Below are 1,153,433 nucleotides of genomic sequence, written 5' to 3'. Positions count from 1 at the left end.
CTAAAATAAGCAATCTCCAAATTTGCATGGAACCACAAAAGACCCCAAATAGCCAAAGCAATCTTGAAAAAGAAAAGCAAGTCTGGAGACATCACAATTCTGGACTTCAAGTTATATTACAAAGCTATAGTGATCAAAACAATATGGTACTGGCACAAAAATAGACACATAGATCAATGGAACAGAATAGAAAACCCAGAAATGAACCCACAACTATATGATCAATTAATCTTCAGCAAAGCAGGAAAGAATATCCAATAGAAAAAAAGTCTCTTCAACAAATAACAGCGGGAAAACTGGACAGCAATATGCAAAAGAATGAAATTGGACCATTTTCTTACACCATACACAAAAATAAATTCAAAATGGATCAAAGACCTAAATGTGAAACCTGAAATCATAAAAATCCTAAAGGGGAACACAGGCAGTAACCTCTTTGACATAGGCCATAGCAAATTCATTTTAGATATGTCTCCTGAGACAAAGGAAATAAAGCAAAAATAAGCAACTGGGACTTCATCAAGATAAAAAGATTCTGTACAGTGAAGGAAACAATCAACAAAACTAAAAGGCAACCTTCGGAATGTGAGAAGATATTTGCAAATGACATATCTGATAAAGGGTTAGTATCTAAAATATATAAAGAACTTATACAACTCAACACCCCAAAAGTGAATAATCAAATTTAAAAGTGGGCAGAAGATGTGAATAGAAACTTTTCCAAAGATGACATACAGATGGCCAACAGACACATGAGAAAATGCTCACATCCTTGATCATCAGGGAAATACAAGTCAAAACTACATTGAGATATGAACTCACACTTGTCAGAATGGTTAAAAGCAACAATACAGGAAACAACAGGTGTTGGTGAAAATGTGCAGAAAGAGGAACCCTCTTGCACTGTTAGTGGAAATGCACACTGGTGCAGAAACTCTGGAAAACAGTATGCAGGATCCTCAAAATTTAAATATAGGACTATCCTATGATCTAGCAACTGTACTACTAGGTATCTACCCAAAGAATACAAAAATAGTGATTCAAATGGATACATGCACCCCGAAGTTTATAGCAGCATTATCTACAATAGCCAAATTATGGAAATAACCCAAGTGTCCATCAACTGAAGAATGGATAAAGAAGAGGCGGTATGTATATATATGAATATTATATATATCATATACAAGATTGTGTATATACAATGGACTATAACTCAGCCATAAGAAAGAATGAAATCTTGCTATTTGCAAAGACATGGATGGTGCTAGAGAATATTATGCTAAGGGAAGTAAGTCAGTCAGGAAAAGACAAATACCATATGATTTCACTCATATGTGGAATTTAAGAAGCAAAACAAATGAGCAAAGGGGAAAAGAAAAAGAGTGGGAGGCAAACCAAGAAACAGATTCTTAACCATGGAGAGCAAACTGATGATTACCAGAGGGGAGGTGACTGGGGGGATGGGTTACATTGGTGATGGGGATTAAAGAGTGCACTTGTGATGAGCACCAGGTGCTGTATGGAAGTGTTAAATCACTCACTATATTGTACACCTGAAACTAACACTGTATGTTAACCAACTGGAATTTAAATAAAAACTTAAAAAATAATCAGTAATTAATGCATAAAGTGCCTATATTTTTACATGTTTATTTCATCTGTGAACATTAATCACACATTTTGTATTGATTCTGCAGTTTTTATCTCTTTCAGTAAGATTTTGTAATATGTGATTATGGAGACAGCACATTTTCAACGTTTTGTGGCACAAGGTATCATAAAAAGCCATTTTATGGTTCTCCAGTCATTAAAATCTTACTGGAACAGTGAAAAGAATTCTGCCTACTACCTGGGGATAATGTGATCATTATGCTGGAGTTTAATGGAGTAAGGATAAAGGCCAAACACAACATGGCCCTGTGTTTTATTTGACCCTGTGATCATTTAGCACTGTAATGGGAATCCAGTACAGCTGTCAATTCTGACTTTCCAATTAACCCAGGAAAGTATGCAACCCTGTATCTTATTTCCTAAGCAGAAATAGTATTGGGAATTATTTTTTATTAAAAAAAGTATGAGAGTTCCTTCTGCCTAGGTGACCACCTCCCGCTTTGATTTTGGGATCAGCAGCCTAAAATTAATATTTTAAGATAATAAATAAAAACATAAAATTTTAAAATAAAGAAAATATTGAAAAAGCTTTTTTTTTTTTTTTTTTTTTTTTTTTTATCTTGGCACAGAGGAAGCGGGAAGTTACTTAGCAGGGTTCCGGGTTTCCTCACGCCCCGCCCGCCCTACCACAGCTAAATGGTTTTCGTCCTTGGGTCGGTCTGTCCTGCGGAGAGCAATCCACGTCCATGGTCCCCGCTCTGCCCGCCCGCTGCGCATCTGCCCTTCTCCTCTGACTCCGCCCCGCATCTGTCCGGAACCGCCTCCCGCCTGAGCTGACCCAGTGCGTGTCTGCTAGTCAGTCCCTCCGGACCTGCCGCGAGTCTCAGACTGCTGAAATTACCGCGCATCACTCGGTCCGTACCCGGTGGGCATCTGGGGTATCTGGGCGGTCTCCCGTCTCCAGCGCGTGTGTCTGTCTGTCTGTCTTTCTGTACGATCTGATCCGCCGTCTGCAGCCTGCCTTCCGGCCCCAGCGCACCAAGTGTTTAGTCTGCCCTTTTGCTGACGCTGAGTGTGTTTAGCGGCCTTAGTTAGCTGAGAGCCCGCCTGAGACCGGCCAGGGAGCCGGCGGAGGAATACACGTTTGGCCCCTGCCCATGTTAATAGAATTTTAAGCCAACAGGAGCTCGAGGCCTATGTTTATGCAGAAAACAGGTCTCGTCTCGAGGCCTCTGTCTGCAATGCTGGATGTGGGGTGACAGTCAGCTGCTTGATGATTTCTTACAATTAAATGGGGAACAGGAAATTTCTTTCTTACTACTGGCTTTTGAAACAGATTTTAAATCTTAATGGGTGGAAATTATAAGTCCCCTTAGAACAGATTCGTTATTGGGATGCATTTTTGTCTGATGTGTTTGTTCTGAACCTGCTGACCAGCTGTTTCTGAACTTCATTTTCTCAGCCTCAACAGTGATTCTGAGTCTGCTTTTAGCTTCCTTCTCCTTGGCTTTCTTCTGTTTGTGAACAGCTGCTTGGCCCATAGCTTAGAGAATTCAGCCTTCTTTTCTCTCCCAAGAGAGCCACCTCCCTGTACTCAGAAAGATGGGGAGTGGAGAGCCTAATCCTGCTGGCAAGAAAAAGAAGTACCTAAAGGCTGCCCTGTACGTGGGTGACTTGGACCCAGATGTCACAGAGGACATGCTTTATAAAAAGTTCAGGCCTGCTGGCCCTCTGCGCTTCACCCGAATCTGCCGTGACCCTGTCACCCGCAGCCCCCTGGGCTATGGCTATGTTAACTTCCGCTTTCCTGCAGATGCTGAGTGGGCCCTGAATACCATGAATTTTGATTTGATTAATGGCAAACCTTTCCGCCTCATGTGGTCTCAGCCAGATGACCGCTTAAGAAAGTCTGGAGTTGGAAATATATTCATCAAAAACCTGGATAAATCCATAGACAATAGGGCCCTTTTTTATTTATTTTCTGCTTTTGGGAACATTCTCTCATGCAAAGTCGTATGTGATGACAATGGCTCTAAGGGTTATGCCTATGTGCACTTTGACAGCCTGGCCGCTGCCAATAGAGCCATCTGGCACATGAATGGAGTGCGGCTTAATAACCGCCAGGTGTATGTTGGCAGATTCAAATTCCCAGAAGAGCGGGCAGCTGAAGTCAGAACCAGGGATAGAGCAACTTTCACCAATGTTTTTGTTAAAAACTTTGGAGATGACATGGATGACGAAAAACTGAAGGAAATCTTTAGTGGATATGGGCCAACTGAGAGTGTTAAGGTAATAAGAGATGCCAGTGGGAAATCTAAGGGCTTTGGATTTGTGAGGTATGAGACACACGAGGCTGCCCAAAAAGCTGTATTAGACCTGCATGGAAAATCCATCAATGGGAAAGTTCTATATGTAGGGCGAGCACAGAAGAAAATTGAACGATTGGCTGAGTTAAGACGAAGATTTGAACGGCTGAGATTAAAAGAAAAAAGTCGGCCTCCGGGGGTGCCTATCTATATTAAGAACCTGGATGAGACCATCGATGATGAAAAACTGAAGGAGGAATTTTCTTCCTTTGGATCAATTAGCCGGGCCAAAGTGATGGTGGAAGTAGGGCAAGGCAAAGGGTTTGGTGTTGTCTGCTTCTCCTCTTTTGAAGATGCTACCAAAGCAGTGGATGAGATGAATGGTCGCACAGTGGGCTCCAAGCCCCTGCATGTTACCCTGGGCCAGGCCAGGCGCAGGTGTTGAGAATAAGAATGCTCAATTTGTTTCAGCCTTAAGCTGGTGCCTACTTAGTTTGGGCTACTTTGTGATAAGAGGTTATTTTATTCCAGGTTATTTTTTTTAAGTGAATACTTTCTTTTGAAAAAAAAAAAAAGTAAAACTAGAAAACCTTGTTCATTTTAGTGAAGAACATAATTTCTAATTGTAAAACTGTCATTTTATACTATTTTTTGATAAAATATCCTTAGAAATATGTAGAATAAAATTCATCCCTCCACATACTGTTTTTTTTTTCCTAAACCAGTCCAGGTAAGGTAATTGGTTGAACATAGGTTCCTTCCTTATTCCAGTTATAATACTAAATGTAATTGCTTCTGTGAAAATATTCTCAGAATGGACATTATTTCTGAATCTATCACACATAAAACTTTTACTTGCTTTTTGAAAAATCAGTAGAGCAGGGGAAAATGTATGTGATCCACTTAACATTTGTGCATAATTTTACCTTATTATTTAAAGTGAATGTTATTTTAAAGAGATGTGAGTTTCTTTATACTTTTTTTTTCCCTTTTCTAATATATTGTGGGCATACCACAGAGTTGGCAGTGGCTTTGACTAAGTGTTGGGAGTTTTCTTTAACTTCATGCCCAGAGAAATAATCATATTGGTGTTTTCTCAATCAATACCTTAGGAAACTAACACTTTAAGCATTATTAAAATGAGTTTCATCTTAAAAATCTGAGAGATTTAATATATGAGGACAGTCTAAGGAGCATTCTTGCCACTCTTTTTTTAAACTAGTAGTATAGATGGGTCATGTTAAAATAATGAAAAAGATGAATAACTGCACTGAATTGCCTTTACCTGTAGATAATTTTAAAATTTTACCTCCGCCTCTATAAAGTGTCAATATAAGGATAAATAATCCATGCAGTGATGTTGAAAAACTACATTGAAGAATATCTTCAATATTAAACTTGTCATTATCTCTTGTAAATTTTTTAATACATCCTTGTGGTAATATTCACATATGTATCAAAAGTAAGGAAAAGCTTGCCTCTCTTGATTAAATCATATGCCTCCATCTATTATATGAGAGCTATTAATCCAGTATGGTTCTCTTTATGTCTGGCTGCTTGGAATTTGTGACAAAATGTTCTGTTCTATAATGCAGTTACATTATTTAGCCTGTAATTTCTAATTTCTCGATTACAGATTTTCCATATTTTACTTTTAGTCCCCTCTTTTCCTCACCCATTTACCTTCCATCCATATTATACTTACTTTTATGTTTTCTTTAGATTGCCTTTCATTTAATATGTGGGTGTTCAAACCCATTTTGGAAGTAGAGAAATTATTACTTAATTTATGTAAAACTTAAATAATTACTTTTTTAAAAATAGGATTCACTCATATCACAGATCCAACCATAAGAAGATGTTTTGTCTCTATTCTTAATTGGCTTTTATTATGTTATATAGAAATCTTAGGTTACATATATAATATAAATATATAATTTTGTTAACAATTTTGTTAGCTATGTGCCCATAAAATAATGGGAAAAATCTCTTTCTGTGTAATTGTTTATCTACAAATTACATTTATATTCATTATCAAGTATTTTCAAATGGAAATCACTGTTTTTGTTGATCATATACATAATACATGCTCATTTAAAAATGTACACAATGCAGACATTTATAAAGAAGTAAAATTTCCACAGGTCAGAGATAACCACTATTAGTGTTTTCAATGCATACATATACTTCCATGCCTTTTCTCCTATGTATACACACAATATTTTACAAACAAACAAAAAACCTACTATATGTACTGTGTTTTGTTAAATTTTAAACTAAAACATAATCTTTTTATGTCAGTAAATATCTTTCTGTATCATCATTTTAGTGACTGCACAGTATTCCATTATATGGATGTACTATAGATTATCTAAGTAGCACATTATTGAATAAGATTTATGTTTTTCAGTGTTTTCTACATCTATAAACAATGTTGTGATTAACTTGCTTAAAACAGTATGAGTTATATGAGCTTGAGAAGAAGTATCTATAGCATATAAAAGCTTAAGTCTGCTAGAAAAATTAAAATGCACATTATATTGATATATGTATCAAAATTCTGAAAAAACATTCAACATATATTCTTTACTTAAATTGACAAAAGTAAAACTAAAAACTAATGGGATATCATTTTTCATATTTTCTGAGCCCACTTGCTTTATACCCTTGTGATCATTAAAATATATGAAAACAGTGCAAACAAATAAATTTAAAATAGTTACTTTGGTAATTATTTACCATACGTACTCTCTACTCCTTTTTACCCATTACCAGTTTTTATTTAAATTTATAATCTTGAAGTGTTAGTGTTAACTTAAAACCTTGACGAATGCTTTGATTCAGTATAAATCACGGAAGATTTCTAGTAGGTAAAAATCTTCAAGTATAAGCATTTAACACATTTTGGGAAATTATTCAAGTATTTAAATAATAGTAAATAATTACTATTTTCAAGAAGTCAGCCAGTATAAATAAAGGACTAATTAAAATATGTCCATGGACAGTTAAAACATATGTTAGAACACTGCAAAATAGTCAAAAACTCTAAATTTAGTTGGTAAAAAGGGGGAAAAGATAAAAGAAAGATAATCTCTATTTGAACACAAACACCTGGGTAGTTTTCCAATCTTGTACTTTTCATTTTTAACTACATTTAATAGACTAATAATTAAGGCTTTGAAGGGGGAGCAAAACAACTGAACAGCTTAAATTGTGAAAAGGCATTAAAAACATTTCCTAGCACAAGATAATTAGTAAAAATTAGTAAAACAGTACTATTAATTGTCATGGTAAACTTAAGAATGGACTGCTTAACAGAAGTTTTGTTTGTTTTTGTTTTGTTTTGTTTTGTTTTAGCTTTTTAAAAAAGTCAATGTAAAAACTTCAAATGTACCCAGGGAGAAGAAAATTAAGAACATTGCTTTGTGGGGTGCCTGGGTGGCACAGTAAGGTTGAGTGCCCAACTCCTGGTTTCAGCTCAGGTCCTGATCTTAGGATCCTGGGATAGAGCCCTGCCTTGGGCTCTTCGCTCAGTGCTTAAGTTTCTCTCTCCCTCTCCTTCTGCCCCTCCCCTCCACTCTCTTTCTCTCTCTCTAAAATAAATAAATCTTTAAAAAAAAGAATGTTGCTTTGTGATTGTAAACCATCATATTAAAGGTTATTTTGGTGAGACTTTTCTGTACAGAAAATGTCATACATATTGGTGCCTTTCTGGTTGTATCTATGGTTAAGGGGAAAAATAAAATGTCACATGTGTAAGATATTTTCAGCACAGGGGAAAATAACTAATACTGTGTCTTTAAGGGAATATTTAGGAATGGTGTGAATACCATCTTACCTATAAATGGCCTAATTTAAGGGACTAGTCAGAAATGTATCAATAAATGACTGAATATAGATGATACATGTGTTCCCAGCACCTACACTAATACCCAGAGTTTAGTTATCATTTCATGATTAGTTGTTGAATTATCCCTCCATTTGTTTGCTTTTCAATTCTCTTCTCAGAATTTCACAAGAGAAATGCATTACAGAATAAGTCATTTTTATTAAATTTCATCCCATGAAGAAATAATTGAGAACTGACTAGTTACATAGATTGCTGCTTCTAACGTGGTGTTACTGGTGACATAGACTAGTGCTTATACCATTAAGGTATTATCAATACTTTTATACTTCTCATGCTTTCCTTTTCATTATTGTTCAACAGTTGATTGATGAGTTTATCTTAGACAAAGCTTCTAATAATTGGCAAACTCAAATGAAAGTCTATTTGTATAGAAACTTTTTTTAAATAAATTAATGTGATGCAGCTTCAAGACCAAGATTATTCCACAAGGTCCTTCTCCTACATTAAATCAAATGATCGCAATAACCCCTGAAAGACTAATGCTTATGCATGTGAAATTAATTGTTTCTTACATGTTTTAGGACATTACTTCCCATAAAGTATGACCTAGCAAATGGTTTCTTGGAGCCTCAAGAGAGTTAATGTATCTCACTTGGCTCCAAAGGAGCATGGTCAGTAGTTAGATAATCTAGTTACCATTGGAAATCTGAGAAAGACCTAACTCAATGTACAAATACTGAGGATATAATTACTATGAAACTTAAAAAAAAAAAAAATACAAGTACTTTCACCCTCAAAAGTGAAAGTCAATTGTAAAAGGTTTCCCATTTGGCAACCAAAAATGATTAGTGTTCTCATTAAATTTCTCAACAAAAGTTTGGAGCCTTTGTATTTTATTTAATTAAGAAAATATTAAGTTCTTTAGAAAGACATGCAAGAAAAGAGATGAATGATGATATATGTCATGACTGTCTCAGTTATCAGAGTAAATGAGTTTCTTTGTTTTAGAACTAGTAAGGGAAATACCAGATATTGGCATCTTTTTTATAAAAAATAAGCCTTCTGTAATGTAGAATAAATAATTTTACAAGTTTTGAGATTGGTTTAAAACTTCCAAAAGGGTAAATTATACTTTTGGGAAATCAATGACTTTTTAAATCAATATTTAGGAACATTTAAAAAGTAATTTTAAGCAAATTTACACAGGATGGCAAACAACTCCTTTTTTTTTAAGATTTTATCCATTTATTTGACAGAGAGAGAGACAGTGAGAGAGGGAACACAAGCAGGGGGAGTGGGAGAGGGAGAAGCAGGCTTCCCGCTGAGCAGAGAGCCTGATGCGGGGCTCAGTCCCAGGACCCTGGGATCATGACCCGAGACGAGGGCAGACACTTAACAACTGAGCCACCCAGGTGCCCCAAACAACTCCTTTTTTAAGCAAAATTGACATACTAATTATATTAGTTTCATGTGCACAACATATTGATTCAACAATTCTATACATTACTCAGTGCTCACCATGGTAAGTGTAGTTACCATCTGTCAATGAACAATGTTATAATATTATTGACTACATTCCCTATGCTGTACTCTTCATCTCCAGGACTTACTTTATAACTGGAAGTTTGTACCTTTTAATCCCCTTCATCTATTTTATCCATCTCCCCTCTGGCAACCACCCATTTGTTCTCTGTATTTAACAATCTGTTTATTTGTTTATTCATTTGTTTTGTTTTATAGATTCCACATATAAGTGAAATCATATGGTATTTGTCTTTGATTTACTTAGTATAATACTCTGTAGGTTCATGCACATTGTTGCAGATGGCAAGGTCTCATTCTTTTTACAGCTGAGTAATATTCCATTGTGTATATATACCACATCTTCTTTATCCATTCATCTACGGATAGACACCTGGGTTGCTTCCATATCTTAGCTATTGTAAATAATGCTGCAATAAACGTAGGGTGCATTTATCTTTTGGAATTAGCATTTTCACTTTCTTTGGGTATAAATAACTCTTTTTTTTGTTGTTTCAAGGTTTTTTTTAAAGAGTTTATTTATTTATTTATTTATTTATTTATTATTTATTTATTTATTTATGAGGGACTGTGAGAGCAAGAGAGAGAGCATGAGCAGGGTGAAGGGCAGAGGGAGAAGTAGACTCCCTGCTGAGTGGGGAACCCAATATGGAGCTCAATCCCGGGATTCCAGGATCAAGACCTGAGCAGAAGACAGATGCTTAACTGACTGAACCACCCAGGTATCCCTGTTTCAAGTTTTTATTTGAATTCCAGTTAGTTAACAAATAGTGCAATATTAGTTTCCAGGAGAATTTAGTGATTCATCACTTACATATAATACCCGGTGCTCATCACAACAAGCACCTTCCTTAATACTCAACGCCCATTTAACCCATCCCCCTGCTCACCTCCCCTCCAACAACCCTCAGTTTTTTCTCTATAGTTAAAAGTCTGTTGTATGGTTTGCTTCCTTTTTTTCCTCTTATGTTCATCTGTTTTTTTCTTAAATCCCACATATTAGTGAAATCATATGGTTATTTGTCTTTCTCTGACTGACTCATTTCACTTAGCATAATACTCCCTCCACGTCATTTCAAATGGCAAGATTTTATTCTTTTTTATGGCTGAGTAATATTCCATTGTACATATATAACACGTCTTTATCCATTCATCCCCTGATGGACATTTGAGCTCTTTCCATAATTTGGCTATTGTTGATAATGCTGCTATAAACAGTAGGTACATGTGTTCTTTTGAATCAGTATTTTTGTATCCCTGGGTAAATACCTAGTAGTGCAATTGCCAGATCATAGGGTAGTTCTATTTTTAACTTTTTGAGGAAACTTCATACTGTTTTCTGGAGTGTCTGCACCAGTTTGAATTCCCACAAACAGTGTAAGAAGGTTCCCCTTTCTCCACATTCTTGCCAACATCTATTGTTTCCTGTGTTTTAAATCACCTTTCTGAGGATTTTGGACAGACTACATACCTGAGTAGAACAAACATAGAGAAGAATTTGCAAGCTTTTCTTTTCCAGTGCTTTAGGAAACACAAAATATATGTCTAATTTATTTTATGGCAAAGAAACTTATTATATTTTAATTTCCTTAAATAAAGGAGTAAATATCATACTTTTTGTGATGGAGGGAATATTTTTTACAATATGGTAGGAATGGTGACAAAGTTATAAAAGTCAAGAGGAAGAATATATTTTTCTCTATTCATTAAAGAATTTTTTTAAATATATGGGATTTATGAATTAAACAAAGGATAATTTAAAAAGTGACATAGATAAATAAAAAGTAATTTGAATGTTATAAACACTTAAGAGTAAAGGCAGTAAATGTCTGCCTGACTTAGTTTGTATGGTTCTTCTTTTTTATTAAAGATTCATTTATTTATTTTAGAGAGAGAGAAAGTCAGAGAGCACAAGTGAGAGGGGCAGAGGGAGAGGGAGAAAATCTCAAGCAGACTCTGAACTGAGCATGGACCCCCACGTGGGGCTCTATTTCATGACCCTGAGATCATGAGTCAGATGCTTAACCAACTGTGTCACCCAAGGTGCCCCTGTATGATTATGCTTACCATTGATTTGACTACTACAGTAGTAGTAACCCTCAGGAAATTTTCATTTATGAATGAATTTCTTAAAAAAAATCATCAGTGCTAATTTTGTCTCTACTCTCTTATCTTTGTCACCTAATCTCAACTTTATCCTTTGCTGAACACAGACGTTTTAATAAGGCATTTTTAGTTTACATAGTTTGTCTGAACGTTACCTCAAACATTTCTAGTAGATGTGTGTGTATGCAATTTTGTACCAGTTTGTTGAAATAAAATTTCAGGACTTGCATGTTAAGCCACAGTAGATGGTAGGACATGTACTGTTTATATATGGATGAGTGTATCTAGCTGAAGATATTTTTCTTAAATGTAAATATCAAAATGATGCTAATTAAGCCAACAACAAAACTATGGGCTCTGTTTGGAATTGTGTTTTCATAATGTATACATGCTCCAGAGCATCTGAGTACCAAAGAGGTAATACAACTAGAACTATATATTGCTAATGTGGTAAAAATTTTGAGATGTGAAAGCAACATCCCAAGCATAACAAGAAATGATCTAAGTAAGAGACACTAACCAACTTTTCTGAAGTGGCATCTTAGGCAATGAAAATGAACTATATGTAGCCCTTAGTTGTTTTATGGGGATATACCTCAATAATGTAAACACTCTCAAAGAGTAAAAATACATAGGAAGATACAATTTTCTGAAACTTCTATTATATTGTGATATAAATGAAGAAAACTGTGATGATTGAAAAGCAAGCATGAACTAAGTATGTCTCCCACTTTATTCTCCAAAAGAAAAACAGTTTTACTTCAGACAGAATGATTTTCTTAGACCACTGGGTCATTTGCACTTTTAAAAAAAATTTAGGTTGTTAGAGATGCATATATGTAATCTATTTTAATGCTCAAAGAGAAATATGTCTCCTCAATATTCTAATTATAAGGTGAAATATAAACTGGAAAACAGTGTCACAACTTTTCCTCAACAACAAGTTTCATCTATAGAAATCATTTAAGCTGGGTTTCTTATATAAGTAATTGCATGTTTGAAATTTTATCTCTAATCTGGGGCCAAGAATTTAGAGCTAAAAGAATTATGTTTTAATTCACTGGGATCATACATTTTTATTTTTATTTTTTCAGATTTCTTTTTTCCCAATGTAGGGCTTGAACTCACAGTCCTGAGATCAAGAGTTGCATACTCTACCAAATGAGCCAGCCAGGCACCCCTTGGGATCATATATTTTTAGAATATTGTCTGGTAGAACTGTTTATCTTGCTTAATGTGCAAAGGCAATCTATCAGGTTTCTGAGTGAAATTGAAAATGTAATTAAGTACTTGAAACAATATGGAATTTGTCCCTAAAATCAAAATTAAAGCTCATTGAATAACTAAGAACACTATATTAATTTTAGTCAGTATTAGAAATTGAATTAAAATAGAATAATTTCAGATGGATTGAAGATACATGTTTTGAAACACAAGAAACACAAGAAATAAATTAATGCTAATTAATACATTGTCTCCAGAAGGAGAACTTGCACAAAAAAATATGTAGAAGTGAGTATTGGACACAGAAGGGCAAAAAAGTCATAGAAATCCTTCACATCTACTCAGAGAGGGAACCCATATTTCTCTGATGCACCATTAGTATAAATAAAAAAAGCAATGAAAATGTTAAGAAAGTAGAGAAAAGAGGAAAGGTTTGGTTCTTAGAAATATGAACTAGGGGCAACCTGTATAAACTTCATTAAGAAGAGTTCATAATTAATGCTTAAAGTTGTCTCTGAAGATAAATTATTTCTTCCTTTCTTATTTTCACATGTACTACCTAAAAGTTTCAGGACTTCTCAGAATTCGTTTTTTTTTAAAGATTTTATTTATTTATTTGTCAGAGAGAGAGAGCACAAGCAGGGGGAGCAGCAGGCCAAGAGAGAAGCAGGCTCTCCGCTGAGCAAGGAGCCCGGTGCCGGCTTCCATCCCAGGACCCCAGGATTATGACCTGAGCTGAAGGCAGAAACTTAACTGACTGATGCACCCAGGCGTCCCAGGACTTCTCAGAATTCTTATTAAGGTATTTCAGCAATAAATTCTAACAACAATGACTCTGGAATGTACTGTAATGTTTTGATTTTTTAAAGCTCTTTATGTTTTGTTGTTTGTACTCAAATGTCACAACATTTTATCTTTCCCAGGTGCATTGGTAGATTTCTAAATTGACTATGACACAAATAGTATATCATTTCTATCAAAAATTCAAGGTTTGCATGGTAATTGGTGTGGGAGGTGGTACTAATGCTAGCAAAATTAAAATCCTGTGTTTATTTTTTTATTTTTTTAATCTTGTAGATTTTAAAGGGAAATTGGATGGATGGATATGTGCATACATACGTATATACATAAAATAATAAAGAGGGAATAAAAAAGGAGATAAGAACTGATGTATGGAACCCAAGAATAATGATGCATCTATCTATCCCTATCATAGAGGTTCAAATTAAGAGTTACAACCTCCTAGACCAAAAACAATGTTTTGGTTCCCCAGCAGTGCTGTGTCCCAAGGAATGGTGACTGCACAAATGGTGACAGGTGGAAAGAATCATAGACAAGTGTGGTCCCTGTGGCAATTCATTCCAATGAGATCTTTACAATGAACTGGTATTTACCAGCATGTCAGTGGTGAAGTACAGGCCCAAATGTAGCTCAAACGCAGTACTAAAATTTGCACAGTGCAAGCTGGCATTCTGTGTTTTTTTTTTTTTTAATTTAGTTCAGAGTGTATCAGAATTACCTCGGGTGTCTGTTATAATTGAGATTCCTAATACTCATCTTTGGCTTACTGAATCAAAATTGATGTAGGAGTGGTGAAGGTAGGGTGAACAACAAAAATCTACATTTTTCTCATAGACTCTGAGTAGTTTTTATGCACACTTAGGAAGATCTAGAACAGGAGTCATCAAACACTTTTTCTGTTAAGGCCAGATAGTAATTATTTTAGCCTTTGGGGGCACAAAAAAAAGTAACATCAAAGATATTATGCAGATACTTATATAAAAAATTTCCACACATTTTGAAATTGGCACAATTCAAAATATAATGATGACAATGATAAAAGAGTATTTTTTGGTAATAAAATTCTAATGAAAATGATTTGGGAGATTACATTTAGCTTAATTAAGGTTCAAAGTTGTTTTTTTCAATCATCAAATCAATTGTAAATGTCTTCATCTATCAAAAGCCTTTTTTAGCTTGCAGGCCATATGAAAAAATGTGGCCGCCCAGATTTGGCCTGCAAGTTACAGTTTTTCAACCCCTGATTTAGAATCACTGGCCTAGATACATTGGCCTAGAAAGTATTTCCCAAGGTTAGCTACTTAGAATAAGTAATAATAGTAATATAAAAAACTTATTAACTGATATAATTCATTAAAATAAGTTACAAATTAAGTCAAGTAAAACAATAATGATAATAGTCAAACCATATATGTGCTAGAACATAGTACAAGTGGCTCATTAGGAAAAAAAATCTAAACCAATGCTAGATGTTGAGTATCTGAAATGATCAGCTCATGAAAAGTATCTCATTTTAGTAAGAAAAATGTTATATACATAAACAAAGTATGCATGTGTATACTGTGTTTATATTTGTGTGTGTGTGTGTGTGTGTGTGTATGTGTGTGTGTAAAGACTACAGTTACATCGAGACATTGAGTAATTTTCTTTGGTTATAAAATTATAGGTGATTTTTGTGTTTTTTTTTCTTTTGCCTTATTTATATTTTCTAAATAGTTATAACTAAAATGTAGAATGTCTTTAATAAAGAAAACTATTTAAAATATTATTACAAAGATTTTATAATAACTAAACTCTTAATGTCCTTACCCTCTAAGTCTGCTCCTCCTGTATCTTCTTCATCTCAGTAAATGGCAGCTCCTTTCTTGGTGTTTTTAGGCCAAATACCTTGGAGTAATTAACTCTTTTCTTTTTCTCACATCCCACATCCAGTCTGTCAGGAAATTATGATGTCTAAGTCTTGAAAATATACTCAAAATCTTATGACTTTTTATCACTTTTTATTGCCAATAGCTTAGTCTGAACTACCATCATCCCTTACCTAGATTATTTCATCAGTCTCCTAACAGATCTTTCTGCTCTCACTTTTTTCTTACTACACTCTATTCACAAAACTGATTGAGTGATTCCTTATAAATATAAGTTGGATTAGGTAACTTCCCTGCTCTCAATGTCCATTGGTGGTCTTGCCTCACACTCAGTGAAGTTCAAACTCCTTACCAAGATCTTACCTTGCTTACTTACCTTACCTTAGATCCCGCTCACACTCAGTGAAGTTCAAACTCCTTACCAAGATAACTTGCTGGTTAAATATCTTAACTCTTCTTCCCCTTACTCACATCACTACCACCACGCTGTTGCTTCAGTATTCTCAGAAATAGCAAGCTCATTCCTATGTCAGTTCTTTTGTTCCTGCTGTGTCCCTTCACCTGGAGCTCTCTGTATCCAGATATTTGCATGGCTCATTCTATCAATTTACTTGGTCTCAACTAATATAATACCAAATAAGAATGGATTTTTCTGGGGCGTCTGGGTGGCTCCGTCATTAAGCGTCTGCCTTCCGCTCAGGTCATCGGGCTCCCTACTTTGCAGGAAGCCTGCTTCGCCCTCTCCCTTTCCCCCTGCTTGTGTTCCCTCTCATACTGTGTCTCTCTGTGTCGAATGAATAAATAAATAAAATATTAAAAAAGAAAGAAAGGCTTTGTCTCACACCTTTGTATATAATTGCAAACCCTGCTCCCTTCCTGAACTCTTTATTTCTCTGACTTAACCTACTTGATTTTTCTTCACAGCATGTAAAAACATGTGATATATTTTATTTCCATTGTTGTTCCTTAGCCCACTACCACTAAACTGTATTCCAGTGCCTAAAAGAGTGACTGATATGTAATGATAGTAAATAAAATCTGTTTAACAAATGAACTGCATGACTTAATAGAATGTAACATGACAGGAAAGAGTGATGATTATATCACAGAATATGGCAGAATGAATTTTGCTAATAATCAAGCAACAGCAACATGAAAACCTTTCCACAGAGAACAAAAGAGCAATGAAAAGAAATTCTACAAAATATTTATAGTGCATATGAGGCTGTCTGAAATTTGAAACAATCTGTATTTTTTACTTTTCTATTTTTTGGATATTCCAAATTTTATTTAATTAATAGGTATGGTTTTATAATGGATAAAATTGATGAACTTTAAAAATTCTTAAAATATAATGGAATAAATAAAATATTAAAGCTCAATAAGTTTGTCTAGATTAATATTTTATTCTTATATTTCTCTTAACCAGATGAAAATTGAAAGGCAACTAGAAACAGGTAAATATTCATACCAATTATGCCAGATCAATGGTTACAATTTTTAATTTTGTATAAAGAAATTGCACAAATCAGTATAAGAGCACATGGGCAAAAGTTTGTGGGGGAAATATACAGACAACTTTAAAGAAAAAGAGGCAAATAATAATTGTATAGCAAACATATGACAATAGCCAAGGTAACTATTAAGAAATGCAAATTTACTGAGATATAATTTTCACTTCTCAAATTAGTAATACTGAAAAAATAAGTCAATGTTGGTGAGATTGTAGTTAAAACAAACACTCTTAACTATTGCTAATCAAGGTTTAACTTTCTAAAGCCTTTTAAAAACTATTTTGGCAATTTGTTTATGTATCCTTAAAGTCGTTCATAGCTTTTGAACAACTGATTACCATCCTAAAACCTGCATATGTACAGTTCTCCATTAGGCTGGAAAATTTCATTTTCAAACCCTCATTAAAGATCTCTGGAGGGCGCCTGGGTGGCTCAGTTGGTTAAGCGACTGCCTTCGGCTCAGGTCATGATCCTGGAGTCCCGGGATCGAGTCCCGCATCGGGCTCCCTGCTCAGCAGGGAGTCTGCTTCTCCCTCTGACCCTCTCCCCTCTCGTGCTCTCTATCTCTCATTCTCTCTCTCTCAAATAAATAAATAAAATCTTTAAAAAAAAAAAAAAGATCTCTGGAGTAATTTCCATGCCTCATCACTCCCCTAGGGCCATGAGAACACCCCACTCTGTGCTTTATGTCGGTAAGTTTAACTATTTCATGCTAGAAAAACTCACTTTCTTCAATATGGCCTTCCCTTACCACAGAGCTGAGATCATAGAAGGCGTGCAGTACCTATTTGTTAATTGTTTTTGAAAACACACATCCTGTTTCTCTTCTGATTGTTTGTTTTCTCTTGTTAGAAATGGAGGATAATATCCAGAAAGAAGGGAGACACTCAAATAAAATTATCTGCCAACCCAGAATTCATAGCTTTACCTTGATTTTAAATTTTCTTCTATGTTGGCTTCCAAATTACACCAAATATCTATTGGATCATTTAGGCCAAATAAGCTTGTTTGTACACACATGCATGTGGGGCCTGTATGGGTGTGTGAGTGTGTTTGATTATATGTGTTTGTATGTTTGGGGAAAGGGAGGATTATCGCAGTTCTCTGGTCAAAATAATTACAGTACTTGAACCAGTTATAGGAGTAGAGATAATCGCCAATATTACTGCAGCATTTACTAACTCAGAACTGCAAGGGAAAATAAATGAAAGTTTAAAGATTTTACCAAATGAAGTATATTTTGAACAGAATAAAAGTGTTAAGGGAAAACCATTATTGAAAGAAATAATTTGTGTTTTCACCCAATATAGAAGGAAACATAATATTTTCTATAATCTATCCAAAAAAAAAAAAAAAACAAATAGCAGAAAGATACTTGGAATGAAGATAATGTAGATGTTAGCCTCAATAGGTATGTGTAGTCATTTGTAAAATGAATTATTTAACCAAAAGAGCAACTTTTTTTTAAAAAAGTTTGTATTTATTTATTTGACAGAGAGAGACATAGCGAGAGAGGGAACACAAGCAGTGGGAGTGGGAGAGGGAAAAGCAGGCTTCTTGCTGAGCAGGGAGCCCGATGTGGGACTTGATCCCAGGACCCTGGGATCATGACTTGAGCCAAAGGCAGACGCTTAATGACTGAGCCACCCGGGGGCCCCCAGAGCAACTACTGATAAACAAAACAAGCATGTCATGAATCTATTTATAGGAATGACAAGAACTGAGACAAATGGTTATATTTGCTGCAAAGTAAGCAGGATACTTTGGTAATTATTTTTATCTATCTAAAGAAAGTTTAGTAGTTAATTAAAATGACACCTCATGTATCTTTTTCTTCACCTGTACCTATTTCTAAACTATATTCTATTCTCAAATTTCTATTAGTGATAGGGAAAATCACTTCAGTAAAATATAAAGTATTGGCAATCCTTTTTTCCTTTTAATTTTGAACAGCACCTCTTTAAGTTTCTCTTTATATTAAAAAAAAGTTTTAAATAGAATGGATTTTTTTTTTTTTTTACCATTAACCATGATAGCATATGTAGTCTTGCCCTCTCGGTCATTAATTCTCTCTTATTTGATAGTGTGTTTGACAACAAACACAGTGTATAATTAAATTCAGATTTTTTTGTTAAGTTGTAGCCTAGGGTAAATCAGTCACAGTGCTTTTACCTCCTTGTACCATTTAAAGCTATGATATACTTTATCTTATCTATGAGTAAAAGGTTTGGGTCCTTTAGAGGATGGAGAGATAATTATCCTTTAGTAATTGAGGAACGGTATTCACAAAAATGTGAGAATGACCAATAATGCATATATATTTTTTCCTAAAATTAGGCCTACACCAATAAACATGAGTCTATAGATCTTTGTCTTGGGTATATCAAATAATCTTCACTTTCCCAATTTGAGTATGGGCTAGAAAGCTCCACTATAAAATTACTCTGATAGGGAGATGAGCAACTAAGTAATTTGCATATGTGCTCAAATAATTTTTTTTAAATCTATATGCCCTTCTCAAATTTGTGTCATACTTCCAGAAATTAAATCTTTCTACAGTAAGGTTTTCTTTTCCTGACCCTATCTTACAGTATTAGTATTGGATTGATGATCAGACCAGAAAAGCATCTGTGACTACCATTATAACTGGAAGGGATTTCCAAGCCCTGTTCTTCTTAATATCTATATATGCCTAGCTTCCTCCATAATATTAAATCATTCTTTATGGCTAAGGAAGCCTAGGGTAACTTGTTGTTACTATGTGGCTATATACCTGTGTAAATCCAAGAATATCTACAAAGACCACATTCGTGTATTCTATGAAAATGCACCAATATAAAGAAATCCAATTCTTTTTGAAAAGGTTCAGTGCTACATAAAATTAAGCAAATTTAGCATACACAAGTATAACTACGAAAAGGCTAATTCAAAACAGTAAAAATAAAGTTAGTAGTAAAAACACTTCAGAGTTAGTAAAGAGTCCATCAATAATTAAATAAGTGATAGACTTGATGATTTCACACATAGACTGTTTCCATAACTTATTTTGGAATTCACTGCATTCCCATTTAACATTAATAATATCTTTAAAGATGTCTTCATAGTTTTTTTTTAATTCTAAGTCAACTTTCTCAGAAGAAGTCAAGAATTATGCTATAACCATTTCTATCTGACAGAGTACCATTTGTTTTAGCTAGTTCAGTAAAACATAAATAAATACATAAATGATTATATATATGTATATATATATACACACACACATAATGAAAGGGAAATGACTAGAAATAAATAAAACTATTATGTACAGAAGATATAATTTTGCAGATTGGAAATACAAATAAATCTGCAAATAAACTATTAGGATAAGAGTGCCTGTGTGGCTCAGTCGGTTAAGCACAGGACTCTTGATTTTGACCCAGGTCATGATCTCAGGGTCTGAGATTGAGCCCCACATCTGGCTCAAACTCAACAGGGAGACTGTTTGAGATTCTCTCTCTCCCTCTCCCTCTACCCCTCACCCCCACTCATGCTCTCTCTATCTCTCTCAAATAAATAAAATCTTTAAAAAATACTATTAGGGGGTGCTTGGGTGGTTCAGTTGGTTGGGCATCTGTCTTCCACTTGGGTCATGATCTCAGGGTCCTGGGATGAATCCCACTTCAGGGTCCCTGCTCAGTGGGGGAGTCTGCTTCTCCCTCTCCCTCTGCCCCTTCCCCAATCATTCTCTCTCTCTCTCTCTCTCTCTCTGTCAAATAAATAAATAAAATCTTTTAAAAAACTATTAAGATAGAAACTAGATTTCTGATATGTACTGGATACAAGTTTATTTTATTTTTTATTATGTTCAGTTAGCCACTGTATAGTACATCATTAGTTTTTGATTTAGTGTTAATGATTCATTAGTTGTGTATAACATCCAGTGCTCATCCTTAGTACCCATCACCCCATTACCCTACCCCCAACCCCCTCCCCTCTGAAACCCTCACTTTGTTTCCCAAGGTCCATAGTCTCTCATGGTTCATCTCCCTCTTTGATTTCTCCCCCTTCAGATTTCTCTCCCTTCCCCTACGGTCCTCCGTGCTATTGTTTATGTTCCACATATGAGTGAAACCATATGATAATTGTCTTTCTCTGCTTGACTTACTTCACTTAGCATAATCCCCTCCAGTTCCATCCATTTGGATGCAAATGGTAGGTATTCATCCTTTCTGATGGCTGAGTAATATTCCATTATATATATAAATCACATCTTTATCCATTCATCTGTTGAAGGACATCTCAGCTCCTTCCACAGTTTGGTTCTTGTGGACATTGCTTGTATGAATATTGGGGTGCATGTTCCCCTTCTTATCACTACATCTGTATCTTTGGGGTAAATACCCAGTAGTGCAATTGCTGGGTCATAGGGTAGCTTTGTTTTTAACTTCTTGAGAAACCTCCATACTGTTTTCCAGAGTGGCTGTACCAGCTTACTTTTCCACCAACAGTGTGAAAGCCTTCCCCTTTCTCCACAACCTCTCCAACATTTGTTGTTTCCTGTTTTGTTAATTTTGGCCATTTTAACTGGTGTAAGGTGGTATCTCATTGTGGTTTTGATTTGTATTTCCCTGATGGCTAGTGATGTTGACATTTTTTCATGTGTCTGTTAGACATTTGTATGTCTTCCTTGGAGAAGTATCTGTTCATGTCTTCTGCACATTTTTTTGACTGGGTTATTTGTTTTTTGAGAAGTTCTATATAGATCCTGGATATCAGCCCTTTATCTGTAGTGTCATTTGCAAATATCGTCTCCTATTCTGTCAGTTGCCTTTTAGTTTTGTTGACTGTTTCCTTTGCTGTGCAGAAGGTTTTTATCTTGATGAAGTCCCAAAAGTTCATTTTCGCTTTTGTTTCCTTTGCCTTTGGAGACGTGTCTTGAAAGAAATTGTTGTGGCCGATGGTAAAGAAGTTACTGCCTATGTTCTCTTCTAGGACTTTGATGGATTCCTGTCTCACATTTATGTCTTTCATCTATTTTGAGTTTATCTTGTGTATGGTGTAAAAGAATGGTTGAGTTTCATTCTTCTGCATGTGGCTGTCCAATTTTCCCAGCACCATTTATCGAAGAGACTTTTTTCCATTGGATATTTTTTGCTGATTTGTCAAAGATTAGTTGACCATAGAGTTGAGGGTCCATTTCTGGAGTCTCTGTTCTGTTCCATTGGTCTATGTGTCTATTTTTATGCCAATACCATGCTGTCTTGGTGATCACAGCTTTGTAATATAGCTTAAAGTCAGGCATTGTGATGCCCCCAGCTTTGTTTTTCTTTTTCAAAATCCCCTTGGCATTTCAGTGTGTTTTCTGGTTCCATACAAATTTTAGGATTGTATGTTCCAGCTCCTTAAAAAGTGTCTATGGTATTTTAATAAGGATGGCATTGAAAGTGTAGATTGCTCTAGGCAAGATAGACATTTTCAAAATGTTTATTCTTCCAATCCATGAGCATGAAATGTTTTTCCATCTTTTAGTGGTTTCTTCATTTTCTTTCATAAGTGTTCTGTAGTTTCTTGAGTACAGATCCTTTATCTCTTTGGTTAGGTTTATTCCTAGGTATCTCATGGTTTTTGGTGCTATTGTAAGTGGAATCAATTCCTTAATTTCTCTTTCTACAGTTACATTGTTAGTGTATAGAAAAGCAACTGATTTCTGTGCATTGGTATTTTACCCTGCCACATTGCCAAATTGCTGTATGAGTTCTAGTAATTTGGGGGTGGAGTCTTTTGGGTTTTCCACATAAAGTGTCATGTCATCTGTGAAGAGAGTTTGACTTCTTTGCCAATTTGGATGCCTTTTATTTATTTTTGTTGTCTGACTGCTGAGGCCAGGACTTCTAGCATTATGTTGAACAATAGTGGTGAGAGTGGACATCCCTGTCGTGTTCCTGACCTTAAGGGAAAAGCTCTCAGCTTTAATATAAAATTATTGTCTTTCTATATGCAAACAAAAATATAAATTTAAAAGTATACCATTTTGGAATAGCATGGAGGACATTAGGAGAAGGAAGGGAAAAATGAAGGGGGGCACTCAGAGGGAGAGACAGACCATGAGAGACTATAGACTCTGAGAAACAAACTGAGGGGTTTATAGGGGAGGGGGGGGGATGGGTTAACCCGGTGAAGGGTATTAAGGAGGGCACGTACTGCATGGAGCACTGGGTGTTATATGAAAACAATGGATTGTGGATCACCACATCAAAAACTAATGATGTTTGTATGATGACTAACATAACATAATACATTTTTCTTTAAAAAGTATACGATTTTATATAGTCCAAAAATATCTAAGTAGAAAACAACCAAGTGTCCACAGTGGTATGATCAAAAGAAATGTTATGAAATGTCCTCCTACCTGCAGCATTCCCAGTAGTGACCTCGTCTCATCCTTTCCCCCACCATTCCCCACTGCTTTTGCACCACTTTCCTTCACACACACACACACACACACACACACACACACACACACACAAACCAATTTTTTTTTAATTTTTTGTGGCCTGGGTCATTACCCCACACCCCTTATAGGTGCCAAAACCACATGGACTAGGGGCTTGGGGCTGGATGTATGGACACCTGCCCTACCCATACCCTCCTGTGTGTGGTTGGAAAGCTTTCTTGTGCCGGGGGTTCTTTCTCAGAATAAAAAAATCTTCTAAAAACAACCACACAAATTTGTATGGAAATTAAAAGGGTCAGGAATAGTCATGATAAATTTGAAAAAAACAATATGGTGGGAGAAATGGTTTTGTCAGATATCAAAACTACATAAACTTGTAATCAAGGCTATAATAAAGTTGTAATAATTAAAATGGTGAGTTAAGTATTGAGCCTAATAGATTAATAGAATAGAAATTCCAGACTGTTACTTTCACACACTTATGGAATGACATTGATTTATGAAGAGAAGTTACACTGATGAAAATATAGAAGACATCTTTCCCTATTTATTTATCATATATGTTTATTACACAAGTGGTGCTGGAAAAATATACATGTGGAAAAATAATTAGGCACCGTATACCATACCCAAACATCAATTCCAGGTAAATAAAATACCTACATTTATAAGGCAAGACAACAAAGCCTTTTATTTATTTATTTATTTATTTATTTATTTTTATTATGTTGTGTTAATCACCATACATTATATCATTAGTTTTTGATGTAGTGTTCCATGATTCATTGTTTGCGTATAACATCCAGTGCTCCATTCAGTATGTACCCACTTTAACACCCATCACCAGGCTAACCCACCCCCCCAACCCCCTCCCCTCTAGAACCCTCAGTTTGTTTCTCAGAGTCCATAGTCTCTCACGGTTCGTCTCCCCCTCTGGTTTCCCTGCTTTCATTTTTCCCTTCCTACTATCTTCTTTTTTTTTTTTTAACATATAATGTATTATTTGTTTCAGAGGTACAGGTCTGTGATTCAACAGTCTTACACAATTCACAGTGCTCACCATAGCACAACAAAGCCTTTTAAAAGAAAATGTTATTGGCTCCTGCGTGGATCAGTGGATTGAATGTCCCACTCTTGGTTTCCACTCAGGTCATGATCTCAGAGTCATGATCTTAGGGTCATGAGATTGAGCCCCATGTTGGGCTCTGTGCTGGGCATGGAGCCTGCTTAAAATTCTCCCTCTCCTCCTTCCTCTCCCCTCCCCATCCTGCTTGTTCTCTCTCTCTCTCTCTCTCTCTCTCTCTCTCTCTCTCTCTCCCTCAAAACAAAAGAAGCAAACAAAGACAGGGGTGCCTGGGTGGCTCAGTTGTTAAGCGTCTGCCTTCAGCTCAGGTCATAATCCCAGGGTCCTGGGATTGAGCCCCGCATCAGGCTCCCTGCTCAGCGGGAAGCCTGCTTCTCCCTCTCCCACTCCCTCTGCTTGTGTTCCCTCTCTCGCTGTGTCTCTCTCTGTCAAATAAATAAATAAATAAATAAATAAAATCTTTAAATAAAAAGAAGACAATGTTAGAGAATATTTTTGTAATAACAAGGGGAAATCAAGTGCCTAGTACTTGTAAAAGAACATTGTTTATCACTGTTTTCATTTCCTAATGAAGTCATCTAAATTTTCCATGGTAATATGGAAGCCATTAGTTTATATCTATGTTCAAATTCAAAGCAGTTAGATAAGGATAGCATTAAAATTTTGAATGTATGTAGCACCTTTTAACTTCCATGCTTCTGCTTCCATTATTAGTATATATTTCACCCAAACACACACAGACCTTGAATAACTGGCAGTATATCTTTGTCTAGTCATCAGTTTTAAAAAATAGATGCTTAGTGTTAGAAAGGACCAGTGAAGGACAATGTAGCACCATTGTCAGAAAAGATCTATTCAGATTAAGGTTATAGAATACCTTTATAAATTTACATGGCAGAATTCATGATATCTGAAACACCACAGAGAATTTCAATTCCCACTAATGTCAACTGAGTGCCTAATTCACTCAAAAAATAGATAAAATAATCAGATCTAGAATCCTTCAAAGTACACTGTACTGTCAAAGAGACTGAGAATTCAGCTGTAATTTCTTATTTCATGAAAGTAATCTTAATGTTACTATCAGTTTAGATTTCTCCTCTATTGGGACTAAGTAAAATAAAATTAAAACAGAATATGTTTCTAGTGTCATTTTTAACTCTAAATCTACCAAAATTATAGAGTGAGTATTGCTGGTAACATGATAAAATGGAGCCAATATTTGCAAAGTCAGGACAGTTTAATCTGATTATCTGATTACACAAGAATGGAATAAAGTTGTTTTTTGTTTGTTTGTTTGTTTGTTTGTTTGTTTTACTTTTCCCTAGATGTATAACTGCCATCTTCTCTTTCACAAAGGAATCAGCAGATAAGTTTACTGAGCTTGGAGGAAAAATAGTACTATTTAAAAGATTCCATAACATTCAATTTCATAAATGACCTTTGATGTATGTGTTATACCTTCTCAGTAGTTTTCTGAGTTAATTAACAATAAAAACAAATAATAGCTACATTTATGTAATATCTATTATGTGACAGATTATTTTATAGTTTTTTACTTAAAATAGTAAAAATTGTAGCCCTATCCCATAATCACTCTATTCATCACTAACCTTACTGGCAACGGTGGTGGTAATTTTTTCCTCAAGTGCAAGATGCCATCTGCTTCTTTGTCTGAGAGCTTTCTCCTATAGATCATGAGTTTGCTCAGCAGGAAATCAGAGCAAAACCAAGGGCAGGGGATTTAATTCTCACAAAATAATCTTCAACAACGATGGATGGGAATAGGTAAATAAATGCCCCAATGTTTCTGTCCCTCTGTGGGACATTTCAGAAGCATATTCTGCACAATGTCTCAGAGAACTACCAACAGGACTGAGCATCAGTTGCCTACATTAGCAACCTTCACATCAACACACCATTAATTGACTTTTCTTTCTTCCATCTCTCATTTTCTCCACTCTCCTTTGTGCCTCCTGAATCATCTTCTAAATGAATACGTATACCTCAGACTTCATATTTCTATATATTTGCTTATTTGGACATATAAAATCCAGAGTAGAATAAAAAGTACATGTATAGTGGGTTAGAAAACAATGTCATTGCCATTTTAGTGCAGGATTTGTATACTATTATAAAAGCACAGTCTAGAGATATTTATTTCAAATTATTCTGTATCTTTATATTTTTGTTACTAATAAGTCTATATCTTACTACTATAATGGTAAAATAAATGAAAGATATTAACAAAAGAGTCCTGTTTAATTACTTCAGTATATAATGCTAAGCATAGGTCATCAATCATGGAAAATAGAAAAAAAATAATTTGAAGAAGTAGTATGCAATTCTTCATTTGTGTTCCTCCAATTTCTTAAATATCATACTTGAGGATTACTTTGAGAATACTAGTAATACTACTATCAACTAAAGATAGCATTTAAAGAAAGTAAAAATTGTTGGCTGCAAAAAACCATTAAATATAAAGACATATATATGTCTCTACATGAATAAAATGAAGGATAAAGATAATATGATCATTTCAATAGATGCAGAAAAAGCACTAGACAAAATTCAACATCCTTTTATAATAAAAACTCAACAAAGTGTGTTTAGAGGGAATGTACTTCAACATAATAAGGGCCAACATAATAAGTGGCTCAGTCAGTTAAGCATCTGACTCTTGGTATCTGCTTAGGTCATGATCTCATGGGTCATGAGATCAGGCCCAACATCAGGATCTGCACTCAGTGGGGATTCTGCTTGAAGTCTGTCTCCCTCTGCCCCTCCAAAAACTCATTCTTACTCTCTCTCTGCCTCTCAAATAAATAAATAAATCTAAAAAATAACAAACATAATAAGGGGCATATATATGAAAAACCCATAAATAACATTATACTCAGTGGTGAGAAACTGAGAACTTTTCCTCTATGGCCAGGAATAAGACAGGGATGTCCACTCTCACCACTTTTATTCAACATAGCATTGGCAGACCTAGCCAGAACAATCAGAAAAGAAAAAAAAAAAATATGAGGCATCCAAACTGGTAAGGAAAAAGTTAAACTGTCACTATTTGCAGATGACATGATACTATATGTAGAAAACCCTAAAGATCCCATTAAAAAAAAAAAAAACTATTAGAAGTAATAAATGAATTCAGTAAAGTTGAAGGATACGAAATCAATACATAGAAACCTGTTGCATTTTATACACTAAAAACAAAGTAGCAGAAAGAGAAATTAAGAAAATAATTGCATTTACAATGCATCAAAAAGAACAGAATACCTATGAATGAACTTAACCAAGGAGGTGAAAGACCTGTCCTCTGAAAACTATAAAACATGAATGAGAGAAATTGAAGATGACACAAGCAAATGTAGAAACATACCATGCTATGGATTGGAAGAACCAGTCATGTTAAAATGTCCAAACTACCCAAAGCAATCTCCAGATGCAGTGCAATTAAAAAAAAAAAATACCAATAGCATTTTTCACAGAACTAGAATAAATAATACTAAAATTTTTAGAAAACCACAAACAACTGAGTTGGCAAAGCAATCTTGAAAAGAACACTGGACCAGATGCACTTAACATACATATTCAGAGATTTTCATCCTTAAGCAACAGAATACACAGTCTTCTCGAGTACACATGGAATATTCTCCAGAATATATCATATCCTGGGTCAAAAATGAGGTTTCGAAAGGTACAAAATATTGAGATTATACCACGCATATTTTAAGAACACAATGCTTTAAAACTTGAACTCAACAACAAGAAAAAAGAAATTGGAAGGACCACAAATACATGGTTAAAGAACAGCATATTAAAGAATGAATGGGTCAACCAGGAAATTAAGGAAAAATTTTTTTAAAAAATGGAAGCAAATGAAAATGAAACCACCACAGTTCAAAAGCTTTGGGATGCAGCAAAAGAGGTCCTAAGAGGGAAGTAAGCCTTCTTCAAGAAGCAAGAAAAGTCTCAAATGCACAATCTAACCTTACACCTAAAGGAACTGGAAAAAGAACAGGCCTAAATCCAGCAGAATAAGATAAATAATAAATATTAGAGCAGAAATCAGTGATATAGAAATTTTAAAAAAAAGAGTTAGAACAAATCAATGAACTAAGAGCTGATTCTGTAAAGGAATTTATAAGACTGATAAACCCCTAGCCAGACTTATCAAAAAGAAAAGAGAAAGGACCCAAATAAATAAAATGATGAATGAAAGAGGAGAGATCACAAGCAACATTGAAGAAATAACAATTAAAAACAATCTTTTGGGGGGCAGAGCAAGATGGCAGAGGAGTAGGAGACCTGGATTTCATTTGGTCTCAGGAATTCAGTTGGATAGGGATCAAACCATTCTGAACACCTACAAACTCAACAGGAGATCAAAGAAAAGAATAGCAACAACTCTCTGAACAGAAAAGCGACCACTTTCTGGAAGGTAGGACATGAGGAGAAGTGAATCCAAGGCGATATTTGGGAGGATAGAAAGCGGGGGAGGGGGCCTCCGTCGGCCGCTTCTGGCAAGTGATAGAGCAGCAGAGCACAAAATCGGAACATTTAGAAGTTGGCACCACTGAGGGATGTCGCTCCAGTGGCTGAGGGGGGTGGAACCCTCGTGGGACAGTGTGGTCTCAGGACCCTCAGGGTCACAGAAAGACCAGGGGTGGCTGAGTGAGGCAGAGCTCCCAGGGATCGGAGCGGGGAAGCTGGCTGCAGAGACGGAGCCGAGGCATGGGCTCTCAGCTCGGGGTTGCCATAAACTGTGATCGGCGAAACATTCGGGCCACTGCTCCTCCAGCAGGGACCAAACAAGTGGCAGATTGGGGAGAATCCCCTTCCTCCCCTGGGAGGAGCAGTGTGGGAGTGCACCACAGGGATCTGCTGGGTTTGGGGTCGTGTGCCAGAGACAGAAACGCTCAGTCATAGGCCGGGGGAGCGCGGAGTGTGGCCAGAGACTGTGGAGACGGGAGTGACTGACTGCTTTTCTCTGGGAGCTAACTGAGGAGTGGGGCCCCGAGTTCTCGGCTCCTCCAGCGCAGAGATTGGGAGGCCGCCATTTTCATTCTTGTCCTCCAAAGCTGTACAGAAAGCATGCAGGGAACAAAAGCTCCCGAGAGCAGACCCAAGCAGATTGGTTAACCTGACCTGGCAAGGGCGGGGCAATTCCGCCTCCGGCAAAGACATTTGGGAACCACGGCAACAGACCCCTCCCCCAGAAGATCAGGATGAACAGTCAGCCAAGACCAAGTTTACCGATCAATGAGAACGGGAGAACTCCAGCGCTAGGGAAATACTGCACATAGAATTCATGGCTTTTTTACCATGATTCATTAGTCTTTCAAAGTTAATTTTTTTTGAATTTTTTTTGAATTTTTCTTTTTCCCTTTTTCAACCAACATCTTATCAATCCCTTTTTTATAAAAAACATTTTTATTTTTCATTTTTAGAGTCATAGTCTATTCCTTCATAATAGTTACCCTTATTTTTGGCATATATATATAAGTTGTCCACTCTTTAAAATTTTGAGATACATTTTCTTCTAAAATATCAAAATATACCCTAAATCTCTAGTGTATGGCTTTGTTCTAGTCTCCTGCCTGATCGCATTCTCTCCCCTTTTTTTCTTTCTTTCTTTCCTTTATTTTAATCCTTTTTCTTTTTCCAAACATCTTCTTATCAATTCCTTTTTGAAAATTTTTTATAATTTTCATCTTTACAGTCATATTCAATCCCTTCATTATATTAACCCTTATTTTGTATATATATGTCTTTATTTCTTTAAAATTTTAGGAGGCACTTTCTTCTAACAGACCAAAATATACCCAAAATCTAGTGTGTGGCACTGATCATGCACCAGCCTGATCATATTTGATCATATTCTGTTTTTTTTTGTTTTGTTTTGTGCTGGTTTTGTTGTTTTTATCTTTTTCTTTTCTCTTTCTTTTTTCTTTCTTTCCCTTCCTTTCCCCTGGTTTCAGGGCTTTTCTGATTTGATTAGACTATATTTTCTGGGGATGTTGTTAACCTGTTAGCATTTTGTTCTCTCATTCATCTGTTCTCCTCTGGACAAAATGACAAGACGAAAAAAATCACCTCAACAAAAAGAACAAGAGGTAGTACCGTCTGCCAGGGACCTACTCAATACAGACATTAGTGTGATGTCAGACCTAGAGTTCAGAATCATGACATTAAAGATACTACCTGGGCTTGAAAAAAGCATGGAAGTTATTAGAGGAACTCTTTCTGGAGAAATAAAAGAACTAAAATCTAACCAAGTCAAAATAAAAAGGCTATTAATGAGGTGCAATCAAAAATGGGGACACGAACTGCTGGATAAATGAGGCAGAAAAGAGAATCAGCGAAATAGAAGACCAAATGATGGAAAACAAAGAAGCTGAGAAAAAGAGAGATAAACAACTAATGGATCACGAGGGCAGAATTTGAGAGATAAGTGATACCATAAGACGAAACAACAGAATAATTGGGATCCCAGAAGAAGAAAGAGAGAGAGGGGCAGAAGGTATATTGGAGCAAATTATAGTAGAGAACTTCCCTAATGTGGGGAAGGAAACAGGCATCAAAATCCAGGAGGCACAGAGAATCCCTCTCAAAATCAAAAAAAATATGTCAACAGCCCAACATCTAATAGTAAAATTTACGAGTCTCAGAGACAAAGAGAAAATCCTGAAAGCAGCTCGGGAAAAGAGATATGTAACCTATAATGGTAGAAACATTCGATTGTCAACAGAACTATCCACAGAGACCTGGCAGGCCAGAAAGGACTGGCATGATATCTTCAGAGCACTAAATGAGAAAAATATGCAGCCAAGAATACTATATCCAGCTAGGCTGCCAATGAAAATAGAGGGGAAGATAAAAATCTTCCAGGACAAACAAAAACTAAAAGAATTTGCAAACAAGAAACCAGCCCTACAAGAAATATTGAAAGGGGTCCTCTAAGCAAAGAGAGAGCCTAAAAGCAGCATAGACCAGAAAGGAATACAGACAATATACAGTAACAGTCACCTTACAGGCAATACAATGGCACTAAATTCATATCATTCAGTAGTTACCCTGAATGTAAATGGGCTAAATGCCTCAATCAAAAGACACAGGCTATCAGATTGGATTAAAAAAAAGACCCATCGATATGCTGTCTGCAAGACACTCATTTTAGACCCAAAGACACCACCACATCGAAAGTGAAAGGGTGGAAAACCATTTACCATGGTAATGGACACCAAAAGAATGCTGGGGTGGCAATCCTTATATCAGACAAATTAGATTTTAAACCAAAGACTGTAATAAGAGATGAGGAAGGACACTATATCCTACTTAAAGGGTCTATCCAACAAGAAGATCTAGCAATTGTAAATAACTATGCCCCTAACATGGGAGCAGGCATTATATAAAGCAATTAAGAACAAAAGCAAAGAAACACATTGACAACAATACAATATTAGTGGGGGACTTTAACACCTCCCTGACTGAAATGGACAGATCATCTAAGCAAAAGATCAATAAGGAAATAAAGACTTTAAATGACACACTGGACCAAATGGACTTTACAGACATATTCAGAACATTCCATCCCAAAGCAACGGAATACACATTCTTCTCTAGTGCCCATGGAACATTCTCCAGAATAGATCGCATCCTACGTCACAAATCAGGTCTCAACTGGTACTAAAAGATTGGGATTATTCCCTGCATATTTTCAGAACACAATGCTTTGAAACTAGAACTCAATCACAAGAGGAAAGTCGGAAAGAACTCAAATACATGGAGGCTAAAGAGCATCCTACAAAAGAATGAATGGGTCAACCAGGAAATTAAAAATGAGTTAAAAAAATTCATGGAAACCAATGAAAATATAAACACAACTGTTCAAATTCTTTGGGATGCAGCAAAGGCAGTCCTGAGGGGAAAGTATATAGCAATACAAGCCTTTCTCAAGAAACAAGAAAGGTCTCAAATACACAAACTAACCCTACACCTAGAGGAGCTAGAGAAAAAAACAGCAAATGAAGCCTAAACCCAGCAGGAGAAGAGAAATAATAAAGACCAGAGCAGAAATCAATGAAATAGAAACCAAAAGAACAGTAGAACAGATCAACAAAACTCGGAGCTGGTTCTTTGAATGAATTAACAAGATTGATAAACCCCTGGCCCGACTTATCAAAAAGAAAAGAGAAAAGACCCAAATCAACAAAATTATGAACGAAAGGGGAGAGATCACAACCAACACCAAAGAAATACAAACAATTATAAGAACATATTATGAGCAACTATATGCCAGGAAATTAGATAATCTGGAAGACATGGATGCATTCCTAGAGATGTATCAACTACCAAAATTGAACCAGGAAGAAATAGAAAACCTGAACAGACCTATAACCACTAAGGAAATTGAGGCAGTCATCCAAAATCTCCCAAGAAACAAAAGCCCAGGGCCAGATGGCTTCCCGGGGGAATTCCACCAAATATTTAAAGAAGAATTAATACCTATTCTTCTGAAACTGTTCCAAAAAATAGAAATGGAAGGAAAACTTCCAAACTCATTTTATGAGGCCACAATTACCTTGATCCCCAACCCAGACACAGACTCCATCAAAAAGGAGAATTACACACCAACTCCATCAAAAAGGAGAATTACACACCAATATCCTTGATGAATATGGATGCAAAAATTCTCACCAAAATACTAGCCAATAGGATCCAACAGTATATCAAAAGGATTATTCACCATGACCAAGTGGGATTTATCCCTGGGCTGCAAGGTTGATCCAACATCTGCAAATCAATCAACATGATAAAATATATTAACAAAAGAAAGAACAAGAATCATGATCTTCTCAATAGATGCAGAGAAACTTTTGACAAAGTACAGCATCCTTTCTTGATCAAAACTCTTCAGAGTATAGGGATAGAGGGTACCTACCTCAATATCCTAAAAGCTATCTATGAAAAACCTACAGCGAATGTCATTCTCAATGGGGAAAAGCTAGGAGCTTTTCCGCTAAGGTCAGGAACGTGGCAGGGATGCCCACTCTCACCACTGTTATTCAACATAGTATTAGAAGTCCTAGCCACAGCAATCAGACAACAAAAAGAAATCAAAGTAATCCAAATTGGCAAAGGAGAAGTCAAACTCTCACTCTTGGCAGATGATATGATACTTTATGTGGAAAATCCAAAAGACTCCACCCCAAAATTGCTAGAACTCATACAGGAATTCAGTAAAGCGGCAGGATATAAAATCAATGCACAGAAATCAGTGGCATTCCTATACACCAACAACAAGACAGAAGAGAGAGAAATTAAGTAGTTGATTCCATTTACAATTGCACCCAAAACCATAAGATACCTAGGAATAAATCTAACGAAAGAAGCAAAGGATCTGTACTCAGAAAACTCTAAAATACTCATGAAAGAAATTGAGGAAGACACAAAGAAATGGAAAAATTTCCATGCTCATGGATTGGAAGAACAAACATTGTGAAGATATCAATGCTACCTAGAGCAATCTACACATTCAATGCAATCCCCATCAAAATACCATCCACTTTTTTCAAAGAAATGGAACAAATAATCCTAAAATTTGTATGGAACCAGAAAAGACCCCGAATAGTCAGAGGAATGTTGAAAAAGAAAACCAAAGCTGGCGGCATCACAATTCCAGACTTTCAGCTCTATTACAAAGCTGTCATCATCCGGACAGTATGGTAATGGTACAAAAACAGACACATTGATCAATGGAACAGAATAGAGAGCCCAGAAATGGACCCTCAACTCTATGGTCAACTCATCTTTGACAAAGCGGGAACGAATGTTCAATGGAAAAAAGACAATCTCTTCAACAAATGGTGTTGGGAAAATTGGACAGTCACATGCAGAAGAATGAAACTGGACCATTTCCTTACACCACACACAAAAATAGACTCCAAATGGTTGAAAGACCTCAGTGTGAGACAGGAGTCCATCAAAATCCTAAAGGAGAACAGAGGCAGCAACCTCTTCGACCTCAGCCGCAGCAACTTCTTCCTAGAAACATTGCCAAAGGCAAGGGACGCAAGGGCAAAAATGAACTATTGGGATTTCATCAAGATAAAAAGCTTTTGCACAGCAAAAGAAACAGTATACAAAGCCAAGAGACAACCGACAGAATGGGAGAAAATATTTGCAAATGACATATCAGATAAAGGGCTAGTATCCAAAATCTATAAAGAACTTATCAAACTCAACACTCAAAGAACAAATAATCCAATCAAGAAATGGGAAGAAGACATGAACAGACATTTTTTCCAAAGAAGACATTCAAATGGCCAAAAGACACATGAAAAATTGATCAACATCACTTGGCATCAGGGAAATCCAAATCAAAAGCTCAATGAGATACCACCTCACAACAGTCAGACTGGCTAAAATTAACAAGTCAGGAAATGACAGATGTTGGCGGGGATGTGGAGAAAGAGGAACCCTCCTACACTGTTGGTGGGATTGTAAGCTGGTGCAACCACTCTGGAAAACAGTATGGAAGTTTCTCAAAAAGTTGAAAATAGAGCTACAATACTATCCAGCAATTTCACTACTGGGTATTTACCACAAAAATACAAATGTAGGGATCCGAAGGGGTACGTGCACCCCAATGTTTATAGCAGCAATGTCCACAATAGCCAAACTGTGGAAAGAGCTAAGATGTCCATCGGCAGATGAATGGATAAGGGAAAAGCAGTATATATACACAATGGAATATTATGCAGCCATTAAAAGAATGAGATCTTGCCATTTGCAATGACATGGATGGAACTGGAGGGTGTTAGGCTGAGTGAAATATGTCAATTAGAGAAAGACATGTATCATATGACCTCACTGATATGAGGAATTCTTAATCTCAGGAAACAAACTGAGGGTTGCTGGAGTGGGGGTGGGGTTGGAGGGATGGGGTAGCTGGCTGATAGTACATTGGGGAGGGTATGTGCTATGGTGAGTGCTGTGAATTGTGCAATAATTTTGACTCACAGATCTGTACCTCTGAACCAAATAAGGCAATATATGTTAAGAAATAAAAAAAGAAGAAGATAGCTGGAGGAGAAGAATGGAGGAGGGTAAATCGGAGGGGGAGACGAACCATGAAAGATGATGGACTCTGAAAAACAAACTGAGGGTTCTATAGGGGAGGGGGGTGGGTGGATGGTTTAGCCTGGTGATGGGTATTAAAGAGGGCACGTTCTGCATGGAGCACTGAGTGTTATGCACAAACAATGAATCATGGAACACTACATCAAAAACTAATGATGCATGGTGATTAACATAACAAGAAAAATAAAAAAATAAAAGCAATCTTTTGAGCAAGTATATGCCAAAAAATTAGACAATATGGAAGAAATGGATGCATTCTTAGAAACATATAAACTATCAAATCTGAAACAGAAAGAAATAGAAAACCTGAACAGACCTTTAATCAGCAAAGAAGGGGCGCCTGGGTGGCTCAGTTGGTTAAGCGACTGCCTTCGGCTCAGGTCATGATCCCGGAGTCCCGGGATCGAGTCCTGCATCGGGGTCCCTGCTCAGCGGGGAGTCTGCTTCTCCCTCTGACCCTCTGACTCTCTTCCCTCTCGTGCTATCTCTCATTCTCTCTCTCTCAAATACATAAATAAAAATCTTAAAAAAAATAATCAGCAAAGAAATTGAATCAGTAATAAAAAATCTCCCAACAAACAAGACTTCAGGGCCAGATGGCCTTGTAGTAGAATTTTATCAAACGTTTAAAGGAGAAATAATACCTATCCTTCTGAAGCTGTTTCAAAAAAATAGAAATGGAAGGAAAATGTCCAAAATCATTCTATGAGGCCAGCATTACATTGATCCCAAAACCAAAGACCCCACTAAAAAGGAAAATTGCAGGCCAATATCCCTGATGAACATGGATGCACAAATTCTCACCAAGACACTACATAATAAGATCCAACAGTACATTAAAAGGATTATTCACCAAGACCAAGTGGGATTTATTCCTGGGCTACAAGAGTAGTTCAACATCTACAAATCAATCAATGTGATACTCCACATTAATAAAAAAAAAGGAACCATATGATCATTTCAATAGATGCAGAAAAAGCATTTGACAAAATACAACATCCTTTCTTGATAAAAACTCTCCACAGTGTAGGGATAGCAGGAAAATACCTCAATATCATAAAATCAATATACAAAAAACCCACAGCAAATATCATCTTCAACAGGAAAAAATAGCACTTTTCCCCTAAGGTCAGGAATGCCACAGAGAGTCCAGTTTCACCACTTTTGTTCAACATATTACTGGAAGTCTTAGCCTTAGGATTCAGACAACTAAAGAAGTAAAAGTCATCCCAACTGGCAAAGAGGAATTCAAACTTTCACTCTTCACAGACAACATGATACTCTATGTAGAAAACCCCAAAGACTCCAGCTAAAAGTTTCTAGAAATAATACAGGAATTCAGTAGTCACAGGATATAAAAACAACACATATAAGCCTGTTGCATTTCTATTCATCAATAATGAAGCAACACAAAGAGAAATCAAGGAATCAATCCCATTTATAATTGCACCAAAACTTATATGATACCTAAGAATAAAACTAACCAACGAGCAAAAAGATCTGTACTCTAAAAACTATAGAACACTTAATGAAAGACATTGAGGAATACACAAAGGAATGGAAAAACATCCCATGGATTGGATTCGAAGAACAAATGTTAAAATGTGTTTGCTACCCAAAGCAATCTACACATTCAGTGCAATCCCTATCAAAATACCACCAGCTGGAACAAATAATTTTAAAATTTATATGGAACCAGAAAGACCTGGATAGCCAAAGGAATGTTGAAAAAGAAAATCAAAGCTGGAGACATCACAATTCTGGACTTCAGGCTGTATTACAAAGCTGTGATATCAAGATAGTATGGTACTGGCACAAAAACAGACACATTGACCAATGGAACAGAATAGAGACTCCAGAAATGAACCCTCAACTCTATGGTCAACTAATCTTTGACAAATCAGGAAAAAATATCCAATGGAAAAAAGACAATCTCTTCCACAAATGGTGTTGGGAAAATTGGATAGCCACATGCAGAAGAATGAAACTGGCCCATTTTCTTACACCGTACACAAAAATAAACTCAAAATAGATGAAAGACCAAAATGTGACATAAGAATCCATCAAAATCCTAGAGGAGTACACAGGCAGCAACCTCTTTGACCTCAGCCACAGCAACTTCTTGCTAAACACAACTACAAAAGCAAGAGAAACAAAAGGCAAAATGAACTATTGTAACTTCATCAAAATAAAAAGCTTCTGCACAGCAAAGGGAACAGTCAACAAAACTGAAAGGCAACTTATGGAATGGAAGAAGACATTTCCAAATGACATATCAGATAAAGGGCTAGTATCCAAAATCTCTAAAGAGTTTATCAAACTCAACACCCAAAAAATAAATGATCCAGTCAAGCAAAGGGCAGAAGACATGAACAGACATTTCTCCAAAGAAGACATATAAATGGCCGACAGACACTTGAAAAAATACTCCACATCACTTGGCATCAGGAAAATACAAATCAAAACCACAATGAGATACCACCTCACACCAGTCAGAATGGCTAAAAATTAACCACTCAGGAAACAACAGATGTTGGCAAGGATGCGGAGAAAGGGGAATGCTCTTACACTTTTGGTGGAAATGCAAACTGGTGCAGCCAGTCTGGAAAGCAGTATGGAAATTCTTCAAAAATTTAAAAATAGAGCTACCTTATAGCCCAGCAATTGCACTACTTGGTATTTATCCAAAGGATACAAACTGTGATTCGAAGGGGCACATGCACCCCAATATTTATAACAGCAGAGTCCACAATAGCCAAAATATGCAAAGAGCCCAGATGTCTATCAAGAGATGAATGGATAAAGAAGATGTGGTATATATATTTATAGAATGAAATATTATTCAACCATCAAAAAGAATGAAATAGTCCCATTTGCAGTGATATGGATGGAACTAGAGGGCATTATGCTAAGTGCAGTAAGTCAGTCACAGAAGTCAAATACCATATTATTTCACTCATACGTGGAATTTAAGAAACAAAACAGATGAACATAGGGAATGGAAGGAAAAATAAAATAAGAAGAAAATTGAGAGGGAGGCAAACCATAAGAGATGCTGAACTCTAGGAAACAAACTGAGGGTTGCTGGAGGGGAGGTGGGTGGGTGGAAAGGATAATTGGGTGATGGGCATTAAGGAAGACACTTGATATAATGGGCACTGGGTATTATATGCAAGTGATGAATCACTGAATTCTACCTCTGAAACTAAAAAACAAACAAACAAACAAACAAACAAAAAACAAATGTGAAGGTATTGCAATGTCAGATTTCAAGATATACTACAAAGCTGTAGAAATCAAAACAATATTGTATTGGCACAAAAATAGATCAATGGAACAGACTAAAAAGCCCAGAAATAAACCCATGCTTATATGGTTAATTAATCTATAACAAAGCAGGCAAGGATATACAGTGGGGGAAAAAGAGTCTCTTCACTAAATCGTTCTGGGAAAACTAGACAGCTGTATGCAAATAAATGAAACTGGACCACATTCTTACACCGTACCCAAAAACAGACCAACAATGGGATAAAGATCTAAATGTGAAACCTGAAACCATAAGATTCTAGAAGAAAACATAGGCAGTACTTCATTTGACATTGGCCTTAGGAATATTTTTCTGGTTATATCTCCTTAATCTAGTGAAACAAAAGCAGACATAAGCTATTCCACAACAAAAGACACCATCAACAAAACAAAAAGGCAATCTACTGAATGGGAGAAGATATTCATGAATGATATATCTGATAATTGGTTAATATTCAAAGTAGATAAAAACTTATATAACTCAACACCAAAATAATAGTAATTATTATTATGATTTAAAAATGGGCAGAAAACCTAAATAGACATTTTTTTCTAAAAGAAATAAACAGTTGATTAACAGGCACATAAGATGCTCAACATCACTAATCATCAGGGAAATGTAAATCAAAACCACAATAATATATCACTTTACAGTTGTCAGAATAGCTAGAATCAAAAAGACAAGAAATAGTAAGTGTCAGAGAGGATGTGGATAAAAGGGAACACTCATGCACTGTTGGTGGAAGTGTATATCAGTAAAGTCGCTGTTTAAGACAGTATGGAGGTTATAATATATATATATACATATATATATATGTCTCATATGATCCAGTAATTCCACTGCTGTGTATTTACCTAGAGAAAATAAGAACACTAATTCAAAAAGGTATATGCACCCCTATGATTGCAGCATTATTTACAATAGCCAAGATATGGAAACAACCCATGTGTCCATCAATAGATGAATGGATAAAGAAGACATGGTATATATACAATGGAATCTTACTTAGCCATAAAAATGAGATTTTGCCATTTGCAACAACAGGGATCAACCTAGAATGCATTATACTAATAAAGCAGACAGTGAATGACAAATACCATATGATTTCCCTTATATGTGGAATGTAAAAAAAAAATGAATAAATGGGGGAGCCTGGGTGGCTCAGATGGTTTTAGGCATCTGCCTTCGGCTTGGGTCGTGATCCCGGGGTCCTGGGATCAAGCCCCGCATCGGGCTCCCTGCTGGGTGGGGAGTCTGCTTCTCCCTCTGCTTCTACCTCTCTCTCTCTCTCTGACTCTCATGAATAAATAAATAAAACATTTAAAAAAAAAGAATAAATGAACAAACAACCGAAAAGAAGAAACAAGCTCACCCATAAACACAGAAAACAAATTGTTGGTTCCCAAAGGGAAGAGAGTGGGAAGATGGGCAAAATGAGTGGAGGAGAATGAGAGATATAGGCTTCCAGTTATGGAATTAATAAGTCATGGGAATAAAAGGTACAGTATAGGGAATATAGTCAATGTTATTGTAATAGCATTGTATGGTGGCAGAGGGTAGTATATTTGTGGTGAGCATTGCATAACATATAGACTTGTCAAATAACTATGTTGTGCATTTGAAATAACATAACTTTTCAACTTTTAAAACTTTACAATATTTAGAAAAGAAAAAAACAGAGTAAAGGAATGGAGAGAGATAATTCATGCTAACAGCAATTAAAAGAAAGCAGGAGTAGCTGTATTACTATTACACAAAGTAGACATCAGAGAAAGGAAAGCTATCAGGAATAAAGAGGGGCAATACATAATGATAAAGGAATCAATATTCCAAAGTTACATGACAATACTTAATATGTATGTGCTTAACAACACAGCATCAAAATATGTAAGACAAAAACTGATAGAACTGGAAGGAAAAATTGATATATCCACTGATGTAGGTAAAGACTTGATCTTCCTTCTATCATAAATGTACATATCAAATAGGAAGTACATCAGTAAGGACATAGTTGACTCAATAGCACCATCAACCAAATGATATAGTTGACAACTATTAACTACTTAATTCAAGAAAAGCAGAGTACACATTATTCTCCAGCTCATATGAACCATTCACCAAGACAGAAAATATTTGGGCCATAAAACACACTTTAACAAATTTTAAAGAATAGAATACACGCAATGTCTGCTTTCAGACTATGATGAGATTGAACTAGAAATCAACAGAAAGATAGCTGGAAAACCACAAAATACTTGGACATAAAGCAATGAATTTATAAATAACAGCATTAAAGAAGTCTCAGGGGAAATTAAAACAAATATTTTGAAATAAATTAAAAAGAAAACACAACTTATCAAAATGTGTAAAGGAGAAGCAAGGCTTGGAGTGTATTTTATTACACTGAACGCATATTTAGAAAAGAAGAAATAACTAAAATTAATAACCTAAGCTTTAACCTTAGAAAACAAGTAACAGAAGAGCAAATTAAATCCAAAGTAGATTTTGGAAAAGATGGCAGAGGAGTAGGGGACCCTGTGCCAACTGGTCCCTGGAATTGAGCTGGATATCTACCAGACCACTCTGAGCACCCAGAAAATCAGCCTGAGATGTAAGAAGATAGATCTGGATCTGTACAAACAGAAGATCGCAGACGGTTGGTTTTGAGGTAGGAAGCAGGGAGCCATGATTCTGCGGGCAGATATCAGACGATAAACGGCAGCAGGAGGGAGCCTGGCCATGGGGATCCTACACTGCCGGTGAGTGATAGCCTCCCACTCTGGGGACGGGGCACAGACTCGCAGACCGATAGTGGCACATTAGACGGAAACCGGAGCAGTGCGTTCAGCATGAGAACTGGGAGCAGCCAGCAGTTTTAGAAGCACAAAGGGCAGAGATGTGCCCTGAACTGGAGGCAGGACTGGGAGTCCTGTGGAGGGGCTCAAAACCCAGGACGCTGCAGTTTATAGCAGCACAGACAGAAACGGAAAGACTGTGGCCTGGAGAGCTCACTGAAGAACAGACTGTGATCTCTCTGCTCTGAGGCAGAGGGTTGGAAACGGTCTCTTCTACTCTAATTCTTGGAAGAGACATGGAAGGGCGCCGGGGAAAGCCACCATAGAACAAAAGCCTCCAAAACACTGGGTCCCACTGAACACATCCCCTGCCACAGGGGTGCAGGGCAACTCTGCCCAAAAAGGGTTGCCTGAGTAACAGCACAGCAGGCCCTCCCCCAGAATACAGGCTGGGAAAAAAAGAGGCCAGCAACAATAAGGTCCCTAGAAATCAGGTGCATTTGCTTGGGTTGTGGTCAATAATTTGGACTCTATACATTCCCTCAACATCCCATCAACAGAATGATTAGGAGGAGGAACCCCAATTTTGGAAAGACTCAGAGATTATGACTTATGCCACAGATTTACAAATGGATGCAGATATAACCAAGATGTTGGAGATGGAATTCAGGCTAGAAATTGTGAAGACAATAGCTACAATGGAGAAATCAATTAATGGGAACATAGAGTCTCTAAGGGCAGAAATGAAAGCTGAATTGGCGGAACTTAAAATGCTATCAATGAGGGCGCCTGGGTGGCTCAGTTGGTTAAGCAACTGCCTTTGGCTCAGGTCATGATCCTGGAGTACCGGGATTGAGTCCCAAATCGGGCTCCCTGCTCAGCAGGGAGTCTGCTTCTCCCTCTGACCCTCTTCCCTCTCATGCTTGCTATCTCTCATTCTCTCTCTCTCAAATAAATAAATAAAATCTTTAAAAAAATGCTATCAATGAGATCCAAATGAATCTAGACAATCTAACAGGGTAAGTGAGGCAGAAGAATGAATTAGTGATCTGGAAGAAAATTTAATAGATAAAAAGGAAAAAGAGGAAGTGAGGGGAAAAAAATTCAGAATCCATGACAATAGAATCAGAGAAGGAAGTGACACCATGAAACGTTCCAATGTCAGAATTATTGGAATCTTGGAGGGGGTGGAGAGAGAGAGGACTACAAATTATATTTGAGCAAATGGTAGCTGAGAACTTCCCTTATCTGGGGAATGAAACAAACATTCGTGTCCTAGAGGCAGAGAGGACCCCTCCCAAGATTAAGGAAAACAGGCAAACACCCCAGAACGTAATAGTAAAACTTGCAAATCTTAGAACCAAGGAAACCATCTTAAGGGCAGTTAGGGGGAAGAAAGTCTTTATGTACAGAAGGAAGAACATTGGAATAATGTGAGACCTATCCACAAAGACTTGGCAAGCCAGAAAGGCCTGCCAAGGCATATTCAGGGTAGTAAACGAGAAGAACATTTATCTGGCAAGGCTGCCATTTAGTATGGATAGAGAGACGCAGAGCTTCCAAGACCGACAGAAACTGAAAGATTATGTGACTACTAAGCCAGCCCTGCAAGAAATATGAAGGGGGGTTCTATAAGAGGAGAAAGACCTCAAGAGTCATATACAACAGAAAGTTACAGGGACAGTCTATAAAAACAAGGACTTCACAGGCAACATGATGACAATTAATTCATATCTTTCAATAATCATTCTCAACGTGAACAGCCTAAATGCTCCCATAAAATGGCACAGAGTTGCAAATTGGATAAAAAGATAGGACCCTTCCATATGCTGTCTACAAGAGACTCATTTTGAACCTAAAGATACATCCAGACTGAAAGTGAAGGAATGGAGATCCATCTTCCATGCCAGCGGACCTCAAAAGCAAGCTGGGGTAGCAATTTTTATATCAGACAAATTAAATTTTAAGCTAAAGAATGTATTTAGAGACCCAGAAGGACACTATATCTTTCTTAAAGGGTCTATCAAACAAGAAGATCTAAAAATTGTAAATATCTATGCCCCCAACATGGGAGCAGCCATCTACATAAGCCAACTGTTAACCAAAATAAAGAGTCATATTGATAACAATGCATTAATTGTAGGAGACCTCAATACTCCACTCTTAGCAATAGACAGATCATCTAAGCAGAAAATCAACAAAGAAACAAGAGCTTTGAATGACACTCTGGAACAGATGCACCTCATAGATATATACAGAACATTCCAAACTAAAGCAACAGAATACACATTCTTCTCCAGCACACGTGGAACATTCTCCAGAATAGACCACATACTGGGTCAAAAATCAGGTCTCAACCAATACCAAAAGACTGAGATTATTCCCTGCATATTCTCAGATCATAATCTTTTAAAACAGGAATTCAATGACAAGAAAAAATTTGGCAGAAATTCAGAAGCTAAAGACCACTCTGCTCAAGAATGTTTGGGTCAACCAGGAAATCAAAGAATATCTTAAACAATTCATGGAAACCAATGAGAACAAAAACACATCAGTCCAAAACCTATGGGATACTGAAAAGCCAGTCCTAAGGGGGATATTCATAGCCATTCAAGCCTCACTCAAAAAATAGAAAAATCCCGAATTCACAACTAAGCCTACACCTTAAAGAACTAGAGAAAAAGCAACAAACAATTCCTAAGCCATGCATTAGAAGAGAAATAATTAAGATTAGAGCAGAGATCAATGAATTAGAAACCACAAACACAATAGATCAGATCAACAAAACTAGAATTGGTTCCTTGAAAGAATTAATAAGATTGATAAACCACTGGCCAGACTTATCCAAAAGAAAAGAGATAGGACCCAAATTATTAAAATTATGAATGAAAAGGGAGAGATCACAATTAACACCAAGGAAATAGAAACAATTATTAGAAATTATTATCAACAACTATATGCCAATAAGCTGAGCAATCTGGATGAAATGGATGCCTTCCTGGAAACTTATAAAGGTGCCAAGACTGAAACAGGAAGAAACTGACAACCTGAATAGGCCAATAACCAGTAACGAGATTGAAGCAGTGATCAAAAAACCCCCAAAAAAACAAGAAATAATACCTATTCTACTGAAGATGTTTCAAAAAATAGAAACAGAAGGAAACCTTCCAGACTCATTCTATGAAGCCAGCATTACCTTAATTCCCAAACCAGGCAAAGAACCCATCAAAAAGGGGAATTTCAGACTGATATCCCTGATGAATATGGATTCCAAAATCCTCAACAAAATCCTAGCTAAAAGGATCCAACAACACATTAAAAGGATCATCCACCACGACCAAATGGGATTTATCCCTGGGATGAAAGGGTGGTTCAACATTTGCAAATCAGTCAATGTGATAATACACACTAATAAGAGGAGAGAGAAGAAACATATGGTCCTCTCAATTGATGCAGAAAAAGCATTTGACAAAATAAAACATCCTTTCCTGATTAAAACTCTTCAGAGTATATGGATAGAGGGAATATTCCTCAAGTTCATAAAAACCATCTATGAAAAACCCACAGCAAATATCATCCTCAATGGGGAAAAGCTGAGAGCCTTTCCCTTAAGATCAGGAACACATCAAGGACACCCACTCTTGCCACTATTGTTCAACATAATACTAGAAGTCCTAGCAACAGCAGACAACAAAAAGAAATAAAATATATTCAAATTGGCAAAGAAGTCAAACTCCGTCTTTTCACAGATGACATGATACTTTCTGTGGAAAACCCAAAAGACTCCACCCCCAAATTACTAGAACTCATACAGCAATTCAGTAATGTGGCAGGATACAATATCAATGCACAGAAATCAGTTGCTTTCTTATACTCTAACAATGCAACTGTAGAAAGAGAAATTAGAGAAATGATTCCATTTACAATAGCACCAAAAATCATAAGATACCTCAGAATAAACCTAACCAAAGAGGTAAAGGATCTATACTCAAGGAACTACAGAATACTCATGAAAGAAATTGAAGAAGACACAAAAAATAAAAAACCTTCCATGCTCATGGATTGGAAGAATAAACATTGTTAAAATGTCTATGCTACCCAGAGCAATCTATACCTTCAGTGCCATCCCGATCAAAATTCCAATGACATTTTTCAAAGTGCTAGATCAAACAATCCTAAAATTTGTATGGAATCAGAAAAGAGAGCGAATTGCCAAGGAAATGTTGAAAAAGAAAAACAAAGCTGGGGGCATCACGTTGCCTGATTTCAAGCTATATTACAAAGCTGTGGTCACCAAGACAGCATGGCACTGGCACAAAAACAGATATCTAGACCAATGGAACAGAATAGAGAGCCCAGATATGGACTCTCAACTCTATGGTCAAATAATCTTCGACAAAGAAGGAAAAATATTCAATGGAAAAAAGATAGTCTCTTCAGTAAATGGTACTGAGAAAATTGGACAGCCACATGCAGAAGAATGAAACTCGACCATTCTCTAACACCATACACAAAGATAAACTCAAAATGGATGAAAGACCTCAATGGGAGACAGGAATCCATCAAAATCCTAGAGGAGAACATAGGCAGTAACCTCTTTGACATCAGCCACAGCAACTTCTTTCAAGATACATCTCCAAAAGCAAGTGAAACAAAAGCAAAAATGAACTTTTGGACTTCATCAAGATAAAAACTTCTGCACATCAAAGGAAACAGTCAACAAAACAAAGAGGCAACCCACAGAATGGGAGAAGATATTTGCAAATGACACTACAGATAAAGGGCTGGTATCCAAGATCTATAAAGAACTTCTCAAACTCAACACCCAAAAAAAAATCAAGTCAAAAAATGGGCGGAAGACATGAACAGACACTTCTCCAAAGAAGACATGCAAATGGCTAACAGACACATGAAAAAATGTTCATCATCATTAGCCATCAGGGAAATTCAAATCAAAATCACATTGAGATACCACCTTATACCAGTTAGAGTGGCAAAAATGGACAGGGAAAGAAACAACAAATGTTGGAGAGGTTGTGGAGAAAGGGGAATCCTCTTACACTGTTGGTGGGAATGCAATTTGGTATAGCCACTTTGGAAAACAGTGTGGAGGTTCCTCAAAAAATTAAAAATAGAGCTACCCTATGACCCAGCATTTGCAACCCTGGGTATTTACCCCAAAGTCACAGATGTAGTGAAAAGAAGGGCCATATGTACCCCAATGTTCATAGCAGCAATGTCTGCAATATCCAAACTGTGGAAAGAGCCGAGATGCCCTTCAACAGATGAATGGATAAAGAAGATGTGGTCCATATATACAATGGAATATTACTCAGCCATCAGAAAGGATGAATACCTGACTTTTACATCAGCATGGATGGGACTGGAGGAGATTATGCTCAGTGAAATAAGTCAAGCAGAGAAAGTCAATTATCATATGTTTTCACTTATTTGTGGAACTGGAGGAATAGCATGGAGGACATTAGGAGAAAGAAGGGAAAAATGAAGGGGGTGAAATGGTAGGGAGAGATGAACCATGAGATACTATGGACTCTGAGAAACAAACAGGGTTTTAGAGGGGAGGGTGTTGTGGGGTGGGTTAGCACGGTAATAGGTATTGAGGAGGGCATGTACTTCATGGAGCACTGGGTGTTATACGAAAACAATGGATCGTGGACCACCACATCAAAAACAAATGATGTATTTTATGGTGACTAACGTAACATAATGAAATTAATCAATCAGCCAATCAATCCAAAATAAACAGTATAAAACAAATATTAAAAATTAGAGCAGAAATAAATGAGATTAAAAACAAGAAATCAATAGAGAAAATCAACAAACCCAAAAGCTGGTTCTTTGAAATATCAAGAAATATAAAATTGTTAGATGTAAATCTAACAAAATATGTATCAGTTCTATGTGGAGAAAACTACAAAACTGATAAAATAAATCAAAAACTAAACAAATGGTGAAACATTTCATGTTAATGGATAGGAACACTCAATATTATCAAGATGTCAGTTCTTCAGAATTTGACTTACAGATTAAGTACAAACCCAAACAATATCTCAGCAAGTTATTTTGTAGTATTGACAAACTGATTCTAAAATTTGTAAGTGAAATACCCATAATAGCCAAATAAATATTGAAGGATAAGAACAAAATTTGAGGACTGACACTACATGACTTCAAGGCTTACTAAAACGCTACAGTAATCAAGATTCTGTGATACTGGAAAGAATAGACAAATAGATCAATAGAACAGAATAGACAGCCCATAAATAGAGCCAAATAAATAGAGTCAACTGACCTTGGACATAGGAGGAAAGGCAATACAAAGGAGCACAGATAGTCTTTTCAACAAATGGCGCTAAAACAACTGGATATTCAGAAGCGAAAAGAAAAAAATAAATCTAGACACAAATTTTACACATTTCACAAAAATTAAAGTGGATCATAGACCTAAATGTAAAACATGAAATCGTAAAACTCCTAGAACACAAGAGAAAATCTAGATGACCTTGGATATGATGATGATGTTTTGGACAAAATACCAAAAACTCTTATCTATGAAAGAAATATTTGTTAAGCTGCTCTTCAGTAAAATTAAAAATTTCTACTCTGCAAGAAAAAATATGCTAAGAGAATGAGAAGAAAAGTCACAAACCAGAAGAAAATATTTGCAAAGGACTTATCTGTTAGAGGACTTGTATCCAAAATATACAAAGAAACCTTAAAATGTAATAATAAGAAAATAAACATGATTAAAAAGTGGGCAAAAGAATGGACAGTCGCCTCACCAAAGAAGATATTCAGGTGGCAAGTGAGCATATGAAAATATGTCCAACATCATATGTCAATAGGGAATTAAAATAACAATGAGATGCCACTACATATTTATTAAAATTGCAAAAATCCAAAACACTAACAACACCGTTACTGGCCACAGAGGAAACCAGGCATCTCATCCATTCCTGGTAGGAATGAAGAGCAGTTAAGCCACTTTGGAAGACATTTTGGCACTTTCTTACACAACTAAGCACATTCTTACCAAATAATCCAGCAATTGCACTCTTTGACATTTATTCAAATGAAGTGAAAACTAATGTCCACACAAAAGCCATGGATGTTTATAGCAGTTTTATTCATAAGTGCCAAAACATGGAAGCAAACAACATGTCCTTCAGTAGATGAGTAGACAAATAAAATAAATTGTGGTATATTCAGATGATGGGATATTATTCAATGCTACAAAGAAATGAGCTGTCAAGATGAATGGATAAAGAAGATGTGGTATATATGCACAATGGAATATTATGCAGCCATCAAAAAGAATGAGATCTTGGGCGCCTGGGTGGCTCAGTTGGTTAAGCGACTGCCTTCGGCTCAGGTCATGATCCTGGAGTCCCGGGATCGAGTCCCGCATCGGGCTCCCTGCTCGGCAGGGAGTCTGCTTCTCCCTCTGACCCTCTTCCCTCTCGTGCTCTCTATCTCTCATTCTCTCTCTCTCAAATAAATAAATAAAATCTTTAAAAAAAAAAAAAGAATGAGATCTTGCCATTTGCAACGACGTGGATGGAACTGGAGGGTGTTATGCTGAGTGAAATAAGTCAATCAGAGAAAGACATATATCATATGACCTCACTGATATGAGGAATTCTTAATCTCAGGAAACAAACTGAGTGTTGCTGGAGTGGTGGGGGGTGGGAAGGATGGTGTGGCTGGGTGATACACAGTGGGTAGGGTATGTGCTATGGTGAGCGCTGTGAATTGTGCAAGACTGTTGAATCATAGATCTGTACTTCTGAAACAAATAATGCAACATATGTTAAGAAAAAAGAGAAAGAAGAAGATAGCAGGAGGGGAAGAATAAAGGGAAGTAAGTCAGAGGGGGAGAGGAACCATGAGAGACGATGGCTCTGAAAAACAAACTGAGGGTTCTAGAGGGGAGGAGGGTGGGGGGATGCGTTAGCCTGGTGATGGGTATTAAAGAGGGCACATTCTGCCTGGAGCACTGGGTGTTATGCACAAACAATGAATCATGGAACACTACATCAAAAACTAATGATGTAATGTGTGGTGATTAACATAAAAATAAAAATATTAAAAAAAAAGAAATGAGCTGTCAAGAAATGCAAAGCCAAGTAGGAAACTTAAATACATATTAGTAAGTGAAATAAGTAAGTGAAATTATTAAATGAAAAAGCTATATAGTGTATGATTCCAACTGTATGACATTCTAGAAAAGGCAAAAGTATAGAGACAGAGGCGCCTGGGTGGCTCAGTCGGTTAAGCATCTGCCTTCGGCTCAGGTCATGATCCCAGGGTCCTGGGATTGAGCCCCGCATCGGGGTCCCTGTTCTGCGGGAAGCCTGCTTCTCCCTCTCCCACTCCCCCTGCTTGTGTTCCTGCTCTCGCTGTCTCTCTCTGTCAAATAAATAAATAAATAAATAAATAAATAAATAAATCAATCTAAAAAAAAATGTATAGAGACAGCAAAAAGATCAGTAAAGTAGAGACAGGCATGAATAGGCAAAACACATAGAATTTTTAGGGCAGTAAAATTATTCTGTATGATGCTCTTATAGTGGATAGCTGTCATTATACATTTGTCAGAATCCAGAGCCTGTACAATGCCAAGGGTGAACCCAGATATACACTTTGGACTGTTGCTGATGTGTCAATGTAGTCTCATCAATTTTAAAAAATGTACTACTCTTGTGTGGGATGTTGACAGTGGGAAGGTTTTTCAGGGGGGAGAGAGTATAAGGATACACTATACATTCTGTTCAGTTTTGCTGTGAACCTATAACTACTCTAAAAACAAGGTTTATTAATTAAAACATTATATATTTTAGAAGTATTTATAACAAATACTTTAAACGTGCTTTGCTATTCTGAAAGAATTTTGTGTAGCTAGAAGAAATGCTTTAGGATTATGGGAGATGATTAAACAAAGTGGTTAAGAACACAGATTCTGAAGCCAGATTCCCTGGCATAAATCCAAGTTCTATTACTTACTAGCTACAAAGCTTTGAACAAATTATTTAATCCTTTTATGTCACAGGTTTTTCATATATAAGATGAGAAAATAGCATCTTACTTCATAGATTTGTTGGAAGTATTGAGTTAATATATTTAAAGTTTTAAAAATAGAACTCTGTACACAGTGTAAGCATTCTAATATATATTACCTATTATTTTACATACATATTCAAACACCTTATTGGAGTTGTATAAAATAATGTTAGCAAAATAAGAAAATTCTTAAAAAATTGTTGGAAGTCTTTCTAAAAATATGTCTGTTTGCATAACAATATTTGAGAACTGGATATAAATTCACAATAAACCTCTTAACTCACCTTTTACCACACATCAATTTCACACATTCTCACATGTTACACTCTGCTATATCAAAATTCCTTGCATATAAGAAATCTAAATTGTATTCTGTTATTTAGATATGATATAATGTATGTCTTTTCCCCTTATGTATTTTAGCTCATAAATTTCATAAGTATAATTCTATACTAAATAAAGTAAGTTCATTTATTAAATATGATTTGGAGAAGTTGGAGAACACAGTATGCATGCAAGTTCACAAAGATTGCAGTTTTAAGTCAGGATTTGGAAATTTCAATTAACCTTGTATTTTTATTTTTTGTGTTTCAAGTTATTTAAATTCCAGTTAGTTAACGTATCATGTAATATTAGTTTCAGGAGTAGAATTTAGTGGTTCATCACTTACCTATAACACCCAGGGCTCCTCACATCAAGTGCCCTCATTAATACCCATCACGCATTTAGCCCATCAAACCATCCACCTCCCCACAGAAATCCTCAGTCTCTTCTCTATACTTAAGAGTCTCCTTTATGGTGTGCCACCCTCTCTTCTTTCCCCTATGTTCATCTATTTTGTTTCTCAAATTCCACATATGGGAGAAATCATATGGTATTTGTCTTCCTCTGACTGACTTGTTTTGCTTAACATAATACACTCTAGCTCCATCCACATCATTGCAAATGGCAAGATTTCATTCTTTTTTATGGCTGAGTAATATTCCATTATATATATATATACACATGGTAATATTCCATTACACACACACACACACTCCACTTCTTTTTTTTTAAAGATTTTATTGATTTATTTGACAGAGAGAGACACAGTGAGAGAAGGAACACAAGCAGGGAGAGTGGGAGAGGGAGAAGCAGGCTTCCCACCGAGCACAGAGCCTGATGTGGGGCTCGATCCCAGGACCCTGGGATCATGACCTGAGCCGAAGGCAGACGCTTAACGACTGAGCCACCCAGGCGCCTCCACTCCACTTCTTCTTTATCCATTCATCAGTTGATGGACATTTGCGCTCTTTCCATAATTTGGTTATTGTTGATAATGAGGGTATAAACATTGGGGTACATGTGCACCTTTGAATCAGTATTTTTGAACACTTTGGGTAAATAACTAGTAGTGAAATTGCTGGATCATAAGGCACTTCTATTTTCAACTTTTTGAGGAAACTCCATACTGTTCTCCAGAGGGTCTGCACCAGTTTGCATTCCCATCAACAGCGTAGGAGGCTCCCCTTTTCTCCACATCCTCACCAACATCTGTTGCTTCCTGTGCTGTTAATTTTAGCCATTCTGACCAGTGTGAGGTGATATCTCATCCTTATTTGATTTGTATTTCCTTGATGATGAATCATGTTGAGCATAATTTCCTGTGTCTGTAAGCCATCTGCATGTCTTTGGAAACATGTCTATTCATGTCTTCTGCCCATTTCTTAACTGGGTTATTTCTTTTTTGGGTTTTGAGTCATATAAGTTCCTTACATATTTTGAATACTAACCCTTTATCAGATGTCATTTGTAAATATTTTCTCCCATTCCATAGGCTGCCTTTTAGTTTTGTTGATTGTTTCCTTCACTATACAGAAGTTTTTATCATGATGAAATCCAAATTGTTTATCTTTGCTTTTGTTTCCCTTGCTTCAGCTGATGTCAAAGTGGTTACAGCCTGTGTTCCTTTCTAGGATTTTGATGGTTTCCTGTCCCACATTTAGGTCTTTTATCCATTTTGAATTTATTTCTGTGTATGGTGTAAGAAAGTAATCCACTTTCATTCTTCCACATGTTGCTGTCCAGGTTTCCGAAAACCATTTGTTGAAGGGACTGTCTTTTTCTATTGGATATTCTTTCCTGCTTTGTTGAAGATTAATTGACCATAGAGTTGTGTGTCCATTTCTGGGATTTCCATTCTGTTCCACTGATCTATATGTCTGTTTTTGTGCCAGTACCATACTATCTTGATGACTACACCTTTGTAATATAGCTTGAAGTCTGGGACTGTGATGCCTCCAGACTTGCTTTTCTTTTTCAAGATCGCTTTGGCTATTTGGGACTTTTTGTGGTTGCATACAAATTGTACAATTGTTTGTTCTAGTTCTGTGAAAAATGCTGATGGTATTTTGATAGATATTGTATTACATGTGTACATTGCTTTGGGTAGTATAGATATTTTAACAATATTTGTTCTTCCAATCCATGAGCATGTAATGTTTTTTTTTTTTCCATTTCTTTGGGTCATCTTCAATTTATTTCATAAGTGTTCTATAGTTTCAGAATACAGATCTTTTACCACTTTGGTTAGGTTTATTCCTAGGTACCTTATGTTTTTTGGTATAACTGTAAATGGGATCAATTCCTTGATTTCTCTTTCTGCTGCTTCATTATTGGTGTATAGAAATGCAACGGATTTCTATATGTAGATTTTGTATCCCATGACTTTACTGAATTTGTGTATCTGTTATAGCAATTTTTTGGTGAAGTTTTTAGGTTTTCTACATAGAGTATCATGTTGTCTGTGAAGAGTGCAAGTTTGACTTCATTGCCAATTTGCATGTCTTTTATTTCTTTTTGTTGTCTGATTGTTGAGCCTAGGACTTCAAGTGCTATGTTAAATAACAACAGTGAGAGTGGACATCCCTGTCTTGTTCCTGACTGTAGAGGATAAGCTGTTAGGTTTTCTCCATTGAAGATTATATTAGCTGGGGGTCTCTTGTGTATGGCCTTTATAATGTTGAGATATGCTCCCTCTATCCTACTTTGTTGAGGGTTTTTATCATTAATGGATGATGTACTTTGTCAAATGCTTCTTCTGCATCTGTTCAAAGGACCATATGGTTCTTATCCTTTCTTTTATTCATGTGGCTTATCATCTTGATTGATTTGCAAATACTGAACCACCCTTGCAGCCCAGGAATGAATACCACCTGATTGTTGTAAATAATTCTTTTAATGTACTCTTGGATTCAATTTGCTAGTATTTTATTGAGAATTGCTGCATTCCACATTCTTTAGGGATATTGGACCATAATACTCCTTTTTAGTGGGGTCTTTGGTTTTGGAATCAAGGTAATGCTAGCCTTATAGAATGAGTTTGGAAGTTTTCCTTTCATTTCTATTTTTTGGAATAGTTTCAGAAGAATAGCTATTAATTCTTCTTTAAATGTTTGGTAGAACTCCCCTGGGAAGCCATCTGGCCCTGGATTTTGTTTTTTTTGGGAGATTTTTAATTACTGATTCAATTTCATTGCTTTTTGTTTGTTTGTTTCATTGTTGTTTTCATCATAAACATTAACACAAAAATCTTTAATACAGTTTTAGCAAACTGAATGCTAGATACATGAAAATGATGATGCATCATGAATATTTAGGGTTTATCCTGGGAATGTTAAGGTTGCATTAACATTATAAAATCATCCAATTTAATTCACCATCTTACTAGGATAAATAAGAAAAATCATATAATTATTTTCATAAATACAAAAGAAGCATTTGACAAAATTAAACACCCATTCATGATAAAACTCTCAGTAAACTGAGAATAAAAGATAGTTTTGCAGCCTGATTCAAGGGCGTCTACAAAAATTTATATGGAAAGACAATGAACATACAATAGTAAAAATAATCTTTTTTTTTATTAAGTTCAATTAGCCAACATATAGTACATCATTAGTTTTTGATGTAGTGTTCAATGATTCATTAATTGCATATAACACCCAGTGCTCATCAATCACTTGCCCTCCTTAATGCCCATCACCCAGTTACCCCATCCCCCACCCCCTCCCTTTTGCAAAACTCAATTTGTTTCCTGGAGTCCAGAGTCTCTCATGGATTGTCCCCCTCTCTGATTTCTTCCCATTCAGTTTTCCCTCCCTTCCCCTATGGTCCTCTGGGCTATTCCTTATATTCCACATATTAGTGAAACCATATGATAATTGTCTTTCTCTGCATGACTTATTTTACTTAGCATAATACTCTCCAGTTCCATTCTTGTCAATGCAAATGGTATTCATCCTTTCTGATGGCTGAGTAATATTCCATCATATATATGAACCAAACTCAACACCCAAAAAACAAATAATCCAGTCAAAAAATGGGCAGAAGACATGACAGGCACTTCTCCAAAGAAGACATGCAAATGGCTAACAGACACATGAAAAAATGCTCTACATCACTTGCCATCAGGGAAGTGTAAATCAAAACCACAGTGAGATGTCACCTTACACCAGTTAGAATGGCCAAAATTAACAAGATAGGGAACAACAAATGTTGACAAGGATGAGGAGAAAGGGGAACACTCTTACATTTTTGGTGGGAATGCAAGCTGGTACAGCCACTCTGGAAAACAGTATGGAGGTTCCTGAAGACATTAAAAATAAAGCTACCCTATGACCCAGTAATTGCACTCCTGGGTACTTACCCCAAAGATGCAGATGTAGTGATAAGAAGGGGCACCTGAACCCCAAAGTTCATAGTAGTAATGTCCACCATAGCCAAACTGTTGACAGAGCTAAGATGTCATTCAACAGATAAATGGATAAAGAAAATGTGGTTCATATATACAATTTCATTGCCGGTTATTGGTCTGTTCTTTTTTTTTAAATTTCTTCCTGTTTTTCTTTTGGTAGTTTATATGTTTTTAGGAATTTGTCCCGTTTTTCCAGAGTGCCCAATTTGTTGGCATATAATTTTTCATAATATTCTTTTATAATTGTATTTCTGTGATGTTGGCTGTGATCTCTCCTCTCTCATTTGTGATTTTGTTTATTTGGGTGCTGTTTCTTTTCTTTTTGATAAGTCTGGCTAGGTATTTATCAATTTTATTAATTTCATTCAAAGAACCAGCTCCTAGTTTCATTTGTCTTTTCTACTGCTTTTATTTGTTTCTCTATCATTTATTTTTGCTCTAATCTTTATCATTTCCCTTCTGCTGATTTTAGGCTTCATTTGTTGTTCTTTATTTATCTCCTTTAAGTGTAAGGTTAGGTTGTGTATTTGAGATTTTTCTTGCTTGTTGAGATAGGCCTGTATTCCTATATTTTTACCTCTTATGAGTGCTTCTCCTGCATCCCAAAAGTTTTAGTCCACCGTGCTTTCATTTTCATTTGTTATCATGTATTTTTTAAATGTCTTCTTTAATTTCCTGATTAATCTTTTCATTCTTTAGTTGGGTGTTCTTTAACCTGCATGTATTTGTGGTCTTTACAAATATTTTTTAGTGGTTGACGTCAAGTCTCATAGTGTTGTGGTCAGAAAATATGGATGGTATGATCTCAATCTTTTTTGTTTTTTTGAGGACTGATTTGTGACCTAGTATATGATCTATTCTGGAGAATGTCCATTGTGCACTTGAAAATAATGTGTATTCTGCTTCTTTAGGATGAAATGTTCTGAATATATCTGTTCAGTCCATCTGGTCCAGTGTGTCATTAAAACCATTGTTTCCTTTTTTATTTTCTGGTTAGATGATCTGTCCATTGCTGTAAGTGGGGTGTTAAAGTCTCCTACTATTATTGTATTACTATTCTTTCTATGGAAAATTTGCATATTTCAATTCTAGACTTTAATCTCTAGTTCCACAAGCATTCCCATTCTTGTTCCTCTTTAATTTTTGTGGGTAAGTTACACATATCTACCTTCATTCTATTATTCCTATGTACACTAAGAATGTAAGCTCTCAAGGCAAACCTACTGTATTTGAATCCTATTTCCAACATTATTAACTGTTTGACATTTGGTAGATGATTCACATGTCTTGCTTCAGTTTCTTCATCAGTATCCATGGACACTTGGGCTGCTTCTGTATCTCGGCTGTTGCAAATAATTCTGTAATAACCATGGGGGTGCATATGTCCTTTTGAATTAGTGTTTTAGTATTTTGGGGAGGAAATATCCAGGAATGTGATTACTGGATCTTATGGTAGTTCTATTTTTAATTTTTTTGCAGAAGAAACATACTGTCTTCCACAGCAGCTGCCCCAGTTTGCATTCCCACCAACAGTGCATGAGAGTTCCTTTTTCTCCACATCCTCACAAACAATTGTTTTTTCTTGTGGTTTTGATTTTAGCCATTCTGACAGGTATGAGGTGATATCTCATTGTAGTTTGATTTGCATTTCTCTGATGATGAGTGACGGTGAGCATTTTTCATGTGTCTGTTGGCCATCTGTATGTCTTCTTTAGAAAAATGACTGTTTATATCTGCCCATTTTTATTTGGGTTTTTGGTTTTTTGGGTGTTGAGTTGTATCAGTTCCTTATCTATTTTGGAAACTAACTATTTTTTGGATATGTCATTTGCAAATATATTTTCCTATTCAATAGTTTGTCTTTTAGTTTTATTCATTGTTTCCTTTACTGTGCAAAAAAGCTTTTTATTTTGATGTAGCTCCAATAGTTTATTTTGGCTTTTGATTCCCTTGTCTTAGAAGACACATCTAGAAAAATGTTGCTACAGTTGATGTCAGAGACATTACTGACTGTACTCTCTTCTAGAATTTTTATGGTTTAAGTTCTCACATTCAGGTCTTTAATCCATTTTGAGTTTATTTTTGTGTATGGTATAAGCAAGTGGTCCAATTCCATTCTGTTGCATGTAGCTGACCAGTTTTCCCAGCACCATTTGTTGAAGAGACTGTCATTTTTTCATGGCATATTCTTGCTTCTTTTGTCAAAGATTAATTGACCATATAATTGTGGTTTTGTTGCTGGGATTTCTATCTTCTTCCATTGATCTACATGTGTATTTTTGTGCCAGTACCATACTGTTTTGATTACTAACTTTTGGTAATATAACTTGAAATCTGGAATGGTGATACCTCCAGCTTCCTTTTCCTTTTCCAAGATTGCTTTGGCTATTTTTTTTTTTTTTTGTGATTCCATACAAATTTTAGGATGGTTTGTTCTAGTTCTGTGAAAATGCTGTAGGTATTTTGATAAGGATTGCATTATATCTGTAGATTGCTTTGGGTAGTATAGACAGTTTAACAATACTCATTATCCATCCATGAGCGTGGAATGTCTTTCTATTTCTTTGTGACATCTTCAATTTCTTCCATCAGAGTTTTATAGTTTACAGAGTATAGGCCTTTCACCTCCTTAGTTAAGTTTATTCCTAGGTATTTTATTATTTTTGGTGCAATTGTGAATGGGATTGCTTTCTTTTTTAAAAATATTTAATTTATTTATTTGAGAGAGAGAGAAACAGCATGAGAAGGGAGAGGGTCAGAGGGAGAAGCAGGCTCCCCACCAAGCTGGGAGCCCGATGCAGGACTCGATCCCAGGACTCCGAAATCATGACCTGAGCTGAAGGCCGTTGCCCAACCAACTGAGCCACCCAGGCACCCGGGATTACTTTATTAAGTTCTCTTTCTGTTGCTTCATTATTTTTGTATAGAAATGCAATGGATTTCTGTACAGTGATTTGTATCCTGTGACCTTACCGTTCTAGTAGTTGTTTTGGTGGGGTCTTTAGAGTTTTCTTTATATAGTGTCATGTCATCTGCTTTACTTCTTCCTTACCTATTTGGATGTCTTTTATTCCTTTTCTTTTTGTCTAATTGTTGTGGTAGGAATTTCTGCACTATGTTGAACAAAAGTGGTGGGAGTTTACATCCTTGCCTTGCCTTGATCTTAGGAGGAAAGCCCTCAGTTTTCACCATTGAGTATGATGCTAATGTGGGCTTTTCACATATGTCCTGTACTAAGTTGAGATATGTTCTCTCTAAACCTACATTGCTGAGGATTTTTAACATGCAGGGATGTCGTACTTTGTCAAATGCCTTTTCTGCATATATTGAAATGATCATATGGTTTTTATCTTTTCTCTTATTGATGTGATAAATCATATTCATTGATTTGTGAATACTGAATGTCTCTTGCACGCCAGGAATCTCACTTAATCGTGGTGAATGATTTTTTTAATGTATTGTTGGATTCGGTTTGCTAAGACTTCATTGAGGAGTTTTACATCTATGTTTATGAGAAATATTGGCCTGTAGTTTTGTTTCTGTGTGTTTGTGTGTGTGTGTGTGTGTGTGTGTGTGTGTTTGTGTGTGTGTGTGTGTGGTGTCTATATCTGGTTTCTGTATCAGGGTGTTACTGTTCTCATAGAGTAAGTTTGGAAGTTTCCCTTACTTTTGTATTTTTTGGAATATTTTGAAAAAAATAATATTAACTCTTCTTTAAATATTTGGTAGAATTTGCCAGTGAAGTCATCTGGTCGATGACTTTTCCTTGATGGGAGATTTTTGATTACTGATTCAATTTGATTGTTGGTAATCAATCTGTCCAAATATTTTATTTCTTCCTGATTCAATTTTGGTAGTTTATATGTTTATAGGAATTTATCCATTTCTACTAGATTGTCCAATTTGTTGCCATATATTTTTAATGATCTTTTTTAAAAATTATTATTTATTTATTTGACAGAGAGAGAGAGAGAGCACAAGCAGGGGGAGTGGCAGGAGGAAAGGGAGAAGCAGACTCCTCGCGGAGCAGGGAGCCTGACACGGGGCTCAATCCCAGGACCCTGGGATCATGACCTGAGTTGAAGGCAGCCACCTAGCTGACTGAGACACCCATGTGCCCCAGTGTAAAATTTTTATAATATTCTCTTATAATCCTTTGTATTTCAGTGGTATTGGTTTTTATTTCCCTTCTTTCTGTTCTGATTTTTTTGAGTCCTCTCTCTCTTTTTTGATGAGTGTGGCTAGAGGTTTATCAAATTTGTTAATCTTTTCAGAGAACCAATTACTGATTTCATTGATCTGTTCTATTGTTCTTTAAAAAAAAGATTTATTTATTTTACAGAAAGAGAATGAGAGAGTGAGTGGGAGAGGGACAGAGGGAGATGGAGAGAGAGAATCCTCAAGCAGACTCCCCAATGAACTCAGAGCCCAACTTGGGGGTTGATCCCAGGACCCTGAAATTATGAAATGGGACAAAATTCAGAGTTGGCCTCTTAACCAACTGAAGCACCCAGGTGCCCCTGTTTTATGTTTCTTTTTGTTTCTATTTCATTTATTTCTTCTCTAATCTTTATTATTTCCTTCCTTCTTTTCGTTTTGCTTTAGTTTGTTCTTCTTTTCGTATTTCCTTTATCTGTAAGATTAGGTTATTTGATATTTTTCTTGCTTCTTGAGGTAGGCCTGTATTGCTCTAAGCTTTGCTCTTAGAGCAGTTTTTACTGCACCAGTTTTAATTGGTGGACAGAGCCTTTAGTAACTAATGATTTTAGATCATTGTGGTTTTATTTTCCCTGTTTCTATGTATTTTTCAATTTCTTGTTTGATTTTTTTGGTTGACCCATTCATTGTTTAGTAGCATGTTATTTAACCTCCATGTATTTGTGCTCTTTCCAGATTTTTTTATTGTGGTTGACTTCTAGTTTCATATTATTGTGATCAGAAAAGATGTATGGAATGACTTCAGTCTTTTTTAATTTGTTGAGATTTGTTTTATGGCTTAATATGTGATCTATTCTGGTGAATGTTCCATGTGCACTTGAAAAGAATGTGTATTCTGCTGTTTTAGGATGGAATGTTCTAAATATATCTCTTGAATCCCTCTGGTCCAGTGTAATTCAAAGCCAAGGTTTCTTTGTTGAATTTAGATTTAGATGATGTGTGCATTGATGTGTGTGGGGTGTTAACATCCCCTACTTTTATTGTATTACTCTCGATTATTTCCTTTATGTTTGTTAATAACTCCTTTAAGTATTTGTGTGCTCCCATGTTGGGTGCATAAATTTACAATTGTTATATATTCTTGTTGGTTTGTTCCCTGAATGGTTATATAGTGCCCTTCTTTGTCTCTTGTTATAGTCTTTGTTTTACATTCTATTTTTTCCATTATAAGTATTGCTACCTAAGCTTTCTTTTTACATCCATTCACATGATAAATGCTTCTCCATTTCACTTTCAATCTGCATGTGTCTTTAAGTCTGAAACGAATCTCTTGTAGTCAATATATAGATTTTTTAAAATCATTTTATCACATGTCTTTTTATTGGAGTGGATAGTCCCCTTAAATTCAAAATAGTTATTGATAGTTATGTATTTATTGGCACCATGTTACTTGTTTTATGGTTGTACTTGTCATTCTTTTATTCTTACTTCTTTTAGTTTCTTCCCTCATAAGTTGGCTATCTTTAGTTATATACTTGCATTCCTTTCTTATTTTTTGCATATATATTACTGGATTTTATGTGTGGTTATCATTTGTATTATATACTACATTTTCTGTATATAGCGGTCTATGTTAAGTTGATGGTTGCTTACATTTGAACCCCTTCTTCACTCCTCTCTTCCCCATGTTTTAAGTATATGGTGTCCTACTTTACATCCTTTTATTTTGTGAGTCTCTTGACTGATTCTTTTTTTTGGGGGGGTCTTGACTGATTCTTACAGATATACTTATTTTTACTGCTTTTGTGCTGCCTACTTTCCATACTCTTGATTATGGTCTTTCCACTCAAATAATCCCCTTTAACATTTCTTGTAGGGCTAATTTAGCGGTCATTAATTCCTTTAATTTTGTTTCTCTGGGAAATTCCTTATCTCTCCTTCCATTCTGAATTATAGCTTTGTTAGATAGAGCAGATTTTTTTTTTCTTTCAGGGCTTTGAATATAGTATGCAACTTACTTTCTGGCCTGCAAATTCTGCTAAAAAAAAAAAAAAACAGCTGATGTCTTTATGGTGTTTACTTTGTATGTAACTGCTTTCTTTTCTCTTGTTTCTTTTAAAATTCTCTCTTTATCACTACTTTTTGCCATCTTAATTACTAGGCGTCTTGGGGTGGTCCTCCTTGTGTTGACTTTTTTGTGGGGCTTTCTGGGGCTTCTGGATCTGAGGTTCTGTTTCGTTCCTTACATCCAGGAAATTTTCATTTGTTATTTCTTTCAATAAATTTTCTGTCCCCTTTTCCCCTTCTTTTAAGATCCCTATAATGTAAATATTATTATGCTCGTAGGAGTCACTGAGTTCCCTAAATCTGCTCTCATTTTGCATACTTTTTTCCTCTCATTTGCTAAGCTTGATTACTTTCCATTACTCTGTCCTCCAAGTCCCTGATTCATTCTTCTGCTTCTTTTAGTCTATTTATTCCATCTTTTGTAATTTTAATTCCATTGATTGTGTTATTCACCTCTGATTCATTCTTTTTTATCTCATTGTTAAAGGTCTCACTGATGACCTCCACTCTTTTCTCATGCCCAGTGAGTATCTTTATGATCATTTCTTTAAATACTCTATCAAGCATATTACTTATCTCCATTCACTTGTCTCTTGGTATGATTTTCTCCTGTTATTTCACTTGGGACATATTCTTCTATCTCCTCATTTTGTCTAACTCTCTGTGTCTGTTTATGTGCATTATGAAAGTCAGCTATATCTCCTGCACTTGAAAGTAATGGCTTTTTGAAGAAGAGGTACTATAATTCTAGCACCTTGCCATGCAGTGTCTCCTGTTCACCAGAAGCTGGCACTTCATGGGTTTCTCCTATGTGTGATGCTTGTGCCCTGTTATTGTGGCTCAGCCACTCTTTCCTTCAGTTAGTTAAGTCATCGGCAATGGCTTTTTTTTTTTTTTTTGCCTGTTGTGAGCAGTGTTTAGTCCCTGTAGTGTTAGTGAACCAGTCTGGGGATGACTTGGGCTTGAGTTGAGTCAGACTAGTTTGCCAGAGACACTGCAGCACCAAACTACAAGAGGTGGTCCCTGTGTTGTCACCTGAGAAGCTTTAATTGGTGGACAGAGCCTTTAGTCAGGCCACTTCTCTGCCTCCAGCCCACTGCTGTGGCCTCTGACAGGTGTGTGTGTGGTTATCTTTCCCCCTCTATATGGCAGCAGTCACTTTGGAGTGGTGCTGACCACTGTAGGGGCTGCTTGCACATTGCCTAGCCTGCAGTAATGTCCTATATGGGCTCTGGACAAGAGTGCACCAGAGAGGGCAGATCAATGAAAGCACAGTACGGGGTGTGGTGAGCAGTGGGGCAGTGGTGATAGCAAGTTTTGCATGGCTCTGGTCCTCTGTGGGAGGGGCTCTGCAGTGCCAGGACTGAAGTGGTTCATCCAACTCTATGGAAGCACAGCACCGGGGGGCAGGGCAGGGCAGTGGGGTGGCAGTGCTCACAAGCTTTGCATGCCCCCAGTCCTCTGCAGGAGGCGCCCAGCAGCACCCAGACTAAGGCAGGCTGTCTGGTGTGGTGGATTGGCAGAAGCACTGAGTTGGGGGGGGCACGTGTGGGGAGGAAGGGCAGCAGTGCTAACAAGTTAGGTAGTGAGTCCCACAGGTAGTCCTGTGTTTACACTGGGGGCAGTGGAATAAAATGCTGCCTGCCAGTTCCTCTGTTTCTGGAGGAGTTCCCCAGTGATTTCTGTCCCTCCAGGACATGCTCTGAGACTAGTACAAAATCTCCCTCCTATATGCTCCAGGCACCTTTTAAGCTACTCCTTCTATACTGTACCTCCAAGGGCTGTTTGTTGTGCTGTCTCTTTAAGTGCAAGGACTCAGTTTCCTCTCACCTTCCTGACTTTTAGAGCTAAACCTGAGGATTTTTTTTTCTTTTTTTAATCTCAGGTTTTAAGTCACCCTGGTTGTAAGAACTCAATAAATTTGGCCCCTCTGATTTTCAAAGCCAAATGTTATGGGAATTTGTCTGTCCCATGTGGGGTCCCTGGTGTGATAGTCTATTTCTCTCCCATCTCTGTGCCCACAGCATCCCTCCTTCCCATGGAGAGCCCCACTAGTCCATTTAGTTCCTGACCACATCTCTGTCCTTCCTACCCTCTTTAACATGGTCTCTTCTCTACATTTAATTTTGCAGACTTCAGGTCATTTTCTGGCTTATTTACATGGCTGTATTATCTAGTTGTATTAGTGGGATAAGGTGAGCCTAGAGTCCTCATACTCTGCCATCTAGGGCTAGCTCTAGTATAGCTTGTATTTTCCACTAAAGACTTTTGTTCACCTTTTTCACTACACTACCTCGTTCAACTATTTATCTCTATGTAAACTATATAGCATATGTATGCTATATAATCATTTTCTTCTTATCTTTATTTACTTATCATGACTTAATCAGTTGGCCTTGACAAAATCTCATATGCATACTCTTGTCATTCACTATCTGACTCACAGATAATCAGATCACCTCTGAGGTCACTAGTTTCTATTGTTCTAAAGTAGTTTGTGAATTGTGCCTATTTATTGGACACAATGTTGTAGAGTACACAAAGGGGATTCTCTAGAATTTATCCAAAGTAAATAATATGACCTCTACATTATCTAAATATTTTTTAAATTTTTAAGAAATATAATCAAGAAATATCTGTGTCATCTTTGCATTAACCTCCCAAGGGACTAATAACAGAAAATTTAAAAGACTATTCTTTTTCTTTGAATAATAGAATGTGGGGCGCCTGGGTGGCTCAGCTGGTTAAGTGGCTGCCTTCGGCTCAGGTCATGATCCCAGGGTCCTGGGATCAAGCCCCTCATCGGGCTCCCTGCTCCACGGGGAGTCTGCTTCTCCGTCTCCCTCTGCCTGCCTCTCTGACTACTTGTTCTCTCTCTCTCTGTCAAATAAATAAATAAAATCTTTAAAAAAATGAATAATAGAATGTGTTTCTAAGGTTTTACAGATTATTATAGATAGTACTGTTCAACGGTAAAATTAAGGCAAAATTTTGGTTAAGTATTATAGTAAATGATAGTGATTTGGAGAAACTCAATTGCTTTTTTTTTTTTTTTTTTTTTTTACTGGTAGTCATAGTAGTGCCTAGGGCAAAGTTATGAAAATCTCCCTACAATTACTGGCTATAATAACCCAGCATTTCCATCTTATTAATCGTGAACATTTTCTCCCAACAAGTAAAATATTTTGAGACAGAACTGGTGTATTATGTAGACTCTTTACTATTCATGACCTGATATATAGATTAAGCAGTAAATTAGTGTTTGCCTTTGGAAAGTATGGATATTGCTTAAGGTGCTATAGGTTTCTCTTTACTTTCTTCAACCTCACTCTTTCTTGACTTTTAATAGTCTTGTATGCATCACTGTCACTTTGACATTAGTGTGCTACCATGAGCATTTATGGTAATTTAGTTTATATGATATAGTTATTACTGTTAGCTTTCTAATTGAGAATTAAACCTCATAAAGTCAGCTGGTAGGGTATTTCAGTGCATCACCCTTGATGAGTCATAAAGTGTATAGATCCCTTAATGCATTGATTAACTCAAAAATATATTTTTTTATTTAAATAATAGATGAACATGTGCCCTTACAACCCTTATGAGTGCTTCAGTTGAAATGTACAATACTTTTCATAGGCAGTTGTTACCATGTCTTCTAGTTGTTAATATCTAACAAAATCTAAAATATATGTGACATATAGATATCTATATGTTGATAGCTATAAACCTCGGAGATATCAAATGCTATTTTTTTGAAAATCAGGGATGATAAAAGATTTGTAATATGACAAATACATATCTGTAGCAGGTAATTTTGCTGCATTTTTCTTTTCTTCCATGTGTGTTACATGACTTTTGTAAGGGGATACACATGTGTAATAAAAGAATTAGCTCCCTTATTCCTAAAACAAAAATTAATATTAAATTTGATATTATATGTTGATAATATATTTGTTGATATATTGGTATTCTGTCTACTTAAGCTATTTAATATACATTTTAAACATCTACCTGTATCTTATTTGTACATATAACAAACAAACATGCTCCTAACTAATGTAAACTTAACTTGTTTGAGCATTTAAAAAATGACTGAGAAATAATTATATACACTGTGGATGATTTGTTTTTACTGGTGGAAAAAAATTGCATTGGACCTTTAACTTTGACGTGTATTGTTTTTCTTTAACGTTTGACAATAGTAATAATTTTGTGCCATTTTTTCAGTTGTACAACTTCAATTTTTAATACAATTCAAACAAAAATAAAGTAAATGAAGAAGGAAAATCTACAGAACTCCTCATCAGGTAAGATTGGCAATTTTTTAGACATATCAATATACCTTAGTAAACACAGTATTTTATATAGGTTAAATTTCTGAGTTTAAAAACATCAAGTATTCCTTTATATTCCTGTCTAAATGTCCTCAACTGATAGGTTTTTTATAAACACCATTAGATTTCAAGATAGAAGAGTTTCCTCTGGCGATATTCTGATACCATATTCCGAAACTTTATCCACTAAACTGGTTTTTAAAAGAGCAATAAGTTCTAATAAAAACTGGACTCCTTCTTCCTTCCCAGTGAATAGATTTTATAATGCCTTTCATTATTTGCTTAAAGATTTAAATATGCCAGCTACCTCCCTTAGGGTATCATTCCCTAATTTTAATCTTTAGTTTAACTGCACCAAATTATTTTTTGAGGAAAACGGGGAAAGCAATCCTTTTTCCTGTGTAGGAAGACCTGAGGTTCATTATATACATGCTATTATCTTGAATTACACTGGATCCTAAATTGGGGTTTACAAAAAGAATGAGAAAATTTAAAGTAAGCTAATGACAAATGTTGACAATGTTTTTAGAAATGTTGTATGTTTTAGAATCATAATAATCTGTAGACAACAACCCTATCTGTAGAGATTTCCATCAGGATGGTTGGAATGTGGTTGTTATCATCACATAGAAAGATGAACAGTCACTGAAATTTTAAGAATGAAGCTCTGTGGCTGTGCAGGTTGATTGCCCATCTCCTGCATGCCATAGCTATAACTTGTTTCACCACAGCTAGACCAGTCAAGCACCCCACCCCCATGTGCCATGGCTGAGGACTTCCCCACCTCAGTCAGGATAACTAAGCACCTACACAACATAACCAGGTTACTGAGCACCCTACACCACACACTAAAGTCACAGCCCACTCTGCTTCAACCAGATTAGTTGGGTGCCCAGGCCTTGCATACTGCAGATGCATGTCCTGCCCCAGCCTATGGGTATGCAAAGCCCACACAGGGGATGCCCATTTAGGTCCTGACTAGTGACCAGAAGAGATTGTATTTCTGTGTTCTATGGGTCTGAATCAATTGAAGAAACAGTCTTTGGCAGGCTACCACCCCCCAGGGCACCGTACAGACAGTAGATTGAAACACACCCTTAGTTTTTCTATGAAAAAGGCCTATTTGCTTGTCCTGGAGCTTAGTCCTGAAGGACAAGTTTCAGAATTGTAACTTACTCAGAAGATACAGAGGCACAGCCAGTGAACATGACATGGTCTGGGATACACCACATTAGAGCCTTCCCTTGGCCTCATCACAAGTCACTGAAAAGAGTTTATATACACATCTGAAGCCACAATTTTTGCAACTGTCACTTAGAGACAACTTCAAATCCCCTGGTAGAGAAGTCAGCAAAGTTTAAGATTGCAGACCCACTGGAATGCATACATTTACATATCTTAAAAGTTGCTGCTTAAAAATCTGTCTTACAATTAGCCTGAAACTAGGCACTGAGATCTCTCCCTTTGAAATGCTGGCAGGTTTTGGCACACCCTCAAAAACTGGGACCTATCAAAAACAAATCAGGCTACTAGACTATCACAAAGGTCTGGGAAACAACCACAAGCTAGAGCAAGTTTCATCTCCTATACAAGGCCATTCATTCAAGACTGGGAGAGATAGCTGTTTTGCCTAATACATAGGAACACAGATAGTCACGCAAAATGAGGAGACAGAGGAATATATTTCAAATAAAAGAACAAGATGAAACTTCAGAAAAATGCCTTAATAAAATAGGTAAGCAATCTATCTAATAAAGAGTTCAAAGTTGTGGTAATTAACAATGCTCACCAAACTCAGGAGAAAAAAATGGATGAACTCAGTGAGAACTTTAAAAAAGAGAAAGCAACTATAAGAAAGAATCAAACAAAAATCACAGAGCTAAAGAATACAATAACAATTGAAAAATACACCAGAGTGGTTCAACAGCAGACTAGACAAAGTAAAATAATGGATCAGTGACCTGGAAGACAGGGCAGTAGAAATCAATCAGAGCAGCAAAATGAAAAGGAGAATGAAAAAAAGTGAAGATAGCTTAAGGGACCTATGAGACCTCATTAAGTGAAATAACATCCACATTATAGGGGTCACAGAAGAATAAAGGGGTAGAAAACTTAATTAAAGAAATAATGAATGGAAACTTCCCTAACCTGGGAAATGAAACAGACATGTAACCCCCCAAAACAAAGAGAATTCCAAATAAGATGAACCCAAAAATATCCACACCAAGACACATTATAATTAAAATGTTAAAAGTTAAAGAGAGAATCTTAAAAGCAGCAAAAGAAAGATGGCTATTTACATACAAGAGAACCCCCCAAAAAACAAACAGCAGATTTTCAGCATAAACTTTGCAAACCAGAAGTGACTGGCATGATATAGTGAATTTGCTGAAAGGAAAAAAAAAAGAAAAAAAAAAAACTTCCAACCACCTGGCAAGGTTACAATCAGAATTGAAGAAGTGATAAAGAGTTTTCCAAACAAGCAAAACCTAAAGGAGTTTATCACAACTAAACCAACCTTACCAAAGATGATAAAAGGACTTCTTTCAGCTTAAAAGAAAGGCAGTAACTAGTGACTAGAAAACATATGAAAGTAAAAATCTCATTGATAATTGAAAATATACAGGAAAGGTACTGGATTGACTACTTGTAAAGTTAATATGAAGGTTAAAGGACAAAAATGGTAAAATTAACAAAAATTGTCATAATTATTTAAGGGATAAATGAAATAAAAAGATGTAAAATATAACATCAAAAACAGAACATTTGGGGGGGCAGTAAAATGTAGTGTTTAGAATGCACTCAAGCTTAAGATGCTATCAACTTAAAGTAGACTATTATATATACTATGATGTATGTGAACATCATAGTAACCACAGAGCAAAACTTTGCACAAATTACAATGAGAGAAGAATCTAAACATAACACTAAAGAAAATCACCAAACCATAAGGGAAGGGAACAAGAGAAGAAGAAAGGAATAGAGAACTACAAAAACAGCCAGAAAACAGTAAGTATAGTGCAATAAGTACATACCTATAAATAATCAGTTTAAATACAAATGAACTAAATTCTCTACTTAAAACACATAGAGTGGCTGAATAAATTAAAAAAAAAAAAAGACCCATCGTTATGTTGTCAACAAGAGGTTCATTTTAGATGTTAAGGACACACAGTCTGAAAATGAAAGGATGGAAAAACATCATCCATGCAAATGGAAATGAGAAGAAAGCTGGTGTAGCCATACTTATATCAGATAAAATACACTTTAAAACAATGACTATGGGGTGCCTGGGTGGCTCAGTTGGTTAAGCATCTGACCCTTGATTTTGGCTCAGGTCATGATCTTAAGGTTGTGAGCCTGAAACCCACATGAGGCTCTGTGCTGGGCATGTAGCTTGCTTAAGATTCTCTCTCTGGCTCCTCCTCCTCTCTCTCTCCATCTCTAAAAAATGACTATAATAAAAGGCAAAGAAGGGCATTATATAATGATAAAGGGGTCAATCCAATAAGAGGATATACATATGTAAATATTGATGCACCCATAATAGGATCACTAAAATATGTATAGCAAATATTAACAGAATTAAAGGGAGAAATTGACAGCAATAAAATAATCATAGGTAACTATATAGTACCCCACTTGCATCAATGGATAGACCATCCAGACAGAAAATCAATAAGCATCTGCCTCAAATGATACAGTAGACCAGATGGACTTAAGAGATATAAACAGAATACTCCATCCAAAAGAGCAGAATACATATTCTTCTATAGTGCACATGGAATATTCTCCAGGATAGATCATGTTAGGGCAGCAAAAAATTATCAATAAATTTAATAAGATTGAAATCACATCAAGTTTTCTGACCAAAATGGTATGAAATTAGAAATCAATTTCAAGAAGAAAACTGGAAAAATCACAAATATGAGGAGACTAAACAACATACTACTGAACAACCAATGGGACAATAAAAAATTTAAAAAGAGAAGTCAAAACATATCTGGAGAAATATTAAAATAAAAACACAAGAGTCCAAAATCTATGGGATGCATCAAAAAACAGTTTTAAGAGAGAAGTTTCAGGGCACCTGGCTGGCTCAGTTCGTTAAGGGTCTGCCTTCTGCTCAGGTCATGATACTGGTCCTGGGATCCAGCCCTGCATTGGGCTCCCTGCTCAGTAGGGAGTCTGCTTGTCCCTCTCCCTCTGCCCCTCCCTCCTTGTTTGTGCTGTCTCTTTGTCTCTCTCTCTCAAATAAATAAATAAATAAATAATACATCAGGATAGAGATAGAATTTATATAAAAGGAAAGACATCAAGAGTTCCTAAAGTTTTTCATAGGCTTATACTCAGAACATCTTACTCATACATGGGTTGTAACTTCAAAGTGGAATCACTAGGTAGTTTTCACGAAGTTTCCAATATGAGTGCAGTTGGGTATCAAACCCAAGATAAGTGCTAATTCAAGGAAAGAAACAGTTGGCATAAATTACTTTTCATGTGTCCTCACCCATTCACCCTAGACCCTATCATGTCTAAATACTTAAATTTGGTATTTTTTAACTTCAAAAATAGTACTTTTGTGTGTGTTTGTACACATATGTTTTTGTGTCTTTTGCTATCCCTTGTGGCAAAGTAGAATCATTCAGAATTTTTAGAAAGATAAAATTATATATTTTCTGATATATTTCTCCCATTACAGAGCAGTAAATTGAATGGTAAATAAATATTAAATGAAAAAAATTAAAAAAAATAGGTTGAAGATCTAGATACGTTTTGTTTTGTTTTGTTTTTAAAGCAGACATACAGATGACCAACAGTCATACAAAACCATGCTCAATATCACTAGTTACCAGAGAAATGCAAATCAAAACCACAAAGAGTTATCACATTACACCTATTAGAAGGGTTACTATCAAAAAGACAAAAAATAGGAAGTGTTGGAAAAGATATGAAGTAAAGGAAATCCTCGGACATTGTTGGTGGGAATGTAAAGTGGTGCAGCCACTATGGAAAACAGTATGGAGATACATCTAAAAATTAAAAAATAGATTTACCATATAAGCAAGCTCTTCCATTACTATTTATCCAAAGAATTTATATAAAAATACTAATTCAGCCTTTCGGCTGGAACCACCATCTTCCAGTAATTTGCCAAAATGACCAACACAAAGGGAAAGAGGAGAGGTACCTACTATATGTTCTCTAGACCTTTTAGAAAACATGGAGTTGTTCCTTTGGCCACATACATGCAAATCTATAAGAAAGGTGATATTGTGGACATCAAGGGAATGGGCACTGTTCAAAAAGGAATTCCCCACAAATGTTACCAGGGCAAAACTGGAAGAGTCTATAATGTTACTCAGCATGCTGTTGGCATTGTTGTAAACAAACAAGTTAAGGGCAAGATTCTTGCCAAGAGAATTAATATACGTATTGAGCATATTAAACACTCAAAGAGCCGAGACAGCTTCCTGAAGCGTGTGAAGGAAAATGATCAGAAAAAGAAGGAAGCCAAAGAGAAAGGTACTTGAGTTCAACTGAAGCGCCAGCCTGCCCCACCCAGAGAAGCACACTTTGTGAGAACTAATGGAAAGGAGCCTGAACTGCTGGAACCCATTCCCTATGAATTCATGGCATGATAAATGTAAAGAAAATAAAAGACCTCAAGACTGTAAAAAAAAAAAAAAAAAAAACAACTAATTCAAGAAGATATATACACTCCTATGTTCATTGCAGCATTGTTTACAATAACCAAGATATAGAAACAACCTAAGTGTCTCTCAATGGATGAATGGATAAGGAAGATATGATACACAAGACACACATATACACACACGTGCACACACACACAATGGAATACTATTCAGCCATAAAAATAGAAGGAAATAGGGGCGCCTGGGTGGCACAGTCGGTTAAGTGTTGGACTCTGGGTTTTGGCTCAGATCATGATCTTATGGCCCTCAGATCTAGCCCTGCATCAGGCTCTGTGTTCAGCATGGAATCTGCTTGAGATTCTCTCTCCCTATCCCTCTGCCCCTCCTGCTCATGATCTCTCTCTCAAATCAATCAATAAATCAATCATTAAAAAAAGAAAGAAATCTTGCTATTTGCAAAAACATGAATTAACCTTGAGTGTATTAAGCTTGGTGAAGTAATTCAAACAAGAAAAACAAATATAGTATGATTTCACTTATATGTGGAATCTAAAAAAACAAAAGAAATGAACAAAACAAAATAAAAACAAAATTCACAGATATAGAGAGCAGATTGGTGGTTACAGAAGGGAAGGGGGTTGGGGAGTGAGCAAAATGGGTGAATAAGTTCAACTGCATGATGAGGGATGGTAACTAGACTTATGGTGGTGATCACTTTGCAGTGTATGCAAATATTAAATTATAATGTTGTACACCTGAAACTTATGTAATGTTATACACAAATTTTGTCAATAAAAAGAATAATGAAGTTCTGTGCCCTGTTTCCACAAGGTCTTTGTTATCTAAATTGATTTCTACACAGGGAATAGTGGAACTATCGAAGTATATCACAACTCTCTCAAATTTAGAAGGCCCTGACAGTTATATGATATTAAAGAAATCCAATATAAAATAAATTGACCTTCAGATTATTTTTAAGTAGTAAATTGAAAAATTTTCTTTTTTTTTTAGGGTATTGATTCAAGTGAATGTATTTTATTTTTAAAATTCAAGTATAATTAATGTACTGAATATATATTTTTAAATATAATTTATAAATATAATTATGTATATATAAATATAAAATGAATATATATATATCACAACTTTGTACATTCATCTGTTGATAAACACTTAGGTTTTTCTATGTTTTGGCTATAGTAAATAATGTTGCTATAAACATGCAGATGCAGATATCTCTTTTGTGATATCTATAGACAGTGGCTATAACTATTTACAATCCCAGCAGTAGTGCCAAATGTTTCCTTTTCTCCACATCCTTGCCAGCATTTTTTATCTCTTGTCTTTGGATGAAAGCCATTCTGATAGGTGTGAGGTTTTAGTTCATTGCAGTTTTGATTGGCATTTCCTTAGTGATTAGTGAGTGACCTTGAGCATTTTTTCAAGCACCTGCTGGCAATGAGTACATCTTCATTGTTAAAATGTCTATTCAGGGTCTTTCCCATTTTCAACTGGATTATTTATTTATTCTGCTATTGAGTTGTATGAGTTCTTTATATATTTTGGATATTAACCCCTTGTCAGATATATGTTTTGCAATTTCTTTTCCCATTCCATAGGTTTTCTTTTCATTTTGTTGATTATTTCTTTTGTGCTATTATGTTATTTTATTTCTTTTTTATCATTTTGTTTTATTTTATTATATTTCATCATGATGAGTGTACTCTTTAATCCCCATCATGTATTCTGTGCATTCCCACCACCCACACTCCTCTGGTAACCATCAGTTTGTTCTCCATACTTAAGAGTCTGTTTCTTGCTTTGTTCCTCTTTTTCTTTTTCCTTTGCTTGTTTGTTTTGTTTAAATTCCACATATGAGTGAGATCATACGATATTTGTCTTACCTGAATGACATATTTATCTTAGCATTATACACTCTAGGTTCATACATTCTGTTGCAAATATCAAGATTTCATTCTATTTTATGCCTGAATAATATTCCATTGTATGCATATACCACATCTTCTTTATCCATTCATCTTTAGATGGACACTGGGGCTGCTTCCATAGTTTAGCTATTGTTAAAAAAAATGCTGCAATAAACAGAGGGGAGCATATATCCCTTTGAATTAGTGTTTTTCTATTTTTTTGATAAATACCCAATAGTGCAGTTCTTGGATCTCAGGGTAGTTCTCTTATTAATTTTTTGAGGAACCTCCATACTGTTTTTCACAGTGGCTGCACCAGTTTGCATTCCCACCAACAGTGCAAGCAAGTTCCTTTTTCTTTACGTCCTTGCTAATGATTGCTGTTGATTGCGGTTTTGATTTTAGCCAATCTGAAAGGTATGATGTGATATATTGTTATAGTTTTGATTTGCATTTCCCTCATGATAAGTGATATTGAACATCTCTTCATGTGTCTGTTAGCCATCTGGATGTCATCTTTGGAGAAATGTCTGCTCATGTATTCTGTCCATTTTTTAAAAAAATTTAATTAACAATTTTCCATTTGCAAATGAAAGATATATCTACTTGTCAATTATTATTGGATAGTCATTATTTTAAATTCTTTATCAGGGATATTACCTGTGTCCATTTCACTTAGGTCTCTTGCTGTGATTTTCTTGTTTTGTTTTGATTTTTTTTTTCCTTTGGGACATATTCCTCTGTCTTATCATTTTTGTCTAACTCTCTGTATCTGTTTCTCTGTGTTAGGAAAGTCAGCTGTTTCCTGCTCTTGAAAGTAGTGGCCTTATGAGAAGAGATCATGTAATGACCTGCAGTGCAGTGTCCCCTGTTTACCAGAACCCGGCACTTTAGGGGTGTCACTTATGTGTGTTGCATTCACTCTGCTTTTGCAGCTGAGGTGATTTTTCCTTAAGTCTTATCATCTGCAGTGGATCTCTTCACTTGCTGTAGGCAGTTTTTGGTCCCTCTAGTGTTAATGACCAGTCTGGGGCCACCTTGGGCTTGAACTGAGTCAGACCAGGTATTTGCCAGAGATAGAGTAGCAACAAACTGCAAGATACTTTCCCTGTGTTGTCCCCTCTGAAGCTTTTTATTTTTTTGGTAGGTGGGGCCTGCAATCAGACCAGCTGTTTACCAGCAGCCCACTGCTGGGGTCACAGTCCAACTAGTATGTGTAGTTATCTTTCCCTCTCCCCAGGGCGGGAGTCCCAATCTAAGAGAATTCCCCTTTCTCTGCATTCTTGCCAATATCTGTTGTTTCTTGAGTTGTTAATTTTAGCCATTCTGACTGCTTTGAAGTGGTATCTCATTGTGGTTTTGATTTGCATTTCCCTGATGATAAGTGATGTGGAGTATTTTTTCATGTGTCTGTTGGCCACTTGTATGTCTTCTTGGAGAAATGTCTGTTCATGTCTTCTGCCCATTTCTTGACTGGATTTTTTTTGGGGGGGGTTGTTGAGTTTGATAAGTTTTTAGAGATTTAGGATACTATCCCTTTATCTGATAAGATATTTGCAAATATCTCCCATTTCATAGGTTGGCTTTTAGTTTTGTCAACTGTTTCCTTTGCTATGCAAAAGCTTTTTATATTGAAGTCCCAATATTTCATTTTGCCTTTTGTTTCTCCTTTGGAGATTTTGCCTTTTACCTGCTTTTTTGCCTTTTGTTGCCCTTTGGAGATGTGTCTAGCAAGAAGCTGCTGCAGCCGAGGTCAAAGAGGCCTGTGTTCTCCTGTAGGATTTTGGTGTATTCTTGTCTCACATTTAGGTCTTTCATCCATTTTGAGTTTATCTTTGTGTATGGTGTAAGAAAGTGGTCCACTTTCATTCTTCTGCATGAGGCTGTCCAATTTTCCCAACACCATTTGTTGAAGAGACTGTCTTTCTTACATTGGTATTCTTCCCTTCTTTGTTGAAGATTAGTTGACCACAGAATTGAGAGTCCATTTCTAGGTTGTCTATTCTGTTACATTGATCAATATGTCTGTTTTTGTGCCAGTACCATACTGTCTTGATGATTATAGCTTTGTAATACAGTCTGAAGTCCAGAATTGTGATGTCATCAGCTTTGATTTTCTTTTTCAATATGACTTTGTCTATTTGGGGTCTTTTCTGGTTCCGTACAAATTTGAAGATTGCTAGCTCCACCTCTATGAAAAAATGCTAGTGTATTTTGATAGGAATTGCACTGAATGCGTAGATTTCTCTGGGTAGCATAGACATTTAACAATATTTGTTCTTCCTTCCACAGGCATGGAATGTTTTTCCCTTTCTTTGTGTCTTCCTCAATTTCTTTCATAAGTGTTCTATAATTTTCAGAGTACAGATCCCTTACTTCTTTGGTTAGGTTTATTCTTAAGTATCCTATGGTTTTTGGTATAATTGTGAATGGAATCAATTCCTTGTTAGGTTTATTCTTAGGTATCTTATAGTTTCTGGTATAAATGTGAATGGGATTGATTCTTTGTTTTCTCTTTCTTCTGCCTCATTGTTAGTTTATAGAAATTCAACTTACTTCTGTGCATTGGTTTTATAGCATGCGACTTTGCTGAATTCATGTATCATTTCTAGAAAATTTTGGCTGGTGTCTTTGGGGTTTTCTACATAGAGTATCATGTTATCTGTGAAGAGTGAAAGTTTGGCTTCTTCTTTGCCAATTTGATTGCATTTTATTTCTTTTTGTTCTCTGACTGTTGAGGGTAGGACTACCAGTACTATGTTGAACAACAGTGGTGAGAGTGGCCATCTATGTGACGTTCCTGACCTTAGGGGAAAAGTTCTCAGTTTTTTCCCTCTTGAGGATGATATTTGTTGTGGGTTTTTCATATATAGCTTTTATGATATTGATGTATGTTCCTTCTATCCCTATACTACAGAGAGTTTATCCAAAAAGGATGCTGTATTTTGGGGTGCCTGGGTGGCTCAGTCAGTTAAGCATCTGCCTTCAGCTAAAGTCATGGCTCAGGTCATGATCCCATGGTCCTGGGATCGAGCTCCATGTTGGGGCCCCCACTGCCCCCTGCTCATGCTCTCCCTCATACTCTCTCTCCCTATCTCAAATAACTAAGTAAAATCTTGAAAAAAAAAGGTTGCTGTGTTTTGTCAAATGATTTTTCTGCATCTCCTGAGAGGGTCATATGGTTTTTGTCCTTTCTATTAATATGGTGTATCACACTGATTGATTTGTAGATGTTGAACCACACTCACAGCCCAGGAGGAAATCCCACTTGGTCATGGTGAATAATCCTATTAATATACTGTTGGATCCTATTAGTATCTTGTTGAGAATTTGCATCCATGTTCATCAGGGATATTTTTCTGTAATTCTCCTTTTTGGTGGTCTTTGTCTGGTTTTGGGATCAAGGTAATGCTGGCCTCAGAATGAGTTTGGACGTTTTCCTTCCATTTCTATTTTTTGAAAGAGTTTCAGAAGAATAGGTATTATTTCTTCTTTAAATGTTTGAATATAATTCTACTACAAGGACATCTGGTCCTGGAGTCTTGTTTGTTGGGAGACTTTTGATTACTGATTCAATTTCTTTGCTGATTATAGGTTTGTTCAGGTTTTCTATTTCCTCCTGTTTCAGGTTTGATAGTTTATATGTTTCTAAGAAGGCATCCATTTCTTCCAGATTGTCTAATTTGTTGGCATGTACTTGCTCATAATATTCTCTTGTAATTGTATTTCTTTGGTGTTGGTCATGACCTTTCATGATTTCATTTATTTGGTCATTTCTCTTTTCTTTTTGATAAGTCTGGCTAGGGGTTTATCAATCTTATGAATTCTTTCAGAGAACAAGCTCCTAGTTTCGTTGAACTGTTCTGTGTTTTTTTTTTTTTATTTCTATATCATTGATTTCTGCTCTAATCTTTATTATTTCTCTTCTCCTGCTGAATATAGTCTTTATTTGCTGTACTTTTTCCAGCTCCTTTTGGTGAAAGGTTATACCATGCATATTTCCATACCACAATGCTTTAATACCTGAAGTTAACTACAAGAAAAAATTTGGAAGGACCACAAAAACACGGATGTTAAAGACATCCTACTAAAGAATGAATAGGTCAACCAGGAAATTAAGAAGAATTAAAAATATACATGGAAACGAATGAAAATGAAAATAGGACAGTTCAGAACTTTTGGGATGCAGTAAAGGTGGTGCTAAGAGGTAAATACCTTGCAATACAGGTCTTTCTCAAGAAACAAGGAAAGTCTAAATATACATGGTTTATTTTCAGTGACTTAAACATACAGCTACGTCCATTTGCTTCTACCACTACATTTACAAAATCTTATCTTATAATGAAAGAATTTAGTACTTGAAAGAAGTTTTATACACAGTGTAAGTTCAAAGAGTTAAGCACAGGGCTGTATACATATGCTTCCATGCATTCCTTACAAACACGTCTCAATTTTTCCCAAGTTTTTTTAAAGTCCGGTTAGTTAACATAAAGTGTAATATTAGTTTCAGGTGTAGAATTTAGTCATTCATTACTTACATACAACAAGTGTTCATCACAATTGCTCTCCTTAATACCCATCAACTATTTAACAGATCCCCCAGCCCATCTCCCCTCCAGTTTGTTCTCTATTTAAGAGTGTGTTTACTGGTTTGCCTCTCCTTTTTCTTTTCCCCTATGTTCATCTGCTTTGTTTATTTAAATTCCACATATGAGTGAAATCATATGGTATTTGTCTTTCTGTAACTAAATTATTTCATTTAGAATAATGCTCTCTAGCTCCAACTAAGTGCTTGTAAATGGCAAGTTTTCACTCCTTTTATGGCTGAGTAATATTCCATTGTATATATATCACTTCTTTATCCATTCAACAGTTGAATGACACTAGGCTCTTTCCATCATTTGACCATTGTTGATAATGGTGCTATAAACTTTGGGGTGCATGTATCCCTTCAAATCACTATTTTTGTATCCTTTGGTAAAAATCTAATAGTGTATGTCTGGATTACACAGCAGTTCTATTTTTAACTTTTTGAAGAACCTCCATACTGTTTTCCAGAGTGGTTGCACCAGTTTCCATTCCCTCCAACAATGTAAAATGCTTCCCCTGTCTCCACATCCTTGCTAATACCTGTTATTTCTTGTGTTGTTCATTTTAGCCATTCTGACTGGTAAGAAGTGTTATGTCATTGTAATTTTGAATTGTATTTCCCTGATGAAGTGTCATGTTGAGCATCCTTTCATGTGTCTGTTAGCCATCTGTATGTCTTCTTTGGAAAAATGTCTATTCATGTCTTCTGCCCACATTTTATCTGGATTATTTATTTTGGGGGGTGTTAATTTTTATAAGTTCTTTATATAATTTTGATACTACTCTCTATCACATATGTCATTTACAAATATCTTCTCCCATTCCAAAGGTTGCCTTTTAGTTTTGTTGATTGTTTCCTTTGCTATGCAGAAGCTATTTACTCTGGTCAAGTTCCAATATTTTATTTTTGTTTTAGTTTCCCTTACCTCCAGAGACATATCTAGTAAGATGTTGCTACAGTTGATGTCAAAGAGGTTATTGCTTGTTGTTTTCCTTTAGAATTTTGATGGTTCCCTGTCTCACATTTGGTCTTTTATACATTTTGAATTTATTTTTTGTATGGAGTAAGAAAGTGGTCCAGTTTCATTCTTTTGCATGTTGCTGTTCAGGGTTCCCAACACCATTTGTTGACAGACTTTTTTCTATTGCATATTCTTTCCTGCTTTGTCAAAGAGTAGTTAACCATATTGTTGTGTGTCCATTTCTGGGTTTTCTATTCTGTTCCATTGTTCTGTGTGTTTGTTTTTCTGCCAGTACCATAACCCATACTGTCTTGATCACTACAGCTTTTTTTTTTTTTAAGATTTTATTTATTTATTTGAGAAAGGGAGAGAGTGAGAGAAAGAGATTGAGCTGGGGAGAGAGGTGGAGGAAGAAGTAAACTTCCCACTGAGCAGGGAGCCTGATGCGGGACTCCCGCCCAGGACCCTGGGATCAGGATCTGAGCTGAAGGCAGACACTTAGCCAACTGAGCCACCCAGGCGCCTGAACACTACAGCTTTGTAATATAACTTGAAGTCCAGAATTGTGATACCTCCAGCTTCACTTTTCTTTTTCAAGATTGATTTGTTTATTTGGGGTCTTTTGTGCTTTCATATAAATTTTGGGATTGTTTATTTTAACTCTGTGAAAACTGTTGTGGTATTTTGTGTTGTGGTCTAAAAACATGCCTGGTATGATCTAAATCTCTTTATACTTTTTAAGACTTGATTTGTGACCTAGTATGTGATCTAATTTGGAGAATGTCCCATGTGCACTTGAGAAAAATGTGTATTCTGTTGCTTTAGGATGAAATGTTCTGAACATATCTGTTAAGTCCACTTGGTACATTGTGTCATTCAAAGCTATTGTTTCCTTGTTGATTTTCTGCTTAGATGATCTGCCCATTGATATAAGTGGGGTGTTAAAGTCCCGTTACTATTGTATTATTATAAATGAATTATTTTATGTTTGTTATTAATTGTTTTATATATTTGTTCCCTTTTGGGGGCATACATATTTACAATTGTTAGATCTTCTTGTTCTATAGTCCTCTTTATTATGATATAGTGTCCTTCTTCATCTCTTGTTACAATCTTTGGTTTAAGATCTAGTTTGTCTGATATAATTATGGCTACTCTGGCTTTCTTTTGATGTCCATTAGCATGATGGATGGTTCTCCATCCCCTCACTTTCAATCTGGAGGTGTCCTCAGCTCTAAAATGATTTTTTTTGTAGGTAGCATGTAGATGGGTCTTGTTTTTTTATATCTATTCTGACACCCTATATCTTTTGATTGGAGCCTTTAGTCCATTTATGTTCATAGTAATCGATAGACATGTAGTTAGTGCCATTTTATTACTTGTTTTGTCATTGTTTTTGGAGACTTTCTGTTCCTTTCTAGTCTTTGTCGCTTTTGGTCACTCCTTCCCACTCAAAAGGTCCCCTTTAATATTTCTTGCAGGGCTGGTTTAGTGGTCATGAACTGCTTTAGTTCTTGTTTGTCTGGGAAACTCTATCTCTCTTTCTGTTCTGAATGATAGCCTTCATGGTTACAGTAATCTTGCTGCAGAATTTTCCCATGTTGCACATTGAATATATCATGCCACTCTCTTCTGGGCTGCCCACTTTATGTGGAGAGATCTGCTGTTAACTTTATGGGTCTTCCCTTGTAAGTTAGGGACTTCTTTGTCTTATTGCAGTTAGGATTTTTTTCTTTATCACTATATTTTCCAAATTTAACTACAGTATGTCTTTGTATTGGCCTGATTTTGATGGGATTACTCTGTGCTTCCTAGAGGGTGTCTGTTTCCTTCCCCAGATTAGGGAAATTTTCAGCTATTATTTTCTCAATTAAACCTTCTGCACCCTTTTTTCTCTCTCTTCTTCTGGGACTCCTGTGGTACAAATGTTATTATGTTTGATGGAATCAGTGATTTCCCTAAGTCTACTCTCAAGATCCATCATTTTTTCTTTCTCTCTTTTGTGACTTTATCTCCTTTTTTTTGTGGGGGAGGGGGATTCCTCTCTTTTGGCATTTGTCTACATCTTTGCCTCCTTCTGTGTATTAGAAAAGCCAAAGCTCCTGAGAGTAATGGCTTTATGAAGAAGAAGTCGTATAGTGTCCAGAGACTGGGGCTTCAGGGAGTGTCTCTGGTGTGTGCTGTGTGCACTCTGCTTCTGTGTTTTGGCTGCTCTATCCCTCAGGTCAGTTGTCTACAGAGGCTTTCTTTGCCTGTAGTGGGCAGTGTTAGGACCTTGGTCAGAGTGTGGTGAGTTTCAACTAAGTGTGCTCTTTTCTGCTTTTTAAATGAGAGCTGATGCTACTTCCACTAGAATTGATGCCTTGCTGAACTCTGGTGGGTGGTTGTGGTGCATGTGGGCCTTTCTGCTGGTCTTCTAGGGAAGGGGTCTGCCACACTTGCCCAAGTAAAGTAGTAATAGTAGAGCACAGGGGGGTGGGAATTGATGTAAGCAGGTTAAGCAGCCAGCAATGTTGCTGTGCTGTTTACTGAGGTTGGATTTTACTGAGTGGGGGGGGGGAGGGAAATGGTGCCAGCCAACTCCTTTGTCCCAGGAGAAGGTTCTTCATTCTTGTTCTCAGGGAAGCACTCCCAGAAGAAAAAATAATTTCCTCTTTTGTGTCCCAGGAAGTTTTCAGATCACTGTTTTCATGCTGTCTGTCTCTGGGTTGCTTGCCTGCCTGGAGCAGCACAGTGCATTTTGTGCCTTATCCCAGCCAAGCCTACTGACTTTTAAAACTCCAAACTTTAAGATTGTACTGTGGTTGTGGTCTGCGCTTTTCTGGAGGAGGGTGTTGCTGTGCTGGGACAAATGCATGTTTGACAAGGAAGGGCAGTTTTGTCAGAGCACAGAGTCATGGGATTCAGAGCAAAGTAGACTAGGCAGCCAGTGACCTGGTCAGCTGCCCTTAGCAAGGTTCTCAGTGCCTATACTTAAGGGCAGGGAAGGGAAATGTTGTCCACTGGTTATTTTGTCCCCTGAGAGGTGTCTTTGCAAATGACACTTTTCACAGATGTACTCCAAGAAGAGCAAACAGTCTCTTCCTGTGTGCCTTAGGCAATCCTCAGATCATGGTGCCTGCCCTGGGGTTGCTTGTTTGCTTTCTTTCTAGGAGTAGAGCAGCACCCTCAGAGCTCTATCCCAGCCAAGCCTACTGATCTCTAAAACTCCATGCTGTGAGCCCCCACTGGTTGCAAAAACTCAGGAATTTCAGCCCCTCTCATTTTCCTAGCCAGTGGCTTTGGGGAAGTGTTACCCTTGTGCACTTCACTCTCTTTTGCCTTTCTCTGCAACCAGGGTTCCCTCCCCTCCAAAGCATGTCTCTGCACTTCTTACATTCCTTGATGTGGCCTTTTCCCTCCTTCTAGTTGTGCTGTTTGTACTGTCAGTACTCAGGTTGAGTTCCTGGATATTCAGAATGATTTGATAGTTATCTCACTGTGCTCAAAGGACAAGACAAGCCTAGGGGCCTCCTACTACACCACCATCTTAGGTTCCCACAATTTTGATATTTTTAAGTCATAAAAAGGCAGTTCTCCCAGTGTAACAGATTCTGATATATGCTGAACAAACTCATTACCTTTTTCTTTCACACATCTCAACTAAACTTCTCAGCCTCCCTGGCTTTGCTAAATTTTATCTTATGTCTGATATCTATGTAATAGTTTGGGGGTAGAGGTGTTGGACACTAATTCCAAAGCTATCATACAAAAACCTTCCACTGTGACCACCCATGCTGTTTTCTGCAGTGACTTCAGATGTTGTGTGTTGAAGGTAGAGAAGCCACAAGATGGTAGGAGCCCGTATTCCTGAATCAGCACTTGGATGAAAGCTGTCAGCTCATCTAAAACCTCTGTTTTTCACTTTATGTAGCTCTTAAGCCACATATAGTTGAGGATTTATCTCTTACCATAGCTATTTTAACCTTATTTAACAAAACTTAGTTATTTGAAGTTGGGAACTGCCACAACAAAATCCTAAAATACATTATTTTAAGAGTCAGACAGTGAGCAGTAATGTAACTGATTTGAAGACTGAAGAGATGAAGAATCCTATTATGCAGTGGAAAAGCATTTGATAAATCTGTTGCCTGTTATAACTTGGAAAATAAACCATATGCCACTGAACCTCTTGTTCTAAAGAGCTTGAATCAGAGTTATAGTATGTCTTTTCAAATTTTTCTTCTTTAAGGAAGTATTAAAAGAGATAAACTGACTAAAAAATTGTCCAGTTTGCAAACAAAGTAACCCATGTACTTCAAGATCTCCATAAAGCCAAACTCTGGGAGTTCTTTCCATACTATGAAGGTGTACAAACAAGACATTGCCTCTTCATCAATCCAAGGAAGTCAAAAATAAATTAACCTTAAACTCTATTTTTTAATCAAAATAAATAATTAAAATTTAGAACTATGTATGATAACCAGTAGTAGATTCCAAAGAAACAGATGACTTAGTCTTTAAACTTAGGAAAGTTAAAATCTGGTTGAATAGGAAAAAAAAAATTGAGAGTAATTACAAATAAGTCTAGCTTAGTCTAGATAATTATACATTTCATTATGTGGGGATCTCCTAAATGATGGTTAGTGATGAGTAAATTATTAGATTCTGTGGTCTTAAGGGTAGTAAGAAAAAAAGGAATAAATCAATAACCACAAAATTAGTATAACTTTGATACTACATTACTGAGAAATGCAGGGTAAGAGGCATCCAGAAGAAGAGATAAATTTATCACAGAAGTGGATCTTAAGCCAAGTGTTTAAGAAGGTGATGTGCATGAATTGCTAGAAAAGAAAGGTATCAGAGGAATATTTCATGTTTATAGTTGTAAACAAGTTTAAAATATTTGACATCCTAATGGAGTCAAATAGGGACATGAAAACCCATTTGCCTAATATTAGTGCATTGTCCTAGTAACACTAATGGAAAAAATAGTTGATATTTGCAACCATACTGATATACTGGCATTGGTTAGGAGTAAGAGAGAACTGTGAAATGGGAATGTAACCTCTATAATTCCCATTCAAAGATACTTTTAGGGCACCTGGGTAGCTCAGTTGGTTAAGTGTCTGCCTTCAGCTCAGGTCATGATCCCAGGGTCCCGGGATGGATCCCCACATTGGGCTCCCTGCTCAGCAGGGAGTCTGTTTCTCCCTCTCCCTCTGCCCCTGTTCCTGTTCTCTCTCTGTCTAATAAATAAAGAAAATCTTAAAAACATCAAAGATAATTTTAAATCACCGTAGGCCAGACCCTATCATGCAAATAAACAAAAAAATGGGTTAATTATAAAAAAATAATTTTCAGTTTTGTCTTCTTTTTCATCCCTCTGCCTCTGCATTGATATATATCTACTGAACAATGTCAACAGCCTCCTAAACCAGTTTTACTGCCTTCCCACAGAACCCTCCAACCCTCACCTCTCCATGCATCTACCATGCTCATTGCTAACAAAAGCCTTTTTTTAAATTCAGAAGCCTATATCAGTTCTCTGTTAAAATTATTCAAATTATTGCCTATAAGATAAATTATAAAATACTTAGGGTGGTATACAAAGTCATTTAGAGAGACAGACAAGACCCTGACTAATTTTTTAGTATCCTTTTACACCACTTTTCTCATGAATCTTGTACTGAACTATTAACTGTTGCCTAACACCATAATCTTTTTTATATCTCTGCCCTATTGTACACTATTCTCCCTAACAAGAATGATTTTCCTTTTATTCTCATGACTACTCATTGTCCTTTATTTCAGGGCTTAAGCATTTCCTTTTATATAGAGGTTACCCAGGTACTGCTTTCACTCAAGCATATATACAAATATTATCTTTCGTGCTCTCTAAGCCTTTTGCATATCAGTTTTATCACACTGTATTTCAATTTCCTATGTGCTTTTTCCCTATTAGACTTTGAGATTTTTGAAAGAAATGAAGATACCTGATTCATCTTCAGAACTTCAGATCATAGAAGAGTGGCCAAAGGAGAGTAGGTGCAGATTAAGTTATTGTAAAATAAAATTCTGATTCTTAACATGATACGAGTAAGCAGGAAACAACAAAAATTAACATGAGTCAAGGCAGAGTACTACTTTCATACTACTTATTTAGGAAAGGAGTAAGATTCAGATCTTGGGAACGTGGTTATGATTAGCTAACAAAAAGATGCAGGGAACATTGTAGCATATTATAATACATAAATGATACAGTAAAGCCACCCCAAAGCATATTTCATTCCATTAAAGAATTTATTATTTTGTAGTTTGACCTTTAGTATCTTTAAAATGTAAACCACTGGTGACTTTATCAAAAACTTAAAGATGAAGAAAAATAATTTGGAAAAATGAATGAGTTAATTTAGACCAGGAATGACTCAGTTTCCTCCACTCTTTAAAAATATTCCATGCTCCTGGGTTGGAAGAATAAACATTGTTAAAATATCTATGCTACCAAGAACAATCAACACATTCAATGCAATCCCTATTAAAATACAATCAACAATTTTTACAGAGCTGGAACAAATAATCCTAAAATTTGTATGGAACCAGAAAAAACCCCAAATAGCCAGAGGAATCTTGAAAAAGAAAACCAAAGCTGCTGGCATCACAATGCCAGACTTCAAGCTATATTACAAAGCTGTAATCATCAAGACAGTAGGGTACTTGCATAGAAACAGAAACATAGATCAGTGGAACAGAATAGAGAACCCATAAATGGACACTCAATTCTATGGTCAACTAATCTTGGACAACAGGGAAGAATACCTCATGGAAAAAGGACAGTCTCTTCAAAAAATGGTGCTGAGAAAATTGGACAGCCACATGCAAAAGAGTGAAAGTGTACTACTTTCTTACACCATACACAAGATGAACTCAAAATGGATGAAAAACCTAAATGTGAGACAGGAATCCATCAAAATCATGGAGGAGAACATAGGCAGGAACCTCTTCAACCTTGGCCACAGCAACTTCTTGCTGGACACATCTCCAAAGGCATGGGAAACAAAAGCAAAAATGAACTATTGGGACTTCATCAAGACAAAAAGTTTCTGCAGAGCAAAGGAAACAGTCAACAAAACTAAAAAGACACCCTACTGAATGGGAGAAGATATTTGTAAATGACATATCAGATAAAGGGCTAGTATTCAAGATCTGTAAAGAACTTATCAAACTCAACACCCATAAAACAAAGAATCCAGTCAAGAAATGTGCAGAAGACATGAACAGACATTTCTCCCAAGAAGACATGCAAATGCTCCACATCACTTGCCATCAGGGAAGTGCAAATCAAAATCACAATGAGATACGACTTCACACCAGTTCAGAATGGCTAAAATTAACAAGACAGAAAACAGATTTTGGAGAGGATGTGGAGAAAGAGGAACCTTCTTACACAGTTGGTGGGATTGCAAGCTGGTACAGCCATTCTGGAAAATGGTATGGAGATTCCTCAAGAAGTTAATAATAGAGCTATCCTATGAGCCAGCAATTGCACTACTAGGTATTTACCTCAAAGATAAAAACATAATGAAGGGGCACCTGCACCCCAGTGTTCATAGCAGTAATGTCCACAATAGCCAAACTGTGGAAAGAACCAAGATGTCCATCGACAGATGAATAGATAAAGAAAATGTGGTATACACACACACACACACACACACACACACACACACACACACACACACACACAATGGAGTATTACTCAGCCATCAGAAAGGATGAATATTTATCATTTGCATTGATGTATATGGAACCGAAGGGTATTATTCTAAGCAAAATAAGTGAATTAGAGAAAGACCATTTTCATATGGTTTCACTCATACGTGGAACATAAGAAACAGGGCAGAGGACCATAGGTGAAGGGAGGGAAAACAGAATGGGAAGTCATCAGAGAGGGAGAAAAAAAAAAAACATGAGAGACTCTAAGCTATAGGAAACAAACTGAGGGCAGCTGGAGAGGAGATGTGTGGGGGGATGGGGTAATTGGGTGATGGGCATTAAGGAGGGCACGTTATATGATGAGCACTGGGTGTTATAAGCAACTGATAGATTATTGAACACTGCATCTGAAACTAATGATGTACTATATGTTGGCTAATTGAATTTAAATAAAAAAATATTCACTGTTTGTGAATAAGCTTTTTTTGGTCATTCCCCATACCAATCAAATACAGGAGATTTCAAGGGAACAGAATGCCAAGCACTAAATGCCTAAGCACTACATGCCATTCACATGCTACTCATCTTTTGATTCCAGAGAATGAGAGTTGTCCTTTTGAGCAGTCTTGTGTGAATAAGAATAAGGTCTTGAATAAATTGCTCAGAAAATCCACACTCAACTATTCCTCCAATGGCTCCCAGTGGTCACATATGTCTTTTACACAAATTTCTGCAATGCTTTACCAACTTCATGGGCCTCCCACACCTCAGTCAATGGGTCAATGTGGGCATTTGCTTGTTTCTTTAAGAAAAAAACTAACTGCATATAATTTCTATCATGCACATAAATGTAATTATTATTGTAGCTGGGCTTATGAGCCACTTCCTGGAAAAGATTATTCACTTATAAGATTTCTAAAAACCCAAGGATTTTAGATTGTTCATGCTGCCACATTCCTATTATCAATCCACTATTAAACTGGCCAAAAAAGAAACACATTCAATGTTATATTTTCAATTATATAAAATAACAGTAATATCTGTACATTTTAAGATATTAGGATTCAGCAATCTTATACATTCTAAGCTTTTAACAGCACATCTCGTAAGTACAAATGAGAATCACATGTATTGGTAATTAGGACAAGAGTTGTTAATTATATATCAATCATCTTACTACTTTTGTATTTAAAATAATATTTATATACTGCAGTCAGAACAAACCATTTCAGAAAATAAGAAGGAATAGACGATAGTTCTTCAAATGCTATTAAAACATTAAGGTTTTCTCAATTTAATGTTTTAAATTCCCATGCATTTATGCACTTTATTATTTATTCACTTTGTATGTTTTTGCCCCATTAAATACCTGAGTCAGAAATGACATTCAATATTATCTTTATTGTACTTAGTACTTTCATTATCATTTACCCTGATCATTTATTTCAAGAAAATAAAAAAAAGTTGGAGGTTTAAATGACAAAATAAATATTTTAAAGTTTGAGTCATATTTCCTGATGTTAAATAAAATGAGGAGATAACATCAAAGAATAGAATAGAAGTTGAGAGATTAACAGTTTTTGTTTCTGCTTTGCCATTAGCCATTTCTGTGACCACAGGTATATAATCAAATCTTTGTGTTTCAAGTCTCATCAGTAAAAATGGCACTAGTAGCTTCTCATTTCCTTGGGTTCCCAACAGTTTAAAGTGTTGATGGCTAGACTCTGGGGTTAATAATTTGTACTAGGCAAAGGCAAAGAACCAATGGCTGTACAGATAAGGTAAGAATGTCTGCCTTATTATTTAAAAAATCATTATTATTATTATTATTTACTTATTTTAAATCAAAATACATATGAAATGCTCAGAGTAAATAACAAGAACAGTAGATAAATGAGCAGAGGTATTAATAAATTAAACATCTAATTTTATATGGGAATCAATGTTATTATTTTAATGTCTACTTATTTAGGAACCTTTTCTCTGTGGTCTCTAATGTTGCCTCAGGATATTATGAGACAATTCAGAATGTTTGTAAAGATGTAGTTGATATTATAAGACTGTGATGGCTTACTACATAATCAGGGAAGGAGTCTATAAGAATATAAAAACTTGCACTGATCTTAAACATTTTGAAAATATTATTATGTTTCTCCAGTAAGTACACGGAATTAATTACCCACAGAGAGGAGTCTTGACAGCAACACAGATGTGATAAAAGATAAAATATTTTGGAAAAAAAAGCACCAACACATATGTAAAATGATATGCAGTCTTTCTTCTTTTGTTGTCTTTAAAAGAAATTATATTTTGATGTAATAAAAAAAATCCTACTTTCTAGAAACAAAGATAATTTTCAGTTCTAGGATTCTATATAATTATTTTAGAATTAAACAGTGTCTTTCCACAAGAAGATTCAAGTTATTTGTCTCTACTTTTCTAAAAGTCTCGAGGAAATATTTTTAGTAAAACGATCACAAACGTTAACACCCACAGAAAGAAAAAGATACACATATATGGGATCCTTCTCTATTCCTTGTTTTTTACAAGTATGCACTGTAGCTGAGCAAGAAATCCTATTACACCTGAGTCAGTTAACAGTCATAAAACTATATGAGCAATTACTTTTTGGGGGAAAAGGCAGTGGAGGAGTAGGGGACCCTATTCCAACTGGTCCCTGGAAATGAGCTGGATATCTACCAGACCACTCTGAACACCCATGAAATCAGCCTGAGATATAAGAAGATAGATCTGGATCTCTACAAACAGTATATCACAGGTGGTTGGTTTCAAGGTATGAAGTGGGGAGCCGTGATTCTGCGGGCAGATATCAGAGGATAAATGGAAGGGGTAAGAAGCCCAGCCATTGGGATGCTACACCACTGGTGAGAAAGAGCCTCCCACAATGGGGACCAGGCACAGACTCGCAGAATGGTAGTGGCAGGGAAAGTACTTTAGGGAAGCCCCCCTGACTGGAAACTGGAGCAGCAGGGACGCCCATGCAAACTGGGGGTAGCTGGCAATTTTAGAAGCACAAAGGGCAGAGAAATGCCCTGACCTGGAGGTGAGGACTGGGAGCGCTGCTGAGGGGGGCAAAACCCAGGACGTTGCATTTTATAGCATAACAGACAGAAACAGAGATAGTGTGGCCTGGAGAGCTCACTGAAGAACAGACTGAGATCTCTCTGCTCTGAGGCAGAGGGTTGGAAACAGTCTCTTCTGCTCTGACACTCAGAAGAGATGCAGAAAACCACCAGGGAAAGCCATCATAGAACAAAAGCCCCCCAAAACCGATTTTCCCTGAGCACATCCCCCACCACAGGGGGCAGGGCAACTCTGCCCAAACAGTGTTGCCTGAGTAACAGTGCAGCAGGCCCCTCCCCAGAAGACAGGTTGGGAGAACAAGAGGCCAGCAACCCTAAGGTCCCTAGAAAACAGGTGCATCTTGCTTGGGTTGTGGTCAATAATTTGGACTCTATACATTCCCTCAACCACCCCTAAACAGAATGACTAGGAGGAGGAACCCACAAAATAGGAAAGACTCAGAGATTATGATTTATGCCACAGATTTACAAATGGATACAGATATAACCAAGATGTCGGAAATCGAATTCAGGGTAGCAATTGTGAAGACAATAGCTAGAATGGAGAAATCGATTAATGGCAACATACAGTCTCTAAGAGCAGAAATGAAAGCTGAACTGGCAGAATTTAAAAATGCTCTCAATGAGATCTACTCTAATCTACATAATCTAACAGCTAGCATAAGCGAGGCATAAGAACGAATGAGTGACCTAGAAGACCAATTGATAGTAAAGAAGGAAAAAGAGGAGACCAGGGAAAAACAACTCAGAATCCATGAAAATAGAATCAGAGAAAGAGGTGACATCATGAAAAGTCCAAATCTCAGAATTATTGGGATCGCTGAGGGGGTGGAGAGAGAGAGAGAGGACTAGAAGATATATTTGAGAAAATTGTAACTGAGAATATAATCTGGGGAATGAAACAAACATTCATGTCCTAGAGACAGAGAGGACCCCTCCCAAGGTCAAAAAAACAGGCCAATGTCCTGGCATGTAATAGTAAAACTTGCAAATCATAGAACTAAGGAAACTGTCTTAAGGGCAGTTAGGGGGAAGAAATTCCTTATGTACAGAAGGAGGAACAGTAGAACAACGTCAGACCTATCCACAGAGACCTGGCAAGCCAGAAAGGCCTGGCAAGACATATTCAGGGTACTAAATGAGAAGAACATGCAGCCAAAAATAATTTATCTGGCAAGGCTGTCATTTAGAATGGATGGAGAGATGCAGAGCTTCCATGCCCGGCAGAAACAGAAAGAATATGTGAACACTAAGCCAGCCCTGCAAGAAATATGAAGGGGGGTTCTATAAAAGGAGAAAGACCCCAAGACTGATACAGAAAAGAAATTTACCGGGACAATCTATAAAAAAAAGTTCTTCATGGGCAATATGATGAAAATAAATTCATATCTTTCAATAATCACTCTCAACGTGAATGGCCTACATGCTCCCATAAAACGGCATAGGGTTGTAGATTGGATAAAAAGATAGGACGCATCTATATGCTGTCTACAAGAGACTCATTTTGAACCTAAATATACACCCAGACTGAAAGCGAAGGGATGGAGATCCATCTTCAATGCCAATGGACCTAAAAAGAAAGCTGGGGTAGCAATTCCTATATCAGACAAATTAGATTTTAAAATAAAGACTGTAGTTAGAGACACAGAAGGACACTATATCATTCTTAAAGGTCTATCCAACAAGATCTAACAATTGTAAATCTCCACGCCCCCAACATGGGAGCAGCCATCTACATAAGCCAACTGTTAACCAAAATAAAGAGTCATAGTGATAACAATACATTAATTGTAAGAGACCTCACTACTCCACTCTCAGCAATAGACAGATCATCCAAGCAGAAAATCAACAAAGAAACAAGAGCTTTGAATAACACACTGGACCAGATGGACCTCATAGATATATACAGAACATTCCACCCTAAAACAAAAGATTACTCATTCTTCTCGAGCACACAAGGAACTTTCTCCAGAATAGACCATATACTGGGTCACAAACAGGTCTCAACTTATACCAAAAGATTGAGATTATTCCTTGCATATTCTCAGACCATACTGCTTTAAAACTGGAACTCGATGACAAGAAAAAAATTGGCAGAAATTCAAACACTTGGAAGCTAAAGACCACTCTGCTCAAGAATGTTTGGGTCAACCAGGAAACCAAAGAAGAACTTAAACAATTCATGGAAACCAATGAGAACAAAAATACATCAGTCCAAAACCTATGGGACACTGCAGAGGCGGTCCTAAGGGGGAAATACATAGCCATTCAAGACTCACTCAAAAAAAAAAAAAAAGAAAGAAAGAAAGAAAGAAAGAAAGAAAGAAAGAAAGAAAGAAAGAAAGAAAAAACCTGAATTCATGAGCTAACTCTACACCTTAAAGAACTAGAGAAAAAGCAACAAACAATGCTTAAGACATGCATTAGAAGAGAAATAATTAAGATTAGAGCAGAGATCAATGAATTAGAAACCAGAAACACAGTAGATCAGAACAATGAACCTAGAAGTTTCTTCTTTGAAAGAATTAATAATATTGATAAACCACTAGCCAGACTTATCCAAAAGAAAAGAGAAAGGGCACAAATTAATAAAATGATGAATGAGAGGGGAGAGATCACGACTAACACCAAGGAAATAGAAACAATTATTAGAAATTATTATCAACAACTACATGCCAATAAACTGAGTAACCTGGATAAAATGGATGCCTTCCTGGAAACCTATAAGCTGCCAAGCCTGAAACAGGAAGAAACTGACAACCTGAATAGGTCAACAACCAGTAACAAGATTGAAGCAGTGATCGAACCCCCCTCCCCAAAAAAAGCAAGAGTCCAGGGCTTGATGGATTCCCTCGGGAATTCTACCAAACATTCAAAGAAGAAATAATACCTATTCTCCTGAAGCTGTTTCAAAAAATAGAAACAGAAGGAAACCTTCCAGACTCATTGTATGAGGCCAGACTTACCTTAATCCCCAAACCAGGCAAAGACCCCATCAAAAAGGAGAATTTCCGACCAATATCCCTGATGAATATGGATTCCAAAATCCTCAACAAAATCCTAGGTAATAGGATACAACAATACATTAAAAGGATCATCCACCACGAACAAGTGGGATTTATCCCTGGGATGCAAGGGTGGTTCAACATTTGCAATCAATCAATGTGATAGAACACACTAAGAAGAGGAGGGAGAAGAACAATATGGTCCTCTCAATTGATGCAGAAAAAGCATTTGACGAAATACAACATCCTTTCCTGATTTAAACTCTTCAGAGTATAAGGATAGAGGGAACATTCCTCAAGTTCAAAAAATCCACCTATGAAAAACCCACAGCGAATATCATCCTCAATGGGGAAAAGCTGAGAGCCTTTCTCTTAAGATCAGGAAAATGTCAAGGATGCCCACTCTTGCCACTATTGTTCAACAGAGTACTAGAAGTCCTAGCAACAGCAATCAGACAACAACAAGAAATAAAGGTATTCAAATTGGCAAAGAAGAAGTCAAACTCTCTCTTTTCACAGATGACGTGATACTTTCTGTGGAAAACCCAAAAGACTCCACCCCCAAATTACTAGAACTCATACAGTAATTCAGTAATGTGGCAGGATTCAAAATCAATGCACAGAAATCAGTTGCTTTCTTATATACTAACAATGCAAATGTAGAAAGAGAAATTAGAGAAACGATTCCATTTACATTAGCACCAAAAACCATAAGATACCTCGGAACAAACCTAACCAAAGAGGTGAAAGATTTATACTCTAGGAACTACAGAACACTCATGAAAGAAGTTGAAGAAGACACAAAAAGATGAAAAAAACATTCCATGCTCATGGATCAGAAGAATAAACATTGTTAAAATGTCTATGCTACCCAGAGCAATCTATACCTTCAAAGCCATCCTGATCAAAATTCCAATGACAACTTTTAAAGTGCTGGAACAAACAATCTTAAAATTTTTATGGAATCAGAAAAGACCCTGAATCGTCAAGGAAATGCTGAAAAAGAAAAACAAAGCTAGGGGCATCACGTTGCCTGATTTCAAGCTATATTACAATGCAGTGATCACCAAGACAACATGGTACTGGCACAAAAACAGACATATAGACCAATGGAACAGAATAGAGGGCCCAGATATGTTCCCTTAGCTCTACGGTCAAATAATCTTTGACAAAGCAGGAAAAAAATATGCAATGGAAAAAAGACAGTCTCTTCAATAATTTGTGCTGGGAAAATTGGACAGCCACATGCAGAAGAATGAAACTCGACCATTCTCTATCGCCATGCACAAAGATAAACTCAAAGTGGATAAAGACCTCAATGGGAGACAGGAATCCATCAAAATCCTAGAGGAAAACATAGGCAGTAACCTCTTTGACATTGACCACAGCAACTTCTTTCAAGATACATCTCCAAAGGCTAGGGAAACAAAAGCAAAAATGTACTTTTGGGACTTCATCAAGATAAAAACCTTCTGCACAGCAAAAGCAACAGTTAACCATACAAAGAGGCAACCCACAGAATGGGAGAATATATTTTAAAATGACACTACAGATAAAGGGCTGGTATCCAAGATCTACAAAGAACTCAATCTCAACACTCAAAAGACAAATAACCAAGTCAAAAAATGGGCAGAAGACATGAACAGACACATCTCCAAAGAAGACATACAAATGGCTAACAGACACATGAAAAATGTTCATCATCATTAGCCATCAGGGAAATTCAAATCAAAACCATCCTGAGATACCACCTTACACTAGTTAGAATGGTAAAAATGGACAGGGAAAGAAACAACAAATGTTGGAGAGGTTGTGGAGAAAGGGGAACCCTCTCACACTGTTGGTGGGAATGCAAGTTGGTACAGCCACTTTGGAAAACAATGTGGAGGTTCCTCAAAAAATTAAAAATAGAGCTACCCTATGACCCAGCAATTGCAGTCCTGGGTATTTACCCCAAAGACACAGATGTAGTGAAAAGAAGGGCCATATGTACCCCAATGTTCATAGCAGCAATGTCCACAATATCCAAACTGTGGAAAGAGCCGAGATGCCCTTCAACAGATGAATGGATAAAGAAGATGTGGTTCTTATATACAATGGAATATTACTCAACCATCACAAAGGTTGAATACCCAACTTTTACATCAACATGGATGGGACTGGAGGAGATTATGCTAAGTGAAATAAGTCAAGCAGAGAAAGTCAATTATTATATGGTTTCACTTATTTGTGGAACAGAACGAATAGCATGGAGGACATTAGGAGAAGGAAGGGAAAACTCAAAGGAGGGAAATCAATCTTCCATGATTATTAAAGAGCTCGTGAACCCAGGAAAGCCTTTAGGACCTAAGGCATTCTAAAATTTGCTTAGCACATTCACCATACAGAAAGTTGATGATGAAGCTGTTTTTTTAAGTGTGACAGAGAGTGGGTGAAGACAGGGAGGAGTTCTAGAACTCCTCAAATGATAGCACAGTGTGGTCTTACATTCTTCCTGCTTGAATATACTCCTTCCCTTAGTTATTTTAGGACACAACTTCAGGAAGCCTGTGTAAAGAGTGCATTGCTGTTTGGTTTTGTTCCTTTCTCCTCACATAATTGAAAGGGCACAGAGTCAAGTGGAACAAGAAAAAAAATGCCAATTTATACGGGTATATTAAATCATGAGAAGCTATGACTATTTGAGTTGACAAAAAAGCGTCATATGAGCTTCAGGAAAAATTTTAAAATAAGTATATGTGAGGCAAGTCACTTTGGAAAAAAAATAACCTAAACTATTTTATCTATGCTGTCACTTTAAGGCCTAGCAATAGGCCTTAGGTCATTGTTGATTGTGAATTACTCCAGAAAATAAAACAAAGAACGTTACCCACCCAGTATCCCTAGATTGGGGTTTAGTTGCATTTAAACTACCCTAAATTTGGCAGCTTCTATTGGAGAAATAGAGAAGGAAAAGGTTAAATAAAAGAAGGATATGTCAAGAAGGAATTCAGAGGATACTTGGAGATATGTATATATTTATATATGTTTATAAACATAGATAACATTTATATATAAACATTTATATAACATATATAAATATATATATTTATAAACATATATGACATTTATATAGCACATATATAAATACATATATTTATAAACATATATAAATGTTTATATATAAATATACAATTTTTATATATATATATATATATATATATATATATATATATATTCAGACTTAAGAAAAGACCAGGAATAAAATAGAATGAAAGCATATTCTTTGACCTTTGAAAGAGATGATGATGACCATGATGGCAGCTACAATTTAGTGAACACCAAGCACTTTATCTATTCTATCTTACCTCAATTTTACCACATGAAGAAGGTATTTTAAGATCTAATTTACATATGAGAAAAATAGAAATACATTGTGTAATCAGTGACAGCTACATAAATATGAACCTCCTCTATTGTTATGGTCAATACAAAATATATTAAAAGATATCATGATCTGGGGCACCTGGGTGGCTCAGTAGATTAAGCATCTGACTCTTGGTTTTGGCTCAGGTCATGATCTCAGGGCCATGAGATTGAGCCATGCATTGAGCTCCACTGTCAGCTAAGAGTCTGTTTGAGATTCTTTCTCTCCCTCTTCCTTCCCCTTTCCCCCCACTTGTGTGCACTCTCTCTTTCTCTAAAATAAATAAACAAAATCTTTAAAAAAAAAGATATCATGACCTTAACTGAATCATTTATTTGGAAAGCCTGTATAAGATCTGATTTCAGTCACTGTATATAAACTTATTATTTGTATTTTTTTAAAATATTGTATTTATTTATTTATTTATTTGAGTGACACAGAGAGAGGCAGAGCATGAGCAGGGGAGAGGGACAGAGGCAGAGGGATGAGAAGACTCCCCGCTGAGCAGGGAGCCTGACATGGGACTCAATCCCAGGACCCTGGGATCATGACTTGAGCCAAAGGCAGATGTTTATCCAACTGAGCCACCCAGGCACCCCTATTATTTGCATTTTAAATTAAAAATGAACTCATGGGCAAGGGTTAGTGACACAATGGTAATGATATCAAATTGTTTTAAATGTCCTAGATAAAATATATCTTTAATTTTTATTTCAGTGTAGCTAAAAATTCCAGACATGATTATATGCAGTAGGCCTTTTTCCTATTTGATTCTCCTGTTCTTCCACTTCCTATACAGCTTTTGCATGGCTCCTACAGCAGTGCACTTCACACTGATATGAAGTGCTGAAATTACCTCTTCTTTTTACAGTACTCAAACGTAACATTCATTCTACTACACAACATACCACAGACCCATCATTCCCTAAAAGTCTATATTTGTAGTTGTCTTCTACTGCTTTGAAGTCACATAATCCAGGTAAAGATATTTTTGTATTTATACACTTGTATTTTATATACATATATTAATATGAATATTAATTAAAAAGATAGGTCTAAATCATAGTTGGTTAAGACACTATTATATCTTTGAAAGATACAGTAATTAATTAATTTATTTATTTTACTTTGTGGCTTTTCTTTTTATGTTCAGTTAGCTGGCATACAGCACATCATTAGTTTTTGATGTAGTGTTCAATGATTCATTAGTTATGTATAACACCCAGTGCACATCACAACACGTGCCCTCCTTAATACCCATTACCCAGCTAACCCATCCCCCCACTCTCCTCTCCTCTAAAACCCTCAGTGTTTCCTGAGGTCCATAGTCTCTCATGGTTCATCTTCCTCTCTGATTTCTCCCCCTTCAGATTTCCCTCCCTTCCCCTATGGTCCTCCGTGCTATTGCTTATGTTCCACATATGAGTGAAACCATATGATAATTGTCTTTTTCTGCTTAACTTACTTCACTTAGCATAATCCCCTCCAGTACCATCCATGTCGATGCAAATAGTGGGTATTCATCCTTACTGATGGCTGAATAATATCCCATTGTATATATGTACTACATTTTCTTTATCCATTCATCTGTTGAAGGGCATCTAAGCTCCTTCCACAGTTTGGATATTGTGGACATTGCTGCTATGAACATTGGGGTGCAGGTGCCCCTTCTTTTCACTACATCTGTGAAATATACATTAATTTAAAAATTGCCCAGTGCTATTTTTTTTGTTCATACCTTAAGATGCTTGCACATTATCCCAGAGGATGAATATGACCACAGTGATTACATATTTCTTTGAAATTTTGCTTAGAGAAGAATGGTCCAGAAAGCCAAATAGGAGGACTAAAGTAAAGCCATAGAACAAAATTTTTGTTCTGATCCTTTATATTTGTTTAAAAATATATAACAACATAAACAGAGTTCTAGTTATAAGTAAAAATGGACCTATCTCTTGAAAAATGCCTGAGATGGCTGAGACTCAGTTCAATTTTATTCCTTTCCTCTTCATAAAATATTCTATTAGAGATAGATAATATTGTTTTTCTCTATCAGTGATCAAATGGCATAATACAAACATAATTTCACCAGAAAATCCTGGCAATTGGGGGAAAAGAAAAGTTATTATTCTCCCTCTCTGGAACTAAGAACACTAGTATTAGAAAGAATAATAGGGATTCCGGGGTGGCTCAGTTGGTTAAGAGGCTGCCTGAGGCTCAGGTTCTGATCCTGGGATCTTGGGATCAAGTCCCGCATTGGGCTCCCTGCTCAGTGGGGATTCTGCTTCTCCCTCTGCCTCTCTCCTCCTCTCGTGGTCTCTCTCTGGCTCTCCCTCTCTATCTCAAATAAATAAATAAAATCTTTAAAAATAATAATAATCCTTAATTTATGTGGCATCAGAATTAGGATTAAAATCTGCAGAGAATTTTACAATTCACAAAGCATGTTCATATATATTATCCTATTTATATATTATCCCAGCAAAACTGGGAGGAAATAAGTATTATTTTCATTTAACAAGTCTCAGAAGTCCTGCCTTCTGTGCCTGAAACTTTTTTTTTCTGCAGCAATTTGATTTACTATATGATGGGTACCAGAACATTTGCAATGTTGTATATTAGATATTATTATTTATGTTATTAATAATTTTATTAGTTCATTAATATTTAATTACTAATATTAGTATATTAAATGTACATTGGCACAGAATCTACTAAATATTCAAATATTGTTGTTATTTCTGATACTATTTTCCATTTAAAACACTAATTTGTAAATTCTAATAGGAACTAAATTACCCTATAAGGCAAGAACTACAAATAAACAGCTCCTCATATACACTATTTGTCAAACGTTTCTTTAAAATCGAAGTATTCTGCAAAGAATTTTCCAGTGAAGATCTAATATTTTAACAATAAAATGTCTTTTATTAGTCACATAGGAAAATATTGAGTATACTGCTTTGGAGGAATAAGAGCTCCTTTCTCCAGGATAAAGGTGGTAACTGATGAAGGAATCTTTGAGAATGCCAAAGCTGTTTCACCTCTTATTTTACATTCATTTTATAAAATTGTGGCAGCTTTCCTAGAGCTACTATCTAGTTTAGTAGTCAAGGACTATGTTTGACAATAAATCATTTTCAATTCCTTTTTGATATCCCTCCCTTTGCCTCAGCAACAGAATCCTGAAAGACAAAATAGAATAAATCTCTCTGAGATGGTTTTGCATAGTACAGCTGCAGTATATCTGACATACAGAATGCAGGTTACAAGAATTCTTCTCAGTGTAACAATTCTAAGTGTACCCTACTCTAGTGCACTTCTTTCCTTCAACAAAAAGCATTTAGAGAGAGAGATAAAATAGGATATTTAAGCATATATCATGCTTTTAATTTCAAGCCTTTGTATACAATCAAAAGCAATTTTAAATGAGAAAATACATCCTATTTCACCATCCTCTAATTTCACTACCAGAAAATAATCATGCCATAACTACAAATAACATGATCCTACATTGATATGATGGGGTTTGCAAAAGCTTCATTATAAACAGTAACAACCCTCACAGAATATCTAGTGACTGTACAAATGTATTCACACACTTTTACTAAGGGGAGAGAGAATAAAGTTGACCGTTCACCAAAAACCATAAGATACCTAGGAATAGACTTAACCAAAGACGTAAAGGATCTGTACTCTATATCCGTAAACTATAGAACATTTATGAAATAAATTGAGGAAGACACAAAGAAATGAGAAATATTCAAATACTCATGGATTGGAAGAAAAAATATTGTTAAAACGTCTATGCTACCCAAAGAAATCTACACATTCAATGCAGTCCCTATCAAAATACCCTCAACAATTTTCATAAAGCTGGAACAAATAATCCTAAAATTTGTATGGAGCCCCCCCAAAAAAGATCCTAAATAGCCAAAGAAATGTTGATAAAGAAAACCAAAGCTGATGGCATCATAATTCCAGACTTCAAGCTGTATTACAAAGCTGTCATCATCAAGACAGTATGGTACTGGAACAAAAACAAAAACATAGATCAATGGAACAGAATAGAGAACTCATAAATGGACTCTCAATTCTATGGTCAACTAAACTTCGACAAAGCATGAAAGAATATCCAATGGAAAAAAGACAGTCTCTTCAAAAAATGGTGCTGGGAATTTGGACAGCCACATGCAGAAGAATGAAACTGGACTATTTTCTTACACCATTCACAAAGATAAACTCAAAATGGATGAAAGGACTAAATGTGAGAAAGGAATCCATCAAAACCCTAGAGGAGAACACAGGCAGCAACCTCTTTAACCTTGGTCACAGGAACTTCTCACTAAACACGTCTTCAAAGGAAAGGGAAACAAAAACAAAAATGAACTATTGGGACTTCATCAAATAACAAGTTTTTGCACAGCAAAGGAAACAGTCAACAAAACTAAAGGACAACCTACAAAATGGGAGAAGATGTTTGCAAATGTCTTATCAGATAAAGGGCTAGTATCCAAAATCTATAAAGAACTTCAAAAACTCAACACTCAGAAACCAAATAATCCAGTCAAGAAATGTACAGAAGACATGAATAAACATTTCTCCAAAAGAGAAATACAAATGGTAACAGACACACGATAAAATGCTCCACATTACTTGGCATCAGGGAAATACAGATCAAAACCACAATGAGATACCACCTCACACCAGTCAGAATGGCTAAAATTAACAAGTCAGGAAACAACAGATGTTGGAGAGGATGTGGAGAAAGGGGAACCCTCTTACACTGTTGGTGGGAATGCAAATTGGTGCAGCCACTCTGGAAAACAGCATGGAGGTTCCTCAAAGAGTTAAAAATAGAGCTACCCTATGACCCAGTAATTGCACTAATCAGTTTTTATCCAAAGGATACAAACATAGTGATTCGAAGGGGCACCTGCACCCCAGTGTTTATAGCAGCAATGTCCACAATAGCCATGATATGGAAAGAGCCCAGATGCCCATCAACAGATGAAGGGATAAAAGGGTTGTGGTATATATATATATATATATATATATATATATATATATATATATATACACATACATATACATATATATATATATATATATATATATATACTCCTACACACAATGGAACACTACTCAGCCATCAAAAAATGAAATCTTATCATTTGCAAAAATGTAGCTGGGACTTGAGGGTATTATGCTAACTGAAATGAGTCAGTCAGAGAAAGACAAATATATGATTTCACTCATATGTGGAATGTAAGAAACAAAACAGATGAACATAGGGAAAGGAAGGGAAAAAGAAAATAAGATGAAATAAGAGAGGGAAACAAACCATTAGAGACTCTGAACTATAGGAAAAAAACTGAGGGCTTCTGGAGGGGAGATGAGTGGGGGGATGGGGTAACTGGGTGATGGGCATTAAGGAGGGCACGTGATGTAATGAGCACTGGGTGTTACATGCAACTGATGAATCACTAAACTCCACCATTGAAACTAATAATATAGTATATGTTAATTAAATGATTTTAAATAAAAATGATAAATAATTTTAATAATTTTAAAAAGGTGACTCATTTCCTATGAAGGTTACAAATGATCACTTATTCTCATTTTGTTATGGTTAAGTTAATTTTCTTTCATTTAAGGGAGGAATCAATATAGTAAAGAACTTTGTGAGCTTCTATGAAAGCTACTGGAATTTAACTATTATTATATTATTTTAATCTGATTGGTATAATATTCTCACACTTACATTCTATTTATTATTTATTTATTTATTTATTTATTTATTTATTTATTTTACTGAGGGGTAGCTTCTCTAACCAGAGGGGTTATATGTATAATGACTGGATCAGAGACATAGATGTCACAAAGAGTTTATATAATTTTAAGTTGTCATCTCTCATTGGAGAATTCCACCATGCAATAAGGGTGGGACCTCTCTCTACTGGACAGCCTAATAAAAGGTGCAAAATTCTCAGTTTATAGCCACTCTTGTCTTAATGTGACAAAAGGATATTTTATTAAAATGAAAGTAATAATTCCCCAATACTTTGCATTAGACAGATCATTGCCATATAGAGTAACAGAGAGAAACACTGAAATATGTGTCAAAAGATTTTGACAATTTGAATACTTTTATTTCTTTTTGTTGTCTGATTGCTGTTGCTAGAACTTCTAGTACTATGTTGAACAATAGTGGTAAGAGTGGGCATCCTTGTCGTGTTCCTGATCTTAAGGGAAAGGCTCTCAGCTTTTCCCCATTGAAGATGATATTCACTGTGGGTTTTTCATAGATGGATTTTATGAACTTGAGGAATGTTCCCTCTATCACTATACTCTGAAGAGTTTTATCAGGAAAGGATGCTATATTTTGTCAAATGCTTTTTCTGCATCAATTGAGAGGAACATATTTTTCTTTTCTCTCCTCTTATTAATCTGTTTTATAACATTGATTGATTTGTGAATGTTGAACCACTCTTGCATCCCGGGGATTACTCCCACTTGGTAACAGTGGATGATCCTTTTAATGCATTGTTGGATTCTATTAGCTAGGATGTTGTTGAGAATTTTGGAATCCATACTCATCAGAGATATCAGTCTGAAATTCTCCTCTTTGATGTGGTCTTTGCCTGGTTTGGGGGTTAAGGTAATGCTGGCCTCATAGAATGAGTCTGGAAGCTTTCCTTCTGTTTCTATTTTTTGAAACAGCTTCAGGAGAACAGGTGTTATTTCTTTGAGTGCTTGGTAGAATTCCCCAGGGAATCCATCAGGACATGGACTCTTGCTTTTTTTTTGGGGGGGGGGGTTGATCACTGCTTCAATCTCGTTACTGGTTATTGACCTATTCAGGTTGTCAATTTCTTCCTGTTTCAGTCTTGGTACTCTATAGGTTTCCAGGAGGGCATCCATTTCATCCAGGTTGCTCAGCTTATTGGCATAAGGTTGTTGATAATAATTTCTAATAATTGTTTCTATTTCCTTGGTGTTAGTCATGATCTCTCCCTTTTCATTCATAATTTTATTGATTTTACTAATAAGTCCTTTCTCTTTTCTTTTGGATAAGTCTGGTCAGTGGTTTATCAATCTTATTAATTCTTTTAAAGAACCAGCTTCTAGTTTTGTTGATCTGATCTACTGTGTTTCTTGTTTCTAATTCACTGATCTCTGCTCTAATCTTAGTTATTTCTCTTCTAATGCGTGTCTTAGGCATCATTTGTTGCTTTTTCTCTAGTTCTTTAAGGTGTTAACTTAGTTGTCAATTCGGGATTTTTCTATTTTTTTGAGTGAGGCTTGGATGGCTATGTATTTCCCCCTTAGGACCGCCTTTGCAGTATCCCATAGGTTTTGGACCAATGTGTTTTCATTCTCATTGGTTTCCATGAATTGTTTAAGTTCTTCCTTGATTTCCTGGTTGACCCAAATATTCTTGAGTAGAGTGGTCTTTAGCTTCCATGTTTGAATTTCTTCCAAATTTTTTCTTGTGATTGAGCTCCAGTTTTAAAGCATTATGGTCTGAGTATATGCAGGGAATAATCTCAATCTTTTGGTATCAGTTGAAACCTGATTTGTGCATTCAAGAAGAATGAGTATTCCATTGCTTTAGGGTGGAATGTTCTGTATATATTTATGAGGTCCATCTGGTCCAGTGTGTCATTCAAAGCTCTTGTTTCTTTGTTGATTTTCTGCTTAGATGATCTGTCTATTGCTGAGAGTGAAGTATTGAGGTCTCCTACAATTAACATATTATTATCACTATGACTCTTTATTTTGGTTAACAGTTGGCTTATGTAGATGGCTGCTCCCATGTTGGGGGCTTAGATATTTATAATTGTTGGAGAGACGCTTTAAGAATCATAAAGTGTCCTTCTCTGCTCTAACTACAAGCTTTAGTTTAAAATCTAATTTGTCTGATATAAGAATTGCTACCCCAGCTTTCTTTTGAGGTCCTTTGGCATGGAAGATGGATCTCCATCCCTTCATTTTCAGTTCTGGATATATCTTTAGGTTCAAAATGAGTCTCTTGTAGACAGCATATGGATGCCTCCTATCTTTTTATCCAATCTGTAACCCTATGCTGTTTTATGGGAGCATTTAGGCCGTTCACGTTGAGAGTGATTATTGAAAGATATGAATTTATTGTCATCATGTTTCCTGTGAAGTCTTTGTCTCTATAGATTGTCTCTGTAAATTTCTGTTGTATATCTCTTGTGTCTTTCTCCTTTTATAGAACCCCCTTTAATATTTCTTGCAGGCCTGGCTTAGTGGTCACATATTCTTTCAATTTCTGCCAGTCTTGGAAACTCTGCATCTCTCCATCCATTCTAAATAAAGTATTTATTGCTGGATAAAATATTCTTGGCTGCATGTTCTTGTTTAGTACCCTGAATATGTTTTGCCAGCCCTTTCTGGCTTGCCAGGTCTCTGTGGATAGGTCTGACATTATTCTGATGTTCCTCCCTCTTTATGTAATGAATCTCTTCCCCCTAACCACTCTTAAGATGTTTCCTTGGTTCTAAGACTTGCGAGTTTTAGTATTACATGCCAGGCATTGGTCTGTTCTACTTGATCTTGGTAGGAGTCCTCTCTGCCTCTAGGACATGACTGTTTGTTTCATTCCCCAGATTAGGGAAGTTCTCATCTACAATTTGCTCAAGTATATCTTTTAGTCCTCTCTCTCTCTCCGCCCCTTCAGGGATCCCAATAATTCTGACATTGGAACATTTCATGGCGTCACTTATTTCTCTAATTCTGTTTTCATGGATTATAAGCTGTTTTTCCTAGGCCTTCTCTTTTCTTCTTTTCTATCAATTTGTCTTCTAGATCATTAATTTATTCTTCTGCCTCATTTACCCTAGCTGTTAGAGTATCTAGATTAGATTGGATCTCATTGAGAGCATTTTTTTTTTAAGATTTTATTTACTTATGTATTTATTTGACAGAGAGAGACCCAGCGAGAGAGGGAACACAAGCAGGGGGAGCAGCAGAGGAAGGAGAGGCAGGCCTCCCGCGGAGCAGGGAGCCCGATGCAGGACTCGATCCCAGGACCCCTGGACCATGACCTGAGCCGAAGGCAGATGCTTAAAGACTGAGCCACCCAGGCGCCCCTCATTGAGAGCATTTTTAAGTTCTGCTATCAACTTTCATTTCTGCCCTTAGAAACTCAATGTTGCCATTAATCGATTGTATTTAACAATCTTGTATTTAACAATGCTGACTTGATGCCTTGATTAGTGAGTTTTTACTTCATTTTGAAAATTGAGGCTAATATAATTTTGATAAATCGCTCTACATTTTGCCTTGTATTCTTGAATACTCCAGTAAATCAAGAGGTAGAGCTTATGTTACTCTTGCTAGTTGTCTTCCTAGGAAAAAGTCTTACTCTCTAATATCCCATGGCTGGACTCTGTATTAGCTATAAAACTTCCCTTACTATTGCCTGCATTTGGATTTTCAAATTTTATTCTCCACTTGTCTGTAGAGTTATCTGCCTTTCTCTGGGGTTGAGGTTGTCATCATATTGTAAAACCCATTCAAAGTAAGCATTCATTATAAAAATACTGCCAGCTCTACTCTTGGGAATAACTGTTTGACATAAATACTGTGGTAACACAGTATTACAAATCTTCTTTAGCCCAAATATATGATAAATTTGATGACAATAATTCTGGTATCTTTATTAACATCTCAGCTTCTTTCTTAAATGATGCAGAAGAAAGTAAATGCAGCACTTATAAAATGTAGATTGGTTTCTATTCACTATCTGACATTTTCAGGATCAGCATTTCAGTTTTAAAAAATAATGACTGATTACTTTGGTATTTCAATTCAGTTGTAACTGAAATATAATTTTAGAAAGAAGGAATGGTAAACATAACCAAAAAATAAACCAAAGGGTAGTAAATTAATCCCCAAAAATCCATTAGCAAAAAGAGCTATAAAATTTTCACAGTCTTAGGAAAAAAAAATATATGTAGATTTTCTTTAAATTCAAGCATGTGTAGTTTTGTTTTAAAGTCACAAATAGCTTGGTCTTTTAGTTTATAAGGCTAGGTATCAAATCTTCCTCTCTCTGAATACCCTAAGCACACTGCACTGGCCAACCAAAGCCCTGATGAATTATCACCTCTTTCTGATAAACAAGATGCTAGTACTAAGAAGCACTTAATGGCATTCACAATTTAAAGTCTTACTTAAGATTCTAGTTATGGAAAAATTAGCTTCATTACAGGTTTGCCACAAAGTCATTCTTAAAAATTTTCTGTGGAAGAGAGGGGTGCCTGGCTGGCTCAATCAGGATAGTGTGCAACCCCTGATCTCAGGGTTGTGAGTTCAAGCCTCATGTTGGGTATACAGATTACTTAAAAATAAAATCTTTAAAAAAATGTTCTGTGGAAGAAATTAAAAGTGAAGAAGGAAGTATAATTGAAAAATAAGCACAAGAACAAACAACCTTCTACCTTTGATTGAGTTTTTCAGGTCAGTATTTTCACTGACAGTTGTCACAATTGCCCCTGAAAACAATGGTATTTGGACTGAGAATCAAAAGGGAAAACATATGATTGGTCATCCCTAAGACTTTCGTCTGTTTTTCTGAAGAACTTGGGCATATAAAATTATAGGGGGAGCTGACATTAGCTCATAGACCATCTTCCTATGATTTTTTTAAAGGCACCTGTATAGGTTTTCTATTGTTACCACAACAAATTGCCACAAATGTAGAGGCTTAAAACAAAACCCATTTCTATCTCATAGTTGTATAGATCAGAAGTTCAGGTAGACTATACTAGGTTCTCTGCTCAGGGTCTCACAAGGCTGAAATCAAAGTGTTGGCAGATCTGTGTTCCTTTAGTGTATGTTTTAGAGAAGAATCTGCTTCCAAGCTCATTCAGGTTGCTGGCAGAATCCAGTTCCTCATCGTTGTTAAGACTGAGGTTCCTGCTCCCTTGCTGGCTAATGGCTGAGAGCTGCTCTTAGCTTCAAATTAATATCCACCTTCCTTCTCACATGATCCCTTCCATATTCAAAGTCAGCAAAGGCATGTTGAAGCCCTCATATTCTTCAGTTTTTCTTCACTTTCCCTTCTCTGACCTGCAGGAGAAGACCCTTTGCTTTTGAAGGGCTCACATGATTAAGTCAGGCCCTCTTAGATAATATCTGTATTTTATGGTCAACTGACATGGGACATTAATTACAATTGCAAAATCCTTTCATAATAGAGTCTAGATAAATGTTTGAATAACTGGGGCATGGAAATCTTGAGTGGGGTTCAGGGATGGAGGGATCTTTAAAATTCTGCCTGCCATAGAACCCCTTCCTCTAAGAGAAAAAACTTCCAGGATGCACAGCTTGGATTTAAACCACCACTTGTCCCACATGTAAAACCCTTGTATTGTGAACAATTGCACTACCATACATAGCAATCCTAAGCTATAGCTTCTAGGGGGTCAGGTTTCATTGTCCTTAGCTTTTGACTTCTTTCTGTCCTTAGAACCTTTCTTATCTTGCCCAACCCTATTCATTCAAGATATTTTACCTTCATAATATATCTCCTTCTCACCTTCTCCTAAACTCTGATCTTTCTTTTCCTATATTTGAAACTTTTGTGTATTTGATAATAACTTATACATATTTGTTGATCTGGAATACATTTCTATGCCTAATTTATTTCTGCCACTGGGGGCATGTTTTTTCCCAATGAACTAAGTCATTCAAATGAATCCCCTTCAATATATATATATATTTTAAGTAGGCTCCATACCCAGTGTGGAGCCCAACACAGGGCTTGAACTCATGTCCTTGAGATCAAGACCTGAGCTGAAATCAAGAGTCAGATGCTTAACTCACTGAGCCACCCAGGCACCCCAATAATTTATTTTAATTTCACTAAAAGAAAAGCTATAAGCCCCTGACAGTAACCCATATTTTTTTATCTTCAGTTATTATTGGCAAAAAGGTAGTTGCTAAATTATAATATAGATAATAGTCAATTGAGGAGCATATAATTGTGCTGCTAAGGTCATTACCGGAGATATACTAAATCACATTTAATTTTGCAAGTGTTATTTGGGAAAGAAGTTCTACCATTGAGAAGGCATCTGAGGTGACAATAGTAGAATTGAAGTGCATACAGAAAAGTAACTATGAAAAACTGCTTTTTAATAGACCTAGTAGAGATTTAGAAAAACAGTAAGTGCAGTCTTTGAGTCTCAATTGTCTGGAAACTAAAAAGAATTCTATTTACCTTTCAAGGGGTGTTAAACTATTAGTGGATTAAGACTCCATTCAGGAAATAGAGATTGAATCTCTCTACTGGACAGAAAAGTGGATATGAACTTCTTCACTTGCAAACTCTCACAGTAATCCACCAAAAAACCTTATATTTCCATGTAATTGCTAGATGTCCATAATCTCTCCTCATGTGTGAACATGCCTTTATTCCCTAAGGTCATTGCAAATCACAAAAGGACTTATGGCCATCTTAAACAGTTTGTAAGTCTACCTCAGCAAGGTTTTTTGGCATTCTAAAACAGAAGAGCTAGATGATTAAAAACAAAGGTGCTGGAACTCTGGCAAGAATGTGTATTTCCATTAGTTAGCATATACTTATAAATTAAAATACATTGCTGTTTGTTAGGAAAAACACTGACTTGAATTTAGAATATGTGGATTTTAATTTGAGTCCTACCTCTAACTATAAGTCATTTTATTTAGCTTGAATTTCAGTTTCTTCATCAATAAAATGAAAATGCAGGCCTCGATGTTTCTTAAGATTTCAGTGAGTTCTGAGAGTCTACAGTGACAGCATCATGGACTTCTGATAAGCATTTTGAAAAGTACATGTGCAACATATGTGTAAACTGCCACTTTCTACACAAGCTGTTATTAGAACAAATTATTATGACCCACAGCAAGCCCTTGAGAGCCAAGAGAACTTAGTTTTCATCCAGACTCTACCAATAATGTGGTATAACCCTGGTGGCTTTATCTCTTTCAATTTTATCTCTTCATCTCTAAAATTGAGCTAAGACTTTCTATAACCACTTAATAATCTTATTAAAAGTTATTTATTTTATTATTAATTTCATAATAATATAGTTATTACAAAATTAAATGTGATTTAGTATATCTCAGGTAATGACCTTACCAGCACAATTATATACTCCTCAATTGACCATTATCTATATTATAATTTAGCAACTACCTTTTTGCCAATAATAACTGAAGATAAGTGTTATTTTCTGAGATCAAATCAAATAACAGATATGAAGCTGCTTTGAAAAGTTCAAAATCATATATAAATATAAGGAATAATGAACATATTTTGGCAAATTACTTTGATGAACAATTCATTCTGCCACTCAGTAAATGGGTATGCTCACAAATAAGTTATTTAAATCTACTGGGTCTTAATGTTTTCAACATTAAAATAAGGAGGATGGCCTACATCAATGATTTTTTAAGGTATTTTTCATTTTTTTTAGCAAAAGAACCCTGACTTCATGCAAAATGTTAAGTGGAATCTCACATATAAATCAGGAAAAAAAAATAGCAGCAATCCTGAGGATGACCCAGAGACTTACCCACCCTGCTTCCTTTTCATTGTACCCCATACCTTAGCTTCTAAGGCATGTCCATGAAACCCTAGGACTCTGAGGAATACAATGTGAAAACATTTGGAGCAGATGATCTTTAATATGTCTTCCAGTTCCAAATATATGTTTAAAATTATGACAATTGAAAATATCTATTCCACTGGTTTTTATATGGAAAATTTGTATTATCTAAGAAAAGAATAGGAAATATGTTCAACACTTTTTTTTAAAGATTTTATTTATTTGACAGAAAGAGACACAGTGACAGAGGGAACACAAACAGTGGGAGTGGGAGAGGGAGAAGCAGGCTTCCCGTGGAGCAGAGAGCCCGATGTGGGGCTTGATCCCAGGACCCTGGGACCATGACCTGAGCCAAAGGCAGATGCCCAACGACTGAGCCACCCAGGCGCCCCTGTTCAACACTTTTATAGCAACTTTTTTTTATTTGTGTTGTTTGTCCTTTGATTTTCATTCTTTAAAAGACCACAATGTCTTCCCGATTATGAAATGAAGCTTCTTGTCATAAAATGTATTTACGATTTCTACTTCATTGGTTAGAGATTAAACATTAATTTTTCATTTAAAACATTGTTATAAAATAACTACTTTTAGTGTTCTCATTATACAAGGTAGTTATCACCAGCTTTAAACATGATTGAAATTTGTATAGCAGTACTGATTCCATAATAAACACTCACCAAGAAAAGTCAATTCTCTACAGATGTTATTAGAACAGATCCCATGAAACTGATGTGTTTCAGGACATAGTATTTTATTTCTTTCCAAATGATAAAAAATAAGTTTCTGACCATAGAGTTATATGGTATTATGGTGCTCTTCTAAATAGGGCATCAAAAATAGTTATTAATAAGTTAAAATAAGGGGCACCTGGGTGGCTCAGTTGGTTAAGTGGCTGCCTTCGGCTCAGGTCATGATCCCAGGGTCCTGGGATCGAGCCCCGCATCAGGCTCCCTGCTCGGCGGAGAGCCTGCTTCTCCCTCTCCCTCTGTCTGCCGCTCTGCCTACTTGTGCTCTCTCTCTATCTCTGTTAAATAAATAAATAAAAATATTTTAAAAAATGAGGTAAAATAAGGATTGCCACTGTTCCAACAAGGTATGTAATTAATGAATAAGCACCTCCAGTGCACCCAACACATACACCTCATGAATACAGAATTCCACTTGAAAGAAGACCTGCTTTTATCTTAAACTTATGATAAAGCTTACCACAGGAGCAACCATTTACAGGTATGAGGGAATACTCTGCTATGCAATCAGAAACATAATTTTAAAACTAATTTGGATACTATATGTATATCTGAGTCAGGTTGATTTTAGAAAATATTTTTTCTAAATCTAAAAATCTAAAAACCATTTTTCTGATGGTTTAAAGAAGAATACAAATAGAATTGACAAAGTTAATACTATAAATTCCTTCACTGTTTTTCAAAAATGACTTTGGTAAACAGAATGAAATTGCAAATGTCATTGATCTATTAAGCATATTATTTCCTGTGGAGAGTTTAATAAAATACTAAAAGTAAGTGCTTTACTTTCAATATATATTATGTTGAACATTATTTTTAATCTTAGCCAAAGGAAACAGTGATTTAAATATGTGGCTTTAGTGTCCATGGTTGACTGTCAACAGCCAAAATTGATATGTCACACCATAATAGCCTAGCATGTCAATAATCTGTAATATGAAATTGGTCTATGAGAGATCATTGAGTTGGTATGATGAATCACATACATTGGAATACATGAGAGTTCTCTTTCATGTCTGTAAACAGTTATTAATTTCTTAGCAAAAAATAGACAATTAACAAAGGAATTATGATCAAGCAAAGTGAGTTTCATTTATGCTATGAGTATCATCTAAATTCCCTTTTCAAACCAATGTATCTGTCATCTCAGGGGAGCTACTTAGCAAGAAAATAACATAAGACAACATAACAGAGATTTGAGGCAGGAAGTGAATGAAAACTACATATAGTGGATGCTATAAGGGGAATTTTAATTAAGCAGAATGTAATTTAGCAGAAATTGTACTTTGGCCGAGTAACTGATATTGCTTCTCTTGTATTCATGTTTTGATGCATAGTAAAGCCACTCTAGTCCAAATGTCTAGAACTTAAAGAACTGCTACTTAAATCTATTAATTTGATTTTAATAATTTTAAATATAATATTGTATAATTTTATACATTAAAATATAAAAATGTAAAATTTAGACACATAAAGAAGTAATTCTAAACTTGGGCCTCAGTTTCTCTCATGTGATATTTCTTCAATATACAAGTAATTTGCATCTTTTCTTTCATATGCTTTCTCAGTAAATTATAAGTACCTTGTAAGTCACCATTTCTCAAAGTGGGCACAACTGAACAATAATATATGTCACTGACAAAAAGAAAAGAAAAAAGACTCCATAGGCAATTAATTTGGGGGAATTTTGGGTTAGAATATGCTGAACCTATTTCTTTGCTGCAATACATCTCAGAGCCTTTGGAGCTAATATTAATTACAAATCCAAGGAACAAGACTTAGAAAATATCATCCTCAGTAAAGGTATCAGTTAGCTATTAAGTATTTGGCAAGGGTCATTTGGTTGTCTGAATGAATCCTTAAGGCAGCTTAATAAGCAAACTGATGGATCTGCTTAGTCCTCTTGCACTGGTTCTTAACATCACTGAAATGATCAATGACCCAAATTAATTGCCCAGTTTAGATTTGTTGATTTCCCAATACTAGATTTGGTGGTGCATGGCCTCTGACTCAGCACTAAATGTTTCAGAATAGAAAACTTATTAGACTTCTTAGGTTTCCATTTTTTGTGTGTGAACATGCATACATAATATTTTAGTAATATCCAGCATTTCTGATCTATATCTTCTTTATTTTTTGAGTTCCCTCTATCATCTTTTATATTTATTAGTGTTATCAACACTTGGCCAGTAGACTACCAAATGCTAATTATGGCATTCTCTACACGTGTGAACAAATATCAGGATGAAAAAAGAGAAAGACATTTTTTTCTCCCTGTTGTCATTGTGATTCCAGAAAGTGTTGGTACATTTTTGGCATCCTTGTTTAATAGTCTGCATCTGTTTTAACAAGTGAAGTTGAAGAACAACCTTATTCTTTTACACAGAATTTGTCATTATTTTGAGATTCATTATTAGTTAGAGCATTGTCAATTTAGGAAACACCTAATGAGTCCAAGGCCATGGATTTGAGTCACATATAGGCCAGTTAATTTTGTACAGAAAGCATATTTTGTTTCCACCTACATTTTGCCCTTTGTCATTAACCAAACTTCTAACGAATGTCTATTTTTTTATCATAAAGTAAACGCATCACTGTTGCATTTCTTTTTTAAAAATGAAGCAAGCAAGATCATATGCATATGTGGGCAGCATGCTTGTTCATCATTATTAAATAACATCTTTAGCCATACTTCTAAACACATAATTTACTTGAAGAACTTTCCCAGGGGGAAAACTCAAGATCTAATCATATTTTAACCAACAAACGCTCCATTTTAACAAATCGATTTCAAGTTGCTCTTTCTCGTATACAGGTATCAACATTTTTTTGGAATCACAGAACTTCAGATTTGACCTGAACCTTTATTTTACTTTTTTATTATTATTTTATGTTAAGCACCATACATTACATCATTAGTTTTGATGTAGTGTTCCATGATTCATTGTTTGCATATAACACCCAGTGCTCCATGCAGAACGTGCCCTCTTTAATACCCATCACCAGGCTAACCCATCCTCCCACCACCTCCCCTCTAGAACCCTCAGTTTGTTTTTCAGAGTCCATCGTCTCTCATGGATCATCTCCCCCTCGGATTTCCCCCCCTTCATTCTTCCCCTCCTGCTATCTTCTTCTTTTTTCTTTTTTTTAGCATATAATGTATTACTTGTTTCAGAGGTACAGAAATGTGATTCAACAGTCCTGCACAATTCACAGCACTCACCATAGCACATACCTTCCCCAATGTCTATTACCCAGCCACCACATCCCTTCCACCCCCCACCACTCCACCAACCCTCAGTTCGTTTCCTGAGATTAAGCATTCCTCATATCAGTGAGGTCGTATGATACATGTCATTCTCTGATTGACTTATTTCACTTAGCATAACACACTCCAGTTCTATCCACGTCATTGCAAATGGCAAGATTTCATTTATTTTGATGGTTGCATAATATTCCATTGTATGTGTATATATATATATATATATATATATATATATATATATATATATCTTCTTTATCCATTCATCTGTCGATGGACATCTTGGTTCCTTTCCACAGTTTGGCTATTGTGGATATTGCTGCTATAAACGTCGGGGTGCATGTACCCCTTCAGATTCCTACATTTGTATCTTTGGGGTAAAGACCCAGTAGTGCAATTGCTGGGTCATAGGGTAGCTATATTTTCAACTTTTTGAGGAACCCCCATACTGTTTTCCAGAGTGGCTGCACCAGCTTACATTCCCACCAACAGTGTAGGAGGGTTCCCCTTTCTCCGCATCCCCGCCAACATCTGTCATTTCCTGACTTGTTAATTTTAGCCATCCTAACTGGTGTGAGGTGATATCTCATTGAGGTTTTGATTTGGATTTCCCTGATGGCGAGGGATGTTGAGCACTTTTTCATGTGTCTGTTGGCCATTTGGATTTCTTCTTTGGAAAAATGTCTGTTCATGTATTCTGCCCATTTCTTGATTGGATCATATGTTCTCGGGGTGTTGAGTTTAAGAAGTTCTCTATAGATTTTGGATACTAGCCCTTTATCTGATATGTCATTTGCAAATATCTTCTCCCATTCTGTTAGTTGTCTTTTGGTTTTGTTGACTGTTTATTTTGCTGTGCAAAAGCTTTTTATCTTGATGAGGTCCCAATAGTTCATTTTTGCCCTTGCTTCCCTTGCCTTTGGCAATGTTTCTAGGAAGAAGTTACTGTGGCTGAGGTCGAAGAGGTTGCTACCTTTGTTCTCCTTTAGGATTTTGATGGACTTCTGTCTCACATTTAGGTCTTTCAACCATTCTATTTTCGTGGGTGTGTAAGGAAATGGTCCAGTTTCATTCTTCAGCATGTGGCTGTCCAATTTTCCCAACACCATTTGTTGAAGAGACGGCCTTTTTTCCGTTGGATATTCTTTCCTGCTTTGTCGAAGATTAGTTAACCATAGAGTTGAGGGTCCATTTCTGGGCTCTTTATTCTGTTCCATTGATCTATGTGTCTGTTTTTGTGCCAGTACCATATTGTCTTGATGATGACAGCTTTGTTATAGAGCTTGAAGTCCAGAATAGTGATGCTGCCAGCTTTGCTTTTCTTTTTCAACATCCCTCTGGCTATTGGGGGTCTTTTCTTGTTCCATAAAAATTTTAGGATTATTTGTTCCATTTCTTTGAAAAAAGTGGATGATATTTTGATGGGGATTGCATTGAATGTGTAGATTGCTCTAGGTAGCATTGACATCTTCACAATCAATCCATGGGCATGGAATGTTTTTCCATTTCTTTGTGTCTTCCTCAATGTCTTTCATGAGTATTTTATAGTTTTCTGAATACAGCAGATTCTTTGACTCTTTGGTTAGATTTATTCCTAGCTATCTTACGTTTTTGGGTGCAATTGTAAATGGGATTGACTCCTTAATTTCTCTTTATTCTGTCTTGTTGGTGTATAGGAATGCCACTGATTTCTGTGCATTGATTTTATATCTTGCCACTTTAGTGAATTCCTGTATGAGTTCTAGTAGTTTTGGGGTAGAGTCTTTTGAGTTTTCTACAAAAAGTATCATATCATCTGCAAAGAGTGAAGTTTGACTTATTTGCTGATTTGGATGCCTTTTATTTCTCTTTGTTGTCTGATTGCTGTGGCTAGGACTTCTAATACTATGTTGAATAGCAGTGGTGATAGTGGACATCCCTGCCGCGTTCTTGACCTTAGGGGGGAAGCTCTCAGTTTTTCCCCACTGAGAATGATATTCGCTGTGGGTTTTTCATAGATGGCTTTTATGATATTGAGGTATGTACCGTCTATCCCTATACTCTAAAGAGTTTTGATCAAGAAAGGATGCTGTACTTTGTCAAATGCATTTTCTGCACCTATGGAGAGGATCATATGGTTCTTGTTCTTTCTTTTATTAATGTATTGTATCATATTGATTGATTTGCAGATGTTGAAGCAACCTTGCAACCCAGGGATAAATCCTACTTGGTCATGGTGAATAATCCTTTCAATGTACTGTTGGATCCTACTGGCTAGTATTTTGGTGAGAATTTTTGCATCCATGTTCATCAATGATATTGGTCTGTAATTCTCCTTTTTGATGGGGTCTTTGTCTGGTTTTGGGATCAAGGTAATGGTGGCCTCATAAAACGGGTTTGGAAGTTTTCCTTCCATTTCTATTTTTTGGAACAGTTTCAGAATAGGTATTAATTCTTTTTTAAATGTTTGGTAGAATTCCCCTGGGAAGACATCTGGCCCTGGGCTTTTGTTTCTTGGGAGATTTTTGATGACTGCTTCAATTTCCTTAGTGGTTATAAGTCTGTTCAGGTTTTCTATTTGTTCCTGGTTCAGTTTTGGTAGTTGATACATCTCTAGGAATGCATCCATGTCTTCCAGATTATCTAATTTGCCGGCATATAGTTGCTCATAATATGTTCTTATAATTCTTTGTATTTCTTTGGTGTTGGGTGTGATCTCTCCTCTTTCATTCATGATTTTGTTGATTTGCTCATTTCTCTTTTCTTTTTGAAATGTCTGGCCAGGGGTATCAATCTTGTTAATTCTTTCAAAGAACCAGCTCCGAGTTTTGTGGATCTGTTCTACTGTTCTTTTGGTTTCTGTTTCATTGATTTCTGCTCTGATCTTTATAATTTCTCTTCTCCTGCTGGGTTTAGGCTTTATTTGCTGTTCTTTCTCCAGCTCCTTTAGGTGTAGGGTTAGGTTGTGTATTTGAGACCTTTCTTGTTTCTTGGGAAAGGCTTGTGTTGCTATATACTTTCCTCTTAGGACCACCTTTGCTGCATCCCAAAGATTTTGAACAGTTGTGTTTTCATTTTCATTTGTTTCCATGAATTTTTTAAATTCATCTTTAATTTCCTGGTTGACCCATTCATTCTTTAGTAGGATGCTCTTTAGCCTCCATGTATTTGAGTTCTTTCTGACTTTCCTCTTGTGATTGAGTTCTAGTTTCAAAACATTGTGGTCTGAAAATATGCAGGGAATGATCCCAATCTTTTGGTACCAGTTGAAACCTGATTTGTGACCTAGGATGTGATCTATTCTGGAGAATGTTCCATGGGCACTAGAGAAGAATGTGTATTCCGTTGCTTTGGGTTTGAAAGTTCTGAATATATCCCTGAAGTCCATCTGGTCCAGTGTGTCATTTAAAGTCTTTATTTCCTTGTTGATCTTTTGCTTAGATGATCTGTCCATTTCAGTGAGGGGGGTGTCAAAGTCCCCCAGTATTATTGTATTGTTGTCGATGTGTTTCTTTGCTTTTGTTATTAACTGCCTTATATAATTGGCTGCTCCCATGTTGGGGGCATAGATATTTACAAGTGTTAGATCTTCTTGTTGGATAGACCCTTTAAGTATGATATAGTGTCTTTCTTCATCTCTTATTACAGTTTTGGTTTAAAATCTAATTTGTCTGAGGGATGCCTGGGTGGCTCAGTAGTTAGGCGTCTGCCTTTGGCTCAGGTCATGATCCCGGGTTCCTGGGATCGAGTCCCACATTGGGGTCCCTGCTTGGCGGGAAGCCTGCTTCTCCCTCTGCCTCTGCCTCTGCCTCCCCCCCGCTTGTGTTCCTGCTCTCACTGTGTCTCTGTCAAATAATTAAATAAAATCTTTTAAAAAAATCTAATTTGTCTGATATAAGGATTGCCATCCCAGCTTTCTTTTGGTGTCCATTAGTATGGTAAATGGTTTTCTACCCCTTTACTTTCAATCTGAGGGTGTCTTTGGGTCTAAGATGAGTCTCTTGCAGACAGCATATTGATGGGTCTTGTTTTTTAATGCAATCTGATAGCTTATGTCTTTTGATTGAGGCATTTAGCCCATTTACATTCAGGGTAACTATTGAAAGATATGAATTTAGTGCCATTGTATTACCTGTAAGGTGACTGTTACTGTATATGGTATCAACATTTTTTACTTGAAAACTACTATGCACAATATTACAACAGACATAAAAACAATTCAGAGATTCATGGGTTATTATTATCTGCTAAAATCTAATTATTCTTCATTTCATAAAATAATCTCATTCACTTTAATTAAGTGAATTTAAATTATGATTCAATTTTTCTTCTCAGAGCAGATTGTAAATAATAGCACAGAATTTCAATTGGAGTAGATAAAATTGTTTGATTAATTAAAAGTTTGACTAATATTCCTTTTGTGTGAAATATACTTAGCAGTTCAAAGTGGAAAAAAATCTAATCCTGGGGAGGACTGTCATCATAGAACTTGAATGAAATATTGACGACATTTTCCTATTTTATGCTCAATACAAAATTCCATTTCATTTGATTTCTCAGGAATTTCATATATCCTTTAAACATGAAAAATGATTAGGTGAGAAGAAAGATGTATTATGACCAGAAACCTGAAACAAATTCTATAATTTCCAAGATGATAAGGAGCACTCTTAGTTTACTGAGCTCCATATTTTACAGATTGCATGCTTTTGGTCCCTTAATTAAAAGACTAAAATCTCTTTCTCATGTGTATAAATGTTTTGTTTTAATTTTCCCCATAGTGGTGTATGTAGTCAAGAATAATATTCTAGAAGGCTACAGAAATGATTACAGGGGTGCCTGGGTGGCTCAGTCAGTTAAGCGTATGCTTAGGCTCAGGTCCTGGGATACAGCCCTGTGCCAGGGTCCCTGTTCAGTGGGGAGCCTACTTCTTCCTCTTGTCCCTGCTTGTGCTTTCTGTTGCTATATCTGTCTGTCTCTCTCTCTCTCTCAAATAAATAAATAAAATCTTAAAAAAAAGAAATGATTACAATTTTTTTCAGAATTAAAAATTGAAATTATTTTGTAGGCCTAAATTAATACGCTCAGTAAAGACCCAAACCTATAGCTTCTATTCCACTTTTAAGGATATTTTTTAATTTACTGTGGAAAAACAAAAGGGAGGTCTTTTGACATGGATAAATAAGAGGTGAATCATGGTATTGAGGAGTCTGAAGTTTATACACAGGGGCTCTCTTTAACAAAAGGATACAAAACTATTAATACAAATTTGGTTTAAATAAAATATTAATATATAGAGAAAAAATAATCACAACAAAGCACAAATTTATAAAGCTGACATCAAAAACATTGAAAAACAGAAGAGAATAGCATATATGTGTTAACAAATTGCTTGATATATGTCTACAATGCTTTTTTTCCCCAACATTTTTGGCTGCATATCATTTGATTATCCCTTCATATGACAATGATTTTCTAATATCAGGCCTCTTCTGAGTCCTATACAAGGGAAGGGCCTTAAGCTAAAACTTCATTAACTTCATAGTAAATCTGCCTCTATTTATATCAGTCATTTGATCACTGTGTGGCTGTTCAAATGACCTAAACTAGTGACAACATGCTGTTTCAAAACTACATATCTCTATATATAGATATCTATAAATCTATCATTTTATCTATGTATGCATATATATACACACAGACTATATCTTATGCTATAGTTGTTCTGTAATGCTACATATATATACACATATATATGTACTATACTGCTATATATATTAATAAATATATTTATACTTACTCTGGAAAAGTACATATAGCATTCATTTTAATTTTGGAATGTATGTGAGGGCAAATGGCTCTTCAGGGAAGGTGTAAGTCATATGGTAGGAGGTGGAGTGGAAAGGGATATTTATATTCTGCAAATAAATTGAGATTACAAATCCCTCCTCTATGTCTCCCTCAATTAATGGGGCTGTACTCAGCATTATATAACTCACTATCTAGATCTATAAAATACAAGTGAGATGGAAAGGCTATTTAAGGAATTAATTTGCAGGGTGCCTGGGTGGCTCAGTCATTAAGCGTCTGCCTTTGGCTCAGGTCATGATCCCAGGGTCCTGGAATCGAGGCCTGCATCAGGCTCCCTGCTCAGCGGGAAGCCTGCTTCTCCCTCTCCCTCTCCCCCTGCTTGTGTTCCCTCTCTTGCTGTCTCTCTTTCTGTCAAATAAACAAAAATTTTTAAAAAAGGAATTAATTTGCCTAAAATGTGCCTTTAATATATAGTTCTTCACTAAATATCTGTTTATTAATGGGTAAATGAACCAACAGATGTGTGGGTGAATAATACAACTAACACTACTCCCATTTTCTTTTCACTCAATGACTGTTTCTCTTTCATTCTTATGTCCATAAATTGTTCTTCCTACCCACAGTTTTGAAATGGAGTCTGGTCTGCTTTGGGCAGCAGCACATCAAGGGTAACATGAATGTTAATAGTATAACATAGCTATATGCAGTAGGATTAACCTCATCACTATGGACAGACAGATTTGAAGAGTCCAGAGAAGTGCTCTTAAAACTGCTTAACAGAATTGTTTATACTATTTAAAAAGGATTCCCTGGTTGAATAATTCTCCATAAGCCCCTGCTGGAGATTAACCACACATATTGCATATTGCAGACAAATGTGGTCCTTCTCTAGATAAACCTGTTTCACCTCTGACAGCACCCCTACGTCCCCCAAGTCCAACATGTTCCTCTTCTGCCCCTTAGAGGGCTTCAGCCTCAGCACACACATCATCTCTGCCCTCTCCCCTCCAGGTTGTTTTTCTACAGTACTGCCTTCCCTCCCTCAGGATCCTCAGGTTGCCCCTTCTTCATACCCCTTCACCTTCTCCTCCTCCCATAGGCCCAATCCAGGTTACTAGTTTTCACACATGCCTTGGAGACAAAAGACTTATCTTCTAGTTTTCAGATTTTTTAAAATTTTTTCGTTGAACAAAACAAGTTAATTTTGTTAAGAGTTTATTGAACTATAATATGGAGCTTCTTGGTAGAGCAAATCTAGTATAAGAGCAAAGATATTGTTTATCTGACAATTTTACCAGTCTAGACTGCATCTCATGCCATAGTTGTACTGTAAAGTGTAAGAACCAGACACTATATTTCAGAGGAAGTTTTAATTTACTTAATTTTTATGCATTGTTAACCCAGAAAGACTTTAGAAGAAAAAGAGACTAGAATGACACAGGGTTAAAAATAATTTTAGTAGAAACTACAGTAGCATTTAATTCTCCATAAATTTTAGTTCATAAAAACAACTGACAAATACAGTTTAAAACTTTTAATATAGATATATAATTCATGAGGTCCTTGACTAAATTTGAAGATATATATTTCACTGTCTATGTCACTAATTGATATACATTTCGAAGTTACCATGCAACTTCTCTTGTAAATGATTTTTAAAGATTTTATTTATTTATTTGAGAGAGAGAGAGAGAACATGAGCAGGGGGGAGAGGTAGAGAGAGAGAGGGAGAAGCAGGGAGCCAGATGCGGGACTCAACCCCAGGATCCTGAGATCATAGCCTGAGCTGAAGGCAGATGCTTAACTGACTGAGCTACCCAGGCACCCTTGTAAATGTGTTTTAAAAGTATTATTGCCTTTTCAGAAATCCATTTAAGCTCCCCACCTCAAGTGATACTTATTTAAAAAGGGGCAATTTTAATAATTCATAGAACATTTGGAAACCTCTGTCATTTAACAAGTTTATGACAAAGTTAATTTCACATTTTTTTTGATATTTTATTGAAATTCTTCTATGATTGCTACATCCCTATGGTTACTTTTGTAGAATAATTTATAATTGATGGGAGTGGAAGTATGGGTGTTAAGTAATTCAGTTGTACTGTTCAAAAATTATAAACATTTTTGAATAACATATCATTACTTGTTGTGATGAATTACAAAAGGCTTATCATCATAGCCTACTCACTTCAGCATCTTCCACAGAATAAATGGCCCAAGAATGTAATACATAAAATGTGAGGGTAGAGTCCTAAGTTATTTTGGTATTTACAGGACAGTTCTAAGAAGGCTGTCCTATTGGGATCCTGACGTTCAGCAAAGCAGGTAATATTTCATTGATACTAAACCTAGGGCACCAGGGAAATGGACCAGTGTAAACTAGGCAATACTCCAGTTGAGCATCAGAGCCTTCACACTGGTACTTGCAGTGGGTACTAGAGTGCCACTCAATAACTGAGGTAGATGGCTAATTGTACAAATTAGATCACTAGAATTGGACTTGGAGTAAAACTTGTATTTGTTGGATTCACTTCAAGACACTGAATACTAGGTCTGAAAAGACAATGAATTTGAAAAACCCATTAGACTTTTAAAGGATTCTTTGATACGACAGGATTAGGTTCAGTCTGAAGGTAAAGCTCCTTTAGTGTTTTGAACTCCAGTAACAATACTAGAGAAGATGGAGCCTACTAATAATAACATTCACAGTAGAAGGAATCCAGGAACAGTATTTTATTTTCATTGCCAATTTTGTTACACTTTTTTTTCCTTAAAATGAGAACACTCTATGCTCCAAACACTTTTCCTTCACTATGTAGCCTGTCAAAAAAGACAAGCACAACACAATCAGTGGTGTGCCAAATTGCATCTGTGGTTTCACTCTTTTTAGAACCTAGTCAACAAAGAACAATTAAGTGAAAAATTCAAGACATCATTTTTTTTTGCATGAAAGTAAAATGAATCACTGTTCTTCACCTTATTTGAAAGGAAATCTAAAAGGAATAGTGGAGACCAGCTGTGCTTTGGCAAATGAGAAGAATTCTTGGTTTTTATATTCTATCCAAACACAGAAACTGACATTCAGCTAAGTTTCAGTAATGATAAAATAAAAACTCTCCAATCTTAAAAGAAAACAGAAACTCTACATTGATTATCTAAACAAATGTCTAATCATTTAAAATGAGATATCTGCAACACCCTAGTCAAAAAAACTGGCTCAAAATAGCAATCTACTAAGCACTACGTTGATTAAACCACAACCACAGTTGTTAAAAAAAAAAGGGGTAAAGCAATTTTCTACATGTTTCAATCAAATACAAAGTATATTTGTTATCATACATCAGAAAATATAACTGATTTCACAAACTATACAAAGTTCATAGTCATACCTTATAGTAGAAATAAAGAGGTTTAAAAATAAAGGCTCAGAGTGGTATGATACTAGCCCAGAATTTTTATTTTTTTATTTTATTCAGAAATTTTTAAAAAATGTATATTTTTGTCAATGCCAGTATAGTGCTTTGGAAAAATTACATGATTAGTTTCTTATGTGTGTGTATTTCCTAAATTTAGAGCAGTAGCTGATACCTATTTCCTGAGGAGATGACCACATAGGAGTTCTGGTAGAATGGGAAAAAAATAAACTCAATCTCCATGTTAAAAGAAACAACAAAAAAGAATTCTGCTTTCCTCAGCAACCAAAACCTCATTGACTCTTTCATCTCACCAAGCAACATCTGAATAACTCAAGTTAAAGCCCGTCCTAAGGAAAAGAGGACAAAGACCATTAACAGCATTATGATCATTTTGTGCTTTAAAAGACACATTCTTCCCAGCTTGTGTGCTTCCATCACAATATAGGCAAATAACACACAGATGAAAAGCCACATCCAGTACAGTTTGCAACTACTCATCTGTAGAAAAATGAGAGTATAGTAGGAGAAATAGATTCTTTACTAGGAACAGCAACCTTGAGGGCAACACTCCATACCTTTACTTGTTTAATTGCATTAATCAGAGGCTCAGTGCTTCAGCAAAGTTCAGCTATACACATGAGGCCATAATTCCCAGGCTCCTCTGAGAGAAATTCAGCAGCAGTTTCTGTCCACAGCAAGTGTGTATGGCTATTCAAGCCTAAAGAGAGAGAAAAAAATATATATATATGGCATGATTACCAAGCAATTGTCCCACCTGTATTTTATTACAGAAGTTGTTGGAGAAGTCAGGAATTCCTGTTGAAAACTTTCTTTCATTGAAAACACTTACTTGGGTATTTTTGTTTCTCATCACCCCTCTTTGGGCTTTGATAGTTTTTCTCAGAGTAGGGAATAATTTCAAACTTTTCCCAATTATTTCCCCAAGCAATATAACAAACTTCTAATATTTTACTATTTGGGTAATGTTGTAAAGCTAGTCCCAGGAATAAACAAACAAACAAACAAACAAACAAAAAAACATCAAAACTTCCAAAGCATGTCCAGGAAGGAATGGAGAAATGTTAGTTTCATTTCACAGGTATGCCCTTTACAAATTCTTATCACCTTTAGTGATGAAGAGGGGAAAGCATTGGAAGACTTTATTCATCCTTCTAAGCTCTCACTAACAGCACCCTCTAGTGTCTCTAGTTGAGCAATGCTTTTTGTCACCAGTTAGGTATGGTATTTCTACAGTTAAACTGCTGAAGATATTAGAGTTCTATAACTACCAGGTTTTCTCCCATTTCTGTATCTTTAGCTTCTGCAGAAATTCATTTGCCCTCTGTGTACCTGCACCAGTTGCAGCTTCATTTTCATTTATGACTTGAATGCCTCAAGACTAGAAATATCCACCAATTAAATATAAAAGTGTCTGTATAAATTATGAGAGTAAAAATGCTTGGAATTGAGAAAGTATTTCTAATTCTTCAAAACACTATTATACACATTATCATTTTTATATGTCACAATACTGTTCCTTCCCCTAGCAGCACACATGTATGTTTGTTGTTTTTAGACAGAAAAGTAGAATGATTTCACTTGGGATAAAAATAAATAAAAATACTTGCTGGATGAACACACTAGGTCTTGTATGGAAGTGTGGAATCACTATATTGTACACCTGAAACTAATATTACACTATATGTTAACAAACTGGAATTTAAATAATAACTTAAAAATAAACAAATAAAAATGAATTCTTAACTAAGGTTTTCTCCTTAGGTAGTCCCTAACCCATCATTAGAGTTTAAGTTTCTTTATTTCTTTTTCTTTCCTTTCTTTCTTTGCTTCTTTCTTTCTTTCTTTCTTTCTTTCTTTCTTTCTTTCTTTCTTTCTTTTTCCTTCTTTCTCTTAGAAAGGGAAAAGGGGGAGGAGTAGAGGGAGAGGGAGAGAGAGTCTCAAGCAGACTCCATGCTGAGCAGGGAGCCCAAAGTGGGGCTTGATCTCAACACCCTGAGATCACAACCCTGATATCACAACCCTGAGATCATGACCTGAACCAAAACCAAGAGTCAGGGGCTTAACCGACTGCACCACCCAGGTGCCCCTAAGTTTCTTTTTTTAAAAATTTACTTAACATCTTTATTTCATAACTCTTAGAGAGTGACAACTTTTTAGCTTAATGTCAGATACTGTGCTAAGAACTTTAGGTGCATTATTTTATTTAAATATCACTATAATAACTTGAGGTAAATAAGGTTATTATCTGCATTTTGGGGGTAAAGAAATTGAAGGTTTTAGGATAGCTCTTTGAAAAATATGTATATAGGCACCTGGGTGGCACAGTCAGTTAAGCCTCCGACTCTTGGTTTCTGCTCAAATCATGATCTCAGAGTTGAGATTGAGCCTTGTGTTGGGCTCTGCACTCAGCATGGAATCTGCTTAAGTTTCTCGCTCTTTCTCCCTCTTCCCCTTTCCCCCATGCACTCTCTCTCTCTCAAAAAAACAAATAAATCTTACAAAAAGAAAAACATGTATAATTCAAGCCACATATGTAATTTAAAACTTTCTAGCAGCTACATTTAAAATACTGAAAACAAAATGGTGAAATTATTTTTTAATATGTTTAACCAATTAGTCAAACTAATATCATTTAATCATAGAATTATATAAAATATTAATGATATATTTTACATATGTGTGTATGTGCATGCACTAAATCTTCAAAATAGGGTATGTATTTTATAGTTACAGTGCATCCCAATTTGGATTAGTCACATTGCAAGTGTGCAAAAGTCTCATGTGGCTAGTGTCTATCTTATACAATACAGGTCCAGAGATTAATTTGCCCCCAGCCACAGAACTAAAAAATGCCAGAGCCAGAACTTCAAATTTGGTCTAAAATCACAGTTCTTTTCTGAAACACTGGGCATCACTGCCTCCTACTAATTGTAATTGTTGCAGATGGTTAACATTAAATATGAAAAAATATACAGAATGTAATTCATCCCATATTACAGTTTTGTGGCCACATGCCCACCTACTTTCTCAATAACAATGATTATTCATAGATTATAACATTTATACACAATGTTCAATGCAAGTTGTTGTGGCCAACACAAAGATGAATGGGATTTTATGCCATTTAAATAAATAATTCTCATTTATCTGGATGGCCTGTGCATTCTCTGTGCAAACAGAGTACATGGGAAGTCAAATTACAATCACATTGCTTGATAAGGGGTAATTCAATGCAAGGGCAACTGAAATCTCAGAATATTTGATTTGCTTCATTAATCTCATATCAATGGTGGTTTTGCTAGTGAGATGAAAATGAACATGAATAGGAGCTACCAAAGCTCATATCTCTGACTATTTTTTAACGAGGTTTCCATGGCTGATTTAAGGACTCACTCTTTGGAGTACACATCAAAGTAGACCGGCTGGGTCTTTTTCACATTAACACAGTATTTCTCAGTTTTAATCAATTCTTACCAGCCTGAGAAACATCCTTACTCATTGAAGTATTTTAAATCTCTTCTCTGATCCAGTCTATAATTATATAATGGCTTCATAGTTTAATCTTCACAAATTAGACAGATTTCCATGTTTCTAGGGTACACATTACCATAATTTCCCTTTTCTGATTTTAGCAGAACCCCAGATCAAGTTCCGAGTTGGAACACTGAACAAACAAAATACAATAAATGTCACCACTCCTTCATGGTATTTCCTCCAAAAACCAAATTCCTACAGTATCCTTTTAACTTTTGAGGGTTTTTGTTAATTATATAGTTTTTAATGTAAAGCAAATTCTGAAAATGTGTAGCCACACAACTGGAGGACCATATGCTGAGGGTCAGCATAGTGGACTGGATATGACATGGGTTTGAATTTCCCAACTTTCTATAGTTTATACCTATAGAACCTTGGGCATTTTATCTAGTCTCTGTGAATCCCTGTTTCCTCATTTGTTAAAAAAAGAAAATGAAGCTAATAATAGCTATTTCACAGAATGGTTTTGAGAATTAATAGGACAATGTATATAATATTGATGGTACATAACAGGCATTCAATCAAGAATTCCTTCTTTGTATGTAAAAAGAGTTGAGTCCCCATCAGTCATTTTAGATTTAAAGTACCAGGAGGAGAGCTTTTGCCACATGCCCCGGCTTTTGGTTATGCCATTGCTCATTGATGCCACCATCAGACAGAACACAGGAGAAGAGACAATGGGAAACATTTTCATTATTTTTAGACGTGGATTTCTGTCATTTTAATAAACAAACTGCATTTCTCAGATTATTTTCTCATTTACTTAGTTTAACTGTTAGTCTCCTTGGTCTGTAAGTAATATTTCTACTCTACAGAGATAATTTTCTATTGGACTGCACACTTAAAACTAAATGCTGTTCTATACATTATAGAATAATCCAGATTAACTATAAAGCAACTATGTAGCTGAATTTAGAAGTTATATACTCTGAATGGAAATCCAGAGTCTGTTACTCTTCAGCTCCATGGTCTTGTGCAAATTATCTGTCCTCTATGAATTTCAGTTTCAGGAACTGTGAAATGTGGATAATACTAACCTCTTTGAGTCTGTCAGGATGATAACTAAATGCTTCATAACAATCACTGATTATCTCTCCTGCATTGAATTTAGATGGGAATTTTAAGAAATCAGTTAATTGGTATCTAAAGTGGATGTTATATTTTAAAACTATGGTCTCAGTATTCCATGTTCACAATTGTTATTAACTTATTTTTTAAATAAGGTATCATAATAAAAATTAAAAAATGAAGGAAGTTGAAAAAAAATAAAGTTGATGTTATAAATGATTATTAGTGCTCCAAGAGTGCCTCCATGGCACTGTCTTCAGACTGTCCTGGATCAGTCAGTGATTTTATTTTCATTGAGTTCCTGCCATCCTCTATGGCAGAATATTATCCAGAAGTGCAAACCCCAAGAGTCAGAACTGTAACCACTTGATAGCTTCTGATTTCATCTCCAAAACATTTCCCTAATTTCCAAGAAGAGGACAATGCATGTGCTGGATACTATGAATAATGAAGGCAGAGTTACAGGAGGAGTAAAATGTAATAGTAAATACTTCAGTGTGTTTTCTTTCATGAAGATCGCACTGAACTGTGGTGCTAATGACACTCTCAATAGTAGATTTACATGTAAAATAAATAAATAAATAAATAAATAAATAAATAAATAAATAAATAGCAAAAGGAAAAGGAACGTGATGTGAGGATTATTTGAATGAAGGTTTTAACCTTCAAAAAATATCAGAAATTGGAAAGAAGGCAGTTATGAAGATGGAAATGGACATACTAGGGAAAGAAGTCATAAAGACTTGCCCTTCAATGATTAAAAAAAGCGCAAAATGAAACAACCACCAAAAATTTTCCATGGAGAAGCTATTAGAGAAAATCAACTCATGATAATTAGCATTTCTCCCCTTCTTGATGTTCTACCCTACGCAGATGCATTCCCTCTTTCATTCAATAGACAAAAAATAAAAATGAATAATGTGCTCTTGGCACCCAAAAACACTATCTACTTTTACTCTTTTTATTTCAGGAAAGAGTCTCCTCCTCAAGACAAAGCAAGGCACTAGAAAGATAAATCTTTCTCTTGGTTAAACATGGAAAATGGATTTTTCCCCTAAAACCCAACACCTTTCTGAAGAGGAATTTACTGGTTCATTCTCTGGCCTCTGGGTAAATTTAAGGACTCACTCTTTGGAGTAAAAAATCATAGTAGACCGGCTGGGAAGGTTTTGGTTGTTGCTCTTCTTTTAATCCGATGACTGGGACGGGGAAATTAGCCCTGTTTAGATACCCTGTCTAGATACCCACGACCGAGCAGAGCCATAAACCAGCCACACTGCCCCTCCTTGCTTTAGTGTTCTTGAGAAACCTGGCACGCCTTTGCCCGACCTGGCATCACTAACCAGGCAGTTGGAGTGCTCTGGCAAGCACCAGTTTTGCGGGCTCAGGGATGGCTTCCTCCCTCCCTTGAATCTTTTCCTACCTTAGAAATGGTGCTCTCCACACCCGCAATGCTGCCGGGTTCCAGGCAGCAAAGCGCTGCACCTCACTAAAGCAGCCCGAAGCCACGGACCTGCTTACTCTCCTATGTACTTGTTGTCTGGGGTAGCTGAATGCTTCATCTCCCTCTTATCTCCCTTTCTGTCAGCCCCCGGACATCAGTCTGAAAGGCAAGCGAGGTACCAGACCTGGCTCACAGTTAAGTACGATATATGCAGACACAGTCTCTTGGCTCCAACTACGGTTTCACGCGGCTCTTGCCCCTACTTCCACCAGTTTGTCTTAAGTATCCTTTGTATGAGAAAATGGTGCTTCTGAATGCTTGTTCTCTAGCTGGAGTCAGGGCCCTCAGGGGGGGTCAGGAGAAAAGCACACATAACAAAAATGAAATAAAATTTCTGTAAGATAATGTGAATGAGTTAAACCTAAAAGGAAGCCAGGACAGCGGCGAGTGGAGGGCCAAGAGGAGCAACGCATGCCCTAGTTCTTACTCTGCAAAACCCGCAGCCCGAAAGCGGCGCGTTTTCCCCAGCAGCGGGTCCTCACCGGAGTGAGCAACCAGCACACACTCTGCCGCCTCCCGGGGGCGGCAAACAGTACTTCCTAAGCTCACCGCCGTCTCGCCCCCGCCCTTCTCCCCTGATTTCCTCTTTGCCGGGAGGGGCCGCTCCCGGAGCGGTGGGAGATGTGGGATGCAGAGAGTGGGGACCAGAGGGGGTTACCCAGCTGTAGGTAGGTGCTGCACCATCCCCTCCCAGCAGGCGGCCCGGACCCGGGTTTACTTCTCCCCTCACCCCCTCCCTCCACTTACTCAACCCCCCTCCTTTCCCCTTCTTCCCCTCTGTCTAGTCCCTCCCCCTCGCCCTTGAAAAGGGCTGGCTCGGCACAGGCTCCATGCAGTAGGTGAATCGTCAGGGCAGGAGGATCTGCGAGCCCGCTCGAACCAGGGCTACACGCAGCGGCCCGCGTGGCAAAGCAGAAAGCAAGCTGAACTGAATGCGCCGAGTGACATTAGCAGCGGCGACAAAGGCCGCCCAGGCAGTCCCGGCGTTCTGAACAGCCTCAGAGGCAGCCTCCACGACTCCAGCTGCTTCAGGGACTGTGAGCTGTGGCGGTTGAGCGCGCTACAGCAATTGCAGTCTCGGTGGAGCTAGCGAAAGCCTTTTCTCTTTTTTTACTTACCATCTCATTCTACTGTAGAGGCTTCGTTCACTGGGTAAGTATCGGGTCCGGGTGCCAGAATAGAGTGCGGCCAGTGAGGCGTGAGTACCGCACTGAGTACGCGGAGGCTTCCCGCTTCCGACTCCTGGGGTCTTGACTATGACAAGAATGAATTTAGAGACGCTTCTGGTGTCCTCCCTTTCCTCTTCCCCCATACGTTCCCTGGAGGTAAGAGAAAGAGCAAACCCCACAGGTGAGCGCAGATAGAATATCTTTTAGCACTGCCACCGCTTGGCTTGGCTTGGTTACTTTGAGAAAACTCTCACTTCTGTCAGAAAAGTGTCCACTCATGAATTTCCCCGACATTGGCCCTGCAAAAAGGTCTTTCACTTTAACAGATACAGCCAGCTTCAGCCAGGCTGAGGGAAACTCTAAGATTGGGGCAGGTACTGAAAAAAAAAGATCATACCCGGGACTCTGGCTAGCCTGGCAGAGCGGAGGGAGCTGTGCGCTTGTATCTCTGGGGGCTAGGGGTTTGGATCCCAGCCACGCTGGCTCTAACCTTTGGGGGCCCGAACCTTGGCACAGAGTAAAGGAGAGCGCAGCGCGCCAAGGAGCGCGCAGGTTCCCCGGGCGATTCTGCCTGGTGCTGGCCTCCCCGCCTTTCCTTCCCGCCCTACTTACGGAGCTGTGCTCAGCCAGCAGCATCTGCTGAATGTGGAGGTGGTAGGTGTGGAAAATTCTGCCTAGCTTTAAAAAAGAAATTTCTTATAATCGCGTAGCTGAAAAATATACTTTCCTCATAAAAAAAAAAGACGTTCTAAGAGCGTAGCCGAACATAAAGGGGTCCCTTTCTCACTAAAGAAATGACTTTTAATTCCTTGGCCAAAAAAAAAAGTCACAAAACAGCAACAAAAACAAGACCGCCCACCTAGCCCATAAATGAAGAGCGTTTATTAAGATAGAACCTAAAAACAGTTCTTTCCAGAAAAGAATTATTTTTTAAGCGCGTAGCCATAAAACGGCCCCTTTTCTCGAAAATGAATGCCTCAATAAGGACGTCATCAGAAAAGGTGACTATTTAAAAGCGCATAGTCGCAAATGGGTGCTTTTCTTTAGAGACTTTAGAAAAGCAGAGAGGCAGGCTGCCCTCGGTTGGAGACAGGACTTACAAATGAGCGCTTAGCCACAAATTGACTTCTTTTCCTTGCAAAAAAGCGGGGAGTTCCCTTTCCAAGAGTGTACAACGGGAACCACTTCCTTTCCTCCCCCAAGGAAAGACTTAGAATTCAACTGAAGAGGGCCTCTTCATTTCCATATGAATTATTCCAGGTTTTGCCACTTCGGCCGCCATGCGGTTTGGGGTGGGGTCGCTCGGGTGCTTTTATGGAATGAGCATGCACACGCATCTGTAGAAGGGCCCTCGCTTCTCCGAGTGGGGTGCCCTTCCAAAATGTTGGCTGGGGGCTGGGAATCGAAACTTGCGCCACTGCGGCACACACCCACAAAACAAAGACCTAAGAAGAGAGTGGCTAGCACAAACGAATAAATAAGATTAAATAGCAAGAACAAAACGAAAGCACGTCCTTGTGTGCAAGTATCTCATGATGGCATTTAATCCTAGCACAGGAGCTGTTTTTGTATTAAGGAAAGTATGCGGAAGGAAGTGTTTAAAAATCGGGATAGGCCGGGAAACGGGTAGAAAATATGTTGGGGGGCGATGGTTTTGGAGGAGCGCTTGCGTACTCTTAAGTGCTGCAACAAGGAAACAACCTGAGGATAGTGCAGAGAATCCTGAACACAACAGCGCAACATCTGAGAAGGTAGTGGTGCTTTAGTACTAAAGCGACTCTTCCTCCTTCCATAAAAGGTTAAAACAGGTGTGACTTGAAAAAAAAGAAAAAGAAAAGGTTACTCGCGGGCCCCTTCTGAACTTGGTAAAGACTGAATAGAATTCCACTCTTATTTGAAACAAACTCGCACAATCACGGCCGGAAATCTAAGCCTCTGGGCTGTCCTTTAGCCTGCGTATTTTGGGGGTGGGATGGGCATTTGAGAGCAAGTAGAAGTAACAGTATTTGTAGATGTTCCCCCCCTTTCTTGCCTTTGTCTGGTTCATCCGAGGAAGTGCGGACGATATGCGGGCGGTTTTGATGAATGAACCAAGAGACAGACGCGCTCAGGTCTAAAGATACCTTTCTCCCTCTGCTAAATTAAGAATACCCTCACGCAGCTCGCAAGGGCTGAGTCCAGCCACACTGCCACCGTGCTGCTTCTGCCATGAGGTAAAGGAGCGCCTCCACCAGCGAGGCCCAAGAACCTTTTTCTCCAGTCTCCTTCGCCTGGGCAGCCCCTGCTTCTGGCAATGATGTCAGCCCGTGAGACGCAAGGCCTAGAGAAAGCCGAGCTGGTAGTCCGGGTCGGAAGCGCGATCAACCCTGCCCCGCGCGCTCCCGGTGCGCAGCCGCCCTCGCTTCCTTTGGGCCTCCTTCCTGCGCTCTAGGTCTCCGCCCCTCCTTCCAGCTCCCAAGAGGCGCACCGAGACCTGCGAGGCGGTGGAGACCAGTGCCGGCTGGGGGTCAGGGGCTTTGAACCTCGGGGTCAAACACAGATTGAGGATCTCCCCTCATTCTTTTACTTCCCCTACCCCCCCGTTCTGTTCCCCCTTTCAGTTTACATCTTAACTATTAACTGTGAATTTACTTATTTAGCGGCATTTTAGAGGGCACGTTCTTCGGATAAAATAATAATAGTTACCAGTGTTAAATGTCCGCTGTTTTCTCTCCTTCCCGGGTGATAAGGAAGGAGGATGTGAAGACCGGCGTCTCTAAAATCCCGTGGCCATCTTTTCTCCCTAGAAAGCGAAGAGGGCCTTCTTGGCAAAGAAATGGTGCGGCGGGGGAGGGAGTAAATCAAAGGCGGTGGCGCTGTGTGAGGAGTCCCCTTCACTGAAAGAGGGACTTGAGACTGGGAGTTGTGAAAAGAAAGGTTCTATTGCTGCTGCTGCTGCTGCAGAGGAGAGGCCACCGTGCTCCTTGTAATGAGGATGCACAGTCCCTGGAGACCAGCGCGCCAAATCGGAAGATTCAGGAATAGGATTTTTTCAAGACAGAAGCCCGTTTAGGCTTCCTATCTGAGTTTGCTTTTCTCGTTCTAAAGAGCAACCCACCTGTTTTTCTGAATTTGAGGCTAATCCTTTACCCCTGGTTGCTGACAATCCTTTCTTTAGTTTTGGGAGAAGGAGCTCAGCGCGCATTTGGAGAAGGTTGCACAGGGCAAAAGGGAGGGGACCTAGACAGGATGTAGTCAACTGGGCCTCAGAACCTGTTACCTTCCCAAGGAAATTATGTTCAGAGAGGATCACAACAAACTGCTTACTTACTGTATGTTGGTTTGGAGGCAGGTGGGAAATTTGGGGGAAAAGAAGCAGTAGAAAAGAATTGTTATGTTTTGTAAATCTAGGATTTTGTTTTCTTCTAACCTTTGATAGACAGCTTCCCTTATGTGGTATATCAGAAAATTCAGCAAACTTAAACTTGCTCTGCGTTTGAAATACGGAAATGGGAAGGAAACACAGACCAAGCATAAAAACACAGTCAGTTTCTAAAGTTCAATTATTCGCTGAGGGTTGAAAGGAGTCTTTTTTTTTTTTAAATCACCCGAATGCAATTCTGATGGACACCCAAGTAGTGTTTGTTTGGGCAGCTGGAATCCCTGGCAGAATGGATTCCAAGTTTCACACTATTTATTCTCTTGGTATCCAAAACTTTGTTTTTTGCAAGATAGAAATTCCTGATAGCTTCCAGAATGCTGGTGACAGGAAGAAATCTGGTAGAAACTTAGCAGAAAATTCTCTCTGTGCAATCAGTCCACAACAGCCTTATCCAGGATTTGTAAGATTCTTGGGGCAGGAGGGGAGCCACACCTATAAGGAGAATTTACATTAACCACTGGCTTTAACCTAGTTTGACAAAATATGTATGGCTGCCACATTTTCTATTAGTAGGAAGGGAAATTATTCAGGGGTTGAAAGTTTGAAATCTAATTTTCTCCAGGAATCTTGCCTCACATATTTTAAAGGAGGTGTCATCTGTGTATTTATTTACCAAAGTATCCATAAACATTAATTAGTCATCTACTGTGCCTAGCCTGTGCTAGGCTCCAGGAATACAAAAGAGAATATGAAAAGATGGCTTGATGCCTCTGTGAGCCAGGACACTCTTATAAATTTAAATACAATGTGATAAAATGTTCTAATTGAGCATAATGGAGGGAGAAATCATTTTTTGTTAAGAGATTGAGAAAAGATTCATAAAGAAGGTGTTTCTCTGGCTTTGAAAAATAAGGCATTCCTAGGCAGTGGCTAGCCAGGAAGTAGACCTGAAAGAGCCTCACAAAGACTAAGGAAGGAAAGGTGAGAGGGCCTGATGTCCCACTGTGAAGTTAAGAGGTATGTGTGTATTTTGTAGACATAGGCCATCTTAAAAGATTTTTTCAAGCAAATATGTTAAAAACAACAGGCGGGTTGAGGAAATTGGGTAGTAGGTGGCACACAATAGAAACATTTTTGTTGTTTGTCTTTAAATGAATATTTGAATAAATTAATGCATTTGGAAAAGAAAGTGGAAGTAAATAAGTTAAAAATATACTGCAACATCCAGAAAAGAGGAGGAATTAATGAAGAGGGCCTAAAGTAAATCAGTATAACTAAGAAAGAAAGGAATGCTAACTTGGGGGAGAAAATTTATCTTTAGTCATAATCATCTATCCACTAGGGGTGCCTGGGTGGCTCAGTTGGTTAAGCAACTGCCTTCGGCTCAGGTCATGATCCTGGAGTCCCGGGATCAAGTCCCACATCGGGCTCCCTGCTCGGCAGGGAGTCAGCTTCTCCCTCTGACCCTCTTCCCTCTCGTGCTCTCTATCTCTCTCATTCTCTCTCTCTCAAATAAATAAATAAATCTTTAAAAAGAAATAATCATCTATCCACTATATCTTGATATTCATCTCATCTTCCTCTCCCAGGCATCCAAGTTCTCCATCTTCCACCATGAGAGTAAACTTCTTAAACCACTTGCAACCACACTTATCTTCATTGCACTCCATTTTTCATATACTTCTCTGCATCATCTCTCCCACCCTTCCCATTTCAGCTTTCTCTCTACCCAAAATGAGTCCCTTAATCTTGGCTTTTTCCTCCCTTTAGGCCCAACAAACACCTCTATTTCTATTCTTTTTCCTCTACATCTCTGTCTTCCCTCCCTGCTTCTTCTCTACGTTATCTACCTAAGTTATTTCTTCATTCATCCCCATTTTACCTCCTCCTTCCCACTAGCTACCTTGCACTCTCTTCCCCTTCAGTGACCCCAAAGAAGTTAAAAAAAAAAAACAAGGAACATCTTCAAACTCAGAGATTTATGAAATTTTCCTCACCAAGATTTCTTGTTGTCTGTGTGTATCTTTTGCTATTTTATTTCAAACAATATTTATGATGGAATTCCTTAGATTTGTTATATTTTTTGTTATGCCTGAAAATAAGCTGTTTTCGTTTGTTTACAACTAGGGATTCAAATATTGTACATTGGGGAATCCAAATTTTCTGAATTTCTCACTACACTCTCCTGAAATTGTTTCTCTGCCTCCCATCCTTTCTGGTATGTTCTCTTCCCGTTCTTTTATGTTTTCAGTAAATGTTTCTTTCATATTTTTATTTCCCTCCTTTTTGTTTGTGGCTCAAATTTATATATTTTGAGAGGGTGCTCCCCTTAGACAACCCCCGCCAAACAGACACACAGGATTTTTAAGGCCTTTGTCAAAACATATTCATACCAACATACACAGCTACCATGTCAATCTTCAGAGGCAAAGGAACCCTTGTTTTTGTTTTTGTTTTTGTTTTTTTACTACAGTCTTAGAGTTATTTTTGTGTGAGTGGAAAAGGGACAATTCTTAGATCGTCCATATTTCCACATGTAGTAGGGTTGGCTGAACCTTTCTTTATTGGGAATTGGGGAGGGAAGAAAGAGTATGCTGTAAGAATAGATTCATTCTTTCATCAATGACATATTTAACTTCTACTTTTGGGAAAAATAGAAACATATAACTACATTTAATTTGATTGACTTTATATTATAACATTCCAAATTACATGTCATTTTCTGAGCAGAGTTCTATTATCTGAAGATGTTATTGATCATTCAGTATCCAGAATGAAGAAAACTAGGTAAGATGCCTTGATTTTCCAGGCATCTTTATGATGTTCACATTAATCTAATCCTATCTGAAATGGTGTTATTTTTCAATAGAAGTTTATCATGAAGGCATCATCCCTAAAATGTGGTTATCTTTTTTAGGAGAAAACATCAAATGACCTATATGCCATGGTCCCTTAAGATTTACACCCTGTGCAACACTAACTGTAAAGTACAGGTTTGTTACATGGAGAAAGCTCTTTTAGGGTGAAAGTATCTTTTGAGATTTGGTGACATCTGTGGAAAGACTGCATTCTCATTATCAAACAGTAAAAAAATTGGATAGAGTCTTTTTCAATCACAATTTTCAAATTAGAAGACTGACTTGGCAGAAATCATAAATGCTTCTATTATCTTTTGCACTTTAAAAATCCTCAACTTGGGGCGCCTGGGTGGCTCAGTCGTTAAGCGTCTGCCTTCGGCTCAGGTCATGATCCCAGGGTCCTGGGATCGAGCCCCGCATCAGGCTCTCTGCTCCGTGGGAAGCCTGCTTCTCCCTCTCCCTCTCCCCCTGCTGGTGTTCCCTCTCTCGCTGTGTCTCTCTGTCAAATAAATAAATAAAATCTTTAAAAAAATAATAAAATAAAATAAAAATCCTCAACTAATAAGGAGTTAAAGTGTCCTTTTACTTGTCTTTAATGTGTTAAGCATCAAATCAGTATAATAGATTTTGAAAGTAAGAGTGATGATGGCTATAGTTGTCATTTCCAGCCCAGATCTGAAAGAATGATTTTTTTTTCTACCTAATCTTCTCAACTCAAATGTGTAGATTTGGGAAGACAAAAAAAGGAAAGGGAAAGAAACAAGAGACTAAATCCTCCAAGATAATTTTTCTCTCTTTAATAAAAACTATTTTAATTAATATAATATACCTTTTAGCATGACAGTAATAAAAGTAATTTGTTGATGAATTTTAATTAAACTATATAAAAATTAATTTCTTTTTAAAAATCTTTAAGTGATTAGAATACAGGTTGAGATTTGTACTGATTTTACAATTCATTTATTGTTATCATATGAAATGAAAATAAAGCATTAAGATTTCTACCACACTTGTTTCAATTCATTCTCCTAGTCTAGTACCTTTAGTTTGTACAATATTCTATATTTATACCATTTTTTATATTTACATCATTTTGAAAGTATATATATTAATGTAGTGTTAAAAATTTTTGAGTAGAAAACAAAGGAATTGTTATACCTATTTTTTTTTCAGTGGGAAAACTGAAGGTCAGAAATCAAATAGGCTTTCCAGATGGTAAGAGGGGAACCATATACAGGATTGTTGGTTTTCAGTCTCCAAACTTGAACTTTTCCCAGCATCTCATCTTGCCTTTCATTTCTTTGAGTATATTTTCTCAAAGTTCTGAATGTAAAAAGCAACAAAAAATGCTTCTTGTATTAAAAAATAAAGATCTTAAAGACAAGTATGTTCAAGTATATTTAAATGAGTTTATTCAATTAATGGGCTACTTATGTCATATTCTCCTCTTATTTAGAGTCTATGTGCACTAACCCTGTAAGAATTATATGGTAAAAATAGTAAGACTATTGAAATTTAACAGTACTCAATACAGAGACACATAAACTTCCTCTATTTTATTTATAGGAAGAATTCAAATTATGACATATCATAACGATACTCCATAAAGTTTAAGTTTACTTAATATGACAAATATTTTGTGTTATATCTTAATTCAGTTTTTAGAAATCTATATTTTTTATATAGGAGTAATTTTAGGGAATTTTTTTCAATGATTTTTAAGTATTGGTTTTCTTCTGACATGCCATCTGTGAAGCAACATGTCTTTGGGAATTAACTGTGTATAGGTTTGGATCATATCAAGCAAAAGGACATTAAGCTTCCAATATGCAAATCATTGTTGTCTTCAGGCTTCTAAACTTTATCCCATGGTTTTTAGTATGGAAAGTGTGAGCAAAAGTTTTATTTAAATTGTGTGAACACAAGGTATTTTATGATTTATATTTTATTAGTATCTAGAGAGTGATCTTGGGCAGCTAACTTAATTTCCCTGGAGTACAGTTTTCCCAAAAGTAAAATGAAGAAAAGGTAAATTATTTAAAGTCCATTTCCAATGAAAAAAAATATGATGCTTTTCAAAAATCAGTAGTCATATAAAACATTATTTCTTTGCCCTGTGGTACTGCAGGTATTACCAATTTTACTGCATTGATCCATTAACTATTAATAACTAAAAAAGTATTGCTTGCCCAGCTTTATATTTCTTTAGAGTGAGGGTTGGACTATGAAGGGTGACCATTAAAGAATTTAAAGTAGTACCTGCTTTGAGAAGCTTACATTCTGACTGGGCAAAACCAATGAACAACAAAAATAGCAAAGTAATATATAGTGACATCAAATCAAATTCAACATACATTGAGTGCCAGGTGGTACATTGCAATATGCCAAGTATGGTCCGGGTTTTATAAACTCTGGAAGTAAAGGGGACCAGAAAGATCATTTGGTCCAACCCCTTCATTTTACAGTAAGTAAACTAAGGGTATAGGAGTTCATGTAAGGCACTGGGTGATAGCATTAATTAATATACTCCACAATCTTAACTGTTCCCTGTTTTGCTTGAATGCAATAATAGTTTTCTACCTTATCAGATAGTTAAATATATCCAAGACTTGTGTATTTCTTTGGCTTTATTAAGCTCAAAAATTTCCCAATTTGATTCAGATATGGAAAATATTATGTTTTCCACATTTTCTTTTATTTTTTATTATGTTATGTTAATCACCATACATTACATCATTAGTTTTTGATGTAATGTTCCATGATTCATTGTTTGCATATAACACCCAGTGCTTCATTCAGTATGTGCCCTCCTTAATACCTATCACCAGGCTCACCCATCCCCCACCCCCTCCCCTCTAGAACCCTCAGTTTGTTTCTCATGAGGAATTCTTAATCTCAGGAAACAAACTGAGGGTTGCTGGAGTGGTGGGCTGTAGGAGGGATGGGGTGGCTGCGTGACTATGGACCCTGAGAAACACATTTTCTTTTGAATTTAGATTATTAAAAATGTCTTTATTGTGCATATTATGTTATAAAACATGTAAAATGAAGTTTTGACATGAAGGCTAAATAAAGTATCAAGACATTAAATTATATAAATATTTTAACTCTTTAAAAATGACTTGAAAACCCATTTACTTAAAATGGCAAGCCATATACATTCCTCAAAGAATAGTTTTATTTTTTTATAAATTCATATTTACCTAAAGACTTAGAAGTACATTTTCTGATGGTTTATATATAATTTGGGAAAGATTTTAACTTTGGTCTGCTTGCCACATGATCTTATTGCCCATGCTGGGGTATATGTCTGTATGTTAGGGAATAAAGGTCAAGTAAAGGTAGTCTGGCAAAATATGCCAAAGTGAAGTTTTGATTTCTTCCCTGAATAAACTTAGACTGATTTATTTTACTTTGTGGCAGAGGGAAGGCTAGGGATTGTTTTTCAGTTTAGTGTGAAACATGCAACCTTTTTGAAACTGCCTAGGCCGGCTTCTCTCTCTCTCACTTCTAATATTATATATTTAGAATACCTTAACTGTTATTTACTAGTATTTTTTGCTAGTTTTACTTGGATCATGAAACCTAAAGAACATGTGAATACATCATAATTTTAAAAGAGAGGCTTAGCAATGGATAATAAACACACACCAACACACACAAACTAACAGGATAAAACTTTTACATGGGAGCTTGCTTTATGGTCATCAGGCAAGATTTCCATTGTCTTTCTCTTTACATCAGGGAAAAAAAATTGCTCAGTTTAACACTGATATTTTAGCCTTCAGTCAGGCTCCACAGTTCTTATAGCATCCCTTGTCTTGCAACTTCTTTTAGCCCACGAACTCCCTTTTAACAAAATCTGCGATATAAAGCAGTTTCAATTATGCTAGCCATTTTATAATGTGAGAGTGCAAAGCAGGATTATTTGAGGAAGGGAATTTGAATTCATTAAATATCATATGGCTTCTGAATGCCTTAGAATTGCATACAAGAGTAAATAAATACGGGAATATAAGGCCACTGCTAAAACAATAGCTGGTTAGCTATAAAAGAATCAAAGCACTTTAGAAAGAAATAGAGCCAAATACACAATTTGTAATTAAATGACTTGTTATTTCAAACTCCAGTTTCCAGGAAGTTATATTCTATTTCTGTGTGTCTCAAACTTTAATGTGCATACGAGTCATCTGGAAATCTTGTTAAAATGCAGATTCTGATTAAGTAGAGTCTAGGTAGGACCTGAAATTCTGCATTTCTAACATGTTTACTGGGGATATAGATGCTGCTGCCCCCTGCAAACCACACTGAGCAACAAAAGGCTAATTCTTAGTCTGGTAAACAACATGAAAATGGTGAAGTAAGCAAGGGTAACAGCTGTTTTGCAAAGGACTAAATTTTTCAAAATTAAAATGATATGAATTATTGCTTTTGAGTATTAAATTGATTTCAACCTTTGGTATAACTAGATCAACTGAAACTAGTTCAGAAGAAAAACCAGTTGTTTGGTCATTGTATAGTCAAATTTATTTTACAAGCACTATATGCATACATTTATAACATTTTAAAAAGAAAACCATTGGCCACAGAATGTCAAGTTTACCAATATTTTTAAAATTTTTCCAAAGAGATCCAAAAATTCTGAGCAGTTTAATATAGCATAGATTGTTGGTGATATTAGTTTATGAAATGTTGAACATGAACATATCAATTAATTGTTCAGACTTCAGATACATTTTCATTTACCTAATTTGAAGACATTATTTTTATTTTCTTTTGAGTGATTTTTTTCTGTAAATCTATTTTAATAATTTATGCTTGACATACGAGTTTAGAATGAATGCCAGATTCCATCTGTATTCAGCACTTGCAGCCAATTTCCAACTTCAGGAAGTAATAAAATATATAATGTAATAGGCCTGCTCAATTGTCCAAATCTGACTATTTTGAGAGCAAAACGATTTGGTCTGTGAAGAAAATGCAAGTTGCCCTCATAAGGTTAGGAATTGATTTTTAATCTCCTTATTCAGCTATTTTACATCTTATATCAGTGAATGGATCTAACCCATTTGCTGACCTTTTTAAATTTTTATTTTTATTAATTTATTTTTTTAAAGATTTTATTTATTTATTTGAGAGAGAGAATGAGAGCCAGAGAGCACGAGAGGGAAGAGGGTCAGAGGGAGAAGCAGACTCCCTGATCAGCAGGGACCCCGATGTGGGACTCGATCCCGGGACTCCAGGATCATGACCTGAGCCGAAGGCAGTTGCTTAACCAACTGAGCCACCCAGGCGCCCAACCTTTTTAAAATTTTAGTCTATAAAACATCTTCATAACCAAAGCCTCCAGGGCAAAGTAGTACTTTTTTTTATTTGTTTGTTTCACATTTTTATTTCAATTCCAGTTGGGTAACATGCAGTGTAATACTAGTTTCAGGTAGTGTCTGATATTTTTAAGGACAACAACAACAATAGCAAAAAAGACTTGGTAGAGTTTATTTTATATCTGCTATCTATCTCTCAAAACTCCCCTTAAGGAAGGAACGAATGGTAAATTAAACACTGTGCTAACTACTTCCTTCACACTTAGACTTTTATCTGAGACTACAGCAGAATAGTAATTTAGTCTAAGTGAACTTTTCATTAATAATCATTCTAGGAAACCTTCATAATTCCATTTGTTTATGTACAGTTCATCTTGGTATGGAACCAGTGTCAAATTAAAACAAACAACATTGAAAACCGTTATTGAAAAAAGTCAAGTGTAAGTGTTTAAACTGTTTGTTAGGAGGCACAGTGTGGTTCCATCAGATTTAGGAAAACAACTGAAAAAATTGTCACTTCAAAGCTGCAATTCACGTCTTAATTGTGGCATTGAGCTTCAGAACCCACTGCCTTCCCAATGAAACTATTAATCTTTTCTAAGGCCTGATACTTTATTTTTTTACGTATTTATTTATTTTAGGTACTTAATGTATCTTTTTATTACTTTATTATCTTCAGTTAGCCAGCATATAGTATTAAGGAGGGCACGTGATGTGATGCGCACTGGGTGTTATACGCAACTAATGAATCGTTGAACACTACATCAAAAACTAATGATGTACTATATGCTGGTCTGATACTTTAATAGTGAAAGCAGAACTTGTTTGAGGGCAGCTTGAGGAGTCCAGTGAACTAAATGGCCAGTTGGATTAAAGTGTTTTTTGTAAGTGCTAAATAAACTTGGGCATCTGTCAAAGTTGCCTTGGATTTTTCTTTTTTTTATCCTTAACATTTAATAATGTTAAGCATAGACTGTTTCCATCTGCCTGAGGAGGTAAGTATAGCAGCCAAATATCATATATCTTTTTTTTTTTTTGAGGGGGAAATTCGAAAATACACAAAAAAGAAAGAAATACGAAAAACAAAACAAAAACAGGTGAAAAATAACAGAACTCTTCAAATTCTATTTTCAAAGAGGAGATAAAAAACTCACTCTGTAGAAAGTAAAAATATCAGTTCTCTGAGTTCATGCCTTAAGACAGAATGAGAACAAATTGAGTCAATTTACAATAACATTAAAACTCAAAAATTAGGGGAGCCTAGCTAGCTCAGTCCTTACAGCATGTGACTCTTGATTTCAGGGTTGTGAGTTCAAACCCCACATTGGGTAGAGCTTACACTTAAAAAAAAAGGTAAAAAACTCAAAAATACATAAATTGAATACAATGTAAAAAGATCATGTTTGGGTCATAACAACTGGAAGAAAAATAGATAATTTCTTGAACTAAACTAGCAAGTGTTACAAATGCTAAAAATTTAAAATTCTGTGAATTAGAGTAATCAATTCTAGCTTGATAACTAAATCAGTCCTCTGTTTTCTTGTTTGAGGTAATAAGAATACTTCTTAATAGAATAAGATTGTTTAAATTTTGGAAATATTAAATAGAGAAAAATACTGTTTAACTATAAAATTTTAATCAGAAGTCATGTAATTTAAATAAAGATCTTAAGGAGATATCAGTGAAAGTTGAGCACAATTAGCCAGTAGATAATGCCATATAATGTACATCAAATGTTGAAGTACTTATAAATGCCAATAATATGAAAGGATGACAAAAATGAATGATAGTATCACTGAAGAACTGAGTTGATTATATTATAAAAAATTTAGAATTCCAGGTTAAGATTGGGTTACAAGGTGAAGATTGACAACTCAAGTAAACACTATCATTCAAAGAAATAGAAGACACTCTGAGAATATAATGTGTAATATTTCCTTTGAAAATGTGAAAACAAACAACTCAATTGAAAAATGGGCAAAGTATTTCAACAGATATATTGCCAAAAAAATGATATAAAGATGACAAATAAACATATGGAAAGATGTTCCACATCATATGTTTATGTTATCAGGGAAATGCAAATTAAAGCAGTAATATACTACTACACATATAGTAGGTCACCTAAAATACCAAACACTAACCATACAAATGCTGCCAAGGGCAAGGAGCAACAGGAACTCTCGTTTGTTCCTGGTGGGAATGAAAAATGATCCAGTATGTTCTGGTCAATTTTTCTGTAAACCCAACACTTCTCAAAAAACAAAAACAAAAACAAAAAAGCAAGCGTTGGGGTGCCTGGGTGGCTCAGCTGATTAAGTCTCCCAACTCTTGATTTCTGCTCAGGTCATGACATCAGAGTTGTGAAATTGAAGCCCGTGTCAGGCTCTGTGCTGAGCATGGAGCCTGTTCAAGATTCTCTCTCTCCTTCTCCCTCTGCCCCTACCCCCTTTCTCCCTCTCTAAAAATAAACAAATAAATAATAAAGTCTCTTAATTAAAAAAAAGAAAATATCATTATGCTTTATATTTTCCTTATTTCATTCACTAAGGACAGCAACTAAATAAATCACTAAGAAACATGCTTTGGTGGTAACTGAAACAACTGAGTTTCTGAAGAAAAACCACACAATTAATTTAAAAAAAAAGTAAATTTACCATGAGTCTTCGCTTTAAATCTAAAAAATCACCTGAAAAAAAAAATAAAGAAATTACCTGAAGTAGCATTTCTCAGTAACTATGACAGGCACTACCACACTGTTGTAACTATGTGAATGATTACATTATCATTTTAAAAATTGTTTTCATTGCATTTTAAAGTATTACAAATTCTATCTCATCTAAATCTCACAAAAGTCCTGTGAAACAGGTACTATACCATTTTGACATACAAGGAAAGAGACCTTAACATGATGACCTTAAGCAGGCCATTTAGCTAATTCTGGACAAGTTTGATTTTTCACTTGGAAAAGGAAAAATGGGAAAAAAAAGAAAGAGAAAGGGGATAAAATATCTGCTCTATATAACACAGGTTTATTTGGAGTGTTAAATTATTATATGTTAAGTCTTTTGCCAAGTACAAATCCACAAACAAATATCAATTTTACGTAGAAGTGTGGTATTAAGGAAACTTTGAAATAGGGATAGTGTTTATCTTTTATATTCAGTGGCACTTGGGCAGACTATGTGTCATCTTTTATACTTTTGTTTACTAATTATCTCACGAGATTCATTAAAGAACCTAAACAGCATTTGCCTCTCTGACAACCAAAGATATTTTTGTAATACCTTCTAATAATCTAGTTCTTCCAAGGGAAAACAAAGTGTGATCTCCCAGTGGGCAAAACTATTTACCCCTCTTGGCTGGCTACTATTATAAAAATCTCTTAAGGAAATGCTTGTATGTAATTCAGATAAAATGAGAAACCAATCTTTTTTTTTTTTCCCTTAAGATCACATTACCTCTTAAGTGTCAGAGGCAGCATTACATCATTGTTCTTATGATACCTGGAACAATATTCATAACATCAGCCAGTGTGTATACTAAAATTTTAGGTCCAAATATGATTAAGGGTATATATATCAAAAGAAATATTAACAATGTAGTTATTATATTTAATCTTTTAGAAACTTTGAATTCGTGTGAGAAATTTTTAATGAGCACTCATTGAATCTCATTAGACACAATTAGGATAATATCCCCTTCCTTAGTAATTTAACACATATGATAAGATAAATATACAATGATACAATCGTCATAGTGGACTAAGAAATAAGGATGTGATCAAATGGAACAAGAGAGGAGTAGTAGGATGGATAAATCTGATAAGCCCTTTTAAATAAGGATTTGATTCTAATCTAAAATAGGCTCAGAAACCAAAGCCATGTTCCTGTTTTCTCTCTCTGTGAAGATAAAAATATTTGAGAGAATAGGTCTGGCAGGAGAGTATTTGGGAGAAAAAAAGGAAAATCTTTAAAGACTGAATTGGCTTAGATATACAAAATTAAATAATAAACTAAAATGTATTGCTCTGGCTAAGTTCTGGCCATGCTTGGAACCCAGAACTTGGGGATGTTTCAGGTTTCTCATTTTATCTGAATTACATACAAGCATTTCCTTAAGAGATTTTTATAATAGTAGCCAGCCAAGAGGGGTAAATAGTTTTGCCCACTGGGAGATCACACTTTGTTTTCCCTTGGAAGAACTAGATTATTAGAAGGTATTACAAAAATATCTTTGGTTGTCAGAGAGGCAAATGCTGTTTAGGTTCTTTAATGAATCTCGTGAGATAATTAGTAAACAAAAGTATAAAAGATGACACATAGTCTGCCCAAGTGCCACTGAATATAAAAGATAAACACTATCCCTATTTCAAAGTTTCCTTAATACCACACTTCTACGTAAAATTGATATTTGTTTGTGGATTTGTACTTGGCAAAAGACTTAACATATAATAATTTAACACTCCAAATAAACCTGTGTTATATAGAGCAGACATTTTATCCCCTTTCTCTTTCTTTTTTTTCCCATTTTTCCTTTTCCAAGTGAAAAATCAAACTTGTTCAGAATTAGCTAAATGGCCTGCTTAAGGTCATCATGTTAGTTAGCACTAACTTTAAATTCCATGAGCTTTTCAATATACTATATAGATTGGGACATAGGTAGTAGATAACTATCCTGGGAATAGGCAGTGATTTGAAATTTTTAATAAAGGAAGAAAGAAAAAGGAAGTATTTCTTAGATTAGAATCTAGGTTAGGTTTGACATTTCTTTACAAAAATGCAAATTGTGATGAGATACTCAGGCTTGATATAACTAGCAATATGCTGAGGTAACTCATACTAGTAATGTTTTGATGAAAATACACTTTATTTACTGTTAGGATTTCTCTTCTGTTCCTATAAGTGCCTCCAAATAGAGAAAGACCCACTAAAAGAGTGAAATGCTTGTTCATAGACATCATGTGGTATCCTTGAACCTCTAGTTTATTCACATTTTCTTTTCTTTTCTTTCTTTCTTTCTTTCTTTCTTTCTTTCTTTCTTTCTTTCTTTCTTTCTTTCTTTCTTTCTTTCTTCTTTCTTTCTTCTTTCTTTCTTTCTTTCTTCTTTTTTTTAACTTAAGAAGGTCATCCTTCAGGATATTTTTGGGATTGTACATAATGTGCACTTCTTCTGAAGTAACTTAATAAAACACAAATACTGTATACATGTGAACTGTGATCAATTACACCTACTTAAGATTTGTTGTTTACCAGAAGGTTCCATTCCTTTTGAAGTGACTTGTTCAGTCTAGGTCACAAAAGCTATGTTAATGACAATAGGGAATAAAATTTAGGTCTTTCTGGCCAGAATGCTTTTTACTCCACCATACTGTCTTTTACCATAGTAAAGGGATTATGCAAATAACACAAAATTAGATGTGTAATCATCATATAGGCTGAAATATTCCAAAGTACTACAAGTAAATTTGGTTATAAATTTAGATATTAAATGCCAAAGAAAAGTGCAAGTAGCAAAAATGGTGACTTTTTTAAAAAGATTTTATTTATTTGAGAGAGAGAGAGAGAGAACACGAGCAGGGGCAGAGGGAGAAGCAGACTCCCCTGCTGAGCAAGGAGCCTGACACAGGGCTCAATCCCAGGACTCTGGGATCATGATCTGAGCCGAAGGCAGCCGCTTAACTGAGTGGGACACCCAGGCACCCCAATGGTGACTTTTTTAACAAATTAAAGATTTGTTAACTCATTAACCAATGTTTTTAGTGAAACCTAAATTTTATAAGGCAAAATTACATATTTTAAGTAACTTACTATCTTCAAAACTAGATACATCTTCTACATGAGGTTTTTATGTTGTAATTTAAACTTTACTGAAATTTCAACATAATACTCTTATATTGCAACATAGATTTGTGTCTTGAATCCAAGATTTTTATTTATTTATTTATTTATTTATTTATTTATTTATTTATTTATTTATTTTTAAAGATTTTATTTACTTATTTGATAGACAGAGACAACGAGAGAGGGAACACAAGCAGAGGGAGTGGGAGAGGGAGAAGCAGTCCTCCCGCTGAGCAGGGAGCCCGATGCGGGGCTCGATCCCAGGACCCTGGGACCACGACCTGAGCCGAAGGCAGACGCTTAACGACTGAGCCACCCATAATTCAAGTTAGTTAAAATAGAGTGTAGAATTCGTTCCAGGAATAGAATTTAGTGATTCATTACTTACATATAACACCCAGTGCATATCAAAACAAGTGCCCTCCTTAATGTCCATCACCCATTTAACCCATTCTCCCACTTACCTCCCTTCCAGTAACTCTCAGTTTGTTCTCTATAGTTAAGAGTCTTTTATGGTTTGCCTCACTCTCTGCTTTTATCTTATTTTATTTTTTCCCTTCCCCTATGTGCGTCTGTTTTGTTTCTTAAGTTCCACATATGAGTGAAATCATATGGTATTTGTCTTTCTCTGAATTATTTCACTTAGCACACTAGTTCCATTCAAGTCATTGCAAATAGCAAGATTTCACTCTTTTTGAAGGCTGAGTAATATGCCATTTTGTGTGTGTGTGTGTGTGTGTGTGTGTGTGTGTGTTTGTGTGTGTGTACCATTTCTTTACCCATTCATCAGTCAGTGGACATTTGGGCTCTTTCCATAACTTGGCTACTTTTGATAAAGCTGCTATAAACATTAGAGCACACGTGCCCCTTCGAATCAGCACTTTTGTATCCTTTGGATAAATATGTAGTAGTGCAATTGCTGGGTCATAGGATAGTTCTATTTTTAACTTTTTGAGGAACCTCCATACTGTTTTCCAGTGTGGCTGTACAGTTTGCATTCCCACCAACTGTGCAAAAGGGTTCCCCTTTCTCCACATCCTCACCAATATCTGTTGTTTTCTGGGTTGTTAATTTTAGCCATTTTGACTGGTGTGAGGTGGTATCTCTTTGTGGTTTTGATTTGTATTTCCCTGATGGTAAGTGATGTTGAGTATTTCTTTCAATGTGCCTGTTAGTCATATATGTCTTCTTTTGATAAATGTCTATGCATATCTTCTGCCCATTTCTTAACTGGATTATTTAATTTGGGGGTGTTGATTTTGATGTGTTTTTATAGATTCTGGATACTAACCCGTTTTCTGATATGTCATTTGTAAATATCTTCTCCCATTCCATCAATTGCCTTTTAGTTTTGTCGATTGTTTCTTTCACACTTCAGAGGCTTTTTATCTTCACAAGGTCCCAATAGTTTATTTTTGCTTTTGTTGCCCTTGACTCCAGAGACCTATCTAGTAAGAAGTTCCTGTGGCCAAGGTCAAAGAGATTATTGCTTGTTTTCTTTTCTAGGATTTTGATGGTTTCCTGTCTTAGATTTAGTTCTTTCATTCATTTTGAATTTATTTTTATGTGTGGTATAAGAAAGTGGTCCAGTTTCATTCTTCTCCAGTTTGCCCAACACCATATGCTGAAGAGATTGTGTTTTTTCCATTGGATATTCTTTCCTATGTCGAAGACTAGTTGACCATATAATTGCGGGTCCATTTCTGGGTTCTCTATTCTGTTCCATTATTCTATGTGTCTGTTTTTGTGTCAGAACCATACTTTCTTGATGATTACAGCTTTCTAATACAGCTTGAAGTCTGGGATTGTGAGGCCTCCCACTTTGCTTTTCTTTTTCAACATTCCCTTGGATATTCAGGGTCTTTTCTGGTTCCATCCAGATTTTAGGATTTTAGTTCTGTGAAAAACACTGGTGTTATTTTGATAGGGATTGTATTGAATGTGTAGATTGCTGTGGGTAATATGGACATTTTAACAATATTTGTTCTTCTAGTCCATGAGCATGGAATGTTTTTCCATTTCTTTGTGTCTTCCTCAATTTCTTTCATGAGTGTTCTACACTTTTTAGAGTACAGAACAAATATTTTACCTCTTTGTTTAGATTTAGTCCTAGGTATCTTATGGTTTTAGGTACAATTGAAAATGGGATCGCTTCATTAATTTCTCTTTCTGCTTCTTCATTATTGGTATATAGAAATGTAACAGATTTCTGTATGTTGATATTATATCCTGCAACTTTGCTGAATTCATGAATCAGCTCTGGCAATATTTTGGTGGAGTCTTTCAGGTTTTCTACATAGAGTATCATGTCCTCTGTGAAGAGTGAAACTTTAACTTTTTCCTTGCCAATTTGGATGTCTTTTATTTCTTTTTGTTGTCTGATTGCTGAGGCTAGGACTTCTAGTCCTATATTGAACAACAGTGGTGAGAGTGGCCATCCATGTCATGTTCCTGAATTTATGAGAAAAACGCTCAGTTTGTCCCCATTGAAGATGATATTAGCTATGATTCTTTCAAATACGGCCTTTATGATGTTGAGGTATATTCCTTTTATCCCTACTTTCTTGAAGGTTTTTTTTTTTAAGATTTTTATTTATTTATTCATGAGAGACAGAGAGAGAGAGAGGCAGAGGGAGAAGCAGGCTCCCAAGGAGCAGGGAGCCCTACGCGGGACTTGATCCCAGGACTCCGGCATCATGACCTGAGCCGAAAGCAGACGCCCAACCATCTGAGCCACCCAGGTGCCCTCTTGAAGGTTTTTATCAAGAAAGGATGCTGTAGGGCACCTGGGTGGCTCAGTTGGTTAAGTGTCTGCCTTTGGCTCAGGTTGTAATCCCAAAGTCCTGGGATCGGGTTCTGCATCGGGTTCCCTGCTCAACAGGGAGTCTGCTTCTCCCTCTACCTCTCCCCCTTGCTTGTGATCTCATGCTATCTCGCTCTCTCTCTCAAATAAATAAAAAAAATATTTTATGAAAAGAAAGGAGGTTGTATTTTGTCAAATGCTTTTGCTGAATCTATTGAGAGGATTATATGTTTCTTATCTTTTCATTTATTAATGTGATGTATTGTGGTGATAGCTTTGTGGATATTGAACCATCCCTGAAGCCCAAGAATAAATCCCAGTTGATCATGCTGAATAATCCTTTTAATGTACTGTTGGATCCCATTAGCTAGTATCATGGTGAGAATTTTTGCATCCGTGTTCATCAGGGATATTACTCTATAATTCTCCTTTTTAGTGCGGTCCTTATCTGGTTTTGGAATCAAAGTAATGCTGTCCTCATAGAAAGAGTTTGGAACTTTTCCTTCCATTTCTATTTGTGGAACATTTTGAGAAGAATAGGTATTTAATCTTATTGACATGTCTGTGAGAATTCCCCTGGGAAGCCATCCGGCCCTGGACTCATGTTCTTTGGGAGATTTTTTTATTACTAATTCAATTTCTTTGCTGGTTATGGGTCTGTTCAGGTTTTCTATTTCTTCCTGTTTCAGGTAAGGTAGTTTATATGTTTCTAGAAATTTATCCATTTCCTCCAAATTGCCCAATTTGTTGGCATATAATTGCTCATAATATTCTCTTATTATTGTTTGTATTTCTGCAATGTTGGTTGTGATATCTCCTCTCTCATTCAGGATTTTAATTTTTTGGGTCCTTACTCTTTTCTTTTTTTGTACGTCTGGCTAGGGGTTTATCTATTTTGTTAATCTTTTCAAAGAACCAGCTCCTAATTTCATCGATCTGTTTCACTGGTTTGTTTTTTTTATTTCTATATCATTTATTTCTGCTTTGATCTTAATTATTTCCCTTTTTCTGCTGGTTTTAGCCTTTATTTGCTGTTCCTTTTCTAGCTCCATTAGGTGTAAGGTTAGGGTGTGATTGAGACTTTTCTTGTTTCTTGAGGAAGGCCTGTATTGCTACATACTTGCCTCTTAGGACTGCCTTTGCTTCTTCCCAAAGGTTTTGTGCTATAGTGTTTTCATTTTCATTTGCATCCGTGTATTTTTTAAATTCTTTAATTTCTGGTTAACCCATTCATTCTTTAGGTGGATGATCTTTCACCTCCATGTATTTGTGGTCTTATCAAACTTTTTCTTGTGAACCAATTCAAATTTCATAGCATTGTGATCTGAAAATATGCATGGTACGATTTCAATCTTTTTGTACCAGCTGAGGCCTGATTTGTGACCTACTATGATCTATTCTGGAGAATGTTCCATGTGCACTTGAAGAGAATGTCTACAAATAGATTTGCTGCTTTAGGATGAAATGTTCTGAATATATCTGTTAAGTCCATCTGGTCCAGTGTCATTTACAGCCTTTGTTTCCTTGTTGAACTGCTTAGATGATTTATCTATTGCTGTGAGTGGGGTGTTGAAATCCCATACTACTATTGTATTACCAATGAGCTTCTTTAAGTTTGTAATTAATTGTTTTATATATGTGGCTGACCCCAAGTTGGAGGCATAAATATTTACAATTGTTAGATCTTCTTGTTGGATAGACCCCTTTGTTGTGATATAGTGCCCTTTTTCATCTCTTATTATAGTCTTTGGTTTAAAATCTAGTTTGTGTGATATACGTATTGCTACTCCACTTTTCTTTTTGTGTCCATTAGCATAAATGGTTCTCCACCCCCTCATTTTCAATCTGGAGGTGTCTTTGGGTTTACAATGACTCTCTTGTAGGCACATATCAATAGGTCTTGATTTTTTATCCATTGTGATACCCTATGTCTTTTGACTGGAACCTTGAGTCCATCTTCATTCAGAGTAATTATTGAATGATATGAATTTAGTGCCCTTGTGTTACCTCTAAAGTCACTGTTCCTATAGATTGTCTCTCCTTTCTAGTCTTTGTTGCTTTTGGTCTCTCTGCACAAAGGGTCCCTTTAATATTTCTTGCTTAGCTAATTTAGTGTTCAAAAACTCCTTTACTCTTTGTCTTGGAAACTCTATCTTTCCTCTTCTGAATGACAGCCTTACTGGATATAGTATTCTTGTCTGTATGTTTTTCCCATTCAGCACTTCGAATATATGCCACTCTCTTCTGGCCTGTTATGTTCCTGTGCACAGGTCTGCTGCTAATGTAATGTGTCTACCCTTCTAGGTTAAGGACCTTTTGTCCCTAGCTGCTTTCAGGATTCTCTCTCTTTTTTTTTTGTATTTTTCAAGTTTCATTATAATATGTCTTGCTGTTGACCTGTTTTTATTGATTTTGAGGGCATTTCTCTATGCCTCTTGGACATGAAAGCCTGTTTCCTCCCCAGATTAGGGAAGTTCTTAGCTATAATTTGTTCAAATTGATCTTCTGCACATTTTTCCTGCTCTTCTTCTAGGACTCCTGTGATATGGATATTATTGAGCTTTCTAGAATTGCTGAGTTCCCTAAGTCTACACTCATGATTTAATAGTTTTCTTTCCCTCTTCTTTCCAGCTTATTTTTCATAATTTTATCTTTTATTCCTATTCATTCTCTGGTTCTTCCATCCTCATTGTGATTATATCCATTGATTTTACATCTCAGTTATAGCATTTTTTTTTTATTTTGGCCTGACTAGTTTTTAGCTCTTTTATCTCTGCAGCAAGGGTTTCTTTGGTGTCTTCTATGCTTTTTTCAAGCCCAACTTGTATTTTTATAACTGTTTTCCTAAATTCTTATTCAAATATATTGCTTTTATCTTTTTAAAAAAGATTTATTTATGTATTTATTTATTTATTTATTTGAGAGAGAGAATGAGATAGAGAGAGCATGAGAGGGGGAGGGACAGAGGGAGAAGCAGACTCCCCACTGAGCAGGGAGCCCGATGAGAAACTCGATCCCAGGACTCCAGGATCATGACCTGAGCTGAAGGCAGTCACCTAACCAACTGAGCCACCCAGGTGCCTATTGCTTTTATCTTTTTTGAACAAATCCCTTGCTGTGATTTCTTCTTGATCTTTCTTTTGGGAAGAATTCCTCCATCTTATCATTATGTCTAGGTTTCTGTCTTTTGCGTGTTATGAAAGCTTGTTATGTTTCCTCGTCCTGAGACTAATACTTTATTAAGAAGAGGTCTTACACTGTCCAGGGCCTGGCTCCTTTGGGAAGTGCTTCTGGTGTATGCTGTGTGCAATCTGCTGTTCTGTTTTGGTTATTCTTTCCCACAGGTCAGTCCTCTGCAGAATTCCTCTTTGCTTGCAGTGGGGAGTGTTTGGACCTTTAATTAAGTGTGGTTCGATTTGTTTGTTAAGATAAGGCTGATTAAAAAAAAATAAAAAAACCTGATCCAAGAAAAGAAAAAGGCAAAAGAAAGCAAATGAACAAACAAGAAAAGTATAAGCCTGATTCCAAAGAAAGAAAGAAGGAAAAAAAGCCTGATCCAAAAAATCAGAAAAACAAACAAGCAAACAAATGAACCAAAAAGTATAAACCTGATGCCAAAAGGAGAAGAAATCATTAAAAATATAAAAAATAAAATAAAAATATATTAAAATAAACACAAATTAAAAAAATAATATTTTTTAAAAAAGAAAAAGAATCCTGGATTCTTTTAATTTTTTTAAAATTTCTTAAATTTAAAAAATTTAAAATTTTTTAAAAAAGAAAAAGAATCCACTGGAACTGACACTTTGGAGTACTTTTGGATCACTAACCTTGATGTATGTGGAGGGCCTGTGTTGGTAGTCTGAGGGAGAGGCCTGCTATGTTTGCTTGAAGTCAGACCTGCCCTAATAAAGATGTTCCTTCCTGAGAGCTGGAGCACAGGGTTTGGTGTAAGTGACTCCAGCCTCTAGTGGAAGCACTCTGTTTCTCTCTGAAGTCTAACTCTGCTGGTGGGCCTTGGGAGGAGAGTGGAAAATGGTGTCACCCTACCCTCTTGTCCCTGGGGAGGGGAACTCATGACACTTGCTGTTCAGGAGGCCCTCACAGAAAAGTGACCAGTCTTCTCTTCTATGTCCCAGGCTTTCATGAGATCTCTGCCCTCAACCTATCTGTGCCCGGCCATCGGCACATCCAGTGCCACAGTTCTGCATTTTATCCCTGGCTGGCACCTGAGATTCAAAACAACAAACCTTAGGGGGAGGAGGGAAGATGGCAGAAGTGTAGGGAGCCTCGTTTCATCTGGTCCCTTGAACTCAGCTAGATATATATCAAATAATTATGAACACCTGTGAATTCAACCTAAGAACTAAGAAAAGAATTGCTGGAATTCTACAAATAGAAAAGGGACCATTTTTTGCAAGGTAGAAGGTGTGGAGAAGTGAATCTGAGAGGATATATCAGAAGATAATCGGAGTGGGGAGGTAGCCTCCATAAGCCAGCTACTGGAAAGTGATATAGCCATGGAGTGCAAAATCAGAACTTTTAGAAGTCTGCTCACATGAGGGATGTCCTTGCCTGAAAGGTCCTCAGGTGGCAAGGTATGGCAGAATCCTAGGTGGGACAATGTGGTCTCAGGATCCCTGGGGTCACAGACAGAAAGGGGGTGCCTGAGTTGTCAGAGTTCCCAAGCATTGGAGCAGGGAGCCTGGCTACAATCAGCAAGCCCCAGAGTGGGCTTTCAGCTTGGTCTGCCATAAAATTTGAACTGTGGCACAATCAGGAGACCACTCTCTGAGCAAGGATCCTGCAAGCTCCAGAAACTCAGTGACCCTCCTCCTTCTCCCAGGAGGAGGAGCATGGGTGTGCACTGCAGGAGTCTGAAGAGTTTGACGCACACAAAAGTGACTGACTGTTTTTCCCTGAGGATTTATTGAAGAGGGGACACTGAAATCTGTCAGCACCAGGGCTGGAAGTTGGGGTTGCCACCATTTTTACCATTTTTATTTTCATACCCTGTGCAGTGCAGAAAGTCTTCAGGGAACACAAGCCACACAGAGCAGCTTACACTGAGCCCAGCCCCTGCCCTAGGATGGTGAAACTCTGCCCTGACAAAGGCACCTGAAAATCAACACAGCAGACCCCTCCCCAGAAGACCAGCAGGAACCTCAGGCTAATATCAAGTTTACCTATCACAGAGAACTGAAAAACTCCAGCATTAGGGGAAAATAGTGTATATAATTTGAGGTTTTCTTCTCATGAATTTTTAGTCTTTCAGTTTAAAATTTTCTTTTTTCTTTTTTTCTTTTTCAACTAGTTTCTTATTTTATCAACTCTTTTTAAAGGCTTTTTTAAAAATATTCATATGTATATTTTATAGATATATTCTTCATTTTTGGCTTCCTTTCACTCCAGTTTATACACACACACACACACACACACACACACATGCACACACACAATTCTTTACAATTTTGGATCAAGTGCCTTCTAACAAACAGACCAAAATACAAGCAGGACCAAATGTATCACCCTGTTCTATCTACCTGTTTGATTATATTCTCTCTGTTATCCCCCCTTTTTTTCTTTTTGGTTTCAGATCACTTCTGATTTATCTAGTTTATATTTCAGTGGGGTTGCGGCTGATACTTTTATTTTTCCTTTATTTTTTTATTTTTTATTTTTATTTTTTCCTGTCATTCGTCAATTCTTCTTTGGACAAAATGACCAGAAGGAAAATTCCCAGAATAAAGAACAAGAGGCTGTACTCACTGCCAAAGACTCAATAAATATGGATAGGGTAAAATCTCAGAGCTAGAATTCAGAAAAATGATTATAAAGATACTAGTTGGACTTGAAAAAAGCATGCAAGACACTAGAGAAAACATTTCTAGAGAAATAAAAGAACTAAGATCTTATCAGGTTGAAATAAAAAAGGGTATTGCTGATATGCAATTAACAGCTCTTACTGTTAGGATAAATGAGGCAGAAGAAAGAATAAGCAATATACAAAAAAAATTATGAAGAATACAGAAACTGAGCAAAAGAGAGTTAAACAATTACTGGCCCATGAGGGGAGGATTTGAGAGATCAGAGATACCATAAAATAAAACAATAGCAGAATTATTGCAGTCCAAGAGTAAGAGGAAAGAGAAATAGGCATAAAAGTTATATTTGAGTGAATTATAGCTGAGGACTTCCCTATTTTGGGGAAGGAAACAGGCACTCGTCTAGTAGGTAGAAAGAACATCCTCAAAATCACTAAAAATAGATCAATGCTCCAACCTATCATAGTGAAGCTTACAAATTTCAGACATAAAGAAAAAATCCTGAAAGCCGCGCAAGACAAGAGGTCCTTAACCTACAAGGGGAGCAACATTAGACTGGCAGCAGACCTATCCATAGAGACCTGGAAGTCCAGAAAGGACTGGCATGATATATTCAGGGTACTAAATGAGAAAAACACTCACCCAAGAATACTTAAGCCAACGAGGCTGTCAACCAGGATCAAAGGAGAGATAAAGAGCTTCCAGGACAAACAGAAACTAAAAGAATTTGTGATCACTAAACCAGCCCTGTATGAAATATTAAAGGGGATCCTCTAAGTGAAGAGAGAGCCCAAAAGTAACATAGACCAGAAAGGAAAAGAGACCATATACAGAAACAGTGGCTTTATAGGTAATAGAATGGAACAAATTTGTATGTTTAAATAGTTAATCTGAATATAAATGGGCTAAATGCTCCAATCAAAAGACACAGTGTATCAGATTGGATAAAAAACCAAGACACATCGATAGGCTGTCTACAAGAGACTCATTTTAGACCCAAAAACAATTACAGATTGAAAGTGAGGGGATGGAGAACAATCTATCATACTAATAGACATCAGAAGAAAGGTGGAGTAGCAATCCTTATATCAGACAAATTTGATTTTAAAACAAAGACTGTAGTGAGGGATGAAGAGGGGCACTATATCATACTTAAGGGTCTATCTAAAAAGAGGATCTAACAATTGTAAATAAATATTTATGTTCCTAACTTGGAAGCACCCAATTATATAAACCAATTAATAACAAAATTGATAATGATATAAGAATAATAGGGTATTTTAACACCCCACTCATAGCAATGGACAGATCATCTAAGTAGAAGATCAAGAAATTTGAATGACACATTGGACCAGATGGACTTCACAGATATATAGAGTATTCCATCCTAAAGCAATGGAATACATATTCTTCTCAAGTGTACATGGGACATTCTCCAGAATAGATCACATACCAGGTCACAAATCAGGTCTCAACCAGTACCAAAAGATTGGGATTATTCCATGCATATTTTCAGACCACAGTGCTTTGAAGCCTGAACTCAATCACAAGAGAAAATTTGGAAGGAACTCAAATACTTGGAGGATAAAGAGCATCCTACTAAAGAATGAATCGGTTGACCAGAAAATTCAAGAAGAATTTAAAAATTTCATGGAAACAAATGAACATGAAAGCAAACTGTTCAAAACTTTTGGGATGCAACAAAAGCAGTCTTAAGAGGGAAGTACATAACAATACAAGCTGATCTCAAGAAACTAGAAAAGTCTCAAATACACAAGCTTACTTTAAACCCTAAAGGACCTGGAGAAAGAACAGCAAAGAAAGCCTAAACCAAGCACAAGATGAGAAATAATAAAGACTAGAGCAGAAACCCATGAGATAGAAACCAAAAGAACAATAAAATATATCAACAAACTAGAAGCTGGTTCTTTGAAAGAATTAAGAAGATCTATAAACCCCTAGCCAGACTTATCAAAAAGAAAAGAGAATAGACCCAAATTAATAAAATTATGAATGAAAGAGGAGAGATCATGACCAACACCAAGGAAATACAAACAATTTTAACAACATATTATGAACAAATATATGCCAATAAATTAGGCAATCTGGAAGAAATAGATGTATTCTTGGAAACTTATAAACTACCAAAACTGAAATAGAAATAGAAAACCTGAACAGACCCATAACCAGCAAGGAAATTGAACCATTAATCAATAATCTCCCAGCAAACAAGAATCCAGGGCCGGATGGCTTCCCAAGAGAATTCTATCAAATATTTAAAGAACTAATACCTATTCTTATGAAGCTGTTTCAAAAAATAGAAATAGAAGGAAAACTTCCAAGCCCGTTATATGAAGACAGCATTACCTTGTTCTCAAAACCAAAGACCCCACCAAGGAGAATTACAGACCAATATCCCTAATGAACATGGATGCCAAAATTCTCAACAAGATACTAGCCAATAGGATCCAACTGTACATTAGAAGGATTATTCACCACGACCAAGTGGAATTTATTCCTGGGCTGCAAAGATGGTTCAACACCTGCAAATAAATCAATGTGATAGATCACATTAATAAAAAAAAAAAAAGACAAGAACCACATGATCCTCTCAATTGATGCAGAGAACGCATTTGACAAAATGCAGCATCCTTTCCTGATTAAAACTTTTCACAGTATAGGCAAATAGGGAACATACCTCAATATCATAAAAGCCATCTATGAAAAGCCCACAGTGAATATCATTCTCAATGGGGAAAAACTGAGAACATTTCCCCTAAAGTCAGGAACATGACAGGGATGCCTCCTCTCAGCGCTGTTGTTCAACATCATACTGGAAGTCCTAGCCTCAGGAATCAGACAACAAAAATATATAAAAGACATTTAAATTGGCAAAGAAGAAGCCAAACTCTCACTCTTGGCACATGACATGATACTCTATGTAGAAAATCCAAAAGACTCCACCACAAAATTGCTAAAACTCATACAGCAATTAAGCAATGTGGCAGGATATAAAATCAATGAACAGAAATCAGTTGCACTTCTATACACTAATAATGTGACTGAAGAAAGAAAAATTAAGGAATCGATCCATTTTTAATTGCACCCCAAAACCATAAGATACCTAGGAATATACCTAACAAAAGAGGTAAAAGATCTGTACTCTAGAAACGACAGAACACTTATGAAAGAAATTTAGGAAGACACAAAGAAATGGAAAAACACTCCATGCTCATGGATTGGAAGAATAAACATTGTTAAAATGTCTATGCTACCCAGAGAAATCTACACATTCAATGCAATCTTTATCAAAACACCATCAACATTTTTCAGACAGCTGGAACAAATAATCCTAAAATTTATGGAACCAGAAAAGACCCCAAATAGCCAGAGGAATGCTGAAAAAGAAAACCAAAGCTGGTGGCATTACAATGCCAGATCTCAAGCTATATAACAAAGTTGTAATCATCAAAACAGTATGGTATTGGCACAAAAACAGAAACATATATCAATGGAACAGAATAGAGAACCCAGAAATGGACCATAAACTCTATGGGAACTAATCTTTGACAAAGCAGGAAAGAATATCCAATGGAAAAAGGATAGTCTCTTCAGGAAATGATGCTGGGAAAATTGGACAGCCACATGTAGAAGAATGAAACTGGACTATTTTCTTACACCATAAAGATAAACTCAAAATGGATGGAAGATCTAAATGTGAGACAGGAACCCAACAAAATCTTGGAGAACACAGGATATCCTCTTCGACCTCATCTGCTGCAACTTCTTGCTAGATATGTCTCCAGAGGTCCAGGAAACAAAAGCAAAAATTAACTACTGGGTCATCATCAACATAAAAACTTCTGCACAGCAAAGGAAACAGTCAAAAAAACTAAAGGGGAACCTACTGAATGGGAGAAATTATTTTCAAATGACACTTCAGATAAAGGGTAGTATCCAAGATCTATAAAGAACTTTTCAAACACAACACCCATAAAACAAATAATCAATGGACAGAGAACATGTACAGATATTTTTTCCAAAGAAGACACAAATAGGGAGCAGACCCATGAAAAGATGCTCCACATTGCTTGGCATCAGGGAAATACAAATCAAAACCACAATGGTATACCACCTCACAGCAGTCAGAATGGCTGAAATTAACAAGTTAGGAAAGTACAAATTTTGGTGAGATTGTGGAGAAAGGGAATCCCTCTTACACTGTTGGTGGTAATGCAAGCTGGTATAGCCAATCTGGAAAACGGAATGGAAATTCTTCAAGAAGTTAATAATAGAGCTACCTTATGACCCAGCAATTGCACTACTTGGTATTCACCCCAAAGATACAAATGTGATGACCCGAAGAGGCACATGCACACCAAAGTTTATAGCAGCAATGTCTACAATAGCCAAACTATGGAAAGAGCCCAGATGTCCTTCAACAGATGAATGGATAAAGAAGATGTGGTACATAAATAAAATGGAATATTACTCAGCCATCAGAAGGGATGAATACTTACCATTTATATCAATGTGGATGGAACTGGAGGGTATTATGCTGAGCAAAATAAGTCAGTCAGAGAAAGACATTTATTTGTTTCACTCACATGTGGGATATAAGAAACAGCACAGAGGATCATAGGGGAAGAGGTGGGGGGAAGGAAAAAAATCAGAGAGGTAGACAAACCTTAAGGGACTCTTTTTTTTTTAAAGATTTTTTTTATTTGACAGAGAGAGACACAGCGAGAGAGGGAACACAAGCAGGGGGAGCAAGAGAGGGAGAAGCAGGCTTCCCGTGGAGCAGGGAGCCCGACATGGGGCTCGATCCCAGGACCCCAGGATCACGACAGGAGCTGAAGGCAGACACTTAACGACTGAGCCATCCAGGCGCCCCACTCTTAACTGTGAAACAAACTAAGGGTTGCTGGAGGTGAGGTGAGTGGGGGGGATGAGGTAAATGTCTAATGGATATTAAGGAGGTCACGTGATGTGATGAGCACTGTGTTTTATATGCAACTGATGAATTATTGAACTCTACATCTGAAACTAAAGATGTACTTTATGTTGGCTAATTGAATTTAAATTTAAAAAGAAAAAAAATCCCGCAAATCTTAAAGTACCCAGCAGCATGCAGACCCACTTCCTTCCCTGGGAGAGAGCCTCACAGAGCTGTGAGCTGTGACACCTTTCTGTCCCAGAAAAAAAGTTGCACGCTTGCACAAGTGCCTGGAGTCTATGTTGAAACAAAGCAAAAAGCTGGGACCAGATTTCTGCCCTCTGTGCATGCCTTTGTACCCTGCTGTTGACCATCGGCTCAATACCACCTGGTGGGTCTTCCGTCCTTGGAGAGGCAAAATACCTTCTTCCAAATGTACTCCAGGAAGGGGAATATTCTCTTCCCGTGTGACCCAGGGGATCACCACACCTTGGCACCGTGCTGGAACTCTACGTGGCACTCTCTCTCCCACCACCTCCATCTATTTTTGACTTAGTTCCATGAAAAGTCTCCCACCCTGGGTGCCTGGGTGGCTCAGTTGGTTAAGCGACTGCCTTTGGCTCAGGTCATGATCCTGGAGTCCCTGGATTGAGTCCCGCATCCGGCTCCCTGCTCGACAGGGAGTCTTCTTCTCCCTCTGACCCTCCCCCCATCTCATGTGCTATCTCTTTCTCTCTCAAATAAATAAATAAAAATCTTTAAATAAAAAAGTAATAATAATAAAAATTAAAAAAAGAAAAGTCTCCCACCCTTCCACAGCATGGTTTTTCTCTTTCCCAATTCATATCTCAACCTCACACCTGCCATGTTCTCTCCCTCTAATTGTGCAGATTGTTTTCTTAATCGTCATATTGATTTCCTGGTTGTTTAAAATGCATTGATGTTGGGCGCCTGGGTGGCTCAGATGGTTAAGCGTCTGCCTTCGGCTCAGGTCATGATCCCAGGGTCCTGGGATGGAGTCCCGCATTGGGCTCCCTGCTCCTTGGGAGCCTGCTTCTCCCTCTGCTTCTCTCTCTCTCTCTCTCTCTCTCCTCCTCTGTCTCTCATGAATAAATAAATAAAATCTTTAAAAAAATGCATTGATGTTGACCTAGTTGTGTTGGGGGAGGAGGGAAGCCCAGGGTTCCCCTACTTCTTTGCCATCTTAACTCCTCCTCCCAATAATTTTGTTTTGAAGAAATACTCTTAAGAACAGTTTTACAGTCATTTTAACTTTAATAGCTTTCCTCTGTAACTTAGGACTCCAAAATACATTAAAGTTTTAATATTTCATAAACACTATAAATGATCCAATTTATGAAATTGTTTTGCTTACTTACAGAAAATTAAATATTTCCATGTTTATTTTAGAGGCGTTTTCTCTCCTGCTAAAAGTGCCTAACACATTAGTTTTTTTTTTTTATAGATTAATAGAATAAAGTTGCAAATTTCTTCTTAGAAAACACACCTTCAAATGTCATGCTGTTTTTCAAAATATAATTAAGAACTTTTGGTTAAATGCAAGGAAATAGTCTAAAAGCCAATGACATCAGTTATATTTTGCTCTGGTTGTGTTTGTTTGAATGAAAGTTTATTTTAGGGCGCCTGGGTGGCTCAGTTGGTTAAGCAACTGCCTTCGGCTCAGGTCATGATCCTGGAGTCCCGGGATCGAGTCCCACATCGGGCTCCCTGCTCAGCAGGGAGTCTGCTTCTCCCTCTGACCCTCTTCCCTCTCATGCTCTCTGTCTCTCATTCTCTCTCTCTCAAATAAATTAAAAAAAATCTAAAAAAAAGAGAGTTTATTTTACATCAGATTACATCTTTTTTATTTAATTTAAGGAATTTTCATTATGAACAGACAGCATTTTGTCTTCCATAGTTATTGACCTACAATTCTTTCCTTTTTTACCAGAGCTATATATTCCTTCTGCATTGCATAAATTCTTAAATCTTTTTAAGAAATAATTTAGATGTCTTTAACTTGATTTCTAGAGAAAATTCCTAAGTGTTGTGTTTTGTTTATTTGTTTTTTTAATAACATTACTATTTTGGAACTATTATACAAATAAATTTTATTTTTTAAGATTTTATTTATTTATTTGAGAGAGAGAGAGGATGAGAGAGAGCACGAGAGGGAAGAGGGTCAGAGGGAGAAGCAGACCCCCCGCCGAGCAGGGAGCCTGATGCGGGACCCGATCCCGGGACTCCAGGATCATGACCTGAGCTGAAGGCAGTCGCTCAACCAACTGAGCCACCCAGGCGCCCCACAAATAAATTTTAAAATGTTAGCTATGTGGTGAAAAAGTCAACATAGAATCTTCTCTATTCAGAAGCTACTAATAACAGGTAAAATTGGAAACTGTTAAATGACTAAAAGGTGACAAAATTGTTAATAACCTTTTCTTAGCTCTTTTTCTAGAAAAAACTTTCTTTTAGTTGAAAAAATCCAGAGCGAATTATTTAACCAAAGATAATGGTTAAAATATAATTATAAAGTATATAAAATATAAAATAAAAATAAAAATGCACATTTATTCACAATAACTGTATTCAAGCTGTAGAATACCATGCCTTGATGAAACAAAAAAACACATCAAACTACATATTAAGGTTTTTTTGTTTGTTTTTTACTTGTAGATATCTTAATTGTAGGAGAAATAATCAGTATATAAAATCATCAGTCATTAATAATTCATTTACAGCCAGGAAAATGTGAACACATACACTTGGCGGGTCTAATTTAAAGCCTAGACTTTCTCCTTTGATAATGCCATCTTTTTGTACATGATATAATCAGTTTAAGCAAATTAAAGTTATAGATGGCTTATGATCTTTCTGATCAAAGATTGTTGCATTATTATTTCATTTGTATTAGAAATTTGATAGGTTTGGTCTAGAGGCATGTAACAATTTTGATTTTTAATGGATTTGCCTGGACAGCCCTTATTTAAAATAATAGTTCTCAATTCTAGCCTCTGTTTAGAAATCCTGATATATAATGCTGGGATAAACACTAGAGGGATAAAATGTCTCACAGCATTAAACAACTAAATCATTAACATTCTCTTCACTACAAAGGGAGGAATTGAATTTAGTTACTATCCACCTGCATAGTATCACATGTACTTGAATCAATCAATTATTTTAACTGACTTTTTTTATTTTCAAATTAACTTTTGGTTTTATTTTTATATGGACATTATTCGTATTGTCCAAATTACTGTTTGTATTTCTACTTCAAACAGATAAAGTATGGTAATTCCTTATTCTTTCATCATGTCTTTAGGGTTTATCAGCCAAGATAGAAAACTGTGAGTCAAGAATATTGATCAAGGATCAGTGAAAAGTTAAACCATATTCTTTTGGAATTTTTTAATACTTAAAATTATTACTATTCAACAATCATGCAAATACAGCACAAATATAGAACATAGATGAACATAGATGCCCCTGCTTGATAAGTACAAACAAGGAAGCTTAGCATGATAGAATTTTGCCCAAGTAGACTCCCATTCTAGTAGGTAAACGGTATGCATCTTTTTAAAATTATAGTGATATCTTAAAATCTTGAAAAAATATAACGACTTTTCTAAAATATAAGTGCACACACACACCCATATTTTAACATTTATGGTACATAATAGCCTTCAAATTAGATGTGGACAAATATAAATTTATCTTTAATAATGCTTAAAAATTGTATTTCTTTTGCTAATATGCAATGCCACTTTGTTACTGGAGAATTCTAGTGTTCATAGAAGATAACATATTTTTTAGAATTTAGGCTGTTTCCCTGATATTAGGATATATTACCAGCAGATAGCAATGGGGCTGTAAGAATTTAGTTCTGTTGCTATGTGTTTTACTCAGACATGTATTATTTCTTTTTTCACTAAATATATAATATCTGAAATTGTATAATAAATCATAATTATTTATATAGTCAAAACATTTATAAAAAAATAAATATTTAAGCCAAAAATTATATTTTCCTTATCACATATATCTAATGAATACTAAATCAAACACTACTGTTTCCCAGAGATTTTGATTAGCTTATTTATGCCTTGCTCCATATTTGTAATTTTGTCCTGAATTATTTTCTTTTGAAAAAAATCTTGCATCCATGGGAATTTAAAATAGAAATTTTAGAAGATTCCACAGAGTTGAATAGAGGGTTGAACTAAATTCATGACCTCTAAGACACAACTTATAGTATCTTCTGATTGATTTTAAAAAGACCTATCTGAATCACATATCTGTACCTCTGAAACAAATAATGCAATATATGTTAAGGAAAAAAAAAAAGAAGAAGATAGCAGGAAGGAAAGAATGAAGGGGAGAAAGCCGGAGGGGGAGACGAACCATGAGAGATGATGGACTCTGACAAACAAACTGACAGTTCTAGAGGGGAGGGGGGTGGGAGGATGGGTTAGCCTGGTGATGGGTATTAAAGAGGGCACCTTCTACATGGAGCACTGGGTGTTATGCACAAACAATGAGTCATGGAACACTACATCAAAAACTAATGATGTAATGTATGGTGATTAACATAACATAATAAAATAAAAAATAAAAATAAATAAAAACAAGGCCTATCTGCAACTTACATTTCTACTGTCCTTCAGTTAAATAATCATAAATATAGATAATTCTGTTGATTAAGTGACTTCATTTCTATTCCATTTCTTGCTCTAGGATGACAAGAGTGAGTGTAAAATAATCACTAAGAGACTACGTGTTGTGAGGAGTCAAATACTTTTGATTTACTATGAATCTCTGCATAACCACTAAAATAGTTTCCTGGTTGTAAAATAATAGTAATGGCCATTGAAAATTTTTTCTGAGGCACTATTCAGATAAATCATCAGACATGAAAAAGATATTGTTCAGAAGAATAGAATTAAAATATATGAAGCTTTAAATATTTTATTTATTTTTATTTTTTTAAGATTTATTTATTTATTTTGAGAGAGTGAGAATGAGAGAGAGAGAGAGAGAGCACGAGAGGGAAGAGGGTCAGAGGGAGAAGCAGACTCCCCGCCGAGCAGGGAGCCCGATGGGGGACTCCATCCTGGGACTCCAGGATCATGACCTGAGCTGAAGGCAGTCGCTCAACCAACTGAGCCACCCAGGCGCCCTTGATCACTGCTTCAATCTCGTTACTGGTTATTAGCCTATTCAGGTTGTCAATTTCTTCCTGTTTCAATCTTGGCAGCTTATAGGTTTCCAGGAAGGCCTCCATTTCATCTAGATTGTTCAGTTTTTTGGCATATAGTTGTTGATAATAATTTCTAATAATTGTTTCTATTTCCTTGGTGTTAGTCGTGATCTCCCCCTAATTCATAATTTTATTAATTTGGGTCCTTTGTCTTTTCTTTTCGATAAGTCTAGCCAGTGGTTTATCGATCTTATTAATTCTTTCAAAGAACCAACTTCTAGTTTCGTTGATCTGATCTACTGTGTTTCTGGTTTCTAATTCATTGATCTCTGCTCTAATTTTAATTATTTCTCTTCTAATGCAGAGCTTAGGCATCATTTGTTGATTTTTCTCCAGTTCTTTAAGGTGTAGAGTTAGTTGGTGAATTCGGGATTTTTCTATTTTTTGAGTGAGACCTGGAAGGCTATGTATTTCCCCCTTAGGACCACCTTTGCAGTATCCCATAGGTTTTAGACTGATGTGTTTTCGTTCTCATTGGTTTCCATGAATTGTTTAAATTATTCTTTGATTTCCTGGTTGACCCAAACATTCTTGAGCAGAGTGGTCTTTAGCTTCCAAGTGTTTGAATTTCTGCCAAATGTTTTCTTGTCATTGAGTTCCAGTTTTAAAGCATTGTGGTCTGAGAATATGCAGGGAATAATTTCAATCTTTTGGTATCAGTTGAGACCTGATTTGTGACCCAGTATGTGGTCTATTCTGGAGAAAGTTCAATGTGCACTCAAGAAGAATGAGTATTCTGTTGTTTTAGGGTGGAATGTTCTGCAAATATCTATGAGGTCCATCTGGCCCAGTGTATCATTCAAAGCTCTTGTTTCCTTGTTGATTTTCTGCTTAGATGGTCTGTCCATTGCTGAGAGTGGAGGATTGAGGTCTCCTACAGTTAATATATTTTTATCAATATGACTCTATTTTGGTTAACAGTTGGCTTATGTAGATGGCTGCTCCCATGTTGGGGGCATAGATATTTACAATTGTTAGATCTTCATTTTGGGTAGACCCTTTAAGAATGATATAGTGTCCTTCTGTGTCTCTAATTACAGACTTATTTTAAAATCTAATTTGTCTGATATAAGAATTGCTAACCCAGCTTTCTTTTGAGGTCCGCTGGCATGGAAGATGGATCTCTGTCCCTTCACTTTCAGTCTGGATGTATCTTTAGGTTCAAAATGAGTCTCTTGTAGGCAGCATATGGATGAGTCTTGTCTTTTTATCCAATCTGCAACCCTGTGCCATTTTATGGGAGCATTTAGGCCATTCATGTTGAGAGTGAAAAATTGAAAGATATGAATTAATTTTCATCATGTTGCCTGTGAAGACGCTGTTTTTATAGATTGTCCCTGTAAATTTCTGTTGTATATGACTCTTGGGGTCTTTCTCCTTTTGTAGAAGCCCCCTTCATATTTCTTGCAGGGCCGGCTTATGGTCACATATTCTTTCAGTTTCTGCCAGTCGTGGAATCTCTGCACCTCTCCATCCATTCTAAATGACAGTCTTGCCAGATAAAGTATTCTTGACTGCATGTTCTTCTCATTTAGTACCCTGAATATGTCTTGCCAGGCCTATCTGGCTTGCCAGGTCTCTGTGGATAGGTCTGACATTATTCTGATGTTTCTCCCTCTGTACATAGGGAATCTCGTCCCCCTAACTGCCCCTAAGATGGTTTCCTTGGTTCTAAGATTTGCAAGTTTTACTGTTACATGCCAGGGCGTTGGCCTGTTTTCTTTGATCTTGGGAGGGGTCCTCTCTGCCTCTAGGACACTAATGTTTATTTCATTCCCCAGATTAGGGAAGTTCTTAGCTAGGATTTGCTCAAATACATCTTCTAGTCCTCTCTCCTCTCCCTCCGGGATTCCAATTATTTTGACATTGGAACGCTTCATGGTGTCACTTATTTCTCTGAGTCTATTTTCATGAATTCTGAGTTGTTTTCCCCTGGCCTCTTCTTTTCCCTTTTTATCTATTTTATTTTCTTCCAGGTCACTTATTCGTTCTTCTGCCTCACTTACCCTAGCTGTTAGATTATCTAGGTTGGATTGGGTCTCATTGATAGCATTTTTATGTTCTGCCAATTCAGCTTTCATTTCTGCCCTTAGGGTATCTATGTTGCCATTAATTGATTTCTCCATTCTAGTTATTGTCTTCACAATTGCTAGCCTGGATTCCATCTCCGACATCTTGGTTATATCTGCATCCATTTGTAGATCTGCAGCATAAGTCATAATCTCTGAGTCTTTTCTATTTTGGGAGTTCCTCCTCCTAGTCATTCTGTTGATGGGTGGTTGAGGGAATGTATAGAGTCTCAGGCTGATTTTGTGGGTGTTCAGAGTGGTCTGTCAGATATCCAACTCAATTCCAGGGACCAGTTGAAATAGGGTCCCCTACTCCTCTGCCATCTTTCCTTCACCTAAACATAGATTTTTTTTAAGATTTTATTTATTTATTTGACAGAGAGAGACAGTGAGAGAGGGAACACAAGCAGGGGGAGTGGGAGAGGGATAAGCAGGTCTCCCGCCAAGCAGGGAGCCCAATGTGGGGCTCCATCCCAGGACCCTGGGATCATGACCCGAGCCAAAGGCAGACGCTCAACAACCAAGCTACCCAGGCGCCCCAACATAGATTTTTTTGATAGCATTTTGTATAAAGGTGATAGGAGATATATAATTTTGTTGTAATTAAAATGATTCTCTGTGTGACATTGTGTTTCTGTATTCGTTTGTTTTTCATCTTGCACATGAGTGAGCAATAGCTTTTTAAAAAAACCTAAAACCAGGGGCGGCTGTATGGCTCAGTTGGTTGAGCATCTGACTCTTGATTTCAGCTCAGGTCATGATCTCAGGGTCCTGAGATCCAGCTCCAAGTCGGACTCCTCACTCAGCTCAGTGAGGAATCTGCTTGTCCCTCTCCCTGCCCCCCCCGCTCCTGTACCCCCTTCATGCCCTTCCCTCTACCCACCACACTATCTAAAATAAATAAATAGAAAGTTAAAATAAAATGTAAGACCTTTCTGCTATGACCGTCTCTTGAAAAATGCAAAACCGAAATCAAACTAATCTTATCATAAAAACAGTCAGCTGATTATTCAATTGAAATCATGTGATAACATATATTTAACTTTTATAAATATTTAGTTTAAATTAAAAAAAGTTTTTATTTAAAGAAACAGATATTCTTTTTTAAAAAGTTAATTATCTTGTCTGGGCTTCAATTAAAGTGATTTTAATAAGTAGGATGGTTATTCAACTCAGAATTTAAAACAAATAATACTTCTAGGGTTTTTTTAAATTTTACTTTATTATGTTATGTTAATCACCATACATTACATCATTAGTTTTTGATGTAGTGTTTTATGATTCATTGTTTGCATATAACACCCAGTGCTCCATTCAATACTTGCCCTCTTTAATACCCGTCACCAGGCTCACCCATCCCCCTACCCCTCCCTTCTAGAACTCTCAGTTTGTTTCTTAAAGTCCATAGTCTCTCATGGTTCATCTCCCCCTCCAATTTCCCCCCCTTCATTTTTCCCTTCCTACTATCTTTTTTTTTTTAACATATAATGTATTATTTGTTTCAGAGTTACAGGTCTGTGATTCATTAGTCTTACACAATTCACTTATAGGGTTTTAAAGAGAAATATTTATTTTATGTTAGTCACTATAAAAGAGGTTCTTGGATTGCAATGATGGTTTCTTTATTTTTAATTATTAACAAAAGGTAAGATGGGCTGCATATTGTACCAGAATAACAGCAATTTCTTCAATATAAACAGATCTAAAACATTTCCATAGAAATGGTAGATTTATCTTGATTATTTTCAAAGGGAAGGAATTAACCAGGCATGATTGTACAGAGTGAAATAAATATGCTTTCTTTCATTAGTGAAAATCACATTTTACTTTTCTTTGGGGTGACATAAATACTTTAAAACTTTATCTACAAAGTAAATTCATATAGAAAAGGTACATATTTAAAAACTAGAAATGAGGATGCCTAGGTGGCTCAGTTGGTTAAGCATCTGCCTTTGGCTCAGGTCATGATCCCAGGGTCCTGGGATAGAGCCCTTCATCTGTCTCCTTGCTCATGGGGGGAGCCTGCTTCTCCTTCTGCCTACTTCTCCCTCTGCCTGAAGCTCCCCCTGCTTGTGCTCTCTCTCTCTCTCTCTCTCTCTGACAAATAAATAAATAAACTCTTAAAAAATAAAATAAATAAAAAATTAAAAACATTGATTTAAAAACATTGAATAAGGTTAAAACTATATATGATAGTAACATAATATATAACATTAAATATCAATCATCTATTTAGAAAAAAGTTGTTCATTATGTAAATAGATTCATCATAGACTCTTTAAGTATCAACTTCAGACTGTAATAAAAGTGGCAGTTGTTATCAGTTCTCTGGGTGTTACATATGACTTACAGTTATGCTTAGACCACAATATAAATGAAAGTTGTTTAGCAGATGCAATATTCTGGGAAGTCAAAATATGTAAAAGAATTCTATTTAAATGAAACAGTAATATTCTGACTAATCTGAAAACACTGACACATTAACTCTTGCTTTCTTGAAGAAGTGGTCACTAGAGAAAATACTTAACTGAGGAAACTGGTCTTCATTCAAGTGGGGGCAGATACTCTTCATGTCCTTTATATTTTTGTAATGATTAAAGGACAATCATACACATGCAAATGTTATACATGCATAAATGAGAAGAGGTGGAAATAGCATGTCTATCCTATTTGTTATTGACAGTCTGTATTCCACCTCAGATTAAATATAGGTGATTTTCTTTATTTTCTTTCAGCTTGTCTTTATATTGCTTTTGTTGTTCTTTCTTTACAGTTACCTATGTTAGTACAGTGTACTGCACATTGTTATGATTCAGTTAATTCTGTTGACAAAACTCATCTATTTTGATCACCTTTATTTCCTGCTTTTCACTGTCATTCCTTTTATATTGTCTGCTGTGCCTTTATCAACTCTCAAATAAGTACTTTCTCTTTACTTAAGCATCCTGCTGCTCATTTCACATCAAAGTTACATTATTAAGACTCCCATGACTTTTGATAATTTCCATTTATTTAATAATGTCTACCTGCATGAAATAAGTTCTGCACACCCAGTTTGCAAATTCCCCAGATATCTGGAGTTATTTTTTTCTTATTGATATAGTAATTTATGTAGAGAAATGATTATTAGTGGAAAGTCTGACTAAATACCTAGGCAGAACATATAAAGCAGGACCATATGAAATTGCTATTTTTCTGGTCAAAATTTGTTGAGTATCAGCAATTTCATATGGTTCAACTTAATAATCAAAGGTCTTAGAGCAGAAGATTTCCTGAAAGGGAGATAACAGTTTTTTTGTTAATAACTTCCAAATTATAATGTTATTCATAGAGATATTTCCTGAATATACTCCTCACATATGCAGATTTGTCAAGATTTGCATAGGCTTAAGTAAAAATTAATGTTGGGGAAATCTTTATGAAGAATGCATATTTCAGGAGAAAGTGAGATTTGTAAAGTAGGTACTTCTGATCTAATTTTCACATGAGTTCCTGAAAATGAAACATAGTTCCAGTTCCATTAAATGTCCTTAGTGCAAATTACCCAATTATGCAACATCAATTTCAATGAGATGTAGCATCAAGCAAATCTATTTTCCAATTGAATTACTTATTGAATTAGAAGACATTTTCTAATAAGAAGATAAGTATTTGAATCAAAAGATAGTATTTACTTCCTTTTATAGAATATTTATGCTGATTGTACTTTAATACAGGTTATAAAAACATATGGAATGAGACCTCCATATAAGTATTTATTCCATTATCAGAAAATTGAGAACATTTGATTCCTAAGAAAAAGTTAAAATAACAGATTTGCCATCAAATACCTTCCCCATTTTTCCTAAAGTTACATTTTCATACACATCAACTCTTAACTGGATGATCCCCTTGATAATAATTTTGATCTAGGTTTTAATTCCAAGACATTGCTAGGTTTTGTTTTACTGTAAGTGAGCACATAAACATATTTTGTCTTATATAAAGTCTGTGTAGTAGTTAAGAGCTTAAGCTTGGAATCCAAATAAACCTGCTTTCAAAATTCTAGCTGCATACTTTAATAGCTCTGAGAACTTGGGCAAATTACTTAAACTCTTAAAGCCTCATGTCCTCATGTGTAAATGGAAGTGACAATAACAGTACATATATTATAGGGCTATTGTATTAAATATACTTAGTACAGTGTTTGACATAAAATAAGAATTCAATAAAATGGTAACTACTATTATTTTAATAATTGATCAAAGTTGTATTAAGATGAATCTAAATGCTGGATGTCTCAAGGTATTTGTCACCATAGTAATTTGCAGAAACATGGATTTATTTCCTTTATATTTTAATAGGATTATGACTGGCAGGAATTTAATAAGGTGTAGATAATCTTAGAAGCAGATGTTCAAATAGCCTGAGTGGAGAACTATTCAATTTCCTAGATTTTTTTCAATCACATATTGATAATGAGGTTATTATAAAGTTTACCATTTCCTAAATAGTGAAAATTTTACACTTCTTAAATTGGCAGCAGTGCTGGTAATAGTAGTCAGCACAAAAAATATTATTTTTTGACAGTCTAAGCAATTCTTTAGTAAGTTCTCAGAGCTTCATGGACAAAAATCATGGAATTTCACTGTGTGAACTGGTGAAAATGTTGGCTAACCAGAAGAAAGTAACTTATGAAAGTTGCATATTGCTTTCCATTAACCTTCAAATATCCTACAGCAGTCTCTATTTTTTCTACACCTGGAAATTTGCATAATCTCTTGCTATTCTGTACAATGCACACTAAGGTTAGTATTTCTAGTCTCAATTCTCAGCAGGTAGTTCATGAGAGTAATGCTGTACCTTAAATTTGGTATTTTACCCAAAATCCAATTTTCCTATAATAAATGTGATTAGGCTTTCAATTTTTTTTTAATTTTGTTTATTTTAGGGAGAGAGAGAGAGAGAGAGAGAAAACATGACTGGGAAGGGCAGAGGGAGAGGGAGAGAGAGGGAATCTAAAGCAGACTTCACACTGAACATGGAACCTGATGCAGGGCTTGATCCCAGGACCCTGAGATCATGACCTGAGCTGAAACCAAGAATCAGATGCTTAACTGACTGTACCACCCAGGCACCCCAGGGTTTAAAATAATTTTTGTCTCACTTTGTAATTATATAAACTATACAAAATAAGTCATTCAGCTAGCAGGGTTAAAATAGAAGAACCCAAAGCATTAAATATTGGCCATCTCAGCTTTACTGTAAGAATGTTATCAAAGAGGAAGTGATTCTCTGGAAGGAGATCAAATGTAGTTAGCTATATTTTCGCTTCCATGGTGTAGAGCAACCTCATCTTGCATTTCAGAGCAACTATCTTTAAAATACACATATCTTAAATATACCATCATGTCTATTACTAATTAAAGTTATTCTCTTAGACAATTATACCTTCAGCATTTTGTTTGGAATAAATTAAGCACACTGACATGTTGCATTACCAAGAACCAAGAGTAATTTGAGGAGATAAATGATTTAGTCCTCAAACATTTGCCATTTATGTTCTTAATAATAAAAATGGTTTGGGGGCACCTGGCTGGCTCAGTCAGTAGAGCATGTGATTCTTGATCTTTGGGTCTTGACTTTGAACCTCACAATGGGGGTAGAATTTACTTATTTTTTTTTTACAGATGTGTGTGTGAGAGAGAGAGAGATCAGAAAAGTAGTATTTTAATTCAGCCACCAACATATGATCAGTTGGACAAGCTAATAGAGACATTTCTGATTATGGGGCAGGAATTAAAGGAGTTAAGAATCCATGTGTTGTCAAACTGTATAGTCACAACCTCTTGATTCTTATGTATCATTCTAGTAGAAAGAAAATTACATATATAGGCATAACCCATAAGTCATAAGGTGTACCTGACAAATTCAAAAAAATATTAAGCATAAAGGGCTACAATTTCTCAACTTCCAAATTTCTTATTAATGAAAAATATGAACACTCATGTTAATTAGATTCCTGGAAATCATATTTGCCTCAAAAGAAATAGCGCCTATATATGTTAGGACTATGAATCCAGAGATGACAATTCAGCTATGAAAATAACTTTAGCCTGTTACAGGCCTGGTCTTTTTTAAAGGCAGAGATACAACCCTGAATATCTGCTACACTTCCACATACATTCAAACTAATTGGGTATTTGTATTAAATACCTGATTATTTAAAATCATATTAAACTATGAAATCATCAATTCTCTCTTTATTTGCAAAGAAAGCAGAAAGTATTTTCTAGTCAAAATAGCATCAATTCAGAGAGGCAAAACAAAAAGAACAATGACCTCCATAGATAAATGTTAACTTTATTAAAATTTAATATATGTTCACAAATTAATATTCAAAAGGAACATGTGATGAATTTGGGCATCAGTAAATCCATCACTTAGGTTCTATATTTATGGCATTTGATTTGCTACTTACATTACATTATAAGAATGTCTACTTCTCCAAAATATTTTGATCTTTGCTTTTAGATTAACACAGAATGTAATACGTGCTCAGGAATTTAAGACAATCTCCTAGGGCATGAAAAGTATTTGATATATCTTAAGTTATCTGGCACTATTCAATAAGAATTCTATATGGGAATTAAGAGAAAATTCACATATGTTTGTGTTTAGCTACCCTTATGGTAGCCATCTGAATCTTTAGTCTTTAAATATAGAGGTCAAAATGGAAGTTTAGATAGATGATTGATGATCACACTATACTAGAGATCTCTTTAAACATATCTGACCATTACATTCATTTTTTATTATTAGTACAATTAACGTAAAAATTTAGTTTGATCACTAAAATTTTAACTCACTTTTAACTCACTTTTATAGCAAATAACTTTTTTATAATTAAGTAACTTTTATGAAAGCTTTAGATTAAAATAGGTTCTCTGATTTATCCTCAACATTTTCTTACAAAACTTGTTCATTTTCCTGACTTTAACTTATCTGTTCTTGGTAACATTTTTAGGTCAGACAAAAAGGTCAAAAAGACATAAAAGTCTCTTCCCTATCCCCACGTTCAAGTCTACGCTTCAGGCTTTTCTATCTTGCAAACTCTTCCCTACAATCTTTCTTCCTGCACTTTGCCACTATTTATTAAAAACATTTAAAGAACTACTTCCTTCTTGAGCATCTCCCTAATTTTATTATCCAAAAGTGGTCTTATTCTTTGGTACTCCCATAGTACTTTGCTCTTTACTTTGTCAGTTAGCCTGTTCAATATGTTTTTTATCTTATACAAGTCTCTATTATATAAACTTAACATAGGGCTTTACAAGCTTAGGCTGCTTAAAAGTTAAAGATCAGCTGGATGGGTGGATTGATGGATGGATGGAAGAAAGAAGATGGAGTATCCTAACAAAACACATTTTCCTTAAGTAAATTCATGAATATCTTAATAAATATAGAATATGAATTTCCTATGAACTGTGCTATCCAATATGGTAGCTACTAGCTACATGTGGCTTTTTAAATTAAAATCAATTAAAATTAAATAAAATAAAGAATTCATTTTCTCAGCTACAGTAGCCACATTTCAAGTAGGTAATAGCCACATATGGCTAGCATATTGGACTGTTCAGATATAGAATATATCTGTTATCACAGAAAGTTCCATTGGATAAAGCTGCTCTAGAAAGTTTTGTTGGAGAAAAAGATGTGAGAAACACATCTCTGGCATTCTAAGAAGGTCATAATCATAAAGTAATAAAGTATAGGATTTCCATTTCCCATATTAAAAATATAACTTAGAGCCATTTACAATGTAATGATTCCCCAAAGAGGAACATTTATATCAGTATCATTTTAATCACATTTTTATTTAATCTATATAATTTTTCTTTTTTTATTATGTTCAATTAACCAACATATAGTACATCATTAGTTTTTGATGTAGTGTTCAATGATTCGTTAGTTGCATATAACACCCAGTGCTCATAAAACTCAAATATAATATAAAAAGGCACTAAGTTGCTGTAATTTCTATGTAAATATGCATTAAATGTTTTAACAGATCTAACTTAATTAAAATTAAGATTGCAACAGTGTAGACTGGCTTTTCAAAATTTTAAAAGCTTCTTCTATTGTAAAGCCTGGAAATATCTTTCCAGCATATCCTACCTCTAAAAGTATTGTGGACTTTTGTTGTGTGATCCAAGAGAGATCCATAAGATCATATTGGAAACACAAACTTTATATGCCTTAGTTCCCCTTTCCAAAATCTAAAATTATACAAAAATTAACTTTTTTCTTGATTTGTAGCCATTTCGGCAAATTGGAGGATCTTCCATATAATGATAGTCCTCTGTCATCTGTTGTCTACTTGTTGAAATCGAAAAAGTGTTTGAGCTACCACAGGAAAATGCTTTTGTGAGTAAGAAGGATTCCTCACATCACATGCCAGAGATATTTTGCCTTAGCTGCTCTCAACTTTGTAGTCTTGTGAAGAAGCTGACAAGCTTAGGTGAGACATTTTCTGTCCTCCTTACAGAATTAGAAATTCCCCTTTAAGATAGTATGAATTGATACTGAGAAGCATTATAATTAAGATGAATTTCATAACTAAAGAAAATTGAAGTTAATATGTAGGTAATTATGAATTCTTAGGAACATAATATGTGATTAATATTCAAAGCATGACCATTTTTCTCAGTGTCAGGAAATAAATTACTACTAGCCAAAGGGGCTAGGATCACCACTAGTCCATATATGTACTACCTTGAATCTATGCATTCTACTGTTTCATAAACCTACTGTAAATTCTCAGTTCTATGTGTTAGGTTTATAAAACTTAAAACAGTCCAAGGGAGAAAGCCCAATTAGTGGATATTACATTTTTTAAGGCTACCCTAGCCTGACAAATAAATGTTGCAGAGACTTTGACTTATTTTTAGTTCCTAGAATATTTTGTGCCTATGTTTCAGAATCCTGAATGATTTGCTATTAAAAGCACTTTATCCATCAAGGAATAGAAATATAGACGTATTTTGAAAGAAGTTGCTGTGGCAACTTCATATGTCAAAAAGGTTACTGCCTATGTTCTCCTCTAGGATTTTGATGGATTTCTGTCTCACATTGAGGTCTTTCATCCATTTTGAGTTTATCTTTGTGTATGGTGTAAGAGAATGGTTGAGTTTCATTCTTCTGTATATAGCTGTCCAATTTTACCCGCACCATTTATTGAAGAGACTGTCTTTTTTCCATTGCATATTTTTTCCTGCTTTGTTGAAGATTATTTGACAATAGAATTGTGGGTCCATATCTGGGCTTTCTATTCTGTTCCATTGATCTATATGTTTGTTTTTGTGCCACTACCATGCTGTCTTGGTGATCACGGCTTTGTAATATAGCTTGAAATCAGGCAACTTGATGCCCCCAGCAATGTCTATGCTGCCCAGAGCAACCTATACCTTCAACGCTATCCTGATCAAAATTCCAGTGGCATTTTTCAAAGTGCTACAACAATCCTAAAATTAGTATGAAATCAGAAAAGACCCCAAATCGCCAAGGAAGTGTTGAAAAAGAAATACATCATTATTTTCATTGTTCCCTTTTATTATCTCCATTACTCTTCTATCTCTTCCATCATTCTCTTCAGATATTCAAATCTACTGTCAATGCTACCCAAGACTTCCCAGATCCATCAAATTTCCCCATGTCTTCCCTGTACTTTTCTGTCCTCTCATTTACTGAAATCTTCCTCAGTTCCATTATAGTTCCATTGCTTTTGAGTTTCTACAATTCTTCTGTATCTCTCCCCACTACTTAAGTTCCCCATCTTCATCACTCCAATTTCTCCTAGTTAGTTTTCTTCCATCTTTGTCCTAGTTAGATTCTCTGGGATGCTTATTTGTCAATTATTTCTCAATTTTTCTCAATTGTCAAAATCATTCCTTTACTCTCCTTAGTACTCTCATTCTTTACAATTTTCCTCCACAGCCCCTTCCAAATCCTGTGCTCCTCCCAGTTTCCCTACTGCCTCACAGTTCTTCCAAATTACTTAAGTCCTTTACAGGTAGTTGGAGCATAACTCGTCATGATAATACTACATTTACAAACAGCTTGAGTTTACAAACTGCCATAAATAAGACATTTTGTTGTTTAATCATTGGCAGGTTGATTTAATCTTATTATTATTATTTTCTTTTGCCCCTTAACATGTACACAACATTTTAAAGACCTGATATTTGTAACAAGCTTGCTTTCAAAAGAACTTGAGATAGTAGAGGAGAATTACAAAAAAAAGAAAAAAAAATAGGGGACACTTCTCTGTTTTCTTAGTGGCACTTTACCTTTAAGCTAGCAAATCAAGATTAAACCAAGGTAAACAATTTTTATTAAACAAGATATGCAGTTCAGAACAATATTCTGCACACCTTTTAAGGAGTAAAGGAGAAAGAATAAATGAGTAAGGGAATAGGCTATTTTCACATGACACGTAATACCCGAGATTGAGATTTTTTTTCCAAATTAAAGTTAAAAAATCAAAACTCACTGCTTCATGACTCTGCTGACTGCCTTTTCCATAGTTATCATATTTTAACTGAGTCCCTTAAGCACTTATATTTAAAATTATCCTTACTCTTATCCCATGTGATGTTAATCTGTGAAAGTTTCTTGGAGGAAATGAGTTGTGAAATACCCTAAAGCAGATGATGACCTTGGATGACAAGAGAACATGCAGAAAAATTTATGGCTAGAGAGTGGGTGTTGGCTTGGCTAAAGAAGGGAGGTCATGAATTATAAATTAATGAAAAAGACCTATGTTGGAACTAACTAATTAAGGATCTTGAATGTTAGGTTTCAGAGTTTAGATGCTAAAGATTTTAATAGGTAACTCATGTAGTTTGTTTTGTTTTCAGTTTTTGTTATTGTTTTGTTTTGGTTGTATAAAATAAATATTTATTTTCTAAAATAAAAAAGTAAAAACCATAAAAATGTCTCATTAAACAGAAAACATATTTGGAAATGTTTTTTTAGGTAAAACCTTTTCTTCTGAATAAAGAGGTGGAGAAGCTGTCCTTATGTCAAATCTGACTCACTTTAACAGTTCCTTTTGAAAATTAGCAGCTGTAATTAGTGGAAAATTTTGAAGGTGCAATGTTGTAGTTGTCAGCTATAGTAGGTTTTAATCATCTTTTTAATTTTAAAGTGATCAACTTTACAGAAATTAAATTTTTATAATTTTTCAATACAAAATCTTGATGATGTATTTTAGTTGGAAACGCTATTTTAAAAACTACTTGGTTTGTAAGATGTGTTTGCTTCAATAATTTTAACACAGTGCTGGATTACAGGACTTTAAGATATATTACAGTTATCTACTTAATTCCCCCACTTTTTCTAACTTATAATGGTTTTTAAAAATTCAGATATCAATTAAAATAAACCAATGAGGCAATATATGTTTCCTATTTCATCAAAGGAATAAATTGTTCAATTTAAACATTTCAAAATTAATCATAATAATATCTAAAGATAAATGTCATTGGAATACATCCTTAAAAATGTTATCAAGAGTTATAAAATTTTGAGGAGAAATTTTATTTCTGAAAAAACCCTTAAAAATGGAAAATAATCATTAAAATAGTCTCTTAAAACAAAGTTCCGTTCTAAATTATATGGAAAAAAAAATCTGTGCCGAACTAGAGACAACCATGAAATCGGTACCTACCAAAAACAATAGGTGATGGGGATTGAGTGCATTTGTGATGAACACTGGGTGTTCTAAGGAAGTGTTGAATCACTAAATTGTACACCTGAAACTAATATTACACTGTATGTTAACTAACTGGAATTTAAATAAAAAATTTAAAAAGCATACAGTCTTTAAACCTTATAAACATAATTTTAACTCAATTAAAATTATATGAAATACACAGTTGATGACAATAGAGAGTTTGCCTTTACATATGGAGTTGTGGTGTAAAATTCATTAAAGCTGCAGCAGTGCACATAATTGAGATTCATTACCCAAATGATTACATATTTATGATTAAAGCTTATTATTTCAATCATAGAATGTGAGAAAAAGAATGGATCTTAGAGATAAACCCCAATCATACTCACCTGAATGAGGAAAATGAGGCACAGAATGATTAACTTACTTGTCTAAAGTCATAGCTGCTTAAAGACAGTTAATACTACAGTTCAAGTGCAATTTTATTTTCTTACAGGTTTAGACTTACTTGTCTTTGTGAGTGCAGGATATATAACCACTTTTGTTGATTTTCTTTAGTTTAATAATAACAACAGCAACAATTGCAAACACATAGGGCACTTACTGTGGTTCCAGGAACTGTTCTAAGGGATTTACATATGTTAATTTATTTAGTCTTCACAATAACACTATTGTGGTTATTATCTACTGTTGAGGTAGATACTATTATTATCTCTATTTTATACTGAGACACAGAGAATTTTAAAAACTTGGAAAAAGTTACACAGCTAATAATTGGTGGATCATGGATCATGGATTCAAAACCGGGTAATGTCTCCACAGCTCATGCTACAAAATCTTGAATAAACTGTTTTTTTTTTCTTTTTTTAATTTGAGTATAGTTGACACACAATGTTACTTTAGTTTCAGGTATACAACTTACTGATTTGACAAGTTTATACATTATGTCATGTTCACCACAAGTGTAGCTACCATCTTTCCCATTACATTGCTATTAAAATATCATTGACTATATTCCTTATGCTGTGACTTTTATTCTCCTGACTTGTTCATTCCATAACTGGAAGCCTGTATCTCCCTCTCTCATTAACCCATTTTGCCAACCAGCCTTTCAGGGCATAATCATCTTTGCTTCCAAATTTTTGTTCTTATTCTATCTATAATATTAAGTCCTGATACAAAGTAATTTTATCATGAATAGCACTTTATTTTTTAGGTCTTAAGTTTTCAGGTTGTCAGTTTATAGGAAGAATTCATGCAGCATGTGATCATAATTTCTTAGAGTGCCAGTTATAGCAAGTGTGAAATAGTTCTAGCTGTGACAGCTCATTCTATGATCTCCATTAAAGATCTGAATATCTTTGAAAAGGAAAAAAATAAAATCTTTCAGTATTTCTAATATTTCTTGGAATAATGAGAATATTTGAGGACAGTATTACACATTTATCACCATATAGAAAATGTAAGTTGCCTAAAATGAAACAATGGCCATTTTTCACTTATTTCATACCCTATTGCAAGTTGAAATCATCACAATTTGGTATTCTGAAAACAAAAAAAAATTTTGGGAGGTAAAGTAATATAATTTGAGCTTCTATTACCTAATAAGAAGAATACCTATTCTTTTACTTTGGCAAACTATTTTTCAAAACCAATGTGAAATCTAATTTTCAGAAGATAAATTTAAGTGTGTTTTTGCAAGCTTTCATAAATAAGCAAAACTCAAGTTATGTTTTCCATAAGCAGTGCAATAACTAAATTAATAAAAATAATAATGACAATAAATGTCTAAATAAAAATACCTTTTTGGTCTCCATATGCATTACTGTGGGGACACGGTGAAAGTAGTGCCTAATGCTATTACCTTAATATGAGAGTAACCCTGACCAAGTCATTTCCATTTCAACCATTGTTTGATGTAATGGCATTGCAGCTGGCAATTTTCATTTGAACTATCTGTCTGCATGAGTGTGTGCACACACACACACACACCAGGACATACACTCACAGTGAAACACAAAGATTGTTATTTAAAACATAAAAATAAAATATCTTACGAATATTCCACAATTAGGGTTTGGCTAGTGTTTGCTAGCCCAAAAAACAAAACTGTATCCAACTCTGTGGAGATGGAACTTGCATATTGTTGATTTTTCATCTGACAGGTATTGAAAGTTATTTTGAGGTTAATGCACTGCTTGGTTTATAAAATGGTAGTGTAAATTACCCCTTCCAATATGCTTGTTTATTACTGTGTGGAGAGAATTCTTTCTCTTTGCTTGTGGTGAAAAAGTATAGAATATAGTGGATGAAGGCTAATAATGAAAGGAATCATTTTCAATTCTTTAATGATCCTCAGTGGGTTTTGTGGTAACCCAAAGTGGGAAACATGATAAAAAAAATCAATTTTAAATAAGAAGAATCTATAAAAAATTTGGAAAGGTACAGAATTAATTAATTTAAATATTTTGTTTATATTTGGGGAAACTTTTTGCCTAAGAAAAATTTAGTGTAATTTGTAATGAAAATACCTGTAGAAAAAGCTTGTGCCTAAAATATACTCTTATCAGGGCACCTGGGTGGCTCAGTAGGTTAAGTGATCTACTCTTGATTTCAACTCAGGTCATGGTCTAAGGTTTGTGGGATCAAGTGCAGCATCTGGCTCCACACTCAGGGGGGAGTCTGCTTGAGATTCTCTCCCTCCCCCTTTGCCCCCCCCACTTGCACACAGGTGTTCTCTCTCTCTCTTCCAAATAAATAAATCAATCTTTAAATAATAAAATAGAACATACTCTTATCAGAAAAAACTATGTCTTTTAGTAAATAGAATGCATGAAATAATGAACACTCCAAATTGCTGTATATCACCCCTAATGATTCTTGGAGTCCTTGCCAGTCGTTATAGTAATATGATCTTGGGGAAAAAAAGAATTCAAAACAAAAGAAATGGAAACCCAAAGATCCAATAACATTTCTTAAGCACTTATGTATGTGACGTAGTGCCTATACATTTCTAAACTAAACATAGAGGCCTACTAGTAAATTTTGATATATATCTGAAATAATTCATTTTCATTCAGAGTAGAAAGCTACACTTTAAAATATTATGGATATATACATTATTTTAATTTAAAGTGTTTTTTTATAGAGGATGAATTTTATCACTAAATTTCTATTTTTTGAAGAACTAAATCTTTAGGTATTATGTAGGTTTTTACATATAAAAACATCTAGTTTTTATTGCTCATTTTGTATACTTTCAAATGCAGTAATAATATTGAAACAAAACCTAATAGACCTTCTCTAAAATTAGGATTTCTTAAGTATAGCAAGATGTTCTGAAATGCCCACATTGAAGTTGGAATGGTTAGAATACATTTGTATTTAGAATTAAAATGAATTAAAACAAAGAAGAAATAATAACTAACTACAGGTTTTAGAGATATTTTCTAAATCAACAAAACATTTTCTTATGTATTAACTTGGATGAAAGAAAAAAATAGAAACACCAACATTTCTAATTTGCTTTTGTATGACTTATTTGTAAATACATTTGAATTGTATGTTGTGTGGATATGAGTCCTCCATAAAAACCAGGTTGAACACAGAATATGAATTTATTGTACAAATTAAGAAGAGACAAAAGGTAGTGTTTAATGTAACTCATAAAGCAGAGTTTGATTTTTAAAGCCAGAATTCTGTGTAATTATTTTTCTGCCTTGAATTAAGTATTTCAAAACATGGCCTGTGTATATCTCATTTATGGTTCAACTGTTTTTCAGTTTTTTTTTCTTCAAGTTTTTATTTAAATTCCAGTTAGTTGGGACACCTGGGTGGCTCAGTTGGTTGGGCAGCTGACTCTTGGTATCAGCTCAGGTCATGATCTCAGAGTCCTGGGATCCAGCGCAGTGCCAGGCTCTTCATCAGTGGGGAGTCTGCTTCTCTCCTCTACCTCTGCCCCTCCCCTCTGCTCACATATGCTGGTATGAGTGCCTTCTCTCTCTAAAACAGGTGAATAAATCCTTAAAAAATAAAAAATAAATAAATTCTAGGTATTTAACATACAGTGCAATATTACTTTCAGGTGTAGAATTTAGTGATTCATCACTTAACATACAATAGTGTTTATCTCAACAAGTGCCCTCCTTGATACCCATCACCAATTTAACCCATCCTCTCCACCCACCTCCCCTCCAGTAACCCTCAGTTTGTTCTCTATAGTTAAGAGTCTGTTTCCTGTTTTGCCTCTCTCTCTCTCTCTCTCTCACTCTTTCATATGTTCATCTGTTTTGTTTCTTAAATTCCACATATTAGTGAAATCATATGGTATTTTTCTTTCTCTGACTTATTTCACTTAACTGTTTTTCTGTCCATTTATTCCTTCATGTTGTCATTTGGTTTATTTTGGTTTTGAGGTGATAGAAAATAAAAATCAAATAAATAATATTAAAATATTGTATATAACTACAAAGTAATGAAAGGAGAAGGGATTTTTGCTGAACTTTTAGGCTGAGGAATCTGTTATTAGGCAATTGATAAACCAATAGCAAGATTATTTTTTTAAAGATTTATTTATTTATTTGAGAGAGAGAGGGAGAGAACACAAGAAGGAAGAGGGGCAGAGGGAGAGGGAGAAAAAGTGAGGCAGACTCCCTTCTGAGCACAGAGCCTGATGTGGAACTCCATGCAGGGCTCTAGTGGGGCTCAACCTCACAACCCTGAGATCATGACCTGAACCAAAATCAAGAGTTGGATGCTCAACCAACTGAGAAATCCAGGTGCTCCAGTAAGATTCGTTTTTAGAAAGTCGTATGTCATTTTTGCTTAGTGGTTTATGATACGTAGCTACTGTTTGTGAATTTATATCACCCCAAAGTCATCTTACCAGGAAGAGATTCTTTGTCTCTCTGGGTGAATGAATGAAGCTATTAAGGATGAATGTCATCTCCCTGTTTGGAACAAATAGGTTGAGAGCTAATATTCATTTTTTGATAACTAATATGTTACCTTGATTCATTTTACAGACTATAATTGAGATCTTTTTTTCAACCAACATTTTAAATATTCTGGTGGTATATCTCATTTGCTTTGAACTGTTGATTTTATTGCATCTTGATTTTGATATATTAATAGCTGACACAAAAAAATACTAAATCATCACTTATTTTTTTCTGGTTAGCCCTATAGTGTTTTATTAATTCATAAGAACAATTACTAAAATTAATCAATTATCCTTACATATCTAAAAATCAAAATAGGCTATTCAACAAATTCCCAGTGAAGTCACAAATGTATCCTATTTATTTGCCATCTTAAAACATGATCATCTAGAATATTTATAGAGTGTGAAATTAATGTCTATTTAATATAAAAATTTAATGTATAAATTAATGCTTACAAATATTTATATATACCACATAGTTGTTATAAAATTTGAATAAAATAACTGATTTGAAATCAGAGCAATTAAAATGTTACAATAAATGGAAATTTTCCTCTTAACCCTCGTGAATCTAAGATTTATTTATTATGATAGTATAATACTTACAAACCAAGTATATTAAAATAATAGGTATTGAAATAATTATGATTAAATTCACCCAAAGGTGATACAGAAGGATATGTGATAATGGATGAGCATTATGTTTTTGCTTTATAGAATATGTCCTTTCTGGGGCGCCTGGGTGGCTCAGTCATTAAGCGTCTGCCTTTGGCTCAGGTCATGATCCCAGAGTCCTGGGATCGAGCCCCGCATTGGGGTCCCTGCTCCACGGGAAGCCTGCCTCGCCCTTTCCCACTCCACCTGCTTGTGTTCCCTCTCTCGTTGTGTCTCTATCAAATAAAAAAAAAAGAATATGTCTTTTCCTTGATTAATCTGTAAAGCCATTTTCTTATTTTTCTTAAAAAAAATTATTTATTTATTTGAGAAAGAGAGAGTGAGTGAAAGAGAGAGCACAAGCAGGGGAAGGAGCAGAGGGAGAGGGAGAAACAGACTGGAGTGCTGAGCTGGGAGCCCGGACACAGGGCTGGATCCCAGGACTGATGGATCATGACCTGAGCTAAAGGCAGACGCTTAACGGACTGAGCCACCCAGGCACCCTAAAAGCCATTTTCTGAACGCTCCCTGTTAGGGTGGCCAGTGACAAAGAGTTGCACATAGTAGAGCAACAACAATCAGGACAGAATGTATTCATACTCCAAGGGAGGAGAGAGGCCAGACTTCAAGGCTGGGCCTTTTAAGGGGTTTAAAGGATGTGAGAAGGTTGCAACTGCGCATGTGGGGGACGATATGGGGGAGGGAATCAACTCTTGGCCAGATAGAGCAGGAGGTGTCAGTTTATTAGGGGGCTCTGTCCAGGGTTTGTCTGGGATGTGGGTTGTGGTCCAGCTAGAGAAGAATATGTTTTGTAGGTAGTGGTCTATTTTCTGAGAATGAGGGGCACCATGACCTGGAAAAACAAAGAGTTAGGGTCAAGTACAGACACCTGTGAGTTTTGTCTGTAAGCTTGGTTGGGGAGGGGGATTTGAATAGAACCCTTTCACTTCCTAAATCATAAATAAAAAATCCAGAAAAAAATTAATATGGAAAAGCAACCATCATAAATTTTCTTATAAGTGCTGTTTAAGTATTGAGTATTAACAGATTTGAAACCCTGATAGAGAATAGTGCAACAACTGTTGTGAAGAGTTAGAGTGAATCAATAAAACATAAACATTGTGAAGAAGGAAGCAATATTGATGGAATCCATTCCTTGGAGAAGATTAGACACAAATGTGAAAATTAGACCTGTACAAAAAGAAATACAATAAATGAATCCTTTCTGGAATAAAATGTAATAAAAATACTAATTTGATAGCATTACCATACCTTATTAAAATCTTTTGTTTTGGTATTTCAGGTTTCAGAATACATAGAAAATAGTCATGTCAAGCAGGACAGCCAAAGCATCCAATCCACTCTACTTGTCTCTTTGAAAGTGTTGAGTTTACCAGTTGTTCCATTTTCTTTCTCCTGATATGGTTACTTTTTTTTCTTTTTTTAATGTTCACTTAGCCACTGTGTAGTACATCATTAGTTTTTTTTTTAAACTGCTTTACTATATTTTATTGATATAAATACCACAAATTTCATAAGCATCAGCTACTGTTTTACTACAACAGTCAAAAGAATTAAATATTAATGCAAAGAGTAACTACAGAAATGCTTTCACTTCCATAAAATCATCTCTAACAGCATCCTGTATACTTTGTACAATTTGATTGTAATTGATTACTTGATACAAAGCAAAGCTGAATTTCAATCAAATTTTATTTCTCAGTGGAAAAGTCTCTCTTCATCAGTGGTGGCTGAGCTTTCCCGACATCAAACATCATTTCCAAAGGTGGGTTATTAAGAGAACACCAATCAGGTATACGGCCTGTCTGATTATAATACTCCTTTGAGACTGAACGGCTCCCAAGTATGTCCTGCAGTGCCCCAAAAATAGCTCCTCCCAACCAGGCCACACAATTAGCCTTTGCAGGTGGAGTATGAATTCGGAATGTCTTGGTGCCAAGTGCTTTTTTATATTTTGGTTTTTCTACCAAATACCTTATTTCTGCAAGCAATCTGTGGAGAAATCCTGGCAACATAGATGTGCCACCTATGACTACCAAATTCTCTGCTAGTTGCTTTCTGGTGTCTATTGGGCACTGTATAAGGGAATCCAGTATTAAAGTGGCAACTGATTTCTCTTCATTATCTTGTTCAAAAAGAATCTCCACAACTGAATCTCTGATTGATCCAAGAACATGTAAAATCTTCTCCCCATCTAATGGGTAGTCAACATTTGGAGGTGGTGAGGGACGCTCAGTATTCCCATCAATATTAAATTTTGCTGCTTGGATTTTTAATCCACGTTTCAGATCACTTACAAAGCAAGTGCACACTTTAATGTCCTCTAAAACACCTTCTGGAATTGAACCCATCACAGAGGGAAGGCTCTGTTCTTTAGCAGCACCTGTGTCAACAGTACACTGCTCCAGTAGCTGAGTTTCCAACTCCTTGTGAAGAGCTTTTCCTCCTAGGGGGAGTGCTCCCCAACAATTTAGTACTGGGATTCCTTCATATATAGGTAACACCAGGCTCTCCCCATATCCGCAATCCAGGACCATAGCAGAGTTTATCCCAAGTGTCAGAAGAGCCATTAGATGACTTGGAGCAAGCAGGACAGATGAAACCTCAAAATACTTGAAAAGAACCCGGGTGAGTGTCTCTCTGAAGTGGGAAGGACACAGCACTGACTCGATAACCACAACCCGGCGGTCTCTAGGGTTCACCAACAGGTGCCTGAAATACAGTATGTGGATGAATTCCTTTAGGTAGGAATACAATTCTTCTGTATTGATATTATATTGAACAACTTTGATAGGCTTAGGCAGACCAGCTTTTTTAATCACACTAGGAATTATGCATCTTGGACCAGTTTCTCCAGCAAATCCACACTTGGTAAAAGCCTCTCCCAGGTCTATCACGACTGCCGTTTTCTCCCCGCCGCTCCCTAGGCCTTCATACAGCGGCATGGTAATAAAGACCACTGTAAGAAGGTGAGCTCCGGTGCAGGCCCCACAAGTTTCTGCTCTCAGAGGGACATCATTAGTTTTTGATGTAGTGTTCAATGACTCATTAGTTACATATAACACCCAGTGCTCATTACAACACGTGCCCTCCTTAATACCATTTCTCTTGCAGTGTCTTAGATTGTTTTCTGTCAACTTTAAAAACGACCTTATTATTTCCCCAATCTGTGAAAGAAGTTTTGACTGCATGAGAACAAGAACAGAGAAGTAACTGTATAATACCTCACGGTTGTTTAGTGGTGTATTTTTGACTTCATGAGACATTAAAGTAATTAGAATGACAAAGTTTAAGATCATAGGCAAACTTTCATATTTTCATGTAATACCTAAATTTGTGCCATTTTAAACAATTTGTTATTGTAGACTGTAAGCCACTCATTCACATATAGAATTAGTTTTTCATGGGGCTTCTGGGTGACTCAATTGGTTAAACATCTGACTTCAGCTCAGGCCATGATCTCAGGGTCCTAGGATGGAGCCCCATAACAGGCTTCCTGATCAGCAGGGAGTCTGCGTCTCCTTCTGCTTCTCCCCACCACTTGTGCATGCACACTCTCTCTCAAAAAACAAAAGAATTAGTTTTTCACAAATTAAACACAGCACTATAATAAAGGAAAATGTAACAAGTATATGAGGGAAGTTATGCCTTGAAATTCTTCTGACAAACCATTTGAACACTACTTTTGTGGTTTGATATCTTTAGAATTGAGTAGAGACTTAGTTCCTCTACCTACTTACCTTTTTAGAATGAAATTGCACAGAGACTATGAAATGAATTTGCATTTTTGTTTTTCATCTAAAATTTCAGAATTGCTTATTTTCTTTCTGTCTTAGCTTTTTCTGATTGTCATGGTTTTGTCCCCATATGCTTGTTGCCTATGCAACCACTAGGTATTGCCTATAAAAAAAACCTCACTCAAAGAGCATTAGCATTGCTAAAGCTTTTAGAAAATTTTAATTTTATCTATCTGTTTTCATTGTGGTTCCCCTATCAGTTTCCAGACTAACTTTAGACTATGGTAGGAATGGGATGTGGGAGAATGGTAAAGAAATGTAAGGTTATCTTATCATTTGCTAATGAAAGAGAAAATTAGAGCCAGGTAAAGGTATGTGTATAGGAATATCTTCCCTGAATATTTGAGTTAAATTGATCATGCTAACATAAACTAAGCAGTGATTTTTTTTATATCCATGTTTGGTAACTAAATTTCTGTATTGGTCAGTCAAAGAAGCAAACTCAGCATTTTAAAGGAAAACTTTTCTAATTTTAAAGATAATACATTTTCAGGTGGTAAATGTAAGGGGTTGGAATCAAAATCTGGAGATTGAGGTTATTTAATCATGCAGGTTTACATCTTGTTAGAGGGAAAGTTGAGTTTGTCATGCATTGATTGAATCCTGAATTAAAGACACTCTGGAATATTTATATTATGAAATATAAACTCTGTGAGGGCAGAGATTTTTGTCTGATTTGTTCACTGATTTATTCTCAGTGCCTAAAAGAATGTCTGGCATATTAAAAAAAGCTTAAAAAATGTTTGTTGACTAAGTGACTAAACCTTTATAAAATTAATTACTAACTAGAGATTAAATTCTTTCTGGGTTTGCAATATGGATATTTCCTTAAGTTTTAGAAATGTCATTGTCCTTTTTTCCAATACTTTCTAGTTTTTAAAACTTCTGAAAGAATTTCAAGTGATAAAACACATTTAAAAATGTTTTATTTGATGATGTTATTAAAGAAAGAGTGGAACAGATTTAGAATGGGTTGGCAGAGGGGGACTGCTTGGAATTAGGTCACTTTCTTAACTCTTCTTCTTGTGTAGAGATATTGCAACATGCATGCAGTGTTTGAAAAATGGTCTGCAGCATTCTTCTACCAGTTGTAATAATGTGTATATGCTTAAGGGGTAAGATAAGAAAAGAGTAGTAGTTTTAATTCCAATTGTCACTATCCCATTTTTATTTTTGCTTATGTTTGTATAGTACTTACAAAATCACACAGACACTGAATTATTTTAGATGTCCTAGATTCATGTTATATAGGACACAAATATATTTGTGCATATTAGCACAATAAGTATAAATGGGTATTTTTATATAGGGCCAATAATTCTAAAGAGATTAAATCTTGAGAAAAGTTTTATATTATGTAATCCCAGTGTTCATCATTGAGCAAATAGGCTAAAAATACCACAGGCAATAGTCATTTTGTGTTGTTTGCTAAGATACAGAATTTCTTCAGTATTAGAATTACTCAGTATTAGAATTACTATTAAAATGTTTTATAAATGGCATGAACTGCTCAACACAGGAAAGTAGGTGGACTCATATATATATTTCTTACTTGGGTGATAATAATTCCTTAAAGTGAGGTGTTTCAAGTTTATCTGGTTAATTTCTTGGTTCTATTAATGACCTAAACTGTTTCAATTATTGTAACAAATACATTTATTCTATAATTGATTGCAAATAGGAAGGTTTCTTTTTTCTCACTTTTGTGTCTTCTGACCTGTCCACATGCATATTTTTTAAAAATGCAGATTCACAGCTATACAGTGGAAAAATTATTTAATGTAATACATTGTCTGCCATATTCAGACCATAATATTTATAGCAAGTTATTTACATCATTTCATGAGTCTTCCTGTTTTTAGAGCTATTACTAGAATTTTTTAATGCTATCAATTACCAATAAATATTGAAAACTTCCTTAATTATATACCTATGTGCATGAATAATTTTCTGTAATGAAATATTTTTTTTCTGTAATGGATTTTTAAATGATCATCTGTTAGCTGAGCCTTTAAAAGTTTTGATGCATTCATAGCTGCATTAATTCATTATTTTAATTTAAATTCAAGTTACTTAACACATAGTATAGTATTGGTTTCAGGAATAGAATTTAGTGATTCATCACTTACATATATCACCCAGTGCTCATCACAAAATGTACCCTCCTTAATGCCCATCACCCATTTAGTCCATCCTCCCACTCACCTCCCCTCGAAAAACCCTCAGTTTTTTCTCTATAGTTAAGAGTCTTTATGGTTTGCCTTCCTTTCTGTTTTTATCTTATTTTGTTTTTCCTTTCCTTCCCCTAGGTTCATCTGTTTTGTTTCTTAAGTTCCACATATGAGTGAAATCCTATGGTATATGTCTTTTTTCTGGCTGACTTTTTCCACTTAGAATAATACACTCTCATTCCATCTATGTCATTGCAAATGCAAGATTTCATTTTTTTGATGGCTGAGTAATATTTGATAATATATATATATACCATCTCTTCTTTATCCATTCATCAGTCAGTGGACATTTGAGCTCTTTCCATAATTTGGCTATTGTTGATGATACTGTTATAAACATTGGGGTACATGTGCCCCTTCAAATCACTATTTTGTATCCGGTAGATAAATACCTAATAGTGCATTCCTGGGTCATAAGGTCATTCTATTTTTAACATTTTGAGGAACCTCCATACTGTTCTCCAGAGTGGCTGTACCAGTTTGTGCAAGTTTGTATAAGAATACCAACAGTGCAAAAGTGTTTCATTTTCTCTGCACCTTTGTGAACATCTATTGTTTCATGAGTTTCATGAGTTGTTAATTTTATACATTCTGACTGGTGCGAGGTGGTGTCTCATTGTGGTTTTGATTTGTATTTCCTTGATGATGAATGATGTTGAGCACCTTTTCATGTGTCTGTTAGCCATCTGGATATCTTCTATGGAAAAATGTTTATTCATGTCTTCTGCCCATTTCTTAACTGAATTATTTGTTTTTTGGGTGTCAGTTTGTAGATATAAAAACCCATTTTAATATGATCTACTTTCAGTGTATAGACACAAATTCTCAAAGTTGGAATGTCTTCTAGTCCAGCTCTCCCACTGAATGTTTTTGGATCTTATCTACCTAATCATAGATATGTAGATCTAAACTGGTTATCTAGCTTCTTACTATCTCCTGAAAACTGTTTTTGTTTTTCCAGAATGCTTTAATAGGCAGTTGTTTATGTTGATCTGAAAGTTGCCTCCCTGTAATTTTTACCTATCTTTCTTCCTCTCATCCAAAGAAAGCTTTAATCTTTTCACATTGTAGTCCTTCTCATGTTTAGGCATGTGTCACATCAACCCCTTCCTTTCTCAAAGGACTTCTCTTCTTTAATCCAAACTTTCTGAATCCTTCATATGTCATGATTCTTTGTCTCTTTTGAGGTGCAGAACTGAACACAAGGACTATTGTATAAAACATTCATTACCAATAGAAGAGTTACATTTGAAAGTCATATTATAATAAAGAATAATGATTATACTTTTTGATTAGTCATAAATATACATTACTTAAGTATTGAATTAAGTGTTTTTAATTATTTTTATTAACTTTATCTATCTTGGTATATCTTTTATATATTTTATCAATGATGACCACTTTTACAAATACTGAGTCTTTTAATTACTGGAGGTATGTTGTATAATTTACCTTTTATCTTTATGAAAAACACATAACATTATTTAAGAGTCAATTGTGCTAATATTTCAAGGATTTTAAAACTGAACATTTAGTTAACATACATTTAATGGTTGGTTGGCTTTAATAATTTCGTCTTCCTCCTCTTTTTTTTCCCCATTTCTTTTTGACAGTTTCCTGTGGGTTGATACAGAGAACCATCACAATTGTGCCTGGTATGGACTTGTTGTCTGGGACATATATATTTGCGGTCCTTTTAGCATGTGTCGTATTTCAGTCTGGCGCCCAGGAGAAAAACTACACCGTCCGAGAAGAAATGCCAGAAAATGTTCTGATAGGCGACTTGCTGAAAGACCTCAACTTGTCACTGATTCCAGACAAGTCCTTAACATCTCCTATGCAGTTTAAGCTAGTGTATAAGACTGGTGATGTGCCACTGATTCGAATTGAAGAAGGTACTGGTGAGATCTTCACTGCTGGAACTCGCATTGATCGTGAGAAATTGTGTGCTGGTATCCGGGTGGAAACCCGTTGCTTTTATGAAGTGGAGGTTGCTGTTTTGCCAGATGAAATATTTAGACTGGTTAAGATACGTTTTTTGATAGAAGATGTAAATGATAATGCGCCATTATTCCCAGCAACAGTTATCAACATATCAATTCCGGAGAATTCGGCTATAAACTCTAGATATGCTCTCCCAGCAGCCATTGATCCTGACATAGGAATAAACGGAGTTCAAAACTACCAGTTAATTAAGGTATGTTTTAAAAACACTTTGTTCAAGATAATTCATTTTTAAAAGGCAAAATAAATAAGTAAATAAATAAAAGGATCTTTGTGTACTTCAAATTTTGAGTAAGCCAACACCCCAATTTTTTTAAGTTTAAGCATAGTGGGGGAAACTCATCAATGCAATTCTTGTGATTGCATGAAGTTTATGAATTTTTATTTTATGTATATTTATTTTCAAGCAGTTGCTTATGTTTCCCTTAACAATATATTATAGTTGTCAGATAAGGAGCTCAGTCTTGCTACTTGCAATAAATAACTTACCCAATACCTTACTTTTAATTTGTCTAGTCATGACTCTGACACAAGATGGACCTAAATAAGCAAATGTAAACATTAAGAATGAATACACAAATCTATCAGTTTTACTCAGTGATCATTTTAGATAGGAAATTTTCTCTCGCCATTTGAAAAAATGTCAAAGAAATTTATTTGAGTGGTGAATAGAACATTTTTATTACTAATGTTTCTATACATATATAGAATAATAAATGTTCTTCATGGTGATTTCAAGCCAAGACAAGATTTTTAAGCATCTCTTGAGTCATCAGAATGAGATTTAATTTTAGCCAATGTGATGCTAATGTTAAACTTTGTTCTAATTCTTTGAAAACATAGAATATTCATTTGCTATAAAGGGTATGTAAGATTTTTAGCCAAAAAGTTTCAGCCTATCTGAAGAACCTATTTTGGTCTGACTTGGGTCTTGGGATAGGGAAGGCAGAAGGAAGAATAGGTGGAATAATTGTATTTGAAATATGTGCAGAGGGATCTTATTTATCAAGTGAATGGGTGATTCCTTTTAATCACCTATATAGTACATAAGATAGTAGGAAACTCAGATTTGGATATTGAAATAGTTCAATGCACTTGAATGGTCCTGGAAAATGTGTGAAAGAACAAATGTTCAGACTTAATATAGATTAGTTAAGGAATTTTTAAAGTTTCATAAACATTTTCTGATTACTCACTATCAGATTATTATGATGAACATAATGGCCAATGTTACAAAAACACTCTAAGAACACAGAAATATTTTATGTATATCATCTGAAGATTTTAGCTTAGAAGATGTATAATATTGGAAAACTGCTCAGCTGATGATGATATGTTGTAAAGACATATTTGTTTATAAATGCATTCAGGAATAGAAGGTTATAGATTTCTTGAGCTAATTCAAGTGAAATGCATACTAGCACATGAGTATAAGAAGTAAAAACAGAAAGAAGGGATAGAAGATTTATAAATGAGCATTTTTTAGGTAAGATCCCTGCAAAGGTATCTCCTTATCTTATGAAATGGGAAAATATGCAGGATTCAGAACGATATGGATCACAATTTTGTGCTTAATGCTGACTAGATATGTCACCTCCAGCTTAATTTTTCTGACCTTTAGTTTTTTCAATCATAATATGAGGATGTTGATGTACATGTCACAAAGGCAGAATTGGGGGAATAAGTACCCAGTAGAAAGTAGATAGACCTGCCGATGATTTTTGGAGATGCTTTAAATCATTTGTTTATATATATGTGATATTTATCACTTTAAATTGTAAGTTGTATAGCAGAGTAGATACTATCTCTAAAACAACACTATCCAATGTAACTTTCAGGAATGATAAAAGTTCTATAATCTGTGATAGCCAATATGGTAGCTGTTGGCAATATGTGGCCATTAAGTACTTAAGATGGGGTTAGTGCTACCAAGTAACTGAATTTTTAATTTAATTTAATCTTAATTTTAATAACCACAAGTGGTTAGTGGCTATCATATTAGATAGCAGAATGAAAACACAGAATAAGTTTATTTGGAAAATAAAAAATAACATATAAAATCAGAATGGGACCTTACCAAATTCAAATCAGGTATTAGTAATACAGTCTCTCCACCAACCATCAAGACAAATGTATTGCTTTGAAATGCAGTGTTTTATTATGTCAAATAAATTATTTCTAAGAATAATTTTGTCATATCTCCCTCAGGATAGCATAACAAATTTACAATACATTTCTGATTTGCCTTGAAAGCTGCTTAAGAAATTTAAATAAAACAAATAAACCTATTGGCATAATTTTAGCTTTGTTAAAATCCATTTTCATTTGAATTTCTTTGAGATATTATCAGCAAATAATAAAAAGACAGGCTCACTAGAGGTTATTAGATGAGTCTTAGAAATAAAATTGCTCTAAAATTTCATTCTGTTTTAGAATGTGTGATAAGGCAAAAGTGAACTACATGATCTACTTAAAGTCTTGAGGCATTTGGATGGCTCCATGGACAAATAACTGTCTTGACTGCTTATTAAAGATAATGAGTATGACAAAGATTAATGAGTATGGAACGTAAAACATAACCCCAGGCATGCAGAGGGCTATGACATGGATGACATTAACTGAGTATACTTTGACTTCAAAAAGGTCTTATCATGAAAGTGCTATGTATGCTGAAGGGATAGGAAGATTAAATAAAAAGAAAGAAAATAAACATGTTAAGATTTATCCATAAAATTTAATAAGTGTTACAAGTAGGCCAACCATAATAATAACTTCTGTCCTGCAGAATGAGGTGAAAATTTAATTAATATTAATTTGTTCTATTTTTGTTGAATAGACAAGACTGTAAAATCACAGTTTATCCTAACTAGGGATATATAAAATGTATATGTAAAGTTCAGATAGGAAAGCGAGAGAAGGGGGAGATATAGGGAAAATTTTTAGGGAAAAATAATTCAATTTACACATGAAGGGGTCTTGTTACTGACAATTCTATATTTATTAACTGAAAATAAAGGCAGTGGTGGAAAAGATTTATTGAATGTATCAAAAATGTATATAAGTAACATGAAACTTAGAATATTTATCTTAAAAATTAATATATAAATATTTAACTTAATTTTTACTTTTTTGTGATATTATATATGCTTTGGCATAAACAAGGAAAGCATTATTATTGTACATTTTGAATACTTTGAAAATGCATTTCAGAGTAATAATTTATTTTGCTTATGTTCATATGACTAGTAAATGATAAAGTTGGGGACCAGAATAAGGTCTTCTGACTCTTAGATTTAATTGACAGACAAGTAGATAGGTAACCTTGAGGATGGGGATCACAACAAGTTCATGATATAAGAGGAAGGAAGAAGAAATAAAGAGGCAAAGAAGAAAAAGGAGAAAGTGAGAAACGGAAGAATGAAGTGATTACCAAATAATTCTGCTTAGTACAAAGAAAATTATGTTAAAACTTATCTACGTGACATTGGCAAGGTTAATTTTCAACTTTTTAAGAGATTAGGACTTACTTTTTTTTGAGAGAGAAAGAGAGAGAGAGTGCCAGTACACCCATGGGTGGGAGGAGGGGGAGGAGCAGGAGAGGAAGAGAGACTCTTAAGCAGGCTTCATGCTAGGCATGGAGCCTGCATGGGGCTCCATCTCATGATTCTGGGATCATGACCTGAGCCCAACTCAAGAGTTAAATGCTTAACCAACTGAGTCACCCTGGTGTCCCAAGATTAAGATATTTTCTAAGGAAAAAAAATGATTCATTGAAAGTTTCTAATGTTGGTTGCCACTTAAAAAAATACCTAGAAGCAAAAATCTTCACTTTTCCCTATGTTTCAAGTAAAGTCCTGCTATGATGCAAATTCCTCATGGTATTTTGATATAATTTCCCATAATTTGAACTACCTGTGCTAAATATTTATAACTACGTATATCTATCTATACATACATATGTGTATATAAATAACATATATACACATATACATACATATGTTATATATTTTATATATATAAATATACATTATTTATATATATTATAAATATATTGTTTTATTAAATGTTATTAAATAATATATTTTAAAATATTTTATTATATATTATATATGGTATATACAGATATATAAATATCTGCATCTAATTGTGCAATTAGCAATTGAGACCTTGCAGTATTTGAAGCTTTTGGTCAAGAGTAAGACATTACAGGGGAGCCTGGGTGGCTCAATTGGTTAAGCCACTGCCTTCAGCTCAGGTCATGATCCTGGAGTCCTGGGATCAAGTCCCGCATCGGGCTTCCTGCTCAGCAGGGAGTCTGCTTCTCCCTCTGACCCTCCCCACTTTCATGCTCTCTCTCTATCTCATTCTCTCTCTCAAATAATTAAATAAAATCTTAAAAAAAAGAGTAGGACATTACAGCATCTCTTTAACTTTCACCTTGTTATTGTGATGGCCTGTTATTTATTAAGCTTTTTACCACATTCTAAGTCTTGTTGACAGGGAAGACAATATTTTCACAAATAGAAATAAACTTCAAGTACCCAATCTGATTCAAGATATGGATATAAACCACAAAGACCTACTTCTTCCTATGGCTGGAACTGAGGGTAAATTGTGTAGTAATATTTCATGTCTTCATTTTCTGCTTCAGATTTCCATCTTCCTCACATATATCAATAATATTTCTATACTAGTCCAGTGACATGTGTTGATTGGTTCCCTTGAAGCAGGCATGACAATGTTTCAAAGGTTGACAGTTTATGCTGACAGAGCATGAAGATCAAGTTTTTCTCAGATCAGTGATCCTACTTGAAACCCTTACCCATTTTGCCCATTCCATAAAGCATCTTTACCTTTTCAACCAACCATAAAAGAAAATTTAATCTTGGGCAGGTCTTTTCACATAATCAAGATTCAGGCACCTATTTCTATTTTATTTAAAACCAGATATAAATATTTGGTCTTTACGTTTAATGCTAAACGAGGACTAAATATCTTTCCTCTTGATCAAGAGTTTGGACTTATGAAACTAAGGTTAGGGTGAGATTTGTTTTGAAGTGTGGGATTAGAAAATCCAAATTGTGAAAATCTTCACTACAATTAGATTTAGTAATCTTGAATTAAATTGCCAAGAATGAGGCATCCGATAATATATCCTGGGGACAAAAAGCAAACAAACTTTATTATTCTGAAGGAACTATTATTTCCTTATCTTATGTAACCATAGCTCAAAGTGGTGTGAAGTAACTTATCAGGAGCAATGAATAAAGATTCACTAATGTTATTGCAGGCAGAACATGTAGACTATAACAATGTGTTCATCTTAGAAAGCATAGTTACTTCTAAGAGGATGAAAGGAGTTAGAATATAGTGATTTCCTCATTTTTCAAATATAAGATGAAATTTTAACTAGAAGTTTATCCTTTCAAAGCTAAAATAACTCAATTCTTTATTCTCTGATTTATATGATGTGCAGGTTAACATTTTTGGTCTGCTAAAAAGCAAAAGAGATGACAAATCAAATGCTAATGACTATTAGTTTCCTAAAAACTGAAGGTTATTATCAAAATGTATCTTCAGTGAGAAAAATGAAAACATAAAACTCATTTTCTTCATAAATGGATCTTTTTTAATGCTCTCAATTCTTATTAAAATGAGTGTTTGGCACTAATAGGATTAAGTGACATTTATTAAATATATTTTTAAAAATTTTTAAATTTCACTTTGATTCCAGTATAGTTAATATACAGTATTATATTAGTTTCAGGTGTACAATATAGTGATTCAACAATTTCATACATCACTTAGTGCTCATCATGGTAAGTGTACTCATTAAACCCCACCACCTATTTTACCCATACTTCCACACACATCCCCTCTGGTAATCATGAGTTTGTTCTCTATAGTTAAGAGTCTGTTTCTTGGTTTCTCTTTCTTTCTCTTTCTCATTCTATTTCCCTTGCTTGTTTGTTTTGCTTCTTAAATTACACACATGACTGAAATCATAAGGTATTTGTTTTTCTCTGACATATTTCACTTAGCATTATACTCTCTGACTCCATCCATGTTGTTGCAAATGGCAAAATTTCATCTTTTTATGGCTGAATAGTATTCCATTCTCTATATATAAATGTATATATATATATATATATATATATATATATATATATATATACACACACACACACACACATATATATACCACTTCTTCTTTATCCATTCATCTCTCCAGGGACACTTGGGCTGCTTCCATAATTTGTCTATTGTAAGTAATGCTGCTATAAGCGTTGGGTTCATGTATGACTTTGAATTAGTGTTTTTTGGGTTTTTTGTTTGTTTGTATTTTGGAGGTAAATACCCAGTAGTGCAATTACTGGATCATAGGATACTTCTATTTCTAACTTTTTGAGGTACCTCCATACTGTTCTCCACAGTTGCTCCACCAGTTTGCATTGCCACCAATAGTTCAAAGGAATTCCTTTTTATCTACATCCTTGCCAAGACTTGTTTTTTCTTGTGCTTTTCATTTTAGCCATACTGTAAGTGTGAAGTGATATTTCGTTGTAGTTTTGATTTACATTTCCCTGATGATGAGTGATTGTTGAGCATCTTTTCATATGTCTGTTGGCCATCTGTGTGCCTTCTTTGGAGAAATGTCTGTTCATGTCTTCTGCTCATTTTTAGTTGGATTAATTCTTTTTTGGTGTTGAGTTTTATAAGTTCTTTGTATGTTTTGGATACTAATACTTTATTGGATATATCATTTACAAAGTATCTTCTCCTATTCAGTACATTACCTTTTAGTTTTGTTGATTGTTTCCTCTGCTGTGAGGAAGCTTTTTATTTTGAATAGTCCCAATAGTTAATTTTTTGTTTCTTTCCCCTTGCTTCAGGAGGTATATCTAGAAAAATGTTGCTACAGCTGATGTCAGAGACAATACTGCCTATGCTTTCTTTAAGGATTTTTATGGTTTCAGTGCTCACATTTATGTCTTTAATCCATTTTCAATTTATTTTTGTGTATGGTGTAAAAAAATGGTCCAATTTCATTCTTTTGCATGTAGCTGACAAGTTTTCACAAGACCATTTGTTGAAGAGACTGTGTTTTTCCCTTTGGGTATTATTTCCTGCTTTGTCAATGATGAATTGAACATATAATTGTGGGTCTACTTCTGGGTTTTCTATTCTGGTCTTTTGATCTATGTGTCTATTTTTGTGCAAGTACCACACAGTTTTGATTACTACAGCTTTGTAAGATAAGTTGGTCTGTAATTGTGATACCTACAGCTTTTTCTTTTTAAGATTGCTTTGGCTATTTGGGCTCTTTTATGGTTTCAAAGACATTTTAGGATTGTTCTAGCTCTTTGTGGAAAAATGCTGTTGGTATTTTGATAGGGGTTGCATTATTTTTTTCTCAAGTTTTATTTAAATTCCAGATAGTTCACGTATTGTGTAATATTAGTTTCAGGTACAGAATTTAGTGAGTCTACACATATGTAGAAAACCCGGTGCCCATCACAACAAATGCCCTCCTTAATCGCAATCACCTGTTTAACCTATTCCCCCACTCTCATCTCCTCTGGTAACCATCAGTTTGTTCTCTATAGTTAAGAGTCTGTTTCTTGATTTTCCTTTATTTCTACCCTATGTTCCTTTGTTTTGTTTCTTACATTCTACATAGGGACTGCATCAAATCTGCAGATTGCCTTGGGTAGTATAGGCATTTTAACAATAATTGTTCTTCCAATCCATGATCATGGAATGTCTTGCCATTTCTTTGTGTTGTCTTGAATACTTTCATCAGTATTTTATAGTTTTCAGAGTGAAGGTCATTCACCTCTTTGGTTAGTTTTATTCCTAGGTATCTTATTATTTTTGGTGCAATTGTAAATGGGAATGTTTTCTTATTTTCTCTCTCTGCTGCTTCATTATTTGTGTATAGAAATGCAAAAGATTTCTGGACATTGATTTTGTATCCTGTGACTTTACTGAATTCATTTATTAATTATAATAGTTTTTCTCTGGTCTTGGGTTTTCTCTATATAGTATCATGTCATCGGCAAATAGTGAAAATTTCAGTCCATCCTTACCAGTCTGGATGCTTTTTACTTCTTTTTGTTGTCTGATTAATGAAAGCTCTCAGTTTTCCCCCACTAAGTATGATATTGGCTGTGGGTTTTTCATATATGGCCTTTATTTTCTTGAGGTGTGTTTCCTCTAAAACTACTTTGTTTAAGATGTTTATCATGAATGGGTGTTGTAATTTTTTAAATGTTTTTCTGTGTCTATTGAAATGATCATATGGATTTATCCTTTCTCTTATTGACATGATGTATTACATTGATTAATTTGCAAATATTGAATCGCTCTTGCATCCTGGGAATAAATCTCATTTGATTGTGGTGAATCATTGTTTTAATATATTGTTGGATTAGGTTTGCTAGTATTCTGTTGAGGATTTTTGCATTTTTCTTCATCAGAGGTATTAACCTGCACTTATCTTTTTGTGTGGTGTCTTTATCTGTTTTTGCTGTCAGGGTGATACTGGCTTCAAGAAGAAGTTTTCCTTCTTCTATTTTTTGGAATAGTTTGAGAAGAATAGGTATTAACTCTTTAATTAATTAATTAATTTTTGTTACATAAATGAACCCATTTATTATAGGCTAGCAATATTTCAGATGGTGGAGCTTCTACTGGTCTTTCAACTCCTTCAGTCTTCTGATGGCAGATTTTACTTTACAGCAGAAGTGGTGTTGTAAGTCCAGGTGCCACTGGTGATGGTTTTCATGTAGGAGCCACAATGCCAGATCCCACAGTTCATCTTTTCATCTTGGTTTTGCCACAGAAGGAGCAAGTGTACTTGGTGTGCTGGCTTATATCAATCTTCTTCACCATTTTTTTGAGGGAAGCGCCATAACAGGTCTTGTATTTACCCACAATTCCAACCTTCTTCGTGTGTTTATCCGTGTCACTGCAAACTAGGTCTGAGCTTAGAGAGGCGGTATTAACTCTTTAAATATTTGGTAGAATTTACCTGTGAAGCAATCTGGTCCTGGACTTTAGTTTGTTGGGAGTTTTTTGATTATTGATTCAATTTCCTTCTGGTAATTAGTCTGTTCAAATTTTCTATTTCTTCCAACTTCAGTTTTGGAAGGTTATATGTTTCTAGGAATTTATCCATTTCTTCTAGTTTGTCTAATTTGTTGGCATATAATTTTTCATAATATGCTCTTACAACTGCTTGTATTTCTATGGTATTACTTGTTTTTTTTTTCTCTCATTTGTGGTTTTATTGGGTCCTTTCTTTTTTCTTTTTGAGAAGTCTGGGTAGAGGTTTATCAATCTTACTAGTGTTTTCAAAGAACTGGCTCCTGGTTTCATTGAGCTGTTCCATTGTTGTTGTTGTTGTTGTTTTCTTTTGTTTTGTTTTTGTTTTTAGTTTCTATATCATTTATTTCTGTTCTCCTTTTTATTATTTCTTTCCTTCTGCTGGTTTGGTTTTTATTTATTTATTTTTTTTCTAGATGCTTCAGTTATAAGGTTAGGTTGTTTATTTGAGATTATTCTTGCTTCTTGAGGTAGGGTCCTATTGCTATATACATCCTTCTTAGAACCATTTTTGCTGTATGCCAAAGGCTTTGGACCTTTGTGTTTTAATTTTTTATTATTTTCATGTACTTTTTTATTTTTTTCTTTGATTTCTTGGTTTACTCATTCATTGTTTTATGTAGCATGTTATTTAACCCCCGTGTATTTTTGGTCTTTCCAGGTTTTTTCTTGTGGTTAACTTCAAGTTTCATAGTGTTGTGATCAAGAAACATGGATGGTTTGATTTTGATCATTTTGAATTTTTCGAGGCTGGTTTTGTGGCCCAATATGTGATTCATTCTGGAGAAAATTTCATGTGTACCTGAAAAGAATGTGTATTCTGCTGTTTTAGGATGGAATGTTCTGAATATATCTGTTAAATCCATCTGGTCCAGTGTGGAATTCAAAGCCTCTGTTCCTTTTTGATTATTTGTTTGAGTGATCTGTCCATCCCTGTAACTGGGGTGTTAAAGTTTGCTACTGTCATTGTATTCATATCTATTAGTTCCTTTATGTTTGCCATTAACTGTTTTATGTATGTGGGTGCTCCCATATTGGGTGCATAAATGTTTACAATTCTTATATTCTCTTGTTGTATTGTTCCCTTAATTATTATATAGTGCCCTTCTTGACCCTTTATACATTTTTGTGTTTTTTTAAAGATTTATTTATTTATTTGAGAGAGAGAGAGTGCACATGTGTGCATGCATGAGTTGAGGGAGGGGCCAAGGGAGAAGGACAGAATCTAAAACAGACACCATGTTCAGCACATGGCTTGATCTCACAACCTTAAGATCATGACTTGAGCTGAAACCAGGAGTTTGACGCTTAACTGACTATGCCACCCAGATGCCCCCTTTACATACTTTATTTTAAAGTATATTTTGTCCAATATAAGTAATGCTACTCTGGCTTTCTTTTATTTATTTTTTTTCCAATTTTTCATTTTATATGTAATTTTCTTAATGGTGTTTTGTATTTTGGAATTCTTCTTCCACTTCCCATATGTATTTATCATTTTATAGTTATTCATAATATATCCTTTATTCTCTTTTAACGTCTATAGCATTTATTTTTATTCATAGTAATTTTGTTTTATTTTATATTACTTTATTTTTTATTATATATGCATTTTTCAAATTTTTATTTAAATTCTTGATAGTAAACATATAGTGTAATATTGGTTTCAGGCATAGAAGTTGGTGATTCATCACTTTCATATACCAGCCAGTAATCAACACAAGTGCCCTCCTTAATACCCATCACCAATTTATCCCATCCACCTCCCACCTCCCTTCCATCAACACTCAGTTTGTTCTCTATAGTCAAGAGTTTCTCATGGTTTGCTTTTCTCTATTTTTCCTTTCCCCCATGTTAATCTGTTTTCTTTATTCCACATATGTGTGAAATAATATGGTATTTGACTTTCTCTGACTGACTTGGTCCACTTAGGATAATACAATCTAGCTACATCCATGTCATTGCAAATTATAAGATTTCATTCTTTTTGATGGCTGAGTAATATACATGCACAGACAAAGACAAACATACTACATCTTTATCCATTGTCCACTTGATGGACATATTTTGGCTTTTTCTAAAATTTACCTATTGTTGATAATGTTGCTATAAACATTGGGGTGCATGTGCCCCTTGGAATCAGTATTTTTGTATCCTTTAAGTAAATACCTAGTAGTGCAATTGCTGGGTTATAGGGTGGCTCTATTTTTAACTTTCTAAGGAAGCTCCATATTGTTTTCCACAGTGGCTGTACCAGTTTGAATTCCCACCAACAGTACAAGAGGTTTATCCTTTCTCCACATCCTCACCAACATCTATGGTTTCTTGTGTTGTTAATTTTAGCCATACTGACAGGTTTGAGGTGGTGTCTCATCATGATTTTGATTTGTATTTCCCTAATGATGAGTGATGTTGAACATCTTTTCATGTGTCTGTTAGCCATCTGGATGTTTTCTTTGGAAAAGTGTCTATTCATGTCTTCTGCCCATTTCTTAACTGGGTTATCTCTTTTTTGGATGTTGAGTTGGATAAGTTCTTTATAGATTTCAGATATTAACCCTTTATCAGATATGTCCTTTGCAAATATCTACTTCCATTCCATACACTGCTTTTTAGTTTTGTTGATTGTTTTCTTTGCTGTGCAGAAGCTTTTTATCTTGATCAAGTCCCAATAATTCATTTTTGGTTTTGTTTCCCAAACCTCAAGCAATGTGTCTAGTAAGAAGTTGCTGTAGTTGAGGTCAAAGAAGTTGCTGCCTGTCTTCTCCTCTAAGATTTTGATGGATTCCTGTCTCACATTTAGGTCTTACATCCATTTTGAATTTATTTTTATGTTTGGTTTAAGAAAGTGGCCCAGTTCCTTTTTGCTGCATGTTGCTGTCCAATATTCCCAACACCATTTGTTGAAGAGACTGTCTTTTTTTTCCCATTGGATATTCTTTCTTGCTTTATTGAAGATTAGTTGACCATATAGTTGTGGGTCCATTCCTTGGTTTTCTCTTCTGTTCCATTGATTTATGTGTCTATTTTTGTGCCACTACCATATTTGATGACAACAGCTTTGTAAGATAGCTTGAAGTCCAGAATTATGATGCCTCCAGCTTTACTTTTCTTTTTCAAGATTGCATTGGCTATTCGGGGTGTTCTGTGGTTCCATACAACTTTCAGCATTGTTTGTTCTAGTTCTGTGAAAAATGCTGATGGTAATTTGATAGGGATTGAATTAAATGTATAGATTGCTTTGGGTAGTATAGACATTTTAGCAATATTTGTTCTTCCACTCCATGAGCATGGAATGTGTTTCCATTTCTTTTGTCCTCTTTAATTTCTTTCATCAGTGTTTTATAGTTTTCAGTGTACAGACCTTTCACCTCTTTGGATAGATTTATTTCTAGGTATCTTATTGTTGTTGGTACAATTGTAAATGGGATTAATTCCTTGATTTCTCTTTCCGCTGCTTCATTATTGGTGTATAGAAATTAAACAAATTTCTGTACATTGATTCTTACCTTGCAATGTTGTATTATGTATTGGTTCTACCAATTTTTTTGGTTGAGTCTATCAGGTTTTCTACATAGAGTATCATGTCATCCACAAAGAGTGAAAATTTAACTTTTTCTTTGCTAATTTGGATGCTTTTTATTTCTTTATTTAAAAGATTTTATTTATTTGAGAGAGAGAAGACATGAAGCAGGGGGAGGGGCAGAGGGATAGAATTTCAAGCAGACTCAGACTCAGACACTGAGCATGGAGCCTGATGTGGGGCCTAATCCCAGGACCCTGAGATCATAACCTGAGCTGAAATCAAGAGTCAGTTCTTTTAACCGAGTGAGCTACCCAGGTACCCCAGGATACTTTTTATTTCTTTTTGTTGTCTTACTGCTGAGGCTATGGCTTCCACTACTATGTTAAATAACAATGGTGAAATTGGACATCCCTGTTTGTTCCTACCTTAGAGGAAAAGCTCTCTGTTATTCCCCATTGAGGATGATATTAATTATGGGTCACATTAAAATATAGGTTGTAAACCTCAGTGCAGCAGAAAAATAAGGTCAAGATGACAGTGTTTTGTGCTTTTCTGAGCCTCAGCCAAAAAATTGTTTCAATTGTCTTCTTAACATTCAAACTTGATATATGCTGATTTAAAGTACAGGGTCTTCCCAAAGCAGTAAGACTAAGAAATAGTAAATTCCGTTAGGCTTTATTTGTTCTTTTTCTAGCTCTTTTAGGTGTATGGCTATCTTGAGTATTTGAGATTTTTCTTGTTTCTTGAGGTAGGCTTGTATTGCTACATAATTCCCTCTTATGACTGCTTTGGCTGCATCCCAAGGATTTTGAACTGTTTTGTTTTTATCTTCATTTGGTTCCCTGTATTTTTTTATTTCTTCTTTAATTTCCTGGTTAACCTATTCATTCTTTAATAGAATGTTTTTTACCCTCCATGTATTTGTGGTCTTTCCAAAATTTTCTTATGATTGACTTCAAGTTTCATAGCACTGTGATCAGAAAAGATGCATAGTATGATCACAACCTTGTTTTTGTTGAGGCATGATTTGTAACCTAGTATGTGGTCTATTCTGAAGAATATCCAGGTGCACTCAAAAAGGAATTATATCCTGCTGCTTCAGGATGAAATTTTCTGAATATATCTGTGAGGTCCATTTGTCCAGTGTGTCATTCAAAGCCATTGTTTCCTTGTTTATCTGCTTAGATGATCTGTCCATTCATATAAGTGGGGTGTTAAAGTCCCCTACTATTATTGTGTTATTATCAAAGAGTTTCTTTAGACTTGTTATTAAATATTTTATATATCAGGTGTTACCAAGTTGGGGGCACAAGTATTTGCAATTGTTGGATCTTCTTTTTGGATAGACACCTTTATTATGATATAGTGCCCTTCTTCATTTCTTGTTACAGTCTTTGGTTAAAATCTAGTTTTTCTGATATAAGTATGGCTATTCCGACTTTCTTTTGATATCTGTTAACATGTTTGATTTTTCGCCATTCCCTCACTTTCAATCTGCAAGTGTCTCTAGGTCTAAAATGAGTCTCTGGTAGGCAGCATACAGATACTTCTTGGTTTTTTAGATCTATTCTGATACCTTCTGTCTTTTGATTGGAGCATTAACATTCAGAGTGATTACTGATAGATATGAATTTAGTTCCATTGTATTACCTGTAAAGTTGTTGTTTTTGGAGATTTTCTGTTCCTTTCTAGTCTTTGTTGATTTTAATCTCACTTTCCCACTCAAAGAGTCCCTTTATTATTTCTTGCAGGGCTGGTTTAGTGGTCATGAACTCCTTTAGTTTTGTTTGTCTGGGAAACTCTTTATCTCTCTTTCTCTTCTGAATGACAGGCTTGCTGGATAAAGTATTCATGGCTGCATATCTTTCCCATTCAGCACCTTGAATATATCATGCCATTCTCTTTTGGCATGCCAGGATTTTGTGGACAGATGTGCTGCTAACCTTATTTGTCTTGTCTTGTAGGTCAGGGTTTTCTATTCCCTTGCTTCTTCCAGGATTCTTTCCTTATGTCTGTATTTTCCAAATTTTATGATATTTCTTGGTGTTGACCTGTTTTTGTTGATTTTGGTGGGAGTTCTCTGTGCCTTGTGGATTTAGATGTCTGGTTATATCCCCAGATTAGGGAAGTTTTCAGCTACAATTTACTCAAATCAAACTTCTGCAAATTTTTTCCTCTCTTCTTCTTCTGGGACTCCTATGAGATGAGTGTCATTATGCTTTATTAAGTCACTGAGTTCCCTAATTCTACTTTTATTTATTTATTTATTTATTTATTTATTTATTTATTTATTTATTTTTATTATGTTCAGTTAGCCACTACATAGTACATCATTAGTTTTTGATGTAGTGTTCAATGATTCATTAATTGCATATAACACCCAGTGCTCATCACAACACATGCCCTCCTTAATACCCATTACCCTGTTACCCCATCCTTCCACCACCCTCCTTTCTGAAACCCTCAGTGTGTTTCCCAGGGTCCCTAGTTTCTCATGGTTCATCTCCCTCTCTGATTTCTCCCCCTTCAGATTCCCTTCTCTTCCCCTATGGTACTCTGTGCTATTGTTTATGTTCCACATATGAATGAAACCATATGATAATTGTCTTTCTATGCTTGACTTACTTCACTTAGCATAATGCCCTCCAGTACCATCCATGTCAATGCAAATGGTAGGCATTCTTCCTTTCTGATGGCTGAATAATATTCCATTGGATATATGTACCACTTATTCTTTATCCATTCATCTGTTGGGCATCTCAGCTCCTTCCCCAGTTTGGTGATTGTGGACATTGTTGTCATGAACATTGGGATGCATGTGCCCCTACTTTTCACTACATCTGTATCATTGGGGTAAATACCTAGTACTGCAATTGTTGCTTCTTAGGGTAGCTCTATTTTTAACTCCTTGAGGAACTTCCATACTGTTTTCAAGAGTGGTTGTACCAACTTGCTTTCCCACCAAGAGTGTAAGAGGGTTCCCCCTTCTCCACATCCTCGCCAACATTTGTTATTTCTTGTTTTGTTAATTTTGGCCATTCTAACTAATGTAACTGTGGTTTTGGTTTGTATTTCCCTGATAGTTAAGGATGATTAACATTTTTTTCATGTCTGTTAGCCATTTGTACATCTTCTTTGGAGAAGTGTCTACGTCTTCTGCACATTTTTTGACTGGGTTATTTGTTCTCTGAGTGTTGAGTTTGAGAAGTTCTTTATAAATTTTGGATATCAGACCTTTATCTGTAATGTCATTTGCAAATATCTTGTCCCATTCCATGGGTTGCCTCTTTGTTTTGTTGACTTTTTCTTTTGCTATGCAGTAGTTTTTGTTTTGATGAGATCACAAAAGTTCCTTTTTCCTTTTGTTTCCTTTGTCTTTGGAGATGTGTCTTTTTTTTTAAAGATTTTGTTTATTTATTTGAGAAAGAGAGAGAGAGAATGAGAGATAGAAAGCACGAAAGGGAAGAGGGTCAGAGGGAGAAGCAGACTCCCTGCTGAGCAAGAAGCCCAATGCGGGACCCAATCCCAGGACTCCAGGATCATGACCTGAGCCGAAGGCAGTCGCTTAACCAACTGAGCCACCCAGGCGCCCTGGAGATGTGTCTTGAAAGAAGTTGTTGCAGCCGAAGTTGAAGAGCTTACTGCCTATGTTCTCCTCTAGGATTCTGATGGATTCATGTCTCATATTGAGGTTTTTCAACCATTTTGGGTTTATCTTTGTGTATGGTGTAAGAAAGTGGTCCAGTTCCATTCTTCTATATGTACCTGTCCAATTTTCCAAACACCATTTATTGAAGAGACAGTCTTTTTTCCATTAGGTATTCTTTCCAGCTGTGTCAAAGATTAGTTGGCCATAGAGCTGAGGGTCCATTTCTGGAGTCTGTATTGTGTTCCATTGGTCTATATGTCTGTTTTTGTGCCAATACCATGCTGTCTTGGTGATCACAGCTTTGTAATATAGCTTGAAGATGGCAAATGATGTCCCCAGCTTTGTTTAGCTTTTTCAACATTCCCTTGGCAATTCAGTGTCTTTTCTGCTTCCATACAAATTTTAGGATTGTTTGTTCCAGCTCCTTGAAAAATGCCAATGGTATTTTAATAGAGATGGCATTGAATGTGTAGCTTGCTCTGGGTAGGATAGACATTTTAACAATGTTTACTCTTCCAATCCATGAGCATGGAATATTTTTCCATCTTTTTGTGTCTTCCTCAATTTCTTTCATGAGTGTTGTATAGTTCCCAGAGTATAGATCATTTACCTTTTTGGTTATGTTTATTCTTAGGTATCTTATGGTTTTTCTTGCTATTGTAAACAGAATACATTCCTTAATTTCTCTTTATACAGTAACATTGTTAGTGTATAGAAATGCACCTGATTTCTGTGCATTGATTTTGTATACTGCCACATTGCTGAATTGCTGTATGAGTTCTAGTAATTTGCAGGTGAAGTTTTTTGGGTTTTCCACATAAAGTATCATGTCATCTGCAAAGAGAGAGAGTTTGACTTCTTTGTCAATTTGGATACCTTTTATTTTTTATTTATTTTTTGTTGTTGCCTGATTGCTGATGCTAGGACTTCTAGCACTATGTTGCACAATAGTGGTGAGAGTGGTCATCCCTGTCGTGTTCCTAACCTTAGGGGAAAAGCTGATATTCGTTGTGGACTTTTCATAGATGGTTTTTATGATATTGAGGAATGTTCCCTCTATCCCTATACTCTGAAGAGTTTTAATCATGAACAAATGTTGTATTTTGTCAAATGTTTTTTCTGCATCAATTGAGACGATCATATGGTTCTTTTCTCTTCTTTTGTGAATGTGACCTATCATGCTGATTGATTTGTGAATGTTAAACCACCCTTGCATCCCAGGAATAAATCCCACTTGGTCGTGATGGATAATCCTTTTAACGTATTGTTGGATCCTATTGGCTAGGATCTTGTTGAGTATTTTGGCATCCATGGTCAGTCAGAAATATTGGTCTGTAATTCTCCTTTTTGATGGGCTCTTTGCCTGGTTTTAGGTCAGGGTAATGCTGTCCTCATATAATGAGTTTGGAAGTTTTCCTTCTGTTTCTGTTTTTTGAAACAGTTCAGTAGAATAGTTATCATTTCTTCTTTAAATGTTTGGTAGAATTCCGTGGGAAGCCATTTGGCCCTGTACTTTTGTTTTTTGGGAGGTTTTTGATTACTGCTTCAATTTCGTTACTGGTTATTGGTCTATTCAGATTGTCTATTTCTTCCTGTTTCAGTCTTGGTAGTTTATAAGTTTCCAGGAAGGCAACCATTTCTTCCAGTTGGCCTAATTTCCTGGCATATAGTTGCCGGTAATAATTTCTAATAATTGTTTCTATTTCCCTGGTGTTAGTCATGTTCTCTCCCCTTTCATTCATGATTTTATTAATTTGGGTCCTTTCTCTTTTTTTGCATAAGTCTGGCCAGTGGTTCATCGATCTTATTAATTCTTTAAAAGAACCAGCTTCTAGTTTCATCCATCTGTTCTACTGTTTTCTGGTTTCTATTTCATTGATCTCTGCTCTAATCTTTATTATTTCTCTTTTCCTGCTTTGTTTAGGTTTTATTTGCTGTTCTTTCTCCAGCTCCTTTAGGTGTAAGATTAGCTTGTGCATTCGGGATTTTTCTAGTTTTCTGAGAGAGGCTTGGATGGCTATGTATTTCCCTCTTAAGACCATCTTTGCAGTATCCTGTAGGTTTTGAACTGAAGTGTTTTCATTCTCATTGATTTCCATGAAATCTTTAAGTTCTTCTTTAATTTCCTGGTTGACCCAATCATTCTTTAGCAGGATGCACTTTAATTCCCAAGTGTTTGAATTCCTTCCAAATTTTTTCTTGTGATTAAGTTCCAGTTTCAAGGCATTGTGGTCTGATAACATGCAGGGGATACTCTCAGTCTTTTGGTATTGGCTGAGACCTGATTTATGACCCAGTATGTGGTCTATTTGGGGGAAAGTTCCATGTGCATTCAAGAAGAATGAGTATGCTGCTGTTTTAGGGTGGAATGTTCTGCATATATCTTGAAGTCCATATGGTCCAGTGTGTCATTCAATGCTCTTGTTTCTTTGTTGATCTTCTGCTTAGATGATCTGTCCAATGCTGAGAGTGGAGTGTTAAAATCTCCTACTATTAATGTATCATTGTTGATATGATTATTTATTTTGGTTAACAGCTGGCTTATATAGTTGGCTGCTCCCATGGTGGGGGCTTAGATATTTACAATTGTTAGATTTTCTTGTTGGATAAACCATTTAAGTATTATATACTGTCCCTCTGCATCTCTTAATACAGTGTTTGGTTTAAATTCTAATTTGTCTGAATAAGAATTGCTTCCTCAGCTTTCTTTTGAGGTCCCTTGGCATGAAAAATGATTCTCCATCCCCTTACAGTCTGGAGGTGTCTTTAGGTTCAAAATGAGTCTTTTCTAAACAGCATATGGATGGGTCCTGTCTTTGTATACAATCTGCAACCGTCTGCCATTTCATGAGAGCATTTAGGCTGTTCGTGTTGAGAGTAACTACTGAAATATATGTATTTATTGCCATCCTATTGTCTGTACAGTCCCTGTTTCTATGGATTGTCTCTGTAAATTTCTGGTCTATATTATTCTTGGGGTTTTTCTTCTTTTATAGACTACCTCTTAATATTTCTTTTTTTTAAGATTTTATTTATTAATTTGAGAGAGAGAATGAGATGGAGAGAGAGAGCATGAGAGGGGGGAGGGTCAGAGGGAGAAGCAGACTCCCTGCTGAGCAGGGAGCCCAATGCAGGACTCGATCCCAGGACTCCAGGATCATGACCTGAGCCGAAAGCAGTCACTTAACCAACTGAGCCACCCAGGCGCCCCACCTCTTAATATTTTTTATGGGGCTGGCTTGGTGGTCACATATACTTTCAGTTTCTGCTAGTCTTAGAAGCTCTGCATGTCTCCATCTGTTCTGAATGACAGCCTTGCTGGATAAAGTATTCTTGGCTGCATGTTCTTCTCATTTAGTACCATGTCTTGCCAGCTCTTTCTGGCTTGCCAGGTCTGTGTGGATATGTCTGATGTTATTCTGATGTTTCTTCCTCTGTATGTAAGTAATCTTTTCCCCCTAGCTGCTCTCAGGATGTCTTCATTTGTTCTAAGATTTGCCAGTTTTACTATTATATGTTGGTGCTTTGGTCAGTTCTCAATGATCTTGGGAGTGGTCCTCTCTGCCTCTTGGACATGAATGCTTGTTTCCTTCCCCAGATTATGGAAGTTCTCAACTAAGATTTGCTCAAATATACCTTCTATTCCTCTCTCTTCACTGCCTCAGGGATCCCAATAATTCTTTTTTTTATTTTTTTAAAGATTTTGTTGATTTATTTGACAGAGAAAGACACAGCGAGAGAGGGAACACAAACAGGGGAGTGGGAGAGGGAAAAGCAGGCTTCCCGCAGAGCAAGGAGCCTGATGAGGGGTTCTGTCCCAGGATCCTGGGATCATGACTCAAGCCGAAGGCAGACACTTAATGACTGAGCCACCCAGGTGTCCAGGGATCCCAATAATTTTGACATTAGAACTTTTCATGGCATTGTTAATCTCTCTAAGTCTGTTTTCTTGTTTGTTTGTTTTGTTGTTGTTGTTGTTGTTGTTTATCCCAGGCTTCCTCATTTCCTTCCTTTCTATCAGCTTATCTTATAGGTCACTAATTCATTTTTCTGTCTCATTTACCCTCACTGTTAGACTATCTAGTTTAGACTGCATCTCATTCATAGCACTTTTAAATTTGACCTGATTAGCTCTCATTTTTGCCCTTAGAGATTCTATATTGCTGCTAATGGTTTTCTCAAGCCTAGCTATTGACTTTATAATTGCTACCCTGAAGTCTATCTCTGACATCTTGCTTATATCCATATCCATTAGGTCTGCGGGAGAGGTCATTGTCTCTGGTTCTTTTCTTTGATGGGAGTTCCTCATCTTATTCATTCTGTTGAGGCATGGTTGAGGGAATGTATAGAGTCCAAAATATCAACCACAAGCCTGGCAAGATGCACCCTAGGAAAATCCAGAACAGTCAGAAGCCACCATTGAAAAAACAAAGTCAAAATGAAACCCAAGAATAAAATTTATAAAATTAAAAAATTAAAATTAAAAAAAAGAGAAGAGAAAAAGAAAAAAGGGAAAAGCTGGGAAGGGGAGGCTATAATCTCTCTGTGTGGGCAAGGTAGGGTGTTTGTTTTTCCTGGGTGTATTTTGTTCTGTTTGTTAGAGAACACTATTTCCCAGAGTTACAGGGAAAATAAAACTGGTATACATATAAAAGTAATATTGAATAGGGAAAAAAGACTACATTGAAGTTTATATGTACATTTAAAAAATATAGGTGTGAAAAAGTACAAGTTAAAAAGGTACTATGAAATATGTTATATTAAACATCTAGTTGAAATGAGAAAACGTTAAAAAAAAAAACAGAGAAGAAACCTAAGAGAAAGAATAAAAAGAAAAAAGAAGAGTTGTATCTGAAAATACACAATCCATGAGGTCCCGCCTGGAGCTTCATATACTATTTTCCCCTGGTTTTGGGGTTTTACAGTTTTATCAGTACCCTAGGGTTGTTGTCCTCTTGTTCTTCCAGCTTGTCTTCTGGGGGAAGGGCTTTCCACACTGTTTTTCAGGCAACCCTGCTTGGGCAGAGTTGCCCTGCCCCCTGTCAGGAGGCTGGGCTCCGTGGAAACCAGTTTTTTGAGCTTTTGTTCTCTGGCTGCTTTCCCTGCCTTTTCTGAGGATCAGAGCAAAAGATGTCTGCACCCAGACCTCTGTACCAGAGCAGAGAAATCACAGTCTGATCTTCCGTGAACCCTCCAGAACACACCGTCTCTGTTTCTGTAAGTGCCACTGAAAACCGCAGCCTCAAATGAGGGGTGCACGCCCCTGTGACCTTTTCAGTGATCACTCAGGAGCCCTGCTTGTCTCTGACCTTTGTGGTTCTAAAACGTGAGTAGTCCCAGGTTTGCACTTGAGCTCCTAGATCTTGTTTGAGCGCTGTTATAAAGCCCCTCCTGGCTGGCTGCCCAGTCCCCTGGTGCAGGAGGCTTTTGCACTCTGGTGTTACATCACTTTCCAGGAGCCAGCTTATAGCGGTTCCCTCCCCCTTCTGCTTATCTTCTAATATCTGCCCACAGATTCAGGACTCCTTCCTTCCTACCTTGGGAAAGGTGGTGTTTTACTGCTTGTAGAGATCCAGATATATATTCTTACATCTCAGGCTGATTTTGTGGGTGTTCAGAATGGTTTGGTAGATATCCAGCTAAATTCAGGGGACTGGTTGAAAGAATCCCCTACTCCTCCACCATCTTGCCTCCCTCCTAATTCTACTTTCATGATCCAATATTTTTCTTTCCCTCTTCTGCTTTATTATTTTCCATAATTTTATCTTCTATATCACTTATTCATTCCTCTGTGCTTCCAACTTTGTGGTTGTTATTTCTAGTCAGTTTTGCATCTTGGTTATAGGATTTTTTTTTTTTTAGTTCAGCCTGATTAGTTTTTAGGTCTTTTATCTCTGTGGTAGGGAGTTTCTGGTTTCTTCTATGCTTTTCTCAAGCCCAATTAGTATCCTTATGATTGTTGTTTGAAATTCTGCTTCAGGCCTATTACTTATATCTGTTTTGGTTAGCTTCCTGACCATGACCCCTTGTTCTTTCTTATGGGATGAATTCCTCCATCTTGACATTTTGTCTAGGAGTCTGTCTTTTGTGTGTATGGAAGCCTATGCTTGGTCTTATTTCTTCAGAGTGGAAGCTTTGCAATGCTCTCTGATCAGTACACCTGTTGCATGTGAGGGGTTTGTGCTGGTCTTCTGGGTGAGAGTCCCACTGCTGCTCTGGCTTTCAGTCACATTTGCCCTAGTAAAAAGGTGCCTGCTGAGCACAATGGGGCAAGGCTTGATGTAAGTGGCTCATGTCTCCACTGTGCATTGTGTTGCTTGCTGAAGTCTGTCCATGCTGATTGGAGGGGTGAAAAATGGCCTGACTCTTCCTTGGAGAGGTGTGATTGCACTCTCTACCATTCAGGACGCCTCACAGAAGACTCAACAATCTCCCTTCTTGTGTCCCAGGCTTCCCTCAGATTCCTGCCCTCACTCTGTTTGTTCATAGCATCCAGCCACCTGGCGGTGATGCAGCACAACTGTGTTTTATCTTAGGCGTGCTGGCTGGGTTTCAAAACTCCAAGTTTTAGGGACCAGATGTGGTGCAAACCTGCACTAATCCTCAGGGGTGGAGGGGAAGTTTCACTGCACTGTTGCTTTTCCTGGGTTTGTCCCAGAAAAGCAGTTGCAGGACCATGCAGGATTTTGTGGTAAAGCATAGCAAAAAGCTGGCATCCAGGTCAGCTGCCCTCAGGAGGCATCTCTGCTTGTATGCTAATGAATGGGGAAACTCAATGGCACCCATCAACTCTTTTGTCCCCTGATAGGCAGTGACACCTCTCCCAAATATACTCCAAGAATAGGAACTGTCTCTCCCAATGTGACCCAAGGGATCCTTAGAACATGCTGTCTGCTCCTTGACCTCTGCCCTCCTTCTCTACAGGAAACCTCTCTGACTGCCAGACTGCATCTGGTGATGGTGTGGACTTCTAAAACTTCAGACTTTCAGCTCTACTCTTTGTAAAATCTTGTGATTATGAGCCCGTCTTGTTTTCCCAGTCAATGGTTTTGGGAAAGCGGTTTTTCTTGCACTATCCCCTGCATACTGCATCTATCTCCTCTCTCTTTCTCTCCCCTCTCTGTGATCAGGGCTCCCCACCTCTGCTGCACCTGCAATTCTTTTCTCCCCCAAATCACATCTCTGCTCCTCTTGCCTTATACAACATGATGTAGCCTCTTTCTCTCTTTAGCTGTGTTTTTTCTTCTCTCAGTCCTCAGATGATTTCTTGTGTGTTCAGAATGATTTGATACTTATCTAGCTGTGTTTGAGGGATGAGGCAAGCACAAGGTCCTCTTACTACTCCACCATCTTAACCCCTCCTCCACCCTGGCTTTCTTTGAACAACCATTTGCATAATAAATATTTCTCCATTCCCTCACTGTCAATCTGAAGATGTCTTTAGGTCTGAAATGAGTCTCTTGTAGGCATCATATAGATGGGTTTTCTTCTTCTTTTTTTTTTTTTAATCCACTCTGTCACTCTATGTCTTTTGATTGGTGTGCTTATTCTTTTACATTCAAAGACATTATTGATAGATGTGTATTTCTTGCCATTTTACTTGTTTTGTGGTTGTTTCTATAGATTTTCTCTGATTTTTTCTCCCTTTGCTCTCTTTCATTGTTTGCTGGTTATCTTTAGTGATATATTTGGATTCTTTTCTCTTTATACTTTGCTTATCTATTACTGCTTTTTGATTTGTGGTTACCATTAGAATTCTATATAATATCTTCTGCATACAAGACTCTTTAATAATTTGATGGTCACTTATGTGTGAAGCCATTCTTTGCTTTTCTTCCCTCCACATTTCTGATATTTCATATCATATTTTAAAATATTTTATTTTGTGCTGTTCTTGATTGATTTTTACTGGTATACTTAGCTTTGTTTTTGTTTTTTGTTTTTGTTTTTGTGCTTCCTATTTTTCTTACTCTAACTCATGGATTTTGTTTTCCACTCACAGAGTCCTTTGTAAGATTTGTTGCAGGGCTTGTTTAGTGGTCATGAAATCTTTTAACTTTTATTTGTCTGGGAAACTCTTTTCTCTCCTATTCTGAGAGATAACCTTTATGGATAAAGTATTATTGGCTGCAGATTTTTCTGATTCACCAAGGATTAAGTAAATTTTTACTTCATTTACTGTTATCAGAGTCCTGGTTAATATTTATACTTTATTAATGCCTTTCATTAAGTACTCTTGTTATTGATAGTCCAGAATGGAACACATATATATAGGTTATTTGAGATAGCTCAATTCTAGAATTTATAAATTGAGACTGAAGAGAAAATGTGTTTCAAAGTCTGATTAATTTACTGACATCATGCCCCTTTACTTTTTAATACCAACTAACTATAAGAAATACTGCTAAATTTTATGTTGATTATTCTTAGGTGACTACTTACTGATCTTTTATTTCATTTTTCACTAGACCTACATAAAATCCAATTTGATACTTAATTTTGTTCCTCCCAAAGGGAATGACTTGAAAGCTAATATAAATATATATTTATACAAGACAAAACATGGCTTATAATTCTTTGATGAAAACACAAGGTTTGGTTACACAGATATGTTTGACTTGCATTCTTCTAATTAGTGCTAATATTCTAAGATAATAAATATCCTAGTGTGATAGTTTGTTTGGCATATTATTATTTTTCAACACTGCTCTATAACAACTCTTTGTGTAATGAAGTCTTCCTCTTAGGGAACTGTAGTATGAGCTTTCATTCAATCTCAGACCAAAAAAGTTGATGGATTGATGAAGATGTTGTATTAGAAATGATGACAAAATAAGGTCATTTTGTGGGAAAATTCCTGATTTTTAGTTTTATCTATAAAATAATAGTTTTATGATTTTATTATAGCTTATTTTAGTTTTATGCTTCTATCAGGCTTTATGCTTTTATTTGAATTTTGACCAGTTATTGAAGAAATTATTCTTTAGCAAAAAATATAAAATGCATATGGAAAACAGTTCTCACTTCAAACATCAAATGCTAAGGAAATGAATTTTCCCTTTGCATTTATCAGTTTATAGATATCTTCATAAAATCAATAAAAAACTGTGAATAATTAAGTAATTCAGTAGCATACTGGATTAAAGAAATTACTTTGACTATAAAATAATTTTAGTATATCTTTATTGAAGAATCTTTTAGTTTCTTCATGCAGGTAGAAGTTACCAGAGGAAGAAAAGTATTAAATTCAATTTAGTTATAAAACACGGAAGCTTAATTTTCTTAACTATTTTTTAAAGATTTTTTATTTATTTGAGAGAGAGAATGAGATAGAGAGAGAGAGAGATCATGGGGGGGAGGGTCAGAGGGAGAAGCGGACTCCCCGCTGAGCAGGGAGCCCGATGCGGGACTCAATCCTGGGACTCCAGGATCATGACCTGAGCCGAAGGCATTTGCTTAACCAAGTGAGCCACCCAGGCACCCCTTTCTTAACTATTTTTAAAATGTTTTTTATACATTGGTCTTTTGCTTGAAGAAATTAGTACATCTCTACCAATATTATTATACAAATATGTGATAATGTGTTTTATCTACAAAATGTTAAATATTCATTACCAGAAACCTCAGTACATCACAATAAAATGTCTACAAGTGCTCACACACAAATATGTGCCTTTTAGAAACTAAAATGATAAAACTATAGCTGCCCATATATTTTTTTATTTGCTGTGAAATATAAGATGTAATTCTAAGTGATGAGTTATAAGAAACCTATTGCTTTATTTAACACATTGAAAGAATTTTTAGTGGTATATTTTAATTGCCAAATGTAGACATCTCTATACTTACAGGTAAACTAAGAAAAATAGTACAAAATAATGTAATAAGAAGTACAAGAGGAGGAGTTAAGATGGCAGAGGAGTAGGGGGACCTTAAGCTTTACTCAGTCCTTGAACACAGCTAGATAGTTATCAAATCATTCTGAAGAACGAAGAAATCAATCGGAGTTCTGAGAGAACAAAACCTGCAAGTCTACAAGTAGAAAAGCAACCACCTTTTGGAAGGTAGGAGGTGCAGAGTGTTGACATGGGGGAGACATAACTGTGGATAAAGTGGCAGGGAGGGAGCTTGTTTACAGAATCTACTACAAAGTATTATAAGCAGCAGAGTGCAAAATCTGAATTTTTAGAAGTCTGCTATAGTGGGGGACGTGGCTGGCTTAAAGGTGTCAGGTGGTGAAGCCAAGACAGATTCCCAAGAGTGACAGTGTGGTCTGAGAATCCCCTGGGTCACAAGAATAGGTGGCATTAATTCTTGCACTGTTTCCAGGCATAAGAGTGAGGAAGCCAGGTGAGTGGGTCTTGGTGCTGCCTTTCTACTCTGTTTTGCCATAAACTGAAAAACACTGTATGGTCATGCAAGTGCTTTCCTGAGACTGACTAGCAAATGGCGAAAGCATGGCAAGACCCTCCCCCAGAGGAACAATGTGGGTCCATGCTGTGGGAGTCCCTGAAATTTGGAGTTTTGAAACTCAGTTGCACACCTGAGATAAAACAAAACAAAACAAACAAACAAACAAATAAAAAAATGCCTCAGATACAGGCCGGGAGAACACAGGGTTCAGATGGAAACTGGGGACACAAGAAGGGTGATTGATTGCTCTTCTGTGAGGGTTCACTGAAGAGTGGGGAGTGCAGACTTTCTGCTCCAGGACTAGAGAGCAAGGCACCAACATATTCATCCCACCCATCAGTGATGAAAGTCTTCAGGGAGCAAAACAGCACCACCTAGTGATGGCCAGAGCCGGTTACACCAAGCTCCAAACCCCTGCATTGTGGAGGCATGTTTCCACTCAAAGAAGCTGGCCTGAGAATCTGCACAACAGGCCCCTCCCCCAGAAGACCAGAACAAACAACTCTCTTGCAGTAAATCTACTGATCATAAAGTGAAACAAAGGTCAAGCTCTAGGGGAAATAAGATCTACCTTTTTTTTTTTTACTTTTATTCTTTATTTCTGTATTATTATTTTTTCATTTATTTTCTTATTTTTTCAATAACTTTTTTAAATTTATATATGTATATATGTTTGTTTATTTTCATTTTATTTATTTTTCATTTTATTTTTGATCTAGATTCTTTTAACAGGAAAACCAAAACAAACCAAGGATCTAGGTTTTTCTTTTTGTTGTTGTTTCATTTTGTTTTGTTATTTTTCTTGCTTTTTTTTCTTCTTTTCTTTTCTGGATGAAATGATGAGATGGAGAAGTTTACACCCAAAGAAAGAACAGGAAGGAAAATTCACATCCAGGGATTTAATCAATACAGATATAAGTAAGATGTCGGAACTAGATTTTAAAACAACGATTATAAGGATACTAACTGGCCTTGAAAAAAGCATAGAAGACACTAGAGAATTTCTTACTGCAGAGATAAAAGAACTAAAATACAGTCAGGCTGAAGTTAAAAATCCTACAACTGAGATGAAAACCCAAATGGAGGCCTTAAAAGCAAGAATGGATGAAACACAGGGGCGAATCAGTGATACAGAAGATAAAATTATGGAAAATAAAGCTGAAAAGAAAAGAAATAGAAGGTTATGAATCAGGAAGTTAGAGTTAGGGAACTCCATGACTTATTAAAATGTAATAACATTTGTATCATAGAAGACCCAGAAGATGAAGAGAGAGAAAAAGCGGCAGAAGATTTACATGAACAAATTATAGCTGAAAAGTTCCATAATCTAGGGCAGGACACAGACGTCAAAACCTAGGAAACACAAAGAACTCCCATTAAATTCAACAAAAGCTGACCATTGCCAAAGCATATCATTGCCAAATTCACAAAATACACAGACAAGAAAAGAATCTTGAGAATAGCAAGAGAAAAAAAGGCCTTAACCTACAAGGGAAGACATGTCCTGTTCGCAGCAGATTGCTCCACTGAAACATGGCAGTCCCGAGGAGAGTGACAGGAACTATTCAATGTGCTGATTTGGAAAAATATGCAGCCAAAAACTCTTTATCCAGCAAGGCTGTCATGTAGAAGAGAAGGAGAGATAAAGAGTATCCCAGAAAAACAGAAACTAAAGGAGTTCATGATCACTAAACCAGCCTGTAAGAGATTTTATGGGGGACCTTTTGAGTGGAGAAAGAAGACCAAAAGCAACAAAGACTAGAAAGGACCAGAGAACATCACCAGAAACACCAACTCTGCTGATAATACAATGACACTAAATTCACATCTTTCAGTAATTACTCTGAATGTAAATGGACTAAGTGCTCCAATCAAAAGACATAGGGTATCAGAATGAATAAAAAAAAAAAAGAAACATCTGTGTGCTGACTATAAGAGATTCATTTTAGATCTAAAGTCACCTGCAGTTTGAAAGCGAAGGGATGAAGAACCATCTATCTTGCTAATGGATGTCAAAAACAAAAGAAAACAAATCAAACAAAACAAACCTGGAGTAGCCATACATATACCAGACAAACTAAACTTTAAACTGAAGACTGTAACAAGAGATGAAAAGGGGAATTATATCATAATGACGGGGTCTATTCATCAAGAAGATATAACAATTGTAAATATTTATGCCCCCAACTTGGGAGCACCCAATATATAAATCAATTAATAATAAACATGAAGAAATTCATTAATATAAATACAATAATAGTAGGGGACTTTAACACCCCATTCACAGCAATTGACAGATCATCTAAGCAGAAGATCAACAAGGAAACAACTTTGAATAACACACTGGACCAGATGTACTTCACAGATATATTCAGAACGATTCATCCTAAAGCAGCAGAATACACATTCTTTTCAAGTGCACATGGAACATTCCACAGAATATATCACATGCTGGGTCACAAATTAGCACTCAACAAGTACAAAAAGATCAAGATCACACCATGCATATTTTCAGACCACTATGCAATGAAACTTGAAGTCAACCACAAGAGAAAATTTGTAAAGACCACAAGTACATGGAAGGTAAAGAACATCCTACTAAATAATGAATAAGTTAACTAGGAAATGAAAGATAAAATGAAAAAATTCATGGAAGCGAATGAAAATGAAAACACAACAGTCCAAAACCTTTGAGATGCATCAAAGGCACGCCTATGAGGGAAGTATATTGCAATACAGGTCTACCTCAAGAAGGAAAAAAAGTCTCTGGGGTGCCTGGATGGCTCCGTCAGTTAAACATCTGCCTTCAGCTCGGATCATGACCTCAGGGTCCTGGGATTGAGCCCCACATAGGCTTCCCTGCTCAGCAGGGAGTCTGCTTCTCCCTCTCCCTCTCTTCTGCCCTCAACTCATGCTCGCTCTCTCCTCCCCCTCTCTCAAATAAACAAATAAATTGTTAAAAAAGAGAAGGAAAAAAAGTTTCAAATACACAGCCTAAAATTGTACTTTAAGGAGCTAGAAAAGGAACTGCAAATAAAACCTAAAGCCAGCAGAAGTAAAATGGTAACGATTAGGGCGCCTGGGTGGCTCAGTTGGTTAAGCGACTGCCTTCGGCTCAGGTCATGATCCTGGAGTCCCGGGATCGAGTCCCACATCGGGCTCCCTGCTCAGCAGGGAGTCTGCTTCTCCCTCTGACCCTCCCCCCTCTCATGCTCTCTATCTCTCATTCTCTCTCTCTCGAATAAATAAATAAAATCTTAAAAAAAAAATGGTAACGATTAGAGCAGAAACAAACCATACAGAAACAAAAAACACAGTAAAACATATTAACAAAAGCAAGTGCTAGTTCATTGAAAGATTTAATAAAATTGATAAACCCCTAGACTGAATTATCAAAAAGAAAAGAGAAAGGACCCAAATAGATAAAATCAAGAATGAAGAAAAGAGATCACAAACAACACCACAATTATTAATAATTAATAATTATTAATTAAGAAATACAAATAATTATGAGATAATACTGTGAAAAATTATATGCCAACAAACTGGGCAACTTGGAAGAAATGGAAAAATTGCCAGACACATACAAACTACCAAAACTGAAATAAGAAGAAATAGAAAATTTTTAAATAATTTTTTATTGTTATGTTAATCACCATATATTACATCATTAGTTTTTGATGTGTTCCATGATTCATTGTTTGTGCATAACACCCAGTGCTCCACGCAGAATGTGTCCTCTTTAATACCCATTACCAGGCTAACCCATCCCCCCACCCCCGTCCCCTCTAGAACCCTCAGTTTGTTTTTCAGAGTCCATCGTCTCTAATGGTTCGTCTCCCCCACCGATTTACTCCACTTCATTCTTCCCCTCCTGCTATCTTCTTCTTCTTTTTTCTTAACATATATTGCATTATTTGTTTCAGAAGTATGGATCCATGATTCATCAGTCTTGTACAATTCACAGTGCTCACCATAGCACATAACCTCCCCAATGTCTATCACCCAGCCACCCAATCCCTTCCACCCCCAACCACTCCAGCAACCCTCAGTTTGTTTCCTGAAATTAAGAATTCCTCATATCAGTGAGGTCATATGATACATGTCTTTCTCTGATTGACTTATTTCACTCAGCATAACACCCTCCAGTTCCATCCACATCTTGCAAATGGCAAGATCTCATTCCTTTTGACGGCTGCATAATATTCCATTGTGTACATATACCACATCTTCTTTATCCATTCATCTATTGATGGACATCTTGGCTCTTTCCACAGTTTGGCTATTGTGGACATTGCTGCTATAAACATTGGGGTGCACGTACCCCTTCGGATCCCTACATTTGTATCTTTGTGGTGAAAACCCAGTAGTGCAATTGCTGGATAGTATGGTAGCTCTATTTTCAACTGTTTGAGGAACCTCCATATTGTTTTCCAGAGTATTTGCACCAGCTTGCATTCCTACCAACAGTGTAGGAGGGTTCCCCTTTTTCCACATCCCCACCAACATCTGTCATTTCCTGACTTGTTAATTTTAGCCATTCTGACGGGTGTGAGGTGGTATCTCATTGAGGTTTTGAATTGGATTTCCCTGATGCCAAGCGATGTTGAACACTTTTTCATGTGGCTGTTGGCCATTTGGATGTCTTCTTTGGAAAAATGTCTTTTCATGTCTTCTGGCCTTTTCTTGATTGGATCATTTGTTCTTTGGGTGTTGAGTTGGATAAGTTCTTTATAGATTTTGGATACTAGCCCTTTATCTGATATGCCATTTGCAAATATTTTCTCCCATTCTGTCGGTTGTCTTTTGGTTTTGTGGACTGTTTCTTTTGCTGTGCAAAAGCTTTTTATCTTGATGAAATCCCAATAGTTCATTTTTGCCCTTGCTTCCCTTGCCTTTGGCGATGTTTCTAGGAAGAAGTTGCTGCGGCTGAGCTCGAAGAGGTTGCTGCCTGTGTTCTCCTTTAGGATTTTGATGGACTCCTGTCTCACGTTTAGGTCTTTCAACCATTTGGAGTTTACTTTTGTGTGTGGTGTAAGGAAATGTTCCAGTTTCATTATTCTGCATATGGCTGTCCAATTTTCCCAACACCATTTGATGAAGAGACTGTCTTATCCATTGGACATTCTTTCCTGCTTTGTCAAAGATGAGTTGACCATAGAGTTGAGGGTCCATTTCTGGGCTCTCGATTCTGTTCCATTGATCTATGTGTCTGTTTTTGTGCCAGTACCATACTGTCATAATGATGACAGCTTTGTAATAGAGCTGGAAGTCCGGAATTGTGATGCCGCCAGCTTTGCTTTTCTTTTTCAATATTCCTCTGGCTATTCGGGGTCTCTTCTGGTTCCATACAAATTTTAGGATTATTTGTTCCATTTCTTTGAAAAAGGTGGATGGTATTTTGATGGGGATTGCATTGAATGTGTAGATTGCTCTAGGTAGCACTGACATCTTCACAATGTTTGTTCTTCCAATCCATGGGCATGGAATGTTTTTCCATTTCTTTGTGTCTTCTTCAATTTCTTTCATGAGTATTTTATAGTTTTCTGAGTACAGATCCTTTGCCTCTTTGGTTAAATTTATTCCTAGGTATCTTATGGTTTTGGGGGCGATTGTAAATGGGATCGACTCCTTGATTTGTCTCTCTTCTGTCTTGTTGTTGGTGTATAGGAATGCGACTGATTTCTGTGCATTGATTTTATATCCTGCTTCTTTACTGAATTTCTGTATGAGTTCTAGCAATTTTGGGGTGGAGTCTTTTGGGTTTTCCACATACAGTATCATATCATCTGCAAAGAGTGAGAGTTTGACTTCCTCTTTGCCGATTTGGTTGCCTTTGATTTCTTTTTGTTGTCTGATTGCTGTCGCTAGGACTTCTAATACTATGTTGAATAGCAGTGGTGAGAGTGGACATCCCTGCTGCATTCCTGACCTTAGGGGAAAAGCTCTCAGCTTATCCCCATTGAGACTGATATTCACTGTAGGTTTTTCATAGATGGCTTTTATGATATTGAGGTATGTACCCTCTATCCCTATACTCTGAAGAGTTTTGATCAAGAAAGGATGCTGTACTTTGTCAAATGCTTTTTCTGCATCTATGGAGAGGATCATATGATTCTTGTTCTTTCATTTGTTAATGTGTTGTATCACGTTGATTGATTTGTGGATGTTGAACCAGCCTTGCAGCCCAGGGATAAATCCCACTTGGTCATGGTGAATAATCCTTTTAATGTACTGTTGGATCCTATTGGCTAGTATTTTGGTGAGAATTTTTGCATCCATATTCATCATGGATATTGGTCTGTAATTCTCCTTTTTGATGGGGTTTTTGGTTTTGGGATCAAGGTAATGGTGACCTCATAAAATGAGTTTGGAAGTTTTCCTTCCATTTCTACTTTTTGGAACAGTTTCAGGAGAATAGGTATTAATTCTTCTTTAAAAGTCTGGTAGAATTCCCCTGGGAAGCCATCTGGCCCTGGGCTTTTGTTTCTTGGGAGATTTTTGATGACTGCTTCAATTTCCTTAGTGGTTATAGGTCTGTTCAGATTTTCTATTTCTTCCTGGTTCAGTTTTGGTAGTTGATACATCTCTAGGAATGCACCCATTTCTTCCAGGTTATCTAATTTGCTGGCATATAGTTGCTCATAATATGTTCTTATAATTGTTTGTATTTCTTTGGTGTTGGTTGTGATCTCTCCTCTTTCATTCATGATTTTGTTGATTTGCTCATTTCTCTTTTCTTTTTGATAAGTCTGGCCAGGGTTTTATCAATCTTGTTAATTCTTTCAAAGAACCAGCTCCTAGTTTCGTTGATCTGTTCTACTGTTCTTTTGGTTTCTATTTCATTGATTTCTGCTCTGATCTTTATTATTTCTCTTCTCCTGCTGGGTTTAGGCTTTATTTGCTGTTTTTTCTCTAGCTCCTTTAGGTGTAGGGTTAGGTTGTGTATTTGAGACCTTTCTTGTTTCTTGAGAAAGGATTGTGTTGCTATATACTTTCCTCTCAGGACTGCCTTTGCTGTAACCCAAGGATTTTGAACAGTTGTGTTTTCATTTTCATTGGTTTCCATGAATTTTTTTAATTCTTCTTTAATTTCCTCGTTGACCCATTCATTCTTTAGTAGGATGCTCTTTAACCTCCATGTATTTGAGTTCTTTCTGACTTTCCTCTTGTGACTGAGTTCTAGTTTCAAAGCATTGTGGTCTGAAAATATGCAGGGAATAATCCCAATCTTTTGGTACCGGTTGAGACCTGATTTGTGACCTAGGATGTGATTAATTCTGGAGAATGTTCCATGGGCACTAAAGAAAAATGTGTATTCCGTTGCTTTGGGTTGGAATGTTCTGAATTTGTCTGTAAAGTCCATTTGGTCCAGTGTGTCATTTAAAGTCTTTATTTCCTTGTTGATCTTTTGCTTAGATGATCTGTCCATTTCAGTTAGGGAGGTGTTAAAGTCCCCCACTATTATTGTACTGTTGTCAATGTCTTTCTTTCCTTTTTTTATTAATTGCCTTATATAATTGGCTGCTCCCATGTTCGGGGCATAGATATTTACAATTGTTAGATCTTCTTGTTGGATAGACCCTTTAAGTAGAATATAGTGTCCTTCCTCATCTCTTATTACAGTCTTTGTTTTAAAATCTAATTTGTCTGATATAAGGATTGCCACCCCAGCTTTATTTTGGTGTCCATTAGCATGGTAAATGTTTTTCCACCCCCTCACTTTCAATCTGGGGGTGTCTTTGGGTCTAAAATGAGTCTCTTGCAGACAGCATATGGATGGGTCTTCTTTTTTAATCCAATCTGATAGCCTGTGTCTTTTGATTGGGGCATTTAGCCCATTTACATTCAGGGTAACTATTGAAAGGTATGAATTTAGTGCCATTGTATTGCCTTTCAGGTGACTGTTACTGTATATTGTCTGTGTTCCTTTCTGGTCTAAGCTGCTTTTAGGCTCTCTCTTTGCTTAGAGGACCCCTTTCAATATTTCTTGGAGGGCTGGTTTCGTGTTTGCAAATTCCTTTAGTTTTTGTTTGTCCTGGAAGCTTTTTATTTCTCCTTCAATTTTCAATGACAGCCTAGCTGGATATAGTATTATTGGCTGCATATTTTTCTCCTTTAGTGCTCTGAAGATCTCATGGCAGTCCTTTCTGGCCTGCCAGGTCTCTGTGGATAGGTCTGTTGCCAATCTAATGTTTCTACCATTGTAGGTTACATATCTCTTCTCCCGAGCTGCTTTCAGGATTTTCTCTTTGTCTCTGAGACTTATAAGTTTTACTATTAGATGTCGGGGTGTTGACCTATTTTTATTGATTTTGAGAGGGGTTCTCTGTGCCTCCTGGATTTTGATGCCTGTTTCCTTCCCCACATTAGGGACTTTCTCTGCTATTATTTGCTCCAATATGCCTTCTGCCCCTCTCTCTCTTTCTTCTTCTTCTGGGATCCCAATTATTCTAATGTTGTTTCATCTTATCGTATCACTTATCTCTCGAATTCTGCCCTCGTGATCCTGTAGTTGTTTCTCTTTTTCTCAGCCTCTTTATTTTCCATCATTTGGTCTTCTATATCGCTGATTCTCTCTTCTGCCTCCTTTATCCTAGCAGTTAGTGCCCCCATTTTTGATTGCACCTCATTAATAGCCTTTTTGATTTCGACTTAGTTATAGTTCTTTTATTTCTCCAGAAAGAGTTTCTCTAATAACTTCCACGCTTTTTTCAAGCCCAGCTAGTATCTTTAAAGTCATGATTCTGAACTCTAGGTCCGACATCGTACTAATGTCCGTATTGAGTAGGTCCCTGGCAGACGGTACTACCTCTTGTTCTTTTTGCTGAGGTAATTTTTTTCATCTTGTCATTTTGTCCAGAGGAGAATAGATGAATGAGACAACAGAATGCTAACAGGTTAACAACATCTCCAGCAAATATACTCTATAGAAATCAGAAAAGACCTGAAACCAGGGGACAAGAAAGGGAAAGAAAGAAGAGGAAAAAAAGGGAAAAGAAAAAGATAAAAACAAACAAAAACAGAACAAAACAAAAAAAAAAACAGAATATGATCAAATATGATCAGGCTAGTGCATAGATCATTGCCACACACTAGCTTTTGGGCATATTTTGGTCTGTTAGAAGAAAGTGCCTGCTAAAATTTTAAAGAAAGAAAGACTTATATCTGTACAAAATAAGGGTTGATACAATGAAGGGATGGAAGATGACTGTAAAGATGAATATTATAAAAGATTTTATAAAAGGAATTGATAAGACGTTGTTTTTTAAAAAGAAAGAAGATTTAAAAAGAAAAAGAAAAAAGAAAAAAAAAAGGGAGAGAATGTGATCAAGCAGGAGAATAGAACAAAGCCATACACTAGTGATTTAGGGTATATTTTGATCTGTTAGAAGAAATTGTATCTCAAAATGTTAAAGACAGAACAACGTATATATATATATGCCAAAAATAAGGGTAACTATTATGAAGGGATAAAAAATATGATTCTAAAAATGAAAAATAAAAAGTTTTCCTTTAAAGGGATTGATAAGATGTTATTTGAAAAAGGGAAAAAGAAAAACTCAAAAAAAAAAAAACAGTTAAAAAAAAAGCCATGAATTCTATGTGCAGTATTCCCCTAGCGCTGGAGTTCTCCTGTTCTCCTTGATCGGTAAACTTGGTCTTGGCTTGCTGGCTATTCGTGCTGATCTTCTGGGGGAGGGGCCTGTTGCTGTGGTTCCCAAATGTCTTTGCCAGAGGTGGAATTGCCCCGCCCTTGTAAGTCCGGGTTAAGCAAGCTGCTCCGGTTTGCTCTCAGGAGCTTTTGTTCCCTGCAAGCTCTCGGTACAGCTTTGGAGGACCAGGGTGAAAATGGTGGCCTCCCAATCTCCGCCTGGAGGAGCTGAGAACTCGGGGCCCCGCTCCTCAGTGTGCCCCCAGAGAAAAGCAGTCACTCCCGTCTCCCTGGTCTCCAGCCGCACTCCGTGCTCACCTGGCCTGTGATTGAGCGTTTCTATGTCTGGCACCCGACCCCGTGTTGAGTCTCCAAACCCAGCAGATCCCTGCGGTGCGCTTCTGCACCGCTCCTCCCAGGGGAGGAAGGGGAGTCTCCCCAGCTCTGCCGCTTGTTGGGTCCCTGCTGGAGGAGCAGTGGCCCGACTGGGCTGCGGATCAGTTTATGGCAACCCCGAGCTGAGAGCCCGTGCCTCAGCTCTGTCTCTGCAGCCGGCTTCCCTGCTCCGATACCTGGGAGCTCTGCCGCACTCAGGCACCCCCGGTCTTTCTGTGACCCCGAGGGTCTTGAGACCACACTGTCCCGCGAGGCTTCCACCCTCCGCTTAGCCACTGGAGCGATGTCCCTCAGCGGAGCCGGCTTCTAAAAGTTCCGATTTTGTGCTCCGCAGCTCTATCACTTGCCAGAAGCGGCCGACGGAGGCCCCCTCCCCCGCCGTCTATCCTCCCGAATATCGCCTCGGATTCACTTCTCTGCACGTCCTACCTTCCAGAAAGTGGTCGCTTTTCTGTTCAGAGCATTGTTACTATTCTTATCTTCGATCTCCTTTTGAGTTCGTAGGTGTTCAGAATGGTTTGATCCCTATACAGCTGAATTCCTGAGACCAGACGAAATCCAGGTCTCCTACTCCTCCGCCATCTTGCTCCGCCCATTTAAGAAATAGAAAATTTGAACAGAACCAAACGAGCAACAAAATTGAATCAGTACTCAAAAACATCCCAACAAACAAAAATCCAGGACCACATGGCTTCACAGAAGAATTCTACCAGACACTTAGAGAAAAATTAATACATATTCTTCTCAAACTGTTTTTAAAAAGAGAAGTGGAAGGGAAACTTCCAATTTCACTCTATGAGGCCAGCATTATCTTGATCCCAAAACCAGACGAAGATCCCACTGAAAAGGAGAATTACAGGCCAGTATCCCTGATGAACATGGAAGTAAAAATTCTCAATGAAATACTATAAAATCAAATTCAACAGTATATTAAAATAATTATTCACCACAATCAAGCAGGATTCATTCCTGAATTGCACAGTGGTTCAATATTCACAAATCAATCATCATGATACACCACACTTGTAAAAGAAAGGATAAGAACTATATGATCCTGTCAATAGATGCAGGAAAAGCATTTGACAAAGTACAGCATCCTTTCTTGATTAAAACCCTCGACACAGTAGGGACAGATGGGACATACCTCAACATCATAAAAGCCATGTTGAAGTACACTCTGCTAATGTCATACTCAGTGGGGAAAAACTAAATAAATAAAAAAACTAAAAATAAATAAAAATAAATAAAAAAACTAAATAAATAAAATCTTAAAAAAAAAGAAATCTTGCCATTGGCAATGATGTGGATGGAACTAGAATGTAGTATGCTAAGTGAAACAAGTCAGTCAGTGAAAGACAAATACCATGTGGTCTCACTCATATGTGGAATTTAAGAAAGAAAACAGATGAATATATGGGAAAGGGAAATAGAAAAAAAAGAGGGAAAAAACCATGAGACTTTTTTAAACATTTTAAAATTTAATTTCAATTAATTAACATATAATGTATTATTGGTTTTAGAGGTTCAGGGTTTGTGATTCATCAGTCTTATATAATACCCAGTGCTCCTGACATTACATACCCTACTTAATGTCCATCACCTAGTTACTGCATCCCCATACCCCCTCCCCTCCAGCAATCCTCAGTTTGTTTCCTATGATTAAGAGATTCTTATGATTGTCTCCCTCTCTGGTTTCATCTTGTTTTATTTTTTACTCCCTTCCCCTATGATCCTCTATTTTGTTTCTTAAATTCCACATATCAGTGAGATCATATGATAATTGCCTTTCTCTGATTGACTTATTTCACTTCACATAATACCCTCTAGTTCCATCCACATCACTGCAAATGGCAAGATTTCATGTTTTTTGATGGCTGAGGAGTATCCCACTGTATGTATATATATATGTGTGTGTTTTTGTGTGTGTGTATATATAAATCCATTTTATTTTTATCCATTTGTCTGTTGATGGACATCTGGGCTCTTTCCATAGTTTGTTTATTGTGGACATTGCTATGATAAACATTGGAGTGCATGTGCCCTTTCGTATCACTATATTTGTATCTTTGGGGTAAATACCCAGTAGGGCAATTGCTGGGTTGTAGGGTAGTCTATTTTCAACTTTCTGAGGAACCTCCATACCGTTTTCCAGAGTGGCTGTACCAGCTTGCATTCCCACCAACACCAATGGTGTAAGAGGGTTCACCTTTCTCTACATCCTTGCCAACATGTGTTGTTTCCTGACTTGTTAATTTTAGCCATTCTGACTGGTGTGAGGTGGTATATCATTGTGGATTCAATTTGTATTTCCCTGATGCTGAGTGATGTAGAGCATTTTTTCATGTGCCTGTTGGCCATTTGTATGTCTTCTAAATGTGAGAAAGGAGTCCATCAAAATCCTAGAGGAGAACACAGGCAGTAACCTCTTCAACCTTGGCACAGCAACTCCTTGCTAGACAGGTCTCCAAAGGTAAACTAAGGCAAATCGAACTATTGGAACTTCATCAAGATAAAAAGCTTTTGCACAGCAGAGGAAACAGTCGACAAAACCATAAGACAACCAACAGAATGGGAGAAGATATTTGCAAATAGCACATCAGATAAAGGGCTAGTATCCAAAATCTATAAAAAACTTATCAAAATCAACACCCAAAGAACAAATAATCCAGTCAATAAATGGACACAAGATATGAACAGGCATTTCTCCAAAGAGATTCTTTCTTTTAACATTTTTTATTTATTGACTTGAGAGATGAGAGAGAGAGAGAGAGAATGAGAAGGGTGAGGGGCAGAGGGAGAAGCAGACTCCCAGCTTAGCAAGGGCCTGATGTGGGGCCCGATCCTGATACTCCAGGATCACGACCTGAGCTAAAGGCAGATGCTTAACCAACTGAACCACCCAGGTGCCCCAAGAGATTCTTAACAACAGAGAACAAACTGAGAGTTGATTAAGTGATGTGGAGGGGTGATGGGTATTAAAGAGGGCACTTGTAGTGATGAGGATTGTGTTGTATGTAAGTGATGAGTCACTGAATTGTACTCCAGAAAGTAATATTGTACTTTATGTTAACTAACTGAAATTTAAATAAAATAAATAAATGAATAAGAAATACAAATAAAAGACCTTTAAAAAAAAGTCTTTTCTAGAGAGAGGGAGAGAGAGAGCATGCACAGGAGCAGAGGGGAGGGGCAGATGAGGAGGGAGAGAGAGAATCACAAGCACCCTCCAAGCTCAGTGGAGAGCCTGACGTGGGGTTCAATCTCATGACCATGATATCAATGCCTGAGCTAAAATCTAGAATTGGATGTTAACTGACTGAGCCACCCAGGATCCCCTAAAAAAAGTAATTTTAAACTTTGTTTCATTAAACAAAAGAAGGAGTTTTAAAAGTTGAATACTATAAAATGATGTTTTGGATTATCCTAACCTAATTTATTTTTGTCCTTGAGATCTCGTTTAATCAAGAATTTTATTTTATGGAGGATATTCTCATGAACATTTCTCATCCTTCTGCTCATTTTGAACACAGAAGTCCATTATTTCAAGCTTCTCTAATGGAATGAAGTAAAATTCTGAAGAGCAGAAGGCTGTTCTACTGAATATTGTCTTAGTTTTTTTTTTTAAGATTTTATTTATTTATTTGAGAGACAGAGGGAGAGAGAAAGCATGAGAGGGGAGAGGGTCAGAGGGAGAAGCAGACTCCCCGCTGAGCCGGGAGCCTGATGTGGAACTTGATCTTGGGACTCCGGGATCATGACCTGAGCTGAAGGTAGTTGCTTAACCAACTGAGCCACACAGGCACCCGAATATTATCTTAGTTGTAACAGTAACTGACTACTACTATCTTAATCTAATTCCAGTCATCTAATTTTAACATGTTTTTAATCATTTCCCAGTGCACAAAGTCTCGAGAGATAAAAATATGTTTGAAAAATAGACAAAATGCCCAAAGAGCTTAATAACAGGTATTATAGGGAATATATTTTTACACTAATGATAGTAAGGAGGAAAAAAACATGTATTATCTTCTAAAAATTTTATATTGAATCGGTCATTCTGTTATTAACATGGAATTATTTTAAGTCTTCATACTTTCAGAATAATTATAATTTCCAAATCTACGTTTAGTAGATTTTCATTCAGTACCTTTATTAATTTATGATATTTAATATTTTTACTAGGTATGCAATTATGGCAGTAATACTTTTTGCCTTAATTTATCTGAAAAACATTTGTGAGACTGGAGCTAAAATCCTTGTGATGAAATGGTAATTCCTGTGTGAGGGTGGTGGTAATTACACAAGTCTTTCTATTATCTTAGTTCTCAAACTTATGTATTCCTCCAGTTCCTTTCCAATATAATGGAGAAAATTAAAGTTATCCTTTTCAAACAGGCAGGGGTATTATAAAAAGTAATGAAATAAGAAAAATACATAAAATTTCCTGAGTGCCTTAAAGTATTCCATAAACAAAAGTTAGTGGTTTTGCTCTATAATTTAAGATGAATTGTAGTCTTCCCCAATTTTTTAAAAGTATGATTCACCTTCTTTAAAAAGCTTATTTTATAATTTGAATTTATTTTTCATACATATTTTACACACACGTATATATGTGTATATATATACACACATATGTATATATACATATACAGATAAAAACATGATAGCAACATTCTCCTCAATCAATGTCATTGGCTTCACATTTATTTTTGGATCTAGTTCAATTTAAAACAAACTTCCATTTACCTGCTTTAGCTCATCTCTCTCTCTCTCTCTCTTTTTTTTTTTTTACCTTTCCAAGGATCAAAAATTCATTCAGATAATGTTTGAGAATTCATATATGCCACAATAAGATAATAAGACTTCAAAGGTAGAAATCTCACACTCTTCCTTAAGCCTGCCCTACTGCCCAGCCAGATTCCAGACACTGTATCGCTGTCACTGCCATTTTGCTAAATGGAGGCCCCCAGGCACTAATTACACTGCATGTGTCGTAAAAATGCACAAATTTTCCATGAAAAGCTGTACATCTTTTTCTCTCTGGCGACACTGGCAATTCTCCAGTTAGTTCAATACTTTAAAGGCTGCAGCAGCATGCAAAAGAATTTCATTTCATTTCATTTTGTTTTTTGTTTTTTTTTTAAGTTAAGAAAGGTCTCCAGGAGATGGTGAGTTTTATTGTTTTGTCTGGATAGAGGTTTGATTTGCTCTCAAATGTTCCAGGGTGGAGAGACTAGGAAAAAGCACAGGATGCAGAGGTCTATTCAGTGTAATCTCCCTCGTTCTTATCTTCACCATCAACAGAGAGAGCAGCATACTTGCTTGCAGAACTGAACTTGGAAGCTGGATTTTCTTCAGGTTTCTTTGGCTCAGGTGCAGATTTGGAGTCTTGATCCTTTTTGCCATCTTCCCTGTCGGACTCCTTCCAGTGGTCTTTGTTCCCTCCATCTCTGGCACCTCCAATTGACAGTTCTATCCGACCCACTGCTCCACGGGCTGCTCGGGAACCCAGTATCGACTGGAGCCATCTTCCGAAATCGCCACCCTATACTGCTTTTCTAGGGAACTTGCCCTATGATGTGACAGAAGAATCCATTAAGGAATTCTTTAGAAGATTAAATATCAGTGCAGTGCATTTACCACCTGAACCCAGCAATCCAGAGAAGTTGAATGGTTTTGGTTATACTGAGTTTGATTCTTTAGCTCATCTCTTGAATCAAATGTCTCTCTTTCTTCATTTGTCTTGGCCTCCTCCTGGCTCTCCATATGACTATTATATTGCTAATGTGAATATTTTCTCATACACAGAAATTTCTTTATTTACATCTCATTCAAATGCCATTTTAAAAAATTGTCCTGTCCTGTCTTTTTATTCATGATGAAAATTTTTTTCTATTATTTCTTTTCTTGTAAGTCAATCACGGTTCTTTTTGCGGTGGATTCTGTTGGAGAGATATGCAATAACAAATGTGAAATTTTTATTTTTAATTTTTCTAAATTAAATAGGTTTTAAATATCATTTTTCAAACAGGATATTTGCTAGAACAAGCCTTTTATGGATGTTAGTATGTTTTTCTAGCTTATGAGGGGGCCAAGATATTCTCTGAGGACAGGAGTTTGCTTAGAAGCATCCATTTAAAATAGCATGGCCAGAGAAAAGGAGAACTTCACTGTCAGTAATGAAAATAATTAAGAAAACGATTAACTGAAAAATAAATTTATGCTCTAAACAATTCAGGGATGCATAAATTAAAAAATAAAAACAATTTAATGGATTATATATAAAGTAAGAAGTGTAGAATTTTATAGATTGCTTTTATTTGAACATAGTGTTTTAAGTCACTGAATGATTATATGAATGAATATGATACTGCATATAGCTATCAAAATGTTGGAAAATACAGTTATTATTGTTACAAACTACCAAATATTCAATATTCATCATTATTATTAGTTAATTTATTCAACTAAATTTAAGTATCATTCAAAAAATATAAAATGAAGGTCACCTATGTTGACTGAATACACAAAAATTTTAAAATTCTGATGATGACTATTACATTCTCTACTTCATTTAGTGGTATCACATTGCTTTTTCTCTGAGGACTTAAATATTTAACAGATTTTGCTTGTTTCAATAGGCATTTAAACCTTTTCATTTTACTGTGAAAAAAAAGTGATTCCTAATGGATCAGCTACCGATAGCCATACCATTTCCTTCACTTCTCAGATACATCATTATTCTAGATTCCAAACCCAATATAGAACTCTCTTGAGTTTGAAATCAAAAAAGTAATGATGATCATTCTATCATTTTTAAGCCTTTTAAGGACAACCATTATAATGGCATAGAAATGCATTTTTAAACTAGAAGTATTCATGTACTGGGAAAAACGAAAATTTCCTCATTGTGGATAATATATATGACACTTAATTGGAGCATTGTTGGCCAGCTTGTAAAGAGACTGACCTAGCTTATCCATCTGCAGCTTTTATGATTCTACCATTTCTCTGAAGTCAATTTTTTTTTTCCAGAAATCACACCATGAAATTTCAGGCATATTCAGGTGCCTGGAGTTTTTCTTTAGTCCTTCAAACAATGTTTAAGATCAAATATCTAAATGATACAATGTATGGTTTTTATAAAGCTAGAGTTCTCATGTAGAAAACCAGTTTACATGCAAAATAACCAGATTAATAAAACTGAGGTTTTAATTACTCTAACTCTTAGAAATCTGATTTATTATTATTTATCTAAAGATATGATTTCCAGAGCTATATTTGTTTACACAAATATAGTTATACTATGGCAAATTTAAGTAATTTAGAGTAATTTATAATTTTTCCTTGTTTTTGTGGATGTTTTACAAATAGTAATATCATTTCAACTATGTATGGTCTTCTATAATCTAAATTAGTAAAGTTTTGAGGCAAGAAACTGGCTCCTGTCTGAGATAATGTTCTACATACCCCACAAAATAGTGGCTTGCTTGCCTTATTTGGATATTGATGGCTGTGAAAATAGCATTTTACCAAAAAACCTATTGACATTGCCAGACAACTGTGGATTTGGTGAAGCAATTACATGTATATGTATTTTTTTCCATCTTAAGGCATCATGTTTTAGATTAGATAAAGCTGTAAGTAAACATAAACTCTTGCCTTGTATAACTTCAGGAGTTATTCCAAAGTATCTCCATGCTTTGTTTGCTACACAGTTCATTGACAATTGTTTCATCTGATGCAGCTGTTAAGCTTTCTTAAACTTGTGATTGCTTCAATGGGATAGTCATAGTTGATTCATTCATATTTGCAGTGCATTGCCACAATGAATTATCAACAATTCTTTTTACTAACAGCTTTTGTGTTACTATGATATTGGAAGATTTTTTGTTTGTTTTTTTTTTTTTACAAATAACTGAATGCATAACTCTATACTTTCACATGTTTAGAAACTTCTGTTTCACAAATAGCTGGATTTTCTCTCCTAGGTGTAGTTATCAGTGTTACTTTAAAAGATAACTGCTTAAACCAAGAAACAGAATCTTAAGTTCAGAGAACAAACTGATGGTTACCAGAGGGGATGTGGGTCAGGGGATGGGTTAAATAGTTGATGGGGATTAAGGAGTGCACTTGTGATGACCACAGGGTGTTGTGTGGAAGTGTTGAATCACTATACTGTACACCTGAAACTAATATTGCACAATATGTTAACTACCTGGACTTTAAATAAAAACTTTAAAGAAAAGATAACCATTGGGGGGGTTGGGTAGCTCAGTGGGTTAAGCGTCTACCTTCCACTCAGGTCATGATCTTAAGGTCCAGGGATAGAGCCCTGCATTGGGCTCCCTGCTCAGTGAGGAGTTTGCTTCTCCCTCTACCTCTCCCTTCTGCTTGTGTTTGCTCTCTCTCTCTCTCAAATAAATAAATAAAAATCTTAAAAAAAGATAACTGCTTATTTAATAGCCAATATTTGTAGTTACTTTAAATGTTGCTTTCTCTAATAATTTCCACAGTGGCAGTTGACAAATGGTTTGATCTGTAGAGTTCAGATTCAATTTGTGGATTAAAGAAAGAATTATCCTTGTGTGCCTGCATATAACTTTGTGTATATTTTTACTGCTATTTTATCCTCATGTGGTTTTCTATTTGTGTTATACTAAACAAGTGTGACCACATAATCTACCTCCAAATAAAGACAACTTTGAAAGTTAAAAGGATCCCTCTTAGTTATTAAACGGGGGCAATTAAAATATATAGTCACAATTTATAAAATCCAAAATATCTAGACTACTTCCTTGTTTGCCATTTTACATTTTTTTCTTCTTCCAGAAGATTTGGACTATATTGAGCCACAGAGTTTACACAAACTCAAGCTGCATTCTCCATTTATTTTAGCTGAACAACTCTCAGGTTAAGTTAGCTTAACTGGCAAAAGATTAGTTTGTGAAGAATTACCTGACAATAGACATCCTAACACCAAATCATACAGGGTGAATCCTTTTCTGAGTTGGCATTGTTCATTTATTTTTATTTTTTTAATATTTTATTTATTTATTTGAGAGAGAGAGAATGAGAGAGATAGAGAGCATGAGAGGGAAGAGGGTCAGAGGGAGAAGCAGACTCCCTGCTGAGCAGGGAGCCCGATGTGGGACTCGATCCCGGGACTCCAGGATCATGACCTGAGCCGAAGGCAGTTGCTTAACCAACTGAGCCACCCAGGCGCCCGGCATTGTTCATTTAATATAGTGTTTATTAAGGCTAAATATGAAAGATAATGACATGAAAACGTAATTTCATTAAATTATTTTATTTTGGACATAACATTTCCTTAATTATTATTCAAATGTGTGAAGACCATCTATCCATTACTTCTGTGCACTGACTCACAAAAATTAGGAGGGATTAAGCTTTTGGTTAAGGTTCCAAACAACAAAGGTTTCAAGAAGCTAAATGTGTTACCAGTTTCTCCTTTTCTACAGTTTTCACTGAATAGCTATTTAACTGGAGGTCACTTGAGGATAGCCTAAAAAGAGGATAAGCTACACAACCTCTTTCTAAAAAAAAAAAAAAAAAAAAAAAAAGAATTAGGTGGTAGATCAAGAACCTTCAGTGGTTTCTGTAGAAAAATAAAAACTCTATCTGTATAGAAATATTCTCCAAAAATACTTTTAACAGTTTATATTTTCCTTCATTATACTGGTTTAAGAATAATTGATACCATCAATACAATAACAAATTATACTCTGTTGTTGTTTCTCCATTCACTAACATTAAAAATTATGATGTCACCAATAATCAATTAATTGTTTTCCATCTTATGTTTTGGCTTTCTCCATGGATTTGCCTGGATTTTTCACTCAGGATTTTGGAGACTGTGTGTGTGTGTGTGTGTGTGTGTGTGTGTGTGTGTGTGTATTTGTATACACACACACACCTACATATATAAATATATACATACACCTATAAATATATTTTAAAAGTATAGGGGCACCTGGGTGGCTCAGTCATTAGGCGTCTGCCTTCGTCTCGGGTCTTGATCCCAGGGATCGAGCACCACATTGGGCTCCCTGCTCTGTGGGAAGCCTGCTTCTCCCTCTCCCACTCCACCTGCTTGTGTTCCCTCTCTCACTGTGTCTCTCTTTCTCAAATAAATAAATAAAATCTTTTTTTAAAAAAGTATAAATATGGGCACTTAAGTCAACATCAGAAGATATATTTAGGTATCTTTGCCTACATCTCTATTTAATATGTATATAAATAATGTTTATTCTCATGGTAACTTGAGTGCCTGTGTCCTATTCTAGAGGAGCTGATCATTTTTCTAAAGATAAATTTAAATATTTCCCCCCAAAATGTTCTATATGGATTGACTCATTAAACCGGATATGATGCAGGGCGCCTGGGTGGCTCAGATGGTTAAGCGTCTGCCTTCGGCTCAGGTCATGATCCCAGGGTCCTGGGATCGAGTACCGCATCAGGCTCCCTGCTCCTTGGGAGCCTGCTTCTCCCTCTGCTTCTCTCTCTCTCTCTCTCTCTCTCCCCCTCTGTCTCTCATGAATGAATAAATAAAATCTTTAAAAAAAAAAACAGATATGATGCAGAATTCTATTTGAAAATTCAGTTGTGCATATCAGGATTCCTTATCTTTTATGTCACATTATTCATGAAAAGTAAAGCAGGGGCACCTGGCTGGTTCATTTGGAAAAGCATGCAACTCTTGATTTCAGGATCAAGAGTCTGAGCTCCATGTTGGGTGTAGAGATTACTTAAAACTAACTAAATAAGTAAATTGAAAAAAAGTGAAGCAATTCAATGAATTAGTAAACACATTTTAGGTAGGTTTATTTTGAAATTTACCTTTAATTCTTAGAGTTGGCTTAAATACTTTAGCATGGTCCCTAATAAAATAATTGAATTAAAGTATCTAGTTAATAGGGTTGATAGCAATTGTTGCTACAATTCCTAAATAATTCTGGTGATAATATAAATCAAGTTAAATACAAAATGTGGCAGATCATTCAGTTAGTGTAATAATCCAGTGCTTGAGTTTAGAGTCATGATGCAATGAAATGCAACTTGCTTATTATTAGGTTCCTTAACTTTATATTAGTTAAGTGTGCTTCCACTTCTTGGCAGTTTGCCAAAATCACAAACAATTTTGATCAGAAAAAAATATTCTTTTTCAGAAGTTAAAATCAGTACTTACTAGATGTTTACCAGTCTACTATCATTGATAGGGTTTTACTAGAGTTCAAAAATACATATCTAAGTATTGTCCAATTTTTGAGAAATTATGATTTTATTAGAATTATTAGAATTATAATTCAGCAATCAAAACACAACTTCAAAGTCTAGGTTATTGGAATTGAGGATGTAGTGTAGTAGGAGGGCCCTGTGTTTGCCTTGTCCCTTGAACACAGCTAAAAAATATCAAATCATTCTGAACACCCAAGAAATTGATCTGAGGACTGAGAGAAAAAACTGCACAAATAGAAGGAGACAAAAGGACACATCATGGAAAGTAGGAGGTGTGGAGATGTGATTTAGGGGAAAAAAGGGATTGTGGGTCCTGCAAAGGAGAGGGGTTCCTGATAATGGAGAGAGGAAGGGGGGAGAACAGCACACAGGGGATTGTACAAGAAAAACATTTCCTCAAAGCTATTGACTGGGAAAAAAAGAGGGTTATTATTATGAATTTTTACAACCAGTGGAGCTCAAACATGAGTTTTAGAAATCTGCACCATGGTCAGTGTGGAGAATGGTGGGCACAGGGATGCTCCTGTGGAGAAGGAGGGCAGAGGCTAGGGAATGAATGGCACCATCTCAGGGTCTCTTGGGAAGCAATGGGAGACATTTTCCTCTTCTTGGACTACATCTGGGAGAGGTGGCATGCCTCTCAGGGGACAAAAGAGCTAAAGAGCTGGTGGGTGGCATACCATTGCCTTGCTCCTTAGCATAGGGGCAGAGACACCTGCTGAGAGCAGCTAACCTGGATGCTGGCTTTTTGCTGTGCACTTTTCTAAACTTCAACCCCCTGTGCATTTGGTGTGATGCCCTTCTGGGACAAACCACACCAGCACCAGCACCAGCATGGTGACATCTTCCCCCCAGAGGACCAGCATGGGTCTGTGCTGCTCCAGGACCCTAAAGTTGGGAGTTTTGAAACTCAGCCAGCATGTCTGAAATAAAACACAGATGCACTGCACTGCTGGGTGGGTAGATGGCTGGACACGGATGGGCTGAAGGCAGGGATCTGAGGGATGCCTGGGACACATGAAGGGAGATAGTTCAGTCTTCAGTGAGGGCTCCTAGGACAACACCAGGCACGGACTCCCCACTCTGGAGATGAGGGAGAAGGCTGGCACCATTGTTCTACCCTGTGCATCAGCATGTACCATCTTCAGTAGGCAGAATAGTGCCAACAGTGGGGACCTCAGCAGCTTACATCAACCCCACCCTTCTGCAATCTGCAGGTGTTTCTTTACTAGAGCAAGTGTGCCTGAGACACAGAACAGTGGGCCCCTCCCCAAGAAGACCAGAATAAACTCCCCCTACACACCAAGTATACTGACCATACAGTGCTGCAAAACTTCAGCTTTAGTGGTAATAGGATCTGGCCTCTTTTAACAAGCAGACAAGAGCATACTTTTTTAAAACTGGCCACACTCTGGCCGAGGTCCATACACTTCCCACTGCAGGCAAGGAGAACCTCTGCAGAGGACTTAACTGAGGGAAAGTGCAGCCAAAACACAGCAGCAGAATGCACATACCATACACCAGAAACACTTCCTGAAATGTGAGGCCCTGTATAGTATGCAACCTCTTCTCAATAAAGCCATTACTTTCAGAAGCAGGAAGCACAGTAGGTTTTCCTAGCCCAGAGACAGAGACTTAGACAAAATACCAAGATGGAGTAATTCATCCCAAAAGAAAGAACAAAGAAAAGTCACTGCCAGGGTTCTAATCAAAGCAGATATAAGTAATGGGCCTGGTCCAGAATATAAAACAACAATAATAAGGATCCTAGTTGGGCTTGAGAAAAACATAAGAGACACCAGGGAGTCAGTCCCTTAACAAAGAGATAAATGTAAAAACTAGTTAGGCTGAAATGAAAATTGCTAAAACTGGGATGCAAAATCAACTGTCGTAATGACTGCAAGGATGGAAGAAGCAGAGAAATGAATAAGTGATATGGAAGAAAAATTTTGGAAAATAATGAAGCTGCAAAAAGAGGGAAAGAAAAATATGAGATCACAAATGTATACTTAGGGAATTCATCAACTCCATAAAGCATAGTAACATTCATATGATAGAAGTCCCAGAAGAAGAGAGGGGAAAAGGGGACAGGAGGTTTATTAGAGTAATTATAACTGAAAACTTCCCTAATCTGGGGAAGGAAATAAACATCCAAATCCAGGAGGCACAGAGAATTTCCATCAAAATCAGCAAAGAAATTATAGACATTATTGGCAATATAGACATTGTGAAAATGTCTATAATGCCCAAAGCAATCTACTCACATAAAGCAATCCCTATCAAAATACCAACAGCATTTTTCACAGAGATAGAACAAACAGTCCAACAATTTGTCTGGAACCACAAAAGACCCCAAATAATCAAAGCAATCTTGAAAAAGAAAAGCAAAGTTGGAGGCATCACAATTCCGGGCTTTTAGCTATATTACAAAGCTGTAGTCATCAAGACAGTATGGTGTTGGCACATAGACAGACACAAATCAGTGGAACAGAATAGAAAATCCAGAAATGAACCCACAACTATATGGTAAACTAATTTTCAACAAAGCAAGATAGACTATCCAATGGAAAAATGACAGTCTCTTCAACAAATAGTGTTGGGAAAAATGGACAGCCACATGTAGAAGAATGAAACTGGACCGCTTTCTTACACCATACACAAAAATAAATTCAAAATGGATGAAATATCTAAATGTGAGGAAGGAAACCATCAAAGTCTTAGAGGATAACACAGGCAGCATCCTCTTTTTTTAACTTTTTTAAAAAAATTTTATTTATTTAGGAGAGAGAGAGAGAGAGTGAGCATAAGCAGGGGGAGGGGCAGAGGGGGAGAAATTCAAGCAGACTCCCTGCTGAGTGGGGGACTATTCATGTCTTATGCTCATTTCTTAACTAGATGATTGGAGTTTTAGGGGTGTTGAGTTTGATAAGTTCTTTATAGATTTTGGATACTAACCCTTTATCAGATATGTCACTTGCAAATATCTCTCCCATTCTGTAGGTTGTCTTAGGTTTGTTGATTCTTTCCTTCACTGTGTGGAAGCTTTTTATCTTAATGAAGTCCAAATAGTTCATTTTTGCTTTTGTTGTCCTTGTCTCTGGCGAGATTTCTAGGAGGGACTTGCTGCCCATGTTCTCCTCTAGGATTTTGATGGTTTCCTTTCTCACATTTAGGTATTTCATCCATTTTGAATCTATTTTTATGTATGGTTTAAGAAGTGATCCAGTTTCATTCTGCACATTGCTGTCCAGTTTTCCCAACACCATTTGTTGAAGAGAGTGTCTTTTTATCCATTGGATGTTTTTCTTCCTTTGTCAAAGATTAGTTGGTCACCTAGTTGTGGATCCGTTTCTGGGCTTTCTCTTCTGTTTCTTTGATCTATGTGTTTGTTTTTGTGCCAGTACCATACCGTCTTTATCACTACAGCTTTGTAATATACCTTGAAGTTCAGAATTTTGATGCCTCCAACTTTGCTTTTCTTTCTCAAGATTACTTTGGATATTTGGGGTGAAATAAATAGGCATATGGATGAGCAATGAAGAAGTAAAACTTTCACTATTCACAGATTACATGATATTCTATTTAGAACACCTGAAAGACTCCATCAAACATGGAGTCTTGATAGTTTTCAGAATACAGATCTCTTACCTCTTTGGTAATGTTTATTCCTAGGTATATTATGGTTTTGGTGCAATTGTAAATAAGATAAATTCCTTGTTCTTGTTTGTTTGTTTTCCTGCTGCTTCATTACTGGTGTATAGAAATTCAACAGATTTCTAGCGGTACCTGGGTGGCTCAGTCAGTTGAGCATCCAGCTCTTGGCTTTGGCCCAGATCATGATTTCATGGGATGGGGGATAGAGCCCTGATTAGGCTCTATGCTCAGCAGAGAGTCCGCTTGAAGTTTCTTTCCCTCTGCCCTTCTCCCCATACTCTCTCTCTCTTTCTCTAAAATAAATGATTAAATCTTAAAAGATAAATGCAACAGATTTCTATATGTTGATTTTTTTTTATCTTTCAACTTTATTGAAATCCTGTATTGGTTCTACAATTTTTTTGGTGAAGTCTTTCAGGTGTTCTACATAGAGTATTGTGTCATCTGCAAATAGTGAAAGTCTGACTTCCTCATTGCTGATTTGGATGTCTTTTATTTGTTGTTGTTGTCTGATTGCTGAAGTTAGGACTTCCCTACTATGTTAAATAACAATGGTGAGAGTGGACTTCCCTGTCTTGTTCCTAACCATAGAGAAAAAGGTCTCAGATTTTCCACATTGAGGATGATATTAGCTGTGAGTCATTCAAATATGGCCTTTATGATATTGAGGTATGTTCCCTCTATCCCTACTCCGTTGAGGATTTTTATCAAGAATGGATACTGTACTTTGTTAAATGTTATTTCTGCATCTATTGAGAGGATCATATGGTTCTTATACTTTCATTTTTAATGTGGTATATGACATTGATTGATTTGTGAATGTTGAACCTCTGTTTATAGCCCAGAAATAAATCCAACTTGATCATGATTAATAATTCTTTTAATGTACTGTTGGATTCGATTTGCTAGTATTTTCTTGAGAATATTTGCATCCACATTCATCAGGGATATTATCCTGTAATTCTCCTTTTCAGTGAGGAGAATCTGAAATCAAGGTAAAGCTGGCCTCATAGAATGAGTTTGGAAGTTTTCCTTTCATTTCTATTCTTTTGGAACAGTTTCAGAATAGGTATTAACATTTTTTAAGAAGATTTTATTTATTTATTTGAGAGACAGAGAGAGCGAGCATGAGTGGGGGAGAGGTAGAGGGATGAGCAGACTTCCTGCTGAGCATGGAACCTGACATGGGGCATGATCCCAGGACCCTGAGTTCATGACCTAAGCTGAAGTCAGACATTTAACTGACTTGAGTCATCCAGGCACTCCAGGTATTAACTCTTTTTTTTTAAAGTTTGGTGGAATTCCCCTGGGAAGCCATCTGGCCCTGGAGTTTTGTTTGTTCAGAGATTGTTGATTACTGATTCAAATCATTTGCTGGTTATGGCTCTGTTCAGGTTTTCTATTTCTTCCTGTTTCAGGTTTGGTAGTTTATATGTTTTTGGAAATTTATCCATTTTTACCAGATTGCCCAATTTGTTGGCATATAATTCTTAATAATATCCTTTGAAAATTGTTTGTATTTATGTGTTGTTTGCAATCTGTCCTTTTTCATTCATGATTTTACTTATTTGGGGTCCTTTCTTTTTTTATTTTCATATATCTGGCTAGGGGTTTAACAATTTTATTTATTCTTTCAAAGAACCAGCTCCTTGTTTCATTGATCTGTTCCACTATTTTTGTTTCTTTTGTTTGTTTCTATAACCTTTATTTCAGCTCTAATCTTCATTATTTATCTTCTTCTGCTGGCTTTAGACTTTATTTGCTGTTCCTTTTCTAGGTCCTTTAGGAGTAAGATTAGGTTGTGTATTTGAGAAATTTCTTGTTTCTTATGTTAGGTTTGTATTGCTATATATTTCCTTCTTATGATGGCTTTTTTTTTTCTTTTTTAGAAGTCTATTATTTCTTTTTTTTGAATTTAATTTTATTATGTTATCTTAATCACCATACAGTACATCAATAGTTTTTAATGTGATGATCCATGATCCACTGTTTTCATGTAACAACCAGTGCTCCATGAAGAACGTGCCCACTTTAATACCCAGCACCGGGCTAAGCCCTCCCCTCAGCCCCTCCCCTCTAAAACCCTCAGTTTGTTTCTCAGAGTCCATAGTCTGTCATGGTTCATCTCTCCCCCCGATCCCCCCCCCTTCATTTTTCCCTTCCTTCTCCTAATGTCCTCCATGCTATTCCTTGTGTTCCACAAATAAGTGAAACCATATGATAATTGACTTTCTCTGCTTGATTTATTTCACTTAGCATAATCTCCTCCAGTCCCATCCCTGTTGATGGAAAAGTTGGGTATTCATCCTTTCTGATGGCTGAGTAATATTCCATTGCATATATGGACCACATCTTCTTTAGCTATTCATCTGTGAAGGGCATCATGGCTCTTTCCACAGTTTGGCTATCGTGGACATTGCTGCTATGAACATTGGGGTGCATATGGCCCTTCTTTTCACTACATCTATGTCTTTGGGATAAATATCCAGAAGTGCAATTGCTGTGTCATAGGGTAGCTCTATTTTTAGTTTTTTGAGGCACCTCCACACTGTTTTCCAAAGAGGCTGTACCAACTTGCATTCCCACCAACAGTGTAAGAGGGTTCCCCTTTCTCCACAACCATTCCAACATTTGTTGTTTCTTGCCCTGTCAATTTTTGCCATTCTAACTGGTGTAAGGTAGTATCTCAATGCTGTTTCCATTTGATTTTCCCTGATGGCTAATGATGATGAATATTTTTTCATGTGTCTGTTAGCCATTTGTATATCTTCTTCGGAGAAGTGTCTGTTAATGTCTTCTGCCCGTTTCTTGACTGGATTATTTGTTTTTTGGGTGTTGAATTTGAGAAGTTCTTTATAGGTCTTGGATACCAGCCCTTTATCTGTAGTATCATTTGCAAATATCTTCTCCCATTCTGAGGGTTGCCTCTTTGTTTTGTTGACTATTTCCTTTGATGTGCAGAAGCTTTTTATCTTGCTGAAGTCCCAAAGTTCATTTTTGCTTTTGTTTCACTAGCTTTTGGAGATGTATCTTGAAAAGAGTTGCTGTGGTTGATGTCAAAGGGGTTATTGCCTATGTTCTCCTCTAAGACTTTGATGGATTCCTGTTTCCCTTTGAGGTCTTTCATCCATTTTGAATTTATTTTTGTGTATGGTGTTAGAGAATGGTCGAGTTTCATTCTTCTGCATGTGGCTGTCCAATTTTCACAGCACCATTTATTGAAGAGACTGTCTTTTTTCCATTGCATATTTTTTCCTGCTTAGTTGAAGACTATTTGACCATAGAGTTGAGGGTCCATATCTGGGCTCTTTATTCTGTTCCATTGGTCTGTGTCTGTTTTTGTGAGAGTACCATGCTATCTTGGTGATCACTGCTTGGTAATATAGCTTAAAATCAGGCAATGTGATGGCCCCAGCTTTGTTTTGTTTTTTCAAAATTTCCTTGGCGATTCAGGGTCTTTTCTGATTCCATACAAATTTTAGGATTCTTTGTTCCAGCACGTTGAAAAATGTCTTTGGAATTTTGATTGGGATGGCATTGAAGGTATAGTTTGCTCTGGGTAGCATAGACATTTTAACAATGTTTATTCTTCCAATCTGTGAGCATGGAATGTTTTTCCATCTTTTTGTGTCTTCTTCAATTTCTTTCATGAGTGTTCTGTATTTCCTAGAGTATAGATCTTTTACCTCTTTGGTTAAGTTTATTCCAAGGTATCCTATGGCTTTTGGTGCTATTGTAAATGGAATCATTTCTCTAATTTCTCTTTCTACAGTTGCATTGTTAGTGCATAAGAAAGCAACTGATTTCTGTGTATTGATTTTGTATCCGGCCACATTACTGAATTGCTGTATGAGTTCTAGTAGTTTGGGGGTGGAGTCTTTTGGGTTTTCCACAAAAAGTTTCATGTCATCTGTGAAAAGAGAGAGTTTGACCTCTTATTTGCCAATTTGAATACCTTTTATTTCTTTTTGTTTTCTGATTGCTGTTGATAGGACTTCTAGTACTATCTTCAACAATAGTGGCGAGAGTGGGCATCATTGACGTGTTCCTGATCTTAAGGGAAAGGCTCTCAGCTTTTCCCCATTGAGGATGATATTTGCTGTGGGTTTTTTAGAGGTGGATTTTATGAACTTCAGGAATGTTCCTTCTATCCTTATACTCTGAATAGTTTAAATCAGGAAAAGATGTTGTATTTTGTCAAATGATTTTTCTGCATCAGTTGAGAGGACCATATGGTTCTTCCTCCTCTTATTAGTGTGTTCTATCACATTGATTGGTTTGCAAATGTTGAACCACCCTTGCATCCCGGGGATAAATCCCACTTGATTGTGGTGGATGATCCTTTTAATTTATTGGTGGATCCTATTAGCTAGGATTTTTTTAAAGATTTTATTTATTTATTAGAGAGAGATAGAGAGAAAGCACAAGCAGCGGGAGTGGCAGTCAGAGGGAGAAGCAGGCTCCTCGCTAAGCAAGGAGCCCGATGAGGGACTCAATTCCAAGATCCTGGGATCATGACCTGAGCTTAAGGCAGACACTTAACCAACTGAGCTACCCAGGCGTCCCTTAGCTAGGATTTTGTTGAGGATTTTGGAATCCATATTTATCAGGGATGTCAGTCTGAAATACTCCTTTTTGATGGGGTCTTTGCCTGGTTTGGGGATTAAGGTAATGCTGGCCTCATAGAATGAGTCTGGAAGCTTCTGTTCTGTTTCTATTTTTTGAAACAGCTGCAGGAGATTAGGTATTATTTCTTCATTGAATGTTTGGTAGAATCCCCAGGGAATCCATCAGACCCTCGACTTGTTTTTTGGGAGTTTTTGGATCACTGTTTCAATCTCGTTACTGGTTATTGGCCTATTCAGGTTGTCAATTTCTTCCTGTTTCAGTCTTGGTAGCTTATAGTTTCCAGGAAGGCCTCCATTTCATCCAGATTGCTCAGTTTATTGGCATATAGTTGTTTATAATAATTTCTAATAATTGTTTCTATTTCCTTGGTGTTAGTCGTGATCTCTCCCCTTTCATTAATAATTTTAATAATTTGGGTCCTTTCTCTTTTCTTTTGGATAAATCTGGCCAGTGGTTTATCGATCTTATTAATTATTTCAAAGAACCAGCTTCTAGATTTGTTGATCTGATCTACTGTGTTTCTGGTTTCTAATTCATTAATTTCTGCTCTAATCTTAATTATTTATCTTCTAATGTGTGGCTTAGGCATCGCTTGTTTCTTTTTGTCTAGTTCTTTAAGGTGTAGAGTTAGTTGGTGAATTTGTGATTTTTCTGTTTTTTTGAGTGAGGCTTGGATGGCTATGTATTTCCCCCATAGGACAGCCTTTGCAGTACCCCATAGGTTTTGGACTGATGTGTTTTCATTCTCATTGGTTTCTATGAATTGTTTAAGTTATTCTTTGATTTCCTGGTTGACCCAAACAGTCTTGAGCAGAGTGGTCTTTAGCTTCCAAGTGTTTGAATTTCTGCCAATTATTTTCTTGTGATTGAGTTCCAGTTTTAAAACACTGTGGTCTGAGAATATGCAAGGAATAATCTCAATATTTTGGTATCAGTTGACACCTGATTTGTGACCTAGTATGTGGTCTATTCTGGAGAAAGTTCCATGTGCATTCGAGAAGAATGAGTATTCTGTTGTTTTAGGGTGGAATGTTCTGTAAATATCTATGAGGTCCATCTGGTCCAGTGTATCATTCAAAGCTCTTGTTTCTTTGTTGATTTTCTGCTTAATCTGTCCATTCCTTAGAGTGGAGTATTGAGGTCTCCTACAATTAATGCATTGTTATCAATATGACTCTTTATTTTGGTTTACAGTTGGCTTATGTAGATGGCTGCTCCCATGTTGGGGGCGTAGATATTTACAGTTGTTAGATCTTCTTGTTCGATAAACCCTTTAAGAATGATATAGTGTCTTTCTGTGTCTCTTAACTACAGTCTTTAGTTTTAAAATCTAATTTGTCTGATACAATAATTGCTACCCCCAGCTTTCTTTTGAGGTCCATTGTCATGGAAAATGGATCTCCATCCCTTCACTTTCAGTCTGGATGTATCTTTAGGTTCAAACTGAGTCTCTTGTAGGCAGCATATGAATGGGTCCTGTCTTTTTATCCAATCTGCAACCCTGTGCCGTTTTACGGGAGCATTTAGGCTGTTCATGTTGAGAGTCATTATGGAAAGATATGAATTAATTGTCATCATGTTGCCTGTGAAAATCTTGTTTTTATAGATTGTCCCTGTAAATTTTTGTTGCATATCACTCCTGGGGTCTTTCTCCTTTTATAGAACCCCCCTTAATATTTCTTACAGGGCTGGCTTAGGGGTCACATATTCTTTCAGCTTCTGCCAGTCTTGGAAGCTCTACATCTCTCCATCCATTCTAAATGACAGCCTTGCCAGATAAAGTATTCTTGGCTGCCTATTTCTCTCGTTTAGTACCCTGAATATGTCTTGCCAGGCCTTTCTTGCTTGCCAGGTCTCTGTGGATAGGTCTGACGTTATTCTGATCTTCCTCCCTCTGTACGTAAGGAATCTCTTCCCCCTAACTGCCCTCAAGATAGTTTTCTTGGTTCTATAATTTGTGATTTTTACTATTACACACCAGGGTGTTGGCCTGTTTTCCTTGATCTTGGGAGGGGTCTTCTCTGCCTCTAGGACATGAATGTTTGTTTCATTCCCCAGATTAGGGTAGTTCTCAGCTGCGATTTGCTCAAATATACCTTCTAGTCCTCTCTGTCTCTCTACCCCCTCCAGGATTCCAATAATTCTGGCATTGGAACTTTTCATGGTTTCACTTACGTCTCTGATTCTATTTTCATGGATTCTGAGTTGTTTTTTCCTGGCCTCCTCTTTTCCCTTTTTACCCATTAAATTGTCTTCCATGTCACGAACTCGTTCTTCTGCCTCACTTACCATAGCTTTTAGATTATCTGCATTAGATTGGATCTCACTGGTAGCATTTTTAAGTTCTGCCAATTCAGCTTTCATTTCTGCCCTTAGAGACTCTATGTTGGCATTAATTGATTTCTCCATTCTAGTTGTTTACACAACTGCTATCCTGAATTCCATCTCTGACATCTTGGTTATATCTGAATCCATTTGTAAATCTGTGGCATGTCATAATCTCTGAGTTTTTCCTATTTTGGGGGTTCCTCCTCCTAGTCATTCTGTTGATGGGTGGTTGAAGGAATGTATAGAGTCCAAATTTTCAATACAACCCAAGCAAGATGCACCTGTTTTATAGGGACATTATGGTTGCTGCCCTCTTGTTTTCCCAGCCTGTCTTCTGAGGGAGGGGCTTGCCATGGTGTTACACAGGCAACCCTGTTTGGGCTGAGTTGTCTTGCCCTCTGTGGCGGGTGATGGGCTCAGTGGGAACTGGTTTTTGGGGGCTTTCGTTTTCTAGTGGTTTTCTCTGGTGGCTTTCTGCATATCTTCCAAGAGTCAGAGCAGAATAGACCATTTCCAACCCTCTGCCTCAGAGCAGAGAGACCGCAGTCTGTTCTTCAGTGAGCTTTCCAGGCCACACTGTCTCCATTTCTGTCTGTGCTGCTATATACTGCAGCGTCCTGGGTTTTGCACCCTTCTGCAGTGCTCCCAGTCCTCGCCTCCAGGTCAGGGCATGTCTCTGCCCTATGTACTTCTAAAACCACCAGCCACCCCCAGTTCGCACTTGCAGCCCCTCCGCTCTGGGTTTCTGTGTGGGAGGTTGCCCTAAAGTCCTTTCCCTGCTGCTACCTGTCTGAGAGTCTGTGCCCTGTCCCCAGTGCTGGAGGCTATTGCTCACCAGTGGTGTAGGATCTCCACGGCTGGGCTCCCTCCCACTGCCATTTATCCTCCAATATCCTCCTGCAGAATTACGGCTCCCCATTTCATACCTCAAAACCAACCACCTGCGATATTCTGTTTTTTGAGATCCAGATCTATCTTCTTACATCTCAGTCTGGTTTCCTGGGTGTTCAGAGTGGTCTGGTAGATATCCAGCTCAATTCTGGGGACCAGTTGGAATCAGGTCCCCTACTCCTCTGCCATCTTTTCCTTCACCCCTAAAAATACATTGTATTTTCTCTTAGGACTGCTTTTGCTGCATCCCAAAGGTTTTGGAATGTTGTGTTTATTTTCATTTGCTTCCATGTGTTTTTTTGTTTGTTTGTTTCTTTTTTTAATTTCCTGGTTAAACCATTCATTTTTTAGTAGGATATTCTTTAACATCCATGTATTTGTGGTCTTTCCAAATTTTTTCTTGGTATTGGTTCACGTTTCATAACATTGTGGTCAGAAATGATGCATGGTATGATTTCAATCTTTTTATAATTATTGAGGCCTGATTTGTGACCCAGTATGTAATCTATTCTGGAGAACGTTCCATTTACACTAGAAAAGAATGTCTATTCTGCTGCTTGAGGATGAAATGTTCTGAATATATCTGTGAAGTTCATCTGGTCCAGTGTGCCGTTCAATGCCATTGTTCCCTTGCTGATTTTCTGCTTAGATGGTCTGTCCATTTTATGTATGTGGGGGGTTAAAAGTCCCTACTACTATTGTATTGTTATCAGTGATTTACTTTATGCTGGCTATTAACTGATTTATATAATTGGGTGCTCCCATGCTGGGGGCATAAATATTTATAATTGTAGATCTTCTTGTTGGACAGACCCCTTTATTATGATATAGTGTCCTTCTTCATCTTTTGTTACAGTTTTTGGTTCAATATTTAGTTTTTCTGATAGGTATGACTACTCTGGCTTTCTTTTGATGTCCATTAGCATGACAGATAGTTCTTCATCCCCTCAGTTTCAATCTGCAGGTGCCTTCAGGTCTAAAATGAATATCTGTAGGCAGCATACAGATGCTTCTTGTTTTTTATCCATTCTGGTACCCTATAATTTTTGTTTTAACTGTTTAGCACATTTGCATTCGGAGTGATTTTTAATTGATATTAACTTAATGTCATTGTATTACCTATAGAGTTGGTGTTTCTGGTGATGTTCTCTGGTCCTTTCTATTTTTTGTTATTTTTGGTCTTTTCTTCCCCACTCCAGCGTCCCCCTTAAAATTTCTTGTGGGGCTATTTTAGTGATCACAAACTCCTTTAGTTTGTGTTTGTCTGGGAAATGCTTTATCTCCCCTTCTAATCTGAATGACAGCCTTTCTGGATAATGTACTTTGCTGCATTTTTTTTTTTTCCATTCAGCACATTGAATATATAATTCCACTTTCTTCTGGCTTACCGAGATTCTGTGGAGATATCTGCTGCTAACCTTATTTGTCTTCCCTTATAAGTTAGGGATTTCTTTTCCTTTGCTCCATTCAGGATTCTTTCCTTATCTGTATTTTTGTACTGAGGTATGTCTTGGTGTTGGCCTGGTTTTGTTGATTTTGATGGGAGTTCTTTGTGCCTCCTGGATTTGGATGTTTATTTCCTTCCCTAATTAGGGAAGTTTTCATCTATAATTTCCTCAAATAAACCATCTGCCCCTTTTCCCTGTTATTCCTCTGGGGAATAATATGAGTATTATTACACATTATGTAGTCACTGAGTTCCCTAATTCTACATTCTGTTCCAATATTTTTCTTTCCCTCTTCTTTTCATTATTTTCCATAATCTTATCTTCTATATCACTTATTCGTTCCTCTGCCTCTTCCATCCTTTTGATCATTATTATCAGTCAGTTTTGCTTTTTGGTTATAGCATTTTTTATTTCCGCTGGCTTGGTTTTTAGGTATTTTATCTCTGTGTTAAGGGACTCCCTGGTGTTTCCTATGCTTTTCTCAGGCCCAGCCAGTATCCCTATGATTTTTGTATTAAATTCTAATTTAGGGGGCACCTGGGTGTTTCAGTCAGTTAAGTGTCTGCCTTCAGCTCAGGTCATGATCCCAGGGTCCTGGGATCGAGTCCTACATTGGACTCCATTTTGGGCTCAGCAGGGAGCCTGCTTCTCCCTCTGCTTGCACTCCCCCTGCTTGTGTTCTCTCTCTCTCTCTAACAAATAAATAAATAAAATCTTTATGAAAAAATCTAATTCAGGCATAGTACTTATATCTGCTTTGACTAGATCCCTGGCTATGACGTTTCCTTGTTCTTTCTTTTGGGATGAATCACTCCATCTTGGTATTTTGTCTAGGTCTCTGTCTTCTCTGTATTAGGAAAGCCTATTATGTTTTCTGCTCCTGAGTATATTGGCTAGTATTTTAAGAAGTTCTCATATACTGTCCAGGGCCTGACACTTCAAGAAGTGTTTTTGGTATGTGCTGCATGTTGTGTTTGGCTGCTCCCTCCCTCAGGTCAGTCCTCAGCAGTTTCTCCTTGCCTGCAGTGGGAGTGTTTGGGCCTTGTCCATTGTGTGGTGAATTTTAACTGGGTGTGTTCTGGTTTGCTTGTTAAAAGAGGCTAGATCTTATTTCCCATAGAGCTGAAGATTTGCAGCCCTCTATGGTCAGTAGTCAGAAATGTGCAGGTGGATTCTGCTGATCTTCTGGGGAAGCAGCCAGCTGCTGCTCTGACTCTCAGGCACATTTACCCTTGTGAAAAAGAACCTGCAGAGCACAGGAATGGGCTTGCTATAAGTGGCTCAAGCCTCCACTGTGGGTGCTATGCTGCTCATTGATGTATGTCTGTGCTGATGGGGGGGTAAAAATGGTGTCAGCCTACTCTCTTATCCTTGTAGAGGCAAGTTGGCACCTGCTGTTGTTTAGGAAGCCCTCACAGAAGATTGTACAATCTCTCCTCATTTATCCCAGGCTTTCCTCAGATTTCTGCCTTCACCCTGTGTCTGGACCATCTGTCCATCTGGCTGAGTAGTGCACCTGTGTTTTATCTCAGGCTTGCTGGCTGGGTTTCAAGACTCCAAATTATAAGGACCCACTGTGGCAAGGACACACGCTGATACTCTGGAGGAAGGTCTCATTATGATGTGGTTGATACGGATTTGTCCCAGAAGCACAGTTGCTTGGAATTTATGGTAAAGTGAAGCAAAAAGTTAGCATCCAGGTTAGGTGCTCTCAGCAGCTTCCTCTGCTCCAATGTTAACAAACAAGGCAGCTCAACGGTGCCTGCTGGCTATTTTGTCCCCTGAGAGGCAGTGACACCACTCTCAAATTCACTCCAAGGGGGATTGTCTCACCCAATGCGACCCAGGGGATTCTCAGTCCATGCTGTCCACTCCCAGGTCTCTGCCCTCCTCCAAAGGAGCACCTCTATGCCTCCCAGGCTCCACCCCGGTGATGGCACAGACTTCTCAAACTTCAGACTTTGAACTCTGCTGCTTATAAAAACTTGCAGTTATCAGCCCATTTGGTTTTCCCATCAATGGTTTCAGGGAAACATTTTTCTTGTGCAATGAACTGTGCTTTGCGCACGCTCTCTCTCTCTTTCTCATTTCCCTGATCAGGGCTCCCTCTCCTACCAGCACTGGTGTTACTTTTCTCTCCCAAATCACATCTCTGCACCTCCTATCTTGTACAATGTAGCCTCTTTTCTCCCTTTAGCTTGGCTATTTGTTATCTCAGTCCTCAAATCGATTTCCGGGGTGTTCAGAAAGGTTTGATATTTATCCAGTTGTGGTCCAGAGAAGAGGTAAGCATAGGGTCCTCCTCTACTCTGCCACCTTAACTACACCCTCCTCTATTTCTGCTTTAACATTTATTATTTCCTTCTTTCTGCTGGATTTGTGTTTTGTTCATTGTTGCTTTTCTAGCTCCTTTAGGTGTAAGGTTAGGTTTTTTATTTGAGATTTTTCTTCCTTCTTGAGGTAGGCTTGTATTGCTATAAACTTCACTCTTAGAACTGCTTTTGTTAACCTCAGAGGTCTTAGACCATTGTGTTCTCATTTTCAGTTGTTTCCATGCACTGTTTTATTTCTTCTTTTATTTCTCATTGATGCATTCAGTGTTTAGTAACATGCTATTTAACTTTCATGTATTTGTGTTCTTTTCATATTTTTTTCTTGTAGTTGATTTCTAGTTTCATAGAATTGTGGTCAGAAAAAGATGCATGGTATGACTTCGGTCTTTTTTAATTCATTGAGACTTGTTTTGTGCTCTAATGTGTGATCCATTCTAAAGAATGGTCCATGTGCACTTGAAAAGAATATGTATTCTGTTCTGTTATGATTGAATGTCCTGAATATATATGTTAAATCCATCTGGTCCAGTGTATCTTTGAATGCCACTGTTTCTTTATTGATTTTCTGTTTGGATGAATTTTTGGTTGATGTAAGTGGGATGTTAATCACCCCTATTATAATTGTATTACTATCGATTAGTTCCTCTGTGTTTGTTATTAACTGTATTATATATTTGGGTGCTCCTTTTTTGGGTACATAAGTATTTACAATTGTTATATTTTCTTGTTGAATTTTCCCCTTTATTATTATTAGTAGTAGTAGTAGTACTGTATCACTTTGAATTATTATTATTATTTTATTATTTGGGTAAATACCTTGTAGTGTGATTGCTGAATAATAAGGCTGCTCTATTTTTAACTTATTTTAGGAAACTCCATACTGTTTTCCAGAGTGGCTGTACCAGTTTGCTTTCCTATCAACAGTGCAGGAGGGTCTTTGGAACTCTTTTTAGTACTTACTGGCACTGTATGCATTTTCTGGGCAAGTACACCAGATTTATAACTCTGGAAGTGCTGTGTTACTTATTACCTTCCAATGTGCAATGAAGGGTTGACTTGCACATGTATATGACAAAAATGTTAAAGTTTTGTACGATGGTTTGGTTGTTTTCTGGAACAATAGACAAAAATAGCTTTTATTTGGCAACAAATATACTTTATTCATTTTTTTCAAAAGCAAGTATACTTCTCTTTGAAGTTTGATATCCAATGACAACCTTTTCTTCTTTGATTTTAGAAATCAAAAGAATTAAAGAAGTAAAGTCTCAGATGAAATTAACATCTTGCTTATTTCAGCAGTTTCCATCCTGTGTTTGGAAACACTAAGCTTATTCTTGAATTTAGGAAGAAATATTTTTAACAAATGAAATTAAGTCTTTTGCATTACATGAGGTTATTAAAAAGCCCACAATTTTGAAAAGATTTATTTATTAATTTTAGAGAGATAGTGGGACAGAGGGGCATGATCTAACCCAAAATCTAGTTGTATGCTTAACCAACTGAGCCACCTAGGCACCCCCACAATTTTTTTTAACTTGAACTGGAATGTGCTGTTTTGTGTACTTGAGATAAATGTCATGTAAGATATCAAAATCTAAAATCAACACAAAATGTGTTTCATCCAATTCATATAATATGTTGTTTTCTTTTCTGAGTTTTTTTTTATTTGTGCATATGTATATTTAAAAAATGTAGAGTTTTGTATTTTGTAAATAATGCACTGGCCACTTGCCATGCAGTATTTTTCATCATTTTTTCTGAAAATAAAGGTTTACTAGTAGGTTGTAAATTTTTATCAGAGATTGATACTTTAGCTTGCTATATCCCTAACAGAAAAAAAAAGTTGTTTTAGGGGTGCCTGTGTGGCTTGGTCGGATAAACAGCCAACTCTGGATTTCAGCTCAGGTCATGATTTCAAGGTCTTGGAACTGAGCCCCAAGTCAGGCTCCATGCTCAGGTGGGGAGTCTGCTTGAGGATTTTCTATCTCCCTCTCCTTCTGCCCCTCCCCCCACTCTCTCTCCATGTCTAAAAAAATAGTTGTTTTATAAAATAATTTTGAAGTAGTTTTGGGGAGAATTTTATTGTTGACTTCATTTTTTTTTCTCTTATATTGTATTAAGGCTTAAGTAAATCAATGAGAGAAACACATATGAATGATATTTAGTGCCTTCACCAAAAGATGAACACTTGGGAAAATTATCTGAGGTTTTTCTCAAGAAAAGTTTGTCCCTGTAAACAAGGGTAAATAACTTTATATAGTTTTGGAATTCAGGATATTCAAGTATCCCAAACTTTTTACTTTTTTCTGTACATAAGACATATCTCTGTTAATGTTTTTGAGGTGATGAATTAAGGAACCATGCATCTTTATTTGCCTTTTCATTTTTCCCACTATTCTCAAGTTATGGTCTAACATATGGCAAAAGCTTCAGTTTTGTTTTGTTTTTCATTTCTCACATGGGTTTGAATGTCAGTTGAATAACTGTTATCAGGGTAGCACTAATGATGGATCCATGTGTTCGTCATTTTTTATTCCTAAAGGAGAGAAAGCAGAGGAACCACCTTGGAATAGTCATTCAATAATGATAATGAGCTCATGTGGGCACCACACTTGGGCATCAAACTTAGATATCTGGCCAAAACTTTATTGAAAATTATGTCTCACATGTGGGCAACTCCTCTTCAATTCCTTGGACAGTATGAAATTTAAATATGTAAATCAGCAAATCATTCATAGATTTGTAAATATCTGTGGGAGGTTCACATGTAATCACCTAACTGAACATAAATTTTTGTAAAGAAAAATATAATATCTTAGAACAGTATAGTCCAACAGAACTTCATGCAATAATGGAAATGCTGTATATCTGTGCTGTTCAAGGTACTAGCTACTACCCACATATAGGTATGAAAACTTAAAATGTGGCTGATTAGACTAAGGAACTGATATTTAGATTATGTTTAATTTTAATTAAAATTTATATTTAAATACTTGTGCCTAATCACAGCTATATTGGACAGAACAGTTGTAGAAGACAGAAGGGCAATATGGACATTACCTATTATATGGCATGTATATCCTATTATCACCCTGAAGTATGAAAAATATTTCATATAAAATAATGTCACTTCATATAAAATAATTAAAAGACAATGAAGATTCTATTCTTGGATTTTTTCAGCCTGTGCAAACTTACCTTCATTTGCTTGAGAAAGCAAAGGCCAATTCAAAATTCAGGCCAATGCATAAGACTAAACTGAACAAATAACAAAACTATACAAACATAAATACATAAACTTAAAAATTAAAACTAATGCATTTTTTCCAGTTATGTATTAGAGTCATAAATTAGATAATTGGGTGTGAAACTAAAACCTTAAGAGTCTTTACTTGTTCTTTTTACATTATATTATATATGCTAGTTTCTCCTTTTATAACTTCTAATAATAATTTGTATTCTCCCTCTATAGCTCTTATTAAAAGTGTAATTATTCTTTAATTAATATAAATGTTAGTATCAGTAACATCATTAAATGCTTAGATTGTCATCAATTTTTTCTCATCTTAGCCAAAATTTAATTTTTATTATATTTGTAAAATATGTTTACTCACTACCATCCCCAATGCCTATAAGAATGTTGTGACTGTATTAACCACTAAATACTGTGTTTGCCAAGAATTAGCAAAATAGTATTAAGTTCCATGGATTTTATGAAGTGCAATTTAGAAACTACTTTTTCTACCCATAGATGAGACACTTCAGGTTTGAGCCTTCCTCAAAGCCTTTTGAAATATCTTTACAAAAATAAAATTATCATTAATAGCTCTTTAGTTAGATCAATTTATAATATGAAATACTGTATTTGTATTTGTCATTATGGTCATAAAATTATATTTTTTCTTAAAGTATACAATTGAAGAATAGTTGATAACTTTGCACTTGTAAATAGATGTAGATATGTAAAATGTTTCCCTTGTTAAACATTCTATTCAAAGGAAAGGCAAATTATTTTTTGGTTTATATGAATAAAATACTAATAAAATGTTCATTCTAGTTGTGTGAATTTAAAACAAGTTAACCAGGGCGCCTGGGTGGCTCAGTCGTTAAGCATCTGCCTTCAGCTCAGGTCATGATCCCGGGCTCCTGGGATCGAGCCCCGCATCAGGCTCCCTGCTCCACGGGAAGCCTGCTTCTCCCTCTCCCACTCCCCCTGCTTGTGTTCCCTCTCTCGCTGTGTCTCTCTCTGTCAAATAAATAAACAAAATCTTTAAAAAATAATAAAATAAAACAAGTTAACCAATACCCATGGATTACTGAATTTGATTTTTTAAAATTCACATTGAAGTAAATCGAGGAGAGAGGAAGATGGCAGCAGAGTAGGATGACCCAAACTGGTACTATTTCAGAAATGCCACCTTAAATTTAATAATAAATGTCTAATTCTTCTACCAAGATATATTATGGTTCCAGATTTGAATAAAAATGTAAGTGAATCTCAGCATAAAAAAATCCAAAACTTTGCAGAATTATCTTCAAGCAGTTCAAGAGGAAAAAGATAAATGTTTTTGAGTATTATAAAGGATCATATATAGACAATTATAATACTTCAGTAATTAAAAAATATAACTATATAATCTCACCATATATTCTAGTGAATGCATGTTAAATACTTTACAATTTTATATTAATTACACTTCCTCCTTGGAGGCTTAGGAAGAAGCCAGAACCAGAGAACACTTTTTTTTTTTAAAGATTTTATTTATTTATTTGACAGAGAGAGAGAGACAGCGAGAGCAGGAACACAAGCAGGGGGAGTGGGAGAGGGAGAAGCAGGCTTCCCGCAGAGCAGGGAGCCCGACGCGGGACTCGATCCCAGGACCCTGAGATCATGACCCGAGCCGAAGGCAGACGCTTAACGACTGAGCCACCCAGGCGCCCCGAACACTTTTTTTTAAAATTCCATAATCTGACTCCATGGACATGAAGAGAAAATCGGTGCTGTTCCAAGTTATATTTTCCAATTTGACATTTTGACATGTGGTTTTCAGTCTAATTGTGCTTCCTTATTTAAAAAAATAATAAAGTTAATTAAATAACATTGTGTTGTTAATTTCCAAGAAAATTGAATTTTTAACACCTGTTTCTACAGGGGGGAAAAAAAGGAAATTCTGTGTATTTTACACAAGGTTTTATTCTTATCAGAGTTTGTGTATTTTCTCCCTCTACCAGAGGTTTTAGCTGTATTTTTAGATGTATACTCTTGTCTTGGATGGATATTTTATACTTGATTTTTACTTTTGGGGGTGTAAAAGCATCCTAGACAACTGAAATCTACAGTAAAATATTTTAATTCATTTGGAGTAACCATGGTTAATTATTTTTTTATTTAAATTCAATTAGCCAACATATAGTACATCACTAGTTTCAGATGTAATGTTCAATGATTCATCAATTGTGTATATCAACCAGTGCTCATCACATCACATGCCCTCCTTAATGCCCATCACTCAGTTACGACATCCCCCCACCCTCCTACCCTTCCACAAACTTCTGTTTGTTTCCCAGAGTCAAGACTCTCCCATGGTTTTTCTCCCTCCTTGATTTCTTCCCATTCAGTTTCCCCTCCCTTCCCCTAAGATCCTCTGTATTATTTCTTATATTCCACATATGAATGAAACAATATAATTGTCTTTCTCTGATTGACTCATTTAACTTAGCATAATCCCCTCCAGGTCAATCCATGTCAATGTAAATTGTAGGTATCCATCCTTTCTGATGGCTGAGTAACATTCCATTGTATATATAAACATATTCTTTTTTGGATAATGGATATGGATAAACATTATCCATTCATCTGTTGAAGGACATCTCAGGTCCTTCTACAGTTTGGCTATTGTGGACATTGCTGCTATGAACACTGGGGTGCAGGTGCCCCTTCATTTCACTACATCTGTATCTTTGAGGTAAATACCCAGTAGTGCAATTGCTGGGTCATAGGGTAACTCTATTTTTAACTTCTTGAGGACCATCCATACTGTTTTCCAGACTGGCTGTACCAGCTTGCATTCCCACCAACAGTGTGGGAAGATTCCCTTTCTGCACATCCTTGTCAACATTTGTTGTTCCCTGCCTTGTTAAGGCGGTATCTCATTGGGTTTTTTTTTTTTTAAAGATTTTATTTATTTATTTGAGAGAGAGAGAGAATGAGAGACAGAGCACGAGAGTGAAGAGGGTCAGAAGGAGACGCAGACTCCCTGCTGAGCAGGGAGCCCGATGCGGGACTCGATCCCGGGACTCCAGGATCATGACCTGAGCCAAAGGCAGTCGCTTAACCAACTGAGCCACCCAGGCGCCCTCTCATTGGGGTTTTAATTTGTATTTCCCTGATGCCAAGTGATGTTGAGCATTTTTTCATGTGTCTGTTAGCCATTTGTATGTCTTCTTTGGAAAAATGTCTATTCATGTCTTTTGTCCATTTCTAGACTGGATTATTTGTTTTTTTGGTTGTTGAGTTTTATAGGTTCTTTATAGTCTCGGATACAAGCCCTTTATCTCAGACATCATTTGCAAATATCTTCTCCCATTCAGTAGGATGCCTTTTAGTTCTGTTGACTGTTTCCTTTGCTGTGCCAAAACTTTTTTTATCTTGAAGTCCCAATAGTTCATTTGTGCTTTTGTTTCCCTTGCCTCTAAGAGATGTGTCTTGCAAGAAGTTGCTGCAGTGAAGGTTGAAGACGTTGCTGCCTGTGTTGTACTCTAGGATTTTGATGGATTACCGTCTCATATTTAGGTCTTGCATCCATTTTGAATTTATATTTGTGTATGGTGTAAGAGAATAGTCCAGTTTCATTCTTTTGCATGTGGCTGTCCAATTTTCCCAACATCATTTATTGAAGAGACTGTGTTTTTTTCCATTGAATATTCTTTCCTGCTTTGTCAAAGATAGTTCCCATAGAGTTTAGGGTCCATTTCTTGGTTCTCTATTCTGTTCCATTGATCTATGTGTCTGTTTTTGTGCCAGTACCATGCTGTTTTGATGATCACATATTTGTAATATAGCTTGAAGTCAGACATTGTGATGCCCTCAGCTTTGGTTTTCTTTTTCGACATTCAATGGCTATTCAGGGTCTTTTCTGGTTCCATACAAATTTTAGGATTTTTGTTCCAGCTGTGTGAAAAATATTGATGGTATTTTGATAAGGATTGCATTGAAAGTGTAGACTGCAATGGGTAGCATAGACATTTTAACAATATGTGTTCTTCCAATCCATGAGCATGGAATGTTTTTCCATCTCTTTGTGTCTTCCTTAATTTATTTCATAAGCGTTCTGTACTTTTTAGAGAACAGATCCTTTACCTCTTTGGTTAGGTTTATTCCTAGGTATATTATGGTTTTTCTTGCTATTGTAAATGGAATCCATTCCTTAATTTCTCTTTCTTCAGTCACATTGTTAGTGTATAGAGATGCAACTGATTTCTATGCATTGATTTTGTATCCTGCCACATTGCTGAATTGCTGTATGAGTTCTAGCAATTTTGTGGTGGAGGCTTTTGGGTTTTCCACATAAAGTATCTTATCATCTGCAAAGAGTGAAAGTTTGACTTCTTCTTTGCCAACTTGAATGCCTTTTATTTCTTTTTGTTGTCTGATTGCTGAGGCTAGGACTTCTACTACTCTGTTGAACAATACTGGTGGCAGTTAACATCCTTGTCTTGATCCTGATGTTAAGGGAAAAGGTCTCAGCTTTTCCCCACTTAGAATGATATTCATTGTGGGCTTTCCATAGATGGCTTTTATGATACGGAGGTATGTTCCCTCTATCCCTAAACTTTGAAGAGTTTTAGTCAGGAAAGGATGCTACGTCTTGTCAAATGCTTTTTCTGCATCAAGTGAGAGGATCATATGGTTCTTGCCTTTTCTTTTATTAATGTGATCTATCATGTTGATTGATTTGTGAATGTTGAACCACCCTTGCATTCCAGGAATAAATCCCACTTGGTCATGGTGAATAATCCTTTTAATGCACTGTGGGATCCTATTGCCTAGTATTTTGGTGAGAATTTTGGCATCCGTGTTCGTCAGGGGTATTGGTCGCTAATTCTCCTTCTTGGCATCGTCTTTGTCTGATTTTGGGATCAAGATAATGCTGGCCTTATAGAACGTGTTTGGAAATTTTCTTTCCAATTCTATTTTTTAAAACAAGTTCAGTAGAATAGGTATTATTTCCTCTTTAAATATTTGATAGAATTCCTCTGGGAAACCATCTGGCCCTGGACTTTTGTTTTTTGGGAGGTTTTTGAATACTGTTTCAATGTCCTTTCCGATTATGCATCTTTTCAGGTTTTCTATTTCTTCCTGTTTCAGTTTTCATAGTTTATAAGTTTCCAGATTGCCTAATTTGTTGGCATATAGTTACTCATAGTATGTTATTATTATTGTCTGTATTTCCTTGGTGTTGGTTATGATCTCTCCCCTTTCATTCATGATTTTATTAATTTGGGTCCTTTCTATTTTCTTTTGGAGAAGTCTGGCTAGAGGTTTATCTATCTTCTTAATTCTTTCAAAAAAACAGCTTCTAGTTTCATTGATCTGTTCTGCTGTTCTTCTGGTTTCTATTTAGTTGATTTCTGCTCTAATATTTATTATTTTTCTTCTCCTGTTCAGTTTAGGCTTTATTTGCTGTTCTTTCTCCCACTCCTTTAGGTGTAAGATTAGCTTGTGTATTTGAGACTTTTCTAGTTTCTTGAGAAAGGCTTGTATTCCAATGTACTTCTCTCTTAGACTGCCTTTGCTGCATCCCAAAGGTTTTAAATAGTTGTGTTTTCATTTTCATTTGTTTCCATGAATTTTTAAAAATTCTTCTTTAATTTTCTGGTTGACCTATTCATTCTTTATTAGGATGCTTTTTAACCTCCAAGTGTTTCAGTTCCTTCCAAATTTCCTCTTGTGATTGAGTTCAAGTTTCAAAGCATTGTGGTCTGAACATATGCAAGGAATAATCTCAATCTTTTGGTACTGGTTGAGACTTGATTTGTGACCCAGTATGTGATATATTTTGGAGAAAGTTCCATGTGCACTCGAGAATGAGTATTCTGTTGTTTTAAGAGGGAATGTTCTGTATATTTTATCTTTGACATCTATCTAATACAGTGTGTCTTTCAAAGCCCTTGTTTCCTTGTTGATCTTCTGCTTAAATGATCTGTCCATTTCTGTGAGTTGGATGTTGAAGTCCCCTACTATTTATGTATTATTATCAATGTGTTTATTTACTTTGGCTCTTAATTGGTTTATATAATTGGCTGCTCCCATGTTGGGGGCATAAATATTTACAATTGTTATATCTTCTTGCTGGATAGACCCTTTAAGTATGATATAGTGTCCCTCTACATCTCTTATCGCATTCTTTGGTTTAAAATCTAATTTTTCTGATATGTGGATTGCTACCCTTGCTTTCTCTTGAGGTCCATTAGTTGGTAAATTGTTCTCCACCCCCTCACTTTCATTCTGGAGGTGTCTTTAGGTGTAAAATGAATCTCTTGTAGAGAACATATTGATGGGTCTTGCTTTTTTTTCCAATCTGTTGCTCTGTACCTTTTGATGGGAGTATTCAGCCCATTTACATCCAGAGTAACTATTGGAAGATATGAATTTAGTGCAATTGTATTGCCTATAATGTCCCTCTTTCTGTAATTTTCTCTATTTCTCTCTGGTCTATGTTACTCTTGGGCTCTTTCTTTGGTTACAGGATCCCCCTTAATATTTCTTGCAGTGCTAGCTTAGTGGTCACATATTCTTTCAGTTTCTGTCTGTACTGGAAGCCCTTTATCTCTCCTTGCATTCTGAATGACAGTCTTGCTGTGTATGTATTCTTGGCTTCATAGTTTTCTCATTTAGTATTCTGAATATATCATGACAGCCCTTTCTGGCTTACCAGGTTTCTGTGGATAGGTCTGATGCTAATCTGATGTCCCTCTATCTGTATGTAAGGAGCCTTTTGTCTCAAGCTACTTTCAGGATTTTCTCTTTCTCTAAAATTTGTAAGCTTCATTATTATGTTGGGGTGTTGACATATTTTTATTGATTTTTGGGAGGCATCCTCTCTACCTCTTTGACTTGAATGCTTGTTTCCTTTCCCAGATTAGGGAAGTTCTCAGCCATTATTTGCTCAAATATACCTTCTGGCTCTTTCTTTCTCTCTTTCTTCACCCTCAGGCACCCCAGTAATTCTGACATTGGTATGTTTCATGGCATTATTAATTTCTTGAATCCTTTTCTCATGAGTTATTACTTGTTTTTCTTTATTTTCCTCAACTTCCTTTCTTTTCTTAAGCCTGTCTTCTAGATCACTTACTCTCTCTTCTGCTTCATTAACCCTAGCTGTTAGAGTATCTAATTTAGACTGCATCTCAGTGCATATTTTTTAAAAAAATATTTATTCATTTTATTTGAGAGAGAGACAGAGCATGAGCACAATTTGGGGGAAGAGCAGAAGGAAAGGGAGAAGCAGACTTCCTGCTGAGCAGGGAGCCTGATGTGGGGCTCAGTCCCAGGACTCCAGGATCATGACCTGAGCCAGAAGCAGATGCTTAACCGACTGAGCCACCCAGGCACACCACAGTTAGTGCATTTTAAATTTCAGCCTGATTAGATCTCATTTGTTCACTAAGAGATACTCTACTGTCTTTTATGCTTTTTTCAAGCCCAGGTATTAACTTTATTATTGTTATCCTGAATTCCATCTCTGACTTTTTACTTATATCCATATCAACTGGATCTGTGGCAGAGAACATTACCTCTTGTTCTTTCTTTTGTTGTGAATTCCTCCTTCTAGTTATCTTGCCCAGAGAAGAAGGGATGAGCTCATGAACTGAATCAAAAATAACCACATTCCAAGCAAAATACACACTAGACAAATCTGAAGCATTCAGAAACCAAAACAGATAAGCAAAATAAAACAAAACAACCAAAAGGGCGGGGGAAGAATATAATCTCACAGGGTGGACAAAACACAATGATCCACTTGTTCCTGAGTGAATTTTGGTCTCTGTGTTAGAATACTCTAAATCCCAAAATTGCAAAGAAAGCAAAACTTACATATTTACAAAATTAAAATTGAATAAAGTGAAAAAAGGCCAGAATGAAACATACATCTAAAAAGTATAGATGTAAAAAATAAATGTTAAAAAGCAACTTAAAAACAAATCATTGATAAAATAAGAAACTAGTTGAAAAGGGAAAAAAGGGGGAAAAAAGGAAAAGAAAAATTTTGGACTGAAAGATAAATGAATCACGAGAAAAAAAACCTCGAGTTCTATATACTCGAGGAGTTTTACAGTTTTATGGGATCCATAAGCAAGTTGTGTACCTGTTCTTCCAATTGGTCTTCTGAGGGAGGAGCCTGCTATGCTGCTTCTCAGGTGTCTTTGCCTATGCAGAGTTGCACCTCCCCTTGCCAGGGGGCTGGTCCTCTGTGTGGTTTTTGTTCCCTGAAGGCTTTCCGTGCCTCTTTAGATGATCAAATTAAAGATGGCCCTGGGCTGACCTCCAGCTCCAGAGCCAAAAGTTCACAGTCCTCCCTCTTCAATAAAACCTCTGGTATCAACAGTGTTCACTTTGGTGTGTACTAAACTCCAAAGACTCTTTCAGTGTGTGCCCACAGTGTTCCTCCTGGGGGGAAATCCGAGGGTCCTGTGTTCCTGCCCTTTGTTGTGCCCTGACGCTGAGAGTGGTCACAGGATCATGCATGTACCTGCTCCACCGCTCCTGGGGGATGGCTGAATGTCACCATACTGTCATTTATGGGCCTGCCACCCTGAAACTATTGCCTGGTTGTGGGCACACCCGTTCTGCCCTCCTGGAGGATGACAGTGGTCTGCACAGTCCAGTCCTTTGCAGGGTTCCCAGGCAGCAAGCGGTCGCTTGATGGCCTAGTTTGCAGTTTATGGTGGCCAGAGCTAGGAGTCCCCTCCTGGACTCACTGACCATAACCAGTTTCCCCACTCCACTGCTTGGGCATTCTATCGACTCAGGCATCCCCATTAGTTCTATGACTTCTAGGATCCTGAGACCACACTGACCCACCTAGAATTCTGTCCTTTCAATCCCCTGAGCCCCTTCAGACAGGGATGTCTCTCACTGGAGCAGATTTCTAAGGGTTCTAAATTTATCCTCCAAGGCTGTATCACTTTCTAGTAGCCAGATTATGGAGGCTCCCTCCCCCCTCTGTTTATCTCTTGATATCTCCCCTCAGATTCACGTCTCCACACCTCCCGCCTTGCAAAAAGCAGGGGATTTTCTAACTGTAGAGTTCCAGATATTTTTTTCTTACATCTCAGGCTGAGTTCATGGGTGTTCAGAATAGCTTGATAGTTATCTAGTTAAATTCAAGGGTCCAGATGAAATGAGGTACCCTACTCTACAGCCATCTTGCCTCAGTTAATTCACTCATAACTGAATTCACCATGTGAAACACTGACAACTCTTTATACTTTTTCATTTTGTAGACTTTAATACATTATATAAGTGAGTTACACTTATTACCATAAAATGCCATGAACTGAAAAGCTCTCAGACCATCTTAAAGCACAACTCTCTAATTTTGCAAATGCATGGAGAAGCTAAGCAACTTGTTTGTGGTCACAATACTAGTTACAGACACATTTGGGACTTAGAACTTAAGTCTTCTGACACCTATTTCTGAGCTGATCCTCTGTCATGTGGCTTCAACAGATTGAACACTGGTCTCATTACATAAGTTAAAATATGTTTCATTGTATGTTTTCTAGGGTCAAAGTATTTTTGGACTTGATGTCATTGAAACACCAGAAGGGGACAAGATGCCACAACTGGTTGTTCAAAAGGAGTTAGATAGAGAAGAGAAGGATACATATATAATGAAAGTAAAGGTTGAAGATGGTGGCTTTCCTCAAAGATCAAGTACTGCTATTTTGCAAATAATTGTTGCTGACACAAATGACAACAGCCCAGTCTTCAAGGAGGATGGGATTGAAGTCAATATACCAGAAAATGCTCCTGTAGGTACTTCAGTGACACAACTCCATGCCACAGATGCTGACATAGGTGAAAATGCCAAGATTCACTTCTATTTCAGCAATCTAGTCTCCAACATCGCCAAGAGGCTATTTCACCTCAACACCACCACTGGACTTATCACAATCAAACAACCACTGGATAGGGAGGAATCACCAAACCACAAGTTACTGGTTTTGGCAAGTGATGGTGGATTGATGCCAGCAAGAGCAATGGTTCTAGTAAATGTTACAGATATCAATGATAATGCCCCATCAATTGACATAAGATACATCATTAATCCAATCAATGGCACTGTGGTTCTTTCAGAAAATGCTCCACTTAACACCAAAATTGCTCTCATAACTGTGACAGATAAAGATGCTGACCATAATGGCATGGTGACATGCTTCACAGATCATGAAGTCCCTTTCAGATTAAGGCCAGTATTCAGTAATCAGTTCCTCCTGGAGACTGCTGCATATCTTGACTATGAGTCCACAAGAGAATATGCCATTAAATTACTAGCTGCAGATGCTGGCAAACCTCCTTTGAATCAATCATCCATGCTCCTTGTCAAAGTGAAGGATGAAAATGACAATGCTCCTGTTTTCACCCAGCCTTTCATAAGTCTTTCTCTTCCTGAGAATAACTCTCCTGGCACCAAGTTGACAAAAATAAGTGCAATGGATGCGGACAGTGGGCACAATGCTGAGATCAATTATCTGCTAAGTGTTGATGCTCCATCTGAATTCAGCCTAGATCGTCATACAGGCATTCTGACTGCAGTGAAGAAACTGGATAGAGAAAAACGGGAAAAATATTCTTTCACAGTTCTGGCAAAAGATAATGGGATGCCATCATTAATAACCAATGCCACAGTTTTAGTGACCATTCTTGATCAGAATGACAACAGTCCAATTTTTACTCACAATGAGTACAACTTCTATGTTCCAGAAAACCTTCCAAGACATGGCACGGTAGGACTGATCACTGTAACTGATCCGGATTATGGAGAAAATTCTGCAGTCACTCTCTCCATTTTAAATGTGAATGATGACTTCACCATTGATCCACAGTCTGGTGTTATCCAACCAAATATTTCATTTGACAGAGAAAAACAAGAATCTTATACTTTCTATGTAAAGGCTGAGGATGGTGGTAAGGTATCACATTCTTCAACTGCCAAAGTGACCATAAATGTGGTGGATGTCAATGACAACAAACCAGTTTTCATTGTCCCTTCTTCCAATAACTCCTATGAATTGGTTCTACCATCCACTAATCCAGGCACAGTGGTCTTCACAGTACTTGCTGTTGACAATGATACTGGCATGAATGCAGAGCTTCGTTACAGCATTGTAGGAGGAAACACAAGAAGTTTGTTTATAATTGACCAAACAACAGGCAACATCACACTAACAGAGAAATGTGTTGTTACAGACCTTGGTTTACACAGATTGATGGTTAAAGCTAAGGACTTAGGACATCCTGAATCTCTCTTCAATGTCGTTATTGTTAATCTATTTGTGAATGAATCAGTGACCAATGCTACATGGATTCATGAACTGGTGCACAGAAACATTGAAACACCAGTGACCCCAAATATTGAGACAACTGATGCATCCTCACCCACCAGTGACTATGTCAAGATCATGGTTGCTATTATTGCTGGCACCATAACTGTCATCCTTGTTATTTTCATTACTGCTGTAGCAAGATGCCATCAATTGCCACACATTAAGGCTGCTCAGAAAAACAAGCAGAATTCTGAATGGGTTACTCCAAACCCAGAAAACAGGCAGATGATAATGATGATGATGAAGAAGAAGAAGAAGAAGAAGAAAAAGAAGAAGAAGAAAAAGAAGCATACCCCTAAGAACTTGCTGCTTAACTTTGTCACTATTGAAGAAACTAAAGCAGATGATGCTGACAGTGATGGAAACAGCATCACACTAGACCTTCCCATTGAGCTGGAAGAAAAAAACATCGGCAAGTACAACTGGGGCACTATACCTACTACCTTCAAGCCTGACAGCCCTGATTTGGCCAGGCACTACAAATCTGCCTCTCCACAGCCTGCCTTCCATATCCAGCCTGAAACTCCCCTGAATACAAAGCACCAAATCATCCAGGAACTGCCACTTGATAACACCTTTGTGGCCTGTGATTCCATCTCTAAGTGTTCTTCCAGCAGTTCTGATCCTTACAATGTTTCTGAGTGCAGCTATTCAGCGACAACTTTCAAAACTCCTGTGTCTGTACACATTAGACCGGTAGGTAATCCAAGTTCTAAATAATCTTTTTAACTTTATTTTATTTTTTTAAATTATTTTCAGCTGAAGTAGAACTTTATAGAATCTATTGTATTGACTCCAACAATCAAAATGATTATATTCTGCAGAAGTATCAAAATAAATATATGGTTTCATTTTAAGTTTGGTAGAAAATCATGGTAAAATTACTCTTGATGGTAGGAAAATTTGGTGCTGAATGATGACTATAACAGGGGAAGTGTTGTCTGCAGATGGAAGTATGACACAACTTGCTAGAGAATATACTTGAAAGACCTTAGAATAAAGGTCCTGGCTCTGTCTTCAGTATCATTATGTGCATGAGGATCAAAACAGTCAGGGCTAGATATATCACAGTAAAGCTTTTTAGAATCTGGTAAGAAGGTCTTGGTGTTTAATGGAGTTGAGAATCCCAGCTTCACTTGGGAAAAACTGTGTCTGCTCAGGAAAATAAAATAGCATCAATATATCCTCCTTACCCATATGCTCCCAAACTGCCACAATGAAAAGAGAATGTTATTTTTAGATTAGGAACCCACCTTTATTCTGTTTCATAAAATCTTTATTTACACAATGTAACAAGAATAAGATTAGAAAAATAAAGACATGCTGTTCATTTTTATATTCAAGCCAAAACATGAAATATATATGAGATCTCTATTTTGGACATCCATTTAAGTATTTGCATATTTGTGTAAGGTATTGAAAGCCCTCCAGGAGATATTCTTAAAAGATAATGACTTTTGGATAAGGAAATATGTTTGCTTTCTTTAATGGGCCTGAAGGAAAGTATGGGCATATTAAGACCCAAGAAATGTATGTATAATAATTTAAAACCCAATAAACTTATGAAAACAAGAGCTTATACAGTGATTTCTCTCTGTATTCTGTGGAGAAATGATTACAAATTTATCTAGAAATTCATAAGTAAATTAAATGATTTAAGTATGGTTACTTCTTTAATAAAGTCAAGAAATAGAATTTATCTACATCTTTTGAAATTATGTCACATGTTGATTTTATTGTTTTGTCTGTGTTATGTTTAAAAAAGATCTTCATCTCAGTTTCAGTGAATAAAGTCTTTTGAAAACCTATTCAGGCTTAATAAAATGGTTGTAATGTTGAAGTCAAACTGGGTATCTTCTCACCAAAGTTAGAAATACTAAAGAAATCTATCAGAATTCAAAATAACAATGAAGATAATAATTTACCATAATTTAGGAAATGGTTTTAAGAATCAAAGTCATTCAAGAATATGCATATTTAAATTATACAATAACATTATCCATTCTTAATCACACAGTGAAAGTAAGATATCACTCCAGTTGTGGGTGCATTTTTGTTACAATAAGTCCATAATTATGCTATTGCAGACAGTAAAATAGAACCCTATTCTTTGTATACAGAGTTCTGTTATGCTTTGAATGAGTTTACAAGGTACAAGGTGTGAGATGCCTAACATCTCCTCAAGGTTTGTTTTTGTTTATATGTAATCATTTATAAAGGTGCTATCATTTTCTAATTTTACTGCTATTATTTTATTTATTATAAACATTTCTCAACAGGAAATTATTTTTTATGAACAACAATTTGTGTGTTGTCTATCTTGTGTGTGTGTGTGTGTGTGTGTGTGTGTGTGTTGTGTATCTTAATAACACTTTCCCCTGGACTAAATTTGTGGCTCACTTAAAAATGTATACAAAGGGGGGGGTGGTTTGTGAATTACATTAGCAGATTATCATTTGTGTTAGATTGGCTCATGAAGTTTGTTAAAAGAGTAAATTCTGGTTTCAACAGTTTTTGAAGGCATGGAGATGTTTTATGGGTTAGATTTATTAGACTTGAGAATATAAATGTACAGTAAGCAAGGCATAAATGAAGAAAATATTGAAATATTTTCCAAATATCTTCCTCTTTTCATTTGTATTTTTTGATATTTTGTAATTCTTAAAAAGTCAAATAAATTAACTTTTTCCACAATGACATTTTCTTTTATTTAGCTAAGAGATCTTTTCCTAAACACAGGACAAGTAACTTCATGAGACAGGCAAAATATGAAAAGTGAATGTTAATTAGAATAAGTTCTTGGTTATCACTAGGTTTTTCTTAGCTAAAAGGACCATCCTACAATCAATTTTCAGATGACTTATTTTATTTTTTCACATCTTAAAAAAATAGATAAATTATATATTTTCTGTCATTGGTTCACATTACTAAATTACTATATATCTGCTGGACATGAATTGATGAAATTAGGCAAATTAATATAATATTAGAAATAATTTGATTCTTATATTTTGTGCTACATTTGCAATATTCTTTAATCTTTCTATATATTCTTCAATTTCTGATTAATGCCAGGAGAGGCATCTTATATTTACTGATGTTGCAGAACACTAAGATAAGTGAGAACTGAAGAAGAATATATGTATTTAAAACTTTCAATATAGTAGGTGTGTTCTTTTTAAAGAGACATCACACAAAATGGGGAAAAGTGTCAACCAACACAACAAAAATTCATTGTTCCTTAAGGAAATTGTGACAATGAAATAAAATATTATTGTTAGCAGAGGGCAAAACTGTTCCAATTGATTTTAAACAAAGTATAAAATACATTTTCAAAAGGAGACTTTGGGATGATATTTACATTTAGCTCATTATTCACCTAAATAGAAAATGAAAGTAAAGAAATGAAATGGTTGTAGTAGGCTGTAATATATAAGAAGATTTAGCAGAAATTTCATGTTTTCAACAGGGAATCAAATATTTTCTATAATTATTTTGGCTCAGATGTTCTGAAAAATGATAGAATATTCATTAGAAATATATCTGTTTGGGGGCACCTGGGGGGTTCAGTTGTTAATCATTTGTCTTCGGCTCAGGTCATGATCCCAGGGTCCTGGGATCGAGCCCCGCATCAGGCTCCCTGCTCCACGGGAAGCCTGCTTCTCCCTCTCCCACTCCCCCTGCTTGTGTTCCTGTTCTCACTATCTCTCTCTCTGTCAAATAAATAAATAAAATCTTTAAAAAAATTGAATTTAGAGTCAGTCAACCAGCAACCACTATTTTGTACAATATTTACTAATATATTTGTTTCAACACAAAATAATACTGCCTCATTTTGTTATTTTATTGCCTGCACTCATCACTGTTCAATTACATGGTGTAATTTTGTATCTACATAGGCATGATATGAAGCCTGATCTCAAAAGAAATGACATAGGAAAAGCAGATCTTAAGAAACCTTACATGAAATTAATCCACACACTGTAAATGCTTCCTATATGTGCTCTTATGTAATAGACAAGTTGTTTTAGATTTTTTTTGTAGCTTAGTTTTTGTCTACTTTAAATATTATATAGATTTAAGTATTTAGCATATTCAAAGCTGCTGTGATAACATAAAGTTTTGTGTGTTGTGTATAATTACTATTTTTTATTTTTTATTATGTTATGTTAATCACCATACATTACATCATTAGTTTTTGATGTAGTGTTCCATGATTCATTGTTTGCATATAACACCCAGTGCTCCTCCATGCAGAACGTGCCTTTTTAAAGAGAACTATTGAGCAATTATTTCTTCATGTATTATGTTTGTTCCTACATTATTTCTGGGGTTTTATGTGGTATTTGAAATAGACATAAAATTCTAGGTTAGTCATAAACTTTTATTTTTATTGCACATGCAGTATACCTTCATTGTAAAAAAAATAAAGAAAATTGTAGATGTATTTATGTGAAGAATTATTTAATTGTTTTTATTTGAAGCTATATTAGTAAGTTTTTCTTTATAACTTAGTAATTTTGTTAAAGTTTCTATAACTTTTGGAAGTGCACTTTAAAATTACAAAATTATTTTCTTCTTTTTATTTTATAAATTATACATGCAGGATTTTTTTACATATAGTGGTAATTCACTGATTTATTACATATATTATTTATTTCTATAGATGAATTATTGGACAAATTGATGTAATAGTAGTTTGATTAGTTAATAGTGTAATACAGAGGCACACTATATATTACCACCACAAGACTAACCTCCACTCACTGAAAATACCAAGTTTGATGAAAAAAAATTTTTTAAAGATTTATTTATTTTAAATAGAGAGAGAGCACAGGGAAGAGGAACAGAGAGAGAGGGAGAGAGAGTCTGAAGCCGACTCCATGCTGAGAGTGGAGCCCAATGCAGGGCTTGATCTCATAAGCCCTGAGGTCACAACCCTTTAAAATTAAAAAGAATGCCATCTAAATATCTTCTTCTTCTTTTTTTTTCCATCGAAATTTCTGCCAAAAGTTCCCTTAGAACAACCAAGTTAGGGGTGCCTGGGTGGCTCAGTGTTAAGTGTCTGCCTTCGGCTCAGGTAATGATCCCAGGGTCCTGGAATCAAGTCCCGCATTGGGCTCCCTGCTCAGCAGGAAGCCTACTTCTTCCTCTCCCACTCCACCTGCTTGTGTTCCCTCTCTCACTGTCTTCTCTTTCTGTCAAATAAATAAAAAATCTTAAAAAAAAGAACAACCAATTTATTTAATCATTACTAGGAATTATAATCAACTTTTACTCTTTTCCTATTCAAGCTAATCTCAATCCAAATTGCTTTAAACTCTCCTTTTTAAGTGGTTAAGTATATTGGATTATCCACATATACAGATACTATTCATGTAGGAGTAAAATTTTTTTGTCAAGGAAAATAAAATCACATTGCATTAGGTTTCAGGTAGTCAAAATAATGTAATAGTGAAAAAGAAGTATTTCAATGGACATTCTAGAGACATTTGCACTTTTCCCCCTGTTCTGGAGTATTAAATGTATTAATTATTTGTTTACATACTTCATAGAAATGCTATTCTTTTGACATACAGTTAATAAGAAGGACTTCCACTTTTTTGTCTTAATACTTGAAAAACATGAGACAAAACAATGCTTTCATTAGATACACTATTAGAAAAATATTTATGTAATACTACTTTTACTCTATTTCATGGTAGTCAGAAGTAAATGAATATGCAACTCTGGTGAAAAATATCATTTTTCACAGTCCATAAAATGAACTTTAAAACGTATTTACTTGTTTTATTACATATCAATTCGAAACACTGACGCCTTACACAAAAGTATTTCCAGTAATTGAAGCACAAATAGCTGTTCAGTGTCACAACCTTGAAGTAATTAAGAATTTAAAAATAAAATCTGACCAGCTCTTTAGGTATGTAAACACAGACCTAGTGTCATATTTATTTTTTAGAGGTATTATTTATTTTAGAGAGAGAGAAAAAGAGAGAGAGAGAGAGGGGGAGAGAGAGCACACGAACAGGGGAAGGAGCAAAGGGAGAGGGAGATAATCTCCAGCAGAATCCACGCTGAGCACAGAGCTCAACGTGGGGCTGGTCCCACAACTCTGAGACCATGACAGCCAAAACCAAGAGTTGGATGCTTACTCTACTGAGTCAACCAGGCGACACTAGTCCCCTATTTAAAGTGGGGGAAAAAAAACACAGAAAACCAAAATTGCATGGACTCTGGAAAATTAACTTATGAGTTCCTTAATTAGAGATTATATTTCATTATTGATTTTATTCTTTTGATCACACCATTCAAAACTTTATATTGGGTGCATTTTGCAGAAAACTGTATATATTATTTATACTGTTCAGAATGCATAATATTTTTTCACACAAATACAGTTATTCAAGAGAAGGTACAGGGTTCTCTTCCAGATAAGTATGGCGGCTTTGAAAATGTACCAAAACATCTGGATGTAAAATAGAATTTAAACATGGGGAACTTTTGTCTACCTGGCAAATTTGTTTGAATTCATAAAGACAAAGACTTTATGTAATACTACAGAAAAAACATAATTGTTTCATTTTACATAGAAACAAATAATTTGACGATTTATAATTATCATTATATGATACTTTTAACATTTAACAACAAAGTTCCACATGGAACTACAATTCAACTTTACATATATAAATTTTAAATATCTATGGAGCTATGCACACATTTATTTCAAAAGTCACACGATTTATAGAAACAAGGAGAAATGTAAAATTGACTTTTAAGTGTGATCATTGAAAGATAGACACATCAAAGTCTAGAAATTAATATACCTAATTGTGTGTTTAGAGGAATTTTTTTTAATTTGATTTTTAAGTTATTCCAATATAGTGGGATTAAAATGGGTTAATATATAATAAATACAGATATGTTGGCATTTATGTGTATATATTTATGTGTTATTTTGTTTTATTTAAATTCAAGTTAGTTAATTTATAGTGTATTATTAATTTCAGGGTAGAATTTAGTGACTCATCCATTGGATATAATGCCCAAGTACCCTCTTTAACGCCAATCACACAATTATCCCATCCCCCAACCCCCTTCTGTCCAGCAACCATCAGTTTATGCTCTATAGTCAAGAGTCTCTCATGGTTTCTCTCCCTCTCTAATTTTGACCTATTTTATTTTTCCTTCCCTTCTCCTATGCTCATCAGTTTTGTTTCTTAAATTCCACATATGAGTGAAATCATATTGTATTTGTCTTACTCTGACAGACTTATTTAACTTAGCATGATGCACTCTAGTTCCATCTACATGGTAGCCAATGGAAAGATTTAATTCTTTTTGATGGCTGAGTAATATTCAATTGTATATAAATACCACTCTTCTTTATCCATTCATCCATTGATGGGCATCTGGGCTCTTTCCATACTTTGACTATTGTGGACATTGCTGCATTAGGGTGCATGTGCCCCTTCAAATCACTATGTTTGTATCCTTTGGAAAAATACCTCGTAGTGCAATTGCTGGGTCATAGGGCAGTTCTAATTTTTAACATTTTAAGGAACCTCCATACTGTTTTCCAGAGTGGCTGTACCAGCTTGCATTCTCACCAACAGTATAAGAAGGTTTCCTTTTCTCCACATCTTCACCAACATTTGAGTTGTTCATTTTAGCCGTTCTGATTGGTATGAGATGGTATCTCATTGTGATTTTGATTTGTATTTCCCTGATGCCAGGTGATGTTGAGCATTTTTTCATGTGTCTGTTAGTCATTTCTAATGTCTTCTTTTAAGAAATATCTGTTCATAAATGTAGGGACCCGAAGGGGTACGTGCAACCCAATGTTTATAGCAGCAATGTCCACAATAGCCAAACTGTGGAAAGAGCCAAGATGTCCATCGACAGATGAATGGATAAAGAAGATGTGGTATATATACACAATGGAATATTATGCAGCCATCAAAAGGAATGAGATCTTGCCATTTGCAACGACGTGGGTGGAACTGGAGGGTGTTATGCTGAGGGAAATAAGTCAATCAGAGAAAGACATGTATCATATGACCTCACTGATATGAGGAATTCTTAATCTCAGGAACAAACTGAGGGTTGCTGGAGTGGTCGGGGATGGGAGGGATGGGGTGGCTGGGTGATAGACATTGGGGAAGATATGTGCTATGGTGAGCGCTGTGAATTGTGTAAGACTGTTGAATCACAGATCTGTACTTCTGAAACAAATAACGCAACATATTTTAAGAAAAAAAAAGAAAAAGAAGAAGATAGCAGGAGAGGAAGAATGAAGGGGAGCAAGTCAGAGGGGGAGACGAACCAGGAGAGATGATGGACTCTGAAAAACAAACTGAGGTTTCTAGAGGGGAGGAGGGTAGGGGGATGGGTTAGCCTGGTGATGGGTATTAAAGAGGGCACATTCTGCATGGAGCACTGGGTGTTATGAACAAACAATGAATCATGGAACACTACACCAAAACAAATTATGTAATATATGGTGATTAACATAACAATAAAAAATTAAAAAAAAGAAATATCTGTTCATGTATTCTACCCATTGCTTGACTGTTTGTGTGTGTGTGTGTGTGTGTGTGTGTGTGTGTGTGTGTGTGTGTGTGTGTGTGTGTCTGTTGAGCTTAAGTTCCTTATAGATTTTGGATACCAGCCCTACAGCCAATATATCCTTTGCAAATATCTTCTCCCATTCAGTAGGTTGCTTTTTAGTTTTGTTGATTGTTTCCTTTGCTGTGCAAAACTTTTTATCCTGATGAGGTCTCAATAGTTTATTTTTGCTTTTGTTTCCCTTGCCTCTGGAGACACATCTAGCAAGAATTTGCTGTGGCCGAGGTCAGAGTTTGCTGTCTGTGTTCTGCTCTAGGACTTCGATGGATTCCTGTCTCACATTTAGATCTATGGTGTAAGCAAGTGGTCCAGTTCCATTCTTCTTCAGGTGGCTGTTCAATTTTCCCAACACCATTTGTTGAAGAGACAGTCTCTTTTCCATTGGATATTCTTTCCTATTTGTCAAAAATTAGTTGACCATAGAGTTGAGGGTCAATTTCTGGGTTCTGTATTCTGTTCCATTGATCTATGTGTCTGTTTTTGTGCCAAGACCATACTCTCTTACAGCTTTGTAATATAGTTTGAAGTCTGGAATTGTGATGCCTCCAGCTTTGGTTTTTTCCACGTTACTTTGGCTATTCTGGGTCTTTTCTGGTTCCATGCAAATTTTAGGACTGTTTGTTCCAGCTCTGTGAAAAATGCTGGTGGTGTTTTGAAAGGGATTGTATTAAATGTGTAGATAGCTTTGGGTAGTATAGACATTTAAACAGTATTTTTTCTTCCAATCCATGAGCACAGAGTATTCTTCCATTTCTTTCTGTCTTCTTAAATTTCTTTCATAAGTGTTCTATAGTTCTCAGAGTATGGATCTTTTAACCTCATTGGTTATTAGGATTATTCCTAGATATCTTATGGGTTTTGATGCAATTATAAATGGGATCGATTCAGTGATTTCTCTTTCTGCTGTTTTGTTGTTGGTGTATAGAAATGTAACAGAATTCTGTGTGTTGATTTTATATTCTATGACATTGCTGAATTCCTGTATCAGTTCTAGCAATATTTTGGTGGACTCTTTTGAGTGTTCTATACAGAGCATCAAGTCATCTGCAAAGAGTGAAAATTTGACTTCTTTGCCAATTTGGATGCCTTATATTTCTTTTTGTTGTCTTATTGCCAAGACTAGGATTTCCAGTACTACATTGAACAACAGTGGTGAAAATTGTTATCCCTGTCATGTTCCTGACAGGGAAAAAGCTCATCGTTTATCTCCATTGAGGATGATATTTGCTGTGGGTCTTTTATATATGGCCTTTCTGATGTTGAGGCATGTTCCTTATATCTTTAATTTATTGAGGGTTTATCAAGTAAGGATGCTGTATTTTGTCAAATGCTTTTTCTGAATCTTTTGAGATGATCATATGGTACTTGTCCTTTTTTTAAATTAATGTAGTGTATCACATTGATTGGTTTGCAGATGTTGAACCACCCCTGCGACCTGAGAAAAATCCCACTTGGTTTGGTGAATAATCCTTTTACTGTGCTACTGGATTTGACTAGCTGGTATCTTCTTTAGAATTTTTGCATCCATGTCATCAGGGATATTGGTCTCTAATTCTCCTTTTTAGTGTGGTCTTTATCTGGTTTGGGAATCAAGGTAATTTTGGCCTCATAGAATGAGTTTGCAAATTTTCCATCCTTTTTTATTTTTTGAAACAGTTGCAAAAGAATAGATAGTAATTCTTCTTTATTTTTTATTTATTTTTATTTTTAATTTTGTTATATTATTTATGTCAGTCACAATACAATACATCATTAGTTTTTGATGTATTGGTTCACTATTCATTGTTTTCATATAAAACCAAGTACTCCATGCAGTATGTGCCCTCCTTAATGCCCATCACCGGGCTAAGCCATCCCCCCACTACCCCCAAAACCCTCAGTTTGTTTCTCAGAGTCCATAGTCTGTCATAGTTCACCTTTCCCTCCAATTTCTCCCCTTTCATTTTTCCCTTCCTTCTCCTAATGTCTTCCATGCTATTCCTTATGTTCCACAAAAAAAGTAAAACAGCATGATAATTCTCTTTCTCTGCTTGACTTATTTCACTTAACATAATTTCCTCCAGTCCCATCAATGTGATGTAAAAGTTGGGTATTCATCCTTTTTGATGGTTGAGTAATATTCCATTGTATATGTGGACCACATCTTCTTTATCCAATCATCTGTTGAAAGGCATCACAGCTCTTTCCACAGTTTGGCTATTGCGGACTTTGCTGCTATGGACATTGGGGTGCATATGGCCCTTCTTTTCATGAAATATGTGTCTTTGGGGTAAATACCCAGGAGTGCAATTCATGAGTCATAGGGTAGCTCTATTTTTAATTTTTTTAAATTTTATTATGTTATGTTTGTCACCATACAATACATCATTAGTTGTTGATGCGGTGATCCATGATCCATTGTTTTCGTATAACACCCAGTGCTCCATGCAGTATGTGCCCTCCTTTATACCCATCACCAGGCTAACCAATACCCACCCTCCCCTCTAAAACCCTATTCGTTTCTCAGAGTCCATAGTCTCTCATGGTTCATCACTCCCTCTGATTTCCATCCCGTTCATTTTTCCTTTCCTTCTCTTAATGTCTTCTATGTTATTCCTTACATTCCACAAATAAGTGAAACCATATGATAATTGACTTTCTTTGCTTGACCTATTTCACTTAGCATAATCTCCTCCAGTCTCATCCATGTTGATGTAAAAGTTGGGTATTCATCCTTTCTGATGGCTGAGTAATATTCCATTGTATATATATGGACCACATCTTCTTTATCCATTCATCTGTTGAAAGGCATGTAGGCTCTTTCCACAGTTTGACCTTTGCAGACATTACTGCTATGAACATTGGGGTGCATATAGCCCTTTTTTCACTACATCTGTGTCTTTGGGGTAAATACCCAGGAGTGCAATTGCTGGGTCATAGGGTAGCTCTATTTTTAAATTTTTGAGGCACCTCCACACTGTTTTCGAAAGTGGCTGTACCAACTTGCATTCCCACCAACAGTGTAAGAGGGATTCCCTTTCTCCACAAATTTACATTTGTTGTTTCTTGCCTTGTCAATTTTTGCCATTCTAACTGGTGCAAGGTGGTATCTCAAAGTTGTTTTCATTTTAATTTCCCTGATGGCTAATGATGATGAATATTTTTTCATGTGTCTGTTAGCTATTTGTATGTCTTCTTCAGAGAAGTGTCTGTTTATGTCTTCTGCCCATTTTTGTTTACTTGATTATTTGTTTTTTGGGTATTGAGTTTGAGAAGTTACTTATAGATCTTGGAAATCAGCCCTTTGTCTGTAGTGTCATTTGCAAATATCTTCTCCCAATCTGTGGGTTGCCTCTGTGTTTTGTTGACTGTTTTCTTTGCTGTGCAGAGGCTTTTTATCTTGATGAAGTCTCAAAAGTTCATTTTCACTTTTGTTTCACTAGCCTTTGGAGATGTATCTTGAAACAATTTGCTGTGGCTGATGTCAAAGACGTTACTGCCTATGTTCTCCTCTAGGATTTTGATGGATTCCTGTCTCCCATTAAGGTCTTTCATTCATTTTCCGTTTATCTTTGTGTATGGTGTTAGAGAATGGTCGAGTTTCATTCTTCTGTACATAGCTGTCCAATCTTCCCAGCCCATTTATTGAAGAGGCTGTCTTTTTTCCGCTATTTTTTCTTGCTTTATCAAAGATTATTTGAACTAAGAGATGAGGGTCCATATCTGGGCACTCTCTATTGTTCCATTGGTCTAGGTCTGTTTTTGTGCCAGTACCATGTTGTCTTGGTGATCACTGCTTTGTAATATTGCTTAAAATCAGGCAACATAAGGCTCCCAGCTTTGTTTTCCTTTTTCAAACTTTCCTTGGCGATTCGGGGTCTTTTCTGATTCCATACAAATTTTAGGATTGTTTGTTCCAGCACTTTGAAAAATGTCATTAGAATATTGATTGGGATAGCATTGAAGGTATAGATTGCTCTGGGTAGCATAGACATTTTAACAATGTTTATTCTTCCAATCCGTGAGCATGGAATATTTTTCCATCTTTTTGTGTCTTCTTCAATTTCTTTCATGAGTGTTCTGTAGTTCCTAGAGTATAGATCTTTTACCTCTTTGGTTAGGTTTATTCCGAGGTATCTTATGGTTTTTGGTGCTATTGTAAATGGAATCATTTCTCTAATTTCTTTCTACAGTTGCATTGTTAGTGCATAAGAAAGCAACTGATTTCTGTGTATTGATTTTGTATCCTGCCACATTACTGAATTGCTGTATGAGTTCTAGTAATTTGGGGATGGAGTCTTTTGGGTTTTCCACAGAAAGTATTATGTCATCTGTGAAGAGAGAGCGTTTGACTTCTTCTTTGCCAATTTGAATATATTTTATTTTTTTGTTGTCTGATTGCTCTTGCTAGGACTTCTAGTACCATGTTGAACAATACTGGCGAGAGTGGGCATCCTTGTCGTGTTCCTGATCTTAAGGGAAAGGCTCTCAGCTCGTCCCCATTGAGAATGATATTCACTGTGGGTTTTTTATAGATGGATTTTATGAATTTGAGGAATGTTCCCTCTATCCCTATACTCTGAAGAGTTTTAATCAGGAAAAGATGCTTTATTTTGTCAAATGCTTTTTCTGCATCAATTGAGAGGACCATATGTTTCTTCTCCCTCTTCTTATTAATGTGTTCTATCACATTGATTGATTGTCAAATGTTGAACCACCCCTACGTCCCGGGGATAAATCTCACTTAATCATGGTGGTTGATCCTTTTAATGTATGTTGGATCCTATTAGCTAGGATTTGGTTGAGAATTTTGAAATCCATACTCATCAGGAATATCGGTCTGAAATTTTCCTTTTTGATGGTGTCTTTACCTGGTTTGGGGATTAAGGTGATTCTCGCCTCATAGAATGAGTCTGGAAGCTTTCCTTCTGTTTCTATTTCTTGAAACAGCTTCAGGAAAATAGGTATTATTTCTTCTTTGAAAGTTTGGTAGAATTCCCCAGGAAATCCATCAGACCCTGGACTCTTGTTTTTTGGGAGGTTTTGGATCACTGCTTCAATCTTGTTACTGGTTATTGGCCTATTCAGGTTGTCAGTTTCTTCCTGTGAGTTTATAGGGAGTTATAGGTTATAGGTTTCCAGGAAGGCATTCATTTCTTCCAGGTTGCTCAATTTATTGGCATATAGCTGTTGATAATTTCTAATAATTGTTTCTATTTCCTTGGTGTTAATCGTGATCTCTCCCCTTTCATCGATAATTTTATTAATTTGGGACCTTTCTTCTTTCTTTTGGATAAGTCTGTCCAGTGGTTTATTGATCTTATTAATTCTTTCAAGACCCAGCTTCTAGTTTCGTTGATCTGATCTACTGTGTTTCTGGTTTCTAATCCATTGATCTCTGCCCTAATCTTAATTATTTCTCTTCTAGTGTGTGGCTTAGGCATTGTTTGTTGCTTTTTGTCTAGTTCTTTAAGGTGTAAGGATAGTTGGTGAATTTGGGATTTTTCTATTTTTTTTGAGTGAGGCTTGGATGGCTATGTATTTCCCCTTAGGACCGCCTTTGTGGTATCCCATAGGTTTCGGTCTGATGTGTTTTCATTCTCATTTGTGTCCATGTATTTTTTAAGTTCTTCTTTGATTTCCTGGTTGACCCAAACATTCTTGAGCAGAGTGGTCTTTAGTTTCCAAGGGTTTTAATTTCTCCCAATTTTTTCTTGTGATTGAATTCCTGTTTTAAAACATTATGTTCTGAGAGGATGCAGGGAATAATGTCAATCTTTTCGTATTGCTTGAGACCTGATTTCTGACCCAGTATGTGGTCTATTCTGGAGAAAGTTCGGCGTGCACTCGAGAAGAATGAGTATTCTCTTGTTTTAGGGTGGAATGTTCTGTATATATCTACGAGGTCCATCTGGTCCAGTGTTTCATTCAAAGCTCTTAATTCTTTGTTGATTTTCTGCTTAGAAGATCTGTCTATTGCTGAGAGTGGAGTATTGAGGTCTCCTACAATTAGCATATTGTTATCAATATGACTCTTTATTTTGGTTAACAGTTGGCTTATGTAGGTGGCTGCTCCCATGTTGGGGCCATAGGTATTTACAACTGTTAGATCTTGTTGGGTAGACCCTTTAAGAATGATATAGTGTCAAAAAAAAGAATGATATAGTGTCATTCTGTGTCTCCAACTACAGTCTTTAGTTTAAAATCTAATTTGTCTGATATAATTGCTACCTGAGCGTTCTTTAGAGGTCTGTTGGCATGGAAGATGTCTCTCCACCCCTTCACTTTCAGTCTGGATGTATCTTTAGGTTCAAAATGAATCTCTTGTAGACAACGTATAGGTGGGTCCTATCTTTTTACCCAACCTGCAACCCTGTGTCGTTTTATGGGAGTATTTAGGCCATTCACGTTGAGAGTGATTATGGAAAGATATGAATTAATTGTCATTATGTTGCCTGTGAAGACCTTGTTTTTATAAGTTGTCCCTGTAAATTTCTGTTGTATATCACCCCTGGGGTCTTTCTCCTTTTATAGAACGCCACTTAATATTTCTTGTAGGGCTGGCTTAGTGGTCACATATTCTTTCATCTTCTGCCAGTCTTAGAATTTCTGCATCTCTCCATCTGTTCTACATGACAACCTTACCGGATAAAGTATTCTTGGCTGCATATTCTTCTCGTTTAGTACCCTGAATATGCCTTGCCATGCCTTTCTGGCTTGCCAGGTCTCTGTGGATAGGTCTGACGTTATTCTGATGCTCTTCCCTCTGTACATAAGGAATCTCTTCCCCCTAACTGCCCTCAAGATGGTTTCCTTGGTTCTAAGATTTGCGAGTTTTACTATTACATGCCGTGGTGTTGGCCTGTTTTCCTTGATCTTGGGAGGGGTCCTCTCTGCCTCTAGGTCACAAATGTTTGTTTCATTCCCCAGATTAGGAAATTCTCAGGTATGATTTGCTCAAATATATCTTCTAGTCCTCTCTCTCTCTCTCCACCCCCTCAGTGATCCCAATAATTCTGACATTGGAATGTTTCATGGTGTTGCTTATATCTCTGATTCTATTTTCATGGATTTTGAGTTGTTTTTCCCTGGCCTCCTCTTTTTCCTTCTTGTCTATTAATTTGTCTTCTAGACCACTAATTCGTTTTTTGGCTTCACCTACCCTAGCTGTTAGATTATCTAGATTAGATTGGATCTCATTGATAGCATTTTTAAATTCTGCCAGTTCAGCTTTCATTTCTGTACTTAGAGACTATAGGTTGCCATTAATTGATTACTCCATTTTAGCTATTGTCTTCACAATTGCTACTCTGAATTCCATCTCCAACATCTTGGTTATATCTATATCCGTTTGTAAATCTGTGACATAAGTCATAGTCTCTGAGTTTTTCCTATTTTGGGTGTTCCTTCTCCTTGTCATTCTGTTGAGGGTTGGTTGAAGGAATGTATAGAGTCCAAATTATTGACCACAACCCAAGCAAGATGCACCTGTTTTATAGGGACCTTAGAGTTGCTGGCCTTTTGTTTTCCCAGCCTGTCTTCTGGGAGAAGGGCCTGCTGCACTGTTACTCAGGCAACCCTGTTTGGGCTCAGTGAAAACAGGTTTTGGGGGCTTTTGTTCTCTGGTAGCTTTCCCTGGCAGCTTTCCACATCTCTTCTAAGAGTCAGAGCAGAAAAGATCTTTTCCAACCCTCTGCCTCAGAGCAGAGAGTTCGCAGTCTGTTCTTCAGGGAGCTCTCCGGGCTACACTATCTCCGTTTCTGTCTGTGCTGGTATAAAGTGCAGTGTCCTGGGTTGTGTGCCCCTCAGCAGTGCTCCCAGGCCTCGCCTCCAGGTCAGGGCATGTCTCTGCCCTTTGTGCTTCTAAAACTGCCAGCCTCCCCCAGTTTGCACGTGTGGCCCCTTAGCTCTAGGTTTCTGTCTGGGTGGCTGCCCTAAAGTCCTTTCCCCACTTGCAGACTTTCCCCAGTCTGCAAGTCTGTGCCCCATCCCCAGTGCAGGAGGTTATTGCTCACCAGTGGTGTGGTATCCCAAAGACTCAGCTCCCTCTCCTTTCCGTTTATCTTCGGATATGTGCCCGGAGAATCACGGCTCCCTGATTTGTGCCTCAAAACCAAACCCCTGTGATATTCTGTTTGTAATGATCCAGATCTATCTTCTTACGTCTCAGGCTGATTTTGTGGGTGTTCAGAGTGTCTGTTGGATATCCAGCTCAATTCCAGGGACTGGCTGGAGTAGGGTCCCCTACTCCTCCGCCATCTTTTCCCTGTCTCTATTAATTCTTCTTTATATGGTTGGTAGAATTCCCCTGGGAACCATCTGGTCCTGGACACCTCTTTGTTGGAAGATTTTTGATTACTGATTCAAAATCTTTACTGGTTATGGGTCTGTTCGGGTTTCTATTTCTTTCTTCCTGTTTCACTTTTGGTACTTTATATGTTTTTAAGTATTTATCCATTTCTTCTAGATTTCCTAATTTGTTGGCATATAATTGCTCATGATATTCTCTTATAATTGTATTTCTTTGGTGTTGGTTGTGATCTCTTCTCTTTCATTCATGATTTTGTTTGGGTCCTTTCTCTCTCTCTATTTTTTTTTTTTCTTTGTAAGCCTTGCTAAGCATTTATCAGTCTTGTTAATTCCTTCAAATAGCCAGCTCTTAGTTCAAATGATCCATTCTGTTGTTGTTGTTTTTTAATTTCTATTTTATGGATTTCTGCTCTAATACTTATTTCTCTTCTGCTCATTTAGGCTTTATTTGCTCTTCTTTTTACAGGTCCTTTATATATATGGTTAGGTTTTTTATTTAAGACTTTTCTTGCTCCCTGAGGAAGACTCATACTGCTATATACTTCTCTCTTAGGACCAACTTTGCTGCATCCCAAAGGTTCTCAAATGTCATGTTTTCATTTTCATTTGCTTCCATGTAATTTTTAAAATTTTTCTTTGATTTCCTTGTTGACCCATTCATTCTTTAGTGGGATGTTCTTTAACCTCCATGTCTTTGTGGTCCTTTCAAATTTTTCTTGTTGTTGACTTCAGGATTCACAGTATTATGGTCTGAAAATATGCATCGCATGATCTCAATCTTTTTGTACCAGTTGAGGCCTGATTTATGACTCAGGCTGGGATTGATTCTGGAGAATGTTCATGTGAACTCGAAAAGAATGTGTATTCTGTTGCTTTAGGATGAGATGCTCTGAATATATCTGTTAAGTCCGTCTGGTCCCCTGTTTCATTCAAAACCCTCATTTCCTTGTTGATCTTTTGCTTAGATGATCTGTCCATTGCTATGAGTGGGGTGTTAAAGTCCCCTATTATTATTGTATTATTATCAATGAGTTTCTTTAAGTTCATTACTAATTAATTTGTATATTTTTCTGCTCCCAGATTTGGAACATAAATGTTTACAATTGTTAGATCTTCTTGTTGGATAGACCCCTTTATTATCACATAGTGTCCTTCTTCATCTCGTATAACAGTCTTTGTTTTAAAATGTAGTTTGTCTGATATAAGGATGGCTACTCCAGCTTCCTTTTGATGTCCATTAGCATGATAATTGGTTCTCCACCCCCTCACTTTCAATCTGGAGAATGACTTTGTGTCTAAAATGTGTCTCTTGTAGGCAACATATTGATGGATCTGTTTTTTTATGCATTCTGATTCCCTATGTATTTTGATTGGAGCATTTAGTCCATGTATATTCAACGTAATTATTAAAAAATATGAATTTAATGCCATTGTATTAGTCTCTATAAATTCATTGTTCCTGTAGATTGTCTCTGTTCCTTTCTGGTCTTTGTTACTTTTGGTCTCTCTTTACTGCTCAAGGGGTTTCTTTTATTATTTCTTCCAGAGCTGATTTAGTTCTCATGAACTGCTTTAGTTTTTGTTTATTTTGGAAACTATCTCTCCTTCTATTCTGAATACAGCCTTGCTGGATAAAATATTCTTGGCTGCATATTTTTCCCATTTAGCATTTTGAATACATCATGCCAGTATTTTCTGGCCTTCCTGGTTTCTGTGGCCAGGTGTACTGCCAGCTTTTTGTATCTATTCTTGTAGGTTAAGGACTTTATTTTACCAAGCTTCTTTCAGGATTCTCTCTTTATCTTTGTATTTTACAAGTTTCACTGTAATATGTCATGGTGTTGACCTGTTTTCGTTGATTTTGAGGGGGTTCTCTGTGCCTCTTGGACTTGGATGTCTGTTTCCTTCTCCAAATTAGGCACGTTCTCAGCCATAATTTGTTCAAATAAACCTTCTGCCCCTCTTACCCTTTCTTCCTCTCTGGGACTCCTATTACATGGATATTATTTTGCTTTATGGACTTGTTTAGTTCTCTAAGTCTACCCTTCGTGATCTAATAGTTTTCTTTTCTTCTTTTCAGTTTCATTACTTTCGTAATTTTATCTTCTATATTACTTATCCTCTCCTCTGCTTCTTCAATTCTCACAGTGATTATATCCTAACTGTTTTGCATCTCAGTTATAGCATTTTTTTCAACCTGAGTAGTTTTTAGATCTTTTATCTCTGCAGCAAAGGTTTCTCTGCTGTCTTCTATGCTTTTTTTCAAGCCCAGCTAATAGTCTTATACCTGTTGATCTAGATTCTCGTTTAAATATATTGCTTATATCTGCTTTGAGCAAGTCCCTGACTGTGATACCTTCCTGACCTTTCTTTTGGGGAGGATTGCTCCATCTTGTTGTTTTGGATAAGTTTCTATGTTTTGTGTGTTATGAAAGCTTGTTATCTTTCCTGAACCTCAGAGTAATGCTATATTAAAAAGAAGTCATCCACTGTTCAGGTCTGGCACTTCTGGAGGTTTCTGGTGTGTGTTGCATGCACTTTTTTATTGTGTTTTGGTTGCTCTTTCCCACTGGTCCAGCCTCTACAGAGTTCGTCCTTGCTTGTCATGGGGAGTGTTCAGACATTTAATTAGGTGTGCTTTGATTTGTTTGTTAAGACAATACTCACATCTGCCACAATATCTCCTTCCAACTGTACAGATTGTTTTCTTAATCCACAGATTGTATTCCTTGTTGTTCAAAATAGTTCGGTGGTGCTCTAGCTGTGTTCGAGGGATGAGGTGAGCTAAGGGTCCCTCTACTTCTCCCCCATCTTGACTTCTACTCCTGTATACATTTATATTTGTCAGATTTCTAACAGAAAAAACAGGTGATAATCTTCCACCTAAAGAAAACTTGTTCAATGATTATAAATCTATATTTACAAATGCCATTCTCTCTTTAAACTCTTATGTCTCACTTCCAAACTATAATCGTCCTTTATCCCTTGTATCACGCTACACATCACATTTTATTTAATAAATCTCTTGTGTATTCTGAATACATACTCATGTGTTTTTTACTTTTAATAAAATTGTTTTGCCTGCAATATATCTGCAGTATTTCCCTTCATAAAATGTCCCTCTTTTCTGAATGACCACAGATTCGGTAACAATACATTATACATTAAAAATTTAATTTGGAGACCCAGAATAAAGATAGCAGCAAAATAGGAGAACATTACCCTTGCTTCATCCCATAGGTACAACTAGATTATTAAATCATGCTAAATACCCCAGAAATTGAGCTGAAGGTGGGCAGAACAAAGTCCACAACTAAAGGTAGAGAAGAGACCACATCAAAGAAGGTAAAAAGTGCAGAGATGTGCCTTGGGAGTGAAATGGATCCTGGTCTTTGTGGTGGGGAGGGAGCCCCAGTGGCAGAAAAAGGCAAGAGACAGACTAGCATCCAGGGGATTACACATAGGGAAGATGAATTTCCATAGTAATTGGCTTGGAAAGTGAGAGGGGATAGAATTTTATTCCTTCTTGCAACCACTGGATCTTAAGCCTGACATTTTAAAGGTCAACAGGCTTGACTCCAATAGAGCCCAGCAGGCATTGGGTCTGTTGTTGGAGAGAAGGCAGGGCAAACAGCCTAGGCACATGCAGCATGGAAACAGTGACCTGAAGATTGCTGGGGACACAGAGTGGGAAGTTTATTTGCTCATTTCAGAATGCATCCCAGACAAAAATCATTCATATTGAGACCTCTCTGGGAACAAAGGAACTGACAGGCACCATTTCAATCCCCTTCCCCTCAGCATAAGCACAAGACCATCTGTGGCAAACAACTCAGTACTGATAATTTCTACCTAACTTGCTTACACAAAGCCCCCCCATGCTCTTGGTAGAACTACCATTCCCAGTCATACCTGCCTCAGTCCTAAAGAAGTGGGCTCCCTTCCCCAGAAAACTTGCTCAATACCCCTGCCAACAGCTTATCTCCTGATCCAGGAGTTTTGCAGAGCCAGAGTTACAGCAACAGTTGTGGCAGGTCCCATTTCCCAAGTAGACCAGTTACTACATTCAGGCCAGGGTCCAAACACTGCCCACAACGGACAAAGACAGCCTCTACAAATGACCGGCATGAAAGATACAGCAGTCAAGACACAACAGCAGAGCACATACAGCACACATTGGAGATACTCCGTTAAGTGTCAGGCCAGGGGAACAGGAAACACTACATGGAGGAACACTATAGGACTTCTTCTCCATGAGGCCATTACCCACAAGAACAGGAGACATCTAATACACAGACAGGCACAGAGACTTAGAAAAAATGAGAAGATAGAGAAATTTGTCACAAATGAGAGAACAGGACAAGCCATGGGCAGAGAGCTAAAAGAAACAAATATAAGTAACCTGACTGAGTATTTAAAGCAATGGTCATAAGGATATTCACTGGACTTGAGAACAGAGGAGAGGATATCAGTGAGACCCTTAACATAGAGATAAATAAGAACCAATCAGAGATGAAGAAAGAAATAAACAAGATTAGCAACACGCTTGATGAAATGAATAGCAGAATGGAAGAAGCAGAGGAAAAAATTAATGACTTAGAAGACAGAATATGGAAAGTAATCAAGCTAAACAAAAGAGAAAAATAATTATGCAAAATGAGAAGAGACTTAAGGAACTCAGTTACTCCATCAAACATAACATTCATATTATAGGAGTCCCAGAAAAAGATGACAGAGAAGGGGGGAGGTCAGACAATTTATGTGAAGAAATAACAGCTGAAAACTTCCTTAATGTGGGGAAGGAAACATATCCAAATTCGGAAGGCACAGAAAAACGCCAACAAAATCAACAAAAACAGATCCATAACAGGAAAAATTGTAATTAAATCAGCAAAATGTGATAAAGAAAATAATTTGAAAGCAACAAGACAAAAGAAGACAGTAACATAAAAGGAAAACCCCAATAAGTCTAGCTGGAGATTCCTCGACGGAAACTTGTCAAACCAGAAGGGAGTGGCATGATATATTCAAAGTGCTGAATGGGAAAAATATGCAGTCAAGAATACTCTATCCAGTGCGCTATCATTCAGAATATAAAGAAACATCATTTCCCAAAGAAATCTAAAGGAGTTCATGAGCATTAAACCACCCCCACAAGAAATATTAAGGGGACTCTTTGAGTGGAAAGGAGACCAAACATGATAGTAAGAAAGTAAACACAAAAACAGTAAAAATGAATATTTCTGTAAGAAATCATCCAGGAACTCACCAACATAAGGGATATAACATATGATACCATATATGTAAAACATGTGGAGAAGAGGAGTAAAAAATCGGTTCAAACTTAAATGACCATCAACTAATATAGACTGTTATATTCAGAAAAGGGTATAAATAAACCTGATAAATATGCAAAGAATAAAGAGATAGAAATCCATATTGATTACTAAAGAAAACCAGCAAACAATGAAAGAGAGGACAAGAAAAATCAGAGAAAATCTACAGAAACAACCACAAAACAAGTAATAAAATGACAATAAACACATATCCGTCAATAATTACTATCAAGGTAAACGGACTAAATGCTCCAATGAAAAGACAAAGGGTGATAGAATGGAGAAAAAAAATAAACAAACAAACAAAAAACACAAGACTGATCTATATGCTGCCTGCATGATCCTCATTTTACATCTAAAGACACTTGCAAATTGAACATGAGGAGGTGGAGAAATATCTATGATGCAAGTGGATGTCAAACGAAAGTTAGAGTAGCAATACTTATTTTGGACAAACTAGACTTTAAAACAAAGTGTTTAACAAGAAACAAAGTAAGACAATATATAATAATAAAGGGTAAAATCCAACAAGAAGATATAGCAATTGTAAATATTTATGTAACCTACATAGGAGCACCCAAATACATAAAAGAGTTAATACCAAACATAAAGGAAATAACTGATAATAGTACTATAATAGTAGGGGAATTTAACAGCCCACTAACATCAATGGACAGATCATCTATACAGAAAATCAACAAGGAAACAATGGCTTTGAATGACACACTGGAAGAGATGGATTTAGCAGAAATGTTCAGAGCATTCCATCCAAAAACAGCAGAATACACATTCTTTTCAAATGCACACAAAATATTCTCCAAAATAAATCACATATTAGATCACAAGACAGGCTGCAACAAATTCAAGAAGATCAAAATCATACCATGCATCTTTCTGAGCACAATGCTATAAAACTAGAAGTCAACCACAAGAAAAATCTGGAAAGACCACAAATAATTGGAAGTTAAAAAATATGCTATTACACAATGAATTGGTCAACCAGGAAATAAAAAAAGAAATAAAAAGTACATGGAAACAAATGAAAATGAAAACACAATGTTGCAAAACCTTTGAGATGCAGCAAAAACAGTTCTAAGAGGGAAGCTTATAGCAATACAGGCGTACCTTAAGAAGCAAGAAAACTCTCACATAAATGACCTAATGTGACATCTACAGAAGATAGAAAAAGAAAAACAAACAAAACATAACCCAGTAGATGAAAGGAAATACTGAAGATTAGAGCAGAAATAAATGATATACTAAAAATAATAGAACAGATCAATGAAACCAGGAGTTGATTCTTTCAAAATTCAATAAAATCGATAAACTTTTCATTGGACTTATCAAGAAAAAAGAGAAAGGACTCAAATAAATAAAATCACAAATGAGAGGGAAAAAATAACAGCCAACACCACAAGAATACAAACAGTTATGAGACTATTATCAGAAACTATATGCCAACAAATTGGACAACCTAGAAGAAATGGGTAAATTCCTAGAAACATATAATCTGCCAAAACTGAAACAGGAAGAAATAGAAAATTTCAACAGACCTATTACAAGCTAGGAATTTCAATCAATAATCAAAAAACTCCCAACAATTCTAGGCCAGATGGCTTCACAGGTGAATTCTACCAAACATTTAGAGAAAAGTTAATACCTATTTTTCTCAAACTATTCCAAAAAATAGAAAAGGAAGGAAAATTTCCAAATTCATTCTATGAGGCCAGAATTACCCTGATACCAAAAGCAGGTAAAGACACCACACAAAAGGAGAACTATAGGCCAATATCTCTGAAGAATTAAATGCAAATATCCTCAACAAAATATTAGTACACAGAATCCAACAAAACATTTAAAAAATCAATCATCACAATCAAGTGGGATTTATTCCCGGGTTGCAAGTGTGCTTCAATATTCACAAATCAATCAACATGATACATCACATTAATAAGAGAAAGGATAAGAACCATCTGATCATTTCAATAGATGCAGGTAAAGCATTTGAAAAAGTACAACATCCATTCTTAATACCTCAGTAAACTAGGGTTACATTGAACGTACCTTAACATAATAAAAACCATATATGAAAATCTCACAGCTAACCTCATCTTTAATGGGAAAAATCTGAGAGTTTTTCCCCTAAGGTTAGAAACAGGAAAAAGGATGTCTACTTTCACCAGTTTTATTCAACACAGTACTGGAAGTCTTAGCCATAGGAATGAGAAACCAAAAAGAAATAAAAGGCAACCAAATTGGTAAGGAAAAAGTAAAACTTACACTATTTGCAGATGACATGATACTCTACATACAAAGCCTAAAAGAACCACCAAAAACTCATGGAACTGATACACCAATTCAGTACAGTCATAGGATATAAAATCAATGTATAAAAATCTGTTGCCCTTCTATTCACCAATAATTGAGTAACAGAAAAAGAAATTAAGAAAACAATCCCATTTACAAATGCACCAAAAATAACAAAATACCTAGGAATGAAATTAAGAAAAGGGTTGAAGACCTGTGTTCTGAAAACTATACAATGTTGATGAAAGAAATTGAAGATTGGAGAAATGGAAAGACATTCCATGCTCATGGATTGGAAGAACAAATATTGTTAAAATGTGTATACTACCCAAAGCAATCTATATAATGCAGTACCAATGAAAGCACCAACAGCTTTTTTTGCCCAACTAGAACCAATCATTCCAAAATTTATATGGAATCACAAGAGACCCCAAAGCCAAAGCAATTTTGAAAATGAAAAGCAAAGCTGGGGGTATCACAATTCCGGATTTCAAGTTATATTACAAGGCTGTAGTAATCAAAATTGTATGATACTGGCCAAAAAATATACACATAGATCAACGAAACAGAAGAGAAAACCCAGAAATATACCCACAATTATATGGTCAATTAATCTTTGACAAAGCAGGAAAGAATATGCAATGGGAAAAAAGACAGTCTCGCTCTCTTTTTTTTTTTTTTTTTGATGTAGTGTTCCATGATTCATTGTTTGTGTATTAACACCCAGTGCCCCATTCAATATGTGCCTTCCTTAATACCCATCACTGGTCTAACCCATCCCCCCATGCCCTCTCTAAAACCCTCAGTTTCTTTCTCAGAGTCCATAGTCTCTCATGGTTCATCTCCCCCTCCAATATTCCCCCCATTCATTTTTCCCTTCCTACTAATTTCTGCAAAGAAGACACACAAATGGCCAACAGACACATGAAAAAGTGCTCAGCATCACTCAGCATCAGGGAAATCCAAATCAAAACCTCAATGAGATACCACCTCACACCAGTCAGAATGGCTAAAATTAACAAGTCAGGAAATGATAGATATTGGTGAGGATGTGGAGAAAGGGGAACCCTGCTACACTTTTGCTGAGAATGCAAGCTGGTGGAGCCACTCTGGAAAAGAGTATGGAGGTTCCTCAAAGAGTTGAAAATAGAGATACCCTATGACCCAGGAATTGCACTACTGGGTATTTACCCCAAAGATACAAATGTAGGGATCCGAAGGGGTACATGCACCCCAATGTTTATAACAGCAATGTCCACAATAGCCAAACTGTGGAAAAAGCCAAGGTGTCCATCAACAGATGAATGGATAAAGAAGAAGTCATATATATATACAATGGAATATTATGCAGCCATCAAAAAATCTGAAATCTTGCCATTTGCAATGATGTGGGTGGAACTACAGGGTCTTATGCTAAGCGAAATAAGTCAATCAGAGGAAGACAAGTATATGATCTCACTGATATGAGGAATTCTTAATCTCAGGAAACAAACTGAGGGTTGCTGGAGTGGTGGGGGGTGGCTGGATGATAGACATCGGGGACAGTATGTGCTATGGTGAGCACTGTGAATTGGACAAGACTGATGAATCACGGATCCGTACTTCTGAAACAAATAATGCAATATATGTTAAGAAAAAAAAAAGAAGAAGATAGCAGGAGGGGAAGAATGAAGGGGAGTAAGTCAGAGGGGGAGACGAACCATGAGAGACGATGGACTCTGAAAAACAAACTGAGGGTTCTAGAGGGGAGGGGGGTGGGGGGATGGGTTAGCCTGGTAATGGGTATTAAAGAGGGCACATTCTGTGTGGAGCACTGGGTGTTATGCACAAACAATGAATCATGGAACACTACATCAAAAACTAATGATGTAATGTATGGTGATTAACATAACAATAAAAAATTATTAAAAATAAAAAAATAAAAAAAAACAGTCTCTCTAACAAATGATGTTGGGAAAACTGGACTGCAACATGCAGAAGAATGAAACTGGACCACTTTCTTACACCATACACAAAAATAAATTCACATTGGATTAAAACCCTATATGTGAGATTGAAACCATAAAAATCCTAGAATAGAACACTGACATTAACTTCTCTGATATTGGCAGTAGCAACATTTTTCTAGATAGATATCTTAGGCAAGGGAAACAAAAACAAAGATAAACTATTGGGAATACATCAAAACAAAAAGCTTTTGCACAGGGAAGGAAACAACTAACAAAACAAAAGGCAACCTATGGAATGGGAGAAGATATCTGCAAATGGTGTATCTAATAAAGGGTTAATATGCAAAATATGTAAAGAACTTAGAAAACTCAACACCCAAAAAACAAATAATCCAGTTAAAAATTGGGCAGAACACAAGAACAGTAATTTTTCCAAAGAAGACATACAGATGGCCAACAGACACATGAAAAGATGCTCGACATCACTCATCATCAGGGAAATACAAATCAAAACTACAATGAGATATCACCTCTCTTCTATCAGAATGATTAAAATCAACACAAGCAATGATGTTGGTGAGGATGTGGAGAGAAGTGTACCCTTTTGCACTTCTGCTGGGAATTCACACTGATGTTGCCACTGTGGAAAACAGGATGGAGGTTTCTCAAAAAGTTAAAAACATAACTACTTTATGATCCAGTGATTGCATGACTGGATATTATCCCAAAGAATAAAATAACAGTAATTCAAATGGATACATGCACCCCCGTGTTTATAGAAGCATTATTTGCAAAAGCCAAATTATGGGAGCAGTCCAAGTAGACATCAATAGATTAATGGATAAAGAAAAATGGTATAATTTTATACATACACACACATACTCACACACACACACACACACACACACACACACACACACACACACACACACACTGGAATATTATTCAGCCATAAGAAAGATGATATCTTGCCATTTGCAACTACATGGATGGAGCTAGAGAGTTTTATGCTAAGTGAAATAAGTCAATCAGAGAAACACAAATACCATATGTTTTCATTTATGTGTGGAATTTAACAAAACAAATGAGGAAAGGGAAGAGAGAGAGAAACCAAGAAACAGGCCCCTAATTATATAGAAAATTGATAGTTACCTGTGGGGAAGTGTGTGAGGTTATGGGTGAAATAGGTAATGACAATTAAAGAGTGTATTTATTGTGATGAGCACTGAGAAATGTATGGAAGTGAATGGACTATATTGTACACCTGATAATATTATAACACTATAGGTTAACTGGAATTAAAATAAAATCTTAGGGCGCCTGGGTGGCTCAGTTGGCTAAGCAACTGCCTTCGGCTCAGGTCATGATCCTGGAGTCCCGGGATCGAGTCCCACATCAGGCTCCCTGCTCGGCAGGGAGTCTGCTTCTCCCTCTGACCCTCTTCCCACTCGTGCTCTCTATCTCTCATTCTCTCTTTCTCTCTCAAATAAATAAATAAAATCTTTATAAAAAAATAAATAAAATCTTAAAAAATTGAAATTGTTCTTTTCTATCCAAATTCCAGTGTCGATTTTACTTCTTCTGCACAAAAATACTTAAGATGCATTTGCCTTTAGTAATATTCAACTTCTACTCAGTTTGTCTAATCAAATGTATATAAAATTTATTAAAATAATCCTCTTTATTGTGCATTGATACCTTATTTAAGTTTAATATCCATGAGACTAAAAAAATAGATAAGTAGTCCTCAGTGCTTTATGCAATGTCATACTTTCAGTTTCACATGCCTGCAACTTTGTGAGTTTATGTTTCCATTAAAAGGCTAAGATAGGAATTTACCATAATCATATAAAAGCACAGATTCCTACTTATGTATGTATATACACATAGAGTTGTATAAACATCTCAGTGTGTACTATGGACTGATATATGTCATGGAAATATTTATGAGGATAGCTTCATTTTTTAGAATGAGCATTGTGTACAATTTATTATCATTTGTGCTTTTGAGTGGAGCCAGTACTAAAAATGGCATTTGAAGAAAAGCTGTACAATAACAAAATTGTGAAGATTTAAAATAAAAGAACATTCACAACAGTGACTTAAAATTTTGTTTTTGCTTTATTTGTGGCTATTAAAAAAAAGAATAAACCGTTATTTTATAAATACATTATAATGAATATTATAGAGCATCTTTCAACTGGAATACATGTAGATACTAACACTGGTTGTATTTGATGTAGTTTCAGTACATAAAATTTGTATTATCTATATAAAGTGAAATACCTATAAATAAAGTTGTTTCTGCATTGTAATAACATCTTCTGATATTTTTTGAAGTTCTTATAGTCAGCAAGGGCTACCAATTTCATTAACATGATTAAGGATCCTAAAGTAACCTTTAACACATTTACATCCAATTTCACAATATGAGTCATTATCTGTGTTATATTAACCAGAACTTCATATGTTGGTATTCCTGTTCACCAACATTTGGAGGTAGCTAGTCTTTCTCAATTAACCCAAAGCAATGAAGTAGATAGAAGTAACTCATATTTACTAAAGTTTTAGTTTCGTGTATTTTACTGTACTCAAATTCTTTGGATACTGGTAATATGCTATCATTTATTAACTACTATATTTATAGAACATGATAGAAAATGGAATTTACCATGAGTTCAAATGAGATTAATTAAATCTTTCTCAAACTCCTACTTTAAGCAAAGTAATGTGGAGAATGATGGTGGTTATGGTGAAGGATGGGGTACAGAAAGGTAGGGATTTAGGACAATTAAAGCTCTCCCTTGGCTGCTATTAGTATAAAAATCCTCTCATCCAAGGAATTTAAAATTATGTGTTTAAAAAAAAATCTTTTTTTTTTTTTTTTTTTTAGTGCAGAAAATCTCCGGTTATACTAGGTTAAAAAGAAAAAGAAAAAGGAAAGAAATAAGGGCATAAAAAAGTAACAAAATACAAAAACTTCAGATTTTATCATAATTAGGATTGTCGGGGGGGACATGTGGGGGAAAGAGAGAAAGAGAATATTGTTAGTAAATATCTTGGAAATATGTATTAGGTACTCACTCCAAGTTTCTTGAAATCTGAACTAATCAAACATGTACCTAACCCATTTCAGCAGACATTTTAACTCATCAATACTTTCCTCAATCAGATCCAAGTGGTAGCCAAATCCTGTTGATCTTGCTTCTAAAATACCTCTGACATTTGTTCCTTTGCCACTTCTTTATTCAGCTCTTCATTACGAGTTACCTGTTTCACTACTAATAGGTTGTCCTGCTTTCTATTTTCATTTGTCCAGTCCATTTTCTACCCTGTACCCAGAATACTCTTTCTAAAACACAGATCTAATCAAGTGAAGCCTATAACAGAAAAAAGTTCCAAGTCTTTTCCATTGCAAATAGAATAAAACCTTAATTACTGAATTTTCAAGGGATTTTACAATTTTAGCCAGGTCTACCTGGTCTTCCTTATCTCCTACTCTTCCATTCATCCCGTATTTTTGTCACACTTGCTACATGTTCCTTTGACCATGCCATGCACTCTGATGCTTCCGTAAGTCTGAACAACTAATTACCATTATATCAAGCACTCCCTTTGGTTAAGACACTGCTATGAGTACAACAAAAATAATGAAGCCATAGTCAGTGATGTAGAAGTGTAATTTCAGAGATAAGCCAAGAAAACAAATACTTTTTATTATTCTTATTTTTTAAAGACTGTATTTATTAATTTGTCAGAGAGATAGAGAGAGCAAGCACAAGTGCAGGCAGAGGGAGAAAACAGGCTCCTCACTGAGCAAGGAGCCTGATGCAGGACTCTATCCCAGGACCCTGGGATCATGACCTTAGCTGAAGGCACACCCTTAACCAACTGAGCCAGCCACGCATCCTTTTTTTTCTTTCCTTTTTTTTTTTTTTTTTGTTTGTTTAAAGTACGGGCTTGAATTCAGGACACTGAGATAGAGACTTGAATGAACTAAGATCAAGAGTCAGACACTCAACTGACTGAGCCAAGCAGTGCCCCAAAAACAAATACTTCTAATATCAGAAAGAGGATGATAAAAATAGAAGAATGCTACCTGTGATTTTATTAAAAATGGAAAGAAACATGGATGCTATCCTTCTCTTCAATATCTTTCCTATTTCTTAACATTGATCTTACATAATTCTTGTAAAATTAAAAACCTCCGCAAATGACTAGGTCATATAACATTTTAAACATTAGTTTTTGGAAATAATTTCCAGAAAATTGATGTTATGTCATTTTTCTGTATTAATTTCAGAAATATTTTTAAATATTTGTCTCAGATGTCTTGATTCTCATTGTTTCCTCTCCATGAGTTGCACTAAAAAAAAAAAAAAGTCTCAAAGGAAAAATTGATGTTTTTGCTGACCTTAATATAGTCCATATACAAAGAAACCAGAGGACCACAGACTGCTTTTAGGCATTTTAGAAAAAAAAAAAAGAGAGAGAGATGGAGAGAGAAAGAAAGAAAGCATCTCAATGTGACATTTCTTCAAAGAAAATATCACGAGAGAAAGGTGTTCTTGTCCTCAATAGAAATTTTGTTTTGGTTAGTTTATCTTTCATATCTTTGCTAGATAGTCTTATATCAGGATGCTGGAACCCCAACATTACTATAAAATATTTCCATCTTATCTGATGGTGGTTTACAAAAATGTATTACTTATTTCACATATTTTTGTAAAGGGATGAACATTATCATGAGGACATGGCCCTTTAGTGTGGTTATAATTACTGAGAATTCTCCAAACATCCCCAGATAAAATAAGCAACTACTAACATCCTTAAAATCCACTGTGAGCTAGAGTAGAACGAAAGAGACTCACAGAGGAGATTGAACATGATTTGGTCCTTAAAGTAAAATTTGAGAAAATAAAGAGGAAAGAAAAGACCCAACTGGTAAGAATGAAATGAGCTAAAGCCTAGGTCATTTCTTTGGACTGGGTTTTTAGTACCTTTAAGTTAAACTTAGGAAGATATGTAAGGGCTATCTTATGGACAACGTTGTAGAAGCAATAAATACCAGACTATAGGAGTTTTGATATTTCTAGAACACTGTTTTGGATATCATTCTCAAATGGGAAAATTACATTTACCATATACATATCCACAATTCCCATTCATTCCTGAAAACATTGTAACCTAGCCTCTAGCTCACTACCCACATTCCTCATCTAGTTAGCAGTGGCCTTCTATTTGGTAAGACCAAAGGCCATTTCATTTGCATACCTTTCAGCTTCATTTGACATTTTTCTCATTCATTTACTCCTTTTGAACTTCTAATGCCTTCTGATTTTTGTTCTACTTTCTGATGATGTTATTTCACTTTTGTGTATGGGTACTTCATCATTTGTCCATGGCATCAGTGTTAGTATTTCTTAGAGTTATATCCTTTACCTATTGTTCTCATAACTTTATACTCTCCCTGTTTGTTTGTTTGTTTTTTCACATATGGCCTATATCCTGATGAGCTCTAATCCCCTTGCAATACCTGCTTGACTAGCATTCATCATATATCTAGTCCATGATATGGTCACTGCTTACTTTTCAGCCTTAGCTTTCACCTATCTTTCCTATGTCATAGTTTATGCTGCAGGAATATAAAATTGCTGTCAGTCTTTTTATTACACAACATGCTGTTGCTAGTCTTTGCAAAGTCATTTGTGTTTTTTCTAGTGGAGGTCTGTTCTTTGTCATTCTGTTAACATAATTAACTTCCATGGGCTTTTTCATGACTCAGTTCAGGCTCCTCTATGAAGCCTTCCTTGACCAACTTCCTTCTTAACGTAATTACATAAAATCTTATTCTACTCACTAGATTTTGAGTTTTTTGAGAGTATGAATTTTGTATTCCCAGAATAGGCACATTCCTGGAATGCAATACATATATAATCTTTAAATAATATGATGAAAAATATTTTGAGACAATTAATTAAAGAATTAAGAATCATAATGGAAGATAGAAGCCAAGTTTAAAGTGGGGAAATCAGCTAACAGTATGTGTTAGGATCAAAATAAGAGATAAGGGCCAAAACTAGGATGGTAGAGGCGGGAATTTAAAAGGGCCCATCCAGGGCTGCCTGGGTGGCGCAGTTAAGTGTCTGACTGTAGACTTCAGCTCAGGTCATAATCTCAGGGCCATTATACTGAGCCCTGAGTTGGGCTCCGTGCTCAGCATGGCTTCTGCTTGAGATCCTCTCTCTCCCTCTGCTCCTCCCATGCTTGTTCTCTCTCTCCCTATAAATAAATAAAATCTTTTAAAAATAAATAAAATAAAAAGGGCCTGTTGGATGAAATGAAGAGGTCAAAGGAAATAACATTTCTAACAAGATTCCAAATTTTAAGGCAGTTAGTTGGAAATTATTAACTGAGGTTTAAGGTTAAGAGTGCAAGTACTGTAAAGAATTGGTAGTTGAGGAGATGGAGAACAAATGTGTATGTGTTTTCCATGTAAAGACAGAACACTGTAATTTCCTTTACCTGTGGGGGGGGAAGGTAAGAAGATGGGTGCAGAGATTAAATATTTTGAGATGAGTATGATATGTATGATAGTTATCAATAAATAGATATTTAACACAGTTTTACATATGATAAAAATATATACAAGAGTTAAGGCAACATTACAATTAGGTATTTAAATTTCTTCATTATATAATTTTGTGGAAACGATCTAACAATGGTTGATTAATGAGCAAAGAGTTCTTCACCCATCAGTCAATTTAGACACTAGATTTCCCCAAAATAACTTGTGTTTGTTCATAATTGACTCTTTTCTGACTATAAAATAGTATGTATTAGTTGTAGAATGTTTGAAAAATACAGATGAGTAGGTAAATATAGAAAAAAAATTATGTGCAATCCCCCCAACTCAATGATGATATTTTAGTGCATATTTTTGCAATATTTTTATGTGTATATTCCAATGATTTTTGTTTCTGTAAAATGGAAATTATCATTTTTCCATTTATTAAATATGATTTTATTAATTTACTAATTTTTATTTATTTTAAAAAATATTTATTTATTTGAGAGAGAGCAAGTGGGGGGAGGAACAGAAGGAGAAAATCTCAAGCAGACTCCCCGCTGAATGCAGAGCTGACCTGGGACTTGATCTCCCAATCCTGAGATCATGACTTGAGCCAAAATCAAGAGTCATACACTTAACTGACGGAGCCACCCAGTGCCCCATATTAAATATTATTTTAAAACAAAAAGTTTAGGGGCGGCTGGGTGGCTCAGTCGTTAAGTGTCTGCCTTCAGCTCAGGTCATGGTCCCGGGGTCCTGGGATTGAGCCCCGCATCGGGCTCCCTGCTCGGCGGGGAGCCTGCTTCTCTCTCTCCCACTCCCCCTGCTTGTGTTCCCTCTCTTGCTGTCTCTCTCTCTGTCAAATAAATAAATAAAATCTTTAAAAAAAAAGTTTATAACATTTTATAGATAGTCCATAATGCATTTAGTTATCTAATATTGTTGGATATTTCAATGTTATGCTATTATAAACAATGCTATAATGAACCTTATTGAATATAAATCTTTCTGTACACTGACCCAACAGCCAACATTATAATTCAGAAAGAAACACTGGAGGATATTCTATTAAAATCAGTAATAAGCGTAGATGACTATCTGTTTAAAATTGTTTTGGACATTTCATTCAAAACAATAACATGGAGAAAATAACAAATATTGGAAAAAAACGCAGTTCAAGTAATATTTGTTATTAGTTGTGATCTTCTACTGAGAAACTCCAAGAGAAACTTGTGGTAGTATGTAAATATACAACAAGGAGTCCGATTCAGGGCTCGATCCCAGGAACCTGGGACCATGACCTGAACCAAAGGCAGCCGCTTAACTGACTGAGCCCCCCAGGCACCCCAGTAAATAAATATTTTTAAAAAAGAAGTAATCTTTGGTAATATGTACCCAAAATCTGTAATTTTACTTCTAGAAATTTATTGTACACATCTTGTCAGTTATCAATTGACCTAATAGATAATTTATCATCATTAAAGATCATTATTAAATACTTTTTATTTATTTATTTATTTTCCATTTTTAAATATTTTTAAAAATTTTTTATTATGTTATGTTAGTCACCATACAGCACATCATTAGTTTTTGATATAGTGTTCCATGATTCATTGTTTGCTTATAACACCCAGTCTTCCATGTAATACATACCTCCTTAATACCATCACCAGGCTAACACATCCCCCCACCCCCCTCCCCTCTAAAACCCTCAGTTTGTTTCTCAGATTCCATAAAGTCTCATGGATTGTCTCCCATCTAATTTCCCCCTTCATTTTTCCCGTCCTTCTCCTAATGTCCTCCATGCTATTCATTATGTTCCACAAATAAGTGAAACAGTATGATAATTCTTTCTCTGCTTCACTAAATTCACTTAGCATAATCTCCTCCAGTTCCATTCATACTGATGCAAATATTGGGTATGCATCCTTTCTGATGGCTGAGTAATATTCCATTGTATATATGGACCACATCTTCTTTATCCATTCATCTGTTGAAGGGCATCTCAGTTCTTTCCACAGTTTGACTATTGCAGACATTGCTGCTATGAACATTGGGGTCCATACAGCCCTTTTTTCACTACATCAGTGTCTTTGGGGTAAATACCCAGTAGTGCAATTGCTGGGTCATAGGGTAACTCTATTTTTATTTTTTTGAGGCACCTCCACACTGTTTTCCAAAGTGGCTGTACCAACTTGCATGCCCGCCGTGTAAGAGGGTTCCTCTTTCTCCACAACCTCTCCAACATTTGTTGTTTCTTGCCTTCTCAATTTTTCTTTCACTGATAGATAAGGATGATGAACATTTTTTCATGTGTCTGTTAGCCATTTGTATCTCTTCTTTGGAGAAGTGTCTGTTTATGCCTTCTGCTGATTTTTTAACTGGACTATTTGTTTTTTGAGAGTTGAGTTTGAGTTTTTATAAATCTTGGATATCAGCCCTTTGTCTGTAGTGTCATTTGAAAAATCTTCTCCCATTGCATGGGCTGACTCTTTGTTTTGTTGACTGTTTCCTTTGCTGTGCAGAAGATTTTTATCTTGATGAAGTTCCCAAAGTTCATTTTCGCTTTTGTTTCCCTTGCCTTTGGAGACATGTCTTGAAAAATGATGCTGTGGCTAATGGCAAAGAGAATACTGTCTATGTTCTTCTCTAGGATTTTGATGGATTCCTGTCTCCCATTGAGGTCTTTCATCCATTTTGACTTTATTTTTGTGCATGGTGTTAGAGAATGGTCTAGTTTCATTCTTCTGTATATAGCTGTCCAATTTTCACAGCACCATTTACTGAAGAGACTGTCTTTCTTCCATTCCATATTTTTTCCTGCTTTGTTGAAGATTATTTGACCATAGAGTTGAGGGTCCATATCTGGGCTCTCTATTCAGTTCCATTAGTCCATGTGTTTGTTTTTGTGCCAGTACCATGCTGTCTTGGTGAACACAGCTTTGTAATATAGCTTGAAATCAGGCAAGATGATTCCCCCAGGTTTGTTTTCTTTTTCAACATTTCCTTGGTGATTCAGGGTCTTTTCTGATTCCATACAAATTTTAGGGTTGTTTGCTCCAGCAATTTGAAAAATGCCATTGGAATTTTGATCAGGATGATGTTTAAGGTATAGATTGCTCTGGGTAGCATAGACATTTTAACAATGTTTATTCTTCCGATCCATGAGCATGGAATGTTTTTCCATCTTTTTGTGTCTTCAATTTCTTTTATGAGTGTTCTGTAGTTCCTAGAGTATAGATCTTTTACCTCTTTGGTTAGGTTTATTCCGAGGTACCTTTTGGATTTTGATGCTATTGTAAATGGAATCGATTCTCTAATTTCTCTTTATACAATTACATTGTTAGTGTATAAGAAAGCAAATGATTTCTGTGCATTTTCTACCCTATCACACTACAGAATGGCTGTATGAGGTCTAATAATTTGGGGATGGAGTCTTTTGGGTTTTCCACATAAAGTATCATGTCATCTGTGAAGAGAGAGAATTTGACTTCTTCTTTGCCAATTTGAATATATTTTATTTTTTTGTTGTCTGATTGCTCTTGCTAGGACTTCTAGTACCATGTTGAACAATACTGGCGAGAGTGGGCATCCTTGTCGTGTTCCTGATCTTAAGGGAAAGGCTCTCAGCTCGTCCCCATTGAGAATGATATTCACTGTGGGTTTTTTATAGATGGATTTTATGAATTTGAGGAATGTTCCCTCTATCCCTATACTCTGAAGAGTTTTAATCAGGAAAAGATGCTCTATTTTGTCAAATGCTTTTTCTGCATCAATTGAGAGGACCATATGTTTCTTCTCCCTCTTCTTATTAATGTGTTCTATCACATTGATTGATTGTCAAATGTTGAACCACCCTTACATCCCGGGGATAAATCTCACTTGATCATGGTGGATGATCCTTTTAATGTACTGTTGGATTTTATTAGCTAAGATTTTGTTGAAAATTTTGGCATCCATATTCATTAGGGATATTGCTCTGAAATTCTTCTTTTTGATGGGGTCTTTGCCCCGTTTGGGGATCAAGGTAATGCTGGCCTTATAGAATGAGTCTGGAAGCTTTCCTTCTGCTTCTATTTTTTGAAACAGCTTCATGAGAATATGATTTCTTCTTTGAATGTTTGGTAGAATTCCCCAGGGAATCCATCAAGCCTTGGACTCTTGTTTCTTGGCAGGTATTTTTCCTTAATTTTATTATGTTATGTTAGTCACATACAATACATCATTAGTTTTTGATGTAGTAATCCACGATTCATTGTTTTCATATAACACCCAGTGCTCCATGCAGTAGGTGCCCTCCTTAATACCCATCACCGGGCTAACCCCCTCCCCACTAAAACCCTCAATATGTTTCTTGGAGTCCATTGTCTCTCATGTTTCCTCCCCCCCTCCGATTTTTGTCCCTTCATTTTTCCCTTCCTCCTCCTAGCGTCCTCCATGCTATTCCTTATGTACCACAAATAAGTGAAACCATATGATAATTGACATTCTCTGCTTGACTTCCTTCACTTAGCATAATCTCCTCCACTTCCATCCATGTTGATGTGGAAGTTGGGTATTCATCCTTTCTGATGACTGAGTAATATTCCATTGTATATATGGACCACATCTTCTTTATCCATTCATCTTTTGAAGGGCATGTCTGCTCTTTCCATAGTTTGGCTATTGCAGATATTGCTGCTATGAACATTGGGTTGCAGGTGCCCCTTCTTTTCACTACATCTGTGTCTTTGGGGGTAAATACCCAGGAGTGCAATTGCTGGGTCATAGGGTAGCTCTATTTTTAATTTCTTGAGGAACATCCAGAATGTTTTCCAAAGTGGTTGTACCAACTTGCATTCCTACCAACAGTGTAAGAGGGCTCCCCTTTCTCCACAACCTTTACAACATTTGTTGTTTCTTGCCTTGTCATTTTTTGCCATTCTAACTGGTGTAAGGTGGTATCTCAATGTTTTGATTTTAAATTCCCTGATGGCTAATGAAGGTGAACATTTTTTCATGTGTCTGTTAGCCATCTGTATGTCTTCTTCACAGAAGTGTGTTTATGTCTTCTGTCCATTTTTTCTTTTTTACTTGATTATTTGTTTTTTGGGTGTTGAGTTTGAGAAGTTCTTTATGGACTTTGGAAATCAGCCCTTTGTCTGTAGTGTCATTTGCAAATACCTTCTCCCATTCTGTGGGTTGCCTCTTTGTTTTGTTGACTGTTTCTTTTTCTGTGCAGAAGCTTTTTATCTTGATGAAGTCCCAAAAGTTCATTTTTGCTTTTGTTTCACTAGCTTTTGGAGATGTATCTTGAAAGAAGCTGCTGTGGCCGATGGCAAAGATGTTACTGCCTGTGTTCTCCTTTAGGATTTTGATGGATTCTTGTCTCACATTGAGTTCTTTCATCCATTTTGAGTTTATCTTTGTGTATGGTGTTAGAGAATTGTTGAGTGTCATTCTTCTGCATGTGGCTGTCCAATTTTCCCAGCACAATTTATTGAATGGATTGTCTCTTTTCCATTGCATATATTTTCCTGCTTTGTCAAAGATGATTCGACCATAGAGTTTAGGGTACATATCTGGGCTCCCTATTCCATTCCATTGGTCTATGTGTCTGTTTTTGTACCAGTACCATGTTATCTTGGTGATCACTGCTTTGTAAAATAACTTGAAATCAAGCAACATGATGGCCCCAGTTTTGTTTTCTTTTACGACATTTCCTTGGCAATTCAGGGTCTTTTCTGATTCCATACAAATTTTAGGATTGTTTGTTCTAGCACTTTGAAGAAAGTCATTGGAATTTTGATCAGGATAGCATTGAAGGTAGATTGCTCTGGGTAGCATAGACATTTTAACAATGTTTATTCTTCTGATCCATGTGCATGGAATGTTTTTCCATCTTTTTGTTTCTTCTTCAATTTCATTCATGAGTGTTCTGTAGTTCCAGGAGTATAGATCCTTTACCTCTTTTGTTAAGTTTATTCCATCTTATGGTTTTTGGTGCTATTTAAATGGAATCATTTCTCTAATTTCTCTTTCTACAGTACATTGAGAGTGTAGAAGAAAGCAACTGATTTCTGTGCATTGATTTGTATCCTACCACACTACTGAACTGCTGTATGAGTTCTAGTAGTTTCTTTTCATTTTTCCACATAAAGTATCATGTTATCTGTGAAAAGAGAGAGTTTGGCCTTTTCTTTGCCAATTTGAATACATTTTATTTCTTTTTGTTGTCTGATTGCTCGTGCTAGGATTCTAGTACTATGTTGAGCAATAATGGTGAGAGTGGGCATCCTTGTCGTGTTCTTGATCTTAAGGGAAAGGCGCTCAGTTTTCCCCATTGAGGATGATATTCACTGTCGGTTTTTCATAGATGGATTATGAATTTGTGGATTGTTCCCTCTATCCCTCTACTCTGAAGAGTTTTAATCAGGAAAAGATCCTGTATGTTGTCAAATGCTTTTTCTGCATCAATTTAGAGCACCATATGGTTCTTCTCTTTCCTCTTATTAATGTGTTCGATCACATTGACTGATTTGTGAATGTTGAACCACTCTTGCATCCCGGTGATAAATTCCACTTCGTCATGGTGGATGATCCTTTTAACGTATTGTTGGATCTTATTAGCCAGGATTCTGTTGAGAATTTTGGAATCCATATTCCACAGCGATATCAGTCTGAAATTCTCCTTTTTGATGGGGTCTTTGCCTGGTTTGGGGATTAAGGTAATGCTGGCCTTATAGAATGGGTCTGGAAGCTTTCCTTCTGTTTCTATTTTTTGAAACAGCTTCAGGACAATAGGTATTATTTCTTCTTTGAATGTTTGGTAGAATTCCACAGGGAATCCATCAGGCCCTAGGCTCTCGTTTTTTGGGAAGTTCTGGATCACTGCTTTAATCTCCTTATTGGTTATTGTCTTATTCACATTGTCAATTTTTTCCTCTTTCAGTCTTGGGAGTTTATAGGTTTTCAGGAAGGCATCCATTTCTTCTAGGTTGCTTAATTTACTGGAATAGTTGTTGGTAATGATTTCTAATAATTTTTCCTATTTCCTTGGTGTTAGTAGTGATTGCTCCCTTTTCATTCATAATTTTATTAATTTGGGTCCTTTCTCTTTTCTTTTGGATAAGTCTGGCCAGTGGTTTATTGATCTTATTAATTCTTTCATAGAATCAGCTTCTAGTTTCTTTGATCTAATCTACTGTTTCTAATTTCTAATTCATTGATCTCTGATCTAATCTTAATTATTTCTCTTCCAATGCATAGCTTAGGCATTGTTTGTTGCTTTTTCTCTAGCTTTTTAAGGTGTAAAGTTAGTTGGTGAATTCTTGTTTTTTTCTAATTTTTTGAGTGAGGCTTGAATGGGTATGTATTTCCCCCTTAGGACCACCTTTGCAGTATCCCATTGGTTTTGGACAGATTTGTTTTCATTCTTATTTTTTTCCCATGAATTGTTTAAGTTCTTTGATTTCTTGGTTCACCCAAACATTCCTGAGCACAGTGGTCTTTAGCTTCCAAGTGTTTGAATTTCTTCCAAATTTTTTCTTGTGATAGAGTTCCAGTTTTGAATCATTATGGTCTGAGAAGATGCAGGGGATAATGTCAGTCTTTGGTATCAGTTGAGACCTGATTTGTGACCCAGTATGTGGTCTATTCTGAAGAAAGTTCCATGTGCGCTCGAGAAGAATGAGTATTCTGTTGTTTTATAGTGGAATGTTCTGTATATATCTATGAGGTCCATCTGGTCCAGTGTATCATTGAAAGCTCTTGTTTCTTTGTTGATTTTCTGCTTAGATGATCTGTCTATTGCTGAGAGTGGAGTACTGAGGCCTCCTACAATTCATGTATTGCTCTCAATATGACTCTTTATTTTGGTTAACAGTTGGCCTATGTAGATGGCTGATCCCATGTTGGGGGCATAGATATTTACAATTGTTAGATCTTCTTGTTGGATAGATTTTTTGGATAGAATGATATAGTGTCCTTCTGTGTCTCTAACTGCAGTCTTTAGTTTAAAATCTAACTTGTCTGACATAAGAATTGCTACCCCAGCTTTCTTTTGAGGTCCGCTGGCATGGAAGATGGAACTCCATCCCTTCACTTTCAGTCTGGATGTATCTTAAGTTCAAAATGAATCTCTTGGTGACAGCATATGGATGGGCCCTGTCTTTTTATCCAATCTGCAACCCTGTGCCGTTTTATTGGAGCATTTGGGCTGTTCACGTTGAGAGCAGTTATTGAAATATATGAATTTATTGTCCTCATGTTGCCTGTGAAGACATTGTTTTTATAGATTGTCCCTGACTATATAGAACCCAGTCCGTTAATATTTCTTGCATGGCCGGCTTAGTGGTCACATATTCTTTCAGGTTCTGCCACTCTTGGAAGCTCTGCATCTCTCCATTCATTCTAAATGAGAGCCTTACTGGATAAAATATTCTTGGCTGCATGTTCTTCTCATTTAGACCCTGAATATGTCTTGCCAGGCCTTTCTGGTTTGCCAGGTCTGTGGATAGATCTGACATTATTCTGATGTTCCTCCCTCTGTACATAGGGGATCTCTTTCCCCTAACTGCCCTTAAGATGGTTTCCTTGGTTCTAAGATTTGCGAGTTTTACTATTACATGCTGCTTTGTTGGCCTGTTTTCCTTGATCTTGGGAGGGGTCCTCTCTGCCTCTAGGACATGAATGTTTGTTTCATTCCCCAGATTAGGGAAGTTCTCAGCTATGATTCACTCAAATATATCTTCTAGTCCTCTCTCTCTCTCTCTCTCTCCACCCCCTCAGAGATCCCAATAATTCTGACATTGGAATGTTTCATGGTGTCACTTATTTCTGATTCTATTTTCATGGATTTTGAGTTGTTTCTCCCTGGCTTCCTCTTTTCCCTTGTCTATTAATTGTTCTAGATCACTAATTCTTTCTTCTGCCATGCTTACCCTAGGTGTTAGATTACCTAGATTAGATTGGATCTCATTAATAGCATTTTTAAGTTCTGCCAGTTTAGCTTTTATTTGTGCCCTTAGAGACTCTGTTTTGCCATTAATCGATTTCTCCATTCTAGCTATTGTCTTCACAATTGCTACCCTGCATTCCATCTCTGACATCTTGGTTATATCTGTATCCATTTGTAAATTTGTGGCAGAAAGCAGTCTCTGAGTCTTTCCTATTTTGGGGGTTCGTCCTCCTAGTCATTCTGTTGAAGGATGTACAGAGTCCAAATTATTGACCACAACCCAAGCAAGATGCACCTGTTTTATAGGGACCTTTTTGTTGCCGGCCTCTTGTTCTCCCAGCCTGTCTTCTGGGGAAGGAGCTTACCACGCTGTTACTCACATAACCCTGTTTGGGCAGAGTTGCCCTACACCCTGTTGCGGGGGATGGGCTCTGAAAACCGGTTTTTTGGAGCTTTTATTCTCTGGTGGTTTTCCCTGGTGGCTTTACACATCTCTTCAGAGAGTCAGAGCAGAAGAGATCATTTCCAACCCTCTGCCTCAGAACAGAGAGATTGCCATCTGTTCTTCAGTGAACTCTCCAGGCCACACTATCTCTGTTTCTGTCTGTGCTGCTATAAACTGCAATGTCCTGGGTTGTGGGCCCTTAAGCTGTGCCCCCAGTCCTCATCTCCAGGTCAGGGTTCATCTCTGCCCTTTGTGCTTCTAAAACCTCCAGCTGCCCCCAGTTCCCCTATATGACCCTGCCACCCTGGTTTCAGTATCAGGGGCTGCCCTAAAGTCCTTTCCCCATCACTACCGGTCTGCGAGGCTGTGCCATGTCCCCAGCACAGGAGGCTATCGCTCACCAGTGGTGTAGGATCACCAGGGCTCCCTCCCCCTCCATTTATTTTCTGATACCTGCCCACAGAATCACGACTTCCCGCTTCATACCAGGAAACAAACCAGTGATATTCTGTTTGTAGAGATCCAGATCTATCTTCTTACATCTCAAGCTGATTTTGTGGGTGTTCAGAGTGGTCTGGTAGATATCCAGCTCAATTCTGGGGACTGGTTGGAATAGTCCCCTGTTTCTCCATATTTCTGAAACTTGATTCCCAGATGTTTTTGCCTGGGCAGAGTTTCACTGCCCCTTGCCAGGGGACTGGGCTCAGTGTAAGCTCCTTCAGGTTGTTCTATGTTCCTTTCGTTCCCTGATAGCTTTCTGGTCCACTTTGGAGGATGAAAAATAAAAAAAAACAACACTGGGCACCTGGATGGCTCAGATGGATAAGTGTCTGCCTTCAGCTCCGGTCATGATCCTGGGGTCCTGAGATCGAGTCCCGCTTGTCCCTCTGTCTCTGCCTCTCTCTCTCTCTCTCTCTCTGTCTTTCGTGAATAAAGAAATAAAATCTTAAAAAAAAGAAAAAAATCACAAAAATGGCAGGACCTGGATCTCTAGCCCCAGAACCCAATGATCCCAGCCGCTACTCCTTAGTGCACCTTCAGGGAAAAATAGTCAAGCCCCTTTTTATGTGCCAAACTCAAAAGACTCCTGAAGTCTTTGGTGCACACCTGCACCAAACCTCCCTGGGTTTGGGGGATTCTCACCAGTGCCTCGCTGCTCTCTGGGCCCTTGCCATGGGAGTGGTTGCCTGATCATGCATGCACCTGCACTGCTCCTCCCAGGGGAAGGGTTTTGCTGCTTCCTGGGCCCCTGCTCCAGAAAGAGTTGCCAGATCATGTGCGTACTGGGCAGTTCCTTCTGGAGGAGGGAGGGGGTCTCCCAGCAGTTTTGCTACTTGTTGGGCCCCTGCTTAGAGAGCTGTCACCTGGTCATGCCTCTGTTCATGGTTTATGGCAACACCTAGCTGAGAGCCCACTTTTGGGCTCACTGATTGCAGCTGGCTTCCCTGCTTGGATGCCTGGGAACTGCAGCACCCAGGCACCCCCGCTCTTTCTGTAACTCCAGGGATCCTGAGACCATACTGTCCCACCTATGATTCAGCCACTCTTCACCACCTGAGCACCTTTCAGACAGGGATGTCTCTCACAGGAACAGACTCCTAAAAGTTCTGATTTTGCATTCTGCTGCTATATGACTTTTCAGTAGCTGACTTAAGGAGGCTCCTTCTTTTATCCTGCAGTTTATCTTCCAATATATCCCCTCAAATTCACTTCTCCACACCATCTATCTTGCAAGAAGTTGCCACTTTTCTATTTGCAGAGTTGCAATTCTTTTCTTAGATCTCAGGTTGAATTCATAGGTGTTCAGAATGACTTGATAGATATCTATCTGAATTCAAGGGATGAGACTAAATGGGGGTCCCCTATTCTTCCATCTTCCCCAGTTCTCCCATATCTTTTTTTTCCCCCAAGATCATTTTGACTATTCTAGATTCTACTTATTGCCATATGATTTTTAGGATCACCTTCTCTCAAAATTATGCAGTTGGAATTATAATAGTTATTATAATTATATTTTATATAATTATATATATAATTATAACTATACATATAACTGTTATAATTATAATAGTTACTGATATTATAATAGTTACTTATAGTTACTACATTGTTGGGCACCTGGGTGGCTCAGTTGGTTAGGTGACTGCCTTTGGCTCAGGACCTGATCCTGGAGTCCCGGGATCGAGTCCCACAATGGGCTCCCTGCTCAGCAGGGAGTCTGATTCTCCCTCTGACCCTCTTCCCTCTCGTGCTTTCTATCTCTTATTCTCTCTCTCTCTCAAATAAATAAATAAAATATTAAAAAATAGTTACTACATTGCATCTGTAGATCAGTTTGAATAGTTTTGTCATTTTAACAATATTAAATGTTCTTATCTATGAACACAAATATCTTTCCATTTATTTAGAAATTCTCTAATTTATTTCAATAATGTTTTCAATTTCCACTATACAAGTTTTGTGCTTCTTTTACTACATTTATTCCTAAGTATTTTATCTTTTAAATCTTATTGTAAATTAAATTATTCTCTTAATTTTATTTTTGGATTGTCAGTTCTACTGTATAGAAATTCACTTAGGATTTTTTATATACAAGACCCAGTCATCTTCACATAGAGGTAGTAGTACTTCTTGTTTTCTAAGCCAGATGATGTGTATTTCTTTTGCTTGCCTAATTGTTCTACCTAGAATTTCTAGTGTAATGTTAAATGTTAGAACAAATATGCATATATTTTATCTTAGCAAGGAAGTATTTGGTCTTTCATCATTAAATATGATGCTAGCTGTGGTTATTTCATTCTTGACCTTTATCAGGTTGAGGATGTTTCCTTATAGTTCTTATTTATAGTTTTTATCAACAAGTTGTATTGGCCTCATTGTGATTTTAGTTTAAAAAAATGACTTTAGATTACTAGTGAACCTATATGTCCCATTGCCCAAAATTCACTAGAAGAGAAATAAAACAAAACAAAACCTTGTGTACATAATGTTTAATCCATGCACATCTCAGCACACAGTTACAACTGATTAAATGTAGAATATTGATATGAGCAGTGGATGTATTCCAACAAAAATTAGTTTCTTAGAAAAACCAAGAGATTGTTCTTAAAGGAATATAGATTTCTATGTTTAAAATGAAGGTGTCTTGAGACACCTGGGTGGCTCAGTTGGTTAAACATCTAACTTCATCTCAGGTCATGATCCCAGGATCCTGGGATGGAGTCCTGCATTGGACTTCTTGCACAACGGGGAAACTGATTCTCCCTGTGCCTGATGCTCCCCGTTTGTGCTCTCAGTCTCTCTGACAAATAAATAAATAAATAAATAAAATCAAAAAAATGAAGGAGTCCTATCATTACATATTAGGAAATATTAGTCATGGTGTTACTGAACTCAAACCTGTCCATGAACCTGATGCAACATTCCTATCTTTCTCCTCAATATCAAAATTATTCTTATGTATGTATATAATGAATGAGGACTGCTTTTAAAATAAAATTACAATGAGTCTAGTAAATAAATAATTAAATATTTTCTCATTAGATTTTTTGGGAAATTAATAATAACAATCATAAAGTTTTGAATTTATGAAATATTTGCTTTTCAAAAATCTAGATCATTCTTTACTTTTACCCATTTTTTTTATTTAAAGATTTTTATTTATTGAGAGAGAGAGAGAGAGAATGATAGAGAGAGAGATTGAGAGGGGGAGGAGGGTCAGAGGGAGAAACAGACTCCCTGCTGAGCAGGGAGCCCAATGTGGGACTCGATCCTGGGACTCCAGGATCATGACCTGAGCTAAAGGCAGTTGCCTAACCAACTAAGCCACCCAGGTGCCCGACTTTTACCCATTTTAACTACTACTTAAAGACCACTTACTATAAAATATGCTGTGAAATAAACTGAAGAGATTTTAATCTAGCTTTTTAAATTTAGAAAGTCGAATATAAAGAGATACAGTCATCATGTTGGTGTTTTCTTGATGCTTTGTTATTTATCATTATGATGATATAACATGCAAATCTATCCTAATGACTGAATGCAAAAATAGCAGGTGCTAATTTTTTTTTTACCCTTACAAATTAAACTTCAATTTAAAAATCTATTTTTCATATTTGCTATTTTATTCATTTTGTTTTGGTGAAGGTAAACTTGTTCTAATTAAGCTGATATGGGTTTTATTTTGTTTTTGTTATTTACAATAGAATATGTGCCTATCTTCAACTACCTCCCTAACTTCAACAGATAATTGCTCAGAATAGGGGTGTAGTTATATAGGTCATATCTTTTTGCCTACATTTTTTCCAGTCATATTTCAGAAAGCGGACTTCTTTTTTTTCTTACTAATTTTATTTACTTATTTATTTATCTCTTCTCCATTAATAATTTTATTTTTATTTAAATTCTAGTAAATTAAGTTATACTGTAATATTGCTTTCAGGAGTAGAATTTAGTGATTCAACACTTACATATAACACCCAGGGCTTATCACAACAAGTGCTCTCCTTAATACCCATCACCCATTTAGCTCCACACCTGCCTACCTCCCCTCCATCAACCTTCAGTTTGTTCTCTGTAGCTAAAAGTCTCTCATGGTTTCTCTCCCTCTCTTTTTTTTTCCTGTTTCCCTTAAGTTCATCTGTTTTGTTTCTTAAATTCCACATATACATGAAAGCATACTGTGTTTGTCTTTCTCTGACTGACATATTTCACTTAGCATAATACACTCTAGCTTCATCCATGTCCTTGCAAATGGCCAGATTCCATTCCTTTTTTATGGCTGAGTAATATTCAATTATAAATATATATTGTGATACACACACACACACACACACACACACACACACACACACACACATATTTCTTCTTTATCCATACATCAGTTGATGGGCATTTGGGCTCTTTCCATAATTTGGCTATTGTTTATAATACACATTGGGGTGCATGTGCCCCCTCCAGTCAGTATTTTTGTATCCTTTGGGTAAATACCTAGTAGTTCAACTGCTGGGTCATAAAGTAGTTCTATTTTTAACTTTTTGAGGAACCTCCATACTGTTTTCCAGAGTAGTTGTCTGAGTATACATACCCACCGACAGTGAAAATGGTTCTCCTTTCTCCACATCCACGCCAAAATCTATTCTTTCCTCTGTTGTTAATTTTAGCTGTTCTGACAAGTATGAGGTGATACCTCATTGTGGTTTTGATTTGTATTTCCCTGATGATGAGTGATGTTGAGCATCTTTTCATGTGTTTGTTGGCCATCTGGATATCTTTGGAAAAATGTCTATTCATGTCTTCTGCCCATTTCTTTACTGGATTGTTTGTTTTTGGGGTGTTGCATTTGGTAAGATCTTTATTGATTTTGGATATCAGATCTGTCATTTGCAAACATCTCCCATTCCGTGGGTTGTCTTTTAGTTTTATTGTTGCCTTCACTGTGCAGAAGCTTTTTATCTTGACAAATTCCCAGTAGTTCATTTTTGCTCTTGTTTCCCTCACCTTGGGAGATGTATCTAATAAGAAGTTTCTATGGCTGAGGCCAAAGAAGTTGCTGCCTGTGTTCTCCTCTAGGATTTTGATGGATTCCTGTCTCACATTTAGGTCTTTAATCCATTTTGGATTTAGTTTTGAGTCTGGTGTAAGATAGAGGTCCAGTTTCATTCTTCGGTGTGTTGTCCAATTTTCCCAACACCATTTGTTGAAGATAATGTGTTTTTTTTATTGGATTTTCTTTCCTGTTTGTTGGAGATTAGTTGATGATATAGTGTTCCGGGTTTTCTCTCAGTTCCACTGACCTGTGTCTGTCTTTGTGCCAGTACCATACTGTCTTGATGACTTCAGCTTTGTAATATAGCTTGAAGTACAGAATTGTGAAGCTTCCCAGTTTTGCTTTTCTGTTTTAAGGTTGCTTGGGCTACTCTGCGTCTTTTGTGGTTCCTTGCAAATTTTAGGATCATTTGTTCTATTGTTATCTTCAATTGGGAAAACCTGAGAACTTTTCCTCTATGGTCAGGAACAACACAACGATGTCCACTCTCACCATTGTTATTTAACATACTACTGGAAATCCTAGCCTCAGCAATCAGACAACAAAAAGAAATAAAAGGTATCCAAATCAGCATGGAAGAAGTCAAAGTTTCAGTCTTTGCAGATGACATGATACTCTATGTAGAAAACCTGAAAGACTCCACCAAAATTTCCTAAAACTGATACATGAATTCAGCAAAGTCACAGGATACAAAATTAATGTGCAGAAATCTGTTGCATTTCTAAACACCAATAATGAAGGAGCAAAAAGAGAAATAAAAAAATTGACCCATTTACAATTTCACCAAAAACCATAAGATACCTAAGAATAAACCTAACCAAAGAGGTAAAAGATCTGTAGTCTGAAAATTATAAAATACTTATGAAAGAAATTAATGATGACACAAAGAACTGGAAAAATTTCCCATGTTCATGGATTTGAAGAACAAATTTTGTAAAATGTCTATACTACCCAAACCAATCTACATTTTTAATGCTATCCCTATCAAAATACCACTAATTATATTTATTATATTTCCATCCTTATTTGAATTACTCTCCATTCCTCTGTTTACTCTTTATTTCAGATACTTAGCTGATTGATGTAGATGGTAGACTAGTTCAGATCAAAGTATTTTCATAGCATATCACTCAATATTCCTAGAAGGATCTCTTTAGGAATGAGAAATGTCATTATTACATGGAGGGCTTTAACATAATCATAATGCATATCCTGTAGGTTCTTACAAGAAGAAACTGAATTTACTGATATCTCAGTCTAGCACTTTTTTTTAACTATATAAATAATTTTTAACTCAATTCATTACTGGCTTATTGACATCAACTCAGGAATTGCAGATATGTATGTTTAGCAACCAATATTGATGAATGTTTTTTTTTAACATTTTATTTATTTATTTGAGAGAGAGAGAATGAGAGATAGAGAGCACGAGAGGGAAGAGGGTCAGAGGGAGAAACAGACTCCCTGCTGAGCAGGGAGCCGGATGCGGGACTCAATCCCGGGACTTCAGGAGCATGACCTGAGCCGAAGGCAGTCGCTTAACCAACTGAGCCACCCAGGCGCCTGATGAATGTTTTAAATATAGTTAATTGGTATGTTTTTGTGTTGAATACTAATTATAATTAATAGCTTAAATAGTGTATCTATATGGATTGTTATTAAGTTATTAATATTGAATTTATACTTAAAATGCTAAGTTCTCAGAGTAGCAATGAGGGCCCCTAGTTGTCCATGCTTATGTTGTCAAATACTTCAATATAAGTAGCATCTTTGTAAAACACAGATTTTCAGGACAGTAACCTCACAAGACAGTTTTCTTTTGGACAAGAAATCTAGCGGAATTTTGTCTCTACCTAGCACGTGAATCTTGACTGGATTTGAAAACATAGATTTTTAAATTTTTAACATTCCTTCACAAATACTCAGGGCTAGAAAGCAGTGTTTTTTTGTGTGTCATAATATAAATCTTGAGGTAAATCATATTTTCCATAATAAAATAAGAATGTCCCTTTTCCTGCCATACACTTGAACCCATTGCCCTGATATTAGGAGATGAAAGTTAATAATTCTTTAATTCTAGACTTTAATTGATTTTTGGAAAAGAATGCTAATTCATCTTTTTGACCATCAGCTCTCTGACAAACCTTTTTGCAAACATTTTATGTTCACATTGGAAACCATAGAAGATAAACTATGAATCCATAATTCCATTCTCTATTTAAATAATTATATCATCATTTTGATATCTGAATGATGACAAGTTAGAGTAGATACATATTATACAATTATTATTCACTTATATTTGACAAACCTATTTAACACTTAGAAATTTTATTATTATTATTTTAACATGCAACTAAAAGAGAGTTTTCATTTGACATAATCAAATGAACATAATCATATGTAACTAAAAGAGAGATTTTTCATTTGACATAATCATTAGAAGACTTCCTACAAGCAAGATTATAGACTGATGGTAGTGATAAAGACATTATTTGTCTGTGTGTTTTGTCTGGGGAAAGGTTAATTAATCTTTACCAAAGATTGGGGGTGTGAATAATATTAGTACTTACTGATATTCAGCAGATCCTCTTCTTGGTGCAAGTATATAGTTTATATACAGTAGTTTATATAAAGTGGATTCCCTTTATGATTTTTTTTAAGTGGAGACAAGAATGATGACAATAACCTAAGCTGTCCTCATGGTATTATGTTTTTCATTGCAGGAAATAGTTAAATCTTTAGTAGTTTAGCTTCATCTATATCATACTTATTTCTCTGAATAATGGGGACATTATAATTTTTTATTATTGCAATCACATTTACTATTTTGAGCACAGATTTGACCTATGCAATTGTTCCATTTTTCTTTCCGATTTCAAAATCATACTTTTATATTTTAAACACTGCTGCAACATGTAATAAATTATTGTATATTTCTCCATTAAAGAGATTTATGCATGGAAAGGCTTCCAAGTGAAAGACACACTTTTAAAAGTGTGTGGTAAACATATGAATTATTTCTATTCTCACACTTATTAAAAATTTTTAAAAATAAGTGTTTATATAAAAATCTGGGGCACCTGGGTGTCTCAGTGGTTAAGTGGCTGCCTTCTGCTCAGATCATGATCTCAGAATCCTGAGATTGAGCCCTGCATTGGGGTTCCTGCTCAGCAGGGAGTCTGCTTCTTTCTCCCCCTGCTCGTTCTCTCTCTCTCTCATATAAACAAATAAAATCCTTTTAAAAATCACCCTATATCAAGCTGCTGAATAATCAATTGACCTCAGGGGTTTTTAGCTCATTCAATTCCTATTGGAAAAGGGTATTTTAAAGCAAAGCCTTACCACCACCCCTACCCATGCTCTAACAATTTAAAAAGTCTTTGAAAGTGTATTACTGCCATTTCTGAATTATATGTTTAGAATAGTTTTTAATGCTTTCATAGTCACCTTTAAGGAATTAGAAGCCATTTATGAGATTAGCCCATATGTTGGGGTGCCTGGGTGGATTAGTCGTTAAGCATCTGCCTTTGGCTCAGGTCATGATCCCAAGATCCTGGGATCAAACTCCACATGGGGCTCCCTGCTCCGTGGAGAACCTGCTTCTCCCTCTCCCACTCCCCCTGCTGTGTTCCCTCTCTCACTGTGTCTCTCTCTGTCAAATAAATAAATAAAACCTTTAAAAAAAGAGAGAGAGATTAGCCCATATGCTGCATACATGGTGTATTCTTAGGAATTTATGGTAACAGCAATGACAATAATTACTTTGAAAATAAAGACTAAATGAAGTTTATAGTAGTGTGTGCATGTGTGTTCACATGCATACATTTGTCTTTATTTGGGTCTAGTTCATGAAAAAATAATCAGCAGTCATTAGTTTGAAATATCTGCATCTACTTTGAGGAGCAATTTCCAGCCAATCCCAGAGAGGTGAAATCAAGAAATAATCTAAATAATAAGCAAATATAAAGTATTCTTTTAAGGTGTTAAATATTATTTACTGATATTTTCTGATAGGGCTTGATATTTCACATATGAAAGTTCTGATGATCTGGTGTTATATAATCTGATGACTGCATAACTCTTTCACTGAATAGTTGAGGCTCATTATGGCACATACCTTAATTGGCTTTCAGTTAGAAACATTGAAATGTGAAGATATATATAGAATTATAGTTCTGTTACTTTTTGATCTTTCTTGTGCTAATTAGAATATGTATTTTAAAGTTTAGTAAGCTTAAGTTATGAAAAAACTCCTTCAAGCAAATTTGATAAGCTAAAACTAAATATAAATTACTTGAGAAATAAATATTATACTTTATTTTTTTCTAGACATGCCTGTGACAGATTCAATCTCTCCTAAGTGCCCTGAGGCAGGCCACCTTATAGAGACATGATCACTGGGTCTTGCTATCTAGATCTGAATAATTGTCAAGATCAGAACTCTTCACAGAAGCATTAAGAAAAAGCTTTTTCAATGTGAACATTTCAACAATTACAGATAATCTACATGAAAAGCATTGTTCTTCTATGGATAATATATTTGCACAGAGTGATAGCTTTATCCTTTTTCACACTTTGTTTGCTGGAGGAATATCCTGTTGTGCTACATCATAATAACATGTAATCTTCTTGCTCAGTTTAGCTGAGATTTATGGAGACTCTGTCCATAGAAGCTGTTCTTTAAAGGTTGATCTATAATTTTGTAGAGTCACCCTAGCAGAAAAGTAAGAGGCTTTACAAGAGAGATACAACCATTAAAACTCTTAAATGAAAATTATTTTCAAGTTTTATAATCCAGTACAAAACCATCTGGCAAATCTCATGTCAGGTTTTGTTAAACTTCTGAGTTTCTTAAGTGTTAATTCATCCCTTTCTATAGCATTCCTCCCTCTTTAAACATACATGCATACACTTGACTTGTTGATGATTAAGATAAAGATTTAATTAAGTGCCCAATATTGTTGATTTTTCCACCTGGTGATGTATTACCCTTGAAGACAATTTAAAAATAGCTGAGGGGAGCCTGGGTGGCTTAGTCGTTAAGTGTCTGCCTTCGTCTCAGGTCATGATCCCAGGGTCCTGGGATTGAGCCCCGAATTGGGCTCTCTGCTCCGCGGGAGGCCTCCTTCTCCCTCTCCCCCTCCCCCTGCTTGTGTTCCCTCTCTCACTATGTCTCTGTCAAATAAATAAAATTAAAAAATAGCTGATTGCTTTCGGCAAAAGCCTTGGAATCTTTATGGATAAATGAATATGTTTTTCCCAAATCAGTCCCCTATTTTTGACACATTTACCTTAGGTCTTACAAAGTCCAGAAGGACCGTCATATTCCTACCATTTCAGAGAGACTCAGACCAGTCTGTAAAATACTGGACAAGTCTATGGAATAACACAACACTGTTTTCCCTAAGACTTCATCATTTTAGTTTTAGTGATGGCAGTTATCCCAGAAAAAACATATAGTCTTAAAATAAATTTTAGTTTAGATTAACCTAGTGTTAAATCATTTCATTTCTGCACCATTCCATCCACTGCCATCAAATTTGTGCTTTGCTTTTAGAAGTCCATGTCTCCTGACACCAATGTGAAAGTAAAAAACAGAAACAAGCAAAAAACATACAAACAATAAAGTAGGAATATCTATGAGACATAAAGTGTTCCAGATTCACAATGTCCTGTCTGTGCCAGAATGCTGATAAACATAGGTTTGCATGTCCTTTTTATTCAGACAAATGTGACCCAATTGTCTTGTGGACAGGAAATGTTAGTAAATTCTATATTTTCTGGCATGGCCTTATCTCCAAAAAACATGGTGTACATTCAGTTTGTGAGTTTATATGGGAACACTTACTCTGTATAACTTTTTAAGAAATGTTAAATTTGTCATATTTCTTCAAGCATGTAATCTATATAATACTTTTATTTATTTTTTTAAAAGATTTTATTTATTTATTTGAGAGAGAGAGAATGAGATAGAGCATGAGAGGGGCAAGGGTCAGAGGGAGAAGCAGACTCCCCACTGAGCAGGGAGCCCGATGTGGGACTCGATCCTGGGACTCCAGGATCATGACTTGAGCCGAAGGCAGTTGCTTAACCAACTGAACCACCCAGGCGCCCTGTATAATACTTTTAGAAAATACTTTTAAGAATACTTGAAAATTGAAATGAATACTGAATACCAAATTCTATGTTTAAATATATTTAATCCAACCCTTCTCCTTCTCGCTTTCATCAAAAAATAATATTTATTTTTAAGCAAATTTAGATGCATTCTATAACATTTAATTAGTCAATTCATTTTAAAACTTCCAATAGTCAATTGGCTTTAAGTCTATTTTATTTATCTTTATGCATTCATAGAAATGATTAATACTGGTTCTCAAATTCTGATTTCAGTAATTCTCCACCTTTATAAACCAACTTTTTGGAATGCATTCACAAATTATTTTTATGTAACTAAATTATTTTTATGTAACTAAGAAATTCACAAATTATTTTTATGTAACTAAGAGGAATTTATGTATAATTGAAAGAGGTTTCTCCCAGTTAAAGGTTATGTAAGAATTGTAAAAGTAAAGAATAACCAACATCTGCCTTCCATATTACCTCCACCTTCAACCATCACATTACTGTGCTTTTTTTGCAGCTCTTGGTAATTTTTATTTTTCAGATATACAAATGCTTTTTGTAATTAGAATTTATAGTTTCAAAAATATGGAGGTGCAAGAAGAGGGGGAACCATGAAGTGGCTGGCTCTGAATGTCTTTCACTTCATGTTATTATGGAAGATATATCCATAATAGTTCAAATGTCAGGCACTTTACTATAATAACTCAGTGTAATACAATGGTTCTAAGAGGCCTTTATTTTATATTCATTTCACAGATGATGAAACAGAGTCATCTTTAACTTGACAGGGTTCATAAAACAAGTAAGATGTAGAGCCAGATGCAGATTCCAAGGCCCTGCCTTTCTACTGTTGTACCACATCGCTGAGTAAATTTGTACCACATCGCTGAGTAAATTTTAAAACCTATCTTTTCCTCCTTAGTATTATCACCTCTGCTAATAGTAAGACAGAAAGGCTTGAGAGAAGGACCTTAGGAAACATTAAGGAGAGTAAGAATCAACTAAGGGTTTTTCCTATTTCAGGAATTCTCTGGAGTATATTCATTTCAATTGAAATATGTGCCTTGTAATTTACTTTAAAAAGTAAAGGATTTTTTCCCCAAGGCTTTTAATGTGCAATCCTTTAACTAAGTATATTGTGGGCAAAAATAAACATCAAATTATACTTCATATTTGTGAACTTTACCATAGTTTTGATGGATATTATTTCCATAGTAAGAATCTTGATTTCTTATACGGAAGTAAATGAGAATGAGGCTATTTTTATAAAAGTAATCATTAGAAAGATTACCAATATACTTATATGTCTTTAGGCACATATCTTTTTGATAAGTACTAAATAGGATTCTCCAAAAAATGTTTCATATGATGCTTTGACTTCCTCCCCAACATGTCAATATGTCAACTATATGGCAATAAAATAAAAATAATCTATAAGTTAAACTCACTTGTTGTCTTTGGTAACGGAAATTAAGTGATGTCTATGACAATTTAGAATGTCCAATATATGACATTCCTGGGGTGTGAATGATTACTGTGAAAATGGAAGCATACTTAATATTTTCAGTAGAAAACATGTTACATTTGAGAAAGAAATGTAATTGCTAAATACACTGAAGCTCCTCTGGATTCTTTTTTTGCCATATTTTGAAACAATAATGTAATATTCAGACTGTAGTCAGAAATATCATGATCTTATTCTAGCTATGATTTTCTCACCATTAGGTTTGAATGGCAATAAAAATTCCAAGCGGGAGAATAAAGGGTATAATCCACATTTGTCCTTAAAATGATCACTGAATCAGTCTGAGTTAACCTCATCCAGTAATTTAAGCATTAGTCAAGTTAAGCAATGCAGTTAACACATAAAGTCACTAAGCTCAGATTCTGTGTGTGACACAGTCAGGAAAATATTTGAGAGCAGTTAGAAGGTCCTGTCAGATTTAGAAGTTTCAATCACATTATGGTGCATTTTTTTGCAAGACAGTTATATGTTAGGAAGTGAATTTTACTTTTTTTTTTTACATCATCTGTAACAGTTTATTATTTTCCTGAAAGGTTAAATATATTGGAAGCTGAAAATATGTTCCCATTTATTACAAAAGATATATCACTGTACATATTTTGAGCTATAATTCACATTTCTGTGAATGGAAATTTGACTGAAAATTTCCTTACTTCTTGCCTCAAACAAAAAAAATTGAGGGAGATTTCATAGAATTTGGGGCATTTACTTGAATCAATGCTCCTTATGAGCCAGTCTCTTCTCACAATCATAAATAAAATGATTCAAATAGAATACAGACAATTTTTAAGCCATGAAATTTCTGGATTCTGAAAGGTGAAATAATATAAATGAACATCCTTTTTTCATATATGTCTATTTCATTAGGCCAACAAAGCATCACTGGTGAAATAATGTATTATTACTTAAAGGATTTAATACATTTTAAAATTACATCAAATTCCCTTCCGATGTCTAAACTACCAACTGGTAATATTTGACTCAAGAATAATAAGATTCAATATCTATCCATCCTTCTCTTGAAAGTATTTTTTTTTTTTTAGCAACAATGCCAGTGGCACTTCTCAAAACTCTTTAAGATTAGTGGTAAGATATATTTCTCTCTTTTTACTATTTGAGCACTCTCTTAATATGAATTGGGTTAAAATGAGACTTAAATCTGTAAAGAGTAATTATAAAGTACTTTACCCTTTTCTTAACAGCTTGACATCAGATTCCAAAATAAATAAATAAATAAATAAATAAATAAATAAATAAATAAACAAACACTCACATTAAGGTGATATGTGTGGGGTACTTGAAACTATGAGGAAGGAAAAATAATTTTCACTCTACACTTATAAGTTCTCAACTGAGACCTCCTGTAGTAACAGACAGATTAACAGGAGAAAAACAAACAAAAGTTTAATAATATGTATGCTTCCTATATACATGGAGGATACCCAGAAAAACTGAATAACTTTCTGAAGTGGCCCAAGACATTACCTTAAATCCATCTTCAGGTAAAGACAAAAGATTTTGGGGTGGGTGGGTGGGTGAAACATTTAAGGAAGGTTACCAGGAAGAGCACAGTAAACAAGTAAAGAATCTGTTATGCAGGTTTAAGTTTGTTGCCTTCTCCAATGATGAGTTGCTAAAAATTTGGTCACCTTTCTCTTGCAGGTACAGAGAAGGAAACATCCTTACAAAAGGAGATTTCCCTTATAAATATAGTATTTCTCATGAAAGGGTAACTTCTACTCAGTTTTTAGAGCTTTTCTTATGTTTGCTTTTTCTTAAAAGTGATCAACCTAAGATAATCTTTATGCCAAAGAAACACATTTTGGGGTGACAAAATCTGCCCTCCTTCAAAACACTGTCAAATAATTGTATCACTGTAATTTGTAGCACACCAAACAACAGTACGAAGTTCTGAGAGTGTGACATAAGATCTCAGATACACTACTCCACTCTGCTATTATAGCATGAAAACTATTAACATTCATTGCGTTTTTTCAGCTTCTTGAAAAATCTTTCTTTTTCACAGATCAAATGATAACTTTTTATCAAATCCTTTACCCATATACTAAAACCAAATATACAGAAAATGTGTATAGCATGTGTTCATTATTTTAAAAACAGAGAACATACTCTAAGTCCTGAAGAAAATTCAATGGATAAAATCATTATATTTTCAAGACCTTGATAATTATTCTGGGTTGGTAGGTAAATATCTTTGCATTGGTTCAGAAATTTCTTGGTACTTATTAAATATATTTTTATGTTAGGCAGCAAATTTGTGATGTGCTGGCAAACAGGATAGGTTTTAATTTTAGACCATGGTGAATTCATAAATACAAGCTGTTGAACACATTGAGTTATAACAGCACTGGAGTGAAAAATCTCCCCAGCTTAAATTTTATCCATTTAAATATTTTAAATTGCCCTCTACATTTCCATTCATATGTTTAATGGAACACTTAAAAGTTGGAGTGAAATTTAAGCTCCAAGAGAAATTTTTTCTCTCTCTATTCCTAGTGTCTAGCGTTTTGCCTGTCATATTACAACACTTCAATGACTATGATACATACAGAGATTTACACAGGCACTATTTTATTTACCCATATTTCATGCATGTATGCAATGCTCTACATTTTTCACTTTTAACAAACCACTGAAAAAATACTTGTATTTTTTTCTCCTTCTAAAGCCAATGAAGGCGGTTGTACGATCTCACACCCCGGTGAAAGAGTCAACAACTGCGGAGATCTGGATTCATCCCCAACCACAGGTATGAAAGGAAACACTTGATATTTTTCTATTCCCTTTGATTTTTATGAATGTACAAGAAATATTCTTAAATTATGTTTCTCAATGTGTGTTCCATGAAGTTTCTTTAGATGTTTTTGTGCCAGACTCTAGTGTAAAAATATGACAGTAAATACATGTTTCTTCCTAGTGTTGTTTGCTAATGATAGTTGAGTTCATTTATTTGTTGAATAAGGTACAAGCATTCCTCAAAAAGTATTTTCTGAATGATTGCCTATTCCACTGATTTTTAAGTCTACTTTTGAGATTTTGGATTGAAAAAAATGACAACTGCTGTTTATAATATGATTTAATATAGGGAAATTTGTATGCTAATTAGGCAAATTTTAGTGAAACTTCACTAAAATCAGTTCAGGTGGAAACCAGTTTGATTTTTTTAAATTAAGTTATAAGGTACTTCAAAAAAAAGAAAGAAAAACACTTCTACTCATTTCAATCATAACAGCTCAAAATTTGACTAACAAATCCAATCTCAATTTTTTTGCTAAGCAGAGACCATTAAGGGATCTTCAAAAACAGAGTGAGCAGACCAATATCTAAATATTTTTACACTATTTCTTATTTTGTGGCTGGTTTACTTACTATTTTTAATAAAGTGAAGGTTCTGAATCTTACCCTTTGGGTGCCAAGTAAATAACCATAAATTGAACTCTACCCAGTTATTTTCATATGCCTTTCATTTTTTGCAAAACATATACATTTAGAAAATGTAGAAAAATAATGCTTAAGTACAATGTTAAAAAACAAAAGCAACTATAATTGTTGCAGGATCATTGAACATGAGAGTCAAGAAAGAATTCTTGAGACATTTCACAGTGCAACTTAATAAGTTTATTAAAGTAGCACAGGGACAAGACCCATGGTCAGAAAGAGCTGAACCTTTGCTGTATGAAGCTAGTGGTTATATGCATACTGCTTGAGTGGGTGGGGACATGCAGGGAGTATTATATCATAAATGTTTTCTTCAAATTTCTACTCATAAAACCATTTTTCCAAGATTTCTCTGGTGTTTATCATTCAGTACAATATTAACTATCAGTGAGACATACAGGCCATCATGAGACCCTTTAAGAATGTAGCACCCAGCACTTATTTGATCCTTATCAAAACTATGTAGGTTATAGGTCAGCATTCTGGGTTAAAGGTGAACATTTTTATGCTTCTATCCCCCATAATGATGAAAAGAAAATAACATTTGTTTATTATTTATTTCATGTGTGTTTCTGAAATTTATGAAATTCATGTGTTCTGTAAAAATAACATTCTACAGGGCGCCTGGGTGGCTCAGTTAGTTAAGCGACTGCCTTCGGCTCAGGTCATGATCCTGGAGTCCCGGGATCGAGTCCCACATCAGGCTCCCTGCTCAGCAGGGAGTCTGCTTCTCCTTCTGACCCTCCCCCCTCTCATGTGCTCTCTCTCTCTCATTCTCGCTCTCTCAAATAAATAAATAAAATCTTTAAAAAAAATAACATTCTACAATATTTTACAAAGTTAATTTATGCTTTGAGGAAGAGTTACAGAGTTAATATATTCACTACGGGGAAAAATGATTAATCAAATAAAGGAACATTGCAAGCTGGGAACTGTCCAAATTGTTACAAGTTTTAAATTACTCAAGTCTGACTTGGTGAAGTTTTGCCAAATTTCAAACTGATTTTCAAGCCTTGCACTTCTGATTCAGTCTCAAGAAAATTGGTAAGGATATGGAATATAGGTAATATCATCTACATTTGTATTCTCAATTAAGAATCTATTGCAGTTCTTTAAATTTTGAAAGCATTTGCTATATATAATTGTTCCACATTTTTAGAAAGTGTTTTCAGGAAGTTAAAAGAATCTACTGCAGTCTTAAGAATAGCAGTTTTGAAGAAAAGTACATAATTTTAAAGAGTGTACTTTAAGTTCCAAAAATCTGAACAACCAGTGTGACATAGGGTATGACAGGGATAAATAGAAGTCAAATGGAATTAGACATTATTATGTAACACTCTTTATGAGTAAGAAGATGCTTTATCAACTATATATATATATATGTTCAAGCAATTATTTTTTATTGTATTCTACTAAATGGAATGCAATGTAATTAACTGTGCTTATTTATGCCCAATTACTGATGCTTTCATCTGGAACTTAAAATCTTTTTAGAGACACATTCATTCCTTATATTGGGGGTGCTTTTTGCTTGAGGCTGTTTTAGTTAAGTAAGTCTTTTAAGTATCTGACAGCCTTGAGTGTCCTTACACTCTGAAACTTCAGTTAAAAATTAAAATATTTCATAGAGTGTTGGATTAAAATATATAGTATTACTATGCATTTGATACAGATAAGTACTTTTCAACATTTTTTTGATAAACATTGTGCTTGCCTTTGTAAAGTTTGAAGAAAATATTTGTATTATGAATAATCTTTTATGGTTACTTATGAAGTATCTTATTTGACAAGATATATATTTGCAATATTTAAAAAGCAATAATCAAGGAAAGAATATCCAATAGTAAAAAGACAATCTCTTCAACAAATGCTGCTGGGAAAAGTGGGCAGCAACAGGCAGAAAAATGAAACTGGACCATTTTATTAAACCATACACAAAAATAAATTCAAAATGAATGAAAGACCTAAATGGGAGACAGAAAGTCATGAAAGTCCTAGAGGAGAACACAGGCAGTAACCTCTTTGACATCAGCCTTAGCAACTTTTTACTAGATACATCTGAGGCAAGGGAACCCAAAGCAAAAATAAACTATTGGGACTTCATCAAGATAGAAAGCTTCCACACAGCAAAGGAAACAGTCAACGAAACTAAAAGGCAATCTTCAGAAAGGGGAAAAGATATCTTTTTTGGGGAGACATGGGAAGGGTATGTGCTATGGTGAGCATTGTGAATTGTGTAAGACTGCTGAATCACAGACCTGTACCTCTGGAACAAATAATATATGTTAAAAAAAAGAAGATAGCAGGAACGGAAAAATGAGGGGGGAATCAGAGAGGGAGACAAACCACGCGAGACTATGGACTCTGAGAAATAAACTGAGAGTTCTAGAGGAGAGGGGGTGAGAGGATGGGTTAGCCTGGTGATGGGTATTAAGGAGGGCACATTCTGCGTGGAGCACTGGGTGTTATGCACAAACAATGAATCATGGAACACTACAACAAAAACTAATGAGGTATGGTGATTAACATAACAATAAAAATTATTTAAAAATAAATTAAAAAAGAACTTATCAAACTCAAGAACTCAAGACCAAAAAACAAATAATCCAGTTAAAAAATCTGCAGAATAGAGAGAGGAGGCAAGATAGTGGAGGAGTAGGGGATTCTGTTTCAACTGGTCCCCTGCATTTAGCTAGATATCTATCAAACCGTTTTGAACACACACAAAATCAGCCTGAGATATAAGAATATAGATCTGGATCTCTACAAGCTGAAGAGTGACTGCTTTTTGCAAGGTAGGATGTGCAGAGTCGTGAACCTGTGGGGAGCTATCAGAAGATAAACAGAAGGGGGAGGGAGCCTCCATAAACTGGCTCCTGGAACATAATATAACACCAGAGTGCAAAATCAGAACCCTTAAAAATCTGGTCTAGTGAGAGACATCCTTCTCTAAAAGGGACTCTGGAAATAAAAAGGCAGAATTCTAGGTAAGGCATTGTGGTCTTGGGAGCCAAAGAGCCACAGAGGAAACGGGGGTGCCTGAACCATAAAGTGCCTGAGCAGTGGAGCCAGGAAGCAGGTTATGGTGAGATTGCCATAAACCACAAACTGGGCGGGTCGGTAATCGCTCTTTTCCTGAGCAGCCTGAAAAAGACTGGAACCTGCACTGGTGGCCAAGCAAAAGCTCACAGGGCGGTAGCAGCCCAGAAAGGACATTAGGGTGGCACCCAGACATGATCCAGGAGCTTTGGGTGCACAAGAGAGCCCATGGTAGCTCACAGTTTTAGAGTCACAAAGGACAGTGGCACTCTTGGGCCCCTGGGACTACCTTTGAGAGAGTTGCCATGGGCCTGCAGCTCGAGAAGCTGCAGTTTTTGTTGCCTACAGGAACAAGAGCCACAGAGGACCGTTTCCACTGAGTCCATCCCCCTGACAGGGGTGGGACAACTCTGCCCAGGCAAGGATACCTGAGAAACAGTGCAGCATGCCCCTCCCCCAGAAGACAGGCTGGAAAAACAGGTGGATGACAAGCCTATGGATTATACAAGACTGTAAAATTCCAACTCCAGGGGAAAATAGTACATTGAGCTCCAGGTATTGCCTCACAACTCGTTTATTTTGCAGATAAAATTATTTTTTCTTTCTTTTTCTTATGCTTTGTCTTTTTTTATACTTTTTCTCATTTCAACTAGATGTTTATTATACCAATTTATATTTCATAGTCGTTTTTAACTTGTATTTTTTCAATCTACATTTTTAATAGATATGTGCTTCATTTTAGTCCTTTTTTCATTCTCTTCCATTTTATCTTTATATATTATATATATTATATATATATTCATATATATAATATATATATATATATATGAATTACTTTCCTTGCAATTTTGGGATGTTGTGTCTTCTAACACACAGACCAAAGTTAACCCAGGAACAGGTGGAACACGCTGCTTTGTCCACACTGTGAAATTATACTCCCTCTTCCCCTCCTCCCACTTTTTAAAAAATTTTATTCTTGTGTTTAATTTTGGCTTTGTTTTCCTGTGGTTCCTTCCGACCACTCTGGATTTTGCTAGGGTGCATCTTGCTTAGGTCATGTTCATATTTTTGACTCTGTTCATTCGCCCACCCATCATTCTCTGGACAGAATGACAAGACGGAGGAACTCACACAAAAAAAGCATAAGAGACAGTGTTCTCTGCCATAGAGATAATCGAAATGATATAAGTAAGAATGAGAGATAGAATTCACGATAGCAGTCATAAAGTCAATAGATAGGCTTGAAAAAAGCAACAGTGACAACACAGAAACTCTAAGGGCAGAAATGAGATCTAATCAGGCCGAATGTAAAAATGCTATGAATGAAATGCAGTCTAAACTGGATACTCTAATAGCCAGGGGAAATGAGGTAGAAGAGAGAATAAGTGATCTAGAACATAAGTTGATGGAAAGGGAGAAGTTGAGGAAACCAGAAATAGACAGCTAGTAGACCATGAAAAAATGATTGGAGAGAATAAGGATGCCATGAAATATTCCAATGTCAGAATTACTGGGACCCCCGAGGGAGCAGAGAGACAGAGAGGGCTAGAAGGTATATCTGAGTAAATCATAGCTGATAATTTCCCTAATCTGGGGAAGGAAACAAGCATTCATGTCCAAGAGGCAGAGAGGAACCCTCCCAAAATCAATAAAAATAAATCAACACCCTGAAACGCAGTAGTGAATCTTGCAAATCTTACAGTCAAATAAACTATTCTGAGAGTAGCTAGGGAGAGCAGATTCCTTATATATGGAGGGAGGAACATCAGGATAACATCAGACTTATCCACAGAAACCTGGCAAGCCAAAAAGGGCTGGCATGATATATTCAGGGTACTAAATGAGAAGGACATGAAGCCAAGAATACTTTATCTAGCAAGACTGTCATTCAGAATGGATGGAGAGATAAAGAGCTTCCACAACAGACAGAAACTGAAAGAATATGTGACCACCAAGACAGCCCTGCAAGACATAAGGGGGATTCTGTAAGTGAAGAGAGACCCCAAGAGTAATATAGACCAGAAAGTAACAGAGACAATCTACAGAAACAGGGACTTTACAGGCAATACAATAACACTATGTTACTCTGAATGTAAATGGACTGAATGCTCCCATCAAAAGACACATGGTTTCAGGTTAGATTACAAGGCAGGACCCATCCATATGCTGACTAAACCAAAAGATTTTGAACCAAAAGACACCTCCAGATTGAAAGTGAGGGGATGAAAAAATATTTACCATGCCAATGGACCTCAAAAGTAAGGTAGGGTTGCAATCCTCATACCAGACAAATTAGATTTTAAACCAAAGCCTGTAGTAAGAGATGTACAGGAATACTGTATCATACTTAAAGGGTCTATCCAATAAGAAGATCAAACAACTGTAAATATCTATGCCCCAACATGGGAGCAGCCAATTACATAAACCAATTAATAATCAAAATAAAGAAACATATTGATAATAATACATTAATATTAGGAGACCTCAACACCCCACTCACAGCAACAGACAGATCATATAAGCAGAAGATCAAAAAGGAAACAAGAGCTTTGAATGACACATTGGACCAGATGGACTTTGTAGATATATACAGAGCATTCTATCCTAAAACAGCAAATACTCATTCTTCTCAAGTGCACATGGAACTTTCTTCAGAATAAACCACATAACTGGGTCACAAATCAGGTCTCAGGTGATACTAAAGATTAAGATTATTCCCTGCATATATTCAGACCACAATGCTTTGAAACTGGAACTCAACCACAAGAAGAAATTTGTAAGGAACTCAAACATGTGGAAGTTAAAGAGCATTCTCCTAAACAGTACATGGAAAACTAATGATGTATTGTACATTGGCTAACAGAATGTAATAATAATAATAATAATAATAACAATAATAATAATAATAAAAGAATGAATGGGTCAACCAGGAAATTAAAGAAGTTAAAGAATTCATTGAAACCAATGAAAATGAAAACACATTCAAAACCTATGGGATCTGCAAAGACAGTCCTAAGAGGGAAGTACATAGCCATCCAGCCTCTCTCAAAAAATTAAAAAATGCCTAATGTACAAACTAACCTTACACCGAAAAGACCTGGAGAAAAAAGAGAAAGTGAAGCCTAAACCAAGCAGGAGAAGAGAAATAATAAAGATTAGAGCAGAAATCAATGAAATAGAAAGCAGAAGAACAGTAGACCAGATCAATGAAACTAGAAGCTAATTCTTTGAAAGAATTAATAAAATTGCTAAACTGCTGGACAGACTTATCCAAAAGAAAAGGGAAAGGACCCAAATTAATAAAATCATGAATGAAAGGGGAAAGGTCATCACCAACACCAAGGAAAAAGAGACAATTTTAGAACTTATTACCAGCAGCTATATGCCAACAAATTAGGCAATCTGGAAGAAATGAATGCATCCCTGGACACTTATAAACTACCAAGACGGAAACAGGAAGAAATAGACAATCTGAGTAGACCAATAACCAGTAACGAAATTGAAGCAGTAATCAAAAATCTCTCAAAAAACAAGAGTCCAGGGCCAGATGGCTTCCCAGGGGAATTCTACCAAACATTTAAAGAAGAAAAAAACACCTATTCTACTGAAGCTGTTTCAAAAAATAGAAATGGATGGAAAACTTCCAAACACATTCCATGAGGTCAGCATTACCCTGATCCTAAAACCAGGCAAAGACTCCATCAAAAGAATTACAGACCAATATCCCTGATGAACATAGATGCCAAAATACTCAACAATATCCTAGTGAATAGGATCCAACAGTACATTAAAAGGATTAACTACCATGACAAGGTGGGATTGATTCCTGGGATGCAAGTGTCATTCAACATTTGCAAATCAATCAACGTGATAGAGCACATTAAAAAAAGAAGAGACAAGAATATGACTCTCTCAATTGATGCAGAAAAAGCATTTGACAAAATACAGCATCCTTCCTTGATTAAAACTCTTCAAAGTATAAAGATAGAGGGAACATGAGAGCATACCTCAATATCATAAAGGCCATCTATGAAAAGCCTGCCTGCAGGAAATATCATTCTCAATGGGGAAAAACTGAGAGCTTTTCCCTTAAGATCAGGAACACGACAGGGATTCCTACTCTCACCACTATTGTTCAACATAGTAGTAGAAATTCTAGCCTCAGCAATCAGAAAACAAAAAGAAATAAAAGACATTCAAATTGGCAAAGCATAAGTCAAACTCCATCTCTTCACAGATGACATGATACTTTATGTGGAAAACCCAAAAGACTTCACCCCCAAATTACTAGAACTCATAGAGCAATTCAGCAACGTGGCAGGATACAAGATCAATGCACAGAAATCAGTTGCATTTCTATACACTAACAATGTGACTGAAGAAGGAGAAATTAAGGAATAGAATCCATTTACAATAGCACCAAAAACCACAAGATACCTAGGAATAATCCTAACCAAAGAGATAAAGGACCTATACTCTAGAAATGACAGAACACTTATGAAAGAAATTGAAGAAGACACAAACAGATGGAAAAACATTCCATGCTCATGGATTGGAAGGTTAAACATTGTGAAAATGTCTATGCTGCCCAGAGCAATACATACTTTCAATGCAATGTCTACCAAAATACAATTGACATTTTTCACAGAGCTGGAACAAACGATCCTAAAATTTGTATGGAACCAGAAAAGACCCCAAATTGCTGGGGGATTGTTGAAAAAGAAAACCAAAGCTGGTATCATCACAATGCCTGACTTCAAGCTATATAACAAATCTGTGATCATTAAGACAACATGGTATTGGCACAAAAAATGACACACAGATCAATGGAACAGAATAGAGAACCCAGAAATGGACCCTCAACTCTATGGTCAACTAATCTTTGGCAAATCAGGAAAGAATATCCAACGGAAAAAAGACAGTCTCTTCAGGAAATAGTGCTGGGAATATTGGACAGCCACATGCAAAAGAATGAACCTGGACCATTCTCTTACACTATACACAAAGCTAAAGTCAAAATGGATGAAAGACCTCAATGTGAGACAGTAATCCATCAAAATCCTAGAGGAGAACATAGGCAGTAAGCTCTTTACCTTCAGCTACAGCAACTTTTTTCAAGACACATCTCTAAAGTCAAGGGAAACAAAAGCAAAAATGAACTTTTGGGACTTCATCAAAATAATAAGTTTCTGTGCAACAAAGGAAAATTTCAACCAAATTAAGAAGCAACACATGGAATGGGAGAAGATATTTGCAAATGACATGGATAAAGGGCTGGTATCGAAGGTTGTATAAATTACTTCTCAAACTTAATACCCAAAAAACAAATAATCCAGTCAAGAAATGGGCAGAAGATTTGAACAGACACTTCTCCAAAGAAGACATACAGGTGGCTAACAGACACATGAAAAAAGGTTCAACATCATTAGCCATCAGGGAAATACAAATCAAAACCACAATGAGATACCACCTTATACCAGTTAGAATGGCACACATTAACAAGGCAGGAAACAACAAGTGTTGGTGAGGATGTGGATAAAGGGGAACCCTCTTAGACTGTTGGTGGAAATGCAAGCTGGTACAGCCATTCTGGAAAACAGTATGGAGGTTCCTCAAGACATTAAAAATAGAGCTACCCTACAACCCAGCAATTGCACTACTAGGTATTTACCCCAAAAATACAGATATAGTGAAAAGAAGGGACATATGCACCCCAATGTTCATAGCATCAGTGTCCACAATAGCCAAACTGTGGAAGGAGCTGAGATGTCCTTCAATAGATGAATGGATAAAGAAGATATGGTTCATATATTCAATAGAATATTACTCAGCCACCAGGGCGCCTGGGTGGCTCAGTTGGTTAATCGACTGCCTTTAGCTTAGGTCATGATCATGGAGTCCCGGGATCGAGTCCCACATCGGGCTCCCTGCTCAGCAGGGAGTCTGTTTCTCCCTCTGACCCTCTTCCCTCTCGTGCTCTCCCTCTCAAATAAATAAATAAAATCTTTAAAAAAAAAGGAATATTACTCAGCCACCAGAAAAGATTAATACCTACCATTTGCATCACCATGGATGGAACTAGAGGGGATTATGCTAGGTGAAATAAGTCAAGCAGAGGAAAACAAAAATCATATGGTTTCACTCATATGTGGAATGTAAGGAAGAGCACAGAGGACCATATGGGAAGGGCGGGAAAACTGGAATGGGAAGAAATCACAGAAGGAGACAAACCATGAGAGACTCAGGACTCCAGCAACCAAAGTGAGGGGCATGGGGGAATGGGATAACCGGTGTGGGTATTAAGGAAGGCACATGCTGTGATGAGCACTGGATGTTATATGCAACTCATGAATCATTGAACACTACATCAGAAACTAATGTTCCACTATATGTTGGCTAATTGAATATCATCATCATTATAATAATATTATGGGCAGAATATATGAATAGACATTATTCCAAAGAAGACATAGAGATGTCTAACAGTCATGTGAAAAGATGCTCAACATCAGTCATCAATAGGAAAATACAAATTAAAAGTATGAGATACCACCTCACATCTGTCAGAATGGCTGAAATTAACAACACAGGAAACAACAAAATTTGACAAGGATGCTGTGGTCTAATTGTAGAATGAGCCAAAATGCCCATCTACTGATGGTATATAATGAATAATGGATCACTATATCAAAAACTAATGATGGATGCAGGCAAGATGGTGGAGGAGTGAGACCTGGATTTCGTCTGGTCTCAGGAATTCAGCTGAATAGGGATCAAACCATTCTGAACACCTACGAACTCAACAGGAGATTGAAGAAAAGAATAGCAACAACTCTCTGAACAGAAAATTGACCACTTACTGGAAGGTAGGACGTGCGGAGAAATGAATCCGAGGCGATATTCGGGAGGATAGACGGCAGGGAGGGGGCCTCTGTCGGCCGCTTCTGGCAAATGATAGAGCCGCGGAGCACAAAATCGGAACTTTTAGAAGTCAGCTCCGCTGAGGGACGTCGCTCCAGTGGCTAAGCAGGGGGTGGAACCCTCGCGGGACAGTGTGGTCTCAGGACCCTCGGGGTCACAGAAAGACTGGGGGTGCCTGAGTGCAGCAGAGCCCCCAGGTATTGGAGCGGGGAAGCCAGCTGCAGAGACGGAGCGAAGGTGTGGGCTCTCAGCTCGGGGTTGCCATAAACCGTGATCCGTGGCACAGTCGGGCCACTGCTCCTCCAACAGGGACCCAACAAGCAGCAGAGCCAGGGAGACTCCCCTTCCTGCCCCGGGAGGAGGGGTGCAGAAGCGCACCACAGGGAACTGCTGAGTTTGCAGACTCCAAACGGGGTCGGGTGCCAGAGAAAGAAACCCTCGGTCACAAGGCCGGGTGAGCACAGAGTGTGGCCGACACTGGGGAGAGGGGAGTGACTGACTGTTTTTCTCTGGGGGTGCACCGAGGAGTGGGGCCCCGAGTTCTCGGCTCCTCCAGGGCAGAGATTGGGAGGCCACCATTTTCACTCTCGTCCTACAAAACTGTACAGAAAGCTTGCAGGGAACAAAAGCTCCTGAGAGCAAACCCGAGCAGATTACTTAGCCCGGACTGACAAGGGCGGGGCAATTCCGCCTCCGGCAAAGACATTTGGAAACCAGGGCAACAGGCCCCCCCCAGAAGATCAGCATGAACAGCCCGCCAAGACCAAGTTTACCGATCAATGAAAACGGGAGAACTCCAGTGCTAGGGGAACACTGCACATAGAATTCATGGCTTTTTTACCATAATTCAATAGTTTTTCAAAGTTAGTTTTTTTAACTGTTTTTTTTTGAAATTTTTTTCCTTATTTCAACCAACATCTTATCAATCCCTTTCTTAAAAAAATATTTTTATTTTTCATTTTTAGAGTCATATTCTGTCTCTTCATAGTAGTCACCCTTATTTTTGTCATATATATATAAGTTGTTCTCTCTTTAAAATTTTAAGATACAGTTTCTTCTAACATATCAAAATATACCCTAAATCTCTAGTCTGTGGCTTTGTTCTAGTCTCCTGCCTGATCACATTCTCTCGCCCTTTATTTTCCTTCTTTCTTTCCTTTTATTTAATCCTCTTCTTTCTTTTTTCAAACATCTTCTTATCACTTCCTTTTTTAAAATTTTTTATAATTTTGATCTATACAGTCATATTCCATCCCTTCATCATAACAACCCTTATCTTGTACATATATAAGTCTTTCTTTCTTTAAAATTTTAGGAGGCACGTTCTCCTAACAGATCAAAATACACCCAAAATCTGGTGTGTGGCAATGATCTATGCACCAGCCTGATCATATTTGATCATATTCTGTTTTTTGTTGTTTTGTTTTGTTTTTCTTTGTTTTATCTTTTTCTTTTTTTTTTTTTCTCCTTCTTTTTTCTTTCTTTCCCTTTCTTTTCCCCTGGTTTCAGATCTTTTCTGATTTGATTAGAGTATATTTTCTGGGGACATTCTTAACCTGTTAGAATTTTGTTCTCTCATTCATCTATTCTCCGCTGGACAAAATGACAAGACGAAAAAAATCACCTCAACAAAAAGAACAAGAGGTAGTACCGTCTGCCAGGGACCTACTCAGTATGGACATTAGTGTGATGTCGGACCTAGAGTTCAGAATCATGACTTTAAAGATACTAGCTGGTCTTGAAAAAAGCATGGAAGTTACTAGAGAAACCCTTTCTGGAGAAATAAAAGAACTAAAATCTAAACAAGTCAAAATCAAAAGGATATTAATGAGGTGCAATAAAAAATGGGGGCACTAACTGCTAGGATAAATGAGGCAAAAGAGAGACTCAGGGATATAGAAGACCAAATGATGGAAAATAAAGAAGCTGAGAAAAACAGAGATAAACAATTACTGGATCACGTGGGCAGAATCCGAGAGATACGTGATACGATAAGACGAAACAATATTAGAATAATTGGGATCCCAGAAGAAGAAGAAAGAGAGAGGAGCAGAAGGTATATTGGAGCGAATTATACAGAGAACTTCCTTAATGTGGGGAAGGAAACAGTCATCAAAATCCAGGAGGCAAAGGGAACCCCTCTAAAAATAAAAAAAAATAGGTCAACAACCGGACATCTAATAGTAAAATTGACGAGTCTCAGAGACAAAGAGAAAATCCTGAAAGCAGCTCAGGAGAAGAGAAATGTAACCTATAATGGTAGAAACATTAGATTGGCAACAGACCTATCCACAGAGACCTGGCAGGCCAGAAAGGACTGGCATGATATCTTCAGAGCACTAAATGAGAAAAATATGCAGCCAAGAATACTATATCCAACTAGGCTGTCATTGAAAATAGAAGGAGAGATAAAAAGCTTCCAGGACAAACAAAAACTAAAGGACTTTGCAAACACGAAACCAGCCCTCCAAGAAATATTGAAAAGGGTCCTCTAAGCAAAGAGAGAGCCTAAAAGCAGCATAGACCAGAAAGGAACACAGACAATATACAGTAACCATCACCTTACAGGCAATACAATGGCACTAAATTCTTTTCTTTCCATAGTTACCCTGAATGTAAATGGGCTAAATGCCCCAATCAAAAGACACAGTCTATCAGATTGGATTAAAAAACAAGACCTATCAATATGCTGTCTGCAAGAGACCCATTTTAGACCCAAAAACACCCCCACATTGAAAGTGAGGGGTGGAAAACAATTTACCATGTTAATGGACACCAAAAGAAAGCTGGGGTGGCAATCCTTATGTCAGACAAATAAGATTTTAAAACAAAGAGTGTAATAAGAAATGAAGAAGGACACTATATCCTACTTAAAGGGTCTATCCAACAAGAAGATCTAACATCTGTAAATGTCTATGCCCCTAACATGGGAGCAGCCAATTATATAAGGCAATTAATAACAAAAGCAAAGAAACACATTGACAACAATAAAATAATAGTGGGGGACTTAAACATCCCCCTGACTGAAATGGACAGATCATCTAAACAAAAGATCAACAAGGAAATAATGACTTTAAATGACACACTGGAACAAATGGACTTCACAGACATATTCAGAACATTCCATCCCAAAGCAACGGAATACACATTCTTCTCTAGTGCCCGTGGAACATTCTCCAGAATAGATCACTTCCTAGGTCACAAATCAGGTCTCAACTGGTACCAAAAGATTGGGATTATTCCCTGCATATTTTCAGACCACAATCCTTTGAAACTAGAACTCAATCACAAGAGGAAAGTCAGAAAGAACTCAAATACATGGAGACTAAAGATCATCCTACTAAAGAATGAATGGGTCAACCAGGAAATTAAAGAATAATTTAAAAAATTCATATAAACCAATGAAAATGAAAACACAACTGTTCAAAATCTTTGAGATACAGCAAAGGCAGTCCTAAGAGGAAAGTATATAGCAATACAAGCCTTTCTCAAGAAACAAGAAAGGTCTCAAATACACAACCTAACCCTACACCTAAAGGAGCTGGAGAAAGAACAGCAAATAAATCCTAAACCCAGCAAGAGAAGAGAAATAATAAAGATTAGAGCAGAAATCAATGAAATAGTAACCAAAAGAACAGTAGAACAGATCAACGAAAGTAGGAGCTGGTTCTTTGAAAGAATTAACAAGATTGATAAACCCCTGGCCAGACTTATCAAAAAGAAGAGAAATGACCCAAATCAACAAAATCATGAATGAAAGAGGGGAGATCACAACCAACACCAAAGAAATACAAACACTTATAAGAACATATTATGAGCAACTAGATGCCAAAAATTAGATGACCTGGAAGAAATGGATGCATTCCTAGAGATGTATCAACTACCAAAATTGAACCAGGAAGAAATAGAAAACCTGAACAGGCCTATAACCACTAAGGAAATTGAAGCAGTCATCAAAAATCTCCCAACAAAAAAAAAGCCCAGGGCCAGATGGCTTCCCGGGGGAATTCTACCAAACTTTTAAAGAAGAATTAATACCTATTCTCCTGAAACTGTTCCAAAAAATAGAAATGGAAGGAAAACTTCCAAACTCATTTTATGAGGCCACCTAATGGTGGCCAACAACAACAAGACAGAAGAGAGACAAATTAAGGAGTCGATCCCATTTACAATTGCACCCAAAACCATAAGATACTTAGGAATAAATCTAACCAAAAAAGCAAAAGATTTTACTCAGAAAACTATAAAATACTCATGAAAGAAATTGAAGAAGACACAAAGAAATGGAAAAATGTTCCATGCTCATGGATTGGAAGAACAAACATTGTGAAGATGTCAATGCTACCTAGAGAAATCTACACATTCAATGCAATCCCCATCAAAATACCATCCACTTTTTTTCAAAGTAATGGAACAAATAATCCTAAAATTTGTATGGAACCAGAAGAGACCCTGAATAGCCAGAGGAATGTTGAAAAAGAAAAGCAAAGCTGGCGGCATCACAATTCCGGACTTCCAGCTCTATTACAAAGCTGTCGTCATGAAGACAGTATGGTACTGGCACAAAAACAGAAACATAGATCAATGGAACAGAATAGAGAGCCAGAAATGGACCCTCAACGCTATGGTCAACTAATCTTTGACAAAGCAGGAAAGAATGTCCAATGGAAAAAAGACAGTCTCTTCAACAAATGGTGTTAGGAAAATTGGACAGCCACATGCAGAAGCATGAAACTGGACCATTTCCTTACACCACACACAAAAATATACTCAAAATGGTTGAAAGACCTCAATGTGAGACAGGTGTCCATCAAAATCCTAAAGGAGAACACAGGCAGCAACCTCTTCGACCTCAGCCGCAGCAACTTATTCCTAGCAACATTGTCAAAGGCAAGGGAAGTAAGGGCAAAAATGAACTATTGGGACCTCATCAAGATAAAAAGCTTTTGCACAGCAAAAGAAACAGTCCACAAAACCAAAAGACAACCGACAGAATGGGAGAAAATATTTGCAAATGACATATCAGATAAAGGGCTAGTATCCAAAATCTATAACGAACTTATCAAACTCAACACCCAAAGAACAAATAATCCAATCAAGAAATGGGCAGAAGACATGAACACACACTTTTCCAAAGAAGACATCCAAATGGCCAACAGACACATGAAAAAGTGCTCAACATCGCTCGGCATCAGGGAAATCCAAATCAAAACCTCAATGAGATTCCACCTCACACCCATCAGAATGGCTAAAATTAACAAGTCAAGAAATGGCAGATGTTGGCGGGGATGTGGAGAAAGGGGAACCCTCCTACACTGTTGGTGGGAATGCAAGCTGGTGCAACCACTCTGGAAAACAGTATGGAGGTTCCTCAAACAGTTGAAAATAGAGCTACCATATGATCCAGCAATTGCACTACTGGGTATCTACCACAAAGATACAAATGTAGGGTTCTGAAGGGGTACGTGCACCCCGATGTTTATAGCAGCAATGTCCACAATAGCCAAACTTTGGAAAGAGCCAAGATGTCCATCGACAGATGAATGGATAAAGAAAAAGCCGTATATATACACAATGCAATATTATGCAGCCATCAAAAGGAATGAGATCTTGCCATTTGCAATGATGTGGATGGAAATGGAGCGTGTTATGCTGAGTGAAATAAGTCAATCAGAGAAAGACATGTATCATATGACCTCACTCATATGAGGAATTCTTAATCTCAGGAAACAAACAGGGTTGCTGGAGTGGTGTGGGGGCGGGAGAGATGGGGTGGCTGGGTGATAGAAAATGGGGAAGGTATGTGCTATGCTGAGCGTTGTGAATTGTACAAGTCTGTTGAATCACAGATCTGTACCTCTGAAACAAATAATGCAATATATGTTAAGACAAAAAAGAAGAAAAAGAGGATAGCAGGAGGGGAAGAAAGAAGGGGAGTAAATCGGAGGGCGAGATGAACTATGAGAGACTATGGACTCTGAAAAACAAACTGAGGGTTCTAGAGGGGAGATGGTGGGGAATGGGTTAGCCTGGTGGTGGGTATTTAAGAGGGCACAGTCTGCATGGAGCGCTGGGTGTTATGCACAAACAATCATGGAACACTACATCAAAAACTAATGATGTAATGTATGGTGATTAACATAACAATAAAAAATTAAAAAACTAATGATGTATTTACTAACATAACATAATAAAATAAAATAAAATTTAAAAAAAGAAGTGGTATATAAATATATAGGAATATTACTCAGCTATCAAAAAGAATGAAATCTTGACATTTGCAATGACATGATTAGATGTAGAGACTATTAGGCTAAGCAAATTAAATCAGTCAGAGAAAGACAAATACCATATGATTTCACTCATATGTGGAATTTAAGAGTCAAAACAAATGAACATAGGCATAAAAAGAAAGAGAGAGACCAACCATAAAATAGATTCTTAATTCTAGAGAACAAACTGAGATTGCTATATTGGAGGTGGCCATGGGCCTGTGTTAAATGGTTGATGGGTATTAAGGAGGACCCTTGTAATAAAGACTGGATGTTGTATATGTCATGAATCCCTAAATTCTATACCTGAAACTAAATAAATAAATGAACAAATAAATAAAAAAATAACAATCAGAAAATACAAACTACTAAAAGTAGAGTGCAACTTGAAAATTAAGTTATTTTATTCCTCCTTTGAAAATTTTAAACCCCTTTATAAAGCCCTCCTCAACTATTCAGATGCCATTTAATTAAAATTCATTATACAGACAATGACTCTGACCATTTATTTTTTGATTATGGGGAATGGTATTATGGTATAATGTTTTCTCATCAATCAGATTCATTTTTAACTACAAAACCAACTATTCAACTAATTAAAGAAAGTTTTAGACCATGAACTTTTAAGTCAACTTATTCTTTGAATAAAGAAATTAAAATCAACATATCTGTTTCCTTATAAGAAATATCCTTATGTTCTTTTTTTTAGCATTTTTTTAGAATCTTTAAAATATATTTCTGCACACAACTGAGGTACATACCTTGAAGCTCCAAGTTAGACTTTTAAAAATTGAGAAAATTTTAAAATGACATTGGAAAATAAATTAAATCTAAACAAAGAAAACTTAAAACATAACTTTGGGAGCTTCAATTAGTAAGGAATTCTAAACAAAATTTGGGCTGCAATAATAAATTAGTAAAAAGTAACAAAGGTTGTTTATAGAGCATTTTGAGCTCTAAATTTCTCATCTCTTTAACTCTTGGAACAGGAAGGGTACCTTTCACAGGGGAGATTTATTTCCTACTTTCAAGGGAGCAGAAGAGGTTCTGAGTGTCCTTCCTGCATAGACTGTATCTTAATTAACTTTTAGTTATAAAGTAATCAATATGCCAAAGTGGCACATTTAGAGGCAGTTTGCCCTCAGTCCCTACATAGCTGTCATCTTGGCATCTGTGTGGTACTTATGGGAAATAGAAAGCTACTCAAAAATAGTAATTGACCAGTTCTGCACATGTTGTATACATATGTCAGTTGATGCGGAATTCTTTTTTTTTTAATAATGAAGCATTTTATAATGATCTTTTCCCCTTGCATAGTAAATTCTCTTGTCCGCCTTCTCTGCCTTTGGTTCTTAGTAATTACTCTGCTCAGTGAACTAGTAAGTCTAACACTAAATAATATTTTGTCAAAAAATTGAAACAAAATAAAACCAGTATGTTTTAGGGGTCGTTTCATAGTTTTCTATGATTTTCAATAGCCAACTACCTTGCTTGTGAAAAAAATATTCTACTTAGATGACAGTCTCATTATGAATATAAACATTAATTTTGCTCCGACTCTACTTCACTAAATACAGCTATATTGTGATAATTGATGTGGAAATGTTGGCCAAGAAAGAACTGAGATGTTATGGTGCAAAAACGTGTTTTTATTATAGCACAGGAATAGGACCCATGGGCAGAAAGAGCTGCCCTGGGATTGTGAGGAGCAACTGATATACTTTGGAGTTGGGGGAGGGGTAAAGACAAAGGAAGTTTCCAAAAGGACTTTCCTGTGCTAAAGAAGACTCACAGGATCCTGGAGGCCTAGCTATTGTCAAGCTAAGGTTCTTTTTCCCTCTAGCAAGGCATTGACATTAATATTGGGAGTTCTGGGGCACCTGGATGGCTCAGTCAGTTAAATGTTTGGCTCTTGATTTCCACTTAGGTCATGATCTCAGGTTTGTGAGATCAAGCCATGTATTGGGCTCCACACTGGATGTGGAGCCTGCTTAATATTTTCTCTCCCCCTCTCCCTCTGCCCCCATCTCCCCCACATTTCTCTCTCTCTAAAATATATATGGAATTCATTGAGGAATGTCATACTCTGCCTGTCTCAAGTATTTGTCAATGGGCTGCCGTTATAAGGAAATATAATTTTATCTACATCTTTCTCCCTTTGTTCCCCACGTCAATCACGACTTATGTTCATTGAGAAATAAGTAGCTCAGGGCAATAGTACTAGGCAACTGCTGTAGAATAAATAAAAGTGGAGATGGGATCCTTTTGCTTGACATTAGTTCCCCAAATCTTAAGGCCCACAGCTAGTGGCTCATGTCTCCCACAAAGAATATAAGTGACCTCTGGCATAGAAAGTAAATAACATAGAATAGACACAATGAGTTGATACAAAAAAATGATAAAAATAGAATAAATTTTTACTTTGAAAAGATGATGGAAGTCATATGTAGCAATGGAATTTATATTTTTATTGAACAAACTTTATATAAACTTACTCTGAACCAAGTACTCTCCTAAACAATTAAAATATTAACTCATTGAATTCTCATTACAAACCTATCACTATTATTAAACCTATTATTATTATTAACTCTATTTTACAGATGAAGATGTTGGGGCACAGAGAGATGCTAGCAAATACCAAAGATAGGATGCAAACTTCCTGGGTCTGGCTCCAAAGCTACTTTGCCAGAGTTTTAAAGAATTACCTTGTAGTCTTGGAATAGTACCTAACAGGATCAATAGGTTGCAGTAATTTATTTGATGAAGGAATTTCTACACCAAGCTTGTACCTTACCACAGCATGGTTAAGAAATCCACGAATATTTGGCTAATCAGTGTTCATAAAGTAAAATCAGCTCTTATAATTCTTTTATATTCTAAACAGCTTACAATTACTGACAGGGTAAGTCACACACAAGTTTGGGATTTTGTTTTGTTTTGTTCTTTAAGTAAAACAAACCCAGAGGAAAGTTTAGATACTTAGATTAAGGGTCAATACTAGTATTTTTTTCTTCTCTTACAAGAAAAAAAATAGGTAATTTAAGAAAACTATCTTCCTAGACTGTATAATTGAAACATCAAATGTTACAATACACTTAGGCAGCATTTTGTATTGATTTCAATATGTGTCTACTCAGTAGGGCCACTTGCAACATTTCTTCGTTAACAGCAAAAGTATAAAAAAAAAAAACCTCACTGAGGTCATGAAACCACATAATAGTTTCCAAGGTGCACATACCATTACCTTCCTTTAGTTTCCAGCTTAAGTTTCATATCAGATACTTTTGATAAGGCTTATAAGATACACATGTATTAATTTTTTTGAACTATGCACTTCATAATTCATGTTTTTCTCAAAGGACAAAGCTTTTATCTTCTACCTGGAAATTCAGGATGTGTTTTGTTGTTGTTGTTGTTGTTGTTGTTGTTATGATTAATCTATGTTGAAGGTAAAAGTGTATGTTGTATGGGAATGTAAACAAACTATTATCATGGAAGGATCTGAGGTCAGAATTTTTCCAAAGCATAGTCTGGGAAATTTTGAGGGTTTCATCTTCAAGAGTTATGTTGTGGAAGGCCTTAAAATGTTAAGTTTGGATGTAACTTTTTATACAATAAGAAGTGTTAGGGAGGAAGACCTTCCTCTGCCTTATGGTCCTTTAGCTGGACATAGAATCAAATTGACATGAGACAGATGAACAGGAGAAAATAAAATGTAACAGGCATATGTAAGCATCATGCTATGTGTTCTACCATAATTATTTCTTTTTCCCCAGTCCTTATAGCAGTTTTGTTAAGGTCTAGCTATTAATATCCCCTTTCCTTCATCGAAGAAACTGAAGCTCAGAGAGGTTAAATATTGTGTCTAATGTTACACAGCTTGCAAATATTAGTTTGGGGCACCCAAATTTAAACGTTCTGATTCTAAAGTTCATGAACTTTCTCCAAATATACACTGCCTCCCATTCTTACTATATTAATAAAGAATGTCTCTTTAGTGTACATTCATTCCAAGTATGACCTGACATCCCACTGATTCCCATGGCATGTTAGTGAATCTCAGCAGCATAGCAGTTTGTGCCATGTCCACATATAAAAGGTTTGTGAACATTCACAGCAAATGAATATACATTGGAACAGATGGGGACAATTCTTCTGGAGCTCTTGGACTACAAAATATTGGCAACCAATTTTGAAAATAAGTTGCTAACTATGATGTTAATATCTAGGGGTTATTGGGCTTTAAAGTAAAAAGTAAATATAGGCTCTAAATAGTATTTGGTACAATAGCAATTCACATAAACAAAATATAGATTCTTAGTTTTCAAAATATAAGGAAGAAATCAGGGCTGAATATGTTTTTATTATATAAATTATTTTTAAAGATTTCTTGTATTTATTAGAAAGAGAGAGAGAGTGAGCATGAGCAGGGGCAAGGGCAGAAGGAGAAGAAGACCCACACTCCCCCCCCAAACATGGAGCCTGACACGGGGGTCGATCTCAGAACGCTGAGATCATGACCTGAGCTGAAGGCAGATGCTCAACTGACTGAGCCACCTAGGTGCCCCTAAGTTATTTCTTTACATAGAGTTTGGATTGTGACTCATCAACCTACACACGAGACCTGCAGCAATGTCTTGCACTCAAGCAAAGCAAATTATTTGTAATCACAGATGAAACATTTTGATGACCATGAAATCAAAGTGCTAAAACCCTGCCCCTTGATTTATCATGTGGGATCACAGGTAAAGCATGTTGGAAATTAAATGTAAGCTACATGAGAGAGGTATAAACTTCAGGATTAGGTGGGGCCAGAGCTTGGGGGACCATTCAAGGTGAAAATAAAATCCTCAAAGAAGAGTTTCTAGAGCAGAGCAAGTTAGAATGCCCAAGGGGGGGATTTTAAATTTGAACTAATTCTTAATAGCCAAAAGTCCTTCACTGGTGGAAGAGGTTCTGTAGAAAATATATTTAAGCAGTGCTGATATTCATGGTCAGGCAGCTATATTACTGGGTTATCTTTTTACTGAGATTCCAGTCAATGACTATCCCATTAATTGTATGTGAAGCTTGGGGCCAATGACAAAGTATTTTAAAGTTTTCCATATCTGTTACATGGGGATATTTATGTCATTCTCATAGCATTTTTATGAAGGTTGACACAATGATTCTAAGGCAAGAACAAAGTAAATGTTCAGTAAGTGCATATCCAATTACTTTTCCCCCCTCCAATCCCATTAAAAGTTAAAAGGTAAAACAAAAAAAGAGGGAAAAATTCCAGGCAAATGAGCTGGACAAGTGAAATTGGTATTAGGGAACATGGCTATTCAGGTGTCCATGACCCATCCTAGTACATTAAATTCTGCACTTAGTGAGATGCCTGGGCATCTTAAAGTACTCCCAGATATGGTACAGATCAGTTCAGGTGAAAAGTAAAGTTGGCTTTCACCTCCTGTAGTTCACTGGGCTAACAATCTTCAGAAGTATCTATGAAGGAAAACTAGATAAATGCCACAGACATCACATGTCCTTGCCTCTTGATTTTGGTAGGAGATATCCCAAAGGAAAAAAAAATCCAGTTGATTCAAGTTTATGTGTCAGTTTCTCAGGTCAACATGACATTATATGCTAAAAATACTTCATTTTGGCTACTCTAAAACTATTATAGGCAAAGGAAAGTAAAGAAATTCTCTTGGAGGAAATACTGCTGAGTTTGCTCAAATCCATAGTAGAAAATAGATAGTCTCTAGTTTCTGCTGATGTAATCTAGAGGTAAGTTTAAAACCAGTAAGAATAGCGTTACCTGGGGGGCTCAGTTGGTTAAGCATCTGCCTTTGGCTCAGGTCATGATTCCAGGGTCCTGGGATCAAGTCCCACATCATGCTCTCTGCTCAGTGAGGAGCCTGCTTCTCCCTTTGCCTGCTGCTCCCCCTGCTTGTACTCTCTCTTGCTACTTCTCTCTCTCTGTCAAGTAAATAAATAAAAACTAAAAAAAAAACCTAGTAAAAATAAAACTAAACCTCATCAAAATCTCATCTATAAGTCTATTCTATGACCAAATGATTAGACCAATTGTTGATTTCCAGCATAATTATGGTGCAAACTGTTATATACATATATATTTATTTACATATATTACATTTATATATTATATATTACATCATATATTTATATATTATATATATATAATATATTTATATACAAGCATATATAAATATAAGATATATATTAAAGAATATATAATAGCAGGGAGCTCCTTAGTGTGATGTAAAAATATTTAACCTCAAGATTTTGGCAACTAACAATTTGAATCGTAAATCTGTCACTCCAGGATTTGTTTGTTCAGAACACATTTTGTCTCACATGCAACAATTTGCTCCATTTAATGTTAGTGCCCAAATGTCAGAGATGCAACTGTAGAACAACTTAACAGGTTGCATGTCTCTGAGACTTTAAAGATTTTCCTTTTTTGTTTTGTTTTCTGTTTTACTTGACTTTGTAGTAGATAGTTCTTCTCCCCTGCTGCTATTTTTTTGCTGATAATTCCTATTAGCATAGTTGTAGAGCATACTGATCCCTCTGCAGTTCTTAGTCTTTCTCTATGATATGGAACTCTATTTTTGTTGTTGTTAACTAAAGTTATTTAAAAAAAAGTAGTGACTTTTTTTCTGAAGACTTTCTCTACATACTTAAACTCTCACCAGTTTTCTGCAAAGATCTTTGCTCAGATTTGAATTATTCTAGAAAGAATTCAAAAGAGTGATTTTCCAAATGTACTTCATTTGCATATTCTTTATAATAATACTGCAAAAAACACATCACTTGTATTACTGTTGTAAAGCTCCATCTCCTACCCCTCTCCTAGATTTATCAGTCCATTCTCAAACTGCTACTATATTTTTCATACTAAATTTCAACACTGACTATTGGTAGTTCTACCTTTACTACTTTTAAAAATCTTCAGCTATTTCCCATTACTTGTTTTAAAAAAAGTTTAGTTACGTTCACGTCTCTTCGTGTTTGGCCCGCACTTTCTTTCTGATCTTTCTACACTTTTCTTTCTGATTACTTGATTAATACATACCTATGTTTCAATCAAAATAGACTCTTTGCTCTTCCTGCAATTTCCTTATTCTCCTCTACCTGTTTATTTGTATGTATTTCTCTATTTCCAAACAACGCTCCTCCCTTATCTCCACCCATGCTCAACCATTGGCATAGTACTCATCTCTTACAGTACTACATGAAATACTTTTCAATCCACCCAACTGGCTGTTAGCTCTCCATTTTCTGAGCTGCCATAGCACTGTATCTGTACTTCTCGAAGCTTATATCACACAGGCTAAGATGTCAAATATCTGGGTCCATGCGTTATTCTCCCACTATAATGTTAATTCTTTGAGAACAGGGATGGTTTTCAACTCATGACTCCACACCTAGTACAGTATCTTGCATTCACTAAGGATTTTTCATGGCTTCAGTGCCAAGCACAACACTCTTCTCTTGCCTAAGCACTGGTATTTGTCTACACTTTTGTTGAAGATGCAATATATCATGTTGGATAAGAGCTTGCACTTTGGAGTTAGATAATTCTGAATTTAAATACTACCATTGCCACTGACTAGCTATGTAATTTTGCCAAACTATTTAATAGTTTTGAGTTTTATCTTCATCATTTGTCATGACACTAATAATACAACTCCATCATTAGGAATTGATGTGAATTACATATATAACCTATATAAAGTACTTAGTATGATATCTGGTACATAATAAATATTCAATAAATGTTAATTACTTTATATATAAATATATTCTTATTTAATATATATACTGTTTCACCTATTGAGCTGCAAGTGACAAACCAGTGTTTTAAAATTTAATGCAGTTTAATTTATTCCTTTACTCATTTTTTTCTCAAAAAAGGTTCATACTATCCTGTTTAAAACTATGTCATCTCACAAGAGGTTTCCATTTTTTATTTTAAAGTCTCTAAAGAAGATTACTTAGTCTCTGAAATAACCCAATTCATTAAACTTTGCCATTCTTTGGCAAGGGGTCAAATGGAAGGACTTAATAGAACAAGAGGCCCAAGAATCAAAGCTAACTGTTTTACTTTCGATCTATCATCATTGCTGCTCATAAGAATTCTAGTGTTCTTGGTACATGAGGCTAAATCTGAAACATGATAAAATGAACTCTGCTGCTTGGATCCCCAATAATTAACATCCTAATTAAAGCTATATTTTAAAAATTAACTATAACTACTTTGCTCAAGACTATCAAATGATCTCTTAAAATACTCTATAAGAGAAATTTGAGAGTGAGTTATTATAAAGTATCTGTTAATATGTGAGTTACATTTATGTTCTAGGTATTTACAAAAATGGGTATCTGCTTGCTAAGCATAAATGGTAAAAGTACACAGAAAGGAGATATAATAATCTGCCTTGACCCTCTAATGTCCATGTTATATGAACCATGAGAGATAACTCTGAAGGCCTCTTTGGCTATTTTATTTTTTTCAGCTTTATTGATACGTAATTGACATATAACATTGTGTAAGGCTAAGGTGCCCTTTGTATGTAGAAAAATTTGTTAATGTAAGGAAGTGTAAAAGTATGTTGATGCAAAGAATAAGAACTGCAACAACCCTGCCTCCAAGCTTAAATTCCCTCCCACATTGACCATAGGGCATCCTGAAGAAGTATCTAATCAAGGAATGTTGTGAGCTAAGGCAACATGAATATTTAGTTACACATCTGTGTTAATTCTTTTTGAGGCAGTAATGCTCTTTTAGGTTTATGCCACTTAAAAGCAACACTGAGGTCACTTAATCAGAATAATATGTCTTCTTGGTACTTTAAGGAGATAGTAGTAGAGAATGTTTATGGGAGAAGGATGATATAAAGATATTGCAGACTTTTGATATTCGAAGGTATTGAACACATGCACTTCTACAAGAAGATAGTTGAATAAGCAGCAATTGCAGCAACCCTTTAAAAGTTGTACTTGAGCATGGAACATAGACCCTAGGCATCATTTAACTTTGCTCTGTCTAAAATAGTTATTTCTTACCAAATTGGGTGTGCTTTGAGAAATCTGTGAGTGTCCTCCATCAACACAAACACCATTCTTCCTTGTCTCTCTTGCATCATTTCTAAGTGTTTAGTATTGTTGTTAATATGCAGCATAGAAACATGCTGGGATTCTGTTGAATTTTTGCTATTCCAGAGTTGATTTTTTTGCCATTATAAAAACTTTTAAAAGCTCCAATGTTAGTTTGTCAAAAGCAAATTTTTCTTTTAATATTCTAATGAAAACGTCTCTGAGTGGAAGCACTTCTGAGGCAATATAATTTGCACCCATACAAAATTCATTTTGCTCTACATGAAGGTAAATAAATTACTTGTACTATATGTCTCACTTTCTCTCCTTGCTCTAATATTTTCCAGAGTTTGTATTATTTCTTTCTTCCCTTATTGTCACTGAACAAAATACTTTAAAAAAATTATTAAGTGTTTAGTTTGTGCTAAATCCTGAGGCAAATACTAGAATTATAACCATAAAAAGAAACCTCAGGCAGACTAAGATGGCAGAGGAATATGGGCCCCTAAGATCGTCTGGTCCTCAGAATTCAGCTACATTGTAAGCAAATAATTCTGAACACCAGCAAAACCAATCAGAGATCTGAGAAAAGAAATGCTGCAGTTCTACACATAGAAAAGTGACCACTTTTTGGAAGGTAGGAGGTGCAAAGACCTGAATCCATGGTGTTATATCAGAGGATACCACGGAATGGTGGGAGCTGGCTTAAGGAGGCTACCACAAAGTATTCTAAGCAGTGGAGCACAAAATCGGAACATTCAGAAGTCTGCTACAGTGGGGGATGTCTCTGGTTTAAAGGTGCTCAGGTGGTGAAGTGCGGCAGAATCCCAGGTAAGACAACATGGTCTCAGGATCCCAGAGTTCACAAGAAGAATGGGGATGCCTGAGTGCAGCAGAGTTCCCACAAGAGTGAGGAAGCTGTCTGAAAACAACAAATCTAAGTGTTGGCTTTCTGTTCTGTGTTGCCATAAACTGTGAACTGCTGCAAAGTCCTGCCACTGCTTTCCTGGCAGGGACTCAGCAAAAGACAGAAGTGTGGTGAGACTCCCACCCTTCTGGGAGAAACAGTGTAGGTCTGCATGACAGGAGTCCTTAAAAGCTGGAATATCGAAACTTATTCATGTGCCTGAGATAAAAATACTCAGTCACAAGGTGGGTGAACACAGAGTTCATATGGAAACCAGGGAGACAAGAGTGACTAGCTTTTCTGTGAGGGCTCACTGAAGAGTGGAGAGTGTGAAATTACAGCTCCAGGGCTAGAGAGTGGTACACCATCATTTTCATCCCACCCGTCTGGGCTGAAAGCCTTCAGGGAGCAAAACAGTGCCACATAGTGAAATCTGGAGCCACTTACACTGAGCCCAGTCCCCTGGCAAGAGAAGTGCATTTCCACAAGGGCAAGGGCACCTGAGAATCAGAGCAACAGGCCCCTCCCCCAGAACACCAGCAAGAACAACTGGCTGGCACCAAGTTTACTGATCATAGACATCTGCAGCTTCAGCTATTGGGGAAAACAGTATATAGCATTTGTGGTTTTTATTATTCTTTAGTCTTTCAATATTATTTTTTCAGCAATTTTCTTACTTTTTCAATTATTTTTTGATTCTTTTTAATTTTAATATTTATTTATTTATTTATTTAAAGATTTTATTTATTTATTTGACAGAGAGAGACACAGCAAGAGAGGGAACACAAGCAGGGGGAGTGGGAGAGGGAGAAGCAGGCTTCCTGCTGAGCAGGGAGCCCGATGAGGGGCTCAATCCCAGGACCCTGGGATCATGTCCTGAGCCGAAGGCAGACGGTTAAGGACTGAGCCACCCAGGTGTCCTTTAATTTTTATTTTTATATATACATTAAATATGTGTATTTTTTTATTTTTGGTTTCCATTCATTGTATTTTAATTTATTTTTGTATATATGTAAGATTTCTTTCTTTCCTATTTTGGGATCTAGTTCCTTTTTTTTTTTAAGATTTATTTATTTATTTATTTTGAGAGAATGAGAGAGAGAGAAAGAGCATGAGACGGGGGAGGGTCAGAGGGAGAAGCAGACTCCCCGCTGAGCAGGGAGCCTGATGTGGGACTCGATCCCGGGACTCCAGGATCATGACCTAAGCCGAAGGCAGTCGCTTAACCAACTGAGCCACCCAGGCGCCCGGGATCTAGTTTCTTTTAACAAACAGGACAAAACAGACCCAGGATCTATTTTCATGTTTTGTTCTCTTTTGTTACTGTTTGATTTTTTCTTATTTTGTTTTGTTTTTGTTTTTTCTATTTTTTTCTGTTGTCGTTGTTGTTATTGTTATATTTTCTCTTTCTTTCTTCTATTATTTTCTGGACAAAATGACAAGATGGAGAAATTCACCCCAAAAGAAGGAACAGGATGTAGTACTCACTGCCAAGGATTTAATCAATATGGATATAACTAAGATGTCTGAACTAGAATTTAAAACAACAATTATATAGATACTATCTGGGGCTGAAAAAAGCATAGAGGACACTAGAGAATCCCTTACCTTAGAAAAAAATAACTAAAATCTAGGCAGTCTGAAATTAAAAATACTTTTACTGAGCTACAATCCCAAATGGAGTTTTTAAAAGTGATGATAAACAAGGCAGAAGAGAGAGTGAGTGATATAGATGATGAAATGATGGAAAATAAGGAAGTTGAAAAGAACAGAGAAACACAAAAACTAGATTATGAACAGAGACTTCAAGAACTCAGCAATTACATAAAGCAAAATAATATCCAGAAAATTGGGGTCCCAGAAGATGAAGAGTGGGAGAGAGTGGCAGAAGGTGTATTTGAACAAATTATAACACAGAACGTCCCTAATCTGGGGAAGGAAACAAGCATTCAAGTCCAGGAGACACAAAGAACCCCCTCAAAATCAATAAAAATAGATCAACAGCTTGACATATAATAGTGAAGCTTGCAAATTTCAAAGATAAGGAGAAAATCCTGAAAGCAGCTTGGGACAAGAGGTCCTTAACCTACAAGAGTATGAACATAGGATGGCATTAGACCTGTCCACAGAGACCTGGCAGGCCAGAAACAACTGGCATGATATATTCAATGTGCTACATGAGAAAAATATGCAGCTAAGAATACTATATCCAACAAGGCTGTCATTCAGAATAGAAAGAGAAATAAAGAGTTTCGAGTACAAACAAAAACTAAAGGAATTTGTGAACACTAAATCAACCCTATAAGAAATATTAAAGGAGATCCCTTCAATGGATACAAAACCCAAAAGTAACAAACACCAGAAAGGAACAGAGACAATCTACAGGAACAGTGACTTAGCAGGTAATACAAAGGCACTGAATTCATATCTTTCAATAATTACTCTGAATGTAAATGGACTAAATACTCCAATCAAAAGACATAGGGTATCAGAATGGATAAAAAAAAAACAAGACCCATATGTTTGATGTTTACAAAAGACTCATGTTAGACCCAAAGACAGCTCCAGATTGAAAGTGAGGGGGTGGAGAAAATTTATCATGTTAATGGACATCAAAAGAAAGCTGGAGTAACCATCCCTATATCGATCAGACAAATTAGATTTTAAACCAAAGACTGTAATAAGAGATGAAGAAGGACACTATGTCATAATAAAGGGGTCTATCCAACAAGAACTAACAATTGTAAATATTTATTCTCCTAACTTGGGAGCAACCAAATATATAAACCAATTAATAACAAAATTAAGGAAACTCATTGATAATAGAATAATAATAGGGGACTTAATCACCCCACTCACAGCAAAGGACAAATCATCTAAGCTGATCAACAAAGGCTTTGAATGACATGCTGGATTAGATTGACATAATAGATATATTCAGAGCATTTCATCCTAAAGTAGCAGAATACATATTCTGTTCAAGTGCATTTGGAACATCCTCCAGAATAGATCATATACTGGGTCACAAATCATGCCTCAACAAGTAAAAAAGATCGAGATTATACCATACATGTTTTCAGACCACAGTGCTTTAAAACTTGAAGTCAACCACACACACACACACACACACACACACACACACACACACACACACACATCAAAATGAACACAAATAAATGAAGGTTAAAGAGAATTCTTACTAAAGAATGATTGGGTCAACCAGGAAATTAAAGAATTTAAAAAATACATGGAAGGAAATGAAAATGAAAACAGGACAGTCCAGAAGCTTTGGGATGCAGCAAAGGAGGTCCTAAGAAGAAAGTATATAGCAATACAGGCCTTCCTCAACAAACAAGAAAAGTCTCAAATACACAACTAAATTTTATACCTAAAGGAGCTGGAAAAAGAACTACAAATAAAGTCTAAATGCAGCTGGAGAAGAGAAATAATAAAGATTAGAGCAAAAAACAATGATATAAAAAATTTTTTAAATTAAAAAAAAAACAGTAGAACAGATCAACAAAGGATCTGGTTCTTTCAAAGAATTAATAAGATCAATAAAACCCTAGCCAGACTTATCAAAAAGAAAAGAGAAAAGAAATCATGAATGAAAGAGTAAAGATGATGAGCAACACCAAAGAAATACAAACAATTATGAGAATACTATGAGCAATTATATGGCAAAAAATTAGGTAATCTGGAAGAAATGGATGCATTCCTTATAGATCTTAAATACTAGCCCTTTATCTGATAAGACATTTGCAAATATCTTCTCCCATTCTTTACGTTGTCTTTTGGTTTTGTGAACTGTTTCTTTTGGTGTGCAAAGCTTTTTATCTTGAAGTCTCAACAGTTCATTTTTACTTTTGTTCCCCGGCCTTTGGAGACGAGTCTAGCAAGAAGTTCCTTCAACCAAGATCAAAGAGCTCTCTGCCTGTGTTCTCTGCTAAGATTTTGATGGATTCCTGTCTCATATTTAGATCTTTCATCCATTTAAAAGAAATTTTGTGTAGTGTAAAAAAGTGATCAAAACAGAAGATCATAGAGGAAGGAAGGGGAAAATAAAATAAGACAAAATCAAAGAGGGAGACTAACCATTAAGAGACATTTAAATATAGAAAACAAACAGGGTTAGTAGAGGGCAGATTGGTGGGGGGATGAGGTAACTGGGTGATGGGCATGAAGGAGGGTACTTCATGTAACAAGCACTGGGTGTTACATGCAACTGATGAATCACTGAACTTTACCTCTGAAACTAATAATACATTATATATTAATTAACTAAATTTAAATAAAATAAATTAGAAAAAAAGAAATGGATGAATTCCTAGAAACATATAAAGTACCAGAACTAAAACCAGAAGAAATAGAAAACCTGAACAGACCCATAACCAGCAAAGACATTGAATCAGTAATCAAAAGTCTCCCAAGGAACAAGAGTCCAGGGCCAGATGGCCTCCCAGCAGGATTCTATTAAGCAGTTAAAGAAGATTTAATACCTACTCATCTGAAACTGTTTCCAAAAATAGAAATGGAAGGAAAACTTCCAAACTCATTCCATGAGGCCAGCATTACCTTGATCCCAAAACAAAAGACCCCACCAAAAAGGAGAATTACAGACCAACAGGGATGCCAAAATTCTCACCAAGATACTAGCAAATAAGATCCAGCAGTACATTAAAGGTGTTATTCACAATGACCAAGTGGGATTTATTTCTAAGCTGCAGAGGTGGTTCAGCATCCACAAATCAATCAATGTGATACACCACATTAATAAAAGAAAGGACAAGAACCATAGGATCCTCTCAATAGATGTAGAAAAAGTATTTAACAAAGTAAAGCATTTTTTCATGATAAAAACTCTCTACACTGTAGGGATAGAAGGAACACACCTCAATATCATAAAAACCATCTACAAAAACCCGCAGCAAATATCATCCTCAGTTCAGGAAAAACTGAGAGCATTTCCTCTAAGGTTAGCCACAGGACAGGGATGTCCACATTCAATACTATTGTTCACCATAGTACTAGAAGTCTTAGTCTCAGCAATCAGACAACAAAAAGACATAAAAAGCATGCAAATTCACAAAGAAGAAGTCAAACTTTCACTTTTCACAGATATGATTATGTAGAGAACCCAAAGGCCTCTACAAAAAAATTGCCAGAACTGATACATGAATTCATCAGTCATAGAATACAAAACCAATGCACAAAAGTCAGTTGTATTTCTATACACTGACAATGAGGCAGAAGAGAAATCAAGAAATCTATCCCATTTACAATTGCACCAAAACCCATAAGATACCTAGGAATAAACCCAACCAAGGAGGTAAGAGATTTGTACTCTGAAAACTATAAAACACTTAAGAAATTGAGGAAGATACAATGTTATGGGGGAAAAAAATCCATGCTCATGGATTGGAAGAGAAAATATTGTGAAAATGTCTATGCTACATAAAGAAATCTACACATTCAATACATTCCCTATCAAAATACCATCAACATTATTTACATAGCTGGAACAAACAATCCTAAAATTTGTATGGAACAAAAAATGACCCCAAATAGCCAAAGGAATGTTGAAAACGAAAACCAAAACTGTAGACATCACAATTCCAGACTTTAAGTTGTATTATAAAGCTGTAATTATCAAGATAGATGATACTGGCACAAAAACAGACACATAGATCAATGGAAAATAATAAGAGAATCCAGAAATGGACCTTCATCTCTATGGTCAACCAATTTTCGAAAAAGGAAGAAAGAATATCCAATGGAACAAAAGACAGTCTCTTCAACAAATGGTTTTGGGAAAATTGGACAGCCACATGTAGAAGAATGAAATTGGACCATTTTCTTACACCATACACAAAAATAAACTCAAAATGGATGAAAAGCCTAAATGTGAGACAGGAATCCATCAAAATCCTAGAGGAGAACAGAGGTAGCAACCTCTTTGACCTCAGCCACAGCAACTTCTTGCCAGAAACGTCTCCATAGGAAAGTGAAACAAAAGCAAAAATTAATATCGGTACTTCATCAAGATAAAAGCATTTCCACAGCAAATTAAAGTTAACAAAACTAAAAGGCAACCTATGGGCTGGGAAAAATATTTGCAAATGTCTTATCAGATAAAGGGTTATCATACAAAAATCTATAAAGAACCTATCAAACTCAATACCCAAACAACAACAATAACAACACCAACAACAAAATATCTAGTCAAGAAATGGGCAGAAACCATGAACAGACATTTCTCCAAAGAAGACATGCACATGACCAGAAGACACATGAACAAATGCTGAATATCACTCAGCATCAGGTAAATACAAATCAAAACCACAATGAGATACCACCTCACCTTGGTCAGAATGGCTAAAATGAACAAGTCAGGAAACAACAGAGGTTGGTGAGGATGCAGAGAAAGGGGAACCCTCTTACACTGTTGAGTGAAATACAAACTGGTGTAGCCACTCTGGAAAACAGTATGGATGGAGGTTTTTCAATAATTTAAAAATAGAGCTTCCTTATGACCCAGCAATTGCACTACTGGGTATTTACCCCAAAGATACAGATGTAGTGAAAGGAAGGGTACATGCACCCCAGTGTTTATATCTACAATGTCCACAATAGCCAAAATATTGAAAGAGACCAGATATCCATTGAGAAATAAATGGATAAAGAAGATGTGGTATACATATACAATGGAATATTACTCATCCAGAAAAAAGAATGAAATCTTGCCATTTGCAATGACTTGGATGGAACTAGAGGGTATTATGCTAAGCAAAATAAGTCAGTCAGGGAAAGGCAAATATCATATGATTTCATTCATATGTGGAATTTAAGAAACAAAACAGATGAACATAAGGAAGAGGAGGAAAAATAAAGTAAGATGAAAACAGAGCAGGAGACAAACCATAAGAGATGCTGAACTCTAGGAAATAAACTGAGGGTTGCTGGATGGGAGGTGGCTTGGTGGAAGGGATAATTGGGTGATGGACCTTAAGAAGGGCACTTGATGTCATGAACACTGGGTGCTATATGCAACTGATGAATCACTAAATTCTATTTCTGAAACTAATAAAAAAAATGTAGGTTCTGTTTTCCAGTAGCCCAGTCTATTAAAGAAAATAACTACCAATTAAAGAATAAGATAGAAATGGATAGATTCTAAATGTTTGAATGAATAATATGCAAAAGAAGTGATTGTCAGGATGGGAAAGGTAGTAAAAGTTGCCTGAATAGGAGGACCCTAAGCTCACTTTGTCTCACCTTTACAACTAGATATTACTCACATCTGATTCAATAAAGGCCTCCAAGTCCAAGGACTTGCAGAACAAACTCCACAACTAAATATGGAGAAGAAGGTGCATTGGAGGAGTTAGGAAGGGAAGAAACAGTGGTCTGGAGCTACACACAGGAGGGAGGGAGCTGCAGTCATAGAGAGTGGAAAACACCAGGGCTTACATAGGAAAAATGATTCTCTATAATGTCTGTCTTGAAAACCAGAGGGGATGAATTACCTCAGCTTATATAACCAGGAGGACTGTAAGCCTGGAACATTACAAGTCAGCTGACTCAGTACTGGGTGAGCCCAGACAGCAAATGATAGCTGAGTCACCATCCTTAAGGAGACAACAGCCCTAGGAGAAGCAACATAGAAGCCACAACTTTCTCAATGTGAGATCTGTTTATACTGATTTCAGATCTCCTTGGAAAATTCTCTGGGACGAAAGGGGCTGCCAGATCCATTTTTCTCGCCTGCCCCCACTCATAAACACAGAGCCACCTTCCAAAGGCAGATATAGTCACAGCAGGTACCTGACCTGCTAGCATTATGACCCACCCACAAGTTATCTTGAGGACTCACCCGTTCCCAGCCTGCTGCCCTCTGCCCTGGGCTCAGTACAAATTTTGTTAACTCTGTGCATTACCTGTCCAGTGTCTGCCTCAAGATCTCTGACCCCATGACCACCTTGCTTAGGGTGATCCTGCTTAGGACTAGTGGCTCAAAGTAAATTTTACTAATACTGCATGAGCCCCACCCAGGTATTTGTGTGCCCCAGCTACTGCCCTCCATACCCAGCTGCCTACACAGATAGGCATGCTTCACTCAGCTCCCAAGCACACAGATACCACATGTCTCTGGCCACAATCACACATCAGGGGATTGGCCAAAGACTAGTGGCTCGGTGCAAATTTTGATAAAAATGACACCTAATCCACAACCTTTCTGCTGTGAAGTCCCATCAGAGTAGGCCTGCCTAGGTCTCACTAACATCACAGAGAGCAAGCACAGCCCACAACAGGCAAATAGTCAGAGCAGACATCTGGACTAAAGCAGCTTAGACACAAGATCAGGATGCAAGTAACACACATAGGAGACTCCCCTGAAGTGCCAGGTCCTGGTGCACAGGGGATAAGGCAATGGACAGCCCTACAGGATCTCTTCTTCATAAAGCCACTACTTTCTAGAGCAGAAGGCATAGCTGATGTTCCTAACACACAGAAACAGACACAGAGAGGTAAACAACAAGAAGAGACAGAGAAATATGACCCAAATGAAAGAACAGGACAAAATCACAGCAAGAGATCATGCAAAACATAAATAAGCAATATGTCTGATAGAGAATTTAAAGTAATAATCATAAGGGAACTCACCAGACTTCAGAAAAGGGTGTAGTACATCAGTGAGGCCTTTGACAAAGAGACAAAAATGATGAAGAACTCAATAAATGAGATTAAATATACAATAGATGGAATAAATATTAAGTTATAAGAAGGAAAGGGATGTATCAGTGACCTGGAAGAGAGTAATGGAAAGCAATCAACCCAAACAGGTGAGAGACAAATACTGCCTAATGAGAATGGACTTAGAGAACTCAGTGACTCCATTAAGCATAATAGCATTCACATTATAGGGATTCCAGAAAGAGAAGAGACAGAAAGGGGACAATAAAATGTATTTGAAGAAATAATAGCTAAAAACTTCCGTAATCTGGAAAAGGAAACGGATCCAGATGCAGGAGGCACAGAGATACCCCAACGAATTCAATCCAATGAGGTCCATAGCAAGACATATAGTAATTACAATGGCAAAAAGAGTAATGATAAACAGAGAATTTTAAAGGTTTCAAGAATAAAGACAGTTACATACAAAGGAAACCCCATAAGGCTATCAGCTGATTGTTCAGCAGATACATTGCAAGCCAGAAGTGGCAAGATGTATTAAAAAAATCTGCAGCCAAGAATACTTTATCCAAAAGGCTATTATTCAGAATAGAAGGACAGATAAAGAGTTTCCAGAACAAATAAAAGGGAAAAAATTCATAAACCCTAAAACAGTCCTATAGGAAATGATAAAGTGGACTCTGTGGCTGGAAAACAAAAACATAAGTAAGAGTAAGAAAAAATATGAGATACAAAAGCAAAAACAAAAATAAGTATATCTGTAAAAATCAGTCAAGAGAAGCACAAAATAAAAGGATATAAAAGATGATACCAAATATCTAAAATGTGGAAGGGAGAAGAGTAAAGAATGAATTTGAAATTAAGCAACCATCAGTTTGAGACTGCTATATGCAGATGTTATATATAAAGATAATCCAATCAAGAAATTGGCAGAAGACATGAACAAAAATTTTTCCAAAGAAGACATCCAAATGGCCAATAAACACATGAAAAAGTGCTCAACATCACTCGGCATCATGGAAATCCATATCCAAACCTCAATGAGATAGCACCTCACACCAGTCAGAATGGCTAAAATTAACAAGTCAGGAAATGACAGATGTTGGTGGGGATGCGGAGAAAGGGGAACCCTCCTACACTGTTGGTGGGAATGCAAGCTGGTGCAACCACTCTGGAAAACAGTATGGAAGTTCCTCAAAAAGTTGAAAATAGAACTACCATATGATCCAGCAATTGCACTACTGGGTATTTACCCCAAAGATACAAATGTAGGGATCCAAAGGGGTATGTGCACCCCGACGTTTATAGCAGCAATGTCCACAATAGCCAAACTTTGGAAAGAGCCAAGATGTCCATCAACAGATGAAGGGATAAAGAAGAAGCAGTATATATATAATGGAAGTATTATATATATATATAATGGAATACTATACAGCCATCAAAAGGAATGAGATCTTGCCATTTGCAACGATGTGGATGGAACTGGAGGGTGTTATGCTGAGTGAAATAAACCAATCAGAGAAAGACATGTATCATATGACCTCACTCATATGAGGAATTCTTAATCTCAGGAAACAAACTGAGGGTTGCTGGAGTGGGGGTGAGGTGCGAGGGATGGGGTGGCTGGGTGATAGACATTGGGGAGGGTATGTGCTATGGTGAGCACTGTGAATTGTGTAAGACTGTTGAATCACAGATCTGTACCTCTGAAACAAATAATGCAATATATGTTAAAAAAAAAAAAAAGAAGATAGCAGGAGGGGAAGAATGAAGGGGGGAAACTGGAGGGGGAGAGGAACCATGAGAGACGATGGACTCTGAAAAACAAGCTGAGGGTTCTAGGGGGTGGGGGTGGGGGTATGGTTTAGCCTGGTGATGGGTATTAAAGAGGGCACGTTCGGCATGGAGCACTGGGTGTTATGCACAAACAATGAATCATGGAACACTACATCAAAAACTAATAATGTAATATATGGTGATTAATATAACAATAAAAAAATTTAAAAAAAGGATCACGGAACACTACATCAAAAATTAATAATGTAAAAAAATTAATGATGTAATGTATGATGATTAACATATCAATAAAAATTAAAGAAAAAAGAAAATCTTTTAAAAAAACCACAAAAAAAATAAAGTGAATGGTAATGACAGATTAAAAAAATAATAAATATGAAAAAAATAAAGAGTAAGGAACCCAAATATGTTGCTAAAAAAAACCAGCAAACCATGAAAGAAAGAAAAGAACAGATCAGAGAAAATCTACAAAAGCAACCACGAAACAAACAAAATGGCAACAAATACATATCTACCAATGATTCTTTCAATGTAAACAGACTAAATGCTCCAATCAAAAGACATAGGGAGACAGGGTATATTAAAAAAAAAAAAAAGACATGTATATATTGCCTACAACAGACTCATTTTGGACCTAAAGACAACTGCACATTGAAAGTGAGGGGATGGAAGAACATCTATCATGCAAGTGGTGTTTGAATGAGTAACATGAAAAAGAAGTGATTGTCAGGATGGGAGAGGCAGTACAAGATGCCGAAATAGGAGGACCCTAAGCTCACTTTGTCTCACCTTTACAACCAGATATTACTCACATCTGATTCAATAAACCTGAGAGCACGTCCAAAGGCTTTACCCTGCTTGTGCTCTTTCTGGCTTACTCTCTCTCTCTTTCAAATAAATAAATAAATAAATAAATAAATAAATAAATAAATAAATAAAATCTTAAAAAAATTGTTTTGTGGCTTAATATGTGATCTATTCTGGAGCATGGTCCATGAGTATTTGAAAAGAATGTGCATTCTGCTATTTTAGGATGAAATGTTCGAAAATATCTGTTAAATCCATTGAATCCAGTGTGTCATTGAAAGACACTGTTTATTTATTTTATGATTGAATGATCTCTCCATTGATGTAAGTGAGGTTTTAAAGTCCCCTACTATTATTGTATTACTTTTGATTATTTCCTTTATGTTTATTATTAGCTGTTTTATGTATTTGAGTACTCCTATGTTGGGTACATATATATATTTACAGTTGTTATATCTTCCTATTGGATTGTCCCCTTCATTATTATATAGTGTCCTTCTTTGTCTCTTTTTATGGACTTTGTTTTAAAGTCTATTTTGTTTGATATAACTCTTGCTTTCCTGACTTTTTTTCACGACCACTTGCAGAATGCACATTTTTTTCAAATACTCATGGACCATGCTCCAGAATAGATCACACATTAAGCCACAAAACAATTTTTAATTAATTAATTAATTAGTTTGTTAGTTAATTTGAGAGAGAGAGAGTAAGTGAGAAACAGCACAAGCAGGGTGAAGGGCAGAGGGAGAAGTAGACTCCCCACAGAGCAGGGAGCCCAATGAAGACCTGGATCCTTGGACTCTGGGATCATGACCTGAGCTGAAGGCAGACACTTAACCAACTGATTCACCCAGGTGCCCCAAAACAATTCTTAACAAATTAAAAAAGATCAACATCATACATCTTTTACACAACATCATTGCATCTTTTCTGATATAAGGCTATAAAATTAGAAACAAAACAGTAAGAAAAATCTGGGAAGAGCAAAAATACATGGAGGTTAAATAACATTTTACTAAACAAAGAATGGGTCAACCATGAAATCAAAGAAGAAATTGAAAAAAAAATACATGGAAACAAATGAGATTGAAAACAATGGTTCAAAATTTGGGGGATGAAGCAAAAGTGGTTCTAAAAGGGAACTTTATAGCAATACAGGCCTGCCTCATGAAGCAGGAAAAAGCTCACATGAACAACATAAATTTACACCTAAAAGAGCTATAAAAAAAAAAAAACTCAGAACCAGCAGAAGTAAGGAACTAATAAAAATTAGAGCAGAGGGGCACCTGGGTGGCTCAGTCAGTTAAGCATCTGCCTTCAGCTCAGGTCATGATCCCAGCATCCTGGGACTGAGCCCTGCATCAGGCTCTCTGCTCAGCAAGTAACCTTCTTTTCCCTCTCCCTCTGACTGCTGCTCTACTTGTGTGCTCTCTCTCTCTGTCAAATAAATAAATAAAATCTTTAAAAAATATTAGAGCAGAAATAAATGATATACAGCCTAAAATATCAATAGAACAGACCAAGAAACTAGAAGCTGGTTCAATGAAAACATCAACAAAATCGATAAACCTCCAAGCAGACTCTTCAAAAAAAAAAAAAAAAAGGAGAGAGAGAAGACTCAAATAAACAAAGTCACCAATGAAAGAGGAGACATAACAAACAATACCACAGAAAAACAAACAAATGTAATAGAACGTTATAAAAAAACTATATGCAAACAAATTACACATCCTAAAAAAATGGATAAATTCCTAGAAATACATATTCTACTAAAACTGAAGTAGGAAAATATAGAAAATTTGAACATACCAGTTTGCAGCAAGGAAATTGAGTCAGTAATCAAAATCCCCCAACAAAGAAAAGTTCAGCTTCACAGGCAAATTGTACCAAACATTTAAAGAAAAGTGAATATACATTCTACTCAAACTATTCAAAACATTGAAAAAGAAAACTTCCAACTTCATTCTATTAGGTCAGTATCATTATGAGGTCAGTATCACTTTTTTTTTTTTAAGATTTTATTTACTTGACAGAGAGAGACACAGCGAGAGAGGGATCACAAGCAGGGGGAGTGGGAGAGGGAGAAGCAGGCTTCCCGCAGAGCAGGGAGCCTGATGCAGGGCTAGATCCCAGGACCCTGGGACCAGACCTGAGCCGAAGGCACATGCTTAATGACTGAGCCACCCAGGCGCCCCAAGGTCAGTATCACTTTTATACCAAAACCAGATGAAGAAAACAAAAAAGGAGAAATACAGAGCAATATTGCTGATGAAAAACTACAAAAGTTACAAAAATCCTCAATAAAGTACTAGCAAAAAAAAAATAACAATACATTAAAAAAATCATTCACCACCATCAAGTGGGATTTATTTTGGGGATGCAAAGTGCTTCAATATAGGCAAATCAAATATGATACATCAAATCAATAAGACAAATGACAAGAACTATATGATCACCTCAATAGATGCAGGAAAAGCATTTGACACAGTACAACATCAATTTTTGATAAAGACCCTCAACAAAGTAGGGTTAGAAGGAACGTACCTCAACATAAGATAGGCCATATATGAAAAATTCACAACTAACATGATACTCAATGGGGAAAAACTAACAGCTTTCCACTAAAGTTAGGAACGAGAAAACAATGTCCACTCTCACCATTTTTATTCAACATGGTAATGGAAGTCCTAGCCAGAACAATGAGAGACAACAAAAAGAAATATAAACCATCCAAACTTGTAGGGAAAAAGTAAAACTTTTCTCTATTTGCAGATGATATGATACTATATATAGAAAATCCTAAAGAGACCACCAAAAGAATAATAGAACTGATAAATGAATTTAGTAGAGTTGAAAGATACAAAATCAATATGCAGAAATCTGTTGCATTTCTATACACTAATAATAAAATAGCAGAAAGACAAATTAAGAAAACAATAACATTTATAATTGCACAAAAAACAATAATATACCTAGCAATAAATTTAACCAAAGAGGTGAAAGGTCTGTACTCTGAAAACTATAAAACATTGATGAAAGAAGTTGAAGACAACACAATGAAATGGAAAGATATTCAATGCTCATGGATTGGAAGAAAAAAAATATTGTTAAATGTCCATACTACAAAAAGCAATCCACAGATTTAATACAATGCTTCTCAAAATACCATCAGCATTTGTCACAGAACTAAAACAACCCTAATATTTACATGGAACCAAAAAAAAAAAAAAACACTGAATAGCCAAAGCAATCTTGAAAAAGAAAAACAAAGCTGGAAGCATCACATTTCCAGACTTCAATTTATATTACAGAGCTGTAGTAAACAAAATAGTATTATACTGGCACAAAATATACACTTGGATCAATAGAACAGAATAGAAAACCCAGAAATGACCACACAATTATGTGGTCAATTAATCTTCAACAAAGCAGGAAAGAATATTCAATGGGAAAAAGACTTGTCTTTTCAATGAATGGTGTTGGGAAAAACTGGTCAGCTAAATGCAAAAGAATGAAATTGGACCACTTTCTTACATCATACACAAAAATAAATTCAAAATGAATTAAAAACCTTAATGTGAATCCTAAAGCCATAAAAATCCTAGAAGAGAACACAGAAAATGACTTCCTTGACATCGGTCTTAGCAATTTCTTTCTAGATATGTCTCTTAAGGCAAGGGAAATAAAAGTAGAAATAAACTGTTGAGACTTCATCAAAATAAAAAAAAAACCTGTGCAGTGAAGGAAACAACAAAATTAAAAGGCAACCTACTGAATGGAAGAAGATATTTGCAAATGACATAACTGAAAAAGGGTTAGTATCCAAAATATATAAAGAACTTATCAAACTCAACACCCAAAAAATGAATAATCCAATTAAAAATGGATAAAAGATATATGAATAGATATTTTCCAAAGAAGACATCCAGAAGATGGACAGCAGACACATGCAAACATGCTGAACATCACTGATTATCAAGGAAATGCAAATCAAAACTATAATGAGATATTACCTCACACTTATCAGAATGGGTAACACACACACACACACACACACACACACACACAGACAAGAAATAATAAGTGTTGGCAAGGATATGGAGAAAAAGGACCCTCTTGAACTGTTGGTGGGAATGTAAACTGGTATATCCACTCTGGAAAATAGTAAAAAAATTAAAAATAGAACTACCCTATGATCCAGGAATCACACTACTGGGTATTTACTAAATAACTACAAAACTACTAATTCAAAGGCGTACATGCACCCCTATGTTTATGGCAGCATTTTTGGCAATAGCCAAATTATGGAAGCAGCCCAAGTGTCCATTAATAGATGAATGGATAAGGAAGATTTGGGAGAATATATATAATGGGATATTATTTATTCATAGGAAAGAATGAAATCTTGACATTTATAATGACATGGATGGAACTAGAGTATAATATTAAACAAATCAGTCAGAGAAAGAAAAATACAATATTTCACTTATATGTGGAACTTGAAAAACAAATCGAATGAGCAAAGGAAAAAAAAAAAAAAGAGAGAAAGAGTGAGACAAACCAAGGAAGAGATTCTTAACTATAGAGAACAAGCTGAGAGTTACCAGGAGGAAGATCGGAAGATGGGTGAAACAGGCAAAGAGGATTAAGGAGTGCACTATTCATGATGAGCACTGTGTGATGTACAGAACTGCTGAATGACTATATTTTACACCTGAAACTAATATAACACTATATATTAACTCCACTGAAATGAAATGAAATGAAATGAAATGAAATGACATAACACAACATAAATAAACCCATTTGGATGACTACTATCAAGAAAAAATAGAATATAATAATTTTTGTTACAGATGTGGAAAAATTGGAAAAGTTGTGCACTTTGGTTGGGAATTTAAAATGATATAGACACTGTGGAGCATAGTATGCTGCATCCTATAAAAAAAAAAAACTAGTAATAAGGTGCGTCTGGATGGCTTAGTCAGTTGGGTGTCTGACTCTTGATTTTGGCTTGGGTCATGATTTCAGGTTCCTGGGATTGAGCCTCAAGTCAGGCTCTGCATTCAGTGGGAAGTCTGCTTGGGGATTCTTTCCATCTCCCTTTGCCCCTACCCTCTAAAATAAATAAATAAGTCTTATAAAATAAAATAAAATAAAATAAAATAAAATAAAATAAAAAAGTAATAAAATAAAATCACCAAATGATCCAGCAATTCCACTTTTAGATATATACTCAAAAGAATTGGGAGCAGGATTAACTCAAAGTGTTTATATATTCATGTTTATAGTAGCATCATCCACAATAGGTAAATCATGGAAGGAACACAAGTGTCTATTAGATAACTAGATCAGCAATATGTGATATGTAAATACAATAGAATATTATTCAATCTTGAGAAGGGAGAGAATTCTGACATATGCTACAACATGGATTAACCTTGAGACATTATTCTATGTGAATTAGAACAGTTACAAAAAGATAAATACCATATCATTCAACTTTTATAAGTTAGCTAGTGTTGTCAAATTTATAGAGACAAAGTAGAGTGGTAGTTGACAAGCATTGGGGAAAAGGGAAGAATATAGATTTACCATTTAATGGGTATAGAGTTGCAGGTTGGTAAGATGAAAAGATACTGTTTTGCAAGATGAAAAGAGTTTGTATTGTGGTGATGGTTGCATAACAATATGAATGTACTTATTACTATTAACTGTAAAATTAAAACAGTAAATTTCAGGCTGTGTGTATTTTACCACAATTAAAAATATTTTATGAAAAAAGTGCAAATTTTTAAAAATGAGGAAAAAACATAGTAATTTCATTTAACTGGGAATGGAAATCAGGAAAGATTTCTGGTTGTTCATGACACTGGAGGTGAAATTCAAAGATTAGAATGGTGAGAGTGGGGTTATGATCAATTATTTATTTATTAAAATCGAAAAAGGAAAAAAAAAAGCACAGAGTTTTGGGGTGCTTGGGTGACTCAGCCAGTTAAGTGACTGCCTTTGGCTCAGGTGATGATCTCAGGGTCCTGGGATGGAGCCCTGCATCAGGCTCCCTGCTGAGAGGGGAGTCTGCTTCACACTCTCACCCTGCTTGTACATGCATGCTTTTTCTCTCTCCCTCAAATAAATAAATAAAAGCTTAAGAAAAGAGCACAGGGCTTTGTATTCAGCAGACCTTCAGTCAGCTGTAATAGTTATTATTTCCCAAGCTCATACAGGTAGTAGGTAGCAGAGTTGGAAAACAGATCTCCAGTTCTACATAACAGTTTCTTTCTACATTTTTCCCTCTGTAAAGATAGTAAGCCTTGTTTAGCAGAGTTGTCTCAATATCAACAGAAAAAAAATTATATTGAACTAGATTACCTTGAGAACTTCCATCTGAGCGAATAAGTACATAAGAGACACAGACGGAAGATCAAAAACCATTTTTGATTTTCAGGTACTAAAAAGGTTATTTGAACCCCAAGCTCAAAATGCAAAATAACCTTTTGGAAATATCACACACACACACACACACACACACACACACACATACACACACACACACACACACACACTTGACCCCTAGAGACACAAAGCTTCAAAGGACAATATAAAAATAAGAGAAGTAGACATAGAATCTAATATTTATAACAAATTCAAACCTTTTATATCTAGACCATGTTTGGAAACACCCATAATTGACACTACATTTCAGTCATTTGGCATCTTACACAATGCCTAAGAAATTTGAGGGCCTACTTGTTTCTTTGGGGCTTCAGCACCCTCGATACAGTCAGCTAACCTTGTGCATACTAAGCCTCAGAGCAAATAATTTTGAAGATTATTTTAAGTATGAGACAAGGATTTATCAGAAAAGACTTCCCTTAGTTTCTCTTTCCTTCTTTCTAAATATTTCAAAATGAGAAGCTAATGGTTTAAGTCATGCTCAAATAGGAGATTCAGAGACTGCTTTTGAATTGCCAAAAAGAAAAAGAAAAAAAAAAAAAAACTGGGATGGAGTCAGGGAGACCACAGAGTATCTCTAAATTCTGACCATCCAATTCCATCTCTATGTGAATTTGAAAGAATTAATTCTGCATTTGCTCCTCTGCATTGAATTCAGTTTTACTTTCAGGAGACAGTTAACATACACAGTGCCTAAAAACATGGGCTTTGTAAACATGCATACCCATGTTTGAATTTTATTTCAGTTCTTACTAATTATAGAAAAGTGGACAAACTAGTTAATTTCTCTAAGTTTTGGTTTTCTCATCAGTAAAATGGAGATGATACTACTGTACCTGCTGCTTAGGGCTGTTGGAAGGATTAAATTCAATAATGTACGTCAAACAATTGGGCCAGTATCAGGACATTAGCAAAGATTTAAAACAGCACCTACTATTATTCCTTGACCTTTTTTTTTTTTTCTGACATGTAAGAAGGGACATTATCTGAACAGTTTGCCCTCTTTAACTCTGAGAACTGGCAATAACCCCCTCTTTTATTTCTCACTGAAAAATGGTGAGGGTGCCTGAGTGGCTCAGTCAGTTAAGCATCTGACTCTTGATATCAACTCAGGTCTTGAACTCAGGTTGTGAGTTCAAGCCCTGTGTTGGGCTCCACACTGGGCATAGAACCTATTTAAAAAACAAAAAACAGGGGCACCTGGGTGGCTCAGTTGGTTAAGCATCCAACTCTTGATTTTGGCTCAGGTCATGATCTCAGGGTTGTGAGATGGAGCTCCCCTTTGGGCTCTGCACTCAAATGGGGAGTCTGCTTGAGATTCTCTTTCTCCTTCTCCTTCTGCTCCTACCTGCCCCATGCTTGCACTCTCTAAAATAAATAAATAAATCTTTTTAAAAAATGGTGATTAACTCCTTCACTATGTGAGACCTTATCAATCCTTGCAGACATCTCACCCACGGAAATTAATAAAATATTTAGGTATGTATTTTATAGGTGAAGGGATGCATCAATATTCAAAGACCATTTTTAAAAAATATTTAAGTATAAATGACATATAGAGTTATGTTAGTTTTAGTTGTACAAACATACTGATGCAATAATTTTATACATTACTCAGTGCTCATCATAAGTGTACTCACCATCTGTCACCATACAATGTTATTACAATATTATTGACTATATTCTCCATGCTGTACTTTTTATCTCGGTGACTTATTCTTTCTTCCAATAAACCTATGCCTTGAATGGGGAGAAAAGAGTCGCTTAAAAATCTCAAATCTGAGGCACCGGGGTGGTGCCTGGGGGCTTAGTTTGTTAAGCATCTGACTTCAGCTCAGGTCATGATTTCAGTGCTGTGATCAAGCCCCATGTTGGGCTCCCAACTCACTAGGGAGTCTGCTTGTCCCTCTGCCCCTCCCCCATTCCTGCTCAATTTCTCTCTCTCTCAAATAAATGAATAAAATCTTTTTAAAAATCACAAATCTGCTTTAAATAAATGCTAAATTGTGTATTGCAGACTTAATTACTATATGAATTAAAGACTGGTGGAACTGATGTGTGCTATAGTACCCAGTAAACTACTAGACTATCAGAATTATTTAAAAAAAGATGAAATTTGAGCTGTGCCTTCAGAGATGAGTACAATTTGGATGGAAGAAAAAGATTAGGGAAAATATTTTATTATGTTGTAAAGTGGAGGAATTGTTAATATTGTGAGCAAAGTCATAGTAGGGGCAACAAAAATGACACTTGTGGGCATGAGGGTAGCAATTAAATTATAAGGACAGCATGAAGTAGCCATCAGGTCTTCCCTCATTTGCCAAGGTCTCATTTTTCTTCTCAGACAATTCCCAAAGTTGACTGAGTGGTGGAATTGCTTGGTACAGAAGAGTTTAAATTTGTTTTTGTTCCTGCTAAGTGATTCTGAAATGTAAATACTAATGCCTAGAGATTTGTGCTTTCAGCTCACTGGGTGATTACATAAGGGAGCCATTAATAATCAGAATGCATTAACAGCCTAGAGAGAGGAAAACTCTGTACTTTAAACTTTCATGTCAGGACCTGAAATAAATTGTTAGCTAATATCAGAGGAGTGGCAGAGTTGACGTGATTTTTTTCTGGGTATAATTATATCATAACTTTTCTAATTTTATTAAGTTGTTAGCCATTCAGTCCATTGCCAAGTCTAAAATAAAAGTTTAATATTTATTTTGGATAAATTGAAATAGAAAAGGAAGGAAGGCTGTAAGTAAGCTTATTTATTTCTTAGAGCATGACCCCAGTTACTATGTAACCTAGCCCCAATACAGTCAGTGACTGAAATTATGTGTTTTAGGTTTACAATCTCACTTTATTGAAAAATAGGTTTCTGGCCCCCCTAAGAAAGGACTTCTAATAAAACAAATGCCTAATTAGATATAACATATAATACCTTATAAAATGCATTAAAACAACTTTCAAGTTGAGTGACTCAGTCGGTTAAGCAACGAACTCTTGGTTTCAGCTCAGGTCCTGATCTCAAAGTCATGAGATCAAGCCCCACATGGGGCTCTGCACTCAGCGCAGTGTCTTACTTGAGGTTCTTTCTCCCTCTGCCCTTCCCACCTCTGTCTCTCAAATAAATAAAGAAATCTTTAAAAAAAATTTCAAATTTAAAAATTCAGAAATGTTGATGACTTTATTGCTTTGAACTAATATACTATGGAGTACACTGGGTAATGAAAGTCAATGTAGGACAATCACTAGAGATTTGGATAATCTTGAAATGAGATAATATCCCGCCTTTGTGTGGCAAAAATTCCGGTCATATCCTGAAATATAGTTATGCTAAAAATATTTAAAAAAAACACTTTTAAGTATAAGGAAATTGTTTTAGAAGATAATCCATGTGCAGAAAACATAAGCTCTTTTTTGCTTGTAATTTATATACCAGATAAAGTAAAAAGATAACCTTAAGACTATTTGAATATGTATACTTACAGTGACCTCTGAAACTCAAGTTGTTCTCTCATTGTCTTATTATTGTTTTGTATATCTCAATTTTGTCCTAAAGAATTTCTATCCATGCATATGAACATATATATCTCTTCTGTTGTAATGCAAATGCATTTCTCTGCCCCCAAATCCTCTTGCTTTGAAAAAATATGGACGTTGCTAGAGTAACCAATTGAGTTGCTGTCCAGGGAACTTATTCCTTTGCTTTTCAGTAATGAAGAGACAACAGGAAGTTGCTTACAATTTACCTGAGATGTTTACTAATGTTCTGCCTCTGTCAGCAAATATTCCAGAGAAGCCATACACTGCAGGGACAGTCCAATGTGATTCTTTTTTGCTATTTTTACCACAAGAGAATATGGCTGTGTAGAAAAGCCATGAAATACATTACTCTTTCAGAGATTTATTTTCAATCTCTCACAACAATAGAATATAGTCTGGAGGTTCAGAAGGTAGCAACAAGGAATAACATTAAAATCACTGCAATTTTTCATGAACATCTGGAAGTATGAAAACTAAAGATAGCTTTTTTAGCAGTTTTCAATAAATACTTCACTTCTCGTAGAGAATTTATCTATGTATCACAGACAGCTTCATCCCAAGGAGAAATAGAAAGGAGATGCTAATTGTCTTCCTTAAGTCTGTCCTAATAAAAAATTGCACTTTATTTTTCCCAAAATGTACCCATTTTAAGGTACCAGAAGAGAATTGGAAATAAGATTTTTTCATTGATTACTAACTGAAAAGTAAACTACTGGGGGAAATCTTCAGTCATTTTAAAAATTATAATTATTTTATGTAATATTTGCTTATCTATAGCTGAAGATCTAAGGAATAATTGACAGATTATTTAAAAGAAAGAGCATCCCTGAAAATTTCTGTTATTTTTAAAAATTATTTTAGCAATTTAAAATGTCAGTAGGAGGTTAAGTGGGTCAATTGAAGAAATTCCATTCTGGTAGAGGAAAATGAAGTGCTAAGAAAATTATTGTTTTTATTAGGCCTCCAGGGCCTTTCATATGTTTTTATTTATCTTTTGCAGCTGTGTTGATATAATGATATACTGATACAGTTCAATATGTGATTTATGTTCTTCAGTCATTAACAGTGAGTTGAATGAGAATCTTACAAATATAAAAATAATCATCTGGTATATGAATGTTTATGTGAAATAAATGATAACTAGGCATATATCAATTTTTAATTCTTATTGACACAGGCTAGCAAGATAACTTCTCCGTAAGGTTGCCACCTGGCCATGGTAAATCACACTCCATAATGCTGTATTATTGTGCAAAGGCTTTGGGGGGAACATGGACAATCTCCTAAGCTCATTGTTAGGGAAGGAAATGGATATCCATATCCAGGAGGCAGAAAACTCCCATCAAAATCAGCAGAGGAAGACCCATATCAAGACATTGTTATTAAATTGGTAAATATAGTGATGAAGAAAAAAAATTAAAGCAGCAAGACAAAAAAAAAGACAGTAACTTACAAGGGAAACCCCATAAGGTTATCAGTTGATTTTTAAGCAGAAACTGTGCAGGCCAGAAGAAAGGGCATGATATATTCAAAGTGCTGAAAGGGAAAAATCGACTGCCAAGAATACTCTATCCAGCAAGGCTATCATTCATAATAGAAGGAGAAATAAACAGTTTCTAAGACAAACAAAACTAAAGGAGTTCATGACCACCAAACCAGTGCTACAAGAAAGGGGACTTCCTGAGCGGAAAGGAAAGAGCACAAGTGAGATTATGAAAAGTGAAAAACACATAATAGTAAAAATAAGTATTTCTGTAAAAATCAGTCAAGGGATTCACAAAATAAAAGGACATAAAATATGACACCATATACTTAAAACGTGGAGGGTGGAAAAGATTAAAGAATGGGTTCAAACTTAAGTGACCATCAACTTAATATAGACTACTATATGCAGAAGTTGTTATATACCAACCTAATGGTAATCACAAATCAAAACTAATAATAGATATGTAAAGAATGAAGGGAAAGGAATCCAATTATATCACTAAAGAAAGCCAGCAAATCATGAAAGAGAGCAACAGGAGAAATGATCAGAGAAAACCTACAAAAACAACCACAAAACAAGTAACAAAATGGCAATTAAAACAAACATATCTATCAAAAATTACATTGGATATAAATGGACTAAACGCTCTCATCAAAAGACTACACTTATCATGATGAGCACTGAGTAATATACAGAATTGTTGAATCTTATATTGTACATCCAAAACTGTATATTAACAATCCTGGAATTAAAATGAAAAAATTCAATTTAAAAAAAGAATTAGGGAATTAAAAGACAATAAAGAATTTCTTCTGCCATGTGTTGTTTTAATTGTAAATGACAAAATTTCCTTATAATTACGTATCTTCAAAATGTATTTTAATTCATTAGGGAAAAAGCTTCAGAAGCATGTTTTTTTTTTTATTGAAAGTCCACATGAATACAATTAGAACAAAAAGAATAGAAAAACAGTGTGTATTCCATTCTTTTTGTATACCCATATTACATTCCATGAATCCAGTAGCTTCCTTATATAGATGATTCTTGGTTGTATTCTTCAGTTTTCAAAGAAACCCTGAGACTTCCTCAAGCTTTACATGGTTTGTGTTGGTTTGAATTCCAGCTGAGGTCCAAGTTATGATTGCAGTCATAATGTAATTCTAACCAATTATGTTAAGGGTTTTGAAAAAATACAGCTAATAAAGCTAAATACTAATCTTTTCTAATAAATATAGTATAGTGTAAATGATAATATGAAGCAGAATATAAAATCAAAAGTATTTTTCCCTTGCAATAAAGTGTCCTAATTTTGCTTTTGTAGCTGGTGTGACCCCTCAAAATTTTCTGCAGAAGGACATGGTTATTTTATTATCATTATTGTAGAAAATGACAACATTGGTTTGCAAATCTAGAGCTTAGATAAATCCAGCAGGGAAACCTTCCACCATTTAAAGTGGTATTTTGATTCCTTTTTCTGTAAAAGGGAGAAAAAAGTTAAAGAACCAATTTGGTAGCCTATGTATGGATCATGTTGAAAGAAATCAGCCTTCAACTTGTTTGAACTACATCTCAAAATCAAACGATTATTGATCAAACAATATCTTGCAATGCATCCCAGAATTGACTGTTATCCTCATGTACAGTTATGTGCAAGATTTTGTTTTTCTTCATCAAAAAGATTATCAACTCAGGATTGAATATTTTTCTTTAAATTTTTTATTGTTACGTTAATCACCATACATTACATCATTAGTTTTTGATGTAGTGTTCCATGATTCATTGTTTGTGCATAACACCCAGTGTTCCATGCAGAACGTGCCCTCTTTAACACCAATCACCAGGCTAAACAATCCCCCCACGCCCTCCCTTCTAGAACCCTCAGTTTGTTTTTCAGAGTCCATCATCTCTCATGGTTCGTCTCCCCCTCCGATTTAGTCCCCTTCATTCTTCCCCTCCTGCTATCATCTTCTTGTTTTTTTTTTTCCTTAACATATAATGAATTATTTGTTTAAGGGGTACAGATCTGTGATTCAAAAGTCTTGCACAATTCACAGTGCTCACCATAGCACATACCCTCCCCAATGTCTATCACCCAGCGACCCCATCCCTCCCATCACCCCAGCACTCCAGCAACCCTCAGTTACTTTCCTGAGGTTAAGAATTCCTCATATGAGTGAGGTCATATGATACACGTGTCTCTCTGATTGACTTATTTCATTCACCATAACACCCTCCAGTTCCATCCACATCGTTGCAAATGGCAAGATCTCATTCCTTTTGATGGCTGCATAATATTCCATTGTGTATATATACCACATCTTCTTTATCCACTCATCTGTCGATGGATATCTTGGCTCTTTCCAAAATTTGGCTATTGTGGACATTACTGCTATAAACATTGGGGTGCACATACCCCTTCGGATCCCTACTTTTGTATCTTTGTGATAAATACCCAGCAGTGCAATTGCTGGATCGTATGGTAGCTCTATTTTCAAAGGTTTGAGGAACATCCATAATGTTTTCCAGAGTAGTTGCACCAGCTTGCATTCCCACCAACAGTGTAAGAGGGTTCCCCTTTCTCCGCATCCCCACCAACATCTGTCATTTCCTGACTTAATTTTAGCCATTCTGATTGGTGTGAGGTGGTATCTCATTGAGGTTTTGATTTGGATTTCCCTGAGGCTGAGCGATGTTGAACACTTTTTCATGTGTCTGTTGGCCATTTGGATGTCTTCTTTGGAAAAGTGTCTGTTCGTGTCTTCTGCCCATTTCTTGATTGGATTATTTGTTCTTTGGGTTTTGAGTTTGATAATTCTTTATAGATTTTGGATACTGGCCGTTTATCTGCTTGTCATTTGCAAATACTTTCTCCCATTCTGTCTATTTTCTTTTGGTTTTGTGGACTGTTTCTTTTGCTGTGCAAAAGCGTTTTATCTTGATGAAATCCCAATAGTTCATTTTTGCCCTTACTTCCCTTGCCTTTAGCGATGTTTCTAGGAAGAAGTTGCTGCAGCTGAGGTCGAAGAGGTTGCTGCCTGTGTTCTCCTTTAGAATTTTGATGGACTCCTGTCTCACGTTGAGGTCTTTCAACCATTTGGATTCTATTTTTGTGTGTGGTATAAGGAAATGGTCCAGTTTCATTATTCTGCATGTGTCTGTCCAATTTTCCCAACATCATTTGTTGAAGAGACTGTCTTTATTCCATTGGACTTTCTTTCCTGCTTTGTCAAAGATGAGTTGACCATAGAGTTGAGGGTCCATTTCTGGACTCTCTATTCTGTTCCATTGATCTATATGTCTGTTTTTGTGTCAGTACCATACTGTCTTGAAGATGACAGCATTGTAATAGAGCTGGAAGTCCGGAATTGTGATGCCGCCAGCTTTGATTTTCTTTTTCAACATTCCTCTGGCTATTCGGGGTCTCTTCTGGTTCCATACAAATTTTTGGATTATTTATTCCATTTCTTTGAAAAAGGTGGATGGTATTTTGATGGGTATTGCATTTAATGTGTCAATTGCTCTAGGTAGCATTGACATCTTCACAATGTTTGTTCTTCCAATCCATGAGCATGGAAAGTTTTTCAATTTCTTTGTGTCTTCCTCAATTTCTTTCATGAGTATTTTATAGTTTTCTGATTACAAATCTTTTGCCTCTTTGTTAGATTTATTCCTAGGCATCTTATGGTTTTGGGTGCAATTGTAAACGGGATCAACTCCTTAATTTGTCTCTCTTCTGTCTTGTTGTTGGTGTATAGGAATACCACTGATTTCTGTGCATTGATTTTATGTCCTGCCACATTACTGAATTCCTGTAAGAGTTCTAGCAGTTTTGGGGTGGGGTCTTTTGGGTTTTCGACATACAGTATCATAGAATCTGCAAAGAGTGAGAGTTTGACTTACTCCTTGCCGATTTGGATGCCTTTGATTTCTTTTTGTTGTCTGATTGCTGTGGCTAGGACTTCTAATACTATGTTGAATAGCAGTGGTGATAGTGGACATCCCTGCCACATTCCTGACCTTATGGGGAAAGCTCTCAACTTTTCCCCATTGAGAATGATATTCACTGAATGTTTTTCATCGATGGCTTTTATGTTATTGAGGTATATACCTTCTATCCCTATATTCTGAAGAGTTTTGATCAAGAAAGGATGTTGTACCTTGTCAAACGCTTTTTCTGCAACCATTGAGAGAATCGTATGATTCTTGTTCTTTCTTTTGTTAATATATTGTATCACGTTGATTGATTTGCGGATGTTGAACCAAATTGCAGCCCAGGGATAAATTCCACTTGGTCGTAGTGAATAATCCTTTTAATGCACTGTTGGATCTTATTGGCTAGTATTTTGGTGAGAATTTTTGCATCCATGTTCATCGAGGATATTGGTCCGTAATTCTCCTTTTTGATGGTGTCTTTGTCTGGTTTTGGGATCAAGGTAATAGTGGCCTCATAAAATGGGTTTAGAAGTTTTTCTTCCATTTCTAATTTTTGGAACAGTTTCAGGAGAATAGGTATTAATTCTTCTTTAAATGTTTGGTAGAATTCCCCCGGGAAGCCATCTGGCCCTGGGCTTTTGTTTTTGGGAGATTTTTGATGACTGCTTCAATTTCTTTAGTGGTTATAGGTCTGTTCAGGTTTTCTATTTCTTCCTGATTCAATTTTGGTAGTTGATACGTCTCTAGCAATGCATCCATTTCTCCCAGGTTATCTAATTTGCTGGCATCTAGTTGCTCATAATATGTTCTTATAATTGTTTGTATTTCTTTGGTGTTGGTTGTGATCTCTCCTCTTTCATTCATGATTTTGTTAATTTGGGTCATTTCTCTTTTCTTTTTGATAAGTCTGGCTAGGGGTTTATCAATCTTGTTAATTCTTTCAAAGAACCAGCTCCTAGTTTCGTTGATCTCTTCTACTGTTCTTTTGGTTTCTATTTCATTGTTTTCTGCTCTGGTCCTTATTATTTCTATTCTCCTGCTGGGTTTAGGCTTTGTCTGCTGTTTTTTCTCCAGTTCCTTTAGGTGTAGGGTTAGGTTGTGTATTTGAGACCTTTCTTGTTTCTTGAGAAAGGCTTGTATTGCTATATACTTTCCTCTTATGACTGCCTTTGCTGTATCCCAAAGATTTTGAACAGTTGTATTTTCATTTACATTGGTTTCCATGAATTTTTTTAATTCTTCTTTAATTTCCTGGTTGACCTATTCATTCTTTCATAGGATGCCCTTTAGCCTCCATGTATTTGAGTTATATCCGACTTTCCTCTTGTGATTGAGTTCTAGTTTCAAAGCATTGTGGTCTGAAAATATGCAGGGAAGAATCCCAATCTTTTGGTACCAGTTGAGACCTGATTTGTGACCTAGGATGTGATCTATTCTGGAGAATGTTCCATGGGCACTAGAGAAGAATGTGTATTCCGTTGCTTTGGGATGGAATGTTCTGAATATTTCTGTGAAGTCCATTTGTTCCAGTGTGTCATTTAAAGTCATTATTTCCTTGTTGATCTTTTGCTTAGATGTTCTGTCCATTTCAGTCAGAGAGGTGTTAAAATCCTCCACTAATATTGTATAGTTGTCAATGTGTTTCTTTCCTTTTGTTATTAATTGCCTTATATAATTGGCTGCTCCCATGTTAGGGGCATAGATATTTACAATTGTTGTATCTTCTTGTTAGATAGACCCTTTAAGTAGGATATATTGTCCCTCCTCATCTCTTATTACAGTCTTTGTTTTAAAATCTAATTTGTCTGATATAAGGATTGCCTCTCCAGGTTTCTTTTGGTGTCCATTAGCATGGTAAATGATTTTCCACCCCCTCACTTTCAGTGTGGGTGTGTCTTTGGGTCTAAAATGAGTCTCTTGCAGACAGCGTATTGATGGGTCTTGTTTTTTCATCCAATCTGATAGCCTGTATCTTTTGATTGGGGCATTTAGCCCATTTACATTCAGGGTAACTATTGAAAGATATGAATTTAGTGCCATTGTATTGTCTGTAAGGTGAGTGTTACTGTACATTGTCTGTGTTCCTTTCTGGTCTATGCTGCTTTTAGGCTCTCTCTTTACTTAGAGGACCCTTTTCAATATTTCTTGGAGGGCTGGTTTTGTGTTTGCAAACTCCTTTAGTCTTTGTTTCTCCTGGAAGCTTTTTACCTCTCTTATTTTCAATGACAGCCTAGCTGGATATAGTATTCTTGGCTGCATATTTTTCTCATTTAGTGCTCTGAAGATATCATGCCAGTCCTTTCTGGCCTGCCAGGTCTCTGTGGATAGTTCTGTTGCCAGTCTAATGTTTCTACCATTATAGGTTACATATCTCTTCTCCCGAGCTGCTTTCAAGATTTTCTCTTTGTCTCTGAGATTCGTACATTTTACTATTAGATGTCGGGGTGTTGACCTATTTTTATTGATTTTGAGAGCGGTTCTCTGTGCCTCCTGGATTTTGATGCCTGTTTCCTTCCCCACATTAGGGAAGTTCTCTGTATAATTTGTTCCAATATACCTTCTGCCCATCTCTCTTTCTTCTTCTTTTGCTCTGGTCCTTATTATAGAATAATTGGGATCCCAATTATTCTAATGTTTTTTTCTTATCGTATCTCTTATCTCTCAAATATTGCCCTCGTGATCCAGTAGTTGTTTATCTCTCTTTTTCTCAGCCTCTTTATTTTCCATTTTTGGTCTTCTATATCGCTGATTCTCTCTTCTGCCTCGTTTATCCTAGCATTTAGTGCCCCCATTTTTGATTGCACCTCATTAATAGCCTTTTTGATTTCGACTTTGTTAGATTTTAGTTCTTTTATTTCTCCAGAAAGTTTTTCTCTAATAACTTCCATGCTTTTTTCAAGCCCAGCTAGTATCTTTAAAGTCATGATTCTTAACTCTATGTCTGACATCGCACTAATGTCCGTATTGAGTAGGTCCCTGGCAGAAGTACTCTCTCTTGTTCTTTTTGCTGAGGTGATTTTTTTCATCTTGTCATTTTGTCCAGAGGAAAGTAGCTGAATGAGAGTACAAAATGCTAACAGCTCAACAACGTCCCCAGAAAATATAATTTATACAAATCAGAGAAGACCTGAAACCAGGGGGAAAGAAAGAGAAAGAAAGAATAAAGAAAGAGAAAAAAAAAAGAAAAAGATAAAGATAAAAATAAATAAAAACAGAACAAATAAAAAAACAGAATATGATCAAATATGATCAGGCTAGTGCGTAGATAAGTGCCACACACTAGATTTTGGGTGTATTTTGGTCTGTTAGAAGAAAGTGTCTCCTAAAATTTTAAGGAAAGAAAGACTTATATATGTACAAAATAAGAGTTGATACAATGAAGGGATTGAATATGACTGTAAAGATGAAAATTATAAAACATTTTTAAAAGGAATTGATAAGAAGTTGTTTGAAAAAAGAAAGAAAGAAGATTTAAAAAACGAAAAAAAAGAGAGAATATGCTCAGGCAGGAGACTAGAACAAAGCCATATATTAGTGATTTAGGGTATATTTTGATCTGTTAGAAGAAACTGTATCTCAAAATTTTAGCGAGAACAAATTATATATATGTATATATATATATGTAGAGATATATATATATATATATATATATATATATATATATATATATGCCAAAATAAGGGTATCTACTATGAAGGGATAGAATATAACTCTAAAAATGAAAAATAAAAATGTTTTTTTAAAAAATGGTTTGATAAGTTGTTGGTTGAAAAAGGAAAAAGGAAAAATTATAAAAAACAGTTAAAAAATTAACTTTGAAAGACTAATTAATCATGGTAAAAATGTCATGAATTCTATGTGCAGTATTCCCCTAGGGCTGGAGTCCTCCCATTCTCATTGATTGGTGAACTTGGTCTTGGCTGGCTGTTCGTGCTGAATTTCTGGGGTAGTGGCCTGTTGTCATGATTGCCAAATGTCTTTGCCGGAGGTCAAATTGCCACCTCCTTGCCGGGTCTGGGCTAAGCAATCTGATCGGGTTTGCTCTCAGGAGCTTTTGTTCCCTACAAGCTTTCCATATACCACTGGAGGACGACAGTAAAAATGGCGGCCTCCCAATCTCTGCCCTGGAGGAGCCGAGAACTCGGGGTCCCGCTCCTCAGTGCGCCCCCAGAGAAAAGCAGTCCGTCACTCCCATCTCCCCGGTCTCTGGCCGCACTCCATGCTCACTCGGCCTGTGACCCAGCGTTTCTATCTCTGGCACCCAACCCCATGTGGAGTTTCCAAACCCAGGAGATCCCTGTGGTGCACTCTCCTGCCGCTCCTCCCTGGGGAGGAAGGGGAGTCTTTCCAGATCTGTCACTTGTTGGGTCCCTGAGGGAGGAGCAGTGGGCCGACTGTGCTGCAGATCACAGTTTATGGCAACCCCGAGCTGAGAGCCTGCGCCTCAGCTCTGTCTCTGCAGCCGGCTTCCCGGCTCTGATACCTGGGAGCTCTGCCACACTCAGCCACTTCCAGTCTTTCTGTGACCCCGAGGGTCCTGAGACCACACTGTCCTGTGAGGGTTCCACCCCCAGCTTAGCCACTGCAGTGACATCCCTCAGTCGGGCTGACTTCTAAGAGTTCCGATTTTGTGCTCTGCTGCTCTATCACTTGCCAGAAGCGGCTGACAGAGGCCCCCTCCCTCGCCGTCTATCCTCCCGATTATCGCCTCAGATTCACTTCTCCGCACATCCTACCTTCCAGTAAGTAGTCGCTTTTCTGTTCAGAGTTGTTGCTATTCTTTTCTTTGATCTCCTGTTGAGTTTGTAGGTGTTCAGAATGGTTTGATCCCTATTCAGCTGAATTCCTGAGACCAGACGAAATCCAGGTCTCCTACTCCTCCACCATCTTGCTCCGCCCACTGGATTGAATTTTTTTAAGAAATACAGACAGTATTGGCTTAGATGACCTAACCAAATTCCACTGCATTACCATATACTGATATTTCCATAAAAGGAGCCCTTGTGTTACTTCCCTAACCAGTTCCTCTCATGATTCATTAACATATTTTCCAGTTCCTAAAACTTCATCTGACTGCCCTGATATCCACTAAAATGATGGAAGAATGGGTTAGTGATATGGAAGGCATATACTAGATACAGAAGAAAAAATATTTTTTTAAAAAAGGCTAAAAGTCTTTTCCTAAGGAATTTAAAAATTGAGCAACAAAGAAGAGAAACCTGAAACATATTAGCAGGATGATATTGGTTATACTGGCCATTCATACTATGTTGCTGTATGTAAAGGTCTAGAAAAACATTTTTTTATTTATAATGGAAATGTCATAGCTAAGATAAATTATTTTATTTGGTTAATGTGTTGGTACTGCTTAATAAGCCCATAAAGAGATCAATTTCCATAAAATAGTTTTATTAGAATTTGTCTATAATTTCCAAATGAAATACTGATTAGACAGCTTAATATTCACTGAGATTATCAATGAAAGAGTCTGTTTTTATCTTCTCTACTGAAAACGATTTGGGCTGGTTGAACTTTTTTTTCCAAATAAATGCCAATTTTAAATCCAAAGTAGAGACTGTGGGATTAATTTCTATACAAGTTAAAAAAAATCGGGGGGGTGGCGCCTAGATGGCTCAGTCAGTAAGCATCTGCCTTTGGCTCAGGTCATAATCTCAGGGTCCTGGGATCAAGCCCCACATTGGGCTTCCTGCTCAGTGGGGAGTCTGACTGTCCCTCTTCCTCTGCCCCTCACCCCTGCTCATGCTCTCTCTCTCACTCTTCTCTCTCTCTCTCAATTAAATGAATAAAATCTTAAAAAAAAAAGACTCACCATGATATGTCTATGAGATTGGAATCTGTGTGTAAGGACACTCTAATTTCATTTTTAACTGGTTCAAAAACTGAATTTTATATGTATAGAACAGACAGTACTCCACTGCTTCATTTCACTTCTATCAGTAGTGAATTGGTAACTTTCAAAAAGAGTGTACTTCCCTCTCAATCTTAACATTGTGAATAAATTCATTCAAGATGATTTTGGGAACCTATAGGTTAGAGTTCTTTTATAGGCAACCATACTATAGCAGATTTTTAATGGAATTAAAATATAAAAATAATATCATATAATAATAATATAACATGTTTAAATCACTCACTGTATTTTACTACTTTTTTTTAAAGATTTTTTTCAAATTCCAGTTAGTTAACATAGAGTATAATATCAGTTCTGGGTGTACAATTTAGTGACTCAACACTTCCATACAACACACAGTGCTCATCACAAGTGCATTCCTTAATCTTCACCACCTATTTAAACCGTCCCCCCACCCACCTCTTCTCTGATAACCATCAGTTTCTTCTCTATAGTTGTCTGTTTTTTGTTTGATTCTCTCTCTTTTTTCCCCCTTACTCATTTGCTTTGTTCCTTAAATTTCACATATGAGTGAAATCATATGGTATTTGTCTTTCTCTGACTCGTTTATTTCACTTAACATAATATTCCCTATTTCCATGTATGTCATTGCAAATGGCAAGATTTCATTCTTTTTGATGGCTAATATTCCATGGTGTGTGTGTATATGTGTATGTGTGTGTATATATAATATATATACACACATATATACATATATCATGGCTGAGTAATATCCCATTGTAAATATATACCACATCTTCCTTATCCATTCATTAGTCAATGGACACTTAGACTATTTCCATAATTTGGCTAATCTACACAATGCTGCTATAAACATCAAGGTGCATATATCCTTTGAATTAATATTTATGTAATCTTTGGGTAAATAGTAGTGCACTTGATGGATCATAGGGTAGCTCTATTTTTAACTTTTTGAGGAACTTCCATACTGTGTTCCAGAGTGACTGCACCAGTTTATATTACCAACAACATTGCAAGAGTGTTCCTCTTACTCCACATCCTCACTAACAATTATTGTTTCTTGTGTTGTTGATTTTAGCCATTCTGACAGGTGTGAGGGGTATCTAATTGTACTTTTGATTTGCATTTCCTTAATTATGAATGATATTGAGCATCTTTTCATGTGTCTGTTGGCCATCTATATATCTTCTAAGAAAAAAATGTCTATTCATATCTTCTGCCTATTTATGATTGCATTATTGTTTTTTGGGGGGTTGTTTACTTGCATCAGTTTTTTTAAATATATTTCAGTTACTAACCTTTTATTGCATTTGTCATTTGCAAATTTCTTCTCCCATTCCATAGGTTGTCTTTTAGTTTTACTGATTGTTTCCTTCACTGTGCAGATTTTTATTTTGATGAATCTCAATAGTTTATTTTTGCTTGCCTCTGGAGACATATCTAGTAAGAAGTTGTAACAGCCAATGTCAAAGAGGTTACTGCCTATGTTCTTTTCTTGGATTTTTATGGTTTCAGGTCTCACACTTAGGTCTTTAAGATACTTTGAATTTATTTTTGTGTATGGAATAAGAAAGTGATCCAGTTCCATTCTTTCCCATGTTTCTGTCCAGCTTTTCCAGCACCATTTGTTAAAGAGACAGCCTTTTCCCCATTGGATATTCTTTTCTGCTTTGTTGATGTTGTTGGTTCATTTCTGAGTTTTGTATTCCTATTCATCAATCTATGTCTATTTTTGTGCAAGTATCATGCTATTTTAATGATTACAATGTGTTAATATAACATGAAGTCTGGAATTATGATGCCTCCAGGTTTCCTTTTCTTTTTCAAGTTTGCTTTAGGTATTCAGGATGGCTCCCTGTAAATTTTAAGATTGTTTATTTTAATTCTGTAACAAAAGTTGTTGGTATTTTGATAGGAATAACATTACATATTCAGACTGCATTATAAAGTATAAATATTTTACAATATTTTTTTCTTTCCATCCATGAGCCTGACAAGTCTTTCCATTTCCTTCTGTCATCTTCAATTTCTATCATCAGTTTTTTATAGTTTGGAGAGTACAGGTCTTGCACCTCTTTGGTTAGGTTTACTCTGAGGTATCTTATTGTTTTGGTTGCAGTTGTAAATGGATTGACCCCTTAATATGTTTTTTCTGCTGCTTCAATATTGGTATATAAAAATGCAACAGATTTCTGTACATTGATTTTGTGCCTGCAACTTTACTGAATTTGTGTAACAGTTTTAGAAGTTTTTTGATGGAGTCTTTCAGGTCTTCTACATAGAGTATCATGTCGAATGCAATAAGGAAAGTTTGATTTCTTCTTTAGTGATTTTGATACTATTTATTTATTTATTTATTTATTTATTTATTTATTTATTTATTGTTGTCTGACTGCTGTGGCTAACACTTCCAGTACTATGTTAAATAAAAGTGATGAGAGAGAACATCTGTATCTTTTACTTAACTATAGAGGAAAAACTCAAGTTTTTTTCCCATTTAGATGATATTAGCTGTGGTTTTTCATATATAGCCTTTAAAATGTTGAGGTAAATTTCCTCCTTCCTTACTTTCTTGAGGATTTTTATCATGAATGAATGTTGTACTTTGTCAAATGCCTTTTCTGCAACTATTGAAATGATCATATGGTTCTTATCCTTTCTTTTATTAATGGGGTTTTCCATGTTGATTGATTTATATTGAACCACCCTTGCATCCCAGGAATAAATCCCACTGATCATGGTGAATGATTTTTTAAAAGATTTTATTTATTCATTTGAGAAAGAGAGAGAGCACACAAGTGGGGGAAGAGGCAGAGGAAGAGGAAGAGAAAATCTCAAACAGACTCTCCACTGAGCAAGGAACCTGATGTGGGGCTTGATCCCAGGATTCTGAGATCATGACCCAAGCCAAAGTCAGACCATTAACTAACTGAGACAGCAAGATAGCCCTGGTGAATGATTTTTTTTAATGTATTGTTGAATTTGGTTTGCTAGAACTTTAATGAGAATTTTTGCATCTATATTCATCAAGGATATTGGCAGGTATTTATGGCTTTTAATGGAGACTTTAGCTGGGTTTTGGTGTCAGGTCTGACATCAGAATGAGTTTGGAAGTTTTCTTTCCATTTCTATTTCTTTGGAATATTTTGAATAGAATACATATTATTTCTTTTTAAAATGTTTAGTAGAATTCGTCTCTGAAGCCATCTGGCCCTGGAAGTTTGTTTGTTGGCAGGTTTTTTGTTTGTTTGTTTGTTTTTAATTACTGATGCAATTTATTTGCTGTTTATTAGTCTGTTTAAGTTTTCTATTTCTTTCTGTTTCAGTTTTGGTAGTTTATATGTTTCTAGGAATTATCCATTTCTTCCTGTTTCTGCATTTTTTTGGCATATAGTTGTTCATAACATTCTTTTATAATTGCTTGTATTTCTGTGGTGTTGGTTGTTATTTATCCTCTCTCAGTTGTGATTTTATTTCGGTCCTTTCTCTTTTCCTTTTGATAAGTCTGGCTAGAGCTTTATCAATTTTATTGATTTTTTTTCAAAGAACCAGCTCCTGGTGTTATTGATCAGTATTTTTAGGTTTGATATCATTTATTTCTGCTTACATATTTATTATTTCCTTCATTCTGCTGGCTTTAGGTTTCATTTGTTATTATTTTTCTAGTTCCTTTCAGTGTAAAGTTAAGTTGTTTGAAATTTTTCTTGCTTCATGAGGAAGGCCTGTATTGCTATATACTTCCCTCTTGGGACCTCTTTTGCTACAACCCAAAGGTTTTGAACAGTCATGTTTTCACTTTCATTTGTTTCCATATTTTTTTAAAATTTCTTCTTTAATTTCCTGGTTAACCCACTCATTGTTTAGTAGCATGTTGTTTAACATCATGTACCTGTGGTCTTTCCAAATTTTTTCTTGTGGTTTACTTAAAGTTTCAGAGTGTTGTGTTCAGAAAAGCTGCATGGTATGACTTCAATCTTTTTGTATTTGTTGATATGATTCATGACCTAATATATGATCTATTCTGAAGAAAGTTCCATGTGCACTTGGAAAGTATGTGTATCCTGCTGTTTTAGGATGAATGTTCTGAATATATTTGTTAAGCAGATCTGATCCAGTGTATCTTTGAAAGCCATTGTTTCTTTCTTGATTTTCTGTTTAGATGATCTTTCCATTGATTTAAGTGTGGTGTTAAGGTCCCATACTATTACTGTATTATTATCTAACATTTCTTTTATGTTTGTTATAAATTGTTGGTTTTTTTTTTAATATTTGGTGTTCCCATGTTGAGTACATAAATATTTCCCATTGTTATGTCTTCTTGTTGGATTCTCCCTTTTATTTTTATATACTGTCCTTTGTTTTTTGTTACATATTTTCTTTAAAGTGTAGTTTGTCTGATATAAGTGTTGCTGCTCTTGCATTCTTTTGATGTACATATATAAGACAGATATTTCTCCATCCTCTTACTATCAATCTGCAAGTGTCTTTAGATCTCAAATGAGTGTCTTGTAGGCAACATATAGATGGGTGTTGTTTTTGTATCCACTCTGACACCTTATGTCTTTTGATTGAAGCATTTAATCCATTTACATTCAAAGCACAAGACCCTGGGCACTACATAAGCACTTCTTCAAAAGCCATTTCTTTAAGGAGCAAGAAACATTACTGTTTTTTCTAACACAAAGAAGAAGAGAGAGTCTTAGGAAAAAAATGCCAAGACGGAGGAATCTATCCCAAATGAGAGAATATAATAAGTTCATGGCCATAAATCTAAGGCAAGCAATACAAGTAATATGTGTAATGGAGAATATAAGGCAACTATCAGAAGTATACTTACTGGGCTTGAGAAAAGAATAGGTGATATCAGTGAGACCCTTACCACGGAGATAAAAGTAAATAAGTATCAGAGATGGAGAGTGCCATAACTGAGATTAGAAACACACCTCATGCAATTAACAGCAGGCTGGAGGAAGCAGAGGAGTGAATTAGTGACCTAGAAGACCAATAATGGTAAGTAATAAATCGAAAGAAATGAGAGACAGAATTCTGCAACATGAGAAGACACAGGGAATCAAGTGACTCCATCATACATAATAGCATTTGTATTATAAGAAGAGAAAGAAAAGGGGGCAAAAAATTGTTTAAAATAATACCTGAAAAAATATGCTAATCTGGGAAGGATACTGACATCCAGATCTAGGAGGCATAGAGAATTCCCATCAAAATCAAAGCCAGGCCAACAAAAAGACATATATATATATTTTTAATTTATTTGAGGGAGTGAGTGAGTGGGGAGAAGGGCATAAGGAGAGAATCCTCAAGCAGCCTCCCTCCCCTCTGAGCACAAAGCCTAATGGGGGCTCCATGTCATGACCCATTAGATCATGACCTGAGCCAAAACCAAGAGTTGGTTGCTTAACCAACTGAGTTACCGAGGCACCCCAACAACAAGACATACTGTAATTAAATTACAAAATTAAGTGATAAAGAAAACAATCTTAAAAGCAATGAGACAAAAGAAGTCCTTAACTTACAAGGGAGACCCATAAAGCGACCTCGAGGTTTTGAACAGAAACTTGTCAAGTCAGAAAGGAGTGGCATGGTATATTCAATGTGCTGAATGGGAAAAACATGCAGCCAAGAATACTTTATCCTGTAAGGCTATCATTCAGAATACAAAGAGAGATAAAGAGTTTCCCAAACAAAAACTAAAGGACCATGAAACCAGCCCTACAAGAAATACCAAAGTGTACTCTTTGGGTGGAAAGAAGAAGCCAAAAGTGACAAAGAAAAGGAAGAAAAACAGAAAATCTCCAGAAACATTGACACAAAACTAATAAAATGGCACTAAATACAAATCTATCAATAATTTCTCTGAAGGATGGGGCGCCTGGGTGGCTCAGTCGTTAAGCATCTGCCTTCAGCTCAGGTCATGATCCCAGGATACTGGAATCGAGCCCTACATCAGGATCCCTGGTCCACGGGAAGCCTGCTTCTCCCTCTCCCACTCCCTCTGCTTGTGTTCCCTCTCTTGCTGTGTGTCTCTCTGTCAAATAAATAAATAAAATCTTTAAAAAAATAATAATTTCTCTGAAGGTAAATGGACTAAATGCTGCAATCAAAAGAAATATGGTGCCAGGATGGATAAAGAAAAAAAGACCCATCTATATGCTGCTTACCAGAAACTCAATTTAGACCTAGAGACTCCTGCAGACTAAAGTGAAGAGATGGAGAAAAATTTATCATGCAAATGGACATCAAAAGAAAGCTGAAGTACTAATATTTATAGCAGACAAACTAGATTTTAAATCAATGACTAAGAAGAGATGAAAAAGGGCACTATATCATAATAAAGGGGACTACTAACAAGAAGAGCTAACAATTTTATGTATTTATGCCCCAAACATGGGAACACCCAAATATATAAAACAATATATAAAACAATTAATAACAGGGATGCCTGGGTGACTCAGTTAAGCATCTGTCTTCAGCCCAGGTCATGATCTCAGGGTCCCGGGATCGAACCCTGCATCGGGCTCCCTGTTCAGCAGGGATCCTGTTTCTCCCTCTCCCTCTGCTGCTCCCCCTGCTTGTACTCTCTTGATCTCTCTCTTTAAAATAAACAAATAAAATATTTAAAAAATAACAAACATAAAGGAATAATTGATAATAATACACTAATAGTAAGGGACTTTAACTCCTCACTTACATCAATGGACAGATCATCTAAGCAGAAATCAACAAGGAAATAATGGCTTTGAATGACACACTGGAGCAGATTGACTTAACAGATATATTCAGAACATTGCATCCTAAAGCAGCAGAATACACATTCTTTTCAAGAGCACATGGAACATTCTCCAGAATGCATCACATACTTGGTCACATATCAAACTTCAACAAGTACATAAAGATTGAAATCATACCATGCACCTTTTCTGACCACAACATTCTGAAACTAGAAGTCAACCACAGGAAAAGTTTGGAAATACCACAAATAAATGGAAGTTAAACAACTTGCTACTAAAGGATGAATGAGTCAACAAGGAAGTCAAAGAAATTAAAAAAAACAAACAAACATACATGGAAACAAATGAAAATGAAAACACAGTGGTCCAAAACTTTTGGGTTGTAGCAGAAGCTGTCCTAAGAGGGAAGTATTTAGCAATATAGGCCGACCTTAAGAAGCAAGAAAAATCTCAAATAAACAACTTAACCTTACACCTAAAGGAGGTATGAAAAGAACAAGTGAAGCCTAACTCTTAACAGAAGGGAAATAATCAACATTAGAGTAGAAATAAGTTATATAGAAACTAAAAACAAACAAAGAAAAAAACATTAGGACAGATCGCTGGGAACAGGAACTGGTTTTTTGACAAAATTTATAAAATTGATAAACCCCTAGCCAGACTTATAAAAAGAAAAATAAAAGAACCACAATAAATTTAATAAAAAAAGAGAGAGGAGAAATAACAACCAAGTCCACAGAAATATAAGCAATTATAAAAGAATGTTATGAACAATTATATGCCAACAAATTTCACAACTGAGAACAAATGGATAAATTACTATACACATATAAACTATCAAAACTGAAACATAAAAATAAAGAAAACTTGAACAGACTGATAACCAGCAAATGAATCAGTAATCAAAAATCTAACAACAAAAGTCCAGGATCAGATGTCTTCACATATGAATTCTACCAAATATTTAAAGAAGAGATAATACCTATTCTTCTCAAAATATTCCAAAAAAATAGAAAAGAAAGGAAAACTCCTTAATTCATTCTGAGGTCAGCAATACCCTGATACCAAAACCAGACAAAGAGTCCACTAAAAAAGAGAACTACAGGTCAATATCCTTATAGCACATGGATGCAAAAATTCTCAATAAAATACTAGCAAATCAAATCCAACAGTATATTAACAAAAATCATTCACCACGATCAAGTGGGATTCATTTCTGTGCTGCAGGTTTGGTTCAATAGTCACAAATCAATCAGTGTGATAAACCACATTGATAAAAGAAAGGATAAGAACCATATGATCATTCAAATATTGCAGAAAAAGCATTTGACAAGTACAACATCGATATATGATAAAGACCCTCAACCAAGTAGGGTTAGAGGAAACATACTGCAAAATAGTAAAGGCCAAATGTGAAAAATTCACAGCTAATATTACCTCCACGGGGAAAAACTGATAGCTTTTCTTCTAAGGTCATGAGCAAGACAGGAATGTCCACTCTCACCACTATGTTACTTAATAAAATGTTGGAAGACCTTGCCACAGGAACAAGACAACACAAAGAAATAAAGGGCATCTGAATCAGCAAGGAAGAAGTCAAATTTTGCTATTTGCTGGTGACATGATACTCCATAAAGAAAACCTGAAAGACTCCACCAAAAAATTGCTAGAACTGATAAACAAATTTAGTAAAGTTGCAGGATACAAAATCAAAACATAGTAATCTGTTGCATTTCTACACACTAATAATGTATCAGAAAGATAAATCATGAAATCAATTCTATATGTAATTGCATCAAAACCAGTAAGATACCTAGGATTAAACCTCACCAAAGAGGTAAAAGGTCTGCATTCTGAAAACTATAAAACATTGATCAAAGAAATTGAAGATGGCACAAACAAATTAAAAAATATTCCATGCTCTGGTATTGGAAAAACAAATATTGTTAAAATGTCTATACTATCCAAAATGCTCTACACATTTAAAGCAATCCCTATCATAATACCAACAGCACTTTCCTAGAGCTAGAACATACAATCCTAAAATTTGTGTGGAAAAATAAAAAAACCAAATAGCCAAAACAATCTTGAAAAAGAAAAACAAAGGTGGAGGCATCACAATTCCAGACTCAAGTTGTATTGCAAAGCTGTAGTGACCAAGACAGTATGTTACTGGCACAAAAATGGACACATAGATCAATGGAACCTAATAGAAAACGCAGAAATGGTCTCACAACTATATGGCCAATTAATCTTTGACAAACCAGGAAATAATATCCAATGGGAAAAATACAGTATTCAACAAATAGTGTTAGGAAAACTGGACAGCAATATGTACAGGAATGACACTGGACCACTTTTTTACACCATACACAAAAATAAAATCAAAATGAATGAAAGACCTATCTGTGAGACAGGAAACCATCAAAATCCTAGAGGAGAACACAGACAGACACCTTTTACAGTGGTTGTAGCAACTTCATACTAGTTACATCTCCTGAGGCAAGGGCAATAAAAGTATAAACAACCTATTGGAACTACCTAAAAATAAAAAACTTCTTCACAGTGAAGGAAACAATCAGCAAAACTAAAGGCAACCTTTGGGATGGGAGAAGATATTTCCATGACATATTTGATAAAGGTTTAGTATCCAAAATCTGTAAAAACATACAACACTCAACACCCAAAAACCAAATAATCCAATTAAAAAGTGGACAGAAGACATGAATAGATACTTTCCCAAGGAAGAAATACAGATGGGCCAAGAGACACAGGAGAAGATGCTCAACATCATTTAGCATCAGAGAAATGCAAATCAAAACTGCAATGAGGTATCACCCGATACATGTCAGAATGGCTAAAACCAACAACACAAGGAACAACAGGTGTTGGCAAGAATGTGGATAAAGGGGAACCCTCTTGCCCTGCTGGTGGGAATGCAAACTGGTGTAACCACTCTGGAAAACAGTAGGAGGTTGCTCACCATGTCAAAAATAGAACTACCTTACAATCCTGCTATTATTCTACTAGGTATCTATCTAAGGAATACAAAAATAGTAGTTCAATGGGATACGTGTACCCTGATGTTTATAGCATCATTATTTACAAGGGGCAAATTATGGAAATAGCTCGTGTTCATCAACTGATGAATGGATAAGAAGGGGTGGTATATATACATATATGGTAGTATATATGGTTCAATAACCATATATATATAGTCAATAACCATATATATATTCAATAACTACATATATATGAATATATATACACACATATATACATATATATACACACATATATATACACATATATATAACCATATATATATATTCAATAACTACATATATATATATATATTTACCAGAATATTACTCAGCCACACAATAGAATGAAATCTTGCCATTTGCAATAATGTGGATGGAGCTAGAGAGTGTTATGTTAAGTGAAATAAGTCAGCCAGAGAAAGGCTAATACCATACAATTTCAGTCATATGTGGAATTTAAGAAACAAAATAAATGAGCAAAGGAGGAAAAAAAGGAGAGAGAGAGGCAATTGATGAAACAGTCTCTTAACTATAGAGAACAAACTAATGGTTACCAGAAGACAGGTGGGTGGGAGTGACAGGTTAAAGATGTGATGGGGATTAAGGAGGGCATTTGTTGCAATGAGTACTAGGTATTGTATGGAAGTATTGAATCACTCTGTTGTACACCTGAAATCAACATTATGCTATATGTTAACTATCCGGAACTTAAATTAAAAACTTAAAAGAAAGCAATCAAAATCCCAAAGGAAGAAATAAAGTTATTTTCTTAAATCCCTAAGAAAAAGAAAAAAAAATTCAGAGCCATGCACTTGTTTCAAATGGGAATCATATGTTTTGTTATATCCAAGGTAAATTCCACTTTCAATTTTAATATATCTAAGTGTGAAAATTAACTTAGGAGTACTGATACAGAGGACCTGCAATTGAAGTGATACTTTTTAGGATGCCTGGGTGGCTCAGTCGGTTAAGCCTTCAGCTCAGGTCATGATCCCAGGGTCTTGGAATCTAGTCCCACATGGGGTTCCTTGCTCAGTGGGGAACCTGCTTCTCCCTCTGTCTACCGCTCCCCTGCCTGTGCTCTCTCTCTGACAAAAAAAAAGTCTTAAAAAAAAGAAATGATACTTTTTTGTCTGTGAGACTTTAAAATATCTTCACCGAATCATGTAGTTCTGTATTACTGAGAGTATACGTTACTCTTTTTCCAGAAAACTAGGGAGATTGATGTGCCCACCTTTAGCTTATACCTTCACTGACCCAACTGTCTGATTGAACACTGTAATGTTCAAAGTACTTCTTTCTACTTCATTATGTACCATAACTGTAGTTATTTACTATACCCCATTACCCATTTCTGCACCCTTTGGCTCACATCCAGTAGAACTATGACGAAGATTAGTAAGTAGCACACTTTATTTTTTTCACTGAGACCAAAGCTTATTGTTGAAATATTAAGAAACAATCTCCCCAATATTGCTCACCCTTTAGGATTTTTTTTCTTCTTATGTCAACACTTAATTAATTAATTAATAGAATGTTCAGATATACAACAAAATTGAAATAATGTTACAATGAATACTTGTATAGGCATTTATTAGTTTTCTATTGCTTCATTACTTAGTGGCATAAAAGGAAACACACAAATTTATTATCTGACCATTTCTTTAGGTCATAAGTCCAGGTACAGTAAGGCTAGATTCTCTACTCAGGGTCTCACTCGAATTGACCAGGGCTTGCAATTGTCTTATGGGGGTCAAAGTCCTCCTACAAGCATACTGGATGTTTTCAAAATTCCTTGATTTCAGTTGTGGGATTGAGGCTTCCATTTCCCTGCTAGCTGTTGGCTGGGGACAACTGTAGAATTCGCTCACAATTCCTTGATATGTGGCCTGCAACATAGGCAGTTCACAATATGAATGCTTGTTTTCATCCAGAACACCTGCTCTGCATCTCTCTGACTTCTTTTCTTGGACCAGCTGGAAAAATGCTCTGCTTTTAAAGGGCTTACATGATTAGGAGACCCAGCCAGGTTAATCTCCTTTTTTGTCATATAATTTAAGATAATCATGAATGTAATATATCATCATATTCATAGGTTTTACACACACTCAAAATACAAGGTGTTATAGAAGGGTAGGGATCACTGGAGGTCAGCTTCAAATTCTGGTTACTACAACCCACCTCTTATAATTAACATGTTTTACAGCTTCTTTGAAGTAAATTCATTGAAGTGAATAAAATTCACCACTAACTCTTAAATGTAAAACTTACATTTTAAATTAAATTTCTACATTTTTAATAAATATTTGGTCAATTTTCCTGATCATAGTGTTGGTATAATGGCCAAATATACGGCTCTGCTAAAGGAAAATTATGCAAGTCTGGTTTTAGAAGTTGCTATAGAATTAATCACTGTTTTTTAACAGTTAATTTTTTTCAATCACTTGAATTTTGCCATTTGACTAGAATATAAGCAGGCTAAAAAAGTTTCCATGTCAGATAACCAAATTAATGCTGGCCTAGGTTTTTTTTTATTAATGTCAGCAAAAATATTGATATTATGAATAAAAATTTAGTTTGTGTGTACATTTTTAAATTGAAATTGCCATTTTTAAAGTTTTTTTTTCAGAGATAAAGAAAGAGAGAGAGAGAGAGAGAGAATCTTAAGCAGATTCCATACCCAGCACAGAGCTAGCACAGGGTTCAATCTCACCACCCTGAGACCATGACCTGAGCTGAAATCAAGAGTTGGACACTCAACCAACTGAGCCACAGGTGTCCCTGTGTGTACATTTTTAATGTAGATTTCTCTGCCAAGGAAGAATGTTCCTTAGTATCTATTCATGGGTTGATACACAGGAGCTGATATTGAAATATTAATGATAAAGTTGCACTGATTTTAATGGTATGAATTTAAAAATAAATGAAAATAGTGCTCCAAATAAATTCCATCATATTTTAAACATAGTTATTATAAATTAGGGTTACCTTGTGAAAAGTAATAAAGAAGACTTATTGGCTCAATGTTTATTGAAGCACAACACAAATGAGTATAGCTCTAAAAAAAATGGAGAGATATATCATTTTTTTGATGTGTTCCATGATTCATTGTTTGTGCATAACACCCAGTGCTCCACTCAGAATGTGCCCTCTTTAATACCCACCACCAGGCTAACCCATCCCCCCACCCCCCTCCCCTCTAGAACCCTCAGTTTGTTTTTCAGAGTCCATTGTCTCTAATGGTTCGTCTCCCCCTCCGACTTACTCCAATTCATTCTTCCCCTCCTGCTATCTTCTTCTTCTTCTTTTTTCTTAACATATATATTGCATTATTTGTTTCAGAAGTACAGATCCGTGATTCATCAGTCTTGTACAATTCACAGTGCTCACCATAGCACATACCCTTCCCAATGTCTATCACCCAGCCACCCAATCCCTCCCACCCCCCATCACTCCAGGAACCCTCAGTTTGTTTCCTGAGATTAAGAATTCCTCATATCAGTGAGGTCATATGATACATGTCTTTCTCTGATTGACTTATTTCACTCAGCATAACACCCTCCAGTTCCATCCACGTCCATGCAAATGGCAAGATCGTGTTCCTTTTGATGGCTGCATAATATTCCATTGTGTATATATACCGCTTTTTCCTTATCCATTCATCTGTCGATGGACATCTTGGCTCTTTCCAAAGTTTGGCTATTGTGGACATTGCTGCTATAAACATTGGGGTGCACGTACCCCTTTGGATCCCTACATTTGTATCTTTGTGGTAAATACCCAGTAGTGCAATTGCTGGATCGTATGGTAGCTCTATTTTCAACTGTTTGAGGAACCTCCATACTGTTTTCCAGAGTGGTTGCACCAGCTTGCATTCCCACCAACAGTGTAGGAGGGTTCCCCTTTCTCCACATCCCCGCCAACATCTGTCATTTCCTGACTTGTTAATTTTAGCCATTCTGACGGGTGTGAGGTGGTATCTCATTGACGTTTTGATTTGGATTTCCCTGATGCCGAGCGATGTTGAGCACTTTTTCATGTGTCTGTTGGCCATTTGGATGTCTTCTTTGGAAAAGTGTCTATTTATGTCTTCTGCCCATTTCTTGATTGGATTATTTGTTCTTTGGGTGTTGAGTTTGATAAGTTCTTTATAGATTTTGGATACTAACCCTTTATCTGATATGTCATTTGCAAATATTTTCTCCCATTCTGTTGGTTGTCTTTTGGTTTTGTGGACTGTTTCTTTTGCTGTGCAAAAGCTTTTTATCTTGATGAAATCGCAATAGTTCATTTTTGCCCTTGCTTCCCTTGTCTTTGGCGATGTTTCTAGGAAGAAATTGCTGTGGCTGAGCTCGAAGAGGTTGCTGCCTGTGTTCTCCTTTAGGATTTTGATGGACTCCTGTCTCACGTTTAGGTCTTTCAACAATTTGGAGCCTATTTTTGTGTGTGGTCTAAGGAAATGGTCCAGTTTCATTATTCTGCATGTGACTGTCCCATTTTCCCAACATCATTTGTTGAAGAGATTGTCTTTTTTCCATTGGGCATTCTTGCCTGCTTTGTCAAAGATGAGTTGACCATAGAGTTGAGGGTCCATTTCTGGACTCTCTATTCTGTTCCATTGATCTATGTGTCTGTTTTTGTGCCAGTACCATACTGTCTTAATGATGACAGCTTTGTAATAGAGCTGGAAGTCCGGAATTGTGATGCCACCAGCTTTGATTTTCTTTTTCAATATTCCTCTGGCTATTCTGGGTCTCTTCTGGTTCCATACAAATTTTAGGATTATTTTTTCCATTTCTTTGAAAAAGGTGGATGGTATTTTGATGGGTATTGCTTTGAATGTGTAGATTGCTGTAGGTAGCATTGACATCTTCAGAATGTTTATTCTTCCAATCCATGAGCATGGAACGTTTTTCCATTTCTTTGTGTCTTCTTCAATTTCTTTCATGAGTATTTTATAGTTTTCTGAGTACAGATCCTTTGCGTCTTTGGTTAAATTTATTCTTAGGTATCTTATGGTTTTGGGGGCAATTGTAAATGGGATCGACTCCGAGATATATCATTTTTTAAACAAACAACTAAATAAAACTAGAATAGAATGAAAGAAATTATATGCAGTGGCTTATGAAAGACAATATATTCTTCTCCCATCTTCCCATGATGAGACCTTTCTAGTTTCTTGGTGAGATCTTATTTCAATTTCCACTTTTTATTTTCTTTCATCACTTCTCTAAAACAACTGAGCATTAAAAAAAATCCAGTTACTAAGAATTAAAAATTTGTTAAAACTATAAAATTGGGCATATCTGTTGGTGAGTCTGTTGAACCAGAGAAAATGTTTACAGCCAATATATTTTGTCCCAGACATGGAAACTTATTGGCTCCTAAAAAATTTGCTTTTCCTTTGTTACTTTCTTTTGAACTCAAGAAGGCTTTGCTTTTTAAATTGTAACTTTTATTGAGATAATTCTAGATTTACATGAAGTTGTAAGGAATAATACAGAGAGATTCCCTGTATCCTTTATTTGTTTTCTCCTAATTTTGCAACACTATAATATAATATTAAAACCAGGATATCAACATTGATACAATCCACCAACTTCATTTAGAATTTACTAGATTTAAATGCATTCATCTGGGTGCGGGTATTTACTTCTGTACAACCTTATCATGTGCACATATTTATGTATCCACCAACACAGTCAAGATACCCCACAGTTCCATCGCCAAAACCTTCCCTCCTGTTGCCTTTTCATAAGCATACTCATCTCCATCACACCACTCCTCCCCATGCTTAATGTCTGGCAACCACTAATCTGTCCCAACTTTTATAATTTTGTGATTTTAAGAATATATATAAATCAAGTCTTAGTTTGTAACCTTTTGGAATTGGTTTTTTCACTCAGCATAATTCACTGCAGATTCACCCAAGTTGTCACATGTATCAACTGATTGTTCCTTGTTATTGCTGAATAGTATCCCTTGGTATGGATATACCACATTTTTTTTTAACCTTTCACTTGTTGAAAGTGCACCTGAGCTATTTCCAATTTGGGGCGATTATAAATAAAGCTGCTATGAAAAGTCCTGGTGTGGAAGAGTTTTAATTTCTCTGAGATAAATGTCCAAAAATGTAATTGCTAGATCACATGTTTAGTTTTATAAGAAACTGCCAGTTTTCCACAGTATCTATATCGTTTTTATTCTTATCAGCAATGATTGAGTGATTTGGTTTCCCTGAAATTTCTCCTATATTTGGTGTTGTGCTTATTTTTTTTATTGTAGTCATTCTTACAGATGCATAGTGATATCTCATTGTGGTTTTAAATTTGTATTTCCCTGATGTTTAATTGCTATGGTCTGAATATTTGTGTCTCCCCAAAATCCATATACTGAAATCCTACCCCTCAAGGTGATGGTGTTAGGAGGTGAGAACTTTGGGAGGTGAAAAATCACAAGGGTAGAGCCCTCATAAATGGAATTAGTATCCTTATAAAAGAGTCCCAAGAAAGCTCACTTTCCCTTTTCGCCAAGTGAGGACACAGCAAGAGGGCACCTTCTGTGGACCAGGGAGTAGTCCCTCACCACCTATTGAATCAGCCAGGGCTTTGATTTTGGACTCCCCAGGCTCCAGAACTGTGAGAAATAAATGTTTGTTGTTTATAAGCCACTTAATTAGTTGTATTTATTTACTGCAGGCCAAATGGACTGAGACATAATGTTGAAGGCACTTAATTAATGGTATTTATTTATTGCAGCCCAAATGGACTGAGACATAATGTTGAAACATCTTTTCATTTGCCATCTGTGTATCTTTTTCAGTGAAATGGCTGTTCATATCTTTTGTTCATGTTCTACATGGAATGTTTGTGCTATTTTTACTGTTGTGTTTTGAGAGTTCTATAGATATTGTAGATAGATTCCTTTTTCAGATACATGAATTGCATTTTTATCCCCTTCACATGGTTGTTTAAAACAAATATTTTTAGTTTCAGTGAAATCTAACTATTCAAGTTTAACTTTAGGGATTGTGCTTTTGGTGTGAAGTCTGAGAGCACTTTGCCTGGACTTAAATCCCGAATTTTTTCTTTTATATTTTTTCTATAATTTTTATAATTTTATATCTGACATTTAAATTCGTGATCTATTTGAATTAGTTTTTGAATACGATGTGAGGTTTAGGTCTATATTTATTATTTCATTTTATTTTTTTAAGATTTTATTTATTTGAGAGAGAGAGCACGAAGAGGGAGAGGGGCACTGGGAGAGGGAGAAGCACACTACCCACTGAGCAGGGAGCCTGAAGCAGGGCTTAAACCCAGAACCCTGGGATCATGACCTGAGCCAAAGCAGGTGGTTAACAAACTGAGCCATCCAGACACCCCAATATTTATTATTTTAACAACAGATGTCCAATTGCTCCAGGAACATTTATCAAAAAGGATACCTTGCCTCCACTGAGTTATTTTTGTACCTTACTTATGTGAGTCTATTTCTAGGCTATCAACTCTGTTCCAGTGATCTTTGTTTCTAATCCTTTGTTAATGCATCACTGTCTTGATTACCACAGCTATATGGTAGGGCTTAATATCAGGTAGAATGATTCTTCCCATTTTATTCCATTTTATCTATGTCTCCAAAAGCCTTTTTGGGAGATTCATTAAAACTTTAGATCAGTTTAGGGGAGAGTTCACAGATTTACTATGTCTGAATGTGTTAATCGATGAGCACAGTATGCTTCTCCACTTATTAGGTCTTCTTTGATTTATTTCATCAGCCATTTGTATTTTTAAGCATACAGATGTTGTGTTTTGCCTGGTGTATATATAATTATTTCATTATCTTTAGAGAAAGTATGATATTTTATTTTTAATATAGGTTTACAAATGCTCATTTAGGTATATAGAAATGTAATTGATTTTGTGTGTTAATCTTATAACTGGTGATATGGCCAAACTCACAAATTTGTTCTGGGAGTTTTTTGTTTGGTTGGTTTTTGTATACTCCTTGGGAATTTCTAGGTAGACAATCATGTGGTCTGCAAATAAAGGTAGTTTTATTGTTTTTTTTTCTACTCAGTATGCATTTATTTTATTTTCTTGACTTATTACAGGGCAAGAAATTCCTGTACTATTGAGTGAGAGTGCTTACAGTGGTCATCTTTATGTTATAACCTATTATTGCAGAAGAGTATTCAGTCTTTCCCAATTAAATATTTTAAGTATTGAATTTTTTTTTTGTACATGCTCCTTAACTTGTAGAGATAGTATTCTCCCATTCTCAACCTCCTGTGAGTTTTTATCATGAGTGGATATTAACTTTTCTTTCAAATGAATTTTCTTTTCCTTTCTTCTATTTTATTATGTTAGTCACCATACAATACATCATTAGATTTTGATGTGGTGATCCACGATTCATTGTTTTCATAAAACACCTAGTGCTCCATGCAGTACGTGCCTTCATTAATACCCATCACTGGGCTAACCCACCCCGCACCCCCCTCCCATCTAAAACTCTCAGTTTGATTCTGAGTCAATAGCCTCTCATGGTTTGTCTCTCCCTCCGATTTCCCTCCCTTCATTTTTCCCTACCATCTCCTAATGTCCTCCATGCTATTCCTTCTGTTCCACAAATACATGAAACCATATGATAATTGACTTTCTCTGCTTAACTTATTTCACTTAGCATAATCTCCTTCAGTCCCATCCATGTTGATGTAAAAGTTGGGTATTCATCCTTTCTGATGGCTGAGTCATATTCCATTGTATATATGGACCACATCTTCTTTATCCATTCATCTGTTGAAGGGCATCTCGGCTATTTCCACAGTTTGGCTATAGCAGACATTGTTGCTATGAACATTGGGGTGCATATGGCCCTTCTTTTCACTACATCTGTGTCTTTGGGGTAAATACCCAGGACTGCAATTGCTGGGTCATAGGGTAGCTCTATTTTTAATTTTTGGAGGAACCTCCACACTGATTTCCAAAGTGGCTGTACCAACTTACATTCCCACCAACAGTGTAAGAAGGTTCCCCTTTCTCCACAACCTCTCCAACATTTGTTGTTTCTTGTCCTGTCAAATGTTGCCATTCTAACTGTTGTAAGGTGGTATCTCATTGTGGTTATGATTTGAATTTCCCTGATGGCTAATGATGATGAACATTTTTTCATGCGTCTGTTAGCCATTTGTATGTCTTCTTTAGAGAAGTGTCTGTTCATGTCTTCTGCCCATTTGTTGACTTGATTATTTGTTTTTTGGGTGTTGAGTTTAAGAAGTTCTTTATAGATCTTGGATACCAGCCCTTTATCTGTAGTGTCATTTGCAAATATCTTCTCCCATTCTGTGGGTTGCCTCTTTGTTTTGTTGACTATTTCCTTTGCTGTGCAGAAGCAATTTATCTTGATGAAGTTGCAAAAATTCATTTTTGCTTTTGTTTCACTAGCTTTTGGAGATATATCTTGAAAGAATTTACTGTGGCTGATGTCAAAGAGGTTTATTGCCTATGTTCTCCTCTAGGATTTTGATGGATTCCTATCTTCCACTGAGGTCTTTCATCCATTTTGAGTTTATTTTTGTGTATGGTGTTAGAGAATGGTCAAGTTTCATTCTTCTGCATGTCGCTGTCCAATTTTCTCAGCACCATTTATTGAAGAGACTGTCTTTTTCTCCATTGCAATTTTTTTCCTGCTTTGCCGAAGATTATTTGACCATAGATTTGAGGGTCCATATCTGGGTTCTCTATTCTGTTCCATTGGTCTATATGTCGGTTTTGGTGCAAGTACCATGCTGTCTTCGTTATCACTGTTTTGTAATATAGCTGGAAATCGGGCAAAGTGAAGCCCCCAGCTTTGTTTTTCTTTTTCAACATTTCCTTGGTGATTCACGATTTTTTTGGTTCCATACAAATTTGAGGATTGTTTTAACATTGTTTTAACAATGTTTATACTTCTGATCCATGAGCATGGAATATTTTTCCATCTTTTGGTGTCTTCTTCAATTTCTTTCATGAGTGTTCTGTAGTTCCTAGAGTATAGATCCTTTACCACTTTGGCTAGGTTTATTACGAGGTATCTAATGATTTTTGGTGCTTTGTAAATGGAATCGTTTCTCTAATTTCTATTTCTACAGTTGCATTTTTAGTGTATAAAAAAGCAACTGATTTCTGTGCATTGATTTCTTTATCCTGGCACATTACTGAATTGCTGTATGAGTTCTAGGAATTTGGGGGTGGTGTCTTTTGGGTTTTCCACATAAAATATCATGTCATCTGTGAAAGGAGAGTTTGACTTCCTCTTTTCCAATTTGAATACATTTTATTTCTTTTGTTGTCTGATTGCTGTTGCTAGGACTACTAGTATTATGTTGAAAAATAGTGGCGAGAGTGGGCATCCTTGACGTGTTCCTGATCTTAAGGGAAAGATGCTCAGCTTTTCCCCATTGAGGATGATATTTGTTGTGGGTTTTTCATAGATGGATTTTATGAACTTGAGGAATGTTCCCTCTATCCCTACACTCTGAAGAGTTTTAATCAGGAAAGGATGTTGTATTTTTTCAAATGCTTTTTCTGCATCAATTGAGAGGACCATATGGTTCTTCTCTCTACTCTTATTAATGTGTTGCTTTTTTTAACATAAAAACCTTTTATTTTTTTCTTTTTTATTATGTTATGTTAATCACCATACATTACATTATTAGTTTTTGATGTAGAGTTCCATGATTCATTGTTTGCATATAACACCCACTGCTCCATGCAGTACATGCCCTTCTTAATACCCATCACCAGGCTAACGCATCTCCCCGCCCCCCTACCCTCTATAACCCTCAGTTTGTTTGTCAGAGTCCATAAACTCTCATGGTTCGTCTCCCTGTCCGATTTCCCCTCCTTATTCTTCCCTTCCTGCTATCTTCTTTTTTTTTAAATATATAATGTATTATTTGTTTCAGAGGTACAGGTCTATGATTCAACAGTCTTACACAATTCACAGTATTCACCTTAGCACATACAGTCCCCAATGTCTATCACCCAGCCACCCCATCCCTCCCACCCCCCAACACTCCAAAAACACACAGTTTGTTTCCTGAGATTAAGAATTCCTCATATCAGTGAGGTCATATGATACATGTTTTACTCTTATTGACTTATTTCGCTGAGGATAATACCCTCCAGTTCCATCCACATTGAAAATGGCGAGATTTCATTCTTTTGATGGCTGCATAATATTCCATTGTATGTATATACCACTTCATCTTCATCAATTCATCTGTTGATGGACATCATGGCTCCTTCCATAGTTTGACTATTGTGGACATTGCTTCTATAAACATCAGGGTGCATGTACCCCATCAGATGCCTACATTTGTACCTTTGGGGTAAATACCCAGGAGTGAAACTGCTGGGTCTTAGGGCAGCTTTATTTTCAACTTTTTGAGGAACCTCCATACTGTTTTCCAGAGTGGCTACACCAGCTTGCATTCCCACCAACAGTGTAGGAGGGTTCCCCTTTCTCCTCATTCCTAACCAACATCTGTCATTTCCTGACTAGTTAATTTTAGAAATTCTGACTGGTGTGAGGTGGTATCTCATTGAAGTTTTGAATTGGATTTCCCTGATGCCGAGCGATGTTGAACACTTTTTCATGTGTCTGTTGGCCATTTGGATGTCTTGTTTGGAAAAATGTCTGTTCATGTCTTCTGCCCATTTCTTGATTGGATCATTTGTTCTTTGGGTGTTGAGTTTGATAAGTTCTTTATAGATTTTGGATACTAGCCCTTTATCTGATATGTCATTTGCAAATATCTTCTCCCATTCTGTCAGTTGTCTTTTGGTTTTGTTGACAGTTTCTTTTGCTGTGCAAAAGCTTTTTATCTTGATGAGGTCACAATAGTTCACTTTTGCCCTTGCTTCTCTTGCCTTTGGCGATGTGTCTAGGAAGAAGTTGTTGCAGCTGAGGTCGAAGAGGTTGCTGCCTGTATTCTCCTTTGGGATTTTGATGAACTCATGTCTCACATTTAGGTCTTGCAAACATTTTGAGTCTATTTGTGTGTGTGTGTAAGGAGATGGTCCAGTTTCATTCTTCTGCATGTGGCTGTCCAATTTTCCCAACATCATTTGTTGAAGAGACTACCATTTTTCCATCGGACATTCTTTCCTGCTTTGTCGAAGATTAGTTGACCATAGCGTTGAGGGTCCATTTCTGGTCTCTTTATTCTGTTCCATTGATCTATGTGTCTGTTTTTGTGCCAGTACCATACTGTCTTGATAATGACAGCTTTGTAATAGAGATTGAAGTCCAGAATTGTGATGGCACCATATTTGTTTTTCTTTTTCAACATTCGTCTGGCTATTCGAGGTCTTTTCTGGTTCCATACAAATTTTAGGATTATTTGTTCCATTTCCTTGAAAAAAGTTGATGGTATTTTGATAAGGATTGCTTAGAACGTGTAGATTGCTCTAGGTAACATTGACATCTGCACAATATTTTTTCTTCCAATCCATCAGCATGGAAATTTTTTCCAAATCTTTGTGTCTTCCTCAATTTCTTTCATGAGTATTTTATAGTTTTCTGAGTACAGATTCTTTGCCTCTGTAGTTAGATATACTCCTGGGTATCTTATGGTTTTGGGTGCATTTTTAAATGGGATCAACTCCTTAATTTCTCTTTTTTCATGTCTTCTTATTGGTGTATAGGAATGCCACTGGTTTCTGTGTATTGATTTTATATCCTGCCACTTTACTGAATTCCTGTATTAGTTCTAGAAGTTTTGGGGTGGAGTCTTTTGGGTTTTCCACATAAAGTATCATATCATCTACAAAGAGTGAGAGTTTCACTTCTTCTTTGCCAATTTGGATGCCTTTTATTTCTTTTTGTTGTCTGATGGCTGTGGTTAGTCCAGTCCTTCTAGGACTATGTTAAATGGAGTGGTGATAGTGGACATCCTTGTCATGTTCTTGAATTTAGGGGGAAAGATCTCAATTTTTCCCCATTGAGAAAGATATTCACTATGGGTTTTTCATAGATGGGTTTTATGATACTGAGGTATGTACGCTCTATCCCTATATTCTGAAGAGTTTTGATCAAGAAAGAATGCTGCACTTTGTCAAATGCTTTTTCTGCATTCATTGAGAGGATCATATGGTTCTTGTTCTTTCTTTTATTAATGTATTGTATCAAATTGATTTATTTGCGGATGTTGAACCAACCTTGCAGCCCAGGGATAAATCCCACTTGGTCGTGGTGAATAATCATTTTAATGTAGTGTTGGATCCTATTGGCTAGTATTTTGCTGAGAATTTTTGCATTCATGTTCATCAAGGATATTGGTCTGTAATGCTCCATTTAGATGGGGTCTTTGTCTGTTTTTGGGATCAAGGTAATGGTGGCCTCATAAAACGGGTTTGGAAGTTTTCCTTCCAATTCTATTTTTTGGAACAGTTTCAGAAAAATAGGCATTAATTCTTCTTTAAATGTTTGATAGAATTCCCCTGGGAAGCCATCTGGCCCTGGGCTTTTGTTTGTTGGGAGATTTTTGATGACTGCTTCAATTTCCTTAGCGGTTATAGTTCTGTTCAGGTTTTCTATTTCTTCCTGGTTCAGTTTTGGTAGTTGATACATCTCTAGGAATGCACCCATTTCTTCCAGGTTATCTAATTTGCTGGCATACATTTGCTCATAGTATGTTCTTATAATTGTTTCTATTTCTTTAGTTTTGGTTGTGATCTCTCCTCTTTCATTTTGATTTCAGTTATTTGGGTCATTTCTCTTTTCTTTTTGATAGGTCTGATCAGGGGTTTATCAATCTTGTTAATTCTTTCGAAGAAACAGCTCCTATTTTCGTTGATCTGTTCTACTGTTTTTTTTTTTTTTTTTTTGGTTTCTATTTCATTGATTTCTGCTCTGATCTTTATTATTTTTCTTCTCCTGCTGGGTTTAGGCTTCATTTGCTGTTTTTTCACTAGCTCCTTTAGGTGTAGTGTTAGGTTGTGTATTTGAGAACATTCATGTTTCTTGAGAAAGGCTTGTATTGCTATATACTTTCCTCTAGGACTGCCTTTGCTGTATCCCAAAGATTTTGAACAGTTGTGTTTTCATTTTCATTGGTTTCCTTGAATTTTTTAAATTCTTCTTTAATTTCCTGGTTGACCCATTCATTCTTTAGTAGGATGCTCTTTAGCCTCCATGTATTTGAGTTCTTTCCGACTTTCCTCTTGTGATTGAGTTCTAGTTTCAAAGCATTGTGGTCTGAAAATATGCAGGGAATAATCCGAATCTTTTGGTACCAGTTGAGACCTGATTTGTGTCCTAGGATGTGATCAATGCTGGAGAATGTTCCATGGGCACTAGAGAAGAATGTGTATTCTGCCGCTTTGGGATGGAATGTTCTGAATATGTCTGTAAAGTCCATTTGGTCCAGTGTTTCAATTAAAGCCTTTATTTCCTTGTTGATCTTTTGCTTAGATGATCTGTCCATTTCAGTCAGGGGGGTGTTAAAGTCCCCCACTATTATTGTATTGTTGTCAGTGTGTTTCTTTGCTTTTGTTATTAATTGCCTTCTATAATTGGCTGCTCCCATGTTAGGGGCATAGATATTTACAGTTGTTACATCTTGTTGGATAGACCATTTAAGTAGGAAATAGTGTCCTTCTTCATCTCTTATTACAGTCTTTGTTTTAAAATCTAGTTTGTGTGATACAAGGATTGCCACCCTAGCTTTCTTTTGGTGTTCATTAACATGGTAAATGGTTTTCCACCCCTTCACTTTCAATGTGGGCGTGTCTTTGGGTCTAAAATGAGTCTCTTGCAGACAGCATATTGATGAGTCTTGTTTCTTAATCCAATCTGATAGCCTGTATCTTTTGATTGGGACATTTAGCCCATTTACATTTGGGGTAACTATTGAAAGCTATGAATTTAGTGCCATTGTATCACCTCTAATGTGACTGTTACTGTATATTGTCTGTGTTCCTTTCTGGTCTATGCTGCTTTTAGGCTCTCTCTTTGCTTAGAGGACCCCTTTCAATATTTCTTGGAGGGCTGGTTTCATGTTTGCAAATTCCTTTAGGTTTTGTTTGTCCTGGAAGATTTTTATTTCTCCTTGTATTTTCAATGATAGCCTAGCTGGATATAGTATTCTTAGCTGCATATTTTTCTCGTTTAGTGCTCTGAAGATCTCATGCCTGTCCTTTCTGGCCTGCCAGGTCTCTGTGGATAGGTCTGTTGCCAATTTAATGTTTCTCTCATTGTAGGTTACATATCTCTTCTCCCAAGCTGCTTTTAGGATTTTCTCTTTGTCTCTGAGACTCGTAAGATTTACTATTAGATGAGGTATTGACCTATTTTTATTGATTTTGAGAGGGGTTCTCTGTGCCTCTTGTATTTTGATGCGTGTTTCCTTCCCCACATTAGGGAAGTTCTCTGCTATTATTTGCTCCAATATACCTTTTGCCCCTCTCTCTCTTTCTTCTTCTTCTTAGGTCCAAATTATTCTAATTTTGTTTTGTCTTATCGTATCCCTTATCTCTCGAATTCTGGCCTCCTGTTCCTGTAGTTGTTTATCTCTCTTTTTCTCAGCCTCTTTATTTTCCATCATTTGGTCTTCTAAATCGCTGATTCTCTCTTCTGCCTCATTTATCCTAGCAGTTAGTGCCCCCATTTTTTATTGCACCTCATTAATAACCTTTTTGATTTCGACTTGGTTAGATTTTAGTTCTTTTATTTCTCCAGAACGGGTTTCTCAAATAACTTCCATGCTTTTTTCAAGCCCAGCTAGTATCTTTAAAGTCATGATTCTGAACTCTAGGTCCAATATCGTACTAATGTCAGTATTGAGTAGGTCCCTGGCAGATGGTACTACCACTTGTTCTTTTTGCTGAGGTGATTTTTTTCATCTTATCATTTTTTCCGGAGGAGAATAGATGAATGAGAGCACAAAATGCTAACAGGTTAACAATGTCCCCAGCAAATATACTCTATAGAAATCAGAAAAGACCTGAAACCAGTGGAAAAGAAAGGGAAAGAAAGAGAAAAAAAAGAAAACGATAAAAACAAACAGAAACCAAACAAAACAAAAAACAAAACCAAATATGATCAAATATGGTCAAGCTAGTGCATAGATCAGTGCCACACACTAGATTTTGGGCGTATTTTGGTCTGTTAGAAAAAGTGCCTCCTAATATTTTAAAGGAAGAAAGACTTATATATGTACAAAATAAGGGTTGATACAATGAATGGATGGAAGATGACTGTAAAGATGAAAATTATAAAAGATTTTATAAAAGGAATTGATAAGATAAGAATTTGTTTGAAAAAGAAAGATGAATACTTAAAAAAATAAAAGAAAAGATAGAAAAACGGGAGAGAATGTGATCAAGCAGGAGACTAGAACAAAGCCATACACTAGTGATTTAGGGTATATTTTGAACTGTTAGAAGAAACTGTATCTCAAAATTTTAAAGAGAGAACAACTTATATATATATATATATATATATATATGCCAAAAATAAGGGTAACTACTATGAAGGGATAAAACATGACTCTAAAAATGAAAAATAAAAAATGTTTTTTAAACAAGGAATTGATAAGATGTTGGTTGAAAAATGGAAAAAAAATTCAAAAAAAACAGTTAAAAATAATTAACTTTGAGAAATTAATGAATCATGGTAAAAAAGCCATGAATTCTATGTGCAGTATTCCCCAGCACTGGAGTTCTCCCGTTCTCCTCGATCGTTAAACTTGCTCTTGGCTTGCTGGCTGTTCGTGCTGATCTTCTGGGGGAGGGGCCTGTTGTCATGGTTCCCAAATATCTTTGTCGGAGGCGGAATTGCCCCGCCCTTGTGAGTCCAGGCTAAGCAAGCTGCTCGGGTTTTCTCTCAGGAGCTTTTGTTCCCTGCAAGCTCTCAGTACAGCTTTGGAGGACCACGGTGAAAATGGTGACCTCCCAATCTCCGCCCAGAGGAGCTGAGAGCTCAGGGCCCCGCTCCTCAGTGCACCCCCAGAGAAAAGCAGTCACTCCCATTCCCCCGGTCTCCAGCTGCACTCCGTGCTCACCCGGCCTGTGACCGAGCATTTCTCTCTCTGGCACCCGACCCCGTGTTGAATCTCCAAACCTAGCAGATCCCTGGGGTGCGCTCCCATGCCGCTCCTCCCGGGGGAGGAAGGGGAGTCTCCCCAGCTCTGCCGCTTGTTGGGTCCCTGCTGGAGGAGTAGTGGCCTGACTGGGCCGTGGATCATAGTTTATGGCAACCCCGAGCTGAGAGCCCACGCCTTGACTCCGTCTCTGCAGCTGGCTTCCCCGCTCCAATACCTGGGAGCTCTGCTGCATTCAGGCGCCCCTGGTCTTTCTGTGACCCTGAAGGTCCTGAGACCACACTGTCCTGCGAGGGTTCCACCCCCCGCTTAGCCACTGGAGCGAGGTCCCTCAACGGAGCCGACTTCTAAATGTTCCGACTTTTTGCTCCATGGGTCTATCACTTGCCAGAAGCGGCGGAGGCCCCCTCCCCCGCCATCTATCCTCCCGAATATTGCCTCGGATTCACTTCTCCACATGTCCTACCTTCCAGTAAGTGGTTGCTTCTCTGTTCAGAGAGTTGTTGCTACTCTCTTCTTCGATCTCCTGTTGAGTTCATAGGTGTTCAGAATGGTTTGATCCTTATTCAGCTGAATTCCTGAGACCAGACGAAATCCAGGTCTCCTACTCCTGTGCCATCTTGCTCCCTCTCCTTCTATTTTCAATGACATCCTAGATGCATATTTTTCTTGTCTAGTGCTCTGAATATATCATGCCAGGCCTTTCTGCCTGCCAGGTCTCTGTGGATAGGTTTGTTGCCAATCTAATGTTTCTTCCATTGTAGTTCACAGATCTCTTCTGTCAAGCTGCTTTCAGGATTTTCTCTTTGTCACCGAGACTCGTAAGTTTTACTATTAGATATTGGGGTGATGACATATTTTTATTGATTTTTGAGTGGGGTTCCCTGTGCCTCCTGGATTTTGGTGCCTGTTTCTTTCCCCAGATTAGGGGAGTTCTCGGCTATAATTTGCTCCAATATACCATCTGCCCCTCTCTCTCTTCTTCTTCTGGGATCCCAATTAGTCTAATATTGTGTCATTTTATGGTATCACATATCTCTCGAATTCTGCTCTCGTGATCCAGTAGTTGTTTGTCTCTCTTTCTCAGCTACTTTATTTTCCATCATTTGGTCTCCTATATCACTAATTCTCTCTTATGCCTCATTTATCCTAGCAGTTAGAGCCTCCATTTTTTATTCTACCTCGTTGATAGCCTTTTTGAATTCCACTTGTTTTGATTTTAGTTCTTTTATTTCTCCAGAAAGGGTTTCTCTGATAACTTCCATACTTTTTTCAAACCCAGCTAGTGTATTTAAAATCATCATTCTAAACTCTAGTTCCGACATCTTACTAATGTCCATATTGATTAGATCCTGGGCGGTCAGTACTGCTTTTTCTTTATTTTGAGGTTAGTTTTTCCACCTTGTCATTTTGTCCAGAGTAGAATAGATGAATGAGAGAACAAAATGCTAACTGGGTAACAACGTCCCCAGAAAATATACACTAAACAAATTAGAATAGACCTGAAACCGGGGGAAAAGAAAGGGAAAGAAAAAAAAAGAAAAAAAAAGAAAAGATAAAAACAAATAAACCATAAAAACAAATCTCAGAATATGATCAGATATGATCAGGCTGGTGCATAGATCAATGCCACACACAAGATTCTGGATGTATTTTGGTCTGTTAGAAGAAAGTGCCTCCCAAAATTTTAAAGAAGAAAAACTTATATATGTACAAAAATTAGGGTTAATACAATGAAGGGTTGGAATACCACTGTAAAGATGAAAATTATAAAAGATTTTATTACAGGAATTGATAAGATAAGAATTTGGTTGAAAAAAGAAAGAAGAGAATTTAAAATAAAAAAAGGGAGAGAATGTGATCAGGCAAGAGACTAGAACAAAGCCATACACTAGAGATTTAGGGTATATTTTGGTCTGTTAGAAGAAATTGTATCCCAAAATCTTAAAGAGAGAACAACATATTTATATATGTGTACATATATATACCAAAAATAAGTTTAACTACTATGAAGGGATAGAATATGACTCTGAAAATTAAAAAAATTAAAGAGATTTTTCTAAAAAAAGTGATTGATAAGATGTTGGTTGAAAAAGGGAGAAAGAAAAATTTTAAAAAAAGAAGAGAGTTAAGAAAAAATTAACTTTGAAAGACTAAAGAATCATGGGAAAAAAACCCATGAATTCTATGTGCAGTATTCCCCTAGCGCTGGAGTTCTGCCATTCTCTTTGATCGGTAAACTTGGTCTTGGCTGACTGTTCTTGCTGATCTTCTGGGGGAGGGGCCTGGTGCAGTGTTTCTCACATATCTTTGCCTGAGGTGGAATTGCCCTGCCCCTGCCGGGGGCCGGGCTAAGTAATCGGGTTGGGTTTGCACTTGGTAGTTTTTCTTCCCTGAAATCTTTCTGTACAGCTTTGAAGGATGAGAGTGAAATGGTGGCCTCCCAATCTCCGCCCCAGAGGAGCCAAGAACTTGGGGCCCCACTCCTCGGTGCGCCCCCAGAGGAAAGCAGTCAATCACTCCCATCTCCCTGGTCTCCCCGGTCTCCGGCCGCACTCTGTGCTCACCGGCCTGTGACCAATTTTTTCTCTCTCTGGCCCCCGACACCGTCTGGTGTCTCCAAACCCAGTAGATTCCTGTGGTGTGCTTCCTCACCGCTCTTCCTGGGAGAGGAAGGGGAGTCTCCCTGGATCTTCCGCTTGTTGGCTCCCTGCTGGAAGAGCAGTGGCCCGACTGTGCTGAGGATCATGGTTTATTGCAACCCCGAGCTGAGAGCCCACTCCTTGTTTCGGTCTCTGCAGCCAGCTTCCCTGCTCTGAGACCCAGGAGCTCTGCTGCACTCAGGCACCCGAGACTTTCTGTGACCCTGAGGTCCTGAGACCACACTGTCCCAGTGAGGTTTCCACCATCACTTAGCCACTGGAACGACATTCCCACAGTGGAGCTGACTTCTAAAAGTTCTGATTTTGTGCTCCACTCTCAATCACTTGCCAGTAGCAGCTTATGGAGGCCCCCTGCCCCAATGTCTATCTTCCCGATTATCACCTCAGATTCACTTCTCCACACGTCCTACCTTCCAGAAAGTGGTCGCTTTTCTGTTCAGAGTTGCTGCTATTCTTTTCTTTGATCTCCTGTTGATTTCTAGGTGTTCAGAATGGTTTGATCCCTATCTAGCTGAATTCCTGGGACCAGACAAAATTTAGGTCTCCTACTCCTCCGCCATCTTGCTCGTCTTTGCCTTATTAATGTGTTGTATCACAATGATTGGTTTGCAAATGTTGAACCACCCATGCATCCCAGGAATAAATCCCACTTGGTCATGGTAGATGATCCTCTTAATGTTTTGTTGGACCATATTAGCTAGGATTTTGTTGAGGATTGTGGAATCCATATTCATCAGGGATATCGGTCTGAAATTCTCCTTTTTGATGTTGTCTTTGCCTGGTTTGGGGATTAAGGTAATTCTGGCTTCATACAATGAGTCTGGAAGCTTTCTTTCTGTTTCTATTTTTTGAAACACCTTCTGGAGAATAGGTATTATTTCTTCTTTGAATGTTTGGTAGAAATCCACAGGGAATCCATCAGGCCCTGGACTCTTGTTTTTTGGGAGGTTTTTGATCACTGTTTCAATCTTGTTACTTGTTATTGGCCTATTCAGGTTGTCAATTTCTTCCTGTTTCAGTCTTGGCAGGTTATAGGTTTCCAGGAAGGCAGCCATTTCATCCAGATTGCTCAGTTTATTGGCATATAGTTGTTGGTAAAATATATCTAATAATTGTTTCTATTTCTTTGGTGTTAGTCGTGATCTCTCCCCTTTCATTTATAATTTTATTAATTTGGATCCTTTCTATTTTCTTTTGGATAAATCTGGCCAGTGATTTATTGATCTTATTATTTCTTTCAAAGAACCAGCTTCTAGTTTCGTTGATCTGATCTACTGTGTTTCTGGTTTCCAAATCATTGATCTCTGCTCTAATCGTAATTATTTCTCTTCTAATGTGTGGCGTAGGCATCATTTGTTGCTTTTTCTCTAGTTCTTTAAGGTGTAGAGTTAGTTGATGAATTCGGGATTTTTCTATTTTTTGAGTGCAGCTTGGGTGGCTATGTATTTCCCCCCTAGGACTGGCTTGGCAGTATCCCATAGGTTTCGAAGTGACGTATTTTCATTTTCATTGATTTCCAGGAATAGTTTAAGCTTTTCTTTGATTTACTGTTTGACCCAAACATTCTTGAGCAGAGTGGTCTTTAAGTTACAAGTGTTTGAATTTCTGCCAAATTTTTTCTTGTCATTGAGTTCCAGTTTTAAAGCATTATGGTCTGAGAAGATGCAGGGAATAATCTCAGACTTTTGGTATCAGTTGAGATCTTATTTGTCACCCAGTATGTGGTCTATTCTGGAGAAAGTTCCATGTGTGCTCGAGAAGAATGAGTATTCTCTTGTTTTAGGGTGGAATGTTCTCTATGTATCTATGAGGTCCATCTGGTCCAGTGTATCATTCAAAGCTCTTGTTTCTTTGTTGATTTTTTGCTTAGATGATCTGTCTATTCCTGAAGTTTCGGTATTGAGGTCTCCTACAATTAACGTATTGTTATCAATATGTCTCTTTATTTTGGTTAACAGTTGCCTTATGTAGGTGGCTGCCCCCATATTGGGGGCATAGATATTTACAATTGTTAGATCTTCTTTTGGATAGACCTTTAATAATGATATAATGTCCTTCTGTGTCTTTAACTACAGACTTTAGTTTAAAATCTAATTTGTCTGATATAAGAATTGCTACCCCAGCTTTCTTTTGATGTCCGTTGGCATGGAAGATGGATCTCCATCCCTTCACTTTCAGTCTGGATGTAGCTTTAAGTTCAAAATGAGTCTCTTGTTGACAGAATATGGATGGGTCCAGTCTTTTTATCCAATCTGCAACCCTGTGCCATTTTATGGGAGCATTTAGGCTATTCATGTTGAGAGTGATTATTGAAAGATATGAATTAATTGTCATCATGTTGCTTGTGAAGACCTTGTTTTTATAGATTGTCTCTGTAAATTTCTGTTGTATATCACTCTTAGGGTCTTTCTCTTTTTATAGAACCCCCCTTAATATTTCTTGCAGGGCCAGTTTAGTGGTCATATATTCTTTCAGTTTCTGCTGGTCTTGGACGATCTACATCTCTCCATCCATTCTAAATGACAGCCTTACCAGATAATGTATTCTTGGCTGCATGTTCTTCTTGTTTTGTACTCTGAATACGTCTTGCCAGGCCTTTCCGGCTTGCCTGGTCTCTGTGGATAGGTCTGACGTTATTCTGATGTTCCTCCTTCTGTACGTATGGAATCTCTTCCCCCTAACTGCCCTTAAGATGGTTTGCTTGGTTCTATGATTTGTGAGTTTTACTATTACATGTCAGGGTGTTGGCCTGTTTTCCTTGATCTTGGTAGGGGTCCTCTCTGTTTCTAGGACACGAATGTTTGTTTCATCCCCCAGATTAGGGAAGTTCTGAGCTACGATTCTCGCAAATATATCTTCTAGTCCTCTCTCTCTCTCTCCACCCGTCCCAGTATTCCAATAATTGTGACACTGGAATGCTTCATGGTTTCACTTACTTCTCTGATTCTAGTTTAATGGAATTTGAGTTGTTTTTCTCTGGCATTCTCTTTTCCTTTTTTATCTATTAAATTGTCTTCCGGGTAACTTATTCGTTCTTTTGCCTCACTTACCCTAGCTGTTAGATTATCTAGATTAGATTGGATCTCATTGATAGAATTTTTAAATTCTGCCAATCCAGCTTTATTTCTGCCCTTAGAGACTCTATGTTGCCATTATTTGATTTCTCCATTCTAGCTATTGTCTTCACAATTGCTAGCCTGAATTCTATCTCCGACAGCTGGGTTATATTTGAATCCATTTGTAAATCTTTGGCATAAGTTATAATCTTTGAGTGTTTCCTATTTTGGGGGTTCTTCCTCCTAGTCATTCTGTTGAGGGGTGGTTGAGGGAATGTATAGCATCCAAATTATCGACCAGAACCCAAGCAAGATGCACTTGTTTTCTAGGGACCTTAGGGTTGCTGGCCTCTTGTTCTCCCAGCTTATCTTCTGTGGGAGGGGCCTGCTGTGCTGTTACTCAGGCAACCCTGTTTGGGCAGAGTTGCCCTGCCCCCTGTGGTGGGGGATGGGTTCAGTGAATACCGGTTTTGGGGGGCTTTTTTTCTCTGGCTGCTTTCCTTGGTGGCTTTCTGCGTCTCTTCAGAGAAAGCAGAAGAGACCATTTCCAACCCTCTGCCTCAGAGTAGACAGATTGCAGTCTGTTTTTCAGTGAGCTCTTCAGGCCACACTATCTCCATTTCTGTCTGTGCTGCTATAAACTCCAGCGTCCTGGGTTGTGTGCCCCTCAGCAACGCTCCCAGTCCTCGCCTCCAGTTCGGGGCATATCTCTGCCCTTTGTGCTTCTAAAACCACCAGCCGCCCCCATTTCACATGCATTGCCCCGCTGCTCCAATTTCCATCTAAAGTCCTTTCCCCACTACTACTGGTCTGCGATTTTGTGTCCCATCCCCAGTGCGAGAGGCTGTCGCTCACCAGCAGTGTAAGATCCCCATGGCCAGGCTTCCTCTCGCTGCCATTTATTCTCCAATATCTGCCCGAGGAATCACGGCTCCCCGCTTTATACCTCAAAACCCACCGCCTGCTATATTCTGTTTGTAGAGATCCAGATCTTCTTACATCTCAGACTGATTTCATGGATGTTCATAGTGGTCTGGTAGATATTCAGCTCAATTCCGGGGACCAGTTGGAATAGGGTCCCCTACTCCTCTGTCATCTTTTCCTCCTCCTCTCAAACGAATTTTCTGCATCAGTTGACAGGACCATATGATTTTTCTCTTTAGCCTGTTTATATGGCAGTTTACATTGTTTCTCCAATGTTGAACAAGTCCTGCATACCTGGAATGCTTTTGATCATGGTTTATAATTATTTCTATACACTGTTGAATTTGAATTAATATTTTGTTTACAATTTTTGCTTCTACATTCATGGGAGATACTGGTCACCAGTTTTCTTTTTTATACTGTCTTTGCCTAGTGTTAGTATCTGGGTAATAATAAGTTGATAAATAAATTCGGAAGTGTACCTTTTCTTTTTCTTGGCATATAATTGCAATCAACTCTTATTTAAGTGTTTGGCAGAATTGTCTAGAATTCTAATCATTCTACTGTAATTTTCCCCCTTCTCTTGACTTGATATAATCATTCATTCCAAGGAAATTTACCTACATTAGATTCTGCTTATTTTAACCATGATCTTATTTAGAGAAACAGTGGGACAACTCTGATCTTTCAATGTTCATATGTTACCACTTGGAAACATATCTTCGTGGTGAACAAAAAACTCAGAATGATAACTCAGCTAGGAATAGCATGCCATTAAGTTAAAACTTTTGGAGATTACCAAAGAAGCCTGACAGAAGTTCATTTTTTGCCCTTTCTTGGAGTAAAAGGAAATCACTAAATTATTAAAACAGTGGAAAAAAAGTCTTGCTGCCCCAAGGGTAAAATTTTTCAAAAGATTTTATTTATTTATTTGAGAGAGAGAGAGAATGAGAGATAGCATGAGAAGGAATAGGGTCAGAGGGAGAAGCAGACTCCCTGCTGAGCAGGGAGCCCGAAGTGGGACTTGATGCCAGGACTCCAGGATCATGACCTGAGCTGAAGGCAGTCGCTTAACCAACTGAGCCACCCAGGCGCCCGTCCCAAGGGTAAATCTGACCTTCATCTGAATTTAAACCAGATTTTGTTTGAGAATTTCTAATGATTTATTTTTGTTCCAGTTTATTGTATCAGACTTTGTTCCTGTAGCCCATTTTTAAGTTTTGCTATTTATCTGTACAGTGCCAGCTATAAAATATTTTGCTTTCTGTTCTTTGCTTTCAATTATTAATTCCTAACTAGGTGATGAATGTGAATAAAAGGTGACTATTACAGTTTTTATTCACTTATTAATATGGGTCTGTGACTCAGTTGAGACTTTAGACATAGATCCAAAGGGATTACACCAAATTTTCTATTAATCATTGCATCCATATTGCTGACAAGTTCTCTTTCTAACAATAGATTTAATCATTTTATGATGAGCCACAATTTGATAATATGATTAAGAGCTCATCATTTAGGCCAAGATTCTGATCCCATGAGCCCAAGATAGAAACCTGTTTCACTACTGATTTAACATTAAGGTCCATGCATTAAGTCATGTGGCTCTGGAGATTTATAAATGTGTAAAGCCCTTAATAAAAATAGCTTTTAACTTTTGGACCATACTCATTAGCTAATTAAATTGGATTTATTTTTTGCCCTTTATTTATTAAAAATAAATTGGATTTATTTTTTTAAACCTGGGACTCTATATGATTCAGGCAAAATAGATCAGAATTACAGTTTCTTATAATTCATTTTCATGAGGTAGTGATTCACGTGGGACCCCAAAGCAAAAGTTTTCCCTTTCACAATTTTTACTACCACTCAAGGCACTTTTGTATATACCACCAATTAAGTCATCCTCTCTAAGTATTTTTAGTAGCTGATTTTGTCAGTAGAAAGTAACATTCTTCCTTGGTTATCATAGTGTTCTCAAGGTTTCACACAGTGTGTGGTTAAAATAATGATAATAATAACAATAATAGTATATGTTGACAGCTTACTATGTGACCTTGTATTAGTGCTTTACTGTATGAACTCAATTAGCCCTCACAGATACCTTATCATATAGTTGTTATTTTTATAATCAGTATTTTACAAATAGACAGAATTAATAGTTAGAATAGTTAAGCAACTTGCCCAAGGTCAAACAATAAATGGTGGAGCTGAGTTTTGAGTCAGAACCCATAATTTTAAGTACTATGCTTGTCACATAGTAGATGTTCAATGAGTATTGTTGAATGATAAAATTCCATAGTTAAAGCTCCCAAAGAATTACAATTCTCTCATTCTTCTAAAAATACTAACAGTAAATAACCAATAATAAAAATAAAATTGTCCTGAATACTATTTACACTCCATTTTGCCTTTGTTTCCCACATCATTTCTATTAATGAAGAAAAAATGCTAAAATATTTTGATATCAAAAGTATTGTATTTATCTGTATTCTTGTCCTTTATGAAGACTACAATCTCTAAGGGCAAAGATAACTATTTCTTTTCTCTTTTTCTTTTAAATATTATTGTGTTATATTAGTCACCATACAATACATCATTAGTTTTTGATGTGGTGATCCACGATCCATTGTTTTCATAAAACACCCAGTGCTCCATGTAGTACATGCCCTCCTTGATACCCATCACCGAGCTAACCAATTCCCTCTCCCGCCTCCACTCTAAAACCCTCTGTTTGTTTCTCAGAGTCCATAGTCCTCCAAGGTTCATCTATCCCTCTGATTTCCCCCCACTTGATTGTTCCCTTCCTTCTCCTAATGTGCTCCATGCTATTCCTTCTGTTCCACAAATAAGTGAAACCATATGATAATTGACTTTCTCTGCGTGACCTATTTCACTTAGCATAATCTCCTCCAGCCCCATCTATATTGATGTAAAAGTCGAGTATTCATCCTTTCTGATGGCTGAGTAATATTCCAATGTATATATGGACCACATCTTCTTTTATCCATTCATCTGTTCAAGGGCATCTTGGCTCTTTCCACAGTTTGGCTATTGTGGACATTGCTGCTATGAACATTGGGGTGCATATGGCCCTTCTTTTCAATACATCTGTGTCTTTGTGGTAAATACACAGGAGTGCAATTCCTGAGTCATAGGATAGCTCTATTTTTAAATTTTTGAGGCACCTCCACAGTGTTTTCCAAAGTGGCTGTACCAACTTGCATTCCCACCAACAGTGTAACAGGGTTCCCCTTTCTCCACAACCTCTCCAACATTTGTTGTTTCTTGCCCTGTCCATTTTTGCCATTCTAACTGGTGTAAGGTGGTATCTCAATATGGTTTTGATTATAATTTCCCTGATGGATAATGATGATGAATATTTTTTCATGTGTCTGTTAGCCATTTGTATGTTTTCCTCACAGAAGTGTCTTCTCATATCTTCTGTCCATGTTTTGACTGGATTATTTGTTTTTTGGGTGTTGAGTTTGAGAAGTTCTTTATAGATCTTGGATACCAGCCCTTTATCTGTAGTGTCATTTGCAAATATCTTCTCCCATTCTGTGGGTTGCCTCTTTGTTTTGTTGACTGTTTTCTTTGCTGTGCAGAGGCTTTTTATCTTGATGAAGTCCCAAAAGTTCATTTTTGCTTTTGTTTCACTAGCTTTTAGAGATGTATCTTGAAAGAAGTTGCTGTGGCCGATGTCAAAGAGGTTATTGCCTATGTTCTCTTCTAGGATTTTGATGGATTCCTGTCTCCCATTGAGGTCTTTCATCCGTTTTGAGTTTATTTTTGTGTATGGTGTTAAAGAATGGTCGAGTTTCATTCCTCTGCATGTGGCTGTCCAATTTTCCCAGCACCACTTACTGAAGAGACTGTCTTTTCCATTGCATATTTTTTCCTGCTTTGTCAAAAATTATTTGACCATAGAGTTGAGCGTCCATATCTGGGTTCTCTATTCTGTTCCATTGGTCTATATGTCTGTTTTTGTGCAAGTACCATGCTGTCTTGGTGAACACAGCTTTGTAATATAGCTTGAAATCGGGCAATGTGATGCCCCAGCTTTGTTTTTCTTTTTCAACAATTCCTTGGTGATTCGGAGTCTTTTCTGATTCCATACACATTTTAGGATTGTTTGTTCCAGCACTTTGAAAAATGTTGTTAGAATTTTGATCAGGATGGCATTGAAGGTATAGATTCCTCTTGGTAGCATAGACATTATAACAATGTTTATTCTTCCAATCTATGAGCATGGAACATTTTTCCATCTTTTTGTGTCTTCTTCAATTTCTTTAATGAGTGTTCTGTAGTTCCTAGAGTATACATCCTTTACCTCTTTGGTTAGGCTTATTCCGAGGTATCTTATGGTTTTTGGTGCTATTGTAAAAGGAATCATTTCTCTAATTTCTCTTTCTACAGTTGCATTGTTAGTGTATAAGAATACAACTGATTTCTGTGCATTGATTTTTTATCCTGCCATATGACTGAATTGCTGTATGAGTTCTAGTAATTTGGGTGTGGAGTCTTTTGGGTTTTCCACATAAAATATCATGTCATCTCTAAAAAGAGAGAGTTTGACTTCTTTGCCAATTTGAATACATTTTATTTCTTTCTGTTGTCTGGTTGCTGTTGCTAGGACTTCTAGTACTATGTTGAACAATAGTGGCGAGAGTGGGCATCCTTGACGTGTTCCTGATCTTAAAGGAAAGTCTCTCAACTTTTCCCCATTGAGGATGATATTGGCTGTGGGTTTTCCATAGATGGATTTTATGAACTTGAGGAATGTTCCCTCTATCCCTGTACTCTGAAGAGTTTTAATCAGGAAAGGATGTTGTATTTTGTCAAATGTTTTTTTCTGCATCAATTGAGAGGACCATATTGTTTTCTCCCTCCTCTTATTAATGTGTTCTATCACACTGATTGATTTGCAAATGATGAATGACCCTTGTATCCTAGGGTTAAATCCCACTTGGTCATGGTGGATGATCTTTTTAATGTATTGTTGGATCCTATTATCTAGGATTTTGTTGAGGATTTTGGAATCCATATTCATCAGGGATATTGGTCTGAAATTCCCCTTTTTGATGGGTCTTTGCCTGGTTTGGGGATTAATGTAATGCTGGTCTCATAGAATGAGTTTGGATTTTTCTTTCTGTTTCTATTTTTTGAAACAGCTTCTGGAGAATAGGTATTATTTCTTCTTTGAATGTTTGGTAGAACTCCCCAGGGCATCCATCAGGCCCCAGACTCTTGTTTTCTGTGGAGTTTTTAATCACTGCTTCAATCTCGTTACTGGTATTGGCTTATTCAGGTTGTCAATTTCTTCCTGTTTCATTCTTGGCAGCTTATAGGTTTCCAGGAACGCATCTATTTCATCCAGATTGCTCAGTTTATTGGCATATATTTGTTGATAATAATTTCTAATAATTGTTTCTATTTCCTTGGTGTTAGTCATGATCACTCCCCTTTCATTCATCATTTTATTAATTTGGGTCCTTTCTCTTTTCTTTTGGATAAGTCTGGCCAGTGATTTATCAATCTATTAATTCTTTCAAAGAACCAACTTCCAGTTTCATTGATTTGATCTACTGTGTTTCTGAGTTCTAATTCATTGATCTTTGCTCTAATCTTAATTGTTTCTCTTCTAATGCATGGTTTAGGCATCATTTGTTGCTTTTTCTCTAGCTCTTTAAGGTGTAGAGTTAGTTGGTGAATTCGGGATTTTTCTATTTTTTTTAGTGAGCCTTGGATGGCTATGTATTTCCCCCTTAGGACTGCCTTATAGGTTTTGGAGTGACGTGTTTTCATTCTCATTGATTTCCATGAATTGTTTAAGTTTTTTTTTTGATTTCCTGTTTGACCCACATTCTTGAGCAGAGTGGTCTTTAGCTTCCAAGTGTTTGAATTTCTGCCAAATTTTTTCTTGTGTTTGAGTTCCAGTTTTAAAGTATTGTGGTCTGAGAATATGCAGAGAATAATCTCAATCTTTTGGTATCGGTTGAAACATGATTTTTGACCGAGTATGTGGTCTATTCTGGAGATAGTTCCATGTGCGCTTGAGAAGAATGAGTATTCTGATTTTTTAGGGTACAATGTTCTGTATATATCTATGAAGTCCATCTGGCCCAGTGCATCATTCAAAGCTCTTGTTTCTTTGTTGATTTTCTGCTTAGATGATCTGTCCATTGCTGAGTGTGGAGTATTGAGGTCTCCTACAATTAACATATTGTTATCAGTATGACTCTTCATTTTGGTTAAGCGTTGGCTTATGTAGATGGCTGCTCCCATTTGGGGGGCATAGATATTTACAATTGTTAGATCTTCTTTTGGATAGACCCTTTAAGAATGATATAATGTTCTTCTGTGTCTCTAACTACAGACTTTAGTTTAAAATCTAATTTGTCTGATAAAAGAATTGCTACCCCAGCTTTCTTTTGATGTCTGTTATCAGGGAAGATGGATCTCCATCCCTTCACTTTCAGTCTGGATGTATCGTCAGGTTCAAAATGAGTCTCTTGTAGACAGCATATGGATGGGTCCTGTCTTTTTATCCAATCTGCAACCCTGTGCCGTTTTATGGGAGCATTTAAGCTATTCACGTTGAAAGTGATTATTGAAAGATATGAATTAATTGTCATCATGTTGCCTGTGAAGACCTTGTTTTATAGATTATCTCTGTAAATTTCTGCTGTATATCACTCTTGGGGTCTTTCTCCTTTTATAGAACCCCCGCCCTTAATATTTGTTGCAGGGCTGGCTTAGTGGTCATATATTCTTTCACTTTCTGCTGGTCTTGGAAGCTCTGCATCTCTCCCTCTATTCTAAATGACAGCCTTACTGGATAAAGTATTCTTGGCTGCATGTTCTTCTCATTTAGTATTCTGATTATGTCTTGCCAGTACTTTCTGGCTTGCCAGGTCTCTGTGGGTAGGTCTGACATTATTCTGATGTTCCTCCCCCTAACTACCCTTAAGATGGTTTCCTTGGTTCTAAGACTTGCGAGTTTTACTATTACATGCCAGGGTGTTGGCCTGTTTTCCTTGTTCTTGGGAGGGGTCCTCTCTGCCTCTAGGACACGAATGTTTCTTTCATTCCCCAAATTAGGGGAGTTCTCAACCATGATTTGCTCAAATATATCTTCTAGTCCTCTTTCTCTCTCCACTCCCTCCGGGATTCCAATAATTGTGACCTTGTAATGCTTCATGGTTTCAATTACTTCTCTGATTCTATTTTCATGGATTCTGAGTTGTTTTCCCTGGCCTCCTCTTTTCCCTTTTTATCTATTAAATTGTCTTCCAGGTCACCTATTCATTCTTCTGCCTCACTCACCCTAGCTGTTACATTATCTAGATTAGATTGGATCTCATTGATAGCATTTTTAAGTTCTGACAATTCAGCCTTCATTTCTGTCCTTAGAGACTCTATGTTGCCATTAATTGATTTCTCCATTCTAGCTATTGTCTTCACAATTGCTAACCTGAATTCCATCTCCAACATCTTGGTTATATCTGCATCCATTTGTAAATCTGCTGCATAAATTTTAATCTCTGAGTCTTTTCTATTTTGGGGGTTCCTTCTGCTAGTCATTCTTTTGATGGGTGGTTCGGGGAATGTATAGTGTCCAAATTATTGACCAGAACCTAAGCAAGATGCACTTGTTTTCTAGGGACCTTAGGGTTGCTGGTTTCTTGTTTTCCCAGCCTGTCTTCTGGGGGAGGGGCTTGCCACGCTGTTATTCAGGCAACCCCGTCTGGGCAGAGTTGCCCTGACCTCCTGTGGCAGGGGATGCACTCAGTGGGAACCAGTTTTTTGGGACTTTTGTTCTCTGGTGGCTTTCCCTGGTGGCTTTCCATATCTCTTCTGGGAGTCAGAGCAGAGGAGACTTTTTCCAACCCTCTGCCTCAGAGCAGAGAGATCACAGTCTGGTTTTCAGTGAGTTCTCCAGGCCACACTGTCTCCGTTTCTGTCCGTGCTGCTATAAACTGCAGCATCCTGGTTGTGTGCCCCTCCGCAGCACTCCCAGTCCTGCCTCCAGGTCGGAACACGTCTCTGCTCTTTGTGCTTCTAAAACCCCAGCGTCTCCCAGTTCACAGGCACGACCTCGCTGCTCTGGGTTTCTGCCCCAGGGGCTGCCCTAAAGTCCTTTCCCTGCTGTGACCGGTCTGCGAGTGTGCCCTGTCCCCAGCGCGAGAGGCTGTCCCTCACTGACTGTATAAGATCCCCATGGCCAGTCTCCCTCCTGCTGCCATTTATCCTCTGATATCTGCCTGCAGAATCATGGCTCCCTGCTTCATACCTCGAAACCAACCACCTGCGATCTTCTGTTTGTAGAGAACCAGATGTTCTTACCTCTCAGGCTGATTTCATGGGTGTTCAGAGTGGTCTGGTAGATATGCAACTCAATTCCATGACCAGTTGAAATCAGGTCCTCTACTCCTCTGCCATCTTTTTTTCTCTCCATATTTCTTTTTTTCAAAGATTTTATTTATTTATTTGATAGAGAGAGACAGCACAAGCAGGGGGAGTGGGGGAGAGAGATGCAGGCTTCCCCCTGAGCAGGGAGCCTGGTGCAGGGCTCTATCCTATGACCCTGGGTTCATGACATGAACCAAAGGCAGACACTTAACCAACTGAGGCACCCAGGTGCCAAGATAACTATTTCTATCTTGACAATCAGTTTATCCTTAGTAACTAGCCTGGTGAATGAATGAATGTATATGTTAGAAATGGTGTAGGAAACAAAGATTTATTCTAGGCTGTATTTTCCCAGCATTGTCATACTGGGTACTCCTTCTTACCCTGAAGGTGAGCTAGATTATGAATCCTTGGTCTTTTCTCCACACATAAGATGCTTTCATTACATACAGTGCATCTGAATTAATCAGATCAAAACTGGACAGAGTACTAAAGTGATTGAATTGGAAAATTGCTCGATTTAAATTTAGTGGTTTGCCTACATTATTAAAAATAAACTAATACTAAAGTCTTCAGTATCTGGAGCTGGCCATGTTACTTGCATAAGTAAAAAAAAATGAATATTCTAGTAGTTAATATTATTGAAAATTTTTGAGAGAACATTAACTTAGAGAGATCTAGTTGCTAAATATAAATGTAATTTCCTAATAGTAAAATTGATGCAAATGGCTACTTTGTAGAAATATATCTGGATGCTTTTTCTTTAGCATAGATGATCATTAGGAAATGAGTACTATAGCGGTATATAATATTTATCTATTTGATGCTGGAGAGCTAGGTTCTTTTTTTTTTTAAAGATTTTATTTATTTATTTGAAAGAGAGAGAATGAGAGATAGAGAGCACGAGAGGGAAGAGGGTCAGAGGGAGAAGCAGACTCCCTGCTCAGCAGGGAGCCCAATGTGGGACTCGATCCCGGGACTCCAGGATCATGACCTGAGCTGAAGGCAGTCGCTTAACCAACTGAGCCACCCAGGCGTCCCCTGGAGAGCTAGGTTCTTGTCTCACGGAGTCAAAGAATGTATCTCTGGGACAAAGGAGAGTGAGTAAGGCAACAGAAGTTTATTAAGCAAGGATACAGATAAAGCTCTCAGGAGTGAGAGGGGTCCTGACAGGGCTGCCACTGAGGGTCTTTAGGGTTGGTCTTTTATAGATAGCTAACCAGGGAACTTAAATCCTTTTAACATCTCTATTGATAACACCATTGAGCAAGGACTAGTGATAACACCTTCAATGGCTTACTTCCTTTTTAGGGTCTGGTTATTCTTTGTTGGTCACAGGTGATTACCATGAAAAAGACACTCACCCCACATGCCTAGGGTAGTGTGGTCTTGTTTGTTCTTTTATCTCTGGTTTCCCCACACCTCCAAATTTTTGGGATTTCTGTAAGCTTTATCACATAACCCCCTATCTATCTCTCCCTACCTAGCCCCACCTATCTTTTATTCATATTCAGAATTAGTCATGTTTGAAACATTATTCATTACCTAATTTATTTATTGCTAGATATCGAGGCACATACTCATTAGCTCAATATATTTATTTTTCTGCATATCTAAGATATACAACATCCCTGGTGAAAATAATATTTACTTTCTGATTTTACAGTCTATGCAATTTTGCCACATAGTATAAATCTTTATAACTGAACTTCCATACATGTAAAATTAGAATAATTGTATTTAGAATGATGAACTATTTCAAGGATTAATTCAGAAAATGTATGTTAAATACCTAAGAGAGTGGTTGATTTATAAGACTCTTACAAATAGCAAATGTCAAAAATAGTTGGGAGATGAGAAGAAAGAACAAAAGGAGAATCAGGAGAAAGGATTTTATTTGACTTTCAAAATGATATCTAAAGGTAGAAGGGATATGAATTGTTATTGTTATCTCCATTTTACAGGATAATAACCTGAGATTTAGAGAGGTCATAGTGATGTGGGAAACAAAGGCAGAAGAGAAATTATTAAATTTCCTTAATATAAGTTAACAATCATTCTTTCTTGGCTGTTGGCTCCGGACCTCACCTTATCAAAATTCACCTACATTCAAAACTACAACACTCTCAATTCTGAGAGCTTTTTCTGTATCCTTGCTTAATAAAACTCTATGACTTTCCTTGCTCTCTTTTGTCTGGGAGAATCATTTTTCGACTCTGGGAAACAAGAACCTCGCTCTCTCACAATTTCAGGAAAAAAGTGCACTGGAATATAAAATGGGTTGTTTTATTTTATAATTTCTGAAACCAAAATACATTGAAAGATTATTGACCACAAATCAATGCATTTTGTACAATATGTAAATTTCTGGAGGACTGGGATGATTATAAGTAAATGTGGTACAATGAAAGACCATCTGATTTTGGATAGTTTCCAGTCCTAGATTACTAATTCAATTTTAAAACATTTAGCAAAAGCTTATTTGGTACTATTTGATGTAGGAAAGACATTAGGGTTCTAAGAAAGAATTCTTGAGACATCTTTGGTGCTTTAAAAGGGTGATTTTATTAAAGCATGGGGACAGGACCCATGGGCAGAAAGAGCTGCACTGGGGTCATGAGGAGTGGCCCATTATATACTGTCAAGTTGGAAGGGGGTTAGGGATAGGGTAAGTCTCTAAGGAATTTTGGAAGTAAGGTTTCCAGGACCTTAAGGGGGCTAGCTATTGTTGGGAAAAGGTCATTTATTACTGTCTAATAAAACCTTAGTCATGAGACCCTTCAGATATATATTGGTGGGCCATATGCTTGGGGGATGATTACCAACATGTATCTTGGGAGGTTTAGAGATAAAGGGAGTTTCCAAAGGAATTTTTATATGTTAAAGAAGACTTACAGGATTCTGGGGGTTTGGAGGGGGTCAGGCTAGAATTGCCTGTTGCCTTTAACAAAGTATTAACATCTAGGCAGTTGAGTCCTTAGATGAATGTCACTCTGCCGGTTTCAAGGACTTGTCCGTGGGCTGTAGGTAGCAAGGAAATTTGATAATTTTTCTTCTGCCTTTGTTTCCCACATCAGTGTGGATTAATGCAAAGACTAACCTTTTAAATATTCCCCAGTTGATCTATTTTAAGCTTTTCTCAATAGAAATTCTCAAATAAAGGCAAAAGTAGCACAGCACAGACAACGTTTTTAATTAAAATATAAAATTTAGGGAAATAAGCACATTCTGAAGTTGTCTTTTTTCATTGCAGTGGTGAGGAAGAGCTCACCTCAAAATGATGACTAGTCTTAAATATTGATTAAGTCATTAATTTTTCAATAATTCACTAATTTACAAAGATAGATGTAATTAACATTTTCATATCTTCACTTGGCTCCCTAAGAATTTTAATGCTTTTGGATTGCTCAGTGATTGATGAATGATAAACATCTAACTAAAATCTGTTGTGTTACTGCAAGTAAATTTTAATGGAGCAAACATAAAAAAGATCTATTGTGATGTTGCAAAGTAGAGAATAGTATTTTAATGTTATATTCTTAGATATGGATAAAGTTTGTTGTTTTTTTTGTTTTGTTTTGTTTCATCATTAAAAATTGATGAAAAATAAGCAATATAAATAAGAGAATATCTAATTGGAAGGATGCTTTTTCTTGGCCAAAGCCTATGTGGGCTAAGCATATAACTGAAATTTTTATGTTGATCCAAGATTTTTGCTTCGGCTCTTCATATTGGTACATGAGATTTATGATGCTATTATACCCCTTTACAAAACCACTGAAGAATGCAGCAGTTGAAAATAGTTTCAGTAGAACAAAATTATTTACTTTTGGACTCAGAATATTGACATTAAAAAATGTATTTGCAATAACAAATTAGAGCTGATTTTTGTTTCTATTTTTGTTTTTTTTGTTTTCCTTTGCCTCCATTTTATCCTAAATCAGTGGAAATTTGAGGGGAAAAAAGCAGAAAAGGTAAGATTGTAAATTTCAAAGAAAATTGATTTCAAAATATATTGTACTATTTTTTTTCTTAAATTTCTGAAGCCACAGTATTTACTCCATGGCCTTAAAACTGTAAGTATTTAAGATGACATATGCAGTGATTCTGCCTTAAAAGAGTTTCAAGCTGAGCTGTCTCCACATTTTGTATCACTTACACAGTCCTGGATGCAATTTTCAGGCCTTTTTCTTTTGTTTTATTTTATTTTATTACTTATTTTATTTTTCACCAACACTTATCTTTTCCCACTGTGCCAAAACAACATACTGCTGAAAGCATCACTTTGTGAATATTCTGTTAATACAGTAATTTTATGGTTAATTTTATCAATAAAAGGGACAATTTTGGTGTCAATTCACAATTTGGCTTTCACAGCAAAAGTTAGTGAATATGAAGCATGATGATGCCTGATAGGATCACGAGGAAAGTACCATAACTAAATTAAACATGATTAAACAGCAAATTGATATTCAGAGTTTTAGGATGTCACATTTCAAGGTGAAAATTTTAGGTTCTACTCATATATATATGAATAGTTCTATCATTCTAGAAAAAAATATTTTCTATTATTAAAAAATAAACTCATGCATATTGTTAAATTTTAATTACCTCATTAGTTAAGCTACACCACCACTAAAATAAGGTTTTTCAGCTGTTCACTGACATTTCTTTCCTAGAATTTATGCAATGGTTTCCTCACCATGTTTTGGGGTTGAAAGAAATGGGTTTTCCTTGAAATTCTTTTTTTTTATTTTTTTAAGATTTTAGTTATTTATTTGAGAGAGACAGAGATAGAGAGAGAGCCCAAGCAGAAAGGAGAAGGTGAAGTAGATGAAGAAAAGCCCAATGTAGGGCTTGATCACAGGACCCCGGAAACATGACCTGAGCTGAAAGTAGACGTTTAATGGACTGAGCCACCCAGGTGCCCCTCCCTTGAGCTTCTGATGGAAGATATTTTGGAATTTAATTCAGCAAGTATTAAAAGCTGTCCATATCATAACAAAATGTTACCATAACTCTATGCTAGGTTAAATGGGAGTATAATATTTAAGATGAATTTATCCTATTCTAGTTTAAAGGACCAAATTTTATGTTTGAAAAGGAACTTGCCAAAAGGTGCTCTAGGCTATGTCAGAAATGACGTTAGCCTTGGATGTCTTTATCAAGTGTGAGAATTACCTGAAATAAATCCTGTCTAGAATTTCAAAATAAATTTTACTAATGTTTGAGAGATAAATTAAAATAACATCACTAGAGAATTTTCAATGAATATACATATCTGACAGTTTTCAAATGCCCGTCTAAACTAATTATTGCTGTGGCTTTTGAGTGATTTCTTTTTAAGAGTGAGCTCCTCCCAGGAGGCAAAAGATCATAGAAGAGTTCTCAAATTAAAAGGAGGGAAGCAAGGGTAGTAAAATGTCATTAGCCATATATATAAAGTGAATAAGAGAGATGGAGAGAGAGAGAGAAGCTCTACAGATTTTAAGTATTCTAACATTGTCAACTTTAGAAATTGACCTATTCAGTTATTTAAAAGTTGAAATTTTGAAGAACAGAAATATTGGTAAGTTTTATCTAGTGTAGATATCCTACAAGAAGGAAAATGTCTTGGTTTTAAAAAAACATTAGAACTCTGCATACAGAATTCTGGGGTGAACTCATTTTCCTGTTTACAAGACAACAGGGGGATTAAATTTTAACATAAAATATTTCAATAGTAGATATTAAAACAATATAATCACAATATAAGGAGCAATGGAAAGTGTGATTTTCTTTTTTTTAAAGATTTTATTTATTTATTTGAGAGAGAGAATGAGAGAGAGAGAGCACAGGAGAGGGGGGAGGGTCAGAGGGAGAAGCAGACTCCCCGCTGAGCAGGGATCCCGATGCGGGACTCGATCCCGGGACTCCAGGATCATGACCTGAGCCGAAGGCAGTCGCTTAACCAACTGAGCCACCCAGGTGCCCTGGAAAGTGTGATTTTCATTGAAAGATCTTTGTTTTTGTCAAATGAAAGCAAATCTGGATTTAGGGAGACACTTTATTCAGAATAGGTAGAAGACTCTGATCTCAGAAATCTACAAGATTTCAAAAAATCCAACAGAAAAATGGATTTTTGTTGTTGTTGTTGTTGTTGTTGTTGTTAAGGGCAAGCAGACCTAAGCAGAACATTTTAAGAAGAAACTGGACAAGCAAGATAAATGAACTGTGGGGTTTTCCAAAAAAAAAGTGTATCACTGTAGTCAGATGATTCCCAGGAGACCCTGAAAAGGAGACATTTTCCACTTTATTAGTGCTTGCTTATTGCTTAGGGGCAACAAGGGGGTAAAGGGCTTGTAGGAAGGAGAGATACCTGACTACAGTTTGGTCAAGGCAAAGCAGAGAGTAAGAAAGGGACAACTGTGAACACTTGGTTATTTTTTCCACTATCTTTTTATACCAAAGTAAGTACAATAAAAATTATTTACTAATAATGTACTTTGTTTCAAGCACTGTGTGTATATGCATATACATATATACACACATATATGTATACCTATGTACACATTTAGTCCTAACAATGACCCTATAAGTTCTTTTACAGTTAAAAACAAACAAACAAACAAACAAACAAAATAGTACAGAGCTTAAGTGACTTGCCTAGGTTTACAGAGCTCACAAGTAGAAGATCCATGGTTTGAACCCAGGCAATCATGTTCAGAGTACCTCTTTTAAAAAAGAAAAAAGATAAACTTTAAATCATAAAACAAATATTTATCTCAAAATACTTGTCTTAAAATATCTTAGTAGTTACATTGAATGTATTTAATGTCATAATATGTTTCTGGAAGAATAAAAAATTTACTTCTGTCAAATATGATGGTGCTCCAGACCTGTCATCAAGCAGTTTTCATGAGCCTATCCACATTGTATACCTTGTTTGATATAATATAGTTAACATATACCATGGAGATTAGATCTGTCCTTTGATGCCTTTTATTTTTGGCTCATTTCATTTATGTATATGTTTGAAGGTTATTTTGGATACTAAATTCAAGAAGCTTTAAACTTTAAATATATTAAGTGTCAGAATATTCATCAAGTTTGGATTTATTGCAAATGTTTACATAAAAAGTTAAATTTATCTCTTGAACTCCTGAACCTCACCTGTTTAGGTTTTTAAAATATAAATTGTAAAATATGGCATTCACGTTCAATTTAATTCTTAATTCATTCTTTAACCAGTTGGTATTCAGCTGGCTAGTAGCTAGTTAAGGGGAAAACACATTTCAACACAAAACCATCTGTGATTGAATAAATTAGTGTAAGTGATGTTTATATTCAACTAAAAGAGAGAAGTACAATTTTTTAAACCTGGTAAATATTTTTTAAAATCTTGTTTAAACACAAGCTGATTCCCTTACCTCTAAACTGAAAATTTCCATGGAGACATTTTTCTTCAAAATCCTTCACCCTTTGGCTAAGCCTACATCTAAATTGCCCTCAGGGTTTGCACAAATGTCTATGTTTATTAAAGAATATGTTCACCAAAGTGCTAAACTGAAGATGGCAGAAACAGAACTGACTGAAGTTCTCAAAGGTGTATATTTTTATTTCTTTTTATTTGCCTGAGGTGAATTTATAAAGTGGTTTCTTTCAAACTAAGCTAGTGGGTGTCAGAAAGAGTAGCTATAGTAGCAAAGGAAGTAAAGGCCATTTTCTGTCATTGGCCCATCTTCATCCAGAGTCCTGTCATTCATGTGATCATTTGCTCCAAAGCTACGTGAAGAGGGAGGCAATGAGAATATTTGAGTGAACATATGTTAAAGTGCCCATTTTACTGGTGTATCCAAGATACTTATTCATCCCTTATCCTATTCAATAATGCAGAAATGTTTGGAAGTTCTTTCATCAAAAATTCTCCTAAATGTATAATTTAGGAGTTTGAACATGGAATTTCTCAAACTCTCAAAATTTTTGAGATATTTTTAAAAGGATATGTCCAAATGAAACTAATTTGAAGGGCATGTTTCTGAAGAGATGTAGTCACATCTTGTCTTTAGTGAAGAATTATTCTCATACATTACTTTTGGGAGATTATGATTTAGTAAATTCATAAGGGTAGACCTACAGCAATTGTGAATGCCATTTCTTCTATACTAACCAGTTTTCCTTATCAAACATTCAGTTTAATGTTAATAAAGCTATAAGAAAATTAAGTCACACTAAGAACTCTAATTTAGCATTATCACCTACAAGGAAACACTTTTATCTTCCTTCTACATATGTTCCATAGATATCCTTCAGGGACATGGTCCTACAGATACAGTGTGAGGACTTTTCTTGTGTCTTGAGAGCTTCTTATTTTGCTTTGGAATAGATTATTTAACTCACTGGGTAGTGACAGTGAATATAGATGAGAGTATCTTAAAAGTTCTTAACAAAATATTAACAAAACAAATACAACAATGCATTTAAAAAATTGGGGGGAAGCATGAAGGTGGTGGCAGAGTAGGAGGAGCCTAGGATTGCCTTGTCCCACAAACTCAACTAGATCACTATCAAATCATCAAATAGAATAGGAAGAAAAATTTCCAGATTTATTCTAGGAGGCCAGTATCACCCTTATACCAAAACCAGATAAAGACACCAGAAAAAAAAAAAAGAAATATAAGCCAATATCCCTCCTGAATATAGATAAGAGTATCTTAAAAGTTCTTAACAAAATATTAACAAAACAAATACAACAATGCAAATCATCCTAAATACTCTAGAAATTGATCTGGAGACTGACAGAACAAACTCCACAAATAAAAGGAGAGAAGAGGTCACACTGAAGAGGGTAGGAAGTGCAGAGACATGGTTTAGGAAACAAACAGATCAAGGATGCTATAGAAGGAGGGATCCCTGCTTGCAGAGAAGGGCAAAAGAGAGAAGAGCACACAGGGGAATGGAAAAAAATATTTTCCCAGAGCCACTGGTTTGGAAAATGAGAGGGGCTGAATTTTGTGAGTTCATGTAATCAGTGGGGATTAACATCTGGAGCTTATTTTATTTTTATTTTATTTCGTTTTATTTCATTTCATTTTATATTTATTTAAACTATATTTATTGGTTATTTTTAAAATTATTTATTTATTTATTTATTTTTAAGTAAGCTCTATACCCAACATGGGGCTTGAACCTCAAACCCGAGATCAATAGTCACATGGTCCACTGAGCCAGGCAGTTACCCCAAAGACTAGTCTTAAAGGTCAGTGGACTTGGCTGAGATATAGCCCAGGGGGCACTGTGCTGCTTCTGGAGAGAAGGCAGGTAAACAAGCTGGGGAACGATAGCATGTAAACAGCAATCCGAAGAGTGCCTTGGGCACATAGTGGGGAGAGTATTGGCTCTTTTAGGAGTGCATCTCTGGGAGGCAGTATTCACAGAATGCCTCCCTGGGAATAAAGGAGCTGGATGGCATCATTTCCCTTTCCCACTCCTCAGTATAAACATTGAGCTACCTGTAGGAAACAACACGTGCCAACACTGGCTGCCAAACTTGCTTACAGCCCTTCACCCATGCGCTCACTTGGAACTGTCCTTTACAGTCAAGCTTACCTCAGTCACAGTGCATCAGGCCCCTCACCCAGACCAGCACAAACCACTAAACGTAGCACATCTTCCATCCAGAGTGTTTTGCAGGACTTCAATTCTGGTGCAGGTGGTGACAGGTTTCATTTCACAAACGGATCAGAGCACACTTAGCTAAAACTTGCCACATTCAGGCCAGGGACCAAACACTGCCCAATACAGGCAAGGAGAGCCTCTGTAAACAACTAGCTTGGAAGATGGAGCAGTCAGAACACAATAGCTGACTGCACACAGCATATAATGGAGACAATCACTGAAGCACCAGTCCCTGGTCACTATAGGATCTCTACTTCATAAGACAATTACTTTCAGGAGCAGGTGACATAACTGGCTTTCTATAGATGGTTGTTATGATATTGAGGAATGTCCCTCTATCCCTACACTCTGAAGATTTTTATACAGGAAAGGATGCTGTATTTTGTCAAATGCTTTTTCTGCATCAACTGAGAGGATCCTATGGTTCTTTTAACGTGTTCTATCACATTGATTGATTTCCGAATGTTGAACCAATCTTGCATGCCAGGAATAAATCCTACTGGTCATGATGGATAATCCTTTTAATGTACTGTTGGATCCTATTCGCTAGGATCTTGTTGAGTATTTTGACATCCATGTTCATCAGGGACATTGGTCTGTAATTCTTCTTTTTGATGGGGTCTTTGCCTGGTTCTGGGATCAGGGTAATAATACTGGCCTCATAGAATGAGTTTGGAAGTTTTCCTTCTATTTCTATTTTTTGAAATAGCTTCGGTAGAATAGGTATTATTTCTTCCTTAAATGTTTGGTAGAATTCCCCTGGGAAGCTATCTGGCCCTGGACTCTTGTTTTTTGGGAGGTTTTTGATTACTGCTTCAATTTCGTTACTAGTTGCTGGTCTCCTCAGATTGTCTATTTCTTCCTGTTTCAGTCTTGGTAATTTATAAGTTTCTGGGAAGGCATCCATTTGGCATATTCCTGGTAATAATGTCTAATAATTGTTTCTATTTCCTTGGTGTTAGTCATGACCTCTCCCTTTTCATTCATTATTTTATTAATTTGGGGCATTTCTCTTTTCTTTTGGGTAAGTCTGGCCAGAGGTTTATCGATCTTATTAATTCTTTCAAAGAACGAGCTTCTAGTTTCATTGATCTGGTCTACCGATTTTCTGGTTTCCATTTAATTGATCACTGCTCAGATCTTTATTGTTTCTCTTCCCCTGCTTGGTTTTGGTTTTATTTGCTGTTCTTTCTCCAGCTGATTTAGGTGTAAGGTTAGCTTGTGCCGTCGGAATTTTTCTACTTTACTGAGAGGGTTGGATGGCTATGTATTTCCCCTTAGGAACACCTTTGCAGTATCCCATATGTTTTGGACCGATGTGCTTTCATTCTTATTGGTTTCCATGAACTGTTTAAGTTCTTCTTTGATTTCCTGGTTGACCAAAACATTCTTGAGCAGAGTGGTCTTTAGCTTCCAAGTGTTTGAATTTCTGCCAATTATTTCTTGTGATTGAGTTTCAGTTTCAAAACATTGTAGTCTGATCACATGTAGGGAATAATCTCAGTCTTTTGGTATTGGTTGAGACCTGATTTGTGACCCAGGATGTGGTCTATTCTGGAGGAAGTTCCATGTGCACTTGAGAAGAATGAGTATTCTACTGTTTTAGGGTGGAATGTTCTGTATATATCTCCAAAGTCCATCTGGGCCAATGTGTCTTTCAAAGCTCTTGTTTCTTTGTTGATCTTCTGCTTAGATGATCTGTCCATTGCTGAGAGTGGAGGGTTGAGGTCTCCCACTATTAATGTATTATTATCAATATGATTCTTTATTTTGGTTAACAGCTGGCTTATGTAGTTGGCTGCTCCCATGTTGGGGACATAGATATTTACAATTGTTAGATCTTCTTGTTGGATAGACCCTTTAAGTATGATAGTGTCTGTCTACATCTCTTACTATAGTCTTTTGTTTAAAATCTATTTTGTCTGATGTGAGAATTTCTACCCCAGCTTTCTTTTGAGATCTGTTGATATGATAAATTGTTCTCCATCCCCTCACTTTCAGTTTGAAGGTGCCTTTAGATTCAAAATGAGTCTCTTGTAGACAGCACATGGATGGTTCCTGTCTTTTCATCCAATCTGCAACTCTGTGCTATTTCATGGATATATTTAGGTCACTCACATTGAGGGTAACTATTGAAAGATATAAATTTACACATTGCCTGCAAAGTCCCTGTTTCTATAGATTGCCTCTGTTACTTTCTCATCTATATTGCTCTTGGGTTCTTTCTTCTTTTATAGAGTCCCCCTTAATATTTCTTGCAGGGCTGGCTTGGTGGTCACATATTCTTTCAGTTTTTGCTGGTCCTCCAAGCTCTTTGTCTTTCAATCCATTCTGAATGACAGCCTTGCTAGATAAAATATTCTTGGCCACATGTTTTTCTCATTTAGTTTACCCTGAATATGTCTTTCCAGCCCTTTCTGGCTTGTCAGGTCTCTGTGGATAGATCTGACATTATTCTGATCTTCCTTCTTCTGTATGTAAGAAATCTCTTCCCGCTAACTTCTCTCAGGATAGCTTCCTTGGCTCTAAGATTTTCAAGTTTTACTATTATATGCTGGGGTGTTGGTCTATTTTTATTGATCTTGGGAGGGGCCCTCTCTGTCTCTTGGGCACGAATGCTTGTTTCCTTCCCCAGATTAGGGAAGTTCTCAGCTATGATTTGATCAAATATACCTTCTAGTCCTCTCTCTCTCATCACCACCTCAGGGATCTCAATAATTCTGACATTGGAACATTTCATGACATCATTGATCTATCTAAGTCTGATGTCATGGGCTTCTCACTCTTTATCCCTGTCCTCCTTGGCTTCCTTCCTTTCTATCAGCTTATCTTCTAGATCACCAGTTCATTCTTCTGCCTCATTTACCTTGGCCCTTACAGTACCCAGTTTAGACTGCATCTCATTCATAGCATTTTTAAGTTTGACTTGATTAGCTCTCATTTCTGCCCCTAAAGATTCTATATTGCCACTAATGGTTTTCTCAAGCCTAGCTACTGACTTCATAATTGTTACCCTGAAGTCTATCTCTGACATCTTGTTTATATCCATATCCATTAGGTCTGAGGCAAAGACCATTGGGTATGGTTCTTTTCTTTTTTGGGAGTTCCTCCTCCTAGTCATTCTGTTGAGATATGGTTGAGAGAATGTACAGAGTCCAAAATATCAACCATGACCCAGGCAAGATGCACCCTAGGAAAATCTGGAGCAGTCGGAAGCCACTGCCAAAAAAAAAAAACAAAACCAAAGTGAAACATAATAATAAAAGGTTTAAAACTAAAAAGAAAAGTTAAAAATTAAAAATTAAAAAAAAACGTGGTGAGGGGAAGGGGGACTATAATCTCTCTGTGTGGACAACGTAGGGTATTTCAGTTGTTCCTGGGTGCATTTTGTTCTGTTTGTTAGAGGACACTACTTCCCAAAATTACAGGTAATGTAAAATTTATATATATATATACCTTCATATATACACATACGAAGGTAATATTGAATAGAGAATAAAGGACTACATTGAAGCATATATCTGTAAAAAAATATGGGGTGAAACCGTACAAGCTACGATGTTACTATGAAATATAAGTTGATATATTAAACATCTAGCTGAAATGAGAAAACGGTAAAAAGAAAAAAAACAGAGAAGACACATAAGAGAAAGAATAAAAAGAAAAAGAGTTGTACTGGAAAATAAACAAGTTGTAAGGGAAGGAACGACCAAAGCTCAACATACTATTTTCCCCTGGTTGTTGGGATTTTACAGGTTTATGGGAACCATTGGGTTGTTGTCCTCTTGTTCTTCCAGCCTGTCTTCTGGGGGCGTGGTTTGCTGCACTGTTTCTCAGGTATCCCCGGTTGGGCAGAGTTGCCCTGCCCCCTGTTGGGGGTCTGGGCTCTGGAAACCAGGTTTTTGAGTTTTTGTTCTCTGGCTGCTTTCTGAGCCTCTTCAGATGGTCAGAGCAAAATTGGCCGCAACCAAACCTCTGTCCCAGAGCAGAGAAATCACAGTTTGTTCTCTTCACTAAACCCTCCAGGACACATAGTGTCTGTTTCTGTATGCGCTGCTGAAAACCACTGCCTCCAGTGGTGCGTGCCCACGGTGACTCTCTCAGAGGCTGTCCCACAGACCCGGGCGTGTCACTGCCCTTTGTGCTTCTAAAACCATGAGGGGCCACAGCTCCTGGATCCTGTTTGAGTGTTGCTCTAGAGCTCTTTCCTGCCTACTACTGCTCTGTGAGTTTTTGCCTGGTCCCCGGGGCAGGACGCTCTTGCACTCTGGTGTTATATCACTTTCCAGGAGGCAGCTTATGGATGCTCCCTCCCCCTTCTGTTTATCTTCCCATATCTCCCCACAGATTCACAACTCCACCCTTCCTACCTCAGGACAGGCGGTGTTTTACTGCTTGTAGAGATCCGGATATATATTCTTACATCTCAGGCTGATTTCCTGGGTGTTCAGAATGCATTGGTACATATCCAGCTAAATTCAGGGGACTGGTTGAAATGGGGTCCCCTACTCCTCCTCCATCTTGCTTCTTTCCCTGAATCATGTTTTTATATATTCCAGTTTAAATTTGCCTGGGTGGCTCAGTTGGTTAAGCGTCTGACTCTTGATTTTAGCTCAGATCATGATCTCAGGGTCATGGGATTGAGCCCCAGGTTGGGCTCCACACCGTTTGTGGAGCCTGCTTAAAATTCTCTCTCTCTTCCTCTGCCCTCCCCAATTCTCTCTTTCTCTCTCTAAAAAGAAAAACTATATTCACATGTAGCTTTAAATAATTGCACCCATAGCACAAAGTATTTTACATTTTTAAGCTTTTGTAGCAGAAACATATATTCTTTGTTAATATATAACCTTTTAAATTATAATTAATGTTTTTATAACTTTCAATTGATAGTCTCTGATGGCAAATTTAGTCAGTTATATACTACAGGAATTTGATCTTACATACTTAAGTATTTACTACCAGAAACAAAGAGCACTAAATATTCAGTATGACCTTAAATATAACTAACTTGACCCTAGGTAATTATTACCAACATTTTCCAGACTTACTACAATATCCTCCAAATGGACAGGTGGCTGAATCAATTAGGTATAAGGAAAAACACTAACAACAGTAACAACAAAAATAAAAATTAATATTTACTCAGTATTTACTAGGTACCTTCCATTTATTATTTCATATAATTAAAAACAACCAGAAGGTACAGTTATTTTTATCATTATTTTACAATTGCAAAACTGAAGCTGAAAGGAGTTAAGTACAATGCAAGAATACATGAAAAAGGTGGGCTTGATCATGGGGACATGAGCAAAGTCTTATTGCTTTAATTTGATCAAGTTTCTACTTATCCTAATACAAACATATATGACATGTCATATGAACAGGTAACTCTCAAAATAACTCTCGACAAAATTGGTTACAAGAGTAGTTTCCAAGGTAACAATACTAATTCAGTTGCTACCACGATGCTATTAATAACAGAACTCAATAACACTAATAAAACCCATTGCAAATAGAATATTGTCATTTTGAGGATAAATAAGTGACACAAAGAAAAATAGCTGGAAATCAGAACTTTAGTAAAGCTGAAGTGATGAAGCACATGCTTATCAATACTATTTTATTTTAACAAGTTTCAGTTCTCTTTTAGTGGTGTTATGTCCTTTAGATCAGTCAAGTAGCTTGTTTCCTCTCTTGTTTCCATTTCGCCCTCTCATTGGAACAACTTGGAAAGACTATTAACTTGAAATTGATGATATGTTTACAGCTACTTCATTTAGTTGCTGAGTAATGACATTATCCTTTCTAGGTTGTTTGCTTGCTTAAACAAGAAACTAATCAATTAACAAGCAAGTACTTTGTAAAATGCAAATACTCCATAAATGTTTCATGGGGATAAAAGGCTATTTATTTCTTTTTTATATATTTATATATTTTATTTGTATTTTATAATGTATGTTTATATATTTATAATATACATTTGTTTTATTTTATTTTATTTTATTTTATTTTATTTTATTTTATTTTATTATGTTACATTAATCACCATACATTATATCATTAGTTTTTGATGTAGTGTTCCATGATTCATTGTTTGCATATAACACCCAGTGCTCCATTCAATACATGCCCTCTTTAATACCCATCACTGGGCTAATCCATCCCCCCACCCCCCTCCCCTCTAGAACCCTCAGTTTGTTTCTCAAAGTCCATAGTCTCTCATGGTTTGTCTCCCCCTCCGATTTCCCCCTCTTCATTTTTCCCTTCCTACTATCTTCCTTTTTTTAACATATAATGTATTTATTTCTATTTATTGTTATCATTATGCTTATGTGAACAGAAAATATTAAGACTTTTAAAAGGAAAATAAGGCCTTTCTTATATAAGTTCAATTAAAAGTATGATATATTATAAAAATTGATTAGAAAAACTATCAGACCGTGATTTTTAACCTGCTATACTACTTAGATAGGGTGGTATTCAACCTCTTCCAAGACCAGAAAGAGGGGAGCTGTAGGATTTGTTATTTACCTCCCACCACAAGATGAATAAGGAAGCGATAAATTCAGAGATCCATTCTTGAACCCTGGTTTTCATACATGTCTCTTCACTGGTAACCTGGTGACTCCCTATATAGGAAAATGTTCTGTGCTTATCTTGGAGTATAGCTCATTTACCTCAACTTTTATATACTGATATTTTATGAGGAATACAGATGTGAAAGTCTGGGGAAGGAAGGTTTGTTATCACACCCTAACACCCCCTCATCAGATTCACCTCGCTTCTAAAAGTGTCAAATCCAGTTCTTTTAGATATCTGGATTTCTCTTCATGTCAATAACAGAAACTGAATGGGGTAATTTTATACATTTTTCATTTTCTCAGGTTTTAATAGCATAATTATTGCTAATTCAGGGGAAATTATGTTAAAAATAAAATTCAATCAGTATTTCAGTAGTTTTAGGTTATGATCTAATCCTATCTCAAAAAATTCTCTATTTCTTTATTAAAATTATTTTGAGAACAGTGATTAGTGTGTTTCTGCTTTAAGCTAGTGGTTCAGAATGGGACTAGCTTAGGAAGGGACTATCCTGACTTATAAAAGATAGAAACATAAAAAATATATATATTTTTCTTTATGAATATGAATGTGACATTTCTATTGCAATTAAAGGATTTGATGAGCTGTGCTAAAGTCACTGCTACCTGCTCTGCCATGTTGGCTAGAGCACTATGTCACACATGAGGCCATCCCAGTGCACATGGTCTTCTGTGTAAGCCTGACAACCTGTTGCTGGAAGGCAGTAAGTTAATTTGGTGGTGCCCACTGTACTTATAAATCAACTTGGCAATCCCTTTCTGTAGTGTCAATAAAATGAATGATCTGACTTCATAGGTCAGATAAATTTACTTTCTTTTATAACTTTATAGCTTAATGGCACTATGTAGAGTTACTGTAATAACTCAGTGATGTTCTTCTATTTTCCTTTCTATGCCTTCAGATAACAAGAAGGTAGACTATCCTGAGTAATGTTTATATACAATTTATTGTTGACTTAAGCTCATATTATAGAAAGGGTAACAATGCAGAAAATAATATTATCACCATCACCTTGAGTACCATTATTGACATACTGCAATTCTCTGGGACAAAAGGATATTTAGTTGAAAAGGACACAAACTGAGCAACCAAAGTCTTTAGGGATAGACTTGTACATTCCCAAACTTAGCAACATTTTATAACTAAGAAGTAATGACTCTCAACCTTGTTCACACCACACATTATCTGATCTCAAAGCAAATAAATGAAAACAAAAAGGGAACGATAGTAGCCAACAAAATTATATACATTTTGCTTATAAAAGCATATAAATATATATTCTTTTCTCACAAAAGTATATATAAATTTTAAAATTCAACAAACAGTAACTGAGTGCAATCAAAATTATATTAAGATAGTCTCTACATGAAATAACTCTAACATCAAGGAAAACAATACTTTAAAAACAAAGATTAGGAAATATATCATTCCAATTTAAGTAGCAAAATTGATTTTAAATGTTTTTAGTTAAATGAGAGAAAAAATACAATTTTTCTTATATTGTTCTGATTTCTTCCCTGTGCTATAAAGAAGGCAGATTTTAACTGTGCCCTGGGTGTCCTTACACCTTTTGCAAATGCCACAGTTGGCATAACTCTGACTTACACTTTAATAATGCATTGATTCAGAAGATAAAGTTTATCTTTGCCTGTAGTACATCTCGTCATCTTGCACTTGTCCTCATATTGCACCCTGGTTGACCAAATACATTATATATGTTTCATCCAGAATTTTTCTAAGCTGTTTCCCTTTCAAAAGTAACCTGCTGCTCATTATTTCTTTCTATAGTCAACTGCTCCTCAGAGAAATACCACAGTGTTAATAACTAATGACAGCAAAAAATGCTATCTCTTTCATATATCACTGTTTTAAAATAAATCAAAGGAATGAATATTCTGATTATCTATTTCTATGTAACAAATCATTCCAAACCTTAGTGACTTGAACAATATCAATTACATTTTTTACACTGTACAGTATCCATGGGTTGGAAATTCAGGAAGGGCTGGACTGAGCATTTCTGGCTGCAGGTTCCTCATGTGTTTGCAGTCAAAATTTAGCTAGGTGTTTAGGTGATGGAACAATAGATGGCTGAAAGAGCTGGAGACTGGCAGGATGGCTCTTCATATAGATTTCAGATTTCTTCATGTGGAGTAGTTTGGGCTTCCTTGCAGTATAGCAGCCTCAGGGAAATCAGATTGCTGAAGTGGTGCTGAAGAATCCAAGAATGAAGCAGGTAAAAGTGCACAATACTTTTCTAACCTAACATTGGAATTCCTATGGCATCATTTCTGCTGTACTCTGTTATCGGAGGCAGTTGCAAAGCCCCTGCTCCCACCCAGATTTAGGAAGAGAGAACACAGACTCCACTGTTTGATGGTGGAGTGGCAAGTTTCTAGAAGAACATTTAGGATAAAAGATATTTTTGTATCCATCTTTGAAAAATAACAATCTGTCAGAATGAGTAATGTAGGCATTTTGTAGCTTTAATTATGTTTACTTTATAACATGTTATATTCAATTATTTTTGATAAATGTTTATCTATATAATGGAAAAATAAAATGATAGGAGCATTGACTGAATGCTACTCAGGAATTTTAATTTTCTTTTCTCATCCCCCCCCCAGGAAGACTAACCCAAAACATGTAAACTCTTATTTATCGTTAGCATACTTAATGAAGTTATTACTACCTATATCCATATATAAAAAGTCAGAATCTCCTTGAAAAATATAAAAAAAACTTTGTGGAAATTATTAGAAATACCAAGACTTTGTCTCATGATATGCAAATATAATACAGTGAAGAATTGTAAAACATTCCAATATGAAGTCCTTCATCAGTCTTCTTAGGTATCTGTCTGAAAAACTAGAGCATTTATATCCTATATATCTTCATCCCATAATTACATGCATTCAAAGCCATACCAGAAGGAAATCATTGTATTCTAGAAATAGAGCGATTAGCATTAGACCTGAAAATCTTACATTAGAGAGGGTCAAAGAGTGAACTTGGAAGCCCCTGGACATATTGAATGTTTGACTTATATCATTTCAAAAGCAACTGTAATAAATAACCTTATGTCAATCCATTGTGAGGTTTTGCAATGCTCAACTGCCCTCAAAATTTCTCATTTGTCACCTGCACTTGGGCAATCTAGGTGACTGCATATTGAACTCTATTCTGAAGCTTTAAAAGTGTTTATTAGAAAGAACTCATAAAAGGCTTCCTTTAGACTACCTGTAAAACTTCCATGTGCTTTTGCTACTTGAGAAAATAACATCCAGTGTGTGAGAATTAATAATTTTCATTCTGAAAATAATTGATTTCATCATTTTAATTTGGGTCCTGGCAGCTCATAATTGTGGTTTTTTTCAGAATTTAATTATTGACGACATCTCAAGCTACCCAGATAGCATACACCTGGAATTGTATGCATGGTGAGATTTCTATTCAACTGGGATATATCATCAAAATATATTTTAATCCTCTTTGAGGAGCATTTCTCTAACAAAAAGACTTATTTTGAACAACCAAGGTATTGTAATTAAGATGTAAATAAGAGCAAGCCTGTGAACATTTTTTTCTTCAGAAACATAACATAAAATCTTCGAGACATAACTTTGATGATTCTGAATCTCTAGTTTACTTTAGTGTGAGAATAAAGTATAAAATACATAACATATAAAACATGTGTTGATTGATCATTTATATTATTGGTAAGGCTTCCAGTTAACATCAGGCTATTGGTAGTTAAGTTTTGGGGCAGTCAAAAGTTATATGCAGATTTTTGACTGTGCAGGGGGCAGTGCTCCTAACCCTCAGGTTGTTCAAGGGTCAACTATATTTGAATATCCATGTGTGAAAGAATGAACTTTAATTCATATCTTACACCATATATCAACATACAGAAATTAACTCAAAATGGGTCATTAACATAAATGAAAACCTAAAACTATAAATCTAGAAGAAAACATGCAAGATCTTTCTGACCTTGGAGTATACGATAATTCCTTATATGCAACACCAAAGAATTAATTATATCAAAATTAAGAATTTCCGCTTTCTAAAAGACACTCTTGAGAGAATGAAAAGACAAGCCACAGAAAGATAATTTGTTTGCAAATCTCATATTTGATAAAGGATATATACTGAATAATAAGAAAACAAATAAAAATAGTCAAAACAATGTAAATAGACACTTCAACAAAAATGTATGGGTGGCACACAAGCACATTAAAATATGCGCATCCCTAATCATTAAGGAAATGCAAAATGAAACATTTAGAACATTTGAAATTAACTCTCCATACCAGGCTTTAGTGAGGATATGAAGCAATTGGAACTTTGATGTATTGCTGATGGGAATGTAAAACTGAAGAAATATGTTGGAAATGGTTTGACAATTTCTTTAAAAAATAAACAAAATCCTATTATATGACCCAGTCATTCTACTCTTAGCCATTTGCCCAAGAGAAATTAAACTATATGTCCATAAAAAGACTTGTGCAGTTGTTCATTACAACTTTATTTATTATAGCCAAAGTCTAGAGGCATCCCAAATGCCCATCAATGGGAAAATGGAAAAACAAATTGTGGTAAGTCAATACAATAGAATGCTACTCCTCAACAAATGTAATATTCCATTGATACATGCAACAAAGTGCATGAATTTCAAAATAATTATCCTGAGTAAAATAAGCCAAACAAAATTTGTGCATACAGTACGAATCAATGTATGTAAAACTATGGAAAATGGAAACTAACCTTGTGTAACAGAAAGCCAATCAGTACCCTCCTAGGGGGGGTTAAAGAGAAGGAGTAGGAAGGAGGGATTACAAAGAGGCTTTTGGAAAATGATGAGGGTGTACATATGTTCACTACCTTGATAGTAGTGATGATTTCCCAAGTGTGTGTGTGTGTGTGCGTGTGTGTGTGTATGTAACATTATATATTATATATCATATATAGATATAATAAAATGCAAAGGCGTTTATTTATTTTTTGGTAACACAAGGCAGCATCACTCTTAACAAGAACATTCAGGTTGTAATTTTGTCTCTTTTTCCTAAACCTTTGGTGTGTGTGTGTGTGTGTGTGTGTGTGTGTGTGTGTTTGTGCACTCCTCTGAGATGTAAAGTTTCCAAGTGTTATAAGAAGAGCATAAGATGTGGGATCTCAGGTATTTTAATTTAGGTTTCTGTGTGTTTCTTGAAGTATGACTATCACCACTCATTTCTGATATACATTGCCTGTCAGTGAAAACAAATAAATCAGTAACAAAAATTATTGCTTTGATTCACAAATATGTTCTGACAAGTTCTAGAACTAAATGTTATAATTTATCCTTTTGTACTTTCATAAAATGTGTCCATTAATAGGCAATGAATTGGGTTAGTAGACCAATGATTCTCAAGCTATAGTTCCTGCACCAACAACAGGAGCAGGAACAACAGTAGCAGCAGCACCATTTGGGAACGGATTCTAAATGCATATTCTCAGGCCCCACCCCAGACCAGCCAAATAAAAAACCCCAGGGATATGCCCCAACAGTGCATATTTTAGGAGGCCTCGGGGTTATTCTGGTGCATGTTAAATTTGAGAATGACTGGGTTAGACCAAATGACAATTAACAATTTGGGTTTATGTCTATGCATTTAGTGGGGCTTAGCCAATAAGAAATGCTATCATATTAAGTCCCAGGGTATAAAAGAAACAGTGAGGGGTAGAAGATCTATACAACATGTACATGGGAGGCAGCATAAAGTATTAGTTCAGTGTCCTTGCTCTTGTTTGAAACTGCTAAAGTTTAATGCCCAGTTTCACCATTAATTAGTGATAAAGCTTAAGTTATTTAATACTTCTTTGGTTGAATGTCATATTTGCAAAATGAGGATGAAGATACTAGTAACTGATTAAATGCATTTTGTGAGGACTAAATGGGTTAATATATATGAAGGACATGAATTGTAAGAGATTTAAATCCTAAGATTTTAGATGAAAAGATGAGCCAAGATATTGAAAGAGCTCACTCTGAAACCTTTCTTGAGGGAAAGTGGGCATAGAGCAGGTTTCATGTTCTGAATAGATGTAGCCAGCTAGCACAGATAACTTGTTTAGTTTCACTTAACAGTTTGCCCAATTAGTTTAAATACTTTCATTCAATATTTTGATATCAATTTAGCATTTATAAATTATCTTTGACATTCATAGAATGTAAAGTTCAATTAATCAAGATATATTTATTAATATATTTAGTGAAAAAAAACCCTTACAGTTTTTTGCTTTCATAAACAATCTGGAAGTTATCACCAGTACTGAAAAATGGACTTGAAATTCATTTTAACTTTGTGCTTTTTTAAAAAAAATTTTATAAGATTTTATTTATTTGACACAGAGAGAGAGAGATCACAAGTAGGCAGATAGGCAGGCAGAGGGAGAGGGAGAAGCAGGCTCCTTGCTGAGCAGGGAGCTCAATGCGGGGCTTGATCCCAGGACCCTGGGATCATGACCTGAGCCGAAGGCAGATGCTTAACTGACTGAGACACCCAGGTGCCCCTTAACTTTGTGCTTTTGAGAGTCACCTGCATTGTCAAGCTTCACTAAGCATTTCGGATTCTACATAGCATTAGCTTTCAGGCTATTTTGCTCTGTCTCTCAGGTTTAGGGGTTAGGGTCAGTCAATTTCAGTTAAGAAAGAAAAAAAGAATTCACTATCTATTCCTAGCATGCTATAAACCCCTCTTATTATTCAGTTTGAAGACAATAAATCATTTTCACATCATTGGATGCATGTAACCACCTTGATTCTATGTAAAATCAATTTTTTGCAGAGTCCAAATCATAAAAATAACTACTTTCAATTCCAGATAAGCACCAAATTTTAGTGCTCATAATTTTAGACTTGGAGTGCTTATTGATTCAGCATGAGAAATTGCTTTTCTATTGGGTTCACTTGTAAGTAGCTTCTTATGTTTAAATCATACTTGCATCTATAATCAGGAATCTAAAAGTAATGTGCTTCAGGCTTTAATTCCTGAAAGTTGTCTGAAAATAAGCGAAAATGAAGGTATTTGTAAGAAATCGAAGTGTATTCATCTTGAACAGGCTTTTCATGAATAGACATTTTTCCAACCCATTGTTGGACTAGAAGCAACCAAATGATAGCGAATAGTAAGTATGAAAATAAGGTCCTTTCTAACCTGCAAGAATTGGATCAATAATATTCCTTCTATTAATGGAGTAAGCCAAACTTGTGTTTTCCAAACTGTGTGAAAATCACACTTAAAATGAGTAACAGAAAACATCTACTAGGGACATTGTGCAGAAAAGTTTCTTTAAATGTACCTTTGCTGATCAGCCTGAAGCTTCACTATGAGATCATTTATTTCTTTTTTTTAAAGATTTTATTTATTTATCTGAGAGAGAGAGTGAGATAGAGAAAGAGAGAGCCTGAGGGGGGGAGGGTCCGAGGGAGAAGCAGACTCCCTGCTGAGCAGGGAACCCGACACGGGACTCGATCCCGGCACTCCAGGATCATGACCTGAGCCGAAGGCAGTCGCTTAACTAACTGAGCCACCCACGCGAGATCGTTTATTTCTACCCAGTGTCTTATAAATGTTTAGATAGATGATAGACCTAAAATGTTTCTTGATTTTGATTCTGGAGTTTTGGTAGTCTTGAAATGTTACAGGTATTTATGAAAGGAATTTAAGGAAACTTAAATTCTAAATATGATAATCTTTTAAAATGAACCATATTTCCGTAGTATTGATCAAAGAGTTCTTTGATAATGGATTTTCCCTAGTTTCTATTATGTTGCAAAATAGCCTATAAACCACAAATGACATAAAAACTTTTCATCTAGAATGTTTACTTAGAGCTAAAGTTTATTTAATAAATATTTATTTGCATTCATTTGTATATGGATGCTTTCATTGTTAGTATGTATGACTGCATAATGCATAAAGGTAAATATGTATTTACCTTTAAATATATACTTCACATTTCCAGGCATACTCTTTGACTAATTTCAGAGATAAATATCTAACTCTTCTGGTATTTCTAATGTAACTTTGATTGATATATTGTCATTTCATTCTCAAATATTAATAAAGAGGTGTTTTGATTCTTTGGATTCTTTCTATTCTAGGTTTTAAATCATAAGGCTGTGTGTGCATGTGCTTGAAAAAAATGTTTATTTTTAGGTTTTGATGAAACAGTTACCACTTGCATTTATTTACAAGAAATAAATTCTATCTGCCATAGCTTTCAGTGGTCATTGATACATTGGAAATGAGATACACAATGAGAGATTTGCATCAATCTTAAGACAGTGGATTATTTGGAGGAATTAGATACAACCATATGAAGATCTATCTGATTCTTCTAGCTTGTATTGCTCATATTAAGTTTCTTGGCTTATATTATGCATTCTCAATGTGGTAGAAATGATTTCTAAGTATTCAAATATTATATTGGTCAATCTGGTGGAGGGAAGGAAAAATTCTTCTTCTACCTTTCAAGGTCTTCCAGATGGACTAAGAATTAAATTTATGTAAGAAAAAGAAAAACCCATGGGCGCCTGGGTGGCTCAGATGGTTAAGCATCTGCCTTTGGCTCAGGTCATGATCCCAGGGTCCTGGGATTGAGTCCCACATCAGGGTCCCTGCTCAGCGGGGAGCCTGCTTCTCCCTCTGCTTCTCTCTCTCTCTGTCTCTCATGAATAAATAAATAAAATCTTTAAAAAAAAAAGAAAAACCCATAATGTTGTTTATGTGCTTACAAAAGCCCAATAATGAACTTGAAACCTAAAGAAATGACCAAGTCAGGTAGTTTTTATACTTTTTAGACAAAGAGACAATAAATCCATTAGAAATTGACAGGCCAAAGGAACAAAGGTTTTTTTTTTTTTTAACTAACGTCTTTATTGAAGATAGAAGCATTTTATTTCTTTTTTTCTTAATTTAAATTCAATTAGCCAATATATATTACACCATTAGTTTCAGATGTAGTGTTCAATAATTAATCAGTTGAGTATAGCACCTAGTGCTCATCATATCACGTGACCTACTTAATGGCCATCACCCAATTATTCAATTCACCCACCCACCTCCCCTCTGGCAACCCTCAGTTTGTTTCCTATAGTTAAGACTCTCTCAAGGGTTTTCTCCCTCACAGATGACTTCCCCTTCAGTTTTACCTCCCTTACCCTATGATCCTCTGTGCTGTTTCTTATATTACACATATGAGTAAAGCTATATGATAATTGTCTTTCTCTGTTTGGCTTATTTCACTCAGCATAATTCCCTCTAGTTCCATTCAGGTCAATGTAAATGTTAAGTATTCATCCTTTCTGATGGCTGAGTAGTATTCCATTGTGTGTGTGTGTGTGTGTGTGTGTGTGTGTGTGTGTGTGTGTGTGTGTCTCACAGATTCATTATCCATTCGTCTGCTGATGGACATCTCACTCTTTCCACAGTTTAGCTATTGTGGACATTGCTACTATGAAGATTGGGTTAGAGATGCCACTTTGGCTCACTACATTTCTATGTTTGCGGTAAATACCTAGTAGTGCAATTGCTGGGTCATAGGGTAGCTCTATTTTTATCTTCTTGAGGAACCTCCATACCATTTTCCAGAGTAGCTATACAAGCTTGCATTCCCACCAACAGTGTAAGAGGGTTCCCTTTTCTCTGCATCCTCACCAACATTTGTTGTTTCTGGACTTGCTAATTTTAGCCATTCTGACTGGCGTAAGGTGATATCTTATTATGGTTTTGATTTGTATTTCCCTGATGCCAAGTGATGTGGAGCATTTTTTCATGTGTCTGTTGGCCATTTGTATGTCTTTTTTAGAGAAATGTCTGTTCCTGTCTTCTGCCCATTTCTTGACTGGATTCTTTGTTTTTTGGGTGTTGAGTTTGAGAAGTTCTTTATAGATCTTAGATATTAACCCTTTATCTGATATATCATTTGCAAATATCTTCTCTGATTCCATAGGTTACCTTTTAGTTTTGTTGACTGTTTCCATTTTTGTGCAGGTTTTGATATTGGTGAAGTTCCAATAGTTCATTTTTGTTCCCTTTGCCTTTGAAGACATGTCTAGCAAGAAGTTGCTGCAGCCAAGGTCAAAGAGGTTGCTGCCTGTGTTCTCCTCAAGGATTTTCATGGATTCCTTTCTCATATTTAGATCTTTCATCCATTTTGAGTTTCCTTTTCTGTATGGTGTAAGAAAAAGTTCCAGTTTCATTCTTCTATGAGTGGCTGTCCAATTTTCCCCACACCATTTGTTAAGAGACTGTCCTTTGGATATTCTTTCCTGTTTTGTTGAAGATTAGTTGACCATAGAGTTGAGGTTCCATTTCTGGGCTCTCTACTCTGTTCCTTTGATCTATATGTCTGATTTTATGCCAGTACCATGCTGTCTTGATGATTACAGCTTTGTAATATAGCTTGAAGTCTGGCATTACGATGCCACCAGCTTTGGTTTTCTTTTTCTGCATTCCTCTGGCTATTTGGGATCTTTTCTGGTTCCATACAAATTTTAGGATTATTTATTCCAACTCTGTGAAAAATGTTGATGTTATTTTGATAGGGATTTCATTGAATATATAGATTGCTCTGGGTAGCATAGACATTTTAATAATGTTTTTTTTCTTCCAACCCATGAGCATGGGATGTTTTTTCATTTCTTTGTGTCTTCCTCAATTTCTTTCATAAGTGTTCTGTGGTTTTTAGAGTACAGTTCCTTTACCTCTTTGGTAAGGTTTGTTCCTAGGTACCTTATGGTTTTTGGTGCAATTGTAAATGGGATCAATTCCTTAATTTCTCACTCTTTTGTCCCATTGTTAGTGTATAGAAATGAAACTGAATTCTGTGCCATGTTGCTGAATTGTTGTGTGAGTTGTAAGTTTGAGGCAGAGTCTTTTGGGTTTTCCACATAAAGTATCATGTCATCTGCAAAGAGTGAGAGTTTGAGTCCTTTTTTTGCCAATTTGAATGCCATGTATTTCTTTTTGTTGTCTGATTGCTGAGGCTAGGACTTCTAGCACTATGTTGAACAACAGTGGTGAGAGTGGGTATCCCTGTTGTGTTCCTGACCTTAGGGTAAAAACTCTCAGTTTTGAGAATGATATTGACTGTGGGCTTTCCATAGATGGTTTTTGTGATATTGAGGTAGGTTCCCATTATCCCTACACTGAAGATTTTTAATCCAAAAGAATGCTATATTTTGTCAAATGCTTTTTCTGCATCAGTTGGGAGGATCATAAGATTTTGTCCTTTCTTTTATTAATGTGATATATCACGTTGATTGATTTGCAAATGTTAAACCACCTTTGCAGCCCAGGAATGAATCTCACTTGGTCTTGGTGAATAATTGTTTTAATGTACTGTTGGATCCTAATATCTAGTATCTTGGTGAGTATTTTGACATCCATGTTCATCAGGGACATTGGTCTGTAATTCTCCTTTTTGATCAGTCTTTTTCTGGTTTTGGGATCAAGGTAATGCTGGCCTCATAAAATGAGTTTGCAAGTTTTCCTTCTGTTTCTATTTTTTTAACTAGCTTCAGTAGAATACGTATTATTTCTTCTTTAAATGTTTGGTAGAAGTCCCTAGGGAAGCCATCTGGTCCCAGACTCTTTTTTTGGGGGGAGGGGATGTTTTGATTACTGCTTCAAATTCTTACTGGTTATTGGTCTGATCAGATTGTCCATTTCTTCATCTCAGTCTTGGTAGTTTATAAGTTTCCAGGAATGCATCCATTTCTTCCAGATTGCTTAATTTGTTGGCATATAGTTGCTCATAATATGTTCTTAAAATTGTATTTCCTTGGTGTTGGTTTTGTTCTCTCCTCTTTCATTCATGATTTTATTTATTTGGGTCCTTTCTCTTTCATTTGGATATGTCTAGCTAGGGGTTTATTTATCTTATTGCTTCTTTCAAAGAAACAGCTTCTAGTTTTGTTGATCTGTTCCAATGTTCTTTTGTTTTCTATTTCATTGATTTGTGCTCTTATTATTTATCTTCTCTCCTGTATTTAGGATTTATTTGTTGTTCTTTCTCCAGCTCCTTTAGGTCTAAAGTTAGCTTGTGTATTTGAGATTTTTTTCAAAAAATTTTTAGAGAGGCTTGTATTACAATGTACTTCCCTCTTAGGACTGCCTTTGCTGCATCCCAAAGGTTTTGAAGAGTTGTATTTTCATTTTCATTAGTTTCCATGATTGCTTTTTTTTAAATTCTTCTTTAATTTCCTAGTTGACCCATTCATTTTTTAGTAGAATGCTCTTTAAGCTCCAAGTTTTTGAATTCCTTCCAAATTTCCTCTTGTGATTGAGTTCAAGTTTCAAAGCATTGTGGTCTGAACATATGCAGGGAATAATCTCAGTCTTTTGGTATCATTTGAGACCTGATTTATGACCCAGTATGTGATCTATTCTGGAGAATGTTCCATGTGTACTTGAGAAGAATGAGTATTCTGTTGTTTAAAGATGGAATGTTCTATATATATCTGTGAAGTCCATCTGGTTCAGTGTGTATCTCGAAGCCTTTGTTTCCTTCTTGATCATCTGCTTAGATGATCTGTCCATTTCTGTGAGTAGGGTGTTAAATCCCCTACTATTATTGTATTATTATCAATGTGTTTCTTTAATTTGGTTATTAATTGTTTGACATAATTGGTTATTCCCAAATCAGGAGCATAAATATTTATAATTGTTATATCTTCTTGTTGGGTAGACCCTTGCAGTATGATATAGTGTCCCACTTCACCTCTTATTAGAGTCTTTGGTTTGAATTCTAATTTTTTGATATGAGGTTTGCTACCTCAGCTTTCTTTTAAGGTCCATCAGCATGATAAACTCTTATCCACCCCTTCACTTTCAGTCTGGAGGTGTCTTTAAGTCTAAAATGTGTCTCTTGTAGACAACATATAGATGGGTCTTGGTTTTTTTATCCAATCTGTTATCCTGTGTCTTTTGATTGGAACACTTCATCCATTTACATTCAGGGTAATTATTGAAAGATATGAATTTCATGCCATTGTATTGCCTGTAAAGTCCCTATTTCTGTAGATTTATTCTGATTCTTTCTGATTTATATTGCTCTTGGGTTCTCTTTTCACTTATAGGATAGCCTTTATTTCTTGCAGGGCTGCCTGGTGGTCACATGTTCTTTCAGTTTCTGTCTGTCCCGGAAGCTCTTTATCTCTGCTTCTATTCTGAATGACAGCCTTGCTGGATAAAGTACTCTTGGCTGCATGTTTTTCTCATTTAGTACCCTGAATATATGCTGGCCCTTTCTGACCTGCAAGGTCTCTGTGGATAGTTCTGATGTCAGTGTAATGTTCCTACACCTGTAGGTTCGGAACATCTTGTCCTGATCTGCTTTCAGGATTTTCTCTTTATCTCTGAAATCTGCAAGCTTCACTATTATATGTCAGGGTATTGATCTATTTTTATTGATTTTAGGAAGGGTCCTCTCTACCTCTTGGACATGAATGCCTGTTTCCTTCCCCAGATTAGGGAAGTTCTCAGCTATGATTTGCTCAGATATACCTTCTGGCCCTCTCTCTCTTTCTCCACCAGGCCTCCTAATAAATCTGGTATTGTTTCATTTTATGGCATCCCTGATTTCTTGAAGCCTCTCCTCATGGTCCATTAGTTTTTTTCTTTCTTAGATTCCTTTCTTTCCATCAACTTGACTTCTATGTCACTTACGCTCTCTTCTGCCTCATTAACCCTAGCTGTTAGAGCATCCAATTTAGCCTGTGGCTCAGTCAGAGTATTTTTAATTTCAGCGTGATTAGATCTCATTTCTGCTCTAAGAGATTCTCTAGGGTTTTTTTTTATACTTTTTTGAAGCCTAACTAGGAAATTTATAGTTGTTATCCTGAATATCAGCTTGAACATTTTACTTACATCCATATCAATTAGATCTGTGGCAGAGAGTATTACCTGTAGTTCTTTCTTTTTTTGTGAATTCCTCCTTCTAGTCATTTTTTCAAGAGAAGAATGAATAAACATGAGAGTACTATCAAGAATATCAACCACAACCCAAATGAGATACACACTAGACACATATGAAGAGGTCAGAAACCAGAAAAGAAAAGAAAAAGAAACAAAAAAGGGGGGGGATAGAGAATATAATCTCACAGCGTAGATGAAAGAGGGTGATCCACTTGGTCCTGAGTGTATTTTGGTCTGTGTGTTAGAGGACACTAAATCCCAAAATTGTAAAGAAAGGGAAATATATATATACAAAAAAAAAAAAATGAATAGTGTGAAAAGAAGCCAAAAATGAAGAATATATCTATAAAATGTAAATGTAAAAAATGAAAGTTAAAAAGACTTAAAAATAGAGTTGATAAAACAAGAAACTAGTTGAAAAGGGAAAAATTTTTTTAAAAAGTAGTAGAAAATTTTAAACTGAAAGATAAATCAATGATGAGAAAAGCCTCAAATTCTACATATTATTTTTGCTTAGCACTGGAGTTTTACAGTCCTGTGTGGTCTGTAAACTTGCTCTTCACTTCTTCTAGTTGGTATTCTGGGGGAGGGGCCTGCTGTGCTGATTCTCAGGTGTCTTTGCCTGGGTGGAGTTGCACCACCCCTTGCCAGGGAGCCAGGTTCAGTGTAAGCTGTTTTTGTTTCTTCTGTGTGGCTTTTGTTCCCTGAAGGCTTTCTGTGCCTCTTTAAAGGATCAAAATAAAAATGGCTCTTTCCGGATCTCCAACCCCAGAACCAAAATATCTTGTGGTTCTCTCTCTTCAGTACATCCTCATGGATAAACAGTCTTCACTTTTGTGTGTGCCAAGCTCTGCAGACTCCCGAGGTGCATGCCCACACTGATCCTCCCAGGGAAGACAGAGGGTCTCCCAACTTTTGCATTTTTTAGGGCCCCGACATAAAGAGTGGTTTCCTGATCGTGCAAGCACCTGCTCTGCCTTTCCTGGGGGAAGGTGGAGAGTCACCTTTTGCTCTCCTTTACATGGACCCCGCACTGAGAGCTATCCCCTGGTCATGGCTGCACCTGCTCTGTCCCCCCAAGGGAAAGCAGAGGTCCCCAAATTCTTGTCATTTGCAGGGTCCCCATACAGAGAGGGGTCACCCTGTTGGCCGTGGCTCATGGATTTTCGGAAAACCAAGCTGAGACCCCCCCTCCTGGACTCACTGACCATAACCAGTTTCCCTGTCCCAATGCTTGGGAAGTCTACTGGTTCAGGCACCCTTGCTCTTTCTGTGACTCCAGGGATACTGAGACCACACTGTGCCACCTAAAATTTTGCCCCATTTCACCATGTGAGCACCTTTTAGGCAGGGTGTCCCCACTGGAGCAGATTTCTAAGGGCTCCGATTTTGCCTTCTGGGGCTATATCACTTTCCAATAGCCGGCTTACTGACGCTTCCTCCCTCAATCCATTTATCTTCCAATTATCCCCACAGAATCACTTCTCTGCACATCCTACCTTGCAAAAAGTATTCACTTTTCTACTTGTACAGTTCCAGGTATTATCTTTTTACACCTCAGGTTGAATTCATAGGTGTTCAGAATGATTTAATAGGTATCTAGCTAAATTCAAGGGACCAGATAAAATGAGGTCCCCTACTCTTTTGCCATTTTGCCTCCTGACAAAGGTTGTTTATACAGTATTCTTGGCCTTGCATTTCTTGTCTCTGGTGATAAGGATGTCTCTTTACCTCCTGGTCCAGGAAAGGTACTTTTTACATGGGATATTTATTTCCTGCTTTCAAGATGACAGAGGCAGGTCTGAGTATAGTGTTCTTTTTGCATGGGCTGTCTCAAGTAACTTTTAGTTAAAATAATCAATATGCCAAAGCAGCACATTTGGGATGGCCTACCCTTTGCTCCTATGCTAGTGAATATTCAGTCATGATATAAATTTTAAAAATTTCATAGTCCCATCTAGGTGCTGAACATTTCATCCTTCAATTAGCTAAAAATAAATATTCAATTAATAATATAGTTTTGAATGATTTATCAGTAGTAAGTGCTTAAAATTAGTGGCCCTCAGCAAACATGAAGAACACAAGAATAATGCAGGGTGCAGTAAAACGCGTATTTCTAAAATATGACAACTGACATTCTGATTTAGTAGCTTTGTGATGGAGACTAGTAATTTGAATATTTAATTCAATCTTATTACCACCACCAATACTCCCACAATGCCTAGACCATGTACTGATAAATAATAGTTTAAATTATGAAAATTTTATGCTACTATCAGGTAGGAAAAATAATTTCCCTCTATCATTCTAGGTTCCTGGCTGTGACCTCTCTGTAATAAAAGAAATAAGAAAAATAAACAGAAGTTTAATAAGAAATATAACTCCTTTATAAATAAAGATACCCAGGAAAACTAAGCGATTCCTGAAATGGCCTATGAAATCACCTTAAATATCATCTTCAGTTAGTCAAAAGATTATGTTGTGCTGGGGAGAGAAGATATCTGGCAAAGCACAGTAAACAATGACAGGGTTGTTATGCAGATTTAAGTCCAGGTGTTCTCCAATGATAAGAGTTTCTGCAAATTTAGTCATCCTACTTTTCCTTGTATAAAGAGGGAGAGACACTTACAAATAGAGATTTCCCTTATAAATTTAAATATCTCTTAGGAAAAGGTAACTTCTATGAAGTTTTCAAAGCTTTTTGTTTGTTTGTTTGCAATTTCTTAAAAATAATCAGCTCGAGGTTCCTGGGTGGCTCAGTCTGTTAAGCATCTGTCTTTTGCTCAGGTCATGATCCCAGGGTCCTGGAATCATGTTGGGCTGCATGTTCAGTGGGGAGCCTGCTTCTACCTCTCCCTCTGCTTCTCTCCCCCACACTCATGCTCTCTCTCTCTTTCTCAAATAAATAAAGTCTTTATAAATAAATAAACAAACAAGGAAACAAACAAATAAATAAAATAATCAGCCTAAAATAATCTTTATGCTAAAGAGAAATATTTTGGGGTGGAAAATTCTGCTCCCCTTCACAACTTTTGAGAGGTGTAATGAAGATTCTGGAGGATAGTTGAAGTACTTGCTGTTTTGATTTACCATCTCTAATTTAATCACATTTTCCTCTATAATCTAAATCAGATAGTATAAATCACTCAAATGGATTTTATATTTTTTAATAGTCATATATCCACACATTGATAATAGGAGATAAAAAATATGTTTTGTAGGCTGAATTATGTTTCAAAGTAAAAAAAAAAATCAGATTATTACTCTTAAATGGAGGCTTTTCAATCTTAAAATCTCTCACAAATTATGAAGTAGCCTTTTCTCAAATGAGGCTAAGGGGGCTTAACCATTTGAATGTTTTCTAACAGTTTCCCCAATAATCAATCATACCAGAAAGAGAATTGTCTTTGATCCTGAGAAATATGTCTAATGTATTTTACTACATTATATTAGTTTCAGTTGTACAACATAATGATCCAATATTTTTATATATTGTGAACCCATTTATTTAAAAGTAAAGAGTAATATTTTACTGAAATCCTTGTATTTTAAAACATAAGACAGTGTTCAAACATGGCAAGTAAATTGAAATGATTTGTTTTCATTAGTTTAAATGAAATTGCATCCTATTTTTCTATGTCTTCACAGCACTTATTTTGTTCCAGGAACTCATATTTCACCACTAACTCCTCTGGAAAGTAAATAATACTAAAAACAATTAGCTTGATTATCCATGGTGCATTATAAAACTAGACATCTTTAAGATCAAAGATAGGTGTCTTTTCAGTAAGATTGAGTAATATTTTGAATTTAAGGTAAGGTTTTATTTAATAATGTAGGAGAGGCTATAACTTTCATGAGAAAGCTTTATATAGTCTTGTGTAGTTTGTTGGATTTTAAAAGCCTCATTTTTATATTTTTCATTTTTTAGACTTCCAAAATAGATCAAAGAACAGTACATTTTCTAGAGTATTTTTCTATTGTATCAATTTTATTATTTATTTTTTTCAAAATTTTATTTATTTAAATTCTAATTAGTTAACATACAGTGTAATATTGATTTCAGGAGTACAATTTAGCAATTCATCACTTACATATGATACACAGTGCTCAACCCAACAAATGTCCTACTTAATACTTATCATCCACTTAGCCCATACTCCACCCACCTCCCCTCCAGCAACCTTCAATTTGTTCTCAATAGTTAAGAGTCCTTTATGGTTTGCTTCATTCTCTCTTTTTTTCCTACTTCCCATATGTTCATTTGTTTTGTTTCTTAAATTCCATATATGAATGAAATCATATGGCATTTGTCTTTCTCTGACTGACTTGTTTTGCTTAGCATAATACACTTTGGCTCAATCCATGACCTTGTAAATGGCAAGATTTCATTCTTTTGATGGCTGAGTAATATCCCATTATATATATATATATATATATATATATATATATACACACACACACACACACACACACACACACACACACTAGAGGCTAAAGGAGGCTAAAGAACACCCTACTAAAGGATGGATGGGTCAACCAGGAAATTAATAAGATATTAAAAAAATACATGGAAAGAAATGAAAATGTAAACACAATGGTCCACAACCTTTGGGATGCAGGGAAAGCTTTTCTAAGAGGGAAGTATATAGCAATACAGGTCTACCTCAAGAAACAAGAAAAATCTCAAATAAACAACCAAACCTTATGCCTACAGGAGGTACAAAAAGAAGAGCAAAAGAAGCCTAAGGCCAGCAAAAGACAGAAATAATAAAGATTAGACCAGAAATAAATGACATAGAAACAAACAAACAAACAAAATAATAGAGTAGACCAAATAAACCAGGAGCTAGTTCATTTAAAGAATTAATAAAATTGATTAACACTTATCTAGACTTATGAAAAACAAAAAAGACCCAAATAAATAAAATCATGAATGAGAGAGTAGAGATCAAAGTCAACACCTCAAAAATACAATTATAAGAGAATATTATGAAAAATTATATATAAAAAAATTGGCTTATCTGGAAGAAATGGATAAGTTCCTAGAAACATATAAACTACCAAAACTGAAACAGGAAGAAATAGAAAAATTGAACGGACAGATAACCAGCAGAGAAGTTGATTCAGTCCTCCAAAATCTCCCAACAAACTAAAGCCCAGGGCCAAATGACTTCACAGGTGACTTCTACCAAACATTTAAAAAGAGTTAATACCTCTTATTTTCAAACTGTTCCAAAAAAAAAAAAATAGAAATGGAAAGAAAACTTCCAAACTCATTCTATGAGGCCAGAATTACCCTGATTCCAAAACCAGAAAAATCCCCCACTTAAAAAAGGGAACTGCAGGCCAATATCCCTGGTGAACATGGATGCAAAAATTCTCAACAAAATACTAGTAAATTGAATCCAACATTATGTTAAAAGAATCTTTCACCACAGTCAAGAGGGATTTATTCCTGGTTTGCAAGGGTCATTTAATATTTGCAAATCAATCAATGTGATACAGCACATTAATAAAATAAAAAAAAGAACCATATGATCCTGTCAATAGATGCAGAAAAAAACATTTGATAAAGTACAACATGCATTCATGAGAAAAAAAAAAACTCAACAAAATAGGGATAGAGGAAACATACCTCAACTTCATAAAAGCCATATACTGAATACCCACAGCTAATATCATTTTCAGTGGGGAAAAACAGAGCTTTTTTTCTACAATTAAGAACAAGACAAGGATGTCCCCTTTCACAACTGTTATTTAACATAGTACTGGAAGTCTTAGCCTCAGCAATCAGAAAACAACAACAACAAAAACAACAAAAGCCTTCTAAATTGGCAAGTGAGAAGTTAAACTTTCACTATTTGCAGATGACATGATGCTCTGTAGAAAATCTGAAAAACTACACCAAAGAATTGCTATAACTGATACACAAATTCAGTAAAGCCATAGGATACAAAATCCACCCATAGAAAACTGTTGCATTTCTGTACACCAATAATGAAGCAGCAGAAAAAGAAATCAATAAGTTGTTCCCATTTACAATTGCACCAAAACCAAAAAGGTACCTAGGAATAAACCTAACCAAAGAAGTAAAAATCTGTACTCTGAAAAATATAAAACACTGATGAAAGCAATTGAAAATGAGACACAAAAATGAAAAAAAATATTCCATGCTCATGGATGGGAAGATCACATACTGTTAATATGTCTATACTACCCAAAGGAATCTACACATTTAATGCAATCCCTATCAAAATACCAACAGCATTTTTCACAGAGCCAGAAGAAACAATCCAAGAATTTGTAGAGAACCAAAAAAGACCATGAGAGCCAAAGCAATCTTGAAGAAAAAAAGCAAAGCTGTAGGCATCACAATTTCAGACATCCCATGTCTTTTGATTGGAGTGTTTAGTCTATTTACATTCAGACTATTATTGATAGATATGTATTTATTGCCATTTAGTATTTGTTTTGTCATTGTTTCTGGAGAATTTCTTTTTTCCTTTCTAGTCTTTGACATTTTTGGTCTTTCCTTTCCACTCAAATTGTCCTCCTTGATATTTTTTGCAAGGCTGGTTTAGTGGTCATGAACTCATTCAGGTTTGTTTGTCTGGGAGACTATCTCTCTCTCTATTCTGAATGATAGCCTTGCTGGATAGAATATTCTTGGCTGCAGATTTTTCTCATTCAGCACATTGAATGAATAATGCCACTTGCTTCTGGCTTGCCAACCTTCTGTGGAGAAATCTGTTGCCAACCTTAAGGATCTTCCCATGTAAGTTACAGACTTCTTTTGTCTTGGTGTTATGATTTTTTTTATCACTGTATTTTGCAAATTTAATTACAATATGTTTTGGTGTTGGCCTGCTTTTATTGATTTTGATGGGAGTTCTCTGTGCCTCCTGGATTTGGATGTCTGTTTTCTTCTCCAGATTAAGCAAGTTTTCAGCTATTATTTCCTCAAATACATCTTCTGCCTCCTTTTCTGCTCTTCTGGTACTCCTGTGATACAAATGTTATTTCGTTTGATGACATCACTGAGTTCCCTAAGGCTACTCATGTGGTCCATCATTCTTCTTTCTCTCTTTTCTTCACCTTCATTATTTTCCATAATTCTATATTCTATATCACCTATTCATTCCTCTGCTTCTTCCATCCTTGTTTCATTATATCTAGTTGGTTTTGAATCTCAGCTATTTCATTGTTCATTTCTGACTGATTTTTTTTTTTTTACCACCCTGAACATGCCCGATCTTGTCTGACTGATTGTTTTTTAAACACCACCCTGATGTCTTCTATGCTTTTCTCAAGCCCAGCAAGTATCCTTATGATTGTGATTTTCAATTCTCCTCCAGGCATATTATTTATATCTGTTTTGATTTGGTTTCTTGCAATGGCGTTTTCTTTTCTTTTTTGGGGGGATGATTTCCTCTGTCTTGGCATTTTTGTCTAGGTTTGGTCTTCTCTGTGTTAGAAAAGCCTGTTATGTTTACTGCTCTGTGAGTAGTGGCTTTATGAAGAAGAAATTATATAGGGTCTAGGGCGTGGTGCTTTGTGGAGTGTCTCTTGTATGTGCTGCATGCACTCTGCTGTTGTGTTTTGGCTGCTCTATCCTTCAGGTCAGTGGTTTGCAGAGGTTCTCCTTGCCTGCAGTGTACAGTGTTTGGTCCTTGGTCAGAGTGTGGTAAGTTTTAACAAGGTGTGCTCTGATCTGCTTGTTAAATGAGACCTGATGCTACTTCCAGTAGGACTGAAGCCTTGCAGAACTCTATGGTCATTAGACTTGGTGCATGTGGGGGTTTGTGCTGGGCTTCTTGGGAAGGAGCATACTGCACTGGTCCTTGGGCACACTTGCCTGAAAAAAGCAGTAACTGAAGAGTGCAGGGGTGTGGGAATTGATGTAAGCAGGTTTGGCAGCCAGTGTTAGTGCTGTGCTGCTTATTGAAGTTGGTTTATGCTGAGGGGCAGGGCAGGGGAATGGTACCAGCCAGCTCCTTTGTCCCTGGAGAGGGGAGTTTGTGCTTGCTGCTCTCAAAAAAGCACTCCCAGAAGAGTGAATAATTTCCCCTTATACACCCTAGGCATTTTCAGATTGCTCTTTTCACAATTATGTCTCCAGGTTGCTTTCCTGTCTGGAACAGTGCAGTGTACTTTGGACTCTATCTCTGCCAAGCCTGCTGACTTCTAAAACTCCAAACTTTAGGGACCTGGTGTGGCTTGGACCAGCGCTGGTATTCTGGGGAAGGTCTTGCCATGCTGGGACTGATGAAGTTTTGACCCAGAAGGTCAGTCGCGCCAGAGTGCAGGGGCATGGGATTTGGAGCAAAGCAGGCTAAACAGCCAGTGTCAGGGTTACCCACCCTCAGCAGGTGTCTCTGCACCTATGCTGAGGGGCAGAGAAGTGAAATGGCACCTGCTGGCTCTTTTGTCTCCAGAGAGGCAATGCCACCTTTCATAGATTTGCTCTAAGAGGAGGGAACAATCTCTCCAGGTGCATCTTAGGGGATCCTCAGCTTGCCCCATCTACCCCAGTGTTGCTTCCTTGCCTTCTCTTTAGGACTGGGGCAGTGCGCTCAGGTCTCTATCCCTACTGAACCCATGAACCCCTAAAATTCCAGTCTTTGAGCTCTGCTCATTGCAAAAACTGATGAAAATGAGTCCCTCTCATTTTCCCGATCAACCGTTTTGGGGAATTATTCTCCTTGTCCATATCCCTGTGCACTCCACTCTTTCTCTCTCCCCTTTCCCCACAACCAGAGCTCCCTCCCCTGTGCAGCACCCATGATCCTTTTCTCCCCAAAACCATGTCTCTGCACTTTCTACCTTCCTTGATGTGGCCTCTTCTCTCCCTCTATTGGTGCAGCGTGTTTTGTCAGTCAAGTCAATTTCTTGGGTGTTTGGAATTATTTGATATTTATCTAGCTGTGTTATAGGGATGAGGCAAGCCTAGGGTCCTCCTACTACACTGCCATCTTAGCTGGCCAACACAATATTGTCCTATTTTAATCCTTGGTCAGAAAATTGTACTTTCTCAAACATGTGCAATAATTCTCTTTAATTTGCAAAGTTCAGAAAACTCTGGCAATATGTTGATTTAAGAATTTACAAACAAAACTCTGGAAAGAAGATTCATTAAGCCTATCTTTGAATAGATCATTTCCATTTAGATTGAGCTGAGATGAATCATGACTGAAGGAAAGATGCCCTTATGTAGTGCCACATAGTCTTCTAACCATCAAGGGAATAAGTGTGATTTATTTGCCAAAAATTAAATAAATAAAATAAAATTAAAAACATTACCAAGTGCTATGGAAATATGTAGTGGCCAAATAGAGCTGACATTTGTTTTGATTCTGGTACAATTGAGCATCATGAACTTCCTGCACATGCTAGGAATAATTTATCATATCAAAATGATAAAAGCCTTGAAGCATTAAGACTTTAAGGACAGAATGAAAATGGAAAATGAAAAATGAGACAAACTGTTCAAATTTTATGAAATGGGCCAATGAAAATATAATTAGATGAACTGATCTATCCTGCAAGATTACTTAAATTGGAAAAGTAGAAGTCTATATGACTACAAAGTATAGGTTCAACTAGTAAAGGCTTACTACAAAATGTGTCATCTGGGAGTTTTTACATTGGGAATTATAAGTTACAAGTGGGATATGTATGCTGGCTATATAATGCACATGAAAATTTCAAATTGAGTTTCTAAAATATGTTCACATTTTATTTTATGATATTTGAATAATTATAAATTATTTTATATTTTTATTTTTTAATTAACATGAGAAACTATGGACTCTGAGAAACAAACTGAGGGTTTTAGAGGGGAGGGGGGGTGGGATGGGTTAGCCTGGTGATGGGTATTAATATTGCATGGAGCACTGGGTGTTATACACAAACAATGAATCGAACACTACATCAAAAACTAATGATGTACTACTGTATGGTGACTAACATAACATAATTTTAAAAATTGACATATAATGTATTATTTGTTTAAGGGATACAGGTCCATGATTCATCAGTCTTACACAACACCTGGCACTCACCACAACAAATACCCTCCCCCATGTCCATCACCCAGCCACACCATACCCCCACCCCCTCTCTTCCAGCAACCCTCAGTTTGTTTCCTAAGATCAAGAGACTCTTATAAATTATTTTTCTAAGAGACAGTAACCATATGAAAATGCAGACAACCTCTGAAATCCAGCATGAAGCTAATGATTATTATAAAATATGGTAAATCAGAAGTTTAAAATATGCTTGAAAGTGTGATAACAATAATGTTTTATATATTAATTAAAAACAAACCTCCATATAGTAATCCTTAAAAAATAACCCTACCTATGATTACCCTTTCTAAGCAGTGTTACTTGCAATGGCAGTGTATCTAGAATAGGCTGGGTTAGAGTGTATTAGAATTGAAGTTTAGGTAAGTGCAAGGTTATATGATTAGTTTGAAAACTTTGACAGGTAATTCTAATGAGCCCTCTAGAACACGATACTCAAATGTTCTATAATGAGATTCACAGACTGGTCTATCTGCATTCAGCTTCTCTGCTGCCAGATTCACCTTTATAAAATGCTACTTATATCATATTATGGAAATGTAATAATATTCACCTAATGTTTGGTATGGAATTACACCTTCATTAGGTATAATGGACACAAGAATGTTGGAAATTTGATAGCTTGCCTATAAATGATTCACCTAGGTGACACCAGTATTATTTCTAAGTATTCATACATTCTGTTATTTTGATTGATTTGCTCTAAAAACAAGGCATGCAGATTATAAGGAAAGGCATCTTGTGAATTTTTCTCTTACTGGTAGGAAAGTAACTAGCCATTCAGTACATACATTTATTCATGAATAACCCAGGATTTATTTCCACCTCATAAAGTCACCATTACAGTCACTAGATTGTTTTAACTTGTATTCCATTGCTTCCTTGAAGGGCTGCAGATGAACAAGTTATGACATGGTCATTAATATCTTTCATATCTCACAGTAATCATCTTCAAAATAAAAAAATGAAATTATTCTTCTCTTTGAGAGACTTAGGGAGTAATTTTCATGAAATAGTTAATTTTCTAAGTAAAAGATAAGAAAATTAACTATTTTGAATACCTCTATATTATGAATCTGAGCAGAAAAGTGCCATCAGAGGATTCATCAATTAAAAAATAAAAGACAAATGAGTTAAACCCTATTTCCAAAATTTACACAAAGGATCCATAAACTGTTAATTTTGTATAATTATTTTATGTTCTGTTCTATATGGAAGTGTCACAAATTGAAAAATGCAAACTCAAGTAAGAATCATTAAAGCAAACACAGGAAAAATAGTTAAATTATATGTAAAAGCTAATTATAGACAAATGTCTACAATAAAATGTGCCAGGCATTTAAAAATGTTAATGTTACAGACCTTGCATTTTCAAAAAGTTTGTGTTTATATTTTTATGTTTATATTTTAATTTATATACATTGATTTATATGAACAACTATAAATAATTTTAGAATTAAATGAGATTTAACCTATAATTATGACCTTATGGTTTCTTTGAGAGACAACAGTCAAATTCAGCATTGTTAGACTGACAAAATTTGCTCACTGTGTGCTCAGTTTGGAAGAAGGGGACAAGGAGAACTTTGGGGCTACTTTTTATTCAATTTAATTTATTTAAATTAAATTAATTAACATATACTATATTATTAGTTTCAGAGGTAGAGTTCGGGGATTTATCAGCTGGACACAATAGCCGGTGCTTATCATATCATGTGCCCTCCCCAAAGCCCATCACCCAGTTACCCCATCCACCCACCCACCTCCCCTCCAGCAAACATCAGGTTGTCTCCTATAGTTAAGAGTCTCTAATGGTTTGTCTTCTTCTCTGCTTTTCTTATTTTACTTTTCCCTCCCTTCCCCTATTATCCTCTGTTCTGTTTCTTAAATTCCACAGATGAGTGAAGTCATATGATAATTGTCTTTCTCTGATTGACTTCATTTGCTTAACCTAATAGGCTCTACTTCCATCCTTGTCATTGCAAATGGTAAGATTTCAATTTCTGATGTCTGAGTACTATTCCATTGTGTATGTGTGTGCGTGTGTGTGTGTGCGTGTGTGTGTGTGTGTGTGTGTATAGCACATCTTTGTCCATTCATCTGTCAATGGTCATCTGGACTCTTTCCATAGTTTGGCTACTGTGGATATTGCTGCTGTAAACATTAGGCTGCAGGTGCCCCTTCAGATCATGTTTGTAGCCTTTGGGTAAACACCTAGTATTGCAATTGCTGGGTCGTAGGGTAGCTCTATTTTTAACGTCTTGAAGAACTTCCATACTGTTTTCCAGAGTGGCTGCACGAGCTTGCATTCTCACCAAAAGTGTAGGAGGGTTTCCCTTTCTCCACATTCTCACCAACATTTGTTTTCTGTCTTGTTATTTTTTTTTCCATTCTAACTGGTGTAAGGTGGTATCTCATTGAGGTTTTGATTTGGATTTCCCTGATGCCGAGTGATGTGGAGCATGTTTTCATGTGTCTGTTGGCCATTTGGATGTCTTCTTTGCAGAAATGTCTGTTCATGTCTTCTGCCCATTTCTTGATTGGATTATTTGTTCTTTGGGTGTTAAGTTTGATAAGTTCTTTATAGATTTTGGATACTAACTCTTTATCTGATATGTCATTTGCAAATATCTTCTCCCATTCTGTCAGTTGTCTTTTGGTTTTGTTGACTGTTTCCTTTGCTGTGCCAAAGATTTTTATCTCAATGAAGTCCCAATAGTTCATTTTTGCCCTTGCTTCCCTTGTCTTTGGCAATGTGTCTAGGAAGAAGTTGCTGTGGCTGAGGTTGAACAGGTTGCTGCCTGTGTTCTCCTCAAGGATTTTGATGGATTCCTGTCTCACATTTAGGTCTTTCATCCATTTTGAGTCTATTTTTGTGTGTGGTGTAAGGAAATGGTTCAATTTCATTCTTCTGCATGTGGCTGTCCAATTTTCCCAACACTATTTGTTGAAGAGACTGTTTTTTATCCATTGGACATTCTTTCCTGCTTTGTCGAAGATTAGTTGACCATAGAGTTGAGGGTCCATTTCTGGGCTCTCTATTCTGTTCCATTGGTCTATGTGTCTGTTTTTGTGCCAGTACCATACTGTCTTGATGATTACAGCTTTGTAGTAGAGCTTGAAGTATGGAATTGTGATGCCACCAGCTACACGTTTCTTTTTCAACATTCCTCTGGCTATTCAGGGTCTTTTCTGGTTCCATACAGATATTAGGATTATTTATTCCAGCTCTGTGAAAAATGTTGATGCAATTTTGATAGTGATTGCACTGAATGTGTGGATTTCTCTGGATAGCAGAGACATTGTAACAGTATTTGTTCTTCCAATCCATGGGCATGGAATACTTTTCCATTTCATTGTGTCCTCCTAAATGTCTTTCATAAGTATTCTATAGTTTTCATAGTACAGATCCTTTGCCTTTTGTGCTAGGTTTATTCCTAGGTAACTTATGGTTATTGGTGCAGTTGTGAATGGGATTGATTCCTTAATTTCTCTTTCTTCTGTCTCATTGTTTAGTGTATAGAAATGCAACATTTTTCTGTGCATTGATTTTATATCTTGCTACATTGTTGAATTTCTATATGAGATCTAGTCATTTTGGGGTGGAGTCTTTTGGGTTTTCCACATAAAGTATCATGTCATCTGTGAAGAGTGAGAGTTTGAGTTCTTCTTTGCCAGTTTGAATGCATTTTATTTCTTTTTGTTGTCTGATTGCTGAGGCTTGGACTTCTAGTAATATGTTGAACAATAGTGGTGAGATTGAACATCCCTGTCATGTTCCTGACTTTAAGGGGAAAGCTCTCAGTTTTCCCCATTGAGAATAATATTTGCTGTGGGCTATTTGTATATGGCTTTTATGATATTGAGGTATATTTCCTCTATCCCTACACTGCAAAGAGTTTTAATCAAGAGAGGATGCTGTATTTTGTCAAATTCTTTTTCTGCACCAAATGAGAGGATCATATATTCTTGTCCTTTCTTTTGTTAATATAGTGTTTTACATTGATTGATTCACAAATTTTGAACCACCTTTGCAGCCCAGGAATAAATCCCACTTGTTTGTGGTGAATAGTCCTTTTAATGTACTGTTGGATCCTATTGGCTAGTATCTTGGTGAGAATTTTGAATCAATGTTCATCAGGAGTATTCATCTGTAATTCTCCTTTTTGGTGGGGTCTTTGCCTGGTTTTGCGATCAAGGTAATGCTGGCCTCATAAAATGGGCTTACACGTTTTCCTTCCATTTCTATTTTTTTAAACAGTTTCAGACGTATAGGTATTAATTCTTCCTTAAATGTTTCTAGAATTCTTCTGGGACGCCATGAAGGCTTGGACTCTTGTTTATTGGGAGATTTTTTATTACTGCTTCAATTTTCTTGCTGGTTATGGTCTGTTCAGTTTTCCTATTTCTTCCTGGTTCAGTTTTGGTAGTTTATATGTTTCTAGGAATGCATCCATTTCTTCCAGATTGCAAACTTGTTGGCATTTTGCTCATAATATTTCCATTTCTTCAGTGTTGGTTGTGATCTCTCCTTTTTCATTTGTGATTTTATTTATTTGGGTCCTTTCTCTTTTCTTTTTGATAAGTCTGACTAGGAGTTTATCGATCTTACTAATTCTTTCAAAGAACCGCCTTCTTGTTCCATTGATCTGTTCTGCTGTCTTTTGTTTTTGGCTTTTGGTTTCTAATTCATTGTTTTCTGCTCTAGTCTTTTTTATTTCTGTTCTCCTGTTGGATCTAGACTTTATTTGCTATACTTTCTCCAGCTCCTTTAGGTGTAATGTTAACTTGTATATTTGAGACTTTTCTTGTTTCATGATAATCGCTTATATTGCTATATATTTCCCTCTTAGGACCACATTTGCTGCCTCCCAAAGGTTCTGAACTGTTCTGTTTTCATTTTCATTTGCTTCTATGATTTTTTAAATTTTTTTTAGTTTCCTGGTTGACCTATTCATTCTTTAGTAGGGCGTTCTTTAACTTCCATGTATTTGTGTTCTTTCCAAATTTTCTTTTGTTATTGAGTTCAAGTTTTAAAGCATTGTGGTCTGAAAATATGCAGTGGTCCGAAACTACGCTGAGTATAATCCCAGTCTTTTGGTACCAGTTGAGACCTGATTTGTGATCCAGTGTGTGATCTGTTCTGGAGAATGATCCATGTGCACTCGAGAAGAAAGTGTATTCTGTTGTTTTAGGATGAAATGCTCTGAATATATCTGTGAATCCCATCTGGTCCAGTGTGTCATTCAAAGTCTTTGTTTCCTTGTTGATCTTCTGCTTAAATGATCTGTCCAATACTTGAGTATCATTATTAATGCATTTCTTTAATTTTTGTTATTAATTGGTTTATTTAACTGGCTGCTCTCATATAAGGGGCATAAATATTTACAACTGTTAGTTTTTTTTTTTTTTTTCTGGATAGACCCTTTAATTATGACATAGTTCCCCTCTTCATCAATTATTAGTCTTGGGTTTAAAATCTAATAAATCTGATATAAGGATTGCCTCCTCAGCTTTCTTTTGATGTCTATTTGCATGATAAATGGTTCTCTACCCCCTCATTTTCAATCTGGAGTTGTATTTGGATCTAAAATGAATCTCTGGTAGACAGCATATCAGTGGGTCTTATTTATTTTAATCTAATCTGATACCTGTGTCTTATGATTAGAGCTTTTAGCCCATTTACATTCAGAGTAACTATTGAAAGATATGAATTTTGTGATGTTGTATTACCTGTAATGCCTGTTTCTGTAGATTCCTTTATGGTCTTTGCTACTTTTTGTCTCTCTTCACTCAAAGATCCACTTTAATATTTTTTGCAGGGATGGTTTAGTGATCACAAATTCTTTTAGTTTCTCTTTGTCCTGCAAGCTCTTTCTCTCTCCTTCCATTCTGAATGACAGCCTTGCTGGATAAAGTATTCTTGCCTGCATATTTTTCTCATTTAACACCTTGAATTTGTTATGTCAATCCTTTCCGGCCAGCCGGGTCTCTGTGGATAGGTCTGCTGCCAGCTTTCTGTTTCTATCCTTGTAGTTTAAGGACCTCTTGTCTTGAGCTGTTTTCAGGATTTTCTCTTTGTCTCTGGAATTTACAAACTTCACTATTATATGTCAGGGTGTTGTCCTAATTTTATTGATTTTGAGGGGCGGTTCTCTGTGCCTCCTGAACTTGAATGCTTGTTTCCTCCCCCAGATTAGGGAAGTTCTCAGCTATAATTTGTTCCAATACACCTTCTGCCCTCCTTTGTTTTCTTTATCTTCTGGAACTCCTATTATTTGAATATTGTTGCACTTTATGGTATCACTGATTTCTTTGAGTCTCCCCTCATGATCCAGTAGTTGTTTTTCTCTCCTTTTCTCAGCTTCTTTACTTTCCATCATTTTGTCTTCTATATTGGTGACTCTACTGTCTCACTTATCCTCACTGTTAGAGCCTCCATTTTTGACTGCCTCTCAGTAATTGCATCTTTAATTTCAAACTGATTATATTTTAGTTCTTTTATTTCTACATTAAGGCATTCTCTAGTGTCTTTTATGCTTTTTTCATGCCTAGCTAGTATCTTTATAATTGTTGTTTTGAATTTTAGTCCTGATATCTTACTTATATCCATATTATTTAATCTATGGCAGAGAGTACTACCTCTGGTTCTTTCTTTTGTTGTGAATTTCTCCTTCTAGTCATTTTGTCCAAAAAAGAAAGGAGGAAAGAAAGAGAAAGAAAAATAATAATAACAAAAAAGAGAAACAGTAATCATAATATCAACAGCAACAACAATAACTTCAGGAAATGATTCTGGTGTATGCTGTGTACACTCTGCTATTGTGCTTTGGTTGCTCTTTCCCATTGGTCCTTACTCTACAGAGTTCCTCCTTGCTTGTGGTCAGGAGTGTGTGGTTCTTTCAGTAAGTATACTTTGATTTGTTTGTGAAGTTGAGTCAGAACCTGATGTTTTGGAGCTTTTATTAATCAGTAGACTTGGTATATGCTGGGGTTTGTGTTGGTCTTCTGAGGGAGAACCCTGCTGTGTTGGCTTAAAAGCTGACTTGCTCTTGTAATGATGTTCTTGCTAAGTGAGGGGGTGGGGTCTAGTGTAGGAGAATCCAGCTTCTACTCCAGGTGCTGTGTTTCTCTCTGGAGTCTGTGCTGGTGGGTGGGAGAAGGAAGGGGTGGTGGAAGAAGTAGAATATGGTGTCACCTCGCTTTCTTGTCCCTGGTGACCAGAACTCCCATCATCTGCTGCTCAGGAGGCCCTCTTAGAAAAGCTAGGAATCTCCTGTGACCTGGGCCTTTGTCATTTCCCTGCCCTAACCTGTCTGTGTCCAGGTCATCCACATATCCAAAGACACAGATCTCCTGTATTTTATATCTGGCCAGTGGCTGGGATTCAAAACTCTAAGTTTTAAAGGGCCTGTAATGTACACTCCCACTCCCATCCCCTGGCAGGGAGGCTTGGGGCATCCCAATCCCTGAAAAGTCACTACTCAGTGTGCACACCATCCCATCCCTGATATTACTCTGGGAGCCAAACGTCTTCCTCTTCCTTGCTGAATGGCTTCCCAGTCCCCCAATTCAGGGTTCCATACCTCGCCTTTGCTGAATTCTCTCATTCCAAATGTGCAGATTTTTTCTCTTCTCCTCCAATTTTCTTCTGAGTTGTTCAAAATAGTTGAAGGTTGATTTAGTTGTATTTGAAGGACGAAGCAAGTTCAGGGTTCCCCTACTACTCTGCCATCTTTAAACTCCCCTGGGGCTGCTTTTATAAGGACACTAACCTCGTATATGAGGGCCTCACTCTCATGATCTAATCATCTCCTAAAAGTCCCATCTCCAAATACAACCATGTTGGGGATTAGGTTTCAACATATGAGTTTTTAGGACACACAAACATTCATTCTATAGTAATGGTCTTCAAATGTTTTCATATCTCCATTTGAAAAAAAAATGACTGACAGCCAAGACTAAATTTATGAAAGTATACTCATTCTATCATGAAAATTCTTAGTATCTAATTGCATGTGATTTTATTATGTCTAAATTTCTTAAATAATTATCTCTAAATTGTATCTTTCATACTCCTAGTAGTTAGTTATTTGTATTCATCTATTGTTATATAGCAAACTGTCCCTAATCTTTGGAGCATAAAGCAAAAACCAATTATACTTTACATTTGTTAAGGTCAGGAATTTGGGTCAGTCACAGAAGAGATTATCTCTGCTCCACAATGACTGGTGCCTCTGGGGTGGTTCAAATGTCTGGAGATGGCTGGGATGGCTCATATAAGGCTATGAGCTGTAATGTCCAGAATGAATTCTTCACATACATATCTGGCACCTGAACTAGAGTAGCTGGAACACTTAGGCCTTTTTGGGTATTGTACTTTCTTTCTATGCAGTCTTTCCACATGGCCAGCTTGAGCTTCCTCACAGTATGGAAGTCTCCCAGTAGTCATACTTCTTTCAATACAGCTGATTTTCTCCAGAGTGAGTATTCCAATGGAACAAGGTGGAAACTTCAAGGTTTGGTTATTCAGGGCCTACCCATATTCAGTGTGGTAGAGAAATACAAAAGAGTCTTAATACTAAGAGATGAGGTCCATTAAGATGGCTATCTTTGGAGATTAGCCATTACATATGGGAATGTTGCAAACAAAAATACCACTACATCTGGTTGAGTGGAGTTAACACCATCACTGGATGTCATGAATCTTTTGTTTTGGAAACAAATGCTTCATCTTCATATTTGGACATATATATGCTGCTGTAATTACCATAAAATATGTATAGTTTGCTTTTATAATCACCATCAACTGTTATCCATACCACGTAACTATATTTTGTAGAGGGTAGAATCTGTTTAAATTAATTCTAATACAGGGGCACCTGGGTGGCACAATCAGTTAAGCATCCAACTCTTGGTTTTATCTCAGGTAATGATCTCAGGATCATGAGATTGAACCCCATGTTGGGCTCCATACTCAGAATGGCGTCTGCTTGAGATTCTCTCTCCCTCTGTTCTTCCAGCTCATGTTCTCTCTCTCTCTGTGTCTCTCTAAAATAAAATAAAATCTTCAAAGAAATTAATTACTTAATTCCAGTACAGAATTTTGCCTCTAAAATTCTTGAAAAAGATGATTTGTACTTTTAGTTTTCTAAACCTACATGATTGAATACATTTGTGCTATTATTTACTGTTTCAGTCCACCAGAATCTTATAGCTATAGCAATAAAATTTTGTTATATTTATCCATACTTATTTTCCAACAAATGTATTATTGTCAAATAAATAATAATAAATCCATTTTTGAATACTGATCAGACTTTCCAATATGCTCAAATGTCTAAAAAGGCTGACAGCTTCTTAATTTAGAATAAGCTGACTTTTGTGTATTTGGATGTACCCTGTTTAAAGAAATAATAAAAGCAAATCTACTGCCAGGTGAAGCAGGTTTGAACACAAGGCTGACTCTTCATAAAACCTGACAGTTTTTACAACTCAAGATCATGTTAATGCTACTTCACTAGATATCAGAAAAAATGCATTTTCTAAATTGGACACATTAGGCAATTATTCAGATCAGAATGAAACCCTATAAATTTTTTTCTTCCTTTCAGTCCCAGCGGCATGTCACATTTCACTTACCAGAAGGCTTTCAGGAAAACAGCAGTGATGGTGGACTGGGAGACAATGATGTGGAGATTCCCAGCACATCCCATGCCCTGCCCCTTGGCTATTCTCAGGAACAGTACTTTGATCATACTGCACCCAATAACCGCACTGAAGGGGATGGCAACTCTGATCCTGAATCCTGTAAGTGATACTTGTCTAGTCCTGCAGGATAAATGGACTTATTGTGTTAGTTAGTCAAACAATTGGAGCTATAATGACACTGGGCATTTAATATCAATATGAGTATTAACAATTTTTAAAGGTAAAAATACAGAATTATATGGAAGGTATATATGCAGCGGTTTATAATATATGAACTGTGTGATCATATCTACTTTGAAAGTTATTAGGAAATTTAAAAAATACTCATTTTCTTTAGGCATAGATAGGATCTTTTATTTTTATATACATAGAGATATGTATACATATGTATATAACCAGCCACTTCATTTTATGTTATTTAAGTACATATAAATTATTTTTATAATTCATATGAATTATTTTTTTGGTTTTATTTTTCATTTTTAGTAGAGATAATAACCACAGGCATTTTTTAATTAAAAACATTTTTTCACCATTGAGGATGATAATATCTGTGGGTTTTTCATATATGGCCTTTATTATGTTGTATAATAAAGAAACTTATTAAAAGTGCAAGAAGCACACTATTTCACTTTAAATGAATCCCTATTACCTTAATATGGCATACTAATGATATTTTTAACATAGCACATGTGTGTGCTTTGATTAAAAACAAATGAAAAATAGCAGATCAAAATTTGCCATAACAAAATAATCTCTTCTAACACAGATGATAAGGTACTTTGATTGTTCAAGAAGAAACTCTATAACTCTGAAACAGTACGTAATTATGGATTTTATGATATGAAGTAGAAACTAATAAACCATGCACTTTTAGTCCATAACACCACAAATAGAAATGTAAGCTGTTAGAGGAAATAAATGCTGTCCTTAAGCAATCAAATTATTTTACACAGTTCCCATTTCATATTTTGAAATGCATTGCATTCTGAATCTGCTTTCTTTTCTGCTAATGAATTGCCCAAAATAGTACACAGTACTGAAAATTCCTTTTAAGTTCACAAAAACATAGAAATACATCTATGAATAAGATTTTCCCCAAAATTTGCTAGAAGTATTTATTAATGCTCCTTTTTTAATTTTAAGTTTATTTTATTTATTTATTTATTTTTATTATGTTCAACGTATACTACATCATTAGTTTTTGATGTAGTGTTTAACGATTCATTAGTTGCATATAACACCAGCGCTCATCACAACATGTGCCCTCCTTAATACCCATCACCCGGCTATCCCATCCCCCTATCCCCCTCCCTTATGAAACCCTCAGTTTATTTCCCGGAGGCCATAGTCTCTCATGGTTTGTCTCCCTCTCTGATTTCTTCCCATTCAGTTTTCCCTCACTTCTCCTGTGGTCCTCTGTGCTATTCCTTATGTTCCACATATGAGTGAAACCAGATGATGATTGTCTTTCTCTGCTTGACTTATTTCATTTAGCATAATCCCCTCCAGTTCCATCCATGTCAATGCAAATGGTGGGTATTCATCCTTTCTGATGGCTGAATAATATCCCATTGTATATATGTACCACATCTTCTTTATTCATTCCTCTTTTGAAGGGCATCTTGGCTCCTTCCACAGTTTGGCTATTGTGGACATTGCTGCTTTGAACATTGGGGTGTATGTGCCCCTTTTACACTGTTGGTGGGAATGCAAGCTGGTACGGCCACTTTGGAAAACAGTATGGAGGTTCCTCAAGATGTTCAAAATAAAGCTACCCTATGACCCAACAATTGCTCTACTAGGTATTTACCCCAAAGATATAGATGTAGTGAAAAGAAGGGACATATTAATACTCCTTTAAAATACAGTTCCCAGGTTGATAAAAATCTGCTGATTAGATAATAAAATTATGGTATCCATTTCTTGAGTCTTTTGCCAAGAATATTAAATGTTATTTTTATGTTAAAGAAGAAACAAGCGAACTGAATCCAATTATTTCTCTTTCAGAAGACAAGCTTAATAAAACATCCTGTCTCATTCCATTTGGAAACTTTTTGAATTTTTAAATTTCACATTTGCAATCGCCTGGCTTTAGCCTTTGGTATGAGGGCCAAAGCCTATGTCCCAGAGCTTTCCCTAAACATAACTCCAACAAATTATTAGTTTCAACAGACCCTGCTCTTTAAACTTAGCTAATTTGATAAAAACATAAATAGAAATCTAAATCATAAACAGCATTATTGGTTGCTGCTGGGATTCTACTATACTCTTAACAGGTAAGTCTTTGACTTTTCAAAAGTTTTTATGGAGACACAGAAGAATGTAGACCTAGTAGAGAACAGAATGTGACTTTGTACTGCTTGGAATTTTATATATCATGATATAGTATTAACTGATAGGTCTGGATACCATGTGATCCCTTTGGGACTATTCTTAATACAGTAATCTATATATGGCCCTATGTTCATATCTACTTATTTACAGGTAAGATAAGGTGAAACATAATTTGAGGAGAGTTAAAAATGCTTTTTCTTTTCTTTTTTTTAATTTCTTTTTTTAATTAACATATAATGTATTATTTGTTTCAGGGGTACAGTTCTGTAATTCATCAGTCTTACGCAATTCACAGTGCTCACCATAACACATACCCTCCTCAATGTCCATTACCCAGCCACCCCATCCCCCCCACCCCCCTCCTCTCCAGCACCCCTCAGTTTGTTTCCTGAGATTAAGAGTCTCTTATGGTTTGTCTCCCTCTCTGGTTTCTTCTTGTTTCATTTTTCCCTCCCTTCCCTTATGATCGTCTCTCTTGTTTCTCAAATTCTTCATATCAGTGAAATCATATGATAATTGTTTTAACTTTCCTTTGTAAAACACTATTCTGATATTATAATTCAGACTATGTTCTGAGACACATAGAAATATATCAAAGGTCTACTATATTAAACTTCAGAGATTTCTGAATGGTTCATACATATTAAGTCAGAATGTCTGTGTTATTTTTTTCTCTTAAAGAGAGAATGCATTGCTATCTCACACTATTTGTAAGTTGGAGAGAAAAGAGTAACTACGAAATTTCCAGGAATCTGCTGACATATTATAATCTGACATATCATAGGTAACATTCATGTTTCTTTGGAATAGAAATGGTGAAATAGAATATTTCTAAAGAGATTCAAATCAATCTTCAGTTTACCAGCCATAAGTCAGTTAATTTTCAGAGAAGATCCTAAACGAAGGGGGAAACAAACTTAGTTTAATCAGTGTTATAATTGTCTTCAATTGCAATAGTTATGTCATCTGCATTTTTAAAAACCTCTTCATTGGATATAGTCATTTCACATATGAAGTCAATCTATCTGAAACTGTTACAGCTGATTTAGTGTTTAAAATTTGAGCTTAGGGGTTGCCTGGCTGGCTTAATCAGTAGAATATGCAACTCTTGATGTCAAGGTTGTGAGTTCAAGATCCACATTAGATGTAGAGATTCCTTAAGAAAATAAATATACTCTTCTTCTAAAATTTGAGCTTAAAGTAATAAAATATGTTTAAAATTTCATCAACCTTTTTTTTCTAAGATTTTATTTATTTATTTGAGAGAAAGAATGAGAGAGAGAGATCACATGAGAGGGGGGAGGGTCAGAGGGAGAAGCAGACTCCCTGCTGAGCAGGGAGCCCAATGGGGAACTCGATCCCGGGACTCCAGGATCATGACCTGAGCCGAAGGCCGTTGCTTAACCAACTGAGCCACTGAGGCGCCCCAAGATTTCATCAACCTTTAGAGTGTTAAAGTTTTTTCTTTTACTTTACCCATTTCTGTCATACAAAAGAAAAAATAGAATTCTAAGAACATTTAGGCTTAAAATAATTAAACATTTAAAATAGAAATATGCTGCTGCATGGCATATCCAGCCACTAGGTACATTGCTGCTGCCATGCACTTCACCCAACAATTGTGAGGCACCCATCTGCTGCACTATGCCCAGCCATGGGCCTACAGTCACCATTGTGTGCCTGGCCTTGTCCAGCCATTGACAACTTCTGTACCCAGCCTTGTTACTCTGGCTTCCCTGGTACACAGACCCCAGCTGCCTCAATGCATCAGGGGATCTGGCATAAGACTGGTGGCCCAGTACAAATTTTGCTAAAACTGCCACATTGTTGCCAAATTCCTCAGTGAACACAATCCCTCAGTGCTGGCCTGACTTGTTCCCACTAACAGCACAGATAGCAAGCACAGCCCACAACGGGCAGATGGTCAGTGCAGATGAATACACTGAAAGGAAAACTGACTTATACAAAACAGTAGGGTGTAAGCAACACATTTAGGATACTCTCTTAAAAGGCTATGTTCTGGTGAACAAGGGACACTGCACTGCAGGGCAGTCCAGGACCTCTTCTTCATAACATCACTACTTTCAAGAGCAGAAGACATAGCTGACTTTCCTAACATACAGAAACAGACACAGAAAGGCAGACAATAGGAGGACACAGAGAAATAAATACATCCCAAATGAAAGAACAAGATGGAATGGCCAGAGATCTAAGTGAAACAGATATTAGTAACATGCCTGATAGAGAATTTAAAGCATTAATCATAAGGGCACTTTCTGGACTTGAGGAAAGAATGGAAGACATGAGTGAGAATTTTAACACAGAGATAAGGAACAGCATAACAGAGATAAAAGGATCAATAAGCTAAATCAGAAACGTGCCTGATGGACTAAACAGTACACTAAAAGAAGTAGAGGAACAAACTAGTGACCTAGAAGACAGAGTAATGGGAAGTAACCAAGCTAGACAAAAGAGAAAAGAGAATTATCTATGCAGAAAAAGAATAGATTTAGGGAACTCAGTGACTCCATCAAACATAATAACAATCATATTAAAGGAGTCTCAGAAGAAATGACAGGAAAGGAGGCAGAGAATTTATTTGAAGAGATAAGAGTTGAAAAATTCCCTCATCTGGGGAAAGAAATATATATATATATATATATAAAAGCTCCAGGAGGAACAGAGAACCTCCATCAAAATCAACAAGAACAGACACACACCAAAATATATTGTAACTAAATTAACAAAATACAGTAATAAAGAGACAATTTTTAAAGCAGCAAGACAAAAGAAGACAGTAATAATATACAAGGGAAAACCCATAGAGCTAGCAGGGGATTTTTCAGCAGAAACTTTCCAAGCCAGAGGGGAGTGGCACAATATAGTCAAAGTACTGAATGAGAAAAATCTGCAGCCAAGAATACTTTATCCAGCAAAGCTATCATTCAGAATAGAAGGAGAGATAAAGAGCTACCCAAACAAATAAAAAGAAAAGAGATTTTAACCACTGAACCAGCCCTGCAAGAAATATTAAAGGGGACTCTGTGAAAGCAAAAGAGAGACCAAAAGTGATAGTATGAAGATAGGAAACACAAAAGCAGTAGAAATGAATATTTATGTAAAAAAAATCAGTCAATTTGGGGTGCCTGGGTGGTTCAGTGGGTTAAGTGTCTGATTCTTGATTTTAACTCAGACCATGATCTTAGGGTTGTGAGATTGAGCCCCATGTTGGGTTCCACACTGGATGTGGAGCCTGCTTAAGATTCTCTCTCTCCCTCACCCCCTACCCCACCCCCATCTTTAAAAAAAAAATCAGTCAAGAAATTTACGAGATAAAAGGATGTAAAAAAAGGTCACCAAATATCTAAATCATTGTGAAAAGAAGAGTAAGAATGGATACACACTTAAAAGTCCATCATTTAGCAACTACTACATGCAGAAGAGGTTATATACCAACCTAATGGCAACTATATATCAAAACCACTAAGAAATATACAAAGAAGAAAGAGAAACAAATCCAAATATCTCCCTAAAAGAAGTCAGCAAAGGATGCCTGGGTGGCTCAGTCAGTTAAGCGTTCAACTCTTGGTTTCAGGTAAGGTCATGATCTCATGTGTTGTGGGATCAAGCCCTGTGTTGGACTCCACACTCAGCAGGGAGTCTGACTGAGGGCTCTTTCCCTCTGTCCCTCCCCAACTTGTGTGTGCTCTCACTCTCTCTCTCAAATAAATAAATAAATAAATAAATTTTAAACAAATCAGCAAAACATGAAAGACAGAAAGAAAAGAAAAGATAAAAACAAAATGTCAGAAACAACCACAAAACATACTAAAATGACAATAAATACGTATCTATCAATAATTACTTTGGGAGTGTGGAGCAAGATGGCGGAGGAGTAGGAGACCTGGATTTCGTCTGGTCTCAGGAGTTCAGCTGGATAGGGATCAAACTATTCTGAACACCTACAAACTCAACAGGAGTTTGAAGAAAAGAATAGCAACAACTCTCTGAACAGAAAAGCGACCACTTTCTAGAAGGTAGGACATGCAGAGAAGTGAAACTGAGGCGATATTTGGGAGGATAGACGGTGGAGGAGGGGACCTCTGTCGGCCGTTTCTGGCAAGTGATAGAGCAGCGGAGCACAAAATTTGAACTTTTAAAAGTGCTCCGCTGAGGGACGTCGCTCCAGTTGCTAAGCAGGGGTTGGAGCCCTCTCGGGGACAGTGTGGTTTCAGGACTCTCGGGTTCACAGAAAGACAGGGGGTGCCTGAGTGCGGCAGAGCTCCTAGGTATTGGAGTGGGGAAGCTGGCTGCAGAGACGGAACCGAGGAGTGGGTTCTTGGCTAGGGGTTGCAATAAAGTGTGATCCACAGCACAGTTGGGCCACTGCTCTTCCAGCAGGGACCCAACAAGTGGCAGAGCCGGGGAGACTCACCTTCCTCCCCCAGGAGAAGCGGCACGGGAGTGCACCGCAGGGTTCTGCTGGGTTTGGAGACTCCACATGGGGTCGGGTGCCAGAGATAGAAACACTTGGTCACAGGCCTGGTGAGCACAGAGTGTGGCTGGAGACCGGGGAGACGAGAGTGACTGACTGCTTTTCTCTGGGGGTGCACTGAGGAGTGGGGCCCCGAGTTCTTGGCTCTTCTGAGTGGAGATTGGGAGGCCACCATTTTCACTCTCGTCCTCCAAAGCTGTATGGAAAGCTTGCAGGGAACAAAAGCTCTGGAGAGCAAACCTGAGCGGATTACTTAGCCTGACCCAGCAAGGGCAGGGCAATTCCGCCTCTGGCAAAGACATTTGGGAACCACGGCAACAGGCCCCTCCCCCAGAAGGTCAGCAAGAACAGCCAGCCAAGACCAAGTTTACCAATCAAAGAGAACTCCAGCAGACGTCCAGCGCTAGGGGAATACTGCACATAGAATTCATGTGTTTTTTTTTTTTCCCATGATTCTTTAGTCTTTCAAAGTTAATTTTTTTAACTTTCTTTTTTTTTGAATTTTTCTTTTTCCCTTTTTCAACAAACATCAATTCCTTTTTTAAAAAAATCCCTTTTATTTTTCATTTTTAAAGTCATATTCTATCCCTTCATAGTAGTTAACCTTATTTTTGGTATATATATATATATATATATATATATATATATATACACACACACACACACACATATATATATATAAGTTGTCCTTTCTTTAAGATTTTGGGGTACAATTTCTTCTAACAAACCAAAATATACCCTCAATCTCTAGTGTATTTCTTTGTTCTAGTCTCCTGCCTCATCACATCCTCTCCTCCTTTTTTTTAATCGTTTTCTTTCTTTTTTCAACCTTCTTATCTTATCAATTCCTTTTATAAAACCTTTCATACTTTTTATTGTTACAAGCATATTCCATCCCTCCACCATATTTACACTTATTTTATATGTACATATATAAGCTTTTCTTTCTTTAAAATTTTTGGAGGCACTTTCTTCTAACAGACCAAAATACAACCAAAATCTAGTGTGTGGCACCAGCCTGATATTTAATCATATTCTTTTTTTTCTTTTCCTCTTTCTTTCCCTTTCTTTTCCCCTGGTTTCAGGTCTCTTCTGATTTGTTTAGTGTATATTTTTCTGGGGTCGTTGTTACCCTGTTAGCATTTTGTTCTCTCATTCATTTATTCTCCTCTGGACAAAATGACAAGATGGAAAAAATCATGTCAAAAAAAGAACAAGAGGCAGTACCGACTGCCAAAGACCTAATCAATATAGACATTAGTAAGATGTTGGAACTAGAGTTCAAAATGACAATTTTAAAAGATACTAGCTGTGCTTGAATAAAGCATGGGAGATATTAGAGAAACCCTTTCAGGAGAAATAAAAGAACTAAAATCAAACCAAGTCGAATTCAAAAAGGCTATTAATGAGGTGCAATAAAAAATGGAGGCTCTAAATGCTAGGATAAATGAGGCAAAGAGAGAGTGATACAGAAGACCAAATGATGGAAAATAAAGAAACTGAGAAAAAGAGAGATAAACAACTACTGGATCACGAGGGTAGAATTTGAAAGATAAGTGATACCATAAGATGAAACAATATTAGACTAATTGGGATCCCAGAAGAAGAAGAGAGAGGGGCAGAAGGTATATTGGAGCAAATTATAGCAGGGCATTTCCCTAATTTGAGGAAGGAAACAGGTATCAAAATCCAGGAGGCACAGAGAACCCTTCTCAAAATCAATAAAAATAGGTCAACACCCTGACATCTGATAGTAAAACTTACGAGTCTCAGAGACAAAGAGAAATTCTTGAAAGCAGCTAGGGAGAAGAGATATGTAACCTGTAATGGTAGAAACATTAGATTGGCAACAGACCTATCCACAGAGACCTGGCAGGCCAGAAAGGACTGGCATGATATATTCAGAACACTAAACGAGAAAAATATGCAGCCGAGAATACTATATCCAGCTAGGCTGTCATTGAGAAGAGAAGGAGAGATAAAAAGCTTCCAAGACAAACAAGAACTAAAGGAGTTTGCAAACACAAAACCAGCCTTACAGGAAATACTGAAAGGGGTTCTCTAAGCAAAGAGAGAGCCTAAAAGCAACATAGACCAGAAAGGAACACAGACAATATACAGTAACAGTCACCTTACAGGCAATACAATGGCACTAAATTCATATCTTTCCATAGTCACCCTGAATGTAAATGGGCTAAATGCCCCAATCAAAAGACACAGCCTATCAGATTGGATTAAAAAACCAAGACCCATTGATATGCTGTTTCCAAGAGACTCATCTTAGACCCAAAGACACCCCAAGATTGAAAGCGAAGGGGTGGAAAACAATTTACCATGCTTATGGACACCAAAGGAAAGCTGACGTGGCAATCCTTGTATCAGACAAATTAGATTTTAAAACAAAGACTATAATAAGAGATGAGGAAGGACACTATAACCTAATTAAAGGGTCTACCCAACAAGAATATCTAAAAATTGCAAATATCTATGGCCCTAAAATGGGAGTAGCCATTATATAAGGCAATTAATAACAAAAGAAAAGAAACATATCAAGAAGAATACAATAATAGTGGGGGACTTTAACACCCTTCTGATTGAAATGGACAGATCATCTAAGCAAAAGATCAACAAGGAAATAAAGACTTTAAATGACACACTGAACCAAATGGACTTCACAGATATATTCAGAACATTTCATCCCAAAGCAACAGAATACACATTCTTCTCTAGTGCCCATGGAACATTCTCCAGCATTGATCACATCCTAGCTCACAAATCAGGTCTCAACCGGTACCAAAAGATTGCGATCATTCCCTGCAAATTTTCAGACCACAATGCTTTGAAATTAGAACTCAATCCCAAGAAGAAATTAGGAAAGAACTCAAATACATGGAGGCTAAAGAGCATCCTACTAAAAAATGAATAGGTCAACCAGGAAATTAAAGAAGAATTAAAAAATTTCATGGAAACTAATGAAAATGAAAACACAACTGTTCAAAATCTTTGGGATGCAGCAAAGGCAGTCCTAAGAGGAAAGTATATAGCAATACAAGCCTTTCTCAAGAAACAAGAAAGGTCTCAAGTACACAACCTAACCCTACACCTAAAGGAGCTCGAGAAAGAACAGTAAATAAATCCTAAACCCATCAGGAGAAGAGAAATAATAAAGATCAGAGCAAAAATCAATGAAATAGAATCCAAAAGAACAGTAGATCTGATCAAAAAACTAGGAGCTGGCTCTTTGAAAGAATTAACAAGATTGATAACTCCCTGGCCAGACTTATCAAAAAGAAAAGAGAAATGACCCAAATAAATAAAATCATGAATGAAAGGGGAGAGATCACAACCAACACCAAAGAAATACAAAGGATTATAAGAACATATTATGAGCAACTATAAGCCAGCAAATTAGATAATCTGGAAGAAATGGATGCATTCCTAGAGATGTATCAACTACCAAAACTGAACCAGGAAGAATTAGAAAACCTGAACAGACCTATAACCACTAAGGAAATTGAGGCAGTCATCAAAAAGCTCCCAAAAAAGAAAAGCCCAGGGCCAGATGACTTCCCAGGGGAATTCTACCAGACATTTAAAGAAGAATTAATACCAATTCTCCTGAAACTGTTCCAAAAAATAAAATGGAAGGAAAACTTCCAAACTCGTTTTATAAGGCCACCATTACCTTGATCCCAAAACCAGACAAAGACCCCATCTAAAAGGACAATTACAGACCAATATCCTTGATGAACATGGATGCAAAAATTCTCACCAAAATACTAGCCAATAGGATCCAACAGTACATTGCAAGGATTATTCACCACAACCAAGTGGAATTTATCCCTGGGCTGCAAGGTTGGTTCAACATCCACAAATCAATGTGATACAACACATTAAGAAAAGAAAGAACAAGAAAAATATGATCCTCTCCATAGATGCAGAAAAAGCATTTGACAAAGTACAGCATCCTTTCTTGATCCAAACTCTTCAGAGTATAGGGATAAAGGGTACATATATCAATATCATAAAAGCCATCTATGAAAAACCCACAGTGAATATCCTTCTCATTGGGGAAAAACTAAGAGCTTTCCCCCTAAGGTCAGTAACACGGCAGGGATGTCCACTATAACTATAGCTTTTGAACTTGGTATTAGAAATCCTAGCCACAACAATCAGACAACAAAAAGAAATAAAAGGCATCCAAATTGGCAAAGAAGAAGTGAAACTCTCACTCTTTGCAGATGATATGATACTTTATGTGGAAAACGCAAAAGACTCCACACCAAAACTGCTACAACTCATACAGGAATTCAGTAAAGTGGCAGGATATAAAATCAATGCACAGAAATCAGTGGCTTTCCTATACACCAAAAACAAGACAGAAGAAAGAGAAATTAAGGACTCATATCCCATTTACAATTGCACCCAAACCATAATATACCTAGGAATAAATCTAACCAAAGAGACAAAATCTGTACTCAGAAAACTATAAAATACTCATGAAAGAAATTGAGGAAGTCACAAAGAAATGGAAAAACGTTCCATGCTGATGGATTGGAAGACAAATATTGTGAAGATGTCAATGTTACCCAGAGCAATCTACACACTCAATGCAATCCCTATTAAAATACCATCCACTTTTTTCAAAGAAATGTAACAAATAATCCTAAAATTTGTTTGGAACCAGAAGAGACCCTGAATAGCCAGAGGAATGTTGAAAAAGAAAAGCAAAGCTGGCGGCATCACAATTCCGGACTTCGAGCTCTATTACAAAGCTGTCATCATCAAGACAGTATGGTACTGGCACAAAAACAGACGCATAGATCAATGGAACAGAATAGAGAGACCAGAAATGGACCCTCAACTCTGCTCTACTAATCTTCGACAAAGTGGGAAAGAATGTCCAATTGAAAAAAGACAGTCTCTTCAACAAATGGTGTTGGGAAAATTGGACAGCCACATGCAGAAGCATGAAACTGGACTCTTTCCTTACACCACACACAAAAATAGACTCCAAAATGGTTGAAAGACCTCAATGTGAGACAGGAGTCCATCAAAATCCTAAAGGAGAACACAGGCAGCAACCTCTTCAACCTCAGCTGCAACAACTTCTTCCTAGAAACTTCGTCAAAGGCAAGGGAAGCAAGGGCAAAAATGAACTATTGGAACCTCATCAAGATAAAAAGCTTTTGCACAGCAAATAAACTGTCAACAAAACCAAAAGACAACCGACAGAATGGGAGAAGATATTTGCAAATGACATATCAGATAAAGGGCTAGTATTCAAAATCTATGAAGAACTTATCAAACTTAACACCCAAAGAACAAATGATCCAATCAAGAAATGGGCAGAAGACATGAACAGACATTTTTCCAAAGAAGACATCCAAATGGCCAACAGACACATGAAAAAGTGCTCAACATTGCTCGGCATCAGGGAAATCCAAATCAAAACCTCAATGAGATATCACCTCGCACCCGTCAGAATGGCTAAAATTAACAAGTCAGGAAACGACAGATATTGGTGTGGATGTGGAGAAAGGGGAACCCTCCTACACTGTTGGTGGGAACGCAAGCTGGTGTAGCCACTCTGGAAAACAGTAAGCAGTTCCTCAAAAAGTTGAAAATAGAGCTACCCTATGACCCAGCTATTGCACTCCTGGGTATTTACCCCAAAGATACAAATGTAGGTATCTGAAGGGGTACATGCACCCCGATGTTTATAGCAGCAATGTCCACAATAGCCAAACTGTGGAAAGAGCCAAGATGTCCATTGACAGGTGAATGGATAAAAAAGAAGTGGTATATATATATATATATATATATATATATATATATATATACACACACACACACACACACACACACACACACACAATGGAATATTATGCAGCCATCAAAAGGAATGAAATCTTGCCATTTGCAAGGACATGGATGGAACTGGAGGTTGTTATGCTGAGCAAAATAAGTCAATCAGAGAAAGACATGTGTCATATGACTTCACTGATATGAGGAATTCTTTATTTCAGGAAACAAACTGAGGTTTGCTGGAGTGGTGGGGGTTGGGAGGGATGGGGTGGTTGGGTGATTGCTATTGGGGAGTGTATGTGCTATGGTGAGCGCTGTGAATTGTGCAAGACTGTTTAATCACAGATCTGTACCTCTGAAATAAATAATACATTATATGTTAAAAAAAGAAGAAGAAGAAAAGAAGATAGCAGGAGGGGAAGAATGAAGGGGGGGAATCGGAGGGGGAGATGAACAATGAGAGACAATGGACTCTGAAAAACAAAATGAGGGTTCTAGCGGGGAGGGGGGGTGGGAGGATGGGTTAGCCTGGTGATGGGTATTAAAGCGGGCACGTTCTTCATGGAGCACTGGGTGTTATATGCAAACAATGAATCATGGAACACTACTTCAAAAACTAATGTTGGGATGTATGGTGATTAACATAACATAATAAAAAAGTAACTAGTTTGAAAGTGAATGGATGAAATGTTCCAATCAAAAGATATAAGGTGACAGAGTGGATAAAAAAAAAAAATCTATATGCTGCCTGTAAGAGATTCATTTTAGACTTAAAGACACATGAATATTGAAAGTAAGAGGATGGAGAAACATCTGTCTTGTGAATGGATGCCAACAGAATCCTGTAGTAACAATACTTACATCAGACATAATTGACTTTAAACAATGACTGTAACAAGAGACAAAGAAGGACACTGCATAATCATTAAGGGGACAATCCAACAAGAAGATAAAAATTGTAAATATTTATGAACCCAAAATGGAAGCCCCTAAATACTTGAAGCATTTAATAAAAATCATAAAGGAGGTAAGTGATAGTAATACAATAACAGGAGGGGACCCTAACACCCCACTTACAACAATGAACAGATCATCCAAACAGATCAGTAAGAAAATAATGGCTTTCCACTCTGCAAAAGAGCATGGGGTTTCTTCAAAAAAGTTAAAAATAGGACTACCGTATGACCCAGCAATTGCACTACCAGGCATTTACACATGCACCCCAGTGTCGTAGCAACATTATCAACAATAGCCAAGTTATGGATAGAGCCCAAATGCCCATTGACTGATGAATGGATAAAGAAGCTGTGGTATATGTATACACTGGAATATTACTCAGCCATCAAAAAGAATGAAATACTGCCATCAACAATGATGTGGATGAAGCTAGAGTGTATTATGCTAAGTGAAATAAGGCAGAGAAAGACAAATATGATTTCAGTCATGTGTGGAATTTAAGAGACAAACAGATGAAAATATGGGAAGATGAAAAAAAGAGAGGAAAGCAAACCATAACAGACCCTTAAATATAGAGAACAAACTGAGGGTTGATGGAGTGGAGGTGGGCTGGGGATAGGCTAAATGTATGATGGGTATTAAGGAAGTCATATTTGTTGAGCCCCTGGTATTATGTGTAAGTGATGAATCACTGAATTTTACTCCTAAAAACAATGTTATACTATATGTTAACTAACTAGAATTTAAATAAAATTTCACACAAAGAAAATAATGACTTTGAATGACATATTGGACCCGATGTATCTAATCAATATACTCAGAACATTTCATCTTATAACAGCAGAATACACATTCTTTTCATGTGCACGTGGAACATTTTCCAGAAGAGATCACATATTAGGCCACAAAATAATCCTCAACAAATTCAAGAGGATCAGAGTTACACCATGGACCTTTTCTGACCACAGTGTTATGGAACCAGAAGTCAACCACAAGAAAAAAAAAAAAAAACTGGAAAGACCACAAATATATGGAAGTTAAATAAGAAGCTAAGAAACAATTGCTTGGGTCAACCAGGAAATAAAAGGAGTAATAAAAATATATATGGAAACAAATAAAAATGAAAACACAATGCTCCAAAACTTTGGGATGCAGTAAAAGCAGTTCTAAGGGGAAAGTTTATAGCAATAGAGGCTTACTTCAATAAGCAAGAAAAGTCTCAAATAAACAACATAAGATTACAAGTAAGGGAGCTAGAAAAAGAAACACAAACAAAACCTAAAACCAGAAAGAGGAATGAAATAATAAAGATTAGAGCAGAAATAAATTATATGGAATCTAAAAAAGAATAATTGAACAGATCAATCAAGCCAGGAGCTAGCTTGAACAAAAACAACAACAAAAAGATAAACCTCTAGATAGAATTATCAAGAGAAAAAGAGAAAAGATTGAAATAAATAAAATCACAAATTAAGAGAAATAAAAACCAACACCACACATATGCAATTATAAAAAATATTAATAAAAACTAAATGCCAACAAATTAGACAACCTAGAAGAAACTGATAAATTTCTAGGAACATATAAACTGCAAAAATGAAACAGGAAGAAATAGAAAACTTGAGCAAAACAATAACCAGCAAAGAAATTGAATCAGTAATCAAAAAACTCCCAACAAACAGAAGTCCAGGACTAGATGAATTCACAGGCAAATTATACCAAACATTTTAATAAAAGTTAATACATATTCTTCTCAAACTATTCCAAAAAATAGAAAAAGAAGGAAAATTACCAAATTCTTTCTATGAGGCTAGGTTTACCCTGATACCAAAAGCAGATAAAGACACCATAAAAAAAGAGAATACAGGCCAATATCTCTGATGAACATAGATGCAAAAATCCTCAACAAAATACTAGCAAACTAAATCTAAAACTACATTAAAAATTATTCACCATGATCAAGTGGGATTTTTTCCTGGGATGCAAGGGTGGTTCAATATTCACAAATCGATCAACGTGCTATATCACATAAATAAGAGATAGGATGAAAAACATATTTCAACAAATAAAAAAATTGACAAATTTCAGCATCCATTCATGATAAAAACCCTCAAAAAAGTAATGATAGAGTGAACATACCTCAACATATTAAAGACCATATATGAAAAACCTGCACCTAACATTATCCTTAATGGGGAAAAACTGAGTTTTCCCCATAAGGTCATGGCAAGAGAGGAATGACCACCCTCATCACTTTTATTCAACGTAGTATTGGAAGGCCTAGACTCAGCAATTAGACAACAAAAAGAAAAGACATCCAAAGGTAAGGCAAGAGTAAAACGTTCACTATCTGCAGATGATTTGCTACTATACATAAAAAACCTAATAGATTCCACCAAAAAACTGCAAGAACTCATAAACGAATTCAGTAAACTTGAGGACACAAAATCAATGCACAGAAACCTGATGCATTTCTATATACTAGTAATGAAGCAGCAAAAAGAGAAATTAAGAAAACAGTCCCATTTCCAATTGCACCAAAAATAATAAGATATCTAGGAGGAAACCTAACTGAAGATGTGAAAGAATTGTACTTTAAAAACTATAATGAAAGAAATTGAAGATGACACAAAGAAATGGAAAGATATTCCATGCCCTTGGATTGGAAGAATAGATATTGTTAAAATGTCTATACTACCAAAAGCAATCTACACATTTTATGCAATCCTTATCAAAATACCACCAGCATTTTTCACAGAACTAGAACAAACAATCCTAAAATTTGTATGGAACCACAATGGACCCAGAATACCCAAAGAAATATTGAAAAAGAAAAGCAAAGCTGGAGGCATCACAAGTCTGGATTTCAAGTTATATTGCAAAGCTGTAGTAATAAAAATAGTATGATACTGGCACAAAAAGACACATAGATCAATAAAACAGAATAGAAAACCTAGAAATGAACCCACAACTCTATGATCAATTAATATTCAACAAAGTAGGAAAGAGTATCCAACGGGAAAAATAAATTCTCTTTAACAAATGGTGTTGGGAAAACCGGACAACAACATGCAAAAGAAAAAAAAAAAACGAGTCCACTTTATTATACCATACACAAAAATGAATTCAAAATGGATTAAAGACCTAAATGTAAGACCTAAAACCATAAAAAACAGAGAAGAGAACACAGGCACTAAGTTCTTTGACATCAGCTCCAGCAACATTTTTCTAGATATGTCTCCGGAGGCAAGGGAAACAACAGCAAAAATAAAATATTGGGAGTATATCAAAATTTAAAAGGGTCTGCAGAGTGAAGGAAACAATCAACAAAACTAAAAAGCAGCCTATTGAATGGGAGAAGTTATTTGCAAGTTGCATATCAGATAAACAGTTACTATCCAAAATATATAAAGAATGTATAGAACTCCACACCCAAAACCCAAAAAATCCAATTAAAAAATGGTCAGAAGACAAGTACAGACCTTTCTCTAAAGAAGACATACAGATGGCCAACAGCCACACGAAAAGATGTTCATCATCACTTACCACCAGGAAATGCAAATCAAAACTAAAATGAGATATCACTTCACACCTGTCAGAATGGTTAAAATCAACAACACAAGAAACAACAGGTGTTGGCAAGGATGTGGATAAAAAGGAACCCTAGTGCACTATTGGTGGGAATGCAAACCTGTGCATTCACTATAGAAAACAGTATGGTGGGCGCCTGGGCTCAGTCGTTAAGCGTCTGCCTTTGGCTCAGGTCATGATCCCAGGGTCCTGGGATCGAGTCCCACATTGGGCTCCCTCCTTGGGCGGGGGGAGGCCCGTTTCTCCCTCTCCCACTCCCCCTGCTTGTGTTCCCTCTCTCGCTTTCTCTGTCTCTGTCAAATAAATGAATAAAATCTTTAAAAAAAAAGAAAACAGTATGGAGTTTCAAAATTTAAAAATAGAACTACCCTATGATAAAGCAATGGCACTACTAGGTATTGACCCAAAGAATACAAATCACTAATTCAAAGGGATACATGCACCCCTGTGTTTATAGCAGAATTATTTATAAGAGCTTAGACATGGAAGCAGCCCAAATGTCCATCTATTGATGAATGGAGATATATCTATAACTATCTATCTATCTATCTATCTATCTATCTATCTATCATCTATCTATCTATACACACACACACACATATGTATATATATATAATATTAGGCAACCATAAAAAAGAAAAGAGAATGAAATCTTGCCATTTGAAATGATGTAAATGGAGCTAGTGAATATATTGCTAAACAAAATAAGTCATTCAGAGAAAGACAAATACCATATGATTTCACTTATATGCGGAATTTAAGAAAGGAAGTAAATAAGCAAAGGAATAAAAAAAGAGAGAGAGGTAGACAAATCAAGAAACAGACTCTTTATAAAGAAAAAAACTGATGGTTACCAGAGGGGAGTGGGTGGATGGGTTAAATAGGTAATGGGGATTAAGGAGCACACTTGTCATGATGAGCACCAGGTGATGTATGGAATTGTTGAATCAGTATATTGGACACTTTAAACTAATATAACACTGCATGTTAACTAACAAGTTAAAATAAGAACCTTAAGAATAAATAAAATATAAAAGAGACAATAGACATTAGTCTTCCACAGGATGTCACGGAAGAGAAGAGTTAAGATGGCAGAGGATTAGGGAGACCCAGGCTTGCCTTATCCCTCGAACAAAGATAGATAAAAATCAAATCATTTGATGAACACCCAAGAAATCATTCTGAGGACTGAAAGAGCAAAAATGCGCAACTACAGTTGAAAAAAACTGCCACATTGTAGAAGGTAGGAGCTATGGAGAGTTGATTTGGGGGAGAGAAGGGCTGCAGGTCCTGTGATGGGGAGGGAACCTTGATTGGAGAGAGTAGTAAGAGAGAGAGCAGGGGGAGTTGCACAAGGAAAACTTCACAAAACCATTGACTGGGAAAAGGAGAGGGGCTGAATAGTGCAAGGTTTTATAAACAGTGGAAAGCAGACTCTGAAGTTTCAGAGGTCTGTGCCATCACAAAGGTTGCACCTGGTGGGCTTAGCAGTGCTTCGGTGGGGAAGGAAAGAGAAGATCCAGGAGCAGGCAGTGTGGACTTAGGAACAGGGATGCTGGCTGAAGGCAGTAAGTCTAGGTGCTGTCTTTCTGCTGTGATTTACCATAAACTCTGAACCGCTGTGCAGGCCTGCAACCAATTTCTGGGACAAGCTGACACAGTACACAATGCATTGAGGCCCTTCCCCAGAGGATGAGTGCGTGTCCACACTGACCTGCTCTCTAAAATTTGGAGATACGATACCCAGCCCCAAGCCTGAGATAAAACACAGGAGTGCTGTGCTGCCTGGCAAGTGCACAGTTCAGATGCAGGCAGGGTGAAGGCTGGGATGTGACAGAAGCCAGAGACACAGGAGAGGTGACAGTTTTCTCGTCTGTGAGGGCTTCCTGAAGAGTGGCAGCACGAACTCTCCACTCCAGGGACTAGAGAGTGGGGCGATGACATTTTCACACCACCCATCAACACTGACAGACTTCAATTAGCAAAACAGCGCCACCAAGTGGAGGACAGAGCTACTTCCACCAAGTAGTGCCCAGGTGTGCCCCGCAGGTGCATCTCTACCAGGGTCGGCCTGAGAATCAATCAGCTCAGCAAGTCTCACTCCCAGAAGACCAACACAAACCCCTTCCACGAACCAAGTCTACTGATCATAGAATGCTGCAAAGCTTCAGTTGTAGTGGAAATAAGATCTATGTCTGTAATTTTTTTCCTTGAGACACAGAAAAAGCAATTTTTTAAATTTTTTAATCTTATTTATTTATATTTATTTATTTATTATTTTTAATGTATTTTTGTTTTATTTATTCATTTGAGACACAGAGTTACACAGAAAGAGAGAGCTGAGCAGGGAGCCCGATGTGGGCCTTGATCCCAGGACCCTGGAATCATGAACTGAGCCGAAGGCAGACGCTTAACCATCTGAGCCACCCAGGTGCCCCTATATTTATTTATTTTATATATATGATTTATATACATATATGATTTCATATATATATATATATATATATAATGATTCATATTCTGGGACTCCTAGGATACAAATGTTATTATGCTTTAATAAATCATTGAGTTCCTTGTCTGAATTTGTAATTCAATACCTTTCTCTCTCTCTCTTCTGCTTCATTGTTATCTATAATTTTATCTTCTGTATCACTGAGTCCCAGAATGTAGGAGAGAAAAAGGGGCAGAAGGTCTATTTAAGCAAATTATAGGTGAAAACTTCCCTAGTCTGTGAAAGGAAACAGACTTCAAAGTCTAAGTACAGAAAACTCCCATTAAATTCAACAAAAGGCAGCCATCACCAAGATATATCATAGTCAAATTCACAAAATACACAGACAAAGGAGTCATGAAGGCAGCAGGGGAAAATAAATCCTTAACCTACAATAAAGACAGATCAGGTTCATAGCAGATCTGTCCAAAGAAACTTAGCAGGCCAGAGAGGGTGGTATGATATATTCAATGTGTTGAATGGGGAAAAAAATACACAGCCAAGAATACTTTATCCAGCAAGGCTGTCATTCACAATAGAAGGAGAAATAAAATGTTTCCCAAACAAAAACTAAAGGAGTTCATGACCATTAAACTAGCCCTACATGAATTATTAAAGGGAGCTCTTTGAGTGGGGAAAAAGGGATCAAAAGCAGCAAAGACTAGAAAGGAAAAAGAACATCACCAGTAACACTAACTGTAAAGGTAACACAAAGGCACTAAATTCATATCTATCAATAATCATTCTGAATGGAAATGGACTAAATGCTTCAACCAAAAGACATAGGTTATCAGAATGAATTAATAAAAAAACCCATCTATATACTGCCTATAGGAGACTCATTTTAGAATAAAGACACCTGCAGATTGAAAGTGAGGGGATGGAGAATCACCTACCATGTTAATGGGCCATGAAAGAAAGCCTGAGTAGCCATACTCATATCAGATAAGTTAGATTTAAATCAACTTGTTAGATTGTAACAAGAGATGAACGGCATCAATTAATAATTTAAGGGTCTAATCAAGAAGATCTAACAAGTGTAAATATTTATTCCCACAACATGGGAAAGCCCATATATATAAATCAATTGATAACAAACATTAAAAACTCACTCATGACAATACAATAATAGCAGGGAACTTTAATGCCCAACTACAGCAATGGACAGGACATCTAAGCAGAAAATCACAAGGAAACAATGGCTTTGAATGACACACTGGACCAGATGGATTTAAAAGTCATATTCAGAAAATTTCATCCTAAAGCAACAGAATACACATTCTTCTTGAGTACATATGGAACATTCTCCAAAATAGATCACATACTGGTTACAAATCATCCCTCGACAAGTAAAAAAGATTGAGATCACACCATGCATATGTTCAAACCACAACACTATGAAACTTGAAGTCAACCACAAGAGAAAAATTGGGAAAAATCACAAACACACGGAGATGAAAGAACCTTCTACTAAAGAATGAATGGGTTAACCAGGAAATTAAAGAAGAAATAAAAAAGCACACAGAAGCAAATGAAAATGAAACCATGGCCGTCCAGAACCTTTTGGATGCAGCAAAGGCAGTCCTAAGAGGGAAGTATATGGTAATACAGGCCTACCTCAAGAAGCAAGGAAAGTCTCAAATATACAACCTAACCTTACAGCTAAAGGAGCTAGAAAAGGAATAGCAAATAAAGCCTAAATTTAGCAGAAGAGAAATAATAAAGATTAGAGCAGATATATGACACGCACACACACACACACACACAGTAGAAAAGATCAACAAAGCTAAGAACTGGTTCCTTGAATTTATAAAATTGATAATCGTCTAGTCAGACTTATCGAAAAGAAAAGAGAAAGAACCAGAATAAATAAAATCAGAAATGAAAGAGGAGAAATCACTACCAACACAACAGAAATAAAACCAATTATAAGAGAATATTATGAAAAATATAGACCAAAAAACTGGGCAATCTGGAAGAAATAAACAAATTCCTAGAAACATACAAACTACCAAAACTGAAACAGGAAAAAATAGATAATTTGAACAGAATGATACCCAGCAAAGGAAAGAATCAGTAATCAAAAATCTCCCAACGAACAAAAGTCCAGAGTCAGAGGGATTCCCACAGGAATTCTACCAAACACTTAAAGAGTTAATACCTATTCTTCTCAAACTGTTCCAAAAACTAGAAATGGAAGGAAAACTTCCAAACCCATTCTACAAGGCCAGAATTACCTTGATTCCAAAACCAAAGACCCCACTTCAAAGGAGAATTATGGGCCAATATCCCCGATGAACATGGGTGCAGAAATTCTCAAGGATACTAGCAAATTGAATCCAACAGTACACTAAAATAATTATTCATCATGATCAAGTGAGATTTATTTCTGGACTGCATGGGTTGTTCAATATTTGCAAATCAAAAAATGTGATACATCATATTAATAAAAGAAAGGATAAGAAGTACATGATCCTCTCAAAAATGCAGAAAAAAAGTATTTGGTAAAGTAAAACATCTATTCTTGATACAAACTATCAAAAGAGTAGGGATAGATGGAATACACCTCAAAATCATAAAAGTCATATACGGAAGACCCACAGCTAATATCATCCTCAATGGGGAAAATCTGAGAGCTTTTCCTCTACAACCAGGAACAACAGGGATGTCCACACTTACCATTACTATTTAACATAGTACTGGAAGTCTTAACCTAAGCAATCAGACAACAAAAAGAAACAAAAGTTATCCAAATTAACAAGGAAGAAGTCAAACTTTTACTATTTGCAGAAGGCATGATACTCTATGTATACAAACCAACAGACTCTACCAAAAAAAAAAAAATTGCTAGAACTAATACATGAATTCAGTAAAGTTGCAGGGTATAAAACCAATGTACAAAAATCTGTTGCATTTCTATATGCCAATAATGATGCATCATAAAAAGAAACCAAAAAAATCAATCAATTTACAATTGTACCAAAACCCATAAGATACCTAGAAATAAATCTGTCCAAAGTGGTAAAAGGCCTGTGGTCTGAAAACTGTAGAAGACTTTTGAAAGCAATTGAGAGGACAGAAAGAAATTGAAAATATTCCATGTTCATGAATTGAAAGACCAAACGTTGAAATGTCTATACTACCCAAAGCAATCTACACCTTTAATGCAATCCCTATCAAAATACCACCAGCATTTTTCACAGAGCTAGAATAAATAATCCTAAAATTTGTATGGAACCACAAAACACCCTGAATAGCCAAAGCAATCCTGAAAAAGAAAAGCAAAGGTGCAGGCAACACAATTCCAGACTTCAAGCTATATTACCAAGCTGAAATCATAAACACAGTATGGTACTGTCACAAGAACAAACACATAGATCAATGGAACAAAATAGAAAACCCAGAAATTTACTCACAAATCTATGGTCAACTAATTTTTGACAAAGCAGGAAAAAACATCCATGCAAAGAAGTCTTTCCAAAAATGGTGCTGGGAAAACTGGACAGCAACATGCAGAAGAATGAAAATTGAATCACTTTCATACAACATACAACCAAATAAATTAAAAATGGATGAAAGACCTACATGTGAGACAGGAAATCATCAAAATCCTAGAGGAGAACACAGGCAGCAATCTTTTTGACCTCAGCCATTGCTACTTCTTAGTAGACACATCAGAAGAGACAAAGGAAACAAAAACAAAAAACTATTGGGACTTCATCAAGACAAAAAGCTTCTGTCCAGTAAAGGAAACATTCAACAAAACTAAAAGCAGCCTACAGAATGGGAGAAGATATTTGCAAATGGCATATCAGATAAAAGGTCAATGTCCAAAATCTATAAAGAACTTGTCCATCTCCACCCCCCCCAAAAAAAAACAATCCAGTTAAGAAATGGGCAGAAGACAAGAAAAGACATTTTTCCAAGGAAGACATCCAGATGGCTAAGAGACACATGAAAAGATGCTTAACATCACTCCACATCAGGGAAATACAAATCAAAATCACAATGAGATATGACCTCACATCTGCCAGAATGGCTCAAATTAACAACATAAGAAATAATAGTTGTTGGTGAGGATGTGGAGAATGGGAACCCCCTTGCACTGTTGGTGGGAATGCAAACTGGTGCAACAACTCTGGAAAACAGTATCTATGTTCCTGAAAACGTTAAAAACAGACCTACCCTATAATCCAGCAATTGCATTAATAGGTATTACCAAAAGGATATAAAAATACAGATTCAAATGGGTACATGCACCCGATGTTTATAGCAGCATTATCAATAGCCAAACTATGAATAGAGCCCAAATGTTGAAAGACTGATGAATGGATAAAAAGGATGTGGTATATGTATACAATGGAATATTATTCAGCCATCAAGTGGAACAAAATCCTGCCTTTGCAAGGACATGGATGGAGCTGGAGTGTATTATGCTAAGCACAATAAATCAGGCAAAGACAAATAATATATGATTTCACTCGTATGTGGAATTTTAGAAACAAAGCAGATGATCATATGGGAAAGGGAGTAAAAAATAGAGAGGAAAACAAACCATAAGAGTATCTTAACTATTGAGAACAAACTGAGGGTTGAAGTAGGGAGGTGGGTGGAGGATGGCTAAATGGGTGATGGATATTAAGGAGGGCATTGATTCTGTTGAGCCCTGGGTGTTATATGTTTGTGATGAATCACTAAATTCTACTCCTGAAAACCATTTTACAATGTATGTTAACTAAGTAGAATTTAAATAAAAATTTGAAAAAAAAAACAAAAAAAAAGGTGTTACAGAAAGGTACCTAATTCCAGTTTATCAAGTGTTTACCCATATACTTAATTATTTTTGGGTTTTTTTTTTTGCCAAATACTCAGGAAATTTGACTTCATAAGCCCACTAATATTTCTTTAAAATGATTTTTTGAGGGAAACCACACATTAGTTCCTGCATTACAGTAAAAAACAGGTGAATGCCATCATTTTGTTATTATCATGTGAAAAAAAGTAGGAAATTTATTCCTACTTCCATACTCAACAACTAGGGAGCATAACAAGGAATTCATTAAACAATGAATAACTATAGACTGTCTTACTATGAATTCTGCAATATATTCATTTACATCGTTATTGAATATTGAAAATCCCCAATAGAGAATAGAAGCGACAGTGTTTGCTGAACCAATTTTTTCACATTTTAATCAATAATCTTAGTAATTGTCTCAGTTCCACTAAAATAAAACATAATCTTCATCTGAAAGTTTATTTTTATCAATCTTATATTGGAAAAATTTGTAGGCCACTTAAAGAAGTCCTTCTAAATAGTGTATATGAAATTAGCCTTTAAAAGTTTATTTTGTTTCTTGGAAATTTCTTCTGTAATTTGTATAGATCTCAAAAGCAATGAGAAATCAGGTAATTTTAAGTAATATTTTAGGATATCTCTTTAAATGATACTTTTTAAAAATTTGGATGTTGATTAATAATTTATTGTAATACTTCAACCTATAACCATTATTCATGAAATGTTTTCGTCACAGACCATAGCAGTTTATATCTTCTAGGCCATTTTGCCCATTATAGGGTTCTAATACAGACACAGCAATTAACTAGCTATGTGGCCTTGGATAGGCCTTTTAACCTCACTGTGTCTTCTTTTCCTTAGCTATAAAATGAGGGAATTATACTCATCTCTAAAACCCCCTCCAGGGTCATAATTTTGTAACTATTAAAATCCCCAAATGTACATGTTCAGGTGTTGCCTTTTATAGTCTTTTAATTTTAGAGCTTTAAGGGACTTTAATGCCATCTAGTCCAATTATCTCATTATGCAAATGAGAGAACTGAAATTTGGGCCCTTTTAAGCAATAGGTTAAAGATGTCCTAAACCAATATATTATGTTTATCATGTTCTAAACTAGAAGAGTCACTATTGTTGGTAAGCAGCCATCTTTTGTAATTTAAATGAAGCAACTTGTTGAGAATAAATGAGTACAAAATTTAAATATTTACTATCCCTTAAGGGGAATGTTATTGTATTATATCCATACAAAAACATTTTTTATGTAGGTGATGAGGCCCTGTATTAAAAATAAAAAAAGTTTCTCATTTAGCATCTTCTACAACTATAAAGGCAATTTGATCAATATGAACTGCTGATTTCTAAAATTATCATTAGTGCTAACCAGTGAGAGCTTTCTAAGGAAAATTACAAACATGCTAAATGTTAATGATCACAAAATCAGGAAACCCAGTTAATCTTTACTATCGTTATCTAACATAGATAATTTTTTTTATTGTCTGTGTGTTTGTGTGTACTACTTACAAAGAAAATTGGGATTAAAAATGAATAGTAGAAAGTAAATTTCTTACGAATATGTTGAAAAGTACATAGAAAGTATCTTAACGGGGTAAAACACAGAATGAATTTGTAAATATATTCCTCATCCATCCTGCCGAAAATTCAACTCTTCCTCTATTCTGAAATTCCTCTCATTCTATCTCACTTCATTCAAGCAGAAAAATGAAGTTATAATTAACAGAAAAGTGATTTTGATAGACTCAAGTCTACTGAGTTAATAATGTGCCATATAGTAAAAATGACTGGAGTAAACATTATAATAGTCTTTTATGGACAATGATTAGAAATGGAAATGAAAGCAGAGTAACTTCAGGAGCTAAAAAGGAACAGAACTCTATTCAAAGAAATTATATGAAGTTATTTGTCTTATGTAGGAATTTTGTTAGATTTTATTTATACTAAATTGATAACATGCAATCTAAATCTCTGGATTGAGAAAGTCATACTAAAATTTAAAAATAATTTGAAAAAAATACATTTGGTCTCCAAAATAGCATTATTTGCAGGACAAAATTATCTTAACATGTAAAACATCGTAATTTTTAATTGAATTTTAGAACATTCTACTTCTATTCTTTGGCTCATTGATATTGCATTGGCATACTATAGTTTTTATTTCCCAAAGGTGGGACCAGACTGTATTTCCTTTATGTCTATGCATGTAACTTAATCCAAAAGTGGACTGTGCAATCTTTTTTCCTAATTTTTTAAATAGATATTTCTATTTAACTGTGCCCTGCTTATCTCTTTGCAAAATGTGTGTCCTCAGAATGTATAAATACATTGAAGGAAGAGCCAATTTTACAGTCTTTTTAAAGACTATAGCAAATTAATTGATTATTTTAAACTAACTTGAATATGAACAAGGAACTGAGGGATTCTTTTACTAATTCAGACTGTACTTACAAGGATGCAGTACTCATCAGAGATATTCTTGAAATATGAATGCACCAAAGGCCTTCCCAGTTGTTGAATCTTTATGCTTTTAAGTCAACTCTTTTTTTATTAAGGTTTTATTTTAATTCCAGTATAGTTAACATACAGTGTTAGATAAGTTTCAGGTATACAAAATAGTGATTCAACAATTTTATACATTATTCAGGGCTTATGATGATAAGTGTACTCTTTATTTTTATTTATTTTTTATTTTTAAAAGATTTTATTTATTTATTTGACAAAGAGAGACACAGCGAGAGAGGGAACACAAGTAGGGGGAGTGGGAGAGTGAGAAGCAGGCTTCCTGCGGAGCAGGGAGCCCAGTGTGGCTCGATCCCAGGACCCTGGGATCATGACCTGAGCTGAAGGCAGACGCTCAATGACTGAGCCACCCAGGCACCCCGATAAGTGTACTCTTTAATCCCCATCACCTTTTTCACCCATCCTCCGACACACCTTCCCTCTGGTAACCATCGGTTTGTTCTTTATAGTTAAGTGTCTGTTCTTTGGTTTGTCTTTCTCCTTTTTTTCCCTTGTTTATTTGTTTTATTTCTCAATTACTCATATGAGAGAAATCATATGGTATTTGTCTTTCTCTGACTGATTTAATTCACTTAGCATTATGCACTCTAGCTCCATCCATGTCCTTGCAAATGGCAAAATTTCTTTCCTTTTTATGGCTCTATAATATTCTATTGTATATATATTCCAGAGCTTTTTATCTATTCAACTATTGATGGACACTTGGGTTGCTTCCATAATTTGTTATTGTAAATAATGCTGCAACAAACATAGGGATGGATATGTCACTTTGACTTAGTGTCTTTATATTTTCGGGGTAAATAAATATCCAGTAGTGCCATAACTGAATTGTAGGGTAGTTCTATTTTTAACTTCCTGAGGAACCTCCATACTGTTTTCCAAAGTGGTTGCACCAGTTTGCATTCCCACTAAGAGTGCACAGGGGGTCCTATTTCTCATATCCTCTCCAACACTTGTTGTTTCTTGTGTGTGTTTTATTATTATTATTTTAGCCATTCTGAAGGGTGTGAAGTGATACCTCATTGTGTTTTTTTAATTAATTAATTTGATAGAATAAAAAGAGAGCAGCAGAGGGAGAGGGAGAAGCAGACTCCCTGCTGAGCAGGTAACCCTATGTGGGACTCAGTCCCAGGACCTTGGGATCACGACCTGAGCCAAGGACAGATGCTTAACTGACTGAGCCACACAGGCTCCCCTCATCGTGGTTTTGATTTGCGTTTCCTTGATGATGAGTGATGTTGAACATCTTTTCACATCTATTAGCCATCTGTATTTCTTCTTTGAAGAAATGTCTGTTCATTTCTTCTGCCCACTTTTAAATTGAATTCTTTTTGGGGGGGTGTGGAGTTTTATAAGTTATTTATATATTTTGGATACTAACCCTTTATCAGATATGTCATTTGCAAATATCTTCTCCAATTCTATAGATTGCCTTTTAGTGCTGTTGTTTCTTTTGCTGTGCAGAAGATTTTTATTTTAATGTAGTCTCAAAAGTTTATTTTTGCTTTTGTTTACCTTGCCTCAGGAGACATATCTAGAGAAAAGTTGCTAAGTCCAATATCAGAGAAATTATTATCTGTGCATTCTTCTAGGCTTTTTATAGTTTCAGGTCTTACATTTAGGTTCTTAATCCATTTTTAATTTATCTTTGTATAAGGTTTAATCCAGTGGTCCAGTTTCATTCTTTTGCATGTAGCTCTCTGGTTGTCCCAACATAATTTTTGGGAAATGCAGTATTTTCCCTATTCCATATTCATTCCTCCTTTGTCAAAGATTGATTGACCATATAAGTTGGATTTATTTCTGGGCTTTCTATTCTATTCTATTGGTCTATGTGCCTATTCTTGTGTTAACACTGCACTGTTTTAGTTACTACAGCTTTGTATTATAGCTTGAAATCTGGAGTTGTGATACCTCCAGCTTTTTTTTTTTCAAGATTGTTTTGGCTATTCTGGGTCTTCTGTGGTTCCATACATATTTTAGGATTATTTGTTCTTATTATGTGAAAAATGCTGGTATTTTGATATAGGTTGCATTAAATCTATAGATTGCTTTGGGTATTATGGACTTTTTAAAAATATTTGTTCTTCCAATTTTGAGCGTGGAATATCTTTCCATTTGTTTGTGTTTGTTCTGTTTTCAATTTCTTTCATCAATATTTTATATATTTCAGATTGCTGGTCTTTCACTTCCTTGGTTAAATTTATTCCCAGGTATTTAATTATTTTGGGGGCAGTTGTAAATGGGATGGCTTTCCATATTCTCTATTTGTTATTTCATCATTAGTGCATAGATGTGCATGGATTTCTGTACATTAATTTTGTATCCTGCAAACTTACTGGGTTCATTTATCAGTTCTGGTAGTATTTTAGTGGCATGTTCAATATTTTCTACAGAGTATCATGCCATCTGCAAATAGTGATTTACTTCTTCCTTACCAATTTCAATGTCTTATTCTTTCTCTTGTCTGATTGTTATGACTAGGACTTCCAGTACTATGTTAAATAATAGTGGTGAGAGTGGACATCCCTGTCTTTTTCCTGACATTAGGGGAAATACTCACTTTTTCACCATTGAGTATGATGTTTTTTGTGGGTTTTTCATATGTGGCCTTTATTACGTTGAAGTACGTTCCCTCTAAATCTACTTTGTTGAGGCTTTTTTATCAAAAATGGATGTTTTATTTTGTCAAATGCTTTTTCTGTGTTTATAGAAATGATCATATGTTGTGATGTATTGATGTGATGTATCACATTGATTGATTTATTAATATTGACCCACCCTTGCATCCTGGGAGTAAATCCCACATCATCTTGGTGAATGATTTTTTAAATATATTGCTGGATTTAGTTTGATAATCTTTCGTTGAGGATTTTTGGGTCTATGTTCTTTGGAGATATTGACCTATACTTCTCTCTCTCTCTCGGTGGTGTCTTTATCTGGTTTTTGGGTCGGGATAATGCAAGCCTTGCAGAATGACTTTAGAAGTTTTCCATTCTCTTTTATTTTTTGAAATAGTTTGAGAGCAATAGGTATTAACTCTTCTTTAAGTGTTTGATAGAATTAATCTGTGAAGCCATCTGATCCTGGACTTACATTTGTTGGGAGTTTCTTCTTTACTGATTTGATTTCATTGCTGGTAATCAGTCTGTTCAAACTTTTTATTTCTTTCTGATTCAATTTGGGGAAGTTACATGTTTCTAAGAATTTATCCATTTCTTCTAGGTTGTCCAATTTATTGGCATATAATTTTTCATAATCTTCTCTTATAGTTCAGTGTATTTCTGTGGTTTCAGTTGTTATTTCTTGTCTTTCCTTTCTGATGTTTATTTGAATCCTCTCTTTTTTTTCAGGAGTCTGGCTCATGATCAATTTTGTTGATCTACAAACCATGAGAGATTATGGACCCTGGGAAACAAACTGAGGGTTTCAGAGGAGGGGGTGGGAGGATGGGGTAACAGGGTGATAGGTATTAAGGAGGGCACATGTTGTGATGAGCACTGGGTGTTATATGCAACTAATGAATCACTGAACACCACATCAAAAATAAAAATATAATAATATAAATAAAAAATAAAATTAAAAAAAGGAAAAAACGGAACCAGCTCCTGGTTTCATTGATCTGTTCTATTGTTTTTTTTTTTTTTTTTAGTTTGTTTAAGTTTCTTTTTTTTTAAGATTTTATTTATTTATTTGACAGAGAGAGAGAGACAACCAGAGAGAGAGGGAACACAAGAAGGGGGAGTGGGAGAGGGAGAAGCAGGCTTCCCACTGAGCAGGAAGCCCAAAGCGGGGCTCGATCCCAGGACTCTGAGATCATGACCTGAACCAAAGGCAGACGCTTAACGACTGAGCCACATAGGCGCACCTGTTTTTTTGTTTCTATATCATTTATATCTGGTCTAAGCTTTATTATTTTCTTCCTTCTACTAGTTTGGTTTTTTTTTTCTCATTTTTTTACATTCTTTAGGTGTAAGGCTAGATTATTTATATGAGGTTTTTATTGTTTCTTGAGTTGGGCTGATATTGTTATAAATTCCCTTCTTAGAACAGGTTTTGAGGCATCCCAATATTTTGGATAGTTGTGTTTTCATTTTCATTTGTCTCCATGTGGGGGAAGATCAAAGATTCTCTCTTCCTCTCCCTCTTCCCCCACTTGTTCTTTTCATCTTTGATCTTGGTTGACCCATTCATTATTTAGTAGCATGTTTTTAGCCTCTATATATTTGTGCCCTTTCCAGATTTTTTTCTTGTGGTTGATTTCTGGTTTAATAGTGTTACAGTTGGAAAAGAGGCATGGTCTGACTTTGATCTTTTTGTTTGCTTAGACTTGTTTTGTGACCTATTATGTGATCTACTCTGGAGAATGTTCCATGTGTACTTGAAAAGAATGTGCATATAGCTGTTTTAGGATGCTATGTTCTGAATATATCTTTTAGATACATCTGGTCCAATATGTCCTTCAACACCATCGTTTCCTTGTTGATTTTCTGTTTGGATGATCTATCCATTGATGTAAGTGGGGTGCTAAAGTCTACTACTATTATTGTATTACTTTCAACTACTTCCTTTATGCTTGTTATTAAGTGCTCGAAGCATTTGGGTGCTTCCATGTTGGGTGCATACAAATTTACCATTGTTATATCTTACTGTTGGATTGGCCCCTGTATTATTATTATATATTGTACTTCTTTGTATCTTGTTACAGTCTTGTTTTAAAGCCTATTTTGTCTGAAATAGGGGTGCCTGGGTCCTGCAGGTTAAACATCTGAATCTTGTTTTCAGCTCAGGTCATGATCTCAGGGTTATGAGATTGATGCCCCTCAAGGCAGCATCTGCTTGAGATTCTCTCTTCCTCTCCCTCTTCCCCCACTTGTTCTCTCTCTCTCATAAATAAATAAATCTTGAAAAACATTAAAAAATCTATTTTGTTCAATGTAAGTATTGCTACCCCAGCTTTTTTTCACATTCATTTGCATCATAACTATTTCTCCATGCCTTTACCTTCAATCTACAGGTATCTTTAGGTCTGAAATCACTCTCTTGTAGGCAGCACATAGATGGGACTTGATTTTCATCCATTTAGTCACCCTATGTCTTTTGATTCGAGCATTTAGTCCATTTACATTCAAAGTAATTATTAGTAAGTATGTATTTATTGTTATTCTACTACTTGTTTCATGGTTGTTTTATAGTTTTTCTCTCTTTCTTTCTTCTCTTGCTCTTCTCTCATGATGAGTTGGCTTTCTTTAGTGATATACTTGGGTTCCTTCCTCTTTTTGCATATATTACTGGTTTTTGATTCGTGGTTACCATTTGGTTTGTATATAACATCTTCTGTATATAGCATTGAATATTAAGTTGATGGTCACTTATGTTTGAACCAATTCTTTACTCCTCTATTTCCCATATTTTAGGTATATGGTGTCATACTTTACATCCTTATATTTTGTAAGTCCTTTGACTGATTTTTACAGATATACTTATTTTCACTGTTTTGTGTTTCCTACTTCTCTTCCTTTTGCTTAAGGTTTCTTTTCCTTTGCACTAAAGAGTTCCCTTTAACATTTCTTGTAGGGCTGGTTAAGTGGTCATGAACTCCTTTAGTTTTTATTTGTCTGGGATATTATCTCCCTTTATATTTGAATATTGGCCTTGCTGGATAAAATACTCTTGGCTGCAGATTTTTTCCCTTTCAACACATTGAATATATCGTGCCGCTTTTGTATGGCCTGCAAAGTTTCTGCTGAAAAATCAGCTCATAGCCTTATGGGGTTTCCCTTGTATGTAACTGCTTTCTTTTATCTTAGTGCTTTTAAAATTCACTTTTTCTCACCACTTTTTGCTATCTTAATTACTATGTGTCTTAGTGTGACCCACCTTGGATTGGTTTTGTTGAGGGATCTCTGCTTCTCCTGGGTCTGGATATCTATTTCCTTCCCCAGATTTGGGAAGTTTTCAGATATTATTTCTTCAAATAAATATTGTCCTTTTTTTTTTTTTCTTCTGAGATCCCTATAATGTGAATTATACTTGATGGTGTCTCTGAGTTACCTGTCTATTTTCATTTTGCATTTTTTTTCCTGCTCATCTGCTCAGCTTGGTTACTTTCCATTACTCTGTCCTCAAGGTTGCTGATTGGTTCTTATGCTTTGTCTGGTCTACTATTTATTCCATCTAGTGTATTTTTCATTTCATTTATTGTGTTCATTTCTGATTGGTTCTTTTTTATCTCATTGTTAAGGGTCTCACTAATGTTCGCCATTCTTTTCTCAAGTCCAGTGAGTATCTTTATGATCATTACTTTAAGTTCTCTATCAGGAATATTACTTATCTCCATTTTGCTTATGTCTCTTGTGGTGATTTTGTCTTCTTCTTTCATTTGGGACATATTCCTCTGTCTCTTCATTTTATCTAACTCTCTTTGTTTCTCAATATTAGGAAAGACAGCTATGTCTCATGCACTTGAAAGTAAGGGACCTGTAGCACCCTGTAGTACAGTGCCCCTTATTCACCATAACATTGCACTTCAGGGGTGTCTTCTATGTGTGATGCATGAGCTTTGCTGTTGTGACTGTGCTGCTTTTTCTTAAGTTTAGTTGCCTGTAATGATTCTCTTTGCTTGTCATGAGCAGTGTTTAGTCTCTGTGGTGGTAGTGGGCTGGTCTGGGGATAACTTAGGCTTAAGCTGAGTCAAACCAGTAACACCAAACTGCTAAGCCCTTTCGCTGTGTTGTTCTCTGTGCACTTTTTGCTGGTGGGTGGGGCCTGCAGTCAGAACACTTCTGTTTCCAGCCAACTGCTAGGTCCTCTGACTGGTATATATGGTTATCTTTCCCTATCTGCAGGGCAGGAGTAACTTTGAACTGATGTTGGCCACTGTAGGAGCTGCATGCAGAGTCGGGCCTGAGGCCTGTGACACCACCCTGTATAGTCTCTGGCCAAGACGGTATTAGGACAGATCCACTGAAGCACATCACTGGGGAACTGTGCAATGGGGTGGGGGTGCCAGCAAGCTCTGTGTGTTGCAATTCCTCTGCAGGAGGATCCCTGCAGTGCCTGGACTGAGTTGGACTGTCCAGAGGGGTGTATTGGCATAATATGGGGGTGGGGGAGGGGGTTACAGTGCCTGCAAGTTAGATAGGGAGTTCAGCTGGCAGCCATGTGTTTACGCTGGGTTGTGGAGGAAGGTAATGACAACTACCAGTTACTTTGTTCCCAGAGGAGCTCTCCAGTGATTTCTGTCCCTCTGGATCATGCTCTGTGATTAGCAAACAACTCTTCCTTTTGTATGCCCCAACCACCTTTCAAACTGCTGCTTTTATTCTGTATCTCTCTGGGCTGTTTGTTGTTCTGTCTCTTTAAGGGCAGGGACTCAGTTTCCTCTTAACCCCCTGGCTCTCCCAGAGCAAAGCCTGCTGATTTTTTTTTAATTCCAGGTTTTAAGTATCACTGGTTGTAAGAACTCATGAATTTTGGCCCCTCTGGTTTTCATAGCCAAATATTATGGGGTATTGTCTTCCCCATGCAGGCTTCCCAGTGTCTGGGTCTATTTCTCTCCCCTCTTCACACCCATGACATCCCTCCCTCCTGTGGACAGCCCCATAGGTCCCTTTAGTTCCTGATTGCATCTCTGACCTTCCTACCCTCTTAGATGTGGTCTCTTCTCTACATTTAGTTGTGGAGTTTATTCTGCCAGTCGTTGGGCCATTTTCTGGGTTATTTACACTGATGTGAATGTTATCTAGTTGTATCCATGGGATTTGGTGAACCTAACATCCTCTTACTCTACCATCTTCCCTGGAAGTCCCTCAACTATTTCTTTTTGTTTTCCTTTCCAGATAGAATTTTCTGTAAAAGCTAATTTTACTAGTCTAGAACTATTGCAAACATTACAATACTGAAGTTTTCTGTTTTGTCCCCTCCTCCCAGCATTGATTCTGAATTGAATTGGACAGAAGAACAGGGTATTTGGAAAATGTCATGCAAATATCTGCTTTTATTCAAGTAGAAAATTGGAGTTTCAAGATTCAATCAGAATTAAGTTAAACTATTAAAATTCCAATTAAAAGTGCCATCATATTGAACTTTTAAGTCTTCCCTTCTGAAAGATCTAGACATTACCTTTTTGGAGAACAGCTTAGGTTCTAAAATATAATATCTTAAATCCAAATATCATGGGAAAATATTTTAAACACACTAAACCCAATTCAATACCCATGTAACTCTGAAATATCCCCTCTGTGTTTCAAAAGATATGACCTGTGGCTAAGTAAAAGACAAGCAAACAGACAAAACCCACCTTCCAACTAGAAATATCCCATAATGTCCAACAGTCTGAAGTGAATCTGTCTATACATTATCACTCAATATAGGGTAAAAGCAGACTGTTTTCAGGGCACAGAGTGATAGACCACTGCATAGATGAAATTAATCATACATTTGACAGGTTTTTCAGCTGTTTTAGCAATACTATTTTTGCAAAAGGAAAAAATGTAGGAAATTCAAGGTAAGACCTTAAGAAACCTTAATTTTAAAAGACATTGATGTTCTTTGTTTTCCCATTCCCAGTACATTTTTTTTAGAAATTAACTCATGATATTAAAAAAAAATTACATTAGGATGTAGCAGGTGCAGATATGTTTTATCCCCCCATTTCTGTTTTAGTCTCTCATCTAAAAAAGTGAACCTAGTTGTTATTGTTATATGTATGATTAAATAATTAGATATGAAAAAAAGCATTCTAATGGGATGGGGCCAGACTGCCTGGTTAGACTCAATATTGCCACTTACTAGTGATATGACATTTGGTAAAACATTTAACTTCCCTGTGCCTCAGTTTCCCTCATCTTTAAAGTGGAAATAATAATAACATAACATTTTTGTATTAAATGAGTGTGTGTACATGTATTTGAGTATATAAATATACTTATAGCATTTTACAATATTTTTTAGGTGTTAATGCATAGTTTTCACATGGTACTTTTCAGTTTCATGTGTATACACACCACTTGGAAGTCTTGGTAAATGAAGGCATTCAAATAACTACTGATGATCTATGATAAATTCTCAAAGGACATTATATTATATATTTTTAAAAAGATTTTATTTATTTATTTATTTGAGAGAGAGAGAGAAAGAGTAAGCGTGAGGGAGAGGGAGAAAGAATCTGAAGCAGACTCCATGCTGAGCCCAGACCTGGATGTGAGCAGTGGGATTGAGCAGATTCAATCCCACAATGACAACATCATGACCTGAGCCAAAACCAAGAGTCAGACGCTTAACAGACTGAGCCACCCAGGCACCCCTGTATTATAGTTATATATATGTGTATATACATATACATATATATATATATATATATATATATATATATATATATATTACTGTACTGGAGTTTTTACTATAGATACTATGGCATAAGTCTTGTACTGAAGTGTAGAAAAGCATTCCATATAGTTTCAAAGTGTTAATGTGTACTCATTTGATTCTCCAACAGAAAAGATTTTCTTCCCTTACTGTCTCTTGATATATACATATGTACACACGCAGACACACAAGTGCATATATCTTTTTTTTTCGAAAATTCTGATTTAAAATTTAAAAAACAATGCATTCCATTTATGTTACCATGTCATCTAGGTGAAGATAAATGCTCTTTTTATTCTTGATGGTCTTTATTCTTTAGGTCTATATACAGGCTCTTGATTTCTAGGAAACTAATCAGGAGAACAACAGGGCACAAAAGGCATTAGCAAAGTAGCGTACTAGCTGCACAGTCAACTAATTCAGTCAGCAAACAACTTATATGCGCATGAAGTCATTAAGCTTCCCATTACACACAAGCTGATTAAAAGAAGCTTTCTGGATCATTCTTAATGTTGGTGTTATGATTTCTGTTAACTATTGTCAGAAAGGGGAAGGTGAATAAAGGAAGATGAGAAAGTCACAGAAAGTAAATGCAAAGAGATCACTTTCCCATTGAATGTGGGGTGTTGAACTTTTTTATTTGACTACTTTCGAATGTCTCTAGAAGAATCTGCATTTTGTGTATGTCTATTGAATCATAGAAAAGAATGTCCTGTTGTTAAAGTCCTAAAAATTTTGAGAAAGCATATTTACTTAGCAATTAAATATAGTTGTATTCTATGATAGGAACTTTAATTGGGTAACTGCTGATTATGTGTGGTTTTTATTTCTTTATTTCATTGCTTACTAATATATCCTAGTTTAGTTCAAAACAGTGAAGAATTACTATTTATTCTTGCATCTTGTTTACTATCACCATTCGTTTTCTTTGCAATATTTCCCCTTGCTCTCCTCCCAGTATGTTTTGGAGGCTTTATGCCTTGAGTCTAATGGACATGAAATGAAGGGAATCTCTGTTGTTACTACACATAATGCTTTTTGATTATAGATGCTTAAGGCAATTGTAGACAGATGTGTTTTCATCTCTCATGGTGTATGGCTTTTTTTATTCCATGATAGGAATCAAAGTTAGCCAAATTCTATTCAACACTATGGTTTGTTTGAGTTAAAACTTCACACAGTTTGAAATGTATTAATTATTTTATTTCCCAAATTATTTTAGAATTCTCAAAGTAACCATCAGAACTTTTCCCAGAGATTAAATGTTTAGGATTATAGCAACAATAATATTGCTGCAGCAGCAGCAGTAATAATAATCATATAGATAAAATTAAAATGTTCATTTTTAAATTTACAGACTATATAATTTTCTTTGTAAGTGGATGGATTGATATGTTAGGAGTAGATTGAGAATGTTGTTGCTAATTTGCAAGCCAGGCTTATCCTCACATTTTGGGTATGAGTGCAAATAAATATTCATTTCCAAAGTGAGGATTGAACATACTGAAAGTAAAGCAAACTAACTTGCTCTCAGCAGGAAGTAATAAAAAAGAACACTTGCCATTTTTATATTTTTTGACAATTTTTAGAGATATAAGTCATCTTCAACATTAGGGTTTTGTTGTATAGACATAGCAACCCACTTTTTGCTATGTCACAAGAGCATTTCATTGTAAATTATATATTTTAAATGTTGTGTACAATGGTTATATTATATGGGATCAAGTCATTTTATTGTAATATTTTCAGGTGATTTGTTGCAAAGAACTCCATAGCAAAATCCAATTTTTCTAAACAAAATAGGTAAGCACAAAAATATGTTTTTAATCAATTAAATTTGTTTTAAAGTATTTTATCTTAATCTTAGTAAAGAAACTGCTATACATCCAGAATGCTGAATGTCCTATCATTCTTCAGCCTGTGTTGATTTATAATGAGTAGTTATCTAACAAAGGTAGTGTTAGGCACACATGTGAGTTCTTACAACAATAATTTGCAGTGTTGATAAATTCATGTAGATCAAATGGTAATGTCTTATTAGTTTTATTTCTTCTCTTTCTTGACTCTACAGCTTTAAGCAAATATAGAAATGACTTTTAAGAGAAATACTCATTTGTATGGAAAAGTAAATTGTCTTTAGATGGATACATGATTTAATTCTTAGTGTCTCTCTTAAGTTACCTCTTCCTGTTTTTGGAGGAAAGAATAGTTTTGTATTCAAATTAATAGACACACATCTACTTGGTATTGTATATTCAGTGAAAGAACATGGTTAGGGATAAGGGGTCAGAGGTATCATCTAGATTCTGTCTATAACTTTTTGTAACCTTAAAGAAGTCAGTTACTCTCTTTAGGTCTATGCCACAAATTTTTAAAATAACAAGCTTAGATAGCTCTAGAATTTTGTGGTTCAATTTTCCCCACATAATATCATATCCCACCTAAGTGACAATTTTAACATTCTTTACATTTTTCTGTTATATTACCTTAATTTGTTAATGTTGAGGAATAGCTATCACTAATATCTGTTGCTCATCCCAAAAGATTGAATCTGAAGTTTCTTTTTGAGCTAACAAAATGGTATGCAGCATTAAAAACACAATAATTTCAAAATGAAGTTTAAAACCTTAGAATGTTTCAAAACCTCATTGGCTAAATTCCTAGGAGAATATTTTATACATAAAAAAGAGTTAAATATATAATCATGAATTGTTTTTATTAGTTGAAGAAAATACTGACTAGCCAGATGTTGAGAATAAAATATATACTTCTTCTCTCTGTAAATCTGCTGAGAGCTTATGCTTTTTATGGATTAGTGATAAACTTTACCTCCCACTTGTGAGTAGAAAATATTATTTCCATTAGATTTCATTGGTGGTGGGGAGGGAGAATGTATGTAATTAAAGGCAAAGTTAATTAAATACTGTTTTCTTTTTTAAAAAGTTTTATTTATTTGAGAGAGAGAAAGAGAAGGGAGGGGAAGAGGGAAAGAATCTCAAACAGACTTCCTGCTGATCATGGAGCCTGATGTGGGACTCTATCCCAGGACCCTGAGATCATGACCTGAGCTGAAATCAAATCAGATGTTTAACTGACTGAGAGACCCAGGTGCCCCCAATTTTCTTTTTTTTAATATAATGTGAAAAAAAATTGCTTCGTTAAGCACAGGCTTAGTAATGATGTTAAATTATTGTGTATTTGTTAAAGGATATAATACAGGTAAGAGAAAGCAATGAATACTCTTATGTGAACAAAGTCTCACATTGGGAACAATTAAGTACTTTATACAATACAAATACATTTTTTTCAATAATGTGTGTATTTTTGTGTTATTTCTGAAATGATCTATAAAGTTCTTAAGTTCATGGAAATATTACATTAAAGTCTTATGTTACATATCTAACATATCCCTGAAACCAAATCACTTTAATATATATAAAAATCCATTCAAAATAGTTTCTAAGAAATGTAACATAATGCACTACATTCTTAAGAACTCATATTTTGTCTTCAGGTCAGTAATATGTTGAAATGGTGAATTATTTTTTTTTCAATTTAAATTCTAGTTAATTGACATAGAGTTCAATATTGGTTTCAGAAGTAGAGTTCAGTGGTTCATCTTAATATCCATCTTCCATCTATCCTATCTCCCACCCACCTCCTTCCATCAACCCTCAGTTTGTTCTCTATAGTTAAGAGTCTCTCATGATTTGTTTCCCTCTCTCTTCCCCCCCCATATGTTCATCCATTTTGTTTCTTAAGTTCCACATATGAGTGAAATCATATGGTATTTCATTTTCTATGATTGACTTATTTTGCTTAGCATAATACATTCTAACTCCATCCACATCATTGCAAATGGCAAGATTTTATTCTTTTTTATGGCTGAATAGTATTTCATTGTATATATACACCACATCTTCTTTTTCCATTCATCAGTTGATGGGCATTTGGGAATCTTTCCATAGTTTAGCTATTGGTGATAATGCTGCTATAAACATCAGGGTACAAGTACTCCTTCAAATGTATATTTGTTGTATCCTTTGGTAACTAGATATGGCGAATTCTTGACAGTTTCGAACACAACATCTGATACTCTTACTGCCTACCATACAAAGACAATACTACAGAGGTCACGCCCATTGACATCATTTTGGTTTAATGGATTATTTGTAATTTATGTACTTAAATATCTTGAGACTTTAATCCAAATTAAGGTGTTCATCATGTTTTAACTCCAAGGCACTCTGAAGTTTTCTATAGAAATAATGGTGGCCTTTATATGACAGGAGGGTTTGTTTTTTTTTAAGTCTGTAAAGAAATTTTAACTTGATATGATATCTTCCATTTTTTAAATTTTCACTATAGAATTATGGCTGGACTATCACAATTTCCTTATAATTCAATATTAAACAAACATCACTTTTTCTGAGATTATCACTTACTTCTGATGTTATCTTTACTTGTAGGGATCACCAATGAGTGATATTTCATAGGACTTTTTAAAAATACTGATAATGCCCTAAATCCTATCATCTGTAAATTTTGTTTCTCTTCTTTTGCTTATTTTATAATTCAATCAAAAACTAGGGAAAGATTTTGTATTAAAAACCTGACTTGATGAAGATCATTCATAAATAATGTTAGAAATAAATACCTTAGATAGAAAGCTTATTTAAAAAAACCCTCATAACTAAAATACACTTTAATATGATCAAGCTATGGTATTTGTATTTTCTAAACATTATATAAGAACTAAATTTCTTTCTCAGCTAAATTACCTTTTCCAATGTAAGTATGTATCAAAGGCAGAGATCTAGTGATGATGAATGGTTTTAGTGACTTATTTTATACATATAACAAAACAAAACAGACTCAATTAATTTTAGTCTGAAAATTAAATGTACTAGATTTTCATAGATTTTAATTAAAGATGAATAGTGAAATTCCAGGAAATTTCACTAGAATTCCTCTTGAGTTACTAATAACAGAGGGCTTCCAGAACAAATTAATACATTGAAAAAATGATAAACCATAAGTCACTAATAAAATATAACAAGCCCATTTTTATTCAGCTTAAGATAAAGATGATTTGAGGTGCCTGGTTGGCTCAGTCAGTTAAACTTATGACTCTTGATTTTGGCTCAGGTCATGATCTCAAGGTCCTGGGACTGAGTCCTGCATCAGGCTCTGAGCTCAGCATGGAGTCTGCTTGTCCCTCTACCTCTGCTTCTCCTCCTGATCACTCTCTCTACTGAATAAATAAATAAATAAAATCTTTAATAAAAATGATAAAGATGACTTACTGAGATGAGACCGCCTGAGGATTACTGTTTGTCTTGACATGATGAAACTTCTTTGTATCTTAGAAATTTTCTTGGGTGTTATATGAGCTCAAATCAGTCTAAAGTATTAATTTCCACCCACATTGTCAACTTTAAAATCCATAAAATCCTATTTATTTTAGTTAAAAAAATCATGAGTTGTTATATGTATTTGAGAACCTAAGAATTTGTCTATATGTTTGTTCAGAGATATGTGTCAGATATATACTTGCTACATATTTTGTAGATTGTGAATTTGTAACCAATTCATGCATTTTTCCCAGGAATTTAAAAAATAAATCTTTCCTGGTTGTTAAGTCAAGTTGTAAATATCTTATTTAGTCTGCTACTGCAGTAACTCATAACAAGAGAATGGTTGTTTTTCCATATTTTACGTCTGGCCTCATCTTATGCCAGTGACTGTTGATTATAAGTACTATTGATGAAACAGAAATCAGCATGGAGCACTCAAGTTGCTTTTCAAATAAAGTTCTTATTTCAGCATTTAGTTTCCCAAAAGGCTTTTAATTAAGGTTAAGGGAAATCTATAAACTTTCTCCTGAATATTTAACAACCTGGAGGTCACTGCAAACATGTCTTAATCAAGGGCAAGTGAAATGAGATTGCAATCATGAAAATAGAAACTCAATGACAAGCAAAATTTGTCTCCTAGATAAAATCTAATGAAAAATCACCTTTTTTATAGGATTTAATTTTTCTAGTTTGAGCCATTTTTTTTTCAAAAATGGTAAATAAGACTGAGTAATTTGATTTGAGTCACTAATCCATCTTTAAGAGGGTGATTGGAATTAATTTTGCACAATGGAGACAGTAACATAATTTAACTAAGAAGACCACTGAAGTCTCACTGTTTAATATTAAAAGTATAATTCCTTTTGATAAAAAGAAATTTAAAAATGCCATGTGATATTGGTACATTTTCTTTCTTTTTTATTTTTTTATTTATTTATTTTTAAAGATTTTATTTTATTTATTTGACAGAGAGATAGAGAGAGAGCACAAGTAAGCAGAGAGGCAGGCAGAGAGGGAGAAGCAGACTCTCTGCTGAGCAGGGAGCCCGACGCAGGGCTCGATCCTAGGACGCCAGGATCATGACCCGAGCCGAAGGCAGCCGCTTAACCGACTGAGCCACCCAGGCGCCCCCTTTCTTTTTTTTAAAGATTTATTTATTTATTTGAGAGAAAGAGAGAGAAAGCACATGAGTGTCCTGGGGTTAGGGCAGAGGGAAAGGGAGAGAGAATCTTAAGCAGATTCCATGTTGAGCATGGAACCCCACGTAGGGCTCCACATGGGGCTCAATCTCACAACCCTGAGATCATGACCTGAGCCAAAACGAAGAGCTGGACACTTAACCAACTGTGCCAACTAGGAGCCCTGATATTTGTACGTTTTCTAATTTGCCTAACCTACTTTTACTAACATTTAAATTAAAAATCTAACAAAACTATGTTTCTACCCTCACAGGAGTCAAAAGTTATGAAATAAGACAAAACAGATTTTAAAATACTACATTACACCATCTTCTGAAGTGAATGAATGGCCTTTCCATTCACCCTAATTTATATTCAAATTGCCTATATAAAGAAATTGTCTCTAACTGGATCACATAGAAATATAGAATTAAATTTTCAATTATATGTACTTTCTTTGCTAATTATCAAAAATCTGAGAACAAACAGGGTTGGTTCTAGAGGGGAGGGTGTGGGGGGATGGGTTAGCCTCGTGATGGGTATTAAAGAGGGCACGTACTGAATGGAGCACTGGGTGTTATATGCAAACAATGAATCATGGAACACTACATCAAAAACTAATGATGGAATGTAAGGTGATTAACATAACATAATAAAAAAATTAAAAAAATCTATATAGGAGATTTAGCCTTACTGTACCTTCAAGTTTTAATCTACAGTAAAAATATACTACCATTTATTATTTATTTTGAAGTTGTATGTATGACGATAGGAAGCTTATTCTTTTTCAAAGAGAAAGATTTGGGAGTGTGTGATAAATATAGCTGCAAATAGATTACAATGTAATGGTCTTTCTGCTTACATACCTTTGGAACTCTTCTCAGCAGAGTTTAAGTAGAACTGTGAGTGAACAGGCAATAGGTTGGTCTTTGAAACTAGTCACTAAATTCTACTACTCCATCAAATGGGTGGGTGAAGTTAAGGTAGGTAATGGAGAATGGACTTAACTACAGCTCCCATCACAGACTCCTCACCTCCCATCTCCTTGTCTCCACCCTGCCTCCCCCCCATCCTTTACCACCTCCTTTCTAACCTGCCTTACTTTTCTATCAGGGCTCCTCAGAGCTTCTCTCTTATTTTCTTTCTTATTTCCTCATTTTTTTCTCTTCATCCCTCCATTTCCATTTTTCCTTCTATCTCCCCCATTTTCTCCATTTTTCCTCCTCCTTTACATCTATTTCCTTTTTTTCTGAATCCTTCCTTATCTTGTTTCCACATTTTTCTCTCTTTGTTTTCCATCTCCCTTCTGTCTCTACCTTTCTTTCCTTTGTCTCCTCTAGTCTTTACTTATCTTCATTGGTGTTCCTCCCACCTTATACCTATCTTTACTGCTCACAGTGATCTCTTACTACAGACAACTTCTGTTAAAAGCTTTTTCTGTTTTTCCCCCCAAAATCCACGTACCAACATTTATGCATATATGTATAAATGATTTTTTTCAAATACTACACAAATGGGAAATTCTCTACACAGTTGTATGTGCCTTTTTTTCATTTAAAATATGTCTTGCAAAATTTTCTACATTTAAAAGAACAGATCTATCATTACTTTCAATGCCTACATAAACTTTTAAATTTAATTAATTAATATTTATTTTTAGGTGATTAGAATAAAAATATACTTGGCTACTTACATTTGCAGTAATTCAATTTAAACTGGGAAATGTCAGGGGCGCATGGGTGGCTCAGTCATTAAGCGTCTGCCTTCAGCTCAGGTCATGATCCCAGGATCCTGGAATCGAGCCCTGCATCGGGCTCCCTGCTCTGTAGGAAGCCTGCTTCTCCCTCTCCCCCTCCCCCTGCTTGTGTTCCTGCTTTTGCTAGCTCTCTGTCAAATAAATAAATAAAATATGAAAAAATAAACTGGGAAGTGTCAACATTACATTAACATATAGTTTATTATATAATTTCTGAGGACTAGGGGGGAAAGATGTCATTTGCTAATTTGAAATAAATTTAAGTATTTTGGTAAAATTTATTTTGCTAGCATGACTTCCTTTGATTGCCATACTTATTTTAGTGTTGCAGGACCACTTTGAGAGATGACATTTCCAATACCAAATGGGTTTTTTAATTAACATAAATTATGTGTTACCCAATAATATGCCTGATGACATCATAGCGCAGCAGAGGACAATCTTAAATAACAGCTATCTCATATAGTCATGAGCATACTACACAATATTTAAGCTAGAACTTCATTTGACATTCTGTTTAAACACCACAGCAAAATGGTCAACTTCCTTTATTTTTAATTGATTTGAATTGAAGAGGTAGAAGAATTATAAAACAGTTTTTCTTGTTGCTATAAATATTTTAATCTATGAAGAAATTTTGTGTTGGTGAATAAGCTATCCAAATTATATATATTGTTAGAAGTATAGCATAGATATGGCAAGTAGATGATAATGAGAGAGAATGTCATTTGGTTGAAATAATACAGCCATGCAGTGTTTTCCTCCACTGGCTCTGGAATACAAAATTTTCAAACTGTGTGTTCCACAAAATTGCAAGAGATGCATTGTATTGAAATCATGCTTTGTTAATAATTGGGTTAGCAAGTAACAATGGCTAAACTCAAGTGAAGATTTCTTCCTTAAGTCTATTTGATTCATATTACTCTTAGTAATTGCTTTACTCTAACTCATTTTGCTTGTGCTTTTTCTATTTCAATTAGTGGACTCTTAACATTTGGATTTACTGAAAATCAATGGCAAGCAATTCCTTATTCAAGGCTTATGCATTGAAGTGTGAAATATTTATCTTTCCCCAGCACTTTAAAAGCCTATCTTTTAACACTTCAAAACAAACATATATTTACACATAGGACTAATGATAGCAGAATTTAAACTAGAAATATGACTGTAGTAATAGCTTTAATTACTTTGTAAGTAGTTTAGAAGCATGTATCCATATGTATCCATATGTGAATAACAGTTTCCCTCCCCCCAGTGGCATCAATATAATATATTTTGAAAGAAACGTTTATTTTTGAATTTCAGGGTTCCCCCCTCCATAATTGTTATTGGGAAAATTGGGAAGAAGGAACATAATTAAGAGATGAAAATCACACTTAGGAATTCTAAGCATGATTATCTCTTCCTCCCCTGTTGCTTGCTGGTAGGCATTCCTGGAGGTGTATAACTAGAGACAGAGTGAGCCACTTTCTTAGTATATATAAAGGGCTTTCTTGGCAACTGTGAATGTTGAGAATTAGTGACACAGCAACAAAAGATATATTCTTGTGGTATGTTTCAAGGTGAATATGGTACTTAGGTAGTACCCTTCATGCAGAATTGCCCCTGCAGTACCTAGTAAGAGGATTTTAATGCTATACCTGCATGGAAGGGGGAATAAAAAGGGAATGAAGAGAAGATGGCTTTAAAGAGAGAGCATAGATGGGGCACCTGGGGTGGCTCGGTATGTTAAGGGTCAGACTCTTTATTTCTGCTCAGGTTATGATCTCACGGTTGTGAGATTAAGCCATACACCAGGCTGTGCACTGGGCATGAAGTCTGCTTAAGATTCTCTTTCTTCCTTTCCCTCTGCCCCTCCCCCCGCCCACATGTGCATGCATGCACAGTCTCTCTATATAAAGAGAGAGAGAGAGAATATTAGAGATAGTAGATAACTTCCAGATAAAAGGATGATATAATCTGTGACTATCATTAACTTTTGTCAAATTGGCTTAAAGGACTTAATAGCCTGTGTATCCACAAGCCCAAATATATTTATTATAAAATACAGTAGGAAATATTAGGATTTTAGAAGTTATATTTTAAATCAACAATGTCACAAATTTATAAGGGACAATGGGAAATAAGAGAGTCTGAATAAGTGGTAAGGATTGCTTTCTTGAGGGATTTTAAAAGGGTCAACTGGTGTTTGATGACATCAAAGGATACTGGTCTTCTATAAAGGAAAAAATATGTGCCTCTGAGATAAGAAAGAAGTACTGGCAAACTCTCTAAAATCCAACATAGGTATATGTGGTATTAATAAGAAAAAGACTTAATTCAAGAAAAAAATATCATTAGCTGTGGAAGAGGATAAAATCAACAGATAACAGTTTGAATAACCTCAATGTTTGCTTTATTCCTGATTGTTTGAATCAGTAATTTTTAAAACTAATAAAAACATGAAACAGAAAGATTTTAAAATCCAAATATATTGCTAAAGATTATAGTCAAAGGAAGTTTGAGTAAGACAATGCTCTAAAGACATATTGGATATATATTTCCTTCAGTTTGAATAAATTGGCAAAATCATGTGGTTGCACTTTTTTTCTGAGCTGTTAAAAGTTAAGAGAAAATGCAGATTAAATATGCTATTCCAGAGAAGCATAATCTGGTAAACTGAGGATAAGCAAAAGATGCTACTACTGTTTCCTTTTTTCCCCAAGTTTTTATTTAAATTCCAGATAGTTAACATACAGTGCAATATTAGTTTCAGGTGTAGAATTCAGTGATTCATCACTTACATACAGCACCCTGTGATCATGGAAAGAATTGTCCTCCTTAATACCCATCACCTGTTTAACCCTTTCCCCCGCCCACCTCCCCTCCACTGACCATCTGTTTGTTCTCTATAGTCAAGAATCTGTTCCTTGGTTTGCCTCTCTCTTTCCTTCCCCCCACCCCATGATCATTTGTTTTGTTTCTTAAATTCCACATATGAGTGAAATCATATGGTATTTGTCTTACTCTGACAGACTTATTTCACTTAGCATAATACTTTCTAGCTCCATCCATGTCCTTGCAAATGACAAGATTTCATCCTTTTTGATGGCTGAGTAATATTCCTACACACACACACACACACACACACACACACACACCCCAACTCTTCTTTATCCATTCATCAGTCAATGGGCATTTGGACTCTTTCCATAATCTGGATATTGTTGATAATGCTTCTATAAACATCTGGGTGCTTTTGCTGCATCCCAAAGGTTTTGGACCATTGTGTTTTCATTTTCATTTGTTTTCATGTATTTTTTTTATATCTTATATCATTTCCTAGTTGACCCATCCATTCTTAGTAGCATGTTATGTAACCTCCATTTATTTGTGGTCTTTCCAAATTTTTTCTTGTGGTTGACTTCAAGTTTCAAAGGGTTGTGGTCAGAAAATATGCACAGTATGATCTCAACCTTTATTTTTAAGATTTATTTATTTATCCTAGAAAGAGAGCATAAGCAGGACAGAAAGAAGTGAAAGGAGAGAGAATCTCAAGCAGACTCTGTGCCCAGCACAGAGCTGAATGTGAGGCTTGAACCCAGAACCCTGAGATCATGACCTGAGCCAAAACCAAGAGTCTAATTCTTAACCAATTGCACCACCCAGGTGCCCCTGATCTCAATTATTTGTACTTGTTGAAGCTTTATTTGTGGCCTAATATGTGATCCTTTCTGGAGAATATCCCATGTGAACTTGAAAATACTGTGTATTCTGCTGCTTTAGATTGAAATGCTTTGAATATATCTTTTAAGTCTATCTGGTCCAGAGTGTCATTCCAAGCTGTTGTTTCCTTATTGACTTCTGCTTAGATGATCTGTCCATTGATGTAAGTGGTTAAGTCTCCTAATATTATTGTATCATCAATGAGCTCCTTCATGTTTGTTATTAATTATTTTGTATATCTGGGTGCTCCCATATTAGGAATATAAATATTTACAATTGTTAGAAGTTCTTGTTGAATAGTCCTTTTATTGTGATATATTGCCCTTCTTCATCTCTTGTTAGAGTCTTTTCTTTAAAATCTAGTTTGTCTGATAAAAGTATTGTTACTCAGGCTTTCTTTTGATATCTATATGCATGATAAATAGTTCCCTATCACTTTACGTTCACTCTGTTTGTTTCTTTAGGTCTAAAATGAGTCTCTTGTAGGCCACATATAGATGGATCTTGTTTTTGTTCGTTTGTGTTTTTTTTATCCGTTCTGACCATCTATGTCTTTTGATTGGAGCATTTAGTCAATTTTCATTCAGAGTTATTATGGATAGCTATGTAATCAATGCCATTTTATTCTTTTGTTGTTGTTTCTGGAGATTTTGTCTGTTTCTTTCTAACTTTTATCACTTTTGGTCTTTTGTTTCCACTCAGAGTCCCCTTTAATATTTCTTGCAGGCTGTTGTAGTGGTCACGAACTCCAATTTTTGTTTGTTTTTCTGGTATATTCTTTATCTCACCTTCTATTCTGAATTATAGCTTTGCTTGATAGAGTATTCTTGGCTGCAGATTTTTCCCATTCAGCATGTCGAATATATCATGCCACTTTCTTCAGTTTTGCCAACTTTCTGTTGAGAGATCTTCAGCTAGACTTAGGTGTCCTCTCCTGTAATTTAAGGCCTTCTTTTGACTTGCTGCTTTTACATTTTTTTCTTTATCACTATATTTTGCAAATTGAATTACAGTATATCTTGGTGTTGCCCTGCTTTTGTTCATTTTGATGGGAGTTGTCTGTAGCTCCTGGATTTGGATGTCTCTTTTCTTTCCCAGATTAGGGAAGTTTTCAGCTATTGTTTCCTCAAATAAAATTTCTGTCCCCTTTTCTCTCTTATTCTTCTTAGGGATTCCTATGATATGGATATTATTATATTTGTTGGAGTCACTGAGTTCCCTAAGTCAACTCTTGTGGTCCATCATTACTCTTTCTCCCTTTTGTTCAACTTCATTATTTTCCATAATTCTATCTTCTATATCACTTATTCATTCCTCCAATTCTTCTATCCTTGTTTCATTATATCCAGTCCCTTTTGAGTCTCAGTTACTACATTTTTAATTTCCTACTGATTATTTTTTAACTATTTTATCTCTGAAATAAAACCTCTCTGAAATCTTCCATTCTTTTCTCAAGCTCAGTGGGTATCCTTGATCATTGCTTTAAATTCTCCATCAGGCATACTACTTACACTTTGGCCATGACCTTTTCTTGATATTTCTTTTGGGATGAATTCCTCCATCTTGACATTTTGTTTAAGTCTCTGTCTCTTCTCTGTGTTGTTTACTGCTCTCAAGAGTATTGGCTTTATGAAGAGGTCATATTGTGTCCAGGACCTGACACTTCAGGGAGTCTTTCTGGTGTGTGCTGCATGAACTCTGATGTTGAGTTTTGGTTGCTCTATCCTTCAGGTCAGTGGTCTTCAGAGGCTCTCCTTGCCTGAAGTGGGCGGTGTTTTGTCCTTGGCCAGAGTGTGTTGAGTTTTAACTAGGTGTGCTCTGGTCTGCTTCTTCGATGAGACCTGAGGCTGGTTCCACTAGAACTGAAGCCTTGCAGAACTCTCTAGTTGTGAGATGTAGTGTGTGTGGGGATTTCTTCTGGTGTTCTGGGGAAGGGGGGTGCTGTGCTGGGCCTTAAGCACTCTTGCCTGAGAAAAACAGCACTGGCAGATTGCAGAAGGGTGTGAATTGGTGTAAGCATGTTAGGCGGAAAGTGTCGGCACTGTGCTATTTACTGAAACTGGTTTATGCTGAGGGATGGGAAATAACACCAGTCAGCTCCCTTGTCCCTAAAGAAAAGTCTCTCTGGTTGCTGCTTACACTGAAACACTCCCAGAGAGTGAATAATCTTTCCTTGTGCATCCCTGTGTGTTTCAGATCACCATTTTCACACTATCTGTCTCTGGGCTGTTTGCCTGCCAGGAGAAGTGCAGTGCACCATGGGCTCTATCCCAGACAAGCCTGTCAACCCTTAAAATTCAAAAAATTAGGGTCATGTTATGGTGGAGTTTTGTGCTAATCTTCTGGGGGAGAGTCTTGTTGCACTGAGATTGATGTAGGCTAAAACAAGAAGGGCAGTCTCAACAGATTGGGGCTGGGGCATGCTATAAACAGTCTAGGCAGTAAGTGTCTGAGTTAGCAACCTTTAGCAGGTGGTTCTGTCTATGCCAAGGGGTAGGGGAGGGAAATGACACCCACTGGCTCCTTTGTCCCTGGAGAGGCATCTCTACAAACTCCACCTCCCATAGAGATATGCTCCAAGAATAGTGAATAATGCCTCCACTGTAAGCCTTAGACACTCCTCAGATAGTGCTGTCTGCCCTCCTGGCTGCTTTCCTGCCTCATATCCAGGAGTAGGACAGTGACCTCAGGGGTATATACTACCTAAGCCTGTTAAATTTAAAAACTCAAGTCTTGGGCACCTGGATGGCTCAGGCAGTTAAACATCTGCCTTTGGCTCAGGTCATGATCACAGCATACTGAGATCGAGTCCCACATCAAGTTCCAAGCTCAGGGGAATTCTGCTTCTCCCTCTACCCTTCCCCCCTGTTTGTGATCTCTCTCTCCCCCCGGTTTATGATCTTTCTCTCTCTCTCTCACTCACTCAATAAATAAAATCTTAAAAAATAAAATCTCAAGTCTTTGAGCCCTGTTTCTTACAAAAACACAAAAAATCAGCCTTTCTCATTTTCCCAGCCAATGGCTTGGGGAGTCTTCTCCTTCTGTTTTCCCCTGTGCATTTCTTTTTCTCTTGCCTCTTTCAGTGACCAGGGCTCCCCACTTCAGACACACCTTGATCCATTTCTCCTCCAAACCATGTCTCTGCACTTCCTACTTTCTTTGATGTGCCCTCTTCTTTCCCTCTATTTGTGCAGTTTGTTATTCAGTGAGACAAGTGTAGGTTCCTCCTACTATGCCAAAATCTTAACCACCTGCCCCTGTCCCAGTCACTGTTGCTGTTTCTTTCTTTATAAACTCTGTAAATACCAGAGGCAGAATTATGGCCACATAAAACAAAATAGAGCATTTAGTTATTGTTTTACTATCATTCCTATGTTAATTTAAATGTACCTTTTTTTCCCTTTTCACCTTTTATTTAACTTATTTGAATATTAGGTTTCTTATTCACTTATTTGGTTTTGATTAATGGTGGGGTGAAGAATTAGAGCCAGTGTTAGGTAAAAACATAAAAAAAAAAAAGTAAAAGTATAGAAAGAGCCCAGATGTGTATCAACAGATGAATGGATAAAGAAGATGTGGTATTTGGTCTGTGTGTGTGTGTGTGTGTGTGTGTGTGTGTGTGTGTGTGTGTGTGTGTAATGGAATATTACTCATTGATTTCTGCTCTAATTTTATTATTTCTCTTCTCCTGTTGGGTTCAGGTTTTATTTGCTATTCCTTCTCCAGCTCCTTTAGGTGTAAGGTTAGCTTGTACATTTGAGACTTATTTTGATTCTTGAAAAAGGGTTGGTTATATTGTTATATACTTCCCCTTTAGGACCTCCTTTGCAGCATCCCAAAGATTTTGAACATATGCATTTTCATTTTAACTTGTTTCCATGATTTTTTAAATTCTTCTTTAATGTCCTGGTTAACCCATTCGTTCTTTAGTAGGATGCTTTTTAGCCCCCATGTATTTGAGTTCTTTCCAAAATTCCTCTTGTGATTAAGTTCCAGTTTCAAAGCATTGTGGTCTGAAAATATGCATGGTATGAATCCATTCTTTTGGTACCAGTTGAGACCTGATTTGTTCCCCAGTATGTGATCTATTCTGGAGAATGTTCCATGTGTACTTGGGAAGAAAGTGTATTCTGTTGCTTTAGGATGGATTATTCTGAATATATCTGCAAAGTCCATCTAGTCCAGTGTATCATTCAGAGCCTTTATTTCTTTGCTGATATTCTATTTAGATGATTTGTCCATTTCAGTGAGAGAGGTATTAAAGTCCCCGACTATTATTATCAAAGTGTTTCTTTGATTGTGTTATTAATTGGCTTATATAATTGGCTGTTCCCATGTTAGAGGCATAATTACTTAGAATTGTTAGATCTTCTTACGGGATAGACTCTTTAATTATGATATTGTGTCCTTCCTCATTTCTTATTACACTCTTTGTTTTAAAATCTAATTCATCTGGATGAGGGAAAAGATGGCGGAGGAGTAGGGGACCCTATTCCAACTGGTCCCTGGAGTTGAGCTGGATATCTACCAGACAATTCTGAGCACCCATGAAATCAACCTAAGATGTAAGAAGATCTGGATCTCTACAAACAGAAGAACGCAGGTGGCCGGTTTTGAGGTACAAAGCGGGGAGCTGTGATTCTGTGGGCAGACAAAGGAGGATAAAAGGCAGCAGGAGGGAGCCTCACTGTGGGGATCTTGCACCACCGTTGAGTGATAGCCTCCTGCATTGAGGGCAGGGCACAGACACGCAGAGCAGTAGTGGCAGGGAAAAGACTTTAGATGGAAACTGGAGAGGTGGAGTCATGCGTGCTAACTGGGGGTGGCTGGCAGTTTTAGAAGCACAAATGGAGAGACGTGCCCCGACATGGGGTGAGGATGGGACTGCTGCAGAGGGACACACAACCCAGGACACTAGTTTATAGCAGCACAGACAGAAAGGAGACAGTGTGGCCTGGAAAGCTCACTGAAGAACAGACTGTGATCTCTCTGCCCTGAGGCAGAGGGTGGGAAATGGTCTCTTCTGCTCTGACTCTCAGAAGAGACATGGAAAGCTGCCAGGGAAACCCGCCAGAGAAGAAACCCCCCAAAACAACAGTTCCCACTGAGCCCATCCCCCAACACAGGGAGCAGGGCAACTCTGCTCAAACAAGGTTGCCTGGGTAACAGCAAAGCAGGCGTCTCCCCTAGAAGACAGGCTGGGAGAACAAGAGGCCAGCAACCCTAAGGTCCCTATAAAACAGGTGCACCTTGCTTGGGTTCTGGTCAATAATTTGGACTCTATACATTCCCTCAAACACCCATCAACAGAATGACTAGGAGGAAGAACATCCAAAATAGGAAAGACTCAGAGATTATGACTTATGCTGCAGATCTACAAATGGATGCAGAAATACCCAAGATATTGGAGATGGAATACAGGCTCGCAATTGTGAAGACAATAGCTAGAATGGAGAAATCAATTAATGGCAACATTGAGTCTCTAAGGGAAGAAATGAAAGCTGAATTGGCAGAACTTAAAAATGCTATCAGTGAGATCCAATCTAATCTAGATAATCTAACAGCTAGGGTAAGTGAGGCAGAAGAAGGAATTAGTGACCTGGAAGACAACTTAACAGATAAAAAGGGAAAAGAGGAGGCCAGGGAAAAACAACTCAGAATCCATGAAAATAGAATCAGAGAAATAAGTGACACCATGAAGCATTCCAATGTCAGAAATATTGGAATCCTGGAGGGGTTGGAGAGAGAGAGGAATAGAAGATAAAGTTGAGCAAATCATAGCTGAAAACTTCCCTAATCTGGGGAATGAAACCGACATTCGTTTCCTAGAGGCAGAGAGGACCCCTCCAAGATCAAGGAAAACAGGCCAAAACTCGGGCATGTAATAGTAAAACTCGCAAATCTTAGAACCAAGGAAACCATCTTAAGGGCAGTTAGGAGGAAGAGATTCCTTACATACAGAGGGAGGAACATCAGAATAACGTCAGACCTATCCACAGAGGCCTGGCAAGCCAGAAAGGCCTGGAAAGACATATTCAGGGTACTAAATGAGAAGAACATGCATCCAAGAATTCTTTATCCAGTAAGGCTGTCATTTAGAATGGATGGAGAGATGCAGAACTTCCAAGACTGGCAGAAACTGAAAGAATATTTGACCACTAACCCGGCCCTGCAAGAAATATTAAAGGGGGTTATAAAAAGGAGAAAAACCCCAAAAGTGATATACAACAGAGATTTACAGGGACGACCTATAAAAACAATGTCTTCACAGGCAACATGATGACAATTAATTCATATCTTTCAATAATCACTCTCAACATGAATGGCCTAAATGCTCCCATAAAGTGGCACAGAATTGCAGATTTGATAAAAAGACAGGACCCATTCATATGCTGTCTACAAGAGACTCATTTTGAACCTAAAGATACATCCAGACTGAAAGTGTAGGGATGGAAATCCATCTTCCACGCCAACGGACCTCAAAACAAAGCTGGAGTAGCAATTCTTATATCAGACAAGTTAGATTTTAAACTAAAGACTGTAGTTTGAGAGACAGGACACTATATCATTATCAAAGGGTCTGTCCAACAAGAAGATCTAACTATTGTAAATATCTATGTCCCCAACATGGGAGCAGCCACCTACATAAGCCAGCGGTTAACCAAAATAAAGAGTCATATTGATAACAATACATTAATTGTAGGAGACCTCAATACTCCACTCTCAGCAATGGACAGATCATCTAAGCAGAAAATCAACAAAGAAACAAGAGCTTTGAATGATACACTGGACCAGATGGACCTAATAGATATATGCAGAACATTCCACCTTAAAACAACAGAATACTCATTCTTCTCAAGCGCACATGGAACTATCTCCAGAATAGACCACATAATGGGTCATAAATCAGGACTCAATCGATACCAAAAGATTGAGATTATTCTCTGTGTATTCTCAGACCACAATGCTTTAAAACTGAAACTCAATCACAAGAAAAAATTTGGCAGAAATTCAAACACTTGGAAGCTAAAGAAGACTCTGCTCAAGAATGTTTGGGTCAACCAGGATATCAAAGAAGAACTTGAACAATTCATGGAAATCAATGAGAAAGAAAACACATCGCTCCAGAACCTATGGGATATTGCCAAGGCAGTCCACCCTTAAAGGACTAGAGAAAAAGCAACAAACAATGCCTAAGCCATGCATTAGAAGAGAAATAATTAAGATTTGAGCAGAGATCAATGAATGAGAAACCAGAAACACAGTAGATCAGATCAATGAAACTAGAAGCTGGTTCTTTGAAAGAATTAATAAGATCAATTAACCACTGGCCAGACTTATCCAAAAGAAAAGAGAAAGGACCCAAATTAATAAAATTATGAATGAAAAGGGAGAGATCATGACTAACACCAAGGAAATAGAAACGATTATTAGAAATTATTACCAACAACTATATGCCAAAACTGAGCAATATGGATGAAATGGATGCCTTCCTGGAAACTGATAAACTCCCAAGACAGAAACAGGAAGAAATTGACAACCTGAATAGGCCAATAACCAGTAACGAGACTGAAGCAGTGATCAAAAACCTCCCAAAAAACAAGAATAAGGGCCTGATGGATTCCGTGGGGAATTCTACCAAACATTAAAAGAAGAAATAACACCTATTGTACTGAAGCTGTTTCAAAAAATAGCAACAGAGGGAAAGCTTCCAGACTCATTTTATGAGGCCAGCATTACCTTAATTCCCAAACGTGGCAGAGACCTCATCAAAAAGAGAATTTCAGACCGATATCCCTGATGAATATGGATTCCAAAATCCTCAACAAAATCCTAACTAATAAGATCCAACAATACATTAAAAGGATCATCCACCACGACCAAGTGGGATTTATCCCCGGGATGCAAGAGTGGTTCAACATTCACAAATCAATCAAGGTGATAGAACACATTAATAAGATAAGAGAGAAGAACCATATGGTTCTCTCAATTGATGCAGAAAAAACATTTGACAAAATACAACATCCGTTCCTGATTAAAACTCTTCAGATTATAGGGATAAAGGGAACATTCCTCAAGTTCATAAAATCCATCTATGAAAAACCCACAGCGAATATCATCCTCTATGGGGAAAAGCTGAGAGAATTTCCCCTAACATCAGTAACATGACAAGGATGTCCTCTCTCACCACTATTGTTGAACAAAATACTAGAAGTCCTACTAACAACAATGAAACAAAAAGAAAAAAAGTTTTTCAAATTGGCAAAGAAGAAGTCAAACTCTCTCTTTTCGCAGATGACATGATACTTTATGTGGAAAACCCAAAAGACTCCACCCCCAAATTACTAGAACTCATACAGCAATTCAGTAATGCGGCAGGATAGAAAATCAATGCACAGAAATCAGGTGCTTTCATATACACCAACAATGTAACTGTAGAAAGAAAAATTAGAGAAATGATTCCATTTACAATAGCACTGAAATTCATAAGATAACTCAGAATAAACCTAACCAGAGAGGTAAAGCTTCTATACTCTAGGAATTACAGAACAATCATGAAAGAAATTGAAGAAGACAACAAAGATGGAAAAAACATTCCATGCTCATGGACAGGAAGAATAAACATTGTTAAAATGTCTATGCTACCCAGAGCAATCTATACCTTCAATGCCATCCCGATCAAAATTCCAATAACATTTTTCAAAGTGCTGGAACAAACAATCCTAAAATTTGTGTGGAATCAGAAAAGACCCTGAATCGCCAAGGAAATGTTGAAAAAGAAAAACAAAGCTGGGGGCATCACGTTGCCCAATTTCAAGCTATATTACAAAGCTGTGATCACCAAGACAGCATGGTACTGGCACAAAAACAGACATATAGACCAATGGAACAGAATAGAGAGCCCAGATATGGACTCTCAACTCTATGGTCAAATAATCTTCGAGAAAGCAGGAAAAAATATCCAGTGGAAAAAAGACAGTCTCTTCAATAAATGGTGCTGAGAAGATTGGACAGCCACATGCAGAAGAATGAAACTCCAACATTTTCTTTTTTTTTAAGATTTTATTTATTTATTTGACAAAGACAGAGACAGTGAGAGCAGGAACACAAGCAGGGGGAGTGGGAGAGGGAGAAGCAGGCCTCCCGCGGAGCAGGGAGCCCGATGTGAGACTCGATCCCAGGACCTTGAGACCATGACCTGAACCGAAGGCAGATGCTTAATGACAGAGCCACCCAGGGGCCCTCCACCATTTTCTAACACCATACACAAAGATAAACTCAAAATGGATGAAAGACCTCAATGGGAGACAGGAATCCATCAAAATCCTAGAGGAAAACATGGGCAATAACCTCTTTGACAACGGCCACAGCAACTTCTTTCAAGATACATCTCCAAAAGCTAGTGAAACAAAAGCAAAAATGAACTTTTGGGACTTCATCAAGATAAAAATCTTCTGCACAGCAAAGGAAACAGTCAACAAAACAAAGAGGCAACCCACAGAATGGGAGAAGATATTTGCAATGACACTACAGATAAAGGGCTGGTATCCAGGATCTATAAAGAACTTCTCAAACTCAAAACCCCAAAACCAAATAATCAAGTCAAAAATTGGGCAGAAGACATGAACAGACACTTCTCTGTAGAAGACATCCAAATGGCTGACAGACACATGAACAAATGTTCATCATTATTAGCTATCAGGGAAATTCAAATCAAAACCACATTGAGATACCACTTTACACCAGTTAGAATGGCAAAACTGGACAGGGAAAGACACAACAAATGTTGGAGAGGTTGTGGAGACAGGGGAACTCTCTTACACTGTTGGTGGGAATGCAAGTTGGTACAGCCACTTTGGAAAACAGTGTGGCGGTGCCTCAAAAAAATTAAAAATAGAGCTACCCTATGACCCAGCAATTGCACTACTAGGTTTTTATCCCAAAGACACAGATGTAGTGAAAAGAAGGACCATATGCACCCCACTGCTCACAGCAGCAATGTCTGCAATAGCCAAATTATTGAAAGAGCCAAGATGCCTTTCAACAGATGAATGGATAAAGAAGATGTGGTCCATATATACAATGGAATATGACTCAGCCAGCAGAAAGAATGAAAACCCGACTTTTACATTAACATAGATGGGCCTGGAGGAGATTATGCTAAGTGAAATAAGTCAAGCAGAGAAAAGTCAATTATCATATGGCTTCACTTATTTGTGGAACATAAGGAATAGCATGGAGGACATTAGGAGAAGGAAAGGAATAATGAAGTGGGGAGAAATCAGTGGGAGAGATGAAACATGAGAGACTATGGACTCTGAGAAACAAACAGGGTTTTAGAGGGGAAGGGTGTTGGGGTCGTTTAGCTCAGTAATGGGTATTAATGAGGGCACGTACTGCATCGGGCACTGGGTGTTACTCGAAAACAATGAATCATGGATCACCACATCAAAAACTAGTGCTGTATTGTATGGTGACGTACATAACATAATAAAATTAAATTAAATTAAAAAATAAAATAAAATCTAATTTATCTGATATAAAGATTGCCAACTCAGCTTTTTTTTTGATGTCCATTAGCATGACAAATCGTTTTCCACCCCCTCATTTTAAATTTGGAGGTGTCTTTGCGTCTAAAATGAGTGTCTTGTAGACAGCATATCAATGGGTCTTGCTTTTTTATCCAATCTGATACCCTGTGTCTTTTGATTAGGTGATTTAGCCCATTTACATTTTAGTAACTATTGAAAGATATAAATTTAGTGCCATTGTATTGCCTGTAATGTGACTGTTAGTGTATATTGTCTCTGTTCCTTTCTGGTCTATGTTACTTTTGAGCTCTCTCTTTCCTCAGACAGTCCCTTTTAATATTTCTTTTAGGGCTGGTTTCGTGATAACGTGTTTGTCCTGGAAGCTTTTTATCACTTCTTCTATTTTGAATAACATTCTAGCTAGATAAAATATCCTTGGCTGCATATTTTTCATTTAGCACCCTGAATATATCATGCCAGTCCTTTTTGGCCTGCTGGTTCTCTGTGGATAGGTCTGCTGCCATTCTAATGTCTCCATCCTTGTAGGTTACAGACCTCTTGTTCCGAGATGCTTTCAGGATTTTCTCTTTGTCTCTGGAATTTACAAACTTCACTATTATATGTCAGGGTGTTGTCCTAATTTTATTGATTTTGAGGCGGGTTCTCTGTGCCTCCTGGATTTTGATGCCTGTTTCCTTCCCCAGAATAGGGAAGTTTTCTGCTCTAACTTGCTCCAATATACCTTCTGCCCCTCTCTCTCTTCCTCTTCTTCTGGGATCCCAATTATTCTTTATTGTTTCACTTTGTGGTATCACTTATCTCTCAAATTCTCCTCTAGTGATCCAATAGTTGTTTATCTTTTTTTTTTCTCAGCTTCTTTATTCCCCATCATTTGGTCTTTTGCATCATTAATTTTCTCTTGTGCTTCATTTATCCTAGCAGTTAAAGCCTCCATTTTTAATTTCATCTCATTAATAGCCTTTTTGATTTCAACTTAATTAGATTTTAGTTCTTTTATTTCTCCAGAAAGGGATTTTCTAGTGTCTTCTATGCTTTTTCAAGCCCAGCTAGTATCTTTGTAATTATTATTCTGAACTCTAGTTCTGATATCTTACTTATGTCCATACTGATTAGGTCCCTGGCAGTCAGTATTGCCTCTTGTTCTCTTTTTTGAGGTGTTTTTCCATCTTTTCATTCTGTCCAGAGAATAGATGAACAAGAGAACAAAACACTAAAATAACAAAAATGACCCCAGAAAAATGTACACAAAGAAATCAGAAGAGACCCAAAACTGTTAAAAAAAGAGAGAGACAGAGAAAGAGAATATGAACAAACAGGTGAGCAGAATAAAGCCATACACTGGATTCTGTTTGTATTTTGGTCTGTTTTTTTTAGAAAATTAGATCCCAAAATTGTAAAGAAATAAAAACTTATATATGTACAAAAATAAAATTAAGTACAATGAAAGGATAGAATATAATGTAAAAATGGAAATTAAGAGAAGAAAAACAAAAAGGAGAAATAACAACAAGAACAACAACAAAGGAAGGGATATAAACAGGTGAACAGAACAGATTAAGACACTATCTCCTGAGTGTATTTGGTCAGTTTGTTACATCTCGGGGTGCCTGGGTTGCTCAGTCATTAAGCGTCTGCCTTCAGCTCAGGTCATGATCCCAGGGTCCTGGGATCGAGCCCCACATCGGGCTCCCTGCTCAGTGGGAAGCTTGCTTCTCCCTCTCCCACTCCCCCTGCTTGTGTTCCCTCTCTCGCTGTGTCTCTCTCTGTCCAATAAATAAATAAAATCTTTTTAAAAAAAGAAAAACTACATCTCAAATTTGTAATGAAAGGAAAACTGATATATACAAAAATAAAATTAAATACATTGAGAAATAGAATGTAGCTGTAAAGATAAAAATTAAAAAAAAGACTTTAACAAAACAACAACAAAAAGAAATGAAGACAAAAACAACAACAACTACAAAGATAATATGATCAAACAAGTGAATAGAACAGAGCCATATACCAAATTTTCAGTGTATTTTCGTCTGTTAGAAGAAATTACATCCCAAAATTATAAAGAAAGGAAATCTTGTATATATACAAAAATAAGATTAAATACAATGAAGGGATAGAATGTAAGTATAAAAAATGAAAAATCAAAAAGATTTTTTAAAAGAGTTGATAAAATAAGAAATTGGTTGGAAAAGGAGAGAAAAAAACAAAAAAAAATAAAGTTGAATGACTAAAGAATCATGAGGAAAAAATACATGAATTCTATGTGCTGTATTCCCCTCGTGCTGGAGTTTTGCTGTTCTCATTGTTCAGTAAACTTGGTCTTGACCTGATGTTCTTGCTGATCTTCTGGGGAAGGGGACTGTTGCTTTGATTTTCAAGTGTATTTGCCCTGTGCAAAATTGCACTGCCCTTGCCAGGGGCCCAGGCTAAGTAATCTGCTCCAGTTCGATCTATGTGGCTTTTGTTCCCTGAAGGGTTTCCATGCAGCTTTAGAGGCTGAGAATGAAAATGGCAGCCTCCCATTCTCTGGCCCCAGAGCTGAAAGCTGGGGGCCCCACTCCTCAGTGAGCCCTCAGGTAAAAGCAATCAATCACTCCTGTCTCCCTGGTCTCCAGCCACACTCTGTACTCACCTGGACTGTACTGAGCATTTCTATCTTAGGCACACGATCTCATTTGAGTCTCCAAACCCTGCAGACTCCTGTGTCATACTCCTGTGCTGCTCGTCCCGGAGGAGGAAGGGGTTTTGCCACTTGTTGGGCCCCTGCTCAGAGAGCAGTCGCCTGACTGTGTTGTGGTTCATGATTTATGGCAACCCCAAGTTTAGAGCCCACTCCTGGGTTCACTCTTTACAGCTGGTTTCCCTGCTCTGATGCCTGGGAGCTCTGCCACACTCAGGCACCCTTGGTCTTCCTGTGATCCTGAGGATCCTGAGACTACACTGTCCCAGCTTGGGTTTCACCCCCTCTTGGCCACCTGAGTGATGTCACTCACTGGAGCAGAATTCTAAAAGTTCTGATTTTGTGCTCTGGTGCTATCACCTGCCAGTAGCCAGCTGATGGAGGCTCCCTGCTCCACAGTCTATCTTCCCATATATATTGCCTCAGATTCACTTTTCCACACCTCCTACCTTGCAGAAAATGGTGACATTTTTTTTTTCATAGAGTTGAAGCTATTTTTCTCTTAGATCTCCGGTTGAGTTCACAGGTATTCAATTTGAGAGCTATCTAGCTGAATTCCTGGGACCAGACAAAATTAAGGTATTCTACTTTTCCACCATCTTGGACTCCTCACCCAATCATGGTTATTATAAGTATCTGATTGATTGTGTCATATCTGAGTCTGATTCTGATTATTTCTTTGTCTTGGCAAACTATGCTTTTACTTGCCTTTTGGCATTCCTTGTTACTTTTTGTGAAAAGCTGGACATGTTGTATTGGGTAACAGAAGCTGAGGTAAGTAAGCTTTTATTGTAAGGATCTATATTAAACTGGCAAAGATTTTGGCTGTCTTCAACATTTTCCAGAGGCTTTAAATTGCACTTATGTCCTTGTTTTTATCTCCCTTCTTGACATTGGGCTTCCCTTAGTATTCCTCTTCAAAGAATCTGTCTTTCATCTCTTTAACTGTAATCTAATACTATTTTACTGGAGAATTTCCAATACATTTATTGTGGTGGTAAGGTATGGGGGAGTGGGAAAACCATATAATATTATGTTTAAATTTTAGTCTTTTAGAGAGTCTGCATCTCAGGGCTATGATTTTTATGGGAGTTTCTTAAGTGGTATAGTTCTCCCCACTAACCTCCTGGATGAGACAGGTAGGCTGGAGGGGGCTAGAGTGGAAAAAAAAAGTTCTTCCTCCAGCAGAAATAAGACTTTGGTAAAGTATTTTCCCCTGGAGAGTGGGCCTTTTATATGGGGAAGAATCCTGGTGTATTTCACAATGATAACTCTTTCCCTCCCCTGCCAGAGCCATGAGGGGATCTTCATAGATCTTCATTATGAGAATGAGAAACCAATGGACTTCTTGGAGGTAAAGCCCATGAAATTGAAGGCTCATCCCCAGAATATGGATCCTCAAGGGTTTTCATTCTTAGGACAGTCCACACTTAACCTCCAGCAAATCATCAAAATTACCATGTAAGTGTTTTCACCACTTTTTTTTAAAGATTTTATTTATTTATTTGAGAGAGAGAGAGAGAGAGCGCACATGAGAGAGGGGAGGGTCAGAGGGAGAGGCAGACTCCCCACCAAGCAGGGAACCTGATGCGGGACTCAATCCCGGGACTCCAGGATCATGACCTGAGCCGAAGGCAGTCGCTAAACCAACTGTGCCACCCAGCCGCCCAGTGTTTTCACCCCTTTATGACTCTAAAGTCTTCTGCCCCCAGTATTCAGATATTTCCTCTGACACTAGTTTTGCCTCTCTCCAGATTTCAGGCTGAGAGTTTGCCCTGAAAACTTAGCTTTATGGTTAGTCCATGAAAAGTAATTGACTTTCAGCTTGTTCAGATTTTTTGTTGTTGTTGTAGAGTTGCAGGTGATGACATTCAAGCTCTTTACATATCAAATTGGATACAGGAAGTTGTTCTGACTTTATAATTAATTCAATGAAAATATATTTTTTATCAAATTTTGCATTCAATCACATTTGATTTTGTCACTTTTTACTGTCCTACTGACTTCTTTTTTTTAATTTTATTATGTTATGTTAGTCACCATACATCATTAGTTTTTGACGTAGTGATCCATGCTTCATTGTTTTCGTATAACACCCAGTGCTCCATGCAGTGTGTGCCCTCCTTAATACCCATCACCAGGATAACCCATCCTCCTACCCCACCCCCTCTAAAACCCTCAGTTTGTTTCTCGAAGTCCATAGTCTCTCATGGTTCATCTCTGTCCTACTTATTTCTATCTTCTTCTTGGATAAATTTTTGTATTCCTGAAAGTAATATAATACTTGAAAATGGAAACAAAAAATTTAAAAAACACACACAAAATTTAGAACAATATTACCACATTTAAAAATATTTCAGAATGAATTTTTTAGATGGGCTTTTTATCAAGCTACCACTATATCTTCAATAAAGTTCCTTTGCTTGTTTCATGTCTCATTGTCTTCTGAGTGGAGCAGACACAATATAACAAAGCTTAAAACTGATTTAGAAATATTAATCAGACAAATCTACCTGTCAAAGTTTTAAAAATCAGTGTTTGTGTCTATAGAAAGTTTAACCAGCCAACATCATTTTCATTTTTTCTTTCTTATTTATAGATGATCTATTTAGGTGGTATTCAGTATAAATTACCAATTATGGGTAATCATATATTTGGTTTGGTCATTCTTTTAACCCATGAAAACTAATTTTATGTTTTGTGACTCAGTCTCCTTGTCCAAATATTAATTTATTATTGTTTCACAGAGAAATTTAAATATATATAATAAATAATCTTTGATTAATTCCTATAGCATAAATTACATAGAAATCATTAAGAAGAACTTGGCATTTGCAGCCTTGTGGATGGAACTAGAGAATATTACGCTACACAATTAAGTCAGTTAGAGAAAGAGAAATACCATACAATTTCACTCCTATGGGAATTTAAGAAACAAAGCAAATGAGCAAAGGCGAAAAAAGAGAGAGAGGCAAACCCAGAGACAGACTCTTAACTATAGAGAACAAACTGATGGTTACCAGAGGGGAGATCGTAGGGAGATGGATTAAATAGGTGATGGGGATTAAGGAGTGCTCTAGTGATGGGCATTGGTTGTTGTATGATAGTGCTGAATCACTATTATACAACTGAAACTATTACACTGTATGCTACGTAGTTAGAATATAAATAAAAACTTAAAAAGGAAAAACATTAAAAATGTAAACTTCTATTTCTTTAGGTCAAATAATTGGGAGCCACCCTTGATTCCTCCATTATTTTTAAATTGCATTATCCAATATAAGTAAATTTTGTTGACTTTAATTTCAAATATGCCTACAATCTGACAAAAATCCCTCATATGTACTGCTACTACCTTAGTATAAATCATAATACACCTGAATTATTACAATAATTTCTAATATTATCTAATTATTCAATGATTTCTAATAAGTGTCCTTGTTTTTGCTCTAGTCTTTTTGAGTCTATTCTCCAAAGTGCAACCACAGTGATATCTTAAAACACACATTAGATTATGCCACTTCTTTCCTCGTAATCCTCCTTTGGGAGTTATCCTAGCCTCACTTCTTTTGCTGATAATAATTGTTTTTTCCAGAAGCTACTACTGAAACCATCTTGCAGATTTATCAACACTATAAGAACCAGTGAGATTGTACCCTCCCCCCCAAGAGATACCATTAGTAGCTGGCCAACATCCCCTTCTCAAATGTGTGTCTCAGGCCCACAGAGTCCTCCTCTGTGTTTATAAACTTAAGCACCAATTGTGATGCATCTCCTGTCCAAAGTGTTCTAATTCTGGCCAAAGTGTAGTAAGCCCAGTATAGCTTTTGTTTACCATTGTAAATAAAATCTCTAAAACATATTTAAAATGCAACTACCCAAAAACTCTGAAATAGAAACAAAAGAGGGAAAATTGTGAAGAGGAGTCAAAACATGGAGGAGCAACTCATTCAGGGATGAGATTACCTATACATTTTTTCCCTTTTGTCTTATGGATTTGCCCTTTAGGGCCTCAGTTGCAAGTCTGGGAAAAACTGTAGTGCTGGAAGCTAAATATCTAGCTAAAACTATGTCATTCTGGAGAGTGGAACCAAAAAGTGGTCAGAGAATGTGACAAAAGTCCTAGAAACAGAAATGTTAAATAGACTCCCTAAGTCTGTGTATGAACCCACACAAGTCCCAGGGTCACCCCAGAGCTTTATAAGCTGAAGACAGACCCAAAGCAGAATGGCAAAGGACTTTCATAATTGAACTATGATATAAATTACATCCTAAGTGACAGACTAAACCCTGAAGCATGCATGCTCTGGATTAATGCAAACTTCATAGGAGCATCTCTCAAATTAAGATATTTTTAGAATTTGAGATTATAATTTGTTGCTAAACAAATGACAAATAAACATTATTCAGAGAATTAAAATAGGGCTCAGGATCTGTACCACATAACAATTGACATTAAAAACTTAAGAGAATATGATCAATTCTCAAGACTTAGGAAAAGAAAATAAACAAATGCCAATACTGAGATTATCCTGAATCATTGAAGATTTTGGGGCGCCTGGGTGGCTCAGTTGGTTAAGTGACTGCCTTCGGCTCAGGTCATGATCCTGGAGTCCCGGGATCGAATCCCGCATTGGGCTTCCTGCTCAGCAGGGAGTCTGCTTCTCCCTCTGACTCTCTCATGCTCTCTCTCTCTCTCAAATAAATAAATAAAATCTTTAAAAAAATCATCAAAGATCTCAAAGCAGCTATTGCAACTATATATTAACTCCATGAGATAAATGGAAAGATAGATTTTAAATTTTTCCATAGAAGTAAAAACTATAAAGATATCAAAATAAAAAAATTGTAGAACTGAAAATGCAATATTTAAAATATATAATTGATTTAATGTGATCTATAACAGAATAGAGATGAGAGACAGTCAGTGGGGACGCCTATCTGGCTCCGTAAGTGCAGCATTTGACCCTTGTTCTCAGGGTATGAGTTTGAACCACACGTTGGGTGTAGAGATTACTTAAAAATAAAATCTTAATAAAAAAGAGTCAATGGACTTGAAGATGATCAATAAAAATGATCCAATCTGAAGAACAGAGAAAGAAAAAAGGATTAAAATAAAATGAAGAGTGCTTAAGGAAAAATGGACAATCCTGAAAGTTCTAAAATATAAGCAACTGGAGTCTCAAGAACAGAAGATCAGTGCAGAAAAAAAAAATATTCGAAGAAATGCAGGCCCAAACCTTCCACATTTGATAAAATACATAAAATTACAGATTCAAGAAGCTTAGAAGACCCCCAACCGTGATAACTGCAAAGAAAACAATGCCAAGATACATCATAATCAAACTACTAAAAAGAATAGACTAAGAAAAAACTGAAAACAACTAGAGAAAGCAACACATTACAATTAGGGGAACCATGATTCAAATGACTACTGATTTTTCATTAAAAAACATGGACACCAAAAGACAGTGGGGCAGCATTTTAAGAAGAAGAAAGAAGGTAACAGTTAATCCGAAATTTTATGCCCATTGAAACTCTTTTTTTTTAAGGATTTTATTCATTTCTTTGAGAGAGAGACAGAGAGGGCATGTGGGGGGGGGGAGAGGGAGAAGGACAAGCAGACTCCCTGCTGAGCAGGGAGCCTGATGTGGACCTCATTCTCAGGACCCTGAGATCATGACCTGAGCAAAGGCAGATGCTTAACCGACTGAGTCAACCAGGCGCCCTGAAAATCTCTTTTCAGATGAAGTATAAACAGGGGTACCTGGGTGGTACAGTCAGTTAAATGTCCAGCTCTTGGTTTCAGCTCAGGTAATGATCTCAAGGTCCTGGGATCAGGCCCTGTGTAGGGCTCTGAGCTCAGCATGGAGTCTGCTTGAGATTCTCTTTCCCTCTCTCTGCCCCTCCCACTTATGCTCTCTTTCTCTCTTTCAGATAAACAAATATATCTTTTTTAAAAAGATGAAGGATAAACAAATAACTTAATAGATGAAGGGAAACATAGAAAAGTCATTGATGGCAGGCCTTCTCTTAAAAAATGCTGAAATGGGAGTGCTTGAGTGCTTCAGTCCATTAAGCATCTGATTCTTGATTTCAGCTCAGGTGATGGTCTCAGGGTTGTGAGATCAAGCCCCATATCAAGTTCAAACTGGGCATGGAGTCTGCTTGAGTCTCTCTCCCTTCCCTCTGCACCTCCCCTACCTTTTCTCCCTCTCTAAAAAAATGCTGAAATGAGTATTTCAGCTAAAAGGAAATGATATAAACTTAAATTTATTAAATATCTTTCTCAAAAGAATAAATTTTTTAAAATTATATTTCATTATTGTAAGTAATAAAAGGTTTGTCTGGCATCTATAGAGAACATTTTCAGGAATGAAGGAAGAGCAAGAAAAAGTAGTGAACATATGGGTAAATATAAAACTCTGTTTTCTCTTTTTAAGTCCTTTAAAATATCTATGCTCATTGAGATCAATTTATGTATATTTAACCCATATGACAATTATAACAAAAAGTTCATGGGGGAGAGTACAAGGAACGTATATGGTCATGAAATTTCTAAATTATGCTGATGTGGTAAAATATAACTCTGAGTAGGCTGTGAAATTTTGGGTCTGTATATTATAAAGCCTTGAGCAACCACTAAGAAGTAATACAAGATACAACCAAAAGTCAATAGATAAATTTATCTGGAGTAGAAAAAATGTATTCAAAAATCAAGAGAAGGCAAGAAAAGGGGGAGAAAGGAACATACAAAAAAATACGGACAAACAGAAAACAAACAGAATTGTATAATTAAAAACGATGATATCAAATAGTATATTAAAAATTGTTTCAACACATATTAGATCATTAGGTTGAATTTAAGAAAAAGAAAGGCCCAGCTATAGTTTATCAGTAAGAAACCTACTTTAAGTATAAAGATATAACTAAATTAAGAGTTAAAGGATGGGGGCGCTTGGGTGACTCAGTTGGTTGTCTGTCTTTGGCTCAGGTCAAGATCTCACGGTCCTGGGATTGAGCCTGCATCTGGCTCCACGCTCAGCATGGAGTCTGCTTCTCCCTCTCCCTTTGCCCCTCCTCTCTGTTCATGTGCTTTCTCTTTATCTCAAATAAATAAATAAAACCTTAAAAAAAAGAGTTAAAGGATGAAAAATGTTATATCATGTAAACAATAATCTAAAGGAAGTTGGAATGACTACATTAATATCAGAAAATGTAGACTTCATAACAAAGAATGTAACCAGAGATAGAGAGGGAAATTATATAATGATAAAAGGATCAATTCTCCAAGAAGACTGAACCATCCCACATGTCTATATTCCATACAACACAGCTTTTAAATACATAAAGCAGGGATGCCTGGGTGGCTCAGTCAGTTAAGTGTCTGCCTTCAGCTCAGGTCATGTTCCCAGCATCCTGGGATAGAATCCTGCATCAGACTCCTTGCTCAGTGGGGAGCCTGCTTTTCCCTCTGCCTGATACTCCCCCTGCTTGTGCTCTCTCTCTGACAAATAAATGACTTTACTAATTTGGGTCCTTTCTCTTTTCTTTCGGATAAGTCTGGCCAGAGGTTTATCCATCTTATTATTCTTTCAAAGAATCAGCTTCTAGTTTTGTTGATCTGCCCTACTGTTTTTCTTGTTTCTATTTCATTGATCTCTGCTCTAATCTTTATTATTTCTCTTCTCTGCTTGCTTTAGACTTTATTTGCTGTTCTTTCTCCATCTGCTTTAGGTGTAAGGTTAGCTTGTGCCTTTGGGATTTTTCTGCTTTTTTGAATGGGGCTTGGATGGCTATATATTTCCCCCTTAGGAATGCCTTTGCATTACCCAATAGATTTTGGACCGATATGTTTTCATTCTCATTGGATTCCATGCTGGGCACCTGGGTGGCTCAGATGGTTAAGCGTCTGCCTTCGGCTCAGGTCATGATCCCAGGGTCCTGGGATCAAGTCCCACATCAAGCTTCCTGCTCCTTGGGAGCCTGCTTCTCCCTCTGCTTCTCTCTCTCTCTCTCCCTTTCTCTCTCCCTCTGTCTCTCATGAATAAATAAATAAAATCTTTAAAAAAAAGACTCATGGGATTCCATGAATTGTTTAAGTTCTTTATTTTCCTGGTTGACCCAAATATTCTTTAGCAGGATGGTCTTTAGCTTCCAAGTGTTTGAATTCCTTCCAAATTTTTTCTTGTGATTCAGTTCCAGTTTCAAAGCATTGTGGTCTGAAAATATGCAGGGAATAATCTCAGTCTTTTGGTATCAGTTGAAACCTGATTTGTGACCCAGTATGTGGTCTATTCTGGAGAAAGTTCCATGTGCATTCAAGAATGAGTATTCTGTTGTTTTAGGGTGGAATATTCTGTATATATCTATGAAGCCCATCTGGTCCAATGTGTCATTCAAAGCTCTTGTTTCTTTGTTGATCTTCTGCTTAGATGATCTGTCTATTGCTTAAAGTGGAGTATTGAGGTCTCCTACAATTAACATATTACTATCAATATGTCTCTTTATTTTGGTTAACAGATGGCTTGTGTAGTTGGCTGCTCCCATATTGGGGGCATAGACATTCACGATTGTTAGATCCTCTTGTTGGATAGACCCCTTAAGAATGATATAGTGTCACTCTATCTCTTACTACAGTCTTTAGCTTAAATCTAATTAGTTTGATATGAGGAGTGCTACCCCAGCTTTCTTTTGAGGTCTGTTGGTATTAAAACTGGTTCTCCATCCACCCACTTTCAATCTGGAGGCATCTTTAGGTTCAAAATGAGTATCTTGTAGATAGCATATGGATGGGTCATTTTTTTTTTTTTTATCCAATCTGCAAACCTGTGCCGTTTTATGGGAGCATTTAGGCCATTCACATTGAGAGTGACTACTGAAAGATATGACTTTAGTGCCATCATGTTGCCTGTGAAGTCCCTGTTTCTATAGATTTTCTCTGCAAATTTCTGGTCTATATTACTCTTGGGGTCTTTCTTCTTTTATAGAACCCCCTTAATGTTTCTTGCAGGGCCATCTTGGTGGTCACATATTCTTTTAGTTTCTGCAAGTCCTGGAAGCTCCTTGTTTCTCCATCCATTTTGAATGACAGCCTTGCTGGATAAAGTATTCTTGGCTGCATATTCTTTTCATTTAGTACCTGAATATGTCTTGCCAGCCTTTTCTGGCTTGCTAGGTCTCTGTGGATAGGTCTGACGTTATTCTGATATTCCTCCCTCTGTACTTAAGAAATCTCTTCCCCCTAGCTGCTTTCAGGATTGCTTCCTTGGATATAAGATTTGTGAATTGTACTATTATATGTCGGGACATTGATCTGTTCACATTGATCTTGGGAGGGGTCCTTCTGCCTCTGGGACATGAATGTTTGTTTCCTTCCCCAGATTAAGGAAGTTCTCAGCTACGATTTGCTCAAATATATCTTCTAGACCTCTTTCTCTCCACCCCCTCAGGGATCCCAATAATTCTGACAATGGAATGTTTCATGGCATTATTAATCTTTCTCAGTCTGATCTCTTGGTCTTTAAGCTGGTTTCCCAGCCCTCCTCAGTTTCCTTCTTTTCTATCATCTTATCTTCTAGCTTGTTCATTCATTTTTCTGCCTCATTTACCCTGGCTTTCAGAGTATCCAGTTTAGGTTGCATCTCATTCATCTCATTTTAAAGTTGTCTGATTAGATCTCATTTCTGCCTTTAGAGAGTCTATATTGTCACTAATATTTTTCTTAAGCCTAGATATCTACTTCATAATTGCTACTCTGAATTCTGTCTCTGACATCTTGCTTGTATCCATATCCATTAGGTCTGTGGCAGAGCCCATAGTCTCTGATTCTTTTCTTTTTGGGGATTCCTCCTCTTAGTCATTCTGTTGGGGGGTGGTTGAGGGAATGTACAGAGTCCAAAGTATTAACCATGACCCAAGCAAGATGAACCTGTATTATAGGTTGTCGTCCTCTTGTTCTTCCAGCTTGTCTTCTGGACAAGGGGCTCGCGGCACTGTTACTCAGGCAGCCCTGCTTGGGCAGAGTTGCCCTGCCCCCTGGAGGGGAAGGGAGGCTCAGTGAAAAATGGTTTTTGAGCTTTTGGTCTCTGGCAGCTTTCCCTGGTGTCTTTCTGTGTCTCTTCAGAGAGTAGAGCAGAGTGACCGCATCCAAATCTCCTGCTCAGAACAGAGAAACCGAAGTCTGCTTTTCACTAGCTCTTGAGGCCACACTGTGTCCGTTTCTGTCTGCACTGATAAAAACCGCAGGGTCCCCAGTTGTGTGACCCACAGCAACTCTTCCAGAGGTCGATCCCAGGGCCAGGCATGCCTCTGCCCCTTGTGCTTCTAAAACTGCGAGCCAACCCGGTTTGTGTGCGCACACCCACAGCTTCTGGATCCTGTTTGGGGGCTGGACTAAAGTCCTTTCCCCACCGCTACTGGTCTGTGAGTGTGTGCCCGGTCCCCAGCATGGGATGCTTTTGCACTCCAGTGTTATATCACCTTCCCAGTGCCAGCTTATGGTGGCTCCCTCCCCCTTCTGTTTGTCTTCCAATATCTGCCTGCAGAATCATGGCTCCGCCCTTCATACCCTGGGACTGCCAGAGATTTTTCTGCTTGTAGAGATTTAGATATATAGTCTTACATCTCAGGCTGATTTCGTGGGTATTCAATATGGTTTGGCAGATATCCAGCTAAATTCAGGGTACTGGTTGAAATAGGTTCCCCTACTCCTCTGCTATCTTCCCTCCTCTTTTTTAAGTAAACCGTACACCCACAATAGGGCTTGAATTCAGAACCCCAATATCAAGTCACATGCTCTAACAACTGAGCCAGTCAGGTACACCTTCTTTGTATTTTTTAAATGTCTGCTTTGATTTTCTATTTCACTCATTCATTGTTTAGTAGCATGTTGTTTAACCTCCATGTATTTGTGCTTTTCCAATTATTTTCCTATGCTTGACTTCTAGGTTCTTAGCATTGTGGTCAGAAAAGGTGCATGGTAGGATTTGAATCTTTTAGTATTTGATGAGGCCTGTTTTGTGACCTTACATTTGATCTATTCTGGAGAATGTCCAATGTTCACTTGAAAAGAATGTGTATTCTGCTGTTTTAGGATGAAATGTTCTGAATATATCTGTTAAGTCCACCTGGTACAGTGTGTCTTTCAAAGCCCTTGTTTCCCTGCTTATTTTCTGTTTGAATAATCTATCCATTGATATAAGTGCGGTGTTAAAGTACCCTATTAATATTGTATTTTAATCAATCAATTCCTTTGTTATTAATTGTTTTATAAATTTGGGTGCACCCATATTGGGTGCATAATATACACCCATATTGGTTGTATAAATATTTACATTTCCTTTTCTTCTTGTTGGATTGTCCCCTTTATTATGATATAGTACCCTTCTTTGTCTCTTGTTACACTCTGTGTTTTAAAGTCTAATTTGTGTGATATAAACAGTGCAACTCCACTTTCTTTTGACATCCATTTGCATGATAAGTGTTTCTCCATCCTCTCACTTTCAATTTTCAAGTATCTTTAGGTTTGAAATGTGTTTTCTGTAGGCAGCATATAGGTGGACTTTGTTTTGTTTTGCTTTATACATACTGACACTGTATGTCTTTTGATTGGAGCATTTAGTTCATTTACATTGAAAGAAATTATTGGTAACATATATTAGCATTTTATTACTTGTTTTGCCATTTTTTTCTGGAGATTTTCTTTGATCTTTACTTGTCTTTGTCACTCTTGGTCTCTCTTTTGCACTCAAAGAGTCCCACTGAATATTTGTTACAGGGCTGTTTTAGTGGTCATTAAGTCCTTAAATTTTTGTTTTTCTGGGAAACTCTTTATCTCTCCTTCTATTCTGAATGATAAGTTTCTATATAAAGTATTCTTGGCTGCATACTTTTCCCATTGAGCAGGTTGAATATATCATGCTGCTGCCTTCTGGCCTGTCATGTTTCTGTGGAGAGATCTGCTGTTAAACTTATTTGTCTTCCCCTGTAAGTTATCGACTTCTTTTCTCTTGCTGCTTTTAGGATTTTTTTATCACTATATTTTGCAAATCTAACTATGCTATATCTTGGTGTTGGCCTGTTTTTGTTGATTTTGATGGGAGTCTTTGTGCCTCTTGGATCTAGATTTCTGTTTCTTTCCCTAGATTAAGGAAGTTTTCAGCTATTATTTCTTCACATAAATTTTCTGCCCTCTTTTCTCTCTTTTCTTCTTCTAGGACTCCTATAATATGAATATTATTATGTTTCATGGAGTCACCGATTTCCCTAAGTCTGTTGTTGTGTTCCATAATTCTTCATTCTCAGTTTTGTACAACTACATTTATTTCCATTATTTTGTCTTCTAAATCACTAATTTGTTCCTCTCCTTCTTTCAGTCTGCTGGTCATTGCATAAAACTTGCTTCCAATCTCATTTATCATATTATTCATCTCTGTTTGATTTTTTAACTCTTTTATCTCTGTGGTAAGGGTCTCACTGATGTTTTCAATTTTTTTTTCTCAAGCCCACTGATTATCCTTATGATTGCTTGCTTTAAATTCTCCCTCAGGGACTTTACTTATACTATTTTGATTAGATCTCTGGCTGTGACTTTATCTTGTTCTTTCTTTTGTGTTAAATTCCTCCATCTTGGTATTTTTCTGCCTTTTTCTCTGCATTAGAAAAGACAGTTATGTCTCCTGCTCCTGAAGGTAATGACCTTATGAAGAAGAGGTTATACAGTGGTCAGGGCCTGGCACTTCAGGTAGTGTCTGCAGTGTGTGCTGCTTGCACTCTGCTGTTGTGTTTTGGCTGTTCTATCCCTCAGGTCATTCATCTGCAAAACCTCTCCTTGACTGCTGCGGGCAGTGTTTGGTCCTTGGCCTTACTGTGGTGAGTTTTAACTAGGTGTGTTCTGGTCTGCTTGTGGATGAGACCTGACACCACTTCCATGAGAACTGAGGCCCTGCAGAACTCTGGTGGGAGACATGGTGTGAGAAGGGATTTATGCTGGTCTAGGGGTGGGACCTATAGCACTGGGACTGAGGCAAGTTTGACTGAGAAGGGCAGTCTTGCTAGAGTACTAGGGTGTGGAGGTTGGTGTAGGTTAGTTGCACAGCCAGTGGTGGTACTGTGCTGCTTCCCATAGGTGGCTCTGTTTTTATGTTGAGGGGCAAGAGAGGGAAACTGTATAGGCCAGCTCTTTTGTTCCTGGAGAGGCATATCTGTGATCACTGCCTCTCAGGGATGCAGCCTAGAAGATAAAATAATCCCCCCCCGTATGCCCCAGGTGTTCTTCAGATCACTGTTTCTTCACTGTCTGTCCTGGGGTTTTTGCTTGCCTTCTTTCAGGAGCAGCACAGTGATCTCTAGGCTCTATCCTACCCAAGCCTGCTGACCTTTAAAACCAGGATTTAAGCCCCACTGATTGCAAAATCTTATGAAATTTAGCCCCTCTCATTTTCCAAGCCAATGACTTTGGGGAAATGTTCTCCTTGTGCATTCTCCTGTGGGCTCCTCTCTCTCTTCCCCTTCTTTGCCTCCATGGTTCCCTCCCCTCCACAACAGTCATGATCTATTTCTCCCCTAAAATCTGTCTCTGTACTTCCTACCTTCTTTTTTGTGACCTTGTTTCTCTCTTTATTAATGGAGGGTTTTTTTGTTATTGTCTTTCTTGTTTTTGTTTTGTCAGTCTTCAGGTCAATTTCTGGGGTATTTAGGATGATTTAAAGTTATGTAGTTGTGTTCATGGGACAGGTGAGCCATCTAGCCTCCTACTACTCTGCTACCATCTTCCTCTCTTACCCCAAATTTGCATTTTTTAAATTGAAATAGTAAAACCAAGGGGAGAAAAAAGTTGGTGGTTAAAAACATTTGCTGAGGGGAGGGGCACTTACCTTTATGATACTTCTTTATTGAAAATAAAGATATAAAGTAGGTGCTGGATTTTAGGCAAGATATCTCGACTTGAAATTTAGATTGATAGTTGGATTTTAAAGCCATGGAACTGAACTGGATGAGTTCACCTGGGGAATGCGTATAGAAGGAGAAGATAAAGGTCTGATTCCTAGGTCATTCTAAACTTTAGAGGTGGACGAGGTGATAATAAATAAGCAAAGTAGACTGAGAACACTATAATGTTAGAGAAAAATTTAGAGTCACTGCAAAACTGGAAGCCACAAGAAGAATTTTAAGGAAGGGGAATCATGATCAATAATATCAAATGTAAAGTTAAGAAAATGAGATTTGTCTAGTTAAATTAAATTGGAGAATTAACTATTTGATTTTAGTACCATGGAAGTTATTTGTACCTTGGTAAGAGAATTTTCAGAGTAGTACTGAAAATGAATGTCTGGATCAAGTGGGTTCAAGACAAAATGGAAATAGAAAAATTGGATACATCTAGTATAGACAATTATTTTAAGGAGTTTGATAAAAGGAAAGTATAAATAATATTTTCATATTAGGACATTCCATAAGGACATTTCAATTGTTGTAGACTTCAGGCATTGGTGCAAGAAATTTGAAACATCAGTATTCTGTCTTAAGAAGACAATACAAGGTAGGGTGCCTGGGTGGCTCAGTTGGTTAAGCGACTGCCTTCAGCTCAGGTCATGATCCTGGAGTCTTGGGATCGAGTCCCGCATCGGGCTCCCTGCTCAGCAGGGAGTCTGCTTCTCCCTCTGACCCTCTTCCCTCTCGTGCTCTCTATCTCTCATTCTCTCTCTCTCAAATAAATAAATAAAATAAAATAAAATAAAGATTTAAAAAAAAAAGAAGACAATACAAGGTAAAGAAAAAGGGCAACCTGAAATGATTAAGCAATGCGTTTTCATTAATTTCATAAATATTATAAAAAAAATAATTTTGTCGGGGCACCTGGGTGACTCAGTTGTTAAGTGTCTGCCTTTGGCTCAGGTCATGATCCCAGGGTCCTGGGATTGAGCCCCACATCGGGCTCCCTGCTCCGCAGGAAGCCTGCTTCTCCCTCCCTCACTCCCCCTGCTTGTGTTCCCTCTCTCGTTGTGTCTCTTTCTGTCAAATAAATAAATAAAATCTTTAAAAAATAATTTTGTCTCCATTACTTTTGGATTACATATTTAAGACTGACATATATTTCAGAATAAGGAAAAATTTGCGTTAAACTATACTTTTATGTAGATGTTAAAAACAAGTATAAGGAACAAATGAAAGCTCAATTTTTGCAATACCATAGCTAATATCAATCCTTGAATATTGTTATAAAACAATACTATTTTAGGAAATTTCATTTGTTTAATTCATGAAGTTGAAAATGTGTTGAAATGGTGAAAAGTGGGCATTGTCTATTTTTAACATGTTCTTTTAAAATAGTATTTTATCTTATAATCTAAGGTGGAAATACCAAAGAAAATAATATAATTTTATTTGGAAGGGACCCTGGAGGAGATCTAGTCTAAGTTTCTGTATTTATAAATGTAGAAATGTAAATTCAGTATATATAATTATTAGCACAATGTAACATGACTAATTTTGTCAAAGTTTTCTACTGGATGGTTTTCAGCATTCTTGCCACTTTACTATACAGAATTGCATTAAAAAGAAAAATTAAACATATTAGGAAAATGTCTTTTCTTCTTTCCTCTCTTCTCAACATTCACTATCTCCCTTTTTCCTTTTCTTCACTCCCTTCTTTTGTCTCTATGCCCTTTTGGCTTTTTTTTTTTTCCCTTTAAGAAAGGAAGATTTAATTGTTAAGTGAGAGAAGGTTGAAAGAGAAGAATTAGTATCCTAATACTTAACCTTACAATTCTTTACCTTTACACACACACAAACACAACCATTTAGAAAACATAATGCAAAGAGATCTAATATTCTAATTTATTTATTTTTTAAATATTTAATGTATTTATTTGAAAGGGACAGCAAGGGAGCACAAGCAGGGGGAGCAGTAGAGGCAGAGGGAGAAGCAGGCTCCCCACTGAGCAGGAAGCCTAATGTGGGGCTCAATCCCAGGACTCTGGGATTATGACCTGAGCTGAAGGCAGACGCTTAACCATCTGAACCACCCAGATGCCCCTCTAATTTATTTGTAATTAAAAAAAACCTCTATTTCAGAGAACAAAATAGTCCATATATCCTGGAACAGAAAGAAATAGCAGTAACCCTAGAAATTTATTTCATGAATTTCCCAAATCAATCATATTCTATTTTTTAAGACTTTATTTATTCATTTGAGAGAGAGAGCACAAGCAGGGAGAGAGGCAGAGGGAGAGGGAGAAGCAGACTCCCCACTGAGCAGGGAGCCCGATGCGGGGCTTGATTCCAGGACCTGGAGATCATGACCTGAGCTGAAGGCAGATACTTAGCCATCTGACCCACCCAGACACCAAAAGCAATCATATTCTACTCTTTCTGTTTTCTCTTGGCTATCGACCAATATACCTAAAATTTAGTGGTTTAAGAGTGCAGACAACCATGGTTTTGAATTCCAATTCTCATAGATATCAGTCTTTTAAAATTTGCAAGTAATTTAACACCTGAGAACTTTAATTTGCTAATCTAGAAAATAAAGATGATAATCTAGAAAATAAAGCTATTACCAGCTTTAAAGGGTACACCTGGAACAGCATAAGTATTCATAACTGTTAATTATTTTATGATATTATTGAATAATATGTATAATATTAACATATTATATAATATGTTAATTATATCATTATCAATACTGTTATCATTACCAACACCTTTCAAATGGGAAATACCTGTCTGAAAACTCATGGACATATTTATAGTACTTATTTCAAAGAATAGTCATAAGTAGAATCTGTGAACTACTTAAAATTCAGTCAATGATATCATAAATAATGGAGACATAAAAATACATAATCTAAAGTAATGTTATCTTTGTTTTAGGACTTTTGTCATTTGTCCATTTCTGTCCTAAGAAATCAATTCTTTTAATGATTGTAATCAAATTGAGCTTCTTATTAGAGTGTTTAACTATATTATTGAAATGTGATTTTTAGTCCAAAAATGATATGGAGAATATTATTTATGAGCCTCAAGCATTTACTAATGACATTGCAATTTCTCATACAGTTATGCAAATTGTATAGCAACATCTCTTAGAGGAGCTACCTTCAGAATCATAACAAAAGTCTTGCAGAACATGTAGGTACATTGTAAAGGAAGTGACAGTGATTTTTCTCTGGGAACTGATAGCCTTTATTAACATGAATTGAAGTGTGCATCTGTGTCCATAACTTTGATGTGGCAGTGGATTAATTTGTACACATACCTGTGTTTTCACTTCTGTTTGCCCTGCTGAATATTATTCTCTCATCCAGCTTTCCAAGTGAGAGTGAAGTTTTCCCTTCTCAACTTTACTGTCTGTAGATAATGGAGGAAGGCAGGACCATGTGCAGGCAAATGTACCAGTTATCATAGTCTCGCTTTTCTGGTGTCCCTCTTTATTTCCTTTGCCTTTGACATTCCAGACAGAACTCTTTTATTGTACATCATGATATGGCCTCTCCCATTCACAGTACAGGTGGTTGAATACCTAACACACTATGGTCTTTATTTCTTCTATATTTATTTAAAAAAATGCCTCTCCTTTTCTTTTAGCATTGACAAGTGTCATGTTTACTTATTTATTTTGTTTCAGTGATCATGCTGGTACTGTTGTGCCATCTGAAAATTTAGCCTTTTAGCTTCTTTGATGGTGTAATTAATGAATTAAATAAAACCAGCTTGTGCCACAGCTGTCAAGGCACATGGCTATTTATACTTTCACTCTCTTTTCTGAGGCAAGAGAGCTTTCATAACACATATGGTAGGGTGAATCTGGAGAAGAAGGACTCAGATACTCTGTCTTTCAATGAGACAAGAGGATATAACATTGCATAGGGCCCAGACACAACTCTATGGAAGGTATTGAATTGAATGTGTCCTGCACCAGAAGATGTCTGGGTCTAACCAAATATATTCTAAATGCCCCAACACTGTATTTGTTTTTGGTCCAACACTGTTCAGTAAAAATAAAAATGTTAGCTTATAGCAAAAATAAATAATTTTCTTGTCAGTGGGCAGTGACATGACCTTTTGCATTTATCCAGAAGATAATTCAGAATGCTAAGTGGCTTTCTTCTTTCATCTATATAACACAGCTTACCTTGACCAATGAGAAATCCAACAGTATCTGAAAAGAATCTACTGGGGTTATAGGAAGCAAAATAAGACCTGAAAGTAAAAATTGGTGTATGAAAAAGAAACAGCTTGAGAAGCCCCAAGAAGGAGAGAACTTCCTACAGAATCATCCTGCCCAGATTACACATATAGCAGTGTGATGATTAATATCACAGATAACCTTATTGTCTGTGAATAGTATTTGCCATGTATACACTTAAGGAATAAAAACAGGTCATTGAAAGACAATATCAGGGAGCTAATGAAATTTTAAAAGAATAGCCCACACCCGGCTAATGAAAAGCTAGGATAGATTAAATTTTAGATGCTTTTATACACAAACCCTTGTTTGTAGCATTCTATATCTTATGGGGGAAAAGAGATCAGTGATTTTGAGGGAGGGTGAGTGGGTGTTAATGTGCTTATCAGGGACACAGATCATGATAACTGATGGGTTCTTTCAAATGATACCTTCTCACTACCCAGATTCTCTGAATCCCCTAGTGGTGCATAGCCCTGTGAGAATCACTGCCTGATAAACTTCACTGACAGATAATATCACACTCTGGTTTGTTTACTTGGAAGAAAAATTGAAAAGTGACTGATAACTTTTCTCCCTCCACAATAAGTTTTATTAAAACTTCTAGTAGATTGTTAAACAAAAGAGAAATTCTTTCAGCTTTAGCATCTTCTGTCTGTATAGGAACATAAAGATATGCTTTCAGTGAGAATATGAGACTTACCATCTGCTTTAATGTCTTTGGAAAACAGTTATGAATGATTTCTTTCTAGGGTTAAAATTAATAGACTTGCACTTATTGTGCTGTGAGCATCTTTAGGATTTTTCCTATTGTGAAAATATCCTCTAAATGCCATTCTGCCAAATTTTAGGCCTTCCTGTGGAATTTTTAACAGTCCATGTCAATATGCATATTTCTGTTCTGATTCCATTTTTGAACTTTTGTGTTCTATTTTTATCTGAGGATGCAGACAGACTATAAGATTTAGAAGAATAATATTAAATGTGGAAATAACAGTTAAAAATAATATATACAAAAAATTAACAAAATTTCCCGTGGGAATTGCTTACATATTTATTCAGTAGTTTGGTACAGTTGTTTGACTAGAATTTGCAAGTCCAGTGTCAGTTGATCAGTTCATTCATTTTATTTTAGAGTTTTTATTTTTTGTGATAATAATTTTATTTTATTTTTTTAAAGACTTTTTTTATTTATCCATTCATGAGAGACAGAGAGAGTGAGAGAGAGAGAGAGAGAAGCAGAGGGAGAAGCAGGCTCCCAAGGAGCAGGGAGCCCGATGCGGGACTCGATCCCAGGACCCTGGGATCATGACCCGAGCCGAAGGCAGACGCTTAACCATCTGAGCCACCCAGGCGCCCCTGTGATAATAATTTTAATGTTTTTGCATTAATTAATTCCTCTGATTAAGATTAATTGCATTAATCTTCCTCTTTCTGAGGAAGAGATAACTTGCTGATAGAACAGTTTAATTTCAAGTAGTTTGGTCTTCTCAGTGGCTATAATTGTCTTGGCTGTGTGGTTGAACATTCAACATTTCTCCTCTAAAAGTAATTTGCAAACTGTGCTGCAATTAATCTTAAATCTATAATTATTAATATGTTAGAAAATATATCTAAGAGTCACAGAGGAACAAATTGTGTTATTTTTGTCATGGAAGACTGGTTTAAAATATTTGTTCCAAATATTCTGAAAATACAACATAATAAGTGAAATAAATCAAGCAGAGAAAGTCAATTATCATATGGTTTCACTTATTTGTGGAACATAAAGAATAGCATGGAGGACATTAGGAGAAGGAAGGGGAAAATGAAGGGGGGTAAATCGGAGGGGTAGACAAACCATGAGAGACTATGGACTCTGAGAAATAAACTAAGGGTTTTGGGGGGGTGGGGGGATGGGTTAGCCCAGTGGTGGGTATTAAGGAGGGCACGTACTACATGGAGCACTGGGTGTTATATGAAAACAATGAATCATGGATCACTACATCAAAAACAAATGATGTACTGTATGGTGACTAACATAATGAAATTAAATTAAAAAATACAACATAATAAAATTACAATTTGTCATATGTGGTTCATTGTCATTAATCAGAGGCAAGACTATATACAGTACAGAAAACAAAATGAGTCAAGTTTACAAATTTGCACCCTATCTCTAATGCATGATAACATATGTTTTATAGTGCTGGCTATTAAGATAGTATATATCTTTTTATTCTCATAGCCTTGATTTTGAAATCTTTGCTGATAAGGAACGAATGCTTGAGAATTAAAAGATAAGTGAATCCCATTGTGCTTCGTCTTCTACTGAGTTTGCAAGATGCAGGTTTACCTGATGAAGACTTTTTCTTTTCTTTCCTCTTTTCTTTTTTTTTTTTTCTTTTCCCTTTCTTTCCATCTTTCATTTAAAGACAAAAATGTGAAATAAAGAACAATTTCACCTTGTATTATATAATATTGTCTTTTGGAAATAAAAGTATAAGATTCCTAACACTCTCCCTCAGAATATAACTGAAAAAAAAAAAGAATTTTCATCACATTTTCTTTAATACCTATAGCTCTGTCTCCATATTTGAAGAATATGCTTTGCTGATGTCTTCTGTGGTAGAAGTAATTCATTTATAAAATTTGTTTGTAGATAGACACTTCCCATTAAAGATATCTGACCTTTAGATAATTGTCCTATAAAAGTGGATGATTTTTCCTAGGTGATGATACTATCATTGAATTAGCAGTATGATAAAAGGGAAACATGAAGGATTTAACAGAATTTCATCTGAGTTTAAGACTTACAAACAAACCCTCCATTTTTGACAGGCTTACTAACATCTATAAGGGAAAGTGTAGTTACAAGTAATCAAAACATTGTAAACATATAGAAACTAAATATAACTATTTTGGGGGATGAGGAGTCTATCATGTCTGATATGTTTATTAATTCAACACATAGCCATCATAATTACATTATCTTCAAATGGTGTGAGAACAAACTCACAGTCTGCTTATATCCTTTTCTGCCTGAAAATCATGAACTTAGAATACAGGTCAAGCTAATCATTTGAAAGGTTACATATTAAGAACTGATTTAGCTCACTGTGTATCACCTATATGAAAATTAATTAACTTATGTCTAGGAGTCCATCTGTTTCTCACGCCTCTGAAAAATAAGTAAGGTTAGAATCCTAAATATATATTTTAAAATTTCCTTTAAAAAAACACTATAAAGGAAACACTCCTAACTCCTCAATTTGATTTGTATTAAACTAGTAATTAGAGTTTAAAAAAATTAATATGCATTAGGAAATGTTTTGGAAATACATTTTATTAACATCATTGGCTCAGAAATTCACCACCCAACAGATATGAATAAAAGCAATCTTTCAAATAGTAATAATGAATTGACCATTTTATCACAGTTAATGATCCCTTTGAATTTTTATACCAGAATTTTTGTTGTTGTTGTTTTCATTTTTTATTGTTCTTGACATTTTTATTTCAGAGTGATTTTAAAAATTTTATTGTCATTTTTGTATTTTTAATTGATTACAAAAATGTAACACCATTCTTTTGAAGTTTTTTATGACTAGTTGTTCCTATAACCAGCTGTATTTTTGTATCAGTAGCTTTCAACAGAAATATCATTTAGACTGGTTCAAAAGATTTCATGAATTAGAGTTTGCATTCAGCTCTGCTTTAAACAGGATATTTAAAGATAATCTATTTTAAATTTTTATTCCCTAGAATGTGATGTTCCTAGATATGAGTAATATCAAAATGACCTCTTCAAGAATTGAAAAATCCCATTACCTGTATTTATAAATGCAATATAGGGGCACCTGCATGGCTCAGTCTGTTAAGCGTCTGCCTTCATTTCAGATCAAGATCCCAGGGTCCTGGGATCGAGCCCTGCTTCAGGCTCCTTACTCAGTAGGGAGCCTACTTCTCCCTCTCCCTCTGCCTGCTGCTCCCCCTGCTTGTGCTCTCTCTCTCCCTGTCAGATAAATAAATAAAATATTTGTTTAAAAAAGTGCAATATGGCCCCAAATACTTCTGTTTTTTTTTATTTTGCTGCATTTCCATTCATAGTTCAGTGCTTGATATCTAGTAGGAGATGCATAAATACTTGTAGGATGTGCATGAGGAAGAGTTACTAAAGAAATTCTGCCAGAATGTGACTGTAGCTTCCATGGAAGCTCCTTGTTAAACTAAAGAGTAAGCATTTATTTAACCAGAAATATGATTGCCAAAAAAAGTCAAAATATAATTATTTAATAAAGATATCTACTCAATATGTTGGCAGGATCATTATAGTTTTATGACTACTGGCTATGAAATTTTATAGTTAGAGTTCTGATTAATTAGAAAAATCAACAGGAAAATTTGTTGAGCAAACTTTCATAAGTTTACAATATTTATATTTTTCATTTTCATATGTTAGATCAATTAAGACATAAATTTGAAATGTCGTTTTCAACACAATTTCAGTTGAGACACACTAAATCATGTTGTATTACTCCAAAGAATGCTGTAAATGTATTAATATGTATTTAGACATAGCAAAATGTAGTTTGGTTTAATAAGGAATAAATAGGAAATGAACTATCTTTATGTTTGCAGTAGAAAATTGCAGGGGAGAGATTTTTGTGGTGGTGTTTTTTGTAGCATATATATCATATATATTTAATATACATAAATATATAAATATGTTACATATTAAGTATATAAATATTTATATATAACATATGCATTAATATATATGTATATATAAATGTAATATATGTATATATGTAATATATTAGAGATATATATATTTAGAAACTATAATTGTTATTGATATTAAGGAATATAAACCAACAATAAACTTATCCATAAAAAAGGTTTATAAACCATTTAGTGTTTTAAAGCTTCAATATCTCCTTTGTCATTTGACCTTACCAAACAACAAAAAATAGTGAGGAAATGAATAATTAACATATAAATAAGAGATTATTTACAGTAATTATAATAAATAAATAATATCCAACCTTATTTTCTGGTTGGTGCCAGAGGTTAACATATATTTTGGGGATATTCTGTAGAGGCTTACTTTCACACTGTGGAATACTCACAATTTTTGTCATTATTAACATAAAGTCTTATGAATATATGAAGGCAATGCAAGGCTGCTGGAAGATGTCCCATAAGCTTTATTTCTTTTCTTACTTTTTATGTTCTGAGAACATCTGTGATAGGAGTCCTTGCTGTGTTGCCAAAATGTCAGCATTATGAAAATTTGCAATTGATTCCAAAACTGATTCTCAGAATAGAATAGTGAAGGGAACATGAGTTTTAGAATCAGTCCTGAAATTGAATTGCCAACTTTGCTGTAAAATGGATATAATAATATTTACCTCAGTGGTTAGAGATGCAGATCAAGTGACATATGTATGTTAAGCTCATAGTGGAAGGCTTATACTTATTAGCTGTGCAATTATGATACATTATTGTTTTTGTCATTGTTTTTGTTTATATGTGGAGATTTAATAGAGGGGCAACTCTACATGTACATGTCTTTTTGTGATCACATGGTTAGTGATGTGAGTAATGGTAAAACAGTGAGAAAAGGCTCTGAACACACAGTAGTCTCATGGAAGCAGAATACCAAAAACAAACTTACTTTGAGTAGTGTTAGCTTCATATTGTGGATGTAAGGAAAATCTGTTGTATCATTTTTTTCCCCTCTTTTAAGATCATATGGAATAAACACAGGAGTCTTTTATATGTAGTTTAACCTAAATTCTATCATCTATCTATCTATTATCTCTCTATCTATCATTGATCTATCATCTATCTATCCATAATCTATCCTTTACCTAAGTTTCTATTTATACATTTATGCTATGACGTGCAAATAAAATTTTGCCATTTTCCAGTTTGCTTAACATTTGGTTTAACACAAAGAAGCTGAATGAAAAGAACATGAATGAACCATCTTTCATAGCTACCACACATATATTTTTCAAAAATCATATCCAGATTTCATAATTAGATGACACTACTTTTTCCATTGCCATAGCTTAAAGGGAAAAAAAAATAAAGACAAAATGTAAGTGTCAGTCTTTGGCAGAGTGTATTAAATAAAATATAAATGGCAAAAAAAAAGTAGACTGAATTTTTAAAAACATATATTCAATTAATGGATAACTTAAATAATGGTATATGGCCATACCCAACATTTAAATGCCCTCATTTTTTGGACAGATAGTTCAGTACCAACTTAGGAAAAAATATTACCATCAGGAAAGACTCACATTAGAACCCATTAGTTCAGGCACCTGCGTGGTTCAGTCAGTTAAGCGTCTGCCTTAAGCTCAGGTCATGATCCCAGGGTACTGGGATCAAGTCCTGTATTGGGCTCCCTGCTCAGTGGGGAATCTGCTTCTCCCTCTGGCCCTCCCCCCTGCTCGTTCTCTCTCTCTCAAATAAATAAATAAATAAAATCTTTTAAAAATACATTAATTCATAATAAAAATAACTTGGAGGCTAAAACAAATTAAATAATCTTCAACAATTAGAAAATAAACAATAGCATCTTTTGTCCAAAAAAAGTAAAACTGAAATTTTAAATTTTGAGCACTGGGTCTTATATGCAACTAGTGAATCATTGAACTCTACGTCAAAAACTAATGATGTACTATATGTTGTTTAACTGAACATAATAAAAAATAAAATAAAGAAAAAAATAAATTTTAGGTAATTTTAAATACTGCACACAAAAATATCTTATTTTAATTTAAATAAAGACTTCATGGACAAAACAGACTGACAAAAAGAGTAAATGCTAAATGGATAAACAAAATAATAATAGAAACTATAATAGTGAGCTGACTTTTATTTTCATTATGGCAATAAATAGTAAAATATTCCTCTAAAGACATGGATTTAATGTAAGTTTTAAAAAGAACTGAGGAAAAATTAATAATTACAGAAACTAGAAATATACATAAGACCCTGAATTCTCCTGATTAAAACAAGTATTTCTACATGGTTATATCTTACAATCAATTCCCTTGCTTCCATAGATTTGTGGGTATGCTATTCAGGGAATTAAAGTAAGCATTAAATCTGATATCTCATTGTTTTCTCTAACTATAAAAGATCAACAGTGCATCAATGTCAACTAACTTAGAAGTTAACAGTGATAGTGTGTCCACTGTCAACCTTAATAACTGTATGTCAGTACAGGGCAACTCCAGAGACAATAACATGGGTTATACATGGCGATTTTTTTCAATATTGCATTCCAGTACTACTGGGAAGGAAATTTTTTCATTTATCCTTCAAATGCTCTTCTGTCTGGTCCAATAATTAAATTGACCTGAAACAGATTAACAAGAGAAAATAAATTTAAATTCATACATAAGGGAACCCCCCATATATGAGAATTTCAAACACAGGTGAAATGAGGTATATATACCATCCTAAGCTGAGTAATGGTATAAGAGCCTAGGGTTTCAAAGGGGAGGAGGACAATTCCAAGGGCAATAAGCAGAACAAATATTTGGTAATTAGATGTTTGTCTTGTCATATAGATGAGTCACTCAGATAAAATTTACCTCTAGTAATAAACCTGGTAATAAGTTTAATTGTAGAAAAGACTCTCAAGTTATATTGTCCCAGGTAGTTAAGGGAGGTACAAAAGTTTCTCTTGACCCCACAGGGTCTCAATTCCCTTCAGTTCAAAATCATCCCCATACCAAAGTCTCACATTATGGAGAGATTTGCTCTGAGCCACTTCAGCACATTTATTATTTTCTTCTGTGAGTACAAACTAGTTGTGTGTAGGCTTATTTAATAAGGAAAACCCAAATACTAAAATTTCTCTGTTTGATATAAGCCTCAGCTGTTCACCTATAAACAATAATATTATTAGTCCTTTAATATTATCTAGTTAATCTAGTTAATCTAGTTAAAATGTCTGAGACTTGAAACTATCTTTTTTTCCTTCTGAAATAATTTGTGTCTGAGTTTATCACCTCATCAAGGAAAGGGTAATCATCAAATTTGAGGGTGTGTTGTAGCAAAAGTTTTATCCAGGTAGCTAATATATTACGATTTAGAATCTATAATTATATTTAATTTGAATAGAGTCTATGAATATGAGATTTGGTGCAATGCCAACCCAAAACCCCAAAATAAGTTTTGAATAAAATAAACATTTGCCCTTGTTACCAAGAAACATGGGTAACAATATGGTTGAAACCATATCAGCTATAAATATAGAAGTTTTAGGTGAGAATTTTTGAAGATGGACAATGAAATATTCATAGTGCTCTTATTAATAAGATACTAAATAACTGAAAAACCATACATCACTTTTAAAAAAATAGAGAGATATAGTGGATGTATGTATGTTTAATATTATGGATCAAGATCAACATCAACACATCAACAATAGGAATGGTGGCTATCAAAATAGTAAGTCAAAATTATATTTACAATTCTAATTAAAGATAATCATATAATTATTTCAGTAACATTCCATATCTTTCCTACAGATGTCAGTAAAATTTTATAATCTAAACTTCGATGGATCTCTACTAAGAAAATCAACATATTTGAAAGGTGAATGTTAAATTAGAAAGTCATATACAGACAATGAAAGATAAAACACTTACTTAGATACATAATTGATCTTACTCATAGAGGTATAAGTATGACTATAATTAATTTGCTAATCGTTCATGTGTGCCCTCCCTTCTCTCTTTAAACTTAGATTCTGCTCATTAATTTCACTGACTTTGTTAATTATATCATGTGTTCTGGCAATGTGTTATTATTGACTTTGAGGCTTTTAAAGAAGCAGAAAATATTTCTCACGTGATATGGTGCACAGTTTTAAATCAAAATAGAAATCCTGCAAGAGGTGCAAAAGTTTTCTTAAGTGGTATGTAATATACATGATTGTTGTATACATAAGCTATTCCTGTAAGAAATTGTAGCTTAGAAGTAATCTGAAAGCACTGAAAGGTAGGAAAAAACCTGTTATAAACCTTGCTTAAAAAAAACCTTGCTTAAAGTATAGCTTACAGAAAGAATAATGAGAAAGGTAATAAAATTATAGGTACAGATAGCAAGTTGGATAGAAATATGATTTAGATGTGTTGGAGACAATAAGGGAACCACTGTGAAGTAATAAAAGATAATAGTGAATAGAAAGTTGGGTGCTACCTCAATGTCAGGCTTCATGGTTTAATCTGATAGGTAATAGGACATACATAAGCAAAAGGTAATATTTTAGTCTAAAAAAATTAGTCTTGTAAAGACATTTAGAGGTCATGTATTCCATTTTCTTATTCAGTCAAGTGACCTAATCTATATATTGTCTTTTCTATAATCCCACTCTAATGTCAAAATCAGTCAAATCACAACTTATTTTCATTATCTTAAAAATTGTATGAGCACATACTGTAGAAAACATATGGCACACATTGTAATAGTAAAGCTACCTGCGTACTGCTGCTTTATCTAATGCAGTAATTAGTTAAGAAAATTGATTTTTGTTATATTTAATTTTTTTAAAAAAGTGAATTATTCATCAAACATTCATTGAGGTAAATCTGATGTACTTGAACATTCAAATCATGATACTTCCAGTAGGCATACATGGGATTTTTTAAACTCTTTATATTAACAATACAGTAGAAATCTGGCCTTTCAATGAATATCAGACTGCATAAATATATAACCCAGACTTCATTTGGGCTTCTTAGATGCTATTGTGGATTAATAACATTTACATAATTAAACTGAGGTTATGAATTATCATAAAAATGAAGAAGGGAGAGGAAGTATCTTTAGGATTATAGCTGTGAACATAATAACAGCAAGTGGGCTGCAATAATAGAAATAATTTAGCCCTTGTATTGTCTTTGGGGTCACCTTGGATTGTGACTATTTATATTATGTTAAAATAAGATACCAGAGATCAAAAGGACTAAAAAGTTTGATCTAAGTGTGAAAGAGTATAGACAGACTGTATGCTGAATCACAGCCCCAGGGTCTTCTTCCATATGATGACCAAAAAAGTGTAGCTTTTCTGACGAACCTCCATGATGTTTTCCAAAGTGGCTGTACCAGCTTGCGTTCTCACCAACAGTGTAATAATATTCCCCTTTCTCCACATCTTCGCCAACATTTGTTGTTTCCTGCCTTGTTAATTTTTGCCATTCTAACTCGTGTAAGGTGGTATCTCATTGTGATTTTGATTTGAATTTCCCTGATGGCTAGTGATGTTGAACATTTTCTCATGTTTTTGTTAGCCATTTGTATGTCTTCTTTGACCCAGCAATTGCACTACTAGGTATTTACCCCAAAGATACAGATGTAGTGAAAAGAAGGGGCATCTGCACCCCAATGTTCATAGCAGAAATGTCCACAATAGCCAAACTGTGGAAGGAGCTGAGATGCCCTTCTACAAATGAATGGATAAAGAAGATGTGGTACATATATACAATGGAATATTATTCAGCCATCAAAAAAGATGAATACCCAACTTTTACATCAACATGGGTGGAACTGAAGGGGATTATGCTAAGTGAAATAAGTCAAGCAGAGAAAAACAATGATCATATGGTTTCACTCATATGTGAAACATAAGGAATAGCATGGAAGACCATAGGGGAAGGGAGGGAAAACTGAAGAGGAAGAAATCAGAGGGGGAGACAAACCATGAGACTATGGACTCCGGGAAACAAACTGAGGGTTTCAGAAGGGAGGGAGGTGGGGAAATGGAGTAGCCAGGTGATAGGTATTAAGGAGGGCATGTGTTGTGATGAGCACTGGGTGTTATATGCAACTAATGAATCATTTAACACTACATCAAATACTATATGTTGGCTACCTGAACATAATAAAAAATGTGTAGCTTTTTTGAATGGCTGTTGATCAAATCAGCTTGTAACTAGTACTAAAGCCATTATAGTTTAAAAGCATGTATTTGGGAAAGTATGAGAAAAGTGCTGAGTTTAGAAATAAAAAAAATAAACTCACTAAGAGTTTTTTTTAAATCTGCATTTAATGAAACATGCTATTTAAGTAATCATTCCTTGAAGAATTTTAAAGACATTTTGTGAACTTCTTAAGAGTTCTGGCTTAGGTATGTAAAAAGATATCCACATAGAAATTTCAGCTTTCTCTCTCTCTTCCTCCTTCCTTTTCTCCCTCTCTACTTTCCTCCCTTCCTATCCACTCCTTTTTCTTTTCTTGTCATCTACTTATACATTAGAGACATTTTAAGCAAAATGATTCCAAATAGAACATTACACTCACAAACTTTGAAAGACTATTTTTTTTAAACTGTAAGGAACAAAGTGTTATAAATTATAGGATATAAGAGTATGGAGTGTAAAATGTTACCTTTAATCAGAGCCATTTCTACTTGATAACCATACTTGATCACCATGCAGTGATAGCTAGTTTTCAATTTAATTTCATTTTCTGTATTATGGAGTGTTAAGAAATTTTTCCCTTGGGAATCCTAAGTTATATTACATAATGTTAAATTTGAACTTTTCATTTATAAATCATTCTTCCAATCATCTCTTAAATATGTCGGATTTCATGCCACAAAGTGCTTGAAAAAATGATGTACAATATAAATAGGATACAAATTAATGCCAACACGGATTTTAATAGTTCATACCAGGAAATTTAGCTTCAAGATGCATCAATAAAATAATTGCTTGGAAGATACTTTATAATGTTAGATAGCATGCATCCTAAAGGAATCATTTTTTTAGTGGTAAATTTATTAGCTAACATTTTAGAGAATGTGAAGCTGAAAGGTGTAATATTAAATCTTAGATAAGGTTACTCAAAGTGACTATCATTAAGGTCATTCAGAAAAACTTAGATAACTGAAGAAAAAGCTGTGAAGAAAAAGCTGAAGTTAAATATGATGTAATAAGGGAATTTTTTTTCTGTTTTATTTTAAGCATAGCATAAGGGACAGCAACTAATGTAATTTTCTGATCTACTGGTTATGTGTAATCAATCTATTTTCTATTTCATTATGTGATAAAATGAACATTTTGTTAGGTGAAATGGTTCAAATACCATCAAATTACAGCACAGATTGGAATGATGCACAAAATTAAATTTGCAAGAAAGAAGTGGGATCATATACTTTGTATCAAGTTATAAAGATATAAATTTGATAAGTAACAGGTTACAGTGGAACAGAAGAGCTTTGATATCATCCCTTTATCATTAGGAGACTGACAGGGTTCGGGGCACCATGAGTTATGAGTGTTATTAAAAAAGCAAACAAACAAACAAACTAGCATTCCAAATAGAGCAAAAAAAAAAAAAAGATGAGAAAACAACTCATGAGAAAAGTTTAAAGAAATTAGGAGAAAGAAAGGTTGAACTATGATTTTAAAACTGTTTTTCAAGTATTGTATTTAGTGAAAATAGAGTAAAGATCAAGTGTTCTTTATTTTCACTAAATGTAGAAAAGGATGTTGAATTAAATCAGAATTAGAGATTATGCAAGCTCTAAGGAACAGTTTCTTCAGAGTAACAAAAACCGTTGGATAAAATGTTTCTTGGAAATTATGGAGTCATCTCTCTGGAATATAATTAAGAGTAAGACTTAAAGCAGTCATAAAAGACTAAAATTCAGTCTTGTAGTTAGGTAACAGACTGGATTAAGAGAATAATTATTTCCTCCCTACTCTTTGGTTCCATGATAATCCTGATGGAATAAAGCATGGTATCAAATGCCTTCAACTTCAGTGAAATTCTTAATTTAATTTTATATTATTTGTTTTTGTCATGGCTCAAAATTTCATCAAAACCAGGTCAGATATTTAATCTGTATAATTATTTAATAACATCCAGATTTTAATCTTAGGAAGTCATCTTCAAGGAATTATAAAGAAGAATTAACAAAATAAAAGGCAGGGGAAAATACAATTTATTTTCTGAATATCATCCAGTCTTTGACTCTAGATCAATTTCAGCCTCTCTTCTTTCTTATAAGGTATGCAAATAATATGTTCTTTTTCAGATTAAATAGACCCAAGAATAACCACATACAAACAAGAATATTATACAAAAATGCCTTGAATTTATCATACATAATTTCCCTTTTCAATTTAAAAAAAATTAAAGATTTTATTTTTAAGTGATCTCTACACCCAACATGAGGCTGGAACTCACAACCCTGACATCAAGAGTCACCTGCTCTGCTGACTGAGCCATCTAAGTGCTCCAATATCCCCTATTTTTTAAATGATAACTAAAGAGAATGAGTTTATAAACCAAAAAAGTTAGCGGGGGTAAGGAATAGGATTTAATTAACTATTCACAATGTGAGAAATTTGAAAGGTAAAATTTTGTGCATAGTATGCATAAGTATTGGCTTAGATAATTCATTTTCAGTAACTTATAGCCTGAATTTTATTATTCATTAGCTAGCAAATCATTACATCTAAAAATATAAAGGAGGGGGAGGAGTTAAGGTGGTCGAGTAGTAGGAGAACCATATGCTTCCCTTGTTCCTCAAACACAGCTAGATAAATAACAAAACATTCTGAACACCAAGGAAATAAATCTCAGGATTGAAAGAACAAACTGCACACCTAGAGGGAGAAAAGAGGCCTCCATCATGTGTGGAGATGGTTTGAGGAGAAAAAAGAATTGCTTGTACTGTGGAGGGTAGGGAGGCTTGAGATGCTAACACCAAGCCCCACCCACTGTGTTCTCCAAGTGCTTTTTAACTCAGACAAGTGTATTTAAGAGTCAGAGCAGCAGCAGGCCCCTCCTCCAGAAGATCAGCACAAAGTCCCAACATGCACCATGGCTACTGACCATAGAATGCTGCAAAGCTTCAGGTCCAGGGGAAATAGGATCTACCCTCTGTTAACAAGCAGAAAAAAACACACCTAGTTAAAACTCTCCACACAGTGGACAAAGTCCAAACATTCCCCACTTCAGGCAAGAAGAAACTTTGCAGAGGACTGACCTCAGGAAAAGAGCTGCCAAAAAATAACATCCAACATATACCAGAAATACTTCCTAAATCATCAGGCCCTGGACAGTATATGACTTCTTCTTAATATACCAATTATTCTTAGGAGCATGAAACATAACAGGTTTCCTAACACACAGAAGACAGAGACCTAGACAAAATGCCAAGATGGAGGAATTAATCCCGAAACAAAGAACAAGAAGAGGTCATGGCAGGGAAGCCAATCAAAACGATATAAGTAATATGACTGAAACAGAATTCAAAACAACAATCTTAAGGATACTAGCTGGGCTTGAGAAAACCAAAGAAAACACCAGTCCCTTACTGCAGAGATAAAAGACCTAAAAACTAGTCAGGCTGAAATAAAAAAAAAAAAAAAATGTTATAACTGAAATGAAAAACTGAATGATGTAATGACAAAAATATGGAAGAAGCAGAGGAATGAATAAGTGATATAGAAGATAAAATTATAGAATATAATGAAGATGAAAAGAAGAGGGAAAGAAAAATATTGGATCACAAATGTAAACATAGGGAAATAAGTGACTTCATAAAACATAATAGCATTCATATCATAGAAGTCAAGAAGAAGACAGGAAAAAGGGGCTAAAGGTTTATTGGAAGAAATTATAGCTGATAACTTCCTTAATCTGGAGAAGGAAACAAACATCCAAATTCAGGAGGCACAGAAAACTCCCATCAAAATCAACAAAAGCCATCCAACACCAAGATATAGTGCAGTAAAATTTGCAAAATACAGAGATAAGGAAAGAATCCTGAAAGTAGCAAGGGAAAAGGAATCCCTAACCTACAAGGGAAAATTAGTAAGATTCACAGCAGTTCTCTCCACAGAAACCTGTCAGAACAGAAGAGTGTGGCATGAATATTCAACATATTGAACGGGAAAAAGATGCCAAGAATATTCTATCCAGCAAGGTTGTCATTCAGAAGAGACAAAAAGATAAAGAGTTTCCCAGACAAACAAAACTAAAGGTGTTTGTTCCCACTAAACCAGCTCTGCAAGACATATTAAAGGGGACTCTTTGATTGGGAAAGAAAGACCAAGAAAAACAAGTAATACATTGGCAATAAATTCATATCTATTAATAATGACTCTGAATCAAAATATATAGCGTGTCAGGAAGAATAAAAAAAAAGGAACCAAATAAGTGCTGCCTAGAAGACACTCATTTAATTAATTAATTAAATCAAGGCGCTCATTTTAGACTTAAGACACCTGCAGATTTAAAGTGAGGTGATGGAAATCATTTATCATGCTAATGGACATCAAAAGAAAGCTGGAGTAGCAACACTTATATCAGACAAACTACATTTTAAACCAAAGACTCTAACAAGAGATGAGGAAGGGCATTATATCATAAAAAAGGGATCTACCCATGAAGATCTAACAATTGTATATATATATATATTTATATATATATATATATATATATATATATATATATATATATATATATCCCCAACTTGGGAGCACCCAAATATATAATAAATCAATTAATAAAAAAACCTAAAGAAACTTATTGATAGGAATATAATAATAGCCAGAGCTTTTAACACCCCACTTATAGCAATGGACAGATCATCTAAACAGAAAATCAATAAGAACACAATGGCTTTGAATGACACACAGGACCAGATGAAATTAGATGTATTCAGAACATTGCATCCTTAAGCAGCAGAATACACACTCTTTTGAGTGCACATGGGACATTTTACAGAATAGATCACATACTGGGTCACAATTTGGGCCTCAACAAGGACAAAAAGATTGATATCATACCATGAACAGTTTCCAACCACAATGCCATGAAACCCGAAGTGAACCACAAAAAAAAAAAAAAAATTATGAAAGACCAAAAATACATGGAGGTTAAAGAACATCCTGCTAAAGAATGAATGGGTTAGCCCGGAAATTAAAGAAGAAATAAAAAGGATACATGGAAGCAAATGAAAATGAAAACATGACAGTCCAAAACCTTTTGGATGCAGCAAAAACAGTCATAAGAGGGAAGTAATAACAATACAGGGCTACCTCAAGAAGTGAAAAAAAGTCTGAAATGCAGAAACTAACTGTACACCTAAGAGAAATAGGAAAGGAAGAGGAAATAAGCCTAATGCCAACAAAAAAGGGGAAATAATAAAGATTAGAGCAGAAATAAATGATATAAAAACAAAAAAATGTAGAACAAATCAACAAAACTAAGAGCTGGTTGTTTGAAAGAATTAACAGGATTGATAAACTCACAGCCAGATTATCAAAAAGTAAAAAGACTCAAGTAAATAAAATCATTAATGAAAAAGGAGAGATCACAAAAAACACTACAGAAACATAAACAATTATAAAAGAATATTATGAATTATATACCACAAAGTAGACAATCTGGAAGAAATGGATAAATTCCAAAAACATATAAACTACAAACTGAAACAGGAGAAATAGATAATTTGGAAAGAACCATAACCAGGAAAGAAATTGAACCAATAATCAAAAATCTCCCAATAAACAATGGTCCAGGGCCAGATGACTTTCCAGGGGAATTCTACCAGATGTTTAAAGTAGAGTTAATGTCTATTCTTCTCAAACTGTTCCAAAAAAAAAAACAGAAATGGGAAGAAAACCTCCAAAGTCTTTCTACAAGGCCAGCATTACCTTGATTCCAAAGCCAGAGAATGATGACCCCACTTAAAAGAATTACAGACCAATATTCCTGATGAACATGGATGCAAATACTCTCAACAAAATACTAGCAAGTCTAATTAACCAGTTCATTAGAACAATCATTCACCACAATCAAGTGGGATTTATTCCTGGGCTGCAAGGGTGGTTCAACATCTGCAAATCAATTAATGTGATATAGCACATTAATAAAATAAATGACAAGAACCATATGATCCTCTCAATAGATGCAGAAAAAGCATGTGATGAAGTAGAGCATGCATTCTTGATAAAAACCCTCAAACAAGTAGGGATAGAGGGGACATACCTCAACCTCATAAAGGCCATATACAAGAGGCCTACAGCTAATATCATCCTCAATGGGGAAAAATGAGAACTTTCCCTGTATGGTCGGGAACAGGACAGGGTTGTCCACTCTCACCATGGTTGTTTAACATAATACTGGAAGTCCAAGCCTCAGAAATCAAAAAATAAAATGAAATAAATAGAATCCAAGTCAGCAAGGAAGAAGTCAATCATTCTTTATTTGCAGGAGGCATGATAGTCTAGAAATAGAAAGTCTAGGCATAGAAAACCCAAAAAACTCCACCAAAAAATTGATAGAACTGACACAAAAATTCAGCAAAGTCACAGGATACAGAATGAACATACAGAAATCAGTTTCATTTCTATATGCCAATAATAAAGCCGCAGAAAGAAAAATCAAGGAATGGTTCCCGTTTACAATTGTACCAAAAATCATAAGATACCTAGGGATAAACCTAACCAAAAGGGGGAAAAGACCTGTAATTTGAAAACCATAGAACACTTATGAAAGAAATTGAAGGGGACAGAAAGAAATGGAGTAACATTCCATGCTCATGGATTGTAAGAATAAATATTGTTAAAATGTCTATACTGCCAAAGGCAGTCTACACATTTAATGCAATTCCTATCAAAATACAACCAACATTTTTCAAAAAGCTAGAACAAACAATCTTAAAATTTGTATGGAAACACAAAAAAGCCTGAATAGCCAAAACAATATTAAAAATGAAAAGCAAAGCTGGAGGCATCGTGATTCCATACTTCAAGCTATATTGCAAAGCTGTAGTCATGACAACAGTATGGTCCTGGCACAAAAATAGACACATAAATCAATGGAATAGAATAGAAAACCCAGAAATGGACCCACAACTATATGTTCAATAAGTCTTCAATAAAGCAGGAAAGAATATCCAATGGAAAAAAAGACAGTATCTTCATCAAATGGTGTTGGGAAAATTGTACAGCAACATGCAGAAGAATGAAACTGGATCAGTTTCTGGCATCATACACAAAAATAAATTCAAAATGGATGAAAGACCTAAATGTGAGAAAACCATCAAAATCCTCGAGGAGAACACAGGTAGCACCCTCTTTGACATAGGCTGAAGCAAATTCTTACTATATATGTCTCCTGAGGTGATGGAAAGAAAAGCAAAAATGAACTACTGGGATTTCATCAAGATAAAAAGCTACTGCACAGGGAAGGAAACAGTAAATGAAACTAAAAGTCAGACTATAGAATGGGAGAAGATATTTTCAAATGACATATCTGATAAAGGGTTAGTATCTGAAATCTATAAAGACGTTATCCAAGTCAACATCCAAAAAGCAGATAATCCAGTTAAGAAATGGACAGAAGACATGAATAGATATTTTTCCAAAGCGGATATGCAGATGGCTAACAGATGCGTGAAAAAGCATATCAACATCACTCATCATCAGGGAAATACAAATCAAAACAACAATGAGATATTACCTCACATCTGTCAGAATGGCTAAATTTAACAACACAGGATAGAACAGATGTTGGTGATGATGTGGAGAAAGTTCCTTCTTACACTGTGTGAGAATGCAAAGTGGTACAGCCACTCTGGAAAACGGGATGGGGGTTCCTCAAAAAGTTAAAATTAGAACTACCCTCTGACCCAGCAATTGCACTACAATGGATTAAAAAATACTGAATTGAAGGGACAGATGCACCCCAAAGTTTATAGTATTATCAACAATAGCCAAATTATGGAGAGCTCAAATACCCATCAACTGATGAATGGATAAAGAAAAGTGGTATTCACATACAATGGAATATTACTCAGCCATCTAAATAATGAAATCTTGCCGTGTGCACGGAGCTAGAGTGTATTATGCTAAGTGAAACAAGTCAGACAGAGAAAGACAAATACCATATGCTTTCACTTATATGTGGAATTTAAGAAACAAAACAGATGAAATTAGGGGAAGGAGGTGGACTGAGAGGGAGGCATACCATTAGACTTAACTATGGAGAACAAACTGAGGGTTGATGGCTTGGAGGTGGGTGGAGGATGGGCTAAATGGGTAATGGGTATTAAGGAGGGCACTTGTGATGAGCACTGGGTGTTATATATAAGTGATGAATCACTAAATTCTACTCCTGATATCAATATTACACTATATGTTAACTAACTAGAATTAAATAAAAACTGGAAACAAAGCCATCCATCACTAAGGAGTCACAAAGATATATCTCAAATAGTTTCTTTTGCCACAGATTGTATTAAATGTGCCACATAATTGAAAAACATTTTGTAAATCTTGAAAAAAATATGAATTTTGCATTCTAATAAATAATAAATTTTATTTTCATATTAAAACATTTTAAAATTAAAAATATAAATATACAACTGATTTTCATATCTTTTTAGAATGACTCACAGAAGTAACTCTGTTCATTTGCAGATGGCTTTGACATTCTTTAGACAAGCAACACTTAAATCAGATGTAGCATATAAGATTTCTCTAAACTCCTCTTCAAATGAAACATAAGTCTAATTCAGTTTGCTAAACTTAACAAAGAAATGTTTGACATTCATCAGTTAACTAAATTTGTTCAGAACACAAAGATCAACAAAGGCATACTCTGAATTTTTTGCATATTTGTGATGGACTACAGTAATTAGCCTATAAGTAGGGTGTAAAATTTTACTTTTAGAAAAAAAAGTCTTGGCAAACAGCATAGGTAATTTACTTAGCCATTTCATGTGTAGACAGTATGAACAGAAAAATTATACTCAACTAAACAAAGTCAGGGCAAAATCAATCTTTGAAAATTATGCTTTCTAAATTAGTTTCTAATATAATAGCTTCAGTTTTCTCTACCAAAAATTTAATAAACTATTAATTCAAAATTTTTGGTTTGACTCCATGCCATTCTCAGAGGACTATTCTCATGAGCAGTAGAAGACCAAGAAGAGATATTAAGCAAGAGAACAAGATGAAACTGGGTCTTTGGTCAACCTTCTAATTAAAAAATGAGTCCCTGATATGAGAATATAAAAAATCTTTCAGTGCTTAAGTGGGCATTTTAATATTATACACAAATACTCCGTTAAATGTGGAAATTGAGTCTGAAGGATATTTTACTGGTGCATAGTTATACAAAAATATAATGATAGCACATGATTTAAAACCCAGGCTCCCAAAGTCATATTTGAATCTTACATGAGAGCTCAGTTTACCTTGCCCTCTCTTCATCTTGCCAAGAAACATTCTGGAGGATAATTGGCATGCAGCTATGAAGCCTACAAGGGGCCCAAGAGTCAGAAACTTCTTTGATTGAATCTCAGCTCTGCCTTTTATCTTCTTATCTGAACCTCAGTTTCCTCATCTATTAAATAGGAATAAAATAGTACTTACCTCAAATAGTTGTTGAAAGGATAAAATGCATGCAAAAGAGAGTTTTTGGCATATCGTATGTGTAACAAACACAAGTGTATTGTGGTATTTTTTAATTGGAAATGTGTAATTGCATAATGTAAAAAAATTACTATTTTATATCACATTAAATAAATAATTATTTGTTATAGAGTTCATGAAATGGTCAAGATAAAGTCTGTTAAATTGTGTCCATTCCAGATCACTGGAAATATTTTCTTCACATAAATATACATTAATGCACACACACCAATAATTAAACCACAAATTAGATCTAAATTTTATTTACAGGGTTCACAAACATTTGGTTAGAAAGGTTTTATTTATAAAAACATAACCCCATTTAATTCTTAATAACAGAACTTTTAACAGATACAATAGGAACCAGTAGTAGGATGGTTATCAAAGAAATCAGATGAATAATTAAATTATTAAAAAATGAAAATATGCCTTAAATACGTGTGATACATAAATAATTAAAACAAAGAAGTATACATTTATCTTCCATCATTTGATGTAGGGTCTTTGACTTGCTTTGACTCACTGATTAGACCCATGCCTTATCTTTACTATACAAACCACACCCATAGTACTCAGTCAGTGGTTTCCAGTTTGGGTTCCCATAAAATAGACTGTATTTAAACATTCTTGAAAAGTTTTCTGGATATGGAATACTTCTAGAGTTTTATAGTACTTTTCCCAAATCCTCTGCAGTTATATTGCTCAGACATAATACTATGACAAGTATTTGTGCAACTTACCCTTAACAAACCTTCTTGAAAATCCAATTTAATCTTTTTGAAGCAATTGTTTTTTATATTGATATTTTATTAGTTAACTTAAGGTTTTAATTAAACTAAATAATTTATTTTTAACTAAATAATTTTAATAGCAAGGCAAGCTGATATAAACCTATTTATGAACCTATATCTAACTTTCCCTAAGTATAAAAATAATTTTGCAGCAAAAGGGAATAGATATGCTGTAAATCAGAATCCTAATTGGGGACATACATCTTACTAGGGTCAAGTCAATATGTTTTATTCATCGTGAAAATAATAAACTTTGCCAAATAAATTGGTTAAGTAGAAGTCTGTCAAAAAAGTTTTAAATGTATTAATAGTAAGATATTTGCAATATCAAAGTCAGAGCATCCAATTATGTTAGATTGTACTACTATTTAGCACTATATTTGCAAATCTAAACTGAAATTGTGACAAAAAGACAGGGCAATACATTTCATTATTCCTATGTCTTATGCTTGTTTGGAGTCTAGATATATCCTTCACAATTGAATGCTACATGACAGCAGCAACAGCCTTATTGACATATACAAGTTTTTGAATGAAAAAAGTACATATGAATGATTTTTAAAATAGTTAAAATCAGTGCATCTCAAATTTTCACGTGCAGATGCATGACCTGTGGGATCTTGTTAATGGAGACACTTTAAAAAGAGTATTTATTTATTTGTTAGTTTGTTTATTTGTTTGAGAGAGAGAGAATGAGTGAGAGAGAGAGCCAGTGGGGAAGGGGGCAAAGGGACAAAGAGGGAGAGAATCTCAAGCAGACTCCACTGTGGAGCTCTATCCCATGACCCTGAGATCATGACCCCAGCCAAAATCAACAGTCAGATGCTTAACCAACTGAGCCACCTAGGTGCCCCTAGATACTTTTTCAGTAAATTTTTATGTTATATATATTTTATAACAATAAAAAAAGGCAAAAAGTATACTGATGCCATGCCAATCTCTAGGCCAGTATTATCAATTACTTCGGGAATGGAGACTTGAAATTATATTTTTGTCAAGTTTTCAAATTGATTTTATGCATTGGCAAATTGGAGAACCACTTACTTAAATGGAATGACTTAAAATATCTTTCAATCTTTCACCTCTTAAATTCTGGTGAGAATGAAAGTAAGCTTTCATTTTTTATTCCATCAATTCTTTTTGTCACAGAAGGAAAATGTATTTACTACTTTAAGTAGGCAGATTTTTAAAATTTTGTTAAGATAAATGTAACATAAAAAAGGCTTCATAAAAAACTTGATTAATAGCAATTAATTTAGTATACAGCCATAAATTTCTGGAATTCTAATTTGTTTATGGTTGACTATTTAACAGTACTGTTTAAGGATCACAAGAGACTTTACTACACACAGGGGAAGTCAAAAAATCTTCCTTTTAATCATGTCAAATTTTTCTTAGATCAAATTCAATAATTTTTAAATGTTCAAAATAAAGGAAACAAAAAGGTAATCAGTAATTATTCAAATGGGTGTTAAAGTTTCACCTGCTGGCTAACAGACACATGAAAAGATTCTCAACATCACTCATCATTAGGGAAATACAAATCAAAACCAAGATGAGGTACCACTTCACACCTGTCAGAATGGCTAAAGTGAACAATACAGGAAACAACAGGTGTTGATGAGGATATGAAGAAAGGGGAACCCTCTTAACACTGTTGGTGGGAATGCAAACTGGTGCAGCCACTCTGGAAAACAGTATGGAAGTTCCTCAAAAAGTTAAAAATAGATTTATGATCCAGCAATTGTACTACTAGGTATTTACCCAAAGGATAAAAAATACAGATTCAAAGGGGTTCATGAACCCCAATGTTTATAGCAACATTATCAACAATAGCCAAACTATAGAAAGAGCCCAAATCGACTGACAAATGGATAAAGAAGATGTGGTATACATACACAAAATAGAATGTTATTCAGCCATCAAAAAGAACGAAATCTTGCCATTTACAAGGACGTGGTTGTAGCTAGAGTGTATTATGCTAAGGGAAATAAGTCAGTCAGAGAAAAACAAATACCATATGATTTCACTCATATGTGGAATTAAGAAACAAAACAAGTAAACATATGGGAGGAAAAAAAGAGAGAGGGAAACAAACCATGAGAGACTCTTAACAATAAAGAACAAGCTGATGGTTGATGGAGGGAGGTAGGTAAAGATGAGCTAGCTGGGTGATGGGTATTAAGGAGGGCACTTGTTATGATTAGCACTGGGTGTTGTACGTAAATGATGAACCACTGAATTCTATTCCTGAAACCAGTATCACCCTATATGTTAAATAATTAGAATTTAAATAAAAATAAATAAATAAATAAATAAATAAATAAATAAATAAATATCAGTCCTTGAAAGAAAGCACAAACATTATTTTGCATAAACCTAAGAAATATAATATAGAATACTATGTTACATATTATATATTATATTAATAGAATACAAGTGCCAGGCAGTCTTGGACCATGTTCTTTTATTTGCCAAAGTATACTCAATACATAGCACGACCTAAAGTGTAATACATGATAAATATTTTTTGTTGTTCAGTGAATGTCAGAGATGTTCTATTTGGTATTTTAGATTTAGATATTCTGTCCAAACAAAGTAGAATTGTCAAAACGTATTTTTTCTTCTTTAAGATTAAAGTTCATGAAGGATGTAGGGTTTCAGGAGCTCTTATTGGTGGAAAATTCATGACTTGGGAAACCAAGGTACTGATACAGAAGGATGTTCATTATAGCAGAAATGGGTTATTCAAAAGCCTGAGAAAAAGGCCATTTAGAACATTTGCCTAAAAAGAGTGATAAATGGGTTAAGTATGGAAAAGCACTGAAGACTTTTTTTTCTTTCATCCTTAGGTTTGTTTCTTGTCTGTTTGTTTTTTAAATAAACTGGAATGAATGCCACAAGGTAATTGTGGCATAATGACACTTAAACATTCAATAGGTTTTTATCCATTTAACAATTATTCATCAAGTGCTGAATGGTGTCAGATGATTCTAGTTTATTCTTTGTGTAATCTTTTCCTAAATACACCAGACTACATTTTATTTAAAAAAAATTAGACCAAAATATTATGAGAATATATTAATAAATTACTAAATTCTCCTGCATGTCATGTATATTTTCTTCCCCAGAATATGTTTGGATTTTTATTATAGAAGACCTGACAATAGTTTCACCTCTGTAAAGGATTTATTAGAGAGATTTTTGTCAAGAACTCACACATATTTATTAATGTTTTTAGTTTTAGTGGCACAATGTTTATTTATTGTATTTTTTTGTTTGTTTTTATTTATTTGACAGAGAGAGACAGTGAGAGAGGGAACACAAGCAGGGGGAGTGGGAGAGGGAGAAGCAGGCTTCCCATGGAGCAGGGAGCCCGATGTGGGGCTCGATCCCAGGACCCCGGGATCACGACTTAAGCCGAAGGCAGATGCTTAATGACTGAGCCACCCAGGAGCCCCGACACAATGTTTATTAGGATCAGTGCCACATTCTAAATATTTTTATAACTCCAAAATTATTAGGATTACATAATTAATTATGAATTATATCTTCTTTCTAATGTATTTCATTTAAATTATTTGAACTAAAGAGCAATGTGATAGCTAAAAAATATTGTGTGTACATTCCTGAAAGTGCCCATTTTTCAAAATGAGTGGGTTTTGTGATAGGTCTTCAGAGTTTACTGATACTTGTATATAGCTTTATGTTGAAAAAATGTAATGCTGCACTAGTTTGGCTACTTTTTTGTTATTAAATTTGCTACTTATAGGAAATTTTAAAAGTTTAAAGAAAAGATTTGGAAATTTATGTATATTTAGTTTAAAACCACATATCAAATTCTATTTTTCACTTAGTCAAACTATGGTGATAATTTATATTCTAAAAAAATCCCATTATTCCTAGATCTTATTTAAATCAAGTAATATTCATCATTTAAAATGTGAGTATGGGATTTCCAGGGAAGATGCAGGAGTAGAGGATTCTAAGCTCACTTTGTCCAGCAGATATAGCTGGATAGCTCTCACATTAGGGTAAACAAGCCAGAGAGTAACCTGAAGACTGGCAGAGCAGACTCTCCACAGCTAAATGTAATAAGTCCACATCCAAGTGGATAGGAAGGGTGGAGACTTGGTCAGGAGCCAAAATTAACCCATTGGACCCATCCTTCACAGGAGGATACCAGAAGCATGGAGAGGGGAAAGGAGCAATTCCCAAACTGGGCACCCCAGGCATGGGGTACCCACACTGAGAGGGCGAATCTCCATAATATTTGACTTTGAAAGCCAGAGAGGCCACACTTCCTGAGTTCTTATAGTTAGTGGGTCTTAACACATGGAACTTTAAAATCTCTGGGATTGGCTTTGGAAGGATGACAGGAAACTAAGTTCCCACCCTTAAAAAAAAAAACAAAACAACAACAAAAAAACCCAGCACAACAAATAACCCCACAGAGATAGAGCATAGAAGCGGCAGTTTAGGAAATACCTGGGGTAAATGAGAAGCAAGTTTATTTACTAATCTCAGAGCTTGTGCTGGAAGGACCGAGATCTTTGGCAATTTCTCCAACAACAAAATTGCTGGTGGGCACCATTTCCCTATCCGCCTAGATGCAAAGACACCTTCAGGAACCAACACAGAACAAACACTCTCTACTTAGCTTGCTAATAGCATGCTCTGTCACTGCACTCTTTTGTGGACTCTTTCCCTCCATACTGGCCTGGACATGAATTTTCCCAGGGAGCTATAGGCCCCCTCCCACAGCAGATCAGTGCACACATTGTTAACACTGCAAGCCCTACCCCCATGTTCTCCTATTGACCTGCCCAGGGACAGAAGCTCATCCGTAGTTGCACCACAAGCATGGCAGTTTCCAAGAAGCCTCAACAGGGGACAGCACTATTCCAAAGTGACTCCTGCCTTGGGGAGAAGGTAATAGAAACACACATACCATTCCAACTGTGGCCCAAACAGTGGATTGGTGGTAGATATCTGGTTTGACTGCCAGGCTCACCCACCAACAAAAGCTTCTCAGGGGGAGATGCAGGAAGAGCACCCTGCAGTTTGGTGCTACTGCAGCTATGGCAAATGCCTGGTATGGCTTGATTTAAGCCCAAGATGGCTCCAGGCTGGCTCACTAACAACACAAAGAACAAAACCTGCCCAAATTAGGCAAGGAGAGCCACTGAAGATGACTGGACTAAAGGCAAATGTGGCTCAACCATAACAGTAAGGGACATGCAACACACAAATAAGACACCCTTGAATCAAAAAATTCTGGTGAACAGAGGACATAGTCACTGCAGAGCACTACAGGACCTCTTCTTCATAAGGCCACTACATTCAAGAACAAAATGTGTGACTTTCCTACACACAGAAACAGACACAGAGAGTTAGTCAAAATGAAAAGACAAGAATGTTTCTCAAATGAAAGAACAGGACAAAATCACAACAAGACAGCTAAATGAAAAGGAGATAAGCTGCCAGCTGATTTTTCAGCACAAATTTGCCGGCCAGAAAGGAGTGGGATGATACTTTCAAAAAGCAGAAAGGAAAAGAACAACAACAGTAATAACAACAGCAAACCCTTCAGCCAAGTATACTTTACACAGCAATAGTATCAGTCAGAATAAAAGAGATAAAGAGTTTCCCAAACAAAAGTTAAAGGAATTCATGACCAGTAGAGTCCTACAGCATATGTTAAAGGGGACTCTGTGACTAGACAAGGAAGACCATAAAAAAAAAAGAAGAAAGGAAAAACAATAAGCAGGAGTAACAAAAATATGAACACAAAAACAGCCAAAATAGTATATCTATAAAAATTAATCAAGGGATTCACAAAATAAAAGGATGTAAAGTATGAAAACATATACCTAAAATGGGGAGAGAGTAAAACTTCATGCTTTTAGAATGGCTTCAAACTTAAGCAACCATCAAGCTCCCTCCTTGGCAGGAGGCCTGTTTCTTCCCTCTCCCACTACCCCTGCTTATGTTCCTGCTCTCGCTCTCTCTATCTCTGTCAAATAGATAAATAAAATCTTTAAAAATAATAATTACTTTGAATGTAAATGGACTAAAAACCCCAATCAAAAGACATAAAGTGACAGAATGGATAATATACCACCTATAAGTGTATATATATATCACCTATAAGTGACTCATTTCAGACTTAAAGACACATACAGATTGAAAGTGAAGGGATGGAAAAGCATTCGTCAGGCAAATGGAAGATAAAAGTAAGTTGGGGTTACCAAAACTTAGACAAAATACTATTTAAAAAAACAACTTTTAAAAGTTTGCTACAGTGAAGGATGTGCCTGGCTTAAAGGTGCTCAGGTGGAGAAATGGGGCAGAATCCCAGGTGTGACACTGTGGTCTGGGGGTCCCCTGGGTCACAAGAAGAATGGGTGACATGTAAGTACTGCAGTGTATCCAGGCATAGGAGTGTGGAAGCCAGCCGAGGACAGCGAGTCTAGGTGCCGGCTTTCTACTCTGTATTTCCATAAACCATGAACCACTGTATGGTTGTGCAACTGCTTCCATGGGACTGGTTGAGCAGCTTGCAGAAGTGTGGTGAAACCATCCCAGGGAGGAACAGCATGGGTCCACACTGCGGGAGTCCCGAAAATTTTGGAAACTCAGTCGCATACCTGAGATAAAAAAGCTCGGACAAAGCAGGGTGAACACAGGGTTCTGATAGAAACCAGGGCTACAGGAGTGTTTGATTGCTCTTCTGTGAGGTCTCACTAAGAGTGAGGTGCGCAAACTTTAAGCTCTGAGACTAGAAAGCACGGCACCACCATATTCATCTTGCCCTTCAACTCTGAAATTCTTCAGGGAGCAAAACAGTGCCACTTAGTGGAGAATAGAACTGCTTACACCAAGCCCTGCCTCCCTACACCCTGGAGGTGCATTCCCACAAGGGCAAGTCCACGCGAGAATCAGTTCAACAGGAACCATCTGAGAAGACCAGCACAAACAACTCACTCCCACTATGTTTCCTGATCATACAGGACTGCAAAGCTTCAGTTCTAGGAGAAGATAGTATCTAGCCTCCTTTGCCCCATTTGTATTTTTATTATTATTATTATTACACCTGTTTTCTTATTTTTAATGCCTTTTTAATTTTTTTCATATATATATATTTGTTTCCTGTCATTGTTATACACACATATATATACATATATATGAAATATATAAAATAAGAAATAGGGCGCCTGGGTGGCTCAGTTGGTTAAGTGACTGCTTTCAGCTCAGGTCATGATCCTGGAGTCCCGGGATCGAGTCCCACATTGGGCTCCCTGTTCAGCGGGGAGTCTGCTTCTCCCTCTGACCCTCTTCCCTCTCGTGCTGTCTATCTCTCATTCTCTCTCTCCCAAATAAATAAATAAAATCTTAAAAATAAAATAAAATAAAATAAAATAAGAAATAATATATATATAATCAGGACTTTATTATTTTCAGATCTAGTGTCTATTAATAAGCAGACCAAAATACACCAAGGATCAAGTCTTTTATTTTGTTTTGTTTGGTTTTGTTTTTGTTGTTGCTGTTGTTATTGTGTTTTATTTTTTTTCTTTTCCTTTCTTCTTTTCTGGACAAAATGACAAGACAAAGAAATTCACCCCCCAAAAAGAACAAGACCTAGTACTCACAGCCAGTGATATAATCAATAAAAATATAAGTAAGATGTCTGAGCTAGATTTCAAAACAACCATTATAAGGATACTAGCTAGGCTTGAAAAAAACATTGAAGACACTAGAAAATGCATTACTGTAGAGATAAAATACCTAAAATCTAGTCAGCCTGAAATTAAAAATGCTATAACCAGGGGCGCCTGGTGATTCAGATGGTTGGGCTCCTGCCTTTGGCTCGGGTCATGATCCCAGGGTCCTGGGATTGAGTCCTGTGCCCTGCTCAGTGGGGAGCCTGCTTCTCCCTCTGCCTCTCTCTCTCTCTCTCTATCGCTTATGAATAAATAAATAAAATCTTCTTTAAAAAATGCTATAACCAAAATACAGTCCCAAGTGGAAGCCAAAAAATGAGGATGGACAAAGCAGAGTAGTGAATGAGGAGCAATATAGAAGATAAATTTATGGAAAATAATGAAGCTAAAAAGAAGAAGGTAAGAAAACTATTAGATCATGAAGATAGACATAGGGAACTCAGTGATTCCAAAAACTGAAGTAATATTTGTATCATAGGAGTCTCAGAAAAAGAAGAGCAGGAAAAAAGGGACAAAAGATATTTGAACAAATTATAGCTGAGAACTTCCCCGATCAGGGGAAGGAAACAGACATTCAGTAAAGACGCACAGAGAAATCCCCTCATAACAGACAGAAGGAGGTCAACACCACAACATATCATAGTGAATCTTGCAAAGAACAAAGATAAAGAGAATTGTGAAGGAAAAAGGTCCTAAACTTACAAGGGTAGATACATAAGGACAGCAGCAGAACTGCCCACAGGATACAGAAAGGATGACATGATATATTCAGTGTGCTAAATGGGAAAAATAGGTAGCCAAGAATACTTTCTCCAGCAAGGCTGTCATTCAGAACAGAAGGGGAGATAAAGAGTTTCAAAAACAAATAAAAACTAAAGGAGTTCACAAACCCTAACTAGCTCTTCAAGAAATACTAAAGGGGACCCTTTGAGACAGAAAGAGAGACCAAAAGTAACAAAGATTAGAAAGAACAAAGATAATCTACAGGAATAATGACTTTATAAGTAATGCAATGGCACTAAATTAACATCTTTTTCAATAATTACTCTGATGTAAATGGACTCAATGCTCCATTCAAAAGATATAAGGGATCAGAATGGATAAAAAAGCAAGACCCCCCCCATCAATATGATGCTTACAAGAGACTCATGTTAGACCCAAAGACACCTCCAGATAGAAAGTTGGGGGTAGAGAACCATTTATCATGCTAATGGACATCAAAAAAAAAGCTGGAGTAGCCACCCTTTTATCAGACAAATTATTTATTTATTTTTTTAAATTTTTTTATTGTTATGTTAATCACCATATATTACATCATTTGTTTTGGTGTAGTGTTCCATGATTCATTGTTTGTTCATAACACCCAGTGCTCCATGCAGAATGTGCCCTCTTTAATACCCATCACCAGGCTAACCCATCCCCCTACCCTCCTCCCCTCTAGAACCCTCAGTTTGTTTTTCAGAGTCCATCATCTCTCCTGGTTCGTCTCCCCCTCTGACTTACTCCCCTTCATTCTTCCTCTCCTGCTATCTTCTTCTTTTTCTTTTTTCTTAAAATATGTTGCGTTATTTGTTTCAGAAGTACAGATCTGTGATTCAACAGTCTTGCACAATTCACAGCGCTCACCGTAGCACATACCCTCCCCAATGTCTATCACCCAGCCACCCCATCCCTCCCACCCCCGACCACTCCAGCAACCCTCAGTTTGTTCCTGAGATTAAGAATTCCTCATATCAGTGAGGTCATATGATACATGTCTTTCTCTGATTGACTTATTTCACTCAGCATAACACCCTCCAGTTCCATCCACGTCGTTGCAAATGGCAAGATCTCATTCCTTTTGATGGCTGCATAATATTCCATTGTGTATATATACCACATCTTCTTTATCCATTCATCTGTCGATGGACATCTTGGCTCTTTCCACAGTTTGGCTATTGTGGACATTGCTGCTATAAACATTGGGGTGCACGTACCCCTTCAGGTCCCTACATTTGTATCTTTGGGGTAAATACCCAGTAGTGCAATTGCTGGATCAAATGGTAGCTCTAACATAATTATTTCTTTATTGAGGTGAGAACATTAAGATCTAGTCTTGTAGCCATTTTAAAGTACAAAATGCAGTATTGCTGACTATAATCACTATGCCGCGCCTCAGATCTCCATCTTCTAGTAGTAAATTTGTACCCTTTGTATACTGAACATGTTGATTCAGGTAACTTTTTAAGGGCTCTGGTTTTTAGCCTGTGAAATTATATTCTAGATAAAAATTTAGGTTGTATCTTTCTGCCCTTTGACGTGCTTAAGTAGTGTCAACATTAAAAAAGAGTGACTTTTTTTAAAAAAGATTTATTTATTTGAGAAAGCGAGAAAGAGAGAGAGTACATGAGAGGGGAGAGGGTCAGAGGGAGAAGCAGGCTCCTCGCCAAGCAGGGAGCCCAACGCGGGACTTGATCCCGGGTCTCCGGGATCATGACCTGAGTTGAAGGCAGTCGCTTAACCAACGGAGCCACCCAGGTGCCCAAAAAGTGATATTTGAAGCACTATGTGTTAAAGTGCTCCCAAAGATATCCCCCAAATAAAAGAGCAAAAAATATAGCCAGTAGTTTATGGATTGGAAAGATTTTGTGATGACTAAAAAAATGAGTTCAGAAATTTAAAAAGACGTACATAAAGGCTTTCAGTTATGGGATGAATAAGTCACAGGAATAAAGGACACAACACAGGAAATATGGTCAGTAACATTGTAATTGTGTTGTATGGTGACAGATGGTAGCTTCATTTGTGGTGAGCATAGTATAATGCATAAATTTGTCAAATCACTATGCTATACACCTGAACTAATGTAACATTGTGTGTCAACTATACTCAAATTAAAAAAATAATAATAAAAAGAATATTCACAGTAAAAAAAAGACACTATAACTCTAGGTTATAAAGAAAAGGAACTATTTGGCATGGTACAGCATGTTTGGTTGAATAAAATTCTATTAATGTACAAAACAGAAATTGTGTATTTAGTGAAAATGCCTCCTTTCAATTTTTAGGGTTCTAGTTACCTCTATAATAAAGCCAGTATTATAACTTTAGTTGTTGTCAATTTTGAAGTGAATAGTTCTTTGATCCAATAGTAAACTAACTTTTATGGACATTCAGGACTGGGACAGATATTGGTAGAAATATTAATATACAGATATGAGAAATTTATTTTATGTTTGCAACATTGCTTTCACTGTAAATAAGATGCTTATTATATTAATCACCTTGCAACTTTTGCATTTTGTAGTCTTAAACTTTCACACAATTTGAACAGAAAATTTGACTTGAACTTCACTATTTTTGTGGTTCAGAATGTGCAATCTACATAAGTACAATAATGTCACAGCTTATTTTTCAATCAACCAGAGATGCACTTGTGTAACTTGAGTTATACAAAAGAATAATTGGATATTTCTGTCATATCTTGCAGAATGATTTCAAATTAGCATTATTCAAAGGAAACTAAGTAGTGTCCTATTAATTTGTTGTTACAAACTTAAAGTGCATCATTTTGTTTTAATACTGATTCTGTTATATTCTGTGACCTTCAGTACAAATATTTATGTGGCTTAGCATAAGGAAAGAATTTGCTCTCAAGAGTTAGCCGATAATAACTTAGAATATGTGTTTGGTTTTAGGTAAACTGAAACTTGGTTTATCAATTTTTTCTCTGTATTGGAAAGCATAATAAACATTATAATGCACAAAGTTAAGGAGGAGAAATAGATGAATGTTACATAAAGTATTATCCTTCAATTGACTCTGGTGGCAAAGATATTTATTTTCAATTCAGTATCTTTAAAAATGTTTTCAAATCTTATTTACCCCCACAATAATGACCTTTTACAATTTTATTAAAGAAGATTGTGTGAATTTAAAAATTATACATGAGGGGCACCTGGGTGGCTCAGTTGGTTAAGCATCTGCCTTCAGCTCAGGTCATGATCCCAGGGTTCTGAGTTTGAGCCTCATGTCGACCTCCCTGCTCAGTGGGGAGCCCGCTTCTCCCTCTCCCTCTGCATCTCCCCCTTCTTCCTCTCTCTCTCTCTCAAATAAATAAATAAAATATTTTTAAAAATATAAAAAATATACATGAGAAAACAACTGCAATTGTCACTACTTTATTGAAGTAAATGGCAATTATAGGTCTATGCATGATTCTTTTTTTTAAGATTTTATTTATTTATTTGACAGAGAGAGACACAGTGAGAGCAGGAACACAAGCAGGGGGAGTGGGAGAGGGGGAAGCAGGCTTCCCGCGGAGCAGGGAGCCTGATGCGGGGCTCGATCCCAGGACCCTGGGATCATGACCTGAGCCAAAGGCAAATGTTTAACGACTGAGCCACCCAGGCACCCCATGCATGATTCTTGATAAACAAACATTACACGTACACTATCAATTTTGTGGTGAGCTCTGTTGACCTTTAAGTGATTTGAGCATTATCTATTTATCAGTAATTCTTTTACATGTAGCCGGATGTTTCTAGAGAATGTTAAGTTCTTGAATATCTGTGTTAGGATTACACAGGAAATATTAAAGTATGCCTGTATAGAATAATACAGCATAATTTGATATTGTTTTCATGATAAATTTTAGTAATTCTTATGTGACTTAAATAGGAGCTGCATTTTTTACTATAAAATATTTTTCCTTAATTTAAACTTTATAGCATAAGAATCACAGTAATTTCTTATTCATTTATCTTTTTATTATGTTCTGTTAATCACCATATATTACATCATTAGTTTTTGATGTAGTGTTCCATGATTCATTGTTTGCGTATAACACCCAGTGTTCCATTCAATTATTCATTTATTTTTTAGAAAGAGAGCATGCATGCATAAGTCGGGGGGTAGGGGCAGAGAGAGAGGGAGAGAATCCCAAGCAGGCTCCACACCCAGCACAGAGCCTGATGTGGGCCTGACCTCTGATCCTGAGATCATGACCTGAGCTGAAATCAATAGTCAGAGGCTTAACTGACTGAGCCACCCACGTGCCTCAAGAATCCCAGTAATTTCTATTGTTCTAAATTACTAATTATGATTTCTTTTTGTCAAAATACAAAAAAATGAAAAAAACTCAACTGTATTTCAAAGTAAGCACTTATGTAAACTTAGATTTTTATATTATTATCAAATTTGTATAAATACAAATAATGATACCTGAACTATTGTGTTTAAATGTATTAATACATTTGATTTCAGAATACCAAATGCTGTGAAACCAATTTTATTGGTAAAAGCAAATTTAACTTATATACTCACTTTGTATATTAGTAAAATACATTTTAAGTTACACATAAATGCTATACATAGTTGTTTATAATATAATATTTGGTTGTATTAGTAAAAGAATTTCATTTTCATTATACTGATTCACATCCACCATAGAATCTCAAAGGACAAGTACTGTGCTTATCTTGATATTGCAAAAATCTAGAGCAGTATGCGTTCTTCAAAAATACAAATGATAAAAACCTTTAAACGTTAAGAAGCAATTGGAATTTAGGGATATATTTGGAGATGGACCGTATTTTATGCAAAAAAAACTGTGTAATTATAATGAATATATCTATTTATTTCTGAGTTAGTATATAATAGTACATATAATACTTAATTTTTTCAAACTTTTATTTAAATTCTAGTTGGTTAACAAAGAGTGTAACATTGGTTTCATAAGTAGAATATAGTGGTTCATCACTTACATATATCACCCCTGTGTTCAACAAAACAAGTGCCCTCCTTAATATCCATCATCCATTTAGTCCATCCCCCACCCACCTCCTCTCCATCAACCTTCAGTTTGTCCTCTATAGTTAAAGGTCTTTTATGGTTTGCTTCCCTCTTTTTTTTCCCTTCCCCTATGTTCATCTGTATTGTTTCTAAATTCCACATATGAGTGAAATCATATGGTATCTGTCTTTTACTGACTTGTTTCACTTAGCATAATATACCATAGCTCCATCCACATCCTTTCAAATAGCAATATTTCATTATTTTTGATAGCTGAGTAATAATCCTATATATATATATATATATATATATATATATATATATTCCACAAATTCTTTATCCAATCATCAGTCGATGGACATTTGGGCTCTATCCATAATTTGACTATTGTTGATAATGCTGCTATAAATATTGGGGTGCATGTGTTCCTTCAAATCAATATTTTTGTATCCTGTGGGTAAATAACTTGTAATGCAATTGCTAGGTCATAGGATAGTTCTAATTTTATTTTTTTGAGGCAATTCGACACTGTTGTACAAGGTGGTTGCACCAATTTGCATTCCCACACACAGTGTAAGAAGGTTCCCCTTTCTCCACACCATCACTAACATCTGTTGCTTATTATGTTGTTAATTTTAACCATTATGACCAGTGTGAGGTGGTATCTCACTGGGATTTTGATTTCTATTTCCCTGATGATGAGTGCTTTTGAGCATCTTGTCTTGTTTCTGGTGGCCATCTGGATATCTTCTTGGGAAAAATGTCTATGTCTTCTGCCAATTTATTGACTGGATTATTTGTTTTTTGGGTATTGAGTTTGATAAGTTCTTTATACATTTTGGATACAAACACTTTATCAGATATATAATTTGTAGGGCACCTGGGTGGCTCCGTTGGTTAAGCAACTGCCTTGGGCTCAGGTCATGATCCTGGAGTCCCAGGATCGAGTCCCGCATCAGGCTCCCTGCTCAGCAGGGAGGCTGCTTCTCCCTCTAACCCTCTCCCTTCCATGTGCTCGCTCTCTCTCTCTCTCAAATAAATAAATAAAATCTTTAAAAAAAGATATATAATTTGTAAATATCTTCTCCCATTCTGTAGGCTAACTTTTAGTTTTATTGATTGTTTCCTTGCCTGTGCAAAAGCTTTTTATCTTGATGAAGTCCCAATAGTTCATTTTTGCTTTGTTTCCCTTGCCTCCAGAGATGTGTCTAGTAAGAAATTGCTATAGCTGAAGACAAAGAGGTTGCTGCCTGAGTTCTCCTCTTGGATTTTGATGGTTTTCTGTCTCACATTTAGGTCTTTCATCCATTTTGAATTTATTTTTGTGTATGGTGTAAGAAAGCAGTCCAGTTTCAGTCTTCTGCATGTGGCTGTCCAGTTTTCCCAACACCATTTGTTGAAGAGACTGTCTTTTTCCCATTGGATATTCTTTCTTGCTTTGTCAAAAATTAGTTGACCACATAGTTGTGGGTCCATTTCTGCATTCTCCGTTCTGTTCCATTGATCTACGTGTATATCTTTGTGTCAGTACCATACTATATTCAGGACTATAGCTTTGTATTATATCTTGAAGTCCAGAGTGATGCCCCCAGCTTTGTTTTTATTTTTCAAGTTTGCTTTGGCTATATGGGGTCTCTTGTGTTTCCATACAAATATTAGGATGGTTTGTTCTCTGTGAAAAATGCTGGTGGTATTTTCATAGGGATTACATTAAATGTGTAGATTACTTATGTAGTGTACATATTTTAACATTATGTGTTCTTCCAATCCATGAGCATGGACATTTTTTCCATTTCTTTGTGTCCTCTTCAATTGCTTTCATGAGTATTCTGTAGTTTTCAGAGTATAAATCTTTTACCTCCTTGGTTTGGTTTATTCCTAGGTATCTAATCATTTTTGGTACAATTGTAAATGGGAATCCCATTTACAATTGTAAATGGGATTCCTTGATTTCTCTTTCCTTCTTCATTACTTGTGTATAGAAATGCAACAGATTTCTATACATTGATTTTATATCTTGTGACCGCTGAATTCATGTATCAATTTTAGCAATATATTGGTAGAGTCTTTCAGGTTTTCTATATAGAGTATCTTGTTGCTTGGGAATATTGACAGTTTGATTTCTTCCTTGCTGATTTGGATGCCTTTATTTCTATTTGTTTCTGATTGCTGTGGCTAGGACTTCCAGTAATACGTTAAATAACAATGGTGAGAGAGGACATCCTATCTTGTTCCTGACTGTAGAGGAAGAACTCTCAGTTTTTCCCCCATTGAGGATGATGTTACCTGTGGGTCTTTCATATATGACTTTTATAATGTTGGGTATGCTCCCCCATCACTAATTTTTGAGCATTTTTATCAAGAATGCATGCTGTTTTTGTCAAATTTTTTTTGCATCTGTTGAGGAGATCATGTTTCTTATCTTTTCATTTATTAATGTTATGTATCATATTGATTGGTTTGCAAATATAGAACCAGCCCTGCAGCTCAGGAATAAATCCTACTTGATCATGTTGAATAGTTTGTTAAATATACTGCTGGATTTAATTTGCTTTGTATCTTGTTGAGAATTTTTGCATCTATGTTAATCAGCAATGTTGGCCTGTAATTCTTCTTTTTAGTGGAATCTTTGTCTGGTTTTGGAATCAAGGTAATGCTGGCCTCGTAGGATGAGTTTGGAAGTTTTCCTTCCATTTCTAGTTTTTGGAAGAGTTTGAGACTAGGCATTAACTCTTCTTATATGTCTGATAGAATTCTCCTGGGAAGCCATCTTCCCTGGACTTTTGTTTTTTGGGAGATTTTTATTATTGATTCAATTTCTTTGCTAGTTATTCTTCTGTTCAAATTTATATTTTTTCATGTTTCAGTTTTAATAGTTTGTATGTTTCTAGGGATTTATCCATTTCTTCCAGATAGCCTAATTTGTTGGCATATATTTTTTATACTATTCTAATAATTGTTTGTATTTCTTTGTTGTGGGTTGCGATATCTCCTCTTTCATTCTTGATTTTATTTATTTGGCTCCTTTCTGTTTTCATTTTGATATGTCTGGCTAGGGGTTTGTCAATTTTATTAATTCTTTAAAAGAATCAGCTCTTAGTTTCATTGATCTGGTCTTTTTTTTTTTTTTTTGTACGTTTGTTTGTTCCTATATCATTTATTTCTTCTCTGATCCTTATTATTTCCTTTCTTCTGTTGGCTTTAGGCTTTACTTGCTGTTCCTTTTCTAACTCCTTTAGGTGTAATTTTAGGTTGTGCATTTGAGACTTCTCTTGCTTCTTGATGTAGGCCTATATAGCTACATACGTCCCTCTCATGACTGTCTTTGACGCATCCCAAAAGTTCTGGACTATTGTGTTTTCATTTTCATTTGCTTCCATATTTTTTTAATCTCTTCTTTAATTTCCTGATTAGCCCATTCACTCTTTATTAAGATGTTCCATAACCTCCATGCATTTGTGGTCTTTCCAAATGGTTTCTTGTGGTTGAATTCAAGTTTCATAGTGTTGTGCTCTGAAAATATGCATGGTATGATATGATCACAATCTTTTTGTACTTGCTGAGGCCTGATTTGTGATCCAGTATGTGATCTATTCTGGAGAATGTTCCATGTGCATTCAGAACAATGTGTATTCTTCTGCTTTAGGATGAAATATTCTGAACATATCTTTTAAGTCCATGTGGTTCAGTTTGTCATTCAAAGCCATTGTTTCCTTGATTTTCTGCTAGATGATTTGTCCATTGCTGTGAGTTGTTAAGTGCCCTACCATTATTTTATTATTATCAATGAGTTTCTTTCTGTTTGTTAATAATTGATTTATGTATTTCTATGTTCCCACATTGGGGGTCTTAAGATTTACAATTGTTAGATATTCTTGTTGGATAGACCCCTTAATTATGATATAGTGCCCTTCGTCAACTCTTGTTAAAATCAAGTTTGTTTGATGTATGTATAGCTATTATGGCTTTTTTTTTTTCCATGTCCATTAGCATGATAGATGGTGCTCCATCCCCTCACTTTCCAATCTGGAGGTTTCTTAAGGTTTAAAATGTGTCTCTTGTAGCCAGAATGTACATGGGTCTTTTTTTTTTTAATCCATTCTGATAGCCTATGTCCTTTTTTTAAATTTTTTATTGTTACGTTAATCACCATACATTACATCATTAGTTCTTGATGTAGTGTTCCATGATTCATTGTTTGTGCATAACACCCAGTGCTCCACGCAGAATGTGCCCTCTTTAATACCCAAGCCTATGTCTTTTGATTAGAGTGTTTAGTCCATTTACATTCAGAGTGATTACTGATAGGTATGAATTTAGTGCATCATATCAGCTGTAAAATCATTGTTTCTTGAGATTTTCTGTTCTTTAGTCATCGTTGCTTTTGCTCTTTCCCTCTCAAAGAGTCCCCTTTAATATTTCCTTTAGACTGGTTTAGTGGTGATGAATTCCTTTAACTTTTATTTGTCCAGGAAACTCTTTATTTCTCCTTTTATTCTGAGTGGCGGCCTTGATGGATAAAGTATTCTTGGCTGCATATTTTTCCCATTCAATATGTTGAATATATCATGCCTCTCTCTTCTGCCCTGACAGGTTTCTGTGCAGAAAGCTGCTGTGATCCTTATTTCCTTCCCCTTGTAGGTTGAGAATTTATTTTCCCTTGCTTCTTTCAGGATTCTTTCCTTTTCTCTGTATTTTGCAAATTTAAGTACGATATGTCTTGATGTTGGATAGCTTTTGTTGATTTTGATGGGAGGTCTCTGTGCCTTCTGAATTTGGATGTCTGTTTCTTTTCCCAGACTAAGGAAGTTTTTAGCTATAAGGTGGTCCTATAAAACTTCTGTGCCTTTTTCCTTGTCTTCTTTTTCTTGGACTTCTAGGATATGAATGTTATTATGTTTTATGCAGTCACTGAGTTCCCTATGTTTACATTCATGGTCTAATATTTTTCTTTCTCCTTTTCAGCTTCAATATGTCCCATAATTTTATCCTCTATATCACTTACTCATTCCCTGCTTCTTCCATATTGTGGCACTTTCATCCATTTGGTTTTGCATCTCAGTTATAACATTTTTACTTCAGCCAGACTAGTTTATAGGTCTTTTATCTCTGTGGTAAGGGTGTTTGATTCTTCTATGTATTATTTATATCTATTCTGATTAGATCCCTGGTCATGACATCTTGTTCTTTCTTTTGGGATGAATTCCTCCATATTGTCATTTTGTCTTGGTCTCTGTCTTGTGTGTTAAGAAAGCCTGTGCCTGGGGGTGCCTGGGTGGCTCAGTTGATTAAGCAATGGCCTTCGGCTCAGGTCATGATCCTGGAGTCCTGGGATCGAGTCCCACATTGGGCTCCCTGCTCACTGGGGAGCCTGCTTCTCCCTCTGACCCTCCCCCCTCTCATGTACTCTCTCTCTCAAATAAATAAATGACTAAATAAATAAATAAATAAATAAATAAATAAATAAATAAATCTTTAAATAAAGGAAAGAAAGGAAGCCTGTGGCTGGTCTTATTTACACTACAGCTGAAGCTTTGTAGCACTCTATGATCAGTAGATGTGGTGCATGTAGGGAGATTTGTGTTGGTCTTCTAAGGGAGGGGCCTGCTGCTGCTATGGCTCTCAATCACACTTGCCTTAGTAATAAAGGCACCTGCACAGTTCATGGGTGTGGGGCTGGTGTAAGCGTCTCAAGCTTCCACTGTGTGTGCTATGCCACTCACTGAAGTCCATCTGTGCTGATAGAAGGTGTGAAAAATGGCTTCAGCCCACTCTCTTCCCTGGAGAGGGGAGTCCACACTCACTGCTGTTCAGGAAGCCCTCACAAAAGAACGAACTATCTCTCCTCTTATGTCCCAGGCTTCTGGCAGATCCCTGTTTTCACCCTGTCTGTGTCAATGTCATCTGCCCTCCTGGCAGTGGTGCAGTGCTCCTGTGTTTTTATCTCATGCTCATGGCTGGATTTCACAACTCCAAATTTTAGGGACCTGGAATGACATGGACCTGGACTGATCCTCTGGAGTAGATTTTCCCCATGCTGTGACTGATACTGGTTTGTCCCAGAAAAGCAGTTGCATAACTGCACAGGGCTTTGGAGTTCATGGCAAAGCACAGCAAAAAGCCATCCTCCAGGTTAGCTGTCCTCAGCAGGATTTTCTGCTTGTATGCTAATGAATGGGGCAGCTTAATGGTGCCTGCTGGTTCTTTTGTTCCCTGAGAGGCAGTGCTCCTTCTCCCAAATGCACTCCAAGAAGGGGAACTGTATCTCCCAGCATGACCCAAGGAATCCTCAGAGTACACCATCTGTTCCTGTGTCTTTGCCCTCCTTCTTCACTGGAGCAATACTATACTTGCCAGAATCAACACTGGTGATGGTGATGACTTCTAAAACTTCAGATTTTCAGCTCTGCTCCTTATAAAGTCTTGCAATAATCAGCCCCTCTTGTTTTTCCAGTCAGTGGTTTTGGGGAAGTGTTTTTCTTGTGCAGTCCTCAATATGCTGTTTTATCTCCACCTCTTCATCTCTCTCTCTCTCCCCCCCCTCCATAATCAGGGCTCCCTCCCTTGTGCAGCACGTGGGATACTTTTTTCCTCCAAATCACATCACTGCACCTCCTACCTTTCATGTTTCCTCTTTTCTCCCTCTAGTTATGCAGTTTGGTCTCTCAGTCCTCAGATTGATTTCACGGGTGTTCAGAATGATTTGGTAATTAGTTGTGTTTGAGGGACAAGGCAAGCATAAGGTCCTCCTAGTACTCTGCCATCTTAACTCCTCCTCCTACATATATTGCTTTAGAGAAGGAAAATGGTTTCACTTTTTTGACCATTTCATGTCATGATTTTGTGTCTCTTCAGAATTAGTGTTGAAAATTTTATGCAGAGTCTGCTTATCATCCTGAATTTTAAAGAAAATTTATCAATATTTGACTTTAATGATTTGTAAACCAATTTTCATTTTTCAGCTTAAGAGCTAAACATTTCCTAGGATATGTTTTTTAAATGTGTTTGTTTCCTTTACCATGTTGTCATGTCATCTGTTTTGTTTCTTTTATTCATACCTCTTTACCCTTAGAAATAAATCTAGATCCATTTTATTTTTTTCTGTTATTTTCAGTTACCAAATTAGAAAAGATTTTGGTAACTAAGGTTTATACCACATTAAAATTGCAGTCTTAAAATGAAAACAAGTACTTTACCTCTCTGCATAAAGCCACTTTTCTTTTTCACACCATTTTATTTGAAAATTCTATATTTAAGTATTACCAGAGTTGACTATTAATTCCAACAATAAGTTAGAATTGTGCGTGTGTGTGTGTGTGTGTGTGTATGTGTGCGTGTGTGATAATTATCATGGAAGTATAACCATTTTATGAAAAGTGGAGTGTTACAGAATTTTATTTAGAAGATTGATTCTACCTGAACTGTATTGTAAAATCACTGTGGGTTATACATATATATTATATATATATAATATATATAAATATAATTTATAAGTGTATTGTAAAAGCACTGTGGGTTATATATATATATATATATATATATATAAATTATATATATATATATATAATTTCAGCTAGTACTACTCTTCATTTGCACTGCTTATAGATGAACACCTTATATTAAAAAAATAAATGTGCTGTGTATATATCAATGAAACTTAAAATGGGCAAGGCTCTTTCATTAATCATTATCATTGCATAGAGATATGCTTTCACCTTCACTTTTTCTATCTCTGACCTATTCCTTCTCTCTAAGTATTTCATATGTCTTGTGTTTCATAATGTTACAGGGTTGCAGGGTTCTTGTCTCATGGTGTCAAAGAATGAATCTCATGGACACAAAAGGGTGAAGTGAAGTGAAAGTTTATTAAGTGAAGGTGAGAACAGAAAGGAAAGAAAAGAGCTCTCTAGAATGAAAGGAGTCCTGAATGCATTGCCACTGTAGCTTTTAGTGGCAGTCTTTTATTGAGAACCGACTGGGAAGCTTGTGGCCTTGAAATTCTTGTCCCATCTTGGTTTGAACAAGGACTATTGATAACATCCTTAAAGACTTACTTCATCTTTAAGGTCTGGTCATTTTCTTTGATTACAATGTAGCTGCCAAAAAAAAAAAAATATATATATATATACTCCCTAACATTCAGGGCCAGGTGTTCTGGTTTGTTCCCTTACCTCTGGTTTTGTATGCCTTAGCATTTGGAATTTCTGTGAGTCTGCTCACATAGCCCCCTGTGTGAGCCTAGTCAGAGGAGTCAGGGGCCTCCTATCTCTCCCTGCCTATACCTTAACATTTTCCTTACTCAATAATGTTCTAATTTTATTTAAAACCGATTTTTAGGGATGCCTGGGTGGCTCAGTTGGTTAAGCATCTGCCTTCGACTCAGGCCATGATCCCAGGGTCCTGGGATCGAGTCCCACATCGGGCTCCTTGCTCAGCAGGAAACCTACTTCTCCCTCAGCCTGCTGCTCCCCCGCTTGTGCTCGCTTGCTCTCTCTCTCTCTCTGACAAATAAGTAAATAAAATCTTTGAAAAAAATAAAATAGATTTTTAAACAGGTTCAAAATATTTATCTTTAACATTTTTATACTTACACGCATATTTTAAATATATCAAGAAATCATTTCTACTGTTGATCTTAAAATTTTAACAAAGAATAATTTTGATAATTGTCCAGATCAACATATATCCAAGTGTTTGTCAAAGTGTAATTATTTTATTTAAAAATAGGCTTTTTTAATTATCCCAGGTCAAGCATGATCTTAGTGTTTTCTAGGAAGTCCATAATACAATGCCTGAATTTATTTTCCTAGGAAATAATGGTAATGTTCTCTAATTCCCAACACTCTAATTGTGAGAAATGAATTTTAGCTGTGAAAAATAGCTATATTATAGATAAAGTGTCTTAACCAAGTTAAGAATACTTCTATTGGGTCATCCGCATGTTAGTGTCTGTTGATTTTTGTTTTTCCCATTATTTTTTTACCACCTCAGATTTGGAGGCAGAGCAAGGTGTTAAGTAAAAACAATGTTTTTCTTTATACTCCAATTCCTGTAAGAAATTCCATGAGAAAATTTCAATAGAAGACTCTGCTGAGCTATCATAGGCAATGAAAATAGAAAATCTACTGAGATTTTGCAAAATGTTGAGTTCAACAATACATTCCCTATAGGGAAAGGACTAATTGCTACTCAAGAGGCTAGCATATAGCATAGGCTTGCTCTGATTTTAGAAAAAAAATATATTACAGGAGAGAGATTTTATGGGTTATCAGTCTTCTACCTTATCTCAGTTGTCACATTCTCTGAAAAATGAAGTTGAAAGTATATTGCAGTATCTTGCAGTTTAGTTAAATTAATATAACATGTTGGAAATAAGACAAAATATTTATTGTATTTAACTTTATGAAACTCTTTTTCTAGCTTTCATCCCTGGACTAAAGAAAGGTACAGTAGAAATCAACATAAACCATAATCATGATGTATATTTCATTTTAAAATGAATTGCTAATTTGTGTTTAAGAAGTTTTGTTCTTTTCAGTTATCATAAAACATTGCAATTTCAACTGTTTCAAACACATTTTTAGTATGTTTAACAAACTGATATCTAAAAAAGGTATTCAGTCAGTTTGGTATCTTGTATAACTGAAACTGGATGTTTTATCCAAGTTATGTGTAATTACTATTTAGATAGCAAAATTAACATGACCTTATAGACATTTTTTGATTTACTGTAATTACTTTTAACTTGCCTCCAGATTTAATTAGTCATTTTTCTTCTCTTACAGTTAAAGCATATTCAACATTTTGTCTGAGGAGGCATTCAAGATATAATTCTACTTTTCTATACTTTCATTCAAATTAGATTATAAATTTCATATGTTGTTTACATACCTAACAAAATAATTGTTTACATGCTTTGTGAACTTGTAAATAATATGCATTTTCTTTGCCAAATTATAATGTGTGATTACATGTGAATCTATATAAGTTAAGGTTAACAGAAAACAAATTTCTTTAATTATGGAGTTTAAGCAATCAGTTCAAATGCATATTGTTCTATTGTGCAGATAAAGTTTTAAAATGCTCCAGGATATTTTGAATGCTCCAAAAGTATTTACACTCTGCATACACACACCTAATTTTTATTGTCTACTTCATATTTGAGGATTGCCCTGACCTGCTGTTCCATTGTTATTTAAAACAATAATTTATTTCACTTCTTATGCTTCTATTTTAAAATATAATTTACAGTCCTTTGATATTTTGACCAAGTGGAAATCATACTCAAAAAATAAATCTTGAAATCAGTCATAAGAGTCTAAATTGTTATGTAAAGAACCTCACCATTAATCTTTAATTTTGACATATCTATACTAGCAGCATGCTTTTTATTTATTTATTTATTTAGTATTTTAAATGTCTTTAATGTTTTGGCCTTTTTATATTGTGCTGAAGCAGTTCTTGTGTGAGCTTGAGTATGCAATGTTTATAGGGAAATTCAGGTGAAAGTGGATGCATTGCATGTATTTCATTTTGTCTCTTCCCTTCTCATTAGTGTTTAGGAATCCCCTGAAAAATACTGTTCAGGAATTACACCTATCTAATAGGTGTGGGAATGTGTTTGTGGTTGTAAGACAACCTGGAGGTGTTTTTATTAGTAGTATCATTATAATTATGGAAGTATAATTGAGATACAATGTTATATTATTTTGAGGCATTCAAAATAGTGATTCAATAATTCTATATAATACTCAGCACTTACCAAAAGTATAGTCACCATCTGTTCCCATACAATATTATTGACTATATTCTTTATGTTGTACTTTTCATCTTTGTGACATATCAATTTTGTAATTATAAGTTTGTATCTCTTAATCCCATTTATCTATTATTCCCATTCCCCCACTCACTTCTCCTTTGGCAACCACCAATTTGTCTTCTGTATTTAAGAGTACGTTTTTGTGGGTGCCTGGGTGGCTCAGTTGGTTAAGCGACTGCCTTCGGCTCGGGTCATGATCCTGGAGTCCCGGGATAGAGTCCTGCATCGGGCTTCCTGCTCAGCAGGGGGTCTGCTTCTCCCTCTGACCCTCTTCCCTCTCGTGCTTTCTATCTCTCATTCTCTCTCTCTCTCAAATAAATAAATAAAATCTTTAAAAAAAAAGAGTACGTTTTTGTGATATTTTTATTCATTTTTTTTTTATTTCACATATGAAATCATATGGTATTTCTCATTCTCTGTCTGACTTAGTTCCCTTAGCATAATCCTTTCTAGGCCCATCCATGTTGTTGCAAATTGCAACATCTCATTCTTTTTTATGGCTAAGTAATATTTGATTGTTTACATAACCCACATCTTTATCTCTTCATCTATTGATGGACACTTAGGTTGCTAACATATCATAGCTATTATAAATAATGCTAAAATAAACAGAAGGATGTGTGTGTATTCTTTCAAATTAGTGTTTTTGTTTTCTTTAGTTAAATACCCAGTAATGGAATTACTGGATCATATGGTATTTCTATTTTTAATTTTTTGAAAAACTACATAGTGTTTGCCACAGTGGCTGCACCAGCGTACATTCCCACCAACAGAACACAAGTGTTTCTTTTTCTCCACATCCTTACCAACACTTGTTGTTTCTTGTGTTTTTTGTTTTATCCATTCTGACAGGTGTGAAGTGATATCTCATTGTGCACCAATTTACATTCCCACAAACGGTGCACAAGGGTTCACTTTTCTCTGCATCCTCATCAGCACTTATCATTTCTTGTGTTTTTCATACTAGCCATTCTGACTGGCATGAGTGATATCTCATTGTAGTTTTGATTGGAATTTTCTTGATTATTAGTAATGTGGAGCATTTTTTCATGTGTCTGTTGGTAATCTGTATGTAGTCTTTGAAAATATACCAATTCAGGTCCTCTGCTCATCTTTTAATCTGGTTGTTTAGTTTTGGTGTTAAGTTGTATTGATTCGTTATATATTTTTGATGTTAACCCCTTATCAGATATATCATTTGCAAATATCTTCTCCCATTCAGTAGGTTGCCTTTTCATTTTGTTGATAGTTTCCTTTGCTCTGCAAGACCTTTTTGTTTTGGTGTTGTCCCAATACTTAATTTTTGCTTTTATTTTCTTAACCTGAGGTGATAGGTACATAAAGATGTTGCTGGGGGTATATTTCCAAGATTATTGCCTACCGTTTCTTTTAGGAGTTTTATGGTATCAGGTCTCATATTTAGGCCTTTAATCTAGTTTGAATTTATTTTTGTGTACGGTGTAATAAAATGGTCCATTTTCATTCTTTTATATGTAGCTGTCCTGTTTTCCCAAACCATTTATTGAAAAGACTGCCTTTTCCCCATCGGATCTTCTTCCCTGCTTTTTCATAGATTGAATGACCATATATATGTGGGTTTATTTCTGGGATTTCTATCCTGTTTCCTTGATCTGTGTATCTACTTTTGTACTAGTGCCCTACTATTTGATTATAGTAGCTTTGTAGCAAATCTTGAAATCTGGGACTGTGATAACTCCAGCCTTGTTCTTAACTTCCAAGATTAATTTTGTGGTTTTATACAAATGTTAGGATTGTTTGTACTAGTGTTGTGAAAAATGCTATTGGTACTATGATAGTGATTACAATGAATCTGTAAATTGCTCTCAGTAGTATGAACATTTTGGCAATATTAATTTTTCTAACCCATGAGCATGGCAAGAATTTCCATTCATTTGTGTTGTCTTCAATTTGTTTCATCAATATCTTATAGTTTTCAGAGTATAAATCTTTAACTTCCTTGGCTGAATTTATTCCTAGCTATTTTTGGTGCAATTCCAAATGTGATTTTTTTTTTAAATTTCTCATTGTGCTACTTCATTATTAGTGTATGGAAATGCAAAATATTTCTGTATATTAATTCTGTATCCTATAACGACTGAATTCATTTATCAGTTCTAATAGTTTTTTGGTGGAATCTGGTGTTATATATATAAAACCCTATATCATGTATCATGTCATCTACAAATAGCAGCAGTTTTACTTTTTCCTTGCCAATTTGGATGTTTTTCAATTTCTTTTTCTTGTCTGATCACTGTAGCTATGACTTCCAGTACTATGTTGAATAGTGCTAAGAGTGGACATCCTTGTCTTGTTCCAGATCTTAGAAGAAAAGCTTTCAGTATTTCACCATCGTGTATGATGTTAGCTATGGGTTTTTAAGATATGACATTTTTAATATTGATACGTGTTCCCTCTGAATCTAATTTGTTGTACAAATGTATTTTGTTAAGTGTGTTTTCTAAACTATTGAAGTGATCATATGGTTTTTATCTTTCCTCTCATTAATGTGATATATCCTATTAACTGATGTGTCAACATTGAACTATTTTCATCTCTGGAATCCATTCCACTTGATCATGGTAAACGATCCTTTTAATATATTGTTAAATTTGGTTTCCTGATACTTGTGTAAGGGTTTGTTTTTTGTTTTTTGTTTTGCATCTATGTTCATCAGAGGTATTGGCCTGTAGTTCTCTCTTTCACGTCTTTATCTGGTTTGGGCATCAGGGTAATGGCCTCATAGAATGAATTTGGAAGTTTTCTTTCGTCTTCTATTTTTTGATATAGTTTGAAAAGAAAAAGTATTAACTCTTAAATGTTTGGTAGAATTTATTTTTTTTAAAGATTTTATTTATTTGACAGAGAGAGCATAAGCAGAGGGAGAAAGAGGGAGAAGCAGGCTCCTTGCTGAGCAAGGAGCCCGATGTGGGACTCAATCCCAGGATCCTGGATGATGAGCAAGACTGAAGGTAGCCGGGTGCCTAGGTGGCTCAGTTGGTTACGCGACTGCCTTCGGCTCAGGTCATTATCCTGGAGTCCCTGGATCGAGTCCCACATTGGGCTCCCTGCTCAGCGGGAAGTCTGCTTCTCCCTCTGACCCTCTTCCCTCTCGTGCTCTCTATCTCTCATTCTCTCTCTCAAATAAATGAATAAAATCTTAAAAAAAAAAAAAAGACTGAAGGTAGCCACTTAACCGACTGAGCCAACCAAGCATCCCTAAATGTTTGGTAGAATTTAACTGTGACTGGACTCTTGATTTTGGGGAGGTTTTTGATGACCCATTCAATTTCATTACTCATAATCAGTTTGTACAAATTTTATATTTCTTCCTGATTCAGTTTTGGAAGATTGTGTTTCTAGGAATATATCCATTTCTTTTAGGTTGTGAAATTTATTGGCATATAATTTTTCATAATATTCTCTTACAATCCCTTATATTTCTAAGGTGTCATTTCATATTTCACCACCTTGAATTCTGATTGATTTATTTGAGCCTTCTCTCTTTGTCCTGATGAGTTTGACTACAGATTTATCAAATTGTTTATCTTTTCAAAGAGCCAGCTCTTGGTTCATTGAACTTTTCTATTGTTTCTTTTTGTCTCTATTTCATTCATTGTCTCTCTAATCTTTATAATTTTCTCACTTTTAGGAGCTTTGGGGTTTTTCCTTTTCCTTGTCCTCTTAGGTGTAAAGTTATTTATTTGATATTTTTCTTGTTTCTTTTTTTTTAATTTTATTTTATTATGATTTGTTAGTCCATACAATACATCATTAGTTTTTGATGTAGTGATCCACGCTTCATTGTTTTCTTATAAGACCCAGTGCTCCATGCAGTACATGCCCTCCTTAATACCCATCACCAGGCTAACCCATCCCCCAACCCCCTCCCCTCTAAAACCCTCAGTGTGTTTCTTGGAGTACATAGTCTTTCATGGTTCATCTCTCCCTTTCATTTAACCTTTCATTTTTCCCTTCCTGCTCCTAATGTCTTCCATGCTACTCCTTATGTTCCATATGGAAGTGAAACCATATGATAATTGACTTTCTCTGCTTGACTTATTTCACTTAGCATAATCTCCTCCAGTCCCATCCATGTTGATTTAAAAGTTCGGTATTCATCCTTTCTGAAGGCTGAGTAATATTCCATTTTATATATGGACCACATCTTCTTTATCCATTCAAATGTTGAAGGGAATCTCGGCTCTTTCAGCAGTTTGGCTATTGCGGACATTGCTGCTATGAACATTGGGGTGCATATGGCCCTTCTTTTCACTGCATCTGTGTCTTTGGGGTAAATACCAAGGAGTGCAATTACTGGGTCATAGGGTAGCTCTATTTTTAATTTTTTGAGGCACCTCCACACTATTTTCCAAAGTAGCTATACCAACTTGCTTTCCCACCAAAAGTGTAAGAGGGTTACCCTTTCTCCACAACCTCTACAACATTTGTTTTTCTTTGCCTTGTCAATTTTGCCACTCTACCTGGTGTAAGGTGGTATCTCAATGTGGTTTTGATTTGAATTTCCCTGATGGCTAACGATGATGAACATTTTTTCATGTGTCTGTTAGCCATTTGTACGTCTTCTTTGGAGAAGTGTCTGTTCATGTGTTCTGCCCATTTGTTGACTTGATTATTTGTTTTTTGGGTGTTGAGTGTGAGAAGTTCTTTATAGATCTTGGATACCAGCCCTTCATCTGTAGTGTCATTTTCAAATATCTTCTCCCATTCTGTGTGTTGCCTCTTTGTTTTGTTGACTGTTTCCTTTGCTGTGCAGAAACTTTTTATCTTGATGAAGTCAAAAGTTCATTTTTTGTTTTTGTTTCACCAGCCTTTGGATATGAATCTTTAAAGAAGTTGCTGTGGCCAATGGCAAAGACATTACTGCCTATGTTCTACTCCAAGATTTTGATAGATTCCTGTCTTACATTGAGATCTTTCATCTATTTTGAGTTTATATTTGTGTATGGTGTTAGAGAATGGTAGAGTTTCATTCTTCTGCATGTGGCTGTCCAGTTTTCCCAGCACGATTTATTGAAGAGACTGTCTTTTTTCTATTGCATATTTTTTCCTGCTTTGTCGAAGATTATTTGACCATAGATTTGAAGGTCCATATCTGGGCTCTCTATTCCGTTCCATTGGTCTATATGTCCGTTTTTGTGCCAGTACCATGCTATCTTGGTGATCACTGCTTTGTAATATAGCTTGAAATTGGGCAACATGATGCCCCCAGCTTTGTTTATCTTTTTGCACATTTCCTTGGTGATTCGGGGTCTTTTCTGATTCCATACAAATTTTAGGATTGTTTGTTCCAGCACTTTGAAAAATGTCATTGGAATTTTGATCAGGATGGCACTGAAGGTATAAATTGCTCTGAGTAGCATAGATAATTTAACCTTGTTTATTCTTCCAATCCATGAGCATGGAAAATTTTTCCATCTTTTTGTGTCTTCTTCAATTTCTTTCATGAGTGTTCTGTAGTTCCTAGAGTATAGATCCTTTACCTCTTTGGTTAGGTTTATTCTGAGGTATCTTATGGTTTTTGGTGCTATTGTAAATGGAATCGTTTCTCTAATTTCTCTCTCTACAGTTGCATTGTTGGTGTATAAGAAAGCACCTGATTTCTGTGCATTGATTTTGTATCTTGCCACATTACTGAATTCCTGTATGAGTTCTAGGAACTTGGGTGTGGAGTCTTTGGGATTTTCCACATAAACAATCATGCCATCTACAGAAAGAGAGAGTTTGATTCTTTGCCAATTTGGATACATTTTATTTCTTTTTGTTGTCTGATTGATGTTGCTAGGACTTCTAGTACTATGTTGAACAATAATGGTGAGAGTGGGCATCCTTGGAGTAGTCCTGATCTTAAGGGAAAGGCTCTCAGCTTTTCCCCATTGAGGATGATATTTGCTGTGGGTTTTTCATAGATGGATTTTATGAACTTGAGGAATGTTCCTTCTATCCCTATACTCTGAAGAGTTTTAATCAGGAAAGGATGTTGTATTTTGTCAAATGCTTTTTTTTGCATCAATTGAGAGGACCATATGGTTCTGTCTCCTCTTATTAACGTGTTCTATCACATTGGTTGATTTGCAAATGTTGAACCACCCTTGCATCCTGCGGATAAATCTCACTTGGTCATGGTGGATGATCCTTTTAATGTATTGTTGGATCCTATTAGCTAGGATTTTGTTGAGAATTTTGGAATCCATATTCATCAGGGATATACGTCTGAAATTCTCCTTTTTGATGGGGTCTTTGCCTGGTTTGGGGATTAAGGTAATGCTGGCCTCATAGAATGAGTCTGGAAGTTTTCCCTCTGTTTCTATTTTTTGAAACAGCTTCAGGAGAATAAGTATTATTTCTTCTTTGAATGTTTGGAAGAATTCCCCGGGGAACCCATCAGGCCCTGGACTCTTGTTTTTTGGGAGGTTTTTGATCACTGCTTCAATCTCGTTACTGGTTATTGGCCTATTCAGGTTGTCAATTTCTTCCTGTTTCAGTCTTGGGAGTTTATAGGTTTCCAGGAAGGCATCGATTTCTTCCAGGTTGCTTAGTTTATTGGTATAGAGTTGTTGGTAATAATTTCTAATAATTGTTTCTATTTCCTTGGTGTTAGTCGTGATCTCTCCCCTTTCATTTGTAATTTTATTAATTTGAGTCCTTTCTCTTTTCTTTTGGATAAGTCTGGCCAGTGGTTTATCGATGCCATTACTTCCTTCAAAGAACTGGCTTTTTGTTCATTGATTTGATCTACTGTGTTTCTGGTTTCTAATTCACTGATCTCTGCTCTAATCTTAATTATTTCTCTTCTAATGCATGGCTTAGGCATCGTTTGTTGCTTTTTCTCTAGTTCTTTAAGGTATAAAGTTAGCTGGTGAATTCATGATTTTTCTAGTTTTTGATTGAGTCTTGGATGGCTATGTATTTCCCCCTTCGGACTGTCTTTGCAGTATCCCATAGGTTTTGGACCGATGTGTTTTCATTCTCATTGTTTTCCATGAATTGTTTAAGTTCTTCTTTGATTTCCTGGTTGACCCAAACATTCTTGAACAGAGTGGTCTTTAGCTTCCTAGTGTTTGAATTTCGGCCAAATTTTTTTCTTGTCATTGAGTTCCAGTTTTAAAGCATTGTGGTCTGAGAATATGCAGAGAATAATCTCAATCTTTTGGTATCAGTTGAGACCTGATTTGTGACCCAGTATGTGGTCTATTCTGGAGAAAGTTCCATGTGTGCTTGAGAAAAAGAATTATTCTGTTGTTTTAGGGTGGGATGTTCTGTATATATCTATGAGGTCCATCTGGTCCAGTGTGTCATTCAAAGCTCTTGTTTCTTTGTTGATTTTCTGCTTAGATGATCTGTCTATTGCTGAAAGTGGAGTATTGAGGTACTCAGTAGTATGTAGTAATACTACAATTAATGTATTGTTATCAACATGACTATTTCAGTTAACAGTTGGCATATGCAGGTGTCTGCTCCCATGTTGGGGGCATAGATATTTACAATTGTTAGATCTTCTTGTTGGATAGACCCTTTAAGGATGATTTAGTGTCCTTCTGTGTCTCTAACTACAGTCTTTAATTTTAAAATCTAATCTGTCTGATATAAGAATTGTTACCTTAGCTTTCTTTTGAGGTCTTTTGGCATTGAAGATGGATCTCCATCCCTTCATGTTCAGTCTGGATGTGTCTTTAGGGTCAAAATGAGTCTCTTCTACACAGCGTATGGATGGGTCCTGTCTTTTTATCCAATCTGCAACCCTGTGCTGTTTTATTGGAGCATTTAGGTGGCTCACATTGAGAGTAGTTATTGAAAGTTATGAATTTATTGTCTTCATGTTGCCTGTGAAGACCTTGTTTTTATAGAATGTCTCTGTAAATTTCTGTTCTATATCACTCTTGGGGTCTTTCTCCTTTTATAGAACCCCCCCTTAATATTTCTTGCAGGGCCAGCTTAGTGGTCACATATGCCAATCTTGGAAGCTCTACATCTCTCCATCCATTCTAAATGACAGCCTTGCCGGATAAAGTATTCTTGGCTGCATGTTCTTCTCATTTATTACCCTGAATATGGCTTGCCAGGCCTTTGTGGCTTGCCAGGTCTCTGTGGATAGGTCTGACATTATTCTGATGTTCCTCCCTCTGTACATAAGGAATCTCTTTCCCCTAACTGCCCTTAATTTCATTTCCTTGGTTCTAAGAGTTGCTAATTTTACTATGACCTGCCAGGGCGTTGGCCTGTTTCCTTGATCTTTGGAGGGGTCCTCTCTGCCTCTAAGACATGAATGTTTGTTTCATTCCCCAGATTAGGGAAGTTCTCAGCCACGATTTGTTCAATTATATCTTCTAGTCCTCTCTCTCTCCACCTGCTCAGGGATCCCAATAATTCTGACATTGGAAAGTTTCATGGTGTCACTTATTTCTCTGATTCTATTTTCATGGATTCTGAGTTGTTTTTCCCTGGCCTCCTCTTTTCCCTTCTTGTCTATTAATTGGTCTTCTAAATTACTAATTCATTCATCTGCCTCACTTACCCTAGCTGTTAGATTATCAAGATTAGATTGGATCTCATTGATTACCTTTTTAAGTTCTGCCAGTTCAGCTTTCATTTTGGCCTTAGAGGCTCTATGTTACCATTAATCAATTTCTCCATTCTAGCTATTGTCTTCACTATTGCTACCCTGAATTCCATCTCCAGTATCCATTTGTAAATTTGTGGCAGAAGTCACAGTCTCTGAGTCGTTCCTATTTTGGGGGTTCCTCCTCCTAGTCATTCTGTTGAGGTGAGGTTGAAGGAATGCAGAGTCCAAATTATTGACCACAACCCAAGCAAGATGCACCTGTTTTGTAGCGACCCTAGTATTGTCAGTCTCTTGTTCTCCCAGCCTGTCTTCTGGGGGAGGGTCTTGCTGTGCTGTTACTCAAGCAACCCTGTTTGGGCAAAGTTGCCCTGCTCCCTGTGGGGGGGAATGGTCTCAGTTAAAACCGGTTTTGAGGGGCTTTTTTTCTGTGGCGGCTTTCCCTGGTGGCTTTCCACATCTCTTGCAAGAGTCAGAGCAGAACTGATCATTTCCAACCTTTTGCCTCAGAGCAGAGAAATCACAGTCTGTTCTTCAGTGAGCTCTCCAGGCCATACTATCTCTGTCTGTGCTGCTAAAAACTGCAGCGTCCTGGGTTGTGCGTCCTTCAGCAGCACTCCTAGTCCTCGCCTCCAGGTCAGGCACATCTCTGCCCTTTGTGCTTCTAAAACTGCCAGCCACCCCCAGTTCACACACGCATTCTCTCCACTCTGGGTTTCAGTCCAGGGGCCTGCCCTAAAGTCCTTTCCCCATCGCTACTGGTCTGTGAGTCTTTGCCCTGTCCCTAGCATGGGAGGTTATCGCTCACCAGTGGTGTAGATCACCACGGCTCCCTCGCCCTTCTGTTTATCTTCCTATATCTGTCTGCAGAATCATGGCTCCCCACTTCATACCTCAAAACCAACTGCTTATGACATTCTGTTTGTAGAGATCCAGATCTATCTTCTTACATCTCAGGATGATTTCATGGGTGTTCAGATTGGTCTGGTAGATATCCTGCTTAATTCTGGGGACCAGTTGGAATAGGGTCCCCTACTCCTCTGCCATCTCTTCAGTATCCCCCTCTTAAATGTAAACTCTTTTACCCTCTAGAAAGGTTTTGGATTGACCCCACTGCCACATCCAAACTGACAGTCAAATTTCTGATGCTTGACCTGGGGCCGTCCCACATGGATTTTTATGACCTCACTTTGCCCTGGCCCCTGCTGGCTGGGAGGAGGCAGAGCCAGTGCCGGAGCCTGAGCCTGAGCAAGCAGGAGCAGGAGGAGGACATTTTTCTTGTTTCTTGTGTTAGGCATGTATTGCTGTAAACTTCCTTCTTAGAACTGTATTTGCTCCATCCCAAAGATTTTGTACTATTATGTTTCCTTTTTCACTTGTCCATGTATTTTTTTTTATTTCCTCTTTGATTTTTTTTATTGACCTATTGGTTGTTTAGTGGCACATTGCTTAACTTTCATGTGTATGATTTTTTCTTGATTTTTTTAATTGGTTTCGCGTTTCATACTGTTGTGTTTGAGAAAATAAATGCTTGATATAATTTTAATCTTAAATGTCAAGACTAGTTTGTGACCTAACATGTAACCTATCCTGAAGAACATTCCATGTGTACTTCAATAGAATGTGTATTCTGATGGTTTTACATGGAATGTTGTGTATATATCTGTTAGGTTGATCTGGTCTAATATGTCATTCAAATCTACTGTTTCTTTGTTGATTTTCTGTCTGGATGATCTATCCTTTGATGTAAGTGGGGTGTTAAAGTCTCCTACTATTATTGTATTACTGTCAAATTCCTTCTTTATGTCTGCTAATATTTGCTTTGTGTGTTCAGGTGCTCCAAATTTGGGTGCATATTTATAATTATATCCTCTTGCTAGATTGATTTCTTTAATATTATGTAGTACCCTTCTTTGTTTCTTGCTATAGTTTTGGTTTTAACATCCATTTTGTTTGATATAATTATAGCTACCCTGCTTTTAGTCTATTTGCATTTAAATTAATTATTGATAGGTATGTACTTATTGTCATTTTGTTAATTGTTTTCTGGGTTTTGTTTTTTTTTTGGTAGTTCTGTTGTTTCTTTCTTCTCTTGCTGTCTTTGATGTAGTTTGATGACTTTCCTTATTGTTATGCTTGGATTCCTTTTTCTTTATTGTTTTTGGATCTATTATAAGTTTTTGACTTGTGGTTACCATCAGGTTCATATATAACAACTTAAACATATAGCAGTCCATATTAAGTTGATGTTAACTTAAGTTCTAACCCATTCTAAAAGCATTAAATTTTTATTACCCTCTGTTTTATGTCTGTGATGTCTTGTTTTACAACTTTTTTAATTTTGTGTATTCCTTACTTAATTTTGGTAGATATAATTCATTTTTACTACTTTTGTGTTTTAACCTCTATATTGGCTTATAAGTGATTAATCTACTAGCTTTTCTATATGTTTGCTTTTACCTGTGATTTTTTTCCATTTATAATTTATTTCTAGTTATGGCCTTTTCTTTCTACTTAAGGAGTTCCCTTTAAAATTTCTTCTAATGTTTGTTTAAAGGTGAAAATTAACTCTTGTTTGGGAAACTTTTGGTCTCTTCTATTCTGAATGATAACTTTGCTGAGTAGATCATCCTTGGTTGAATTTTTTTTTTTTCTTACAGCACTTTGAATGTATCATGCCACTTCCTTCTGACCTGCAGTTACTGCTGAAAAATTAGCTGATAGCTTTATGGGGTTTTCCTTTAAAGTAAATGTTTTCTCTTGCTGCTTTTAAAATTCTCTTTATCATTACTTCTTGCTATTTGAATTATTATGTTTCTTGGTGTGGACTTCCTTGGGTTTATATTACTAAGGTATCTCTTTTCTTCCTGGACCTGGGTGTCTGTTTTCTTCCCCAGTTTAGAAAGGTTTTCAGTTATTATTCTTTAAATACGTTTTCTGCCCCATTCTCTCTCTTCTCCTTGATGTGTCCTTGGGATGCTGTGAGCTCAGGAACCTCTTACTCTGTCATCTTCCCTCCTCACAAGTCCAGACGTTTTGATCATAACATTCCAAGATATGGTGGAAAGAATATTTGAAGGTGAACCAGATCATATTGAGTTCTAATGACAGTTCTACACCTGACTAAATGTGTACATTTGGCCAAGTTACTTAAACACAGACTCTATATTTTTTTCGCACATTTAAAAAAAATTGTAGTGATCATATTTATACTTAACCCTCACAGAGAAGTCAAGCTGCTGAAACATGATGATATAATAATGAACAAAAACACATTAGTTAGTATTTAAATGTATACTGTGTTCTAGATACTCTCCCTAATAATTTGTAAATGTTTTTATTTTAATACTTATGATACTTCTATGTGTAAGTTCTATTATTTTCTTTATTTTTGAAATAGTGGAAACTGAGTGAAAGTTAGGGTAAATAATATAGGAATTTGATAGTCTCTAAAGCACTATACCAGTGTAAGACATTACTATTGTTTAGATTTTAGAACTTTTATCAGTACACCAATGAGCCATGATCATTGCAATTAAACTTCTATTTTAAATTTTGCTCTAATTGCATATTTATTTAGTATGTTCATAATGCAGTTGGGTTCTTACTCCAAGCTGCACTGAAACACCATAGTACCTTTTATGGTTATATTTTATAATTTTCATACCATATTTTATATATCCACTTTCCATTAACAGCTTATTTGAATACGCTTGATATTATTCATCTCACTTAATACAGTTTCTTAAGCATGTTTTTTTATAATTAAATGTTAACACATAAGGGAAAAAGCCCTCTATGACCCTAATCACAAATGTATGTGACTAATCTTATTTTATTCATTCAACTGGTCTATTGAAGACTGTTTACCAGGGATAAAATTGAGTTATTTTCTTAAGTACAAAAATATGTAGATTTTTCCCCTCATAGTAAGTTAGATATATATGTGCAAGTTCTTAGTAGTAAAATAAACACTTCTATTCCTGGCAGTGCTTTACTTGTCTTCAAGGAAGAAATTGCAAATATATACTTGTCAATTCATTCAGAGCAAATTCTTTAGTACCTCCTCCTCGGAAAATATATATTAATCAACATTTATAAATTAATTTGTTTTTTTAAAGATTTTATTTATTTATTTGACAGAGAAAGAGGGCCAGAGAGCAAAAGCAGGGGGAATGGCAGAGGGAGAAGTAAAAGTAGAGTCCCCGCTGAGCAGGGAGTCTGATGCAGAGCTCTATTGCAGGACCCTGAGATCATGACCTGAGCTGAAGGCAGATGCTTAACTGACTGAGCCACCCAGGTGCCCCAATTTGTTTTATTATATTTGTTTTCAAGTTTACTTTCTTTTTTTTAGACATGTTTTAATTCAAGACTGAGTTTCAGGTATAATATATTAGTTACATTTTCTGTTTTCATTGAGGTTTATCATTTGAGCAGTAGAATGTCAACTGGTTTGTTTACCTGCAGTCATTTGTCTGATTTCCACAGTAATGCTCAGTTACCCAAGCTAATTTTTGAAATAACCTTACACTGTTTTATTGGACAACCCTTACCTTTCTGGCTCTCAGATAACTCTCAAGGATCTGTTCTTGAGCTAGTTTCTTATACTTATTGTTAGTACTAAATAATCAGTTGTAATTTAGGAATTCATTACTTTAGACTTGAGTTGTATTTGAATCAGGAACTGTTTAGGGATGAATGTGAGAGGTGGGGAAGCAGGGTGAGGTAGAAGTTCCTAAGGAGACTAGAAAAATGGATTACATCTCAGTCAAATTAATCACTTCACCTATCTTCATCTGAATACTTAGTTAATAAGTGTTTGTGAACATAAAACGTAATTCATTCTTATGCATGATAGATATGGAACTTTTCATATGTCAATTAGAGAAAATAATGTATTTTCATACTTTTTCTTTTCATGGCCAGAAGTTAATGAAAATTCATGTATAACTTTCCAAATGACAAACTTATCCACAGGCCATAATATTAATCCCTTTATGTTAATCTAATAGCTCCCTAAATTCTCAGACTGAAGGATAAAATCAAAATGCAGTTTTGTTAGTTTTGTGTTAGATTACTAACAGTAGATGCTAGAATGGCATAGAACAATATTTGTGAAAGGATTAAGTTTTATTAGAGCATCTGGATATTTTAACATTGAAAATTGCCTTCTTCAGGTAGAATGAAATAATTCCATGTTGCCATATTCATTATATATTATTCACTGATACATGGAACTAGAAAAAATATACTTTATGATAAAATTGTATTGCTTTTCAATGATTTTTTATTAAAGTTAGAAAATGGGTGTGGCTCTGCAGTGTCCTCATTGTGATAAAAACTCAGCATAGCTTTGAAACAGTATATAATCTGTGAATAAAAAATGTATTCTTTTCAGTTTATGTTCTGGTTTTATACTATTTGCCTTTTTAAAAATCCATGTATGTGAAATAAATGGCATTACTAAGTGACATATTTGTTGCTTGCTGGTAAAATATGCCTGACTTGTTTAAATGAGCCATAAACATTGAAAAGGTTCTGAATACTTATTTCTGCTATAACTAATTAGAATAATAATCTTTATTTCATAAAGTATAATGTTAATATTATTAATGTCTTGAATTTGATTCTATTTGAATGATGTAACAAAAATAAAATATTTATTTACTTCCATTTATAGATACCACACCAAAATCTGGGTCTAAAATGAGGGAAATTTTTTGTTTGAAATAAACTTTGAAAATACGCTATTGAAAATATTTTAAGATACAAACAAAAATTGATTATTGAAACAGCAACTTTCTCATTAAGTAAATTGTCAATCTGAGACCATAGCCCAGAAGTCTTAAATTTCAAGTGATTTATTATAATTGATTTTGATCAGCACTGTCAAATGGAAATATAATAAAATGTGTAATTATAAGTTGTCCAGGACACATTTTAAAAAAGCAAAAAGGAACAGGTGGAATTAATTTTATTGATATGTTTCATTTAAAGCAATGTATCCAAAATATCATCATTCCAACATGTAATCAATATAAAAATTAATATATTTTGCATTCCTTTTCATATTAAGCCTTGAAATTTGATATGTATTTTACAGGTACAGTACATCTATCTGAATTCCAACTAGCCATATTTCATATGTTCAATAACTATGTGTGGCTGGTGGCTATTGTATCAGCACAGATTTAGGTCCTTCTCAAAGAGAAATTAACTGCTGGGTTTGGGCTTCAGAGAAAAAAGGTTTGGTATACATTGGTTTGATATTATAACCCTGAAGAAAAACAAACAAAAAATCCTCTGAAGCCCTTATTTTTATACTTGCTCCTCTGAGAACATTTTCTCCCTGGCTGGCCAAACTTCAAAGAAAAAAGAAAACATTTGGGAAACATACCCTAGTTGATGTTTACTGCCACTGGCAATGAAAAGAAATGTCAAATGTGAAACAGAAATGGTCTGTATAGATCAAAGTCAACACTTTTGATTGCAGACTTTGTGTCCTATGTTTGAGACTCTTAAGAACCACAATTCATTACAGTTTGATTTCTTTGAAATTCTTGAGTAGTTTCAGAAGTACCCACCAATAGAGAACACTGACAGGCACTAGTTAATCTAGAGGCTATACACGAATAGATGATTTTAGAAAGTGTACTGTATAGTATTTTCTTCTAGCCAATATGTAATATTACCAGAATTGGAGCCAGTACACTGAAAAGTTTCTATCCTTCAGCTCGTATAAAATATAATACTTCAATTTTAAAAGATTAGTAATATAATTTATCACATTAAATGTGATAAAATATAATGTGACAATAAAATTATCACATTAAATTATCATTTAATGTGAATGTAAGAATGTGAATTTCTAAAGGCATATATTATCTTAAATCTAAAATATTTATATAGTAGATGTGTATATGTGGTATTCATGGTGCTCATGCTTACAGGATGTATTTCTTAGACTTAAGGTATAACAAAGATTTTAAATAGTGCTGTGTATTAGTGACAATTGAAAACATCAATTTCTTCACTTGATAATCACTTATTAGTGATCCAAAATATCACCAAACTAAAAATAGAAAACACTCTACAAAGTGATGATATACAATGCTCATTTAAGAGGGCAACATTCAACTAAATTGATAAATGTTTTATATTCTTAACTAAAATCATATAGAATTATATCATTGCTTACTGGTAAATATGTGCAATAGAGTACTTAGCTATTATTCAGAATCCAAATGAGATTTAGAAAACATATTTTAACAGTTTGCAACTTGGAGAAAATGACTATTGGATGCTTTACAGAGTTTGAATTTATACCAGGTTAACAAAGTTATATTTTCTTTGCTGTGACTATTTATTGCTATTCTCCAAATATAAAAATATCCTAGAAGATTAGAAGGAAGAAATTAGGGAACTTTAGAGGACCCACATTAAACATTTTCCATATATGTTTTCTGGGACCATTTTAAGCTTTTTCTAATGTACTTAAAATATAAAGTGCATGCAGGGGTGGCTCAGGTGGTTAAGCATATGACTTTTAGTTTCAGCTCAGGTCCTGATCTCATGGCTCATGAGATTGAGCCCAACATTGGGCTCCACACTCCCTGGAAGTCTGCTTGGATATACTCTCCCTCTGCCCTTCCCTCCACTTTCCCTTTATCTCTCTTCTCTTTCTCAAACAAATACATTTTTTAAATATAAAATAAAATATAAAGAATAAGAGTATTTTGGAAAGTAACAAAAAGAGAAGAGAAATTCTTGTCAGAATATTAAAGCTTTAACAATAAAAGATGGTAGCTGTGCAGAAATTGATAGATCGATGTAGTAAAATAGTATTGAAGTTGAACATAATGCATATCTCAAGTTAATATATGGTTCAAAAATAATCAAAACCAGAGATAAAGATAGAGTTCTGGGAAAGCTTGTGAAGTATTTGGAAAATGATCTTTGTTCCAAACTACAGATCCAAGAAAATTATAGTAGATCAAAGATATGACTATAAACCTGAGACCATACGATTTAGAAGAAAATATAAGTGGATATTAACCAATCAAAGAAATATGCCTCATTTACATTTTTATTCTTGAATATCTGTATAATTAGTTGCAAAGCTAGTCCCAAACAATTCTAATAAAAATATTTATTTGGATTGAATTACTGAAATTAATTTTTATATTACACTATGGAAATTACTATTATTTCTATTAGTTTTGCCAAAAGTTTCTAGAATGGTTCTGTTGTCATTAATTTAGACAGCTCTTGAAATGGAGGATAATTATAGAAGGTAAAGTATATAGCATTAAGTCATAGTTAATTTGTTTTTTAATATTGATAATGATAACAATAATCACCAACTTTTAATGAGCAGGTGTAAAACATTACACAATATTCATATTTCAAAACAACAACAAATGAAGTGAGTCACTTTCAAATGATGGATTATTTTTAAATAGTGGTTGCATAATTTCTTCTAATAATATTTGATCAAGTTGGCTTGCATTTGTACATGGAATACTATTGTTTCTTTTATGCTAATATAGCTTGAGTGTAGAGTTTTCTAAAAGCCTTGCACAATCCTCTTTTTCTCCCTAATACTTGCTTAAAAAGACTTCTTGACAACTCTCTTTCCCTTTAGCTTCATTTTATTCAACGGTCTTTACATAGAACATGCCAGGCACTATACTAAGTTCTCTTCCTTCATGCTTTGATTGCTCTCCAATAGGCAAGGGATGACAGGAGAGAAAATTATACTATGTATATAGTAGTATATACATAGTTATAGGTGGAAGTAAGATTGAAGTAGAGATTAGTTTAGGGTTATAGCACCCTTACTAAAAATAAGATTTTTAATATAATATTTCATGATATTTTGTGTAAGAAGATTTGATATACTCTAACCTTGCTTCAGGAAAACATAGAGATAAATCTTGAATGGGATTTCTAGAAAAAAAACTATATCATAATTTTTAACACTTTCCCAAAACATTCAGAAGCAGAAAGTATAAGCCAAAGAGTCTGCCTGAGGGGATCACTTGAGAATGTATTCTTTCATGCCTGCTATAAGATTGCGTTTCATTTTTTTAAAGATTTTATTTATTTATTTGACAGAAAGAGAGAGATAGGAGAGAGAGAGCACACACTCAGGAGGAGCAGAGGCAGAGTGAAAAGGAGAAGCAGGCTCCCTGCCAAGCAGGGAGCCCCACATGGGACTCGATCGCAGAATCCTGGGATCATGACCTGAGCCGAAAGCAGACAGTTAACCGATTGAGCCACCCAGGTGCCCACTTTTTTTTTTTAAGATTTATTTATTTGAGAGTGAGAGAGAGAGAACACGAGTGGAAGGGGCAGAGGGAGAGGGAGAGAGAATCTCAAGTAGACTCTGCATGTGGAGTCCCATGCAGGGCTTGATCCCAGGACTCTGAGATCATGACCTGAGCCAAAACCAGGAGTCAGATACTCAACCAACTGTGCCACTCAGGTACACCAGATTGCATTTCAGTTTTAAAATCAAAATGGTATATGAGTAGCTCCAACAAAGGAGTGCTCTTGTGATGAACACAGTTTGTTGTATGTAAGTGTTGAATCACTAAATTGTACACCTGAAACTAATATTACACTGTATGTTAACAGACATTTAAATAAAAACTTTAAAAAGAGAAAAATAAAAATTAAAATAAAAATGATACTATTGGGATTTCATTTAAAACTGTATAGGGGCGCCTGGGTGGCTTGGTCGGTTCAGAATCTGACTCTTGATTTCGGCTCGGGTCATGATCTCAGGGTCCTGGGATCCAGCTCCCTGTTTGGCTCTGTGCTCAGCTTGCAGTCTGCTCCTGGCCTCACGCTCTTCTCCTCCCCCAATTCACGCTCTTTCTCTCTCTCAAATAAACAATAAAAATTAAAAAAAAACCTTAAATCTGTATAAACAAGACTACTTTTTAAATTATATATACTTTTGCATATTCTTCCACATTTTTCAAGCCCCTAAAAGCATCAGAATTGTTTGAGAGTCAGATAATAGAACTACATATTTGGATAATCTAGTTGCTCAAGTATAAAAGCATTTACTTCTCTTGGTTATCAGTAATTGCTCTGTCTAATTTAATTTATTTTCGAGGTTAGCACTATAACCCTAAACTTAATTTTTTACTGCAATTACTTGATGCTCAACAAAACAAGGTTGCTATGAAGGAAAAATTGTACCATTTTCTTTATTCCATATGTTCTCTTAGGTTTTCAAGCTAAAAATCTGAATTTACATTTTTTTCTACAGTAATATTATAATAATGATTTTTATTTACAGTCTAATGGAAATTCAAAATCAACATTATACGATGCAACATTTGCTTACACTTAGGACTTAACAAATATTATCCATTTAATGTGATAAGTTCTTTAAAATACTCTACCATATATTGTGATATCTTTTCTACTAAATAATTTACAAATCCAACTTTTAAAGAGTTGTTGCATTATTATGGGATTTAGTTGTAGTGTGAATTGCAGTTTCTTCATTTTTTCTGTTTTCCCTTGAATACAACTGTTGTAAAATTTTTACTTTGAAAGCTTATATAGCAGAACTATGATCTGTTGATTTAGTGTTTTTCTTGAGATATAATTCACATAACATGATTTACTATTGTAGAGTGTGAAATTCAGTACTTTTAATTACATTTATAAATTTATGCAACCTTCATTACTATTGAAATCCACAATATTTTCATCATGCACCAAAATAAATTCACATAACCATTACCAGTCACTCCCTAATCTTCCCTATTCTTATTCTGTCAACCAATATTCTCACTTGTCTTTATAGATTTGCCTATATAAGAAATTTCATAAAGCTGAGTCACATACTATGTGGACTTTTGTGTCCAGCTTCTTTTACCTGGCATAATGTTTTCAAGATTCATCCATATTATAGAATACATCAACACTTCATTCAATTGTATGGTTGAATAATATGTCATCGTATGATATGACACATTTTGTTTATCCATTAGATGACAGACATCATTTTTTTATCATTAGTTGACAGGCAATCGGGTGTTTCCAAATTTTAGCTCTTATAAAAAAGGCTGCAGTGAACATTGGTGTATAAGTTTTTGTATGGACATAAGTTTTCAATTCTCTTAGGTGTATACTCAAGAATAGAATTGCTAGTCCATAAGGTAACATTATGTTTAATATTTTAAGAAAGTGTCTCACCATTTTCCAAATAACTATACCTTTTAACATTCCCAACATTCTGTATGAGAGTGCTGGTTAGTTCTATTTTTTTTTATTTTGGTCATGGTTTATTAGACCATTTGTAAATATAGATGTGTTTGAATGATGAAAGTAACATATTCATTTTATTTTTTGTTTTAACTTCAAGTTTTTATATAAATTCCAGTTAGTTAACATACAGTGTAGTATTAGTTTCAGGTGTAAAATTTAGTGATTCATTATTTATATACAAAACCCAGTGCTAATCACAACCAACACCCTCCTTAATGCCCATCACCCATTTAAACCAACCGTCTGCCTTCCTCCCTTCCAACAACCATCTATTTGTTCTCTACATTTCAGAATCTGTTTCGTGGTTTGCCTGTCTCTCTTTTTTTTATCCCTACTTTCATTTGTTTTGATTCATAATTCCACATATGAGTGAAATCATATGGTATTTCTCTTTCTCTGAATGACTTATTTTACTTAGCAAAATACCCTCTAGTTCCATCCATGTCATTGCAAATGGCAAGATTTCATTCTTTTTTATGGCACGGTAATATTCCATTGTATATATATATTTATATATATATATATACCACCTCTTCATTATCCATTCATCAGCCAATGGACATATGGGATAATTCCATAGTTTAGCTATTGTTGATAATGCTGCTATAAGCATTGAGATGGATGTATCCCTTTGAATCTGTGTTTTTGTATCCTTTGGTAAATATTTAATAGTGCAATTGCTGGATTGTAGGGTAGAAGAACCTCATACTGTTTTCCAGAGTGGCTATACCAGTTTGCATTCCCACCAACTGTGTAATATGGTTCCCTTTTTTTCTGCATCATGCCAACATTTGTTGTTTCTTGTTTGTTAATTTTAGGCATTCTGACAGGTGTGAGGTGATACCTCATTGTAGTTTTGATCATCATGCCAACATCTGTTGTTTCCTGTTCGTTAATTTTAGGCATTCTGACAGGTGTGAGGTGATATCTCATTGTAGTTTTGATTTGTATTTCCCTGATGAGTAATGTTGAGCATCATTTCGTGTCTGTTAGTCACCTGTATCTCCTCTTCAGAAAAATGTCTATTCCTGTAGTTTGCTGATTTTTTAACTAGGTTATTTGTTTTTTTGGGTGTTGAGTTTGATAAATTCTTTATATATTTTGTATATAAACCCTTCATCAGACACGTCATTTGAAAATATATTCTCCCATTCTGAATGTTGCCTTATAGTTTTGTTGATTGTTTCTTTCACTGTGCAGAAGCTTTTTATCTTGACGAAGTCCAATAGTTCATCTTTGCTTTGGTTTCCCTTGCCTCCAGAGACATGTCTAGTAAGAAGTTGTTATGGCTGAGGACAAAGGTTTCTGCCTGTGTTCTCCCCTAGGATTTTGATGGTTTCCATTCACACATTTAGGTCCTTCATCCATTTTGAATTTATTTTTGTGTATGGTGTAAGAAAGTGGTCCAGGTTCATTTTTTTGCATGTCGCTGTCCAGTTTTCCCAACACCATTTGTTAAAGAGACTTTCTTTTTTCCATTGTATACCCTTTCCTGCTTTGTTGAAGTTTAGTTGACCATATAGTTGTGCATCTATTTCTAGGATTTCAATCCTGCTCTATTCATCAATGTGTCTATTTTTGTGCAGGTACCATACTGTCTTGATCACTACAGCTTTGTAATTAACTAGAAGTCCAAAATTGTGATGCTTTCAGCTTTGCTTCTCTTTTTCAAGATTGCTTTGACAATTCAGGGTCTTTTCTGGTCCCATAGAATTTTTAGGATTGTTTGTTCCAGCTCTGTGAAAAATGCTTGTGGCATTTTGATAGGGATTGCATTAAATGTGTAGATTGTTTTGGGTAGTATAGACATTTGAACAATATTTGTTCTTCCAACCCATGAGCATTGAAAGTTTTTTCCATTCCTTTGTGTCATCTTCAAGCCAGCCTCAAGTGTACTATAGACTTATCAGTGTATAGATCAGTGTTCTATAATTTTTGGAGTACAGATCTTTTACCTCTTTGGTTAGGTTTATTCCTAGGTATCTTTTGGGTTTTGGTGCAACTGTAAATGGCATCAATTCCTTGATTTCTCTTCCTGCTGCTTTATTATTGGAGTATAGAAATACAACAGATTTCTGTATGTTGATCCTGTAATCTGAAACTTTACTATATTCGTATATCAGTTCTAGCAATTTTTTTGTGGACTCTTTCAGGTTTTTTAAATAGTCTCATGTCTTCTGCACATAGTAACAGTTTGATTTATTCCTTGCCAATTTGGATGCCTTTTATATCTTTATGTTGTCTGATTGCTGAGGGTAGGATTTCCAGTACTATGTTAAATAACAATGGTGAGACTGGTCATCCCTGTCTTGTTCCTGACCATAGAGAAAAAGCTCTCAGTTTTTCCCCATCGAGGTTGATATTAACTGCAGGGATTTCATATATGATCCTTATGATGTTGAGGTATGTTCCCTGTAACCCTAATTTGTTGAGAGTTTTTATCAATAATAGATGATCTACTTTGTCTAATGGTTTCTCTGCTTCTATTGAGAGGATCATACTGTTCTTATTCTTTGTTTTATCAATGTGGTCTGTCACATTGATTGATTTGTGAATATTAAACCACCATTCCAACTGAAAAATACCACTTGATTGTGGTAAATGATTCTTTTAATGTACTGTTGTGTTTGATTTGCTAGTATTTTGCTGAAACTTTTTGCATCCATGTTCATCAAGGATATTGGCCTGTAGTATCTTTTTCGGTGGGGTCTTTTTCTGGTTTTAGAATCAAGGTAATGCTGGCCTTCTAGAATGAATTTGAAAGTTTTCCTTCCATTTTGATTTTTGGGAATATTTTGAGAAGAACAGGTCTTTCAGTGTTTGCTAGAATTCCTCTGTGAAGCCATCTGGATCTGGACTTTGTTTTTCAGAAGATTTTTGATCACTGATGCAGTTTCTTTGTTGGTTTTCAATCCGTTCATATTTTCTATTTCTTCCTTTTTCAGTTTTGGTAGTTTATATGATTCTAGGAATTTATCCATTTATTCCAGATTGTCCAATTTGTTGGCATGTGATTTTTCATGATATTCTTTTGTAATTGTTTGTATTATTGTGGTGTTGGTTGTGATTTATCCTCTCTCATTAGTGAGTTTATTGATTTGGGTCCTTTCTCTTCTCTTTTTGATGAGTTTGGCTAGGCATTTATCAACTTATTTAATTCTTTCAAAGAAGCAGCTCCTTTCATTGATCTGTTCTAGTAGGAGTTTATTTGCTGTTGTTTCTTTATAATTTATTTCTGTTCTAATATTTATTATTTCCCTTATTCTGCTGTCTTTAGACTTCATTTGTTTGTACTTCTTCTAGCTCCTTTAAGTATAAGGTTAAGTTGTATATTTGAGATTTTTCTTGCTTCTTGAAGTAGGGTTGTATTGCTATATACTTCTTAGTACCACTTTTGTTGTATCCCAAAGGTTTTGGACCATCCTGTTTTCATTTTCACTTGTTTCCACGTATTTTTTTAATTTTTCTTTCATTTCCTGTTTGACCATTCTTTATTGGGTGCTCTTTTTTTAAGATTTTATTTATTTATTGAGAGAAAGAGAGGTAGCATGAGCAGGGAGGAAGGGTAGAGGGAGAGGGAGAAGACTCCCCACTGAGTGGGGACCCCGATGTGGGGCTCGATCCCAGGACCCTAAGATCATGACCTGAGCCAAAGAAAGATGCTTAACCAACTGAGCCACCCAGGCACCCCTAGTAAGATCTTCTTTAACCTCCATGTATATGTGGTCTTCCCCCAATTATTTTTGTGATTGATTTCAAGTTTCATAGCATTGTGATTGGAAAATATGCATGATATGATCTCCATCTTTTGGTACTTTTTGAGACCTGATTTGTGACCTACTATGTGATGTATTTTAGAGAATGGACCATGTGCACTTGAAAAGAATGTGTATTCTGCTATTCTAGGATAAAATGTTCTGAACATATATGTTAAGTCCATCTGGCTCAGTGTTTTATTTAAAGCCATTGCCTCCTGTTTGATTTTCTGCTTAGGTGATCTGTCCATTGATGTAAGTGGGTTGTTAAAGTCCCCTGCTGTAATTGTATTATTATCAAAGAGTTTCTTTATGTTTGCTATTAATTGTTTTATATAGTTGGGTGCTCCCATGTGGTGGCATTAATATTTAAGTTTTACATATCTTCTTAAAAAATAGACCTCTTTATTATGACGTATTACCTTCTTCATCTCTTATTACAGTCTTAGGCTTGTAATATAGTTTCTCTGATTTAAGTATTGCTACTTCAGCTTTCTTCTGACCTCCATTTGCATAATAAATGTTTTTTTTCCGTCCCCTCACTTTCAATCTGCAGGTGTCTTGAGATCTAAAATGAGACTCTTGTAGGCAGCATATAGATGCGTCTTGTTTATTTACCTATTCTGACACCCTATATCTTTCGATTGGGGCATTTAGTCCATTTACATTCAGAATGATTATTGATATATGAATTTGGTTCCATTTTATTACTTGTTTTGACATTGTTTCTGGAGATTTTCTCTGTTCCTTCCTTGTGTTTGTTGCTTTAGGTTTTTCTTTCCCACTCAGAGTCCCCTTTAATATTTCTTACAGGGCTGGTTTAGTGATAATAAAACTCTTTCAGTTTATGTTTGTCTGGGAAACTACTTCTCCTATTCTGAGTGATAGTCTTGCTGGATAGAGTATTCTTGGCAGAAGATTTTTCCCATTCAGGACATTGAATACATCATGCCACTGTCTTCTTGCCTTTCAAGTTTCTGTGGAGAGATCTGCTGCTAATCTTATTGGTCTTCTCTTGTAAATTAGGGACCCCTTTACTCTTTGTCCTTTTATGATTTTTTTTTTCTTTATCCCTATATTTTGCAAATTTAACACTTGGTGTTGGCCTGCTTTTTTTGAGTTCAGTGGGAGTTCTCTGTGCCTCTTGGATTTGCATGTCTGTTTCCTTCCCCAGATTAGGGAGGTTTTAAGCTATAATTTTTTTCAAATAAAACTTCTGCCCATTTCCTCCTCTCTTCTTCTTCTGGGACTCCTATGATATGAATGTTATTATGCTTTATGTAATCACTGAATTCCATGTCTATATTCATAATCCAGTATTTTTTCTTCCCCTCTTTTTCTCAGCTTCATTATTTTCCATAATTTTATCTTCCCTATCACTGATTCATTCCTCTGCTTCTTCCATCCTTGTGGTCATTACATGTGTCAGTTTCAAATCTTAGTTATTGCATTTTTCATTTGAACCTGAGTAGTTTTTAAGTCTTTTATCTGTGTGGTAAGGGATTTTCTGCTGTCTTCTTTGTTTTTTTGCAAGCCCAACTAGTATCGTTATGATTGTTGCTTTAAATTCTGGATCAGGCATATTACTTAAATCTGTTTCAATTAGATCCTTGTCTGTGATCTTTTCTTGTGCTTTTTTTTGGATGAATTCCTCCATCTTGGCATTTTGTCTAGGTCTCTGTCTTCTTCTCTGTGTTAAGAAAGCCTGTTATATTTCCTGATCCTGAGATTAATGGCTTTATGAAGAAGAGGTCATATAATATGCAGGGCCTCATGTTTCAGAAAGTGTCTCTGGTATATGCTGTGTGCACTCTGATGTTGTGTTTTGCCTGCTCTTTCCCTCAGGTCAGTCCTCTCCAGAGGTTCTCCTTGCCTGCAGTGGGGAGTTGTTTGAACTGTGGCCAAAGTTTGGTGAGTTTTAATTAAGTGTGCTCTGGTCTGGTTGTTAAATTGGTCAGATCCTATTTCCACTAGAGCTGAAGCTTTGCAGAATTCTATGGTCAGTGGACATGGTACTTGCAGGGATTTGTGCTGGTCTTCTGGGGGTGTGGCCATTGTACTGGTTCTCAAGCAGATTTGCCTGTGGAAAGCAGCACCAATAGAGCACAGGGGGTGGGGGCTTTGTGTAAGTGTTTTAGGCCTCTAATTTTGGTACAGAAGTACTGAAGTTAATCTGTGCTGAGGGACAGGGAAGGGAAATGGGACCAGCCTGCTCCCAAGTCCCTGGAGAGGGGAGTTTGAGCCTGCAACTGTCCAGGAAGCACTCCCAGAAGAGCAAACAGTCTTCCTTTGTGTGTCCCAGGCATCCTTCAGATTGCTGCCTTTACCTTGTGTCCCAGCCACCTACCTTCCTAGGAACACTTTGCACCTTGTGCTCTATCCCAGGCAGGATGGCTGAGTTTTAAAACTCTAGACTTTTGGGACATGGTGTGGAGGGTACCCATGCTTGTCCTCTGGGGGAGGGTCCTGCCATACTGGGATTAATGCAGGTTTGTCCCAGAAGGGTAGTTGCACCAAAGCACCAGATTGTGATATTTGGGGTAAAACACAGCAGAGGACCAGTGTCCAGATTGGCCACCCTCAGCAGCTATCCCTGCAGCTATGGTGAGGGGTGTGGGAGGAAAAAAGTGCTCACTGGCTCTTTGCCCCCAGAGAGGCAATGCCACTTCTCCCAGATGCATTCCTAGAAGTAGGAACTGTCTCTCCCAGTGTGTCCCAGTGGATCCTCAGATTGCTTGTCCTCTGCCCCAAGGCTATCTGCCTCTTTCTCCATAGGAGCACTGCAGTGCCCTTAGGACTACATCTCTGCACCTCCTGCCTTCCACAATGTTGTTTCTTCTCTCCTTTTAGTTGTGTAGTTTGTTCTGTCAGTCCTTGGATCAATTTCTTGTGTATTCAGAATTATTTGAGATTTATATAGCTGTTTTCTAGGGAATAGGCAAGCCTAGGGTCCTCCTACTACTCCACCATCTTAGGTCTTCCCTGCTTGAGGGTTCCAGGTTTTCAAATTTTCAGCAACCTTTGTTAATATCTGTCATTTTAACTGTAACCATAATAGTGGGTATGAAGTGTTATCTCATTGTGCCTTTGATTTACATTTCCCTAATGATTAATAATGCTAAAAATCTTTACATGTGTTTATTGGCCATTTTATATCTTCTTTGGAGAAAAGTTTGAATATTTTGCTCATTTTTCATTGGTATTTTTTCTTTGTATTATTGAGTTTTAAGGGTTGTTTTTTCTGGGTGCTCGTTATATATAAGATGTGTGATCTGCAGATAATTCCTTTCATTTTATAGGTTGTCTTTTCATTTTCTTGTTAGTGACCTTTGAAGCACAAAAGCTTTTATTTTGATGAAGTCTTACTTATCTATTTTTAATTTGGTTGTTTATGCTTTATGTCTTTTATCAAGAAATAACTGTCCAACACATGGTCTTTAAGATTTGCATCCTTGTTTTCTTGTACAAAATTTTATAGTTTTAGCTCTTAGACATAGATCTTTGATTCATTTTGAGTTAATGTTTGTATATGGTGTGAAATAGAGATCCAACTCTATCGTTCTGCATGTGGAAATGAAATTGTTTCAACAGCATTTGTCAAAAAGACTATACCTTATCCCTGAACTATTTTGGCAGCCATGTCAAAAATTGATCAAAATGAATGGGTTTTTTCTGGACTATCAGTTGTGGTCCATTAATTTATGTCTATCTTCATGATTGTACCACAGTCTTGGTTATGATAATTTTGTGGTAAGTTTTGAAATTCAGAAATCTTGATTCCTCCAAATTTCTTCTTCATTTTCAAGATAGTTTTCGCTAATCCGGATCTCTTAAATTTTCATAAGAATATTAGGAGCAACAAGTCAATTTCTTAAAAGAATAACCTCATATTTTAATAACAATTATCTTTGAACTGTAGAAAAATTTGGGGAGTATTGCCATCTTAATAATAACTGTTCCAATTCATGGACACAAATGTTTTTCAATTTATTTAGATTTTATTTAATTTTTTGACTTACACAATTGTTTTGTAGTTTTAGTGAACAAATTTTGCACTTCTTTTGTTAAATATATTTCAAAATATTTTTTAAAGATTTTATTTATTTATTTGACAGAGAGAGACACAGCGAGAGAGGGAACACAAGCAGAAGGAGTAGGAGAGGGAGAAGCAGGCTTCCCGTGGAGCAGGGAGCCTGATGCAGGGCTCGATCCCAGGACTCTGGGATCATGACCTGAGCCAAAAGCAGATGCTTAACCGACTGAGCCACCCAGGTGCCCCTCAAAATATTTTTTAAATGTGAATAGTACTGTTTTTGAACATAAATTTTCAAATTATTCATGGCTAGTGAATTAAAAATTGATTTTTCTATTGATTTTTCTCCTGCAGACTTGCTAAACTGTTTATCAACTTTTATAGTTTTTAAGAGTATTTCTTTAGATTTTCTGTATACAGAATAATCTTATCTGTGGATAGAGATAGTTTTACTTCTTTTCAATATGGATGCATTTTATCTCTTTTTCTTACCTAATATATTTCTTTGTCTCTAGTAACACTTTTATCTCTCCACCATTCTTATTCTTCTTCTTTTTTTTTTTGAAAGACAGAGTGTACCCAGTTTTTTTTTTTTAGGTTTTTTTTTAAATTCCTGTTAGTTAACATACAGTACAATATTAGTTTCATATGTATAATGTAGTGATTCATCACTTCCATACAACACCCAGTGCTCCAATTCTCTTTTGATTACGGTTTGCATGATATATATATATATATATTTTTATCCTTTTACTTTCAACCTGTTTGTATTTTTGAATCTAAAGTTTTTGTCTTAGGACAGCACATAGTTGAATCATTTTTCAATTTATTCTGTCAATTTATACCTTTTGATTGAGGTGTTTAATCTGTTTACATTTAATAAATTACTGAGTTAAGACCTACATTTTTCATTTTTATTTATTTTCTACATGTCTTATGTCTTTTTTATTACTTTATTCCTCCATTGCTGCCCTCGTTTTTGTTAAATAAATATTTTCCCGTGCATCATTTTTAATTCTTTTGTTATTTCTTTTATTATATTTTTAAGTCATTTTCTTAAAGGTTAACCTAGGGATTACAATTAACAATTTAACTTTTAAAATTTAGTTCTAATTAATACAAACATAATTTCAATAGTATACAAAAACTTTGCTTCTAGATAATTCTATTCTTTCTCCCTTCCATTTTGCTGTTATGTCATAGAAATTATGTCTTTCTGCCTTGTGTGTCAATAAAATGATTTATAATTATTGCTTTATGAAGCTTATTTCAAATCAGGAGAAAAAGTCACAAATGAAAAATTTATTATGTTTTATATTTATCTATGTATTTATTTTACTAGTTTTTTTTAAAAAATATGGATTTGTGTTGCTCTTTAATGCCCACTTATTTCGGTCTGAAGACATCCCTTTATTATTTTTTGTAGGGCAGAATTTCTAGCAATGGAATTTCTCATTTTGTTTAAAAAATCTGGGAATGTCTTAATTTCTTGTTCATTGTTAAATGGCACTTTTTTGGGATAAAGAATTCTTGAAGTATTTTTTTCTTTCAACAATTTGAATATATCACCCCACTGCCCTATGGACTTCATAGCTTCTGATGGGAAATTAGCTGTAAATCTTATTAAATATTCTTTATAAGAATCAGCCCCATTTCTCTTGCTACTTTCAAATTATCTCTGTCTTTGTATTTCAAGAGTTTGATTATGTTGTGTATGGGTGTTTATCAGAGTTTATTGAGATTCTAAAATGTGTACATTAATGTATTTTACCAAATTTGGGGGTGGTTTTGGTGATTATTTCTTCAAATATTATTTTTTCCCCTTTCACTCTTTCCTCTGGATTTAAGACTCCCATTATGCATATATTGGTCCATCTGGTGGTATGCCACAGGTCTCTGAAACTCTGTTTATCTTTTTTTGTTTTTGTTTTAATTCCAGTTATTTAATATACAGTATCATATTAGTTTCAGGTATACAATATAATAATTTAACATTTCTTTACTTCATCCTATGCTTATCACAACTGCACTCCTTAACCCCTGTCACATATTTAACACATCCTCAAACCCATCACCCCTCTGGTAACCATCAGTTTGTTCTCCATAGTTAAAAATGTCTTTCTTGGTTTGCCTCTTTTTATTCCCCTTAACTCATTTCTTTATTTTCTTAAACTAAACATATTAGCGAGATCATACAGTGTCTGTCTTTCCCTGGCTGACTTATTTTGCTTAGTATAATATTCTTTAGCAAATATTTATGCACCCAACATAGGAGCACCCAAATAGATGAAACAATTAATAACACATGTAAAGGAAATAATTGATGATAAAAATAGTAAGGGTCTTTAAACACACATATCAATGGACAGATTATCTAAACAGAAAATAAACAAGGAAACAAAGGTTTAAATGACACACTAGAACAGATGGATTTAAAATATATATTCAGAACATTGTAATATAAATCTGTAGATTGCTTTGGGTAGTATAGATATTTTAACAATATTTGTTCTTCCAATACATGACAACAGAATATCTTTCCATTTCTTTTTGTGGTCTTCAACTTTTTTCTTTTGTTTTTCAAAATTTTATTTATTTATTTGAGAGAGATCACAAGCTGGGGGGAAGGGTAAAGGGAGAAGCAGACTCCACATTGAGCAGGGAGCCCAATGTGGGACTCAATCCCAGGATCCTGGGATCATGAACTGAGCTGAAGGCAGATGCTCAACCAACTCAGCCACCCAGGTGCCCCTTCAACTTCTTTCATCAGTGTATTATAGCTTTCAGATTACAGGTCTTTCACTGCTTTGGTTAGGCTTATTCCTGATAATATTATTTTTGATGCAATTGTAAAGTGGATTGTTTTCTTAATTTATTTCTGCTGCTTTATCATTGGTGTAGAGAAATGCAATGGATTTTTGTATATTAATTTTGTATCCTGTGAATTTACTGAATTCATTTATCTATTCTAACAAATTTTTTGGTGGAGTCTTCTGAATATTCTATATATAGTATCATGCCATGTGCAAATAGTTTCAGTTTGAATTCTTCCTTACCTATTTGGATGCCTTTTATTTCTTTTTGTTTTCTGATTTCTGCAGCTAGGATTTACAGTACTATGTTGAGAAAACAGTGGTGAGAGTAGATATCCTTGTCTCGTTCCTAACCTTAGGGGAAAAGCCCTCAGTTTTTTCCCTATTGAAGATGATGTTCACTGTTTTTCATATGTGGTCTTTATTATGTTGAGATATTTTCCCTCTAACAATTTGTTGAAGGTCTTTATCATGAATAGGTGTTGTACTTTGTGAAAGGATTATATGGTTCTTTTTTTTTTAATTTTTTTATTGTTATGTTAATCACCATATATTACATCATTAGTTTTTGGTGCAGTGTTCCATGATTCATTGTTTGTTCATAACACCCAGTGCTCCATGCAGAACGTGCCCTCCTCAATACCCATCACCAGGCTAACCCATCCCCCTACCCCCCTCCCCTCTAGAACCCTCAGTTTGTTTTTCAGAGTCCATCATCTCTCATGGTTCGTCTCCCCCTCTGACATACTCCCCTTTTCTTCCTCTCCTGTTATCTTCTTCTTTTTCTTTTTTCTTAAAATATGTTGCGTTATTTGTTTCAGAAGTACAGAACTGTGATTCAACAGTCTTGCACAATTCACAGCGCTCACCGTAGCACATACCCTCCCCAATGTCTATCACCCCAGCCACCCCATCCCTCCCACCCCCAACCACTCCAGTAACACTCAGTTTCTTTCCTGAGATTAAGAATTCCTCATATCAGTGAGGTCATGTGATACATGTCTTTCTCTGATTGACTTATTTCACTCAGCATAACACCCTCCAGTTCCATCCACGTCGTTGCAAATGGCAAGTTCTCATTCCTTTTGATGGCTGCATAATATTCCATTGTGTATATATACCACATCCTCTTTTTCCATTTATCCTTACTTTTACTAATGTGGTCTATCACATTGATTGATTTGCAAATATTGAACCTCCCTTGAAGCCCAGGGATTTATTCCACTTGATTGTGGATTCTTTTTTTTAATTTAATTATATTTCATTATGTTATGTTAGTCACCATATAATACATCACTAGTTTTTGATGTGGTGATCCATGATTCATTGTTTTTGTATAACACCCAGTGCTCCATGCAGTACGTGCCGTCCTTAATACCCATCACCAGGTTAACCCATCCCCGCACACCCCTCCCCTTTAAAACCCTCAGTTTGTTGCTTGGAGCCCATAGTCTTTCATGGTTTATCTCCCCCGCCGATTCCCCCCCCCTTTTTTTCCCTTCCTTCTCCTGATGTCCTCCATGCTATTCCTTATGTTCCACAAATAAGTGAAGCCATATGATAATTGACTTTTCTCTGCTTGACTTATTTCACTTAGCATAATCTCCTCCAGTCCCATCCATGTTGATGTAAAAGTTGGGTATTCATCCTTTCTGATGGCTGAGTAATATTCCATTGTATATATGGACCACATCTTCTTTATCCATTCATCTGTTGAAGGGCATCTCAGCTCTTTCAGCAGTTTGGCTATTGCGGACATTGTTGCTATGAACAGTGGGGTGCATATGGCCCTTCTTTTCACTACATCTGTGTCTTTGGGGTAAATACCCAGCAGTGCAATTGCTGGGTTATAGGGTAGCTCTATTTTTAGTTTTTTGAGGCACTTCCAGACTGTTTTCCAAAGTGGCTGTACCAACTTGCATTCCCACCAAGAGTGTAAGAGGGTCCTCCTTTCTCCACAACCTCTCCAACATTTGTTGTTCCTTGCCTTGTCAATTTTGCCATTCTAACTGGTGTAATTTGGTATCTCAATGTGGTTTTGATTTGAATTTCCCTGATGGCTAATGATGATGAACATTTTTTCATGTGTCTGTTAGCCATTTGTATGTCATTGGAGAAGTGTCTTTTAATGTACTGTTGGATTCAGTTTGCTAGTATTTTATTGAGATTTTTTACATCCATCAGGCATTTTGGTATGCAGTACCCTTTTTAATGCAGCCTTTATTTGGTTTTAGTATCATGGTAATGCTGGCACCATAGAATGAATTTGGAAGTTTTCCTTTTCTCTTTTTTGGAATCATTTGAGAATAGGTACTAACTCTTCTTTAATGTTTGGTTGAATTCACCTATAAAGCCATCTGACTCTGGACTCTTGATTGTTGGGAGATTTTTTTCATTAATGATTCAATTTCTCTGTTGGTTTTAGGTTTGTTGAAATTTTCCTTTTCTTCCTGTTTCAGTTTTGTAGTTTATATGTTTTTAGTAACTTATCCATTTTTTTCAGGTTGTCTAATATTTTTTCTCACATAGTTTTTCATAATATTCTCTTATAATTTTTTTTAGTTCTTTGGTATTTTTATTCTCCACTGTCATTTGTGATTTTACTTATTTGAGTCTTTCTCCCTTTTTTCCTTGATAATTCAGAGGTTTATCAATTTTATTTATTTTTTTGAAGAACCAGCTCCTGGTTCCATTGACCTATTCTATTTTTTTGTTTGTTTGTATATCATTTATTTCTGCTCCAATCTTTATTATTTCCCTCCTTCTGCTGGTTTTATGTTTTGTTTATTGTTCTTTTTCTAGCTCCTTTAGGTTTAAGTAGGGTTGTTTATTTGGGACTTTTATTGTTTTCTGATGAAGGCCTGTATTGCTATAAACCTCCCTCTTACAACAACTTTTGCTGCATCCCAAAAGTTTTGGATTGTCCTGTTTTCATTTTCATTTGTTTCTACATATTATTTTTATTTCTTCTTTGATTTATTGGTTAACCTATTCATTTTTTTAGTAGCATGTTGTTTAACCCCATGTATTTGTGTTCTTTCCAGATGTTTTCTTGTGGTTGACTTCTAGTTTCCTAGTTTTATGTTCACAAAAGTTGTGTGGTATGATTTAGATATTTTGAGTTCTTTGAAGTTTGTTTTATGGGCTGATACATGGTTTATTATGGAAAATGTCCCATGTGCACTTGAAAATATGTGTATTCTGATGTTTCAGAATGAAATGTTCTGAATATATCTTTTAAATCCATCTGTTTTAGTGTGTCATTCAAAACGATTGTTTCCTTGTTTGTTTTCTGTTTAGATAATCTGTCCATTGATATAAGTGTGTTTAAAGACCCTTATTATTATTATCATCAATTATTTCCTTTATGTTTGTTATTAACTGCTTTATCTATTTGGGTGCTTCTATGTTGAGTGCAGAAGTATTTGCAATTGTTATATATATTCTGTTGAACTGACCCCTTTATTGTTATTTAGTGTCCTTCTTTGTCTCTTGTTACAATCTTTTTTTAATAAAGTATATTTTGTCCTGGAGTGCCTGGGTGGCTCAGTTGGTTAAGCGACCTTTTCTTCATTCCAGTTCAGGTCGTGATCTCAGGGTCATGGAATCGAGCCCTGCATTGGGCTCTATGCTTAGCTTGGAGTCTGCTTGGGACATTCTCCCTGTCCTTCTGCCCCTTCTTCCTGTTCTCTCTCTCTCTCTGTCTCCCTCTAAAATAAGTAAATAAATCTTTAAAAAAATAAAGTATATTTTGTCCTGTATAATTATTTCCACTTTGACTTTCTTTTTATATCCATTTGCATGATAGATAAATATTTCTCCATCCCCTCACTTTCAATATGCAGGTGTCTTTAGGTCTAAAATGAATCTCTTTTAAGCAGCATATAGATTTTTTTTCATAATTCTGTCACCCTATATCTTTTGATTGGAGCATTTCATTCATTTATAGTCAATGTAATTATTGATAGATATGTTTTTATTGCCATTTTAATACTTGTTTGTTGCTTCTGAAGTTTTTCTCTGATCCTTGTTTTCTTTTTCTTTCTTTCATGGTTTTCTGGTTTTCTTTGGGGATATATTTGGATTTCTTTCTCTTTATTCTTTGTATATTAGTGGTTTTCATTATCTTTACCATCAAGTTTGTGTATAACCTCTTCTGTATATGTGAGTCGATATTACATTGATGGTCACCTAAGTTTGAATCTCTATTTACTCCTCTTCCCCCCATATTTTAGGCCTATGGTATCATACTTTATATCTTTTATTTTGAGCTTCCAGCAAGTCATAATCTTTTTGCTGTTAGAGGGTCTTTCTTTGATGTTGATGGCTGCTGATTGATCAAGATGGTGGTTGTTGAAGTTTAGGGTGGCTGTCGCAATATCTTAAATTACAATGAAGTTTGCTGCATCGATTGACTCTTCCTTTTATTTGAACACTTAGAAGTCCTTGTACAGTTGATTGACCTAATTATAGTCTTGCTGTGTCTCAGGGAATAGGGAAACACAAAGAGAGGGAGGATCATGGAGAAAGATCATTGATCACAGATCACCATAACAAATAGAATAATAATGAAAAAGTTTCAAATATTTTGAGAATTACCAAAATCTGACACAGAAATACAAAGTAAGTAAATGTTGTTGGAAAAATGGCACTGATAGACTTGCGTGACACAAGTTTGCCCCAAACCTTCAATTTGTAAACAATGCAATACCTATAAAGTTCAATAAAGTGATGTGTGCCTGTACACTTGGATATACAGCTATAAAGGTATAGATATAGATAGATGGGTATACATTTTCTCAAGCTTTTCAAGTATTGCATATCTTCTGTTTTCAAAGTCAATTTGTTAGCATGCTTCTAATGAATATTTGTAACCAACATTTTGGATAACACCTAGAATTACTAGTATAATAATCAAGCAGTTTAAAAGAATTTTCCTCTTGCATTAGATTCTTATTTATGCTGTGACAAATTACCACAAGTTTAGTGCCTTAAAACAGCATAAATTTGTTATTTTACAATTCTGGAGGGCAGATGTCTGAATAAAATCAAGGCATTGGTGGGACTGTCTTGCATTCTGGAAGCTTTAGAGGAGAATCCATTTTCTTGCTTTTTGCCAGTTTCTGGAAGCTGCCAGAATTCCTTGGCTCATTACCCCTCTCCATTTTTAAAGTCAGCAAGGCCTGGTTGAGTTCTTATAATGTAATCTCTCTGGGTTTGAATCTACTTTTTCTTTCTCCCTCGATTAGGGACCTTATGACTACATTGGGTCTACTAGGAAAATCCAGATAGTTTCCTTATCTTAATATCATGTGATTAGCCATCTTAATTCCACCCTCAAATGTATTTACCTCTTGCTATGTAACATAACATATATAAAGATTTCAAGGATTAAGATTTAGGCATTTTGGCATATTCTGCCTACCACACAATATTTTACTTTTTGAAAAGCAACTTTTAATACTATAACTATCCTTAAAAAAATCTCTAAACATATTTTTAATAAAGGAGTTTCAACAACTTTGACCTTTGAGATATATCCAAGAAAGTCAAGAACTATCTTGGAAATTAAGGTAATTTCTGACGTACTAAGTTCATTCAGGTTTTTAGGATACTAAATTCTGGTCAACTTTAAGTGACTCATTTCACAAGTTAGAATCTGACTTGATGTAAAAATATTTCCTTGTTTTCTCATTTCAAATTATAGATAAACACTCATCTTCCCTCTTAGTAAAGACCCATTTATGGTCTTAAAATATCAGTTACTCATTTGCAAGATATAAAAACCAAAAGCAACTACCTCATAGAATGTGGTGAGGATTTAATGAATTAATGCATACAAAGGATTTAGCACTGCCCTTTGAACATCATAGATGTTTAATATTACACGATATAATAATAGCATTATTATTTTCCCATTTTTATTATTTTCTGGGTGCAAATTTTACTGGAGGCCTTCTTAGCCTGAAGATAAAACTCATTTTTCTTCCAAATAGAATAAAAAAGAGTTGTTCCTTGTTTTCATTAATCTATGAAATTTTCTATGACTTTGAGATGAACCATGAGAGACTATGGACTCTGAGAAACAAACTGAGGGTTCTAGAGGGGAGGGGATGGGTTGGGGATGGGCTGGGGGTGGGTGGGTTAGCCTGATGATGGGTATTAAAGAGGGCATGTACATAATAGAGCACTGGGTGTTATACATAAACAATGAATCATGGAACACTACATCAAAAACTAATGATATAATGTATGGTGATTAACATAACATAATAAAAAAAGAATTTGAAAAATAAAGGTGCATTTGTAATTCTGTTCTTTAATAATTGTCAGTATCTTAAGGCATACAAATCTTAAGTTAAAAAACATGAGAGACACTTTTTGGTGAGTTTATCAAAGAAGTTTATAACTGTTAAATATGGTTTGAACCCTCTATTGTCATAACTAAGTACAGTTTGACCTTTAAATTTAACTAAGCTAATTTGTTAATGTCTAAACTTAAAAATGATAAGCCAGATAGCAAGATTTAATGTGCATATTTTTGCATATTTTAAAATATAAACAAGGTCTGGATGGACCTTACTAGATGTATGCATATAAGTCTATGGTTATAGTTTCTCTATCTCATCCCCATATATGCTTTATTAAAATTATAGAGTCATTCTTCTTTTACTGTTTATTTTTTAATCTTCAAGTTTTTATGTGTAGACTCCCTATAAATAATCTCAACTTGACATTAGTTATAAGGAGAACTATCATTTCAAAAATCAGGCAGCAACATTTGCATTTTAACATCCACAAGAATGCTATTTTGTGCCTGTATTAAGAATCTGACACTAAACATTAAATATAGCATTTCCTTTCTTATCTCATCCTTTGATAATTTTTAGTGTATGAGATGCAAAACATCTAAATTTATTATTTTTGCCCTAATAATTAGAGTATTTATTAAATATCCAAATTAAGGTATTTATTAAATTCCTTGAAGTCATATGGCACACAGCTAATTTCAAACTAAATTCCCTGGGTCTTGTAGATTTATGTATAACATAACAATGAGAGAGGGAACACAAGGAGGGGGAGTGGGAGAGGGAGAAGCAGGCTTCCCGCAGAGCAGGGAGCCCGATGCGGGACTCGATCCCAGGACCCCGGGATCATGACCTGAGCCAAAGGCAGTCGCTTAACCAACTGAGCCACCGAGGCGCCCCCACACACACTTTTCTGAGAAGATCCATATCTCATCAGAATCTCAAACAGAGCTGTTAAGTTCTAAAGTTCCATGAACTTAGTCAAGTAACTTTACCTTTTTGTGTTTCATTTTCTTTCATCTGTAAAATGATGGAGCTATCCTGTGATCCTTAGTTTCTTTCCAACTCTGGTGTTGAGACTTCCTTTTCTTTATGAATTGGCATTCTTGGTTCCACATGCCTGAGGAAGTGTTAGCTTTAAACTTAATTACAGTGAGATAGTATTAAGAGGTACCACTTCTAATTCTGGGCAATATCTCTCTCCTACCTATAGAAGTCAAAGTCCTTTCAACTATGTTTCTTTCCTAAAGAATAATTTCAATACATTTCTGTTGAATGTCTTTTGGTATGCCAAACACTTAGGGGTGCTTTGTTGTAGAATACAAAGATAATCACATTTATTGAGTGACAGGTACTATTTTGGACAGGTAAGGGGTAAAAGGAGAGCATTCCTGCCAAAAGATGGAGGTAGGACAATTCAGGGTTTGGGGAAGAACAAGGAATCTAGTGAGAGAAAAGGGTGACAGGTAGGTTGAACGTTACTGAAAAAAAAATGACATTTTCTCAAAGCTTTGTAGTTTATTCCTCAAAGACAGAGTGGAGAATATGGCTGTGTTGTCACTTTACCAACAGATTGCACATTGGCATAAAAAAATTATCTCAACCCTTTTTAAATGTGATTCATGTATTGCTTTTTAATGATAAGGATACATATGAACAGCTTTGCATTGGAGGGGGGATGAGAGTACATAAATAGAAAAGTGAGATCATAATAACTTGGATCTATAGTTAGATTACAAAGGCTCAAAACACTGAGGAGTCAATAATGCACTCTAAATAAGCCCTATATTTTTTCAATTACATAAATTTTCCATTTAATTTATATAAATTATATATATTTCAATGATGTGCATTATACAATTTATTTTATTCATAAAATTGTATCCAACATATTGCTAAAATTTATCACCCCCAATTCTAACATACAGTGATATTGTCTCCTTTAGATTCTGTATTTTGATAATGCTACTAATTTAACATGATTATGTTTCATCATGGAAGGGGGAGAAATATAAGAAGAAAACATTTATGTCATATAATTTTATTTTAATATCAAAAGTTATTTTTTACTATCTATAATTTTACCACTGAAATAATCATTATATATTTGTTTTTGTTTAATTAAATGATTTTTAAATTGGAAGTGCAATAGTTACATATACTACATATCTAATACTATATTGTTGTGAATTTTTATTATTTTAGAATAATTTTTTATAACTGGTACACTTATCAAAACTAAGACATCAACACTGTTAAAACACAACTATAGACACTATTCAAATTAAACCAGCTTTTCCAATGATATTCTTTCTCAATTCCAGAACCCAAGTCAGGACACCACATTGTATTTAGTTGTCATGTCTTCTTTGTCTTTTGAATCTGTAACAATGTCTCATGAATTTGACACTTTTAAAGAGTATTAGTCAGAGGTATTTTCTAGACTGTCACTCAATTTGTGTTTGTCTGGGTTTGTCTGATTATTAGACTGTGGTTATGGGTTTTGTGAAAGAATAATAGAAGTGTAAAATACTTTACTTTTTACATTATATCAGAGGGTACATAATATCTTTATGACATTACCAAGGATATTATCCTTGAACACTTGCTTAAGGTAATTTCTGTCAGCTTTCTCCACTGTAAAGTTGCTCTTTTTCTCTTTCCATATTCTATCCTTTAGACTCAAGTCTCTAAGTCTGATTGATAGAGAGATGATAGAGATGATGGATAGACAGATGATAGATAGATAGATAACAGATAGGTAGATAGATTTTTATCCACTTTATTGGGATATAAGTTACATACCATAAAATATACCCATTTAAATTATACAATTTGGTAGGTTTTAGTGTATTTAGAGTTGTGCAACCATCACCACAATCTAACTTTGGAACATTTTTGTCACCCCAGAAACCCTATACCCACTAGCAGTCATCCTTGATTACACCAACTCGCCTTGCTATAGGCAACCATTAATTTACTATCTGTCCTTATTGGTTTGCCTGTTCTGAACAGTTATTATAAATGGAATTATTTATTTACAGTGTTCTTTAATTGTCATCTTTCACATAGCATACTTTCAAGGTTTAGCCCTATTTTATAGCATGTATATCAGTACTTCAAATCCTGTTTGCTTTTTTGTTTTTCAATTGTGGTAAAAAAATGACATAAAACATACCATCTTAACCATTTTTAAGTTTACAGTTCAGTTCAGTAGTGTTTTATTGATGAATAATATCTCATTGTATGGGTGTACCACATGTTGTTTAGCCAGTCCTTGTTCAATGGCTATTTTTTGTCTTCCCACCCTTTGGCTATTATGAATAATGCTGCTACACCAATTGTTGGAACATGTTTTCAATTCTCTTTGATATATACCTAGGATTAGAATTGCTGGATTATGTGTTAACTCTATGTTTGACTTTTGAGGAATGGCCAAACTGTTTTCCAAAGTAGCTGTGTTATTCTACTTTCCCATCAACCAGCACGAAGGTTCCACTTGCTCCACATCTGCCCAACACTTGTTATTATCGTATTTTTTATTATAACCATCATAGCAAGTGTGAAGTGATATTTTGTGATTTTAATTTGCATTTTTCTAATGACTAATAATGTTGAGCATCTTTTTTTTTTTTAAAGATTTCATTCATTTATTTGAGAGAGAGAGAGAGCAGGGGAAGGAACAGAAATCCCATGACCACAAGATTGTGACCTGAGTTGAAATCAAGAGTCAGATGCTCAACTGACTAAGCCACCCAAGCGCCCTTTTTGAGCATCTTTTTATCTTTCTATTGGTCATTTGTGTATTTTTTTTTCTCTGTATAAATGTGTAGTGAAATTCTTTACCCATATTTATGGGGTTTTTTTATTGTTGAGTTGTAGGAGTTGTCTATACATTATGGATACATTGCCTTATCATGTATATAATTTACAAATATTTTTACCTAGTATTTTGCTTATTTTTTATTCTTTGAATAGATCTTTTTCTCAAAGCAAAAATGTTTAAATTTGACAAAAATCAATTTTGTTGTTTGTACTTTTGTTGGCATTTCTAAGAAACCATTGCCAAACACAAGATCACAATTTGTTCCATTGTTTTCTTCTAAGCAATATACAGGCATACCTTGAAGATTTTTCAGGTTTGGTCCCAACTGCAATAAGGTGAATATTACAACAAAACAAGTCTATATTTTTTTTTGCTTTCCTACTACATATAAATGCAATGTTTACACTAAATTGTAGTTTATTAGGTATGCAATAACATTAGGTCTAAAAAAGCACATACCTTAATTTAAATATATTTTATTGCTAAAAATATTGAACATTATCTCAACATTCAGTGAGTCATATTATTTTCTGGTGGATGTCTTTCCTCAATGTTGAGGCTGCTGACTGATCAGGATGGTGGCTGCGGCAATTTCTTAAAAGCAGACAACAGTGAAGTTTGTGACATTGATTGACTTTTCCTTTCACAAACCATTTCTCTGTAACATGCAATGCAGTTTGATAGCATTTTACCCAAAGTAGAACTTCTTTCAAAATGGAAGTCAATCATCTCAAACCCTGTTGTTGCTTTATCAACTTTATCAATATCAATGTAATAGTCTAAATTCTTTGATGCCATCTCAACAATCTTCGCAGCATCTTCACCAGGAGTAATTTCCATCTCAAGAAGTCATTTTCTTTGTTAATCCATAAGAAACAACTCCTCATCAATTAAAGTTTTATTGTGAGCTGACAACAATGCAGTTACAACTTTAGGCTCTGCTTCTTAATTCTAGTTTTCCTGTAATATCCATCATATCTGCAATTACTTCCCCCACGGAAGTCTTGAACCCCTCAAAGTCATCCATGAGGGTTGGAATCAACTTCTTCCAACTCCTGATAATATTGATATTTTCAACTCTTCCTATGAATCATGAATGTTCTTAATAACATCTAGAATAGTGAATCCTTTGTACAAGGTTTTCAATTTATTTAGCCCAGATCCATCATTGGAATCGCTACAGCAGCTATAGCTTTACAAAATGTATTTCTTAATAATAAAATTTTTAAAGTCAAAATGGCTCTTTGATCCACAGCTGAAGAATGAATGTTGTGTTAGCTGGCATGCAAACAGCATTAATTTTATTGTACATCCCCATCAGAGCTCTTGGGTGACCAGGTGCATTTTCATTGACAAGTAATATTTTGAAATAAATATTTTTCTGAGGAGTAGGTCCCTACAATGAGCTTAAATATTTAGTAAACCATGTTATAAACAGATGTGCTATTGTCTAGGCTTTGTTTTTCCATTTATAGAACACAGGCAGAGTAGATTAAGCATAATTTTTAAGGGTCCTAGGATTTTTGGAATGGTAAATGAGAATTGGCTTCAACTTAAAGTCACCAGGTTCATTACCCCCTAACAATATAGTCAACCTATCCTTTGAAGCTTTGAAGTCAGGCATTGACTTCTCCTTTCTAGCTATGAAAGTCCTAAATAACATCTTCTTCCAGTAGCAGGCTGTTTCATCTATATTGGAAATCTATTGTTTAGTATAGCCACCTTTACTGATTATCTTAGCTAGGTCTTCTAGATAACTTGTTGTAGTTTCTACACCAGTACTTGTTGCTTCACCTTGCCCTTTTGTGTTATGGAGATGGCTTCTATCCTTAAACCTTATGAACCAACCTCTGCTAGTTTCAAACTTTTCTTCTGCAGCTTCCTTACCTCTCTCAGCTTTCACAGAATTGAAGAGAATTAGAGCATTGCTCTGGATTGGTTTTGGCTTAAGGGAATATTGTGAGTGGTTTGATCTATCCACACCACTAAAACATTCTTCATATTAGCAAAAATGCTGTTTTACTTTTTTATCAACCATGTATTCACTGGATTAGCACTTTTAATTTCCTTCAAGAACTTTTCCTTTGCATTCACACCTTGGCTAACTGCTTGGCACAAGAGACTAGCTTTCAGCTATCTTGGTTTTCAACATGCCTTCCTCACTAAGATTAATAATTTCTGGCTTTTGATTTAAAGTAATAGAGGTGATGGGGAAAAATAGTGAAAGAGTAGGGGACCCTATTTCAACTGGTCCCCGGAATTGAGCTGGATATCTACCAGACCACTCTGAGTACCCACGAAATCAGCCTGAGATGTAAGAAAATAGATCTGGATCTCTACAAACAGAATATCACAGGCAGTTGTTTCCAGGTATGAAACAGGGAGCCCGTGATTCCGCAGGCAGATATCAGAAGATAAATGGCAGTGGGAGGGAGCCTGGCTGTGGGGATCCTACACCTCCAGTGAGGGACAGCCTCCCACGCTGGGAACGGGGCACAGACTCGCAGACTGGTAGCGGTGGGGAAAGGACTTTAGGGCAGCCCAGGGACAGAAACCAGGAGCAGAGGGGTCGTGCATGCAAACTGGGATCAGCTGGCAGTTTTAGAAGTACAAAGGGCAGAGACATGCCCTGACCTGGAGGTGAGGACTGGGAGTGCTGCAGAAGGGCACAGAACCAAGGATACTGCAGTTTATAGCAGCACAGACAGAAATGGAGACAGTGTGGCCTGGAGAGCTCACTGAAGAACAGACTGCAAACTCTCTGCTCTGAAGCAAAGGGTTGGAAACAGTATCTTCTGCTCTGACTCTCGGAAGAGATGTGGAAAACCGCCAGGGAAAGCCACCAGAGAACAAAAGCCCCAAAAAACTGATTTTCACTGAGCCCATCCCCCACCACAGAGGGGGCAGGACAACTCTGCCCAAACAGGGTTGACTGAGTAACAGCACAACAGGCCCCTCCTCCAGAAGACAGGCTGGTAAAACAAGAGACCAGCAACCCTAAAGTCCCTAGAAATCAGGTACATTTTCTTGGGTTCTGCCCAATAATTTGGACTCTATACATTCCCTCAACCACCCATCAACACAATGACTATGAGGAGGAGGAACTCCCAAAATAGAAAAGAATCAGAGATTATGACTTATGCCACAGATTTACAAATGGATGCAGGTATAACCAAGATGTCGGAGATGGAATTCAGGCTAGCAATTCTGAAGACAATAGCTAGAATGGAGAAATCAATTAATGGCAAAATAGGGTCTCTAAGGGCAGAAATGAAAGCTGAATTTGCAGAACTTAAAAATGATATCAATGAGATCCAATCTAATCTAAATAATCTAACAGCTAGGGTAAGTGAGGCAGAAGAACGAATAAGTGACCTAGAAGACAATTTAATAGATAAAAAGGGAAAAGAAGAGGTCAGGGAAAAACAACCCAGAATCCATGAAAATAGAATCAGAGAAATAAGTGACAACATGAAGCATTCCAATGTCAGAATTATTGGAATCCCAGAGGGAATGGAGAGAGAGAGAGGACTAGAAGATGTATTTGAGCAAATTATAGCTGAGAACTTCCCTTATCTGGGAAATGAAACAAACATTCATGTCCTAGACACAAAGAGGACCCCTCCCAATATCAAGGAAAACAGGCCAACACCCCGGCATGTAATAGTAAAACTCATAAATCTAAGAACCAAGGAAACCATCTTAAAGGCAGTTAGGGGGAAGAGATTGCTTACGTACAGAGGGAGGAACATCAGAATAACGTCAGACCTATCCACAGAGACCTGGCAAGCCAGAAAGGCCTGGCAAGACATATATTCAGGTTACCAAATGAGAAGAACATGCAGCCAAGAATACTTTATTTAGCAAGGCTGTCATTTAGAATGGATGGAGAGATGTAGAGCTTCCAAGACTGGCAGAAGTTGAAAGAATATGTGACCACTAAGCCAGCCCTGCAAAAAGTATTAAGGGGGTTCTATAAAAGGAGAAAGACCCCAGGAGTGATATGCAACAGAATTTTACAGGGACAATCTATAAAAACAACGTCTTCACAGGCACCATGATGACAATTAATTCATATCTTTCAATAATCACTCTCAACGTGAATGTCCTAAATGCTTCCAAGAAACAGCACAGGGTTTTGGATTGGATAAAAAGACAGGACCCATCCATACGCTGTCTAGAAAAGACTCATTTTGAAGCTAAAGATACATCCAGATTGAAAGTGAAGGGATGGATATCCATCTTCCATGCCAACGGAACTCAAAAGAAAGCTGGGGTAACAATTCTTATATCAGACAAATTAGATTTTAAACTAAAGTCTGTAGTTAAAGACACAGAAGGACACTATATCATTCTTAAAGGGTCTATCCAGCAAGAAGATCTAACAATTGTAAATATCTATGCCCCCAACATGGGAGCAGCCATCTACATAAGCCAACTGTTAACCAAAATAAAGAGTCATATTGATAACAATACATTAATTGTCAGAGACCTCAATACTCCACTCTCAGCAATGGACAGATCATCTAAGCAGAAAATCAGCAAAGAAACAGGAGCTTTGAATGATATGCTGGACCAGATGAACCTCATAGATATATACAGAACATTCCACCTTAAAACAACAGAATACTCATTCTTCTTGAGCTCACATGGAACTTTCTCCAGAATAGACCACATACTGGGTCACAAATCAGGTCTCAGCTGACACCAAAAGACTGAGATTATTCCCTGCATATTCTCAGACCACAATGCTTTAAAACTGGAACTCAATCACAAGAAAAAAATGGCAGAAATTCAAACAGTTGGAAGCTAAAGACCACTCTGCTCAAGAATGTTTGGGTCAACCAGGAAATCAAAGAACTTAAGCAATTGATGGAAATCAATGTGAATGAAAACACATCGGTCCAAAACCTATAAGGCAGTCCTAAGGGGGAAATACATAGCCATCCAAGCTTCACTCAAAAAAATAGAGAAATCCCGAATTCACCAATTATCTTTACACCTTAAGGAACTAAAGAAAAAGCAACGAACGATGCCTAAGCCACACATTAGAAGAGAAATAATTAAGATTAGAGCAGAGATCAATAAATTAGAAACCAGAAACACAGTAGATCAGATCAACAAAACTAGAAGCTCGTTCTTTGAAAGAATTAATAGATAGATAAAACACTGGCCAGACTTATCCAAAATAAAAGAGAAAGGACCCAAATTAATAAAATTGTGAATGAAAAGGGAGAGATCACGACTAACACCAAGGAAATAGAAACAATTATTAGAAATTATTATCAACAACTATATGCCAATAAACTGAGCAATTTGGTTGAAATGGATGGCCTTCCTGGAAATCTATAAGCTGCCAAGACTGAAACAGGAAGAAATTGACAAACTGAATAGGCCAATAACCAGTAACAAGATTGAAGCAGTGATTAAAGACCTCCCAAAAAGCAAGAGTCCAGGGCCTGATGGATTCCCTGGGGAATTCTACAAAACATTCAAAGAAGAAATAATACCTATTCTATTGAAGCCATTTCAAAAAATAGAAACAGAAGGAAAACTTCCAAACTCATTCTATGAGGCTAGGATTACCTTAATCCCCAAACCAGGCAGAGACCCCATCAAAAAGGAGAAATTCAGACTAATATCCCTGATGAATATGGATTCCAAAATCCTCAACAAAATCCTAGATAATAGGATCCAACAATACATTAAAAAGATCATCCAACACGACCAAGTGGGATTTATCCCTGGGATGCAAGGGTGGTTCAACATTCACAAATCAATCAATGTGATAGAACACATTACTAAGAGGGGGGAGAAGAACCATATGGTCCTCTCAATTGATGCAGAAAAAGCATTTGACAAAATACAACATCCTTTCCTGATTAAAACTCTTCAGAGTATAGGGATAGAGGGAATATTCCTCAAGTTCATAAAATCCATCTATGAAAAACCCACAGCAAATATCCACAATGCAGAAACACTGAGAGCCTTTCCCTTGAGATCAGGAACATGTTGAGTATGCCCACTCTCGCCACTATTGTTCAACATAGTATTAGAAGTCTTAGCAACAGCAACCAGACAACAAAAAGAAATAAAATGGGGTGCCTGGGTGGCTCAGAAGGTTACGCGTCTGCCTTCAGCTCAGGTCATGATCCCACGGTCCTGGGATCGAGTCCCACATCGGGCTCCTTGCTCAGCAGGGAGTCTGCTTCTTCCTCCCCCTCTGCCTCTGCCCCTGCTTGTGCTCTCTCTGTCTCTCTCACAAATGAATAAATAAAATCTTTTAAAAAATGGATGCAAATTGGCAACGAAGAATTCAAACTCTCTCTCTTCGCACATGACATGATATTTTAGGTGAAAAAATCCAAAAGACTCCACCCCTAAATTATTATAACTCATACAGCAATTCAGAAATGTGGCAGGATACAAAATCAATGCACAGAAATCAGTTTCTTTCTTATACACTAACAACGCAACTATAGAAACAGAAATTAGAGAAACGATTCCATTTACAAAAGCACCAAAAACTGTAAGCTACCTCAGAATAAGCCTAACCTAAGAGGTAAAGTATCTATACTCTAGGAACTACAGAATATTCATGAAAGAAATTGAAGAAGACACAAAAAGATGGAAAAATATTCCATGCTCATGGATCAGAAGAATAAACATTGTTAAAATTTCTATGCTACCCAGAGCAATCTATACCTTCAATGTCATCCCAATCAAAATTCCAATGACATGTTTCAAAGTGCTGGAACAAACAATCCTAAAATTGGTATGTAATCAGAAAAGACCCCGAATCACCAAGGAAATGTTGAAAAAGAGAAACAAAGCTGGGGGCATCACGTTGCCCAATTTCAAGCTATATTACAAAGCTGTGATCACCAAGACAGCATGGTACTGGCACAAATACAGACATATAGATCAATGGAACAGAATAGAGAACCCAGATATGGACCCTCAACACTATGGTCAAATAATCTTTGACAAAGCAGGAAAAAACATATAATGGAAAAAAGACTGTCTCTTCAATAAATGGTGCTGAGAAAATTGGACAGTCACATGCAGAAAAATGAAACAACCATTCTCTAACACCATACACAAAGATAAACTCAAAATGGATGAAAGACCTCAATGGGAGACAGGAACCCAACAAAATCCTAGAGGAGAAAATAGGCAGTAACCTCTTGGACATCGGCCACAGCAACTTCTTTCAAGATACATCTCCAAAAGCTAGTGAAACAAAAGCGAAAATGAACTTTTCGGACTTCATAAACGTAAAAAGCTTCTGCACAGCAAAGGAAATAGTCTAAAAAAACAAAGAGGCAACCCACAGATTGGGAGAAGATATTTGTAAATGACACTACAGATAAAGGGCTGGCATCCAAGATCTATAAACAACTTCTCAAACTCAACACCCAAAAACCAAATAATCAAGTCAAAAAGTGGGCAGAAGATATGAAAAAAATAAAAGTCCTCTCTGAAGACTTACAGATGGCTAACAGACACATGAAAAAATGTTCATCATCATTAGCCATCAGGGAAATTCAAATCAAAACCACATTGAGATACCACCTTACACCAGTTAGAATGACAAAAACGGACAAGGCAAGAAACAACAAATGTTGGAGAAGTTGTGGAGAAAGGGGAACCCTCTTACACTGTTGGTGGGAATGCAAGTTGGTACAGCCACTTTGGAAAATAGTCTGGAGGTGCCTCAAAAATTTAAAAATAGAGCTACCCTATGGCCCAGCAATTGCACTGCTGGGTATTTATCCCAAAGACACAGATGTAGTGAAAAGAAAGGCCATATGCCCCCCACTGTTCATAGCAGCAATGTCTGCAACAGCCAAACTGTGGAAGGAGCCGAGATGCACTTCAGCAGATGAATGGATAAAGAAGATGTGGTCCATATATACAATGGAATATTACTCAGCCATCAGAAAGGATGAATACCCAACATTTACATCAACATGGATGGAACTGGAGGAGATTATGCTAAGTGAAATAAGTCAAGCAGAGAAAGTCAATTATCATATGGTTTCACTTATTTGTGGAACAGAAGGAATAGCATGGAGAACATTAGGAAAAGAAGGGAAAAATGAAGGGAGGGGAATCGGAGGGAGAAATGAACCATGAGAGACTATGGACTCTGAGAAACAAACTGAGGGTTTTAGACGGGAAGGGGGAGGGGGGATTGATTAGCCCAGTGATGGGTATTAAGGAGGGCATGCACTACATGGAGCACTGGGTGTTATACAAAAACAATGGATCATGGATCACCATATCAAAAACTAATGATGTATGGTGACTCACATAACATAATAAAATTTAAAATAAAAATTAATTAATTAAAGTATTATAAATACTATCAAGTGTTAAAGGACAATTAACACAATAAATGATTTTATAAATGTAAAGTAAATAAAGTGATAGAAGTGTGACTCTTTAACTTGAACACCCCCATTGTAGGGTTATTAATTGGCCTAAATTCAATATCGTTTTGTCTTAGGGAATCGAGGGGAAACGTGACAAGGGAACAGCTGGTAGGTGGAGTAGTCAGAACACACGCATTAGGTAATTAAGTTTGTTATCTAATATGGGTGTGGTTTGTTGTGCCTCCAAACAATTACAATAGTAATACCAAAGATCATTAATCACAGATCATCATAACAAATATAATAATTATGAAAAAATTTAAAATATTGTGAGAATTACCAAAATGTGGCACAGAAACAAGAGAGAAATGCTGCCGGAAAATAATACCAATAGACTAGGTCAATGCAGGTTGCCACAATTCTTCAATATGTAAAAAAATACAATATCTGTGAATAGTAATAAAGTGAAGCATATAAAATAAGGTGTGCCTATACAGGCTTAGATCTCATGTTTAAATCTATAATGCGCTTTGAGCTATTTGTAAATGATGTAAGGTAATGTTCAATTTTCAACTTCCGCACGTGGATATCTAGCAGAATTTGTTGAAAAGACTATTCTTTCCCCACTGATTTGATTGACATAACATTATACTTTAAACCATAGAATAGATTAAATCCTTATAAAATCTGCATTTTATTACAACTTTTTGATTGGTCAGCTGTACAAATTTGAGGCTTAAAATATTGGACTTGAACAATGAGTTAGAAAGGGACATGAAAATATGGACACAAATAAGAGGGGGCTTGCTGTAAAATCAATCAGGACTGAACAATTACCCTATTTGGTGCTCTGGGGTAGTATGAAGGAGTGGACAGTGATTTTCAGTGAGATATTCATTTGGTAACCTATAGCAACATTCAGAGAAATGGATTTTAGCTCATAACTTAACCAATCTCAAAATCAATAATTGTATTTATTTTCTTTTGCTCTGTTCTTTACTTTCTAACTAGAACTCTAAAATATTCCAACTTTCTATAAAGTACTATAGTATCTAGTATTTTTTTAGCTTTCTGTATCTGTCAGGTACTTTGCCATATAATTTGCATAATTCCATGTTCTGAATACATGAATATAATAGTTTTTAAAGTGTGAAGTAGTAGGTATGGAATATTTACCATTGAGATATAGAGTATCTATTAATTTTCACTATATCAACATATATTAGTCATTCTATAACTTGTGGAGGTCTTTGGGAATGATATTTGATAGGTAATGCTACTTACTGTTTAACATTGGGACAAGTCACTTAATTTATCTCTGCCTCCAGGCTTTACAAAGCAGTCTCACTGTTTAAACTCAGTCAACTTTACTACAAATCCCTTTCTCATTTTACTATACCCTCTCCAAAAGATAAAATAAATGATAGAGCAAATGTAAGGAATATAATAATTTGCAATGCCATTTTCTTAAAAAAAGCATGCCTGGTTTTAAAATTATTTCACATAATTTTAATTATTTAGAAATTAAGAAATTCCAGATTCTATGTCATATCACACAGAATAAGAACTATATTTGAATAAATAAACTTTACATAAGCAATGTTACAAATAAATTTGATACTAGCATTTTATCATTGTCTATAGATTGAGAAACAACAGACTGCATTATTTTGAGTGTTTTCATTTTATGGTCTCCTCTAAACTCATATGCCAATGATCTATGGAAATTCTGAATCAGAGTTAGAAGGGTGGATTAAATGACTCTACACTACATGAAGCCATATCACAAGTGGGTGTCAATCTGGAATATGTTCTGAACTGAAAATAACACCACAGTTCTTTGGACATATAATGAGAGAATCTGAAACAAATATCTTTGAGGAACTGCAATTGAAATTAATAGGTGGATAGAAGGAAGAAGAGATGTGAAGACATAGAGTAGGAAAGTTGATATACAGTTAGAAATAGTTACCTTTTGTCATCAGAGATTATCCCTAACATTAAAAATTACATTTAATGGTTTTAAAAATGAATGTTAGTGATTACATGAGAAACTCACCTATAGATGATTTAGATGAAATTCAGAATTGTTTATAAGTTAAATGCTATTTGCATTTTATAACAGCATATTTTATAAAATGGATTTATCACAAAATATTTAGAAACTCCACCTCTATTTTATCAAATATGATTCAGTACATATTTTTTGATTCAGTACATATTAATATACATATTTTTATTCATTCTGTTTTCCCTCTAATAAAATCTTTAAAGAATACCCTTGTAAATTTTATTTGTTTTATTTTGAAATTTGACTTAGATGGAAAAAGAGAGCATTTAACTTGAGATTTTCATTCCATATAATATTAATTTCATTTATAAACTTTCCGTTTATATATCAGATCTACCAGGGAAATTGGAGCTTAGATATTTTTTGTAAACTCGGTCTGCATTGCTGTTGGCTCCATCTATTCTTATAAAAAGGCAATAGATACAATAAGTAAATTCTAGGAAACTTGCAATTCACTGGAAATTCAAACTCCTCGTTGCAATATCCTTTGCCCTGTGTGCATGTAAGCATTAGTTAAAATCCCTAACCTCAGAAAGAACAAGTTTATCTTTTATTTTATTCTTTCATAATGCATTTCATAAGACAAATGGCTTCTCTATAGATGGTTGGTTTAAACATTTAAGCAATATTTTGCATTTGACATGTTGCTTACAAATCAGTCTCTATCCTGGTGTGAGGTCATTTCTGAGTTTATATCATTTCTGCTAAAGAATGTGAATTGCTGAGGAAGCAGTGATATAGCAATGCTATATGTAACTTCACTCCCCTAATTACTACTCCTTAGGGAAGGAGAATGGTTCAGTGGAAAGAACATTAAAGTAGATTTGAGAGATAATGGCTATGTGCAAAATTAAGAAAATATTTGAATTACTTGAGCCAGTTTTTTATGCTTGTAAAAAGTAATGTATAAGCCACAAAGCATGATTGAAATATAAGTAATTAGGGATGATTGATTTAAAATGATCAATCATTTGTTAGACAAGTTTCTGCTGTGCCCAGATATAAAACATATCTTGATATTAATATGTTTTAGTTTAGTATTTTTGTGAAATCACAATTTTGAACCTTTTTTATATTTTTTAAATTTTATTTTATTATGTTATGTTACTCACCATACATCACTACTTTTTATTATTATTATGTTATGTTAATCACCGTACATTACATCATTAGTTTTTGATGTAGTGATCCATGATTCATTGTTTTTGTATAACACCCAGTGCTCCATGCAGTATGTGCCCTCCTAAATACCCATCACCGGGCTAACCCATCCCCCTCACCTCCTCTGCTCTAAAACCCTCAGTTTGTTTCTCAGAGTCCATAGTCTCTAATGGTTCATCTCTCCCCTCCGATTTCCCCACCTTCATTTTTCCCTTCCTTCTCCTAATGTCTTCCATGCTATTCCTTCTGTTCCACAAATAAGTGAAACCATAGGATAATTGACTTTCTCTGCTTGACTTATTTCACTTAGTATAATCCCCTCCAGTCCCACCCATGTTCTAAATAAAATAAAATAAATTTATAAAAATAAATATGCGTTCATCAAGATAAAAAGCTTCTGCACAATAAACCCATCAACAAAACTGAAAGGCAACCTACAGAATGAGAGAAGATATTTGCAAATGACATATCAGATAAAGGACTGGTAATCGAGATCTATAAAGAACTTTTCAAACTCAACACCCAAAAAACAAAGAATTCAGTAAAGAAATGGGCAGAAGACATGAACAGACATTTCACCAAAGAAAAAATACAGACACATGAAAAGATGCTCAACATCACTTATCATCAGGGAAATACAAATCAAAACCACAATGAGATACCACCTTACACCAGATGGAATGGCAAAAATTAACAAAGCAGGAAACAACAAGTATTGGCGAGGATGTGGAGAAAGGGGAACCCTCTTACACCATTGGTGGGAATGCAAGCTGGTACAGCCACTCTGGAAAATAATACAGGGATTCCTTAAGAAGTTAAAAATAGAGCTACCCTACAAGCCAGCAATTGCACTACTGAATATTTAACCCAAAGACACAGATGCAGTGAAATTAAGGGGTACCTGCATCCTAATGTTCATAGCAACAATGTCCACAATAGTCAAACTGTGGAAGGAACCTAGATGTCCTTCAACAGATGAATGGATACAGAAGCTGTGGTACATATATACAATGAATATTACTCAACCATCAGAAAGGATGAATACCTACTATTTACATCAACATGGATGGAACTGGAGAGGATTATGCTAAGTGAAATAAGTCAAGCAGAGAAGACAATTATCATCCACTCATATGTGGAACATAAGGAATAGTGCAGTCGACCACAGGGGAAAGGAGGGAAAACTGAATGGGAAGAAATTAGAGAGGGAGAAAAACCATGAGAGACTCTTAACTCTGGAAAACAAACTGAGGGTGCTGAAGGGGAGGTGGGTGGGCAGATGGGGCAACTGGGTGATGGGCATTAAGGAGGGCACATGATGTGATGAGCACTGGGTTATAGGCAACTGATGAATTATTGAACTCTATATCTGAAACTGATGATGTGATATATGGTGGCTAATTGAATTTAAATAAAAAATAAGAGAGAAATCCCATGTTTTAATAAATTAGTACTTTAAAAAGAGATTACTATGTATAAAAAATCCCCAACACATATACAATTTAAGACATACTTTAGATGAGTATCTTTGAATTATATTAAAACTGCGTGATTTTCATCAAAGGCCAACATAAATTTTCAACCTAAAAAATTGGTTAATGAATATTTGTTTGTAAAATTAGACATAAATTTCTTAATAAAATAAGTTTGATAGTTCTTTTATAATTACTATAATAGTAAAAATCATAAATATTGTAGGCATTCATTTTTGAGCATTTTTTCATTGGTCATATTCCTAAAATTGTCCAATCTTAAAAAAATAACTAACGTAAACACATTTATTCCAGAAAAAAGTGATTAATGATAACAACATAGGAAAAGATAAGGAAGTCTTCACCTATTATGCCAAAAACTATATTTTTTATGTACCATAAAAAGTACACTTGCTATGAAGAATAATTCTGTCTTTAATAAGGAAAGGGTTAGGGGCGCCTGGGTGGCTCAGATGGTTAAGTGTCTGCCTTCGGCTCAGGTCATGATCCCAGGGTCCTAGGATGGAGTACTGTGTCAAGCTCCCTGCTCAGTGGGGAGCCTGCTTCTCTCTCTCCCTCTACTGCTCCTCCTGCTTGTGCTCTTTTGTTCTCCCTCAGATAAATAAAATCTTAAAAAAAAGGAAAGGGTTAATAAAGTAACAAGATGATATAATCTATTTAAATATAAATTTTATTTATAGAGGTAATAAAATATGAAGAAAAAATATGGAGCTATTTTTAAGACTTAAAAACATGAGTTAATTTATTATTTTTAATAATCAATAAAGTTTCAATCACTTGTGATAATAAAGTTAATATTATAATCCCCCAAGATATAAACTTACATAATACTAAAAAGATTGATGAAATGGTCAGCAGTGCTAAACTTAGAAGAAACATTTATTATGAAAGAAGAAAGTCTTGCTGTAGTTCTCAAAACATTTTTTCTGTCAACAAAGCAAAGACTGAAAATGTGTAAAAAGCCTTATTAGCCGATTAAATGTAGAGCTGAAAGCCTTTTCAGGCTGCTTATTGAATTAGCAGGTACAAATCGAGTACTTTGATTGATATACCACCCTGCCAAAGAGTCAGCTAACTGGATTTGGGTAGCTTTATTAAAAATGGGTTGGATGCAGAGGCTGAGTGCTATTTTTTTATGTAGTAGAACAAAATGTCAAAGCCTGCCTTCTTTTTGTTGTTGTTGTTATTTAAATTCAAGTTAGTTAACAAAAGTTTCTCTTCTGAGACTGCTTTTTTCCTTGCATTAGATTAACAAATTGAAAAGTACTGCCAGAATACAGAACCTAGTATAGAATCAAGTGCTAACTATCTAGGTACACTTTCACCAGTTTAACAGGAAGGAAAATAAAGTATTGCAATTGTTATTATTATTTAGTAAAGTGACATTAATTCTCCCAAGTACTCAAGGTATAAGAAAGTATAAATTACCTATATATTTATACTTATATATATATTACATATATAATATATATTATACCTATATATTTATATTTAACATGGCAAACATTGTAAATTTATTAAAATCTTATTAATAAATCTCTGCAAGGTTTTCATGAAAACAATCCTGTAAAATGCATTAAATAATAAGCAGCACATTTATGAATCTTATTTATCTCCCATTAATCTTCATAGCTTGAAACTCTAATAGCTTTGATTTCTTCCTCAGAAAGTGTGGGAGAGTACTATGTTAAAATAATATTTTTGAAAACAGTTTTTTATATACAAATTCCTAGAAACTTATAAACTACCAAAACTGAAACAGGAAGAAATAGATAATTTGAACAGACCCAAAGCCAGCAAAGAAATTGAATCAGTAATCAAAAATTTCCTGAAAAACAGAAGTCCAGGGCCATGTAACTTCCCAAAGGAATTCTACCAAATATTTAAAGAAGAATTAATACCTATTCTTCACAAACTCTCCCAAAAAAATAAGAATGGAAGGAAAATTCCAAACTCATTCTATGAGGCCACCATTAACTTGATCCCAAAACCAGAAAAGACCCCAATAAAAAAGAGAGTTATAGTCCAATATCCCTGGTGAACATGAAGCAAAAATTCTCAACAAAATAACAAATCAAAAAAGAAAATAGCAAATTGAATGCAACAGTACATTAAAAGAATCATTCACCATGATCAAGTGGGATTTACGCCTGGGATGCAAGAGTGGTTCAACATTCACAACATGATACACCACTTTAATAAAAGAAAGGATAAGAACCTTATGACTCTTTCAATAGTTGCAGAAAAAGCATTTGACAAAGTACAGCATATATTAATGATAAAAATCCTTAATGAAGGAAGTATAGAGGGAACATACCTAAACATCATAAAGGCCATATATGAAAGTCCCACAGGTAATATAATCCTCAATGGGGAAAAGCTGCAAACTTTTTCTCTGTGGTCAGGAACAAAACAGGGATGTCCACTCTCATCACTTTTATTTAACATAGTACTGGAAGTCTTAGCCCCAGCAATCAGATAACAAAAAGAAATAAAAGGCATCCAAATCAGCAAGGAAGAAGTCAAACATTCACTACTAGCAGAGGACATGATAATTTATGTAGAAAACCCAAAAGACTCCACCAAAATTTGCTAGAACTGATGCATGAATTCAGTAAAGTCACAGAATAAAAAAATTAAAGTACAGAAATCTGGTGCCTTTTCATACACCAATAATGAAGCAGCAAAAAGAGATATCAAGGAATCAATCCCATTTACAATTGCACCAAAAACCATAAGATATCTAGGAATTAACCTAACCAAAGAGGGAAAAGATCTATACTTTGAAAACTATAAACCACTTATGAAAGAAATTGAAGAGAACAAAAAGAAATGAAAAAAATATTCTGAGCTCATGGATTGGAAAAGCAAATATTGTTAAAATATTTGTACTACACAAAACAATTTACACATATAGTGCAATTCCAATAAAAATACCAAGAGCATTTTTCAGAGTTAGAACAAATAATCCTAAAATTTGTATGGAACCATAAAAAAACCCCAAATAGTCAAAGCAATGTTGAAAAAGAAAAACAAAGCTGGAAGCCTCACAATTCTGGACTTCAAGATGTAATACAAAGCTGTAGTGATCAAAACAGTATGGTATTGGCACAAAAATAGACACGTAGATCATTCTAACAGAGTAAAAAACCCAGAAATTAACCCACAATTTTATGGTTAATTAATCTTTTCTTTAAAAAGATATTTATTTATTTATTTGAAAAAGAGAGAGAGAGAGCACAAGCAGGAGAGGAGCAGAGGGAGAGGGTGAAGCCAATTCCCTGCTGAGCAGGGAGCCCAATGTGGAGATGGATCCCAGGACCTCAAGATCATGACCTGAGCCAAAAGCAGATGCTTAACTGACTGGGCCACCCAAGCGCCTCAGTATGTTTAATTAATCTTTGATAAAGCAGGAAAGAATATCCAATGGGAAAAAAAAGCAGTATCTTCAACAATTGGTATTGGGAAAATTGGACAGCAACATGCAAAGGAATGAAACTGGACCACTTTCTTATACCATACACAAAAATAAACTCAAAATGGATGAAAGATCCAAATGTGAGACAGAAATCCATGAAAGTCCTAGAGGAGAACACAGGCAGTAACCTCTTTGACACTGACCATAGCAACTTCTTTTTAGATATGTCTCCTGAGGCAAAGGAAAACATAGCAAAAATAAATAATTGGGACTTCATCAAAATAAAAAGCATCTGCACATCAAAGGAAACAATCAACAAAACTAAAAAGGCAATCTACAGAATGGGAGAAGATATTTGCAAATGACATATCTGATAAAGGGTTAGTATTCAAACCTATAAAGAACTTTTCAAACTCAACACCTTCCAAAACAAATAATCCAGTTAAAAATGGGTAGAAGACCTGAATAGATATTTTTCCAAAAAGACATACAGGTGGCCAATAGTCACAGGAATAGATATTCAATATCATTCATCATCAGGGAAATACAAAACAACGAGATATCCCCTCACACCTGTCAGAATGTCTAAAATTAGAAACAAAAGAAAACAGTAAGCATTGGCGAGGATGTGGAGAAAGGGGAACCCTCTTACACTGTTGGGAATGCAGCTACTTTGGAAAAACAATATGGTGATTCCTCAAAAATTTAAAAATAGTACTACCTTACAATCCAGCAATTGCACTACTAGATATTTAACCAAGTATATGAAAATACTGATTCAAAGGGATATATGCATCCCAGTGTTTATAGCACCATTATGTACAGTAGCCAAATTATGGAATATATATCATGGAATATTACTCAGCCATAAAAAATACAATCTCCCCATTTGCAATGACATGGATGGAGCTAGAGTCAGAGAAAGCCAGATACCATATGATTTCACTCATATGTGGAATTTAAGAAACAAAATAAATGATCATAGGGGAAAAAAGAGGCAAACCAAGAAACAGACTCTTATCTGTAGAGAACAAATTATAGCTAGAGGGGAGGTGGGTTAAATAGGTGATGGGGATTAAAGAGTACACTTGTGATGAGCACAAGGTGTTGTATGTAAGTATTGAGTCACAAAAGTATACAACTGAAACTAATGTTACACTGTATCTTAACTAACGAATTTAAATAAGCACTAGTTGTATGTAAGTGATGGATCACTAAATTCTTCACCTGAAACCAATATTTTTCTAAAGATTTTTATTTATTTATTTGAAAGAAAGAGAGAGAATGAGTGGGAAGAGGAACAGAGAGAGAGAGGGAGAAGCAGGCTCCCCGCTGAGGAGGGATTTCCCAAGGTGCGGTTTGATCCCAGTAACCTGAGATCATGACCTTAGCCAAAGGTAGACGCTTAACCAAATGAGCCACCCAGGCACACTACACCTGAAACAAATATTATCCTATATGTAAACTAACTAGAATTTAAATAAAAACTTGAAACAAAAAAAAAGATACTTCAAAAAAGAAATAAAATAATTAAAGCTTTTACCATATCAAACCATTTTTTTACTAGTGATATTCACTGGAATGTTTAGTAACCATCCCCACATCCTTAGTTGTGAAAACCAAAAATTTATCTAGGCATTACTTCATGTACGCTTGGGGGTCAAAGTTACTTTCTTTTGAGATCACTGATCATATATCCTTTCACCACCAACTTTGGTTTTCTTTTTCAATACTCCTCTGGCTATTCGGGGTCTTTTCTGGTTCCATACAAATTTTAGGATTGTTTGTTCCAGCTCTGTGAAAAATGTTGATGGTATTTTGATAGGGATTGCATTGACTGTGTAAGATTGCTCTAGGTAGCATAGATATTTTAACAATATTTGTTCTTCCAATCCATGAGCATGGAATGGTTTTCCATTTCTTTTTGTCTTCCTCAATTTCTTTCATAAGTGTTCTGTAATTTTTAGAGTACAGATCCTTTACCTCTTTGGTTAGGTTTATTCCTAGGGATATTATGGTTTTTCATACAAATGTAAATGGGATCAATTCCTTAATTTCCCTTTCTTCTATCACATTGTTAGTGTATAGAAATGCAACTGAATTCTGTGCATTGATTTTATATCTTGCAATGTTGCTGAATTCTTGTATGAATTCTAGCAGTCTTGGGGTAGAGTTCTTTGGGTTTTCCCCATAGTGTATCATGTCATCTGCAAAGATTGGGAGTCTGACTTCTTCTTTGCAAATTTAAATTCATTTTATTTCTTTTTGTTGTCTGAGGCTAGTACTTCTAGTATTATGTTGAAAAACAGTGGTGAGAGTTTACATTCCTGTTGTGTTTCTGACCTTAGGGGAAATGCTCTCAGTTTTTTCCCATTGAGAATGATATTCACTCATTGATATTCTACTATAAGAGATTCATTTTAGACCCTACGTAACCTGCAGATTGAAAGGGTAGAGAAATATTAATTATGCTAAAGAATGTCAAAAGAAAGCCAAAGTAGCTATACTTATATCAGACAAACTAGATTTAAAAAAATGACTTTAGAAGAGAAGAGGCAAGATGGCGGAGGAGTAGGGGACCCATTTCAACTGGTCCCTTTAATTTAGCTGGATATCTACCAAAACATTCTAAACACCCATGAAATCAGACTGAGATTGAAGAGTATATATCTGGATCTCTACAAGCAGAAAAACACTGCCTGTTGAGAGGTAGGGAGGGCAGAGTCGTGTTATCTGTGGGAAGATATTGGAAGATAAACAGAACAGGGAGGGAGCATCCGTAAGCTGGCTCCTGGAAAGTGATATAACACCAGACCACAAAAATGTCCTGCACCAGGGACTGAGCAAAAACTCGCAGAGCAGTGGTGGCCAGGAAAGGGCTTTAGAGCGGCAGTCAGGCAGGATCCAGGAGCTGCAGCTGCTTGTGGTTTTAGAAGCACAAAGGGCAGGGACACGCCCAGGTCTGTGGGATGACATCTGAGAGTCACTGTGGGTGCACACCACAGGAGGTGGTGGTTTTCAATGGTGCATAAAAAACGGAGACTACGTTCTGGAGGGTTTAGTGAAGAGAACAGACTGCGATTTCTCTGCTCTGGGACAGAAGTTTGGGTGCAGCGATTTTTGCTCTGACCCTTGGAAGAGGCACGGAAAGCCTCTAGAGAACAAAAGCTCAAAAAACCGGTTTCCACAGAGTCCAGTCCCGTGACAGGGTTGCCTGAGAAACAACGTGGCAGGCCCCTCTCCCAGAAGACAGGCTAGAAGAACAAGAGGATGACAACCTTATGGTCTCCATAAAACTGTAAAACTCCCAACACCAGGGGAAAATAGTATATTGAGCTCCAGTTATTGCCTCATGACTCATTTATTTTTCAGATACAACAATCTTTTTCTTTTTATTCTTTCTCTTCTGCTTCTTCTATGCTTTCTTTTTACCTTTTTCTCATTTCAACTAGATGTTTAATATATAAACCTATATTTCATAGTAGCTTTTTAATTTGTACTTTTTCACACATTTTTTTATACAGATATATTCTTCATTGTCATCCTTTTTTTCCATATTCAATATTACCTTTATATATATACAAGTTTACTTTCCTTGTAATTTCGGGAAGTAGTGCCCACTAACAGAACAAAATACAGCCAGGTACAATTGAAATACCCTACTTTGTCCTACTTTGTCCACCCTGAGAGATTATAGCCCTCTTTCCACTCACCTCCCCCACTTTTTAAAATTTTTAATTTTTTTCTAATTTTTTTTATTTTTATAAATTTTAAAATTATAAAATTATAAATTTTAAACTTGTGTTTCATTTTTGCTTTGTGTTCTCGGCAGTGGCTTCCAACCACTCTGGATTTTCCTAGGGTGCATCTTGCTTGGGTCATGGCTGATATTTTGGACCCTACATTCCTTCCACCCTCCCTCAACAGAATGACTAGGAGGAACTCCCAACAAAGAAAAGAACCAGAGACGATGGCCTCTGCCACAGACATAATGGATATGGGTATAAGCAAGATGTCAGAGATAGACCTCAGGGTAGCAATTATGAAGTCAATATCTAGGCTTGAGAAAACCATTAGCGACAATATAGAATCTCTAAGGGCAGAAATGAGACCTAATCAGGCCGAACTTAAAAATGCTATGAATGAGATGCAGTCTAAACTGGATACTCTAACAGCCAGGGTAAATGAGGCAGAAGAATTAATTAGTGATCTAGGAGATTAGCTGATAGAAAGGAAAGAAGCCAAGAAGGATAGGGATAAACAGTTAGAACTCCATGAGATCAGACCTAGAGAGATTGATGATGCCATGAAATGTTCCAATGTCAGAATTATTGGGATCCCTGAGGAGGTGGAGAGAGAGAGGGGACTAGAAGGTATATTTGATCAAATCATAGCTGAGAACTTCCTTAATCTGGGGAAGGAAACAAGCATTCGTAACCAAGAGGCAGAGAGGACCCCTCCCAAGATAAACAAAAATAGACCAACACACTGGCATATAGTAGTAAACCTTGCAAATCTTAGAGCCAAGGAATCTATCCTGAAAGTAGCTAGGGGAAAAAGATACCTTATGTATGGAAGGAAGAATATCAGAATAACGTCAGACCTGTCCACAGAGACCTGGCAAGCGAGAAAGGGCTGGCAAGACATATTTAGGGTACTAAATGAGAAGAACATGCTTCCAAGAATACTTTACCCAGTAAGGCTATCACTGATGACAAAAAGAGAAAGAGATTCCAGGACAGGGAGAAACTGAAAGAATATGTGAACACCAGGCCAGACCTGTGAGAAATTTTAAGGGGGATTCTATAAAGAAGAAAGACCCCAAGAGTAACATAGACCAGAAATTTACAATCTATAGAAACAGGGACTTTACAGGCAATATGATGGCACTAAATTCATATCTTCCAATAGTTACCCTCAATGTAAATGACCTAAATGCTCCCATGAATTGGCACAGGGTTGCAGATTGGGTAAAAAGACCCTTCCATATGCTGTCTACAAGAGACTCATGTGCATTCAAGGAGAATGAGTATTCCATTGTTTTAGGAGCCAAAGACACTTGCAGATTGAAAGTGAGGGGATGGATCACACCAGTCAGAATGGCTAAAATTAACAAGTCAGGAAACGACAGATTTTGGCGAGGATGAGGAGAAAGGGGAACCTTCCTACACAGTTGGTGGGAATGCAAGCTGGTGCAGCCACTCTGGAAAACAGTATGGAGGTTCCTCAAAAAGTTGAAAATAGAGCTACCCTATGACCCAGCAATTGCACTACTGGGTATTTACCCCAAAGATACAAATGTAGTGATCCAAAGGGGTATGTGCACCCCTATGTTTATAGCAGCAATGTCCACAATAGCCAAACTATGCATGGAAAGAGCCAAGATGTCCATCAACAGACCAATGGATAAAGAAGATGTGGTATATATATACAATGGAAAATTATGCAGTTATTAAAAAAAAATCTTGTCATTTGCAATGATGTGGATGGAACTAGAGGGTATTATGCTGAGTGAAATAAGTCAATCAGAGAAAGACATGTATCATATGATCTCATTAATATGAGGAATTCTTAATCTCAGGAAACAAACAGGGTTGCTGGAGTGGTGGGGGTGGGAGGGATGGGGTGGCTGGGCGATAGACATTGGGGAGGGTATGTGCTATGGTGAGCACTGTAAATTGTGTAAGACTGATGAATCACAGACCTGTACCTCTGAAACAAATAATACATTATATGTTAAAAATAAAAGAAGAAGATGTAGGAAGGGAAAAATGAAGGGGGGAATCATAGGGGGAGATGAACCATGAGAGACTATGGATTCTGAAAAACAAACAGAGGGTTCTAGAGGGGAAGGGGTGGGAGGGTTGGGTTAGCCTGGTGATGAGTATTAAAGAGGGCACATATTGAATGGAGTACTGGGTGTTACACGCAAACAATGAATCACGGAACACTACATCAAAAACTAATGATGTAATGTATGGTGATTAACATAAAATAATAAAATAAAATTAAAAAAAGAAAGTGAGGGGATAGAGAACCATCTATCATGGCAATGGACCTCAAAAGAAAGCTGGGATAGTAATTCCCATATCAGACAAATTAGATTCTAAACCAACGACTGTAGTAAGAGATGTGGAGGGACAGTATATCATACTTAAAGGGTCTATCCAAAGAGAAAATCTAACAATTGCAAATATCTATTCTCTCAACATGGGGGCAGCCAATTACATAAGCCAACTAATAACCAAAATAAACATATTGATAACAATACGTTAATAGTAAGAGACTTCAATAGTCCACTCTCAGCAATGGACAGATCATCTAAGCAGAAGATCAACAAAGAAACAAGAGTTTTGAATGACACTTTGAACCAGATGGACTTCGTAAATAAATAGAGAACATTCCATCCTAAAACAATGGAATACTCATTTTCCTTGAATGCACATGGAACTTTGTCTGAACAACAAAGGAAACAGTCAACAAAACTAAGTGACAACCCACAGAATGTGAGAAGATATTTGCAAATGACATTACAGATAAAGGGCTGGTATCCAAGATCTATAAAGAACTTCTCAAACTCAATATCCAAAAAACAAATAATCAAGTCAAAAAAATGGGCAGAAGACATGAACAGACACTTCTCCAAAGAAGACATACAAATGGCTCACAGACACATGAAAAAATGTTCAACATCACTAGCCATCAGGGAAATTCAAATCAAAACCACATTGAGATACCACCTTACACTAGTTAGAATGGCAAAAATTAACAAGGCAGGAAACAAGTGTTGGCGAGGATGTGGAGAAAGAGGAATCCTCTTACACCATTGGTGGGAACACAAGCTGCTACAGCCACTCTGGAAAACAGTATGGAGGTTCCTCAAAAAGTTAAAAATAGAACTACTCTATGACCCAGCAATTGCACCATTATATATTTACCCCAAAGATACAGATGGGGTGAAAAGAAGGGGCACATGCACTTCAAAGTTCACAGCAGCAATGTCCACAATAGCCAAACTGTGGAAGGATCCGAGATGTCTGTCAACAGATGAATGGATACAGAAGATGTGGTCCATATATACAATGGAATATTACTAAGCCATCAGAAAAGATGAGTACCCACCATTTGCATTGACATGGATGGAACTGGAAGGGATTATGCTAAGTGAAATAAGTCAAGCAGAGAAAGACAATTGTCATATGGTTTCACTTATATGTGGAACATATGGAATAGCATGGAGGACCATAGGGGAAGGGAGGGAAACCTGAAGGGAGGGTAATCAGAGAGGGAGGCAAACCATGAAAGACTATGGACTTGGGAAACAAACTGAAGGTTTCAGAGGGGAGGGGTTTGGGGGAAAGGGGTAGCACAGTCATGGGTATTGGGGGGACACATGTGATGAGCATTGGGTGTTGTATGCAGCTATTGAATCATTCAACACTACATCAAAAACTAATGTTGTACTATATGGTGGCTAACTGAACATAATAAAAAATAATAAAAAATAAACAAAAGAATTTAACAAGAGATTAGCTAGAGCAGTATATCATTTTAAAGGAGTCTATCCAACAAGAAGATCTAAATATTGTATATATTTATGCGCCCAACTTGGGAGCACCCTAATATATAAATATATACAATGAAACTCATTGATAATAATACAAAAATAGTAGGGGCCTTTAACACCCCACTTACATCAATGGGACAGATCATCTAAGCAGAATATAAACAAGGAAACAATGTCTTTGAATGACACACTAGACCAGATGGACTTAACCTATATATTCAGAACATTTCATCCTAAGGCAGCAGAACAAACATTCTTTTTGAGTGCACATGGAACATACTCCAGAATAAATCACATACTGCATCACAAATCAAGCCTCAACAAATACAAAAGGTTTGAGATCATACCATGAACATTTTTCTGACCAAAATGCTATGAAACATGAGTTCAACCAAAAGAAAAACTTTGGAAAGACCAAAAATACATGGAGGTTAAAGAAGATCTTTCTAAAATATGAATTGGTTAACCAAGAATTTAAAGAGGAAATAAAAAAAAAAAAAAAACACGGAGGCAAATAAAAATGAGAACATGCCAGTCCAAAACCTTTGGGATGCAGCAAAGGCAGCCCTAAGAAGGAAGTATATTGTAATACAGGCCTACCTCAAAAAGCAAAAATGGCTCAAATACACAACCTAACTTTGCACCTAAAGGAGCTAGAAAAAGAACAGCAAATGAAGCCTACAGCCAGCAGAAGAAGGGAAATAATAAAGATTAGAACAAAAAATAAATGATATAGAAACAACAATAACAGAACAGAAAAAAGAAACTAGGAGGTGAATCTGAACTCTTAGCCAGATTTAACAAAGGGAAGAGAAAGGACCCAAATAAATGAAATCAGTAATGAGAGAGGAGAAATCACAATCAATACCACAGAAATACAAACAGTTATGAGAATATTATGAAAAAATATATGCAAAAAATTGGGCAATCTGGAAGAAATGGACATGTTCTGAGAAACATACAAACTACCAAAATTAAAACAGGAAGAAATAGAAAACTTAGACTGATAACCAACAAACGAATGGAATCAGTAATAAAAAAAACTCAACTCTTAAGAATAAAAAGTCCAGGGCTCAAAGGCTTCCCAATGGAATTCAACAAAAGATATAAAGAAGAATTAATACCTATTCTCAAACTGTTCCAAAAAAGAGAAATGGAAAGAAAACTTCCAAACTCATTCTATGAGGTCAGCATTACCTTGATTCCAAAACCAAAGACCCCAGTAAAAGAGAATTACAGGCCAATATCCCTCATGCACATGGATACAAAAACTTTCATCAAGATACTAGCAAACTGGGGCACCTGGGTGGCTCAGTCATTAAGCATCTGCCTTCAGCTCAGGTCATGATCACAGGGTCCTGGGATAGAGTCCTGCACTGGGGTCCCTGCAGAGTGGGAAGCCTGCTTCTCCCTCTCCCACTCTTCCTGCTTGTCTTCCCTCTCTCGTTGTTTCTCTCTCTTTCCAATAAATAAATAAAAACCTTAAAAAAATATATTAGCAAACTTAATCCAACGGTACATTGAATTAATTGCTCACCATTATCAAATGGGACTTATTTCTGAGCTGCAAGTATGGTACAGTATTCACATATCAATCAATGTAATACACCACATTAATAAAAGAAATGATAAGAACCATATGGTCCTCTTGATAGATGCAAGAAACACTTCACAAAGTACAACATCCATTCTTGATGAAAACCCTCAACAAAATAAGGATAGAGGGAACATACCTCAACATCAAAAAGGACATAGATGAAAGACCCACAGGGAATATCACCCTCAATGGGGAAAAACTAAGAGCTTTTCCCCTAAGGTCAGGAACAAGACGGGATGTTCACTTACACCACTGTTATTTAAGATTGCACTAGAAGTCCTAGCCTCAGGATTCAGACAACAGAGAGAAATAAAAGGCATAGAAATTGGCAGGGAAGAAGTGAAATTTCCCTATTCTCAGATGATGTGATGCTCTATGTGGAAAACCCAGAAGACTCCATCAAAAAATTGCTAGAACTAATACATGAATTCAGTAAAGTCACAGGATACAAAATCAACATACAGAAATCTGTGCCATTTCTATACACCAATAGTGAAGCACCAGATAGCAAATCAAGGAATTTATCCCATTTACAATTGCACTAAATCCATAAAATGGCTAGGAATAAACCTAACCAAGGAGGTAAAAGATCTGTACTCTGAAATCTATAGAAGAGCTTTGAAAGAAATTGAAAATGACACAAAATTGAAAAAATATTCCATGGTCCCAGAGTGGAAGAACAAATTATTGTTAAAATGTCTATACTATCCAAAGCAATTTACACTTTTAATGCAATCCCTAACAAAATACCAAGAGCATGTTTCACTCAGATAGAACAATCCTGAAGTTTGTATGGAACCAGAAAGGCCCTGAATAGCCAAAGCAATCTTGAAAGAGAAAAGCAGAGCTGGAGACATCACAATTCTGGACTTCAAGCTATTTACAAAGCTTTATTCATCAAGACAGCATGGTACTGGCACAAAAACATACACACAGATCAATGGAACAGAAGGAAAAATCCAGAAATTGATCCACAACTATGGTCACTTATCTTTGAAAAAGCAGGAAAGAATATCCAATGGATCAAAGATAGTCTCTTTAACAAATTATGTGGGGAAAACTGTGCAGGTACACTGAAAACAAATTAAACTGGAACACTTCCTTACACCATACACCAAAACAAATTCAAAATGGATGAAAGGTCTAAACTTGAGACAAGAAGCCATCAAAATCCTAGAGGAAAACAGTGGCAACCTCTTTGACATTAGCTATAGCAACTTCTTACTAGACACATCTCCCAAGGCAAGGGAAACAAAAACAAAAATAAACCATTGGGACTTTATCAAGATAAAAAGCTCTGCACAGGGAAGGAAATAATCAACAAAACAAAAAGACAACCTAGAGAATGGGAGAAAATATTTTCAAATGGCATATCTGATAAAGGGTTAGTATCCAAAATCTATAAAGAACTCATCAAACTCATCACCCCAAAAGCAATAATTCAGTTAAGATATGGGCAGAAGATAAGAATAAACATTTTTCCAAAGACTTACAGATGTCTAACCAAAACATTAAAAGATGCTCAACATCACTTATCATCAGTAAAATACAAATCAAAACTACAATATGATATCACCTCATACCTGTCAGAATAGCTAAAACTAACAACACAGGAAACAACTGGTGTGGCAAGGATGTGGTAAAAGGGGAACCCTCTTACACTTTGGTGGGAATGCAAAGTGGTGCAGCCCCTCTGGAAAACAGTATGGAGCTTCCTCAAGAAGCTAAAAATAGAAATAACCTATGACCAAGCAATGGCACTACTAGGTATTTACCCAAAGGATATAAAAATACTGATTTGAAGGGGCGCATGCACTCCCAATGTTTATAGCAGCATTATCTACAATTGACATATTATGGAAAGAGCCAAAATGTCCATTGACTGATGAATGGATAAAGAAGTGATAATGGAATATTACTCAGCTATCAAAAAAATGAAATCTTGTGATTTGCAATGACCTGGATGGAGCTTGAGTGTGTTATGCTAAGTGAAATAAATCAGAGAAAGACAAATACCATATTATTTCATGCATATGTGGAATTTAGAAATGAAACATAAGGGAAGGGGAAAAAAAGAGAGGGAGGAACACCATAAGGACTCTTAACTATAGAGAACAAACTAGGAGTTGCTGGAGGGGAGGTGGGCAGGTATGGGGCTAAATGTGTGATGGGTTTTAAGGAGGGCACCTGTCTTCCTGAGTACTGGGTGTTATATGTAAGTGTTGAATTACTAAATTCTATTCCTGAAACTAATATTCCACTATATGTTAACTAAATAGAATTGAAATAAAAACTTAAAAAAGCAAATGCTCCAGGCATGTTCGTTATATATGTTTTTCTTAGATCTCTGGCTGTGTCCTTATCCTGTTCTTTCTTTTAGGATATTTTTCTCCATCTTGGCATTTTGTCTAAGTCACTGGTTTATTCTGTGTGTTAGAAAAGACTTTAAAACAAACACTTTAAAAAGAGACAAAGAAAGGTATTATAAAAACAAAAAGGGGACAATTAAACAAGAATATAAAACAACTGTAAATGTTATGCACTCATGCTGTAGACCAAATATACAAAACAATTAAAACAAACACAAAGGAATTAATTGATAATAAGACAGTAATAGCAAGGGACTTTAACAACCCATTTATGTCAAGGGACAGATCATCTAAACAGAAAATCAACAAGGAAACAATTGCTTTCAATGACATATTGGAGCATATGGACTTAACAGATATATTCAGAACATTCAAACCTAACACAGCAGAATACACATCCTTTTCAATTACAAATGGGACATTCTTCAGAAGAGATTACATATTTGGTCACAAAAAGTTTGAAATCACATCATGCACCTTTTGTGACCACAAGAATATGAACCTAGAAGTCAACCACAAGAAAAAAATTAGAAAGAGCACAAATACATGAAGGCTAAGGATTATGCTACTGAACAATTAAGAGATCAACCAGGAAATCAAAGAATAAATTAAAAAAATACATGCAAATAGAGGAAAGTGGACACGGGGTCACTTGGGTGGCTCAGTCAGTTAAGCATCTGCCTTCGGTTCAGGTCATGACTTGGGGTCCTGGGATTGAGCCCTTCATTGGGCTCCTTGCTCAGCAGGGGCTCTGCTTCTCCCTCTGCCCCTCCCCCTGCTCATGCTCTCTCTCTCCCTCTCAAATAAATAAATAAAGTCTTTAAAAAATGAAAATAGACACATGACAGTCCAAAACCTTTGGGATATAGCAAGATCAGTCCAAAGAGGAAAGTATAAAGCAATACAGGCCTACCTCAAGAAGCAAGAAACATCTCACATAAACATCCTATCCTTACACTTAAAAGAACCTAAAAAAGAAAAAAATATCTAAGCCAAGACAGCAGAAGGAAGGAAATAATAAAAATTACAGCAGAAATAAATGATATAGAAACAAAACAAAACAAAACACTAGAAAAGATCAATGAAACCAGGAGCTGATTTTTGAAAAAAAAAATAAATTTGATAAACCTCTGGCCAGACTTATGAAAAAGAAAACAGAAAGGACCAAGCAAATAAAATTCAAAAAAAAAAAAAAAGAGAGAGTGAGAGAGAGGAGAAATAACAATCAACACCACAGAAATACATTCAATGATACTATGAAAAACAACAGCTTGGACAACTTAGAAGAAATGCATAAATTTCTATAAACATATAAACTACCAAAACTGAAACAGGAAGAAGTAGAAACTTGAACAGACCAATAACCAGAAAATAAATGGAATCAGTAGTCAAAAATTCCCAACAAACACAAGGGCAGGGCCAGATGGCCTCACAGGCAAATTCTACCTATGAAAGAAGAGTTAATACCTATTATTCTCAAAGTATCCAAAAAAAAAAAAATTCCAAATTCATTCTATGAAGCCAGCATTTCTCTGACACCAAAACCAGATAAAGACTTCACTAAAAAAATGAACTACAGGTCAATATCTCTGGTGAACATGGATGCAAAAATTCTCAATAAAATACTAGCAAACTGAATTCAACAACGAATTAAAAATATAATTCACCACGATTAAGTGGGATTTATTTCTGGGCTGCAAGTGTGGTTCAATATCTGCAAAGCAATCAATGTGATACACCACAATAATAAAAGAAAGGGTAAGAACCATGTGATCATTTCAATAGATGCAGAAAAGCATTGGAAAAAGTACAGCATCCATTCATGATAAAAGTCCTCAACAAAGTAGTTTCAGAGGGAACATACTTCAATATAATAAAGGCCATATATGAAAAATTCAGAGCTAATATTATCCACCATGGGGGAAAACTGAGACCTTTTTCTCTTCAGTCAGGAACAAGACAGGGATGTACATTCTGACTACTGTTACTTAACATAGTCCTGGAAGTCCTAGCCATAGCAATCAGACAAAAATGAAAAAAAAGGCATCCAAATCAGCAATGAAGAGGTCAAACTTACTATTTGCAGATGACATCATACTCTATATGAAAAACCTGGGTGCCTGAGTGGCTCAGTTGGTTAAGGATCTGACTTCACCTCAGGTCATGATCCCAGGGTTCTGGAATTGAGCCCCGTGTTGGGCTCCCTGCTCAGCAGGGAGCCTGCTTCTCCCTTTCCTTCCCACTCGTGCTCTCTCTTGCTATCTCTGTTGCTGTCTTTGTATCTCTCTCTCAAATAAATAAAATCTTAAAAAAAGAAAAACCTGAAAGACTACACCAAAAACTGCTAGAACTGATATACAATTTCAATAAAGTTGCAGGATACAAAATCAGTGTACAGAAATCCATTGCATTACTATACAGCAATATTTAAGAAACAGAAATGGGAATTAAGGAATCAATCTCATTTACAGATATACCCCCCAAAAAAATATATATATATCCTAGGGATGCCTGGGGGGCTCAGTCAGTTAAGCATCTGCCTTCAGCTCAGGTCATGATCCCAGGGTCCTGGGATGGAGTCTAGCTTTGGGCTCCTTGCTCAGCAGGGAGCCTGCTTCTCCCTCTGCCTGCTGCTCCCCTGCTTGTGTTCTCTCTCTCTCTCTCTTTCTAACAAATAATTAAATAAAATTAAAAAAAATTCCTAGGAATAAACCTAACCAAAGTGGTGAAAGAACTGTACTCTGAAAGCTATAAAACTCTGATGTAGGAATTTGAAAATTACACAAAGAAATGGAAAAATATCTTATGCTCACAGAATGGAAGAACAAATATTGTTAAAATGCTTATACTACCCCCTCAAAAAAATCTATACTACCCAACATAATCTACACTGTACATCTGCTTCATTAAATAATGAAAAAGGAGCATTCTGAACACAAAAGATAAAAAAGAAACTTTCCTATTCCCATAAGATTAATGTCACACAGCCCTGCATATGCTAGAAACCTAAGATAAGGTCTGCAACTTTCTGAAATGTCTTTTGTCTAATGATTTGTAACTTTGTATGTAAAAATGTATATGACCCTAAACCAAATGTTCCTTTGCCAGAGCACTCTCTTCTTTGTGAAGATTGGGTATCCTGGGCAGCTGTCCTAACTTTGGCTCAAATAAAACTTTCTACATTAAAAAAAATACCCAACATAATCTGGACATTTAATTCAATTGCTATGAAAATACCAACAGCATTTTTCATGGAGCATTTTTCCAATGGGAAAAAATACAGTCTTTTCAACAAATTGTGTTGAGAAAACTAGACAGCAACAGGCAAAAAATAAAACTGGACCACTTTCTTACACCATATGCAAAAATAAATTCAATTGGTTTGAAGACCTAAATGTGAGACAGGAAACCATCAAAATCCTATAGGAGAACACAGCCTGTAACCTATTTGACATTGGCCATAACAACTTCTTTCAGATATATCTCCAGAGGCAAGGGAAGCAAAAGCAAAAATAAATTATTAGGACTTCATCAAAATAAAAACTTCTGGGGTGCCTGGGTGGCTAGTTGGTTAAGTGTCTGACTCTTGATTTTGGCTCAGGTCATGATCTTAGTGTTGTGAGATTGAGCCCAAAGTTGGGCTCCACACCCAGAGGGGAGTCTGCTTGAGATTCTTTCCCTCTGACCTTCTCCCCACTCTTGCTTTCTAAAATAAATAAATAAATCTTTGAAAAATACAATCAAACAAAAGTAAAAAAAAAAACACTTCTGTATAGAAAAGGAAAAAAATCAAAACTAAAAGGCAACCTATGGAATTGGAGAATATATTTTCCCAAATGACATATAAAGGGTTAATATCTAAAATCTATAAAAACCTTATCAAACTCAACACCCAAAAAACAAAGAATCCAATAAAAAAATGGGCAGAAACTATGAGTAGACATTTTTCCAAAGAAGACATCCCAATGACCAATAGACACATGCAAATATGCTCAAGTTCACTCATTCATCAGGGAAATACAAATCAAAACTACAACGAGATATCCCCTCACACCTGTCAGAATGGCTAAAATCAACAACACAGGAAACAACAGGTGTTGGCAAGGATGTGGAGAAAGGGGAACACTTTTGCACTATTGGTGAAAATGCAAACTGGTGCATCCACTGTGAAAAACAGTTTGGAATTTCCTTTAATAATTAAGTACAGAAGTACCCTATGATCCAGGAATTGCACTATTAGGTGTTTACCAAAGAGTACAAAAATACTAATTCAAAGGGATACACATATCCTAATATTTATAGCAGCATTATCTCCAATAGCTAAATTATCTAAACAGCCCAAATGTCCACTTTTTTAAGTGACTTTTCACTTTTTTTATTATTATGTTATATACTCAGAAAATTATAAAATACTCATGAAAGGAATTGAGGAAGACACAAAGAAATGGAAAAACATTCCATGCTCATGGATTGGAAGAACAAATATTTTGAAGATGTCAATGCTACTTAGAGCAATCTACACGTTCGATGCAATCCCTATCAAAATACCATCCACTGTTTTATGAATGGACAAAGAAACGATGGTGTATACACACAATGGAATAGTACACATCCATAAAAAATAGTGAAATCTTTCCATTTGCAAATACATGGATGGTGCTAAAGTGCATTATGTTAAGTAAAATAAGTCCATCTGAAAAAGTCAAACACCATATATTTTCACCCATATATGGAATTTAATAACGAAAACAAATGAGCAAAGTGAATAAAAAAGGGAGAGAGATAGGCAATCCAAGAGACAGACTCTCAACTATAGAGAACAAACTAATGGTTACCAGAAGAGAGGTGGGTGGGTGGATGGGTGGTATAGGTGTTGGGGATTAAGGAGTTCACTTGTGGTGAACACCAGGTGTTGTATAGAATTGTTGATTTACTCTGTTGTACTCCTGAAACTAATATTACTCTGTATGTTAACTGGAATTTAAATAAAAACTTAAAAAAATAAATGAACTCATTAAATATTATTTTTGCATTAATGTTAGGAAATCCTGAGAAGTAATTATTCATGAGTAAATATATAAGTTCTGTGTGCTGCTTGTGATTCTGCTATAAGTCTTAATTCAGATGATTCCCAAAGTACTTTGTCTTTAAAAGTGTTCTATACTACCATACTCTACATTTCATTGTTTGACTAAAAGAACTATTAGGATCTTTGAAAGTGTCCAATGAATTACAAAATTACAGTAAAAAGCATTGTTTTTATATATTTTAATAACTCATCAGAGCCAAAATTTTGTGGCTTCACGTTTTATAAAATAATTATCTATAAGAAAAGATTTGAAGCTAACCTATACATGAAATACATAACATTCTTCTTTTAGATAAAATAATAAAACATTGTTTTCTGTGAAAATAGAAAAAAATAACATCAACATATGGAATCTTTGAAGATTTTATTTATTTATTTGAGAGAGAATGAGAGATAGAAAGCACGAGAAGGAAGAGGGTCAGAGGGAGAAGCAGACTCCCTGCTGAGCAGGGAGCCCGATGCGGGACTCGATCCCGGGACTCCAGGATCATGACCTGAGCCGAAGGCAGTCGCTTAACCAACTGAGCCACCCAGGCGCCCAACATATGGAATCTTTGTACCATTAAAATATTTATCATTTATTTTCTAATGACTAGTATACACTATGAAAAACCTAAAACCTCACAAAAGGCAGAAATCTACAAAGTTCAGTGAGGTTCTAATAAAAAGAATATACAATCTTTAAAAAATAAAGGCAGCTCTTTCTGCCCATGGGTCCTGTCACTGTGCTTTAATAAAACTACCTTTTTTTGCACTAAAACATCTCAAGAATTCTTTCTTGCCCATTTGCTCCTGGACCTCACATCAAATCACATCATTTTGGCATGCAAAGTGGGGCCTGAGTCTTCTCATCTGGACTGGGAGCCTCAGTGCAAACTTGGTGAGCACTTCTTTTCTTCCTCTACTTTCATTTCAGGGGCTTTTCAAGGAGTATGGTGGTACTGGAACACTTTCATGTCAATTGCTCAGGCTGCAATCCTGTAGCTGGTGGCTATTCTACAGAAAGGAATAAAAATCCTGTCTTTTGGCTGGAAGCTATTACCCTGTCCAGAATGGTAATAAGACCCGGAAACTTGATGTCCTCTCTTTATTCCTATTCTTATACAAATAGTCTTTCCTAGGCATGAGACAGCCACCTAAGCCACTAGGATGGCTGCCAATCTTAAGACTCCTGTGTAGTTTCCTCCTCATTGGTCTAATGTGGTCCCCTTCAAATATCTGGTCTAACCACTTGTGGCCACAAGACCTCCACTCGGAGCTGGCTGAAACCAGTACCCAGTTGAATTAAAACCCAACCAGGTATCAATTCCTAGGGAAGTTGGCTGTAAGGACTAGGGTTTTAGAACATCACTTAGACCATGATGGATTTCTATCTTAACTGCTTTGTCAATGTCCCCTACTAACTACTTAAATTACAAAATTGGGTAATTTCCCCTTGTAAAACTTTTCTAGTGTTTTCAATGGGTTAAAACAGTGGGTTCTTCATGGTACAGCAGCACAACATGGTACTTTGGTCCATTCACCAGCACCCATTTGTAGTCTGGATTGCAATGAGGAAGCTGGGGGAGACCAGCATCCCTCCTACAGGGCATGGTGGTGATCACAGAGAATTTGTTTGAGGGACACCTCCTGTTGCTTTGACACCAAGAACCTCTGGCATATTCTGTGTGGGATGCCACTCAGGACCTTGGGCGGGGGTAGATTTTCTTGAAAATGGACATTCTCTAGTCTTCTTTGGTTCCCAAGGACTCTGTATTGGGATGTCTTTTAACCCACTGGAAATAATACATATTGCAAAATTTAAAAAGAACTGATCTTCTTCTATAACACTGTATGGCCTCAGTAATCCTTAGGAGATGAGGAAAAATGGCCCATGAATGGGACATTAAACTTCAATATGATCTATCAGTTTGATCACTTCTGCAGAAAACTGGGCAAATGAATGGAGGTACCCCGTGTCCAGCCCTGCATGGCCCTAAATCAGGACCCCGACCTAAGGGCTTCTTGCAGAATGTGTTTGGTTGCTAATCAGGCTAATATAACCCCTCCTGATATATTGGATGATAATTGTCTAAATAGACCTCCTCCTAATAAACCCTGGTTGCTGGAGGAAACACAGGATATCCCTAGCAAAGGGGAAGCTGACACTCTCTCACTGTTCCTCCTCCTAATAAACCCAGGTTATTCTTGCTGTATGTGGGGACTTCTCCCTCATAGCCAGAATTCCTCAGGGTTATTAGCTATGATAATTGAAGTTAACAATCTCAGGTTAGTCTCCCTTGGGACAGGGCCTTTAGGGAATATTCCCAAGCAGCTGCCAAAACTCCTTTTGTTTTAAGGAAATTCTCTGTCTTCTCTGTCTCAATATGGACTGCTTATTTTCACTTGTTGGTGGAAAAAGAACAAACAAACAAACATGTGTCTTTTCATCTGCCCGAGATGACAAACTTTATAATGGGGAGTCATCTTTCTCCTACCTCTGGGCTTCTATCTACCTCCAGCCTTGCTGGTGGCACCTCATCTCTTCTGCCTCCCCTTCCCTCTCCTCCTGTTTCTGCACAACCTTGGGTATGTCCTGTATAACTGGCTCCTATACCATCCCGGTGCTCCTCCATTGGCTCCTACCTTTGCTGTCATGGAGTGAAGAACACCCCCTTGGACTTAACCACTCACTTCAGATTTCCCCACTAGTGCGCCTGGCATAAATTAACAATGGGGAACACATTGACTTTTAAGTGGACCCAGGTGAAACATATTTGGTATTTAAATTAATTTAAGTTTGTTGGCTTTATTAAGATAGACATATCTTTAGAGTTATCAGCATTAAATATGAAACTTTTATTCTACTAAGGTTTACTAAAGGTCAAATAATCTCATGTTATATCAGTTACAATTTGTTAGCAAAATGACTTAAAATTATGGTTAATTTTGTCTGTCTCAAAGTTTTCATGGGCAATTGATAAGATAGTCTTTGGTAACCTGAAACTTCAAAGTTTTGCTTGGATAATAAATTGGGTTGCATTCATTGGATACCTAAGTCTTTTCCAAATAAGATAAAGGTACCGAAGCAGTGATTTATGAATATAGGTTTGCGCTTTGGTTTCGTATTGCAGAGAAGCTGGGGATACTTGGGGATACCTGGGTTTGTTGGTAAACATGCGCCGTGCTTCATTGAAAGATTGTACTACAGGGAAAACACATTTTTCACCTAAATTCTGAAATGTATTTATGAATTTCAGTTCTAAAGAATTCTGGTATAACAGTTCACAATTGGTTACTACTTAGTTTTCACTGGGGACTAAGGTTTCTAAGAGTTAGAATTCATCTGCTAGATATAATCAAGACTGATGGGAATAAGGGAAGTAACTGAATGAAAAAGTTAGGTTTATCAATGGAGATCTTTGGAATGGAATTTTATATGTGGTCAGGACTAAGATTGAAATGAATGGATTCTGAAAGTACACTGGTATAAGATGGAAATTCTGCTTTTTCTCTCTGTTAAAAAAGGTGAGCTTCTCTTGGATTGTTGGTCTACTCTTGATAAGAAAATGTAAACAGTTATTTTTTTTTCTCTTTTGTCTGGGAAACCAAAACTTGTGTTTTGTCTTTTTCAGGTCTTTGATTGCTTAAGATAGGTAAAACTTCTCAATATTAAAGGAATTAATTTTGCTAATGACTGTATAACCCTACCTATTTGCCTTTGGAATCTCTTATTGCCACCTTGGTTAAATAAATAATTAAGTTTTAAGTTTTGTGACGATCTGTAATATGATTTAGGCATGTCATTTCAAAGGTTTTCTGAGATTTTTTAACAAACTTCCCTAAGATTTGAATTGTAAATAAAGTCTCTTTGAATAATTAGGCTTGTTTATTTGGTATGCTATGTTTTGGTATAAGGCCATCACTTGATCATCTGATTGTTGAAATGTTACATGTCACAGAAACAACTGGATTTCCTTGCTAACTATATTATAATGAACTCTCATATCAAAACTTTCACCATGTCCATTTTTGAGTGTTTTGTCATTTATAGTTACTGTTCTTATTCTCTTGTAAAACATATTTCATCTTCAAGGAGATTCATAAAAAGGACTTTTGACAAATATAGATTTTTGATATCTTTAAAATCATAAAACTAAAATTGGTAAGAATTTCCAGAACTAACTAAAAAACCTGCATTCAAACTGAACAAATAGTAATATGGAACTAAATGAACTGAGGAAGATGATTATAGTTTTGGGGAATCATGTTTGAAACACTGCTGTTTCTCTAATGTTTGCTATTCTAGATTAAGGAAACTTTATCTTAAGATATCTATGATACACAGAAATATGATAAAATAGTCCTTTGTGAACAAATTGAAGCATTTAACTTTTCTCTCTACTTGAATCCTCTGAAATTAAAAAAAAAAACCTCAGTGTTCTTTCTCTCATGCCAGTTAAAATTGTTTGCATAAGTTCAATAAGAATGTTTTCCTTGTAACATTGGATACCATTGGAAACCCTGGTTATTTTACCAAGGCTTTTGACTGGAATGTCATATTTGAGAGACATGCATAGATTCCAATATGGCCAGACAGTTTTAAAGAACTAAGGTTGACGTTATGAAGCATGAAGCCACTAGAGTCCCTTGGAAAGTTTCATCTGATACCTTGCTTACAGAGTTCCCAGCAGACTTACCAGGTGAATAAAAATTTCACTTCCTGGTAGGTGAAGGAAACTTGGGACATTTGGGGAACCTCAAGAAAAGGAATTCACCCAAATCTACAGGTATTACAGGAATGTCTGGTAGAAAGTATTCACCTTGGCTTTTGGCCTAGAGAGGCTACTAAAAAGTTCAATCTAGAAATTTCTTAAAGAAATTTCCTGCAAAGCAGATTTTAAAAGACCTATATGGTCAATCATTATTCTTGCTGAGCTTATGTAAATAATTAGGCCAAGTTTATTAAATCTGTACTTGTTTTTCAAATGAATTAGTCACAATTTGGCTATCTTTGATAAATTAGGTTGGGTTAATTAATAAATCTCTAAGTGAATATGCAGATCATACCCTCCCTAATCCTGATCTGACAGTTAAAGCAAACCACCCCATTTAAACCCAGGAGACATGGTTTAAAGGATTGGAAGTCTAACACAGCAGAGGATTTAACTCCAAAATGGAAGGGCTCCTACCAGGTCATATTATGTGCTCCCACTGCCACAAAATTAGAAGGACATTCCTCATGGACTGATGTATCAAGAATTAAACCTGGGGGCGCCTGGCTGGCTCAGTCATTAGGTGTCTGCCTTCGGCTCAGGTCATGATCCCGGGGTCCTGGGATCGAGCCCCACATTGGGCTCCTTGCTCTGCAGGGAGCCTGCTTCTCCCTCTCCCACTACCCCTGCTTGTGTTCCCTCTTTCGCTGTCTCTCTCTCTGTCAAATAAAAAAAAAATTAAACCTGTACCTTCCCCACAGGAATCCAGTGTGGCAGCTAATGTGACTTCTTATTCCTGCAAACCTGTGGAAGACCTCAAACTTCTCAAATGACAATGAAGGACTGGAGGAAAATTTTAGTTAAATATCAAAGGTCATTTTATTGGGCTTCTTTTTCTCATAATAATATTAACCTTATTTTGTTTTTTTTGGTGGTTTCCCTGCTTGGTGCCAAGACTCCTTCACTGCCATAACTTCAAGCTGACAGATGATCCTTTCTACTCAAAGAAGTTCATTTATGTGGTCTATCTTAGATTCAGCTGCCTCTGCCTTTGTTAACTCCTCTATATAAGTTCCCAAACTGACCAATGTTGACCCATAGGTAGGGACATCTTTATGCCCCTATTCAGCAGGAAGAAGTTACACAAGATAAGAACTTCCACCTTCAAAACCTTAAAGATTTAAGGGTCAAAATTGTTCAGGGGGGAATGACCCAGAGAATAAAGGCAAAAGGAAATGTAGATAAAATTATATTTCCCTACAACTTACAGCCCATTGACAAATACTTGAGACAGGCAGAATATGACATTCCTCCAAGAACTCCCACTGTCTTAATATTAATGCTTTGCTAAAGGCAAAAAGCAATCTTAGGTTGACAATAGTCAGATCTCCAGGATCACGTAATCTTCTTTAACACATGAAAATCCTGTTTGAAACTTCTTTGTCTCTTACTGCCCCCATCTTAAAAGTATATAACCAATTAACCAATCATTCCTCACAATCCCAGTGCAGCTCTTTCTTCCCACAGGTCCTGTCCCTGTGCTTTAATAAAACCACCCTTTTTGCACCTAAATAAATAAATAAATACATAAATAAATATAAAACAAATAAAAATAATATCATTTTATTTTGTAGAGAGCCAAATTTTTAAGTACTTGACTGTACAGAAAAAAAATGAAGGATTTCAACCAATTCTGTTTCTAATGATCCTCAAGAGGATTGTTCATCATTAGAGATCAAAATTCCTCAACACATAATTTCATCTTTAAAAAAAAACATAGTTTAAATCTGAATTATAAAACCACACACTTTTTTTTCATTTAGAATATGAACAACTAGTAAGAGTATCTGATTGCTGCAAATATTCAAAAGAGTTATGTTTATTTAACAAAATCTAAAATCACTATTCAGTTTAAAACCTTCTAAATGTTAGGACACTGCAATCCTTGATCATACAATACTAATTATACAGCCTTTAAAAAGTTGATCCTTAATAACTTTTGAAATTTTTTAAACATTGTTTTATTTTTAAACATTGTCACAATTTTCTGTAGATATATGTAAGATTTTAAATTCCTGCTTGAAGGAAATTATTACATAAAATTGACTTTTATACTATTAAGATGATTTTCATTTATCAAGACAGCATTAAATTTGTATTCAAATTAACATTTTTGTCCTGCTTATTCCTAAAGTATAGATATGTTAAGACTATACAATGTAATAGATTTATTTTCAATCTTTACCACCCCAATAATCTCTATTAATTAGAAAGTAGAATGAAATCTCTAGCTAACTCATTTTTTAAAGATTTTATTTATTAGAGAGAGAGAGAGAGAGAGAGTGAGAAAGAGCACAAGCAGGGGTGGGGTGGGGTAGAGGGGCACAGGGAGAAGGAGAAGCAGGCTTCCCGCTGAGCAGGGAGCCCAATGCGGGGCTTCATCCCAGGACCCTGGAATCATGACCTAAGCCAAAGGCAGATGCTTAACTGACTGAGCCACCCAGGTGTCCCTAACTCGTTTTGTAAACTTTCTAAATAAACTAGAAGCTGTCATAGAAATTCATGAACCAGGATCAAGTCATTATATGGAAAATCAGTTTTACCATAGTACCTAGGCTAGGAGAACAGAAGGATATGCTATACTCAGATCATCTAAAGGAAGTCATCAAAAGCCAATTTTGTTTTCCAAATATATAAAAGATAAATAAGAATAAAAAGATTCTAAGGTAAAAAAAAAAAGAAAAGAAAAACTTGTAAGTAGCATAGATGACAGAAAATTTAATAGAAGAGGAAAATAAATAAGGAAAATTAAAAGCAACAGTCTTCTGATAATTCTATTTCCCTCTTGGATAAAACTTGTAGGTTTGGGGGAACACCTTCTTCACTATGGCTTCCATAAGTAATTGAAATAAAACCCTGAATTTCAAGCAGGTATAAATTCCTTTTATGGCATGATTCCATAAATTTCATATTTTTTTCATAAATTGGTTAATTAGGATAGCAAAATGTCTTAAAAGAGTGTATCAATTAAAGGCATTAGCTTTTTCTTAGGTGCATAAATTACACTTGGAGAAAATATAACTATATTCCCTCCAAAATAATTTCTATGGAGAACACAGTTCTTGGGGAACAGGAGAAAAATGCTTGGCTATGTTTAACCAAAAGTACAACAAAATACTTTGCCCTTGATTTATTTTCTCTAAATAGTGGACTAGAAAAACTGTTTAAGCTATGCTGTATTTAGTTAGCCAAAGAAGTACACTGAGAATTCAGCACTGTGTGATTTTGCTTTGATTTTTTTTCTTTTGTTTTATTTTTCCTTACCCATTTTGCAGTTGTCTTATGTGAACAGTTACCATTGGAGATACCTTGACATTTAACCCCATCATATGATTTTATTTTAGTTCAAAGGGCTAGATACATTTAATTAAAATGAACAGATTTTCATAAACTCATCCTAAGGGCCTAATTTAATCAAATGTCTCCTGAAAAATCAAGTTCCACAAATGCTTTAATGAGGAAGATTTATTGGTGTGAAGTAATAATGCTAAAAACTTTTAAAAGCAAAGTAAATGTGTATAAATGACATTTTTAGAATCAATTTAGATGGTGTGCCTTCACCACTAGCTCAGTTTCTGGTCTATTTATATATAAATACATATAAAACTATAATTTATATATCCAGACTCATACCCCTCAAAACCCAGAGAGAGTATACTGTCACCTATCTCTTCCTACTACCTGCACCCATGTTTCATGACTCCTAGAAGGGGACAGAAAGTTTGGTGCATAATATAGAGTTCATAAGAGCATAGTTGGACATTCTGTTGTCTAAAAATGTGCTTCATTGTTGTGGCCTGGAATAAAAAGGCCATTAATCTTTTGATATACTCCAAGGGAAAGAATGGGGAGAAGAGTCATAATGATAACCATATGAGGTTTGTGAGTTGTATGGCCACCAGGGGAGGATATGAGTGTTGAGTACATTGTTCCACTTTTATCAGAACCAATTTATTGGTTCCAAAGATGAGTAATATCTTGCCACAGAAGATGTAATTACTCTATCAGATAAGGAGACTTGTAAAACTGTATTTTTTCACTGACTTTAAGACTTAAATTCTTCCAGGGACGCCTGGGTGCCTCAGTTGGTTAAGTGTCTGCCTTCGGCTCAGGTCATGATCCCAGGGTCCTGGGATTGAGTCCCACATCAGGCTCCCTGCTCAGCAGGAGGCCTTCTTCTCCCTCTGCCTGCCACTCCCCCTGCTTGTGCTCTCACTCTCTCTCTCTCTCTCTGGCAAATAAATAAATAAAATCTTAAAAAAAAAAAGACAAATTCTTCCAGTGTGTGTGTTTGTGTGTGTGTGTGTGTGTGTGTGTGTGTGCGTATCACATCTTCCTTATCCATTCATCAGTTGATGGTCACTTGGACTGTTTCCATAATTTGGTTATTGTAGATAATGCTGCTATAACATCAAGGTGTATATATACTTTTCAATTAGTATTTTTGTATTCTTTGGGTAAATGCCTAATAGTGCAATTGTTGGATTGTAGGGTAGTTCTATTTTTAACTTTTGAGGAAACCCCATACTGTTTTCCACAGTAGTAGCATCAGTTTGCATTTTCACCAACAGCGCAAGAGGGTTCCCCTTTCTCTACATTCTTGCCAAAACCTGTTGTTTCTTGTGTTGTTGATTTTAGTCATTCTGACTGGTGTGAGGTGATATTCCATTGTAGTATTGATTTGCATTTCCCTAATGATAAGTGATGTTGAGCATGAGCGTCATTTCATATGTCTTTTGACCATCTGTATATCTTCTTTGGAGAAATGTCTATTCATATCTTCTGCCCATATTTGCATGGATTATTTGGTTTTAGGGTGTTGAGTTGTATAAATACTTTATATATTTTGGATACTAACCCTTTATTGACTATGTCTTTTGCAAATATCTCCCATTCAGTAGGTTACCTTTCAGTTGTGTTGACTGTTTCCTTCACAGTGCAGTTTTAATTTTGATGTATTTCCAATAGTTCATTTTTGCTTTTGTTTCCCTTGCCTCAGGAGACCTATCTAGAAAGAAGATGCTAGATCCCATGTCAAAGAAGTTGCTGTGATCTTCAAGGATATTCATGGTCTTTACTCCACTTTGAATTTTTGTGTGTATTTGGTGAAAGAATGTAGTCCAGTTTCATATATTGACAGGTTGCTGTCCAGTTTTCCCAACACCATTTGTTGAAGAGCCTGTATTTTTCCCATTGGGTATTCTTTCCTGCTTTATCAAAGATTAATTGACCATATAGCTGTGGGTTTATTTCTGGGCTTTCTATTCTCTTCTATTGGTCTATGTGTCAGTACTGTACTATCTTGATCACTATGGCTTTGTAGTATAACTTTGTAATGTAACTTCATAATACAACTTGAAGTCCAGAATTGTGATGTCTCCAGCTTTGCTTTTCTTTTTCAGGGTTGCTTTGGGGTCTTTTGTGGTCCCATACAAATTTTAGAATTATTTGCTGTAACTCTGAGAAAAATGCTGTTGGTAATTTGATAGGGATTGCATCAAGTGTGTAGATTGTCCTGGGTATTATAGACATTTTAACACTATTTGTTCTTCCAATCCATGAGTATGGAATGCCTTTCCATTTCTTTGTGTCATCTTCTATTTCTTTCATTAATATTTTATAATTTTACAATTACAATTCTTCACCTCTTTAATAATTTTATTCCTAGGTATTTTAATATTTTTTTAAAGATTTTATTTATTTATTTGAGGGAGACTGAGAGATAGAGAGCACGAGAGGGAGGAGGGTCAGAGGGAGAAGCAGACTCCCTGCTGAGCAAGGAGCCCGATGTGGGACTCGATCCCGGGACTCCAGGATCATGACCTGAGCCGAAGGCAGTCGCTTAACCAACTGAGCCACCCAGGCGTCCTAGGTATTTTAATATTTTTGGAGCAATTATAAAAGGGATTATTTTCTTAATTTCAATTTCTGCTGCTTCATATTTGGTATATAGAAATGCAACATATTTCTGTTCATTTTATATCCTACTATTTTACTGAATTTGTTTATCAGTTCTAGCAGTTTTTTGATTGAGTATTTTGTGTTTTGCATATATAATATCATATTATTTACTAATAGTGAAAGTTTTACTTCTTCCTTATGAATTGGGATGCCTTTGTTGTTTTTGTTGTCTGATTGCTGTGGCTAGGGCTTCCAGTACTTTGTTAAATAATCATGGTGACAGTGGATATCCCTGTCTTGTTCCTGATGTTAGGGGGAAAGGTCTCAGTTTTTCCATATTAAGGATGATATTAACTGTGGGTTTTTCATACATGGCCTTTATTATGTTGAGGTATGTTTCCTCTAATCCTACTTTTTTGAGGGTTTTTATGATCAATGGATGTTATACTTTGTCAAATGATTTTTCTGCATCTACTGACATGATTATATGGTTCTTATCCTTTATTTTATTGATGTGATGTATTAAGTTGATTGATTTGTGAATACTGAACCACACTCATAACCCAGTAATAACTCTTACTTGATCATGGTGAGTGATTTTTTTTTACTGTACTGTTGGATTTGGTTTGTTAGTATTTTGTACTGGCCTGCATTTCTCTCTCTCTCTCTCTTTTTTTTTTTTTTGTGGTATCTTAATCTGGTTTTGGTATCATGGTAATGCTGGCCTCATAAAATGAATTTGGAAGTTTTCCTTCCTCTTCTAATTTTTGGAATAATTTAAAAAGACTAGGATTAACTCTTCTTTAAATATTTGGTAAAGTTTGTGAAGCCATCTCGTCCTGGACTTTTGTTCATTGGGAAATCCTTGCTTACTGATTCAATTTCTTTGCTGGTTATTGGTTTGTTCAAATTTTCTATTTCTTCCTGTTTCTGTTTTGGTAGTTTATATGTTTCTAAGAATTTATCCATTTCTTCTAGGTTGTCAAATTTATTGGCATACAATGTTTCATAATATTCTCTTATATTTGTTCATATTTCTGTGATGTTGGTTGTTATTTCTCCTCTCTCATTTGTGATTTTATTTATTTGAGTCCTTTCACTTTTTCTCTTGAGACATCTGGCTAGAAGTTTATCAATTTTTTTTTTATTCTTTCTGAGAACCAGCTCCTGGTTTCATGGTTTCATGGTTTCACTGATCTGTTCTATTTTTTTTTTTTTTTTTTTTTAGTTTCTGTATCATTTATTTGTGCTATAATCGTTATTATTTCCTTCCTTCTGCTGGTTTTAGGTTTTGGTTGCTGTTTTTGTTCTAGCTCTTTAGGTGTAAGGGTAAGTTGTTATTTGAGATTCACCTTGCTTTTTGGTATAGGGATGTATTGGTATAAGCTTCCTTCTTAGAATTGCTTTTTCTGCCTTTCAAAGATTTTTGAACATTGTTTTTTATTTTCATTTGTTTCCATGCACTTTTTTATTTCTTCTTTTATTTCCTTTTAATCTCTTCAGTCTTTAGTAGTATGTTATTTAACCTCTCTGCATTTGTGGTCCTTCCAGATTTTTTCTTGTTGTTGACTTCTAGTTTTCTAGCATTGTGACCAGAAAAGATGCATGGTGTGACTTCTATCTTGAATTTATTGAGACTTGTTTTGTGGTCTAATATGTGCTCTATTATGGAGGATGTTCAACATGCACTTGAAAAGAATGTGTATTCTATTTTAGGATGGAATTTTCTGAATATATCGGTTAAATCCCTTTAGTCCAGTGTATCATTCAAAGCCATTGTTTCTTGTTTATTTTCTGTTTAGATGACTGTCCATTGATGTAAGTGTGGTGTTAAAGTCCTCTATTATTATTGCATTTTTATTTATTAGTTCCTTTATATTTGGTATTAATTGTTTCATGTACTTGGGTGCTCCTATGTTGGGTGTGTAAATGTTTACCGTTGTTATTTCTTCTTGTTGGCTTGTCCCCCTTATTATTATATATTATATAGTGTCCTACTTTATCTCTAGTTACCATCTTTGCTTTAATGCCAATTTTGTCTGATATAAGTATTACTACTCTGGCTTTCTTTTGACATCCATTTGCATGCTAGACATTTTCTCCATTCCCTCATTTCATATCTGCAGGTGTATTTAGGTCTAGAATGAGTATTTCATAGGTAGTTATGTGCTAGGATATGTGTATAGATAGTTCTTGTTTTTTAATTCATTCTTTCTTCACTCTGTGTTTTTTAATGAGAGTATTTAATCCATTTACATTTGTAGTAATTAGTGACAGATATATATTTATTGTCATTTTATTACATGTTTTGTGATTATTTCTGAAGATTTTCACTGATCCTTTCTTGTTTTTCTCTCTTTCATGGTTTGATAATTTTCTGTAGTGACATATTTGATTTATTTCTCTCTATATTTTGTATATTTTTATTGGTTTCTGATTTGTGTTTACAATTAGGTTTGTATATAACATCTGCATACAGTAGTCTATATTATGTTGATGGTTGTTTAAGCTTGAACTAATTCTTTACTCCTCTATTCCCCACCCTTTAAGTATATGCTGTGATATTTTACACCCCCTTATCTTGTGAGTTTCTTGGCTGATATTATACAAAAAAGATTTATTTTTTTTTACTGTTTTTCCTACCTACATACTGTCACTTTTTTTCTGCTGCATAGAGTATTCTTGGCTACAGATTTTTCCTATTCAGCTTTGATATATATATGATATATATCACTGATATAAATATATACCCACTTCTTTCTGGCTTGCAAATTATGTGCTGAAAAATCCCCTGTTAGTTTTATAGGATTTCCCTTTATGTTACTGTCATCTTTTGTCTTGTTGTTTTTCAGATTTTTTCTTTATACTATATCTTGCCAATTACAATATGTCTTGTGGATATGCTTTTGTTGATTTTATTCCCAGATCAGGGAAGTTTTCAACTATTATCAAATAAATTTCTGCCCCCTTTTCTCTCTCTCCTTCTGGGACTCCTATAATAAGAATGTTAATACATTTGATGGTGTCACTGATTTAACCAAGTTTCTTCTCATTTTTGCATAATTGTTTTTTTCTTTCTTTTGTTCAGCTTCATTACTTTCCATTACTCTGTCTGGTAGGTAGTTAATTCACTCCTCTGCTTCTTCCAACCTGATTTTCATTGCATAAATCCTGTTTCTTTTTTTTAAGATTTTATTTATTTATTTGAGAGAGAGAAAATGAGAGAGAGAGAGCACATGAGAGGGGGGAGGGTCAGAGGGCGAAGCAGACTCCCTGCTGAGTAGGGAGCCCGATGCGGGACTCGATCCAGGGACTCCAGGATCATGACCTGAGCCGAAGGCAGTCGCTTAACCAACTGAGCCACCCAGGTGCCTCATAAGTCCTGTTTCTAATCTCATTTGTTGCACTCTATCTCTGTCTGAGGCTTTTATTTCTGTGTTAAGGGTCTCACTGATGTTTTCCACTATTTTCTGAAGACTAGTGAATATCTTTATGACCATTGTTTTAAATACTCCATCAGACATGCTACTTATATTTGTTTCACATAGATCTCTGGCTGTGGCCTTGTCCTGTTAAATCATTTGGGGCAAATCTTCTGTCTTCCCATTTTCTCTGTTTCTGTGCCTGTTTATGTGTGTTAATAAAGTCAGCTACATTTCCTGTTCTTGAGGGTAATGGCCTTATGAAGAAGAGGACCCTGGTCTGTAGTGTTCACTGTTCCCAAGTTTGGGTGTTTCCAAGAGTGTCCCCAATGTGTGCTGTGTGTGCTCTGCTGCTTTGTCCTGGCTACTTTAACCTTTCAGGCCAGTCATCTGCAGAAGCTCTCTTTGTCTGTTGTGGGAAACATTTGGTCCCTGGATATGATCCTTGGTAACTAAGAGTGCTCTGGTCTGCTTTTGCAATGAGTGCTGTCTCTGCCACCAAAATCAAAGCCCTGCAAAACTCCCATTTGGAAGGCAAGGTGTGAGCATGGGTTTGGGCTGGTCTTCTGGGGCAGGGGCCCTGGTGCCCTGGGACAAGCTTGACTGGGAAGGGCAGCTTAAACGATCATGGGGGGTGGGGTTTTATATAAGCAAATTAGGTATTGAGTATTGGTGCTGTCCTGAAGCCTGCAGGTGTCTCTGTGTTTATGCTGAGGTGCTGGGGAGGGAAATGGCACCTGCCTGTTCCTTCGTTCCCAGATGGGTCTTTCTGTGAAAGGTGCATCTCTGGGACAGGTTTTTAGGTGAGCAAATAACTTCCCCACTGTGTGCCCCAGGTGCTCTTCAAACTGATGTTTCTATGCTGTATATTTGTGGGCTGTTTGCCTGTTTTCTCTCCAAGAGCAGCACAATGCCTCTGGGCTCCATCCCAGCCAAACCTGCTGACTTCTAAAACTCTAGACTTTAATCCTTACTGGTTGTCAGAACTCATGAAATTCAGCCCCTCTTACTTTCCAAGCCAATTATTATAAGGATTGTTTTCCCTGTGCACTCTCCTGTGTGTTAGTCTGTCCCTAGCCCTTCTCTGTGACTGCAGCTTCCTCTAACCTCAGTGGCCATGATCCATTTCTCTCCCAAATCATGTCTCTGTACTTCCTACCTTCTTTGATGTGACATCTTCTCTACCTTTAGTTGTGGAGTTTGTTCTGTCAGTCTTCAGGTCTATTTTTGGGGTATTTAAGATGATTTGACAGTTATCTAGTTGTGTTTGTGGGACAAAGTGAGGCTAGGGTCCTCCTACTCTGAAGCCATCTTACCCCAACTCCATAATCCATATCTTTAATGTGTAGGGAAAGAGTGTAATTGTAATTAACTAAAATCAGGTTTAAAATTTACTACTCAATAATTTAAAACATATACCAGGTATATCTGACCACAATAAAACTAAATATTATTTAGAGGTCCCTGGGTGGCTCCGATGGTTAAGTGTCTGCCTTTGGCTCAGGTCGTGATCCCAGGGTCCTGAGATTGAGCCCCGTGCTGGGCTCCCTGCTCAGCGGGAAGCCTGCTTCTCTCTCGCCCACTCCCCCTGCTTGTGTTCCCTCTCTCGCTGTGTCTCTATCAAATAAATAAAACAAATAAAATCTTTAAAAAATACCTAAATATTATTTTAAAATTCTCATATGCTCTCAGTAATGAAGAATGAAAAGTTATAATTAGTAAATATCACGTTAATGTTCAATTCAGAAATCACACACACACACACGTATTTGACTTTATTTTTCTAATTTAAATTTCAGTTTGATACCTGACATTGCTTTATTTAGAGCAGTCATTTATAGTTTATACAGGCTTTCATATACATTATCTTATTTTATTTTTGGCATGAAGTATATTTTTATTTCATTTAATTTGTTGCTTACTAAGACAGTGTTAGGGAGGAAGAAACTTTCTCTACCCTTCAAGATTATTTTGGCTAGGTAAGAATTAAATTGATGTGAGTTGAATTAATAGGAGAAAATCTAATTTAATCATGTATGTATGGAGGACTCATAAGAATATAAGGCCCACATCCAGTCAGGTAATTGATGCTTATATGCTCTCCTAATGAGAAGGGGGTAGGGGTCTGGGACTACAAACGGAAGGAAAAGAATTCATAGGAAGATGAAAAAGTTTAAATATTTGGTAAATAAATGCTGGGCTATACAGAAACAACAAGGCACAGAAAGAAATTTCAATAAGCAGACTTTGCTAGATTCCTCCCTGTCTACCACACCTAGTTCATATTACATTGTAATTGTTTATGGTGGTAGCTCCCTTTCTGGAGCAGGTTCTCTATCTAAATTATCTAGACAGTTAGGGGGTAGGTCAAAGTCTCTTCCTGAGGTTCTTGGACCTTGAATGTTTTCAGCTCGAAATAATCTACATGCTAACCTAACATATCTTAGGACAATATGTTTTGAACTCCTACAACATCTATGATTCAGAATAAATGAAACAAAATGCATATCACTAAAATATCAATAAAAAGAGAAAATTAAAAAAGGCGTAACACTAAATGCAGCATATAATTCTTAAAAGAATTAAATGTGTTATTAAATATAGTATTAACAGACTTTCTGTTGTTATATATTAAAAATTTTCTTCAAATATCTAGATTCTTTTTTGAACATATAGTTACAAAAAAAGTATGACCACTCTAGTATAATTTTCTAGAATTCTAGATAAATAGCCAAAGCCATCTTTTACATTACTCAGAATTGAGAATATTTATGAGTTGCAGAAGTGACAAAGAATGAGGAGTAAGTTTGATAAATTTGATATCTCAGTCTATCATTACTAGAAAGATTTCTTTTTTGATCCAGAGTCAATTTTATCCCAGTAGGATGAGCACTAGGTTGTCACTGTTAGACAACCAAGGAAGAGCCCTGCAACCATAGAACTGATGCAGGTAGAATGGGTCAGCAGACTTATGGTGGGGTGGGGGAAGTCCTGTAGGATCAGCCAGGAGGGTATTTGGCTACATGCAAGATAGAAACCAAACACAAGCTGGAGAAAGTGAAAGCAAAGTTTATTGAATAGCATAAGTGAGAAGTACAGAATAACAGACAGAGTGTTGGGGAGACTCAGAAGGGAAAGGAGAATGGGTCTTGTCATTGCTTGGGTTTATGGGTTTATATTGGAAAAGGGTCCAGGGTCCATGTTCCTTCAGGAGTCCAGGATAGGGTCTGATCAAAGGCAAGTGAGTAATAGGTGTTAATTTATAAATCATCAAATATTGGGTTATTGATGCCAGTGTCAGCCAAGGTTTATTCAAAGTTAATGTCCTAGGACATGTTTAGGATCTGGTTCTTCTTTGATGTTATCAGGTGTTGGGGGGCCTAGGACAAAATTCAGAGAATGATTAATTTTCTTGCTTCCCCGTTGGAGCAGGAACATAGCTCCTTTGGTTTTTACTCATATGCAAAATAATATAACATGATTAAATGGAGCTTAGCATTGGGATGCCTGGGTGGCTCAGTTGGTTAAGTGTCTGCCTTCAGCTTAGGTCATGATCTCAGGTTTCTGGGACCAAGCCCTACATCGGGCTCCCTGCTCGTGGGGGGGAGCTTTCTTCTCCCTCTCCCCCTGCCTGCAGTTCCTCCTGCTTGTGCTCTCACTTTTTCTCAATTAAATAAATAAAATCTTTAAAATAAATAAATAAATAGGACCTAGCAGAAATGGAGCTTTTCTAAAATGGAATCCCTTCAACTTCCCAATCTCAGAAAAATTTATTTTCGAGGTGGAATATACCTTAGAGATCAGCTATGCTGGTTCTTCTCAGCATTTTCCACCAAGGTGTCCCCAGTAGCAAAGGAAAGTGAACTGGCCACTTCAATGACCTGGGGATTCATCAAAATATAGCATTACTTTTAAATACTACACTTTATTGAAAAATAAGGACATTTTGAATTTCACTCTTCACTGTTTTGTACTTATTAAGAAAAATAAAAACATTTTTTATGTCATATGATTTTATTTATGTTACTGCCCTTGAATTAGAATCAGCTGAAGTCCTTGCATTGTCTATATCTAAATACCTAAATTCAGACTGGGATTCAATATGCTTTAGTATCTGGATTTAGTCTAGTTAAAAACTTGTAAAATTTAGAATTGGAAGTGTCTATATCAATTTGAACGATTACACAGTTCAAACACGAATATCCAACTATCACCCTTTCAATAATCCCCCATTTCAGATAAACTGGCTCTTCTTTATCTTTAAGCACTTCTCTGCTATTAATTTTTCAATAATTCCTTAATGCCAACAAAGAATTATTGAACTACCTTCATATGTCTTATAATTCGTCCCCTGAATTCTATGAGAGTCATCTCCCTATGTCCCTTCTAATGTGCCCTATTCCCTAAGTATAAAACTACAGATAGTTCTGCAAAGGAGTCACACTTTCTTGCCTTAACACCTTTCTGTAGGCTAGCTCTTCCTACTGTCAATATCTCACTTTCAACCAAACCTTCTCTACTGTATTAGACTTTTCTTTATTTCTTTAGCCTTCAAAAATACCTCCATTCTTGAATTAGCACATTCTAGTATAATTATTTGTTTACATATGTGTGTTCTCTATTTGAATACCAGAGTCTTAATGGCAGGGTTCTTGTGACATTTGTCTTAGTTTCTGCAATGCTTAGCATAGTACCTGACATAATGTAGAAGCCTCATTATTTTTTAAAAGCCATGCTGTGTAATATTAGTATTAGAAAGGAACTTAGAGATTATCTAGTTTTATAACTACTTTTAAACATATAAATTTTTGTTAGTGTACAGACAGTGCAATATTGGTTTCTGGAGCAGAATTCAGTGATTCATCACTTACATACAACACCCAGTGCTCATCACAACAAATGCCCTCTTTAATACCCATCATCCATCTAGTCCGTCCCCCACCCACCTTCCTCCATCAACCCTGTTTGTTCTCTAAGAGTCTCTTAGAGTTTGTTTCCCTCCTCTCTCTTTTTTTTCTTTATCCCCTTCCCATAGATTCATCTGTTTTCTTTCTTAAATTCCACATATGAGTGAGATCATATGGCATTTGGTTTTCTCTGACTTATTTCACTTGGCATAATACACTCTGGTTCCATCCATGTCTTTGCAAATGTCAAGATTTCATTTTTTTGATGGCTGACTACATTCTTAAAGAAAGGAAATTTTGTCCCATTCAGCAGTAAGGATTTGCCAAATTTATAAGGCTGAGAATTTGGGGTGCAAAAGATTCTTTAATTCAAATGTAAAGTATAGAAAGTGGAAGAAATAATTGACCATTAGCATCTGTTTTAGATATTTATATAGGATCTACCATGATGATCTCTAAGCATTCAGATAAAAACATTATGTTTAACCCATCGGTGATGGGTATTAAGGAGGGCACGTACTGCATGGAGCACTGGGTGTTATACGAAAACAATGAATCATGGATCACTACATCAAAAACTAATGATATATTGTATGGTGACTAACATAACACAATAAAATAAAAAAAACATTAGGTTTATGATGGGGAGAAAACTTTTTTTTAACTTTACTTATTTCCCAGTTGACTTGAAATTTTGGCACTAGAATGTCCAATATTTTCTTGCATATGATAGTACTACAATTCTGATATAACCAAAATAAATATGAATCATACAGACTAGAGATTTCAATAGAATATTTTAAAATTCATTCTAGACAGAGCTTGAGGTTTGGAAAAGTCTGAGTTTTTAAACTAGAATACTTAATACTTTGGATAAAGAGCACTAGTGCATTTCCATAGCCATAATTTTACTTTGAAAATAGTTGTTTACTATTTGTAAAATGTTTTCATTATGTAGCTTTTAATCAATTTTATCAAGGTCTTGTCCTTGTCATAGTTAAAATAATTATTAGTAAGGAGTCTTAATTCATAAACTATTATGATAAAGGTCCTAGAAAGTCCCTTTGTCAAACACATATATGTTTCCTAGGTGACTCAGTATTTGAATATACACCATTCAAAATATCACACTTAATCTTGTCAGTACTTTTTCCTATACGTGCTTCTATCACAACACTCATTAGATCTTTTATTACCTGCCTATTTCCTCATGAACTCTGTGTTCTGTTCTTTGGACATTTTGTAGAAATAAATCAATTTGTTGAATGAAAAGATGAATAAATCATCTTTTAAAATACATCTTTAAGAAACTCTTAGAAGAATTGATACACTGTTACTAATGCCAGAAGAAAATATATCAAATATTTTTTGAACTATCTGAAAATATAGAGTTCATGGGAAAGGGGCCAGTTAAGAAAAAAAAATTAGGTAAAAGCTTAAGTAAGCTTTTGAAATACTATGTGGAAATAAGAAAACAAATTAAAACTATCCACCATTGCACTCAGTTTATGAATGAATCGGCATGCTTTATTGGACTAAGGAAATAAGATAAAGCACTTTTATTTTTTTAATTTTTATTTTTTAATTTTATTTTTTATGTTATGTTAGTCACCATACAAAACCTTTTAAAGTATCAGAAAACATACTGATTGTCATGAAGAAATATTGTTTTAAAAAGAATGTGGAAAAGGTGAGAACTGAGTTGAAATAATTAACTTATGAAAATATGTTTACCATCCTATAGATCTATGTTTTGTTTTTTTTTTTAAGATTTTATTTATTTATTTGACAGAGAGAGACATAGCGAAGGAGGGAACACAAGCAGAGGGAGTAGGAGAGGGAGAAGCAGGCTTCCCCACGGAGCAGGGAGCCCGATGTGAGAGGCTCGATCCCAGGACCCCGGGATCACGACCCGAGCCGAAGGCAGACGCTTAACGACTGAGTCACCCAGGCGCCCCCTATAGATCTATGTTTTAAATGTACTTATTTATGATTAAAGAAGTATAGATAGCTTCAGGAAAAGTTGATGGTATCATAATTTGATTAATTAATGATTAGTCAGTCTCATACACTTTTAGTTAATTGACATGTCAAATAACACCCAAATATAATTATCCTTGCTAAGTTTTTAAGCTTATTTCTAGCATTAAATTTTTAAGAAATTATGGGTCATATTTTTAAAAATATATATACGCTATATAAGCACATTGTCATTGGTAACACTAAGATACAAATTGAATAGTCCTTGTTGAATTTTTCATTTGGCTTGCAGTTTATTTTACTTGTCAGTAATCCAAAGTAACCAGCAGGAACTTAGAGATGTGTGTGGACATTGGATATTTTGCAAATAATTCAGAAGTTTTGCACGAAAAAAGAGATGTCAATAAAACATCTGAAAATTATACTCATATTTATTATGAGTAGTTTGCAAAATCTATAAGAAAAGAATCATTTGCAGGAATAAGAAAAAATAATTGAAATACTAATTATAATCTATATTTTTAAATGTTTATGGCTAACCAATATTGCTGTTTGTTAAATGTGCCTTTTTTAAAAAATACAAATAATGTGGTTGATTCATATTAACCAAGGATGTATTTATATTTAAGATGTACTAGAGATCTTTGGGAAAATTATTTTGGTGAATGTGACTTTGTATACAACATCTATATCCAGATGATATCAACAGGAAATGTTCAATTTAAAAAATGGCTTTCATTGTTTTGGCCTAAATATTATGAAGTAATCAGCTATAAAAAATCCAAACTAATTCACCAGGCCATATTAATTCAAAAAACTTATCAAAACTCTAGGAGATACAAGAAAGTAGAACATGGGGTTATTTACTGTATTTCCATATCATTTATGCATTAGATAGTGAAGTGAAATATTTTAGAGAATATGCAAGGGCCAAAAATCAATATAAAAACATGACAAGTGAATTGATTCTAAGAATATTTCATTAAAAAGTGTGAGTTAACTTGACCTCTTTGAGTATTTTAATTGATATAGAAATATATGTTATATATAGTTACAAATAAATGTTGTTATTTAAACAATCATATACATATGCATCTGTTTAAGCATATTTAGATTAATTAAATCCAAATTTAGAAACACAGGCTCTAAAGAACAATCTGAATGTTTTCCTACACTTTAAAATATACATTGTTACCCTGAGAAATGTGGTAACACTAATGCTTCATGATACTTTATTTCTTTCAAAATGTCCCTACATTTCAGCTGTATAAAAATTTAAAACAACTACTTTCACTTTATTGTTTCATATATTAAAATAAAATATTTTAGGTAACAGCATTATTTCCATTTTACTCTACACAATTTTTTAGCATTTAAAAAATGATTTCAACTTTTTATTAAGTTATTGTATCTCATTGTTATTGGATTCCCTGGTGTTTCTCAAAATACTGTGTATTTTGTACATTTTAATTGTTTCAAGAATTTTTGGAATTATTCTATGATATCCTTAAGTCAGACATAGAAATCAACCTTAACCAGAGCTAATAAGTATCCATGAGTAATAATAAACCATAGGTCAGATCCAAGAAGAAGTGTGTCTTTTTGAATGATATATTAATACTTAAAAATCTCTGAAACTCTATATTTTTTTCTTGAATGCACTTTTATTTATTTATTTTAAATTTAAATTCAATTTAGATAACATATACTGTATTATTAGTTTCAAGGTAGAATTTAGTGATTCATCAGTTGTATATAACACCCAGTGCTCATTACATCAAGTGCCCTCTTTAATGCTCATCAACCAATTACCCCATTCTTCTACCCACCTCCCTCCCAGCAACCCTCATTTGTTCTCTATAATTAAGAGTCTCTTATGGTCTGCCTCCCTCTCTGATTTTATCTTATTTTATTTTTCCTTCCCTTCCCTTATGTTCATCTGTTTTGTTTCTTAAATTCCACAAAGGAGTGAAATCCTATGGTATTTGTCATTCTCTAACTGACTAATTTCACTTAGCATAATACCTGCTAACTCTATCCACATCATTGCAAATGACAAGATTTCATTATTTTTGAGAGCTGAGTAATATTCATGTGTGTGTGTGTGTGTGTGTGTGTGTGTGTGTGTGTGTGTGTGTGTACATACATACCACATCTTCTTTATCCATCCGTCTGTCGATGGACATCTGGGCTCTTTCCATATTTTGAATATTGTGGACATTGCTGCTATAAACATTGGGGGGCAGGTGTCCCTTCAAATCACTACATTTGTAACCTTTGGGTAAATACCTAATAGTGCAATATCTGGGTTGTAAGGTAGTTCTGTTTTTAAGTTTTTAAATAACTTCCATACTATTTTCCACAGTGGCTGCCCCAGTTTGCATTCTCATCAGCAATGTAAGAGTGTTCCCTTTCTCTGCATCCTCACCAACATCTGTGGTTTCCAAAGTTGTTCATTTTAGCCATTTTGACCAGTGTGAGTTGGTATCTCATTGTAGCTTTGATTTGTATTTCTCTGATGCCATGTGACATTGAGCATTTTTTAATTTGTCTGTTGGCTATTTGTATGTCTTCTTTGGAGAAATGTCTGTTCCACATCTTCTGCCCATTTCTTGACTGGATTTTATAGTTTTTGGGTGTTGAGTTGGTAAGTTCTTTATAGATTTTGGATACTAGCCCTTTATCCAATATATCATTTGTGAATACCTTCACCCAATCCGTAGCATTGCCTTTTAGTTTTGTTAATTGTTTCCTTTGCTGTGCAAAACCTTTTATCCTGATGAAGTCCCAATAGTTCATGTTTGCTTTTGTTTCCCTTGCCTCTGGAAATGTGTTTAGCAAGAAGTTGCTGTGGCTGAGGTCAAAGAGATTTGCTGCTGGATTTCTCCTCTAGTATTCTGATGGATTCCTGTCTCACATTTAGATCTTTCATCAATTTTGAGTTTATATTTGTGTATGGTATAAGAAAGTGGTCCAGTTTCATTCTTCTGCATGTGACTGTCCAATTTTCCCAACATCATTTGTTGAAGAGACTTTTTTTCCATTGGGTATTCTTTCCTGCTTTGTTGAAGGTTAGTTGACCATGGAGTTGACAGTCCATTTCTGGGTTCTTTATTTTTTTCCATTGATCTATGTGTCTGTTTTTGTACCAGTCCCATACTGTCTTATGATTACAGCTTTGTAACACAGATTGAAGTTTGGGATTGTGATACTTCTGACTTTGCCTTTCCTTTTTAACATTACTTTGGCTATTCAGGATATTTTCTGTTTCCACACTAATTTTAGGACTGTTTGTTCTACTGCTGTGAAAAATGCTGATGTTATTTTGATTCGGATTGCATTGAATGTGTAGATTGCTTTGGGTAATATAGACATTTTAACAACATTTTTTCTTCCATCCCATGAGCATGGAATGCATTTCCATTTCTTTGTGTCTTCTTCAATTTCCTTTGTAAGTGGTCTGTAGTTTTCAGCATACAGATCTTTTACCACTTTGGTTAGGTTTATTCCTAGGTATCTTATGTTTTTAGGTGCAATTGTAAATGGGATCAATTCCTTGATTTCCCTTTCTGCTGCTTCATTATTGCTGTATAAAAATGCAAAAGATTTCTCTACCCTGATTTTATATCATGTGACTTTTCTAAATTCATGAATCAGTTCTAGCAATTTTTTGGTGGAGTCCTTTGTGCCGGAAATGGCCAGCAATCCCTGTACTGATCGATGAAGGATAACTCCAAACTTTGCTGTGAAAGAGAGGAGAAGGGACGGGGGTCAATACTCAAATACGAAGACCCTTTGCTCTTCTTTGCTCCTGCTTTTATTGGTCCTTCCAGATAACCACAAATCCTTCACTGTTTCTCAAGCATGTGATGTGTGACAAAGTGTTTTACCGAAACTAGGAGGATCCGTTTATGGGAAAGACACCTTATGCTAATCTGCATCTTCTACAAGTTTTGCTAAATATAACCTAGTGGACAATGCATATATCTCTTAGATCACAGGGTGGCTTTTTGAGCTAAGAAATCTTCAGGAAGGCAACTCCCTGTGGCATTCCAACAGCAGAGTGGTCACACAGGCCTCAGCATTCCAAAGGCTTATGCCCTTCTCTGAAACCTTCCATTGCCCCTAGAGGCCTCTGTGTTACACTTTAGCAAGCCAGGTATTATGGATGATTTCATGCTCTACATTAACCCCAACACCTTTGGAGTTTTTTGGGTATCCTGTCATCTGCGAAGAGTGAAAATTTGTCTTCTTCCTTCCTGATTTGGATGTCATTTTTTTTTTTTTTTTTTTTTTTTGCTGTCTAATTGCTGAGAATAGGACTTCCAGTACTATGTTGAACAACAGTGGTGAGAGTGGACATCCCTGTCATGTTCCTGACCTTAGGGGAAAGGCTCTCAGTTTTTCCCCAGTGAGGATATAAGCTGTGGGTCTTTCATCTACGGACTTTATGATGTTGAGGTATCTTTCCTCTATCCCTACACGGTTGAAGGGTTTTTATCAAGAAAACACGTTGTTGGGGCACCTGGGCGGCTCAGTCGGTTAAACGTCTGCCTTTGGCTCAGGTCATGATCCCAGGGTCCTGGGATTGAGTCCCGCATTGGGCTCCCTGCTCAGTGGGGAGCCTCCTTCTCCCTCTGCCTCTCTCTCTCTCTGTCTCTTAAATAAACAATAAAGAAAAAAAGAACAGAATTGTTAAAAAGAATTTAAAAAAAGAAAACATGTTGTTTTTGTCAAATTACTTTTTCTCCATCTGTTGAGAGGATCATATGGTTCTTATACTTTATAGAACCACCCCTGAAGTACAGGAATAAATCCCACTTGTTTTTTATGTACTGTTGGATCCTATTAGCTAGATCTTGTTGAGAATTTTGGTATCCATGTTCATCAGGGATATTGGTCTGTAATTTTCCTTTTTGATGGGGTTTTTGCCTGGTTTTGGAATCAAGGTAATGTTGGCCTTATAGAATGAGTTTGGAAGGTTTCTTTCCATTTCTGTTTTTTGCAATAGCTTCAGAAGAATAGGTATAATACTTCTGTAAATGTTTGGTAGAATTCCCCCAGGAAGCCATCCAGTGCTGGACTTTTGTTGATGGGAGTTTTTTAATTATAAATTCAGTTTCTATGCTGGTCATGGGTCTGTTCAGGTTTTCTATTTCTTCCTGTTTCAGTTTTGGTAGTTTATGTTTCTAGAAATTTATCCATTTCTTCCAGATTGCCTAATTTGTGGCATATAATTGCTCAAGATAGTCTCTTACTATTGTTTATATTTCTGTTCTGTTGGTTGTGATCTCTCCTCTTTCATTCATGGTTCCCTAATTTGGGTCATTTCTCTTCTTTTTGGTAAGTCTGGTTAAGGATTTATCAATGTTATTAATTCTTTCAAGGAAACAGTTCCACATTTTTTGATCTTTTTTATTGTTTATTTTTATTTCTACATCATTGATTTTTGCTGTAATCTTTATTATTTATCTTCTCTTTCTGGACTTAGGCATTTTTGCTGTTCTTTTTTGAGCTCCTTTAGGTATAAGGTTAGGTTGTGTATTTGAGATTTTTCTTGCTTCTTGAGGAATGTCTATATTGCTATATACTTCCTTCTTAGGACTGCCTTTGCTGCATCCCAAAGGTTTTGCATTGTCATGTTTCCATGTTTTATGTTTTCATTTGCTTCCATGTGCTTTTTAAAATTCTTTTAAAATTTCCTGAAATTTTAAAAGAAATGAATGAACCCATTCATTCTTTAGTAAAATGTTCTTTAACCTCCAAGTATTTGTGGTCCTTCCAAATTTCTTCTTTTGGTTGACTTCAAGTTTCATTGCATTGTTGTCTGAAAATATGTAATGGTATTATATCAATATTTTTTAACTGGTTGAGCATGATTTGTGACCCAGTATGTGATCTATTCTGGAGAATATTTCATGAGCACTCAAGAAGAATATGTATTCTGCTGCTTTAGGATGAAATGCTCTGAATATATCTGTGAAGTCCATCTGGTTCAGTATGTCATGCAAAGTGCTTGTGTCCTTGTTGATCTTCCGCCTTTTTTTTAGGATTTCATTTATTTATTTGAGAGAGAGAATGAGATAGAGAGAGAGCATGAGAGGGCAGAGGGTCAGACGGAGAAGCAGACTCTCTGCTGAGCAGGGAGCCTGATGTGGGACTCGATCCCAGGACTCCAGGATCATGACCTGAGCGGAAGGCAGTCGCTTAACCAAATGAGCCACCCAGGCGCCCTGATCTGCTTTGATGATCTATGCATTGTTGAGAGTGAGATGTTGAATTTCCCTGCTATTATTGTATTATTATCAATGAGTTTCTTTAAGTTTGTTATTAATTGATTTATATATTTGGCTGATCCTAAGTTAAGTGCATACAATTTTATAATTGTCAGATCTTTTTGTTGGATAGATCCCTTTAATATGATATAATGTCCTTCTTCACCTCCTATTACAGCCTTTGGTTGAGGGGGGTGGTTTAGCCTGGTGATGGTATTAAGGAGGGCACATATTACATGGAGCCCTGGGTTTTATATGCAAATAATGAATCATGGAACACTACATCAAAACCTAATGATGTATTGTATGGTTACTAACATAACATAATAAAAATAAAATCTTGTTTTTCTGATATAAAAATGGCTTCTCCATCTTTCTTTTGATGTCCATTAGCATGATAAATGCTTCTCCACTCCCTTAATTTCAACCTGGAGGTGTCTTTGGGTCTGAAATATGTCTTTTGTAAGCAGCATATTGATGGGTCTTGTTTTTTTTATCCATTCTGATACCTTATGTCTTTTAGTTGGAGCATTTGGTTCATCCACATTCAGAGTAATTATTGAATGATATGAATTTAGTACCTGTAAAGTCACTGTTCCTATGGATTCTCTCTGTCCCTTTCTGATTTTTGTGTGTGTGTGTGTTTTTCTTTTTTTTTTTTTTTTGGTCTTTCTCTCCACTCAAAGGTTCCCCTTTAGTATTTGTTGCAGGGCTGGTTTAGAGTTCACAAATGCCTTTAGTTTTTGTTTGTCTTGGAAACTCTTTATCTCTCCTTCTGTTCTGAATGACAGCCTTACTGGATAAAGTATTCTTCTCTGCGTATTTTTCCTATTTAGCACGTTGAATATATCTTGCCACTCCTCTGGCCTGCCATGTTTCTGTGGACAAGTCTGCTGCCAGCCTTATGTGTCTATCCCTCTAGGTTAAGGACCTTTTGTTCTGAACTGCTTTCAGGATTTTTCTCTTTATCTCTGTAATTTGCAGGTTTCACTGTAATATGTCATGACATTGAGCTATGTTTGTTCATTTTGAGGGGGATTCTCTGTGCCTCTTGGACTTGAAAGCCTGTTGACTTCCCCAGATTAGGGAAGTTTGCAGCTATAATTTGTTCTAGTAAACCTTCTACCCCTTATTCCTGCTCTTCTTCTTCTGGGGCTCCTATGATATAATAAGGATATTGTTTAATTTTATGTAATTTTTGAGTTCCTTCAGTCTACCTTCATGATCTAATAGTTTTCTTTCCCTCTTCTTTCTGCTTCATTGTTTTCTATAAGTTTATCTTCTATATCACTGATTACTCTTGTTTTCTTCATCCTCATTTTTATGGCCTCCACTTGGGACTGCATTTCAGTTATAGCATTTTTAATTTTTGCCTGACTAGATTTTAGTTCTTTTATCTGTATAGTAAGGGATTCTCTAGTGTCTTCTATGTTTTTTTCAAGCCCAGCTAGTATCTTTATAATCATTGTTTTAAATTCTAGTTCAGACATCTTACTTATATCCTTGTTGATTAAATCCCCTGCTGTGAGTACTACCTCCTATTCTTTCTTTAGGGGCGAATTTCTCCATGTCATCATTTTGTCTAGAAAAAAAAAGAATAAAGTAATTTAAAAAACAAAAATAATAACAACAAGAACAATTTCAGGAAGTGTTTCTGGTGTATATTGTGTACACTCTACTGTTGTGGTTTTGTTGATTTTTTACACTGGTTAGTCCTGCACAGAGTTTCTCCTTGCTTATAGTGGGGGGTGTTTGGACCTTTAACTGTGTGCTTTGATTTGTTTGTTAAGATAATCCTGGAAAAGAGAAAAAGAAAAAAATTAAATAAAACAGCCTAATCTAAGACAAGAGAAAAAGGGAAAATATACAAACAAACAGAAAACAAAAAATTATAAGCTTGATTCCAAAGAATAAGAAAGAAAGATGGAAGAAAGAGCAAGGAAAGAAGAAAAGAAAAATAAATAAGGCTGAACCAAAAAATAAGAGTAGGAAAGAAACAAACAAACCAACATATGAACAAAATAATCACAAACCTGATACCAAAAAAAAAACAAAGTTAAAGATAAAAAAAGAAAAAAAACAATATATATAAAATAAAAAATGAAATATAAGAAATAGAAAAATAAAAAGAAGAAAATTTAAAAATTAAGAAAAAAATAATTGAGCCTGGTCCTATTTCTACCACAAGCTGATGTTTTGGAACACTCTTTAATCAGTAGACTTGGTATGTGTGGGGGGCAAGTGTTAGTCTCCGGAGAGAGAGACCAGCTGGCTTGGCTCACAAGGTGCCTTGCTCTTGTAAAGATGCCCCTCCCAGGTGCGGGGGGGCGGGGTGGTTAGTGTGACTGCAGCCTCCACCAGAGGTGCTGTGTTTCTTTCTGAAGTCAGATTTTGCTGGTGGTGGGGGAGGAAGGATGTTGGAGAAGGAATATGACATCAACCTACCCTCTGGTCCCCAGGGATGGTAATTCCTTGACAAAACTGTTCAGAAGGCCCTCTCAGAAAGGTGAACCATCTCCTGTGTCCCGGGCTTTCATCAGATCCCTGCCCTTAACCTGTCTCTTCCCGGGCTGTCAGTCTTCCCAGCACTACAGATCTCCTGTTATTTTATCTCTGGCCAGTGGCTGGGATTCAAAACTTTAATATTTAAAGGGCCTAAAATGGTGGGAACCCACTCATCTCCTCCAGAGGCGAGGCTAATGGCATGCCCAGCACCATCTTGTCCCAGAAAAGCAGTAGCACAGTGCGCACGTGGAGGCTAGAGTTTATTATTATGCACAGCAAAAAGCTGCAACAAGGTTATCTGCCCTCTGCGAGCAACTCAGTCCCCTACTATGTTCTATCTCAGAAAAGCAGTCGCACAGAGTCTTGAATCTATAGTGGTAGACAGTGCAAAGCAGCAGCCAGGTTATCTGCAGTCTGCGTGTGTTTCTGTTTTCTGTTCCGTTCTTTCCCAGAAAAACAGCTGTTCAGCGTGCACAGAGTGGTTTAAGCCTATTGTGGTTCACAGCAAAAAGCTGCTACAAGGGTGTCTGCCCTTTGCCTATACCTCTGTCCCCACTGTTGAGTGCCACTCAATGGCTCCCAACGACCTTTTGTCCTTGGAGAGGCAAAATATGCTCTTCTACAAGTACCCCAGGAAAGGGACCAGTCTCTCTCAGTGCAACCCAGGGCATCTCCTCACCATGGTTTATTGTGCTCTCTCTCACTCTCTTCCTCTCCCTGACTTTGCTCCACAAAAAGGCGTCCTTCCCCTTCCTGGCCCTTCAGCTCTCCTCTCCCCTGATTCACACCTCCAAACCTTGAACCTGCCAAGTTCTATCCCTCCAGCTGTGCATATTGTTTTCTTAAACCTCACTGTATTTCTAGTTGTTCAAAATACCTGGATGTCGATCTAGCTGTGTTCAAGGAATGAGGCAAGGTCAGGGTCCCCCTACTACCCTGCCATCATAACTCCTCCTTCTCTGAAACTTTAAAAAAGCTATATTTAAATACCCAGAATCTTAAAATTTTATCATGACTAGCACCATTTTATTCTGAATTCTGGAAGAAGGATGCAACCTAAAGCATTATAATTGTACAAAGTATTTTATAATAAAAGTGAGAAAGGATAAAAAATGATGCAAAGAAACCTGGGGAGTTACAAGGTGAGTTATTTACATCTCTTTTAAATATGTTGCTGGCTGATTACCAATTTCTAAATTCCCAATCTAGAGCTAAGTAAATTATTTATCATATTAAATAACTATAGAAAAGTATTGAAAAAAATTTAAATTTCATTCAATTTTCAGTGATTTGCTTACACTTTTTCTCATGCTAAAAGATAATGAAAATAGAGTGTACTGACCTATTCTTCAAGTTTTTGCTTATGAAATCTTCAATAGTTAAAATCTCTCTTCCAGGGGCGCCTGGGTGGCTCAGTCGTTAAGCGTCTGCCTTCAGCTCAGGTCCCCGGGATCAAGTCCCACGTGGGGCTCCCTCCTCGGTGGGAAGCCTGCGTCTCCCTCTCCCACTCCTGCTGCTTGTGTTCCTGCTCTCGCTATCTCTCTCTGTCAGATAAATAAATAAAATCTTCAAAAAAATAATAATAAAATAAAAAAAATCTCTCTTCCTGGTTCATTATTGATCCTTAATTTAAAGAAAGAAGTGATGAAATGGTACATACTGCTAAAAAAATATGCAGTAGTTATTGGGGATCCATTGTGCTGAAGTAAAAAGAGTACAAGACTTTGAGTCAAGGGCAATGTGTTTTAAATCCTGTCTTACTCACTTATAGAAATTAAAAACTGGCCAGTTTTCTTTGAATGCTTTCTTTTTTTTACCCTTTCTCACTTTTATTATAAAATATTTTGTACAGTTCTAATGTTTTAGGTTCTATGCTTCTCCCAGAATTTATTTATTTAACCTCTTGACTTTCAGTTTCCTCATCCATTACATTAGAAAAATATATATACTTTACAGGGTTGTTGTAATAATTAAATAAGATATCACATAAAATATAACCAGACACTGAATTTTGACATGTAGTTGTTTCTTAATAAATGTTATTAATCTTTTATTGAAAGGTCAGACTGTATGTTGAGTAGTATGTCACAAAGCAACACATACATTCACACACAAGAAGCATATGTATATATTTAAACTGTATTTATTTTGTCCATGTATTAATGCATGCTTATAAATTTGTAAGGAATACTAAACTTGTAGAAAACATTAAAACATTAAGAATAAAATCTTAGGCATAATTACTGTTAAAATGTTGGTGTGATGCTGTGGTTTATTTCAAACATTTCTTTGTTGAGACTCACTTGTGTTTTCTGTGGGGTAGTTGGATAAAATTGGGCAGCTAAATTTTTCAATCCCATGTGCTTTCTAAATGAAATAATTAGGTTATAAGTTGACTTGCAGACATAACGTAGGAACTATCCTGCATATTGGGAAGTTTTATGTGTGTGTGTGTGTGTGTGTGTGTGTGTGTGTATTTATAAACAGGTGAAATTTTCTAACCAGGCACATACCATTCAATTTTCTGTCAATCACACTGTAGTATAAAGCAGCAAAACTGAAGGGAGTGGGGAATGATTGTTGTATACACTGTAAATTGCTTTCCCTGGTCTCATTTGAAATAATTGGTGTAAGACTCTTGACTTTTTATATTTAGAGACCAAATAAAAATGGAAATAAATTATCTTTTTTCTACATAAAAACTGCACATATGCTTTCATGGTTTGGTTCTAAAACATTGTGATCATAAACTATTTGATTTCTTCATTTGGTTTTACCTTAACATTATTCCATTAGCTCTTCCCATGTCATTAACTATGGTTTAAAATTTCAGTTTTAGTGGTGCATTTTCTTGTATGCCCTCCATTGCATTTTTATTCCTTTTGAATCAATTAACATTTAAAATTATATATTCATTGAAGTATATCACAATATATTATGCTGTTTTTATATGTTCATCATCAGTTTAACTCTAGTAGTAATCATCTATGTTTTTAAAGAACTATATCAGTGAATTTATATTACATACCTGCTATTTTTAAATAATGCAGTTTAAGTTTTACCATATGCAATAAAAATGTTTTCTCTATTGAAGTGCACATGTACATTCTTTCTGCTACCTTGTAAGAAAAAGTTAGTTAATAGTTATCATTGTCATATTTTAGAACTGTATTAATTCATATTTTATGAAATGTAATTATAGATAGTATATCAAGAATAAAAATGCATTGTCTAACTTGAATCACTTGACTGTGTTAGTCTATTGATTAATGGCTTGCAATTCCCTGTGAATCAATGTATTTCTGAAAATCTAAATGACTCATTATCAATCAAGTTCCTCCTTTGAGGTGTTGTAACAAAACTACAATTCTTTACTGTGTGTGAAAGTCATTCAGTGACCTTACTGATCATTATAGCTTTATGGTAGCAGGGAGAAAAGGGATTTTATTTTATTTTATTTTATTTTATTTTATTTATTTTATTAAGATTTTATTTATTTATTTAACTGAGAGACAGAGAGAGAGACAGCACATAAGCAGGGGGAGTGGCAGGCAGAGGGAGAGGGAGAAGCAGACTCCCCACCGAGCAGGGAACCCCATGCAGGGCTCAATCCCAGCACACTGGGATCATGACCTGAACCAAAGGCAGATGCACAAACAACTGAGCCACCCAGGTGCCCCAAAATTGGGGCAGTGATTTAAAAATGTAATCAAATTCACTTTTGGGAAACCTGCATAGTTTAGCTTCAGTTTTCGCCATTTTCTAATCACCCCTACCACAGAATACTCCAACATTACATTTTTATCTTCCAACTCTCAAGCATCCCAGTTGGTAGGAAGCTTATTCATAGCCATAAAAAATTATTTTCTTTCAGAATCAATATTTAAATTGTTTTCAAGTATGATCATTTTTGATGAATATATTCTCTTAACATGAGCTTCACTAAAAACAGTGAGCTATAATAAATTAACTATAGAAATATAAATGGCATTTTTTGGGAGGGCAGATTAGAAAATAAATAAGAGTAGAAAAAAATAAACAGGTAGATATTTAATACCCTTTAAAAAGCCTCTTAATTTGTGTATATTAACTGAATAGTAAAGTTAGCAAATAATTTTTGGCCAATTTTCAGAACTTAAATAAATTACTTCACTTTTTTTTTTCAAATTAATGTCAGAGTTAATTTACAGGTTTCGTAAAACCATAACTCATCCTTACTTTTTATTCATAGGCACATATAGTGAGTGAATCACAGAATAAGTGCATTAGTTTCCATTCACTCCCGTGGCTGTTCTTTCTAGGAAGAGTTTGATCAGATGCTTACAGTTTTGATTTATGTATTATAAGGAAAAATGTGTGGCTGGTCTGTTTAGTCTTCTGGCTAGAATACAAAAACTTAGTTATTATTCTCTGTTTAATATTGTTAAATTAATATTTGAGTAAATTAAAATTTAATTCATAAATTAAAAGTAAGTGAAAATTTAAAATAAGATGAGCACTGGGTGCTATATGCAACTGATGAATTATTGAACTTTACATTTGAAACTAATGATGTAATATATGTTGGCTAATTGAATTTAAATTAAAAAGGGGAAAAAGGAAAAAAGTAGTTATTAAATATTAAATTAGTGTTGAGGTGCCTGGGTGGCTCAGATGGTTAAGCATCTGCCTTTGGGTCAGGTCATGATCCTTGGGTTCTGGGATTGAGCCTGCTTCTCCCTCTCCCTCTGCCTGCCAGTCCCCTTGCTTGTGCTCTCTCTCTCTCTGTCAAATAAATAAAATCTTAAAAATAAATAAATAAATGTATAAATATTAAATTAGTGTGAAAGAAAATTATTTGATAGAAAACCATGGAAATGATATTTGGTATTATAATAAGATGCAGTACAGCTGCCTAGAATCTCCTGGACTATAACTCAAAGTCTTATGAAAAGAAAGCAATCTGTGTTCTTAATTAACTACTTGGCATTATAAATATTGTTGGTTTACAAAAAGCTCTAAATATAAGAATTGTGGTGACAGGGCGCCTGGGTGGCTCAGTCGTTAAGCGTCTGCCTTCAGCTCAGGTCATGATCCCAGGGTCCTGGGATTGAGTCCCGCATCGGGCTCCCCACTCAGCGGGAAGCCTGCTTCTCCCTCTCCCACTCCCCCTGCTTATGTTCCCTCTCTCGCTGTGTCTCTCTCTCTGTTGAAAAATAAATAAAATCTTAAAAAAAAAAGAATTGTGGTGACAGATTACAACAATGGCTATTGTAAAAGAAAAATTAGTCTATATATGATCTGGTAGTTTCATTTGATTTAAGGCACGTTGTAATAGGAATTCCTACTGAGAAATTATCTGTATACATTGCAGACTTAAATTCTTATTCACTGCCACCACCACCTACTCTGTTTTAAGTATCACTAGGCTTAACCGAAAGAAAGGAGAAAATGTGGGATAGGATCAATGTAAATTGGTTGGGTTAAAAAGAGTATTTGAAAACTATAACAACCAAATGAACATCTGAAATGATAAAATTCTCATTTAAATGGGATTTGATATCATGTGAAAGATTAAATTACGACTTCAAATTAAAACTATGCAATTGTAGATAAATTTTAGAATTAATATGTAAATAAGTCTTTGAAATTTGACTTAAAAAGTCATTCTCAACATTTTAATGGAAATAAATAATTATGTTCACTGTGTATTGGTAGTAGAGATAAAACTTAAAAACTAATTCTCCTTATGATTAAATGCCCTATTGCAAATTATAAATCAGAAGTATGTTTGCCGGGGGCGCCTGGGTGGCTCAGTTGGTTAAGCGACTGCCTTCGGCTCAGGTCATGATCCTGGAGTCCCGGGATCGAGTCCCACGTCAGGCTCCCTGCTCGGCAGGGAGTCTGCTTCTCCCTCTGACCCTCCTCCCTCTCATGCTCTCTATCTCTCAAATAAATAAAATCATAAAAAAGTATGTTTGCCATTTTCTTTGATTTTTGGTTAAGAGCAGTTCTCAATAGGCACCAATTATATCATAGATTTGAGCAGCAGAGAACTATAAAGTTCAACTGACAATTCACTGTAGTTTATAGTCTAAAGAGAAGAAAGAGAAGTGATAAACTCCTTGTCTATTTGAATGCTGATTACCAACTTCAAGACTGGTTGAATTTTATGAGTTTATGTCTAAAACATAGGAACACTTTTATTCAGCAGCTTAAATGTTATTACTATTTTATTTGTATCTTAGTTATTGTAATCTCAACAGAGTGACAAGTAAATTAGGAAATTAGAATGTAATATTAAAAAAAAGGACTAAAGGAATTAAATGACTGAATCTTATTTTCCAGAAGAATCAGAACACAAACTGTAATGCACTCCTGAAATATTGTATTCTAATATCCTATTGTCAGAATATTGAATCCTAAACATCATTCTATCTTTTCAGATATGAATCAAATGCTTTTGAATGGAGAATATAGCACATTGCATGTTTTGCTCATTACCCCACAAGAGCAAAGAGTAATTTATTTATTTTCTTAAAGATTTTATTTATTTATTTGAGAGAGAGTGAGCAAGAGAGAGAGCACAAGCTGGGTGGGGCAGAGGCAGAGGGAGAAGCAGACTCCCTGCTGAGCAGGGAGCCCTCTCAATGCGGGGCTCAATCCCAGGACCCTGGGATCATGACCTGAACCAAGGGCAGATGCTTAACCGACTGAGTCACCCAGGCACCCAAGCAAAGGGTAATTTAAAAAACAAGCAATTGAGAGTAAGGAGAATAGAATTATAGGCCTGTCTCTATTGTTAATTGAGTCCTGTGACTTTGGTTCGCTTAACTTCCCTTTGTTTTAGTTTTTTATTCTGCAGTATGACTACATGATCTCTAAGGTTGTTACCAAACTAACTTAAGTTTGCTCCTTGGTGAGTTATAGATAGAGACTATACCAGGTGCAGTTGTCACACAAAAGAAACTTTATTTAGGGCAAATACGAAGATCATGGGGAATAACTTCCAAAGCCATGACCCTCCAAGTAAGGGTGAGGAGATTCTTTTTATTTTCGGTTTAGGATGAATATTCAGAAAGGGGAGCTTTGTTATTGCAGGTAAAGGTGGACATAAGGTTGCACAGGCCTACTTAGAAAACATGCCTATATGTGTATTTTATGTTAATAAAGCTTGTGCTCCTCCTTCAGCAGAGATTTTATAAAAATTATAATGAAGCAACCAGTAACCGTCAGAGAGAAGGGACTATGGACAAGATCCAAGAGCCAGTATGAACTGGAAGAGGTCTTGGGCTCCTTACCTCAGGTAGGAAATGCAGGGCCTCACTTGTTCATAGGCTGAAACCATCAGTTGACCTGAATACAGACTTCTGCAGAGAAAGCCAGTGTATTTGTTAGTGGGGTCTGAAAAGAAACAATAGCTGATTAGGGAAAAACAGTTCTCTGAAAAACAAGTTTTAAATTATCTGCTAGTTTCAACCTCAGTAACTCTATGGCACATGGTTTCAATCTTTCAAAAACAACTCAAGAACGTGCACTAGGTCAGTCTTTACTTTTGAAGCCATACTGGGAGTTTTACCATCAATTTATTCTCTGATACGGTTAGGCTATTTCCTGGCCTGATAGAGACAGTTTTTGCATTCCCTTTGTTCCCTTGAAGTCCTTAATTACTGAGGTTTTTGCATTTCTTTGTAATGCATGCTAGGGCAAGTAGAGCTGGGTAGGGCATAGATCACTGAAAATAGCTGGGGGTTTAAAATGACTTCTCTTATTTCTCCAAAGCTATGTCTTGCCTTTCTTTTTCTGGTAATCCTTAACCATTTCTCCTTTCAAAGTATCTTCTTTCACAAAAAAAAAAAAAAAAAAAAAAAGAGAAAACAAAACAAACAAAGAACAAAAATCAACTTTTCCATTTAAAGGAATTGGATTGGAGTAAGAGAATTGCCCTGCCATTTATTGAACAATCCCTAATAAAATAAAACGATACCAAAAAAGAGTCATTATTCATTCTCACTCCCTGTATAGGGTCTACTAAAAAATGTCAAGCTTATCCTTGAGCTCTGGAAGGGCATTCATTCAACATGTACTGAACCTCATGCAGCATTTATGATATAATGGTTTTTACCACAACCCAATGGAAATGGAAGTGAAGTTTTTGTTCATATTTGCAAAGAAGTAAAGATATTTGCATCAAAATCATTTAAATAAGTTCAGTTACATGCAAAACAACATATTTTTCATGCATACCCATTATATCTTTAAATTTTGTCAATTTCTTTTTTTAAAGATTTATTTATTTATTTTAGAGAGACAGAAAACAAGTGGATGGAGGGGCAGAGGGAGAGAGTCTTCAAGCAGACTCCCTGCTGAGTGAGGAGGCTGATGTGAGACTCAATCTCACGACCCATGAGATCATGACCTGAGCTGAAATCAAGAGCTGGGTGCTTAACTGACTGAGCCACCCAGGTGCCCCTGTCATTTTCTTGAAGATAAAAATAATAGATATAATAAGGGAATAAGGTAAATTTTTGTATGATTCTAATATAAGGAAAATTGGGTAGGATTTCCATGATTATAAATATGTGCTTAACAAGAGAATAATAAAAATCGTCACAAGGATACAAATTAGTCCTCTTTTATACAGATTATCTTAGTTAAAATCAAACATTTCATTTCCAAAGAAAAAAACTACAGTTTGATGCATGTTCATGAAAAGTAAGGTAGTTTTTAATGCTGGTAGGTGTAATTCATGTGTCCCATTTAAGACTTAGAATGTTTTCTTCCAATATAATTATAGTATTTAGAATGCATAAATGCAATCATACTAATTTTGTAGGACAGGAAACACATCTGAATTATTTTCATCATAGTATGAAGAGTTAAGGTTCACTTTTGAGTGCAAAACATTCTTGCCGTGCCCCAGAAGAAAAATTTTATGCTATTAACTGTGCTGTTATGTTTAAAATGGAGAGGGGGCTTTATCTTAAATTCCGTACTGAAAGGTTAAGTGAAATTAGTAAGTAGTGATCTGACTAATTCACCTCCAGGTAATTTTGGAGAGCAATAGTTAGATTTTATTTATAAAACAGTAGAAGCTGTTCACTGTGACGATTTATATACAATTCATCAAGACCAACAAGTGTGAAATGCCTTCATCATGATGTATTAACTCAGCCTGATAATATCCAAATGTTAAGATAATTAAGGTAAATATATAGGGTTTCATGAAAATCCTTAGCCAAAATTCAAATTATGCTTCTGAGATGATTTTATATCCTCCTCAACTCATGAAAAGAGTATATAGAAGACAGGAGATCATTAATTCATTCTCTTAAACTGATATAATAAACTCTGCAGTTAGCTGTCAATTATTAAAATGCCCAAGTCTTTTAATATAATCATCTGATGGAAATCGACTTAGTTTGTTATTCCCCCAGACCTAGTGCATAGGCATGAAGTGCTAAGATCTATTAAATACTGAACTAAAGAGTTGTTTATATGATTTCAGTGACTAATTATACATTTTCAAAAGTTTATACTTTTAAAGGTAGTATTTTAATATTAGATACACTGATAAGCAGGTTTTCTGTATTTAAAAATTATTATACGGTTATCCAGTATTTAGTTGATAGTTATTTTTCTTTTTAAAATGTTTTTAAATTACAGTTAGTTAACACACACTGTAATATTAGTTTCAGTTGTACAATATAGTGATTCGCATTTCCATACATCACCCAGTGCTCATCACAAGTGCCATCCCTAATCCCCATCACCTATTTAACCCCCACCCCCACCCACATCTCTTCTGGTAACCATCAGTTCTCTATAGTTAAGAGTCTGTTTCTTGGTTTGCTTCCCTCCCTCTCTCTCTCTCTCTTTTTCCCTTTGTTGGTTTGTTTTGTAGTTTAAATTCCACACATGGGTGAAATCATATGGTATTTGTCTTTCTCTGACTGACTTATTTCACTTAGCATAATACACTCTAACTCCATTGCAAATGGCAAGATTTCATTCTTTTTTAAGGCTGAGTAATATCCTATTGCATATATATATATATATATATATATATATATATATACACATATATATATGATACTAATCCATTATCAGATATGTCATTTGCAAATATCTTCTCCCATTCTGCAGGTTACCTTTTAGTTTTATTGATTGTTTCATTTGCTACGCAAAACCTTTTTATTTTGAAGAAGTCCCAATAGTTTATTTTTGTTTTCCTTTCCCTTGACTCAAAAGACATATCTAGAAAGAAGTTGCTAAAGCTGATGTCAAAGAGGCTACTGTGTTCTCTTCTAGCATTTTATTGGTTTCAGGTCTCACATTCATGTCTTTTTTTTAAATATTTTATTTATTTGACAGAGAGAGAGAGACAGCGAGAGAAGGAACATAAGCAGGGGGAGTGGGAGAGGGAGAAGCAGGCTTCCAGCGGAGCAGGGAACCCGATACAGGGCTCGATCCAAGGACCCTGGGATTATGACCTGAGCCGAAGGTCACTTAACCAACTGAGCTACCCAGGCGCCTCTCACATTCATGTCTTTAATCCATTTTGAATATATTTTTGTGTACTGTGTAAGAAAGTGGTCCAGTTTCATTCTTTTGCATGCTGTTGTCCAGTTTTCCCAACACTATTTGTTGAAAAGACTTTTCCCCAGTATTGGATATTTCTTTTTGTTATTTCAAGCATTAATTGACCATATAGTTGTCAGTTCCATTCTGAGTTTTCTATTCTGTTCCATTGATTTGTGTTTGTTTTTGTGCCAGAACCATACCGTTTGGTACTAAAGTTTTTTTTTTATTGTTATGCTAATCACCATACATTACATTATTAGTTTTTGATGTAGTGTTCCATGATTCATTGTTTGTGTATAACACCCAGTGCTCCACGCAGAACATGCCCTCTTTAATACCCATCACCAGGCTAACCCATCCCCCCATCCCCCCTCCCCTCTAGAACCCTCAGTTTGTTTTTCAGAGTCCATCATCTCTCATGGTTCATCTCCCCCTCCGATTTCCCCCCCTTCATTCTTCCCCTCCTGCTATCTTCTTCTTTTTTTTCTTAACATATATTGCATTATTTGTTTCAGAGGTACAGATCTGTGATTCAACAGTCTTGCACACTTCACAGCGCTCACCATAGCACATACCCTCCCCAATGTCTATCACCCAGCCACCCCATCCCTCCCACACCACCCCCACTCCAGCAACCCTCAGTTTGTTTCTTGAGATTAAGAATTCCTCATATCAGTATAACTTTAAGCCCAGAACTGTGATGCCTCCAGCTTTGATTTTATTTTCAAGATTGTTTTGGCTATTCAGGGTCTTTTGTGATTCCATACAAATTTTAGATTTTTTGTCTTAGCTCTGTGAAAACTGCTGGTGGTATTTTCATAAGAATTGCATTAAATATGTAGATTACTTTGGGTAGTATAGACATTTTAACAATATCTGTTCTTCCAATCCATGACCATGGAATGTCTTTCCATTTTCTTGTGTCATCTTCAATTTCTTTCATCAGTGTTTTATAGCTTTCACAGTACAGGTCTTTTACCTCTTTGGTTAGGTTTATTCCTAAGTACTTTACTGTTTTTGGTGCAATTGTAAATGGGATTGATTTCTTAATTTCTCTTTCCTGTGCTTCATTATTGGTATATGGAAATGCAACAGATTTCTTTACGTTGATTTTGTATCCTGTGACCTTACTGAATTCCTTCATTGGTTCTACCAGTTTTTGGTGGAGTCTTTTGGGCTTTCTATATAGAGTATCGTGTCATCTGCAAATAGTGGAAGTTTTACTTCTTTTTTGCTTATTTGGATGCCTTTTACTTCTTTTTGTTGTGTCATTGCTGTGGCTAGGACTATGTTGAATAACTACTATATTAATTAACAGTGGTGAGAGTAGACATCCTTGTCTTGTTCCTGACCATAGAGGAAAAGCTCTCATTTTTCCCCCACTGAGGATTATATTAGCTGTGGATTTTTTGTATATAGCCTTTATTATGTTGAGATATTTTCCCTCTAACCCTACTTTGCTGAGGGTCGTTATCATGAGTGGATGTTGTACTTTGTCAAATGATTATTCAGCATCTATTGAAAGGTTCAGATGTTTTTTAGCCTTTCTTTTATTGATGTGGTGTATCACATTGAGTGATTTGCAAATATTGAACATTTACAGCCCAGCCATCTGGCCCTGGAATATTTTTTCTTTGGAAGTTTTTGATTGATTCAATTTCTTTGCTGGTTATTGGTCTGTTCAAGTTTCCTATTTCTTCCTGTTTCAGTTTTGGTAGTTTATATGTTTCTAGGAATTTATCCATTTCTTCTAGTTGGTCCAATTTTTTCGCTTATACTATTCATAATATTCTCCTAGAATTGTTTGTCTTTCTATGGTGTTGGTTGTTATTTCTCCTCTCTCATTTGTGATTTCATTTATTTGAGTCCTTTTCTTTTCTTTTAATAAGTCTGGCCAGAGATTTATCAATTTTCATTATTTTTTTCAAAGAACCAGCTCCTAGTTTCATTGATCTGTTCTATTGTTCTTTTTATTTTCTGTATCATTTATTTCTGCTCTAATTTTTGTTATTTCCTTCCTCCTGTTGGCTTTAAGCTAATTTTATTTCTCTTTTTCTAGTTCCTTTAGGTGTAATGTTAGGTAGTTTATTTGAGATTTTCTTGCTTCTTGAGGTAGGCCTGTATTGAAATATATTTCCCTCATTTGCTGCATCCCAAAGGTTTTGGATCATTGTGTTTTAATTTTCATTTGTTTCCATGTACTTTTTTTTTAATTTGTAACCGATTTCCTCATTGACCCATTCATTGTTTTGTAGCATGTTGTTTAATGTCCATGTATTTGTGGTCTTTCCAGGTTTTTTCTTTGGTTGGCTCCTAGTTTCAAAGCGTTTTAGTCAGAAAATATGCATGGTATGATTTCCATTCTTTTGTATTTGTTGAGGCCCATTTTGTGACTTAATATGTGACCAATTTTAGAGAATGACCCATGTGCACTTGAAAAGAATGTGTATTCTGTTGCTTTTGAATGAAATGTTCTGAGCATATCTGTCAAGTCCATCTGGTCCAGTGTCTCATTCAAAGCCATTGTTTCCTTGTTGACTTTCTGTTTAGATGATCCTTCTATTGATAAAAGTGAGTTGCTGAAATTCTCTACTATTATTGCATTGCTATCAATGAGTTCCTTCATGTTTGTTATTAATTGTTTTATATATTTTGGTGCTCCCAATTTGGGTGCATACATATTTACAATTGTTATGTCTTTTTGTTGGGTTGTCCCCTTTATTACGATATGATGCCCTTCTTTGTCTCATGTTATAGTCTTTGCTTTAAAGTCTAGTTTTTCTGACATTTTATACTCCAGTTTTGTTTTGACATCTATTTAAGTGATGTTTCTCCATCCTCTCACTTTTAGTCTGCAGGTGTCTTTAGGACCAAAACGAGTCTCTTATAATCAGCATATAGATGACTTTTCTTTTTTTTAATCCTTTGTGACACCATGTCTTTTGATTGGAGTGTTTAGTCCATTTTCAAAGTAATTATTGATAGATCTGTATTTATTGCCATTTTATTATTTGTTTTGTTGTTGTTTCTGAAAATTTTCTCTGTTCCTTTCTTGTCTTTGTTGCTTTTTGCCTTTCTTTCCCACTCAAAGAGTCCCCTTTAATATTTCTTGCAGGCTGCTTTTGGTGGTCATGAACTCCTTTAGCTTTTGTTTGTCTGGGAGAGTGTTTTTCTCTCCTTCTATTCTGAATGCTAGTCTTTTGGATAGAGTATTCTTGGCTGCAGATTTTTCCCATTCAGGACTTTGAACATATCATTCTCCTCACTTCTGGTTTGCCAAGTTTCTGTTGAGAAATCTGCATGTAGCCTTATGGTTCTTCCTTTGTAAGTTAAGGACTTCTTTTGTCTTGTTTTTAAGATTTTTTTCCATCAGGGGGCGCCTGGGTGGCTCAGTTGGTTAAGCGACTGCCTTTGGCTCAGGTCATGATCCCAGGGTCCTGGGATCGAGCCCCGCGTCAGGCTCCCTACTCAGTGGAGAGCCTGCTTCTCTCTCTCCCTCTGCATGCCGCTCTGCCTATTTGTGCTCTCTCTCTCTGTGTCAAATAAATAAATAAAATCTTAAAAAAAAAGATTTTTTTCCATCAGTATATTTTGCAAATTTAATTACAATATGTCTTCTTGTTGGCCTGCTTTTGCTTATTTTTTTTTTAAGATTTTATTTATTTATTCATGAGAGAGAGACAGAGAGAGCGGCAGAGGGAGAAGCAGGCTCCCAGGGATGCAGGACTCGATCCCAGGACCCTGGGATCATGACCTGAGCTGAAGGCAGATGCTTAACCATCTGAGCCACCCAGGCACCCAGCTTTTGCTTATTTTGATGGAGTTTTCTGTGCCTCCTGGATCTGGATGTATGTTTCCTTTTCTAGATTAGGGAAGTTTTCAGCTATAATTTCCTCAAATAAATTTTCTTCCCCTTTTCTCTTTTTCAGTGATTCCTATAATATGATTTTTATTACATTTGATGGAGTCACTGATTTCCCTAATTCTATTCTCATGTTCTATAATTCTTCTGTCTCTTATTTATTCAGCTTCATTATTTTTCATTATTTTGCCTTCTATATCACTTATCAATTCCTCTGCTTCTTCCAGCCTTGTGTTCATTGCATGAAGCCTGTTTCCAATTCCAGTTATTGCATTCTTCATTTCCTTTCTTTTCTTTTCTTTCTTTCTTTCTTTCTTTCTTTCTTTCTTTCTTTCTTTCTTTTTCTTTCTTTCTTTCTTTCTGCATTCTTCATTTCTGACTGTTTTTTAACTCTTTTATGTTTGTGGTAAGGGTCTCCCTGATGTCTTCCATTTGTTTCCCAAGCCCAGTGAATATCTTTATGATTTAAATTTAAATGCTCCATCAGATATGTTACTTATATCTGTATTGCTCAGATCTCTGGCCATGAAATTACCTTGTTTTTTAATTTAACATGAATTCCTCCATCTTGGCATTTTGTCTAATTCTCTGCCTTCTTCTCTGTGTTAGAAAAGCCAGTTAAGTGTCTTGCTCTTGAGAGTAATAGTTTTAAGAAGAGGTCCAGGGCTTAGTGCTTCAAGGAGTGTCTCTTGTCTGTGCTGCATGTGCTCTGCTGTTGTGTTTTGACTACTCTATCCTTCAAACCAGTCATGTACTGAGGTTCCCCTTGCCTGCAGTGGGCAGTGTTTTGTTCTTGGACAGAATGTGGGAGTCTTAACTAGGTGTACTCCTGTCTTCTTCTTAAATGAGACCTGATACTATTTCCACTGGAACTGGTTGGGAGATGTGGTGTGGGCATGGGCTTGTGTTGGTCTTCTAGGGGAAGAGCCTGTTGAACTGGAACTGAGTCAAGCTTGACTGAGAAGGACAATCCCATTAGCATGCAAGGTTGTGGGATTTGGTGTAAGTTAGGTAGTTGTGCGGGTGCTGTGCTGCTTCCAGCAGATGATCCTCTGTTTATGACTAGAGGAAGGAGAGGGATATGGAGCAGGCCAGCTCCTTTGTCCATGAATGCTACCTCTCAGGGAAACACTCCAAGAAGAATGAATAATCTCCCCGCTGTGTGTCCCAAACATTTTTCAGATCACTGTTTCCACACTGCCTCTGGGTTGTTTGCCTGCCTTCTCTTCAGGAGCAGGACAGTGCCCTCAGGGCTCTATCCCAGCTAAGTCTGCTTACATTTAAAACTCCAGGCACTAAGCCCCTCACTTTTGCAAGCACTCACAAAAATCAACCTCTCTTGTTTTGGCCAGTGGCTTTGGGGAAATGTTCTCCTTATGCATGTCCCTGTGTTCTCTACTCTCTCTTGTCCTTTTCTGTGACCACAGCTCCCTCACCTCCACAACACCTGTGATCTGTTTCTCCCTTAAACCATATCTCTGTATTTCTTACCATTTTGATGTGATCTCTTCTCACCCTTTAGTTTGGAGTTTGTTCTGTCAGTCTTCAGGTTAATTTTTGGGGTATTTAGAATGATTAAATATTTATCTAGTTGTGTTCATGGGAATAGTTGAGCCCAGGGTCTTCCTACTCTGCTGCCATCTTCCCCATTTGGGAACATATGCAAATCTTAATATATTTTAAATAATAAAAAACACACAGAATATGTTTGTTGATTTTAATGGAATTAAAATATTAACATTAAGAGATGTAGAAAAAAATCACAATATTGGGAAAATAATATACTTCAATGAGACAAAAAGGAAATAAAAAAGCAAATCAGCAAGTATTTTAAACTGAAATGTAATAAAAATGCAATATATCAAAATTAAGAAAATCCAACTAAATAAAAGTGTATTCAGAGGAAAAGGTATAACTTTAAATGATTGTATTAGAAAAGAAGAGAGGACTACACTTAATGGTCCAAGATATTACCTTAAGAAGCTAGAAAAAGAAATACAAAGTAAGCCCAAAGCATGTAGAAGGAAATAAAAAAAAAAGCTCACTAAAATAGAAAAAATTCAAGAAAATAAACAAGCCAAACACTTGTTCTTTGAAATCACTAATAAAATTGATATAGCCTTAGCTAGACCTATTAAGAAAAAATACAGGGAACAAAAATCATCAGTATCAGGAACAAAAGAGTATCCATCTCCTCAGATCCTACAGACAGTAAAAAATAATTAGAATAATTATATACAACTTTTTCCCCAACAAGTTGGACAATTTAGTAGAAATAGACAAATTCCTTGAAAGACATAATCTACCAAAGCTCTATCAAGAAGATAATACACAATCTGAATAGTTTTGTACCCATTACAGATATTAAATTTTTTTGTTACAAATCTTCCCACAAGGAAAATATAAAGCCCATATGGCATCCAAAGTAAATTTTAGCAAATGCATAAGGAAAAAGGGTAATAATCCTACACAAACTTTTTTCAAAAAATATGAGTGAGGAAAGTTTTACAACTCATTTAAGGTACCAGCATTATTTTGACACCAAAATCCAGGAAAATATATTATAAAATGAAAGAACAAAAGAGCTACAGGCAATATTCCTCATGAATACACAAAAGCCCTTTTAAAATATTAGCAAATCAAATCTAACAATCTAAAACAGCGAGATATATATTAGGGAATAAAGTATATCCCAGCAATCCATGGTTTGTTTAATATTCAGAAATCTGACTATGTAATTCACCCCAGTAACAAAGTAAATATAGTACCTTAACTTATAATGGTAAGAGTAAAAGCAGTGTCATGGACTTGGCTCCTTCATAATTATTTTGAAACCAAAGTTTTGTCACAATAGTGTGTAAATGCAGGTTCATTATTATAGCCTACATGTAACTGAGTCACTAGGAAACTTAATGAGTTAATGAGAGACTAAAAAGTTGAGATTACACCTATGTCCCTTTCTTAGTAAAAGAAAGTACATGTATATGTACTGAATTGCACTTAAGTTGTGTACATATGGATGCACAATAAAATCCATGTTTGAGAAGGAGGATACATTTTAATAGTGAGGAAATAATTTTAAGAAAAAATGTATTGAAGTAAGCTGGTTAATTCAGTGAATGTTTCCTTATATGGTATCTTAATCTGCTAGCCTACATACAATTCATATATTTGATCTATTTCTTTTGTTTGTTTGTTTCATTTATTTCTGTGCCCATTTATCAGGAATCATTTTTGGTTTATTTCCCTCATTTGAAAAAAAGTACTGCCTTTTGAAAAAGACTTTCTCTTCACTTAAGGTCACAATTAACTGTCCAAAGGACTATTCACACTAGCTTACTGAATATCTCTCCATACCTATTTCTTTCGTATATTTCTGTCATCCCCACTACTCTATGGATGTGGTCTCTCTCCACCATGCCCACTGCAATTATGTCCTATCTTTACATGTACACAGAAACAATCTCTTTTACTTTGTTAACACAACCCATACTTTATTTACCAACTTTCTCTTAAATGAAGTAAATTGGCTGTCATTTAAAAAATCGCATACAGGGGAAGGAGTTGAGATGGTGGATTAGTAGGGCAGCCCTGAGATTGCTCTATCTCTCCAAACACAGCTAGATCGATATCAAATCATTTTGAACAACTAGGAAATTGATCAGAGGATTAAGAAAACAATCTGCACAATTAGAGGGAGAGAACATGGCAGGTGCGAGGTTTGTAGATGTGAGTTGGGAGAGACAAGAGTAGTGGTGCAGCCGAAGTGTGGGAACCTTTTTCACAGAGCAAAATCAGGGATAGAGGGAAGAGAGTGGGACAGAAAGTAGTGCATAGGGTTCACCCACAGTGTTCTGGTGTGGGTATCCCCTGGGTTGCAAGGGAAGAGAACGTTCCCTTTCCTGAAATGCATTTGGAAGAGGGTATTTTGTCTCTCCAAGGACAATAACCCACCAGGTGGTATTGAGAGGCCATTCAACAGCAGGGGACAGAGGCTTTAGCAGAGGAGAGATAAACGTAACAGCTTTTTGCTCTTTTTCAGCATAGACTCCAGGCACTTGTGCAGGCATACAACTGCTTTTCTGGGACAGAAAGCTGCCAGGCATAGCACTGCGAAGCTCTCCTCTGGGGGAAGGGAGCAGGTCCTTGTGCTGCCAGATACTTTGAGATTTATTGTTTTGAATCCCAGTTGCCAGCCAGAGATAAAACACAGGATAACTGTGGCATGGGGTGTACTGATGGCTTGGCACAGACAGGTTGAGGGCAGGGACCTGATGAAAGCCTGGGACACAGAAAAATGTTCACTTTTCTGTGAGGGCCTCCTGAACAGCTGATGCCATGAGTTCCCCTCCTGGTGATGAGAGGGTGGGTTGATGCCATCTTCCACCCCTCCCCATCCTCCCCAGCATGGTTAGACTTTCAGAGAGAAACACAGTGCCTCCATGGGAGGCTAGAGTTGCATACACCAAACCTCACCCCACTTGCACCTGGAAGGGAATTCTTTATTAGGTGGGTCTGACTGTGAGCCAGCCAGTGGGCCTCTCCCTCAGAAAACCAACACAAACCCTCTGTATGAATCAAGGCTACTAATCACAGAGTGCTTCAAAACACCCACATCAGTTCTGGTGGAAATAGAACTAGGCTTTTCTTCTTTCTTTCTTTCTTTCTTTCTTTCTTTCTTTCTTTTTCTTTCTTTCTTTCTTTCTTTCTTTCTTTCTTTCTTTCTTTCTTTCTTTCTTTCTTTCTTTCTTTCTTTCCTTTCTTTCTTTCTTTCTTTCTTTCTTTCTTCTTTCCTTTCTTTCTTTTCTTTCTTTTCTTTCTTTCTTTCTTTTTCTTTCTTTCTTTCTTTCTTTCTTTCTTTCTTTCTTTCTTTCTTTCTTTCTTTCTTTCTTCTTTCTTTCTTTTTCTTTCTTTCTTCTTTCTTTCTTTCTTTCTTCTTTCTTTCTTGCTTTCCTCTTTCTTTCTTTCATTCTTTCTTTCTTTCCTCTTTCTTTCTTTCATTCTTTCTTTCTTTCTTTCTTTCTTCTTTCTTCTTCTTCCTTCCTTCCTTCCTTCCTTTTGTCTTTTAATTTTAATTTTTTTACTTTTTATTTTTTACTTTTTTATATTTATTTTTTAAATTTCTAAATAATTTTCCTTGGCATCAGGCTTAAAGATGTTGATCATTTGCTGGCTTGCTTGTTTGTTTCCTTTTCTCATTTTTTTGGATCAGGCTTTTTATATTCCCTTTTTCTTTTTACCTTCTTTATTTCTTTTTCTTTGGAATCGGGCTTATAGTTCATTGTTTGCTTTTTTGTTCATTTTCTTTTTCTCTTTTCTTGGACCAAGCTTGCTTTCTTTAAATCAGGCTTATCATAACAAACAAATCAGTGCAGATAGTTAAAAGTCCAGACACTCCCCTCTGCAAGCAAGGAGGAACTCTGTAGAGGACTGACCTGTGTGAAAGAGCAACCAAAACACAACAGCAGAGTACACAAAGAATACACCAGAAATATTTCCTGAAGCACCAAACCCTGGACAGTGGAGGACCCATTCTTAATATACAGTGTTACTCTGAGGAGCAGAAAACTTAAGTTTCATAACATGCAAAAGACAGAAATCTAGACATAATGACAAGATGGAGGAATTTTCTCATAAAGGAAAATCAAGAAGAAATCACAGCGAGGGATTTGCTCAAAACAAATATAATCAATATATCTGAAGAAGAATTTAGAACAACAGTCATAAGAATACTAGTTGGGCTTGAAAGAAGTAAAGAAGACAACAGAGAAACCCTGGCTGGAGAGAGAACAGATGTAAAAACTAGTAAAGCTGAAATAAAGAATTCTATAACTGAGATGCAAAATCGATTGGCTGTAATCACTAAGAGAATAAAAGAAGCAGGGGAACAAATAGGTAATACCTGAAGATAAAATTATGGAAAATAATGAAGCTGAAAAGAAGAGGGAAGGAAAACCATTAGATCATGAATATAGAGTTAAGGAACTCAGTGATTCTGTAAAGCAAAATATCAGTTCCATAAGAGTCCCAGAAGAAGAAGAGAAGGAAAAAAGCGATAGAGGGTCTATTTGAACAAATTATAGCTGAGAATTTCCCTAATCTGGATATAGAAATAGGCATTCAAGTCCAGGAGGTACAGAGAATGCCCCTCAAAATCAACAAAAACAGGTCAACACCAAGACATATCATTGTGAAACTTGGAAAATAAAAAGATAAAGAGAGAATTTGGAAAGCAGCTAGGAAAAAAAAAACAGGTCCTTCACCTATAAAGGTAGACCCATAAGGCTAGTAATAGACCTGTGCACAGAAACTATGCAGGCCAGAAGAAAGTGGCATGATATAGTCAATGTGCTAAATGGGAAAAATATGCAGCCAAGAATAATTGATCCAGCAAGGCTGTCATTCAGAATAGGAGAGGTAGAGTTTCAAAGGAAAGCAAAAACTAAAGGAGTTCATGAACACTAAACCAACTTTGTAAGAAATATTAAAGGGGACCCTTTGAGCTGGAAAGAGAAACCAAAGGCAACAAAGACTAAAGAGGAAAAGAGACTATCTATAGGAACATCAAATTTACAGGTAATGCAATGGCACTAAATTCATATCATTCAGTAATAACTCTGAATGTAAATGGACTAAACGCTCCAATCAAAAGACATAGAGTATCAGAATGGATTAAAAAAAAAGATCCACTGATATGCTGTTCACCAGAGACTCGTTTTAGACCCAAAGACACCTCTAGATAGAAAGTGAGGGGGTAGAGAACCATCCATCACACTAATGGACATCAAAAGAAAGCTGGAGGAGCCATACTTACATGAGAAAATCTAGATTTTAAACCAAAGACCATAATAAGAGATGAAGGAGGGCACTATGTCATAATTAAGATGTTTTCCAACAAGATCTAATGATTGTAAATATTTATACCACTAGCTTGGGAGTAACCAAATATATAAATCAATTAGCAAACTTAAAGAAACTCATCGATTATAGTACAAAAATAGTAGGAGACTTTAACATCCCACTCACAGCAATGCACAGATTATCAAAACAGAAGATCAACAAGGAAATATGTGCTTTGAAAGATACATTGGATCAGATGGCCTTAACAGATATACTCAGAGCAATTCATCATAAAGCAGCAGAATACACATTCTTTTCAAGTGCACATGGAATAGTCTCCAGAATAGATCACATGCTGGGTTAGAAATCAGGTCTCAACCAATACAAAAAGGTTGATATCATAACATGCATATTTTCAGGTCACAATGTTATGGAACTATAAGTAAACCCCAAGAAAAAATTTGGAAAGACCACAAATATGTGAAGGTTAAAGAACACCCCACAAAATAATGATTGGGTTAATGAGGAAATTAAAGAAGGAATAAAAAAATACATAGAAGCAAATGAAAATGAAAACACCACAGCCCAAAGCCTTTGGGATGCAGCAGAGGCAATCCAAAGAGGGAAGTCATAGCAATACAGGTCTTCCTCAAGAAGCAAAAAGAGTCTCAAATAAACAATCTAAGCTGACACCTAAAGGAGCTGGAAAAGCAAATAAAGCCTAAATCCAGCAGAAAAGGGGAAATAATTAAAATCAAAGCAGGAATAAATGATAGAGAAATAAAAAAAAAAAACAGAACAGATCAATGAAACTAGGAGCTGGTTCTTCAAAGAAATTAACAAGATTGATAAACACCTAGCCAGAATTATCAAAAAGACAAAAGACCCAAATAAATAAAATCATGAATGAAACAAGAAAGATCACAGCCAACACAGAAGAAATACAAACAATTATAAGAGAATATTATGAGCAATTATATGCCAACAAATTTGACAATCTGGAAGAAATGGATAAATTTCCAGAAACATAAACTACCAAAACTGAAACAGGAAGAAATAGAAAACCTGAACAGACCCATGAGCAGCATAGAAACTGAATTTATAATAAAAAAACTCCCATCAACAAAAGTCCAGCACTGGATGGCTTCCCGGGGGAATTCTACCAAACATTTAAAGAAGAATTGTACCTATTCTTCTGAAGTATTGCAAAAAACAGAAATGGAAAGAAACCTTCCAAACTCATTCTATAAGGCCAACATTACCTTGATTCCAAAACCAAACAAAGACCCCATTAAAAGGTTGAACACTACATTAAAAACAAATGATGTACTACATGTTAGCTAACTGAACATAATAAAAAATAAAATAAAATAAATAAAAGGAAAATTAAAGACCAATATCCCTGATGAACATGGATGCCAAAATTCTTAACAAGGTACTAGCTAATAGGATCCAACAGTACATAAAAACCAAGTTGGATTTATTCTTGTTCTTCAGGGGTGGTTCAAAATCCACAAAACAAAAAAATGTGATACATCACATTAGTACAGTAAAGTATAAGAACCACATGATCTTCTCAATAGATGCAGAAAAAAGCATTTGAAAAAATTACAGCAGGTTTTCTTCATAAAAACCCTCCACCATGTAGGGATAGAGGGAAGATACTTCAACATCATAAAGGCCTTGTACAAAAGACCCACAGCTAATATCCTCAATGGGGAGAACTGAGAGCTTTTACCCTAAAGTCAGGAACATGGCAGGGATGCCCACTCTCACCACTGTTGTTCAGCATAGTAGTAGAAGTCTTAGCCCCAGCAATTAGACAAAAAAAAAAAAAAAAAAAAAAGGAAATAAATGACATCCAAATTGACAAAGAAGAAGTCAACCTCCCACTATTCACAGATGACATGATAATCTAAGTAGAAAATCTGAAAGACTCCACCAAAAAATTACTATAACAGATTCATGAATTTAGAAAAGTCACACCATATAAAATCAGGGTACGGAAATCTTTTGCCTTTGGGGCACCTGGGTGGCTCAGTCATTAAGCATCTGCCTCCGGCTCGGGTCATGATCCCAGGGTCCTGGGATTGAGTCCCACGTCGGGCTCCCTGCTCAGTGGGGAGCCTACTTCTCCCTCTCCCACTCCCCTGCTTGTGTTCCCTCTCTTGCTGTGTCTCTCCCTGTAAAATAAATAAATAAAATATTTAAAAAAAAAAGAAAGAAATCTTTTGCCTTTTTTACAGCAATAATGAAGCAGCAGAAAGAGAAATCAAGGAATTGATCCCATTTACAATTGCACCAAAAACCGTAAGATACTTAGGAATAAACCTAACCAAAGAGATAAAAGATCTGTATGCTGAAAACTACAGAACACTTATGAAGGAAATTGAAGAAGACACAAAGAAATGGAAAAGCATTCCATGCTCATGGGATGGAAGAACAAATATTGTTCAAATGTCTGTACTACCCAAAGCAATCTACATATTTAATGGAATCCTTATCAGAATACCACCAGCATTTTTCACAGAGCTGGAACAAACACTCCTAAAATTTCTATGGAACCAGAAAAGATTCTGAATAGCCAAAGTAATGTTGAAAAGGAAAAAGCAAAGTTGGTGGCTTCACAATCCCAGACTTCTGTACTACAAATCTGTAATCATCAAGAGAGCATGGTACTGGCACATAAACAGAAACATAGACTAGTGGAACAGAATAAAGAACCCAGAAATGGACCAACAACTACATGGTCAACTAATCTTTGAAAAAGTAGGGAAAGAATATCCAATGGAAAAAAGATAGTCTCTTCAACAAATGGCATTGGGAAAATTGGACAGCAACATGCAGAAGAATGAAACTGGACCACTTTCTTTCACCATACACAAAAATAAATTCAAAATGAATGAAAGATCTTAATGTAAAACAGGAAACCATCAAAATCCTAGAGGAGAAATCCAGCAGCAATCTCTGTGACCTCAGCCACAGCCACAGCAACATCTTTTTAGACACATCCCCAGAGGCAAGGGAAACAAAAGGAAAAATGAACTATTGGGACTTCATCAGGATAAAGACTTATGCACAGTGAAGGAAACAATCAATAAAACTAAAAGGCAACCGACAGAATGGGAGAAGCTATTTGGAAATGATATATCAGATAAAGGGTTATCCAGAGTCCATAAAGATCACAATAAAATCAACACCCAAAAAATGAATAATCCAGTCAATGGGCAGAAGACATGAACAGACATTTCTCCAAGGAAGACATACAAATGGCTAAGAGACACATGAAAAAATGCTTAAATCACTCAACATCAGGGAAATACAAATCAAAACCACAATGAGATACTACTTCACACCTGTCAGAATGGCTAAAATTAACAACTCAGGAAAGAAAACAGATGTTGGCATGGATGTGGACAAAGCAGATCCATTTGCACTGTTGTTAGAAATGCTACACGGTACAGCTGCTCTGGAAAACTGTATGGAGTTTCCCTAAAAAGTTAAAAATAGAGCTACCTTGCAACCCAGGATTGTACTACTAGGTGTTTATCCAAAGGATACAAAGGTGTTAATTTAAGGTGCCCATGCACTCTGATGTTTATATCAGCACTATCCACAATAACCAAAATATGGAAAAAACCCCTAATATCCATTGAGTGATGAATGGATAAAGAAGATATGGTCTATATATACAATGGAATATTAGCCATCAAAAAGAATGAAATTCTGTCATTTGCAATGACATGAATAGAACTAATGTGCATTATGCTACGTGAGATAAGTCAGTCAGAGAAAAACAAGTATCACAGGATTTCACTCATATGTGGAATTTAAGAAATAATATGAATGATCACAGGGAATGTGAAGGAAAAATAAAATAGGATAAAAACTGAGAGAGAGGCAAACCATAAAAGACTCTATAGATAGAGAATAAACTAATTGTTACTGGAAGGAAGATGGGTTGGGGGGGTGGGCTAAATGGGTGATGAGTATAAAGAAGACACTTGTTGGGATGAGCCCTGGGTGTTATGTGTAAGTGATGAATTACTAAATTCTACTCTTGAAACCAATATGGTGCTATATTTAACTAACTTGAATTTAAAAATTTACATGCAAATGTTTGGATCAAATACATTTTAAGAATTCTCATTTTTTCTTTTTCCCTTCAGGCTTTTCATAAATAACATATGATTTGTCTACTACCTTATGACAGTTTATTTATCTATGTCATTAATTGAAACTTTTGTTTGCTGTGAAGAAAGAGCATTGTTTAAGTTAAGACTATACTGCATAATTCTCTGTGCTTTTATGGCACACACACTTGCCTTTGAAATCTTCTACAGAGTAATTCAAATACAAGTTTTCTGCAGTGCAAATATTAAAGTTATGGTTTAGAGTAAGTTTGATTCATTACTTGTCCACCATACATCTGTACAAACATTCAAATGTCTTCTCATTACAAAACTTCAGATAGCATGTTGTATCCACAATATGCTTACCTAATACATTTGGAACACCAATTGTCATTTCTTAAAAAAAAAAAAAAAAGGAAGGAAAAATCTTCAATTCTTCATGTGACGTTGACAGTATGGTTGTGATATCTGCATTATAAAAGCAAGCAATTAGATTATCTCCTAACCAATTAAAATGTAGTTACATTAGTAATATAAAACTATATAAAGCATTATTGTTCTCAGTGACCTACTTCTAACATGTATGCAAATCAACAATCAATACAATTGCAACTAGAAAAGCAAATACCAGGCATTCTTTTTTTTTTAAAGATTTTATTTATTCATTTGAGACACAGAGATACAGAGAGAGAGAGAGAGAAAGCATGAGCAGGGAGAGAGGCAGAGGGAGAGGGAGAAGCAGGCTCCTTGCTGAGCCAGGAGCCTGATGTAGGGCTAGATCCCAGGACCCTGGGATCATGACCTGAGCCAAAGGCAGATGCTTAACAATCTGAGCCACCCAGGCGCCCCTAGGCATTCTTGTTTAAAAATGAAAAGCAGTTATTATTTTCTTTACTCTCTTGCTCAAAGGCAGTGAACATATTAACACCAGGAACATAACAAATTTGACTAATTAAAACACAAAATACTGAATTAAATGCTCACATACATAATGTTTGGCTAAGGTAAATCAGAATTCATTAAATATTTCATTCAAATAAAATGTACTTCTTTATGGTTAATTCCTACACACCAATATTATGGAACATAGTTAAACAACAGGAGTAAGAATATTCCCACTGGAGAAAGTTTTCATTAATTCTCTCATGTTTGGACCAGTTTATTCTAAATTACTTTAGAATAAATGTTTTCACATTTGTTTCATTATGTACTTTGACATTTCCAAATCCTAGCCTAGAATAACCTAGAGGTGATCCCAACAGTGGGAATGTCTGGTGTCCCTGCTGTATAACCATATTCTTATTCATACCCTATCTGGAGAGCTTCATTAGAGGAAGAATTCCTTTCTCTTCTCCAAATCATAGGTAGTAGCAATGATAGTAGTGATAGCTCACACTTTCTCTGTTGTTTGTGTTGTATATATTTTGAATATGAAAATCAATTTTATATAAGTGAGAGTATTTAAATGAATTGTTCAAAGTAATTTAGATATCTGATTTTTCTTTCTATGTACATCTTTTATCAATGTTCCATAGTATTATATATAATAGACTTAGTATTTGTTTTTTAATAAGCATGAAATCGTGCTTTTTCAGGATCTTTGAATATATTTTATTCTTGTATTTCCTATTCTGTATGTCAAAGATACCCACACTGTAGAATGTGTTGTAAGGCATATTTAAATGGCATATTTTAAAAATTATCATCACAATTTATTGATTATATATCTCTTTATTCATTAGCATTAACTCTTGCTTTTGCCAAATACAATTATTGAATAAGTAACTGATAGCAATTTATGAACTAATATTTTTCCAAAAGAATCACTAAAATATCATGAATGATTTTACTTCAATCAACACCTATATGTTTCTGAAATAATATGTGTTAATATGTTTAACTAGGATAGCCTTTGCTAATAAATAAAATGGATAATAATTATTAATGATTCAGGATTCTAAAACAACTTATTATTTGAAGAGCCTAACATGCTGGCAAGAAAACCAGAACTTATAAAAGGTGAATTTTATAACGGTAGCATTATTTTTAAGTGGAGAGAACAATTTATATTTCTTTGAAATAAAAGAGCAGAATGGGCTAAAATTAACATCTGAAAATTTAGCCAAATGAGTTCTAGCACAAGGCACCCATGTTCCAGTTTTCCTAGTTTTAACAAAAACAGGCCTCCTGCTTTATAGAATAGCTATAGTTATTATCAAGCCCACTTCATTAGCACAAATGGGCCCAAATTATTGAATGAATAACATTGGTGACATTCATTAATCATTAATAATTCTGTTTTTCATATTGTCTATGGCCATAGACCAAAAGGTACTTTCTCCATATTGCAAAAGGAGAATCTGTATGTCTGAAAAATATTCCATTAAACTAAAAGAAGTTGAAAGTCATACCAAAGGCAGTGGCCTTGTTATGCTGTGGACTTTGGTAAATGCTAAGTTCAGGCTATCAAACTTCAAAAGGATAATAAAAAAATGCCCCCCAGGAAATACAACAAAATATTGACTTTCCAATTTCTAAAGCCAAATACAAATAATGCTTTTGGAGTATACTCTGCATCACAACATTCCTAGCATGATAATGTTTTGCACCAAGTTGCCATTGTATCTTCATCAAAGATGTGTCCATTATCTCAACCATTCCCATAATATGATAAAATATAAAAGAATAGCATGATTAAAAGGCTGGCATGTATGTCCATTCGCCTCCAATTTTGGATAGATTTGGGTATTTAAATATATTTTACAATTACATGATGCAGAATAATATGTCATGGAATTTTGAAACTAAAATTATCATAACTTATTTTATTAAAACATATTAATTCATATTAACATATCAGTTTTATTTCAAAGTATTTCAAATAGACATAAAACAAAATTTATTTGATAATATTATCAATGGAATTATCTTTGGTTTCTGAGGTAATTCAGAGGGTTATTTTTTCTTATACCATGCCTGAATTGCTATTTTCATAACTAGCAATTTTAAAGGGGAAAGAAAGACTTTTCTTTTAAAGGGGAAAGAAAGACTTTTCTTAGTGGAGATTGTTAACTGAACCAGTACAAGGTTGTTCTAACTGTAGTTTCCTGAGATTCCAAAACCTTGATAACAGAAAATGCCACTGATTAATCAGAAATGTTTCAGAAAACAAAAGTTTTCATTATTTGATGCCTGTTGATATCATGAGCTATGTATTCATGTATATGCAGTGTCTTAAAATATTAAAAATGTGTAATTATGGACAGCTTGTTTCATTGTATGAGAACTTACTTCTTCCATCATTGTATTCTAAATGCAATCCTATATTGTTAATATTATGAATTTGCCAAATTTAAACTCAGCTTTTTGTTAAGCAAGGTAAGTTATTTAATTTAGTTTTTAGGCTATATAGGAATAAAACTTTGAGAAGCTAAAAATTAAAATATGATTATGGAACCATGGATTAATTAAAGGTTCAATGTAGAATAAATATAATTTATTGACATAAAATACAGCTGTATTTGTAGCTATAAAATATCCAACTCTAATGATATTTTCATAGTAAGCTCTCCCACCCCACCAGTTTCCAGATGTTTGCCTATCCATGTAGGCCCCAAATTACTATTTTGGAGATGACCACTTCACTCAATTTATTCTCAAAAAATTCCAGTGGATATTGAAGAGATGCTAGTTGTAAATAGGATCACTCATGATATTTGTTTCTAGTATATCTCTTTGCTGCTCTAACTAGTTTACCTACATGAATAGATTTAACTATAAATTTGCAACAGATTATCTTAAACAATATTAGTAGAACTTTAAGTCACACAAAATACTAAATAAAACGTTAAGATCTAGACTAAACATTTTAAATTATTTTACTATGCATTTGGACATTAACCGAATTTTAAAGTGCCCATTAGGCAAGTTGTATATTTCCCAGTTATTGGCTTGGGAAAACCAAATGATAAATTATTCAGAACGGTAAAATTGCTGAAATGAATGCATCAGTTACAACCTGATATTTCCATAAGATGCAACATTGAATATCTTCAATGGTGCAGTTGGAAAGCTACTGAAAGGACAAAAGAAAGAAATATCAAAACAAATTGACAGCAATATCTCATTCTTTCCCATGAGTGTTCATCTTTAAACACTAATCAAATAATCTATGTAAGATCTCTGTATGTGAAATTAGATATATTAAATGGAGTAGTTTGGAGATTTCTGTGTAAAGAACATTTAATTCAGATTTGGGAGAGCACTAAGGAAAATGTCAGTGAAATATGCATTTGTCTTCAAATTGATAAAGTTAAAGAATGATAGGGAGCATCACCAGAGCACATTTAATCACATCTGTAAACTTGACATCTGAATTTTAAATGACTGGGATTTCCTCCTCTATTTCTTAAAACACATATTCCATATCAGCAAATTAAATAAATGGGTTAATTATCAGAAGCAATTTAAAGGTCAAAATATCTAAGCATTTGGAGTGAAGGAATAGAAGTCTAAATGAATTTGTTTAACCTCATAAGAGCACATTTTCTCTGAGACAAAATAGATAAATTGCACTCTAATTTCATTTCATTGACTTAAAATATATTTCAATATTCTGTAATTTTTCCTTACTCCTCAACAACTTCAAATAATAATAGTTCTCTTATGATTTCCAAAGAGAGATACAGAGGGAGTTGTCTCAGCAATATTTTATTTGTGAGTAGGTAATTTTATTTCCTTGCTCTATATTCCATTTGCACAGTATACTTGATTGATGTGCATATTGACAATATATTTGGTCATCATTTAAATCACAACTTTGAGTTACATTTTCAATTTGATAAATTGATCAACTCTATGACTACATCACATCTTTCCTATAGAAGACTACCATGATATCAACAGGGTTATTTGGTGCTGTGCAAAGATAATATACTTCTCCAGGAAAAATATTAATTTCTTCAAAGTTGAATGTCATTAATGTCTTACAGAAGGCTTCAGAGAATGTTACTTTAAGTGTAATTAATTTGAACTCCAGTAGTTCAAAACACATGCTGTTATGAACTTTCATTGAGTTAATCTGTGCTTATTTCATACTATTTCTTTGGAAAATAGTTGTTTAAGCTAATTAAATGGTGTCAATAATATTAAGGGAGACTGTACAGTCCACTAAAGAAAATATGTTTAAAGCAATATTATAACATTTGTTAAATAGAAACACTTAGAATAATAATTACACTTCTGTTTTCTGTGAATTTATTTAATATTTACTAGTGGTTTGTAGATTTTTATGTACTTAGATATGCAACAGTACAGTTTATTAAAAATCGTTTTAATTAAAAACTATATTAAAAAAACCCAGGATTTTCACCAAAGTATTCTGAATTACTAAGTTTAGAAACATTTATCTAAACACATTATTTATTAATAAATTGTACACAAACACACATATTGTGAACACTCTCCTAGCCACCAAATTGGGTAAAATAATTACATTTAGTAGCTCTGGATATATGATTTCATCTTATTGTAGCTGATAAATATTTTTTTAAATCATAAATGTTACTAACTATAGCAATAATCATTACTTAAAGAAAAATGAAGCTTTTTTTAAAACAAATAATATTAATGTGTTTCTGCTTATTTATTATCAAAACTATCGATCAATTTGATAAAGGCTGTATTCAATGAGTACTTATGTTTTCTTTTATTCATCATGAATTAACTAGTTAAGTGATAAAATGCAAAAGAAATTGTGGACTATTGTCTAGGTGAATTTTGGAGAGAAGCTCTAAAGTTGTATTGAATTACCCATATTTTAGAGTAAACTATCATTTGAACAACAGTATTACATTGCTCTGCTGGATTTTTTGGGAAACATTGTATGTGAAATATTATCTGTCCATCTAAATGATTATGTCATGATACTATACATAGAAAATTCTAAAGACCCCATAATAAAAACCTACTAGAAGTAATAAATGAAGAGAGTAAATTTGCAGGAAACAAAATGAATACACAGAAATCAGTAGTGTTTCTAAACCCTAATGACATTAGTAGAGAGAAAAATTAAGAAAACAATTTCATTTACAAGCATACCAAAAAGATGAAATACCCTCAGAATAAACCTTTTTTTAAAAGATTTTTATTTATTATTTGAGAGAGAGAGAAAGAGCAAGCAAGAGAGCATTAGAGAGGTCACAAGCAAGGGGAGCTGCAGAGGGAGAGGGAGAAGCAGGCTCCCCACTGAGCAGGGAGCCTCACATGGTGCTCCATCCCAGGACCCTGAGATCATGACGTGAGCTGATGGCAGAAACTTAACCAACTGAGCCAACCATTTGCCCCTACCTAAGAATAAACTTAGCCAAAGAGGTGAAAGACCTGTACTCTGAAAACTATAACATATTGATGAAATTATTTGAAGATGATACCAACAAATGCAAAGATAGCCCATGCTAATGGATTGGAAGAACTAATATCTTTTTTTTAAGATTTTATTCATTTATTTGACAGAGAGAGACACAGCGAGAGAGGGAACACAAGCAAGGGGAGTAGGAGAGGGAGAAGCAGGCTTCCTGCAGAGCAGGGAGCCCTATGCGGGGCTTGATTCTAGGACTCTGGGATCGTGACCTGAGCCGAAGGCAGATGCTTAACCAACTGAGCCACCCAGGTGCCCCAGAACTAATATTGTTTAAATGTCCATACTATCCAAAGCCATTTACAAGTTCACCCCAATTCTTATCAAAATAACACCATTTTTCACATAAGTAAAACAAAGAATCCTAAAATTTGCATGGAACCACAAAAGAACTCAAAGACCCAAAGCAATCTGGAAAGAGGAAAATCAAAGCTCAAGATATCACAATCTGAGCTTTCAAGATAAACCACAAAGCTGTAGTAATCAAAGCAGTATGGTACTGGCAGAAAAATATACACATAGATCAAAGGAAGAGAATAGAGAGCTGAGAAATAAACCCATATGTATATGGTTAATTAATCTATGACAAAAGGGGCAAAAATATACAATGGGGAACAGATAGTCTCTTCAATAAATGGTACTGGGAAAACTGGACAACTACATATAAAGGAATGGAACAGAACCACTTATTAACACCATACCCAATAATATATTCAAAATGGATTAAAGACCTAAATGTGAGAACTAAAACCATAAAAATCCTAGAAAAGGACACAGGCAGTAATTTATGTGACATCAACCTTAGCAACATTTTTCTACATATGCTTCCTAAGACAAGGGAAATGAAAGCAAAAATAAACTATTGGGACTATAACAAAATAAAACTCTTTTGCACAGCAAAGGAAACCATCAACAATACAAAAGGGCAACCTACTGAATGGGGATGGTATTTGTAAATGGTATATCCCATAAGGGGTTAATATCCAAAATACATAAAGAACTTATACAAATCAGCACCAAATAACAATCTGATTAAAAAATGGGCAGAGGACCTGAATAGACGTTTTTCCAAAGAAGACATAGAGATGGCCAATAAAAACATGCAAAGATGCTCAACATCACTCATCATCAGGGAAATGCAAATCAAAACCACAGTGAGATACCACTTCTCTTCTCAACTGTCAGAATGGCTAAAATCAAAAACACAAGAAACAACAAATGTTGGTGAGGATGTGGATAAATAGGTACCCTTGTGCATTGTTGGTAGGAATGCAAACTTGCAGCCACTGTGGAAAACAGTATGGAGTTTCCTCAATAAATTAAAAATACAACTACCTATGACCCAGTAATCACACTACTGTGTATTTACCCAAAGAAAACAAAAACAGTAATGTGAAAGGATCTATGTGCTCCTATGTTTATTGTAGCATTATTTACAATAGCCAAACTATGGAAGAAGCTCAAGTGTCCATTGATAGACAAATGGATAAAAATATGTGAGATATATATATACGTATATATATGTGTATATATGTGTGTGTGTACATATATTCTATTATATATGTATATTTAATGGACTATTATTCAGCCATAAAAAATAATGCAATCTTGGGGTGCTTGGGTGGCTTAGTTGGTTGAGAGTCCAACTGTTGATTTCAGCTCAGGTCATGATTTCAGGGTCATGAGATGGAGCCCCAGGTCAGGCTCCATGCTCAGCATGGAGTCTGCTTCTTTCCTTCTCTTTCTCTCCCTCTGCCCCTCGTCCTGCTCTCTCTAAAATAAATAAATAAATCTTTAAAAAAAGAAGAATGAAATCTTGTCATTTACAACAACATGGATGGAGCTAGAGAGTATAATGTTGAGTGAAAAGAGTTAGAGAAAGAAAAATACCATATGATTTCACACATAAGTTGAATTTAAAACACAAAACAAATGAGCAATGGGAAAAAAAAGAGAGGGTGGCAAACCAAGAAACAGACAATTAACTCTAGAGAACAAATTGGTGGTTACCAGAGGGGAGGTGAGTGGGGAGATAGGTGAAGTAGGTGATGGAGATGACACTTGATATACATGATAAAAGAACACTTATCATGATGAGCACTGAGTAATGTATAGAATTGTTGAATCACTATATTGTACACCTGAAATGAATGTAACACTATATGTTAAGTCCACTGATATTAAAATTAAAATTTTAGTGATGCCTGGGTGGCTCAGTCAGTTAAGTGTCTGCCTTCAGCTCAGGTCATGATCTCCAGGTCCTGGGATCAAGCTCCACATCAGGACCCCTGCTTAGCCAGGAGTCTGCTTCTTCCTCTGCCTGTTACTCCCCCCGGTTTGTGCTCTCTCTCTCACTTGCTCTCTCTCAAATAAATAAATAAAATCTTTAAAAAATTAAAAGTTTAATAAAGTTCTTTAAAAATTAAAAATATAAGTAAGTGGAAAGACATCCCATGTTCAGAGACTGGAAGACTTAATATTGTTAAAGTGCAGTAATTCACAAATTGATCTTCAGATTGACACAATCCCTATTGAAATCCATGCTGAAATTTTGCAGAAAGAGAGTAGAGCAACTGGAATATTCATATATTGCTGGTAGTAATGTAAAATTGTGCAACCTATTTGAAAAACAGTTTGGCAATTCCTCTAAAGTTAAACATAAAGTTGTCATATGACCTAGCGACTCCAAATGTGTATTTATATTCCCAAGAGAAATGAATAACACAAAAATTTTTACACAGATGTTTATAACAGCATTATTCATGTTAACCAAAATGTGGAAACAACCCAAATGTCAATCGACTGATGAATGAATAAATGAAATGTGATATATCCCTACAAAGTATAATCTTGGGCAATAAAAAGAGAAGTATTAATAGATACTACCATATAGATAAGACTCAAAACATTGTGGTAAATGAAAAAAGAAGTCACAAAAGACTTTATTTAAGAATTTAAAGAATTCTATTTATACTACATGTCCAGAATAGGCAAATCTATAGAAGAAAAACATATTAATGGTTGCTTAGGGATGTGGATTTGGGGTGATAAATGGACAGTAACTCCTAATAGATGCCAGGTTTTGTTTTGGGGTGATAAGGATGTCTCAAAATTGGCTGTGGTGATAGTAGCGAAACTCTGTGAATATACTAAAAACTATTGAACTGTTCATTTTGGGTGAATTTTATGGTATGTGAATTATGAAATAAATAAACCTGTTTTAAAAAAGAATGACGTAGGAGAGAGGAAGATGGTGGCGGATTAGGAGAACCCTAGTCTCATCTCATCCCATGAACTCAACTAGATAACTGTCAAATCATCCTAAATACCCCAGTTATTGACCCGAAGACTGACAGTACAAACTCCACAACTAAAGGGAGAGAAGAGGTCACATCAAAGAAGGTAAGAGGGATGCCTGGGTGGCTCAGTTGGTTAAGTGTTTGCCTTCAGCTCAGGTCAGGATCCCAGGGTCCTGGGATTGAGCCCCACATTGGGCTCCCTGCTCAGTGGGTGGCCTGCTTCTCCCTCTGCCTGCGTTCCCCCTGCTTATGTGCTCTGTCTGACAAATAAATAAATAAAATCTTAAAAAAAAACAGGGTAGGAAATGTGGAGACCTGGTTTAGGGGAGAAATGGATCATGGGTGCTGTGGAGGGTAGGGAGCCATTGTCATGGAGAAGGGCCAGAGAGAGGGGAGCGCACAGGGGAACATACAAAGAGAATGTTACTCCTGAGCCATTGGCTTGGGAAATGAGAGGGACTGAATTTGGTGAGTTCTTGCAATAAGTAAGGTTTAAACCCTGGAGTTTTAAAGTCAGGAGGCTTGGCTGGAATCAAGCCCAGAGGGCCCTGCCCTGCTCCTGGAGAGAAGGCAGGTAAATAACCCCAGTGCAGACAGCATGAAAATAACAATCTGAAGAGTGTCTGGGGCACACAGAGGGGAGATTATTCCCTCTTCTCATATCTTGACCCTGAGAAGCAGTGTTCAAGGAAATACCTCTCCTGCAACAAAGTAACTGTCTGATACCATTTCCATCTCCCCACACCTCAACATAAACAGACTCATTTGTAGGAAGCAACTCTTCAGGGGCTCCAGCTGCCTAACTTGGTTATTCAAAGCCACACACCCCATGTTTTGGCAGGATTGCCCTTCTCAGTGAAGCTTGCCTCAGTCCCAGCACTGCAGGCCCCAACCCTAGATCAATGCAAAACCCTCTCTACACTACATCTCCCAACCAGAGTTCTGTAGGGCCTCAGTACTGGTAGAAGTGGTATGATGTCTAATTTCAGAAGCCGACTAGAGCACACCTAGTTAAAACTTGCCACCTTAAGGTGAGGGAACAAACAAGATCACAGCAGGCAAGGAGAATCTCTGCAAACAAATGGCCTGAAGGATAGAGCAGTGAAAACACAACAGAGTGCACAGAGTACACACCTGAGACACTCCCTGAAGCACCAGGCTTTGGTCACTACATGATTTCTTCATACGGCCATAACTTTCAAAAGCAAAAGATAACTGGCTTTTCCAACACAGAGAAGAAGGCAGGGGTTTAGCAAAATGCCAAGATGGAGAAATTAATCCCAAATGAAAGGACAAGATAATGACACAGCCAGATATCTAAGCAAAAAAATTGCAAGTAATATTCTTGATGGAGAATTTATTTAATTATTTTTAATTTAAATTCAACTTAGTTAACTTATAGTGTATTATTAGTGTCAGGAGTAGAATTCAGTGATTCATCAGTTGCATATAACACCCAGTGCTCATTACATCATGTACCCTCCTTAATGCCCATCACTCAAATTATCCCATCCCCCCCCACCTCCCCTGCAGCAACTTTCAGTTTGTTCCCTATAGATAAGTGTCTCTTATGGTTTCCCTTCCTCTCTGTTTTTATCTTATTTTATTTTTTCCTTCCCTTCCCCTATATTCATCTGTTTTGTTTTTTAAGTTCCACATATGAGTGAAATCATATGGTATTTTACTTTCTGACTTATTTCGCTTAAGATAATACCCTCTAGTTCCATCTAAGTTGTTGGAAATAGCAAGATTATATTCTGTTTGACAGCTGAGTCATATATATACCACATCTTCTTTATCGATTCATCTCTTGAGGGACATCTGGGCTCTTTCCATAGTTTGGCTATTGTGGACATTGCTGCTATAAATATCGCGGGGCATGTGTCCCTTCAAATCACAAGTTTGTATCTTTTGGATAAACCTAGTAGTGAAATTTCTGAATCATAAGGTAGTTCTATTTTTAACTTTCTGAGGAACCACCATACTGTTTTGCTGAGTGGCTGTGCCAGTATGCATCCCATTAACAGTGTAAGAGGGTTCCCCTTTCTCTGCATTCTCAGCAACATCTGTTCTTTCCTGAGTTGTTAATTGTAGCCATTCTGACCAGTGTGAGGTGGTATCTCATTGTGGCTTTGATTTGTATTTCCCTGATGATGAGTGATGTGGAGCAATTTTTCATGTGTCTGTTGGCCATTTATATGTCTTCTTTGGAGAAATGTCTGTTATGTCTTCTGCCCATTTCTTGACTGGAATTTTTGCTATTTTGGGGGTTGATGAGTTTGATATGTTCTTTATAGGTTTTGGATACTAGTCCTTTATCTGATATGTGACTTGAAAATATCTTCTCCCATTCCATACATTGCCTTTTAGTTTTGTTGACTGTTTCCTTTGCTGTGCAAAAGTTTTTATCCTGATCAAGTCCCAAAAGACCATTTTTTAAAATTTTGTTTCCCTTGCCTCTGTAGACGTGTCTAGCAAGAAGTTGGTGTGGTCGAGGTGAAAGAGATTGCTGAGTGAAATAAGTCAATCAGAGAAAGACATGTATCATATGACCTCACTGATATGAGGAATTCTTAATCTCAGGAACAAACTGAGGGTTGCTGGAGTGGTCGGGGGTGGGAGGGAGGGGGTGGCTGGGTGATAGACATTGGGCAAGATATGTGCTACGGTGAGCGCTGTGAATTGTGTAAGACTGTTGAATCACAGATCTGAAACAAATAACGCAACACATTTTAAGAAAAAAGAAAAAGAAGAAGATAGGAGGAGAGGAAGAATGAAGGGGAGTAAGTCAGAGGGGGAGACGAACCAGGAGAGATGATGGACTCTGAAAAACAAACTGAGGTTTCTAGAGGGGAGGAGGGTAGGGGGATGGGTTAGCCTGGTGATGGGTATTAAAGAGGGCACATTCTGCATGGAGCACTGGGTGTTATGCACAAACAATGAATCATGGAACACTACACCAAAACAAATTATGTAATATGTGGTGATTAACATAACAATAAAAAATTTAAAAAAAAAGAAAGAAAGAGATTGCTGCCAACGTTTCTCCTCTAGGATTTTGATGGATTCTTGTCTCACATTCAGGTCTTTCATCCATTTTGAATTCATTTTTGTGCATGGTGTAAGAAAGAAGTCCAGTTTCATTTTTCTGCATGTGGCTGTCCAAGTTTTCCAACACCATTTGTTGAAAAGACTGTTTTTTCCATCGGATATTCTTTCCTGATTTGTCAAAGATTAGTTGACCATAGAGTTGAGGGTCCATTTCTGGGGTCTCTATTCTGTTCCATTGATCTATATGTCCATTTTTGTGCCAGTACCATACTGTTTTGATGATTACAGCTTTGCAATACAGCTTGAAGTCCAGAATTATGATGCCTCCAGCTTTGGTTTTCTTTTTGAACACTACTTTGGTTATTCTGGGTCTTTTCTTGTTCCATACAAATTTTAAGATGGTTTGTTCCAGCTCTGTGAAAAATGCTGATGTTATTTTGATAGGAACTGCATTGAATGTGTAGATTCCTCTGGGTAGCATAGACATTTTAACAATATTTGTTCTTCCAGTCCATGAGCATGGAATGCTTTTCCATTTCTTTCTGTCATCCTCAATTTCTTTCATAAGTGTTTTATAGTTTTCAACATACAGATTTTTTACCTCTTTGGTTAGGTTTATTCCTAGGTATCTTATGGATTTTGGTGTAATTGTAAACAGGTTTGATTCCCTGTTTTCTCTTTCTGCTGCTACATTGTTAGTGTATAGAAATGTAACAGACTTCTGTGTATTGATTTTTTTTTTTAAGATCTTTTCACTGGACCTTTACTGAATACATATGATGGGGTAGGAGAGAAAAGTAGCAATTTCAAGTTTTTTAAAGTATTTTTTATCATATTGTGTTACATGGTTTTTTGTTTTGTTTTAAGATTTTATTTTTTTAATTTTTATTGTTATGTTAATCACCATATATTACATCATTAGTTTTTGATATAGTGTTCCATGATTCATTGCTTGTGCATAACAACCAGTGCTCCATGCAGAACATGCCCTCTTTAATACCCATCACCAGGCTAACCCATCCTCCTACCCTCCTCCCCTCTAGAACCCTCAGTTTGTTTTTCAGACTGTGTATTGATTTTATATTGTGTGATGACGGGAATGGCCAGCAATCCCTGTACTGATGGATGAAAGATTACTCCAAACTTTGCTGTGAAAGAGAGGAGAAGGCAAAGAGGTCAACACTCAGATATAAAGACCCTTTGCTCTTCTTTGCTCCTGCTTTTATTGGTACTTCAGGAAAATCACAAATCCTTAACACTGTTTGTCAAGCATGTGATGTGTGACAAGGTGTCTTACTGAAACTAGGAGGATCTGTTTATGGGAAAGTTACGATATGCTAATCTGCATCTTCTACTAAACATAGCCTAAGGGACAATGCATACATCTCTTAGATCACAGGAAGGCTGTTTGGGCTAAGAAAGCTACAGGAAGGCAACTCCCTGTGGCATTCCAACGGCAGAGTGGTCACACAGGCCTTGGCATTCCAAAGGCCTATGCCCTTCTCTGAAAACTTACCTACCCTCAGTGGTCTCCATGTTACATTTTAGCAAGCCAGGTATTATGGATGATTTCATGCTCTACATTAACCCCAATACTATGACTTTGCAGAATTCTTGTATCAGTTCTAGCAATTTTTTGGTGGAATCCTTTGGGTTTTCTACACACAGTATTGTCTGCAAAGAGTGATAGTTTAACTTCTTTGTTGATTTGGATGCCTTTTATTTCTCTTTGTTGTCAGATTGCTGAGGCTAGGACTTCCAGTTCTATGTTCAACAACAGTGGTGACAGTGGACACCACTGTCATGTTTCTTTAAAAAAAAAAGATTTTTTTTTATTTGACAGAGACAGACACAGCGAGAGAAGGAACACAAGCAGATGGAGAGGGAGAGGCAGAGGGAGATGGAGAGGCAGAGGGAGAAGCAGGCTTCCCTTCCCGCTGAGCAGGGAGCCCGATGCGGGGCTTGATCCCAGGACCCTGGGATCATGACCTGAGTTGAAGGCAGATGCTTAATGACTGAACCACCCAGGCGCCGCAATGTTTCTGACATTAGGGGAAAATATTCCAATTTTTTCCCAACTGAGGATGATATTCAATATGGATCTTTTGTATATGCCCTTTATGATGTTGAGGTATGCTTCCTCTATCCCTATATTGTGGATAGTTTTAATCAAGATAGGATGTATTTTGTCAAATGCTTTTTCTGCACCCATTGAGAGGATCATGTGATTCTTCTCCTTTCTTTTATTAATGTGGTATAACACGTTGATTGATTTCCAGATGTTGAACCACCCTTGCAGCCCAGGAACAAATACCCACTTGGTCGTGGTGAATAATCCTTTGAATGCACTGTTGGATCCTATTAGCTAGGATCTTGTTGAGAATTTTGGCATCTGTGTGAATCAGGGATATTGGTCTGTAATTATCCTTTTTGGTGGGGTCTTTGTCTGGTTTTGGGATCAAGATAATGCTGACCTCATAGAATGAGCTTGGAAGTTTTCCTTCCATATTTATTTTTTGGAATAGTTAAGAATAAGTATTAATTCTTCTTTAAATATTTGGTAGAACTCTACTGGGAAGACATCTGGCCCTGGACTCTTGTTTGTTGGGAGATTTTTGATTACTGATTCAATTTATTTGCTGGTTATGGGTCTGTTCAGGTTTTCTATTTCTTCCTGTTTCACAGTTTCAGTAGCTTGTATGTTTCTAGAAATTTATCCACTTCCAGATTGCCTAAATTTTTGGCATATAATTTCTCATTATATTCTCTTATAATTGTTTGTTTTTCTGTGATGTTGCTTGTGATCTCTCCTTTTTCATTCATGTTTTTTTTTTTTAATTTGGGTACTTTCTCTTTTTTCTTTTTTTCTATTTATTTTTTTAATTTAATTTTATTATGTTAGTCACCACACAATACATCAACAGTTTTTGATGTAGTGATCCACGCTTCATAGTTTTCGTATAACACGCAGTGCTCCATGCCGTATGTGCCCTACTTAATATCCATCACCAGATTAACCCATCCCCCGACCCCTTTCCCTCTAACACCCTCGGTTTGTTTCTCAGAGTCCATAATCTCTCATGGTTCATCTCTCCCCCCGATTTCTCCTCCTTCATTTTTCCCTTCCCTCTCTTAATGTCCTCCATGCTATTCCTTATGTTCCACACATAAATGAAACCATATGATAATTGACTTCCTCTGCTTGACTTATTTCACTTAGCATAATCTCCTCCAGTCCCACCCATGTTGATGTAAAAGTTCGGTATTCATCCTTTCCGATGGCTGAGTAATATTCCACTGTATATATGGACCACATCTTCTTTATCCATTCATCTGTGAAGGGCATCTCGGCTCTTTCCACGGTTTGGCTATTGTGGACATTGCTGCTATGAACATAGGGGTGCATATGGCCTTTCTTTTCACTACATCTGTATCTTTGGGGTAAATACCCAGTAGCACAATAGCTAGATCATAGGATAGCTCTATTTTTAATTTTTTGAGGCATCTCCACACTGTTTTCCAAAGTGGCTATACCAACTTGCATTCCCACCAACAGTGTAAGAGGGTTCCCCTTTCTCCACAACCTCTCCAACATTTGTTGTTTCTTGCCTTGTCAATTTTTGCCATTCTAACTGGTGTAAGGTGGTATCTCAATGTGGTTTTGATTTGAATTTCCCTGATGGCTAATGATGATGAACTTTTTTCATGTGTCTGTTAGCCATTTGTATGTCTTCTTTGGAGAAGTGTCTGTTCATGTCTTCTGCCCATTTTTTGACTTGATTATTTGTTTTTTGGATGTTGAGTTTGAGTTCTTTATAGATCTTGGATACCAGCCCTTTATCTGTAGTGTCATTTGCAAATATCTTCTCCCAGTCTGCGGGTTGCCTCTTTGATTGATTTGTTGGCTGTTTCCTTTGCTGTGCAGAAGCTTTTTATCTTGATGAAGTCTCAAAAGTTCATTTTTGCTTTTGTTTCACTAGCCTTTGGAGATGAATCTTGAAAGAAGTTGCTGTGGCCGATGTCAAACAGGTTACTACCTATGTTCTCCTGTATGATTTTGATGGATTCTTGTCTCACCTTGAGGTCTTTCATCCATTTTGAGTTTATCTGTATATGGTGTTGAACTTGTGATCTTGTGATCTCTCCTTTTACATTCATGTTTTTATAATTTGGGTCATTTGCCTTTTCTCTTTGATAAATATAGCTAGGGGTTTATCAATCTTGTTAATTCTTTCAAACCACCAGCTCTTATTTTCATTCATCTGTTCTGTTTTTTTTTTTTTTTAATTTCTATATCACTGACTTCTGTTCTTCCCTTTATTATTTCTCTTCTGCTGGATTTAGGCTTTATTTGCTCTTCTTTGTCCAGCTCCTTTGGGGTAAGGTTAGGTCACGTATTTGAGACATTTTTTGCTTCTTGATGGGGGCCTGTATTGTTATATACTTCCCTTTTAGGACTGCCTTTGCTGCATCCCAAAGATTTTGGACTATCATGTTTTCATTTTCATTTGCTTCCATGTATTTTCTTTACTTCTTCTTTAATTTCCTGGTTCACCAATTTATTCTTTAGTAGGATGTTATTTGACCTCCATGTATTTGTGGTCCTTCCAATTTTTTTTTTCTTGTGGTTGACTTAAAGTTTCATAGCATTGTGGTCTGAAAATATCCATGGTGTGATCTCAATCTTTTTGTACATGTTGAGTCCTTCTCTACATGTTGAGATGCTATATGTGATCTGTTTGGAGAATATTTCATGGGTACATGAAAAGCATGTGTATTCTACTGTTGTAGGATGAAGTTCTCTGAATATATCTTTTAAGTCCATCTGGTCCAGTGTGGCATTCAAAGTTCTTGTTTCCTTGTTGATCTGCTTTGATCATCTGTACATTACTGTGAGTGAAGTGTTAAAGTCTCCTACTATTATAATATTATTATCAATGAGTTTCTTTAATTTTGTTAATAATTGATTTGTGTATTTACCATTGTTAGATCTTCTTGTTGGATAGACTCCTTTATTATGATATAGTGTCCTTTTTCATCTCTTATTACAGTCTGGTTTCAAATCTACTTTGTCTGTATAAATATGGCTCCCCCAGCGGTCTTCATGTCCCTTAGCATGATGGATGGTTCTCCATCCCCTCACTTTCAATCTGGAGGTGTCTTTGTGTCTAAAATGTGTCTCTTGTAAGCAGCATATCAATGGGTCTTAGTTTTTTATCCATTCTGATACATTATATCTTTTGATTGGAGCATTTAGTCCCTTTACATTCAGAGTAATTGTTGTAAGATACTAATTTAGTGCCATTGTATTTCCTGTAAAGTTACTGTTCCTGTATATTGCCTCTGTTCCCTCCTGGTCTTTGCCACTTTTGGTCCCTCTTTCCACACAAAGGGCCCACTTTAATATTTCTTGTAGGGCTAGTTTAGTTTTCAAAAAATCCTTTAGTTTTTGTGATTCCTGGAAACTTTTTATCTCTCTCTCTATTCTGAATGACAGCTTTGCCAGATAAAGTATTCTTGGCTGCATATTTTCTCCATTTAGCACATTGAATATATCATGTCACTCCTTTCTGGCTTGCTGTATTTCTTTGGACAGGTCTGCTGCTAGCCTTATGTGTCTATCCTTGTAGATTAAAGACCTCTTGTCCTGAACTGCTTTCAGAATTTTAAATTTATCTTTGTAAATTGCAAGTTTCACTATACTATTTTGTGGTGTCGGGCTATTTTTGTTGATTGTGAGGAGAGTACTATGTGCCTCCTGGACTTGAATGCTTGTTTCCTTCTCCAGATTAGGGAAGTTCTTGGCAATAATTTCTTCAAAGAAACTTTCTGCTCCTTGTTCCCACTCTTCTTCTGGTAGTCCTATAATATGGATATTATTTCACTTTATTGAATCACTGTGTTCCATAAGTTTACCTTCCTGATCTAATAGTTTTTTCTCTTTCCCTCTTCTTTTCAGCTTCATTATTTTCCATAATTTTATCTTCTATATCACTGATTTGCTCTTCTGATTCATTCATCCTTGCTTTCATGGTCTCCACTTGGGACTGAATCTTGGTTCTGTCATTTTTAATTTTGGCCTAACTAGATTTTAGTTTTTTTATTTCTATAGTAAGGGATTCCCTAGTGTGTTTTGTGCTGTTTTCAAGCCCAGCTAGTACCTTTTTAATCATTGTTTTAAATTCTAGTTCAGACATTTACTTATATCCATACTGATTTAATCCCTGGCTGTGAGTACTACCTCTTGTTCTTTTTTTGGGGGGTAAATTCCTCCATCTCATCAAATGGTCCATAAAAGAAAAAGAAGAAAGAAAAAGAAAACAACAACAACAATAACAACAACAACAAAACAAAACAAAAAAACTAGATCCTGGGGTGTTTTAGTCTGCTTATTAAAAGAAACTAGTTCCCAAAATAAGAAAGAAGGAAGGAAGGAAGAAAAGAAAGAAAGAAAGAAAGAAAGAAAGAAAGAAAGAAAGAAAGAAAGAAAGAAAGAAAGAAAGACATTATAAATACAATGAAAGGAAACAACAATAAGATATTTAGAGAAAGTATACATAAAAATAAAAATTAAAAAAGAATAAAAGAAAATAATTAAAAGAATAAGAAAATAACTCAAAAATAATAATAAAAGGCTAAAGAATAAAAATAGAAAGAATTCTATATATGTTTTCCCCTAGAGCTGAAGCTTTGCAGTGCTGTATGGTCAGTAAGCTTAGTACGAGTGAGTTGTTTGTGCTGGTCTTCTGCGGGAGGGGCTTGTTGGGCTGATTCTCAGATGGACTTACCCTGGTAGAAATATGCCTTCAGTGTACAGGGAGGCAGGGCTTGGTGTAAGTGGCTCTGGACTCCACTAAGTGGTGCTGTTTCATTCCCTGAATGCTTCCAGCATTAATGGGTGGGTTGAATATGGCAGTGCCCTGCTCCCTAGCCCTGGAGCTGAAAATTCATGCCCCCCCCTCTCTTCATGAGTCTTCACAGAAGAGCAATCAATCACTGTTGTCTCCCCCCCAGTTTCTGTCAGAACTCTCTTCACCTTGTTTGTGTCTGAACTTTTCTTATCTTAGGCATGTGACTGAGTTTCAAAACCAAATTTTAAGGACTCTTGCAACACAGAAACATGCTCTTTCTCCCAGAAAGAGTCTAACCAAGCTTCTGTCTTTTGCTGGATCCGTCCCAGGAAAGCAGTTGCACAACTATGTAGCAGTTCACTTTATGGCAATGCAGAACAGAACATTGGCACCTAGACTCGCTGTTCTTAGCCAGCTTCCATGCTCCTGTGACTGGGAACCATGCTGCACCTAGGGGCCACCCTTTCTTCTTGTGACCCAGGGGATCCTCAGATAATGCTGTCTGTCACACCTGGGATTCTGCCCCACTTTACCACCTGAGCACATTTAAGCCAGGCATATCCTCCACTGTAGCAGACTTCTAAAAGTTCCAATTTTGCACTCTGCTGTTTATAATATTTTGTGGTGACCTCCTTAAGCAGATTCCCTCCCCACCACTGTATCTTCAGCTAAATCACAACAGATTCAAGTCTCCACACATCCTACCTACCAAATGTTGGTTGTTTTTCTACTTGTAGACTTGCAACATTTATTTTCTCAGACTTCTGATTGATTTCTCAGATATTCAGAATAATTTGATGACTATCTAGTCATATTCAAAGGATAAGACAACCTTAGGTTCCCCTACTCTTCCATCATCTTTTTTATTTTTTTTAACTCTTCCATCATCTTAACTCTTCTTCTGCTGGAGAATTTAAAGCAATAGCCACAAGGATACTCACTGGGCTTGAGAAAAGAATAGAAGGTATCTGTTAAACACAGAGAAAATTGTTTAAAAAGTATCAATCAGAGATGAAGAATGCAATAAACAAGATTGGAAACAGGCTTGATACTATGAACTGCAGGCTGGAAGAATTAAAGAACCAACTTAATCACGTAAAAGACAAAATAATGGAAAATAATGATGCTGAACAAGAGAGAGAAAGAAGAGTTATGGAACATAAGAATAGAATTAGGGATGTCAGTGACTCCATCAAACATAATACAGTTTGTATTATAGAAGTCCCAGAAGAAGAAGAAAGAGAAGAGGGGGCAGAAAATTTATTTGAAGAAGTAATAGCTGAAAACTTTCTTAATTTGGGGAAGAAAACAGACATCCAGATCCAAGAGGAACAGAGAAAACCCATCAAAATCAACAAAAGCAGATCACATGTTAGATCGCATATCAAACATACTGTAATTAAATTTGCAAAATGTAGCAATAAATAAAAAATCTTAAAAACAGCAAGACAAATGAAGTTCTTAACTTACAAAGGAAGACCCTTAAGGCGAACTGGAGATTTCTCAGTGGAAACTTGGAAAGTCAGAAGGGAGTGGCATGACATATTCAGAGTGTTGAATGGGAAAATTCTGCAGCCAAGAGTACTCTATCTAGCAAGGCTATCATTCAGAATAGAAGGAGAGATAAAGTGTTTCCCTGAGAAAGACTAAAGGAGTTTCATGGTCACTAAGCCATCCCTGTAAGAAATAATAAAGGGGTCTCTTTGAGTGGAACAGAAAGGCCAAAGGTGACAAAGAAAAGGTCAGAGAAAATCACTGGAAACAATGACAAAACAAGTAGTAAAATAGCAATAAATACATATCTATCTATAATTACTGTGAACGTAAATGGACTAAATGATACAATCAAAAGACATAGGGTGTCAGAATGGGAAAAACAAACAAACAAACAGACAAAAACCCACAAGACTCATCTATATGTTGTCTACCAGAGACTAATTTTAGACCTAAAGACACATGCAGAATAAAAGTTGGGGAATGGAGAAGCATTTATCTTGCCAATGGACGTCAAAAGTAAGCCTGAGTAGCAATAATTATGTTGAACAAACTTGACTTTAGAACAAAGAGTGTAACAAGAGACAAAGAGGACACTGTATAATCATAAAGGAGAGAATCCAACAAGTAGATATAACAATTGTAAAATTTATGCACCAAACATGGGAGCATTAAAATATATATAATAATTAATAACAAACATAAAGGAACTCATTGGTAATAACACAATAATAGTAAGGAACTTCAACACTCCACTCTCATCAATGGATTGATCATATAAACAGAATATAAACAAGGAAGCAATGGCTTTGAATGTCACACTGGGCCAGAATGATTTAACAAATATCTTCAGAATATTCCATCCTAAAACAGCAGAATACACATTCTTTTCATGTGAACATGTGATATTCTCCAGGACAGGGATCACATGTTAGATCACAAATCAGGCTGGAACAAACACAAAAAGATTGAAATCATACCATGCAATATTTCTGAGCCCAGTGTTTTGAAACTAGAATTCAACCACAAGAAAAAATCTGGAAGAACAACAAATATATGGAGTGTAAACAACATGCTATTAAACAATGGGTCAACCAGAAAATAAATGGAAAAATTAAAAAAAAATACATGGAGACAAATGAAAACTAAACACAATGTTCCAAAACCTTTGGTATGCAGCAAAAGTTGTCCTAAGAAGGAATTACATAGAAATACAAGCCTACCTCAGGAAGCAAGAAAAATCTGTAATAACCAACCTAACCTTACACCTAAAGGAGCTATAAAATGTACAACAAATGAAGCCTAAAGTGACAGAAGGAAGGAAATAATTAAAAATTAGAGCATAAATAAATGACATAGAAACCAAAAAGACAAAACAAAACAATACAGCACATCAATGAAACCAAGAGCTTGTTCTTTGAGAAAAATACTGAAATTGATAAACCTCTATCCAGACATATCAAAAAGAAAAAAATAAAGGACCCAAATAATAAAATCATAAATGAGAATGGAGAAATAACAATCAATACCACAGAAATACAAGTAGTTGTAAGAGAATATTATGAAAAACCATATGCCAACAAATTGGACAACCTAGAAGTAATGGATAAATTCCTAGAAACATAAACTACAAAAACTGAAACAGGAAAAAATATAAGACTTGAACAGACCAGTAGCTAGCAAAGAAGTTGAATCAGTAATCAAAAAATCTCCCGAAAAAACAAATGTTCAGGGCCAGATGGCTTCACAAGAGAATTCTACCAAACATTTAAAGAAAAGTTAATACATATTCGTTTCAACTATTCAAAAAAAAATGGAAAAGGAGAGAAATTTTCCAAATTCATTCTATGAGGCCAGCATTACCCAAAACCAGATAAAGTCCCCCTAAAAAAAAGAACTAGAGGCCATGATCCCTGATGAACATGGATGCAAATATTCTCAACAAAATACTAGCAAACTAAATCCAAACCTACAATGAAAAAATCATTCACATGATCAAGTGAGATTTATTCCTAGGTTGCAAGTTGATTCAATATTCAAACTCAATCAACATGATATACTACATTAATAAAAGAAAGGAGAAGAACCATATGATCATTTCAATAGATGCAGAAAGTAAGTTTAGAGGAAATATACCTCAACATAATAAAGGTCATATATGAAAACCCCAAAGCTAATATCATCCTCAATGTGGAAAAACTGAGAGCTTTTCTTCTATGGTCAGGAAAAAGACAGGGATATCCACTCTTACCAGTGTTAACATAATACTGGAAGTCCTAGCCTCAGCATTCAGACAACACAAGAAATAAAAGTCATCCAGATCAGCAAGGAAAAAATCAAACTTTCAGTATTTGCACATGACACACTGTATATAGTAAACACCAAAAACTCCACCAAAAAACTGTTAGATTGATAAAGGAATTCAGTAAAGTAACAGGATACAAAATCAACATACAGAAATCTGGTGCATTTCTATAAACCAATAATGAAGCATCAGAAAGAGAAATTAAGTAATCAATCCCATTTGCAATTGCACCAAAAACCATAAGATATCTAGGAATAAACCTAACAAAAGAGGTGAAAGATCTGTACTTTGTAAACTATAAAACACTGATGAAAGAAATTGAAGATGACACAAAGAAATGGAAAAAAAAATCCCATGCTCATGAATTGGAAGAACAAATATTGCTGAAATGTCTTTACTACTCAAAGCAATCTGCATATTTAATGCAATCCCTATCAAAATACCAATAGCATTTTTCACATAGCTAGAACAACCTATCCTAAAATTTGTGTGGAACCACAAAATACCCTGAATACCTAAAGAAACCTTGAAAAAGAAAGAGCAAACCTGGAGGCATTCCAATTTCGCATTTTAAGTTATATTCCAATGTTGTAGTAATCAAAACAGTATGGTACTGGCACGAAAATAGACACATAGATCAGTGGAACAGAAGATAAATCTCAGAAATGAACCCACAATTGTAAGGTCAACTAATCTTTAAAGCAGAAAAGAATATACAAGGGGCAAAAGACAGTCTCTTCAACAAAAGGTGTTGGGAAAACTGGTTAGCTACGTGCAAAACAATGAAACTGTACCACTTTTTTTACACCATACACAATAGTAAATGCAAAATGGATGAAAGGACTAAATGTGAGACCTGAAACCATAAAACTCTAGAGGAGAAAAGAGGCAGTAACCTCTTTGACATCAGCTGTAGCAGCTTCTTTCTAGATATGTCTTTTGAGACAAGGGAAACAAAAGCAAAAATAAAGTATTGGGATGTAATCATGATAAAAGTCTTCTGCTCAGTGAAAGAAACAATCAAAACTAAAAGACAACCTACAGAATGGGAGAAGACAGTTGCAAATGACATATCTGATAAAGGGTAGGTAACCAGAATATATAAAAAACTTAAAACTCAACACCACAAAATCAGATAATCTAATTAAAAAATTGGCAGAAGACATGAGTATACACTTTTCCTAAGAAGATAAAAAATATGGCTAACAGACACATGAGAAGATGTTAAACATCACTGATCATCAGGAAAACGCAAATCGAAACTACAAGGTGATATCACCTCATACTTGTTAGAGTGGCTAAAGTCAACAATACAAGAAATAACAGGTGTTGGGTGAGGATGTGAAGATTGGGGAATACTCTTGCACCTTTGATGAGAATACAAACTGGTACAGCCACTGTGGAAAACAGTATGGAGCTTCCTCAACAAGTTAAAAATTGAATTATCTCATGATCCAGCAATTGCAATACTAAGTAATTACCCAAAGAATAAAAAAAATACTAATTTAAAGGTACATATGCATGCCAGTGTTTATAGCAGCATTACCTGCAATAGCCAAATTATGTAAACAGCCCAAATGTCCATGGACTGATGAATGGATAAAGAAGAGGTGGTATATATATGCAATGAAACATTATTCAGCCATTAAACAGAATGAAATCTTGCCTTTTGTAATGACATGGATCAAACTATAGAGTCTTATGCTAAGCGAAATAAGTCAGGCAGAATAAGACAAATACCATATGATTTCACTCATGTGGAATTTAAGAAAAAGAAGCAAAGGTAAAGAAAGAGAGAGACAGGCAAACCAAGAAACAGACTCTTAATTGCAGATTACAAACTGATGGTTACCAGAAGGGAGGTGGGTGAGGTGTGGGTTACATAAGTGATGGGAATTAGAGTGCACTTGTGATGTGCACCAGTTGTTGTATGAAAGTGTTGAAATTAACATTACATTGTATGTTAACTAACTGGAATTTAAATAAAAACTTAAAAAAAAAGAATGCCCATAAATCATATCTTCTTTCTGTGAAAATGACTTTGTATCAATATCCTAATCATATATAGGCAAATATTATTGAAACTATGTCCTATTTTGTTGTAAAATTTAAGGCTGCCAGATGAGTTTTTCTGATGACCAGGACTTTAAATTTTGTTTTAATGTATAGTTATGTGTGTTCAAATATGTCCCTGCTTGCTTTTATTATTGAATATCACCCAAAATACATAAAACTCTATCTTCCCAACTACTTCTCAAATATAACTGTGCAAAAAATATAGGGTATTTAAAATGTCAATATGATAGTTTCGATTTTTAAGTGTCCTGTAAATAAAGATAAGTAAGTGATTATCTAACACAGTAAATTCATCTTTATTGATTCTGTTATTTCATGCTATATTCTTTGATTTTAAATGTGATGGGATAATGACAGTACCTGGATTCTCTATCCTGTTGAGGATTTGTAGGAAGTTGTATTTCTATTTTTAGTTTTTAGGATAGTTATTTCTTCTTAGAGAATTGACCTTTTTGTCATGATGTAATTTCCTTCATTGTACCTGATAACATTCCTCACTCTAAAGTCAAAGTTTATATTTATATAGCTACTGTACCTTTATTTTGCTAGTCATTCTGTGGTACACTTATTGATATTTCATACCTATTGGCATTTGAAAACTTTACAGAAACCTTATAAAAGAGTTTTAGAAAGTATTATGGTTTAAAGCTAAGTACTTTGGATCTGTAATTTATCATGATTTCAGAAAATGAGGAATACAGAAATCAGTTATCTTTGAGATAATTATAGCTATATTTCATTCTTGAAACTAAAAGTTATGTCTTAGAGTTAAATAAACTATTTTATTCTTAGGTTTATTCTCATGTTAATTAATTATATTTTTAACCAAATGTTTAGCTGTAATGGGCTAGTTCATTATATATTTCTATGACTGGTTTTCTCATTCATTTTACTTTTATGTCCTCTCTTCGTGTTAGCTAGAAACCATATTTCAACTGACTTGTATGTATAGGTCAATAACCTTAGATTCTATTTATAGTCAAACACAATGAAAAATACCTACATTTGAGAAACTAGGTCAAAGTATTCTAATTATAAAAATGAGACCCCATCCAGCCACTCCTGATTATTTATGTTTCCCTAGGAATTATCTCTTGACAAACCAAGTACCAATTGTGAAAATACTGAAAGTCTTTGATGTATTTATATATAATTAGGTATTTCTATAACAATATGATTTGCTTTAAGTAGCTAATAAAAATATTCCTTGGATAGACATTGGGGAGGGTATGTGCTATGGTGAGCGCTGTGAATTGTGTAAGACTGATGAATCACAGACCTGTACCTCTGAAACAAATAATACATTATATGTAAAAAAAAAAAAAAATGGTAGGAAGGGAAAAATGAAGGGGGAGAAATCAGAGGGGGAGACAAACCATGAGAGACTATGGACTCTGAGAAACAAACTAAGGGTTCTAGAGGGGAGGGGTCTGGGAGGGATGGGTTAGCCTGGTGATGTGTATTAAAGAGGGCATGTATTGAATGGAACACTGGGTGTTATATGCAAACAATGAATCATGGAACACTACATACCAAACTAATGATGTAATGTATGGTGATTGACATAACATAACATAATAAAATTTAAAAAAATTTTCCTTGGAAATATAAATTTTATTATCTGTTTTCCATCCCAACAGCTACAGAAATAACTATTCAACCAACTGTGGAAGAGGCCTCTGACAACTGCACTCAAGAATGTCTCATCTTGGGCCATTCTGATACCTGCTGGATGCCAAATTCTCTGACTCATTCCAGCCCTTCACAGGCAGAAGCCTCTGCTCTATGCCACAGCCCATCCCTGTCAAAGGCCTCTGCTTGCTGCTGTAGCCCTCCAGGAATGCAGACCATTGCTCTCTGCGCAGCCCTCCAGTGACTCAGGCTATTACACTGTACCACAGCACTCTACCAGCACAGTCCTCAGTCCTCCAATACAGCCCACGCCTGGCACAGGCTGCTGCAATCCACCTCAGCCTTCCTTTGCCACAGGCTGCTGCCTTCCATTACAGCCCTACAAAGCCACCAATGGCTTTGCAGCAAGGTTGGGGGCAAGGTGCTGGACCTGATAGACTACTTTCTTTTGATCAGGGAGTGCAAGGTAGTATAAGATCTCAGTTTTACACAATGTCTGAAGGACTTTATCCTAGTGATTAGTCAAGTAAAGCCATTCCCTTGACAACAGTCACTCCAGGCCAACAGGCTAGACCCTCTAGGGATGTTTCCCCATTATGGAAGACCATCCTTTATAAAGCTAAAATGGCTACTTCACATTTTCCAATAGGATGTATATAATAAAGGTTTAAGATCCAATTTCAATGAATAGTTCTAATTGTTAGGTTTGTAAATAGCTACGTAAATAGAAAGATATACCAGAATAAATTCTAGAGTTAGTCCCTTAGTCAAAAGCTAAAAATAAAATTTATAATTTTCTTAAATCTGAATGTGTATGAAAAAGAAATTGAAAACTTCACACCCCCTTGTACAGAAAGGCTTATCATGACGGATATTAACATGTAGTGTATATTATTTCTGATGCACTGTATTTTTTATTTTTACCATGTGAAATATTATTGACTTTGTTCCATTTTTATTTTTGTGGACTAAGTACACAGCAAGTATAAAAATAGAAAATATCTGATTTTCCAAGAGTACCCTTAGTTTATCTAAACCTTTATTCAGATAACATTAGAAGGTACTAGTATAGTAGAATTTTTGTCCTTTTGTTTGATATTTGTTTATTTGTCTCCAGTGTTTTGTAATTAGTGTTTTTACAAAAATGCATAGTAGGGAGTGTAAATATTTCTTAGTTTTTTTCTCTGTTTTTTATGTTTTCTAGTTCTATTTCAGAAAATATGTACATTTTGGTAAAATGTATATACATTTTTAGTAAAGAACATATATGAACTGTACACATTTATGTCTATAACCTATTTCTCTACTCTTTAGTAGAGTTCGAGACAGTGAAGTGCAATAACTGTGCCTGAAATGGCAACAATTCACTAAAAAGGACCTCTTTTTAAAACTTACTTTTGTAGTTTATGGTAAAATGCATCTAACCTCATTATATTTGCCATTTTAAGCCTATCTTACATTATTAATTGGATCATTATCTTCTGGAGTTTGTATATAACAACCTAGAAAGTCACAAGGAATGTAGATGCATTTAATGCATGATTCTTTTACAGCTATGACATAAACTGCTATGTTCTTAGAGAATATCAGGAAGATTTAAATTTTAATTTGACAGGGGGACTAGGCTGATACAGAAATATGTTCAGTTAAAAAAAATAAACAAATAAATAATAACTGTAGATAAAACTATATACAAAACCTGTAAAACTAAGGGATTTTTTTTTTCATTCTAGCTCAACTTACTGAAGAAAACCACCGATAACAAGATGGAAGTTAGGAAAGAAATTTTCAAGGGATGTAATTATAAATCTACATCAAATGTGTTACAATATAGATTTTTCAGGAGATGTGCAGAGGGAAAAATGAGGTTCATGACTGCTTCTTGGAGTGGATAAGAAATAACTCAATAACACACTCAAAAAAAAGAAAATCCAACAAAAATCTCATATATGAAACAAAATATGTCTTTCTAAACAAAGAACACAGTAGTACTTTTAGGAAACATTAGTTTACTTCTATTGTCTGTACTTTATTTTCTTTTTGTCTGCTTACTTGGCCATGATCTTCTATGTGCATATTTCATCAATGTACAGAAACACCACCAGTTTAATTTTCTCCCATAACAAAATCAAGAAAATGTTTCATTTCAGTATTTCAGTAAACCAAGAAACCATTAATATTTCAGTTGAGGGAGTGAATGTTTCTTGTTGGTTAAATTAGATGTAGAATTTGTAATGTGTAACTTGAAGATATTTAATTTATGATTAAGCTGTGTGTAAATATTGTAACGTAAACTGTAGTAAATGTATAATTTTATTGGTGAAGATTTCCAATGAATGTTGAGAACACTTCTTTTCATTTGCCTACCAGGTTATGTAGTGTTTTGAGAATATATTTTTCCCATTGTGATGCTCTTTAAATCATCCTTGATTTGGTGTGTAGAATAACTTCTTAACTTTTAACTAGAGTTTAATTAGTGAAATTTCAAATTGATTATTACTATAGATTTTTTTCTCCTTTATGTTTGTCAATGTTCAGAGGAATTTGGAACATATTATATTCCAGGTGCATGTGAGTCCTGAAGGACTGGTGATTTTTGAAACTTTATTGAAATAAGACTGTGTATTTGTATTGATATTATTGCTATTGATGATGGCAATTTTAAACTTGAGGAAGATAAAGAAATCCAGAATCGCAAAATCAGAGCTTCCAGTAGATTTTAGAATGTTTTTCTCTAAAAGCTTACAAAGATAATATGAATGAAAATTATGTATTCTATTGTGGTTATTTCTACATTTTTTTCTTTTCATTTCTTTGGGAAGATCTACCCACACAAAAATAAACAAACAAACAAACAAATAAATAGAGACAGTAAAAGATCATTAAATAATATGTCAAGAATATGAATGGTTATTATCCGTTAATGAAAATCAGAACAAAAGTTGGATGTTTGTGAATATTTTCATATAGTGTGATTTACTGAGTTATAAAGGGTAGCTCTTAAATTCTAATATCTAAAAATTTTTGAAGTTTTGGTACCTTTCCTAGAAATATAGGAATGAACAAATATGCTTTTATTGTCTTTCTAACCCTGATTATATAGTCAGGCTTAGATTGTGTTTAGAATATTAAATGACTGGCACTCTCTTCTGGGTTTGTACCAGAGAGGCTTTGAATGGAAGCAGGTTAGAGTAGCAAAAGAGGCAAGGGATGTGAGCCCAGTTATTTTTTCCTATGCATTATCTTTCTAAGCTTCTTCTGGGTCTGTCCTTGGCAACTGTAACTTCAAGGCTTCAGATCTCATGAGATCTTTCTTACCACATTGCAAATTCTTTCTTTGAATAGACAGAGCTACAGGTTGACAAAGTTCACGGGTGGCTCTTTTGATGTGCAAAATGTTTAGTCTCAGAACCACAAAAAGTCTTATTTTACCATCAATCAAAAACATTTCCCTTGAAAAAAGAAAGATATGATTTAGTTTGAAATTAGGGTTTCAAATTGAATGGCAAGTATGATGATAATATGTTCAGCCAGATTGGTTATTCTATTTTGTGGCCATATTCAATTATATGTGATTATTAATTTACTAGCTATAGAGTTAGTATACTACATTTGCAAGTATGTATTTAAACACTATGTATCTTATATTCTAAGTGCATACACATTTTTTTCTTGAACGTTATCAAGTTTCAGCTAATACAATGCCAGTATTTTAAAAACAAACATATATTATACAAACAGTGTAATAAATTTAGAGACTACATTTTGTGTGCCTAATTTAGTTATTTAATATTTTTTGTTAATGTAAATTGGTTAGAAAACGTGGTTGTTAAATGACTAGTGCTACTGTGTACTGGTAACAGTAATGAAGAGCCTCTGCTTTCCCGAACTAATATTTGTCACACACTTTCATTAAAATGAGAAAATAATATAATTAAAAGAATAAAAAATTGTATAGTCCTTAAAATGTATCATGTCACAGGCCAAAAAAATCCTTTCATTCAGGGTGCCTGGGTGGCTCAGTCTGTTGAGCATCCAACTCTTGGTTTCAGCTCATGTCGTGAAATTGAGTCCCACCTCTCTCTCTCTCTCAAATAAATAAATAAAATCTTTTAAAAAATCTTTCACTCACTGAAAAATCAAGTACATTTTATCCACATGTATATTTCAACATTAGTTTTTTTATATTAATACTAAATGTTCATATATCTCTTAATATACATTATAAACATCTATTAGGTTATATTCTTTTTTTACACTCTTCTGACTTACATTTTCCACTCTTTACATATACATTTTCCAGTATGGTTATCATTTTTTTGTCTTTCTTCTTTTATATTTGTTCCAAACCCAATTTATAGTTATGTTTGGATAAATCTATGTTTAGACAAACTTTTTTTTAAAGTTAATGAGATGCTTTAATTTTTAATTTTGCATTTATTTTTTATTAGTTTCAGAGGCAGAATTTAGTGATTCATCAGTTGCATGTAACATCCAGTGCTCATTACATCAAGCACCCTCCTTAGTGCCCATCACCCAATTATCCCTTCCCCTCAAACCCCTCCCCTCCAGCAACCCTCAGTTTGTTTCTGAGTGTCAAGAGTCTCTTATTGTTTGCCTCCCTCTTTGTTTTTATCTTGTTTTATTTTCCCTTTCCTTCCCCTATGTTTTGTTTGTTCCTTCCCCTATGTTTGTCATCTGTTTTGTTTATTAAATTCCACATATGAGTGAAATCATATGGTATTTGGCTTTTGCTGACTGACTTATTTCACTTAGCATAATACACTCTAGCTCCATCCATGTCATTGCAAATGGCAAGATTTCATTCTTTTTGATGGCTGAGTAATATATATCTAGATCTAGATATATATCACATCTTCTTTATCCATTTATCGGCTGATGGAACATCTGGGCTCTTTTCATATTTTGGCTATTGTGGACATTGTTGCTATAAATATTGGCGTGCATATGCCCCTTCAAATCACTATGTTTGTATTCTTTGAATAAATACTTAGTAGTGCAATTGCTGTGTCATAGGGTAGCTCTATTTTTAACTTTTTGAGGAAACTTCATACTGTTTTCCAGAGTGGCTGAACTAGTTTGCATTCCCACCAGTAGTGTAAGAGAGTTCCCCTTTCTCTACATCTTAGATAAACCTTTTTTTCTTTTAGATAACCTTTTTGTCACAATCATTAGACTCTATTTTGACTATTTCCAACTGGCATGATTGCCCTGGAAAACATGGAAGCAAGAGAAGCTGAACTATATTTGGACGGGAACCTTTTTACATTATGCACCAATTACCATACCAGAGAAATTTTATGCAGAGGCCTTAAGATAGTTATTCATAGTAGCTTTTCTACACGAACCATTCATGTGTTTTTGTAAATGTGATCTTTAAAATCAGTGTAAATTGATAATAGCAAAAGTAGTTATATAAAGTCTGCTCAGAAAAATGCATGTGCACAAATGAAAACAAAATGAAGTCAGCTGTTTAGCAATTGTATGTGATACTTATAGAATAAAATGTGTGAAATTTATGCTTCCCCTGCTTAAAATATTTAGAATTTTATGAAGTATGCATTTATCTTTTTATTTTGGGAAGATTCCTCCTCTGTGGCATCATACACAATCTGAAAGTGAATAGTATCCTAAAGCAGCTCCAGCCCTGCTTTGGAAGTGAGAAGGCTGGATATTGTATGGCCCAGGATGATAGTATGCAGTCCAGCACTAAATATGTATTTAATTGTTCTGTTTCAGGTTGTGTATTGCATGTTTTCTTAGTCATTGATATGGGTGTTAATAAAATTATGAGAAATAGAGATGGATTTTTATTGTGTGTATTTGTTAATTCAAAATTCATATGTTTTAACTTCATTTTTTATTTACATAAAGTAAAATACACTTTTTGGTGGAATATTTCTATGAATTAGCTTACTTTTGTTTACTCTGATACCCCCTTCAATAAAATTCTTTGAATTAAACATTTTATTCACTTTTTAGAGTTAGTGATCAATATTGTAGTATTTTAGAACATTTATTATGCATCTTCCAAGATAAACAAGAGATATTTATTTACTCCTGAATAGGCTTATTGTCTCATTAAATGCAAAAAAAAAAAAAAAAACCAACAAAAAACTAAGGATTTCTCTGTACAAGCCTTGAGAATGTAAATGAAATACATTTCTGGAGAAAGTTAATATTTGTGTAATAAAATAACTTCACTCCTGGGGTCATTGGTGGCTCAGTTGATTAAGTGTCTGCCTTCAGCCCAGGTCATTATCCCAGAGTCCTGGGATAGAGCCACACATCAGGCTCCCTGCTCAGTGGGAAGCCTGCTTCTCCCTCTCCCTCTGCTCCTCCTCCCTGTCCATTCTCTCTGTCAAATAAATAAACAAAATCTTTTAAAAAATAACTTCACAGGGCACCTGGGTGGCTCAGTCCTTAAGCATCTGCCTTCAGCTCAGGTCATGATCCCAGGGTCCTGGAATTGAGCCCCACATTGGGCTCCCTGCTTGGCTGGAAGCCTGCTTCTCCCTCTCCCACACCCCCTGCTTGTATTCTTGTTCTCACTATCTCTCTCTCTGTCAAATAAATAAATAAAATCTTTAAAAAAATAACTAACTCCTGACTTCACTTTTACTTTGGCTAAATGGAGAAAATCCTAGTACACTGAAACTTCTCAAGCTGCACCAGGATCAGTAAATATTCAATTGCATTTGGCATTTTTATTAGTCCTGAAGTTTGATTAAGTTATAGAACACATAATGTGATTTTTGTCTTTTTTTCACTTACCTTTCCATTATTGTAATATTAATTTACTCATTCTCACCAAGGATTAGCTGATGAAGGAAGGAAAGAATCAAATTTTAAATTAAGCAAAACATTTACTTTTGGCAAAAAGAGATTGGAATTAAAAAGAGAGAGATTGGAATTTTGAAAGAAGTATAATATATGTGTAGGTTAATTTGTGTTATTTCTCAGCCTGACTCCAACTCTTTGGGGAAAAGCACAAGCTATAGTGAATAATACATAGATTAGGAATCACCACGTTGCATATAGACATTTCCGTATAACCATGGCAAGAACTCTAAGAACTTGAAAAAGTGAATATGGTGAATATATACTCTGTGAATGGAGATAAAGTGCCCTACTGGAAAAGAATGTTAAAAATCTGTAGTATTTCAAGTGGAAAAATAAACTAATATTTATTTTAATTAAAAACATTACTGAATGTGCTACTTTTATTACCAGAACTGGTCACAGTGATTTATAAAATAAAATTTTAATGGTGTAAGGAAATTGCTTCAAACAAATCAAAGCAAAAACAAAAAAACAACAAAAGTGAAACAGGCAAGTTGGTTCATAGTTTAATTTCTGTAATTTGGATTACAAATTCCATTGCCATTTCAAGTATTTGAGAAGCTATAGCTGCATAAGAACAAGTGAAGTTTAATTTGTGCACAGGCTTAATTCATGCCTTGCCTATCAAAGTATTCTAAAGTTAATTGGGGGAAAACAGAAGCAAAAGACAAAAATAAAGAAAACCACAAATAGAAGTTTAAACCTGTCAACAACAAAAGTAATTCAGAGATCTGGTTGTATTACATTTTCTTCATAAACATTTTTGAAAAGTTTTAGATTCATAGAAAAATTGCAAAAATAATACAGTTTCTGAATACCACATTCCCAGTTTCCCCTATTATTAACATGGAATATTTGTTACAATTAATGAACCAATACTGATACAATGTTATCAATTAAAGTTCATACTTTATTCGGGTTTCCCTAGTTTTTTCCTAATGTCCTTTTCCTGTTTCAGGATCCCATCAGAGATTTTATATTACACTTTGTGATCATGGCTCCTTTGGCTCCTATAGACTGTGACAATTTCTCAAACATTTTCTGTTAATGGTGGATTTGACAGTTTTGAGAAATAATGGTGAGGTTTATAGAGTGTCCCTCAGTTAGGATTATTTTTTTACTTCTCTTGATTAGACTGTATTTATGGGTTTCTAGGTGGAAGACCACAGAGGTAAAGTGCTTCTTTCATCACATCTAATCAGGTGTACATGATATTTCATTATTTAACATGTAGAGTTAGTGTTTGGCATCATGTCACTATATGTTTGGATTTCACTCTTCACCACTGAATAAGAGGCCCACAATATTTCAAGTGTTGGTATACTCAGGTCAAGGCATATCCACAATGTGCCCTCCCTAAAGTCCCTGGCACAATTCAGAGTATGCTACTTGCTAAATTTTCACTCTCTCTCTCTTTCCATCTCTTCTTCTCTCCCTCTCTCCCTCCCCCCCTCTCTTCTCCTACCCTCTTTTATTAGGGTCCATGGGTGCAATGCTTTTGGGGTTTTAAGGTTAAGGTCAGATTGTCCAATACAAAGCAGAAAAGAGTGGGGATTGGTAAGCTCCATAGGGATCTTACTTAAGGGGTATGTAAGGGGAAGGAGATGGGAAGCAGGAGACATTGTTTTAGCACCTGGGGTATTGGGAAAGTCATATCAGGAATTTACAATAGGTTGTGATACCGAAGGCTGTTATCTAGAGCATACACGTGTGGGTGAGACTAGTGTCAGTTCAAGGACACTACAGGCCACATAACCACACAAAAGGGATGCAAAACCTGCAATATTATGGAGTAGTTTAGCCAACTCTCAACAACTTTAAAAGGGTTAGCAGACATGAACATAAAGTTTTCCAAAGAAGACATATATATGGACAACAGATACATGAAAAGATGTTCATCATCACTGATCATCAGGAAAATGCAAATCAAAAACACAATGATATATCACCTCATACCCATCAGAATAGCTAGAATCAACAACACAAGAAACAACAGGTGTTGGCGAGGATGTGGAGAAAAGGAAACCCTCATGTACTGTTGGTGGGAATGTAAACTGGTGCAACCACTCTGAAAACAGTATGGAGGTTCCTCAAAAAGTTAAAAATAGAACTACCTTATGATCCAACAATTGCACTACTGGTGTTTACCCAAAGAATAGAAGTACACTAATTCAAAGGGATACATGCACCCTAATGATTTTGGAAGCATTATTTACAATACAATAGCCAAGATATGAAAGCAGCCTAAATGTTCATCAACTGATGAATGGATAAAAAATAGGTGATTATATGTTTATGAAGAAAATGTAATACAACCAGATCTCTGATATATAATTAAACTAGTTACATAAATGTATATTTATTTATATATAATCTATACATATAAGTATATAAATACATAAATATAAATTATATATAATATGTAAATTATATATTATATGTAATATAACATATATTATATAAATTATATATTATATAATTATACATATACAATAAATTAATTATATATAAATTGTATATCTTAATTAATTATATATTAACTGGTATATATTAAGTTAATATATAATTATATATTAATGTATATTCGATAAATTCAATAATTATAATAAATTAATCTGTGATTATATATTTATTACTATATAATTAAATTAATATATAATTATATATATATAAGTAAAAAGAATGAAATCTTGCCATTTGCAGCAACATGGATAGAGCTAGAGAGTATAATGTTAGGCAAAATAAACCAGTCAGAGAAAGACAAATACCATATGATTGCACTCATATGTGAAATTTAAGAAACAAAACAAATGAACAAAGGGGGAAAGAGAGAGAAAGAGATCAAAAAACAGACTCAATTATAGAGAACTGATTTTTACCAGAGGGCAGGGGATGGGGGAAAAGTTAAATAGCTGATGGGAATTAAGGAGTGCACTTGTCGTGATGAGAACAGGGTGATTGATGGAAATGTTGAATTACCATATGGTACACCTAAAACTAATACAACAATGTATATAAAATAACTAGAATTAAAATAAATTTGAAAAATATTTTTTTAATTCTCAAAATCATCAGAAGATATTTTCTTGCCAGATTTTTGCAATCTAGAACTTTGCTCCAATGGTGATTGCTGTTTTAACTTTGATCGGGGCCTTCTTATTAAGGAATAAGCTATTTCATTGTTTATTTTGCATTTACTAAATGCTTATCACCAACTACAGTGAGGTCAAATTTTGTTCAAAATCTAATTGTTATTTTGAAGTAAATAAAATAAAATAATACTGTGATGAATTTTGCAGAAACTTCAAATGATGTGAGCCCTCTACCACCCCTTCCAGTTAAAATCTCATGGAATAGTACTTCATTACAGACGTCTCCAGAAATAATCTAAACTATTTTTAATTATTTTATTTATTAAATAAATAAGCAAATAAATAAAACAAAAATATGCAAAAATATGGATGGAGACAGGGAGATAGAGATAATAGAGATGGAAGAAGAGACAGGAAGAGGGTGGCACAGTAGGAAGACCCTAAAATTGTCTCATCCCATGAATACAAATAGATAACAATCAAGTCATCCTAAACAACCCAGAAATTGACCAGAAGACTGACAGAACAAACTCTACAATTAAAGGGAGAGAAGTACTCAAATTGAAGAATGTGGGAAATGCAGAGATGTGGTTTAGGGGAGAAAAGGATCCTGGCTACTATAGAGGGGAGGAATCCCTGGTTGCAGAGAAGAGTAAGAGAGAGAGAGAGGAACACACAGGGAAAAACATAAAGAGAATGTTTCCACACAGCCATTCGCTGGAAAAATGAGAAGGGTTGGCTTTTTTAAGTTCTGGCAACCAGCAGGACTTAAAACCTGGAGTCTTAAAGGTCAGTGGTCTTGGCTGGGATAGAGCCCAGAGGGCACTCCCCCCTACTTGGAGTGGAGTCAGGCAAACACCAGGAGATAAACAATGTGGAAATAGTGATCAGAAGAATGCCTGGGACACATAGTGGGGAGTTTGTTTGTTTTTCTTGAAGCATGCCCCTGAGAGGCAGTGTTCACAGAGAGCCCTCTGAGAACAAGGGAGTTGACTGGTGACATTTCCATCTGCTGCCCCTCAGCATAAACACAAAGGCACCTAGGGAAAGTGGCACAGCACAGACACTGGCTTCTTAACTTGCTTCCATTGATCCCCAGCCTCCTGCATTCTGATAGAACTGTCCTACTCAGTCATGTTTATCTCAGTCCCAGTGCAGTGGGCCACTAACCCACAAAACTAGTACAAACACCTACCAGCACCCTATCTTCTGACCAGAGAGTTTTGCAAGGCCACAGTTCTGATGGAGATAATGACAAGTCTCATTTCACAAGCAGAACAGAACACAGCTAGTTAAACTCTCTATATTCAGGCCAGGGGCCAAACACTGCCCACAGCAGGCAACATAATAACATTTGTATTATAGAAGGACCAGAAAAAGAAGAGAGAGAAATGAGGGCTGACAATTTATTTAAAGAAATAATAGCTGAAAACTCCCCTAATCTGGGGAAAGAAACAGACATCAAGATCCAGGAGGCACAGACAATGCCCATCAAAGTCAACAAAAGCAGGCCAACAAACGGACACATTGTAATTAAATTTGCAAAATATAATGATAAAGAAAAAAGTCTTCAAAACAGCAAGATACTTTGGTTAGGTTCATTCCAAGTATCTTATGGTTTTTGGTGCTATTGTAAATGGAATTGATTCTCTAATTTCTCTTTCTACAGTTACATTGTTCCTGTATGGAAGAGCAACTGATTTCTGTGCATTGATTTTGTATCCTGCCACATTGCTGAATTGCTGTATGAGTTCTAGTAATTTGGAGGTGGGGTCTTTTGGGTTTTCCACATAAAGTATCATGCCATCTGCAAAGAGAGAAAGTTTGACTTCTTCTTTGCCAATTTGAATGTTTTTTATTTCTTTTTGTTGTCTGATTGCTGATGCTAGGACTTCCAGTACTATGTTGAACAATGGTGGTGAGAGTGGGCATCCCTATCTTCTTCCTGACCTTAAGGGAAAAGCTCTCAGCTTTTCCCCATTGAGAATGATATTTGCTGTGAGCTTTTCATAGATTTTTTTTTTATGAAATTGAAGAATGTTCCCTCTATCCCTACATTCTGAAGAGTTTTAATCAGGAAAGGATGCTGTATTTTGTCAAATGCTTTTTATGCATCAGTTGAGAGGATTATATGGTTCTTGTCCTTTATTTTATTAATGTGCTCTATCACATTGATTGATTTGCAGATGTTGAACCATCCTTACATCCCAGGAATAAATCCCACCTGGTCGTGATGGATAATCCTTTCAATATGCTGTTGGATCTTTTTGGCTAGGATCTTGTTGATATTTTGGCATCCATGTTCATCAGGGATATTGGTCAGACACTTCTCCAAAGAAGACATGCAAATGGCTAACAGACACATGAAAAAAATGTTCAACATCATTAGCCATCTGAGAAATCCAAATCAAAACCACATTGAGATACCACCTTACACCAGTTAGAATGGCAAAAATTAACAAGACAGAAAACAACAGATGTCGGTGAAGATGTGGAGAAAGTGGAACACTCTTACAATGTTGGTGGGAATGCAAGCTGGTACAGCCACTTTGGAAAACAATATAGAGGTTCCTCAAGACGTTAAAAATAGAGATATCCTATGACCCAGCATTTGCACTACTAAGTATTTACCCCAAAGATACAGATATAGTGAAAAGAAGGGGCCCAACACATCCCAATGTTCATAACAGTAATGTCCACAATAGCCAAACTGTGGAAAGAACCGAGATGTCCATCGACAGATGAATAGATAAAGAAAATGTGGTATACACACACACACAATGGAGTATTACTCAGCCATCAGGAAGGATGAATACCCACCATTTGCATTGACATGGATGGAACTGAAGGTATCTTTTAAATTTCTCATGGACATATAAAGCAATAGTTTTGTGGAGATAAATGGCTATTGATTGACCATACTATAAATACAGATGCATAAAATGAGGTTTAACACACACCAATATGGGCCAGGTTCAGAAAGTAGAGAGAGAGAGAGAGTGAAGAAAATCTGGCACTGATGTATTACTAAAGAATAAGATTCCCAGTGGCTCAGAATTCATGTATCCCAAATGAATTAATTCAACCTCTCTCTCTCTTTCCCCCTTTGTTCATTTGTTTTGTTTCTTAAATTTTACATATGAGTGCAGTCATATGGTATTTGTCTTTCTCTGACTGGTTTATTTTGCCTAACATTATACTCTCTAGCTCTCTCCATGTTGAATTAATGATAAAGCAATGCTGTATCCTTGACTCAGCTCAGAGTGAATTATTGGAGTTTTTCTTTTCTTTCTTTCGTGCTGTGACCCTTGAATTGGGCACATAATTCTGTCTGTATATGATGAAACAGACAGGGAAAGAAAAAAATATTTCCAGGAAGTTTTCTGGACCCTAAGTTATTCAGATAAATATATAAGGTGGTATAAGCACATATAAAAAACAACTCATTCTTCCTAATGGAAGCCCAAGCAAGTTTCATGGAAGAGGTAGAACTGGCAATTGAAAGATGAGTGGGAGTTCTATAGGAAGATAAGGAGAAGGACTTTTATAGCATAGAAAATAGCACTAACATTAGAAGGAAGGCATTAAAAAGCATTATTGGTTTTGTGGAGAAAATGTAACTTACTGTGTTTAGAATACACATTTTAGTGGCACCTGGGTGGCTCAGTCGTTAAGCGTCTGCCTTCGGCTCAGGTCATGATCCCAGGGTTCTGGGATCGAGCCCCGCATTGGGCTCCCTGCTCCACGGGAGGCCTGCTTCTCCCTCTCCCACTCCCCCTGCTTGTGCTCCCTCTCTCACTGTGTCTTTCTCTGTCAAATAAATAAAATCTTTAAAAAAAAGAATACACATTTTATTTTATATCATAAAGATAAAAATTATTTTCAGATTTGGCTTGCCCAGACACTATTTGGGTCATGATGTTAGCATGAATTAATCCAACTAGCTTGTTTCACCATAACAGCAAACAGGGAAGGGGGTAGAGAGTAGAAGTATGTGAAGGAAATTGGGTGACTGGATATATGGTAAACATAATGATGTTCAACCGGGAAGCTATATGACTGAGATCAAAGAAGCTAAAGAAATGGTAAACTAGGAAGAACAATCAGTGTGAAAAAGATATTTAACTGACAAGAGCAAGAAATTGAGAAGAACCTCCTGTTTAACATGAATTGTGCTACCTCTTGGTGTAGTAAAATCTATCTGCTAACAACCAATTTTCTGTACATGAGACCTAACAATAAAGCTGGCCCTGTGAAAACAACTTCCCATTTCCCTTTTAGCACTGTACTCTTACCATATGTAATCAGCCCCAGCCCCTTAATGTATACACTAACCTCTGCCTCTATGTATCAGATGTTCTCATGTTATTCTTTGGTTGCTTCAATATCTCCATAATGGTGTTCTGTTCAGGCTTATTATACCTGGCAAGAACACATATTCTGCCAATTTTTCCATCCTCATTCACCTCAATATTTTCTCCTCTGTGTCCTAGGTCTTAACAGTTCTATCTCTCAATACATATAAAATATGCCTACTCCTTTCTGTCCAAAGCACATTGGCCTTAGTTTAAGCTTCCATCCTTCAATGGTTTCCTATTGTTAACAATATAAAATTCAAACTGTAATGACAATGGTCTGAAATAATGGCACTCCTAAAATTACATTTTATAAATGTGTTTACCCTTTTAAAAAAAATCTGCCTTATTATCAGCAAGATACAAAATATATGAAAAATAGTATTGGTCATAATATTTTTTTAGAAGAAGTGGGTTGGATGTGATATTTTGTAAATTTAAAGATCAGGTGTAACAAAGTCATAAGAACTTGTCTCATTGATGGAAGCTTTTGCAAAAAACAAAAACAAAAATAAAAAATAAAACAAACCCAAAAAACAGGAAAAAAAAACAAAAAACAAACCTTCTAAGAATACCATTAAAATGCTAAATTTGTACATAGACTTGCATTCTCTCTAAACTATTAGTAGCAAAACATTTTATGAGGTGCTATGAAATTTTGATGGTAATTATGTAATGAATCTGAATGTCTTTGAATAGTGTTTTTTTTTACATTTAATTTTCCAACTTTTCTGCAGAAGACTTAATCTTTGAATACGGCATTGTTTAGATTGTATAATCAGAGCAATGTTTGTAATCCCTTAGAAACTCTGTGATATATTCCTCCTGTTTTAGATCCATGTGGCCTGATTTTTTTTTATCTTAAACTTTTGAAACATCCTTATATATGATCTTGGACAAGTCACTTAAATTGTATGTAAGAATAATAATAAATTCCTGATAAGAATGTTGTGAGAATTAAATAATATAATGCATGTCAAGTATTTAGCACTCTTCTGATCACATGGCAAGTATCATTTAATATTAGATCTGGGTTCTTTCCTGTTCCACAGATTATTCTTGTCACCATACTCTTTTCAGTATATATGTTCTCTCATGATTATTATGTTAGTACTAATGGTGTTAAATATTTTAACCTTTACAATGGTGATTCCACAACCTCTATAACCAATCTAGACTTATCTTCTTAGCTAAAAACAACATGTAGTCACTTCAACTCATGCTCAAAATTGAATTCATCTTCTACCTTTACAGTCATCCACCTATCCTTCCCTCACTCTTATCTCAGTGAAGTTAACTACCACCTACCCTGTTACTTAAAGCAAGAGGAACCTAAGAGTTAGCATAGGTTTTTCAGGTCAGTTAATGATGAAATCCTTAACTGAATGCATCTTCTTTGCATTTGATACAGTTTAGAGATTCAGCCACTCCATTTTTTTAACCCATATTCAAATGTCAAGAACCTCCCTATTAGCAACACTACTCATGAAGCCATAATTAGGAATTTAAGTAAATGATTGGAATAGGCTGTGTCTTATTCAATTGCATGGAGTGAATAGAGGCTATTATTACTTTAATCCTTAACAGTAAATTAAATGATATAAATCACTAGGCTTCAACAGGAATAGGACTTCTATCTGATAATATTATCTATCCAAGTTTAGAGTATATTTGAGTCTGATTATACTCATTAATGTTGTTTGCCAAATATATCTGTTTCTCCAACTTCAGCACACATGGTAGGACTGTACTTCTTAGATTTGGTAAATGAATAAACTAATTGTGGTACATCTATACAATGGAATACTACTTGGAGATAGCAAGGATAAATCTCAAAAGCTTTATGCTAAGTAAAATAAGCCAGACACAAAAAGTCTACATCCAAAAGACACACACACACACACACACACACACACACACACACGTTACATAGTGTGATTCCATTTATATGATATTCTGAAAAAAGGCAAAACTGTACATATATATATATATATATATATTACTCAACCACCAAAAATAATGAAATCTTGCCATTTGCAATGACATGGATGGAGCTAGAGTACATTATGCTAAGTGAAACAAGTCAGTCAGAGAAAGTCAAATAGGATATGATCTCACTCATATGTGGAATTTAAGAAAACAGATGAACATATGTGAAGAGGGGAAAGAAAATAAAAAGGAGAGAGGGAAACAAACCATAAGAGACTTTTTAAAAAAAGATTTTTTTCATTTATTTGACAGAGAGAGATATAATGAGAGAGGGAACACAGCAGGGGGACTGGTAGAGGGAGAAGCAGGCTCCCTGCAGAGCAGGGAGCCCAATGTGGGACTCAATCCCAGGACCTTGGGATCATGACCTGAGCCTAAGGCAAACGCTTAATGACTGAGCCACCCAGGTGCCCCCATAAGAGACTCTTAATGTTAGAGAACAAACTGAAGATTGTGGAGGGGGGTCGGTGGGGGATGGGCTGGATGGGTGATGGGTATTAAAGAGGGTATATCTTCTGTGAGCAAGATGGTGGAGGAGTAGGAGACCTAAATTTTGTCTGGTCCCAGGAATACAGCTAGATACTTAGCAAACCATTCTGAACACCTACAAACTCAACAGGAGATTGAAGAAAAGAATAGCAGCAATTCTATGAACAGAAAAGTGACCACTTTCTAGAAGGTAGGAGCTGCGGAGAAGTGAATACAAGATGATATTTGGGAAGACAGACCGCTGGGGCAGGGAGTCTCTGTCAGCTGGCTACCCAGAAGTGTTAGAGCTGTGGAGCACAAATTGGGACTTTTAGAAGTCTGCTCTACTGAGGGACGATGAGCAGTGGCTAAGCACGGGGTGGAACACTTGCTGGAACTGTGTAGGCTGAGGACCCTTGGGATCACAGAAAGACCGAGGGTACCTGAGTGTGGCAGAGGTCCCAAGTACCAGAGGAGGGAAGCAAGCTGCAAAGACAGAGCCAAGGAGTGGCCTCTCAGCTCATGGTTGCCATAAACCATGATCTGTGGCACAGCCCAGCCACTATTCTTCGAGCAGGTACCCAACAAATGGCAGATCTGGGGAGATCCCTTTTCCTTCCATGGGAGGAGTGGCAGGGGGGTACACTGCAGGAATTTGCTGGGTTTGGAGACTCCAAACAGGTCATGAGATAGAAACGCTCAGGCACAGGCTGAGTGAGCACAGAGAGGCAGCTGGAGAACAGGGAGACAGGAGTGATTGATTGCTTTTCTATGAGGGCTCACTGAGAGGGTCCCTGAGGAGAAGCTGAGAAGCTTCTCCAGGGCCAGAGATTGGGAGGCCACCATTTTCATTCTTGTCCTCCAAAGTTGTATGGAAAGCTTTCAGGGAACAAAAGCTACTAAGAGCAAACCAGAGCATATTACTTAGCCTGGCCCCTGGCAAGGGTGGTGCAATTCTGCTTTAAGCAAAGACATTTGAGAATCACTGCAACAGGCCCCTCCCACAGAAGATCAGCAAGAACATCCAGCCAAGAGGAAGTTTACTGATCAATTAGAATTACAAAACTCCAGCACTAGGGGAATACAGGTCACAGAATTCATGGCTTTTTTCCCATGATTCCTTAATCGTTCAAAGTTAATTTCTTAAATTTTCTTTATTTTTTTTTCTATTTTCTTTCTTAAATTTCTCTTCTTTCCTTTTAAACCAACATCTTATCTTACCAATTCCTTTTTTTAAAATCTTTTTTAGTTTTCATTTTTACAGTCATATTCTATCCCTTCATTGTATTTAACCTTATTTGTGTGTGTGTGTGTGTGTATAAGTTATATATATAACTTATATATATATATATACTTATAACTTATATATATAACATATATATATATATGTTTTTCTTTCTTTAAAATTTTGGGATATAGTTTCTTCTGACACACCAATATATACCCTATATCTAGTGTATGACATTGTCCCAGTCTCCAGCCTGATCACATTTTCTCTATTTTTAAATTATTTTCCATTCTTTTTTCAACCAACTTCTTATCAATTCCTTTTTAAAATCTTTTATTACTTTTCATCTTTACAGTCATATTCCATCCCTTCATCGTATTTACTCTTATTTTTGTATATATATAAGTTTGCATTCTTTAAAATTTTGGGGGGCAATTTCTTCTAAAAGACCAAAATACACCCAAAATCTAGTGTGTGGCTCTGTTCTACTCACCAGTATTATATTCTTTTTTTTCCCTTTTCTTTTCCCCCTGGTATTGAGTCTCTTCTGATTTGTTTAGTATATATTTTTCTGGGGTTGTTGTTATCTTTTTAGCATTTTGTTCTCTCATTCATCTATTTTCCTCTGGACAAAATGACAAGACAGAAACTCTCACCTCAAAAAAAAAAAAAAAAGAAAAAGAAAAAGAAGCAGTACTGACAGCCAGGGACCAAATCAATACAGACATTAATAAGATGTTAGACCTAGGGTTCAGAATGATGATTATAAAGATACTAGCTGGGCTTGAAAAAAGCATAGAAGATACTAGAGAATCCCTTTCTGGAGAAATAAAAGAACTAAAATCTAAACAAATAGAAATCAAAAAGGCTATTAGTGAGGTTTAATAAAAAATGGAGGCTCTAACTGCTAAGATAAATGAGGCAGAAGAGAAAATTAGTGATGTAGAAGATCAAATGATGGAGAATAAAGATGCTGAGAAAAAGAGATAAACAACTACTGGATCACAAGGGGAGACTTTGAGAGATAAGAGATACCATAAGACTAAACAATATCAGAATAATTGGGATCCCAGAAGAAAAAGAAAGAGAGAGAGGGGCAGAAGGTATATTGGAGCAAATTACAGCAGAGAACTTCCCTAATTTGGGGAAGGAAACAGGCATCAAAATGCAGGAGGCACAGAGAAGCCCCTCGAAATCAATAAAAATAGGTCAACAACCCGACATCTAGTAGTAAAACTAGCAAGTCTCAGAGATAAAGAGAAAATCCTGAAAACAACTCGGGACAAAAGGTCTGTAACCTACAATGATAGAAATATTAGATTGGAAGCAGACCTATCCACAGAGACCTGACAGGCCAGAAAGGACTGGCACGATATATCAAGGGCACTAAATGAGAAAAAATATGCAGCCAAAAGTACTATATCCAGCTGGGCTGTCACTGAAAATAGGAGAATTAAAAAGCTTCCAGGACAAACAAAATCTAAGAATTTGTGAACGCCAAACCAGCCTTACAAGGAATATTGAAAGGGGTCTTCTAAGCAAAAAGACAGCCTAAAAGTAACATAGACCAGGAAGGAACAGAGACAATATACAGTAACAGTCACCTTACAGGTAATACAATGGCACTAAATTCATATCTTTCCATAGTTACCCTGAATGTAAATGGGCTAAATGTCCCAATCAAAAGACACAGGTTATCAGATTGGATAAAAAACAAGACCCATTGAAATACTGCCTGCAAGAGACTTATTTTATACCCAAATAGACCTCAAGATTGAAAGTGAGGGGGTGGAAAACCATTTACCATGCTAATGAACATCAAAAGAAAGTTGGGGTGGCAATCCTTATATCAGGCAAATTAGATTTTAAACCAAAGACTATAATAAGAGATGAGAAAGGACACTATATCCTATTTAAAGGGTCTATCCAACAAGAAGATCTAACAGTTTTAAATATCAATGCCCCTAATATGGGACCAGCCAATTATATAAGACAATTAATAACAAAATCAAAGAAACACATCAACAATAATACAGTCATAGTAGGGGACTTTAACACCCCCCTCACTGAAATGGACAGATCATCTAAGCAAAAAATCAAAAAGGAAATAAAGGCTTTAAATGAAACACTGGACCAGATGGACTTCATGGATACATTCAGAACATTCCATCCCAAAGCAACAGAATACACATTCTTCTCTAGTGCCCATGAAACATTCTCCAGAATAGATCACATTCTGGGTCACAAATCAAGTCTCAACCAGTACCAAAAGATTGGGATCATTCCCTGCATATTTTCAGACCATAATGCTTTGAAACTAGAACTCAATCACAAGAGGGAAGTTGGAAAGAATTCAAATACATGGGGGCTAAAGAGCATCCTACTAAAGAATGAGTGGGTCAAACAGGAAATTAAAGAAGAATTAAAAAAATTTCATGGAAACAAATGAAAATGAAAACACAATTGTTCAAAATCTTTAGGAAACAGAAAGGCAGTCCTAAGAGGAAAGTATATAACAATACAAGCCTTTCTCAAAAAACAAGAAGTTTCAAATACACAACCTAACCCTACACCTAAGGGAACTGGAGAAAGAACAGCAAATAAAGCCTAAACCCAGCAGGAGAAGAGAAATAATAAAGATCAGGGCAGAAGTCAATGAAATAGAAACCAAAAGAACGTAGAACAGATCAAAAAAACCAGGAGCTGGCTCTTTGAAATGATTAATGAGATTGAGAAACCTCTGGCCAGACTTATCAAAAAGAAAAGAGAAATGACCCAAATAAATAAAATCATGAATGAAAGAGGAGAGATCACAACCAATACCAAAGAAATACAAATAATTATAAGAACATATTATGAGCCACTATATGCCAGCAAATTAGACAATCTGGAAGAAATGGATGCTCTCCTAGAGACGTATAAACAACCAAAACAGAACCAGGAAGAAATACAAAACCTGAACAGACCCATCACCAATAAGGCAATTGAAGCAGTAATAAAATACTCCTAACAAACAAGATCCCAGGGCCAGATGGCTTCCCAGGGGAATTCTACCAAACATTTAAAGAAGAATTGATAACTATTCTTCTGAAACTGTTAAAAAAAAAAATATATATATATATATATATATAGAAATCGAAGGAAAACTTCCAAACTCATTTTATGAGGGCAGCATTACCTTGATCCCCAAAGCAGACAAAGACCCCATCAAAACGGAGAATTACAGACCAATATCCCTGATGAACATAGATGCAAAAATTATCACCAAAATACTAGCTAATAGGATCCAACAGTACAGTAAAAGGATTATTCACTGGGGTGCCTGGGTGGCTCAGTCATTAAGTGTCTTCCTTGGCTCAGGTCATGATCCCAGGGTCCTGTGATCGAGCCTTGCATCAGGCTCCCTGCTTGGCAGGAAGCCTGCTTCTCCCTCTCCCACTCACCCTGCTTGTGTTCCCTCTCTCACTGTGTATCTCTCTGTCAAATAAATAAATAAAATCTTAAAAAATAAAAAAGGATTATTCACTCCAATCAAGCAGGATTTTTTCCTGGGCTGCAAGTTTGGTTCAACATCTGCAAATCAATCACTGTGATACAATACATTAATAAAAGAAAGAGCAAGAACCATATGAGCCTCTCAATAGATGCAGAAAAAACATTTGACAAAGTACAGCATCCTTTCTTGATTAAAACTCTTCACAGTGTAGGGAAAGAGGGTACATACCTCAATATCATAAAAGCCATCTATGAAAAACCCACAGCGAATATCATTCTCAATGCGGAAAAACTGAGAGTTTTTCCCCTAAGGTCAGGAACATGGCAGGGATGTCCACTATCAGCACTGATATTCAACATAGTATTAGAAGTCCTAGCCTCAGCAATCAGACAACAAAAAGAAACAAAAAGCATCTGAATTGGCAAAGAAGAAGTCAAACTCTCAATCTTTGCAGATGATATGATACTTTATGTGGAAAACCCAAAAGACTCCACCCCAAAACTGCTAGACCTCATACAGGAATTCAGTCAAGTGGCAGGATATAAAATCAATGCACAGAAATCAGAGGCATTCCTATACACCAACAACAAGACAGAAGAAAGAGAAATTAAAGAGTCAATCCCATTTACAATTGCACCCAAAAATGTAAGATACCTAGAAATAAATCTAACCAAAGAGGCAAAGGATCTGTACTCACAAAACTATAGAATATTCATGAAAGAAATTGAGGAAGACACAAAGAAATGGAAAAACGTTCCAAGCTCATGGAATGGAAGAGCAAATATTGTGAAAATGTCTATGCTACCTAGAGCAATTTACACATTTAATGCAATCCTTACCAAAATACCATCAATTTTTTTCAAAGAAATGAAACAAATAATCCTAAAATTTGTATGGAACCAGAAAAGACCCCCATGGCCAAAGGAGTGTTGAAAAAGCAAAGCAAAGCTGGTGGCATCACAATTCCAGACTTCAAGCTCTATTACAAAGCTGTCATCATCAAGACAGTATGGTACTGGCACAAAAACAGACACATAGACCAATGGAACAGAATAGAGAGCCTAGAAATGGACCCTCAACTCTATGGTCAACTAATCTTCAACAAAGCAGGAGAGAATATCCAATGGAAAAAAAGACAGTCTCTTCAACAAATGGTGTTGGGAAAATTGGACAGCCACATGCAGAAAATGAAACTAGATCATTTCCTTACACCACACACAAAAATAGACTCAAAATGGATGAAATACCTCAATATGAGAAAGGAATCCTTCAAAATCCTTGAGGAGAGCACAGGCAGCAACCTCTTCGACCTCACCCACAGCAACTTCTTCCTAGAAACATCACCAAAGGCAAGGGAAACAAGGCAAAAATGAACTCTTGGGACTTCATCAAGATAAAAATCTTTTGCACAGCACAAGAAACAGTCAACAAAACCAAAAGACAACTGACAGAATGGGAGAAGATATTTGTAAATGACATATCAGATAAAGGGCTAGTATCCAAAATCTATAAAGAACTTATCAAACTCAACACCCAAAGAACAAATGATCCAATCAAGAAATGGGCAGAAGACATGAACAGACATTTCTGCAAAAAAGACATCCAAATGGCCAACAGACACATGAAAAAGTGCTCAACATTGCTCAGCATCAAGGAATTCCAAATCAAAACCTCAATGAGATACCACCTCACATCAGTAAGAATGGCTAAAATTAACAAGTCAGGAAACTGATAGATGTTGGCGAGGATGTGGAGAAAGGGGAACCTTCCTATACTGCAGCCACTCTGGAAAACAGTATGGAGGTTCCTCAAAAAGTTGAAAATACAGCTACCCTACAACCCAGCAATTGCACTACTGGGTTTTTTACCCCAAAGATACAAATGCAGTGATCCAAAAGGGCACGTGCACCCCAATGTTTATTGCAGCAAGGTCCACAATAGCCAAACTATGGAAAGAGCCTAGATGTCCATCAACAGATGGATGGAAAAAGAAGATATGGTGTATATATATACAGTAGAATTTTATGCAGCCATCAAAAAATGATATCTTGCAATTTGCAATGATGTAAATGGAACTAGAGGGTATTATGCTAAGCGAAATAAGTTAATCAGAGAAAGACAATTATCATATTATGTCACCGATATGAGGAATTTGAGAAACAAGACAGAGGATCATAGGGGAAGGGAGACAAACCATAAGAAACTCAAGTTCAGGAAACAAACTGAGAGTTACTGGAGTGGAGGGTGGTGGGAGAGATGGGGTGGCTGGTGATGGACACTGGGGAGAATATGTGCTATGGTGAGTGCTGTGAATTGTGTAAGACTGATGAATCACAGACCCGTACCCTGAAACAGATAATACATTATATGTTAATTAAAAAATAAAATAAAATAAAGTGGGCACATGTTGTGATGAACACTGGGTGTTAGAAGTGATGAATTACTGAATTCTACTCCAGAAACCAGTATTGCACTCTATGTTAACTAACTTAAATTTGAATTAAAAAAAAAAACTATAGGGACTATAGGGACAGATATCAGATCAATGCTTGTCAGGGGCTGGGGATGGACAGGGAGAAGACTGATTGCAAAGGGAAACAAGAAATTTTTTAGGTGAAGGAAATGTTCTACATTTTGATTATAGTATTAGTTACACCATAGGATGTATTTGTCAAAACAGCATACTTTTAAATGTATTCTTTTAAAAGGTAAATTTTTTTCTGTATGTCAATTATGCCTCAATAAACCCGACCATTAAAAAAAAAATCTCAATGGATACACAACATTCAAGGTCCATGTAGAAGAACCTCAGAAGATTGAAAAAAGAATGCTAATAATGATAGAAAACCCAAAAGTGAAGTGGAAACCAATGGAAGAATCTTTACATGCAATATGGAACTAACTTTGTCTAATAAAGCCTGCAAAGTGCTCTTTAGACCTAGCAAATAAATCAATTATGACCTTGGCAAAAGTGCTTTAAGTAGAACAATGAGTATGAAAACCAGTGGGCAGAGAAGGAAATGAATGTGAATACATGGTAAGAGTGTATATAAACTATTATTTTATTACTTTTTTATTTTTATACTTTTTTAGTAGTATTTATTATATAGACTCTTCTTTTATTCTATTAAAGAAGTTTTAATTCAAGTTAAGGAGAGAAATAAAGACATAGCTAGACAGAAGCAGATGGTGACGGGAGGATTTTCATGATGAGGCCAGTGAGAAAATAGGCTTGAAGACCCAGTAACAGAGAGAAATACTTGATGGAGTGAGGTTCTTAGGGAGACAAGGTGGAATGAATAGAGTACATGTGGAAGGAAGACTTATGCTTTGATAAGAAAGATACTATTAGTTGAATTGTGCCCTCCCAATTTTCATGTTGAAGCCCTAACTTCCAGTACCAGAATTTTACCTTATTTGGATATTGGGTCTTTTTTTTTTTTTTTAATTCAATTAGCCAACATATAGTACATCATTAGTTTCAGATGTATTGTTCAATAATTCATCAGTTGCATATACCACCCAGTACTCATCACATCCCATGCCCTCCTCAATGAACATCACCCAGTTGCCCCATCCCCCCACCACTTCTCCTCTAACAACCCTCAGTTTGTTTCCCAGAGGCAAGAGTCTCTCATGGTTTGTCTTTCTCTCTGATGTCTTCCCATTCAGTTTTCCCTCCCTTCCCCTATGATCCTCTGCACTATTTCTTATATTCCACATATGAGTAAAACCATATTATAAGTGTCTTTCTCTGATTGACTTATTTCACTTAGCATAATACCCTCCAGTTCCATCCATGTCATTGTAAATAGTAAGTATTCATCCTTTCTGATGGCTGAGTAATATTCCATTGTATATATACACCACATCTTCTTTATCCATCCATCTTTTGAAGGACATCTCAGCTCCTCCCACAGTTTGGCTACTGTGGACATTGTTGCTATGAACATTGTGGTGCAGGTGCCCCTTTGGTTAAATTAACAAGACAGGAAACAACAAATGTGGGTAAGGATGTGGAGAAAGGGGAACCCTCTTACACTGTTGGTGAGAATGAAAGCTGGTACAGCCACTCTGGAAAACAGTATGGAGGTTCTTTAAGGAGTTAACAATAGAGCTACCCTATGACTCAGCAATTGCACTACTGGGTATTTGTCCCAAAGATACAGATGTAGTGGATATTGGGTCTTCACAGAGATAATCAAGTTAAAATGTGGTCATTAGAGTGGGCCCTTATCCAGTATGACTGGTGTTCTTATAAAAAGGGGAGATTTGCAGAGATGTGCATAAAAGGAAAACAATGTGAAGACATAGGGAGAAGACAACCATACACTAGTCAAGGAGTGAGACCTGGAACAAATCCCTCACTGGCCTCAGAAGGAATCAACCTGAACTTCACCTTGATTTTGGACTTCTGGCCTCCAGAACTCTGAGACAACAAATTTTTGTTGCTTAAGCCACCCAGTTTTGTGGGGAACTGACTGTAAGCTGACATGATCGTTGCAATCAGGGAGCCTAGCCAGGGGCTGGCTCCTGCAATCCCTGCATGCCACCCAGTATTTGATTTGGCCTACATAAGCACTCTGGGACTTGAGGGGCAAACCCAATAGTTCCTCTGTAAAAATGCTTGATTAAGGGCGCCTGGGTGGCTCAGTTGGTTAAGCGACTGCCTTCAGCTCAGGTCATGATCCCGGAGTCCCGGGATCGAGTCCCACATCGGGCTCCCTGCTCGGCAGGGAGTCTGCTTCTCCCTCTGACCCTCTTCCCTCTCGTGCTCTCTATCTCTCATTCTCTCTCTCTCAAATAAATAAATAAAATCTTAAAAAAAAATGCTTGATTAAGCTTTCTTGTTATTTGGCAAAGTGGCCAGGAGGAACTTGTTTTCTGTTCTATTTAGAGGTTTCTTACTAATGTGCAGTTTCTGGATAAACATCCTTGTTATTGAACTATAAAATAAAGCTTCTCAGGCATACCAGGGCTCCAGTGAGTTATCAGCTCATGGAGACTTCCCAATCCCAGCTTTCTTGACTCTTGTTTTTCTTCCTTCCCCACTGTTCTCTCTTGGGTTTCCCTGGCCTTTATGCACTGGCTCACGACACAGTTTGTAACACTTTATTGTGACTGCCCTATCAAACTAAGCAGACTCTTTACTGAAATTGGAGTAAAGGAGGACAAGTTGAGAGCAGATGCAGGTAAGACTCATTGGCAAGCAAGAAGATAAAAGAGTCCATGGCTGACAGACTGTTTTTGTAGAATAAGATGTGAAATAGTCTATTAAAATGAGTACATAGAAGGATAGATAAAAATGATGATGATTTGAACTAGCTTTTCTGAAGAATAAGATACAGAGCTTACAAGTGATATTACAAATTTATTATCAGGCAGTATTGGAATCATAGCTAAGATGAGCAGGCATGGGCTTATAGTGAGTGATGTCTATGTACACTGCTATGTTCTTCTGTAGTGTTCATAAACCTGGAGGTAAATGGGGAGAAAGTAGATAAATGAACTGGTGTGGATTTTAGGGCATGACTGGTGAGGGCAATAGAACAATAGAACATGGCAAGTGAAATACTAATGGATAGCAAAGTAACTGAGGACTGAAAAGTTCTGATATGTTCAGAGAAAATGGACAGATTAAAGAGCTAATGTCCTCAATGAGATAAGAAAGGAAGTGAGCTAGAAGAATAGCCAGTGTGGATTAGATAGTGATATTTTTCAGTTTAAAATTTAAAATCTGGAGCAGTTCTGGGCATAGATAAATGACAGATATAAAATTTATTGGATTTGAGGGGAACACACTGTAATGTTAGGGTGGTGGATAAATTATCCACATAAACTTTAAAGTTATCAGTGGTGATATCAGTATTTGGAATAAAGAGAAAAACTGTGATCTAGATACCAGATTTTCAAAAGTGGCTAAAAGATGAGTTGGATGAAGAGGACAAGGAAGGGCAGAAGATGAGAGTAGGTAATATAGCTAGATACTGCAGGACTTAAAGGAGAAGGAATTTTCAACTACAGGTAGAGGAATAATTATATTATCCATTGTATTTATGTTGTAAATAAAATGTTATTATGTCATATATGTTATGTATATTATGTTATATTATACATATATATGTTAAGTATATGTTATGCATATATGTACATAATTATCTATATTATGTATATATGTCATATATAAATACATATAATGTCATATCTATATATCTATGTCTATATCTGTATCTATGTCTATATAGATATATATGGCAGTGTTAAATATGCATGTACTTCCAAGAAATAATATTTAATGCCTGGCAAATATAACAACATGAAAACAAATACTAAATTTAAATATGTATGTGGTGCTTTTAGCTATCGTCTAATTTCAGGTTAACATTGGACAAAATGTGACTCCAGTGTACTAATTGTAAATTTGTCTCAACTAGCAAAGTCTCATTAATGAAACTCATGGAGAAGCTTAATTTCATATTTCATAATAATTATACAACATGGAGCATGCTCTGCAATGGAGTAAAATTATTTTTTTAAAAAGATTGCTTTCTAATATCCCTTAAAATTTCCACATTCGGGACACCTGGGTGGCTCAGTCAGTGAAGTGTCTGCCTTCAGCTCAAGTCATGATCCCAGGGTCCTGGGATTGAGTCCTGCATCGAGCTCCCTGCTCAGTGGGGAGTCTTCTTCTCCCTCTGTCTACCACTCCCCCTGCTTGTGCTCTCTCTCTCTCTGTGTCTCTCTTTCTGAGAAATAAATAAAATCTTTTAAAAAATAAAAAAATAAAAAAAATTTTGCTACATTCACAATATTAATCAGTGTACTTTAAATGTGAAGGTGATCTTATGGATTCACCATAACTTGCACATATAAGATGTTCATATTAAGCAGCAGAGTGATGTTTCCAGGTAGTTGACTTAGGCTAAGGAGTGTAATTATAACCAGTGCATTAAACTACCTTATTTTAACCCAGGATTCTTTATAGCAAAACTCCACCCAGGTCTGTTATTCTCAGGATGCATCCCCAGGTTCTGATTCTTTCCAGTTTGTTCATGTTGGTTGCTCACAAAACATTACCAATATATCAGCACTGTCTAATAGAGCTTCCCCCCCAATTATGTAAACATTCTACATGTGCACTGTTCAGTAGGGTAGTTGTTAGCCACATTTGCCAATTGAGTACTTGAAATGGGGCTAGTGTGACTAAGGGGCTGAATTTTAAATTTGCTTTGATTAAAAAATTTAATTTAGGTTTAAGAAAATCTAATCTAGAGCTTGTTAGATAATCTAAAAACATAATTCATGCTAACAAGTTAATGGCTGATCTACAGTGTGCCCATTCAAGATGACTGAGTTTTAAGGAAATATTTTAGGGTACATTGTAGGTACAATGCTTTCACACAAGGGAATGATTCTGTAATGATACAATGAGAAGAACTTTGACAAGTTAACACAGCAGGAAGTTTTTGGAATATAGGTTTTTACATGGTGGCCAGAAAATTCCGCTACATAGTGTAGAGTCTATTACGTTTGCATGTAAGACTAACCTTATAGTACAGGTTGACTTGCTAAAGTCTGAACTTATTAAAAAGACAGAATTCTTACCTCCCAGGTGCATAAAATCAATGTATTTTATATTACCATCTGATTTCCAAGCCAGAACTGTGTTACTTGCCATTACATTACATTTAAAAAATGCATGTGATCTGAGATCTCCATTTTGTGAATGTTAATGAGTAATAATCTTGGGAGAAAGGTGAACTTTTGGAGAAAGAACCCCAGTACACTAGTTGTTCATGTAAAGTAATTCTCTTCTTTGGCATTTCAATACTCTTCCCTATTCCCTTCACCAAGTGAATTTTGCTCAGAGCAGAGATGCAAGATTCTTATCTTTATTAGACTAAGATTTACTGGAGTCTTAGAGCATATGGCTATGAAAGTAATTGTTTCCAATGCTGTTGAAATGACAACTTTGAAATTCAACATATCTACTTATTATGGATTACATTTTTATCTCTTGCTATTTCCTGAACTCTCTCCAGTTATATTATTTCTGTGCCTAACAAACATTTCTTGCCTTTCTTCTTCCAGTCTTCCTCTAAGTTCAATGTCAACTTTCTTTGTAAAAAATGAGATGGTAGTGCTTTTATCACCAGGGTTTTGTAAGGATTTTCTATCCTTACAAAATCCAGTTATTTTCTATGGGAAAATAGATGATACAACACCTGGTACATGATATATATACAATTATTCTTAACTGTTAGTGTTTTTTTTTTCTTCTTTTCTTTCTGTTTTCTTCCTTTCTCTAAACTTCTATCATAATTTTTTTTTTTATACTACATTGCACTCTAAGGGAACTTTTTGTACCTGTATGTTTCATATAACTTCACTTAGATTGTAATTTTATGGAAAGCAAGAAGTAGGGGGCAGCTTGTACTTCTTTGTAGATATAGCAGTTTCTATTACATAGTAGATGTCTAATAAATAAAAGGTTGTCAATTGATTTTTAGGGATTTGTTCTGATATGTTAGAACAATATACAATGATCATGCATGCTTAAATGCAACATGACTGTAGACAAGTTCCCTAACATCCCTGAATCTCTATTCTCCTCATACATAAAATGGAGATGATAATAATAGTGCCTATTTTATTTTTTTAAAGATTTTATTTATTTGAAAGAGAGAGAATGAGAGATAGAGAGCAGGAGAGGGAAGAGGGTCAGAGGGAGAAGCAGACTCCCTGCCAAGCAGGGAGCCCGATGTGGGACGCGATCCTGGGACTCCAGGATCATGACCTGAGCCGAAGGCAGTTGCTTAACCAACTGAGACACCCAGGCGCCCTAATAGTGCCTATTTTAAAACGTTATTGTAGGATAAAGAGAAATCTAAGCATGAGAAGAAATTAAGAAGGTTCAGGTCCATACCACATCTGTTTATGTGTGTTTAGCTTGGGATATATTTTCACAAATTAGAGATTGTCAAGAAGAGAGTGATCAGGGAGATGAGATATTTAGATAAAACAAAGGAAAAGAAGAACGTACCATCAATTTTTAGCCGTATGAGCAATTTCATGGGGAAGAAGAGCAAAAATAGGATTATCACAAAGTTATAACAATAAGGGGTTTAAATCATTTCAATTTGATTCCCCTATGACATGTAGTAGAAGGAGCATGAGAAAAAGCATGAAAAAACATAGATTCTAGTCTCAGCTTTGCAATGATGCAGCTGTATAGTCTTGGACAAGTCATTTTATCAACCAGAGCCTCAGTTCCCAATATCAAAAATAAGGTTACTCTGCTCAGCTAAAAGTTCTCAAAGGTTCAAACCTGAAAAGTCTAGGATCTTAATTTACACAAGAAATAAAATGTACCTTCGTTTAAAAGTCATACTTGAGAAATTAGTTTTTCTAGGTAATGCATACAAAGCAATTGAATTTCTAAGAATTATTATGGCTGTAGACTAAATTGAGATTGTACTAAATCATAATTCTAGAAAAATAATTGAATTTCCTGATTTACTTCCCTCTAATAAATATTTATTTTATAGCTTAATGGTTCATATAAAGTAACCTATCCAATGCTTTCATTCTTGAATAATATATTAAATAATAGCTAAGGCAAAGACCTAAGAATGTTGAAAGTATATGTAACTCTCTGCTATAAAAGTTTTATTTTTAAATAGAATTGAGGTCTTTGTACAACTTTTAGAACAAATGGATAGTGTTTGATAAGAAACAAATATGACAGAAATAGAGATCTGGGGCACAGGGCAAGATGGCGGAGTAGGAGACCTGGATTTCATCTGGTCTCAGGAATTCAACTGGATAGGGATCAAACCATTCTGAACACCTACAAACTCAACAGGAGATCAAAGAAAAGAATAGCAACAACTCTCTGAACAGAAAAGCGACCACTTACTGGAAGGTAGGACATGAGGAGAAGTGAATCCGAGGCAATATTCAGGAGGATAGATGGAGGGGGAGGAGGCCTCTGTAGGCCGCTTCTGGCAAGTGATAGAGCTCAGAGCACAAAATCAGAACTTTGAGAAGTCGGCTCCACGGAGGGACGTCACTTCAGTGGCTAAGCAGGGGGTGGAACCCTCGCGGGACAGTGTGGTCTCAGGACCCTCAGGGTCACAGAAAGACCAGGGGTGCCTGAGTGTGGCAGAGCTCCCAGTTATCGGAGCGGGGAAGCTGGCTGCAGAGACGGAGCTGAGGAGAAAGCTCTCAGCTCGGGGTTTCCATAAACTGTGATCGGTGACAGTCGGGCCACTGCTTCTCCAGCAGGGACCCAACAAGTGGCAGATCTGGGGAGACTCCCCTCCCTCCCCCAGGAGGAGTGGTGCAGGAGCGCACCTCAGGGATCTGCTGGGTTTGGAGATTCCACACAGGGTCGGGTGCCAGAGATAGAAACGCTCGGTCACAGGCCGGGTGAGCACGGAGTGTGCCTGGAGACCAGGGAGATGGGAGTGACTGACTGCCTTTCTCTGGGGCTGCACTGGGGAGCGGGGCCTTGAGTTCTCAGCTCCGCTGGGGCGGAGATTGGGAGGCCGCCATTTTCACTCCCGTCCTCCAAAGCTGTACGGAAAGCTTGCAGGGAACAAAAGCTCCCGAGAGCAAACCCAAGCTGATTACTCAGCCCGGACCAGGCAAGAGCGGGGCAATTCCGCCTCCGGCAAAGACATTTGGAAACCAGGGCAACAGGCCCCTCCCCCAGAAGATCAGCACGAACAGCCTGCCAAGACCAAGTTTACCGATCAATGAGAATGGGAGAACTCCAGCGCTAGGGGAACACAGCACATAGAATTCATGGCTTTTTAACCATGATTCATTAGTCTTTCAAAGTTAATCTTTTTTAACTGTTTTTTTTTTTATTTTTCTTTTTCCCTTTTCCAATCAACATATTATCAATCCCTTTTTAAAAAAAAAAATTTATTTTTCATTTTTAGAGTCATATACTATACCTTCATACTAGTTACCTTTATTTTTGGCATATATATAAGTTCTTCTCTCTTTTAAATTTTGAGATATAGTTTCTTCTAACATATCAAAATATACCCTAGATCTCTAGTGTATGGCTTTTTTCCAGTCTCCTGCCTGATCACATTCTCTCCCCTTTTTTTTTTCGTTCTTTCTTTCCTTTTTTTAATCCCCTTTTAATTTTTTTCAAACACCTCCTGATCAATTCCTTTTTTAAAATTTTTTATAATTTTCATTTTTACAGTCATATTCCATCCCTTCATTGTATCAACCCTTATTTTGTACATATATGTCTTTCTTTCTTTAAAAGTTTAGGAGGCACTTTCTTCTAACAGACCAAAATATACCCAAAATCTAGTGTGGGGCACTGATCTATGCACCAGCCTGATCATATTTGATCATATTCTGTTTTATTTGTTTTGTTCTGTTTTTGTTTGTTTTTATCTTTTTCTTTTTCTCTTTCTTTTTTCCTTCTTTCCCTTTTTTTCCCCTGATTTCAGGGCTTTGACTGATTTGTTTAGACTATATTTTCTGGGGACGTTGTTAAACTGTTAGCATTTTGTTCTCTTATTCATCTATTCTCCTCTGGACAAAACGACAAGATGAAAAAAATCACCCCAACAAAAAGAACAAGAGGTAGTACCATCAGCCAGGAACCTACTCAATACAGATATTAGTGCGATGTCAGACCTAGAGTTCAGAATCATGATTTTAAAGATACTAGCTGGGCTTGAAAAAAGCATGGACGGTATTAGAGAAACCCTTTCTGGAGAAATAAAAGAACTAAAATCTAACCAAGTCAAAATCAAAAAGGCTATTAATGAGGTGCAATAAAAAAAATGGGGCACTAACTGCTAGGATAAATTAGGCAGAAGAGAGAATCAGCAATATAGAAGACCAAATGATGGAAAATAAAGAAGCCGAGAAAAAGAGAGATAAACAACTACTGGAACACGAGGGCAGAATTCAAGAGATAAACGATACCATAAGACAAAACAACATTAGAATAATTGGGATCCCAGAAGAAGAAGAAAGAGAGAGAGGGGCAGAAGGTATATTGTAGCAAATTATAACAGAGAACTTCCCTAATGTGGGGAAGGAAACAGGCATCAAAATCCAGGAGGCACAGAGAACCCCTCCCAAAATCAATAAAAATAGGTCAACACCCCGACATCTAATAGTAACACTTATGAGTCTCAGAGACAAAGAGAAAATCTTAAAAGAAGCTCAGGAGAAGAGATATGTAACCTACAATGGTAGAAATATTAGATTGGCAACAGCCCGATCCACAGAGACCTGGCAGGCCAGAAAGGACTGGCATGATATCTTCAGAGCACTAAACGAGAAAAATATGCAGCCAAGAATACTATATCCAGCTAGGCTGTCATTGAAAATAGAAGGAGAAATAAAAATCTTCCAGGACAAACAAAAACTAAAGGAATTTGCAAACACGAAACCAGGCCTCCAAGAAATATTGAAAGGGGTCCTCTAAGCAAAGAGAGAGCCTAAAAGCAACATAGACCAGAAAGGAACACAGACAATATACAGTAACAGTCACCTTACAGGCAATACAATGGCACTAAATTCATATCTTTCCATAGTTACCCTGAATGTAAATGGGCTAAATGCCCCAATCAAAAGATACAGGCTATCAGATTGGATGAAAAAACAAGACCCATCCATATGCTGTCTGCAAGAGACTCATTTCAGACCCAAAGACACCCCCAGATTGAAAGAGAGAGGGTGGAAAACCATCTACCATGCTAATGGACACCAAAAGAAAGCTGGGGTGGCAATCCTTCTATCAGACAAATTAGATTTTAAACAAAGATTGTAATAAGAGTTGAGGAAGGACACTATATCCTACTTAAAGGGTCTATCCAACAAGAAGATCTAACAATTGTAAATATCTATGCCCCTAACATGGGAGCAGCCAATTATATAAGGCAATTAATAACAAAAGCAAAGAAACACATTGACAACAATACAATAATAGTGCAGGAATTTAACACCCCCCTCACTGAAATGGACAGATCATATAAGCAAAATATCCACAAGGAAATAAAGACTTCAAATGACACACTGGACCAAATGGACTTCAGAGACATATTCAGAACATTCCATCCCAAAGCAACGGAATACACATTCTTCTCTAGTGCCCATGGAACAGTCTCCAGAGTAGATCACATCCTAGGTCACAAATCAGGTCTCCACTGTTACCAAAAGATTGGGATTATTCCCTGCATATTTTAAGACCACAATGCTTTGAAACTAGAACTCAATCACAAGAGGAAAGTCGGAAAGAACTCAAATACATGGAGGCTAAAGAGCATCCTACTAAAGAATGAATGGGTCAACCAGGAAATCAAAGAAGAATTTAAAAAATTCATGGAAACCAATAAAAATGGAAACACAACTGTTCAAAATCTTTGGGATACAGCAAAGGTGGTCCTAAGAGGAAATTATATAGCAATACAAGCCTTTCTCAAGAAACAAGAAAGTTCTCAAATACACAACCTAACCCTACACCTAAAGGAGCTGGAGAAAAAACAGCAAATAAAGCCTAAACCCAGCAGGAGAAGAGAAATAATAAAGATCAGAGCAGAAATCAATGAACTAGAAACTAAAAGAACAGTAGAACAGATCAACGAAACTAGGAGCTGGTTCTTTGAAAGAATTAACAAGATTGATAAATCCTCAGCCAGACTTTTCAAAAAGAAAAGAGAAATCACTCAAATCAAAAAAATCATGAATGAAAGAGGAGAGATCACAACCAATACCAAATACAAACAATTATAAGAACATATTATGAGCAACTCTATGCCAGCAAATTAGATAATCTGGAAGAAATGGATGCATTCCTAGAGATGTATCAATGACGAAAACTGAACCAGGAAGAAATAGAAAACCTGAACAGACCTATAACCACTAAGGAAATGGAAGGAGTCATCAAAAATCTCCCAAGAAACAAAAGCCCAGGGCCAGATGGCTTCCCAGGGGAATTCTACCAAACATTTAAAGAAGATTTAATACCTATTCTCCTGAAACTGTTCCAAAAAATAGAAACGAAAGGAAAACTTCCAAACTCATTTTACGAGGCCACCATTACCTTGATCCCAAAGCCAGGCAAAGACCCCATCAAAAAGGAGAATTACAGACTAATATCCTTGATGAACATGGATGCAAAAATTCTCACCAAAATACTAGCCAATACAATCCAACAGTACATTAAAAGGATTATTCACCATGACCAAGTGGGATTTATCCCTGGGCTACAAGGTTGGTTCAACATCCGCAAATCAACCAATGCGATACAATACATTAACAAAAGAAAGAACAAGAATCATATGATCCTCTCCATAGATGCAGAAAAAGCATTTGACAAAGTATAGCAACCTTTCTTGATCAAAACTCTTCAGAGTAGAGGGATAGAGGGTACATACCTCAATATCATGAAAGCCATCTATGAAAAATCTACAGTGAATATCATTCTCAATGGGGAAAAGCTGAGAGCTTTCCCCCTAAGGTCAGGAATGCGGCAGGGATGTCCACTATCACCACTGCTATTCAACATAGTATTAGAAGTCCTAGCCACAACAATCAGACAACAAAAAGTAATCAAAGGCATCCAAATCAGCAAAGAGGAAGTCAAACTCTCACTCTTTGCTGATGATATGATATTTTATGTGGAAAACCCAAAAGACTCCACCTCAAAACTCCTAGAACTCATACAGGAATTCAGTAAAGTAGCAGGATATAAAATCAATGCACAGAAATCAGTGGCATTCTATACACCAACATTAAGACAGAAGAGAGAAATTAAGGAGTCGATCCCATTTCCAATTGCACCCAAAACCATAAGATACCTAGGAATAAATCTAACCAAAGGGGCAAATGATCTGTATTCAGAAAACTATAAAATATTCATGAAAGAAATTGAGGAAGACACAAAGAAATGGAAAAATGTTCCATGCGCATGGATTGGAAGAACAAACATTGTGAAGATGTCAATGCTACCTAGAGCAATCTACATATTCAATGCAATCCCCATCAAAACACCATCCGCTTTTTTCAAAGAAATGGAACAAATAATCCTAAAATTTGTATGGAACCAGAAGAGACCCCGAATAGCCAGAGGAATGCTGAAAAAGAAAAGCAAAGCTGGCGGCATCACAATTCCGGACTTCCAGCTGTATTACAAAGGTGTCATCATCAAGACAGTATGGTACTGGCACAAAAACAGACACATAGATCAATGGAATAGAATAGAGAGCCCAGAAATGGACCCTCTATGGTCAACTAATCTTTGACAAAGCAGGAAAGAATGTCCAATGGAAAAAAAGACAGTCTCTTCAACAAATGGTGTTGGGAAAATTGGACAGCCACATGCAGAAGAATGAAACTGTACTATTTCCTTACACCACATACAAAAATAAACTCTAAATGGTTGAAAGACCTAAATGTGAGAAGGAGTCTATCAAAATCCTAAGGGAGAACACAGGCAACAACCTCTTTGACCTCAGCCGCAGCAACTTCTTCCTAGAAACATCGCCAAAGACAAGGCAAGCAAGGGCAAAAATGAACTCTTGGGACTTCATCAACATAAAAACCTTTTGCACAGCAAAGAAACAGTCCACAAAACCAAAAGACAACTGACAGAATGGGAGAAAATATTTGCAAATGACATATCAGGTAAAGGGCTACTATCCAAAATCTATAAAGAACTTATGAAACTCAACACCCAAAGAACAAATAATCCAATCAAGAAATGGGCAGAAGACATAAACAGACATTTTTCCAAAGAAGACATCCAAATGGCCAACAGACACATGAAAAAGTTTTCAACATCGCTTGGCATCAGGGAAATCCAAATCAAACCTCAATGAGATACCACCTCACGCCAATCAGAATGCCTAAAATTAACAAGTCAGGAAATGACAGATGTTGGTGGGGATGCGGAAAAAAGGGAACCCTCCTACACTGTTGGTGGGAATGCAAGCTGGTGCAACCACTCTGGAAAACAGTATGGAGGTTCCTCCAAAAGTTGATAATAGAGCTACCATACAATCCAGAAATTGCACTCCTGGGTATTTACCCCAAAATACAAATGTAGGGACCCGAAAGGGTACATGCACCCCGATGTTTATAGCAGCAATGTCCACAATAGCCAAACTGTGGAAAGAGCCAAGATGTCCATCAACAGATGAATGGATAAAGAAGATGAGGTATATATACACAATGGAATATTATGCAGCCATCAAAAGGAATGAGATCTTGCAATTTGCAACGACGTGGATGGAACTGGAGGGTGTTATGCTGAGTGAAATAAGTCAATCCGAGAAAGACATGTATCATATGACCTCACTGATATGAGGAATTCTTAATCTCAGTAAACAAACTGAGGGTTGTTGGAGTAGGGGTGGGATGGGAGGGATGGGGTGTCTGGGTGATAGACTTTGGGGAGGGTATGTGCTATGGTGAGTGCTGTGAATTGTGCAAGACTGTTGAATCACAGATCTGTACCTGTGAAACAAATAATGCAATATATGTTAAGAAAAAAAAAGAAAAAGATAGGAGGAGGGAAAGAATGAAGGGGACTAAATCAGAGGGGAAGACCAACCATGAGAGATGATGGATTCTGAAAAACAAACTGAGAGTTCTAGAGGGGAAGGGGGTGGGGAGATATATTAGCCTGCTGATGGGTATTAAAGAGGGCATGTTTTGCATGGAGCACTGGGTGTTAGGCACAAACAATGAATCATGGAACACTGTATCAAAAACTAATGATGTAATATATGGTGATTAACATAACAATAAAAAATTTAAAAAAAGAAATAGAGATCTGCTTCTGAGTTTAGTTATACAGAAAAAAAATGATGAAAATGAGTGTAGTTTATTACAAGTCTGATACACTAGATTTAAATTGCTACACATTGTGAAAAGGAAAAATTTCAAATGTCATCAGTTTCATAATGGACATGTGTGTAATTATTAAAATGCCAATAGCCTAACACTACCAAACTACTGAATGAGAGATTAAATCCCATGATATAGATCCTTTAGCTGTAGTTTACTGTGGCAACCTATCATTCAAAAAATATGAAACCAAGCTTTAAGATATGTTTATAAGACCTCAAATTGTTGAGTCTGATTTTCAGATTGTTTCAGAGGTCAAAGTAATTCATGGTGCCCTCGTAATTCTGGAAAACTACCTTTGAGACAAAATACAACTAAAAGAATATCATTTAAAAATGTGGCAGAATATAATTTCCTATTTCCAAATTAGCTTACTTCATAGTTCCATCTTTATACAAACAATATGTATTTTTTCTACCTTATGACAGTTTTATGTAATGCTATAAAGAGAACATTGTCCTTGAGGAATAAGAATGCCCGAGATCACACAGTTTAATCAATAGATATTGAAAATCTATGGGAAAGGCTCTGTGAAAGGTACAAAGCAATTGGAAGTTATGGTCCTTGTCTTTAAGGAACATATAATTTAATTAGTGAAGCAGGCCTAAAACAATTAATACGAAATGAATGATACAAGATAATATGCAATCAAGAACATAAATTGTGTAATGAGGATAGATGCTATAGAGATTTTTGAAAAGGAGCACTAATTACTCAAAGAAAACTCCATAGAAGAGAAGTGTGTCAAGCTATACTTTTAAGGATGGGTAGAAGACAGAGAAAGATTTTACTGGCAGTACTGGAAGTGACATGTAAAACTTCTGCTCACAATCTTTTGGTCAAAACTTAGTCACTAGGTCACATGAAAATACAAGGGAATCTTGGAAATGTAGCCTAGGTTTGTGACCAGAAAGAAGAAAAAACTTTGTCACAGGTATTGACTCCTCCCACATCATTTTATTCTAATCAAATAGGATACTCCAAATAATGTCTTTAGGCATCATTTTCAAATATAACTACATGCCTCAATATGTTTACGAAAGCTGTCTTTGGTTCTATTGCTTTTTAGAGACCCTGTTTAGAATCAAACCAAAACCAAAATTTAAAACAAAAACTTATGTTGATTATCATTCTTAAGTCAGGGTCAGGGTAGCATTTTCTGAATTTATTTACTAAGATACAAAGCACTAGCAAATAATCATGTGAAGAAGGTATTTTAGGATTCATTTTAGAGATGAAGAAATAGATGTAGTAAAGTCACAAAGGACATGGAAGAGTTCAGATTCAAAATCAGGTCTGTTTGACCTAAAATTTTTGTACCAAAATGTATTTAAGGGAATATCAATTTCAATAAATGGAAGCCATTTATTAGAGGTTTTATTCTATCCTTGGTTAAAGGAATTTATGGTTGACTCTCAATTCTACCTCTTAATAGCTCTTTTATGGCTTGATGCAGATGAGAGTCTTGAAAGTCAAGTTTTTAATATGGTGGACAGTGAAGCTACAAAATGTCAGGAATCTGAATCTCTGAATCACCAGCTGAAGGAGAAATGTCAAACAATCAGAAATATCTGTATTATTTTATAGTTTTTTTCTTTTTGTTTTGTGTTTAAAATTTTATTTATTTACTTATTTGTGAGAGACAGAGCATGAGCGGGGGGAGGAGGAAAGGGGGGAGGAGAAGCAGACTCCCTGCTGAGTAGAGAGCTTGACTCAGGGCTCAATCCCAGGACCCTGAGATCATGACCTGAGCCAAAGACAGACCCTTAACTGACTGAGTCACCCAGGCAGCCCAGAAATATCTGTTTTAAACATAAATTAAACTTCGATTTTATTTGAGCTATTAAGAAAAAAAAGAGTGGGTTAAATTTGGATGATTGAGAAGAAAAGTTATGGTCAGTCCAGATGAGGTAAATGACGTCAGAAAATACATGAAAACAGGTATAAATAGATTGTTCTAAGGAAATAACTGAGTTTAGATTTTATCTTTCTGGAAAAAGTTATTTCATGAAAATACTTTGAGTTATATTCCCTCTACTGCCTTTCCTTCCTATTCTTTAGTATAGAATCTGGTGTAAACATTGGTCATTAGTATCATAAAATCTTCCAGAAGGTGAAAGGGGATACTAAAAAAGATAACCTTTAAAATTAACAAAGGCACTGTGCAAACATTTAGTTGGCAATTTTAAAATAAGAGTGTGTGGGGACAACAAGACCTCAGTGGGTTAAAGAAACAATAAAAACAGGAACATATGTATAAGCAAAAGCTGTACGCATATGGCAAAATCTAACCTTCCCCCCATCATTCCATACTGAAAACAGTACGTGCTGAAAACAACAATGATGGTAGATAAGATAGGCCTGCTGAGATCGGCTCTCCCATCTCCTGCAGCCCCCTAGTTAATGCCTCACTAGGACCCTTATTGATAGTCCCTTATGCAGTTCCTTGCTGCCCCTCAAGTGACTGCTTTCTTGAGTTGTTTTTTCCTTGCTTCCACATACTTTACATTCTACAATAATAAAACCGAGTCCACCCGGATCCAGGGCTTCACCTCTGCACCTGCGCTTCTTGGCAGTCCCTGGTGGTTTAGCCCCTTTGGGCCTCTCTTTGTTTCAAGTTATTGGACTCAGAGTAATCATTTTTTTCTCACAACAAATGCAATACATGACAAAAGTATTGGGTAAACTTGGGAAGGTGGCGGAGTAGGAGGACCTTGAGCTCACCCCATCCCATGTTTCCAACTAGATATCCTCCACATAAAAGTCAACAAACTGGAGAATGATCTAAACACGGAAGAACAAACTCCACAACTAAATATAAGAAGATGCTGCCACTGAAAGTTTAGGAAGGTCAGAAAGGCAGAGGGTGGGAGCTGTGTGTGCAGAGAGATGGGCCCTTGTACCAGGGAACTCACATGGGGAAGACTTATCTCCATAATGTTTGGCTTTAAAAACTAGAGGGGCCGAATTCCCTGAGTTTATAAAACTAGTGGTGCTTGGAGCCTGGAGTTTTATTTTTTTTTTAAAGATTTTATTTATTTATTTGAGAGAGAGAGAATGAGAGATAGAGAGCACGAGAGGGAAGAGGGTTAGAGGGAGAAGCAGACTTCCCGCTGAGCAGGGAGCCCGATGTGGGACTCGATCCCGGGACTCCAGGATCATGACCTGAGCCGAAGGCAGTCGCTTAACCAACTGAGCCACCCAGGCGCCCTGGAGCCTGGAGTTTTCAAAGTCTGCTAACTCAGCACTGGGTAAGCCAGGAGGGTGTGTAGCACCTGGGTCAACATCCTTAAAGAGACAGCAGCCTATATGGGGAAGCAACAAAAAATGTCTGTTTGTACAACATTAGGGGCAAATTGGAGACAGATCTGTTCTTACTGATTTTGGAGCATGTTGGGGGACTTCTCCAAAAATCAGGGAGCTGGAAGTTGTCATTTTCCTCACACACACCCCAGCATAAACACAGAGCCACCTGCAAGAGGTGGGGCTGCACAGACATTTCCTACCTGACTCTCTGGCAATACACTATGCGCACAAGTTCTCCTGAGGACTAGAACTTTCCAAGCCTGGTGGCTTTGGCCTGGGTATCTGGGCAAGTTTTGTTAAAGCCATGCTTGTGCCCTGACTATCCACCAGGTGCACAGCCACCACAGCACACTGGACACATCTGCCAGGGCATACATGGGCACATGCCCCCAGCTGCTTTAGCACACTCTGCTTAGGCACCATCACATGCCAGGCCAAGCTGTGTGTCCCCAACCATTGATGCATGCCATGCCCAGCCACCAGGTGCACAGCTACTACTGAGCACTGTGCCCAGCCACCATGCAGGGCTCAGCCACCGTACCATGCCCAGATGAGCATCCACAGCCACCATCGCACACTGGTCCTAGCCATGCCCAGCCATCATTGTTTGCCATACCCAGTTTTTCACCCTAAAGAGACCCAGCATGCAGCCCCCAGTAGCCCCAGGGTACAGTCCCCAACTAACTCAGTACAGTCACAACTATCACAACTATCAAGAGTAGAAGACAGCTTAATTCCTTAACGCAGAGAAACAGAAACAGAGAGTCAGAAAAAATGAGGAGACAGAGAATGTTATCCCAAATGAAAGAACAGGACAAAGCCACAACAAGAGATATAAGTGAAACAGATATAAATAACAGAACTTACCTCTAAGTAAGTAAGATATAAGTAACAGAATCTATACAGAATTTAAAGCAAAGATCATAACAATACTCACTGGACTTGAGAAAAGAGTGGAAAACATGAGTGAGACCCTTAACATAGAAATAAGGAATAACAGCTGAGAAAAAGTGTTCAGTAAACAAAATTAAACGCACGCTTGATGGAATGAATAGCAGGATGGAAGAAGCAGAGGAACAAACTAGTGACCTAGAAGACAAAGCAATGTAAACAACCAAGTTCAACAAAAGAGAGAAAAAAGAATTACACAAATTGAGAATAGACTTAGGTACTCAGTGGCTCCACAAATGTAATAGCATTCATATTATGTGAGTCCCAGAATAAAAAAAGAGAAAAGTGGGTAGAAAATTTATGTTAAGAAATAATCGCTGAAAACTTCCCTAATCTAGGGAAGGAAACAGATATCCAGATCCAGGAGGAAGAAAGAACTCCCATCAAAATCAACAAAAGTAGACCCACACCAACACATATTGTAAATAAACTTAAAACCTAGTAATAAAGAAAAAAAAAACTTAAAACCTTCCCATTCATTAACTTACAAAGGAAAAGACATAAGGTTAGCAGGAGATTTTTCAAAATAAACTTTGAAAGCTGGAAGGGAGTGAAATGAGATATTCAGAGTCCTGAATTGGAAAAATCTGCAGTCAAGAATACTCTATCCAGCAAGGCTATTATTCACAACAGAAGAGATAGTTTCCCAGACAAACAAAAACTAAAGGAGTTCACCAGTCCTGCAAGAAATATTAAAGGGGTCTCTGAGTGGAAAGGAAAGACCAAAAATGACAGTATAAAGTTAGCAAACAGAAAAGCAGTGAACATGAATACATCTATAAAAAATCAGTCAAGGAACTAAAAATAAAGGAAATAAAATATAATAACATATGCCTAAAACATGGGAAGGAGAAGAGAAAAGAATGGATTCAAACTTAAATGACCATCAATTTAATATAGACTGCTATATGCAGAAGAGGTTATATTCTTTCTTTTTTAAAGATTTTATTTATTTATTTGACAGAGCGAGACACAGCAAGAGAGGGAACACAAGCAGTGGGAGTGGGAGAGAGAGAAGCAGGCTCCTGGCTGAGCAGGGAGCCCTATGCAGGGCTTGATCCCAGGACCCTGGGATCATGACCTGAGCCGAAGGTCAATGACTGAGCCACCCAGGTGCCCCAGAAGAGGTTATATTCAAAACTAATGGTAACCATTATAAGAAACCACTAATGAACATGCAAAGAAAAAAGAGAAAAAAAACTCAAATATATCACTACAGAAAACAGTTAAACATGAAAGGGAGACAGAAAAGAAAGGATCAGAAAAAATCTCCAGACACTACCAAAAACAAAGTAATAATATTGCAACAAGTACATATCTGTCAATAATTAATTTTTCCTTCCAAGATTTTATTTGAATACAAATTAGTTAACAAATTATGTAGCATTGGTTTCAGCAATAGAATTTAGTGATTCATCACTTAAATATAACACCCTGTGCTCATCTAAACAAGTGCTCTCCTTAATACTGATCACCCATTTAGCCCATTCCACTTTTCCATCCACCCATCAACCCTCAGTTTGTTCTCTATGGTTACAAGTCTCTCATGGTTTTCAACCCTTTCTGTTTTTAACTTAATTTTCCCTTCCTTTCCCTTATGTTCATCTGTTTTGTTTCTTAAATTTCACATATAAGAGAAAGCATATTGTATTTGTCTTTCTCTGACTAATTTCACTTAGCATAATATAGTCTAGTTCCATTCAAATCCTTGCAAATGGAAGATTTCATTCTTTTTGATGGCTAAGTAATATTCCATTATATATTTTCTTTATCCATTTTTTTGATGGCTAAGTAATATATATATTATGTATATAATAAATTCCATTATATATCATATATATATATCTCCTTTATTTTGAGTTCCATATATATGTGTATATATATATACCTTCTTTATCTATTCATCAGTCAATGGATATTTGGGCTCTTTCTATTATTTGGCTATTGTTGATAGTGCTGCTACAAACATTGGGATGAATGTGCCCCTTCAAATAAGTATTTTTGTATCCTCTGCACAAATATCTAATAGTGTGATTGTTGGTTCACAGGGTAGTTCTATTTTTAACTTTTTGAGGAACCACCATAATGTTTTCCAGAGGGGCTGCACAAGTTAGCATTCCTACCAAAAGTATAAGATTCTCTGCATCCTCATCAACATCTCTGCATCCTCAACAATACTTGTTTCCTGAGTTGTTAATTTTAGCCTTTCTGACACATGTGGTGTGTTATCTCATCTTGGTTTTGATTTGTATTTCCCTGATGATGACAGTTGAACACCTTTTCATGTGTTAGTTAGCCATGTGTGTGTCTTCCTTGGAAAAATGTCTATTCATGTCTTCTGCCCCTTTCCGAACTGGATTATTTGTTTGTTTGTTTTCTGGGGGATTTAAGTTTGATATATTCTTTATGGATTTTGGATACTAATCCTTTAACAGATATGTCATTTGCAAATATTCTCTCCTACTTCAAGGTTGCCTTTTAGTTTTGTTTATTGTTTTCTTCACTGTGCAGAACCTTTTTATCTTGATGTGGTCCCAATAGTTCATTTTTGCTTTTGTTTCCCTTGCTTCTGGTGACATGTCTAGGAAGAAGTTGCTGTGGCCAAGGTCAAAGAGGTTGCTGCCTGTGTTCTTTAAGATCTTGATGATTTCCTATCGACATTTAGGTCTTTCATATATTTCGAATTTATTTTTGTGTATGGTATAAGAAAGTGGTCCAATTTCATTCTTCTGCATGTTGTTGTCCAGTTTTCCCAACACCATTTGTTAAAGAGACTGTCTTTTTTCCCGTTGGGTATTCTCTCATGCTTTCTTGAAGATTAGTTGAGCATGTAGTTGTGGGTCTATTTCTGGGCTCTCTATTCTGTTCCACTGAACTATGTGAATGTTTTTGTACCAGTATCATACTCTCTTGATGATTACAGCTTTGTAATTCAGCTTGCAGTCTGGTGATGCCTCCTGCTTTGTTTTCTTTTTCAACATTATTTTGGCTATTCAAGATCTTTTGTGGTTCCATACAAATATTAGAATTGTTTGCTCTAGCTCTGTGAAAAATGCTGGTGGTATTTTGATAGGGATTGCATTGAATGTATAGATTGCTTTGAGCAGTAGAGACATTGTAACAACATTTGTTCTTCCAATCCATGAGCATGGAATATTTTCCATTTCTTTGTGTCTTCAATCCCTTTCATAAGTGTTCTACAGTTTTTAGAGTACAGATCTTTTACTTATTTGGTTAGGTTTATTCTTAGGTATTGTATAGATTTTGGTGCAATTTTAAAAGATGGTGGCAGGGTACAAGGACCCCTCATTCACCACATCCCATGAATACAAATTACAAAATGTCAATCATCTTAAATATCCCTAGAAATTGACTAGAAGACTGCAAAAACAAATTCCACAACTACAGGGAGAGAAGTGTCTACACCAAAAAATGTAAGAAGTGTTTCAATATAGGGAAAGCCTATATAAGGCTAGCAGAATTTTCAATAGAAATGTTGCAAGCCAGAAAAATGTCATGATATGTTCAATGTGCTGAATGGGAAAATATCTAGGTAACTTTAATTAATTAATTAATTAATTAATTATTTTTTAAGGAATGGAGAAATGGGGGAGGGCAGAGGAAGAGGGAGAGCAAGAATCCCAAACATGCTCCACATCCAACATGGAGCCTGATGTGGGGCTCAATCCCACAAACCTCAGCTCATGCCACAGCCTGAAATCGAGTCAGATGCTTAACTGACTGAGCCACCCAGGTGCCCCTAAAATTTCGTTATTTTGTTCATCACAGAATTTTTGGATCAATTTTAATAATTTATAATATTGCATAAAAAGTTTTTATCTGGATTTCTGAGCTTTTTGGCAATTCCTTAAGATTTGTGCCTGAGGTGAATGCCTCACTCGCCTGTCCTGAGCCTCTGCAAAGATATCAATAATCATGATGCTAAGAAAGCACAGTGGCATGATATACTTAAATGCTGAATGGGAAAAATCTACAGCCAAGAATATTCTATCCAGCAAGGCTATCATTCAGAGTAGAAGGAGAGATAAAGAGATTCCCAGCCAAACAGAAACTAAAGGAGTTCATGACCCCTAAACCAGCCCTGCAAGAAATCTTAAAGTGGAAAGTAGAGACACAAAGTGACAGCATAGAAGTAGGAAACACAAAAGCAATTAAAATGAGTATTGCTGGAGTGCCTGGGTGGCTCAATTGTTAAGCACCTGCCTTGGGCTCAGGTCATGATTCCAGGGTCCCAGGATTGAGCCCCGGTTCGGGCTCCCTGCTCTGCAGGAGGCCTGCTTCTCCTTCTCTCACACCCCCTTCTTGTGTTCCCTCTCTCGCTGTGACTCTTTCTCTCAAATAAATAAAATCTTTAAAAAAATGAATATTGCTGTAAACATTTCAGTCAAGGAACTCACAAAAATTATTTAAAATATAATGACATGTACCAAAATTATGGGTAGGAGGGGAGAAAGAAATGGGCTGATATGTAAGTGACCATTAGCTTAATAGAGACTGCTATATGCAGAAGAGGTTATATACGAACCTTTCAGTAACCAGATGTCAAAAGCCACTAGTAAGCATGCAAAGAATAAAGAAAAAAGAAATCCAAATATATCACTAGGGAATATCACCAAAGAATGAAGGAGAATGAGAAAATCTCCAAAAACAACCACAAAACAAGTAATAAAATGGCAATAAATATGTATCTATTAATAATTACTTTGAATGTAAATGGACTAAATGCTCCAATCAAAAGACATAGGCTGTCAGGATGGGGAAAAAAACAAAAAACAAAAAACAAGAGCCATGTATATGCTGCCTACCAGAGACTCATTTTAGACCTAAAGACGCCTTCAGATTGAAAGTGTTGGAATGGAGAAATATTTCTCACACAAATGGATGTGAAAAGAAACTTGGAGTAGCAATACTTATATTGGACAAAATGGACGTGAAAACAAAGATTGTAACAAGTGACAAAGAAGGACACTTTATAATAGTAAAAGGGATAATCCAACAAGAAGATATAACAATTGTAAATATTTATGCCCCCAACTTCGGAGCACCCAAATACATAAAATAACTAACAACAAACATAAAGGAACTAACCGATAATAATATATTCATAGTAGGGGTCTTTAACACCTCACTCACATCAATGGACAGATAGTCTAAACAGAAAATCAACAAGGAAACAGTGGCTTTGAATGGCACCCTGGACCCGATGGACTTAAGAGATATATTCAGAACATTCCATCCTAAAACAGCAGAATGCACATTCTTTTCAAGTGCACATGGGACATTCTCCAGAATAGATCACAATTAGGCCACAATATTAGTCCATAAAACAGGCCTCAACAAATTCAAGAAAATCAAAGTCATACCATGCACCTTTTCTGACCACAGTGTTATGAAACTAGAAGTCAACCACAGGAAAAAGAATCTGGAAAGACCACAGATATCTGGAAGTTAAATAACATGCTAATAAAAATGAATGAGTCAACCAGGAAATAAAAAAAATAAATGAAAAAACAATGTGGTAGCAAATGAAAATAAAAACATAGAGGTCCAATACCTTTGGGATGCAGGAAATGCAGTTCTAGGGAGGGAATTAAAAAGCAATACAGGCCTACCCCAAGAAGCAAGAAAAATCTCAAATAAACAACCTAACCTTACACCTAAAGGAGCTAGAAATAGAACAAGAAACAATGCCTAAAGATAGCAGAAGGAAGGAAATAGAAGAAATAAGTGACATAGAAACTAAAGAATAAAAACAAAACTAGAAAAACCCCAGTAGAGCTGATAAATGAAACCAGCAGGTGGTTCTTTGAAATAATTAATGAAATTGATAAAACTATAGTCGGACTTATCTAATTGAAAACAGAAAGGACCCAAATAAATAAAATCACAAATGAGAGAGGAAAAATAACAACAAATGCCACAGAAATACAAACAATGAGAATATTATGAAAAAAGAAATATATGCCAACCAATTGGACAACCTAGGGGAATGGATGAATTCCTAGAAACATATAAACTACAAAAACTGACACAGAAGAAATACAAAATTTGAACAGACCTATAGCCAGCAAAGAAATTGAATCAGTAATCAAAAAGCTCCCAACAAACAACAGTCTAGGAGCAGACGGCTACACAGGAGAATTCTACCAAACATTTAAAGAAGAATTAATACCTATTCTTCTCAAATCATTCCAAAAATTGGAAAAGGAAGGAAAACTTCTAAATTCATTCTATGAGGCCAGTATTACCCTCGTAGCAAAACGAGATAAAGACACCACCAAAAAGAGAACTAGAGGCCAATATCTCTGATGAACATAGATGCAAAAATTCTCAACAAAATACTAGCAAACCAAATCCAACAATACATTAAAAAATAATCATTCACCATGATCAAGTGGGATTAATTCCTGGGTCACAAGGGTGTTTCAATGTTCACAAATCAATCAAGGTGATGTATCACCTCAATAACAGAAAAGATAAAAATCATATGATCATCTCAATAGACTCAGAGGAAGTATTTGACAAAGTACAACATCCATTCATGGAAATAAAAAACAAACCCTCAACAACGTAGGGCTAGAGGGAATATACCTCAACAAAATAAAGGCCTTATGTGAAAAACCCATGGCTAATATCATCCTCAATCAGTAAAAATTGAGAGCTTTTCCTCTATGGTTAGGAACAAGGTAGGGAGGTCCATTCTCACCACTGTTATTCAACATATTACTCGAAGTCCTAGCCACAGCAGTCAGACAACAAAAAGATATAACAGGTATCCACATCTACAAGGAAGAAGTAAAATTTTCACTATTTGCAGATGACATGATACTCTATATAGAAAACCCAAAAGATCCCACCAAAAAACTGCTAGAGCTGACAAATGAATTCAGTAAATTGACAGGATATAAAATCAATATACAGAAATCTTTTGCATCTCCTTACACCAATAGTGAAGCAGCAGAAAGAGAAATTAAGGAATCAACCCCATTCACTATTGCACCAAAAATAATAAGATACTTAGGAATAAAACTATCTGAAGAGTTGAAAAACCTGTACTCTGCAAACTATAAAGCACTGATGAAATTTAAGATGACAGAGAGCAATGGAAAGATATTCCATGCTCATGGATTGGAAGAACAGATTTTGTTGAAATGTCTATACTACCCAAAGTAATCTACATGTTTAATGCAATCCCTATCAAAATACCAACAGCATTTTTCACAGAGCTAGAAAAACAATCTTAAAATTTGTATGGAAAAAGCTGCAAAAGACCCCCAAATAGCCAAAGCATTCTTGAAAAGGGAAAGCAAAGTTGGAGGCATCACAATTCTGGACTTCAAGTTGTATTACAAAGCTGTAGTGATCAAAACAGCATGGCACTGGCATAAAAAACAGACACATAGATCAATAGAACAGAATAGAAAACCTAGAAATGAACCCGCGATTATATGGTCAATTAATCTTCAATACAGTGGGAAAGACTATCTGATGGGAAAAAAAAGACAGTCTCTTCAACAAATGGTGTTGAGAAACCTGGACAGCAACATACAAAATAAAGAAACTGGACCACTTTCTTATGCCATACACAAAAATAAATTCAGAATGGATTAAAGTCCTAAATGTGAGACCTGAAACCATGAAAATCCTGGAGGAGAATACAGGCAGTAACTTCTTTGACATTGGCCATAGCAACTTCTTTCTAGATATGTCTCCCGAGGCAAGGGAAACAAACGCAAAAATAAAGTATCAGGACTACATCAAAATAACAAGCATCTGCACAGTGAAGGAAACAATCAACAAAACTAAAAGGCAACCTATGGAATGGGAGGAGATATTTGCAAATGGCATACCTGATAAAGGATTAATATCCAAAATATTTAAAGAATTTATAAAACTCAACACCCCAAAACCAAATAATCCAGTTAAAAAATAGGCAGAAGCCATGAATAGATATTTCTCCAATGAAGACATCCAGATGCCCAACAGACACATAAAAGATGATCAACGTCACTGATCATCAGGGAAATGCAACTCAAAACTGCAATGAGAGATCACCTCACACCTGTCAGAATGGCTAAAATTAAGGACACATGAAAAACAGGTGTTGATGTGGATGTGGAGAAAGGGGAACTCTCTTGCACTGTTTGTGGGAAGGGAGACCAGTGCAGCCACTCTGGAGAACAGTATGGAGACTCCTCAAGAAGTTAAAAATAAAGCTACCCTACAACCCAGTAATCGCACAACTGGGTATTTACGCAAAGAATACAAAAATCCTGATTTGAAGTGATACGTGCACCCAGATGTTTATAGCAGCATTATCTACAACAGCCACATTATGGAAATAGCCCAAGTGTCCATCTACTGGTGAATGGAATAAGATTTTATTTATATACAATGGAATATTACTCAGCCATAAAAAAAAAATGAAATCTTGCCATTTGCATTGACAAGGAATGATTTAGAGAGTATTATGCTAAGCAAAATAAGCCAGTCACAGAAAGACAAATAACGTATGATTTTACTTATATGTGGAGGCTAAGAAACAAATGAGCAAAGGAAAAAAAAAAAAAAGAGAGAGAGCAAGGCAAACCAAGAAACAGAGTCTTAACTATAGAGAAAAATCTGATGGTTACCAGAGGGGATTGGAGTGGGGGGGGGGATAGGTTAAATAGGTGATGGAGATTAAGGAGTATCACTTATTGTGATGAGTACTGGGTGTTGTATGGAAGCGTTGAATCGCTATATTGTACACCTGAAACTAAATTTACAGTGTATGTTAACTAACTGAAATTTAAATGAAAACTTAAAAAAAGGAATTTCTAATCCATGCCACTGCAATAAACCTTGCCTGGGGTTTAAATTTAAGCTCCAGGCCTCTAAAGTGGATCCTGAGGAACAACATCCCCGTTTGCTTTCCCATGGTCCTTCCTGAGGTTACTCTTTTTGTTAAATGCAGTGGTCAATTCTTTACCGCCATAATTTGCTGATAGAATTGTATGAAGTTGAAGGTTTGCTTCCTTGAATCTTTGACTACTGCCCATTTCAATAGCACTCCAGATCCCCTAGCACCATATTACAAATTATTTTTGCTAGGGATTCTCCATATCTCCAAGCAGGTCTGTGTGATCTCCAACCCAGTTCACTTCCAGCCAAGCCCTGGTTCAGACCAGTACATGGAAGAATTGATAGTCTATCCTTATTGTGCTTAAAAGTTCAGTTGTACTCTATGTGTGCATGCACTTGTGTGTCTGTGTGTGCTTATTTATTTATTTAAAGACTTTATTTATGAATCTGAGAGCGAGAGAGAGCACGCTTGAGAGAGGGCATGAGCAGGGTGAGGGGCAGAGCCCAGCAGGGCGCGGGTCTGGGGCTCCATACCGCGACTGTGGAATCATGACCTGAACTGAAGGCAGACCCTTAACCAACTGAGACACCCAGGCGCCCCTGTGTGTCTGTGTTTAGAGAGGGTTGTCGGTGTGTGTAGGAATAACTTTTGCACAGGCACTTAAAAGAAATCAGGGTTAGCAAATATTGCCAAACATGTTCAGGTTTGTTTTTCTGTGCTCCTGCTCGTGGCAGTGGCAGCAGGGGCACCCTCCACATGCAGAAAGATGCTGGGGCGTTTAGTGGACCTGTACATGCTGTGGAAATGCTCCTCCAGCAGGCGCATCATGGGCGCCAAGGACCATGTGTCCATCCAGATGAACGTGGCTGAAGTTGACAAGGTGACAGGCCCGTTCAACGGCCAGTTTAAAACTTACACTCTCTGTGGAGTCATTCGTAGGATGTATGAATCAGATGAGCCCATCCTCTGCCTGGCCGAGGCCAACAGCATCATTTCAAAGAACTTCTGACTGGAGAGGATCATGGATGTAGAATATTTGTTATAAATAAATAGCAAAACCTGCCCCCAAAACGTGTTCAGTTTTATCAGCATCCCAAATATATATGTCCAGGTAATTTCCAGGATGTCCCCCCCCCTTGGAAAAAAAATTACATTCTCTTCCAGCATCATAAATTACTGGTTTTTTTTTTTTTAATACCAACTATATGTAGCCGTCTGATGCTCCATCTCACTTTGAAATGCCAAAGTCATCCTTCTGAAAAGTCACACAATTAGGTCAAATATATGGCCTAATAAAAATCTCTCACCTTCTCAGTGAGCACTGGAACAAAGATAAGAGGACTTTAAAAACCACTCACAAAGGACATGGCCTGGGTCTTCTAACTTATTATCCAGAGTTTTAATGACTGGAAATCTATTTTAAAAATCAAACACTAGTTTTTTGGGGAAGACACAGAGAAGAGACAACACAGCATTTAAGATTGTAAACTCTTGCATCAGATAGAGCTAAGTTTAAGTTACTTAACTTTTTTACGATTCAGTTTCTGCATCTGTAAAACGGATGTGATAGTAGTACTTCACTTGCAGGTTTGCTGCATTAAATAGTATAGTGCAATAAAACATTTAATTGTGTACCTGACACCTAGGAAACAATCGATATATATGTTATCTATCCCTATAAATATTATTTAGATCTATAATCCCTTTTTTTTCTTTTAGTTGTTGGTTGCTTTTCCTTTTCCCCTGTAGCCATTTTACATGTCTGCTCCTTGCTCTCCTTGAAGGGAGATAATTCGATGATCTTCATGCTGCACCCATTCTGTTGTTTTGCTTGTACACATGTTATCAGTTGAGATTTATTATAATCAGTTGCTTATTCCAATATAAGTCAGCTTGTGTCCATAGAGATATCTGGTCTTCAGAGGCACTGTATTGAGGCCCTAGTATGCATTTACTATCTTCTCATATCTAATGTGATATTAATGTGGTACAAGGGACTCTCAGTCATTAGCCCACCCTTAACTACACTAGCAAGCACGTTTGTCTTTTGTCTCTTCATTGTTAACTATCTTCTTTTTAATATATGCTACGTTTTGCTACTCCTGCCTCCCAACTTCTTCAAGTCACCGCTGATATATTTTCTTTTTTCTTCCTTACTTATTTAATATTTTCTTTATTTTTGCATGAAATGTCTTTGACTGATGTTTTATACAAATCACCAGTCAAGAGAATACACTTTTCACACTGCATACTGAATTGACCAATCTTAATATACTAGTCAAAATATTTGGGTTTCTGGCACTTTTTTCCTGTGTCCATTTATCGATAGCATTTTAGATGCTATGCCTTTGATCTTAGATATGGTTTTATTATTTTGGATAACTTGTAAGATATGTGGTATTATAGTAGACTGAGGCTTTGAAACAGATACTCTTTGGGGCGGTGGGGTCTTACCGTGTTTTGAACCCAGAAAATCTTTTATATATATATATATATATATATATATATATATATATATATATATTTTAAACCAGGAGCTGTTCTATCTAGGAAGATGCCAAAAAGAGGCAATATAGAATTTAAGAGTGTAGCCTCTAGAATCAGGCAGTGTTGTCCTTGGAAAGGCACAGATAATGTCCTTTTTATCTATATTCTTAATTTTTAATCTATCAAGAAATTACTTCTGAAGTCATGTAAGGCCATAGCATCTTTATTTTCCTGTTCCTAAAAGAGCACAGAAATCTTTTTTTTAAAGGTTTTATTTATTTATTTGACAGAGAGAAATACAGCAAGAGAGGGAACACAAGCAGGGGGAGTCGGAGAGGGAGAAGCAGGCTTCCCACAGAGCAGGGAGCCCAATGCGGGGCTCGATCCCAGGACCCTGGGATCAGGACCCGAGCTGAAGACAGATGCTTAATGACTGAGCCACCTAGGCACCCCGCACAGAAATCTTTTTGAAGTAAGGGCATCATATTGGGTATAGGCACTGGTTTCTGCTTCTTTTGAGAGGTGAGCTGTATAACTGGGTTTGCACGGAGCATCAGGCATGTGCCTTAGTCGTGGAGGGGAACATGAGAACTTACAGAGGGCTTCCTATAAAATAATGATTTTGATGGTGATAAAAAAATAATAATGTTACTAGAAAAGCAGCATTTATTGAGAGTTTACCATGTAACAAGCGTTCATAAGCACATCTAGTTTTACAAAAACTTTGACTTGTTATTATTGTCCTCATTTTTACAAATGAGCAAACTGATGCCAAGATTGGTTAACTTGTCCCAAGTCACAAATGTAGAAAATTGCAGAGCAGGATTCATATTTACTGCTGTCTTTCTCTAAAGCTTGTGCTTTCTATCACACTAGGCTGCGTGTGGACCCTATATGAGTCTTGCATACTCTGGCCCACCCTAGACTCTTACATGGAGAAGGAATCAGATTGGATCTCACTGCAGAAATGAGGTTCCAGATGTCTAGCTAAAAAAAAAAAAAGACACATATAGTATTCACCCACACTCAGAACCAATTGAACAATGAACATAGTGGTCTGAAGGTAGCAAAACATCACATTTATTACTAAGTTATATTTGAGGCAGTGGCTTAGCACCACACCCCATCTTGGAATTGCCCACCTGAGGGTAAATTTGATTCTGCAGAGTATACCACTTGTGTAGAGTTGCTGCTTTACACTGGTCTGATGTAAAGAAGGAAGGGGAATTCTTACAGATTTAGATTATTGGCCGACTAGTATAATTTTAGACCAACGACTATAACCTACCCACCAGGTAACTCACTATATCTCAGTGTTGAGGGGTTAGGTGTGGGGTGAGAAGCCTAGAGGTTTAATCCCTCCTCAGGGAAACCAGATTATTGAAGAATAAACATTCCCCCTAATATCCCTAAAGTTTAGAGATTTTACCCAGTGATTGATATGTTACAAAGACAGACCAGGGCTATGGTCAAAGTGCAGCTTTGCTTGAAAAGAAAAATAAAGGCTAGGTGAAAAGAAGCCAAAGAATTTCTTCTTAATAGAAATATAACATTTTCTGTGGCCCATGCAGACATGGCTGTGAGGTCAATTTCCTTTTCAGATCAATGAAACCTATATAAGTGCTTCTCTGCTGAATCCTTTAGGTGTTTATATTTCATGAATCATCCATTTTTCCAAGGAAAGCATATCACAGAAATTCATTCTCAAGGTCTTCCAAAAGCATTTATGACCAAGCCCATGGAAATGTGGAGGACGAACAGGGCAAACAGCAGAAGAGAAACTATGTGAATATGAATATGTGTATACCTCTTTTGTCCATCACAGAAGTGAATGGATGCATCTGTACAAATAAATGAATACTGACCTCAATCAGTTTTAATGAATGATAATTTTTATAAAATGGAAAAATAATGGCAAATTTTGTCTTATCTGTACAGTTTTTAAGGGGTTTTCATAACTGTGCCATTTGCATACTAAATCAGATGTTGACACCAGAACAAGAGTAAAAATGATGATATTAATAATACTGCTAACAGTTACTGTGTGCTTTCTTGTATCAGGAACCATGCCAAGATTTTCACATATATTATTTTACACAACATCCCTGTCATGTATATACTACTGTTATTCTTATTGTATATAAAAAAGTAAGGATCAGGGAGTTTAAGTGGCTTGCTTAAGTTTACTAGTCTAGGTGACTTACTAGTAAGTCATTCAAGTCTTTCTCACTTTAAGGCTTGGACTCTAAATCACTATACTCTGTCTTCGTATGTTAAGATACATAATTCTAATCTTCTAATGTTTCTGTGCTTTACAAACCTGGAGGGTTTAGGTATAATTTGTTCATGTACTTATTTATTATAGAGCTTTATTCATATTTACCTAGAGCTTATTATTCAAGTCCCCAGCAAATTCAGCACAGTCCTTGCCTTCATGCACCTCACTGTCCAGTGCACTGTTGAGACTCATCTCATTCTCTTAGGACATCCTAGGGTACCTCTGGATTGTGGGGAGGAGGGGGCTTTGTAAAATACTACAAACTAATTCTTTAAGAGACACATACTCCCCTTATTCTTTGCTCAAATTTATATAAGTTAGCTAGATTCTATGATTTTAAGGCAAATGATTCTGTACAGGGAAGTCATTCCTAGGTGATGTTGTGGGTGCAGTGGGATGATTAATTCTGAGAGAAGAATGCCTGACAATTCCGGTGTAGCAACAGAGGGAAAAGCACAGTGTGTGGAGAAGTGATGCTGTGTTTTGTCAGGGGCACAGCCAGATAACTGGCTACATCCCCAGGAATTTCCTTAGACTAGTAGATGCTACACAGCAATGGTGTTTTTCAGTGCTGGCTTGGAGAAGCATCTGAGCCAGCCCCAACAATGAGAGAGAATGGAGGGGAAGACAATATTTATGGAGGGGAAGACAGTATTTGGCTGTCGAGGGCTGTTTTTTTTTTTTTCTTTTTTAGATTTTATTTATTTATTTATTTACTTATTTAAGGAAGAGAGAGAGAATGAGAGAGAGGGAGAGAGGTGGGGGGTGTGAGGGAGAGGGAGAGAGAGAATCTTAAGTGGACTCCCAGCTGAGTGCAGAGTCCAACACGGGGCTCAATCCCAAGACCCTGAGATCATGACCTGAGCCAAAATCAAGAGTCAGGAGCTTAACCGAGTCACTCAGGTGCCCCCAAATCTTTTGTATTTCTATATACCAATAATGAAGCAGCAGAAAGAGAAATCAAGGAGTCAATACCATTTACAATTGCACTAAACACATAAGATGCCTCGAAATACACCTAACCAAAGAGGTAAAAGATCTGCATTCTGACAACCACAGAAGACTGATGAAAGAAATTGAAGTTGACACACAGAAATGGAAAACCATTCCAACCCCTTTGGTTGAAAGAACAAATGTTGTTAAAATGTCTATACTACCCCAAACAATGTACACATTTAAAAAAAAAATTTTATTTAAAATCAATTTAGCTATCATATAGTGTATTATTAGTTTCAGGGGTAGAATTTAATGATTCATTAGTTGCATATAACACCCAGTGCTCATTACATCAAGTGCCCTCCTTAATGCCTATCACCCAATTACCCCGTCCTCCCACCCACCTCCCTTCCAGCAACCCTAAGTTTGTTTCCTATAGTTAAGAGTCTCTTATGATTTGCCTTCCCCTCTGTTTTTATCTTATTTTATTTTTCCTTCCCTTCCCCTATGTTCATCAATTTTGTTTCTTAAATTTCATGTATCAGTGAAATTATATGGTATTTGTCTTTCTCCAACTGATTTATTTCATATATCTATATCTATATAGATATAGATATAGATATATATACACCTGGTCTCTTTTCGTATTTTGGCTATTGTGGACATTGCTGCTATAAACTTTGGGGTGCATGTGCCCCCTCAAATCAGTATGTTTTTATCCTTTGGATAAATACCTAATAGTTCAATTGCTGGGCCGTAGGGCAGGTCTACTCTTAACTTTTTGAGGAACCTCCATACTGTTGTCCAGAGTCTCTGCACCAGTTTGCGTTCCTACCGACAATGTAAGAGGGTTCCCCTTTCTCCACATCTTCAACAATATCTGTAGTTTCCTGACTTGTTAATTTTAGCCATTCTGACCCATGTGAGGTGGTATCTCATTGTGGTTTTGATTTGTATTTCCCCGTGATGTTGCTAGCCATTTATATATCTTCTTTGGAGAAAAATATTTGTTCATGTCTTCTGCCCATTTCTTAATTGAATTTTTGGTTTTTGTTTTTTGGGTGTTGAGTTTGATAAGTTCTTTTTTTTTTATTATGTTCAATTAGCCAACATATAGTACATCATTAGTTTTTGATGTAGTGTTCAATGATTCATTAGTTGCATATAACACCCACTGCTCATCACCACACGTGATGGGTATTAAGGAGGGCACATGTGGTGATAAGTTCTTTATAGATTTTGGATACTATTAGCAAACATATTAAGCCTTTTTAAGGCCTATGTGTTGAAACTCGTTTCCTAGTTTGCCTTTTCTTTTAACTCCATGTACGGTTGTATTTGCCTGTGAGAAAAAAAATATAATTTTATGTCCTAAAATATTTGATCTTTTCCTTTAAAAGCTTCTGAGTTTCACATCATGCTTAGAAATGCCTTTTTGAGCCCAATATCAAAATATTCCCCTATATTTTCTGGTTATAATTTTTGTTTACACATTGAAAGACTTGCACTTCTGAAATGTATTCTTTTTTTTTTTTCAGAGTAAAGTGGGGGATCTGACTGATTTACTTCCAAATAGCTAATTATCTTTACAATATATATTGAACAATTCATCCTTGCTAACTTGAAATGCTACTTTTATCAAATGCTATGAGAACTAACATTGTTCCTGGTCTTTCTCTTCTACTGCATTGAATTATCTGTTTATTCCTCTTCCAACACCAGGTTACTTTAACTATTGTACCTTATGTTTAGAAGAGGCCCCATGTCTTCATCAATCTAATGATTTGTTTAGAATAGCTAATCTCACACATTCTTTTCTTTCAGGTAAGATCTAGAATTAATTTATCATGTTCAGAAAAAAAAATCCCACCAGGTATCTGATTTGCACTGCATTTCAATTTTTGAATCAAATTAGGAAAAACTGACATTTTGCAATATTGAGTCCTCCCATGGAAAAATCAGTGTTGTTGTAAAATCAAGTCAGAGGAAAACAAATACTGTATGATCACACTTATATGTGGACTCAAAACAACACCAAACTGATAGAAAAAGACATCAGATATGTGGTTACCAGAGGTGGGGTGGTGGGGGGAAGGGGAATTGGAAGAAGGTGGTCCAAAGGTACAAATTTCCAGTTATAAGATAAACAAGTGCTAGGGATGTAATGTACACCATGATGACTATAGTTAACACTGGTGTATGATATATAAGAAAGTTGTTAAGAGAGTAGATCCTAAGAGTTGTCACCACAGGAACTTTTCTTTTTATTTTATCTATATGAGATGATAGATGTTAACTAAACCTACTGTGGCAATCATTTTATAATATATGTAAATGAAATTATCATGCTGTATACCTTAAACTTATAAAGTGATTATGCCAATTATTTCTCAATAAAGCTGGAAAAAAACAGTTTTGCCATCAGTATTAACTCATGTAGGTGGTCTTGAGTTTGCTACTGATTTGCTTTCCTTCAAAGGATTTAGTATCATAGTTCAACTAGGCTGCTAATATGAACTGGAAAATTTTATATCTATCTCTGTGCTGTGAAATAGTTAAAATGGCAGGAACTTTCTGTTCCTTGAAAGTTTAATAGAAACTGATCGCAAAATCATTGGTTCTATTGTCTTTCAGGTGGTATAATCTCCATAAATTCTTCATTTGGTTTTTGGTCTATTCAGGTTTTACGTTTTACCTCTTACTGAGTCGCTTTTTAATTTATGCAATTTATTTTTTATAATTTCATTTCATCTGCCTTTGCAAATTTCTTAATATAGAATTTTATGTAACAGTCTCTCAATTTTTAAATGTTTCTCCATATCCACTTCTCATTTCTACTTTTGCTCAGGAGCTTATTTTCATTTTTTTTTTCCCATTAGACCCATAACGGTTAAATTTATTTTCACAGAAATAAGTGTTGGTTTTACTTAACAGTTCTATAGTAGAGTTTTTGACTATTTTTCATCTTAACTCTTTCCTACCTTTGTTGGTTCATTTTGATGTTTCTTTTTCTAGTTTCTTGAGTCAAATATTTGGTTCACTAATGTTGAAAAAGGTTTTTTTGTACTAATACACAGTGATCAAAGGTATGGGTTTTATTCACCACATAGTTTTAGATACTTTTTCAAATTAAAATATTTTCAAGTTGCACTAGTAATGACGGATGTATGCACATACATTTTAGTGAAAAGAGTTGATCTTGAAATACTAGGATCATTAATAGTAATGCAATCAATAAAAAAGATTTTTATTGAGTGTTAATTATGAGCAAGCATAAAATATTTCACTTAAACTTTTCAATAACCAATGAAATAAATTAAATTTGTCATTCCTAACCTAGATACAAAAAATAAGTAAAAAAAAAAAAATTGCGTAGGGTAACAGAGCTAGTAATGGCAGAGCTAAGACCCCAAGACTCTTTGACTTGAGAGCTCACAATTTTAACTACTACTTCCTGTTGCTAAGACTATACACCTGAAATAATGGAATTAGGATAAGTGGAGGCAAATGTATTTGGAAGTTATTGGGTTACAGAATATGCTATGTATTTTTCCATTTGTTTTCTTCTAAATATAGCCCTATGGCACATGTTTGATTAACCTCATTTAATATCAGTATAGTCTTTGAAATATGTCCTAACAGCCCATCAGTGTTAGTCATAAACTAATTTTATCCAAATAAATACACTTTTGGAAATACTTTTACCTTGAAAGAAGAAATTGTGTTTGTTACTTTGGTTATTGTAGTACCACTGAACAAATATGCTTCTTAGAACAATCTGTATAAAGTCCATATACATGAAGCTGGGGGTGTGGAATTTTTAAAGTATCATTTAGTTTTAAGTGCTTATTAGGTAAATGTGTATGCACCAAAGGAGAGACACCATAAATACCTCAGGAAAGCTGATTTTGAGCTAATGCAAAGGGTTTAAAATATCCAGATTAAAGGTACAGCATAGGGAATATAGCCAATTTTAATGCAATAGAGTTGCACGGTGACAGTCACTACACTTGTGGTAGCTATACTTGTGATGAGCATGAGCATAGCATAATGCATAGTTATTGAATCACTATGTTGTATACCTGAAAACTAATGTAACAGTATGTGTTAACTATACTCAAAGGAAAAAAAAAAGAATCCATAAAATGATATGGACAAAATTACTATAGAGAGAGAAAATGTTGAAGGAAGTGGAATTAAGGCAGCCCTTGTCATTCACTTCAATACCTTCTAAATAAATGAAAGGGTAATATGAACAAGGTAGTCAAATTAGGATTAAAAAAAAAGAATCATCAGAGACTCAGCACATAGAATTAATAAACTATATAAAAGTAAATTTCAAGACAAAAATAAGAGAATTATGTCTTTAATATAAGTAGCAGCAAAAAATGACATTATATTGAGGAAAATTTTATAACAAGGTGCACGCTTGGCTCATATCAACAGCCTTCAGACTATAGAGAATAGGGCTTTTTTAAAATTTAAATTCAATTAGCCAGCACATAGTTAATCAATAGGTTTTGATGTAATGTTCAGTGATTCATCAGTTGCATATTACACACAGTGCTCATCACATCACATGCCCTCCTTAATGCTCAGCAACCAGTTACCCCGCACCCCTCCCACCTCCCTTACCGCAACCTTCAGTTTGTTTGCTAGAGTCAGGAGTCTTGTGATTTGTCTCCCTTTCTGATTTCTTCCCATTCAGTTTACCCTCCATTCCCCTATTGTTCTCTGCAACATTCCTTATATTCCACATATGAGTGAAACCGTATGATAATTGTCTTTCTCTGATTGACTTATTTCACGTAGCATAATACCCTCCAGTTCCATCCATATCAATGCAAATGATAGGTATTCATCCTTTCTGATGGCTGAGTAATATTCCATTGTATATATGAACCACGTCTTCTTTATCCATTCATCTGTTGACAGACATCTCGGCTCCTTCCACAGTTTGGCGATTGTGGACATTGCTGCTATGAACATTGAGGCACATGTGCCCCTTTTTTTCACTACATCTGTATCTTTGGGGTAAATACCCAGGAGTGCAATTGCTAGGTCACAGGGTAGCTCTATTTCTAACTTTTTGAGGAACCTCCATACGGTTTTCCAGAGTGCCTGTACCAGCTTGCATTCCCACCAACAGTGTGAGACGTTTCCCCTTTCTCCACATCCTTGCCAACGTTTGTTGTTCTCTGTCTTGTTAATTTGTATTTCCCTAATGGCCAGTGATGTTGAACATTTTTTCATGTGTCTCTTGGCCATTCGTATATCTTCTTTGGATTAGTGTCCGTTCACGTCTTCTGCCCATTTCTTGACTGGATTATTTGTTTTTCGTGTGTTGCGTTTGATAAGCTCTTTTTTTTTGGAAATATTTTATTTATTTATTTGACAGAGAGAGAGAGAGAGAGCACAAGCAGGGTAACAGCAGAGGGAGAGGGAGAAGAACACTCCATGTTGAGCAGGGAGCCCGATATGGGGCTCGATCCCAGGACCCTGGGATCATGACCTGAGCTGAAAGGCAGACGCTTAACTGACTGAACCACACAGGCACCCTGATAAGTTCTTTATAGATCTTGCATACCAGCCCTTTATCTGTTATGTCATTTGCAAATATCTTCTCCCATTCCATAGGTTGTCTTTTTTAGTTTTGTTGACTCTATCCTTTGCCGTGCAGAAGTCTTTAATCTTGATGGAGTCACATTAGTTGATTTTTGCTTTTCTTTCCCTTGCTTTTAGAGACATGTCTTGCAAGAAGTTGCTGTGGCCGACATCAAAGAGGTTACTGCCTATGTTCTCCTCTAGGATTTTGATGGATTCTTGTCTCACATTGAGGTCTTTCATGCATTTTGAGTTTGTCTTTGTGTATGCAGTAAGAGAATAGTCCAGTTTCATTCTTCTGTGAGTGGCTGTCCAAATTTCCCAGCATCGTTTATTGAAGAGACTGTCCTTTTTCCTTGGATATTCTTTCCTGCTTTGTCAAGATTAGTTGACCATATCGTTCAGGGTCCATTTCTGGGGTCTCTATTCTGTTCCACTGATGTATGTCTATTTTTGTGCTGATAGTATGTTGTCTTGATGTTCACAGATTTGTTATAGCTTGAAGTCGGGCATTGTTAGGCCCCCATTTTGGTTTTCTTTTTTAACATTCCCTGGGTGATTTAGGGTCTTCTCTGGTTCTATACAAACTTTAGGATTGTTTTTTCCAGCTCTGTGAAAAATGTTGATGGTGTTTTGATAGGGATTACATTGAAAGTATAGATTGCTCTAGGCAGCATAGACATTTTCACAACGTTTATTCTTCCAATCCATGAACATGGAATATTTTTCCATCTCTTCGTGTCTTCCTCAATTTCTTTCATAAGTGTTCTGTAGTTTCCAGAGTACAGGTAATTTACGTCTATGGTTAAGTTTATTCCTAGGTGTCTTATGGTTTTTGGTGTAATTGTAAATGGAATCAATTTCTTAATTTCTCTTTCTTCAATCACATTGTTCGTATATAGAAATGCCACTGATTTCTGTGCATTGATTTTGTATCCTGCCATGTTGCTTAATTGCTTTATGACTTCTAGCAATTATACGGTGGAATCTTTTGAATTTTTCACATAAAGTATCATGTCATCTGGGAAGAGAGAGAGTTTGACTTCTTCTTTGCCAATTTGAATGCCTTTTATTTCTTTTTGTTGTCTGATTGCTGAGGCTAATACTTCCAGTACTATGCTGAACAATAGTGGTGACAGTACTCATTCCTGTCATGTTCTTGAGCTTAGGGGAAAAGCTCTCAGTTTTTCCCCATTGAGAATGGTATTCGTTGTGGGCTCTTCATAGATATGATATTGAGTTATGTGCCCTCTGTCCCTACACCGTGGAGAGTTTTAATTAAGAAAAGATGCTGTATTTTATCAAATGCCTTTTTTGCATCAATTGAGAGTATCATATGGTTCTTGTCTTTTCTTTTATTAATGTGGTATATCACATTGATTGATTTGTGAATGTTGAACCACCTTGCAGTCCAGGAATAAATCTCATTTGTCATGGTGAATAATCCTTTTAATGCACTGATGGATATTATTGGCTGGTATCTTGATGAGAATTTGGGCATCCATGTTCATCAGGGATATTGGTCTGTAATTCTCCTTTTTGATGGAGTCTTTGTCTGGTTTTAGGATCAGGGTAATCATGGCCTCATAGAATGAGTTTGGAAGTTTTCCTTGTTTCTATTTTTTGAAACAGCTTCAGCTGAATAAGTATTATTTCTTCTTTTGATGTTTGGTCGAATTCTCCCGTGAAGCAATCTTGCCCTGGACTCTTGTTTTTACAGAGTTTTTTTTTTATTTTTTTTTATTTTATTATGTTATGTTAATCACCATATATTACATCATTAGTTTTTGATGTAGTGTTCCATGATTCATTGTTTGCGTATAACACCCAGTGCTCCATTCAGTACATGCCCTCTTTTAATACCCATCACCAAGCTAACCCATCCCCCATCTCCCTCCCCTCTAGAACCCTCACTTTGTTTCTCAGAGTTCATACTCTCTCATGGTTCATCTCCCCCTCTGATTTCCCCCATTCATTTTTCCGTTCCTGCTATCCTCTTCTTTTTTTATTTTAACATATAATGTAATATTTATTTCAGAGGTACAGGTCTGTGATTCAACAGTCTTACACAATTCACAGTGCTCACCATAGCACATACCCTCCCAATGTCTATCACCCAGCCACCCCATCCCTCCCACCCCCCACCACTCCAGCAACACTCAGTTTGTTTCCTGAGATTAAGAATTCCTCATATCAGTGAGATCATATGATACATGTCTTTCTCTGATTGACTTATCTCACTCAGCATAATACCCCCCAGTTCCATCCATGTCGTTGCAAATGGCAAGATTTCATTCTTTTGATGGTTGCATAATATTCCATTGTATATATATACCACTTCTTCTTTATCCATTCATCTGTTGATGGACATCTTGGCTCTTTCCATACATAGTTTGGCTATTGTGGACATTGCTGCTATAAACATCAAGGTGCAAGTACCCTTTTGGATCACTACATTTGTTTCTTTGGAGTAAATACCCAGTAGTGCAATTGCTGGGTCATAGGGTAGCTCTATTTTCAACTTTTTGAGGAACCTCCATATTATTTTCCAGAATGGTTACACCAGCTTGCATTCCCACCAACAGTGTAGGAGGGTTCCTCTTTCTCCGCATCCCCACCAACATCTGTCATTTCCTGACTAGTTAATTTTAGCCATTCTGACTGGTGTGAGGTGGTATCACATTGAGGTTTTGATGTGGATTTCCCTGATGCCGAGCGATGTTGAGCATTTTTCCATGTGTCTGTTGGCCATTTGGATGTCTTCTTTGGAAAAATGTCTGTTTGTGTCTTCTACCCATTTCTTGATTGGATCATTTGTTCTTTGGGTGTTGAGTTTGATAAGTTCTTTATAGATTTTGGATACTAGCCCTTTATCTGATATGTCATTTGCAAATATCTTCTCCCATTCTGTCAGTTGTCTTTTGGTTTTGTTGACTGTTTCTTTTGCTGTGCAAAAGCTTTTTATCTTGATGAAGTCCCAATAGTTCATTTTTGCCCTTGCTTCCCTTGCCTTTGGCGATGTTTCTAGGAAGAAGTTGCTGTGGCTGAGGTCGAAGAGGTTGCTGCCTGTGTTCTCCTTTAGGATTTTGATGGACTCCTGTCTCACATTTAGGTCTTTCAACCATTTTGAGTCTATTTTTGTGTGTGGTGTAAGGAAATGGTCCAGTTTCATTCTTCCGCATGTGGCTGTCCAATTTTCCCAAAAGCATTTTGTTGAAGAGGCCTGGGATTTTTTAACAAGCTCCCCATCTTGATTCAAAGGCAAGGCCAGTTTTGAGAACCACTATTTTATAGTCATTCTCAACAAATCCTTTTTTGAGCTTCCTAAATTTCCGAACTAAAAGATATCTTTGAGGAACTGTTATAAAAGAAACCTGTACCCATAGGGCTCTCCCTGACTTGGAGTTTAGAGCAACACTGGTTAAGAAACCCCCCTTCATAGCTATGGTTTATAGAAGCACCATGTCTGTTGAGTGGGCTCTAAGCAGAGAAATCTTAGGGAAATGCCCTATTGTCAAGTGTACCAAAATATATATGCATATATATTTTTTCACCATTACAGATGTACTTTAGAGCAACAAAACTTTTCTTCAGAGAGATACCCTCATTCAATAATGAACTTTGAGTTAAATACAAAGGGGATGGACACTACAGATAGAAGTGAAGAGTCATAGGAATAAAAAGAAATTGGTATCAGTAATGAGAATGTAGGAGAAGATTCAAATAACAAAATTTATTTGCTTTTAAGATAAGAGCAGAGGCAAAATTTTTGTGTGTGAGAGAAAAAGTGCTATTTTATGTAATTACTTTAAAACTCTGTTTTACAGGGTGCCTGGTTGGCTCATTTAGAAGAGCATGTGACCCTTGATCTCAGGGTTGTTAAGTATGAGGACCATGTTGGGTGTAGAGATTACTTAAAAAATAAAATCTTAAAACAACAACTCTGTTTTTAAAAAGTTTTTGTTTTCATCTAAGAGAGTGGTTATAAATAATATCTTTTCACAACTATGATTATAGGAAAAATATATGCTTATAATTTAATTATATTAAGCAACAAAACAGATCCCCCCCCCCAAAAAAAAAATGTTTAGTTTTCTTTTTAAAAATCTTGTTCTGGTAAGTATATAATAAAATAAAATAAATTTTAAACCTTTGTCCTCTAGATGAAAATTGTAAAAGCAGATGGACCAAAGTAACTAATGAGGTCCTCTTCAGCTAGAGAAGATGATGGCATTTACATAAATCAGTAAGAAAAAGAAGAGGTAGGAACAATAAATTCCTGTTAAGACTAAGAAGATATTTCTAGGTAGATCAGATAATTCCTTCCTTTTGATTAGGAGGAAAATAAGATGCATAAAAGCCATCACAGAGCCCTACTCACACCTGGCACCTGCTCAAGGTGTTGGTCTGTAGAAGCAGAAAAGGGAGCAGTATTTGAAAAGTAAAGAAGGTCACCCTGAAAAGGTCTCTACTTTTATGTAAACAGAACATGAGCATTTTGGGAACAAAAAACAAAACAAACAAACAAATAACAACCAAAAAAGCTGTCCTGGGGTGCCTGGGTGGCTCAGTCAGTTAAGTGTCTGCCTTTGGCTCAGGTCATGATCCCAGAGTCCTGGGATCGAGCCCCATGTCGGTCTCTCTCCTCAGCGGGGAGTCTGCTTCTCCCTCTCCCTCTGCCAGTCCTCCTGCGCGCGCTCTCTCTCTCTCTCAAATAAATAAAATCTTAAAAAAAAAAGAAACTATCCTAATTCTGGCCCCAAATCCTTAGCCCTATGGTAATTTAAACAGGCATTTTAATTTGGCTATTTCCTTCCTTCCTACCTTTCTTCATTCTTTACTTCCCTCTTTCCTTTCTTTATTTTCTTTCTTATTTTCATTCTATTTTTCTTTCTCTTCACTTTATTTTTTACGATACTGTTTACTTCTCTTTTATTCATTTTCCATTTTAAAATTTCTTGTTTCTGTTTCTCCTTTTTTCTTCCACTCTCTTTCTCTTTCTTTCCCCCCTCTTTCCCTTTCTTTGTTCCTTTAATTACTCCTTTGTTTTTCTCTTTCTTGTTCTTTTCCTTTTTACATTCCTTCCCCTTTTTTTGTCCCATTGTTTTCTTCCTTTCCCACTCTTTTCTTCCCTCCCTCCTCCTTTTCCTTTTTATTTTCTTCTGCCTTAAGTGTAAAAACAAAACATACATGTACAAGACAGAAGTAAAACTAAATGATTTGGAATTGTGTGAAATTTAAATCCTTCCTACTCACTTCTAACCCCATCAAGGTACCAATATTGCTTTTTCCTCTTTCATACTTTTCCTTTGGACTTACAGAGAGAAAGTGAGAGAAAGAGAAAGAGATAAATTCCCTTTGTACTTGTGGGTGGTGGGTGGTGGAAAGACAGACAGAGACAGAGACTAAATTTTATGATTTCTTCATAATCAATCTGAATGTAAATGGATAAGATGCTCATATTAAAATATACAGGGTATCAGAATAGGTTAAAAAAAAAAGACCCATCTATATGCTGGCTACAAGAGACTCATTTTAGACCTAAAGATACCTCCAGATTGAAAGATGGAGATGGAGAACCATTTATCATGCTGATGAATGTCAAAAGAAATCCAGAATAGCCAAACCTATAACAGACAAATTAGATTTAAACCAAACACTCTAACAGAAGTCGAAGAAGGACACTATATTATTATAAAGGGGCCTATCCAAAAGAAGATCTAACAATTGTAAATATTTATGTCCCTAAATTGGGAACACCTAAATATAAAAAATAATTAATAACAAACATAAAGGAACTCATTGATAAGAATGCAATAATAATAGGGAACCTTAATATGGCTTTGAATGACACCCTTGACCAGATGGATTTAACAGATATATTCAGAAAATTTCATCCTAAAGGAGAAGAATGCATATTTTTTTAGAGTGAACATGGAATAGTCTCCAGAATAGGTCACAAATCAGGTCTCAACATGTACAAAAATATTGAGATCATACCATGCATATTTTTCAGACCACAAGGCTATGAAATTTGAAGTCAATCACTAGAACAATTTTGGAAAGACCAGAAATACATAGAGGTTAAAGGACATCCTACTAAAGAATGAATGGGTTAACCAAGAAATTAAAGAAGAATTAAAAAAATGGAAGCAACGGAAAATGAAAAGACAACCATCCAAAACCTTTAGGATGCATCAGAAGCGATCATAAAAGAAAGTACATTGCAATACAGGCCTACTTCAGGAAACAAAAAAAATCTGAAGCAACCTAAACTTACACCTAAAGGAGCTGAAAAAGGAACATCAAATAAATCCTACAGCCAGCAGAAGAAGGTAAATAATGAAATTAGAACAAAAATAAATGACATAGAAATGAAAACAAAAAAGAACAAATCAATGAAACTAGGAGCAGCTAAATCTCTGACTAAATTAATAAAATTGATAAACCTCTAGACAGATATATCAAAAAGAAAAGAGAAAGGACTCAAATAAGTAAAATCATGAAAGAGAGAGGAAAGACCTCAACCAACACCACAGAAATACAAAGAATTATAAGATTATAAAAAATTAATATGCCAACAAATTGTTCAATCTGGAAGAAATTGATAAAGTCATAGAAACCTATAAACTATCAAAGCTGAAATTAAAAAAAAACTGAAACAGAAAGAAATACAAAATTTGAACAAACCCAAAAGCAGCAAAGAAATTGAATCAGTAATCAAAAATCTCCCAACAAACCAAAGTCCAGGACCACATAGCTTCACAGGGAAATTCTACCAGATATTTAAAGAAGAGTTAATACCTATTCTTCTCAAACTATTCCAAAAAATAGAAATGGAAGGAAAACTTCCAAACTCATTCTGCAAGGCTGGCATTACCTTGGTTCCAAAACCAGAAGAAGTCCCCACTAAAAAGAAGTACAGACCAAGGAAATTGGAGGGGGAGACGAACCATGAGAGACTATGGACTCTGAGAAACAAATTGAGGGTTCTAGAGGGGAGCGGGGTAGGGGGATGGGTTAGCCTGGTGATGGGTATTAAAGAGGACACGTATTGAATGGAGCACTGGGTGTTATATACAAACAATGAATCATGGAACACTACATCAAAAACTAATGATGTAATGTATAGTGATTAACATAACATAATAAAATAAAAAAAGAAGTACAGACCAATATTCCTGATAAACATAGATGCATAAATTCTCAACAAGATACTAGCAAACTGAATCCAACATTACATTAAAAGGACTTTTCACCACAATCAAGTGGTATTTGTTCCTGGGCTGCAAGGGGCATTTGGTATTCCCAAATCAATCAATGTGATACACCACATTAATAAAAGAAAGTATAAGAACCATATAATCCTCTCAACAGATGCAGAAAAACCATTTGACAAAGTAGAACATCCATTCTTGATAAAAACCATAACAATGTAAAGATAGAAGGAACATCCCTGAAAATAATAAAGTACTAAGGAGGGAATATGTTGTGATGAACACTGGGTGTTATATGCAACTAATGAATCGTTGAACACTACATGAAAAACTAATGATGTACTATATGTTGGCTAATTGAACATAATAAAATCTAAAGTACATATATGAAAAACTCACAACTAATATCATCCTCAATGGGGAAAAATTCAGTTCATTTCCTCTAAGGTCAGGAACAAGACGGGGATGTCAACTTTCACCATTGTTATTTAACTTAGTATTGTTAAGTCCTAGCCTTGGCAATCAGACAACAAAAAGAAATAAAGTCATCCAAATCAGCAAGGAAAAAGTCAAATTTTCAGTCCTTGCAGACAGCAAGATACTCTGTAGAAAACCCAAAAGACTCTACCAAGAAATTGCTATAACTGATATAAGAATTCAGCAAAGTCACAGGATACAAAATCAACATACAGAAATCTGTTGTATTTCTATATATCAATAATGAAACAACAGAAAGAGCAATCAAGGTATCAATCACATTTACAATTGCACCAGAAACACTGATATACCTAGGAATAAACATAACCAAAAAGATAATAAATCTGTACACTGAAAACTATAGAACACTTATGAAAGAAATTTAAGATGACACAAAGAAATGCAAAAATATCACATACTCATGGATTGTAAGAAAAAATATTGTCAAAATGTCTATACTATCCAAAACAATCTACACATTTACTGAAATCCTTATTAAAATACCACCAGCATTTTTCACAGAACTAGAACAAACAATCCCATAATTTGTGTGGAACCACAAAAGACTCCAAATACTAAAAGCAACCTTGAAAGAGAAAATCGAAGCAAGAGATATCACAGCTCTGTACTTCAAGGTGTATTAAAAAGCTGTGGTGATCAAGACAGTATGTTACTGGCACAACAATAGACACATAAACCAAGGAACAGAATACAAAACCCAGAAATTGACCCACAGCTATATGGTCAACTAATTTTGACAAAGCAGGAAATAATATCCAATGGAAAAAAGACAGTCTTTTCAAAAAATGGTGTTGGGAAAATTGGACAGATACATGCAAAAGAATGAAACTAGACCACGTTCTTACACCATACACAAGAACAAATTCAAATGGATGAAAGACCCAAATTTGACATAGGAAACCATCAAAATCCTAGAGGAGAAAACTGGCAGCAACCTCTTTGACCTTAGCCATAGTAACATTTTGCTGGACAAGACTCCAGAGGCAAGGGAAACAAAAGAAAAAATGAACTGTTGGGACCTTATTCAGATAAAATGCTTCTGCACAGAATAGGAAAAAATCAACAAAACTAAAAGGTAACCTATGGAATGGGAGAATATATTTGCAAATGATGTTTCTAATTAACAGTTAGTAACCAAAATCTATAAAGAACTTATCAAACTCAATACCAAAAAAAACCCCAAATAATCCAGTTAAGAAATAGGCAGAGGACATGAATAGACATTTTTCCAAAGAAAACATCCAGATATTCAACAAACACATGAAAAGATGCTCAACATCACTCATCATCAGGGAAATACAAATCAAAACCATGATGAGATACCAACTCAGACCTGTCAGAATATCTAAAATTAACAACACAGGAAAAAACACGTGTTCGTGAGGATGTGGAGAAAGGGTATCCTCTTACACTGTTGTTATGAATGCAAACTTGTGCAGCCACTCTGGAGAACAGTATGGAGGTTCCTCAAGAAGTTAAAAATAGAACTACCCCACAACCCAGCAATTGCAGTACTATGTATTTACAAAAAGGATACAAGCATACGGATTTGAAGGGGGCACATGCACCCAGATGTTTATAACAACATTATTAATAGCCAAATTATGGAAAGAGTCCAAACATTCATTGACTGATGAATAGATAAAGATGTGGTATATATATACACAATGGAATATAACTCAGCCATCAAATAGAATGAAATCCTGACATTTCATAGTGGATGGAGCTAGAGTGTATTATGCTAAGTTGGAAAAAGACAAATACCATATGATTTCACTCATATGTGGAATTTAAGAAATGAAACATATGGGAAAGGGGAAAGAAAAGATAGGGAGGCAAACTATTATAGATTATTAACTACAGAGAACAAACTATGTGTTGATGGAAGGGAGGTGGGTGGGAGATGGGCTAAATGGGTGATGGGTATTAAAGAAGGCACTTGTTATGATGAGCACTGGGTGTTATATGTAAGTGATGAATCACTAAATTCTACTCCTGAAACCAATATTACTCTATATGTTAACTAAATAGAATTTAAATAAAAAAATTTAAAGATGATAGGAATTGTAGATAACACAAATGGAAAGATATTGCATGCTCATGGATTGGAAGAATTAATATTGTTAAAATGTCCATACTACCCAAAGCGATCAATATATTCACTGCAATCCCTATTAAAATATCAACAGTATTTTACAAAGGACTAGAACGAGTTATTGTAAAATTTGTATGGAACCACAAAAGACAAGGGGTATCCAAAGCAGTTTTGCAAAATAACAAAACTGGAGGTATTACAATCCTAGATTTCAAGGTATACAACAAAGCTGTTGGAATCAAAGCAGTATGGAAGTAGTACAAAAAAAGACACATACATCAATGGAACAGAATAGAGTCCTGAAATAAGCCTATATTTATATGGTCAATTAATTTAAGACAAAGGGAGAAAAATATACAATGGAGAATAGACAGTCTCTTCAACAAATTGTGTTGGACACCTACATGCAAAAGAATGAAACTGGACCAGTTTCTAACACAATATACAAAGATAAACTCCAAATAGATTAAAGATCTAAATGTGAGACCTGAAATCATAAAATTCCTAGAAGAAAATATAGGAAGTAATTTCTTTGACATCAACCATAGAAATTTTTTTTTTCCTAGCTAAGTATCCTCATGCAATGGAAGCAAAAGCACAATTGAATTATTGGCACTGCACCAAAATAAAAGACATAGCAAAGGAAACCATCAACAAAATAAAACAGTAACCTATTGAATGGGAGAAGTTATTTGCAAATGATTTATCTCATAGGATTTTAATATCCAAAATATATTAAAACATATAACAACACCAAACAAACAAACAAAAGGAAACTAATAATCTGATTAAAAATAAGCAAAAGATCTGAATAGTCATTTTTCCAAAGGAAATGTACATATGGCCAATAGACACATGGAGGGATGCTCAACATTACTAATTATCAGAAAAGCCAAAATGACATAGCAAGTTACACCTGCCAAAATCACTAAAATTAAAAAGACAAGAAATAAGTATCAGTAAAGATGTGGAGAAAAAGAAACCCTCCTGAACTATTGGTAGGGATGTAAATTCATCCAGCCACTGTGGAAATCTTTACAAACATTCCTCCAAAATTTAAAAAATAGAATTACAATATGATCCAGTAATTCTACTACTGGGTATTTATTACACAAAGAAAATGAAAACACTAATTTGAAAACACATATGCACCTCTGTGTTTATTCCAGTGTTATTTATAATAGCCAAGATATAAAAGCAACCCAAGTGTCCATCAATAGATGAACGGATAAAGATTACACACACACACACACACACACACACACACACACACACACAAGAATATTACTCTGCCATAAAGAAGAATGAAATCTTGCCATTTGTAACCACATGGATAAACCTAGAAGTTTTCATGCTAAATTAAATAAGTCAGTCTGAAGAAGACAAATAAAATATGATTTTATTAATATATGTATGTGTAATTTAACAAACAGAAAAACAAAGAAAAAAGAGACAAACAAAAACAAAACAAAACAAAATAAAACAAAACAAAACAATAAAACAAGCCCCTAAATACAGAGAACAAACTTGTGGTTGGCAGTGGGGAGGTGGGTGGGAGGAATGTGTGAAATAGATAAAGGGGATTAAGAGTACACTTATCTTGATGATAAATGTACAGAATTATTGAATGATTATATTGTATTCATGAAAGTAATATAACACTGTATATTAATTATAGTTGAATAAACAAATAAACAAAAAGTAGAGATACTGAATATAGATTACCTTTTCAAAAATTTCAGAGAGAAAACTGAATAGTAGCTACAGTGATCAAAGAAGTGTTGAGTAATACTCTTTTGCAGAGTATATTTATAGAATGAGAGAAGAAAACCAGTAGAGAAGGAGGAGATTGTGAAGATGCAGAGGATGTAGGGAGGAGTGAAATAGTTAAAAGTAGAATGAATTGCCTTGCAAGAAATTTTCATTGAGACTACAGGAAAGGATATGAAGAACGATATAAGTACAGATGAGCTTGTAGGTAAAAGGATTAGAAACTGAAGGAGGATATCTTGATTCCCTCTGCCATCTTTTGAAAAGGTATGAGTCAAACTTTGAATAGGGGATTGAGAAAAGTGGCAATTTTTGGAATATTCATGGAGATAACTGGAAAGAGTTGACTCAAATCAAATAAAGGAAATGAAAGATAACATTGAAGGCCCAGCTGAAGGGAATTATTACATATTTCAATGAACCTTGTATACACTTATAAGGTGATTTTTTGGTTTATTTCTGCAGTGCTCCATTTTCCCATATATAAGTATGGATGAGAAGTATTTTAGAATTAGTACATGATTGGGGTTTTGATGAACGGATCTACAGAAACATAAGAGAAGATATTTGAGTGTATTTTTAAGAGAAAAATTTTAGCATTGGGTCCAGGTTGCACATACAAGAAAAGAGAAAATAAAAGGAAATAAACTAAAACAAAGGAGAGTAGTCAAAGGAGCCAGAAGACATACTGAGATTAAAAAAAAAGAGGGTGGGGGGGGGTCTTAGTAGATAGTTTTTGAGAAAATGGAACTTACAGAAAGTTACTGTTAGAGAAAGGAATATTGAAATTTAAACATTTCACAAATAGTGAAGATCTAGTTGATGGTGAGTAGCCAAAATACAATAGATGTAAAAATCACTGAATTTGAAGAAGTAAAGACTCTTTGAGAGAGAGGGGAGCTATGATCATGGCATAGTAGGAGGACCCTAGGTTCATCTTGTCCCTGGAATACAACTAGATAACTATCAAATTATTCTGAATACCCAAGAAATCAACCTGAGGACTGACAGAACAAACTCCAAAACTAGAGAGAGAGAAGAGGCCACATCTTCTGAGACGTGATTTGGGGAATAAATGAATCACAGGTACTGCAGAAGGGAGGGAGCCCTGATCATGGGGAAAGGCAAAAGAGAGAAGGGTACACAAAGGATTGCACAGGGATGACACTTTATCAAAGACATTGGCAGGGAAAACTAAAGAAACATTTTTTGTGAGTTTTTCCAGCCAGTGGGGCTTGAAGACTGGAGTTCTAAAGTTCAGTGGGCATGGCTGGGATAGAGCCCTGAAGGCACTGCCCTACTCCTAGAGAGAAGGCAGACCAGCAACCTGGGAGCAGATGGCATGATCTGGAGAAATCTATGATTAATTGTGGGGAGATTGTTCATTCTTCTTGGAACACATCTGTGAGAAATGGCATTCACAAAGAAGCCTCTCGGGAGGAAAAAGAGCTGTCAGTCACCATTTCCCTCCACAACCCTTTAGCATGAATGCGGAACCACCTGCTGAGGGACGCTCAACCCCGAATTGGCTGCCTAAACTGCTTATACCGAGTCCTATGCCCCTGTGCTCTGTCACAACTGCCCTTCTTGGTCAAACCTCTATTAGTCCCAGTGCAGTGAAACCCCATACACGAAGATGGGCACAGGCCCCTGACAACCAGGTCCTTAAAGTTTGGAGTTTTAAAAGTCAGCAGGCTTGTCTGGGATAGAACCCAAAGTGTACTGGGCTGCTCTAGGCAGGCAAGCATCCCGGAGACAGACACTATGAAAACAGCAATCTGAAAAGCACATGAGATATATGGGGCGGGGGGGGGATTATTTGCTCTTCTGGGAGTACTTCCCTGAGAGTAGTAAGGACAAAGACCTATTTTCAGACACAAAGGAGCTGGGTGGCACCATTTCCCTCTCTATCCCTCAGCATAAACCAGCTTCAGTAAACAGCACAGCATGAACACTGGCTGCCTAACCTGCTAACGTCAAGTCCTGCACCACTGTGTTCTGCCAGTACCTCCCTTCCTGGGCAAGTGTGCCTCAGTCCCAGTGCAATGGTCCCCTTTCCCAAAAGACCAGCAGAAACTGTTGCATACACCATGTCTACTGACCAGAGGGTTCTGCAAGTCTTCAGTTCTAGTCAAAGCAGCATCAGGTCTTATTTAACAAACAAATCAGAGCACACCAAGTGAAAACTCATCGCAGTCTGGCCAAGGTCCAAATACTGCCCAATGTAGGCAAGGAGAGCCTCTGCAGATGAAGGGCCTAAAGGATAAAGCAGCAAAAACAAAGCAGCAAAGTGAATACAGCACACACCCAAGACACTCTCTGAAGTGACAGGCCCTGGGCACTATACAACCTCTTCTTCATAAAACCATTAAACTCAGGAGCAGGAAATAGAACAAGCTTTTCTAACATGAAGAAGACAGGGACTAAGACAAAAATGCCATGATGGATGAATTCATCCCAAATGAAAGAACAAAAAAGTTCACAGCCAGAGATCTAATCAAAACAGATATATGTCTGATGGAGAATTTAAAGCAACAATCATAAGGATACTTGGTGGGCTCCAGAAAACAATGGGATCCTTCCCTTACTGTAGAGATAGAGTTAAAAACTATCAGAAATGAAAAATACAATAACCAAGTTTTGAAACAGACTGGATGTAATGACACCAGGATGGAAGAAGCAAAGGAATGAATAAGTGATTTAGAATATAAAATAATGGAAAATATGGAAGCTGACCAAAAGAGAGAAAGAACTATGGAACATGAGAATAGACATAGGGAGCAATATGAATCCATCAAACATAATAACATGCATATCATAGGAGTCCCAAAAGAAGAGAAAAAAAGCGGGGAACAGATGGTTTATTGAGGAAATAATAGCTAAAAACTTTCCTGGGGAAGGAAACAGATATCCAGATTCAGGAGGCACAGAGAACTCCCATCAAAATCAATAAAAGCAGGCCAACACCAGGACATATTGTAATTAAATTTGAAAAATATAGTGATAAAGAAAAAAATCTAAAAAGCAGCAAGACAAAAGAAGCCCCTAAGTTACAAACGAACCATAAGGCTAACTGCAGATCTCTCAACAGAAACATGACAAGCCACAAAGGAGTGTCATGATATATTCAATGTGTGGAACGAGAAAAATCTGCAACCAAGAATACTCTATTCAGCAAGGTTATCACTGAGAATAGGAGAGATAGTCTCCCAGACAAACAAATACTAAAGGAGTTCATGACCACTAAATCATCACTGCAAGAATATTCAAGGGGAATTTTTTGACTGGAATGGAAAGACCCAAAGTGACAAAGAAGGAAGAGAGAAAACCTCTAAAAACAACAACAAAATAAATAATAAAATGGTACTAAGTACATATCTACATACTATGTAATTATATTACTCTGAATGTAAATAGAATAAATGCTCTAATCAAAAGACATAGATTATAGAATGGATAAAAAAATAAGACCCATCGATATGCTGCCTAGAAGAGACTCATTTTAGACCTAAAAACACCTACAGATAAACATTTATCACACAAATGATGTTAAAAGAAAGTTGTAGTAACAATACTTATATCAGTGAAACTAGACGTTAAAACAAAGACTGTAACGAGTGATGAAGAAGGGCACTATAGCATGATAAAGGGGTCTAGTCAACAAGAAAGATCTAACAGTTATAAATATCTATGTCCCCAAATTGGGAGCACTAATATAAATACATACATACATACATGCATGCATACATACATACATAAATAAGTGTGTGTGTGTATATATTAGTAACAAACAAATATAAATTAATAACAAACATAAAGGAACTCATTGATAATAATACAATAATAGCAGGGAACTTTAAAACCCCACTTACATCAATGGGGAGATCATCTAAGAAGAAAATCATCAAGGAAACAATGGCTTTGAATGATACACTGGATCTGATGGGCTTAACAGATATATTCAGAACATTTCATCCTAAAGTAGCAGAATACACATTCTTTTCAAGTGTACGTGGGACATTCTCCAGAATAGAGCACATACTAGCTCACAAATCAGGCCTCAACAAGTAGAAAAAGACTAAGATCATATCATGGATATTTCCTCAACACAATGCTATGAAACTTGAAGTTAACCACAAGAAAAACTTTGGAAGGACCACAGATATATGGAAGTTAAACAACATGCTATTAAACAATGAATGGGACAACCAGGAAATGAAACAGGAAATAAAATATATGGAAACAAACAAAAATGAAAACACTACAGTCCAAAACCTTTGGGATGCAGAAAAAGTGGTCATAAGAGGGAAATATATAGCAATAGAGGCCTACCTGAAGAAGCATGAAAAACATCAAATAAACAACCCAAACTTACACCTAAAGGAGGTAGAAAAAGAATAACAAGGCCTAAAGTCAGCACAAGGAGGGAAATAATAAATGTTTGAGCAGAAATAAATGATATAGAAACCAAAAACCCAGTAGAAAAGATTGATGAAATGAGGAGTTGATTCTTTCAAAGGATTAATAAAATTGATAAATTCCTAGCCAGAATTATCAAAAAAAAAAAAAAATAGAAAGGACCCAAATAAATAAAATCACAAATGAGATAGGAGAAATCACAAACACCATGACATAAATATAAACAATTATGAGATTATTATGAAAAATTATTTGCCAACAAATTGGACAACCTGGAAGAAATGGATGAATTTCCAGAAACATATAAATTAACAAAACTGAAACAGGAATAAATGGAAAACCTGGACAGACTAATGATGAAATAAATTGAATCAGTAATCAAAAATCGCTCAACAAACAAAACTCCAGGGCCAGATGGCTTCACAGGTGAATTCTACTAAACATTTAAAGAAGGGTTAATACCATTCTTCTCAAAATATTCCAAAAAAATAGAAAAGGAAGGAAAACTAACAAACTCATTCTATGAGGCCAGCATTACCCTGATACCAAAACCAGATAAAGATTCCACTAAAAAAAGAGAACAAGAGACCAATATCCCCAATGAAAATGGATTCAAAAATTCTCAAAAAAGTACTAAGAATTCAAATCCAAGAATACATTAAAAGAATCATTCAGCAAGATTAAGTGGGATTTATTCCTGAGCTGCAAGTGTAGTTCAATATTCACAAATCAATCAACAAAATACACCACATTAATAAAAGAAAGGAGAAACCACTCGGGAGCTGTCAGAGGGAGACAGAGTGCTTCTCCTTAGTTGGTGATTGGTCATTGCTGGTCCAACATACAGAAGTGAGTGAGTGGTGAAAAGCAGCAGAGATGACGGGTCATGAGGATGTAAGTGTGTTTGAAGGCTCTCACACACTTTACTCCAGGGCTCAGAGGATAAAAATATCTCCCTGAAGCTAAAGGACATTCTTTTGGGCCAGAAGGATAGGAGCCTCTGATCTAAAGAATTAGGGGCAAGATGGCAGAGGAGTAGGGGGCCCTATTTCAATCATCCCCTGAATTTAGCTGAATATCTACCAAACCATTCTGAACGCCCACGAAATCAGCCTGAGATGTAAGAATATATGTATCTGGATCTCTACAAACAGAAAAATCCCATCTGTTGGGAGGTATGAAGAATGGAGTCATGATTCTGCTGGCAGATATTGGAAGATAAACAGAAGGGGGAGGGAGCCGCCATAAGCTGGTGCCTGGAAAGTGATATAACACCAGAGTGCAAAACAGTCCCGCACTGGGAAATGGGCACAAACTTGCAGAGTCCTAGCGGACAGAGAGGGCTTTAGAGCAGCTCCTGGATCCCCAGACAGGATCCAGGAGCTGTGGGTGCATGCACCCGAACCTGGAGTGGCTCACCGTTTCAGAAGCACAAAGGGCAGAGATATGCCCGGCTGTGGAGTCGACCTCTGGGAAAGTTGCTGCGGGCGTGCACAACTGGGAAGGCTGTGGTTTGTAGTAGCATATTCAGAAACAGAGGCTCAATGATTTCTCTGCTCTGGGAAAGAGGTTTGGGTGAGGCCATTTCTGCTCTGACTCTCAGAAGAGATGCAGAAAGCTGCCAGAAAACAAAAGCTCAAAAAACTGGTTTCCACTGAGCCCACACCCTGCACCCAGACAGGGGCAGTGCAACTCTGCCCAAGCAGGGTTGACTGAATAACAGCACAGCAGTCCCCTGCCCCAGAAGACAGGCAGGAAGAACAAGAGGATGACAACCCTAGGGTCCCCTTAAAATGGGTGCATCTTGCTTGGGTCGTGGTTAATACTTTGGACTCTGTACATTACCTCAACCATCCCTCAACCAAATGACTAAGAGGAAGAACACCCCAAAAAGAAAAAAAAAAAAAAAAAAACAGAGCCTATGCCTCTGCCACAGACTTAATGGGTATGGATATAAGCAAGATGTCAGAGATAAAACTTCAGGGTAGCAATTACAAAGTCAATACCTAGACTTGAGAAAAATATTAGACAATAGAGAATCTCTAAGGGTAGAAATGAGATCTAATCAGACCAAACTTAAAAATAGTATGAATGAGGGGCACCTGGGTGGCTCAGTCATTGAGCGTCTGCCTTCGGCTCAGGTCATGATTCCAGGGTCCTGGGATCGAGCCCCGCATTGGGCTCCCTGCTCGGCAGGAAGCCTGCTTCTCCCTCTCCCTCTCCCACTCCCCCTGCTTGTGTTCCCTCTCTCGCTGTGTCTCTCTCTGTCAAACAAATAAATAAAATCTTTAAAAAAAATAAATAAAAAAAAATAAAAAAAAATAAAAAAATAAAAATAGTATGAATGAGATGCAGTCTAAACTGGATACCCTGACAGCCAGGGTAAATAAGGCAGAAGAAAGAATTAGTGAGCTAGAAGATAAGATGATAGAAAAGAAGGAAACTGAGGAGACTTGGAATAAACAGCTAAAAGCCCATGAGAACAGACTTCGAGAGATCAAGTCTGCCATGAAATGTTCCAATGTCAGAATTACTGGGATCCTTAAGGGGGTGGAGAGAGAGGGGACTAGAAGGCATATTTAAGCAAATCATAGCTGAGAACTTCCCTAATCTTGGGAAGGAAACAAGCATTCATATCCAAGAGTCAGAGAGGACCCCTGCAAGATCAATGAGAACAGATAACACCCCCACATATAATAGTAAAACTTGCAAATCTTAGAGCCAAACAAGCTATCCTGAGAGCAGCAAAGGAGAAGAGATTTCTTAAGTACAGAGGGAGGAACATCAGAATAATGTCAGACCTGTCAACAGAGACCTGGCAAGCCAGAAAGGGCTGGCAAGACATATTCAGGGTAATGATTGAGAAGAACATGCAGCCAAGGATACTTTGTACAGCAAGCCTGTCATTCAGAATGGATGAAGAGACAAGGAGCTTCCAGGACCTGTATAAACTGAAAGAATATGTGATCACCAAACTGGACCTGCAAGAAATTTTAAGGGGGATTCTATAAAAGAAGAAAGATGCCAAGAGTAATATAGACCAGAAATTTACAGAAACAATCTATAGAAACAGGAATTTCACAGGCAATACGATGGCACTAAAATCATATCTTTCAATAGTCCCTCTCAATGTGAATGGCCTAAATGCTCCCATGAAATGGCACAAGGTTGCAGATTGGATAAAATGACAAGACCCATCCATATGCTATCTACAAGAGACTCATTTTTACCCTAAAGATACATCCCGATTGAAAGTGAAGGGATGGAGAACTATCTTTCATGCCAACAGACCTCAAAAGAAAGCTAGGGTAGCAATTCTCATATCAGACAAATTAGATTTTAAGCTGAAGATTGTAGTAAGAGATGCAGAAGGACAATATATCATTCTTAAAGGGTCTATCCAACAAGAAGATCTAACAATTCTAAATATCTATGCCCCCAACATGGGAGCAGCGAACTACGCAAGCCAACTGTTAACCAAAATTAGGAATCATACTGATAATAATACATAATAGTAGGAGACCTCAACACTCCACTCTCAGCAATGGACAGATCATCTAAGCAGAAGATGAACAAAGAAACAAGAGCTTTGAATGACACATTGGACCAGATGGACTTTGGAGATAAATATAGAACATTCCACCCTAAAACAATAGAATAGTCATTCTTCTCGAGTGCACATGGAACTTTCTCCAGAATAGACGACATACTGTGTCACAAGTCAGGTCTCAACCAATACCAAAAGACTGAGATTATTCCCTGCATACTTTCAGGCCACAGTGCTTTAAAACTGAAACTCAATCACAAGAAAACATTTCGAAGGAATTCAAACATTGGAAGTTAAAGAGCATCCTGCTAAAGAATGTTTTGATAAACCAGGAAATTAAAGAAGAGCTTAAACAATTGATGGAAAACAATGAGAATGAAAACAGAGTGATCCAAAACCTATGGGATAATGCAAAGGCAGTTCTAAGGGGGGAAATATATAGCCATTCAAGCCCCACACAAAAAAGCAGAAAAATCCTAAAGGCACAAATTAACATTACACCTAAAGGAGATGGGGAAAGAACAACAAATAAAACCCAAACCAAGCAGTAGAAGAGAAATAATAAAGATTAGAGGAGAGATAAACGAAATAAAAACCAGAAAAACATTAAGGCAGATCAATGAAACTAGAAGCTAGTTCTTTGAAAGAATTAGTAAGATCGATAAACCACTGGCCAGACTTATCCAAAAGAAAAGAGAAAGGATCCAAATTAATAAAATAATGAATGAAAGGGGAGAGATCATGACTAACACCAAGGAAATAGAAACAATTATTAGAAATTATTATCAGGAACACTATGCCAACAAATTGAGCAACCTGGGAAAAATGAATGCCTTCCTGGAAACCGATAAACTCCCAAGACGGAAACAAGAAGAAATGGACAATGTGAATAGACCAATAATCAGTAACAAAATTGAAGTGGTAATCTAAAACCTCCCAAAAAACAAGAGTCCAGTGCCAGATGGCTTCCCAGGAGAATTCTACCAAACATTTAAAGAAATAATACCTATTCTTCTAGCTGTACTCATTCTATGAAGCCAGCATTACCTAAACCCCAAACCAGGCAAAGGCCCCATCAAAAAGGAGAATTACAGACCAATATCCCTGATGACCCTGGATGCTAAAATCCTCAACAAGATCCTAGCCAATATTATCCATCATGACCAGGTGGGATTTATACCTGGAATGCATTCCTCAATTTCATAAAAACCATCTAGGAAAAGCCCACAAAGAATATCATTCTCAATGGGGAAAAGCTGAGAGCTTTTCCCTTAAGATCAGGAACAAGACAAGGATGCCCACTCCCACCACTATTGTTCAACATAGTACTAGAAGTTCCAGCATCAGCAATCAGACAACAAAAAGAAATAAAAGCCGTTCAAATTGGCAAAGAAGAAGTCAAATTCTCTCTTTTGGCAGCTGACATGATACTTTATGTGGAGAATACAAAAGAATCCATCCCCAGATTACTAGATCTCATACAGCAATTCAGTACTGTGGTATGATACAAAATCAATGCACAGAAATTCGTTGTTTTCTATACACTAAAAATATAACTCTAGAAAGAGAAATTAGGGAATCAATTCCATTTACAATAGCACCAGAAACCATAATACATAGGAATAAACCTAACCAAAAACGTAAAGGATCTATACTCTAAAAACTACAGAACACTTATGAAAGAAATTGAAGAAGACACAAAAAGATGGAAAAACGTTCCATGATCATGGATCGGTAGAATAAATATTGATAAAATGTCCATGCTGCCCAGAGCAACCTACACTTTCAATGCCATCCCTATTAAAATATCATTGGTGTTTTTCAAAGAACTAGAACAAACAAACCTAAAATTTGTATGGAATCAGAAAAGACCCTGAATCGCCAAGGGAAAGTTGAAAAAGAAAACGAAAGCTGGGGGCATTACGTGGCGTGATTTCATGCTATATTAAAAAGCTGTGATCACCAAGACAGAATGGTATTGGCAAAAAAAAAAAAAAAAAACAGACACATAGGTCAGTGGAACAGGATAGAGTCTCCAGAAATGGACCCTTAACTCTTTGGTCAACTAATCTTGACAAAGCAGGAAAGAATGTCCAAGGAAAAAGGACAGTCTCTTCAATAAACGATGCTGGGAAATTTGGACAGCCACTCACAGAAGAATGAAACTGGACTATTCTCTTACTGCATACACAAAGACAAACTCAAAATGCATGAAAGACCTCAATGTGAGACAAGAATCCATCAAAATCCTAGAGGAGAACATAGGCAGTAACCTCTTTGATGTCGGCCACAGCAACTTCTTGCAAGACATGTCTCTAAAAGCAAGGGAAAGAAAAGCAAAAATCAACTAATGTGACTCCATCAAGATTAAAGACTTCTGCACGGCAAAGGATAGAGTCAACAAAACTAAAAAAGACAACCTATGGAATGGGAGAAGATATTTGCAAATGACATAACAGATAAAGGGCTGGTATGCAAGATCTATAAAGAACTTATCAGGGTGCCTGTGTGGTTCAGTCAGTTAAGCGTCTGCCTTTCAGCTCAGGTCATGATCCCAGGGTCCTGGGATCGAGCCCCATATCGGGCTCCCTGCTCAACATGGAGTGTTCTTCTCCCTCTCCCTCTGCTGTTACCCTGCTTGTGCTCTCTCTCTCTCTCTCTGTCAAATAAATAAATAAAATATTTCCAAAAAAAAAGAGCTTATCAAACGCAACACACGAAAAACAAATAATCCAGTCAAGAAATGGGCAGAAGACGTGAACGGACACTAATCCAAAGAAGATATACGAATGGCCAAGAGACACATGAAAAAATGTTCAACATCACTGGCCATTAGGGAAATACAAATTAACAAGACAGAGAACAACAAACGTTGGCAAGGATGTGGAGAAAGGGGAAACGTCTCACACTGTTGGTGGGAATGCAAGCTGGTACAGGCACTCTGGAAAACCGTATGGAGGTTCCTCAAAAAGTTAGAAATAGAGCTACCCTGTGACCTAGCAATTGCACTCCTGGGTATTTACCCCAAAGATACAGATGTAGTGAAAAAAAGGGGCACATGTGCCTCAATGTTCATAGCAGCAATGTCCACAATCGCCAAACTGTGGAAGGAGCCGAGATGTCTGTCAACAGATGAATGGATAAAGAAGACGTGGTTCATATATACAATGGAATATTACTCAGCCATCAGAAAGGATGAATACCTATCATTTGCATTGATATGGATGGAACTGGAGGGTATTATGCTACGTGAAATAAGTCAATCAGAGAAAGACAATTATCATACGGTTTCACTCATATGTGGAATATAAGGAATGTTGCAGAGAACAATAGGGGAATGGAGGGTAAACTGAATGGGAAGAAATCAGAAAGGGAGACAAATCACAAGACTCCTGACTCTAGCAAACAAACTGAAGGTTGCGGTAAGGGAGGTGGGAGGGGTGCGGGGTAACTGGTTGCTGAGCATTAAGGAGGGCATGTGATGTGATGAGCACTGTGTGTAATATGCAACTGATGAATCACTGAACATTACATCAAAACCTATTGATTAACTATGTGCTGGCTAATTGAATTTAAATTTTAAAAAAGCCCTATTCTCTATAGTCTGAAGGCTGTTGATATGAGCCAAGCGTGCACCTTGTTATAAAATTTTCCTCAATATAATGTCATTTTTTGCTGCTACTTATATTAAAGACATAATTCTCTTATTTTTGTCTTGAAATTTACTTTTATATAGTTTATTAATTCTATGTGCTGAGTCTCTGATGATTCTTTTTTTTTAATCCTAATTTGACTACCTTGTTCATATTACCCTTTCATTTATTTAGAAGGTATTGAAGTGAATGACAAGGGCTGCCTTAATTCCACTTCCTTCAACATTTTCTCTCTCTATAGTAATTTTGTCCATATCATTTTATGGATTCTTTTTTTTTTCCTTTGAGTATAGTTAACACATACTGTTACATTAGTTTTCAGGTATACAACATAGTGATTCAATAACTATGCATTATGCTATGCTCATGCTCATCACAAGTATAGCTACCACAAGTGTAGTGACTGTCACCGTGCAACTCTATTGCATTAAAATTGGCTATATTCCCTATGCTGTACCTTTAATCTGGATATTTTAAACCCTTTGCATTAGCTCAAAATCAGCTTTCCTGAGGTATTTATGGTGTCTCTCCTTTGGTGCATACACATTTACCTAATAAGCACTTAAAACTAAATGATACTTTAAAAATTCCACACCCCCAGCTTCATGTATATGGACTTTATACAGATTGTTCTAAGAAGCATATTTGTTCAGTGGTACTACAATAACCAAAGTAACAAACACAATTTCTTCTTTCAAGGTAAAAGTATTTCCAAAAGTGTATTTATTTGGATAAAATTAGTTTATGACTAACACTGATGGGCTGTTAGGACATATTTCAAAGACTATACTGATATTAAATGAGGTTAATCAAACATGTGCCATAGGGCTATATTTAGAAGAAAACAAATGGAAAAATACATAGCATATTCTGTAACCCAATAACTTCCAAATACATTTGCCTCCACTTATCCTAATTCCATTATTTCAGGTGTATAGTCTTAGCAACAGGAAGTAGTAGTTAAAATTGTGAGCTCTCAAGTCAAAGAGTCTTGGGGTCTTAGCTCTGCCATTACTAGCTCTGTTACCCTACGCAATTTTTTTTTTTTTACTTATTTTTTGTATCTAGGTTAGGAATGACAAATTTAATTTATTTCATTGGTTATTGAAAAGTTTAAGTGAAATATTTTATGCTTGCTCATAATTAACACTCAATAAAAATCTTTTTTATTGATTGCATTACTATTAATGATCCTAGTATTTCAAGATCAACTCTTTTCACTAAAATGTATGTGCATACATCCGTCATTACTAGTGCAACTTGAAAATATTTTAATTTGAAAAAGTATCTAAAACTATGTGGTGAATAAAACCCATACCTTTGATCACTGTGTATTAGTACAAAAAAACCTTTTTCAACATTAGTGAACCAAATATTTGACTCAAGAAACTAGAAAAAGAAACATCAAAATGAACCAACAAAGGTAGGAAAGAGTTAAGATGAAAAATAGTCAAAAACTCTACTATAGAACTGTTAAGTAAAACCAACACTTATTTCTGTGAAAATAAATTTAACCGTTATGGGTCTAATGGGAAAAAAAAAATGAAAATAAGCTCCTGAGCAAAAGTAGAAATGAGAAGTGGATATGGAGAAACATTTAAAAATTGAGAGACTGTTACATAAAATTCTATATTAAGAAATTTGCAAAGGCAGATGAAATGAAATTATAAAAAATAAATTGCATAAATTAAAAAGCGACTCAGTAAGAGGTAAAACGTAAAACCTGAATAGACCAAAAACCAAATGAAGAATTTATGGAGATTATACCACCTGAAAGACAATAGAACCAATGATTTTGCGATCAGTTTCTATTAAACTTTCAAGGAACAGAAAGTTCCTGCCATTTTAACTATTTCACAGCACAGAGATAGATATAAAATTTTCCAGTTCATATTAGCAGCCTAGTTGAACTATGATACTAAATCCTTTGAAGGAAAGCAAATCAGTAGCAAACTCAAGACCACCTACATGAGTTAATACTGATGGCAAAACTGTTTTTTTCCAGCTTTATTGAGAAATAATTGGCATAATCACTTTATAAGTTTAAGGTATACAGCATGATAATTTCATTTACATATATTATAAAATGATTGCCACAGTAGGTTTAGTTAACATCTATCATCTCATATAGATAAAATAAAAAGAAAAGTTCCTGTGGTGACAACTCTTAGGATCTACTCTCTTAACAACTTTCTTATATATCATACACCAGTGTTAACTATAGTCATCATGGTGTACATTACATCCCTAGCACTTGTTTATCTTATAACTGGAAATTTGTACCTTTGGACCACCTTCTTCCAATTCCCCTTCCCCCCACCACCCCACCTCTGGTAACCACATATCTGATGTCTTTTTCTATCAGTTTGGTGTTGTTTTGAGTCCACATATAAGTGTGATCATACAGTATTTGTTTTCCTCTGACTTGATTTTACAACAACACTGATTTTTCCATGGGAGGACTCAATATTGCAAAATGTCAGTTTTTCCTAATTTGATTCAAAAATTGAAATGCAGTGCAAATCAGATACCTGGTGGGATTTTTTTTTCTGAACATGATAAATTAATTCTAGATCTTACCTGAAAGAAAAGAATGTGTGAGATTAGCTATTCTAAACAAATCATTAGATTGATGAAGACATGGGGCCTCTTCTAAACATAAGGTACAATAGTTAAAGTAACCTGGTGTTGGAAGAGGAATAAACAGATAATTCAATGCAGTAGAAGAGAAAGACCAGGAACAATGTTAGTTCTCATAGCATTTGATAAAAGTAGCATTTCAAGTTAGCAAGGATGAATTGTTCAATATATATTGTAAAGATAATTAGCTATTTGGAAGTAAATCAGTCAGATCCCCCACTTTACTCTGAAAAAAAAAAAAGAATACATTTCAGAAGTGCAAGTCTTTCAATGTGTAAACAAAAATTATAACCAGAAAATATAGGGGAATATTTTGATATTGGGCTCAAAAAGGCATTTCTAAGCATGATGTGAAACTCAGAAGCTTTTAAAGGAAAAGATCAAATATTTTAGGACATAAAATTATATTTTTTTTCTCACAGGCAAATACAACCGTACATGGAGTTAAAAGAAAAGGCAAACTAGGAAACGAGTTTCAACACATAGGCCTTAAAAAGGCTTAATATGTTTGCTAATAGTATCCAAAATCTATAAAGAACTTATCACCACATGTGCCCTCCTTAATACCCATCACGTGTGGTGATGAGCAGTGGGTGTTATATGCAACTAATGAATCATTGAACACTACATCAAAAACTAATGATGTACTATATGTTGGCTAATTGAACATAATAAAAAAAAAAGAACTTATCAAACTCAACACCCAAAAAACAAAAACCAAAAATTCAATTAAGAAATGGGCAGAAGACATGAACAAATATTTTTCTCCAAAGAAGATATATAAATGGCTAGCAACATCACGGGGAAATACAAATCAAAACCACAATGAGATACCACCTCACATGGGTCAGAATGGCTAAAATTAACAAGTCAGGAAACTACAGATATTGTTGAAGATGTGGAGAAAGGGGAACCCTCTTACATTGTCGGTAGGAACGCAAACTGGTGCAGAGACTCTGGACAACAGTATGGAGGTTCCTCAAAAAGTTAAGAGTAGACCTGCCCTACGGCCCAGCAATTGAACTATTAGGTATTTATCCAAAGGATAAAAACATACTGATTTGAGGGGGCACATGCACCCCAAAGTTTATAGCAGCAATGTCCACAATAGCCAAAATACGAAAAGAGACCAGGTGTATATATATCTATATCTATATCTATATAGATATAGATATATGAAATAAATCAGTTGGAGAAAGACAAATACCATATAATTTCACTGATACATGAAATTTAAGAAACAAAATTGATGAACATAGGGGAAGGGAAGGAAAAATAAAATAAGATAAAAACAGAGGGGAAGGCAAATCATAAGAGACTCTTAACTATAGGAAACAAACTTAGGGTTGCTGGAAGGGAGGTGGGTGGGAGGACGGGGTAATTGGGTGATAGGCATTAAGGAGGGCACTTGATGTAATGAGCACTGGGTGTTATATGCAACTAATGAATCATTAAATTCTACCCCTGAAACTAATAATACACTATATGATAGCTAAATTGATTTTAAATAAAATTTTTTTTTTAAATGTGTACATTGTTTGGGGTAGTATAGACATTTTAACAACATTTGTTCTTTCAACCAAAGGGGTTGGAATGGTTTTCCATTTCTGTGTGTCAACTTCAATTTCTTTCATCAGTCTTCTGTGGTTGTCAGAATGCAGATCTTTTACCTCTTTGGTTAGGTGTATTTCGAGGCATCTTATGTGTTTAGTGCAATTGTAAATGGTATTGACTCCTTGATTTCTCTTTCTGCTGCTTCATTATTGGTATATAGAAATACAAAAGATTTGGGGGCACCTGAGTGACTCGGTTAAGCTCCTGACTCTTGATTTTGGCTCAGGTCATGATCTCAGGGTCTTGGGATTGAGCCCCGTGTTGGACTCTGCACTCAGCTGGGAGTCCACTTAAGATTCTCTCTCTCCCTCTCCCTCACACCCCCCACCTCTCTCCCTCTCTCTCATTCTCTCTCTCTTCCTTAAATAAGTAAATAAATAAATAAATAAAATCTAAAAAAGAAAAAAAAAAAAACAGCCCTCGACAGCCAAATACTGTCTTCCCCTCCATAAATATTGTCTTCCCCTCCATTCTCTCTCATTGTTGGGGCTGGCTCAGATGCTTCTCCAAGCCAGCACTGAAAAACACCATTGCTGTGTAGCATCTACTAGTCTAAGGAAATTCCTGGGGATGTAGCCAGTTATCTGGCTGTGCCCCTGACAAAACACAGCATCACTTCTCCACACACTGTGCTTTTCCCTCTGTTGCTACACCGGAATTGTCAGGCATTCTTCTCTCAGAATTAATCATCCCACTGCACCCACAACATCACCTAGGAATGACTTCCCTGTACAGAATCATTTGCCTTAAAATCATAGAATCTAGCTAACTTATATAAATTTGAGCAAAGAATAAGGGGAGTATGTGTCTCTTAAAGAATTAGTTTGTAGTATTTTACAAAGCCCCCTCCTCCCCACAATCCAGAGGTACCCTAGGATGTCCTAAGAGAATGAGATGAGTCTCAACAGTGCACTGGACAGTGAGGTGCATGAAGGCAAGGACTGTGCTGAATTTGCTGGGGACTTGAATAATAAGCTCTAGGTAAATATGAATAAAGCTCTATAATAAATAAGTACATGAACAAATTATACCTAAACCCTCCAGGTTTGTAAAGCACAGAAACATTAGAAGATTAGAATTATGTATCTTAACATACGAAGACAGAGTATAGTGATTTAGAGTCCAAGCCTTAAAGTGAGAAAGACTTGAATGACTTACTAGTAAGTCACCTAGACTAGTAAACTTAAGCAAGCCACTTAAACTCCCTGATCCTTACTTTTTTATATACAATAAGAATAACAGTAGTATATACATGACAGGGATGTTGTGTAAAATAATATATGTGAAAATCTTGGCATGGTTCCTGATACAAGAAAGCACACAGTAACTGTTAGCAGTATTATTAATATCATCATTTTTACTCTTGTTCTGGTGTCAACATCTGATTTAGTATGCAAATGGCACAGTTATGAAAACCCCTTAAAAACTGTACAGATAAGACAAAATTTGCCATTATTTTTCCATTTTATAAAAATTATCATTCATTAAAACTGATTGAGGTCAGTATTCATTTATTTGTACAGATGCATCCATTCACTTCTGTGATGGACAAAAGAGGTATACACATATTCATATTCACATAGTTTCTCTTCTGCTGTTTGCCCTGTTCGTCCTCCACATTTCCATGGGCTTGGTCATAAATGCTTTTGGAAGACCTTGAGAATGAATTTCTGTGATATGCTTTCCTTGGAAAAATGGATGATTCATGAAATATAAACACCTAAAGGATTCAGCAGAGAAGCACTTATATAGGTTTCATTGATCTGAAAAGGAAATTGACCTCACAGCCATGTCTGCATGGGCCACAGAAAATGTTATATTTCTATTAAGAAGAAATTCTTTGGCTTCTTTTCACCTAGCCTTTATTTTTCTTTTCAAGCAAAGCTGCACTTTGACCATAGCCCTGGTCTGTCTTTGTAACATATCAATCACTGGGTAAAATCTCTAAACTTTAGGGATATTAGGGGGAATGTTTATTCTTCAATAATCTGGTTTCCCTGAGGAGGGATTAAACCTCTAGGCTTCTCACCCCACACCTAACCCCTCAACACTGAGATATAGTGAGTTACCTGGTGGGTAGGTTATAGTCGTTGGTCTAAAATTATACTAGTCGGCCAATAATCTAAATCTGTAAGAATTCCCCTTCCTTCTTTACATCAGACCAGTGTAAAGCAGCAACTCTACACAAGTGGTATACTCTGCAGAATCAAATTTACCCTCAGGTGGGCAATTCCAAGATGGGGTGTGGTGCTAAGCCACTGCCTCAAATATAACTTAGTAATAAATGTGATGTTTTGCTACCTTCAGACCACTATGTTCATTGTTCAATTGGTTCTGAGTGTGGGTGAATACTATATGTGTCTTTTTTTTTTTTTAGCTAGACATCTGGAACCTCATTTCTGCAGTGAGATCCAATCTGATTCCTTCTCCATGTAAGAGTCTAGGGTGGGCCAGAGTATGCAAGACTCATATAGGGTCCACACGCAGCCTAGTGTGATAGAAAGCACAAGCTTTAGAGAAAGACAGCAGTAAATATGAATCCTGCTCTGCAATTTTCTACATTTGTGACTTGGGACAAGTTAACCAATCTTGGCATCAGTTTGCTCATTTGTAAAAATGAGGACAATAATAACAAGTCAAAGTTTTTGTAAAACTAGATGTGCTTATGAACGCTTGTTACATGGTAAACTCTCAATAAATGCTGCTTTTCTAGTAACATTATTATTTTTTTATCACCATCAAAATCATTATTTTATAGGAAGCCCTCTGTAAGTTCTCATGTTCCCCTCCACGACTAAGGCACATGCCTGATGCTCCGTGCAAACCCAGTTATACAGCTCACCTCTCAAAAGAAGCAGAAACCAGTGCCTATACCCAATATGATGCCCTTACTTCAAAAAGATTTCTGTGCGGGGTGCCTAGGTGGCTCAGTCATTAAGCATCTGTCTTCAGCTCGGGTCCTGATCCCAGGGTCCTGGGATCGAGCCCCGCATTGGGCTCCCTGCTCTGTGGGAAGCCTGCTTCTCCCTCTCCGACTCCCCCTGCTTGTGTTCCCTCTCTTGCTGTATTTCTCTCTGTCAAATAAATAAATAAAACCTTTAAAAAAAAGATTTCTGTGCTCTTTTAGGAACAGGAAAATAAAGATGCTATGGCCTTACATGACTTCAGAAGTAATTTCTTGATAGATTAAAAATTAAGAATATAGATAAAAAGGACATTATCTGTGCCTTTCCAAGGACAACACTGCCTGATTCTAGAGGCTACACTCTTAAATTCTATATTGCCTCTTTTTGGCATCTTCCTAGATAGAACAGCTCCTGGTTTAAAATATATATATATATATATATATATATATATATATATATATATATAAAAGATTTTCTGGGTTCAAAACACGGTAAGACCCCACCGCCCCAAAGAGTATCTGTTTCAAAGCCTCAGTCTACTATAATACCACATATCTTACAAGTTATCCAAAATAATAAAACCATATCTAAGATCAAAGGCATAGCATCTAAAATGCTATCGATAAATGGACACAGGAAAAAAGTGCCAGAAACCCAAATATTTTGACTAGTATATTAAGATTGGTCAATTCAGTATGCAGTGTGAAAAGTGTATTCTCTTGACTGGTGATTTGTATAAAACATCAGTCAAAGACATTTCATGCAAAAATAAAGAAAATATTAAATAAGTAAGGAAGAAAAAAGAAAATATATCAGCGGTGACTTGAAGAAGTTGGGAGGCAGGAGTAGCAAAACGTAGCATATATTAAAAAGAAGATAGTTAACAATGAAGAGACAAAAGACAAACGTGCTTGCTAGTGTAGTTAAGGGTGGGCTAATGACTGAGAGTCCCTTGTACCACATTAATATCACATTAGATATGAGAAGATAGTAAATGCATACTAGGGCCTCAATACAGTGCCTCTGAAGACCAGATATCTCTATGGACACAAGCTGACTTATATTGGAATAAGCAACTGATTATAATAAATCTCAACTGATAACATGTGTACAAGCAAAACAACAGAATGGGTGCAGCATGAAGATCATCGAATTATCTCCCTTCAAGGAGAGCAAGGAGCAGACATGTAAAATGGCTACAGGGGAAAAGGAAAAGCAACCAACAACTAAAAGAAAAAAAAGGGATTATAGATCTAAATAATATTTATAGGGATAGATAACATATATATCGATTGTTTCCTAGGTGTCAGGTACACAATTAAATGTTTTATTGCACTATACTATTTAATGCAGCAAACCTGCAAGTGAAGTACTACTATCACATCCGTTTTACAGATGCAGAAACTGAATCGTAAAAAAGTTAAGTAACTTAAACTTAGCTCTATCTGATGCAAGAGTTTACAATCTTAAATGCTGTGTTGTCTCTTCTCTGTGTCTTCCCCAAAAAACTAGTGTTTGATTTTTAAAATAGATTTCCAGTCATTAAAACTCTGGATAATAAGTTAGAAGACCCAGGCCATGTCCTTTGTGAGTGGTTTTTAAAGTCCTCTTATCTTTGTTCCAGTGCTCACTGAGAAGGTGAGAGATTTTTATTAGGCCATATATTTGACCTAATTGTGTGACTTTTCAGAAGGATGACTTTGGCATTTCAAAGTGAGATGGAGCATCAGACGGCTACATATAGTTGGTATTAAAAAAAAAAAAACCAGTAATTTATGATGCTGGAAGAGAATGTAATTTTTTTTCCAAGGGGGGGGGACATCCTGGAAATTACCTGGACATATATATTTGGGATGCTGATAAAACTGAACACGTTTTGGGGGCAGGTTTTGCTATTTATTTATAACAAATATTCTACATCCATGATCCTCTCCAGTCAGAAGTTCTTTGAAATGATGCTGTTGGCCTCGGCCAGGCAGAGGATGGGCTCATCTGATTCATACATCCTACGAATGACTCCACAGAGAGTGTAAGTTTTAAACTGGCCGTTGAACGGGCCTGTCACCTTGTCAACTTCAGCCACGTTCATCTGGATGGACACATGGTCCTTGGCGCCCATGATGCGCCTGCTGGAGGAGCATTTCCACAGCATGTACAGGTCCACTAAACGCCCCAGCATCTTTCTGCATGTGGAGGGTGCCCCTGCTGCCACTGCCACGAGCAGGAGCACAGAAAAACAAACCTGAACATGTTTGGCAATATTTGCTAACCCTGATTTCTTTTAAGTGCCTGTGCAAAAGTTATTCCTACACACACCGACAACCCTCTCTAAACACAGACACACAGGGGCGCCTGGGTGTCTCAGTTGGTTAAGGGTCTGCCTTCAGTTCAGGTCATGATTCCACAGTCGCGGTATGGAGCCCCAGACCCGCGCCCTGCTGGGCTCTGCCCCTCACCCTGCTCATGCCCTCTCTCAAGCGTGCTCTCTCTCGCTCTCAGATTCATAAATAAAGTCTTTAAATAAATAAATAAGCACACACAGACACACAAGTGCATGCACACATAGAGTACAACTGAACTTTTAAGCACAATAAGGATAGACTATCAATTCTTCCATGTACTGGTCTGAACCAGGGCTTGGCTGGAAGTGAACTGGGTTGGAGATCACACAGACCTGCTTGGAGATATGGAGAATCCCTAGCAAAAATAATTTGTAATATGGTGCTAGGGGATCTGGAGTGCTATTGAAATGGGCAGTAGTCAAAGATTCAAGGAAGCAAACCTTCAACTTCATACAATTCTATCAGCAAATTATGGCGGTAAAGAATTGACCACTGCATTTAACAAAAAGAGTAACCTCAGGAAGGACCATGGGAAAGCAAACGGGGATGTTGTTCCTCAGGATCCACTTTAGAGGCCTGGAGCTTAAATTTAAACCCCAGGCAAGGTTTATTGCAGTGGCATGGATTAGAAATTCCTTTTTTTAAGTTTTCATTTAAATTTCAGTTAGTTAACATACACTGTAAATTTAGTTTCAGGTGTACAATATAGCGATTCAACGCTTCCATACAACACCCAGTACTCATCACAATAAGTGATACTCCTTAATCTCCATCACCTATTTAACCTATCCCCCCCCCCACTCCAATCCCCTCTGGTAACCATCAGATTTTTCTCTATAGTTAAGACTCTGTTTCTTGGTTTGCCTTGCTCTCTCTCTTTTTTTTTTTTTTCCTTTGCTCATTTGTTTCTTAGCCTCCACATATAAGTAAAATCATACGTTATTTGTCTTTCTGTGACTGGCTTATTTTGCTTAGCATAATACTCTCTAAATCATTCCTTGTCAATGCAAATGGCAAGATTTCATTTTTTTTTTATGGCTGAGTAATATTCCATTGTATATAAATAAAATCTTATTCCATTCACCAGTAGATGGACACTTGGGCTATTTCCATAATGTGGCTGTTGTAGATAATGCTGCTATAAACATCTGGGTGCACGTATCACTTCAAATCAGGATTTTTGTATTCTTTGCGTAAATACCCAGTTGTGCGATTACTGGGTTGTAGGGTAGCTTTATTTTTAACTTCTTGAGGAGTCTCCATACTGTTCTCCAGAGTGGCTGCACTGGTCTCCCTTCCCACAAACAGTGCAAGAGAGTTCCCCTTTCTCCACATCCACATCAACACCTGTTTTTCATGTGTCCTTAATTTTAGCCATTCTGACAGGTGTGAGGTGATCTCTCATTGCAGTTTTGAGTTGCATTTCCCTGATGATCAGTGACGTTGATCATCTTTTATGTGTCTGTTGGGCATCTGGATGTCTTCATTGGAGAAATATCTATTCATGGCTTCTGCCTATTTTTTAACTGGATTATTTGGTTTTGGGGTGTTGAGTTTTATAAATTCTTTAAATATTTTGGATATTAATCCTTTATCAGGTATGCCATTTGCAAATATCTCCTCCCATTCCATAGGTTGCCTTTTAGTTTTGTTGATTGTTTCCTTCACTGTGCAGATGCTTGTTATTTTGATGTAGTCCTGATACTTTATTTTTGCGTTTGTTTCCCTTGCCTCGGGAGACATATCTAGAAAGAAGTTGCTATGGCCAATGTCAAAGAAGTTACTGCCTGTATTCTCCTCCAGGATTTTCATGGTTTCAGGTCTCACATTTAGGACTTTAATCCATTCTGAATTTATTTTTGTGTATGGCATAAGAAAGTGGTCCAGTTTCTTTATTTTGTATGTTGCTGTCCAGGTTTCTCAACACCATTTGTTGAAGAGACTGTCTTTTTTTTCCCATCAGATAGTCTTTCCCACTGTATTGAAGATTAATTGACCATATAATCGCGGGTTCATTTCTAGGTTTTCTATTCTGTTCTATTGATCTATGTGTCTGTTTTTTATGCCAGTGCCATGCTGTTTTGATCACTACAGCTTTGTAATACAACTTGAAGTCCAGAATTGTGATGCCTCCAACTTTGCTTTCCCTTTTCAAGAATGCTTTGGCTATTTGGGGGTCTTTTGCAGCTTTTTCCATACAAATTTTAAGATTGTTTTTCTAGCTCTGTGAAAAATGCTGTTGGTATTTTGATAGGGATTGCATTAAACATGTAGATTACTTTGGGTAGTATAGACATTTCAACAAAATCTGTTCTTCCAATCCATGAGCATGGAATATCTTTCCATTGCTCTCTGTCATCTTAAATTTCATCAGTGCTTTATAGTTTGCAGAGTACAGGTTTTTCAACTCTTCAGATAGTTTTATTCCTAAGTATCTTATTATTTTTGGTGCAATAGTGAATGGGGTTGATTCCTTAATTTCTCTTTCTGCTGCTTCACTATTGGTGTAAGGAGATGCAAAAGATTTCTGTATATTGATTTTATATCCTGTCAATTTACTGAATTCATTTGTCAGCTCTAGCAGTTTTTTGGTGGGATCTTTTGGGTTTTCTATATAGAGTATCATGTCATCTGCAAATAGTGAAAATTTTACTTCTTCCTTGTAGATGTGGATACCTGTTATATCTTTTTGTTGTCTGACTGCTGTGGCTAGGACTTCGAGTAATATGTTGAATAACAGTGGTGAGAATGGACCTCCCTACCTTGTTCCTAACCATAGAGGAAAAGCTCTCAATTTTTACTGATTGAGGATGATATTAGCCATGGGTTTTTCACATAAGGCCTTTATTTTGTTGAGGTATATTCCCTCTAGCCCTACGTTGTTGAGGGTTTGTTTTTTATTTCCATGAATGGATGTTGTACTTTGTCAAATACTTCCTCTGAGTCTATTGAGATGATCATATGATTTTTATCTTTTCTGTTATTGAGGTGATACATCACCTTGATTGATTTGTGAACATTGAAACACCCTTGTGACCCAGGAATTAATCCCACTTGATCATGGTGAATGATTATTTTTTAATGTATTGTTGGATTTGGTTTGCTAGTATTTTGTTGAGAATTTTTGCATCTATGTTCATCAGAGATATTGGCCTCTAGTTCTCTTTTTGGTGGTGTCTTTATCTCGTTTTGCTACGAGGGTAATACTGGCCTCATAGAATGAATTTAGAAGTTTTCCTTCCTTTTCCAATTTTTGGAATGATTTGAGAAGAATAGGTATTAATTCTTCTTTAAATGTTTGGTAGAATTCTCCTGTGTAGCCGTCTGCTCCTAGACTGTTGTTTGTTGGGAGCTTTTTGATTACTGATTCAATTTCTTTGCTGGCTATAGGTCTGTTCAAATTTTGTATTTCTTCTGTGTCAGTTTTTGTAGTTTATATGTTTCTAGGAATTCATCCATTCCCCTAGGTTGTCCAATTGGTTGGCATATATTTCTTTTTTCATAATATTCTCATTGTTTGTATTTCTGTGGCATTTGTTGTTATTTTTCCTCTCTCATTTGTGATTTTATTTATTTGGGTCCTTTCTGTTTTCAATTAGATAAGTCCGACTATAGTTTTATCAATTTCATTAATTATTTCAAAGAACCACCTGCTGGTTTCATTTATCAGCTCTACTGGGGTTTTTCTAGTTTTGTTTTTATTCTTTAGTTTCTATGTCACTTATTTCTTCTATTTCCTTCCTTCTGCTATCTTTAGGCATTGTTTCTTGTTCTATTTCTAGCTCCTTTAGGTGTAAGGTTAGGTTGTTTATTTGAGATTTTTCTTGCTTCTTGGGGTAGGCCTGTATTGCTTTTTAATTCCCTCCCTAGAACTGCATTTCCTGCATCCCAAAGGTATTGGACCTCTATGTTTTTATTTTCATTTGCTACCACATTGTTTTTTCATTTATTTTTTTTATTTCCTGGTTGACTCATTCATTTTTATTAGCATGTTATTTAACTTCCAGATATCTGTGGTCTTTCCAGATTCTTTTTCCTGTGGTTGACTTCTAGTTTCATAACACTGTGGTCAGAAAAGGTGCATGGTATGACTTTGATTTTCTTGAATTTGTTGAGGCCTGTTTTATGGACTAATATTGTGGCCTAATTGTGATCTATTCTGGAGAATGTCCCATGTGCACTTGAAAAGAATGTGCATTCTGCTGTTTTAGGATGGAATGTTCTGAATATATCTCTTAAGTCCATCGGGTCCAGGGTGCCATTCAAAGCCACTGTTTCCTTGTTGATTTTCTGTTTAGACTATCTGTCCATTGATGTGAGTGAGGTGTTAAAGACCCCTACTATGAATATATTATTATCGGTTAGTTCCTTTATGTTTGTTGTTAGTTATTTTATGTATTTGGGTGCTCCGAAGTTGGGGGCATAAATATTTACAATTGTTATATCTTCTTGTTGGATTATCCCTTTTACTATTATAAAGTGTCCTTCTTTGTCACTTGTTACAATCTTTGTTTTCACGTCCATTTTGTCCAATATAAGTATTGCTACTCCAAGTTTCTTTTCACATCCATTTGTGTGAGAAATATTTCTCCATTCCAACACTTTCAATCTGAAGGCGTCTTTAGGTCTAAAATGAGTCTCTGGTAGGCAGCATATACATGGCTCTTGTTTTTTGTTTTTTGTTTTTTTCCCCATCCTGACAGCCTATGTCTTTTGATTGGAGCATTTAGTCCATTTACATTCAAAGTAATTATTAATAGATACATATTTATTGCCATTTTATTACTTGTTTTGTGGTTGTTTTTGGAGATTTTCTCATTCTCCTTCATTCTTTGGTGATATTCCCTAGTGATATATTTGGATTTCTTTTTTCTTTATTCTTTGCATGCTTACTAGTGGCTTTTGACATCTGGTTACTGAAAGGTTCGTATATAACCTCTTCTGCATATAGCAGTCTCTATTAAGCTAATGGTCACTTACATATCAGCCCATTTCTTTCTCCCCTCCTACCCATAATTTTGGTACATGTCATTATATTTTAAATAATTTTTGTGAGTTCCTTGACTGAAATGTTTACAGCAATATTCATTTTTTTAAAGATTTTATTTATTTGAGGGAAAGAGTCACAGCGAGAGAGGGAACACAAGCAGGGGGTGTGAGAGAAGGAGAAGCAGGCCTCCTGCAGAGCAGGGAGCCCGAACCGGGGCTCAATCCTGGGACCCTGGAATCATGACCTGAGCCCAAGGCAGGTGCTTAACAATTGAGCCACCCAGGCACTCCAGCAATACTCATTTTAATTGCTTTTGTGTTTCCTACTTCTATGCTGTCACTTTGTGTCTCTACTTTCCACTTTAAGATTTCTTGCAGGGCTGGTTTAGGGGTCATGAACTCCTTTAGTTTCTGTTTGGCTGGGAATCTCTTTATCTCTCCTTCTACTCTGAATGATAGCCTTGCTGGATAGAATATTCTTGGCTGTAGATTTTTCCCATTCAGCATTTAAGTATATCATGCCACTGTGCTTTCTTAGCATCATGATTATTGATATCTTTGCAGAGGCTCAGGACAGGCGAGTGAGGCATTCACCTCAGGCACAAATCTTAAGGAATTGCCAAAAAGCTCAGAAATCCAGATAAAAACTTTTTATGCAATATTATAAATTATTAAAATTGATCCAAAAATTCTGTGATGAACAAAATAACGAAATTTTAGGGGCACCTGGGTGGCTCAGTCAGTTAAGCATCTGACTCGATTTCAGGCTGTGGCATGAGCTGAGGTTTGTGGGATTGAGCCCCACATCAGGCTCCATGATGGGCGTGGAGCCTCCTTGGGTTTCTCACTCTCCCTCTCCTTCTGCCCCTTCCCCATCTGTCCCTTGCTTAAAATAATTAAATAAGTAAAGTTACCTAGATTTTTCCCATTCAGCACTTTGAATATATCATAACATTCTTCTGGCTTGCGGTTTCTATTGAAAAACCTGCTAGCCTTATATAGGCTTTCTCTATATTGAAATATGTCGTACGTTCTTTGGTGTAACCACTTCTCTCCCTGTAGTTGTGGAATTTGTTTTTGCAGTCTTCTAGTCAATTTCTGGGGAGTATTTAGCATGATTTGATGTTTACTAATTTGTATCATGGGATGTGGTGAGCCAGTGGTCCTTGTACTGTCCCACCATCTTCCTGTCTTCATATATCTATTGGTTAATTTAAATTTATGTAATTTGGGAGGTTATATTCGTTCATATCCTGGAGTACTGTAAAATCATTCTTTAAAGTTATCTCCATTAAAATCCAAATATCTCAGGGTGTCTGGCTTGTTCAGTCATTTAAGTGTCTGCCTTCAGCTTAGTTCATGATCCTGGTGTCCTGGGATTGAGCCCCACATCAGGCTCCCTGCCCAGTGGGTTGTCTGCTTCCCCCCTTCCTTTGCCCTTCCCCCTCCTCCTTCTCTGTCTTTCACTCACTCTCTATCTCTCAGATAGTTTTTTTTAAAGAACCAAATATCTCTCTAATATTTTAATTATTCCCTCTTTATTTTGAAATATTAATAAACAATAGCACATTTTCAACCAAATATATCCTTACTGTATACTTGGTTTATCTATGAAATCTATGAAATTTCAACGAGTCAAAGTTCAAATGATAGAGTGATTTGAATTCCAGAATCAGCATTTATATGAACTCTCCAATTGTTTATCTGTAGGAGATGCTACTTTTCTGAGATCTTCTGCAGAATTCTTAATCTCAGGAACAAACTGAGTGTTACTGGAGTGGTAGGGGGTGGGAGGGATGGGGTGGCTGGGTGATAGACATTGGGGAGGGTATGTGCTACAGTGAGCGCTGTGAATTGTGCAAGACTGTTGAATCACAGATCTGTACTTCTGAAACAAATAACGCAACATATTTTAAGAAAAAAGAAAAAGAAGAAGATAGCAGGAGAGGAAGAATGAAGGGGAGTAAGTCAGAGGGGGAGACGAACCAGGAGAGATGATGGACTCTGAAAAACAAACTGGGGGTTCTAGAGGGGAGGAGGGTAGGGGGATGGGTTAGCCTGGTGATGGGTATTAAAGAGGGCACATTCTGCATGGAGCACTGGGTGTTATGAACAAACAATGAATCATGGAACACTACATCAAAAACAAATGATGTAATATATGGTGATTAACATAATAATAAAAAATTTAAAAAATTGATATCTAGTCCTTAGGTTTTTAAATTTTAGTAGTGATTTTAAAGACAACCGTAAAATTTGTTATTCATTTGAAATTTTTATTGCACCCTCTTTTTTTTATTTTTTTATTGTTATGTTAATCACCATATATTACATCATTAGTTTTTGGTGCAGTGTTCCATGATTCATTGTTTGTTCATAACACCCAGTGCTCCATGCAGAATGTGCCCTCTTTAATACCCATCACCAGGCTAACCCATCCCCCTACCCTCCTCCCCTCTAGAACCCTCAGTTTGTTTTTCAGAGTCCATCATCTCTCATGGTTCCTCTCCCCCTCTGACTTACTCCCCTTCATTCTTCCTCTCCTGTTATCTTCTTCTTTTTCTTTTTTCTTAAAATATGTTGCGTTGTTTCAGAAGTACAGATCTGTGATTCAACAGTCTTGCACAATTCACAGTGCTCACCGTAGCACATACCCTCCCCAATGTCTATCACCCAGCCACCCCATCCCTCCCACCCCCAACCACTCCAGTAACACTCAGTTTCTTTCCTGAGATTAAGAATTCCTCATATCAGTGAGGTCATGTGATACATGTCTTTCTCTGATTGACTTATTTCACTCAGCATAACACCCTCCAGTTCCATCCACGTCGTTGCAAATGGCAAGATCTCATTCCTTTTGATGGCTGCATAATATTCCATTGTGTATATATACCACATCTTCTTTATCCATTCATCTGTCGATGGGCATCTTGGCTCTTTCCACAGTTTGGCTATGGTGGACATTGCTGCTATAAAAATTGGGGTACACGTACCCCTTCGGGTCCCTACATTTGTATCTTTGTTGTTTTATTGCACCCTCTTTATACTCTTGAGATCTCTGAGAAGCTCCCTGCCCTGCTTCTAAACAAAAATTAAAAAAACACGGGAGACAGAGGTAGAGAAGCAAAATATCACCTTTATATAGTTTACTTATAAAGTATAAGTGGAAGGGTGCAGCTACAATTCTGTTAACCAGGTGGACTTATTAATAATAAACCCTGGAATCAGACAAGTGAATTCACTGATTCATAGCAGAATGGAACCAGAACAGGACCTCTTCCCTGTAGAAGCAAGAGCACATTATGTCTCCCTGCAAGCAAGTACATTCTCAAAAAGGAGGAAGAAGCTTAGCCAAGCACAGCATTTGTTCACCAATTACATAAGTCATTCCAACTCACCTGGTGCAGAGTGATTAAAGGAGTGCAGAGCTGCCAGGAATGTGTTTAGAAAGTTCGCTCCTCAGGAAATCCAGAGAAATGAGAAGGTGCCATTCCACTCTAACAGAAACTACAGAAGATTTGATCCTATTCTTGTTTTGTTTTTTAAGATTTATTCATTTATTTGATAGAGAGTGCACGTGTGTGCATACGCATGTGAGCGCAAGGGGGGGGAGGGGCAGAGGGAGAGGGAGATGCAGACTTCCCACTGAGCAGAGAGCCTGAAGCGGGGCTGGATCACAGGGTCCTGGGATCATGAGCTGAGCTGAAAGCAGACATTTTACCAACTGAGCCCCCCAGGTGCCCCATCCAATTCTTGTTAATGATGTTTTATCTCTCTATATACTTCACTCTATATCACTTACTTCTGCTGTTTTACCACTTTCACATGTTCCCATTCTATTTACCACTAAGGCAACTAAGGATCTGCCTTTCTTTGGCTCAAGTGGATAAGGTGATGGAAGGCACTTAACAGAGAACCTTAGATGAATTCATGGAGGTTGCCCAGTCTTGAACAAAACAGTCATAGAAACAAAGGAGTAAGGTCACAGAATGAGGTGAGAACTATAATATTAATAAAATCTAAAATTTTCATCACCAGGGAAATACAAATCAAAACTACAAAGAGATATCACTTCACACCTGCCAGAATGGCTAAAATCAAAACACAAGAAACAAGTGTTGGTGAGGATGTGCAGAAAAAGGAACATTTGTGCACTGGTGCAGCCATTCTGGAAAATATTATAGAAGTTCCTCGAAAAATTACGAATGGAATTACCATATGACCCAGTAATTGCATTACTGGGTATTTAAACAAAGAACACAAAAACACTAATTCAAAAAGATATATGCATGCCCTGCTTATTGCAGCACTAATTTACAATAGCGAAATTATGGAAGCAGCCCAAGTGTCCATCAATAGATGAATGGAATTTTACTCAGCCATAAGAAAGAAAGACATCTTGCCATTTGCAACAACATGGTTGGATCTAGAGAGTATAATGCTAAGTGAAATCAGTCTGTCAGAGAAAAATAAATGCGATATGATTTTACTCATATGTGGAATTTAAGAAACAAAACAAATGAACAAATGGAAAAAAAAAGGACAAACCAAAAAACAGACTCCTATCTATAGAGAACTGTTGGTTACCAGGGAGGAGGTTGGTGGGGAATAAGTGAAATATGTGAAGGAGATTAAGAGTACACTTATTGTGATAAGCACTGAGTAATGTATAGAATTGTTGAATCACTATATTGTACACCTAAAACTAATATGAAACTGTAAAATATTCTGGAATTAAAAAAAAGAAATATGAAAGGTCCTCTTTAAACTGAAAAGAAAAGGCACTAAATAATAATGAGAAAACATGAAAGTGGGGTGCCTGGGTGGCTCAGTTGGTTAAGTGACTGCCTTCGGCTCAGGTCATGATCCTGGAGTCCCAGGATCGAGTCCTGCCTTGGGCTCCCTGCTCGGCGGGGAGTCTGCTTCTCCCTCTGACCCTCTTCCCTCTCGTGCTCTCCATCTCTCATTCTCTCTCTCTCAAATAAATAAATAAAATCTTAAAAAAAAACATGAAAGTAAAAATCTCACTAGTAAAGGCAAAAGTTTAGTAGTTATTGAAATAACCAATTATAAAGCTACTATGAAGTTTAGAAAACAAAAGACGTAAAATTAACTATATCTACAATAATTAGTAAAAGGGATACAGAAAATAAAATGGTGTAAATTAGGACATCAAAAACATAAAACACGGCGGGCGCCTGGGTGGCTCAGTTGGTTAAGCGACTGCCTTCGGCTCAGGTCATGATCCTGGAGTCCCGCATTGGGCTCCCTGCTCAGCGAGGAGCCTGCTTCTCCCTCTAACCCTGCCCCCTCTCGTGTACTCTCTCTCTCTCTCATTCTCACTCTCTCAAAATAAATAAATAAATAAATCTTAAAAAAAAACATAAAACATGGTGGGGGGAGTAAAAATATAGTTTCCAGAATGCACTCTAATTCAAGTTCCTACTAACTTAAATAGACTACTTTGTATTTAGACTGTTTTATATTAACCTCATGGTAAACACAAAACAAAAACCTACAGTAAATGCACAAAAAATAATGAAAAAGGAATAAAAACATAACACTTAAGAAATTCATCAAACCACAAAGACAACAAGAGAAGAAGAAAGGAACAGAGGAACTTTAAAACAAAAAATGATTAACAAAATGGCAAAAATACATACCTTATCAAAAATTACTTTAAATGCAAATGAACTAAATTCTCCAATCAAAAGACACAGAGTGACAGAATAGATGTAAAAATGAGATCCATCTATAGGCTGCCACAAGAGACTCACTTCAGATCTAAGGATACACACAGACTGAAAGTGAATCACAAATATGTAGAGATTAAATAGCATGCTATTGAATAGCCAATGGATCAATGAGAAAATTAAAGAGGAAATTTAAAAAGTACCTTGAGACAGATAAAAGTGGAAATACAACAAACCAAACTCTATGGGATGCAACAAAAGCAATTTTAAGAGGGAAGTTCATAGGAATAAAAGCCTACATCAAGAAACAAGAATAGTCTCAAATAAATAAAGTTTATATTTAAAAGAACTAGAAAAAGAAAAGGAAATAAAGGCAAAGTTGCTAAAAGGAAGTAAATAATAAAGAATAGGTGGAAATAAATGAAATAGAGATTTCAAAAACAACAGAAAAGATTAATAAAATTAATAGCTGTTCCTTTGAAATGATAAACAAAATTGACACATCTTCAGCTACACCAACGAACAGAAAAAAAAAAGGGAGGAGAATTCTGACACCTGCTACAGGGATGGACCTTGAGGATATTATGCTAAGTCACAACAAGACAAATGCTCTATGATTCCACTTATATGAGGCATCTGGAGTAGTCAAATTCATAGGGATGGAAAGCAGAGTGGTGGTTGTCAGGGGCTGGGGGAGGGGAGAATGGGGAGCTGTGTACATATAGGGAAGATGAATAAGTCCTGAAGATGATGATGGTGATGGTATCACAACAATGGGAATGTACTTAATGGCACTGAACTGTACACTTAAAAATGGTTAGGATAGTAAATTTTATGTTATGTACATTTTACCACAATAAAAAAAAGTGAAAAAAAGGAAAGAGAAGGCTCAAATACAAGTGATCATAACAGATTATTATGAACAGTTAGTTACATACAACAAACTGCACAACATAGAAAAACGGATAAATTCCTAGAAACATACAATCTTCTAAGACTGTATCAGGAAGAAATAGAAAATCTGAATAGACTGATTACTAGTAAGGAGATTGAATCAGAAATAATAAAAAAAAGAAAAACAACAAACAAAAGTCCAGAACTGAAAGGTTTCACTGGTAAATTCTACCAAATCAATGAAGATTTAAAACCTATCTCTTCAAGCTCTTCCAGAAAACTGAAGAGTAGAGAATGCTTCCAAACTCATTTTATAAATCCAGTATTATCCTGAAATCAAAACCAGATAAAGACATTACAATAAAAGAAAATCACAAGCCATTATCCCTAATGAACATAGATGCAAAAATCCCCAATAAAATATTAGCAAACTTAATTCAACAAAACATTCAAAGAAAAAAAAAAACATTCAAAGAATCCTACATCTTAATCAAGTGGGATTTATTGCAGGAATGCCAGAATTGTTCAACCTCTGCAAATCAGTCAACTTGATACACAACATTAACAATATGAAGAATAAAAAAAAATCATATGATCATCTGAATATATGGAGAAAAAATATTTCACAAAATTTAACATCAACTTATGATAAGAACTCACAATGTATGGACAGAGGGAACATACCTCAACACAATTAAGGTCATATATGACAAAACCACCACAAACATAATACTCAACTCCTTAAGATCCAAGAACAAAGCAAGGATTCCCATTTTTACCCCTTTTATTCAACATACTATTGGAAGTCCTAGCCACAGCAACTGGGCAAGAAAAAGAAGTAAAATACATTCATATAGAAAAGGAAGAGGTACAAACATTACTATTTGCAGATGAAATAATTCTATATATAGAAATCCATAGGGTCCACCAAAATACTCTTAGAACTAATAAATGACTTCAATAAAGTTGAAGGATACAAAATCAATAGACATACATTGATTGTTTCTATACACTAATAATGAACTCTCAGAAAGAGTTATTAAGAAAGCAATCCCAATTGTAATTGCATCAAAAACATAAAATATCTAGGAATGAATTTAACCAAGGAAGTGAAAGACCTGTACACTGAAAATTATAAAAACACAGGTGAAAGAAATTGAAGACACAAAGAGATGGAATATATTTTATGCTAATTGGAAAAATTTATATTGTTTAAATGTCCATGCTGCCCAAAGTCATCCATGGTTTCAGTGTAATCCCTATCAAAATTCCATTGACATATTTCAAAGTAGTAGAACAAATAATCCTAAAATTTGTATGGAACCACAAAAGACTCCAAATTGCCAATAATCTTGAGAAAAAAGTACAAAGCTGAAAGTATCGTGTTCTCTGATTTCAGACTATACTACAAAAAGGTAGTAATAAAAAAGTATGGTTTGTCATAAAAACAAATACATAGATCAATGTAATAGAATACAGAACCCAGAAATAACCCTACACATATATGGTCAATTGATTTATGACAAAGGAGGCAGGAATAAACAGTGGGGAAAAGATAATCTCTTCAATAAAATAGAGTTGGGAATACTGGACAGCCCCATACAAAAGAATGACATTGAATCACTCTCTTACACCATACACAAAAATAAACTCAAAATGGATGAAAGACTTGAATATAAGACCAGAAACCATGAGACTCTCAGAAGAAAACATAGTTGGTAAGTTCCTTGACATCACTCTTGGAAATGAGTCCAAGGCAATGGCAGTTAAAGCAAAAATTAAATTGAGGACTGGCAGAACAAACTCTACAACTAAAGGTTGAGAGGAGGCCACATCAAAGAAGGTAGAAAGTGCAGAGATGTGGTTTGGGAGAGAAACAAATCCTGGCCACTGCAATGGGGAGGGAGCTGTGGTTGAAGAAAAGGGCGAAATATAGCCTAGCACACAGGGGAGCAACACATGGAAAACAAATCTTCATAGCAATTGGCTTGGAAAGGGAGAGGAGTTGAATTTCATGAGTTCTTCAACCAGAGGGGCTTAAAACCTGGTGTTTTAAAGGTCGTCGGACTTGGCTAGGATACAGCCCAGAAGGCATTGTGCTGCTCCTGTAGAGAAGGCAGGAGAACAACCAACCATCTGAAGACACACAGCATGGAAACAGACATCTGAAGAGCTCCTGGGACACACAGTGGGGAGGTTATTTGCTCATCTTGGAGTGCATCCTAGAAAGGCAACACTCACAGAGAGACCCCTCTGGGAAGAGAGGAACTGGCTGGAGCCATTTCCATCCCCTGCCTCTCAGTGTAAGCCCAGGACCACTTGCAGGAACCAGCACAGAGCTGACACTCCTGCCTAACTTGCTTACACCAAGCCTCACCCTCCCATGCTTTGGTGGAAAAGCCCCTCTCAGTCACTCTTGCTTAAGTCCCAGTGCAGTGGGCTTCATCCCCCAGAAGACTAGCCCAAACCCCTGCTTACATCTTTCCTGACATGGGAGTTTTATGGAGCCTCTGTTCTGGTGGTGGTGGTGAGAGGTCCATTTCACAAACAGGCCATAGCAAACGTAGTTAAAATGCACCACATTCATGTCAGGAACAAAACATTGACCAAAACAGGCAAAGAGAGCCTCTGCAGATGACAGGCCTGATGGATAAATTGGCCAGGACAAAATAGCAGACCACACACAGCACAGATTGGGGACAATCCTGGAAGCACAAGGCACTGGGGAATGGGAGACAGTACATGGCAGAACACTACAGGACTTTTTTTTTTTTTTTTTTTTTTTAGAGAGAGCATGAGAGGGGGGAGGGTCAGAGGGAGAAGCAGACTCCCCACTGATCAGGGAGCCCAACGCGGGACTCAATCCTGGGACTGCAGGATCATGGTCTGAGCTGAAGGCAGTCGCTTAACCAACCGAGCCACCCAGGCGCCCCTACAGGACCTCTTCTTAAAAGGTCATTATCATCAATAACAAGAGATGTAGCTGACTTTCCTATCATAAAGAAGCAGACACAGAGACTTAGCCAAAATGAGAAGATAGTAAATTATCCCAAATTAAAGAACATGAAAAGGCCATGGCCAGAGATCTCAGCAAAACTGATGTAACATGCCTGAAAGAGAATTTAAAGTGATGACCAAAAGGATACTTCCTGGAATTGAGAAAAGAGTGGAAGAAGGAGTGAAAAGTTGTTTTGTTGTTGTTGTTGTTTAGTTTCAGAGGCAGAATGTAGTGATTCATCAGTTCCATATAACACCCAATGCTCATTACCTCAAGTGCCCTCCTCAAGGCCCATCACCCAATTATCCCTACCTCCCTCCCACCTTCCCTCCAGCAACCCTCAGCTTATTTCCTAGACTTCAGTGTCTCTTATGATTTGTCTCCCTCTTAATTTTCATCTTAGCTTTCCTTCCCTTCCCCTATGTTCATCAGTTTTGTTTCTTAAATTCCGCATATAAGTGATATCTTATGCTATTTGTCTTTCTCTGACTGACTTATTTCACTTAGCATAATACCCTCTAGTTCCATTCTCATTGTTGCAAATAGCAAGATTTCATTCTTTTTGATGCCTAATATTCCACTGTATATATATACCTCCTCTTCTTTATTCATTCATCTGTTGATGGACATCTGGGGTCTTTCCATATTTTGGTTATTGTTAGTTATTGCTGCCAAAAACATTGGGGTGCATATGCCCCTGTGAAGCACTGTTTGTATCATTCAGATAAATACCTAGTAGTGCAATTGCTGGGTTCTAGGGTAGCTCTATTTTTAATTTTTGAGGAACCTGCATATTGCTTTCCAGAGTGGCTGTATCAGTTTGCATTTCCACCAACAGTGTAAGAGGGTTCCCCTTTCTCCACAACCTCGCCAATATTTGTCATTTCCTGAGTTGTTAATTCTAGCCATTCTGACTGGTGTAAGGTGGTATCTCATTGTGGTTTTGATTTGTATTTCCCTAACGCTGAGTGATGTTGAGTACTTTTTCATGTATCCGTTGACTATTTGTATGTCTTCTTTGGAAAAGTCTGTTCATGTCATCTTGCCCATTTCTTGACTGGATTTTTTGTTTTTTGGGTGTTGAGTTTCATAAGTTCTTTAGAGATTTTGGATGCTAGCCCTTTATCTGATAAGGCATTTTCAAATATCCTGTTCCATTTTGTAGGTTGCCTGTTAGTTTTGTCGACTGTTTAATGTGCAAAAAGCTCTATAACTTGAGGAAGTCCCAATAGTTCATTTTTGCTTTTGTTTTCCTTGCCTGTGAAGACCTGTCTAGCAAGAAGTTGCTGTGGCCAAGGTCAGATTTTGCTGCTTGTGTTCTCCTCTAGTATTTTGATGGCTTACTGTCTCAAATTTAGGTCTTTCATCCACTTTGAATTTATTTTTGTGTATGGTGTATGAAAGTGGTCCAGTTGCATTCTTTTGCATGCAGGTGGCTGTCAAATTTTTCCAATAACCTTTGTTGAAGAAACTGTCTTTTATCTATTGGATATTCTTTCCCGCTTTGTCGAAGATTAGTTGACCATATAGTTGTGGGTCCATTTCTGGGTTCTCTATTCTGTTCCATTGATCTATGTATCTGTTTTTGTGCCAATATCATATGGTCTTGATGATTAAAGTTTTCTAATACTGCTTGAATTTCAGAATTCTGATGCCTCCTACCTTGGTATTCTTTTTCAACATTTCTTTGGCTATTGGGGGTCTTTTATGGTTCCATACAAATTTTATGATTCTTCCAGCTCTGCGAAAATGTTGATGGCAATTTGATACGGATTGCATTGAATGTATAGACTCCTCTGGGAAGCATAGACATTGTAACAATGTCTATTCATCCAATCCATGAGCATGGAATATTTTCCCATTTCTTTGTGTCTTCCTTAATTTCTTTCATAAGTGTTCTACAGTTTTAAGAGTACAGATCCTTTTTATCTCTTTGGTTAGGTTTATTCTTAGGTATCTTATGGTTTTTAGTGCAATTGTAAATAGGATTGATTCCTTGATTTCTCTTTTTTCTGCCTCATTGTTAGTGTACAGAAATGCAACTGACTTCTGTGCATTGATTTTATATCCTGCCACTTTGCGGAATTGCTGTATGAGTTCTAGTAAATTTTCGTTGGAGTCTTTTGGGTTTTCCACATAAAGTATCATGTCATCTGTGAAGAGTGAAAGTTTGACTTCTTTGCCAATTTGGATGCTTTTTTTGGGGGGGTTGTTGTCTGACTGCTGAGAGTAGGACCTCTTGTACTATGCTGAACAACAGTGGTAAGACTGGGCACACTGTCCTGTTCTTGACCTTAGGGGGAAAGCTCTCAGTTTTTCCCCATTGAGGATGATATTCGCTGTGGGTTTTTTTTTTGTGTGTGTGTGTGTATGGCTGTTACGATATTGAAGTATTTTCCTTCTATCTCTGCATTGCAGAGAGTTTTAATAAAGAAAGGATGCTGTATTTTGTTAAATGCTATTTCTGCATCTATTGAGAGGATCATAGGGTTCTTGTCCTTTCTTTTGTTAATATGGTGTATCACATTGATTTGTGGTGTTGAACAACCTTGCAGCCCAGGAATAAATCCCACATGGTCGTGGTGAATAATCCTTTTAATGTACTGTCAGATCCCATTAGCTAGTATCTTGTTGAGAATTTTTGCATCCATGTTCATCAGGAATATTATTGGCCTATAGATCTCTTTTTTAAGTGGAGTATTTGTCTGGTTTTGGAATCAGGGTAATTCTGGCCTCATAGAATGAGTTTGGAAGTTTTCCTTCCATTTCTATTTTTTGAAATAGCATTAGAAGAATAGGTATTAATTCTTTAAATGGTAGAATTTTGCTTGGAAGCCCTCTGGCCCTGGACTCTTGTTTGTTGGGAGATTTTTAATTACTGCTTCAATTTCTTTGCTGGTTATGGATCTGTTCAAGTTTTCTATTTCTTCCTGTTTCAGTTATGGTAGTTTATATGTTTCTAGGAATGCCTCCATTTCTTCCAGATTGCTTAATTTCTTAATTAATTAAATTAATTGCTTAATTGCTCATAATACTTTTATACTTTTTATACAATACTATCTATTGTGTTTGTATTTCTTCAGTGTTGGTGGCAAGTTCTCCTCTTTCATTCATGATTTTATTTATTTGGGTCCTGTCTCTTTTCTTTTTGATGAGAAAGGGGTTTATCAATCTTATTAATTCTTTCAAAGAACCAGATCCTAGTTTCACTGATGTGTTCTACTGTCTTTTTTATTACTATTTTTTCTATATCATTGATTTCTGCTCTAATCTTTATTATTTCTCTTCTCCTGCTGGATTTAGGCTTTATTTGCTGTTCTTTTTCCAGGTCCTTTAGATGTAAGGTTAGCTTGTGTATCTGAGACTTTTCTTGTTTCTTGGGGAAGGCCTGTATTGCTATATATTTCCCTCTTAAGACGGGAAATTTTTTATTTTATATATATATATTTATCATTTTCTCATTTATCATTCCCTCATCTTTTCCATGTACTTTTTTGAATTCTTTAATTTCCTGGTTGGAACCATTCATTCTTTAGTAGGATGCTCTTTAACCACCATGTATTTGTGTTCCTTCCAGATTTTCTCCCATGATTGAGTTCAAGTTTTAAAGCATTGTGGTCTGAAACTAGGAGGGTGTAATCCCAATCTTTTGGTTCCTGTTGGGACCTGATTTGTACCTAGTATCTGATCTATTCTGGAGATTGTTCTATGTGCACTCGAGAAGAATGTGTATTCTGTTGCTTTAGGATGAAACATTCTGAATGTATCTGTGAAGTTCATCTGGTTCAGTGTGTCATTCAAAGCCCTTGCTTCCTTGCTGATCTTCTGCTTAGATGATCTGTCCATTGCTGTCAGTGAGGTGTTAAAGTCCCCTACTATTATCAGTGTATTTCTTTAATTTTGTTATTAATTGGTTTATATAATTGGCTACTCCCAAGTTAGGGGCATAAATATTTATGACTGATAGATCTTGTTAGATAGGCCCTTTTATTATGATATAGTGTCCTTCTTCATCTTTTATTATAGTCGTTGGTTTAAAACCTAGTTTGTCTGAAATAAGCACTGATACTCCAGCTTTCTTTTGATGCCCATTAGCATGATAAATTGTTCTCCACTCCCTCACTTTCGATCTGGAGATGTCTTTGTGTCTAAAAGGAATCTCTTGATGGGTCTTGATTTTTTTTTAAAGATTTTATTTATTTATTTGACAGAGAGAGACACAGCGAGAGAGGGAACACAAGCAGGGGGAGTGGGAGAGGGAGAAGCAGGCTTCCCATGGAGTGGGGAGCCCGATGCGGGGCTCGATCCCAGGACCCTGGGACCATGACCTGAGCCGAAGGCAGACACTTAACGACTGAGCCACCCAGGCGCCCCTGGGTCTTGATTTTTATCCAATCTGATGTCCTCTGTCTCTTGATTGGAGCATTTAGTCCATTTACATTCAGAGTGACTTGAAAGATATGAATTTTGTGCCAATGTATTACCTGTAAAGTTGCTGTTTCTGTAGATTGTCTCTGTTTCTTTCTGGTCATTTTACTTCTGGGTTCTTTTCATCTCAAATAATCCACTTCAATATTTCTTGCAGTGCTGGTTTAGTGTTCATGAATTCCTTTAGTTTTCATGTGTCCTGGAAACTCTCTCTCCTTTTCTGAATGACAGTTTTGCTGGTTTAAATATTCTTGACTGCATATTTTTCTCATTTAGCACATGGAACATATCATTCCAGTCCTTTCTGGCTTTGCATGTCTCTCTGGACAGGTCTGTTGCCAGCTTTATGTTTCTACCTTTGTTGGTTAAGGACCTCTTGTCCTGACCTGCTTTCAGGATTTTCTCTTTATCTCTGAAATTTGTAAGCTTCACTATGATATGTTGAGGTGTTGACCTATTTTTATTGATTTTGAGGGAGGGTTCTCTGTGCTTCCTGGACTTCAATGCCTGTTTCCTACCCCAGATTCAGGATGTTCTCAGCTGTAATTTGTTCAAATACACCCTCTGCCTATCTCTCTCTCTCTTCATCTTCTAGGACACCTATTATTCGAATATTATTTTGCTTTATGGTATTGTTGATTTCTCAAATTCTCCCTTTGTGATCCAGTAGTTGTTTTTCTCTTCTCAGCTTCCTTGTTTTCCATCATTTTGTCTTCTATATCACCAACTCACTCTTCTGCCTCCTTTACCCTAGCTGTTAGAGCCTCCATTTTTGATTGATTCTCAGTAATAGCATTTTTAATATTGGCCTCATTAGATTTTATTTATTTTATATCTTCAGTAGCGATTGTCTAGTGTTTTTATTCTTTTCTCAAGCCCAGCTAGTATCTTTGTAATTGTTGTTTTGAATTCCAGTTCTGACATCTTACTTATATCAGTATTGATCAAATTCCTATATGTGAGTACTTCCTCCTTTTTTTTTTTTCTTTTGGGGTTAGTTTTTCCATCTCATCATTATGTCCAGAAAAGAACAGAAGAAAGAGGAAAGAGAAAAGAGGAAAATAACAACACTAGAAAAGTACAAAAACAAACAAACAAAAAATTAACCAGAAGAGAATGGAAGCAAAACAAAATAAGAAAGAATCAAACAAGAAGTAAACCAGAACAAAACAATAAACTAGATCCAGGGTGTATTTTGGCTTGTTCATTTGATAAAAGAAATTAGATCTCATAATAGGAAAGAAAGAAAAACATTATATATATAAACTGAAAAAATGATAAATATATATAAAATAAAAAATGAAAAATGATAAAATAGATGAAAATAATTTAAAAATATGAACCTGAAAGTCTAAAGAATAATAAAAGAAAACACTCAAATGCTATATGTTTCCCCAAGAGCTGACATTTTCCAGTTCTCTATGATCAGTATACTTGGTTCTAGTGAGTTGTCCCTGCTGGTCTTCTGGGGGAGGACTCTGTTGCACTGATTCTCAGTTGTCCTTGCCTGGGTGGAATTGTGTCCCCCTTGCTAGGGGGCTGACCACAGTGTAAGTGGCTCAGAATTGTACTATATGGTGCTCTTTTGCTCCCTGAAGGCTTTTAGCACTGATGGGGGAATGAAAATGGCAGTGCTTCAATCTCTAGCCCTAGAGGTCAAAGTTTGCACCAACGACTCTTCAGTGAGTCCTCACAGAAAACTACTCAATCACTCTTATCTCTCTGGTTTCCATCCAAACTCTCTGTTTACCTAGCCTGTGACATTGGTTTAATCTCAGGCATGCAACCCAGTTTGGAGTCTCCAAACTTAGTGACTCCTGCAGCACAAACCCATGCCTTTCCTCCCAGGGGAGGAAAGGGGGTCTCACTGTGCTTCTGCCTGTGCAGCGGTTCACAGTTATGGCAATACCAAGCAGAAAGCCAGAGCCTAGACTTGTTGTTTTCAGCCAGCTTCCCTGCTCTGAACCTGGAAACTTTGCTGCACTCAGGCAATCCCATTCTTCTTGTGACCCTGGGGATCCTGAGGCCATGCTGTCCCACCTGGAATTCTGCCCTGCTTCACCACCTAAGCACATTTAAGCCAGGGACATTCCCCCACTGTAGCTGACATAATGTTCCAATTTTGTGCTCCACTGCTTATAATACTTTGTGGTAGCTTCCTTAAGCAAGGTCCTGTCCCTCTGCCTTATCTTCAGATATATTGCCTTGTATTCACATCTCTGCACCTCCTAACTTCCAAAAGGTGGTTGCTTTTCTATTTGTAGCATTGCAGCAATTCTTTTCTCAGGTCTCCAATTTATTTTGCAGGTGTTCAGAATGATTTGATATCTATCTAGCTGAATTCCATAGACCAGACAAAATTAGGGTCCCCTACTCCTCCACCATTTTGAGTCCTCCCAAAGAAAAAACAATCTTGAAAAAGAAAAACAAAGCTGGAGGCATCACAGTTCCAGACGTAGATTTAGTTATATTACAAAGCTGTAGTGATCAAAATAGCATGGTACTGGCACAAAAATAGACACAGAGATCAATTGAACAGAATGGAAAACCCAGAAATGAACCCACAATTATTTGGTCAATTAATCTTCAACAAAGCAGGAAAGAATATCCAATGGAGCAATGACAGTCTCTTCAATAAATGGTGTTGGGAACACTGTCAGCTGAATGGCAAAAGAAAGAAACTGGACCACTTTTTTACACCATACAGAAAAAGAAATCCAAAATGGATTGAAGTCCTAAATGTGGTACCTGACACCATAAAAATCCTAGAGGAGAAAACAGGCAGTAACTTCTTTGACATCAGTGGTAGCAACGTTTTTTCTAGATATGTTTCATGAGGCAAGGGAAACAAAAGCAAAATTAAGCTATTGGGACTAGACCAAATTAAAGTTTCAGCAAAGGAAATAATCAATAAAATTAAATGGCAACCTACTGAATGGGTGAAGATATGTGCAAATAACATATCTGATAAAGGGTTAAGATCCAAAACATGTGAACAAATGATACCACTCAACACCTAAAAAGAACCCCAAAGAATCCAATTTAAAAATGGGTAGACCACATGAACAGACATTTCTCCAAAGAAGACACCCAGAAGACCAACAGATACAGGAAAATATATTCATCATCACTTACCATCAGGGAAATGCAAATCAAAACTACAAGGACTGGGGCGCCTGGGTGGCTCAGTCATTAAGCATCTGCCTTGGGCTCAGGTCATGATCCCAGGGTCCTGGGATCGAGCCTCACATCGGGCTCCCTCCTCCAGGGGAAGCCTGCTTCTCCCCATCCCATTCTCCCTGCTTGTGTTTCCTCTCTCGCTGTATCTCTCTCTGTCAAATAAATAAAATCTTAAAAAAAGAAAACTACAAGGACATATCACCTCACATCTGTCAGATGGCTAAAATCAACAACACAAGAATCAACAGGTGTTCATGAGGATGAGGAGCAAAAGAAGCCCTCTTGCACTGTTCATGGGAGTGGAAACTGGTGCAGCCACTCAGGAAAACAGTATGGAGTTTCGTCAAAAGTTGGAGTGAGAAAAGATAAAGAAAAAAATTAAAGCAAAATTCTACCATTTAAAGAATTAATACCTATTCTTCTAATGCTATTTCAAAAAATAGAAATGGAAGGAAAACTTCCAAACTCATTCTATGAGGCCAGAATTACCCTGATTCCAAAACCAGACAAATACTCCACTTAAAAAAGAGATCTATAGGCCAATAATATTCCTGATGAACATGGATGCAAAAATTCTCAACAAGATACTAGCTAATGGGATCTGACAGTACATTAAAAGGATTATTCACCACGACCATGTGGGATTTATTCCTGGGCTGCAAGGTTGTTCAACACCACAAATCAATGTGATACACCATATTAACAAAAGAAAGGACAAGAACCCTATGATCCTCTCAATAGAATTAAGCTGGATATCTACCAAATCATTCTTAACACCCATGAAATCTGCCTGAGATGTAAGAAGATATATCTGGATCTCTACAAACAGAATATCTCTGGTGGTTGGTCTCAAGGTATGAAGCCAGGAGTTGTGATTCTGCAAGGAGATTTCAGAAGATAAACAGAATGGGGAGGGAGCCTTCATAAACTTGCACGGGGAAGGTGAGATAACACCAGAGCACAAAAGCCTCCCACGCTGGGGACCAGGCACAGACTTGCATACCAGTAGCATGGGGAAAGGACTTTAGGGCAGCCCCCAAACAGAAACCTGGAGCTATGGGTACACGCATGCAAACCAGGGGTGGCTTGCAGTTTTAGAAGCACAAATGGCAGAGATGTGCCTGGCCCTGGGAGCAACATCTGGGAGTGCTGCTGTGGGGTGCACAACCCAGGAGACTGCGGTTTTTAGCAGCACAGACAGAAATGGAGACAGTGTGGCCTGTAGAGCTCAGTGAAGAGCAGACTGCGATCTCTGTTCTGAGACAGAGGTTTGGATGTGATCACTTCTGCTCTGACTCTCAGAAGAGTTGCAGAAAACTGCCAGAGAACAAAAGCCCCAAAAAACCGGTTTGCACTGAGCCCATCCCCTCCCCACAGGGTGCAGGGGAACTCTGCCTAAACAGGGTTGCCTGAGTAACACTGTGGCAGGCCCCTCCCCCAGAAGATAGGCTGGGAGAACAAGAGGATGACAACCTTAAGGTCCCTTTAAAATAGGTGCATCTTGCTTGGGTTGTGGTTAATACCCTGGACTCAGTATATTCCCTCAGCCACCCCTCAAAAGAATGATTAAGAGGAGGAACCCCCAACACAGAAAAGAATCAGAGACTGTGGGCTCTGCCACAAACCTAGTGGATATGGATATAACCAAGATGTCAGAAATAGACTACAGAGTAACAATTATCAAGGCAATATCTAGGCTTGAGAAAAATATTAACAACAATATAGAATCTCTAAGGGCAGAAATGAGATCTAATTAGGCCAAACTTAAAAATGCTATGAATGAAATGCAGTCTAAATTGGATACTCTGACTGCCAGGGTAAACGAGTCAGAAGAACAAATTAGTGAGCTAGAAGATAAGATGATAGAAAAGAAGGAAACTGAGGAGGCATGGGAAAAACTGATTAAAGCCCAAGAGATAAAACTGAGAGAGATTAAGGACTCAGTGAAACGTTCCAATATCAGAATTATTGGGATCCCTGTGGGGGTGGAGAGAGAGAGAGGTCTAGAAGATATATTTGAGCAAATCGTAGCTGAGAACATTGCTAATCTGGGGAAGGAAACAAGCATTCATGTCCAAGAGGCAGAGAGGACCCCTCCCAAGATCAGTGAGAACGGACTGATGCCACGACATATTATAGTAAAATTTACAAATCTTAGATTGAAGGAAACAATCTTGAAAGCAGTGAGGGGGAAGAGATTTCTCACATACAGAGGGAGGAACATCAGAATACATCAGACCTCTCCACAGAGACCAAGCAAGCTAGAAATGCCTGGCAAGACATATACAGGGTAATAATGAGAAGAACATGCAGCCAAGAATACTTTATCCAGCAAGGTTGTCATTTAGAATGGATGGAGAAACAAGGAGCTTTCAAGACCAGCATAAACTGAAAGAATACGTGACCACCAAGCCGGCCCTGCAAAAAATATTAAGGGAGGGTTTTACAAAAGGAGAAAGACCCCAAGAGTGATATACAACAGAAATTTATAGAGACAATCTATAAAAACAGGGACTTCACAGGCAACATGATGAAAATAAAATCATATCTTTCAATAATCACTCTCAACGTGAAAAGTTTGAATGTTCCCATGAAATGGCACAGAGTTACAGATTGGATAAAAAGACAGGACCCATCCATATGCTGTCTACAAAAGACTCATTTTGAGCCTAAAGATACATCCAGCCTGAAAGTGAAGGGATGGAGAACCATTTTTCATGCCAACAGACCTCAAAAGAAATCTAGGGTAGCAATTCTCATATCAGACAAATTAGATTTTAAGCTGAAGACTGTAGTAAGAGATGCAGAGGGACACTATATCATTCTAAAAGGGTCTATCTAACAAGAAGATATAACGATTGTAAATATCTATGCCCCCAACATGGGAGCAGCCAACTACACAAGCCAACTGTTAATGAAAATAAAGAAACATATTGATAATAATACGTTAATAGTAGGAGACCTCAACACTCTATTCTCAGCAATAGACAGATCATCTAAGCAGAAAATCAACAAAGAAATAAGAGCTTTGAATGACACACTGGACCAGATGGACTTCATGGATGTATACAGAACATTCCACCCTAAAACAACAGAATACTCATTCTTCTCAAACTCACATGGAACTTTCTCCAGCATAGACGACATACTGTGTCACAAGTCAGGTCTCAACCAATACCAAAAGTTTGAGATTATGCCCTGCATCTTCTCAGATCATAATGCTTTGAAACTGGAACTCAATCACAAGGAAAAAATGGAAGAAATTCAAACACTTGGAAACTAAAGACCATCCTGCTGGAGTTTCCTCAAAAGTTAAAAATATAACTACCCTATGATCCAGTAATCACACTACTAAGTATTTACCCATAGAATACAAAAAACACTAATTAGAAGGGATACAGGTACCTCTGTGTTTACAGCAGCATTATTTATAATAGCCATGATATGGAAGCAGCCCAAGTGTCCATAGATTGATGAATGGATTAAGACATGGTATATATATACAATGAATATTATTCAGCCACAAAAATGAATGAAATCCTGCCCTTGTTACAACACTGCTGGAGCTAGAGATTCTCTTGCTAAGCGAAATAAGTCAGTCAGAGAAAGATAAATACTATATGATTTCAGTAGTTTATGGAATTTAACAAAGAAACAAACAAGTAAAGTGAAAAAAAGGGAAAGTAAGAGAGACAAACCAAGAAACAGATTCTTAGTTATAGAGAAAAACCTGATGGTTTCTGGAGGAGAGAGGGTGGAGGGATTATTATAAGAATGATGGAGATTAAAGAGTGCACTTATTGTGATGAGCATCTGGTGATGTATGGAATTGTTGATCACTACATTGTCTAACTGAAACTAATATAACACTGTATGTTAACTAAGTGGGATTAAAACAAAACGTTATAAACCAAAAAAAAAAATTACAATGAGATATAATTTCACACCTGTCAGAATGGCTATTATGCAAGTGACAAGAAATAACAAGTTTTATAGAGGTTGTGGAGAAAAGACATCCCTCATACTCTTTTGGTAAGAATGTAAAGTGGTGCAGCCACTATGGGAAATAGTATGGAGCTTCCTCAGAAAATTAAAAAAAATTAAAAATGTAACTACCAGGAAAAAGATGGTGGAGTAGGGACCCTATTCAAACTGGTCCCCAGAATTAAGCTGAATATCTATCAGACCACTCTGAACACCCATGAAATCAGCCTCAGAAGGGTGACCTGGGTGGCTTAGTCATTGGGCGTCTGCCTTCAGCTCGGGTCATGATCCCAGGGTCCTGGGATCGAACCCTGCATCGGGCTCTCTTCTCCTCGGGAAGCCTGCTTCTCCCTCTCCCACTCCCCCTGCTTGTGTTCCCTCTCTCGCTGTGTCTCTCTGTGTCAAATAAATAAATAAAATCTTTAAAACGAAAAGAAAGAAATCAGCCTGAGATGTAAGAAGATAGATCTGGATCTCTACAAACAGAATATTGCAGGCATTTGGTTTCAATGCACAAAGCAAGGAGCCATTATTCTGCAGGCAGATATCGGAGAATAAACAGAAGAGGGAGGGATCTGAGCCATGGGGATGCTACACTGCTGGTGAGGGATAGCCTCCAGCGCTGGGGACATGGCACAGACTCTCAGACTGGTAGCAATGGGGAAAGGACTTTAGGGCAGCCCCCTTGACAGAAATGCAGAGCAGTGGGGCTGCGCATGAGAACTGGGGGCAGCTGGCAGTTTTAGAAGCATAAAGGGCAGAGACGAGCCCTGATCTAGAGGTGAGGACTGGGAGTGCTGCTGAGGGGCGCACAACCCAGGATGCTTCAGTTTATAGCAGCACAGACAGAAAGGGAGATAGTGAGGCTTGGAGAGCTCACTGAAGAACAGACTGCAATCTCTCCGCTCTGAGGCAGAGGGTTGGAAATGATGTCTTCTGCTCTGACTCTCAGAAGAGATGCAGAAAGCCACCAGGGAAAGCCACCAGGGAACAAAAGCCCCCCAAAACCGGTTTCAACTGAGCCCATTCCCTGCCACAGTGGGGCAGGGCAACTCTGCACAAACAACGTTGCCTGAGTAACAGCGTGCAGACCCCTGCCCCAGAAGACAGGCTGGGTAAACAAGAGGCCAGCAGCATTAAGGTCCCTAAAAACAAGTGCATCTTGCTTAGTTTGTGGTCAATAATTTGGACGCTATGCATTCCCTCAACCACCCCTCAATAGAATGACTAGGAGGAGGAACCCCCAAAATATGAAACACTCAGAGACTGTGATTTATGCCACAAATTTACAAATGGATTCAGATATAACCAAGATGTCAGAGATGGAATTCTGGGTAGCAATTTTGAAGACGATAGCTAGAATGGAGAAATCAATTAATGGCAACATAGAGTCTCTATGGGCAGGAATGAAAACTGAATTGGCAGAACTTAAAAATGCTATCAATGAGATCCAATCTAATCTAGATAATATAATAGCTAGGTAAGTGAGGCAGAAGAACGAATTAGTGATTTAGAAGACCAATTAATAGACAAGAAGGGAAAAGAGGAGGCCAGGGATAAACAACTCAGAATCCATTAAAATGGATTCAGAGTAATAAGTGAGACCATGAAACATTCCAATGTCAGAATTATTGGGATCCCTGGGGGGCGGTGGACAGAGAGAGAGGACTATAAGATATATTTGAGCAAATTGTAGCTGAGAACTCCCCTAATCTGGGAAATGAAGCAAACATTCATGTCTTAGAGGCAGAGAGTACCCCTCCCAAGATCAAGAAAAACAGGCCATCACCCAGGCATGTAATAGTAAAACTCGCAAATCTTAGAAACAAGGAAACCATCTTAAGGGCAGTTAGGGGGAAGAAATTCCTTACATACAGAGGGCGGAACATCAAATAAAATCAGACCTATCCACAGAAATCTGGCAAGCCAGAAAGGGCTGGCAAGATATATTCAGGGTACTAAATGAGAAGAACATGCAGCCAAGATTACTTTATCCAGTAAGGCTGTCATTTAGAATGGATGGAGAGATGCAGAGCTTCCAAGACTGGTAGAAAATGAAAGAATATGTGACCACTAAGCCAGCCCTGCAAGAAATATTAAGGGGGGTTCTATAAAAAGAGAAAGAACCCAAGAGTGATATAGAACAGAAATTCAGAGACAAGCTATAAAAACAAGGTTTTCACAGGCAACATGATGACAATTAATTCATATCTTTCAATAATCACTCTCAACGTGAACGGCCTAAATGCTCCCATAAAAGGGCACAGGGTTGCAGATTGGATAAAAAGACAGGACCCACCCATATGCTGTCTCCAAGACAGACTCATTTTGAACCTAAAGATAAATCCAGACTGAAAGTGAAGGGATGGAGATCCATCTTCCATGCCAATGTACTTCAAAAGAAAGCTGGGGTAGCAATTCTTATATCAGACAAATTATTTTAAACTAAAGACAGTAGATAGAGACACAGAAGGACACTATATCATTCTTAAAGTGTCTATCCAACAAAAAGATCTAACAATTGTAAATATCTATACCCCTAACATGGGAGCAGCCATCTACATAAGCCAACTGTTAACCAATATAAAAAGTCATATTGATAACAATACGTTAATTGTAGGAGAACTCAATACTCCCCTCTCAGCAATAGACAGATCATCTAAGCAGAAAATCAACAAAGAAAAAAGAGCTTTGAATGACACACTGGACGAGATGGACCTCATAGATATATACAGAACATTCCACCTTAAAACAACAGAATACTCATTCTTCTCGAGTGCACACATAACTTTTCCCAGAATATACCACATACTGGGTCACAAATCAGGTCTCAACTGATACCAAAAGATTGAGATTATTCCCTGCATCTTCTCAGACCATAATGCTTTAAAACTGGAACTCAATCACAAGAAAAAAATTGGCAGAAATTCAAACACTTGGAAGCTAAAGACCACTCTGCTCAAGAATGTTTGGGTCAACCAGGAAATCAAAGAAGAACTTAAACAATTCGTGGAAAACAATGAAAATGAAAATACATCGGTCCAAAACAAATGGGATACCACAAAGGTAGTCTTAAGGGGGAAATACATAGCCATCCAAGCCTCATTCAAAAAAACAAAAAAAAATTCCAAATTCACCAACTAACTCTACACCTTAAAGAACTAGAGAAAAAGCAACAAACGATGCCTAAGCCATGCATTAGAAGAGAAATAATTAAGATTAGAGCAGAGATCAATGAATTAGAAACCAGAAACACAGATCAGATCAATGAACTAGAAGGTGGTTCTTTGAAAGAATTAATAAGATCGATAAACAACTGACCAGACTTATCCAAAAGAAAAGAGAAAGGAACCAATTTAATAAAATTAGAAATGAAAGGGGAGAGATCACGACTACACCAAGGAAATAAAAACAATTATTAGAAATTATTATCAATACACTATGCCAACTAATTGAGCAACCTGGAAGAAATGGATGCCTTCCTGGAAACCTATAACCACCCAAGACTGAAACAGGAAGAAACTGACACCATAAATAGGCCAAGAACCAGTAACAAGGTTAAAGCAGTGATCAAAAACCTCCCTAAAAAAAACAAGAGTCCAGGGCCTGATGGATTCCCTGGGGAATTCTACCAAACATTCAAAGAAGAAATAATACCTATTCTTCTGAAGCTGTTTCCAAATATAGAAACAGAGGGAAAGCTTCTAGACTCCTTCTATGAGGCCAGCATTACCTTAATCCCCAAACCAGGCAAAGACCACATCAAAAAGGAGAATTTCAGATTGATATTCCTGATGAATATGGATTCCAAAATTCTCAACAAAATCCTAGTTAATGGGATCCAACAATACATTAAAAAGATCATCCACCACGACCAAGTGGGATTTATCCCCAGGATGCAAGGGTGGTTCAACATTCACAAATCAATCAATGTGATAGAACACATTAATAAGAGAAAGAAGAATCATATGGTCCTCTCAACTGATGCAGAAAAAGCATTTGACAAAATAGAGTATCCTTTCCTGATTAAAACGCTTCAGAGTATAGGGATAGAGGGAACATTCCTCAAGTTCATAAAATCCATCTATGAAAAACCCACAGCAAATATCCTCTATGGGGAAAAGCTAAGAGCCTTTTCCCTAAGATCAGTAACACGAAAAGGATGTCCACTCTTACCACTATTGTTTAACATAGTACTAGAAGTCCTAGCAACAGCAATCAGACAACAAAAAGAAATAAAAGATATTCAAATTGGGAAAGAAGAAGTCAAATTCTCTCTCTTCACAGATGACATGATACTTTATGTCGAAATTCCAAAAGACTCCACCCCCAAATTACTAGAACTCATACAGCAATTCAGTAATGTGGCAGAATACAAAATCAATGCACAGAAATCAGTTACTTTCTTATACACTAACAATGCAACTGTAGAAAGAGAAATTAGAGAAACGATTCGATTTACAATAGCACCAAAAACCATAAGATACCTTGGAAAAAACCTAACCAAAGAGGTAGAGGTTCTATACACTAGGAACTACAGAACACTCATGAAAGAAATTGAAGAAGACACAAAAAGATGGAAAAACTTTCCATGCTCATGGATTGGAAGAATAAACATTGTTAGAATGTCTATGCTACCCAGAGGAATCTATACCTTCAATGACATCCCAATCAAAATTCCAATGACATTTTTCAACGTGCTGGAACAAACAATCCTAAAATTTGTATGGAATCAGAAAAGACCCCGAATTGCCAAGGAAATGTGCAAAAAGAAAAACAAAGCTGGGGGCATCACATTGCCCGATTTCAAGCTATAATACAAAGCAGTGATCACCAAGACAGCATGGTACTGGCACAAAAACAGACATATAGACCAATGGAACAGAATAGAGAGCTCAGATATGGACCCTCAACTCTATGGTCAACTAATCTTTGACAAAGCAGGAAAACATATGCAATGGAAAAAAAGACAGCCTCTTCAATAAATGGTGCTGGGAAAATTGGACAGCTATATACAGAAGAATGAAAGTCGAACATTCTCTAACACCATACACAAAGATAAACTCAAAATGGATGAAAGACCTCAATGTGAGACAGGAATCCATCAAAATCATAGAGGAGAACACAGGCAGCAACCTCTTTCACATCGGCCACAGCAACTTCTTTCAAGATTCATCTCCAAAGGCTAGTGAAACAAAAGCAAAAATTAACTTTTGGGACTTAATCAAGATAAAAAGCTTCTGCACAGCAAAGGAAACAGTCAACAAAACAAAGAGGCATCCCACAGAATGAGAGAAGATATTTGCAAATGACACATCAGATAAAGGGTTAGTACCCAAAATCCAAAAAGAACTTCTCAAAATCAACACCCAAAAACAAATAATCAAGTCAAAAAATGGGCAGAAGACATGAACAGACACTTCTCTGTAGAAGACATACAAATGGTTAACAGACACATGAAATAATGTTCATCATCATTAGCCATCAGGGAAATTGAAATCAAATCTACATTGAGATACCACCTTATACCAGTTAGAATGGCAAAAATTGACAAGGCAAGAAACAACAAATGTTGGAGAGGTTGTGGAAAAAGGGGAACCCTCTTACACTGTTGGTGGGAATGGAAGTTGGTATATTCACTTTGGAAAACAGTGTGGCGGTTCCTCAAAAAATTAAAAATAGAGCTACCCTATGACCCAGCAATTGCACTCCTGGGTATTTACCCCAAAGACACAGATGTAGTTAAAAGAAGGGGCATCTGCACCCCAATGTTCATAGGAGCAATGTCCGCAATAGCCAAACAGTGGAAAGAGCCAAGATGCCCTTCAACATATGAATGGATAAAGATGTGTTCCATATATACAATGGAATATCACTCAACCATCAGAAAGGATGAATACCCAACTTTTGCATCAACATGGATGGGACTGGAGGAGATTATGCTAAGTGAAATAAGTAAAGCAGAAAAGTGAATTATCATATGGTTTCACTTATTTGTGGAACATAAGGAATACCATGGAGGACATTAAGAGAAGGAAGGGAAAAATGAAGGAGGGGAAAATCAGAGACAGAGTTGAACCATGAGAGACTATGGACTCTGAGAAACAAACTGAGGGTGTTAGAGGGTGGAGAATTGGGGGATATGTTAACCTGGTGATGGGTATTAAGGAGGGCACGTACTGCATGGGGCATTGGGTGTTATAAGGAAACAATGAATCGTGGATCACCACATCAAAAACTAATGATGTATTGTATGGTGACTAACATAACATAATAAAATAAAATTTAAAAAAACATAACTACCAAAGGAACCAGTATTCCACACACACACGCACACACACACACACACACACACAATTGTATACTACTCAGCCAATGAAAAGAGTGAAATCTAGCCATTTCTAACAATACAGACGGACCTTGAAGGTCTTATGCTAAGTGAAATAAGTCAGAGAAAGAAAAACAAATACCATATGATTTCACTTTTTTGTGGAATCTTTTAAAAAATGACAAAGAAATTCCATAAATACAAAGAACAGAATGATTATTATCAGAGGGGAAGGGAGTTGATGGGTGGGTAAAGAAGGGTGAAGAAAGTCAATAGTATTGTATTGTAAGAGAGTCGATTGTAGACCTATTGTGGTGATCACCTGGTAATGTATGCACATGTTGAATTATTATATTGTATACCTGAAATTAATATAATGTTACATGCCAATGTTATCTCAATAAAAATTTAAAATTATAAGATAGGTTTCAATCTCCCTAGTTTTAAAAATGAGGAAACTGAAGTTCAGAGAGAATTGAGTTATTTAAGGTTATAGGGTAGTAAGTGGCAAATCTGAAACTGGAATCCAACCCAGACCTGTTTGGTCACAAAGCCAACACATCTTCCCACTCTATCACTTTGCCTCTTAGGTAGAAAGAAATGGGTATTAAGAAGGAAGATGGAGTGGCAAAGCCCAACTTGACAGAATTCACAATTTTGCTGATGACTCATCCTGTTTTCATGTTTTTCTGGATGTGTTTTAGGCAATGTGCATAAAGTAAATATTCAGTGTGCACAGATTAAGTTTATTTTCTTGTGTGTTCCAGCTATCAATGTATCATTTTTATAACATCAGCTCTTTGCAAAAAAAAAAAAATTTGATCTAATGGATGAGTAGACATTTAATCATTAATTTACACTTGTATTTAGCATACATTTACTTAGCTACTTCTATGTGTTATGCAGTGTGTTAAATGCCAAGAGTACAAATATTAAAAAAAAAAAAGCAGCTCTCTTAAAAAAGGAAAGAAATTAAAAGTACCTGCCCTCAAACAGCTTCTTACATTAGTGAATGTGAGGCAGGAGTTTAAAGGGAAGCCATTTATACACAAGATACTTCTTTTTCTTTCTGGCTTCTCAGAGCAGAATATTACCTACAAGGATTGATGCCATAAGATTAAAGGAACCCTAATTCACCTCAATTCAAGCTTTTAATGGAGTAATTTCCCATGACCCAGGACCTGAAGGATTGGGAATATAAAACCATACGAGATTTTAACATTCTGTCATGTCTTTCCAAAACTGGATGAAATTTTCACTCTTTAACAGTGTCTTCATATAAATAGACTGCATGCATTTTTAAGAGTTTAAGAAGGTTAAACACTTACTTATTTAAATCTTAACTCGTTCATCATGCCAATTTTCCCAAATGCAAAGAATAGAAGAAAAAGAGCTATTTCAGAAGCCACACCATAACATTTTTAAAAAGGCTCTTTCTTATAGCCAAGAGATCACAGGACCAAAATCACAAAGTGTTTTTAACCCAAGGCTACTTCACTCTTCCACCAGTATTCTTCATGAATGAGTTTTGAATATTTTTTTCAGTGCTCGTTTATTTAGAAGTTACCTGCCTGCATCTACAGCACGATGTATGTTTTGCTTAGATTCGTTTCAGTTAAATGGCATTATTGCTAAAAATATGTGCAAGAAACAAATTTTAAAACTATGCAGCCAATTCCATCCTATTGATTACATATTTCTGTGAAATAACTTGAACCTAATCAACATCACTGACTAGTTAAAGAATGATCACAAGTAAATAAACTTGTAGAAAGGAAGGAGGATGTAGAATATAAATGGGGACAAATCCGACTCTAGAAAAACTCCTGTCTAAATTGAATTCCTATAAATGGAAGAAAAGATGTTCTACTGAAATGTATGACTAAGTAACACATTTTCCTGCCTGGACCTCTTAGCTTGTAAGTCATTTTAAATGTCAAAGCTGCCAAGGTCATCTTTGGCAGTTGGCAGTATGTGTTTGTGTATGTCTCTCTGTGTGTTCACTTGATAGTCCCCCATTCTCAAAAGCCCAACATGCTCCAAATCACTGAAAGTCCATATATAATTATGTATATGGAAGATACGTATAAATAATATAGTCCTGGTTACAAGGTTAAATCACCCACTGTACAGGGAATTTCTGTTCTGACAAGTACTACAGTAAATTTCTGAAAGAAATGCACATTTCCTCATATCTTAGAATTTTTCTCAGGAAAAATAATATTTTGCCTTAACTAGCTAGGAGAATAAGAAGATTTAAATACAGGGGCGCCTGGGTGGCTCAGTTGTTAAGCATCTGCCTTCGGCTCAGGTCATGGTCCCAGGGTCCTGGGATGGAGCCCCGCATCAGGCTCCTTGCTCGGCGGGAGGCCTGCTTCTCCCTCTCCCACTCCACCTGCTTGTGTTTCCTCCCTCGCTGTGTCTCTCTGTCAAATAAATAAATAAATCTTTTAAAAAAGATTTAAATACAAAAATCACTTTAATTTCTGAATTTTCCTTACTTATATTATCTTCCATAACAATTTTTTTGTTCTTCAGCAACTAATTTATGTTCCTTATCTTATAGTGCCATCTATTGGTAACCAGGAAGTATTGCAAATTTTAGAACTTTGAAGACAGAAATATGCCTAGAGCTCATTTCACTTGGTAGTAAAGTTTGACAGAGAGGAGAGAGGGAACCATGCTTTTGCCCTTAGAATCACTTACCCCTAGGGAAAAAAAACAATATTTAATAATTTTCACTATTTCTTCATACAGAGTATTTGATTGAGGTGTTCTTGGTAGCAGTTACTTAGTTAAGTCCATTTCCCTAAATCTGGAGAACCACAATAAAAATAAAAGTGGATGATTTGGGCTTCTATTTTAGAGCTTGATAGTTTATTTATTTATTTTTTTAAGATTTTATTTATTTATTTGAGAGAGAGAATGAGAGAGAGAGAGCACGAGAGGGAAGAGGTTCAGAGGGAGAAGCAGACTCCCTGCTGAGCAGGGAGCCCGATGTGGGACTCGATCCCGGGACTCCAGGATCATGACCTGAGCCGAAGGCAGTTGCTTAACCAACTGAGCCACCCAGGCGCCCAGAGCTTGATAGTTTAAAGAAAGAATGAGGCAAGACTTCTTTCTTCTCTGTACATAAATGGTAAGCTTCTAAAGGGCAACTATGTCCTTCCCAAGGAAATAGAAAATTAGCAAACATTTTTGAAGGCCTACATTGATTAAGTTTTGCATTAGAGCCTGGGGTAAAGCTAAAGGAGTGGATGGAGGTGATACCAGGTGGCAGTTATAAATATTTTGTTTTAGAACTATCTGTAACCTTAATCTCTGTAGGGATAACTCTTTTCCTTTTCCTCTAAGTGTAGAGCTGGGACCCACTCTTAGCAGCTAGGTAATTTGAATATGGATTTCTAGTTTGTTCCCTCTCACTAGGATTGCAAGACAAAGGATTCAATAGGAATAATTTATAGAACTACTTTCTCTCCCTGGAAGGGGGTATGGGGTTCACTACTAGCCCTTTGCTTATTTCAAAACAGTCAATAAAGCCTGAATAGCCCATTCTAAGAGAGAAACAGAGAGAGGGTAGAAGGCAGGGAGGGAGGGAACTGCATCAGGATTCTTTATATATATGTGAGTCATCATACCCAAATTGAGTATAAGTTGGGAAAAAGGATATATTGGATATAGAATAAATTCCTAAGTCCCAGAATTCTAAGAACATTCCACTTATTTACAACCTTTCTCCTTTTTTATCACTTCATCCTTTCCCAATGCCTTAATCACACTTCTTCTATTTTATTTCTTTAAAGATTTTATTTATTTATATGAGAGAGAGCATGAGTGGGGGAAGAAGGGCAGAGGGAGAGGGAGAAGCAGTCTCCCCACTGAGCAGGCAGCCCAATGTTCTAATCCCAGGGTCCTGGGATCATGACCTGAGCCTAAGGCAGCTGCTTAACCAGCTGAGCCACCCAGGTGCCCCTCACACTTCTTTTATGATAAATAATGAAATATTATAAAATAATAAGAATCTTTGAATTCCTTTAAAAAACTACCAATGTGTACAAATAGGTCTCTTGTTCTCTAGTATTGAATTAAATGATTATACTCAGAGAAGAAATGTTGGATGATAATCAAAAGATTTTATATGATGTAGTCTTCAGAAGACTGAGAGCATAGCATAATTTTCATAACTCACTGCCACGATTAAAGTTAATCATTACTTGAAAACTAGAAAGAATTATCACACTGTGGAGATGTGCTTAACTTTTAGCAAAGGGAGTACATCTTAAAAGGAATTCCCTTCCATTTTAGATCTCTAAAAGTAAGACACACAGCCCTGAATCATTTAGATACACTTTCCCTGAGTGTTGATCAACCAAATGGTTTCTAAAAGACCCAATGAACAGAGCTTCTATGGATCTACTTAAGCACAGGGGAATTACTCTTTAAAGAAGAGACAATCCAAGAAATACACTAAAGCAATCACTCAGCACAGCATCCTAAAATCCATGCATAAGAAACAGAGTGCCTTCCCTATTGTTTTTGAATGCCTTCCCTATTTAAATGGTGCCTGTATGATTAGGAGAACAATGATCTGAGCCCCTCAAATTTAAGAGTTGAAGATAGTAATTACATTTGTAGAAAATCTTACTCAAAATTCTTCTCACTCAGGTTCACTAAACATTTTCCTAAAGACACTGAATGAAAACTCCAGCAGTATTAGGAGAAACAGACTTTAATTCTCTGTCACTAAAAAATAGGGTTGCTTTTATTAATTAAAAAAAAAGGTAAAAGAGGAGAAACTTGTTTCTCAGACCTGAGAGTGAGATGGTTCACTAAGGATTCTGGGAATGGTATCTGTTAAGTGAGGCAACAAAAAAAAGGGTAGCTAACTTTTATTAAGCACTTACTATGCTCAAAGCACTGTGCTAAAAGCTTTGGATCCTCATAATACAAGGAAGATACTATTATTATCATCATGTGCCATGTAATCTGTTCAAGGCCACTCCTCAGATTTTAGAGATATTTGGGAGGTAAAAAGAACAGAGCCTGAATGTGGGAGATGAAGAGGGAGGAGTCAAGAATGACTTTTAAGTTTCTGGCTCAGACCCTTGGTAGATATAAAAAGACACCCCATTTATCATGCTAATAGACATCAAAAGAAAGTTGGGGTAGCAATCCTTATATCAGACAAATTAGATTTTAATCCAAAGACTGTAGTAAGTGATGAACAGGGACACTGCAACATACTTAAAAGTTCTATCCAAGAAGATCTAACAATTATCAGTATTTATGCTCCTAACTTGGGAGAAGCCAATTATATAAACCAATTAATAACAAAATTAAAGAAACACATTGATAATAATACAATAACAGTAGGGGACTTTAACACCCCACTCACAGCAATGGACAGATTGTCTAAGCAGAGATGAACAAGGAAACAAGGGCTTTGAATGACACACTGGACCAGATGGACTTCACAGATACATTCAGAATGTTTCATCCTAAAGCAGCAGAATACACATTCTTCTCGAGTGCACATGCTACCCCAGCTTTCTTTTGATGTCCATTAGCATGATAAATGGTTCTCAACCCCTTCATTTTCAGTCTCAAGGTGTCTTTGTGTCTAAAATGAGTCTCTTGTAGACAGCATATCAATGGGTCTTATTTTTTTTTATATATTCTGATACCTGATGTCTTTTGATTGGAGCATTTAGTCCATTTACAATCAGAGTAATTGTTGAAATATATGAATTTAGTGCCATTTTATTGCCTATAAAGTCACCGTTCCCATAGTTTGGCTCTGTTCCTTTCTAGGTTTGTTTCTTTTGGCCTCCTTTCCCCCCTCAAAAGGTCCCCTTTAATAATTCTTGCAGAGCTGGTTTAGTGTTTATGAACTCCTTTAGATTGTTTGTTTTAGAAACTCTTTATCTCTCCTATACTGAATGGCTGCCTTGCTGGATGAGTATTCTTGGCTGCATATTTTTCCCATTTGCCACATTGAATGAGGCCACTCCTTTCTGGCCTGCCAGTTCTCTGTGGACAGGTCTGCTCCTAGCCTTATGTGTCTACCTTTGTAGGTTAAGGACCTTTGTCTCTAGCTACTTTTAGAATTCTCTCTTTATATAGTGCACATTTCAGTATTATTTGTCATGATGTTGACCTGTTTTTGTTGATTTTGAGGGGGGGGGTCTCTGTGACTCTTGGCCTTGAATGACTGTTTCATTTCCCACATTAGGGAAGTTCTCAGCTATAATTTGTTCAACTAAACCTTCTGTCCCATTTTCTCATTCTTCTTCTGGGACTCCAATGAAAAGAATATTGTTTCACTTAATGGAATTGCTATGTCCCCTATTCTACCTCCATGATCTAATGGGTTTCTTTCCCTCTTCTTTTTGGTTTCATTATTTTCCATAATTTTATCTTCTATATCACCTTTTCTCTCCTCTGTTTCTTTAGTCCTCATTGTGATTATATGCAGACAGTTTTGCATCTCAGTTATAGTATTTTTTATTACAGTCTGACTAGATTTTTAGGTCTTTTATCTATGAAGTAAGGGTTTCTCTGGTGCCTTCTATGCTTTTTTCAAGTTCAGCTAGTAGTCTTATGACTATTGTTCTAAAATCTTGTTCAGATATATTGCTTATATCTGTTTTGAGCAAGTCCTGGCTATGATATCTTCCTGGCCTTTCTTTTGGGAAGAATTCCTCCATCTTGTCATTTTAACTAAGTTTCTATCTTTTGCATGTTATAGAAGCTTGTTATATTTCCTGCACCTCATAGTAATGCTATATTAAAGAGGTCATAAACTGTTCAGAACATGGAACTTGAGGAAATGTTTCTGGTATATGCTATGTGCACTCTGCTATGCATTTTGGCTTCTCTTTCCCCCTGGTCCATCCTCTGCAGAGTTCCTACTTGCAGTGGGGAGTGTTTGGACCTTTATCTAGGTGTGCTTTGATTAGTTTGTTAAAATAAGTCTTGGAGAAAAAGTAAGAGAGAAATGAAAGATAAAAGGAACTGACCCCCCCCAAAAAAAGAAAAGAAAAAGGGAAAAAAAATAACAGACAGGGGTCCCTGGTTGGCTCAGTTGGTTAAGTGTCCTACTCTTGGTTTCGCTCAGGTCATGATCTCAGGGTCATGGGATCGAGCCCTGTGTTGGCCTCCATGCTTGGCATGGAATCTACTTGAGATTCTCTTTCTCTCTCTCCACCCCTCCCCACACTTGTGCTCTCTCTCTCATATAAATAAATAAATAAATCTTAAAAAAAGATAATCAAAAAACTATAGGCCTGATTCCAACGAAAAAGAAAGGAAAAAAAAATAAAGAAAAAGAAAAGAAAATCAGAAGCCTGATCCAAAAGAAAAAGAGAAAGAAAGAAAAGGAAAGGAAAAGAAAACTAACTAACAAACAAACAGAACACTATAAGCCTGGTTCCAAGTGGGGTGGGTGGAAGGAAAATAAAAAGAAAAAAATCATAAAGAAAAAAATAATACAGCCTGGTCTTATTTCAACCAGAACAGAAGGTGACGCTTTGAAGCACCGTATGATCAGTAGAGTTGGTGCAAGCAGTGTGCTGCCTGTGCTGCTCTTCTGGGAGAGAGGCCTGCTGTGCTGGCTCAAAGTCAGTCCTGTCCCAGTAAAAATCCACTTGCTAGGCACAGGGGGGTGGGGTTTGATGGTAAGTAGCTCCCACCTCCACTGGGAGCCACTGCACTGTTCTCTGAAATCCAACCATGTTGATGGTGAGGGTAAAATGGTGCCACCCCACTCTTTTGTCCCCGTCCCCAGACAGGGGATCTTAAATCCCCCATTTTTCAGAAAGACCTCACAGAAAAGCTAGTGACATCAGGGCACCCTGTGCCATAACTCTCTTGTGTTTTATCTTTGGTGCAGGTTGGATTCAGAACTCCAAAACTTAAAGGATCTGGCACTGTGCAGATCTGCTCCCTCCTCTGGATTAGAGCCTCACTGTGCTCTGACTAGTGTCTTTTGTCCCAGAAAAACAGTCCCACACCTGCATGGTGCATGGAATATATGGTGCAGAACCACATAAAGTAGTGACCAGGTTATCCACCCTTTGTGCATCTGTGGATGAAAGGCCTTTTGCTGGTGCCTGCAGGGTCTTTCTACTTGGAGAGGCAGTATTCCCTCTTCCAAATGTACTCCAGGTAGGCAAATGATCTCTCCCAGTGTGACCCAGGAGATCCCTATACCACTTTGTGTGTACTCCCAGGCCAGAGTTCTCCTCTCCATAAACAAAAGCCACACCTCTGTTCCCATGAAAGTCACGCACTTCCAAAACTTGAGAGACTGAGCTCCACATACTGTTTGGGGAAAAAAAATTGTGACACTCACTTCCCCTGACTCCCCAATCTGTGGGCAGAGAGGTTTTCTAGTATGAACCCGATGCCACCCTCTATCAAACCCTCTTTCTCTCTCCCTTTTCTCTTCCTGTGGAAAGGGTTCCCTCCCCTCCATAGCATGGCAGTTTTTTTCTCCCCCAATTCACTTCTGCACACCTTACAACTGCCATGCTATCTCCCTCCAAGCATGAAAATCCTTCTTCCAATCCTCAGATCGATTTCCTGGGTGTTCCAAATGATCTGACATCAATAAAACTGTGTTCAAGGGACAAGGAAAGCCCAGGGTCCCCCTACTTCTCTGACATCTTAACTCCTCCTCCAGACTTCAGGCTGTATTACAAAGCTGTAGTGATCAAGATAGTAGGGTACTGGCATAAAAACTGACATGTAGATCAGAGTAACAGAATAGAAAACCCAGAAATGGACAAACAACTCTATGCTCAACTAATATTGAACAAAGCAGGGAAGAATATTCAATGGATAAAAGACAGTCTCTTCAACAAATTGTGGTGGGAAAACTGGACAGCTACATGCAATAGAATGAAACTGGACCACTTTCTTATGCCACACACAAAAATAAATTCAAAATGAATGAAAGACCTAAATGTGAGACAGGAAACCACCAAAATCCTAGAGGAGAACACAGGCAACAACCTCTTTGACTGCAGCCATAGCAACTAAGTTCTTACTCAATACATCTCCAGAGGCAAGGGAAACAAAAGCAAAAATGAACTATTGGGACTTCATCAAGGAAAAAAAGCTTCTGCTTAGCAAAGGAAACAGTCAACAAAACTAAAAGGCAATCTTTCAATAGGAGAAGATATTTGCAAATGATATATCTGATAAAGGGTTAATATCCAAAATCTCTAAAGAACTTATAAAACTCAACACCCAAAAAAACAAAAAATCCAGTCAAGAAATGGGGAGAAGACATGAATAGACATTTTGCCAAAGAAGACATACAAATGGCTAACATATACATGAAAAGATGTTCAACATCACTCATTATTAGGGAAATACAAATCAAAACTACAATGAGATATCACCTCACACATGTCAGAATGGCTAATATTAACAACACAGAAAACAATGTGTTGGCAAAGATGCAGAGAAAGGGGAACCCTCTTACACTGTTGGTGGGAATGCAAACTGGTCCAGCCAATCTGGAAATCAGTATGGAGGTTCCTCAAAAAGTTAAAAATAGAGCTACCCCATGATCCAGCAATTGCACTAGTAGGTATTTACCCAAAGGATACAAAAATACTGATTTGAAGGGACACAGGCACTGTGATGTTTATAACAGCATTATCAACAATAGCTAAAGTATAGAAAGAGCACAAATGTCCATCGACTGATGAATGGATGAATAAGATTTGGTACATATGTATATACATACATATACACACATATATAAGTATATATATAATATTAATATATTATAATACACAGTATTACTTAGCCATAAAAAAGAATGAAATATTGTCATTTGCAATGATGTGGATGGAGCTAGAGTGTATTATGCTAAGCAAAATAAGTCTCTCAGGGAAAGACAAATACCATGTGATTTCACTCATATGTGGAATTTAAGAAATGAAACACATGAACATGGGGGAAAAAAGACAGGCAAACCATACAACAGACTTTTAACTATAGAGAACAAACTGAGGTTTCTTGGAGGGGAGGTGGGTGGGGGGATGGTTAAATGGGTGATGGATATTAAGGATGGCACTTGTGATAAGCACTGGGTATTGCATGTAAGTGATGAATCACAAAATTCTACTACTAAAGTAATATAATACTATATGTTAACTAACTGGAATTTAAATAAAAAAACTTAAAAAAATGAAAATTGAAGGATGAATAAGAGTTGGCTAAGGAGAGGGAGGTAGGGAGGAAGGGAGAGAGAGAGATATCCAGAAAGATGCAGGAAGATATACTGAGAGACAGAAAGTGGATTGCCCTGTGGGGTAGTGTGATGGTGGGAGCACATTCTGGGAGAGAGAACACATGTGTGAAAGTTCTGAGACAGGGAAGAACATGACTTGTTTGAAGAACTCAAGGAAAGTGACTGTTTCAGGCAGTACCAGAAGATCAAATCTGACCTATCAACACAATTTCAAGAACATGAACATTATATTCTTGCCAGTTCTAAATTTTGGGGATACAGCTCCTTGGTCAAGATCCTCCTGAAATGTAGATGTTTGGTAGGCCTGTTCAGAATCTCATACCACTTCATATTAGTGTGGGTCATGCACTGTCCTATACCTAAATTATACCTAGACAGTATGATGTTGAAATTAACTATTCCCACACACTCAGAACACTTCAAACTACTTCCCCTTCATACCACGCTGTTGTCACAAATAAATATTTTAAAAATTAAAAAGTTTCTCTCATTTGCCTCTTATAACTACTAGCTTGACTGTTCCCCTTAGATTTTACAAAATACACCTGAGCAAACTAGATGTTTTATCCAGGTAAAAATCATTACCAACACAAACACATTTATTTTTACTGTGAGATAGTAGGAGACTTGTAAAACAAATTAGACTTGTTCAGAGCTCAGTTACTGAATGTGGCCTCTAAAAGTGTATCTTATATTTGTGATGTTGTCAGAAAAAAATGGCCTACATAAATAGAAATATAATTTTTAAATTAAAATTATCAATTTGATGGAAAGATTGGGCATGGGGGAGAGAAGGTGTCAGGAGACTGTGTAATAAGACTTTTTAATTATCAATTAAAGCCTTGATTATTAAAATCAGAGAGGTAAGGAGAAAATGGAGTTCTCACCAATTTACAGCCCAGAATACTGACTTAGTTTTAATTTAAGGTGGTTTAAAAACTATTTAAGAAGACTGGAGTAATATATTTTTCAACAAAACTTGAGAAAAAATGTAACAGTGAATGAATAAGACACCTAGATAATAAAATACAGGGAGAGATGCAACACATAATTAGGTATTCTTCAGGATACTTTTCAGTTTTGACTGATGGAGCAAAATAAGGAAATTGTACTCTAACATATATTCCTATGTTCTATTTGTAAAGCTTTTAGGCTAATTATTCTGCAGTCTAATTTCATTAAAATTTTCTTTGTCTATCTACTATGAAACACCTGCCTTTTCTATTGAGCTTGGCTGCAAGTAGAAAAAGTAAAATGACAAATCTAATATGCCAAAAAAGAAACCTGAAGAATTATGTGGCTGGGGTCAGATGCAGATGACACACACCTGGTGTAAACCTGGAAGGTTATGAGATTCAGCAGTTACAAAGCAACATGTAAAAGCTTTAGAAGCATCATCACCACTCCCTGTAACCCACATTCCCTTCCATAAGCTTAATTCACCATGGGAATATGTAATGTTTGATATTTATTTCTGTTCCTTGTCATTCCTTAAGACCTTTAAGAATTATCAAATTGCTAAACAATAAAGTCTTATATCAAAATATCTCCAAAGGTAGGTCAAATAAACATTTCCCAGAGCATATAAGTCTATTTGAAGGAGTTAATCTAATCACACCTATGCCAGACCTCAAGGAAAGTGATAAGGAAACCAAGTAATTTCATGAAATATGGACTTTCACTTTTCTGGCTTGACCTTTCTTTTTGCTGTTTAATTTTCTCTCCTTCAAAAGTCAGAGTATTTGCAGTGGAGGTTTTTATAAAGTTCTCTATTGCATCAAGCAGCGTAATGCATTATGATTTGCCAAACAATAAGAATTGGAAGTAAGATAATGGGATGCAATTAGAAATAACATTGCTGAGATCCTCCAAGATGGTGGAGGAATAGGGGATCCTAGTTTTGTCTGGTCTGTGGAAATCAACTAGATAGTTATCAAATCATTTTGGAAACCTGCAAAATCAACCAGAGATCTGAGAAAAGAATTGCTACAATTCTGCAAGTAGAGAAGTGACCACTTTTAGCAAGGTAGGAGGTGCGGAGACATGAATCCAAGATGATACACTGGAAGATAAACCAAGGGGGCAGGGAGCCTCCATAAGTAGGTACTGGTGAGTATTAGAAGCAGTGGAGCACAAAGTCAGAACTTTTAGAGGTTTACCTGAAAGGTGCTCAGGAGGCAAAGCAGGGAAGAATCCCAGGTGGAACAGCATAGTCTCAGGATCCCCAAGGTCACAAAAAGAATGGGGGTGCCCCAGTGTGGCAGAGTTCACAGACACTGAAGCAGGGAAGCCCGTGGCAAACAGTGAGACCATGCACTGGCTTCCTGCTCAGTGTTGCCATAAACCTCCAATCTATGCACAGTTAGAAGATCACTCTCCAATCAGGGGCCCAGCAAGAGGTAGAACCCCAGCCAGAACCCTTCCTTCTCTGAGGAGGAGCGGCATGGGTGCATGCCACAAGAGTCTGTAAAGTTTGGAGACTGGAATCAGGGTCACATGCCTGAGATAAAAAGACTTGGTCACTGGCTGGGTGAACATAGAATTTGGATGGAAACCAGGGAGGCAAGAGTGATTGACTGATTTTCTGTGAGGGCTCACTGAAGAATAGCATGAAATTTCAGCTCCTGGGCTAGAGATTGGGGAGCCACCATTTTCAGCACCCCCCAGACTCCAGAGCCTGGCCCCTTGGCAAGCGTGGTGCAATTCCTACCTGGCAAAGACATCTGGGAATCTGTGCAACAGGCCCCTACCACAGAAGAGAGGCAGGAACTTTTGGTGAATACCAAGTTTCCCAATCATACAGAACTATAAAACTCCAATTTGGGGGGAAAGAATTACATAGTATTTGTGGCTTTTTCTTATTATATTTAGTCCTTCAGTCTTGTTTTATGATCTTTTTCAGCTATTTTCATATTTAACCAATTTTAAGGTTTTTTTTAATTTTCATTTTTTCACTTATGGTTTATATATATTTTTTCATTTTTGGCTTCCTTTCATTGTATTCAACTTTATTTGTGTGTGTGTGTGTGTGTGTGTGTGTGTGTGTGTATTTTACTTTCTTACCTATTTGGGGATGTAATTTCTTCTAAAAGACCAAAATACACCCAGGATCTAGTTTATTGTTCTGTTCTGTTCAACTTCTTGTCTGATTTTATTCCCATTTTATTCCTTTTCTGTTTGGTTTCTATTCTGTTCTGATTCGTGTAGTGTATATTTTTCAGGTAGTTATTATTCTTTAGTCCCTCAGTTTTATATTTTATTATCCATTTCAGCTATTTACTTATCTTTTTAATTATTTTTAAGTCTTTAAATTTTCATTTCTACACTTATGGTTTATATTTATATATATTTCATTTTTGGCTTCCCTTCATTATATTCAACTACATTTTTGTATATATATATATATATATATATATATATATATATATATATATAAGCTTTTCTTTCTTGCTTATTTTTGGATCTAGTTCCTTCTAACAAACAGAACAAAATACACTCAGGATATAGTTTATTGTTCTGTTCTATTTCTTGTTTGATTTTATTTTCATTTTTTCTCTTTCTTTTCTTTTTGGTTTCTGTTCTGTTCTGATTTGTGTAGTGCATATATTTCTGGTGTTATTGTTGCTGTATTTGTATTTTCCCTCCCATTCATCTATTCTTTTCTGGACATAATGACAAGATGGAAGAATTCACCCCAAAAAAGAGAACAAGAGGCAGAACTCACAGCCAGGGATCTAATAAATATGCATGTAAGTGTGATGTCAGAACTAGAATTCAAAGCAAGGATTATAAAGATATTAGCTGGGTTTGAAAAAAGCATAGAAGACACTAGAGAATCCCTTACTGGAGAAATAAAATAACTAAAATCTAATCAGGTCAAAATCAAAAAGGCTATTTCTGAGATGCAATTAAAAAATGGAGGCTCTGACTGCTAGGATAAATGAGGCAGGAGAAGAGGCAGTGATACAGAAGACAAAGTGATGGAAAATAAGGAAGGTGAGAAAAAGAGAGATAAAAAAATACTGGTTCATGAGAGGATGATTAAAGAAATTAGTGATACCATAAAGTGAAACAATATTAAAATAATTGGAGTCCCAGAGGAAGAGGAAACAGAAAGAGAGAAAGGGGCAGAAGGATTATTTGAACTAATTATAGCTGAAACATCCCTAATGTGTGGAAGGAAACAGGCATTCAAGTTCAGGAGGCACAGAGAAACCCCCTGAGAATCAATAAAAATAGGTCAACACCCAGACATATAATAGTGAAGCTTGCAAATTTCAGAAATAAAGAGAAAATCCAAAAAGCAGCATGGAACAAGAAGTCCTTAACCTATAAGGTTAGAAATAAGGCTGGCAGCAGACCTGTCCACAGAGACCTGGCAGGCCAGAAAGCACTGCTATGATAGACTCAGGGTGCTAAAAGAGAAAAATATGCAGCCAGGAATACTTTATCCAGCAAGGCTATCATTCAGAATAGAAGGAGAGAGAAAGAGCTTCCAGGACAAACAGAAATAGAAAGAATTTCTGATCACTAAACTAGCCCTGCAAGAAATATTAAAGGGGAATCTGTAAGCGAACAGAGAGCCCAAAATTAACAAAGACCAGAAAGGAAGAGAGACAATCTTTAGAAACAGTGACTTTACAGGTAATACAGTGGTACTAAATTCATATCTTTGAATAGTTATCATACTTAAAGAGTTTATCCAACAAGAAGATCTAATGATTATAAATATTTATGCCCCTAACTTTGGAGCAGCCGATTATATAAACCAATTAATAATAAAATTAAAGAAACACATTGATAATAATACAATATTAATAGGGGACCTTAACTCCCCACTCACAGCAATGGACAGATTATCTAAGCAGAAGATCAACAAGGAAACAAGGATTTTGAAGGACACACTGAACCAGATGGGCTTCACAGATATATTCAGAGCATTTCATCCTAAAGCAACAGAATACACATTCTTCTTGAATGCCCATGGAACATTCTCCAGAATATATCAGATATTGGGTCACAAATCAGGTCTCAACTGGTACCAAAAGATTGGACTTATTCCCTGCATATTCTCAGAGCACAGTGCTTTAAAGCTTGAACTCAATCACAAAAGAAAATTTGGAAGGAACACAAATACATGGAGGTTAAAGAACATCCTACTAAAGAATGGAAGGGTCAAAAAGGAAATTAAAGAAGAATTTTAAAAATTCATGGAAACAAATGAGAATGAAAACACAACAGTTCAGAACCTTTGGGACACAGCAAAGGCAGACCTAAGAGTGAAGTATATAGCAAAACACACCTTTCTCAAGAAACAAGAAAAGTCTCAAGTACCCAACCTAAACTTACACCTAAAGGAGCTGGAGAAAGAACAGCAAATAAAGATTAACTCCAGCAGGAGAGGAGAAATAATAAAGATTAGAGCAGAAATCAGTGAAATAGAAACCAAAAGAACAGTAGATCAATGAAACTAGGACCTGGTTCATTAGAAGAATTAATAAGATTGATAAACCCCTAGCCAGACTTATCACAAAGAAGAGAAAGGACCCAAATAAATAAAGTCATAAATGAAAGAGGTGAGATCACAACCACCAGTGAAAAAATACAAATAATTGTAAGAACATATTATGAGCAACTATATACCAAAAATTCATCAATCTGGGAGAAATGGATGCATTCCTAGAAACATAAATCAATATCATAAAAACAAATTACAAAAAGCACACAGCAAATATCATTCATAACAGGAAGAAACTGAGAGCCTTTCCCCTAAGTTCCAGAGCATGACAGGGATGTCCACTTTTACTGCTGTTGTTCAGCATAGTACTAGAAGTCCTAGCCTCAGCAACCAGACAACAAAAAGAAATAAAAGGCACCAAAATTGGCAAAGCCAAACTCTCACTCTTCGCAGATGACATGATACTTTATGTGGAAAACCCAAAAGACTCCAACCAAAATTGCTAGAACTCATACAGGAATTCAGCAACAGGATATAAAATCAATGCACAGAAATCAGTTGCATTTCTATACACTAACAATGACAAGAAAGAGAAATTAAGGAATCAATCCCATTTACAATTGCATGAAAAAAAATTAAGATACATAGGAATAAACCTAACCAAAGAGGTAAAGAATCTGCCCTCAGAAAATTACAGAACACTTATGAAAGAAATTGAGGAAGACACAAAGAGATGGAAAAGTATTCCATGGTCTTGAATTGGAAGAATAAACACTGTGAGAATGTCTATGCTGCCTAGAGCAATCTATACATTCAATGCAATCCCTATCAAAATACCATTGACATTTTTCACAGAGCTGGAACAAACAATCTCAAAATTTGTATGGAACCAGAAAAGACCCAGAATAGCCAGGGGAATGTTGAAAAAGAAAAGCAAAGCTGGGGGCATCACAATGCCTAACTTCAAGCTCTATTACAAAGCTGTGATCATCAAGGCAACATGGTAGTGGCACAAAAAGACACATAGATCAATGGAACAGAATAGAGAACGCAGAAGTGGACACTTTATGGTCAACTAATCTTCAACAAAGCGGGAAAGAATATCCAATGGAAAAAGGACAGTCTCTTCAACAAATGGTGTTGGGAAAATTGGACAGCCACATAGAAGAGAATGTGAAACTAGACCACTTTCTTACACCATACACAAAGATAAACGCAAAATGGATGAAAGACTTAAATGTGAGAGAGGAAACCATCAAAATCCTAGAGGAGAACACAGGCAGTAACCTCTTCAACCTCAGCCATGGCAACTTCTTCCTAGACATGTCTCCATAGTTACGGGAAACAAAAGCAAAAATGAACCATTGGGACTTCATCAAGATAAAAAGCTTCTGAACAGCAAAGGAAACAGTCAACAAAACTAAAATACAACCTATAGAATGGGAGAAGATATTTGCAAATGACATATCAGATAAAGGGTTAGTACCCCAAATCTATAAAGAACTTATCAAACTCAACACCCAAAAAACAAAGAATAGTCAAGAAATGGGCAGAAGATATAAACAGATATTTCTCCAAAGAAGACATACAAATGGCCAACAGACACATGAAAAAATGCTCCACACCACTTGGCATCATGGAAATCCAAATCAAAACCACAATGAGATACCACCTCACACCAGTCAGAATGGCTAAAATTAACACGTCAGGAAACAACAAGTGTTGGTGAAGACGCAGAGAAAGGGGATCTCTCTTATACTGTTTGTGATAATGCATGCTGGTACAGACACCCTGGAAAACAGCATGGGTGTTCCTCAAGAAATTAAAAATAGAGCTACACTACGACCCAGCAATTGTACTACTATGTATTTACCCCAAAGATACAAATGTAGCGATCCAAAGGGACACCTGTACCCCAATGTTCATAGCAGCGATGTCCACAATAGCCAAACTGTGGAAAGAGCCAAGAAGTCCATCGACAGATGAATGGATAAAAAAGATGTGGGGTGTGTGTGTGTATACATATATACACAATGGAATATTACTCAGCCATCAGAAAGAATGAATATTTACCATTTACACTGATGTGGATGGAACTGGAGGGTATTATGCTGAGTGAAATAAGTCAATCTGAGAAAGCCAATTATCATATGGTTTCATTCCTATGTGGAATATAAGAAACAGCACAGAGGATCATAGGGGAAGAGAGGGAAAACTGTATGGGAAGTCATCTCGAGAGAGACAAACCATGAGAAACTTTTAACTACAGGAAAATAACTAAGGGTTGTTAGGGCAGAGGTGGGTGAGGAGATGGGGTAATTGGGTAATGGACATTAAGGAGAGCACATGATGTGATGAGTACTGAATATTATATGCAACTGATGAATTACTGAACTCTACATCTGAAACTAATGATGTCCTATATGTTGGCTAATTGAATTTAAATTAAAAAAAAAGAAAAGTTAAAAAATTTGTCCAAAGTCAAGAAACTAATAAATGGTGGGGGGGTGGGAGGGACGGGGTGGCTGGGTGATAGACATTGGGGAGGGTATGTGCTATGGTGAGCGCTGTGAATTGTGCAAGACTGTTGAATCACAGATCTGTACCTCTGAAACAAATAATGCAATATATGTTAAGAAAAAAAAAGAAGAAGAAGATAGCAGGAGGGGAAGAATGAAGGGGACTAAATCAGAGGGGGAGACGAACCATGAGAGACAATGGACTCTGAAAAACAAACTGAGGGTTCTAGAGGGGAGGGGGGTGGGGGGATGGATTAGCCAGGTGATGGGTATTAAAGAGGGCACATTCTGCGTGGAGCACTGGGTGTTATGTACAAACAATGAATCATGGAACACTACATCAAAAACTAATGATGTAATGTATGGTGATTAACATAACAATAAAAATTTAAAGTAAATTGGGGAAAAAAAAGAATAGCCCCCCAAAAAAAGAAACTAATAAATGATAGAATTTGAACCTTGGGTATGCTGACTCTAGAGTTCTATCTCTTAAGTGTTCTGCTATGTTGATACACATGACAACTCTTTTGCTTATTTAAGAGATAGAAGAGATCAATTTAGCAAATTACATATCTTAACTTGGACTTGTGAATGAGCAAGGTGTGTTTGGAGAGTAGTGAGGAGAGTGGCTTTCCTGAAACAGGGTGTTGTTATTGGGAAATAATGGAAAATAGGGTTATTGAACATAAAATCCATCAGAATGCAATTTAGAACTTAGCCAGCCTCCATATGGAGAATGTACATGTGCAGCTGCCTTACACACAAGCAGTGTGGCAAGGACTGTATATGGCATCCTGCCCAAACCAAACACACATGAGTAAACACATATATATATGCTTTACTGTGTTGAAGCCACAAAGCCACCATTAGAAGTTTGTTCCTTTGCCCTCAAGACAATTAATCAGTTAATAAATATTTATTGAGTCCCTCCATGTGCCAAGGCACTGTGCTTTGATTCTAATTTAGAAACACCATGGTAGTTACACCATGATAAATAACAACACCATCAAAAAGCATAGTTTTTTCAATTTATAATCTAGCTATTATTCTCCATCAGTTACAGCTTTGTGGCTATAGGTAACAGAAAATCACTCTGGATGATTTAAGCAACATATATATATATATATATATATATATATATATATATATATATATATGGAAGGACAGTAGGAGACTGGAGATCTAATTTTGGAAAGAACTGTAAACAAAGTTAGCTCTTGAGAGCTTGGAAGCAAAATGCAGAAAAAATGTCGTTAGGGCCTCACTACTGTTAAGGAGTGAATAAATGTCAACTGATTTTAATTTTTGTTACCCTCTATTATTCAAATTCCAGGAATAGAGCTTCTGACTTGTCTAGCTTGGATTAGATGTCCACCCTTTATAAAAGAAAACAGAGACTCAGTTACAGTACCACCAAACAATATCTGATAGGGAATAGGTGATTCTTCACAAGTAAATTGGGGTGCATTTAGGAAAAGTGAATGGATGCTATACATAGAAAAGTCAACTAATGTTTGGTATAACTTGTTAAATTCAGACCTATTAGTAACAGAAATTTTCCTATCAATACATCCTTAACAACAAAGGAAAGGAAACTCCTATCCCTAGTAATCTAAGGGGTAGAGTGTAAAATAACCAGGCACAAGGACACAAACACCCACACGCACACATATAAACACCTCTTAATTTTGAAATTCATATGAATTTTACATTCTGCTTTATAAATTATATGTGTTTACATTTATATAAATTTGAGAAAGACAAGTAATCAACTATGATACTTATAATAACATCTAATATTATTGAGCTCTTGATCTGGAGCTTAACATATACATTTTTTCATAATACACATAATTGCATACAATATTTTAAAATGCAAACTATTGGGTCACCTGGGTGGCTCAGTCAGTTAAGCGACCAACTCTTAATTTCTGCTCATGTCATGATCTCAGGGTCCTGGGATCAAGTCCCACACTGGGCTCTGCACTCAGCAGGAAGTCGGCTTGAGGGTACTCTCTCTCTCTCTCTCTCTCCCTCCCTCTGCCCCTCCCTCTGCTCACACTCTCTTTTTCTCTTTCCCTCAAATAAATAAATCTTAATAAAAATAAAATAAAATAAAATAAAATGCACACTATTATCCTTATTTCAAGATGAGGACACTGAGGCTCAAAAAGACTATGGAACAGCTAATAAGTGGTGGAACTAAGATTTAGCCCAGGCCTGTGAAATATAAAGCTTGTGTTCTTTATGCTATGCTATCTTATGTATTTATGAGTTACAAGCACTTTGTTTTCTTTGTTGTTGTTATTATAGGTAAATAGCATTACCTCTTTTGGACATAATAATAATGGTAATGTTATCAATCTTTCATTATTCTAAAACTTCAAATAAGTCACTCTTTCAAGCACATTGAATATAACATGCCACTCTCTTCTGGCCTATCCAGTTTCTGTGGATAGATCTGCTGCTAAAAGTATTGGCCTTCACTTATAAGTTAGGGATTTCTTCTCTTGCTGCTTTTAGCATTTTTTTCCTTATTTCTATATTTTCCAAATTTTATTATGATATGTCTTGGTGTTGGTCTGCTTCTATTGATTTTGCTGAGATTTCTCTGTGCCTCCTGCATCTGGATATCTGTTTCCTTCACTGTATTAGGGATGTTTTAAGTTATAATTTGCTCAAATAAACCTTCTGCTCCCTTTTCCCTCCTCTTCTTCTTCTGGGACTCCTACAATATGCATGCTATTAGGCTTTATGGAGTCACTGAGTTCTCTATGTCTGCATTCATGATCCATTATTTTTTCCCTCTTATTTTCAGCTTATTTTCCATAATTTTATTTTCTCTATTACTTATTCATTTCTCTGATTCTTCCAACCTTGTGGTCATTTCATCCTGTCAGTTTTGCATCTCAGTTATAGCATTTTTATTTTGGCCTGACTAGGTTTTTGGTCTTTTATCTCTGCAGTAAGAGACTCTCTGGTTTCTTCTATGCTTTTCTCAAGCCCAGCTAGTATCCTTATGATTGTTGTTTTAAATTCTGTATCAAGCATATTACTTATATCTGGTTTTAGTAGATTCATGGCCATGACCTTTTCTTGTTCTTTCTTTAGGGATAAATTCCTCTGTCTTGGCATTTTGTCTAGGTCTCTGTTTTCTCTGTGTTAGGAAAGCCTATTATGTTTTCTGGTCCTGAGAGTAATGGCTTTATAAAGAAGAGGTCATTTAGCGTCTCAAGCCTGGTGCTTCAGGAAGTGTCTCTGGTGCATTACATGTGCACCTTATTCTGTGTTTTGGCTGCTCTTTCCCTCGGGTTAGTCCTCTGCAGAGCTTCTCCTTGCCTGCAGTGGGGAGTGTTTGGACCTTGGCCAGAGGATGGCAAGTTTTAACTGGGTGTGCTCTGGTCTGCTTGTTTAAAGAGTCCTGGAGCTATTTCCTCTAGAGCTGAAGCTTTGCAGAACTCTGGTCAGTAGATGTGGTGCATGCATGGGGGTGTGGGTTGTGCTGTTCTTCTGGTGAAGGGGCCTGCTGCACTGTTTCTCAGGCACACTTGCCTGAGAAAAGCAGCACCTGCAGAATATAAGGGCATGGTGTCTTGGTGTAAGTGGCTTACTCCACCACTGTTAGTGTTGTGTTGCTTACTGCAGTTAGTTTATACTTAGTTGTGGGGGACAGCAATGGTGCCTGCTGGCTCCTTTGTCCCCAGAGAGGTAATGCCACCTGTCTCAGATGTCCTCCCAGAAAGGGAAATAATCTCTCCTAGTGTGTGCCAGGGGATCCTCAGATCATGCTGTCTGCCCCTGGGACTAATCTGCCTTCCTTCTCAATAGGAGCACTGCAACATCTGCAAGGCTCTACACCTGCCACAACCTCTAAAACTCCAGTCTTTGAATCCCATGGTTGTAAAAACTCATGAACATCAGTCCTTCTTGTTTTCCCAGTCAGTGACTTTGGGAAAGTATTTTCTTTGTGTGATCCTCTCTCTCTCACCTCTCTCCATGACCAGGGCTCCCTCCCCTCTGCAGCACCTGAGTTTTGCTTCTCCCCCAAATCACATCTCTGCACCTCCTACCTTCCATGATGTGGTCTCTTTTCTCCCTCTAGTTGTACAGTTTGTTCTGTCAGTCCTCAGATCAATTTCTTGGGTGTTCAGAATGATTTTATATTTATCTATTGAGTTCAAGGGACCAGGCAAGGCTAGGGTTCACCTACTATGCCACCATCTTAGCTACTACCCCTCAATTTTCAATTTAAATATCACTTCATCAGAAAGAACTTTCCTCACCACTGCACTATAAATCAGCTCCCATTTATTATTTTCCCACAAACTTTGATTTTTTTCCTTTAAATAATTTCATAAAATTTTCACTTACCTTTAAATGTATGAATTAATGTGTTAATGTCTATTTAACACATTGCACTGTAAAATGCCAATTATTTCTTTTTGTTTATTACTATAAATCTAGACTGTGGACTATAGAAGTTGCTTAAAATAATTTTTGAATATATTAATCTATAAATGACCCACTTTAGTTACCATCTTATTATCATCTACATGAATTTTGTACGTAAAATTCAGGACTTGCCATAAGATGATGTAGGTAACATTTTATGAAATAATAACCAAAAGAATTTGGTCATTTCAGATATACCTAACTTTCACACACAAAAATATGGGTTCCTATTTAAAAAATGTTTTCATCTAATTATATCTCTTAATGAAATGAACTAAATATTGATTGTATAATTTACCAATGATGAAACTTTTAAAATGAAGAAAAATGCTTTGGAGGTCTCCTCATTTGACCATTTTTTGTCTTGCTCACTACTGAATCACTAGAACTTAGAATAGTGTATATCAGTGTTTGAGCTGGAACTCAATAAATATTTGTTGAGTATATGAATTGTTCAGTAGCTATTTAGTTTAACTAGTGGCTTCTCTTCTTTGTTACAGTCTTAACTTCCATCTATTTTCTGACTACAGAATCTCCTGATGTTATATTTGCTTAGAAACACTAGCCTTCATAGAGTTTTATGATCAACTTGCTTTTGACCATAGCTCCCATTACATCTCAAATAATAAAATTTATCATTTATTGATCACTTACTATGTACCAAGTACTTTATATGCATTAGTGTTAATCTTGAATACAACAATGCATTTTGGGTATTATTACCTCCATTTTACAGATAACACACTACATTCAGTAGTGGCTAAATGATTTTCCCCTGATTCTAGAGCTATTATTTATCCAAGCCAGATATCAAACACAGGGCTGACTCCTTGAAAGCTTTTATTTGCTTGGCTATGTTATGCTGTCTCCCCTAACCCTCTCTCTTTTAACGACCCCCAAAGTCATAGAATAATATTTTATTTCATAAAAATATTAAAGAAATTTTATTTATTTGCCAAATGTTTAGTCCAAACTATTATTGAGCCATTGTTTTCTTTACTTTATGTTGATATATGAAAAAATAGTATTTCAGTGAAATATGTAGACAATTTATCGCAGATAAAAAATTTTCTTGAATTTGATATCTCCTTCAAATTACATATCTTCTTTTATTAACTATTCTAATATTTAATAGCTATCAGGAAATCTTTCATTTCTTAATTTTCCATACTGATGAAGTTACTTTCCTTGAAAACACTTAATTCCCCAATTAAATATGAGAGCTGGCTACTGTTCTTTATGTTAAAACACCTCTAGAGATTATAGAACAGATGTTAAAGCATCCCACAACTTGCTCTTCTCTCTAGAAATAAACCTTTAAAATTTTTAATTTTAATACTTCAGAAATGTACTGATATTTTAAACCAAATATACATTTTAACACAGAATGTATTCAGTAATACTGCCCTCATGTTTTATACCTCACCATTAATAGAAGGCTAGAAGAATGATAAATGAATACATATAGAAAGCAAATACATATAAATACAGTAAATACATAAAGAAAGCAAAGATCTATGTGTTTCAAGAAAGAAAAGTTTATCATGTGGCTGCCTGTGTGGGACCAAGACTATGTGACTTGGTGAAAGCCATTTCCTTCCCTTTAGTTTCCAATTTTTTATCTATAAAATAGGAGAGACAAGCATAGTAGAGGACTTCTAGAGTTCATTTAACCTCTAAAATACATGAATTTCCACCTCCTGATTTTTAAAATAGTATGATCTGAAATTATACCTTTAGTTAATTTGAGTCACATACTTTTATTTCACTCTGGTTTCAAAAATTATGAAACACATACTTGGAGAGTGTGGTCTTTAGCAGAATATGTGCCATGATGCTTTTGTAAATGTCTCTAAAAAGTTGTCACTCATCCCACAGACACACCTAGATAATCATCACATTAGTTCAGCCAACACAGAAAAACAACCTGAAGACTGGCAGAACACATTTTCCGTGATTAAGCATAACAAGGAGGCCACATCAAAAAGGATAGGAAGGATGGAGAAGTGGTGGGGAGCCAAACACCCAGATAGACTAACTACAAACTGGAGGGACAACACAAGCACAAAGAAAGTAGAAGAGAAGATTGCACACCAGGTACTCCAAACACAGGGGACCTGCACTTGGAAGATGAGTCCTTATAACATTTGGTTTTGAAAACCAATGGGGCTTAACTTTGCGAGTTCTTACAACCAGTGGGACTTAACTCTAGAAACTTTAAAAATCAGTAGGCTCAGCTCTGGGGGAGCTGGAGGGTGATAAGAAATGGAGTTCATACCCTCAAAGAGAGAGCATAACAAACAACACCTGCCAGATACAGCACAGAAGCAGCAGTTTGAAAGATGCCTGAGGTATACCTGAAGGAAATATATTTACTCCCAGAACATGTGTTGGAAGGGCAACGATCTTTAGGAGACTTCTCCAAGAAAAAAAAAGTTGAAAATTATCTTTTCTCTGCCTCCCACCTCCCCAACCTAGATAGCCTGACACGTGAGGGAACCAGCATGAACATTCTCCACTTACTTTGCTAACACCATGTGACCTGTCCCCACATTCTCATGTGGATCCACCTAATTCAACCTGCCCCATTCATCAGGACTCCCTCCAAAGTGGTTCCTGCCCCCTTCATCTTGCAAGCAGTCTTGGCATGAACCAGTGCCACTCCAAAGTAACTCCTGCCCTGGGCAGAGAAGAAGATAACCACATACACAGCAGTACACTTGAGTCCAAGCAACCAAACCTTATAACTTGCAGTGTAGAGAATGGTCTGCCAGTGTGTCTGCAGCTCAGCAAACAGACAGGAGGCACAGATGTGGTTTGTCTGCAGATTGCACCCACCAAATAAAGTCACTCAGGGGAAAACACAAAGAGTGCCTGGCAGTTTGGTGTGTTCACAACCCTGGCAAATAGGCTGAGGGCAGGCATCTGGTCTGACTGCTGACACTGCCCAACTACAAGATCACAATGGCCCCAAACTGGCCCTTTAACAGCACAGGGAACAAAGTCAGCACAAAAGAGGCAAAGTGGACCATTGCAGCCAACTGGACTGAAAGCAAATGAGGTTCAGCCATAACAGAAGGGTGCACTCAACACACACAGGAGACACTGCTGAAGCACGTGGTGCTGATGAACAGGAGACATTGTGTTATAGGGCACCACAGGACCTCTTATCATAAAATTACTATTATTCAAAGTGAAGAGACATAACTAACTTTCTTAATACATAGAAAAAACACAGAGAGATAGACAAAATGAGGATACAGAAGAATATATTCCAAATGAAAGAACAGGACAAAACCACAACAAAAGAGCTAATTGGAGATAAACAATATGTCTGATAAAGAATTCAAAGTAATGGTTATAAAGATACTCACTGGACTTGAGAAAATAGTGGAGGATCTCAGTCAGAACTTGAATAAAGAGAAAATATAAAAAGAAAAACAAATCAGGGATGAAGAACTCAAGAACTGAAATTAAAAATATACTAGATGGAAGCAAAAGCAGATTAAAAGAGGCAGAACAGATCAGGAAGCTGGAAGACAGAACAAATGGAAAGCAACCAAGATGAACAGCAAAAAGAAAACAAATAGCAAAAAATGAGAATAGATTAAGAGAACTCAGCAACATCATCAAGCATAATAACACTTGCATTATAGGGGTCCCGGAAGGAGAAGAGAGAAATGGGGACAAAAATTTATTTGAAGAAATATTAGCTAAAAACTTCCCTAATCTAGGTAAGGAAACAGACATCAAGATCCAGGAGTCATAGAGAGCCCCCAATATCAACCCAAGGGGGTCCACACCAAGACACATAATGAAAATGGTAAAAAGTAGTAATAATGAGAATTTTAAAAGCAGCAAGAGAAAAAAAAAAACAGCTACATACAATAGGATCTCATAAAGCTATCACTAATTTTTTAGCAGAAACATTGCAGGCCAGAAGAGAATGGCATGATATATTCAAAGTGCTAAAAGGGGAAAACCTGCAACCAAAACTACTCTACCTAGCAAGAATATCATTCAAAATAGGAGAGATAGTTTCCCAAACAAACAAGTTAAAGGAGTTCATCACCACTATAGCAGACTTACAAGAAACATTAAAAAAAATTATTTGAATGAAAAGAAAAAGCAATAACCAGGAGTAAGAAAATTATGGAAGGAAAAAAATTCACAGGTAAATACAAATATAATAAAAGTGGGTTAATCACTTATAAAACCAGTATGGACGTTAAAGTACAAAAGCAGTAAAATCAATCATGTTTTTCCTATAAAAATCAGTCAAGGGATTCAGAAAAGAAATGGATGTAAAGTATGACATCATATACATAAATGAGGGTGGAGAAAGTAAATATTTAGTACTTTTAGAATGTGTTCAAATTTAAATGACCATGTAATACAGTTATATGCATAAGATGTTATTTATGAGCCTAATGGTAACTACAAATCAAAAAAATTGTAAGAGATACACAAAAAATAGAGAAAGAATCCAAGCATATCACCAAAAAACCCCCACAAAATCACATGAGAGGAAGAGAAGAAAGTGAAAGAGAAGAACTACAAAAACAACTTTAAAACAATTAACAAGTGGCAATAAGTACATACCTATTGATAATAGCTTTTAGTGTAAATGAACTAAATGCCCCAATCAAAAGACGCGGAGTGACTGAAAGAATTAAAAAAAAAAAAAAAAAAGACCCATCTATATGCTGTTCTCAAGATTCACTTGAGAACTAAAAACACATGGGAATTGACAATGAAGGGATAGGGACTCCTGGGTGTTTCCGTCGGTTACTCATCTGCCTTCAGCTTGGGATCATGATCCCGGGGTCCTGGGATTGAGTCCCACATCGCATTGGGCTCCTTGCTCATCAGGGAGCCTGCTTCTCCCTCTGCCTGACACTCCCCCCACTTGTGCGCTGTTGTTCTTTCTTTCTCTCTCTCTCTCTGAAAAATAAATAAATAAAATCTTTTTTTTTTTTTAAGAAAATGAATGGATGGAAAAACAACATGCAAATGAAATAAAAAAGAAAGCTGGGGTAGCAACACATATCAGACAAAATAAACTTTTAAAAGACTATAACAAGAGACAAAGAAGGACACTACATAATGATAAGGGGAAAAACCCAGCAAGAGGATATAACAATTGTAAACATTTATGCACATAAAATGGGAGAACCTAAATACATGAAGCAACTATTAACAGACATAAAATAAGAAACTGATAATAATACAATAATAGGGGGGAGCTTTAACACCCTACTTACATCAATGGATGTGGGATGATCCAGGCAGAAAATCAACAAGGAAACAGTGCCTTTGAATGACACATTGGGCCAGATGGATCTAACAGATATACTGAAACATTCCATCCACAAACAGCAAAATACACATTCTTTTCAAGTATACATGGAACATTATCCAGAATAGATCACATTAGGCCACAAAACAAATCTCAAGAAATTTAAAAAGAAGACTGATATCATATTATGCATCTTTTCAAACCACAATGGTATGAAACTAGAAATCAACCACACACATAAAAAAATCTGGAAAAACACAAATGTATTGGGGCTAAATAAATAACATGCTACTAACAATGAGTGGGTCAACCAAAAAAATAAAACAAAGAGAAAATTAAAAAAAAATAGAGACAAATGAAAATGAAAACATAATTGTCCAAAATCTTTGAGATTCTGGTGGCACCTGGGTGGCTCAGTAGTTAAGCATCTGCCTTTGGCTCAGGTCATGATCCCAGGGTCCTGGGATCAAGCCCCACATTGGGCTCTGGGCTCCGTGGGGAGCCTGCTTCTCCCTCTCCCACTCCTCCTGCTTGTGTTCTCTCTCTCTGTCAAATAAATAAACAGAATCTCAAAAAAAAATCTTTGAGATGCTGCAAAAGCTATTATAAGGGGAAATGCATAACAATACAGACCTACTCAAGAAACAAGAAAATTTTCAAATAAACAATCTAACTTTATACCTAAAGGAGTTAGGAAAAAAAGAAAAATGCCCAAAGCCACTAGAAGGACAGTAATAATAAAGATTAGAACAGAAATAAATAATATAAAAACTAAATAAAACAATGGAACAGATCAATGAAACCAGGAGCTGGTTCTTTCAGAAGATCAATGAAATGCATAAACGTTTAACAAGACACATCAAAAAAAGACACAGAGAGAAGGAGGAAAGGAGAGGACTCAAAATCAGAAATGAAGTAGGAGAAATAGCAGAGAACACCACAGATGTACAAAGACTAATAAGAGAATATTATGAAAAAATATATGCCATTAAATTGGACAATCTAGAAGAAATGGATATTTAATTAGAAAAATATAACTTTCCAAAACTGAACCTGGAAAAAACAGAAAATTTGAATAAACCGATTATTGGTGATGAAATTGAATAAGCAATCAAAAAATTCCCAACAAACAAAAGTCCAGGACCAGATGGCTGCATAGGTGAATTTTACCAAACATTAAATAAGAGTTGATACCTATTCTTCTCAAACTTTTCCAAAAAGTAAGAGGAAGGAAAACTTCCAATTTTTTTCTATAAGGCCAGCATTACCCTGATACCCAATCCAGACAATAACACTACAAAAAGAAGAGAAATACAGGCTAATATCTCTGATGAACATAGATGCAAAAATCCTCAACAAAATACTAGCAAACTGAATCCAGCAATACATTAAGAAAATTATTCACCGCAATCAAGTGGCATTTATTCCTGGGTTACTAGGGGTCAATATTCAGAAATCAATCAATGTGATATGTCACATTAACAAGAAAAAAAGATAAAAACATATGATCATTTCACTAGATGCAGAAAAGGCATCTGACAAATTATGATATCCATGCATGATAAAAACTCTCAAGAAAGTAGGTTTAGAGGAAATATACCTCAACATAGTAAAGGTCATATATGAGAAGCCCATAGCTAACATCATACACAATGGAAAAACTGAATTTTTTCTTTAAGATGAGGAACAAGACAAGGATGTTTTCTGTCACCACTTTTTTTCAACATAGTACTGGAAGATCTTACTACAGCAATCAGAAAAGGAAAAGGAATAAAAGGTATTCAGATTAGTAAGAAAGAAGTAATACTTTCACTACTTGGAAATGATATAGTACTTTTTATAAAAAAAAAACAAACCTAAAGACTCACCCAAAATACCACTAGATTGATAAATGAACTCAGTAAAGTCACAGGGGACAAAATTAATATACAGAAATCTGTTGTATGTCTATACACTAATAATGAAGTAGCAGAAGGAGCAATTAAGATTAAGAAAACAATACCATTTACAATGCACCAAAACCCATAAGATACTAGGAATAAACTTAACCAAGGTGGTGAAAGACTTGTATTCTGAAAACTATTAAACACTGATGAAAGAAATTGAAGAAGATGCAAACAAAAGGAAGATATTCCATGCTCATGGATTGGAAGAACAAGTATTGTTAAAATGTCCGTACTACCCAAAGCAATCTACATATTAACTGCAATCCCTATTAAAATACCAACAGCATTTTTCACAGAGCTAAAACAATTCTAAAATTTGTATGGAACCACAAATAGCCCAAATAGTCAAAACAATCTTGAAAGGAAAGAACAAAACTGGATGTATCACAATCCCAGATTTCAAGATATGTTACAAAGGTGTAGTCTTCAAAACAGTATGGTAACTGGCACAAAAATAAACACATAGATCAATGAACAGAATGGAGAGTCCAGAAATAAACCTATGCTTACATGATGCAAGCTGAAGGCAATAATCTCACTGTGCAATAGAAATTCTATATTAAAATGAGTGCATTTCATTTGTTCCTGAGATTAAGAATTCCTCATATCAGTGAGGTCATATGATACATGTCTTTCTCTGATTGACTTATTTCACTCAGCATAATACCCTCCAGTTCCATCCATGTCATTGCAAATGGCAAGATCTCATTCCTTTTGATGGCTGCATAATATTCCATTGTGTATATATACCACTTCTTCTTTATCCATTCATCTGTCGATGGACATCTTGGCTCATTCCACAGTTTGGCTATTGTGGACATTGCTGCTATAAACATTGGGGTGCACGTACCCCTTCGGGTACCTACATTTGTATCTTTGGGGTAAATACCCAGTAGTGCAATTGCTGGATCGAATGGTAGCTCTAATTTCAACTGTTTGAGGAACCTCCATACTGTTTTCCAGAGTGGTTGCACCAGCTTGCATTCCCACCAACAGTGTAGGAGGGTTCCCCTTTCTCCACATCCCCGCCAACATCTGTTGTTCCCTGACTTGTTAATTTTAGCTATTCTGACGGGTGTGAGGTGGTATCTCATTGAGGTTTTGATTTGGATTTCCCTGATGCCGAGTGATGTTGAGCACTTTTTCATGTGCCTGTTGGCCATTTGGATGTCTTCTTTGGAAAAATGTCTCTTCATGTCGTCTGCCCATTTCTTGATTGGATTATTTGTTCTTTAGGTGTTGAGTTTGATAGGTTCTTTATAGATTTTGGATATTAGCCCTTTATCTGATATGTCATTTGCAAATATTTTCTCCCATTCTGTCGGTTGTCTGTTGGTTTTGTGGACTGTTTCTTTTGCTGTGCAAAAACTTTTTATCTTGATGAAATCCCAATAGTTCTTTTTTGCCCTGGCTCCCCGTGCCTTCGGTGATGTTTCTAGGAAGAAGTTGCTGCGGCTGAGGTCGAAGAGGTTGCTACCTGTGTTCTCCTTTAGGATTTTGATAGACTCCTGTCTCACGTTTAGGTCTTTCAACCATTTGGAGTCTATTTTTGTGTGTGGTGTAAGAAAATGGTCCAGTTTCATTCTTCTGCATGTGGCTGTCCAATTTTCCCAACACCATTTGTTGAAGAGACTGTCTTTTTTCCATTGGACATTCTTCCTGCTTTGTCAAAGATAAGTTGACCATAGAGTTGAGGGTCCATTTCTGGGCTCTCGATTCTGTTCCATTGATCTATGTGTCTGTTTTTGTGCCACTACCATACTGTCTTGATGATGACAGCTTTGTAATAGAGCTGGAAGTCTGGAATTGTGATGCCGCCAGCTTTGCTTTTCTTTTTCAATATTCCTCTGGCTATTTGGGCTCTCTTCTGGTTCCATACAAATTTTAGGATTATTTGTTCCATTTCTTTGAAAAAAGTGGATGGTATTTTGATGGGGACTGCATTGAATGTGTAGATTGCTCTAGGTAGCATTGACATATTCACAGTGTTGGTTCTCCCAATCCATGAGCATGGAACGTTTTTCCAATTCTTTGTGTCTTCTTCAATTTCTTTCCTGAGTATTTTATAGTTTTCTGAGTACAGATCCTTTGCCTCTTTGGTTAAATTTATTCCTAAGTATCTTATGGTTTTGGGTGCAATTGTGAATGGGATCGACTCCTTGATTTGTCTCTCTTCTGTCTTGTTGTTGGTGTATAAGAATGCCACTGATTTCTGTGCATTGATTTTATAGCCTGCTACTTGACTGAATTCCTGTATGAGTTGTAGGAGTTTTGGGGTGGAGTCTTTTGGGTTTTCCACATAAAGTATCATATCATCTGCAAAGAGTGAGAGTTTGACTTCCTCTTTGCCAATTCGGATGCCTTTGATTTCTTTTTGTTGTCTGATTGCTGTGGCTAGGACTTCCAATACTATGTTGAAGAGCAGTGGTGAGAGTGGACATCCCTGCCGTGTTCCTGACCTTAGGGGAAAAGCTCTCAGCTTTTCCCCATTGAGAATGACATTCGCTGTAGGTTTTTCGTAGATGGCTTTTATGATATTGAGGTATGTACCCTCTATCCCTATACTCTGAAGAGTTTTGATCAAGAAAGGATGCTGTACTTTGTCAAATGCTTTTTCTGCATCTATGGAGAGGATCATATGATTCTTGTTCTTTCTTTTGTTAATGTATTGTAACACGTTGATTGATTTGCGGATGTTGAACCAGCCTTGCAGCCCAGGGATAAATCCCACTTGGTCGTGGTGAATAATCCTTTTAATGTACTGTTGGATCCTACTGGCTAGTATTTTGGTGAGAATTTTTGCATCCATGTTCATCAAGGATATTGGTCTGTAATTCTCCTTTTTGATGGGGTCTTTGTCTGGTTTTGGGATCAAGGTAATGGTGGCCTCATAAAATGAATTTGGAAGTTTTCCTTCCATTTCTATTTTTTGGAACAGTTTCAGGAGAATAGGTATTAATTCTTCTTTAAATGTCTGATAGAATTCCCCTGGGAAGCCATCTGGCCCTGGGCTTTTGTTTCTTGGGAGATTTTTGATGACTGCTTCAATTTCCTTAGTGGTTATAGGTCTGTTCAGGTTTTCTATTTCTTCCTGGTTCAATTTTGGTAGTTGATACATCTCTAGGAATGCACCCATTTCTTCCAGGTTATCTAATTTGCTGGCATAGAGTTGCTCATAATATGTTCTTAAAACTGTTTGTATTTCTTTGGTGTTGGTTGTGATCTCTCCTCTTTCATTCATGATTTTGTTGATTTGGGTCATTTCTCTTTTCTTTTTGATCAGTCTGGCCAGGGGTTTATCAATCTTGTTAATTCTTTCAAAGAACCAGCTCCTAGTTTCGTTGATCTCTTCTACTGTTCTTTTGGTTACTATTTCATTGATTTCTGCTCTGATCTTTATTATTTCTCTTCTCCTGCTGGGTTTAGGCTTTATTTGCTGTTCTTTCTCCAGCTCCTTTAGGTGTAGTGTTAGGTTGTGTATTTGAGACCTTTCTTGTTTCTTGAGAAAGGCTAGTATTGCGATATACTTTCCTCTCAGGACTGCCTTTGCTGTATCCCAAAGATTTTGGACAGTTGTGTTTTCATTTTCATTGGTTTCCATGAATTTTTTAAATTCATCTTTAATTTCCTGGTTGACCCATTCATTCTTTAGTAGGATGCTCTTTAGCCTCCATGTATTTGAGTTCTTTCCAACTTTCCTCTTGTGATTGAGTTCTAGTTTCAAAGCATTGTGGTCTGAAAATATGCAGGGAATGATCCCAATCTTTTGGTACCGGTTGAGACCTGATTTGTGACCTAGGATGTGATCAATTCTGGAGAATGTTCCATGGGCACTAGAGAAGAATGTGTATTCCGTTGCTTTGGGATGGAATGTTCTGAATATGTCTCTGAAGTCCATTTGGTCCAGTGTGTCATTTAAAGTCTTTATTTCCTTGCTGATCTTTTGCTTAGATGATCTGTCCATTTCAGTCAGGGGGGTGTTAAAGTCCCCCACTATTATTGTATTGTTGTCAATGTGTTTCTTTGCTTTTGTTATTAATTGCCTTATATAATTGGCTGCTCCCATGTTCGGGGCATAGATATTTACAATTGTTAGATCTTCTTGTTGGATGGACCCTTTAAGTAGGATATAGTGTCCTTCCTCATCTCTTATTACAGTCTTTGTTTTAAAATCTAGTTTGTCTGATATAAGGGTTGCCACCCCAGCTTTCTTTTGGTGTCCATTAGCATGGTAAATGGTTTTCCACCCCCTCACTTTCAATCTGGGGGTGTCTTTGGGTCTAAAATGAGTCTCTTGCAGACAGCATATTGATGGGTCTTGTTTTTTAATCCAATCTGATAGCCTGTGTCTTTTGATTGGGGCATTTAGCCCATTTACATTCAGGGTAACTATGGAAAGGTATGAATTTAGTGCCATTGTATTGCCTGTAAGGTGACTGTTACTGTATGTTGTCTGTGTTCCTTTCTGATCTTTGCTGCTTTTAGGCTCTCTCTTTGCTTAGAGGACCCCTTTCAATATTTCTTGGAGGGCTGGTTTCGTGTTTGCAAATTCCTTTAGTTTTTGTTTGTTCTGGAAGTTTTTATCTCTCCTTCTATTTTCAATGACAGCCTAGCTGGATATCCTATTCTTGGCTGCATATTTTTCTCATTTAGTGCTCTGAAGATATCTTGCCAGTCCTTTCTGGCCTGCCAGGTCTCTGTGGATAGGTCTGTTGCCAATCTAATATTTTTACCATGGTAGGTTACATATCTCTTCTCCCAAGCTGCTTTCAGGATTTTGTCTTTGTCTCTGAGACTCGTAAGTTTTATATTAGATGTTGGGGTGTTGACCTATTATTATTGATTTTGAGAGGGGTTCTCTGTGCCTCCTGGATTTTGATGCCTGTTTCCTTCCTCACATTAGGGAAGTTCTCTGCTATTATTTGCTCCAATATACCTTCTGCCCCTCTCTCTCTTTCTTCTTCTTCTGGGATCCCAATTATTCTAATGTTGTTTCGTCTTATTGTACCACTTATCTCTCAAATTCTGCCCTCGTGATCCTGTAGTTGTGTCTCTCTCTTTTTCTCAGCCTCTTTATTTTCCATCGTTTGGTCTTCTATATCACTGATTCTCTCTTCTGCCTAATTTATCCTAGCAGTTAGTGCCCCCATTTTTGATTGCACCTCATCAATAGCCTTTTTGATTTCGACTTGGTTAGATTTTAGTTCTTTTATTTCTCCAGAAAGGGTTTCTCCAATAACTTCCACGCTTTTTTCAAGCCCAGCTAGTATCTTTAAAGTCATGATTCTGAACTCTAGGTCCGACATCGTACTAATGTCCGTACTGAGTAGGTCCCTGGCTGACGGTACTACCTCTTGTTCTTTTGGCCGAGGTGATTTTTTTCGTCTTGTCATTTTGTCCAGAGGAGAATAGATGAATGAGAGAACAAAATGCTAACAGGTTTACAACGTCCCCAGCAAATATACTCTATACAAATCAGAAAAGACCTGAAACCAGGGGAAAAGAAAGGTAAAGAAAGAAAAAAGAAAGAGGGAAAAAAAAAGATAAAAACAAAAAGAGAACAATACACAAAAAGCAGAATGTGATCAAATATGATCAGGCTAGTGCATAGATCAATGCCACACACTAGATTTTGGGCGTATTTTGGTCTGTTAGAAAAAAGTGTCTCCTAAAATTTTAAAGGAAGAAAGACATATATGTAGAAAATAAGGGTTGATACAATGAAGGGATAGAAGATGACTGTAAAGATGAAAATTATAAAAGATTTTATAAAAGGACTTGATAAGAAGTTGTTTGAAAAAAGAAAGAAGATTTAAAAAAAAAAAGGGAGAGAATGTGATCAGGCAGGAGACTAGAACAGAGCCATACACTAGTGATTTAGGGTATATTTTGATCTGTTAGAAGAAACTGTATCTCAAAATTTTAAAGAGGGAACAAATTATATATATATGCCAAAAATAAGGGTAACTACTATGAAGGGATAAAATATGACTCTAAAAATGAAAAATAAAAAATGTTTTTTTTTTAAAAGAGATTGATAAGATGTTGGTTGAAAAAGGGAAAAAGAAAAAAAAAACAGTTAACAAAAATTAACTTTGATGAACTAATGAATCATGGTAAGAAAAAAGCCATGAATTCTATGGGCAGTAGTCCCCTAGTGCTGGAGTTCTCCCGTTCTCCTTGATCGGTAAACTTGGTCTTGGCTTGCTGGCTGTTCGGGCTGATCTTCTGGGGGAGGGTCCTGTTGCTGTGGTTTCCAAATGTCTTTGCCGGAGGCTGAATTGCCCCACCCTTGTCGGTCTGGGCTAAGCAAGCTGCTCGGGTTTGATCTCAGGAGCTTTTGTTCCCTGCAAGCTCTCCGTACAGCCTTGGAGGACCAGGGCAAAAATGGTGGCCTCCCAATCTCCACCCGGAGGAGCTGAGAACTTGGGGCCCCGCTCCTCAGTGCGCCCACAGAGAAAAGCAGTCACTCCCGTGTCCCCGGTCTCCGGCCGCTCTCCGTGCTCACCCGGCCTGTGACTGAGCGTTTCTATCTCTGGCACCCAACCCCGTGTGGAGTCTCCAAACCCAGCAGATCCCTGCGGTGCGTTCCCAGCGCCGCTCCTCCCCGGGAAGGAAGGGGAGTCTCCCCGGATCTGCCGCCTGTTGGGTCCCTGCTGGAGGAGTAGTGGCCCGACTGGGCTGCGGATCACAGTTTATGGCAACCCCAAGCTGAGAGCCGCGCCTCAGCTCCGTCTCTGCAGCCGGCTTCCCCGCTCTGATACCTGGGAGCTCTGGCGCACTCAGGCTCCCCCGGTCTTTCTGTGACCCCAAGGGTCCTGAGACCACACTGTCCCGCGAGGGTTCCACCCCCCGCTTAGCCACTGCAGCGACGTCCCTCAGCGGAGCCGACTTCTAACAGTTCCGATTTTGTGCTCCGCGACTCTATCACTTGCCAGAAGCGGCCGACGGAGGCCCCGCCCCCGTCGTCTATCCTCCCGAATATCGCCTCGGATTTACTTCTCCACACGTCCTACCTTCCAGTAAGTGGTCGCTTCTCTGTTCAGATAGTTGTTGCTACTCTCCTCTTTGATCTCCTGTTGAGTTCGTAGGTGTTCAGAATGGTTTGATCCCTATTCAGCTGAATTCCTGAGAGCAGACGAAATCTAGGTCTCCTACTCCTCCGCCATCTTGCTCCGCCCCTGGTGACTTTTTTTAATGTGACTCTTTCTTATACAGAAAGGAGAAGGTACAGTGAGTTTAGACAAACACCAATCAAGCCCAAACTTATAATTTTCAAACAAATTTTCCTTATAGTTGTTCAAGGTGATGGAAATATTTCCTGCTGGGGATTTATTAGGAAAACAGTCCACTGAGGAAGGGACCATTACTTGTACATTGGAATTCTCTCTCAATAACAGCTTTTCATCTATGAGCTATTCTGCGTTCTATAACCTCCCAGTTAGCAAGTTATATGCTTAGGGAAGCAGGTCTTTTAGTGAAATAGTGCATGGTTGTAAGATGCCTTTCATTAGTGAGGCATTCTAAGGGTTCCCTAAATCAGCCTCTTGTACTTTAGGGGAGCTAGCAAAATGTACCTGGCTCCTTCATGTCTTAGGGCTTTTGCCCATGCTGTTCTTCTGCCCAGATTACACTTCTGCACCCTTCCTCTGTTTTACCTTCTTAATTTCTACTCAACATTCAAATTTCTTCTGAAATGTCAGGTTTTTTTGGGGGGGGGTGGGAAATCTATGTTCATATTCTTTGGGATATATCTTAATAACGCCATGTAATTTTCCTTGTTGTTAGCTCAGTTTTAATTATATATATATGTATATATGTGTATATATATATACACATAGTAAGTACTTAATGGGGTAGGTTAAATGAGTAAAGAGAATAGATGAACAGCACATGTTCTGCCCAAAAAGGGTCTATAGGAGCTCCAGGTTAATTTCTACTGACTTATGAATAAGATAATCCTTTAGACAAATGGGAGGCATACACACATTTTCAATGAGTTCACCAGGAGGAATGGATTTTTAAAAAGACAAAAGGAAAGCAAATGTTATTGTTATTATTCTTATTATGTATTATTATTACAAATGAAAACATGGATGGAGGTAGGGAAGGGGTTAACCTTATTTAGAGGATTGCAAGGAGGCAGAATGTTGTTACTGTGGAGGAGTAAAACATAAAGCTATGTGGGTTTGTATTTTTTAAAAATTTTAAATGCTAGTTAGAGGGAACATAGTCAAATGATAGCCAAATACCATGTATAAGCAGGTAAGAAACCCAACAAATACAATCATGGAATGCACCAGAAATATAGAGCAGATGGGCCTAGTTGTTTTAAATTTGTCTGTTTTAAAACATGGTCACTTATTCATGATAGCCAAATAATTTTATCAAAGAATGGTAAAATAAATTATGGTGTATGTATACAATGGAATACTACTAGTAATAAAAATGAACAGATCATTTATGCAAAAGTAGTATTTGACAAAATTAAAAACCCTTATGGTAAAAACACTCAACAAATTAGAAATATAAGGAAACCACCTCAACAAAATAAAGGTCAAAAATGAAAAAATGGCAGTTATCATACTCAATGGTAAAAGATTTGAAAGCCTTTCTTTTAAGATCAGGAATAACAAAAGGACATCTGTTTTCACCACTTCTATTCAACATAGTCCTGGAAGACTTCATCAAAGCAAATAGGCAAGAAAAAGAAAGAAAATGAATCCAAATTGGAAAGTAAGAAGTAAAATTATATCTGTTTACAGGTGACATGATCTTATATGGACAAAATCCTAAAGATTCCACCAAAAAAATCTGTTAGAACTAATAGAACTCAGCAAGGTTGCAGGATGAAAATCAATACGCAAATATTAGTTGTGTCTCTATACACTAACAATGAACAACACATAAAGAAAATTAAGAAAACAATTCCATTTATAACAGCATCAATAAACTACTTAGGAATAAACTTAACCGAGGAAGTAAGAGACTTATACGTTAAAAAATACAAAACCCCTGAAATAAATGAAAGAAAACACAAACAAATGGAAAGACATCCCATGTTCATGGATTGAAAGACTTAATATTGTTAAAATGTCAATACTTCCTAAAGCAATCTACAAATTCAATGCAATCTTTTTCAAAATCCCAATGGCATTTTTTTGCAGAAATAGAAAAATCCATTCTAAAACTCATACATAAACTCATGGAATCCCAAAGAGCCAAAATTATCTTGAAAAAGAACAACAGTGGAGGTCTCACATTTCTTGATTTTAAAGCTTATTACAAAGCTACATTAATCAAAAAAGTATGATATTGGTTTAAAGATGGGCAAATTTACCATGGAATAGAATAGACATCCTAGAAATAAACCCTGGCATATATGGTGACCATTAATGGGGAAAGGACAGTCTTTTAAATAATTGGTGTTGGGACAACTGGATATCCACATGCAAAAGAAAAAAGTTGTACCCTTATCTTACACCATATACAAAAAATAACTCAAAATTGATTAAAGAGCTACACATAAGACCTAAAACTGTAAAACACCTAGAAGAAAACATAGGGGAGAAGCTTTATGACATTGGATTTGGCAATGATTTCTTGAATATGTCACCAAAAGCAAAGGAAACAAAACCAAAAATAGATAAATGAAACTCTATCAAACTTAAAACTTTTGTGCATCAGAGGATGTAATCAAAAGAGTGAAAAGGCAAGTTATAGAATGGGAGAAAATATTTGCAAACCACCTATCTAATTAGGGGTTTATATCCCCAATATATAAAAAAGTCCTACAACTCCCCCCACACACACAAAATCAAATCAAATAACTCAATTAAGAATTCAGTAAGGACTTGAACAGATATTTCTCCAAAAATTACATACAAATGGTCAGTAAACATATTAAAAGGTGCTCAACATCACACTAGTCATTAAGGAAATGCAAATCAAAACCATATTGAGAGATCACATCACACCCATCAGGATGGCTACCATCAAAAAAAAAAAAAAAGGAAAATAAGTATTGGCAAAAATGTAAAGAAATTAGAACACTATGCACTGCTGGTGACAATATAAAATTGTGTAGTCACTGTGGAAGACAATATGACAGTTTCTCAGAAATTAAAAACATAGAATTACCATATGACCCAGGAATTCCACTGCTGTGTATATACCCAAAAGAATTAAAACTGAGATTTTAAAAAGATATTGGCATACCATATTCATATCAGCAATATTTACAACAGTAAAGAGGTAGAAGCAACCCAAGTAAGTATCCATGGATATTTGTATTGAAAAATAAAATGTGGTATACACATACAATGGAATATTTCCTTAAAAAAGGAAGGAAAACCTGTCAATGCTACAACATGAATGTGACTTGAGGACATACTAAGTGAAATAAATCAGTCATAAAAGAGAAATACTGTATGATCACATTCATATGAGGGGTCTAAAGTAGGCAAATTCATAAAAACAGAAAGTAGAATGGTGGTTGCCAGGGGCTGGAGGAAGGGGGAAATAGGGAGTTGTTTAATGGGTATAGAGTTTTAATTTTGCAAGATAAAATGGGAGATCTATTGCATAATTTGAATATACTTAACACTACTGATGTATAAATTTAAAAATTATTAAGATAGTAATTTCTGGTATGTGTTTTTTAACCACAATTTTAAAAAAATGAATTCACATACAGCAACTCAGATAAATCTCAAAAAACATGATCCCAAAAATGTTACTCTAAATGGAAGCCATTCTTTTCCTACATAAAAGAATAAATAGTACTTCCACTTATATGAAGTTCTAAAAGAGGTTAAACTAATTTATTGTGAAAAAAATTAGAAACCATGCATTTCAATATGCAAATTAAACCTCTTAAAATAGAACATAAACAAATATTGAACTTCAGTTAACGATATGTACTCTGTGAGGTAAAGTGCACTATCTGCAACTTTGAAATGCATTAAAAATAAGATAGATTGATAGATGGATAGAAGGATTGATAGAGGTTTAGATATGTGATAAGGCAAATATAGCAATATATTAATTGGGGATTATATATAATCCCCAGTATATAGATGCTTTTGTACAATTATTTAAGGTTATTTCTGTATGTTTAAAAATTTCCTTAACAAAATGTTGGAAAAAATACTGTCATTTCAGTCAAGTTCTACTGTATGTGAAGCTCTTCCTATGGGCCTCCATTGTGCCTTACGTAGACTTCTGCCACAGTACTTCTTAAATGTTATAACTTTTTGTTGTTTTGCCTTGTTATATTCTACACTCTACTAGACATCCTTTGAGGACTGAGACTGTGTCTTATCTCTGTATTCTTGATGTCTTGCACAATAGCACATAGTAGATGTTTTAAAATGTATACTGAATAAATAAATCCTAAGATAAATAATTAGGAAATGACTATGTATTCATTTAATTGACGAAAATTTCCTTGGCTCTTATAGGTATCATTCACTGCATGCTTATTACATGCCACAAACTTATCTATATACTTTATCCACATTGCCTCATTTAAGTTTCAAAGCAACTTATGATTTCTATGTTATTAATTAAATTTTGTAAGTAAAGCAACTAGGACTCTGAGAAGTAAAATAATTTACCCAAGATCACAGAGCTAGTATAGTGGGGTTCGGATTCAGTTCCTATCTGATTCCAAAATCCATGTTCTGAACTACTTTAGACTGCAAACTGTTTCTGGGAAGTAATTCATGTTTTCTGCTTCTTATGTGCTATATACTACGCTAGGTACTGGGAAAGCCTAGAGGAAAAAAAGTCCATGGTTATGGAGGAAGACACAAAATGTATGGCAAGTAAATGTGTGTGTCTAGACAAGTTTTCATACCACATGTGATGCACATAACATCTTTCTTGAAAGCTTCAGGGAGGTGTGTAGGAATGACTGAATTATGTCCCCTTCCATCACACTCCTACTTCCTAAATAACTTCTTTCATCTGCCATGAAAATCAAAGGAAAAACACTCTTCTCCCTTCTTGCTGTTCTGGAGCAATTGGGGCTAGCACTTTAGTGCATTCTTTTGCAAATAATTGCTTTGCCTCAGGAGAGAGATTAATTGGTTTCCATGGTCAGCTACCTTCAGAGAAAAATCTGTCAAAAGAGGAGCACAGGAAAAGCAAAAACATCTGTATGTGTCTTTTTTAAGCATCACTGAGTGATGTAAGAAATGTTAGTGTTCAGAGCCAATGGCCAAGAAAGAATTCTTGAGACATCTTCAGTGCAAAAAGGTGGTTTTATTAAAGCACAGGGACAGGACCTGTGGGCAGAAAGAGCTTCTCTGGGGTTGTGACTGGTGACTGATTATATATTTTCAAGTTGGGAAGAGGTTAAGGATAGCGTAAGTCTCCAAGGAATTTTGGAAGCAAGCTTTCCAGGACTTGAAGGGGCTAGCTATTTTTAGAAAAAGATCATTTATTACTGTTTAGTAAACTCAGTCTTTAGACCCTTTGATGTGGGAAACAAAGACAGAAGAAAAATTATTAAGTTTCCTTACTACCTACAGCCCATTGACAAGTCCTTGAAACAGGCAGAGTGACATTCCTCTAGGGACTCAACTTCCTCAATATTAATACTTGCTAAAGGCAAAAGGCAATCCCAGCCTGACCACCCAACCCCAGGATCCTGTAATTCTACTTTAAGGTATAAAAATTCCTTTGGAAACTTCCTTTATCTCTAAACCCCCCCAAGATAGTGTTGGTAATCATCCCCCAAGCATATGGCCCACCCATATATATCTGAATGGTCTCATGACTAAGGTTTTATCAGATGGTAATAAATGACTTTTCCCAAAAATAGCTAGCCCCCTCAAGGTCCTGAAAACCTTGCTTCCAAAATTCCTTAGAGACTTATACTATCCCCAACCCCCTCCCAACTTGAAAGTATATGATGGGCCACTCCTCATGACCCCAGTGCAGCTCTTTCTGCCCCTGGGTCCTGTCCCTGTGCTTTAATAAAATCACCTTTTTGCACCAAATATGTCTCAAGAATTCTTTCTTGGCTGTTGTCTTCCAAACCCTAATAACGTCTTTCCTAAATCACCTTCAGATGTATGTCAGTGGGCCATATGCTTGGAGAATGATTGCTAACATATAACTTGGAGAGTAGAGATAAAGGAAGTTTCCAAAGGAATTTTTATATGTTAAAGTAGATTCACAGGATCCTGGAGGTTGGGCTAAGATTGTCTTTTGTCCTTAGCAAAGTGTCAACATGGAGGCAGCTGAGCTCCCAGAAGGCACTTTGCCTATTTCAAGGACTTGTCAGTGGGCTGTAAGTAGTAAGGGAATTTATTTTTTTCTTTTGCCTTTGCTTCCCACATCTTTGAGTATTTTGAATAAAATTTTCTGTGTGCATATATTACAAACTTCTTATTTAGTTTATCCTTCACAAAAACAAATTTCAAAATTGGAATCTGGGCTGTTACCTTTTGGCGTATCTAAATGAGTAGTTGGCCCTAATTATAATAAATTAAAATAGCTAGGATTTATTGATCATTTAATATAGGCCAGGCCCTAAACTACAGGTTTTACATGACTTAGCAATGTAATTGTCACAACAATCTTCTGAGGAAGACACTAGTTAATCACACTTTTTTTATTATGTTATGTTAATCACCATACATTACATCATTAGTTTTTGATGTAGTGTTCCATGATTCATTGTTTGCATATAACACCCAGTGCTCCATTCAGTAAGTACCCTCTTTCATATCCATCACCAGGCTAACCCATCCTCCCAACCCCCTCCCCTCTAGAACCCTCAGTTTTTTTCTGAGTCCATAATCTCTCATGGTTCATCTCCCCCTCCGATTCCCTCCCTTCATTTTTCCCTTCCTACTATCTTCTTCTTTTTTTTAACATATAATGTATTATTTGTTTCAGATTTACACGTCTGTGATTCAACAGTTTCACACAATTCACAGCGCTCACCATAGCGCACACCCTCCCCACACTTTAGAAATGGGGATGTGTGCATGGGACGCCTGGGTGGCTCAGTCGGTTAAGTGTCTGCCTTCGGCTCAGGTCATGATCCCAGGGTCATGGGATCGAGTCCCACATGGGGCTCCTTGCTTAGTGGGGAGTCTGCTTCTCCCTCTACCTGCCACTCCCCCTGCTTGTGCTCTCTCTCTCTCTGACAAATAAATAAAATCTTACAAAAAATAGAAATGAGGATGTGTGGTGTCAGAAAGATAATGGATTTACCCAATCTCACAGGGGAAGGAGGCAGATCCTGTGCTCCACCCAGTATTCTCTGATTTCAGAGTTCATGAATTCTACTGTGATTTACTCTCATCCTATAGGAGGAAAGAAAGCAGAGTCAACCTAACAGAACATTTAGCAATAGCAAACAAATTTCAAGCAAACTTCAGCCAGGAGAAACATCTTAGATTCTCCCAAGCTCCCCCCAACATTCTCCCCAAACCCTCAACTACACCTCCCACCTTGCCATGTGAAGGAGGCAGCAAGAAGACTGCCTGATGTCTAAAAGCTAGGAAGAGAGCACTGACAAGATCCCTGATCTCAGACTTCTCAGCCTCTGAATTATATGAAATAAATATCTGTTGTTTAAGCCACCCAGTGTGTGGTATTTTGTTATAGCAGGCCAACCTAAGACAATTGTATTCCATTAGAATGTATTCATTCAGACATTCTCTACCACAGGAGTTTAGTCCAATAGAAAACTATTTTATTAACCAATGGTGTTCACTAAAAAACCTGGAAAGGTTAAAAGATACAACTTCCAGTTATAAGATAAATAAGTATGAAGGATGTAATGTACAATATGATGACTATAGCTAACATTGCTGTATGATATACAGGAAAGTTACAAAGAATATAAATCTTACAAGTTCTTATCACAAGGAATTTTTTCTTTTTTTTATTTTATTGTCTCCATATGAGAAGATGATGTTATTTGAAACTATTGTGGTAATAATTTCATAGTATATGTTATGAAACCATCATGCTGGACACTTTAAACTTATAGAATATGTCAACTATTTCTCAATAGAACTGAAAAAACTGACAACTTATTATGTTGTTCTTCACACACACACACACACACACACACACACACACACACACACACAAGGCTGGAAAACCAGAAACAGCACACAATACCTGTAGTATCTTTGTATTTATTTACAAATATATAGGTCTCTTATGCTTAGTGTTTGTTTTCAGTTTAAAAGTAAATGTACATATAGCTGAAACAATCTTGAAAAAGAACAAACTAGAGGACTCATACTTCACAATTCCAAAACCTACTACAAAGCTAGAGTAACCAAGACATTGTGGCACTAGCATAGCACAGATATATAGACCAATGAAATAGAATTGAGTCTAGAAATAAACCTATACGTCTATGATCAATTGATTTTCAATGCCAAGACAATTCAAAGTAGGAAAGAATAGTCTTTTTCACAAATGGTTCTTGGACAACTGAATACCTCATGCAAAAGAATGACTTTAGACCCCTATCTCATACCATACACAAAAATTAACTCAAAATGGACCATAAATCTACATGTATGGGGTAAAACTATAAAATTCCTAAAAGAAAACAAAAGAGTAAATCTTCATGAACTTGGGTTATGTAATGGTTTTGGTATAGAACACCACAAAGTTTAAGTGACAAAAGAGAAATTAGAGGGGCACCTGGGTGGCTCAGTAGGTTAAGCGTCTGACTTCAGCTCAGGTCATGAGCTTAGAGTCCTAGGATAGAGTCCCACATCAGGCTCTCTGCTCAGTGGGAGCCTGTTTCTCCCTCTCCCTGGAGCTCCCCCTGCTTGTACTCTTTCTCTCTGTCTAATAAATAAATAAAATCTTAAAAAAACCTTTAAAAATAGAAAAATTAGATAAATTGGGCTTCACCAAAACTAAAACCTTTTGTGCTTCAAAAGACATCATCAAGAATATGAAAAGACAACCAACAAAATGGGAGATAGAATTTGCAAATCATATTTCTAACAAGGGACTTTATTCAGAATATATAGAGAATCTTACTACTCAACAATTAAAAGACAAATAACCCAAGTAAAAATGATCAAGATATCTGAATAGGCATGTCTACAAAAAGACATAAAAATGGCCAATAAGTATGTGAAAAGATGCTCAACATCATTAGTCATCAGGAAATTTCAAATCAAAACCATATTGAGACACCACTTCATACCCTCTAGAATGGCTGAAATCAAGAAGACAGAAAAATAACAACTATTGGCAAAGATATGAAGAAATGGATCCTTAATATATTGCTGATGGGAATGTAAAACAGTACACTCATTTTGGAAAAATGTTTGGTACTTCCTCAAAATAACATAGCTTACCATATGACTCAGCAATCTGTCTCCTAGGTATATACGCAAGAGAAGTGAAAACATATATAAACTCAAAAACTTGTACAAAAATGTTCATAGCATTAATAATGGCCAAAATGTGGAAATAATACAAATGACCATCAACTGATGAATGAATAAAAAGTGGTATATCCATACAAAGGACTATTATTCATCAGTAAGAAGAAATGAAGTACTGATACATGCTACAGCATGGATTAACTTTGAAAAGATGCTAAATGAAAGAAGCCAGTGACAAAGGATGGCATATGACAACATTTATATAAAATGTGCAGAGTAGGTAAATTCACAGAGGATGGGGGTTGGTAGGTGATGGTTAAGGAGTATGAAAATGTTCTAAGATTAAATTGTGGTGATGGTTGCAGTTCTGTGAATATACTAAAAGCCACTGAAATACTCACTGTAGAAGGGCGAATTTTATGGTATGTTAAATACATCTCAAAGCTGTGAAAAAGAAAAGAATAAAAGTGGAAACATCTTAAACTTTACTTCTCACTTTTGTTGGTCACTTAATCTTTAAATAAATGAAAACTGAGCTTAATTTTTTAAAAAAATCTCTTATTATTCACCATATTTAATTGGATTGTCTGTTATCACAATAAAGCATAGTATAAATATTAAGTGTCATGCTAATTTTTAGAGAAAAGAAAAACTGCATGGCAAGATCTCATTTTTTTATGGCTGAGTAAGAAACAAACGAAAAAACAGACTTTTAAATACAGAACAAACCGGTGGTTGCCAGAAGGGAGGTAGGTGGAGGGATGGGTGAAATTAAGAGGTACAATCTTCTAGTTATAAAATAATAGGTCACCGAGATGAGGAATACAGCATAGGGAATACAGTCAATAATATTGTAATAACATTGGTGACAGAGGGTGCCTACACTTATCGTGGTGAGCACTGAATAATGTATAGAATTGTTGAATCAATACGCTGTACACCTGAAACTAATAAGACATTTTATGTTAATTATGCTTCAATTAAAAAAAGAACCTGCATGGTTACAAAGATAATGTTTTATAGATGGTACAAAATTAAATGGGATGCAACTTCAACTGAAGGAAATGTATTTCAACTTATATAATTGACTGAAAATGAAAAATATTTGGAAGTTATCTTATATTACAAAGAGTATATGTATATCCACTGGAAAGTATAGCCTTTAAAATTCTTAAAGCATTTTTTTAGGAAGAGTTAATTATCTTTAGCCATGTCACTCCATGACCTAGATTAAGATAGTTTTAATAGTGGAAGTCCTCCTCCTCTTCATCTTTCACTTCTTCCTCTTCTTTATCTGTATTCACAATAACTGCCATTTATGAACTGCTTGCTTGATCTATAAAAACATATGACCTTATTCTACAACTTCCCATTATAGGTACTATTATTATCATCATTTTACTGAGGAGGTATAATTCACTTCATTTCCTAAATTCACACATCTAATAAGTTATGAAATATAGAATAAATCCCAAGCTAACTGATTTCAAAAATGAATGTTTTTAGCCACTGCCTTTCCTGTATTAGGAAACAATGCATTTTAGCAAAGTAACTAGTTCTATTTTCATTATAAAGGTGTGCTTTACACAGGTCCAAAAAGCCTTCTTACTGTCTCTTGTATTTAACACTTTTGCTTCTCTTTTACTGATTTTGACAAATATTTTCACATGAATGGAAAATCCCTCCTTCCCTGGCCCAGCAAACCACATCCTTTTATCCCCCTCCATGCTGTATCTTAAAGAAACCTCCAAATCTCCAAAAAGATTTTGTTAAAATAGATCATTCCATTCTGCCAGCACTACCCTAAACCCAAGCATTCACCCAGATTTTACATTTATTAAATAATATAGTGGCTATGAAGATGAGCTTTGGAGCTCAACCATCAGGATTTGAATCTTGATTCTCACAATCAAAACCTTTGTAACCTTTGGTTCAGTTACTTAAAACTATCTGTTGATTCACCATCTGTAAATTGAGTTTAACAGTAGCACCTACATCACTGGATTGGGTGTTGCAATTAAATGAAATATTCATGTAAAACATGGAACACAGTGCCTGGCGTTTTGTAAGAGCTCATTAAATTTTAGCTAATATTAACTCATTCAAAAGAGGTTCTTTTTCTCCCTACATTGTGGATCTTTCCATCCCCTGGGGCTTCTGTCCTTTAACCTTCCCATGAGCCATGCAGTCCCATGTGAATGCAGTAGCAACCAAAGGAGAATGAAGGATCAGCTTTGCCTTCTATGTTGAGGGAAATACACTAGGAACATTTATTCATACTTGATGAAAAGGACATGACCATAACCACAGAGATTTCCATTAAGCAACTATAATGTCCTGCAACTGTTGCTTTCAAGATAAAGAATGGTGGATTCTTCAATAAGTACAGGGCATTAAGTAGTTAATAAATAAAGTGATAGAGATGACTCCCCAACATTAAGACCATAAGACAATTGCTTCTCAAGTTTTTTCCTGACCCTTACAATTTTCCTGTGGCTGAGGTGATTGAACTTCACTAGAGTCATGTATTTCAAAGTACCATCTTCTCTTCCACACCCAGAATGCATGATCTAGTGTACACTGATTATCCTTTCTGTACTTTTGATAAATTCTTAGCCTAAGTAATGTTAATGAAACATTAAGAGTCAACATTAATTAGAGTTCACAAAAAATTAAAACTCTCTTCTAATTACTATGCATGTCTGACATCTTGCCTAAACTGAAATATAATTAATTAATAAATTTAATGCTGCAATTTTATTTTACTAATTTCTTGAAATGGACTTAGCAAAGACTGTCAGCAAGTCCAAATCAAAAATTCTCTTGAAGGCAGGTTTCAGCATGGAATTCCTATCTTGGAGACATCCATTCCCACCTGAGTAATACCAATTGAGGGGTGGGGACACATGTATAATAGGATAGTTACAGCCTAAGAAAGTAATTCTGTCTATATACTATAGAAAAGTCTTTCTATCTTCTGCATTAGTGTCACCTTTTCCTCCATTCCACTTACAAGCTATAAGGTAGCAAAATGGACATATTATACAAAAATGTGGGTTTGTTGAAAAAAATTTTGTCTAAAGAAACTCAAGATATTTTTTTTCTGAATGAAGCAGAAGAGTAAAAGAATTTTCTCGAGTTTTTTTTCTATTATAAACATAAAATAGAAAAAAATTTTATTTCTGTCATGATTATTAAAAGAATTACACTTTAATTCCAATGAAGATACTAAAATTAAGGTACCCACCAAAAGGTTAACAATCCCATTATGATATGTTTCTATTATAAAGAGAGTTATGAATACATTCAGTTAATACTCTTAAAAACAAATTACCTAAGTGTAATCTAAACACGTATTCCCTTTGGGCCAGTCCTCACTGGACATATATCATGCTTATTTAAGGGACAAAAAAAGCACCTTAGCAACCAAGAAACAAGTATTTTAATTTCTTTATCTTAGTGGTTTTCAGCTTTGTATCTATTCTCTTCTTCTTGGGTATATACTAAATCCATTTGTATTCACATTTTCAATTATTTTTTCTGACCTTTTGTTGTTGGTATTGTTCAATTGCATTTATTCCTAATTTCTCCTAAATACGTTTATATTTTTATAATCTAATCTTCCCATTATTTTTGAATAATTTCTTGTGTCAAATAAAAACAAATCCAGACTCAGGTAAGAATTTTTCTTTTTTCAAAAAGACTACTGCAAAAGGGAGAACACCTCAACCTCAAGATCCATAAGTGTCTCAAAATCAAAAAGAAGAAAGCTTTATTTTTAATAAGAAAGTGTAATAAGGTTAATGGGACATTTTGAGGGGAAATTAGTCAAAGGAGTAAGATAACAGATGGCAAGTTCAGGGGAGTCTGACAGAAAATGTTTCTCACTGTAGTTAGCCCATTTCAATTCTATGGATGTGCTGTGCATTAGTCATGGCTCTCCAGAGAAACAAAACCAAAAGGGCACGTGTATAGGGAGAGACATTTATTTTATGGAATTGCCTCACATGATTGTAGAGGTTTGGTAAGTCTAAAATCTTTAAGGTGAGCCCAGCAGGATGGAGACCCAGGGATGAGTTGCAGTTCAAGTCCAAAGGCAGTTTTCTGGCAAAATTCCTTCTTGCCTTGGGGAGGTCAGTCTGTTCTGTTATGGCTTCAGCTGATTGGATGAGGCCCACTCACATTATGAAGGATATCTGCTTTATTCAGTCTACCAATTTAAATGTTACTCTCATCCAAAAAAACACTTTCACAGAAATACCCAGAATAATGTTTAACCAATTATCTGGGTATCACTGCCCAGCCAAGTTGATACATAGATTTATGCATCACATGTTTTAAAAGGGGGTATGTTTTATATTTTAGTGCTTATTCAGACCTGGGGGAAGCCACAGTCTAGGAGTCCATTGAGAGGAAAGAAGCCTGATTAAAATTTAGTCAAGATAAATTGGAGGTTAAGAAATGCACAATTGTGAGCACTTAGTCATTTGTTTTCTTTCAAACTTAGTTTCCTGTACATATTTGTCAGATCCAACACAAACCGAGTAAGTACTTGAAAATAGCCCATGTTGTGGTGCCTGGGTGGCTAAGTTGGTTAAGCATCTGCTGGGATCCTGGGATTGAGTCCTACATTGGGCTCCCTGCTCAGCAGGGAGACTGCTTCTCCCTTTCCCTCTGCCCTGACCCCCCCACCCACCCACTGCTTATGCTCTCTCTTGTGCACACTCTCTCAAATAAATAAAATCTTAAAAAAAGAAAAAGTACCCTATGTTTACTATCAGAATTAACACTTTTAGCTTCATCCCCTGATATATTAAATGAGATAAGAGCATTGGAAGGGTTCATTGAGGAACTATTTTGAAAAGAAGATATTTCAGTAGGTTAGGTAAATAAATTAAAAGAGTAGAAATTATTAAAAGTATTCAAAGTAGATATTTCAAAAATTCAATCAAAATTAAAAGGCTTGGGGGGCGCCTGGGTGGCTCAGTCGGTTAAGCATCTGCCTTTGGCTCAGGTCATGATCCCGGGGTCCTGGGATCAAGCCCTGCATTGGGCTCCCTGCTCTGCAGGAAGCCTGCTTCTCCCTCTCCCACTCCTTCTGCTTGTGTTCCCTCTCTTGCTGCTGTCTCTCTCTCTCAAATAAATAAATAAAATCTTATAAAAAAAAGTAAAAGGCTTGGGGCACCTGGGTGGCTCAGTCAGTTAAGCATTGGACTCAGTTTTGGCTCAGGTCGTGATCTCAGGGTCCTGAGATGGAGCCCCACATGGGGCTTCATGCTCCCCCCAGAGTCTGCTTGACCCTCTCTGTCCTCCTTTGCCCCTCCCCCCACTCATGCTCTCTCTCTCTCTCTCTCAAATAAATATTTTTTAAAATTAAAATGCTCAAAGGCTTTCAAAGATCCCATAAACTAGTAGTAACATCAGATGATCAGGAATGCTTATACATTTGATAGTTATTGTGTGTTTAATATGGGCTAATACTCTGCAAAACAATAGCAATTCATATACGGTTGAACAAAATGGACACTCTTCTCTGATATTATAGAGGTAACTGTAATAGCAGGGAGAGAGACATGAGTGTATCACACAACTCCACATCATTTGAGTGCCACAAAAAATTAAACAGCCCACTTTTATGTACATGTGTGTAAGTTTGTACATAGAGAGATATATATAATATGCATATAAAATGTATGCCCCCAAGTGTTTTACCTTGCAAGTCAGTCAAGGTATCAATATAAACTCTAGCTTTGCATTATAATACTGTTCACAAGATTGGAAGGGAAAAGAAACTTTCTTTTAATTACATCATCTTTCGTATCTTTCACATAGAATATTCTCTTTGTCTAGAATACTTTTTTTTTCCGTTTATGTTCACTGGGAAAAATTCTACTCATCTTTCAAGACAAAATTTACATTCACAATGTCACATTCTCTGGAAAGACTTCTTTTATCCCTCTCAGGCAGTTAATTGTTCCTTAATCTGTGCTTCCATAGCACTTTGCATACACAGGTTTTTATTTCATGTTAGATTTAAGGACTTGTCTACTCATATGTCTCCCCCACCAAACTATGAGCTGCTTGAGAATAGCAACAATGTCTTTTTGAGCTTTGCAAATTAAAGCCCATCATAGAATCTGTTGATACATAAGTAGTATATTGAATAAATAAATAATTGCATCAATAAATAAATTAGCATGTCCTGTAATTCAACAGCATGTTGCTTGGATGTTTGCAATGGTTTTCAGTCGGAATCAACTGGGTTATGTTTTAGGAACATAGGTATAAAACAACAAAGGTTTATTTATATCATACACTACATGATCTATCATGGATCCACAGAGAGGATCATTTCATCATAATCAGAGTTTACAGGCATCCACTGTCTTGAATTTTGCTAGTCACCAGGCCAAAAGGAAAAGAAACATTTAAAGGATCTTACACAGAAGTTAAATGTTGGGATCAGAAGGGAGTCTGGTTACATTTACTCACAATCCATTGGCAAAGCTAGTCTTCAGGTTACACCCAATTATGAAGGAGCCAAGAAAAGGCAATCTTACTACTGCCTGTGAGAAAAGAGCCAGAAGCAGCACTAATTTCTGCTACACTTTCTTTAATTAAGAAAGTCATCTTTTGTATCACTAGAAGACATATGCTTAAAAGTCATAAGAGAATCTGTAGACCAAAAATTAACCATGGGACACTATAAGTTTAGTATAAAAGCCCTATTTTTACTATAGCACTATAAAGTAATGTTTTAATATTCTCTAATTTTCATCATTATCTTTTTGAAAAGTCTCACTCTTTCTATTCCAGTTTATGTCAATTTTTTGGCCACTAATATTGCTAGAATTTTCAGCTGTAGCTAAATGGTGCAAAAATGTTGTAGTGGGAGTGTCACAAAGCAAGGGCAAAACACTAATATTATAATTTGACACTGCTCTAACAAGTAGTTAAGCTAGACCCCTTTTCATCAGACACTCATTTTAATTGTTCTAAATTAATTGTTTGGGGGCTGATTTTCATAAAGCTGTGTTAGAGTCTGATGTTATATAGGCTTTGTATATAAAACTGTTAAGCTGGGTAAATAAAGATTAGTAGATAAGATCATAGAAAGCAAATCCCAAAGAGCACAATTTCTACATCTTCCTTGAACTAGTAGCATCATATCTAATAATGGAGAAAGGAGAGGGAAAATACTTATTTTTTTAAAGATTTTATTTATTTATTTGACAGAGAGAGACAGCGAGAGAGGGAACACAAGCAGGGGGAGTGGGAGAGGGAGAAGCAGGCTTCCTGCTGAGCAGAGAGCCTGATGTGGGGCTCTATCCCAGGACCCCGGGATCATGACCTGAGCCAAAGGCAGACATTTAACGACTGAGCCACCCAGGTGCCTCCGAGGGAAAACACTTCTTAAAAGTAATTTTACAAATATGATAAAGCAATACGTGGTGTGACACAGTGGGAAGAGCCCTATTGTTAGATCTAGAAGATCTGATTTTAGTCTCAGCACCTCTGATTATCAGCTGTATGATTCTGAAACTTCTTCAAACTTTCTTTCTTTTTTTGTTTTATTTTTTAAATTTAATTTTATTATGTTATAGTAATACCATACAATACATCAGTAGTTTTTGATGTGGTGATCCACGATTCATTGTTTTCGTATAATACCCAGTGCTCCATGAAGTATGTGCCTTCCTTAATACCCATCACCAGGCTAACCCATCCCCCCACCCCCTCCCCTCTAAAACCCTCAGTTTGTTTCTCAGAGTCCATAGTCTCTCATGGTTCATCGCTCCCTCCCATTTCACCCCCTTCATTTTTCCCTTCCTTCTCCTGATGTCCTCCATGCTGTTCCTTATGTTCCACAAATAAGTGAAACCATATGATAATTGACTTTCTCTGCTTGACTTGTTTCACTTAGCATAATCTCCTCCAGTCCCATCCATGTTGATGTAAAAGTTGAACATTCATCCTTTCTGATGGCTGAGTAATATTCCATTGTATATATGGACCACATCTTCTTTATCCATTCATCTGTTGAAGGGCTTCTAAGCTCTTTCCACAAACTTTCTTTCTTTCTAAAGATTTTATTTATTTATCTGTCAGAGAGAGAGAGCACAGTCAGGCAGAGGGAGAAGCAGGCTCCCTGCTGATCAAGGAGCCCGATGAGAGACTCCATCCTAGGACCCTGGGATCATGACCTGAGCCAAAGGCAGACACTTAACCAACAAAGCCACCCAGGTGTCCCAACTTTCTTGAAACTTTCAAAGCCTGTTTTCTCTTTTGTGAAATGGGGAAATTAATACTTGCCTTATCTTATTCCTAGAATTCTTTAAAGACTTATTTGAGACTATGTATGAAGGATGTTTTGAAACTGTAAAATATAAATGTCATATTATTATTAGTTATATAAGAGCATCCCACAAAAAACACTTGAGACACTAGGTATTAGATTCCATAATGCTCCTCAATATTTTAAGACATAATAATAATAATAAAGAGGTAAGAAGGAAAGCAGCTTTGTGTGATACTTTTAAAATAGATTGTTTAAATTCAATAAAATTTTATTAAAACCCTAAAAAAAATAACGACATTAGCTTATAACTTATTTAAAATCAGAAACCAAAGAACGAAACTATTTTGTATGATATTGTAGTGGTAGATACATAACACTAGGCATTTGTCAAAATCCATAGAAATTTGCAATACAAAGAGTGAATGTTAATGTATGCATATATTAAAAATACCATTTAAAAAGTGGAGAACACTTTTTGGAGAACATATCTCTTGTGAAATATTCATGAAAGTGTTTTGTTCAACAGGTATGTTACTTGCCTGAGGAAGATCTCTTATCACAACATTTCTGTATTTTCACATAAGTGGACAAAATCGTGGTTTGGGGCTGTTACAGTCAAACTGATTTTTTTTCCCCAAAAAACAATTGGAAACATGTTTGAACCCAAAAGTCTAGAGATAGGTGAGCTGCTAATTCCTAATTGTCTGGTCTTTTTGCTAAAGTGCAAATTCCCTGCCCTCTAACAAGTGGCCCATAGTAGACTCAGTTTAAAGATATGCCTTCTTTTACTCTGTGTATATATGCACAATTTAACTGCAAACATGAATAAATAATATAAAGAATATGGACACACAGACGTGATCCATAACTCTATATATACCCTCCTTTTAAAAAAGTGATTCCCTTGCTCAAGATGACATAACTGATAACTGGAGAAGCAGTATTTGAATACTTCTTCAGTTCTGGGTCACTTTAGAGTGAAGAATGTAAAAAAGGTATGAACTATGATCAACAGGGGCACGTGGGTGGCTCAGTCATTAAGCATCTACCTTCAGCTCAGGTCATGATCCCAGGTTCCTGGGATCTAGGCCCGCACCACATCTGGCTCCCTGCTCAGCAGGAAGCCTGCTTCTCCCTCTCCCTCTACCGTTTCACCCCACTCATGCTCTCACTCTCTCTCTCTCAAATAAATAAATAAAAATTAATAAAATCTGAACTATGACCAACATCAAAATTTGTTCTATTTTGATTTCCATTCAATATTATGAACATATGTATGTAAGTATAGAAAAAAATGTAAAACTTATCCATGCACAAGTGTGTTTTTTTTTTTTTGTCAAAATGCAAGCAATGATCTACTTGAACAACTGGAATGTAACATTATTAATAACTTTCTCTTTTCTTTAGAAATCTTCAAGGATAGGGGTTGTTTTATGATAGGTAATAATACTGTTGTCAATTTTGGAAAAATTCATTTGCAATTTCCTCATATTTTATCCAAATTTTCGTGTAGAAAATCTTAGGCATGCACTTCAAATACTGCTTCTTCTAGCACCGTAAATAACTCTTCCTGTTTTTTAATGAGATTCATCACAAGTTCCAAGAGATTAACTTCGTTTACTGAAAACCTACTCCAAATCTTGTCAATCGGTGTATGTATTCTCTGTAGAGCAGGAAAAATGAGCTAGATTTTCCAGAGAATCATCTCACATATAGGACTAAAAATATATATCTTAGAGATAAAGAAACAAGCTAGAAAGAATAGGGATAGAATTTCATTGATCTCCTTAGTCTATTGAATAATAATACTATTAGTACTGATTATAGTTAGAATTTACTTATTATTTACCATGTGGCAGAGACCCTGTGCTAAGAGTTATACACAATATCTTATTTATTCAGTAAAAATTTATGAGGTAGATGCTATTATTATCCCCATTTACTGATGAATAAACTGACTTTGAAGAAATCAAATGGCTTCACATATCTTGGTCTTAAATTTAGTTCTGTTGAACTCCAAAACCAGTTTTCTCACATATATGTGTAGCAGAGGCACTGCCAGAGAAGAAACATGGCAATGATGAAAATTGTGGTTTGTGTATCCTTTTTCAGTGAGAAAAATTGCCAACTAAATCAGAGTCAACTTCCAGTTATGATGCCAGGAAATATAAAAGAGGGCCAATTATTGCTTTAACAATTGGAATTGCCTGGAAAATACAAAATAATTTGTGAGTGGAGGGCTACAACTTATGGAGTGGTAGAGAGACTGGAACTTAAAATATATATAAAGTAAAACCTTCCTTAGAAGGATGGGGGATATTAGACCTCCACAACTCACTGAAATTAGCCTCTATCAGAAGGGTGGTTACAGGTTGCATAAGAGTTATGAGAGGAAAAAGAAAGTTTTCCCAAGGTGGAGGTGGGGAGAGGAGTTACTGTAGAGAAAAATGAGTATAAAAATGAATATACTGGCTGTAGTAGTCAGGGTTCTCCAGAGAAATAGAACGAATAGATTTTATATTTGTGTATGTATGTATATGTGTGTGTATGTATTATATACATATATATATATATAAAGAAATTTATTATAAGGAATTGTCTTATACAATTTAGAGGCTGACAAGTCCCAAGGTCTGCAGTCATCAGGATGAAGATCCAGAAGAGCCAATGGCATTGTTTCAGTCCAAGTCCAAAGGACTGAGAACTGGGAGAACTGATGGTATAATTCCAGTCCAAAGGCCAGCAAGCTTAAGACCCAGGTAGAGCTGATATTTTGGGTTGAAGTCTAAAGGCAAAAGAAAAACAATTTCCTAGCTTCAAGGCAATGAGACAGAAGGAGTTCCCTCTTGTGAGACAGTTGGCCTTTTTGTTCTATTCTCATCCTTTAACTTTTTGGGTGAGGCCCACCCACATTAGAGAGGGCAATCTACTTTGCTCGGTCTACCAATTCAAAAGTGAACCTCATCCCAAAACACCCTCACTGGCACACCCAGAATAATGTTTGACCAACTATCCGGGCACCTCATAACCAAGTAAAATTGACACATAAAATTAACCATCACACTGGTTATAAGTCATTAGAGTGGTAGTTGCTACAACCAATCCTCCTCACACAATACTCCTAGGGCAGGCAGGAAATGGTTATAATGGAAAAATTGCAACAGCTAATTGATAGAACAGTAATATAATGGGCTCATGGCTACAAGGCCATTAAAGCTCTGACACTGAATATTTCCCCATAAAGAATTGCTGAAGCAGAGCTCCTTATAGTAACCAACTGAGCAGTAGACCCAGTAGAGTTTTATGGGTAAATACTCCTTCAATATTGCTTCTAAGAATGAGTCTTGCCCTCACACTGTATATTAGAAAGATACTAACCAACAAAATAGTAGATCTCTGACCTCCCTCTCCTATAGCCCAGAACTACTTAAGCGACTGACAGGTGGAAAATCACCTAAAGTAGCATGGAAGTCAGGAATTTCTGTGATGGATCTAATTAAAGGCCTATATGGAAATGGGAACTCTTCATTCAAAGAATTATCACTAACAACAGTGCAAGTGTTTAGCCCATTCTCCTCTCTACCACTCTCCAAGAGGAAGTAAGCATGCAATAAATAACTTTTTAAGGGAGAAATACAGATCTTTACACAATACATAAAATAAACAAAGCCTATGGAATACTAGAAGGTAGATAAACAAAAGATAGATTTAAATAGGGGACCTATACAAAAAGAGAAAAAAACAATTTCAGGAAAAATAAAAAGTGTTGATTACACTGTACTATAGAATTGAAATTTGCTAAGAGGGTAGAGAACCTAAATGTTTTCACCAAACAATAAGCAAATAACTATGTTAGGTAAACATATATATTAATTACTAGAAAGTGGGACAACTCTAAATCATTTCACAATATATACATATATCAAATTGCCATGATGTACACTACAAACATTTTAAAATTTTGTCAATTATACTTCAATAAAGCTTAAAAAAGAATTAAAAGTAGAAAAGGAAGGCAGAGGAATTGCTGGCTTTGAAGAAGGAAGGGGTTCATGAAACAAGACATGTGAGTAGCTCTAGAAGCTGGGGCAAGCTGACAGCCAGCCAGCCAAGGAAATGGAGACATCATCCTACAAACATGAGTAACTGCATTCTGTCAACAACTTAAGTGGGCAAGGAAACAATGTTCTCATAGCACTTCCAGAAGGGAACCCAGATCTGCTAACACCTTGATTTTAACCAAACAAGACCCATACTGGACTTCTGACCTACAGAAATGTAAGATAATAAATTTGTGTTATTTTATTTTACTTATTTATTTTTTTAAGATTTTATTTATTTATTTGAGGGTGAGAGACAGAGATAGTGAGTGAGAACACTGAGCGGGGAGAAGAGGGAGAAGCAGGCTCCCCACTGAGCAGGGAGTCTGATGTGGGGCTCGATCCCAGGACCCTGGAATCATGACCTGACCCGAAGGCAGCCGCTTAACCAACTGAGCCACCCAGGCACCCCAATAAATTTGTGTTATTTTAAGCTGCTAAACGTGTAGTGATTTGTTACAGCAGCAAGAAAAAAATCAATGCACACCAGTGATGTGTAGAAAGTAGAGGAAGAAAGATGAGGGACATGTTACTCAGCTCCCTTCTGTCTAAAGAGATTTCCAGGCAGCAAATCCTTCAACTTAAGGAAAAAATGCAAATGGTGCTGAGGCAAAGAAAATAAATGTAATTTGACTTGTCCTGAGTGCAGACTCTCAGTTATGCCCAACTTTTAATTAGCCATGTAAACAGTAGTGAGGCAGTATTTTTATTTATTTATTTATTTGACAGAGAGAGACACAGCGAGAGAGGGAACACAAGCAGGGGGAGTGGGGGAGAGAGAAGCAGGCTTCCTGTGGAGCAGGGACCCCGAAGCAGGGCTTGATCCCAGGACCTTGGGATCATGACCTGAGCTGAAGGCAGACGCTTAATGACTGAGCCACCCAGGCACCTCAGTGAGGCAGTATTTTTAAAAGGCAGGGAGGGTATTCAAACCATTTATATTTGGCTTTGTAATTTTAAGAAGATATTTCTCGTCTTTCCTTTTCTTTACCCTGAAAAGCTAATCAATAATCAATAATCCTATGTCTTCTTTTGAACTGGCACAATATCATTAAAAATCAAAATCAAGGAAATTCAAATCAAAACCATACTGAGATATCGTTTCACACACTCTAGAATGGCTAGAATCAGGAAGAGAGATAATAAGTACTGGGAAATATATAGAGAAATGGAGCCCCTCTTATTTTGCTGGTGGGAATATAAAATTTTCAGCCACTTTGGAAAACAAAAAGTTAAACCCAGTTATCACATGACCCTGCAATTCTACTCCTCGGTATTTGCCCCAAAGAAATGAAAACACATCCACATGAATGTTCATAGTAGCATTATTCATAATAGCCAAAAAGTGGAAACAACCTAAATATCATCAGTGGGCAAATACATAAACAAAATGGTATGAAATATTATTTGACCATGTAAAGGAGTGAAGTATTGATACATACTACAATATGGATGAACACTGGAAATATTATGCTAAGTAAAATGAGTCAATCATAAAAGGCCACATTTTATATGATGCCATTTATATAAAACTTATAGAATAGGCAAATCTATAGAGACGGATAGTAGTAGATTAGTGGTTGCCTAGGACTGGAGGAAGGAGGAGCTGTGGGAAATAAGGAGTGATTACTAATGGGTATAGAATTTCTTTATATGGTGATGAAAATGTTGATTGTAGTGGTAGTTGTACAACTCTAAATATACCAAAACCCATTGAATTGTATACCCTAAAAGTAAATTATAATGTTTGTGAATTGTATTTCAATAAACCTGCTATTTTCAAAACAATAAAAAAGCAGATAATTTATTTTGAGGGTTGGAGAAGGGAGAAATGAGAAATGTTCTTGATGTTTTTCTCTGTGATCTTGTGGAGAGGAATGAGGGACAGTAGACAGGAGAAATGCTGGGTTCCTTTTACTTCACTATTATTTAAAATAGAATGTTATAGACTCATTTGAAGGATTTAGCAACAACAGAAAACATATCTTGTCGATTACTAACAAGAGAACTTGAAATCTTAAAGTGAAGAATGTTAAAAAGGTATAAATAATATTCAACATTAAAATTTACTCTATTTTGATGTCTATACTGGGGATGTTTGAAATTTTTCACACATTGTCTTTCACCGTGGGTGCTGCTATTTTTTTTTAAAGATTTTATTTATTTATTTGACAGAGAGACAGCAAGAGAGGGAGCACAAGCAAGGGGAATGGGAGAGGGAGAAGCAGGCTTCCCGCGGAGCAGGGAGCCCAATGCGGGGCTCCATCCCAGGACCCCGGGATCATGACTTGAACTGAAGGCAGACGCTCAACGACTGAGCCACCCAGGCATCCCAAGGGTGCTGCTGTCAATGTATTTTTTATCTCTATGAAAATAGTAATCTCTGTTGGATATCATTTTCTCAGCTGGGATTTTTAGAACTAGGTTAATTGGCAAATTTATCTTACCCAATTTAAAATTAAAAATAATCCTCCTGAGACTTCCAATTCATCTTTACAGATTACAGTACACTTAACTATGCAACAACAACAACAAAAAGTAATAGAAAAGAAGTAGCAAAGCCAAAACTGACTTAATCATCTGTCCAGGAAGTCAAAAGCAAGCAAATATGTGAAAAGAGAAGGGGGAGTCAAAGTAGACAAAGCTAGAGAGAAAGTAGAACACCAGAAAAAAGTGAAAGACAAGCTGAAGCAAAGAGAAAGAGAGAAGGACAGGCAGTTGAAAAGATGGTTCAGGACCTGCAGTTAAAAATTATTTTGTTGGTTCACAGAAGGAAACCCACATATTCCACACATATATGAATAATCCAGACTGAGAAATGTGCAATTATAATTGTTTTATCCAGAACACAGTGACTAGACCAGTTGTGGCAACTGTGGAATATCTCTTGAAGGAACTGAGTTTTTCAACTTTCTCATTGGGAAAATAATAAGCCTTTGACAAGAAGAGAGGTAGATACTCCTTTTTTTTTAATACCCCCCCAACAATGGGAACTCTAGTCACCTGTAAAGAAAGGTGTCAAGGGGACTCTCCAAGTGGGAAATAAGTTAACACAACATATATGGCATCAGGAAGGACTGAAATTAAGGGATCCCTGTGCAGGGGCATAGATGATGGATCTCTGATAGCTAGTTTTTAAAATTTCCTTTTTCTATCTGATAATTTCCTTCTCCTATTCCCAAGTCATCAGTAAAATTTTGTTAAGCAATAAGAGTCAGATATTAGCTGTGTTTTAGGGGTTTACTTTTTGGTGTGATGTGTTAATTTTTAGTGTAATGTGTATTTGGGTAAGTAGCAGCAACATAGAGAAGTGGTTGTGAGACAGCACAGTATGACCAGTGGAAAAGTCTGAAGCAATGCCCTAAGAAAGCACTAATAAGTGACAAGCAGACACACTTTTGGAACATATAACCAAGCATTCTTTAGTTTTCTCAGAAATACTTGGAAAAGGAAACTAGGCAGAGTCTACTGAAATTACTTGAGGGAATGAAGGCTGAGGTTAGGTTATTTGGGTATTAAAGGGAAAAGTAAACATTGAAGGTCAAAGAGGTTAGAAAAACCTCGGTTTTATAGTAATTGTTAATTATCCAAAAAATTGAAAGGGAAAGCATCATGGTTTTGTGAACTTTCCATTACTACCTGCTGTGTGACCTTGGATAGTAATTAGATACAATGAGCCCAAGATTTCTTATCTAAGAAATGAGAAAGTAGATAATCTTTAACATTCTGCTGGTGTCAACATTATTGGATTTCGTGTTTGGTCTTAAGGAGACCACTGTGAAGGGTCATACACTGTGTGAATGATTTTAATACATTATTTTAAAAATTAGTCTCCAATACTGTGTAGCTCAAATATGTGCCTATATAGCACCTTCATAACTCTTTACGTTTCCTGACTCTACAGTTCCACATAATTGCCTATAATTCTAACATATTCCTGTTTCTCCCACTTTTTCTGATCACAACAGTTAAGTTCTGGTCATTATATAAAATTTAGAATCCCAAAAATCATGACTATAAATTACCTAAAACCTTATTACATAAAGATAACTAGTATCAACATTTTTGTGTACTATATATAATTTACATATATATGCATATCTTTCCATATTTTTGAGACAATTTTCATTAAGCAATTTATCTTAGCTATCTTTCAAGATCAGTATAGATCTACATTATTACCTTAAATACCTTTATATTATTCAACTATAGGAATAAACAATAACTTATAAATTGAATGCCCTCTTTTTGGATATTTAACTTGTTTCTGACATTTCAGTATTATAAGTAACACTGAAATGAACATTCTTATACTTGGTTTTGCGATTATTTTCAAATTAAGATAAATTCCTTGAAGATTTGCTGGGTCAAGGAGTAGGCACATTTTTCAGGTTTTTATTAAGTACTGCCAAATAATATTCCAGAAAATTTGTACTAACTTTTTGCTTGCACATGTGACATGGGAATTTTCCTCACGTTATGGAACAATGGTGGGAAGTTTTAAATTTAAATTTTATCAACAAAACAGGTAAACAGCAGTATCTCCTTGTTATTTTAATTGTCATCTTTTCTATTAGTAGTGCACGTGAGATTTTTCATATTCATTAGCCAAAAGGCTGATATACATATAAAATATTTTCTGAATTGCCTATTTATCCTTTTTGTTTTTAAAGATTTTATTTATTTATTTGACAGAGAGGGAGAGAGGGAACAACAAGCAGGGGGAGTGGGAGAGGGAGAAGCAGGCTTTCTGCTGAGCAGGGAGCCCGATGTGGGGCTAGATCCCAGGGTCCTGGGATCATGACCTGAGCCAAAGGCAGACGCTTAACGACTGAGCCACCCAGGCGCCCCCCCCATTTATCTCTTTTACAAGTTGTTTTTTCCTCAGTCTGTTCATTTATCTTATATATATTGTTTTATAAGTGGTGTTAGTATGGTTTTAAATTGAGAATATCAAGACAGATCCTAAAATTAGATGAGGAATGTCACCCAGTATTTTCTCTTCTACCTTTCCTTAGACACAAACAAAGCAGGTTGCTGGATAGAGAAGACAGGCCAACTAAAGGATCTTAAACATCAACAAACTCTGGTATTTTTTTTAAATATCACATAATACATTTTTGGTGGAAGGAGATTTGTTAATCTACCCTAACAAAACTTTGACTCAACTGCACTTTACACAAACATTTTTTATTTACTAAAAATATTAAGAAAATATAGAGGTTTAAGCCATATTTTATATCAAAAAAGTTTCTGCATAAAATAAAACAACTAAATATTCTCTTTTCACATATAAATATTACCATTTGTGATCTCTTGCTTCCTCATGAAAATATCTTAAAATGAAAATCAAACTACTGAGATAATACTTCTTCGAACATGTAGTTTAAGACATAGCATTTGCTTTGTTGGGTCTTGTAAAGTTTTTTTTCACTATTATACTTGTGAGAATATTTAATAACACAAGCTAAACAAACCTAAATACATTTGAGAAGACCTAACTTATTTCTAAAACCGTTGTCTAGAAAATCAACCATGGATTTTGTCACTTAGGAATTCTTGTTTTAGTATAGATTCAATTGCAAAAAGCCAGGATTCATTTTCCTAAAGCCTCATCATCTATACAGATTTTTAAAAATAGCTAGATTCTTTGTCTAACCCATCAGCCTAATTAAATACAGATGCAGGCTTGGCATAAAAGAATTTCAAACAACTAATTGGCAACCTTCTGACATGGTAAATAGGCTGTGAAAATCCAATTCTTCCAATATTTAAAAGTATATTACATTTGTTGAACTGTTTTCCTTGCACCCTGAACCCAGCCAAAAATAACAACAAAAAAAAAATTTTAAGTGACTCATTTGTCCTGGTGCTTTTCCTTGTTTTGTTTTTCAATCGAAAAACTGAAGAACTCTATTAAAACTTTAATTCTACTTAAATAATTGTAAGTAATGCATCTTATACCCATAATCCTTTTTTATGGGGATTTAAAGAGACTTTTTTCCTTAAAGCAAGACAGGCTGGTATGAGTTAATATCAATTTCAGCAGATCTAACATCATGATATTTTACCTGAATTTGTAATTAGTGGTTATAATTAAAGGAAAGTATTACATGAAATATTTTTACTTTCCTCAAATTTCATTTTTATGGGGTGTGGTGCAAATTTCTTAAGTAGATGCCATCCAACATGCTGTTCATTGCCTTTCACTTCTCACCTCTTGTATTCTCTTTTTGCAAGCAATTCTTAAAAATAAACTTCCTGACCAAAGGAACATTTTTAGAGACCAAGGCAAAACTGGAAGAGGTTGTATAGAAAGGATTCCACCTGGAAATAGTTTATAAATCCCTATTTTACATAGAAATGGGCAACTGGGATCTGGAAATGATCCAGTTGTATTCAACATTACTAAAGAAAGAGTTTATGTCATAGACTGCTAAGGAAACACATTGGGTAGAGTAGTGGCTTTAAAGAAATGGATAAAAATTCAAAATGATCGGGCGCCTGGGTGGCTCAGTTGGTTAAGCGACTGCCTTCGGCTCAGGTCATGATCCTGGAGTCCCAGGATCGAGTCCCGCATCGGGCTCCCTGCTCGGCGGGGGGTCGGCTTCTCCCTCTGACCCTCTTCCGTCTCGTGCTCTCTATCTCTCATTCTCTCTCTTTCTCAAATAAATAAATAAAAAAATTCAAAATGATCTTGAAAGACTGAAGATACAGTAATGATGCAGGCAGGTACATGTTTACCAGGAACTGATTTAGGGAGGAAAAATCCAAGAAAGAACAGGAACAGTTACATGAAATCCATGAAAGATGATTTTTTTCCTTGAAGATGGACACACCTGGATGAGTGAATACTGATTGTAAAATATATATATATATATATATATATACATATATATGTAAAATATATATATGTAAAATATATATATATATGTAAAATATATATATATATATATTTACCTGAGAGAGAGAGAGAGAGAGCAGGAACAGAGGGAGGGGCAGAGGGAGAAGCAGGCTCCCAGCTGAGCAGAGAGTCTGATTGCAGGACTCAATCCCAGGACCCGGGGACCATGACCTGAGCTGAAGGCAGATAGACACTCAACTGACTGAGCCACCCAGGCATCCCTGATTGTAAAATATTTAATATCATGATATTTTACCTGGAATTCCAACTAAAACTCACTTATCCTAATTACAGCAATAACAATAATAATTATCATTTGAATGGTTACTGCATGCCAATCAGTATGCTAAGTATTTGATAAAGAATATCTCATGTAAGCCTTACAATAGTTCTATGAAGTAGGAAGATAAGAGTCCCATTTTATAGATATGAAAAACAAAGAGTAGACGGGTTAAGCAACTCACATAAGGTCACAGAACCAATAAGTGACAAAAGTGGGAGTCAAAACCAGGCCTATTTACTGACTTCAAATCCCTGCTTTCATCTTCTACAGTGCCCAAATCCTATAAATGTCCCTTTAGGTTCTGCTCAAGGATGCTGAGGAGTAAATTACTTTTCAGCTTCTTTTGCTTCTTACATCTACTGACTTAAAAGGCTCTTTATTGCTGCTGACTACAGGAAAACAGACAGGGAATAAGTATATAAGAAGTTGGAAAGGTGAAAGAAATCTTTAATAGTAATAAATCATCCTGCATTTATTAAAATATAAATTTACTAAGCCAGTTCTTATCATACCCCTGAATATGATGGATACTACCCAGGGCCTAAACCCCACCCAGTGGTCTAATTAAGCTATAAACCTTGACAAAGTTACTAAGACATGAGCTGTAAGTGGATTCAGGGGCACTACTGTTAGATAAGACAAAATTATTAGTTTTCCTCTATAGATGGACAACACCTTTGCCTCCAGGTTGTACTTATTTTTTTCTCTGCTGCCTCCCTTGAACCCTTGTCTAGTCCTGAGAATGGACGAGGAAGGTGCATTTCTAGGTGGTATAGAATGGTAGAGAGTGGTATAGTAGAGCAGTTAAGAACATGGATTCAAGCCTGACAGCCAAGTTGAAAGCCTGGCTCTGTCACTTATCATTTGTGTGAGCTTGGACAAGTTACTTAACCTCTCTGTACCTTAGTTTCTCCATTTGTTAAATAGAGATAATAATTATACTTATTTAAGACTATAGCAAGAATTACATAAATAATAATTTATATATTCCTGGTGCATAGTAAGCATCACATAAGCATTTTCTATTGATACTATTAAACTTTCAAATTTTATAAAGAAAGACCTTGTAATTCCTTCTTTTATCCCTATGGGAGGTTCTGGGCACTGGCAGTCCTGTCTGCTTTTCACCCTGTTTTATTCTCCTATAGCATAGTCACAGATCAGTTGTTAACACACTGGAATACTATTCAGCAATAAAAAGAACAACCTATTGATAAAGGTACAACTTGGATGGATGTTAAAGTTATTTTGCTTAGTGAAAACAGGTCAGTCTCAAAAAGTTACATACTGTATAATTCCATTTACATAACCATCTGTATAACTTTTTCATTTCAATACTGAAAACAAATTATTGGTTGCCAGACATTAGGGACAAGAGGGAAGACATTAGTATGAGGGAGTTAATTTGTGATAATGAAACAGTTCTGAATCTTGATTGCAGTGGTAGTTCCATGAATCTGTATATGTGGTAAAACTACACAGAACTACACACGCACACACACACACACACACGCACACGTGCACGCACACACACACACATCCATGCACACACATACAGGAATGCATGTAAAATGTGACAAAATCTGAATGAGGTCTGTAGATCGTACGTGTTAATTTGCTAGTTTGGGTATGGTATTACAGATAGTCATGTAAGGTGTTACCATTTGGGACAGCTGGGTATAGGGTGCTCAGGACCTTTCTGTACTATATTTGCATCTTTCTATGAGTTCTTTGGGTCAAAAGAGTTTTTTTTAACAGAATAATTTTTTTTGAATGTCAAGGGATGTTTTTACCAATAAATGAAGAGGGGCTAATTTGCATATTTAGCCAAAGCCAAATTCACCAAACTGGTATTTCAGGAACACTATTCAATTAGGAGAGTTAACAGCTTTGCTGTAGAAAAGGTTTTCTGAGGTCAATACATTTAGAGAACATTATATAACGCTCCTCTTGGAGATTCTTCTCTACATTGTTCTGTGGGTCTCAATCCTGCATGTGCAACAGAATCATCTGAATAAAAAATAAAGGCAGAAATAATTTTCAAATAAAAAATAAGCCACAATCACAAGTGACACACATTGGAAAGACTATCTTTCAGGTTCAGTGAAATTTTAACCAAAAAAAAAAAAAATTCAGGACTATGAGCCTTGCTTTCACAGGTCTCCGACAATGTGCAGATTCCCTTAAGTGTTCAAGCCCTGAATTTAGGCCTGTGGCAGATAGTGAAAGCAGCAAAAAATGACCCTTTTTGGAAACAGCTCCATAACACAGAATAAAAGGGGAACTGAAGTAAAGAAGAAAAGTATACCAGAGTATCATCTTTATTTTCTGGAGATTGCTTCAATATAAGAAATAAAAGCAACAAGTAACTACAGATGCTGGCCAGTCAGTTGAGCAGAAATTACTACATCACAACAGAACACCTTTAACTCAAGACATTTCACTGAGTCATGCTGACCTACTGTTCATCCCAAAGCTGTTAATGGAGAGAACAACATAAATTGAGAGAAAAGGCCCCAGGCAGAATATATAGCAATTTAGAGAGAGAATGATATGAGACAAACCTGAATTGAAGCTACTGAGATGCTCAAGCTCATTTCTTCCTACCTCTTCACACATCACACTTCAGGAAACATTTGCCCCCATTCAAAGCTGAAAGAAATGGACAATACCAAAGCATAGATGATTTAAAAATAAGAAGCAAAACAGCATCAGCAAAAGGCAGACTAAGGAAGAAGAAACTAAAGAACAGTTCTGAATATTTTTGAAAAGCCTATTTTTTTTTTATAAAGAACCATTTTTTTTTTAAAGATTTTATTTATTTATTTGAGAGAGAGAGAATGAGAGATAGAGAGCACGAGAGGGAAGAGGGTCAGAGGGAGAAGCAGACTCCCTGCCGAGCAGGGAGCCCGATGCGGGACTCGATCCCGGGACTCCAGGACCATGACCTGAGCCGAAGGCAGTCGCTTAACCAACTGAGCCACCCAGGCGCCCGAAAAGCCTATTTTAACAGGTAAACTTTAAAATTCTACTGAAGGATATAAGAAAGACTTGATTAAATGGAAAGACTTACCTTGTCATTGGATAAAAAGACTGAATAATATGCAATTCTTGATTCTCTGTAAATTTATCTATAAATTCAAACAAACTCCAATCAAAATATCCATAGGCTTTGGGGAGGGAACCTGAAAAAAAAAGCAACACTGCAGCTCATCTGGAAAAATTAATAGGTGAAAATATCCAGAAAAATCTTAAAAACAAGTTTTTTAAGGAACTTTTCTTACCAGATAATAAAGTGTATATAGAGATTTGTTTGAAAAGATTTATACTGGCACAAGAATAACTATTTTGAACAGAACAGAGCAGTAGTATGCCCAAACACATGAGGTAATGGATTATATAATAAAGGTGGCAATTCATTACATTGGATATTTAATATTCAATAAATGGTACTGAAACAACTGGTGAATTGTGTTGAGAGAAAAAAAAGTGGTACAGCTATCTTAATCTTTACATTAAAATTATTCCAGAAGGATTAGAGCATTAATTGAAATTATAAGAGTACTGTAAGAAAACATGAGCAATTAAAAAAATGATCTTGATGTGGAAAGGTCTTTCTAAGCCAAATACCCAAAATCTATAATGGGGGGGGAAAGGATAAATGTGACTGTATTAACATTAAAACTCTTCTGCAGGGAAAAAAATGAACAAAATCACAAGAGAAAATGTTTCAACATATGCAACATTTTTCCTTAATTCAAAGACAGTGTTTACAATTACTAATCAATTAGAAAAAGATGCTCCTAACCTAAATGCCCTTGATAAGAAGCTGATGCAATAAATTATGGCATATTCATTTCATATATGTTAAAACAAAATATATTAAATGAAAAGTGATCGTGATAGTACTTATATTAATAAAGCTATAGACATTTTCATGTAAAGTGTGGTAATCTTTGGGGTGCCTGGGTGGCTCAGTCCTTAAGCATCTGCCTTTGGCTCAGGTCATGAGCCCAGAGTCCTGGGATCTAGCCCCACATCGGGCTCTCCGCTCAGCCGGAAGCCTGCATCTCCCTCTCCCACTCCCCCTGCTTGTGTTCCCTCTCTTGCTGTCTCTCTCTCTGTCAAATAAATAAATAAAATCTTTAAAAAAAAGTGTGATTATATTGAAGGCATAATGTTTAAAATAATTTTTATGCTTTTCAGTATATTTTCCAAAATTTCTATAATGAACATTTTTCATAATCAGAGGATGTAATAAAACAGTGATAAAGTGACAACTTTCAGTGAAGCATAGAAGGAAAATATACTCCACCACTTTAGCTTACATAACTCATGATACAGGTGAATAAAACACTTGAAAACACTAACTTTTATCAGCACTACAACAGAAAAACAACTTCATTATGTTTATTTTTTTCTTTATAAATCTATGTGTGATACAAAAATTTTTAAAAAAGGTAATCTAGGAGACTTGATATTAATGTGTTCTTGAAAATTCTTAACTCTATGCTACTTTATTCAAGTGATAAAATTTTGTAAGATACCATATCACAACAAATCACATTTTTACAGCACAATAATGAAGGCACACCTGGCGCAAGTTGACTTAAACTCTTCTACTTCTGAGCTGGAGGCAAACACACACTTGGATTGGCTCTCTCTAAGTGTGCTTTTTTTTCCCTCCAAGTAAATATTAGCTTCAGCAAAGAGTTCTAATAATTTTCCCACTCTCTAAAAGCTATACCACAAAATAAAAATCATAAGGACTAAACTACATAGCAGTAAGCAGAGATGCTCTAGAGAATTTGTTATGTTCTGCATATTTTGAAGAAAAGTATACTTCTAAATGCTATGCATTTAAATACTTAAATATTTCATTTTAATTTAAAAATATACTCTGTGAAAACCACAAAACAACATTTGAAGTAATCCATAAGTGTGTTGAAATTATTACACTGCCCGTTGTCCTAATTAATACATGTGCTAGTGGGCACAAACACCTACCTACCTACCTCATCAAGTGAGTTTATACTTTTTATTCAAGGGCCTGCAATTCCTTTTTAAATTTGGCTTCTATCTTATCACATGGTCCTTGAAGTTTTTTGAGGGCAGGAGCACCAGTTTTGCTAGACTCAGACATAATGGGTAATTTGCATCATTTGACTATCTGTACTTTCACTTTGTCCACTTGGATAGAGAGTTTCTTCCATTACCTCTTCGGCAGTCCCTACAGCAGTTTAGTCAGGAAGAGAAGGAGGGGAGGAGGGAGGGGGGAGGGGGAGGAGGAGTCCTCCTTGGTCCAGTTGGGAGCAGAAAAGGAGGTAGCTTGCCTCAGCCTTGAAACCCAGCAAAAGGAAAACAGCGCACCAGAAAGAAGTCGGGGAAGACTGAATAAAAGCTCTTCTCCAACCTCTGTCCCCTGCTCATGAGTTTCAAGCCCAGTCAGCTCCTCCTTCTGGCATTAGTCATTGGCTGGGTAAGTATGATAGACAAACCTGCAGGCCAGCGAAGGTGCAAGCTCAAAGGTTTCTCAGCTCTAGCCACTTTCACTAGCCACTTTCTGTGTGGTAGAATCACCCACCACAGACAGCTTGCATTTCCGGAATTCTAGCCTTACTGATGGAAAAATCTTTGGCACCTACCCTGCCCTCCCTTTCCCCTACCCTCCCACAAGTGCCCTAAACAAAAAAGGTAAAAATACCAATAAGCTGCTTTTCCACTTCCCTTTACACCCACCCAGCTTGAATTAACCTTTAGATTTGAGCCAAGAAGTTGTGATAAAATCTAATCAAGAGACAGACTGGGAGAAAATACACCAATCTACCAACAGGTTATCTTCCTGTAGCGTGCTTCTGAATGATTTTTATATTCTGCGTTTCTGCTTCTGTTTTGCAAATATTCTGAGATGCATTCCTTTAATATTGGAAAATACAGAGTGGGAAGGGGCTGAATACTTCAGTAAGTGTTCTAAGATGTGATAAGCGTTTTGCATTCCAGGTAGAAGTTTTAAGGGCTCTGCTGTGTTGTCTGGCAAGCACAGTATATGTCCAATTTGGGAACTTCTGCAGCAGTGATCCAGGTACACCACATTTATTATAGTCTTCACTTTGGCCCTGGTATATAAGTAAATTTGCTCCCATACCCTTTCTTGATGGATGCAAATATCTCAGAAATAAAACAAAGGCACTCTAAAAATTGCAGTGGTGTTGCTAAAAGCAATAATTTGCTTCCTGATTTTGTATAAATCCTAACAACTTAAATATCTAAACATACATGATTGGTTAAATATAGTGTCATGGATTGTAATATTTTTACATTTATAGATAGGGGGCTGGGCTATTGTTAAACAGGGATAAAAGCAAGATATTAAACTATATGATGGGATTTGGAAAGATTATTAGGTAATTTTATGCCTAGAGACCCAGAAATCCCCAAATCCTCCTGCCACAGCTCTTTCCTTCAGGTTTTAAAGGAAAATATATGTGGATGGGGAAACAGCAAATGTGAAATAAAATACTACTTTATTATTTGTTGTGCTTGTGCCTTTGTGCCCTGTGCAAAACTCTCTGGTAAATTGAGTTTTAAGGGGCCTCCTCCTCTTCACACCAATTTCAACCCAAAAATCTCAGGATCTCATTACCCTGTAACCAGCTGCATGGTGCTGAAGAAGTGAAAGTAGTTGCCACCTATTAAAAAAAAATGCCACATCTGGGGGTTTGATCTCCTCCCAAATCAGGTGGAGGGTGGGCCTGGGTCACTTACTCTTCCTAGGTCATTTACCCATCCTACTCTTGGAAGTGAAAGCAACAGTTTATATAGATGTCCTTTCTGGGTGAGGCACTCCTTCCCTCTTCCCCCTTCTGCCCCATTCCCACTCCCTCCCATCCCTTCCACTCCCCACCCTTCTTCCTTTCCCCTCCTGCCCTTTCCCTTCCTTCCCTATTCTCCTTTCCCTTCCCCGCTCCCTCCCACCCACTCTCCTTCTCACCCTCCTCCTTTCCCTATTCCTTCTCCTTTTCCCTCCCTCTCTCTACTCCCCTTCTCCTCTCCCTTAGCCTTGCTCCCCTGTTCCATTTCTCTCCAATCACTTGAATGTGTATCCTCCAAAGAGCTAAGATCTGGGAAACATATCAGAATGTTAATAATAGTTATGTATTCTTTTTTTTTAAATTTCCCTTTTCCTCAGTGTTTTCTACTTTTTTCTAGAAGACCCACATTTTTTATAATTAGGAAAAATGTTAGATTTTTATAGCATGATACACTTTATTTGACATTTATTTTAGGATGCAATAGAACAACATGAAAAGAATATCAAGTGATATAAAGTGATCATCTCAGTGAAAGACAAAATAGAACATATTACAAAGAAAATGTGGTTAGTTTACAATTACACAGTATAAGATGAGGAAACTTTTAAAAAATACTGTCATAGTAACACTTCAGTGGTAAATGATAACTGCATTATTCTTAATTTATAGACCACTATGTCACATAAATAAGCTCAGTCATATCGTATATGGTCTTGATGGACATTCTTAAATTTATGCTGATCTTTTTTCAAGCAATCAAATTTCACTGTATAGCTGTTCTAGTTAATGTAAGTACTGTATTTCTATAGCAAAGTAATGAAGGCACAGTTAGTGCAAGCAGATTTAAACGTTTAGTTTTCTGGGCTGGAAGAGAAAAACCACTTGTGTTGGTATTTCAGGAACTTTTTTTCAAGCAAACATTTGTCTCAATTGACAATTATGACAGTTTTCACAGCTACATTCTAATAGGGACATGACAAAGGACTTCACAAAACTCAAAACTCTATAGCACCAAATGAGCATGCTTTAGATAACAGACAGCATTTACATATTTTGAAGAATATTACACTACAACAGGCTACTTAGACACTGTAAGACAATTTTTTAGACTACCAAGAAAATATGAAAACACAAGACTAAGGAATGCTAGTGTTGAGGTTATAGAGCAGCCCCCCCCATCTCGTCTGAGGCTCTATAAACCTGCTTCACTCCTGGAGTTTTGAGATGCTTGAAAATTCCTTCAGGCAGCCTCTTTTTTATTTTCAATATTTCCTGTTTCCATAATCTTTACCATCATCATAGGTACCTTTGACTTCTCCTGTATAGTAATAGATTGATTTCAGGATGACATTATCATGTAAAATTTGACCAATTTCAAAGTCCTCATCCAGGATAGCATCTTCTCGTGGTTCCAGCTTTCCAATCTTGGGAATCTCAGGAGGGCTAAAGAAATTGAAGAATGATGCATTAGGAACCACTCTTGGCTGAATTTCAACTTCTCCAGTAGCAGTTGTGCGACTCTGGGTGGTTGTCAGAGTAACATCCTTTCCTCTTCTCCAATCTATCTTACAGCCTTTGCAATCTTGGATTTCCCATCCCCAAGAGAAGAAGGGATCATTGTGATCTGGTTTTGACTTTATTATATATGTCTTGGTCAGCATCTCATTTCTGAAGTATGGATTGGGTAGAAAATAAAATTCAAACGTGTAGCTTATAGGCTGACCAGGTTTTGAGAACTTTAGGCTAATATCTGACAAGAACTTCAAAATGGGGGCATCATACTTCTGAATCATGGGCCCGAGCTTGTCAACATTCTTTAAAACAGTCAGCCAGTAGTCAGGAATGCCTTTAGGATCTTCTTTTTTAGGCTTTCCCTTCCGAGCTCTTTTAAGATTCGCTCTTTCTTTAGGCCTGACCTCAGGAATTCTTTTAGGAGCCTCTATTACAGCAGCCTTTGCCTTAGCCTCTGCTGCTTTAGGCTGTTCTTTATCTTCTGCCTTTGCCTGGGGGACTACTTTAGGCTCTTCTTTGATTTCAGGCTTTACCCCGAGAAAATCTTTAGACTCTGCGTTTTCCTCAGCCTTTGCCCCAGGAATTTCTTTTCGAACCTCGTTTTCTTCAGCCTTTACTTCAGGTTTTTCTTTAAGGTCATCGTCTTCTCCCTCACCCTCTAAGGCAGGCATTTCATTAGGACTGTCTTCCTGCACCTCCTCATCACTGCTGAACACCTCATCCTCTGAATTCCATTCATATTCTTCTTCTGCAGGTTCATATTCTGCATTGATTATTTGAAATCGCCGATCGTACAGAGGCTTATTGAGTTCGGCATATTTTCTTTCGAGATCGTGAATTGCCTTTAAAAATAGGATGTCTACCTTGTCACATTCATCTTGAATATTTCTAAGCGCCTGCACACGATTTCTAACTGCTTGAGGCAGCCGATCCACGAAACTTTTACCCAACGGAGCCCGCCGTGCTCTTCGCGAAGGCCCAGATACCCTCTTCTTTCTATATAAGCGGCTGCGGCTACTGCTGCTGCTGCTGCAACTAGTGCTGCTGCTAGAGCTACTGCTGTCAGATTCTTCCCCAGAATCACTAGACGAGCTAGCCATCTTCTCTTCAGCAACCCCTTGGGCGGCAGGTTCCGAGACCATGTTAAGATCCGCTTCTGCCATTTTGCAACCCTGCAAACCTCTTAATGTGGTGACTACCAGTGAGACCGCGCGCTCGGAGATGGGCAGAAAATGACTCACGGATGCTTGGGTAGCGGCGGAGGCCCGGGCTGAGGAGGTTGCAGCAGCGGCGAAGGTAGCAGTAGCGTAGGGCGGGGCGGGGCTGGGCTGGGCTGGGCTGGGCTGCCGTGACCGCGCAGAGGTGGGAGCCGCAATAGAGGCCTGGGCGAGAGTGGCGGTGGCAGAGCCTCTCACCGTAGCCGCGGCAGACCGAGGCGTGTCGCAGCCCTAATGGCGCAGTCTAAGACCCCAAGATCTCTTCAGGGTTTAGATCGCAAGCCCCCACCCCTTGCAGTCAGAACTGCCGTTAATTTAGTTCCCAGTGTGCCCTTAGCTCGCGCCTCATTTGCTGGGCGAGCTTGATTGACAAGCTCTAAGCCTAATGAAATAACAAACGCACCCGCCGCCCTCCAGGCTCCGCCCACCTTCCCAGATGCTCCTTGGTAGCTGAGGCACACACCCTTGGAAGACGTTTATTTCCCCTCAGAATTCTATCTTTATAGTTATATAACTCAAAAACAAGCTTAGATATGAGGTAAAAATACTAGCCATGGTTCCTAACAAGGGAAGAGGGGTATCTTTCTCCCATCATCTCATCCTGAATTCCCGTTTGGTTTGTCAGGAGCCTCTTGACAAAAACCTGTTTTTTAAAAAATTGGATGAAAATGCTCCAAATGGCATCATTGGGTAGTGTGATTATGGATGATTTTTTTAAAAATCTCTTTATCTAGATATTCTTGGGCGTGTATTTTTACACTGGAGGAAAAAGGGGAGTCGTTTATTGGCAAACGGGGAAGGGGCTAGAAAGCAGGCATAATGCGTCCACGTATCAGTTTTAATAAGTACTATCTGTGGTGTTTGGCAAGCCTGGTTTATATCCATCTACAAGGGTTGTGAACCCATGTTGCCGTGAGTCAGTTACACCATTTTTACTATATTTCTCTTTTTAAACTGGCATATAATATACCCCGACCTTGCTGCTGCCTTGCCACTAGCTGTTCTCAATGCTTGCAACAACCTTGTAGATGAAATACAAGGGAATTCAAACGTTAGGTAGTATTATTTAAAAGCAAACGGTTTGCTCCATACTTTTGTGCAGCAGTTTTCAATTCCATGAACAGCAGAATGGGAGGGGGAATTTGTGCTGATGAAAAGTGCACCCTCTGTCAGGGTATACTTTACAATGTCATCTGCCACCAATTTCCTTCTAATATTCCAGCCACATTGAAGTATGATTTACAAATCCAGTAATACGTGAATAAACTTTTGTAAAATGAAGTTTAAAAACAGGTATCTGTTATTTTTATTTACAGGATTCATTTCTGCTACAGAACACCTCCCTTGGTACAACCCAAAAGACCAGTGTTTACTTTTCATTAAAGGTAAGGAACATATTTAGCCCATTTTTATGAATGACAAGAATTACCTATCTGTATTTGTATAAAAATTCACAGGATATATATTACAGTCTTTTAAAGACTTAGTTGGAAGATACCTTGATATTTCTGCAGAAGCAAAAAAACCCAAAGAGGTGATTTGATATACTAATGTAGAAAATAACCTAACTAATCACATTCAGTGTCTAAACCTGCTCATAGAATACAAGTAGTAAATTAAAATATAAAACATGATGAATTATCACTTCAAATGAGGAGAAATATTAGATTAATCTCTGTTACCTTTTTATTATAGATTGTATGCTTTGTCATTTAGTCATATTTTTTAAAAAGTTAGGGAACATTTTTCTATTTTGTAAATAAATTTACTTTTATTGTTTATTTCTGATTTTCAAGGTATATAAGCATTTTAAGGAAAAAATATAGAAAATTCCAATGATGGTAAAAATACATAATCTTAACAACCAAATGATAACCACTGTTAGCATTTTGATGCATTTCCTTCCAGAAATTTCTTTGTACATCTACACACCTGCATTTTTATATAAACTGTTCTCGATGTAAAACATTATATTTTGTAATCTGCTCATTTAACTTATCAGTTGTGGCTACATTTGCATGGTAAATGATCAACATCTTCATTTAAAATAGATGCATATTCCATGGAAATATTTGACTTAACTTATTTAACCAAATTCCTGTTGTAGAGCAGCTCCTTTCCACACCATCTCTCCATGAGCATACACTTTTTTTCCTGTTATAAAAGAAAAAATTAGCCCTGGATACCTACTATATGGATTTGTGAAAATTAGTCATAAGATGAATTCCTAGAAATGGGAGTGCTGGAAAAAATTGTGTGTTCATTTTATTCTTTGACACATATTGCCAAACTTCTCCCCAGAAAAGTTATCACAATTTACAGTTCCACCAATAATGCATGAGTTCATTTATTTAATCATTCAACTAATATGTTTTTGTGCCTGCCATGTGCCAGGCACATGTGGTAAAGGATGGTAATATAATGATGAATAAAACTTAACTGAGTGTATATTCTTTCATTTCATAATTTTAATCAAAATGTATACTATGGAAAAAATGATTTAAATCAGTGGGGTTATGCCATAAATATTGTTCTGTAACTTATTATTTTCATTTAAAATAATAGATATCCTTTTTGAAATAAATGCTCTTATATTTTGATAGTACTATAGTGGTTTCATTTACATGTTAAATTTTGTACTATCAGGAATTAGTATTTTGGAGTAAGCAATGAGTTAGGGAGTCAGATATTTTTTAAAATATATTTTTATTAGCTAGCAAATATTTTTGTACTGTTTATTTGATAATCTCTCTGTCTCACACTTATTTGAAATATGACATTTACCATATTAACTAAATTGCTTGGTTCTGTTTCTGAATTCTGATTTCTGATCCGTTGGCCTTAATTTTTCTGCAAACAACTAATGAGGTAATGGCTGTTTTTTAATAACATTGTATTTTGTGAAAATGATATGCATTGAACAAAGGTTAGATAATATATTGAAATCCAAACAAGAAAAGTAACTACAAACAAACTGAAAGGTAATCACTATCCACATCTTTAATGAACATCCCCAAATTAATTTCTTATCATTATGTATTTGTATTTCTTAGGTTAGCAGTGAGATTGAATGTCTTTTCATATTTTTATTGTCCATTTGAGCATTGCCTATTTATACCCTTTGCTTCTTTTCCACTGCATTAAGAAAGAAATTAATTGGTGGTGAAATCCTACAGGTAAAATAATTTTGGCCTTGATTTAAGACAACTGTGACTCCTTTAGAAAATACACCTGTTCTGACTTATAACACTGGACAAATGCATCTTAACTACAGCTTTCATTTTAAAGATTTTTTTTTATTTGAGAGAGAGAGAATAAGAGATAGAGAGCATGAGAGGGAAGAGGGTCAGAGGGAGAAGCAGACTCCCCGCTGAGCAGGGAGCCCGATGTGGGACTCGATCCGGGGACTCCAGGATCATGACCCGAGCCGAAGGCAGTCGCTTAACCAACTGAGCCACCCAGGCGCCCCAACTACAGCTTTCATTTTAAATTACCTAATTTCAGTTTAATTGTCATCTAAACAATGCTTTTCAAGGATTAGTACTTAATCACACTGAAACAAAAAAATTGGAATGAAACAAGGAGAATAAAAAGAGAAAAACTTGTAAAAAAAAAAAACTCATACAGAGCTATTAATGAACTATTTTGATTTTTTTGTTCTTTCTTTTTCCCAAGCCAAAAACTATATAGGTGACTTCTAACTACAGTGCTCTAATTTTGATGCATATATACTACCTTAGGTATCTGGTAACGTATTTTCATTTTTGAGGCTTTTCTTGGTCTATTAGTTAACTTAATTTTATTATTGCAGTTTCCTAAAAGAAAATAAGTATTTTCTTTATATAATGCATTTAATTTATGCATTATATCATATATTTTCTACTGTGAATATTTTTGTAAGTATTAGTTCTAGCATATGATATGCTTATTTTTCTTCATAAGGCCATCTTTATATTACTTGGATAGTGATATGTTCTCTGTTTCATTATTTTATGATATTCTTTTTTGGGGTCAAATGTTCATACTTCTACATGAGATGATGCTTAACACAGAATCTATTGTTATATTTAGGCTGAACATGGCTCTTTGACATCCGTTTATACCTTCTCTGTTATGAACATATACACAATCCTGACTACCACCCCTTTTACACAAACACATATACGTAATATGCAGTAAGTGCTATAGCATTATCTTTGTTGTAGATATTTAAGAAGCCAAGCATTGCAATTTCATTTATTTGTGGACTTATGTTTTTCTTTTTTTGTTGTTATTCATTTAGACAGGTTTTAACTGAATACACAAGTTAATTCTTTTTAAAAACAATTTTATTAAAGTACAATAATACAGCTGTACATAAAGTACACACTGTGTGTTTTAATAAATCTTTATACCTGTGAAGTAATCACCCACAGTCAAGATAATGAAAGTTTTTTATCATCCTCAAAAGTTTCATTATGCCTCTCCTTGTGCCTGCCTAGGCAACTACTGATCTGCTCTCTGTTTCTATAGACTTGTTTGCGTTTTCTGGAATATTATATAAATAAACTGATGAGTCACATGCTATGTGTATGCTTAACTTTTTAAGAATTAACTATTTTCCAAAGTGGTTGTACAATTTTGCATTCCTACTAGGAGCACCAACACTTGGTATGGTCATTCTTTTTAAATTTAGCCATTTTGATAGGTATGCAGTAGTATCTCATTTGGTTTTACTTTGCATTTCCCTAATGACTAAGGATGTTAAACATCTTTTTTTGTAGTGATTTACCATCCACACATCTTCTTTGGTGAACTGTCTATTCATATTTTGCCCATTTTCCTATTGGGTTCTGGTCTTACTATTGAGTTTTGAGAATTTGTTATATACTGTGGATACAAGTCCTTAGCAGATATAAGTTCTGCAAGTATTTTCTCCCAATCCATGGATTTTCTTTTTATCCTCTTAACAGTGCCTTTCATAGTATTTCAGAGAACAGAAGTTTGTAATTTTGATTCAGTCCAATTTATCATCTTTGTTTCTTTTATGAACCATGTTTTTGGTGTCATCTCTAAGAAATCTTTGCCTAGCCCAAGATCTTCTATGCTTTTTTAGAAGTTTTATACTCTGAGATTTCACATTTAGATCTGACCTATTTTTGTATGTGGTACAAAATATAGATTGAAATTAGGTATCTAATTGTCCCAGCATCATTTGTTGAAAAATTTTCCTTTCTCTACTGAATTACCTTTGTACTTTTATCAAAAATTAGTTGTCCATATATGTGTTGGCCTCTCTATTCTGTTCCATTGTGTACTTATTTTACTTGCCTAATTTGTAAACATTTCTTAGGTATTTTTGGGAGGGAATGAGAAACAAATTGTGGGATAACAGAATTTATAATTATAGTGGAGACAGTTACAGTAGCTGGATCTTCATCCTTGGCCTTTCATTTCTGCTCTCAAATATCTGAGAGAAAAGGAAAATAACAGCACTGGTAACCTGGAAAACAAATCAAAATAAGAAACACAAATGCTTTTCTATTTTTGTGGAGTTGCCAGTGTATGGTTGTCTACAGCCTAGCCACAGGAATGGTAGCTAGCTTTATTCAGGAGCACAAATAACGCCTGTTTTTCTCACCTTTGATAAGAGAGACCAGTTCACTAAAATGTAAATAGAAAGTATTTTCAAGTTGTTAATAAATTATGATTAAAAGACAGAATTCTTATAAATAATTGGTTGTTATTTCATACTATGGGTTTCAAAGCAACATTATCTCATTCCATACTCATTCCTAAAATAAGGGTACACACAAATGAATAGAATGTGGCATGTAGCTATAACATTTGATTTTTAAAGGAAATATTTGTGATTTACATTTATGGCATTATAACCTTTACTTCATGGTATTTAAAAGGGCAGTTATAATTAATGCAATGGCAGAGAAGGAAAATCAGTTACTAATTTGGATATTTGTTCTAATGCTAGTTTTCAACTTAAAAATAGCATACATGTTCAAGAATATAAATCCACATTGCAGAGGAACACTTTTACGAGGGCATTCAAAAATATTTTGCCCATGGTACTCATTTGAAGAATTCTTACATTAAAACTCAAATAAAGTAAACATTTTTTATTGCAAGTGTGGAAGCATTTTATTTAACTCTTCTAAAAAGGGAGCAAAATTGTGAAGGACTTAAATGGTTATCAGTGTCCATGCATGTGTATATGACTACAATAACTATTTCTAAATTTTGCATTACATTTGGACAATGTAGAAAAAGCCCAAATGGACATTCTCTGCCAAATTTTATCCAGAATACCAATATATATTTAATTAATTTGATTTAGTGCATCCTCTGGGGGAAAACGAATCTTATGGTACTGCAAATATTCTTCCTGGTGGGAACAAATGCATGTTCCACAGCTCTTCAGAGGTGATGGCCATTTTTATATCAAACAACATACATGCAATTCACAAAACCCTTTCTTAGAGTATAAAAGAGGAGAATCCCAATAATTATCAAGTCTTAGCATTTGATTTCCTTACTGAGACATTATGACCTGATTTTTAGTATAGGTTCTAGAGTCAGAATTGCTGGGCTTGAATCCTGTTTTTTTTTTTTTTTCCTCTTGCTAGTTGCATTAGATATTGGGCAAGCTGCCTCACTTTTCTTACTTCTGTTCTCCCTCTCTAAAATGGGGCTAAGAATGGCACATAGAACTAAAATTCAATATTGTTTGCTACTTTTCATATTACTAATAGTACTAGATCTTGATAGTTCTAAGGTGAAATAGCCACTTATCCTGATTGCCATTATCTGCCTACAGAATGTCTCCTGTTATTTCAAAGGAAGAAAAAATCAGCACAACACAAATAAAATTCCAAACCAAGTATTGTTTTAATTTTTACACCACACACAGCCTCCTTTCTTTCTTGAGAGCTTTTAAACTTCCTGACAGTCCTAAATTATATAATCTTCTTTATCTCAACCTCAAATTTATATCTCGTGTTTATTTTTGATGCCATTTATTTTTTATTCTATTATAAAGGTTAAGAGTATAAAATTCACATATATTAACTACATATATCTAAAAATATAATAAAATAATTCCCAATGTGTTAAATAGTGACTTCTGTTCTTGATATTAATAACTTTTTTTTTTTTACTTTTAATGTGTTGGTTAAATTTAGAGTACCGTGCATTGTAACTTAATTTTAAATACCCACCAAATGCCTTAGATTTTCCTTTTTTTCCCTTTTGCTTAGAGTAGTGTTCTCAAGCCTACCTAATAGCTGTGTGAAAGTATTGTCTTTGTTGGAGGTGGAAGGGATTTTAGAGATCCTTTAGTCCAATATCCTTATACAGACTGGGAAACTGAGGCCTTCTCTATTCGATGGGCATTCTGTGTGTTTTCAAGTATTTGTCTCTACAAGCAACACTTCTACAAACATTATTATGTATTCAAAAAGTCATTTTCACCAATGTTAATGATTTTGGTTTAGGGGCAGATTAAGGAGTAAAGAAAGGTCCTCTAATAATGGATAATTATCCTAAGCATTAAGTAGTAAGTACTTATAGTTGTCACTGAATAATATCTAACTTTATCATTTTCAATGTATCAGACAATGAACCAAGTACTATACCTTTACTATTTCATTTTAATGAGCCCATTGAGGGGTTCATTATCATCTTCATACTATCCTCATATAATTATTATCTTCATATCATCCTTAGTGTCCTCAATGAGAACACTAAGATTTTAAGTGAATAACTTGCCCAGGGTCACATAGTTTACAATCAGAAGAGCCCAGATGTAAAACCAGATGGTTTGATTCCAGGTGTTAAATTCTTACTCTACCATCTTTAGTGAACAAAAATGAATGAACTCTTGAACTGAGGTGCTCGATCTGGGTTTATTTAAGTGACAGCTATGGCCACTCTTCCATTCCTCTGGTTGTAGTTATGTTTTTATGATGTGAGTACCTTTGGGAGCACTAGTCCTCAAGTTCCTCTGATTTATGCATGAGTGTTGGCTTTAACTGACAAAGTATACTAGAAAAAGCTAATTTAACAAACAAGATGGTTTTCAGTAATTCTAACATGCCTAACAGCTTTATTTGGTTAACAACCAAACACTGGGAAGTCAGAGCTTAAAATAAATGCCAGTGTATCCAATCCATAATTAAATGAAAAACACCCTAGGAATTTTTCTGTTTAAGTATTCCTTATGGCAGAGGAACCTGTACTTTGAGGAGCCTGAAGGTATGACCTCAAGCTACCCTTTGAAAGCAGGAAACTCTCTTGAAATCTATACATTTTAACTACAAATTTATTTTCAATATTTGATGTGTACTCTATAAATTATTGACGTTAGTTTTTATGTAAGACAAGATTTCCTGTCCTTGAGTAAAATTGATACCCAGGAAGATGTGTTATGATGATCCAATCCACTTTCCTGTGAGTTTCAGGCAACACCACAGGCTCTGGGGCCTGACTCTCTGGGTTTAAATTCTTTCACTTACTGACTGTATGACTCTGGACAAGTCACACATTTCTAATTCTCAGTTTCTTTATCTATAAAAAAAAAAAGGATAATGTTAGGAACTGCCCCATTGGTTGTTATATAATAATTAAGGGGATTATCTATATAAATTGTTTAGCAGATGCATAAAGGCTCAGTAAGTTTTATCTATTATTATTATCCAATTCACAGAGCCATGTAGGGATTTCTATCCCAGTTAAATAAGTATGATCCACAGGCAAGACTAATGAATTTAATCAGCTTAAATTGCTGTGTTTTATATGTACACCATTCCCTTCAACTTAGAAAATAAGTTGAATTTGCCTTGTGACCCAAAGTTACATTTTATTGTCAAGGTGAGAACTAATATCCTTGCCTTAGTTATTTTCCATTGTGGCAGAGTTTTCAATTAAATTCTATGATGAGCATGTAGTAAAGCCTAATGTTTCACTTTCAAGGCAATGATAACTAACACTTCACTGTTCTTTAACTCAGCAATGAAAGAGAAGCAAGAAAATTGCATTTTTGACTAACTACAAAGGAATAAACAGGGTATCTAATTAAATCATTGTTGCTTTTAGTTATCCTCAAAAAGTCTGCTTAATACAGAGAAAGGAGCAAGAAATGGAGCCATAAATTCTCCAGATTCATTACTTTGTTTTAGTGGCTCTTTTAAACCAGATGCAACCAATAATTCAAAATCATAATATTGAGCAGGTTTGTCTTCTTTTATAACCAGTGTTTATCTATCTAAAAAACTAAGCATTCTCTGTTTAGAGGTAGCCAAATGTTCTAATTAACACAATTTCCTTATCTGACATCATTAAAATTTGTCTACCCTTCTCTGGAAGAATGGTTAGAAATGACATAAAGACAGAATTATATAAATTATTAGACTACATGCTCAGTCTACTTACAGCAACCTCCAAGCTGTTCCCAGCTTCTAATATAGGCTATACATAGTTCTTTGAAAAATCTTCCTGAAAACACTTATCATATCCCTTCTATAATCCAAATTTTAGTAATACTCCAGTATTTGGAATCAGACCTGTGTATATAATTATAAGCTGTATCTTTTACCTTCTGGTGACCTTGGACAAATTTCTCAACTCCCTTTGCCTGAGGTTCCTCATCTGTAAAATAAAGATAATAATACCTACCTCCTAGAGCCATGGTGAGGTTTAAATAACATAATACAGCTTAGACCATGGTGAGTCTCAGCAAATTCTAACTTTCTTACTAAACTTCTCCAGGAATACTTACACAATGGAATATAGTTCTTTAACTCTTCATTTCCTTTAGGGCTACTCAGCCTACCTTACATTTTGTATGTTTTTTGAACTAATGAACTGGCTTCTTGATAGTAGAACTGTTCCCACTTGCTGCTGAAGTGAAATAATTTTTAACCTTTAATTACATTCTACTTTTATATAACAATTGTCCCCTAAATGTGTCTAATATACTGATACAACTGCCATGTAGCAAATTAGATTAGTTTGACTAAATTTTCAGGATTTAAAGAATTAGTGTTTTTGCAATCAACTTCTAAATAGGAGTACGTCACACTTTATTAATAGCTAGGAGACCATGTAGAATCTTCAGAAGAAAAATTCTAGAAGCTAATGAAGATCTATATTTAATATTAAATTAGTGTTTATTTAACCCCTTCTTTAATTAGCATTTTATTTCATAAGACAAGATTTCTAGAAAATAATTATCTGAAAATTGCTTTACAAATAATAGGCATTTGAAGGTAAATATATATCAAAGTATCAGGGCATTGCCTTTCAATAAATTGTATAGTGAATATCATAAAAATGACTACTCAGAAATTTCAGTTAAGTAAGATGAATAAGCTCTAAGGATCCATTGTACATTGTACCTATAGTCAACAATAATGTATTGTACACTTAAAATTTAAGAGGCTAGGTCTCATGTTGAATTTTTACCACAGTACAATAGGGTGTTATAGGCAACTGATGAATTATTGAACAATACATCTGAAACTAATGATGTACTATATGTTGGCTAATTGAATTTAAATAAAAAATAAAATAAAAAGGCTACTGAGAGAACCAGATTAATTTTTGTTTTGTTATCAGAGCCTTGTTATCTGAATTGAGCATCATCTACATGTCACATTGAATTTCTCTTTCTTGTAGTATATTAAAAAAAAACAAATTCCTTAATTTATTTATTATTTGAAAGATACTTTTCCTTGGGAAGTACAGTTTTGTGTTTATTTTGTTTTATTTTGGGTTTCTTTTTGTTTTGTTTTTTGTTTGCTTGTTTTAAAAGCAGTTATTGAGGCATTTAAGTGGTTGGGAAAATGCCAGAAACCAGAGTTTGAGAACACATCTGCCAAAAGAGGTGGTTCTCAGTATGTACAAAAGATGTCCACCGTAGAGTGAGAAATAAAAAAGGCATACTGCAAAACAATATCTTCATTATGATCTCATCTATATAAAAAAGTATGTAGGGCGCCTGGGTGGCTCAGCTGGTTGGGCGACTGCCTTCGGCTCAGGTCATGATCCTGGAGTCCCAGGATCGAGTCCCACATCAGGCTCCCTGCTCAGCGAGGAAACTGCTTCTCCCTCTGGCCCTCCCCACTCTCATGTGCTCTCTCTCTCTCTCTCTCTCATTCTCACTTTCTCAAAATAAATAAATAAATATTTTAAAAAAGTATGTATAAAAGATGTATATATGGGGTGTGCATATTATGATTTCATATTCATAGCAAGATGTGTGAAAATATATGCAATAAATTAATACAATTAGGTGGAAGGGAAACTTTTAACTTTTTATTTTCTATTCTTAAGCACTTTTTGAATTTTTAAACAATGAGAATATATTATTTTTGTAACTAAAAATGGAAAAATTTAAAGCAACAAGGCTTAACATATTTTTTAAAAAATTATTTATTTATTTTAGAGGAGTGGAAGGACAGAGGGAGAGGGAGAGAGAACTTCAAGCAGACTCCCTGCTGAGCACAGAGCCCAATCTGGGGCTCGATCTCATGATCCAGAAGTCATGACTTGAGCTGAAATCAAGAGTCAGACACGTAACTGACTCAGCCACCCAGGCACCCCAAGGCTTAACATATTTTGAACAAAATTTGGGTTGTTATTTACTCAAGTGAGGTTTATGTAGAGAGCTAGAGTACTGTCTTTATAACCACTTTTGCAAAGTAGGAACTATCTCTTGCTTGAGCAGCACTTGCACTTGTACAGCCTAATCTGAGGTATCATCATAAATGGGTGCCTTACAAAATGCACTATTTTTCAGCTAGTTCATGCTTCATTCTGATTGGCATTTGAACCCTTAGACATAATTGTTTTTCTTCCCAAACATGTTATTTTGTTAGGACAGCTATAACGATATCAGGCAGCATTGCCCTCCTCTCCATTATGCTCACAATCTAAATATTTTATTTTATTTTATTTTTATTTGAGTATAGTTGACACACAGTATTACATTAGTTTTAGGTGTGTAACAGTGATTCAGCAAGTTTGTATATTTTATGCTCACCACAAGTATAGCTACCATTAGTCACCATAAAATGCTATTACAATATCATTGACTATATTCCTTATGATATGCTTTTTATTGCCATGACTAATTCATTACATAACTAGAAGTATGTGTGTATCTCCCACTTCCTTTCATCCATTCTGCCCATGCTCCCACACCCCTCTATTCTGGCAAACATCAGTTCTCTGATTCTGCATTTTTTTATTCCTTTGTTTCTTTAGATTTCACAAATGAGTAAATCATATGCTATTTGTCTTTCTCAGTCTGACAAATTTTATTTAGTATACTACCCTCTAGGTCTGTCCATGTTGTCACAGATGGCAGGATTTTGTACTTTTATGACTGTGTGATATTCCATTGTGTATGTGTATATACATATAACACCTTCCTTATCCATGTGTCTATTGCTGGACATATAGGTTGCTTCTATGTCTTGGCTATTTTTTTTTTTTAAAGATTTTATTTATTTATTTGAGAGACAGAGAATGAGAGAGATAGAGAGCACGAGAGGGAAGAGGGTCAGAGGGAGAAGCAGACTCCCTGCTGAGCAGGGAGCCCGATGTGGGACTCGATCCGGGGACTCCAGGATCACGACCTGAGCCGAAGGCAGTCGCTTTAACCAACTGAGCCACCCAGGCGCCCTATGTCTTGGCTATTATAAATAATGCTGCAATAAACATAGGTGTGCATATATCTTTTCAATTTAGTGTTTTTGTTTCCTTTGGGTAAATACCCAGTAGTGGAATTACTGGATCGTATAGTATTTCTCTTTTTAGTTTTTTGAGAAACCTCCATACTGTTTTCTACAATGACTGTACTAATTTTCATTCCTGCCAACAGTGTATATGGATTCCTTTTGCTCCACAGCCTCGTCAACACTTGTTATTTCTTGTCTTTCTTATTTTAGCCATTCTGACAGGTGTGAGGTGATCTCTCATTTTGGCTTTGATTTTCATTTCCCTGATGATTAGTTATCAGGTTATGTTGAGCATCTTTTCATGTGTCTGTTGGCCATCTGTATGTCTTCTTTGGAAAAAATGTCTATTCAGGTTTTTGGCCCATTGTTTTAATGGAATTGTTCAATATTTTTGGTTTTGAGTTGTATAAGTTCTTTATATATTTTGGATATCAGCTATATTATTTGAAAATATGTTCTCCCATTCAGTAGATTACTTTTTGTTTTGTTGATGTTTTCCTTTGCTGTGCAAAAGCATTTTTAAAAATTTTTTTATTATTTTATTTTATTTATTTGAGAGAGAAAGTGTGTGTGTGAGAGAGAGAGAACATGAGCCATGGGAGGGGCAGAGGGAGAGGGAGAAGCAGACTCCCCACTGAGCAGAGAGCCCAACATGGGGCTCAATTCCAGGATCCCAAGATCATGACCTAAGCCAAAGGCAGATGTTTAACTGACTAAGCCACCCAGGCACCCCTGTGCAAAAGCATTTACTTTTGCTTTTGTTTCCCTTGCCTGGGGAAACATATCCATAAATATGTTGCTAAGGCTGACATCCAAGAGATTACTGTCAATATTTTCTCTTCAGAGTTTTATGGTTTCAGGTCTCACATTTAGGTCTTTAATCCCTTTTGAGTTTATTTTTGTGTATGGTGTAAGAAAGTGATCCAGTTTTATTCTTTTGCATGTAACTGTCCAGTTTTCCCAACACAATTTATTGAAGAGACTGTCTTTTCTTCATTGTATATTCTTGCCTCTTTTGTCATACATTAATTGGCCTTATAAGTGTGGGTTTATTTCTGGGCTCTCTATCCTGTTCCATTGATCTATGTGTCTAGTTTTGTACTGATGCCATATTGTTTTGATTATTACAGCTTTGAAGTTTAACTTGAAATCTGAAATTGTGTTTCAGATTGTTTTTCTTTCTCAAGATTGCTTTGGCAGTTTAGGGTCCTTTGTAGTTTTATACAAATTTAATATTATTGTTTTGTGAAAGATGCTGTTGGTATTTCGATAGGGATTGCATTGAGACTATAGGTTTCTTTTGGTAGTAGGGACATTTTAACAATATTAATGCTTCCAAACCATGAGCATGGAATATCTTTCCACTTGTTTTTATTGTCCTTAATTTCTTTCATTGGTGCTTTATATTTTTCAGAGTACAGGTCTTTGACCTCCTTTATTCCTAGGGATTTTGTTTTTGATGCAATTGAAAATGGAGTTGTTTCCTTAATTTCTCTTTCTGCTACTTCATTATTAGTGTATAAAAACCTACTGATTTCTGGGTATTAACTTTGTATCCTACAACTTTACTGAATTCATTTATCACTTTAAGTAGTTTTTTGATGACTCTGTAGGATGTTCTATGTATAGTATCATGTCATGCACAAATAGACATTTTATCTTCTTTTTTCCCTGATATGAATGCCTCTAATTTCTTTTTCTTGTATGATTGCTGTGACTAAGATTTCTGATACTAGGGTGAATAAAGTGGCAATAGTGGGCATCCTTGTTTAGTTCCTGAAATTAAAGGAAAAGCTCTCAGTTTCACCAGTGATATTAGTGGTGAGTTTTTTATATACAGCTTTATTATGTTGAAGTATGTTCCCTCTGAACACACTTTGATAAGAGTTTTTATCATGAATGGGTGCGGTATTTTGTCCAATGCTTTTTCTGCATCTACTTAGCTGAGCATATGATTTTATCCTTTGTTTTGTTGATGTTTGTGATTGATTTGTGAATATTGAACCATCCTTGCATATCCAGAATAAATCTCCCTTGATCATGGTGAATAATCCTTTTAACGTATTGTTGGATTTGATTTGCCAACATTTTTTTGAGGATTTTGGCATGTATGTTTATCAGGCATATTGGCCTTAATTTTCTTTTTTGTGGTATATGCCTGGTTTTGGTATCAAGGTAATGCTGGCCTCATAGAATGTATTTGGAAGCTTTCCTTTCTCTTCCATTTTTTGGAATAGTTTAAGGAGGATAGGTATTAACTCTTCTTCTTTGAATGTTTGGTAGAATTCCCCTGTGAAGCCATCTGGCCCTGGACTTTTGATTGTTGGGAGATTTTTGATTACTGATTCAATTTATTTGCTGGTTATCAGTCTGTTCAAGTTTTCTATTCCTGTTTCAGTTTTAGTAATTTATATGTTACAAGGAATTTATCCATTTCTTCCAGGTTGTCCAATTTGTTGGCATACTAGTATTCTCTTATAATCCTTTGTACTTTTTTGATGTCAGTTGTTACTTCTTTAATTTGATAGGGATTGCTTTGAATGTGTATATTGCCTTGGACAATATAGACATTTTAACAGTATTTGTTCTTCCAATCCAATTAGCATAGAACATTTTTCCATTTCTTTGATTCCTCAATTTCTTTCATGAATGTTCTACAGTTTTCAGAGTACAGATCTTTTACCTCTTTGGTTAGGTTTATGCTTAGGTATCTTATGGTTTTCAGTGCAATTATAAATCTGATTGATTCCTTGATTTTTCTTTCTGCTGCTTCACTATTGGTGTATATAAATGTAATAGATTTCTGTAAATTGATTTTATATCTTACAACTCTTTTGTCCTGCTGCTTTTAGGATTTTTTCTTTATCATTGTATTTTGCCAGTTTAACTAAAATATGTCCTGGCATTGGCCTCTTTTTGTTGATTTTGATCGGAGTTCTCTGTGCCTCCTGGATTTGGATATCTGTTTCCTTCCCCAGATTAGGGAAGTTTTTAGCTATTATATCCTCAAATAAACCTTCTGCCCCCTTTTCTCTCTCTTCTTCTAGGACTCCTATGATAGAAATATTGTTTGATGGAGTCACTGAATTCCCTACATCTATTCTCATGTTGCCTAATTCTTCTTTCTCTCTTTTGTTCAGCATCAATATTTTCCATTATTCTAGCTTCTGTATCGCTAATTTGTTCCTCTGTTCCTCCCGTCCTTGTGGTCACTCTGCTGCTGTGTATTGGCTTCTCTGTTTCTTCAGGTCATTTGTCTGCAGCATTTCTCCTTGCATGCAGTGTGCAGTGTTTGGACCTTGGCCAGAGTATGGCCAGTTTTAACCAGGTGTATTCTGATCTGTTTGTTAAGTGAGACCTGATGCTACTTCCACTAGAACTGATGTCCTGCAGAGCTCTCTGTCTGGGAGACATGGCACATCCTATGGTTTCTGCTGTTCTTTCGGTGAAGGGGCTCACTGGGACTTAGGCACACTTGCCAGAAAAAAGCAATACCAGCAGGGGGTAAGCAGGTTAGGCAGCCAGTGTTAAGTTCTGTGCCACTTACTGAACCTGGTTTATGCTGAGGGGTGGGGGGTGGAAATGGTGCCAGCCAGCTCCTTTGTCCCCAGAGAGTGGTCCCTGTGGCTAATGCTCTCAGGTAAGCACTCCCAGAGGAGAAGATAATCTCCCGTTATATGACTCAAGCATTTTTCAGATCTCTGTTTTTAAGCTGTCTGTCTCCAGGTTGCTTGCCTGCCTAGAGCAGTGAGGTGCACTTTGGCCTCTATCCCAGCCAAGCCTGCTGCCTTTTAAAACTCCAAACCTTAGGGACATCCTGTGGCAGAGGCCTGCACTGGTCTTCTAGGGGAGGGTCTTGCTGCACTGGGATGGATGCAGGTTTGACAGAGATAGGCAGTTGTGCCAGAATGCAGGGGTGTGGGATTTGAGGCAAGCGGGCTAAACAGCCAGTATCAGTGTGAGAAGCCCTCAGCAGGTGTCTCTGTTGCTTAAGTTGAGTGGCAGGGGAGCAAAATGGCTCCCCCTGGCTCTTTTGTCCCTGGAGAAGCATCTCTGTGAATACCACCTTTCACAGAAGTGCTCCAAGAAGAGGGAACAGTCTCTCCCCAGTGCACCATACGATCCTCCTATCTCGCTGTATGCCACGGGTTGTTTGCCTGCCTTCTCTTCAGTTCTCTATCCCAGCCAAGTCCACAGACCTTTAAAACTCCAGTCTTTGAGCCCCGCTGGTTGCAAAACCTCACAAAAGTCAGACCCTCTCATTTTCCCAACCAGTAGCTTTAGTGAAGCATTCTCCTTGTGTATTTCCCTGTGCACTCCTCTCTCTCTTGCCTTTCTCTGCAACCAGGGCTCCCTCCCCTCCACAATACCTGCAATCCCGGTTCTCCTCCAAACCATGTCACTCCACTTCCTACCTTCCTTGATGCAGCCTCTTCGCTCCCTCTAGTTGTGGAGTTTGTTCTGTCAGTCTCAGGTTGATTTCTTAGGTATTCAGATGATTTGATAGTTATCTAGTTGTGTTTGAGGTACCAGATCAGCCTAGGATCCTCCTACTATTGCTGCCATCTTAGTTAGCTCTTTTGTATATGTTTAATCCCACAGGAAATAATAGATGAATAAATAATTATTGCTACCCTACTGAAATTCTCCATGAGTATCAGAGTCTAAACTAATTGAAGTATAAAGTAGACAGCCAAATGTGCATCTTTTTTGAACCCTGGGTGCATATAATCAACTGTTTATTCAAAATCTCTACTTGGATATCTAGCAGACATCTCAAAATTAACATGTGCAAAAATGAATTTGCTCACCCACCGTTTGCCACTTATTTTCTTTAGTGAGCCCCATCTCAATAAATGGTACCTCTCTCTACCAAGTTCTAGATATTTGGTAGTCATCTTTGATTCCTTTTTCTCCCTTACCTCATATCTAATCAGTCCCCAAGTCCTCTTAGTTCTACCTCCAAAATAGTATCTCTTAACTTCCCATTTGTCTCCTACTCTAGTTCCAACATCCTAGTCCAGACCATCATCATCTACTACCACTACTGCATTCTAAACTATCATACCTGGACTACTGCCTAACTCATCACCCTGCATTCCTTCTTAGCCCACTAATATTATTTCTTTACACAACGGGCAAAATGATCTTTTAAAGATGAAAGTATAATCACATCACTTTCCAATTTAGAATTTTCAGTGGCAGGATGCCTGGGTGGCTCAGTGGTTAAGCGTCTGCCTTTGGCTCAGGTCGTGATCCCAGAGTCCTGGGATCAAGAGCCACATGGGGCTCCTTGCTCATCAGGGAGCCTCCTTCTTCCTCTGCCTGATGCTCCCTCTGCTTGTGCACTTGCTCTCTCTCTCTCTCTCTCTCTCTCTCTCTCTCTCTCTGACAAATAAATAAATAAAATCTAAAAGAAAAAAGGAAAATTTTCAGTAGCTCCCCACTTGGCATACAATATGCTCAATTAAGGGTGTAATTAAGAGCCACGGCATCCTAGCCCCAACCTAGCCCAAGTAAACATCATATTTCTTACCTAGATTAACACTTCTTTTGCATCCAATCTTACTTACCTCCTATCTATTATTCATATGTTAGAATGATTTTTCTAAAATACAAATTTGAATATGTCTCTCTTTCTCTTTTATTCTAAACTCTTCCCATGGTCTTTTAGAAAAAGTTCAATCTTTAATATTGCCCACAAGGTCCTTTATGATTTTGTTCCTGCCCATTTCTCCAGCATCATCCCATGCCACCATAATCATTGATCATTACCTTCCTGTCATATTGTCCTAATGTTTCTTGAAGGAGCCAAGCTAATTCCTATTTCAGTACCTTCATATATGTTTTTCTTTCTGCCTTGAACAGAACCCTATCCATTCTACCTGACTAAAGACTATTCATCTTTCAGGTCTTATTTTATTTTTATTTATTTATTTGTTTCTTTGTTTGTTTTACAGATTTTATTTATTTATTTGACAGAGAGAGACCCAGTGAGAGAGCGAGAGAGGGAACACAAGCAGGGGGAGTGGGAGAGGGAGAAGCAGGCTTCCTGCGGAGCAGGGAGCCCAGTGCAGGGCTTGATCTCAGGACCCTGGGCTCATGACCTGAGCTGAAGGCAGACGCTTAACGACTGAGCCACCCAGGTGCCCCTCGGGTCTTCTTTTAAATCCTACTTTCAAAGAGAGATCTTCCCTGATCCTGTAGACTAAGTATTAATTATGTGCCTCAAACACTATACATTTTCTTTGTAGAACTATTACAGTTTTAGTTATGTAGTTATTTGTGGATTATTTATTTACTATGAGCATTTCTAAAATCTATGAGTTTAGAGACCATAATTGTATTACAATGTCACCAGCACTTCCTAGCATGGTGCTGGGCACATAGTTAGCACTCAATAAATATAATATGAATGAATGAATGAACATGCAATAAGAATATAAGAGACAAAGAAATTATTTCTTTCTAAAGGATCTGGAAAGTCAGGAATTAAAGGAAAATTACCCTAGGCAAAGGAAACATATTTGTTTAAAGTCAAAGAGTTAGGAAAGTTCTTGGAATATTTGAAGAATAGTAAGCTACCTTTTGTGACTAAAGCATAAGGATCTCAGTGATATATGGAGGAAGAGAGAGAATAAGAGGAAGGGGGTTAAGGGAAGATGAGGTTAGAGAAGTAGATGAAGGCCGGGATCTTTTTGCCAAACTAGGGAATTCAAATGTAATTAAATAAATATTAGGGAGTGACTGAATTAGATTTTTTTTTTTTAAGGAAGGTAACTAGAATTGGTAGTGTGGAAGATAGACTGAACAGAGAAAATAGTAAAGAGTAATATGTATGCAAGTAGGGCATACTTGGTGCACAGCATTTGCAAAGCAAACTGTGTTATTTATAGGACCCTCCTAAAAGCTTGTGATTGTGTGTGTGTAATGTCACTCAGATATATATTATTTAATTTCAAAATTTTCTTTGAAATTTTTGTTAAATATGGATATAGGTCCTCCCACTATGCCCTCATGATATCATGATAATTCTTAATACTAACAGTTCTAACAATATGAAATTACATCAGCCTGACACATTTATCTTTTTGAAGTATGTTCACATATAGTACCTTATTTGATTTTCACCAAAACTCATAAAATAGAGACAGCTTTTCTCATTTTATTGAAGTGAAAGCTGGACTCACAGAGGCTAAAAGACCATTCTGTTCATATAATTAATATATGTGAGATGGAGCATTAGAACTTTTTTCTAAGTCCAAGGCTCTTCTCAATTCAGCACATATCCATGAATTGTAGCACCGATTTTACTGTCATTCCTTTTTATAACTAATGCTTTTTATAAAGGTTTCATAACAAGTTCTTATAACTTTGAAGTAACAACAATTTATAAGGCCTGAACAAAGACAGAACAAATAATTAGATAAATGGATTATAAATTTAATCTTCATTTAAATTCCATGTTGGTTATTTATTAAAAATAACACTATATTTTAGACCTTTTAAAAAATATAGGGGTTATTTTGAGGGGAAAGAATGAGTGTCCATGTAAAATAATTGCACTGGGTTGGCAGAACAGGGATTATCTCATTATCTTTAGAAGGTGAAGAAAGGATGGAAAGAAACAGGAGTAGATATGCCAAAAGATGGAAATGCCAATATGGTTGAACATCTTTTGAGAAAGATGATATAGCATGTTTATGATTTATAGTAATTTTGTTTGGAATGTCTTTTTAAGACTAATTTTTTAGAGCAATTTTAGCCTTACAACAAAATTGCAAGGGAGGTACAGAGATTTCACATATACCCTCTACCCTCCATACCTGCACAGCCTCCCCCATTATCTACATCACTCACCAGATTTTTCTTTTTTTTAACCAAGGATGAACCTATACTGACACATCATAATTATACAAAGTCTATAGTTTACCTTAGGGTTTTCTCTTAATGTTTATGGGTTTGAACAAATGTATAATGACATGTATCCACTGCCACTGTATTTTCACTGCCCAAAAAATCCTTTCTGCTCTGCCTTTTCATCTCCCCACCACTGGAAACCACTAATATTTTTACTATCTCCATAGTTTTTCCTTTCTCAGAATGCCATATAGTTAGGATTATACAGCATATAGACTTTTCAGATTGGCTTATTTCCCTTAGTACTATGAATTCACATTTCCTTCATGTCTTTTCATCCCTTGATAGCTTATTTCTTTTTAGTGCTGAGTAGTCCAATATCTGGATGTACCACACTTTATTTACCCATTCACATACTGAAGAATATCTTTGTTGCTTCCAAGTTTTTCCAGTTATAAATAAAGCTGCTATAAATGTCTATGTGCAGGTATCTCTGCAGACATAAATTATCAACTTTTTCAAGATATATACCAAGGAGCACAGTTGCTAAATCATGTGGTAAGAGTGTATTTTTTTTATTATGTAATGTTAATCATCATACATTACATCATTAGTTTTTTATGTAGTGTTCCATGATTCATTGTTTGTGTATGACACACAATGCTTCATTCAGTATGTACCCTCTTTAATACCCATCACCAGGTTAACCCATCCCCTCACCCCCCTCCCCTCTAGAACCCTGAGTTTGTTTCCCAGAGTCCATAGGCTCTCATGGTTCGTCTCTCCCTCTGATTTCCCCCACTTCATTTCTCCCTTCCTACTATCTTCTTTTTTTTTTTAACATATAATGTATTATTTATTTCAGAGATACAGATCTGTGATTCAACAGTCTTAATTCACAACGCTCACCATAGCACATACCCTCCCCAGTGTCTATCACCCAGCCACCCCATTCCTCCCACCCCCCACCACTCCAGCAACCCTCAGTTTGTTTCCTGAGATTAAGAATTCCTCCATCACTGAGATCATATGATACATGCCTTTCTGTGATTGACTAATTTCACTCAGCATAATACCGTCCAGTTCCATCCACATCGTTGCAAATGGCACAATTTCATTCCTTTTGATGGCTGCATAATATACCACTTCCTCTTTCTCCAATTATCTGTCGATGGACGTCTTGGCTCTTTCTATTGCTTGGCTATTGTGGACATTGCTGCTATAAACATCAGGGTGCACATACCCTTCGGATCACTACATTTGAATCTTTGGGGTAAATACCCAGTAGTGCAATTGCTGGGTCATACGGCAGCTCTATTTTCAACTTTTTGAGGAACCTCCATACTGTTTTCCAGAGTGGCTACACCAGCTTGCATTCCCACCGACAGTGTAGGAGTGTTCCCCTTTCTCCGCATCCCTGCCGACATCTGTCATTCCCTGACTTGTTAATTTTAGCCATTCTGACTGGTGTGAGGTGGTATCTCATTGAGGTTTTGATTTGGATTTCCCTGATGCTGAGTGATGTTGAGCACTTTTTCATGTGTCTGTTGGCCATTTGGATATCTTCTTTGGGAAAATGTCTGTTCATCTCTTCTGCCCATTTCTTGATTGGATCATTTGCTCTTTGGGTGTTGAGTTTGATAAGTTCTTTATAGATTTTGGATACTAGCCCTTTTTCTGATATGTCGTTTGCAAATATCTTCTCCCATTCTTTCGGTTGTCTTGCGGTTTTGTTGACTGTTTCTTTTGCTGTGCAAAAACTTTTTATCTTGATGAAATCCCAATAGTTCATTTTTGCCCTTGCTTCCCTTGCCTTTGGCGATGTTTCTAGGAAGAAGTTGCTGCGGCTGAGGTCAAAGAGGTTGCTGCCTGTGTTCTCCTTTAGGATTTTGATGGACTCCTGTCTCACATTTAGGTCTTTCAACCATTTTGAGTCTATTTTTGTGTGTGGTGTAAGGAAATGGTCTAGTTTCATTCTTCTGCATGTAGCTGTCCAATTTCCCCAACACCATTTGTTGAAGAGACTGTCGTTTTTCCATTGGACATTCTTTCCTGCTTTGTCGAAGATGAGTTGACCATAGAGGTGAGGGTCCATTTCTGGGCTCTCTATTCTGTTCCATTGATCTATGTGTCTGTTTTTGTGCCAGTACCAAACTGTCTTGATGATGACAGCTTTGTAATAGAGCTGGAAGTCTGGAATTGTGGTGCTGCCAGCTTTGCTTTTCTTTTTCAACATTCTTCTGGCTATTTGAGGTCTTTTCTGATTCCATACAAATTTTAGGATTATTTCTTCCATTTCTTTGAAAAGAGTGGATGGTATTCTGATAGGGATTGCATTAAATGTGTAGATTGCTCTAGGTATCATTGACATCGTTACAATATTTGTTCTTCCAATCCATGAGCATGGAACGTTTTCCATTTCTTTGTGTCTTCCTCAATTACTTTCATGAGTATTTTATAGTTTTCTGAGTACAGATTCTTTGCCTCTTTGGTTAGATTTATTCCTAGGTATCTTATGGTTTTGGGTGCAGTTGTAAATGGGATCGACTCCTTAATTTCTCTTTCTTCTGTCTTGTTGTTGCTGTATAGGCATGCCACTGATTTCTGTGCATTGATTTTATATCCTGCCACTTTACTGAATTCCTGTATGAGTTCTAGCAGTTTTGGGGTGGAGTCTTTTGGGTTTTCCACATAAAGGATCATATCATGTGGAACGAGTGAGAGTTTGACTTCTTTGATGATTCAGATGCCTTTTTTTCGTTGTTGTCTGATTGCTGGGGCTAGGACTTCTAATACTATGTTGAATAGCAGTGGTGATAGTGGACATCCCTGCCGTGTTCCTGACCGTAGGTGAAAAGCTCTCAGTTTTTCCCCGTTGAGAATGATATTCACTGTGGTTTTTTTTCACAGATGGCTTTTATGATATTGAGGTATGTACCCTCTATCCCTATACTCTGAAGAGTTTTGATCAAGAAAGGATGCTGTACTTTGTCAAATGCTTTTTCTGCATCTATTGAGAGGATCATATGGTTCTTGTTCTTTCTTTTATTAATGTATTGTATCACAGTGATTGATTTGCAGATGTTGAACCAACCTTGCAGCCCAGGGATAAATCCCACTTAGTCATGGTGAATAATCCTTTTAATGTACTGTTGGATTGTATTGGCTAGTATTCTGGTGAGAATTTTTGCATCCATGTTCATCAAGGATATTGGTCTGTAATTCTCCTTTTTGACGCGGTCTTTGTCTGGTTTTGGGATCAAGGTAATGGTGGCCTCATAAAACGAGTTTTGAAGTTTTCCTTCCATTTCTATTTATTGGAACAGTTTCAGAAGAATAGGTATTAATTCTTCTTTAAATGGCTGATAGAATTCCCCTGGGAAGCCATCTGGCCCTGGGCTTTGGTTTGTTGGGAGATTTTTGATTACTGTTTCAGTTTCCTTAGTGGTTATAGTTTTGTTCAGGTTTTCTATTTCTTCCTGGTTCAGTTTTGGTAGTTGATACATCTCTAGGAATGCATCCATTTCTTCCAGATTATCTAATTTGCTGACATATAGTTCCTCATAATATATTGTTATAATTGTTTGTATTTCCTTGGTGTTGGTTGTGATCTCTCCTCTTTCATTCATGGTTTTATTTATTTGGGTCATTTCTCTTTTCTTTTTGATAAGTCTGGCCAGGGGTTTATCAATCTTATTAATTCTTTCAAGGAACCAGCTTCTAGTCTCGTTGATCTGTTCTACTCTTATTTTGGTTCTATTTCATTGATTTCTGCTCTGATCTTTATTATTTCTCTTCTCTTGCTGGGTTTAGACTTTATTTGCTGTTCTTTCTCAAGATCCTTTAGGTGTAGGGTTAGGTTGTGTATTTGAGACCTTTCTTGTTACTTGAAAATGGCTTGTATTGCTATGTATTTTCCTCTTAGGACTGCCTTTCCTCCATCCCAAAGATTTTGAACAGTTGTGTTTTCATTTTCATTTGTTTCCATGAATTTTTTTTTAATTCTTCTTTAATTTCCTAGTTGACCCATTCATTCTTTGGTAGGATGCTCTTTAGCCTCCAAGTATTTGAGTTCTTTATTTCCTTGTTGATCTTTTGCTTAGATGATCTGTCCATTTCAGTGAGGGAGGGGGTGTGAAAGTCCCCTACTATTATTGTATTGTTGTTGATGTGTTTCTTTGCTTTTGTTATTAATTGCCTTATATAATTGGCTGCTCCCATGTTAGGGGCATAGATATTTATAATTGTTAAATCTTGTTCTATAGACCCTTTAAGTAGAATATAGTGTCCTTCCTCATTTCTTATTATAGTCTTTGGTTTAAAGTCTGATTTGTCTGATATAAGGATTGCCACCCCAGCTTTATTTTGGTGTCCATTAGCATGGTAAATTGTTTTCCACCCTCTCTCTTTCAATCTGGGGGTGTCTTTGGGTCTAAAATGAGTCTCTTGCAGACAGCATATTGATGGGTCTTGTTTTTTAATCCAATCTGTTAGCCTGTGTCTTTTGTTTGGGGCATTTAGCCCATTTACATTCAGGGTAACTATGGAAAGATATGAATTTAGTGCCATTGTATTGCCTGTAAGGTGACTGTTACTGTATATTGTCCGTGTTCCTTTCTGGTCTATGTTACTTTTAGGCTCTCTCTTTGCTTAGAGGACCTCTTTCAGTATTTCTTGTTGGGCTGGTTTTGTGTTTGCAAATTCCTTTAGTTTTTGTTTGTCCTGGAACCTTTTTATCTCTCCTTCTATTTTCAATGACAGCCTAGCTGGATATAGTATTCTTGGCTGCATATTTTTCTCGTTTAGTGCTCTGAAGATATCATGCCAGTCCTTTCTGGCCTGCCAGGTCTCTTTGGATAGGTCTCTTGCCAATCTAAAGTTTCTACCATTGTAGGTTACAGATCTCTTCTCCTGAGCTGCTTTCAGGATTTTCTCTTTGTCTCTGAGACTCATAAGTTTTAATAGATGTCGGGGTGTTGACCTATTTTTATTGATTTTAAGGGGGTTTCTCTGTGCCTCCTGGGTTTTGATGCCTGTTTCCTTCCCCAAATTAGGGAAGTTCTCTGCTATAATTTGCTCCAATATACCTTCTGCCCCTCTCTCTGTTTCTTCTTCTTCTGGCTTCCCAATTATTCTAATATTGTTTCGTCTTATGGTATCACTTATCTCTCAAATTCTGCCCTCCTGAACCAGTAGTTGTTTATCTCTCTTTTTCTCAGCTTCTTTATTTTCCATCCTTTGGTCTCCTATATCACTAATTCTCTCTTCTGCCTCATTTATCCTAGCAGTTAGAGCCTCCACTTTTGATTGCACCTCATTAATAGCCTTTTTGATTTCAACTTGGTTAGATTTTAGTTCTTTTATTTCTCTGGAAAGGGTTTCTCTAATAACTTCCATGCTTTTTTCAAGCCCAGCTAGTATCTTTATAATCCTCATTCTGCACTCTAGTTCTGACATCTTACTAATGTCGGTATTGATTAGGTCCCTGGCAGTCGGTACTGCCTCTTGTTCTTTTTTTTGAGGTGATTTTTACGTCTTATCATTTTGTCCAGAGAGCAATAGATGAATCTGAGAACAGAATGCTAACAGGGTAACAACGACCCCAGAAATATATACACTAAAGAAATCAGAAGAGGTCCTGAACCTAAGGGAAAAGAAAGTTAAAGAATGAAAAAAGAAAGAAAAAGAAAAAGATTTAAAAAAAAAGAATATGATCAAATATGGTCAGGCTGGTGCATAGATCAATGCCACACACTAGATTTTGGCCTGTTAGAAGAAAGTGCCCCCAGATTTTTAACAAAAGAAAAACTTATATATGTACAAAAATAAGGGTATATAAAATGAAAGGATGGAATATGACTGTAAAGATGAAAATTATAAAAGATTTTATAAAAGGAATTGATAAGAATTTGGTTGAAAAAAGAAAGAAGATGAATTAAAATAATAAAAAGGGAGAGAATGTGATCAGGCAGGAGACTAGAACAAAGCCATACACTAGAGATTTAGGGTATATTTTGTTCTGTTAGAAGAAACTGTATCCCAACATTGTAAAGAGAGAACTATATATATACATATATATATATATATATATATATATAAAATAAGTTTTACTACTATGAAGGATAGAATATGACTCTAAAAATGAAAAATAAAAAAGATTTTTTTAAAAAAGGGATTGAAAAAATGTTGGTTGAAAAAGGGAAAAAGAAAAATTCAAGAAAAAAAAAAAGGGCTCCTGGGTGGCTCAGTCGTTAAGCGTCTGCCTTCAGCTCAGGTCATGATCCCAGGGTCCTGGGATCGAGTCCCACGTTGGGCTCCCCGCTGAGCAGGAAGCCTGCTTCTCCCTCTCCCACTCCCCCTGCTTGTGTTCCCTCTCTTGCTGTGTCTCTCTCTGTCAAATAAATAAATAAAATCTTTAAAAAAAAAGAAAAAAAAGAAAAAAAATTACCTTTGAAAGACTAAAGAATCAGGGGGAAAAAAAACCATCAATTCTGTGTGCTGTATTCCCCTGGTGCTGGAGTTCTGCCTTTCTCATTGATCGGTTAACTTGTTCTTGGCTGGCTGTTCTTGCTGATCTTCTGGGGGAGGGGCCTGTTGCCATGGTTCTCAAATGTTTTTGCCGGAAGTGGAATTGCCCCACCCTTGCGGGGTTCTGGGCTAAGTAATCTGCTCAGGTTTGCTCTCCAGAGCTTTTGTTCCCTGCAAGCTTTCCATACAGCTTTGGAGGAGGAGAGTGAAAATGGCAGCCTCCCAGTCTCCACCCAGAGGAGCTGAGTACTCAGGTCCCCACTCCTCAGTGAGCCTCCAGAGAAAAGCAGTCAATCACTCCCATCTCCCCGGTCTCCGGTCGCACTCCGTGCTCACCTGGCCCATTACCGAGTGTTTCTGTCTCTGGCACCCGACACTGTTTGGAGACTCCAAACCCTGCAGATCCTTGTGGTGGGCTTCCACACCACTCCTCCTGGGGGAGGAAGGGGAGTCTCCCCTAATCTGATGCTTGTTGGGTGCCTGCTGGAAGAACAGTGGCCTGACTGTACCACAGATCATGGTTTATGGCAACCCCGAGCTGAGAGCCCACTCCTTGGCTCTGTCTCTGCAGCCGGCTTCCCCGCTCTGATTCCTGGGAGCTTTGTCACATTCAGGAACCCCCAGTCTTTCTATGAACCCGAGGGTCCTGAGACCACACTGTTCTGGCGAAGGTTCCACCCCCCACTTAGCCACTGGAGTGATGTCCCTCAGCAGAGCCGACTTCTAAAAGTTCCAATTTTGTGCTCCGCTCTCAATCACTTGCCAGTAGCAGCTGACGGAGGCCTCTCCCCCACCGTCTATCTTCCCAAATATTGCCTCAGATTCACTTCTCCTCACGTCCTATCTTCCAGAAAGAGGTCGCTTTTCTGTTCAGAGAGTTGCTGCTATTCTTTTCTTCGATCTCCTGTTGAGTTCGTAGGTTTTCAGAATGGTTTGATCCCTATCTAGCTGAATTCCTGGGACCAGATGAAATTTAGGTCTCCTACTCCTCCACCATTTTGCTCCTCCCCAGAGTATATTCAGTTTTGTAAGAAATTGCCAAACTATCTTTTCAAGTGGCTTACCATTTTGCATTTTCACCAGCAACGTATGTGAGTTCTTGTTGATCCACATCCTTGCCAATGTTTGGTGTTGTCAGTGTTCTAGATTTGGGGCATTCTCATAGGTATGTAGTGATATCTCATTGCTGTTTTAATTTACATTTCTCTGATGGCGAATGCTGTTGAACATCTTTTCATAAGCTTATTTGCCTTCTTTTTATAGTGCCTTTTAACACAGGAGAAAGTTTCAAAAATATTCTCCAGTTACCATGATACAAGAGTTATAATGTAAAACTTCTACCCTGACACTTTTATCATTAGAATATAGTATAGATAGCATACTGAATATTCTTAAGAGCTCTTTACAAATTTATTGTTTATATTTTCAAAATTCCAAGTCTCTTATAAAATCAATAGAGTGGTGTTAGAATTTCGAGGTGAAATTAAGAAAAATGAAAAGCCACAGTAAGATAAGCCACTTGCAAAATTAACCAAAGGGACTGCTTGTGAATAGATAATTTGATTTGGAAACACAAAAAGTTTTGGTTGAGTTTCAGGGAGGCATGAATAGAATTTGATGATAAATTGGAAAGGTAAAATCTAATCATTTACAAGGAAACTAAATTACCAGAAAGAAAATTACTATATTAGGAAAAATTGGAGAGCTAGCTGTGAGTTTCCTGCAATGTCTAGGAAATGAAATGTCCTAATTATCAGATTGGAATTCTCTAGTCCACAACCCAATGATGGAAATGGATAGGCAGATCAAATTAAATCTTGAAGCAGTAGTCATTAAGAATAATGACTACTTTTCTAATGATTCCTGGCTCACCGTGGTAATTTCTTATAATTTTTTATGTGTATTATCTGATAAAGAATATGCTGGTTATCAAACTGAATATCCCTGTGTTTACAGTATTTCCCATTATAAACTGATGGATGGACATTCTATTTATATGTTGCTATCTTGTAACTGTAGTTAGTTTGAATTAATCTCCATAATCCTGGTACTACTAGAACACTGATTGAAGAGTAAATAGTATCTACATAGAAGGAAGCAAATATTATATGGAAGGGCACATGGGTGACATCCATTTGCAACCAATAAAACAACTAGGTAGTGATACAGAATATGCCTATTTTTCCCCCTTTTTGCTGTTTCTTGTTGAAATCTCCTTTATGGCAATGGTTATCAGACTTTAACTTATATCATAATAGCCTAAGGAAATTATTAAAATTAGATTTTCTTAAATTTCACTCACTGCCAGAGATTTTGGTACACGTTAATCTGGGATGGAGACCAGGAATCTCCATTTAAAAAATCATATATGATTCTGATGTTGAAGGTTAGTAGACTATACACTGGGCAGCACTGTTACACAGATAATTTTGCTATTTTTTTCCTTTATAATTATACTGAGTATTTTTTTAAATTTTAAATTATTATAGTATGTTATGTTAGTCACCATACAATACATCATTAGTTTTTGATGTGGTGATCCATGATTCATTGTTTTTGTATAACACCCAGTGCTCCATGCAGAATGTGCCCTCCTTAATACTCATCACTGGACTAACACATCCCCCCACCCACCTCCCCTCTAAAACCCTCAGTTTGTTTCTCAGAGTCCATAGTCTCTCATGGTTCATCTCTCCCTCCGATTTCCCCCCTTCATTTTTCCCTTCTTTCTCCTAATGTCCTCCATGCTATACCTTATGTTCCACAAATAAGTGAAACCATATGATAATTGACTTTCTCTGCTTGACTTATTTCACTTAGCATAATCTCCTCCAGTCCCATCCATGTTGATGTAAAAGTTGGGTATTCATCCTTTCTGATGGCTGAGTAATATTCCATTGTATATATAGACCACATCTTCTTTATCCATTCAACTGTTGAAGATTATCTCGGCTCTTTCCACAGTTTGGCTATTGCAGACATTGCTGCTATGAACATTGGGGTGCATATGGACCTACTTTTCACTACATCTGTGTCTTTGGGGTAGATATTCAGGATTGCAATTGCTGGGCCATAGGGTAACTCTATATTTAATTTTTCGAGGCACCTCCACACTGTTTTCCAAAGTGGCTGTACCAACTTGCATTCCCACCAACAGTGTAAGAGGGTTCCCCTTTCTCCACAACCTCTCCAACATCTGTTGTTTCTTGCCTTGTCCATTTTTGCCATTCTAACTGGTGTAAGGTGGTATCTCATTGTGGTTTTGACTTGAATTTCCCTGATAGCTAATGATGATGAACATTTATTCATGTGTCTGTTAGCCATTCATATGCCTTCTTTGGAGAAGTCTCTGTTCATGTCTTCTGCCCATTTTTTGACTTGATTATTTGTTTTTTGTGTGTTGAGTTTGAGAAGTTCTTTATAGATCTTGGATACCAGCCCTATATCTGTAGTGTCATTTGGAAATATCTTCTCCCATTCTGTGGGTTGCCTCTTTGTTTTGTTGACTGTTTCCATTGCCGTGCAGAAATTTTTTATCTTGATAAAGTCGCAAAAGTTCATTTATGCTTTTGTTTCACTAGCTTTTGGAGAAGTATCTTAAAAGAAGTTGCTGTGGCCGATGTCAAAGAGGTTAATGCCTATGTTCTCCTCTAGGATTTTGATGGATTCCTGTCTCCCGTTGAGGTCTTTCATCCATTTTGAGTTTATCTTTGTGAATGGTGATAGAGAATGGTCAACTTTCATTCTTCTGCATGTGGCTGTCCAATTTTCCCAGCACCATTTATTGAAGAGACTGTCTTTTCTCCATTGCATATTTTTTCCTGCTTTGTCGAAGATTATTTGAGCCTAGAGTTGAGGGTCCATATCTGGGCTCTCTATTCTGTTCAATTGGTCTATGTCTGTTTTTGTGCCAGTACCATGCTGTCTTGGTGATCACTACTTTCTAATATAGCTTGAAATCGGGCAATGTGATGCCCCCAGCTTTGTTTTTCCTTTTCAACATTTCTTTGGCAATTCAGGGTCTTTCTTGATTCCATACAAATTTTAGGATTGTTCGTTCCAGCAGTTTGAAAAATGTCATTGGAATTTTGATCGGGATGGCATTGAAGGTATAGATTGCTCTGGGTAGAATAGACAATTTTACAATGCTTATTCTTCTGATCCATGAGCATGGAATGTTTTTCCATCTTTTCGTGTCTTCTTCAATTTCTTTCATGAGTGTTCTGTACTTCCTAGAGTATAGATCCTTTACCTCTTTGGTTGGGTTTATTCCGAGGTATCTTATGGTTTTTGGTGCTATTGTAAATGGAGTCGTTTCTTTAATTTCTCTTTCTACAGTTGCATTGTTAGTGTATAAGAAAGTAACTGATTTTTGTGCATTGATTTTGTATCCTGCCACATTAATGAACTGCTGTATGAGTTCTAGTAATTTGGGGGTGGAGTCTTTTGGGTTTTCCACATAAAGTATAATGTCATCTGCAAAAAGAGAGAGTTTGATTTCTTCTTTGCCAATTTGAATACGTTTTATTTCTTTTTGTTGTCTGATTGCTGTTGCTAGGACTTCTAGTACTATGTTGAACAATAGTGGCGAGAGTGGGCATCCGTGAGATGTTCCTGATCTTAAGGGAAAAGCTCTCAGCTTTTCCCCCATTGAGGATGATATTTGCTGTGGGTTTTTCATACATGGATTTTATGAACTTGTGGAATGTTCCCTCTATCCCTGTGCTCTGAAGAGTTTTAATCAGGAAAGGATGTTGTACTTTGTCAAATGTTTTTTTTCTGCATCAATTGAGAGGACCATATCATTCTTCTCTCTCCTCTTATTGATGTGTTCTATCACACTGATTGATTTGCGAATGTTGAACCACCCTTGCATCCCGGAGATAAATCCCACTATGTCGTGGAGGATGGTCCTTTTAATGTATTGTTGGGTCCTGTTAGCTGGGATTTTGTTGAGGATTTTGGAATCCATATTCATCAGGGATATCAGTCTGAATTTCTCCTTTTTGATGGGGTCTTTGCCTGGTTTGGGGATTAAGGTAATGCTGGCCTCATAGAATGAGTCTGGAAGCTTTCTTTCTATTTCTATATTTTTAATCAGCTTCAGGATAATAGGTATTATTTCTTCTGTGAATGTTTGGTAGAATTCCCCAGGGAATCCATCAGGCCCTGGACTGTTGTTTCTTGGCAGGTTTTTGATCATTGCTTCAATCTCGTTACTGGTTATTGGCCTATTCAGGTTGTTAATTTCTTCCTGTTTCAGTCTTGGGAGTTTATAGTTTTCCAGGAAGACATCCTTTTCATCCAGATTGCTCAGTTTATTGGCATGTAGTTGTTGATAATAATTTCTAATTGTTTCTATTTTCTTGGTGTTAGTCATGATCTCTCCCCTTTCTTTCATAATTTTATTAATTTGCGTCCTTTCTCTTTTCTTCCGGATAAGTCTGGGGGGGTGGTTTATTGATCTTATTAATTCTTTCAGAGAACCAGCTTCTAGTTTCATTGATCTGATCTACTGTGTTTCTGGTTTCTAATTCATTGATCTCTGTTCTAATCTTAATTATTTCTCTTCTAATATGTGGCTGAGGCATCTTTTGTTGCTTTTTGTCTAGTTCTTTAAAGTGTAGAGTTAGTTGGTGAATTCGGGATTTTTTTGTTTTTTTGAGTGAGGCTTGGATGGCTATGTATTTCCCCCTTAGGACCGCCTTTGCAGTATCTCATAGGTTTTGGACCGATGTGTTTTCGTTCTCATTGGTTTCCATGAATTGTTTAAATTCTTCTTTGAGATTCTGAACACCTACGAACTCAACAGGAGATCGAAGAGGAGAGTAGCAACAACTCTCTGAACAGAGAAGCGACCACTTACTGGAAGGTAGGACGTGCGGAGAAGTGAATCCGAGGCGATATTCGGGAGGATAGACGGCGGGAGAGGGGCCTCTGCGGGCCGCTTCTGGCAAGTGCTAGAGCCGCGGAGCACAAAATCGGAACTGTTAGAAGTCGGCTCCGCTGAGGGACGTCGCTGCAGTGGCTAAGCGGGGGGTGGAATCCTCCCGGGACAGTGTGGTCTCAGGACCCTTGGGGTCAAAGAAAGACCGGGGGTGCCTGAGTGCGCCAGAACTCCTAGGTATCGGAGCATGGAAGCCGGCTGCAAAGACGGAGCGGAGGTGCGGGCTCTCAGCTCGGGGTTGCCATAAACTGTGATCCGCGGCCCAGTCAGACAACTGCTCCTCCAGCAGGGACCCAACAAGCGGAGAGCCGGGGAGACTCCCCTTCCTTCCCGGGGAGGAGCGGCGTGGGAACGCACCGCAGGGATCTGCTGGGTTTGGAGACTCCACACGGGGTCGGGTGCCAGATATAGCAACGCTCGGTCACAGGCCGGGTGAGCACGGAGTGCGGCCAGAGACCAGGGACACAGGAGTGACTGCTTTTCTCTGGGGGCGCACTGTGGAGCAGTGCCCCGAGTTCTCAGCTCCTCCGGGTGGAGATTGGGAGGCCACCATTTTTGCCCTGGTCCTCCAAGGCTGTACTGAGAGCTTGCAGGGAACAAAAGCTCCTGAGATCAAACCCGAGCAGCTTGCTTAGCCCAGACCGACAAGGGTGGGGCAATTAAGCCTCCGGCAAAGACATTTGGAAACCACGGCAACAGGCCTCTCCCCCAGAAGATCAGCACGAACAGCCAGCAAGCCAAGACCAAGTTTACCGATCAAGGAGAACGGGAGAACTCCAGCGCTAGGGGAATACTGCACATAGAATTCATGGCTTTTTTTTACCATGATTCATTAGTTCATCAAAGTTAATTTTTGTTAACTGTTTTTTTTTTTATTTTTCCTTTTCCCTTTTTCAACCAACATCTTATCAATCTCTTTAAAAAAAAAAACATTTTTTATTTTTCATTTTTAGAGTCATATTTTATCCCTTCATAGTAGTTACCCTTATTTTTGGCATATATATATAAGTTGTTCTCTCTTTAAAATTTTGAGATACAGTTTCTTCTAACAGATCAAAATATACCCTAAATCACTAGTGTATGGCTCTGTTCTAGTCTCCTGCCTGATCACATTCTCTCCCTTTTTTCTTTTTTTCTTTCTTAAATCTTCTTCTTTCTTTTTTCAAACAACTTCTTATCAGGTCCTTTTATAAAATCTTTTATAATTTTCATCTTTACAATCATCTTCCATCTCTTCATTGTATCAACCCTTATTTTGTACATATATGTCTTTCTTCCTTTAAAATTTTAGGAGGCACTTTTTTCTAACAGACCAAAATACGCCCAAAATCTAGTGTGTGGCACTGATCTATGCACTAGCCTGATCATATTTGATCATATTCTGCTTTTTTTGTATTCTGTTTTTGTTTTTATCTTTTTTTTCTTTTTTTTCTCTTTCTTTTTTCTTTCTTTCCCTTTCTTTTCCCCTGGTTTCAGGTCTTTTCTGATTTGTATACAGTATATTTGCTGGGGACGTTGTAAACCTGTGAGCATTTTGTTCTCTCATTCATCTATTCTCCTCTGGACAAAATGACAAGACGAAAAAAATCACCTCAGCAAAAAGAACAAGAGGTAGTACCGTCAGCCAGGGACCTACTCAGTACGGACATTAGTACGATGTCGGACCTAGAGTTCAGAATCATGACTTTAAAGATACTAGCTGGGCTTGAAAAAAGCGTGGAAGTTATTAGAGAAACTCTTTCTGGAGAAATAAATGAACTAAAATCTAACCAAGTCGAAATCAAAAAGGTTATTGATGAAGTGCAATAAAAAATGGGGGCACTAACTGCTAGGATAAATGAGGCAGAGGAGAGAATCAGTGATATAGAAGACAAAATGATGGAAAATAAAGAGGCTGAGCAAAAGAGAGAGAAACAACTACAGGATCACGAGGGCAGAATTTGAGAGATAAGCGATACAGTAAGACAAAACAACATTAGAATAATTGGGATCCCAGAAGAAGAAGAAAGAGAGAGAGGGGCAGAAGGTATATTGGAGCAAATAATAGCAGAGAACTTCCCTAATGTGAGGAAGGAAACAGGCATCAAAATCCAGGAGGCACAGAGAACCCCTCTCAAAATCAATAATAATAGGTCAACACCCCAACATCTAATATAAAACTTACAAGTCTCAGAGACAAAGACAAAATCCTGAAAGCAGCTTGGGAGAAGAGATATGTAACCTACCATGGTAAAAATATTAGATTGGCAACAGACCTATCCACAGAGACCTGGCAGGCCAGAAAGGACTGGCAAGATATCTTCAGAGCACTAAATGAGAAAAATATGCAGCCAAGAATAGGATATCCAGCTAGGCTGTCATTGAAAATAGAAGGAGAGATAAAAACTTCCAGAACAAACAAAAACTAAAGGAATTTGCAAACACGAAACCAGCCCTCCAAGAAATATTGAAAGGGGTCCTCTAAGCAAAGAGAGAGCCTAAAAGCAGCAAAGATCAGAAAGGAACACAGACAACATAGAGTAACAGTCACCTTACAGGCAATACAATGGCACTAAATTCATACCTTTCCATAGTTACCCTGAATGTAAATGGGCTAAATGCCCCAATCAAAAGACACAGGCTAACAGATTGGCTTAAAAAACAAGACCCATCAATATGCTGTCTGCAAGAGACTCATTTTAGACCCAAAGACACCCCCAGATTGAAAATGGGGGGTGGAAAACCATCTACCATGCTGATGGACACCAAAAGAAAGCTGGGGTGGCAGTCCTTATATCAGACAAACTAGATTTTAAAAGAAAGACTGTAATAAGAGATGAGGAAGGACACTATATCCTACTTAAAGGGTCTATCCAACAAGAAGATCTAACAATTGTAAATATCTATGCCCCGAACATGGGAGCAGCCAATTATATAAGGCAATTAATAACAAAAGCAAAGAAACACATTGACAACAATACAATAATAGTGGGGGACTTTAACAACCCCCTGACTGAAATGGACAGATCATCTAAGCAAAAGATCAACAAGGAAATAAAGACCTTAAATGACACACTGAACCAAAAGGACTTCACAGATATATTCAGACCATTCCATTCCCAAAGCAACGGAATACACATTCTTCTCTAGTGCCCATGGAACATTCTCCAGAATTGATCATATCGTAGGTCACAAATCAGGTCTCAACCGGTACCAAAAGATTGGGATCATTCCCTGCATATTTTCAGACCACAATGCTTTGAAACTAGAACTCAATCACAAGAGGAAAATCGGAAAGAACTCAAATACATGGAGGCTAAAGAGCACCCTACTAAAGAATGGATGGGTCAACTAGGAAATGAAAGAAGAATTAAAAAAATTCATGGAAACCAATGAAAATAAAAACACAACTGTCCAAAATCTTTGGGGTGCAGCAAAGGCAGTCCTGAGAGGAAAGTATATAGCAATAGAAGCCTTTCTCAAGAAACAAGGAAAGTCTCAAATACACAACCTAACCCTACACCTAAAGGAGCTGGAGAAAGAACAGCAAATAAAGCCTAAACCCAGCAGGAGAAGAGAAATGATAAAGATCAGAGCAGAAATCAATGAACTAGAAAGCAAAAGAACAGTAGAACAGATCAACGAAACTAGGAGCTGGTTCTTTGAAAGAATTAACAAGATTGATAAACCCCTGGCCAGACTGATCAAAAAGAAAAGAGAAATGACCCAAATCAACAAAATCATGAATGAAAGAGGATTGATCACAACCAACACCAAAGAAATACAAACAATTATAAGAACATATTATGAGCAACTCTATGCCAGCAAATTAGATAACCTGGAAGAAATGGGTGCATTCCTAGAGATGTATCAACTACTAAAATTGAACCAGGAAGAAATAGAAAACCTGAACAGACCTATAACCACTAAGGAAATTGAAGCAGTCATCAAAAATCTCCCAAGAAACAAAAGCCCAGGGCCAGATGGCTTCCCAGGGGAATTCTATCAGACATTTAAAGAAGAATTAATACCTATTCTCCTGAAACTGTTCCAAAAAATAGAAATGGAAGGAAAACTTCCAAATTCATTTTATGAGGCCACCATTACCTTGATCCCAAAACCAGACAAAGACCCCATCAAAAAGGAGAATTACAGACCAATATCCTTGATGAACATGGATGCAAAAATTCTCACCAAAATACTAGCCAGTAGGATCCAACAGTACATTAAAAGGATTATTCACCACGACCAAGTGGGATTTATCCCTGGGCTGCAAGGCTGGTTCAACATCCGCAAATCAATCAACGTGTTACAATACATTAACAAAAGAAAGAACAAGAATCATATGATCCTCTCCATAGATGCAGAAAAAGCATTTGACAAAGTACAGCATCCTTTCTTGATCAAAACTCTTCAGAGTATAGGGATAGAGGGTACATACCTCAATATCATAAAAGCCATCTACGAAAAACCTACAGCGAATATCATTCTCAATGGGGAAAAGCTGAGAGCTTTTCCCCTAAGGTCAGGAACACGGCAGGGATGTCCACTCTCACCACTGCTCTTCAACATAGTATTGGAAGTCCTAGCCACAGCAATCAGACAACAAAAAGAAATCAAAGGCATCCGAATCGGCAAAGAGGAAGTCAAACTCTCACTCTGCAGATGATATGATACTGTATGTGGAAATCCCAAAAGACTGCACCCCAAAACTGCTAGAACTCATACAGGCATTCAGTAAAGTAGCAGGCTATAAAATCAATGCACAGAAATCAGTGGCATTCCTATACACCAACAACAAGACAGAAGAGAGACAAATCAATGAGTCGATCCCATTCACAATTGCACCCAAAACCATAAGATACCTAGGAATAAATTTAACCAAAGAGGCAAAGGATCTGTACTCAGAAAACTATAAAATACTCAGGAAAGAAATTGAAGAAGACACAAAGAAATGGAAAAACATTCCATGCTCATGGATTGGGAGAAACAACATTGCGAATATGTCAATGCTACCTAGAGCAATCTACACATTCAATGCAATCCCTATCAAAATACCATCAACTTTTTTCAAAGAAATGGAACAAATAATTCTAAAATTTGTATGGAACCAGAAGAGACCCCGAATAGTCAGAGGAATATTGAAAAAGAAAAGCAAAGCTGGCGACATCACAATTCCGGACTTACAGCTCTATTACAAAGCTGTCATCATCAAGACAGTATGGTACTGGCACAAAAACAGACACATAGATCAATGGAACAGAATAGAGAGCCCAGAAATGGACCCTTAACTCTATGGTCAACTTATCTTTGACAAAGCAGGAAAGAATGTCCAATGGAAAAAAGACAGTCTCTTCAACAAATGGTGTTGGGAAAATTGGACAGCCACATGCAGAAGAATGAAACTGGACCATTTCCTTACACCACACACAAAAATAGACTCCAAATGGTTGAAAGACCTAAACGTGAGACAGGAGTCCATCAAAATCCTAAAGGAGAACACAGGTAGCAACCTCTTCGACCTCAGCTGCAGCAACTTCTTCCTAGAAACATCGCCAAAGGCACGGGAAGCCATGGCAAAAATGAACTATTGGGATTTCATCAAGATAAAAAGCTTTTGCACAGCAAAAGAAAAAGTCCACAAAACCAAAAGACAACCGACAGAATGGGAGAAAATATTTGCAAATGACATATCAGATAAAGGGCTAGTATCCAAAATCTATAAAGAACTTATCAAACTCAACACCCAAAGAGCAAATGATCCAATCAAGAAATGGGCAGAAGAGATGAACAGACATTTTCCCAAAGAAGACATCCAAATGGCCAACAGACACATGAAAATGTGCTCAACATCGCTCGGCATCAGGGAAATCCAAATCAAAACCTCAATGTGATACCACCTCACACCCGTCAGAATGGCTAAAATTAACAAGTCAGGGAACGACAGATGTTGGCGGGGATGTGGAGAAAGGGGAACCCTCCTACACTTTTGGTGGGAATGCAAGCTCGTGCAACCACTCTGTAAAACAGTATGGAGGTTCCTCAAACAGTTGAAATTAGAGCTACCATTTGATCCAGCAATTGCGCTACTGGGTATTTACCCCAAAGATACAAATGTAGGGACCCGAAGGGGTACGTGCACCCCAATGTTTATAGCAGCAATGTCCACAATAGCCAAACTGTGGAAAGAGCCAAGATGTCCATCGACCAATGAATGGATAAAGAAGATGTGATATATATACACAATGGAATATTATGCAGCCATCAAAAGGAATGAGATCTTGCCATTTGCAATGACATGGATGGAACTGGAGGGTGTTATGCTTAGTGAAATAAGTCAATCAGAGAAAGACATGTATCATATTACCTCACTGATATGAGGAATTTTTAATCTCAGCAAACAAACTGAGTGTTACTGGAGTGTTTGGGGTGGGAGGGATGGGGTGGCTGGGTGATAGACATTGGGTAGGGTATGTGCTACGGTGAGCGCTGTGAATTTTGCAAGACTGTTGAATCACAGATCTGTACTTCTGAAACAAATAACGCAACATATTTTAAGAAAAAAGAAAAAGAAGTAAATAGCAGGAGAGGAAGAATGAAGGGGAGTAAGTCAGAGGGGGAGACGAACCATGAGAGATGATGGACTCTGAAAAACAAACTGACGGTTCTAGAGGGGAGGAGTGTAGGGGGATGGCTTAGCCTGATGATGGGTATTAAAGAGGGCACATTCTGCATGGAGCACTGGGTGTTATGAACAAACAATGAATCATTGAACACTACATCAGAAACAAATGATGTAATATATGGTGATTAACATAACAATAAAAAATTTTAAAAAAAGAAAAAAATTCTTCTTTGATTTTCTGGTTGACACAAACATTCTTGAGCAGAGTGGTCTTTAGCTTCCAAGTTTTTGAATTTCTGCCATATTTTTTCTTGTGATTGAGTTCCAGTTTTAAAAAGCATTGTGGTCTGAGAATATGCAGGGAATAATCTCAATCTTTTGTTATCGGTTGAGACCTGATTTGTGACCTAGTATGTGGTCTATTCTGGAGAAAGTTCCATGTGCGCTCGAGAAGAATGAGTATTCTGTTGTTTTAGGGTCGAATATTCTGTATATATCTATGAGGTCCATCTGGTCCAGTGTGTCTTTCAAAGCTCTTGTTTCTTTGTTGATTTTCTGCTTAGATGATCTGTCTTTTGATAAGAGTGGACCATTGAGGTCTCCTACAATTTACCTCTTGTTATCAATATGACTCTTTATTTTGGTTAACAGTTGTCTTATGTAGATGGCTACTCCCATGTTGGGGGCATAGATGTTTACAATTGTAAGATCTTCTTGTTGGATAGACCCTTTAAGAATGATTTAGTGTCCTTCTGTGTCTCTAACTACAGTCTTAATTTAAAATCTAATTTGTCTGATATAAGAATTGCTACGCCAGCATTCTTTTGAGGTCCACTGGCATGGAAGATGGATCTCCATCCCTTCACTTTCAGTCTGTATGTATCTTTAGGTTCAAAATGAGTCTCTCGTAGACAGCATATGGATGGGTCCTGTCTTTTTATCCAATCCGCAACCCCGTGCCATATTATGGGAGCATTTATGCTGTTTACATTGAGTGTGATTATTGAAAGATACGAACTTATTGTCATCATGTTGCCTGTGAAGACCTTGTTTTTATAGTTTGTCCTTGTAAATTTCTGTTGTATGTCACTCTTGGGGTCTTTCTCCTTTCATGGAACTCCTCTTAATATTTCTTGCAGGGCCAGCTTTGTGGTCACATATTCTTTCCGTTTCTGCCGGTCTTGGAAGCTCTGCATTTCTCCATCCATTCTAAATGACAGTCTTGCCAATAAAGTATTCTTGACTGCATGTTCTTTTCATTTATTACACTGAATATGTCTTGCCAGCCCTTTCTGGCTTGCCAGGTCTCTGTGAATAGGTCTGATGTTAATTCTGATGTTACTCCCTCTGTATGTAAGGTATCTCTTCCCCCTAGCTGCCCTTAAGGTGGTTTTCTTGGTTCTAAGATTTGCAAGTTTTACTATTTTATGCTGGGGTGTTGGCCTGTTTTCCTTGATCTTGGGAGGGGTCCCCTCTGCCTCTAGGACATGAACGTTTGTTTCATTCCCCAGATTAGGGAACTTCTCAGCTATGATTTGCTCAAATATATCTTCTAGTCCTCTCTCTCTCCACCCTCTCTTGGATTCCAATAATTCTGACATTGGAATGTTTCATGGTGTCACTTAGTTCTCTGATTCTATTTTCATGGATTCTGAGTTGTTTTTCCCTGGCCTCCTATATTTGCTATCTTTAAATAACCCTGTGGTACTTAAAGCATTGTTCACTGCTGGACACAATTTAATTGATTTTTGTTAAGTTTCTATTAATTGGTTAAATCACTAACATCATAACATTTCCAGTCCTCTGATTGGTCAGAACTGTGTATGCAAATTACAGCAAACACTGAGGTAGTAGGAGATGGCAGCTTTATGAGGATAACTGATTTGGGGTGGTGCTAAGTTAACTGATTTGGGGTGGGGCTAAGGAAGACAAAGCGTCCGCCCACTTCACTGTGCCATATGCTCCAAGGTGAAGAACAGAAAATAAAATCCTTTGGGGAGGCCTTTCCTGTTCAGGAGCAGATGCAAATAAGTAAGTGGTTTTGCTAATGAGTAGCCTAGGGGATATTTTCCCTCTACCAGATCTCTCCCTTAGTCACCTCAAATAAAACAACCTGTGCAAAAGCAATGTGCTTCCTGTGGAAGTGCAACTTTAAGTCCCTATCTTTCTCTAAGATCCAGTTGATTCCTGTTTCTAAACTCCTGTTACATAGAAATTTTCGAGCTTTCTCTGGAAATGAAGAACTATTTAATTGAGGATGTGCAGTGGGAAGAGGATTCAGGAGATGGAGGGAGGGGAAAGTAAGTTTAGATAATCAGTGAAGAGTAATATACGCTAGGATTATAACAAGGAATCAGCACAACTAGGGTTTGAACACATCAGACTCCAAAGTCAATATACATCTTTATTAGAATTTTCTAGTATTAGTATGCATTATAATCACCTGATGGCTATGTTAAAAATGTAAGTTCATGACCCCTGGATTTCTGAAGTCCAGAAATCTATATTTCTAACAAGTATCCTAGGTGGCTATGATACAAATAATCAGTGCACATACTCTGAGAAACATTTTGTCACAGCAGTGGTTCTTGTAGTTTTTGTTTCAGGATTGCTTTACTTCATTACAAATTACTGAGGACCCCAAAGAGCATTTGTTTATGTGGTAAATAGTATCTGATAAATAATAGCTATTGATCCTTAAGGTATTAAAATTGAAAACTGAGAAATGTTTAAAATGTTTATTAACTTGTTTGAAAATACCAGTTAATAAGGCCATTGCATTTTAACTGGATAACATTTTATGAAAAGTAATTATATCTTCCAAATTAAAAGTATTTAGTGAACAGGATGTATTATTTTACAGTTTTAAATCTCTTTAATGCTGACTTAATAATTCTCATATATATTTATATATTTAACTGTTGTGATATGATGTTTTGGTTGAAGTATATGAAGAAAATAAGGCCTCATATAAATAACATAGTTGGAAAAATGAGAACCTTGCAGACCCCCTGAGAGAACCCCATGGGTCCTGGTATCCCATTTTGAGTTATCGTCTTAGAGTCATATCTATTTGTTGCTATCAGAAAGGTTTATATTAGTCAGTTCATTTTTGTCATAAATATTTAGAGATATCAAGGAAGGTAAAAAATTAATTTATTCCATAGATTGTTTTAGATTATTAAATTATTTCATAAAATTTACTCTAATATTTCTTTTATTAATTTACTCTGTAAATTTGACAGTACTGTAGAAATATAAAATTAGGAGTCCAGATGTTGGAACAGAATTTGTTTCAGGAAATTGGGTTTCAGAACAATGATTCCACTGAGGGTAGAGGAATTTCAGCAATGGGGAAGAATACATTAGATGACCAATTATAGGTAGGAAAAGTGTGATAACAGGGATCAATTTGTAGTTACCTATAGTAGTTATTTACAATTGATTAAATAATTATAATGGTGAGAAGTGCTAATCATAACCTTTTAAGGAGGATTATTACTTTGCCTGAATAAAAGAACCTTTTGTTTTGGTCAGCATACCTTTTTATTACATTTTTTTTGTTACTTTAAGTTTTAGTTAGGTAACCTAAACCTTACCACCAGTTTAGTGCAAAAACTTTAACAAATATTATTTTGTATTTATTTTTGGTTAATGTGAAAGAACCTGAAAAGGAAACTGGAAAGGAGAAGCTAAAAATGTGAGAGAAAAACCAAGTAGTACAGTATGGAAAAGGAGGGTAATCTTACAGTGGAGAAGTAAGACAAACACTGCCTCAGGTGATCAATGTATCTATCCTTGATAGGATGTGATAAGAATGGTTCCTTACCTGTGTTCTTTCTTCCAAGAATTTAAACCTAATTCCAACCATGAGAAAAACATCAGAGAAACCCAAATTGAAGAGGATTCTAATAAATGTCTGATCAGTATTCCTCAAAACAGTCAAGGTCATCAAAACCAAGGAAATTCTGAGAAACTTCCATAATCATGAGGAGCCTGGGAGACCTGGTGACTAAATGTAATGTGGTACCCTGGATGGATTCCTGGGATAGGAAAATGGCATTTGCTAAAAACTAAGGGAATTAGAATAAATAATGGACTTTAGTTGATATGGATATGTCAGTATTGGCTCATCAGTTGTGGCAAGTGTTCCATATTAAATAACAGAAACTGGGTACAGAGGATACAAGAATTTCAACTTTTCTGTAAATCTAAAAATATTCTAAAATAAAAAAAATTGTTTTCTTAAAGCATTTCACTCAAAATGGATTAAAGACCTAAATGTAAGACCTGAAAATATAAAACTCCTAAAGGAAAACATAAGCAGTAATCTCTTGGACATTGGCCTTAGCAATATTTCTCTGAATGTCTCTTCAGGCAAGGGAAACAAAAGCAAAAATAAACTATTGGGACTATATCAAAGTAAAAAGTATTTTTCAAAGTGAAGAAAACCATCAACAAAATGAAAAGTCAACCTAAAAAATGGGAGGATATATTTGCAAGTGATATATCCAATAAGGGGTTTATCTGCAAAATATCTAAAGACTTTATATAACTCAACTCACACACACAAAAACAAAAACAAATAATCTGATTTAAAGATGGGCAGAGGACCTGAATAGACATTTTTTCCAAAGAAGACATACAGATGGCCAAATGACACATGAAAAGATGCACAGCATCACTAATCATCAGGGAAATGCAAATCAAAGCCACAATAAGATATCACTTCCTACCAGTCAGAATGGCTACTATTAAAAAAAATAATAAATAGCAAGTGTTGGCAAGGATGTGGAGAAAAAGGAACCCTTGTGCACTGTGCATTCTTGGTGAGAATGTAAATTATTGCAGCCACTATGGAAAACAGTATGGAGGTTCCACAAAATATTAAAAATAAAAAAGCCATGCGATCTTGTAATTCCACTGTTGGGTATTTCATCCAGAGAAGAAAACAAAAACACTAATTTGAAAAGATATATGCACCCCTCTTTATTGTAGCATTATTTACAAAAGCCAACATATGTAAGCGACGTAAGTGTCCACTGATAGATTAATGGATAAAAAAGCTGTGTGTGTGTGTGTATGTATAATGAAATATTAGCCATAAAAAAGAATGAAATCTTGTCATTTGTGACAACATAGATGGACTTAGAGGCTATTATGTTAAGTGAAATAAGTCAGACAGAGAAAGACAAATACCGTATGATTTCACTTACATGTGGAATCTAAAAAACAAATCAAATGAGCAAAAAAAAAAAACAGACTCATAAATACAGAGAACAAACTGATGGTTGCCAGAAGAGAGAGTGTAGGGGGATGGACAAAAGGGAGATTAAGAGGTACAAACTTCCAACTGTAAAATAAATAAGTCATGGATATGAAAAGTACAGCATAGGGAAATAGTCAATAATATTGTAATAAATTTGTATAATGACAAATAGTATCTATACTTATTGTGGTGAGCACTGTATAATGTATAGAATTGTCAAATCACTATGTTATGCACCTGAAACTAATATAACATTGTATGTCAATTACACTTCAATAAAAAATTCCTATCCAGAATTCATAATATATATAATTACATTATGGTATGTTAAATTACATTGAAATTTTTTAATAAAAATAGTAAAAAGCATCTTATTACTTCATTAGAATAAAAGCTAAACAATAATGATGATTTGTTTTTCTGAATACAAAATACAAAATGTTACTATATTACAATAAATAAGAGGGTGAAATACTCGTTTCTTTAAACAGGTAAAATTTATACTTAGAAATTCTGTTGGTGAGGTTGTGGAGAAAGGGGAACCCTCCTACACTGTTGGTAGGAATGCAAGCTGGTGCAGCCACTCTGGAAAACAGTATGGAGGTTCCTCAAAAAAGTTGAAAATAGAGTTACCCTACGACCCAGCAATTGCACTACTGGATATTTACCCCAAAGATACAAATGTAGTGATCCAAAGGAGCACATGCACCCCAATGTTTATAGCAGCAATGTCCACAACAGCCAAACTATGGAATGAGCCTAGATATCCCTCAACAGATGAACAGATAAAGAAGATGTGGCATATATACAATGGAATATTATGCAGCCATCAAAAAATGAAATCTTGCCATTTGCAACAACATGGAAGGAACTAGAGGGTATTATGCTAAGCGAAATAAGTTAATCAGAGAAAGACAAGTATTATCTCACTGATATGAGGAATTTGAGAAGCAAGACAGATGATCATAGGGGAAGGGAGGGAAAAATGAAACAAGATGAAACCAGAGAGGGAGACAAACCATAAGAGACTCTTAATCTCAGGAAACAAAATGAGAGTTGCTAGAGTGGAGGGGAATGGGAGGGATGGGGTGGCTAGGTGATGGACATTGGGGAGGGTATATACTATGGTGAGCACTGTGAATTGTGTAAGACTGATGAATCACAGACCTGTTCCCCTGAAACAAATAATACATTATATGTTAATTAAAAATTAAAAAAAAAAGAAATTCTACCCTCTCAAAAACATTCCTTTCTATTTTATCTCTTGCATCTGCAATATTTTGTTGCTGATGTAAGCTTTTTGGTATCATCCTTAACATGGTAGAGACTGATCTTTTATTATTTGGCAGTTCTATAAAGGAAAGAAAGAGGAAGCATTTCAAATTCTGCACCTTTTCTTTAGAATAACAACTGTTCCATGACATGATTATGCTAGAGGGAATTCACACGAGGAGAATGGTTTCAACACAGTATATAGTTTTCTATCAGGTTGTTTGCAGTTAAAATAAGGGCAGTAATTCCTCTCTCAAAGTAGTCATGTTAACAATTAAAATAGAATGCACTCATGCTTGAGTTTTATTGAGAAGAAAGGATATCATGTTAATACACTTGCTAGAGTTAGATTTTTTCAAGAAATTGTGAAGCAACATTAAATTTCATTAACCCTCTCTGTCTCCTATTTGGCCTATGAATTAGATTGTTCTGTGGCTCTTCTCTATATCATTCAGTGTGGAATGGCAAAACATACTGTGATAATTTAAGGTATTGTTAGCATATATGTGTAGACTATTATTTTATAATTTAGTAAATTCATTACTATCTTAAATCCTTTCAGTAATTTTATAAGAGGCATTTATCTCAGTAGCATGTTATTTCGATTTAGTTTAGTGTGAACAAAGAAGAGTAAGCTTGTTTTTTTAAAAAAAAATTTATTTATTTATTTGAGAGAGAGAGGAGGGACAGTGAGAGAGTACAAGTGGGGAGGAGAGGGAGAAGCGGGCTCCTTGCAGAGCAAGGAGCCTGATGCGGGACTCGATCCTAGGACCCCAGGATCATGACCTGAACTGAAGGCAGATGTTTAACCGACTGAGCCACCCAGGTGCCCCACAGTAAGCTTATTTTTATAGGAACCTCATCCAAACTTCCAGACCTTTGCAGAAGAGTTGGGTGCTTCAGATGAAGTCTCAGAGTGATTACCAACTAATTTGAAAGGGTTTTTCAACTAAAGTGCATGTGTCTGTGAGAATTTGTCTTCAGTTAGACATATCACTGAAAATTCAATGAAATTATTTTTAAAATGGAGTAAGTCTCTAAAGCAACTAGCTTTGGCGATATTTACAGTATAAATTTCATTGTGAAACATTAAAATATGCCTTTAATTAACTAAAATTCATAGACTTTTACTGGAACATGTTCACTGAAAAATAGTACAGATACAATCAGTTTCAAGAAGGAGAAAATTATATGATGACTGATTTTCAAGAGTGTAATAAGGTCAATATTTTGCATTGTATTTGGCTTTTTCTTTTCACATCAAGACCTTAACATCTGTTATTCCTTCTGCTTGGAACATTCAGTCAACTTTGGCTTTTTTATTACTTGCATCCTGTTCAACTCCTTCATCTGGCTAGCTGATTTACCCATCAGGTCTCAGATTATATGTTAGGGTCTGAGAATTGACTTTCCATTCTGAATTAGGTCCCTCATTATAGCTTTCACTAGCATCCTGTACTTTTCCTTCATCATTCTAATCATGGTTATAATTACATATTCATTTTGTTAATATTTGTATAATGGCTACTACTTTACTAGACCATAGTCTCCAAGGCATATAACATAGTGTGTGGTACATAATAGAAGTTCAAAAGGGAATTTTTTGTTTATGTTGCAAAATAGTTTCTTTTTTTTAATTTTTTATTGTTATGTTAATCACCATATATTACATCATTAGTTTTTGGTGCAGTGTTCCATGATTCATTGTTTGTTCATAACACCCAGTGCTCCATGCAGAACGTGCCCTCCTCAAAACCCATCACCAGGCTAACCCATCCCCCTACCCCCTCCCCTCTAGCAAAATAGTTTCTTGATGGTTATTTTTTATTTCATTATTTTTATTATTTATTTTTTTATTTAAAGTTTTTATTTAAATTCTAGATAGTTAACATATATAGTGAAATTGGATTCAGGTGTAGAATTTAGTGATTCATCCCTTACATTTAACATCCACCTTTCATCACAAGTGCCCCTTAATACCCATCACCCATTTAACCTATCCCCCACCCACCTTCCTCCACCAACCCTCAGTTTGTTCTGTATAGTTGAGTCTCTTATGGTTTGCTTCCCTCTTTTTTTCCCTTCCCTATGTTTATCTGTTTGTTTCATAAATTCCACCTATGAGTGAAATCATATGGTATTTCCTTTATCTGACTGACCTATTTCACTTAGCATAATACTCTGTAGCCCCATCTATGTCATGCAAATGGCAAAATTTCATTTTTGATGGCTAAGTAATATCCCATTGTATGTGTGTACACACACACACACACACACACACACACACACACACACACACCACAACTCCTTTATCCATTCCTGTTGATGGACATTTGGGCTCTTTCCATAATTTGGCTATTGTTGATAATGGCTGCTATAAACATCCAGACTCATGTTCTCCTTCTAATCAGCATGTTTGTATCCTTTGGGTAAATACATAGTAGTGCAATTGCTGGATTGTAGGGTAGTTCTATTTTTAACTTTTTGAGGAACCTTCATACTGTTTTCCAGAATGGCAGCACTAGTTTATATTCCCACCAACAGGTAGGAGGATTCCCTTTTCTCTGCATCCTTGCCAACATCTGTGGTTTCCTGAGTTGTTAATTTTAGCCATCCTGGTAGGTGTGAGGTGATAACTCATTGTAGCTTTGATTTGTACTTCCCTGATCATCAGTGATGTTGAGCATCTTTTCATGTGTCTGTTAGCCATCTGGATGTCTTCTTTGGAAATATGTCTACTCGTGTCTTCTGCCCATTTCCTAACTGGATTATTAGTTTTTTGGGTATTGAGTTTGATAAGTTCTTTATAGATTTTGGATACTAGCCCTTTATCAGTTAAGTAATTTGCAAATCTCTTCTCGTATTCTGAAGGTTGCCTTCTAGTTTTGTTGTTTGTTACCTTTGCTGTGTAGAAGCTTTTTATCTTGATGAAGTTTAAGTAGTTCATTTTTGCTTTTGTTTCCCTTGTCTCTGGAGATGTAACTAGTAAGAAGTTGCTATGGCCAATGTCAAAAATGTTGCTGCCTGCGATCTCCTCTAGGATTTTGATGATTTCCTTTCTCATATTTAGGTCTTAATTCCATTTTGAATTTATTTTTTGTGTATGGTGTAAGAAAGTGGCTCAGTTTCATTCTTTTTCATGTTGCTGTCTAGTTTTCCCAACACCATTTGTTGAAGAGACTTTTTCCTATTGGATATTCTTTCCTGCTTTGTTGAAGATTAGTTTACCATATAGTTGTGGATCCATTTCTGGGTTATCTATTCTGTTCCATTGATCTATGTGTCTGTTTTTATGCCAGTACCATACTGTCATGAAGACTGCAGCTTTGTAATATACCTTGAAACCCAGATTCGTGATGCCTCCAGCTTTGCTCTTCTTTTTTAAAATTGATTTGGCTATTTGGAGCCTGTTGTGGTTCCATACAAATTTTTAGGATTGTTTATTTTAGCTCTATGAAAAATGCTGGTGGTATTTTGATAGGGATTGCCTTAAATGTGTAGATTGCTTTGGGTAGTATAGTCATTTTAATAATGTTTGTTCTTCTAATCCATGAGCATGGAATATTTTTCCATTTCTTTGTGTCCTTTTCAATTTCTTTCATAAGTGTTCTATAGTTTTCAGAGTACAGATCTTTTACCTCCTTGGTTAGGTTTATTCTTAGTGATCTTATGGTTTTTGGTGCAATTGGAAATTGGATCTATTTCTTGACTTTTATTTCTGCTGCTTCATTATTGGTGTATAGAAATGCAACAGATTTCTGTACATTGATTTTTGTATCCTGTGACATTGCTGATTGGTGTATGAGTTCTAGCAATTTTCTGGAGGAATCTTTCGGGTTTTCTACATAGAGTAACATATCATCTGTAAATGGTAAATGTTCGACTTCTCCCTTACTGATTTGGATGAATTTTATTTCTTTTTGTTGTCTGATTGCTGAGACTATGACTTCCAGTAATGTGTTAAATAACAATGGTGAGAATGGACATCCCTGTATTGTTCCTGGCCATAAAGGAAAAGCTCTCAGTTTTACCTCATTGAGGATTATATTTGTTGCAGGTCTTTTTTTATGGTCTTTATGATGTTGAGGTATGTTCCCTCTGTCCCTATTTTGTTGAAGGCTTTTATCAAAATGGATGCTCTGTTTTGTCAGATGTTTTCTCTGCAACTATTGAGAGTATCACATGGTTCTTATCCTTTCTTATATTAATGTGGTGTATTATGTTGATTGATTTGTGAATACTGAACCAACCCTGAAGCCCAGGAGTAAATCCCACTTGATCGTGGTGAATAATATTTTTAATGTACTGTTGAATTCGATTTGCTAGTATCTCGTTGAAGCTTTTTGCACCCATGTTCATCAGGGATATTGGCCTGTAATTCTCCTTTTCAGTGGGGTCTTTGTCTGGTTTGGGGATCAAGGTAATGCTGGCCTCATAGAATGAGTTTGGAAGTTTTCCTTCCATTTCTATTTTTTGGAACAGTTTCAGAAGAATAGGTGTTAATTCTTCTTTAAATGTTTGGTAGAATTCCCCTGGAAAGCCATTTGGCCCTGGAATTTTATTTATTGAGAGATTTTTGATTACTGATTCATTTATTTTTGTTGGTTATGGTTCTTTTAAAATTTTGTATTTCTTCATTTTTCAGTTTTGGTAGTTTATATGTTTCTAAGAATTTATCCATTTCTTCCACATTGCCCAATTTGTTGACATATAAGTTTTTATAATATTATCTTACAACTGTTCCTTTTTCTGTGGTTTTGGTTGTGATCTCTCCTCTTTCATTCATGATTTTATTTATTTGTGTCCTTTCTCTTTTCTTTTTGATAAATCTGGCTAGTGATTTATCAATTTTGTTAATTCTTTCAAAGAACCAACTCTAGTTTCATTGATCTGTTCTACCAGGGTTGTTCTGTTTCTATATTATTTATTTCTACTCTAATCTTTATTATTTCCCTTATTCTGCTTGCTTTAGGTTTAATTTGTTCTTCCTTTTCTGGGTCCTTTAGATGTATAAGATTAAGTTGTACATTTGAGACTTTTCTAGATACTTGAGGTAGGCCTGTATTGCAATATATTTACCTCTGAGGACCACTGTTGCTGCATCCCAAAGGTTTTGGACTGTTGTATTTTCATTTTTGTTTGCTTCCCTGTGTTTTTTTTATTTATTCTTTAATTTCCTGGTTAACCCATTCATTCTTTAGTAGGATGTTCTGTAACCTCCATGTATTTGTGGTCTTTCCAAATTTTTTCTTGTTGTTGAATTTAAGTTTCATAGTGTTGTGGTCTGAAAATATGCATGGTATGATCTCAATCTTTTTGTACTTGTTTAGGCCTGATTTGTGACCCAGCATGTGATCTATTCTGTAGAATGTTCCATGTGATGTTCAGTCCAAAAGAATGTATATTCTGCTTCTTTAGGATAAGATATTCTGAATATGTCCATTAAGTCCCTCTGGTCTTGTTTGTTTGTTATTCAAAACCATTGTTTCTTTGTTAATTTTCTGCTTAGATGATCTGTCCATTTATATAAGTGGGGTATTAAAGTCCCCTACTATTTTTGTATCGTTATTGGTTAGTTTCTTCATGTTTGTCAGTTAATGATTTATATATTTAGGTGCTCCCAAGTTGTGGGCCTAAATATTTACAATTATTAGATCTTCTTGTCAAATAGACACCTTTATTTTGATAAAGTGCCCCTCACCATGTCTTATTACAGTCTTTGTTTTAAAATCAACTTTGTCTGATATAAAGATGGCTACTTCAGCTTTCTGTTGATCTCCATTAGCATGATAAATTGTTCTCTATTCCCTCACTTTCTTTTTTTTTTAATTTTATTATGTTATGTTAGTCACCATACAATACATCAGTAGTTTTGACGTGGTGATCCACGATCCATTGTTTTCGTATAACACCCAGTGCTCCATGCAGTACGTGCCCTCCTTAATACCCATCACCAGGCTAACCAATCCCCCCTCCCACCTCCCCTCTAAAACCCTGTTTGTTTCTCAGATTCCGTAGTCTCTCATGGTTCATCTCCCCCTCCAATTTCCCTCCCTTCATTTTTCCCTTCTTTCTCTTAATGTTCTCTATGCTATTCCTTATGTTACACAAATAAGTGAAACCATATGCTAATTGACTTTCTCTGCTTGACTTATTTCACTTAGCATAATCTCCTCCAGTCCCAACCATGTTGATGTAAAAGTTGGGTATTCATCCTTTCTGATGGCTGAGTAATATTCCATTGTATATATGGACCACATCAGGGAAATTCAAATTAAAACCACATTGAAATACCACCTTATACCAGTTAGAATGGCAAAAATTGACAAGGCAAGAAACAACAAATATTGGAGAGGTTGTGGAGAAAGGGGAACCCTCTTACACTGTTGGTGGGAATGTAAGTTGGTACAGCCACTTTGGAAAACAGTGTGGAGGTTCCTCAAAAATTTAAAAATAGAGCTACCCTATGACCCAGCAATTGCACTCCTGGGTATTTACCCCAAAGACACAGATGTAGTGAAAAGAAGGTCCATATGCACCCCAATGTTCATAGCACCAATGTCTGCAATAGCCAAACTCTGGAAAGAGCTGAGATGCCCTTCAACAGATGAATGGATATTCCCTCACTTTCTATCTGCAGGTGGCTGTTGGTCTGAACTGAATCACTTGTAGGTAGAAGATAGATGGGTCTTGTTTTTTGTTTTTGTTTTTTTGTTTTGTTGCTGTTGTTGTTTTATCCATACTAATGCCCTATGTCATTTGTTTGGAACATTTAATCCATTTACATTCAGAGTGATTACTGATAGATATGAATTTAGTGCTGCTGTATTACCTGTAAAGTCATTGTTTCTGGAGATTTTCTCTCTTCCTTTCAAGTCTTTGTTGCTTTTGGCCTTTCTTTTGCACTCAGAGTTCCCTTTAATATTTCTTGCAGGGCCGGGGCGCCTGAGTGGCTCAGTCGTTAAGCGTCTGCCTTTGGCTCAAGTCATGATCCCAGGGTCCTGGGATTGAGCCCCGCATCGGGCTCTCTGCTCAGCAGGAAGCCTGCTTCTCCCTCTCCCCACTCCCCCTGCTTGTGTCCCCTCTCTCGCTGTGTCTCTCTCTGTCAAATAAAATAAAATCTTTAAAAAAAATATTTCTTGCAGGGCTGGTTTAATGTCACAACCTCCTTTAGTTTTTGTTTGTCTGGGAAACTCTCTCTCTTTCTGTTCTGAATCACAGTCTTGCAGGAGAAAATATTCTTGACTGTATATTTTTCTCATTCAACACACTGAATATATCATGCCACTCTCTTCTGGCCTACATAGTTTCTGTACACAGATCTGCTGCTAAATTTATTTTTCTTGCCTTATAGAGTAGGGATTTCTTTTCCCTTGTGCTTTTGGGATTCTTTTCTGAACTCTATATCTTACAAATTTTATTATGATATGTCTTGGTGTTGACCTACCTTTGTTGATTTTGATGACAGTTCTCCTCCTTCCACATATTAGGGACATTTTCAGCTGTATTTGCTCAAATAAGCCTTGTGCCCCCTTTTCCCTTTCTTCTTTTTCTGGGGCTCCTATGATACGAATATTATGTTTCATGTAGTTGCTGAGTCCCCTAAGTCTATATTCATGATCTAATATTTTTCTTTCCTTCTTCTTTTCATCTTCATTTTTTCCATAATTTTATCTTCTATCTCATTCATTTCTTTGCTTCTTCTATCCTTGTGGTCATTACGTTCAGTCTGTTTCGCATCTCAGTTACAGTATTTTTTTATTTCAGCTTGACTAATTTTTACATCTTTTATCTCTGTGATAATGGACTCCCTGGTGTCTTTTATGCTTTTCTCAAGCTTAACTAGTATCCTCATGATTGTTGTTTTAAATTCTGGTTCAGACATATTATTTATATCTGTTCTGATTAGGTCCCTGGCCATAACCTCTTGTTTTTTCTTCTGGGATTAATTCCTCCACCTTGGCATTTTGTGTAAGTCTGTCTTCCATGTGTTAGGAAAGGCTGATATTTGTACTGATCCTGAGAGTAATGCTATATTAAGAAGGGACCATATACTCTCCAGGGCCTGAAGCTTCAGGAAGTGTTTCTGGCGTATGTGGTGTACACTCTGCTCTTATGTTTTGGCCACTGTCTCCCTCATTCTGTCCTCTGCAGAGTTTGTCCTTGCCTGCAGTTGGGAGTGTTTGAACCTTATCCACTGTGTGGCAAGTTTTAACTAGGTGTGTTTTGGTCTGCTTGTTGAAAGAGGCTAGATCATATTTCCCCTAAAGCTGAAGTTTTGCAGCACTCTGTGGTCTTGATGGGTGCAGGGTCTTGTGCTGTTCTTCTGGGGGAGGGGCCTGCTGCTACTCTGACTGTCAGACACACTTGCCCTAGTAAAAAAGCACCTGCAGAATGCAGGGAGGTGGAGATTGATGGAAGCAGCTCAAGTCTCCACTATGGGCACTATGCTGCTCACTGAAGTCCTTCGTGCTGATGGGCAGGGGTAAAAATGGTATCAGCCATGTCTCTCATCCCCAGACAGGGGAGTTCATGTCTGCCACTGTTCAGGAAGCCCTTGCAGAAGAGTGAAAAGTTCTCCCCTCATGGGTCCCAAACATCCCTCAGATCCCTGTCTTCTCCTTATTTGTGTCCAAGCCATCTGCTCACAGAGCACCTCAGTGCTCCTATATTTTATGTGAGGTATGCATGCTAGCTGAGTTTCAAAACTCTAAACTTTAGGGACCTGGCATCTCACAGACCAGTGCTGATCCTCTGGGGAAGGGTCTTGCTGCATTGTGGCTGTTGTTGATTTGTCCCAAAAGGGCAGCTGCATGGACATATAGGGCCTTGGAGTTTATGGTAAAGTGCAGGAAAGAGCTGGTGTCTAGATTAGCTCCCCTCAGCAGCTGCCTCTGCTCCTATGCTAATGAATGGGGCAGCTCAGTGGTGCCCATCAGCTCTCTTGTCCCCAGAGAGGCAGTGCCACCTCCTGGAAGAGAAACTCTCTCTCCCAGTGCATCCCAGGGGATCCTCAGACCATGTTCTCCATTCCTAGGCCTCTGCCCTCCTCCACTGGAGCACCTCTACATCTGCCAGGCTCCACCCTGGCGATTGCATGGACTTTTAAAACTTCAGACTTTGAGCTCTGCTGCTTGTAAAAACTTGTGATTATCAGCCCCTCTTGTTTTCCCAGTCAGTGGTTTTGGGGAACTGTTTTTCTTGTGCAATGCCTTGTACCGCCCCCACTCTCTCCTTTCTCCCTGATCAGGACTCCCTCCCCTCTAAAGCACCAGCAATTCTTTTTTCCCCCAAATCCCATCTCCACACCACCTACCTTCCACAGTGTGGCCTTTTTCCTCCCTCTAGTTGTGCATTTTGTTCTCTTACCTCAGATCAATTCCCTGGTTGTTCAGAATGATTTGATATTTATCTAGCTGTGTTCCAGGGATGAGGCAAGTATAAAGTCCTCCTACTACTCTGCCATTTTAACTCCTATCCAGATCAAAAGGGATAATACTCAAATTATCAGCAGGACTGTCAAAATTTGTATCTAATCTCTATACAAAATTAGCATACTTCATACAAATAAATAGGGATATAGAGAATCAAGTTTCTCTTCTGGAATAGAAACAAAGAATTTTAAATTCTAAAGCAAAGATTATTTGAGCAAGAGAACTTTGTTGGTGTTACTTTTTCTTTTTTCTCAGTGTGCTTAATCTTCTGAGAAAAGACCACACACATTCTGCAGTTTTGAAGGCCTCCCACACTTTCCTGGTGTCAGCACCCTCTCTGGAATTTTAGTTATTGGTCTCAAAACTTACCTTGACCTGCCTTAATTTTAGTTGACCTTGGCACCTACCACTGAGTGAAAATGAAGGCCATTATGTGAGAAATACTTCATCATTTTCCCTTTCATTTCTCCCTCCACAAAACAAAACAAAACAAAAACCTGCACCTATACCATTTCTTTATTTTTTCCCTCTGTTCTTGCTGGAAGAAGCATTTCCTACCTGTGACTTTGAGTCCTCTCTGCTTTCTCTACAGTTTTGCCACATTAGGTATTCCCTCTGTTTTCTATCTTCTTTTTTATTTTCTTTAAACTCTCTCATTATACACCATTCTTCTTTTTTTTAAAGATTTTATTTATTTATTTGACAGAGAGAGACACAGCAAGAGAGGGAACACAAGCGGGGGGAGTGGGAGAGGGAGTGGGAGAGGGAGAATTTTTTTAAGATTTTATTTATTTGACAGAGAGAGACACAGCAAGAGAGGGAACACAAGCAAGGGGAGTAGGAGAGAGAAGAAGCAGGCTTACCGCTGAGCAGGGAGCTGGATGAGGGGCTCGATCCCGGAACCCTGAGCCACCCAGGTGCCCCTATACTCCATTCATCTTGTCACCCTGTGAATCTGTTCAAGTTTCTTCAGTGACAAAAACAAATACAAAAAAAAAATCATTTTCTTTAATTCTGCATCCTTCATGATAGTTACCATCTTATCTCTTTATTTTTCTTCTCAAATGTATCTTTATACCCTATATCTCTACCTTCTCACCTCCCATTTAGTCTTTAAAGTCTTTAACCTGTGGTCTTCTGGCTTCTGCACTCACTATTTAATTGAAATTGTACTAGCAAAGGTTACTAATGATTTCTTCATAGCTAAATTTAATGAATATTTTCAGATTTTATCTTACTTGATCCATCTGCTGTATTTAATATTGTCCATGATATCTTTTCTTTTCTGGATTTTTAAAGGTAAAGATGACACCTGCTCATTGTAGAAAATGTAGACATTATAGAAAAACATACAAAAGGAAATTCTGCCTCCCCAATATGCAGAGATAACTGATGTTTACATTTGACAAACTATTCACTCAACAATATGTTATGGATATTGTATTCCATTGTATATGTACAATATAATTCACTTAAGCTGTTTTATATTTTTTAAATTTTAGTGATTTTATTTATTTATTTATTTATTTATTTATTTATTTATTTAGAGAGTGTGTGTGAGCAGAGACAGGGGCAGAGGAAGAGGGAGAGAGAATCTCAAGCAAACTCCACGCTTAGCACAGCCTGATGTGGGGCTCAATCCCTTGACGCTGAGATCATGACCTGAACCAAAATCAAGAGTCGGACACTTAAATGACTGAACCACCCAGGAACCCAAAACCTGTTTATTATTGATGGACATTTAGTTTTTTTCCAATTTTTTTGATATTTAAAAATTGCTCAAATTAAATTCATGAACACACATCTTTGAGGGTTGTTGTCCTCACCTTGAAACTTTATTCTCCTTCCCTATGTTTCTGTAACTCTTACTTTTTTTTCTGATAGCAGTCTAGCTCTTAACATTCTAGCTAATTTTCTGAAGTCTTATTTATAGGCTTTACTCTCTCTGGCAACCTCTTGCATCTTGTTAAATTGGATCCAATGCTCAAGTCTTTTTTCATTTGAAATCTCCCCAAGGTAATTTAATTTTTCTCTCATGTCTTTAGCCTTCACTCAATGACTGCCAATCCTACATCTCTAATTCAGGTCACATTTCAGCATGCCAACACCCATACATCTGATTTTCTACATGCAGCTTCATTCAGATGTCTCATAGGCACCTCAAACTTTATGAATCCAATACTGATTGTCAGTACTGATTGTAGACCTTTCCTTAAAGTCTGCCATTTCCTATATTACCCAGTCATTGGCATTGCCTTATATCTAGTCTCAGAAGCCAGAATCTTGTCCTTTCTCGCTCTCACACTTTGTATTCAATTAGTCATTATTTTTAGTGTAATTATTTCAACATTTTTCATGTATCTTCCCCTCTCTATTCAAAATACTGCTGATTTTATTTTAGACCCTTTCATTTGTCTGAATGAATACTTAAGTGATCTCATTGCCTTCATTCTTACTTGCATCCAATCCAACTTCCATGCTATAAAAAATTGTTTTGTAAACACTCAAACATGGTCATATCATTCTCCTGTTTAAAATAGTCATTATCTCCCAGTTAACTTCACTTTAAGTCTCATAGAATGAATTCCAACATCATTAGCATCACATCCAAAGTTTTTATGAACTGATCTTTGCCTATCTTTCTAGATGACATCAGGACTAGGCCTCAAGGAACTGAAGTTAGAATGGATTATGCTATTCTAAGTGTCCAGTAGCAGAGAGAACCAGCAAGTTGAATATGAACTGAAGTTTTTAAGGGCTTTTGATGATAAGGTCAGGGAACAATAATACCTGATAGATATTTAGAGTATCAGTCAGAATGAAAATCACAGAAATACCTAAGAGGAGCTGGACAGAACTGAAAGGGAAGGAGAATATCATGAACACAACAAATCAAATGCAGTAAACTATCACCAAGAGTCACTGTAACATCTGTGACATTGAGCTTATGATGACTAGGTATGTTTGGTTGATTTAAAGGGTTAGAGTCAGGATGGAGATTGACAGGAAAATCTATGATATATCTGATTATCTTTTCCTTCTCTTTAAAGGACTTTGTTGGCTTACTAACAACTATATATTTTAGAGGGGCTCGGTGATCAGGCTATTTCCTGTCCATGAAGCCTCACTTCTAGCCACTGCTTTCTTGAAATTTAGGCTGCATCAACACTAAACACATGGTGCTCTTTCATATCCCTGTTTGTTTTTTTTTTTCACATTTTGTTTTCTCTGCCTGGAATGTCCTTCATGTCTTAATTTGCAGGATAAACTTTTATTCTTGAAAATCCTGTACAGACATTACCAATTCTAGGAAGCTTCTCTAAATGCCCCTTTCTCCCAGAGCCATACACCCATCTATCCATTCATTTGTTTGTTTATTACTGAACCAATATTTATTGAGTACTTAATGTGAGCCACATGGCATGTTAGATACTAGAAACACCATGGTGAATAAGAAAGATTAAACATAGCCTTCACTCTTCTTGGCCGTATATTTAGTGGTGGATACACACACACACACACACACACACACACACACACACACACACACACACATATCCAAATAACCAGACAAATAAAATAATCACCAGTTTGCTAAATGTTGTGCATAAAAGATGCAAAGATCTGTGATACAAAATAATTTGTATGAGGGGTAGATGCAAAGGCAGCATGCTTTAACATAAAGTTGATGCATATGAAGTTGCTGGTATTTGTTTCTGTCCCATCTATCTAATTGGCAGTTTTATGTAGTTCAACCTAATAGTTTCCCTACAGAGGAATTGACATTTAAACTGAGCCCTGGGCACCTTGGTGGCTTAGTCAGTTAAGCGTCCAACTTTTTTTTTAAAGCATTCTCCCTATTTATTTATTTATTTTTATTATGTTCAGTTAGCCAACATATAGTACATCATTAGTTTTTGATGTAGTGTTCAACAATTCATCAGTTGCCTATACCACCCAATACTCGTCACATCCTGTGCCCTCCTCAATGCACATCACCCAGTTGCCCCATCCCCCCAACCAGCTCCCCCTCTAACAACCTTCAGTTTGTTTCCTGGAGTCCAGCATCTCTCATGGTTTCTCTCCCTCTCTGATTTCTTCCCATTCAGTTTTCCCTCACTTCCACTGTGGTCCTCTGCGCTATTCCTTATGTTCCACGTATGAGTGAAACCATATGATAATTATCTTTCTCTGCTTGACTTATTTCACTTAGCATAATACCATCCAGTTACATCCATGTCAGTGCAAATGGTAGGTATTCATCCTTTCTGATGGCTGAGTAATATTCCATTGTATATATGAACCACATCTTTATCCATTCATCTGTTGAAGGACATCTCGGCTCCTTCCACAGTTTGGCTATTGTGGACATTGCTGCTATGAACATTGGGGTGCATGTGCCCCTTCTTTTCACTACATCTGTATATTTGGGGTAAATACCCAGTAGTGCAATTGTTGGGTCATGCAGTCTGGTGCAGCCACTCTGGAAAGCATCCGACTCTTGATTTCAGCTCAAGTCATGATCTCAGGGTCATGAGATCAAGCCCCACATTGGAATCTGCTCTGGGCATGGAGCCTGCTTAAGATTCTCTCTCTCTGGGGCGCCTGGGTGGCTCAGTCGTTAGGCGTCTGCCTTCGGCTCAGGTCATGGTCCCAGGGTCCTGGGATCGAGCCCCACATCGGGCTCCCTGCTTCGCGGGAAGCCTGCTTCTCCCTCTCCCACTCCCCCTGCTTGTGTTCCCTCTCTCGCTGTGTCTCTCTCTGTCAAATAAATAAATAAAATCTTTAAAAAAAAAAAGATTCTCTCTCTCCCTCTGGCCCTCCCCCCCTCTAAAAATAAATAAAATAAAATACATACATACATATGTACAAATAAATAAATAAGCTGAGACCTGAAGAATGTAGTAGCATGGGCCATGATGGCTAAGCTTGGAGCTTATCATGTTCCAGAAACCAAGAGAAGACAAGAAAAGATAGAATTGAGAAAAGGGGTGATGAAAGTGAAAGAGAGGGGTGCCTGGGTGTCTCAGTCAGTTAAGTGTCTGCCTTCAGCTCAGGTCATGATCCCAGGGTCCTGGGATCAAGACCCACCATCAGGCTTTCTGCTCAGCGGGGTGTCTGCTTCTCCCTCTCCCTCTGCTTACTGCTCTAGCTTCTGCTCTGCCTACCTGTGTTCTCTCTCTGTCAAATAAATAATAAAATCTTAAAAAAATAAAAAAAAAGTAAGAGAAGCAGGGCAGATCATATAGGACCTTTATAGGAGTCTGGATTTCATTCTCATTATAATATAAAGCCACTGTAGTATTTGAGACCTGCTGGTTGTAGTGTGGGGCTGGAATGGAAGAGAGTAAGGGTAGAAATAAGGGTATCAATTAAGAGGTTGGTGTAAAGAGGCAATATAGTGTTATGTTAGGTGTTCAGGGTTTGGAGTCAAGTTGCCTTGGTTTAAATCCTAGTTTGGACATTTATTAGTTGTTACTTTATGCAAGTTACTCAAATTCTCTAAGACTCAGTTTCTTCATCTGTGAAACAGGGATAATAATAGAATCATCCTCATATAATTAGTCTAGAGATTGAATGAGATAATCTGTTACAAAACACTAAGCAGTCCGGGCAGATAACACTTAATTGATACTAGAGATTAATAGTCCAAGTGAGGGATGATAGTGCCTGTACTAAATCAGTGACATATCTGGAAAAAGTGAATGGATATGAGACCTATTGTCAAGGCTTAAACAGCAGAATATAGTAATGGATTAGATATGAGACTTGAGGGAGAGGATTTTTCAGATATGACTCCTAGGTTTCTTTCCAAGTGGAGTGGATTGTGCTGCACTTTCTTAAGTTGGAGGAGATCTGCCTCATACAGAATTTAGCTATAGAAATTTCTCTTTTTATACTAAATAAGGCCAAATGAAAGAAAGAAAAACAGTATCATGTAATATAAAAGGAAATATTTATTTAAAAAATTAGGTAAGTCAGAATTGTACATGAGGTGTATAAAATACTTTATTTTATATCCATACCACAATATCTTAAGTATGCAAAAGTCTTAAATGTGTATATTCTTTGTTCCCAAGGTCTAAGATTTTGAAAATTTCTACAGTACTATATGATAGATAGTGAAAAATTAAGCTCATGTGTTTATTTTGTCTTATATTAAAGGCATTTTGTAACCATTCCTTTTGCTTCTCTAACAGAATGGAGCCTGCTTGATATACCAGCAGGTGAAGAACCAAAGGAGGGTTTATCTTTATTCTTCTTAGCATTGAGAGTCTGCTCTTGGAACCATCAGGCACCATGGGGAAGCGAGATAATCGAGTGGCCTATATGAATCCTATAGCAATGGCCAGATGGAGGGGCTCAACTCAATCTACAGGCCCAACAATACAAGATTATCTGAATCGACCAAGGCCCACCTGGGAAGAAGTGAAGAAACAATTAGAAAATAAAAAGAAAGGCTCCAAGGCATTAGCTGAATTTGAAGAAAAAATGAATGAGAATTGGAAAAAAGAATTAGAAAAAAGTAGAGAAAAATTATTGAGTGGAAATGAGAACTCTTCTAAAAAAAAAGAAAAAAAGAAAAAGAAAAAGAAGAAATCTTGTCGGTCTTCATCTTCTTCTTCATCAAGCTCTGATTCTTCAAGCAGTTCAGATTCTGAGAATGAGGAAAAGAAACAAGGAAAAAAGAGAAAGAAAAAGAAGAACCATTCATACAAATCATCAGAAAGCTCTACATATGAATCTGAATCAGAGAGCAAGGAATCTGTGAAAAAGAAAAAGAAGTCAACGGATGAAACAGAGAAAGAAAAGTATATTAGAAGTCTCAGCAAAAAAAGAAAGAAGACTTATCCTGAAGATAAACCCTCATCATCAGAGTACTCATCAGAATCAGAATATGAAGAGGAAGTGCAAGCAAAAAAGAAGAGAAGACATGAAGAGCGAGAAAAAGCAACAGAAAAAGCAAAGAAGAAGAAGAAGAAACAGCACAAGAAACATAGTAAGAAGAAGAAAAAGAAGTCAGGTTCGAGTCACAAGTCAGGATAACAAGAAAAAAATTAAGATTTTCCTATTTAAAAAAGCAAGGATTTAAGGAAATTTCAACTGTGAATGTTAGGGCATATTTACCAAAATGCATGAATTTCCTTGTGTTTGTAGAATATTCCTGGACTGAGTGCCAGTCATATGCCACTGTGCCAGAAAGGGCCATAATCATTGCCTGCAGCATAAATATATAATTTTGTTTGTGTGTTTTCCCTTCCAGGGTTAATTCTTCTGAGATCTAAAACCCTGTTGCTCATACTAGTGGTTAAAACATTTGGATTTTGAATTAAAATGTTTTAGATAATAATTTTCACCCCCCAAATGTATCTAATTTGGATATATCTTTAAAATATAATCAGAAATATCTAGACAACTATAGTTGACATTTTTGAAGCATGGACTTAATGATATCTCAGAATCCTTACTTTTGAAGATTAGTTTATTTTACTTCTTAATAAACTTTAGTTTACATGGGGAAAGGGCTTGTGGGGGAAAAAAGAGTTTGCTATCACTTTGGCTAGCTGAATAGTGTGCCTTTGATCTTTACACATCCTATTTTTGCCAGTGCAGTGGCCATTCTTTTCTTATTTAGTGAAATTCTGGAATGTTATATGCTGCTTCAAGTGAATAAGAGGACAGAAAGTATAAGCCCCTAGTTCTATGAAATTTACCTCCACTTTAGCAGTACTGAATAATATTTAGCATTAGAGTGTTACATTATTTGAATTAACTTTGATACCCTTTGGAGGGGAATCATTTTAAATAAACCCTGGTATTTTTTGATTAATAAAGATTCTGAAATATTTTGCATGTTTTATACTATTATTTTTTGATTATCCAGGGATATTCTATATAAGCAGTAATCCTTTTTATATGATTTATGCTTAGGATACAAGTTTGTAATTTCTTAATCTTACTATATTTCATTACTAGGTTTAATTGCACACTTGACAAAATATTTAGCATGTAAAAAGAAGGTTTTTAAAAAAATATTTAATGCCTTCATATTGAAGCTTGTTTACTCTAAGCAAGTTAAGTGCCAGACCTCTAGTACGCTATGTGTCTTGTTACATAAAACTACTGCCAAAATCTTAGTAAGTATGCTGTTTAAAAGTTCAGTGTGTTAAGCATTAGTATTGAATTAAAATAGGAATTCAGTTTAGGACATAATGACATCATTGATCTTTCTGTGTCATATTTTACTAAGATTTGGTGACTTGTGTTTGTTTACCACTAATGCTGGAATGAGCTGGGAATTATTTTTATTTTACATATTGATATATCAGAGTAATACAAATCATCAATTGATGTCTCAAAAAGAATCACCTGTTACAGAGGATGTGCTAATTTTAATGTCATATTTACAAAGTATTTTGGCATGATGAGAGAAACAATAGCTATTTTTTAATAACTGATTTCATATCAGTTCCCTTGAATCACAGGTAAAGTTATTATAAAGATAGAAAACATCAAGCAAATAAATATTGACTCCCCAAATTTTTGCAGTTGAAATACCAGAATCTCTCAGAAAGCCTCTTGGAACATTATAAATGTAATGTCATGTTAGATCACCTTAAAGCTTCATAACTTTAGTTGTTTGCTAAAAAACAAACAAACAAAAAACCCAAAAACAAAAAACTATATATGCTGATAAAGTATATATTTAAGGGATATTTTATAACCATATAGAGTTTTCCAAAATTGTTTTTCATTAAAATACAAGAAAAGCTTATATTATTTGTAGAATATGGCAAAAACATTAACAGCTTACCAAATGTCTGTGTGCTCCCATTCACTTCCTAGCCCCTTGTAGATAGGCAATGCCATTTGACTACTTCTAGCAGAGGGATTGCAAAAATTGTAAACAGAAATGAGGTGTCATTTCAATACTGGAGCAGCAAAATATCCTGCATGACCTTCCAGCTCTCTCAATGTACTCCAAATGGTGTACCTACAAGATAGAGGCAGCCTGTATCTCTAAGTCACTGTTTATAAGGAAGCCCTGGAAAGCTGATGGACTTGCAGGGAAACTTTTGGGAGTAAGAAATAAACTGTTATATGTTAAGCCACTGAGATTTTGTGTCTTTTTTATTGCCACAGCATCACCTAACCTAATTTGATACCATAGCATTCTAGAATGTCTATTTTGTTATTTACATCAAATAATTCATGTATCTTCTATCACATCTTTCTTTAGATTATTTCAGAGGTGATCATTTGTGCCATAGTAGAAGGAAATGTTATTTTGTTTGCATTGGTTTTTATGTAATGACTGAGGAAGAGGATGGTCTAGCATAACATTTTATGCTTGTCAGCAGTGCTGTCCGGAAAGTAAAACAATTTTATTATTTCTCTGATTATAGCCAAAATAATATTCCAGCAAAGGGTTCAGGAAGGAACTTTTAAAAGCACTCTTGGGGACTTGATAAGGAAGAGGAATGATTTTTTTTTTTTTAGATATAAGTATAGATGCTATGGTAAAGTGATATGGAAATATGTAGAGGACAATAGATTAAATAGATTTAGGTGAACATTTAATATGTAGCCTCCAGATTGAAAACAAAATAATTTATCCCTTATGTGAAAAGCACTGAAGATGTTATTAGTGACTTGCCTATATGATTCATAAAAAAGTTTAAAATAGAACTACCCTATGATCCAGCAATGGCTCTACTACATATTTACTCAAAGGATACAAAAATACTAATTCAGAGGAACATATGCACTCAAATGTTTATAGCAGCATTATCTGTAGTAACTAAATTATGGAAATAGCCCAAGTGTCCATCAATTGATGAATGGATAAAGAAGATGTGGGGTGTGTGTGTGTGTGTGTGTGTGTGTATACATATTATATATAATTATTCCATATATATATATATATACATATATATATAATGGAACATTATTCAGCCACAAAAAAGAATGAAATCTTGCCATTTGCAATGACATGGATGGAGCTAGAGAGTACTATGCTAAGTGAAATAAGTCGGTCAGAGAAAGACACCCATATGACTTCACTCATATGTGGAATTTGAGAAACAAAACAAATGAGCAAAGGGGAAAAAAAGCAAACCAAGAAGCAGCCTCTTAATTACAGAGAACAAACTGATGGCTACCAGAAGGGAGGTGGGTTGGGGGATGGTTAAATAGGTGAAGGGGATTAAGGAGTACACTTTTGATGAGCCCAGGGTGATGTATGGAAGTTTTAAATTACTATATTTTATACCTGAAACTAATAAAAAACTTTATGTTAACTAACCGGATTTGGATTTAAAATAAAAACTTTAAAAAAGGGAATAGCTTAAGCCATAATATTCAACTAACTTTGACTATGGGAAGAGAAATAGTGGGAAAATCAACAAGAAAGTAGATAGGAGAGGGGAAAAATCAATACAATCTAGTAATGTAATCGCGAGCACAAAAAGAAGAATTTTAAAGATCTCAGGCTGAAGACAAGGGATCAGATTGGACTTAAGAAGAATGAATAAAATGTGGGTATCTGGTTTTGTATCTTGTAATAGTTTCCTTTGCTTATTATAACTATCTGAGGAGAAAGTTGCACCTTTGAAAGTTGCACATTGTAACTCTGTAGTCATTTTCTGTTTGATCATATTTATTTTACAAAAAAAATGTGATATAGGTTTGTAGCTACCTTATAAGTCATGAAAATTGTAGTCTGACATTCAAAATTACCTATGTATTTTAGAACTTGACTGACTTTCCTAATCTCTCCCGAGCTGCAAACAGGATGTGTTCTTCAAATGGTTCAATCATTTTTACTTGATTCTTTCATAACACCTTAATTTATCTTGTATTATATAATTTATGTACTTATGGACTCTAGTTTAGAGCACTTTTGGCTAAGCACGACATTGAGATTCTCACTCTTCCATTTCTTGATACATGACCCATAGTTCACATGTTTGTGCCTCAATTTCCTTAGATACAAAGTCAGAAAAATAATAGTGTATATCTCTAGGATTGTTATGAGAATAAGACATCATAACGTTTAAAGCATTTAACACAATTCCTGGCATATGGTAAATGCTTAGTGAATATTATTTCTCCTTTTCCCTCCTCCTCCTGCCATCATCATCGTCATCATCACCATCATCACTATAGTTATTATTACTATATCATCAACCCCCTACTGTGCTGTAATCTCCTTAAAGGTAGATTGTTTCATCGTTTATCTCTTGCAATGATGGTATGCAGTGTATTGCATATGACAGATGCCTCATGACTTTCATTGAATTGAGTTAATTGGTCAGGCCCTGGGAGATTGGAGAATGTGAGTGAATGCAATGCAACACTGTGTACACTTGACCTTGAACAACCTAGGAGTTGGCACCAACCACTGTGCAGTCAAAAATTTGTGTATAACTTTTGACTTTTGACTCCCCCAAAACTTAACTACTAATAACCTACTGTTGACCAGAAGCCTTACTGATAACATGAATAGTCGATTAACATATATATATATATTTTTTACCTTATATGTATTTTATTTTTTTTAAGATTGTATTTATTTACTTGACAGAGAGAGACAGCCAGAGAGGGAACACAAGCATGGGGAGCGGGAGAGGGAGAAGCAGGCTTCCCGCTGAGAAGAAAGCCCGATGGGGGGCTCAATCCCTGGACCCTGGGATCATGACCCAAGCTGAAGGCAGATGATTATGACTGAGCCACCCAGGCGCCCCACCTTATATGTATTTTATACTGTATTCTTACAATAAAGTAAGATAAGATGTTACTAAGAAAAGCATAAGGAAGAGGAAATACAGTACTGCACTGTATTTATCAAAGTCTGTGTAAGCAGACCTGCACAGTTCAAACCCATGCTGTGCAAGGGTCAACTGTTTCACTTTTTAATCAGTTTTATTGAGATAAAATTCACATACCATATGATTCAACTTCTTAAAGTATACAACTCAATATTTTTAGTATACTCACTGATATATGTAACCATAACTACAATAAATGTTAAGACATTTTAATTACCTCAAAAAGAAATTCCATATCCTGTCCTCTGTACTACCACCAACCTCTTTATCCTACCCTGCCCTAAGCAACTACTGACATACATTCTGTCTCTATAGATTATCCTGTTCTAGAAATATCATACAAATGGAAGTATACAATATATGGTTTTTGTGACTGGTTTCATTGTTGTAACAGTATTTTCAAGGTTCATCCATTTTGTGGCATGTATCAAGAACATTTATAGCAAGATAAAATGAAAGAAAATCTAGTACACCCTACCAAGTATCTGCTAGAACCAGAGAAACACCACATTGATATGCTCAGCATCATTAATATGACTTGCACTGCTTTAAAAATCCTGAATATACAGCAGACTATTTGAGGGATTATATTTGCTGGATGTAAAAATTTTCAAATAAGGATTTGTAAGAGGAAGCTGGATCAGTTTTTGTAATGGAGGCTGATAAAAATGATACAATACAAAGTATGATTTTGTGCTCAGAAACTTGGCAAGAACAGAACTGTTGTAAGGAGAGCTTGGATATGGTTAATATACCCTCCAGTAAGCTACTACTTTGGATGGTATAGTCAAGAATTCTACATGGTATTTTTCAGATGTCTTTTCCCAGAAGCTATTCACTAAAATTAAATGATTATCATTAGTAGTAATGTCGCCATTATAAATTATCTATTTGCTAGTTATTTTATTTATTTATTTATTTATTTATTTATTTATTTATTTATTTATTTATTTATTTTTAATGGCTTTTTAAATTTTATTATGTTATGTTAATCACCATACATTACTTCATTAGTTTTTGATATAGTGTTCCATGATTCATTGTTGGAGTATAACACCCAGTGCTCCTTTCAGTACATGCCCTCTTTAATACCCACCACCAGGCTAACCCATCCCCCCACCGCCCTCCCCTCTGGAAGAAGAAAAGAAAAAAGAAAAAGAAAAAGATTAAAAAACAAACAAACAAAAAACAGAATATGATCAAATATGATCAGGCTGGTGCATAGATCAGTACCACACATTAGCTTTTTTGTGTATTTTGGTCTGTTAGAAGAAAGTGCCTCCCAAAATTTTAAGGAAAGAAAAACTTATATATCTACAAAAATAAGGGTAAATATGATGAAGGGATGGAATATGACTGTACAGGTGAAAATTACTAAAGACTTTATAAAAGGAATTCATAAGAAGTTGGTTGAAAAGTGAAAGAAGAGAATTAAAAACAAAAAGGGAGAGAATGTGATCAGGCAGGAGACCAGAACAAAGCCATACACTAGAGATTTAGGGTATATTTTGGTCTGTTGGAAGAAACTGTATCCCAAAATTTTAAAGAGAGAACAACTTATATGTCTATATACCAAAAATAAGGGTAACTACTATGAAGGGATAGAATATGACTCTAAAAATGAAATAGACACATAAATGAAAAATAGAAAAGATTTTTTTAAAAAGGGATTGATAAGATGTTTGAAAAAGGGAAAAAGAAAAATTAAAAAAAAAGAAAAAATATTAACTTTGAAAGACTAAAGAATCATGGGGGAAAAACCCATGAATTCTATGTGCTGTATTCCCCTAGTCTGGCGTTCAGCCATTCTCATTGATCAGTAAACTTGGTCTTGGCTGGCTGTTCTTGCTGATCTTCTGGGGGAGGGGCCTGTTGCAGTGGTTCTCAAATATCTTTGTCAGAGGCGGAATTGCCCCGCCCTTGCCGGGGTCCAGGCTATGTAATCTGCTCAGGTTTGCTCTTGGGAGCTTTTGTTCTCTGCAAGTTTTCCGTACAGCTTTGGAGGACAAGAGTGAAAATGGCAGCCTCCCAATCTCCGCCCTGGAGGAGCCGAGAACTTGGGGCCCCAATCCTCAGTGCACCCCAAGAAAGAAGCAGCCAGTCACTCCCGTCTCCCTGGTGTCCGGCCACACTCCGTGCTCAGCCGGCCAGTGACCAAGCCTTTCTATCTCTGGCACACATCCCTGTTTGGAGTCTCCAAACCCAGAAGATTTCTGTGGTGCGCTCCCTCTCCACTCCTCCCGGGGAGAGGAAGGGGAGTCTCCCCAGATCTGCCGCTTGTTAGGTCCCTGCTAAAGAGCAGTGGCCTGACTGTGCTGTGGATCACGGTTTGGGGCAACCCCGAGCTGAGAGCCCACTCCTCGGCTCCGTCTCTGCAGCTGGCCTCCCTGCTCAGATACCTTGCAGCTCTGCCACACTCAGCCTCCCCCGGTCTTTCTTGCTAGTTATTTTTAGCAACTTGTTGCTCATGGGAAGAAAGTGAATCTCATTTTTCCTTGCATATGAGCTGGAATGAAGTTTATAAAATTACCTTAAACACTGCAAAATGATCACCCTCTCTCCTATCCTACTGAGAATTCAGAATGCTATAACTCTATGTAGTCTATTTACAAAATAGAAATAGAAATCAACTTATTAAGCATTAAAATAACCACTTGTATCACTTGAAATTGTTATAGTAAGTCATCAAATATTTACAGACTTCATTTTTCCAAAAAATCTTGATCAGATATTTTAGTAATAATATTATCTAAGAATAGCTAATGAAAATATGACTTTGTAAAAGCCAGGTTTTCCCCACACAAGGAGAAAATTCTGGATAATTTGAGTCTCTGCATTTGGTTTGTACATCCTGCTGAGTGATAGGCCCACAGACTATGAGGTTACTGTTCCCATCATTCAGACTATCCCCTGATAGTTTTAGACTTTTGTGGAATTGCATCCAAGAGCATGAAACAATAATGCTGACAAATCAAAAGAGCTTTTATTTACCTATTTATTTTTACTAAAGGAGTCAGAGTATGTAGTACTTTTACAAAAATCCTGTTTCACAGAAATAACTCTAAATGATATCTCTAAAACAGTTTTGTTTATATTAAAAATTAAAGGTTTTCTACCTGTTGCCATACCCTTTCCTTTGAGGATTTAAATACATAATGTGACCAACATCCCCACTTATTATCTGAAGCACTACCATAGGCAATTAAGTCTCACACCAGAAAAAAAGGAACTTTGTATGATCTCATCCCCAACTTCATGTCAGGGCTGTTGTTGCATATGTTTAAAATAAGCTTAGGGACAGGAAGATGGCAGTGAAGTAGGAGGAACCTAGGCTTACCTCGTCCCACAAATACAACTAGATAACTATGAAATCATCCTAAATATCCCAGAAATTGACCTGAAGACTACAGAACATATTGCACAACCAAAGAGAGAGAAGAGACATTATTGAAGAAGGTAGGAAGTGCAGAGACATGCTTTATATAGGGATAAAGGGATCCTGGCTACTGTGCAGGGGAGGGAGCCATGGTCACAGAGAAGGGTGAGAGAGAAAGAAAAAGAGAGGGAGAAAGAGAAGCACACAGGGGAATACACAAGAAGAATATTTCTCCATAGACATTGGCTAGAAAAACAAGAGAGGATGAATTTCGTGAGTGCTTACAACCATTGGAGCTTAAAGCCTGGAGTTTTAAGTCAGTGGGCTTGGCTGGGATAGTGCCTAGAGGACACTGTGCTGTTCTTGGAGAGAAGGCAGACAAAAATGGGGGCATACAGCATGGAAACAGCAAACAGAAGAGTGCCTGGGGCACACAGTGGGGGAGATTATTTGCTCTTGTCAGAGCCTATCATTGAGAAGCAGCTTTCATGGAGACACCTCTCCAGGAACAAAGGAGCTGGCCAGCACCATTTCTTTCCCCCACCCCTCAGCATAAACACAGAGTCACCTACAGAAAGTTGTGCAGCTTGGACACTGGCTGCCTAAATTGATTACTAATCTCCATACCCTGTGCTCTAGCAGAACTGCCCTTCTCAGTCAAGCTTGCCACAGTGCCAGTGTGGCAGGCTCCTCCCCCAGGAGACTAGCACAAACCCCTGCCCAAACCACATCTCCTGACCAGAGAATTTTGCAGGGCCTCAGTTCAGGTGGAGATGGTGATGGGTTTCATTTCACAAGCAGATCAAAACACACCTAGTTAAAGCTCACCACATTCAGGCTGGGAACCAAACACTGCCCACAGCAGACAAGAAGAGCTCCTACAGGACACTGGCCTGCAGGATAAAGCAGCTAGAATACAACAGCAGGGCACACACAGTCCACACCAGAGACACTCCCTGAAGCACGAAGCCCTGGGCAGTACATGACCTCTTATTTATAAGGCCATTACTTCCAGAAGCAGGAGACATAGGTGGCTTTTCTAACACAGAAGAAGGCAGACACTTAGACAAAATGCTGCAATGGAGATATTTATCCCAAATGAAAGAAGAAGATAAGGCCCCAGCCAGAGATCTAAGGGCAACAGATATAAGTAACGTGACTGATGGAGGATTAAAACAATGATTATAAAGATATTCACTGGACTTTGGAAAAGAATGGAAGACATCAGGGATAGCCTTACCACAGAGATTAAAAGAGTTAAAAAAGAATCAGAGCTGAAGAGTGCAATAAATGAGATTAGAAACACAACTGATGCAATGAACAGCAGATTGGAAGAACCAGATGAATGAATTAATGACCTAGAAGACAAAGAAATGGAAAGTAATGAATCTGAACAAGAGAGAAAAAATTGTGCAAAGCAAGAATAGACTTAGGGAACTTAGTGACTCCATCTAATGTTATAACATTCATATTATTAGGAGTACCAGAAGAAGAGAGGGAAAAGAGGACAGATAAATATTTGAAGAAATAATAGCTGAAAACTTACCTAATATAGGGAATGAAACACATCCAGTAGGCACAGAGAACTATCAAAATCAACAAAAGCTGGCCAACAACAATACATATTACAATTAAATTTGCAAAATTCAGTGATACAGAAAAAAAAAATCTTAAAAGCAATGAGACAAAAGAAGTCAGTATGTTACAAAGGAAAGCCCATATGGCTAGCAGGAGATTTCTCAACAGAAACATTGCAAGCCAGAAGGCAAGGACATGATATACTCAAAGTGCCAAATGGAAAAATATCTGCAGCCAAAAATACTCTGTCCAGCAAAGCTATCATTCAGAATAGCAGGAGAGACAATTTCCCAAGCACAAAACCTAAAGGAGATCATGCCACTAAATCAGCCCTGCAAGAAATATTAAATAGGACACTTTGAGTGGGAAGGAGAGACAAAAAATGATGGCATAATGGTAGGAAACACAAAAGCAGTAAGATGAAGATTTCTGTAAAAAATCAATCAAGGAACTCACTAAAAAAGATATAAAATATAATAACATATACCTAAAATGTGGGGAGGAGATATAAATGATCATCAACTTAACATAGACTGCTATATGCAGAAGAGATTATATACCTAAAGGAGCTAAAAAATAACAAGGAACAAAACTTGAACAGAAGGAAGGAAATAATATAGAAACCAAAAAGAAAAAAAAAAGAACATATCAATGAAACTAGGAGTTGGCTCTTAAAAAAAAAAATGATAAACCTCTAGCCAGACTTATCAAGAAAAAAAATGACTCAAATAAATAAAATCACAAATGAGAGAGGAGGAATAACAATCAAGAAAACAAAAATACAAACAATTGTAAGAGAATATTATGAAAATTATGTGCCAACAAATTGGACAACCTAGAAGAAAGTGATAAATTCCTAGAAATATATAAATGACCAACACTGAAACAGGAAGAAATAGAAAATCTGAACAGACCCATAACCAGCAAAGAAATTGAACCAGTGATCAAAAATCTCCCAACAAACAAAAGTCCAGGATCAGATGGCTGCACAGGCAAATTCTACCAAACATTTAAAGAAGAGTTAATACTTATTCTTCTCAAACTATTAAAAAAAAATTAGTAAAGGAAGGAAAACGTCCAAATCCATTCTATAAGGACAGCATTACCCCGATAGCAAAACCAGATAAAAACTCCACTAATAAAGAGAACTACAGGCCAATATCCCTGATGAACATGGATTCAAAAATTCTCAATAAAATGCTAGTAAACCAAATCCAACAATACATTTAAAACATCATTCATCATGATCAGGTAGGATTTATTCCTGGGTTGCAAGTGTGGTTAAATATTCACAAAACAATGTGATACATTACATTAATAAAGGATAAGAACTATGTGATCCTTTCAATAGGTGCAGAAAAAGAATTTGACAAAATACAGCATCCATTCATGAGAAAAACCCTCAACAAAGTACAGTAAGAGGGAGCATACCTCAATATAAGAAAGGACATATAGGAAAAACCCACAACTAATATCACCCTAAATGGGGAAAAAATGAAAGCTTTTCCTGCAAGGTCAGGAAAAAGACAGGGATGTCCACTCTCACTACTGTTATGTAACATAGTACTGGAAGCCATATGCTCAACAATCAGATACCTAAAATTAAAAAAATGGCATCCAAATTGGTGAGGAAGAAGTAAAACTTTCACTGTTTGCTGATGATCTAATACTATATATAGAAAACCTGAAAGACTCCACCAAAAAACTTCTAGAACTGATATATGAATTCAGTTAAGTCGCAGGACACAAAATCAATGTGCAGAAACCTGTTGCCTTTCTCCACATCAGTAATGAAACAGCAGAAAGAGAAATTAAGGAATCAATCTCATTTACTATTGCATCAAAACCCATAAGATACCTAGGAATAAACCTAACCAAATAAGTAAAATACCTGTACCCTGAATACTGTAAAACACTGATGAAAGATGAAAGAAATTGAAGAGGACACAAAGAAATGGAAAGACATTCCATGCTAATGCATCAGAACAAATATTGTTAAAATATCTATAATACCCAGAGCAATCTACACATCTAATGCAATCCCTGTCAAAATACCAATAACATTTTTCACAGAGCTTGAACAAACAATCCAAAAGTTTGTATGGAATTACAAAAGACCCTGAATAGCCAAAGCAACCATGAAAAAGCAAAGCAAGGCTGGGGGCATCACAATTCCAGATTTCAAGTTATATTACAAAGCTGTAGTGATCAAAACAGTATGGTACTGGTACAAAAATAGACACTAACTTAAGTATTTAGTTAACCAATATATCTCATTTTCTTTTTTTTTTTAAGATTTTATTTATTTATTCAACAGAGAGAGAAGGAACACAAGCAGGAGGAGTGGGAGAGGGAGAAGCAGGCTTCCCGCTGAGCAGGGAGCCCAATGCGGGGCTCAATCCCAGGACCCTAGCATCATGACCTGAGCTGAAGGCAGACTCTTAATGACTGAGCCACCCAGGCACCCCTACATCTCACTTTCAACCCATCTACTCCACATTTTAATCTCTATTCAATTAGTTTACCTATTTTTAAGATATATCCCATTTTCTCCTTATCTCAAATTTCACAGGATTAATTTATCTAGATCTTCAGATATAATCCACAAGAACATGTTTTCCTTTATTATAGCCTTTTCACTAGGATAAATATTTTACCAGTACAACAAACTTAGTAGAAAGTGAAGAACCATAGTTAAAACCCCATTATATCTATCACAAATTAACAGGAGGGAAACCAGGGAATAAAATTCATGACCTAGTATAACTCAAAATAATCTCAATATTTCGGTACACAAAACCAAGATAAGGGGCGCCTGGGTGGCTCAGTTGGTTAAGCGACTGCCTTCGGCTCAGGTCATGATCCTGGAGTCCCGGGATCGAGTCCCACATCGGGCTCCCTGCTCAGCAGGGAGTCTGCTTCTCCCTCTGACCCTCTTCCCTCTCATGCTCTCTCTCATTCTCTCTCTCTCAAATAAATAAATAAAATCTTTAAAAAAAAAACAAGATAAAAATAGAAGAATAAATATCAACCTAAATTTTGAAACTTTTAAAAAAGACATATTATAGGGGCGCCTGGGTGGCTCAGTCGTTAAGCGGCTGCCTTCGGCTCAAGTCATGATCCCAGGGTCCTGGGGTCAAGCCCCACATCGGGCTCCTGCTCCATGGGAAGTCTGCTTCTCCCTTGCCCACTCCCCCTGCTTGTGTTCCCTCTCTCACTGTGTCTCTCTCTGTCAAATAAATAAATAAAATCTTTAAAAAAAAGACATATTATGGCCATTAGTCATTGCTATTGCCTGATGGCCAAAATTTCTAGACTTAACTAAGAATCCAATATGAATGGCTTCTATAAGCCCAATAGTTCTTTGTAATATTGCATAAATCTTTAACAATCAAATTCTAAATATGAGTGCAATCAACTAACAGAACAAATTTGATTACCCCCAATATATGTCTATATATGCACATGACAACCTTAGAAACCTGCCTATAGATAACTGGCACATACCTACTCAGCCATAAATAATAGGCTACACTGCCTAGAAGATGTTATCAGAGATCTACTCGTTTAACAGATGTTACTCACAAATGAAAATAATTTTAAGGGTCTATTTACAAACCAGGGATAGTAACAATTAGCCACTTCTAGGCCTGAAGTGATTAGAACTATGAGTGTGAGAGTTGTGTAGAGAAAGCCACCTTGAGCTGAACATGGTCACAGTCAGCCTGAGTTGACATTTCAGGGAACAAATACCCTGATCTTACTTCCCTCCTTTCTTCTGATCTCCTATCCTGGTTCCTCATTAGCTGAACCCAACTGGAAATCAGAAGCCATGGGATCTCATCAATATAGCCCATATAAGTCAGCCTCCCGCAGCACAGAACCAGTTGAAGAAGAGTGGAGAGTAGAGCTGCAGGGGCCAATAAAAGATACCTTACTGCCCACGGCTTTTGCACCTCAGCATCCATGTTTGTCCTTCTGAGTGAAACTTTCATGTTTCCATCCTTGCAGGGTGATGTCATTTTGATTATACTCCACCTAAAATATTAGCCACTATTAACATTATTTGTTAAAATAGTGGTGGAGTTGGGGGGGGAGGGGAAAAAAAGAAATATAAAAAGCATAGCGTTACATTTTTCTCCTGTGTAACTATTCATTAAAAAAATTGTTAACTATGGCTGCCTTTTCTCTCTCATTCTGTACCGCCCTTACCCTCTGCCAACATCTAGATGGATGAGATTCTGTATCTGGTTCGGTGTAACAAACCTTTACTCCTGAAGGATCTGAGCCCTGTGGTTCTTCATTTATTGGTTTTTTGCAGTTTTCAGTTGATGAGGACAGTTAGGCAAGGGAGTAATAAGAGAGAGTGCCTCTTGTTACTCCCTTGCCAAACTGTGAAGCCCCTGGATTCTAAGCATAATCCTCGCAGTCCCATTTTATAACAACAACCCAAGTCCCCCCTAAAATTAGAATCAACTACCTAGTCCAATACAGCGATTTCCTTCTTTGCCTACTGGTTTAGTGGCATAAAGAGGTCAAAAAAGGCCATCAGGTAATGTTTATTTCCCATCCATCATACCCATGACCTTATTTCCTAGTGGGAGTATCCCTCCCTTGTACACTAGGATTTCCAAACCTACCATGCCTAAGATTATGGGACTGGATCTTCAAGCATATTATGAGCTGTAATAGCAGGAAGGTCCACTCCCACCCACAACCTAGTTCCTGGCTATGGGAGAAATTACACTATTTACTGGCCACTGATTTAAGGCATACATTGCACCCTGTAGGACAACATCCTAAACTTGCATATTGTTTTCTCTTATTTGTCATAACAAATGAATCTTCAGCAGATCACATTAGGCACATAATAAAACCATTGAATTCTGTGGATATAAACCCACTGCTATAAAATGTATTCCCTGATTAGAGATAATATCATGTAGGATACCATGGCAATTGATAAAGGCATACTATAAGTCCATGAACAGTGGTCCTGGCACAATCTTTCCAGGCAGAAAAAGGAAATCCATATCCAGAATATGTGTCTATACCATCAAGGACAAAGTGTTGCTTCCTCCATAAGAGGAGGGGCCCAATTGCATATTAGGAGGTCAACATTGGCCTCTGCCATAAGCAGGTTGGGCACTTAGAATTGGTGGTAGCCAAATCAGTTCTGGCAATGGAAAGACCATATTGTTGAACCCTTGCATTGAATCTATCCCTGTCACCACATATACTTTGAACATGAGCTTATTCAGTAAGCATCAGTGTGACTGGGGAGAAAGGCTGACTAACCAAAAGAACAGGTCATCCTGTCCATCTGATTCTTGAGACTCTCCCCTGACATGGATGCCCCCTGGTTGGTATTTGCATAAGCTATGAATGCCTTCATACTCTTAGCTCATTTGAAGAGGTCTATCCAAATACCCCCCCACCGACTTTCTTGTCACTGATTTCCCAATTCTGATCTTTCCAAATCCCTAACTAATCCATTAGCCTTTGCTCATAAGTTGATATAGATGCTTCAGGCCATCTCTTTTCCCACAGCTGTGCAAAGTCAATATACTACCAAATATTCCACCCCACTTCAGCGATTTCCACAGCCATTTCTTCTAGGTGGTATTTTCATACCATGGAAATGCATCTGTATATCAGGCCCATGCTTTTTCCTCCTCATTAACTACTCATAAGGAACTCCTCATAAGCTAATAGGTGTATTTGAGAGAGAAGTGATAAAGCACTATAATCGGGTACTTTGAGAATCTGAGCTATCTGCTCATAATTTTAATAGACTTTATAGAGCAATTTTAGGTTCATAGCAAAATTGAATAGAAAGAAAAAATTTCAATATTTCCCTCATTCCCCCCACAAACATAGCTTCCCCTACTATCAACATCCAGCACCAGAGTGGTAAATTTGTTACAACTGATAAACCTACATTGGTACATTATTATCACCCATAGTTTATATTAGAGTACACTTGATATTGTATAGTCTGTGGGTTTGGACAAATGTATAATAACATGTATCCACTATTATAATATTACACAAAATTGTTTCTTTTACCTAGAAATACTCTGTGCTCTGCCTATTTATTCATCCCTTTCCCCTAACCCCTGGCAACCACTGATCTTTTTACTGTCCCCATAGTTTTTCCTTTCCTATATGCCATATAGTTGGCATCATACAGTATATAGACTTTTCAGATTGGCTTCTTTCACTTAGTAATATGCATATTAAGTTTCCTCCCTGTCTTTTTATGGCTTGACAATTAATTTTTAGTGCTAAATAATGTTCCTTTATCTTGATGTACCACAGTTTATTTATCCATCCCCCACTGAAGGGCATTTTGGTTGCTTCCAAGTTTTAACAATTATGAATAAGGCTTCTTTAAACATTCATGTGCAAGTTTTTGCATGGACGAATTTTCAATTCATGTGGCTACATACCAAGGAGAATGATTACTGGATTATCTGCTCCTAATATTTACATTTCCTTCCAGATCTGTTTAGGCCAGGTATATACCACTTCCATTTTATAGTGAAATACTGCTGCACACATCCAAATTTTTGGGTATGTGAATCAGCACCAGTTCATGATGAGCAATACAATCTCTTCTAGGGCCCATTCTTAAATCAGGAGCTGCTTTTTAAATGGAGAATAGAGTAGGGTAAGACCTTTCTCCTCAACCAAAGTGTTCTGTGTTATTATCTTCCCATTGGGGTTTAGAAGAGGCTCTCTTTCTGCCACAGAAACTTCCCATAACTTTGGGACCTCTGGTACATAAAGCCTTAGTAGTGCAACATTCTGCACTACAGCCCGAAATGTATGGAGAGCCCATTATTTTCTAGAACCCAATTATAATCAGAAGCTTTAGACTACCAGTGGATCTGTCAGAGCAGCATAAATGTGTTTTATGTTGCCTCCCAAACCAAAAAGGTCCACCAAGCACTATGCTTATTGTGTGTGTGTGTGGTGAGTGGTAAAAGGTAAAACAACTTGTCTTTTGTTTTGGAAGGAAATATCCCAATATACCCAAGACCAGTGGACTCCTAGAAGCTTCACTGATGTGGCAGATCCTAAACTTTTGCATTTTATCTCCTACTTTCTGACATTCATATATCTTACTAAGACATTATGGCAGTGCTACTAAAAGTATGGTCCATGTCCTCATGCCAGTTCCTACTGTCATTAGGGTGCAAAAATAATTAAATATAGAAAGTATATTTTTAAAAAAATTATATAGAAATTTAACATACTTGAAACATCCAATCACATATTTTTCTAGTAATTATTTTACTATGCTTTATGAAAGTATCAATCTTTGATTAAATGAAAAAAAATTAATTAAAAGTTTTTAAAAATTGGAAATTTAAAAAAATGATCTTTACCAGTGATGTTTGATAAGAACTAATGTAGGGTGCTTACTAATTCCTATTCAGTAGGTCCAATTAGCATAATATCATCAATCTATTGGACCAAAGTGATATGCTGCAGGATGTCAAGATGATCAAAGTCCTTCTGAATTATATTATGACTGAGAGTAGGAAAGTTCACAGTCCTGGTGGATTACAGTAAATAATACATTGTTGTCCATGCCATGTAAATGTAAACTGTTTTTGATATTCCTTACTGATTAGAAGGTAAAGGAAAGCATTTCACAGGTTAGTAGCTGCATGCTAGATTCCAGGGGCTGTGTTGATTTGCTCCAGTAAATATACTACATTTGAAAGTTTAGCTGCAATTAGCATCACCTCCTGATTATTTGCAATAATCTATTGTCATTTTCCATGATTCATCTGGCTTTTGCACCAGCCAAACAAGCATGATAAATGGGAGTGTTATAGGAACTATTTCCCTGCATCCCTGAAGTTTTTGGGGGTGGCACTAATCTCTGAAAATTCTCACAGGGCTTTTGGTTTATAGTCTTGGAAGAGGCCCTACTTCACTTTTTCGATCATAATAGCTCTCCTTTTTGACATATCATCACTTCACAATTTGATCAGTTCTACAAAGTATTTCAACTTAACTCCATGCGATAAGGAGCCATTTGTGAAAATCTGCCAGTTACTTAATATATCTATTTCCACTATATACTCTGCAACCAGGGAAATAACCAAATAAGTCTACATTCCAAATGGATGTATTGTGAAATGGATGTGGGCCAAGATTTCATCCCTCACCTGATTTTACTAAGGCCCCACTTTGACCAGTGGATTACAGAGGCATTTTTGTCTCTAGTTATCAGCCTAAATTCTAGGTAAGTAACTATTAATCCCCAGAAGGTCAGGGTATTTTATTTCCCCTGGTGTAGTTACTTTCAGGACTCACTGGAGAAGGATTGAGGGAGGGTTCATGGTGCAAGCCTGTGGCCACATTGCAGGGTCCTTCCTCCTCAAAAGTTCACAGTGTGCCCTTCAGTTGAAATGCTTTGACCCAAATATAGTTGAGGATTTAGAGAGGAGGCCATGGATCCCCACTATCATGACTCAAGTTAGGCTTCATACTTGAATTGGATTTTTTCCACCTTTATTATCAACTAGAAACTTAGTAGTAATATTTAATTTCTATGGACTCTGTGATCAGTTGGCCATTGCTACAGTTTGATTTATATCAAATTACTGATTATCATTACATTTCTTGGCCTATTGGGAAATTGCACACACCTTGTTTCTAATAGCTAAATACTACTGCTTGACCTCTACCACACCAGGATCTCATTATTCTGATTGTTATCAGGGAACCCAAATCCACCACAACATCCCATATTGTTATTTCTGACTAACAGAGTTCTATGGATTTGAGAAGATTGCACATAATTAATCCATCCCAATATTCCCATTTCCTTAGGCCTTTGGTCTCTTTCCTCTTGTGCAGTGGTTCTCAAATATCAGTGTGAATCAGAATCACCTGGAAGATTTATTAAACCACACATTACTGAGTCCTATGCCAAGAGTTTCTGATTAAATAATTCTGGAGTTGTCCCCCAAAATTTGCAGTTCTAACACGTTATGAGGACTAAAAAGACAAACTGCATATCCAGAGGTAGAAAAACAGCCACATTGTGGAAGGTAGAAGCTGCAGAGAGTTGATTTGGGAGAGAAAAGAATTGCAGGTGTTGCAGAGAGGAGAGAGCCCTGATCATGGAGAGAGGAGCAAGAGAGAGAGAGAGTGAGAAAGAGAGAAAGAGAGAAAGCAAGACACAGGGGATTTCACAAGAAAAACTCTTCCTCAAAACCATTGACTAAGAAAAAGAGAGGGGCTGACTACTACAAGTTTTCATAAGCAGAAGAGCTCAAAGTCTGAAGTTTCAGAAACCTGTGCCATTGCTGGGGTTGTGCCTGGCAGGCTTAGTGGTGCTCCTGTGGGGAAGGAGGGTGGAGGCATGGGAGCCGACAATGTGCTCTGAGGATCCCCTGGGTTGCACAGGGAGAAATAATTCCCCTTCTTAGAGTGCATTTGGGAATGGTGGCATGGACTTTCTGGGGACAAAAGAGCTGGTGAGCATGAACAAGCTGCCCTGTTCACAAGCATAGGAACAGAGACACCTATCGAGGGCAGCAAACCTTACCACCAGCTTTTTGCTGCACTTTACCATACACTCTGAACCGCTGTGTAGTCTCATGTGACTGCTTTTCTGGGACAAACCAGCATTGGACATAGCATGGTGAGACCCTCCCCCAGAAAATCAGTGTGACTCCATGCTGCACCTGATCTCTAAATTTGGAATTTTGAAACCAAGCCACATCCATGAGATAAAACAGAGTACTGTGCCAACAGGCAAACAGATAGCTGGGTGAAGGCAGGGAGCTGAAAGAAGCTAGGGACACAAGAGGGGCAATTGTTTGCTCTTCAGTGAGGGCATCCTGAAGAATGGTGGGTGCAAACTCCCTGTTCCGGGGAGGAGACAGTGGAGGCTTGGGCTTCTTACACCAAGTTCCACCCCAATGCACCCTTCAGATGTATTTCCACTAGGGTGAGTCCACCTGAGAATCAGCACAGCAGGCCCCTCCCCCAGAAGACCAGCACAAACCCCTTGCATGCACCAAGTCTACTGATCACAGGGTGATTCAAAGCTTCAGTTCTAGGGGAAATAAGATCTAGCTTCTTTTAACAAAAGGGTCAGAACACACCTAGTTAAAACTTGCCTTAAGAGTGGAAAGGATGTGGGGCACCTGGGTGGCTCAATTGGCTAAGCGACTGCCTTCAGCTCAGGTCATGATCCCAGGGTCCTGGGATAGAGCCCCGCATCGGGTTTCCTGCTTGGCGGGAAGCCTGCTTCTCCCTCTCCCACTCCCCCTGCTTGTGTTCCCTCTCTCACTGTCTCTCTCTCTCTCTCTCTCTGTCAATTAAATAAATAAAATCTAAAAAAAAAAATGGACAGGATTTGAACACTCCCCACTGCAGGCAAGGAGAAACTCTGTGGAGGAATGGCCCAAGGGAAAGAGCAGCCAAAATACAACAGCAGAGTGCACACTCTGAAACACCTCCTGAAGCACCAGGGACAAGAGAGTATAGGACCTCTTCTTAATATAGCCATTAATTTCATAAGCAGGAATACACCAGGCTTTCCTAAAAAATCACACACACACACACAAACACACACACACACACAAAACAAAACAAGCAAGCAAACAAACAAAAACAGTGACCTAGATAAAATGACAAGACAGAGGAATTCACCCAAAAGGAAAGAACAGGAAGAAGTAATGGCCAGGGATTTAATCAAAGCAGATATAAGTAAAATTTCTGAACCAGAATTCAAAACAATGATCATAAGAATACTAGGTGGGCTTGAGGAAAGCATAGAAGACACTAGAGAATCTCTTACTGCAGAGATAAGAGAAGTAAAACCTAGTCAGGATGAAATTGGCAGTATCGTAGCCAATGAAGTTTATCCAAGGTGCGATTATTGCTAATTAAAAAATGCTATAAATGAAACACAAAACCAACTAGATGGAATTACAATGAGGATGGATGAAGCAGAGGAAGGAATCAGTGATGTAGAAGATAAAATTATGGAAAATAGTGAAGCTGAAAAAAAAAAAGAGGGAAAGAAAAGTATTGGATGATAAATGTAGATGTAGGGACCTCAGCAACTCCTTAAACCATGGTAACATCACACAAAAGGTTTATTTGAGTAAATCATAGCTGAAAACTTCCTTAATCTGGGGAAGGAAACAGACATCCAAATCCAAGAGGCACAGAGAGCTCCCATCAATTTCAACAAAAGCCAACTGACACCAAGACATATTGCAGTCAAATTCATAAAACACACAGACAAGGAAAGATGGCTGAAAAGCAGCAAGGGAAAAAAGTCTTTAACCTACAAGGGAAGACAGATCATGTTTGTAGCATATCTGTCCACAGAAACAAAGCAAGCCAGAAGAGAGTGTCATGAAATAGTCAACATTTTGAATAGGAAAAATATAAAACCAGGAATATTTTATCCAGCAAAACTGTCATTCAGAATAAAAGGAGAAATAGAGTTTCCAAGACAAATGAAAACTAAAGGAGTTCATGACCACTAAAACAGCCCAGCAAGAAATATTAAAGGGGACTCTTTGAGTGCTAAAGACCAAAACAACAAAAACTAGAAAGGAACAGAGAAAATCTCCAGAAACAACAACTTTACAGGAAATACAATGGCACTAAATTCATATCTATCAATATTCACTCTGAATGTAAATGAACTAAAAGCTCTAATCAAATGACATTTTATCCGTTTTTATCAGAATGGTTTAAAAAAATAAGACCAATAAATATGCTGTCTACAAAAGACTCATTTTAGACTTAAAGTCACCTCCAGATTGAAAGTGAGAGGATGGAGAACCATCTATCATGCTAATGGAAATGAAAAGAAATCCAGAGTAGCCATCCTTATATCAAACTAGATTTTAAACCAAAGACTGTAACAAGAGATGAAGAAGGGCACTATATCATAATTAAGGGGTCTATTCATCAAGAATATCTAACAATTGTAAATATTTATGCCCCCAAATTGGAAGCAACCAAATATAAAATAATAAATCAATTAATAACAAAAAACCCTCATTGATAATAATACAATAATAGTAGGGGACTTTAACACCTCACTTAAAGCAATGAACAGATCATCTAAGCAGAACATCAACAAGGAAACCATGGCTTTCAATGACACACTGGACCAGATGGACTTAACAGGCATATTCAGAACATTTCATCTTACATCAGCAAAATACACATTCTTTTGAAGGACACAAGGAACATTCCCCAGAATAGATGACACACTGGGTCACAAATCAGGCCTCAACAAGTACAAAAAGACTGAGATCATACCATGAATATTTTCAGAACACAACACTATGAAACTTGAAGTCAACCACAAAAAAAAGTAAAAATCACAAATACATGGAGATTAAAGAACATCCTACTAAAGAATGAATGAGTTAACCGGAAAATTAAAGAAGAAATTAAAAAGTGTTTAGAAGGAAATGAAAATGAAAACATGACAGTGCAAACCTCTGAGATACAGCAAAGGCAGTCCTAACAGGGAACCATATTACAATACAGTCCTACTTCAAGAAGCAAGACAAGTTTCAAATACACAACCTAATCTTACACCTAAAAAAGCTAGAAAAAGAACAGCAAATAAAGCCTAAAAGCAGCAGAAGGGAAATAATAAAAATAAGAGCAAAGATAAATGATATACAAACAAACAAACAAAAAACAGTAGGACAGATCAAGGAAACTAAGAGCTGATTCCTCAAAAGAATTAATAAAATTGATAAAGCCCCAGGCAGACTTACCAAAAAGAATAGAGAAAGGAACCAAATATATAAAATCACGTATGAAATAAGAGAGATCACAACCAACACCACAGAAATACAAACAATTATAAGAGAATATTATGAAAATTTTATGCCAACAAACTGGGCAATCTGGAAGAAATAAACAAATTCCTAGAAACTTACAAACTACCAAAACTGAAACAGGAAAAAATAGAAAATTTGAACAGAGCCATAACCAACAAAGAAATTGAAACAGTAATCAAAATCTCCCAACAAACAAAAGTCCAGGGACAAATGGCTTCCCAGGGGAAATCTACCAGACATTTAAAGAAGAGTTAATACTTTTTCTTCTCAAAATGTTAGAAAAAATAGAAATGGAAGAAAAACTCCCAAACTTCTTCTACAAGACCAACATAACGTTGATTCCAAAACCAGACAAGGACCTGACTAAAAAGAAGAATTAAAGGTCAATATCCCTGATGAATGTGCATATAAAATTATCAACAATATACTGGCAAATCGAACCCAACAATACACACAAAAATTATCCACCACAATCAAGTGGGATTTATTCCTGGGCTGCAGGGTTAGATCAATATTCACAAATAAATCAATGTGATACACCATATTTATAAAATAAAGAAAGGTCATATAAGAAAGATCCACAACTAATATCATCCTCAATGGGGAAAAACTAAGAGTTTTCCTCTAAGGTCAGGAACAAGACAAGGATATGCACTCTCACCATTACTATTTAGTATAGTACAGGAAGCCTTAGCCTCAGCAATCAGAAAATAAAAAGAAAGAAAAGGCATCCAAATCAGCAAGACATGACACTCTATGTAGAAAAATTGAGAGACTCCACCAAAAAATTCCTGGAGTCAATACATGAATTCATCAAAGTCACAGGATATAAAATCAATGCACAGAAATCTTTGCATTTCTATACATGAATAACAAAGCAGCAGAAAAAGAAATCAAGGAATTGATTCCATTTAAAAATGCACCAAAACCCAAAACATACCTAGGAATAAACCTCAACAAAGAGATAAGAGATATGTACTCTGAAAACTACAGAAAACTTATAAAGAAACTAAAGAGGACACAAAGAAATGGGAAAACATTCCATGCTCATGGAATGGAAGAACAAACACTGTTAAAATGTCTATACTACCCAAAGCAATCTACACATTTAAAGCAATCCTTATTAAAGTACCACCATCATTTTTTTACAGAGGTAGAACAAACAATCCTAAAATATGTGTGGAACCACAAAAGACCCCGAATATTCAAAGCAATCCTGAAAAAGAAAAGCAAAGGTGGAGGCATCATGATTCCATACTTCAAGCTATAATACAAAACTGTAGTCATCAAGGCAGTACAGCACTGGCACAAAAACAAATAGATCAATGGAACAGAATAGAAAACCCAGAAATGGACCCACAATGATATGGTCAACTGATATTCAACAAAGTAGGAAAGAATATCCAATGGGAAAAAAGACGGTCTCTTCAACAATTGATGTTGTTAAAACTGGACAGCAACATGCAGAAAAAAGAAACTGAACTACTTTCTTACACCATACAAAAAATAAATTCAGTATGGATGAAGGACCTAAATGTGAGACAGGAAATCATCAAAATCCTAGAGGAAAACATAGGCAGCAACCTCTTTGACCTTGGCCATAGCAACTTCTTACTAGACACATCTCCGGAGGCAAGGGAAACAAAAGCACAAATTAACTATTGGGACTTTATCAAGATTGAAAGTGTCTGCACAGGGAAGGAAACAATCAATGAAACTAAAAGGCAGCCTATGGAATGGAAGAATATATTTACAAATGACATTCTGATAAAGGGTTAGTATCCAAAACCTATACAGTATTTACCAAACTCAACACCCAAAAACAAATAATCCAGTTAACAAATGGGGAGAAGACACGAATAGACACTTTTCCAAAGAATACATCCATGTGGCTAACAGACACATGAAGAGATGCTCATCACTCATCATCAGGGAAATACAAATGAAAACCATGATGAGATACAACCTCACACTTGCCAGTGTGGCTAAAATTAACACAGTGAACCACAGATGTTGGTGAGGATGCAGGGAAAGGGGAACCTTCTTATACTGTTGGTGGGAATGTAAGCTAGTGCAGCCACTCTGGAAAACAGTATGGATGTTCCTCATAAAGTTAAAAACGGAACTATCTTACAATCCAGCAATTGAACTACTAAGTATTTACCCAAAGAATACAAAAATACAGATTTGAAGGGGTACATGCACCTAGATGTTTATAGCAGGATTATCAACAGTGGAACTATAGAAAGAGCCCACGTGTCCATCAACTGATGAGTGGATAAAGAAGATACACACACACACACACACACACACACACAATGAAATATTACTCAGCCATAAAAACAAATGAAATCTTGCATTTGCAAAAAGGTGGATGGAACTAGAAAATATCATGCTAAGTGAAATAAGTCAGTCAGAGAAAAACAAATACTGTATGATTTTCCTCAAATGCCATATGATTTCACTCATACATGGAATTTAAGAAACAAAACAAATGAATATAGGGGGAGGGGAAAAAAAAGAGGCAAACCAAGAAACAGACTCTTAACTATAAAGAACAAACTGATGGTTACCAGAATGGAGGTGTGGGGGGGGGATGTGTTGAATAAGTGATTGGGATAAAAGAGGGTACTTGTTGTGATGAGCACCAGGTGTTGTATGTTAGTGTTGAATCACTAAAATCTATACCATAAACTAATATTACACTGTATGTTAACAAACTGGAATTTAAATGAAAACTTGAGAAAGTAAAAGTGATTTAGGATTTCTCTTAAATTCTTCTTTCTTCCTTCCGGACTTCATAAATGGCATCCATGTTTCTCCTGACAGTGTAGAGACAAAAACTCAAGGCAACATAGGCCTTTTGTATTGTGCTCCTTAAATATTTTCTAACTACCACCTACTACCCACTCGCACATTTTTTTGGTATTTGTTATATAACAACCCCACTTCTGGTACCAAAATATGCATTATTTTCCCACTGCTGCTATAACAAATTACCACAAATTTAACATCTTAAAACAACACTCATTTATTATCTCACAGTTCTGTGGGTCAGAAGCCCAGGCACAATATAGCTCAGTGGGGTTCTCTGTTCAAAGCCCCACAAGGTCTAAATCAAAGTGTCAGTAGAACTATATTCCTTACTGAAGGATCTAGGAAATAATCTACTTCAAAACTTTTCAAGTGTTTGCCAAATACATTGCATTGCATTTGGCTCACTCAGATCCCCATTCTCTTGCTGTCAGTTGTGGCCAGCCTTTTCATCAAGAAGCTGCCTGTGTTCCTTCTTTGTTTTCTGTGTACCTCCCTCCAACAATGGTACATTCGTCCCTCTCATATTTTAAACCTCTCTGACTTCTCTTTCCTCAGACTCTAACTCCAGCCATAACCCTACTTACATCTGCACTGTCTCTTTTGCCATGTAATATAGTGTATTCACATGTCCTGGGAATTAATGTATAGGCATCTTTGGGGGTCATTCTACCTACCTCAATATTTTAAATAATTTAACAGGAGAAAAAGATAGGCTATTATATTTACCTTTCAGGTAGTTAATTTTTATATTTTGCACATAAGTTTTAGTTGTAGTCAGTGAAAAAGATAAGCTATAGTTGAATTACTCTAACTTTACTGGCACCAGAAGTCCTAATCTTTGATATTTAATTCATTAATTTAAAAAAGTGTTTAATGGGGTGCCTGGGTGGCTCAGTTGTTAAGCGTCTGCTTTCGCCTCAGGTCATGATCCCAGAGTCCTGGGATCAAGCTCCGCATCAGGCTCCCTGATCCGTGGGAAGCCTGCTTCTCCCTCTCCCACTCCCCCTGCTTGTGTTCCCTCTCTTGCTGTGTCTCTCTCTGTCAATTAAATAAATAAAATCTTTAAAAAAATAAATAAAAGTATTTATTGAGTGACTTCTATGTGCTTGGCAATGTGAGATACCAGGCAAAAAAATATAGGATGAGCGGAGTGGGCAAAGATGGTGGAAGAGTAGCGGACCCTATTTCAATCAGTATCCTGATTGAGCTGGATATCTATCAGACCACTCTGAACACCCACAAAATCAGCCTGAGATGTAAGAAAATATATCTGGATCTCTACAAACAGAATAATGCTGGCGGTTGATTTTGAGGTAAGAAGCAAGGAGCCGTGATTCTGTGGGCAGATATCAGAAGATAAAGGGAAGGGGGAGGGAGGTGCCAAAAGCGCTTGAGCCAGGAAGGTGAAATAACACAGGAGTGTAAAAGCTTCCCACGCTGGGGACTGGGCACAGACTTGCAGATTGGTAGCAGAGGGGAAAGGACTTTAGGGGAGCAACCTGGACTGAAACCTGGAGCTGTGGGGGCACACGTGCAAACTGGGGGTGGCTGGGGGTTTTAGAAGCACAAAGGGCAGTAATGTGTCTGGACCTGGAGCGAGGGCTGAAAGTGCTGCTGTGGGGTGCACAACCCAGGACACTGTGGTTTTAGCACCACAGAGAGAAACAGAGACAGTGTGGCCTGGAGAGCTCACTGAAGAACAGACTGTGATCTCTCTGTTCTGAGGCAGAAGTTTGGAAATGGTTACTTCTGCTCTGACTCTTGGAAGAGATATGGAAAGCCACCAGGGAAAGCCACCAGAGAACAAAAGTCCCCCAAAAAACGGTTTTCACTGAGCCCATTCCCCCCCACAGTGGGCAAAGCAACTCCATCCAAACAGGGCTGCCTGAGTAACAGAGCGGCAGACCCCTCCCCCAGAAGACAGGCAAGAAGAACAAGAGGATGATAACCTTAAGGTCCCTCTAAAACGGGTGCATCTTGCTTGGGTTGTGGTCAATAATTTGGACTCTGCACATTCCCTCAACCACCCCTCAACAGATTGACTAAGAGGAAGAACCCCCAAAGAGGAAAGACTCAGAGACTGATTTTGGCAACGGAACAAATGGATATAGATATAAGCAAGATGTTGGAAATAGACTTCAGGGTAACAGTTATGAAGACGATAGCTAGAATGGAGAAAATGATTAATGGCAACATAGAGACACCGAGGGCAGAAATGAGAGCTGAACTTAAAAATGCTATCAGTGAGATCCATTCTAATCTAGATACTCTAACAGCTAGGGTAAACAAGGCAGAAGAATGAATTAGTGATCTAGGAGACAAGCTGATAAAAAAGAAGGAAAACGAGAAGGCCTGGAACAAACAGCTTAAAATCCACGAAAACAGAATTAGAGAAATAAGTGACACCATGAAACATTTCATTGTCAGAATTATTGGGATCTCTGAGGGGGTGGAGAGAGAGGACAAGAAGGTATATTTGAGCAAATCGTAACTGAGAACTTCCCTAATCTGGGGAATGAAACAAGCATTCATGTCCTAGAAGCAAAGAGGACCCCTCCGAAGATCAAGGAGAACAGACCAACGCCCATGCATATAATAGTAAAACTCACAAATCTTAGAAACAAGGAAACTATCTTAAGGGCAGTTAGAGGGAAGAGATTCCTTAGGTACAGAGGGAGGAACATCAGAATAACGTCAGACCTATCCACAGAGACCTGGCAAGCCAGAAAGGGCTGACAAGACATATTAAAGGTACTAAACGAGAAGAACATGCAGCCAAGAATACTTTATCTGGCAAGGCTGTCATTTAGAATGGGTGGAGAGATGCAGAGCTTCCAAGAAGATCTAACAATTGTAAATATCTATGCCCCCAACATGAGAGCAACCAACTAAATAAGCCAACTGTTAACCAAAATAAAGAGACATATTGATAATAATACGTTAATTGTAGGAGACCTCAACACTCCACTCTCGCAATAGATAGATCATCTAAGCAGAAAATCAACAAAGAAACAAGAGCTTTGAATGACATACTGGACCAGATGGACCTCATAGATATATACAGAACATTCAAACCTAAAACAACAGAATATTACTTCTTCTCGAGTGCACATGTAACTCTCTCCAGAATAGACCACATACTGGGTCACAAATCAGGTCTCAACCGATACCAAAAGAATGAGATTATTCCCTGCATATTCTCAGACCATAATGCTTTAAAACTGGAACTCAATCACACACACACACAAAAAACAAACTTGGAAGAAATTCAAACACTTGGAAGCTAAACACCATCCTGCTTAAGAATGTTTGGGTCAACCAGGAAATCAAAGAAAAACTTAAATGATTCCTGGAAACCAATGAGAGCTAAAACACATTGGTCCAAAACCTATGGGATAGAGCAGAGGCAGTCCTAAGGGGGAAATGCATAGCCATCCAAGCCTCACTCAAAAAAATAGAAAAATCCCGAATTCACCAACTAAATTTACACCTTAAAGAACTGGAGAAGAAAAAACAAATGATGCCTAAGCCATGCATTAGAAGAGAAATAATTAAGATTGAAGCAGAGATCAATGAATTAGAAATGAGAAACACAGTAGATCAGATCAACAAAACCAGAAGGTGGTTCTTTGAAAAGATTAATAAGATTGATAAACCACTGGCCAGACATATCCAAAAGAAGAGAGAAAGGACCCAAATTAATAAAACTATGGATGAAAGGGGAGAGATCATGACTAACACCAAGGAAATAGAAACAATTATTAGAAATTATAACCTATAACTCTATGCCAATAAATTAAGCAAACTGGAAGAAATTGATGCCTTCCTGGAAACCTATAAACTCCCAAGACTGAAACAGAAAGAAACTGACAACCTGAAAAGACCAATAACCAGTAATGAGATTGAAGCAGGGACCAAAAACCTCCCAAAAAACAAGAGTCCAAGGCCTGATGGATTCCCTGGGGAATTCTACCAAACATTCACAGAAGAAATAATACCTCTTCTCCTGAAGCTGTTTCAAAAAAATAGAAACAGAAGGAAAGCTTCCAGCCTCATTCTATAAGGCTAGCATTACCTTAATCCCCAAACCAGGCAAAGACCTTATCAAAAAGGAGAATTTCAGACCAATATCCCTGATGAATATGGATTCCAAAATTCTCAACAAAATCCTAGTTAATGGGATCCAACAATATATTAAAAGGATCATCCACCACGACCAAGTGGGATTTATCCCCAGGATGCAAGGGTGGTTCAATATTTGCAAATCAATCAATGTGATAGGACACATTAATAAGAGGAGAAAGAAGAACCTTATGGTCCTCTCAATTGATGTAGAGGAAGCATTTGACAAAATACATCATCCTTTCCTGATTAAAATTCTTCATAGTATAGGGATAGAGGGAATATTCCTCAAGTTCATAAAATCCATCTATGAAAATCCCACAGCTAATATTATCCTTCATGGGGAAAAGCTGAGAAACTTTCCCTTAAGATCAGGAACAAAAGAAGGATGCGCACTCCTGCCACTATTGTTCAACATAGTACTAGAAGTCCTAGCAACAGCAATCAGACAACAAAAAGAAATAAAACGTATTCAAATTGGCAAAGAAGAAGTCAAACTCTCTCTTTTCGCAGATGACATGATACTTTATGTGGAAAATCCAAAAGACTCCACCCCCAAATTACTAGAACTCATACAGCAATTCAGTAATGTTGCAGGATAAAAGATCAATGCACAGAAGTCAGTTGCTTTCTTATACACTAACAATGCAACTGTAGAAAGAGAAATTAGAGAAACGACTCCATTTACAATAGCACCAAAACCATAAGATACCTTGGAGCAAACCTAACCAAAGAGGCAAAGGATCTATACTCTAGAAACTATAGAACACCCATGAAAGAAATTGAAGAAGACACAAAAGATGGAAAAACACTCAATGCTCATGGACCCGAAAAATAAACATTGTTAAAATGTCTATGCTGCCCAGAACAATCTATACCTTCAACACCATCCCAATCAAAATACCAAAGGCATTTTTCAAAGTGCTGGAACAAACAATCCTAAAATTTGGATGGAATCAGAAAAGACCCCGAATCATCAAAGAAATGTTGAAAAAGAAAAACAAAGCTCGGGGCATCACGTTGCCTGATTTCAAGCTATATTACAAAGCTGTAATAACCAAGACAGCATGGTACTAGCACAAAAACAGACACATAGACCAATGGAACAAGATAGAGAGCCGAGATATGGACCCTTAACTCTATGGTCAAATAATCTTCGACAAAGCAGGAAAAAGTATGCAATGGAAAAAAAAGTCTCTTCAATAAATGGTGCTGGGAAAATTGGACAGCTATATACAGAAGAATGAAACTCGACCATTCTCTTACACCATACCCAAAGATAAACTCAAAATGGATGAAAGAGCTCAATGTGAGACAGGAATCCATCAAGATCTTATAGGAGAGCATAGGCATTAATCTCTTCGACATCAGCCACAGCAACTTCTTTTAAGACATGTCTCCAAAGACAAGGGAAAGAAAAGCAAAAAGGATCTTTTGGGACTTCATCAAGATAAACAGCTTCTGCACAGCAAAGGAAACAGTCAACAAAACAAAGAGGCAACTCAAGGGATGGGATAAGTTTTTTGCAAATGACATTACAGACAAAGGGCTGAAAAACTCAACACCCAAAAAACAAATAATCAAGTCAAAAAATGGGCAGAAGACATGAACAGAGACTTCTCCAAAGAAGACATACAAATGGCTAACAAACACATGAAAAAATGTTTATCATCATTAGCTATCAGGGAAATTCAAATCAGAACCACCATGAGATACCACCTTACACCAGTTAGAATGGCAAAAATTGACAAAGCAAGAAACAACAAATGTTGGAGAAGTTGTGGAGAAAGGGGAACCCTCTTACACTGTTGGTGGGAATGCAAGTTGGTATAGCCACTTTGGAAAACAGTGTGGAGGTGCCTCAAAAAATTAAAAATAGAGCTACCCTATGACACAGGATTTGCACTACTGGGTATTTACCCCAAAGACACAGATGGTGAAAGGAAGGGCCATATGCACCCCAATGTTCATAGCAGCAATGTCCACAATAATGAAACTGTGGGAAGAGCCGAGATGCCCTTCAACAGTTGAATGGATAAAGAAGATGTGGTCCATATATACAATGGAATATTACTCAGCCATGAGAAAGGATGAATACCCAACTTTTGCATCAACATAAATGAGACTGGAGAAGATTATGCTAAGTGAAGTAAGTCAAGCAGAGAAAGTCAATCATCCTACGGTTTCACTTATTTGTGGAACATAAGGAATAGCATGGAGGACATTAGGAGAAGGAAGGAAAAAATGAAGGGCGGGAAATCAGAGGGGGAGACGAACCATGAGAGACTTTGGACTCTGGGAATCAAACTGAGCATTTTAGAGGGGAGGTGGGTTGGGGGATGGGTGAGCCCATTCATTGGTATTAAGGAGGACAAGTATTGCATGGAGCACTGGGTGTTATATGCAAACAATGAATCATGGAACACTACTTCAAAAACTAATGATGTATTGTGACTAACATTAAAAAAAACAGCAGTTGCCATTAAACCACCAAATAAATTTAAATGACATGAATTTCAAAAAAATATAGGATGTATTCCTGACCATAAAGAGTGGATAGTCTTTTCAGTAAAGAATAAAATCTTATTATGAGAGAGGGGAAGATGGTGTTGTAGTAGGAGTACCCTATTCTACTCTCATCCCAGAAATACAACTAGATAACTATCCAATCATTCTAACTATCTCCAGAAATCAATCTGAGGACTGACAGAACAAACTCCACAGCTTAAGGGAGAGAAGAAGCCACACTGAAGAAGGTAAGATGTGCAGAAATGAAGTTAAGGGGAGAAATGGATCACAGGTCCTGTGAAAGGGTGGGAGCTGTGGTTGTGGAGAATTGGAAGAGAGAGAGGAGCACACAAAGGAATGCACAAGAGAACATTTCTGCAAAGCCAATGGCTCAGAAAAATAGAAGGGCTGATTTTCTTGAGCTCTTGCAACCAGTGGGGTTTAAATCCTGGGGTATTAAAGGTCAGGGGGCTTAGCTGGGATAGAGCCCTGAAGGCACTGCTCTTCTCCTGGAGAGAAGGCAGGCAAACAATTCAGGGGCAGATAGCCTGGAAATGGCAATTTGAAGAATGCTTGGGCACAGAGTGGGAAGATCTAAGCACAAAAGATATAAGTAAAATGCTGATGGAAAATTTAAAGCAATATTCAGAAGGATACTTGCTGAGCTTGAGGAAAGAATGGAAGACTTCAGTAAGACCTTAAACACAGAAATGAAGGAGTTAAAAAAATATCAGTCAGAAATGAAGAATGCAATACCAGAAACAGACTTGATGCAATGAACAGCAGGCTTGAAGAAGTAGAGGAATGAATTAATGACAGAAGAAAAAATAATGGAAAATAAGCTAAGCAAAAGAGAGAGAAGAGTTATGGAACACAAGAATAGACTTAAGGAACTCAGTGACTCCATCAAACATAATAACGTTTGTCTTATAGGAGTCCAACAAGAAATGACAGAAAAGAGGGTATAAAAAATTATTTGAGGAAATAATAGCTGAAAACTTCCCTAATCTGGGGAAGGAAACAGACATTCAAATCCAGAAGGCAAAGACAACTCCCATCAAAATCAACAAAAGTAAACGAACACCAAGATATATTGTAATTACATTTGCAGATATAATGATAATGAAAAAAAAATCCTAAAAGGAGCAAGACAAAAGAAATCCTTAACTTAAAAGAAAAGACCCATAAGGCTGGCTGGAGATATCTCAAGAGAAACTTGCAATCCAGAAGTGAGTAGCATGATATATTCAAAGTGATGAATGAGAAAAATCTGCAGCAAAGAATACTCTACCCAGCAAGCTATCATTCAGAATAGAAGAGATAGAGTTTGGCAGACAAAGTAAAACTAAAGGAGTTTGTGACTACTAAACCAGCCCTGCAAGAAATACTAAAGGGAACTTTTTGACTGGAAAGTAAAGACCAAAAGTAATAAAGAGTAGAAAGAAACAGAGAAAATCTTTAACAACAACAACAACAAAACAAATAATAAAATGGCACTAAATACTAAATACATATTTATCAATAATTACTCTGAATGTAAATGGACTAAAGGCTCCAATCAAATGACATAGGTTGAATGGATAAGAAAACAAGACCCATCTATATGTTGCCTACAAGAGACTCATTTCAGACCTGAAGACACCTGCCGATTGAAAGTGAGGGGATGGAGAAACATCTATCATGCAAATGCACATCAAAAGAAAATCCACATAACAATACTTATATCACACAAACTAGATTTTCAACCAGAGACTGTAACAAGAGCTGAAGAAGGTCATTATATCATAATAAAGGGGACTAACCAATAAGATCTAACAACTGTAAATATTTATGCACCCAACATGGGAGCACCCAATTTATAAAACAATGACAAATATGAAGGAATTAATTGACAATAATAGTAGGCTACTTTAACACCCCACTTACAACAATGAACAGGTAATCTATACAGAAAATCAACAGGGAAATAATGGCTTTGAATGACACAGTGGACCAGAAGGAATTAACAGATATATTCAAAACATTCCATCCTAAAGCAGCAGAGTACACATTCTTCTCATGTGCACATGGTACAGTATCCAGAATAGATCACACACTGAGACACAAATCAGGTCTCAACAAATACAAAAAGACTGATATCATACCATGCCTATTTTCAGACCACAGTGCTATGAAGCTTGAAGTCAACCAGAAATTTAAAAAAAAATGGAAAGACCACAAATACATGGAGGTTAAACAATATACTACTAAACAATGAATGGATCACCTGGGAAATCAAAGAAGAAATGAAAACACAATGGTCCAAAACATTTAGGATGCACCAAAATGGATCTTAAAAGGGAAATGCATAACAATATAGGCCTCGTAACTAGCTAGAAAAATCTCAAATAAACTACCTAACATTACACAAAAAGGAGCTACAGAAAGAATAATAAATGAAGCCTAGAGCCAGTAGAAAGAAGATAATAAGAAAGATTAGAGCAGAAATAAATTCTATCAAAACTAAAATAGCAGTAGAACAGATCAATGACACCAGGAACTTGTTCTTTGAGAAAATTAATAAAATTGATAAACCCCTAGCCATACTTAACAAAAAGAAAAGAGACAGGACCCATAAAAATAAAATCACAAATGAAAGAAGAGAAATAACAACCACCACAGAAACACAAACAATTATAATAGTATTAAAAACTATATGACAACATATTGGACAACCTGGAAGAAATGGATGAATCCTAGAAACATATAAATACCAAAACTGAAAGAGGAAAAAAAATCAAAAACTTGAATAGATTGATAACCAGAAAAAAAAAAGTCCAAGGTCAGATGGCTTCATAGGTGAATTTTACCAAACATTTAAAGAAGAGTTAATGCTTATTCTTCTCAAACAATCCAAAAAGTGGAAAAGGAAGAAAACTTCCAAATTCATCCTATGAGGCCAGTGTTATCCTGAAACCAAAAGCAGATAACGACTCCACTAAAAAAAGATAACTATAGGCTAATATCCCTGATGAACATGGATGCAAAAATTCTCAATAAAATACTAGCAAACTAAATCTAACAGCACAGTAAAAGGATCATTTACAATTATAAAGTGGACTTTATTCCTGGGTTGAAAGGGTGGTTCAATATTTGCAAATAAATTAATGTGATACACTGCATTAATAAAGGAAAGGATAGGAACCATATGCTCCCTTCAATAGATGCAGAAAAAGCATTTGACAAAGTACAATATCCAGTCTTGTTAAAAACCTTCAACAAAGTAGGGATAGATGGAATATACCTCAACATAATAAAGACCATATATGAAAAACCCACAGGTAATATCATCCTCAGTAGGGAAAAACTGAGAACTTTTCCTGTAAGGTCAGGAACAAGACAAGGATGTGCACTCTCATTACTGTTACAACATAGTACTGGAAGTCCTAGCCACAGCAATAACACAACAAAAAGAAATAAAAGTCATCCAAATTAGGAAAGAAGAAGCAAAACTTTCACTATTTGCAGATGACATGGTACTCTATATAGAAAATCCATTAAGAATCCACCAAAAAAATGCTAGAAATGATACACCAATTCAGTAAATTCACAGGACACAAAATCAATGCACAGAAATGTGTTGCATTTCTCCACATCAATAATGAAGCATCAGAAAGAGAAATTAAGGAATTAATCCCATTTACAATTACACCAAAAAATCATAATGTACCTAGGAATAAACCTAGCCAAAGATGTAAAAGACCAATACTCCAAAAACTATAAAACACCGATGAAAGAAATTGAAGAGGACACAAAAAAACGGAAAGATATCCCATTCTCATGGATTGGAAGACCAAATATTGTTAAAGTGTCTATACCACCCAAAGCAATCTACACATTTAATGCAATTCCTATCAAAATACCACCAGCATTTTGCACAGACTTAGCACAAATAATCCTAAAATTTGTATGGAACCTCAAAAGACCCCGAATAGCCAAAGCAATCCTGAAAAAGCAAAGAAAAGCTGGAGGCATCACAATTCTGGACTTCAAGTTATATTACAAATCTGTAGTGATCAAGACAGTATGATACTGGCATAAAAATCAACACATATCAATGGAACAGAATAGAAAACTCAGAAATGAACCCACAACTATATGGTCAATTAATCTTTGACAGTGCAGGAAAGAATATCCAATGGAAAAAAAGAAATTCTCTTCAACAAATGGTGTTGGGAAAACTGGACAGCAACATGAAAAAGAATGAAACTGAACCACTTTCTTATACCATACACAAAAAATAAATTCAAAATGGATTATAGGCCTAAATGTGAGACCTGAAAACATAAAAATTCTAGAGAACATAGACAGTAGTTCTTTGACATTGGCCATAGCAACTTCTTTCTATTAGACTTAAATTAGGCCTTTGCCTCACAGTCTATGGCACTGAAGACACTATGAAATCAAGAAAATATTTTAACATTCTGTTTGCCAAGAGTCTTTTTCTTTAAGTTACCTGCAAAGCTCCAAAAGGTCATTACTGAGGTGGAGGATAGGTCCTGCTGACTGTACATTGTCTCTTATGTGCCAGATGAATCTGCTATAGCAACAGCCTCTGCCCTAAAGACTGATAATCAGACTTAACTTCCTGCTTGTTATTGTTGCTGGCTGCAGTAATTAATAATAATGAGCACAGTGATTACTATGTGCTAGATACTATTCAGTTTTTATATTTAATACTCCTAATAACCTAGTGATTCAGATACTATTATTAACCTTCTCATTCTACAGATCAGGACACTGAGGCAGAGAGAGGTTAAGTAACTTGCTCAAGTAGTCACAGATGGTTTGGAACCAGGATTCAAATCTAGACCACCTGTCTCCAGGAAATGGGCTCTTAACCAGAGCACTAGTGCTTCTTTGTCATGTCAAGGAACATTATTACCTAAAAACTCAATACCAGAGATGTTCCTAAAACACTCATTAGAAACAGTGGCAGTTTTCTTTTACAATGAGAATAGAATGGCAAATTCTTTGTGTGAACTGTTAACCCAATAACTAGGATTGTCTCCATTATACCATTGACCCTGCAACCAAAGCCACTACCTCAGCCTTGGAGAATCCCAGTTGTGCCACTGTTGTCTTTTGCAAATTATTTTTCTATCTGAGCCTGTTGCATAATTTCTGAAATGCAGGTGAAAAGTTAGAAGACATTCTCTAAAATTATATTTTTCTTTTGGATAAGAAGTTCCAAGTGTTTACTCACTCTCCCACTGTATTGTGGTTTGCTTCTAGATTTAACCTTCTATATGTTGGAATACTTCACATTTACATCTAGATAAAGTAAGAGGGGCATTCTTAATGATTTTTTTCCACATACCTTTACTTAAATATTACCTTTTACCTTGATAATAATAGGGGAGTTAATGGATTATTCAATCCAAGCTCTGTTCTTTGAATTTCCCCTCCTGACATTCTGTTCTTTAGACCATTTCCTCTTAGCATAAACCTGTGGGCTTTTATTTAAATTGTCTTCTTTCCTTGTCCTTGATAGTCTGCACATGCACACACACACACACACACACACACATGCACACACACACTCACGTGCATACATGCACAAGTTATTTACTCTGTTGAACTCCAGCTTTCTCTAGGTTTGTTTTATATCTCATTGTAGGAGTGCTAACAACACTGACTCCATCTTTGGCCCTCCATCTTGCTCATGGCCGTGCAATGACCTCCTTTACAGATATGTGTTCCAGGCCCCATGGAGATTAATGTATGCCTTGACTGGAATGCACAAAGGCTTGTTCTAATCCCTAAAAAGCCCCACTTTAGATAACTAGTAGAGATGATGGACATACAGAAGGCCCAACTTCAGATAACTAGTAGAGATAACTGGCACACAGAAAGCCCCACTTTATATAACTACTAGACAGCCTCTGGTGTATAGATGGCACCACTTTAGACAACTACCCTGTGACAGCACCACCATGCCCCTCACTCCAAAAAAAGCTGGGGTTTAAGGTCCAGACTTGGCAGGGAATGGGTCAGAGAATGGCTGGGTACCACCTGGATCATCTGTCTTACTGTCAGAGCCATCCCGTCAGTAAGTTATCCTGAATCAAACTGTGTAAATGGTATGGGAGTGGCTTTCTTCATTTTTCAGTCTTAAAGAGCCTTCTCAGTCTGGAGGGTACATTATTAACTCTCTTCCACCTTCTAACAATTGGTGAGCCTGCCAGGAGACCAAAAATTAAACAAGCAAAGGTAAAGGGGCTGTGCTGAAGGAAAACCCATTGTCTGTGCCAGGTGAAAGCCTATTGGGCATGCTGGTCAAAAGCCTGTTGTCCATGGGGGAAATCCCAAACTGGCTAGCCACCACTGTTGTGGGGAGGTTTGGCCAGGTCCTTTGAGCATTTTGGACCAGTGCATGATTAGGGGGATACCCTGAAAACACCCAAGGGTTTGTTAGCTATCCTATCCAAAAAGGTGAAGGCAAAATGGAGAAGGGAAAGTGAACACGCTATTATGGCAAAGGCTTGGCCATTGATTCTAAGCATTATGAGACACCATGGAAAGGGAATTATGAGTAAGGAGAGAGTTGGGACAGACCAGGGATGAATGCTTGGAGATTGTGTCATGTGGGATAGCAGGGATGCATTGGTGTGAACTGCCTCACATTGAAATGAAAACTACTGTATCTCAGGAGAGTTGGATCCCTGAGGCATAGGATCCCTGGAATAATGACTCCTGTAATGAGGAGTACATTATCAAATAGGAGGAAAATTATTTGCAGGCACACCCTTTGATTCAGACAAAAACTAAGGCCACCTGGGAGCCGAGAGATGGCCAAGAGGAAGTTCCCCCTGTTCAAAAGATGACTATGAGGGAATGTTCTGTCACTCAATTGGTGGAGCTGGCTAGCCACTTTGAGCAGGGGGGCTGAGAGGTAGTGACAGCTTGGGTGTTGCAACTATGGGATACTGGGAGAGATGGTATTATGATATATGGGTTTGAGATGTCATAAATGGCCTCAGTCACTTCTCAATCTGCCTTGCAGCTGAGATTATGTGCCACAAGCATGGGCAAGAATCTCAGGTGCTCAGCTAATTTGATTGACTGGATAAATGCTAACATTAAGATAACCTGGCCTAACAAAGGGGATGTTCCTTCCCTTCCATTATGCTGAATCTCTAGGGAAGAACTACAAGAAATTATAATGTGAATTTGGGATGAAACATATTATTTACACCCAGCATTTTAGAGACCCAGAGAAAGAATTATTTTCCCCTAATAATTTTATACTATACTATAATAATATATATAATATAATATAATATAATATAAAGCCCCAGGGGGTGCTTAATATGGCCTTATTGTTAGAAAAAATAAGGACATCCTTTAAGACATACAATTATGTACTGCACCTATCTAATGCCTTTTTCAGCATTCCATTAGGACTTGAATCCGAAGACCAATCTGCCTTTACATGGAATGGGAGACAATGGACCTTCCAGGTATTGTCCTAAGGGTATGTCCATAATCCCACAATTTTTCACAGAATGGTAGCCAGAGATTTGAAAAAAATGGGTACTGCAAGAAGAAATGGTGCTTTATCATTATATAGATGATGTTATGTTAACCTGTGATGATTTATCCTCCCTGTCTCAAGCAGCCATGTCTTTACAGGCCTACTTTAAGACAGAAGGATCGGAGGTAAACACCAGCAAGATCCAAGCATCGGGTCAATCAGTAAAGTTCCAGGGCATCATCTGGTCAGATAAAACAGAAGTATTCCCAGAGACAGTCATTGCTAAAATGCAAGCCTTCCCTAATCCCTGAAATGGTAAAGGAATTACAGGTTTTTGATTTATTGGGTTATTAGAGAACTTTTATTCCCCTTCTAGCACAGATATTAAGACCTTTATATGCCTTGGTTAAAAAAGAGAAGTCAATGGGATTGGGATGCTAACCCCAATGTTAAAAATGGTAGTAAAACAGTAAAAATGGTAGTAAAACATTAATACCCCCAGGCCCTGGGGATATTAATGCCAGATATAAGTTGTGAATTAGATATAAGTTTATATCTAGAAAGGTTTGGCTGGGAGTTGTGGCAATGACAAAATTGAAAATAAATCTCATTAGGACTCTGGTCTCAATTATGGAAGAGAACAGGAGCCAGGTATAGTCCAATTCAGAAACAACTATTTGCTGCGTATCTTGCACTGCAACAGATGGAAGTACTGATGACCTGCCTGTGATGATATGAGCCACTCTGCTGGGTAGGAGGATGGATTAAGGATGTATATAGCAAGCTGAAGAGTGTCTGTGCCCAGATAAGCATGTTATACAAATGGCATGCTTACCTACAGCAGAGGACCATTTACAATGTCAGCCTTCTATCTCATGAACTACACCCATTACAAGGACAAGTCACCTATGTTGACCCAGCTCAACTCCCAGAAGTTGCCAACATTATGTCTCCCTTCCCCCAAATAAAGAGGTAGTCTAACCTCTAGCAGACGCATGGTACATTGATGGCAGTTGCAAGGAAAACCCACCTATTCAGTATTCCTCTGCTATCCAACTGGATTCTGATGTACTTTGGTTTGAGTAGGCAGAATTGACAGCAGTATGGATTTTGTTGATGCAAGAACCCATGCCCATTGATTTGGCCACTGACAGCTGGGCAGTGTAGAAAGGGTTAACAACATGGATGCGCCAATGGCACAAAGAAGGCTTGGCTATATTAAGTAGACCCCTGTGGGGAGTGGAACTATGGGAAGATATTTGGGTAGTATGCACTAAAGGTTGCAGGCATCTGATTCTGGCATGTGTCTGCTCAACTCCACATCAATATACCAGGCAATCATGAAGCAGGATCTCTAGCCCAGGCATGAGCCCTTCTGATGTGCTTCTCTGATGTAGCAATATGGGTCCACTGTAAATCAGGACACCAATGTCCCAAAACTACTTGGAAAATAATAAAAAGATGACATCATCCTTTAAAATATTCTGATCTAAAAAAAATTTAAAAATAGGGTGCCTGGGTGGCTCAGTCAGTTAAGCATCCAACTCTTGATTTCAGCTCAGGTCATGTCGAGCCCCATGTCAGTCTCCATGCTCAGTGGGAAATCTGCTTGAGATTCTCTCTCTCCCTCTCTCTCTGCCCCTCCCCCATCTAAAATAAATAAATAAATCTTTGAAAAAAATAAAAATAATAAAAATGAAATAAAATAAAATATTCCAATCTACAAGCACTGACAAGGACTGCCCACAGTGCCACCTCAGGCAATGCCCATTGCACCACACCTTAGGACATATTGGGCAGACTACAAACATACTCTCTTTCCTGTTGGAAAACATTACATAGGCCCATTGCCAGTATCAAAAGGGCACAAATATGTGCTGACCTGTGTGGATAATTTCACAGACTTGTATAAGCCTTTGTCTGTAGAAAAGATAACCAGGCTGCAATTATAAAAGGATTAATGGGCCCTGGGAAGATGGCCAAGTAGGAGGATCCTAAAATCACCTAATCCCATGGATACACCTAGATAATAGCCACATGAGTGTCACTAACCCAGAAAATGAATGGAACACTGGCAGAACAGACTCCACAGTTAATCGTAGAGAGGAGGCCACATCAAAAATGTTAGGAAGGGCAGAGTCCTGGTCTAGAACCAAACTAACCAGTGAGGCTAATCACAAATGGGAGAGACACCACAAATACAGAGAAGGGAAAGGAATAGACCCTACACATGCACCCCAGACAGGGGGACCTGTGAGTTCTCATGATGTTTGGCTTTGAAAACCAGAGGGGCTTACCCTAGTGAGTTTTTTACACTCTGTGGGGCTTAACACTGGGGACATTAAAATCAGTGTCTCAGCTCTGGGAGAGCTAGAGGATGACTGGAAACTAAGTCCTTGCCCTTAAGGAGCCAGCATAAAACACAACCCCATCAAGATACAGCATAGAAGCAGCAGTTTGAAAAGCTCCTGGGGTATACAAAAGATTTATTTACTAATCTGAGAATGTACATAAGAAGGGTAGGAATCTTTGAGAGACTTCTCCAAGAACAAAAAATGTGGCTGCTGCCATTCCATTCCCCCTTCAGACTAGATAGCCAGACACCTGTGGAAACCACCAGGAACACTCTCAACATAGATTGCTATCACTGTGTTCCCCACCCCCATGTTCTCCTGTGGACTTGCCCTATCCAGCCTGCTCCATTACCCAACACTCTCTCCAGAGCAGCTCCAGCCAGGCCTAATCTTGCAAGCACCACAGTAGGGACTAGCACATCCCTTGATAACACTGCACACCCTACCCCTGCATTCGCCTGTGGACTGCCCCATCTAACCTGCCCCACTTGGCAGGAGTCCCACCAAAGTGGTGCCTGGCACATTTTACTCTGCAAGTGGCCCCAACAGTGACAAGCACCACTCCAAAGAGATTCCTGCCTTATAGGGAAGGGAAGATAACCACATATAACAGTTCCACTACATCCAAGCATGGGGCTGGGGGCAGACATCTGCTCTGGCTGCCAGTCCTGCCCACCAACAAAAATATTATAGAGGACAGCACAAGGAGAGATCCCTATAGTTTGGGGTCACTGCAACTACAACAGACAGACTGGAGGCAGACATCTGCTCTGAATTAGTCCCTGACCATCAATGAAAGCCTCTCAGGGGACAATACAGGCAAAGCACCCTGTAATATGTTGCAACCACAGCCCCAGCAAATGGGCTAAGGACAGGCATCTAGTCTGACCCAACTATAAGACCAAGGAGGCCCAGAATGGCCCCTTAACAGCACAGGGACCAAACTCTGCCCACAAAAGTAAAAAAGGACCATTTTAGCCAACTGGTCTGAAAGCAAATATGGTTCAGCCACAAACATAAGGTGTATACAAAACACATGGGAGACATTCCTGAAGCACCAGGTTGTGGTGAACAGGAGGCATCGTACTACAAAGCACCACAGGACCTCCTCTTCATAAGGCCACTACTTTAAGATCAAGAAAAATAGCTGATTTTCTGAATACATAAAAATAAAAAAGAGATTTAGACAAAATGAGGAGACGGAGAAAGATGTTCCAAATAAAAGAATAGGACAAAATCATAGCAAAAGGGCTAAACAATAAGAAGTATACCTGATAGAAAAATCCAAATAATGATCATAAAGATATTTAATGGACTTAAGAAAAGAGTGGAGGATCTCAGTAAGACATTCAACAAACATATAGAAAATATTAAAAAAGAACCAATCAGAGATGAAGAACTAAATAACTGAAAATAAAAATACACTAGAGGGAATAAATAGTAGACTAGAGTAAGAAGAATGGATCAGCAAGGTGGAAGACAGGGTAATGAAAGCAACCAAGCAGAACAGCAAAAAGAAAAAAAAAAAAAGAATAGTAAAAAGTGGGAATAGGTTAAGGGAACTCAGCAATATCTTCAAGCATAATAACATTCACATTTTAGGGATCCCAGAAAGAGAAGAGAGAGAAAAGTGGGCAGAAAATTTATTTGAAGAAATAATAGCTAAAAACTTCCCTAATCTGGGGCAGGAAATAGGCACCCAGATCTGGGAGGCACAGAGAGCCCCTAACAAAATTAAATCAAGGAGGTCCACACAAAGACACATAATAACTTAAGTGGCAAAAAGTAGTGATAAAGAGAAAATTTTAAAAGCAAGAAGAGAAAAGAAAAAGTTACACAAGGGAAAACCCATAAAGTTATCAGCCAATTTTTCAGCAGAAACTTCGCAAGACAGTGTGAGTGGCATGATATATTAAAAGTGCTCAAAGAGGGGGAAAACACTGCAGCCAAGAATCCTTTATCCAACAAGGCTATCAGTCAGAATAGGAGAGATAGAATTTCCCAGACCAATGAAAGTTAAAGGACTCATCACCACTAAACCAGCCTTAGAAGAAATGTTAAAGGGAATTCCTTAAATGGATAGAAAAGACTATAATCAGGAGTAAAAACAATTAGGAAGGAAAAAAAATTCACAGGTACACCAAATACAATAAAAGTAATAGATTAATCACTTATAAAACCAGCAAGAAATAAAAGCACAGAAGCAGTAAAATCAATTATATCTATAAACATCAAAGTATTCACAAAATAAAAGGATGTAAAGCATGACATCATATACATAAAACACGGGAAGAAGAGTAAAAATTTATTGCTTGTATAATGGGTTCAAACTTAAGTGACCAACAACTTAATATAGACTGCTATATGCATAGAATGTTATATATGAACCTATTGGTAACCACAAATCAAAAACCTGTAATATATCCACAAAAAAATGAATAAAACAGGACCTAAGTGCATCACTAAATAAAGCCATTAAATCTCAAGGGAAGAGGGGAAGAGAAAGAACAGAGAAGAACTAAAAAAAAAAGAAAGAAAGAAAAAAGAAATAAAACAAGTAACAAAATGGCAATAAGCACATACTTATCAATAATCACTTTCAATGTAAATGGACAAAGTGCTCCAATCAAAATACAGAAGGTTATTGAATGGATAAAACAGCAGGACCCATCTATATGCTGCTTACAATAGACTCACTTCAGACCGAAAGAGACATGCAGATTGAAAGTGAAGGGATAGAAAAACATTTACCATGCAAATGAAAGCCAAAATAAAGTTGGGGTGGCAATAATTATATCTGACAAAATAAACTTTAAAACAGAGACTGTAATAAGGGACAAAGAAGAACACTACATAGTGATAAAGGGAACAGTCCAACATGAATATATAACAATTGTAAATATTTATGCACCCAGCATGGGAGTACCCAAATACATAAAGCAACTATTAAAATAACTTGAAGAAACTGTTAATAATAAAATAAAATTAATAAAAAAATATAGGGAACTTTAACACCCATTTACATCAATGGACAAATCATCCAGACACAGAATCAACAAGGAAACAATGGCTTTGAAGGACACGTTGGACCAGAAATCTAACAGATATATTCAGAACATTCCACTTGGAACAGCAGAATGTACATTCTTTTTAGGTGCACATGGAACATTCTCCAGAATAGACCACATGTTAGGCCACAAACAAGTCTCAACAAATTTAAAAAAAAAATGAAATGATATCATGCATCTTTTCTGACCACAACAATATGAAACCATAAATCAATCACAAGAAAGTATCTGTAAAGAACACAAATACATGGAGGTTAAAAAACATGCTACTAAACAATGAATGAGTCAACGAGGAAATTTTTTAAAAATGGAGACAAATGAAAATGGAAATAAAATGGTGCAAAATCTTGGCAATGCAGAAAAAGCTGTTCTAAGAGGAAAGATTATAGCCATACAGGCCTACCTCAAGAAGCAAGAAAAATATCAAATAAACAGCCTAACCTTACACCTAAAGGAGCTAGGAAAAGAACAACAAATGAATGAAGACTTAAGCCAGAAGAAGAAGGGAAATAATAAAGATTAGAACAGAAATAAATGAAATAGAGACTAAAAAGACAATATAACAGATCAATGAAACCAGCAGTTGGTTCTTTGAAAACATCAAACAAATTTATAACCCTTAGCCAGACTCATCAAAAAAAGTAACCAAAAAGGACTCAAATAAATAAACCAGAAATGAAAGAGGAGAAATAACAACCAACACCACAGAAATACAAAGGGGCAAAATAGAATATTAGGAATAATTATATGCCAAAAATTGACAACCTAGAAGAAACGGATAAATTCCTAGAAATACATAACATTCCAAAACTGATTCAGGAAGATATAAATAGTTTGACTAGACTAATTATTAGCAATGAAATCAAATCAGTAATCAAAAACTCCCAACAAACAAAAATCCAGGGCCAGATGGTTTCACAGATGAATTCTACCAAATATTTAAGGAAGAGTTAATACCTGTTCTCAATATAGTCCAAACGATAGAAGAGGAAGGAAATTTTCCGAATTGATTCTACAAGGCCACCATTACCCTGCTACCCAAACCAGATAAAGACACTACAAAAAGAGAGAGAGAGAGAGAGAGAGAGAGAAAGAGAGAACTACAGGGCAATATCTCTGATGAACATAGATGCAAAAATCCTCAACAGAATATTAGCAAACTGAATCCAACAATACATTACAAAAATCATTCACTCCAATCAAGTTGGATATATTCCAGGGATACAAGCGTGGTTCGTTATTAGCAAATCAATCAATGTGATATATCTCATTAACAAAAGAAAGGATAAAGCCAATATGACCATTTCAATAGATGCATAAAATACTTTTGACAAAGTACAACATCCATTCATGATAAAAACTCACAACAAACTAGGTTTAGAGGGAGCATACCTCAACATAATAAAGGCCATATATGAAAAACTCACAGCTAACATCATATTCAATGGTGGAAAACTGAGAGCTTTTCCTCTAAGATCAGGAACAAGACAGAGATGTCCAGTCTCACAATTTTTTTTCAACATAGCACTGGGGGTGCTAGCCACAGCAATGAGAAAAGAAAAAGAAATTAAAGGCACCCAAATTGGTAAGGAAGAAGTAAAAGTTTCACAATTTGCAGATACCATGGTACTATAAAAAAACAAAAAACAAAAAACTAAGGATTCCACCAAACTACTAGAACTGATCAATGAATTCAGTATTGTCACATGATACAAAATCAATGTACAGAAATATTTTGTATTTATATTCACTAATAATGAAGTAGCAGAAAGAGAAATTAAGAAATCAACCCCATTTCCAATTGCACCAAAAATAATATAATACCTACGAATGAATAACCAAAAAGGTGATGGATCTGAACTCCAAAATTTATAAAACACTGATGAAAGAAATTGAAGACGACACAAACAAATGGAAAGATATTCCATGCTGATTCATTGGGAAAACCAATATTGGTAAAATGTCCATACCACTCAAAGCAATCTACAGAGTCACTGCAGTCCCTATTAAAATACCAGTGACAGTTTTCTCAGAACTAGAACAAATAATGCCAAAATTTGTATGGAACCAAAAAAGACCCCAAATAAAGAAAGTAATCTTGGAAGAGAACAAAGCTGAAGGTATCACAATCACAGATTTCAAGATATACTACAAAACTGTTTTAATCAAAAAAGTATGGTCCTGGCACAAAAATAGATGATAGATCAAAGGAACAGAATAGAGATCCCAGAAACAAACCCACAATTATGGTTAATTAGTCTATGACAAAGTAGACACGAATATACAATGGGAAAAAGATAGTCTTTTCAATAAATGATGTTGGGAAATTTGGACAGCTAAATGCAAAAGAATGAAACTGGACCACTTCTACACCATATACAAAAATAAACTCAAAATGAATTAAAGACCTAAATGTAAGACCTGAAACCCTAAAACTCTAGAAGAAAACACATGCAGTAATCTCTTTGACATCATCTGTAGAAACATTTTTCTAGGGCACCTGGGTGTCTCAGTTGGTTAAGCGACTGCCTTCAGCTCAGGTCATGATCCTGGAGCCCTGGGATCGAGTCCCACATCGGGCTCCCTGCTCAGCAGGGAGTCTGCTTCTCCCTCTGACCCTCTTCCCTCTCGTGCTCTCTATCTCTCATTCTCTCTCTCTCAAATAAATAAATAAAAATCTTTAAAAGAAAGAAACATTTTTTTAGATATAACCCCTTTGCAAGGAAAACAAAAGCAAAATTAAACTATTGGTACTAAATAAATAAATAAATAGATAGAAAAATAAATAAATAAATAAATAAGTTTTTGTACAGTGGAGGAAATCTAGAAGCTTAGAACCCCCATTCATTGCTAGTGGGAATAAAAAATTGTACATCCACTGTGATAAACACTTTGGCAGCTTCTTAAATTGTTAAGCATATGCTTATCATATAATCCAGACATTGTACATCTAGGTAATTGCAAAAGAGAAAAAGAAACACATGTCCATATTGAGACCTTATGTGAGACCTTCATAACAGCGACATAATAGAAGCAGCCCAGCTGTCCATTAATAGGAAATGACTAATGGATAAAAAGCTGAGTTATGTTCATACAATGTCAGCAGTAACATGCAGTAACATAAATGAATCTTAAAAGTATTAAGCTAAATGACAAAAACCAGACAACAAAAGACTGCATACTGTATTATTCCATTTATATGAGATTCTAGAAAAGGCAAAATTATAGGGACAAAAAACAGATCCATAGTTTCCAGAGCCTGGGCGTTCATAGAATGAATTTACTACAATGGAGCACAAGGAAACTTTCTGGGATGATGGAAATAATCTGTTTCTTGAGTAGGATGTTGATTGTATCATCGACTGTATGCATTTATCAAAACTCATTGAACTGTATACTTAAAAAGGGCAATTTTATTTTACAAAAGTTATACTTCAAAAACTTAAAAAAACAGCTTTGAAGTGTGTATTTTCTTACTATCTGAGACAATTTGTAAAAAAAATTAGAATCATAGTCCTTATAATGCTATAGAATGTGGGGTGGAGTATGTCTGTGAAAATTAGCCTTGTAATTAAGAGACTTTTGTTCTTCTCATTCCCTAGTAATAAGTCAGGTAGTCAAGGAGGCACCTCCAGTTTCTAGTCAGGATATTTGATAAGGAATGAGCAGGTCCACTGTAGGCTTCATGACCCAGTAAGAAAGAGATCAAGGAAACTTGTAGTTCTTAGATGGAATGGAATTACCGTGTATCAGTAATGTCAGTGTTTCTTACAAATGTGGGCTGAGGTTATTAGTAGATTGTAAATCAATTTAGTAGATCATAACAATTCTTTTAAATTTTTAAATAAAATTTTAAAAATATAAGATATAAGCATATATCTCAAGTAAGAATGGTAAATATTCCTTTATGGAACCTTAAGTTTGTGTGTGAGTGCGTGTTTGTATTTAATGATTCAAGATATATATTTAATACCATAGATTTCAATAAAAAAAACTTGAAAGTTTGAATGCCAGTAAGTTATATGTCAATAGATCTTTGAGTTTTGATATGGTCATCCCAAATGTAATGGGATGAAAAGCAGAGTCTGTGTTTCAGACTCCTCTGATGTGGCCAGGTCCTTATTCTGCGTGACCGTCATATATATGGTGTGCTTCTATGAGGCATTAGAAAGGAAAGGGGGATGTATATGCACCAACTCATTTGTATCCTAGTTGAGCCTGGCTCACTAGGGTCCAGTAAGTGCTTTCTACTCCAGCAGCCCAGAGATTTTCTTCCTAAACAACTGTTGGTCAGAACCCAGAGCTAATAAGATTGCAGGACTAACTTAAGGAGAAAATGGCCAGCTGCATGATGTGGTATGAAAAATACGGGGTTGAACATTATACCCTCTCAAAAGTCTTCTTTTGAAATCCAATTATTTCTAGGAGGATACTAAGAGTACTTGATATATAGAAGTTCTTTATTGGTAATCATTAGTATATACGATGCTCTCTTTTTCTGGAATAGAAGAGCAGTAAGTGTAGCAGGAAGGCACTTAATAGCTAAGAGATAATAGAAATAAAAAGTCTAACAAATATTTTAAGAGTTAAGAAGTGGGTGGTGGATGGGTTAAATAGGTGATAGGGATTAAGGAGTGTACTTGTGATGAGCACCAGGTTTTGTTTGGAAGTGTTGAATCACTATATTGTACACCTGAAACTCATATGACACTGTATGTTAACTACATGGAATTTATTTATTTATTTATTTATTTATTTTATTTTTTAAAATTCTCTGGAGCTAGATTTTTTAAATTTATTTATTTGAGAGTGAGAGAGAGAGAGAGCACTAGCAGGAGGGAGGGATAAAGGGAGAAGGAGAAGCAGGTTCCCCGCTGAGCAGGGAGTCTGATGTGGGACTCGATCCCAGGACCCTAGGATCATGACCTGAACTGAAGGCAGATGCTTAACTGACTGAGCCACCCAGGCACCCACTACATGGAGTTTAAATAAAAATTAAAAAAAAATAAGGTATAAGAGGCTATTGAAAATCAGGCAGTATGACTAATATGATGTATAAAATAAAATTTTCCTATCCTTTCAAAAAAATAACAAGATAAGCTGTGTCAGGAGTCACTGTGACATAATTTATATTTTTATCAAGAGCCAGTTGTAGAGGTTGTTCAATTTATTTTCTTCATGACCTAGTGACTTTTGCTTTGGCTCATAGTCATACCAACAAGCTATCTTTAAACAAAAATATCTGCTTTGGATTATATGGGGAATTGGGCAAGAGTAGAGTACCCATGCACCTCTATCCAACCTCTATCTCACTCTCACCTGAGAATCACTCTGAACCATCTATAACATAAAGATGTGTGTGTGTGTGTGTGTGTGTGTGTGTAAGAAAAGGAACACATTCTTTTTTTTTAAAAGATTTTATTTATTTATTTGAGAGCGTGAGAATGAGAAAAAGAGAGAGCACATGAGAGGGGGGAGGGTCAGAGGGAGAAGCAGACTCCCTGCTGAGCAGGGAGCCCAATGTGGGACTGGATCCCAGGACTCCAGGATTATGACCTGAGCCAAAGGCAGTCGCTTAACCAACTGAGCCACCCAGGCGCCCAAAGGAACACATTCTTATCATAGGAGAAAGATGAACTTTCTACTGAATTGGGTCTAAATTTTCTGGTGGACACCACAATATGTATTAACACATCATTCTCTTTCACCCTCTTCTTTGAGATAAGTGAAATCATTGCACTGGCATGGGATAAGAATTGTTTAAACTTCCAAGCACCCAGCCACATCTTTTGGCAGACAGTGCAAGGCATGCTGCCCCACAAGACCAAGCAAGGCCAGGCTGCCCTGAACCACCTCAAGGTGTTTGTTGGGATACCTCCACCCTATGACAATAAAAAGTGGATAGTGGTTCCTGCTGCCCTCAAGGTTGTGCATCTGAAACCTACAGAAAAGTTTGCTTATCTGGGCCTCCTGGCTCATGAGGTTGCCTGGAAGCACCAGGCAGTAATAGCCACCCTGGAGGAGAAGAGGAAGGAGAAGGCCAAGAGCCATTACTAGAAGAAAAACCAACTCGTGAGGTTATGGAAACAGTCCAAAAAGAACGTGTAGAAAATTGACAAGTACACAGAAGTCCTCAAGACCCATGGACTCCTGGTCTGAGACTGATAAAATTGATTGTTTATTCAAAAAAAAAATCTAGTCAAACAAAAACCTTGACTATTTCTAGCTTATCTTATTATAATGATACTGATTCAATTTATGAAAACTTTGTTTTTGCATTGGGTTGATGCTTATCTCCTGAATTAAAAGTAAAGCATTCTGATAATGTGCTCTTCTGGGTGCACCTCTCTCTAAATGACTTCAAGATGACCAATTTCACTGATCCCATGGTTTTAAGCTACCTAAGAGACAGTAACTGGTTTTCCTGAAGTGTAAGCTCCTTTAAGGCAGGGAATAGATCTAATTCCTTTCTGAATGCTCTATGCCCGGTGCAGTGTCTGGCACAATGGAAGGGAGCAAGAAATATTTTTGAACTAACTGCCTTAACCGCTTTATGCGAGCTTACAGAGGGAGAGAGGGATAAAAGGGAATAATAATATCTAAAAAATGAGTTATGTCCAGAGTAGATTTTAGTGAAAAACTGTTAGGGAAAAGAGGACTATTTTAATTCTTAAGCCAAAGCAAAAAAACAAACAACAACAAAAAAAAAAAAAAAAAAGAGAGAGAGAGAGAGAGAAGGAGGAGTATGAATGGTTAATTTATTTCATCAGTACAAACAAGTGTGCTGTTTTTCAGGAGGCTTTGGGACAAGATGTTGAAAAGGAAAATGCACTTGCAGTATAAAGCAAATGCTAGGGTCATTTAATGACCCTCTCATCAGGTGGCACGGGCAGAGAGCACTGGGGTTAAGGATTTCTGGCAGTGATGGAAGGGACACAGGCCACTGCTGTTTCTTTATTGTGTAGGTAGTCATGATGCTGGATGATTCATTCATGCTGTAAATACAGAAAGTTGGCTAGGAGAAAGAAAGGGTGTGTGTGTCTGTGTGTCTCTGTGTCTGTGTGTGTCTGTGTGTGTGTTTAGCATAAAGCCAGGACCATCCACAAACTGATTTAATATTGATGTGTTATACTTTTCTCCAAACATTCATAAAGGCAGTTTGGTTTCTCTACCTTTCCTTCAAAGATAAACAGATAGGCAAAAATTGCAACAATTCCCCCATACCCTACAAAATGAGTAACTATACCTGGACTTGAGGCTTTCAAGTTGTCTTGCAAAGCGATTGCTCAAAAAGATGAGTTCTCACTGTGAGGCTGCAGGCGAATGTGGTCTTGAATTCCTATTGAGACTACACTGCAGTCCCTTTTCAGGCAAAACCTGCCTTGTATGCAGAATGAGGATCTTCTGAACAAAAGATTCACAACAGTTGTGTTTCAGTTTCAAAAAGGAAAGAAAACTATTATTATTACAGAATCCTAACAGAAACAGAAGAGGAAAGGAATCTACACATAGATGAAGGTAATAGTAGGCAATAAATGAGAATAAGGCAAAGTTGCATCAAATCGGGTGTGTACTTACAACATCCAACCTCATCAGCTGGGGAAATCCCTTGGAGACAGTCAGGCTGGAGTCCCAATTGAGAGGCCTGGGCGGAGCATTTTCCCTTCAGGTGAGACTTCCCACTGACCATCCCCATAAGGGCCATATTTAAAGGGGCAAATAACAGGGTTTGAAATTAAACATTTGTTCATCGACATGCAGTTTGGAGCGAGCTGCATTTCCATGTTATCATGTTTCTATATTTTCAAGGAGCCAGGGTTATGTGTGCCTTCTTCCCTTCCTGGATTCCATTCTTGGGGACTAGCCAGCCTGGAGCAGGAGGGGATATGAGACAAGATTTATAGCTCTTGCGTGCAGAACAGAAGGGCCCGTTCTGACCTGGAGGCCAGATAATATATTTCAAACAACCAGACTCCCAAGGTTATTCACACAGCAGGAGTCTCACAAAAAGTATTCCTTAGCCTGCCTTTGTACCTGCAGGTCCGGGGGGTCAGTTATGTGGGACAAATCGCAAAAACATCTATCCATACAGAACAGAGGATCAGCACCATTTCTTGTTCAAGTTTCCTACATAAAAGCTCTTGAAGGTGATGGGAGAAAACCAATCAATGCAGAGGCTTTAGAAATCAATTAACTCTTTCAGGTCCCAGAAAGACTTAAAGCCTAGTATGTAACAATAGTGGTAATATTTTTGGCATACTAATGAAGTGGCAAGTACTTTTGCAAGGGTTCAACATAGTTTCTTTAAATCATCATAACTATCAGTAAGTTTCTAAACAGAGAACAAAATTTAGGTAATCTGCCTCCAAAGCTCTGGGTCTAAAGCCCTGTGTATACTGCCAGATATATAAGCCTTGGGTTCAGACAGCTCTGGATTAAACTGCAAATTTTGTCAATTCTCAGCCTTGTTATTTTAGGCACATAACTTTACTGAGCCGCATTTCTTCATCTGTAAAACAGGGAAAACAATGCGTGGATCACAGAATTGTCATAAGGTTTAAGTGAAATAAGCCTCACACCTTGCATTTTGCACAGTGTCTAACACCTAGTAATTCCTCTACACATGGTAACAATTATTATAAGCAACTGAATGCTGTTGATTTTATATTTATTACACAAATATTTATTGAACATCTGCATAGAGAATGGTGATGAGGTCATATTGATAGGCAATGGCCAAATCAGAAAAGACCTTGTCCATTTTGCTCTCAAAGGAGAATCTCATGAATATATTTACCTTCTTAAAGGATAATTCTGCAGCACACTAAATGGAGACTGACCTTTGAAGTCAAGAAAATCAGAATACTACAGCAATAGTCCAGGGGAGAAATAAGGACTTAATGTAAGAGAGTAGCAGTATGATAGAAATGAGAAAATAGATATGAAATTTTAAAACTGGTAGTGCTGAAATGACCTAAGAATTGTTTGGATATGTGGGGTAAGGGAGATGGAATTGACGAGGATATCATCCAGATTTCTGGCTGGAACAGATAGTGGAATAATTGTTTTCATTGATTGAAATAGGGAACACAGGAAGAGGAGTAGATTTGTAAAGCAATAGCTTTACTTGGGTAAACATGAAAGTTATATTTTGGACATGTTGAAATGGAGTTACTTGTAGGACATCTGAAAAACAATGTCCAATGAAGAATTGAAAATTGCTGAAAATTGAAAAATTGAAATTAGACAACTGAAAATTAAAAATAGGTTCTTGCTCTGGGAAAAAATGTGGCCTAGAGAAATAGATTTGGGATTTGTCAGCACATAGGTTGAAATATTAGATGTGACTGGGATCAGACTAAGGACCACATTTTTAGACAAGTAGGCTGAGGGCAAAATCCTGGAATACACCCCTAGGTAAGAGGTAGGAAGGGAAAGGAAGAGAAGAGGACAAAAAAATCAAAGAATAATCAGGGAGGTCAGAGATATTAAAGGACAAAAATGCATAAATCATTGGAAGGGAGAATTTTAAAATGGTCAGAGAAAACCACAGTGTCAAATGTTGCAGTTTTAAAATAAGTTAAGAATTACAAGGTGGTCATTGTATCTGGAAACATGGATGTGCTATCTTCTGTGGACCTCTCCAAAGCCACCTTCACCCTTCTCCACTGCACTCTAATCTGTGCCTGGGAAACTGATGTGTATGAACCTCATTAATAGACTTTGATTTAGGTTCAAATGTTGGGTAGCCTTTGCAGAAGATCTGAAGGAAGGAGGAGAGTGAGGTTTGGATATTTATTCACCTTACTTCCTCCCTGTGGTCAGCATATACCAGATTTTTCCATGACAGAAAAATGATGGAAAGTCACAGCTTCTGCCCAGTGTCTACCTCTAGACAGTTTTCTCCATTTCCAGGTTTTAGGAGCTGCTTCCTTCTCTTGCTCCTTTAGGCTGGAGGGCGGTAAAATGATCCCACTGTTTCTAGCCCTAGGATTCTACAGTTGTTTCCTTACACCTAGCCCACATCTTTATAAATAATCCCTTTATTGCATTATCATTAAATTATGAAATTTTAGGATGCCATCTCTTTCCTGCCGGGGCCCTGACTGATTCATTGGAAATGGATGGTGCAGGTTTGATGTAGTAGTGGGTACAAAGATAGACTAGATGGAAATGTAAACCAAATGAAAGGTGAGGGAATGTAAATAGTCAGTATTAAAAAAAGACCTTTTAAGGTTAATAGTTAAGGAAAGTGGAGATGGACTAGTAATTAGAAGAGGGCATAGAAGGGTCAAGGGCTTAGTATTTTTGGTGTGCAGAGACTTTAAAGTATTTATAGGTCAAAGTTAACCAGCCAGAAAATAGAGGATAAATTGAAAATATAGTCAATGAAAAAAGTAGTTAAAGCAAGATTTCAGAGGAGATAAGAAAGAATAAAACCCAGAGCATGGGCAGAAACATTCATCTTGGACAGAAAAAGACTGAAACACCTTATTTTTATTGGTTCAGTCTTTTTCTCTACCCTATGACCCAGCAATTGCACTCCTGGGTATTTACCCCAAAGACACAGATGTAGTGAAAAGAAGGGCCATATGCACCCCAATGTTCATAGCAGCAATGTCCACAATAGCCAAACTGTGGAAAGAGCTGAGATGCCCTTCAACAGATGAATGGATAAAGAAGATGTGATCCATGTATACAATGGAATATTACTCAGTCATCAGAAAGGATGAATACCCAACTTTTACATCAACATGGATGGGACTGGAGGAGATTATGATAAGCCAAGCAGAGAAAGTCAATTATCCTACAGTTTCATTTATTTGTGGAACATAAGGAATAGCATGGAGGACATTAGGAGAAGGAAAGGAAAAATGAAGGGGGGCGGGAATCAGAGGGAGAGATGAACCATGAGAGACTATGGACTCTGAGAAACAAACAGCGTTTTAGAGGGGAGGGGGGAGGGGGGATGGGTTAGCCTGGTGATGGGGGTTAAGGAGGGCACGTACTGCATGGAGCACTGGGTGTTATATGAAAACAATGAATTGTGGATCACCACATCAAAAACTAATGATGTATTGTATGGTGACTAAGACAACATAATAAACATTTTAAAATAAATTTTAAAAAGTTTTAAAAAAAGAAATAAGGTTATACATAGATACAGATAAGTTTGCAGGTCAGAAACAGGAAATTGCAGTTTTTGCCTGAAGACATCTATTTTCTGAGATGAACAGAGAATTGTGATGATTTCTATTCTCTGAAATGAGTAGAGAACTGCGAAGAATAGATCATGTGGGGAATGGAAGAAAGATCTTCCCAGGGACACTTGAACAAATTAACCTGCTTTGCTGAGAGCTCATCTGTGATTGGAATCCATAAATTTATAGTTGTACCAATATTAATATTTATGGTGAGATAGCCAATCTCAGTGACTTACGGTAGGATTGAGGGAGTTATTAGGTTGGATTGTTTCTTAAATTCCACATATGAGTGAAATTCTATGGTATTTGTCTTTCTCTGACTGACTGACATAGAGTATCATGTCATCTGCAAAGAGTGAAAGTTTAACCTCTTCTTTGCCTATTTGGATGCCTTTTATTTCTTTTTGTTGTGTGATTGCTGAGGATGGGACTTCAGTGCTATGTTAAACAAATCATAAGAGTGTACATCCCTGTCTTTTTTCTGACTTTAGAGGAAAAGCTCTTAGTTTTTCCCCATTGAGGATGATATTAGCTGTGGGTTTTTCATATATGGTCTTTCATATGTTGAGGTATGTTCCATCTATCCCTACTTCGTTGAGGGTTTTTATAATGAATGGATGTTTTACTTTGTCAAACCCTTTCCCTGCATCTACTGAAAGGATCATATGATTTTTATCCTTTCTTTTATTAATGTATGTGATATATTCTGGAGAATGTCCCATACACACTTGAAAAGAATGTGCATTCTTCTGCTTTAGGATGAAATGTTCTGAATATATTGGTTAAGTCCATCTGATCCAGTGTGTCATTCAAAGCCATTGTTTCCTTGTTGATTTTCTGCTTAGATAATCTGTCCATTGATGTAAGTAGGGTGTTAAAGTCTTCTACTATTACTGTATTATTATCAATGAGTTTATGTTTGTTATGAGTTGTTTATGTATTTGGGTGCTCCCAAATTGGGGGCATAAATATTTATAATTGTTAGATCTTCTTGTTGGATAGTCCCCTTTATTATGATATTGTACCCTTTTTCATCTCTTGTTACAGTCCTTTGTTTAAAATCTACTTTGTCAGGGACCGGCGCCTCAGGAGTGTGGCAGTAGTTGAGTGCTGTCACCGTGTCTTCTTTGCAGGCTGATTTTGATAGGATTGCAGAAGATGTGAGGAAGCTGAAAACAAGACCAGATGATGAAGAGTTGAACGAACTCTATGGGCTCTACAAACAATCTGTAGTTGGAGACATTAATATTGAGTGTCCAGGAATGTTAGATTTAAAAGGCAAGGTTAGATGGGAAGCATGGAACCTCCAAAAAGGGCAGTTGAAGGAAGATGCCATGAGTGCCTATATTTCTAAAGCAAAAGAGCTGGTAGAAAAATATGGAATTTAAAGTTCATCTATGAGAAAGTTTTTCTTTTGAAGCCTTCATAATGGTATCATTTCTTAACATCTAAGGAAGAAATTCACTGTTAACTCTTTTCATGTCACAAGTATGTTTGCTGTTAACATGAATTGTAATCCTTAATCAGAGGTATGCTGAAACTATTTAATGAAATTTTACTTGCTAAAACCAGGGGATTTTTTAAAAAGTATTGCTCTGGTAGTATGTCACAAAACATTAACAATTTATTTTGGCTTATCCGTTTTTCTACAGTGAGTTAGTATTATTGGTATATGATCAAAACAGTTTATTAAGAACCAATAACAAGGTTCTTCCTTTGTTGCACTATGTAACTTTGGGATTCTCACTGGCTTGGGGCCTTGGAAATCATAAGCATACCTGGTTCCAGTCCATATTCTGTAATTTTTTACTAGGTGACCTGAGACAAATTACTTAACCTTGTTAAGCCTCAACTATAGAGTAGAGGGGGAAAATCAGTCTCACAGAATTGTAAGAATTAAATGATTCTTCAGATAATTGAGAATTGATAATTGAGGTAACTCTAATTATCCTACCTTCAATTTAAAGCACACATTATATAAAATCTAACAAATAAATTAAAATTTAAAAAAATCTACTTTGTCTAGGGTGCCTGGGTGGCTCAGTTGGTAAGTGACTGCCTTCGGCTCAGGTCATGATCCTGGAGTCCCAGGATCGAGTCCCGCATCGGGCTCCCTGCTGAGCAGGGAGTTTGCTTTTCCCTCTGACCCTCCCCCCTTTCATGCTCTCTCTATCTCATTCTCTCTCTCAAATAAATAAATAAATAAAATATTTAAAAGAAAATAAAATCTACTTTGTCTAATATAAGTATTGCTACTCCGGCTTTCTTTTGATGTCCATTTGCATGACATATGTTTCTCCATCCCCTCACTTTGAATCTTCAGGTGTCTCTAGGTCTAAAATAAGTCTCTTCTAGGCAGCATATAGATGGGTCTTGCTTTTTCTTTTTATCCATTCTGACACCTGTGTCTTTTGTTTGGAGCATTTAGTCCATTTACATTCAGAGTAGTTATTGATAGATATGTATTTAGTGCTATTTTATTTCTTGATTTGTCACGGTTTCTGGAAATTTTCTGTTCCTTTCTAGCCTTTGTTGCTTTTGGTCCTTTTTTAGCACTCAAAGAGTCCCCTTTACTATTTCTTGCAGGGCTGGTTTAGTGGTCACAAACTCCTTCAGTTTTTATTTTCTGGGAAACTCTATCTCTCCTCTATTCTAAATGAGAGCATAGTTGGATAGAGTATTCTTGGCTGAAGATTTTTCCCATCCAGCACTTCGTACGTATCATGCCACTCCATTCTGGGTAGTCAAGTCTCTATAGAGAGATCTGCTGCTACCTTTATTAGTTTTCCTTTGTAAGTTAGGGACTTCTTTTGTCTTGCTGGTTTTAGGAACTTTTTTTACTTTATCACTATATTTTGAAGTTTTAACTACAATATGTCTTTTGTTGGCCTGCTTTTATTGATTTTGTTGGGAGTTCTATGTGCCTCCTGGATTTGGATGTCTGTTTCCTTCCCCAGATTACACAAGTTTTAATCTATAATTTCCTTAAATAAACCTTCTACTCCCTTTTCTCTCTCTTGTTCTTCTGGGACTTCTATGATATGAATGTTATTACATTTGATGGAATCACTGAGTTCCCTAAGTCTACTCTCATGATCCCCAATTTTTCTTTCTCTCTTTTGTTTAGCTTCAGTATTTTCCACAATTATATCTTCTATATCACTTATTTGTTCCTCTGCTTCTTTCATCCTTGTGGTCATTATATCCACTTGGTTTTGAATCTTAGTTTTTGCATTTTTTTCATTTTGGCCAGATTGTTTAGCTCTTTTGTCTCTGCTGTAAGGGTCTCCCTGGTGTCTTCCATGCTTTTCTCAGGTCCAGCTATTGATCCTTATGATTGTTGCTTTAATTTTGTCAGTCATATTACTTATATCTGTTTTGATTAGATCCCTGGCCATGACCTTTTCTCATTCTTTCTTTTGGGATGAATTCCTCTATTTTGGCACTTTGTCTAGGTCTCTATCTTCTGTGTATTAGAAAAACCTGTCATGTTTCTTGCTTCTGAGAGTAATGGCTTTATGAAGAAGAGGTCATATAATATCCTAGGCCTGGCCCTCAGGAAGTGTCTCTCGTGTGTGCTGAGTGTACTCTGCTGCTGTATTTTGGCTGCTCTGTCCCTCAGGTCACTAGTCTGCAGAGGTTCTCCTTGCCTGCAGTGGGCAGTATTTGGACCTTGGCCAGAGTGTGGTGGTTTTAAACTATGTGTGGCCTGGTTGGCTTGTTAAAAGAGACCTGGTGCTATTTCCACTAGAACTGAAGCTTTGCAGAACTCTATGTTCAGTGGACATGATGCATGTAGAGGTTTGTGCTGGTCTTCTGGTGAAGGGGCCTATTTTGTTGGTCCTTAGGCACAGTTTCCCAAGAATAGCAGAACCAGCAGAGCACAGTGGCATGGGACTTGGTATAAGCAGGTTAGTCTGCTAGTGTTGGCACTGTGCTGTTTACTGAATTTGGTTTATGCTGAGGAATGGGGGAGGGAAATGGTGCCAGTGAGCTCTTTTTACCTGAGAAGGGAGTCCGTGCTTGGTGCTCTCAGGGAAGCACATTCAGAAGAGGGAATAACTTTTCCTCATGAGTTCGAGGTGTTTTTCAGATTGCTGATTTCACACTGTCTGTCTCTGTGTCACTTGCCTGCCTAGAGCAGTGCTGTACACCTTGAAGTCTATCCCATCCATACCTGCTGAATTTTACAATTCCAAACACCAGGGACCTTGTGTGGTGGGGACCTACACTGGTTCTCTGGGAAAGGGTCTTGCTGCACTAGGACTGATGCATGTTTGACCTAGAAAAACAAGTGTGCCAGAAAGCAGAGATGTGGGATTTGGGGCAAAGCAGGCTAAACAGCCAGTGTCTGGGTTAGCCGCCCTCAGCAGGTGCCTCTGCACCTATGCTGAGGGGCGGGGGAGAGAAATGATTCTTTTGTCCCTACAGAGGCAATGCCATCTCTTATTGATGGGCTTCAAAAAGTATGAAAAATCTTTCCCTGTGCACCTTTGGTGATCCAAAGATTGTGCAGTCTGCCCCAGAGTTTCATGCCTGCCTCCTCTCCAGGAATAAGACAGCAACCCTAGGTCTCCATCCCAGCCAAACCAAGAGACCTCTAAAACTCCAGTATTTGAGCCCTGCTGGTTGCAAAAACTCACAAAAATTATCCCCTGTCATTTTCCCAGCCAATGCCTTTAAGGATGTATTTTCCTTGTGTGTTTACCTGTGTGTTCCCCTGTCTCTTGCCTTTCTCCATGACCAGGGCTCCTTCCTTTCAGTTGCCCCCACAATCCATTTCTCCCCCAAACCATGTGTCCCCACTTCCTACCTTCCTCTATGTGGCCTCTTCTCTCCCTCTAGTTGTGCAGTTTGTTCTATCAATCCTCAGGTCAATTTATTGGGTATTCCGAATGATTTGTTAGTTATCTAGCTATGCTCGAGGAACCAGGCAAGCCTGGGGTCCTCCTACTATGCTTCTTAGCTTCTAAAGGATATATTTTGATGTCCATCTACTGCACCTGACTGCCTCTATTTCTTAATTAGCTTTGATGCTGACAGTAGCCCTGCAATGGCAACATGGCATAGTGGTTAAGAGTGGGATGTGGAGTTAAACTGCTAGTTTGAATGCCACTTATACTATATACTAGCATTGTGATTTTGAGCATTTTACTTCACTTCTCTGTCTTTAATTTCCTACTCTATGAAATGAAGCTTATAATAGTACCTATCTCATACAGTTATAAAGATGAAATGGGATAATACACTTAAAATACTTAGATCTGTGTCTGGAAACTTAAAGTACTCAACTGCTATTATTATCTCTTCTTTAGAGATAAAAATCAACCATTCAGAAAACATATATGGCTTGCCCAAGGCCACTGGGTGGTAACTAGAACCAGAATTCTAACCCAGATCCTTTGAGTTCCAAAGCTCCCACAGTTTTCTATACCTGCATCTCCTCTTGGGAAGGCTTGGTTCATCCATTCTGGTTTTTTTTTTTTTTTTAAAGATTTTATTTATTTATTCATGAAAGACAGAGAGAGAGAGAGAGAGAGAGAGGCAGAGGGAGAAGCAGGCTCCCAAGGAGCAGGGAGCCCGATGCGGGACTTGATCCCAGGACCCTGGGATCATGACCTGAGCTGAAGGCAGACGCTTAACCATCTGAGCCACCCAGGCACCCCCATTTTGGTTTTAAGATTGCATTTCATTATTTTCCTAGAGGAAAGGCATGAAACCAAAACATCCAATCCACTTGGAAGTAAGCCCACCTATGTGTAATGTATGATGAGAAAACCAGGGAGTATATGGATGATTGTCTCACTTTTTGTCCAGATGCTTGTATGACGGCCTACATTTGTCTTCACAACACTTAATATTACTTTCTAGTCCATTGTCAAAGTTGTCAAGATCAGTAGCATACTTGAGAATTTGTTAGGAATACAGAATCCCAGTCCCCACCCCAGACTGAAACAGAATCTGCAATTTAATAAGATCCAGTTGATTCATATGTACATTGCTGCATAAGAAGTACTGCTATGGTCATTCAGTAGAAATTAATTAAACGGTGTTTTGACATGTTACATTTTCTGCATATTTACAGTCAAATTTTAATAAGTCTGTCTATCCTATTTATTTAGTTAGGATTTAGGCAAAATTTAGTGTTGCCTAAGCATTTGGACATCTAAATACTAAACAGATTTATTTTTAAGAGAAATGTAAAGAGTCAAAGGGATTAGAATTTCTGCATGGCAACTCAACCCCAAATCACTACAGTTCTTAATTTTTCCTGAACATCTGTGAAGCATAATTATAATTCACCATGCTTTGAATAATAATTGTGTATGTGCTATTAAAGTGTTAAGACAAAGCAAATCAATAATATGCAAACTCACTGAAGAACTTTGTCAAATGGGACACCTGGGTGGCTCAGTTGTTAAGCATCTGCCTTCAGCTCAGGTCATGATCTGGGATCTAGTGCGCATCTGGCTCCTTGCTTGGCAGGAAGCCTGCTTCTCCCTCTCCCACTCCCCCTGCTTGTGTTCCCTCGCTCACTGTCTCTCTCTCTGTAGAATAAATAAAATATTTAAAAGATAAAAAGAACTTTGCCAGATGTTTCAATAATTTATTTTAGATTATTCAACTAAGGAAATCATTGCTAATAATTGACTGTCTCTTACTTTCTCCAGCAAACAAGAAAACAACTCCATGATAGATGCTGAAATAGAAAAGCAGAAGTTTTGAATTAGGGTTGGTGCTATGTACCAGGTATTTTCTACAGTAAAATTATTCCATAGTTCTTCTGTATATTTCCAAAAATCTCTCTGAAATCCAAATGATGTTAATAAATCTTTGTGGAGTTACTTATCATGAAATTTTTATTTACTATATTAGAAAGATGTGGTAATATTATTTCACTAAACATGAAAGACTGCAAATCGTTATTTCAGATTCCAATTTTTTTTAATTCAAAAATATCTTGACAGTAATGCTCATTGATTTACAAATAAAGCTTAGCAATTTATAAGGTGACATTAAAAGTGACTGAGAAATACCACAATTTAAATGAAAGGAATTTCCATAATAGATAAATATAGACTCATTAAACTAAACAAAGTGAAGTTGACTTTTGAGATGAACCTCTTGGAATTTTGCTTTTATCTCTTCTATGACCTTTCTTATTTTTAAGTATTGGACAGATTTTGACCACATTGCATGTAATATGGCCATGAGGAAACACTATCAGTTTTAATTTATACATTTGTCCAAAACAAAATTGCAATAAATATATTTTCAAATGGATTGTATTTTCAAATGGATATATCTTATATAGATTTTGATAATATTTGCTTCTTGAAATATATTTTCTGATTAACAAGTGTCTTTCTATCATATCTTGAAATGCAGTATCTATAGTTTATGACAGAGAAAATTCCCTGAAACTTACTTTAATTCAGCCTATAAATATGTTAATAAATGTATCAATATTTGAATGTATTATAAGAAATCTATGGATACATATATTAGTTGCAATGTTTTATTTTATTTTATTATGTTATGTTAATCATGAGAGACTATGGCCTCTGAGAAACAAACTGAGGGTTCAAGAGGGGAGGGGGCTGGGGGATGGGTTAGCCTGGTGGTGGGTATTAAAGAGGGCACGTATTGAATGGAGCACTGGGTGTTATACACAAACAATGAATCAGGGAACACTACATCAAAAACTAATGATGTAATGTGTGTTTTAAAAACTTGTTATATTAACAAGTAAATGCTACATGATATAGAACAATTAACTGACTATTTGTGGTATTTCCAGAGAGCCAAACTAGGATATATAATGAGTTTATGTAATTGAAATTAAAATCCCTTTCATCAAGTAGTATAGTCTTTAATTCAGGTGAAGGGTAGATGTGACAAGAGCCAAAGAAACATTAAATGCAAAGAAACGTTAGTGAAGTATAGCATAAATTAACTGCTGAACAGAGATATATTCAGGCTATTAATGTCTTCCATCTATGTGTCATGAAAATAATTTCACATACATTATCTCCTTATCTCTCTTGTAGAGATGCTAACTAGACACATGATATAATCTCCATTTTGCTGAGGAGGAAGGTGAGGCTTAGAGAGGTTAACAGATTTGTCTAGTCATATAACCAGTAAATGGCAGACTAAAGTCAAGTTAGGATTACTTAAATCCCAATATAGTACACATTTCTTTTTTGTGTGTGTGAAAAAATTTATATTTAGATTTAGCCAGCTGGACTCAGTTTAGATGATTCCAATTTTGTTGGCAACATCCAAAACATCATAGTCAGGAGCCAGTCGAACATATGCTTTCTTCTCTCCATCAGGCCTGATCAAGTTGTTGACCTTAGCCACGTCAATGTCCTAGAGCTTTTTCACAGCCTGTTTGATCTGGTGCTTATTGGCCTTGACATCCACAACGAACACAAGTGTGTTGTTGTCTTCTATTTTCTTCATGGCTGACTCAGTAGTCAGGGGGAACTTGATGATGGCATAGTGATCAAGTTTGTTTCTCCTGGGGGCGCTCTTTCAAGGATATTTGGATTGCCTCCACAGATGCAATGTCTTGGGTCGTTGGAATGTAGGTGACGTGCGGATCTTTTTTTTTTGTGACTGTGGATGCCTTTCATCACCACTTTCTTGGCCTTCAAAGCCTTTGCTTTGGCTTCAGCTTTGGGAGGGGCAGGGGCTTCCTTCTTAGCCTTTGGTTCCATCTTCGTAAAAGGGATCTATAGTATACATTTCTATTATATTGTACTGCGTTTCTGGAGACGGATTGTGAAGATGAGAAGAATACCATCAACAACGCTTTATTTTGTTTGCTTAGGACCTGAAACCAGTATTTTTATGGCTCCAAAAAAGAGAATAGGTATGTGTTTACCTTCCTCCTCCAAATTTGCGTAAGAATGTAAGAGGATATTTCTGTGGGTAATAACAGCTTGATTGGTTAAAAATAGGTCACAAATCTTGCAGGGTTTTTGCAAATGTCAATTAAAGAGCAACATATTTACAATGTGGCTCTAAGAACAAATATTATACTCCATAGGAAGGAAAAGAGGAAGAAGGTTGAGAGGAAAATAATTTTTTTCTTTTTTTTATTATGTTATATTAATCACCATGCATTACATCATTAGTTTTTGGAAAATAATTTTAAGTGCCTATTATGTGTTGGACACAATACTAGCCACCTATGGATACTATCTCATATTTTCATTGTTCTCCATGGGCATCAGAAGAAGTTGTTAGAAAAGCTTTTGTTCTACTGATTTCACTGATGAGCAAACTAAGGCACAGAGGCAAATTGACTTGCTTAAGGTCTTGCAGTGAATGGAACCAGAACTGAAATCATGATCTATGAACTCCTAGTCCTGTATTCTTTTCAGTATCTTCAAGATGAGTCTCCAGACCTTCCCATAAATAAAGGAGAATGGTAAGTCACAAAGGAAAATCCAAGGTGCCCAATCATTTTGAAACACTGTGATATGCAGGCTGATAATAGAATAATTGAATATTGGCATTTAGTACAAGTATTGGTGAAGTAATACATTTTAGAAAGTGAAACATCTAATATGTTGGCATAGGATTAATTCCTTCAACAAATAATTATCGAGCTTCTACTATTGCTAAGGTACTATTCTAGGCTCAAAGGATACATTAGTGAACACAACAAAGACATTACTCTCATAGAGGTTAGTCTGGGACATGGAGGGTGTTTGCAAACATAGTAATCACACAAAAAAAATACACTAAATAATTAGGTTTTCTCTCAGAGAGGATGATGAAACTATTTACAACTAGATAACTAAGAGATTTCTGAACAGTCAAATCAATTTCATGTAGGGCAGTTTTCAGATGAGATTCTTTATTTTAATTCCAATTAGTTAACATATAGTGTTATATTAGGTTCAGATGTACAATATAGTAATTCAGATGATTTTTGTTGGTGGCGGGAAGGACAGTGGGAGAGGGAGAGAGAGAATCTTAAGCAGGCTCCACACCCAGTGCAGAACCTGATGAAGGGCTCAATATCACCACCCTGAGATCATGACCTGAGCCAAAATCAAGATTCAGACACTTAACTGAGCTACCCAGGCACCCCAAGATGATTTTTAAAAGCAGCACCTTTATGGAATTTTAAAAGAAACAATTGTACCATAAAGTATATATTTTGATGCTTTTCTAACATGTTTATTAAAATGGATCAAAAGGGAGCACTGAAATCAGATTTGGGGACAGTGGATATTCAAGACTTGCCTAGGTACCACTTTCATTACTCATAGGGTGTGTGGATTTCTTATTCTGTATGTTAAACTCACTCTATTTTCAACTTATTATAGATTTGTTTGTTGATTATGAACTGTCGGCACCAAATAATTTATGTTACTTCTTCCCTTACAACCTTATTATTAAATTTTTTAATTTAATTTAATTTTATTGTGTTATGTTAGTCACCATATACATCATTAGTTTTGATGTAGTGATCCATGATTCATTGTTTTCGTATAACCCCCAGTACTCCATGCAGTACATGCCTCCTTAATATCCATCACCAGGCTAACCCATCCCCCCACCCCCCTTCCCTCTAAAACCCTCAGTTTGTTTCTTGGAGTCCATAGTCTCTCATGGTTCGTCTCCCCCTCTGATCTCTCCCACTTCATTTTTCCCTTCCTTCTCCTAATGTCCTCCATGCTATTCCTTATGTTCCACAAATAAGTGAAACCATAGGATGATTGACTTTCTCTGCTTGGCTTATCATAATCTCCTCCAGTCCCATCCATGTTGATGTAAAAGTTGGGTATTCATCCTTTCTGATGGCTGAGTAATATTCCATTGTATATATGGACCACATCTTCTTTATCCATTCATCTGTTGAAGGGCATCTTGGCTCCTTCTGCAGTTTGGCTATTGTGAACATTGCTGCTATGAACATTGGGGTGCATGTGCCCCTTCTTTTCACTACATTTGTATCTTTGGGATAAATACCCAGTAGTGCAAATGCTGGGTCATAGGGTAGCTCAATTTTTATTTTTTTGAGGAACCTCCACACTGTTTTCCAAAGTGGCTGTGCCAACTTGCATTCCCACCAGCAGTGTAAGAGGGTTCCCCTTTCTCCCGAACCTCTCCAACATTTGTTGTTCCTTGCCTTGTCAAATTTTGTCATTCTAACTGGTGTAAGGTGGTATCTCAGTGTGGTTTTGATTTGAATTTCCCTGATGGCTAATGATGTTGAGCATTTTTTCATGTGCCTGTTAGCTATTTGTATGTCTTCTTTAGAGAAGTGTCTGACCAATATCCCTGATAAATATGGATGCCAAAATACTCAACAAGATCCTAGCCAAAAGGATCCAACAGTACATTAAAAGGATTATCCATCATGACCAGGTGGGATTTATTCCTGGGATGCAAGGATGGTCCAACATTTGCAAATAATCATCGTGATAGAGCACATTAATAAAATAAAGGACAAGAACCTTATGATCCTCTCAAATGATGCAGAAAAAGCATTTGACAAAATATAGCATCCTTTCCTGTTTAAAACTCTTCAAAGTATAGGGATAGAGGGAACATTCTCCAGAGTTTTTACTATCCTTCCCACTATCTACTAGGGGTAAATGTATGACCAATAAGGGATAATCTATCCTTCTTTAAACAGCTTTGTATTAACCAGATCATTGTTTATGTTCACCCATATTCAAATAATTCTGATACAAGAAATATTAATTACAATTAGGATTTTAAATAAAAATGATAGTTCTTTGAGCATAATCCAGTAGTCATAGTTTAGATAATAATTAAAATTATTGTATACATGTAATATATATTCAATATAAAATATAGGAAATAGAAATACATAATAAGAAAATAGTAAATAAAAGTCACACAGAAGCCTCTACCACAAGATGACTACTAGTTGTACATTTGAGAATATCTTTCCAGACCTTTCCTTATGGAAATATAACCAGTTTTTTTTTCCAAAAATGGCATCCTCCTATTCATACTGTTCTGAAACAGTTTTTATTCTTTTATTTAAAATAATAGAAGTCTTATATACACATAATTAAAATTCAAATAGTATAGTAAGACATAAAAATTAAAAGTCTACTTAGGCTTACTCTACAGATATAGGCATTAATATTTTTAAACATATTTTTAGTAAAATATTTTATACATACACCAGCATATACACCCACATACATACATACATTATTCAAAAGAATGGGATAATGGAAAACCTACTATCCTGTACCTTACTTTTAAAAATTAGTAATAATATTAATCATCATCATTTTGGATATACATTCCCATCAGCACATATATATTTTCATTATTCTCTCTTCACCCTCAAAAAATATTGATATTCATTCTCTTTGATTATACATAAGCAAAAAAGACTTAGAAACTCCTGGAAAAGTAATTTAAACTCCTTAAGTGACAAGAATTCTGTGATGTAGTATAAACTGCCATGTAACATGGAGAGTGGTGTTTCAAATAAATTCTATTAATGAGAAACACATAGGCAACACTATAAAAATAATTTTAAAGTATTGCTTAAATGGAAACATAAGGGCAGAAAGCCAAATGATTGTGAACTTTCACCCACTTCCCTAATAAGTGGGTTTTACTTTACTTTCACTTATTTCATTTTTTCTCCATACTGCTGTACTAGTAGTCTTTGAGCTTGCATATTCCTCATTCACTAAGTTTCTGTTTTCCCCTTTTCTATCATCTATCTATCTATCTGTCTATCTATCTATCTATCTATCTGTCTATCTATCTATCTATCATCTATCTATCCATCCCTACATCTACACCTACATACACTCACACAGTCCCAGAACAATAGATAGTGCCACTCTGGTCAAGTAGAAAGAAAGGAGATAGATCAATGAGCTATATGTGTGAGCCCAAAATAAAGGTTGCCCACAATTGTGCTTTTATTCTTTTATCTGGACCTGATCTGGTGATTATTGCTATTATCAAGTAGAATTCAGAGTTCTTCTTGGGTGGAGGAAGTGTGTGTTTTGGGGCAGCAGGGATAATAGAGAAATTTCAGTGCACACAAAATGTCAGGATTTTGTTTGTCACAAGACCTAATGATTACATCTATCCACTTACTGTATAAGTGATGAATAATTTTATTTCAGGCAGTTCATCAAATATCTCCTTGTGCATGTAAAAGAAGTTATAACCACTCCAATCTCAATTACTCTGCACTGAGCCCTCTTGAATGTTAGATACTTCAAGATCATTATAATTGAACCATGTCTGCTTCTAAATGTTATATGCATTGCTGATGTAATCACCTAAAGGGGAAAAATTGATGGTTGACAACACTGAAAAGCCTAAAGGAATAAATAATCTAATTTTAGACTTTTATTTCTGTTCCTCAGTTTCAGTCTTTGTGTATTATATCTAAAGATACATATTTAGAGCTCTCCTCAGAACACAAAGCACTCAAAAAAGAGTTGTTGAACATATTTGAAGGCATATTTTTCTGTAGCAATTTTGATATCATCATCTTCTTTCTTACTCCTAAGAGCTTTGAGCCAAGTGAATTTGTCAGACTCATTTCATCATATTAAAATCTTTTCCCCAGGTTTTTCTGATGCTGTTCTGTTTGACATTTCACATAAGGGTCACATGGGTTTTTAGTAAATTCATTATTATATTTTGGACCAATCCACAAAGCCATGCAACTCTAGGATTTGAAGTTTAACTTCCTTGACCACAAAGAAGGGTAGTAAGGTATTCATCATGTGAGAGTCTTTCAGGGACCAAGCACCTGAAATATATGCACCCTTGATTGTAAAGGCAGCTTTATATTTTCAATGCAATGAAAGTTAGAATCAGATATCTTGGAGTGATGAATTTCTGGCCAGACTTTCTAAAGTGAGAGAGCCACATTTAAGCTATAACAGTGTAGATGAAGTTAAGAAATCTCCATAGTCAGTTAAATTTATACATGGGAAAACCACTTCACAATCCCCTTCTATTAGGAATATTCTAGTTCTTTAGCCCCAAAGAAAAGATTCAGAGGACCTTAAATTCACCCGGTTGGCAGTGTTTTGTTTTCCCATTGGGGAATGTCAGAGGAGAGCTCATTAAATTGTTCTATTTGAGGAATGATTGCTCCACTTGTTTTACATATGATATAGTACTAAAATGTAAATTTCCAATTAGCAATATCAGTAATCTCTAGTAATGGAAATATCTGTTGAATTTTCCACTAGTTATGGGTTTAATCTTTCAAATTTTATTTTTGTTATGTCCTCTTTATATTTTTTTAAAGATTCTATTTATTTATTTGACAGAGAGAGACACAGCAAGAGAGGGAACACAAGCAGGGAGAGTGGGGGAGGGAGAAGCAGGCTTCTGCTGAGCAGGGAGCCAGATGTGGGACTCAACCCCAGGACCCTGGCATCATGACCTGAGCTGAAGGCAGACACTTAAAGACTGAGCCACCCAGGCACCCCTGTGATGTCCTCTTTAAACTGTCTTATGGATGGAACAAAAAACTCATGAGTATGAAGCATTTATAGATAAATGATTCAATATCTAGGATGTGCTTTGAATAATTCAGCAAAAGAAAAGGGAACATAGATGCAAGATTTTTTTAATTTTTTTATTGTTATGTTAATCACCATATATTACATCATTTGTTTTTGATGTAGTGTTCCATGATTCATTGTTTGTTCATAACACCCAGTGCTCCATGCAGAATGTGCCCTCTTTAATACCCATCACCAGGCTAACCCATCCCCCTACCCTCCTCCCCTCTAGAACCATCAGTTTGTTTTTCAGAGTCCATCATCTCTCATGGTTCGTCTCCCCCTCTGACTTACTCCCCTTCATTCTTCCTCTCCTGCTATCTTCTTCTTTTACTTTTTTCTTAAAATATGTTGCATTATTTGTTTCAGAAGTACAGATCTGTGATTCAACAGTCTTGCACAATTCACAGCGCTCACCGTAGCACATACCCTCCCCAATGTCTATCACCCAGCCACCCCATCCCTCCCACCCCCAACCACTCCAGTAACACTCAGTTTGTTTGCTGAGATTAAGAATTCCTCATATCAGTGAGGTAATATGATACATGTCTTTCTCTGATTGACTTATTTCACTAAGCATAACACCCTCCAGTTCCATCCACGTCGTTGCAAATGGCAAGATCTCATTCCTTTTGATGGCTGCATAATATTCCATTGTGTATATATACCACACATAGATGCAAGATTTAATGGGAGTTGATAAGTATTGAAGTTGGATATTGGATGTGTGGTGGTTCATTGTATAGTGGTTCTACTTTTATGTATGTTTGAAATTTTCCATAGTGAAAGTTTTAAAAATCTTAAGTTATTCTGCATATAACCAGAGTGTCTCTGGCAGTAACTGAAATAGTATGTTTAACCTTCTGGAGTAAACCTTTCTAAGTCTCAGGGCTATAGACATCCTTCTATTTTTTTAAGATTTTATTTATTTATTTGACACAGAAAGAGAGAGAGAGAGAGCCAAAGAGACAAGTGGGGGAAATAGCAGAGAGAGAGGGAGAAGCAGACTCCCCGCTGAACAAGGAGCCTGATGCGGGCCTCGATCCCAGGACCCTGAGATCATGACCTGAGCTGAAGGCAGCCACTTAACCGACTGAGCCACCCAGGTGGACCTAGACATCCTTCTTAATAAGCAAGAGTGCAAAAGCCTGATAAGAGAGTGGGATTTTCCTCCATGAACTATCTGGCTTAGGCAAATCATTATAACACGACTAAAATGAAAACAGAGACTGTCAAATAGCACTCATATAGGTGATATATCCAAAATTGACCTTGAAATTGTTGCTGTAAGTGATTAGTGAGGGACACCCTGCTACATTCCATTCAAAATGATCCCAATTATGCTTTTGTTTTGCTTTTAAACATGTGAAGGAGCTGACTGAGAATGAAACCTTAACCACTTTTTGAGGAAGAATGAACAGATGGCATGTGGCTTGAAATACTAGTTATAGTCTATGTTAGAGTTTTCAGAAAAGTCCCCGATTGTAGCCCCACTATCATAAAAGAATGGGGACTACTGAGGCCTGAAGTCTTCTCTTCAGTATGTTTCAGACTTCGCTATTTCTCTCTGTTGCTAGTTAAATACAGTACTTTCCAGGACAAAGGGGTTCTGTATTACTACTAAGATATGATGATATATCATTCTTTTTTGGATAATCTTTATTCATAATCTGAAGCAGTTTTAATTTCTAATAATCCTAAGTGGTGTTAAAGTTGTGACTGTCAAATAATAGATTGTCCCAGGCATTTCTTTTGCAGGCTTTGGGGATACTGTAATTATAATACCAAGAATATTTCAAAATAGAAGCTCATCTTTAGTTTCAAAACTTGCTGCTTTTGAAAGAACTTGTTTTTCCACTTCTTGGTTTCTTTCTATGATGTATTATTACCTAGAAGAAGTCCAACACTAAAACATACCATTGATAAGATTTCACAGATGTATGAAGACTATTTTGATGAACTGCATCTAGAAATAACCCCTTTTGATCTGCATCCTTACAAAATATTTTCTCAATAGTCAGGAGGCTATTATAGAGTTAATATCAAGTGACTTTGATTTGCTCTATTGGGTCAAATAATGAAAATTTTGTTCTTATGACTTAGAGGAAATAACCTTGGAATTTCTCCAGTTTTGTAGTGAACCACCAGACTAACTTTTTCTATTTTCCACAAATTCAAAGGTTCTTCCCTCCTCACACCCCATTTTGTAAAACAAGCCTGCATGCTACAAACCCAGAGAAGACTGTATATTTAAAAGAATCATCCTTTTTAAAATTGCTTTTAATCAAGTAAATAATATACAGTGCCACTGAAATGTTTTGGTGTTAGGGGGAAAGAAGGACTAGAGGATTGATTATCCTTTACATCCTGAATCAGAAAGGGACACAGAATTTATCTTGGGATTTTTTACATTTGCTTCCTTCACCCCCACTAGGGGAAAGAGGTTGGAAAACTACCTGTAACTTTTGTTTTTCACTCTTTAATAGTTTTTTTTTTAATATTACATTCTTATGGTGGAATTCACCATATTTGATTGCATAATTTGAAGAATTTTGGTCATTGTATGCAAATGAGTAACTACCATGATGATTAGATTGTAGAACTTTTCCTTCACCCTAGGAAGTTTCCAGGTTCCTCTTTTTACTTCTGCATTCAATTGTGCTACATTCCCTCACTCCCGACCCCAGGTCACCACTGACTTGTTTTCTGCCACTAAATTTTTGCTTTGTATTCGATTTCATATAAATGAAATCATAGTCTTTTGTGTTTGACTTCTTTCACTATGGTAATGATCTTGACATTCATGTATGTTGTTTAGACTACTGACATTTTATTTTTGGGGGGTTACTGAATAGTATTTCATGGTATGAATATACCACAATTTTTTAAATCTATTCACCAGTTGAGGTTCATTTGGGTAGCTTCCACTTTTTGGCTATAATGAATAACGCTACTATGAACATTCATATACATATAATGGTGTAGACATAGGTTTTCATTTCCCTTGGTAAATACCAAAGAATAGAATTGGTGGGTAGTATGCTTAACTTTATAAGATGTTGCCATCCTATTTTCCATAGTGTTTGTAGCATTTTCCATTTTCCAAAGTAATGCATGAAAGTTCTGGTTTCTCCACATCTTTGCAAAAATTTGGTATTTTCAGATTTTTAAATTTTAGGCATCCTAGTAAGTGGGTAAATGTATCTCATTGGGGTATTAATTTGCATTCTTGGATGACTAGTGATGTTTACCTCTTTCCATCTGGTTACTGGAATGCCTGTTTAAAACTTGTGTTTATTTTTATTAGATTGTTTGCTTATCTCTGACTTTTTGATAACTGCATTAGTGTCCCATAGTATAGAATCAATGTCCTTTTGATGGACACTGAAGTTGTTTCTAGTTGTTTTGCTATTATAAGCAGGATTTAAATAATAACTGAATTACCTTTGATTAATCACATTTACATTTTGGTGGACACTGACAATTTGCTCTTAAAAGAACTAAAATATTTTACTAATTTGATTTTTTTCCTTTCATAAGGGTTATATTTATTTTCCAATAATCATGTGCTTTTTTCCTAATAATATATCATAAGCATCTTTTCAGTTTAAAGGTTTTATTTATTTATTTGTTTGTTTATTTTATTCTGTTTTTTATGTTATGTTAATCACCATACATTACATCATTAGTGTTTGATGTAGTGTTCCATGATTCATTGTTTGTATATAACACCCATTCAGTACATGCCCTCTTTAATACCCATCAACAGGCTAACCCATCCCGCCACCCCCCTCCCCTCTAGAACCCTTAGTTTGTTTCTCAGAGTCTATAGTCTCTCATGGTTCGTCTCCCCCTCCGATTCCCCCCCTTCATTTTTCCCTTCCTGCTATCTTCTTTTTTGTTTGTTTGTTTATTTATTTATTTGAGAGAGAGAGAGAACAGTGGGAGAAGCAGTAGGGGTAAGCATCTCAAATAGATTCAGTGAGCTGAGCACAGAGCCCAACAAGGGGCTTGTCTCATGACCCAGAGATCATGACCTAAGCTAAAACCAAGAGTTGGACACTTAACCGACTGAGCCACCCTGGTGCCCCCATCTTTTCAGTTTAATAAATAAATATCTTGATCATAAATTCTGATGGATGTGTAGTCACACATTGTATGGACATGGTATAATTTATTTAACTGGTTCCATTTTGATAGATATTTAGATTGTTTCTACTTTTCCATTATTGCAAACAGTGGTGGAATGAACATCCTTATAAATAATCTTTTCTTTTTATTTTAATTTAAATTCAAGTTCATTAACATACAGTATTTTCTTCATTTAAGGGGTAAAATTTAGTGATTCATCAGTTGCATATCATACCCAGTGTTCATTGCATCAAGTGCCCTCCTTAATGCCCATCATCCAATTACTCCATGCCCCCATTCCCCACCAGCAACCCTGTTTGTTCCCTATAGTTAAGAGTCTCTTATGACTTGTCTCTCTTTTTGTTTTTATCTTTCTTTTTTTTCCCTTACCCTATGTTCATCTGTTTTGTTTCTTAAATTCCACACATGAGTGAAATCATATAGTATTTGTCTTTCTCTAATTGACTTATTTTGCTTAGCATAATACACTATAATTCTACTAATGTTGTTACAAATGGCAAGATTTCATTCCTTTTGATGGCTAATATTCCATTATATATATAAATATATATCACATTTTCTTTATTCATTCATCTGTCAATGGACATCTGCGCTCTTTCCATATTTTGGCTATTGTGGACATTACCTCTTCTTAATAAATTTTTGGTAATAATTAACTAGTCTTCATTTTAGAACATTTTTCTCCACCCTCTTGGGCTTTTTCTTTTATGTGTCCCACATTATCTTCATTTATTGTTCTGTCTAAACTGTGTGCTCTCTTTTTATATTATCCATCTCCATGTTCACCACAGATTTGCTGTGTTCTATATTTTGTTACTGATTATTCCTCAGGGTTTGTGCTCTTACATTCATTCTTTCTGTTTTCCCCATGCTCAGTGTCCTTGTTTTTGGAATCTGGCTCTACATGGAAGAAATCTCATGATTTGAATGGGAAAGGACTGATTTCTAGGCAGTGTCACCAGGAAAACAGTCTCACTCTTCACCTAGATTTTCTCTATCATGCTTGCATTGTCATTCCTGTAAGACATCCCCTTGCCACTTCAGAAATTGTTACATATCAGTCAGCTACCTGTTGCTGCAGCCCTGGAAATGAGCTTCCAATACAAACCATTTATGACCCTAAAGTGTGTTGCACACAAATGTCTTGCTTTCCTACACTAAACTACTTTCTCTTTCCACTTTGCTCTTCTGGGACTCACTGCTGGTATTAAAGAAAACCCTCAGAGAAATGCTCTCTATTTTATATTAATGCTTTTTTATTTGTTTAATGATTTTAATGATTACCTTGGCTCAGAATTATCCATATGCAATACTCACTACTGAAGCTTCTGATAGGTAGTGATGGTTTATGGCAGAAATATTGATGAATAATAAGCAAAGTATAGTCACCAACAGAAGCTCCATGGTGTTGCATCAGCTTTTTATATCAGGTGCCAAGCAAGACCTTTGTCCTTGGTAATACTGTTGAAAGAAAATCATGAAGTGTGATGGAATTAGACTCTCAAGATTAATTTTTAATAATAATTAGGTCATCTTGAAGTTAGTTTGTATAGAAAAAAAATTTCTCTTAAATGACAGGCAAAAATGATCAATAGGAATGTTTTCAATAAAACAACACTGGGATGAAATTAGAGTCAGATAATAAAGGAAACATGTTTGGCTAATTTCTCTAATGGCTAAAGGGCTTTTGGATCAATTGGATTCATGTAACATTTTTTTTCTTTATTAAATCAGAATTGCACATAATCTGTGAAAGTAAATATTATCAAGAATACTTCAGCAAAAGACAAAGATAAAATTGTAACTCAAGCACAAGTAGGAGTATTTTTGTTTGTTTGTTTTGGTGAAGACTTAGTTAAGATAATTTAAAAAGAAAAACACTCCATGTGCAATAGGATCAAAACTTGATAAAGCAAAATAATCTCAAGAACTTTTTTAATTTAATTTAATTTTATTATGATATGTTAGTCACCATACAATACATCATTAGTTGTTTTTTTTTTTTTTCAAAAGACAGGCCAACAAAGCCTAAGCTTTTTATTTCACCAACTAGTATTTCTGATTCTCTGATGCTGTACTTTAAAATCTTCAGAATCCACAAAAACAGCATTCAGACTTCCTATATCCAGAGAAAGGGGTCCAGAAGCCAGGAAAGGTCAGGCCCCAAGCTGTTTTCCAGTGAAAAACATGGCAGACATTTCTTTGTGAGTCTATGTCAGTCTTTAAATTAACTGAAATGCCTTTACGCTCTCCACCATCCCCCAACCTTTTTCCACAGGATCTATGACAGCAAAACACTCATCTTTCACATATACAATTCCATGGGGTGAGGGGTGGGGGGGAGCATTATACAGGCACCAGCCAAAATTTTATTCAGCTAGAAAATGGATTTTTGACTCAGTTTAATGGCAAAAAGATTTACAAAACCACGAGGACTGTCCTGGCTTTTCCTCGAGGTGAGCTGGGTGGGATTTTTATGAATGGAAGTATTGCCATAGGAAAGGCAGATTATGGGCGCCTGGGTGGCTCAGTCGGTTAAGCGACTGCCTTCAGCTCAGGCCATGATCCCGGAGTTCTGGGATCAAATCCTGCATCGGGCTCCCTGCTCAGTGAGTAACCTGCTTCTTCCTCGGACCCTCCCCCCTCTCATGTACTCTCTCTCTCTCTCATTCTCGCTCTCACAAATAAATAAATAAATCTTTAAAAAAAAAAGAAAGGCAGATTAAGTTCTATGAAAAATAAAGTTGCTCCTATCTCCATGAGTAGTATATAAGCTGCTTCCAGGAATCCAGGGATGCCCACATCCCACACCTCATCCAGTCATGGCCAATCCCTCATGGGAAGCATAAAACCCTTTTGTAAACATTTTTTTTTGTTAGGGGGAGGGCTTGGGAAAGAAAGATGTAAGATGAATTTTTTTAATTCCCTCCCACCACCAAAAACTATGTATCTACACACACACTAAGACACACATACATATCCAATTTTAAGAAAGTTTTTCTTCCCTATGACTACAGGATCCCAAAATCCAGCCTCCCTCAGGCTGAGAGACAGTGCCTATTAACTGCCCAGAGCTGGTGTACCAACATACTGTATAAGGCTCCTGTGTGGTTTCACAGATGGAGAGGGCAGGGGCAGAGGGAGTGGATACTCATGGGGGATTTGCTTTTTGTCTTAAATCCACTCTACTTGGCCACACTCTTAGGTCCAAGGGCTGGGAGAGGCTCTGCAGGCAGGATGTGGTGGATGACCACTGTGGTAAGGAGAGAGTGATTGAATGGAGACCAAGTAGCATCTCTCAGAAAGTCTCTGTGGGCTCGGCTTCTAAACACCTCAGAAAGACCTGAGTCCAGCACAGCAAGTGAGCAGTCCTCACTGACAGAGGTCAGGAACGGGGTGCTGTGTGGGGAGAACACCAGCCCAGTGACACACTGGGAGTGCACAGCTGAGCTGAGGGCACACCTTGCACTCTTGGTGTCCACAAGGGAGACAGTTCCACTCTCGTCACCAAAGACAAAGACTTCACTCTGTTGAGGATGCCAAGCCAGGGAGGTAGAAAGGTAGTCTGATGCAGTGCAGCCCATCTGTGATGCTGGCTTGGGACAGCGGGTATCCCAGAGTAAAATTCTGTTGTCCTCACTGCATGAAAGGAACACGGAATCCTTGTGCGGGGAAGCTGACACAGGTGACCAGCCCAGAGTGAGCCCGGTATGAACTCAGTACCATCTGCTGGGCAAGGTCCCAAACCTTGATGCCAAAGTCTTTGCTACTGCTGACAGCTTGTGTGCCAGAGCTCAGGACAGACTGTAGACACAATGTCATCATGCTCATACTTGCAGAATTTGCTGACAATGAGTGTCTGGTTCTCATCCAGCTCCCACAATTCAACAGCACCTGAATCGGAAGCCACTAGGATACCTCTGTCCCTAACCCAAGTGAAGTCAGCCACTCCGGCCTCCATCTGGACTCCAGTGGAGCAGAAGTCTTCGTTGGGGGTGGCACAAGGGTCCTTGAATAGTCAGAGAGAGCCAGCCAAGCAGCGGCCAGTCAGGCTGGAGGCCCCGAGCAGGAGAGCCCCATCAGCCGGATACTGGGCAGCCTCCAACTGCCGTTCCATACAAGCGGGAGCATTAGGGGGAAGGTTCCACTCACGAAGCTCTGGGGGCACCAGGGAGGGCGGGGTTTCCTTTCACATCTTCTCGGTTCCAACTCCAACCTAGACCCAAACTGGACGCCCGCTGGAGAGTCACATCATTAGTTTTTGATGTAGTCCCTCCTTAATACCCATAAGAACTTTTTTTTTTTTTTAGCTTTAATTAACTTCTAGTTGAACTGAAGCCCAGATACAAGGTAGTTTGGGCGGCTGCTATTTTTGGATTTCTGCCCATTGACTTTCTGTGTTTCTTTTCAGATACCCTGCTTGCTATATCTTGGCTGCTGTGGGCCCATTTTAAAGTCTCAAATATTCAAATCAGAACACCATACTCCTGACCTCTTTTACCCAAGCAAAACTCACCTAATCTTCTCCTTTTGGTTTCCTCAGAGACTCCATTAGAATTTTTCACTAAATAGTGGTGGGTAGGAGTGAGTTAATCATATAAATTAGTCTCTGTTACAGTGTTAAGGATCTGTTGGGTTGTTCCACTCCAAAAAGGTAATGAATGCCTCTACCAAATTAAAATGTACTCAGATACATACAAAGTGCTTCTTCGTTTTTAAAAAGATTTTATTTATTTATTTGAGAGAGAGAATGAGAGACAGAGAGCACGAGAGGGAAGAGGGTCAGAGGGAGAAGCAGACCCCCCGCTGAGCAGGGAGCCCAATGTGGGACTCAATCCCAGGACTCCAGGATCATGACCTGAGCCTAAGGCAGTCGCTTAACCAACTGAGCCACCCAGGCGCCCAAAGTGCTTCTTCTAATAGTGGAAATTTAAACTACCAGTGGTAGTCTGGTGAAACTGTTTTTAAAGCCTTCATTGATTCCTTAATTATACTACATAGTCCCTGTTATAAGACTGGCTCTGTTCAACTACTTGGTATTCCTCCTTGCTGGTCCTATCTTTTAGCTCATAAATCCAGCATAATATTAGCAGGATAATTTATGGTCTGCTATACACAAGAGAAGCAGTTCCAATTTGTGCTTACTCTTGCAAAATAATTCTTTTATAGTTCTATATGGATCTAGAGAACATATTAAAGATATGGAAGGGTGAAATCTTGACTGGGTTTGATTAATAGACAAACAAGACACTGATATCCTAGAAATACTTAAATATTATGCAAAAATATTCTGGTTGTCCTCTTGAGAAAACAAAGAACTTTTGTAAAACACATAATTTGCATTTCCATAATGCTCGACAGCATAAAGTAATTTCATAAGCATTATTTAATTTGAAGCTTCCAATAGGTCTATAAGTTAGACAAGATGGACACTCTCATTCCCATGTAACATTAAAAACACTAAAGTGATTTTTTTCAAGTTCACTCAGCCATTAAGTGGCAGAAACTATGACCTCTGTACATTCAGTGTACTTCAACATATAAGTGCCAAGCAGATGTGAAATCACTACAATCTGACATCTAAGGCATTTCTCAAAGGAGGATGCTCAATTTCATTCTCTCCCCTTTGCTACTCCAAAAAGAAGACAGTTTTCGGTTAAGAATCATGACAGAAATTTTGCCATCATATATATTGGATAAAAGTAAAAAAAAAAATCACCTTGTGATCTGGATTTTATATTCTTTTTCATAGTACATATTCTGAGATTTGGGAATGTACAAATTAATGTTTTATTTCCAGTATAATTAATCATGTTATATTAGTTTAAGGTGTACAATATAGTAATTCAACAGTTCCATATACTACTTAGTGCTGGTCATGATAAGTATACTCTTAATCCCTTTTACCTATTTCACCCATCCTCCCCCACTCACATCCCGTCTGGTAACCATCAGTTTCTTCTCTATAGTTAAGAGTCTGTTTTTTGGTTTTTCTTTTTTCCCTTTGTTTGTTTGTTTTGTTTCTAAAATTCCATGTATGAGTGAAATCATATGGTATTTATCTTTCTCCAACTGGCTTATTTTGCTTAGTATTATACTCTAGCTCCATTCATATTGTAGCAAATGGCAAGATTTCATTCTTTTTAATGGCTCAATAATATTCCGTTATATACATATGTAATTTATCTATCATCTATCTATCTATCTATCTATTATCTATCTATCTATTATCTATCTATCTATCTATCTATCTATCTATCTATCTATCTATCTATCGATCATCTATCTATCTCTCACATCTTCTTTATCCATTCATCTATCACTGAACACTGGCGCAGCTTCCATACCTTGGCTATTGTAAATAGTGCTGCAATTAACATGGGATGCATGTAACCTTTAGAATTAGTGCTTTCATATTCTGTGGGTAAATAGTACTGTGATTACTGGATCATAAGGAGAGTTTTATTTTTAATTTTTTGAGGAACTTGCATACTGTCTTCCACAGTGGCTGCACCTGTTTGCATTCCCACCTATGCTGTAGGAGTGTTCTTTTCTCTCCACATCCTCACCAACGCCTCTTGTTTCTTGTGCTTTTGATTTTAGCCATTCTGACTGGTGTGAGGTGATATCTCAATGTGGTGTTGATTTACATTTCCTTGATGATGAGGGATGTTGAGCATCTTTTCATGTATCTGTTGGCTATCTGATTGTCTTCTTTGGAGAAATGTCTGTTCATGTCTTCTGCCTATTTTTTAATTGGATTATTTGTTGTTTGGGTATTGAGGTGTATAGGTTCTTTATATAATTTGGATATTAACTCTTAGTGGATATGTCACTTGCAAATATCTTCTCCTATTCAGTAGGTTGTCTTTTAGTTTTGTTGGTTGGTTCCTTTCTGGTGCATAATTTTTTTATTTTGATGTAGTCCCAATAGTTTACTTTTCTGTTTGTTTCCCTTGCCTCAGAAGAAATATCTAGAAAGATGCTGCAGTGGCCAATGTCAGAAAAATTATTGTCTATCCTCTGTTCTAGGATTTTTATTGTTGTAAGTCTCACATTTAGGTCCTTAATCCATTTTGACTCTAATTTTGTGTATGGTGTAAGAAAGTGGTCCAGTTTCATTCTTTTGTATATTGCTATCCAGTTTTCCCCACACCATTTGTTAAAAAGATTATCTTTTTCCTACTGTATATTTTTTAAAAGATTATTTATTTGTTATTTGAGAGAGAGAGAGAGCACACAAAAGCCGGGGGAGGGGCAGAAGGAGAGAGGGAAGCAGACTCGCCACTGAGCAGGGAGCCCAATGTGAGGCCCAATCCCAGGACCCTGAGATCATGATCTGAGCTGAAGGCAGACACTTAACTGACTGAGCCACCCAGGTGCCCCCTACTGTATATTCTCACCTCCTTTATCAAAGATTAATTGACTGTGTAACTGTGGGTTTATTTCTGGGTTTTCTATTCTATTGATCTATGTATCTGTTTTTGTGCCAGTGCCATACTGTTTTCGTTACTACAGCTTTGTAATGTAACTTGAAGTCCGGAATTGTGATACCTCCCATTTTGTTTTTCTCTTTAAAGATTGCTTTGGCTATTGGGGTCTTTTGTAGTTCTGTACAGATTTTAAGATGGTTTATTCTAGTTCTGTGAAAAATGCTGTTGGTATTTTGATAGGGATTGCATTAAATCTGTAGGATGCTTTAGGTAGTATGGAAGTTTTAACAATACTTGTTCTTCCAATCCTTAAGCATGAAATATCTGTCCATTTTTTTGTGTTGTCTTCAATTTCTTTGATCAGTGTTTCATAGTTTTCGGAGTACAGGTGTTTCACCTCTTTGGTTAACTTTATTCCTAGGTATTTCATTATTTATGGTGCCATTGTAAATGGAATTATTTTCTTAATTTCTCTTTCTACTGCTTCATTCTTGGTGTGTAGAAATGCAATGGATTTCTGTACATTGTTTTTGTGTCCTGTGGTCCTTTTGAATTCATTTATCAGTTCTAGAAGGTTTTTGGTGTGGTCTTCAAGGTTTTCTATATGTAGTAACATGTCATCTGCAAATAATGAAAGTTTCACTTTTTTACCAATTTGGTTGCTTTTTATTTCTTTTTCTTGTTTTATTGCTATGGCTAGGACTACCAGTACTGTGTTGAATAAAAGTAGAGAGAGTGGGCGTCCTTGTCTTGTTCCTGACCTTACAGGAAAAGCTCTCAATTTTTCTCCCTTGAGTATGATGTTTGTTGTGGGTTTTTCATATAAGCCTTTTATTATGCTCATATAAGGTTTTTCATATAAGGAACTTTATTATGTTCCCTCTAAGCCTACTTTGTTGAGGGCTTTTATCCTGAATGGATATTGTACTTTGTCAAGTATATTTTCTGCATCCATTTTTAAATTATCATATGGCTTTTATCCTTTTTCTTATTGATGTAATGTTTTACATTGATTGGTTTGTGAACACTGAACCATACTTGCATGCCAGAAATAAATCATATTGATTATGTTGAATGAATATTTTAATGTATTATCAGATTGGGTTTGGTAATATTTTATTAAGGATTTTTTATCTATGTTCATCAGAGATATTGGCATGTAGTCATCTTGAAGTAGGCTTGTATTGCTATAGATTTCCCTCTTTAAATTGCTTTTACTGCACCCTGAGATTTTGTACCAGTGTGTTTCTATTTTCATTTGTTTCCATGTAATTTTTTTTATTTCTGTTTTGATTTCTTGGTTGACCCATTCCTCATTTAGTAGCATGTTATCTAACCAACCTCAATATATTTGTGGTCTTTCCAGATTTTTTCCTGTGGTTGATTTCTAGTGTCATACAGTTGTGGTCAGAAAAGATGCATGGTATGACCTCGATCTTTTTGAATTTTTTAAGACACGTTTTAGGGCCTAAGATGTGATCTGTTCTGGATAATGTTCCATGTGCATTTTAAAAGAATTCTGCTCTTTTAGGACTGAATGTTCTGAATACTAAATCCATCTGGTTTAGTATTTCATTCAGAGTTATTGTCCTTTTTGATTTTCTGTTTGGATGACCTGTCCATCAGTGTAAATGAGGTGTTAAAGTCCCCTTCTATTATTGTCTTACTATCAGTTATTCCCTTTACGTTTGTTATTAATAACTGCTTTATGTATTTGAGTGCAACCATGTTGGGTGCATAAACATTTATAATTATGTCTTGTTGGATAGTCCCCTTTATTAATATATAGTATCCTTTGTCTCTTCCAACAGTCTTTGTTTTAACATCTATTTTGTCTGATGTAAGTATTGCTACCCAATTTCTTTTGACATTCATTTGCATGACAAATGTTTCTCCATCCCCTCATTTTCAGTCTGCATGTGTCTTTAAGTCTGAAATGACTCTCTTGTAGACAACATATAGGTGGGTCTTTTTCTTTTTTTTATCCATTTTGCCACTCTATGTCTTTTGGTTTGGACATTTAGTCCATTTATATTATCTATTTATTGCCATTTCTGTTACATGTTTTGTGGTTGCTTTTGTAGTTCTCTGACCCTTTCTTTTCTTGCTCTCTTTCATGGTTTGCTGGGTTTCTTTAGTGATATACTTGGATTCCTTTCTCTCTTTTTTTGCATATCTATTACTGTGGTTACCATAAGGCTTATATATAACATCTTACACATAGCAATCTATATGAATTTGATGGTTGCTTAAGTATGAGCCCAATCTTTTTTGCTCTCTCCCCACATATTTTTGGTATATAGTGTCATTCTTTACATCCTTTGATTTTGTAATTCCATTGACTGAATTTTTAGATACACTTATCTTTACTGCTTTTGTACTTCCTACTTTTTACTCTGACTTATGGGGTTTCCTTTCTACTGAAAGAGTCCCCATTAACATTTCTTGTAGAGGTGATTTAGTGTTCATGAATTCCTTTAACTTTTATTTGTCTAGGATACTCCTTATCTCTCCTATTCTGAATGATAGCCTTGCTGGATAGAGCATTCTTGGCTGAAGATTTTTTCCTTTCAGCACTTTGAATATATCATGATGAACTCTTCTGCCTTTCAAAGTTTCTGCTGAAAAATCCTCTGATTGCCTTATGGTATTTTCCTTGTATATAACTGTCTTCTTTTCTTTCTCTCTGCTTTTAAATTTTTCTCTTTACCACTACTTTTTGCCATTTTATTTACTATGTGTCTTGCTGTGCACCCTTTGGGTTGATTTTGTTGGGGGATATGTGTGCCTCTTGGTTCTGAATATGTTTCCTTTCCAAGAAAAAAGTAAATTTAAATAAAATTTCAAATAAATGTTCTGCCCTCTTTCTCTCTCTTTTTTTATGGGATCCTTATAAGTCCTTATAAATGCAAATATTATTATGTTTGATGGAGTTGCTGAGTTCCCTAAGTCTGTTCTTATTTTGCATATTTTTTCCTCTCGACTCCTCAACTTGATTACTATCCTTTACTCTGTCCTTCAGGTCACTCATTTGTTTCTTTGTTTCCTCTACCCTGCTATTTATTCTATTTAATGTATTTTTAATTTCGTTTATTGTGTTCTTCACCTCTGATTGGTTCTTTTTTTATGTTTTCAATCTCTTTGTTAAGGGTCTCACTCATGTCTTCCACTCTTTTCTCAAGTCCAGTGAGTATCTTTATGATCATTACTTTAAATTCTCTATCAGACATATTACTTATATCTCTTTCACTTAGGTCTCTTGTTGTGGTTTGGTCCTATTCTTTCATTTGGACATATTCCTCTGTCTCCTCATTTTGTCTAACTCTCTGTGTTGGTTTCTGTGTGTTAAGAAAGTCAGCTACATCCCTGCTCTTGAAAATAATGGCCTTATGAAGAAGAGGTCTTGTAATGCCTAGCAGTGCAGTGGCCCCTGTTTGCCAGAACCTGTTGCTTTGGGGCTGTCTCCTATATGTTTTGCATTTGTCTTGCTTTTCTGTTTTGGCTGCTTTTTCATTCAGTCTAGTTATCTGCAGAGGCTCTCTGTGCCTGCTGTGGGCAGAGTTTGGTCCCTGGACAGTATGAGGCATGCAGTTTTAACAGTGTGCCCACTGCTCTGCTTGCAAAATGAGACCTTCTGCATCTGCCACCATGACCAGAGCTGCATGGGTGGGGTGTGCAATTTTAACAAGGTGCACCTCAGATTTCCATAGGGCCCACAGCCACTGCCATCACCACTGCTGACACCTCTCGGATCAAGGTTCCACAAAACATACAGGTTGGGAGATGTGGTATTGGCTAGATTTGTGTTGGTGTTCTAGGGGATGGGACCCATTGCACCTGAACTGAAGCAAATGGACTGGGAAGGACAAATCTGCTGATGTGTTGAGGGGCAGGGCTTGGTGTAAGCAGGTTAGGTAGTGAATGTTGGTGCTGAATGGTTTTTCTCAGGTGGCTGTGTTGGTTTATGCTGCGTGGTTGGGGGGTGGAAGATGGTGTCTGCTAGCTCCTTTGTTCCTGAGGATGTCCCTACAGGAATCCTGCTCCTTCAAGAAAGGCTCTGAGATGAGTAAATAACTCTTCCTTCCCTGTGCCCGAGGTGTTTTTCTAACTATTTTATTCTATGCTGTACCTCCATGAGCTGTTAGTCATGCTGTTTCTTTAAGGGTGGGAACTCGGTTTCCTATAGCCCTCCAGGCTCTCCAAGAGCCAAGCCCACTGATTTTGAAAATTCCAGGTTTTAAGTCTTGCTGGGTGTAAGAACTCATGGAATTTGGACCCTCTAGTTTACAAAGCTAAATGTTTTGGGGATTACTCTTCTCTGTGAGGGCTCCCTGGTGTGAAAATATTTTTCTCTTCCTTCTCTGCATTCATGGCTCCCTCTTGTGGATGACTGCAGTCCATTAACCTCCCTACCATGTCTCCATCCTTCCTATACTCTTCAGTGTGGCTTCTTTATCTTTAGAGAAAAGTTCGTGGAGTTTGTTCTTCCAGTCTTTGGGTTGTTTTCTGGGTTATTTATACTGATGTGAGTGTTATCTAGTATCTGTAGCAAGAGGTGAGCTTATGGTCCTCTTACTCCACCTTCTTGGCCCCCCTTCCTGGGGGAATGTACAAATTATTGACTTGCCTTCATCCTTCACATCCTAGTGTAGATTCTGCATTAGTCTGAGACCTCTATGCAGTTACCTGGAAATGGAGGCAATTCAAGAATTACTACATCAGGTGTTCCTTTATTCCACAAATATTTGTTGAAAATCTTCTGTTAGGAATAAAATGATACAAGCCAATGGGACAGAGAAAAGTGGGGGTGGGCAGAGGACTGGGGGTTTAGATAGAATATTTTAAGACATCCTTTTGGAAGAAGTGATATTTGATCTGAGCTCTGAATGATAAAATGTGGGAAGAGCATTCCAGACAGATAGAGCAGCAAGCACAAAGCCTGAGGCAGAGATCAGTTTGATGTGTTCATGAAACAGGAGGACAGTGTGATTGGGGCATAGTGGGCAATGGGGGAAATGGTAGGATATAATATTGGAAAAGGAGGTGATGGAAAGATTACATAGGGATGTGTTTGGACCTTATTTCAAATGCAATAAGAAGTTATCACATGATTTTAAAGAAGGGGTGATTTTGGAGGAAGATGTTATATGGAAACTATTTGCCCTCATCTATCTTGTCTTAAATGAAAATACTCTTCTAAATCCTTGAGTAGTTAGTTAGAGCTTAGGTTGTAGAATGTGCTGCCACCAGAAACTTGGCCTGCTTGACCCTATTTCTTTACTACCATATTAATGAATCTAGGTAGTTTTCTGGGTGAATGGAATATTTCTTTCTGTAGCCTCTGAAATGTCTAGGTTGCTGGTGAAAAAATTTTTTAATTGCTATTATCTCCTGAATGCACAGTGAATCCATGTATTTGGAGGAAGTGTGGGTATACTCGGTGAAGAGTGGCAAAGATATGATGGAAGCTACTTTATTCTTTGGCTCTAGAATTTAAAATATGGTAATAATGTATAATTTTGGAGAACATCAGAAATACATCTTTGTGAAAGAACTCTGTAAACATTTTCCCCCCTAGGCTATCAGATACATCTGCCTGCATAATGTAATTTCAACTCCAAAACATATGACTCAAAGAGTTTCCATGAAACCTGATCTTAACTTTAAATTTCATTAATTCTGAAGCAAAGAACTTCAGCTTGCCAAAAGGATTAAAGTGTCTAAATATTAGTTATAAAGGACAAAATATTTCTTTGACTATCTTGAGATAAAAGTGTAACCTCCTGTACCAAAAAAGTAACATTTCTCCTTTCACATTCTTTAGATTTGCTTTGTAGAATATGGAAACCTCCCCCCACCCAGAACCTAATGCCTAAGATATACTGAGAGTTCAAGCACACCACACACACACACACACACACACACACACACACACACACACACACACACCCCTTCCCAATGTGGTTTTAAATTACTTTCTTCTTTTATTCAGATCATTAGCATTGGCCATGGAAAACGTCTCTGATAGCTAGAGGGAAATGCAGTAATTTAGAAGAAAGGTTTTGTTTTGGGTTTAACTTTACAGTTTGGTCTAATTTTATTTGACATTTTGTCCATCATAGTAAAAGTGTCTTTTTTTTTCTTTTCATAAAGCAAAATAATTGTTTATTTCTTTTAGGCTGTTGCCCTGTTTGTTGCTGTTCAAAAGGAAACAAAGGTTTTCTTTTTTCCTTCTTTTTTCTTAGCCTCTGTGTGGAAGGCTTACCAAGGTTGGGGGATCAATAGCCATAGGAGATTAAGAAATGTCTTTAACCTACAAACAGTTCTGGACTTGCAGTTGTTCAACCCTAGTGATAAACTAGAGTTAAGCTTTTCTCACTTCTTATGTGGGTAAAGCAATTACTGATCTTCCAGTTTCTACTTTAAGGATATTTTAGTTCAAGAAGTTAGGATATGTTGGCAAGGATGGGAGAAGAGAAAGCATATTATAGGATGAGTGACCCTTGTTTCTAGCAGGCTAGAAAGAAACATCTCTGTAATCAGACCATAGCTATTTATGAAATGAGGAAAAGGGGTCAAACATTTCATGAGTGCTACTAGGTGCTGAGCACTGTACTAGGCATTTTTACATATGCTGCATGATTATCATGATAATTTTGTGAAGTAGATATTACTATCTTCCATTAACTGAGGTGTAAATAATTTGTGATTTGATCAGTATAATACTGTAATACAAGTTTCAGACCTTGTATTTAACATGAGTCTGCTCATGTTTTCCACTGCATTATGCTTTCTATTTTAGGGATGGTCAAGAATGCAGTAACCAGAGTGTCTATATATTCCCTCATTCCTAATTCATCAATGTACAATACTGTATATCTCTGTGAGCGTCTCATACATGACTTCCCTTTGAGAACCTTAGTGGTGTATCTTTCCTGATGGGTTAGGAAAGATAGAAAGTCTGGATTACTCTTGTGTATGTTCATACAAACTATCCTTGAGTACACACAATAGTAGTAATAGTAGCTAACATTTATTGAGCCCTTACCATGTACCAGGCAATCTGTTAAAATTTCTTGAAATATTAATACAGCAACCCCAAGAATGAGACATTTAATACTGTCATTAACATTTCAGAAAATGGAGACACAAATAGATTAAGTGGCTTGTTCAAGGTCACAGAGCTGTTAAGCAGCAGAGTCAGAAACTGCAGTTGGATAAGCTGATTCCATAAACTGTGACCTTATCCAGTGTACTATACTGTTTGTTATATACATGATGAAGCAGGGGAGGAAGAGAGATCCAAGTGTAAAAGAATGTACTAGACCTCAGTGATTTTCAGATATTGACTGAAAAGCATACTAATACTTTTTGTCTTAATAGTCAACTGTATTTTCCAATTCAGTGTTATTATTTTCAAAATATGTACAATAAGTATTGCAGTAAAATATACCAAATCTCACATCACTAACAATATCTGCTGAGCCCCTACTGTATACTTGGTGTCAATCAGAATTTAGATGGAGTTAAAATAATGAAGAACCAGATCAATCACTACCCTCACAAACTTGCCTGGATTCTGCTTTTGGTGCCAGTATGACAAAACTATACCTGCTGATGGTCCAATGAGCATGCTTTTAAAAATCCATACTAATGGACATATTGAAAATACAGGAATTATTCTACCATCTTTGAGATAGCATGTGATTTATTGAATCTGTAAAAACACGGTTAGCAGTGGGAAAGTGTGTGATTGATAGTGTCTATATTTTCAATAAAGCCTATTGAATCTAGGTGACATATAAGTGAAATATGAATGGTATAACATTCCATTAGGAAGAAGAGAATAAAGTCAACCAAATTACAGCATATTGAACTCAGAGAATTGTCTTATATGTCATCTAAACTTCACATTTAGAGCTAAGCCAGCAGTCATTGATGGTACAGGTTCCATTCTTGATTACCATTCATATAGAATAAAAAATTACCATATGTCATTGAAGCATTTTAAAATTTCACACTTAATGTACAGTAAAGGTAGAAAACAGCATTTATCAGGTAGTTATCTAGTGACATAGTGGCAGTGGAGCATCATGGTCAAATGCGAAGAATCTGGAGTCAGATTGTCTACATTTGAATTATGGTTCTCTGGCTGTGTGACCTTGGTAAATTGCTTTACTACTCTGTGCATTGATTTCCTCATTTTTAAAAGAGTGTTTACCTTATTGGGTTGTTGTAAAAATTAAATTAATACATATAAACATTCAGAACAATGCTTGGCACGTAGTTAGCATTGTAAATATTGTTGTTATTTTAGTGAAATAAAAATAGTCTTTTTTAGAGAGGGGGAGGGGCAGAAAGAGAGAGAAGAGAGAGAATTTTTTTTAAGATTTTATTTATTTATTTGACAGAGAAAAATAGATTACAGGCAGCGGGAGTGGCAGGCAGAGGGAGAAACAGGCTCCCCACTGAGCAGAGAGCCCAAAGCGGGACTCAATCCAAGGACCCTGGGATCATGACCAGAGCCGAAGGCAGCCACTTAACTGACTGAGCCACCCAGGCAATCAGGGAAGAGAGAGAAATTTAAGCAGTATTCACGTGTGGAGCCTGGATCAGGGCTCAATCTCACAACCCTAAAATTATGTCATGAGCTGAAATCAAGAGTCAGATGCTTAATCTATTGAGCCACTCAGGTACCCCTGTGAGCTGTGCTTATTCTTTATTTCATGAAGATGCTCAGATGTAAAATATTTTTTGTATCATTTTGTTGTTATCATCGTTATGACTTCAGAAAATACATTTTTGTTGACAATTATTAAAACTATTGTGTTTTCCTGTTTGTCATAAGTTGAATTTTTTAATTATTTGTTATCTTTTTAGAAGACTATGGTGTTTGTTTTATTTTTAAATTTTACTCTGCCTTTGGAGATAAAAGAGCAAAAAAAAGCATGAATACATAATATATTTTGGTTATGTTTAGCTGGATAAACTGCATGAATGGCTTCATGAATATTAACATTTTCAGTCAGTAGGGTTTTTTTGTCCCTCTTTAAATAGGGAAAGTATGACTGTTATAATTAACTGCATGTGGGAATCATTTGATGCTTATTTCAGAGATGAACTCCTTTAATTTTGAGAGCAGGAAGGCTAGTGAATTTGATATGAGAGAATAATATCAATAAAACCAGAAAAGAATGACCAAATGAAGAGACAGAAAATTATTATAATAAGTTTGGTAAAGAGGGCACATGTTGCTGAGAAGCAGTCTGGTCAATCAAAAGCACACCAGCCCTTGATTATTTTTCTAATACCTTTTGATTAGCTGCTATACAAATATGAACTTTATTATTTTTAGCTGAGAGGAAAAGATTAGCACTGCAGTTAATGTCCTATTATACATGTATGGGTTACTAGCCCTGAGGGGTTGTAGTCCAACCTGTAAACCAGCTGTTTCTTGTCTTGAGAACTGGAAGCACTGGAAACAACTGACCTAACCTTGAATTTTTTTGGCTTGGTTTGGTGAATGGATTTTCAAGTTTTTATGTTTCTACTCCACACACACAGTCAAATCCTAATGAACATTCTCAGAAATACTGCTATAATTAGCAGTCAGAAATACTACTGCAATTAACACTCAGCCAAATTTTCCTTTTTTAAGAGAGGCTGATTACACAATCTATACCTTTGAACTTTTAGTCCTACCAAATTTATGTACTTTGAAATGTGTCTATTCTGCTAAGAGACATAACCACTGAGACTCCTAAGTAATCAGTTGCCTCCTTGGTAGGGGAGCCATGCCTATGATATATGTGCTTTGTCACGGTCAGTTTAATTACTAAGTAGGAAATCAATATGTTCTCAACTATGATTTACAGGATGAGGTTCAGCTGGTAAAAGTATTTGAGGAGGATTGAGGATTCCATTGTTAGACTAGTAGAGGGTGTATTAGGCAGGTAAAAATCTAGATGACATTAAAAGGGCAGAGATAGTTTGACTTTATTCTATCTATCATTGCTTTATAATCATAATGATAGTTAAAACTTACAACTATTTTTAGTTTGCAGAATGTTTTGATTTTTCGTTTTTTAATAGCTTTATTGAGATATAATCACACACCATACAATTTACCATTTTAAAGTGTACAATTCAGTGTTTTTTAATTATATTCTAAGAGTTGTGCAGCCATCACCACTATCTACTTCCAGAACATTTCTATCACCCCCAAAACAAACCCTATACTTCCCAATTCCCTCTCTCACTATTCCTTGCCAAATACTAATTTGCTTTCTGTCTGTATGGATTTGCCTATTTGGGACATTTTATATAAATAGGATCATATGTTACATGGCCCTTTGTGATTGGCTTCTTTCACTTAGCACAATGTTTTAAAAGTCCATCCATATTGTGTAACATGCATCAATACTTTATCCTTTTTATTGCTGAATAATATTCCATTGTATGGATATATTACAGTTTGTTTATCCATTCATTAGTTGATGGACCTTTGGGTTGTCTTCACTTTTTGGTTATTATGAAAAATGCTGTTATGAACACCTATGTGCACATTTTTGTGTAGACATACATTTTCATTTTCTTTGGGTATATATCTTGGAGTGAAATTGCTGTGTTATGATAACTATATTTAAACTTTACTGGAACTAACACTTTTCCAAAAGTTTCACTTTTTTAATATAATCATTAAAACCACTTGTTTAAGAATATGTGCCAATTTGTTATTATTCTCATTTTTAAAAACATGTTACCTAAATTCTAGAGCCATTAGGTTACTTTCTCAAGTCAGGAGAGGTAGTAAGTAGGCAAATTGGAACTGTGAACCAAGTTTTCTGACCATCAAGTGTAAACTTTAAGATAAGCAAACACATTCTGCTTAGAACCTCTTATTTTTCTTTTTTTAAGATTTTTTTTATTTATTTGTGTGTGTGTGTGTGTGTGTGTGTGTGTGTGTGTGTGTGAATGAGAGAGAGAGAGAGAGAGAGAGAGAGAGAGAGAAAGCATGAGCAAGGGGAGGAGTAGAGAGAGAAGCAAGCTACCTGCTTAGCAGGGAGCCTGATGCGGGGCTCGATCCCAGGACCTGGGATCATTACCTGAGCCAAAGGCAGATGTTTAACCAACTGAGCCACCCAGGTGCCCCCAACCTCTCATTTTTCTTAATTAAATTTAGATCCATTACTGTCTAAGATAACTAGTACAGAGCTTAGGGTTTTAAGATCGGTCATACCATTAACAAGTTAGTACTTGGAAATTCCTGCTCCTGACAGTGTCTGAATATCTGCCATAACTTGATAGCTCTCTGGTCAGCGTGAGGTCATCAAAAGCAACAAATCGGGAGGGGGGAGCACCTGGGTGGCTCAGTTGGTTAAGCAACCAACTCTTGATCTCAGCTCAGGTCTTGATCAAGGCCATGAGCTCAAGCCCTGCTTTGGGCTCCATGCTGGGTATGGAGCTTACTTCAAACAAACAAACAAACAAAAACAAAAAACAAGAACAAATCTGGTTTATTTGTTATTTAGATGTTAGATCCACTATTTACCAGACACCTTGGGTACACCTGTTTTCTAGTCTCAGCTCTACAAATAACTACCTCTGTGATTTTCCTATACTCAAACTCCGAGGCTCAGAACCCAGTCTTTCATTTTTAATATAGGCATCATACCTATCTCACAAGGTTTCTATGAGGATTTAATGAAGTAAAACACATACTATGCCTAGCATAGTGCTAGACTCAATAAGTAGGAAAGTACAAACTCTGTACAATGTTCAGAAAGAGATGTATAGATCTGTATATTAACACTTTTCATTTAATCCCCTCCTCCAAACATGGAGACTGTCTACAATGTCAACATATGCTTAAAAAGCAGTTTTGAAAGTAAAACAAATATTGGAATCAGTGGCTTTGACAATAGGCAGCTCCGAATGTTTTCATTAACAATGAAATGTTATTCCCTGTAATAAATACAAGCCAATTTGGTTATGTGCTTGCTAACTTGCATTTCTCTCTGTTTTGTAGCAAGTACTTTACCATCCTTCAACTGTATAGTAGGTCTACATAATTTGCAGCTCAGAAATAACCACTAAATCAAAACTTTTCAGCATCTTGAAAGATCTACTAAAAAATCATATTTATTTCCTTTGAACATGTGCTGCAGCTAAGCTAGTTGTTAATAGTGGTTTTAGTCCCAGTGATTATTTCAGAATTTCCATGGAGATACAAGCTGAGGCACTATATCAAGTATTTTCCAACCATATCAGATTAGTATATCTCCTACCACATTTTCTAACACTTAATACATTAGGGCTGTGTTGATAATGATTCCAAAACAAGTTAAAAGCAAACAAATAATTCTCTTAATTTGTTATTTGATTTCACCCAAGCCTTCCAGAACCATCTTATTTATTGCAATGATTTTCAATGCATTTGAGTCTATGAATATCCACTAGAGACAAAATTACATTTACAGAAAACTTGAGAACAATTAAAATATAAAGTTTTTATAATAAATATGAATAATCAGAATAAGAGTGAGTATCATTTACTGAATGCCTACACTTGTCAGCAAGTATTCTTAGTTTAAGTTTATTGTATTATGATATATATATACATATATATATAAATCAATGCATGGATATTTTGAAATAAATATTTTCTGGTTATATTTTCTATACAATTTGGAACTTCTGTACATTTCTACAAAGGCTTTACACTTGAATCATGAAATATTGAGAATTTGAGATCTAATTTAGACATACTCACTTTTAAAAAATGGGTTCTGTTTGCCTGTCTTTATTCTTTAGCTTAGCTGTTCATTTCTGAATATCAAAAATGAACACATCTAAATACTTCCACCTTCAATCAGAAATAAATTATTACACAGACTCAAAAATCAGCTCTCTATTTTGCAAATGTGTAATTTTTTTATGAAGAAAGGTTATCAAAATGCTTTATGACAATTCTTTTGTTCTATTGGGGTTATCAGTTTGAAACTAAAATGCATCATGGAGGGGTGCCTGAGTGGCTCAGTCGGTTAAGTTTCTGCCTTTGGCTCAAGTCATGATCCTGGAGTCCTGGGACCCAGTCCCCAGTTGGGTTCCCTGCTCAGCGGAGATTCTGCTTCTCCCTCTCCCTCTGCCCCTCCATCCATTCGTGTTCTTTCGCTCACTCTCTTTCTTAAATAAATAAATAAATAAATAAATAAATCTTAAAAAAACTAATAAAATACATCATGGAGAGTGTGCTTCTTTTTTCCTTATTTTGATAGGTGTAAAATTTTATCAAAGTAGAGCTGCCAGTCGTTCTGCATGGAGAACTGGTGTTATGCACAAACAATGAATCATGGAACACTACATCAAAAACTAATGATGTAATGTATGGTGATTAACATAACATAATAAAAAAAAATAGAGCTGCCTAAAACAGTAGTACTGTTGCATATGCTAGTCATTACATTTTAGGGTAAATCACATTTTTATCTCCATAGCCCTGTGGACTTGATCACAAACACTCTTCAAATGTGGGAAGAATCAAACTCCACAGTTCTCATTTAAGGAAATAATATATTTTACTAATCTTCAACAAAAGGAGCTTTGAAAATGTCTTTACTCTGTAAGAATCTGGCCCCTTCTTAGTCCTTGTTTCAACTATTCAGAATGAAAATCATCCATACCTTTTATCTTAAAATAACTTCAGCTCTCTGAGGATTCAATAATTTCTGTGTGAAATATCTGAAATGTTGAAATCTTATTTCAGAATATTTATTAAATTGGAATTTAATGCATAAATGAAGTAAGATAGAGAAATAATTTAGGCCAATTTTCATTCTCTTTTAACACTGTTGGAAAAATATTTCTATACTACTAAATGGCAGAAAAAAGCAATATTTACTTTTTTAAATTATTTATTTTATTTGAATTCCAATATGGTTAATATACAGTGTTAGTTTTAGGTGTACAATACAGTGATTCAACAGTTCCATATTTACTCAGTGTTCATCAAGATAAGTGTACTCTTAATCCCCTTGAAATCAAATCAATGAAAGATTATCAGTGTCAAATGGGGGACATCTTAATGTTATCTGATTCTGACTGCACTTTAGGATTTATTAACAAATTCTGTACCTTCTGCATCTTAATTTTTACTTTCAGTATGTTTTTTCTAATGTGTTCTTCCACAGCTTTTATTTATTTATTTATTTATTTATATTTAAAATTTATTTTATTCAAATTCAATTAACATAGTGTATCATTAGTTTCAGATGTAGAGTTCAGTTATTCATCTATTGCATATAACACCCAGTGCTCATCACATCACATGCCCTCCTTAATGCCCATCACCCAGTTATCCCATCCCCCCATCCATCTGCCCTCCAGCAACCTTCAGTTTGTTTCCTATAGTTAAGAGTCTCTTATTGTTTGTCTCTCTCTGATTTTGTCTTATTTTTCCCTCCCTCCCCTTTGATCCTCTCTTTTGTTTCTTAAATTGTACATATGAGTGAAACCATATGATAATTGTGTTTCTCTGATTGACTTATTTCACTTAGCATAATACCCTCCAGTTCCCTCATGTCGATGTAAATGGTAAGATTTCATCCTTTTTGATGTCCTCTTCTTTATCCATTCATCTACTGATGGACATCTGGGCTCTTTCCATAGTTTGGCTATTGTGGACATTGTTGTTATAAACTTGGGTGCAGGTGCCCCTTCAGATCACGTTTGTGTCTTTGGGTAAATACCTAATAGTGCAGTTACTGGGTCATAGGATAGCTATATTTTTAATTTCTTGAGGAACCTCCATACTGTTTTCCAGAGTGGCTGCACCAGCTTGCATTCCCACCAACAATGTAAGAGGGTTCCTCTTTCTCCACATCCTCGCCAACATTTGTTGTTCCCTGATTTGTTAATTTTAGCCATTCTGACTGGAGTGGGGTGGTATCTCATTGTGGTTTTGATTTGTACTTCCCTGATGCTGAGTGATGTTGTGCATTTTTTCATCTGTCTGTTGGCCATTTGTATGTCTTCTTTGGAGAAATGTCTGTTCATGCCTTCTACCCATTTCTTGACTGAGTTATTTTTTTTCAAATATCAGTGGCATTTTATTTGGGAAGTTCTATGTACTACATAGGTGTTAACTTCCTTTCTTTTACCACCCCTTGTAAAAAAAAAATCAGAAAGACTTAAAAAACTTAACATGTAAAATCTCGTAGTTTCTTTAGTCTTAGGTTAAAAAAAAAGTGGTGCCTTTCTTTTATGACAATACTGCTTTTTAAGGAGAATTCATAGTCTGTCCTTATGCTTACTACAGATTTCTACTCCTTCCTGGGGGAAAAATGGTCAATGTTTCTTTTTCCTTTTAATAAATTCCTTTCTTGATTATTACACATTATCATTCCCCACTTGACACCTTCTTAGAAATTGATTGTTGGATGCATTTTTTCATTTGGCAAAAATTCAATGTGGCTTTGTGTGGGATGACTAAGTGTCAGAAAGAGCAGTGTTGATTTCTGGTTTTGGGAGGGAAAATATATAGGGAGATGCATACATTCCTTGGAAGAACAAATGTAACAGACTGAAATAAGGTGTGCACAGAGTTAAGAAGGCTGATAAACAATACTTGGTCTTGAATTCTGTGACTGTCAGCCACTGAAGACTGCAGTGTAGGCCAGAATATAAATCTCTGCAAGAATAAGTTTTGTTAGACACTACAAAATGACAGAGTCTGCTTTATTTTTTTTCCAAGTGTATCAGAACAGACACACGCAAGGAAGAGCAGTATGCTCATATGCAATGAGTTGTTCCCCCTGAATGATCATTTATGAGCTTTTCTGCAAATTCTCTGTCAACCTAGGCACTGGAAGAAGAGAAAAGAAGGGTCCTCTTAAAATATACTTCCATCTCTAACTCACCCAACATCCCAGGTCTCCTTAGCTCTGTGATTTGCCAGGCCAAAATGAAGTTTAAGTATGTGTCATTCTAGGTTATCTGGAAACTGGTTCACTGGGGTCATCTCAGAAAATCTGGGTGTGCCCAAGACCGCAGCAAGCCTACCCAGAAGGGTATGCCTTAATGATCTTCACATCATCCACAGGGCTGTCCTGGGAGTTTGTTTCCACCATTCCTTCTCGATTCACCATTCCTATACCCTGGCACTCTCAGCCAGAAATGGTGTGCTTGCCATCAAGCCCCTGTGAAGTTCATCTTCAAACTGTTTGTCATAGATAAATGCACTACCTCGACCTGTCCCTGTTGGGTCACCTCCCTGGATTATGAAGTCTTTGATGATCCTGTGGAATTTGGTGCCATTGTAGTAACCTCAACATGCCAGCTCAGTAAAATTCTTACAGGTCTTTGGAGCATGTTTCCAGTATAACTTCAGCACAATGATCCCCATGCTGGTCTCCAAGTATACATTTGGTGGCTGCCAGGAATCTGGGGGGATGTTACCCAATGTGCAGCCACGAGAATCCTGCTGCCAGGATTATTTGTTTTTTGGGTGTTGAGTTTGATAAGTTCTTTATAGATCTTGGATACTAGCTCTTTATCTGATAAGACATTTGTAAGTATTTTCTCTCATTCTGTAGGTTTTTTGGTTTTGTCAAGTGTTTCCTTCACTGTGCAGAAGGTTTTTATCTTGTTGAAGTCCCAATAGTTCATTTTTGTTTTTGTGTCCCTTGCCTTTGGAGACGGGTCTAGCAAGAAGTTGCTGTGGCTGAGGTAGAAGAGGTTGCTGCTTGTGTTCTCCTCTAGGATTTTGATGGATTCCTGTCTCACATCCATTTTGAGTTTATCTTTGTGTATGGTGTAAGAAAGTGGTCCAGTTTCATTCTTCTACATGTGGATGTCCAATTCTCTTATTTTTTATTAGTTCTTTGGATTCTCAATAGGAAATTACATTTCATTCCAAATATGTATTAGGCTCCAATTTCTCAATTGTTTTATTACTTCTAATAAAAATTCAATAGATTTCACCTTTTCTTAATGCTCACATGATTCTGTAACTATTTATAATCTTAAAGGAACAACATTCTGAAATATATCCAATGCCATTGCCATTTTTGTTTTGCTTGACCCCCTTTACAAATGAAATTAAAGTTAATTTCCTCAGATGTCATATGAATTCACATGTCCTACTGACACAAATGTATGGAGTAATTCTGTACCTATTCTTAAGGCCAAACCATTTATTTCTTACTTAAAGAACTAATGAAGATACATTATAGTACATTTCTTAATTACACAGATAATATGATTAATACATGATACAGAGTTAAGAAATTACTTCTTAGATTAGATTTAACATCTTTTATTTTTGATAGATTTGAAATGAGTTGATTTTTGATAATAAATTGTTCCCCTTAAAGCAAAAGTTGACCTGGATTCAATGTGTAAATAATATTAAAATGTTAATGGGCTTTGTTTTTAAGGGAAAAGCTGAGACTAAGGAGATCTGGGTGACTTTAAGCAAATCAATTTTCTTTCTAGATTTCTCTTTCTAGTCTGCAAAACTGAAGAGCAGCATTAGGTGATGAATTTCTGTGGTTCACTTAAACACAACATTTCAATCAAAATTATAAAAGTATAATATGGATATCAGATAGCAAAGCAGACTTGTTAATTTTAGGAAGAATGTTAAAGGAAATTAAATATTTTTGTTACCAAAATTTAAATAAAATTTGTCATGATTTTTAAATATAGTAATTCCCCACTTATTTTCAGCAATTTCAAATATATAGGATAAGATTATAAGTAACTAGAAAATGGCCCCCATACACTTTACTCTTCAAAGGCTATACTGTGCTCTCATAAACCTACTTATTTATTAATTTTATAATGATAAAATTGTTTTTCAAGCACATGTAGATTAAATATGCATCCTATTTAATTTTAATTAAGTGTATATTAAGACATTGATTAAAAATCCAATTTTAAAAATCATATAATTCATAGGTAATTGTTTCCTTCATAAAGGTATTTTCATATTTTAGAAAGAATAATTTGAGTGCTTTCATTTTATTTTATTTATTTTTAATTTTTTAAATTTGCGTATCATTGACACACAATGTTACATTGTTATATTAATTTCAGGTGTACAATATAGTGATTCAACTTCTCTATATGTTATGCTATGCTCACCACAGTATAGGTATCATCTGTCACCATACACTACTATTACAATATCATTGACTATATTCCCTATGCTGTGACTTTTATACCTGTGACTTATTCATTCCATAACTGGAAACCTATATTTCCTGCTCTCCTTCACCCATTTTACTCATTCCTCCTACCACAAACCTACTTATTTGACTATTTCTTCTTTTTATACATTTCCCCAACATTTTAATTTGAAAAAATCCAAACTTACATGGAAATTGAAATAATAGAATGAGTAGCCATATAATACCTCTCACCAAGATTCACAAATTGCTAACATTTTGCTACATTTGCTTTCTTTCTCTAAGTAGACACACACACACACACACACACACACTTTTAGAACACTTTCAGAGTACGTTGTTGATGTTATGACACTTTTGCCCCAAGTACTTCAGCATTATGCATCCCTTAATGTGAACTTTCTCCTACGTAACCACAAAATTATTACTACACCCAGAAATTTAAATGTGTACAAAAATATTGTCTACCATATTAATCATAGTCAAATGTCCCTAATTATTCTAATAATAATCTATCAGTTATGTCTTTTAACTGATTTAATATCCAATCAAAACATTAACATTTTGAAGAATTTAAGCCAGTTATTTTGTACCAATAGCACAAACTGGATTTGTCTTATTTCTTCCTCATTATTAAATTCAGATTAAATGTTTTTGATAAGATTACTACGAAGGTGATATGTATTTGCATAACATCAAAAAGCACATAATTACAATTTGACCCATTATTGGTGATGTGGAATTTAATTAATCACATAGATGATGGCTGCCTCAAAATGTACCTTTCTTCCCTCTAAAGTTACCTTTCCCTTAGAAATTAACAAGAAAATTGTGAGTTGACAATTTGAGACCACGTGAATATCTTGTTCCCTGATACCCTTTCACCCAATGGTTTTACCATGCATAAAGAATCATTAGTACAATTCTTGCCCAAATTAGTCATTACATTATGATTACAAAAATAGTGATTATCTAATTTCATTATTCCTTAATACTTATTAGCTAGGATTTTTCTTTAAAAACTTTCTTATTAAAGAAGTTTACAAAGATACACAAAACAGAATAATATAATCCTATGTATTCATCACTGAGGCTCAACAGTTGTTGACATTTTACCAATGCTTCATTTACTTTTTTATGTTGGCATGCTTTTGTTGCTGGAGCATTTTAAAACAAATTCCAGACAAGATATCATTTCATGCCTACTTAAAAAAATAAACCACAATTTAAGTAAGCTGTATTATCTATTTTCCTGCTAGATTAGAAGTAATGTAGTAACCAATTTAGAATATACAGAGAAATGTTGGCAACAAACTACATGAGAGCAGTGAGTTTTAACAGCTCAGAGTGAAAGAGTGCAATGAAAAAATAGATACAGAATATGGCTGTGTGCTATAGAAAAATATAATACTGAATATTTATAATGATAATCCTGAGTTATCCAAAACTTGGGCAAAGTGTTTAATAACTATATGTCTGTTTTTATGCCAGTACCATGCTGTCTTGGTGATCAGAGCTTTGTAATATAGCTTGAAATCGGGCAACGTGATGCCCCCAGCTTTGTTTTTCTTTTTCAATATTTCCTTGGTGATTCAGGGTCTTTTCTGATTCCATACAAATTTCAGGATTGTTTCTTCCAGCACTTTGAAAAATGTCGTTGGAATTTTGATCAGGATGGCATTGAAGTTATAGATTGATCTGGGTAACATAGATATTTTAACAATGTTTATTCTTCCAATCCATGAGAATGGAATGTTTTTCCATCTTTTCTTGTGCTCTTCAGTTTCTTTCATGAGTGTTTTGTAGTTCCTCGAGTATAGATCCTTTACTTCTTTGGTTAGGTTTAATCCGAGGTATCATGGTTTTTGGTACTATTGCAAATGGAAAGGTTTCTCTAATTTCTCTTTCTACAGTTGCATTGTTAGTGTATAAGAAAGCAACTGATTTCGGTGCATTGATTTTGTATCCTGCCACATAACTGAATTGCTGTATGAATTCTAGAAATTTGGGGGTGGAGTCTTTTGGGTTTTCTACATAAAATATTGTGTGATCTACAGGCTATCAGATTGGATTAAAAAACAAGACCCATCCATATGCTGTCTGCAAGACTCATTTTAGACCCAAAGACACCCCCAGATTGAAAGTGAGGGGGTGGAAAACCATTTACCATGCTAATGGACACCAAAAGAAAGCTGGGGTGGCAATTCCTATAACAGACAAATTAGATTTTAAGACAAAGACTGTAATAAGAGATGAAGAAGGACACTATATCTTATTAAAGGGTCTATCCAACAAGAAGATCTAACAATTGTAAATATCTATGCCCCTAACATGGGAGCAGCCACTTTTATAAGGCAATTAATAACAAAAGCAAAGAAACACATTGACAACAATACAATAATAGTGGGGGACTTTAACACCCCCCTGACTGAAATGGACAGATCATCTAGGAAATAAAGACTTCAAATGACACACTGGACCAAATGGACTTCAGAGACATATTCAGAACATTCCATCCCAAAACAACGGAATACATATTCTTCTCTAGTGCCCATGGAACATTCTCCAGAATTGATCAAATCCTAGGTAACAAATCAGGTCTCAACTGATACCAAAAGATTGGGATTATTCCTTGCATATTTTCAGACCACAGTGCTTTGAAACTAGAACTCAATCATAAGAGGAAAGTCAGAAAGAACTCAAATACATGGAGGCTAAAGAGCATCCTACTGAATAATGAATGGGTCAACCAGGAAATTAAAGAAGAAATAAAAAAATTCATGGAAACCAATGAAAATGAAAACACAACTGTTCAAAATCTTTGGGATACAGCCAAGGTGGTAGGAAAGTATATAGCAATACAAGCCTTTCTCAAGAAACAAGAAAGGTCTCAAATACACAACCTAACCCTACACCTAAAGAAGCTAGAGAAAAAACAGCAAATAAAGCCTAAATCCAGCAGAAGAAGAGAAATAATAAAGATCAGAGCAGAAATCAATGAAATATAAACCAAAAGAACAGTAGAAGAGATCAACGAAACTAGGAGCTGGTTCTTTGAAAGAATTCACAAGATTGATAAACCCCTGGCCAGACTTATCAAAAAGAAAAGAGAAATGACCCAAATCAACAAAATCATGAATGAAAGAGGAGAGATAACAACCAACACCAAAGAAATACAAACAATTATAAGAACATATTATGAGCAACTCTATGCCAGAAAATTAGATAACCTGGAAAAAGTGGGTGCATTCCTAGAGATGTATCAACTACCAAAACTGAACCAGGAAGAAATAGAAAACCTGAACAGACCTATAACCACTAAGGAAATGGAAGCAGTCATCAAATATCTCCCAACAAACAAAAGCCCAGGGCCAGATGGCTTCCCAGGGGAATTCTATCAAACATTTAAAGAAGAACTAATACCTATTCTCCTGAAACTGTTCCAAAAAATAGAAATGGAAGGAAAACTTCCAAACTCATTTTATGAGGCCACCATTACCTTGATCCAAAAACCAAAGACCCCATCAAAAAGGAGAATTACAGATCAATATCCTTGATGAAAATGGATGCAAAAATTCTCACCAAAATACTAGCCAATACAATCCAACAGTACATTAAAAGGATTATTCACCATGATCAAGTGGGATTTATCCCTGGGCTGCAAGGCTGGTTCAACATCCGCAAATCAATCAACGTGATACAATACATTAACAAAAGAAAGAACAAGAGACATATGATCCTCTCAATAGATGCAGAAAAAACATTTGACAAAGTACAGCATCCTTTCTTGATCCAAACTCTCAGAGTATAGGGATAGAGGGTACATACCTCAATATCATAAAAGCCATCTATGAAAAACCTACAGCGAATATCATTCTCAATGGGGAAAAGCTGAGAGCTTTTCACCTAAGGTCAGGAACACAGCAGGGATGTCCATTATCACCACTGCTATTCAACATAGTATTAGAAGTCCTAGCCACAGCAATCAGACAACAAAAAGAAATCAAAGGCATCCAAATCGGCAAGGAGGAAGTCAAACTCTCCCTCTTTGCAGATGATATGATACTGTATGTGGAAAACCCAAAAGACTCCACCCCAAAACTGCTAGAACTCATACAGGAAAACAGTAAAGTAGCAGGATATAAAATCAATGCACAGAAAACAGTGGCATTCCTATACACCAACAACAAGACAGAAGAGAGACAAATCAAGGAGTCGATCCCATTCACAATTGCACCCAAAACCGTAAGATACCTAGGAATAAATTTAACGAAAGAGGCAAAGGATCTATACTCAGAAAACTATAAAATACTCATGAAAGAAATTGAAGAAGACACAAAGAAATGGAGAAACATTCCATGCTCATGGATTGGAAGAACAAACATTGTGAAGATATCAATGCTACCTAGAGCAATCTACACATTCAATGCAATCCCCATCAAAATATCATCCACTTTTTTCAAAGAAATGGAACAAAGAATCCTAAAATTTGTATGGAACCAGAAGAGACCCTGAATAGCCAGAGGAATATTGAAAAAGAAAAGCAAAGCTGGCGGCATCACAATTCCAGACTTCCAGCTACATTACAAAGTGGTCATCATCAAGACAGTATGGTACTGGCACAAAAACAGACACATAGATCAATGGAATTGATTGGACAGCCACATGCAGAAGAATGAAACTGGACCATTTCCTTATACCACACACAAAAATAGACTCCAATTTGTTGAAAGACCTAAACGTGAGACAGGAGTCCATCAAAATCCTAAAGGAGAACACAGGTAGCAACCTCTTCGACCTCAGCCGCAGCAACTTCTTCCTAGAAGCATCGCCAAAGGCAAGGGAAGCAAGGGCAAAAAGGAACTATTGGGATTTCACCAAGATAAAAAGCTTTTGCACAGCAAAAGAAACATTCAACAAAACCAAGGACAACCGACAGAATGGGAGAAGATATTTGCAAATGACATAGCAGTAAAGGGCTAGTATCCAAAATCTATAAAGAACTTATCAAACTCAACACACAAAGAACCAATAATCCAATCAAGAAATGGGCAGAAGACTTGAACAGACATTTTTCCAAAGAAGACATCCAAATGGCCAACAGACACATGAAAAAGTGCTCAACATCGCTCGGCATCAGGGAAATCCAAATCAAAACCTCAATGAGATACCACCTCACACCAGTCAGAATGGCTAGAATTAACAAGTCAGGAAACGACAGATGTTGGCGGGGATGTGGAGAAAGGGGAACCCTCCTACACTGTTGGTGGGAATGCAAGCTGGTGCAACTACTCTGGAAAATAGTATGGAGGTTCCTCAAACAGTTGAAAATAAAGCTACCATAGGATCCTGCATTTGCACTACTGGGTATTTACCCCAAAAATACAAATGTAGGGATCCGAAGGGGTACGTGCACCCCAATGTTTATAGCAGCAATGTCCACAATAGCCAAACTGTGGAAAGAGCCAAGATGTCCATCAACAGATGAATGGATAAAGAAGAAGTGGTATATATACACAATGGAATATTATGCAGCCATAAAAAGGAATGAGATCTTGCCATTTGCAGTGACATGGATGGAACTGGAGGGTGTTATGCTGAGTGAAATAAGTCAATCAGAGAAAGACCTGTATCATATGACCTTACTGTTATGAGGAATTTTTAACCTCGGGAAACAAACTGATTGTTGCTGGAGTGGTGGGGGGTAGGAGGGATGGGGTGGCTGGGTGACAGACATTGGGGAGGATATCGTTGTGAATTGTGCAAGACTGTTGAATCACAGAACAGTACTTCTGAAACAAATAATGCAATATATGTTACGAAAAAAAAAAGAAGAAGAAGATAGCAGGAGGGGAAGAATGAAGGGGAGTACGTCGGAGGGGGAGACGAACCATGAGAGACGATGGACTCTGAAAAACAAACTGAGGTTTCTAGAGGGGAGGGGGTTGGGGGGATGGGTTACCCTGGTGATGGATATTAAGGAGGGCACGTTCTGCATGGAGCACTGGGTGTTATGCACAAACAATGAATCATGGAACACTACATTAAAAACTAATGATGTATGGTGATTAACATAACAGTAAAAAAATTAAAAAGAAAAACCATGTCATCTGTGAAAAGAGAGTTTGACTTCTTCTTTGCCAATTTGAATACATTTTATTTCTTTTTGTTATCTGATTGCTGTTGCTAGGACTTCTAGTGCTATGTTGAACAATAGTGGCAAGAATGGGCATCCTTGTGTTCCTGATCTTAAGGGAAAGGCTCTCAGCTTTTCCCCATTGAGGATGATATTCACTGTGGGCTTTTCATAGATGGAGTTTATGAACTTGAGGAGTGTTCCTTCTATCCCTATACTCTGAAAAGTTTTAATCAGGAAAGGATGCTGTATTTTGTCAAATGTTTTTTTCTGGATCAATTGGGAGGACCATATGGTTCTTATCTCTCCTCTTATTAATATGTTCTATCACATTGATTGATTTGTGAATGTTGAACCATGCTTGCATCCCAGAGATAAATCCCAGTTGGTCATGGTGAATGATCCTTTAAATGTTTGGTGGATCCTAATAGCTAAGATTTTGTTGAGGATTTTGGAATCCATATTCATCAGGGATACAGGTCTGAAATTCTCCTTTTTGATGGGGTCTTTGCCTGGTTTGGGGATTAAGGTAATGCTGGCCTCATAGAATGAGTCTGGAAACTTTCCTTCTGTTTCTATTTTTTTAAACAGCTTCTGGAGAATAGGTATTATTTCTTCTTTGAATGTTTGGTAGAATTCCCCAGGAATCCATCAAGCCCTGGACTCTTGTTTTTTGGCAGGTTTTGGATCACTGCTTCAATCTCATTACTGGTTATTGGCCTATTCAGGTTGTCAATTTCTTCCTGTTTCAGTCTTGGCGGTTAATAGGTTTCCAGGAAGGCTTCCATTTCATCCAGATTGCTCAGTTATTGGCATGTAGTTGTTGATAAAAATTTCTAATAATTGTTTCTATTTCCTTGGTGTTAGTCGTGATCTCTCCCCTTTCATTCATAATTTTATTAATTTGGGTCCTTTCTCTTTTCTTTTGGATAAGTCTGGGGGGTGGTTTATCGATCTTATTAATTTTTTCAAAGAACCAGCTTCTAGTTTCGTTGATCTGATCTACTGTTTTTCTGGTTTCTAATTCATTGATCTATGCTCTAATCTTAATTATTTCTCTTCTAATGTGTGGCTTGGGCATCGTTTGTTGCTTTTTCTCTAGTTCTTTAAGGTGTAGTGTTAGTTGGTATATTCGGGATTTTTCTATTTTTTTGAGTGGGGGTTGGATGGCTGTGTATTTCCCCCTTAGGACCACCTTTGCAGTATGCTATAGGTTTTGGACTGATGTGTTTTCATTCTTATTGGTTTCCATGAATTGTTTAAGTTCCTCTTTGATTTCCTGGTTGACCCAAACATTCTTGAGCAGAGTAGTCTTTAGCTTCCAAGTGTTTGAATTTCTTCCAAAATTTTCTTGTGATTGAGTTCCAGTTTTAAAGCATTATGGTCTGAGAATATGCAGGGAATAATCTCAATCTTTTGGTATTGGTTGAGACCTGATTTGTCACCCAGTATGTGGTCTATTCTGGAGAAAGTTCCACATGTGCTAGAGAAGAATGAGTATTCTCTTGTTTTAGGCTGGAATGTTCTGTATATATCTATGAGGTCCATCTGGTTCAGTGTGTCATACAAAGCTCTTGTTTCTTTGTTGATTTTCTGCTTAGATGATCTGTCTATTGCTGAATGTGGAGTATTAAGGTCTTCTACAATTAACGTATTGTTATCAATATGATTGTATTTTGGTTAACAGTTGGCTTATGTAGATGGCTGCTCCCATGTTGGGGGCGTAGATATTTACAATTGTTAGGTCTTCTTGTTGAATAGACCCTTTAAGAATGATATAGTGTCCTTCTGTGTCTCTAAGTACAGTCTTTAGTTTAAAATCTAATTTCTCTGATATAAGAATTGCTATCCCAACTTTCTTTTGAGGTCTGCTGGCATGGAATATGGATCTCCATCCCTTCACTTTCAGTCTGGATGTATCTTTAGGTTCAAAATGAGTCTCTTGTAGACAGCATATGGATAGGTCCTGTCTTTTTATCCTATCTGCAACCCTGTGCCATTTTATGGGGGCATTTATGCTGTTCACATTGAGAGTGATTTTTGAAAGACATGAATTTATTGTCATCCTGTTGCCTGTGAAGACATTGTTTTTATAGATTGTCCCTGTAAATTTCTGTTGTATATCACTCTTGGGGTCTTTCTCCTTTTATAAAACCCCTCTTAATATTTATTGCAGAGAGGGTTTAGTGGTCACATATTCTTTCAGTTTCTGTCGGTCTTGGAAGCTCTGCATCTTTCCATCCATTCTAAATGACAGCCTTGCCAGATATGCATCTCACCATCCATTCTAAATGACAGCCTTACCGGATAAATTATTCTTGGCTGCATGTTCTTCTCGTTTAGTACCCTGAATATGTCTTGCCAGCCCTTTCTCTCTTGCCAGGTCTCTGTGGATAGGTCTGATGTTATTCTGATCTTCCTCCCTCTGTACGTAAGGAATCTCTTTCCCCTAACTGCCCTTAAGATGGTTTCCTTGTTTCTAAGATTTGCAAGTTTTACTATTACATGCCGGGGTGATGGCCTGTTTTCCTTGATCTTGGGAGGGGTCCTCTCTGCCTCTAGGACATGAATGTTTGTTTCATTCCCCAAATTAGGGAAGTTCTCAGCTATGATTTGCTCAAATATATCTTCTAGTCCTCTCTCTCTCTCTCCACCCCCTCAGGGATTCCAATAATTCTGACATTGGAACATTTCCTGGTGTCACTTAGTTCTCTGATTCTATTTTCATTGAATCTGAGTTGGTTTTCCCTGGCCTCCTCTTTTCCCTTTTTATCTATTAAATGGTCTTCCAGGTCACTAATTCATTCTTCTGCCTCACTTATCCTAGCTGTTAGATTATCTAGATTAGATTGGATCTCATTGATATTATTTTTAAGTTCTGCCAGTTCAGCTTTCATTTCTGCCTTTAGAGACTCTATGTTGCCATTAATTGATTTTTCCATTCTAGCTATTGTCTTCACAACTGCTAGCCTGAATTCCATCTCCGACATCTTGGTTGTATCTGAATCCATTTGTAAATTTGTGGCATAAGTCATAATCTCTGAGTCTTTCTTATTTTGGGTGTTCTTCCTACTAGTCATTCTATTGATGGGTGGTTGAGGAAATGTATAGAATCCAAATTATTGACCACAACCCAAGCAAGATGCACCTGTTTTCTAGGGACCTTAGGGTTGCTGGCCTCTTGTTTTCCCAGTCTGTCTTCTGAGGGAGGGGCCTGCCATGCTGTTTGGGTAGAGTTGCCTTACCCCCTGTGGTGGAGCATGGGCTCAGTGAAAACCAGTTCTGGGGGCTTTTGTTCTCTGGTGGCTTTCCCTGGTGGCTTTCCGAGTCTCTTTGGAAAGTCAGAACAGAAGAGACCATTTCCAACCCTCTGCCTCAGAGCAGAGAGATCACAATCTGTTCTTCCGTGAGCTCTCCAGACCACACTCTCTCCATTTCTGTCTGTCCTGCTATAAACTGCAGCGTCCTGGGTTGTGTGCCCCTCAGCAGGGCTCCCGGTCCTCGCCTCCAGGTTGGGACTCATCTTTGCCCTTTTTGCTTCTAAAACCGCCAGCTGCCCCCAGTTTGCACACACCACACTGATGCTCCAGTGTCCATCCGGGGACTGCCCTAAAGTCCTTTCCCCGTTGCTACCACTTTGTGAGTCTGTGCCCCATCCACAGCACAGGAGGCTATTGCTCACTGGCAGTCTAGGATCCCAATGGCCAGGCTCCTCCCCCATTCTGTTTATCCTCTGATATCTGCCCACGGAATCACGGCTCCCCACTTCATACCTCAAAACCAACAGCCTGCAATATTCTGTTTGTAGAGATCCAGATCTATCTTCTTATATCTCAGGCTGATTTCATGGGTGTTCAGAGTGGTCTGGTAGATATCCAGCTCCATTCTGGGGACTGGTTGGAATAGGGTCCCCTACTCCTCCACCATCTTTTTGCAGTCCTTACTAAAAGCTTTTTAAATAAATACAAGGCTTTGTACTTGAGTAGGTTATCTTAAGTTTTTAGAAATTTCACCCATAAGGCCAGATATGAATGAGACAGTATTATGCATTAAAAAGTAATAAATATAATAGTTTCACTTTGGGCCCTGGCACCTAAAGTGCAAATAAATCTTTAAATGGGCTATAAAACATATAAGACATGTAAAGATGTGAATCACAAAAATTATCATTTAGTCATAATATGCTTCCCAGATATCAGCACTCAAACTAGAGAGATTTAGGGATGACTGAATCTGTAAGCAGATATGAATCATTTTGTAGTGTGAATCCCAGAAGATAAGTATAAAAACACCTATGTTTTAAAACAGGCCATGTGAGTCCTCAACTGAATGGAAGAGCCATAAATGGGAATTGAGCTTGGTCAGACCAAGAATAAGCTTTATTATGATACTCACATAGAGGGCTTTGGGAATCACCTCTCAACAATATGTCTAGTGATATATTAATTAAAATGAGCAATAACTCATCATATTACACTTTGCAACAAATTAAGAGTTCTTCCAGTGAGACATTTTTCTAGACTAATGTCCATTTCCAGAAATGAAGACATGCTGACATTTTGAAAGTACTATACTTGGCTGCAAAAGTCCATTTTATAACAGCAATATTGGTACCTGGCTCCATTTTAGCATAGAAACTTTAGGAAAATGCAAATGTGGACAAGGATTTGGTATCTGGAATATTAGGCAAAAATGAAAGATCAAGAAGTGTTGGAGAAACTCTAAATTTACTTCCTAATGAAACAAAAAAGATTTATGAAAATTTTGGCCAAAGTCATATATTATTTTTTTTCTTTTTACAAGTAAGTTATTTTAAGGGACTTTCTACCCATTAGCAGCATAACTAGAAGTGAAAGCTAGTTTCAGTCATCCCAAGTCATCACAATCATTTGATAGTGAATTGAAGTAATTGAAAAGTGAGAGGAGTCAATTAACTGTGAGGATGGAAACCAATTTGATTTACTCTTGAGAATGGAAAAGTTGTGACAGAAATTTGTAATGAGAGAGGGGCATTTAAATATTTATAGTTTTGAATGGGAGCAATATTCAATTATGAGAGAGAAATTATAGAGTGGCATCATTGGGTGACTGATTAAAATAGATGAGATCATGGAATTTGAGAAAACAAGGTGTCACTGGTAAACATGTTGAAATCGGTGACAGCATAGGTTGAGAGAATCATAGGTTGATGTGCGGACTATGAGATGCTAATGTCAGTGAAAATGATGGAAGTATACCCTAGACAGTCTGATAGATGAATATAATATGAAATAGGAAAGTGGTTTTAAAATATGGCTAAAACTTCAAAAGGTAATAAATTTTAAAGATTAGAGAACTGTGGTGGGGAAATAGTAAAGAACAAGGATTATGGCAGCTCACATTGATCAGAAAGAGTAGCCTCTGTTGAAGGAGGTTTTGAAGCATGTAGGTTTGGCTAAAAGGTTTTATTCCTGTTTAAAGAATGTAAAATTGGTACTATTTCCCCGATGACATTCTTATTATCCTCAATATACACAACATATCCTCCTTGTGTATCATACTGTTAATTTTTTAAGTTTTTATTTAAATTCTGGTTAGTTAACATACAGTATAATATTAGTTTCAGCTGTACAATATACTGATTCAACACTCCCATACAACACTCAAAGCTCATCACAAGTGCACTTCTTAATCCCCATCACCTATTTAACCAATACCCCCATCAACCTTCCTTCTTACAACCATCAGTTTGGTCTCTGGTTAAGAATCTGTTTCTTGGTTTGTCTCTCTCTTTTTTTATCCCTATGCACCTTGGCTTTGTTTCTTAAATTTCACATATGTGTGAAATCATATGGTATTTTTCCTTCTCTGAGTGATTTATTTCAGTTTATCATAGTACTCTCTAGCTCCGTATATCTCATTGCAAATGGCAAGACTTCATTCTTTCTATGATTAATATTCCATTTTACACACACACACACACACACACACACACACACACACACATATCACGTCTTCTTTATCCATTTATTAACAATTCATCAGTCGATGGTCACTGGGCTGTTTCATAATTTGACTTTTTAGATAATGCTGCTATAAACATCGGATGCATGTATCTCTTTGAATTAGCATTTTTGTATTCTTTGGGTAAATACCTAGTACTACAATTGCTGGATCTTAAGGTAGTTCTATTTTTTTAAAGTATTTTTATTTATTTTTTATTTTCGAGAGAGAGAGAGAGAGAGAGAAAACAAATGGGGAGAGGAGCAGAGAGAGAAGCAGGCTCCCCGATGAGCAGGGAACCTGATGTGGGACTCAATCCCAGGACCCCAGGATCACAACCTGAGCAGAAGGCAGATGCTTAACCAACTGAGCCACCCAAGTACCTAGGGTAGTTCTATTTTTAACTTTTTGAGGAACCTCCATACTGTTTTCCAGAGTGGCTGCACCCGTTTGCACTTCCACCAACAGTACAGGAGGATTCCACTTTCTCCACATCCTCATCAACACCTGTAGCGACTTGTGCGGTTGATCGTAGCCATTCTAAAATTTGTGATGTGATATCTCATTGTAGTTTTGATTTGTATTTACCTGATGGTCAGTGATGCTCAGCATATTTTCATGTGTCTGTTGGCCATCTGTATGTCTTCTTTGGAAAAGTGTCTGTTCATATCTTCTGTTCATTTTTAAACTGGATTATTTGTTCTTTGGTGTTGAGTTAGATAAGTTCTTCTTATAGTTTGGACACTAACTCATTATCAGATATGTCATTTGCAAACATCTTCTCCTATTCTGTAGGTTGGCTTTTTGTTTCATTGATTTTTCCTTCACTGTGAAAAGCTTTTTATTTTGAGGTAGTCCCAATACTTTATTTTTGCTTTTTTTTCCCTTGCCTCAAGAGACATGTCTACAAAGAAGTTTCCTGATGATGAGGGAAGTTGAGCATCTTTTCATGTGTCTGTTGGCCATCTGTATGTCTCCTCTGTAAAAATGTCTATTCATGTCCTTTGCCCATTTTTGATTGGATTATTCATTTTCTGGGTGTTGAGTTTTATAAGTTCTTTATATATTTTGGATACTAACCCTTTACCAGATATGTCATTTGCAAATATCTTCTCACATTCCGAAGGTTGCCTTTTAGTTTTGTTGATTGTTTCCCTCATTGTCCAGAAGCTTTTTATTTTGATGTAGTCCCAATAGTTTATTTTGCTTCTGTTTCCCTTGCCTCAGGAGACATATCTAGAAAGAAGTTGCTATGGCCCAGGTCAAAGAGGTTCCTGCCTGCCTCCACATCTAGGATTCTAATGGATAAATGTCTCACATTTAGGTCTCATCCATTTTGAATTCATTTTTGTGTATGGTGTAAGAAAGTCATCCAGTTTCATTCTTTTGCAAGTTGTCATCAGTTTTCCCAACACCATTTGTTGAAGAAAATTTTTTGCATTGGATATTCGTTTCTGCTTTGTCAAAGATTAACTGGCCATATAGTTGTGGGATCATTTATGAGTTTTCTATTCTGTTCCATTGATCTCTGTGTCTATTTTTGTGCCAGTAATATATTGTTTTGATGACTACACCCATGTAATATAACTTGAAGTCTAGAACTGTGATGCTTCCAGCCTTGCTTTTCTTTTTGAAGGTTGTTTTGGCTATTTAGGGTCTTTTATGGTTCCATACAAATTTTAGAATTGTTCGTTCTAGCTTCGTGAAAAATGCTGGGGTATTTTGATATGAATTGCATTAAATGTGTAGATTACTTTGGGTAGTATAGACATTTTAACAATATTTGTTCTTCCAATCCTTGAGCATGGGATGCTTTTTCATTTATGTGTGTCATCTTCAGTTTTTTTATCAGTGTTTTATAGTTTTCAGAGTACAGGGTGTTCACCCCTTTGGTTAGGGTTATTCTTAGGTAGACTACCGTTTTTGATGAAATTGAAAATGGGATTGATTTCCTTACTTTCTCTTTCTGCTGCTTCATTACTGTTGTAAAAAAATTAAACAGATTTCTGTGCATGGATTTTGTATCCTGCAACTTTGCTGAATTGGTGTATCATTTCTAGCAATTTTTTGGTGTAGTCTTTCAGGTGTTCTATATAGAGTATCATTTCATCTGCAAATAGTGCAAGTTTTACTTTGTCCTTGCCAATTTGGATGCCTTTTATTTCTTTTTGTTGTCTGATTGCTGTGACCAGGACTTTCGGTACCATGTTAAATAACAGTGGTGAGAGTGGACATCCCTGTCTTGTTCCTGACTATGGAGAAAAAGCTCTCAGGTTTTTTTTTTTTTCCCCACTGGGGATATTAGCTGTGGGTTTTTCATATATGGCCTGCATTATGTTGAGGTAGGTTCCCTCTGAACCTGTTTTGTTGAGGGCTTTTATTATGATTGGATGTTGTACCTTGTCATATAACTTTTTCTGCATCTATTGAAATGATCATATCGTTCTTATCATTTCTTTTATTCATGTGGTGTGTCATGTTGATTGATTTGTGAATATTGAACCACCCTTGCAAACCAGGAATAAATCCTACTTGATTGTAGTGAATGATTTTTTTAAATGTATTGTTGGATTTGGTTTGCTGGTATTTTATTGAGAATTTTTGCCTCCATGTTCATCAAGGATATTGGCCTGCAGTTATCTTTAATAGTTATCTTTATCTGGTTTGGTATTAGGGAAATTCTGGCTTCAGAGAATGAATTTGGAAGTTTTTCTTCCTTTTCTATTTTTTTGGAATAGTTTGAGAAGAATAGATATTAACTCTTCTTTAAATGTTTGGTAGAATTTTCCTGTGAAGCCATCTGGTCTTGGACCTTTGTTTGTTGGGAGACTTTTGTTTACTGATTCAATTTCCTTGCTGGTTATTGGTCTGCTCAAGTTTTATATTTCTTCCTTTTGCAGTTTTGGTAGTTTATATGTTTCTAGCAACTTATCCATATCTTCCAGTTTGCCCAGTTTGTTGACATATACTATTTTATAATATTCTATTATAATTATTTGTATTTCTGTGGTATTGGTTATTTCTCTACTCTCATTTGTAATTTCATTTACTTGGGTCCTTTTTATTTTCTTTTTGATAAGTCTGGCTAGAGGTTTACCAATTTTTTTTTTAATTTTTTCAGAGAACAAGCTCTTGGTTTCATTGATCTGTTCTATTCTTTTTTTTTCAGTTTCTGTATCATTTATTTCCACTCTAATCTTTATTATTTCCTTCCTTCTGCTAGCTTTAGTCTTCATTTGTTGTTCTTTTTCTAGCTCCCTCAGGTGTAAGGTTGGATTATTTATTTGACGTTTGTCTTGCTTCTTGCAACATGCCTATATTAGTGTATACTTCCTCTTAGGACTGCTTTTACTGCATCCCAAATTTTTGGACCATTGTGCTTTCATTTTCATTTGTTTCCATGTATTTTCTTTATTTCTTCTTTGATTTCCTGGTTGACCCATTCCTTCTTTAGTAGCATGTTCTTTAACCTCCATGTATTTGTTGTCTTTCCAAATTTTTTGTTGTTGTTGACTTCAAGTTTCATTGCATTTGTGGTCAGAAAAGTTGCATGGTATGATCTCAATCTTTTTGTATTTGTTGAGGTAAGATTTATTACTTAATATGCAATCTATTGTGGAAAATGTCCCATGTGCACTTGAAAAGAATGTGTATTCTGCTGTTTTAGGATGTATTGTTCTGAATATATCCATTAAGTCCATCTGGTTTTATATATCATTCAAAGCCCTTGTCTCCTTGTAGATTTTCTGTTTAGGTGATCTATCCATTAGTATGAGTAGGGTGTTAAAGTCCCCTGCTATATTGTTATTATCAATGAGTTCCTTTATGTTTGTTGTTAATTGTTTTATATATTTGGGTGCTCCCATGATGGATGCATAAATATTTACAATCATTACATCTTCTTGTTAGATGTTCTCCTTAATTATGATATGGTGCCCTTCTTCACCTCTTGTTACAGTCTTTGTTTCAAATGTCTAATTTGTCTGATATATGTATTGCTACTCTTTCTTTTGACATTAATTTGCATGATAAATGTTTCTCCATCCCCTCACTTTCAATCTGCAAGTGTCTTTAAGTCTAAAATGAGTCTCTTATAGGTACCATATAGATGGGTCTTTTTTTTTTCAACCATTCTGATACCCTATGTCGTTTGATTGTTGTATTTAGTCCATTATATTCAGAATAATTATTGATAGGTATGTATTTAATGCCATTTTATTACATATTTTGCCATTGTTTTTTGACATTTTCTCTGATTCTTTCTTGTCTTTATCACTTTTGATCTCTCCTTTCCATTCAAAGTGTACCCTTTCATAGGTCTTGTAGGGCTGGTCTTGAAGGGTGGTCACAAAACTCCTTTAATTTTTGTTCATGTAGGAAACTCTTTATCTCTCCTTCTATTCTGAATGATGGCCTTGTTGGATAACGTATTCTTGGCTGCAGATTTTTCCCACTCAGTACTCCAAACATATCATGAAACTCCCTTCTGGCTTGCTAAGTTTCTTTCTTTCATTCTTTTTTTCTTTTTTTCAGACTTCTTGCCAGGACTTTATTTTGAAAGAGCATTTTATTTTATTTTATTTTATTTTATTTATTATTTATTTTTATTATGTTCAGTTAGCCACTGTATAGTACATAATTAGCCCTTGTTGCTTGCCAAGTTTCTGTTGAGAAATCTGCAGCTAGCCTTATGGATCTTCCCTTATAAGTTAAGGAATCCTTTGGTCTTGCTGCTTTTAAGATTTTTTCTTTATCATTATGTTTTATAAATTTAATTACATTATGTCTTTGTGTTGGCCTGCTTTTGTAATTTGGATGGAAGTTCTCCATGCTTCCTGGATCTGGATGTCTCTTTCCTTCCCCAGATTAGTTATGTTTCCAGCTATTAGTCCCTCAAATAATTTTTCTGCCCTCCTTTTCTCTCTTGTCTTCTTCTAGGACTCCTATAATATAAATGTGATTATGTTTGATGGAGTCACTGAGTTTCCTAAGTCTATTCTTGTGTTCTTTAATTCTTTCTCTCTTTGTTCAGCTTCATTATTTTCCATTATTTTTTCTTCTACATCACTAGTTTGTTCCTCTGCTTCTTCCAGCATGCTGTTTATTGCATCAAGCCTTTTTCCAATATCATTTATTGAAATCTTCATGTATGATTGATTATTTTTTAACTCTTTTATCTCTGTGGTAAGGGTTTCCCTGAAGTCTTCTATTCTTTTCTGAAGCCAAGAGAGTATCATTATAATTGTTGCTTTAAATTCTCTATCAGCCATGTTATTTACATGTGTTGCACTTAGATATCTGGCCGTGGCCTTATCTGGTTCTTTCATTGGGATGAATTCTTCACTCTTGGCATTTTGTCTAAGTCTCTGCCTTCTTCTGTGTGATAGAAAAGGCAGTCATGTTTCTTGTTCCTGAGAGTAGTGCCTTTATGAGGAAGAGGTCATGTAGTGTCCAGGGCCTGGTGCTTCTGGGAGTGTCTCTGGTGTGTGCTGTGTGTACTCTGCTGTTGTATTTTGGCTGCTCTATCCTTCAGGCCAGTAGTCTCTAGAGGTTCTTCTTGCCTGCAGTGGGCAGTGTTTGGTTCTTGGCCAGAATGTGGGAAGTTTTAACTAGATGTGATCTGGTCTGCTTGTTAAATAAGACCTGATAATACTCCACTAGACATGAAGCCCTGCAGAACTCTCTAGTCAGGAGTGGTGGCTGGTGTCAGCAGGGATTTCTGTTGTTCTTTTTGGGGAGGGGCCTGCTGCACTGGGACTGAGACAAGCTTGACTGGGAAGGGCAGTCCTTCCAGAGTACAGGGTTGTGAGACTTGGTGTAAGCATGTTGGCAACCTGTGTCTGTGCTGAGCTGCTTCCTCCAGGTGGCTCTGTTTTATGCTGAGGGATGTGTGCCTTGGGCACACAGTGGGGAGATTATTAGCTTTTCTTGGAGTACTTAGAGACAGTGTTCATGGAGAGGCTTTTCTAGGGAGAGAGGAGCTGGCTGTTGCCATGCTGTTCTTTTAAAATTATTTCATATACTTGTATTTGTACACTATAGGGAAGGCATGTAACACACACTTAAGGTAAATGGGCAAAAATCTCTGTACACATTAAAATCTTTTGTACATTTCACCCAGTTTTTAACTTAGTTGTTCCTAATGATAAATGCAATCTACAGGATCAGTGTGGAATATGTGTTAGGCATAAAAAATGTATGTAGAAACAAAAGAAAAAGAAAAGTATATCCCTTCCCTCAGAGATATCAGTTTTTTTTTCATATTTCTTTCTAGTCTCTTCTCTTTATTTTGAAAGAAACATATTCTAAACATATAGGAAAGTATTAAGAATAATATAACAGATATTCATATAATCAACCACCCAGTTATAACAAATGTTAACAATTTGCCATAAAATAACATCACATTTTTTTAAAAAAATAAATAACATTTAGCAGAGATTAACAGCATCCTCCAAACTATTCCCCTTCTGCTCAGTAATTAGCATCTTGAAGTTGATTTGCATATGTTATGTACTGTTATACTTTTAGTATTTATATATGTATTCATAAATGATATAAGGTATTATTTTGTATTTTAAAATTTACAAAAATGGCTTGGAACTGTACATATCCTTTTGAAACTCACATTCTTCATTTACTGTTATGTGTTTTAAAGGACGGTTTATGTTGATACATGTAGATATAATTGTTTCATTTTAACTGCTAAACAATATCCCATTGCATGAATATATAAGATTTTATCCATTTTCTTATTAATAGATATTTCAGTTATAACCATTAAAAATTTAAAAGTATTGCAGTGAAAACCCTTATCCATATGACTTTGTACAAGTGGATGAAATTTCTCTAGTGTATATATCTAGAAGTAGACATACCAGGTTATAAGTTATAATTTTTAGCTTTGTTGGATAGAGTGAAAATGTCCTTCACAGTTGCTATAACAATTTAGAATTCCACTAACAATGTGTGAGAGTTTCCCTTTGCCTACATAGTCATGAACACTTGGTTTTGTCAGTCTTTTGACATTTTTGCCAGTCTGATGACTGTAAACTGATATTATCTATTCATTTCCCTGATTTCTAATGAGGTTGTGAATCTTTTAAGGCATATATTGGTCAATATAATTTCTCCTTTTGTGAATTTTTTGTCCATTTGTGTATGGGTAGTTTGTCTTTTACAATTTGTAGTTCTTTACATATTATGAGTACTATTCTTTCTGTCAGTTGTATGTGTTGCAGATATCATCTAGACTGTGTTTTCTCATTTAGCTTAACTTATGGTGTATTTTGGTGTTGTAGGGGGATAGGGCAGGCTGCTCCAAAATGTGTTATTTTGGCATATAGATTATTTTAAATAAAATTTATTTAAGAGACAACCTGTGAAAAAAAGGATGCTTAAACCCTCCTCTGTCCCCCTGAAAGCAGGAAATAAGTCTGCCATGTGAAAAGTACCCTCCTTGTACCAGATAACAGACATCCTTATCACCAGAGATAGGAAATTTATGGCCAAGAATATTGTATAAATAACTCTTGTTACTTTTTTACTAATTTTTCACCCCAGCCCAAATTCTGTTTAGAATTCCTTACTAATTAAAGGTACCAAAGTTAAGTTTTCTGTGTCCTGTCAATTATTCACAGATTTGTTGTCTCTTTTTCTGGAAAGTACAAAAACAATGTGGATGGAACCAGAGGGTATTATGCTAAGCGAAATAAGTCAATCAGAGAAAGACATGTATCATATGATCTCACTGATATGAGGAATTCTTAATCTCAGGAAACAAACTGAAGGTTGCTGGAGTGGTGGGGGTTGAGAGGGATGGGATGGCTGGGTGATAGACATTGTGGAGGGTATGTGCTATGGTGAGCACTGTGAATTGTGTAAGACTGAAGAATCACAGACCTGTACCTCTGAAAAAAATAATACATTATATGTTATAAATAAAAAAAAGAAGATAGTAGGAAGGGAAAAATGAAGCGGGGGAAATCGGAGGGAGAAACGAACCATGAGAGACTATGGACTCTGAGAAACAAACTGAGGGTTCTAGAGGGGAGGCAGGTGGGGGGATGTGTTAGCCTGGTGATGGGTATTAAAGAGGGCATGTATTGAATGGAGCACTGGGTGTTATACGCAAACAGTGAATCATGGAACACTACATCAAAAACTAATGATGTAATGTATCGTGATTAACATAACATAATAAAATAAAATTAAAAAATAAAATACGCAAGATTATAACCTTAAAAAAAAAACTGCCTGCCTTGGTCATTTCTTTAGGTCTCAATTTCATTATTGAGCTTCCATGCACATGTAACAAAACTTTTTTTCCTGTTAATCTTTCTCATATAAACTTAATTCTTAGTACTTGGAAGACCTTGAAGGGTAGAGAAAAATTTTTTTCTTCCCTACAACATATAGATGCCTTTAATTCTAATGTAGTCAAAGAAGAGATGATCATGAGCAAAATAACTTTACATTATTGATAGTTTACTGATTTAGTTGTTAATTTGTTAACTTTTTATTGAGCATCAGCTATGTGCCAGGTATTGTTCTAAGTGCTGTGTATACACACACACACACACACACACACACACACACACAAACCCCACCACTTGTTGAAATCTCTAAACCCATGGGAATTATTAGTGGGTAAAATTGGCAGTGAAAAAATGTAAATACATATCCACATAAAATAATGCCACAGTGATAAATATTGTAAAGATAAATAAAACAAGGCAAGGGGGGTATAGAATGATAGTGGTGGGCTATTTTAGATAGGGTGGTTTGGGGATGGCCTTTCTAAGAGATAACATTTGAACAAAGAGCTGAGTAAATAGAGTGAATCACACCTGTGAATAAAACCTTCCAAGCCAATTCCCCATTCAGAGATATGTGTAGAGGCTTTGAAACTATAGTGATCTTGGGACATTTGAGCAAAGACAAAGAGGGGCCAGTGGGGCTTGAGTGCAGTGAGTGAGAGGAGATGAGGATGAGAAGGTAAATATTAGTGGGATAGAAACTAAAGATTGAGGGATATTGATCTCCTTTGAATCTGTGTGTGTGTGTGTGTGTGTGTGTGTGTGTGTGTGTGTGTCTTTTTCCTGATTACATTTTTTTATGGATGGGCTGAATTCATTTAGATTGTCCATTTATCCCATCTCATAATATCTGCTGCAGGTATTCTCACATATTGAGAAAATCAAGTAATGATATTAAGTCAAGTTTGAGTCCAGAAGTTTTATACAGAAGGTATACAGCTAGTAGTAAGGGAATATCCAAATGAATGGCCAGAAGGAAAAGAGGTATGAGTAAGGTAGAATAAAAAGAGGTAAATAGGCAGCGTTTGCTCTGGAAGTATATGTCAGAAATCCAGCTATAGATAGCTGAGTTATCCTAGGGACAGTGTTTTCCAAAATATTTATGCAAATCATAATAATTTGGGAACCTTTAAACATTTATAGATTTTCAGGGACCACCCCAAACATTATTTAATAATTTCAGAGGAAAGAAAGGCGTTGTTGAAAAGGACCCCAAGAATTCTGAAGAGCAGCTAGAATTAGAATCCACTGGGATTAGTAGTCAGCCATTGAAAAGCTGAACTATAGAGGATAAAAATCCAGCCCTGAGATGCAGAAATAGCCTTTGAAAGGCAGAGTTACAAAGGACTTGAGAGTCAAGCTCATTAGGAATAGAAGAAGTAAGCAGTCAGAGTGACTGGAAGCTGTGTCAGAGATTTTTGAAATAGTTCAAGTGTAAGGTAGGACTGAGTTGTTTTGAGAAGAAAAACCCACTTGCTGGGATTAGAAGATGCTAGGATGGGGAAGAGCAACCTAAGCAAAATAATTCATTTAATGATTTCCCTTTATGTTTTAGGATGAGCTGAAAGCGTGTTTTTGCCTTTTTTATTCATTCACATTTCTGTTGAAAGGAGAAAATATAAAGGGAATTATTTTTTAATTTGTAGTTGGTTTCATGTTACTCATTATATTAACATGCTACGTCCTGCTTCAACAATTGTCTTTGTTCCCTTTGTTTTTCTTTGTTAGTTTTGGGGTAGATAATGGATCAGATAGTGAATATTATTGTGAGAGCTTTTATTTAGATACAGCCTACTGTACACCATTTGGCATACCAAAGATGTGGATTTTTTTCGTCCTTATGAATATGATGCAGCCTTTCTCCCTCCTTCCTCTGTACTCCTGTCTCTGAAATCTCATCCTTTTTATTTCAGTGTAACTGGCTTGTTCCGTTGAGTTTATTCAAAGGTTTTTCAATGTGCAAAATACTGTAGGTATGTTTAGCATACACTGTGAAAATGAAAAAGAAAATTGAATGTGCAGAAAATGAAATTATGATGCTTATAGTGTAGTCATATGTTTATCAAATCTATGAACTAAAAGCTAGAGGTGTCAAGGGCCAACAGAGATCATTTACAGCTGGTGTTGAAGTCTTTGTTTTGCTGTTACTGTTTTTTTCTGTTGTAGTTTCTTTTAATTGTCAGTTCCAGATAGTCCCTTTGAAACTGATCCAGGAGGTTATTGTACAAAGCAATATTTTCATGAAAATAATAACCAAGTCAAACATTCCTTGAGTTCCCCATTCTAGCCTTATTTCTAGTCAGGTTGAATTTAATATTTACAGCCTAAACTTTTTTCAGGACCTTATTTTAATGTAAGTACAAAATAGATTAATACAATTGATCAGATTTTTCAAATGATGCTCAAGGGCAAATTTGGATGTTGGGAATTTTTTTCATTGAGTTTTTTTTAGAAAATCATGGAAAAATATCTTATATAATGAGATTTCACCAAAATATGGTTTGTAGGATCCTGAACCCAACCAGAGTGAAAATCTAAATGCAAAAATCAGTAGCCTTGTGCTTTCTGCCCAAAGAATGACTTAGCAGTCTCATAGGTACAAATTCTGTCAGTGCTGCAGCTTCCTTATTAAATTGTAGGATTATTACATTGGCATGTAGCCAGGTCAGTACAGAATCCCGGTTGGCAAAGAGCAGGAGAGTGACCTCTTCTGGTTAGTAGATCACTCATTCCCTTCTTCTTTCCCAAAGATAGCTATTGCAGGCATTGATTTTCTTTTTTCTTTCTTTTTTTTTTTTTTTGCAGGTTTTAAATTGATTGAACAAAAAGTACAGAACAAACTGCTTATCAAAGACTGCAGTCTAAAAATCCATGGATTTTTGACCCATTTGCTATAGTGCCAAAGAACTGTACCAGTAACTTAATCTACCAACTTTCCTTCCAAATTGTTTTTCCCTTGTTTCTAATTTTAATGACT

The 1,153,433-nt window shown here is 36.3% G+C and overlaps 5 protein-coding genes and 7 pseudogenes across 7 annotated transcripts; 6 read left to right on the top strand and 6 right to left on the bottom strand.

Moving 5' to 3' along the window:
• Positions 1–2,304: 2,304 nt before the first annotated feature.
• On the top strand, positions 2,305–14,102 carry PABPC5 (poly(A) binding protein cytoplasmic 5). Of its 3 annotated transcripts, none has more exons than XR_015769508.1 (2): positions 2,305–2,525; positions 13,263–14,102. XR_015769508.1 is itself a non-coding variant. In XM_028101482.2 (2 exons), exon 2 carries the CDS (start codon positions 3,214–3,216, stop codon positions 4,360–4,362), a length of 1,149 nt encoding a protein of 382 aa, XP_027957283.1. In that variant the 5' UTR covers positions 2,305–2,525; positions 3,188–3,213; the 3' UTR covers positions 4,363–4,442. The 3 variants fall into 3 exon arrangements, 1 of the variants encoding a protein (XP_027957283.1); XM_028101482.2 differs by lacking the exon at positions 13,263–14,102 and adding an exon at positions 3,188–4,442; XR_015769507.1 differs by lacking the exon at positions 2,305–2,525 and adding an exon at positions 9,289–10,031.
• Positions 14,103–187,546: 173,444 nt separating this feature from the next.
• Positions 187,547–189,070, bottom strand: LOC114207562 (actin-related protein 10 pseudogene; annotated as a pseudogene).
• A 4,679-nt stretch (positions 189,071–193,749) lies between these two features.
• PCDH11X (protocadherin 11 X-linked) lies at positions 193,750–763,957 on the top strand. Its single transcript, XM_028101529.2, is given in 9 exon segments — positions 193,750–194,289; positions 270,175–272,694; positions 330,356–330,436; positions 435,863–435,892; positions 481,848–482,043; positions 605,905–605,928; positions 763,349–763,567; positions 763,570–763,923; positions 763,926–763,957. Coding segments are annotated over 9 exon segments (3,996 nt in total).
• LOC114207429 (large ribosomal subunit protein eL43 pseudogene) lies at positions 202,787–232,007 on the bottom strand (annotated as a pseudogene).
• Positions 763,958–815,629: 51,672 nt separating the features above from the next.
• Positions 815,630–815,860, top strand: LOC148163064 (small ribosomal subunit protein eS21 pseudogene; annotated as a pseudogene).
• Positions 815,861–858,451: 42,591 nt separating this feature from the next.
• On the bottom strand, positions 858,452–858,682 carry LOC148163063 (small ribosomal subunit protein eS21 pseudogene; annotated as a pseudogene).
• Positions 858,683–964,700: 106,018 nt separating this feature from the next.
• On the bottom strand, positions 964,701–966,832 carry NAP1L3 (nucleosome assembly protein 1 like 3). Its single transcript, XM_028101492.1, has one exon. The coding sequence runs from the start codon at positions 966,751–966,753 to the stop codon at positions 965,341–965,343; it is 1,413 nt and encodes a 470-aa protein (XP_027957293.1). The 5' UTR covers positions 966,754–966,832; the 3' UTR covers positions 964,701–965,340.
• A 61,923-nt stretch (positions 966,833–1,028,755) lies between these two features.
• On the top strand, positions 1,028,756–1,029,502 carry FAM133A (family with sequence similarity 133 member A). Its single transcript, XM_028101401.1, has one exon. It carries the CDS (start codon positions 1,028,756–1,028,758, stop codon positions 1,029,500–1,029,502), a length of 747 nt encoding a protein of 248 aa, XP_027957202.1.
• A 50,749-nt stretch (positions 1,029,503–1,080,251) lies between these two features.
• On the top strand, positions 1,080,252–1,080,641 carry LOC114207459 (large ribosomal subunit protein uL13 pseudogene; annotated as a pseudogene).
• Positions 1,080,642–1,085,775: 5,134 nt separating this feature from the next.
• On the top strand, positions 1,085,776–1,087,074 carry LOC114207460 (acyl-CoA-binding domain-containing protein 7 pseudogene; annotated as a pseudogene).
• A 20,510-nt stretch (positions 1,087,075–1,107,584) lies between these two features.
• Positions 1,107,585–1,108,594, bottom strand: WDR77 (WD repeat domain 77). The gene is given in 3 exon segments (XM_088028973.1): positions 1,107,585–1,108,077; positions 1,108,079–1,108,204; positions 1,108,206–1,108,594. Coding segments are annotated over 3 exon segments (1,008 nt in total).
• A 19,293-nt stretch (positions 1,108,595–1,127,887) lies between these two features.
• On the bottom strand, positions 1,127,888–1,139,877 carry LOC114207461 (peptidyl-prolyl cis-trans isomerase-like 1 pseudogene; annotated as a pseudogene).
• Between the last annotated feature and the right edge of the window lie 13,556 nt (positions 1,139,878–1,153,433).

The sequence above is a fragment of the Eumetopias jubatus genome, unplaced genomic scaffold (assembly GCF_037043125.1).
Source record: "Eumetopias jubatus isolate StellerSeaLion01/CBP00866 unplaced genomic scaffold, mEumJub1_p1.0 scaffold_11, whole genome shotgun sequence".
Taxonomy (NCBI): domain Eukaryota; kingdom Metazoa; phylum Chordata; class Mammalia; order Carnivora; family Otariidae; genus Eumetopias; species Eumetopias jubatus.
The sequence above is the reverse complement of the archived record's forward strand: the minus strand, read 5'-3'. Positions and strand labels throughout refer to the sequence as shown.

What these genes read in the sequence shown, in the direction of transcription:
- PABPC5 (XM_028101482.2), top strand. Translation starts at nt 3,214, where the DNA reads ATGGGGAGTGGAGAGCCTAATCCTGCTGGCAAGAAAAAGAAGTACCTA.
- FAM133A (XM_028101401.1), top strand. Translation starts at nt 1,028,756, where the DNA reads ATGGGGAAGCGAGATAATCGAGTGGCCTATATGAATCCTATAGCAATG.
- NAP1L3 (XM_028101492.1), bottom strand. Translation starts at nt 966,753, where the DNA reads ATGGCAGAAGCGGATCTTAACATGGTCTCGGAACCTGCCGCCCAAGGG.